The 893300-nt window shown below is 36.2% G+C and overlaps 7 protein-coding genes, 3 long non-coding RNA genes and 2 other non-coding genes across 30 annotated transcripts; 7 read left to right on the forward strand and 5 right to left on the reverse strand.

Annotated features, from left to right (window-relative positions):
• Positions 1–566: 566 nt before the first annotated feature.
• On the forward strand, positions 567–206157 carry Drl-2 (tyrosine-protein kinase derailed 2). 4 transcript variants are annotated; one of them, XM_073992140.1, is made up of 12 exons: positions 567–979; positions 1555–2217; positions 63490–65068; positions 108617–108744; positions 109569–109806; positions 109998–110166; positions 116103–116263; positions 116505–116647; positions 193019–193413; positions 193474–193614; positions 194670–194969; positions 204756–206157. In XM_073992140.1, the coding sequence occupies exons 3-12, from the start codon at positions 64957–64959 to the stop codon at positions 204865–204867; spliced, it is 1899 nt and encodes a 632-aa protein (XP_073848241.1). In that variant the 5' UTR covers positions 567–979; positions 1555–2217; positions 63490–64956; the 3' UTR covers positions 204868–206157. The 4 variants fall into 4 exon arrangements, with proteins under 4 accessions (XP_073848241.1, XP_073848243.1, XP_073848242.1 ...); XM_073992142.1 differs by having other exon boundaries at positions 110010–110166; XM_073992141.1 differs by having other exon boundaries at positions 567–707.
• On the forward strand, positions 146615–154498 carry LOC141406529 (uncharacterized). Its single transcript, XR_012413424.1, has 2 exons — positions 146615–146856; positions 146921–154498. It is a non-coding gene; the product is annotated as an uncharacterized lncRNA (long non-coding RNA).
• On the reverse strand, positions 195071–317865 carry LOC141406526 (uncharacterized). 11 transcript variants are annotated; one of them, XR_012413420.1, is made up of 5 exons: positions 317510–317865; positions 316768–316850; positions 228964–229113; positions 228810–228900; positions 204983–205033 (listed from the first exon to the last, which is right to left on the reverse strand). XR_012413420.1 is itself a non-coding variant. In XM_073992147.1 (4 exons), the coding sequence occupies exons 1-4, from the start codon at positions 317539–317541 to the stop codon at positions 195255–195257; spliced, it is 381 nt and encodes a 126-aa protein (XP_073848248.1). In that variant the 5' UTR covers positions 317542–317857; the 3' UTR covers positions 195071–195254. The 11 variants fall into 11 exon arrangements, 4 of the variants coding, with proteins under 4 accessions (XP_073848248.1, XP_073848245.1, XP_073848246.1 ...); XR_012413421.1 differs by lacking the exons at positions 204983–205033; positions 228810–228900; positions 228964–229113 and adding exons at positions 195071–195395; positions 195444–195582 and having other exon boundaries at positions 317510–317834; XM_073992147.1 differs by lacking the exons at positions 204983–205033; positions 228810–228900; positions 228964–229113 and adding exons at positions 195071–195381; positions 195444–195582 and having other exon boundaries at positions 317510–317857.
• Positions 243034–273985, forward strand: LOC141405944 (uncharacterized). Its single transcript, XM_073990841.1, has 2 exons — positions 243034–243061; positions 273633–273985. The coding sequence occupies exons 1-2, from the start codon at positions 243034–243036 to the stop codon at positions 273950–273952; spliced, it is 348 nt and encodes a 115-aa protein (XP_073846942.1). The 3' UTR covers positions 273953–273985.
• Positions 317866–347245: 29380 nt separating the features above from the next.
• On the reverse strand, positions 347246–564882 carry LOC141406537 (uncharacterized). Its single transcript, XR_012413425.1, has 3 exons — positions 564699–564882; positions 347393–347468; positions 347246–347329 (listed from the first exon to the last, which is right to left on the reverse strand). It is a non-coding gene; the product is annotated as an uncharacterized lncRNA (long non-coding RNA).
• On the forward strand, positions 381382–381499 carry TRNAY-GUA (transfer RNA tyrosine (anticodon GUA)). Its single transcript has 2 exons — positions 381382–381418; positions 381464–381499. It is a non-coding gene; the product is annotated as a tRNA-Tyr (tRNA).
• LOC141406538 (uncharacterized) lies at positions 432101–808969 on the forward strand. The gene is made up of 3 exons (XR_012413426.1): positions 432101–432261; positions 448343–448791; positions 808947–808969. It is a non-coding gene; the product is annotated as an uncharacterized lncRNA (long non-coding RNA).
• On the reverse strand, positions 506619–506700 carry TRNAS-AGA (transfer RNA serine (anticodon AGA)). The gene has a single exon. It is a non-coding gene; the product is annotated as a tRNA-Ser (tRNA).
• Su(z)2 (Suppressor of zeste 2) lies at positions 590499–819874 on the reverse strand. Of its 6 annotated transcripts, none has more exons than XM_073992155.1 (7): positions 819528–819874; positions 646114–646196; positions 598007–598314; positions 597835–597931; positions 597325–597736; positions 592983–596902; positions 590499–591070 (listed from the first exon to the last, which is right to left on the reverse strand). In XM_073992155.1, exons 3-6 carry the CDS (start codon positions 598212–598214, stop codon positions 593096–593098), a joined length of 4524 nt encoding a protein of 1507 aa, XP_073848256.1. In that variant the 5' UTR covers positions 598215–598314; positions 646114–646196; positions 819528–819874; the 3' UTR covers positions 590499–591070; positions 592983–593095. The 6 variants fall into 6 exon arrangements, with proteins under 6 accessions (XP_073848256.1, XP_073848258.1, XP_073848255.1 ...); XM_073992157.1 differs by lacking the exon at positions 819528–819874 and adding an exon at positions 752607–753010; XM_073992154.1 differs by lacking the exons at positions 646114–646196; positions 819528–819874 and adding an exon at positions 611444–611912.
• On the forward strand, positions 754235–761521 carry Psc (Posterior sex combs). Its single transcript, XM_073992152.1, has 4 exons — positions 754235–754826; positions 755699–755789; positions 756883–757086; positions 757198–761521. Exons 1-4 carry the CDS (start codon positions 754235–754237, stop codon positions 760940–760942), a joined length of 4632 nt encoding a protein of 1543 aa, XP_073848253.1. The 3' UTR covers positions 760943–761521.
• A 13734-nt stretch (positions 819875–833608) lies between the features above and the next one.
• Positions 833609–844337, reverse strand: LOC141406536 (uncharacterized). Its single transcript, XM_073992171.1, has 3 exons — positions 844179–844337; positions 834442–834663; positions 833609–834372 (listed from the first exon to the last, which is right to left on the reverse strand). The coding sequence occupies exons 1-3, from the start codon at positions 844180–844182 to the stop codon at positions 833741–833743; spliced, it is 858 nt and encodes a 285-aa protein (XP_073848272.1). The 5' UTR covers positions 844183–844337; the 3' UTR covers positions 833609–833740.
• A 920-nt stretch (positions 844338–845257) lies between these two features.
• Positions 845258–849892, forward strand: LOC141406534 (uncharacterized). The gene is made up of 3 exons (XM_073992166.1): positions 845258–845408; positions 847937–848422; positions 848485–849892. The coding sequence occupies exons 1-3, from the start codon at positions 845405–845407 to the stop codon at positions 849765–849767; spliced, it is 1773 nt and encodes a 590-aa protein (XP_073848267.1). The 5' UTR covers positions 845258–845404; the 3' UTR covers positions 849768–849892.
• The last annotated feature ends 43408 nt before the right edge of the window (positions 849893–893300 follow it).

Genomic DNA, 893300 nt, shown 5'->3' on the forward strand with positions numbered 1-893300 from the left:
TATATTGGAACATTTTGGAAAAATTTGGATGACAAAATTTGGATACCCTTATCAAATGATTTACGTATAAATGGTAGTTACCAAGTTTAGCCATCGTCTACCCACTAAAAAACTAATGATGATCGGACTTAACCACCCGTGAAACTTTGCATAATGGTTGATTTTTCAAGGGAAGCTATTAGGTCGTATAGTTCAACTTGAAAGGAAAATAATTAAAAATTAATTATCTATTGTTAAATAAAATGTTATTTAGCGATGCATATGAATATTTCAAATTACTCTTTTCCGATCAAGCAGAAATTTCCACATTTTCAAAAAACGCCAAAAATGCAAACAATAAAAGTTGTTTATACTTTGCAGCGCTGTTCATGCTACCAACACTTTGCTGGCGTCAACACGACTCAGAGAGTGTGAGTAACACTGAGAGGGTGTCCAGTGCGCATGTGACCTTATTTGTGTGTCGGTGGAGGTTTGCTTTTACCACTACTCCACAACACCAAACAACATCAAAATCCTGTGTGTATGGAAACATTATATCCTGTTTTACGATGGCATTTAGGATGTGTGTCAGTCTTTCTTGAACCTTTAAAGCTAACGGTTGAACGGCGAGGATACTGAAAAGTCATACCGAAAGCTTTCGTGGCTATACCGTTAACGGATTTTTACTTCTAAACTATCGCGCGCGCTCGCGTTACGTGCTTGTATCTGTACTCTCATTCACTATAGATTCCTTTACCAAACAAAAACAATAACAACTTAGCCTATTACAACAATAACTGCACAAAAACAACAAACCACTTTTAAATTTTTGCTTTAACTCACTCACACTGCTGCAACAAACATTTTTGATGTTTTCAAAACAAAGTGAAAGGCAGATATTTTAATTTCCGGTACTATCATCAACACTGCCAACCAAGCCTAGACTAGACTATCTTGTCTTTTATATTTTCGAACATAAGCAGTGTCTAAGGTCACCATTGTAAGTTGGATATTTTAGAGAAGGATATTACCAGACCGACCATGGCGTACCTTTACAGAGACAACATTTTATAATTTCCTTTTACTCGTTTGGGGTCAATGGAGAAGAAAGTTCCATTGTTTGTCAATGGTTCATGTGTGCCCTTGTCCTCTACATCCCTTCCCTGGTATGACGTTTATCTGTGTGTCTCGAAGACTAAATTGAAATTCATCATATCGTTTTGGATTATTTGCAATGAAGCGTCGTTGTGCTGCTGATTACTCTGTTGATTCACAGGGTGTATCTTCCCACAGCCTCGGTTACCAAATTTATCACTATATCATTACGGTGCTCTGATTATAGAACACGTTTTTTATTCCCCATCATTATCAGGTAGCATCCAATGATGTATCCTTTCTATAATCCCGTGTGTCGTTCATTGCCGTGTGTGAAAATCCCTTTTGATCCCTACATGACATCCTGTCTCGGTGCATGAGTGTCTCTGTTTCGTACGTGGTTGGCTGGTTGTGACTTGCATTAGTGTGAGTGTGTATTGCAAAAAAAGCGAATATGTTTCAACGTCTTTTGTAAAATAGCAAAACATTATCACAAACAACAACAACAAAAAGACGACATTATTAATGAAGCCAAAGTTAGTAAATTGTCTACCGCGTGTTCCGCCCACATAACGACAACGCCCCCACCAGTGTCTTTTATCTGTAGTGTGGAAAATTATTTAAAACAACAACAAAAACAGCTCATTAAAGTGTCATAAAAAAGCGAGTTTATTCCTTGTTATCCTTGAGGTTGCTGTGCAAAAGCAACACAAGAAAAACGTCCCAAACTTTGATGAACTTTTTGTTTGGCTCATCATTGCTCCTAGTGTGTGTGCGCGTCTATACGTGTTGTATATTTTCTGACAGATAAAAAGGATTACAACTAAATCGAATACCAATAAAGCATGGAATTATAATTAAGCAAAGTAGAAAAGTAAACGTTCCGTTCTTGAAATAAGTTTTTCCGCAAGGCTTGCCTTGTCCCACAACTGTGAAGAAAATCAATTAAAATTCATTTCAAAGGAGCAAAGTTAAGAAAAAGTCCCTTCGGTAAAAAAGGCAAGTGAGACAAAATATCAAATTTACATAGCCTTCAGCAAACGTGAGCGGTGTAAGGAAGGAGTCCAGCACAGAGAAGATAGCTGATAACTAACTAACTGGATATAATTACAGCAGAGTCTTGCTGCTTTCATATGGCCTAAGGTAATGTGACCGCATTAAGCTGCTTATAACGTAGAGAAAGTGATAAGTAAGGATTCTGAAAAACATATCTCGTACATACTTACTCATACATACAATCATGGTTTACTAATAAACCCACAAACAATACTACGTTCTAGGATTATACGCTTGCCTGGCTGCATCCCCATATCCTGTTTTCTGTTTGCAGAAAATACTTTTTGATTTTTTTTCCAACACCAACATACTTAGCACAGATTCAATTACATATCCTTTACAATATTTGACACCTTTTCTGTGTTTAACACCATTGCACACACACACGTACTCTAACACGGGTATGTGGTAGACTCTTGTCCTTTAGTCAATTGAATATGCCCTTGTACCTTTCCTATCCTCGTATATTGAACACCTCATTGTATTTCATTTTTCTTCTCATTTTGAGCTTTTCCTTTTCATTTTCTTTAAAGTCCTATCCACAAACAGATACCACCACTCACAGCTATTAATAATGAAATGGAATCCTTTTTACACAAAAGGAAACCCAATAACATTTGTGCGTGTGTGTGTGAGTGTAAGTCCTCGGTAGTATGTGTAGGCCTGAATAACCTTCGTTTGTTATGTCTATTAATTGAAAATGTATTGTTGTCATAGTTTGTTTTTATAGTGGTTTTACCTACATTTCATCTTCTCCCCTCCTCTGCAGGGGGAAATGTGATGGGTTTGTGGAAGAAGCCTTAATTTAGCTTAGAATGTTATTGACACTCACACAAGAGTGTTATGTGTTGAGTTTCAATACAAACTCTGGGGGTCAATACAAATACATCATGGAAAAATTATAGCTTTAACACTTATTGATGAGGTTGATGATGTGGATGATGGTGATTACAACAAAGGGATTTCTTAGGCCCACAATTGATCAGTATTCCAATATTGTATCTTTGTAATTTTTCCGACATAATCTTTATTAAAAGCCAACAATACAGGGCATTCATTGGGAATTGGAAGATAAATATATGATATCTGTCTTCTACTACTGTGCAAAGTCATGCTCTTGGGGTTTGCTGTTGTTGTTGCTGCTTCCTAGAATGTAAAGCCATATTAATTTTGGGAACTTTACAGTTTGATCCAGAGTTTATAATCTACTGAGTATATCGAATGTAAATGTCCCAAGGCAAATAAAGTTCTTTGCATGCCAAAAATATCTTTGAGGTTTTTACAATATTTCCATTCTCATAATCTTTATTAAATGCTAACAATAAACTATGGACGGTAATTCTTTTTGGTCATAAGGAAAATGTTTCTAATGAAATATTGATTTTGTACACTTGTTCTACATTTGTTTTTTCTTTTTCTTATTTTAAGAGTTATGAGTTTCAGAGAAAAATGTTTGTAAAGTGATTATCCTGTCAGTGGTAACACAGAACTTTTGCTTCCATAAATTTAAAATGTCAAGCAGTTTTTCATATCTTCGAAGAACAAATGAAATTGCATATTATTGCAGTAGTGGGCAACGACTGAGTGCGGGGGGAAAGATTAAACACACGTAAGAATTTTGCAACATATGGTGTTGTCTTTATGTAGCCTAAAATTGTACATCACGCACAAACTTGAAGAATTGCAGTTCATATTAGTGTGTATTTTTCCGATTTGAACTTCGTTTTTTGAAATAATTGGCTGTAACTAAGTACATCGGTTTTTTATTTGGTACAAAATTTAGTTGAGAAATGTATTTTTTATAAAAAAAAAAAAAACAGGAAAATATACAGAAGTTCGTGGCAGGAATTGTTAAGGTCTCTTCGGCCCTATATTATGCCAACATTCTCAAGACAAATCGCAACGATGTTGCCATATTTTCGGAAAATATGCTTGTTATAATAAAAATGTACCAAAAAAAGTGTGAGACACCTTCTAAGCAAATACCAAGTTTTAGCCATAATATTAGGATCGATAAACTACAGAGGTCATTGAAAATTGTTGGTATTTTTGCTTAAGTTTCATTATTTCACTATCCTGGCAGAATAAATTTGAGCATTATCATGCTCAGAACTCCACCACAGTGGACCACATGTATCATAAATCTTCGAAAATTGGTCTGGAAGAATGTCTCTTCGACGACAAATAACCTAGGAAATTGTAACTCAGATTTAACACAAAGGAGTATTTTATACTGCTGTAGTACCTACACTTCCGCTCACTTGAATAGAACCCCCCAGCAAAATTTTATTCAACCTCCATTTTTTTCCGAATTATACAAGATATGAAGTTTTTAACTTTTACTATATTTTGCGTCATGTGTTTGGAGTAAACTTAGTCATTCATTTGCATTAAAATCCAATTTATTTAAGAATTATACAAGAAATACTAAATTAAGTCAAAAATTGGAGTAGAAAATTTGGCTCATTTGAATAGAACCCCCCTTTAAAACTTGGGAATGCAGAAAGATTGTGTTAGAATAGCGATGCATATTCACTCTATATTGAAAACGAAGTACTTTCAGTACTATTCAGTAAAAGGATATCCATCCTGATTAAGGATACATCCGTATATCCTGCTTTTGCAAGGATTCTTTAAATAATCAGGTTTAATGCCTAACAAACCTTGCTTATTTCTGTCAACAAGTTTATTTTTGGAAGCGTACTGTCTCCTAGAGTCGTATATTTTACGCATAAGTCATTCCCATACAGTTTAGAGAATATTTACCACTGTAGAATATGGTGGCCCCTCCAGGATATCCGCATTTCTATTCAAATCTTTAAGTTTCGATGACTCGAAGTGTACAAAAGTTTATAAAATCGTAATGAAATTGCCCTTGGGATATCCGAAAATGTTTCTCAATACTGGAAATGTCTGTTTTAGAACTCCTTTATAAGTTGTCGTGCGCATTTAGGGTGAACTAAATTGACGCCCAAGTCCTTGATAATTAGTAATGCGTTCCAACACAATAAAAACTCATTCATCGCTACAGAAACAATTTAGAAGATGGTCTTCCATTCAGTAGACGCGAAAATAATAGTTATATTGTTATACAATTGTTTACTTAATGAGGAGAATCCTTAATAATTATGAAGGACTTGGGCGTTTATTTCTTTTACCCTAAATGCGCACGACAATTTACAAAGGAGTTCTAAAACAGGCATTTTAAGTATTGAGAAACATTTTCAGATATCCCGAGTAGGAATTTCATTACGATTTTATAAACTTTTGTACACTTCGAGTCATCGAAACTTAAACATTTGAATAGAAATGCGGATATCCTGGAGGGGCCACCATATTCTACAGTGGTAAATATTCTCTAAACTGTATGGGAATGACTTATGCGTAAAATATACGACTCTAGGAGACAGTACGCTTCCAAAAATAAACTTGTTGACAAAAATAAGCAAGGTTTGTTAGGCATTACACCTGATTATTTAAAGTGTCCTTGCCAAAGCAGGATATACGGATGTATCCTTAATCAGGATGGATATCCTTTTACTCAATAGTACTGAAAGTACTTCGTTTTCAATATAGAGTGAATATGCATCGCTATTCTAACACAATCTTTCTGTATTCCCTAGTTTTAAAGGGGGGTTCTATTCAAATGAGCCAAATTTTTTACTCTAATTTTTTACTTAATTTAGTATTTCTTGTATAATTCTTATATAAATTGGATTTCAATGCAAATGAATGACTAAGTTTACTCCAAACACATGACGCAAAATATAATAAAAGTTAAAAACTTCATATCTTGTATAGTTCGGAAAAAATGGAGGTTGAATAAAATTTTGCAGGGGGGTTCTATTCAAGTGAGCGGCTTCGAGTTTTGAACCTTCAGTTATTAATTTAATTGTAAAAAAGTATAAATTTTAATGCGGAAATAAAAAATTCATTTACTAAATTTGCTGTGAGCAACGCAACTGGAGTTGTGTTGCTATCCATAATCGACCCCTTAAATTTTATTTAACATTTTCTAAGCTATTTGTCGTCGAAGAGGCCCACGGCCAGACCAATTCTCGAATATTTATGATACATGTGGTCAACTGTAGTGGAGTTCTGAGCATGATAACGATCAAATTTATTCTGCCAGAATAGTGAAATAATAAAACTTGAGCAAAAATACCAAAAAATTTTCAATGACCCTTGTAGTTTATCGATCCAAATATTATGGCTAACACTTGGTACATGCTGTCAAACAATTTTCGAATCTTAAAAATTGGCATTACGAAATCAAAAAGTCATTTAAAGCAGGATTATTAAATCTTTTTGTTGAAATATTTCTTCATTTTATATCATGGTAGAACAAATACAAGGTAAAGTTAATACTACAATAAATACAACTCGAACAACAACCACAAAGGAATTTGTTTTTGTTTGTAACGTTACTGCCAGTTGTATTTGTAAACAAAACAAGGAAATGTCTATAAATTATTGGAATTTAAAAAACTAATAATTTTTCACATTTGGTTGAATATTTTGGAAAACATGAATGAGAATTCGTTACATTTTCAATTTTTATGGTTCCACATCATTCCACTAAATGCATAAATTCTCGCAGAAAGTACAATTCTTGCAGAAAAGTTTGGGGTCGCTGGAAATTCATAGAAAAGAGAAGCTGTTTCAATGTTTTGTTTTAGAAATCAAAGAAGCACATGTTTATTAGGGCTTTATTTTTTTTAAATTTTAACAAAATACCTCACATATTAACAAACGTTGTATCGCCTCTACAAGCGGTGATTTACTGCGCGGCTTATCGTTCGAACTTGGAGGAGGTTACATATCATTTATATGAAGAAGTCTTTCTGGGAAATGGTTTTTTCCGAATGATATATTTTTTTTTTCTCAAAAAATATATGTCCCTAATGTACATCGAAATAGAAATGAATGTATAAAATGTCGTATGGAATTTGACACTAACACTACAACCCAGTTCAGTCAGCTGGGTATTGCTGCTACCTTTTCTTGTTCTACCATGATTTTATATGAAAGTTCCTTGTAAGATTTGTACCCAGGTACCTAATAAAGTGGGTCAAACTTTACCGGAATGTTTCATTCTACTAAATTAAAGCAAACAAAATTGCATAGGTAGTACCTTTTTCAATGTTATTTGATTCAAACCTATTCAGATGAGCCAACAAATTTAGCACTTTTTTGGTAAATTTTTATTATAACAGGGATATTTTCCGTAAATAATCGTTGTGATTTTTCTTGTGAATGTTGGCATAATATAGGGCTCTCATAAACTATACAGTACCCAGCAAAATTTCAAGGAAGGGGTTCCATGCGATGACGTGATTTCATGGCATGTTTAGCATTGGTTCAAACGAAGTCGTGAAAGATCCGAGCATTTGAACCAATGCAAAGGGTGTCGTGAAAGATCCGATCTTTTCATCAGCATTTGAACCCATTCCATCGATCCAATAGAGATGCATTTTGTGACTTTATTTATAGAAATTTTTTCTAAATATATAATATTAATTATTTGCAATAGGCTTGATGTTGTCGGAAACTCGAACCAACGTTGTTAAAACTCTCGTCGTAATGATAATGTCATTGCAAGGAGTTGGTGAAAATGACATGCCAAAGCATTGGTGAAAATGACATGCTTTGGATCCAAATTTTAATAGCATCTTTGGGGGTCCTCATATAAAATTCATCGATGAAGATGCCAAAAAGATGACATGCCAGGTCACTTGCACCCATGATTGAATGGCATCTTTGACATCGAACATTTTGCTGGGTATGGACCTGTAATCTAAACACAACTGAAAAGACCTTAAATACACTCCACGTCAGTAGAATAGAACACCTAAATCTAAAGTCGATAATGTACCATAGCAAACACACAAAAAATTATGTTTCTAGCTCTTCGCGAAATGATTTTCTGATCATTTCTCCGATAGTACTATGAAAAATGGGCATTTATTTTTGGTCATCAGGATAGAACAGTCATTTTATTTTCGCGAATTTTTGAGATATTAACGCCGATGTAGTCGATTGGGCTTTCTAATCATTTTTCATCAAGGAAGACCTATAAATAATTCCGCGAACACCGAAATAACAGCGTTAAAGTGTTTTAATTGACAGATATTTGAAACATCTCGGAATATCAATAGGAGTCGCGCAGTTATGTCATATTTCTTCACAATAAGATAGAATATGATACAGACAACTGGCGGATACAATCGAGTGCTTCGGATGCTGATAAGATGGAACATTTTCAAAATAATTATGAAAAACGTAAAAATTTCTACAAAAACCTTGATTGTTTGTTCAATAAAATGGGTGTTCCGTGAACAAGACTGTCGTTCAAAGGTTAAAAAACTACTAATTCGTAAAATCCGTTATGGAGAGCATAACCTGGTCTATTTATATTGGAGCATAACACTGTTGAGAATAGTCGCGGACAGCGAAATAAGAACGCATATAAAATTCAAAGTCCAAAGGGTGTGTTCAGTTTGAAGAATATGCTAAAATTTCCCTCAGTGTATTAAAATAGCGGTTGTTTTCATATCAGATTATTTTCCTCTAAATCTGGAGCATATTTCCCAACCTTCAAACGGCAGACTTGTTCGCGGAAAAACCATTTTATTGAACAAAACATCATGGTTCTTAAAAGAAATATTGACGTTTTTCATAATTATTTTGAACATGTTCCATCTTTTCAGCATCCGAAGCACTCGATTGTATCCATCGAGGTTGTCTGTGTCATATTCTATCTTATTGTGAACGTGGAGTGTATATAAAGAAAAATGTTCAAATCTAGTCAGATGACCGGGAGTGTATATACCTCATAGTGTGGTATCACTCTATACGCTGTATATGATGTACACACAGAAGTATATAGCCTTCATACGATTTCTTCGAAAGATTTTATGAGAAAATTATAATATTCTGCCATTGAAATAATAAGTCCAACGTTGTCTAAGGTTATACCCACTGAAAATCCCCTATGGCACCATGTGTACTGGTTGGAGCGAACGATAACTCTCGAACGGATGTGCCGATTCGGTGCAAAATTTTGTCATCGTAATATTTTGGTCGAACTTATTTTAAGTCCGAAGGTGAGCCATATAGGTCCACTTCGTAAGGTACTCCCCCGACAACACTCGAAGACAAACCGATTTGGTCCATACTTTGCACATCGTAATATTTCTACGAGACATAGATCCGGTTCGAATATGTCAACTCCTTCGGGTACATCCCCAAAAAATTCCAGCAAAATGTAGTTAAAGGTCTGCTCTCGAATCGCTTTGATCTTTGCGGTAACAACTTATATTCATTGCCCCCATTATGACGGTACACGCTTTTTCAGGGGCAAGTCCATACTTCTTAAGGTATCGGGAGGAAGTGGTCTAAAAGCTCTAAGTTGTACGGTGACCAACTGAAATGACTGGTGGGCACAAAATCTATCGAAATAAATTGCTTCAAAAAATAAGATCCACTTCCAAAATGGATTTTGTCGGTCCATTCCTTCAAGTATGTCTTCCGCAACACTTATGAGCTTCAAGCCAAATATAGATTTTTTGTCGGCATGTTCATACTTCCAAAAAGGGCCACAAAATCTCCGTAGCCGGTATTATTCGATATTGTCAATTGATGAAAGATTCAATTCAGACAGACTGAGTCGGCAAAACCGACTGATACTTTTTTAATTGTTTACATTAAAAAAGCAAAAATGGCGTTAAGTTCGGCCGGGCTGTAATTTTTTTATACACTCCACCATAAATTATATTGAAACCAGATTTCAACAATTTCGGTTGCATGATGTGGTTCAAACTTAAAAATACCGAAAATCTATTGGGGCCTATACCAAAACGTGGACCTATTAAGATTGTTTTTTGTGAAAATCTTTTCCAATCGCTGCAAACAAAAATCCCAAATTATAAACACTTCAAAAGGTAAATGGGTCCAACCAATACCTTCAAATATGTCGCTCAAAATATCTTAAATCGGCGCGTTGCTTTTAAATGGGGCAAAACGCGAATCTATATAGAGTGATCCATAAAAGGACAGAAAGGGCTATATCGATGTGTACAATTTCACGATGATCGAGAATTTATATACCTTGTGGGATCTAAAATTATTATTTCAAGCATTAAAGGCAAAAAAACAAGTAGCAATGTATCTCTCAGCTTTGCCGACAGAGAGAGTGTGAAATGAGACTTTCCTCTATTGACAGATCGAACACCGGCCACACAACCAAGGATATCGACTCCTCCAAAATTATGTTTTTAAGGGTGTTTCAGAATTTTGTGACCTCTTTTTGGAAGTATGAAGTTGCCGACAACAATATAAGGCTAATCGAAGTATTTGGCACATTCATCTTAACGGCTGTACAAGTTCCCCATAAAAACAAAGGTTTTGTAATAAATTTTATTTCCTAATAAAGATGTTGAACTCTAGGGGAGGAGGTAACTGAAGGAATAGACAGACAAAATGAGCCTTTCCATTCGATAATTATCGTGTCAACCAGCCTTTTAAGTTTGTCATAGTAAATTTTTACAGCTTTGGGGTACTTGAAGTATGGACTTCTCTTGTCTTGTCAGTGGTGTTCCCAAAGAAATTGTCCGATATAATCGATCTTCGAATTTGATTTAAGTTTAAGAGAAACATTACGATGTGCAAAGGTTTTATCAATATCAGCTACAGTAGCCACCAGTCATCTTCAAACTCACGGCAGCGGGTTCTTACGTACCGTGTTGACCCGAAACCATAGTGTTTCGGCTGGCAACCCAGCATCAAACCTATTCTTCTACGTAGGTTTCATGCTGATACAACAACAATCAGCCATCTTAGGTGGTCACCGTAGTATTTTTAATGTTTTTGGACCATTATAAACATAATATCGCTGTAAGCATTACCACACTAACACCACGGTAAAAAATGCAAAATATCATCTCTGATATAGACTTTCGTGGAACTCCGTGTACGTTTAGAAAACATTTTACGATGTGCAAATTTTCGGCCAAATAGGATACTTAATTCCACCGGGATAAGTAACCAACCAAAATAAAGTCGTCGCTAAGTCCTACCGATAGCAACAGTGTTGTCAACTTTTATTGATATTTTTCATTCATAATTTTACGTTTTAATTTTACCGATTTTTGTCGGTAAGTCAAAAAATGAGTTACAGAATGCTCAATGCTTATTTTCAATTTTCATAGAGAAATAATTGAACCCATGTCATTCGATATAGAACGGTTATATTGAATAATCAACAACTCCATGTCTATGCTCGAAATAGGCACCAGTATTGGCCTGAAGAAATATAAGTGAAAATGTTAAATGTAGGAACAGACCTTATCAAAGTACATATGTACCTCAGTGAAAGCCTTGTGAGACAACGTTGAGCCTGATTTCAATAAATTCCATGGAAAAATATTGTTGTTCAACAAGATATTTACCGCTCATTCCCTCCTTCTACGCTCACTTGTTTCCACAATGAACCTTTATCAGTTTTTTCCACAGTTTCAATTTATTACAACGTCCCTAAATCCGTTGTCCTCCCCTCTCTCTTTCTCACTCTTTAGGATGTGCCTTAATTATTTTATGTTTGACACAACACTTTGGTTATTCACATGATGTTCCTTTCCAAGAGAGATGTCATGGTCTAACACTTTTGTCGTTCGTTGGTCGTTTTAGCAATCTTGTGAAGTAGTCGGATGGATGTCCAGCACCTATTGGGATATGGTTTATACTGCGATATATTTTGTCCAACAGCTTCCTTTCATAACATCAGAGTAGATATGCAAATTGTTAAATTCATTTCAAGACTAGAGTTCCGGTTTTTTATTACATATTTTCTCATGTCGTTACTTTTGTTTTTTTTTTTACTTTTTTGTAATTTCTTTGCCTTCATCTCTCGCACTTTTCACTTGCCAAACGTACTTTACTAAGGCTTGTTTCTGGTGCTGTTGCGGCTGAACTCACTTGATCAGGATGATGGTGATGAGGTGAAGGATGACGACGATAAGGATGGTAAAAAGTGTTGGTCCTGCTTGTTGTTGTTGTTGAGTGTGAGTGTTAACGGAAATGCTACATTTACTTGTGGTTGTCGTGTGTTTTCAACCGTATCCTTTGGAGCTTATCAAATAAGAGGAGTTTATTCGTTGTACTGCTGTAGTCGACTTTCATGTAGCGCAAAAAGGACATGTTAAAATGCTTTAATTAAATTTTATTAAAATGTTCAAAAGTACATACACTCGTGAGCCCAGTCGTCAGTCACTTACGCACACACAGGCGTACACGTTGTGCATACACGTTTTAAATTCCGCATACATTTTAGCCAGGCTTGTTTTCATTTTTATTTCGACGCCCGGGCCTTTTTGCATTTAAATTGAATTGTGAGTGGGGACAGGTAACAATTTGCCATTTTTGCGGAGTAATTCGCATGTTGCGGGCAAATTTAAGAGTTAATTTAAATTCTCCGAGGCAAATAGACTCAAATAAAATAATTTGTATATGACGAGTTTATATTTAATGAGCCAAATGCATTTCATTTAATTTGCACAAACATTTCAGAAATTTATATCGAATTTACGTTTACGTTTGAACAAAACAACAGCAAAAAACATATGCACATTAGGGTTATAACCATGTCCTGGTGCTCAATTCTGCAAATGGTGAGGGAAATTTGTTAACGATAGAGGAAAAGTGAGAATGCATTTCCAAATCATGTGGTAATATTTTTGATATTAGCAAAAAATGCAAACAAGTTATAACCCCAATGTACATACGTATGCCAATTATACTTGTTAAAGAGAGTTGAATTGTTTTTTATTTATTATGTTGTTTATAAATTATGTAAATCTTTAAAATTATTTCGATAATATCAATCCGGCTATGCAATTGCATTAATTCAATGCCAGTATGGATAATACAATTAATGGCAGTTTATTGGAAACAGAGAGCCTATGTTCAGAAAGTGAATTAAAATATTTAATAAAGTCCTAAAAGCAACAAGAACAGTAGCGTTATTTTACTTTGACGAGAGTTCAATTCTCAAAGCCAATGCTTTTCTAGTAATGTAAGATTATTTTGTCTTAGGAATAATTTTATAGAAAAAGTAAAGAACAAAACTAAAAGCATGCCCACATAAAGCACTAATGACTTTTACATTTCAAATCCACCTTCGTTAAAAGATCTCGAGCTTATACTCATAAAATGATTAAATAATAATGGGAGGCTTTTTCTATCAAATGCCCAATTTTAATGCGAACTTCTCTAAGAGTTTTCTTGATCACATTCACTCTGAAATCAAAAAGTTTGACACACACGACTGAATAAGCAACCGAACGCAAAATTTTTTTGTGCATTTTTGCTTATTTCATTTTTTACACCTAATCTTTTTTTCGTTAGGCATAATCGACAACCACGCTAATTCGTCGCAGGGAATTAGCAACCGAGGGTGGTTTTGTGATTAGAGTTGCCAACGCAGTAATAAAAAAGGAGTCATTTAATGTCAAAATGCCTCCATCATATGGTAGAACCTAAAGAATACTAATTATTATTGTTCAAAATTAAAAAAAATATATTTTGAACGGCTTCACCAAAAATTCACATGTCCTGTTAACGAAAAAGTGGAATTAATTATATCTTGATTTTTAATGCATTACACTGGTAACCCTGATCTCAAAAACAATTATTTGCTGAAAACCTGGCTAAATCGTTGAAACTTTGTTGCTTATTTTCTTTTCTGATATGTGTTGATCATGTGTGCTGCAAAATATGAGTATGCATGGGCGATGCTATTTTATTATAGCAACAATATCAAATAGCATCAGCATCGCTAGCAATATTTTTGTGAAATTTGTTGCTACATGTTGCCGATGTTCATTGCTGCTAAACATATTTCGGAGAAATTTTAGCAGGCAAAGCTGCAAATATTCGGTGCTTTTGCTAATATGTCGTTAGCATTTTAAACCCTGCTTCTAGGCCAAGGAAACCACCAATAACAAATAAAATAACAATACTTATGCAACACATTTAAAAATTAAACGTTGTACACTTATATTCTTGTGTTAAAAAAAATATTTGGTATTTATTTTGAAATGGAACAAATAGCCATATGTTGTGGGAAATGTTTGGTTGAAGTTCGAAAAAATTCGCATTTGAATCGTCTTAGTGAAACTGACCAAAAATCTTTTGACAGCGAATGAGGACATCTGATGATATTACTGTATCACCTTCTTTCTTACACCACCCAGCAAAAATACTCATTACAAATTGACCTACTTTCTGATTATTTTAACAGGGGCATGCCATGTGAAATCAGTACTTATTTTTTTTTGGCCAATAAAAAGTAGATAAATAAGTAGTTACTCTCTGGTTACTTCAAGTTGTAACTACTTATTTAACTACCTATTTATCTACTTTTATTGGCCAAAAAAGAAGTACTGATTGCCTATGACATGCCCTTGTTAAGATAATCAGAAAGTAGGTCAATTTGTAATGAGTATTTTTGCTGGGCATGTTCTAGGCGAAATTAGGAAGGTGATACAAAAGACGAATTCAGACCTTCAGTCGCTCTCAAACCATATTTTTTTCAAAAAAAAATTTAAATCTTCCTTTGGTGGATATTTCGTACAAAAACGTTTGACAGCAAAAGAAGAGTAAGGCTGTATTCTCCTTCTGGATAACATTACCGAAACGGAACAGTCTTTCTATTAAAAAAATAGAAATATTGTTGGATCTTAGAAACATTACTTCCATAACAACCAATCCTAAAATAGTGAGAACGTCAAAGAGCACACTCGACGCCAGGTCACAGTGGTTCCGCCCGTGGATTGGTGGCCACAAATTTGATTGCGATTGAAATAAATTTTCTCTAAATATATCAAATTTTTAACGTCCAGCAATATTTTTGTAAATTTACAGCGGTTATATGCCAAGTTAAGTCAAAGATATTGTGTTTTGTATGTTGGGCCTTAAAAACGAAAAATACATCCGCAAAGCATTCGTAGGTTGTGAGTAAAATTATAAAAAATTGGAGAGGTAAATGTGCAATTTTCAAAATGAAAGTTAGAGGTGATGGCATTGACAATGTTTTAACGAAAAAACAAATTCATAATTCGTTTTCTAACTTCATTAAAAATAATTTCTTTATAAATGACTTTTCCTGCTGTTTTTAATATAATTACTATTAATTTATGTTGAGTCTTACTAATGTTGTGAGCATTTGTGAGTCTCGATTTTGCTTAAAAATGCAGGGGATAGTATCTAGTTTACGATTAAAAAAGTCCAGCTGCCCCATCTGCCACCCGCTGAGTTATTCCTCTTATACCACGCCATTAAAAAGTTATATGGAAACATGGAACTATACTGAACATTTTTTGCAAGGAGGTATTTTGCTACCTCAGAACTCAAAATGCAAAATTACAGCCAAATCGGTTGGAAAATGTGGACAAAATTTCGAAAATCGGGGGGCTACACCTAAACGTAAACCTATATTGACCATTTTTTGCATGGAGGTATTTGGTTCACTCAGAACTCAAAATGCAAAATAACATCCAAATCGGTTGGTAAATTTGGCCAAAATCTTCAAAATATCAAAAATCGGGCGGTATCATTCTATGGGAGCTATACCCAAATATGGACCTACATCCACTAAAAATGGTTTTCTATGTTTGTTTGGTTGTTAAAATTTGGAGGCGGCAGCTCGATTAGAACTATTTGTGGCACTGTTTTCCATACAAGTGGGACCACTGTGCAGGGCACGGATCGAGTGTTTTTATTCAGTGGGTTATTTCTGAGTGTCATCGTGGTGAAATGGTATACCCACTAGGGTTACTACTTTTTTAGAACCTCATAACCCTGTATCATAGAGTGATAAGTTTCTACATAAAATTACATACAATTTTAATAATAAGGTGATTCGGTGAAAAAACTCATGCACAAATTTATTTGAAAATTTGAATATATCAGAATTATGGGCATTTTTAGAAGTCCATGTAGCAGATATATAATTGAAAATAAACTATAGAGCCACGTGAGATAACCAAACTGATATAAAATTTGTTTCTCGTTAATTTTCTTTAATTCTGAGAATCATAAAAATGTAGTTAACGCTTTTCTCAAAAATATAAATTTTCAAAAAAAAAAAAAAAATAATAATAAATAAATAAAATGTTTCAAAGTGGTTCGTGCATGACCTTTTTCAATATTTGAATGGAATTAACGTTATTTTAGTTATCAGTATTATTCAATTATTAGTATTATTCAATCGTGCAGCAGAAATAATTTTTGATATTATTTTCATTTCATACATTTTTTTCAAAATAATTAGTGGGTAATATGCAAAAGTTCATTCATCCGCCCTACAGGATGTCGAAAAGTCATAGCCCTAATGCATACCCGCCTTGAACACTGAATGTTCTGATGTCAATTTCTTTCCATTTCTTGAGTATTTTAGTCATCTACTACTTCTCTGTAAGTGTTGTCATAGTTACGCTGACGATCGGGCTTAGGCAAAAAGCAGGTTCCATATAATCGTGCTGATATGAATGTAGGTTCTCTCATTGATATTAGAAAATTAGCACAACTCTCTTCCGAGACTTTCACTGCATGCGGTAATCTATCATCTTACAGCTCACTCCTGGGAACAAGCAATTTCCAATACATATGTAAATCCTCTGTTACAGTCCAGCAACCCTTTGACCCCAACCAGGAGTTTGTAGGTAGTCAGTTAAGTGTTAACTTAAGTGTAATGAGCTCTGGAAACAATTCTGGTTCACAACATACAAGAACTCCTTCCGACATTAGAAATACTCTGTATCAAAATGCACAGTTCATCCTCAGCAAGATTGTCAAGAATGCTACAAACAGTGCATGAACGGGATGAGGTGGACAAGTTCAAATACACCAAAATTGTTGAGCCAAAATCTCACAAATCGACTATCGCACAATCTACTTCCAAGGGGAACGTTCCCTGACGGGGGGACACAAAGCCCACAAGCCGTATGAAATTAAAAGTCAGTCTGGAAGATAAATAAATGGGACATTAGAGATGTATTCGACTATGTTTCCATGATTGTATAGACTTGGGCTTATAGAACCAATTGATTTTTTATGTAGGTAGTTTTGCATAGTAGTTAGGCTTTAGATTTTTCAACACACATACATTTATACTAGGGTGATGACCTTTTTTATCAAACATGTTTCCTGCAGCACGAATGAATAAACTTTGTTAATAACTAAAAAAAGTACATAAATTCTATTCAAATATTGATAAACCATTACAGAACAATTGTTCCATAAGCCGAACTAAGAAAAGATTTCCAACTCCCTCTGTTTAGTGCTTCGCTTTCTGGAATACCGCGACTTGTCATGTCTTCATCCACTTGTTTGCGCCATCTATGCACCGCCATGTGGCCCGAATTTTTACGCCTTTTTAGCGGGTTCATCTTCGCTCATTCTTATGATATGGCCTAGCCAACGCAATCGTGGCATATCAATACGTTTATTTATACTGATGCCGTTGTATAGCAGATACAACTCGTGGTTCATACGACGTCGATATTCACCGTCACAGACTACTTTGACATGATATTTTTTATTTTTTAAATAATGCTTGTGTTAGGAATCAAATCACCTTCTATGTAAGATTTTACGTAATCTTAAGCAATCTTATATAAATATGATACAGGGAAACGAGGTTTCATAAAGGTTACCATCCTAATACAAGGTGAAAAAATTGCGTGTGCACTTGACTCCCTGTGCACAAGATGTTCACAAACAAAATGGTTAAAAAATCATTTACATTTACTAATCTTGAATAAAAATTAATCAAAATATAATGTTGTAAAAAAGTCATCACACCAATACATACACATTGACTAATTTATGACATATATGTATAACAATATATATTTTATTTAAATATTATGGCTTTTAATTAAAATTTATTTCTCGCAATCTATGAACACAGCTAATCAATCACACTCCCCTTTTGATTTCACAACAGAGTTCCATTTGAAATACAACAAGTCTTTAAAACTTGTTAATTTGTTCTGTTTTAAATCAAAATTGATATTTTATTGTGGATGTCGTTAAATGCTCGACTAAGTTTTAAGTAACTTTCTATGCAATTTGTCAATAAATTCTAATGGTTTTATTAGCTTTCATGAACATAAATTTCAAAGACATTTCCAAGAAAATAGCCACCATAAACGCAAGACCGCCTCCCTTATTAGCTGCCAGACATAGCAGTCAGAGACCTAGACACAGGGAGGAATCAGTTCTTTTTCGAGGGGGGTGGGTAAAGCCGTTAACAATATCGTTAGAATTTCAGAACTTCCAAAGAATTTAGTCATCACCATCATCATTGTTGTAATTTACATAAGGCGGACACACAAAGAGCCAAAAATTTGCTAAGACAGACTAATGGAAATTTTGGTTGTAAAGATGTGGGGGCACCCATAGTTGTTCGCCCTCTCTGCATTCAATAAAAACATTCAATCGTTCGTTACTTTAGTAAATCATTTGTTTTTGGTGGTTGCTGTCCTTCTTTGTCGCCGTTGTCTTTTGTTTGTTTTTATTTTTATGGGTTCTTCGAAATAACAGAGATAGGAAACAAAAATAAAAAACACAACAACTCTAGTCCTTAAAGTAAGTAACAAAAGTAAACATCTGATGTTTAAGTTCACACAGCGAAATATGCAGGACACCCCCAACATACACACATATTTGCTAGATTGCTCACCCACAAAAAAAACTATAGCAAAAAATTTCATACGGCAACGGCCACTTTTTCACTTCCTGGCATGTTAGACAACTGTTAAACTCCGTTGCAGTTTCACTTTTCTCCAATTGTTGGAGGAGGGAGAGAGGGTGCCTTTTTATTATCAGCTTTTTTACTTTGCTTGACTAACTTGTGTGTGGGTGGTTGAGTATGTGTTTATGAGGTACCGCTTGTTTTGAAGTCTCTATTAATTTGGCTAAAAGCAATTCCACACATTCTTAACATACAGTCTGTCTGTCGCTCGACGTAGTTTTTATGTAAGGACTGTGACCCGGCATTTGGTATTTTTTAGCATTGCCATAAAAACAAATTTCCCACTCCACAGTGTGGTTGTGGCCAAATGGCAGACTAAGGCAGCCAACCAACCGGACAGACTTACTATTTCCACCGTAACACTGAACTCGTATTGAATGGAAGAAAACTCGCTTTCTAAATAACAACAACAAACAAGCGCATTCATAATAGGATATTTTATATTTTTAGTGGGCCATAAAGCAAATGAAACTAAGTTTGGGTGTCCTTGTGTAGCCCTCCATTTAGTCATTCATCCGTTAATTCATTGCAATCTACAACAAAACAATGAATTAATAAATTTTAAAAGCCCTTGAAAAAGAAAACATAAATACATTGCACAAGGCCCATTAAAAAGGACCATTGGCAATCACATCCTGCTCCCTGCCCTCGCCATCGCATTCTAAAAGTGGTCAAATGACTCATAACTGTCACCAAGTTCGACTCTGAATTGGTTTTTTATCATAATGTCATAGATTCATACCATTTGATAAGTATCGCACGGATGGGCTTGTTACCCACTTCGGTTGGTGGTGGAGGGGAGGAGAGGAAAACCTTTTCAATATTTTTTTAGCTTTTACTAGAAAAAATTCAAATGAGCTGCTGATGACAGTTGCTAGGTACCGCCGCCACTCACTCTGCAATATGGCAATGGAAAAACCAAAAACAAAGCATTAGGCAACAACAGCAACAAAAGGAAAATATGCCAAAGTAAAATCAAAATTTATAACTCTCGTTTAAATGCATTGTATAGTGAGTTGAAAGCCAGCACAAACACACATACACAAGCACTCCCGCACTCGTACACACCTAGCCAGCCACATTCAAAACATTTTAATAATACTAAACGTAAATCAAATTTTATGGCCCATTGTGTCACACATATCGTTTATTTTTTTAAACAATTGCCAATATCACTGCTTTGACACTCTCTCGCTCTCTGGGCTATAGAGGACCACTAACGATACCAGTAGCAATACCACCAAGACCAAATCCAGCTCCAACGCCAACACAAAGCCCAACTGTCAACGCTGCCACAATAAGTTTTAGCAGATTTCACAAAAGACCATTTGCCCTAACATGATTCAAATGCACACACACACGCACTCCCACACATAGCAAAATACGTTAACCAAGCTTACACCTCAGACATGCCATTATAAAATCGGCAAGCATTTGTAGGATTTAGAGATTTCAATGTGGACAAAAGGAGTTTGAGAGACAGGGTTTTAAAGGAGCAACAATATTGGGTGAAATTTTGAAATTTTTTATAATTTTATCGGCTGAAAAATTGTAATAACAAACAATGAATGACAAGTTGAAAAGTACCACTCATCAGAAAAGTATCAGCCGACAGAGATATACCCTCACCCAGTTACTGAAAATAACAATAACAAGAGCGGTGAAACAAAATGTGCTAAGAACGGATTCCTATAATAACTTCTAAGCCTAAATCTTAGGCGTTTGTGGAAAAGGTATTACAAAAAATTGAACATAGATTTCCACTTACAGAACTTATCAACATAGTGTAAAAAGAATCCCAGCAAACTTCAGTCCAGATTTCCAAAATACTCCAACTCCACTTCAAAAATAATTTGCGTCTGTTCATAACTTAAGTTTGTATTTCTTTATTTTTTATAAAACAAATTCTTAGAATTTTAACACTCTTTCTTGTGTTCAGAAAAAAAAGACTGCGACTGTAGGGATCAAAAAATTGGATTGCTTGGCTAGGGATCTTTAAGCGAGTGCTTCCAAAATGTATCGAGCGCAGTGCATTTTCACAACTCCGTGTGGACTGTATTGAAAGATGTATTGAAATCATAACTCTGCATTGCACTACTTCCAAACTTTTTTGCTGGGATATAACAAAAACATTAGTGCGAGAGGTGTATAAAAGAGAGGTGAATAAATAAAGTAAATATTGGGCCATTTCGTAGCCCATATTTCTGTCTTCCCTATTAAAAATTGCACAACTGAAACTGGATCCAATTTTGGGAGTCATTCCTTCGTGCCAATTAAAAATTCAACCACGAAAAATTATATCGTTGCAATCAGAATCACATGGGCTAATAGAATACTGGAACAGCCCTTAAACTGTGCTTAAGCAAAGTTTTTTACTTTAATGAGCACGGTATCCGAAGGTGTTGTCCTATAGGGGTCTTCCAAGAACTTGATAGACGTTTAAAAGAAATTTTACGATATGCAAATCGGGTACTTATTTCATAAGTAATCTTACTTTAATGAGCACTGTATCCGAAGGTATTGTCCTATAGGGATCTTCCAAGAACTTGATAGACGTTTAAAAGAAATGCAACGTTCCGGCCAAATCGGGTACTCATTTCATAAGTAATCTTACTTATTAGTCATTTAAGTTGGTGCCTGTAGGGTTATTAGAGTTTTCGGACCATAATGTCAGGAAGTATGTTTCTGCTCCCGAAGAAATTGTAGCGTTGTTATAGGGCAATATGTCAAATATATTTCAAAACCTTGAATTGCACTTGTGCAAAAATTTCTCAAATTTCGTGTGGGACGAAGAAGTGGACCGATACAGTTTACGAGAAACCAAATCGGTTGATTTGTTAGGATGTTGTCGTGCACCCCATTTTAGCGACAACTGTTGAACTTTTATGGATGTGTTACCGGAAGCAGTGGACTGTAGTAGCCCATCTTCGAACTCAACCGAATTGGTTGATCCGATCCCAAATCGACCCCAAATTGTCTGAAACGGATTTCTTCCAGACATGCGTGGTGTCTAAGACCATTATTTCGATGCAGAACATTTTTGACGTACCAAATTGTGTATACCCTACTTAGCCTATCGGCTGTTTCACAACTTATTATTATCCTTATAGTGGAGATAAAGTATACCTCCTGAAAAAAATCCAAATCAGGAAAATGCGAACATGATATTAATTGGGAGATCGAAGGTTTGGACCAACCAATACCAAGAGGTAAACATTTTAATACATCCACCAACAATCTAAAAATGTACTTAATCAAAACAGTTTGAATTTTAGTGGGGACGAATAAGAAGGTGTTGGGTGATGTAACCGATCCTCCGATGTCAACTTTTGATCCTTCGTGTGTTTGTCAGACAGACAAATGGTCTGAAAATTGTCCGAAACGGAGTTTGCTTTAACTGACTAAACACAGCATTTGGGTGTAGAACAGTTTTGATCTTATTGTAGTGTATGTTCCTTCTATAGCTATAAGGCTTAGGAAACAAATGTGAAAACGTATGCCAGAATCTCTGATTAATAATCGCCGAAAATGTCAGACCTCTGAAATTAGTTATATTTAAATTATGTACTGAGCGTTAACCTACAAAACGGAATGGTGTTCGGGATTATATATCCTTTTAAGAATAGTCCATTGGATTTTTTGATGTACAAGGAAAAAAAGGTCCCAAACATATTTTGCAGCAAAAATATTTATGTTTGCAACAGTCCCTAACATAGCATATGTTTGGGTCCTGCAAACAAATATATGTTTGAGTGCAACCAAATATATGTTTGGGTGCAAATAAATGTATGTTTTGGTCCAAACAAATATATGTTTGGGAGCAAACAAATATTTGTTTAGATGAAATATAAAAACAACCCCAAAAGCCCCAAAAAAACGTAAACATATTTAAAAATGGTGCTGGTTGCTTTATACATAATACATAGAAATACCAAACACAAAAGCAACAACCGACACATATGAAGGAACATACAAAATTCCAAATACAAGAAATACATAACAGACTTTAATGAAAGGAAAGCGGAATAGAATAATTTATAAAAAAGTAAATAATAATGTAGAGTCAGATTTTAGAAAGAAAAACAAATAAAAACTATTAATTATAAGATATAGAAATATTGTTGAACGCTTCGCGTTAGTTGTGAAATAAAATATATTCTCCTCAAAATTGACATCATCAACGGCAAATCGGTATCTGGAATCAAATGATTATATAATGAAATAAATATTTCAAATATATACATGTGTATGAGAATGTTTTCAATGTCCAATAAAATATTTCCATTCACCTTTTTGATTCAATTATAAAACGGCCATTTACACCATTTTACACCACTTATTTAAGAAAACACTAAACACTGATTTATTCACTCAATTTACCGTCTTTACTCAACGACTGCTCGGGGAAACTGAAAAAATATTTTCTCTGTCTTTCTCGCAAAAATAATTCATACCGTTTTTTTCTTTTCCTCTTCGCTTGCTAGGTGGTTAACTGTGAGTTACAGAAAAAATACTGCTTGTGGATAAATAAATTGCAAAAAAACAAAACAAAAAATACAGAAACAAACGTTTTCGGCCCCATACGGCATACACACCACCAAAGCAAAAAAAAAAAACGTTTTCAACTTCCCGTCATCGCTTCTACGTCTTCTATTGCACCACACACACAGCTCTTTAATATAAAATAAGCAAGAGCCCTGTTGCTACGCTCTTTGTCAAAAATCCTCTCTCCACCCATAAAAAATATGTTTTAACATAAAGAATATGTTGGTACCCAAAACAAATAAAATTGAGATATGTTCCAAAATGTTGCAAACATATATTTGTTTGCAACCAGTCCAAAACATATATTGGTTTGAAGCCAAACATCCCTGGGAACATTTTTGAAAAATTGCGATCGCTTAACGATAATCTGGGATTCGCTGCGATGATCAATTCAATCGCGGAAGAGCGCACCTAACGATCTTCTGCGAATCCCCAACTTAAAGTAACTGTTTCCGGGAAGCGAATCCCGAGGAAGAATCGTAGATTAATCATATGGAAGATCATTAGAAGATTAAAATATAAAGAAAAAAAGTAAAAAAAAGAATGGAAGGGTTTATATTAAAGTTCTGTAGAATGTGTATATGTGAATTATATGCAACCAAATCACGATCAGGACGATCATTTGACAAATCCAAGAAAAAATGTAAACAATCATATGTTGCTCTTCCAGAAGAGTATTCTGTTATTCTCCAGGAAGATCATTTGACAAATTTAAGAAAAAAAACAATCGTCAAATGATCGCCATTGGGAATCACAGATTCAGCAAACAATCTTCCACAATTTTGAGAAATGTTTGCACGGATATTTCTAACAAATATTTTTCTGTGTGTAGAAAATGGGTATTTATTAAAAGGGATTGGTGATAGTCTAAAATTCGCACATTTGTCCGAGAATAATTACCATAGTACCATAGCGAAAGTGTTATTTGCCTAATTTAAGGCGCAATACTTTCTTCTTTAATATTCCATACTTTATGGGCGCACTTCTTTAATATTCCACACTTTATGAGATGAGTATTAAAAATATAAAATCTATCAGATCTTCTTTTCAAAAAATATAGTAAAAAATTCTCTTATTCCAACATGGAATCCCTAACAGTTAGTTTTATGAAATCCCAACCAACTTATTTTACATACAACGTCAAATATGCTTTTAACCAAATACACAGATTCAAAATGATTTACATAGAGGCTTACACACCAACATATCCATACAAACGTTTACAAACATGCAGCAACTACCATTAGATACAGATACAACAACAGCAACAAAGTCAGCAGTATGAGCAGCAGCAGGACTAACCATTGTCATCAGACCTAATACAATATTCATTGGTGTGTTATTGTTTCAGTGTTACTGGTCATATATTTCAATTTGCCAAAAGTAGGGAGCCTTTTTACCACAAAACAGGAATTTTGTGGCTAAAAGGCAGTTAGACACTGGCAAAGTTACTAGACCGTGTGTCTGTCTGTCTGACTGTGCCCACTGACACTGGGCTTCGTCGAACTCCATCTCTCACCATAAATAAAAACTTTGTCTCTTTGCGATGTTATCTTTTCACACACAAACACACATCAATACACAATGATATTAACATACATATGTTCCAAGTACAAAGTGCTACTAACTGCTAAAGTATGTAGAGAAGCAAGTAGTTACTCCCACTCTTGCGGCTGGGAGTGAGACAAGATTTACGTGTGTAATTATATCGAAATTAAAGTTGAAAAGTTTTTATTACACACATTAATAATTTCGTAGGTTACCGCAAATGCTCATCGAATTGGAAGGCGGTACTAAACGATAGTCCTTAGTGCTACAGAGCAGAACTCGGTGTTCTTCTCCAACCCAAAAAAGAGGTGGATATTGATAATCCCTAAAGTTTTGAGAACATTTCGAAAACAGACCTACAAATTCATATTAACTGGCAAAAGGTATTTGAGAATAAAAAGTTTTTTCTTCACAGAATATTTGATTTCGTTTCGGTTCAGTGTTTTGTACTTGCCTGTGATTTGACATAACAACACAAAATGAAATGGATTTTAATTAAATGTTGTACTTTGTCAACTTATTTTATTTTGTCAATAGGTTAGGCAAAAAAAGTTTCAACAACTACGGGCAAAATATATGACAGCATTTAGAATTAGTCGAGTTTCTATAGAAATATGCGTGAATGGATGTGTGTGTGTGTTTGTTTGTATACGGGGTGTAACTAACATGGTAGCGGATTTTTAAATTAAATTTGCAATATTTGCTAAATATGTATAAATGTAAAATGTTTTTGTAAATTTAATTCCTCTATTATGTGTATTTCGACCAGATTTTTAGTTTGCAGATTACATAAAAGGTAAAGGTGGTAATTAAACTAAAAGGAGGATAATCTTCGGTGTATACACTTCATCTGAATAGAACCAATCAATTTTGCCTATAAATACCTTTATATCTATCGATAGGAGAGAAATTGTAAATTTAATTTTGTGGACGTGTAGAGTATATACTAGCCGATATTTTCCATATCTAACATGTTTCACATATGCGTCTTAACGGCACTTTTAACTCGTTTTATGAAAAAATGCCAAAATATTAGAATTTTTAATGGTTCAACAGGATAGATCCACCTTAAGAATTTACACAAAAACTTTGTCAGATGTGGCAAACTTTTACAAAAAAACTACTAATGATTAAGAATAAAGGCCGTGAGTGTCCATTGCCAACAAATATTGAACAGAAAATGTGTATTAGGGTCTGGAAATATGATGAAAATCTATGTTAGAGCTCCAAAAATATATTCTTATGAAGAAATCGGTAGAAACAATTTATAAAGTCAAAGTTTAATGCTGAATTGTTTAATACTGAACAAAATTACATAGAAGTCACATTTCATAGGTTTATTAGTCCGAAACAGAGAAAATATGATAAGGATAACTTAAATGTTTGCCTTTCAAATTCAAAGTTTAATTTATTTATTTATTTCAGAAAAGTGAACGGGGCGATTTGTATGGAAGGAAAAAAGTGATAGTGGGCGCCTGGAGTTTCTGATTCTTGGGATTGTACTGAGCAAAAAAGTCCACGGTGAAAATCGAGCCCCCGGATTTTGACTTGACATTTTTTCAAGGATATTTTGGCTAAACCATATCTCAGAAACTTGACCTATCCTGAAAATTTCCTTTTGCGTTTTTATTACAATCACCAAGGGCTTTCATCTCCAAAAGGTAATTTCCACCCACTGACTTTGAGTCAAATTTTGTAGCAAAGTGTAATTTATCGATATTTTCCGAAAAATGTGCACATTCTCGGGGCCATAACTGCCTGAAGGAGCGTTCCAATACTTTTGCTGTGTACTAGAGAGTTCTTAACTATTGTCTTGGCTACAATTTTTGTCTTTGTGTTGGATCGAAAATCTCAGTGGTTTGGCTGTTACATATATGCCAAAACATCCAAAAAACTTTGAAAAAAAACTTCAAGTCAAAATCCGGGGGCTCGATTTTCACCGTAGACATATGGTTTAGTGGACTTTTTTGCTCAGTACAATCAGAAAATCCAGGCGCCCGTGGTGCTGTTCAAATCGCCGACCCTATTCCACACAGTTTCGTTGGCTGTAGACATTCATACAAACTTCATTGGACGTTAAAGGGCAAAAAAGCATATTCAAGTTTCTTCGAACCTAAAGTTTAGATTTCACTAGTGAAATGTAGAATGATCTTCATTGCAAGATAAATTTTTGTTTAGATCCTTTAAAAAGGACAATGGGATCTATGTTTAATGGAAAGCTGAATGTCTCTACCTCATGTCTTCTTGTTTGCAACAAGAGGTACCTACTAAGAAGATGTTCGTCTGCACCTTCAAATAGCCTCTTCTGCCTAAATTAGTCAATGCCATTGTCAATCCATTTTAAAGTTATAGATCTCACTCTACAGTGTCCCGCGATGAGTTTCACTGTAATTTTATGCATAACTCATTATTCTATGAAGAAATATCAATGGCCAGATTATTTTGTATGTTCTGCATCCATGGATGAGCCTGCAGGCTCAAAAGGCCATCTACTGTGTGCTTTCTCGATTTAGATATCACGAAGTTTGCCGATGTAGTAACATATTCGTGGCCGGACAGTTTCATCAACTGGTATGTCAATAGACTTAGAGCCATCTATTTCATTTGCTAATTCGTATCATATTATACGAAGGCTGCACTATAACTTTCTGGCCTAGGCAACACTGCGTGCTATCAGGCGCCATTTGATATTTTTTGGAAAGTCTGACAGTTTTTAGCATGAACGTACTTGACACACGACCATGTTTCGCGTTGTTTACAGTGACTTGAAAAAATACTTTGTAACAAAAATGGAAACTACTTGTGAACATTTTCGTCCCTTAACTATATCCTCAGCATTTATGCTAACGAGGGTTTATACACTTTCATACGGGCAAAATGTGCCTCTCGAAATAATGGTTTTAGACCCCAAGTATGTTTGGAAATGTGTTTCAGACAATTTGGAGTCGATTGAGCAATGTCCGTCCGTCTGTCTGTATGGCTGGAGCCCACGATAGCTCTCGAACGGATTAACCGATTCGATCCGAAATTTGGCTTTCTTAATATTTTGCCTAAACTTAGTTTAAGTTCGAAGATGGGTTATATCGGTCCACAACTTTCGGTACCTCCCCACAAAAGTTCGAAAATGTTCCGAAAAATTGTACGTACAATAACTCTTGAAGGGAGTAACCGATTTGGTCCACAATTTCGGAAAAGTTCAGTATAGGGCCATCTCTCGAATGTTTTAGCAACTAGTATTCAATGCTCTCCATACGACGGTACAAGTTTCATCAGGGGCAAGTCCATATTTCCTGAGAAAATAGCCTGAAAGTTGTAAAAAACCCATGTGAAGTGGTTGGAGAGCAAGATAACTCTCGAACGGATCTGCCGATTCGGTCCAAAATGTGGCCTTAATAATATTTTGTCAAAACATAATTTAAGTTTGAAGATTAGCCATATCGGTCCCCTCCTTCAGGTACCTCCCCCACAAAATTTCAAAAATGTTCGGAAAAATTGTTCGTACGGTAACTCTTGGAGGGAATGGCCGAAGTGGTCCCTACTTTACACATCCTAATATATCTACCAGATATAGATCAGGTTCAAATATGGACTATATTTGTCCACTCCATCCGGTAGCTCCCACACAAAATTTCGGATAAGTTCACTTTAAGACCTGATATTGAATCACTTTGATTTTTGTTGAAGCAACTTGCATTCGCTGCCTCAACGATTTAAAAATTTTTTAGGGGCAATTCCATACTTCTTGAGCACACAGCCCGAAGAGTGTAAAAACCCCCTATGGCTCCATATGTTGTGGAAAATGTGTGCAAAACTTTTGATTTTCAATCCTAATCAACATTTTTGTCGGCTCAAACTCCCAAAAATTTTAAAAACCGCTAAATACGTACGTATTTTGGGAAAAAAATTTTTTCAATATACACAGGCTGAGGGTATATTTCTGTCGGCAAAGCTGACTGATACTGTTTTACTTGCTTTTCACAAATTTTGAGGTGGATAACACTGTTCAACATTTTTAAGATGATCTTGTGCAAACAATTCGATCTGAGAATTTTTTGAAAGTACAGACCCAAACGACAAGAAACCGTAGTTGGGTTTTGTTGTGTCAGATCCAGCTCGGATTTTATGGTCCCATCCCATTAAATATTGAATTTTTAAAGAAATTCGGGGCTATATCTCTGAAACCAATGCGAATATTCTTCTGACCTCTGAAGCAAATTTGTAGATAAGGACAAGAATAAAATATTTGGAGGAATAATAAACTCGAAAAACTACATTTAATGGCTAAAATTCCAAAATATATGCAAAAATTTCACAATTTTTATACATTTCGCACCGTATCTCCAAAACCGTTAATTTTTTCTGAATATTTTCTTTTGGAAAAATATTCCCTGGAATGTAATACACAACTCTTCAGAACAGAACACAACTCTTCAGAATAATGCCGTTGTTGTCAGTACATTTTTCAACGATGATTTAATAAAAATGTCAATAATGTAGTGAAATCCGAAATGCGAGAATAAACTGTTGGTGTGAACTGTGTTTGAAATACGTGTTGTAAAAGATATGATGCAAAATACCGCTGAAACAACATGAAGCAAGCATTTTAGAGTTTCAGAATGTTCTAAAGAATTGTTGAGAACTTTCTTCGGAAGAGTTTTGCAAAAGGTTACATGGTTCAACTCCCAACAGTTTGGCCGAAACTGGCCAGAATTTCAGCAATTTTGTAAAATTTTCTATATTTAATTAATTTTGATGCCCTAGATGGAGTTTTTCTTATGTGGTCTGTCCTAAAGATATGTTCTACTGGTTTAGGGCTACAATATTCCTAAAGACACCAAGGCCAAATTCCTAATCGTTTCTGAGATAAAGGCCCGATAAATGCAAAAAAGTGTAGTTTTAGCCCGGTTTAAATGAGACCATAAAATCCGAACTGGATCTGACAGGACAAAACCCAGCTAGGGTTTTTGTAGTCTAAATATGTACTTTCAAAAAATGCATACTAGAAGTTGTTTGCATTTTCAGTGTTGCATAGTGTAATCACAGCAAGAGTGCATCGATCAAATAAAATCTTTGTATGTCCATAAAGGACCATCCTATAGCACAATGAAAAACTAGTTTAATGAATTTAATCGTGGTCGACACTCGCTAAAAACAAAGGTCGGGGTGTTCCAAAAACGGCGGTTGTGCCCAATAATAACCCGTGCGCGAACGGATAATGCAAGACCGGCATGTTGTAAACCGTGAGATAGAGGCATCCTTGATCATTTCTCCCACCAACTAACATTTGATATTACACGAACACCTGGCCGCAAAAATGGGGTTTTCTCGTTAGACCCAGCAAAATTGGACAATCGCTCAAAAAAGGCACTTGTCGATTGGTGTGAAGAAATTGTAAATAAATACGATCGAAGTGCTTCAAATGACGTTTATAAGATTGTCACAGACGACAAATCTTAGATCTATACGTATGAATCCGAAACGAAGCAGCAATCGACCATAGAGGTTTTCGAACATGAGCCAAATCCAACGAAAATTATTCATGGAAGAACCACGTCGAAGCAAATGGTCTCCAGGCTACTAAACTGCTTGAGAAATGTAGGACTGTTAATTCTGAGTGGTACACTACAATTTGTTTGCCTGAAGTCTCCTGAGAAATTCGAAAAACAACCAAGAGAAGAGGAATCATTGTGCACCATGACAATGCGAGGTCTCACACATCTATTCGAACTAGCGCCTTTTGACCGGACAAAACATGGAATTATAGGGTCATCCGCCGTACTGCCCTTACTTGGCACCCAATGGTTTCATTTGATTCCCGTACATCAAGGAAAAAGGCTTGATCAACAATTTTCGTCGGCAGAAGATGTTGTTGAAGCGTTCAAAAACCATGTTTTTAAAGTGTCTCAAGAGAAGTGGAAAAACTTCTCAAGTAATTGGATTGTGCGCATGAAAAAGTGTATAAATTTTGCAGGAGACTACTTAAAAAAACAATAAAACTATTTTTAATGGTAAATATTCGCGTTTTCATTGTTAGGCCAGATAGTTATCGTGAAGCCCTCGTATTACAATAACCCGTAATCCAGCAAAGTTGAACGATATTGTGTATATTGCGCAGAGCTTTCCTGCAATCAAGGACAGCTCGAGAATTTATGTTCCGGGACTTGAGGTCTTTGACAATTGTCACATATAGTCAGCGGGCCTTTAAGGTTGATTTAAAGTCCTTTCACTAATTCTTCTGCCTTCCTGATCGCAAGAATCTCGGCCTGAAAGACGTTGCAGCTATAATTAAGCTTAAATGATTATTTATTTAATATTTTTCGCAGTAAACATCCACGACATTCCGCGGAGAGTCCGGAGCAGAGTTACCTTCAGCCCAACTGTCCCTACTAGGGAATAATTCGAAAAATAACTCAAACCAGAAGGAGGGTTACGCATTTATTGCGAGGGGAAGACCATACTACCTTGCGGCAGCAACAAAATGACTGATGAGCACGTTAACTAACAAACTGAATGTTAAATTTTTTCACATCACTAAATTTCTACCAAACCTAAATCAAGTTCCCCAAGTTCGAGCAACAACATTGGCTACCCAGCCTCTATGCCAAATATAAATGTCCAAAAATGTTTTTAAATTCCCACTTAATCACCTCTTTGAACCGCCCATTTTTTCACCTGCTCAGCAGTAACAGCAAATAAATCCAATAACTTTATGACTTCAATAATATTTTACGAAGAAGAAGAAGCTGACCAAGCCGGCAAATGTAACAAGAACAACTATCCGGAACAGCCACCTGAGCAAATGAACACCTCAATTTAACATGACATTCCATTGGCAAATGCTATAAATCCATGATAATTAAATAAGATTTGTCATAAGGCTTTGCCTGTAACTTTAGACCAGCTGCGGAGACGATCGTGTGTTCTCCGGCACACAAGACGGCACAAGTGCAGTAGTCATTGCAGTGATGACGATAACAATTTATGATTATTGCTTGTATTAGTCCACCTCTTGGTGGCCATAACAAATTCCATTGGCCGGCAGCTCACTTCTCTTGCCTCTTTTCTTCTCCGTTAACCAGAATTTCCGTTCATGTCTTTACCTTTTGCCGACTGACATCTGGAACTGGAAGTTAGCAATTTGTTATAGGTGTTACAGTCATAACTAACGTTCCGTCCGAGGTTATTTAATTCCTGTTACATGCGGCCAACACGTAGGATGCATTTATAACAACGGACAAATTGTCAATGTCCGCCGAGAGGAACAAGAACAGTGTTTCTAAATGTTGCTGCTGCTGCTTTCACAACCGGAAGACAGCCAGCGCCAATGTGTTGCTTGACAAAGCTACAACCACAACCACTGCCACCACCTTGAATGTTAACATTGATGTGGAGCAGGTGTGTGTGTGTTTGCACCACAACATTAGTACAAGCGAAAGGATGAATAGCCAAAAGAAATGCTCGTATGTGGCATAGCTAACATTGGGCCCCCATACTCTGCACATTATAATCTGAGGATCCTATATGACCTACCTTACCCGCCCTACTGTGTGGGTGAGTGAGTTGCACGTTTAGTTCGTAGCCGTGAGCTTGCAGTCTTTGCTGGTTCTTTGCGCCTTTTTCATTTTTTATTTTGCATTGTACCAAATTCAAATTAATCTTTTGCACAACTACATTATGTTTCCTGTCATTTTTACCGCCACCCATCCCCGCCCACGCCTGACCATCATCTATGCATTTATTTATAAAATGTCCATGGCCGCCACATGAATGTCCAAAGGTGTACCGAAAAAAAACCAACTCCCACTACTCGTAATGTGGACTACAAAGTGCTGTACAACGAGTGAGAGAAGCAAAAAACATCGACAACAACGAATAAAAAACGACACAAATTTGCAAAAATTACCGGAAACGGATATGCTTGAATGCGACAATTGTGCAAAAGGCATAAATGGATTAAAGGCTAGAGTTGTATTTTGCACATCGCACTCTTTGCCTCCATGGCACCGGCGCTCGCTTCGGTTCCTTTGACTCTAAAGGGGGCATCACTGACAGAATTAACTTGACCAACTAAATAACTATATTAGGCAAAGCCTTGCGGCATAGTGTTTGGGTTCTTGCTGTATTGGGGACTTTTGAAGTTTTTAAATTATATTATTTGGAATCATAAAAATACAATTTTGGAAACATTTTAACGTCGTTATGATGTTATATTGTTAAATCAACATAGTTAAGAATGATATATTTGGAATGGATATTTGAATAAAAAATGTCCGACAGACTGGAATCATGGCATTGGTTGGCCAGATAAGGAAGAAAAAATGTTTTTCCCTCAAAAACTCTAGGCACTGCTTACGCATTACTATCATATAACTTGCATTTTTGTTAAGGTCTGTCTTGTTCTCAAGCTGCTTACTTAGTCCAATATGGGTCTAAGCTTTAACAAAAATAATCTTTGGTTTCTCAGAAGCTGCCTAAAAAATCCCCATGTGCATTTATGTCGCCTTAACCACAACTTATTCCTCCCCTTCTTTCTCAAATTAACTTTTTTCTCACTGGTTTAAACATTTCAACACTCCATTCTACCAGCATTTAATACTGTGCACGCCACCTAATTTCCATAGTTTAACTATGAATGAATGGTACAAGTAAATTAAACATTATGAATACGTTTTAGAATTTGTTAAATTGCCATCAACATTCAAGACTTGTAAAGAAACAACTTTATATGTACCTACACTGATTGTGTGTCTCTCTCCCCTTGGAATAGTTAGATGACTGCAGATTGGAGGTAGAACTACTGCAAAATCGTACACACATACATATACTGTTTTTTGAAAACATTACTCAAGAGTTTGCCACTTGTTTATTTGTTTAATGTTTAAACTTGTAAGTGCTCGTCCAAAACACTTTGGTACCTTTGGCCATATAAAATACACACACATACTCACACAATAAACAAACACGCACGCAATCATGAACGACGCACACCTTGCCCCTGTGCCAGGACTGGTATTTACTCGAACAGGGTCATCCTCCCAGCAGCAGCAGCAGACTCATGAATGTCGTACTCAAAACAAATTGTAGACTAAGTGCTCTCTTTACGCCATGGGTAAATACTGGCAGTAGTGTTGGTAATTGCATGAGTATGCGAAGAGATGATACTACGGCTGAATTTGTAGTTAAATCTCAATTTCCCTGTTCCCTGGTTGGACTGTAAAGATAGATTGTATGCTGCCAAGTAAACATGGAATTGGAAACGAGAGAACAAACTTTAAGTTCAACTGGCAAGATACTCCAGCTAAGATATGTCCAAGAAGTGTTTATGTGTGTGTGTGCTTAGGAAATTGAGATAGAGTCATCCATATCCACTCACATTGTCCCTAGCTTTACAAGTTTTACATTCATTGGCATCAATATGGTTTGAGAAATTGTCAGAAGAATTATTTTAAAGTTTGTGTACTTTATATTCCCGCTACTCCTGCTGCTGCTACTCCTGTTCCTTAGAATTTTGTTGTTTTCCCTGAATGAGCAAACTTCCGATTTGATTTAAAAGCCATTTTATAATTGAAGCATTATTCGTATTTTTTATTTTTCCGGCTTCTTTATTACTGCAACTTTTTTGTTGTTGTTTTTGTACGGATGTTTGCCAAAGGTCCTAAAGGCACAATCTATGTACATTTTAATTTCTCTTTCCTTCTGTGTTTATAAGTCGCTAGCCGAATGTGCCAACAAAGTAAATAGATGAACAGAAAATTGGTTCAAATTTTTGGAAAACATTTAGGGGAAGGTTAGCCAATTTGCGGACTTAAGGGAGTATTCGTATTATACAAAATTCGAATAATTTATGTATAAATGGTAATTAACAAGCATAGCTAAAATAATATTCTATTATAACTGACGATTGGACTTAACCCCCCGTAAAACATAGTGTAATGGTGGGGTGTGTGAGACTTCGGTAGACTCCTAATTTTTCAATGTACCTCCTAGGTCATTACAGCTCAACTCGAAAGAGAATTAGTAGTCTTGACACAAAAGTGTATAACTTTTGCGGCGGAGGATGATACCTGAAGGAACAGACCGATATAGTTTTCTGAACTGGTTATAATTTTGGGAATCCTTCCTTTGGTATAAACATTTTAGTGGCCATTGTAAGATTTTTAGAACTTTTGGTCGATTTTTTCAAGAAGCATGGACTTGCTTACGAAGAATTTTGTGTAAATCGTTGTAATCAGTATCACAGAGTGCCACAGTGGTGCAATGGTATGTACACCCGCCTTGCATGCTAAATGTCCGAGTTCGATTCCCAAGTCAAGCAACAAATTTTCAACCGTGACAAAACACCCCTCAATAAAGTTGGCCACATTTCCTGAGTATTTGAGCCATGCAAAACTCCTCTACAAATGGTGTCTTCAGACACACCGCACAGTGGTTCAGAATCGTTTTTGGTCGGCCAAGTCTATGTAACTTTTGAACGGATAGATATATTTTCACAATTTTTATGATCTTACTGATGCATTAAAAACTAGAACTAATTTTGTCGTTTTTGCAGATGAATTCAAGGTCAGTGTTTAAATTTTCAGTTTTTTATATTTTACATCAAAATATGTTGTTTGAGTTCGAAACACAAAACCAAAAAAAAAAAATACAAAAATGTTTTTATTTAATTTTTTTTTTACGGGAAACGTGGACTTGACATAGAGTCTTTGTGCAATTATGTCGGGAGGCAAGGTCTTGCCCACGAGAAACATTATATTGATGTTAACAGAACCACAAGGAGTACCTTCGGTAAGAATTTCAATACGATCCTGGAAATAATCGAACTTTTTCAGGGATGTTCAGTCTTGTCCTTGATGAACTTTAAGTACATGATAAAAAAAAACAACACAACATAACACAAATTCATCTTGCCATAATTCAGAAGTTTGACCTATAGCATAACTGTCTTTCCAGATTTATAATATTATCTTAATCGACTTTCATCGACAAAATGAATTTTTTACCCCAGTGATATTTTACATCAAAATCGTTTTAGAAAGCGGTTTTTTTGTTCTAACATCGGAACCAACAAAGTTGTAATCAACTACTTACTGTCATTTGATTGACCTTTTTATTAGCTTTCTAATGATATACATATACGGTTAATCGGTTACTTAAAACCGGTTCCAAAATCGGTTTTAATATCAGAATATCCGGTTCAAAAATAATAAAAATTACATCTTTGTGTTTATTTCAGCTTGAGTCCATATTTTGTTGTAATTCAATTGTTTGAATAACAACAAAATATTTTAAAGTGGATATGAAATTGATTAGTTGCGGGCGAAGGGTAGGGAATACTATAGTTTCAGTTGTCACCAAACAACTTCATCAGTTCCCTTTTTCGCCGACTCTGTATCGATAAACAGGTCAATAAAGCCATCTAGCAAATTAAATAAAATGAGAAATTTGCTGTTTGGCCCTAAAGCTGTTTACCCTACAATTTGAGTCGAACTAAAGAATTTCATATCCACCACTGTTTTTATGTCTTCTCAAATTGTAGGGTAAACAGCTTTAGGGCCATACAGCAAATTTCACGGTGTCATTTATCGATATTTTCCAAAAAATGTGCACCTTCTCGAGGCCATAACTACCTGAAGGAGCGTTCCAATTCGTTTGCGATGTACCAGAGAGTTCTTAATTATTGTCTTGGCTACAATTGTTGTATATGTGTTGGATCGAAAATATCAGTGGTTTGGTTGTTATATGCCAAAATATCCAAAAATCCTTGAAAAAAAATCTTCAAGTCAAAATTCGTTGACTCGATTTTCACCGTAGACATATGGTCCATATGACTTTTTTGCTCAGTACAATCCCAATAATCAGAAACTCCAGGCGCCCGCTAACACTCTTTTCCTTCCATACAAATCGCCCTGACCTAATGTATAGTGTTGTCCGATTTAGACTTTATTGGAACCTGTTATCTATGTTTGGAAGAAATTACAACATGTGCAATGTTTCGGCAAATCGAATACAGAATGCATAAGTTATCGTGCTCACCAATCATTTTAGTTGGTAACATTATGGGCTCGTAACCGAAAAAGATTGTACAGTCGTAACAGGGACCCCGAGCACAACCTGCAGCAGAACAAGTTAGAAAGTATCAGTCAGCTGGGCCGACAGCGATATACTCTCAGCATCGGACCTAAAGAAAAGAAGCAAACACAGTATTTTTTTAATTTTTGGGCCAATATCTCAGGAAGTATTGATTTGCCCCCCAAAAAGTGTACACTGATAGTTAGGTCTGCATGCTGACAAAATTTTAAAAACGTTCATAGACGAGTCTTTAGGCTGAACTCTTTCCAAACGTTTTGTGGGAGGTACCCGATTGGCCTGATGTAATCGATAATAGGACATAATTCGAGGCTGTAAGAAATAATACAATGTATAAATTTTGGACCAAATCGGTTTCTACTTTCGAGAGTTGTCTTATATACTACATACTTTAGTTAGTACCGGCAGGGTTTTTCGGAGATATTGAGCCATTATTTCAGGAATTTGGAATTGCCCCAGATGATAATTGCGCCGTCGTAACAGGGCCCGCACGAAATCTTTTTGGAAAAAAAATCAAAACGATCCGAGATAAGCTGTTAAATTGCGCTTTTCCAAAAATGTGTTAGTTCATATTCTAACCTGATACATGACTAGATGAAATAATACGAATTGCAAAGTTTGGACCAATCAGAATCTCCCTGCGAGAATAGTCATGCAGATTTGCCATTTTAATTGGTGCCGCCAAGGTTTCTTGAAACTTTTAGGCCATTATCTCAGGAAGTATGGACTTGTACCGTAGCACAGTGGATGCGCCCAACGACAAAAATTAAAAAATCATGTCACCATTTAAAAAATGTAAAAATGCTTCTTAACATTTAAAATTTTTCGAAACCCAACACTTTGTATACACTTTAATAAATATTTTTTTGTTTGGTACACCCTAATGTTGCAACATGCCAAAACTTGGAAATTTTCTCGGCACCGAAAACCAAAAATACACCATTACAGGTAATTCTGCAGAAAAAGGTAATTAAATCTTATAAAGTACCGAAAATGGATGGTAACCCTATATGGAGGCTGTGGTCATAAGTGGAGAAATATCACATTTCTTTATAAGTTGGTTTTCTGAACCCTGAGTTAATTATTAAAACCCATTGGGTATGAATATTTAGTTAACATCTGCCAAAATAAATTGAAATATAAATCATATGGGTGTACACCAAATCATGGACAAGTACTGAGGTTTTTCGCGGAGAGGCTTACTATGCAATAAGAACTCCTTGTACCGGATAACAGCAAATTCGGTTGAACAATACTTCAATTCAGAACGATTCGTTACATTGGAACCACACGAAAACTTGGACCTAGGACTGCAATATTCTTGTTAGAGTGTTTTAGGCCACCAGCCCCATTGATAAAAAAATTAGGGTCGATATATTATCTAGAAGTATTTTTGTCACACCTTCCTATGTATATGCCAGTACTATGCGTCGTAAAGGAAGCCGCAAGGACAATCTGCTGAAAACTTGTTAAAACGATCTGAGAGGAGTTCTTAAACTTCTCTTTATCCGAATTTTGTGTGGAAGGTACCCGAAGGAGTGGACCGTACAGTCCATATTCGAACACGATGTATATCTCGAGGGAATAATACGATGTTCATTATCGAATTATGAATTATCGTGCCTATAATTTTAGAATGTTGTACTGTTGTGGAGGAGATACCCGCGTTAGTGGATCGATATTTACGAATTTGATATAAGTTTAAACAAAATATTAGACTAACTCCCAGTTTTTGTAACTTATTTTTGTTCGTTCGTCTATATTCGTAATAATTTAGGCATTCATAGCTCAGCCCCCAGATGACATACACATCTAATTTTTCGTATACCCGTTCCATATATCGTTAAGGATTCCTCATTTAAAAATCAGCGCTCTACATTTGCGCTAAAGCGAGTAAATCGATCTACAAAATTTGACAATTCGTGTGAGAAGAATAAAAGTTTTTACAAAAACTGGGGGTAAATCGAATCAAAATTGTATGAAACTGATTTCCTACAAACAGACTTGAAATCTAAAACCATTATTTTGACAAGGAACATGTTTGATTGTGTCAAGAAAAAAAAAACACCAGTACCATGTGCGGAATACTGTCCAGATAACGAAAATGCGTGTTTTAGTTCGATTCGGTGAAAGAAGTTTCCACATCGACTGCGCTTATTAAAGCCCTTTTGATATTTTTTCTATTTAAAATTTTAAATTTGCTTTGTTTGAATAAATCTTTACAGAAGACAAATACGATTCTTACAGGCAAAGTCATTAAAAACAGTCTATAGCTTTCGCGAATTCGTTGCAAATGACCACATATTCCCTTGCCCAGTAGGTACAATAAATATAAACATAAAATCGCGAGTTCATAAAGAAAAACAAAAAATTGTAATATTGCCAAAGGTGCATTGAATGCTCTGAAATATCGTGATTTGATAACAAATTGGTTCAGAATTGTTTGATATTAATTTTAAATTAGATTAAAACCATTAATAAATTATTACAAAATGCGCATATGTCATTATAACAAAAAAAATAATAAATAATAATAAATAAAAATAAAATAATGCATTATTGAACTTCAATGCATTTGGTGCAGAAATTTTTTTCTCGATAGAGAAATAATGAACCCTAATATACATATCCCTAAAATTTGCAAAAAGTACTCATTGTGGAAAATACATTTTAACTTAATATAGTAAAAATAATCATTTTTATCGTCACATTTCAAAACCTTACAATTGGCGATCCTTCCTTCCTTCCTCCAATAGAATCAGTATTCCCATAACAAGACATCAAGTACATACCTAGATCAAGTAGATATTTAAACATTAAATATTTTACACCTTAATTTTAATATTTAAAGACTGTTGTTGAAGACAGAAAAAAAATTAGCTCAATTTATATTCATTAGTCGATGTGGATGCTGTTTTCTCCCCCAATTTCAGCAGCATTATTCAACATTTCTCTTGCCACTGCCGTAGCCACAGTTACAGTCACACTCACAATTGCTTGCCTAACTTAGGAAAGTGGGGAGCAGTAGCAACAGAAGTGACTTTCATCTCCCTGATTCTCAAACCATTAGAATAATTGAAAAGTTTTTTTTGTTGTTTTTGCTGCGATTTCGGCAATAAATTTGTCACTGACAACTACCAAATCAAAATGAATGAAATTCCAGGCAGCCAGCCATTGAGTCAGACGGACAGACAGACGTTTCATCATTTCGGTAATGATTGCGATGACGTTGCTAATATGCTGCCACCAACGCTACTAGCTTTCCATGCTGATGGTGTTGTTGGTAGCTGCTATTTTGTCACTGTGAATGGGAATTTAACACAGAAAAACATAAGGGCCATCATCATGCTTATGATTCAATGTGTCCCACTCCACGCCTCCATGGAATAGTATTGGTTTTAATGGCATTTAAGGGATGATTATGATGATACCATCTCCCGAAGAGTAGGAGAGTGGGCAACTCACTTAAATTGGTTTCGTTTTATTTGTAAATATCAATATGTACAGCAGCTGTAAGTAAGAAGCACTACGAATAATCGGCCATTCCATGCAAACATACACACACACACCAAAACACACATTCATATTTGTATGTAATGCATATGAATGAACGACGAACGTATGTTTCACATACGGCATAATATGTGTAAACACTGAAGGAGCATGACATACAACTTCTTACATACATTGATATGTGTGTGTGTGAGGGTGTCTATTAAAAGCCGCTCATCCTTAAAACCAATTGATAAACTTTTTTCTTTACTTTGGCAATTTTTGGTTACCAGCTTCGGCTTTGGGCCGGTTGTTGATATTTCTCGGTATGTGGGGAAATTTGTCTTTTGAATTATTAATGAATGTTGTTGCCGATATGAAAAACATTGCGGGCTTCTAAGTTTAACTTTGGTTAGATGGTTGGTGGGTGAGGGAAATCGGGGACCCCCCTTAGCAGTAAATCAAAAACAATTTCACCATAAAGCTAAGAAAAAAGTTTTATTCTTCTTGGATTTTTTTGTTGTTTCATTTGATTGTTGTTTGTTTTTTGTTTCGGATACTGTTTTCCATGGGGGAACCCCTTACAAAATCAATGATTGGCTTTTTCCATGTATCCCTTACACAACAACTTCACAAACAAACAGAATATTGGAAATATGAATTTTTTGGTTGGGAAAACAAAGGAGGAAAGTTTTTCAAAAAGAAAGGGTCCATGTTACAAAATTGCTTCAGCTTAAAGCTGCTACAGCTCTAAACAAAAGGGGAATTTCCAATGTTCGGGGCAGAAATTATTGTCAAACTTTTTTTTGACTTTATAGCTAATACCGAAAATGTTGGAAATTGAAATGGCCAATGAGTCATTGCAACAGAGAGAGAGAGAGAGAGCGGGAAATTCCTAGGAAGTTTAAACGATCTGAAACTCTGAGCGTTTCAAATAAAGTAATTGAAATAGTCAGCTAAGGGCTTTTAGAGACATTTCAGCTCCCTTAACATTTCGCAATCGTTTACATATGGGCTGGCCTGATTGACATTATTTAAGTGGCAATTAAATAATCTCAGAATGCATATCAATTCAACTAGTTGCGGCATATTGAAACAATGCTACTTTTATAATGGCACATTTCTCATAAAGCAATAGCCTGTATGAATCGAGGCAATCGAAAGCAATTTCCCAAAAATATTTATTTGGAAGGTTTTCAGAAATTTGTGGAGTTTTATGAAAGTATGGACTTGTTGACAAAAATACAGTGCATTTTGGAACTTTTGGTCGCTAATTATCTTACCGAATGTGGATGTGGACATTTTGCTAATAAATTTCAATTTTTCAGTTCAATTTTTTCGGAATAGTTACCTGAAGGAATGGGCCCGCATAGTCCGTTTTGGATGTGAACCTTCTTTTGGAAGTCATTCCTTTCGCAACTTTTTTGTTGGTCACCGTAAGGTTTGTAAAGCCTATTGGACCATTTGTCAGGAAACGCGGTCTTGTCCGCGAAAAACAAAATATATCAACAAAAAGGAACTTCGGTAAAAATTCTAAAACCGTTATCGGCCAAAGGAACTGTACTGAAAATGCTGTACACGAAGATGTTTCCGATATAAACCCTCTTGGAACTTAATATTTGTTTGAAAGAAATTTTACGAAGTGCAAAGTTTCGTTAAAATCGGAGATCAATTTGTTAGATATCGGGGTGGGTCATCAATAATTTTAGTTTTGCCGACCTGTTTTTTAAGGTTTTCATTATATTAGGAAGTATGGATTTGACCACGAAAAAAATTGTTATATAGTAATAGGGGGCCGCTAGGACAACATACAGCGAAGTAAGAAGCGACTCGAGACACGTCTTTAAAGTGCACTTTAACTCAAAATTTTGGAATTTTGAGTGGAAGGTACCTGAAGGAATGGACCGATATATTCCATATTGGAACCTGATCTATGTTTAGAAGAAATATTGCTATGTGCAAAATTTGAAGCGAATCGGTTATTTTTTACGAGGGGAATCGTGCGCACCATATTAGCAACAATTTTTTAACTTTTGTAGGAAGATATCCGAAGTTATGGGCCCATTTTCAAACTAAAATTAAGTTTGGACCAAATCAGTTAAACAGTTCGAGAGTTATCGTGCCTTCGAACCTTACAGACGGACAAACTTCGACCTCAAATTGTCTGAAACGGATTTCATCCAAACCATTATTACGATGAGGCATTTAGTCAATTAAAAATTGGCCCGTTAATTCAAAACCCTTTTGCGGGTTTGATCTCCGACCTAATACCATCACCTCTGTTGACATGATACCACTGAGAAGCGATAGCTCGGGAATGAAAACAGAAAAATAAAAATAAAATAAAAACAAGTAAAAATGTATCAGTCGGGTTTGCCGACAGAGATATACCCTCAGCCTGTGTGGATTGAAGTGAAGTGAAGGTTTCAAAATTTTTGGGCGTATGAACCGACAAAATTATAAATAGGATTAATGCTCAAACATTTGCGGGGATATCGATAGATAGGGCTCTTTTATGATAGGGCGACTAGGATAACCTGTGGTAAAAATGTCCAAAGGATCCTCTAACAGACCCTTAACCACACAATATTTAGTGATTTAAAGTTTGGACCAAATTAGTTGCAAAGTCTATGAGACATCGTGCGTACCATTTAAGCGAATATTTTCGGACTTTTGTGGGGGAAGGTACAGGAAGGGGTGGACCTATAAGCACCACCTTCGAATTTCATGTAATATTCGAAGAAATATTATATTATCCAAAGTGTGGACGAACACAGTATTCGTTTTGAGCTCTCCAGGCACTACATATGGTGCCATAGGGGTTTTTACAACTTTCGGGCTGTTCTCTCAAGAAGTATGGGCTTGACCCTAAAAAAACTTTTACTATCGTAATCAAAGTGATTCGAGAGCAGTTCTTAAAGTGAATTTATCCAAAATTTTGTGTGGGAGGTATCCGAAGGAGTTACCAAATATAGTCCATATTCGAAACTGATCTATACCTGGTAGATTTATTAGGATGTGTAAACTGTGGACCAAATCGGTCATTTATCGTGCGCACAATTTTTCCGAAAATGTTTGAACTTTTGTGGGGGAGTTACCTGAAGGAGTGGATCGATATGGCTTATCTTCGAACTTAAACTAAGTTTGCACAAAATATTACGAAGGCCACATTTTTGGACAGAATCTGCAGATCCGTTCGAGAGTTTTCTTGCGCTCCAACCACTACACACGGTGTCATAGGGGTTATTTGTACCTTTCAGGCTATTTTCTCAGGAATTATAGACTTGCCCCTGATGAAACTTGTACCGTCGTATGGGGGGCAGTGAATACAAGTTGCCAGCCAGACAGACGGACGGACATTGCTAAATCGACTCCAAATTGTCTGAAACACATTTCGTCTAAAACCGTTATTTCGATGAGGTACAGAGAAGCCAAAACCGTTTTGGGGTTTTGGTTTACTATATTCGAATATTCGATTACTATCACCCACACTTAGAATTTTCCACACCACAGACCATGACCCGACCATTTTTGCATAGTGTAATTAATGTATAACAATGACATATTTAAACGTCACAACAATTGCATTGGCAATGTCATGCATGAGAATGAGGGAACATCACTGTACCTGAAGACTCCTATAGCATATATATAAAGTGTATATTTTTTATATTTGCGAGCAACACAATAAGTAAGTACTTCAACTTCGGAAAACATTTTTTAATGAATCCACTATACTATAACTCTTTCGTTTACAATCTGATATGGAGTCGTTGAAATGTGATCAGAAATCACTTGGCACATATAATACTTGAAGAACAAACATTGTTGTTTCAAATACTAGCACTTGAAATAAGATTGAGATCCAAACTGTTACTGCGATGATACGATACGATCAACCGAATATTTCCTAATCATTGTAGCTTTAAAATATTTACGATCACAAATAATTTAATCAAATATAAATCGGAACTATTTCCAATGTTTCTAGCCATTTCCATTTATATTACCTTGTGTCCCTATATTCCAAATTATGTTTAAAGGAAAATATATTTCATTATTTCCTTATGCCTCATATATTAGTCCGACCACCTATTGTTATGATGATATTCATATTGCGAACAGAACTTCAACAGAGCACAAGAACAAGACCAAAAATGAAAAGGTATTGAAATATATTCAACCAGTTTTATGCCAACTCATATTGCCTTCATCAACTCAAGTATGCTGTAAAAAGTTTTCCCACTCTAACATTTCAACAGAAATTATGATAACAACAAAAAAAAAAACAAGCAGAACAACAATAAAAACCAAAATGAAATAAACTACAAGTACGAAAAAGAAGAAGAGGAAGCAGCATAAAACGAAGCATGAATATGTTAATTATTAAGTAGAACTTGTCATTAGGTATTTAAAAAACAATTTCATATTTCAGATCCGTCTCTATGCCCTCACTCTCTCTCTCTCCTCCCATTTCTATTTCCACAACCAGGCAGGCAATCAGCATCGTCATCATCATGAAGCTATTTGATGAATATACATAATTTCCAAGGCATAACTTTTTAACTTCCCCTCTCCCCAGCCCTCCACCACCTTGCGGAATACCCTAAGGAAACAATTTCATAACCACCCAGTTTGTGGGCACCCAACTCATTTTCTCTGTGGCTTAGGAACCAAAACCGACATGCATTCGTATTTCCCCAAAACATTCTTTTGGGGTTTCTCCAGTTGCTTTGTCTTATTATGAGGTTTTTTCTTTTTGTTGTTGTTCGTGTTGTTGTTGTTTTGTTGAGAAACAAATCAACCTCACAAATGTTTTCGGCAGTCGTTCTTCATAAATTCGAAGTTTTTCCATGTCTTACTTGTGATTCTGCTAGAAATTTTGGAAGAAAATGAAAAGTTGTTTAGAGTTTAATAAATTTCAATGCATGAATTGCAAAATTTGCTATATGAACGAGGGAGGCTGGATAATTTTTTAGGTGTGTGGAAAAAATTAGCTGCAACTAATTAGTAAAAAAAGGTATGTAGTAGTGGCCTGTCACAGAAGAATGGCATATTAATTTTTTCTCATAAAAATCGCCATTTCTTAAGTGGTTAAATTTATAGACACCTTTTACCACAATATAATATGCAATAGGACTATAGCCAAACAAAATACCACACCGGTCCCCTGTGGGGAAATTTTGTCCTAGTTACGAGAATAAGTTTCTTAGGCCACAACAATGAGTTGGTAATCCATTGAACACTAAATTTGGGCTGTAGAGCGGCATCGAGAAAATTCATCTTTGGCCCCATACAAATTACTATGAAAATAAAGACCGCTCTGGGAGCGAAATTAAATTGCAGAAATTTGAAGGGTGTGTTTTTCAATAAAAAAAAGATTAGGGACTGTCTAATAACCATTTTCGCAATTCCTGAGAATCAATTTCAGTCTCTTCCACATCCTCACATAGCCTGCAGTACTCAATGTTGTTTGTCCTCCCACTTGCTTGTCTTAGATCTGATGCCGCAATGACCAGTTATGACCAATTCAGGGGTTCTGATACACAGCAAGGTACGTCTCGCCAAATTCTTAGGGCTTTCTCTTCGTAGAGCTTACTGAGTTTGTGGAGGAAGAAGCAAAGCGGAGGTTTGACACAGTTCTCCGCCCGAAGATCCGAGGACTGAGAGCCTCGTCTTGCCAGTTCATCAATTGTCTCATTTCCTTCAACATTACAGTGCCCTGGTACCCAACAAAACTTAACTTAGCATCAATATTACAATGTGTTTAAGATAGATGTACAAATTTGAACATTCTAAGATTTAGTAGTGTAAGTTCCTAAAGGCTTTAGAGCAGCTTGGCTATATACGTAGACCGTGACTATCCTATCTGCAAAGTTTGTCACTCCTACTAGTAGATCAAAGGCTTTTCGCACTGCAAAAGTTCTGCTTGAAAAATACTGCAATTGTCGTTAAGTTTGTACGAGCGTCTGATGTTCAGTCCTTCACAATACAACAATCGTTGAAGATGGCTAGGCTGTTGGGAAGTGGTCTGTCCTGCTTCCACTCACTTCTATCAGGAATTCTTTTCCCTGTCATTTAGTCCTACTGTTTAAATATCCGATGTAGAACGCTGGCATGTCCAAGCCGTGAACAACGCCACATATTGAGCTCCTCACAAAAACATTGAGATGTTTATATTGTACTAGGCATCTACACGTTGGATGACCAGTGTGGCATTCAGAGCTACCCTCAGTGCTTTTTACTACTCCAGTAATGAGAGTACAGGTCAGAATTATTGCTTAAGGCCTAACAGCCATAGGTTAAGACGGGACAGACCAGTGTCCTATACAGCCAGTGTATTACATGCGGTCTGAGATCCCAACATTAGCCTACGGAGTTCCTCTAATAACACTGTGCTACAGTGAAAATTTGCAGGGGTTCTGATGCATAAATTCGATATTGTGGGAGTCCATGGAAGACAAAATTCCTTTGGTTTCTTTGGTTCACTTCGTTTTTTGATTTTATAACGGTAAATGTAGTGAATAACGGAGTTTCTTGTATTTTCAACTTTAAACGGACATAACTTCTTTTTTCCACAACGGAAATTTACAGCTTATTTTTTATTCAAAATGTGATAATCATGGCTTTCGAAAAAGTTGAGTTATAGTGATTTAAGTGTGACAAAAACGCATTAAAAACAGGAAAATGCTTTTCCTGGTGCTCTAGGCTGCGCAGAAGACACCAAACAGCGTAATTATTTACTTTTATCAAGAAGGAAATTTAGTTAGCTTTACAAAATGGGGAAAACCAATAAAATCAATTGAAAAATGTGTGAGTTATGGAATTTTTTGTGTTTTAACTTTTTGGTTTTTCCTTTATAAAAGTTGGTACCTTGGTGCGTATGATTGTAATTTGAATTTGTCTAGTTAACAATTACGCACTAGGTACCAATCTTTCATAAAGGTTAACACACTAAAGATGGCATAACTCACGCATTTTTCAACCGATTTCATTGGTTTTCCCCATTTGGTAAAGCTAACTAAATTTCCTCCTTGATAAAAGTAAAGGAAAAGCATTTTTCTGTTTTTATTGCGTTTTTGTCACACTTAAATCACTATAACTTAACCATTTATTACCCGATTTTTAAAAATTATGGTTTGTTCGAAAGACGTGATTCTCACCTTTTTTCACTACATTTTCCGTTATAAAATCAAAAAACGAAGTGACCCAAAGAAACCAAAGGTATTTTCGTCTTCCATGGACTCCGACAATACCGAATTTATTCATCAGAACCCCTGCAAAAAAATTTTGTCCACTTTTGTATCACAGTATAATAAAGCGAAATTAGACCCCGCTCATCAGTGTTCCTCTTCCATCTTAGCCGATAGTCCAAAACCACTCCAAGGTATTTCGCCTCTGTAGAGATATTCAATTGCACGCCGTACAGTCTTGGTGACACGAAATTGGACATAGTGTCCTAGGACAATTGCTATTGTTTAGACGACTTTAAAAAGTATCGACATACCTAGAATTCTAAATCTACATGTTATGAAGGCATGGCAGAAACGGTACTACTTGTTCCTCCTATTTCTAGTTTCTGCATTGGGCATTCCAAAAGCAGTTAAACCAGCATCGCCTTTTGATATTTTCTGAGGAGGAATGTAACTTGATTCTGGTTTATCCACCTGTTTACTACATATTTTAGATATTATTTAAAGATGCCATGGTTTCGACCTTGTAACTCGCCTCCTCGCTTTTGGCTCAGAAATAAAAACTATGGTTTGTGTTTTTGTATATTCTGTCATAAATAAGGTCTTCTATAAAACAACAATTAACAAAGATATAACGGTAATTTCATATGCCTTACAGGGTCTTCAACAGAAATTTCATCACGCCATAACTCGGAAGTTCGACTCACGGCGGATCTGTTCTTCGGGATTATTAATATACCCACCAAGGGCTTTCATCCCCAAAAGGAATTATCTCTGCCCCAAAATTTCGGTTCACAGTGTAATTAGTCATACAAACATTTCCGGAAGGGAGCCAATGAGCGCACCTCGATTCATATTATCTCAATAATATTGGACTTACTGTTCATAGCCGAGTCCGAACGGGGTGTCTTCATACAGTTTGTTATATGCCTGAAATACTGAAATTACGCTGAGGGGTATATTTGCCACCGTTGAATATGTGAGGTTTCTGTCCCGGGAATCGAACATACTGTATGCAAGGCGGGTGTGTTTACTTACCACTGCGCCAGGGTGGCATCCATGATAATTCATCACTCGCTTACCCAACGAATTCCAATCATCCCTCGTAAAAAGCCTTTTTAAAGGAAAAAACGCTCCGTTATGTTTTTGCATACATACACACATCCATACATATGTATGTATGTGTATACGCACACATTTATTATTACTAGGGTTTCCCTAATATGAAACGTAAATTTATTACATTGCAAAGTTTTATTTGTTGTTGCTAGGAATGCCGCTGCCACTGCTACCGTTGCCAGCGACTAACTGCAGTGAGTGTTGAAATTGGTGTTCGTTACATGATGCTAAAATAAGAGTTTCTTGGCAACATTTCATTTTAGAATCAAAAACCGAAAAAAATTCGAACTTTTTGCTTTGTTAAACTTTTCCGTAAAGGAAACACAGACAAGTTGAAAAACACGACCAAGAAACTCTCTAACAGCAGCTTCGACTTTAACGGTTGATGGCGATAATGATTGGAATGATAATCATCTGCAGGATCTTTGGCAACAACAGTAGCGGCAGCAGTGGCGGCGTCGGTGTTTACAACAGCATTTCCATACTGATTTCCATCTCGTTTCCATTTGAAATATAAACCTAGCTACCTAGAAACACACATACACATTTCAAAAGCGTTTACATTAGCATCGAGTTTCGAATGTTTGCTGCCGTATTCATTCTTGCTTGCTCTACATTTCATAGAAAATTATGAACAGAAATAAATTGTGGTGTCGGTGGTTGTGCTACTGCGGCTGTGGCTGATGTTGGCCTACTAGGAACTCCCCTACTGTCTTCGCATAAAATTGAAATGAATTATATACCGTGGTGGGCCGTATGTTTGTATGTCCATGTGTTTGTGTATGCACATCTTTGCGAAATAATAGAAAATTTGATTTTAAACTTTTGTGTTTTTTTTGTGGCTTGTTTTGCATAAAAAGTTTCAAGTTATGATAAAGCCGCATCGCATTGTAATTCTTCTTGCTCGTGTTCATCATTGTTTGTAAGCACCCTCCCGATTCACCTATGAATTTTGTTGTTCCTGCTTCAGCTAGTTTGCGTAAAGGATCCTTTTTGTTGTTGTTTTGTGAGAACTACTTTCTTTTCACATATCGAACGTGGCTCAGGGGGGTAGGGAGTTGAAACTAAAGTTTCCGTTTTTGTTTTTAACATTTAGCATGCATAAATTTCATATGTTTACTGGTCTATGAAATCCTGGAATTTGTTAAATAACAAAACTAAAATTCAATGACTGAATGTGCGTGTGTGTGTGTAGGTTACGTTTTGTTCCTGTGTTGCATATGAACTTTTGGCATTTCGTTTAAGTTTTATAAGACCTTCACTTGCATAGATTTCCGTTTTGATATAGTCAAGTGAAATGTATGAATTGCTGTGTATAATTTATAACTCCAACAAGAACAAGAACAAAAAAAAAATGAATGATTCTTCTTTTTTTCTACAAAATTTGCAATAATAAATCTTTATGAAAATTGTAGTATTTTATTTTACAACAAAGAGGAGGATACATTTTCATTGGTAATTGTTTCTAAGAGCAAAGATGGATTTGTGTTTCAAATCTAACAAAGCCGGCTAGTTTTTTTGGTATTACTTGAACTTATTAGGCCACAATAGTCATGACATGAAATTGATAAAAATGTGAAGTATGTAAGTAAGGAATATATACATGAACATAAAACTTAAACAACGGTCTAACTTTTTATAGAGGAAGTCAGTACTTGCCCAGATAGGGTCCGCGAAATGTCCCAATATTTACGGTCACTTTTTAATACCCTCCAATACCAAAAAGTTCATATGGGCTCAAGTTTAACAGCAGGTAGTTATTTTATCTCTACACAACGATATAAATGTATTTGTGTCAAACAAAGCTACGACTTGCTCGATTTTACTCGCGAGTTGGAGTCCTCAAAGAGTACGATTTTTACAAGAAGTTTACTCTCTACTCTTTTGTTTTATCTGGTAGCCCTCGCGAGTTCTCCTTGTTGAAAACAGGAGTGGGGATCAAAATGCTCGATTAAGTGTTTATTCTAAGAGTGAAATCGGTGGAGAAACAATTTTATTTATTTTTTTAAATTTGTGTGTTGGTGTATGTAGTAGCAACCTGTTTTCGCACAAGCATACCACACTGTCATATGCTTTGTTGGTACAGATTGGCAAGCGCGATCTTCAAAGTATTTGTTTATACTCTCAGCATTTATGCCTATACTCTCGATATACACTTTCATACGGGTAAAATTTACCTCATCGAAACAATGATTTTAGAACCCAAGTCACGGTGCTCTTGAATCAAATTTAAATGAAAGGTGCTTACACCAGGAAAGTTTTAGCGGATTCTGAAACTACAATGTTCATAGATGAGAAAAATTAAAAAACAAAAAAAATCGCCGGAGCGCTTTTTAAATAAATCGCGATTCAAGTTGACATTTTTAGGGGTTGTTTAGGGTTTCACGATTTTGCTTAGAAACCGCAAGTCCTTTCAAAATGAGACTGAAGAAAATGTTGTAGCTATGACAATTTTCTACAAGATTGAACTTTACGGTATTTTCGTAGGTTTTACCATTTTTGAGATATTGAAGTTAAAATTGGGACAATGCACTGACTGTATCGCCCCTTATAAAACAATGTCACGAAGGGTGCGCCTTAACTAACTTTTAATGAAAACCGCTTACACAGGGAAAGTTTTTGTGAATTCTGACACAGCAATGTTCATAGATGAGAAAAATCCAAAAACAAGAAAAAATCGCTGTAGGGATTTTTAAATAAAGCACGGTCAAAATTCACATTTTTAGGTGTTTTTTAGGTTTTCACGATTTTGCTTGGAAACCGCAAGTCCAATCGAAATGGAGCTAAAGAAAATGTCATAGCTGTGAAAATTCTCTATAAGACTGGCTAATGTAATTTTTTCTAGGATGTACCATTTTTTGTTAGATATATAAGTTTATGTTGGGAAATTGCAGTCATGACATTGTTTTATAAGGAGACGATACAGAATTTAATTGAATTTGAATTGTCACTTCCCAGGTGTAAGCACCTTGCATTTAAATTTGATTCAAGAGCACCGTGAAATTTTTTTGGTCGAAATCCGTTTCGGACTATTTGGAGTCGATTGAGCAATGTCCGTCCGTCTGTCTGGCTGGATCGCACGATAACTCTCGAATTGATCAACCGATTAAGAAGATAGGTTACTCCTTCCGGTACCTTCCATACAAAAGTTCAAAGATGTTCGGAAAATTTGTGCGCACGATAAATCTTGAAGAAAGTAACCGATTTGATCCATACTTTGCACATCGTGTCATTTCTACCAGACATCTATGAGGTTCCACTATGGACATAAACCACCACTCCTTCGGGAACCTCCCACACAAAATTTTGGAAAAATTCAGTTTTGGACCTGCTCTCGAATCGCTTTAATTTTTATTGCAGCCTCTTGTTTTCACTGCCCCCCTTGCGACGGTACAAGTTTTATCAGGGGTAAGTCCATACTTCGTAAGAAAATATCCCGAAGGGTGTAAAAAACCCCTATGACACCATATGTAGCGCAATTGGTTCGAAGTTCGAAGATACCTCCCCCACAAAAGTTCAAAACTTTTCACAAAAATAATGAGCACGATAACTCTCGAGGAGAGTATCCGATTTGGTCCGTACTTTGAACATCGTAATATATCTACGAGATCAGGTTCGAATTGACTATAGTACTTCGGGTATCTCCCACACAAAATTTCGAAAAATGTGGTTTATGGCCTTCTCTCCAATCAGTTTCAGTTCACCATTACGATGGTAGAAGTTTTTTCAGGTGCAAGTCTATACATCCTGAGAAAATAGCCACAAAACTATAAAAACCCCTATGGCACCTTGTACAATGGCTGAGTGAAGCACACAATAACTCTCGAACGGATCAGCCCATTCGGTTCAAAATTTAGCTTTCGTAATATTTTTCCACAGTTTGTTTAAGTTCGAAGATGAGCTCTATCGGTGCGCATCTTCCGGTACCTCCCTCTCAAAAGTTAAAAAATGTGACTAAAATACTTCGCGCTATATCTGTTGGACCGAGCAACCGTCCAAACCTTGGATGTCCCAATATATCTTCCAAATGTAGTTTTACTTCAGAAATTGTCCATATCGGTCTTCAACCAAAAAAAAAAAAAAAAAAAAGTTCAACGTGAGCTTCAAGCCAATTATGTTTTTGTCGACAAGTTCATACTTTCAAAAAAAGCCACAAAATCTGCATAGCCGGTGTTAGACTTAATATTGTCAATAGATGAAAGTTTCAATTCTCTAAGGCTGAGGGTGGGTATGTCTTTGTCGCAAAGACGACTTATACTTACTTGTTTTGTTTAATTTGCAATTGTAGTATAAGAAAACACCAATACTAACAAATAAAACAAAAAACCTAAAATAGTACTCGTCAAAAGTAGAACCTGCTCGAATTCGAGTGTATTTTACTCCTACTCGAAAACGAGCAAAGCATTTGAGTTCATATTCGAGTGACATAGATCCGAAAGTTGGTTTCCTTAGTTTCAATCTGATTACTTTCGAATCGCATATAGAAATTAACCCTCCCAGTCAATTTGTTAAATATATTTGGCATATAGTAATGTACATGGTCAGAAATTCCGGCGTTTAAAAAGAGTTTTGAATCAACAATATTTGTGTACATGGCGTTCATAATAACCATTGAGCCATAATTCCATCCACTTATACGGCCTCAAAGAATCCCCGTCTCCACTTTGATTAAATTGAAAGGATTATTTTCTTTATAAAAATATTCATAAGCAATATTGTGTTATGATTAATTTGTCTGTCTACGTACATACTCACTCAATTATATACATATTTTCTCATTATAAATATTTTGAAAATAAATTATAATCTCACACTGTATCAACAAAACGGTCTACAACAATCGAAAAGTTAGATTACCTATAAAACGTTCATGATAGACAATTTCACTCCATCATTTCATTTCATTTACGTAGTCATTTAAAATGCAAATGAATGAATTTCTATAAAATAACAAACGGAATTTTATTTGGGAAAACATGTTGTTGTTTTGTGCGGACAGACGGACGGACGGACGAACGAGCAATTTAAATTTAAATAACTTCTATCCATGGCTATTAATTTGCATTTTGAATCATTATGCGAATTGATCCAGTCATCGAGCATTTTATTTTTATAAACCTGTTTGGATGAAAAGAAACAAACACGAATGCTTTTGACAGGATAGATAATAAATAAGGATGTTCAATATGAAAATGTTATCTTATTTAAACTGAACAATCAATCAAACAAGGCAAATACAAAGGTATTTTTAACACATTTCCATTGAAGCATGTGTCTGCCAGAACAATAAATAAATATGAAGATGTTCCCGAAAGTATAGAGAACGGACACCTTTCGGCAGTGAAATTAACACTTTCCTGTTCCACACCAAAAACAAAAAAAAAAAAACAATCCTAGTCATCGTATTCAACTTGAAGTGAAGTTGCGGCAAAGTGCTTTATCTTCTCATCACTGCCATTAAAACCTTAACACTCACTCTCATCTAAACAATTTGTTCGACGATTTTCATGACTTCAGGCCTAGGGCAATGTTCTCAGCTGTCGCTAACGAAAGGGTCATTGTTAAGCACAACGCTTGCTCCCAACACACAAAGAATTCAATTAAATTTATTTGCGGCAAAAACTTTGCCAAGAAATGGCGAACATTGAACGTGAAAATGCGAACTGGTACAGACCTGGCCAACACTGAGCAACACATACACACACTAAAAGTTATATCAACAGCAATAGAAAATCGAAAAAAAGAAGTGACGGTTATGGCGATGGCAATGAGGAAAACTGTTTGAGAACTTTTGACCCACTGGCAATGCTAGTACCAAGTTACGCACGCAACTACAACTACGTACGCTCAGAGACTGTTAATCTTTACGAACTTTTAATTACTTTTTGAAGAACTTTAAATAAACACATACATACAGATAGACAGACAGATACCAACAACCAGTAAACAAAGAAGAAGAAGACCAGTATCAGCAAACAACAGAAGCAATACCAGTAACAACGAAAACAAGAACAACAACAATAATTACAATAAAAATATTTATAAATTGTTTAGTCAAAACTTTGGTGTTTTTCTATTGTGGAACATAACATTTTCACAGCAATAACCAGCAGACAGACAGCAACACAGCAGTCAACGGGGACCAACAAACAAACATCCATACACCTACATACAACAGATACATACACATAACAACGAAAGTATTGCAGATATGAACATTTGTTGATGAGGAGTTCATCAAAAGACTTATTTTTGCTGTTATTTGGGGTAGGACAAGCAGGGAGAAGGCAACTGGAAGAATGCATTATACAGTGGTTGTGATCTTATTTAAATTGTGGTTATTTTTTAATTACAATACCAATACAATAACAATTTACAAAGTGCAAAAAAAGTTTTAATTAGGGTGAAGTCGTAACCGCTTGGCTAGGAGATAAAAAGCAGTTAAAAGTTTTATTTCGAATTGTGGTGCATTGTCTTATCTTGGAGGAGTTGAATCATGTGCCTCAGTTCCTTATTCTGTCCATCTTAGCTAATTAATAACGATACGTTGATCGTAACAATTAGCGGTTTATATTTATGGAAGAAACGGTTGAAAGTTTAATGTTTGGTCTCTTTGTGGCTCCAAAGTTTTTTAATAAAATAAAATAATGAAATACTAATAATAATGAAAAATTTTTATATTGGGCCCAAAAAAGTGTTATTCACTTATCTAAATCCATTAACCCATGGTGGTCGCCAAGAAAATCTCAAGATGCCGAACAACGATGTCAATGGTGAAAGCATGATTCCAGTACAGGCACGTTTAGCATTCTACATTTATAGCAGGCCCCATTTTGCATAAAGATTCTGGCAAATTTATCACAAACTGAGGTACACTGCTCGAAAGACATTTCATAGGACTACATCAGCACTATGCATTTAGTTTCAACAAGATGCAAAAAAATACAAAATGTTTTGGCGTTTTTGGGGTAGGTATTATAACCAGTGCGCCTTATAAATTACAAGAACAGCACTTGGTTGGGGTTTTAGAAACCTTCGGGTTATTATCGAGTTAAGAATGAAAATGAAATTATAGCATTAAAATAGGGATCTATAATACCTGCAATAAAAATCTGGAGTTAACAGTACTTTATGCAGGTTTATTTTTGAGCTTTCGGGCAATTATGTTTGGAAACATGAACTTGTCCACGAATAAGGATTACAAGGACTACCTTAGCTGAAAATGTGATGGAGGTAACAAAAGAGTTGTCTGATATATTACGATATACAAAGCTTTAACCAATTGGTTACTTCCTTCGAGTGTTATCGTGTAAACCAGCCCGAGGGATTAGCTAAATCGACTCCAAATTGTCTGGAACATAAGTGGACTTACAAAAACTTCCATGGCATGCTTGGCAATATACTTTTCACTTCCCATCTCGTTTTGATGCGGTATAAGGAAAAATCTCAATAAGGGACTCGGCGGTCAGTCCTAGAGCCATCCTTGAAAGTATACATTTTTTACCTATCCGGACGTCTTCCCAAATCTGCATTATTGGACTTTAACAAGTAAAAAAGTATCAGTCGGCTTGGCCGACATAGGTATACCCTCAGCCTGTGTATATTGAAACAATTGCTCTGTTCCAGAACCTGCAAGAAGCTTCTCTTTTTTACTACGATAACATTTTTCCTTTATGTTATCGAAAAAATAGTAAAAATTAGTAGATTCTTGCAATACTGGAACAGACCAAATTTTTCCCCAAAAAACTTATGTATTTAGAGGTTTTTAAAAATTTTGGGCGTATGAAACGACAAAAATGTTGATTAAGATTATAGAGCAAAAGTTTTGCGGAGGAAATACTTAAAGCAATGGATCGACATTGACCATTATGGAAGTGGATCTTCAGCCACTGCATATGGTGCCATATGGGGGTTTTTACACCCATCGGGCTGTTTGCTCAAGAAGTGTGGATTTGCCCCTAAAAAAACTTTTACCTTCGTAATTGAGGCAGCGAATGCAAGTTGCTTCAACAAAAATCAAAGTGATTCGATAGCAGGTCTTAAAGTGAACATATCTGAAATTTTGTTTGGGAGGTACTGGATGAAGTGGACAAATAAAGTCCATATTTGAACCTAATCTATATCTGGTAGATATATTAGGATGTGTAAAGTATGGACCAATTCGGCCACTCCTTTCAAAAGTTACCGTACAAACAATTTTTCCGAACATTTTTGAAATTTTGTGGGCGAGTTGCCTGAAGGAGTGGACCGATATGGCTTATCTTCGAACATAAACTGTGTTGGACAAAATATTACTAAGGCCTCATTTTGGACCCAATCGGCAGATCCGTTCGAGAGTTATCTTTCGCTCCAATCACCTCACATGGTGTCACAAGGGTTTTGTGCAACTCTCAGGCTATTTTCTCAGGAAGTACGAACTTTCACCTGATGAAACTTGTACCATCGTATGGGGGGCAGTGAATGCAAGTTGCTAAAACAAAATTCAAAGCGATTCGAGAGCAGGTCTTAAACTGAACTTATCCGAAATTTTGTGTGGAAGGTACACGAAGGAGTGGACCGATTGAGTCCATATTGGAACCTCATCTAAGTCTGGTAGACATTTCACGAGTTGCAAATTATGGACCGAATCGGTTACTTTCTTCAGGAGTTATCGTACATACAATTTTTCCGAACTTTTTCGAACTTTTGTGGGGGAGGTACCGGAAAGAGTGGACCGATATAACCCATCTTCGAACTTAAACTAAGTTTGGACAAAATATTACAAAAGCCAAATTTTGGACCGAATCGCTTGTTCCGTTCGAGAGTTATCGTGCGCTCCAACCTGTCAGACAGACGGACGGACATTGCTCAATCGACTCCAAATTGTCTAAAACACATTTCGTCCAAACATACTTGGGGTCTAAAACCATTATTTCGATGAGGCACATGTTGCCCTTATGAAAGTGTATATCACCAATATTTTTGAAAATTTAACATAGCTGAAGCCAAGGTTTACCCTTTTAGAACACGCGACTTGTAATTGTATATTATACAAATTAAATGTTTATGGATAAAATGAAATGTTTTTGGACGTGGCAAAAAATATTGGCCTCAAAAGTTAATTTGCGTGGAAGCTGTGGCTAAATTTATGTTAAAAAAAGGGTAAAAATGGGTTGAAGCCAACGTGTCTTTTTTTTGTTTTCTCTCGATTTGTGAGTAAACCAAACTTCTCACGATTTTCCTGTCAAAGTAAAAGTAGAAGCCAACTAAATAAGGATAATCTCACTAATGTATAACTTTTCAAAATTTCATCTGCGTCTACCATTAAATGACGCTGACATTTTGAAGCCAAATTTACAGTGTTTTTTGACATTTTCTTCTAGTCGCGTTCCGCAAACAGATTTTTCAAAAAGGCTTTAATAGGATTATAGTACTTGCGATTCTGAGCTTTTTGATACGTATATCGTGAATGTAGCCTCCACAGCTTCACAGAAATATGTATCGAAATGACGAAATTTTGTGTGAATATTTTTCTAAAAATCATATTATTCGGGCCTAATTTTTACAATTGTCATTCGATTTCCTCGTACTTGATTGCACATTTTAGTTTTTTACGTTCCGGATCTAATAAATCATTCTCCGTGAAAATCCATCCACTAAAACGCGAGTTACAAGAAAATCCAAAGTAGAAAAATCACCTAAAATTGTTTTTGGAAATATCGCGTATTTTATCGCGTTTTCTGCGGTTCGTTTCCACTGCAATGAAACAACTAATACAGCATCTTCGTTTTAGCGGAAACAGAGATTTGAAAATTTCACTGATAAGGGAGCTACATTAATTATACCCTCAGCCTTTAGGCTAAGGAGGGTATATACACTTTGATAGGATGAAAATGTGCCTCATCGAAATAATGGTTTTAGACCCCAAGTATGTTTGGACGAAATGTGTTTCAGACAATTTGGAGTCGATCTAGCCATGTCCGTCTGTCTGTCTGTCTGTCCTGCTGGCTGGAGCGCACGATAACTCTCGAACGGATGAACCGATTCGGTTCAAATTTTGGCTTTCGTAATATTTTGCCCAAACTTAGTTTAAGTTCGAAGATGAGCTACATCGGTCCACCCCTTCCGGTACCTCCCCCACAAAAGTTCGAAAATGTTCGGAAAGTTTGTGCGCACGATAACTCTTGAAAGGAGTGACCGATTTGGTCCATACTTTGTATAGTGTAAACTTTCTACCTGAGTAATATGAGGTTCCAATAGGGTCTCAATAGGTCCACTCCTTCGGGTACCTCCCACACAAAATTTCGGAAAAATTCAGTTTAGGGCCATCTCTCGAATCGCTTTGATTTTTGTTTTAGCAACTTGTATTAAGTGACCTCCATACAACGGTACAAGTTTCATCAGGGGCAAGTCCATACTTCCTGAGAAAATAGCATGAAAGTTGCAAAAAACCCCTATGACACCGTGTAATGTGGTTGGAGCGCACGATAACTCTCGAACGGATCTGCCGATTCCGTCCAAAATACGGGCTTAGTAATATTTTGTCCAAACATAGTTTAAGTTTGAAGATAAGCCATATCGGTCCACTCCTTCAGGTACCTCCCCCACAAAAGTTCAATAATGTTCGGAAAAATTGTTCGTACGGTAACTCTTGAAGGGAGTGGCTGAATTGGTCTATACTTTACACATCCTAATATGTCTACCAGATATAGATCAGGTTCAAATATGGACTATATTTGTCCACTCTATCCAGTACCTCCCATACAAAATTTCGGATAAGTTCACTTTAAGACCTGCCATAGAATCACTTTGATTTTTGTTGAAGCAACTTGCATTCGCTGCCTCATTTACGATGTTAAAAGTTTTTTTAGGGGCAAGTCCATACTTCTTGAGCAAACAGCCCGAAGAGTGTAAAAACCCCCTGTGGCACCATATGTTGCGGCTGGAGATCCACTTCCATAACGGTCAATGTCGATCCATTCCTTTTAGTATCTCCTCCGCAAAACTTTTGATCTTTAATCCTAATCAACATTTTCATCGGTTCAAACGCCCAAAATTTTTAAAGCGTATTTTTGGAAAAAATTGTTTCAATATACACATGCTGAGGGTATATCTCTGTCGGCAAAGCCGACTGATACTTTTTTACTTGTTTTATCCCAAAAAATAGTGTGTGATGCTACATCCACGGTTCTTCGTTGACCGCCTTGAAATAGATATATATAGATGTAGATTTTTATGGTGGACACTGAAATCGGATGCGGACAAAAAGCATACGCACTCCGCGCAAGTTAGCGACGTTATATAGGTTTTTAGGCACTAAGATGCAGCCGATGCTACATCTTAGCCACCAAATTCAACTTCGAAAATTATATTCAAATTAAAAGCTACGATCTTGCTGTACATGAAAATCACATGCGGACAAACTGATTTTGATAATTACGCGCTTTACGCGTATTTTAAAATGCATATAAATAAAAATGGGTTATTTGACCTCTATTTCCATTTCAGAAGCTTTGACATATATCCTCATCAACCCAATTAGCTTCCCTAATGGGAAAGCTTTAATACGAATGTCAATAAAGCAAAATCCGTCTATTTTGTTGGGAGATTTAAGCAAAATGAAGGAAGTATTCCTATAAATTTTTACAACATTTTCTACTACATAATGCATGTGAAAAAAATATTTTTTCAAACTAAAAATTTTTTTTTGACCAAAATATGTGCTTATTTTGGCTGTAACATCCAAACTATAACACCAATCTGTATGATTGCAGTCTCATTTGATTCGCCGTGAAGTTTGGATCCACAACAATTTTTTATGTAATTATATGACCACTAAATGGGCCTTAATTTTGAAAAAAGTAGACTTATATTCAATAATTTATCAATTTTATGTACATTCCGCGAATTCTGTGTAACATTTTGCAGGTATTATGCAATCTACTCGCTGAAGTCACTTCGAGAGAACTTTTTAGTAACAATTGTGCTCATTAAAATAATTAGCGTTTTTATAATATTTTCTTTCATAAAAAGCGAAATAAAAGCGCCATAACTTTTATCCGCAACAACCAAAAATTGGCTCGCGACCAAATTCGTACTGGGAATCTTTTTCTTAACCTACATATCAAAAATCGTTGATGTAGCGCGAAAAAAATTTATCCTTTTTTTCTGAAGTGGAATATGAAATATTTGACAATATTCCTGATATACCCTCGTTAGCATAAATGCTGAGGGTATAAAAACGAATGAACATTACATATCGAAAATCGATCGCTGACAATATTACCACCTTTACTGAATGTGCCATTATATATTCCGTTCGGACTCACCGAAAAAATGAGTTTCCATATGAACAAAATATAATTGTTGAGGTTTTCATTTGAATTGTTTTCTTACAGGAAGAAATTTTTGAGCTCATCTCCAGAAAACAAACTAGCGTTTATAAGGGACAGAGTAGTACTAAGCGGGTACTGCCGTTAGGAGCTGCATGGATGCAGAAAACTGTAGTATATTTATTCACAGTACAGAAATGATCTATATGCTCTCATACCCGTCCCCTAAAGAACACAGGAAACTTCTCCCATGAGTGCACGCCGATTCATATTAGTTCCATGATAAGGGTCCTAGTTTTTATCGCCGAACCCGTACGGTGTGTCTTACGACACCACTTATAAAATAGATATACATGACTTAAATACTCAAGAAATGTCGCCTACAACACGATGAGGGACACTTTGCCACCGTTGGAATGTATGCTGTTTATTTATTTTATTTTATTTTATTTTATTTTATTTTATTTTATTTTATTTTATTTTATTTTATTTTATTTTATTTTATTTTATTTTATTTTATTTTATTTTATTTTATTTTATTTTATTTTATTTTATTTTATTTTATTTTATTTTATTTTATTTTATTTTATTTTATTTTATTTTATTTTATTTTATTTTATTTTATTTTATTTTATTTTATTTTATTTTATTTTATTTTATTTTATTTTATTTTATTTTATTTTATTTTATTTTATTTTATTTTATTTTATTTAGTGCAAGGCGGACGTTCTTACCATTGCACCACTGTCGCACAAAAATTGTTCTGGAATTGCTGATTACAACCATGTCTCTCGGAAAGCATGTACTGATTGTCTATCTGTTTTCCAGCAACCTCTACTCACATAGACTCAACCCAATAAACTACATACATACAAGAAACCCTTTAATGAAGAAACTCGCGAAAAACAACATGGAACTATCTTCGCGCTGAATAGCGTCTTCGCAAGATGTATTGATTACCAAGTTAGCACCACAATAAAAGTGATAGCAAACAAAATTCGGTTTAAGATTTGATTAGGATAAAGTCCAAGTCGATCTAGCCATGTCAGACCGTCCATCTGTTGTAATCACTCCTACATCCAAACGAATTGGTTTTTTCAGCAGATGAACATAATGAGTTATTTCGATCCACGGTAATCCCGACTTCGAATATTTTGAGAATTGTAGACACATTTTCTTACTGCATTGGATGTAATTTGAAATGGCAAGTTGCAAGATATGCATAGTATGGCGATCAAAAAAATTTTGGAAGGTCTATCCCCTAAATCTTTTTCATTTGATCCAAACACGAAAAATCTCTAAAGGCCGCATTTATGGTCCAATCATTCGTGGCTAAAAACCGAATCCTACAAAAAATTTTGAAAATGGGATCGAATTTGATCGTCCAGCGCGTACAGGTTTTTGGGTCACTCTACTGTACATCCATTTCAGGTATTATCATATTTTCGAGTATTCCAGTTTTCCTTATGACACATAAAAACTTCCTCTTATTCATTTAAAAATTTGAATTTCAACTCTACGTTATTATTTATAGTTGATTGTGATTTGGGATTATCTATCCGCGATATACACAATTTATAAAATGTTTGAAAATATCACTGTGCAACCAACATAAGCTGAAATTCAATCATCAAAGCAACCAGCTACCCAACCAAGCATATCTTGAATATATTTTCTTGTTTTTTTTTTTTGTCATGTGTGTGTTTTATACAAGAACTCATACATATGCATTATATGTATATATCGTCACCATAAACGCCAAAAGTCGTAACTAACAAAATAATAATTTTACAGGAGAAGCAAAAAACGTTATAAAATGAAAAACGTGGAAACGCTTGGTGTTGGGATCCGTCATTACAACAAAATCTGCAATGTTAACACATTTTCCGAAATTCCTTTTCTTGAAAAGGATCGTTACTTTCAGCGTAGAAGCTTCACATTTTGCAAGAGCATATATGATAGTCATATGTATTAGATTCAATCAAAAACCTAATTTTGACTTTTTTGGAGATACTACTTCGGGCGTTTATGGTGACGATATGTTTCTATGTACATTATATGTGAGAATCCTTATTGGACTTTCAAATAACAAACTGACTGAGCGAGCGAACGAGCGAGTGAGTGAGTAACTCTGTTCAAACTCAGTTTGACTTTTCAATAGAAAATTGTTCGTTTAGTCTTTACATTTAAGCCAAATGTTGAAATTCTATATTTAACTTTTTCTTTTGCTTTTCTTTTTTTCTTTCAGTTCTTCCTCTGTCTGTTTGCTCTTAACTTTCTCCAGAAGAGGGGGGTAAACGGCAACAAAGTGACAAGTACAGGAGATGCAGTAGCTGCCAGTGGAAACAAAATACTGAAACAACAGCACTGGATCTAAGGCCTGTCCGCCAAAGTGAACCATATCCAAGAGTTGGTAAAAGTTGAAACAAAAATACCGACAACTGAGCAGCAATCGCCCCATATATTGTCACTTAACCAACAATTGGGATTCATCCTCTGTAAACATACTCTTAACAACAACAACAACAACAGCATCAGAAACTTGTACATATGTATACACTACATAGACGTGGTGGGACATGGAGATGAAAAAAATACATATTTTTGAGTGAAAGCCTTGTGATATGCTAAAGTCAAGTCACACAGTCACAGTCAGACGAGCCAACATTCAGACAGACTGCCACCAAAACAACAGGAACGCCAGCTAGAGCAACATCAGAGAAACATGAAAATGTAACAAGCATGGTGATGGTCTCCAAGCAACCAAATCATCAGAAACATCAGCAGCAATACCAACAGGCACCAAAGAGCCAGCAACATCACATACTTGTCATCATCGTCGTTGTCGTCGGTGTTGTTGGCATTGTTGAGCAGCACACAACGTGTAGCATACACAATTCTGCATATATTTAGAGGAGTATTATCAAAGCAACAACCACGTGACAGGCGAGACAACATATGCTTACACCCGCACTTTCTACACGTCCAACCACTAACCGAAGAACCAAACTCCCTTCATCACTTGCCTCACACAAACATATCCCAACTCCATTTTTAATCTCCTATAACTTAAACTCTAACTAAAGGCCTGATCCTGTCATTCGTCGTCCTGTAACTGGGTGCTGCTGGATGTTGCTGCACCGGAAAAGGGAAACAAATGCTGTCACTCTAAATTGTTGACTGGTCTGAATTTAATGTGGCAAAGGCGAAAAAACAGCACTGCAAAAAAGAAAACAAAAACAATCCTTCAACCAAACAAGCAGCAATAACAACAACAACTCGACTGCCACACATCCATATCTGCAACGGCAGCAAAAAATTTAAATTTAAAACGAAGTCGAGTTAACGCAACTCAACTACATATCCCAGCTTTGCCCGGTCACTGACTGACTGACTGAGTGACAGACTGGTGTTGTCGGTATTGAGGCAAAGTCAAATAACAGCTCAAAGGAAAATTGTCAATTTAAATGCTTTTAATGATTTTTTAAATTTAACCAACGATTTCATCAACGACGAAACACCATAGCAGCAGACACTCAACAAAAACAAAAAGTACAATTATCACTGCCCACAATAAAGAAGTTCCCTAATACTGCCATTGTGCTACTGCCGCTAGCTTATCCCTGTCATCCTGCTTTTATATCATCTATTAACTGTGCAGCTATTTGCCTAGAAGGGCTTTCCGTCTAAGCAACACAACACAACAACCTAACAAATGGCCAAAATTTGGTTATTGTATTGGGGCCTAATGGTTGCCTGGTATCCCCTGTTGTCAAGTGGTTATCTTAACGTGTTTATAAGCCACAAAGAAGTGATGAAACTTATGCGTAAGTAGAGATTACATTACTTGTTCTCTTTGTTTTACTTTTTCTAGCCACTGAATTTGCTATTCCATCAACATCAATATCTGTTATCGTCTTGCCATGATTTTAGTTGGAAGGGGAGCGGAAGCTATATTTCTCTTTAAAGCTTTTAACCAATTTACTGAGGGTTTTTCTTATATCACTTGGCCCTTGAGCATTAGTTGTGTGTCAATATGTCTGACAAGAGAGAGAGACAAAGACAATGACCAACCAACCAACTAGCCAGCCAGCATGAACTGTAAAAAGTCTTGATGAATGGAATGAATGAATGGTTGAGGCGGAGAAAAGGACAGGGCCTGAGTATAAATGCCAAAGTGATTGATTATAAAATGACACATTCGATGAGAATGATGCCATTGCTACTGATGATGATGATGAGTAGACACAAAGGAAAATGACACACAAGCGTAGTTAAGTAAAAGAAAAGAAATGCTTAACTGTCCGTTTCTGTTGAGGAAATTTTATGAATTCTTTAGTGCCATTTCGTTTTGGAATTTAGTACAATCTTTAACAAGAATATTAAATGCTAAGTGTTCTTTTACATTTTTGGTGGACTTTAATATGGAGCTATAATGTATTTAATGAGTGCTTGCATTTAAAATAATTTTATAAAGTATGATATGGGCCACATTGGACAATTTGAGGATTGGCTCCCAATACTCATTTTAAAAGAATTTTGGTTCTGCGTTTTTCAATACTGATAAAGAGATTAGCTATCACATATTCATTGTGCAGAAAGTGCCATAATCCTTTTTCATTTTGAACCCTAAGCAAGACGTTGCTCTAAATTAATCTTCCGTCTTTTATTTCTTTTGATTTACCAATTAAAGGAACAAATTGGTTCTTTTATTTTATATTGACAACTTTACAGTAAGGTATACATTTATCAGAGATGCGAGAGTATAACTCTATGTTCATGTATGGTGGGAATTAATTTAAAGTCATGTGCATGGCCCCCATATGCGGACCTAGATCCTTGGTGAATACAGATCCTTTAAAGTCCCAGCTCATTTCGTCAGTATGCTATATGTTTATTTAAATATACCTCCCCGCCATTTCCTCCTATTTTCAAATACTGTTCACATGTGGAAAAATATGTTTTCACGGCTTACTTACACATGTATCACTAAGTGAACAACATGAACAACGAAATATTAACAATGTTTTTCAGAGTGGGTTTTCGTGTCAAATTGACATTAAACGAACATTTCTTAACGCAAATTATTGCGGTTTGACATTAAATGTTTAATCATTAATGTGTGAGAAAATCAGAAAATAGTTGATCAGGGGTTCAGGCTAGATAACCCAGTAGGGACTTATTACATACATTCAGTACTACCTAGCATAAATATTCCAAAAAGGACGAAACATATCCAATATCAAGTTCACATATGAAAACGTCAGAAGCCGTGCATTTAAGCGCAGCAACTCTGCCCTAAATACCCTCAGCCAATAAATGTTCGTAGGTGATAAGAGAAGTTTTGGAAGCTTCCAACTTAAATTTTTAGGCGTTTGTGAGGTAGGTATCGTAAACAGTAAGCCCAACTATTCCACTGACAGACCCAATCAAAAAAGTTTATAGAAGCAATTAAAAAAAGTATCAGTCTGCTTGAGATATACCCTCAGCCTCGACCTAAAGAAAATAAGTAGCACACTATACTTCTGACGTATAATATGCCATGCCTACGATTCTACGTAGGTTTCATGCTGCTACAACAACAACAACGTATAATACGATGTAAAACGTTTGGACAAAATCGGTGTAAGGTTATCTTACATACTACCCAGTTTAGTTGGTGCCGGCAGGCTTTTTTGGAGCTTTTGGGCCATTATCTCAAGAAGTAAGGAATTGCCCCCGAAAAACATGTAACGTCGTAATAGAGAAAGAAAGCGAATACAACCTGCTACAACAAAAACCAAAGGGATTCCATGTCCAAAGTGCCGGAAGGGGGCCCATATGACCTCTCTTCGAACTTAAACTAAGCTTGGACAAAATATTACGATACCCAAAATATAAATCAAATCGTCTGATCCGTTCGAGAGTTATCGTGCGCTACAGCCAGACAGACAGACAGACAGACGAACATGGCTAAATCGACTCCAAATTGTCTGAAACCTATTTCGATCAAATCGGTTGATCCATTTAAGAGATATTGCACTTTTCCGAAATTTTGTGTGAGAGATACCCGGAGGAGTGGACCGATATAGTCTATATTCAAACTTGATCTATATCGGGTAGATATATTACGAGGTGCAAAGTATGGACCAAATCGTTTAGTTCCTTCGAGTCCCTTTTGTGTAAACGAGGGAGTGCACTGATGTGAACCATCTTCTAACTTAATCTAAGTTTTGACAAAATATTACCACAGCCAAATTGGTCCGTTCGAGAGTTATAGTGCACTCCAGCCAGACACACGGACATGGAGTGCACTGATGTGACCCATCTTCGAACTTAATCTAAGTTTTAACAAAATATTACAACAGCCAAATTGGTCCGTTCGAGAGTTATAGTGCGCTCCAGTCAGACACACGGACATGGTGAAATCGGCACCAAATTGACTGAAACAGATTTCGTCCAAACATACTTAGGGTCTAAAATCATTATTTCGTTAGCCTAACGACTGAGGGTATAACAAAAAAATCCTTCTTATAAAGGGGGTCCCAACTAGAACGCAATTTTTAAATTTGGCACCATTCTGAGTGTTATTGTTTGACATTTGACCTATTGGTATTGTTTGTTAGTAGAAGGTACGAGGTAAATAAAAATGGAGCGCTACACAAATTAACAACGTATTCTCATTGCGAAATTGTTCTACCAAAATGGTTAAAGTTTTGCGGCTACAGTTCGCAAATTGCGATCAGATAGGGGTCACAATAATGCCCCAAAAGAGTCAACTGTAAAGAGATTAATGGACAAATTTGCCAAAACTGGGTCTGTTAGTCATGTAAAGATAACAACGCGCCTTCGACCAGTTCGATCGACCGTAAATGTCGCAGCTGTACGTGATGATGTCGCTTAAACTCTTTCCCCTCAATTCGACACCGAGATCAGCAAATTGGTGTCTCCAAATGCACTATGTAGCGAATTTTGATGAAAGATTTGCATCTTCAGGCATACAAAGTGCAATTAACTCAGTAGCTGAAGTCAGCTGACCATGGACAGCGAAGGGAGTTCGTTAGAATTGAAAAAAATGAATATGGAGGGCATGTGGTTTTAACAAGACGGCGCCACAACTCAATTGCTGCATCAGTCATTTCCCGGTCGTGTTATTTCGGGTTTTGGAGACCAGAATTGGCCGCCTAGATCGTGCGATTTAACACCTTTAGGTGTTTTTCTTTGGGGTTTTTTTGAAGTCGATGGTTTACGCGAAAGAGCCGACGACGAATCAAGCCTTAAAAGAGGAAATTGGGCTCTGCATTAAAAAAATACCGATCAATTCGATTCCAATAAAAAAGTAATGGAATGGAGGGAAATTTAAAAAAGTTTAAATAAAGTCGAACATTTTATCGAAAAGAGAAAAGCCAAGGCATATTTATATAAGGTAGAAGTGCAATCTGCTGTATTTTTACTTTTTTTTTTGTAAATTTACTTTTCAAAATGTAATAGGGTCTACTCATAAAATTTGGAACTTCGAAATTTGCTACCATAAAATACTGCTTTTCATAATAAACGAAACGTGTAATAAATAGACCTACGACAATTCTGAATGCTTTATATTATATTTTGATTAAAATTTGTTCTATTTTTGAGGATTTTCAAAATGTATTTATGTTTTTCCTCAGAAAATTTTTGGAACGACCTTATTATTCAATTTTTTTTTTGACATTCATTTTCAATAACAATGTTGTTTTTGTAAATTTGTTAGTTGTTGTAATTCGTGCATATACATACCTTATATAAATTTTCCTTGAGAAAAATCATGTGGCACATATAATAGGTCTGTTCGATAACACAAAAGTTTGTACAAACTTTTACCAAATGCTGTTCGATAACAAAATTGCTCAATAAAATACAAATGAGAAGTAGTTGCAAATACTTACAAGATCTTCCAAATACTTATTACTTGCGAAGTTATCTAATGGACCTAATGTTATAAAATTATGAACAGATCACAATACTAAACTGTTGGTAACCAGTATTAATTAAGAAGGTGATTGGAAATAACCAATACCTGAGGGCGGTATAAAATGTCTACCGCGTCTTAGTTAATACAGCGTACTGTTTGAAGATATAAAACCTATGGTCAATGTCTTCGTAAATCCACTGTCAGCTTCAGTCAGGGAAGCCGTAAGAGAGACTAGTCACTGCTTATCACGCTTTTGTTGACTACAAGGCTATCCTATACATTCAAAGTGTATCAACGCATGTCTGTGTTTAAATGATATACATCGGAAAAAGTTCTCAGTACCAAACTATCATTAAGACTGTCACATTAGTCTCTACAACCAAACAAAATGTACCTTCCGAGTTGAATTTTCCACGTTAAGGGTTTTCGCCTCTGTCCTTCCTTGTTTGAACATCATTCCATCACTTTTTTCCTACGCCTTTGGTAACCAATTTTCCCAGAAATTCTATCAATTCATAGGCCATCTGTATCATTATTTATTTGTTTTATTTATTTATTTCCTTCGACATGTTTTCTTCCACCTTCCCTTCCTTCCAAGAGAACCCCCATTTCTTATCAAATACGAAGCCAAAAACAATACTCGAAGAAAAAGTGAAATGTAAGCACAAAAAGCAACAATTCAAACAGAAATAATAATCATCCTGTTGAAGACACCAAAGAGAATTGTAACCAAACACAATGGCACAAACAAACACAAGTGGTAGAAATAACAAATTATTCGGTAATGTGACCCTTGCCTATTGTCTCCGGAAAGACAAAAAGTGCTTTCAATCAAATATTCCTTCACACACACACCCACACCCTTACACACTTTGGAATACTTGAGAGCTACTGTCTTACAATATCCAAACACATTTCTACACAGGCTATCGATATTCACAACATTGATGTATTGCGGCATTGGGCTTCCTGCAAAAAAACGCAACGAAGTAACAACACACTTAAGAAATACAAAAGCAAACAAACGAATGAAGAAATATATTTTTCAGAAGAAGAAAAATAATATTAGGAAATCCTTAAAATTAATGGTCTCGCCTGGTGCTAGTTGAGATTCATGCCCATATCTGCTACCACTTCCTATGGCCACGCTAAATGTTTTGTGCTGTGGCAATAGCATTGACACTGCCACGGCCTGTGACAATGGTGAAAGTTCTCGTTGTTGTTCTTATTTTTTCTTTCGTTTTCGTTGTAAACAAAAGTGCCATAAGTATATGAGCCGTGTGTTATGACAAGACCTTGGATGTTGGTGTGTTACTTGGCAAATGAGGATAGAAACAACGGCGACGTTAGCTTTATAATTGCACAGGATGAAATGGCAATTCTCCAAGGTATGAATACCACCTCCTCCTCCACAGCTCTCCTTGGTGTCGTTGTTTTACTTCTAAGCTCATTTCCCTTTCCTCTTTCTAATAACTTTGCAGTTTCTTTTCTATGAGAGAGGAGGTTCGTCGTTCCAATTTTTTCCTAAGCTGTGGATTTTTGTTAAAACAAATGCTAATGTGGCTGGCATACGGAACCTGAAAAAGACTAGGAAATACGCAAACGACCAGAGTAGGCAACGAACCAACAAAACATAAACGAAAATGTCGAAACGAAAAAAAAAACTGAAACATTTTGATTTGTAAATTGATTAATGGTGCCATAAGTGCCTAACTAAGCTAAAAGCCTGAATAGGCCACACCAACAACGAACGAATGAACCAACTTGGAAAAACGTAACGCAACGAATGAATGAATGGATGAGGGAATGCTAAGTGGATGTGGAACAGATATGAATGGCACACTTGGATAGCAGACAGGATGGTTGTTTGGTTTATTCGTTCGTACGATGGTTGGTTTAGCTGCTTGCTAGCTTGCTTGAATGGTCGGTAGGCCCGTGGAATGGCTAGATGGCTGGCTAACCCAGATTTATAACATTTTCCGGCACTTAGCCATAATCTGAAATGAAAATTTATAAATGCTAAAGTTCCATCTAAATATCCATCCATTTAATTGCTGAACACCATGAAGGAAGTGAGTGAATGGCATGGAATGGGCAGTAACAGTTTTGTGTGGCCAAAAAAACCGAAATGTAATTAGCAAAGCCCATTTCCGCTCCACAAAATAAGTGAATAGTTGATGTATCACTGATTTGATTACAATTTACTAAAATGCTCCATGCTAAGCGTTTTCTTGATACGATGAGGGTGGGAGGGATAGCAAGAAAAATGGCAATCAACAAGTTCGTAACTAAGATATTTTCCATTAGGGGAGAGGGGGCTTATTATCGTCTAATATATCATTTTTAGAGTGTTTTTTTTAATTATTAAAAATTTTAATTATTTTGGGAAAATAATTCAATGGTAAGTTAACATGGAAATTATGAAAAAAGTATTCGTAAGCGTTTGCGGGAAAATGTAAGGACCTTGATTTTAAGTGAGACCAAAAGAATATATTTTGTCACCACAAAACACATAATTAAGATATGAAAACAATGACAAGCTTGGAAGATAAAGAAGGAGAGATAGAGGAAGCAGATGAATAGAAACAAAGTCCCAATATTTAAACCATGGTAGTAGTTGGCATCTTTGGATCTTAGGCCCTGTTTATATTATAGCCTTTTGCCGGGTTAACCTTCTTAATGAAGATTTATTTGGCGTATACGCAAAGGAATTGACATTTGAAACCCAGTGGGTTTGTTAAATCCTGTTATGTATAAACGTACTATTAGTCATTTATAAGTTTGTTTAGCACGAAAGGACATATTGTTTTTTTATACCCTCAGCATTTATGCTAACGAAGGTATATACAATTTCATACGGGCAAAATGTGCCTCATCGAAATAATGGTTTTAGAACCCAAGTATGTTTGGACGAAATGTGTTTCAGACAATTTGGAGTCGATTGAGCAATGTCCGTCCGTCTGTCTGGCTGGCTGGAGCGCACGATAGCTCTCGAACGGACCAACCAATTCGGTCCAAAAGTTTGCTTTCGTAATATTTTGTCCAAACTTATTTTAAGTTCGAAGATGGATTATATCGGCCCACTCCTTCCTGTACCTCCCACACAAAAGTTCGAAAATGTTCGGAAAATTTGTACGTACGATAACTCTTGAAGGGAGTAACCGATTTGTTCCATACTTTGCAAATCGTAAAATGTCTACCAGACTTAAGTGTGGTTCCAATATGGAGTCAATCGGTCCACCGCTTCTGGTACCTCCCACACAAAATTTCGGATAAGTTCAGTTTAGGACCTGCTCTTGTTTTAGCAACTTGTATTCACCGCACCCTACACGACGGTAAAAATTTCATCAGGGGCAAGTCCATACTTCCTGAGAAAATAGCCTGAAAGTTGCAAAAAAACCCCTATGACACCGTGTGAGGTGGTTGGAGCGAAGATAACTCTCGAACGGATCTGCCGATTCGGTCCAAAATTTGGCCTTAGTAATATTTTGTCCAAACATAGTTTAAGTTGGAAGATAAGCCATATCGGTCTACTCCTTCAGGTACCTCCCCCACAAAAGTTCAATAATGTTCGGAAAAATTGTTCGTACGGTAACTCTTGAAGGGAGTGGCCGAACTGGTCTATACTTCACACATTCTAATATATCTACCAGATATAGATCTGGTTAAACTATGGACTATATTTGTCCACTCATCCGGTACCTCCCACACAAAAAAACGGATAAGTTCACTTTAAGACCTGCTATCGAATCACTTTGATTTTTGTCGAAGCAACTTGCTTTCGCTGCCTCAATTACGATGGTAAAAGTTTTTTCAGGGACAAGTCCATACTTCTTGAGCAAACAGCCCGATGTGTGTAGTGGCTGGTGGCACACTTCCTTAATGGTCAATCCATTCCTTTAAGTAGTATAATCCTAATCAACATTTTTGTCGGTTCATGCGCCCTTAATTTTTAAAACCTCCTAAATACATACGTTTTTTGGGGAAAAAAATGTTTCAATATTCACAGGCTGAGGGTATATCTCTGTCGGCAAAGCCGACTGATACTTTTTTACTTGTTAATTTAATATTTTGAACTGTTGTGAGGGAGGTACCTGAGGGCGTTGTTCGGTACAGACCATCGTGTAACTTGATGTTCGTTTGACAGAACTATTACCATGCACAAAAGTTGGACCGAAGTCATTCAAACCTTTCGTTTATGGTGGCCAACAGATATTTAAGAAGATTTAGCGCTTTTGGACCATTATCTTTGAATAGAGGGACCTGCTAAGAAAACACAATAGCTGTTAACAGGACCAAAAGGAGCAAAACGATCGTCGAGTTGCCCATTAACTACAAGTGAAAATGTTGAAGGTTTGTGAAGTATCCGAGGGTTTTTTCCGATATAGACCTTCTTGAAACTCGAAGTACCTCTAGAAGAAATATTACGATGTGCACTTTTCGGTAAAATCGGATATTTAATTCGTAAGTTATCATGCTCACCACTGGTTTTAGTTGGTACCGGCTGGGGTGTATGGAGTTGACCCCAAACCTGAATAAACTGCATTTGTGGAAACCAATTTTTAGGGCCTACTTTTGAACATAAACTAAATTTGGACCAAATATTTTGAGATCCAAAGTTTGGGGCAAATCGGTTGTTCTGTTTATGAGATATTGCGCCAGCCATTTTAGCGAATATTTTCGAACTTTTGTGGGGGAGGTACCGGCAGGAGTGGACCTATAAGCACCATCTTCGATATTCATCTAATATTCCAAGAAATATTACTATATGCAAAGTGCGGACAAACGCCGTATTCGGTTCGGGAGTTATCGTGCGTACCAGCCACTACACAAGCTGGCAGTAGGGGTTCTTACAGCTTTCGGGTCATTTTCTCAAGGAGTATTAACTTTCCACTGAAAAAAACGTGTACCATCGCAAGAAAACTCAAAACGATTCGAGAGGAGGTCCTAAACTTTACTTTTCTGAAATTTTGTGTGGGAGGTATCCGAAGGAGTTGACATATATAGTCCATATTCTAACCTGACCTGTCTCGTAAAAATATTACAATGTGCTAACTATGGACTAAATCGGATACTGTCTTCGGGAGTTATCGTGCACACAATTTTAGGGAAAAGCTTTAAACTTTTGTGGGGAAAGTACCCAGAGGAGTGGGTCGATAAGGCCCATTTTAGAACTTTTGCAAAATATTACGACTGACAAATTTTGACCAAATCGGTTTATTCAATCGAGATTTGCCGTGAGCTCAATCCACTACAAATGGCGCCGCAGCGGATTTTTACAGCTTTCGGTTACTTTTCTCAGGAAGTATGGACTTGCCCTTGAAAAAACTTGTACCGTCGTAATGGGGACCGCGAAACAAGTTGTCACAACAAAAATCAAAACGATTCGAGGGGAGACCTTAATTACTTTTCTGAAATTTTTTGTGGGAGGTACCCGAAGGAGTGGGCCGATATAGTCCATGTTCAAACATGCAAACGCATATATGGTTAGGATGGTCGTAGAGAAAATCTGATTAGACAGAAACTCGTTTTATCACAAAATAAAACGAATTAGGCCCAGAAACTTTTGCATACATTGCATATCGTGCATATTTTGACATAATTTTACATATTTGCATAAAATGAGCATATGCAAAATCATATGCAAAAATATATACAAGGATTTGTGGTCTAAAAATCCTACGGAAATGGCTGAAACGTGGTATTAAGTCTTCGTTAGGGGTATGAAACTTTACAACTGAAATTCGTCCGCATGGATCCACGTCTTCATATAGCCCCCATATAACGGTACCTCCCGATTTCCGATATTTTGAAGGTTGTGGCCTCAACATCAAACTTAATATTTTGTATAAAGTCTTCGTTGGGAGTATAAAACTTTCCACGTGAAATTTGTCAGTATAGGTTCACGTCTTCATATAGCCCCCATAGAACGGTAACTCCGGATTTCTGGTATTTAGAAGGTTGTGGCCTCAATATCCCTCCGAAATGAATGAAATTTCGTATTAAGTATTCTGGGGGGTATAAAACTTTCCACCTGACATTTGTCGGTATAGGTCCACGTCTTCATATAGCCTGCATAGTAAGGTACCTCCCTAGTTCTGGTATTTTGAATGTTGTGGTCTCAATATCCCGCCAAAATGGCTCAAAATTTGGTATTAAGTCTTTCTTGGGGGTAAACAACTTTCCACCTTAAATTTGTCGGTTTAAGTTCAAGCCTTCATATAGCCCCCATAGAACGATACCTTCCGATTTTCGGTATTTTGAAGGTTTGGGCTGTGGTTATACATTTCTCTATTTTATTGACTTGACTGAAAATAATTTTAATCAGAAAAATTTAACATACAAACATTTTTGTACCTATTATTGAAAAATTTGTTCCGTAAGAAAATATGTAAAATGCATAAAGTTTGCATATGCAAAAATTTAAGCATTTTGCATATGTCATATGTTTCGATTGCAATTTAATCAGAAGCCAAAAATATGCCCAGTCCCAAAATTTGATATGAATCGGACCAAAAATAGGGGTTGCATAAAATTCCGTTGTCTACATATTATTTATTCTTTGCTTTAACGAAGATTTTTTAAAAATACTTTTTTAAAGCCTCGAAATGTTTGCCTCATATATTTAGAATAAAGCTCTTAATCTTAATTAAAGTGCTTCTATGCGTCAAAATGAATAACATATTTGTTTGAAAAATTATCTCACAAACATTATATTGGCTTCTTTCCTCCAGTAGACTTTCTTCTTATCATAATTAGAACATTGATACTCACCCCTCTCCCCATTAGGGATTTGTTTACACATTTCTCTGGACAATTTCTTCAAGCACATCTACAAGCAAATATACATATATTATTTACTTAATTTTTCAATCCACCACCCTATTCTCTCATTCCCTCATGCGACACCATTAAACACCGACGACGAACGACCCCATATGAAAGACATTTAAATTCTATATTTAGTGAAATTAATAAGCTTTATCTTGAGGGGAGTCTCAAGTTTCAACCATTAAAAGCATATTAGCATTAGGACCATTAAAAAAGGATTATTAAAATTTATTGAAATTAGGGTAGGCTGCGTACCAGTGAAGCAGATATCCGTATGGCATATGTGCTACCCCCCAATCCACCTACCCAGTATTTAAGGACATTTTTTGCGTTTGATTTATTCAAACAATTAACCTCTCAAGACCGGCGGAGTTCAGTTCATTACCCAAATACCAGCCAGCAAGTGCTCAATGACAATGCTACTGATGTCATTTTGAAAATAAGGAAACTTTTATTAGAAAACTTTTTGACAAAGGCGTGAATGCAACCAAACCAATCCATTGAAAGAAGGTAACTCCTTACTCGTTCTTTACTGATTTTGCTTTCTGCTATTGCAGGAGGAGTTAAAGGGAAGGAATCGGTAGAGGAGAACAAATTAATCTCTCATGTATTTTTTGTTGTTTTTTCTTTCTTTATTTACGTGACTGTGCATGGTCTTGTTACGAGCACTGCTCAACGTCCCTGAGCAGCCAGTGCGTGTGCATGTGTCATAAACTTTAGTTTTCCATTTTTTACGAAGACTAAAAACAAAAAACATAAAGAAAGAAAATAACAACAACAAAAAAACACACTAAAGAAAATACTTAAAAAAGTTTGAAAGCGTTTTTTAATACTCGACTACTTCATCTCATTTGAAGACAAAGTTTGCATAAAGATTAAACTCATAATTACAGCCATTAACTTCAAGCTCATTGAAAGAGTGCCAAGAGTTTTTCCTCTCTCTCGCCTCTTCATTAAAAATTGCTTTGTGCATGTGGCTGACTGGCTGCCTGCCTGCCTGCCTGCACTACTGACATTTTATGAATTACGAACAAAACGGAACCGGAAACGGGGCTCAATAGCTTGGCGTGTGTTGTTTGTGTGTGTGTAAGAGTGTGCGTATGATTTTAAGCTTATTTTTATTTAACACGTTTTGTTACATGCACTGCAACTGAGTAGCTGAGTGTGCATATCTTAAGGGTATTAAGAGCTCATGGAGCTCTAAAAACAACAACTTAAATTGACGACTAAGAGTATGAAAAAAAACAACAGCAGCGACAATTATACTCTTTATTAGACAATTATTCGCATATTTTGCACGTTAATGGGAATCATAGCAAGTCTTAATGTAAAATGCTATGTATGCTTGCGTGCGTGTGGGTGTGTGTTGAAGAAAAATATTTGCTTGCTATAATTCAAAGCAATTGTTTGTAAATGACAAGACAAGTCATTCGTTACTCTTCAGCTCATATCTTAAACCATACACCTTCAAAAGCTCCGTTCGTTCTTCTTCTTCTTCTTCCATAATAACAAAGAAAGGAATCTTATTAACATTTTTGTTTGTTTGTCTGTCTGCCTGTTGGTGTTTGTTTATCTGCTCTTAGAATAAAGCACTTTGTCAACGCTTACTCTTCTACCCACTCATTTTTCTTTACATAATATCAATACTCCTCCCAACAACAACCCCAACAACTATTCCCCCAAACCATGCTCCATCTACGGCATTGTCTTTGCATCTCAAGTTACAGATCAAATGTTAATTTGGGAATTATTACATTTTGTCGTTTCCGTTTTCTTGCCCTTCGCCATTCCACAATATGTTCTTGGTTTCTTTGGTATCTGAGATTTGTTCATTCATTTTCAAGTCAATGGTTGGTTGGTTGGATGACTGAATGAAAGAATGAAGGTATGAGAAGTCAATGGAACAGAAAACAACAACAGCAATTCTTTCTTTGGATATTGTATAAATGTATGTATTCTCATTGGAGAATAATCCAACATCAGTTTTGAGTTTTCTTTTTAATTTTATTTTTTATAAAAAAATACAATATCAGTTTTCAAAGCATAGAAAATATGCCACTAGTGAAATGACGGTGCCGGTGACGGTGGTTACCTATAATAGAATCAGGACCTACATACATAATAAAGGGGTTTTCAGGAAAATATAGTACAAAATGAAAATTTCAAGATATTACAATATAACAAAAGGTTGGCACATTCTAATTTGCAAAAGTGTGACTCACATCTTCGAAACTCCAGCTATTCAAAAAGTAAAATATTTCTAAGTAACAAGTACGACTTTTTCTTGTGTCAATGATATCAACCCGAATCTCTAATTCAATGGGACCTCCTTGTTATTATATTATCAACGAATCTGAATGGAATATCGGGTATTTTATGACAACACTTGTATGGAAGTTCTACATGTCTAAAATAGCCAGGAAATTTTGCTAATAATTTTCTGAGAAGTTAAATCACTGCAGAAAAGTGGCGTTGTAATACCCTCAGTCTTTAGATTAACGATACGATTCACACAATTTGGAGCCAATTTAGCCCTGTATGTCCGTCTGTCTAGCGGTATGGCTGACTAGTTCACACAATAACATTCGTAAGGATCTACCGATTTTGTTCAAATTTTGCCACTCGTAATATTTTGTTTAAACTTAGATCAAGTTTGAAGTTCGTAGATCATCGAACTCAGGCACCTCCCTCACAAAAGTTCAAAACAGTTTACAAAATTATAACCGATTTGGTCCATACCGTACACATCGTAATTTTTATACCTTCAGCATTTATTCTAACGAGGGTATATTCACTTTCATACGGGCAAAATGTGCCTTATCGAAATAATGGTTTTAGTCCCCAAGTATGTTTGGACGAAATGTGTTTCAGATAATTTGTTGTTGATTTAGCCATGTCCGTCCGTCTGTCTGTCTGGCTTGTGCGCACGATAACTCTCGAACAGATCAACCGATTCGGTCCAAAATTTGGCTTTCGTAATATTTTGTCCAAACTTAGTTTAAGTTCGAAGATAAGCCATATCGGTTCACTTCTTCAGGTACCTCCCCCACTAAAGTTCAAAAATGTTCGGAAAAATTGTGCGCGCGATAAATCTTGGAGGAAGTAACCGATTTAGTCCATACTTTGCACATCGCGAAGTTTCCACCGAGCTTAGATCAGGTTCCAATATGGTCCACGCCTTCGGGTACCTCCCACAACAAATTTCTGAAAAGTTCAGTTTAGGACCTGCTCTCGAATCGTTTTGATGTTTGTTGTAACAACTTGTATTCACGGCCCCACATACGGCGGTACAAGTTTCATCAGGGGCAAAACCATACTTCCTGAGAAAATAGCCTGAAAGATTCAAAAAACCCCTACGAAACCGTGTGTAGTGGTTGGAGCGCAAGATAACTCTCGAAGGGATCTGCCGATTCGATCCAAAATTTGACATTCATAATATTTTGTCCAAACTTAGTTTAAGTTCGAAGATAAGCCATATCGGTTCACTCCTTCAGGTACCTCCCCCACTAAAGTTCAAAAATGTTCGGAAAAATTGTGCACACGACAACTCTTGAAGGGAGTGACTTTACGCATCCTAATATATCTACCAGATATAGATCAGGTTCGAATATGAACAATATTTTCTCATTGCTTCTGGTACCTCCCACAAAAAATTTCGTATAAGTTCACTTTAAGACCTGCTCTTGACTAACTTTGATTTCTGTTGAAGCAACTTGCAATCGCTGTCTCAATTACGACGGTAAAAGTTTTTTCTGTGGCAAGTCCATACTTCTTGGGAAGACAGCCCGAAAGTTGTAAAACCCCCTATGCCACCATATGTAGTAGCTGGAGAGCACAATAACCGATTGGTCCAACATTTGGCCTTCGTCATATTTTGTCCAAACTTACTTTAACTTCTAAAATGGCCCATATCGGTCCTCTACTTAGGAGACCTCCCCCACAAAAGTTCAACATTAGTGTCGAAGTGCAGTTTAGGGTCTGTTCGGAGATCCTTTGGAAATTTATGCCGATGGTGTTCTTTGTGGTCCTGTTTACAGCTATATATGTTTTCCGTGGACAAATCCATGCTTCCTGACATACTGTGGGCGCCATATCTATCGAAAATATATGACTCTCAAAATAAGATCCACTTTCGTAATACACTATGTGGGTCCATTCCCTCCTCCGCAAAACTTTTGAACTTTAATCCTAATCAACATTCTTGTCGGAAAGTTCAAATGTCCCAAAAGTGCCACAAAATTCTGAAAAGATCCTAAATACATTCGATCTGTCCGTAGATGAAAGTTCCAATTTACATAGGCTGAGGGTATATCTCTGTCCGCAAAGCCGACTGATACTTTTTTACTTGTTTTATACTACATAGCACAACCTGTCATACATTATTCGCCGCTTACTATTGTTGGTCCAATAAAACTTGTATTGTTCATTGGTGCGTATTTTTGCTTTCAGCATTTCATTGCTGGGGACAACTTCATCATCTTCCATTGCTGACATTTGAAACTGTTGTCATTCCCATCATCAACAAACAGTCTTATCCGTTGTCGTTTGCACTCGTTTTTGTTTGTAGTGGCGCAACATCACTGCATAAAGCGGATACCTAAACATTCATATTGACACCCTCATCCTTGATTGTCAGTTTGAATAAAGACATTCTTAAATGAAATTCCTAGCACTGACAACAAACAACAACACAAACTACTTGTACAATAAATAAAGGTGACAATACCAATGACGATAGCAGCAGCAACTACATGAATAGTAGACACAGTCCGTACTCTCAACGTTTTCAGCATCATCAAATGAAAACGCATTTTAAAAGTAAATCTCAAGTTCTCAATCAAGCAGAATTCATATACCGGGAATGTAGAGTGTTCATCAACAGCACAGTTTCTTAGTTCAGGTAACTTAATTGGAATTCTTTGCTTTAACGATGATGATGTTGTCGATATGCTGACACAATTTTGATTTGAAATGAAAATTCTGCAAAAGAATTTTAAGAAATCACAATTTTATTGCATCACTTCGAAGAAAGTGATATTATTTGAAACAATTTTCCATTAATATAATAACGAAGACCTTTAATTACCAATATAAAAATTTATCAATACTCCTTGTAATAAAAATGACTGATTTTATATTTATACATAAAATACATATGTATATAAGTATAGTATTTGAAAAGCTGGCATCGACACCCGCGCTATACTATACCACACAACAGCTGGGCCGTATAAGTTATATTAGCAAAAGATTGGAAAATATTCATTATTCGCATGTTTGAACATCTCAAAATATTTTTAAAGAAGCAAAATCTGCACAAATAAATTTGAATTTCATTTTTCCTATAATTTTAGGAATATAGGTTTTTTTGGTCACTGGGAACCCTAAATGTCAAGTTATAACTAACTTGGTCTAAAAATGGGACTAAAAACATCAAAATAACTGAAATCGTGCGGTACTGTTATATGTGGGATATATCAAACGTGAACTATATTGATCCAATCATAGAATTCGACCTGCCTGCAAACAAAAGACGCATCCTCCTAAATTTTCAGCGTTCTATCTCCATTTTTATGGACGCTAGAGTTATTGCAACAGATGGAAGGACGGACATGCATAGATCGACTCAAAATTTTACCCTGATCAAGAATATATGTACATATACTTGGGTGCCATCGTGGTGCAATGGCATGCACATCCGCCTTGCACGCAGAAGGTCGTGGGTTCGATTCCCCGGCTAGACAACATCACATTTTCAAGGGTGGAAATGGCGACATTTCCTGAGTATTTCAGCCATCTAAAACTTCTCTACAAGTGGTGTCTTAGGACACGCCGTTCGGACTCGGCGATAAGCTGTAGGTCCCATATCATTGAGGCAATATGAATCGGATTGCACTCATTGATATGAGAGAATTCTCCTTTGTCCCGCATGTGATGTTTGTGGAACAATTATTATATACTTTATCGGATCGCTAATGATTATTTCAATGCGTTACAAACGGAAAAACAAACATAATATACCCTCCATATCAGCGTGAAGGGTATAAATATAGAAAACAAAGTAAAAAAGTATCAGTCGGCTTTGCCGACAGAGATATACCCTCAGCCTATGTGAATTCTTTCATCTATTTAGGGTCTTTTCAGAATTTTGAACATTTGAATTAACAGACAAAAATGTGGAATAAGATTAAAGTTCAAAAGTGTTGCGGAGGAGGTTCTTGAAAGAAAGGACCGACATAGTCGATTATGAAAGCGGATCTTAGTTTGGGAGTCGTATCTTTTTCATAGATATCACACCCACTGGTCATGTCAGTGGGTCATCGTATAACATTTGGACCAGTATGCCAGGAAGCACGAACTTGTCCACGGAAAACATAATATCGCTATAAAAACGACCATAACGAATAGCAACGGTACACATTTTCAATTGATCTTCGAACATACCCTAAACTACACTTAAACGAAAATGTTGAACTTTTGCAGGGAAGGTACCTTAAGTAGAGGACCAATATAGGAAGGTACTTACTAGCCTCTGAAAAAATTTTGTACCATCGAAAAGGGTCAGTGCGTGCAAGTTGCTTCAACAAAAATCAAAGTGATTCGAGAGCAGGTCTTAAAGTGAACTTATCCGAAAGGAGTGGACAAATATAGTCCATATTCGAAACTGATCTATACCTGGTAGATATATTAGGATTTGTAAAGTACGGACCAAATCGGTCACTACCTTCAAGAGTTATCGTGGGCACAATTTTTCCGAACATTTTTGAACTTTTGTGGGAGAGGTAACTGAAGGAGGGGACGGATATGGCTTATCTTCGAACTTAAACTAATTTTGGACAAAACATTACGAAGGCTAAATGTTGGACCGAATCGGCAGATCCGTTCGAGAGTTATCTTGCGCTCCAACAACTACAGACGGTGGCATAGGGGTGTTTTAGAACTTTCAGGCTATTTTGTCAGGAAGTATAAGCTTGCACCTGATGAAACTTGTACCGTCGTTTGGTATAACAAAAATCAAAGCGATTCGAGAGCTGGTCCTAAATTGAACTTTTCCAAAATTTTGTGTGGGAGGTACCCGAAGGAAGCCAGCGATTAAGTCCATATTGGAACCCCATGTAAGTCTGGTAGAAATTTCAGGATGTGCAAAGCATGGACTAAATCAGTTACTCCGTTCAAAAGTTTTCGTGCGCACAAATTTACCGAACATTTTCGAACTTTTATGGCGAGGTACCCGAAGAAGTGGACCATCTTAGAACTTAAACTAAGTTTAGGCAAAATATTACGATAGCCAAAATTTGGTTCGAATCGGTTGATCCGTTCCAGGAAGACAGACAGACGGATATTGCTCAATCGACTCCAAATTGTCTGAAATACATTTCGTCCAAACATATTTGGGGTCTACAACAATTATTTCGATGAAACACATTTTACCCGTATGAAGAATCGTTGTGTTTCGTGTGTAGATGCGTAACTTAAAACACGTTTTCTCGTAATAGCTTTTTTTAAGTCCGGACAAATTTTTTAAAATTATTTTTTGTCCGATTTTTGGACAAAGTATGTCAATTTTTTTGTTAACATCGAAATTTTTTAAAATTATATTTCGCTCAAAAGATTATAAGGTTCTTAAATCGTCCGCACAAATAAATGAAGATCGGCCTATTCGTTTTCGAGCTATCGTTGGCAGCGCAAAACGCTTTTACAAAAAAGATTTCGTAGCCATTTACCCCAAAACTATGCAATATTTTCAAGAACAACAACTCAAAATGTTCTTTAGGATGTGCTTTTCAGATGAAAGACACAACTACTAAAAAATATTGGTAGTTTAAAAAAAATCATGAACATTTTTTCGTCTGCACAACTAGGGAGGGGTTATCCCTAAGATAAGTCTTGAACTTGATGTATCTGCTATAACACATTTTAAAACAATGTTAACTACAGACTAAGAAGACAGGTAAATGTTCTATAGCAAATTTCTTACTGTGTTAGGTCTTCGGCTAGGCGATTGTAATAAAGGTTCCGTACACTGAGCATAATGAATCGAGATCTTTGATATAACGAGAAGTCTTCTCTAGTTTCTTATGGTATATTTGTGGGAACTTTTTTAATATTAAGTGATAAATCTCTTACTAATAAATAGGTACCCCGAAAAACTTTGTTTAAATCTCCTATAAATGAAACAAAAATAAAATGAGGCAGCACTCTATTGCATGAAACATTTTGCATTTTTGTGTTTAATAAAGTTTACAATATCTTAGTTGCCTTAAACATTTTGAGATATACCTTAATAACGTTACATTTGTTGAGATGAGAAGAACTTTTTATTTTTTCTTTATAACTTTATGAAGAAATGCTACAACCACATTTTTGCAAATCATATGTACACATGAGTTGAGCTCTTCATTTAAAGTAAATAATATTTGGAATTGTCATCGCTATCAACAGCGTCATCATTATTGTCACACAAACGAAAAAATACAACCTTCGAACCTAATGACATGTCACTTCATCATCATTTTATTGGCAATATATTTTTTTGTCTTTACTCACCCGGGCATGTCTTTGGCTTGGATATATTTGAGATGTGGGTGTAATGGCATTTCTTTTACTCGTCCTGCTCATCGTGTACAATTTGTTTTGTAAAGCGTGTAATAGACTGAGGTGTTGTCTTTTTTCATTCTGATTCTTCTATTGTCTTGCTCTTAAGATCCTTTCGTTTTTTTAGTTTCTCGTCAAAAAAACGAAGATGGAACCAGCATTGCTTCGCGTCACCTCGTGTGTGTGTCTCATCTTGGCATTGCCCTTGTACTATTTGTTGAATGGATGTAGGAAAGACAAACAAACACTGCAACATAAAGAACGAAATATATTGAAAGGAATAAGACGCGAAATTAAATTTCTTTGTTGCATTATTTACTCATTGGGATCTAGACATAATCCCATAGCTTTCGCTTTGACAAAGCCCTGCGACTCGATGCTATGAACCAACCTGATGTGTGTGTCGGTGTGTTTGTTTGTGTCGTTCGTTCTTGTATTCTAGTGTCGAATATCATCCACTCTCCCTCTCTCACATTTTCCACTACCAACTAATCCCATGGCCATGAGCTTGCTGCCAAATATAAACGCATTTTTTATCTTGGTATCGAATAACAAATAAGAAGGATATTTTCTCTTCTAGGGAATTTGTCTTATGAGTCGCTTGAGTACAAACATGGCCATGGGTGGTATGAGTGTTTGGATGCTTGATAGAATTTGTATTTTCATTTGTTTGTATGTGTGTATGCCGTACCAGTCTATAGATGTTTGTCAATATCAACAGAAAAACAGCAACAACTGTTAACGACAACACGACAGAATCGAGTTAAATTGCGACAATAACACAGTGCTCGGTGGCCCACTGTGTTTTTCTTTCAACATGGCAACATCATCATGTCGCTGTAATGTGTTTTCTTTTGTAAACTGAACTATTACAATAACACAACAAAAAACAACAACAGTAACATCCGTTACATTATGCTGAGAACATTTAAACAAGTTAAGAGCAATAGAAGAACTCGAAAGACGAAGGCTCACACATTTTGGTCTGGAAAGAGGTTAGTTTAGTGGGACCTGCAAGCGATTATAATCGAATTAACGTTGAGTGATATTTTATACAGTAAGCACAAAAAAATGCATTAAAATCATGGGTTAAAAATCTCGAAAAAGTTGTTATTATCGAAAAGCGCCTCAAAGAAAATACTCCATACATATGTCCCCACAAACATCTCTGAATGGAAGTTACAGAATAGACCTACTGTTAAAGTGATTGCAGTGGGTCGTGCGGGCAATCCCTGCCTTAGAGGCATTGACCCGGCTGCATTTGTTGAAACAAATCTACCCTGGTTTGTAGCGTAGTGTTGACTTTATAGCTGTGATAAATGGGGTATGTACTCCGAGGAGAGGCATACATTTATGGCATCTGCGTCTGTGTGAATGTTATACAAAGCTCCCGATATGCTTGCTGATCTAAGGGTTCTTTATTGTAACATTTAATAATTATGATGACTTTCACGGTAACAGCCGAACAAATCTTCGTCTCCTTATGTAGATGGTTCCCTAACGACATGAAAAGACATCCTGTTGCAGTTATCCATGCGGCGTTCTGACAGGTTTGAATATTTTTTACATCGTGTTGTATTTATATTCGCGGACCAAACTTGTGCCGTATATCTGCACCCCAAGTGCTGCTAACTGACTAGATATTTCAGGACATCAGGACGTGAACATACTGTCGAATCTTGGGGTAGTTAGTGTTAGTCGGATTTCGGTAAGCACCGACCAGGATGTTCAGGTATGTGCTTATCTATCCAGTCCATGAGGTCAATAGTGTGGCCGTAGAGTTGGTTGAAAATATTTGCATATTCCTTAATACGCTGGCAATATTTTGTATGCTTTGGGGAGGAGCAGTATGTCGCTGCTATTGAAAGATACTGTCCTATCACACTTTTTTGTTACCATGTGTTCCTTAGCCAGATGGTGCTAATTGGTTAATGCATACATTTTTTCAGCAGTTAGCATCAGATATTAAACAGCTCGCTTGGTAAGCGACTTGCTACTACTGCCAATGTACATTCAATACCATCTTCTTGGATTAGTTTTGCTGTAGGTCTAGATAACAACAACTAATAAAGTTATTTACCTACTCCGTCGCTGCTACTGATGAATTCAGTAGTTCGTTAAAGAGCTTCATGTTCTGGCTAGTTTGACTGCTTGAAATGCAAATACTACTCTAGTCAGAAGAAATAACCCTTTTAGTATTTCATAAGCCTTGATGAGAAGAAGAGTGACTTGAACGTCAATACATATTTCCGTAAATGTACTAAATTGAATTAATCCGGCCATTGACCATCTACTTAAGCCATGGGTTTAGAATAATCCATCTAAGCCCGGAGATTTCTCAGTTTAGAAGCTGTTAATAGCCCAGTTTTTTTACTTGTGCTTATTTACATCTCGACTTCGATGCGTTTTTAATACTGAGTGGTTTGCCTGTCGATGCATCCATCCCTGGCATTATGAGAAGAATATAGAGAGAAGCAGACACAGTTAATCTACTAAGTGTCATAGTTTTTCTGGGATTGTTGTCCTCTTGTCATTACTTTTAGCCGGTATACGTAGTACTTGCTCTGGCTATGGCCTTATTGTGATTTTTAGGTTGATCCTTGTATGGTTATTAAGACCCGCTTTTGCATTGAAAATATTTCTTGAACACTTTGCTGCTGAGATTGCTGAATGTGTTTTTTCAGAGAATCAAATCTATTTTCAAATATATTCTAGAATGCGTAACATTTTCTCTGCATCCGCAATATTATTTAAATGTGGACTAAGTTCCCGCCAGCTGTTTACTTTTAGGTTATAGACAATCTTAAAATATATTACATTTTCGAAAATGGTAGTGGTAATTTTCAAACTCTTATTCAGACTCATATTTGCAGTCAATATTTCAGAAACTTATTGTACACACTCCCATACTTTAAACGAGTACGACAATGCCATAACTAAAATATATTCTGATACCTTCTTCTACGTATGTCGAGAAGCGAACTACTACACATCTTTGAATAATTCCTGTCCTCAACTTGTAACACAAGATAAATGATTCACTTGCAATTCCAAGTAACAACTTGAATCTTCTTTGCCTACCACAAGCCGCAGATGAGTGGAACTTTATCTGAAAGAGAAAATCAAGCCCTAAAACTATTACCGAATGCATCGTTAAAGATGTTCGTCTTATCATACTGTCCTCGTTTAGCAATCATGATGCCTTCCTTTACGAACGTTTGCATCGACCGGATAACATGTTAAAGGATGCGCCCCTACATACATGTGTGTGCGTGTGAGTGTTTGGGGGACGAATGTGTGTTGTGATGTACTACTCATGGCGCCTTTGTATTTGCAATAAGGAAGCAAGTGCAGTGAATGGATGCATGTTTACTTAAGTATTTCGTAAAATTCTTCAAAGACTTAAACGACACGACAAAATAAAAAACGGAAATAAGCAACAAAATAAGGCGGAATGTTATTTGGGTGTTGCGGGGGGCACTAAAAGCTGCGGCTCCCCTCTTTTCTTTTTCAGTTGAATAGTTTTGTCTATTGTATACATAAATGGTTCAAAGTCTACATCTTGGCATGGGTAAACTAATCAACGATGCGGTCCCAAAGAGCACTGGGGGGTCGTTGTCTATTTTTATAACATTCACAATTCATTGCCTGGTGAAATGGATTTTTAAGTAGAACAAAGAGAAACAATTTAAAAGAATTTTAAATCCAATTATAGAGCATTGAAGCTCGCATTTTCACCCAACTTTCTTCTTATCAGTCAGTTTCATTTCATTTTCTTAGATGTTCTGGTGTTTTTTATTTTGTCCCCCTTTTTTGTCTACCATTCCTGTTTGTTTTACGCATTCCTGTGTTGTCGTTCGTGCCGGATTTCTCAATAAATCTCATTTGGCACCCCGTTGTCATATTCATTTTCGTTTAGCCTCTCCTTTGTATGCTGTGTCAAAAAGTTCATGAACAGCATTGTCAATGTTGCTGTTCTTGCCCTTCTTTACTCAACTCATTGCCTTTTCGATTTGCAATTGCCTTAAGATTAAGATTTATTTCCAATGTTGGAAGTGTGAGGTGTCTCTGCGTGAGTGTATGTGTGTACGAAAGAGTTTGAGTGCTGAAACTAATTTTCCTTTCATTTCAAATCAAATATTTTTTGTTTGTTTTCATTTGCAGTGAAGAGTCCTCTGCCAGTTTTCATAAGCTTTCTTTCGTTTATTTTTTGTTTCTTCTTCTTTGGAAATGTTACATAAAAATTGATGGCTAAAATCGAATTTATTTCTTTTGAGCTGACATTCGAATGCGGCTCATCAACAATGGTTAGCTCATATGCTGTTGCTTTGACATGTGTCAAAACCATTCAATGATTTTTTCCTTTTGGTATGTCATGCTGTGAGAGTGCACAGTGGACGCTTGAAGGAAGATTCAAATGAGAGGATATAATTATGTAGAAGAGAAGTGGTGTGTATGACTGGTATATTATTCCCGTTTTTTATCTGAACTTTTGTAAAAACAGTTCTACCTTCAACAATACTTCAAGATAGGATCGAAATACGCGTTAAAATAAACAAGTAAAAAAGTATCAGTCTGCTTTGCCGACAGAGATATACCCTCAGCCTGTGTATATTGAAACAATTTTTCCCAAAAAACGTATGTATTTAGAGGGTTTTAAAAATGTTGGGCATTTGAACCGACAAAAATGTTGAGTAGGATTAAAGATCAAAATTTTTGCGAAGGAGATACTAAAAAGAATGGATCTCCAGCCACTACATATGGTGCATAGGAGGCTTTAACACCCTTCGGGCTGTTTGCTCAAGAAGTATGGACTTTCCCCTGAAAAAACTTTTACCATCGTAAATGAGTCAGCGAATGCAAGTTGCTTCAACAAAAATAAAAGTGATTCGATATCAGGTCTTAAAGTTAACTTTTGTGTGGGGGGTACCGGATGGAGTAGACAAATATAGTCCATATTTGAAATTGATCTATATCTGGTAGATATATTAGGATATGTAAAGTATGGATCAATTTGGCCACTACCTTCAAGAGTTACCGTACGAACAATTTTTCCGAACATTTTTGAACATTTGTGGGGGAGATACCTGAAGGAGTGGACCGATATGGCTTATCTTCGAACTTAAACTATATTTGGACAAAATATTGCTAAGGAAAAATTTTGGACCGAATCGGCAGATCCGTTCGAGAGTTACCTTGCGCTCCAACCACCTCACATGCAGTCATAGCGGTTTTTTGCATCTTTCAGGCTACTTTCTCTGGAAGTATGGACTTGCCCCTGATGAAACTTTTACGGTCGTATGGGGGCGGTGAATAAAAGTTGCTACAACAAAAATCGAAGCGATCCGAGAGATGGCCTTAAACTGAACTTTTCCGAAATTTTGTGTGGGAGGTACCCGAAGGAGTGGGCCGATTGAGTCCATATTGAAACCTTATCTAAGTCTGTTGCACATTTCACGATGGTTAAAGTATGGTCCAAATCGGTTACTCCCTTCAAGAGTTATCGTGCACACACATTTTCCGAACATTTTCGAACTTTTGTGGGGGAGGTACCAGAAAAAGTGCACTGATATGGCTTATCTCCGAACTTAAACTAAGTTTGGGCAAAATATTACGAAAGCAAAACTTGAAGCGAATCGGTTCATCCGTTCGAGAGTTATCGTGCGCTCCAGCCAGCCATACATACAGACAGACGGACGGACATTGCTCAATCGACTCCAAATCGTCTAAAACACATTTCGTCCAAACACACCACCAAAAATCGTCAACATATATCCATGTTTTGATATAGCCTCCATTTAACGGAACCTCCCAATTTTCGGTATTGTGAGGATTTTATCTAAAATTTTTAATCGAACCAGCTGTAATTTGTTAACATTTGGGGTTCTCAATGGCCAAGAAATTTCCCCATTGAAAATCGTCAACATAGGTCCATGTTTTGATATAGTCACCATATAAAGGTACATCCCGATTTTCGGTATTTTGAACATTTTAGCTACAATTTTTAACCGAACTAAATGTAATTTGGCATTTGATGTTCTCAATAGTCACGAATTCACGAATTAATTCCCTTTAGCGATGTAAGCTATACTGTAGTAACTAACATATTTCAGAATAGCAAAAAACTTTATCTCCGTTTTGATGAGTTTTTAGCGTTGTGGTAAGCTATCAGCAACTCGCCGACTTTAACCTTTTCTTAACTCCAACTTTATTCTTTGTAATTATTCATACTTTCCCATACCTTTTCTAAAAATAATTATGTCAACCTTAAGTTGTGGCTATCCAACACTTTGCCTTTCTTTAATTACAGCAAACTTTTGCTTGTTTAATGTTCAACCTGGTTATTATTTCTACATGTTTCATGCCGGAACTTTTCTTCTTGTAATACGAATTCTTAAATCAACATTTGTTTTGTTATTTTATTTAACAAGGTATTCAAATTAGAAACACCTAATCGTATTGCGTGTAGAATTTCCCCGAATAAAAAACAAAAACACATTTCTCTTCCCGATTTTGTAATCGCCATTTAATATTTCACACCAAACAACAATTTCGTCGAGTCAGGTGATTTATAAGCCGTGATAACAAAAAATTCCATCATGGCCTTTTTTTGTAAAAAGGTAAATCCCTAAAAACAAGATTTAATTCCGAATTTCCGTCCACACAAACAAACAACGCAATCACATTTAGTATTTCATAACCGAACCATAGAAACGACATGAAAAGGCCGTCGAAATGTCCTTGCTTTGTGTCCACTGTTTCAATAATTCCATTTGCCACTGCTGGTATTGTTGTTGCTGCTGCTGTTGTTGTGATTATTATTGCAACTGGGTTTGTGTGCCTTTTTCGACATTTCTGATTTAGTTTGTGATTTTTTTTCGTTTCATTTCTTTTCATCTTCACTTTTATTAATTGCTCAATATGACATCGTAACAAGCTCTTGAGCAGAAAACTTGTGTAAAGGACACTTGAAGTTACAAAATGCTTGTTGAGTTTTTATAAGATTTGTGCTTTGTGCGAAAAGGCAGAACCAATAAAATTTTTTAGCAACACACAAAGGCAAAATCCTAGCAAAGAAGAAAACAGGCCATATTTTGCCGGGCCAAGCTGTCGTCAAGTGTGGCATGGCAACAGGACATTCATCAACGACCTCAAAAATCAAGACAAGAATTAAGAAATTCTATTTCATTTTCGAGTTTCCTTTTCCAGTGGCCGTAGTTTCCTCTTGAGCATCCATCCCACCAAGTGGTATGTTCTATTTTTGCCAATGTCCTTGCCACAGACGAATTTTGTATTCATGCGAAAAATGTTTGTAAAACTGTTGCCATTTAAAAATTCATTCGAAATAACTTCATGGCTAGTTGTTGCCGGTTGCCACAGTCTGTGTCCCATTTCCCACTCTGCTCAGTAATGTTGTTGGCACTATTATGGTCTTTCATTTCCTTATTACGCATTACTGTATTCCCCAGAGCTAGGGGGAGTTCCAAGAGAAATGTCTTCTTCAGTTTTGTTTTTGTTTTATTTTGCGTTTCTAGCCAATGAATGTAATTTGTCGTTTATTTTCCTGTTTCTTACAAGACCCGCCATCATCATATCCTGCTGTTCTGTTTTTACCTTCCTTTGACACTTCGCCTCGACTACAAAGTCGAGCAGTGCAGTATAGTTAGTTCTGTGCTTAACTGTTCCTGTTGGCTGGCTGGCTGATTTCGTTGCATTCTTTTTGTGTGTTTGAAGTGAATACAATTTTCTTCATCTTTTCATTTCTTATTTACAATGACTTCATCGTCGTCTCCATTCTATGTATTTTGTTTGCACTGACGAAGTTTCTTTGTAGGAGGGTGAAGAGAAGTAAAGGAAACTGTGACGATAACAACAACAATGGTGTCACTACTTCATTTAGTTGTAGCTGGTAGTTTTTAAGCAAAGCGAACAACAGGGATAAGGGTTGTCGTTGTTGTTGCATTTCAAAAAGAAATGCTTAGAATTGAATAAAGTTAAGACAAATTGAAGTGTTTAATACAAAAAACGAAGAGGGAAGAAAAGAAGAATGGTTTTATTTTATTGCAAGTCAAATTAAGGGGTAATTCTCTATAGGAAACATTTTTAATGTTCAAACGATGTTGAAGTATTCTTTTGAAAGCGAAATTAAATATTATTGCATTGAAATGAAGTTTTAATTTTTAAATGACGACTTCTTGTCAACACTGCCTCCTAGCCCGTTCTTAAGAACAACGAATGAACCATGCATGCCATAGAATGAAGTCTATCAATCTAAATTTTAAACAATAACATTGTAGTAATATATTGAAAATTGACATTCGAATACGTCTTACATGTTTAAAAGAATTATAAATTCTATGAGAAATTGTAACGGTTTATTCTGCTCAGTCCCGGGAAGTATGGAAAAATATACCGCTAAAAATGCGATCCAAAATCACATAGGCGGTAAAAATTTTCAAGCGATGTATCTACGCGCAAAATATTAGACATTACAGGCGAAGATCAAATACCGTCTAAGCGGAAAATATTAAAAAGCTTTTCGAGTTGGAGTTTGGTATAAATATTACAGTACGCAATGTTTGGGACTTCAAGAATTATCGTAAAATATTTTTGGACTTTAAGGCCTCGGTACATAAGAAGCCTAGTTCTCTGTCTTAACTCATAGTCTGGCGTATTCGTACTTGGGATAACATAGTGCCCACATTTTCGAACTATGCTATCCTTTTCCTTTTATTCAATTGAGCAAGAGAGCGAGTTTCCTTATGTACCGAGGTCTTTAGACAGAGATATACCCTCAGCTTTTGACTATACAGAAAAGAAAAAAACAAAAACATAGGGGGTGAAGCTAAGTGTGTTCAGAACAGATCGTTAGTTTTAAAAATAAATAACATTTTCGTAGGTGACAAATAAGTTTTGGAAGCTTTCATCGAACATTTTTAACCGCTTTTAGGTGAGGTATCATAAACGGTAAACCTAATTATTATAAAAAAAAAATTATTGCATTGACAGACCTAATTGACATAGTCTGCACAGAATAAAATTATAACTGCTATTGTCACAACACGTCATCTTGGAAATCGATCTAATTTTGGGAGTCATTCCGTTCGATACCACCAACTATTTTAGTTGGTAACCGTAGGATTTTTTAGAAAACTTGAATCATTATGTCAAGAAGTAAAAAAGTATCAGTCGGCTTTGCCGTCATAGATATACACGGTGCTCTTGAAGCAAATTTAAATGGAAAGTGCTTACACCTGGGAAGTTTTTGGGGATTTTTAAACTACAATGTTCATAGATGAGAAAGAAAAAAATCGCCAGAGGGATTTTCAAATAAATCGCGGTCAAAGTTCAAATTTTTAGGGTTTTTTAAGGTTTTCATGATTTTGCTTGGAAACCGCAAGTCCTATCGTAATCGGGCTAAAAAAAATGTTGTAGCAGTGAACATTCTCTACAAGATTGACCTTAATATTATTTTTGTAGGTTTTACCATTTTTGAGATATAGAAGTTCAAATTGGGACAATGCATTGACTGTATCGCTTCCTTATAAAACAATGCCAAGACTGCAAATTCCCAACTTAAATTGATATATCTCGAAAATGGTACATCCTAGGAAAAATTACGAAAGCCAATCTTGTAGAGAATTTTCGCAGCTAAAAGATTCTCTCTAGTCCCATTTCGATAGGTCTTACCGTTTTCACACAAATCGTGCAAGCCTAACAAATCTAAAAATAAAAATGTGACCTGAACATCTATATATCTCAAAAATGGTAGAGCCTAGGAAAAAATCAGTTAATCCTCTAGAGAATTTTCACAGCTACAACATTTTCTTTAGCCCCATTTCGATAGGACGTGCGGTTTCCAAGCAAAATCGTGAAAACTTAAAATAAACCTAAAATCCCTCCTGCATTTTTTCTTGTTTTTGGATTTTTCTCATCTATGAACAGTACTTTTTCAGAAGCAGCAACAACTGTCCAGGTGTAAGCGATTTTTCACTTAATGTTAGATAAGGTGCACCTTGCATGACATTGTTTTAAAAGGAGGTGACACATTCAATACATTGTCCCAATTTGAACTTCTATATTTCAAAAATGGTAAAACCTACGAAAATACCATTAAGGTCAATCTTGTAGAGAATTTTCACTGCTACCACATTTGCTCCAGTTCCATTTCGATAGGACTTGTGATTTCCAAGCAAAATCGTGAAAATCTAAAAAACCTCTAAAACTGTCAACATGAATCGCAATTTATTTAAAGAGGCGCTCCGGCGATTTTTTTGTTTCTTCATTTTTCTCATCTATGAACATAGTAGTTTTAGAATCCGCAAAAATTTCTCAGGTGTAAGCACTTTACATTTAAAGCATGTGTAAATTGAAACTTATGTACATCTATAGGCAGATCAACTACCGGTTATACAATCAAAATCATTTTGTGGGCCATTTTGGACGTATGCACCTTGCGACAAAAGTATATATTTCGATTAGAGCTCAAAAATGTTACGGAGGAGGTACCGAAGGGAAGTGGATCTTATTTTGCGAGTCATTTATTTTCCATAGGATAGTGCGTCCTCCATAAACTGCACTTAAACATAAATGTATAACTTTGTGGGGGGAGAGATGGGTACCCAAAAGAGAAGACCTATAGGAACCATTTTCCCAGTTAAACTATATTTAGACAAAAAATTGAGAGATTCAAAGTTTGGGACAAATCAGTTGTTCCGTTTAGTAGATATAGCGCTTACCATGTTTTGTGGGGGAGTTACCCAAAGAAGTGGGCCGATATTGCTTATCTTCGCCCTTATACTATGTTTGGACAAAGTAGGCCGAAATCCAATTTTGGACAGAATCGTCTGATCCATTCGAGAGTAATTGTGCTCTCCATCCACTATATGTATTTTCTCAGAAAGTATGGACTTGCCCATAAAAAACTTGTACTGTTGTAATGGGGACAGCGAATTTATATGGCTACAACAAAAATCAAAGGCGATTTGAGAGCAGCTCTTAAATACAACTTTTCCGAAATTTTGTGTGGGAGGTACCCGAAGGAGTTGACATATAAAGTCCATATTCGAATTTCAACTAAATTTTGCAAAATGACACGATGTGCAAAGTATGGACCTACGAGAGTTATTGTGCGCACCATTTTGCAAAAAGTTTTGAACTTTTGCGGGGGAGGTTTTGGAAGGTGTGGACCGATATTGTCCATCTTCAATTTGTAATCGCAATTACTGGACTGCCTTCGATGGGAATTTCAAAACAAAGTTAAACCCGAAGGTGTTGTTTTTTCGAAATTTTGCCATTTAGGGCGAAGATCATTTTTATTGATTTTTTATTAATTTTCTCGTTTAGAGTTAAGCATGATGATCGGAAATAATTTGCAAGTGAAAAAGGAAAGCCAAGGACTCGAACCCACATAGTCACCAAATTATGTTACCTGGTTTCACTGGTGGTAAAGCAGATCTTCGGACGTATCGACTATGTAGTGGCGTTTCTGTCCTAGAACTTTTCGTTTTTCAAATGCAAATGTGTTTTATACATTTACGCGGTGGTGCCTTATATATAACTTCTTGGAACTTGATGTGATATTGGGAGAAATATAACGAGGTGCAAAGGTTGAACCAATATTAGCCACTGGATATGGTGTGGCTTATTAGAGATTTTGCACCGTTATGTCTGGAAGCGTTGTCTTGTCCACGAAAAATATTATGTCGCTACAAACAGGACTACTATGAGTACCTTCGGTAAATATTCAAAATTATACTCGAATAGCTTCTAAGATGCACTTGAACTTTAGTATGGGAGGTATTGCCCGATATGGAACTGCTTGAAACTTGATATGTCTTTTGAAGAAAATTTACGATTTTCAAAATTTTGGTAAGATGTGATTGGTGCTGACAGGGTGTTTTAAAGCTGTTGGGCCATTATCTCAACTATGAACTTACCCTTAAAAATGGTAGCATTGTAATAGAGGCTCGGGAGGACAAACGAAACGATCCGAAACATGTCCTTAAAATACATTTTGTGCAAAAATGTTTGCACTTTTGTGTAGGAGTACCCTAAGGAGTATACCGAAATAGTCTATATCGAACCTGATCTATCTTTATTTTAAGTTTCTTTGATCTTTTTGAGTCTTTATGTATGATTTTTAAGACTTCGACTTATCGGGCTATTACGTCTACGTTTATCAATGAAAAATAAAGACTATTTATTCCATTTTTCTACCCGACGTTTCGTTGGGATTTTCCAACATCTTCAGGGGTAATTTTTTATTAATAAATAATCTTTCTTCAGTTTTACATTTAAATTTTGCCAATTGAAGGTTATAAAAACAACAAAACAACAAATAAAATATAAACAAGTAAGAACAGACTATAGTCGGACGGGGCCGACCATGTGATACCCTATACCACTATCCCTGTGCACTAGCTTTCCGGGCTAGCTGTTATAAGATGTGCATTAGAAATTTTACCAATTTTCACACAAAAGTTTTGATCAATTTAACCCGCTAAATATTATCCGATCATACCGTTGACTTGCACGCTACTTCTTCATCTCAAACCAAAACTACGTTTAAAATTTCGCGCCGATCGGACTATTATTGCGACCTACAGAGCGGCTACAAAATCGAGCAAAAATTTTGTTTTTGGTCCATTTCATCCCTTTAACATTTCACGATCATCGCCAAAAACTAATCAGTTCTATTCTGGTCCAAACCCGACCTCCATACTAAATTTCGTGACAATCGGTCCATAATTGCGGCCTCTAGCTTGATTACAATTTTTAATGGACGGACAGACGGACGGACGGACGGACGGACACACATCGCTAAATCGCTTTATCTCGTCGAGATATGAAGTTTGGTATACCACATGAGGGGTCTACGACGAATATTTCGCGGCGTTACATGAATTTTTGGGAAAACAAACTTATTATACCCTTTTCCACATTGTGGTATAGGGTATAAAAAGCAAAAATAATTAAAATGTATAAATGTAAATATCACAGTAGTTTTAATGCTAAAAATCACAGAAGTTAGAATACGACTAAAATATTGCTAATGTATCCATCTATGTCTGGAAACAGCATCCTGCTACTCCAAAACATGGATCCACATTTAAAATGTTGAGAAAACAAAATGCCTTATTACAGCCAAATCTATTTGAACACATGGCTAAGGCCTTCGACATAGCTAAAATTAAAATAATTATATGAAGGCGACACCAAAACTGAGACCTACATTCATATTTTTTCAAGGAAGATTTTTTTAAATGGTCGAAATTCTGGGTCGAAGTCAGTAGAAAATATAGCTAAAACTCAAAAATAATTGTAATCGGAGTTTACTTTTATATGGGGGGCCATGCCGAAACATGGAATCAAATTTCGCAATTTAAAGCGCAAAGTATTGGGGCGCATTTTTCTTTGGTTAAGGTTATATAAAGCGTCGTAAAATATGTTTGGAAAATTCCATTCCCCAAATTGCCTGTTGCCTTTCTTATAAATGACATACGTTGTTGGGTTGATATTTTAAAGATTTCTACCTGATCTTTAAAATATCAACACTTGAGACTATAATTTGTAAAGGTCAATTCGAAAATAGCTGAACCAAATACAGAACAAGTAAAAAAGTGTCAGTCGGCTTTGCCGACAGATATACACCCTCAGCCAATGTGAAGCGAAACTTTCACCTCCGGACAGGTCGAATGTATTAAAGGTCTCTTCAGAATTTTGTGGCCCTTTTTAGACATTTGAACTCGCGGACTAAAACGTGGATTAGGAATTAACTGCACTAATACACAAATGTTTAACTTTTGTAGGGCAGGTACCCTTAGGGAGGACCGATATTGCCCATTTAAGAAGTTAAACTAAATTTTGATAAAATATTAGGATATCCAAAGTTTGGACCAAATTGGTTGCACCATTCAATTGATATCGTCCTAGCATTTTAGTGACATTTTCTAAACATTGGGGAGAAGTACCGAAAGTTGTGGACCGGTATTGCCCATGAAACTAAGTTTGGATACAATATGACGAAGACCAAATATTGGACCAAATCGGTTGAAGAGTTCGAGAGTTATCGTGCTCCCCGACTGCCACATATGGTAACATAGGGGTTTTTTACAAAGAAATATGGACTTCCCCCTGAAGAAAACAAATCGCTTCAACAAAAATCAAAGTCATTCGAGAGCAGGTCTTAAAGAGAACTTATCCGAAATTTTGTGTCAGAGGTACCAGAAGGAGTAGACAAATATTGTCCATATTCGATCCTGATCTATATCTGGTAGATATATTAGGTTGTGAAAAGTATAGATTACATCGGTCACTCCCTTCAAGAGTTATCGTGCGCAAATTTTTTCCGAACATTTTTGAAGTTTTGTGGGGGAGGTACCTGAAGGAGTGGACCGATATAGCCCATCTTCGAATTTAAACTAAGTTTGGAGAAAATATAACGAAAGCCGAAATTTGAACCGAATCGGTTCATCCGTTCGAGAGTTATCGTGCGCACCAGCCAGCCAGACGGACAGACATTGCTAAATCAACTCCAAATTGTCTGAAATACATTTCGTCCAAACATACTTGGGGCTAAAACCATTATTTCGATGAGGCACATTTTGCCCGTATGAAAGTGTATATACCCTTTCTAGCCTAACGGCTGAGGGTATAAAAATAGTAAAAAAGTTGTAGAAAACTTTAAAGAAACGCCTTATTTTTGTGTTAGCTTGTGTAGTAAGCTTGCCAAAAACTGTGTCCATTCCCATCAAATTACATCCATATTTGCAACAAATAGGAACTAATAAAAACGTCAATTGTGCACAACTTCTTCACCAAATAGAAACCAATAAAACATTAATTTTTCACAAAACCTATTATCAATATCATTTCCCCTAGAAAATTAAGTGCTAATTTTCCTCGCTTCCATTAAAGTTTCAAATTTGCTGCCATTTCTCATCCCTCGAACAACATCACTTAAACGAAATTGCCTATCGATTGACCGGCTATAAATCATTCAAATTTATCTTCGCACCACTGGAATGACAAACGATTTCTTATTTTTTCGCCCTCAAAACAAACCTCTAGACAATTAATAATATTATTTCACAACTATTCTATTTATTTAAACGCAAGATATGCTATGTATTGACTAATGATCATCTGCCGGACATTGTTCGCAGTTCATCAAACTTGATTTATTGTTCAATTGCAACAATTCGGTCAATCAGAGTAATTTTTTCATTTTTTTCTTTGCCATTGTATCCCTCCCACAAACACACCTATGGCATTAAGAGCCAATAGACCCCCCCCCCCAATACCCCAAACTCTAATTTTCATTGTCTGTTGTGGCATCCATTCTTACCACTGGCCATAATTCTTGGTGATAGTTGTGTTGTTTGACTTTTATTTGTCGCCCGCCACACACAATATTTTTTCACAGTTTCCAACTTTGGCCACATATTCTTCTTGCAAAGAAAAACAACCAACAGATAGCAGCACGTACATTCTATGTCTGCGAACAATAGATGAAACGGAATGAAGAGCAACTGCAGAAGCAAAAGAGGTGGAGAAAGGAAACATTAAATCTCTCAAGAATTTCATTTTAAGCTTCCGTACATCCAGTTGGGATGACAACAAGAACACAAAACATTTCCTCTTTGCCGTTAGCTGCAGCAGGCACAACAAACATGAAACACCGCATACAAATGCGAAGCAGCAGAGAGTAAACAGTTAATTTCTATTTAGTTTAGTTTAGTCCCTTTCTACAGAAAAAAAGAAACGAAAATTGATTTAGGATTCGGTCGTTGTTACCACTCCTCTTGTATGTTTTTACAAGGAAGTGCACAGAGAGTAATTCATTCGTACAACTATTCATTCATTCGCAATTGTTGCAATATAGTCACCACCATTGTTCTAGAAGGGTGTGTGTGTGTGCGGGGGAATACGAAGCCATAAAGAAAACTGACAAAGACCACAGTGGTTGAGACAACTTAAACAAGTGTTAATAGTTGTCTCTTTATAACTAACGTAATTCGGGGGCAAAATAGACATAATTCTGATAGTAATATTAAATTGTTAGAGAATTACGTGCAGTGAGGTAAGGGTGGTAGTGGTCAAAGTGTCATCTGTTGTCCGTGGATCCCATATCTCGATGACACAACATCTGTGAAAATATCATGCAACATATCCATTTTCAAACAATTTTATTGCTGTCCTTTAGAGCCGTTCGACACTGTCCATTAGGTTTTATTGTTTCGGGCACATTTCCATGTGAATTAATTAAGTTTATGGACACATTCGTTTTATTGCTTTTCTTTCTTTCTGCGTTTTTTTTTTTCTCAATAATTAATTCTAGAAATCAATGTTAATTAAAACAAATGTTAAAAAAGAATTACAGTTTATACAATAATGTTTATCAGTGATGATTTTTTAATATACATATGTGTATAAACATAACTGGACACAGGAGGATTAAAAGACAAACTTAGCAGGAAGAAAAGTAAGGGATATTGTCGGTACTGATAATGTTCCTTGATTAACTTGTTAATGGGGATAAATGAAATCTCCTTGAATGTTTTAATTTTTTAATGTCTTAAAAACTAATAAAATAACCAAATTACATCGTAGAACTCAATATTTCCAATTACAATAAATTCTATTGAAATATTTGGCTAGAACCTTAAATCGATCAACTGTTAAGTGGGCCGACATACATATATCGTTTTACACGATCAAAAATAATGTATCTTATAAAAATATTCAGCATATGTTTGCACAAAATCCATTTCAGACATTTTGGATTCGTTTAATCATGTTTGAATGTCTGTATTCAAATATTCCACAACAGAACATTCCACAACATTTCTACCAAAATTAGAGAGATTTGAAAAGTTCTACTCTTGGTAACTCCACACAAAAGTTCAACAATATTGCTTTAGGACTCAAGGACTGTCCTTGGATTGCTTGATATTTGTAATTTAGGTCCTCGTTAAGGAATATAATTATTTTAATGCGGAAGTCCACATCTCCGGAGAAAAAATCTGTAAAAAAAAAAGGACTAAGATGAAGAATACAAACTAACAACTTTATTTTTGCATGTAGGAAATGGACTTTATTCACATTATCAATAGCTTTGTTCCAGAACTAAACATTTTTACAATTTTTACGACGTTTACACATTTTACCCGAGAAACCGTTCCCTTACACAAAAAAGTTGTAAAATGTTCACTTCTCTTTAAACAAAAATGGCGCTGAATGACGCTCTTAAACATTTTTACACGACAAATTTGAGCGTGTTAAAAAATAGTAACATGGATGCCGCCTTCTGATTAGCTGGTTGGCCCACTTTGACATTTGTTCCAGTATTTTTGACGTTTATTTTTTTATAATTTTTCCGTTCCCGTACATTTTCAAAAAACTTTTGTGTGAGAACAATTTTTTTACAGTTTTCTCTTTTACGAGTTTTACTATTAACAAGTAAAAGAGTGTCAGTCGGCTCTGCCGACAGATATATACCCTCAGCCAATGTGAAGTAAAACTTTCACCTAAGGATAGATCGATTGGAATTAAGGTCTCTTCAGAATTTTGTTGCCCTTTTTGGACATTTGAACTTGCCGACAAAAATGCGGATTAGGAATTAACTGCACTAATTCACAAATGTTGAACTTTTGTAGGGCAGGTACCCTTAAGGAGGACCGATATTGGCCATTTTAGAAGTTAAACTAAATTTTGACAAACTATTAGGAGATCCAAAGTTTGGACCAAATTGGTTGCCCCATTCAAGTGATATCGTCCTACAATTTTGGTGACATTTTTTAAATATTGGGGAGAAGTACCGGAAGTTGTGCACCGGTATTTGCCCATGAAACTAATTTGGATATAATATGACGAAGACCAAATGTTGGACCAAATCTGTTGAACAGTTCGAGAGTTATCGTGCTCTCCGACCGCCACATATGGTGACATAGGTGTTTTTCCACCTTTCCGGCTGTTTTCCCAAGAAATATGGACTTGCCCCTGAAAAAACGTTTACTGTCGTAATGGTGGTAGCGAATGCAAATAGCTTCAACAAAAAGTGATTCGAGAGCAGGTCTTAAAGTGAACTTATCCGAAATTTTGTGTGACAGGTACCAGAAGGAATAGACAATATAGTCCATATTCGAACCTGATCTATATCTGGTAGATATATTAGGATGTGCAAAGTATGGATTACATCGGTCACACCCTTCAAGAGTTACCGTATGAACAAATTTTCCGAACATTTTTGAACTTTTGTGGGGGAGGAACCTGAAGGAGTGGACCGATATGGCTTATCTTCGAACTTAAACTATGTTTGGACAAAATATTACTAAGGATAAATTTTGGACCGAATCGGCAGATCTGTCAAGAGTTATCATGCGCTCCAACCAACTCACACGGTGTCATAGGGGTTTTTTGCAACTTTCAGGCTATTTTCTTAGGAAGTGTGGACTTGCCCCTTATGAAACTTGTACCGTCGTATGGGGAGCAGTGAATACAAGTTGATAAAACAAAAATCAAAGCGATTCGCGAGCAGGTCCTAAACTGATCTTATCCCAAATTTTGTGTGTGAAGTACCCGAAGGAGTGGACCTATTGAGTCCATATTGGAACCTCATCTAAGTCTGGTAAACATTTCACGATTTGCAAAGTATTGAATAAATCGGTTACTCCCTTCAAGAGTTATCGAACGTACAAATTTTCCGAACATTTTCGAACTTTTGTGGGGGAGGTACCGGAAGGGGTGGACCGATATAACCGATCTTCGAATTTAAACTAAGTTTGGACAAAATATTACGAAAGCCAAATTTTGGATCGAATCGGTTGATCCGTTCGAGAGTTATAGTGGGCTCCAGCCAGACAGACAGACGGACGAACATTGCTAAATCGACTCCAAATTGTCTGAAACACATTTCGTCCAAACATACTTGGGGGCTAAAACCCGTATGAAAGTGTATATACCCTCGTTAGCATAAATGCTGAGGGTATAAAAAGAACGGGAACAAAGCTAGTGTTTGTGAAATATTAGGTCTACTCCTTCCAGTTAGGTATACGCCTAAAGTTAAAACTTCGTACATTCTTATATAGCCACCGTCCGCCTTAGACTCAGAAGGTCTACGGTTCAATCTCTGACGAGAACATCAAAATTTTCGGCGATAGCAAATCTCCTCAGTGTAATTCTGGCTTACATTTCCTGAGTCTTTAAGCAATGAAAAACTTCTCTACATGTAATGTTGTAGGGCACGCCGTACGGACTCGACGAAAGACTGTAAGTCTTAGAGAGAAAAGTCTGCCTTGTCGCTTCGGGGGTGTTGAGGGAACATATGTATGTAAAATACAATATAAATAACGAAATCTTCGGAATATGGTACGCTTTTTTATATCATCAGGATTTATTCCAAACAGGGTATATACACTTTCATAGGGCAAAATGTGCCTCATCGAAATAATGGTTTTAGACCCTAAGTATGTTTGGACGAAATCCGTTTCAGGCAACTTGGAGCCGATTTAACCATGTCCGTCCGGCTGAAGCGCAAGATAACTCTCGAACAGATAAACCGATTGGATCCAAAATCGGGCCTTCGTAATATGTTGTCCAAACTTATCGGTGCCTCCCCCACAAAAGTTCAAAAATTTTCAGAAAAATTGTGCGCACGATAACTCTTGAAGGCAGTAACCGCTTTGTTTCATACTTTGAACATCGTGAAATTTCTACCAGATATAGATGAGGTTTCAATATGGACCCACTCTTTCGGGTACCTCCCACACAAAATGTCGGATAAGTCCAGTTTAAGACCTTCTCTCGAATCGCTTTGACTTTTGTTGTGACAACTTGTATTCACTGCCCCCTTACAATGGTACAAGTTTTTGAAATTTCTACCAGATATAGATGAGGTTTCAATATGGACCCACTCCTTCGGGTACCTCCCACACAAAATTTAGGATAAGTTCAGTTTAAGACCTCCTCCCGAATCGCTTTGACTTTTGTTGTGACAATTTGCATTCACTGCCCCTTACAATGGTACAAGTTCTTTCAGAGGTAAGTCCATATTTCCTGAGAAAATAGCCCAAAAGTGCAGTGGCTGGAGCGCACAATAGCACTCGAACTGATCAACCGATTTGGTCTAAAATTTGGCGTTCGTACTATTTTGTTGAAACTTAGTTTAAGTTCGTAAATGGACAATAACGATCTACAAATTCCGGAAGCTCCCCTACCCCACCAAAAAAAATTAAAAAATGACACTAAATTGGTACACGCTATATCTGTTGAACCGAGCAATCGATTTGTTCCAAATTGGCCTAAATGTAGTTTAATTTCGAAAATATCGGTCTTCACTTCATAAAAGTTCAACATTTTTGTTTCAGTGCAGATCATTTGGAAAATTATGCCGATGTCCTCTCCTTATGGTCCTGTTTACAGCGATATTATGTTTTTTGTGGGCAAGTCCATTCTTCCTGACATAAAGGTCCAAGTTCGCAAGTTCAAATGTCTCAAAAGGTCCACACAATTCTATAACTGTCCTATATACAATTCTGTCCGTAGATGAAAGACTCAATTCACATAGACTGAGGGTATATCTCTGTCGACTGATACTTTCTTACTTGTTATACCCTCCACCATAGGATGGGGGTATATTAAGTTTGTCACTACGTTTGTAACTACTCGAAATAATCATTGTAGACCCCACAAAGTATATATATTCTTGATCAGCGTGCAATTCTACATCGATATAGCCATGTCCGTCCGTCTGTCTGTCTGTCCGTCTGTCCGTCTGTCCGTCTGTGGAAATCACTCTAGCGTCCGAACGGATTGACGTAGGTTGATGAAATTTTGGGAAAATATGTTATATTTACGTAGGACTTTTGGTATTGAAAGCGGGCTATGTAGGTCCACGCTTTCGTATAGCCCCATACAAAATGACGCGTGACGCGTCGTCGTTTTAAGGAATTTTTAAGATATTTGGCCCATTTTACCACCGAATTGGTTGTAATTTGGTACTTTGTGTCTCCAGAGGCCAAAAAATATTCCTACCAAAGTTGGGTTATATAGGTCCACGTTTTGGTATAGCCCCCATATAAGGCCCCATATAAAGTACGCGTCATTTTAATATATTTTGAATGTATTAGACCCATTTGACCACAGAATTGGTTGTAATTTGGTATTTTGTGTCTCCAGAGGCCAGAAAACATTCCTACCAAAGTTGGGTTATATAGGTCCACGTTTTGGTATAGTCCCCACATAAGACCCCTTATAAAGTACGCGTCAATTTAATATATTTTGAATGTATTAGACCCATTTGACCAAAGAATCGGTTGTAACTTTGTATTTTGTGTTTCCAGAGGCTAAGAAACATTTCTACCATAAAATGTGTATATAGGTCCACGTGTTGATATAGCCCCCATAATACAATATCTCCCGATTTTCGATATTTTGAACGTTTTAGCCTCATTATCACACCGATATGGCTGAAATTTGGTATTTAGTCTTCTTTAGGCGTATAAAACTTTCCCCCAGAAATTTGTAGGTATAGATCCACGCCATCATATAGCCCCCATAGAACGGTACCTTCCGAATTTCGGTATTTTGAAGGTTGTGGCCACATTAATCCACCGAAATGGCTGAAATTTGTGGTGGAGGGTATAAAAAGTTCGGCCCGACCGAACTTAACGCTTTTCTTACTTGTTTTATTTAACGAAGTACATATACCTATTTTGATTCGGTTTCTGAACCCAAATATGTTTGCACAAGTCCTATTCAGACTATTTGGAGTCGGACAGGGCTGGTTCGTCCTTCTTGCCGTCTGTCTGTTTAGCTGAAGCATACCATAACTCTCGAACTGATCAACTGATTCGCTCTAAACTTTGAATCTCTTAGTATTTTGTCCAATTATATCAGATGGTCCCTATATATGCGGACGAAGGCTCTCGAAGGGTGTAACGGATTTGATCGAAACTATATCCCTTCTATCCTTAGGGTATTTCCCACACACCTTCAAACATTTTGGGTAACATATATCTCGGATAATAGTCAAAAGGCTCTACAACCCATGTCGGTACCAATTAAAATGTGTGATGAGCACGATAAATTACAAGTCCGAAACTTTGAACATCGAAATTTCTTCCAAACGTACTTCAAGTTCCAAAAAGGCCCCGTATCCGACAACATCTTTCAGTACCTCCGCCTCAAAAGTTTTTCGCTTTAATGCAGTCTACGGTCTGTTTTCAGATTGTTTTGAAATTTTTATCGAATGTAGACATATTTTTTGAGGCAATTCCATGTTTGCTGATATAATGGCACAATAACTCTAAGGTTTAAGGCCACTTCTTAGATGGTTTTAAGAATTTATTAGCGGGTAGCCGTTGCCATCATAATTACAACATTATAATTTTTTGCTACGAGAAGCCATTACTTCCTGAAATATTGGCGCAAAATGACCAAATACTTAGGAAAAAGCCTTCACACACCTCTCGTACTGATGTTTTTAGTAGGATTAGTAACAACAACACTATTTTTTTATTTTCCATGCCTAAAAATGTAACCTGGAATTTCCAAAACTTCTTTCATCGCATACGAAAATGCTATTTTAAATTAGGGATCTGTTCAAAGTCCATTAAAATTGTTGTAGAATATTATAATAATAATAATTGTTCCACAAACATCCTATAACGGACAAGGGAGACTTCTCTCATATCAATGAGTGCACCCCGATTCATATTAGCTGAGCGCGAAGGGCGTGTCTAAGACACCACTTTTGTAGAGAAGTTGTACATGGCTGAAATACTCAGGAAATGTCGCCAACATTACTGAGGGGTATTTTGGCACCGTTGAAAAGTGTTTTGATGTTGCTGACCGGGGAATCGAACCCACGACCTTATGTGTGCAAGGCGGGTGTACATACCATTGCACCACGGTGCCACCCATGTTGAATATTAGGCTGAGAATATTTAGCTTTTGGCAAAGTCGGCTGTTGGCAAAGTCGCCTAGGCTATACGATTCCAAACATTCTCAAAAAAGTTCAAAAATTTCTTTTAAATGCAGTTTTGGGGCTATTCTCGTATGGAGAGCCAGCAGATGGTCAGTCACCCACGAAAACTTTACTTTCAGAATAATCCGGGAATGGGTTGAAATTTGTCATTGAAACTCATGTATCAGATGCTATTTACAATCTAAATAAAGAAATCGTAAGAATCTGTCAAATATCATTAGTGTTGCTATTTTTTATTTTATTTAATGATTTCAAAAGCAAATAACTCTAGAGAATCGACAAAAAATTTCTTTCAATATCAACGAATTCTAACCCAGTGTTATCCTATATTACACCAGCGGATTAACAAATAGTTTCTCTGTATATCCATACATTAACTTTAGCATAAAGGAACAACTTTTTCGGTGAATTGATAGAACCACCCATTCACCAACAAGAATAAGTGCAAGGATACACAAATTAAAATAAAAGAAAGAAAAAGAATGACAACAGAAATTTATGTGAGTTGTTTGTTTATATTTATAAATTTTCTTTCTTTCTTTTCATTCTTGGTGCTGTTTTTTGATGCTGCTTTGCTACTACTGGCTGCTTTGTTACCACTCACTATCTACCACTTTTGTTACTTGCAATATGCGATGCACGACACACGACTTTACATGGGAATTTAACTCATTGATATCATCTTTTGTTGGCTGTCTGATATTACATTGTTGTGGCTTATTATACACGTGTGTCCCGATGTTCGTTCCTGTGTGTTTGTGTGTCAACATGCTTGTCAAACATGGCCCTGTCGGTAATGTTCCTTTCGTGTTTGCCAACAACATAAACTACCAAACTTTATGACAAAACAACGAAAATAACAACAACAACAATGTAACATTTGGTGTGAAAATAATATTGAAACAACAACAACTACTACTACAACCTCAATAACAAACATTCTCAACGACGACAACGCCAACACCAACGACTTGGGTAAATGCTGCTGACGCGAATGTGTGATTTGTCCAACACTTTGAAAAATGCCAGAATTGGAAGCGGATTTATTCTATGTACACGAGGGAACAATAAACACATACGCAATGCACTTTACCGTACCGGTGCCGGCAGATGTACATGACCTCGAATTCTCATGGCAAAGTCTAACAGCTTATCCGGTAAGTTTCTTTTCATAATAACAACATTTATCAAATACACTCTATCCACACACACACATACGCCCGCATACACTCCCCTCCACAGATATCCATTCAAAGCGAAATACTTAAGCCAGATTGCCAGTCAGCCGCCACCAATCCAACTGACAAACAAATATTAACCGCACAAAACATTTAAACTCTTACCGCAAACACTATACAAACCTACGTCAAACACGCCAATTCACCCCACCATTACCACCACCACTACTATTATCATCACATTATACGAACTCAGCTCATCACACCTTGTTGTGAGCAACTCCTCACGCTCACACCACCCTCCAAATCCACCTACATCACATTACGCCATACGCTGATAATGTGTGGTTGTGTTACACGATATTTTAGAGTTAATGTGCCAATGTAAGTGTAAACATTTGTGACGGAGTGACTGCCTGGGTTGCTGGCTGGGTGAGTGTTTGAGCAGACCTTTGACTGGCTGCTTCTATCTATTCCTTTGTCCATCTTTGTGTGTTTGCACAAGGAGCGCACTTTTTGTGTGGCTTTATTATAAATTTTTGTCTATTTGACCGTCCGTCCAAGTGAATTTGGTGGGAGTTGTGGATACTGCTGCTGCTGTTGTTATTACGCTGTTACTATTGCCCTTGGCTTGCAGGCAAGCAAGCAACCATGCATCCAACCAACTAACCACTCAAAAACCAATTTGCACTCCATTAACCACCAATTTTTTCTATTTATTTTCTCCCCCTCTCTGCTCCATTTGTGCCCTGCCCGGATCCCATATGCTCGCTCACTTGCCTCGTTCGCTCCACCATATATAGCTGCCATATGCAATTACCATCGATTATGACCATGATCAGGAGGCTTTGGCTACACCCACCCTCAGTATACCAGAGAAAGGCTATGTGCCACAGCAGGTGGAAACGTTTTCTGTACATTTACCCTGTAGTGGCAATATCAGCGAACAGGTCCCACTCAGCATTAACATGCTGGTGAGGGGACCGCCACGCCATAATGATACCAAATTACATTTTAAGCGTAATAAAATCTGTATCAAAGGTAAGTGCCTCCCATGGTTTTTGCAATTTTTATTTTCTCACCACCATTTCATGCTGGCATTAGTGTGGCAAAAGTGACGAAAATGTCGAAGAAGAACAGAACAAGAAGAAGACGACGAAAAATAAATCATGTGTTTGCATCCCATCCCATCGCTTTGTCGAATAATATGCGTTTCTTTTATTCAATTCAAGGTCTATTTCCAGCTCCCAATCAATCACCGGCTCCTGCTCACGCTCCCTCTCAGGGTCCTGCACTGTTGGGTGCTGCAGCTTGTGCCTTGGGTTTGGTATTGGTTGTGGGACTAATAGCCAGCACAATGTATCTAAGGGCACGCAAACAAATACGCCAGGATTCATTGCAGTAAGTATGCAAAAAAACACACACACACAAACACAGACAATATTTGTATATAATGGAATTTCGTGGCCAAAAAGAAAGAAGACTTAAAACGTAATATTGGAAAATTCAATTGAATATTAGGATAAATTCAATCAATACTGGCAGGTGTTGAAGTTTTTTGGGTGTAAAAACGTTTATTGTTAATTTTATATCAGAATTGAAAGAGTTACATCTACTATTTTGCAAATGTAATGGAACCATTAAATGAGTTTTGGAAACAACTCTTAAATAGAATCATTAATACGCTATCATACGATCGTAATATGTGTACATCAATATTAACTAGAAGGAAAACACAGAATTTTTGTTTATTTTACACCGATTAACCGCGAATATCTTAATGATCCGGGATTATAGTTCATTCGACCAAATTTCCACGTACAACAACTATGCAACAATTAAAAAAGTATCAGTTGGCTTTGCCGACAGAGATATACTATCAGCCTGTGTGAATTGAAACACTTGATGATGAATGAATTTCCCGACAAAAATATGGATTAGGATAAAAGCTCAAAAGTTTTGTTAAAGACGTACCTAAGGACATAGTCCATTTTGGAAGTGTGTATTATTTTGGGAGTCATTCCTTTCGATAGACATCGCGCCTACCAGCTATTTCAGTTGTTCACAATGTAATTTAGAGCTATTGGACCATTATATTAGGAAACATGGACTTGCCCGCGATTTACATAATATCGCTGTAAACAGGGCCACTTGGAGTACCTTCGGTAAAAATTTCCAAAGGATCATCGAACAGATCATTAACCGCACTTAAACCAAAATGTTCAACATTTGTGTGGGTGGTACCCTAAGGAGTGGACCGAAAAAGCCCAATTTTGAACCTAAGCTAACTTTGGACAAAATATTTCGAAATCTAAAGTTCGGATCAAATAGGTTGCTCCGTTTATGAGCTATCGCGCGTTCTATTTTAGACAATATTTTCGAACTTTTATGGAGAGGTCCCGGAAGGAGTGGACCTATAACCAATATCTTCGAATTTCATCTAATATTCGGAGAAATATAACGGTATGCAAAGTGTGGACCAACGTTGTATTCGGTTTGAGTGTTGTCGTGCGCACCAGCTACTACACATGCTGGCCGTAGAGGTTTTTTACAGCTTTCGGGTAAGTTTCTCAAGAAGAATGGACTTGCCACTGAAAAAAAAAATGTACCGTAGCCTTGAGCGAGAAGATATCCTAAAGTGTATTTTTCCGAAATTTTGGGTGGGAAGTACCGGGTGCCACCGTGGTGCAATGGTATGCACACCCGCTTTGCACGCAGAAGGTCGTGGGTTCGATTCCCCGGCCAGGCAACATAAAAAATTTTCAACGGTGGCAAAATAACCCTCAGTAATGTTGGCGGCATTTCCTGAGTATTTCAGCCTTGAAAAACTTCTTCACAAGTGGTGTCTTAAGACACGCCGTTCGGACTCGGCGATAAACAGTAGGTCGCATATCATTGTCTCCCTTGTCGCGTATGGGATGTTGTGGAAAAATGTTTTTTTTTTTTTTTTTTGTTTTTTTAGTACCCAAAAGAGTTGACATAAATGGTCCATATTTTAACCTGATCTATGTCTCGTAGAAATATTAAGATGTAGAAAGTATGGACCAAACAGGTTACTGGCTTCGAGAGTCATCGCGAGTGCCACTTTAGCGAAAAGTTTTGAACTTTTGTGGGAGAGATACCCAAAGGAGTGGAGCCATAACGTCCATATAAGGACTTGCTTAAAGTTTGGACAAAATATTACGGCTGCCAAATTAAGGACCGAATCGGTTTATCCTATAGCTGGAAAACTATCGATAGTCAGGCTATTGTTTTGATTGCTAAAATATAATTTTTGGGTTCTTTGTCGTGAATTGTTTAAAAAATAATAGCTTTGACATCCGAAGCTTCACGGCAACGATCATAATGATAGTTTGCCAACTCTAGTTTATCCCTTGGAGAGTTACCATGCGCTCCATCTACTATACATGGTGCCATATCGGATTTTTACAGCTTTCGGGCCATTTTCTCAGAAATTATGAACTTGCCCCTGAAAGATCTTGTACCGCCGTAATTGGGGCGGCGAATACAAAATGATACAATAACAAGTAAAAAAGTATCAGTCGGCTTGCCGACAGAGATATACCCTCAAATACGTATGTATTTGGGGGGTTTTAAAATTGTTGGGCATTTGAACCGACAAAAATGTTGATTAGTATTAAAGATCAAAAGTTTTGCGGAGGAGATACTAAAAGGAATTGATCGACATCGACCGTTATGGAAGTGGATCTCCAGCCACAACAAATGGTGCCATAAGGGGGTTTTTATACTCTTCGGGCTGTATTCTCAAGAAGTATGGACTTGCCCCTATAAAAACGTTTACCATCGTAATTGAGGCAGTGAATGCAAGTTGCTTCAACTTAAATCAAAGTGATTCGATATCAGGTCTTAAAGTGAACTTATCCCAAATTTTGAGTGGTAGGTACCGGATGGAGTGGACAAATATAGTCTATATTTGAACCTGACCTATATCTGGTAGATATATTAGGATCTGTAAAGTATAGACCAGTTTGGCCACTCCCTTTAAGAGTTACCGTACAAACAATTTTTGGACCTAATCTTGCGCTCCAACCACCTCACACGGTGTCATAGGGCTTTTTTGCAAGTTTCAGGCTATTTTCTCAGGAAGTAAGAAATTGCCCCTGATGAAACTTGTACCGTCGTATGGAGGGCAGTGAGTACAAGTTGCTAAAACAAAAATCAAAGCGATCCGAGAGATGGCCCTAAACTGAACATTTCCGAAATTTTAAGTGGGAGGTACCCGAAGGAGTGGACCGATTGAGTTCATATTGTAACCTTATCTAAGTCTGGTACACATTTCACGATGGGCAAAGTATGGACCAAATCGGTTACTCCCTTCAAGAGTTATCATGCGCACAAATGTTCCAAAAATTTTCGAACTTTTGTGGGGGAGGTACCGGAAGGAGTGGACCGATATAGCCCATCTTCGAACTTAAACTAAGTTTGGGTAAAATATCGAATCGGTTTATCCGTTCGAGAGTTATCGTGCGCTCCAGCCAGACAGACAGACGGACGGACATTGCTTAATCGACTCCAAATTGTATGAAACGAATTTCGTCCAAACATACTTGGGGTCTAAAATCATTATTTCGATGAGGCACATTTTGCCCGTATGAAAGGGTATATACCCTCGTTAGCATAAATGCTGAGGGTATAAAAATTAAAACAATTTGAGTGGAGGTCTTAACTGCACTTTTCCGAAATTTTGTGTGGGAGGTAACCGAAGGAGTGGACCGATACGAACTTGACCTATGTATGCCTGGTAGTAATATTACGACGTGTAAGGTATGGACCAAATCGGTTAGTTCCTTCGAGAGTTATCGCATTCATAATTTTTACGAAAAAATTTGAGCTTTTGTGAGGGAGGTACCCGAGTGAGTGGACTGATGTGGTCCATCATCGAACTTAAACTAAGTTTGGACAAAATATTACGAAAGCCAAATTTTGGACCAAATCGATTAATATGTTCGAGAGTTATCGTGGGCTCCATCCAGCCATACAGGCAGTCGGACAGACACAGCTAAATCGACTCCAGATTGTCTGAAAGGGTTTTTGTCCGAACATACTTGGGGTCTAAAAACCATATTTCGATTTTGTCCTCGCTAGCATAAATGCTGAATGTATAAAAAAACTTTTAAACTCCACATTAAAATCATAATTGATCTTATTAATAAATATTTGCAAGAACACTTTTTTATTAAAAAATATGTGAAACGGTGTTAATTGATTATCCGGCAAAATCGATTTTCCGTAATGCCTCCGCTCCCGATCATTACAGCTAATCGAGGTTCAACTGTGTAAATCTTAGGATATAGCGTCTGCTGTTGTTTTTGATCCGGTATATTTAGTGAGAGAGAGAATAACTTATTCTCTGTCTTGAAAGGATTAACCACATTGGGTTGGAGATCAACTTCGAAGGCGCAAGAATTAAAAAACAACTTAAACGAGTGTTTTAGATCAAGTATAGCTGTAAATTCCAGCAACTGTTTCATTATCCATCTTAGAGGAATGACGGATGGCTGATGATCAATGATTCCTTACCACAGACCCATAAGTTGCTAGCTACTGATTTGACTACTTCATTCCTTTATATACAATGGAGAAGCTAACTGGTAATTCGGTTTAGTGCAGTTTAAATTTAAGTGGAAAAAATAAAATTCTGAAAATAGACACATTTTTGAAGCATTGTGGCGTTTTTTTTTTTATTGGGATAGCGTTTGCAATTTTGTTTTTTCAAAATAGTCTGGCTTAATCCCATTGTTGTTGTTTTAATATTTTAAAACAACTATTTTATTAGTGGAAAAGATTTGGCATTGTTCGCCAAGGGGTAAGGCAGGGAATACTATAGTTTCGATCCACGCCACTGGATCTCATCAGTTCCCTTGTTTCTTGTTTGTGGATATTCTCCACCGAAGTTATTTTTCAATAACTTCTTCAACAAGAAACTTTTTATACCCAAACATCAATCGTCAGCTCGAAGTATAAAGGTAAGCAAAGAAAAAAGTTCAATGAGAAGTTGTTTTCGCAGACACTTTCGTCGGAGTTGTATGAGGTTGCCAAGGAAAAACTTCTCATTGAACTTTTTTCTTTGCTTACCTTTATACTTCGAGCTGACGATTGATGTTTGGGTATAAAAAGTTTCTTGTTGAAGAAGTTATTGAAAAATAACTTCGGTGGAGAATATCCACAAACAAGAAACAAGGGAACTGATGAGATCCAGTGGCGTGGATCGAAACTATAGTATTCCCTGCCTTACCCCTTGGCGAACAATGCCAAATCTTTTCCACTAATAAAATAGTTGTTTTAAAATATTAAAACAACAACAATGGGCTTAAGCCAGACTATTTTGAAAGAACAAAAAAGACACATTTTTCCTAATGTATAGATGAATAAAAAGGGAAATGATCGTTAACATTTGGTAATCCACACTTTATTCCAAAAATATTTTAAGGCTCTGATTAGTCTGCCCAATTGTTATTCTTCCGAATTAAAATCTACGATAACTAAATTTAAAATCGAACACAATTCTCATAACATTCAAAGCTTTCACTTGACTATTGACTTTTAAATCTCACGAAACTTAGACTCAATTTTTAAACCACCTGAGGAATTGACTTTCTTGTAACTACCACAAACTAATACTAAAATTCAAACATAACATTTTTATGGACCTACCTGCATTATTTGCTTTTATATTTTTAAAGTTAATAATAATATTTTTACGATTATGAATGTTGTTTCCAAAATCTTTAATGTACTAATAAAAGTTGCAGTAAAATATAATGTAGCAGTTTATACAGTAACAAAGACTTAACTTGGCTTATTAAATTATTATGAATCCGTGTAATTTCAAAATAAATCACAAAATAAAATGGAATTTCAGCTAATGGCAACACCAGCCACAACACGGCACTTCGTCAAGACTCAAATCTGGCAAAAATATTTAATAGACACACTAAGTATGGCCCAAAGTCATAACATTGGCAATTCGTCTTTACATCTTTCTTGCGAACAGTAGACCTTCACCACAGCCTCCCGCTGTATAACTCCATCATCTTTATTTGACAGTTAAACAAATTATCTTTCCTTTTTTTCTTCTTTTGAATGCCACAGAGTAGCAATTTAGTCATTTAGAGTAACATCTTGTTATTGTTGTTAGGGCCAAACAAACAACAAAAACAACCAGAAGCAGAAAACATCCTATTAGACAAACATGCCAGTAGTTAACCTGCTTTAAATGGTTCTGTGTAGCAAAGATTTAGCCTCTGATTAATTGACGTAATTAATCCTGATTATTTGTTCTGTTTGTTTGCCCGTTCTTTCGTTTGTTTGTTTAGCACCAGTTTTACAACAGCCGCTTATGGTAGCCATCAAAATGTTTTCATACGTCTGGATCCCTTGGGAAGGCCACCCAGTGCGAACAGTGGTTCCTATGCCACCATTGCCAGTCTCAATAAGTATCCCCTGGAGACTAAGAAGTCCTGCAACATATTTGAAAGTAAGTTAATGTCTATTTTTATTTGTTCCTCACACGAACAAAAACACACACATACACGCAAACAAACATGCAAATCTTTGTTCTTCAGGGGCTATTATTCTTATTATCCTGTTGATATCACAAAAATAATAGAGCGAAGAGGATTTCAACTACAAATGTTGACACGATGATGTTTGTATTTATTAATGGCCGTGTGTTTCCTTCCTTCTTTTTCTGTGTTTTGTTTTTGTTTTTCCTATAGAGTTTCGCAGCTCCCCAACACCATCACCATATGCAACAGCTTTACTGCCCATGGGCGATCAGATAGCAGAGACAATTTATTCTAAACCAGAATCGGTGTGTCCCTCGAGAATATCATATTATGCTTCGTCGCAGCTAACCCAGGTATGTACCATAGTTTCAAGAAGACGGATCTTTTATATTTGTCGTTTAGCATTAATGGTGGGGTGGGTTGGTAATGTTTCTGAAGAAATGGGAGGAAATAAAAAGCAATTATAAATTCTTTTAACTGATAAACAATGGAATGCTAAGCACAGTGGAGGATTTGATAAATGTGCAAACAACATACATAAATATGCCGCATAGAAAATTAGTTCAGAGGAAGATTGAACAAAAACTTGTTAATTCGGGGATATTTCTATGTAGGTTTACATTAATCTTATTTGATAATATGAAGAAAAGTAACCTTCGATTCAGATTTACTAACATTTGGAAGTCGTATACGTGTATGTCTTTATAAATTAAGTTGAAAATTATATCTTCAGGAGACAACCTATAGTTTGTTAATTGGCATTCTAAATGAGTAGAACACATTTCCTAACAAGTAAAAAAGTATCTGTTGACTTTGCCGATGGAGATATACCCTCAGCCTATGTGAGTTGAAACTTTCTTATACGAGCAGATCAAAAAGCGACCGCACAACCAAGATAATTTTCCCCAAAAATTTTGTATTAGAGGGTTTTCTGAATTGTGTTGCCTTTTTTGAACGTAAGAAGTTGCCGCCAACAATATGGAATTGAATTAAAACTCAAGAGCGCCGCGGAGCAGGTTCCATTTTGGAAGTGGATCTTATTTTTGGAAGTCATTTCTTTTCGAAAGATATCGCGACCACCAGTCATTCCAGTTGATTACTGACTAATTTAGACCTTTTAGACCACTACGTCAGGATGCATGGATTTGTGCACGAAAAATATAATATCGCTGTAAACAGAACCACAAGGAGTAGCTTCGGTATATATTTTCAAATGATTTTCCAACAGATCCTAAACCCTACCTTAAGGTAGAAACATATGGACGAAGTTAAACTAAATTTGGACAGAATATTACAAAGGCCAAATTTTGGATCAAACCGCCTGATCCGTTCGAGAGTTATCGTGCGCTCCAGACACTACACATGGTGCCATAGGGGTTTGTATAGCTTTCGGGCCATTTTCTCAGGTCCTTTTTCAACATTTGAACTTGCCGACAAAAATGTGGATTAGGAATTAACACAAATGTTGAACTTTTGTGGGGGTGGTACCCTTAGGGAGGACCGATATGGGCCATTTTAGAAGTTAAACTTAATTTTGACAAAATATTACGAGATCCAAAGTTTGGACCAAATTGCTTGCACCATCCAAGTGATATCGTCCTAACATTTTCGTGAAATTTTTTTAAATATTGGGGAGAAGTACCGGAAGTTGGGGACCGGTATTGCCCCATAAAACTAAGTTTGGATAAAATATGACGAAGACCAAATGTTGCACCAAAGCGGTAGAACAGTTCGAGAGCCACATATGGTGACATATGGCTTTTTACACCTTTCGGGATGTTTTCCCAAGAAATATGGATCTGCTCCTGAAAAAACATTTACCGTCGTAATGGAGGTAGCGAATGCAAATCGCTTCAACAAAAATCAAAGTGATTCGAGAGCAGGTCTTAAAGTGAACATATCCGACATTTTGTGTGAGAAGGTACCCAAAGGAGTGCACAAATATTGTCCATATTCGAACCTGATCTATATCTGGTAGATATGAAACTTGTACCGTCGTATGGGGGACAGCGAATACAAGTTGCTACAAAATCAAAGCGATTCGAGAGCAGGTCCTAAACTGAACTTTTCCGAAATTTTGTGTGGGAGGTACCCGAAGGAGTGAGTCCATATTTAAACTTCATCTAAGTCTGGTAGAACTTTCACGATGTTCAAAGTGTTTGCCAAATCGGTTACTCCCTTCAAGAGTTATCGTACGCACAAATTTTCCGAACATTTTCGAACTTTTGTGGGGGATGTACCGGAAGGAGTGTACCGATATAACACATCTTCGAACTTAAACTAAGTTTGGGAAAAATATTACGAAAGCCAAATTTTGAACCGAATCGGTTGCTCCGTTCGAGAGTTATCGTGCGCATTAGCCAGACAGACAGACGGACGGACATGGCTAAATCAGCTCCAAATTGTCTGAAACACATTTCGTCCAAACATACTTGGGGTCCAAAACCATTATTTCGATGAGGCACATTTTGCCCGTATGAAAGTGTATATACCCCTCGTTAGCATAAATGCTGAGGGTATAAAAATCAAAGGTATTCGAAACGTGGTCTTACACTGCACCTTTCCAACATTTTGAGAGGAAGGTATCTGAAGGAGTGAACCGTCAGAGAGTTTGGACCAACTCGATTGCTCCCTTCTAGAGTTATCGCTCACACCACTTTACAGAACAATTTTGAACTTTTGGGGGGAAGTACCCGAAAGAGTGGACCGATAAGGCCCATATTTGAACGTAATCTAAATTTAGGCAAAATATTACGTAGTAAAAAAATTTTGATTTGAATCGGTTGAGAGTTATCGTGCGCACCAGCCAGACAGACGGACGGACAGACATGGCTAAATTGACTCCAAATTGTCTGAAACGAATTTCGTCCAAACATACTTGGGGTCTAAAACCACATTTTGTCGTATCAAAGTGTATATACCCCTTTAGCTTTAAGGCTGAGGTTATAACAACTTATTCGATAAAAACCGAATGCGATTGTGCTTGGACTAAGGCCTTATTTTCATACCACTAGTTCGGATAACTTTATTCAGGACCAACACATGACTTGGCCAGCATAACTCGATGTAACTTGTAAATCGATTCTAAAATTTATGTTGATTTCGGTATAAAGCTGCGAAATCTACGAAGTTTTTTCTCACATCTCTATGAGCAGACACCCATGGTCCGAGTCACTAGCATCGGTAGTATAAGTGTACAGTAAGTAAATATCTTCAATTTTAGTATCAAGCTGCTACAGTTCCCAATCTGGTCTTGTCGCCTATTCTGACACCCATACAGTTCTTTTTCAGTTCATCATTATAGTTCTCCTTCGGCGTATTAAATTCGCAAGAATACCAAGGTCTTATATATTTTGAAACGGCAACCTGACATAACCCCCACCGGACATAAGGTCCGAAATGAATCTTGTTAACTTTTTAATTAAAAAATTTATCATAATTTGGACGCATAAGCGGCTTTCAGTCTGTCGAAAGTCCAGCCGAAGTCCCAAAACCCCAAGAAAACGTACTTTTTTAAACCAGTAAATCGGAGGTTTTGTCTTATTTCATATGGGCTTTGTGCCTATCTATAGGGAGGTTTGACGCTCATGGTGGAATTGCGCGTTATGTCAGGTCGCCGAAACACTGAGACACTGAAACACTGTTGATGTTATTGGACTGTAGATGAGGTCTTTAGGACCACGATAAAGTGAAAGAGTAGATTTTTTTCTACTGGTGGATTTGGAGAAGAGTGGTTTTTACGTTTTTGAAAAATTTCCAGCTGATGTATTCTTCGTATCAACGTTTCTCTACCGGTTTTAAACAGGTAAGTTGGCAGCCCACCAGTTCCTGCTGGCTTATTGTTCTTCAGTCGAATAATTCTTGTTTGACCACACTTCGCCTAATAGATTTGATATTAACAGCTTACCAAAAGTCTCCTACCTCTCTCTGCGTTCGTTTAGTCATAGATTTGCAACATTATTGATATTGTCATTGATTATTTCCCATGTTCAGATTCCACGATCTGCGAATCTGAACATGGAATGCATGCAATGTTTTCGTTGTCATTAATGTTTTTTATTCCTCTTCACGACATCCCTATCCAAGTTTGTATCGTTCTCATGGGTTATTTTAAGGGGAGGCGACTACCTTCCTTGTCGATCCGGGGAGCACAGACAATCTGTCACAGGATGCCCGTGACTGCTAATTTAATTCTCGCTACACAATATATGTATCTTCCGGGCACTTCGCCATCCACAACTTGAGGTTGCGTCCTGTAGCACTCAGTTATCCTTATTAGTTTTGATTCTCATCCAACAAAATATATATTAAAGGTCCATAGCTTAGAATAACAACAACTCAAAATTAAAAATCAACTAAATGTCATGACAACATTTATTTTTAAATAGCCCCATTGTACGCCGTAAGCATTGGAGATAAGTGGTTAAATTACATTGGCGGGAGGTCAGACAGATGCAGCAACCCCCAATAGTTTCCGTAGACTAATACCACCCTTTTCTGACTGGCTTTTGGGCAAAATATTAAAGACCATCTTTGATTTGATTTGTTTTATTTTATTTTTTATTATAAGAACTACTTAAAATCCTTCGTTTTTTCATTCGGCTTCATTTGTTTTTATTTTTTATTGAGGTCGTTGGGTTACTGGGCGAGATTTGTACTCTTTGATTATTGGGTTGCCGTTTCTTCTGTATGGCTTCATGTTTTATTTTTTTGCAAAAACAAAAAACTAATATCCGGGAAATTTCTGATGGTGGAAGTCTTAAGGGCTGTTGTTGCTGTTGTTTTTTATTGACTCTGTTAAGCTGTTTTGAAATAAAAATATTTAAATTTTCAACACGTGCCGGTGTTTAAATGATTCTGTTTTCTGTTCATATCAGAACAGACCAATGTTGTGTGTATGTGTGTGTGCTAGTGCTTGTGATTCTGTTGGGATCCGAGCTATGCTGCCTGCCTGGCTGTTACTTGAGATCTGTAAACTTGAAAACGTGCCAAAGGCGATTACTTTTATGACTACTTGCATGTGTATGGATGGATGAATGAATGAATGAGTGTACAATACTGCGATAGATACACTAACTTTGCGCTGCTCAATGGACCAGCAAATATTTACACGCCAATATTATATTTCCCGACAAATCGACTCACTGGCTGCTGCTGGCACACTCGCACCACACATACTTAAACAACATTGTGAACAACAAGCTCGGGGTTTATTTTTCTGAAATGCATCCGTTTTTGTTGCTTACCTCAAACAGCGAACGGATAAACGTGGCGGAAAACACCAAAAGAACATTTCCACTTAAAACACCACACAATACGTTTTGAAAGCTTCGCTACGCAGCTACAACGACAGCAGCAGCCGCAGAAGCAGCAACAACCGAAATATATTGAAGTGGGATTTTTTATCCTTTTGTAATTCACTTGAACATTTGAACTTTAACTCTTTTTATTCAGGCCGCGTAAACCGGCTAGAGAGTTCAGTCGGCAACAGCACGCACACACAGACACACACATTTATCGTATCTCTCTGCCAAAGTTATCCTGTTAAGAAATAGGATTGGGTTACACGAGAATGAGCAGTTATATTTAATTCCCTTTGGGAAATTCAACTCATATATCGCTATTTAATTTTCAGCATCCAAAACAAAAAAAAGAACAAACGGCAACTGGCGACGGTGGTAGGAGAGGGTAGCGGACATACTTTTCAATACACTTAAGGCATGTTCCACTTTTACTTTGTCTATATATACATAGTATACGTACGTTTGTATGTGCCTGTGTATCACTGTGTTTGTGTGCTAAGTCCTTTTTTATGTTGCTGTTCGTTTCTTTTTTTTCGAGAGATAACAGTTGTTGGGTGTTCTTTTACAGCTTCTCACACAGTGAGCTCTACTAAATGAAAATTTAGTTTATTATTTGTCCTTAACACAAAGTGGTGAAGGAAGGAGGGGAGTGAGGTCGAAATTGTTGTTTATTAATGTGCATTTTATGCTTGCATTGCACAATTCAAAGCGATTTACTTAAATGCGTTTCCCGTTTCTTATTTTCTTTTTTATTTCTCATTTACTGATGCCGGTAACGGTGACGGTAAACTGTGCTAGATTAGAATCTAACCTCAGCAATTAAAACGACCAAGTTTAAAGATACTACCAACATGATAAACGGTTATTTTCTTTATTTCAATTGCATTCATAGTTGTAACTGTGTGCGGCTGGGAAACAAATGTTGTTGGGGAAGTATAGCCAAATGACGTAAGCAATATTTTAAGAGGATTTTGAACAATTATCGTAAATATTCTATGAAATTATTTTCGTTTACTTTGTATGTAATTGAGCAATATTTCGTGCTTCTCAATTATGAAGAAAATATAAAGAAGAAACAAAAATAAAATGTTTGAGGAATGGACAAAAGAAATATAGTTTGGATGTGATACTATATAAACATGTATAATACATTGTACATATATAAAATAAAATATTGACAAATTCTAAAAAAAATTCGATAAAACCTTTTCCAGTATTTTTTTTCTATTGAGAGGAGCTGAATTAGCCGAAGATATTTCAAATGAAAAAGAATGCCAGAGAAATTGTCGCACTAACCTGTTCATAGGTGTATTTAAAGGAGACGTTCTGGCTATGGATCTTTCCTAAATTTATGATATATATACCGAAGTAATTTCTAATTTGCAAGTGGGAATTACACACATCAAATCCTGACGCATTCCGAAGAACTAATACCGACGGGGCATAACTGGTACATTTCTTGATTCACATAAAAATAATATTCACGGTCATATTTTGGACCGAATGGCCTGATCCGTTCGAGAGTTATCATGCGCTCCAGCCACTACTCATGAAAAAACTTAATGGGGACAGCGAATACAATACAGCAAAAAACCAAAGCGCTCCGAGAGCAGGACTTAAGCTGAACTTTTCCGAAATGTTGTATGGGAGATACCCGAAGGAGTGGACCGATAGAGTCCATATTGGATCCTTATCTATGTCTGGTAGAAATTTTACAATGTACACAGTATGGACCAACTTGGTTACTTCGAAAGTTATCGTGCGCACAATTTTTGGGGGAGGAACCCGAAGGAGTGGACACCCAGGTTCGAACTTAAACTTAGTTTGGACTAAATATTACGAAGGCCAAATTTTGGATCCAATCGTTTGATCCGCACTATACCAGCCAGCCAGACAGACATGCGAACGGATGAACGGACATGGCTACATCGACTCCAAATTGTCTGAAACGGATTTCGTCCAAACATACCATTATTTCGATGAGGCACATTTTGCACAAGTAAATTGAAACAATTTGGTTGGTATTTAGACTCTTCTGGTGGTGTAAATCCTGTTCGAAAATTAAATTTTAGAGTTTTAAATTGTGATTTCTTAGGGTTAGAAATCCGCCAAATTATGCATATATGTCCTCTTTGGAAATCCTCCTTGCTCCTTGTTATCGATATGCATAAATCCACGTTTTAATTTTTAATAGCTTCCATATAACCTTTTCCTGAGATTTTTCAGGTATTTTGAAAGATTTAGACATATTATCTTATCGAAATGGATAAATGTTGAGTTTGTAGCTCCCTAGGGATAGAAAACATGCATTCGGGGTTTAAATAAGACTAATGTCATTATCACTCCAATTTCGTGGAGACTAAACTAGCGGCCAGGGTCATTTTGGACGATCATAAATATGTCTCATCGAAATAATATCAGAAAATCAGGAAATCAGTGTCGGACAGTTTGTGCCATACGATAACTCTCGAACTGACCGACTATCTGACTATCAAAAAAGTTCAAAATGTTCGTTTAAGAATTTTTTAGTGAAGGTAATCCTTGTGCTCCTGTTTACTGCGAGATGTTTTTCGTTGGGGAATTCATGCTTCGATGCATAATGGTCCGGAATCGGAAACGGAAACTAGAAAAATGGCTGGCCAAAACTGCAGTATCGGTAAAACTAAACCATACCCTCAGTTCATTTTTTAAATGATAATTTTTTTAAGAAAACAAGGTTGTATTTTTCTTTTTATTATTATAAATACACAAACTTAACAGCCAAAGGCGAACTTCTGTCGAATTGTTTTGGAACAACTCCTTAACCATTTTCGACACATGTCCATCTCAGTGGCATATCTTCATCAGCATAAAGCAACATCACGCCTTTAAATACGTTACGATACTCCAGACCATCGTGTTCCGCCTGTGCAATATTTAGGATTTAACCGCTGCCCATTTAGTCCACGCCTATACCAACCACCTGAATCCATTAAATTAAATGTAGATTCATCAGAAAACAGCATAGCCCTCCATTTTTGGACTCTCCAGTTCAGATGAGTCTTGGCGAATTCCAGTCTGGCCTTTTAATTTTTTGGTCGAAACCTTTTATGGTTTTTTTGCTGGTCGTTGTTGTTGTAACAGTGTTTGTTATTATGTTTGTATGTCCGTTCTTCTCTTCAATCTGGCTCTGGGTTTATCCCCAGTTCCAGGAAAGTGGCTGCTTCGATGGGATGTAACCACAGATCCAGTGGAGTTAGATAAGTAGGTTTGGCTGGGCAGTTGAAAAGGTGTTTTGCACGACACAAAACATGCCACATACTGGTCAGATGTCTTGCACGGCGCGGTCGATATCCGCCCAATAAGAATTTAAGCGACTGAAATATCCCGAGCGTAGTTGAGCCAAAACTACTCTAGTTTGTCGTGGCACTGACGCTCCTCAGCTGCAATAGATGGGGGATGTATTTCGAGGACTTTATTCACATATAATTGCTTAAGGCCTTGGCAACTGCATCCGTGCGAATACTATTTAAACCTGCTTGATACGCTTGTTGATCTAGGGGTTCTCTCCTGTATGGTTGGACCGCTCCCTCTAGAGCATGGATATCCTTCCTGATCTGCCTGTATGTGCCGGGCCTACTCACAAGATGATTGGGATGGCTCACACGGTAACATCCAAACAGGTTCTGCAGATAGCTGTGGCATGCGCGAACGACGTGAAAGTAGTGTCGAATGTGACCCCTAAAATTTTGGGGCAGTTTGTGGTCGGAATTCTGCTACCGGCGACCACGACATTCAATTCTCTTAAAAACTGCGCTGGTCGTCGACTAAATAAGCTGGCTCTGTCTACCGCTCTTTTGCTAATTTTTAAATTTAAGCGATTTTGTAGTTGACCAGAAGATGCTATAGCATAATTTTTGGTGCAGCCCCCTTATAGCCGTACCTTCCCGATTTTCGATATTTTGAGGATTTAAGCAACATTTACCTGTTAAATAAGCTGTAATTTGGTACTTAGAGCTCCTTGTGGTCACAAAGCTTTATTGAGGATTTCAGCTACATTTTCCGAAAATTAATAATTTCAACTGAAATAATTAATAATTTAATATTCTCTATGCCTACAAGATGTACGTGTGTCATCTAGAATAAAAAATTATCATTATAAAAAATGGGGTGCTTTAATTTGGCCGATACTGTAGAATCATTTCCATTGCTTCAGGTATCTCCTCAGAAAAACTTCAGTGTTGCGATTTAATTAAATCGCATGTATTATGCAAATCATCCTATGTCGGTTGTGTGTAGGACTGTTCTGTATAAGCTGAAGCGTGGCTTGCAACTTTCTGTGTATGATTGGCTCAGGACTTCTGATTTGGTAGATGGGGATCTTAGGCGGCGCAGTGCAATCCTTCGGGAGCGTTCCGCTGATACATGGCGGACTAAGTGGACGGTCAGCGACAAACGTAAGAATTTATTCGTGACGCTACGTTCGTAATGGGCCGCCCAGACGTCGGCTTTAGTATTGGATTCTTACTGACGGGTCATGGCTCTCTAAATGCACTTTTGCATGCAAGAGGCCTGTCCGGGACAGATTTGTGATGGGATGACTGAAAACTGGCGGCACATACTGACGGAATGCCGGTACTATGATAACATTAAAGATTTAGTCAATATGCGGGCGAGGTGAGATTTTAGTAGGGCACTTGAAGATAGTCAGACCTTTAGTTGTTTAATCAGTTTTGCACGTTAAGTCTTTGTTAGGAGAAGGGCTAGACTTAGTGGAGGTAATTCCTCCACATAGTCATCTCTACAGTTGGGGGTGTTTTTGTTGCAGGAGAGTAGGAGGAGAGTTGGAGGTGTTGGTGCGGCGTCGTGTGCTTGTGTGGATGTCGTGCCAGCCATTCGTGAAGGTGGACGAAGGTCCATTGTTTGTGTTGCGTTGTCCGTTGCCGCGGTCCCTGTGGACCCTTTGTGCAGTCCGTGAGGACAGCATATTAATTTTTTGTGGTCCTGTGTTTTTTCGCTTGCTGGATTGGTGGAGGTCACCAGTCCGGCGCAGTTTGGAGTCCAACTGGAAGTGGTCATAGGCCACGAAATCTGACCGGGCTGGATCTGGCCTGGCAGTTGGTGTTGCCCCCCTTGTGGGAGCATCGCGGTGGCTGTGGTTAAGACCGAAATCGCGGGGAGAGCTTCGGCTCGAGTGTTGAGTTGCACTTCAACCGGGTGCGTGACCCAAAGAAAGGTAGGAGTTTTAGATAGGCTCCGCTTCTAACCAAGGAGGCGATCACGTCCAAATACGTGTGAACGAATTGGTACTCGTACTTTTGTGCGGGGGCGTTGGTATACGCATCGTATTCACCCGGTGTTAACAGCACTGTGGGGCAGGCCGCATGGCATGTACACACATAAAACACCACGACGTACATATGTGTAGCAGGTATTCCGTTGATGAAAGTCTCAAAATTCACAGATGCTGATGGCTAAGCCGACTGCTATTTTTACTTGTTTTTTGTTTTCTGTTTTTTTTTTCAATACAATAAATTCCATTCCAAATTTCTCAAAGTTTTACTTCAGATTTCGTTTTTCAGAGTCTTTTTTCTCCATACATTTAACACTTTTCTTGTGCCATTACAGCTATTTTAGAGCTAAATGGCTTGTAGTTTTTGCTACATTAACCTTTTTAGTATTCTTAACAATTTTAATTCAGAAGAAATATTTATTCTTGACTCTGGCGCATACAATATTGGAATCCAAAAACGTAATTTTAGATTATTTTTAAAACATGTAATAAAATAAATAATACAACAAGATGAGATTAATAAGAATTACTTTACAGGTACGTCTCGACAAACAACAGCCAAACTAAATAAAAAAATTTACTTATTTTCTTTAGCTAAGAGTGGAAACCATATTACAAACTAATTTAAGAGCATAAAATTCCTGAAAAATCATAATTTTATAGACACAAATAACAACACCACCACCAACCACTTAATGTCATTTTATGTTCCAAATTCATTAATAATAGATCTATAATTTGTATTTGAAGTATGATTTAAGTGAAACTAAATGGAACATGTGTGTTCACATTAGAGGGTATTATTTTCATTAGCGCACAATATTAATTATCAACAAAAATATGTGGAAAAATAATTATTTCTACTGTCAGTAAAGCATTAATTAATTGTTATTTTTAATTGAACACTGTCAGTAACATTAAATATATGTTTTCCAATATTTAGTTACATTAAATGTGATTCCCCAATACCCACAACAAGAGGTGAGGGGGAATTAATTATAGCATGAAAAAGAAGAAATATTAATACGCTTATATATTAATAATAATGTTTAGATAAATTATGCGCCACAAAATTCATATAAACTGACATAATCTTTATGTCTACACTTCATACTAAACACCTTCTAGACTTGGGTTTATTTCACTTGTGTCCGGACTTTTATCTGCACATGAATTAGCATAAACTAAAGTTTCATTAAGCATATCTTTGATCTGTTATGAATAAAATCTTTTCATGCTCTTCATATGCCATCTCTAGTCTCAATATTAACTGTTTGTGTTGGTGTAGCTTCTTCCTACATACTTCCTTAAATAAAAGTCAAAGTATTTTTCTGCTTGGTGGATTCTTGTCAAAATGCATTAATGTCCATCTCTGACGACATTCGTATATTTATGTATATGAGGATATGTGTGTAAATAAGCTCATACATATGCGCCTGGACGTAAGTGAATTGTAGGTTATCATTACGACTTGAAACAATTTGCATGCATAAATATTCATATTATGTGTATGTGTGTTTGAATGGGCATAAATACATTTGTTAGTTAGTTCTTTATTATTGTGGCTGGTCTCCTCGAGTGTATAGCTCACTAGGTCTAACTGAACCCCAACATGTTGTGTTATATCCATTCGCCGATTATGTGAATCTCATATGTACACATCTATGTATGTAGTTATGTCTACAAATGTTTATGTATGAGCTAGCTGCTGAGTATAAGTATTTGCATCTTTAAACGTTTACGCTCCCCTCATTGTTTGCCAGGATTATTCCCAAGAATCCACAACACTGAATTTCTGGCAAAAATTTGCCAACATTGTTTGCTTTAATTGTATCCATGTATTGGTGTAGGCTGCTAATGTATGCGAATGCGTATTTACATTTGTTTAGATTTCAATTTCACCCTCATTACTTACCAAACGGAAGATATCCACAGATACATACGCACACATGTGAAACCAGACATAAAGAAAAAGCTAGCTTTAACACAAATACCATCACTAAATTCCACCAAAGTTCTTTTATGTATGCCCCACACCCACTCCCACAAACCCACTCATTTCAGGCCATTAGCCTTCAGTGCCATCAGCCACATTAAAATGAGGCATTCTTTCATTTGTTTTTAATAAATCCAGAAATTAAAAGAAATGCCAGGATAAACAGGCGACCCACTTACATAAACACATGTAGAAAGACTCTCCTCACACACACTCACACACAACTCATACATTCCTCTCCAGACGCATGCATTGCACGCTTGGCTTAGAGTATATTGAAGTAGCTGTGGAATGGGCGGTTGGTTAAATGGATGAATGGTTTTGGCGTTTCGCTTGGTGAAAGTTCTTTTGCAGATTTTTTTGTATTCCATGTAGAACAGTGTACCCCGAATGTTGGCTGCATTTTCGTCGTTATGCACACCACATTCAGTGTAACAACAATGTCGACTAAAAACAATAACATACAAAACACACTAAAGGATCGACATTCCTACACATGGCGCCCGGATCTTTTAAAGGCAAATCAAATAGGAAAGTCCGAGGGTGGTATGAAGTTTATTAGAACGAAACAATATTGATTCGTCATTCAAAATTGTATTGTCGACGAGTAAAACTGAATCAGTCGAATATGCCCTCACAAATAAACCCACGGGTTGTGGGCTAATCTTTACACTGAGAACCTTAAATGTGAAATTTCACCCAGTTCGGTCAAAAATTAGCTAAAATCCTCAAAATATCAAAAATCGCAGGGTACCGTTTTACGGGGGCTACACCAAAACATGGACCTATGTTAACGATTTTTGATGGAGAACTTTCGTGACCACTGAACACCTCAAGTGTCAAATTAAAACGAATTTGGTTAAAAATTGTAGCTAAAAAACTCAAAATGTCTATAATCGGAGGGTATCGTTATATGGGGGCTATTCCAAAACATGGACCTATATTGAAAATTTTTGGTGGAGAAATTTCAGTAGCACTGAGAACCTCAAATGTAAAATTGCAGCTAGATCGGTTAAAAGATTTGGCTAAAATGCCCAAAATACCATAAATCTGGAGCTACCGTTATATGGGGGCTATACCCAAACGTGGACCTATCTCGGCAATTTTTAGTGCAGAAGTTTGTTGGTCTGTGAGAACCTCAAATGTCAACTTTCAGATATTTAGGTAAAAAATTTATGGAAAAAATACACTTGTTGATCCGTTTAAGAGTTATCGTGCGCTCTAGCCAGGACAGACACGTATAAATCGACTACAGATTTGTAAAGAAAGCGATTCTTAAAAGACTTTTGATACTTTTTCCCTACAAAATGTATGTATATGTAATCAGGACAATACTCCACAGGTACTGGCATGGTATTTTTTTCAGTTATAACCCTAGTGTACACCCACAAATTACTATACCTCCCCTCATAAATTAATTGCAATAAGTATCGTTGCTGCGTGCCAGCGTATGTAATTTATGAACATGCTACTCGTCGCCAACATCGTTTGTCGTCGTATTCAACCAGTCGAAAGAGAATTTAATGAATTTCTCGACTTGAACAAAAACAAATACAAAACTTCCAACTTCGCATTTAGAAGCAACAACACAAACAAAAATTACTTAAAGAGCAATAACAGTAACCCTGCGCTACGACAGCAATAGTGGGACGTTGGCTTTAACCAGCCTAAACAACGGCAATGGCAATAAAGCTATGCCAAGGCATTCTATTATAATGAGAGTGGATGGAGTTGGAATGCCTTTGGCATTAGTGTCCAGGAATGGGCGGCATCAAATAGATTCTTGTTCATGTCGTACGTGGTGTGTGTTGGGTCCCCATCCTGTCATCATGAAATTAGACTAAAATGTAATTGTTGTCGTCAAAAGCAGAAACTTTGTTTAGCATAGTGCTGCGGCTGCTGCTGTTGACGTTGCCGTCGACGTTTCTTTTCAATTGACAATATGTGCGGCAGACAATGCGTATATATCTTTGTGTCTCTGTATGTTTGCTTCTTAATGCATGGATTCCCGTCTGTGTTTGTTTTCTTTTTGGGTTAGAGTGAGCTTTCTTGCTGCCTCCATTAACTCCAGCACTCATTTACAACATTTACTTGCCATTAAATCAGTCTATAAACGTTTAAGAATTTAGCACTAAAATGAAACAAACTTCCAACAACAACAATAACAAAATTAAGGACTATAAATGAAAAGTGGCAATAAAGAAAGCAAGAAAAAACTCCACACAATAAAATTAACACGCATACAGACATGCATACATCACATTGGCGAAACATTTACATCAACACATGCAGCCGGAAAAGGAAGTCAAAGTTATGTTGAGTTGAGTTCAGTTGAGTTGATGTTATGCATTTGGTTAGTGTGGTGGTGGGGCATGCCTGGGGGTTTTTGCTTGCTCTTGGCGCAAATGTTAAATAAACAATCCGCACATCTGTTGCAACATGACTTTTTGCCAGTTCCGTGTTTTCATCAGACTAAATTCCAGAAGGCGGCATTGAATTGTTGGTGCTGGTTTGAGAAGTTGTTGTTTTTGCAATTGTCGTTGTGAAGTTGTTTTTCGTTTTCGTATTTTTCCAACATTGTATGTTTAGCCATAAAGTTTTTTTTCTGCACGCTGGCTAATAGCCAAAGCTTTACATGATTTTCTAAATATTTACAGGATTTAGATGTCTGGATGGACAGCAAATTTTGTGGCAGTTGAGTTTTCAGAAATAGCAACTTTGTGTTAGCAGGATGACGTTATTGTCAGCATATTGACACAAAGGATTTAAAGTCGAAGAAGTTGGTATTCATGAAAGTTGTATTCATTGTGAGATGAAAGGGGTGGAAAGTGTTGTTTTGTAGTGGAATATATTCAATAGCGTTTGTTTGTGGTTGGAACTTGGAAATTTAGGGGCAGTTTTCCCGGGAAATATGCTCCGAAAAACAACCTGAATTCACAAAGACATCTTTGAGGGTAAAAATTCACAATGATAAAAAATCAGTCCTTTTTCGGGATACACTTACTTTCTTAGATGGGTTTATATCCTAACCAGAATGTTATGTTCCAAACGCGCCGATCGTCTTCTTTACCGATCTTCGAGATGAGACTTTACATTGCACTTTTGTGGGAGACATATCCACCACTAAAGCAAATTACCAATAAAACAAGTAAAAAAAGTGTCAGTCGGCTTTACCGACAGATATATACCCTCAGCCAATGTGAAGCAAAACTTTCACCTCCGGACAGATCGAATGTATTTAAGGTCTCTTCAGAATTTTGTGGCCCTTTTTGGACATTTGAACATGCCGACAAAAATGTGGATTAGGAATTAACTGCACTAAGACACAAATGTTGAACTTTTGTAGGGCAGGTACCGATATGGGCCATTTTAGAAGTTAAACTAAATTTTGATAAAATATTAGGAGATCCAAAGATTGGACCAAATTGGTTGCCCCATTCAAGTGATATCGTCCTAGCATTTTAGTGAAATTTTTTAAATATTGGGGAGAAGTACCGAAAGTTGTGGACCGGTATTGCCCATGAAACTAATTTTGGATATATGACGAAGACCAAATGTTGGACCAAATCGGTTGAACAGTTCGAGAGTTATCGCCACAGCGAATGCAAATCGCTTCAACAAAAATTAAAGTGATCCGAGAGCAGGTCTCAAAGTGAACTTATCCGAAATTTTGTGTGAGAGGTACCAGAAGGAGTAGACAAATATAGTCCATATTCGAACCTGATCTATATCTGGTAGATATATTAGGATGTGCAAAGTATAGATTACATCGGTCACTCCCTTCAAGAGTTATCGTGCGCAAAATTTTTCCGAACATTTTCGAAGTTTTGTGGGGGAGGTACCTGAAGGAGTGGATCGATATAGCCCATCTTCGAATTTATACTATGTTTTGATAAAATATTACGAAGGCCAAATTTTAGACCGAATCGACAGATCCGTTCGAGAGTTATCTTGCGCTCCACCCACTACACAAGGTGTCATAGGGGCTTTTTGCAACTTTCCGGTCATTTTCTCAGGAAGTATGGACTTGCCTCTGATGAAACTTGTAGCGTCGTATGGGGGAAGTGAATACAAGTTGTTGCAACAAAAATCAAAGTGATTCGAGAGCAGGTCCTAAACTGAACTTATCCAAAATTTTGTGTGGGAGGTACCCGAAGGAGTGGGCCTATTGAGTCCATATTGGAACCTCATCTAAGTCTGATAGAAATTTCACCAAGTGCAAAGTATGGGCCAAATCGGTTACTGTTTTCAAGAGTTATCATGCCCACAAATTTTCCGAACATTTTGGAACTTTTGTGGGGAGGTACCGGAAGGATTGGACCGATATAGCTCATCTTCTAACTTAAACTAAGTTTGGACAAAATATTACGAAAGCCAACGTTTGAACCGAATCGGTTCATTCGTTCGAGAGTTGTCGTGCGCACCAGCCAGACAGACAGACGGACGGACATTGCTAAATCAACTCCAAATTGTCTGAAACACATTTCGTCCAAACATACTTGGGGTCTAAAACCATTATTTCGTATGAAACTGTATATACCCTTTCTAGCCTAAAGGCTGAGGGTATAATAATTAGGTCAATTCTATGCGTATTTCGCCTTCATGAAATCTGACGGAAACCTCTCAGAGAACTAGATCGATCCTTATCTTACCAGCGTTTGCTCTCAAAGAACTGTTCAGTTGTAATCGAGGTTTCAGGGGAGGTAACAGTGTGTGCGATAGTGTTTGGAATGGACACACAGTACACCAAACAGTAAGTGTTATTCGTATATACCGCATCCGAACCCTTTGTCAGTACATCTCTAAAAGGGGTACGCCAACTATTCATTATACCCTCAGCCTTTATACTGACATACTTTAGACCCCAAGTATATGGGGACGAAATCCGTTTCAGACAAGTTAGAGTCGATTTAGCAATGTTCGTTTGTCTGTCTGATTGGCTGGAGCGCACGATTAATCTGGAACGGATGAACCGATTTGGTCTAAAATTTGGCTTTCGTAATAGTTTGTCCAAACTTAGTTTAAGTTTGAAGGAAAGCCACATCGGTCCATTCCTTCAGGCCCGCCACAAATGTTCAAAAATTGTCGGAAATATTATGAGCACGATAACTCTCAAAGGCAGCAACCGATTTGATCCATACTTTGTACATCGGTCCACTCCTTCGGGTACCTCCCACACAAAATTTCGGAAAAGTTCAGTTCAAAACCTGCTCTCGAATTGCTGCGATTTTTGTTGTAACAACTTTTAGTCCCATTACGACTGTACAAGTTTTTTTCAGGGGCAAGTCCAAACTTCCTGAGAAAATGACCCGAAGGTGTAAAAACCCTGATGGCACCATGTGTAGTGGCTAAAGCGCACGATAACTCTCGAACCGATAACCGATTCGGTCCACAATACTGCCATTCTAATATTTTGTTTAAACTTAGTTTGAGTTCGATGATGAGCCACATCTGCCCACTCCTTCAGGTACCTCCCCCCATATATTAAAATATGTTCGTACAAATTGTACGCACGATAACTCTCGAAGGCAGCAACCGATTTGGCCCATACTTTGTACATGGTAATATTTCTGCGATACATAGATCAGATTCGTATATGGACTATATCGGTCCACTCCTTCGGGTACCTCCCACACAAAGGTTCAATATTTTTGTTTATGTGCCGTTTGGGGTCTGTGGAAAATCCTTTGGAAATGCATACCGATGTTACTCCTGTTTACAACGATATTATACATTTTTCGTGGGCAAGACCATGCTTTCTGACACAGTGGTCCAAAACCTCTAAGTCATACCAACCAACTGAAATGACTGGAGGGCCCGCTATCTACCGAAAAGAAATAACTCCCAAAATAAGATCCACTTCCTAAATGGACTATGCCGATGTATTCCTTCATGTACCTGCTCTGAAATACATTTGAGCTTTTATCCAAATATATATTTGTCGACAAGTTCATACGTCCAAAGAGGGACAAAAATATGAAAACCTCCTTATACACAATTTTGGAGGAAAGGTTTTCGGTTGCGTACCCGGTGTTTGATTCGATATTGTCAATAGATGTATGTTTCAATTCACACAGGATGCTTTTACTTGTTGAGTAAAGACTTACATAGGTAAAGGAAGTCACCTCAATGTTTGGTATTTGTTGGAGTAGCCTGGTACTTTGAAGACTATTCGACCTTCTAGAACATATATTTTCTACACTCACTTCTAACGAATGTCCAAACATACGTAGAGTTGAAAACTAATGCTTTGAGGAGAAAATAAAAACCATCTTCATCCAACGTAATTTCTTAAATTAATTTTATAGATGTCCCTGCTATAATTTCTCTCACATTGGTCAATTTAATCCACAACATAAAACTATAAAATTACTTAGAACGTAAAACAGAACATTATATCTCATGTACGCTGTTTTTGTTGTTTAATTTTGTTGTTGTTCTCTTAATGTCGGCAATATGTTTTCTTTGGAGCTTTATTGTGCGAATCACCTAAACCGGTCTTTCACCCCGGCAATATTGGCGCCCAGGATGGAGGAAAAGAGTTTGAAGGCACTGACTTTATCCAAAACACAAACAATGAAGCATTCTTAATGTTCGTCTCGGTGTACATCGTCGACGTAAATAGCAGCAACAACAACAGGTGCTAATTAAAAATGTTGTCGCCCCATTAAATCCACTTAATGGGCTATTTCCCCCTGTACGCCATAGACTTTTTAAGAGAACAAAAACACAAACATCACAACATCAACAATAGCCCCCAAAACGACATACATACTTATGGGATGGAAAGAATTGGGTGGCTTGGTTGGGGCCACCCTTTAATGGTAGGACTGATTGCCTGTGCAAGCATTTCCTCGTTTCAAATGTTGTTGACTGAGATGCTCATAAACATAAGTCAACGTCGACCTTGTCCCCAGGCCCTTAACCAGCAAACAGACCATGTCTTCCATCCTTCCTTATTTGCTTCCACCTCATTGCTGGGGCATTCTTTAGACAATTGAAATAAAAAATAATGTTGTTGTGTTAAGCAATAATTCTCATTAGAAAACAAATGTTCATTTACAACTCTACACACAGAGAGACACACAAGCACAACCCTTACAACGCCATATCTCAACGGTGTGAGAATAACGAAGCAGTCTTTCCTGGAAATATGTATGTAGGTTCTATTCAAGTTCAGTGTTGAAAATCCTCTTTTTACCCTGATTGTATGAATGCAATGCGATTTGCTTTCATTTTTTCGTTCTTCTATTTTTTCCATTTTTGTTTCCCTTTCAATAAAACAAGGTTAAGTGTCCTACAAAGAGCTAAAGGACTTTAGAATTACATACATGAATACAATGCAAACAAACAAACAGACAGACAGAAACAAGCAAACAATACCCATCCGAACAATAGACATTCGAATTAAAGTGTTAAATAGTGCGGTTTAAATTTCAATTTCCAACTTTGATCTCAGAACAGCTTAAATTAAACGAAAATATTCTCCATTACTGGGTTATGTCCTTTTGTAGGACTAAAACAATAATAAACAAATGCCATTGAATAGGCGGATAAAACAGCAGCACTTTAAGATTTAACCTAAGCTGAATACTTGAAATTTGATTCGGGATTAAAATGAAACCATTCAATTCAATTGAAAAGAACATTTAAATTAGTCTGTTGTCACAGCAGACTTATTGCGAAGGGCATAAAAATAATCTTGAGGCTACAGAAATGTCTTTGTAATGGGATAGAAGGGGGAGAATGGTGTAGAAGAAATAAGTCTATTTGCATTCATTCATTGGAAAATTTTACTCACATTGTTAATTAATTGGATTAGTGGAGCTTTTAGTAATTGCGCAAGTTAAATTTTCAATTGTTTCCAAAAATGTTAATGTTAAGAAGCAAATATGGATCGCTAGAAACTGTGACGTATGTATGTGAAATACATTTTCTACATATGATACATTTCCAATAATAATACGCAAAAGTAAAAAAGTATGCAGGTTCCAGAACCAACAAGAAGCTACTATTTTTTACTACGATAACAATTTTCGAAAAATATCGAAAAATAGAAAAAATTAGTAGATTCGAATACTTTGTATTAGTAAAAATAAAATTAAAAAATTTAATGTATTAGGCTTTGCGAACCGAGAAATATCATCAGCGTGAGTGAATTAAGACTTTCATCCATGAACAGATCGTGCCCTTTTTCAGGAAGTATAAACTTTAGGAACTTTTGGGATATTTATCTTAACGGTTCTTTCGAATAACTGTGAACCTTTGGCAATAAATTTGATGGCGATACTATCTGTCCATGGAGGACTAGATAGTTTAAAATTCGGAAAATATGGCAAAAATATTGGAAGTAAACGTTGTGTGGGAGTTTTATCAATTGTTTTTGTTGGCGACCACAGATTTTTGGATCTGTTTGGCCATTATCTCAGGAAGTATTGGCTTGCCCACGAAAAATTGTATCGATGTAATTGGGTCCGCGAGGTTAACCTGAAGGAGTAAAAATATTACGATGCGTGTGGACCAAATCGATTACTCGTTTGTTTTATAATAAAGAGCTGTGTGTATGGTGCAATAAAAGGCGTCGGAGCGACGGACAAAAATTGAAAAATGAGTTGTTGACCTTTTTTATAATTTTATGGTTTTATTTTATTGAGAGCACTACAATCCTGAAAGAATTTTTTGGATATATGATGTTACTATAATGTTATAGCTTCTCAAACATAGAACATTTTTCGTAGGCAACTTACATACATTGAAATTTATATAAAAAGAACCACATGTTCAAGGAACCGTATTTAAACAAGTTATTGGAAATATTACAACATTTGAATTGGGAATTAAAGAGTGACCAGTAGGCTTCCTTTTTGTGAAAAAAGTTAACACAAATTTTTTATACTTGCAGTAGCAAGTTATACATTCGATTCCCCGGACAGTCAACATCAAAATTTTCAACGGTGGCAAAATATCCCTCAGTAAAGTTGGCGAAATTTCCTGAGTATTTCAGCCATGTAAAACTTCTCTACAAAGTGGTGTCTTAAGACACGCCCTTCGGACTCGGCGATAAACAGTAGGTCCCATATCATTGAGCTAATATGAATCGGTTTGCACTCATTGTCACCCTTGTCCCGTAACGGATGTGGAACAATTATTATTATAGTTCAATTAAATTGATTTCACATTTAAAACAACCCTGTGGCAACAGTTTACACTGTACAACAAAATCGACCTTTTTTTAAAATTACAAGAAACCCCTCACAGATTATGAAAGAGGACCGAAAAAAAGAAGACACGTGTATCGGCGTTTTGAAAGTTTACTTCGGGAAGTAACCTACATAGGCGTGGCAAGTTCCGCCCATTTCTACAGGTTTTGAAATATTCGACATCAGATTCCTTGGAATCCTTGCATTTTTGGTATAAAGTGTCTTTGGCAATATTACTGACAACAATGCGGGGCATCTTTTTATGACACAAATTAACCCTCATGCGAGTCACTAAAGGGGTCTTTTTGGTCGCTTTTTTCAAAAACGTTTAAAAACTCCTTTAAAATGCTATCGTATCAGATCAAAATATTCTACAAAAGTATTTGTCATAAAGTTTTACTATAGGTCCCCGAATACACCAAAACTCTAAATCGTACCTAAACGCCAGGAATCACGTTTTAGGGTTAATGTTGTACTTTATCTGAGTTTATTAAGGTTTGTCCCACAAAACTTTATTCTAGATAGAAGACTTTAAAGACAAAAATAATCTCCATCAAATTTCAATATAAGTCTCCGAATAAATGAAATATATATTTGCAATATATATCAAGAAAATATATACATCAAGTTTGCCAACAAAACACCCAAATATTTTTGGATTAAATTTGTTTTGTTCTTTTTTCGAGTTGATGCATGAAAGTAACATGAAATTTAGTTCTAGACGAAAGGTTTTAAAAGTAGAAGTATTCTATTCAAAATTTCATTGTAAGTCCTACAACAAACTAGATATCTGGGTAAAATACTTTGTTAAGAAAATGACGTTACAAAATTAGATATTATAGGTAGAAATTATTTTTTACACTTCTAGACTCTTAATTAAAATTTATTCCATACTGAGCCAAAATCTCCTAAAATACCTCACTTTTTGGGGGTTGTGTCAAAAGAAGAAATGTGTCAAATCAAATTTCATTATGAGTCTCTGAGCAAAAAAATTTGTAGCTATAATATTTAACATCTCCAGAAGCGTTCGCTTTTTATATATGATTTAGGACCATATTCTACCGTTTTTATTCACATTTTCGTTATCTGCGGTCAAAAAATATATTTTATTTATGTTTTTTTCATAATAAATTCTTTCAGAAGATTATGTCTGCTTGATCCAAACTGTTTTTGAAATATCTATGGTGAATGTATATAGGGAAACTATTGATAACCCAGATCTGACTTTGAAAAATTACGTATCAGGATAATTTACTAAAATAACGTCATCAGGATAAGTCATAGGTTGCTGATATTGTATGTGAAAATGCGGGGATAGTCTACGGCTATTATCCAGTGAATATATATCTGACATACGAGTTCTAACAACCATGGTTTTGGCATGGTCCTAAATACTCTAATGATGGCAGCTACTCCTGCTCTGATAAAATTGACTGAATTAACCCTAGGAACTGACATACATGTGTGTATCATGAATGATCATAACAAATGTAGTTAGGATATGGCTAGTTACTTCGATTTCAAGGGTTAATTCAGTCAAATTTATCAGAGCAGGAGTAGCTGTAATCATCTTTGTGGGACAAAACTTAATAAACTTAGATAAAGTACAACATTAACCCTAAAACGTGATTTTACTTTTGGCAGATTCCTATCGTTTAGGTACGATTTAGAGTTTTGGTGTATTCGGGGACATATAGTAAAATTTTATGACAAATAATTTTGTAGAACATTTTGATCTGATATGATCACATTTTAAAGGAGTTTTTAAACGTTTTTGAAAAAAGTGACTAAAAAGACCCCTTTAGTGACTCGCATGAGGGTTAATTTGTGTCATAATATTGCCAATATTGTTGTCAGTAATATTGTCAAAGACACTTTATACCTAAAATGCAAGGATTCCAAGGAATCTGATGTCGAAACTTGCCACGCCTATTTAGGTTACTTCCCGACGTAAACTTTCAAAACGCCGATACACATGTCTTCTTTTTTTTCGGTCCTATTTCATAATCTGGTCGAATTAACTTGTAATTATTTTTTGTGTTGTACAGTGTTATTGAAGAGAGAATTTTAAAAACAAAAGTACCGTTATATAGGGACAACAACTAAATCCGATTTTTATTTTTAATTGCTGAAATTGGACAGGGACCTAAGAAAATATCGCATATTAAAATTAAAGGGTAATCTATACTTATAAAAGAGTTCAGTAATGATGACTCACTGATTCACTGACTCACTGACTCACTGACTGATAATCAACGCCCAGACTAAACGGCTAAAGCTAGAATCTTGAAATTTTGGGTGAGGGTCACTCTTGGTCCGAAGGTGTCGGATAAGGCTGGATTTTTGGAAATTCGAACTAGAACTGTACTAAAAGGTACTAAATATGGTACCCTTTGTATTAGGCAAACGCGTAGAGCTAGAATTCTGAAATTTGGAATGAGGTTCACTGATGGAGAGTTAGAAAGGTGTACCAAATGGTTTTTGGAAATTCGAACTATAAGTGTACGAAAAGTACTAAAAGTTACTAAATTTAGTACTATTTGGTATTACGTGAACGGATAGAGCTAAAATCTTGAAATTTGGAATTAAAATCAAGGTTTAGAAGATGAGTTGATATAAGGAGGTGGTTTTGAAAATGTGTACTCATGTGTACGAATAGTACTAAATTTGGTACAATTTGAATTTGGGCGAACCGATAAAGTTGGAATTCTGAAATTTGGAATTACTATTACTGTTGGAGCGTAGGTTTGAGATATGGAGGTAGTTTTCGAAATTCGTACATATGGGTACGAAAGGTACTAAATAGTACCAAATAAGGTACAATTTGGATTTGGGGGAACGGATGGAGCTGGAATCCTGAAATTTGGAATTAGGATTACAGTCGGGGTGTAGGATAGAGGTATTTTGGAAATTCGTACTTTTGGGTACGAAAAGTACTAAATGGTACCAAATTTGGTACAATATGAATTTAAGTGATCGGATAGAGCTGGAATAGTGAAATTTGGAATTAAGATTACTTTTGGCGTGTAGGATTGAGGTAGTTGTGGATATTCGTACTCTTGGGTATGAATAGTACTAAATAGTACCAAATTTGGTACAATTTGGATTTGGGTGAACATATATAGCTGAAATTCCGAGATTTGGAATAAGGAGTACTATTGGAGTGTAGGATTGATAAAGTTTTGGAAATTTGTAGTTATGGGTAGGAAAAGTACTAAATAGTACTAAATTTGGTACAATTTGGATTTCAGTGATAGGATACATTTGGAATCGTGAAATTCGGAATTAAAATTGATATTGGAGTGTTGATAGAGGTAGGTTTAGAAATTCGTACTATGGATACGAATAGTACTAACTGGTACCAAATTTGGATTTGAGTTATCGGATGTATCTGGAATTCTGAAAATCGGAATTAAGCTTATTGTTTGAACATAGCACTGAGGTAGCTTTGAAAATTTGTACTTATGTATGTGTACGAAAAGTACTAAATGGTACCAAATCTGGTACAATTTGGATTTGGGTGAACATATATAGCTGGAATCCCGAGATTCGGAATAAGGATTACTGTTGGTAAGTAGGATTGATGAAGTTTTTGCAATTTTTAGTTATGGGTACGATAAGTACTAAATGGTACCAAATTGTAATTTATGTGATCGGATACATTTGGAATCCTGAAATTCGGAATTACGATTACTGTTGGAGTGTTGAAAGAGGAAGGTTTGGAAATTCGTACTTTGGATACGAAAAGTACTAAATGGTATCGAATTTGGTACAATTTGGATTACGGTGATTGGATGCAGCTGTAATCCTTAATTTTGGAATTAAGATTACTGTTGGCTTGTACAGGGACGTACGCAGGATTTCATTTCGGGGGGGGCCCAACTTGGCCAAAAATCTTGAAAAATTCAAATGTTGTGTAGCGTTACGTTAAGCTCTTTTAAGGGGTTATGGCCACTTATAAGTATCAGAAAAGCCATCTTCATGAATTTTTTATAAGAAATCTATTAAACCTTGAGTTATCTTCTAACTTTTTTTTGTATAATCTTTCTGACAAATGCCCGCCTATAAAGCACTGTTTTTACTAAAGCAGTTTGCGGTACCCACTGTAGTTCGAAAAAGAATAAACCGATCAGCATATACTTTTGTGGGATCATTACGAACCTAATAATCGTGTCCATTATCGAAAAGGAATTAAAAAAATCAATTTTTGAAAAATTTGAACAGCTAAAATCAAAATTTCGATTTAAAAAAGGACTCCGTCAGCAGTTTTTTAAAGACTCTCTCGGCTAAGCACATGGTTTATGTGTATAATAGTCCCAAAAAACATATAAAGACCGGAGCATCCGTTTTCGAGCTACAGTGGACACCGTTTTCAAAAGTGCCACTTCGAGGAAAAGACGCTTTTAGATTCTATGCTACAAACAGAACACAATAAATGTTTCCCTTCGAAATTTGGCACATATTCCATTCTACATGTTCGATTTTTCGAATTTTATATGAAATATTGGTACAAAGTATATAAATTCAATAGAAGGAATTCATAATATTTAGGATCTTAGCCTAATTTTTAAGAATATCGGCTGCCGTTGTCGTTGCTATGTTTCCAAATGAAAACATTAAGAAAAATTTAATAGTTTTGGAGATATGGTGTGAAATCTATAAAAATTATATAATTTTTAGAAATATTATAACATTTGAGGTAATAATTGTAGTTTTTCCAGTTCAATATTTGTCCAAGTATTTTATTCTGACCCTTATCTACAAATTTGCGTCAGAGGTCAGAAGAAGATTTGCATTATTTTCAGGGACATATCCCCGTGTTGCTTTAAAAAGTCGATAATTAACAATGTTTATAGGGGGCCATAAAATCCAAACTAGATCTGACTCAACAAAACGCAACTAGGGCTTTTGTACTTTGGGTCTGTACTTTCAAAAAATCCTCACTTCAAATTGTTTGCACAAGATTACCTTAAAAATGCTGCATAGTGTTATTTACCGGAAGAGACAGAGTCTGATACCCCGGTTACACTTAACCGGATTAACCAAGTGGGTTTGGATTTCAAATGTCAATTCCATTACGCAAACTTTTAAAAGAAGCATTATATTTTTTTTTTCTTAATTGTACGATTAGAAGTTTTTGGACTCGATGACAAACACTTTGATGGACTTAGTTCTATATAGTTTTGACAAATAACAATCGATCCTTATTGAACCCCACTTAATTATTCGCTAATAATAAGCTAATTCATTTTAGAAATGTATCTTATTTTGAGAGACACTCCTCTCGATAGTTACCGCGCCCATAAGCTATTTTAGTTGGTCACCGTAGCATTGAGAGCTTTGTCAGGAAGCATGAACTTGTCCACGAAAAATAGGATATCGCTGTAAACAAGACTACAGTCTTTAAACTGCAGTTATGTTAGACTTGTATGAGTGACCTGAAGATGTTGTCCAAACATATTCTCTTGGAACTTGATGTACTTTTGGAAGTAATATTGCAACTGGACCGAGATAGTCCATATTAGGTTCGATTTTAGACCGAATCGGTTAGTCCCTTCGACCATTTTATTGAAAATTTTTGAACTTTTATGCGGAGGTACCGATATGACTTAAATTTAATTGGGACAAAACATTACGAGATCCATAACTTAGACTAAATCGGTTGATCTGTTCGACAGTTATCATGAGTTCCAACCTGTCAGACAAACAAAGATACAGACATCCGGACGGTGGTAAGTGCTTCCATCATCTCCAAACATATTTATGTGGAGTCTAAAATCATTATTTTGATGAGACCTATTTGCATCGTATTCTAGTGTATATAATCTCGTAACCTTAAAGTCTGAGGCTACAATTAAACTTCGGTGATGATAAGGAAAAAAAACAAGTCGCGCACAAAAATTCATTTGTCTTCATTATTTTCTCATACTGTTAGCAGCAAATTTGTCTAAAATAGAATAACAAAATTTTGGCGATGGCAGTAAAACAAATTTCTTTCAAGATGTAGTTCATGAAGGCCCGACCCTTAGTGTTTCCAATAGACATTTTTTCATATACTTCCACTCCACAGTGGTCCCACTTGTATGGGAAGGTGCGACAAAAATATTTATAATCGTCGGATCAATCTGATTTTTTTTCAGTATATGCTAAAAATAAGTAAAAAAATACTTTAGCCAAAACATCATCAATATGGGTCCAGTTTTTCCTATAGCCCCCATGTTGCGGTATCACCCGATTTTCGGTATTTTGAAGCTTTTATCTACATTTTCGGCCCTAATTGGCTGTACTTTGGTATTTGGGGCTCCCAATGCTCAAAAACCTTCTGCGCCAAAAATTGTGGTCTTAGGTCCAGATTTCGGTATATTTCATATCACGATACCTCCCGTTTTCAGGTATCTTGAAGATATTATCAAAATTTTCGGCCCGAATTGGTTGTAATTTGCCATTTGGAGTTATCAATGATCAAAAACCTTTTTTAGGACTTGGAAAAAAACCACAAGAAAGTATTATAAAAATGTGATTTCTAGCACATTTTATGCGAATAATGTGTACAATTTTTTATGTAAAAGTAATTAGAAAACCTTGTACTAAAACTTCCATTTCGAAAAAAATAATTTTATCCTTTCAATTTTGAGTTATTTGCCTTGTAAGAAGTCACAACCTTACTGATGTTTTTAAAGTTTCTAAGAGATTATACGCAAATGTCAACTTCTTCTGTATTGTTTTTGTTAAAAACAGTGCTGGAATACTAAAATATAATATGTTTAGAGAAAACTTGCTAAATTGTCGCAGAGATTTGCTGATATCGATTTTTGTCGCAGGTTGGGACCAGTGTGCATTCCCACAAAACTGAACTCGTTATTTTTGTTGTTACAGGATGAGTTTTAAGCCTCGAGAGCTCTATATAGTTCGAATATGACATAAACTTGGAGTATATTCATTAAGGAATTCGCATTTGATAGTGGATTTCATTGGAAGTTTCTCTCAAAAACAGCATACAAACAAAATTTTTTTTAAATATTTGCTTACAAAACTTGTTAATGATGTACATTTTCTGTTCAGAAACTTAAGAAAATATAAGTTTTAATTTGAAATCTTCAAATATACAAACATTTTTATGAGAAAAATATATAATAACTTGTTACAGTAGCTTAAAAAATTTTGTTCGACCAAACCATTTCGGGGGGGGCCCGGGCCCCCCGTGCCCCCCCCCTGCGTACGTCCCTGGGCTTGTAGGATTGAGGTAGTTCTAGAAATTCGTACTCATGGGTACGAAAGTACTAAATGGTACCAAATTTGGTACAAATTTGGAACGGATATAGCTGGAAACCCGAGATTTGGAATAAGGAGTACTGTTGGAGTGTAGGATTGATAAAGTTTTGGAAATTTGTAGTTATGGGTAGGAAAAGTACTAAATAGTACTAAATTTGGTACAATTTGGATTTGAGCGAACGGATACATTTGGAATCGTGAAATTCGGAATTAAAATTGATGTTGGAGTGTTGATAGAGGTAGTTTTAGAAATTCGTACTATGGATACGAATAGTACTAAATGGTACCAAATTTGGATTTGAGTTATCGGATATATCTGGAATGCTGAAATTCGGAATAAAGCTTATTGTTTGAACATAGCACTGAGGTAGTTTTGAAAATTTGTACTTATGGGTACGAAAAGTACTAAATGGTACTAAATTTGGTACAATTTGGATTTCGGTGATCTGATGTAGCTGCCATCCTCAAGTTTGGAATTAAAATACCTGTTGAATTGTAGGATTGATAAAATTTTGGAAATTTTTAGTTATGGGTAGGAAAAGTACTAAATAGTACTAAATTTGGTACAATTTGGATTTGAGCGAACGGATAGAGTTGGAATCAAGAAATTTGGAATTAAGATTACTGTTGGAGTGTAGGATTGAGATATGGAAGTAGTTTTTGAAATTCGTACTTATGAGTACGAAAAGTACTAAATTTGGTACAATTTGGATTAGAGCGAAAGGCTAGAGCTGGAATCTTGACGTTTGGAATTAAGATTACTGTTGGGGTAGGATTGAAGAAGTTTTGGAAATTCGTACTTATATGTACGAAAAATATTAAACGGTACTAAATTTGGTACAACTTGGATTTGAGCGAACGGGTAGAGCTAGAATCAAGAAATTTGGAATTAATATTACTGTTGGAGTGTAGGATTGAGATATGGAAGTAGTTTTGGAAATTCGTACTTATGAGTACGAAAAGTACTAAATTTGGTTCAATTTGGATTTGAGCGAACGGCTAGAGCTGGAATCTTGAAGTTTGGAATTAAGATTACTGTTGGGGTGTAGGATTGAGAAAGTTTTGGTAATTCGTACTTATATGTACGAAAAGTACTAAACGGTACTATATTTGGTACAACTTGGATTTGAGCGAACGATTAGAGCTAGAATCTTGAATTTTGGAGTTAGTTTTGGGGTTAGTTTTGGAAATGCGTACTTAGTTTTGGAAATGCGTACTTATGCTTACAAAAAGTACTACATTTTGTACAATTAGGATTTGGGTGAAATTATAGCGCTCGAATCCTAATTTGTGGAATTAGGTACACTTAGGGGTACGAAATGGTTCCATGTATGGTACAATTTTGTATTGGATGAACGGATAGATCTGGATTCATGAGATTTGGAATTAAGATTACTGTTACCATTTGCTTATAACGTCCGATTTAAGAAATATGTGCCATAAATATACGAAAAGTTGTAAATAAGGATTTGGTACAATTTGTTATTGTGTAAAGGGAATTTTGAAATAATAGGAGGAGGTTCGTATTTATCTATTTACATGTAAACTACTAAATAGTTCTATAATTGGTTCTGGGGGAACAGATAGTGCTGGAAATGAGGATGGCGGTTGTTGGGTTAGGCCGTATTTGCGCTGAGAACCTCAATTAAACTATTTCAAAAAATGTGGATTGCTCTTGATGTGTAGGCGTGACGAAAATCGAACAAAAGTGGTACGTATTAGTACACAAAATGTTTCCACCATTCTATATTATATATTGTTTATTTGTTTTGTATATTTAACGCATACGAAGTAGCGGGCACTTTGCTAGTATTTTATATAATTGTTCCACAAACATCTCTTAAGGGACAGGGGAGACTTAAAGTGTATTCACCTAGAATTGACATGTGGTCAACTTTGTTGGATTTGTGAGCATGATAATATTTAAATTTTTACTGCAAGTATAGCTAAAAAATTAAACTTGAGCTCAAATACCAACTATTTTCAATGACATTTCTAATTTATCGATCCTAGTATTGCTTTCTGACAATTTTCGAAGCTCAAAAGAGATCTAACGAAATCAAAAAGAATATTCCCTGATTTTATCTGAAAGTTCTTGGTAACTTTTCCAGGTTGAGAACTGAACCCACGTTTCTAATAAAGCGGGTCAAATTTGTTGAAGGATTTATCAGAATGTTCCATTTTACTAAACTAAACCAAAAAATTGGGCAATATTTGCATGGGTAGTACAATTTTTCAATTTTATTTGATTCAAACCTATTCTGATGATCGCAAAAATTGGGCACTTTTTTATAAACTATTAAAACTAAATAGTATGGATCTGTAATACGAACACATCGGAAGATACCTTAACATACTAAAAGAAAAAATGTCAAACCTATTCAGATGATTGGGAGTGTATATAGGGACAATGTCCAAATCTGAACGGATTTTTGTGAAAATCGTTAAAAATGATCGGGGGCCTATGAAAATGTCGCATCTTAAATTTGAAGGCAATTCTATTAAAGAATTATAGCAAAATCGGGGAAAGGTATATATATGTATATGGGGGCTATACCCAAATCTGAACCGATATGGACCAAACTTGGAATTTTTCATTCCTTTATCCTCATAAGTACTTGTACAAAAACTCAGTCAACTCCTATTTTTGTCCATGTTTACAAAGAAGCGACACCACTGGGCGACGGGAGGGTTAGAAAAGCCTGTTTTGCTTTGGTGGTGTGTATGCGGCCGAACACTTGTGTTTCGTTCTTTGTTGTTGTTGTGATTTATTCATCCAACCTAGCAAAGGAAGACGAAAAGAAATAAATTGGATGGATGGATCTAAACCTGATCTAACAACACAAAACCAAAATACAGTTTTTCTCAATTGGGTCTGTTCTTGCATAAAATCCACATTAGAATTTTTTTTGCACAAAATTACCTTGAATATGTTGCACAGTGTTATTACGAGAAGTGTTCAACGATGTTTCTATATTTTATAATTAATAGTTCTTATTTGTTTTTCTTTCTAAAAGTGTGACACTATTTCTTGCATTTGGAATGTTGTAAGTACCTACGCGTCTGTTATTGCTTTTGTGTTTGGTATTTTTATGTATTTCAATAGAAGAAAAACCACCACCATTTATAAATACAAACATACACTGTTTGCAGGACCCAAATATATGTTATGTTTGGGACGGTTGCAAACATATACATATATGTTTGGGACATATGTTAGAGAGGCCTTTTTTACTTCTGTGTATCAAAGCATTATCCTAAAGGCGGAAATAAACGATTATTCAAATATATCAATCCGTTCAAAAGCAAACCACTTTTGACCAGTGGCCCTTTACTGCGAGATTCACTCAAGCAGTATGCTTCGGATAGATCATTTTTTGATTTCATGTTACCTTCCAAATATGTATGAAGGTTTGTTTTTAGCTTGTTAGCATTCATATTTTTATGCGAACAAAAAATATTTAAAGTAATTTTAAATTTGTCACAAACCTTCCCGCCTTGAGATGTACACAATTCTCATGTTTAACAAACTTTATCGGATCAAATGGCTTTACAAAAGGGCTTTAATACTTTTCATGAACTCTTCTTTTTCATAACGGAAAAGAAAACAAAATGAATACAAAATACGTCGATGGAAACGATGAAGATGAAAAAAAACACATGCACTTCAACTGCTCAAAACAGGAAGTTCTTAGACCAAGCACCACGTCGTTGGTCAGTTACAATTAGCATAGTTTGTTGGAATATTCTCTGGAGAACAGTTATTGTTGTGATAGTTGTTTGTGTTGTCTCAGCATAAAAATAACAACAACATTTACTATTTTTTTTTTCAAGAAATTTTCTCGGAAATGTGTTTGACCCCAAAACGCTGTGGTTTGTTTTTTCATTGTGTTTCCTTTTTATTTGCTGTCGCCTTTTTTAATCGTTGCAACAATTCCACTTCACTTTTACTCTGCCTGTATCGCGTTTAAATGGTAAAGTGAAACAAAAAGGTCTGCTCCATTTCCTTGGCAAAAAAAAATGAAAGAAAACAAACTTCAACGCCATCATGAACATCAACATTGTCAGCGTCATAGTCATAGCCAACGTCATCTGAATATTCCACAGAAATGTGTCCACATTAAATTAATGTACATACATATATTTATGTAAAAACATTTTTATTCTATTTTTCTTTTATTCACATACAGTCTGTGGTAAGAATATTGGAGAGGGTTTGTGTATGTGGTTTATTGTTCTTTGATAATATCGAAAACTATATTCTCCTGATAATGAAAAGGAGTATTGATTTGGATAGTCCATAGCAATTTAGAATTCAAAACCATTGTTTGGATATGATATATGTACATATGTATATTTTTTGTAGTTCAGCAGTGGGATTCTGTAACTCATTTTAGCTGTTATCGATAATTGTCGGTAAAATTAAAATGCTTAAAATTTCGATAATTAACGAAATTTCTCGGTATGTTAACGATGAATAAAAAGTAGTCGCTAGCCTCTACCGACACAAACAGTGATGCCAACTTTTCTTTATGTTTTAGTCATAATTTTGCGATTTAATTTTACCGATTTTTGTTGGTAACAGCAAAAATGAGTTACATAATCCCACTACAGAGAGTCCAACTTTTGTTTCATTAAAGACGTTAAATGAAAACATTATCAAAAGTTCCCTTTTTGTATTTCAAGATCCATTTCAAAATTATTCCTTTTGATAACTCTCACAAAATGATGAAGTTCTGTATGCCATGATGACCTACCAATGTTTTTCGAGTTTTAGATTTCTCAGGCACTGTTTGTTGTTGTTATTTACAAATACAATATGTGTTCCATAAATGACAATACAAATACACTAAGCTAGTCCAAAGTAAGTGTTGGAAAATTGTGTACCCTTTTTTTGTTGTTGCTGCTGTTATTGCTGTGGCGGTTTCCGTTTTCCCTTTGTATGACCAATAGTGTGCGCCAGCGTGCTTTTTTCGCAAAAGTGTTAAAATCATTTTGTGCAATTCCATTGTGTTCTCATTTTGTTGTTGTTGTTATTTTTTCCCATTTGTTGTTATTGTTGTTGCTATACATTATTTATAAAGTTGTTATGTTTGTGGCTTTTTCCCTGTAGCCGTTGTTTCTTGTTCTCTTTGAAGCTCTTGTTGTTCGTTTAGTCGTTGTTTTTTTATTTTTTGTTGTTATAGTTGTAGCTGCTGTTGATGTTAAAGAAGCCAAAGAGGAACAACAAAAACAACAGCAATTCAAAGAGACAATATTCCATTAGTCAGCTCAAAATAAATGTAAAAACACATATGCATCTGTGTAGAGGAATGTGTATGTGTATATTAGGGTTATGACTATGAAATGAAAAAATGTTTTTCTCAAAAAATTATTTCTGCTGCCCGAAAGAAAGATCTTTTGCCTATTAAAGGGTGACCCCCCGTTGTAAAGCCAAATAAAAGCCATTTTTACCGATTTGTATACCCTCAGCATTTATGCTAACGAGGGTATATACACTTTCATACGGGCAAAATGTGCTTAATCGAAATAATGGTTTTAGACCCCAAGTATGTTTGGACGAAATTTGTTTCAGACAATTTGGAGTTGATTTAGCAATGTCCGTCCGTCTGGCTGGCTGTTGCACACGATAACTCTCGAACGGATAAACCGATTCGGTTCAAATTTTGGCTTTCGTAATATTTTGTCCAAACTTGGTTTAAGTTCGAAGATGAGCTATATCGGTCCTCTCCTTCCGGTATCTCCCCCACAAAATGTTCGGAAAATTTGTGGGCATGATAACTCTTGATGGAAGTAACCGATTTGGCCCATACTTTGCACATCGTGAAACTTCTACCAGACTAAGATGAGGTTCCAATATGGACCCCCCAATCGGTCCACTCCTTCGGGTACCTCCCACACAAAATTTCGGATAAGTTCAGTTTAGGACCTGCTCTCGAATCACTTTGATTTTTGTTGAATCGATTTACATTTGCTACCTCCATTACGACGGTAAAAGTTTTTTCAGGGCAAGTCCATATTTCTTGGGAAAACAGCCCGAAAGGTGTAAAAAACCCCTATGTCACCATATGTGGCGGTCGAACTGTTCAACCGATTTGGTCCAACATTTGGTCTTCGTCATATTATATCCAAACTTAGTTTCATGGGCAATACCGGTCCACAACTTTCGGTACTTCTCCACAATATTTAAAAAATGTCACTAAAATGCAAGGATGATATCACTTGAGTGGGGCAACCAATTTGGTCCAAACTTTGGATCTCCTAATATTTTATCAAAATTTAGTTTAACTTCTAAAATGGCACATATCGGTCCACCCTACGGGTACCTGCTCTACAAAAGTTCAACATTTGTGTCTTAGTGCAGTTAATTCCTAATCTACATTTTTGTCGGCATGTTCAAATGTCCAAAAAGGGCCACAAAATTCTGAAGAGGCCTTAAATACATTCGATCTGTCCGGAGGTGATAGTTTCGCTTCACATTGGCTGAGGGTATATATCTGTCGGCAAAGCGGACTGACACTTTTTTACTTGTTGAGATATAGAAATCCAAATTTGGGCAAATCACTGATTGTATCGTCTCCTTATAACACAGTGTAATGACTGCAATTTCCCAACAACCTAGGAAAAAATTACGAAAGCCAATCTTGTTTAGAATTTTCACAGCTATAAGATTTTCTCTAGTCCCATTCCGACTTACCGTTTCAAGCAAATCGTGGAAACCTAAAAAAAACTTAAAAATGTGACCTGAACTTCTATATCTCAAAAATGGTAAAACCTATGAAAATATCATAAAGGACAATAGCTAGAAAATTTTCACAGTTACCACATTCACAGCTACAACTTCGATATGACTTGCGGTTTCCAAGCAAAATTGCAAAAACCTAAAACAACCCTAAAAATGTGAACTTTGACGGCGATTTATCTTAAAATCCCTCCAGCGATTTTTTCTTGTTTTTGGATTTTTCTCATCTATGAACATTTCTGTTTCAAAATCCCCAAAAACTCCCAGGTGTAAGCGGTTTTTATTTAGAGTTAGTTAAGGCGCACCGTACATGACTTTGTTTTACAAGGAGGCGATACAGTCAGTACATTGTCCCAATTTGAACTTCTATATCCCAAAAAGGGTAAAACCTACGAACACATCATAAAGGCCAATCTTGTAGAGATATTTCACTGTTACAACATTTTCCTTAGTTCCATTTCGATAGGGCTTACGGTTTCGCTGCAAAATCGTGAAAACCAAAAAAACTCTAAAAATGTGAACTGGCCGCAATTTATTTAAAAAGCTCTCCAGCGATATTTTCATTTTCAGATTTTCTCATCTATGAACATTGAAGTTTCAGAATGCGCAAAAACTTTCTAGGTGTAAGCTCGTTACATTTAAAGTAGATTCAAGAGCACCGTGCAAATTGTCTAAAATTCTGATATATAAATAAAAACTTTAAAAGCATTTTATGCGGAAGCTTTTTTATCGAATAACTTTATAACTAAGATTTTGTGTAATCTTAGGTAAAAACTGACCTAAATATTTTACCAAGATAGGAGGTTGAAAAAAAGTCATATCCCTAGTGTATCTGTGGTTTACACAAATAACCGCATAAGTCCAACATTTTAATTTTGTCAGATTATCAAAATCAGATTTATATTTAAATATTCTATAATTGATAATTTTTTGCAGTTCTTCTTTCCAATCGATATTCCCTTATTGTTTCCAATAAACAGCTGCATAAATATGTATGCCCAAAACTACCTTGAAAATACACAATGTCGCCTTTACAAGACATTATATTCCTAAAGGGATCATCTTTACTAAATACTCTAAATTGTCATAATTCGACTTAAGCTGTTCTTAGTGAAATCCACCGAGATGTGAGTATATCTAAAAACAAATGCCTGCTTGTGTATAAATGTGTACGTGCTCCTGTTTGTATGTTTTATAAAGTGCATACCAAAAACCACGTACAAACACCCCTCTGTCCTTTTTGTGTCTATGTTTTTAGTTTCGAGTAGTGCTCACCACTACACTACTGTTGAAAAAAAAAAAACAACAACAAAACTAACCAAACACGTCCAGTAACAACAGCACAACAATAACTCGGCAAATTTCGTTTCCTTTCATAAGAGCATTAGGCAGCGGGAAATATCGAAACGTAATGGAATATAGAAATAAATGCATTTTTCAGGGGTTTCAGTAAACGCCTTAAAAAAACTAAATTTAAGCCTCAAAACTTTTTAAGATTTTAATCGAAACCTATGACACATTGTAAGCCTGGTCCATGTGCAAACCACGACATACTCGTAAGCAAAAAATTTGCAAATTTTACAACAATATTCAACTATATTTTTCTATATTTCTTTCAAATTCAAAAACTATAATCAACCTCGGTTCTACCCTAATACATCCGTTGTTTTTCTATGACCCTTTGGGTAAAAGGACATGTGGGTATGAAAACGTGTGCGTCGTGCTTGTGTTGGTGTGTGTGTTAGTTTTCATGTACATTTTTTGTGTGTGGTTTTGTTATTTTGGTCGTTTGTTATGTTCATTCTAAAGAAATCAATGTGTGATGTTAAATTAGGTCAGTTTCTCACTCACATGCTGCCTTCACTTCCCCCTTTTAGTTCCATTCGGTTCAATTCAGTTCAAGTGTTCTACTCGTCTGCATTCTGCATATTTGGAAGAGCATTAGAATTTTTCATTTCTGTGTCTCTGGATCTCTGACACTGTGGTTTTCTTAGTGTCTGTTTTCGGTAAATGTATGCCTGTGTGTGTGCGTTTCTGCGGTGGCAATGTTAAACATTAGTTTGTGTTACCTACTCCACCTCAAATAAACACTCTGCAATAGAATAACGAAATACCACTACTGCTGCTGCTCTGCAAGTGATCGTCTTTGTTTTATGTGCAAATTCTCAATTAGTGCAAGAAAATCTAGGCAACAACGATAACGATAACAACAAAGCTTCGTACACACAAATGTATCTTCATCAGGATGCCAGCAGCAATGACAGTCCGCCAGTAACGGCAACAACCACAGTAACAAACCTCAAAATGTCTGAATATAAAGTTGTCAAGAAATGTTGACATTTAAGCACTCACAATAAGGACAACGGCACTGAGCCACAACAGAAAGTTGCCATCAGCAACAACAACAAAAAAGCAAAAACAACTTACCATCAAGGAAAATAAAAATAAAACTTTGGCCATATTCAAACTGACAGAATTTTAAACAAATTACATTAATTAAATCTTTTTCTTCTTCGTAAGCAAAAAAAAAAAAAAACAAAAAAAAATGTCACAAATCTCAAAAGAAGAAACATTTTTATAGGCCAAAGTTGACTAAACAAATAAAATATATAATATGCAAATTTCGTGAAAATACTTCTTGCGCTTTGTATTGAAAATTTCTGGTATTTCCATAAACAATATGATTTATGGTACATCCATATATACAGCTATGCTAAAGTTTAAAGACATGCTTAAAAGTTATGGTTGACTTTTTCTGGCAAGCTTTTTATTAAATCTATGGTATAGATAGTTAAATATTCAAAAATATAATATATATAAATTCTCTATAAATTGTCTGTAGGTTGTTTTAAAATGTATATAATATCGCTAGTATTAAGTTTGCTTAGCAAACACTGATATTATTTGAAAGGATGACATCGACATAATAGATTCGGCGAACAGGACGTCCTATAGAACCGAACATACATACAGGTCGATCTAAATGAAAACAATTTATAGAACCCTGGTTTTTCCTGAATTCATATAACTTAAAAATGTGTAAACCCAAAAGCAATAATTGGGTTTGTTTTTAATACTTTTTTGCATTTTATGAAAAATGCGAAAAATGAAGGAAGTGACAAGGTTCTCCACATAATCGAGTTGTGGATATGATTAAATGTTTGTTCCAAAAAATTTAAACTGATACAAAGGTTTAGCCAATCTTTCTAATTACACTTAACAAGAACCTTTTGATACCTTTGTTAATGTGTTTATCCTCTTCGGTCTTTCTCAACCCAAAATAATGCATTATTTTGGGTGATAGAAAGATTTTGGAAAAAATATTGGCCAACCTTTATTGATCGCGCATATAGGTGTCGTTTGAAATACGAGCTGTAAAAAATACATCCAGCGATTACTTTGCCTAAATCATTAGTAAATTATGTCCCCTCATTGAGAAGTCTAGATTCCCATGAAAACCAAGTTAAGATGACATCTGAATTTACCACATTCAAAATTGGAGATTCAATAAGATCGGTAATATAGTATTTTTTCGCTCGACTTATTGTGAAAATGATTGTTGATAACTAATATCGTTATAACAAACAAGAAGCAATAGAATTTGCTTTCAAATTTCCAAAATGTGGTAGAAAAATTTAGATAATTCCACTTGGGATGAAAACCCTTATCTTTCCACTATTTTGAATATGTATTGTTACGGAATTAGGTTCAACTTAACCACGTGTACACTTTATTTTATTTCCCGAAACTATTTATACCAAATAAAACTCGGGTTTGTTTAAAATACGATTCTGTAATGCTTTATTACTTCATCTATTCAGACATGTCTTTACTTTACTAAGCATACAGCTTGGCTCTACTAAGCACACAGTCTTACTTTACATAGGTTATTTTTTGCTTTATTTATCTGACGATTTTAATTCGCGGTCTAATTTACAACTTTAGTTGAAACACAAACTGTTGTGGAATCCTTAATCTAGGATGTTCTACAAAGTTGAACGAAATGCATCCATTCATAGATGCACATACAACAACAAATGGGAAAGAGGTAATAAATATGAGAGAGTACGAGGCGTAATAATGAACGACGCCACAATGAAGAAGAACAATTAAACTAAAACAAATATGGGAGAGAGTACCACAAAAATAATAGGGAAATAAACAAAGGAAACAGACTAAGCGATAATTTCATGATTGTAGAAAATTCTATACTGTAGTTGTTGCTGTAAAACTGATTCCAAATTAAAATATACGCTACAACTTAAATTAACTTAAATCCATCATCGACTCTTAACGTCTTCTACCTTTAAATGATGGAATATATTTTTATTTCATTTAAATGTTTCTTAAACAGTCTCGATCCAATATGTTATTATATTTTTTTGGGCCAAATCTGTGATCTCCGAAGTTAGCGTAAGTTCCTTTTCTGTAGGGTCTGTATATTTTCAATATTCCCAGGATCAGCAAAGATGCTGCAGTTGAGGTCGCTTTTGTCATGTTCGAAGTTGATTTATACCCCTCCGCTAAATGATTCTCATGACAGTTTCCTTGGAGATTTTCTTGACAGAGTTTGCTCGAAGATCTAGAATATGGTAAGCCTCTGTCCTGTTCTTCTCGAATATTCCTACATGATGTTGCCTTGTTCAGCATCAGCTTTTACCATTCTGTCGATGATAGCTGATTCGTCCCTTCAATTCAATTAACTTTTAACTTTTAGGCCTCTTCTTTAATTGGGATTTCTTCTATAGTTGTATTTGTAATGCTTTTACTGGATCGAACAATGCTTCATCCTTGTTGCGCAGTCTCCCTACATTTGCCAATGGACTCCGTGTTCTATAACATTAATGCTGGGTTTACATTGGGCATCGTTTCGTGATTTCGGATGGGTTTCGTGATTTCATGTGAAATCAGGCAACACTTTTCACGTAGCACAATAAACAAGGTAGATGGTGAATTGCAGCAACAAAAAAATTATATTAAAATTAAAATTGCGAACGAAAAACACCTAAACTTTGGTTTTAATGCCAATATTGGCTTTGTGTTAGCTTTAAATCAATTACAAAATTTTAAATCATACACGAGTTTAGTTGTTCTTCTTTCGTTTTCATTTTCGTTCGACATAGTGAAACAGACTATTAAACAAGGTGAAAAAATAAATTCGATTTGGAATACTTCATTGTGTTCCCGCACTTTTTTCGACATAAAGCAGTAAAATTCTATATTGTCGTATATTTTTAACGACAAATTCTATTTAAAACAACTTTTGAAAATTCATTTTCGATCTACCTTGATTATTGTGACATGTTTGAAATGAACAAAAAATAAATGTAAACACCTGGGAGCATGAGTGTAAACCAGCTATAACATCGATTACTGCTGTCAAGACATTGGAATGTGCACGACCGATAAATGAGACTCGTGAGTATTTGAAAAACATTATCTGCCTTCGGGGATTAAAGATTGCAAAAGGCAAGTGAGACTACTTAGTCTAAAAAAAATAGAGTGAGATATAGCACGCCATTTGATACCATCATCCTTTAGGCTAACGATCATATACAATTTTAATAATGCGTCTCATCGAAATAATGGTTTTAGACCACAAATATGCTGTAACGTGGTTTTTCAGTCGGCTGGGGTAAGTCCAGTCGCGTCCAGGCTCTCCATAAGGACCCACTAAACCTTACGAAATAAAAGACTAGTTTTATCCCTCCTAGGGGTTCAATCGGATGTTTATTGATCTAAATACTAGTATGTTGTAATTCAATGAAATGCGATATTGATAGGCTTGAGAAGGCTTGTATTAAGGCCGGTGATAACGGTGACTAACTGCTAGGAATGATCGACGATGTTCGTTAATGACGAACTGCGTTGATGACCGGGAACGACGAGCTTGATTGATAAACAGGTTCTGCGCTTGTTGTGGAGACGAAGCTGGTTGGCGTTCGGGTTCTACGATTTGACGGTGATCGGGAACGTGTTGATTGCTGATCATTCGGCTGACGACGATATGATGGAATTCGGAAACTCGGCTGACGATGATCGTGAACTCGGCTGATGAACGACGATGATCAATGACTGCTGTCGATGAACGGGGACGAAGAAGTTGCTTAGTTCTACGATTCGGTGATGATCGGGAACGTGTTAATTGATGATTTTGGGAGCTGATGTCGATTGAGTACGACGATGTGATGACTAGCTAACGCTACAATAGTTACTGCTACGATCTCGTACAAACTACTACGTATCTCTATAAACAGGGGACGACGTTCCGGTCGGGGACAGACTACTGAAGTACCTGTGTTGGACGGAAAGCCGAAGCTTCCGTGTGAGACAGAAAGCCGAAGTCTCTGTGTGGGACGGAAAGCCGAAGCTTCCGCGTGGGACAGAAAGCCGAAGTCTCTGTGTGGGACAGGAAGCAGAAGCTTCCCTGTGGGACAGACAGCCGAAGACTCTGTGTGGGACAGGAAACCGAAGTCTCTGTGAGGGACAGTAAACAAGAATTCACTGTGTGCAATGTATTAGTGGGACAGCCACAATGGGTATTCCCTTCCAAAATTTGCAAACGCAATAAGCCAACAAGGAATTGCCTTGGTGGATAGCAAGCCCCAGCAGTAGCAAGCTGACTTCAACGGCGAAAACTGGAATACTAAAGGATCAACTGGAATGAAGTGAACGCGAGCAAGCAAATGACTTCAATGGATGACTGGCGTAGATGGAGGTGCTGTTGAGTGCATATCGACTCATTGCTACTATGATGGAAGACCGGAGGTGTTGTTGTATGTATCTGACACTTGTCACGTTACAATGCATGCCAACATCCGTTTCAGACGATTTGGAGTAGATTCTGGCAGTGTTAAAAAATCAAACGGATCAAGCGATCTGGTCCATAATATTCATAATATTTTTTTGTCATATCAAATCAATATGAGGACTTGTATCAAATCATTTTGAATCTTTTTGCAGCAGATTTTTCTCGCTGCCCCTATTTCGGCAGTGGTAAGTCGATCATGGTAAGTCCATATTTCTACAGATAATGACCCAATGACTGATGAGCACAATCAATTATGAATTGGGTATCCGATTTAGGCAAAACTTGGCCAGTATTCCAAGAAGTTCTATATTGTCGCTTAAGTGCAGTTGAATGGCTGTTTAGAGATTGTTTCGAAATGTTCATCGAAGGTAGACCCAGTGGTTTTGTTTACAGCTTTATAATGGTTTTCGTGGGCACTTCCATAATTCCTGATTTAGTGATCCCAAACCTTAAAAACTCGGACAACTCCCTCCGATACCTGATTTACAAAAAATCAAACTTTTTACGTAGGTCTGTTCGACTATTGTTTTGAAATTTTCATCGAATTTTCATCATTCCTTGCGATTCTAATTACAACGTCAAAGTTCTAAAAAAGTTCTAAAGTGTCTAACTAAAATGTCCAAATCTAATTTATTAGCAAAACGTCCGCATTTATTCTAAATGTTCACAATAGTTCACCAGTTTCTATATTTCTGTCGGCAAATTCATCATTCCAAAAAAGCCTCACAATTTTAAAATCCTTCAAAAAAGTAGGTTGTGTAGTCGTGATCTGTCCATAGATAAAAAAGTCTCAATTCACAAAACCTGAGGGTATATATCGGTCGGCAAAACCGACTTAAACTTTTAACTTGTTGTTTCTAAATCATCGGTTATTCGGAATAAAGATGTCATTCATTTCTAAATACACAACCAACATTTTCGGAAAACCCTGATATAAACATAAAATGGCTCACGTGGAATGCATTAACAGTAATTCATAGTGTTTTCATTAATTTTGATATTGAATTTGACCACATATTTTTCTCAAAGTCTTATTACGACTTCCTGAATACATTATTATTATTATTATACCGACAATATTAACATTGCACCCAATTGTTTAATAAACAAAACTTGTTGTTTTTTCCATTTTAAGTACAGATTATTGCAGTAATATTATCATCATATAAGACCACCACTTAAAGCTATTAAACACACATGCATATGCATACATTACATTATCCATGCAGTCAATAATTACATTATAAAACCACTTATTGCCAGCGAACATGTTTTTATTTCAAACAACTAACCACCAACGATAACATATTTACATTTATAAATCCACATAGAACGCAATTAATTGAATCCTTTTAAGGCATTTTATATTCAAAATGCGAATTGTTTAAAAAATTTAAATGATAACCACCAAAAAGTAAAAGATAAGCGGTAATCGTACATACATATCGTAGCGTATGTTTGTACGTTATGCTTGTGTAAATACCTACGTATAAAAATTTAATACAATCATCTATGATTATGATTATCTATTTATTTATGTAAATTACTGTCAATTCAACGGAAATTGATTTTAATTGTAGCAAATAAAACGCGATGATGTATTAGTGTACGAACATTAAGGATTGGATGACAAGAAAAAAACACACACAATAAACAGTCGAACATTTTACTCGCATGGAATGTGATTTTGTTTGGTTCTATACTTAGGACATACATATGTACGCGCATATGTATGTGCATTCATATGTAGCTCGATAGTCTGTGAGATGTGGAATAATAACTGGTGAATTCCCTAAGGATTGTAATGTAAACATCCGTTTGCATTGAATTGCATTAGCAAATATAATGTTCTGTCCTCTTTTGAAGCTTTAAGGGTTTTTTCCTTTTATATATTCATATAATATACATACATATATAAAAGAAGCGAGACCATGAGATGATTAATTTGTTTTGTTTTAAATTGTTGTATCTAATAGTCTTTTATAATTCCTTGTCTAGTTACTGTAACAAATTGTCCATAACGACCGTAACAACCAACACCTTCCGTAATGCAGAGGCAATAACAACTATTACACTATGCAACACTGAAACTGCAAACAACTTCTAGTGTGCATTTTTTGATAGTACATATTTAGACTACAAAAACCCTAGTAGGGTTTTGTCCTGTCAGATCCAGTTCGTATTTTATGGCCGCATCTAAACCAGGCTAAAATTACACTTTTTGCATTTATCGGGCCTTTATCTCAGAAACGATTAGGAATTTGGCCTTGCTGTCGTTGGCAATATTGTAGCCCTGAACTAATAGAACTTATCCTTTGAACAGACCATATAGAAAAACTCCATCTAGGGCATCAAAATCTATAAAATATAGAAAATTTTACATAATTGCTAATATTCTGGTCAGTATCGGCTAAACTATTGGGAGTTGAACCAAGTAACCTTTTGCAAAAATCTTCCAAATAATGTTCTCAACAATTCTTTAGAACATTCTGAAACTCTAAAATGCTTACTTCATGTTGTTTCAGCGGTATTTTGTATCATATCTTTTACAACAAGTATTTCAAACACAGTTCACACCAACAGTTTATTTTCGCATTTCGGATTTCACTACATTATTGACATTTTTATTAAATGGTCGTTGAAAAATGTACTGAAAATAGAGGCATGGAGGCATTTTACAACAATGAGATGTTCTGAAGAGTTGTGTATTACATTCCAGGAAATATTTTTGCAAAAGAAAATATTCAGAAAAAATTAACGGGTTTTGGAGATACGGTGTGAAATGTATAAAAATTGTGGAATTTTTACATATATTTTGAAATTTGAGGCAATAAATGTAGTTTTTCGAGTTCATTATTTCTCCAAATATTTTATTCTTGTTCTTATCTACAAATTTGCTTCAGAGGTCAGAAGAAGATTCACATTGGTTTCAGAGATATAGCCCTGAATTTCTTTAAAAACTCAATATTTAACCAGGTTTAGATGGGGCCATAAAATCCGAGCTGGATCTGACACAACAAAACCCAACTAGGGTTTATTGTCGATTGGGTCTGTACTTTCAAAAAATCCTCAGTTCGAATTGTTTGCACAAGATCACCTTAAAAATGTTGCACAGAGTTATATCATAGCCAACAATGAATCAAACAAAACGTTTAATAGGTCTGCCTATTTCAAAATTCAAACTTAATTACAAACAATTATCATGTTAGACGCAAAGACATATCTTTTCTCCTTCGAATATCTAAATGTGTGTGTGTCTGCGTTTTTCCTACATTTCTGGCCTCGTATTACAATCTACAGTTCTATAGGAGCTACTTGTTTAAATATTTATGACAAACCATGTTATTAGGTAAAACGTTTATCCCTCCTTTAAGCCCCTTGGGTTCTTTCTTTACCACACAACTGTTGTGCGTTGTGCAAAGTGAGAGTAATTGTTGTCAACGTGATTGAATGGTTGCTTGTTTGCTTGCCTTTTGGTCCATGTTTTATGTATAAAATGTCCTTTAAATGACACCTTTTAATTACGACTACTTTTGTCATTTGTGTGTATGTATACATTTGTATGTATGTTCGTGTGTGTATGAGGTCTTTTCATTTGATTGGTTTTGCATGCAGCGCAATCAGTTTCATCATCGGTGCTAACGCACCACGCTTCAATGATTGTGACCAACACCACCGCTGAATGCCATCACCATTGTCAACATCAACATCAATGCCACAGCAGTGAACATACCTAATCCGCCCATTCCAGACAAATTTGAATTCGTTATTCTCTTTTAAATGTCATTTTATTTGTGGGGGCACATCAAAGCAAACCAACCGACAGCCTGCCAGCTAACCTGTCTCGTTAATTATGTCTTTAACTGACTAAATTTTATTTGAGCTTCAATTATAGCAACGCTTTGGGTAAACGAAGCATTGCAAAATGCTGTCACAAAGATATTACGTTGGAATTTTGTAAGGATTTTAAACATTTCATTAACAGTAAATTCCACAAGTCTGTAATTGAAGTTGGTACACAAACACACACATGGACATAATGAAACACATTCACACGGATTTAAAGCATGTTCGGGTTTATCTTTTCAAAAAAGGTAAATGAATTGTGTTTTGAATTTCACTTTCTCCGCTATTTACAAAAATTATTTTGTCTAAATGAAATTAGCGACAATGTAGTCTAATTCGAATTGATATTGGTGTTCTTGTACGTTGTTGGTTGTGTTTGAACATCGCTGGGCTGGAAAGCACTGAGTTAGAGGGTAATTCAGTGTCACTTCTTTCAAAAAAAAAAACCAAATTTCGTAACTATACTTAAACTAGTTTAGTAAATATGGAATCGTGGAATCGAATAATAAAATTAACTTCAACCTTAAAAAAATAAATAACGATAAAACCTGAGTCCTCCGACAAGAAATGTGCAGGAGTCTAAAAAATGTCTGAAAGATTTACCAAAAAGTGACACAAAAAACTGACGATTTTGTCTTTGTAAAGACAACGGAGAAATTTTATACCGTGTTTAAATTACACTACGCAAAAAAATATTCAAAGGTTCTGAAGCAAAAATTATATGGACAATGAACTATAGGAAATGTTTGGATTTTCAATAACCTAACATAAATTCGCATTTATCAAATGATTTGCTTATAAATTCTAGTTACCAAGATTAGCATTCGTTCACCCACATAAATAACATTAACTTAACCACCCGTGGAACGTAGCATAATGGTTTGGTGTGTGGGACATGGGTAGACTCCTAAGCTCGAAAGAGAATTAATTAAGAAAATACCTTTGGTTTTTTGGGATCATTTCGTTCTTTTGTTTCATAAAAGTAAATTTAGTGAAAAACGAGCTTTCTAACTTTTAACGGTCAGTGCATTGTCCCAATTTGAACTTCCATATCTCAAAAACGGTAAAACCTACAAAAATATCATAAAGGACAGAATTGTAGAGAATTTTCTCTGCTACAACATTTTCTTTAAACCCATTTACATAAAACTCGCGGTTTCCAAGCTAAATCGTGAAAACCTAAAGAACCCCTAAAAATGTGAACTTAAATCGCGATTTATTTTAAAATCCCTCCGGCGATTTTTTTTGTTTCATGATATTTCTCATCTATGAGTATTGTAGTTTCAGAATCAGCAAAAACTTCCGAAGTGTAAGCACCTTCCATTTAAAATTAGTTAAGGCTCACCGTGTACGTTTATATATACTGATGTCGTTGTATAGCAGATATAGCTCGTGGTTCATACGACGTCGATATTCACCGTCAACGCAAATTGGTCCGTAGATCTTTCAAAGAATTTTTCTCTCAAACACGCCAAGCGCTGCCTTATCTGCTTGCGCAAGTTCCCAGGTTTCGGAACCATACATCAGCACGGGTAGTATCAGTGTTATGTAGAGCGTTATTTTTGTTTGACGAGATGTGGCTTTGTTTTTAAACTGCTTACTTAAACCAAAGTAGCATCTGTTGGCCAATACAATTCTTCTTTTTATTTCAACAACTGATGTCGTTTGTTGTGTTTACGGAGGTGCCAAGGTAGACGAAGTCTTTTACTACCTCAATATTATAGGAACCAACTTCCAGAGTCGGTCCGAGCTTAATGGACGCATTGCGCGTCGACACCATCAACTTGGTCTTTTCACCGTTTACCGCCAGACCCACTTCAGCAGATTCTCTTTCGACCTTCTTAAAGGTATCAGTTACTTCTTTTACTGATCGGCCTATGATGTCTATATCATCAGCATAAGCAAGTAACATGTGACTATTGGTGTATATTGTGCCACTTCTTTTGACGTTTGCCTCTCGTATAACCTTTTCCAGCAGGATGTTAAAGAGATCACACTAAAGGCTGTCTCCTTGTCTGAAACCTCTTTTGGTACCAAACTCTTCGGAGAGGTTCTTTCCTATTTGAACTGAGGACCTCGTGTCAGTTAAAGTCATTTTGCAAAGCCGGATGAGCTTTGCGGGGATACCAAATTCAGACATGGCTTGGAATACCTTTGAACGCAGCGGGCTGTCGAAGGCTGCTTTATAATCGACAAAAAGGTGGTAGGTGTCGATCTGCATCTCTTGGGTCTTCTCCAGGATTTGCCGCAGGGTAAATATCTGGTCAATGGTGGACTTGCCCGGTCTAAAGTCGCATTGGTATGGCCCAATTATCTCGTTGACCATAGGCTTTAGTCGTTCGCACATTATCGCTGACACTATATTTTATGCGATAGGGAGAAGACTTATGCAGCTATAGTTGGAGCATAAAGTGTTATCTCCTTCCTTATGGCCGGGACACAGGATGCTCAAGTTCCAATCGTCGGGTACGCGTTCTTCCTGCCAGATGGAGCTAACTAGCTGATGCATACACCTTATCAGCGTGTCGCCTTCGGTTTTAAACAGCTCGGATAGTAGGCCATCAGCTCCTGCTGCCTTATTACTCTTCAGCCGGTTTATTGCTGCCTTTACCTCATCTTGGCCGGGTGGTATACATTCAATACAATCTTCTGGGATTGGATCTGTGGTATCTTCGTCGACTTCGCTACTATTGGATACCAACAGTTTGGAAAATGCTCTTTTGGATACCAACAGTTTAGAAAAATGCTCTTTCCATATCCTTAGCTTACTATCTGTATCTGTTACCAGATTACTTTGCTGGTCTCTACAGCAGGATGTGCCAGTTCCAAAGCCATCAAGTTGATGTTTCACTCTTTGGTAGAATTTTCGGACTTCATTCTGTCTCCGGTACATCTCGATTTGTTCACACTCCCGCTTTTCCATCTCTCTCTTTTTCCTGCGGAAAAGACGTTTCTCCTCTCTCCTTTTCTCCCGATACCTCTCTCGTGCGCTACGCGTTGCTACTGATTGTAAAGTAGCTCTATATGCCGCATTTTTCACTTCGGTAGCAGCACGACACTCCTGGTCATACCATGGATTCCTTGGTGGAGGTCTCTGGTATCTAAGTACTGATTTTGCGGCTGTTTGCATGGAGTGGGCAATTTTGCCATTGCCCTGATATGTTATCGGGACGAGGAGGGCTTTGATTAAGCTGTTGGGCCAGTTGAGTGGAATATGATGTGGCTATCTGTTGTGATTGCAGCTTACCGATGTCCAAGTTTCGTGTTGTGTCTGTTCGCACTTTATTTGCTACGTTTAAGCGGCTACGTACCTTTGCTGCAACAAGGTAGTGGTCCGAATCAATGTTTGCGCCTCGGAACGATCGTACATCCAACACGCTCGATGAATGTCTTCCATCTATCACAACGTGATCAATTTGATTTCTTGTTCTTTGATCTGGCGACAGCCAGGTGCCCTTATGAAATTCGAAATGCTTAGATCTGGTACTGCTAACTACTATGTTTCTTGCAGCAGTAAAGTCTATCAGCCTCATACCATTGTCAGATGTTTCACTGTGGAGACTGAATTTCCCGACTGTTGGGCCAAAGATATTCTCCTTTCCAATTTTGGCATTAAAATCGCCTAGTATAATTTTAATGTCATGTGCACGGCAACGGTCATATGTTTCTTCTAAGCGCTCGTAAAATATATCTTTGGTCTGTTCGTCCTTTTCTTCAGTGGGAGCATGAGCGCAAATAAAGCTGATGTTGAAGAATTTAGCTTTTATTCGAATTGCAGCAAGTCTTTCATTCACTGGGGTGAAGCTTGATACCAGATGTTTTTGCCTCCGACTCCGGCAGCTATAATACAGTGCGTCACCTTTAGGTGTTGTTGTGACGCCTTTCCCGTTCCATCGTATTTCCTGTATGGCTGTAATGTCGACCTTGTACTTTTCAAGTACGTCTGCCAATGCGAAGACTGCACCTTCTCTATAAAGAGTGCGAACATTCCAGGTGCAGATTCGCAGATCATGGTCCTTAAAACGTTTGCGGAGTTCGTCAACTTTAGAGGGGTTTGTTTTTCTTTTCTTTCCTTTTTTCAAAGCAGTTTGTTCTTCTCATGCCAACAAAAATCCATATTCACTTGTTACTATTTCTAAAAATTCGTGAATTGAATACCATTTCGATTTATTGAAACCCCAACAAATGAAATTAATAAATTAAATTTCGTCGTTTGTTTATAATGCAACACTCGAAAAATTTTATCTAATATACCCAAGATGATTGGCTGGCAAGCATTTAAGCCTAAAATTGCTAGCAAATTAATTTCAAATCACGTTAATTGACCCCCTACTCCATTCTCTATATGTAAAACGTGGCCTAATGAAACGTGCCATCATGAGGTGATAACGACGGCACTGTGCAAATTTCCTCGCCACAAACAAGATCTGAATGAGAAAACAGCTCGCAAAATTCATTTCCATAATGTAACGTTGAAAAGCACCTTTCACTGGCATGTTTTCACTTTCAACTCTTTTTCAACCTTTTCATTTACACACAAACGTGTGTGTGTTTGTCTGTTGTGTCTGTCACCTTTAAGTTGTTCTGATGAAAATGCTTGAAATGGTAGGAGAAACAAATTACCATAAATTATAAAACGACTAAGGATAAAACATGTTATTGCTATTGTTTTTGTTGATACCGCAGTTGTTGTTGTTGTTGCTGTTCTGCAAATTAACATACGATTCATTTTAATGTACAAAGACCGGAAAATTTTTTTAGAAAAACCCTTTTTTGCTGTTCGCCATAGAACCTGAAGACGAATACGAAGAAGATGAACGAACCGTTGGAGATTTCAATAAAACGATTCTGTTGTCGCCGTTTACATCAACATTAACGTCTTGTCTTGCTGGGTTGTTAAGCAAATTGAAAGATAATTGTTCATCAGGGTGCGTGTAAGCAACCACATTGGGCCTCATCACAACTTCTGGCACGCTTGCATTGTTTTCTAAGATATGATTATATCTCTTCTTCCGCAGATAAGATTGGGTTGTTTTGTGTTGTCATGTTGAGCTGTCGTTGCTGTTAAAATACGGCGACACCTTTTTGGCTTTAATTTATTCACAGCAAAATGTGTTTTCCCTGGCAGGCCTCATCTTCTGTTCGGATCTTGCTTTCATCTATTTGTGCTATTTCTTGTTCATGTATTTCTGTTGTCTGTCTGTCTCTGTTTGTGACTTGGTTTTGTACTTTGTGTTGTATTGTCTTGCCGTGTTACTCCTTCATCACCCCACACAACAAATTTCAAAGGCGTACCAACATCCTTTTTGACATAGTTGTCATTTTCTTGGTATATCCTTTAGATTTGCATGTTTTCTGTTGTTGTTGTTGTTATTATTTTTCATTTGACTACAAAATATTTAAGTTCTCATTTACCACCACTTGGCATCCTGGGTTCTTTATTAAGGATGGCGTTATGGTTGTTCTCTGCTCGGTACTACTGCTGCCTGCTATTGTCATTGTCGTTGCCGAGCAACATAATTTTCTTAAATCTTATAATTAAGTCTTGTGTCGTGTGTCATGTCATAGCTGCTGTTCATTCTGTCCTGGTGTTCGTTTTATATGAAGCGGCATTTTTATATGTTTGCCGTACATTTATGACAAGCGGAATTTTAGCACCTCGTTAAGATTTTTTTGGGTTGTTTTATTTTTTCCTTTCCTAGAAAATGTTTATTTCTCAAAGAATACAAAATTGTGTCATGCGAAATGATAAAAAATTGGTGTTTCTTTGGCATGGGAGGCTGTTTGTTTGGGTCGTTTGTTGTTGTGTTGCGATGCCAACCTAAAAATATCGAAACAACGACAGTTATCTACTTTAATCATTCTTTTCTTGATTTCAATTATAATTTAAAATTTTATGATCATCACGTGACATGAGAATATGGAGAATAGAAAATCATCACTAATTGTAAACGTTGCCAAGTTCGCATGAGTGAAGTTAACGTGTGATATTTATGAAATGTTTCATAAATATTAGACCGAGTACTTCTAACACGAAAGTCGTATTCGTTCAGTTCTGGAAAAGTTCACATTAAAAACATTGCTTATAAAGAGAGTTAAGTTGGTTTTATAAAAAAAATTGCGTTGGAGTTTTTATTATTTACATAGGTGGCTCGATGCGGAAAATTTGTTCCGCAAGTTGATTTTCCCAGCTTGGTCTTTCCATTGACTATTTTATTGAACCATTAGACGCGTATTTGATACTGGTCGCTTTTGTTTGACCAGATAGGAAACTCACCGCTAAAGGAAGTTGTATATTTTACAGTTTCTATCTTTTTAAACAAACCTTTAAACGTGTGATCCATTAGGGTTATGACTTTTTGACATTTTTCCTCAAAAATGATTTCCTGTATCAGGGATGAATGAACTTTTGCCTATTAATCACTATGCTATCGTTTATTCCATTGAAATATAAAAAAAGTTCACGCACAAATCGATTTTAAAAAATTAATTTTTTGAAAAAATATATGAAACGAAAAAATTTTTTTTTTCAAAAAATTATTTTTTTTGCACGAATGAATAAATATAAGCCTACTAGTAACTATAATAACGTTTATTTCATTCAAATATTAAAAAAGTCGCGAAAAAAGTCACTTTGAAAAATTTTAATTTTTTTGTTTTTTGTTAAAAAATTATATTTTTGAATAAAACGTTTACGACATTTTTACGATTCTCAGAATTGAAGAAAAATAGTGAGAAATAAATTTTATGTCATTTTAATTATCTCATGTGGCTCTAAAGTTTATTTTCAATTATATATCTGTTTTCAGTGACTTCAAACAATTGTCCATAATTTTGATAAATTCAAATTTTAAAATCATTTTGTGCGTGAGGTTTTTTCACAGAATCACCTTATAATTAAGATTTTATGTAATCTTATGGGAAAACTCATCACGCTATGATACAGTGATATGAGGTTGTAAAAAAGTCATAACCCTAGTGATCCATATTGTAATTTTTTTGTTAAGCTATTTTCTGCACATTGAGAATTCATGGTATTAGCACAGCCAACACTGTGGTTTTATATTAAAATGCGGGAGAAGAAGAGTACAACAACAACTAATTGAACAAGTAAAAAAGGATCAGTCGGCATTGCCGATAGAGATATACCCTCAGCCTCTGTGAATTGAAACACTTTTTTTTTCCCAAAAAACGTATATATTTGAGGGGGTTTCAAAATGTTGGGCGTATGAACTGACAAAAATATGGATTTGGATAGAAGCTCAAAAATTTTGCGGGGAAGGTATCTAAAGGAATGGAACGAAACAATCCATTTTGGAAGTTGGTCTTATTTTGGGTGTCATTCCCCTCGATAGATGTCGCGACCACCTGCCGTTTCAGTTGGTCACCATATAATTCAGAGGTTTTGGACCATTATATCAGGAAGCATGTACTTGCCTACGAAAAACATAATATCGCTGTAAACAGGACCACTAGGTAAAAATTTTCAAGGGATCCTCGAGCAGACCCTCAACCGGGTTGCTCTCTTTATGAGATATCGCGCGTACCATTTTAGCGATTTTTTTTCGAATTTTTTGTACAAGCACTACCTTCGAATTTCAATTTCATCTAATATTCGAAGAAATATTACGATATGTAAATTGTGGACCAACTTAGTATTTCGTTGGAGAGTTGTCGTGCCCTCCAGTTACTACAAGTGGTGTCATAGAGGGTTTTTACAACTTTCGAGCTGTTTTCTCCAGAAGTATGGACTTACCCCTGAAAAAACTTTTACCATCGTAATTGAGGCAGCGAATTAAAGTTGCTTCAACAAAAATCAAAGTGATTCCAGAGCAGGTCCTAAAGTAAACTTAACCAAAATTTTGTGTGGGAGGTACCCGAAGGAGTGGACAAATATAGTCCATATTCGAACCTGATATATATTTGGTAGATCTATTAGGATATGCAAAGTATCGACCAAATCGGTCACTACCATCAGGAGTTATCATGCGCACAATTTTTCCGAAAACTTATTAACTCATGTGAGGGCGGTACCTGAAGCAGTGGACTGATATGGCTTATTTTCGATCTTAAACTAAGTTTGGACAAAATATTACGAAGACCAAATTTTGGACAGAATCGGCAGATCCGTTCTAGAGTTATCTTGCGCTCCAACCACTACACATGGTGTCATAGGGGTTTTTTGCAGCTTTCAGGCCATTTTCTCAGGCAGTATGGACTTGCCCCTGATAAAACTTGTACCGTCGTATAGGGGACAGTGAATAGGAGTTGCTACTACAAAAATCAAAGCGATTCTAGAGCTGGCCCTAAACTGAACTTTTCCGAAATTGTGTGGGTGGTATCCGAAGGAGTGAACCGATTGGGTCCATATTGGAACCTCACTTAAGTCTACGAGAAATTTCACTATGTTCAAAGTTTGGACCAAATCGGTTGCTCCCTTCAGGAGTTATCGTGCGCACAAATGGACCGATATAACCCATCTTCGAACTTAATCTAAGCTTGGACAAAATATTAGGAATGCCAAATTTTGGACCAAATCGGTTCATCCATTCGAGAGTTATCGTGCGCACCAGCCAGACGAACGGACATTGCTAAATCGACTCCAAATTGTCTGAAACAGATTTCGTCCAAACATACTTGGGGTCTAAAATCGTTTTTTCGATGAGGCACATTTTATGCCTATGAAAGTTTATATACCCTCGTTAGCAGGATAAGGTATAAGCGGTACAGGGTAAGGTATAAGCGGCCATCGCAGCCATTAGCCTCAATGTGATGAGTGAGTGATCAATTAAACCACGAAAAACTACTTCCAAAGTAAGCTTGTGTGAAACATTAATATTGGACGGAGATATGTGGATATCTGGAACTGAAGCACAAACACCTACTTGAAATTGTTGTTATGAAGAGCCGGAAGAGAAATTCTTTTGCCGTATCATAACACGATCCATCAGGCAGTGGTCCGAGCAATTGTCGGAACTAGTTTAATGCTAACTCCAGCACGGTGCTATTGAACCAACTTTAAATGAAAATGGTAAAACCTACGAAAATATCATAAAGGATAATCCGCTAGAGAATTTTCACCGCTACAACATTTTATTCAGCCTTGCAGTTTTCAAGAAAAATCGCGAAAACCTAAAATAAGCCAAAAAATGTGACAAAAATGAGAAAATGTGAAAAATTTATAGTGATATTTAAGTAATTCTCTTTCGAGTTGAGCTGTTTAGACCTAAGAGATACATTGAAAAATTAGGAGTCTAACGAAGTCCCACGCATCCAACCATTACACTACGTTTCACGGGTGGTAAATCCGATCTTCAGGTGTATTAGGATGTTGTTTTTGTGGCAGACGAAGGCAAAGCTTGGTAACTGGTATATATATCGAACTTCATTAGATAAATGTATATGCGAAATTATGTCAGTTAATTGAAACTCCATACTTTTCCTATAGTCCTGCTTGGTAACCCCATTTTTCAATGTTCACAAATACTATGGTAAGTTTTATCCCTACGTCATTAGTACCTGCTCTTCTATATCAGAAGATTTTTAATCATCAATTATTGTCTATTAATGTTTTGATAAGTTGATGGTGGCTCAGAACGCTAAGACGCCGGCAACCTTGACACTCAGTTGTCGGGGACCCAGGTTCGAATCCCAGCCTCTACTTTTCTGAAATTGCACATCCTCCAAACACCATATAGATCGTAGTTTATGCAGATGATTGTCCAATGTTGACGTTAGGCCCTATCGTTGATGACATATGTACATACGTATGTGTATGACATGTTAAATGGAATATATAATGATACGCCACACTGTTCACCACCTGCACAGCTGAAAGGAGGCTTGCCCCTAAATTGGTCGACGGTGTCATGATTCCGACCACTTAGTACCCCATGATTTGGAGTGTATCGTTCGAAATCACACCTATTTGCGACAATATCAGAAGTAGGAACAAGTCCTCAAGTCGCAAACCATGAGCATCCCTGCCAAAAAGTAGTGGGCAGGCTTCCCAACCTAGGAACAAATGGAGGGATCATGATGATCTAGAGAAAGAGGTCAAAAGGTACAAACGAGAAGCTTTGGATCAACGAGCCCATAACGCATACTATGGTGGCATTCACACTGATGCAGTTGCACAGGCAGTACATATATACATTGTGCATTCTGTACTTCGAGACCACCTCCCATTCATTGCATCAGAACAACAGCAGCTGTCAGGACAAACACGGGTGTTTTTAGATCAATTTAGGACAATATAGCTGATTCAATTTGTTTTGGATACGATACCCAACAAATGTCCTGCATGTGGAAATTTCGCAGATCATAACGGCATACATTTCAGTTCGATTTCTTGTCTAGATATATTTTTTGTCGCACCTTCTCATGTAAGTTCTACCACTGTGCATTGGTAGGGTTAGTATTTATGAAGTCTGATTTGGGTTTAAACGGCTTGTTTAATACATCACGTTGGCACCGTACGAATACGTTTAATTATTTAGTGCTGCCGAACAGTGTTTCAAGACTCATGTCCAGGTTTTGCAGTGAAGCGAAGATCTGATCGATGGTGGATTTTTCAGGTCCGTAAAGGCATTGATATGGCCCAGCCATTTGGACGATAACGTAATATATTCGATAAAGCTTTATTTGCGATGAAGAGAGTATGCTTATACATCCATAGCTAGTATACACAGTATTGCACCGATCCGTGCAATACGTACTCTATATCAATTAACTGATTTTGTGTTTCGTCTTTGCTGGTGAATATGTTACTCCTAAAACTAAATATACCGCCATCAATTTTACCTTCATTTGTTATTTATTTTAAAGAAATCTTGTAAAACTTTCTTGTTTACAATTTGCTTACAAAAATCCTTTTTGCTTAACACCATCTCAACAAGCCTCTTGTGTGTTAACAAATAAGAGACTATCTTGTATCTTAACAACATTCCTCTTTCTATTATGTTAAAACAAAATATGCTACAAAGGTGCCGGAAACATATGTATATGCATACATATGTACATAAATGTAAACAAAGTGCAAAAAGTACATTGGTATGTATCGTGAATGAAAAACAACTTTCATTCTCAATTTCTTTTGTAACCAGAATCACAACAAAACATGACAACAAAAACTGGCTCACCTGCATTCATTCGCCCATTCGTATTTAGACAAACCAAAGTTGATTTTTTGATAAGCGTGTGTCACTTGCAGCCATAAACACGACTAACAAGACACTCGGTCATAACCTCTTCTTCTGCTCACATTTCAATCCCGTTTTTCGGCTGGCATTCAGTCATTTCATCCGCAGGACATGTAATCAACGGTTACCTATGTAACCAATACTATAGCCAGAGTTGAGCACCCGAAGTACTTAATAACATGCAGAAGGGTGGTGGGGGGACAGACTTGCAGGCGAGCAACTTAATACTCTGCCTTTATCTTGCTACATCCACAACCATTCTCATATGTATGTAGAAATACGTATGTGTGTGAATGTCCTTTTTTGTGTACATGAGTGTATGAGTTTGTGTGTTTGTGCTTTGTTTGACAAACGCCTTTAGGGATCCGAAAAGTGACATGGAAACTGAACTTGATGTTGATGCCAACAATGGTAAAGGTAAAAAGGGGGCGTTTTTCTTACATATTATAGCCGGGCAGGACGGGGTGGGTGTTTATATAGGGCACACTTTTAATGCGGAGAATGACTGCTGATGCTGTTGTGAATTTAGCTGTTGTTGTGGTTTTGGTTGTAGCAAAGATGACGATGACGTTGTGACATTGTGATTTGATACATATTCACATTATGATGATGTGTCATACTTGATGTGTCATCCAACAATGACACAAAAACAGTAACAACGACAACCACGTAAATATGTATCACCAACATCAATAAAAACATTACCAAACATAAGGCAAAAACTCCATGAAACACCAGATGAGCATAAATGTAAATGTGTTTGTATGTGTGTGTAAATCACAGTAGTTTGAAAACATTCACACATGTTATAAACCCATCTTCCTTAATAAATGGAACGTTGCAATGCATCGGATGCTATATAACACAGTTTTTCTAAAATCGTATTCCCCGATCCGAAAATTACATCGGTTGCAACGCTGGTTTTATTATCTCTGTCTACGTTCCAATTGAAGGAGCATTATTTTCCTCCCAATCGTATGTAGAAGTTTAGATATAAATTGTTATATTTGGTGAAATGCCTGATTTCGATGCCACGGCCAAAAATAAAAAAACACGCCCAGCTTTCAGAGTAACCATGTAAAACTTCTCTACAAGTGGTGTCGTTATGAGTTTGGCGATAAAATAGTTTCCATGTAATAGTGGCTGATTGATATCAGTAAAGCCTCCCCCTCTCCTTTAGGGGGTGTGGTGGGAAATAGTGTTTTTCATAGACCTTGCGAGATTATTGGTCCTGGGTTAATATAGGAAAAAAACCTCTCCGAGCAGTTCAGAATAAAACGAGGTTTCAGACAAAAAGACAACATACAAGCCATGCAGAATAGGAAGAATTGACACACTATGCACAAAAGAGCATATGTTGTACGCTAATGTCGACAGTATTAACATCATCGGTCTAACTTCACTATCGGTTACAAATACTTACAAAGGAGCTGCCAGAGTGGGTTTGTCATTAAACGGCGAAAATGCCATGTTGATGATCCCGAAGACTCTGGCAGACTGTGAAGTTGAAATCGGCATTAACAAAACAAACAGCATTAGGAGTGCATTGAAAATCAGAATAATACTAACTAGCATGTTTGTAGTGTAGTGTGTTCGGCTCCAAATAAGAAGATACCATGATCAAATCCAGCAGAGAGCCAAATAAAATAAAAATATGAAGTGTGCCGAGTGCAGGGTGCGCCTCAACCAAAATTAAATGGAAGCTGCTTACACCTAGGAAGTTTTAGCGGATTCATCGAAATGGGACTAAAGAAAATGTTGTGCAAGTCAAAATTCTCTACAAGATTGACCCTTGTGATATATTCGTAATTTTTAAAACTTTTGAGCAACTTCCCAAAAGTCAATCTTGTAGCGAATTTTCATAGCTATAAGAACAAGTAAAAAGTGTCAGTCGGCTTTGCCGACAGAGATATACCCACAGCAAATGTGAAGTGAACATTTCATCTACGGGCAGATCGAATGAATTTAGGGTCTCTTCAGAATTTTGTGGCCCTTTTTGAACATTTGAACTTGCCGACAAAAATGTAGATTAGGAATTAACTGCACTTAGACAGAGGTTTTGAACTTTTGTGGGGGAGGTACCCTAAGGGAGGACCGATATGGGCCATTTTGGAAGTTAAACTAAATTTTGACAAAATATTAGGAGAACCAAAGTTTGGACTAAATTGGTTGACCAATTCAAGTGATATCGTCCTAGCATTTTAGTGACATTTTATTGGAGAAGAAGTACCTGAAGATGTTGTCCGGTATTGCCCCATGAAAGTATGTTTGGATAAAATATGACGAAGACCAAATGTTGGACCAAATCGGTTGAACAATTCGAGAGTTATCGTGATAGGGGTTTTTACACCTTTCGGCCTGTTTTGCCACTTGCCCCTGAAATAACTTTTACCGTCGTAATGGAGGTAGCGAATGCAAATCGCTTCAACAAAAATCAAAGTAATTCGAGAACAGGTCTTAAAGTGAACTTATCCGACATTTTGTGTGGGAGGTACCAGAAGGAGTAGACAAATATAGTCCATATGTGAACATGATCTATGTCTGGTAGATATAATAGGATGTGCAGAGTATGGATTACATCGGCCACTCCCTTCAAGAGTTATCGTGCGCACAATTTTTCACTACATTTTTTACCTTTTGTGGGTAAGTTTGGACAAAATATTATGAAGGCCAAGTTCTGGATCGAATCGGTAGATCCGTTTGAGACTTATCTTGCGCTCCAACCACTACTCACGGTGTATAGGGGTTTTTTGCACCTTTCAGGCTATTTGCTCAGGAATGGCATGGGCTTGCCCCTGATGAAACTTGTACCGTCATATGGCGGATAGTGAATACAAGTTGTTACAACAAAATCAAAGCGATTTGAGAGTAGGTCCTAAACTGAACTTTTCCGAAATTTTGTGTGGGAGGTACCCGAAGGAGTGGACCGATTGAGTCCATAATGGAACCTCATTTAAGTCTGGTAGAAATTTCACGATGTACAAAGTATGGGCCAAATTGGTTACTCCCTTCAAGAGTTATCGTGCGCACAAATTTTCCGAACATTTTCGAACTTTTGTGGGGGAGGTACCGGAAGGAGTGGACCGATATAACCCATCTTCGAACTTAAACTAAGTTTGGGCAAAATATTACGAAAGCCAAATTTTGGACCGAATCGGTTCATCCGTTCGAGAATTATCGTGCGCACCAGCCAGACAGACGGACAGACAGACGGACATTGCTAAATCGACTCCAAATTGTCTGAAACACATTTCGTCCAAACATACTTGGGGTCTAAAAACATTATTTCGATGAGGCACATTTTGCCCGTATGAAAGTGTATATACCCTCGTTAGCATAAATGCTGAGGGTATAAAAATGTGAACTTTGGCCGCGATTTATTTAAAAATCCCTCTATCGATTTTTTCATCTACGAACATTGTTGTTTCAGAATCCGCAAAAAACCCTAAATACCCTAAACGTGACCGCCTTTTATTTTAAAAGCCCTCCAGCGATTTTTTTGATTTTCCCAGGTGTAAGCACTTTCCAATTAAAGTTGGTTGAGGCACACCGGGCGTGTTTTATTTTTTACTTTATTTTTCAAATTCTAGTGGCCACAGAAAACGAGTACTAAAAGTATTGAATTACAAATTTAGTTCGGCAAGACGATATCTTATATTTGGTTACTTGTTTTAAACTTTTAATATTAATTTTCTTTAAAAGAATAATATTAAAATATGTTTATGTTGCACCTCAACCACTGTGCAAAGCAGTTGCTATTGTATTGCTACTCATTTTGATACTTACATGTCATGTTTAAAGATGTTGATGCAGATTATTTTGGGGTGTGAGTACAACATGCTGAATAGTGTTCATGTCACGTGGTGCATAATGGCAAATAAATTTGAAACTGTTGTCGAAACTTGTGGCAGTGTCACAATCTACACCCACCCCGCCTGTTGTTACCATCAACATCAACTTCGATTAATTTTTGGAACTGCACTACCATGGCAACGTTATACAGAGTTATCAACAGCATCAAACCAGGAAAAAACGAAAGAACATTCCAAAATTATGGTCGTGGCTGGTGTGTGTGTGTATGCATCTACATCCGCATATTTATCATTAAAAGATATCTCAGCATCTCTAATCACAATTCTAATTAGTGAACACAAAACTCACAGATTCTCGGCAAGATTTCAACCCGTTCACAAACGCCACCCCAACCAAAACAATGGCAATCTTGGCTAAACCACCTCATGGCCACAAACACCACAATCAACGTTTGAAAATGAAGTTGCAAATTTATCTTAAAGCCACACTTACCAGCGCACGCTCACGCACACACATTACACACCTCAATATAAATCCAATGGTTGTACACTTAAATTTTATGGTCGAATATATCGGTAGTATATCCTAAAGGATGTGATGCACAAACAAATGAACATCATTGGCACAAGCCAAATCTAAAGATAAAGCAAAAGGTGTTCTGCGTTAAGGATGTTGTCAAGACAACAACAACAACAACAACAGCAACACCATGAACAAAAGTGTCAGCGTAAATTTATGTTTGGCACAGAAGGCTTAGGCTGGCATTTTCCATGGGCTTTATTGTTCTGCGAAATATGAGATAATATTGGAAACCTAAAAGTCATCACCAAAAATAAATAAATAACTAATTTTGAAAGGAAGGACGGACAGACGGAAAGAAGGAACATCAGTTAAGAGGATTTTATGTATTTATGGCAGTTTGACATTCTACACCACAAAGCGTTACATTGTAACATGCCATCCATACCTATGGATTTTATGATAATGTGAGTTGTTGTATAGAATTATAATTAATTAATATGAAGGCTTACTTAACAGAGAGGATCAAATTTAATAATTTGTTTAACAGAAATATGAATGTCTGCTGGGTGTTACTGCAAAAGTTATGAATACTGAAATAAAGATGTATACAGGTAGGTCGAGGAGAAATTGTTAGCATGTATTTTCTTGCTTGTTAAGTAAGGCTTTTGACAGATAAAAAAATAAATTCCTGGAAATATTTACTTATTTAATGGCCAAAGTGTTGGGGTTTAGCTGAGACTTTGGACCACAATGTAAAACTCAAATTATAACAAATTGTGCAGATAATTAATGCAAATTTAGTAAACGAAAATAATAAGCGATTACTTTGAAAATTGTTTGCGACTCTGAGTTCTCATGTGCCTTTTTAGGGGGTAACATTTCTTAAAATTCACTGGACAACAAAACGCCTCTTATTAACGAAAATTCTGTTTCCAGTGGATTTTGTTTGTTTACCTAGAAGTAGAGTAAAGAGGGGAAATTGGAAAGTTATTTTCGAAAATATCTGTGAATTTCAGCCATGTTCAATTTCTTTACAAGTGGCTTCGCAAAACACGAGGTCCTAACTAAACGTTAACAAGTAAAAAAGTATCAGTCGGCATATATTTTCGAGCTTTTGTGGGGGAGGTACCGGAAGGAGTGGACCTATAAGCGCCATCTTCGAATTTCATCTAATATTTGAAGAAATATTACCATACGATTCGGTTCGAGCTTTCCAGCCACTTCTTAAGGTGGTATTGGGGTTCTTACACGTTTTGGGATTTTTTTCTCAAGAAAAATGGACTTGCCCCTGAAAAAACTTTTACTGACGTAATTGAGGCAGAGAATGCAAGATGCTTCAACAAAAACTAAAGTAATTCGGGAGCAGGTCTTAAAGTAAGTTTACCCGATATTTTGTGTGGGAGGTACCCGAAGGAGTGGACAAATATAGTCCATAATCGAACCTGATCTATATTTTTTGTAGACATATTAGGATGTGCAAAGTATGGACCAAATCGGTCATTCCCTTCAAGAGTTATCGTGAGCACAGTTTTTCCGAACATTTTTGAATTTTTGTGGGGGAGGTACCTGAAGTAGTGGACCGATATGGGGTTTCTTCGAACTTAAACTAAGTTTGAACAAAATATTACGATGGCCAAATTTTTAAGCGAATCGGAAGATCCGTTCGGGAATTATCTTGCACTCCAACCACTACACACGGTGTCATAGGGGTTTTTTGCACCTTTAAGGCTATTTTCTCAAGAAGAATGGACTTGCCCCTGATGATACTTGTACCGTCGTATGGGGGGAGTGAATACAAGTTGCTACAACCAAAATCAAAGCGATTCGTGAACAGGTCCTAAACTGAACTTTTCCGAAATTTTGTGAGGTACCCGAAGGAGTGGACCGATTGAGTCCATATTAGAACCTCATTTAAGTCTGGTAGAAGTTTCACGATGTGAAACGTATGGAGCAAATCGGTTACTTCCTTATTTAAACAGTGGGCGTGGTCTGGTCTTAAGACCACATATAAGTGCCTCGGGTCGGCGACACAACCTATCTATCGAATTAATTTTCAAACACTGCTCTGCAAAATTCAACAAAATATATAACCTGTATATGTATCATCATGGTCGGGACTTTCGGCCCTAAATAAGTACTTAGGTTCGGAGATTCAAACACCGTTTCCTCACAAATTTATTTTCTAAACGATAGGTTCTTAAGTTTATCTAAAATAGCGTTTTAAAAAAATAAGGTCCAAGGGAAGTTCCCCGCCACCTCCGATATTTAACAAAATATGTAGCCTATTTACACCAGGGGTCATCCCGGTTCATTCTCTGAAATTTTTAAGAAAATTTGTTTATTAGTTTCTGAGATATAAAATATTTAAAAAAGTGGGCGTGGTCGGGTCTTTGGGCCCCAAATAGGTATTAAGGTTCGGAAATTCAACCACTGTTGCCTCGTAAATTAATTAACCAATACGCTCGTAAGTTTTCGAAAAATAGCGTTTAAAAAAATAGGGCCTAGGGGAGGTACCTCGTCCCATCCGAAATTCATCAAATATTTAACATATTTTCACCACTGGGCATCCCTATATATTCTCTGAATTTTTCAAGAAAATCGAACAACTAGTTTTGGATATATAACATATTTATAAAAGTGGGCGTAGTCGGGTCTTCCCCAAATGAGTAACTAGGCTCTGAGACACAACCACCGTTGCCACGCAAGTTATTTTCTCACCGATACGTCTGTCAGTTTTGCAAAAATTACGTTTTAAAAAAAATAGGGCATAGGGGAGATTCCCCGACACCTGCGGCCCTCACGGTTTCATCAATCCAGGCCCTATAGGAATTTACACGCTGTACCATTTTGAACATAGTTGAGCCAAACTACTTTGATTTTTCATAGCAACTGACGTTCTTCAGCTGCAATAAAAAGTGGATGTACTCCGAGGACCGCATTTACGCGATAGTTGTTTAGGGCATCTGTGTGAATGTTATCCACACCTGCTTCATAGGATTGCTGGCGTGGGTTCTCTCTTATATTGTTGGACCTCTCTCTCTCCATAATGAAAATACCTCCTGGGATGCCTGGGTAGGAGAGTCCTATCCACCATACGGTGATTGAGATGACTCACATGGTAATATCCGAGCAACTACTGCAATGAGTGTGAACAGAGCGACCGTAGATTAGATGATGTACATATATTTGCATATTCCTCGCAGGAAAAAAAATCAGGGAAGGTACTCACACCACGATCGTACAATCATCCACATACGTAACGATCTCAATGCCCATAGGTGGGGTGGAACTCTTGTTCCTTAATGCCACGTACGACTGGCTTCCACACATATAATTGATTATCCAACATTTTAAATTTGGCCGGAGGGTAGTTTACTCGATGTCTTCAAAAGCTTTTAATAAGACGAACGCCAACAAAACTGTCCTATCGCACGGCTTGTTCTAGTTGAGTCCCGGACTAATGGCATCCCGCCCTGTTGCATTGCTGTGCTGCTTATGGAACTCATGTTGATGATCGGCAACTCTGTAGTTGCTTCTGATGCTGGTGTGAAGTAAATCCCCAAGATACGTTGCTACAAGCGTAAAAACCGAAATCGGCCTGTACGATTTAGCTTTGCTGGCATCCTTGCCTGGCTTCAGTCCACTTTCCAGACTTCGGCACGATGTTAATGGCTAGAGACAGGTTAAGAACCTTATGCTCATCCAACTGTTTTAGCATTATCATAAAGATACCTTCAGGACCTATCATTTTGAATGATTTAGCATTCCTGATGCCATTTGCAACATCATCCATTGTAAATAGTGGCGGATTCTCGCCGACAGGAAGAGTTTCAAAGGGGTGCCCGACAAAGTGTTAATTAAAATAACTTTCGCACCTCTTCTCTCCAGGGTTCGAGAGTGACTTAACGGTTGTCCATAATTCACTGATTCCTTCTCCAATGTTGCAACTCTTCAGATGTTCTAGCCATTTGTTTCTCTTGTACTCATCGACCAACCTATTAACTTCACTAGGATTGGTTCGATGAAACTCATCACGCGGTAAATAGCTGCGGTAAATAAAATCACACAAGTTGTTGACAGTTTATTTAATTTGTGACGAAGTTGAACAATTTTTCCTAAAACTACAGCTTATGCCAAGGCGATCGCTTTCATCCTACTTTATCGATTTCTTGCTTGTTTTAAATGAAATTTGTGGATAAAAACGCATGAAAACACTTTAAAGCAATTTTGACCCAAGGATTAGTGTTTATAAAGAACTGAAATTCCCATGAGGTAATTTCACTTTACTTTAAGAATTAAAATAAAAAATGTATAAAAATCGTCGACTTGATTTTCACTAATTATCGAATATTCAAAACTTTATATTTTTCTCAAATTACCTATTACATCAACAAGAGTGCCTATTTTAAAACTTAATGAAAGCTATGTTATAAATGCATTAAAGTCGATGCAACAACTGTCAAAATACTTCCAGTTAACAAATATTGACCAATAACTCTGTTCGAAACAATCCTATTCTTAAGTATCAAATGAATTTCTATTCATAGAAATTTTGATAGTGTCTCCAAGACAAGTTCAAACCATTCGACTCAATTGAATTTCAATACGTTTTGCTGTCTTGGTTCACCTACTTTCATCGAAATCGTTTCAGACAATAGAAAACCTTTACAAATCACTCACTCACCCTCTTTCTCTCTTTCACGCAATCAATGTGTGGCAAAGATACGATTTTCCTGGTGAAACTGAAACACCGAAGGACAACATAAAATTTGTCATGCTTTCACGTAACGAAAGGCATGCCAAAGTAAATCTTTAATTGAAAAAGTATCCTTGAATGTATTGTAGTTGTTGGTGTAGTTGTTGAGGTTGTTGCCGGAAGAGAGTCATAAAATGAAAGTCCATTAAATCTATAACAAGTGTCACAGTGATGAAACCGCAACTACCAACAATGCAATACGACGAAGAAAGTAAAGTTGTTGGGGATGATGATGTTGTTTGTATGTAGTTTGTGTGTGTGTGGGCGAGTGTTGCAATGAATTGAAGATTACTGAGGTGTTGTGTTGATGTCAAGGAAAGTGATTTAGAAAAGGTTTCTTGCATACCATAAGCTGTATTAGTATAGTTGTTGTAAATATCCTAAACGTTTTACTGGGTAAACAATAACAATTTTTATAATTATTATGTCTGTCCGTCCATCCGTCTGTCTGGCTGTACGACTTTGTATCTATGAGTTTATCACTTGTGTGCTATTGCAATCTTAGTTCTCTCCCATTGCTTATCACAACTACATGCCACAAGTCATCACCAATGCCACAAGTCATAGCCATGTGGCAGCAGCAGCCACCAACATAAGTAAGCAACAGTAATTGCAATACCATCAACAGCAAAAGTAACAACAACAATAATAATAGTTAGTTGCCTGTAGCCAGATGGCAGACAATGTTATGGTGGTTATTGCCTAGCTTCGTCCCTCTCTCACTCTCTCTCTCTTTCACACCTTCATGCTACTTCTGTTGGCATCGCAGTTTTTAGTTTTCCAACATCGTGCTATGTGTATTGTTTCGCTTTGTTATTTTTTGTTGTTTGTTACAGTTTATTCGGGTTATCATCGTTAGTCAAAAGTTTTAATTACACTCCCGTCGCTGTGTAACAATGTCATCAGGGAGAAAGGATTCGAGTTTCAACAGTTTCCCTTTTTGACGTTGCATTTAGAGTTGTACAATCTAGTTCATTTGAGAGATCTAGTTCAATAGCTCAGCTCTTTTAACTGAACTAGTTCAGTAATATAGTTCATAGTTCACAATCTAGTTCAATCATTCGGATCAGAATCGTTCACGGGCCCTTATCATTCGCTTGATGAAAACACACACACATACACCAAATAGGAACAAACATTAGAATAGTATAATTAAACTACAAAAATATTACATTTAGATTATTTTATACCATTCATAAAGATTAAGCTTGTATTAAGTTTAGAAAAAAAAGTTCTTCGGAAAAAATTGTAATTAGAATTTAAGTGGCTGGCAAAAAATCTTATGTTGTGTGTTTGCAGAAATTATAACTCCAAAAAACTTTATGTATGTTTCTTTTTTTTTCTTTTTTTCTAACCAAAACAAGGCAAATTGAATGATAATGGATTCGATATATTGGGATGTGTTATGTCAACAATGTTCTTTATGTAGAAATTACTTTTATTACAATGGGGGTTGGCACTTCACATTGATCCAAAACATAAACAAAACTCATAACATTACGAAGGCATCACTTAGCACAGAAAACGGCGTCACTTTATTCATATGTGAATGACATGTTGAACTAGATTGTGAATCGTTCGTTCGTTGATCGTTCTTTGTGGATCTTTCGGTCTGCGCTCAGTGAGCTATTGAACTATAATGAACTATATCTACTGATCTAGTTCATACGCTCTTTTCAATGAATCGTTCAATTGAACTAGTTCGTTCATGAACTATACAACTCTAGTTGCATTGTGTTATAAAACCTAAAAAATGGTAATCGGTTTTTTAGTATTAAATGCATCCGGATCGGAAGTGTGCTTAGAACATATTTAGGCAAATAACACTGTGCTACACGAAAGATTTGCAAGGGTTCTGATGCATAAATTCGGTTTTGTGGGAGGAACACGAAAATACATTTGAATTCTTTGGGTCAGTTCGTTTTTATATTAAGTTTGTTACTACGTTTGTAACTACTCGAAATAATCATTGTAGACCCCACAAACTATATATATTCTTGATCAGCGTGCAATTCTACATCGATATAGCCATGTCCGTCCGTCTGTCCGTCTGTGGAAATCACTCTAGCGTCCGAACGGATTGACGTAGGTGGATGAAATTTTGGGAAAACCTATTATATGTACGTAGGACTTTTGGTATTGAAAGCGGGCTACGTAGGTCCACGCTTTCATATAGCCCCCATACAAAATGACGCGTGACGCGTCGTCGTTTTAAGGAATTTTTAAGATATTTGTCACATTTTACCACCGAATTGGTTGTAATTTGGTATTTTGTGTCTCCAGAGACCAAAAAACATTCCTACCAAAGTTGGGTTATATAGGTCCACGTTTTGGTATTACCCCCATATAACGTCCCATATAAAGTACGCGTCATTTTAATATATTTTGAATGTATTAGTCCCATTTGACAACAGAATCGGTTGTAACTTTGTATTTTGCATTTCCAGAGGCTAAGAAACATTTCTACCATAAAATGTTTATATAGGTCCACGTTTTGATATATCCCCCATAGGACGATATCTCCCGATTTTCCGTATTTTGAAGGTTTTGGCCTCATTATCACACCGAGATAGCTGAAATTTGGTATTTAGTCTTCGTTTGGGGTATAAAACTTTCCCCCAGAAATTCGTAGGTATAGGTCCACGCCATCATATAGCCCCCATAGAACATTACCTTCCAGTTTCGGTATTTTGAAGGTTGTGTGGAGGGTATAAAAAGTTCGGCCCGACCGAACTTAACGCTTTTCCTACTTGTTTGATTTTATAACGGTAAATGAAGTGAAAACAGGGTTTCTTGGATTTTCAACTTTAAACAGACATAACTTCTTTTTTCACAAGGGATTTCAATAGCTTTTATTAAAAAACATTAAAAACGGAAAAATATTTTTCCTCATGTTCCCTGTAGCAGCACGTACCCAATTCAACGTAGTAAAAAGTACAAAGCTGCAATAACGACTACAAAATAGCCACCACAAACTAGCAACATTTTTCAGAGGCCCACTCCATCCAAATATCCGCGAAATCCATACTGGGATACCAGATGCCTCAACAAGGAACAACAACAAGGAGAGAGAGGAAACAAAAAATAGAGTAATGGAAAAGCGGGAGGGTGATAAAATCGAGATGTACAGGAACCACAATGAACTTCGAAAATTCTACCGAAGATATAAACATCAAACTGATGGCTTTGCTATAGGCACATCATCCTGTAGAGACGAACGTTGGCATCCAGTGCGAACGAAGTCGACGTAATTTGGTACCACGGATCAAATCACAAAAGATAGTATTGCCAACTGAAAATGTGCAATATGAATTCAGGCTTTTCGACAGCGCTGATGCTCTTCAAATATACTCCGAAGGCAGAATTTACACGTTAGTTGCCTATGGCATAATTGACGGCATCCGTTCTTATGGCCGGCATGATGGACTTGTTTATCCAGAGCTCGCACCTGTATCATTAGACCTGTTTTTCCTATCGATCACATGATGATTAAGATGAACCCCACGTTAGCACAGTCCGACGGTATATTTCTGTCGGTAAAACCGATTTATGCATCCATACTTGAGCTCTTGTCATATTATGACTCAATATTTACACTTCTAGCTTCAGACCTTACAAATGTACAGTCATGTACTTTGGAATGTGATCAGTTCATCAAAGAGTGCAACCGCATCTATGCTGGTAAACTGAAGTTAGGCATGTGATGTCTTCATCAAGACAGTAATAGATGGAGCTCTTTGCGTCAAGTAGCTTGTTTGCTGCATGATGCCTTTCTGCTAATTAGTGAGGGTCATCAAAATATTATGGCACATATGTTGGCAAATATAGGACCTTCTGAAATAAAGTATCTCTATCAAAGTAAAGGAAATTTAATTTTCTACGTTTCTTGCTTTTTTTCTCGGCCGATTGTGTTCTTGTCATATTATATTATGATTCAATATTTAAAAATAAACCGAATATCGAGCTTTCGACCTAACAATCTCTGAATCCCAGCAATTTTGTTACTTGTATCGGTGTTTGTTTGGTGACAAAGATTTATCGTCCACGACCCACTACCACCCCGTCAATACTCGCCAGCCAGCCACCATATACGAGTACAACGTTATCGGTCCATTGTGAAATTTGATTGTCTATAAGTTTGTAGAGTATCAGAGCCCTCTATACACCAACAGCTGACAAAGAACAAAAAACTACTGCCATTGGTTGATCGCATTGTGAGTATGTCCATACATACTACTTATGTACGTGAATGAATGGGTGTGTGCGTGTATTGTTTCATTTTAATTGAAAATTTCTTCATTTCACTCGCCAACTATAAATTGCGAATAAGATAAAAACCACATTGAAGCAGGTCGGATGCAAGTTTGTAGTAGTAGTAGCAACAGCATTGCCTAGACTGACAACAAACTGCATGTTTTATTTATTTATTGGAGACAAACACATTCCTGGGCACAAAGCAAACATGTTCTCCAAGCGAGGAGGGCGGCAATTCAATAAAATTGTTACAAACTTGTTTATCTAAAGGTGTAGTATTTTCAGTGTGATTCCATAGAATTGCATAAAAACAAAAGCACAGCAACCGCTTTGCCGCTGTTCAAGTTCATATATGCAAAAAGAACTCCCATATGGTGATCGTGACCTTTGTCACCAGCTATAAATTGTTAGGTAGGAATAAAATAATTTAGATACCATTTTCACCCAATCAAATTTAAATTGCACAATTGTGGTCCGATGATTAAGATGTTCCATATATAATAATTCTAAGTGAAATGAACTGACACCAGAATTTAATAAAGGTAGCAAGATGCTAGAATTAACTGTGGTATTCATGATGAACTATACACGGAGGAAAAAAGGCATCTCTAACATATGTCCCAAACGTATTTTGCAACAAACATATATTTGTTTGCAAGCAGTCCCAAACATAACATATGTTTGGGTCCTGCAAACAAATATATTTTTCTCTGCAAACAAATATTTGTTTGAGTGCAAAAAAATATTTGTTTAGATGAAATATAAATACAGACCCAAAATCCACAAAAACACATACACATACACCAGAGTAAGGCAATGGGTCTCCCGTAAGCGTAAATTTACTCTCTTTCACAACCTGCCTAGACTCTAACTGGTGGTGAGCGAGAGTAAATTTACGCGCACGGGAGACGCATTGTATTACTCCGACATACACACATTTAAATGTATAGAAATACCAAACACAAAAGCAACAACAGACGCGTAGATACATAAAAAATTACAAATAAAAGAAATAGTTTAGAAAAACAAATAAAACCTATTAATTATAAAATATAGACATCGTTGAACGCTTCTCTTTAGTTGTAAAATAAAACACATTCTCTTCAAAATTTAAATCATTAACGGGAAAACGGCATCTAAAATCAAATGATTATATAATGTAATAAATAGGTACCTTCATATTTCAAAAATATTAATTTACTAAAAAAATTTTTTATGAAAACACAAACACTGATTTATTCACTCACTTTACCGTCTTTACTCAACGATTGTATTTAGAAAACTGAAGAAAAAAATAACAAGATAATGTATACCATTTGTTTTAAGTTCGGCCGGGCCGAACTTGTTATACCCTCCACCACAAGTTGTATTGAAGTAAAATGGAATAAGGAGGGTTGGCGTTTTTTGTTTGGGATGACGACATCTATTTTGTTTTTCAAAATAGTCAGGCTTAATCCTATACTCGCTGTTTTAATATTTTATTAAAACAACTTTAATTTATTAGTGGGAAAAAATTGGCGATGTTTACCAAGGGGTAAGGCAGGGAATACTATTTGGTTTTGTTTGTAAGTGAAGTTGCTAGAGTTTAGGTGGTGCCAAAGAAATTCTCGATCAGAGTGTTTCTTTGCGCACGTATCTATTTGAGCTAACAATTGACACTTGGGTATAAGAAGTTTGTTGTTGAAAAACAAGAAATAAGGGAACTGATGAAGATCTGTGGCGAGATCTGAAACTATAGTATTCCATGCCTTACCCCTTGGTAAACATCGCCAATTTTTTTCCACTAATAAATTAAAGTTGTTTTAATAAAATATTAAAACAACGACTATGGGATTAAGCCTGACTATTTTGAAAAACAAAGTAAAATGGAATAATTAGTTTCCTTTCGTGTATGAAGAAGACTTAATACTAAATTTCAGCAATTTTGGTAAAACAATGTGACCATTCTATGGGGGCTATTTCAAAACGTTGATCTATACCGACAGATTTCTGACGGTAAGTTTTTAGGCTCAAAGAAGACTAAATACCAAATTTCCTATATATGGGTAAGAGAATGTGGCTAAAACTTAAAAAATACCAAAAATCAAGAAGTACGCTTCTATGGGGAAATTGGAAGACGTGGACCTATACTGATAATAATCTTCTGGAATATTTTATAGCTCTTGGAAGACGGGCCTGTACAGATATATTTCTGGCGAACAGTTTTATGTCACATTGAAGACTAAATACCAAACTTCAGCCATTTTGGTGGAATATTTTCAAAATACGAAAAATCGGGTGGTACCTTTCCATGGGGGCTATATGAAGGCGTGGACCTATACCGACAAATTTAAAGGGGAAGTTTTAGTACCCCCTACGAAGTCTAAATACGAAATTTCAGCCATTTCGGTAGAATATTGAGGCCACAACGTTCAATATACCGGAGGTACCGTTCTATGGGGGCTATATGAAGGCATGGACCGATACCAACAAAGTTCTGGGGGAAAGTTTTATACCACCAACGTCGACTAAGTACCAAATTTCAGTCATTTCGGTGTGATAATGAAGCTAAAATCTTAAAAATACCGAAAATCGGGAGATACCGTTCTATGGGGGCTATATGAAGGTCTGGACCGATACCGACAAAGTTCTGGGGGCAAGTTTTATACCCCTAAAGAAGACTACGTACCCAATTTCAGCCATTTTGGTAGGATAATGAAGCTAGTACCTTCAATATACTGAAAATCGGGAGGTACCGTTCTATGGGGGCTATATGAAGGTGTGAACAGATACCGACAAAATTCTGGGGGAAAGTTTTATACCCCTAAAGAAGACTACGTACCAAATTTCAGCTATTTTGGTAGGATAATGAAGCTAAAACCTTAAAAATACCGAAAATCGGGAGGTACCGTTCTATGGGGGCTATATGAAGGTGTAGACCGATACCGACAAAATTCTGGGGGAAAGTTTTATAACCCTAAAGAAGACTACGTACCAAATATCAGCCATTTTGGTAGGATAATGAAGCTAAAACCTTAAAAATACCGAAAATCGGGAGGTACCGTTCTATGGGGGCTATATCAAATCGTGGACCGATATATCCCATTTTCAATACCAGCCATCCAGCAAGTAATAAAAACTTCTGTACCAAATTTTGACTCTCTATCTTTAAAATTGCGAGCTGTATCTTGACTTCAACAGATAGACAGACGGACGGACGGACTGACGGACATGGTCAAATCGACATAGAATTTTATGCTGATCAATAATATATATACTTTATAGGGTCTCCGACGAATATTTCGATGTGTTACAAACGGAATGACAAATTTAATTATACCCTCCATATGGTGGAGGGTATAAAAACAAAGCACGAAACACACGTGTTTGGCTGCATACACACCACCAAAGCACAAAAAAAAACATTTTTACCCTCCCTTCTTCGCTTCTGCGTCTTCTATTACACCATACACACTGCTCTTTATTTTAAAAAAGCATTCCGCAGACGCGAGAGCCCTGCTGTTACTCTCTTCGACAAAAATCCTCTCTCCAACCATAAAAAATATGTTCTAACATAAAAAATAAAATTGAGATATGTTACAAAATGTTGCAAACATATATTTGTTTGGATCTAAACATATTTCTAACATATGTTTTTCTGCGTTATCAAGCAATCCTTCTTTGTTAGTCCATATTTATATTAAGCAATTTTCCTTGCGGCAATTGTCAGTTTGCTGGAGAGAGGGGTGAGGCAAATGACTGTCAACACCCTCTCTCATCGACAAACTTACAATTGCCTCAAGGAAAATTGCTTAATGTAAATATGGACTTACTTTGCTTTCTTTTTTCAGAGTTCAAAGTTTCCTACCATATTTGTAATGTCTTATTTTTATTTTAAAATGAAACATTTTTTGAATGTTTAGTAAAATACACCTCATTTATTACATAAATTCTATTAAAAGAAATTTTTTTTCTGATGTATATATAAATAACAAAATTAATGTGCTTCTCTTTGGTCAGTTTTTAATCAGGTGAAAATAATCTTTACTTCAAAAATTGCATTTATTCCTAAAATAAAATTAATTATTATATCTGTATTGGTTTTTACAGGGAATTAAATTTTACATATTTTCCCTTACCTTCCTGCAACCACCCTCGTAACACCGATAGTTATCTCAATGACAAACTTATTGCTTACAGGCCTCTTTTATTGCGTTCGCTTAAATGGTTGAGGGGCGTCGAGATTGCTCTGAATCACTCACTTATTGTCGTTGGCTGGCTGTTGTTAACTGTAGTTGTGGCAATTGTGTTGCTGATGGCCCTGCTGTTACTGCCGCCGCCATTGTCTTCATTGTGTTTGTAAGTCGACTTACGAGCATCGTTGTCCCATTATGGTCAACATTTAGATTCTTAAATTCATTCTTGGGGGTGTTGGCAGGCAGGCAGGTTGGTTGCGTCGTAGATGGCCGCTTGATTGTCGTTGTATTCTTTTTATTCATTACACTATTGTCTTCTTCAGTTTATTTGTTTCGGCCTTTTTGTTTTGATTCTCCTTTGTTGTTGGTCCTAGCTAGTATGCCCCATGCCCATCAACACCACAAACAACAACATCAAAATGAATTTTCATTGTCATTGTCCAGTTGTTGTCGTCGGTTGTAGCAGTTGCTGATGTTGCTTTTACTCGCAAAGGACAATTGGTCAGGTCGGGTCGTTTCGTTGTTGAAAGGAATAAAGAAATGAATGAATGGCTGGAATGACTGAATGAATGAATAAATGAAAGGACGTCTGCTGTTGGGAATGCTTTGGTTTGGCGACTGGCAATTGTTATTACTATTATTATGTAGCAACTTTAAGTGAAGCCAACAGGCGGCGAATGTTAAGCAATTTGTGGCACAACACAAATAAATTGTCCATATTGTGGTCGTGTACTCTTTAATCGTGGAAAACGAACGATTCCAACGACGGCCCAAAAGTGATAAGACCACACACACTCGCGCATAAAGCGTTGACAATAAAAAGGACCCTGACAGTGGCAATGATCCTAACCAAATGAAGTGATGGCAATGAAAATGCCACTATCACAGGCTTGAGCCTGGGTGGATGGCTATGATTTCTGACACAAATGGTTTCACTGCGCTTTGGTTAAATTGCGTTTGGTCATCATCATCATTAATAACATGGCCAGTGCCAACATTGCTGTGGTCATTGGGAGTCGGTTGTTATTCTCCTTGCCAATATCCTTTTTGTAGTTTTTATTGGTTCCGCTTAACATTAATTCTCCGCCAACAGCAACATGAGCAACAGCCATCAGTTATAATTATGAATGGGTTGAATTGATGTTGGCTCCCTCCAAGATTGGCTGGCTCATTTCATGCAATTTTTGTTTCTTTTGGGGTAGAGCACCCTGATGCACTGTTCTGCTCTGCTCGCACCTCCTCTCTGTGGCTAGGACATAATGGCCACAAAAAGATTTATGACTCTCCATATTGAAGTGTTTGAATCTCATTCACCATACAACAGGACTTGGCCGGCAGAGCAGTGGATCTTTATGTCCAACTAAGATTTAGTGGCAAGATTAACTCTTTGGAAATGGGAAAAATTAAATGTCAAGGGTAAAGAGGGGGAAAGTGCCTCCATCTATTGCCTTCTAGTGTCTGTTCATTAATGGATTAGTCTCTTAAGTCAAGAAAGGAGTAATTAATTTCTTAACATTCTTATCTAACATTCCATCTTTTGTTGTTGTTGTTTTTGTTTTAGGTTTACAGCATGTCCACACCAAAATCTAGTCGTGGCAATGGCAGTGTGTTTGGTGGAGCCAGTACTGGAACTGGTGGCAACAGCAATACGGGAAGCAAGGATAAAATGCGACGTATACCAAATGTACAGCCAGGTACATTGGAGTGTGAGCAGCTCATCAAAGAGGGCACCTATGGTCGGATATATGCTGGTAAATTGGGTGATGCATGTGATGTCCTAATCAAGACAGTGGTGGATGGAGCTTCTTTGACTCAAGTGGCTTGTTTGCTGCAAGATGCCTCCATGCTGATTGGTGTGGGTCATCAAAATATTATGGCTCCCATGTTGGCAAATACAGAATTGCCAGGACCTCCTGAAATAGCCTATCCCTATCCAAGTAAAGGCAATTTGAAAATGTAAGTTTGCTACTTTTCCTGTTCCTTTTTACTTAATTCTCATATATCGTTTTTCTGTAGATTCCTGCAAAAATCTCGAGAAATGAACACTTCTCTCAGTACACGACAATTGGTGGAATTTGGTTTACATGTTACCAAAGGTCTGGCCCACTTGCACTCCATGGGAATTATACATCGAGATATTGCCACCAGGAATTGCTAGTAAGTATTGAATGTCTCAAGAACCTGCTTATAAAGATATTGTGATAATTTGGTTATGTCTGAGAGGATTGGATTTTTTAAATATTTTTTCAGCAATTCTCATGGACAGCAACTCAACTCAGTTGCATTGCCGGAAGAGAAAATCATACAATTAAAATCAGTGACGCGACAGAAGTTTTTGCGAAATTCATTAAATATCAGTGTTCTGAACCTTCAGTTATTAATTTAATTGTAAAAAGTATGACTTTTAATTTGTAAATGGAAGTTTCTATTATTTAATTTGCTGTCGGCAACGCAACTAGAGTTAGGTTGCTATACATAATCGACCCTCATTCTTAACCTGGGTCATTATAAAATTTAGGACAAGTTTTTTGTTTAATTATAAACAGCTAAGAGAACTGATGAGAATATATTGCCATATCCGAAAGACTATATTGCTCAGCCTTCCCGAAACCAAATCAATTTCAACTACCTCCCCTTTAAAAAACTTGTTTTTTTTTAATTTAAAACAACAAATCTGAGACTAAGCTGAATTATACTAATAATTGTTCCACAAACATCCCAGACGGGACAAGGGGACTTCTCTGAATCATTTACAAATAACAAGTAATACAGATCTCACCAAAACTGTAACTGTCAGTCTAAAATATAGGATAAACATTTCATAAAAATAAAAAAATCGATATTATTAATATGTAATGGCTGACTTTTTTAATTTTTCTACTTTTTTATGACATTGTTTACTATTAGCGGAAACAGAGAAGTCATCTTCTTTGGGTATTCACCCAGAGTATATTTTCCTCAATAACACCGGCTCATTAATTCTATATTTCATCTTCATTCAATTTAGAAATATTATATATAATATTATATATCATACTCGTATAAATGTTATATGTAAAGAATTTAAATGTATTTGTATTTTTAACCGGTAAATCGATTGACCACAATGTCTTCACATCAGATTGTTATAAATAATTAAGATCTCACGAAATATCCAATATTAATCATTTTTAATTGTTCTCCTATTTTTTTTCTTCTTTTTCTCCCTCCAGCTTGGATTCAGATTCCTATGTGAAAATATGTGACAATGCCCTGTCACGTGATCTCTTCCCCGATGACTATCACTGCTTGTGTGACAATGAAAATCGTCCCCTAAAATGGATGGCCTTGGAGTCATTACAACAAAAGAATTTCTACAATCAACAAACGGATATTTGGAGTTTGGGTGTCCTATTTTGGGAATTGGCCACCTTGGCCATGACTCCATTCGAAGAAGTGGATATTTTCGAATTGACGCCATATTTAAGCGATGGTTTTCGGCTGGCACAACCAATCAATTGTCCAGATGAATTGTACGTTAATGTTGGAATTTTAATACTTTTTTTTCAACAATTATTTTATTTAAATATTTTGTTTTGTATTTAATTTTTAATTATTTAAATATTAAAGTGGATTTTGGTTAAAACAACTTTTTTGTTTTATTCATTTATTTATTTTTGGTTCAATATTTAGTTCACTTTTGGAAAGAATATACATATTACTTATTTATACTAATTAATATACACATTAGGGCGGCCCAAAAAACGAAATTTTATTTGACGAATTCCATTTGATACAAAAACCAAATATATGAAATTTTATGGCGATCGGTTAACGTTAACCCATTCCACCTGAGTGATCTTTGTTTCCATAGTAATTTGTATGGGGCCAAAGGCGTTTTTACGATAAAAATTCGATGAAAAATTTACCAGTTCATTGTTGTTGCTAAAAAACGACTTCTATAAAAATTTATGATGAACTGTTAACGATAACCCGTGTCCCCTTACCGATCTTCATAGTACTTTGTACGGATGCCAAACGCGAAGTTTCGGCAAATCGCTCTACAGACCACAATTATTTTCCAATCGAATTCTACAAAAATGTATGCAGGTGAAAATTTAACACACCAAAACTGGACGTCAAGACCTGCAAATAAAAGAGAAACTTCTAAGAAAACAAAGAATTTTTTAGTAGATTTTATTCTTATGGAATTATTACTTGATTTTGTCGCAAATGACCGTCTACGAAAACCTGTTTTTATTAAAGCGTTTGCGTTTCAAAAGTTCAGTCCAGTTTCAGTCCATTTAACCCGCTAAGTATTATCTGATCTTCACGTTGGTTTGTACGCTTCTTCTTCATCATAAACTCAAACTTTGTTTAAAGTTTTGCGGGTTATTATTTTGACCTACAGAGCCGCTACAAAATTGGTTAAAATGTTGTTTTTGGTCCATTTCATTTCCTGAACATTTCACGTTCATCAGCAAAAACTAATCATTCCTATTCTGGCCCGAACCCAACCTCCTTAAAAAATTCGTTACAATCGGTCCATAATTGCGGCCTCAAGCTTGTTTACAATTTTTAATGGACGGACACACATCGCTAAATCGCTTTATCTCGTCGAGATATGAATTTTGGCATACCAAATAAGCGCGTTTATCTCTATCGCCTAATCCCCTAGTTACAGAGGCTCTATTAAGTCAATCCTCCTTTAATTGGTCAAACACGTACTATATCTCACCACTCGGTTTTAACGAAAATGAATTAGATGCAAATTCCCTTTCTTTTATTCCACATTTTTACACTAAGACTCTGGCGGGCACACACAGGGGCTAATTTTTTATTTTATTTTTTTTTAATGTAGATATAAGTTTTAGTTTGTAAGTTTTAGTTTTTAAGATAAAATTTTTTGGAGAATAACTCTCCATGATATGTTAACGCCGGGAGCAAGCGTGTCTTCTTTAACCTAACACATACATACTTTCGTATACATTTTATGTGAAAAACACGAGTTGATAACCATTTATTGTTATTAAAATAATACGTAATAGTTTTAAGTTCTTCATTGTAACGTTTCGAATTCTTTGATTGTTATACAAGTCTCAATAAACTTCAACTTCATACCAAATAAGGGGTCTAGGACGAATATTTCGTGGTGTTACATAAACTTTTGGAGAGACAATATGTAGCATGGGATAAAAATGTGGTTCTCTACACAGAACCCATTATATATTAGGCAGTAGGCCCGTTATCTAGCAAACACTTTATTGCAATTTACATCAGAGGAAAGGTCAGTAGTTTTTTCCATATATAGGCTACTTTGCGAAATATATATGTCCTCAAGTAATTAAAATATCGACCAATAATAAAATTTGTATATTTTTCATACAAAAGTAATGGTCCATTTCACCCGCTAAAGAATATCAGATCATCATTGTAGGCATCTTTTTCGACCTATACTCTTACCCGGAGCAAAGTTCCGTAACTATTGATGTATAATTGCGGCTTCTAGCGAGTTTATTATTACACTACAAACAAATAACGGGATGTATTAGGCTGTAACTCTGTTATCTGATCATGCACACCAACATAATTGGCATCAATTGAAAGATCAAGCGTTCTACTTTCAAGTATATCTTACTTGTCCGGAATGTCATTTCCAGGAATTAAGATATAAGCTGTATATTAAAAATTTTCACAATTTTCACACAAAAGTTTTGGTCCATTTAACCCTCTAAATATTATCCGATCGCCATCTCAAATTGCAAGCTTCTCCTTTGTGATATACTCTTACCATATGTAAAATTACGTGTTAATCGGACTATTATTGAGACCTACAGAGCCGCTAGAAAATTGGATAAATATTATGTTTTTGGTCCATTGCACCCGCTAAATATTTCACGATCATCACCAATAAGAATAGGGATCTATTCTGATCTGAACCCGAACTCCTTACAATTTTTCGTGACGATCGGTCCATAATTGCGGCCTGGAGCGTGTTTACAATTTATAATGGACAGACGGACGGACGGACAGACGCACATCTCAAAATCGTTTTATCTCTACGAGATATGAAGATTGGTATACCACATTGGGGGTCTCCGACGAATATTTCGTTACATAAATTTTTACCAAAACAAACTTATAATACCCTTTTCCACATTGTGGTATAGGAAACAACCTTCAGCCGTGAAAACAACCTTCAGCAACAAATTTCAAATAGATCCGAGACGAGTCCTCATACTACTCTTTTCCCAAACTTTGTGTGTGAGGTACCCGAAGGACGGGACAGATATACTTCATATTCCAACCTGACACATGACTGGATGAAATAATACAATGTGCAAAGTTTAGACCAATAAGAAACTCCCTGCGAGAGTTATCGGGGATTTGCCATTTTAGTTGGTGCAGTCAGGGTTTCTTGCAGCTTTTAGGCCATTATCTCAGGACGTATGGACTTGCCCCCAGAAAAAACAAATGGACCGTCGTAAAGGGGACCGCAAGACACCCTGCTGAAAAAAAATTTAAAAACTATCCGAGAAGAGGTTTACTTTTCCGAATTGTGTTTGTATGGCCCATCTTCGAACATAAACGAACATAAAAGTTTAGACAAAATTTGGCTCGAATCGGTTGATCCGTTCAAGAGCTATCGTGCACACCATCGGACGGACGGATATGTCTTAATCGACTCCAAATTGTTTCAGTTTCACAATGAAAATCTATTTCAAAGCGATCAACCAAGAACCGTGGATGAGTAGCATCACACACTATTTTTTGGGATAAAATTAATGTAGCTCCCTTATCAGTGAAGTTTTTAAATCTCTGTTTCCGCAAAAACGAAGATGCTGCAACATTTTTTTTTTTTTTTTTTGCATTGGAAACGACGCAGAAAACGCGATAAAATACGCGTTTTTTTAAACAATTTTAGGTGATTTTCCTACTTTGGATTTTCTCGTATATTGCGTTTTTAACTGGATTTGGCTTGTTAGATCCGCAACGTAAAAATCTAAAATTTGCAATCAAGTACGAGGAAATCGGATGACAATTGTAAAAATTAGGCCCAATAATTTGATTTTTAGAAAAATATTCGCACAAAATTTTCGTATTTGGATACGGTGAAGCTGTGTAGAATACATTTACGACACATACATATATCAAATAACTCAGAATCCACTTAAAATCTTGCTTCAAAATGTCAGCATCATTTAATGGTAGACGCAGACCAAATTTTGAAATGTTATACATTGGTGAGATGACCCTAATTTAGTCGGCTTATACTTTTACTTGATAGGAAAATCGTGAAAAGTGTGGTTTAATCACAAATCGAGAGAAAACAAAAAAGACAAGTTGGCTCCAACCCATTTTTAAACCCTCAGTATTAGTATTAATGCTAACGATGGTATATACGGGCAAAATGTGCCTTATCGAAATAATGGTTTTAGACCCCAAGTATGTTTGAATGAAATCCGTTTTAGACAATTAGGAGTTAATTTAGCCATGTTCGTCCGTCGGTCTGTCTGGCTGGAGCGCACGATAACTCTCGAACGGATCAACCGAATCGGTCCAAAATTTGGGTTTCGTAATATTTTGTCCCAACTTAGTTTATGTTTGAAGATGGGTTATATCGGTCCACCCCCACAAAAGTTCCAAAAATGTTCGGAAAATTTGTGCGCACGATAACTCTTCAAGTGAGTGACCGATTTGGTACATACTTTGCCCATCGTGAAATTTCTACCAGACTTGAATGTGGTTCAAATATGGACTCACACAAAATTTCAGAAAAGCTCAGTTTAGGACCTGCTCTCGAATCGTTTTGATTTTTTTGTAACAACTTGTATACACTGCCTCCCATACCATGGTACAAGTTTCGTAAGGGCAAAGTTCTTGAGAAAATAGCCTGAAAGTTGCAAAAAAAAAACCCTATGACACAGTGTGTAGTGGCTGGAGCGCAAGATAACTCACGAACAGATCTGACGATTCAGTCTAAAATTTGGCCTTCGTAATATTTTGTTCAAACTTAGTTTAAGTTCGAAGATAAGACATATCGGTCCACTACTTCAGGTGTCTCCCCCACAAAAGTTCAAACATTTTCGAAGAAATCGTGCTCACGATAACTCTTGAAGGGAGTGACCGATTTGGTCCATACTTTACACATCCTAATATATTTACCAAATATATATCAGGTTTGAATATACTATATTTGTCCACTCCTTTCGGTACCTCCCACACAAAATGTCGGATAAGTTCACTTTAAGACCTGTTCTCGAGTCACTTTGATTTTTGTTGAAGCAACTTTTTTCAGAACAAGTCCATACTTCTTGAGAAAACAGCCCGAAGGGTGTAAAAACCCCCATGGCACCATATGTAGTGTCTGAAGAACACGATAACTCTAGAAATTCCAAAATTTAGCCTAGGTTATATTTTGTTCAAACTTAGTTTCAGTTCGATGATGGGCAATACCGGTCCACTACTTCCGGTACTTCCCCCAAAAATTTAAAAAATGTCACTAAAATGGTATGCACGATATCTCCTGAACGGGGCAACCAATTTGGTTCAAACTTTGGATCTCCTAATATTTTGTGCAAACTTAGTTTAACTTCCAAAATTGCCCATATCGGTCGTCTACTTAGGGAACCTCCCTCACAAAAATTCAGCATTTGTGTCTAAGTGTAGTTTAGGGTCTGTTCGGAGATCCTTTGGAAATGTATACCGATGCTGTTCGTTGTGGTACTGTTTATAGTGATATTATGGTTTCCGTGGACAAGTCCATGCTTCCTGACATACTGGTCCAAAATGTATACGATGACCCACTGAAATGACTAGTGGGCTCGATATCTATCCAAAAGATGTGACTCCCATAATGGACTAGGTCGGTCCATTTCTTTAAGTACCACCTCCGCAACACTTTTGAACTTTAATTCTAATCCACATTTTTGTCAACAAGTTCAAATATGCAAAAAGGGCCACAAAGTTCTGAAAGACCCATTCGATCTATTCGTAAATTAAATTTCAATTTATATGGACTGTCACCAAAGTCGACTGATTCTTTTTTACTTGTTTAATCTAAATATAGGCCCAGCTTCCATGCGAATTAACTTTTAAGACCAATATTTTTGCCAAGTCTAAAAACATTTAATTTTTATCCAAAACCATTTAATTTGTATAATATGCAACAGCAATTCGCGAGTTATAAACGGGTAAGCCTTGGCTTCAACTATGTATTTTTTCAGAAATATCCTCTTTAGTCTAAAGAGGGGGGTAAAAAAGCCAGAGTGGCTGATAACTTTATTATCACCATAAAGTAAATGAAAAGTCTATGCACAGGGGCAGTGATGTAGGGTTTCACATACCTTTGCGCACTTTTTATATAATGAAATGATTGGCATCGGTATTTGTTTATAAAGAAAATAATGTACCTTAGATCTTAGTAAACAAATTTCTAGATCATACGAACTCTGTAGAAACGGTTCTCAAATCAAATGCGATTTTTATTCTCTTTTCCGGAAAACTTTTTCTCCGATTCCGGTCCACAAATACCGAACCGCCCAAAAAATTAAGGATACAGTCAACTACAAAACTGTACCTAAGATTTCAATAAACAACTTTCTAGAACATTAAAAGATTCTAGGAAAGTATAAGAATCGAATATTTTCAAAAGTTTTTGCATATTTTCAGATTTAAGAACCGGTCATAAACCTTCCGCATGTTCCAGAACGGAACCGAGAAAAGAGGATAAAAATCGCATTTGATTTGCCATTTTGACCATTAAGAATCGTATCTACAGAGTTCGTATGTTCTAGAAAGTTGTTAACTATGATCTAAAGTACATTTTTCTAATTGGTTGTTTGCTTCAATTTTGATCGGTTTGATACCAATAGACAAAAATCCGAGAAAAAATTAAAAGGAAAATTCGACTTTGACGATTTGACCTTGAAGGTAAGGTTGAATGTACTTTATGTGTTCACAATTATTATTCTTTAAGACGAGAGCTACAACTTTTCCTCTACGAGTAAAAGCAAATTCTTAGCGGTTTAGAAGATATGTGCCTGACAAAATAATTCCTTTTGACATCAAGGCCTCAGATCTTTGGGGCCTAAAACCGCGAAAGTTGAAGTGAAAGGGAAAAACGCCGGGACACATATCTTCTTATTTTCGGTCTTCTATCACGCTGCGGTGTCAGAATATGGTAAATAAACCATGACCCAAAAAATTACACACAGTGTTATCAAACACGATGCTCTTGAACCAACTTTAAATGAAAAGAGCTTACACCTGGGAAGTTTTTGCGGATTTTGAAACTAAAATGTTCATAGATGAGAAAAATCAAAAAAAAAAACAAAAAAATTGCCGGAGGGATTTTCAAATAAATCGCGGTCAAAATTCACATTTTTAGGGCTTGTTTTGCTTGGAAACCGCAAGCCCCATCGAAATGGGGTTAAGGAAAGTGTTGTAGCAGTGAAAATTCTCTACAAGATGATGTTTTTGTAGGTATTACCATTACTGCAATTTCCCAACTTAAACTTATATATCTCAAGAATGGTACAACCTAGAAAAAAATGACTAAAACCAACCTTATAGAAAATGTTCACCGCTATAAGATTGTCTGGGTATTGTGCTTGACGACGAACTGACTTTTGAGAACCATGTCAGTTCAATAACATCCAAAGTTAACTTTGCTCTTACAAAGTTGTACGCGTTGGATGTCGTGTTACCCCGTGTTATAAAGGCACGTGTGGCTCATGCATTAGTAATGCCAATTTTTATGTATGGCCTTGAAATTTATAGTGGTTGTTGTGGGTATGTTTTACGTAAGGTTCGTCTTTTGTTGCATAGAGTTATACGTTATGTTTATCCGTTAGGGCGGCGTCAGCATGTCTCTTCGTTTGTTGAGAGTTTCCTTGGGTGTAGTTTTAGTAAGTTTGTTAAATTGAGGTGTATGTTATGTTTCTATAAGATTCTTAAGTTGAAAATTCCGCTATGTGTTGTTAGCATGTTTACGTTTGGTAGATCTGATAGGAATGTACAAATCACTATGCCAAGAGTTACTGCAGTTTCAGAAAAATCTTTTCTTGTTAGGATTGCGCGCATATATAACTATCTTCCATCTTCTCTTAAAGAGTTTGATGACTCGCTGACCACGTATAAACGAAAAATATATAGGTATGCTGAATCTCATGAAATTTAATTGTACTGTTCAATTCTGTTTTTTTCCCTGAGTCTTTGGTATGTTTGGGTATTTCATTTAATGTTTACTTTATATATTTATTTCTTTAAACTCCTTTAAGGGGTATAGGGCCACTAATAATATTTTTTTCTTCTTTTTAAGATTGAAGATTTCTTTAATGTATTTAAAAAATATATTTTATTATAGTTTTAAGATACATTCTAGAGTAGTTTATGTTAAGTTGTTTTGTGTAACTTTAACGGCCTATTTATTGGCTTTGTTACGAAATGAAATAAATAAATAATAATAATAATAATAAGATTTTCTCTAGCCCTACCTGAAACCTAAAAAAAAAAAACCTAAAAATGTGACCTGAACTTCTATATCTCAAACATGGTAAACCCTAGGAACAAATAATAACGGCCACTCCTCTGGAGAATTCTTACAGCTACAAAATTTTCTTTAGCCCCATTTCGATAGGACTTGTGGTTTTCAAGCAAAATCGCGAAAAAATAAAATAAACCTAAAAATGTCGACATGAATCGCGATTTATTTAAAAAGCGCTCCGGCGATTTTTTCTTGTTTTTGGAGTTTTCTCATCTATATACACAGCATTTTTAGAATCTGCGAAAACTTCGCAGGTGTAAGCGGTTTTCATTCAAAGTTAGTTAGGGAGCACCCTGCATGACATTGTTTTACAGGAGGCCATACAATCAGTACATTGTCCCAATTTGAACTTCTTTATCTCAAAAATGGTAAAACCTACGAAAATACCACTGAGGTCAATCTTGTAGAGAATTTTCACTGCTACAACATTTTCGTAAATCCCATTTCGATAGGTCTTGCGGTTTCCAAGCAAAATCGTGAAAATCTAAACATTCATAAAAATGTGAACTTTGACCACGATTTATTTGAAAATCCCTACGGCGATTTTTTGTTTTTCTCATCTATGAACATTGTAGTTTCAGAAATCGCAAAAACTTCCCAGGTGTAAGCACCTTTCATTTAAATTTAAATTGGGGGATTATTACTCATATCCAGCCCCAGATACCTTTTCTAACAGTTAACTATTAACTAACTCTGTGTAACTAATAATTAATTTCCTAATTCGTTTTTTTATTTCATACAATATGACAATGCTCATATGATACGATTGATTAATTATGGATATTTTTACTTACTTGAAAAAAATTCGCAAAAATAGTTGATGATATTCACATCATGTATTTCTTAGAAATGTCACAACCAAAAAGAGCAAGCATAAACATAGCACTTTTTTTCGTTAAATATCAATGTTAGTTTTATTTACTTTTCTAAAGCAAACAAATCGGCAGCTCTATCCCCCCGGCATAATAAAAAGTAATTTATTTGTTTAATTAGTAGTCGTGTAATAATTTTTACATTTCAGCACATTTTTTTGCGATAAAACAACAACAAAAACTTTTTGAACCCAGTATTTATTTTCATTTATTAATCAAATTTTTTAACATATGTATTTATTTTCGTTATACAACACATATGCACATATACATTTACGTATAATATATATTATTATTATTATGCATTATAATTAAACGATGACATCGGGGGGTAAATCATTTGTGTTTGTTTTAATTAAATCAATTTACTTTGGAAATTAATGGACCATTTAAAGAGCGAAATGCGTTAACACAGCGCTGTTACAGAAAATAGCTTGTCGGAAATGTCAGCCAACATCTGAAATTATAGAAATTGATATGAATAATAAATAAATATTAATTAAACATCAAACGACTAGAAGCGAAAAATTAAAGAAAAAAGCAAAGATATCGAGTAAACAAATTAAAAAAATTATAATATTTTTAAACCTTGGTATAAATATGTTTATACATAAATTATGTAGTGTTTATTACTGAAATTTACATTAAAAACAGTTTTTTGCTACAAAATATGTGTATCGTCGCTTCATGTGTGTTTCGGGAGTGCCAAGTGACCAGTTTCGCAATTTTCTTTAAAAATATTTAATTTATTTTTAAAATTAAAAATTGTTTTAAATCAAGTTTCATCAGAAAAAATATCGTTGTCCATTTTAATTGAATTGTATTTTAATTTTTAGTTACAGTTATTTTCAATTTTCTTTATCTAATCTAAAATTGTTTACATTATTTTATCATTGCAGCTTTACAGTTATGTCCTGCTGTTGGCTGGTAGATCCAAAACAACGACCGTCCTTTCCTCAATTAATTGCCTATTTACAAGATTTCTACGAGGACTTAAGTATGTACATATAAGCTAAACACCCTCATTGTGAAACGAACCTCGAACCAACTTATGCCCATCTTCAATATCCAGTTAAGGACCTGAGCATAAACGGCTGGAATATTCCTTGTACACCTCCACATCCCTCTTTGCATACGCATCCTTATTCTTTTGATGGCAGGGAGCCCAATTAAGAAGCTAAAACATACACACAAACAACAATGTTAGATAGAAATATGTAAATAGTTAAGAACAAATTTAACACATACGAAAATTATTGTTATTTAATGTAAATGAAATCTTTAAGAATATTCTTTGGCCTTTGGCTACACAAGTAGTAGTTGAAGAAGAAGCAGCAGGGCCAGAAGAATAAATACAAGAAACTGTTGTTGAAGACAAACAACTCAAAGGATAAATTTCAGGCAACCAAATGTTGTTTTGGAAATTAAACACACTAAACGTCTATTGATTTTAAATGGCAAAAACATGCACACAATTCCTTAAGATAACAAATAGCAAAAGCAACAACTACAACTACAACAACACTTAGGCTAGTTAAACAAAGATTTAAATGTTAAACACTAAAATTTATCCTTACTGTATCTCTTTCTCTTATTCATTCGCTCATCCATCCATCCATTCATTCATTCACTCACTCTCATATAAAGAAAGATATGTACTATGTAATCCTGTTTCTCTAACAAAACTAAATTTATATATCCGTACCTATGTATGTATGTCTGTCTGTATGTTTGTCTTTTTGAACTGGAAGAACGACGAAGAAAGAACGTGTGTCTGTAATGTATAAAAATTTGAATAAAAAGAAAAACAAATAATCTTTGATGGCAGTTTTCTTAATCAGTGTGTCAAGTCAATGGTATTTTCTTAGTATTTTTTTGTTTGTTTGTTTTTGGTTTCTTCACTCACTCACTCCACACTCACACCATGACCATCTCTCATCTTACTCACTACTCTAAATGTCCTTTACTTTGCATATCCTTAAGTGTATTATTAGTGTGGTGTGGCGGAACTATGCAAATGGTTAGTGCCAACACCTACAACAAAAATAACAAATGTACGTAAATATACAAATAACCCAATAAATGAAGAAGACAAAAAAAAAACAGAAAGAAAAACAAAAACCAAGAAAAATAATTCAAACCAAATGTGATTGTGATTTTATGTATGTATGTATCTCTGATGTCTATAAGAAACCTTGGATTACACTAGTTTACAAGTATTTGTTTCGAAATGAGTGAAGAAGTTTATCTTTGTTTGTGAATGAAGTTATAAATCGAATAAAGTCAATAATTAAAACAATATTCGTGTTTTTTTGTTATTTTATTTGTGTATATGGGGTAGTGACATATAAATTTCCCTAGGAAACTTAAATAAACCTGTATAAAACGTATTGACATTAGTAATCCTCATACATTTTCGAAGGCTTGTGATATACATTCGAGGAAGTCAAAAGTTGCTCCAGAAAAAAATTCCATTACCAAAATAGGGTTTTTACGGTGTACAACGTACAAATCGACTTACTAACCCATTATTTTAACAAGGGCGTGTCGCACTAAATGGCTAGTTATTCTATGACCACTAGAGGTTTAAAAATAAACATATCGGTCTTATATTCAAAGAGTGACACATCTCAAAAAGTCTAGTTTCGAGAAAACGCGTTTTAAGTTGGAAATTGAAATGTAACTTCCTTATTTAAAAAAATGTAGGCAAAAACTGAAAGAACTACTTGAACCACCTTTTGCAAAGAACTAGCCAGATGCCAGTAAAGTAAATTTCTGTAGAAGATGTAACTTCTTGAATTTTAGAGATATTAACATGAAAATTTTACACAAGATAAAGCAGAATTCGTGGAAATAATTGCTAACTAAACAATTTAAATGAGCGATATGTTCTATTTTTAAAACATTTGAATTTCACCACACTCCATATTTTTATTTTGCTCAAATGACATGGAGGTAAGCAAAAAGCAAATTTTCGGCAACAAATCTGTTTATTAGTTTTTTTGTTATTAAAATATATAAGTATACTCTTCAAAACAACAATAAGAGCATAATTCCACTGCAGACACAGTTTCCACTGAAAGAAAAAGCTACGTAATATGAATGAAATCCTACGCTGTATCAATGAAATTTGTCGTCGATTTTGAACCAACGTAAAGCTTCATTGAATAAATGAAAAAAGTTTCATTGAAGTAAAATTAACGAAATTGTTCATAAATGCAATGAAACTCCTTCATTCATGCAATGAAACTCCTTCATTTATGCAATGAAACTTTTTCGTTAATGCATTGAAACTTTTTCATTAATGCAATGAAACTCCTTCATTGATGCAATGAAACTTCTTCCTTGATGCAATCAAACTTTTCCGTTAATGCAATGAAACTTTTTCATTAATGCAATGAAACTCCTTCATTGATGCAATGAAACTTTTTCATTATTGCAATGAAATATTCTCATTGTTGTAATGACACTTCTTCATTTATGCAATGAAGGCTTGCGTTGGTTCAAAATCAATGACAAATTTCATTGACACAACTTAGGATTTCAATCATGTTATGAAGTCATTTCATACTCACGTAATGAACAAAAATGAAGTCAATGCTAAATATGTTTATTTCAGTTTATTGCAATTAGTTTTGACCATTAATACAACAAGTCATATTTAATACCTCAGGTATTAAGCACATTAATGATAGCGTTGTCATCTGTAAGTAAAATTGAAACAATAAACAAATTTCTAACAAATTGACTGGTTTTCTAAACAATAACTCACCTGCCGCTGAGCCATCCCCTGTGTACGTCCACGATGTTAGGATACAGCTTTTTTTCTTAAGGGAGTAGTGCTTCATTGGCCTCGGACAGTCGGCTTAATTCCACTGATCACTGGATTTTCTATTTTTATCTCCATTGCAACTATAAATGAAAATTAAAAAAAGTAAATAAACGAACACATAAAAACTACAAAAAATAATTTAACCATTATTTGAATTTTCATTTCACATTATTAGAAACCCTTTATACTTACTTTCAGCGAAGTTAATTATCCTTTTGAGCGTTGTCATCTGTAAGCAAAATTTTAAACCATAAAACAATTTTTAGTAATTTATCTGTTTTTCTTTCTAAACATTAACTTACCTTTAACTTTCGCCGTTGGACAGAAAACTATACAACAATACAACATTTTCTTTTTCTAAGTGAGAGATGCTTCGTTGGCCAATGGTAACAGTTTCTCCGCCATTCCACTCATCTTTAGATTTTCTATTGAATGCTTCCATTACAAGAAAAATATAAATGAAAATTCACTTAAAAGAACAACTGAACACCTAAAAAACAAGTAAGAAGGTATCAGTCAGCTGAGCCCACAGAGATATACCCTCAGCCACGTACCCGAAGAAAAAATGTTAACACAATACTTCTGTAGGTTTTTTAGCTGTTGGGAAAATTTTCCAGGATGGAAAGGCCCGCAAAAAACTACATGTTGCAACAAAATTCAGAATGATCCAAGACGAGTGCATTTTTTCCAAACTTTGGGTAGGGTGTACCCATAGGAGTGATCCGATGTAGTACATATTCGGACCTAATACAAATCTGTAGGAAATATTTTTGTTTTATTAGTCTATGGATATTTTCCTTACCCCCAGTTTATGTATTTCGAAACGAAAATGTGTGCGCATGAATGACACCCAAACTTTAGTTTTTGAAATATTATTTCATTTGCTTTTGCTTCAAAACAAAAAACTAATTTGAAATACACACTCAAATTTGGTAGTTTTTCTTCCGCATTCGTTTTCTTATCGACATACATAAACAGGCCCTTACAGACTATATAATTAAATATGTTGGACTTAATTTTCTGAATTTAAATATATTACAATTTTACTTTTCAATTTACAAAGTTTGAGCTAAATCGATTTCTCTCTTAAAGGGTTATTTTACACATTAGCCAGTTTATGTGGTGCCGGTAGGATTTTCTGGACCTTTTTGGGTCATTATCTCAGGAAGTATGGACTTTCCCACGAAAAAAAATTACAACGTCGTAACAGGGGCCGCAAGTGCAACCTGCTGCGTCACAAATTAATAAGATCAGAGAGGAGTTGTTAAACTATAATTTTTTCCAAATTTAGTGTGGGAGGTACTCAAATGAGTGGACCGATATAGTCCATATTAAAACTCGATCTATGCCTGAAAGTAATATTACCAATAGCGAAGTTTGGCTCAATTCGGTTATTCCCTCCTAGAGTTATCATGCCCACAATCTTGGCGAAAAAATTTTGAACCTTTGTGGGGGAGGTACCGGAAGGTGTGGACCAATATGGTCTATCTTCAAATTTAAACTAAGTTTGGACAAAATATTGAAAGAACCAACATTTTTAACCAAATATGTTGATCCGTTCGAGAGTTATCGTGCACTCCAACTACGACACATGGTATTATATGGGTTGTTTGCAGTTTTCGTGCCGTTTTCTGAGGATATATGGACTTGCTCCTGAAAAAAATTATATCGTCGTAATGGAGGTAGTGAATACAAGTGGCTGCAACAAAAATCAAAGCGATTCGAGAGGAGGCCTTAAACTGCATTTAAGCAAAATTTTGTGTGGAAGGTACCCGAAAGAGTGAACAAATGGGGTCCATATTGGAACCTCATCTATGTCTGGTAAAAATGTCACGATGTGCAAAGTATGGACTAATTCGGTTACTCCCTTCAAGAGTTATCGTGCGGACAATTTTTCCGAACATTTTTGAACTTTTGTGGGGGAGGTACGTGAAGGAGTGGACCGATATGGCCCATCTTCGAACTTAAATCAAATCTGGACAAAATATTTCGATACCCAAAATATGAACCGAATCGATTTATCCGTTCGAGAGTTATCGTGCGCACCAGCCAGACAGACAGACGGACAGACAGGCAGACGGACGGACATTGCTAGATCGACTCAAATTTGTCTGAAACGGATATCGTACAAACATACTTGGGGTCTAAAACAATTATTTCGATGAGGCACATTTTTGGCCGTATCAAAGTGTAAATACCCCCTTTAGCCTAAAGGCTGAGGGTATAATAACATTTACATTTTCTTTTCATGTTAAACACATCAAAACTGTGATAAGTTGAAAACACCAGACGTAAAATAACTTTTTTTCATCCACACTTGACTGTGGTTTAGCGCAAACTAAAACAATGTAGCTAAGAAAGCGCTGCACAGTGGTCCCACTTGTGTGGGAAGGTGCGACAAAAATATTTATAATCGTCGGATCAATCTGATTTTTTCAGCATATGCTAAAAATAAGTCAAAAATACTTTAGCCAAAAAATCATACATATGGGTCCAGTTTTTCCTATAGCCCCCATGTAGCCGTATCGCCCGATTTCAGGTATTTTGAAGCTTTTATCTACATTTTCGGCCCTAATTGGCTGTACTTTGTTATTTGGGGTTCTCAATGGTCAGAAACCTTCTGCGCCAAAAATTGTGGTCTTAGGTCCAGGTTTCGGTATAGCTCTCATATTACGATACCTCCCGATTTCAGGTATTTTGAAGATTTTATCAACATTTTTGGCCCGAATTGGTTGTAATTTGCCATTTGGGGTTCTCAATGATCAAAAACCTTCTGCGCCAAAACTTGTGGGCTTAGGTCCAGGTTTCGGTATAGCCCTCATATTACGGTACCTCCCTATTTCAGTTATTTTGAGGTTTTTATCTGCATTTTCGGTTCGAATTGGTTGTAATTTGCTCTTTGGAGTTCTTACTGGTCAAAAAACGTCTCCGACTGGTATCGTGGACAGGAAAAGAAACAAATTATTCCATTTGAGGTCAGAATATTTCATAATAAATTCGGTGCGACCGAACTTTACATTTTTACTTGTTTTTCATATTATATGTAGCATCATACATATATATAAAATATACAAATGTACAAAAATACACTCAGAAGAAGATCCCAAAACAAAAATATCTAAATCTTTAAAGAAAAAAACCAAAACAAACAATTAAAACACAAAACAAAGAAGAAACTGAGAATATAGTAATACGCATATTCACTGAAACGACCAGAGGCATCGTCAGTATTTTTAATGCCACACACGGAAGCGCAAATATATGCAGCTGGAACCAATTTTTTTGTAAACTTGATACTATTTCGAACATTCCTCAAAAAATTTGGAGAGTGGCGAAGGATGGCGAAGTTAGTAAAACCTTACTTCAATTTTTAGGACTTGGAAAAAACATCCACAAAAAAAGTGTTATAAAAAATGCGATTTCCAGCACATTTTATGCGAATAATGTGTACCCATTTTTATGTAAAAGTAATTAGAAACTCTTGCACTAAAACTTCCATTTCGAAAAAAATTATTTTATCCTTTCAATTTTGAGTTACTTGCCGTGTAAGAAGTCACAACCTTACTGATGTTTTTAAAGTTTTTAAGAGATTATACGCAAATGTCAACTTCTTCTGTATTGTTTTGTTAAATACCGTTATAAATTACAAAAACAGTGCTGGAATATTAAAATATAAAATGTTTAGAGAAAATTTGCTGAATTGTCGCAGAGATTTGCTGATATAGATTTTTCGATTTTTGTCGCAGGTTGGGACCAGTGTGCGGTGGTTGCATTGCCAACACGTGTTTTTTCTGCTTGTTAAATACTCATACGCAACCACAAATGGAATTCAATCAACGACAATACAAACAATTAAAAAGAACTGAGAAGAACATTATTTTTAATGTGGATGAATATTTATGTATACCAACGCCAATCGTCGACAGTAGCGAATTTTTGTACAGTTGATGACGTTTCTGCTAGGTTTGGCAAATATTCATGCATACATATTTATATATGTGATTCTATAGATAGGTATGTTGCCTATACATAAATGTGTTCTTTTTATGATTGCCAAAAATTTAATTTGTTTAATAAAGACAAAATAATAAGAAGACAAATTTTATAACTTAACAGATTTACAAAGAATACAAAACGCAAAAAAGAATTTCAAAAATGGTTCATTTATCTAATGAAACTCATTCATTTATCTAATGAAACTATTTCATTTATTTAATGAAACTGTTTCATTCATTTGTAAAGCAAACCAAACACATCGAATATATACATTTTCGCCATTATTTTTTTAAGATGTTTGCGTACTAATGGTTTTAGCCCATTCTATTTAGTTTGAATTCAAAACATACATCTTTGGAAGTCCATACAACTGCGCATGACTTCGGGCCAGACTAGACAGCAAATGTTTTTTTATTATGTCGGCCTACGGTTATGTTTTCATGACTTAATATGGTAACATTCGCATGACTCTGTAGTTGCAAATGTTTAAGTCTAATGGCTAGTCTTGAGTTTAGAAAAATAATTAATAACTTGTATTATACCCTCAGTATTTAGGCTAATATATCCTCATTATCCTCACTCACTCTGATAGGATCAAGAATGTACAACATCATAGACGTGTACGTCCGTCCACCTGTCTCCCTGGTGCGCACTATAAATCTCCAACGGATTAACGTATATGGTCCAAACTTTTGCGGTTTATAACATGTTGTCCAAACCTGGTTCATATTAGCACTTTCGTTCAAATGATGTGAACGATAACTCTCGATGGAGTAACCGATTTGGTTCACACTTTACACATCTTTATACATCTTCCAGGCATAAATCGGGTATGACTATGGGCTATATCGGTCCACTACTTCGGGTACATACCACGATTAATTTTTTCATACATCGGTGGTCGGCTAAAAGTTTAAATACAAATATTAGGGAAGCTAAAGAACGCCCTGGAAGATTTATCATTAACGTAGGGTTCATTTGTATTCTTTTCAAACTGGTAAAGATACTGCCGGATGATGCTTGACGTTAACTGAATGTATTGTATTCGGAGTCGTCTCCAAAGTCGTAGGTGTGAACAAATTGGACTGGCGTTGGAGTCAAACTAAAAGTGTTTCGATACCGAACTCCTGATTCCACGCTTTGATATTGCCCCCATAGAACTGTATTGCCCGATTTGTTGTATTTTGAAAGTTTTAGTCACATATCCGTTCGAAGTACCTCGTTGTCATTTGTCCTCATTTATGGGTATAAAACATCCTTCTAGAAAATTTTTAATATATATACAGGTTTACGTCTTGGTAAAACCTCCAAAGAATGGTTCGGCCAGATTTTAAGCCAATTACGTCAATCAATTACAAATTTAATTTAATTTATAGTCGACCCCGACCCCGCCCTACTATTATTCTCTTCTTCCAAAGAATAGAATTCCAATGACACGATATATGAAGAGGTAGCAGGACAACAGAGAAGAAGAGGAAGACAGAACCTTATATTTTGCCGCCACGTCATTCCAAATTCATAATGAAGATTTAGTAATTTCAATGAAAGCAAAGATGGCCACATTTTTAAGGCTTAAATACAAAATTTTATTCAATTTAACTCAATTTAGTGTTTATTAGAATTTAGTTTAGCAGAAATTTCCATTAGCACAAAACCGTCGTATAATCGTACGCGTAATATGAAGTGTTTTGAAAATTTTGAACCAGTTTTAAATTAAATCTAAATAAGTATGTAGCAAACCTCTTATCCAAAAATAATCAACTTAGCAATCTGTTTCGGTTTGCTGACCATTTCACTGTAATTCCGATATGAGCAGCTTTTAATATTTTAAACCAATCTCATTATCCATAGTCAATTGCAATGGGTTTATATAGTAAATTTTGATAACCGTACAATTCAACCTTCTAAAATAATACACATATACTTGTAAACTAGTGTAATATTTTCAAAACTACAAACTTTGCAAACGCCACTACTCTCTATCGAAATACATATGCATGTGTGTATATGTGCAACCTATACTTATACAACGGCCACTAAAAACTATAACTACAACTACAGCTGCAATAGAAAAACTAATACTACTGAAATAAAACTATAACAAGAAGAAAATAAACTGACAGTACTTTTCATATGGAAAATTGACAAAAAAAGAGTTCAATTGGTCGGTTGGTTGATTGGGCAGTCAAGCAAATCAAATCCACATTCAAATACAAATTGAAACTAAAAATTGAGAGATTTTAACTAAAAATGTCCCAACTATAGAACTGTTTTTTGTGTGTTTGTGTGAATGTGTATCATTGCACGTGTTTACATTATAAAGGTTGGTAACAAGTTTCAACTGCCACTTTTAGATTTCCTTGCACTTCTCTATCGACAACTTGTTTTTAGACTAAATGAAAAGAAGAAACTGTTTCAAAAAAAGTTCTTGTTGATGATGATGAAAAGGATAACGATTGTTAACAGAAAAGGAAAAACCGAATAAATGTGATTGTATTTATATAATTTAGTTTTAAGATATAAATACATTTAATTTTATAAAATTGTCTCAAAATATCCTTAATTGAGAAAGGTTGTGCTATGTGCTTCTGGTCAAATGCTTTGATGTGTGTGTAATATTTAAATAAATAAAATTGATTTTTACCATAATTCTAATTCGCATCGATAGGTAATAAAGAAATAACAGTAAGTAATTTTCAGAAGTTTAAAAAATACTGCAATTTGCATACTTTTATTGGATTACAATGACACAAACAAAATAAAAATCATCAATCGGTATTGACGAGAGAGGGACTCACAGACTATTATAATTAGAAAAATATTCATCAAAATACATCCTTATGTGAGATATGCCAAAAACTCCTGAGGGTCGGATATTACTAAAGCAAGGTATACATTCTTCTTAGACATATCAAAATAATATTGCATACAGATTCAAAACAGTATGTCGTAAGAATACGCATCACTAATCCTGAATAGGAATTGAATGGAAGGACTATATCCAAGAAAGAGGCTTCAAATTGGGGGTGCTATCCTGAGATGACATTCTGCCTATTCATAAGCGTAATTAGACCCATTGTAATATAAATACGAAGGTTGCACGATAATGAATAACCTAATAATGAAGCCGCGAATATTTATTATCAAAAATGAGTTTATGGTTTTCTAAAGTAGTCTTCAGCATGATATATACACTAGCGTTATGACCTTTTGAAATTTTTTCTCAAAAATGATTTCCTGCAGTGAGAATGAATGAACTTTACCTACACGGAGGAAAAAAACGCCTCTCTAACATATGTCCCAAACATATTTTGCAGCAAACATATATTTATTTGCAATCAGTCAGTAATGTTGGGACATTTTCTGAGTATTTCAGCCTTGTACAACTTCTCTACAAGTGGTGTCTTAGACACGCCGTTCGGACTCGGCTATAAACAGTAGGTCCCATATTATTGAGCTAATATGAATCGGGGTGCACTCATTGATAAGAGAGAAGTCTCCCCTGTCCCGCCTGGGATGTTTGTGGAACAATTATTATTATGTATGTATATGAAAAAGGTATTGATGTAATTACCAATATAAAATGCGATTTATTCCTTGTCCAATAAAATATTTCCATTCACCTTTTTGACTCAATCATAATATGTCCAATTATAAAATGTATTGGACATTTAATTTACTAAAAAGCACAATTTCTTTAAGAAAAGACAAAACACTGATTTATTCACTCACTTTACCGTCTTTACTCAACGGTTGTATTTAGAAAACTGAAGAAGCAAGTAAAAAGTATCAGTCGGCTTTGCCGACAGAGATATACCCTCAGCCTATGTGAATTGCCTGGAAGCATGGACTTGTCCACGGAAAACGTAATACAGGACCACGACGAATAGCATCGCTACACATTTCCAAAGGATCTTTGAACAGGCCCTAAACTGCACTTAGGTACAAATGTTGAACTTTTGTGGGGGAGGTACTCTAAAGAGGGGACCGATATGGGAGATTTTAGAAGTAAAACTAAATTTGGACAAATTATTAGGAGATCCAACGAGTGGACCAAATTTTTTTAATAATAGTACTGGAAGTTGTGGACCGATATTGCCCATCTTCGAACTGAAACTAAGTTTAGACAACATATGACGAAGGCCAAATTTTGTACCAAATCAGTTGATCAGTTCGAGAGTCATCGTCCTCTCCAGCCACTACATATGATGCGGTGGGTTTTTTAAACTTTTCGAGCTGTTTTGTCATGAAGTTTGGGCTTGCCCCTAAAAAAAAAATTACATATATTACTGCTGCTTCAATAAATATGAATGTGATTCGAGAGCAGGACTTAAACTGAATTTTTCCGAAATTTTGTGTGGGAGGTACCCGAAGGAGTGGACCGATTGAGTTCATATTGGAACCTCATTTAAGTCTGGTATATTTTTCACTATGTGCAAAGTACGGACCATATCGGTTACTCCCTTCAAAAGTTATCGTGCACATAAATTTTCCGTACATTTTGGAACTTTTGTGGGGGAGGTACCGGAAGGAGTGGACCGATAAAACCCATCTTCGAACTAAAACTAAGTTTGGACAAACTATTACGAAGGCCAAATTTTGGACCGAATCGGCACATGCGATCGAGAGTTATCGTGCGCACCAGCCAGACAGACAGAAGGACGGACTAAATCGACTCCAAATTGTCTGAAACGGATTTCGTCCAAACATACTTGGGGTCTAAAACCATTATTTCGATGAGGCGCATTTTGCCCGTATGAAAGCGTATATACCCTCGTTAGCATAAATGCTGAGGGTATAAAAAGAACAACATAATTAATACGATTTTTTTCTTTTCATCTTCGTTTGCTACTTTGGTTAACAACAACAAAGCACGAAACACACGTGATTTACGGCATACACACCATCAAAGCTTCTGCGTCTCCTCTTACACCATACACACAGCTCTAAGTTCTGAAAATCTCGATTTCCAGGATATGTGGCGACTTCGGCGACCGATATCTCTGGAACGGCTAAAGCTATTTGCCCGTAGAATACATCAAATTGAAGTAAGTAAGTATCTCCAAATTCGAGATAATGAAGCAAATATCTAGAAAAAATTTAATAGGTACCCCTTAGGGCGAAAATGGAGCCTATTGTAAAAAAACCATGTCATTTACATTTTATTCTTATTTAAAATTATTCAAGGAACTGACATAATGTGGGTTTGGAGCCACCTGGGTACAGCTAGTTTTTGTTATTGGTTTGGTTGCTCGTCTTCTGTAATTAATTGTGATGTGCTTGACTCCTCTCTCCTCCATGTCGTTCACAACTTTCAAGTCTCGCCAGCTCGGTCATTGCTATGTGCTTCGATACATACAGCATACTGGGAGACTCAATGGAGCGTGAAACCTCTTGGAGCAGATGTTAGGTCGAGAGCTCCGGAACCTTGCGACCCGACACAACGTCTTAAAAGTCTTAGAAGAGGTTTTTGACTACAAGTTTGGAAGCACATCCGTACCTTTACTAGGCATATTGAAAGGATTTCAAAAATAATGGTTTGCCATTTTCGACGCAGGCGAGAATTTTTTAAAACTACTGCCAAAAGATGAAATAGAGAATATCAAGAAGAACTGCAAAAAAACTAATGGAATGCCGAACTATACGAATCTGTTTACATATAATAGCAAAAACAAAAAAGAAAACATATTTTTTCAATTTTATTTTGTGAATTAGTTGAAAACAAGTAAAAAAGTATCAGTCGGCATGGCCGACAGAGATATACACTCAGCCTGTGTATATTGAAACATCTTTTTTCCCAAAAAACGTATGTATTTAGAGGGTTTTAAAATTTTTGGGCGTATGAAAATCGTAATGAAAAAACAAAAATCTTGATTATGATTAAAGAGCAAATGTTTTGCGGAGGAAATACTTAAAGGAATGGATCGAAATTGACCATTATGGATGTGGATCTCCAGCCACTACATATGGTGCCATAGGGGGTTTTTACACCCTTCGGCCTGTTTGCTCAAGCAGTGTGGATTTGAAAAAAGTTTACCATCGTAATTGAGGCAGTGAATGCAAGTTGCGTCAACAAAAATCAATGTGATTCGATAGCAGGTCTTAAAGTGAACTTATCCGAAATTTTGTTTGGGAGGTGCTGGATGAAGTGGACAAATATAGTCCATATTTGAACCTGAAGTATATCTGGTAGAAATATTAGGATGTGTAAAATATGGACCAATTCGGTCACTCCCTTCAAAAGTTACCGTACGAACAATTTTTCCGAACATTTTTGAAAATTTTTGGGGGAGGTACCTGAAGGAGTGGACCGATATGGCTTATCTTCGAACTTAAACTATGTTTGGACAAAATATTACTAAGGCCAAAATTTGGACCCAATCGGCAGATCCGTTCGAGAGATATCTTGCGCTCCAACCACTACAGACGGTGTCATAGGGGTTTTGTGCAACTTTCAGGCTATTTTCTCAGGAAATATGGACTTGCCCTCGTACGTACAAATTTTTCGAACATTTTCGAACTTTTGTGGGGGAGGTACCGGAAGGAGTGGACCGATATAACCCATCTTCGAACTTAAACTAAGTTTGGACAAAATATTACGAAAGCCAAATTTTGGACCGAATCGGTTGATCCGTTCGAGAGTTATCGTGCGCACCAGCCAGCCAGACAGACAGACGGACGGATGTTGCTCAATCGACTCCAAATTGTCTGAAACACATTTCGTCCAAACATACTTGGGGTCTAAAACCATTATTTCGATGAGGCACATTTTGCCCGTATGAAAGTGTATATACCCTCGTTAGCATAAATGCTGAGGGTATAAAAATGTAGTAAAAATAGGTCAGAGTTATTCTTCTACTTTAGTTACGAGGGCAACCAGATAAATTTGTAGCCTAAGCAACAGTACGTGTAACCAGACGCCAATTGACATTTTCATTGGAAAATTTAAAATTTTTAGCCTAAACGTACTCAGTACGGTTGACGTTCGACCATATGTTGCGTTGTTTACAATGACATGAAAAATCACTTTGAAAAAAAAAAAATCCCTTGTGGACATTTTCGTCCGATCATTTTTCACAACATTCGATAAAGGACCATCCTATAGTACTGTGAAAAATTGGTTTATTGATTTAAGAACTTTTGACAATCTTTTGAAGTCACTGTAAGCAGATATTTAACTGAAAACAAGATATAGGGACACATGACATAACCAAAATGACATAACTGTTTGTTTCTCACTAATTTTATCATCGTATTATTACATATATATCATTATAATTATTTATAACTTTATTTCATATATCATAAAAATTAAAAGTGGTGTGTGCGGGACCTTTTCCAGTATTTAAATGGAATAAAGGCATTTTAGTCATTAATATGCAAAAGTTCATTCATTCGTGCAACAGGAAATAACTTTTTGAGAATTTTTTTCCTTTCAAAGTAGTTTTCTCAAAAAAAAAAACAAAATGGTTTGTGCGGAAAATTTTTATAACAAAAGGAATGAATGGTACTTTAGGCTTTAATACACGCAGAAAAATATATGTTAGAAATATGTTTGGATCCAAACTAATATTTGTTTGGGACTGATTGCCAACAAATATATGTTTGGATCCAAACATAATTTGTTTGTGTCCAAACAAATATATGTTTGCAACATTTTGTAACATATATCAATTTTATTTGTTTGGGTACAAACATATTTTTTATGGGTGGAGAGAGGATTTTTGTCAAAGAGAGTAACAACAGGGCTCTAGCGGCTTATGGAGCCGTAGTTATTGGTCTTTTTGAATATATTCAGACTAGACTTGGTATTGACAAACCGCCATATGGGAAAAATTACTTTATTTTTTATTTATTTATTTATTTATTTATTTATTTATTTATTTATTTATTTATTTATTTATTTATTTATTTATTTATTTATTTATTTATTTATTTATTTATTTATTTATTTATTTATTTATTTATTTATTTATTTATTTATTTATTTATTTATTTATTTATTTATTTATTTATTTATTTATTTATTTATTTATTTATTTATTTATTTATTTATTTATTTATTTATTTATTTATTTATTTATTTATTTATTTATTTATTTATTTATTTATTTATTTATTTATTTATTTATTTATTTATTTATTTATTTATTTATTTATTTATTTATTTATTTATTTATTTATTTATTTATTTATTTATTTATTTATTTATTTATTTATTTATTTATTTATTTATTTATTTATTTATTTATTTATTTATTTATTTATTTATTTATTTATTTATTAATTTATTTATTTATTTATTTATTTATTTATTTATTTATTTATTTATTTATTTATTTATTTATTTAAATATTTATTAAAATTTAAAAATTTATAGTAAACTTATAGCTAAAAGCAGCCGCTACTACGGCTATCGGCTTTGTAAATTTTGTAGTTGTGCCATTTTGGATTTAACAAACCTTTTAATTTAATATGAAATCAACATTTTTGTAATTGCTGTTGAAAATAAGTCCATATTTGGTTCAATTACCACCGTTATGTCTCAATATATAACACACAATTATTGGGTCGAATTCAATTACTAATAGATTTCAATAGTTATTAGGTTTAAAGTTCCACATAATTAAAATAATATTTAGTTTTTAGTTTCAGTAGCTAAAATGAATTTATCTATATTAGTTTACATTGGAAACTGTTCACAATTCCATGGAAAATTTCAAATTAATTAATACTTATGAAAACTAAACGCATTAAAATCATATGGCCTGAAGCAACATAACCTGTGAAATATGCAGTCTACAATAACCCACATGTATAAAATACCTAAGCAAACAACTACTTATTCGTAAACAATCTAAATAAACGCAAAATTAAATCTACCGTGAAGAAAAATAAAACGACTGTATTTGTGTAACTGTGTTAAAAAAAAAAAAAAAAATAACTCATGAGTGTATATTTTTGTTCTTTTTCATGTTTACTTTAAGTATAGACCATATTATACTCCATTTTTCCAAAAAAAAGTGAAACTAACCAAAAAATGAAAAACGAAATCCTCTTAAGCACTTTTAACTTAAACTAAATATTAACTTAAATGTTCATGTGAATTTTTCTTCTAAGCAAACCAAAAACAAAACAGCAAAACAAAGTAAAAGAAACCTTAAAAGAAACTTAAATGAAACAAAGTTATTTGTAAATGTAAGAAACTGCACTTGTTTTCTTTCAAGTTTTATATGTATGTATTTCAATTTATTTGTATGTATGTGTAAGTATTTAAAGGAATTTTTAAGTTTTTTTATTATTTCGGTTACACAAATTTCCTCAATTTAATAATAATGATCAACAGCATTTAATTACATTATATTTAATTAATAAAAATGAATGAAATGAAAACAGCAACAACAACGTGAAAACAACAATTTTCATCATTACCAGGATACAATCTAAATAGCTGAAATCATTCCACATTCAGTACCTATTACTCCCCTTCCCCTTCTTGAAACTGCACTCGACCACATGCACTGCCAGAAAGTAGAACCTGTACAAATAACATCATTAAGCGGAACATACACAAAAAATTAGTCGGTATGAGTTTGTTGTTTTTGTTTTTTGAACTATGTATGTCCTTACAACAGTATAAACATCAACAATACTTGTGTGTATTGGGGTGGATGAGTTTTTGATGTCGAAGGTGGAACTGAAGAAATTATGCTTAGGGAAAGTATATTTAATATTTTATTGCAACTCGCCTGATGTACCACAGCCGAGATAATCACGCCCCTCTAATACCAGGAAAATGCTTAAGAACCCGAATTTGACATATGAATACGACCAAATTGAAATGTCCACGTTGAAATTAAACGATGTTTTACACATCCATCTGATTGAGCGGTATAGACTCGCAAGATTTCCTGTAGAAGGACCAATTTCGAAAGTTTAAAGTAGTTAATGACTTCAGACACATCTATAATGCAAAATATGTAACGGCATATCACATTTTCCTTAATCAGACTCTATCTCCAGGTCTGGGAATGTGGCGGCTTTGATGGGTTGTGAGGCAGGGCAGTTGAAAATGTTTAGTGTATTGTGCGGATCGCATGCTGGACAGATGTTTTGCACTGTGTGATAAATCGTCGTTCAGGCCCTATGAAATAACAGCCTAAACGAACATGAATGTGGACTCCAAATTTTGGCGTATTTTTCAATTTTAAAAATGTCACCAATCCAAAATCACAAATTATTTGACCCACGAAAAATATTGAATTTTTATACCCTCAGCATTTATGCTAACTAGGGTAAAATGTGCCTCATCGAAATAATCGATTTAGACCCAAAGTATGTTTGGACGAAATGTGTTTCAGACAATTTGGAGTTGATTGAGCCATGTCCGTCCGTCTGTCTGGCTGGTGCGCACGATAACTCACGAACGGATCAATCGGTCCAAGAATTGGCTTTCGTAATATTTTGTCCAAACTTAGTTTAAGTTCAAAGATGGGTTATATCAGTCCACTCCTTCCGGTACCTCCCCCACAAAAGTTCGAAAATGTTCGGAAAATTTGTGCGCACGAGAACTCTTGAAGGAATTAACCGATTTGATTCATACTTTGCACATCGTGAAACTTCTACCAGACTTAAATGAGGTTCCAATATGGACTCAATCGGTCCACTCCTGCGGGTACCTCCCACACAAAATTTCGGATAAGTTCAGTTTAGGACCTGCTCTCGAATCGCTTTGATTTTTATTGCAGCAACATGTATTCACGGCCCCCCATACTGCGGTACAAGTTTCATCAGGGGCTAAACCATACTTCCTGAGAAAATAGCCTGAATGGTTCAGAAAAACTCCTATGAGTCTTGGAGTGCACGGATCTGCCGATTTGATCCAAAATTTGGCCTTCATAATATTTTGTCCAAACTCAGTTTAAGTTCGAAGATAAGCCATATTGGTGCACTCCTTCAGGTACCTCCCCCACAAAAGTTCAAAAATGTTCGGAAAAAATGTGTGCAGGATAACTCTTGAAGGGAAGGACCGATTTGGACCATAATTTACGCATCCTAATATATTTACCAGATATAGATCAGGTTTGAATATGGAGTATATTTGCCCATTTCTTCGGGTGCCTATTTCTTCGGATAAGTTCACTTTAAGACCTGCTGTTGACTAACTTTGATTTCTGTTGAAGCATCTCTAAATTACAGCATGTCTAAATTACAACGGTAAAATTTTTTTCAGTGGCAAGTCCATACTTTTTGGGAAAACAGACCGAAAGTTGTAAAAAACCCATAAGGCACCATATGTAGTAGCTGGCGAGCACAAAAACTCTCGAACTGATAAACCGATTTGGTCCAAAATTAGGCCTTCGTCATATTTTGTCCAAACTTAGTTAAACTTCTAAAATGGTCCATATCGGCCCTTTCCTTAGGATACCTCCCACACAAAAGTTCAACATTTGTGGCCAAGTGCAGTGTAGGGTCTGTTCGGAGATCTTTTGGAAATTTATACTAATGATGTTCTTTGAGGTCCTGTTTACAGCCATATTATGTTGTCCGTGGACAAGTCCAAGCTTCCTGGCATACTAGTCCAACAGGTGTACGATAACCCACTGAAATTACTAGTGGGCGCGATATCTATCGAAAAGATATGACTCTCAAAATAAGATGCACTTCCGTAATGCACTATCTCGGTCCATTCCCTCCTCCGCAAAACTTTTGCACTTTAATCCTAACCAACATTTTTGTCGGCAAGTTCATATGTCCAAAAAGTACCATAAAATTCTGAAAAGACCCTAAATACATTCGATCTTTCCGTAGATGAAAGTTCCAATTCACATAGGCTGAGGGTATATCTCTGTCGGCAAAGCCGATTGATACTTTTTTACTTGTTTCACCAACATTTCATTGGGGCCTAAATACATTTTTGAATGTAGGCTGCATTTTCAAAATGCAATATCACCAAAAACACCCAGATTCAAAAGTCCCAAATTATGCTGGTCCCAAATATTTATTCTCCTCCCACCGAAACGGTCATAACTCCCTAAATGATGTGGGATTTATGTCCGTCGATGAATGCGGACACGACTCCAAAAGGGAGAAGTCTCAAATCCGGTCCAATGTTTATCCCATGGTAGAATCATTACAAGGTAGGGCATAGCAAACAGCTGATTACAATTTTTTCTATTGGTTTGCTTATTCTTTCAAATCAGTATACACAAATTGTGTATGTATGTTTATGGTTTTGAAAAATATGACAAAATATTTTATACATATTAAAATTCAGTCGAAATGAAAATTGTTATTACAACATTTTTTATTTCTATTTATTACAACATTGTGATGAAACAAACTTTTGAACGTACACGCAGAGAAAAAATATTTTTCGCTTTTGTTGGAACAAAAATATATGTTTTAGTTCCAAAAATGTATTTGTTTTGTTCAAACATTGTAATCCAAATCCAAAAATACCATCTTTTGTTCCAAACATAGAAAACAAAAACAACTTTCGAATTTCCGCAATATTGTTAAAATCGTTAACAATACCGATTGTAGGAACTATCATAATCTAATTTTGTTTACAAAAAGTATTGTCAATACAGAAAACCAGCCCAGAAATTTTTGATTTGAGTGCATATACTTCTCATATACATTTTTCGCATAACTTGGATATAAATGTCGCCTATAATATTGCAATCATTGATGAACACAATACATGGTTTGCTGCATTGGCTGACAACAAAGACAAACAAAAAGCCACAAGAACCCACCACAACATAAGCATTTTAGAGTTTCAGAATGTTCTAAAGAATTGTTGAGAACTTTATTCGGAAGATTTTTGCAAACGGTTACATGGTTCAACTCCCAATAGTTTAGGCGATACTGACCAGAATTTCAGGAATTATGTAAAATGTTCCATATTTTATAGATTTTGATGCCCTAGATGGAGTTTTTCTTATGTGGGTTTTTCAAAACATAAGTTCTACTAGTTTAGTGCTACAATATTGCTAAAGACAGCAAGGCCAAATTCCTATTCGTTTCTGAAATAAAGGCCTGATCAGTGCAAAAAAGTGTAAATTTAGCACGGTTTAGATGAGGTCATAAAATCCGAACTGGATCTGACAGGACAAACCCCTACGAGGGTTTTTATAGCCTAAATATGTACTATCAAAAAATGCACACTAGAAGTTGTTTGCATTTTCAGTGTTGCATAGTGTAATACGTGCCATTTATACCAAAGTTATGCAGAATGTGTATATGAGAATAGAAAAAATTGTAATCAGCTGTTTGCTATGCCCTACCTTTTAATGATTCTACCATGGTTTATCCGGTCCAATGTTTATCTTCACTCCATCCAATCCAATTTGTCCACCGTATTAATTTTTCACAGGCATATATTTCGATATTTTGAAATATTTTTATTTTTGGTACATTGCACAGTGGATCACTTGTATGGAGAAAGTGGCCAAAAAATATTTAGAGTTTAAAAATCAAGCCAATGCGCCGGTTACAGCTTTGTGCTGCTGCGAAGAGTGTTTTAAGAAACCGCGAGCGTAACATTCTCCCCCCTATCCCCTCTGGTGGGGGTATACGGTAAGAACTGTTTTATGCTGTTAACACAAAATAACATGAACACGGGTTGCCATATATTTTGGTTATAATATCTGTCAAAATGAAAATATTTAATATAGATGTATGGATTTCCTTAAAGTTAAAGTTACTTTCTAAAAATTCGCAAGAATGGCCACTAGTACCAAATGGAAGCCTAGAGCCTGTAGATTTCAAAACTGAAGAGATTTTTTTGCGAAAAATTGCGGTTTTGGTAGTTATGACCAAAAGTTTAACACCCTTTTTTACTTGTTGAATTTATATCTTTTGGAATATTTTTAAGTAACTTTATTATCCTTTCTTAAATTTGGTTTCAATATAATGTTTTTTGTACTATTACAGCTCTATGTTACCATGACACCCTAATGTTGGACCACCCTCCCGCATTGAGAACCAAAAATACATTATTTATTACAAGTAATTCTGCAGACAAATGTGGTTAAATCTTATAAAGTACCAAGAAAAGAATGTTAACCCTATATTGAGGCTGTGGTCAAAAATGGACCTATATGACATTTCTTTATAAATAGATATACAAATCATATTATACCAAATAATGGACCAATACTGATAATTTTTCGCAGGGAGGTTTATTATGCATTAAAAACTCTTGGTACCGGATTACAGCAAATTCTGTTGAAAATGTGTAGGTACTGTAAAATACTTCAATTCAGAATGATTCATTACAGGGCAACCACACGAAATTTTGGACAGAGGACCCCAATATTCTACTTAGAGCGTTTTTGGGCCACTATGACATATTGATAACAATTTCAGTTCGATATACACGGTGCTCTTGAAACAATTTTAAATGGAAGGTGCTTACACCTTGGAAATTTTTGCGGATTCTGAAACTACAATGTTCATAGATGAGAAAAATCAAAAAACAAAAAAATCGCCGGAGCGCTTTTTAAATAAATCGCGATTTAAGTTGACATTTTTAGGGCTTGTTTAGGTTTTCACGATTTTGCTTAGAAACCGCAAGTCCTATCAAAATGGGACTAAAGAAAATGTTGTAGCTATGAAAATTCTCGTCGGTTTTACCGTTTTTGAAATATAGAAGTTCAAATTGGGACAATTCAAATTCAATTCAAATCTGTATCGCCCCCTTAGGTGTCATAGGTGCTGTAGTTCTTCATTCTTACACAGTCGCTGATATATGACATCTTTGGGATTTTCCTTACGACATTTACTTTTTGCGTCCACACCAGCAAAAATGCAGCGTCTCCTCATTGTCTGTGTGCGTAGATATGGGAATTTTTTATTTCGGTACATATGACATTGAGGGCTCGTCTGAACTTGCTCTTAGTTGTTGTAGTTTAGCTTAGTTTTAGTAGTGTTAGTTTAGTTGTCCCTGACCCAAGTATTTCTGTAAGGAATTTCTCTCCCTGTCTCCTTATAATTTCTTTCATTCCACCCTGTTGCACAGATTTTTCCATTCACCTCGTATTTGTTATTACCTATATCCATGAGTGGAGAAGGATAAAAACATATGTGCACGATGTTTCATTATGTATGTACATGTGTTAGTATAACCGTATGTATGTACGTTTGCTTGTGTATTTTAATTAGTTTGAAAAACAATACATTTTGTACATGTCAGTAAAAGTTCGGTAAGTATGAAAGCTCATCTACCCATTCATGCACACTTGCATATGTACAAACATATGTATATGATGTTGCATAAATACATGTAAATAGGTAAAATTGTAGGTGTGTTACTCGCGTTACAAAAAAAAAAAACTGGTTTGTATGGCCTGTAAACATCAAATGTTGTTGCTGTCCCGATTGCTAGTAAATATTTATAGAACTTCATTACAACAGCGGCATACATACATACAGTCATATTGGCCGACTTTATGCCTACAATAATAACAACAACAGCAACAACCATTATAATAGTAATAACGACATTTAACAAATTTTTCAATTTAATGATAAACAAATTACAATCACTTCACTAACAAGGTAAAAACAACAGAACACATGTCCAGAACTATAAATATGTATGCATGTAGGTAACATAAAAATTATTTTATTATTATGAATACAGTGGAGTACGGTATTGTATTTATAACACATGAACTCTACAAGCTTATGTGAACAGTTGCTACTGGCAAGTAGACTCAAGTTTTGCTATATTTAACGGAGGCCCAAATACCCTCTTCTAACGGAAGCAATTAGATTTACTGAAAGCAATAGTCCCTCTTTTAAGCCGACTTATTGGATCCTATGTGAATAGAATGAAAATGTGTTAGCAAATTAGACAATGTACTTCAGTTACTTTAAAAGTTTCAATTAACATACATATGTCCCACAATTATCCCAGAAGGAACAATGGAGACCTCCTCTCATATCAATGATTGCAGGCCGATTTTATATTTGATAGCTATAATCAATTTTCTTTATTGACTTATTTTTAATCTCAAAAGGAAATTTCGAAGAAATCATCTCCTATTCACTCTTTGAAGAAAATGCATTTATTTTATGGCTCCTCTTTACAACAAATAAATGGTATGCCAACAACAAACCAAATCAAACAATTTTTACTATTTTTGATATTTTCATGTATTACAATTTGAAAAGTTCCGTTAATAAAATTTTAGATTAATATTATTATTATTTCAAAACAAATGTAATAAGTTTACCAAGTTGAATTTGCTATTCAACTCAATGTCCAGTACACAATTCGTATGTAATTAAATTTTCACCCCACTGTAAAAGTCAGTGTCAAACATCAACGGTCAAAAAACAACAACAATAAAATATTGAAACTACTATAAAAACAAACACGATGTGTTTATATGAACATAAAACATAATGTAGTTTACACACATTCACACATCCCTACAACAATACATATACCGATGTTTATTTGTGCATGCATGTATGTATGTGTGACTCGCTATCCTTCATATCCCTGCATTATAATTGTATGAGAATCCGCTCCACTCATCCATTGGCCATAGTTGAATGTTTGTTTCATTTTTATAACAGTAACACTACTCTGCTATCAGTTTGATTGATTTTACAAAAATCCCAGATAAGGCAAAAGGGGATTCGGGGATTTGTGGGGATACCGAGAGGGTAGTGTCAACATTAAAAATATGGCACAAGAGTTATGAGGCAATACACACAACAAAAGATGGTCGAAACAAAATAAGCTAACAAATCATGATAAATTACCGGTGACAAAAAATATTATAAAAGTTATAATTATTAACATGGGATGTACGAGTACGACGAATACAATTTCGGAGCGGGATGGTTGGAGGTGGTCAATTTATTACAATGTGATGCGTCGAGAGAGATAGTCGTTTGAACAAGTAAAGTAGAATGTTTAGGAAATTATATTTTTATTATTGTTGATGTTGTTATTGTTGTTGTTGTTGGACAACAAATTACTAATCAGTTGTAAGTGGCACTAAATGTTATGATTTCTCCTTGGGGATGGATATGTGTACAACAGCAAATTAATAAATGGAGGGGTATAAAGATAATTACAATTACATATTTATACAATTACCTGTTGAAATATTCTTATAATTGAAGTGAGAGAAATTAACAGCATATTGTTACGTACTCTAGTTTGCGATAAGAACGATAATTTTGATCCCCTTGGATTTAAAATTAATTTCAGCTTATATGGTAAAAAGGTATGATTTGTATAAAAATCTTACAATTTAATATGGGGATTTCTGAGTGAAATCGGCCACTTTTTCAAAAAATGGTTTTTGATTTCCGTTATTGTTTGATGTGTTGATGGTGCTCCTCAGCAAAACATTTCAGTATATTTTCAGTTTTTTTTACTAACGGTTCCTTGTCGAATTCTGTAAAAGATATGTGCAAAGAAATGCTCGTAACTTCTTTAATATTGGTCCAATTTAAAAAAAAAATCTTTTTTGTTCTTGTATTTTTTGTAGTTTTATCAGCTATTTTATAAACAAAAAAAAAAACAAGTAAAAAAGTATCAGTCGGCTTTGCCGACAGAGATATACCCTCAGCAAATGTGAATTGGAACTTTCATCTACGGACAGATCGAATGTATTTAGGTTCTTTTCAGAATATTGTGGCATTTGAACTTGCCGACAAAAATGTGGATTAGGATTAAAGTTCAAAAGTTTTGGGGGGAGGGAATGGACCGACATAGTGCATTACGGAAGTGGATATCATTTTGAGATCTTTTCGATAGATATCGCGCCCACTAGTCATTTCAGTGGGTTATCGTACACCCGTTGGACCAGTATTCCAGGAAGCATGGACTTGTCCACGGAAAACATATTTGGCTGTAAACAGGACCACAAAAAACATAATAGGTATAAATTTGCAAAGGATCTCTGAACAGACCCTAAACTGGACTTAGACACAAATGTTGAACTTTTGTGGGGGAGGTATCCTAAGGAGAGGACCGATATGGACCATTTTAGAAGTTAAGCTAAGTTAGGACAAAATATGACGAAGGCCAAATTTTGGACCAAATCGGTTTATCACTCCACCTACTACATATCGCTCACTTACTCAAAGAGTGTCACTTCTCAAAAAATCTAGTTTCGAGAAAAACGCGTTTTAAGTTGGCGTTGGAAATTTGACTTCCCAAATTAAAAATATTATTACACAAAAACTAAAATAACTACATGTACCATATTTTGTAAACAGCTAGCCAGATATCAGTGCCGAATTTCAGTGCAAAATCAAGCATAATTTGGAGTGCTTTAGTGCTTCATAAACTCAAAAAAACTTTTGTGTTGAATTATTCGAAACTCGTAGTAAATGAGCTGTAACTCGTTGAGTTTTAGAGATATCACCATGGAAATTTGACACAAGATAAATAGAAGTCGTAGGAAAAAATAGAAATAGCTAACTCAGAAAACGTATTTTTGAGTTATGCCACTCTTTGAGTAAATGAGCGATATGGTGCCATAGGGGTTTTTTACAACTTTCGGGCTGTTTTCCCAAGAAGTATGGACTTGCCACTGACAATTTTTTTACCGTTGTAACTTCAACAGAACTCAAAGTTAGTCAAGATCAGGTCTTAAGTGAACTTATCCGAAATTTTGTGTGGGAGGTAACCGAAGGAATGGGCAAATATAGTCCATATTCAAACCTGATCTATACCTGGAAGATATATTAGTATACTTACAATATGTACAAAATCGGTCCTTCGCTTCAAGAGTTATTGTGCGCACAATTTTTCCGAACATTTTTCAACTTTTGTGAGGGAGGTACCTGAAGGAGTGAACCGATATGGCTTATCTTCAAACTTAAACTAAGTTTGGACAAAATATTATCAAGGCCAAATTTTGGATCGAATCGGGAGATCCGTACGAGAATTATCTTGCGCTCAAACCACCACACACGGTGTCATAAGGGTTTTTGAACCTTTCAGGCTATTTTCTCAGGAAGTATGGTTTTGCCCTGATGAAACTTGTACCGCCGTATGTGGGGCCGTGAATACAAGTTGCTACAACAACAAGTAAGAAAGTATCAGTCAGCTGAGCTGACAGAGATATACCCTCAGCCTGTGCAAATTGAAACACTATTTTTACAAAAAACTTATGTATTTAGGGGGTTTCAAAATTTTGGTCGTATGAACCGACAAAAATGTTGATTAGGATTACAGATCAAAGATTTTGCGGAAAAGGTACTTAAAGGAATGGACCGACATAGACCATGGGGGTGCTATAGGGAGTTTTTACACCCTACGGGCTGTATTCTCAAGAAGTATGGACTTGCCCCTGAAACAACTTTTGCCATCGTAATTGAAAGTGAACTTATCCAAAATCTTGTGTGGGAGGTACGGGATGGAGTGGACAAATATAGTCCATATTCGAACCTGATCTATATCTGGTAGACATTATGAGAATGTGTAAAGTATGGACCAAATCGGTCACTCCCATCAAGAGTTATCGTGCGCTCAATTTTTCCGAATATTTTTTAACTTTTGTGGGGTAGGTACCTGAAGGAGTGGACCGATATGGCTTATCTACGAACTTAAACTAAGTTTGGAAACAATATTACGAAGGTTAAATTTTGGCCGGAATCGGCATTTTCGTTCGAGAATTATATTGCGCTTCCACACATAAACATGGTGTCATAGGGTTTTTTTCAACTTCCAGGCTATTTTTTCAGGAAGTATGGACTTGCCCCTGAGGAAACCTGTACCTTCGTATAGGGGACAGTGAATACAAGATGCTACAACAAAAACCATGGCGATTCGAGAGCAGGTCCTAAACTGAACTTTTCCGAAATTTTGTGTGGGAGGTACTCGAAGGAGTTTACCGATTGAGTCCATATTGGAACCTCATCTAAGTCTGGTAGAAATTTCATAATGTGCAAAGTATGGACCAAATCGGTTACTCCCTTTAAGAGTTATCGTACGTACAAATTTTCCGAACATTTTCGAACTTTTGTGGGGGAGGTACCGGAAGCAGTGGACCGATATAATCCATCTTTGAACTTGAACTAAGTTTAGACTAAATATTACGAAAGCAAAATTTTGGACCGAATCAGCAGATCCGTTCGAGAGTTATATTATACAGCGTCGTATAGAGGACAGCGAATGCAACTTGCATAAACAAAAATCGAAGCGATTCGAGACCAGGTCCTAAACTGAACTTTTCCGAAATTTTGTGTGGGAGGTACCCGAAGGAGTGGACCAATTGAGTCCATATTGGAACCACATCTAAGTTTGGTAGATATTACATGATGTGCAAAGTATGGACCAAATCGGTTATTCCCTACAAGAGTTATCGTGCGCACAAGTTTTGCGAAGTTTTCCTGAAGGAGTGGGCCTATATGGCGCATCTTCGAACTTAAATCGAATCTGGACAAAATATTTCGATACCCAAAAATTAAACCGAATCGATTGATCCGTTCGAGAGTTATCGTGCGCACCAGCCAGCCAGACAGACCGACAGACAGACGGACGGACATAGCTAGATCGACTCAAAATTGTCTGAAACGGATATCGTACAAACATACTTGGGGTCTAAAACCATTATTTCGATGAGGCACATTTTGCCCGTATGAAAGTGTATATACCCTCGTTAGCATAAATGCTGAGGGTATAAAAATGAAGAAAAATAGTAATCATTCGAATCCCACTACCAAATAGTACTTAAAATCTTAAAATTTATTAGAAAAAAAACTAGAAAATTGAAGAGTACAATCATTGATAAAAATTGATTTTAAATCGCGAAAATTGCATCCAAGCCCACTGTGCCAATATTTTACTATTTTTATACCCTACACCACCCTGTGGAAAGGGTATTATGTGTTAGTGCATTTGTGTGTAATATGCCTAAGGAAAAGAGATAGACGCATAGTTCCTTCTAGGGATATGCATAGAATCACTTTATGAGTCGATTTGTGCATGTCCGTCCATTCGCAACGTACAGGTTGAATTTATTGTTCGATTTGGCTGAAAATTGGAAAGATAATTGTTTAGCCTAATGAAGAACGCTATTGCTTTTGGTGAAAATCGGTTCAGATTTGGATATAGCTCCCATATATATTTTCGGCCGATTTGAGGTATTTGATGCACCAAACACGCTGTATATGTTAAATTTTGATGAAATTTGGAATGTGTGATGGAATTAGGTCTATAGAAAAATGTGCTAAATTATATCGAAATCGGTTCACCGTTAGTCAAAAAAATCTAATAATATTCTGAAATATGTTTTGTTTAGGAGCTTCATAAACAGAGCTAAAAATAAATGACATAAAAAACACTTTTTGAAAAACTGTCCGATTCCACTCAGAAATCCTCATATTTTTACTTTCTTCCCTCTCCAACAATTTGGAGTCGATTAGGCCTTGTCCGTCCGTCTCTCTGGCGGATGCGCATGAAAACTCTCGAACGGATCAAACGATTTTGTCCACACATAGATTTGGAACATCTTTCATATCGGTCGACTTGTCCAGTTTTTCAAAATTTGGCCAAATTGGTAAAGTAATACGAAGGCCATACAAAAACGAGGTCCTGTATCAAACATTTGTACAGGGGCATTAATCATCCAAGTGCATTGCACTCCCAGAATCCTATTAGTTAAACTACAGCTTTTTCAGTTGGACATTTTGAATATAACCTTCCAGGATTTTTGAGGTATTGAAACCGATATCTCGTTGTTTGATATCTTAAATTCACTACCCATGACATTATCACATAGGTATCCTAAATCTTAATTCACTTGATGAATAAAATTCCCCCACAAATGCCATATCTCTTTCTTCGTATATGCGCCATAATTTATCACCTCAATGACAATTTCACAAAAACCTATTTTCAGTATCAGATAACCATAATTATTCAACGATAATCATTTTGCAAAAGTGGTTAATAAAACAACTTTTGACAATTACCGGAAATTTCACAAGAAACAACTATCATTAATCAAACAAACTTGCTCACATATAGACACACACCTACATACATATACTGGGCATTGGATAACTTGCGTAAAGCATAACTAAACCTTAGTGGAAATTATTTCCGTCAAATTTCAAAGCATTTCCTGATTACCAACAAAACGTCGTTTCCGATAACAAATGTCATTTGAAAATTGAAATAGTCTAAAACACAAAGTTACAAATATGCCTCCTCCGCATGGATTAGGATCACAATCAAAATCATTGGTCATGCTGAATTAAGTTCCAGACCATTTAAATCACTTAAAACATCAAGGCAAGGCATAATCATAGAGCAGCAAAGAACAATTTCAACTCAATTGAAAGGAATAACTGACTTTCGTCGACACAGGCAGGCACAAAGACCAACAACAACAACAAGAAAAAAGCCTTAAAATAAACTCACTTTTTAACAATTCTTGTTCTACTTCTTCTGTTTGGGCTGTTGACTTGTATGGCTTAAAATCAAAAATCAATTAACCAATTCTATGAAAAGGTAATAATGTTCGATTTTCGGCATAAGTGCATCTTTATGCCTGTTTATTGGTAAGTATATGTGGTTTGTACATTGTGGTAGGTAGCACAGATAGCCAGAGTATATTGAAATTTACCTTTTGTACAAAGAAACAAGCAAATAAACACACACGCACACACACACTGAGAATATATACATACAGATATGTGTGTTTCAGACATAAACCCATAAGCATACATGTCCAGTTTATATCCTTTACCACATTGTTATCGTAAACAAGTTTTCTTGTAATTACTTTCCAACCAGCCAGGTCAGCCATTCAGCTAGCCAAACAAGCTGGAGAAGACCAACGTTAATGCCAGCAATGAAATAACCCATACATTAAGTGGACACTATACGTTCATCGTACATCGGGATTTACAAATATATTTGCCTACAAAATGTAGATATGTATGCAAGTGAGTATTTATATACATACATACGTATGTATGTATAAATTTGTATATTTTCGAATCTTTTATAATAGTATAGGTTTTGTGCAAGCATTTCCACACACACACACACATACATATGTGCGTTTGTGTGTCTGAAAGTGTATGCACATACATTGTTGTTATTTGCTCAAAATTCAACAATATTAACTGGTCGTGACAGCCTGAATACCACATGAATTGTTGCCTTTTAATTACGTGTCGTTGTAGATACATAAACATGCCCCCATCCCCCGTTTTCCAATATTTCACACCGAAACCGACCTACCTACATGTATACATGTAGGTAAAGTACGTTTATGGGTAGGGACTTCATACTCCAGTAACCTGCCGGAAGATTGCAACATCTGCAACAATTGTATGTGTGTGTCATACACATAGAAAAATTAATAAAGAAAATAAGCTTAATGCGATACAAGTATAATTTCCTTTCGATGTAAGATAACACAATAATCAGCTAAATGAGTGAGGTAAGTTAAGTTAAAAAAATAAATGTGGTCACAAATGATACCAGTAATACGCATAAAACACCTGAACGGGATAAACAATTTGGTCATAACTTTCCACAATAAAACAGCAACTTTAAAATTCCAAAAATAGTAGGTATATGGTGCAGGACGTTCCGAAATTAAGGGTCAGAAATTGTGGAAGTTGCTATTTTACGATAGGGTCCAAGTAGTTATTTTATTGTTTGTGTAATAATCTTTTTGGTTGACGTAGGGGATGGAATATACCAAGGAACGGTTGTTGGTCCCTCTTTCATCTCAAGTGGACACTAACCTTCCCGTGGTGTCACCTGGGGAACTGGCTTTAACACCCGTTAAAGGTAGTTAGCTAACATGTGCCGCGCGTTCACCCATAACAATGTTAAAAACTTGGGTTTGGGCGTCGGGTTAGTAACCCTCCCCTAGAAAAACAGCCTACTATGAAAAAACGAAAGAAAAGAAAAACACCTATAAAGTTGACGAACACCGCAAACGTTTTAAGGACCATGATCTGCGAACCTGCACCTGGAATGTTCGCACTCTTTATAGAGAAGGTGCAGTCTTCGCATTAGCAGACGTACTTGAAAAGTACAAGGCCGATATTACTGCCATACAGGAAATGCGATGGATTGGGAAAGGCGTCGCAACAACATCTAAAGGTGACGCACTGTATTATAGCTGCCATGACGTAAAGCATGAGTTTGGATGCGGATTCGTAGTTAGTCGGAGACTAAAACATCTGGTATCCAGCTTCACCGAAGTGAATGAAAGATTTGCTGCAATTCGAATAAAAGCTAAATTCTTTAACATCAGCTTTATTTGCGCTCAATCTCCCACTGAAGACAAGGACGAACAGACCAAAGATATATTTTACGAGCGCTTAGAAGAAACATGTGACCGTTGCCCTGCCCATGACATTAAAATCATTCCAGGCGATTTTAATGCCAAACTTGGAAAGGAGTCCAACAGCCGGGAATGTCAGTCTCCACAGTGAAACATCTGACAATGGTATGAAGCTGATAGACTTTGCAGCTGCAAAAAACATGGTAGTTAGCAGTACCAGATTTAATCATCTCGATATTCATAAGGGCACCTGGCTGTCTCCAGATGAGAAAACAAGAAATCAAATTGATCATGTTGTGATAGATGGAAGACATTCATCGAGCGTGTTGGATGTACGATCGTTCCGAGCGCAAACATTGATTCGGACCACTACATTGTTGCAGCAAAGGTACGCACCCGCTTAAAGGTAGCAAACAAAGTACGAACAGACACAACACGAATGTTAGACATCGGTAAGCTGCAATCACAACAGATAGCCACAGCATATTCCACTCAACTAGCCCAATTGCTTAATCAAAGCACTCCTTATCCCGATAACATATCAGCGCAATGGCAAAGCATTGTCCACTCCATGCAAACAGCCGCAAAATCCATACTTGGATACCAGAGACCTACACCAAGGAATCCATGGTATGATCAGGAGTGTCGTGCTGCCACCGAAGAGAAAAATGGGGCATATAGAGCTACTTTACACGAGAGATACAGGGAGAAAAGGAGTGAGGAGAAACGTCTTTTCCACAGGAAAAAGAGAGAGAGAGAGAGAGAGATGGAAAAGCGGGAATGTGAAAAAATCGAGATGTACAGGAGCCAGAATGAAGTCCGAAAATTCTACCAAAGAGTCAAGCATTCAACTGATGGCTTTGGTACAGGCACATCCTCCTGTAGAGACCAGAGACCAGGTAACTGATACAGATAGTGTACTCAGGATATGGAAAGAACACTTTTCAAAACTGTTTGTATCCAATAGCAGCGAAGACGACGAAGATACCACAGTCCCAATCCCAGAAGATGGTATTGAATGTATACCGCCCAGCCAAGATGAGGTAAAGACAGCAATAAATTGGCTGAAGAATAATAAGGCAGCTGGAGCAGATGGCTTGCCAGCCGAGCTGTTAAAAACCGGAGGCGGAACCTGAGTATCCTGTGTCCCGTCCACAAGAAGGGAGATAAGACTGTATGCTCTAACTATAGGGGCATAAGTCTACTCCCTATTGCCTACAAGATCGTGTCAGGGATATTGTGCGAACGACTAAAGCCGATGGTCAACGAGATAATTGGACCATACCAATGCAGCTTTAGACCTGGCAAGTCCACCATTGACCAGATATTTACCCTGCGGCAAATCCTGGAGAAGACCCAAGAGATGCAGATCGACACCTACTACCTTTTTGTCGATTTTAAAGCAGCCTTCGACAGCCCGCTGCGTTCAAAGGTATTCCAAGCCATGTCTGAATTTGGTATCCCCGCAAAGCTCATCCGGCTTTGTAAAATGACTTTAACTGAAACGAGGTCCTCAGTTAAAATAGAAAAGAACCTCTCCGAAGAGTTTGGCATCAAAAGAGGTTTCAGACAAGGAGACAGCCTTTCGTGTGATCTCTTCAACATCCTGCTGGAAAAGGTTATACGAGAGCCAAACGTCAAAAGAAGTGGCACAATCTACACCAATAGTCACATGTTACTTGCTTATGCTGATGATATAGACATCATGGGCCGATCAGTAAAAGAAGTAACTGATACTTTTATGAAGGTCGAATTCTACTGCTAAAGTGGGTCTGGCGATAAACGGTGAGAAGACCAAGTTGATGGTGTCGACGCGCAATGCGTCCATTGAGCTCGGACCGACTGTGGAAGTTGATTCCTATAATATTGAGGTAGTAAAAGACTTCGTCTACCTCGGCACCTCCGTAAACACAACAAACGACATCAGTTGTGAAATAAAAAGAAGAATTGTATTGGCCAACAGATGCTACTTTGGTTTAAGTAAGCATTTTAAAAACAAAGCCACATCTCGTCAAACAAAAATAATGCTCTACAAAACACTGATACTACCCGTGCTGATGTATGGCTCCGAAGCCTGGGTACTTGCACAAGCAGACATGGCCGTGCGTGGTGTGTTTGAGAGAAAAATTATTCGAAAGATCTACGGACCAATCTGCGTCGACGGTGAATATCGACTTCGCATGAACCACGAGCTGTATCTGCTATACAACGACATCAATATTGTTAAACGTATCGAGATGCAGCGATTGCGTTGGCCAGGCCATATCATAAGAATGAGCGATGATGAACCCGCTAAAAAGGCGTATAAATACGGACCGCTTGGCGGTGCACGCAGAATTAGCAGGCCAAGGAATAGATGGCGCAAACAAGAACGAGGTGAACGAGGACAAAGAAGACTGCATTGAATGCGACAAATGTTTGAAACTGTTTCATTTTACGTGTACTAAGTTAAACAAGAGTCAATATGACCATCTTGTAAAAAATAGAGATGAAGAATATATTTGTCATATATGTGATGATGGTAGTGCAGTTTCCGGTTCATTGAAAGAAGAACTAAAAGAGATAAAAGCCAAGCTTAATAAACTTGATGACTTGCAAGAATCAATGAACTTTGTTTCAACAAAATTTGATCAAGTTATAAGAGGAATATCAGAAAATACAAAGAGAATTGAACGCGTAGAAAGAGAAAACCAAAAGTTAAAAATGGAGGTTAAAACATTAAAAGATTCAATGAAAATTTTAAACGATCAAAGAGTCAAAAATGACTGTATTATTAGTGGTATTACATACAAAAGTGATGTTGATGCGGCTCAGAGTGTAGTCGACTTATCAAAAACTGTCGGTGTTGATATATCAAAAGAATCCATCGATGATGCGTATTACTTGAAAAGGAAAAATCAAAATAATCCGAAAACAAGTTTAGTGGTTAAATTCACATCAAAGTCTACAAAAGAAAAACTAATGGCTGCCAAATCAAAATTAAAAACAAGATGAATTGATTCCTTACTCAGAAAATCATTTACATAAATTGATTTTGTATCATCAATTTATGTAAATGATTTTCTGAGTAAGGAATCAATTCATCTTTTAAATTATTCAAGATCACTGAAATCAGTTGGGTATGAATATGTCTATTCACACTCCGGAAGAATTTTTGTTAAAAGGAATGAAATTACTAAGCCAAAATTAATTAAATCAGAGGAAGATGTTGATGCTATGCTTTTGGAAGCTACAACAAGCAAATCTCGCGGTAGAAGACAGTCGCAGAGACCAGTACAACCACCAAGTGATTCTGAAGAAGATGGGTCAGGAGAAGATGAAGATCAAACGGAATTTAATTCACCTTTAACTGCTAATTGAAAAAATTGTTGATTATCAGAATTATTATATTTAATTATCATGATGATTTCAAATAATAATTACTTTTTGAATTTAATGAGTTTTAATAGTCATTTGATGAATTTGAACAGGAAGTTCTTGAACATAATGTCTGTAAACATGCGAAGCATATCGTCAGTTAACAAATTTAATGAATTTAAAGATTTAATTTCCCAGTTTAAGATATTGCCAGATATTATCGCTGTGCAGGAAACATGGTTCCATGATAATTTTAAGCAAATTTACACTATTTCAGGCTACAATCCAGTACACTGCTGTAGAAGTGATGCACACGGTGGCACATCAATTTTTATCAGGAACAACTTTACATACACTATTGAATACTGTGAAAGTGCGCATTACATTGAGGCAATAAGTATTTCAATAAATAATTTTAAAGTCAAAGGTAATCCTTTGAGAATTACCAGTTACTATCGATCCCAAAAATGTGGCTTAGATACATTCTATAGTTTCTTCGAAAACATTTTAGAAATCATTGGTACTTCTCCCAGCATCATTATGGGCGATTCGAACATAGATCTCCTGGATAACTCTTCGTCATCTGATCTTTCAAATATAATACATAATTTTTGCTATGAAAGTTGTCATTCACTAATAACTCGACCAACTAGTGGAAAATCGATCGATAATATTTTCAGTAATATAGAGAACACAATCATAATAGATTCTATAGAATGTACGTTAACTGATCACAACATCTTATCGTGTAAAGTAATTTGCGATTTTGTAAATAATGAAAATAGTCGTAGGATTCAAAGACATTGTAATTATAACCTGTTAATAGAGGAAGTCAGGGAACATTTTGAAAATTTACAATTGTGTGGAGATGCAAGCGAAGACATGACACAGCTGATAAATACTTTCTCTGATTGTGTAAGTAGGTCTACCACAGAAAAGGAAGAAATTATTAACACAAGATATATAATTACACCATGGATAAATGAACGTTTGTTGGCTCTTATACAATTCAAGAAAAAGTTGCTATTAAAGAGAAGGAAACAAGGAACAAATTCCAGTCTAAGAACCACAATCAAAAATATAAGTAAGATAATAAAAAAAGCATCCAAAATATGTATGAATTTATTTTATCAGACAAATCTGGCAAATCTGCAACAGAACCCGAAAAAGTGTTGGAAGTTTTTAAATGAACATCTAGGTAAACGAACGAATTCAAAAGTACAATTAAAGGACGTTAGTGGCGAAAATTTAACAGACGCTCAGATGTGTGATGCTTTCAATGATTTCTTTGTAAATATACCCAATACTTTGAAAAATCAAATACAGCAATCCCCTTCAGACAGTTTCAATATGTTCAACACATTGTCACCTGTTCCACATACATTTAATTTTATTAGAACAAATTGCGATGAAGTTAGAGAGATAATCTCAAAATTACAAGCAAATAAGAGTCCTGGCCCTGACAATGTTAGTGTGAAGATGTTGAAAGTGTGTGAAACTGTTGTTGTACCAAAACTGGTAAAGGTATATAACACAATTATTGATAAATCCATATATCCAGAAAAGTTGAAGGTTTCAAAAATCGTACCGATTCCAAAGATTAAAGATGCAAGTGATGTACAGAGTTTTAGACCTATTGCATTACTTTCGATATTTGACAAAATTTTAGAAAAAATATTACATAAACAATTAAGCGAATACCTGGAACATTATAATCTGTTATATAATTTACAGTTTGGTTTTAAAAAGGGCAGTGGAACACAGGAAGCTATAGTCAATGTGGTAAATACAATATGCGATTATTTTGATAAAGGGTATGGTGGTGTTGCAGGCGTTTTTTATGACTTGTCGAAAGCATTTGACTTGGTAGAACATAAAATATTACTAAATAAGCTTCCGTATTATGGCGTTTCTGGGAATGCACGTAAACTCATAGAAAGCTATCTCCAGAATAGAAAGCAATTTGTTCAGATGGATAAATGTTGTAGTAATATGGAGAATGTTCAGTATGGTGTGCCTCAGGGCAGTGTGTTGGGTCCATTACTGTTTACACTATATGTAAATGATATAGCAAACATGAAATTGCATGGCAAATTGATTATGTTTGCAGATGATATGAGCATTTTTTATCCATACAGCCACGATATCATTTTGAGAGCTCAGATCGAACACGATGCAAATGCACTTCATGAGTTTACTCGAATAAATGGACTAGTCTTAAATTCGGAAAAAACAAAACTTGTACGTTTTCGACCCCATGCTGCAAGTGGAAGAGATGAATTTAATGTTTCTATTTGTGGAAATAATGTTGAAGCTAGCAGTTGTTTAAAGTACTTGGGTATTAACTTTCAAAGTAATTTGTTATGGAATGCACATTTGAAATATATAAAGTCAAAGGTTGCTCCAGCAATTGGACTGCTTTATAAATTTAAAAACAAGTTTGACGTAAAGACGAAGTTATTGTTATATAACGCTCTAATTCATAGTCACTATAACTATTTACCTATGATTTACGGTTATCAAAAAAACTGTGATTTTAAATCCCTGCAACGATCGCAAAACAAAGCGTTACGCATTGTATACAACCTTCCACATATGTATTCAACACTCCCACTATTCCGGAATGTATCTAAGACTATTTTGCCAATATACGGTCTTTATAAAATGCAGTTGTTAACCTATATGTTTAAGTCATTAAACAACATTGGTTATCATGTCATAACCTTTTCACAAAATCAAACTTATATTGATACCAGAAATAGTACAAATCTACACGTAAAGCGGTGCCGAATAGAAACTACCAAGCAGTGTATTGAATATGCCGGTTGTTTTGAATATAATCGTCTTCCTCAAAACATAAAAAATGTTGCCAGAATCTCCACTTATAAAAACAGTTTGAAATTATATCTTATGAATAACGTCGATATGCTTCTAATGTAGACTAAATGCACTTTCGTAAACGCTTTTATTTTTATTTATAAATCACTTTAATAAAACTTTGGAATTGTTTAAAAAATTAGTCAATTTGCCCCAAAAATGTCCATGTGGCGCTGGGGCTTCATATATTGAATTGTAATAAACTTTCTTTGAATAAAAAAATAAAAATTAAAAAAAAAAAAAAAAAAAAAAAGTGGATGATGAGATGAAAAGGCGCGGTATTCCAGAGTGCGAAGCAACAAATGGAGAGAAATGGAGATCTTTTCTTAGTTCAGCCTATGGAACAAATGTTCTGTAATGGGCCAGCTATGTAAATAATAATCTTTTTAAGTTGAGAAATCAAATTTCAATCACCAACAAAAAACACGTTCTCCTCGAAACTTGATTTTTTGAGATGTGTCACTCTTTGAGTTAATAAGCGATATGTATGATCTATTTCTAGAACATTTGAGGTAGAATTTGTTTACAACTTCCACACACTTCATATTTTTATTTTATTTTGGTCTCTGCTGGATTTGATCATGCGAACTTCTGATTTGTAGCCCAGCACACTACACACTGTATCACGCGTATGAACTTTAGGGGTTGTTTAAACGTTTACGTGTACACCATCAACTGTTCTTTGATTTGATAACAAAAAACTCACTTGCCGATGGTGAGCGTTGAACACCCAAACCTCTGATTTGTGTTTGGACACACACGCTCTGTGCCACCGTACTCACGGCTTGTTTACATTACATTATAGTTGGTTACATAATGACTAACGCATCGGAAGTTTTGCTGGGTAAGTACTCAAACAAGGCTACAGAAGTGTTCTACAAAGGGAACTAGAAAAGTCTCTGGCCTAGGTAAGACGTAATGTTGCCAGACGCTATTTGATTTTTTTTGGAAAGTTAGACAGTTTTTAACCTAAACGTACTCAGGACAGTTTGACATACGATCATGTGTCGTGTTGTTTACAGTGAATTGAAAAAATCACTATGCAAAAAAATTTAATTTTCTTGTGACCATTTTCGTTCGATCATTTTTCACAATTTTACTCGAGCAAGGAGACAGATGCATTGTACTGCAAAAGAAATTAGAAGCACTCAAGCAATGAAAAAACGATTCTACTACAATCGGTCTTAAAAACGGATAACTGTGACCTTTTTGGATTAAAGTCCTGGATAAAAGTCCTAGCACAGGTTTTAATTGATTTATGTATGTCACCCTGATTTACCTCTGTTTGTTGCCTTTTCTAAAAATGTTGTGATAAGACCATTATTCTTGATCATCTAGAAAGGAACGAGGTGAGTATGTAAATTTTTGGTTCTACTTGAAAATTGTTGCTGTGAAAACGAACGGAACTAAACATAAAAAACATATTCATAAAACATAATTCATAAAACATATTCCACATATGTATTTGTTGACTATAAGAACACCTTCGACATACATATTCTTAAGGAATTGGGTTTAACGTAACTCCGTGTAGACTTTGTTTTTATTCCCCGATACGATTCGTGGCAAATAAAATGAGGGTTCGTTTAGTATACTTTATTAACATTATTCACTTATTCACACAATGCTTTACTAAAATTTATCTCTACTAAGCACACAGCCTACTTCGCGGTCTGATTTACAACACAACTAACACACCTGCTATTCTCCCGCATTTATACCTGCTTACTTTTGCATAGACCAGTGTTAACACCAATTGGGCTCGCGAGCCGTGTCTGTGTAAGCACACACAATTTCAATTGTGGTGAGTTTCAACGTTACTCTCACCACCGGTCATCTTCTTTGTTTTAGCCAGCATCCGGCAAAAAGGGGCACACGAGCCTTTGATGAGAATAACAGCAGAACAACCACCATTCAGTCTTCGTTCAGAAGTCAAAGAAGAAGGTTCTGTTGTCGCTTGTTTCAATGATTTTTTAATATTAGCAAAGCATTAACGCACACGCTGTTTGTGGAGAGAGTCGCATACAATGCGTTGGTGTTAGTGCCGATACCTGGTTTTAGCAATGAATTAACGCAAACGCTGTTTATCGAGAGAGCGAGAAATAATTTCGTGTGTGTGCCCAACACAAACGCAGCGGTTGAAGTTGTTGTTGCTGGTGAACACTGGCATAGACTGTTCTAGCATCTTCAGTCTAGGACAGAGTGAGGCAGAGACAATTTTTGGGCCTCTCTTGTGCTCTCAATGAGCGTAAATTTGTTGTTGTTCACAACGTGTTAGCATCTACACAGGCTGTGAGCGATAACAAATTTACGCTCACTTAGAGCACATGGGCTCGCTTGTGAGTCACAATGCCTACCCTTGGTCTAGGATGTTCTACAATGAATGTAAATAAACAACACTACGGTAGAAGACGGATGAATGTAAACAACAATACGGTTGAGGTAATACATGCGATAGAGGAGAAGGGGCTATAATGAATGACATCACAATGTAGAAATATAACTGAATGATCAGAACAAATATGAGAGAGAGTTCATCATAAACAATAACAAAACTAACATGGGAAATAGTGACTAAGCCACTGATGGGCAGAAATGCTCTGCCCCACACACAAAAGTGTAAAAAATACACGAGTCTCTCGCAATTTGCCCACCATTGGACTAAGCGATAACTGCATGATTGTAGTACATTCTATTCTAGTTGTTGTAAAACTTATTCAAATAAAGTAAATCCTTAATAAACATTTACGCTACAATTCTGATTTTTAAATTATCGGAAATTCAGTTACTTTCGTAACAACATCTATAATATCAGGGATGCTTCAAGCATTGTCTGAGTTAGAAGTTCCTGCGAAATTGACATGATTATGTAGGATAACTAGGAATATCAGTCTCCGATCAGGTGATTAAGTAAAAATGTTTGAATTTTTTAATTAATTTCCCGTTGGAATCGAGCTTAATGATCAATAATGCAAGTGAAAAAGGAAAGCCGACGTCTCGAACCCACCACTATGTGACATGGTATGTTTAGCCTTTGGTAAAGGCTCCTCAGGCATATCGGATGTGGGACTGCTTCGCTACACAGTAATACTAACACGCCGTGACAGCACTTTTTTCCTTGTGTGTTTTCAAGGACGTGGGTTCAAACACCAGCCTACGCTAATAAGCGTTTGTCATGAAAGCCATACAATGATTGAACAAATATTCAGCGTTGTAAAAAAAACAAATTGCATTTGAAAGAGCAAAAGTTAGATGATAGCGAAGCCGTCCTACATCCGATATGTCTGAGGAGCCTTTACCAAAAGGTTCGAGTAGTCGGGTTTCCTTTTTCACTTGCATTATTCATCATTAAGCTCGATTCCAACGAGAAAGTAAGTAAAAAATTAATTCTAAAAATGATCTTCACATAAAAAAAGCAAAATCGTCAAAAGTTTTGAAACTTAAAAATTACACTCTCTAAAACGCTGATATTATGCGCACATTTGTAATTAAAATATGTACATATACAGCCAAAGCTGTGCTGAGGTGAATATCCATGTCTTATGACGCATTACCTGTATCCGCCACATATCAGCATAGACCTAACCTAGGTCATGTGTTCAGAAACAAAAAAATATTAGGTGGGCGATTTGAAAACAGCCAAACAATTGAGATTTTTGATCCAATACCAAGACAAAATCAATAGAAATCCGTTGTGAGAAAAAGAAGTTAAGCCCGTTTAAACTTGAAACTCTTAGAAACCCCGTTTTCACTACATTTACCATTATAAAACAAAAATGAGGTGACCCAAAGCAGGGACGTAGTTAGAAATGCATCTCGACCCCTTTTTTTGGGGGGAGTGGTTTGGTCAACGGCCAAATTTAATGTTTTGTGAGTAAAATATACAAAAATGTCTAAAAATTACCATATCGGGGCAGTGGAGAGGGACTTAACCACAGGGCTCCCTCCTGGCTACGTCGGTGACCTAAAGGAACCAACGGAATTTTCGCTGTCCATTAACCCCAACACGATAGACTTTTAGCATTTATGGTCAACTTTTGTAGCACAGTGTCATTTATCGAATTTTTTGTCGAAAAATTTGCAGATCTCAAGGCCAAAACTGCTTAAAGGAGCGTGCTTTTGCGATATACTAGGGAGTTCCTACTTATTGCTTTGGCTACAATCTGTTGTCTTAGTGTTGGATCGAAAATATCAATGGTTTGGCTGTTATATGCCAAAATATCCGAAAAACGTGGATAAAAAACTTCAAGTAAAAATCGGGAGGCTCGATTTTTCACCGTAGAAATATGCCTTAGTAGACTATTTTCTCAGTACAATCCCTGGAATCAGAAAGGTTTTTTCCTTCCATTCAAATCGCCCTGATAAAGATGTGACATATGCAGCGTTGCCGACAGTGTTCGTTCGGAAATCGTCAACAAAATTTGGAAAATTGTCAAAAATCGTCAATATGTTCCAAACTATGTTTGGTTACCGTTTTATGCGATTTTTTCGCAGATAGTTTTGTCAATGAGACTGACAATATAAAATATACAACCCACAGCAATAAATCTAACCCAATTTCACTTAAATACCTCTATAAAATAGCTTTCAGAAGATGGTAGTTTTCCCTATGGTTATGGAGTTTGTCATGTTCGTGCCACTCGAAAACACGACACAACAACAAATACGCACGTAAACAACAACACCACTTTAGCGACGACTAAGTGCTAAACCCTTTAGCTTTGCTGTGTCGTGTTTTCTAGTGCCACGAAACCGAAATCGCCCACCTCTAGTTTGCAGTAATGCGGCAAGGTAAATCTGGGTACTGTTTGCCAATTTTGAATGACAGCTTATAGCTCAAATATATCTTGCTTGAGGTTTTTGGAAAGAAATCTATATAAACTGCCATTCAAAACTGACTGACCATAAAATCAAATCGTCAAATCGTCATTTTCGAATTTTGGGCCAAAAAATCGTCAAAATGACGAAAATTGGCAAATTCGTAGGAAGTATTTTATCTCGAAAACCTTTTAAGAAAGATTTTCATCCAGTAATAATCTTAAACGAAAATTTTCAGCTGATGTAAATCGAAGATGAGGCAAAAACTATGAAAATACCTGTATTTCAAATATGTGCCTAAATATAGCAAATCCACCTAAAAATTGCTATAAAACATTAAAAAAGCTCAGAAAATCGAGTTTGGAACATTGTTTTTCTTAAAGGCTATCGTGAAATTCAGGTCAAAATATAGTTATCGGTTGTTATTTCATACAATTCTGGTTTACCTGAAAAATCGTCAATTTGGACCATAAAAACGTCAAATCGTCAAAATCGCCCAAAATTGAACCAAAAATCGTCAAAATGACGATAACTCCTCAAATTCGGCAACACTGTGCGTATGTCAAGATGCCGAAGATGTAAAAAATGGTTTTCAAAATTATAGAGAGAAATCTATTTTTATTTCGGCATATGGAAAGAAAATTCATTCTAAGAAGACCGACGCACAGTGGTTCAAAATCGTTTTTTCCTGGTCAAAATTCTGTAACTTTTGAACGGATAGAGATATATTCATAATTTTTTTGTTAGACAGATAACACAATCAGCTTTCAGACGAATTATGAGTGGTCAAGTTCGGTCTGTTAGTTGCAGAGAAATTCAAGGTCAAAGCTAAACTTTTGAGTTTTTAAACTATTTTTCATCAAAATGTAAGTGTTTTTGTGGTTTTTATATCTTCCTATGTATTAAAGATGGGCAAACACCATCAAATAAACAAAATAATTACCAAAAAAAAAACTAAAAAAAAATTCGAAATTTTTTTTTTTTTTTAAATTTGTAAAAAAAAATTTAAATTTTTTCAAAAATTAAAAAAATTCTCCTTGGGTTTTAATAAAACTTATATAACTCGTATAAAAACTCATATACTCAAAAAAGTTGTAATTTGTGTCAAAAAACTGTAATTCATATAGAAACAGTATAGAAAACACACACATTTTTACCCATGTAATTTCAATAAATTGAAAAAAGTGTTAAACGGACGTAACGGGACGGGTACAAAAGTATATATGGGCTGAAAGAGGAGACTTTCGGGCATCTTTCTGTGAAAACAGAACTTTGTTCCATGTTGTTCCACAAAAGTTCTAGTCCACTAAATTTGGAATTTCATAAAATTAAGTACCCGAGGAAAAATAAAATAGATCATGTTGTGTAAACGCTACGGTAATTTACTAAAACGATTTTTAAAGGCGACAACCCTACCTACCTTACAAAAAAACAATAAATAAAATGACTGTTATAGCTTCAGAGAAATAGCTTCGTCTTTCTCCAGAAATTTGCAAAAATGACGTATTTCCCAAAAAATGGAGAAAATTCTCGTCTTTAGTGGCACGCCACGCCCACACCTTCCAATATTTGGGCCTAATTTTTTGGTTTCCTTAGTTTCAATATGTTTACTATCGAATCCTATATAGAAATTAAATATCTTTTACAAAACAAAATTTTGATTTTTGGCCAGGAAAATCGATTCCTGAACCATTGTGCGACGCAAGTGGAACACATTATCAAAGAATAAAATCTGATGATAAAAGAACTGATTTCCTCATGTCTACCAATGAAGCGCCATACAAATGGGTCTTGCAGCTCCTCACTTAGTTATTTCATAACAGAAACACTAAGAAAAAGTGCCTGCCAAAAATGTTGAAGGGTGCAGCCATCGCCGAAAGTGTGATGTTGTCTTCTTGGAGTATCAAACTCATGACCTCAAGTGGACATGAAGAGTATACTATGCAACACTGAAAATGCAAACAACTTCTAGTATGGATTTTTTGAAAGTACATATTTAGACTACAAAAACCCTAGTTGGGTTTTGTCCTGTCAGATCCAATTCGGATTTTATGGCCTAATCTAAACCGGTCTAAATCTACACTTTTTTGCATTTATCAGACCTTTATCTCAGAAACGAATAGGAATTTGGCCCTGCTGTCTTTAGCAATATTGTAGCCCTAAACTAGTAGAACCTATCTTTTGAAGAAACCACATAAGAAAAACTACATCTAGGGCATCAAAATCAATAAAATATAGAAAATTTTACATAATTGCTGAAATTCTTGTCAGTATCGGCTAAACTATTAGGAGTTGAACCAAGTAACCTTTTGCAAAAATCTTAAAATCTTAAAGTTCTCAACAATTCTTTAGAACATTCTGAAAATCTGAAATGCATCATATTGTTTCAGCGGTATTTCGCATCATATCTTTTATAACACGTATTTCAAACACAGTTCACACCAACAGTTTATTCTCGCATTTCGGATTTCACTACATTATTGACATTTTTATTAAATCGTCGTTGAAAAATGTACTAAAAACAACGGGATAGAGGCATTTTACAACAATGGCATGTTCTGAAGAGTTGTGTATCACATTCCAGGGAATATTTTTCCAAAAGAAAATATTCAGAAAAAATTAACGGTTTTGGACATACGGTGCAAAATGTATAAAAATTGTGGTATTTTTGCATATAGTTTGAAATTTGAGGCAATAAATGTAGTTTTTCGAGTTCATTATTTCTCCAAATATTGTATTTTTGTCCTTATCTAAAAATTTGCTTCAGAGGTCAGAAGAAGATTCTTTAAAAACTCAATATTTAACCATGTTTAGATGGGGCCATAAAACCCGAGCTGGATCTGACACAACAAAACGCAACTATGGTTTCTTGTCGTTTGGGTCTGTACTTTCAAAAAATCCTCAGTTCGAATTGTTTGCACAAGATCACCTTAAAAATGTTGCACAGTGGTATTCGAAAGACTATGCATGCATCATATTGTTACTAATATAAGAAAAAGATTTAAAGATTTTAGTTTATTTGATCAGTTTTGAAACAACAACAAATGTATGGAGTATACTGAAATAATGAAATTACCGCTTAGTCTTAATTTACTCGGTTTTTGTTGACTATTCAGTTATCTCGTTTGAACTTTGAAGAACTTCATACACGATAGATGCTAGAACAGTCTATGTATATCAATAATGAACACGAAGAGAGCATTTGTATGGAGAATCGTACGAAAACGTAAAGGCGAGTGCTCATCTTGTTCATCATTGATGTATTAGCGAGCGAGAATAAATGCGGGAGAGTAGTATGTGGGTGAGTAATTCAGACCGCGACTTAAACCCCTATAATCTAAAGAGATAAATCGTGACCTTAGTGGAATAAAGCTATGGAGCTAAGCTGTGTGCTTGCGTGAACAAGTGAATAAGAATGAAGTATTGTAGAATCGTTATTTAAACGAACCTTCGCTTTATTTCGTATCGTATCGGAGAATAAAACAACTTCTACACGGAATTATGTTAAACCCTAATTTCGTAACAATATCAATCAATTAAATACTCTCAGTGTCTTTGAGTGCTCATCTTGTTCATCATTGATGTATTAGCGAGCGAGAATATATGCGGGAGAGTAGTATGTGGGCGAGTAATTCAGACCGCGACTTAAACCCCTATAATCTAAAGAGGTAAATCGTGACCTTAGTGTAATAAAGCTATGGAGCTAAGCTGTGTGCTTGCGTGAACAAGTGAATAACAATAAAGTATTGTAGAATCGTTATTTAAACGAACCTTCGTTTTATTTCGTATCGTATCGGAGAATAAAACAACTTTTACACGGGATTATGTTAAACCCTAATTTCGTAACAATATCAATCAATTAAATACTCTCAGTGTCTTTGAATACAGAGGAAAGAGTCAAAATAAATGTCCATTGCAGCTGCTTATTTGATGGTCGGTTGCTTGTCAGGTTCGATGGCCATCATCACACCAAAATCCATAGCGAATGCGATGGAAGGTAGGTTCAAAATATTTATGATTGCGTTATAGAATCAGCAGACAGATGAGTGGATGATGTTGATAAAAATGAGAAGTGGATGCAGCGCAGGCATTGACTTGCTCTAGCAGCGTTAAATGCTATTTGTCGTGGGTGGTATGTTGTCCCCTTGAGATGGCCATGATACGCTTGATGCTATCTGATCCTACGTGATTAACGTAGCAAAAATGATTTTCCCATTTAAAACAATAACAAGGCGAAAGTATGCTGAAGCATGATGAGGAACAATGTGAGTGGACAATGAATGACGAACGGACAAGTCTATTCATGTCCAGAGACATTATTTGCAATTCGACAAACCATCAGTTGGGTAGAACGAACGACTGACAGACAGATAGACAAATACACAAACATTTACTACGCACTCATTCGAAGAGTAAAATAAATAAATTGTTTAAACAATTCTCGAGCCCCCACTTTTTTATCAACTGCCATGACAATGTCACACAAGTGAGTGTGTAAATACAATACATTTGATCAGACCTACACACACCTATGTCACACAAGTGAGTGTGTAAATACAATACATTTGATCAGACCTACACACACCTACAAATTACGCACATTGATTTCGATACCAATACACAAGTGTGGACGGCTGCCTAGTTGAACGAACACTAAGTGGACAATAACACATGTACACATCAATAATGCATAACTTTACACATGCAATCGGATGGATGGAACGGACGGACCTAGATGTACACATGTATCCGCATCATCATCAGCAGCAACAACAACAAAAAAACGTAACTGAATTAAATTGAATAGATGATATGTGAAGCGAATGTGTGTGTGGGATCAGATAATACTAAGGAGAATTATGAAACAACTCTAAATGGCAGGGCTCCACTTTAACGAGGTGTGAAAACGCAAATGATTATTTGACAGATTAACCATAAATCCTCCATAAAATACCCCTGGGAGTGTATGACAACATGGAATCGTGATTAAATTGTGCAATTAATTATTTCTCGTGGAGAATTTGTTTAATTAACTATTGAATTTTTATAAAATATGGCATTTTGTTAGACGTTTGAAGTATTGGCCTAATTTGTGAATGTGTAACTGTCCCACCACGGGAGAAATTATAAATTATTGATGATGACATATTTTTATTTCATATTTTATTTATTTACTGCTATGTATCTTTACTCGTGTGTTTCTGCAGTGAAGATTCTTTTTCAGACGGTTTCTCATAAATATAGTATGTACCATGTAAATGGCATCTTTCCCTAGGCCCGAGCAAACAATTCTATTCTAAGGACCCAAGCTCCTTGGTCCACACTTAGTGTACGTGCATTTTTCAGTGGAATTTCCCCTGATTATTTCATCTATATACACTCAGCTTGGTCTTGGTCGTACCTATTATTACTAGACTGCGGAATCCTATGCAAATGCATATATGGTTAGGATGGTCGTAGAGAAAATCTGATTAGACAGAAACTCGTTTTATTACAAAATAAAACGAATTAGGCCTAGAAATTTTTGCATATTTTGTATATTCTGCATATCGTGCATATTTTGACATACTTGTACATATGTATCTGCATAAAATGAGCATTTGCAAAACCATATGCAAGAATATATTTAAGGATTTGTGGTCTAAATATCCCACCGAAATGGCTGAAATTTGGTATTAAGTCTTCGTTAGGGGTATGCAACTTTACAACTGAAATCTGTCCGCATAGGTCCACGTCTTCATATAGCCCCCATAGACCGGTACCTACCGATATTCGGTATTTTGAAAGTTGTAGCCTCAATATCCCACCGAAATGACAGAAAATTGGTATTTAGTCTTCGTTGGGGGTATGAAACACTCCACATGAAATTTGTCGGCATAGGTCCACGTCTTCATATAGCCCCCATAGAATGGGACCTCCCGATATTCGGTATTTTGAAGGTTGTGGCCTCAATATCCCACCGAAATGACTGAAATTTGGCATTTTGTCTTCGCTCTGGGGGTAAAACTTTCCACCTGAAATTTGTCGGTATTGGTCCACGTCTTCATATAGCCCCCATAGAACGGTACCTCCGGATTTCTGGTATTTTGAAGGTTGTGGCCTCAATGTCCCTCCGAAATGGCTGAAATTTGGTATTAAATCTTCCTTGGGGGTATAAAACTTTCCACCTGAAATTCCTCGATATTGGTCCACGACTTCATATAGCCCCAATAGAATGGTACCTCCTTATTTTCGGTATTTTGAAGGTTGTGGCATTTTGTCTTCGCTCTGGGGGTAAAATTTTCCACCTGAAATTTGTCGGTATAGGTCCACGTCTTCATATAGCCCCCATAGAACGGTACCTCCGGATTTCTGGTATTTTGAAGGTTGTGGCCTCAATATCCCTCCGAAATGGCTGAAATTTGGTATTAAGGGTTCCTTGGGGGTAAAAAATAACATAACATGTATATATGATATATATAAATGTAATGTATACTATTGTATGATCGCTTTATATCCGAATAACGGATCCGCAAATAAAGAAGAAGAAGGGGGTAAAAAAACTTTCCACCTAAAATTTGTCGGTTTAGGTTCAGGCTTTCACATAGCCCCCATAGAGCGATACCTCCCGATTTTCGGTATTTTGAAGGTTGTGGCTGTGGTTATGCATTTCTCTATTTTATTGACTTGTCTGAAGAGAATTTTAAACAGAAACATTGTACACACAAACATTTTCGTACCTATTAATGAAATATTTGTTGCATAAGAAAATATGTAAAATGCATAAATTTTGCATATGCAAAAATTTATGCATTTTGCATAATTTTGCATATGTCATATGTTTCGATTGCAATGTAATCAGAAGCCAAAAATATGCCCAGTCTCAAAATTTGACATGAATCGGACCAAAAATAGGGGTTGCATAAAATTCCGCTGTCTAATTATTACTAAGCGGAAACATCTGGTTTCCAAGTATGGATTTTGCAGATTGTTGCATGGAGTTAAAAATACTCCGCTAATGCGCTAATAAGTTACCGCGAAGAAAGAATCACAAATGCAAGGAATATTTTTGAATGTTTTGGTAACATAAGCTTCCGTGTTGGTGGTATGCTATTATAAAAATGTACTAAATCAGTGAAAATTAATTTGTAGCTACGTATTTAAAATCCAGGATTTCGAATAATAAGATATTCCTTTCATATATCCGTGCAAGGGGTTATTTTACCATAAAAATAAGGGACAAAGGCTATAATCGGGACGGGACGACTATGTGATACTCTTCACCACTACCCCTGTATATAAGCTTTTTACAGATAATTTTTTTTTTATGGAGATACGAAAGTTTTTTTTCATCCGCCCTGGCTATTATACCAAACGACGTATGGCTAACTGAACCAAAATAATAGAATGCAGCAAATTGAAAATTGTGATACCCGAGCATCTTTTTCACACTTCTAGTATTTTGCCACTCGTGACAACGCAATTGAGATTAGTTTTAAGCTTAGAATGTCTTCATTAATATAGAACATTTTTGGAAATGCACCGAACCAAACCTGGAATATTCGTCAACACAATTCAAATCACAAAATGGGAAAGTGGGATGTACACTAACCTATTTTGCATTATTGTAAAGGATATCGTTTTTCTTCCTTTTGGATCAGGAGCCGAGATATTCGCATATGAATAATTTCGTGTCGATCTGAACAAAATTCCTACCCGTACCGTGCTTAGAAAAAAAATGGAAGAATTGGATACTTTAACGACTATTGCGATATCTCCGTTCTTTATCAACCTACGACAACCTTCTTTGAATCAATGTAAAGGGAATCTATTCTTCTTTCATTGCCGGGCTTTCCCTTCGGAATACTCCTACTAAAAGTAGATGTATTCACATAAGAATGAAACGTTGAATTTTCGATCAAAATTTCGATCTGTAGCGTGGATCCTAAAAAATAGAAAAATGGAATGTTTTACCGACTATTGCGATATCTCCGTTGTTTGACCATCTACGCCAATCTACATTATATCGTCATAAGGGTGATATTTTATATTTTTATTGCCAGGTTTTGCTTTTGGTATATCCCTTACAGAAGCGGAAATATTCGCTTTAGAAAAACGTTGACTTTTCCCCACATAAGTTTTTTGTCCATTCCGAAACCTGAATATTCTGCGACCAACACCAAAATCAATAGACTTCTTCCCCCTTCGAGACCCCCATCGACAACCACAATTTGGTGACGATCTTAACAAAATTGCGACCTGTAACATAGCCAGATCGACTCAGCTCGTCGAAACATTCATTTTGCCCACGAAAAAACATAAAATCGCTGACAAAAGATAACCTTCGATAAAACGATCTTTTGACAGCTATTAAACTGAATTTAAGCGAAATGTATAACTTTTGTCAGGGAGGTATGCGTACATTTGGAAGAAATTGTACGATGTGCGAAGTATAGGTCTCATTCATTTCGTAAGTTATCCTGCTCAGCGGTAATTTTAAATACACTTCACCCCGGTTAACTACCTCTCATAAAATTCCAAAAAAATGAGGCAGTTATGCGGGAAAGGCAATTACGAAAATCCCGCATAGCTACCTCATGTGGGTAGTTATAAAAATCTCATCTCAACCTTACAAAAAATGACAACAATAAGAACATAATCGCCAAAAAACAAAACGGTGTATAGTAGAATAGTTAATTTCAAGTCTAAAAATATACATATAAGTTATATTATTTAAACCATAAGAAATTTAGTCATCAGTGAGCATAACATATCACTGGACATCTTCATCACAATTGCGGTAGACATCGAAATTTATTATCTCAGAAATACATCAGCGGGGGTAATAAACCGATAAAAGTATTATTGTATGTTCCTTTTGGGGAAAATATTTGACGGGCAAATATCCGAATTGGGTACTTCTAGAAAAGTAGTTAACCGGGAAAGTTTGAACTCATTTATATGAAAAAACGTTGGGGATTTAAGTTGTGAGGCAATTAAACGGGAAAGGCAGTTAAGCAGAGAGGTAGATAACCGGGGTGCAGTGTAGTACGGTCGTAATGGGGGCAGCGTATACAAGTTGTTGACAAAAAATCAAAGCGATTCAAGAGGAGGCCTAAAACGCGAATGAGTGAACCGATACAGTCCATATTCAAACCTGATCTATTTCTCGTAGAAACATTATCATATGCACAGTATGGACCAAATTGGTTATTGCCTTCGAGATTGATCGAGATTGACCTGGACCGGATGGTATAAAACCAGCGATTCTTCAATTTGCATCGCCACGGTTATATCAAATCCAGGAGGAGTTCTATTGGACGCGTTTGACTCTCTCGTATGTACCGGGTCTGTGGAAAGAGGTAAAAGTTACTTACATTCCCATTATCTTATTATCCTTTCTCCTTAAGACTGTCTAACAACTGATCGATCTGAAGATAAGGAGTCATGTAGACACCGCCTTTATAAGCAACTCGCAGCACGCCTATATCAAAGCAAATCTGTGGAGTCTGCTTTGCATGAGGTGGTAGGTTTCGTTGAGAGGAACATGGAAAACTGAAACTTTACCTTGGCTGCCCTTCTAGACATAGAAGGAGCTTTCTACAATGTAGAACTTGAATCCATAAATCTCTCACTTAAAAAAGTTAACACACCTGAAACCCTAGCTTGTTGGATAAATACTATGCTAAAAAGCAGAATTATAAACTCCAATATTGGGGAGACAAGAATTAGGAAAACAGTAACTAGAGGCACTCTCCAGGGTGGAGTGCTCTCACCGTTACTGTGGCTACTTGTTATAAACAATAATCTGACGGAGCTGGATAATCAAGGTATCAAAGTTGTTGCTTATGCGGACGACGTAGTACAACTGATTTCTGGTAAGTTTCCGTTCACCATTTCGGAGCTTATGCAAGAAGCCTTATCGCCGCTGTCCCGCTGGAACAAGGTTAACGGCATTGGAGTAAACCCAATTAGGACTGAACTGGTAATGGTAATGTTCACGAGGAAGCGTAAGCTCGGCGTTTTTTTTTTTCACCAACACTGAATGGAGTGCTGCTTCAGCTCTCGCCCGAGGCAATGTACCTGGTACAATTGTGGACTGTCAATTGCAATAGAATAGGAATGATGAGGAGCGGGCGAAGAGAGGACTGATTGCACTTTATTCATGCAGGAATTCTATTGGGAAAAGTTGGGGTCTAACCCCATCGATTATACACTGGCTGTATAACACCGTGGTGAGACCCATCTTATCCTATGATTCACTTGTTTGGTGGCACTCACTGCGCACAAAAATCGACATCCACCAAACTAGACAAGGTGCAAAGAGCTGCCGCGATTCTCATAACTGGAACTGCCAGGAGCACACCCCAAGCTGCTCTGAACGCAATGCTAAACCTATGACCCTGAGCCTCAGCATTAAGTGTCAGGCAACTCGTAGTGCCCCAAGGCTGCATGAACAGAATCTCTGGCGCGGTTGCTCCTATGGGTATGGATGTATCCTGATTGAATCAGGTATCAATGTGAACCAACGTGGAAAACTAAGCGACTATATTTCACCTGTCCTGAGATTTGACTTTTTATACAGACGGTTCCAAATGAGGAAGGTACGGGGGCTGGCGTCTACTGTGAAAGGCTATCTCTTGAGTACGCTTGCAACCTAGATAGCAAGTGTAGTGTTTTCCGGTCTGAAATCTTCGCTATTTGGAAGGCAGCGGAATTGATAAAAAGTTTGGATGCAGAAATCTTTGAACCGGTGACTATCTTTGTGGATAGTCAAGCGACGCTTAAATCCATCAAATCCTGCAACATCAAGTCCGATGTCGTCCTTAAGTGTAGAACAGCCTTGGGAACGCTAACTAACGGCTATAGGCTATGCTGGGTATCAGGACACCGCTACTATATGGGTAATGAAAGAGCAGATGAATTAGCTAGACGAGGATCGCAGTCTACAGATCTAGCAATCGCTGGGTCCATCAAGATCCATTTAACCGTCTCTGTCAGTCAAAAGAACAAATTCTCTGTTGAATCTGAGTAAAGCTGAATTTAGAGTAATGACGGGAGTTATCACTGGACACTGCTATATCAGGGCCTTTACCATAAATGGGATGAGGATGTTACTGACTATTGCAGACTCTGTAAGGATGAGAAGGAGATGGAGACGATCGACAACCTGCTGGCTCGTAGGCGGCATAGATTAGTGGGTGTTCACTTTCCACCGTGTCTAGCCTTCTATTCAACTGTGGAACCTGCTGTAATCTACAACATCATCAGAAATCTGAAGTGCCTGGGACAGCGCTCCCTGAACACGTGAACCGTATTTCAAATATTCTACCAACCATCACCACCCAAACTTTATCTTCATTAAAACTATTTATCCCTTCTAAAATTTTCTACTCAATTTCTTCTTTTACACTTTCATAGCTTCCTTTTTATACCCTCCACCATAGGATGGGGGTATATTAAGTTTGTCACTACGTTTGTAACTACTCGAAATAATCATTGTAGACCCCACAAAGTATATATATTCTTGATCAGCGTGCAATTCTACATCGATATAGCCATGTCCGTCCGTCTGTCCGTCTGTGGAAATCACTATAGCGTCCGAACGGATTGACGTAGGTTCATGAAATTTTGGGAAAATATGTTATATTTACGTAGGACTTTTGGTATTGAAAGTGGGCTATGTAGGTCCACGCTTTCGTATAGCCCCCATACAAAATGACGCGTGACGCGTCGTCGTTTTAAGGAATTTTTAAGATATTTGGCCCATTTTACCACCGAATTGGTTGTAATTTGGTACTTTGTGTCTCCAGAGGCCAAAAAATATTCCTACCAAAGTGGGGTTAAATAGGTCCACGTTTTGGTATAGCCCCCATATAAGGCCCCCATATAAGGCCCCATATAAAGTACGCGTCATTTTAATATATTTTGAATGTATTAGACCCATTTGACCACAGAATTGGTTGTAATTTGGTATTTTGTGTCTTCAGAGGCCAGAAAACATTCCTACCAAAGTTGGGTTATATAGGTCCACGTTTTGGTATAGCCCCCACATAAGGCCCCTTGAAAAGTACGCGTCATTTTAATATATTTTGAATGTATTAGACCCACTTAACCAATGAATCGGTTGTAACTTTGTATTTTGTGTTTCTAGAGGCTAAGAAACATTTCTACCATAAAATGTTTATATAGGTCCACGTGTTGATATAGCTCCCATAATACAATATCTCCCGATTTTCGATATTTTGAACGTTTTAGCCTCATTATCACACCGAGATGGCTGAAATTTGGTATTTAGTCTTCTTTAGGCGTATAAAACTTTCCCCCAGAAATTGGTAGGTATAGGTCCACGCCATCATATAGCCCCCATAGAACGGTAACTTCCGAATTTCGATATTTTGAAGGTTGTGGCCACATTAATCCACCGAAATGGCTGAAATTTGTGGTGGAGGGTATAAAAGTTCGGCCCGACCGAACTTAACGCTTTTCTTACTTGTCATGTTTTGCCTCTTTTCTCCATTTTTTCTTTTCTTTACAGCACATCCCTCATTTTTCCCCCGGATGATCACAATGGCCCGAAAGGTCTCCGAGTGACGCAGTCACAAATTAGTGGCTGCACATCCCCAAAGCTAACCTAACCTGTACCCGAAAGAGTGAACCGATATGGACTTAAAATAAGTTTTAGGGCCAAGATTTTGGAGTGGATCGGTTTGAGAGTTATTGGGCGCTCGCTCCAGTGGACCAGCCGGGCAGACATGGCTAAATCGACACCAAATTGTCTGAAACAGATTTCATTCAAACATACTTGGGGCCTAAAACCATTATTTCGATTAGGCACATTTTGGTCGTATGAATGCGTTGTGGGTAAAATGATATGCTCTTTATCCACACTACTTAAAAAGGCCCTGAAAGCAAATCCATATCTGATGAACTCTAATCGCTTCCTTTCAAATACTTCTTTGTAAACATACACACTTACACAAATGCATTATGCATATAAGCATACATCACACACGCACACACACATGTGCATCGATATCTTTATGAATTCCCATATATCATTATGTATGTGTGTCAGTGGCTATGTCAATGTGTGTGTAAAACAATTTAGCAAAATTTTGATTGTCATTTATTGTATGTTTTCGTCAGCACCAAGACCGACAGCAGCAGCAACAGCAACAACAACACCTACAAAACCTACTGGCCCCGGTTCCAAAAATAATAACAATCTGACAAAACATTCTGATTGTGCTTTTATCTGTTTTCACAGACAATTCTCATTTTCAATTTGATTTGATGCAGTTTTGTTGTTGTAGTTCTTGTTGTTAGTTGGCGTTTTTGTTGTTGTCTCATCACAACTGATTTTAGACAAATATTAATTTTTTGGTAAAACTGAAAATAGCAACCAACCAATAACGACAATGCTGACCAACAATGCAAAATTCAATATGGGCCGGTGACTGACTGACTGGATGGCAGGTTGACTCTGGTGGGTAGAGGAATAAAATCAATCAAATAAACAAAGGCTGAGCAATCACAGACTTTAAACAATCACAAAGGACTTTTTTTGTGAAATGCAAACACTTTAAAGTGGCCATCTGAATAATGGGTGCTGGTGGTGATGGTGAAGTAGAGTGTTAGTGTTGGAGTGCTGATAATGACAACTTAGCATTTCATGTTTTGCCTTTTGTCCAGCAACTCGTTTTAACATGCACACAAAGGAAAAACTAGCCTTTGTGTGTATGTTGGTTGGTGGGCTTTTATGGGGCTTTTTTTCTTAATTCCTTTAAATGCTGCATCATCATTTTTAATCATTTGTCCTTTGACCCAGTGGGTGGCAAACGGTTCCACAACAAATTCACAAAACACCAAGTGAGACCATGCATACATACTTTGAAATGAAGCATAAATATTTTTATTCTGTTCAAATGCTATCCGGAGCGACGATGATTGCAATTTACTCTACGCATTCTGTAAAAATTGAAATAACAGTTTATTTTTTTGTTTCTCGTTTCGTTTCGTCTCTTTTTCAATTCGATTGTGAATTTTTCCATTTGATTAAACGCAAACATCAAAAGCCGCCTAGCAGCAGGAGGGGTGTGACAACAACTCCCCCCTTAGATCAATTCAAAAAGTTATACAAAATTTAACTATGGGTCAATTGCTGTTGTTGTCCCCAGCATATGTTGATAATGTGGCCTGAGTGGAGGGGGGAGAAGTTCTGCCGTGCTGTTATAGTGGAGCGATTTCTTTGCAAACTTCGAAAACATACGGAAAAAAGAACAAAAAGCAGCAGTATGGACAATGGCCGACAGACCATCCATAGCGGTGGTTGGTCGGATGGTTTGAGTAATTAAAAGTTTATGCTTTTGTGAATATTATCGCTTGCTACACTTTGTGTGCCAACGCGTTTGACCATTGATTTCTGATTTTAATTTTTCTCTCTTTTTCTCTTTCCCTGCCTCTGCCAATATTTTCCTTTTTTGCGAGGGGACAAAACTCGAGCACGCACACACTCACAAACATGCATCAGAGCATAATGAAAAGTTAAAAAAAGAGGAATTATCGTTACAATTAAAAACTGTAACAATACGAGTAGCGACATGACCGAACATTGAATGAACGATGTATAAAAATGATTAAAGTTCCTCTGGCCCCAATAAATTGTTGAAATTTTAACAAGTGTTTTTGGCTTGTTGTTGTTATTGTTGTTGAAGTTTTCAAATAGTCGCCAGTCAGCGTCCTCTTGTTTACAGGCAATCTGTCCATCATTCATTCATTCAATTCATTTGATTTCATTGATATCATCGATAAGATTTGAAACATGTGCGATGATTTTTATCATCAGCCAGAGGACAGCGCCAGCATCCGCTTTAAAAAACTGCTATAGGACAAAGTCCACAAAACAAGTTATTATTGTTGTTCTTGTTGTCCATGGGCAGGCTTTGTCCGTTTCCACAACAACATAAATTCCCATCATCAATTGAATGGACTTGTGAATGTTTTATTGGCAAATACTTTTACATAACACAGAAAATATTTGACAGCTTAACAACAAGGACGATTTTTATTATTATTTGTTTGTAAGCAGTGAATAGTAAACGCATTGAAAACTTTTGAATCGGTTTTACCAGAGGAAATTGGATGGGAACATTTGTGGGGGTGTATTCCTCAAGGTTTTATAATGACAGAACATAACGTTGCCAAACACCTGTAACTTGAAACTTAAAGCAGGTCAGCTAATGACAATGGCCAAATTTTGAGGCAGCACTTCAACGTTTAAAAATTTACTACAAAGAGGAAAATTGTCTTTCACTTATATAAATACATTTACAGAATCAGGTTACGTGTTTTTTATTGTTATTTTTGTATGTCTTACTGAACTTTTTCCGTAGCGTTAAGGAGATAAATACTTATTGTGGTATTCCCGAACTGTACTGCTATAATTTCCTAGTCTGCCACTTTTGTTTCAGAATCTGAATTCCCCTTACCTGCTTTGTTCATAAGCAGACTCAGAGTAAAACTAAAATTAAACGTAATAATGTTACCAAATATTAAACTAATATTTATAGCTAAATTCTCAGAAGTTTGTACTAATGGAGAGCAAAGTTGTCAAACGAACTCTGATTTTTATGAGCTGCATCCTGACATTGCTGTATCGAAATATTAATAAAATACCAAAATGTGAATTGCGGAGATATTCTTATCAAACTTAAAACTATAATCTACATCATAAATACGTGGATAAACACAAACATGGTAGACCGAATCGCAGCACATACAGACAAACGAAGAGTCTTTATAAGTATTTAAGGTGTAAAATAGGTCGGAGGCCAAGGACAAACAGGTTAAAAAATAAATGAACGATATGATCGATGCTATATCATAAACCATTTTAATAGAGAAATCGTCCAAATCTCTAGCACAATTTAGTTTCCGAAGTGAAACATCAAATAATTGACATACACTTATGTCATTGAAGGTAAAATATAAACACCAAGATATGCATAGAAGGAGCCTCTGACTGTCATCAGATCAACTTACAAGAAACCTATTCAATTATAGCGTTATAATTTAAAGGTTGTTTGGCTGGTTTTCATGGTAGCTACAACTTTCATAGCCTTAACTAGTACGCAGATGTGACAGAGAACGTTATATGGTAGATTTAGACACTGCGCATGGTTGCCAATTGGGTGCCACCGTGGTGCAATGGTATGCACGCCCGCCTTGCACGCAGAAGGTCGGGGGTTCGATTTCCCGGCCAGGCAACATCAAACATTTTTCAACGGTGGCAAAATACCCCTCAGTAATGTTGGCGACATTTTCTGAGTATTTCAGCCTTGAAATACTTCTCCACAAGTGGTGTCTTAAGACACGCCGTTCGGACTCGGCGATAAACAGTAGGTCCCATATCATTGAGCTAAATATGAATCGGGGTGCACTCATTGATATGAGAGAAGTCTCCCTTGTCCCGTATGGGATGTTGTGGAACAATGTTTTTGTTGTTTTGTTGCATGGTTGCCAATAGCCTAATGACCGGTTAACACTACAAGTAGTCTGACAGTTTCCGATTTTGGCTTATCAGGAACTTTGTGTTTTTTTCGTTGTAATTTGACCCTGTATTGTCCAGGGATAGGTAAGTCGACTTTCGATTAATAGAGTTTTTGCAGTCAAAACTCTAAAGCGTGGTACACACGATCAGTTTTGCCTGTCGATTTTTCGGAATTATCGATTACTGTCAAAGTCTCCAGCAACCACGAAATATTTTGCCTGATGACTGGCAAAAACGGCAACACTGGCAAACAACCGATTGTTTGAGCAAAACTGACAGTCAAAACTGATCGTGTGTACCCCACTTAAAACTCGTAGTCGATTTTTGGCTGGAAAGAAAATCGCATAATCGATTATCCTGTGATCGATTTTCGAGTTTGCCAATAGATTGTTGACTTTGCGGTTTTACAGTTTTGGCGGTTTTACAGTTTCAAAAGAAAACTCGAAAATCAACGAATAATCGATTATAATCGATTTTCAAAAGTCGAGTTTTAAGACAATTGAAATAATCGCCGAAACCTGGACACTGAAAGTGGCTGATCAAAAAAGAAATGTGGATATATCGACGCATTTTAAAAATGCGTTGGACTGAACGCCTCTCAAATGAGGAAGTACTTAGAAGCATGAATGTCGAACCACAAATAACATGTACCATAAATACCAGGAAAACATCTTATTTGGGTCATATAATGAGAAATGAAAAATATAAGCTCCTCCAAGCCATTATTCAAACCAATATGGAAGAAAGAAGACCCAGAGGAAGAAGAAAACAAGTAAAAAAGTGTCAGTCGGCTTTGCCGACAGATATATACCCTCAGCCAATGTGAAGTGAAACTTTAACCTACGGACAGATCGAATGTATTTAAGGCCTCTTCAGAATTTTGTGGCCCTTGCCGACAAAAATCTGGATTAGGAATGAACTGCACTAAGACACAAATGTTGAACTTTTGTGGGTGAGGGACCCCTAAGGGGGTCCTGAGGAGATCCAAAGTTTGGAAAAAATTGGTTGCCCCATTCAAGTGATATCGTCATAGCATTTTGGCCATAGCGCCATGAAACTAAGTTTGGATATAATATGACGAAGACCCCAATGTTGGACCAAATCGGTTGAACAGCTCGAGAGCTCGTGCTCTCCGACCGCCACATATAGTGACATAGGGGTTTTTTACACCTTCGGACTGTCTTCCCAAGAAATATGGACTTGACACTGAAAAAAACTTTTACCGTCGTAATGGAGGTAGCGAATGCAAATAGCAAAAATCAAAGTGATTCGAAAGCAGGTCTTAAAGTGAACTTATCCGAAGTTTTGTGTGAGAGGTACCAGAAGGACTATAGTCCTTATTGGAACCTGATCTATATCTGGTAGATATATTAGGATGTGCGAAGTATGGATTACATCGGTCACTCCCTTCAAGAGTTATCGTGCGTACACTTTTTCCAAACATTTTTGAACTTTTGTGGGGGCGGTACCTGAAGGAGTGGATCGATATGGATTGTCTTCGAATTTAAACTATGTTTGGACAAAATATTACGAATGCAAAATTTTGGACCGAATCGGCAGATCCCTTCGAGAGTTATCTTGCGCTCTAACCACTACACACGGTGCCATAGGGGCTTTTTGCATCTTTCAGGCTATTTTCTAAGGAAGTATGTATTTGCCCCTGATGAAATTTGTACCGTCGTATGGAGGGCAGTTAATACAAGTTGTTGCAACAATAGTCGAAGCGATTCGAGAGCAGGTCCTAATCTAAACTTATCCGAAATTTTGTGTGGGAGGTACCCGAAGGAGTGGACCGATTGAGTCCATATTCGAACCTCATCTAAGTGTGGTAGAAATTTCACGATGTGGAAAGTATGGATCAAATCGGTTACTTCCTTCAACAGTTATCGTGCGCACAAATTTTCCGAACATTTTCGAACTTGTGTGGGGGAGGTACCGGAAGGAGTGGACCGATATAGCCCATATTCGAACTTAAACTAAGTTTGGGCAAAATATTACCAAAGCCAAATTTTTAACCGAATCGGTTGATCCATTCGAGAGTTATCGTGCGCACCAGCCAGACAGACGGACAGACGGACGGACATTGCTAAATCGACTCCAAATTGTCTGAAACACATTTCGTCCAAACATACTTGGGGTCTAAAACCATTATTTCGATGAGGCACATTTTGCCCGTATGAATGCGCATATACCCTTTCTAGCCTAAAGGCTGAGGGTATAAACAACATGGATTAATAACATTAAAGAATGGACGGGTCTACACGAAGAACAACGTCTTCTGAACGCCGCCAGCAACCGAAACCTTTCGATAATTGAATAAAAAATGTCATTTAATTGTATCATAATATTAACAATTTATTAAGTTAATTGAAATAAGAGAAATTGTAATTGTATGATCGCTAACATCCGAATACGAATTGGCAAATAAAAAAAGAAGAAGAAATAATCGCCAAAACGAAAAATCTAATTTTTAATTTTATACCAAAATCGAAAACTCGAAAAATCGAAAAATCGATTATAGCTTTCCATTACCTATCCCTAGTATTGTCCTATCTGAACATCGCTTGTGATAGATTTTACTTGAAGATAACTCCTTTAACTACTTCCATTGGTATTGTGTCTGACGACTTTGGGAGAATCCTCATCTGGCTAGTTCATCTACTTTTTCATTAGCACCTTATGACCTGGGATCCATGCATGAACTACTCTAGTCAGACACCCGAACTTAACAAGTTCTTCTTTACATTCATTCACTGGCTTTGAAGTGGCAGTGTTTGATTTTAATGCGAGGAACGCCGCTTACCTGTCTACAAAAATTCCATGAGTTGATGTGGGAAGCTGTAGTAGTATTAAACACGTTTCCTTTATGTTCAGTATGTCCGCCTGACACTGAACTATAATTGCATCTACCGAGCAGGGTTTCGGAGTCGAGCCATTTTTCCTTCGACTCCGACTCCGACTCCAGGCCAGTTTTTTGTCACGACTCCGACTCCGGAGTCGACTCCGGGGGTAATTTCCTATACCACTAAAAATTAATAAAATTTGCTAAATTTGTCAACTTTTCCTATACTAGGACCCTATATGCTTATCTGTTCATTTCTCTAAGACAATTTATTTATTTATTTATTTATTTTATTTCTTCATTTTGTAATGATAAGCCTGAGGGCCAATAACTTATTACAATATGCATAGCTTTGAAAATATACAGTTGTATTGGTATAATTATATATATGAAAAATCTAAATTAATAATCTAAATTAAGACTAAAAAGTAATATATGGAAAATAACTCCCAGGAGAGAACTACTCCTAACAAAAAAAAACCAAATTATACAAGAATAATACTCCATATTGGAATAACTACTCCCAATTATACCCCATATCGGGGTTATATAAAGGTAAAATAATAGAAAAGCACTCCCAACAAAGATAATTGTGGTACCACAAATTTACAGTGATTCTTGGAATAAAACAAGTAATTTATTTCGAAATGAAGAAATGGTTAAATTGAATATTTGTAAATTATTTGGTAACGAATTAAATAAACGACAAATTCTCACCAGAAACGATGTATCCATGTGTAATGCAATGCGATGTAAAATTGATGTTCCGTATTGAATCTGCTGTATCTTATATCAAAAAGAACAACAACAACAGAAAGAATTTAGAAAGTTTCAGTAGATTTTGCCGAAATATATGTACGAGTATACCCTCCGATTATCAATTTAAAACAAAAACAAGTAGAACTGACGAGTTTGATTAATGTTTTTTTGTACGGACGCACAGAGGGTAAACATAGGCATAAAGTTGCTCAAAACTCAAAATATGAAAATCGTTTTTTTTTTTATGAAAAAACCAGACCAACCAGACTCTTTTCTACATTTGCTGTAACCATCCTCGACTTTGTAAGATTAACCAATCCAATGCAGCAGTCGATTGAACTCAGCCTTACTGAAAACAAAAAGTAAATTTTGGAAAACTAAGAAATTAGGTGAACATTAATATGACATTGTTTTCGCGAAAACTTATATTTTTCAAGATTTATTGTTTTTGTACAGTCTCCGAACAAGATTAGCATTTAAAATTTTCAGATTGATTTTACATCTTTGCTCTTTAATAATGGTAATACATATCCTCTTTAGGAAAATTGTTTATGATCATTTTTAAGATTACTACAATTTCAATAGTGAAAAAGTATATTTCCCCGTCGTTTCCCGACCATAGTTTTTTCTAATGTTTTATGCGATTGAGCCTCAAATATCAGATTCAATCATAAAAAATTGCGCATATTTGCGCCATTCCGAAAAAATCTAATTTTTCTCAACTAAAATATGAAATATTTTTATATGGAATTGAAAGGTTTACTCACACTAAATTTTGCTCCGCGTTATAACCGGGGCTCTAATTTATCAGACTAAACCAACACCTATCAAATATGTTTATTCAGAAACATTCACGGCTTTTCTCATGTGAATTGAGAAAATTTTAATTTAAGTAAATTTCAAAAAATAAAATTTGGAATGAAATATATGTATGTATATGGGACTATATATACATCTGTACTGATTTGTTTGAAAATTGGCTCAATGTTTTTTAAGGCTAGTTCAGGTTGCATGTGTCAAATTTCAGTGATTTTGGTGCATTTTTATCTCATATCAGATGTGAATATATATGGAAGCTGCATCCAAATCTGGACCGATTTTCATTAATTTCTATAGGATTAATCCTTGTGCAGAAGATATGCTTTGTGCAAAATATTATATCAATCGAAGTATAAATGAGCTTTCTAGGACTTTTGATCAACTTTTAACACAAATTTCCCCTCTGTGGGACGGGTCACATATCTTTTTCGTTTTATTTTGTCGAAATATGAAGATGGGTATGCCAACAGTAATTTGTTACTTACAGATATTACGAAAGCGAAATTTTGACTTCTACAGTTCCCTTTTTTTAAATGCATATTTTTTAATTCGTTTCGCTTAAATACACGATTATTATGTTCTTAATGATCCCACAAAAACATATGCTGATCGGTTTATTCGTTTTCGAGCTTCAGTGGTCACCGCAAACTGCTTTAGTAAAAACAGTGTTTCGTAGGTGGCCATTTGTCAGAAAACTGCAATATTTTTCAACAAAAAAAAAAAAATCTGAAAGTAGCTCAAGGTATTATAAATCAGATGAAAACAATATCTTTTGGAAAAAATTGGTAGATTACTTGTAAAAATTCATGAAAAATTGCATTTTTCGTGCACAATAAGTGACCATAACCCCTTAATTGTGGACAAAATAAACTTATAATACTTTTTCCACATTATATTGTGAAGTATAAATATGTGAGATCTAAAACTAGTATTCCAGAGTGTATATAAGTTTTGTCATAAATGTGATGGTATATTAAGAAATCGATTCATATTGAAAGATGCAATTATAAATCTATTGTCATGGAACATTACTAAATATAATAAATCCTTTGCTTACAAGTTTACTCATAGATTTCCTATAAAATGAATAAACGATTTATCAAAATGTTAATAAAGTTAATCTCTCTGTCATAAAAAATTAAAACTCTTTTGATAAATGTAGAAAAAAACATTTTGCCCGGAGTCGGAGTCGAGCTTTTTTTCACGACTCCAGACTCCGACTCCGACTCCAGCAAAATTTGCTAGACTCCGACTCCAGACTCCGACTCCGACTCCGAAGCCCTGCTACCGAGAAGACATCCAGCCGACTCCACGAACCTTCTCAGAGCAATCCGTGTATGACTTTATTCTCTCCTGCTTGGGAATTAGACTTCAAAAGGCTGATCAAAGGTCATTGCCGGAGTGCAGTAATCAGTATTAATAGTTATTTCTCTTGTTTTGCTTGCTTGCTTTGATTACACTGTACAACAAAATTGAACTTTTTTTAAATTACAAGAAACCCCGCACAGATTATGAAAGAGGACCGGAAAAAAGAATACACGTGTATCGGCGTTTTGAAAGTTTACGTCGGGAAGTAACCTAAATAGGCGTGGCAAGTTCCGCCCATTTCTACAGGTTTTGAAATATTCGACATCAGATTCCTTGGAATCCTTGCATTTTAGGTATAAAGTGTCTTCGGCAATATTACTGACAACAATATGGGGTATATTTTTATGTAAAAAATTAACCCTCATGCGAGTCACCAAAGAGGGCTTTTTGGTCCATTTTTTCAAAAAAGTTTAAAAACTCCTTTAAAATGAGATCGTATCAAATCAAAATATTCCACAAAATTATTTGTCATAAAATTTTACTATAGGTCCCCGAATACGTAATTTTCTTAACAAAGTACTTTACTTAGATATATAGTTTGTTCTGGGACTTATAGTGAAATTTTGTGTACAATATTTCTTCTTTAAACAAACTTTCGTCTAAAACTAAATTTCATGTTACTTTCATGCATCAACCCGAAAAAAGAACAAAACAAATTTATTCAAAAAATTTTTGGGTGTTTTGTTGGCAAATTTTATGTATATATTTTCTTGATATATATTGTAAATACATATTTCATTTATTTGGCGACTTATATTGAAATTTGATGGAGAATATTTTTGTCTTTGATATCTTCTATCTAGAATGAAGTTTTGTGGGACAAAACGTAATAAACTCAGATAAAGTACAACATTAACCCTAAAATGTGATTTTACTTTTGGCAGATTCCTGGCGTTTAGGTACGATTTAGAGTTTTGGTGTATTCGGGGACCTATAGTAAAATTTTATGACAAATAATTTTGTGGAATATTTTGATTTGATACGATCTCATTTTAAAGGAGTTTTTAAACTTTTGTGAAAAAATGGACCAAAAAGACCCCTATAGTGACTCGCATGAGGGTTAATTTTTTACATAAAAAGATACCCAGTATTGTTGTCAGTAATATTGTCAAAGACACTTTATACCTAAAATGCAAGGATTCCAAGGAATCTGATGTCGAATATTTCAAAACCTGTAGAAATGGGCGGAACTTGCCACGCCTATTTAGGTTACTTCCCGACGTAAACTTTCAAAACGCCGATACACGTGTCTTCTTTTTTTCGGCCCTCTTTCATAATCTGGCCGAATTATCTTGTAATTATTTTTTGTGTTGTACAGTGTTGTATACGCATTAGTTTTGTGTATCTCATACAAAAATCCACTGTTGGCCACCTTGCTAGTGTTCCATATGTGAGTATTGGACTAACTTTGCTGGTCCCGCAACATCCGGAAAGGGGCCAGGGAGACTTTTCTCATTTCACGCACGCCAATTCATTTGAACTTCTGCAAGTAAAATGTATGAAAAATTACCCTCTGACTACGTCGATGCTTGACCTCGTAATCGTAGTAGATTGGAGATTGCATATTTGGTATTTGTAGTGAAAAGCATAATATCAGTTTTACCTGAGTTCACCCCTAGGACAATTCCATGCCGAAGTTATCTAGAAATTGTTGCCTTCTATATTCAGGAAGGCGGCTAAGGTGTATTGTGTGTACTCTAAGGATTTCTCAATAGTCCTAACGACTTCGTGTAGGTGTGTCTGCGGCATCCTCTAAGGTAAGTATGTGTACTGGAAGATATGTTTTTGAATTATCCATCTAATCTCGATAAAATGCTTAAGAGTGTATAGTTTATAGGATTTTCGTGACTATGTTTCCCTGCTTTCCAAGGATTAATTATGCTCTACGCGCTTCACAACATTTTTTTTAGTTGTCCGACCAGTAATGCCTTCGTTCTCTTACTCATTTTGTATTACCCACAACCGTTTCCTCTTTATACAAGTGGGATTTGACTGGCTTTTTGCCACAACTTTACTCAGTCTGGGTGTATCTTTAGTACTGGCTAACAATCCAAGGAATACAATCCAATATTACTTTTTGACTCTGGCTTTAGCTTTTTTGGTAATTCTGCCAGGATTCAATTTGGTAGCTGATTTGGAAAGCATTTCAGAATGTTTTCGCAGTTTTGAGTACTTTGACATTCACCAGGGTGGATAGTGTTTCATCAAGCGTGTCAGTGGCCATCATACTTTAAAATCTGCGGTAAGGTCATCATTGTGTGGAATATAGGTAGGTACTCGTTGAGTATGTGTCGACTCGAATTACTACATAATTATAGCAAATGTTCTCACCTGACACAACACAAAAGCTGGACATCGATAAACTACAGGATACCCAAATTAACTTACCCAATTGCCTAATGAAAACAGCTGGGTTATCTTGTAACAGATTTATATAGCAAGGTTTTCCACTGCAACAGAACCAAAGGTTGCTTTGAACACCAACCAACCCGAATGTGGCCAAGACAGCAAGAAGTCCTCTGGATTATTTAAGTTAGCACAAATCGATCATTTTATCTATGTCTATTATCTACCTTTTTTAACTAAAGGGAAGGATAATTTTACCAGACAAATATCTCAATCAATTACCCGTGCTAATGTATGGACCAAAGGCATGGGTACCAGTCAGAGGTGACAATTTGTTACTTTTTCGACCGTCAAACTGTATTAAATGTCGAAAACGTTATATAAAAATGCACAAAACGACTACGAAAACTACGACAAAATCGATTAGTTGTCAATGAGAGCCATACCTAAAATTTTCTGAGTGACATTTTTGCAGAACATTTCCGTTTTATAGCGGCTCTTAAAATAAAGGACGAAAAGGATATTGAAGGAAGCGAGTTAGAAGGTCGAGGTGCTCTACGAAAATAATCCTCATTCGATTTGACTGAAGGCATGTCATATCAAAAATAAACTAAATCAACAGTGAACAAAGATATAACGCTAATTCCTGATGGCTTCCTGATGGCAAAAACTTCATCACGACATAACGCGGACGTTCGACGTTCTTAATATACTCACCAAGGCCTTTCATCCCCAAGAGGAATTTTCCGTACCCCAGACTTTCACATCCATTTTGTTGCACAGTGATATTTAACAAAAATCAGGCATAGTCGGGTCTTTAGGCTCCAAAGAAGTACCTGGATTGTAGATTAATTCGTAAATTTTTAAACCGATACATTCGTAATATTTGCAAATATAGCGTTTTTTTAAACATCACATAGGGGAGGTACTGCGCCCCCTCTGGAATTCTATAAAATAAGTAGCCTGTTTCGGGAGCCATCCCTGTACATTCCCTGGCAATTTCAAGAAAATCAGTTTAATAGTTTTATAGATGTAACATATTTTAAAAAGTGGGCGTGGTCAAGTTGTTGGGTCCCAAATAAGTAGGTAATGTCGGAGACGCAACCACAATTGTCTCGCAAATTAATTTCCAAACCGATACATTCGTAATTTTTGTAAATATAGCATTTTTAAGGAAATAGTGTGTAGGGGAAGTACCCCGCTCCTTCCAAAATTCACCGGGTCATCCCTATATATTCCATGACAATTTCAGGAAAATCAGTTCAGTAGTTTTTGTAGTAAATATTAAAATTGAAAATTGAAAAAAGTGGGCGTAAAGGTGGGCGCAGTCAAATGTTCTTTGCATAAAAACCTAGGTTGGATTATGACGAACATTTCAAAAAAAGAATTATCCAAATCGGTCCAACCGTTCTCAACCGTTGCTATAAAATCCTTAGCGTATAACAAAAATGTAATTTTCTCAAAAAATATGTAAAAGCCAAAATATTTTTTAAGGTACAATAGTTTATGTTGTTATAGATTTTTGTCAATATCTGGAAGACCGACCATTAACAGCCTGTTTCACTATGTCGAACGAAAATGAAAACGAAAGAAAAACAACTAAACTCGTGTATGATTTTTAAATTTTGTAGTTGTTTTAAAGCAAACACAAAGTCAATATGTCCATGAAAACCAAAGTTAGTTTTTGTTCGTTCGCAATCATTTTCTTTCGACAACGCGTTTGTACTTTTTTTTTGTATTTTTTTATTTTCTTAGCATTAGGATTATAAGTAAAACATAAACATATGCTCACTTTAATAATAACATAGACACTTAAGCAATAATTGAACAAAGTTTTTAAAAGCAATATTTTTAATATTGTCTACAGAATCAAAGTGCTTATTCTAATTTCCGGAATTTGTTTCTTGAATTTGTTAAATTTCGTTTTAAAAGCCATATGGATAAGGACGACGAAATGGAGGTACAAAACCACCGCCACCAAAACCTACACCACCACCACGGCCGAAACCACCGCCATAGCCACCTCCTCTACCAAAGCCACCTCCAAATCCTCCGCCGCGGCCTCCTCCAAAGCCTCCACCACGTCCACCGCCAAAACCACCACCTCTGCCTCCACCAAAACCTCCTCCCCTTCCACCGCCACCAAATCCTCCTCCTCTACCACCACCACCTCCTCCATGTCCGCCGCCGCCACCACCTCCTCCACGTGCCTCAGTTACATTGCAAATACCAACTATAATTATTGCAATTAATAGTAACAATATTTTATTCATTCTGAAAATTCTGGTTCTTTGTGGAAATTAGTACGTCTTTACTCTATCTTATGTTCCAAATTACTGAGAGGGATTTCTTTAGATCATTTCATTTCACTTAAAAATATTTTATTTTTGTTTATTTTAAAATTTCATCTGTTAATTAGAATGTTGGTTCTAATTTGTTTTTTAAAGCTTTTTTTGCACAACAAAGAAAAACAAAATAGGCACAGTTTGTGAGAAAAAACTGGTCAAGTTCAATAAGAAGGTGCAACATGTGTTGATGTTGGTTGGTTTTTATTTTAAAAAAGTTAAAACGATGACGTGATATTTTTTAACACCTTTATGAAATCAATTCTATTTCAAAGAGTTGAATATGCCATGGACTTTTTAAGAGTAGAATGCTATAAAGCCTAAAACACAATCTACGTTTGAGTCATGGTAGAACAATATAAGGTAACAGCAATACCCAGCTGACTGAACTGAGATGTAAAGTTAGTGTCAAATTCTATACGACATTTAAAATATTTATTTGTATTTTCGATTTACATTAGGGATATATATTTTTTGAGGAAAAAATACATCATTCCGAAAAAAAACTATTTCCATAAAGACTTCTTCATATCAATGACATATCACCTCCTCCAAGTCCGAACGACGTGCCGCACACTAAAACACCACTTATAGAGCCGGCAAAACATTTGTTAATATGTGTGATATTTTGTTAAATTTAAAAAAAAATAAAGCACTAATAAACATGTGCTTCTTTGATTTCAAAAACAAAAGATTTAAACAGCTTATCCTTTTTCAATGAATTTCCAGTGATCCCAAACATTTTTGCAAGAATTCTACTATCTGTGAGAAATGATGCATTTAGTGGAATGATTGGGAAACATTCAAATGGAAAATCTAACGAATTTTCCTTCATGTTTTCCAAAATATTCCTCCAAATATGAAAAATTATTATATTTTAAATTCCAATAATTTATAGACATTTCCTCTTATTTTGTTTACATATACCGGTGACACTAACATTACAAACAAAAACAAATTTCGATGTGGTTGTTGTTGAGTTGTATTTGCTGTATTATTTACTTTACCTTATTTGCTCTACCATGCGTTTGAGTATGTCTTGCGTAATTTCTGGAAAATAATAGAAGACAAAGGTCAACCAAGTTCGAATATTTTTTATTCTTTTAAAAGAAATGACGAAAAACTTTACTCAAACGTTGATTGTGTTTTGGGCTGTCTTAAGCTTATGTACGCGCAGAAAACTATATGTTAGAAATATGTTTGGATCAAAACAAATATATATTTGGAACTGGTTGCAAACAAATATATGTTTGGATCCAAACATATTATGTTTGGGTACAAACAAACATATATTTGCAACATTTTTAACATATCTCAATTTTACGTGTGTTCGTTTACTAAATAATTTGTACAAATATGTACAAGTCCAGTAACTTCTTGTAATCGACTAAGGTATTTTACATTGTACTGTAGAGCAACATCCAGTAATAATATAATTGTTCCAAAAACATCCCACACGGGACAAGGGAGACTACCCTCATATCAATGAGTGCATCCCAATTAATATTAACTCAATGATATGGGACCTACAGTTTATCGCCGAGTCTGAACGGCGTGTCCTAAGACTCCACTTGTAGATAAGTTTTACATGGCTGAAATACTCGGAAAATGTCGCCAATTTTGCCACCGTTGAAATTTGATGTTGCCTAGCCGGGGCATCGAACCCACGACCTTCTGCTTGCAAGGCGGGTGTGCATACCATTGCACCACAGTAGCACCCATATATATGAGGTTGTAAAAAGTCATAACCCTAGTTAACATGCTATTAGGGAATTAGCCGTAGTAGCCAGTGTTTTATCTGTTGGTAATGAAGTACTTCTTGTTGCTAAGGAAAAATTGTAGTGTAAGGTAAAAGAAAACCTACTGATACATTCTAACATATTTTTTTACACCAAAGAGTCCATCAGCTCACAGAAATAGCAAGTCTTACTACTTCATCTCTTTAACATTGTACAATTATTTAACAAAAATATTTTAAATATAAAACGTTTAAAGAAAACTTGTTGAAATTATAAAAAAGAAAATCAAGTTCAGCACTATTCCAATATCCGGACGAAGGTTTATCTTTCGTGCATCTTTTTCATTATGTAAATTTAGCGCTCCCACCCTCACGAACAACTCCACAAATTTGAAACAGTTGACATTTTTTGGCCCTCGTTATTGCAGTGAAAGATTTTGGTTTTGTGATGACACTTTCTTTAGACCCACATCCCATTTCTTGTTCCCTCCACCTCGCAACTGCCTGTGATGTTGCCTTTTTAGCGGCAGCAGCAAATATTTCTCGCCATAGGATCACTAACTGCTTGCTGTGTTATGGCAACAACCAAAAATCCCCTAACAATGGCAACGGTAGTTTCAACAGTTAACACAAAATGCCATAACTGTGAAATGAAAACTCCTAAAATGACAATGAACCAGACCAAAAGCGGGGCGAATACAAAATACTGAAAAAAAAACTGAAACCGAAATTGTAACGAAAACATGAAAATAATCAAAACGGAAAATAAAGAGTGGATGGAACAGAAGAGGCAAAAGAAAATTTCCACTTTTAATATCCATTTCATGTTGTCATTTGATTTCATTTCGACATACCAAAGCTATGCTCGCCCGTCAATCATGATTGCAACCAGCCTCCAGACCCTTTTATCCCACTTTTGCCTGATATGAAGTTGAAGAATTTTACGGCTGACGGTAGAGCATTCACATCAGCACCCAATAATGTCCTTTCAAAATGACCAACCGAATCAGTCATGTCGAGTAATGGGAACGAAAAGAGTAGCAACAGCAACAAATAACAACCGTTGTCAGCGGGTGGCAAATTAAAGTTTGGGACAGCCGAAGGCAACCCATCAGCAATTGGGGGGAACATTAGTAAAAGAAAATTGTTTTTTCTTTTTCAAATTTTCCCGATTAAATGTTATTCTTTGGTCTACTTAGACGTCTGCAGCCACTCTTATGGAAAAAGCCTAAATGTGTTTATAAGTTTTCATTTTTGTTTGAAATGTTTTTTTTTTATATTTTTTTAAGATTTTTATTGAAAAAACGTGCATAATGTCGAAAGTCTTTGATAAGGCACAAACACCCACACAGACATACACCCAACATAGCAGCCGTTGCAATTCAGGGTAGCAAAATAGTGTTGTGAAAAGCTAAGCAGAACAGTTTGTTGCGGGTTTATGATAAAAGCCATAGGTGATTGAAGACATGCTGAATTCAAGGTTTATACTAATTAAAAATAGATGTGGCCAAAGGATAAACGGGTTAGATGCCTCAAAAAATCGACGGAATTGTACAGCGCCAATGAGCAATCACATTAAGGAATCCATGATAAAAGGGGTTCAAATATATCACATTTGTAATGCCATGTAAAGTAAACCGACAAGTAGGCAATAGTTTCCAAGTTTTTCAAAATAAAGGTAGAAACACAAATTTTTAGTTTATTAGTTTCATTGATTTTGTATGACCTTTTCACGGTGTCGAAGGTCTAGGATAGAAATCCATGAGAAAATACGAATACTTTTAAACCGTAGAAAGACATAAATATAGAAATGTGTATAATGGATATCACGTAAATTCTAATACACAACTATACGGGAGAAGAAAATTAATGCAAATTGTCAAAAAACCAGAATCAACAAAACCGAAAATCAGAAATAAAATGTATTAAAAGAAAAGGCTTTTAACTAAAGCTCCGGTAGTTTTTTGGGTACGAGTAAAAATTGTTAAACAAAGAAAAGCTTTATAATACATCTATAATTTTTCGAAGAATCCATATAAGTAATCTATTCCCAGCAAAAAATCATTACCAAATAACGGGTTTTTATAGTACTTTTTGGTAGTCGTAACTACTTACAAAACACCATACTAACCCATTATTTTAACAGTTGGAAAATAAGCTTAAAACAAGTAAAAAAGTATCAGACGGCTTTGCCGACAGAGATATATCCTCAGCCTATGTGAATTGAAACTTTCATCTAAACGGACAGGTCGAATGTATTTAGGATCTTTTCAGAATTTTTGACCCTTTTTGGACATTTGAACTTGCCGACAAAAATGTGGATTAGGATTAAAGTTCAAAAATGTTGCTGGTGAGGTACTTAAAGGAATGCATCGACACAGTCCATTATGGAAGTGGATCTTATTTTGGGAGTCATATATTTTCGATAGATATCGCGTCCACTAGTCATTTCAGTGGGTCATCGTATAACTTTTGGACCAGTATGCCAGGAAGCATGGACTTGTCCACGGATATTATAATATCGTTATAAACAGGACCACAGCGAACAGTATCGAACAGCTCGAAAGGACCTTAAACTGCACTTAGACACAAATGTCGAACTTTTGTGGGAGGTACCCTAAGGAGAGGACCTTTATGGGCCATTTTAGAACTTAAGGTAAATTTGGACAAAATATTAGGAGATGAAAAGTTTGGACCAAATTGGTTGGTTGGACCGTTCAAGAGATACCGTGCATACCATTTTAGTGACATTTTTTAATATTGGGGGGAAATACCGGAAGTTCTGGGCCGGTATTGCCCATCTTCGAACTGAAACTAAGTTTAGACAAAAAATAACGAAAGTCATGTTTTAACCAAATCGGTCAGTTCGAGTTTGAGAGTTATCGTGTATAGGGTTTTTTTAGGGTTTTTACCTTTTGCCCCTGAAAAAAACTTTTACCGTCATAATTGAGGCAGCGGATGCAAGTGGTTTCAATAAAAATCAAAGTGATTCGATGGCAGGTATTAAACTGAACTTATCCGAAACTTTGTGTCGGAGGTACCCGAAGGAGTGGACAAATATTCGAACCTGATCTATATCTGGTAGATATATTAGGATGTGTAAAGTATGGACCAAATCGGTCACTCCCTTCAAGAGGTATCGTGCGCACAATGTGTCCGAACATTTTTGAACTTTTATGTGGGAGATAACTGAAGGAGTGGACCGATATGGCTTATCTTCGAACTTAAACTAAGTTCGGACAAAATATTACGAAGGCCAAATTTTTTATCGAACCGGCAGATCCGTTCGAGAGTTATCTTGCGCTCCGACCACTACACACAGTGTCATAGGGTTTTTTTGCAACTTTCAGGCTATATTCTCAGGAATTATGGACTTGCCCCTGCTGAAAATTATACCGTCGTATGGGGCAAGTGAATACAAATTGTTACAACAAAAATCAAAGCGATTCGAGAGCTGCTCCTAAATTGAACTATTCCGAAATTTTGTGTGGGAGATACCCGAAGGAGTGGACCGATTGAGTCCATATTGGAATCTCATTTACGTCTGCTGAACATTTTACTATGTGCAGAGTATGGACCAAATCGGGTACTCCCTTCAGGAGTTATCGTGCGCACAAATTTTCCGAACACTTTCGAACTTTTGTGGGGGAGTTACCGGACCGATATACCCCATCTTCGAACTTATGCTAAGATTGGACCAAATATAAGAAAACCAAATTTTGGAACGAATCGGTTGATCCGTTCGAGAGTTATCGTGTGCTCCAGCCGGCCAGACAGGCAGACGGACATTGCTAAATCAACTCCAAATTATCTGAAACGGATGTCGTCCAAACATACTTGGGGTCTAAAACCATTATTTCGATGTGGCACATTTTGCCCGTATGAAAGTGTATATACCCTCGTTAGCATAAATGCTGAGGGTATAAATATTTGTTATATTTTTAGAACAGTTGAGATGAATTTGTGTTCAATTCCAACACACTCCACATTTTTATTTTCTTTTATTTTGCTCTCTGCTGGATTTGATCAAGCGAACTTCTGATTAGTAGCCTAATACACTGTTCCACGCTAACGAACATAAAGGATTGTTTAAACGTTTACATGTGCATCAGCAACTGGTCGTTATTTAATTAATTCTCTTTCGAGTTGATATACATTGAAAAATTAGGAGTCTACCGACGTCCCACGCATCCAACCATTACGCTACGTTTCACGGGTGGTTAAGCCGATCTTCAGGCGTATTAGGATGTTTTTGTGGCAGACGAAGGCAAAGCTTGGTTACTAGTATATATATATCGCACCTCATTAGATAAATGCATATGCGAAATTATGTCAGTTAATTGAAACTCCAAACTTTTCCTATATTCCTGCTTGGTAAACCCATTTTTCAATGTTCACAAATACTATGGTAAGTTTTATTCCTACGTCATTAGTAATGCTCCTTTATATCGTTATTTTGTTAACAAAAAACACACAATCCTGGGATTTGTAGTCGAACATATACGGCCTGTTGCACCGCACTCATTACATAGTAAGGGGTTAAGTAATTGGATTTTGCCTTGTAAAACTTTTAAGAAATAAACCATTATTTTTCTGCTTATTGGAAATGCAGAAAGTAGCTTGTTTACATAACTTTGTAATGGGTTATTCGGCCCATTTCGGCTAATTTTTACTGCGTTATAACCTAATATATTTTTCTAAAAAAAAAACAAACCGATTCATCTAAAGACCGTTCTGTTTGCATCTCAAAATCTCAAGGGGGAGTGAGCGGGTTACCAGCGGCTGTGTATTGCTATTTGTGATGAGGGTGGTGTTGCAGATGGTGGTGGTGGTGGTTGGTAGCTAAATGCCGGCATTTGGATGTTGGCAAAAGAAAACTGTCAAAAAGTGCACATTCCATACTTGACATATGAACATTTCATTGACTGCTGCTACTCCACTCTTCTAATTCGTATTGCGAGTATTGCAAAACAAGTTGTTCGTGTTTGGTACGAAATGATTTTCCAGTTGGCTTTGTTGTTGTTGCTGCTATTGATGTTATTGCTATTACTATTTGAACTATGGTCGTTGTTGTTGTTGCTATTGACATTTGTATTTTTGTATTGCTTCGCAACAGCATTTTGCCTCAATGGTGCTTTTTCCACATTTGCAACACTCGAGAGAGGGTGGAATTTTTGCTTAGGTTTTCATTTGGGAAATACTTAGCATTTGGACCGTCTAGCTGCCTGCCATTTGGCACACTCTTGCACATGTCGACTGTGTCAGTGATGATGATGATGACGATTTCGTTGGAATATTACTTTTAAATTTGTAAATTGCTAAATTTCCAAACATCGAACAAATGCTCTTTTAATACCTTATCAAGTGCTTGACATGCATGCACCACATTTCAAACAAGGACGCCCTTGCTAGCCTGTCTCCCCCTCCGTTTTGGAAGTCTCAGGCACATCAATATCAGCTACCAGTATCGACATTGATGCCAGTCAGCACCGGCAGTTGTTTGGTACATGAAAACAACCCAATTTGTAATTTGGCTAATTTCTTGTCATACGACCCATTTACTTTCAAGGGAATTTGAACGGTTTTCAGTTTTGGTTTTTGCATTGAATTCCGTTTTCTCTCTCAACAAACAACCGCACGGCACCATCACTGCACATGAGCCCACCCTTTGGGGACATGAGTGTGTGTGTGTGTGTCTTTGTGTGTATGTGGGGAGTGCAGGCGAAAGGAAAACTTCCGCAAGAAGAAAAGTAGAAAATTGCTTTAATACAATTTGCATAAAATAAGACCGAAAAACCCCATTCGCAAACACTTGCACACAGACACTTTCAGCCCTTAGGGAGAGTTTTAATGAATTTGAAATTTAAAATGAAAGTATCCAAAAAATTATTATATTCTCGATTATGGGGAAACAAGCAGCCAGCTAGCTAGCTATACAAGGCCAAGCACATAACCTGGTACCAAAAGTTGTTCAGGAAAAAAAGTGTGATTATTTTGGTGGATGGGTGCGGTGTTGGTTGGTTGGTTTTAATGATAAGATTGCAATACAATCAGCCTTATGACATGTGACACTTAACGAACAGGACGATACACGAAACGATTTGTCATTTATATGCGTATTTGACATCATTCATATCCATGGGCAATGAAAGTCATGTCTCTATTTTTTATTTTATGGAGGCATTTAACACCCTCAAAAAAAGATTCGTTTTTCATTTACGGCTGGGGAATTATTTGCTATTATAAATTTCAGAAAGTAAACAAATAAACAGTCGCTGTGATTGAGCCAATATGAAATCCATACAAAATTGTATAGTTTTTATAAAACTCAATATCTAGCAGAGAGATAGCAATGTGACGGACCATGTTACAAATTGAAGACAACCATAAAACAAAATCATTCGTAGCACAGGGTAAAATAAGTGGCCGGGGACCGGCCACTTTATAACGAATTACACAGGTTTTAGTTTTACCAGGTTTAAACAAGAAGTAAACCGATTTAAATGAAAAACTACCCAGCAAAATTTGAAGGAAGGGGTTCCATGCGATGACGTGATTTCATAACATCTTTTGCATTGCTTCAAACTAAGTCGTGAAAGATCCGATCTTTTCATTAGCATTTGAACCAATGCAAAAGAAGTCTTGAAAGATCCGATCATTTCATCAGCATTTGAGCCCATGCAAAGGAAGTCGTGAAAGATCCAATCTTTTCATCACCATATGAACCTATTCCATCGATCCAATAGAGATGAATTTTGTGTTTTTATTTATACACATTTTTCTAAATATATAAGATTAATTATTTACAATAGGCTTGATGTTGTCGGAGACTCGAAATCACAACCAAGGTTGTTAAAACTCTCGTCGTAATGATAATTTCATTGAAAGGGTTGGTGAAAATAATATGTCAAAGCAATGGTGGAAATTACATGCCAAAGCATTGGTGAAAATGACATGACAAAGCTTTGGTGAAAATGACATGCTTTGTTCCAAAAATGAATAGCATATTTTGGGGTCCACGCTCATATAAAATTCATCGATGAAGATGCTAAAAAGATGGCATGCCAGATCACTTGCACCCATGATTGAATGGCATCGAACATTTTGCTGGGTACTAATTAGAAATTATTTAGAGTTTCGTATAATCGATTACGAATTATTCAGATTATACTATCGAAAAGAGTTTTAAGGAAAACAAGTGACCAAAGGCTATAGTCGGGACGGGGCGACCATGTGATACCCTACACCACTACCCCTGTGCATAAACTTTTCACTGGTAAACATTTCTTTTAGGGAATATAATCCGACTACCACCAAAAATAATATGCCTCTTTCTCTCTGGGACCCCCATAAGCAACCAAAATTTCGTGACCATCCGATCAAAATTACGACCTGTAGCTTGATTGCAAAAAAATTGAAGAATTGGATGCATTACCGACTATTGTGGTATCTCCCTTGTTTGACCACCTTCGCCAACCTGCTTTACACTAATGTAAAGGTAATATTTTCTTCTTCCATTGACAGGCTTTTTCGTTGGAATACCCCTACTAGAAGACAATATATTCACAAAGAATAAAACTTTGAATTTGTCTCCATATTAGTTTTTCCCCATTCCGACCCCTAAATATTATCCGGCTATCACCAAAATCAATAGGCTTCTTCCTATGTGGGACCCGCATCAACTCCCAAAAAATTCGTGACGATCCGATTAAAATTGCGACCTGTAGCGTGATTACAAACAAATCGGAAAATGGGATTCATTACCGACTATTGCGATATCTCTGTTGTTTGAGCAGCTACGACAACCTTCTTTACATCGTTGTAAAGGTGATATTTTCTACTTTCCTTGCCAGGTTTTGCTTTTGATATACCTCTTAAAGAAACAGAGATTTTGGCTTTGAAATAAAACCTAGACCTTTTCTACAAATAAGTTTTTGCCCATTCCGACCCTTGAATATTATCCGACCATCATTAAAATCAGTAGGCTTCTTCCTCTGTTGGACCCCCATTAACCCCTAAACTTTCGTGACGATCCGATCAAAATTGCGACCTGTGGCGTGATTACAAAAAATAGGAAATTGGATGCATTATCGACTATTGCCATATCTCTGCTATTTGACTACCTATGACAACCTAATTTACATCGTTGTAAAGGTGATATTTTATACTTTCCTTGCCAGATTTTGCTTTTGATATACCTCTTAAAGAAACAGAGATATTGGCTTTGAAATAAAACGTTGACCTTTCTCCAAATAAGTGTTTGCCCATTCCGACCCCTGAATACTATCCGACCATCATCAAAATCAATAGGCTTCTTTTTTTTGGGACCCCCATTAACCCCCAAAATTTCGTGACCATCCGATTAAAATTGCGACCTGTAGCGTGATTTCCAAAAAAGTGGAAAAATGGGATGTATTACCGACTATTGCGATATCTCCGTTATTTGGTCACCTACGCCGACCTAGTTTACATCATTGTAAAGATGGGATCTTCTACTTTCATAGCCAGGTTTTGCTTTTGGAAAGTCCCCAACCAAAGCTGTGATATTCGTCATTATAATTAAAATCGCAAAAATGAAAATTTGGATTTTATTTGCGACTATTGTGATGTCTTTGTTGTTTGATCACCTACGAGAACCTACTTTACACCATTAGAAAGGTGATATTTTCTACTTTTATTGTCAGGTATGCCCCGTATAGAAGCTGAAATATTCGCTTTGGAGAAAAACGTTGTCTTTTTATCCACATAAATTTTTTGCCCATTCCGACCCCTAAATATTATCCGACCATCACCAACATCAATAGGCTTCTTCCCCTCCGGGACCCCCATCAACATCCAAAATTTCGTGACGATCCGATCAAAATTGCGACCTGTAGCGTGATTACAAGGTTTAGATGGACAGACGGACGGACGGACACACGTAGCCAGATCGACTCAGCTCGTCGAGACATTCATTTTGATATATATAAGTATGGGTCTACGACCATTATTTCGATGCGTAACAAACTTTTTGGCCAAAACCAACTTATAATACCCTCCCCACATAGTGGTGTAGGGTATAAAAATGTTAATACTCCGAACAAGGGATAGCCTATGGCATCTCTATGCCAAAACAAAGTATATTTTTATAAACTGTGTGGACTTTTTCGAACACTGGGCAATCAGAATAAGAACACTAGAGATATAGTAATAAATATTTACATATTAACATCAAATAATTGGTAAATATAGGAGTAACATCAGGAGAACTCAGTCCAATCCAAGTTCGAAAAGAAACTAAAAACAAATTATTTCATGTTTACCTATGTCCAAGCGGCATGTGGGACGTACTGCTATTGCTCATGGATGAGGTGATACAGATAAACATTTATGTAATAAAGAGGTCAATTTATAACGACGCCATAATATTACGGACAACTACCTAACCAAGCGTCCGATTTCAAATCCTAACGAATTTGTTATGAAAGTTGTATGGAGTGGTTGACGCATTTTCGGAGCGAAATGTCGTAGTAAAATTGGGAAATTCCGAACTGAAATTTTTTTTTCTACATTTCGTTCCGAATATAGAAAGAAATGTATAAACCTATCCCTGCGAAAATCGAATTTGATTTGCTGGGAAGTAACTCACCTGCAGTTTAATATTAAAGGTCGAAGTTCTCAAATAATAATTGTCCGCATGATTATTTTGATTAAACTTTGGTCCACTACATCAATACTTCCGAAGACGTTTAATAATATAGTTAATATTAGCCCTGAGCTTTGTATCTTTAGACTTCACTTACCATATACTATAGGGTGTTTCCAATCGTACGTGCCTAGGGACAGAGTTGTTAAATCTAGTGCGCTAGTTCATTTCATATAAACAAAGGGTGAAATCACTCATACGCAATTCGTTTATACAAACGACCGGTGTCCATTGAACTATATGTGAACTAGGTTATTCAAGCGAACTTGATTTTAATAACACTAACTAGGCGATACATACATATATGTACATAAGGTGATGAGCAGAATCTTGTTAAATTGATGTAGGAATTTCCCATCCTCATAAAGATCATCTACGTATGTCATGGGGAGGCACCCTGATGCTCTCTTCAAATTGACATTCTGACGAGTTTAAATATTCTTCCACTGCGCCAACATTCTCATACCAGGGCAGTACCTGAAAATCTGCTAATGTTTAACGATTAAGAGTCACCGAGACCGCTCAGTTGCTCGCTCTGTGAAATCATGTTTGGTACTGAGGATTTTATGGAATTCATACTGTTTTTTGAACAACTGGAAAACTGTTTCCCATCATGAGCATTGTCGAAAGTTTTTGCTACTGGTGACAGAAGAAAAATTAGCCAGGAAGGATTCACCTAGGCTGACATACTCACAACTCTTCGGGTCTGTCATGTCTTTAAATGATTCGGGAGTATTTTAATCATTGTCCGCTTATATTCGCCTACTAACCTATTAACTTCAAGAGTAAATTTTCAAACTTATGGGCAATCTGGATTCGTGCGACAATGCTCACCACGCCCATTCAGTAGCCCTTCGCAACTGCTGGGAAATTTGGTAAATTTTGAATATTCGGAGAGCAAATAGCGCACGTCTATAGTTATCATATACATACCAGAAAATTGTTCTCTATTCCTCGAGAAGTTGAAGGACTTTCTACAGGAAGTACGATGCTCAAAGGATCCAAAGGCTCATGGCCGGATGGAGATGGAATACAAGATAGATGGCTTAAATTGTTACGTTTTACAAGTTGCGGCAATCTTCCCTTATCCTTGAGCGGGCATTCTCGTTCACCGAGCAAAATGGGGATAGCTGGTCAGCTTTCTGTAACGATGATTAGCAAACTTTCGGAACCACTGTTCCTCAGCTTTTTAATGGCTCAGGAAGGAAAGTACGGTAATCAGGGGTTATAAGGTCGGGTAGTATCTGGCCTAAACCAAGAATTGGTTACGAGGACACATAATTAACCTGAACTGTTGCCTCAATGTTCATGTCTTTTGAGATATTCGGAGAGCAAAGAGCGAAAATTTTCTTTATTCCTCGAGAATTTGAAGGACTTTCTAAACGAAGTACGATGATCAAAGAATCCAAAGGCTGATGGCCGGATGGAGATGGAATACAAAGTAGATGGCTTAAATTGTTACGTTTTACAAATTGCGGCAATCTTCCCTTATCCTTGAGCGGGTATCCCCGACCAAAATGGGGATGGCTGGTCAGCTTTCTGTAACGGTGATTGGCAAACTTTCGGAACCACTGTTTCTCAGCTTTTTAATGGCTCAGGAAAGGAAGTACGGTAATCGCGGGTTGTATCGGGGCTAATTAATCTGAACTGGCAATATATTTTATACTTTTGGTGATTTCCTCGTTCACAGTGCAATATATGGGGCTACCATATTGCCAGGTCGGGGCTGTACCTCTCAAAATGACCATTACATCCGTATCTATAACATATCTCTGTTTTGTAGTTTACATTCATTCATTAACGAATCAATTTCATATGATTTGGAGTCGTTTTAGCTCTGCCCGTCCATCTGTCTGGCTGGTTGGTTACGATGATAACTGCCGAACGGATCAACTAATTCGGTCCAAATTTTGCACATCATTATCATTTTGTAGCAAAATGTCAGTTTGATTTCTTGTCTCCGTTCGTCTATAATTGTTTGCAGCAGGTTGTGTTCAGGGCCCTAATACGATAGTACATTGTTTTCGGGGAAAAGGTTTAAAAAACTCCAGCCGGCACCAACTAAAATGACTGGTACGATTATCGATAACCCACGAATTGATATATTCTCCAAACTTACATCTAGTTCCAAGAATGTCTATTTCAGACAACTCTTTTCGGTACTTCCCTTACAATAGTTAAACATTTTCATTGATATATGTACGGTTTAAGGACTGTTCACGCAATATTTTGAAAATTTCATCGAAGATGATGCTGAAGCTGATTGCAACGATATTATATTTTAGTGGGCAAGTCCAGGTTTCCTAACTATGACCGACTATAGAAAGGAATAACTCCAAAAATTAGGTCCACTTCTAACATGGACTATGTCCATAGGTACCTTCCAGGCAAATGTTAATCTAAATCAATTTTACAAATATACGGTAAGGTAAATACCACAAAAGTTCAAGCACCTTTCTTCTAAAAAAGGCCATAAAATTCAGAAAACCCCTCATTTTTGGGGAAAAGAATTTCGGATGTGTAGTTGGTGTTCGATCTGACCATAATCAAACTCTTAATTCACACAGGCCGAGACACAGCCGACTGATACTTTTTACTACTTAATATCTGGTTCGTATGTGTGTATTTGTATTTACTAACACTGTGCCACATTTTTAAGGTAATCTTGTGTAAACAATTCGAACTGAGTATTTTTGGAAAGTACATACCCAAACATGGGTGCCACCGTGGTGCAATGGTATGCACACCCGCCTTGCACGCTGAAGGTCGTGGGTTCGATTCCCCGGCTAGTCAACATCAACATTTTCAACGGCGGCGAAATACCCCTCAGTAATGTTGGCGACATTTCCTGAGTATTTCAGCCATGTAAAACTTCTCTACAAAGTGGTGTCTTAAGACACGCCGTTCGGACTCGGCGACAAACAGTAGGTCCCATATCATTGAGCTAATATGAATCGGGGTGCACTCATTGATATGAGAGAAGTCTCCCTTGTCCCGTATGGGATGTTTGTGGAACAATTATTATTATATTATTACATACCCAAACGCTTACCCGAAATGCCTCAAAAGTTGGTTTAAAAATAAACACCGCAAAGACAAAGCGTATGAGATTAGGCACAACAAGTCAAACGCCACTCTCAATAAACGGACAAATCATCGAAGACGAAGAACACTTATGTTACTTAGGTAGCAAGATTACCAAAGACGGCGGATATCAGCGATCGTATTAACAAAGCTAGAAATGCGTTCCGATCACTCAATAAAGTCTGGAGGTGTAGTGCCATATCAATCACAACTAAAATTAAAATATTTAACTGCAGTGTCAAATCTATTCTACTGTATGATTGTACGACTTGGAGTTTTACGCAAGCGACCACTAGAAAGCTCCAAGTATTTATCAATCGGTGCCTACTCCAACTTCTGAGAATCTTCTGGCTTAATAAAATATCAAATTCGGAACTACTATTCCGAACCAATTGTAGCCCTGTCGAGGTAGAAATCCGAAGAAGGAAATGGACTTGGTTAGGCCACATCTTTCGGCGACCACACAGTGACATCGCCAGAAAGGTTCTAGACTGGAATCCGCAAGGACAACGTAAGAGAGGACGCCCAAGAAACACATGGATCCGTTGTACAAAAAGAGAGCTTGAATCAGCCCATATATCCTGCGGCCAGGCAAAACATCTGGCCAATGATAGAAGGAGATGGAGAGAGCTTGTCGATGCCCTATGTTCTACCAGAACTTTTTACACCTGTATTTTTATGTAATTAATGCAATTTTTTTATGTAAGATATACCGATGTAAATAAAGGACATATATATACAGACCCAAACAACGAGAAACCCTATTTGAGGTTTGTTGTGTCAGATCCAGTTCAGATTTTATGGCCCCATCTTAACATGGTTAAATATTGAGTTTTTAAAGAAATTCGGGGCTATATCTCTGAAACCAATCCGAATCTTCTTCTAACCTCTGAAGCAAATTTGTGGATAGGGACAAGTATAAAATATTTGGAGAAATATTAAATATTATTAAATAAATTGCCTCAAATTTCAAAATATATGCAAAAATGCCATAATTTGTATACATTTCTCCATATTTCCAAAACCGTTAATTGTTTCTTCTGGAAACTACTCCCTGGAATTTAATACACAACTCTTCAGAACATGCCATTGTTGTAAAATGCCTCTATCCCCTTGTTTTCAGTACATTTTTTTAGCGACGATTTAATAAAAATGTCAATACTCGTAATGTAGTGAAATCCGAAATGCGAGAATAAACTGTTGGTGTGAACTGTGTTTGAAATACGTGTTGTAAAAGAAATGATGCAAAATACCGCTGAAACAACATGAAGTAAGCAGTTTAGAGTTTCAGAATGTTCTGAAGAATTGTTTAGAACTTTATTTGGAAGATATTTGCAAAAGGTTATTTGGTCCAACTCCCAATATTTTAGCCGATAGTGACCAGAATTTCAGCAATTATGTAAAATTTTCTATATTTTATAGCTTTTGATGCCCTAGATGGAGTTTTTCTTATGTGGTCTGTTCAAAAGATAAGTTCTACTAGTTTAGGGCTGCAATATTGCTAAAGACAGCAAGGCCAAATTCCTACTCGTTTCTGAGATAAAGACCTGATAAATGCAAAAAAGTGTAGTTTTAGCCCGGTTTAGATGAGGCCATAAAATCCGAACTGGATCTGACAGGACAAAACCCTACTAGGGTTTTTGTAGTCTAAATATGTACTTTCAAAAAATGCATACTAGAAGTTGTTTGCATTTTCAGTGTTGCACAGTGTAATCGACGTGGCTGCATTTCGTTAGATTATTGGAGCACATATTACAATGGAGTTCGCTAAAAACCTATTTTAGTCGAGTTGTTTAACATTTGGCCCAATATAAACCGAAGTATGTATATTAGGGTTATGGCTTTGTGTAACGTTGTATCTATGTATCATATTTTGATCAGTTTTTACCTGAGATAAGATTACAATCGATACAATCGTACAAGATAAAATCGTAATTAGTAGGTGATTCGATAAAAAAACTCACGCACAAAGTCATTAGAAAAATTTTCTATATGAGCTTTTGAAGTCACTATAAGCAGATATATAACTGAAAATAAGCTTTGGAGCAATGGTAACGAAATAGGAAAAGAGAAAGTTTAAGGGAGAATTAATATTTAATTTTTCTTGTTGTTTCATTACTTATTTAGACATTTTTAAGCACTAAACAAAAACAAAAAAACATTGTTCCACAACATCCCATACGGGACAAGGGAGACTTCTCTCATATCAATGAGTGCACCCTGATTCATATTTAGCTCAATGATATGGGACCTACTGTTTATCGCCGAGTCCGAACGGCGTGTCTTAAGACACCACTTGTGGAGAAGTTTTTCAAGGCTGAAATACTCAGGAAATGTCGCCAACATTACTGAGGGGTATTTTGCCACCGTTGAAAAATGTTTGATGTTGCCTGGCCGGGGAATCGAACCGCCGACCTTCTGCGTGCAAGGCGGGCGTGCATACCATTGCACCACGGTGGCACTAATGTTACCTAAAATCTGTAGCACGAATAAATTATTAAAGAATTATTACCAAAAATACTTAAACGCCTAAAAGTGGTTGTTTTAATTAAATTAAGAGTTTTTTACAGAAACCACCAGTGGATGGCCGTGCACACGGCTGCTTTGGAGCCATACGACATAACCAAAATTGTGAAAACCTTAAAAACCCCTTAAAAATTTCAACTTGAATTGTGATTTATTTAAAAAGCATTACGGCGATTTTTTTAGTTTTTTGATTTTTCTTATGTATGAACATTGTAGTTTCAGAATCCGCAAAAACTTTTCAGGTGTAAGCACCTTCCATTTAAATTTGATTCAAGAGCACCGTGCTTTTTTAATTCTTAAATAGAATAAATGTTATTTTAGTCATTAATAGACAACAGTTCATTCTTTCCCGCTACAGGAAATCATTTTTGAGAAAAAGGTAAAAAAGTCATAACCATTATGTATATCGTACACGTGTGTTTTGTAGAGAACAAAATTATGTGTACAAGAATCAAAAAATTGCACGGTCACTACAGAAAAAACGTCTACATACCAAATATTGCCTTGACGATGTAAATCAATATAATAAATGTTTCGAACTGTACTACTTTCATTCTGATGTGGTCCAGCCCCTTTTTTTAATTTATCTTTATTGGAATATTCACAAGCAAATAAAAAACGACGACGTTGTCTCCTAAATCAACAACAATATAGTGAAGGAAAATAATTTATTGTTTTTGATTTAAAATTCAAAATATCTATGCAACAACGCTCATGCCTGCCTAAAAAGTGACAAGTTTACTTAGAATTCATATTTGGATCAAACTCAAATTCCAAAAGCATCAATCAACATTTAATCAAGAAAATATTTATTATTAATACCCAATACAAATAGACAGACAGACAGACAGCCATTGCAGATATTCAAAGCAATATCATGACTAACACAGACATAGATACACAAAGAAACCAACTAACAGACACCACAAGAATTTTCGATAAAAATTTGTTATTTTTTAATAACCTTTCCTGAGGCTTAAATTGATTCGTTCTTTTTCCTTTCAATTTAAAACAATTTTGTCCAGTCGATCCTTGCCTAAGTCTCTTTTCCTCTGCACCAGCTGCTGCTGCGGGCAATGTTAAAGATGTCAGGCGAGAATGATGATGATGATGCTCATCATAGACAGGATGACCACATTCGACCCTGCAGCCTTTTAACAAATTGTATCTCTTGGCTCATTACCATCCATTTTTATGCAGGAGAAAGCGGGGGCCACAACAAAATTGAAAACATATGTACTTTTTTTATGGACTAGCAGAGTATATGAGAGAGAGGTTTGCTCACCCACATCTTTGTGTTTTTCTTTTCCTTGTTTTTTTGTCTTGTGTGTAGAAAAACCAATTTGCCACAAAAAGGAAAGAAAAGGGAAGAGTTCTATGATGTGGAGCTAGAAAAAGAGCTCGGGGTAAGGTTATTGATAGATGGATTTCTTGTTAATTTATAATGGATTTCTTTAGCAATGCAGGCAGCATTAGAGCGAGCGTTGGGGAAGGACGATTGGAGTGGGCGCTTTATGTTTTAATAAAGCAAACATAAGTTTCATAAACAGTTCTCCTTCTCCAATTCTGTGGACAGAACTAAAAGCAAACACTTTCCGAAACATATGATGTGGCATTTGTCAATGATGACAAACAAAACCAAAGATGTGACTGATGCGGTTGATCTAAAGTACAGTTGCAAATGCCCAGGCCATGGATGGCGTTGAAAGAGCAAGGAATGAGATGGAAATTGACATAGAAAAGATAACAAGAAATCTTGAATAAATATTTACAAAGGTCTTCAGCAAAACGTTAAAAAGTTGTTAAACAAATATCAACAATCTACAAATGTACGAACGAACGATTGTGGCCGCACCAAATTGGGATGGTGCATAATTCACCCAGCCCGAATAGTAGGGGGAAAAGAAAACAAATTTCTCTATAATAATAACAAACAAACCATCACCACCCAACAGCAACCTCCAGCTCACGCAACGTATACGTAATGTCACAACATTCATACGACACCGCTGACAAACAGTTGCGGTTATTTACAAAGAGTGAATAAAGAGATGGGCCCAGCAAGTTGGTAAAAGCGAACATTTTTTTCTGTCCATCACAATGACAAATTGTGTTGGAAGGCAAAAGAAAATGTTCACTGAAAGGATATGTGTCAGAGAATGGCGGCCGTTGAAATGATTATAAATTGCAATTCGAATGGATATTTGTTTATTTCCCTTTTTTGTCCACAAGTTCAAGGTCACGGAATAACATTATTTGGAAATATGTGTATTTTCTAAAGGTTTAGTTACATTTAAGAGCGATTTGTTTGGAATGATTGGTAAAATAGAGGAAAAGAAGGTACAACGAAAGACATTTCCCACATCGACTGCCCAAAAGAAAACAAACAATGAACGATTTTTAAAAATATTAATGTCATTCGCTAGTAGACTAAGGGTCACTACTATATTTTTTCTTTTGCTATTGGATGTATTTTACACGGAAAATAAACCAATTTGTTGTCATAAAAACATAATTTTCACATTAAAATTTACGATTAAAATTAATGATCACTTTTAACTTTAAGTTAACCGGAACGCTAAAAACTTATGATAATGGGGTTAATCGCAGAGTTATACGCTAATATATCCATAGAAACCAAATTATAAGGCAGCTTTAGTCAGCGACCATTTATAGTCTGGCACTAGATGACAGCTGATTTTAATACTGAATAATCTTAAACCCATGACCTACTTTGGAAAATTATTCCCGAGGTGGGTACTGGTGGGTATCATGACTAAAACCTTAGGTCAAATTTAAGTATATGATCGAATTGGCATTACAAAAAACACTACAACACGCTAAAACACTATTTTTAATGAAAACTAAGCTGTTACCTCCTCCTTCAAAATCCACTATAATATTTTGCTATACGTAATAGTTTCGCGATATTTTGAATATAATTACTTGCACTTAAAATATAGGTTGTACTCACAATAAAAACCATTAGTCAATTGTTCCGTCTTTTGAAGCTATTCTTAAGAAGATCGCGTTCGAATGAAACAAAAACTAACATATTTTTAAAAAGGTCCATGTCAAAGCTGTCAGATTTGCAGATGTTGTACCAAAATGTTGATATTCATGTTTTTATTTTTGGCCAATGGGTGGATCCACTTTGCACTGTTTGATTTAAATTCTAGTAGGCTTTCAAGACACTAAGAAACCTAATTCTAGAACACACTTCATTTCAATTGAAAATATCTGCAAGGCTGTGGGAAATAAAAAGCAAAGGCTTTATTCGGGATGGGGTCAACTATGTGATATCCTAAACCACTACCACTCTTTTGGGGTAGTATATACTAATGTTATTTGTCATCCTGATTTTGTGACGCTCCGATCGTGATTACCAACTTAGATGGACAGAATGGCACAAATAGCCAACTCGTCAGGATGTTCATATTGGTGTATATAAAAGTGGAACTACGACTATTATTTAGATATTTTACAAACTTTTGGGGCCAAAAACCAATTGATAACACCCTCCCTGAGTTGTGGAGTTTGGTATAGATAACGGATGGTAAGTTTTAAAAGAGAATACGTAAAATGTGAACCCAACAAAACACATTAAAATTATTTACATCGAGGTCATGGGCGTAGCCAGGAATGCTTTTGGGTTGTTCTAGTGAGAGCAAATGCTTGTTTTTCGTAATATTCATAATTTTTTTACATACAAATGAACTGTTTTGTAGGATCTAGAAGGGGTCAGCTGCCCCTCCCTAGCTATTCCTGGCTACGCCCATGATCGAGGTATAGAAGAGAATGCATTGGCCTTAAGGGAAATGCAAATGCGAGGGAAAGTCGACGCAATAACACCTAAGTTGACCTACTCTACTAAAGGTTCCATAATTATTTAGACATTAATTTAGTTGTAGGTTCATTGTTTGCCGGGATGTAAAACATCTTATGTCTAGATTCACCCCTATGGATGAAAGTCTAGGTAAGATTCGGATAAAAGTAAAAAAGCGCCCCGATCGAGGTATGAGCACACCAAAATATATATACAAGCATGACTGTCACCAGATCAAGTCACATGACACCATTCAACAAACTCATTGATAATCTTGGACATTCCTTGGTGAACCAACGTCACAGCGAAGAAAGTTTGAACTGGCACAATACAAAAGCTTAACATCGTGAGGTTAAAATTTTATGAGATAACTGCAGCTTACTATATTTACAAAATTGTTTCAGGGAACCTCACATTTTCTCGGTGTGGTACGACCAGGGTTGGTATACTGCTACCTAATAAAAGAATACCGCGTATAGGGCTAATCAGCAAACAATATCAACCTGGGATTCTGTCATGATGAAGAAAGAGTCTTCTTCTCTTGTTCGTTTTTCGAATTTCACAGGAGAGTAGAGGCAAACAAATTCTAGTGTACCACTCAGAATTAACCTTCCTAAATTCCTCGTTCCCGTCAATTTAGCCGAAGAAACAGGTGAGCATTTGTTTCGAAGTGCTTTTTCCGTGAACACCTTTCGTTGGATTTGGGTCGCCTTCTAAGCCCCCCACGGTCGATTGCTGTTTTGTTTAGGGCTCATACGCCTAAATTCATTAAACCCGTCTTTCATAGTGCTATAGGATGGTCCTTTATCGACATACAAAGATTTAATTTGATCGATATACTCTTGCCGTGATTATCCACGCCGAAAGATGTGAGAGATCAGACGAAAAAATTCACAAGTAAATACCATTTTTTTTTGAGAGATTTTTTTTTTCAGATCACTGTTAACAACAACAACGCATGCTCGTATGTTAAACTGTCCTACGTTTAGGCTAAAACAGTCAAATTTTCCAAAAAAAAAAATTAAGTGGCGTCTAGGCCAGAAACTTTACTAGTTCCCTAACTATAAGCAAATGTTTGGTTTATCGTACCTTTTTATAGATTTTCGACCATTATGTTAGAAATTGTGGTCTTACCTAGGCAAAAGATTATTATCCTTAAACATGCGTTAAACTGTCCTTAATTGAAAATGTTGACTAAGCTACTCAAGGAAGTTGGACTATATGGACCTTCTTGGAATTTCATGTACGTTTGGAAAAAAGTGTACGATGTGCAAAGTTTCGGCCAAATCGGTTACTCATATCCTAAGATATTGTGCTCATCAGTAATTTTTGTTGGCACCGGCAGGGTCTTTTTGAGCTTTCGGGCCATTATCTCAGGAAGTATAAGCTTAACCGTCGTAACAGGAACCGAGAGCAAAATCTATAAAAAAGATTCCAAAAGTTCCAAGGCAAGTTCTTAAGCTGTGATCTAAAATAGTGTGTGGAAGGATGTGCAAAGCTTGGGCATAATCAGTTACTTCCTTCGAGAGTTAAAATGCGCACCATTTTAGCAAAAAAAAAATAACTTTTGTGGGAAGGTACCCGAAGCAGTGGACCGACACGGACCATCTTCAAACTTAAACTAAGATATTGACTCCAAATTGTCTGAAACATACTGGGGGTCTAAAACCATTATTTCAGTTAAACACATTTTTGATCGTATATAAAGGCTAAATGTTGTCATCATTTATTTGTCCTTTTCATTTAAAATGTTTCGTTACAATTTTTACCGATTTACAGAATTTAATTATTGATTTTCAAATTCTCTTAATTAAAGTGCCTTAACTTTATATTTCATTTACACTTGCAATCAAATTAATTCCCCAAATTTTCCTCAACTCATCACACCTGCCATGACAACGATACCTTTTGCAAACAAAACAAAACCGAACAAAAAAACCAAAACTAGGTTATATTGAACAAAATGTGACCAACAGCAGCACAAAAATATGCTGGTGGTCATGAAAAAATTATTGTTTTTATAAATTACAGCAATATGTGCTACCATCGTTGCTGTTGTTGTCGTTGTTACTGCTGTTGCAACCATTCTGAAAATGCTGACAACCTCAATTACAATTTAATACATGTTGCAGATGCAAACAGAACGATGGCCCAGCTATGATTCCCAAGTTACTGCTTGCACGTAGGCCGGCATGCTAGACAAACACCCGCTGTCCATCGTTGAGTGTAAAAGCTCATGGCAAAGTACACCAACATGCAGCGCAGATACCCACATACGTATAAACACAACGATAATAAATGCAACAAGATTATGTATTTTCTGCCAATAGGTTTGTGTGTGCGTGTGTTGTATTTGGCTGAACGTGTCGCAACACTCAACTATCAATGTCCAATGTTTGTTCCTCCATGTCCGTCTATCCATACAAAGGACCACTCAACAATAAAGAAGGCAACGCCAATGTGGGGGACCAAGTCCAACGAACATACAAATAAACACTAAATCACACAAACACACACAAGCAAACGCTTGGAGTACCTATCGCCCAGGATAGCGAACTGTTGTTTCACTGCAAGAATATCACCTACAAGTGTCACCAATATAACCCTGACATCAAACATATGCCCAATCCACTATTCCAGCCTATTCAGGCCACAAACACAAGCCGCTTGCATGTTACTAGCACTGGGAATGGGACATTACATATGCTTGCCTACCACTAACCTCCCTGCCGGCTATCAGTTGACTTGTCGTCCATTTGCTTCAGTCATTCAATTCCTGCATTCACAATATTCTCCGGATATTGCTGCCGCAGGTAATATTCCATATTGCTACATAGGCCACAATAAGGCACAGAAATAACAACAACAGACGCTGTGGCCGGCAGATTGCTTGGCTAAAATCTACAAGAGAGCCGAGTACAGAAACAAGAAATAAGTACAGGTGAATGTAAAGGGCCCTTTGAAATGTGACATCAGACATAAAATATCATCTGATGGAGAAAGTGGAACATTTCTTCGATATCTGTCTGTTGTAGATTGGCAGTTGAAGACTGTGTAGATTTCATATATGTATACATACTTACATACTTAGAGGTTGTTTACACTATCCATCGACGTCATATGTGCTGAAATTTTCCATCGTTTTGCAGTCGCTAATGTGTGCAATATTGGGGATTTTCCTTGCGCCATTTACTTTTTGTGTCCACACTAGCAAAAATGCTGTGAAATTACGTCTCCACATTGCCAGCGTGGGTAGATATGGAATATTTTTATTTCGTGTCACATGATATTGATAGCTAGTGTAAACCACCTCTAACATCTCTAACAACATTTGTCCTACAAGTCGAACTAAGAAAGATTTCCATTCCTCTCTGTTTGTTGCTTTGCTTTTCCACTTCTTTGCTCCATCGAAGTCTTGGCCTACCACCTTTGCGTGTAACGCCATGTGACTCGTATTTATTTATACGCCTTTTTAGCGGGTTCATCGTCGCTTTTTCTTATGACATGGCCTAGCCAACGCCATCGTTGTATATCGATACGTTTAACTATAATGATGTCGGTGTATAGCAGATACAGTAAGGGGTTCATATGACGTCGATATTCGCCGTCAACGAAGATTGGCGCGTAGATCCTCCTAAGAATTTTACTCATGAGCACACGGCCTTATCTTCTTCGGAACCATACATTAGCACGGGCAGTATCAGTGTTTTGTAAAGTGTTACTTTTGTTTGACGAGATGTGACTTGAAAATTTTGTCTATTAGGGCGAAGAACATTTTTATACTCTCAGCCTTTAGGCTAAAGAGGGTATATACACTTTGATACGATGAAAATGTGCCTCATCGAAATAATGGTTTTAGACCCAAGTATGTTTGGACGAAATGTGTTTCAGACTATTTGGAGTCGATCTAGCCATGTCCGTCCGTCTGTCTGTCCTGCTGGCTGGAGCGCACGATAACTCTCTAACGGATGAACCGATTCGGTTCAAATTTTGGCTTTTGTAATATTTTGCCCAAACTTAGTTTAATTTCGGAAAAGTTCAGTTTAAGACCTGCTCTCGAATAGCTTTGATATTTGTTGTAGCAACTTGTAGTCACTGCCCCGATACGACGGTACAAGTTTCATCAGGTGCAAGTCCACACTTCCTGAGAAACTAGCCGTAAAAGGTGCAAAAAAACCCCTATGGCGCCATGTGTAGTGGTTGGAGTGCAAGATAGCTCTCGAACGGATCTACTGAGTCGGTCCATTAGTAATATTTTGTGAAAATTTAGTTTAAGTTCGAAGATAAGCCATATCGGTCCACACCTTCAGGTACCTTCCCCAAAAAAGTTCAAATGTTCGGAAAAATTGTGCGCACGATAACTCTGGATGGGAGTGAGCGATTTGGTCCATACTTTACATATCCTAATATATTTACCAGATATAGATCAGGTTCGAATATGGACTATATTTGTTTTGTTCAGTCTTTCGGGTACCTCCCACACAAAATTTTGGATAAATTCACTCTAAGACCTGTTCTCGAATCACTTTTGTTGACGCATCTTGCATTCTCTGTCTCAATTACGACAGTAAACGTTTCTTCATGGGCAAGTCCATACTTCTTGAGAAAACAGCCCGAAAGTTGTCAAAAACCCCTATGGCACCATATGTAGTGGCTGTAGAGCTCGAACCGAATACTGCGTTCGTCCACACTTTGGATATCGTAATATTTCTTCGAATATTAGATGAAATTCGATGGTAGTGCTTATTGGTCCACTGCTTTCGGTACCTCTCCCACAAATGTTTGAAAATATTTGCTAATATTTGCAACCGATTTGGTCCAAATTTTCGATCTCGATATTTTTTGTCCAAGCTTAGTTTATGTTCAAATTTGGGCCTTATCGGTCCAATACTTGGGGTACCACTCATACAAATGTTCAACACATTTTTGTAGTTGAGGGTCTGTTCGAGGATATTATGCTTTTCTTAGTATGGTACAAAAGCCCTATCTATCGATATCCCCCGCAAATTTTTTAGCTTTAATCCAATCCATATTTCTGTCGGTTCATACGCCCATACATTTTTTTTTTTTTGGAAAAAAAAATATTTCAACCCACACAGGCTATACCCTTAGCCGACCTATACTTTTTTACTTGTTAATGTTGATTTTAACTAATTTCTCGTTAGAGTCGAGCTTAATGGCCAATGATGGGAGTGAACATAGGAAAGCCGAAGATTCGAACCCACACAACCACCACTATGTGAAATGCATGTTTCGCCTTTGGTAGAGGCTCATCAGACATATCGGCTGTGGAGCGGCTTCGCTATCTTCTAAATTTGTTTTTAAACTGCTTACTTAAGCCAAGGTAGCATCTGTTGGCCAATACAATTCTTCTTCTTCTTATTTCACAAGTAATGTTGTTTGTTGTGTTTATCGAGGTGCTTCAAAAATGTAGGAACCAACATCCACTGTTGGTCCGAGCTATATGGACGCATTGCGTGTCGACACCATCAAATTGGTCTTCTCGCCGTTTACCGCCAGACCCACTTTACCAGATTCTCATTCTACCATCTTAAATGTATCAGTTACTTATTTTACTGATCGGCCCATGATGCCTACATCGTCCGCATAACCCAGTAACATGTGGCTATTGGTAAACATTTTACCATTTCTTTTAAAATCTGCATCTCGTATAACATTTTCGAGCAGAATTTTTTCATACTGTCTCCTTGTCTGAAACCTCATTTGGTACTAAACCCTTCGGAGAGGTGCTTTCCTATTTTAACTGAGGACTGAGTATCAGTTAATGTCATTTTACAAAGCCGAATGAGCATTGCGGTGATACCAAATTCAGACATGGATTGGAATACCTTTGAACGAAGGCTGCTTTATATTCGACAAAAAGGTGGTAGGTGTCGATCTGCATCTCTTGGGTTTTCTCCAGGATTTGCCGCAGGGTAAATATCTGGTCAATGATGGATTTCCCAGGTCTAAAGCCGCATTGGTATGGCCCAATTTTTTCGTTGACCATAGGCTTTAGTCGTTTGCATAATGTCCCTGACACTATTTTGAAGGCAATAGGGAGAAGATTTTTCCCCTATAGTTAGAGCATACAGTCTTATCTCCATTCTTGTGGACAGGGCACAGGAAGCTCAGGTTTCAATCGTTGGGTACTCTTTCGTCCTGCCAGATGGTGCTAACTAGCTAATAAATACACCTTATCAACGTGTCGTCTCCGGTTTTGAACCGCTCGGCTGATAAGCCATCGGCTCCCGCTGACTTATTATTCTTTAGCTTATCTTGGCTGGGCGGTATACATTCAATACCAACTTCCTTCTACACTATTGGATACCAACAGTTTGGAAAAATGTTATTTCCATATCCACACACTATCTGTATCAGTTACTAATTTATCTTACTGGTCTCTATAAGAGGATGTGCCTCTACCAAAGCCATCAGTTTGATGTTTCACTCTTTGGTAGAACTTTCAGACTTCACTCTGGCTCATGTACATCTCGATTTTTTCACACTCCCGCTTTTCCATTTCTCTCTTATTCCTGCGGAAAAGACGTTTCTCCTCTCGCCTTTTCTCCCGATGCCTCTCTCGTGCGGTACGCGTTGCTACTGATTGTAGCAGCACGACACTCCTTTCCATACCATGGAGGTCCTGGTGTCCAAGTATGGATTTTGCGGATGTTTGCTTGGAGTGGGCAATACTTTGCCATTGTACTGATATGTTATCGGGACGAGGAGTGCTTTGATTAAGCAATTGGGCCAGTTGAGTGGAATATGCTGTGGCTATCTGTTGTGATTGCAGCTTACCGATGTCTAGCTTTTGTGTTGTGTCTGTTCGTACTTTATTTGCTACGTTTAATCTGGTACGTACCTTTGCTGCAACAAGGGTCTATGTTTGCACCTCGGAACGTACATCTAACACACTCGATGGAATGCTGGCACCAATTTGGCAAAACAACAAAGCGCCGTATATTCGAATCTAATGTGGAAGGTCACCAACGGCATTACAAAACGACTACAAGTTTTCATTAATCGCTGCCTTCGCCGGATTCTACGTATATTTTGTCCGCGTGCAATAACAAACGCAGAGTTCTTACACCAAGCTAATCAGATGGATGTGGGATCTGAAATCGGAAAACGTAAATGGCTATGGATTGGACATGTTCTACGCCGTGATGACAATAATATATTAAACCAAGCTCTACGCTGGAATCCGTTCAGTCAAGAAGGAAGAACAGTTGGAAGACCAAAAAAAACCTGGAGACTTTCCACAGAAGCCGAAATGAGATCTATCGGATTGACCTGGGATCAACTTCGATATATAGCTCCAAAACGAGTGTGGTGGAAAACGGTCATTGTTAGCGCCCTATGCTCTAGTGGGAGTTAAAGGAATACAATAAATAAATCTGGTACTGCTAACTACTATGTTTTTGCCACTGCGAAGTCTATCAGCCTCATTCCATTGTCAGATGTTTCACTGTGGAGACTGAATTTCCCGACTGTTGGGCCAATAGTCTCCTGTCCAATTTTGGCATTAAAATCGTAGAGACCAATTGTAGAGACATTTTACATGACTGAAATACTCAGGAAGTGTGGCGAACATTACTCTGAGGGGTATTTTTTTAATTTGATGGACTGTGATTCGAACCCGGGCATACAGAGTGCCCTTACTATTGAAACACGGTAGCACAGTGCAGATTTCTCATCACAAAAATCTTGCTACGACTGAGAAAACTAATGTTACCTTTAAATTATTGGCAAAAATTCGGTATCTTTCAAATTTTTTAAGGGTAAAATTTGGAAGATTTTCAGGAAAAGACGTCTAAATCAACGTAATAGTAGTAGTACGTTTTCATACAACATTATGGATTTCCGGAACACAACTATTACATCTGCTTACTTATTAAGACGTGCTACTGAATCGGCCGCATATTCACATTACCAATTGTATATCGAAGAGTCATTGTAGATATACATATAAACAATTCAATTTACAGATATATGTATCAGAAATTTAGTGCCTTGTAACGAGGCCTCACAAAGGGCCCAATCCCTATTTGCAGCAATAGGTGCAAATCACTACATTTATTGTTTGTTCATTGTTTTTTTTTTTTTTGTGTGAGCTTTGTACGTTTCGATTACCGGCTGTGGAAGAAGTAAGTGTTGATGTTGTTGTTTTGGTTTGGTTTGTCGATGACGCTGCTCTGTCGATGTGGCCCAAATGCCATCATCAAAAATAACATCAACAACCGGCCAATGCCATTGGCAAACTGTGTTTTGGCCATATTCGCATATCTATGCGTCTGTAGTTCTTCATGCGTATGGTGGTTTGTATGTGTGGTAGTTGCCTGTATTGTTACATACATACACTCATATATACATACAAACGTAAACATTTTTTAATAAATTTAATACTTTGGCACCACATTGCCAATGTAGCCACTCACCGGAAAAGAGGACATCGACGATGACGATAACGAAAGGAAAATTGGATCAACGTAAAGAACGAGACCAGCAGCAACAGCATCAAAATGGCAGCAACAACAACAGCAAAAAAGGAAAATTGGAATATATTTTGTTTTCTGTACAGAAGGGAAAAAATAGACCGGAACCGGATATCTGCAATGCATAAGCTTCGTAATGGTTCTGAACAAAATGGCAGATTCCATAAAAACGTCAACAACTAAAAACAAACAAGGGACAACTTAAAATAGGGAAAGTTAAGCCATAAATAGGCTCGAGCTCAGCTGGTTTTCCCAAAGAGGGACAAAGAAATAATTTAGCAATGAAAATTAGGAAACAAATTTCATACCAATACCGTAATAAATATTGAAGACTAAATTGTTGGAAGAAGAAAAATAAATAGAATTGGAATTAACGTTAATAAATATTTTAATAAAATTAATGTAGTTGTTAATTTAGGAGACAGTAGACCCAAACCCGAATGAGAAAGGAGGAGGGTTTAGACGATGGCTTGGCAAGCCACACTTGTAAAAACAGCCTACTACGAAGAAAAAACAAAGGAAGAGAAATAACCCAAATGTTGACGGCACCCATAAAGGAACCACAGTACTACTAAGGAGAAGAATGTGGCGCAGTTACAATGCGTTGCACATTCGGAGCGACATCAGGAGGAAAGAAGATATTCGTCTTTTCAGTGGAAGAAAGATAGAAATGGAAAACATGAGTGTGAAGAAATCGAGATGTACAAGACATAGAATGAAAACAGAACATTTTTCCTGTAGCGGTTCTAATTCTGCAGACTTTAACTTTCGCGGCAAAGTTGCTGCATCTGCTTCAATGTTTTACAGATTGATTGAATACATAGAGATGGTATCACGACCTTTTATGGCAACTTATGTGGTGCCAATAACATCAAATTGTCGAGGTTATCGATACTGCCGTCCGATAGTCTCCAAACATCTACACTGGTAACGGATGCAGAAACCGCACATAAGATATGCAAAAAACATTTCTCAAGCTATTGGTAACAAGTAGCAATCATTTGGTTAAGGTACATACAAATTACATATAAAAACCGGAAGCGACGAACTGATAAGGTGAATGCTTCAGCGCGTTAGAACCATACGATAGGTGGACGCATGCCCGACGATGGGATCGTGAACATCATATTACCCCGTTTGCACTTAACCGGATTTAATAAACCCACAACACGGATTTCACTACATTATTGACATTTTTATTAAATCGTCGTTGAACAAGTAAAAAAGTATCAGTCGGCTTGGCCGACAGAGATATACCCTCAGCCTGCGTATATTGATACAATTTTTTCCCAAAAAACGTATGTATTTAGAGGGTTTTACAAATTTTGGGCGTATGAAACGACAAAAATGTTCATTAGGATTAAAGAGCAAAAGTTTTGCGGAGGAAATACTTAAAGGAATGGATCGACATTGACCATTATGGATAGATCTCCAGCCACTACATATGGTGCCATAGGGGGTTTTTACACCCTTCGGGCTGTTTGCTCAAGAAGTGTGGATTTGCCCCTGAAAAACCTTTTACCATCGTAATTGAGGCAGCGAATGCAAGTTGCTTCAACAAAAATCAATGTGATTCGATAGCAGGTCTTAAAGTGAACTTATCCGAAATTTTGTTTGGGAGGTACTGAATAAAGTAGACAAATATAGCCCATATCTGAACCTGATCTATACCTGGTAGATATATTAGGATGTGTAAAGTATGGACCAATTCGGCCACTCCCTTCAAAAGTTACCGAACGAACAATTTTTCCGAACATTTTTGAAATTTTGTGGGGGGGTACCTGAAGGAGTGGACCGATATGGCTTATCTTCGAACTTAAACTATGTTTTGACAAAATATTACTAAGGCCAAATGTTGGACCTAATCGGCAGATCCGTTTGAGAGTTATCTTGCGCTCCAACCACCTCACACGGTGTTATAGGGGTTTTGTGCAACTTTCAGGCTATTTTCTCAGGAAGTATGGACTTGCCCCTGATGAAACTTGTACCGTCGTATGGGGGAAAGTAAATACAAGTTGTTACAACAAAAATCAAAGCGATTCGAGAGTAGGTCCTAAACTGCACTTATCCGAATTTTTGTGTGGGAGGTACCCGAAGTAGACAGATTGAGTCCATACTTGAACCTCATCTAAGTCTGGTAGACATTTCACGAGTTGCAAATTATGGACCGAATCGGTTACTTCCTTCAAGAGTTATCGCACGTTCAAATTTTCCGAACATTTTCGAACTTTTGTGGGGGAGGTACCGGAAGGAGTGGACCGATTTAACCCATCTTCGAACTTAAACTAAGTTTGGACAAAATATTACGAAAGCCAAATTCTGGACCGAATCGGTTGATCCGTTCGAGAGTTATCGTGCGCTCCAGCCAGCCAGACAGACGGAAGGACATTGCTCAATCGACTCCAAATTGTCTGAAACACATTTCGTCCAAATATACTTGGGGTTTAAAACCATTATTTCGATGAGGCACATTTTGCCCGTATGAAAGTGTATATATCCTCGTTAGCATAAATGCTGCGGGTATAAAAATGTACTGAAAACAACGGTATAGAGGCATTTTACAACAATGACATATTCTAAAGAGTTGTGAATTAAATTCCAGGGAATATTTTCCAAAATAAAATATTCTGAAAAAAAATAACGGTTTTGGAGATACGGTGCGAAATGTATAAAAATTATGGAATTTTTGCATATATTTTGAAATTTGAGGCAATAAATTTAGTTTTTCGAGATCATTATTTCTCCAAATATTTAATTCTTGTCCTTATCTACAAATTTGCTTCAGAGGTCAGAAGAAGATTCGCATTGGTTGCAGAGATATAGCCCCGAATTTCTTTAAAAACTCAATATTTAACCATGTTTAGATGCGGCCATAAAATCCGAGCTGGATCTGACCCAACTAGGGTTTCTTGTCGTTTGGGTCTGTTCTTTCAAAAAATCCTCTGTTCGAATTGTTTGCACAAGATCACCTTAAAAATGTTGCACAGTGTTATTAGTCCACTCATAATAGACATTGAAATTGCAAAAATTCCCACAAAGGTGAATTTTGGTTGGAGAGCTAGGGTTTGTCATTAGAAGCAATGTCCTAAAAGTCACCATTCCCACGTGTCGAAGGTCAAAATTTATGGATTTTTTAGGTTTTCGGATTTTTTCCCTGAAAACGGTGTGTCTAGTCAAAAAGTGATTAATAAAATACTGTAGACAGAAAAATTCTCTACAAGTCTGGTCTTTATCATTTTTAGATGGAACCATTCTTGGGATAAAGCGGTTCTAAAAAAACACACCATTTATATGCACTTATAAGGGAAAAACGCACTTATTCAGGGAACCGGCTAACATAACCGGAGTAACCGGGTCCCAAAAATATATGTATATGTTTCATGGAAGACCGAAATTATATCTTTCTTTAAAAAAAAAATCCAATAAAATCGGAGCGTGTTTAGTAGAGCTATTCCATGTCAGAATAATTTTATGCAAAACTAGACCGTTTAACCCACATGTGTAATCAAAAGCCCAGCGGGAACGACCCCAACGAATACTCTCCGATTTTTTTTTTAAATTTTCTCAAATGGTAGTGTTTGTTGCGTTGATTATAGAAATGTATAATTTTCGTGGGCGGCGGGTCCGGTTCGCCGGTTATTTGACCCGAAAGACCAGATTTAAAACCGGGTTAGACCCGGTTTTTCTGAACCGATTACTGCAAAGTGGGTATCGTTTGAAAGCTTATGGAAATTATGGCGCTGTTATTTTAACCGTCGCACATTATAATATTCTTACGCGGCTTTCTTTTTCACATGTGTAATTTGACACTTATATCACGATATCTCAAGAATAGAGACTCCTATTGAAAAGTCATACAGATCATTATTGTAGATAATTTGTAAGCCTACAACTTTTACTTAATTCGATGTCCGATAAATCTTATCGTTTTAGAGAAAAATAAAAAAAAAAACTGAATAAGACCAACAAAAAATTACCTTCGACCCTGACTTCGCTTACACACATTGGATCGATGGGGACTTTTAGGACGTTAATTCTAATAGCAAACCATAGCTTTCCACCAAAATTCAACTCTGTGGGAATTTTTGCTATTTCCCCTTTATACCCAAGTCTATTTTGACTGGAATACAAAATTTGAACAATCGCAACCAAAATCACATGCCACTCGCTTATGCCACTGACATCGACATCACAGGTCGATCAGAACAAGTGTAATGGGTACTGTTTATTTACAAACCTTTTGTCTTTTTTATTCGTAAATAATAAGTAAGTATTTTGTGGTTTTAAATTTCAAATGTTTGGTTTTATTTCGTGTTGTAATTCAATGAGTGTTATGTGTGTGTGTATGTACAATGTGTGTTGATTTTATCTAGGCTTTGTAATGCAATTTATGGTTTTTTTAGCACAATGTAGGTTAAGTTTTAACTAGGTTTATATTTCAAATTCTTTTTAGTTTTTAGGTAATTCTTTAGTATAGTTTTTAGGTTTTTTATTTATTCACAAATTTTAGGTAGATGTAAGTTTTAATGTAATATTTATTGTAGGATAATTTATTTTCAGGGAAGTGCAATTTGTAGGTTAATTAACAAATTTTATTCATAAGTAGATAATTTGTACTTGTTGTATTTTCAATTCAGTGTTGTATGTTAAGATTAATTCTATGTTCAATGTTTTTTTATGTGTATTTACAAATTTAATGTTTAATTTTGTGTTTGTTAATGTATCAAAAAATAGTGTAAGTAATTGTGACTGTTTGTACTTTTCACGGGGGATCACGATCGAGCGCTTTGAAGATTACTAACGAACTGAACTTGCTCTCCGTTGTTGTCGACATCATCAGCTCTCCGTATTCCAGGATTCATGGGAAGGCAGTGGAAGGATTACATTGGTTAGCGGACTCACGTATGTATATATATGTAAATGTTCCGCTAGCCAATGTTGAAAAAGCAACCGAACAGTTGTGCTCATAAGTATGGTCCCAGACCATACATTCTCCGCCCCCATGACATCGTGCTTATCTCATCCTTCTAGTTGACTGGCATGTTTCTAATTGGCCCCGCGAAGACGTAGCCCAAGTTGGTATTGAAGGCCTTGACATCACCAACCCCAGCCGCCGTAGAGCCTTCCTTTATTATCGCCGAGTATGTGTCTGCCCCCAGCTCTAAATCGATGGGAATGTTGCTTCTTGGGTCTGGGTCCGCTATAGCTTCATCCGTAAAGTATGATGTAGGGTTCTCTATGAGTGGGTCAGAATAGAGTCTTCGTGGCAATTCGTCTGTTACTAGCGCATTAACCTTTAGTGCCCAGGTTGAGTTAGTGCGTCGGGCCATTATCTTGAAAGTTGTAAATCTTCGCCCTTGGTACGTAAAGGACCGCAACCCTACGCGCTGGAATGTGGAATATGCAATGCGCGTCATTACTGCTGATTGGCTTACCAAAGCTCTCATATTGTAATATGTGTCCATCTCATCAGTCTTAAGGCGAATCATTGCCGTTGGTAAAAACACCAAGTCCCAGGTGAAAACTGGTTCCACTACTGCTACTGCAGGCTGCAAGCTGTCGTTTAATTGCGGGGCGCCATGCAACAACGTGTGATGCCTGTAATCACAACGCTTGCACCCAGTTATACAAGGGCAGTCAGGGGCAAGGTGGCTCCGAGCCAGACAGTTTCGACAATATCCCCTGCGCTCTACTGTCTCGTACCTTTGATAGGGAGTTTTTTCTCGGAATCGCTGGCAGCCGCTCAACGCGTGATCTTGTTGGCACAGGCCACACGCATATTGCCAATGGCTTGGTCTCACTCTGGGGAGATTCCTGTTATCTGACCGGCTCCGTTGACGACGTTCAGGGCTTGGGCGACGTTCAGCTGCACGGGCTGGTCGGTTCGTAGACTGATGGCGGGATGGGCGTTGTTCGGGACTTCGTTCGTTGACAAGGCGGCGGGACTCTCGGCGTTCGGGGCGGCTGGGGCTTGCTTCGACTTGCCAGTCGTTTGGTAGGTAGGCTGCCATCTTCGTTATGGGTCGACTGATGTCACCACCAGCAGTCTTTATATCTACCACCCTTACGTTTTGGTCTGTTCCCTGATGGGTCTTTATAATCCGCCCTAACTTCCATTCAGTTGGGGTCAAACGTTCATCTTTTATTACAACTAAATCACCCTCTTTAATGTTGTCTCTTTGATACTTCCATTTGGTGCGTCGATGGAGTTCTTGTAGATATTCTGTTTTCCATCTATTACAAAAGTACTGAGAAATAATTTTTAAGCGCTTCCACCTATTAACCAGGCTTTCATCCTGGTCTGAAACATCGGGTTCTGGTGGGGCTAGAATTGGGGTACCAATTAGAAAGTGAGCTGGGGTCAAAGGCGACAAATCGCTAGGATCGTCACTAGCTGGACTCAAGGGTCTCGAATTAAGACAAGCTTCTATCTTTGATAAAATGGTGGAAAACTCCTCAAAAGTAAAAGTCATTTTTGGAACGCATTTCTTCAAATGCGTTTTGAAAGACTTCACTCCGGCCTCCCACAAACCTCCCATGTGTGGAGCGCCGGGTGGAATGAACTTCCAATCGAGGTTCTGATGTGAATTCTGAGTAATCGCTTTAGTTTTTAATTCTTTCATGAACAAGAGTCTATCTTTCTTCAGAACATCGACTGCTCCAACAAAATTAGTTCCATTGTCGGAGTACACGCAAGATGGGCATCCACGCCTACTAATGAATCTGGAAAATGCCGCTAAAAATGACTGAGTCGAGAGATCACTGGTTGGTTCGAGGTGTATAGCTTTTGTAGCAAAGCATACGAAAAGGCACACATATCCCTTTGTAATAAGACATGCTCTACCAGTAAAGTTTCGTATGCTGAAGGGTCCCGCAAAATCTACGCCAGTATTAGTGAAAGGTCTAGTTAGCAAAGTCCTTTCTGGTGGGAGTGAAGCCATAATCTGATTTTCTGTTCGCTTCTTGTGCAGAATGCAAACTCTGCAATTACGTATCGTCTTTTTTATCAACGACTTGAGTCTGGGTATACAAAATCCGGACCGTAAAACTCTTAACATCAATTGGTTCCCACCATGTAAAGTCACCTTGTGTGTATGTTCGACGAGTAAAGTAGTAAGTTTCGCATTGTGAGGAAGAATTATTGGGTGTCTTTCTTCAAAAGTGAGCGCCGGGGATTGTACGAGTCTCCCATGAGCTCTCATAATGCCTTTCGGGTCTAAGTATGGGTTCAAAGATAGCAATGGACTCTTTGAAGGTATTCTAGATTTCTTCTCTAACGCTTGAATTTCTTCTGGAAAAAAGAAACGCTGGGTACGAATTATACTGGCCCGTTTGCCAGCCTGAATTTCATCAGCAGTGAGGTCTACTTCAGAAGTTAGTGGATTTTGTCGACATACGAGGGTGTTTTTCCAAAATCTGAGTGCTTGCGCATATGCTCTGTATACTCTTGTTAGTGAAGATATGTGTCTCATGGGGTCCTTCTCAATCATTTCATCAGTATTTAACATCAGAACTTTCGAAGTTTTTGCCTCTAATGTAACATCACTTACTTCCTTTGATGGCCAACTATCCTTGGGTAATTTTAACCAATCAGGTCCATTCCACCATAGCTGATGGCTATTGAGTTCGCTAGGTGAGCATCCTCGGCTGGCAATGTCTGCTGGGTTATCTTTCGAGTCAACATGCGCCCAATTTTCTATTCCCACATTTTCAATAATCTCTGATACACGATTGCCAACAAAAGTCGACCAATGGCAAGGTGGTTTCTTCAGCCAAGCAAGAACTATTGTTGAGTCTGTCCAATAGTGTACGTTGAATTTGGAGATTTGAAGATTATTTAATATCGATGAAGACAATTTTGATAGCAGTACTGCTCCACAAAGTTCGAGTCTTGGCAGTGAAATTTTCTTAATTGGGGCAACTCGTGTCTTAGCAGTTAACAAGGAGGTTTGGATTTCATTACTAGTATTTCGGACTCTGATATATAATGCTGCTGCATATGCGCTCTCAGAAGCGTCACAGAATCCGTGAACTTCCACGTCGCTGTCTGGAGTGAAGTGTATCCACCGTGGAATCTTTAAATTTCCAATATCTCCACTATTCTTTACAAAATTCTGCCAATTCATGAGAGTAATTGTCTTCAGCATGTCATCCCAGTTAATCTTGTCCAACCAAATTTGTTGCATCACTAATTTGGCGACTATTACAATGGGAGCCAGCCACCCACATGGGTCGAACAGTTTGGCTATTATCGATAGGACTTCTCTCTTAGTATATGATGTTTTAATTTCCATTGTGGGCGGTGTAAACGAGAAAAAATCTCCAGATATATTCCATTTTATTCCTAGTGTCTTCGTTGAGGCATCATCGGAGATATCAAGCGAATTAACAGGATTAAGTTTTTCTTTCGGTAAGTCGCTGATTAACTTTGGGTCATTGGCAGTCCACTTCATCAGCTCAAAGCCAGCTGATTCCATGGCAGCTGTTAACTCCTTGCGAGATTTAACAGTATCCTCTAATGAATGACCTCCAGCTAGAACGTCATCCACGTATAAGTTTTCCAAAATAACTTTCGAGGCAATTGGGTACGTATCTTTTGTGTCTTCAGCTAATTGTATAAGTGTTCGAAGTGCCAAGAATGGTGCGCAGTTTACGCCAAAGGTAACGGTTTGTAATTCGTAATCTTCTACCGGGTCAGACGGAGATTTTCTGAATAATATTCGTTGAAATTTAGTTTGAGTAGGGTCCAACAATATTTGCCGGTACATCTTGGTAACATCGGCATTATAAACGTGTCGGAAAAACCTCCACTTCAGCACTTGCAGCACTATATCTTGCTGTAAAACTGGACCCGCATATAAATTATCATTAAGGCTTCGTTTATTTGAGGTTGGACTTGATGCATTGAAAACAACTCGTAATTTTGAAGTAATCTTTTCGGGTCTAATAACTGCATGGTGCGGCAGGTAGTAGTTTGGAGTCTTGGATATGTCATTTGAAGAAATCTTTCTCATGTGTCCCAGCTCGAGATATTCCATAATTGTGTTGTCATATAATTCTTTAATCTCGGGGGTCTTCATGAGCTTTCTCTCCATTCTGTAAAATTGAGCAAGAGCAATGTTTCTAGAGTCTCCAAGTTCCTCACATTTTTTAAAGGGGAGGGTCACTATGTATCGCCCTTCCGTGTTCCTTTTAGTAGTATCCACGAAGTTTTGCTCACAAAATGCATCCTCATCTGATCTCAAAACTTGTTTTGGGGTCTCCTCCACCTCCCAAAAACGTGTTAGAATCTTCTCGATTGATACTGTATTGCAAAGTGATATTTGTCTTCTCTTTTGAGTCTCATCCTGCAAGGGTCCGCCAATTATCCATCCAAAAACGGTTTTTTGGGCCAAAAGGGATCCAATTGACTTCATAGGTGTTCCAATTGTAAATATTAGGGGTCCTATGTCCATCCCTATTAGGAGATCAACTGGTTGGCTGACGTAAAATTTCGGGTCTGCTAATTCCAAGTTCGTAGCATCGCGCATTTGTGTTTTTTCTAAAGTATATGGCGGTAAATTCGAAGGCAAAGATTTCAAAACAGGTGCCCAAACTTCCAGTTTAAAATTTGGGTCTAGCTTAGATCGTAGTTTAAAAACGCATGCTTTAGCAGAAGTTTCCGAAATGAGTTGGTTTATTCCAGTAACATGAACAAGATTTCGTTTTGTTGGCAAATTTAAACGATTTTTTAACTTCTCAGTAATGAATGTAGATTGTGATCCTGAGTCAATTATCGCACGAGCATCGTAATAATGACCATTAGCCTCAATTTGTACTACGGCTGTGAAAAGTAAAGTATCTCCGGGATGTTGATCTCTATTTCCACCATCCTGGAGAGTCAAAGTTGTGATATTTTCTGCTTCTTGGTTTGTTGTGGACTGTATAAGTGTCGTAAGAGCGGCAGCACTGGTACTAGGTCGTGCTTCCTCTTGAACTGTAGTCTGTATTGCAGATAGGGTCTCCTTTCCCTTGTGTAGTAGTGTATGGTGTTTCAAATTACAAGTTCTGCATCCAAAACGACTTTTGCATTCTTTCACGCCGTGGTTCGTAGATAAGCAATTATAGCAGAGGTGTGAGATTTTTACAACATGAATCCTGTCATTCACATTTTTAGCCAGAAACTGTGGGCAATCTCGTATAAAATGATTAGCTTTGCAAATTTGACACGAATTTTGATATTGTGTCTTGGGCTGCTGAGAAGCATTTGCATTTAATGTACCCTTCGAACTCTGAGCCTTCTGATTTATATTAGTTTGAAAGCTGCTTGTGAACTTCATTTTCTTCGAATTATCTTGTCTGTATGGAGTTTGTTGATTTTGTTTCGAAAAATTGGGCCTTATGTTTCCCACAGATTCCAAAGTTTTGAATTTGTGAGTCAAAAAGTTATTGAAATCGTTCCACGTTGGCAGTGTCTTGCAATCTTCAAGAGTATTCTCGAATTCTTCTAAAAATGTTCTTGGAAGTTTGCTGGAACAAATATATGTTAATATTGGGTCCCATCCTGAAACTTCGACCTTAAGAGTTTCCAGAGTTTGAATGCAGCTATTCACTGTTCGCTGTAACTTTTGAATACTGTGACTTGAGTCTGAAGTGACGTTTGGTAAATTGAATAAAATTTTCAGTTGCTCGTTCACCTGCATCCTCTTATTTTCATATCTGTCGGTTAAAATCTTCCAAGCTAGCTCAAATCCGTCATTTGTAAGAGGAACATGGCTTATTAATTCTCTTGCTTCTCCAGAAGTCTTCTGGGTCAAGTGAAAATATTTCTCCACATTACTCAACTTTGAGCCTCTAATGTAGATTGCGGTAAATAAATCACGGAAACTCGGCCAGGCATTATAACCTCCCTTGAAAACGTCTGTGTCACATGCTGGTAGTCTTGAAATTGCTGTAGAATCATTTTGCTTCTGCGCCAACAGGGTCTCTCGTTTTATTTTCTCCTCTGATTCCTTCTGCTTTAGCGTCTGAATTTGTCCATTGACTGCTGCAATCGCCTTTTTATAAACATCAATTGCCTCTAAATAATGTGTCCTCAGCTTGTTTTTGTCGATTGGTTTTTGTCCCTCTCCTGGCTCATAATCGCGGCATTCCACATAAGCTTTCTTTACTTGGTCGTAAAAAGAGTTAAGTTCCACTCGTGACGCCTCCAGGCTATGTATGTCGTCATCAGTGTTCGCAATGCTTAAAATTGAAACGTAATCCTGCAAGTCATTAACGCAGTTTGCAAATTTTGTGCACTTAGTTTTATCCATCCTTTTTGTAACGAGGGTCAGACTTTAGAACAAATTTTTGTTTTACAAAGGTTTGACAAAGTTGCCCTTTACGAGGACAAAGTGTTATTTTTCTTGGGTGTTTAAACAAATCAAGAATTTTGTCTTTGCAAAATTTTGTTGTTAATTCCCAATTAAGTTGATTGACGACAAGTGGATCTAATTTTGTGGAGAGCCTTCGAGTCCAAAGAATATTTGATATGAAATATCCGAAAGAAAAGCCAGAAAAACAGTCCAAATTGGATTATAAAAAACCGCTAAGGAAAATTGTTTAGATGAGTCAGAGAATTTATAAACGGCTATTCCTTTGTTTCCACGAAAGATTTTGTGCAAATGCAATAGACGATAGCAAAAAAAACACAGACAAATTATTTTCAATTCAAAAAAATTCCAAAAAAATATCCGACAAGAAAATGTGTGCTGGGTTGCACAGAAGAAATGGTAAGATACAGAGAGTTTTGCGGCAAAAGAACAATAAAATCACTTAATTCCTTTGGTAGGAGGATTTTATTATATGTTGTAGCTCTAAAAACAATATGATGTAGTGTCGAAACCAAAAATTAACCAAATCAGAAAATTTAAGAATCCCAGCAAAATGTTTCAATCTCGAACAAAGTTTGGGTCAACGGCAAAAATTCAGCAAAATAAATGAAAAATTCCAATTGTATCCAACAAAGAATGATTTGGGTCAAATGTTTCAGCAAGGTATAATGTAAATTTTAGCTTTCAAAGAAAAATATTTTAGCAAAATGTTGTAAAAAAACCACAGTAAAATGTTTCAACAAAAGAATTCAAGAAAGATGAAAATATTTCGTATCAAGAACAAAAATTTCCATCAGCAAGAATTCAAAAAGTGTTCAAAAATTTTCAAAGATTTTGTATAAGTTCAGAAATTTTCATAAAGTTGTTTAAATTTGGGTTAAGTGTTTTCAAAGAAATGTATAGAAATGTTTAAGTATATTTTTTAAGGTTAGTTAACCAACAAATGCTTTATAAAATTTTTTTGTAAAAAATGATCAAATTTTTGTGGTTAGTTAACCTCAAAATATTTTAGCGCTTGTCCACCAAACGCCGCCAATTTTTCCAAATAGTCCCAAAATTGATGTATTGGGATGCTAATATGGCGATTATATGCAAATGTTTAACAATGTTCAAATGTGTCTGAGTCTCTATGTAACAAATGTTGTAGGGTTATGTATGAGTCTTTAATAAACGGCGATTCTTTTCCAAAAAATTCCCACAAAAAAATTCCCACAAAAAATTGCAAGGTTATGGTTGTTAAACTATGACGCCAAAAAGTTGCGCCAAAGTTTGCATATAAACGCTAAGTATGTTTGTATTGTAATTGTTATGTAAATTTTTCTCCAAAATGTCTGCTAAGTTCATGTAAATTATTGTGTCACAATTATGACGCCACAAATTTGCGCCAAAATCGTAAAAATAAACGCTTTTTATGTAATCGACGAGAATATTCCCAAAAAATGAGAGCAAGATTCCAAATGACAAGCAGTAATTTCCAAAAAAAAATCAATAATTTCAAGGAAAATTGATTTAAATAGTGTATATGAGAATATGGAAGTATTTTTCCTCAATATGTTTTCAAAAAGTTGTATATAAAAACTTTTATTATGCCGGGTCAATTCTACAAAGGTCTCACTGTAAACGGACAGACAAAGAGAGTGACAAGAGAGTATATTTCTTTCCAAATATTCCAATTTTTCCAGTAGAATTATGTCCCTTTAAAAACACACTGGTAATTTCCCAATTTTTGGAAGAAATTTCCAAATTTTCCAAATATTCAAGAAGAGAGATCGAGAGTTATGTATGTATGTGTAAAAGTGTGGACGTATTTGTGTATTCCCACGAACTAGAAAGGGTCAACATCAGTCCTTGGTTGCAAAATGTTGTTAAACTAGGGTCAAAGGGGTCAAGTTGTATGTTTTATAGCGTTTTCATCATAAAGGTAGAGTGTCGGTGTCAAATTTCGCCGAACCCTGTAGTCCTTTTTCGATTCCACGCTTTTCAATGCACAAAAAAACTCATTGGTACTCACTTTGACTCTCTATGTAAAGTTGGGAGTATGTCTTTATGTGTGTTTGTCCGTCCAGTGCTTCTTCTTCCTCTTTGTTTTGGCGCCTTGTGTTGGTATTGTTGGGTTATAGAATTTTGTTTTTACCGAACCGATAATTAATTATTGAATATTTGTTGTTTATGTTTGTTGACAAAATGTAAAGGGTCAGTAAGGGAGTCTTGTTTTGTGAAAATTTGGAATGAAAAATAGCTCTTTATCAATGTTGTCTTATGACTTTTATTTCCATTAAAAAAGTTTTCATTTCAAATTTTCATAGAACAAGAATTGAACCCCTTTTTGTATTTTATCCGTAGTGTTTAGCAATGTTCCACTGTAATGTGTCACTATTTTTTCTTTTGGGTCGCACTTATTGTTCTTATTGTGTTATGTGGTTATATTTTTGCACAAGAATTATGTCACTTTTATTATTAAGTTTCACTGTTTATTTTATTTGTGGCCCACTGTATATTTGTAGATTTGTGTTTGTTGTTGTAATTCACAGTTTGTTGATGTTTTTAGTGTTTTCAATATTATTAAAAAATATAAAATTATTAACTTTAAATTTTTGACAATAATCACTGGGACCACTGTATGTTATTCTTTCTAAGCGTTTTTTTGTCTCACACAATATGTTTCTATTTTTCTTGTTCTTTACACTGGATGTTTCCAAACTCAGTTCCAGAAATCACTGTTCGTATTGTTGTTGTATTTAATGTAATTTTACCGGCGTTTTACTCTCTTATTGGAACACTTCATTTTTTATAATTTTTGCTTTTTCACTTTTTCCACTGTCACTCTTTTGTTCCAAAATATGTTTTTTTGTTTTTGTATTGTTGTGTCAATCTTTTGTTGGTAATTTTGTTAATTTTTTTCACTAATAATTTTTAATTGTCACTTGTTTACTGTTTGGTGTCGTTATTTTTGCATATTTTCTTTTGCTGTTCAATTAGGTAGCTATTCACAGAAATGAACCATGTGTTCAAGTTCACTTTTTTAATATAATGAACTAGTTATTTGTGATTGAAAATTTTTTATGTTATCACTTTTTCGATAAAAACTTTCACTTTTAGCAATTTTTTATGATTAAAAAAACACTATCTGGCTCGATATGGACCAAATGTTTATTTACAAACCTTTTGTCTTTTTTATTCGTAAATAATAAGTAAGTATTTTGTGGTTTTAAATTTCAAATGTTTGGTTTTATTTCGTGTTGTAATTCAATGAGTGTTATGTGTGTGTGTATGTACAATGTGTGTTGATTTTATCTAGGCTTTGTAATGCAATTTATGGTTTTTTTAGCACAATGTAGGTTAAGTTTTAACTAGGTTTATATTTCAAATTCTTTTTAGTTTTTAGGTAATTCTTTAGTATAGTTTTTAGGTTTTTTATTTATTCACAAATTTTAGGTAGATGTAAGTTTTAATGTAATATTTATTGTAGGATAATTTATTTTCAGGGAAGTGCAATTTGTAGGTTAATTAACAAATTTTATTCATAAGTAGATAATTTGTACTTGTTGTATTTTCAATTCAGTGTTGTATGTTAAGATTAATTCTATGTTCAATGTTTTTTTATGTGTATTTACAAATTTAATGTTTAATTTTGTGTTTGTTAATGTATCAAAAAATAGTGTAAGTAATTGTGACTGTTTGTACTTTTCACGGGGGATCACGATCGAGCGCTTTGAAGATTACTAACGAACTGAACTTGCTCTCCGTTGTTGTCGACATCATCAGCTCTCCGTATTCCAGGATTCATGGGAAGGCAGTGGAAGGATTACATTGGTTAGCGGACTCACGTATGTATATATATGTAAATGTTCCGCTAGCCAATGTTGAAAAAGCAACCGAACAGTTGTGCTCATAAGTATGGTCCCAGACCATACAGGTACCATAATGGAATAAGAAGAATCTGCTAGAGTTGGGACGGCACTGATTGGCGATGTAACCAAATTGATGATATCGACGCTGCGGAAGTTGGTGCCTCCAATTTTGAGGTCGTCTACCTTGACATCGCCATACATTCAAGAAACCCTGGTATAATAAAATAGAGGTAGGCCAGGTACGTAAATCGCTGAAAAATACAACCATAGCTTAAAACATGAAATGACATGTAGCAATAATAAAGGTAGATGTATATGCCTAGTTAGTCGGTTTTACAAAAACATATGAAATTTAGAACTTCACTGTTTATGTTAAAAGTACCAAATAGAGTAAAATATAAAATCCACTTCAGCTATGCTCCAGAATATTATTGCTAGAAAGGTGTACTAGAATAGCAAAAGTTGTACCCAAAACTTAAGACAGCGAAAACAAAAATGCTTTCTCTTATCTTCTACTTGAAAAGTTTCGATGATCTAACATCGTCATTGCTGGCATCCCGATTTCCGTTCCCGTACTTTTAGAACAAATTTCAAAAAAATGTCAATACTTGACAGATCGTTCATTCGCATGTATTACTGCATATTAAAAAATCAACAGTTTTATTGAGCCACGCGAATAACATTGCTTGTCCTTGTTTTCAATTTTAAGACATAGTGTTAAAGCAGTTTTTTGTTGGAACAATTCGCCGATGCATCTACCTTTATAATTACATAATGTCAACAAAGTTAAAAAATTTCAACCCTGTTTTTGACAGAATAGGCCATAACAAGAAAAAGTTGTAATCAGCTATTAGCTGTGGCCTACCTTATACATTATTGTACCATGCAAAAAAACACATCAGTTGTGAAATAAAAAGAAGAATGGTATTGGCCATGAGTTTCTACTTTGGACTAAGTAAGCAGTTTATGTCCTTAGAGTTCGGAGTCAGGACCAGTCAGCATCCGACGAAATAAAAAATAATCATGCATTTTGGACATTTATAGTGCATTAAGTGGAATATAATTAAAACCTAAATAAACACATTTCAGAAATAAACTCGATTTTTATTTATTAGTTTTTTTACTTTTATCTGTTCGTCTGGTTTTCCAGTACAAATTATTCAGTATCCTTCTTCTGTTCCTGGACTATTGGTTAAACGAACAACATATAAATATTTTGTTCTGTTCCTTTACTTTCGAAAATAGTAAAACCAGCAAAAGTAGTAAAAGTTGTTAACTGCTTCCATATGAATTGTATGGTGTCTGAAATAAAGGAACGCTTTTCGAGTAAAAAGTGGTAAAACTTGAAGATTCTTGCACGTAAAGGAAGGAGCTATTTATTTGTTATTACAAACTATTATTCAAGTATTAATTACATATTGAGTAATTATTGTGAATTACAGTTTTTTTCTAGCTATAGGAGTATATTGTGACTTTTTAGGCAACTCTATTGAATGAATGTTACCAACCATTTAAACGATTAAGTAGCTCAGACAAACACAAATCTGTTTTATATTATAGATATCAACCATCCTCAATACAAAATTATTTGTATGTCTGTCATCCTGCGGTATACAGCCGCAACTTTAAGTACCACTATCCTCCACCAGGAGACGCTGTAGTTCAGACACAAACCTCGATGATGAGACAAAACACGATATTGTACAATATGTACTAAATATAGTACGCAAATGTCATAAAATATCCACACTAATAAATATTCTAAAACCCTCCCCTCATGAAATGCTGTACACTCAACGTACTTATTTTTTGTTGGTAGCATGTCGTCATTAATAAAACCCCAAACAAAACACACACGTCATAGCTGAACTTTGGAAAAAGAGGAAGAGAGAAAGGGACAGAAGATTCATTTGCTACGAGTGTTTTACACTACCAGCATGCAGAGACAAACACACGCACACAATTTAACGGTACTTAAAAGTGTGAAATGTTTGAATGAATGAATGCGTTGCTCGTAAAAGGTCGCCTGAAAGGGGCGAAAGGGGCATTTCAATAACGAGATACTCACTGAGAGCAGCATTGGGAATTGTGATTAATGGATTGTTGAGATTTCTAGACGACCGTGAAATACAGCGTAGATTATTTTGCTAAACAGAGGTGCATGAAAAGAGCACTTTAAAATGTTCCTTTTAAGTCGAATATGATTTAATAAGTGAGCAAAGTCTATAGTCGGGACGGGACCAACTATGCGATACCCTACACCACTACCCCCGTGCATAAGCTTTTCATTCGTCAACATTTCTTTTAGGGAGATACCAAAGTTTTCACCTACAGTGAGTGTCAAAAATATTCGATTTTCAATTTCACCTATAATAACACCTCAGTATTTTAGAAGCCCATGCCCAATATCCAAACCAGTAAGGAAAGGATCAAAGTCTGGCGGGGCCGACTATATGATACCCTACACCACTGTGAATATGTAAAATATAAATCGGAGCTATATCCAGATCTTAACCGATTTTGATATAATTTGGCACATTTATTTCCAGACCGAATTCAGTCACACATTCCAAATATCATTGAAATCGGACTTATATATGGTGTTTGGAGCAGAAAATACACGAAATCGGCCGAAAATATATATGTATGGGTGCTATATCCAAATCTGAACCGATTTCGATATAATTTGGCACATTTATTTCTAGACTGAATTCAGTAACACATTCCAAATTTCATCGAAATCGGAAATATATAGCGTGTTTGGTACAGAAAATACGTGAAATCGGCCGAAAATATATATGGGAGCTGTATCGAAATCTGAACCGATTTCTATATAATTTAGCACATTTATTTCTAGACTGAATTCGGCCACACATTCCAAATTTCATCGAAATCGGAAATATATAGCGTGTTTGGTACAGAAAATACGTGAAATCGCCCGAAAATATATATGAGAGCTATATCGAAATCGGAACCGATTTCGATATAATTTGGCACACTTATTTCTAGACCGAATTCAGTCAAACATTCCAAATATCATCAAAATCGGACGTAGATAGCGTGTTTGGTGCAGCAAATACGTGAAATCGGGCGAACATATATTTGGGAGCTATATCCAAATCTGAACCGATTTCCATATAATTTGGCTCATTTATTTCTAGACTGAATTCAGTCACACATTCCAAATTTCATCGAAATCGGACATATATAGCGTGTGTGGTACAGGAAATACGTGAAATCGGCAGAAAATATATATGGGAGCTATATCCAAATCTGAACCGATTTTCACCAAAAGCAATAGCGTTCTTCCTATGGCTAAAAAAGTTGTAGTCCCCAATTTTCAGCTGAATCGGACAAAAAATGCGACCTGTATGTTGCGAACAAAAATACATGGACAGACGGACGGACACGCATAAATCGACTCAGAAAGTGATTATATGTATATCCCCAAAAGGAACTGTGGGTCTATTTCGTTTCCTTTTGTATGTTACATACAAATGCACAAAGACATAATACCCCGTACCACTGTGTGGTGTAGGGTATAAAAACCAAATACTTAAAAATATGTTGGTCCTGTGGCAATTAAAAAGTGTATGTAACATGGATCCATGACAACCCTATAAGCGAGAATAACAAAGAAACGTTAGCTCTGTCTGGTTACCCTAAAATTTGCAACAATTTGTACCAATTGTTGCTGGAAGTCGTCTGTTAACACAAAAAAACCAGCAAAAGAGAGCGATTCGAGAGAGACATTTTGACAGTTCTTTCACTGAGAGCTTGCAAATTCTTGCTGGACAAATTTCTTCTAGCAACAACTGGCAAAGCAATTCTTCTTCTTCTTCCTGAAAACAATCAATCATCTGTTTCTAATTTGTGGTTGATGTATGTTTGTGAAAATTAAAAACTATTTTTTGTGGAAATAACATAGTCTAATGCTATGTTTACATTTACGAAATCCACTCGATTTCAAATGTCAATTCCATAGCTCAAACGTCAAATGAAATCACACCTGGATTTCATTTGACGTTTAACCTATGGAATTGACAGTTGAAATCGAGTGGATTTCGTAAATGTAAACCAAGCATAATTGTATTGTTTTATGGAGAACAAATTTGTGGAAAAATACTTGTTTCAATTTCTTTTCTATTTTAATAAAATACAACGTGTTTGCTTCTTTATTGGCGGACACATTTTTCTGTTTTGGCAAGCCAGCTGATTGCTTGCTGGTTTTTGCTGGGAAGTGTCTGTTTACTTTTTACAATTTTCTAGCAAAAGAGAATAAAAACCCCTTACTCTCTGAGAAAGTTCTTGCTGAGAAAGTAACCAGACAGGCTTGTTGTTAACCCTGTTTTCTATGCGTCAAAAATATTCGGTTTTTGTAACTTTTGTTAAATATTTTGCCAAAAAACAGGTCATTATCGATCTTTTTCTGCAATATTAGTATACATTTTAATAATTGCGAACAGAATCTTTGTTCCTGTGTGCAAAAATATTATATTTTATAGCAAATTATTAAAATTTAGCGCTAAGAAAAAACGCTATCCCAGAAAAGAGAAAACCGGTCATATTTCATTATAAAAACAGCAGAAATAAAAGGAAATTTTGCTAATTTTTGAATATTTTGTCGAATATAGTTGAAATAATGTGCAAAAGCCACGAAAATATAGAAATAGTCGATTTCGTGAAACATATAAGCCAGCCAAAACCAAAAACTGGGAGGTAAGGTAGAGGAATCTTCTTTCTTGAAATTGGTCACTGAGTCCTAAATGACTTTCAGAAGATAGAAAATATGCACTTACATTACAAAAAAATCGTAATAAGACCTTACTGTTAATAAGACCTGGTACTTTTTTAGTTGATCTGGCAACCATCCTGATCGAGTTATTCTGGAGGCAATATTTATTGTAATTGATGGGAGTCCATCCTGGTGAACTAACAAAACGTTTTAGTTTTTAGATAATCCTGGTTTGAGGCCCATAGGACATTGTTTACATGTAATACGATCTGGTACCCCCTTGGACCATATGATAACCCTCTTAGTAGGGATATTATATAACTAATATTGTTGACGCTTGTTAGTAGTAACCCTTTTTAACAATAAAAGTCATAAAATGTCATGATTTTTAAGTATTTGTCGAAAAACCCTTCATTACATTTTGAAAACATTTGTTTGCCACCTTGTATAACATGTTAATTATTAGTTTTGGTTAATATAGTTGAACTACATGGGCTAATTTTTTATTTATGCATTTAATCTGGTCTTAAACAATTAAAACTAACCAATTTTTGCAAAAAACGCGACATTTTATGACAACTTTTTGTAATTTTTCACTAAACTTGCCAAACTGCATGTATTTGTCATTAAAGTAAAAACTTCAAAATATTCGAATTGTGATAGCTTAGTCCATATTTACATTAGGCAATTTTCCTTGTGGCAATTGTCAGTTTGTAGGTGAGAGAGGGTATTGAGGGGCAAGGGACCATATGCCTCACCTCTCTCTCCAACAAACAGACAATTGCCGCAAGGAAAATTGCCTAGTATAAATATGGACTTAGCGCCTTTTTCAATAACTCTGGTATTTTACCACAAATGCCCCATTTTGAATTAATTTAAAGCTCAGATGGTTTAGTTTCATTATGAAATTCTCTCCTTCGAATATATCCAGCAGAAACAGAAATATCTGACATGGAAATAAAATTCAATAAATTGGAAATTGGGATATTCCAGAGTCTTTTTCAACATCACAAGCATTTCGCCAATTTTGGTAACGCCATCAGAAACATTTACAAGCTCAGAATGTCTTCATTGTCGAAACTCATCCAACCAAAGCTGAGATACTCGTCAGTACAATTCAAATAAAAAAATGGGTAAGTGGGATGTGCCCTAACATATTTTGCATCATAATAAAGACGATATTTTTCTGATCCATTGACGGGCTTTCCTTTTGAAATACGACACTAAAAGCGGAGATATTCGGATAAGAATAAAACTTTGAATTTTTGTCCACATACGTTTTTTGCCCATTCCGACACTTGAATATTATCCGCCCATCACCAAACTCAATAAGGTAATTCCTCTCTGGGAGCCCTATTACCACCAAAATTCCTATCATATCCAATAAAAATTGCGACCTGTAGCGTGATTACTAACAAAATGAAAAATGGGATGCATTACCGACTTTGCGTTTACGGTGATTGACCACCTACCCCACATACTTTGCAACAAAGTAATGGAAATCTTATTTTATTTCCATTGACAGACCTTCCTTTTGGAATACGCCTACTAGAAGCGGAGATATTCGCATATAGTCATATTCATGGCCACCACTGTAACTTTCCACACTTTATCCTAGTTTAATATTATATTATTCTCTTAGTTGTTTTTCAATACTCTAAATTTATAATTCTTCATTCTAAGTAAAACTCTCTTTTAAACTTACTGTTATACATAAATACTCTCTAGTTTCTAATTCTCCATTCTAATTCTAACTATCTCAGTCAAACTTACTGTTATATAAACTCCCTCTCTCTCTCTCTCTCCAATATATTAATTATAATGCTCCTCAATTTGCTCCAAGATTGATTCTCTATTGTTATTACTATTTATTACTACATATTATAAAAGATGTGTTAGAAATAAGGTCTTAGTTCGTATCTGGATCTCATTTGAAGATATTGTTTAAATAATTACGAGTTGGATATTAAGGCTTCATCCGTAATTAATACAATAATTATAATACTAATAAAATTTTGAATAATAATAAAAAAATGTGTTTCATTTCGAACTCATAAAACATAACTGGCGCAGTCGGTAATCGGACTCTAAATCGTTGAAAAATATAAAGGCTTTTTCACGAAATAAAAAAGTTAAGACGACATAACTGGCGCAGTCGGCGAACTAAAAACCGCGAAAAATACAAAGCTTTTTCCGGAAGAAAAATTAAAAAGTATTTAGTGAAAGTTATTAAAGCATTTTCCTAAAGAAAACACGGCATAGTGGGATTATCAAATCATCTTACAGCGTGTTCCATGTAATGCGCATAAAATGTGCAAGTCTCGAAAAGTTACCGGATTCTCGGACAAAAATTTTAAGTGAAATACAAAAACCAAAAGATGCAGAATAATAATTCGTTTTAATAAATAGCTTATATTGGAAAACAGAACAATATTAAAAAAGAACTAAGTGAATCTAACGAACAATATTAGCCTACCATAAAGGGCAAGTGTGTCGTCATTAACGTAAGCCAAATTTGAATTGGAAAGAAAAATAAAAGATTTGTACAAATTTACAACAATATCAAAGAAACAAAATCACTTAACTACTAAATCTACTAATTTAATACAAACTGTACCCAAATATTGAAGAATAACTTTTAACAGAATTTAAATGATTTTACAAACTACGAACTCTAACAACAGAAGCACAACAATTACAACCATTTAAAAAAAAAATAGAAAACAACTAAACAACTCTTTAAAAAGAAATCAAAATTAACGTGTTGTCACATTTCACACAAAAATTGGTGTACGTGACCACCAACATAGAAGCTGCACCTGCTGGAATTTACTCCACATACCATATCGTTTTTGCATAACAACAAGAAAGGAAATTAATCAACAACACAAATAGCCTTGAAATCACTTGGAGAATAGCAAAGTTTTTGATCACCTCCTCACCCACCCATTCTTGGAGCTAACAGCAAGGAGAAGATATAACTTAACACTCTCATTCGTCATGTCACCGCTGACTTTATTGGACTCTTTAAAGAGAATACCTGCATTTGACGGAAATCCCGATGAACTTTCTCTCTTTATTAAAAATGTTGAGCAAATAAGGCAAAATGTCTCTGGTCCAATTTTAAAATTTTTCGACATTCAAATAAGATATAAAACAGTTGGTAATGCAGGCAATGTTCTCATTAATAGTAACAACCCCATGAATTGGGAAGAAATAAAATCAGTTTTGAAGAGTAATTTTTATAGTAGAGAAAGTAATGAAACTAATGAAATTAATGTTTCAGAATTAAGAGATTATACAGAAAAACTTTCAACCAAATTAAATTCGTATTCAAAAGCAGATGAGCAAGTAAAAATATGTAAAAATAATGAAGATATAAAATATGATACTTTCAAAATTAAATCACCTCTTAAATCTAAATTAATATTAAATGACAAAAAATCAATCACACCTTTAGAAGAAAAACATATATTATTAAATAACGAATATTTATATTATTCTCGTAAGAAACAACCTAATTTGTCGCAAAGAAATATTCTAACATTTGGTAATGAAAACAATTTAAACTTAATTCAAAATAATACTAATGAAGAGCAAAATAGTGATAATATTAAACATTCTTCTTACATACAACGAACAGAAAATTATCCAGAAAGTAAAGAAATAAAATTGGAAAACAGAGACTGTGTAAACACTTTACAACCAAAAGTTTTAAAAACAGATCGAATTTTAAAAAGTATTTCGTCCCAAATTTGCCAACAAATTAACAGTAGTAACCCAAATTCATTAAATATAAACCCAAAATCCCTACCCTATTTCGTTATAGGCGATAGTATGATTTCAAAAAAGATTGACACAATTTCGGAAGACTTTAGGGATATTAATGTAGGAAATGATTTAGACAATGTCTTATATGGACTAATCCAGGATAAGAACACTTTAGTACCCCTTAAGGTCCACCAGACAGTTACCAATCAAAATACAATATCATCTCCATTATCTAAAATTGAAACAAAGCAAAATCCCTATCTTAGCAACGTTTTCTTAATTAAGACAGACGATTTAAAAAGTCTTGAAAACAGAAAAGTAGAAACTATTAAAAACAGTATAATTAATAGAACAAATACAAACAAGTTATTAGAAAAAACTATAAAAGACGTAAAAAGTATAAGTATGGAGTATAAAAATGAGTATTATGAACTAACTTTATATAAAAGAAATTGCTACAATACAAATGTAATAGAGTTCACTGTAAATTACTTAGGTCTTAAATTATATAACAGAGAAAGGAACGTCAGACACTCAATAAATAGATATATTTATGATGGAAGAAAATTTAAAATGAAAGCAGACAATACGAATATATTACAAATATTTATTTATCATAATTTTTAACAACATTATATTTTAGAACATTACTTTAAATCTCTGTATACACAAATACTAAATAAGCAAACTGTCAAAATAGCAATCAATTACATAAGAATTAAAAAAATGTATACTATTAAAATATTTAAAAACCAAATGTAAATTTTATAGAAAAAATATTCATATCCATCACTTATAAAATATGTCAGTAAATTACATTCCAGGGGTAATGTATTATCAAGGGATGGGGGAGTCATATTCATGGCCACCACTGTAACTTTCCACACTTTATCCTAGTTTAATATTATATTATTCTCTTAGTTGTTTTTCAATACTCTAAATTTATAATTCTTCATTCTAAGTAAAACTCTCTTTTAAACTTACTGTTATACATAAATACTCTCTAGTTTCTAATTCTCCATTCTAATTCTAACTATCTCAGTCAAACTTACTGTTATATAAACTCCCTCTCTCTCTCTCTCTCCAATATATTAATTATAATGCTCCTCAATTTGCTCCAAGATTGATTCTCTATTGTTATTACTATTTATTACTACATATTATAAAAGATGTGTTAGAAATAAGGTCTTAGTTCGTATCTGGATCTCATTTGAAGATATTGTTTAAATAATTACGAGTTGGATATTAAGGCTTCATCCGTAATTAATACAATAATTATAATACTAATAAAATTTTGAATAATAATAAAAAAATGTGTTTCATTTCGAACTCATAAACATAACTATATGCATAAAACGTTGAATGTTTTCCACATAAGTTTTTAGACCATTCCGAACGCTAAATATTATCCGACCGTCACCATATGGGACCCCCATTAATCCTAAAAATTTCAAGAAAGTGGAAAAAATAGGATGTACAGTATTTCCCGGATATAAGCACTGTGGAAAATTCAAGCAAAGCAGTGCATATAAGCGGGGGAATCATATATCGAAATCCCGTTTATAACCACAATCAGTGCTTATGTACGAATCTCGCTTATAAGCACTATCGGTGTATATATAAAAATTCCCTGTTTACAAGCACATGCAATGAATATACAAATTCTCATTAACACTGCTGTTTATTAATTTTTAATCAAACAATAATTTCCACAATTCTAGGCGGAATACCTAATTTTTGCTAAATCAGTCAGCTAAAAGTTGGAAAATGACTGAAATCGGGCGGTAACGTTATTTGGAGCTATACCAATGTCCACAATTTTGGATAGATACGTTTTTTGACCACTGGGAAACCTAAATGCCAAATTATAGCTAATTTGGTCTGAAAATGTAGCTGAGAACGTAAAAATAACTGAAATGGGACGGTTATAGCCCATATATTCGAACTGCAAACAAAATACGTCTTTCCGATATTTCAGCGTACTATCTCTATTTTTGTGGATGCTAGAGTGACTACCACAGACGGAGGGACGGAAATGCATAAATCGACTCAGAATTTTACCCTAATAAAGAATGTCTTTACTTTATAGTGTTGCAAATGATTAATTCAATGTGTTGTCCAAAATAGAAGTGCTACGAATAATATTTATTGCATTTAAAACTTCTTTTTCGGAGGAAATCTCATGTTCTGCAGAATCGTTTTCAGATAATTCATTATTCCCCGACATAACTTCTCTGATGATATCTTCATCCCTTGGCTCTGCATAACATTGTAAATTGTTATCAGATTGCACGATATCTTTAATTTCTTCATCGGACAGGATGTTTTTCATCAAAATGCTCTTCCGAGGATATTTCACAAAATTTGCACTGCACGCCAAAAATCAAATTGTATGTAAATACAAAATCATACCTTTTTTGATCAGTAATAATATTAATTAATTTTCTAAATTAGTCAATAGTTTTTTGCCTTTTTGTTTATTTTTATTGCAATCACCTTTCTTTAAAAGCATATTGTCTGAAACAGGGATGCCAACTGTTCCGAGGTAAAAACCGCTACAGCCACATACGCACCATAGGTCTGTAGCGATTTTTATCTTAAAACAGTTGACATTCCTGGTTAAACAGTGGTTTTTGTACGTCAAAAATCACCACAAGTAGCGGGAAAACCACCAACTTGGCACCCCTGGTCTGAAATAACAGCTCCAGACGAACGCATTTGATTAAACCAGACGTTAACTGCACGCTCATCCTCCGAAGACTGGTTACTCATAATGCGCTTTATATTGAGATTTCGTGAAGTGTTTCTCCACTTTATTGTCCTTTTCACGTAGTTCGATTTTTTGCCTGTCGTCATATACAATATAACAATTTAACGCCGATGAATTTTACTATCATCCAAATTATTTTGAGCCGTTGCATATAAACGAATTTGTTTAAGTTAAAATGAAAGAATGATAACCAAATTTCAAGTGCTTATAAGCGGGGAATGCATATAAGCGGGATGCATATACAGTAGAACCTCGATAATTCGTATAAAATGATCGGTCCCTTGGATTACGAATTATCGAGGTTCTACTGTATCGTAATAATGTCAATGTATTTTGAACCAAAAGTAACATTTGCACAAATTTCAGATAAAGAAGGGATTTTCTACTTTCATAGCCAGGCTTTGCTTTTGAAAAATCACCAACCAAAGCTGTGATATTCGTCATCAAATTAATTTAAAATCGCAAAAATTAAAATACAGACTAAAAATGAACATATCTATACCATCAATTTGGAAATTATAATATAAATAACGGAAAAAATACTCAGCACGGAAATGACAAATTTTCGGGAACATGTACAAAAAGCACTAAATAGTTCAACAGTTCTCAAACAACGGACTATATTTTTCACTTCTGTCGATTATCTTTAAAACTAACGGGAATTGTCGTTACATTGATAGATTACACATAAACAAAAAACCAGTTTAAAATAGGAACACGACTAAAATGTCTCAAAATCGGCGGGGCCGACTATATAATACCCTACACCACTGCAAATATGTAATATATGTATATATGGGAGCTAAATCCAAATCAGAAAAGATTTCGATATAATTTTTCACATTTCTTTGTAGACCAAATTCCGTCACATAGTCCAAATTTCATCTAAATTGGACATATATAGCGTGTTTCCCTCAAATCGGTCGAAAATATACATATATGGGAGCTATATCCAAATTTGAACCGATTTCGATATGATTTGGCACAGTTATTTCTAGACTAACCACCGTCAGACATTCCAAATTTCATTGAAATCGGACAAATATAGCGTGTTTCGTGCATCAAATACCTCAAATCTGCATAAAATATATATGAGAGCTATATCCAAATCTGAAGCGATATAATTTGGCACACTTATTTCTACGCCAAATCCCGGCAAACATTCCAAATTTTATTGAAATTGGACATATATAGCGCGTTTCGTGCATCAAATACCTAAAATCGACCGAGAATATATATGGGAGCTATATCCAAATCTGAACCGATTTCTATGTAATTTTTCACACTTATTTCTAGACTAAATACCGTCGCACATTCCAAATTTAATTGAAATCGGACATATATAGCGTGTTTCGTGCACCAAATGTCTTAAATCGGGCGAAGATATATATGGAGGCTATATCCAAATCTGAACCGATTTTTACCAGAAAAACTATCTTCCCTAATTTTCATGCCAATCGGACAATAAATGCGATCTGTACTTTGTTTACAAAAATACATGGGCAGACAAACGGACATGCGTACTTCATTTATGTAATAGATTTTGAAATATTAACGTATAACGACATTTCGTTTTACTTCGAAGCCTGGACTACATCGATTACAGATATGAAGAGTAATCGTACGTTTGCATATAACCGGATTTAATAAACCTACTGAATTTCAAATGTCAGTTCCATTTTTACGATTTTCCTGTCAAAGTAAAAGTAGAAGCCAACTAAATAAGGATCATCTCACCAATGTATAACTTTTCAAAATTTGACCTGCGTCTACCATTAAATGATGCTGACATTTTGAAGCCATATTTTAAGTGTTCTTTGAAATTATCTTCTAAATTCGTCCCGCAAACAGGTTTTTCAAAAAATCATACACAGGATTGTAGAACTCGCGATTCTGAGTTATTTGAATGTAGTCTACACAGCTTCACAGAAACATGTATCCAAATAGAGAAAATTTGTGCGAACATTTTTATAAAAATCATATTTTTTATACCCTCAGCATTTATGCTAACGAGGGTATATACACCTTCATACGGGCAAATTGTGCCTCATCGAAATAATGGTTCTAGACCCCAAGTATGTTTGGACGAAATCTGTTTCAGTCAATTTGGAGTCGATTTAGCAATGTCTGTCCGTTTGTCTGTTTGGCTGGTGCGCACGATAGCTCTCGAACGGATTAACCAATTCGAACCAAATTTTGCACTTTGTAATATTTTGCCTTTTGTTCAAACTTAGTTAAAGTTCCAAGATGGGCCATATCGGTCCAATCCTTTAGGTACACCCCACAAAAGTTCGAAAATGTTCGGAAAATATGTGCGCACGATAACTCTTGAAGGGAGTAACCGATTTGGTCCATACTTTGCACATTATGAAATTTCTACCAGACATAGATGAGATTCCGATATGGACTCTATCGGTCCATTCCTTCGGGTACCTCCCACACAGTATTTCGGAAAAGTTAAGTTTAGGACCTGCTCTCGAATCGCTTTGATTTTTGTTGCAGCAACTTATATTCGCTGCCTCCATTACGACGGTACAAGTTTTATCAGGGGCAAGTCCATACTTGCTGAGAAAATAGCCTGAAAGGTGCAAAAACCCCTTTGACACCCTGTGTAGTGGCTGGAGTCAAAAGACAACTCTCTCCCGATTCGGCCCAAAATTTGACCTTCGTAATATTTTGTTCAAGCTTAGTTTAAGTTCGAAGATGGGTTATATCGGTCCAATCCTTTAGTGCGTAGGATAACTCTTGAAGGGAGTAACCGATTTGGTCCATACTTTGCACATCGTGAAATGTCTACCAGACTTAGATGAGGTTCCAATATGGACTCAATCGGTCCACTTCTTCGGGTACCTCCCACACGAAATTTCGGATAAGTTTAGTTTAGGACCAGCTCTTGAATCGCTTTGATTTTTGTTGTAACACTTTGTCAAAAATTTGACCTTGGTAATATTTTGTTCAAACTTAGTTTCAGTTCGAATATAAGCCCTATCTGCCTACTCCTTCAGGTACCTCCCCCACAAAAGTTAAAAAATGTCAGGAAAATTGTGCGCACGATAATTCTTGAAGGGAGTAACCGATTTGGTCCATACTGTACACATCCTAATATATCTACCAGATATAGATCAGGTTCAAATATGGTCTATATTTGTCCACTCCTTCATGTACCTCCCACACAAAATTTCGGGTAAGTTCACTTTAAGACCTGCACTCGAATCTCCTTGACTTTTATTTAAGCAACTTGCATTCGCTGCCTCAATTACTACGGTAAAAGTTTTTCCAGGGGCAAATCCATACTTCTTAAGAAAACAGCCCGAAAGGTGTAAAACAACCCCCTATAGCTACATATGTAGTGGATGGAGAGCACGATAACTCTCGAAATGCTCAATCGATTTGGTTCAAAATTTGCCTTCGTCATATTTTGTCCAAACTTAGATCCAGTTCCAATATTTAAAAAATGCCACTAAAATGGTATGCACGATATCTTTTGAACGGGACAACCAATTTGGTCGAAACTTTGGATCTACTAATATTTTGTCCAAATTTAGTTTAACTTCCAAAATGGCTCATATCGGTTTCCTGGAATATTGGTCCAAACTGAAATGACTAGTGGGCGCGAAAAGATATGACTTCCAAAATAAGATCCACTTCCATAATGGACTATGTCGGTCCATTTCTTTAAGTACCTCCTCCGCAACATTTTGAACTTTAATCCAATCCACATTTTTGTCGGTTCATACGCCCATAACTTTGAAAACCCCCTTAATACATACATACGTTTTTTTGGGAAAAAGTGTTTCAATTTCCACAGGCTGAGGGTATATCTCTGTCGACAAAACCGACTGATACTTTTTTACTTGTCGAGACTAATTTTTACAATTGTCATTCGATTTCATCGCACTTGATTGCAAATTTTTAGATTTTTACGTTACAAATTTTAACTCATCAAAATCCATCTACTAAAACGCGAGATACAAGAAATTCCAAAGTAGGAAAATCACCTAAAATTGTTTTAAAAAAAAAAAAATATATCGCGTATTTTATCGCGTATTCTGCGTGCCGTTTCCACTTCAATGAAAAAAACTAGCGCAGCATCTTCGTTTTTGCAGAAACATAGACTTAAAAACGTCACTGATAAGGGCGTTACATTCAATTTATCCCAAAAAATAGTGTGTGATGCTACATCCACGGTTCTGGATTAATCGCCTTGAAATATATTTGTATATAGTATATCGATGTAAAATTTTCATGGTGACACTGAAACCGGATGCGGAACAAAATTGTATGCACTTTGCGCAAATTAGTGATTCTTTGTAGGGTTTTTAATGCTAAGATGCAGCCGATGCTACATCTTAACGTCAAAATACAAATTAAAAGATAAGGTCTTGCTGTACATAAAAATTGCATGCGGACAAATGATTTTGATAATTACGCGATTTAAACGTATTTTAAAATGCATATAAATTTAAACGGTTTATTTGAACTCTATTTCCGTTTAAGAAGCCTAATGATATATCTCAACAAACCGATAACTTTCCTCAATGGGAAACCTTCTATGTGAATGTAGATAAAGCAAAATCCGCACATTTTCTTGGGAGTTTCAAGAAAAATAAAAGAATTACTCCTATAGATTTTTTTCAATACTTTCAACTCTAGAATGCATGTGAAAACTATTTTTTCAAACCAAAATGTATGCTTTGTTACTCAAATATGTGTTAATTTTGGCTATAACTTCCAAACTATTATCTCGATCATTATAAGTTTGATCTCATTTGCCCCCGTGAAGTTTAGATTTAATTTACAGTGTAATTAAGTAATTTAATAAAATGTCGAAGAAAATATTGTGTAATAGGGTCGTTCATAAGAATTTCTCAGGAAAACCATAAATTTGAAAATCCTCTAAAATTTTAATCAAAATGTAAATATAAAGCATTCAGAACTGTCGTAGATAATTTGTATTACACGCTTGGGATGAAAAGAAATATTTTATTGTAGCAAATTTCGAATTACATTTTGAAAAACCAATTCACAAAAAAGTAAAAATACTGCCGATTGTCTCTTCTACCTTCTATAAATATGCCTTGGTGTAAACAGTGTAAAGATCAGCGTATATTTCAGGATTTCCGTTTACTTTCCCACACAGAGACTTCATGTTACAATCCCACACAGTGACTTCGTATTTCATTCCCACTTCCCTCATGTCAATGGAAGATTCTTCGAGTCCGAACGAACTGCCTTACATACCCCCATTACTATAAGACTTCTTTTGTTATAGCTTGGATTTACCGAACAGATTTATAGCGTTCCGGTTGACTTATAGTTAAAAGTGATGATTGAATTTCAAGTAGGAGCTTCAAGTTACTAACTTTCAATGTGAAAATTATATTTCTAATGCCTCCAAATTAGTTTATTTTGCATTTTCAAATCCATCAGATAGTAAAAGAACACATGTAATAATGGCCCTTAGTATGACACCACATATAGGGACGTTTCTTCAAAACAATTTCGTGAGGTATTTTAGCCACAGCGAAGTTGGCGCCCAAGACAGACTACAGAATAATTTACCCAACATCGATTTTCACACTGCGCTCTTGCACATTATCAACATACATATTTGTGTCATTTTTACAGTGTTTTATTTAACTTGCTTTGTTGTCTGTTTAGTACAAATCTAGAACCCGATGATTACACATGCAAGTAACTTGCAGACAGTTGTGTATAGGTACATATTATAGTCGAAACTTCTATTTTTACGAACTGACACTTGGATGTATAAACGTTCGGAAAAAATTGAAGTTACTTTCAACGCACTTGCATTGATTACTGACAAGGAAATTTTCTCGGCAGTAAAGCTGGGTACACATTGTAGGTTTTGAATGTCGATATTTCGCAATTATCGATACCTGTCAAACCGTCCAGCAAGCACAAAACATTTTGCGGTTGCATGATGAATGACAAAAATGAACGGCCATACACGCAGAGAAAAAAATATGTTTGATCCAACAATATTCCAAGAGCAAAATATGTATTGTAAACATATTGTTGGATTCCTTATGTAGTATTGTGAATCCAACAATCGTTTTTGTTAAATCCAAAAATAGTTTGTGTCTACTGAACAATATTTCAGTCTTTTCTTCGAAATTTTTTCTCTTCTCTCGCTATTCGATGCCGTGTTGAAAAAACAATTTTGGTGAGTTGTGGTGTTTGTATGACATGCTGCCTTTATCTTTGTTTTTGTGTGTATGTATATACCAACAATGAGACTCTTGTTTTTATTTGTTTCTGTTTTGTTTCATTCTTCTTTCCTTTTCATGTTTGTTATGTTTGTGGTGGCTGCTTGTGGCTTTTTGTTTGTCTTTGTTGTCAATGCTCGTAATATTATACACGATATTTATATCAAAGTTGTGTGGAAAGTGTATATGAGAAGTATATACACTCAAATCAAAAAATTTAGTATCTGGTTTTCGAAAGTTGTTTTTGTTTTCTATGTTCGGAACAAAAGATGGTATTTTTGGATTTGGATTACAATGTTTGTACAAAACAAACACATTTTAGGAACCAAAATAGATATTTTTGTTCCAACAAAACCGAAAAATATTTTTTCTCTGCGTGTACTAGCAAGCAACAACAAAGTTGTCATTCAAAACTGACAATGTGTACCCAGCTTAAGGTTGATAGTTGGTGTGGCAGTGAATATGTGTGAGTGTATTGGTATTTTTCGAACTGTCACTTGCATGTGTAAACGGGGGTTACTCATTTTTAACACAGTTGCAGTTGACCAATCGAACTAAAACTTTGCACACTTTTCAGATTCGGATAACAATACATGAATATGAAACCAAAACCATTATGGGTCCATTTTTTCCTATAGCCCCCTCATAGTGGTACCATTTTGATGTATTTATCTACATTTTAGGTCCGAATTGGCTGTAACTTGGCATGGGCCAGGAACTTACCCACCCAAAAATTGTAGACATATGTAGGTCCAGATTTTGGTATTTGGGGTTTCAAGCAGTTCGAAATCTTCTGCACCAAACATTGATCGCAAAGTCGGTCATTGCTCTCGAATACATTTACATCAATGTTTATGTATGATGCATTAATCAACCTATTGTCAATTTAAGATCATGTTTGCAGTATGTAATTCGGTTCAGAACAGATAATCTTTAAATTGTTTCGATGCGTTAATGAGTATCGTAGAATCTTCATTTGTTCTAGAAACTTGTTTGTTGAAATCTAAGGTACATTTTTGTAGTTTACTGTATCCTTAATTTTTGGGCGGTTGCGTATCTTTGGACCAGAGTCGGAGAAAAAGTATAAAAATTGGATATTTTCAAAAGATTTTTGCTATTTTTACCATTAAGAACCGTTCATAGACATTTCGCATGTTCCAGAAAGTTATTTATTGATGCCTTTGCTGCACTATTGTGGTTGATTGTTTTCTTGAATTTTGAACGGTTTAGTATCTTTGGAGCAGAAGCCGAGAAAAGAGGATACAAATCGCAATTGGTTTGCTATTTTAACCATTAAGACCTGTTCCTTCAGGGTTCGTATATTCTAGAAAGATGTTTGATAGCTGTATAACAAAACTTGACAAAATTTTTAAAAAAAATTTGACCATGACGATTTTGACCTTGCAGATGAAGTTTAATGGATTATATGTGTTCACAATTTTTGTTCTTTAAGACAAGAGCTACAACTTTTCCTCTGAGATAAATTCAAATTTCCTAACGGTTTGGAAGGTATAGCCCTGACTAAATGACCCTTTTTACATCAAAGCCTCAAACCTTTGCAGGCCTATAACCGCGAAAGTTGATGAGATAGGGAAAAACGGCGAGACACGTGTCAGAATATGGTTAATAAAACATGACTCAAAAATTACACACAGTGGTATCAACCATTATAATTTTTTTGGTCCAGTTTAAGAAAAAACTCGAAAAAAGTCCTCCAACGAAAGTTCAAGATTTAATACCTACAAATTGGGGAACCAGTACCCTTAGGGTGTAACATGCCGAGCCTTAAATTTTGGTTTAACTAAGCTCATTACTGCTCCAATGAATTCCAAAGTGGATAGACAACTCATTAAGGAACATAACATAATTCTCCAAAAAACCGGAGATTTGGTCATTTCTGCAATACATTTATTGTAACCTCCAACCAGTAGTTAATTATACCCTCCACCATAGTATGGAGGGTATATTAAGTTTGTCATTCCGTTTGTAACACATCGAACTAATCATTTGCGACCCTATAAAGTATATATATTCTTGATCAGGATAAGACGATCTAGCCATGTCCGTCTGTCCGTCCGTCTGTTGTAATCACTCTACCGTCCGCAATAATTGAGATAGAGTGCTGAAATTTTGCACCCGAAGGTCTTTTTTCCATAGGCAGGTCAAGTTCGAAGATGGGCTATATCGGTTCACTCTTTGGTATAGCCCCCATATAACGGTACCTCCGGATTTGAGGTATTTTGACGTTATTCGCCACATTTGCAAACCGAATTAGCTATAATTTGGCACTTAGTGTTCCTAGTGATCAACAAACTTATATCCCAAAGGATATGGGCATAGGTTCATGTTTTGGTATAGTCCCCATATAACGGTACCTCCCGATTTTCGGTATTTTGAGAATTTTAGCCACAATTTTTAACCGAACTATCTGCAATTTGACATTAGAGATTCTCAGTGGTCATGAAACATCTCCACGAAACATCAACATAGGTCCATGTTTTGGTATAGCCCCCATATATCGGTACATCCCGATTTTCGGTATTTTGAGAATATTAGCTACAATTTTTGACCGAACTAGCTGTAATTTGCCATTTGAGGTTCTCAGTGGTCATGAAACATCTCCACCAAACATCGCCAACATAGGTCCATGTTTTGGTATAGCCCCATATAACGGTATCTCCCGATTTTCGGTATTTTGAGAATTTTTGCTGCAATTTTTAACCGAACTAGCTGTAATGATCTGTATTTTGAGAATTTTAGCTACAATTTTGTCTATTCAAAAATAATTGTTAATATACATAGGTCCATGTTTTGGTATATCCCCCCATGTAATTGTACCTCCCGATTTTCGGGAATTTTCAGTGGTCACAAAATTTCTTCACTAAAATTCGTCAACATGGGTCCATTTTTGAGGGTCTACATTGTTTTGATGAAACTACCCTCAATTTGACTCTTGAAGTTCCCTGCAGCTATAAAACGTTTCGCAAAAAATGTAAAGATAGGTTGACTCTTTGATATAATCCCGTAGGTGGTACCTTTCACCTAGCTGAACACATATTTTAGATTAGATTGGATAACAATGTGCAACAAAATGGAGGTGAAAGTCTGGGGCACGGAAAATTCCTCTTGGGGCAAAAAGGTCTTGGTGAGTATATTATGAACCCCGAAGGACAGATCCGCCGTTATGGCGTGATGAAATTTTTGTTAGAGACCCTGTGGGCCATCAGGAATTACCGTTATATCTTTGTTCACTTTTGCTTAAGTGCTCTACAAAAACAACAAACAAAGATATAATTCTAATTCATGATGGCTTATAGGGTCTCTTGCAAAAACTTCATCACGCCATAACGCGGAAGTTCGACTCACGGCGCATCTGTCCTTCGGGGTTTTTAATATACACACACCATGGGCTTTCATCTCCAAAAGGAATTATATCTGCCCCAAAATTTGTGTTCACAGTGTAATTTAAGCAATAGTGGGAGGCAGTAGGAGGAGTTGGGCTTTACAATACATTTGTTGTCTAACTGTATCTCCGTCAGCACTGTTGACTGATAATTTCTTACTTATTTTAATCATGTAAAATAAAATCAAAATAGAAAATATGCCGTCTATTGGAATTGTGCGAGTGTTAACAAGAAACAAGTAAAAAAGTGTCAGTCGGCTTTGCCGACAGATATATACCCTCAGCCAATGTGAAGTGAAACGTTCACCTACAGACAGATCGAATGTACACGCAGAGAAAAAAATATGATTGATCCAACAATATTCGAAGAGTAAAATATGTATTGTAAAGATATTGTTAAATTCCAAATGTAGTATTGTGATTCCAACAATTGGGTTTTGTTAAATCCAAAAATAGTTTTTGTCAACTGAACAATAGTTCTCTCTTTTCTTCGACAATTTTTTCTCTTCTCTCGATGCCGTGTTGAAAAAAAAAACAATTATGGTGAGTTTTGTTTGTATGACATGATGCCTTAAACTTTGTTTTTGTGTGTATGTATACCAACAATGAGACTCTTGTTTTTATTTTTTGTTTCTGTTTTGTTTCATTCTTCTATCTTCATTGTGCTTTGAGGTTTGATGTTATACCGGAGTTAGTTATGGTGTTTAATTATTCCTTATGTTGTGGTGGGTGCTTGTGGCTTTTTGTTTGTCTTTGTTGTCAGCCAATGCAGCAAACCATGTATTTTGTTCATCAATGATTGCCATATTATACGCGACATTTATATCCAAGTTATGTGAAAAGTGTATCTGGGTTGACAATACTTTTTGTAAACAAAATTAGATTATGATAGTTCCTACAATCGGTATTGTTAACGATTTTTACAATATTGCGCAATTTGTTGTTGTTTTTGGTTTTGTTTTCTATGTTTGGAACAAAAGATAGTATTTTTGGATTTGGATTGCAATGTTTGAACAAAACAAATACATTTTTGGAACCAAAACAGATATTTTTGTTCCAACAAAAGCGAAAAATATATTTTCTCTGCGTGTATTTAAGGACTCTTCAGAATTTTGGGGCCCTTTTTGGACATTTGAACTTGCGAATAAATGTGGATTAGGAATTAACTGCACCAAGACACAAATGTTGAACCTTTGTGGGGGCCCTTTTTGGACATTTGAAATTGCCGACAAAAATGTGGATTAGGAACTAACTGCACTAAGACACAAATGTTGAACCTTTGTGGGGGAGGTACCCTTAGGGAGGACCGATATGGGAATTTTAGAAATTAAACTAAATTTTGACAAAATATTAGAAGATCCAAAGTTTGGACCAAATTGGTTGCCCCATTCAAGTGATATCGTCCTAGCATTTTAGTGAATTTTTTTAAATATTGGGGAGAAGTACCGGAAGTTGTGGACCGGTATTGCCTCATGAAACTAAGTTTGGATATAATATGACGAAGACCACATGTTGGACCAAATCCGTTGAACAGTTCGAGAGTTATCGTTCTCTCTGACAGACACATATGGTGACATAGGAATTTTTTACATCTTTCGGGTTGTTTTCCTAAGAAATATGGACTTGCCCCTGAAAAAAACTTTTACCGTCGTAATGGAGGTAGCGAATGCTTTGGACAAAATATTACGAAGGCCAAATTTTGGGCCGAATCGGCAGATCCGTTCGATCACGGTGTTATAGGGGCTTTTTGCATCTTTCAGGCTATTTTCTCAGGAAGTATGGACTTGCCCCTGATGAAACTTGTACCGTCGTATGGGGGGCAATGAATACAAGTTCGAACATGTTCGAACTTTTGTGGGAGAGGTACCGGAAGGAGTGGACCGATATAGCCCATCTTCGAACTTAAACTAAGTTTGGGCAAAATATTACGAAAGTCAAATTTTGGACCGAATCGGTTGATCCATTCGAGAGTTATCGTGCGCTCCAGCCAGCCAAACAGACAGACAGAGACGGACGAACATTGCTCAATCGACTCCAAATTGTCTGAAACACATTTCGTCCAAATATAGGTACTTGGGGTCTAAAACCATTATTTCGATGAGGTACATTTTGCCCGTATGAAAGTGTATATACCCTCGTTAGCATAAATGCTGAGGGTATAAAAACATGGGCAATATCTGCATATTAAATTTTGTATTAATAATACAGATTTTGAACTACACAAAATTTTATTAGATTTTTGTTATACAGAAAATGCATTTGACGTAACGTTTAAAATGCCCACATACATACACCACTAAATGCCAGTTTTTTAAATTTTTCTTGTTTTTCGTTATTTTCCTTATTTGTTGGCTTTATCAATTGTGTGTGTATCTCTTGTCTCTTCACCCCCTTTTTATATTATTCGAATTTCAAAGAACATTTTTGTAACTGCTGCCAACACACCCAAAATACACAACAAAAACCCTCCCCAATTGATTTCTCATTCTACTCTTAAATCCCACCTATCAACTATCTAGCCTCTCATTGGCTGATCGAAACTTCGGTCGTTTTATTTCGTTAATATTCGTATGTCTTACGAACACAAAAGCCAATCAGCAGAATGAATCAAGTTGTCTTCTTACCAAACAACAATCTCACCACCTCAAACAGGGGTGGTGCTGTTTTTTTCTTGCTTGCTATTCGGCTATTTATCTCTCGTGTTTGATTTTGTGGCGACAACAAGTTTCTCCCTCGTTTACTCACAGAGCACATTTGAGTTATTTCTGGTCAAAAGTAAGTACAGTACGTTCGTCGAATGTTTAGTTTGGCGTTGGCTGTCCAACGTGGAAGTTGACTTGCGCTTGGCAATGTCGATTGGCTCGTTGGTTAGCGACGGCATTTTGATGTCTGTGCCGACAATGCTTCCTTCGTATGAATGGGCATGTGTGTACTTTTTTCAGTTTCTCCATTTTTAATTTTGTCATCTTCTGTCCGTCTATCTTGACGTGCGGCAGTTTTTTCTGTATTCTTTTATCGATTAAAAATGGCTTTAATGAAAAATGTTTGTGTTGTTCAAAAAAAGAATTGATTTATGGGGGGCATCTGAAACGAAGCATGTTTTCATAATATGAGCATAAATCAAAAATGCACAACACAAAACAGGCAACTGCAATGAAAATGAAGCCATATACGAAAGGTGATGTGGGTAGGTAGTTTGGCTGACTCAAAGACATGTTGTGGTTTGGGTTGACGATGGGAAAGCTACCTGCTGTGTCAAGGAAAATAATGACGTAACTCACATCTGAGAGTACTTCAATGCTTCTTATTCAAGTTTTACTCCCCGCAAATATAATTTGGCTGTAGTAAGCAAAGTTTCCTATAGCTCTACGATATTTTAGGCAAGATAATAAAAAAATGTCTGATAAAAATGCAATTCTTGAATCAAATCATGAGTGAACATCAGAACGTGACCGATGCGAAAGTGTCAGAACTTGTGTTGGCCAAAGCATTCCCTGTTTGGTACGTATCAACTTTAACCACTTAATTATGTTTTGTTTCTAAAATAAGTCAAGACTTGCAAGATCGGAAAGTGGCGACGACACCACTGGGAAGTGGCAGGCTAGTTGCAAATCAAGAACTTAACATTGGTTGGGAGTCCCTCTCTCATACTAAGCTGGGAAATAAGGAACCTTCTTATAAACCTCAAAGAACAAATAGTGCCAGGTGTGGATATAATCCCATACGAATTCTTTATTCACACCACAAATGATGGTTTCATTTCACTGTGTGAGACATACACAACATATTCAACGTTTATGATGACTTCGAAATATTTTGGTCTAATATAAAATTCCGGATTCATAAAAAGAGAAAAAAACGACCCTAGAAGTATTGCATTTATGAATTGTATAGCAAAATAAAAGATGGTACGATAAATAATAGTATTTCGGAATGGATAAAAAGAAACGAAACCCTCAACAAATACCTACCAATCTTAGGGTTCCGCAAAAGATATTCATCAACAGACAATTTTTAAAAGTAAAGGAACAGACCATGCATATATATGTATGTACATACATACAATGTATATTCCTTTACTTTACATCAAGGAAAGAAACACTTTTCGAGTAAAATGTGGTAAAACTTGAAGATTCTTGCACGTAAAGGAACAGAGCTATATTCAATTTTGTTTCAATAGTAAATGTTAATCTAACAGGAATTTTTTCGATTTGCTGTATTTGATAGAGTACGAGAGAGAAAGTCTACACAAATACAAAATTGATCGTACCTATGGTATGGAGTGAAACTAGGATGCCTATTATTCCCTACATTATTTGCGTTATATATCAATGACCTGCATGATGAACTCGATGGTGGTTGGTATATACCCTAAAATGTTCGATGCCAGGGATGAGGACGGATTTTTTACCACTTCTTTTGAAAGGCTTAAAATACTGATGAAAATATCGAATTTTTCACGACTTCCTTTGAACCAATGCAAAAGATGCCACGAAATCACGTCATCGCATATAACCCCTTCCTTCAAATTTTACTGGGTACATACAAATGGATGATAGGAACATCAGGATATTAATGTATGCAGAGGATTATTCTGGCAGATAATGCACTTGTATTACAAAAAATTATCGACAATCTGGCTGTGTATTGTGACAAATGAGGAAAGGAAGTCAGACATACATATATTTAAAACTACTTATAATCTTCATAATAAATAAAGTGTATTGAGGGATTTTTAAAAAAAATCGAGGTCAAGGTTCACATGTTTGGGGTTTGTTTAGGTTTTCACGGTTTACTTGGAAACCACAAGTCTTATCGGAATGAGATGAAAGAAAATGTTGTAGCAGGAAATTCTCTACAAGATTGACATTAATGATATTTTCGTAGGTTTAAAAATATTTTAGATACAGAAGTTCAAAAATGTAGGAATGGAATTAAAAAAAATGCACTGACTGTTTTTTAGGTTTTTATGCTTTTGCTTGGAAACTGCCCTATCCAAGAAAATATTGTAGAGCATTTTCACTGCTACAACATTTTCTTCAGTCCCATTTCGATAGAACTTGCAGTTTCCAAGCAAAATCAAGAAAACCTAAAAAACAGTCAGTGCATTTTTATACCCTCAGCATTTATGCTAACGAGGGTATATACACTTTCATACGTGCAAAATGTGTCTCATCGAAATAATGGTTTAGACCCCAAGTATGTTTGGACGAAATGTGTTTTAGACAATTTGGTGTCGATTGAGCAATGTCCGTCCGTTTGTCTGTCTGGCTGGAGCGCACGATAACTCTCGAACGGATCAACCGATTCGATCCAAAATTTGGATTTCGTAATATTTTGTCCAAACTTAGGTTAAGTTCGAAGATGGGTTATATCGGTCCACTCCTTCCGGTACCTCCCGCACAAATGTTCGGGAAATTTGTACGTACGATAACTATTGAAGGGAGTAACTGATTTGGTCCATACTTTGCAAATCGTGAAATGTCTACCAGACTTAAATGAGGTTCCAATATGGACTCAATTGGGATAAGTTCAGTTTAGGACCTGCTCTCTATTCGCTTTGATTTTTGTTTCAGCCGCTTGTATTCACTGGCCCCCATACGACGGTACAAGTTTCATCAGGGTCAAGTCCACTCTTCCTAAGAAAATAGGTGGTTGTAGCGCAAGATAACTCTCGAACGGATCTGCCGATTCGGTCAAAAATTTCGCCTTAGTAATATTTTGTCCAAACATAGTTTAAGTTCGAAGATAAGCCATATCGGTCCACTCCTTCAGGTCCCTCACCCACTAAAGTTCAGAAATGTTCGGAAAGTTTTTCCGTATGGTAACTCTTGAAGGGAGTGGCCGAATTAGTCCATACTTTACTCATCCTAATATATGTACCAGATATAGATCAGTTTCAAATATGGACTATATTTGTTCACTCCATCCGGTACCTCCCACACAAAATTTCGGATAAGTTCACTTTAAGACCTGCAATCGAATCACTTTGATTTTTGTTTAAGTAACTTGCATTCGCTGCCTCAATTACCATGGTAAAATTTTTCAGGGGCAAGTCCATACTTCTTGAGCAAACAGCCCGAAGGGTGTAAAAACCCCCTATGGCAACATATGAGGCGCTCAGTGCACACTTCGACTAACTCCACTTTTTGAAAAATTTGAGATTTTAGTGTCAAAGCCTTTGATATCGCCATATCTATTTACGATTATAATATCTTTTCTGAATAATAAAGATGAGCACCTTTAAATAACAAGTTTTTATTGACCACTGAATAATATGCAACTTTTTTCAGTGCACACTTCGATTAACTCCACATTCAAATGTAGCTCTGCTCGCAACGTGTACATTTTTACATGCAATGTCCTTTCGGCTTTTGTTGAAACCATAGATGGCCTTATTATGACGTATATAACATACATTTTTGACGTATATTACATACGTCGGAAACGTCGTAAACCTAGCCATGAAGAATGAAGAATGACGCTAACATAAAGCTAACATGAATTAATTACAAATATTGTTTTATAACTGAACTGCCAACATTAATTTTTATGTAAAACCTGTAATATATGTGTAAAAAACTAAGTTTTTCGTTAATAAAAAAATTCAAGACCTAACTTTATTACTTTTTTCAGTGCACACTTCGATTAACTCCACCATTACCACAACATTACTAACGATTGTTTGTTGACTATTGTTTTTATTTTATTTTATATACCGTTAGATGAAAGCTATACCTGCTATTATGCATTCTACATTATATATTTGAATCCATATAATCAGGGGAATTTTAAAAAACAATATACATTTCATCATTGCTTTTCTCAACTTTTTGTTTTATGGAGTTAGTCGAAGTGTGCTCTGAACGCCTCATATGTAGTGGCTGGAGATCCACTTCCATAATGGTCAATGTCGATCCATTCCTTTAAGTATCTCCTCCGCAAAACTTTTGATCTTTAATCCTAATCAACATTTTTGTCGGGTCATACATCCAAAATTTTTACGTTTTTGGGAAAAAATTGTTTCAATATACACAGGCTGAGGGTATTTCTTTGTCGGCAAAGCTGACTAATACTGATACTTGTTTAATTCCGATTTTTTTGTTATTTTGATTTTTCTCATTTATGAACATTGTAGTTTCAAAATCCGCAAAAACTTCCCAGGTGTAAGCACCTTTCACTTAAAGTTAGTTAAGGCGCACCGTGATACATATTTACTTTACTTTCTTTAACATGTAGTCAACATGTATGTCTGCAATGTTCAAATCTGCCATGATTGATGGTCCCATGGTATTTTGTTTTACCGGAGATACGGATAAGAATTCCACCTATTCCTGTTATAGATAACTATGACATACATTTTCTTTGAATTGAGTCCCCATTTTAAAAGTACCGGTTTATTCTCCACATATGGAGATCAGACAGTTTGATATCGATCGAATTTGGAATTTTACATATACATATGTACATATATCAGATAAACCATTTAAAGCAATTCACGAGGAATTCTAAGCCAAGTAAATACAGAGGAAATATTGAGGAAATGTTTCCAATTTTACGCTGAGTAGTTTAATAATCTGAAATTGTTTTGCCGGATACTTACACTGAAGACATTCAATGTGAATCTGTTAAACATTGCATCGTGTGGCACACGGAATTTAGTAGATTGGGACACATACAATTTTCAAATGTACATACATATGTATGTACCGTACCTACGAGTACTTACCGGGACGTTAATAGATTTAGTTTTTGGATACTTATGGTCAAATATTGATGTAGATTTTTATGTGTATATTTTACAGCCATATCACTGCAAAGAAAAATTTGAAATGTAATAAAAATAATTTAAAAATACCACAGAAAATATACATACCTATGCACCTCATGAAGAAAAAAAATTAATGAATAATGCCACTAGTGTGAAAAAACACTTGATGAAATAGAAAACCCTTAGAAAAACGATAAAATACATAATAATAAATAAACAACAACAAAGATCTCCGAAAAAAACATGTGGTTTGGAAACAACAACAAGAATTTTCATAAAATGAAACAAAATTTGAAAATCCATAAATAAAACAAGGTGTTACAAAATAGGTATGCACAGTGTTTAAAAAATAAATTCTAAATTCGTTGTGATTTAAAGTATCTGCATCCAAACAACTCAATTTGTAAGGCGAAGACTTCTTTAATATCGTACTTTACATATCCAAACAAATACCTACCTATTTTTCTGAAAGTTTAATGGCGTAAATGACTTCATTTTTCTTGAAAAAAACTGCCGACTGCAGATACATGTCGACCTTAGGAGCACTAATCCTATATACAAATCAGATAATTTTCCAGACGAAAATTTGTTGAATAAATAAACAAATATTTATGAAAATTCTTTATGTTGTAATAAAAAATAAACCTAGAAATTTAATAAAAAGTCATTAGATATTAGGTGGGATGCTACTATTAAAATAAACTTTTCAGATCACTAGGCATTGATTCCATCAATATACCTATTACTCTGAATATTTTTGGAATTAGTTGAAATCTCACAACAAATTTTAATAATCTCCCCGATTGCTTATTTATCCACTGTGTGTATGAATATGTTACCTAAAAAAAAAAAAACAATAACAAATACTATGAAAACGATACAACAACAAATGAAGGAGGAGTGTTTCTCATCTTATTCTTTTGCCGCATATGGCCAGTGCCTCAGTTTCGAACCTCACATTATGACATTGACATGTCTCCTCAATGAAGTCATGTCATGGCATCAACATATGCATGTATTTTCATCCAGATGTGGAGTGAACCTTAAAACTAAATGAGCTGGACGCCACACTCCATTCAAGGCAACATCTCACACATTGTCATTATAATTATCGGCTATCCTCATAATTATAAAGCAATAAATAAATAAACAAGTTGAGAAGAAAGAAAATAACGAATGGATGACGACAAGTGGCATCAAGTGCAAATATTTTGTTACTCATACGCGGGACTGTATAAAGCAGATATTTGCGATAAAGATTATGATTTGCTAAAAATAATGAAGTCCCATTGATAACAGCTAAGCTTTTTTTGTTTTTGCTATAGTCCGCACCATTTTTTCTTCATTAAACAAGCACACAACAAACAGAATAATATTAAAAAGAGTATTGCCATGTGAAATTTGGCAACGTTGTAACTGAAAAGCAATGTTTTCATTTATAAACGCTCACACATACACACAAACCTAATATCTGTTTGTGGGGTGGTGTTTCTGAATTTGAGTGTTTTGTGACCTTTTTCGTAAAGGAAATAAACGAGCGAAAGTTTTTGTTTTGTTTTGCAGCAGAGAGCTTCAAACAAAACGTTATCCAATGAATTGCTGCAATGTAGTCTCCCTTTGCACACAAACATAATTTCACATCGCGGCGAATTGAATCATCAAAGAAAGAGAGTGAGAGAGCGCTCAATGCTAAATGGAGAATATTTTCTCTGCAAATCTTGTCTCTCTCTCTCTCTCCCTCACAACAAAATTGTATGGCATTTTGCAATTGTATGGGTGTGTAAATTGAAGTGTGTGTATGTCGCGTTTTGTGCTTTGAATTTTATTTTGCGCTCATTGCGCAAATTACACCGTACAAGCTTTAGATAAAATGAAACGTGGCAACACAGCAGCTGTAGTTAGTTTTAGGTAATTCAAGTCATTGTCAGTCAAATAGCTATGGTTTGATGTTTTGTTGGCTCTGACTTAATGCACAGAAAGCATAAACAAAATGCAAAAATGACAAAATAATTGCGATAATGAACAAATAAACAATTTGCCAATCTGGTAATTCAAAAAGCAGATGAAAATATTTTGAACCTTTAGAGGAAGAAAGATGAAATAGAAAGGAAATGATTGATAATTCAACCATAAAATCATCACATACTAATTGTAGGCATGAACCTATTAATTTTCAATTAGAAGATGAAAGAAGGTACCTACATATAACTTAAATTATTTTCTTAAAGCACAGCAACATCTTTCTGAAGTAGAAAATTTTAAAATAATTTTTTATTTGCACAAATTAGTTGATCAACACAACTGCGACAATAAACCTACAGTAGAGCCGAATCGGTAATTTTTTTATATTTTACTCACAAAAGTTTGACTTTTGTACTATACAAAAATTAAAAGTGTTTGCGGCTATGTATAGTTTAAAACGAGATTTTGCTGCTAGTTTTTGTGGACCATATTACACCGGTATAATTTTATTCCAGTAAAGCCCATTCTTCTCTAGAAAAAGATACAAAAGCCCCATACAAGTGAACAGAGGATTTTATTCCGGTAGGCTGTGTTTGTTGAATTTGTCAATAGAATAATAAGTGAGCAAAGGCTATAGTCGGGACGGGGCCGACCATGTGATACCCTACACCAGTACCCCTGTGCATAAGCTTTTCATTGAAAAATTGGATGCATTACCGACTATTGTGGTATCTCCCTTGTTTGACCACCTTCGCCAACCTGCTTTACACCAATGTAAAGGTAATATTTTCTTCTTCCATTGACAGGCCTTGCCGTTAGAATACCCCTACTAGAATCCGATATATTCACAAAAAATTAAACTTTGAATTTGTCTCCACATGCGTTTTTCCCCATTCCGACCCCTAAATATTATCCAACAATCACCAAAATCAATAGGTTTCTTACCCTTCATGCCCAAAAATGTCGTGACTATCCGATCAAAATTCCAACCTGAAGCGTGATTACAAAAAATTGAAAAATTGTATAGATTACTGACTTTTGCGATATGTCGATTGTTTGCCCACTTACGCTAACTTACTTTGCACCAATATAAATGAGATCTTTTCATATTCCTTATGGAATACTGCTAACAAAAGCGGAGATATTAGCATAAGAAAAAACGTAGACTTTTCTCCGCATAAGCTTTTTGCTTATTCCGACTCCTGAATATTATCGAACCATCACCAAACTTAATAGGCTTCTTCCTCTGTGGTACCCGCATCAACTCGCAAATTCCTGACGATCCGATCAAAATTGCGACCTGTAGCGTGATTACAAAAAAAAAAAAAAAAAAAAACGAAAATGGGATGCATAACCGACTATTGCGATATCTCTGTTGTTTGACCACCTACGACAACCTACTTTACATAGGTAGTTGTAAAGGGATATTTTCTACTTTCCTTGCCAGGTTTTGCTTTTGATATACCTTTTAAAGAAAAAGATAGTGGCTTTGAAATAAATCCTTGGCCTTTTTTTCCAAATAAGTTTTTGCCCATTCCGACCCCTGAATATTATCCGACCATCATCAAAATATATAGGCTTCTTCCTCCGGGGGGGCCTCCAAATTTCGTGACGATCCGATCAAAATTGCGACCTGTAGCGTGATTACAAAGTTTAGATGGACAGACGGACGGACACTTATAGCCAGATCGACTCAGCTCGTCGAGACATTCATTTTGGTATATATAAGTATGGATCTTCGACCATTATTTCGATGCGTTACAAACTTTTTGGCAAATACCCTCCCCACATTGCACAGTGGATCCACTTGTATGGAGAAAGTGGCCAAAAATATTTAAAGTGTAAAAATCAATCCAATGCGCCGGTTACAGCTTTGTGGTGCTGCGAAGAGTGTTTTAAGAAACCACGAGCGTAACATTCTCCCCCTTTCCCCTCTGGAGGGGGTATACGGTAAGAATTGCTTTATGCTGTTAATACAAAATGACTTGAACAAAGGTCCCGATTGGTCCCGATTATCTTATGATGCAAAAATAAGCTTGGGGAAACAAAACAATCTCCAAAACAACATAAAATCCAAAAAATTTAGCGGATTGAAAAAATCTAAATTTTTGTCTGATCAAGTAAAAAAGTATCAGTCGGCTTTGCCGACAGAGATATACCCTCAGCCTGTGTATATTGAAACAATTTTTTCACAAAAAAACGCATGTATTTAGGGAGTTTTAAAAATTTTGGGCGTTTGAAGTGACAAAAAAGATCAAAAGTTTTGCGGAGGAAATACTAAAAATAATGGATCTCCAGCCACTACATATGGTACCATAGGGGTTTTTTACAACTTCAGGGATGTTTGCTCAAGAAGTATTGACTTGCCCCTGAAACAACTTTTACCATCGCAATTGAGGCAGCGAATGCAAGATGCTTCAACAAAAATCAAAGTGATTCGAAAGCAGGTCTTAAAGTGAACATGTATCCGAAATTTTGTGTGGGAGGTACCGGATGGAGTGGACAAATATAGTCCATATTTGAACCTGATCTATATCTGGTAGATATATTAGGATGTGTAAAGTATGGCCCAATTCGGTCACTCTCTTCAAGAGTTGTCGTACGCACAATTTTTTCGAACATTTTTGAACTTTTGTGGGGGAGTTACCTGAAGGAGTGGACCGATATGGCGTATCTTCAAACTTAAACTATGTTTGAACAAAATATTACTTAGGCCAAATGTTGGACCGAATCGGCAGATCCGTTCGAGAGTTATTTTGCCCTCCAACCTCCTCACACGGTGTCATAGGGGTTTTTTGCAACTTTTAGGCTATTTTCTCAGGAAGTATGGACTTGCCCCTGATGAAACTTATATCGTCGCATGGAGGGCAGTGAATACAAGTTGCTAAAGCAAAAATCAAAGCGAGAGATGGTCCTAAACTGAACTTTTCCAAATTTTTGTGTGGGAGGTACCCGACGGAGTGGACCGATTGAGTCCATATTAAAACCTGATCTAAGTCTGGTTCACGCTCCACGATGGGCAAAGTATGGACCAAATCGGTTACTCCCTTCAAGAGTTATCGTGCGCACAAATTTTCCGAACATTTTCGAACTTTTGTGGGGGAGGTACCGGAAGGAGTGGACCGATATAGCTCATCTTCGAACTTAAACTAAGTTTGGGCAAAATATTACGAAAGCCAAATTTGAACCGAATCGGTTCATCCGTTCGAGAGTTATCGTGCGCTCCAGCCAGACAGACAGACAGACGGACGGACATTGCTCAATCGACTCCAAATTGTCTGAAACACATTTCGTTCAAACATACTTGGGGTCTAAAACCATTATTTGGATGAGGCACATTTTGCCCGTATGAAAGTGTATATACCCTCGTTAGCATAAATGCTGAGGGTATAAAAAGTATCAGTCGGCTTTGCCGACAGAGATATACCCTCAGCCTGTGTATATTGAAACAATTTTTTTTCCAAAAAACGCATGTATGTAGGGAGTTTTAAGAATCTTGGGCGTTTGAACTGACAAAAATGTTGATTAGGATTTAATATCAAAAGTTTTGCGGAGGAGATACTAAAAAGAATGCATCTCCAGCCACTATATATGGTACCATAGGGGTTTTTTAGAACTTCAGGTATGTTTGCTCAAGAAGTATGAACTTGCCCCTGAAACAACTTTTACCATCGCAATTGAGGCAGCGAATGCAAGTTGCTTCAACAAAAATCAAAGTGATTCGAAGGCAGGTCTTAAAGTGAACATGTATCCGAAATTTTGAGTGGGAGGTACCGGATGGAGTGGACAAATATAGTCCATATTTGAACCTGATCTATATCTGGTAGATATATTAGGATGTGTAAAGTATGGACCAATTCGGCCACTCTCTTCAAGAGCTATCGTACGCACAATTTTTCCGAACATTTTTGAACTTTTTTGGGGGAGGTACCTGAAGGAGTGGACCGATATGGTTTATCTTCGAACTTAAACTATGTTTGGACAAAATATTACTAAGGCCAAACTTTGGACCGAATCGGCAGACCTGTTCGAGAGTTATTTTGCCCTCCAACCTCCTCACACGGTGTCATAGGGGTTTTTTGCAACTTTCAGGCTATTTTCTCAGGAAGTATGGACTTGCCCCTGATGAAACTTATACCGTCGTATGGAGGGCAGTGAATACAAATTGCTAAAGCAAAAATCAAAGCGATTCGAGAGATGTTCCTAAACCGAACTTTTCCAAAATTTTGTGTGGGAGGTACCCGACGGAGTGGACCGATTGAGTCCATATTAAAACCTGATCTAAGTCTGGTACACGCTCCACAATGGGCAAAGTATGGACCAAATCGGTTACACCCTTCAAGAGTTATCGTGCGTACAAATTTTCCGAACATTTTCGAACTTTTGTGGGGGAGGTACCGGAAGGAGTGGACCGATATAGCTCATCTTCGAACTAAAACTAAGTTTTGACAAAATATTACGAAAGCCAAAATTTGATCCGAATCGGTTCATCCCTTCGAGAGTTATCGTGCGCTCCAGCCAGCCAGACAGACAGACAGACGGACGGACATTGCTCAATCGACTCCAAATCGTCTGAAACACATTTCGTCCAAACATACTTGGGGTCTAAAACCATTATTTCGATGAGGCACATTTTGCCCGTATGAAAGTGTATATACCCTTCATAGCCTAAAGGCTGAGGGTATAAAAACACGCTGTTAATCCTATTCAACATTTTTGTCGATTCAAACGACCGAAATTTTTAAAAACCCCTAAATACATACGTTGTTTGTGAAAAAATTGTTTCAATTGTTGTTTTATTTAAGTTTTTCTGACGATGTACTTAAATGCGTTTCAACAAAATTGACCTGTAATAATGAAGACATTCAGAGCAAAAGCGCTAAGCTATCCCAATTTTAATATTATAAATTTTACCATTCAAAAGCTTATGCCCAGACGTAGTGGTGTAGGGTATCACATAGCCGGCCCCGACCCGACTATAGCCTTGGCTCACTTGTTTTTTGTATGTATATTTTACTCACAAAAGTTCAACTTTTGTACTGTACCAGAATTAAAAGTTTTTACGGCTATGTACAGTTTAAAACGAGTTTTTGCTGCTAGCTTTTGTGGACCATATTACATCGGTATAATTTTATTCCAGTAAGGCCCATTCTTCTCTAGAAAAAGATACAAAAGCCCCATACAAGTGAACTGAGGACTTTATTCCGGTAGGTTGTGCTTGTTGGATTTGTAATAGAATAATTAGGCACATTGCTTATGATATCTCATAAATACATATATTATTTCCGAAGGATTTCCTATTTCTTACCAAGCTTAATATTTGTTGGTGGCAAGCTGTTACTGATACTTCCATAGGATATAAATTAAAATGTTTATGTACCTACCATGGCTTAAGGTGACTGAAGTTTTAAACACAACCCAAAGTCTTATCGAAATTAGACCAAAGAAAATGTTGTAGAGAATTTTCACTGCTACCTCATTTTTTTGATCCCATTTAGATAGGACTTTCCGTTTCCAAGCAAAATCCTGAAAACCTAAAAATGTGAACTTTGACCGCAATTTATTTAAAAATCCCTCCAGCGATTTTTTCTTCTTTTTAAATTTTTCTCATCTATGAACGTTGCTGTTTCAAAATCAGCAAAAACTTCCAGGTGAAAGCGGTTTTCACGTAAACCCTGCATTACATTGTTATATAAGGAGGCGATACAGTTAGTGCATTGTCCCAATTTAAACTTTTATATGTCGCAAATGGTAAAAGCTACGAAAATATCATAAAGATCAATCTTGTAAGGAATTTTCATAGTTACAACATTTTCTTTAGTGACATTTTGATAGGACTTGTGGTTTCCAAGCGACATCGTGAAAACTTAAAAAAAAACCCCTAAAAATATCAACTTGAATCGCGATTTATCCAAAACACGCTCCGACGATTTTTTTAGTTTTTTTTTGATTTTTCTCATCTATGAACATTGTAGTTTCAGAATCCGCAAAAACATTCCAGGTTTAAGCACCTTCCACTTAAAGTTGGTTCAAGAGCACCGTGAGGTACCAATCGATAAGTGAAAACAAGAGGTTTAGTCGGCTTTGCCGACAGAGCTATACCATTAGCCGGCGTGCATTGGAACTTTCATCTATGGACAATATTGAATCGAATACCGGCTACGCAATAAAATTCTTTTCCCCAACAAGTACGTATTGGGGGATTTTTAGATTTGGTGGCGCTTTTTGGACGTACGAACTTGCCGACAAATATATGTATATTTGCACTTAAACTCAAAACCTTATTTTGCTGTAAACAGGAACACAAGGAGTAGTATCGGTATAATTTTCCAAAGGCCCTTCAAACAGATCCTAAACTGCATTTAAACAAAAATGTTGAACTTTTGTGGGCGAGGTACCCTAAGGAGAAGACCGATGACCATTTTCGAAGTTAAACTACATTTGGACTAAACATTAGGAGGTCGAAAGTTTGCACCAAATCGGTTGCTCCATTCAATAGATATAGCGTGTATCATTTTAACTTTGGGGGGGAGGTATCGGAAGATGTGGAACGATATTGTCCAATTTCGAACCCAAATTAAGATTGGACAAAATATTACGAATCTAAAATTTGGACAGAATCGGTTGATCCCTTTGAGATTTAACGTGCGCTCCATCCTTTACACGTGGTGCCATTGTGGTTTTTTTACCGCTTTCTGGCTATTTGCTCAGGAACTATGGATTTGACCTTGAAAAACCTTGGGATTCGAGAGCAGCTCTTAAACTGCACTTTTTCGAAGTTTTCCGAAGAATGGAAAAATATAGCCGATATTCGAACCTGATCTATGTCTCGTAGAAGTAGCACAATGTGCTACTGCCTTCGAGAGTTATGGTGCGCACTATTTTAGCGAAAAGTTTTGATTTTTTTGGGAAGTATCTGAAGGAGTGGACCGATTTGGCTCATCTTCGAACATAAACTAAGTTTGGACAAACTATTACGAAGGCCAAATTTTGGACCAACTCGGTTCATCCGTTGCAGAGTGATCGTCCGCTCTAGCCAGACAGATAGACGGACGGACATAGCTAAATTGACTCCAAATTTCCTTAAACCGATTTTGTCCAAACATACATATATAGGGTCTTAAACCATTTTTGCAATGAGGTACATTTTGCTCGTATGAAAGTGAATATACCCCTCGTTAGCGTAGATGCTGATGGTATGAAAACGCAAATTTATTCCACATCCAGTCATCGACAACTTTAGGAATACTGGGAATTGTCATCGGACCTAAAGAATGGTTTGTAATAAATTTGTCAAAACAGACAATAACACTGTGCAACAAAATTCAATTTATTTTTCAAAATTATGGGAAAAACTGAGCAGATTATGAAAGTAGGGCTAAAACAAGTAAAAAAGTGTCAGTCGGCTTTGCCGACAGATATATACACCTACGGACAGATCGAATGTATTTAAGATCTCTTCTGAATTTTGTGGTCCTTTTTGGACATTTGAACTTGCCAACAAAAATGTGGATTAGGAATTAACTGCACTAAGACACAAATGTTGAACTTTTGTGGGGAGGTACCCTTAGGGAGGACCAATATGGGCCATTTAAGAAGTTAAACTAAATGTTGACAAAATATTAGGAGATCCAAAGTTTTGACCTTTTTCACCTAGAATCAAGTTTCATATTACTTTCATGTATCAACACAAAAAAAAAAAAAAATAGGGAAATTTTTATCTTGGAAAAATTGGTAAATATTTTCGCGTTTTTTTCAGCAAAATTGATACTGATATTTTCATGATGCGTTATGCAAATAAAGTCTTCATTTCTTTGGTGACCTATAGTGAAATTTGACGAGAAATATTTTCGTCTTTGACATCATCCCTCTAAAATTATGTTTTGTTGGACAATTTTGAATAAACTCAGATGAAGTCCGACTTTAACCCTAAAACGTGTTTTTCCTTTTTAAAGATTTCTGGCGATTAGAATCGATTTACAGATTTGGTGTAATTTTATGACTAAACATTTTTTGAAATATTTTGATTTGATACGATCGCATTTTAAAGGAGATTTTGAACAATTTTCGAAAAAAGGACCAAAAATACCTTTTTAATGAACAGCATGAGGGTTAAAGTTTTTAACACAAATATTCCCCATACTCTTGTCTTTAAAGTTGCCAAAGACACTATATGCCTAAAATGCACGGATTCCAAGATATCTTAAATCGAATATTTCGGAAAAACAAGAAATGGGCGGAACTTGTCCCGCTTACTTTGGTTACTTTCCGATGTCAAGGTGAAAAACGCCGATCACGTGTCTCATATTTTTAGCTCTACTTTCATAATCTGCTCAGTTTTTCCCATCATTTTTTGTTGTCGCACAGTGTAATTATCAATGCTCGAATTATAGGGGCATAAACCTTTTGAGCATGTCAAATAAAAATATTGTGCAAATTTTAAATCACAGAATATTTTCAGCGATTACTCCAGAGGTAAAAAGCAGCAAACTGGTTCTCGACAAAATTATTCTTTTCTGGAAATACTATAAGAATCGTCATATAACAATTTATATAACTATGAATTACATTATATCGGACGTTGAGAGACTCCCAAAAAGCGTTCGACACTATATCCACAATGCCACATGGTAGTATTACTATGCAAGAGTGTTGCTGTGTGATACCAAATACTCAATGTAGTGTAGGGTACAATAAAGCTTGATTCTTTACAACTTGTTATATCTAGAAACAGACATTTGGTTAGACACGGAGAAAAAAATGCAGCAAACAAATAATACGTTTGGATGCAAACATATTATTTGTTTGCGCCCAAACATATTATTTGTTTGCTGCATTTTTTCCTCCGTGTATCTTGTTAACAACGGTGATGAAAACTTCTTCTCCAGAACCATGGTTTAAATCCAAAATATACTAACTATAAATAGCAAGGCAATTCAACATTTTATGTCTCACTGAGTTTTAACACTTCGGGATTCAACCAACTTCATTTCAGTGCCTTGTCTGCTGCTTCATTTCAATTTTGCGTTTCTGGTTTAAAATGACTTCGCCTTGCCTTTAACTTTTAACAAATTTACAATGAGTTGCTAATTGAACTACTCATCATCGCTCATAGATAATCATACAATCTATGTATACAAAAATCTTGTAAATTTACTAAAGCTATGTGCTTTTATTGCCAAGAAGATGAAGTTGCAACCAAACTACAGATTTTTGCTTTGAATCGCCATCAACTACGGATGGCTACATCAACGTAATGCTATTTTTATTCTCTTACTTTTTTGTCCTATTTTCTGAATGCTTTATATAGATAAATATTTTTTTTTTGCTGCATTAAGGTAGACTAATAATTTGCGTGTTGAATCTCATGATTTGTACAAATTATAATGTACAATGTCATTGCAACACGCAAACCCTATTTTTTCCTATAAGCCATTCAACCAGACAGCCAGAGAAACGGCTGGTCAACAACAAATACAATCATTTTGCCATCATCGTGCACTTGACAAAAGGTGTACTTTTGGTATTGTCTCACTTCGTTGGCCACAAATTACTACTTTTACCAGAATTATGAGAACTTTTCTTGAACAATCGGGAAAATTGTCATTTGTTAAAAAAAGGGAAGGAAGAAAATGTCATATTGTAATTGGAAAGATAGGATTTTAATATTATTCTTTTTATACCCTCAGCCTTTAGGCTAAAGAGGGTATTTACACTTTGATACTACCAAAAATGTGCCTCATCGAAATAATGGTTTCAGACAATTTTGAGTAGATCTAGCAATGTCCGTCCGTCTGTCTGTCTGTCTGGCTGGCTGGTGCGCACGATAACTCTCGAACGGATCAATTGATACGGTTCAAATTTTGGGTATCGAAATATTTTGTCCAGATTCGATTTAAGTTCGAAGATGGGCCATATAGGTCCACTCCTTCAGGTACAGTGCTGCTCAAAACATTTGCAACTCAGATGCCTATATCAAATTCAGTCTATTTTTAGGGACATTTTGAGTTTTAAAATATGTTTGTTTTTGTTATTTGATTTTTTGTTGACCATATTTTCAAGATTTAAAAAGGATTATTCAGTTATGAACACTTATGTTTAAAGAATGTGTGAAATATCGTAGGAACACATGTTTTAGCCTGCTCAAAACATTTGCAACTCCGTGGTACGAATATCTATTAGTTAATTTTTGACAATTTTTTTGTGTTGATTGGCATCAAATTGTTTTTAATCATAAGAAGGGGACAAAAAGCTTTCATGAGGAGTACATTTTATCCCACATATGTTTACTTTTGATAGACAAGTATGCCGAAAACAAGACATGTCTAATTTTTTAAGAAAAACTTAAATTATGGCCAGAAATTTTTATCTACGATTTGCTAAAATGGTAATTTTTGAAAATTGTGGATTCGACGAGGTCCAAAAATAAACATAGGAACATCACAATATGTAAAACAGAGCTGGATACCGCGTAAAAAGATCTAAAATCTCCATAAGATGGGAAGGAGATGCAAGGACAACAACATCTACTGCAGGGGATGATCAAATAATTATACGAATTATTAAGCAGATCTCTCAGAGGCCATCAACAGATGTTAAAAAAAGACTTGACACCGATAAATCTATGAAAACACCTCCGATACATACCAGGGACACCGGTATACCAAAATAGGCAAATTTTGGGAAAACAGTAATTTCCAGGAAAAGTGGAATTTTTCATAGAAATTATGCAAAAAATGTGTGATTATGTTTTTGGAGTAGTAAAACCTAGTACTTCTCCTCGATATAAATCAATATTTAAGTTATATTACTTGAAAAAATATGATTGATCACTAGAACGAAAGATAATAGAATTTGTCCCCTTATACGAAAAAGTTGACCCAAAATGTTGAAGGTGTTTTACATTGCTCAGGAGGTATTTTTATGGACAGGAATGTTATAGGATACATGAGGTCTTGATATTTATCAGATCCAAGAAATAACCTGACAGGTAGCATGTCAAAATCTCACCATGTACACGCCAGAAATGTCGTATAACAGAATGATTTGGCATAATACCGCATCTAAACGTGTATATAATCACGTAGAACTAGTAATTTTTGAAAATATGCTTAGGTTCTTATCGAACCCAATCAGGTATAGTAATCTAAATTCATATAGGAGGTTCCGGTACTCCAATCTGGACTGTAGACTATTAAAAATCGTATAAAACCTTGGTATTTGACAATTATCCTTAGAGCACAAGATTCCAAAGGATATATTAATTTATTTAGTTAACTGTTTCTCTTACGATGTCTCCAGATAATAAATAAAATGTTTGATTCTCAATATATTATCAAAACAAAAATAATTTCTTCAGATTTTGAATAAAATTTTCTCAGTTGCAAATGTTTTGAGCAGAACCAAAAGTGAGTTCGAGCTTTGTTTTGTATATTTTTTGTAAAATAAGTGAAATGTTTGCAAATTAATTTTTAAATCTTTAAAAAGGATTCAATAAACTATCAATCTACAAAAATATTTGCATTTCAAATCCACAAACTTCCTCAGAACTATATAAAATATGAACTAGTCATTCCAGTTGCAAATGTTTTGAGCAGCACTGTATCTCCCCCACAAATGTTCAAAAATTGTCGCAAAACTTGTACGCACGATAACTCTTAAAGGGAATAACCGATTTGGTCCATACTTTGCACATCGTGTAATTTCTACCAAACTTAAATGAAGTTCTAATATGGACTCAATCGGTCCACTCCTTCGGGTACCTCCCACACAAAATTTCGGAAAAGTTCAGTTTAGGACCTGGTCTCGAATAGCTTTGATTTTTGTTTACGCAAGCTGTATTCGCTGTCCTCTATACGACGCTGTAAGTTTCATTAGGGTCAAGTCCATACTTCCTGAGAAAATAGCCTGAAAGTTACAAAAAAAACCCTATGACACCGTGTGTAGTGGTTGGAGCGCAAGATAACTCTCGAACGGATCTGCCGATTTGGTCCAAAATTTGACTTTCGTAATATTTTGGCCAAACTTAGTTCAAGTTCAAAGATGGATTATATCGGTCCACTCCTTCCGGTACCTTCCCCACAAAAGTTCGAAAATGTTCGGAAAATTTGTGCGTACGATTACTCTTAAAGGGAGTTACCCATTTGGTCCATACTTTGCACATTATGAAATTTCTACCAGACTTAGATGAGGTTCCAATATGGACTCAATCGGTAAACTCCGTCGAGTACCTCCCACACAAAATTTCGGAAAGGTTCAGTTTAGGACCTGCTCTCGAATCGCCTTGGTTTTTGTTGTAACATCTTGTATTCACTGTCCCCTATACGAAGGTACAAGTCCATACTTCCTGAAAAAATAGCCTGAAAGTTGAAAACCAAACCCTATGACACCATGTTTATCTGTGGAAGCGCAAGATAATTCTCGAACCGATATGCCGATTCCGGTCAAAATTTGGCCTTCGTAATATTGTTTCCAAACTTAGTTTAAGTTCGTAGATAAGCCATATCGGTCCACTCCTTCAGGTACCTATCCCACAAAAGTTCAAAAATGTTCGGAAAAATTGTGGTCCATACTTTACACATTCTCATAATATCTACCAGATATAGATCAGGTTCGAATATGGACTATATTTGTCCACTCCATCTGGTACCTCCCACTCAAAATTTTGGATAAGTTCACTTTAAGACCTGCTATTGAATCACTTTGATTTTTGTTGAAGCAACTTACATTTTCTGCCTCAATTACGATGGTAAAAGTTGTTTCAGGGGCAAGTCCATACTTCTTGAGAAAAAAGCCCAAAGATTGTAAAAACCCCCTATGGCACCCCCATTGGTTTATGTCGGTCCATTCCTTTAAGTACCTTTTCCGCAAAATTTTTGAACTTTTATCCTAATCAAAATTTTTGTCGGTTCATACAACCAAGATTTTGAAAGCCCCTAAATACATAAGTTTTTTGTGAAAAAAGTGTTTCAATTTGCACAGGCTGGGGTATATCTCTGTCGGCAAAGCCGTCTGATACTTTTTCACTTGTTTATTATGTTTTACTTTTTTTCGATCTAGGATACGACTGAAACAACAACAATGCTTTTAATAGTTTGCAGTGGGTTAAAATACCGTAATAATTGAAGTTGGGAAACTGTTTGAATCCTTCATCTTTGAAGGGATCAATCTAATTGTGAAAGAAAAAAATGGTGTTAAAGGATAGATAACCAATTTGGTTTTAGGGTGGGTCTTTCAACTATACATGCCCTAACAGCCTTTTCATCATATCGCTCATTTACTCAAAGAATGACACATTTCAAAAAATCAAGTTTCGAGAAAAACGCGTTTTAAGTTGGCGATTGAATTTTGACTTCCCAACTTAAAAATATTATTACACAAAAACTAAAACAACTACTTAAACCATATTTTGTAAACAGCTAGCCAGATATCAGTGCTAAATTTCTGTGCAAGATCAAGTATGATTTGAAGTGTTTTAGTGCTTCATAAAATCAAAAAACGTTTGTGTTAAATTATGCGAAACTCGTAATAAATGAGCTGTTACTCGTCGAGTTTTAGAGATATCAGCATGAAAATTGGACACAAGATAAAGTAGAAATAGTAGAAACAATAGAAATTGCTAACTCAGAAGACGCATTTTTTGAGTTATGCCACTCTTTGAGTAAATGTGCGATATGTCGTTTCGGATCTCAACAAAAGTCAAGGAACTATAGCTTTAGGACTAACTTTTCTATAGCCTGTGTCTCCGTCTGACATCGGGGTGTGCTTTTAAAACTGCAACAATTTGGGTTTGATTACTAAACACGCAGTTTTTTGGAACTACAATCAGGTTCTTGTATCGGGTCACTGAAATTCTTGGGCAAAACGGATGGCACAGATATTGTGGTTGAACTTAATTCTACTTTTTATGAAGGATTGTTATTTCTCGATGGGGATGCGGTTCTACCATAGACGGTACAACGTTGTTAGTGTGAACGATATTGTGTATAATAATGCTCAAGTTAAGAATGTAATTTCTTTATTGTGTATAGCTGTTCCTGGTTAACCCATAGTAGTGGATAGCGAAATAGCTGTATTTTGATTTATAAATGCCACAGATTGCCATTTCAGCTAATATGCATAGTGCAATGCAAATAAATGTGGCTTGGCCAAAATTGAAAATTGTAATAAATTAAGAATTTGTGTAGACGGTGTTCGTCATGCCATTGGGATATCACCTAAAAATGGCATTAAACTCAGTTTAAATCCAAGTCCACATCGTTTTGGAAATGTATACCACTAGAAGACATTCTGGTTCCGAACAAAGCATTCATTTTGTAGGAAATGCTGCTTCTGCCTTAATAAATTAGGAACTAAGAATTTTATGCGCATTTAGGTCCACTATGCTCGGTATTCTTTTTTAAACCCTCAGCCTTTAGGCTAAAGAGGGTATTTACTAGGGTTATGACTTTTTTACAACCTCATATCCCTGTATCATAGCGTGATGAGTTTTGTCATAAGATTACATAAAATCTTAATTATAAGGTGATTCGGTGAAAAAACCTCACGCACAAAATGATTTTAAAATTCGAATTTATCAAAATTATGTGCAATTTTTTGAAGTCACTGTAAGCAGATATACAATTGAAAATAAACTTTAAAGCCATATGAGATAATTAAAGTGGCATAACATTTATTTCTCACAAATTTTCTACAATTCTGAAAATCGTTAAAAAGTCGTAAACGTTTTTATTCAAAGATATAATTTTTTAACAAAAAACAAAAAATTTAAAATTTTTTCAAAGTGGTTTGTGCATGAACTTTTTCAATATTTGAATGGAATAAACGTTATTATAGTTATTAGTAGGCATATATTTATTCATTCGTGCAACAAAAAATAATTTTTGAAAAAAAAAAACAATTTTTTTTTTCATTTCATACATTTTTTCAACAAATTATATTTTTAAAATCGATTTGTGAGTGAACTTTTTTATATTTCATTTCATAAATTTTTTCAAAAAATTATGTTTTTAAAATCGATTTGTGCGTGAACTTTTTTTATATTTCAATGGAATAAACGATAGCGTAGTGATTAATAGGCAAAAGTTCATTTATCCCTGCTACAGGAAATCATTTTTGAGAAAAAATGTCAAAAAGTCATAACCCTAGTATTTACACTTTGATACGACCAAAAATGTGCCTCATCGAAATAATGGTTTTAGACCCCAAGTATGTTTGTACGATATCCGTTTCAGACAATTTTGAGTAGATCTAGCAATGTCCGTCCGTCTGTCTGTCTGGCAGGCTGGAACGCACGATAACTCACGAACGGATCAATCGATTCGGTTCAAATTTTGGGTATCGAAATATTTTGTCCAGATTCGATTTGAGTTCGAAGATGGGCCATATAGGTCAACTCCTTCAGGTACCTCCCCCACAAATGTTCAAAAATTGTCGCAAAACTTGTGCGCACGATAACTCTCGAAGGGAATAACCGATTTAGTCCATACTTTGCACATCGTGTAATTTCTACCAAACTTAGATGAGGTTTCAATATGGACTCAATCGGTCCACTCCTTCGGGTACCTCCCACACAAAATTTCGGAAAAGTTCAGTTTAGGACCGAATCGCTTTGATTTTTGTTTACGCAAGTTGTATTCGCTGTCCTCTATACGACGCTGTAAGTTTCATTAGGGGCAAGTCCCTACTTCCTGAGAAAATAGCCTGAAAGTTACAAAAAACCCTATGACACCGTGTGTAGTGGTTGGAGCGCAAGATAACTCTCGAACGGATCTGCCGATTCGGTCCAAAATTTGGCCTTCGTAATATTCTGTCCAAACATATGTTCGAAGATAATCCAAATCGGTAAATTCCTTCAGGTACTTCCCCCACAAAAGTTCAAAAATATTCCGAAAAATTGTGCGCACGATAACTCTTGATGGGAGTGACCGACTTTGTCCACACTTTACACATTCTCATAATATCTACCAGATATAGATGAGGTTCGAATATGGACTATATTTGTCCACTCCATCCCTCCCACACAAAATTTTGGATAAGTTCACTTTAAGACCTGCTATTGAATCACTTTGATTTTTGTTGAAGCAACTAACATTCGCTGCCTCAATTATGATGGTAAAAGTTGTTTCAGGGGCAAGTCCATACTTCTTGAGAAAACAGCCCGAAGGGTGTAAAAACCCCCTATGTAAAAACCATGGTCTATGTCGGTCCATTCCTTTAAGTACCTTTTCCGCAAAAATTTTGAACTTTAATCCTAATCAACATTTTTGTCGGTTCATACGACCAAAATTTTGAAACCCCCTAAATACATAAGTTTTTTGTGAAAAAAGTGTTTCAACTTGCACAGGCTGAGGGTATATCTCTGTCGGCAAAGCCGACTGATACTTTTTTACTTGTTTAATTTTCGCATTCATCGGATTCTTCTTCTTTCCGCTTAACTTCTTGAGAAGCATAGGGCCCTATCGGGTTACAGGGTTATTATCGTTTAGAAAATTTTTGTCGTGACAATCGTTGTACCCTTTTCAACCTGTACATTTATCGGCAATTATGTGTGCGAGTGTGTCACATATGTACGTACATACGTTTGTATGTTTGTACATACATACACTATAATTTGCCTTTAAGTGGTTGCACTGACAAAACAAATGTTTTCTAATTGACTTCAATTAGACCAGCATTGACTTTACGCTTTTTCAATGTACACAAATTTTTACAGGGGATGAAACGGGTTGACTGTGACTGTGGAATAAATAACATCAGATATTCCAAGGGTCAAATCAATAGCAAAGTGAAAAATGCATCAAACTCTATCCTTATGTAGATAGACGGAAATTAAAATTTTTCTTGATTGATGGAATACTTGAGTTATCCATTTCCGGAAGCCAACATAAATAATGTAGGGCATACATAAGAAATTGAATAAGAATTGGAGAACTTTGCTCCCGAATGAATTTTTAGTTGGCCCTTAATGTCGGAAACCAGATCGATGTGGGAGGTAAATTCAAATTTCCTAACGGCTTGGAAGATATAGTCCTGACTAAATGACCCTTTCTACACCAAAGCCTCAAAGCTTTGGGGGCCTATAACCGCGAAAGTTGATGAGATAGGGAAAAACGGCGAGACACGTGTCTTTTTTAATTTTTGGTGTTCTATCACACTGCGGTGTCAGAATATGGTTAATAACGTTCGTATTGCTCAGTGTATTCCATCACTTATTTATTTTGATATACTTCGCAATCGCATTATTCCCAAGGCGAAAAGTTACTACATAAAGGTAATAAAAGCACCCTCACGGACTAATGAAGGTATATACGAATAAATGCTGTTCAAACACATTTTCGAATGTTAAATAATAATTTGTAGATCTTTTTTTGTTTATTATACTTACGTATATAGATATATGTATATACCGTTGGCGGACAAAAATAGACAAAGAAATCTTGCAATATTCCCTAAAAATGGTCTTCAAAAAAGTTTTAACTTTCGATTTTAGCCCATGAATATGCAAAACTTGAATATTTCTTCGCTTAAACCTTCATTAGTCCACGAGTAATTCTTCATTGCATATCCTAAAATATTTTAAATAAACATAATAATCAATTTTAAGACAGTTTATCACATTCAGAACTAAAAAAAAACGGTTTTCCATTTTTATTAAGTACTACTTTCATCTCCAAACTTCATTTGAACAATGTAATAATCCTACAATTAATTTACCTTCTCACGATATAAGAAATAATTGCGTTTTTTGCAAAATTCCCCCATTTCAATTTGCCCTCTAGATATGCATCAAAAGTATTTCACTATCCCGTCCCCTTTGTGCCAAAAAGAAAAAACACCAAACTGAACATCAAGCCTCAAGCAATCTGTTGCCGCATGAATAATTTTAATTGGCTGTAGATGTTGAGGTTTTTGGCCATTGTTCGAAAATGCTTTAGCCACCATCCCTGCGAACCGGAACGCGATTATCAAAACAACATTCACTCTGTGTCCGTCTGTCTGGTTAAGAAGAAGCTGGCTTATCATTGAAATTCTTTTTATTTTGTATGTATTTCATTCGGATCTTTCGTTTAAAGCTTTAAGTAAAAAATGTATAGTTTTTAGTCGGAAAACAAAAGTATAAAAATACAAAAAATTAGGATTATAATAAGTTCGTACTTCTTTTAAAAGTCACAATGTGTAAGTTAAAATTTCGAGAATACATACATAAATTCATTACTTTCTTTATGTACTTTAGAAATATTACTAATTACCATCTTTAAGCCCACCTAAAATTTCTTGAAAGTACAAGAAAGTACAGTATTTTACTGGCCAGTTTTGTTCGGACTCTACGACTTCATCTATTGGTCTGTTCCAGAACTGCAATCTGGACTATGTCGGTCCATTCCGTTAAGTGCAACTTTAATCATGATCCACATTTTTGTCTGTAGTTCAAATGTTCAAAAAGGGCCACAAAATTCTGAAAATACCCTAAATATATTCGATCTGTCGGTAGATGAAAGTTTCAATTCACATAGGCCGACTTTTTTACTTGTTTTTACTATTTTTTCGATAAAATAAAGGAAAAAAATTTTTCGTAGTAAAAATTAGTAGCTTCTTGCAGGTTCTGAAACAGAAATTATATTAGGATAGGTTTAGATCAGGTATAGCCAGTAGGCGCTTAGTGATGTAAACCACATTGAAATGTATGCTCACTTGCTCTCAGTAAGCGCCCACTGGTTTAGATGCGCCGTCATCTAATATTAAATTACTGCTTCTCTCGGAGACCTTTGGCCCATTGTGTAGATCCTGGATAGATTTGAAGATGATGATTAGAATCTTTTATGGTTATTGCTTGTGAATTGAGGATTGTGATCGACGGTTTGTACTCTGGAATTTGTGTCTCTGCTTCAACAGTGGAAGCGGTTAGTATTAGCGTCACGTCCATGGATTGTCAGGCTCATCCAACATCTCCAGCTGGACCTTACGAGGACAACGAGGACAATATCAGACACCTTTTACGTTATCCCTCTACCCGCACTGTGGTGATGTCACCTCTTGTCCCCATTTGAGGCGGAGAACACCATATAGGTCGTCTTTCCGCTTAGCCAACTCACCTAATTTTTATACAAATAAGGTTCCTGGAAAAGGGCGATGCTGATTTCCAAGGTCGAAAGAGTTTGTAGAAGTTCGCATCAGCAGCTTTGCAATGATGCAAGTTTAACTGCACAAAGCAAAGCTCTTGCTGCTTTTCCCCTATGCATAACCCTCCCAATCCAAAGTTTAGCACCTGCCCTCGACTTCATATATAGTCTTCTCCAGTACTAACGTTAGCAAACTTTATGGCAAATGAATTTAGAACCCTCCATCTTCCTATTCGAAAGAAGACTTTCTGCTTTTCGACTAACTTAAGTATCTTGCCCAGCTCCATGGAAGGAGGAGGTGCCCATACTGAGGTTATCAAGCCAAACGAAATCTTAACAACAGGAACGGCAGCCAGGTTACGGCCTTTATAAAGTGAACCCATGCAATTTACAACCATTTCCTTATTCCCGAAGCTAATGACCTTGACTCCTTTGTACAGGGTTGACTGGTCGAGCCTTACTTTGCTCTGATCCACAATGGCTGAGATGAGGATGCCGCTGAGCCAAGCCTTGACTAGCAACCAATTACTCCCACCGATACGCGTTTGGGATCAGCCTTGTCAATGATTGACAACCTGAGATCACTCCGGTCAATCCGTCGCAAAGCATTGCAGTCATGCTTCGAGCTAGACGAGCTTCTCGCAGAAACCATGAAGAACTAGGCATCACACTGTGTTTTGCGTATTCACAAATGTATAAGGTTTCTGCGAAGATGCACTGACTTTGGTCTTTTTTCCAACCTTCTTCGCCAACGAGGCATAAGACACAGACCAATGGGCCGGCTGTGACAGTACCAACTTCTGCTGGTTGCTTTTCCTCAGGCGACATCATCGTCACAACCACTTGTTGTGATTTCGAATTTCATCGTCTGTTTCACCTCCAGATGAGGAGACCATCGAAACCGTCTCGAAAAATTTGGTTGCAGTCTTCGTCTTCTATGGCTTCTTCACAGTCTTCTTAGAACACTTAGGGACTTAGTCACCTTGGTCAAGGACGTAGCCTTACCTGAACAAGACTATAAATTCCTCAGAAACCTTAAGTTCGACCTTAGGACGAATCGGCCGGTTGTGACAGTACCAACTTCTGCGGGTTGCTGTTCCTCAGGCGACATCATCATCGTCACAACCACTTGTTGTGATTTCGAATTGGTTGAAATGGGCTTTGCAACCTTTAAAGTGGTTGACGCTGTCACATACCCATCATTGCTCTGTTCCTCTGCCCATCAACTGTTTCAACTTCGAGAAAGCGTCTCGAAAAATTTGGTTGCCTTAAGTTCGACCTTAGGAGCCGGAATTCCCTTCATCTGATGGTGTTCCGATCCTTATTTACGTCGGCTGCAGTTTGTAACTACCCTTAGGTACGCTTTCTTGTTCATTGCTTCTTTAGCTTTGTTATTTTTGGAGGTCAGAGATATCTGCGACCGTCTTTTTGATGGATCATTCTCCGTAACTAGATTATTCCTATAGTGTTCACTGTCTAAAACTTCCGGTACAATGGAACAGGTCGTTTTAGAATCCTTTCCAACGCAACGGATTGGGGTGCACTATCCACAGCTTCATCCACCTCAGTCAATGATATTTTTCCAAACGTCGTCGGGATACAATCTTATCTGAAACTTTGTGGGAATTTATCATCAATGTCGGGCAAGAATTTGAGCCGCTGGCGACAGCAATGAAGGATTCGCGGTCAATGTCCATTTTTGTAAAAGTCAGGGAGAGTGAGCTTGATGCACTCGTGGTAGTGAAGATTTATTTCCGGGATATTTGTTTTAGTAAAAGTTCGTATATTTATGAGATATTAATTTGTGGATGAACTAAGTTCGACCGTGGCATTATTCGTAGATCCGCCCAGGTATCAATAAGGCTCCGATCAAATACAGTTGTGGTAGACGGACTTGGCCTTAATATAGATGTGGGGTGTAAAACCTTTATTTCAATGAGACACATTTCTCATCATTACAAAATGTATACGTATATAGGGTATATGTAGCCATAATGCTGGGGGTATAAAAATTGTGGGCATGAACATCTGTACTGCTAGTACCTGATACTGCAAGAATATACATGTTTTTACTACGATAAAAATTGTTCCTATATCATATCGAAATTTTGGTAGAAATTAGTAGATTCTTCCAGTTCTGGAACAGATATTTTGTTTTCGAGAAAATAGTGAGCACGTCCAAGCAATTCAGTTCCGACAAGTGTTGTGTTCAAAACATTAAAAATAATGTAATTTAAGAAAAATATCAAAGGAATTGCCTGAAAATTGGAATTGCCAGCTAAGACTTGCCGCATGTAAACTTGCCTAATCAAAATTGGGATTTATTTGATCATTTGTTCTGATTTAATATAGTGGATCTTTGTTTGTATCTTTTATTAAATTTGTTTTTTCTTTTAATTTTTGAATAATTATACACACAATTTCTCGCTATTTAATAAATGCCTAGATTTTTCTCAGCAACTACAAATCATAAGAAAATCACGCTATAGCAAATATTCCCAGAGACGAGTGTCAACTCAAAGTCGATAATTTATTTTTTATGCTTTGCTTTGCTTTATTGATATTTATTTCGTTTCATGCAATTTTGGCAAATGTAGTATCGTGCCGACGAGCGAAATAACTGACGAAAATAAATCCTCAAAAAAATTCATAAACAAATTTCATGCACAACTTAAGATTTATAACGTGCAATATTTGACAGCAATAACAACAAAAACAACTGAACCATCAGGGAGAGAAGTACTGAACGAACGAACACTCGTGCAAATCACATAAAATTTATTACAGTGTCATTTGATTTGTATGAAATTCGGTTCATACGCTGTGAACATTCCCTCACATTCATTTCCTGCGCGTTTGCGGGGAGACACTACTCGTCAGGAGCTATCGAACAGTGTTGCCAAAATTTTGTAAGAACTTAAAACAAACATACTCGTATTTATGTATATAAATTGATAAATATCACCAAATAAGATTTGAATTAAGGAAAAATAAAGAAAATGTTGATGCAAGATTAAAAAAGCAACGAAAGATTTCAATGTAATTTACCAAGACCTTGGCAACATTGTCATCAAATGCTGTTGGCTAGGAAGACTTTCAACAATTACTGCTATTCCCTATAGCTCGGAGGAGTGATGCCTGTGCATGTAAGTGTGTAGGAATAAAAATCGATACAAACATACATACGTACATACAAACTTGTAATATAAAAATACAAACAAATTCAATGAGCCCCCAGTGTCTCTGTTACATCGGCATTGGATGGTGGGATTCAGTTGTTGTGGTTGCTGCTACTCCTTCATGTGATTCCAACAAATACCAGAAGCCGTCATTTGTACATAAATTACAACCGAGTGACTAGCTCTGTTATACCATCAAATTCAAGTGAAGGGACGTAGTATATCGGGGGGACCTTCAACATGTTTCCTTCAAATGATTCACAAAATACAGCTTGCGGCTGAAACCTAAAGGTCAATTACTACAGATTCACCTTTTAGGGTCATTCCTTATTTCAATGTTTGAAATTTAATATTCATCTCTCTCTGCTCTCCGTCCCTCCTTTAGACAGTATGATGCACCACAGCGTATCTGTGTGATGGCGGTAATAGTCGTTCGCTTTAAATGAATTTCTGAATCTCTGGCCTAGGGCGAGAGGTTAGAAGATTGGGAAATGGGATGGGTGTTAAAAAATGTATACAATTTTCTCTAACACGATTCTGCGCCATGCATTCGTTTCAACTTTTGCAGAGTTAAGCATTCGTTTGTTCGAAATGTTCGTCGTACCACGAAGTTGACTACAACAAAAACTAAAAGCAAATCTATTATGAAGGTATTCTGTACAATGCCTTGAAGATACACTCGCAAATATAACGAGTAAAATAGTTATCAAAAGTCAGAATGTCGTGATAACGATACGTAAATAACTAACATACTATCATAATCTTACAGTATTTTTTTATATCCAGAATTTGAAAGCTGAAACTATTGAACGACTTGGTTCTAATTGTTAATCGTATAACACTTAATGTCATCTTACAAAACTAAAATCGACGTTAGAACAGCTTCAACGGTAGGCTCATGCCGTCAAATGTATTTAAAAATGGTGACATCAAATATTTGTTTCTTTTTGTCCTTTACCATGATTTGAGGTATGTTTAAGATCTGATCGGCTGTAGTATTTCACTTATGATATCTTCATTCGTTCACACAGTTAATATGTACATATATGAGAATCGGCTTCTTCCAAGAAGATAATTTAGTAAAGGACCAATGCTGATAAATTTGATTGTAATGAGAGCTCAACAATGGATCGGATGGTTTAAATAGGTGAAGACAATATGTATTGGGTTAAGTAGAATACCTACACGCAGAAAAAAAATATGTTTGTTCGGGACTGGTTGCAAACAAATATATGATTGGATCCAAACATATTATGTTTGGGTCCAAACAAATATATGTTTACAAAATTTTGTAACATATCTCAATTTTATTTGTTTGTGTACCAACATAGGTTTTATGTTAGAACATGGAGAGAGGAGTTTTGTCAAAGAGCGTAACAACAGGGTAAGCGTGAACCCTGTATAATAAAGAGCTGGTGTATGGTGCAATATAAGACGTAGAAGCGGCGACGGTAGGTTGAAAAAAGTTCGTTTTTGCTTTGGTGGTGTGTATGCATATAGCGGCCAAACACGTGTGTTCCGTTCTTTGTTGTTGCGATTTATCCATCCACAAGCGAAGAGAAAAAGAAAAAATGGTATGAACTATTTTTGTTATTTGTATATTTGCGATAGAGGCATTTTTTTCAGTTTCCCCAAGGCAGTCGTTGAATAAAGACGTTAAAGCGAGTGAATAAATCAGTGCTTGTGTTTTATATATGAAATGGTGATTTTAGGAAAATTAAAAGCCGAATACATTTTATAATTGGAAATTTTATAATAAAACAAGTAAAAAATTGTCAGTCGGTTTTGCCGATGTCAAGTAAAACGTTCACCTACAGACAGATCGAATGTATTTAAGGTCTCTTCAGAATTTTGTGGTCCTTTTTGGACATTTGAACATGCCGACATAAATGAGGATTAGGAATCAACTGCACTAAGACACAAATGTTGAACTTTTGTGGGGGAGGTACCCTTAGGGAGGACCGATATGGGCCATTTTAGAAGTTAATCTAAATTTTGACAAAATATTAGTAGATCCAAAGTTTGGACCAAATTGGTTGCCCCATTCAAGTGATATCGTCCTAGCATTTTAGTGACATTTTTTAAATATTGGGGAGAAGTACCGGAAGTTGTGGACCGGTATTGCCCCATGAAACTAAGTTTCGCTATAATATGACGAAGACCAAATCGATTGAACAGTTCGAGAGTTATCGTGCTCTGCGACCGCCACATATGCTGACATAAGTGTTTTTTATACCTTTAGGGCTGTTTTCCCAAGAAATGTGGACTTGCCCCTGAAAAATCTTGTACCGTCGTAATGGAGGTAGCGAATGCAAATCGATTCAACAAAAATCAAAGTGATTCGTGAGCAGGTCTTAAACTGAACTAATCCGAAATTTTGTGTGAGAGGTACCAGAAGGAGTAGACAAATATAGTCCATATTCGAACCTGACCTATATCTGGTAGATATATTAGGATGTGGATTACATCGTGCGCACAATTTTTCCGAAACTTTTGTTTGGGAGGTACCTGAAGGGGTGGACCGATACGGCTTATCTTCGAATTTAAACTATGTTTGGACAAAATATTACGAAGGCCAAATTTTGGACCGAATCGGCAGATCCGTTCGAGAGTTATATTGCGCTCCAACCACTGCACACGGTGTCGTAGGGATTTTTGCATCTTTCAGGCTATTTTCTCAGGAAGTATATACTTGCCCCTGATGAAACTTGTACCGTCGTATGGGGGGCAGTGAATACAATTTGTTGCAACAAAAATCAAAGCGATTCGAGAGCTGGTCCTAATCAGAACTTATCCGAAATTTTTGTGTGCGAGGTACCCGATGGAGTGGACCGATCGAGTCGATATTGAAACCTCATCTAAGTCTGGTAGAAATTTCACGATGTGCAAAGTATGGATGAAATCGGTTACTTCCTTCAAGAGTTATCGTGCGTACAAATTTTCCGAACATTTTCGAACTTTTATGGGGGAGGTACCGGAAGGAGTTGATATAACCCATCTTCGAACTTAAACTAAGTTTGGGAAAAATATTCCGAAAGCCAAATTTTGGACCGAATCGGTTGATCCATTCGAGAGTGCGCTCCAGCCAGACAGACAGACGGACGGACATTGCTAAATCAACTCCAAATTGTCTGAAACGGATTTCGTCCAAACATACTTGGGGGTCTAAAACCATTATTTCGATGAGGCACATTTTGCCCGTATGAAAGTGTATATACCCTCGTTAGCATAAATGCTGAGGGTATAATCAAAAATGTGAATGGAAATATTATATTGGACAAGGAAGAAATCGTATTTAATATTGTTAATAACATCAATACATTTTTCATATATGTACATGCATATATTTGAAATATTGATGTACCTATTTATTACATTACATAATCATTTGATTTCAGATGCCGATTTCCCGTTGATGATTTCAATATTGAAGAGATTGTGTTTTATTTTACAACTAACGAGAAGGGTTCAATGATGTTTCCATATTTTATTACACTGTGAACCGAAGTTTTGGGGGTGGAAAATTCTTATTGGAGATGAAAGCCCTTGGTGAGTATATACAGAACCCCGAAGGACAGATTCGCCGTGAGTCCAACTTTCGCGATATGGCGTGACGAATATTTTGCTGGAGACCCTGAAAGCCATCTGGAATCAGCGTTATATCTTTGTTCGTTGTTGTTTAAGCTTATATCTAAGATGACATGTCTTTAGTCAAATCAAATGAGGATTTTTTTCGTAGAACATTTCGACCTTCTAACTCGCTTCCTTCAATGTCCTTTTCGTCCTTTATTTCAAGAACCGTAATAAAAGTGGCACAAGATGCCATTTTCAGCTTCGGAATATTCTACAAAAATGTCGCTCGGAAGATTTTAGGTACGGTTCCAAAAGACATAAAATCGATAAAATCTTGTTTAAGCGGTCGTTTTTCAGTTTTACCCGAATCTTGCTCAGACAGCCAGCCCTATATGTATTTATTTCAATATATTATTGTTTACCTATTGATGAGCTAGCATTCTCGGAGTCATTAAAACAGTTGGATCTCGTTTTGCTAACACGTTAATTTCATTATTTTTTGGAATAAAGATCCGGATATCCGAATTATGGAAGCGGTTATTCTGATATTAAAACCGAATTTGTATCCGGTTTTTATGAACCGATTAACCGTATATGTATATCATTAGAAAGCTATTAAAATTGTCAATTAGATATGATTAATATGCATTAGACATTTTAATGGGCTTTGGTGCTGGAACAAAAACCCGTATTTTTGAACCGTTTCTTGACGTTTGTGAGGATACATTTCTGTGCGTGAAAAAAATTATGATCATGACCTGGGGGGTGGAAGATTCTTTTTGGAGGTGAAAGTCCTTAGTAAGGACATACAGAACCCTGAAGGGCAGATCCGCCGTGAGTCGAACCTTTGAGTTATGGCGGGTAGAATTCTGGGATGGTGACCCATTATTACAAGTGTAAAAAGTTACGTAACTGAATTTCAAGTGGGTTTAGGGTTCTACTGGGACAATATGTGACATGTGGGCGTAAGATTATTTTCGTGATATGCCCTAGCCAAATCGGCTGAGGATTTTTTTGTTTTAATATTTTAACCCCGAAATTGTATCTTTCCTTTTCTTTAAACAATATTTTTGTAACTTTTTTCAACAACAAGGACATAAACAACAAGGCAGGATAAGAGTAAGACACTAAATGTTCTACAGAAATCGTCTTAAATCGATTTGACTTAGCACATACTGTCCCAGTAGAACCCTAAACCCACTTGAAATTCAGTTACGTAGCTTTTTACACTTGTAATAATGGGTCACCATCCCAGAATTCAACCCGCCATAACTCAAAGGTTCGACTCACGGCGGATCTGCCCTTCAGGGTTCTGTATGTCCTCACTAAGGACTTTCACCTCCAAAAAGAATTTTCCACCCCCCAGGACATGACCATAATTTTTTTCACGTACAGAAATGTATCCTCACAAACGTCAAGAAACGGTTCAAAAATACGGTTTTTTTGTTCCAGCACCAAAGCCCATTAAAATGTCTAATGCATATTAATCATATCTAATTGACAATTTTAATAGCTTTCTAATGATATACATATACGATTAATCGGTTCATAAAAACCGGATACAAATTCGGTTTTAATATCAGAATAACCGGTTCCATAATTCGGATATCCGGATCTTTATTCCAAAAAATAATGAAATTAACGCGTTAGCAAAACGAGATCCAACTGTTTTAATGACTCCGAGAATGCTAGCTCATCAATAGGTAAACAATAATATATTGAAATAAATACATATAGGGCTGGCTGTCTGAGCAAGATTCGGGTAAAACTGAAAAACGACCGCTTAAACAAGATTTTATCGATTTTATGTCTTTGGGAACCGTACCTAAAATCTTCCGAGCGACATTTTTGTAGAATATTCCGAAGCTGAAAATGGCATCTTGTGCCACTTTTATTACGGTTCTTGAAATAAAGGACTAAAAGGACATTGAAGGAAGCGAGTTAGAAGGTCGAAATGTTCTACGAAAAAAATCCTCATTTGATTTGACTAAAGACATGTCATCTTAGATATAAGCTTAAACAACAACGAACAAAGATATAACGCTGATTCCAGATGGCTTTCAGGGTCTCCAGCAAAATATTCGTCACGCCATATCGCGAAAGTTCGACTCACGGCGAATCTGTTCTTCGGGGTTCTGTATATACTCACCAAGGGCTTTCATTTCCAATAGGAATTTTCCACCCCCCAGACTTTGAGCTCCATTTTGTTGCACAGTGTTATTAATAGTTTTTATTTGTTTTTCTTTCTAAATGTGTGACCCTATTTCTTTTATGCGTCTGTTGTTGCTTTTGTGTTTTTCTATACATTTCAAAAAAAGAAAAACAACCTCCATATAAAAATGTGTGTATGTCAGAGTAAGGCAATGGGTCTCTCGTGAGCGTAAATTTACTATCGGTCACCACTAGTTGTAGTCTACACAGGTTGTGAGCGAGAGTAAATTTACGCTCACGGGAGACCAAATGCATTACTCTGGTGTATGTGTTTTTGTGGTTTTTGGGTTTGTATTTATATTTCATCTAAACAAATATTTGTTTGCAATCAAACAAATATTTGTTTGCACCTAAACATATATTTGTTTGCACCAAAACAAATATTTGTTTGCACCCAAACATACATATATTTGTTTGCAAGACCGAAACATATGTTATATTTGGGACTGGTTGCAAACAAATATATGTTTACTGCAAAATATGTTTGGGACATATGTTAGAGAGGTCCAAAATCGAGGAGACGGCGTTGTCTACATCGGGCTACGGGCAGGTCTTTTTTACCCGGTGTTTACACACTGATTGATTACACTGTACAACAAAATCGAACATTTTTTAAAATTACAAGAAACCCCGCACAGATTATGAAAGAGGACCGAAAAAAAGATGACACGTATATCGGCGTTTTGAAAGTTTACGTCAGGAAGTAATCTAAATAGGCGTGGCAAGTTCCGCCCATTTCTACAGGTTTTGAAATATTCGACATCAGATTCCTTGGAATCCTTGTATTTTAGGTATAAAATGTCTTTGGCAATATTATGAACATAGGTCCATGTTTTGGTATAGCCCGATATAACGGTACCTCCCGATTTTCGGTATTTTGAGAATTTTACCTACAAGTTTTAACCGAATTATCTGTAATTTGAACATTTGACATTTGAAATTCTTAGTGGTCACCACACCTCTCCACCAAAAATTGTCAAGAAAGATCGATGTATTGATAAAGCCCCCATATAAAAGTAATTCCCGATTTTAAGTAATTTGATGATTTTAACTACAATATTAAACCGAACTAGCAGTAATTTGACATTTGAAGTTCTTAGTGGTCACAACACCTCTCCATCAAAAATTGTCAACATAGGTCCATGTTCGGATATAGCTCCCATATAACGGTACCTCCCAATTTTCAGTAATTTGGCAATTTAAGCTACAATTTTTAACCGAACTAACTGTAATTTGACATTTGAAGGTTGTATTGGTCACCACACATCTACATCAACAATTTTCAACATAGTCCCAACATAACGATACTTCCCGATTTTCGGTACTTTTACTTAAAATGTTCAACCGAACGTAGGTCCATATTTTGGTATAGCCCCAAAACAAACCTCCCGATTTTCCGTACCTTAGCTTTATTTTTTGGACGAACTTTCTGTAATTTGAAATTTAAAAGCCAAAAAAATTCTGCAACAAAAATTGTTCATTTAAGTTCATATTTTCGTATAGTCCACATACCTCCGAACTAGGTGTTAATGACATTTGAAGTTCCCACGCTATGTACCGATTTTCGGTATTTTGAGGATTCTAGCTACAATTTTTAACCGAATTAGGAGTTATTTGACATTAAAGGCTGTCAACATAGGTCCATGTTTTATTTTAACCCCTATATAACGGTACCTCCCAATTTCTAGCCCACCAAAAATTGTCAACATAGTTAGATATAGGCACCATAAAAAGGGTCTCCCGAATGAAGCATTTTATGTATATTATCTGACATTTTAACGTACACAGGAATTAAAACTAATTATTCCATTTTAGTTCAGAATATTTTATGGTGGAGGGTATGAAAAGTTCGAACTTAACGCTTTTTTACTTGTTGAGGTTTGCAGCATTTTCCTTGAATAGGACAAGACTTTGAAATTGGATTACAGAAAATGTTGTAGTTGTGGCAATTCTCTACAAGATTGACCTTTGATTTGTTCCCAGGTTTTACCATTTTTGAGATGTAAAAGTTCATGTCACATTTTTAGGTTTTCACGATTTTGCTTGAAAGCGGCAAGTCTTATCAAGACAACAGAGAATCGCATAGCTGTGAAAATTCTCTACAAGATTGGCTTTTGTAAATTTTTCCTAGATTTTACCATTTTTGAGATGCATATATAAGTTTAAATTGGGATATTGCAGTCATAACACTGTTTTTATAAGCAGGCGATGGTGTTAGTGCAATGCCCGAATTTGAACTTCTATATATCATAAATAGTAAATTCTAGAAAAAAATCATAAATGTCAATCTTGTAGAGAATTTTCACAGCTACAATATTTTATCTACTTTCATTTTGATAGAACTTGTTATTTTCAAGCAAAATCCTGAAAAAGCCCTATAAATGTGAATTTTGACCGCGATTTATTTTAAAATCTATCTGCCGATATTTTTTTTTATTTTTCTCATCTATATACATTGCAGATTCGGAATCCGCAAAAACTTCCCAGGTGTAAGCATTTTTCATTTAAAGTTAGTTCAGCCGCACAGTGGGTAGTGATCTAAGACGATTTTGAACAAACTCGACGAGGGCCCTTATATCCCACTACATTTGGTTGGGTGAATAATATGCTAGAAATTTATCACCCTCATTCCGTTGTCGAAGATATTACTGTGAAAGCTACAGCTTCCGACCCCAGGTCTTTAGTCACCTCGTTTGGACGGGATGTGAAGCTGTTGTTGAAGAATTTGGTTTTAATCACAATTTTATATAACGGATTTAATCTAGAAACCAAAGCTAAGTGCTATCTTATATCGTTTTGGCTAGGCAGTAAACATTTAATACAATCTTCTGGTACTGGTTCTGTGGTATTCTCTTCATAACCTGTTTTTCTTCAACACAACAAAGTGTTGCATGAAAAATAAAGTTAACAGACAAATTTCCCTGAGTGTAATTTGTTGTCGTTCAATTACAATATTCATTTAGCTTTTCTATGCAACAACAGTTGTTTGTGCGGTTGTTGCTTACTTTACTTTTGTAGCTGACATCAAACATTGCAAGCAAACTGTGGCAGCAACAGCACCAGCTAGCGATACAGCAGCAGATTAAATATTCCTATACTCTGTATAAGCTATTATACATTTATATTTGTGTGTTGTATGTATGGACTTGTGTATGTCCTTATTGTTGTTGTTGTTATTTTGTTATCCGCTACTGCTGTTCGGCATTTGCTGTTTTATTCTCTGGCTGATGTTATTGTTTTCTGTTGGTGTTGGTTGTTGATGAATATCTTGACTTATTCCAAATTCAAAGTGTTTCTCTTGTCTTGAGTTTCTTTTGTTGGAAATTATCGTATTGCATTCAAAGTTGTTGTTGTTGTTGCTGATGTGGATTTTCTTTAGTTTGTTTCTTGGCGTCTAACGTTCGTTCAGTTGTAGTTTAGCGTCTTGAAAGTACAATATGTCTGAATAACACAAAAACAATAGCCACAATAACAAAATGCTATTGTTTTTATTCTTATTGTTGTTGTTCTTGCTGTTTTTGTCCTAAGTATTGAATGGGAATTATCGTAATTGATGAATGACATTGATAAAATGTACATACCGCACACATCACAGTCTGGATGGTACCCACTGATAACCCGACAACAACAAAGCCAAGTAAAACAAACAAAAAAACTACAAAAGCAAATTTAACAAACGTGTCGAACAAACAATCGGACGAACACTCGTTTGGCCAACATGCAAATGCCATCAATCAGCAAATAAACTAACGAATGAACATTCAACCAAACACTCAGACTCACACAGTCAGACGCATTTCAAAGCAATGCTATTTTTGAACATTTTCACTTGAGCTTTTTCTGCCATTGGCTTTCAATACCTCTCTTTAAATAACATTCGATTTTTTTTGCAATGCAGCATTTGTTTACCATTTGTTTTTGTCCAAAATATTCCCACAGTTTTCTTACTTTTTGTAATTTGACCTGTTCGAAATTTGGGGTTTATTATTTGTTTATAGCTTAGCTTGCCTTTGCAGCTTAATCCATTTTCTTTCATCGCTATCGCATACCTTCGATAGCTCAGTTGGTAGAGCGGTGGACTGTAGAGTGAATTTGTTTCGAAGTGTGAACTACATTCGAAAGAGGCAGTTATCCATAGGTCGCTGGTTCAAATCCGGCTCGAAGGAGATTTTTTTGTTCCACTTTTTTTAACATAATTTTGTCTATATACAGTTAGTCAACTATATTATTGCAAACGATGAATCGTTAAACATTTAGATTTTTAATTAGGAATTACTACAACAAATTCTTTCAATAATGTTGGGTTTTTTGTACGTATCTGTTGATTTACCTGTTAATGACAACATCCAGCCAAAAAATGCAGAAATCGGTAGTAAATTACAAAAACAGCGGACAAAAGGTATAGGTACCTGGTTTTTGTGGTGTCAACTAAATAATTGCAAAATGAATGAATGTGCAATAAAATCGTGGGATTTTCACAGCGATTTTTTCAATTAAGGATTTTTATGATTTTATGGTATGTGGACATGTAAACCCATAATTTTTTATCATAAATTAATTGTTCTGTGTGTAACATAGGCGGTATATTCAGAAAAAGAGAAACTCAGGTAAACGGATTTCGGAAAATATGCTATATTTGGTCTTTTCCAATATAATAATGGTAAATCCGCCAGAAAAATCGCTAAAATCACCTCTCATAAGCTGATAACTGTATGCAACATCATATACCGCACGGAGAGAGAAGGCAGGTTCAAACTAAAGACGTCACATTGTAGGCCAAAAGTAGTAAATCCACGAATTGGCAGGAGACTGATTAAAGAAATTGACGAAAGAACCCAAATCAGCATTAGATAATTGCTTTTTCTAATCAAAATAGAATTTGGAGTAAGTGTTTCACATGGAGAAGTCAGAAAAGTGCTACATAACAACAATCCTTGATCATGAGTGACTAGGTAAAAAATATTGCCCTCCTAGCACAACATATAGAAACTATTCAGACTTGTTACAGACAACTTTTCATGCCATCTTAAGTATTGGGATGAGGTTATATTTTCTGATAAGACTAAAATTATGTTGTACTATCACGATGGGCATGAAAAAGTACTGCGAAACCCCTTTATAGCCATGGAAAACAAAAATTTAATAAATACCGCAAAGTTCGGAAAACTGTCCATTATGGTATTGGGTTGTATACCAAGCAGTGACGTTGGTGACATCCAGATTTTGAAGGAAACAATGACAGAGTACGTTTATTTACGTGTTTTAAACATTATTTATCCAAAAAACGTCAAGAAATTTGGACCTGTTGACCCTGAAAATGCAAAAATATTGCAATATGAATACTACCAAGACAACGACCCTACGCATAAATCGTATTTATGTAGGACTTGGTTGTTTTACAACTGCACCAAAGTCATTGACACCCCAGTCCAAAGCCTAAATATTAACCCAACATCGACAATTCATGGGTACACCTGAAGAAAAAAAGTCGGGAATAGGTCGCCCACTAACCTGGGGGACTAAATAATATGCAATAAAGAAGAATAGTTAAAAAATACCATTGGAATATGACATTCCAAAACATATTTATTAAATTCAGATACGTTTACAAGCTGTTTTTGATGCCAATTGTGGGCACAGGAAATATTAAAACCAACTTTTCGAAAAATACCGTGAAAAACTGAAAAGTTGTGAATTTTGCAATTCTTTAGTTGACAGTGCAAATAATGAGTTGTACTCATTTTTGTTAAGTTTAAGAAAATGTTTAGTGAAATTTAGCTACTTTTTATTTTATTATATTAATAAACATGTGTAAGAATTGTATTGTTAACAAAAATATTAATAATGATATTTATTTATACCAATAACATGATGTTTTATTTAAACTTTTGTAATAATTTTGGTTTTGCAATAATATAGTTCACTAACTGTATGTATAACAACATTATGATAAAGTCGTAAATATTATTATGAATAAGAAATATTATTAAGTAAGTAATCACACTGGCCAACCTTTAAAATCACGTTGGTGCAAAGAGGTACAAAGAAAACGTCAAATGTTATAGATTTCAAAATTATTTAAATTAATTACAAACAGATTATTTTTGTTCAAAAAATGTTTTTCAAAGGAACCGTTCGTTCCCAAACGAATCCGTTTAAAATTTCTTTTTTTTTAATTAAAGGCATTCATCTGATTCCGAAAAGCTTTATATGTATATCAGTATTTCCATTATGTTTGTTTTGAACATTTTTTTAATTGTTTTCATTGAAAATTTTGTTCTTTGTGGCAATCCCAAAAAATATTCAATATACAGATAATATACATAAACATTCCAGAAGGGACAAGGGAGACTTCTCGAAATACTTCTAATGTAAATCTTTCTTATATCTGATGTAAATTTTTCATACCTGATTTAAATTTTTCATACTTGATTTAAATTTTTTACATATTCAAAATTTCAAATGAGATATATAGAATCCGTTCTTTATTTATTCTTTCTTTATTTTTTGTAAGCCCTATAAAGCTTCAAGGCGCTGGGGCAACAAATAACTTTAGTAATGAATTGAAACTGAAATAAGAGAATTATGAAAAAATAAAAAAAACCTGCGCCTTTACGCATAAGGAACACAACGGGTTCTTGCTTTGAACACTCATATCTCCGACAATTTTAGTCCAATCGATGCGGAATTGTTGCAATATATTCTATTATAACTATACTGTAAAACAAAGCTTGGCTCATCTTGATTGCTGTTTTGTTTCGGGCTTATACTCATAGATCCTCCATCGTATTTATTCATAATTTCTTTGAACCAATCGACAAGAACCTTTTTTGAGCGATTGCCAAATTGTGATGGATCTAAAGAGAAACCCCCATTGTTCCGACCAGGTGTTCATGCAATATCAAATGTCCAAAGATGTCTCTGTCTTACGGTATATTACATGGCGATCTAGCATTATCCGTTTATGCACGGCTTAATTTTTTTCTGGCACAACGGCCGTTTTCGTTCGACCCTCATGACCTTCGTTTATTGACATAAAAAGATTTAATTTGATCGATGCACTCTTGCCGTGATTATCCACGTTGAAAGTTGTGAAAAATTATTGGACGAAAATATTCACAAGTAAATTTAATTTTGCCGACAGATTGAAATACTTTTTTCCCAAAAAAAACGTATGTATTTAGAGGGTTTTCAAAATTTTGTGCGTATGAACCGACAAAAGTATGGATATGATTAAAGCTCAAAAATTTGCGGGGATATCGATGGATGGAGCTTTTTTATCACACTAGCTTACGAAAAATATAACATCGCTCTAAACAGGAAAACCTTCGGTAAAAATTTCCAAAGGATCCTCGAACAGACCCTTAACCACACAAAAATGTTGAACATTTGTGTGGGTGTTACCAAAATAATTGGACAGATAGGGCCCAAATTTGAACAAAAACTAAGTATCGACAATATTTATAGAACCAAAGTTTGGATCAAATCGGTTGCTACGTGTATGAGAAATCGCTTACGATTTTAGCGAATATTTTCGAACTTTTGGGGGGGGAGGTAACGGAAGGAGTGGACCTATAAGAGACACCTTCGAATTTCATCTAATATTCGAAGAAATATTACAATATCCAAAGTGTGGAATAACACAGTATTCAGTTCGAGCTTTCCAGCCACTTCATATGGTGCCATAGGGGTTTTTTACAACTTTCGGGCTGTTTTCTCAAGAAGTATGGACTTGCCCCTGAAAAATTTTTTACTGTTGTAATTGAAGCAGCGAATACAAGTTGCTTCAGGTCTTTAAGTGCATTTATGTGTGCGAGGTACCCGAAGGAGTGGACAAATATAGTCCATATTTGAACCTGATCAATATCTTGTAGATATATTAGGATGTGGACCAAACCGGTCACTCCCATCAAGAGTTATCGTGCGCACAATTTTTCAGAACATTTTTGAACATTTGTAGGGGAGTTACCTGAAGGAGTGGATCGATATGGCTTATCTTCCAACTTAAACTAAATTTGCACAAAATATTAAAAAGGCCGAATTTTGGACCTAATTTGCAGATCCGTTCGAGAGTTATACTGCGCTCCAACCACTACACACGGTGTCATAGGGTTTTTTTACAACTTTCAGGCTATTTTCTCAGGAAGTATGGACTTGTCCCTGTTAAAACTTATACCGTCGTATGGAGGGCAGTGAATACAAGTTTTTGCAACAAAATCAAAGCGATTCGAGAGCAGATCCTAATCTGAACTTATCCGAAATTTTGCGTGGGAGGTACCCGAAGAAGTGGACCGATTGAGACCACATTTGAACAGCATCTAAGTCTGGTAGACGCTTCACTATGTGCAAAGTATGGACCAAATCGGTTAGTTTCGAACATTTTCGAACTTTTCTGGGGTTGGTACCGGAAGGAGTGGACCGATATAACCCATCTTCAACTTAAACTATGTTTGGACAAAATATTACGAAAGCCAAATTTTGGACCCAATCGGTTGATCCGTTCGAGACTTATCGTGCGCTCCAGCCAGACAGACAGATAGACGGATGGACATGGCTAAATCAACTCCAAATTGTCTGAAACACAATAAATCCATTATTTCGATGATGCACATTTTTTCCGTTTGAAGTGTAAATACCCTCGTTAGCATAAATGCTGAGGGTATAACAACGCAACGTACTTGGTGGTATATCAAACTGTCCTGAGTACATTTAGGCTAAAAACTGAAAACTTTAAAAAAAAAAAAAAACTAAAAAAAATCAAAGCTACCTTGCAGCCCTCGTACCGACTTTACGGTAGGACTTTAACCCTAACACGCGTTTTTGTGTATTATATGCGGTATAATGAATCAAATACCGCAGTTTTTTGGCGATGTAATGATCCAAACATGCCCAGCAAAAATTCGAATCCGTTAGTCATTATGTAACCCATTACAAAGTAATGTAAAAAAATAACTACTTACAGTGTCGGCCAAAACTAAAGCACCCCCGCAGTACATTTTTTATAATGATAATTTTTTAAGAAAACAAAATTATACATTTGTTTTTTTTTTTCTTTTTATCTATTTATATCTTTATTGTTGGAAAACGCAAAAATAAGGAATTCAGAATTTATTAAACAAAAGTTAAAATTTTAAAAATATTTTAGGTTCGAAACATAAGCGGACAATACTAAAGCACCCCCCAATTTGAAGTACAACAGAAACTATTGAAATCAACATTTCGTTGCGTATCCTCTATTCTGGATGACACAAGCACATCTTTTAGGCATAGAGGATATACATAAATTTATTAATTATTGCAGACGATATTGTTTCCAAGGCTACTTTTGTGGAGAACTTCTGTCGAATTGTTTTGGAATCAATCCTTAAACAATTTCGATATATGATTTGGCTCGTATTTTCCTGGAAGGTCCATCTAAGTGGAATCTCTTCTTCAGCATAATACAACATCACGCCTTTTAATACATTATGATTCTTGAAACAATCCATAATTTCATTAATTATATGAATTGGTCCCTTGCCCCGAGAAAAAATCACAGACCATTATGTTCCGCCTCCCTGTTTAAAGTATCTATAATATTTAGAATATAACCGTTGCCCATTTGGTCCACGCTATTTGCCACTTGAATACTTTAAATTAAACATAGAAATGGGAAAACAGCACAGTCCTCCATTTTTTCAGTTCAAACGGGTCTTGGCGAATTCCAGTCTTGCTCCTTCATTTTTTGCCGATATGAAAGGTTTTTTTCTGCTGGTCGTCGACTGAATAATCTGGCATCTACCGTTCTTCTGTGAATCGATCTTTTGTTAATTTTTAAATCTTAGCGATTTTGTATTTGACCAGAAGATGCTGTAGCATCATTTTTGGATGAATATGAACAATATCAGATAATGTTTTGGTATAGCGCCGTTATAGCGATACTTTCCGATCTTCGGTATTTTGAGTATTTAAGCCACATTTTCCTACTAAATTAGCTGTAATTTGGTACTTAGAGTTTCTAGAGGTCACAAAACATTTCAACCAAAAATTGTGGACCTGGGTCGTTTAACAAATATAATAAATCTTCAGCCTGGAAAGTAGCATTGTGGAAACCTCTACACAGCTTGCGGTTCCAACAATGCATTTCCAAATCAGGTTTAAGTTTAAACCTGACTAGTTTAGATCGTTGCCATCAGGGCGAACTGATGAAGGATTATTACTTACAATGCATGTCAGTGCTATTCACGGTATAGGTAAATCCATTGCGAAATATAGCCTAATTATTAAATGCGATAACAGCATCATCGGAATATCGTATGGTTTAGTGGTATCAAGTGGATTATTTTCATTTAAAATCTAAGAAGATGACTTTGCATACCGAAACCCATTTGGTAGGCGAGAACAATTATCATCGGAAGTTTCATTGCTAATCTACAAGCAAGTAATCCGGACTAGCATCATATAATCTGCTGCTGGCCGGACTGGCTTAGAAATAATAAGAAACCGAGAAATAAATATTTCGGCATCATGATGTTAACGACGCTAACAACATTGAGCCATTTAGATTCTATTCAACAATGACAATATTAAAAGTAAAAAAGTTCAATCCGTCGCTATTTTTCGAAGAGGGTTATAATTTTGGTATTATTCATCAGTGTCAAGCTTAAGTGTTCCATACGCCATTTTCCCGTTTTAACATAATAACATTTTATTGTTGGATATTTGCAAAATTTAGGAATTTAAAGGAATATCTGTTGGAATATAAAAATTGTTCAATGGAACAAAGTGCCAACAAAATTTTGCCATCTTGGCCTCAATAAATTCAAAACTTCTAAATCGAAAATTAAAGTTCTGATTTTTGAAATGTGTCTAGTCGAAACGTGGATATCTTGGAAACTGTAGCAGATAGAAAAAATCCTACTTAAAATTCTAAATGAGCTTACGAAAGTAATAAATGGCTTATGTAACACTATAAATACATACATACATCGTATGTACATATGTATGTATTTTTGATGGCATGTAAGCATTCAAAATTTGCCTTCCAAAAGCGTAAGACAAGTGAGTTGTAATCGAAATGTTTTACGAAAATAGTGTGTCATCACAAAAACATTAACGTTTTAGATGTAAATAATAAAAAATATTGGAATTTTGTACATACATTTAGAGTAATATTGTAACATAAAATAATAGATAAATACATTACATGGAGTAATTTAATGAAATTAAAATTTTAACAACTTTTGTGTGAATAAATGAAGATTCTTCTTCCAATCCCATGCTCTTCCATCCCAACGCAAGCGATAAACATTTACACTAATAATCACTAATAATAATGACCACTTCGAGCCACAAGTTTAAAACGATCACGATATGAATGCGGCAGCAACAATGCGCCGTAAATGGCTTCTGTTGCTTTTCGTTTACGACCATTTACATTGATGCACACCAGTCGGTAACGGACGGACACGCAGACATGTCGGCTACACTGTAATCATGGCCAAGAGAACGACAGACAGACAGACCAATTAACGGATGCATCATAAAAACAAAAATAATCATTCCTATTCAACGATTCAATGGTAGCCAGTCAGTGACAGACAGACCGACAGACATGCACAGCCCAATAACTTGACGGTGCAAATGAAAACAAAACAAAAAACGCATATCTATCTCCTGCTGGCGATATATGATGCCGCTTGAATTGAGCGTTTTGCACATTGCATGAATGAATGCCAAAAGCTGTCCAGCTTACAATGGACGAACGTGCGTTCAGCTTAGCGACTCAGTATGCGTTCATAAAAATCCATAAAGAATGATTACTTAGAGCAGACTAAATGGAGTTCCCAGCATCCTTAGCACGCAGCACAAAGGAACGCTGCACGTCCAATAAAAATGTAGCCATGAGAAAATCGGCTGTTTGATAAATTGTCTTTCGTTTACACTTCACAATGTGTTATGTAGCGAGTGGGGTGTATTTTTAGCTTACAACAGCAAAAAAATGTGTAGCTCATTAAAATTTTAACTTGGAAAAAATGTTAATTTCAATCAAAAGTACAAAGGTTGATGATGTATGTATGTCTTATCATCACCTTAGGAACATTTTTAATGCGGGTTTTCTGCTCGTATGGAACTGCAAAACTTTATTAATTAATGTGAAAATCACCTGAAATCGAAACAATAAAATATATAGTATGTGATTAGAACGACGCAATTCTCAACAACATGTGTCGATTAGAGTTATATATTTTGAAGGAATTATATACATATATGTGGTAAATTTTTACAATGTTTCATTGTGCAGAACTCCTTTTTGTGGAAACTATTTGGCCGCCCCGTAAAAAAGAGCATTGTTTATCCAACCCTTCTATTACGCTGTGCAAAATGTTTAAGGCAATCTTGTGCAAACAATTTGAGCTTAGGATTTTTTGAAAGTACAGACCTAAACGACAAAAACCCTAGTTGGGTTTTGTTGTGTCAGATCCAGCTTGGATTTTATGGCCCCATCTAAACATGGTTAAATATTGACTTTTTAAAGAAATTGTGGGCTATATCTCTTAAACCTATGTGAATCTCCATCTGACCTCTGAGTCAAATTTGTAGATAAGGGCAAGAATAACATATTTGGAGAAATAATGTACTCGAAAAACTTTTTGTATACATTTCGCAACATACATATCTCCAAAACCGTTAATTTTGTCTTAATGATTTCTTTTGGAAGAATATCCCCTGGAATGTAATACACGACTCTCCGTAACATGTCATTGTTGTAAAATACCTCTATCACGTTGTTTTCAGCATATTTTTCAACGACGATTTAATAAATATGTCAATAATGTGGCGAAATACGAAATACGAGAATACACTGTTGGTGTGAACGGTGGTTGAAATACGTGTTGTAAAATATATGATGCAAAATACCGCTGAAAAAAACATGAAGTAAGTATTTTAGAGTTTCAAAATGTTCTGAAGAATTGCTGAGAACTTTATTTGGAAGATTTTTGCAAAAGTTGGTTCAACTCCCAACAGTTTAGCTGATACTGACCAGAATTTCAACAATTATGTACAATTTTCCATATTTTATCGATTTTGATGCCCTATATGGAGTTTTTCGTATGTAGTCTGTTCAAAAGACAAGTTCTACTAGCTTGTGGCTACAATATTGCCAAAGACGGTAAGGCCAAATTCCTAGTCGTTTCTGAGATAAAGACACAATAAACTCAAAAAACTGTATTTTAGCCCGGTTTAGATGAGGCCATAAAATCCGAGCTGGAGCTGACAGGACAAAACCTAACTAGGGTTTTTGTTGTCTCAATATGTACTTTAAAAAAATGCATACTAGAAGTTGTTTGTATTTTCAGTGTTACATAGTGTTATCGGTTGCTAATTTGGCGTTTCAATTAAATTTGTTTTTAAATTAATTTTTAAAAAATATTTAAATAACTAAACTTTTAATGCATCTAATTTCTTTCTCTATGATGACAATAGTATATGAATAGATCAGAAATAATGGTGGAATAAGAGTTTCACATGTGTGCACTTCATCATACCGAAACCAATGGATATCTGATCTTTTCCTATAGCTTTCAGCTAGTTGTGTCTCGATGGTTTGTTCTTAGGGTCTGTAAAGACGAACCGACTTTTCTCTATTCTGGGAAATAACAACATTCTGCACAGGGAGAAGTAAATGCATCTCGAATGTTGACGGTATTATTTGGTATCAAATAAAATCAACAACGACACTTTAATGGGATTTGTGAATCAGCACTTCGATAATATAGCATTGCTACGAAAGTAACTGGTAAATATAAATTAATTTAAATGAATTTTCATTAATTTAAATATCTGTTTAGTAGCGTACATTTTTATTAAGCATTTACTTTATTTAAATCAAATTTACAGCAACTATAATTGGAAAGGCGCGGTATTCCAAAAAGTCAAGCGAAAAACAGAGAGGAATGGAGATCTTTTCTTAGTTCGGTCTATGGAACAAATGTTCTGTAATGGGCCAACTAAGTAAGTAAGTATAATTGTTCCACAAACACCCCAGGCGGGACAAGGGAGACTTCTCTCATATCAATGAGTGCACACCGATTCATATTAGCTCAATGATATGGGACCTACAGTTTATCGCCGAGTCCGAACGGCGTGTCCTTAGACACCAGTTGTAGAGTCAGTATGTATAATTCATGAACGAAATAGTTCAATTGAACGATTCATTGAAAAGAGCGTATGAACTAGATCAGTCGATATAGTTCGTTATAGTTCAATAGCTCACTGAGCGCCGACCGAAAGATCCACGAAGAAGATCAACGAACGAAAGATTCACAATCTAATTCAGCATGTCATTCACATATGAATAAAGTGACGCCGTCTTCTGTGCTAAATGATGCCTTCGTAATGTAATGAGTTTTGGTTATGTTTTGGATCAATGTGAAGTGTCAACCCCCATTGTAATAAAAGTAATTTTTACATAAAGAACATTTTTGACATAACACATCTCAATATATCGAATCCATTACCTATTCAATGTACCTCGTTTTGGATAGAAAAAAGGAAAAAAAAAATAAAACGAATCATCATACCAGTAGTCGGCATCTTTCGTATTTGAGTTTAAATAACTCAAAATTACTGTAACAAAATACGAAAATAACATCAAAAAGGCTTCAACAATACTCTCAGCTAACTATGTGTAAAATTTCATTGAGCTAAGACCATTTATTATATCGGAATTTAACTTTTTGTTAGTGAGCGTTTTTCACCCCAACCGAAAATGCATGTCTCTTAAGAAAAAATTAGTGGAGACGTCAACATAATAATGTCTGTAATTATGTACGAGTATATTAAAATTAAAAAAATTTACAAAATTGTTATTGTGTTGGTAGAGAATAGTCAAAAGAACATTTTAGAAAAACAAATTATTAAAAAATTATTATAATTCTGGCTTTTTGGCCGATGCCGACATTAGAGACAATAAAATGTAAAGTTTGCCAGAAGTCGGCATGGTGTGAAAAATATGCACTTTTTCCATTATTTTTGCACAAAATTTCACAAAAATCTTAAATAAATACGTTAAAGTCTAATTAATATAAATAACTGATTCAAATAACGACTTTTTAGTGATTTTAGGCAATATTATGCATGGTTTGAAATGCGTACATTTGTAGTAAACCGCTATTTAAGCAATATATTTAAAATTTCCTACTTTTATGATGCAAAATTATTTGGAATATAAACTAAACTGAATTGATATTGAATAAATAAATAAAAAACTGTAAATACTATTGACCTTTTAACTAATTTAGTTGATATTAAAAACAAATCTAAAACGAACAATTTTAAATGAATTCCAAATGTTAACAAAATCTTTAATTTATTTACTTTTTAAAAGCAATATCGTTTAAAATATGTATTATTCTTGTAAAAGTATGTTTTTTTTTTCTCATTTAAAATAATTAAAAAATAAAAAGTGCCGACTACTGGAACTTGTGATGCCGACTATTGGAAAATGATGCCGACTACTAGCACAAAAGCACTATTCTAACAAATTCGCAAATTTCACAAGTTTTAAAATAAGTATTTCAACATTTATTTATGTCATCGGAAAGTAAACAAAATTTCGAACCAAATAAGCTTTATATCTTTCCATTGGAAAAATTGGCTCGGACTGGCTAAGGATTGAAGTTAGGCAAACGCTTAAAGTGCACTTACCCTACATACACAAAGGTTTTTTCACAGTGATAATTTCTACACACACAACATAAGATTTTTTTTGCCAGCCACTTAAATGAAATTCTAATTACAATTTTTTCCAAAGGACGTTTTTTCTAAACTTAATGCAAAATAAATCATTTTTTATGAAGGGAATAAAAATATCTAAATATAACATTTTTGTAGTTTAATTACACTACTCTAATCTTTGCTTCTATTCGGTGGGTGTATGTATGTGTTTTCATGAAGCGAACGATTCAGAGCCCGTGAACTATTCTGATCCGAATGATTAAGCTGGATAGTGAACTATGAACTAGATTACTGAACTAGCTCAGTTAAAAGATCTGAGCTATTGAACTAGATATTTCAAATGAACTAGATTGTACAACTCTATTGTAGTTTTACATGGCTGAAATACTCTGAAAATATCGCCAACATTACTGAGCGGTATTTTGCCACCGTTGAAAACTTGATGTTGCCTAGCCTGGGAATTGAACCCACGACCTTCTGCGTGCAAGGCGGGTGTGCATTCCATTTCATCGTTCTTTTCGTTCCAAATAGTTCCGAAACCGAAATAGTTCTCTTTCATCGCTCCTTTTGTTTCCTTCGTTCCAAATAGTTCCGAGACCAAAATGTTTTCATGGTTTGGTGGATGAATTGACATAAAAATTGCATAAATTGCAGCGAACAAACAGCAACATAGAAAGATCGACGTAGGCGTTAAATTGAAGGAACGAGAAACACGAAAGGAACTATATAAACACAAGAGCTGGATATAGTTCCAAAATTCCTTGTCCGGAATAGTTCCTTGGAACTAGTTCGTTCCGGAACTATACAACTCTAAACTACTATATACAAAAAGTCCACTCACTATTTTCCATGTTTATTTAGTTATTGTTTTTGTTGAACTCTTTCTCTCCCTCTCATATTTGGTTTTTCTAATAATCTTTCTACATTGTGACGTTATTCATTGTAACACCTTCTACTCTCTCTTATTTAGTACCTCTGTTTACATCAGCGACGACCACAGAAATACAACCAAAGCGAAGACATGTATGAACGTATGAGTGAAAAAAGCAACAACCACATTATGTTTTTGTTTGTTTTCATTCATTTACACTGTACGTGAGAGAGAGAAGCAAATGCAAAAACAACTCAGTGGGCGCCCTCACTATACGGTTTAAGCAAAGAAGCTCGACCCTGGTTTACATTCATCCGTCTGTTTGTATGTGTATTTGCGAATCGACTAGCATGTCGTGTGATCATTGTGGAGCATTCTACATCAAGGATGCTAGAACAGTCTACGTGTCAGCGAGAGAGTATAAATGCAGTTGGACGAGTTAAGTTGTAATTCACACCGCGAATTAAAACCGTCAGTGTAATCTAAGTAAAGAATAACCTGAAAAAAGTAAAGCTGTGTGTTTATTAAAGTTAAGCTGAGTGCTTAGTAAAGAACTAAAGTCTTGCGTGAATAAAGTTAATCAAACATTGTAAAATCGTTTTTTTTTGTACAAATAATATTGGGGAATAAAACGCTTACTTGGGATTAAGTTAAATCTAATTTCGTAACAACATGATAATATAATTAATAACACTGTGCAACAAAATGGAGCACAAAGTCTGGGGGCTGGAAAATTCCTATTGGAGAGGAAACCCCTGGTGAGTATATACAGAACCCCGAAGGACAGATTCGTGCGTCGAACTTTCGCGATATGGCATGATGAATATTTTGCTGGAGACCCTAAAAACCATCTGGAATCAGCTTTATATCTTTGTTCGCTGTTGTTTAAGCTTATATTTAAGATGACATGTCTTCAGTCAAATCAAATGAGGATTGTTGTTTTGTGGGGAAGGTACCTGACTGAAGGAGCGGACCGATATGGCCTATCTTCGATCTTAAACTAAATGCCACGGCACATACGGTCCGTTGAGCGCCGCGTTTCAACAACCAGATGAAAAATTCAAGAGCAAACTTGGCATCAATTACTCATTTTTCATGTGGTTGTTGTTTATAACGTGTGACGCGACTCCCAACGGACCGTATGTGCCGGGGCCATACCCCAGCAAAATTTGACGGAAGGGGTTCTTTGCGATGACGTGATTTCATGTCATCTTTTGCATTGGTTCAAAGGAAGTCGTGAAAGATCCGATCTGTTCATTAGGATTTGAACCAATGCAAAGGAAGTCGTGAAAGATCCGATCTTTTCATCAGCATTTGTACCCATTCCATCGATCCAATAGAGATGATGTTTGTGTTTTTATTTACACACCTGTTTATTTTCATTTTGGTATGTTCCAATACTGCAAACATCTACTAATTTTTACTATTTTTTCCGATAACATAAAGGAAAAATTGTTATCGTAGTAAAAATAAGTAGATTCTTGCAGTTTCTGGAACAGACCAAAGTTGTTAGAACTGTCGTCGTGATGTTGTCTTACATTTCCTGCATATCAAACAACTAAAACTTCTAAACAATTGGTATTATATGAAGTCCCAACCATCGAGCTAAAAATAGAATCGGACTGCACACATTGCTATTTTAAAAGTTCCCTTGTCTGTTCTAAATCTGACATAGAATGAAATCAATCAAATCTCGCTTCTTGGAATTTGAAAAAAACGTCCGAAACGAAAAGGAACAAGAATCTGAAAGTAAAGAAGAAACTACTTTTGGAAAGAAACAATAAAAATAAATTAATTAAGCATAAATGGTATTTTCCATAAAAAGTCTCTCCTCCCCGTTCGTTACATTTTGTTCTTAGAGATCCCTAAAGCAAGCCGGGTTGTATATCCCTACATATTTCCGTCACTAAACAAAAGAGTATAAATTACCAAAATGTTGTTATAAAATAACAAAATTATAAAATAAAAGTAATTTACGAAATACAAATACTTAAAGGAGTGCATTTGGAGTCCATGTTGAAATCTGAACTGGTGATGGGAAGATAGTTGAAAAAACCTTTTGTAAGATGAAAGAATATCAGTTGCGGAGAACGGAGGAAGTAATATTTTGCGTTGCAGCGGTGGTGATTACATTGCAATTTTGTGGATGTAAACTGTTGAAAAACTAAACTGATAAATTAATTGTAGCTATTTCATGAATTCGTTTGAATTAATAAAGAGTTTTGTTTTTCATGAAAACCATATTTCAATACAGCATTTCCATTTTCCAAACAATACATGAAAATTTCATGCCAAGGGGTTGGTGAAAATGACATGCCAAAGCATTGGTTAAAATGACATGTCAAAGCATGGGTGAAAATGACGTGTCAAAGCATTGGTGAAAATGACATGTCAAATCATTGGTGGAAATGACATGCCAAAGCATTGGTGGAAATGACATGTCAACGCATTGGTTAAAATGACATGCTTAGGATCCAGAAAAGAACGTCATCTTTTGGGGTCCACGCTCATATAAAATTCATCGATGAAGATGCTAAAAAGATGACATGCTAGATCACTTGCACCCATGATTGAATGTCATCTTTGGCATCGAACATTTTGCTGGGTACGTTTGGAAAAATATTAAGGCGGTCAAATTTGGCCGATTTAATAGGTTGATCCGTTTTAGTGTTATCGTGCGCTACAGTCGGACAGACATACGGAAGGTTTCAGGAAATTAGATCATTTATGCAGTATCGGTTAAAGTTAATGTTAATAGAAGTGCCATACTTTATTCAAAATAAATAAATTACACTGTGCGACACGAAAAAAACTAACCATATTATGACACCGCGGCGTGATAGAAGACGAAAAATTAGAAACCACGTGTCCCGGCGTTTGTCCGTGTTACTTCGAATTTCGCAGTTATGGGCCCCCAAAAACCTGAGGCCTTGGTGTCAAAAGGGATCATTTTGTCAGGCTCATATCTATAAAGTGCTAAGAACTTTGATTAACTCGTGGAAGCAAAGTTGTAGCTCTTGTCTTAAAGAATAATAATTGTGAACACATAAAATCCACTCAACCTCATCTTCAAGGTCAAAATCGTTAAAGTCAAATTTCTGTTATAATTTTTTCTCGGATTTTGGTCTAAAGATAGACAAAAATATACCTTAGATCTCAATAAAGAACTTTATGGAATATACGAACTCTATAGAAATGCTTCTTTAAGGTCGAAATAGCAAAACAAATGCTATTTGATCCTCTTTTTCGGTTTCTGCTCCATAGAAACTAAACCATTCAAAATTCAAGAAAACAATCAACCACAATAATGTAGCATAGATTTCAGTAAACAACTTTGTGGAACATCTCGGACTTTGGTCAATAGATACCGAACCGATCAAAATGCAATTGTCAATTTGATGGAGAGAGAGGTGAGGCATACGGTAACCCTTTGCCTCTCTACACCCTCTCTCACCCACAAACTGACAATTGCCGCAAGGAAAATTGCCTAATGTAAATGTGGACTTATATTAGGCATTTTTCCTTGCGGCAATTATCAGTTTGTATGTGAGAGAGGGTGTTGAAAGGCAAAGGTTCCCACGTACATCACCTCTCTCTCCATCGAACAGACATTTGCCGCAAGGAAAATTTCCTCATGTAAATATGGACTATGACCTCAGCAAACAACATATGAACATTCTAGGAACGTTTTTTAAGCTCAAAATTCACTAACAATTATATCATGGTTAACGTTTCCTCCTGCTCAGGTCTGGAAATAACAAACTGTTCAAAACTCAAGGAAATTTTAAAAGGTTGTTATTTACGGACCTGAACAGGAATGAATGGGTAAAATTAATGGAATTTTGAACTTGAAGGACCGTTCCTAGAATGTTCATATGTTCTAGAAAGTTGTTTACTGAGATCTAAAATAAATTTTTGTAGTTGTTTGCGTTCTTGAATTTCGAACGGTTCGTTGATTATTTTCTAGAATTTTGAATGGTTTAGTTTCTATGGAGCAGAAACCGAAAAAAGGATAAAAATAGCATTTGTTTTGCTATTTTGACCTTAATGACGCGTTTCTATAGAGTTCGTATGTTTCAGAAAGTTGTTTACTTAGACCTAAGGTACATTTTTACAGTTGGTTGTTTGATTCAATTTTGATCGGTTTGATATCTATAGACCAAAATCCGAGAAAAAATATAACGGAAACATGACCTTTACGATTTTGACCTTGAAAATGAGGTTAAATGAATTTTATGTGTTCACGAGTAAATCAAAATTCTTTGCAGTTTAGAATATATGAGCCTGACAAAATGATCCTTTTTGACATCAAGGCCTCAGGTTTTTGGATGCCCATAACAGCAAAATTCGAAGTAACCGGGACAAACTGCGGGACACATGTCTTCTTATTTTTCGTCTTATATCACTCTGCGGTGTCAGAATATGGTTACTTTCCCATGACTCAAAAAATTACACACAGTTTTATTTATTCTTACTCGTTTTCACTTAAGACATCGTCAAATTCGATGCATTTTTATTGTGTAGAACTAAGGATTTAGCGGGGGCCGGGCCGCTGTCCACAACTGGCTACTTCGATGCTTAGAATTCAAATGGTTTAACAGGAATCGGGCAAAGTTTGTCTGACAAAATATCTAGGCGAAGTTTAACTTTGTTAGCCACGTCTACTCCATTCTTTATTCTGTTTATCAGCGTTTATTCGCAATGACAGTGTGGGGTCGTTCAAAAGTATTGGTTATTTACCAGCATATTAATTTACAAATAGTGACAAACCCCTTAACCGCATGGGCAGATATTTCAACTTCCCAAATGGAGAGAGCCAGAAAATGCTTTGGGGTTAAGTCGATGAGTCCATCCCGATAATATCCCTAAAAGGCCATACAAACATGGGATTCTACCCAAGAAATGGGTAAATACCAGGTAAATTCCGGGTAGCTACCTTTAGATTAGATTATTTTATTTAGACTACCTTGTTGTGTTTATTTGGATATTTAAAAATCTGTTCCAAATAAAAAATTGTTTTTCTATCTTAACTTTGAATATACCAAATGGGGCGGGATTTGATTTTGCACGTGGGAGGACTTTTTTCAAACAATGCTGTTTATCAAAAATTACATTTTGTCAAGGAGGACCGAAAACGTAAAGAATACCGACTAAAAATGTGCCTAAAAGCATCTGAAATGTGGGATAATACAAGATATGGTCCTGCAGTGTGTCTTTTCTGTCAGAAAGGTTTTCAACCAACAGCTCTGAATGGCAAAAACCGATAGAATCCATGTTTTTATGATGAGGATATAAGAGATACGCAAAGAAGGACAACCTTTTGAAAATGACCATCCCATCATAAAGAAGTACAAAGGATTGATTGTGACGTTAGTTAATCTAGTTTACAACACTGATCAGTTAATTTTTTTGGAAGGATATATTATAGATTCTATAAATACGTTCATGAATATTTTCATTAAATCCCAAGTGCCTAATAGCCGAACCTAAAGTTATCAATACCTGCAAAGCTATAATTTTCTAGATTAAATGTATTGAAGCGACGACTCTCAGACATTCACAAACGAGACATTCAGACAATATTGTCACAAGATTTCGTGCTACTCATTAATATTCACATGATGTCGGTGGTTGTTGTGGGGTTTTAATGCAAAGTCAAGCAAAACTGGCAAATCAAGCAAACAACTTTAACGAACCGCAAGAAACAAATAAACACACACAAATAACAACAACAAACACCATTAAATAAACGAAACGAATCGAATACCAAACAACGAATACCCGTTTCATGGCAGCACATTACGGCTATTGTCTAAATTCAATATATTTTTTATTTTAAATTTTAAAACTAACGATCGTTCGTAGATCGTTCGGTTCGTTCATCCATTGATTCCTAGCGCCAAGACGCAGGCCACAGAGTGTAATAGAAGCCCAACAACAACAAAAAGTTAGTCTAAGGAGTTACGATAGTACTGAAGGCGATTGCGCTGTGGCTGGCATATGTTGACGATGATTAGTGGCTGGTGTCCTATCCAGATTTCGTGCGTGTCATGTTGCCGTTTTTTCAGTTTCTCGTTTGTTTTTTATTTGCCTGCTCTCCTTGGCTTATTGCCATCGAACTAAGTCTTTAGTCTGAGTCGCAATCTTGCTCAATGGTTGTTTGTTTGTTTGTATGTCTGGCAACTGTCACGGCAACTTAAATGAAATGAATTGAACGCGAATTTGCACTCAACTGTTTCCAATCTGTTTGGGAGACTCCAAACAGGTTTCGCCGCTTATAGCACAAAACAAAAGCATAGGAGGCCAAAAGGACAGAACGGCGGAAGGCTTTGGCTTTTAAATGTCGCCAAATTGTTTAAGAATATCCAGTCATCCATTTATTTAATCGTTTCCCCCTCTTAATTGTCCTGCCTCTTCTCTATACACATTTCTTTACACCAGAAATTCGCCTTCATCCTCCATTGCCAAACACAGCGAGCGCGGCACTCCAGTTACCAAAGAGTTGGCGAGTGGAAGTTTTAATGCCAACAGGAAAGTTGCTGGCACATTTTGGTTCATTTCCTTGGCGTTATCAGTGAATAGAGTAAAAAAGACTAGAGTTGGAGGGAGGGAGCGAGAGGAAAAAGGGCAGAGGCAAAAGTATCCAAGTGCTCCACACACAGGGCCAAATATGTTAACGACATTTTTGTTTTTGAGGTTGGTTCAGTTAGTTGTTGGGCACATTGTGGCGGTTTGTTGAATGTGTCTGGACGAGGCTTTTTTCTGAGAAGATATCAAATTTCGCCAAAATTATTTCCAGCTGCAAGAATTTGCAATTATGTTTGACTGGCCTTTAATGAAATTGATTGGCAGAAGAAACACGTAAAGTGATCGTTGAAATTCTTTTCGAATAGGAATTGTTTGTTTGCTTTCTGTTAAAACATTAAATTGTAAAACGGGTTTTGTTTTGAAGAAAATTTGTTGTGAAGCATTTTCGCTTGAAGAAGGTTGTTTAAGGGAATACAACAAAATTTAATGTCGAAAACGATTTGAGTCCGTTTGTTAATGGTCAATGGTTACATGCCCGCCTTTCACGCTGAGTTCGAGTCCCAGGCCAATCAACATCACATATTCAGAGACTTTTAAAAAACAAAATGTTCTGTGTACTTCGGATGTCAATCTATCAATCTATTTATATTGGTCCATCGATGTAAAGAAGTTGAAATTAAAATCAATTTTAATTGTGTTGCTATAACACAACGTTTGTTTCAATATAAGAATATATTTCCAACACTTCCAATTGATTCCAGTTTTTTGAGCTACTACTTATTCAAATACATTAATATCACTGCATTACTCAAAATTATTAAGGGGTTCTGTTGTACCAATTATGTTTTGTTGGAGCCGATGGTTTGGTTTGGTTTCTTTGGGTCGATTCATTTTTAAAACGGACTAACGTCTTTGTTTCACAATTTCCTAAAAAGTATCGAATATTAACTTTCAAACGCGCTATATGTTTAAATCGGGTAACAAATGGCTAGGTTATAGTGTTTGAAGTCTGAAAGCGAAATATATAAAAAATTGTCTCTAAGGTGCTATGAAGATATCAAACAATATAAGTGTTTATTATTATAAACAATGTAAAATGGCAAAAACCAATAAAATAGAATAGAAATACAATTTCGCTTTTGATTATATGTTCGTTATTATAACCTCTGCATTTAGACTGAGGGCGAAACCTATAACTCTGCGTTTAAAAAAAAAAAAACAAAAACAAAATACATGTATTTCAATTTGAAATGCATGTATTTTGTTTTTGTATTTTTGAATGCACACGCAACACGCAGAGTAATAGGTTTCGACCTGACCCAAAAAAAAAAAAAACAAACAAAAATCAGCTCTTACACCCTAATTTTTTCGGTAGTAATTATTATGAGGCCAAAGATTTTTTTCAAAATTTTTTGTAGGATTTTTATTTTTTTGGTAAATAATTTTCATCGATTGGACCATAAATTCTGCTTTTAGAGAATTTTCGTGAAAATACACCTTTGGCCCCATACAAATTACATTATTATTAATTATGGACACAAAGATCGGCCGGGTGGCACGGGTTAACGTTCCAGCGGCATAAAGTTTCACATTTAAGGTTTTTGGATTTGATCCAAAATTTAGGGGGAAGGAGTTCCAAAAAGTTTTCGTTTTCCGTTTCAGACAATTTGGAGGCATGGCAATAGCAATTATCGTTGAGTGGAGTTGTCAGTTGTGAAAATTACTTTATGTATGGCAACCTTCAACAGAAGTTGCGAATCTCAGTTGACGAAGCGGCTATTTTCAGAAACCAGTTATTTTGGGAATATTTTCGAAGAAACAAGAAGTAAAATTGAAAGGAAAAAACATTTTCATAACAATTTTGTGTATCAAAAATATGGTGAAAATAATCGAAAATAATCGAAAATACGCCTAAACCTAAAATAATTTACTGATTATACAGATCCTTCCAACATGAGCTTCAACTTACAGTACAGATGGTAATTCCATTGGATTTGACTTGTCCCTCAAATTTCTTCTAATAGATGTCATGTCCTGTACATTTTCTTAATCATCAAAAAATAATTCCACTGAAGTTATCATTTTAAAATAGTTTTTTTGGCGAATTGTGCCTTTTGGATTTGATAGAGTTCACAAGTTTGAAAAAACACTGATCGATAACACGTTTATCGACAACCCAGTTGGGTTGAAACCAATGATACAACATTTCATCTCAGTTGTGCCAACAATTGACAACGCAACTCAAGTTTAGTGGCAATGCATAATCCGTGTCCGTCCTTCGTTATGGCTGGCTGCAGCGCACGTTAACTCTCGAACGGATCAACCGATTTGGTCCATACTTTGCACATCGTAATATTCCTACTAGACATAGATCAGGTTTGAACTTGAATATATCGCTCTGCCCCTTCGAGGACCTCCCACATAACATTTCGGAAAAACGCAGTTTAATGACCTGTTCCACTAAAACAATTCGAATACAAATTCATTCGGACTACTACCAAACATCTGTTTTTTGAAAAAATATTTTAATTGTTTTTATTTTCAATCAAACAAAAATTTCCTACAACAACAGAAGTTTGGTAGTAATTTGAATGAATTTGAATTCGAATCGTCTTAGAGAAACAGGCAATACGACTTCCTCTGGAATCATCTCTGTGTAAAAACATATATGGCACCTGTGTAGTGGCTGTAGCGCAGGATAACCCTCGAACGGATCAGTCGATTCGGTCCTTCGTAATATTTTGTCCAAACTTATTTTAAGTTCGAAGATAAGCCATATTGGTCCACTCTTTCAGGTACCTCTCCCACATAATTCTAAACTAAAATGGTGCACACGACAACTCTCGAACCATATACTGCGTTAGTCCAAACTTTGCTTATCGAATTTTAGATAAAGTTCAATGATGGTGCTTCTCTGTCCACTCCTTCCGGTACCTCCCCCCCCAAAGCTTAAAATATTTTAAGGCAATATCTCGTAATAATCCATTATATCCAAACTTAGTTTAATTGCGAAAATTGGCCACATTAGTCCACTCCTTCCGGTACATATCTCACAAAAGTTCAATATTTTTGTTTAATTAAAGTCTAGTGCTCTAAAAGTTCTACATTTTTCGGTAAACACTTGAAATGACTGGTTGGCGCCATATTTATAAATTCCTTTTACTCCCAAAATAAAATACAGTTTCAAATTCACAATGCGGTCCAACAATTCAGATACATCCTCCTTCTGAAAACCTTGTGAATACATAATTTTGATCTTTGTTGTGTAGCCGCTATTTTATCTGGCAATATATGAATGTTTCAATTCACACAGGCCGACGGTACATCTCTGTATTTCTTAATAGATTTGTATAGTTCATGAACGAACAAGATCAAGTGAACGATTCGTTGAAAAGAGCGTATGAACTAGATCAGCCGATAAACTGTTCATTATAGTTCACTGAACTAGTATCAGTCTACGAAACGAATGAACGATTCCTAATCTAGTTCAGCATGTCATTCACATAGTATTGTAATAAAATTAATATCGACAAAAGCATAAAGAACATTTTTGACATAACATATTCTAATATGTCGGATCCTTTACTTACAACTGAAAATGCAAACAACTTCTAGTATGTATTTTTTGAAAGTACATATTTGGACTACAAAAACCCTAGTAGGGTTTTGTCCTGTCAGATCCAGTTCGGATTTTATGGCCTCATCTAAACCGGGCTGAATCTACACTTTTTTGCATTTATCAGGCCTTTATCTCAGAAACGAATAGGAATTTGGCCTTGCTGTCTTTAGCAATATTGTAGCCCTAAACTAGAAGAATTTATCTTTCGAAAAAACTACATAAGAAAAACTCCATCTAGGGCACCAAAATCTTTAAAATATAGAACATCTATATATATAAAAGAGCTTAGTGATAAGTGAGTGAGTGACTGACAGATCATCGCCCAGACGAAACGGCTGAAGCTAGAAGCTTGAAATTTGGAGTGTAAGTTGCTGTTGGTATGTAGGCATGAGATAAGGCTCGGTTTTTGGATATTCAAACTGGAAGGGTACGAAAAGTACTAAAAGGTACTAAATATGGTACCCTATGTATAAGGCAAACGGGAAGAGCTAGAATTCTGAAATTTGGAATGAGGGTCACTGGTGGAGAGTTAGAAAGATGTACCAAAGGGTTTTTGGAATTTCGACCTATAAGTGTACGAAAAGTACTAAAAGTTATAAAATTTAGTACCAGTTGTATATTTTGAACGGCTATAGCTAGAATCTTAAAATTTGGTATGGAAATAAAGGTTGGGAAGTGGTGTTTATGAAAGGAAATTCGTACTCATGTGTACGAAAAGTACTAAATTTAGTACAATTTGGATTTGGGTGAACGGGTGAACGGATAAAACTTGAATTTTGGAATTAAGACTACTGTTGAAGAGTAGGATTGAGATATGAGGGTTATTTTTGGAAATTCGTACTTATGTGTACGAAAAGTACTAAATTTGGTACAATTTGGATTTGGGTGAACGGATAGAGCTGGAATCCTGAAATTTGGATTATTTACTTTTGGAGTGTAGGATTGAGTTAGTCTTGGAAATTTATACTTATGGGTACGGAAAGTACTAAATGGTACTAAATTTGGTACAATTTAAATTTAGTTGAACGGATAGAGTTGGAATCCTGAAATTTCGAATTAAGGTTACTGATGGAGTGTAGGATTGAGGTAGTTTTGGAAATTCATACTTATGGGAACGGAGAGTACTAAAAGTACTTAATTTGGTACAATTTGTATTTGGGTGAACGGATAGAGTTGGAATCCTGAAATTTGGAAATAAGATTACTTATGGAGTGTAGGATTGAGGAAGTTTTGGAAATTCGTACTTATGAGTACGAAAAGTACTAAATGGTACCAAATTTGGTACAATTTGGATTTAGATAGACATGGAAACCTGAAATTTTGAATTAAGGTTACTGATGGAGTGTAGGATTGAGGTAGTTTTGGAAATTCATACTTATGGGAACGGAAAGTACTAAATGTACTAAATTTGGTACAATTTATATTTGGGTGAACGGATAGAGCTGGAATCCAGAAATTTGGAATTAAATTACTTTTGGAGTGTAGGATTGAGTTAGTCTTGGAAATTTATACTTATCGGTACTGAAAGTACTAAATGGTACTAAATTTGGTACAATTTAAATTTAGTTGAACGGATAGAGTTGGAATCCTAAAATTTCGAATTAAGGTTACTGATGGAGTGTAGAATTGAGGTAGTTTTGGAAATTCATACTTATGGGAACGGAAAGTACTAAATTTGGTACAATTTATATTTGGGTGACCGGATAGAGTTGGAATCCAGAAATTTCGAATTAAGGTTACTGTTGGAGTGTAGTATTGAGGAAGTTTTGGAAATTCGTACTTATGGGTACGAAAAGTACTAAATTTGGTACAATTTGGATTTGGGGAACGAATAGAGCTGGAATCCTGAAATTTCGAATTAAGGTTACTGTTGGAGTGTAGGATTGAGGAAGTTTTGGAAATTCGTACTTATGGGTAGGAAAAGTAGTAAATGGTACAATTTAGATTTAAGTGGACGAATAGAGGTGGAATCCTGAAATTCGCAATTACTGTTGGAGATAGTTATTGAAATTCGTACTTTCATACGAAAAGTATTAATGGCATTATGAATAGAGGTGGAATTCGGAAATTTGGTATTATAGCCGCTGTTGGTGTGTAGGGTTGAGATATGGATGTGGTTGTGGATATACGTACAATAAATGTACGAAAATTACTAAATGGCACAGAATTTGGTCCAAATTGTTATTGTGTAAAGGGGTAGAGCTGAAATTGTGAAACTCGGTAGTAGTATAGTAGTTGACGTTTAGAGTGAGAACCCAGTCAGCATTTTTTGAAAATTTTAATCAAATTCGAGTCTTTTTTGATCCGACTGCAGGATTAAAAAGCTAGAATATGAGCTCATTTTCTGATCATAAATGACTCCTTTGTCGGTAGGAAAACATAACCTCAGGCGACTCTTCTAAACAAATCACAAATGAGTCTTTTTCGAGTCGTATTTCAATCATTTATTGGTGTTTTGTTGATTAATTTCGGACCCTTTTTCGAGTCTTTTTAGAGTCATGTTTATAATCATTTATGAGACTTTAGGGAGTCATTTATGAGTCTTTTTGTTAGACGAAATAAATTAAAAAAAAATTATTTTTATTCTTCTTTGTTTCTTTCCTATGTTTTATAGTCTTTTCTGCTTTGTTATGTCTTTTAATTATCCTTTATGTTGCTTGGTGGTTAGTATACTGCTTCTTCATTTCACTTGGCAAAACCTGTTGTGTTGTGTTTGTCTGTACACTTAATATTATACGTTACATTTATAGTAAAATTTTGTAGAAAGTGTATATGAGAATTTTATTTTTTTATTTACAACCAAATAAAAATAAAACAAAGCAATCAGTTTTTAATCACCTAACTGTTCAAAATATGATCAGAGTATACATAATTATAATCACTTTTCAAACACCTGTATGACCCTTTTTTTGATTAAGCATTTTTCAATCTTCCAGATGATCAAAATGTGACAATAAATAACAAAAAATTGTCACATTTTAAACACCTCAATGATTTATTTGTGATTGCTACACATTTGTTTTTGTATTTTAAATTGAACTCTTTTTAATCATTACAGGGAGTCACTTTCGAGTCCCTTTCTGATCACACAAGCGACTTAATCAATTTTTGATCTCCAAAAGGACTCTAAAAAGACTCCTCAATGTGATTTTTGACAAAACAGTCTTCTAAATGCTATCTGGGAAAGAGCGGAAGTTTGGGAAATTAGTACTAATGTATACGAAAAATACTAAATCGCGGTTTGGATATAGTTTTAGATAAAAGGAAGTAATTTTTGAAACTTATACATACTATATGTACTAAATTTGGTACCAGGGGGTGGATTTTTGTTCTATGAAAATTTGAAATGAAAAATATTTCCTTTATAATTTTTTTCATTTGACAGTCTTTCCCTTTATAAAAGTTTTCATTTCACATTTTCATAGAAACAGAGTTGAGCCCCAGTTTCGTGTTGCATGATGGGATATAGATGGAATTTCGAATTGTTGTATGAGGGATTGTGTTGGTGTTTAGATACGGATTTTTTGAAATGAATGCAAATTATAAAATTAGGCTGAGGGCTGGATGATTTATTGAGAAATACGTAATGTTGCTGTTAAATTTGACGTTGGGTGTAGCAATGAAGATGGAATTATATCATTAGTGCGTGAAAAGTAAAAATATGCAATAAATTTAGTATTGGGCTAAGGAATAGAAGTTATTTATATTATTAATTTGTCAGGTTCATTGTTAAAGGTGGTGGTACAATAAGTGTACTAGAAGTATTAAATAATACTAAATATTGAAGCACTGGTACTGGGTGAATCGATAAATGAAATTTGTTATGAGGATAACTGTTGAGATTGGATCAGAATGTTTATTTACAGTAGAGCTAAAACTGTAACATGAGCTAAAGTCCTGGATTTTAAAAATTTTACTGAATAATGTACTATTGTTTCCAAGTTAACACGAATTCGGTTTCTAAATAATGTACTGATATCAAAAAGTCAAACGTACCTTTTCAACAATATTGTTTTTATCTTTGTTGTCTAATCTAAACGTTATAGTAAGTTCATTTGAAAAGGTAGATCTATGCGGCTAATGTTTTACAAGAAGGTTTTTACATCCTAAGAAAAAAAGGCCTAAAATAAAATTTCTCAAAAATTAGCTGTTATATAGGGTAACATTTTCTGAATAATGGTTTTTCTACATTTTGATATCACAAATTCCAAAATTCGGTTGGAAAATGTGGATAAAATTTTTAAAATGCCCATACCGTTCTAATTAAACATGGATTGGAATTTAAAATGTAGGCCGCTGTTGAAGTGTAGAGCAATACTTGAAAGAAATTAAATATCAATTCAAATAGGTATTAGTACATCAAAATTTTCAGTGTTCTCCATATTAAATATTGTTTATTTGTATATTTTTCCTTTTCCGCTTACGAAGTAGCGGGCATTTTGCTAGTTTTGCATAATTGCTTAAATTCTGGTCAGTTTCCGCGAAACTATTGGGAGTTGAGCCAAGTAACCTTTTGCAAAAATCTTCCAAATAAAGTTCTCAACAATTCTTTAGACCATTCCGAAACTCTAAAATGCTTACTTCGTATTGTTTCAGCGGTATTTTGCACCATATCTTTTACAACACGTATTTCAAACACAGTTCACACCAACAGTTTATTCTCGCATTTCGGATTTCACTACATTGTTGACATTTTTATTAAATCGTCGTTGAAAAATGTACTGAAAACAACGGCATAGAGGCATTTTACAACAATGATATGTTCTGAAGAGTTGTGTATTACATTCCGGGGAATATTTTTCCAAAAGAAAATATTCAGAAAAAATTAACGGTTTTGGAGATACGGTGCGAAATGTATAAAAATTGTGGAATTTTTTCGTATATTTTGAAGTTTGAGGCAATAAATGCAAGTTGTTTGAGTTTATTATTTCTTCAAATATTTTATTCTTGTCCTTATCTACAATTTTGCTTCAGAGGTCATAAGAAGATTCGCATTGGTTTCAGAGATATAGCCCCGAATTTCTTTAAAATCTCAATATTTAACCATGTTTGGATGGGGCCATAAAATCCGAGCTGGATCTGACACAACACAACCCAACTATGTTTTCTTGTCGTTTGGGTCTGTACTTTCAAAAAATCTTCAGTTCGAATTGTTTGCACAAGATCACCTTAAAAATGTTGCACTGTGTTATTCAAGTGCCTTGTTTTGGATAGAAAAAAGATAGATAGAAAAGATAAAAACAAACACACGATTAGTCTTCATATTCACACACACAACATAAGTCTTTATTGCCTAGTTGGCTGGTATTTAAATTCTAATTACAATTTTTTTCCGAAAGACGGTTTTATAATTTGAAAACTTACAGCAAATTTAACATTTCTTTATGAATTTAATAAAAATACAAAGACATAAATACAACTAAGACTAGACCATGTCAGAACTACCAGGTAGTGGTATCCCACCAGCTGATCGAATATGAAAAGTCAAATCCCTTTATAAAAAAATTGTATTTGTTGTAATTTTCCCAACAACATAAAGAAAGTTTTGACATAACATATTCAAAATTTTACGATGCCACTACCTTGGTAATTGTGCCATGGACTAGACAAAATGCATGCAACAAAAAAATGTTTACGAAACTTTGTATAGAAACATTACCCTTAACAGGTTGCAGTCAATTCAACATCGCAACCAAGGAGGAACATTTCATGAAATGGTATCAGAAACGAAATATATGAATTCAAGGATCTATTCAAGAATAATTCTATGTCAGTTATATCAGTAAATTCGGTTAAATACGTAAAAATGTATAAAAGAAAAAAATGTTATATCACCATATCGTAATATAACATTATGTTAAATTCAAAAGCCATTCACTCAAGAATGATAGCAAAAAAATATCTTATCTTGTTGTATTTATGTCTTTGAAAAATATCTAAATGTAATACTTTTTGTTTAATTATGTTCCATTGTTTATTTCTATTTGGTGCATGTATGCGTTTTCGCGTCCACTGAACGAATTTGTTAACGAACGATTCTGATACAAATTATGTGAACTAGATAGTGTTACTGAACTAGTTCAGTTAAAAGAGCTGAACTATGTACATATATGAACTACATCTTTAAAATACACTAGATTGTAGAACTATTTTTCTTAATATTTCATCGATCCCCAGTGGGTATGATTGTTGTTAATTAGAAATATAATAAAAATCATACGCACTGGGGATCGATTCAATATTAAGAAAAGCAAAATAAAAAGTTCAAAATTAAAAAAAATATATATAACATAACTCACCTGTTTTAAACGTTGTTTTTGTCATTTTCATTCCTTCTCATGACTATATGACAGAATAACATGACGTGGATAAAGGGTCGAATGACATGATTCCCCCAACACTTTATATTGTCGAAGTAACAATACATATTGTTAATGGGACCAATGATATGAAGTATCGAAGTAACAATACGTATTCATATTTAGGACACATAAAATTGTCCACTATGTCAAAAAAAAAAATATTTTTGTTGGGACACTATTACATGTCAAATCAGATAATATTATGACTATACACATTTTACTATTATCAGAAGAACTTTATGCTTCTTTTCCTCTGAACTGCCTGTGCCATTCATGCATGCTTGATAGACTTGTTGATCTAGAGCAGCGATAGGTGGCGGGCGCTTACTGAGAGAAAGTGAGCATAAATTGCAATGCATTTTATATTGAAATTTACGCTCACTTGCTCTCAGTAAGCGCCCGCCGCCTATCGCTGATCTAGAGTTTCCTGTTTGTACTTTTGGACTCCTCTTTCTCTCTCTCTCTTAATTTTATGAAAATCTCTCCTGACATGCATGAGTGAGGGAATCCTGTCCAAATCACTGTATTGGGGATGCTCACTGTGGCAACACCCAAGCAGATAGATACCCTAAAAGTTTCGAAATGTTTATTGGCACGTCTGAAGAAATTTCATGAGTTTGCTTCCAACCGTTCACAAGTTATGAAAAATTTAAAACTCTTTTCGGCACAAGGTGTGTGCAGAGTCCTTGTCGATAATAATTGTTATTGTTATTTTTTCAGAACTATGTAACTTCGTTTTGGAAATATGTGAATTCTAGTATAAATAGGATGAACGATGTCCAGCAAAGTTTTTAATGTCATCTAGTCTAAAAACATCGACTGGTACAATTAACCCATTTCGTACCTGGTGTTCGATTGGGTTATCAGCACAATAGCTGGGTATACAACCAGTTAAAAAAAAGAAGCGCTAGACATTTTTCTTATGGAAATATTCTATGCTGATTTTTTTGCATCAACTTATTCTCAAAAAGAATGCCAGTTAAATACTCCATACCCTTATCAATTATCGCGATTAGATCATATTTCTTTGCCATATCTTCAAACCGATGATATCTCTAAAAACTTACGGAAACTTAAAGCAATTAAAACTTCTGGTCCTGATGGTGTGCCTAGCATAGTACTCAAACATTGTCATACTACCCTGGCCACGCCTTTGTCTTTGCTAATTAACTATTCTTTAAAATTAGGACATTTTCCATCATATTGGAAAAAATCTTATTTAGTTCCCCTCCATAAGTCTGGCAGTATAAGCGATGTCTCAAATTACAGAGGTATAGCAAAATTAAGTGCTATACCGAAGTTATTTGAAAAACTAATCACTGATGTTATTTCTCATAAAATTCAATCTATTCTGAGTCCATGTCAGCATGGATTTCGCAATGGACTATCAACTATTACAAATCTTATACAATTTTCATCTGATATTATTAAAGGGTTTAAAGAACGTAAACATACTGACACAATTTATACGGATTTTAGTAAAGCATTTGATAGAGTGAATCATAAACTTCTTTTATATAAGCTAGATCGCATTGGTTTTAGTAAAAGTTTATTGTGGTGGATCTCTTCCTACTTACAAGACAGATCCCAGTTTGTTCTGTTTGAAGATTACAAATCAAAGTTGATTAGTTTTCCATCTGGTGTTCCACAAGGGAGTCATCTAGGTCCAGTTTTATTCTTACTATTTGTTAATGATTTACCTTCATCGGTACACAATTCAAAATTACTTATGTATGCAGATGATGTTAAAATGTACTATACTCATAAGTCTCAAGAAAGTATTGATCTACTTCAAAACGATCTAAATAGCTTCGCTCTGTGGTGTGATTTTAACAACATGGATTTAAACATAAAAAAAATGTAAGCATATGTGCTTTACCAGGAATTATCCAATTTCAGGTTATTATAACATTAATGGGACAGATTTGATGTCCGTAGTATCGTTTATTGATCTCGGCATTTTAATGGATCCAAAACTAGATTTTAATAATCACATTATATCAATGGTGAATAAAGCAAATGGTGTATTAGGTTTTATAAAACGATGGGCTAGGGAATTTTCAGACCCATATGTTACTAAGCAATTATTTGTTTCCCTTGTTAGGCCCATATTAGAATATGGGTCAGTACTATGGGATCCTTACTATGCAATTTATGCCGATAAAATAGAATCTGTTCAAAAACAGTTCTTACTCTTTGCCTTGAGAAGTTTTCATTGGAGTAGTGACTTTGTCCTTCCTCCATACACTAGCAGACTAAAATTAATACGATTACCCACATTAAAAAGCAGACGCATAATGATGAACACTATTTTTGTACTTAAATTTTAAGTGGCAATAGACCTTCAGACACTCCTTTTTTGGATGAGGCATAGAATATTCATACATTTTCTGTCATTTTGGAAAATCTGTAATTTTTGCAAATTTCTGAAAAAGAGAGAGCTATTTATCGGAAACTATAACAGATATTGTGTTCATTGTTTTTGTTAGGTATGTAATACTGTTGTCTTTAAGAACCATTTCAATAAGTTGCCGTAGCGTTATTTTTAGCTATTTTATTTTTCCTCAGGTACTAAATTTTAGTGAAATTCCAACTTTAGAATTTAGGAAATCCCATATTTGCAATGATGCAAAGTAGGTTGGCGTATGTGACCAAATGACGGAAATATCGCAATAATCGCAAATTTGATCGGATCGTCACGAAATTTTGGTGGTTAATGGGATCCCGGAGGGAAAGAATACTACTGATTTTGGTGATGGCCGGATAATATTCTGCGGTTGGAATGGGCAAAAAACTTATTTGGCGAAAAGTCAACGTTTTATTTCAAAGCAAATATATCGCAATAGTCGCTAATGACACCCAACTTTTCATTTTTGCGATTTTAATTTTAATGACGAATATCACTGCTTTGATTGGGGACCTTCCAAAAAGTAAAGCCTAAGTATGAAAGTAGAAAATCCAATCTATTCAATGATGCAAAGTAGGTTGGGGTAGGTGGCCAAACAACGGAGATATTTTTAATAATATAATAGTAGTAACCACGCTACTAGTCGCAATTTTGATAGGATCGTCACGAAATTTTGGTGGTCACTAGGGCGCCCAGAGGTGAAAAAGCATATCGAGTGTGGTGACGGTAGGATAGTATTCAAGAGTCGGAATGGGCATAAAAATTATGTGGACAAAAATTCAAAATTTTATTTTTATGCGTATATCACCGCTGTTAGTAGTCGTATTCCAAAAGGAAGGCCCATCAATGGATGAGGAAAATATCACCAATATTATGATGCAAAATAGGTTGGCGCACATCCCACTTACCCATTTTGTTATTTGAATTGTACTGACGAGTACCTATGGTTGGATGCGCTTAAACAATGCGTTGGATACGTTTCAACATTCTGAGCTTTAAAATGTTCCCAATTGCGTTACCAAAATTGGTGAAATGCTTGTGATGTTGAAAAAGACGCTGGGATATCCCAATTTCCAATTTATGGAATTTTATTTCCATGTCAGATATGTCTGCTTCTGTTGGACATATTTTCAAGGAGAGAGCTTGATAATGAAACTAAATCATCTGAGCTTTAAATTTATAAAAAATGTGGCATTTATGGTAATATATCGGAGTTGTTGCAAAAGGCGCTAAGGTATCACAATTTTAATATTTTGTAGTTTTTACTTTAATGTCAAATACCTCTGCTTCTATGTAGACATGTAAAATGCGAATCAAGAAGACCAGCAAAGCTTTCAATCAGTACCAAGTAGATGTCGACAGTAGTAATAGTAATTATTTTGTAAATAGTATTTATTTTGGTTCAGTTCGCCTTAATTCATTTGGTTTTAAAGCCATAGATGAAAACTTTAGCATCTCCCTAAAAAAACTGTTTAAGAGCGAAAAGCTTATGCACAGGGGTAGTGGTGTAGGGTATCATATAGTCAGCTCTGTCCCGACTATAGCCTTTGCTCACTGGTTTTTCCATACCGTTTCCCATATAAATAATAGCTTTTTTACACAAATGGAAACTTTTTTATGAGAGTTTTTATATGAGTTTTATGTGAGGTTTATGAAAACCCAGAAGTATTTTTTAATTCAATCTGAATGGTAAGTGTACATTGAATAACATCTTCAGCGTTTCATTCTATACCATCGCTTTTGCAGGATTCGCTATCGGTATCTGTTATCAGATTACGTTGCATGTCTCCACAGGAGAACAGGTTTGTACTAAAGTCAACATTTTGACTTATGGTAGGATTTTGAACTTTTCTATTCCTCGTCTTACCCTGAAGTCCTTAGCAGTACGAGACTTATCTTCTATTCTATAAGTCTGTTATGCACACAGATTTTATGACAATCCTGATTGAACCAGACTTTTGATTCCAAAATTGTATGATACAAAATGATATACAAAGAGTAATATAATCGAGTTACGTCCATTTTTCGCGATATGTTATATAGTAATTTAACTGTGTTTTTACTGCAACGAAGTAATAATCTGAACAGTTATATGCTATGAAACATTTGTGGTGATTGTCATCATAAGGATTCTATATTTTTAGATTCTCCCCTTTTACTGTATATTTCTTTTGTACACTTAATCTTTCATATTTTCTTTCCCTACTTAGCTTTTATTAAGTGGAGGTAATTGTGCTATAAAGTCGAAGATAATAAACTGTCGACAATCTTAATGAAGAATATGCTCTCTTATTTCACACAAAAGTATCTAGAATCATTCATAGTAGTCTTCCGACCCATATACATATGTACATGGTATTAACAAAACAATTATGAACAACAAATTTACGTGTTTCATGACAAAAATGCCCAAAACACTTCTGCAGTTGTTGTTAGTTATAAAGCTATAAAGATCATGATATACATAAACTCAATTTAAAACTTCTGCAAAATTTTGAACTTTATTTATGTTCTGCTGAAAGAGTTCCAATTAAAATTAAGATTTATTATAAATGAAATTGTTGGTTAGCATTATTGTGGAAATCACAGCACCAATACCCATGTCCAAGAACGTATCATTTGTTCAATATCCTTCCAACATTACCCCAAATATTCTTAGAACTACAATTGGCTAACCCAATCGTCGTCATGATTTGCATGTAATTGTTTTCAAATGAGTTGTGAATGTGGTAATTACAAGCAATTTTCTAGCCATCTCCATTTGTCCCGCATAAATAAAAACACACTTCACCCACTCGCTTACTCACTACCCACACCACAAATGGCAAACAAGTATTGAAAACGAGTCAAACAGGCGGGGGTTTACCGCACTACGGGTGCTGTGCACGTGCCGCATTTATTAACCAGCCAGTGAAAGTGTAGCTCTCGGCGTCATTGACCTTTTCTATGAAAGCAGTTAGCAAGTGTGATAAGCGCAGTGCAATGAAAACAAAAGCTACGACGATACATTTGCAGGGGGATCAGATTTCAAAATTGAATAAATTTATGAAAAATGCGAAAATAATATTCTGGGCAATATTTTCCTTTTTTGCAAGACAGTAAAGTTTTCTTTAAACTTTTATCCAACCATATGCCAGAAGTTAAAGATTTTCTGTTTTGTTCAGAATGGATTAAAAACTGTTAACATCTTTAAGAAGCTACTGCGGGTTTGCCATAGTTATGACCACAAAATTTCTTTATTCAGCTCAACCGCAAACGAAAAATGAAAGAAAGTTTTGTGAGCTCTGAAAAAGATGTAAACTTTTATTTCACCCAGAAAATGATATCGAGTTTTTTTTTTGCCAGTCCTCTCAAACTTAGTCAAAAACTATGTGGTGCTTGAAACTTTATGGCTGAATACACCACATTCGCTTTACTAACTTTTCAAATCTGTTTTGTTTCTAGTGTGACTGGAGAGCAAGAGTTGATATTTTGTTCACCACCACCACAACCGCCTACATGTAGACAGCCAGACGACCAACTGTTGGTTTTTTGAGGGGCCCTATTTGAGTAAATAAATGAAGTAGTCTTTACTCAGTATATTTCTTTGCTTTTGTTGGTTAACGATTTGGTTGGTATATTGTAGGTTTAGGCGTGTGTGTGTTTCTGTATTTGATTACACGTTGGATGCAGACAGGTATACCTCCAGAAATGCAGTACAATATGTGCAGTAGGAAATAAGGAAATTATATTACCGTGTTTGAGTAATAAAAACTACAACCGTCTCGTTGGGTTGTAAATTCTATTCTAATTTTATTAATGTTAAAATGTTCTATGCACTTATCACTATAAGAACCTGCTCCCTTGCTGAGTGCATTATCTCTTGGGCGATGCCTTTATTATCAATGCACACTCAGCTGCATAAAGTGTTATCACTATAGCGCTAGTACATTCATATTTCTGGTTGGGCTAGATTAATATTTATAGCCTAAAACACTTAAAGACATACCTATCTAAAATATTAAAAATGTTGCTGCTGGAAAACTGGCTGATTAAAATATTTTCCAATATTACACGAAGTTCCCCAACAGCGCAACCCTTACTAAATCATGTACAAATAATTTGTACAACCGAATTGAAACCATCGTACAATTTAAGAAAGCTTTTAAGATTAAATATTCAGAAGTGCGCCAGCATGCCTCAAAAATAGTTAGTTAAGAACAAATGGGTTTTGCCATGTCCACCGATTAAACTATCTGTTTGGGGCCTGGGACGAACGGAATAGACGATCTGTGCAGTTTGTTTTTCTAAACTTATTTCAAGTTTAAAGACACGTTTTTGCACTTAAAATTTGTTTCTAGATTTCTCTAGAACCGTTTTGAAATTTTAATATTACCATTTACTATAATGACATAATTATTTTCATAAGAGCGTATGTATGTGCATCCATTCATAATGGTCCTAAAACTCTGAATATACATTCACCAACTTAGATGCATTGTTAGCACGGTAACTCTCAAATATCGCACGCCGTTTTGTCAAAACCAGGGCATCGGAGTCGGAGTTGGAGTCGGAGTTGGAGTCGGAGTCTGGAGTCGGAGTCTAGCAAATTTTGCTGGAGTCGGAGCCGGAGTCGTGAAAAAAAGCTCGACTCCGACTCCGGGCAACAATCTGCTCTACATTTATCAAAACTTGTCAAATCAATTTAAATTAATTAAATGATCATAGTTTAAAAAACATCTTAATCTCATTTTGACTACAAAATGCAAATCGGAAGCATTTTTGGGTCAATTGATTGGAATAATGTTTGCATGCTTCAAATATACTTGAGGAAGATCTTTTAGAAGATTTACAGGTCATTTTAAGGAAGGCTCATTGGTCTTCTCTTGTTTTTATTAGAAGTCATTTATGTCTGCTGTAAAAGAACCTGTTGGACTTCTATGAATGACCTTGTAGTACTTTAAGGGAAATCATACGAAAGACCAACCACGGTGCCCGTTAACCAAATTTAAATGGAAAGTGCTTACATCTGAGAAGTTTTTGCGGATTCTGAAACTGCAATAGCCGGAGGGCTTTTTAAATAAATCGCGGTCAACGTTCACACTTATAGGGGTTTCTTCAATTTTCACGATTTTGCTTGAAAACCGCAAGTCCTATAGAAATGGGTGAAAGAAAAATGTTGTAGCAGTGAAAATTTTCTACAAGATTGACCATCATGATATTTTCGTAGGTTTTACCGTTTTTAAGATATAGAAGTTCAAATTGGGACAATGCACTGACTGTATCGCCTCTTTATAAAACTATACCATGACTACAATTTACCAACTTAAACTTATATATCTCAAAAATGGTACAACCTAGGAAAATATTGGAAAAGTCAGTCTTGTAGAGAATTTCCACAGCTATATGATTTTCTCCAGTTCCATTTCGATAAGACTTGCCGTTCCCGAGCAAAAACCTAACAATAAAAACCTAAAAATGTGATCTAAACTTCTATATCTCAAAAATGGTAAAACCTACTAACAAATTATAAAGGTCAATCTAGTGAATTTTTGCAGCAACAATATTTTTTTAGCCCCATTTCGATAGGACTTACCGTTTTCAAGCAAAATCGTGAAAACATAAAAAAACCTAAAAATGTGAACCTCAAGTAACCTTAACCACTAAAGTGTATGTTAAGGGAAAATAGGCTATTTTGGTCTTCTATCACGATGCGGTGTTAAAATATCGTTAATTTTCCATAACTCAAAAAATTACAAAGAGTGTTACCGGACAGTAATTATGGTAATTTGATATTTCGAGTCTCATTGGGTACACAAGTCAAATTCGGAAAATTGTAAATATACTCGTATGTAGGTGTTTAGGTAGAGAAACCTTGAACGATACCGTCCGATTGCAGTTGCTTTGAAGGGTTTTGCTACATGTTCTGAAGTGTGAAGTATACTGAAGTGCTTGTTACTTTGTATTCCGTATTATCAACGAGAAAGCAAACGAACAATATAGGTCTATGTTTTGGTATCCTCCCAATGTAATGTATCTTGAAAGTTCAAACTGAAATGACTGTAATTTAAGTTGTGAATTTTATTTTATCTATTTTCGGAGTCGACTCCGGAGTTGGAGTCGGAGTCGAGAAAAAAATTGGACTGGAGTCGGAGTCTGACCAAAAATGGTTCGACTCCGAAGCCCTGGTCAAAACTATGCATATAATAATATTTGCTTCAAAGATATGGACTATATCGTTCCAATTATTTTGGTACCGTCCCCACACGACAAAAAGGTGCGTTTAGGTGCAGTTTAAGGTCCCTCCTTCGATTCCTTTGACATTTTCACCGATTGAAGGAGATTTGCTTCCTTTTGGGTGTAGCATAGAAACTAAAAACGTGTTTTCCTCGAAATGGTATTTTTGAAAGCGGTGCCACTGTAGCTCTTAACCGGATGATCCGATTTTCATATATTTTTGTGGGACTATTATACACATAAAGTTAATCGCTAGCAGCTTCCTCCTATGCCAGGACATGGGTCGGAAGTACATCGACAGTTGACTATAAACAACAACAGAAACAAAAGAGGATCCAAAACATACAAGCCTGCAGAGTTGGCAAATCTACTTCTAAACATTTCCAGACCGTTCTAAGTAGTTCCGACACCGATACAATCATTTCTCTTCACTTCTAAATACTTCCGTGACCGATATTATTAAATTTATCTTTCAATTCACCGTACTTTCTGTTTCCACGCGGTTTCATAGTTCTGATCTTCGGAGTTGATAAATAAAAATCTCGTTTTATTGGGGGATGAACAAGATAGTTCCGAAACTACACAGCTCTACCTAGCGAAAATACCCATTACAAAAAACGAAATAACTAGTTATTTTTGACCACTTAAATAAGTAGTAGTGACTGTAAGTCAGCATTGGCAACAGTTTTAACTAATTTCTACACTCAAAATTGACATCAGCAATGGTTCGGCCTTCCTTAACAATGCAAAGTCCACCTACAAACATCAACAAAGAAAAGAAAAATTCGTCTGATGTTCCGAAGACATATTCCAAATTTGCAGAAGAATATAAGAAAACCAAATCGCACAACACCATAATCGCCTTTGGACTGCTAAGGGTCTACCATCTCGTACTCAAATCGTCCTTATCAAAAGCAGTTGGAGCACGCCAAGGCAGCTTCACACAGTCGTTAGTGACGTTCAGGGGACAAGAAGAGAGGTTGCTTCAAATTCACCATTGCAGAATGGGACAGGTTCGAATGTATTGCTTTGTTCCCGTACTGTTTAATAGTAAAACTCGTAAAAGAGAGAAAGAGAGAAAAATTGTTTTCACACAAAAGTTTTTTCTAAAAGATCGGGAACGCAAAAATGGAAAAACGTCAAAAAAGCTGGAACAAATGTTTAAGTCAACGTACCAGCCAATCAGACGCCATGTTACTATTTTTTACACGCTCAAATTTGTCGAGTAAAAAGTTTTTAAAGAGAGCGTCATTCAGCGCCATTTTTGTTTAAAGAGAAATGAACATTTTACGACTTTTTGGGTACGGAAAAGGGTTTTCGGGTAAAACGTGTAAAAGTCGTAAAAATTTTAAAAAATTTTAGTTCTGGAACAAAGCTTATGTTGTCGAAAAACCAAAAATGCTTCTGGTCCAGAAAATTAGGCCTAGCGCTAAGTTGACTAACATAGAGAGTGGCTGCCTCAAAGCTTTAGAAAACATCAACCGCATAAACCTAGTTCTCTCCATTATGGATGGGTGGTCATCAAGAGAAGATCTTGTATAAGGTTTCTATTGTCATAGAGCAGTTCAACAAGAAGCAAATCGAACATCCTTTACAATCATCGTCTGGGAAAAACTAACCTTAGGTCGAACTGATCAATCTAAAAGACTCTAGGATAGCTCTAAGTAACCTGCATTGCCACTTCCACAGCCGATCAGGCATAAGCTGCGTAACTAACAGCGAAACCGATCGCATAATTTGGTGGTTGTTTGGGAATCTGTTCGGCTTTGCTTTTTATATACAAAAATTTTCGATTATTCAACTCAACTCCAATGAGAAATTATTAAAAATAAATATTAAATAATCTAACGAAAAAATAAGTAACGAATTTTGACGTTACATTAAGGAATTTCGTGATTGATTTTTAGAGCTACAATTTTTTTAAGTTTTCGAACTCAACAATTTTTAAACTTAAAAACATCATATACCTGTATAAAAAGTAGTAAACGTCGTAAACGATGGAGGAAGATTGTGACACTCGAAAGAGATCTCTCAAGCTGATGAGAAATGTAAAAAAAAATAGACCTAAGACTAGTCAAAGCGGCATTAAACGAAAGACTCACTGAGATAATCCAGTCAAAATAAACATTGAAATAGCAAAAATTCCCACAAAACTGAATTTTGGTGTAGAGCTAGGGTTTGTCTTTAAAATCAATGTCGTAAAAGTCCCTTTCGATCCACTGTGTGCAGAAAAAGTTATTCAGGGTCAACTGTCAAGTTTTTAGGTTTTCGATTTTTATACCGTCAGCATTTATGCTAACGAGGGTATATACACTTTTATACGGGCAAAATGTGCCTCATCGAAATAATGGTTTTAGACCCCAAGTATGTTTGGACGAAATGTGTTTCAAACAATTTGGAGTTGACTTAGCCATGTCCGTTAGTCTGTCTGTCTGGCTGGCTGGCTGGAGCGCACGATAATTCTCAAACGGATCAACCGATTCGGTCCAAAATTTGGCTTTAGTAATATTTTGCCCAAACTTACTTCAAGTTCGAAGATGGGTTATATCGGTTCACTCCTTCGGGTACCTCCCACACAAAATTTCGGAAAGTTCAGTTTAGGATCTGCTCTCGAATCGCTTTGATTTTTGTTGTAACAACGTGTATTCACTGTCCCCCATACTATGGCATAAGTTTCATCAGGGGCAAGTCCACACTTCCTGAGTAAATAGCCTGAAAGGTGCAAAAACCCCTATGACAACGTGTGTAGTGGTTGTAGCGCAAGAACGGATCTGCCAATTCGGTCCAAAACTTGGCCTTCGTAATATTTTGCCCAAACATAGTTTAAGTTCGAAGATAAACCATATCGGTTCACTCCTTCAGGTACCTCCCTCACAAAAGTTCAAAAATGTTCGAAAAAGTGTGCGCACGATAACTCTTGAAGGGAGTGACCGATGTAATCCATACTCTGCACATCCTAATATATCTACCAGATATAGATCAGGTTCGAATATGGACTATATTTGTCTACTCCTTCTGGTACCTACCACACAAAATTTCGGATAAGTTCACTTTATGACCTGCTTTCGAATCACTTTGATTTTTGTTGAAGCGATTTGCATTCGCTACCTCCATTACGGCGGTAAAAGTTTTTTCAGAGGCAAGTCCATATTTCTTGGGAGGGCTGTAAAAAACCCTATGTCACCATATGTGGAGGCCACAATGTCTCGCGAACTGTTCTACCGATTTGGTCCAACATTTCGTCATATTTTATACAAACTTAGTTTCATGGGGCAATACCGGTCCACAACTATGTCACTAAAATGCTTGGGCGATATCACTTGAAAGGGGCAACCAATTTGGTCCAAACTTTGGTTCTCCTAATATTTTGTCAAAATTTAGTTTAACTTCTAAAATGGTCCATATCGGTCCTCCCTAGGTGTACCTCCCCACAAAAGTTCAACATTTGTGTCTTAGTGTAGTTAATTCCTAATCCTAATCAAATGTTCAAAAAGGCCACTAAATTCTGAAGAGACCCTAAATACATTCGATCTGTCCGTAGATGAAAGTTTCACTTCCCATTGGCTGAGGGTATATCTCTGTCGGCAAAGCCGACTGACACTTTTTTTACTTAATTTTATTTTTTTTTTTTTTTATTTGTTGAAAACAGTTGGTCTGATCAAAATGTGATTTTTTTCTTAGAGGGAACCATTTTTGAGATATAGCGGTTCTAAAAAAACACATCGCTTTTATGCACATATAAGGGAATATGCACATATTTAGGCGAACCGGCTAAAATAACTGGGGTAACTGGGTCTGTTCCCCCAAAAAGTAGAAACAGTACAAAGTTCAGATTTTAAAAACGGGTTAGACTCGGTTCTGCAGAACCAATTAAGGCAAAGTGACATCGTTTGAAAGCTTATGAAAATACCTAAAATATGGAGTGGTTATCTTAACCATATTTTTAATCTGACACTTAGATTGCGATAACTCAAAAATGGTAAGTCCTTTTTAAAAATCGCAGAGGCCATTCTTGTAGACAATTGTTAAATCTACAACTTTTACTTTAGCCGATTGTTGCTGATGTTCAACCAACATAAAACTTCACTGCAATAATGAAAAGAAAAATCATTGTGTTTCATTAAAGTAAAATTAATGAAAATATTCATTAATACAATGTAACTTTTTTATTAAAGTGATTAAGTATTATCATAATTGTTATGTAATTGTTTCATAAATCCTATACAACAGTTTCATTTATATTATAAAACTAGTACTATGAAACAGTTTCATTACATATATGAAAGTATTCCATTGCTTTAATAAAAGTGATTAATTTCTTAAAATGTGTTTATGTGGATTTTTATATAGCGTGTTTGGTGCAGCAAATACGTGAAATCGGTCGAAAATATATATGGGAGCTATATCAAAGCTGAACCGATTTTCACCAAAAGCAATAAAGTTCTTCCTATGTCTAAAAAAATTATATTCCCCGATTTTCATCAGAATCGGACTTGCATGTGCGTTGCGAACGGACGGACATGCATAAATCGGCTCAGAAAGTGATGTATATGCCTAGAAGAAACTATGGGTCTATTTCGTTTCCTTTTGTATGTTACATACAAATGCACAAATACATAATACCCCTTACCACAGTATGGTGTAGGGTGTAAAAATCCTTATCATTCCCTATATTTCTTGACCTTTACAGATTTTCCAAAAACTACTAGCCCTCTAGTTGAGCGACTAGTCAGGAAGAAAGTTGAGAGGGAGAAAACATTGAAAATATGAGAAGTGGTGTCTTTCATGTAAACTGTGAGGATGTATCCATCGGGAAAGATGTTGCAAGGGAACAAATAACAAAACAAACTATCATAATTCTAAAAGTTTTGGAATGGTGAAACAGCATTTTTCCACTACTCGTACAACAAAGATTATATTTTAATTCATTTTTTCTATTCGATCTGCTGAGGTCTACCCGTACAACATGATGTAGTAAATTGTGTCCAACACAGAAAAAACCCATAGCTACCTTTTGTCGTTTGCTCGTGAACATTGTGGGCGTACGGAACCGTAGTAGACCCAGTGAAGTGGCGTTTTGGGAAATCAAACAAATTCCGTTCTGAGTGTTGTTCTTATTTTTCCGTGGTTGTTGATGTCGGTTTGTGTTGTGCTTTTTGCTTTTCATTTATAACAACATTTCACATTGTTGTTGTTGCTGTCGCTATTCTTATTCTTGTTGTTGCTGCTGCATGCTAGTCATGTTAACGACATTGTTATAAATTGAGACTGGCATTTAACAAAAGTTACTTTGGAATTCCACTCGTTTGTTTGTTGGTTTGCGGAGAACAGCAACAAAAACAACAACATCACCAGCAGCAGTAGTGTTCGACAAAAACAATGCGCCGCCGTCACACATATCTAGTGAGGGTGGCTAAAGGGACGCCCGTTTAAAGCGTAGCGTATCGAACAAGACCCGTAAGTGTGGGCTGTTGTGGGTGATTGAGAGACTGGCTGGCTGTGTTTGGTTTCGATGAGGGACGACTGAGTGAATGAGTTTACTTAAAAACATAATCCAAACTGGTCGGTGGGGGTATTCATGGGTGGTCTATGGCTGCTTATGGATTTGACTGCGAATAAATGTGTGTATGTGAGTGTGTGTTTTGACGTTAACTGTGGTTTAACAGCAAATAAAGTTACATTCCTCGCCTGTTGTTTGTTTCTCATTGCTACTGCCACTGCTGATAGATATTACTGCTATCAATTCCTATTCGAATCCAAATGGACGAAGGACAGACGTTAACGTGTTTGCATAGCGTAGTTGGTGTTGTGGTTGTTGTTGTTCTTGCTCACTTTTTGTTCTCTGTCCCATTTCATGGTTATATTCTTTGGTTACTTTGGGTTCAACGTAGTCGTCACCGTTGTTGTTGATTGATGATGATTGACACATGAAGGCCGGATCAATTAAAGCCACTAATGATTGGTCGTTATGGTGACATTAAAGTCGTATATGCGACATTAACGTTGTTCGGCGTTAACGCTTGCTTTCTCCCTCGACTGACTGTCCACACTGAGTTTTTGTTTTGTGTTGAATGTTTCTATGTATGTTGCTGCATTTTCTAGGTTAAAATCGTTATTCAAACAAGCGTTATTAAATGTAATCATCAAATACGACCGACCGACCGGTTGTTTCCTCTATTCAGTTTTCTGTACGATTATCGAGTTCTCCCTCCATTTTAGTTTTGAATGATTGAATGAACTTGTTTTTTTCTTTACAACTGCATTGATTGGTATTCCATAAACAAATAATTAATCGATTAGTGGCAATCATTGCTGGAGTGCGGAGTGTGTGTGCGTGAGTTTTGATAAGTCATTGGATAATGAATGAAAATGATGGGTCATTGATTTGATGATAGGCCGATTTATTTTAACTTTTATTTGTTTACAATTAGAGAGATAAGGAATGCTATTGTCACAGATGGATTAGTTTATGTTGTATAAACTGGAACGATATTTTCCCCCAGATCGAAGAGACTTTGATCGAAAAAATAATAATTTCAGGAAGATGTGCATTAGTTAGAGAGAGGAGATTATTGGAGAGGAGGTATTCATTCCACAAATATTGCGAAAAGGCAATGGCAGAACATCTTGTGGACTTTGACGGACTGTTCACTTTGATGTATTGATTTTATTCACCTTGAAACCGTCATCAGCTAAACAAACTATATTTTTCAGATATCATTAATAAATACTGACCCACAGACAATACTTGGAATGCACATTCCAGTTCCAAGATTTTAATAAGGTATACCGTTTAGCCAGAATGTGTAAGCCGGTTGAAGAATAATAAGAAAGTAGGATCCGATTGGTTATAAAGTGATAAATAAGGCGTAAGATCATCTGGCTAGAAGGACCCGATGATTTGCAGAATTATACCTGGGAGTTGTAGCTCGAAACATATCTCACTTATCTACCACATTGGCTGAACAAAGGGTTCTAAAAACCACAATCACTTTACATCAGCGGCGCGTAGAATAATTCCATCAATACTAAAAAATATCTGTATGTATGGGTGAAAACAACAGTCAGCTTGACCGACAGAGATACAATCCGAGAAGTGGCCGTAAAATTTCGGTTTTTTATAGTCATCGTTCAAACTAGGCATTTAAGGATTTTTTTGTACTTTTGGGTCATTATGGCCGCAAGCATGGAACTGATGTACATTTAGAAGACATATAATAATTGTTCCACAAACATCCCAGAATTGACAAGGGAGACTTCTCTAAATGAGTGCACCCCTATTTATATAAGCTCAATGATATGGGACATACTGTTTATCGCTGAGTCCGAACGGCGTGTCTTAAGACACCACATGTAGAGAAGTTTAACATGGCTGGAATACTCAGGAAATGTCGCCAACATTAATGAGGGGTATTTTGCCACCGTTGATATTTTGCCTGGAGGGGGAATCGAAGTCACGACCTTCAGCGTGCAAGGCAGGTGTGCATTAGGGCTATGACTTTTTCACAACCTCTTATCCCTGTATCATATTTTGAAGAGTTTTTACCTAAGATTAAATAAAATCTTAATTATAAGACGATTCGATAAAAAAAAGTTCACTCACAAAGTCATTTAAAATATTTTCTATATGACCTTTTTTGACAAACTTTTGTCACTATAAGCAGATATATAACTGCAAATAAGCTTTGGAGGCCCACGGCATAACCAAAATGAAAATTATAAAATTATATATATTAAATTATATATATAAAATTATCTTTACATCATTACATACAAAAGTGGTTTGTTCGGGACCTTTTTCAATATTTAAATGGAATAAAAGTTATTTCTATTATAAATGGGAAAAAGGTCATTCATTCGTGAAACATGAATTAATTTTTTGATAATTTTTTTTTCATTTCATACTATTTTTTATTCTTGCTACAGGAAATCGTTTTTGAGAAAAAAAGTCATACCCCTAGTGTGCATACCATTACTATGAGCAAATTTTAGGCAAAATCGGATGGTACCGGCAGTGTGTTTTAAAGCTTTTGGGCCATTATCTCAGGAAGTATAGACTTGCGCCCGAAAAAATGTACCATTGTAATAGCAGTCGCGAGGATAATCTGCTGCTACAATTTTAAAACGAGAAATGTCCTTAATCTGCACATGCGCGAACAATTTTGAAATTTTGTATCGGAAGGATTGCACGCAGAGAAGAGATATTGTAGGAGCAATCATATTCCAATAACAAAATAGTGTATTTTAAAATTTTGAAAATATGTATTGTTGGTGCAACAATATATCTTGTGTCATTATGTTTCCTAATAAAAAATATATGGTTGAAACAACAATATATACTTTCAGAGCTTTAAAATACACTATTTTGTTATTAGAATATGATTGCTCCTACAATATCTCTTCCCTGCGTGTGGAACGATATAGTCCATGTTTCAACCAGATCTATGATTGTCTGGATCAAATATAACGGAAAACTAATGTTGGACCAAATCGGTTGATTCATTCGAGAGTTATAGGAAAGGTACCAGAACGGGTTGGCCAATATGGCTTATTTTCGACCTTCATTTAAGTTTGGACAAAATATTCAAGAGTTATCGTGCGTTCCAACTGGCAATACATGCTAATAACTAAATGCTATTTCCTTCGATTGTCTACTTATTTCTCTTTATCGCTATAAATATCCGTTCCTATTTATGTAGCATTTTCAACTTGTAATAAATTAACTTTCTAAGGTTATTGACACTGGGATTTTATAATCTATTTCAAATAGAATTTTATTCAACTCCTTCCCAAAGACAAAAAATAAAACAAAAACAATGAACACCATATGTGGCCATAATATCGTTTATCTGCAACTTTTAACGATGTTCTACAGACACAAAAGGACATTCGGTGGAGAAGAAAATGGAAGATAAAGTTTGCAATAAATGTAAGGGTTATTGTTCCCTTTTTTATTTTTCTTTTTTTATTTTGCTCACGCATACATACATACATTGATGGCAAACTACTCAAACGGAAATCCCTTTTCGGTTAAATGTATCCAATCGAATGATAGACAGATACATGTTATCTGCTGACACAGGATTCAATCAATATTTACTTCCGGTGTGCTCGATTGATTGTGCACGTCTTCTGTGCCTAGAGTGCCTAGAGAGTTGTTACGAACATAATTGATGGAGTAATGAAGAGAAAGAGAACACATGTTGTGTGAAAAAGTATGAATTTAATTAATTTTTCACAATATTTTTAATTTCATTATTGTGGGTGTAATCAATAAAATGCAAATAGAAACACGATTATCAGTTACGACTCAAACTACATTGAATATAATAGTAAAACAACACGAGGATATATTTACAGTAGTTCGAGGTTTATGTATGCATCAAATTCTTATCTCGGTAAATGCTTCTTGTTCTGGATAATATTTTATGTATGTATTTTCATCATAATTATCATAAAAAGCAATTGTTCTCTCATATAAATGAGCTCTACCCGATTCTATATACTAGTTCTATGATATGGGACCTACTTTTTATCGCCAATCCAAACTACTTGTCAAACGACACTAGAGAAGTTTTATATGGGTGAACAATACCCAGGATATGTAAGCCAACATTAAGCTGAGGGGCTTTTGTCACCGTTGAAAATAAATCTTTGATGTTGTCTAGCCTCATAATGCAGCAGTACAAATGAAGCACTCAGTGCCAAAACGGCCTAACCCACATGTTCAAAAAAATCAAACTGGCTATAAAGATTCAACCGGAACCTTTTGAAATAAATTTTTAAAAACTTCATATTGCATTGTTTTCGGAGGTAGTATAACCTAGTGTTATATAATGCAATAGGGAGCTGTTTTTAGTATTTATTTCAAAAGGTCCCGGGAAAATCTTTATAGTCAATTTGATTTTTTTGCCAAGTGGGTTAGGTCGTTTTGGCGCTGAGCGGTTCAAATATCATTATGGAGGGCCCATTTTAAATTGTTTACACAGTCTTTTCATAGACTAAATCCGGAATTTCATAAGATACTTTACTGTTTTATATTATATTATTTATTAAAAAACTTATTTTCTTCTCTTTGACATTCCGGGTTAGAATGTCCCAAAGTGTAAAAATGCATATCCCCAATGCTTTCTTATTTGATCCAAAACCTTAATACTGACTGATCTTTATTTCCTTAGCCACTCATATGGGTTCAAAGATCATTTTTTTAGGAAATCGCTCTACAAACCGCATCTCTTATTGTGGCTAAAAACAGAATTCTACAAAAAATATGAAAATCGGACCTTTATGAATATTTAGGTTATTTTAAATATGTTGGGCCCTATATAGGTATACAAAAATCCGAGACAATTTTGAAGAGGGCATGCATTTCAATAAACAAATTTTTGGACAGTCTACTCCTACCACACCCATGGCTTATTCGGTGAAAACCTCTGGCGCTCTAGTACGACTTTTTTTGAGTCATGAAAAACGAATGATATTCTGACAATAAGAAGACACATGTCTCAGCTTTCTAGAACACCCGAACTCTTTAGAAACGGTTCCTATAGGTCAAAATAGCAGGACAGATACGATTGTTATTCTTTTTCTCTCGTTCTGGTCCCATAGATACTAAACCCCTCAAATTCAAGAAAACAATCAACTACAATAATGTAGCAGAGAAAAAACAGTAAGAAATTTTCTGGAACATGCGAACTGCACTCAAAGGTCAAAATAGCAAAAAAAAAAAAACTTTAGAAAATATTCGATTTTTATACTTTTTTCGCCGATTCTGATCCATAGGTAGGTACAAAACCCCTCAACTACAAACATTTATTTAAGATTTATTTAAATTTGATTTGTTGATTTATTGGCAACTTTCGAGAGCGTATGAACTTTCTAGGGATGATTCCAATGTACATTTTTGTTGTTTGCTTGAATTTTGGTCGGTTTGATATCTCAAAACCCCAAGAAATAAACTTAAAGGATATTTAAACTTTATTTGATTATATGTGTTCACAAATTTCTTTAAGAAAAAAGCTACAACTTTGCGTCCACGAGTAAACCAAAATTTGTTGCTGTTTAGAAGATATAAGCCTCACAAAATGATCCCTTTTGAGATGGAGGCCTCAAGTCTTTGTGGGCCAATAACCGCGAAAGTTCAAGTGATGGGGCAAAACGCCGGGACAAGTGTCTACTTATTTTCGGTCAACTACTTCACTTAATTTCGCCTCGAACTATGTACGATACACCTTTCAATCTCGGCGACAATAAGTAAATCCTTTGTTCTTGTTCTTAAAATAAAACAGTCGGCTTTACAGACAGAGATATCACGAAAAATTTCTAAAATTGCCTTTTCCATTTCAAAAAAATTAAAAAAGTATTTGATACTATATCAATGAATCGGGATAAAACAGCTTATTTTACCGAAATGCGTTTAAAAGTTCTGGTATAGTACAACTGCTCGAGAGTTACAATACCCCATACCTCAGATTCAAAATAAGGCTATGTGAGTTGAAACTTCATCTATGAACGATATAGAATCGAATTCCGGCTGCGCAACCAAAATCGTCTTCCCCAATAATTGTGTATTAGGGGGTTTTCAGATATTGTGGCCCCTTTTGAGCGTATAAACTTTCCGAAAAAAATTTACCTATATTTGGACTACAGCTCGTAAGTGATGTTGAGGAGGTACCTGAAGGAATGGATCTACATACCTCATTTCGGAAGTGGATCTCATTTTGGGAGTCCAAATTTTTGACCGAATCGACTCATCTGTTCGAGAGTGGGTGCGCTCCACCCACTAAAAATGGTGATTGATTTCCTTTATGTTTTGCTGTGGTGATGCTACTCATCGGCAAAACATTCCAGTATATTTTCAGATTTTTTTACAGCTTTCGGGCCAATTTTCTCAAGAAGTGTGAGCTTACCCCTGAAAAAACGTGTACCTTCGATGTGCAAAATATGGACCAACTCTGTTACCATTTTATTGAAAAGGTTTGAACTTTTGTGGAGGAGGTACCCGAAGGAGTGGATCGATATGACCCAACTTCAAACTTATAGTAAGTTTGGACAAAATATTACGAAGGCCAAATTTTGGACAAATCGCTTCATTATTTCATTCATTAGTTAGACAGAAGGACGGAATCCAAATTGTCTGAAACGTATTTCGTCCAAACATATTTGGGGTCTAAAACCATTATTTCTATGAAGCACATTTTGCCCATGTGAAAGTGTATATTAGGGCTATAACCAAAAAAATACCACCACATAGCCGTGTAGAGCATGGAAAACTATTATGAAATACGGCGTCAATTTTTCTCTATCGCGAAAAAAGTTTCCGCACCAAATGCATTGAAGTTCAGTAATGCATTTTTTAATTTTAGCTGTTATGACAACAGATTAGCTTTTAATTAAAATTTTATTTTTTTTTTTTTTTTGTAATCTAATTTAAAATCTGAAGCATTGTGGCGTTTTTTTTTTTTTTATTGGGATAGCGTTTGCAATTTTGTTTTTTCAAAATAGTCTGGCTTAATCCCATTGTTGTTGTTTTAATATTTTAAAAACAACTATTTTATTAGTGGAAAAGATTTGGCATTGTTCGCCAAGGGGTAAGGCAGGGAATACTATAGTTTCGATCCACGCCACTGGATCTCATCAGTTCCCTTGTTTCTTGTTTGTGGATATTCTCCACCGAAGTTATTTTTCAAAAAGCTTTTTAGTAACACAAAAAATAAAATACAGACTACAGATAAACACAACGTCATATACAAAATTGAATGTGATGGAAATAAGGAAGAAAAATGTGGCATGATGTATGTGGGTACTACAAAAAACAAATTAAAAACTCGATTATCTGCGCATAAATCAGATATAAAACTAAGAGACCAAAATGTGATTCAAAAAACGGCCCTTGCAGACCACTGCAAGACCAACAACCACACGCCAAACTTCGACAAAGTACAAGTACTGCAGACAGAAAACAACTACAACAAAAGACTAACACTAGAGATGTTACACATAAACAACTTAGAAACATCAAAGAGAATAAATTACAAGAGCGATATCGACAATGCAGCTTACTGTTACCGCCATCTCACACAGAAAAAATAGATCAATGCAATACTAAAATAACTCAGTGCAATATTTACACTCGACGATGATAGAATAGACTATCGTAGCTTTAAGTGAACTTGACACTAGTTATTTAGAAACATTTTTATAATGTAAGCGGTCTGTGTGTTTATTATTTTTTTGTGTTTGTTTTCTTATTATATTAAGCCAATGCTGTGATACTAATGGATACATATGTACACTATGTTTACTTTGTAGATATCCCTGAAGATGCAATGTAAACTATTGCGAAATATTGGTACAAATAAATAAATAAATAAAAAACCCTGAATAATGACCTCAAGCTCAAAAAATACTCATCTATTTATTTAAAATCAAAAAAAAAAGGTCGAATAAAATCCACCATAAAATTTAATAAAATAGTTGTTTTTAAAATATTAAAACAACAACAATGGGATTAAGCCAGACTATTTTGAAAAAACAAAATTCCTAATTTAAAATCATTATCAAAGCGTTCTGGACCAATTTGTTCTCAAATCGCGCCATTTCGGAGCATATAAGGAATTTTTGACACTATTGCAATTTTTGTTTTTTCTTTATAAACTCGTGAATTTTATGTTTATATTTATTGTACCTATTGGACAAGAGAATATGGTGTCATTTGCAACAAATTCGCGAAAGTTACAGACAGTTTTTAATGACTTTGCCTGTGAGAATTGTATTTTTTTCTATGAATATTTATTCAAACAAAGCCAATTTAAAAAAATTATAAGTAGAAAAAATATCAAAAGGGTTTTAGTAATTACAGTCGGCGCGGAAACATTTTTCGCCGAATCGATCTTAGAAACGCGTTTTCATTATTAGGACAAAATTCCCCACGTGGTACAGGTGTTGTATTTTTGCAAAAAAAAAAACATATACGATTCTCACAGGCAAAGTCAACAAAAACAGCCTGTAACTTTCGCGAATTCGTTGCAAATGACCCCATATTCCCTGGTCCGATAGGTGAAAAAAGTAGAAACATAAAATTCACGAGTTTATAAAGAAAAAGCAAAAAATTGCAATAGTATCAAAAGTTCGTAATATGCTCCGAAATGGCGCGATTTGAGAACAAATTGGTCCAGAACGCTTTGATAATGATTTTAAATTAGATTACAAAAAAATTAAATTTTAATTAAAAGCAAATATGTTGTCATAACAGCTAAAATTAAAAAATGCATTACTGAACTTCAATGCATTTGGTGCGGAAACTTTTTTCGCGATAGAGAAAAATTGACGCCGTATTTCATAATAGTTTTCCAAGCTCTACACGGCTATGTGGTGGTATTTTTTTGGTTATAGCCCTAATAAACAATCAATTTGCCAAAAAATGAATTTTCTTGTGAACATTTTGTCCGATAATTTTTCACAACTTTCGACGTGGGTTATCACGGCAGGAGTGCATCTATAAACTTAAATCTTTGTATGACGATGAAGCACCATCCTCTAGCACTGTGAAAAACTGGTTTAATGAATTCAGTCGTGGTCAATGCTCACTCAAAGACGCAGGTAGTGAAGGTCGTCTAACACGACTGTTGTGCCAGAAAACATGGATGCCGTGAGTGAACTGATAATGTATGATCGTCATGTGACATACCGAGAGATAGAGGCATCCTTGGACATTTCTACCACAAACATACATTCGTTAGTCTCGTTGAAAAGCATCCAAAAACGGCTTGTGTAGATGTGTGTAAATAAATTTTGAAAAAACACGATCACGATGCTTAAAAAGACGTTTTAAGATCGTCACAGGTGAAGAATCATGGGTATATGCGCATGAGCCCGAAATAAACAGCAACCGGACTTGTGGGTCTTCGAAGACGCTCCAAATGCATTGAAAGTTGTTCTTTGGGGGAGCACTTCGAAGCAAATTGTCGTCTCTTTCTTCGGAAAACTGTACATGTGTAGGTTATACGCCATGAGCAACATAGGACTCTTAGTTCTGAGTTTATATGAATTTGTTTATCTAAAGTCTTCGGAGCAATTCCAAAAATGAACAAGAAAAGTCGAATCATTGTACACCACCCGCCGTACAACACTGACTTGGCACCCAGTGACTTCATTTTATTCCCGCACATCAAGAAAGGCGTGATCAAAGATTTTTGTTGTCAGAAGATGCTGTTGAAGCGCTCAAAAACCATGTTTTGGAGGTGTCTCAATCGGAGTGGAAAAAATGCTTCAACAATAGGTTTAAGTGCTTGCAAAAGTGTATAAGGATGCTGGAGAAGACTTTAGAAAACAATAAAATGATTTTTGATGATAAATATTCACGTTTTCATTTTTAAGTCAGATACTTTTCTAGTAGCCGTTGAACCGTATTTATAATGCAGTGCGACAGCTTTTTTTCTTGAACTGAATAAGCCTTTAATGGGTTATCTCTAGTTGTGCTGGCCAAAAAAACTCAATTTTCATATTTTTTTCTGAGAAAACTACCAATATTTTTAGGTAAATCTTTTATTCCTATGAAAGAGTACATCTTAAACTACCTTTGGCATTTTTGTAGTTGAAAAATATTGCAAAGTTTTGTGGTTAATGGCTACTTGCGAAACCCATTTTTTGTAAAAGCGTTTTGCGGTGCCAACGCTTGCTCCAAAACGAATGGGCCGATCTTCATATATATTGGTGAACGTTTTAAGAACCTAATAATCTTGTCTTTAAGAGAGACAGAATTTTCAAAAATATATTTTAACAAAAATAGTGACCTGTAAAAATCAAAATTTCAATTTAACGAAAAAATGGACCGCGTTTTGCCCAAAAATCGGCCAAAAAAAATTAAAAAAATCTGTCTCGCCTAAGACTAGGTTTTTATGTATTTAATAAGCTCACCAAAATATACGAAGATCGGTCTATCCGCTTTCGAGTTATCGCTGGCACCGACTTCAAAAATGGCATCTCGAGAAAAACGCGTTTTAAGTTTTTATTTCGGTTTACATGAATAAAAAATGTATTTTTGGCAAAATTACAAGGAGTCATCTATTCATGGTCCATACTCCTTCCGCTGACGATGCAGCTTGTAAAACGGAAATTTGTTGTTGCCTTCGCAACATTCTTCTTTTACGAGCGCACTCGGCCTCACGTCCCTCTGCCAGCTCACACCGATCGAGCTCAAATAAAATAACAATGATTTTGTACCTTCGTTAAAAATACCAATCGCAATGTAAGCTGCTAAATTTACAACGGCAAATTTTCCAAATAAGTTGATCGAAGCTTTCGTTGCTATTTTGATTGAAGCCGCCGACGCATCTTTCGAGTATAGACTCTTTACTTAGATCGTTGTATATAGGACTAATAACATCCAAAACATTTGATGGAAGTGGTCTGTATTCGTGTATGAAAGCCTCTTTTCTTGCCCGAGCCCGTTGATATGAACACCATGAGTCTTCACCGGTTGGACATCTCTCGTGACGTGGATTTGTATCGCTTGAACTCTAATGATCAAATATCGCCCATATTGCCTCGTGCTTATCGTGAATTGAATTCGAATGACGTAGAATTGCAAGTCTATAATAGACAGTGAGCTTGTCAATCAATTTTCGTGTCAACATTCGTTTGCCTCCAAGCTTTTTGTTACTTTTTACTAAACTTCGAAGGCCGGACCCCATACGCTTTTGGACGTGTCCGATACATTCCTTCTTTATGACTTCTACCTCGCCATATGGATTAGAATTTAATAGAATTCATTTTAGAGAATTGCCAACAGGTAGCCATTGTGATGTACATTAAAATTATGCAAAAAGTGGTATAATAAACCAATAAAGTACGCCTAAACCGGGGTCGCCCATATGTATACTGCGGCGCCCACTGAATTGTTTTGCTTTTTGCCCTCATTAACGGTGTACGTGAGCAAAACACGACAGAGAAACATCATGTGGTTGTTGTTTTTTCACCTATACATAAACAATTGCTTCAGATTGATGGTATTCTGTTGGGCGACGCCGGCCTAAACACACAAACCACTACGGGTTCTCCACTTTGAAAGGTCATATCTCAGCCAATTTTGCTCCGATCGACTTGAATTTTTTGCGGCACATACTATACTACCTGTACTTCAAAGTAAGCCAATAATTTTCTTTTTCGATTTTTTGAAATTGACAAGAAACTCTACATTGGTAAAGACCATATATACATACATATGTTCCCATACACATCCCGAAGGGACACGGTAGACTTCTCTCTGGTAAAGACTACTATAGCGATGCCTTACTTTCTCAACATTGTATCTTAAAAATAAAACTTTTCAGAATGTATCAAAAACGAATAACCTCTGATATATCGTTGTTTGGGTAAAAATGTAAATGCAATTTTTAGGGAATTAGATTTCCTCGATTTTCTAATATGTAATTGCATTCAAACTTTTACCTAAATACATAGTTGTATCAAAAATGAATGGTTTTAATCTATCCTGAACAGTTGTGTTTTTTAAGATAACGAGGTTGAGAATGTTCGTCATCGATATATAAAATTCTAATATCATCCGTGCTGATAATACGAAAGCATGAAAGCATGTACCCATGTTGTTGTTTGAGGGAAAAATCTTGCAGAATTTTTGGATCAATTTGCGTTCACAGCGCACGGAGTTACATGTTACAAAAGATACGCTGATTAGTCTATTATGAGATAATGAATGTTAGAGTTGGGTAATCTAGTTCCTAGTTCACTGTACTAGCTCCAAAGCGTATGAGTAACATCATAAAATCTAACGTGTGATAATAGGTATACGCAGTTTGTTCATACAAACAATGTGGGCCATTGGAACTGCGCATAGTTCCATATAGTTAATTTGGCACAACTCTAAAGAATATATGTTTTGCAGGAAATAAGGCAATTAAATTTTGAAAAAAATTTTATAGTATCCATATTTTTCAAAAGAGTTATTTTCATAATTGAATCCTAAGAGCTAAATTTTTAACATTCTTTATTGATACAGAGAAGTATTTTCCCCTAAGAACATTCATGTTTTACGTGTGAACAAAAAATCCATGCATGCATTTTATATAAGTCTGACAATTTTTTATGCATCCGTAAGTGCTAAACTAGTTTAATCAAATCGATACAGCAATGGTGTTCTCATTTTTACCTCCCCAAAGAGGAACTTTCAAACTAAACTAATTATCACGTCATGCTACCAGTATTACTCATGGAAAAGCACAGCACCAGTGAATGCCTGGCAAAAGCTTAGATTTGAGGCAATTTACAATGAAATTGAGTTGGGTAACACCCACTAAATAGTTTTAACCGCAAAGTGATTAAATGATAATCCCAAGGCAGCCTGCCTGGCTGGCAATCAGAAAGGCATAAAACAACCAGTCAGCCAACAAAACATGGATGGTGGTTAGCAACCGCACACCACAAGTATGGTATTGGATATAAAATTATAAATGGATATGACTTCACGCACAGAATTCAGTATTTAAAAATTAAACTTGTTTTCAATAATGATTCAAATGTGTGCGTGTGTGTATGGGAGTTTAATGAAATTTTATGAATTTTACCCGGATTTATATAGAATTATTTTATTATGTTTTTTTAATAAAAATTCTTCGTGTAACAATTAAAACGTTAACATTCATTTATTTGCTTTAGTAGAGTTTATTAAATTTTTCCCAACAAAATGGAGAAATATTTTTGGTTGGATTTGTTCAAAGCTGGCACAACGTAAAAAGGAATGAAATAAACTTTCCAACAAAAATAAACACTGCGTATGGTTTTGGCATGTCATAGACCCAGTAGGAAATGAATCTCTTTTATGCGATTAATTAAATATTGGTATTGTTCCTGCATACTGTGTGGGATAAAAATGTGCGACTTAAGTCCATAAAATTGGTGCGGGCCAAATTTCCTGATCATTGTTAGATGTATTATTTAGTACTTTTCCAAAGAGAACCCGTAAAAGTAGTCCAGTGTACATTAATAGCGTCATAATGCAGATACTCCATTTTTATACCCTCAGCATTTATGCTAACGAGTGTATATATACTTTCATACGGGCAAAATGTGCCTCATCGAAATAATGGTTTTAGACCCCAAGTATGTTTGGACGAAATGTGTTTCAGACAATTTGGAGTCGATTGAGCAATGTCCGTCCGTCTGTCCGTCTGGCTGGAGCGAACGATAACTCTGGAACGGATGAACCGATTCGGTTCAAATTTAGGCCTTCGTAATATTTTGCATAAAGTTAGTTTAAGTTCGAAGATGGGCCATATCGGTCCACTCCTTCGTGTTCGGAAAATTTGTGCGCACAATAACACTTGAAGGGAGTAACCGATTTGGTCCATATTTTGCCCATCGTAAAATGTGTACCAGACTTAAACAAGGTTTCAATATGGACTCAACCGGTCCACTCCTTCGGGTACCTCCCACACAAAATTTCGGATAAGTTCAGTTTAGGACCATCTCTCGAATCTCTTTGATTTTTGTTTTAGCAACTTTTATTCACTGTCCCCCATACGACAGTACAAGCTTCATCAGGGGCAAGTCCATACTTCCTGAGAAAATAGCCTGAAAGTTGAAAAACCCCCTATGACACCGTGTGAGGTGGTTGGAGCGCGAGATAACTCTCGAACGGATCTGCCGATTCGGTCCAAAATTTGGCCTTAGTAATATTTTGTCCAAACATAGTTTAAGTTCGAAGATATGCCATATCGATCCACTTCTTCAGGTAACTCCCCCACAAAAGTTCAAAAATGTTCGGAAAATTTGTTCGTACTTTACACATCCTAATATATTTACTAGATATAGATCAGGTTGAAATATAGACTATATTTGTCCACTCCATCCGGTACCTCCCACACAACATTTCGGATAAGTTCACTTTAAGACCTGTTATCGAATCACTTTAATTTTTGTTGAAGCAACTTGCATTCGCTGCCTCAATTACGATGGTAAAAGTTTTTTTCAGAGGCATGTCCATACTTCTTGAGCAAACAGCTCGATGGGTGGAAAACCCCTATGGCAGCATATGTAGTGGCTGGAGATCCACTTCCATAATGGTCAATGTAGATCCATTCCTTTTAGTATCTCCTCCGCAAAACCTTTGATCTTTAATCCTAATCAACATTTTTGTCGGTTCAAACGCCCAACATTTTTAAAAGCCCCTAAATACATACGTTTTTTGGGAAAAAATTGTTTCAATATACACAGGCTGAGGGTGTATCTCTGTCGACAAAGCTGACTTATACCGTTTTACTTGTCCCTCAGTTCCCAAATCTGTGAAGAAGAATTATATATTATTAATTATTTCATATTATACATCTTTGCTTTTTCGGTTTACGGTGAACGTGGGGGTATTTACAGTTTAATATGTCCAAAATTGAACCTCATAGAGATAATGGTTTAGATCCCAAATACGTTTGGATGAAACCCCTTTGAAACAATATGGAGTCTGTTCTCCTGTCTGTCTGGCTGGTCGGCGAGCACGATAACTGGTGATACAGCGATTTGGTTAAAACTTTGCACATCGCTATATATCTTCTAGAAATATGTAGATTAGTTTCTAATATGGACCGGTCCACTTCTTCGTGTACATATTTTTTGCATCCACTATAACGTTACAATTTTTTGGGAGATAAGTCCATACTTCCCGAAATTGAGATAATGACCCAAAAGTTTCAAATAACCCAGCCTTTAGCAAGTAAAATAAATGATAAGAAACAAAACTTACGAATTGAATATCCAATTTTTCCGAAAATTTGCATATTGTAAATTTTCTTCCAAAAGTACCTGAAGTTCCTAGATGATATATATCTGACAACATTATCGGCTACTCACCTCCGAAAATTTTTAAAATATTCACCGAGGTAGTCTTTGTGATTCTGATTGAAACTGTCTAATTGTTTTCGTGAGCAAGTTCATGCTTTCTGGATGCTATAATGGACTATGTTGGTCCATTCCTTTAGGTATCTCGTCCACAAAAGATAACCGCTTTTGTGCATTAATATATGCAGTTTAAGGCCACTTTTCGGATAGTATTGAAATAGCGGATGATCGTTGTGATCATGACTATAAGATAACATGTTTTGCTAGGAAAGCCAACACTTCCTCAGTTCTATATGGGCCTCGAAATGTCCCAATATTTAGGTGGTTCACTCCTTCTCGAACCTCTGGCACTAATTTTTACAAAGCTTTTTTACAACGATTTTTTTCTTCGAAATATTCCTACTGGGCTACACGGAACATTTGAGACCTAAACAAAAAATGTTTACCAAATATTCCAAATGCGTCACAGCACACAATTTGTGTGTATGTGTGTGTATAAGGCAATGAAGTGAGTGAAGCGAATCGCAAACAGAAAATGCTTGTACAAGGTTTTCACCCCGAAGCACTCTGTCATTGAACGTGTCCGTGTTGTCTATAACAGACTGGTGTGGGTGGATGTTTGTGTAAGCACAAAAAATACACAGGCAAAAATGTGTTCAAATTCCAACATCTGAGAGAATACATTTGCAAACAAATGCCAGCATACACACTTTAAAACTGTTTTTAAACTTAGGAAAAAAAATGAAAAACATTTCAGCTAACATATACGCTCATACATACGTGCATACATATACACATACATACCTACACTGCAAAGAGTAAAAGTACGTAAACTAGTTGCACACACATATGGAATCCTCAGGATATCATCACAACAAAGCGTACAAAGTTTACAGCAGGAGCACACACACACACCTACACCAACATGCTCCCTAACAAATATTGTAAAAGGATTTTGTGGTTGTGGTAGTGACTTTAGTGGTGCAAAAATAAGCTCAAAACGTTTGGGGTGGATGGATAGCAGAAAGAAGTCTGATTAAATGAATGGAGGTCGTACAACAACCACACACACATACGCACACAACATCCTACACGTACACACAATTCCTATTCTTACAATGTCCTGTTTGCCATGACTTGAATGTATTGGTGCTGTGAATTCTCTTCAGTCACGCTTGCTACTGTTGTAGTTCATGTTGTTGCTTTCTACTGTCCTTCACAAATGTATTTTTGTTAGAATTTAAAGCTGGATTTTGATGAGAATTTTATATCTGATGTTGTTGTTATTTCTGTGCTTTGCAATGAGGGCAACATATGGAACTGGCACTTGACGTGTTTTTGTATTGTTTCAGTTTCATAACTAGAAAAAAACTGACAAAGGAGTTTGTATGAAAAGTTGTATTAATTTGACATCGAAGCGAATAGAAGAAAGTGTGCTTGAAATATTTGGGGTGATTGAAGGTTATAGGTTATAGGACATGTCAAGAGGTTTCAATGGATGACATGATATATAGAAGTAGAACATTTTCCGAAACTGCTGTAAAACTAGATTACAAACATAATGTGCAGGAATGGTCATTGTTGTAACAGAGCAAAGAGATTTTGAACAAATATTATAAAGGAGGAATAATTTTCCTACCCTGGAAGGTGATAGACAAGAAAAGGCATATGAACGATTTCTGTGGTAATTAGGCACTACCTTAGGCATAAAATGTCTTAGGGTATGAAATGTCTTCTGTTGGTTACACCTTGTCTATTGTTACATACATTTTCATCTTCATACTTTCATTCATGATGTAAAATAACCACTCAAAGTATACTTTTCCTGAAGTTGACGAGTAATGGGTTTTCCTTATTAAAGTTTACCAGAAAGTAGATTACTAAAAGATGCATTTTTTCTATTACTCCTAGGATGTTTGGTTTTGAAAATGGGCTATATCGGTCTACGTTTTGATATAGCCCTCATAGAACTTTACCACCCGATTTTCGGTAATTTGAAGGTTGTGGTGTTTTTTGAAGATTTTAGTCACATTTTCTACCGAATTGATCGTCGGTATAGCCCAATTTTATGTATTTCGAGGGTTTTTTTTTGTCAAAATTTCGAACCGAGATTGCTGTAATTTTATATTGTGTGTTGCCGGCAGTAAAAAAACTCAATTTGTAAAATTTCAAATATGGATCCATATGATGACCCCTTATATGAGCTCTTTTGATGGAAGTATTACCAGTTAGGATATACTACTCCTGCAACAAAAGGAAGAGCTTATTACCTTCATAAATGAAAGGAAGCGAATTATGTATGTATTCTTATTCACTTCATATAGTTCGTGGTGCAGTGTAGAAAAAGTTCGGCCCGGCCGAACAGAACTCGGTAAAATTAAAACGCAGAATTTCGAATGAAAAGTTCAAATAAAAATCGACAACACTCTTGTTAACGGTAGAGCTTTACGACTTCCTTTTTTGTCGGTAACTCAAAAAATAGTTATAGAATCGCACAAATGATGATTGTAGGGACATTTTTGAAATTTCGTTGAAGAGGTTGCAACAAACATTGGAATGATATGATCCATCTAAGTTTGGAAAAAAGGTGTAAAAATTTGGATCAAATCAGTTGCTCCTTTCGATAACACGTGGACACCAGCCAACCAGACCAACGGACATGGCAAATTGACTCTGAATTGTCTACAACCGTTTTAGTCTTATATGGGGTCTAAAACCATAATATCGGTAAAGCACACTTTTATCCTATCAAATCGAGTACCCTCCTCTTTGGCCACAAAACTAAGGGTATAAAATACAATATGAACCAAGGTTTTGGGGGGTGGAAATTCCTTTTGGGGGTGAAAGCCCTTGATGAGTATATACAGAACCCTAAAGGGCAGATCAGCCGTGAGTCGAACTTTTGAGTTATGGCGTGATGAATGTTTCACTGGAGACCCTATAAGCCATCAGAAATTAGCGTTATATCTTTGTTTGCTGTTGTTTTGGCTTATTTTTGATATGACATGTCAGTCAAATTTAATAAGGATCTTTTTCGTGAACATTTCGACCTTCTAACTCTCTTTCTTCCATGTCCTTTTCGTCCTTTATTTCAGGAACCGCAATAAAAGTACAACAAGATGACATTTTTCAGCTTCGATATGTTCTGTTGTACTTTTATTGCGGTTCCCGAAAAAAGGACGAAAAGGACATGGAGGTTTTATCAAGAAGTATGGACTTGCCCCCTGAAAAAACTTTTACCATCGTAACTGAGGCAGGGAATGCAAGTTATTTCGACAAAAATCAAAGTGATTCGAGAGCAGGTCTTAAAGTGAACTTATCCGACATTTTGTGTGGAAGGTATCTGAAGCAGTGGACAAATATAGTCCATATTTCAACCTGAACTATATCTGGTAGATATATTAGGATGTGTAATGTATGCATCAAATTGGTCACTCACTTCAAGAGTTATCGTGCACACAATTTTTCAAAACATTTTTGAATATTTGTGGAGGAGGTAACTGAAGGAGTGGATCGATTTGGCTTATCTTCGAACGTAAAACACAAAAATATTACGAAAGCCAAAATTTGGACAGAATCGGCAGATCCGTTCAAGAGTTATCTTACAAACGGTGTCATAGGAATTTTGTGCACCGTTCAGTCTATTTTCTCGGGAAGTATGGAATTGCTCCTGATCGTATGGGGGCAGTGAATACAAGTTGTTACAGCAAAAAATCGAAGCCATTCGAGAGCAAGTCCTAAACTGAAATTATCTGATAATTTGTGTGGGAGGTACCCGAAGGAGTGGACCGATTGAGTCCATATTGAAACCTTACACAATGCAAAACTGAAAATACAAAGAACTTCTAGTATGGATTTTTTGAAAGTACATACAGTATTTAGACTACAAAAACCCTAGTTGGGTTTTGTCCTGTCAGATCCAGTTCGGATTTTATGGCCTCATTTAAGCCGGACTAAAACTACACTTTTTTGCATTTATAAGGCCTTTATCTTAGAAAGGAATAGGAATTTGAACTTGCTGTCTTTAGCAATATTGTAGCCATAAACTTGTAGAACTTATCTGTTGAATAGGCCACCTAAGAACAACTTCATCTAGGGCATCAAAATATTGGAAATTTTACATATGTTCTGGAATTCTGGTCGATATCAGCTAAACTATTGGGAGTTGAACCAAGTAACCTGTTGCAAAAATCATCCAAATAATGTTCTCAGAAATTCTTCAGAACTATCTTAGACTCTAAAATGCTTATTTCATGTTGTTTCAGCGGTATTTTGTATCATATCTTTTACAACACCTATTTCAAACAATGTTCGCACCAACAGTTTATTCTCACATTTCAGCACATTATTGACATATTTATTAAATGATCGTCGAAAAATATGCTGAAAACGACCTGATGGATGCATTTTACAACAATGTCATGTTCTGAAAAGTTGTGTATTATATTCCAGCGAACATTTTGTCAAAAGAAAACATTAAGAAAAAATTAACAGTTTTAGAGATATGGTGCGAAATGTATATAAATTATGGAATTTTTAGATATATTTTGAAATTTGATGCAATAAATGTAGTTTTTCGAGTTCATTATTTCTCTAAATATTTTATTCTTGTTCTTATTTACAAATTTGCTTCAGAGGTCAGAAGAAGATTTGCATTAGTTTCAGAGATATAGCCCCGAATTTCTTTAAAAATCCAAGCTGGATCTGACACCACAAAACCCAACTAGGGTATTTTTTCGTTTGGGTCTGTACTTTCAAAAAATCCTCAGTTCGAATTGTTTGCATAAGATTACCTTAAAAATGTTGCACAGTGTTATCTAAGTAGGGTGTCCAAAAAACCGGGTTTTCCAAACAAAACGGTTTTCGGTTAACCGAAATTTTCAGTTTTTTTCATAAACCGGTTTTCGGTTTTCAAAAATTTTCAAAACCGGTTAACCGGTTTAAACCGGTTTTGTAAAATAGCTACAAAATTGCTCATAATTGATAAATATTTGATTAAAAATGTGCGGCAAGGGGTAAATTAAGTATAACTAATTTGTTATTATATAATTATCTGATAATATCCTTGTTATTTAACATTCAACCTTAAAGTGGAGACAGCAAACATAAGTCAGAAATTGTGCTCTAAGAATAGTAAAAGCTTTTACAAATATAAGATTGTGTACCAAAGGAATTAAATTTACATTTTATTAAGTCTGGATTCTCCTTCTTGCGTTGAGAACCTCAAATTATCGTGCCGGAATCAATATGCATTTTATTATCGTTATCCTTTACAACCTTAAATTCGACAAGTTCTTAGTTTACTGTACTAATTCAAAAACGTATGAATAACGTCATTCAAACAACCGTGTGATATTACGTATACGCAGTTTTTTCATAGATCGTTCAATTTTACTATATTGGAGTTGTGCCATTCTACACAAAATATTTTTCAAGTTTAAAGATATCCGACATCTATAATTGTGCCGTACCTTTTGTTAGTTAAGTTTAGTTTACTTTCAAGAATACAATTGTAATGAAATTTTAAAAATATTGCTACTTTGTTAAAACCGGTTAACCGACACAAATAACCGGTTTTTTCGGTTAACCGAAAATGACGTTTTTGGCGAAAACCGGTTTCGGTTTTGTAACTCAAAACCGGTTAACCGGTTAACCGGTTTCGGTTTTGGACACCCTATATCTAAGCCTGGTAGAAGTATCACCATGTGCAACGCATGGACCAAATCGGTTACTCCCTTCAAGAGTTATCGTGCGAATAAATTTTCCGAACATTTTCGAAATTTTGTGGGGGAGGTACCGGAAGGTGTGGACCGAACTAAATCGACTCCAAATTGTCTGAAACACATTTCGTCCAAACATACTTGGGGTCTAAAACCATTATTTCGATGAGGCACATTTTGCCCGTATGAAATTGTATATACATACCCTCTTTAGCATAAATGCTGAGGGTATAAAAAGGTTTTAAACAATGATTTTTGTGTGATCATTACATCTGGACTATCTTTATATCAGGCTGGAGAAGATCATAAGAATCAGATAGGGTAGGGATGGCAATAAACGACGATAAGACCAAATTCATGGTATCGACGCAAGTTGGCAACTACATATTTGAGGTAGTTAATGACTTCATCTACCAGTTTTGATATAAGGAGAATAATAACATTGACACACAGATGCTACTTCGGACTAAGTAATCACTCTACAAAACATTGATACCACCCATGCTAGTGTGTGGCTCCGAAACATGTTTGAGAGAATAATTATTCGAAAGACTTACTGATCAATATCAGTTGACGGTTAATATCGACGTCGAATGAGCAATAAGCCATGGCAGATATACATACATATGTATGTATATTGACATAGTTAAACGTAGTGATATACAATGATTGCGCTTTCTTTGTCATGGCATAAGAATGTGCCATATTGGTCCACTACTTCGGGTTCGGGTAAAAGTTCGCCAAAATTGTGCGCACTATAACTCTCGAAGGCGATAACAGATGTTGTCCACACTTTGCATATCGTAACTTTGAATGCATTTCGATAAAATGTACTGTTTTAGCACGAATCACCTAGGGATTTTTGAAGAAAATTATTTGCGCGGAAAATGTGGTGACTTTTAGGTTAAAAAATAGGAAAAAATGTGTTGAAGCAAACACGTTTTTGTTTCTTATCGTCCAATTATTAGCTTTAGAACGCAATGCACAGCTTAATGCTCAATGAGAAAGTTAAAGAAGACACTTCCGACAATAAGCTTCCAATTTATCATTTTTTCGAATTTTCACTTTAACCGCGTCAACAGGATGCTGACATATTGAAGCAAAAACAGGTGGTTTTTGAATTTTTGCTCTAATCCGGACGCACAACTAGATTTGTCCAAATGCTTACTATGCGATTGTAGTACTCGCAATTTAGCATTTTTTTAATGTATAAGTCGAGCGTGTAGTCTTCATAGGATCGCAGCAATCTGCGCTCAAAATCAACATTTTTGTGCGTTAATTTTTCTAAAAAACCTTTTTTGGTTCAAATTTTACAACCTGCGTAATACCCTAGACAGACGGCAGGGTTAATTTGCATTAACTGCCTTAATTCAAATTAATTCGTGCATTATCCACATTCTTAATGCACAAAATCGAAGGAAATATAAACTGAATTTAGCAATTTCAATATGGCAATGCTGTTGAAAATCAATTGTCTTTTGTCAAATTTTCATGTTTAAGAAAATAAAAAGGGAAACCAAATCAGCAATTTTCGCGTTTCTTCAAAATAAGTAGTGGTCTTTCGCGAGTTGAATAGCAGCAAATCGTTTTTCACGCCTTCTAACAAATCTCTTTTTCGAATTTTTATTTTCACAAAAAATTTCATTACCCACCATACCAATGCTATCGAAAATTATATCTTCCTCAAATGTTTTTTAAAGTTTTGCAATATTTTTATAATATTAATAAGACTCAAAATATCGCGAATAAATTAAATTTATTTTTGCTTCATCGTGGTGAAAAGATCAAAGGTAGAAAGTGTATTTGTTTCGCATATTTTGGCGAACTTTTGTAAAGCTTTATGAAATGGTCTGCTGGGTACAAACAAACAACACAAACAGCTGTTTCATAAATGCAGATACCATCGTCTGTCAGGGTGAAAAATTAATTCAAATTAGGACATTTTTAATGCAAATTAACTCTGCCGTCTGTCTAGGGTATAAAATTAGTTTTTTTGTGTTCTGAATCTAATAAGACACGGCGCGTATAAATCCTCCCACTAGATCGGGGAATATGATGCCACTCAAATTTCGAAAATTTGCAGAAAATGTTTTTTAAACCGAATATTTTCATTATGGCATGAATTTTTGATGAAAAAGAGAAAGAACTCTAACAGTTTTTTTCAACTTTTTCTTTAAACCAATAGAACAACAAAATTAGAATATAATTTTTATTTTTTTCCTCATGTTTTCTTCAATTTTTTGCAAATATCATGAATTTTATAGCTCTGACCTTGACGTCATAGGCTTCATTTTATTTCTCACAATGTCTGGATGCTGTTGTAATTTTTGTTGCATATTTTGTTTAAGCATAAGCGGTATTATTTCAAAAATATATTTGCAAATACGTACAATTTTGTAATAAATTTGATTTTTCGCGAATCCATTGAGACATTTCAGGAGTATTTTGACATCATCACAAAGGACACAAATTCACTTAACAGTAATAAGACATAACAGCTTATTATACCAAGTCGCGATTTTTGTAGAATCTTTTCTAAATATTAAAATAAAAAAAACTGGTATTTACAAAAACATATTTGGAATGACGATTTTTTTCTTTATTTATGTACTAAAAATCATTCAAATTTTTGATTTTTTTTATGGAAAACTCAATTTTACAGATTTTTGCCCATAACTTTGTTAAACTCACAATTTTCCCTTTAACGTATTTTTTCTAGCACTCGTAGTTTTCGAGAAAATCGGCGCTGGCGTAGGTGTTACCATATACCTCTTTCGGCAAAACCGACCGATACTTTTTACCTGGTTTGCAACAATTTACGCGTATATAAACAGAAATTCAATCACCTCAATTATTGGTCCAACCCTCGTATGTAAATTTGAAAAAAAAAACCAAGAGATACAAAATGTGTAACATCAACTCCCAACAAGACAACACGGAAGGGCCAGAGTCATAAAAATATTACTTTGGCTCGTGCTGCTATTAGAGTACACATCTTGCTGTTGTTGCTGTTGTGTTTGTAGAAGAACCCTTTAACGAAAGCCCACTCATCGCATGTCAAATAAAGCTGAATAAACGAGAATATATGGCACAGTGTAACGAATTCAAAAGTATGGACAATTTATTTAAGAATAATTAGAAGACATTTCTTTGCTCACGCTGTCCAATGTAAGTAAACATTCAACATTGAAAATGGTTAAAGGTACAGATAAGGAATATCAGTTAGTAGAATAGTATTCTATTTTCAGCTCAATGACATTCAAAGAATCTTCCAGTAGACGATGTTAAAGCTGGAATAAAGAATTATACATTTAAGAATTATGTCGAAAAATCTTTTTGATTTTTTATTTTAAATTGTTCACAATTTTGAGAATTATAAAAAATTATTGGGAAGTATGATTTCACAAATATTATTTACAAAGTGTTAAAATATGCATCTGCATACACATTTGTATAGTGGGCACTTCTGAGGTTGACTAAACATCAATTTGTATTATAAATTACTTTCAAATGTTTAAAATTGCTCTAAAAGTTATGTCCTATAACATTGACCTGAAATATAAACGCGTTGCACTCTTTGATATGAAAGAATTATCAATTGACCTTTCATTGCAGGAACACTGTGCCACTGTCCTTTATGTTTCTGTCATTTCAACCTTTTTGCTTTACTAAATATTCTAGGTGGTACGTGAGTGAGTGTGTGTCTGTGTGGTTGAAATTTGTACCTTTGTGTGTGAGTGAAAAAGGGGGTGGAGTATACCCCTGGGAATGTTAGATATACGAAGCAATTTGTTTTAAATCTCGCACACAAAAGTTATTCCACAATGAGTGTTTTCAATGGAAAGAGGCAAAGGAAATGGGATTTAGAGGACTACATTTGCTGCACTGACGACACAAGCCAAAGAGAAAAGCAACAAAATATACAAAACACAAAAGCGAGAGTAAACACATTCAAGGGAAAAGAGGAATAAAATCCAAAAGGGATTTTTATGGTAATCTGTTACGTAAGTTATAATTATGTATATTTATGTGGATGTTTGTGTGGGTGTCCACAAGAGCTACATATACACTAACAGAAGAGTGTACTTGTATCTGTGTGTATGCTCTTGTCTGTTTGACAGGATGGTTGATGGAAACCAGAGGGAAAAACGTGAAAACTGATGGGGGACGAAAAAGTCAAATAAAGTGTTTTTTATTGAATGGCATTAACTTTTTAACAAAAGTCATGTGAGGGTATTGATGGAATTAGGGTTCATTTTTTGTTTGTATTTTCATTCATTTTTTTCCACAGAGTTCAAATGGAAACAGATGATGTATTGTCAATTAGTTGGAAATCCGTTTAAGTTGATTGACTTAAATTAAAAATAAATTTATTTGAAATCACCAAATTGTGTAGGGCTTAGGGAATCGAATTGAACATCTTTATTCAATTGGGAGGGTACATACCCAGCTAACCAATCGTACCGTCATCTTAACGAAATCGGATTAAATTCGGATGATACGTCCGATGTCTGATCCGAAATCGTAAAGATATCTTAACGAAAGTTGTATGAAGTGGTTGACATAATTTCGGAACGAAATGTCGGAGCGACATCGTATCGATTGCGATCCGATTTCGTAACGAAATCTGAAAAAAAACCTTGGGAAATTCGGAAAGGAAATTTCTTTCCGACATTCGTTCCGAAATCGGAACGAAATCGGTACAAAATCTTAACTATTTCCGCTCCGAAAAATCGTTTAGAAATCGGAACGAAATCTGAACGACGTTGCTTCCGAAATTGTTCAGACGTGTTGGACATCCGACATTTGGTTTGCTGGGTACACATTTTCATTCGATGGAAATGATCTTATAAAGTTAATTATTAATTGATCATGGACCCAACGACGGTAAAGGCTCATTCAGAACTGAACTATGGAGATTCTTAAAACTCTACTAACAAAGCGGAATAGTAAAAGGTCTCGAGTCTTGATAAAACTTACTGCTATGGACAATATTGAGACAGTCCTATTCTATATTAACAGAATGAATGCAGTTCTTCTTTTTACCCCCGAGTCCGACCGGCTTGTTAAACATTGTGCGACAACATTTGTGACACCCATAAGTTATACAGATAAATTGTATTGTCTTGTCTGGTTCAGACTGGCGATTTCAAACTATACTAAAATATGAATCAATAACACCAATATTTTAAGAATGATTACCTGCCCACAGAAATGCTTGGGCATTGCACTAAAATATTGGCGATATCAACAACTTTTGGGCACAGATGTTTCCTGTCCATTGATAACCAGAAATTTGGCTATAATCTGCAAAATACGTGAAATCAATAGGAACCGTAATATTGGGGCTTTATCAAAATATTGATCTATGGCAGACTTCTGGTTTTTGGATAACTGGAAATGTCAATCTTGTGGTAGCTATGTACATATATCAAAACGTGAACTGATATAGTCCATCTTGGAACTTACACTAGCCATGTAGTTGTCATAGCAACATAAATATATTCGTTCGTATATTTTATTCAGTTATCTGGTATTGGTTCCACTGTATTCAGATTCAAAAATTATGAAACCTGGACTGGATGCGTCCGCAAAGAATCATATAAATGCAGCGTGTCGTGCGATCCCAATCCACATGTAGGGCATGTGTTGGGTATCGTGCTATCAATCTGGGCCCAATATGAATTGAGACAGCTGAACCCTCCGGGTACCTCTCGTGTTTGCCTTGGCAGCTGAAGATCTTCTGCTACGAGCAGGGATGCTCACCGCGGTAACACCCAGGGTACTGCATCGACAACACCTTGTTGTGTTGATGTACCAGTAAATTCTCCGACTCTGCATGAAGATAGACCACTACAATCAAGAGGCCAGGTTTAAATATTCTTCCACTGCGTACTGCTAATATTTGCATACTACAATGGCGCCGCAGAGCTAACCACAGACCGGACTAATGCTTTATAGGTTAGGTCAGTTTAGGTTGAAAAGAGATGTGATGCGAGATCACCACATGTCCGTGTGGACATACACTTAAGCCATAAGTAGGCCTATTGTACGCTCTAATTTTGGGTTGTGGAAAAGGTTTTTGTAAGGTGTAAGGAATTATTAATTACATTCCTGATTTAGTTTTGACTTAGTTAAGTATCTCTGTCCTACTTACGTAGTTTCTTAGATTTTAAACTCGTTTCCTAGTAACTGATTTGTGAAAGCTTGGCAATGACAGAGGTAGTGTTCCAACGTTTCGTCGTCCTCTCCGCGCGCTCTGCTTTCACTGTTTTCTGCACAACCCATTATGTGCAGGTTCGCTTGTACCCCCAGGTGCCCTGTAAGCATGCCTGTCAGTATACTGATGTCTTTTTTACTTAGGAAGAGTAGTTCCTCTGTTTTGTCCTCGTCTGGGTTTCACCATAGGACTTTTTGTGTTTTTTCCCTTCTCTTCAATACTCCAGAGGGATATATACGTATAAGTATGTGCATTTTTTGCCTATGCCTTTAGCTTTAGACGCGTAGCTTTAAAGGGCTTGGCTTTATATAGACTTACTGTAGGTTTCTCCCCCCTAGCACAACCCCATCCGTAAACCCGCAGCTTCCAGAGGGAATCTGTGCCAGAGCTCTAGCGATCCACATGTCTCTGTCAGGTATTAATACTTCACACAAAGCTACTGCACTATTTTCAGATATACGATCCGATACTATTTGAAGTATAGATTCACCCGTTGTGACCCTTAGTATGTTTTGGTGATATGTGGTATTTTCCAATCCACTCGCTCATCGATTTTAGCCTTGTGGCTGCGATGGCTGCCTCATACCTTACCTGAATTTCTATTGGGTGTACAAACACATTTGTTTCTAAAGCCCTAGTCATTGCCCCGCTAATGCTTAGGCAGAATGTTTTTTGGACCTTTTGCAATATTTTCACATTGAATTTTTTGTCCATAGCTGTCCACTATACCACAGACGCGTACGTTGGAATCGGTCTAATCACGCTTCTGTATAGCCAGTGTATCATCCTAGGGATAAACCCCCATTTTGAGCCAATAGGCCTTCTGCAAGTTGACCTACATATTTGGGCCTAGTTGGTCCTTTCTTGAATGTGGTCTTTCCATTTAAGTTTCCTATCTTTTATGATTTATAAGAAGTCAACAAGGTATCTCTGTCAGCACGGTAAGTGCTGCCGGCCAGCGACTCGACAGCCTTGTTCCCACTTCTTAGTTGTGGCTTGCGCGGATGATATAAACATGCTATCAAACGTTACAACCAATGTCTTGGGTTAGTTAGTGGTCGGAATCATGTCACCATCTACCAATATGTTCAGGGGGGATCCTCATTTCAGCTGTCCAGATTGTGAAGTGTGGCAGTGGACTTAGCGGCGTATTCCTCAGATTAATGAACTGTTGGTGGTCATAACCACATACAGTAATTATTTATGATAATTATTTCACGAAGTATAGACTTGCCTCCGAAAATGTATGCCATGTAAAATGAGCCGCGAGAACTACCTACGGTAAAAAGGCCAAAAAGAACCCAAGACATGGCCTTAAACCGAAGGAATGGCAGGAATCGGTTAAGTCATTCGCGAGTAATCGCGTACACCAGCCAGATTTAAGGGCTAAATCGACACCAAATTGTATGAAAGCGATTTTGTCCAAACATACTTGGGGTATAAAACCATTATTTCGATTAGACAGATAGCCTAAAGGATGATCGACATTATAATCCGAAATTTAAAACTGTCAATAGCTAGACTTGAAAATTAAATTCTTCAGAAAAAAACTAGTCGTGTTGTGAATTGAAGGAATGTGGCCTATCGCACAAATTACATATTAGAGGTTTTTTAATAAGTTTTGTTTTGTTAAAAAAATAAAAACAATTCTGAATAACTGTGCGATGGTTAATCAATATAGCAAATAGCTAGCTACACTTTTTAAGTATTTCGGCTATGAACAACCCTTCGGTATGTGGTTTCGTATCATCTTCCAGACGCCCTTTGGACTTGGCATAAAGATGAGGTCATCAACATTTCAAATATTTTTAGAAATTATATGACTGAAGAGTCTACATATCGAACCCGGCTGTATAAAGATACATACAGTTAGTCAACTATATTATTGCAAACGATGAATTGTTAAACATTTAGATTTTTAATTAGGAATTACTACAAGAAATTCTTTCAATAATATTGGGTTTTTTGTACATATATGTTGATTTACCTGTTAATGACAACATCCAGCCAAAAAATGCTGAAATCGGTCGTAAATTACAAAAACAACGGGCAAACAGTATAGGTACCTGGTTTTTGTGGTGTCAACTAAATAATTTCAAAATGAATGAATGTGCAGTAAAATCGTGGGATTTTCCCAACGATTTTTTTCAATTAAGGATTTTTATGATTTTATGGAATGTGGACATGTAATACATTATTTTTGATCATAAATGAATTGTTTTGTGTGTAACATAGGCGGTATATTCTATGCTACATTTGGTCTATTCCAATTATAATAATGTTAAATCCGCCACAGAAATCGCTAAAATCACCTCTCATAAGCTGATAACTGTTTGCAAAATCATATATCGCACCGAGAGAGAAGGCAGGCTCAAACTAAAGACGTCACATTGTAGGCCAAAAGTAGTAAATCCACGAATTGGCAGGAGACTGATTAAAGAAATTGACGAAAAACAACAAGGCAGCACCAGATAATTGCTTTTTCTAATCAAACTAGATTTTGGAGTAAGTGTGTCACATCTTAAAGCCAGAAAAGTGCTACATAATAACAAGCCTTCATCATGAGTGACTAGGTGAAAACCATTGCCCTCCCAGCACAACATATACAAACTATTCAGACTTGTTAAGACAACTTTTCACGCCATCTTAGGTATTGGGATGACGTTATATTTTCTGATGAGACTTGAATTAAGTTGTACTATCACGATGGGCACCAAAAACTACTGCGAAACCCCCTTATAGCCATGGAAAACAAAAATTTAATACATACCGCAAAGTTCGGAAAACTGTCAGTTATGGTATTGGGTTGTATACCAAGCAGTGACGTTGGTGACATCCAGATTTTGAAGGAAACAATGACATAGGACGTTTATTTAAATATTTTAAAAATGATTTAACCAAAAATCGTCAAGAAATTTGGACCTGTTGACCCAAAAAATTGAAATATGAGTACTACCAAGACAATGACCCTAACCATAAATCGTATTTGTGTAAGACTTGGTTGTTATACAACTGCACCAAAGTCATTGACACCCCAGTCCAAAGCCTAAATATTAACCCAACATAGACAATTCATGGGTACACCTTAAGAATAAAGCCGGGAATAGGGCGCCCACTAACCTGGGGGACTAAATAAAATGCAATAAAGAAGAATGGCAAAAAATACCATTGGAATATGACATTACGAAACTTATTTATTAAATTCAGATACGTTTACAAGCTGTTATTGATGCCCATGTGGGCATACGAAATATTAGTACCAAATTTTCGAAAAATATCGTGGAAGACTGAAAGGTTCTGAATTTTGCAATTCTTTAGTTGACAGTGCAAAAAATGAGTTGTTCTCCTTTTTGTTAATTTTAAGATTTTTTTTAGTGAAATTTAGCTCCTTTTTTAATTTATTTTATTAATAAACATGTGTATGAATTAAACTGTTAACAGAAATATTAATAATTATATTTATTTATACCAATAAAATGGAGTTTTATTATAAATTTTGTAATAATTTTGGTTTTGCAATAATTAAGTTGACTAACTGTACATATAAAACAAAGTTTATGGTATCAGCGCCTAATACGTCATATGTATGTACATATATATAAAAAAGTAAAGAAGAACCCCATTTGACACCTTAGATCTCATGTTCCTGATAATAGATTATAGAGATTTTATTGAATCTTTCCACATCTAAACACTTATAAAGTATTACAACTTCCTAGTTATACCGAGTTTCAATAGCAATGATGCAATAAATCCAATTAATAAATAACTTGCACTGTGTTTCACCGGTGTATCATACTGAGGAGACCTTTATATCCTTCTTCGTACCCTCAAAGAATGCCATGTAACTTGATATTAGCTACAGATTTTGTTTGTTTAACATCAATGCCAAGGTTTTGATTGTTGTTTTCACAGCCCAACCAACAATGGAAAGCAATAAAAAATTTAATCGAAAACAAATCTTCTGTTTATTTGGCAGGCTAATCCAACTTTGGGCAATCCCAACAACACATTGTACAGTACTTGGCTAACAATAACAAAAGCAATAAACAACCATCGACCGGACCGGACAGGCAGCCAGGCAACAATGTTTGCTTTCAGTTTTTATTGGTCAACAGTCAACAACATCTTAAAGGTGAGAAAAATGCTCGCCTTTGAGATTTTTATATGTTTGTACGGATGGATGTGTGTTTGGATAAGTGTGTTAAAATTGGATGGAAATGTTGTGGTGTGCGTGACACCAACTTTGCTTTAACAACAATAACACATCGTCCATCATTTGCTGCACGATTAGCTTGTAAAAGTGGATTAAGATGTGTGGCTTATGACCGGCTCAGTCAATGTCAGCCGTAGCATTTCATTTTTGACAGGGTAGGTGGGGACTAGTACGTCATCAGTGGTAAATGAATGACATGACAACCACACCGCAACAACAACAAGAAAAAAATGCAATAAACTCTCTGACATTTTGCAATGGTCACTCAGCGTTGATTACCTTGGTGTGAGGTGGCGTGTCTGTGTTTTATTTGATCTGCAGAATTTAAAGGACGGTGGCACATAATTTGGCATTGAAGTGAATTTTAATTAAATTTGATACACCACATTATGTGCGATGTAAATTACTATCTGTTTACAATCATCATCCAAGGAATGTGTTTGAAGGATAACTCTGCGTGTAGAACGTTAAAAATGTATAACAGACCCATTTCGATAGATTTACTTTAGGTTCGAGGCCATAAGACTTAATAAATTGAAATGAGAAATTAAATCTTGGTCGTAATTATTTTTGGCACATATGAAATTTGTACCAAATCTTTTGCAATTATGTAAGTATGTACAGTTAGTCAACTACATAGTATATCATTGCAAAACTAAAATTATTACAAATGTTTAAATAAAACAACGTTTTATTGGTATAAATGAATAACATTATTTATATACATATTTGTGAACAGTTTAATTCTTACATATCACATTGGGCCCAATGACAGGTTTTTGAGGCAACAAGTCACTGGAAGCAGCTAGAGCTACCAAATTTCGTTCCAATGTTTTTAATGGGCATAAAAGTACTTCTGCAAAATTTGGTAAGAAACGGTTCAGATATAGATATAGTTTTCATGTATATGTTTCATCCGATTTAATCCGATTTTATTTTTAAGCCCCACAAAGGTCACAATTTGCATCCGATCGCCTTAAAATTTGATATGGTAAATCCTGTTCAGGTTAGAATCAGGTCCTGAAAATTTGGCTCTGATCGGTTCAGATATATATCTACATATATATAGAAACCTTTTCAAGTATACCATGATGTTCGAAATATAAATCTTCTGAAATGGCTGGACCGAATTTGATAAAATTTTGTTTGTAGATTCATAAGGTCTGAGAATAGATCGTAAGGTACTTTTTATACCGAAAAATGGAGGGGGTGGGGGACCTCCCCCACAACAAGTTTTAGCCAAACGCGAAATCTCAGAGATTATTAGACGCATTGGTATACAAAACAATAGTAATTGTGACCTCTATCATTAATTTATGTTTTGGAAGTAGAAAACCGCGATCGCGTCCGTTATTTGAAAACTTTATAATTACAGGTTAAGATCTTGAAATTTAGTAGGTGTTTGTAGTACCAGTTATTAAATTTAAAGATCTAGAATATTGAAGATTTCAATGCTTGGTGTAACTCGGATAAGATTACTATAAAATTTGGCGACTTGTGTCATATTGAGCATCGTCCAGTCCCAACCCAGTCTAATAAATTAAAATATCCACATTTTTAAGTGTCACGCTATCTGTAAGTAATTTTCTATAAGTATTCGGATCCATACGGTCATGAAATTTTTTTACACATATAGTACTCACTATTACCTTCTATCAGATATATATAGTTTCGACAATACGTCGCAATACCGCGAGTTTTATTCCAAAAACTATTTAAACTACAATACGAACTACACAAAAAATACACCACAAGTCTACTTCAAATATTCCTTACCAAATCTAACTTCTTTTATTTCTTAATCAGAATATTAATTTATATACCTTTACACGTTTTATCCATTAAAAAAACTGTTTATTAAATCAGCGGTTTTTAATTGCCGAGCGAAACAAATTTGTTCTTCGTTGGATAAATTTTTATAAAATTTTACAAAGTAACATGCAATATCTTTGACAGCTCGGTATGTGACCACGAAGCGTTGCCAGGTTGAAATGATTTTGTTTCTAAGTGGCTCAAAGTGTTAAGAATCTAATCCCGTTACTAATTTATACAAATATATGACTTCAAAACTAGACTTTTTGCCTCAGAAACCTGCCATTGGGCCCAATGTGCATATGTATGTTTATTAATAAAATAAAATAAGTAGCAAAATTTTACTAAAAATGATCTTAAAATTAACAAAAAGGAGGACAACGCATTATCTATACTGTCAACTAAATAATTGCAAAATTCAAAACTGTTCAGTCTTACACGGTATTTCTGGAAAAGTTTGTTCTAATATTTCGTATGCCCACATCGGTCATCAATAGCAGCTTGTAATCCATAACCTAATTGACCGTTTTCCGAACTTTACGAACGGTGTGCCTACCAAATTTAAATGAAAGGTGCTTACACCTGGGAAGTTTTTTCAAATTCTCAAACTACAATGCTCATAGATGAAAAATATGAAGAAACAAAAAAAATCGGCTGAGGGATTTTCAAATAAATCGCATTTAAGTTCACATTTTTAGGGGTTCTTTAGGTTTTCACGATTTTTCTTGAAAACCGCGAGTCCTATGTAAAGGGACCTAAAGAAAATGTTGTAGCTGTGAAAATTCTCCACAAGATTGACCATAATGAAATTTTCGTAGGTTTTAGCGTTTTTGGGACATAGAAGTTCAAATTGAGACAGTGCACCGACTGTATCGCCTCCTTATAAAACAATATAATGTTCAGTGAGCCTTAACTAACTTTTGATGAAAACCGAAGATTTCGCGGATTCTGAAACAGCAATGTTCAAAGATAAGAAAAATAAAAAAACAGAAAAAATCGCTCTAGGGATTTTTCAATAAATCGCGATCAAAATGCTCAATTTTTGGGTTTTTTAGGTTTTTACGATTTTTGTTTGGAAGCCGCAAGTCGTATCGAAATGAGTCTAAAGAAAATGTTGTAGCTGTGAAAATTCTCTACAAGAGTGACCTTTAGGTTTTTTTCGTAGGTTTTACCATTTTTGAGGTATAGAGGTTCAGTTCAAATGTTTAGGTTTTTATCTTCAGTCTTCAAGATTTTGCTTGGAAACCGCAAGTCATGTCAAAATGGGACTAAAGAAAATGTTGAAGCTGTGAAAATTCTCTACAAGATTCGATTTTTTCCTAGGTTGTACCATTTGAAGATATGTATATAAGTTTAATTTGGGAAATTGCAGGAATGACATTGCACGGTGCTCTTGAAACAATTTTAAATGGAAGGTGCTTACACCTCGGAAGTTTTTGCGGATTCTGAAACTACAATATTTATAGATGAGAAAGATCAAAAAACAAAAAAATCGCCGGAGCGCTTTTTAAATAAATCGCGATTTAAGTTGACATTTTTAGGGGATGTTTAGGTTTTCACGATTTTGCTTAGAAACCGCAAGTCCTATGAAAATGGGACTGAAGAAAATGTTGTAGCTATGAAAGTTCTCTACAAGATTGACCTTTATGGTATTCTAGTCGGTTTTACTGTTTTTGAGATATAGAAGTTCAAATTGGGACAATTCAAATTCAATTCAATTCTGTATCGCCCCCTTATAAAAAAATGTCATGATTGCAAATTCCTAACATAAACTTATATATCTAAAAAAAAATGGTACAACTTAGGATAAGTTACTTAAGCCAGTCTTGTAGAGAATTTTCACAGCTTTCAGATTTTCTCAGGTCCCATATCGATAGGACTTACCGTATTCAAGTAAAATCGCGAAACCCTAACAAAAAAAATGTAAACTGAGGTTCTTTATCTCAAAAATGGTACAGGCTGGAAACAAATAATAAACGACAATCCTCTAGAGAATTTTCACAGCTACAACATTTTCTTTAGCTCCATTTCGATTGGACTTGCGGTTTCCACGCAAAATCGTGAAAACCTAAAAATCTCATAAAAATGTGAATTTTGACCGCTATTTATTTAAAAATCCCTACAGCGATTTTTTCTTGTTTTTGGATTTTTCTCATCTATGAACATTGCTGTTTCAGAATTCACAAAAACTTCCCCTGTGTAAGCGGTTTTCATCAAAAGTTAGTTAAGGCGCACCCTTCATGATATTGTTTTATAAGGGGGCGATACAGTCAGTGCATTGTCCCAATTTGAACTTCTATATCTCTAAAATGGTAAAAACTACGATAATACCGTAAAGGTCGATCTTGTAGAGAATTTTCATAGCTACAACATTTTCTTCATTCGCATTTTCATAGGACTTGCGGTTTCTAAGCAAAATCGCGAAAACCTAAACAACCCCTAAAAATGTCAACTTAAATCGCGATTTATTTAAAAAGCGCTCCGGCGATTTTTTTGTTTTTTGATCTTTCTCATCTATAAACATTATAGTTTCAGAATCCGCAAAAACTTCCGAGGTGTAAGCACCTTCCATTTAAAATTGTTTCAAGAGCACCGTGATTGTTTTATAAGGAGGCCATACAGTCAGGGCATTGTCTCAATTTGAACTTCTCTATCTCAAAAACGGTAAACCCTACGAAAATATTATAAAGGTCAATCTTGTGGAGAATTTTCCCAGGTACAGCATTTTCTTTAGGCCCATTTACATAGGACTCGTGGTTTCCAAGCAAAATCGTGAAAACCTAAAGAACCCCTAAAAATGTGAACTTAAATGGCGATTTATTTGAAAATCCATTCGGCGATTTTTTTTTTTTTTTTTTGTTCCTTGATATTTCTCATCTATGAGCATTGTAGTTTCAGAATCTGCAAAAACTTCCCAGGTGTAAGCACCTTCCATTTAAAATTAGTTAAGGCGCACCGTATACGGTATGTATTAAATTTTTTTCCAATAACATAATTTTCGACTTATCAGAAAATATAATATCATCCCAGTACTCCAGTGGACGTAAAATTATCTCTGTAGCAAATCTGAATCGCTTCTCTGTATTTTGTTGGGAGAGCAAGTTTTTTTTCCTAGCCACTCGTGATGAATACTTGTTGCTATGTAGGACTTTTCTGACTTTTTCATGTGACACACTTACTCCAAAATCATTTTCAATTAGAAGAGGCAATTTTCTCAGGCTGGTTTGGGGTCTATCGTTGATTTCTTTAATTATTCTTCCTTCAATTCGTGGGTTCACTGTTTATGGCCTGCCAGGTGACGCCATCAGCTGGAGCCTTCCTTCACTTTTGGCTCGGTATATGATGTTGTACGCGGTTCTCAGCTTAAGAGAGGTGCTTTCAGTGATTTCTCGAACCGGTTTGCCATTTGTACTTACTTACTTAGCTGGCTTTTTACAGAACATTTGTTCCATAAGCCGAACTAAGAAAAAATCTCCAATCCTCTCTGTTTGCTGCTGTATTTTCCCAATCTGGGATATGTAGCTTTGTGATATCTCGTTTCACTTGTTCGCTCCAACGAAGCTTTGGCCTTCCAGATCTGCGAGAACCTCCATGCGGCCCGTATTTATACGCCTTTTTAGCGGGTTCATCATCACTCATTCTTATAACATGGCCTAGCCATCGCAATCGTTGTATCTCGATTCGTTCAACTATATTGATGTCATTGTATAGTTGATACAGCTCGATGTTCATACGACGCCGATATTCGCCGTCAACACAGATTGGCCCGTAGATCTTTCGAAGAATTTTTCTCTCAAACACACAAAGCACTGCCTTATCTGCTTGAGCAAGTACCCATGCTTCGGAACCATACATTAGCACGGGTAGTATCAGTGTTTTGTACAGTGTTATTTTTGTTTGACGAGAGGTGGCTTTATTCCTAAACTGCTTACTCAGCCCAAAGTAGCATCTGTTAGCCAACACTATTCTTCTTCGTATTTCACAACTGATGTTATTTGTTGTGTTTATGGCGGTGCCGAGGTAGACGAAGTCCTTTACTACCTCAAAATTATAGGTACCAACATTCACAGATGGTGCGGTGTTTATGGACATATTACGCGTCGATACCATCAACTTGGTTTTTACGCCGTTTACTGCCAGACCAACTTTAGCAGATTCTCTTTCGACTTTTGCAAAGGTGTCAGTTACTTCCTTTACCGATCGACCCATGATGTCAATGTCGTCGGCATAAGCCAGTAACATGTGGCTGTTCGTGTATATCGTTCCATTTCTTTTGACCTTCGCGTCTCGTATGACCTTTTCCAGCAGGATGTTGAATAGATCACACGACAGGCCGTCTCCTTGTCTGAAACCTCTTTTGGTAGTAAACTCTTCGGAGAGGTTCTTTCCAATTTTAACTGAGGATCTCGTCTCAGTTAATGTCATTCTACAAAGTCGAATGAGCTTTGCAGGAATACCAAAATCAGACATGGCTTGGAACACCTTTGAACGTATAGGGCTGTCGAATGCTGCTTTATAATCGACGAAAAGATGGAAGGTGTCGATCTGCATTTCTTGGGTCTTTTCCAGGATTTGTCCCAAGGTAAATATCTGGTCAATGGTGGATTTGCCAGATCTAAAGCCGCACTGATAGGGTCCAATAATTTCATTGACCATAGGCTTTAGTCTCTCACACAATATGCCAGATACTATCTTATATGCAATAGGGAGCAGACTTATGCCCCTATAATTGGAGCACACAGTCTTATCACCCTTCTTGTGGACTGGACATAGGATGCTCACGTTCCAATCGTCGGGTACGCGTTCTTCCTGCCAGATGGTGCCAACTAGCTGATGCATACACCTTATCAGCGTGTCGCCTCCGGTTTTGAACAGCTCGGCTGGTAGGCCATCTGCTCCTGCCGCCTTATTATTCTTCAGCCGGTTTATTGCTGTCCTTACCTCATCTTGGCTGGGCGGTATACATTCAATACCATCATCTGGGATTGGATCTATGGTATCTTCGCCGTCTTCACTGCTATCGGATACCAACAGTTTGGAAAAATGTTCTTTCCATATCCTGAGCACACTATCTGTATCAGTTACCAAATTACCTTGTTGATCTCTACAGGAGGATATTCCTGTACCAAAGCCATCAGTTTGATGCTTCACTCTTTGGTAGAATTTTCGGACTTCGTTCTGTCTCCTGTACATCTCCATTTGTTCACACTCCCTCTTTTCCATTTCTCTCTTTTTCCTGCGGAAAAGACGTTTCTCCTCTCTCCTTTTCTCCCGATACCTCTCTCGTGCGCTACGCGTTGCTACTGATTGTAAAGTAGCCCTATATGCCGCATTTTTTTCTTCGGTAGCAGCACGGCACTCCTGGTCATACCACGGATTCTTTGGTGGAGGTCTCTGGTATCCAAGTACTGATTTTGCGGCTGTTTGCATGGAGTGGGCAATATTTTGCCATTGTCCTGATATGTTATCGGGACGAGAAGCGCTATCATTAAGCAATTGGATCAGTTGAGTGGAATATGCTGTGGCTATCTGCTGTGTTTGCAGCTTGGCGATGTCCAACTTTCGTGTTGTGTCTGTCCGTGCTTTATTTGCAACGTTTAGACGGGTACGTACCTTTGCTGCAACAAGGTAATGGTCCAACACGCTCGATGAATGTCTTCCATCTATCACAACGTGATCAATTTGATTTATTGTTCTTTGGTCTGGAGACAGCCAAGTACACTTATGAATATCGAGATGCTTAAATCTGGTACTGCTAACTACCATGTTTTTTGCCGCTGCGAAGTCTATCAGCCTCATTCCATTGTCTGATGTTTCACTATGTAGACTGAATTTCCCAACTGTTTGTCCAAAGATATTCTCCTTTCCAATTTTGGCATTAAAATCGCCTAGAACAATTTTAATGTCATGGGCAGGACAACGGTCATATGTTTCTTCTAAGCTCTCGTAGAATATATCTTTGGTCTGTTCGTCCTTTTCTTCAGTGGGAGCATGAGCGCAAATAAAGCTGATGTTGAAGAATTTAGCTTTTATTCGAATTGCAGCAAGTCTTTCATTCACTGGGGTGAAGCTGGATACCAGATGTTTTAGTCTCCGACTAACTACGAATCCGCAACCAAACTCATGCTTTACGTCATGGCAGCTATAATACAGTGCGTCACCTTTAGGTGTTGTTGTGTTGATGCTTTGGTAGAATTTTGGGACTTCATTCAAGTTTTTCCATTACTCTCTTTGTCCTGCAGAAAAGATGTTTCTCCTGTTATCTTTTCTCCCGATACCTCTCTCGTGCGCTACGCATTGCTACTGAATGTAGCGAAGCCATCTACAATCACTTACCTACACGTGGTGTCACCTGAGGAGCTGCTTTTAACACCCCTTAAAGGTAGCGAGCTATCATTTGCCGCGGGTTTACCTATAAGAACGTTGAAAACTTGGGTTGGGCTTTGGGCTAGTAACTCATTCCTCAAAAAAGCAACATACTATGAAAAACCAAACTTAGACATGGCTTGGAACAGCTCTGGGCATATAAGACTGTCTTTTGAGTCTTCTTCAGTATTTGACGGAAGGTGTGGTTTATGAATTTCCCTTTCGCCGTTCACACAGTGTGCTGGATAGAAGTTTATGTGCACTGGGGATGGTGTTTTTGTCTCTGAAACTGCAATAGCAAAAAGCCATATTTCTCTTTTTAGACTCTTTTATGTTCCATCTTTTTAAATTGGTTCTCTGGAATCATCGCCATCGCTTGTACTTGACGAAGTGATATTGATGCAAAAATCTTGACGAAGTGATATTGTGCTTGTGAACATAGCACTCTATCCGTATTTGGTACGAGATTACCTAACTCGTCACAAAAGGATAAATCAGAAATGTTAGTATGGCGTTTCACTTTCTGCAAGAGTTTCAGGACGAGGAGAGCATCTAGGAAACAATGGAGTAAGTTTAATGGAGAATGATGTGTCTGTCTGATATGATTACAGCCTTCAGATCAGCAGTTTTGGGTTGTATCAGTTTGTGTTTTATTCGTGTATTAATTTGGGTGCAACACGAACGAACACGAATTATATTAAATCGGGTTCAACAATATAGTGATCCAAGTCGAAGTTTATTTCTCGAATCGATAGTGCATCCACCACACTCGTTGAGTGACTTTCATCTTTCACAGCATGTTTGATTTGGTTTCTTATGACTTGATCTGGTGAGAGCCACCTGACGTTATATCAGCATGGTTAAATCTGGTATTGTTCACTACATTTTTTGGCAATAATTAAATTTGTTTACTCGTTAATCGGCCTAATTGACTGCTATTTGTAGGCATATTTTGACATACGTATGTGTGACCTACGATTTTTGACTGCCTATAATGTAATTCGATATTAAAATTCCTTCAAAAACTTCATGAACTACGCTCTCAACTAAGTCACTCAAAACGAACATAACGCTTTCTCATAACCTGAAAATCAATAATGACCAACTACCAGCACTGAGCATTTTATCGAATTGTTGTAAAACAAAACAAAAAGAAAAACGTAATTCAACTCTTGATTGATCAAATAGCTTAGCGAACAATATTGATCGTTAACACAAAATACACCTCCATTGGATGCGATATGCATACTTGTTATGGTACTGGCCGGCAAGGCTAGCTTCATTCGTCCACATTGGTACCTTCATAAATAAAACATTCCCCCCATTAAGTGAGCCAACAACACAGCGAGATATGTACAAAGTGCAGAGACACGAAGAAATATCTGGTCAACTACTGTACATTATGATCGTTAGCTGGTTTGCTCACTTAAACAACCGACCGGCCAACCAACCATCCGATCAACTAGCCAAAGAAAGAAATTCAAGGAATATCACGCTGTCATATCTCAAATCCAAACTCAAACGAGCCATGAATACATTATTCCGCTGATACAACACTACAAACGTTCGGTCATATGTGTAGCTGCGCTTTGGTTTGGTAACAACAGCAACAACAACACCACTCATATTCGTATTTGGCCAAGTCAAGAGACAGGGAAGTTGTGTAGTTTTGTTGATTTTCCTCTGCCAAGACGATTTCGTGCCTTTCATGTTACGGCAAAGAGATGTTATGTTACCGATACAACCGATTGTCGCATAAATCAATCGCAAAAAACAGTGCCAATGTGTGGCATGGTCTGGATGGAGTGCAGTAATGTTTCCAAGCGATCATGGTGTGAGTGAGCGAGTGTGTGGTGTAACATGTGTGGAGTTGATGGTGCTGCCGTGAATGGAGTATGGAATCGTCTCAAGTGGAATGAAGTACAGAGACTTTTTGGTTCGGGTTGACTTTACAAAGAAGCATATCAGACCTGATTCATCACTTTTCAGCCTCAACATGTTTGTACGTACGTTCGTTCGTCTTGCATTACAAGTACCATATGTGAGAAAATGAGATGAGAAACGAGGTTGGGAAGAACTAAATAAACCCTGCCAAATTTGGTATAGGGATCCTTTTATACCTTGGGACCATGGGGAACTCATTAAAAGTGTATGCAGTGCTATTGGAAAAATGTAATATTCGTATATTAAATTTACTTGGAAATTTATAACAAAAGAATACGGTTATTGTATGTAGAGTTATCGGTTTTATAACACGAATTTACATTTCTACTAGAAATAAATAATTAAAAGTAAAATTCAAATTTTCGATTTTTAGTTCCGACGAAAAAAGTCGACTTTTCGAAATTTGATTCTTTCGTCCAACATAAAGATGACTTTAATCGGCTTCGTGATCGATTTTGAAGCTTTCTCATAAATATTTTCGCCATCCTAGGACGTCATTCAAAAACGTGTCTTGGATTAGAAAACCGATAATGAAAAGTCGACTTTTCAGCATAATCAAGAGTTGACTTCTATTTTTACACTTTCAATGTAAAAAATCGACTAATAGATTAATCGAAAGTAGACTTATCTTTCCCAAATGTTGACTTTCGGTTAATTGAATAGTTGACATTTTGTGGTAAAAGTTAAAATTTCAACTTTGGTTATACGACTGAAATTTTGCATTTTAATATCAACTCCTGTTTTCGCTCTAAAAGTGCCAAACATTTTGGTCGATATGTAGTTCGCAGGAAGATATCGAAAATCGATATTTTATTGAGTTACATACAGACATATGTTCCCACAACATCCCCGAAGGGACAAGGGGGATAAATAAATACACGCCGATTCATATTGACTCAATGATATGGGAACTACTTTTTATGGCCAAGTCCAAACGTCGTTTCCTACAACATAATTTGTGTGGAAAATTTTTATGACTGAAATACTCAGGAAATGTCTCCAACAAAAAATGTTGATGTTCTGGTCGGGGATTGAATCGCAGACCTACTGAGCGTAACGCGGGCGTGCTTACCACTGCACCACGGTGGCTCCCATTTTTTATTGAGTTGACAAAATCAAAAATTCTACTAATAGACTTATGAATTTATTTTTAGCTCACTGGGAAAACTCAAAATATTAAGAAAATAAGTGCTTCGCACTCTGGAATACCGCGCCTTTTCACCTCTTCATCCACTTGTTTGCGCCATCTATTCTTTGGCCTGCCAATTCTGCGTGCACCGCCAAGTGGTTCGTATTTATACGCCTTTTTAGTGGGTTCATCATCGCTCATTCTTATGATATGGCCTCGTGGTTCATGCGACGTGGATATTCACCATCAACGCAGGTTGGTCCGTAGATCTTTCGAAGAATTTTTCTCTCAAACACACCAAGCACTACCTTATCTGTTTGCGCAAGTACCCAGGCTTCGGAACCATACATCAGCACGGGTAGTATCAGTGTTTTGTAAAGCGTTATTTTTGTTTGACGAGATGTGGCTTTGTTTTTAAACTGCTTACTTAAGCCAAAGTAGCATCTGTTAGCCAATACAATTATTCTTTTTATTTCACAACTGATGTCGTTAGTTGTGTTTACAGCGGTGCAGAGATAGACCTCAAAATTATAGGAACCAACGTCGACAGTTGGCCCGATCTCAATGGACGCATTGCGCGTCGACACCATCAACTTAGTCTTCCCGCCGTTTACCGCCAGACCCACTTTAGCAGATTCTCCTTCGACCTTCATAAAGGTATCGGTTACTTCTTTTACTGATCGTCCCATGATGTCTATATCATCAGCATAAGCATGTAACATGTGGCTATTGGTGTAGATTGTGCCACTTCTTTTGACGTTTGCCTCTCGAATAACCTTTTCCAGCAGGATGTTGAAGAGATCACACGAAAGGCTGTCTCCTTGCCTGATACCTCTTTTGGTACAAAATTCTTCGGAGAGGTTCTTTCCTATTTTAACTCAGGATCTCGTGTCAGTTAAAGTCATTTTACAAAGCTGAATGAGCTTTGCGGGGATACCAAATTCAGACATGGCCTGGAATACCTTTGAACGTAGTGGGCTTGTCGAAGGCTGCTCTTTAATCGACAAAGAGGTGGTAGGTGTCGATCTGCATCTCTTGGGTCTTCTCCAGGATTTACCGCAGGGTAAATATCTGGTCAATGCTGGACTTGCCACCATTAGGCTTTAGTCGTTCGCACAATATCCCTGACACTATATTGTAGGCGATAGGGGGAAGACTTATGTCCCTATAGTTGGAGCATAAAGTGTTATCTCCTTTCTTATGGACGGGACAATCGTCGGGTACGCGTTCTTCCTGCCAGATGGAGCTAACTAGCTAATGCATACACCTTATCAGCGTGTCGCCTCCAGTTTTAAACAGCTCGGCTGGTAGGCCATCGGCTCCTGCTGCTTTATTATGCTTCAGCCGGTTTATTGCTGTCTTTACCTCATCTTGGCTGGGTGGTATACATTCAATACCATCTTCTATGATTGGATCTGTGGTATCTTCGTCGACTTCGCTACTATTGGATACCAACAGTTTGGAAAAATGCTCTTTCCATATCCTTAGCACACTATCTGTATCAGTTACCAGATTACCTTGCTGGTCTCTTCAGGAGGATGTGCCAGTTCCAAAGCCATCAGTTTGATGTTTCACTCATTGGTAGAATTTTCGGACTTCATTCTGTCTCCTGTACATCTCGATTTCTTCACACTCCCGCTTTTCCATCACTCTCTTTTTCCTGCGGAAAAGACGTTTCTCCTCTCTTCTTTTCACTCGATACCTCTTTTGTGCGCTACGCGTTTCTACTGATTGTAAAGTAGCCCTATATGCCGCATTTTTCTCTTCGGTAGCAGCACGACACTCCTGGTCATACCATGGATTCCTTGGTGGAGGTCGCTGGTATCCAAGTACTGATTTTGCGGCTGTTTCCATGGAGTGGGCAATGTTTTGCCATTGTCCTGATACGTTATCGGGACGAGGAGTGCTTTGATTAAGCAGTTGGGCCAGTTGAGTGGAATATGCTGTGGCTATCTGTTTGCTACGTTTAATCTGGTACGTACCTTTGCTGCAACAAGGTAGCGTTCCGAGTCTATGTTTGCAACTCGGAACGATGCATGATGCATGTCTTCCATCTATCACAATGCGATCAATTTGATTTCTTGTTCTTTGACCTGGCGACAGCCAGGTGCCCTTATGAATATCGAAATGCTTAAATCTGGTACTGCTAACTACCATGTTTCTTGCAGCTGCAAAGTCTATCAGCCACATACCATTGTCAGATGTTTCACTGTGGAGACTAAATTTCCCGACTGTTGGGCCAAAGATATTCTCCTTTCCAATTTTGGCATTAAAATCGGCTATTATAATTTTAATGTCATGGGCTGGGCAACGGTCATAAGTTTCTTCTAAGCGCTCGCAAAATATATCTTTGGTCTATTCGTCCTTGTCTTCAGTGGGAGCATGAGCGCAAATAAAGCTGATGTTGAAGAATTTTGCTTTTATTCGAATTGTAGCAAGTCTTTCATTCACGGATGTGAAGCTGGAGACCAGGTGTTTTAACCTCCGACCAACTACAAATCCGCAACCAAACTCATGCTTTATGTCATGGCAGCTATACAGTGGGTCACCTTTAGGTGTTGTTGTGACACCTTTCCCGTTCTATCGTATTTCCTGTATGACAGTAATGTCGGCCTTGTACTTTTCAAGTACATCTGCCAATGCGTCAACTGCACCTTCTCTATAAAGTGCGCGAACACTCCAGGTGCAGATTCCAAGATCATTGTCCTTAAAACGTTTGCGGGGGTCGTCAACTTTAGAGGGATTTGTTTTTCTTTTGTTTTTTCTAGGGGAGGGTTACTAACCCGACGCCCAAACCCAAGTTTTTACATGTTCTTTTTCTTTTTTTTTTTCTTTTTTCATACATGTTCTAGAAGAAAAAAAATTGCCTACTTCGTAATAATATTTCCTAGTTTCTCTTTAGAAGCCATCAAAATTCCAAAAGTGTTTTTCCTTGTATCTCATTCAACCAACCTCGTAAAAATGTTAAATTATTTCCAGTGGCATTGCTGCATATCTGCCAGCTTTCAATACTAGTGGGCCGCATTCGTAAAATATTCTCAAACTTGTAGTTGTTACTTGAATGCAGTTTTCAGTGTAGACTTTTCTTTTGGCGGTTACCAAAGTTTGCTGTTACCTCTTTCCAGTTGTGGCTTCTTGCGCGCGCTTTTCTCGATTACTTGGCAAACTGGTTGTGATTGTTTTTGGAATATTCGCTGGGCAATATTTTGCTTCGTTTAGAATGGTGTTTGCTGTCTTGGTGGTCGTCAGAAGTGCGCCTCTTATGCACGTTGCAAACAAACTATGGACTAGTCCTGGTCAAGCTGCCATCCAGCCAGCCAACTAACTTTCCTGCCAAGTAAAATGCATCAAGCAGGAGGCGAGTTCATGTTGAGCAATGTTAAGACATACGTCTACGTCTACATTTATATTTTATAGTCCAGTGAGTGCCAAATGTAATGGAGGCTTCTTTTTATGACGCTGTGGCATAGATCGAGTGGTGCAATGCGAGTGCTCCTAATGCCACAACTTACATCTTGGCAATGAGTTGTGGCAATCTACGAGGCGTGATTGTCCGCATCATAAGTGATACTGTTGAGTGGCAGTGGTGCGGGGCATGGGATTCCAGCTAAAAAGTCCACTTAATTCTCCATTTGATGCATAGATAAGCAAGTAAATTATGCGATTCTGATTGAGATAAGAATTGATGTTATTTGCACGAAATTGCTTTGTAATTTCATACTGCGAAGATGTAGCGAAAGGAGAGAGAAAGAAGAAAATCACACCAAACACTAAATGAATGAGTGATGTTAAGAAATTTTGTTCGTTCTGTCCGTTTCAAGGCAACAAGTTTGTGGGCATCAACAGCACGTATTCCCATCAAAGTATGGCAATGAAAAATGTGCATCATTGGCATTTGTGAAAGCATTTCTAATCAAGTCGATATTACCTTTAGTGTAATATAAGTTTAGTTAGAGTTTTTGTTTTAAAAGGAATCATAAAATGCGTAAGACTAGACGCTTAAATAAATTATATAAAAGTATATGATATCGTTATTAGTTTACACGGAATTTTTAAAAGGTGTGAATTTATAAAATAAATTTAACAAATAAAATATTAATATCAAACATATATAACAATAATATTAAATTAAATAATTCAAAGTCATTTATAATAATTAAAATATTTTAATACATCCATGTTTACATTGATCGTTCCCCATGTATTATGCATGTCTTTACTATGTGGCAAAACAGATGTAAGTAATTACAGTATTGGCACAAACAATAAAAACAAAAGAAATTATGTGTTCAATGAAACATTTTTATTGTATACAAATACATATATTTGTGATCTTTAATGAAAAGCAGTGTTCGAAAATAAACACTATGGTATCGTACCGTACCGTTCTGTACCGTACCAAGGTGGATAGGTACACTACGATAGTGTACCGCTCCGGAACACAAACACTAAAAAATATTTTACTGATACTGTACCGGAACACAACGATAATCGTAGTGTACCGCATGCCGGAGCACTAAAAATCGTAGTGCTCCGACTGCGGAGGACTAAAAATCGTAGTGTTCCGACTGCGGAGCACTAAAAATTTTAGTGTTCCGACTGCCGGAACACTAAAATCGTAGTGCTCCGACTGCGGAGGAATAAAAATCGTAGTGTTCCGACTGCGGAGGACTAAAAATTTTAGTGTTCCGACTGCCGGATCACTAAAAATCGTAGTGCACCACGTGTTGGAACACTAAAAAATAACAAAGGAATTATGTTTTCTTAGGACAATGAAATATTTGGTTAAATTTGATTAATACAAATTAAGATAAACTGTTACATCCATGTATGTTTAAATTAGTTAAACACATTGCGAAATATGGTCAAAATTATGAAAAAAAAGAATATTTAGTTTTTGTGGAATGAAGCAGAAAGATCGTCGTGCCGGAGCACTAAAAATCGTTTTGTACCACGTTTTGAAACTATAAGGTAATGAACCATACATTAATTAAATTAATTAAATATTATATATATATTTTTTTTTTAAAATAAAAATTAAAAGAAAATGTGAAAAACATCTGATTTGGTTTTTGGACAATGGAGCACTAAAAATCGTATTGTTCCGACTGTCGGAACACTAAAAATCGTAGCGTACCACGAGCCGAAACGCTAATAATAATGTTAAGATAATCGTCTGTTTATTATGTGTTTATTAAATATTTTATGTTTTTAGAATAAATAAATATGTATTTATTTATTATTTAATAAATTATTATTTAATAAATAAAAATTAGAAGGAAATGTGTAAAACATCTGATTTGATTTTTAGACAATGGAGCACCAAATATCGTAGTGTTCGACTGCCGGATCACTAAAAATCGCAGTGCACCACGTGTTGGAACACTAAAAAATAACAAAGGAATTATGTTTTCTTAGGAAAATGAAATATTTGGTTAAATTTGATTAATACAAATTAAGATAAAATGTTACATCCATGTATGTTTGATTTGGTTTTTGAACAATGGAGCACTAAAAATCGTAGTGTTCGACTGCAGAACATTAAACATCGTAGTGTTCCGACTGTCGGAACACTAAAAATTGTAGCGTACCACGAGCCGAAACGCTAAAAAGTAACGTTAAGGTAATCATCTGTTTATTATGATTTATGAGGGAAATTAAATATTTTATGTTTTTAGGATAAATAAACACATATTAATAAATAAAAATTAGAAGTAAATGTGTAAAATATCTGATTTGATTTTTGGACAATGGAGCACTAAAAATCGTAGTGTTCCGACTGCTGGATCACTAAAAATTGTTGTGTTCCGACTGCCGGATATCTAAAAATCGAAACAATGGAACAATAAAAATCGTGGTGTTCGGTTGTGGAGCACTACGATTTTTAGTGATCCGGCAGTCGGAACACTACGATTTTTAGTGCTCCGCAGTAGAACACTACGGTTTTTATTGTTCCATTGTTTCGATTTTTAGAGATCCGGCAGTCGGAACACTACAATTTTTAGTGTTCCAACACGTGGTGCACTACGATTTTTAGTGATCCGGCAGTCGGAACACTACGATTTTTAGTGCTCCGCAGTAGAACACTACGGTTTTTATTGTTCCATTGTTTCGATTTTTAGAGATCCGGCAGTCGGAACACTACGATTTTTAGTGATCCGGCAGTCGGAACACTACGATTTTTAGTACTCCGCAGCCGAACACTACGTATTATTGTTCCATTGTTTCTATTTTTAGTGATCCGGCAGTCGGAACACTGCAATTTTTTGTGATCCGGCAGTCGGAACACTACGATTTTTAGTGATCCGGCAGTCGGAACACTACGATTTTTAGTGATCCGGCAGTCGGAACACTACGATTTTTAGTACTCCGCAGCCGAACACTACGATTTTTATTGTTCCATTGTTTCGATTTTTAGAGATCCGGCAGTCGGAACACTACAATTTTTAGTGATCCGGCAGTCGGAACACTACGATTTTTAGTGATCCGGCAGTCGGAACACTACGATTTTTAGTACTCCGCAGCCGAACACTACGTATTATTGTTCCATTGTTTCGATTTTTAGAGATCCGGCAGTCGGAACACTAAAATTTTTAGTGATCCGACAGTCGGAACACTAAAATTTTTAGTGATCCGGCAGTCGGAACACTACGATTTTTAGTGATCCGGCAGTCGGAACACTACGATTTTTAGTGATCCGGCAGTCGGAACACTACGATTTTTAGTACTCCGCAGCCGAACACTACGTATTATTGTTCCATTGTTTCGATTTTTAGTGATCCGGCAGTCGGAACACTACAATTTTTAGTGATCCGGCAGTCGGAATACTACGATTTTTAGTGATCTGGCAGTCGGAACACTACGATTTTTAGTACTCCGCAGCCGAACACTACGTATTATTGTTCCATTGTTTCGATTTTTAGAGATCCGGCAGTCGGAACACTAAAATTTTTAGTGATCCGGCAGTCGGAACACTACGATTTTTAGTGATCCGGCAGTCTGAACACTACGATTTTTAGTGCTCCGCAACCGAACACTACGATTTTTGTTGATCCATTGTCCAAAAATCAAATCAGGCGTTATTCACGTGTTCTATTAAATTTTATTTTTTAATTTGTATTTATTAAAAAAAATTATAAAATATTTAATTTTCCTCACAAATCATAATAAACTCATGTATCCACAGTCAGGACACTACAATTTGTAGTGCGCCATTGTACAACAGCCGAATCAATGTTTTTCATATTTTCTACTTAAGTTCCCAATGTTATTCATTAATATGTATACACACATGGGTTTAAGAGGTGTATCTGAGTTTTTATGCCTTAATTTGTGCTTATCTCAAAAATTATAAATATTTAATTTTCCTCGCAAATCATAATAAACTCGTGTGTGGTACATTATCATTACGTTATTTTTTAGTGTTCCGACATGTGGTACACAACGATTTTTTAGTGCTCCGACTGCGGAACACTACGATTTTTAGTGTTCCGACTGCGGAGCACTACGATTTTTAGTGTTCCGACTGCGGAGCACTACGATTTTTAGTGCTCCGACTGCGGAGCACTACGATTTTTAGTGTTCCGACTGCGGTACCCAACGTTTTTAGTGTACCAAAATGTGGTACACTACGTTTATCGTTGTGCTCCGGAACAGTATCACTAAAATATTTTTTAGTGTTTGTGTTCCGGAACACTAACGCTAAAAATATTTTAGTGATACTGTTCTCGGAGCGGTACACTATGTTAGTGTACTGTTTATTTTCGAACTCTGATGAAAAGTACATACATAGGTCGACTTATGTAATGTTTGAGTTATTCGTAACAAGTATTTGTGCTTTATGAAAGATTTCCATATAAATTATCCGTTTTTTTTAAAAATATAAGAATGATAACGCCAACTATTTCTAAAATATATTGAAATTAATAATATTTGGATTTTTTTAGTTTATTTTCGTTTTTGATAAGTGTTTGACGACCCAGAACAAACCTAACCTGCAAAATTAGAGGTTTTCACTGAGGGCATTGAAATCCCAACTCCATGTCAGGAATCCACAAGGCTATCTGCAAGGAAGCTGCGCGATACATAGTAAGCACGCTTTATTTGTAGAAATGGTGCATGTACTTTGACAATAAATGCCTTGAGAGCTTTTAATATCACGCAGTGGTCCTCAAAAATATCAAAATTATATTCAATTGAAAGCAGCCTTCAGCCATGTTAAACCTGAGATTGAGAAATCAGGCGACTTGAGAAACAACTTGATCACATTCGTGTCCTCCATCACTTCACTAAGAAGATTGAAATCCCTTTTGTAAATTTTAAGCAATTACCAAACATCTGCAATGTACGTTGGAGCTCTTGTGACATTCTATATAATTTTAAGTTTATTATGATGCTTTAAATACTGAACAGATTGCGTAAAGTATGTTCATTAATTCCTAACCGATGAATTTATCATTGGCTAAGTAGTCGATTGTTCCGCGCTAAAAATTTTGAAGAACTATAGCTCTAAATGACTACCGAAAAGCCCTCAAATGCTTGAAGACCCACTGAAAAAGATGAATTTCCAATAAGCATTGCTCGTAGCAAACAGTGCTGTGAACCTGCGATCAAAGTTATGCAAGACTTATACAACTCCTGGCACAAGAAGGAGAACCACCCACTGAGATTCAAATTCTTCAATGACAACGAAAATATTTAACTTCCTTGACAACATGAATATTTAACGTTGTTGTGTGCTTGATTGTGTAATGCTACATATACTCGTATGTGGTCATAAAGCTTGTTTTCTATTCAATTAAAATTTCAATCTGCTTGCAGTGACTTCAAAAAATGCTCCAATAATAATAAGTGTAAAATGATTTTGTGCGTTAGATTTATTTTATCGAATCACCTTATATGCATGATTTTATCTAACCTTAACTAAAAACCCTTCAGAATATGATGTACATGGATATGATGATGTAAAAAAGAAATCACCCTATTGTCCAATTGGCTGGCTGGATATTGCCCTAACGTTGTATATCCTAAAAATTTTTCAAAGCATTTTGAAAGTGGATAATACGAGAGCTAGAAAAGTTTCCTAATCTCCATGATTTATATATGTACTTCTGCATGCGCTCAAGAACTTACTTTATTCACTCCGAATGAGACACCTCCAAAACATGGTTTTGAACGTTTGAACAGCATCTTCTGGCGAAGAACACCGTTGACCACGCTTGTGTAGAAAAAAAAACGAAGTCATTCGTTGCTAAGTCAGATCTCAAAGACTTATGACATCAATTCCATGTTTGTCCGGTCAATAAGGTACTGGTTTGAACCGATGTGTGAGAGCTCGCATTGTCATGGTGCACAATGATCGTTTTTCGAATTTCTCCGAAGACTTCAGGCTAACAAATTGTGTTATACCGCTCAGAATTAACCGTCTTACAATCCACATGGTCAGTTTAGCCGAAGAAACAGCCGACAATTTGCTTCCAAGTGTTTTTTCCATGAACAACGTTCGTTGGATTTGCCTCATCTTCGAAGACCCTCATGGTCAATAGCTCTTTTGTTTCGGTCTCATATGCATAGATCCATGATTCGTCACCTGTGACGATATTATAAACGTCTTTTGAAGCACCGCGATCGATTTTCTTGGCTTGAGAGTTTCTTGAGGGATTGTAAAATTTTGCTGGGTCCAATGAGAACAAACCTTTTTACGGACATATGTTAATGTTCGAATGTATGCTTGTGGAAGAAATGTCCAAGAATGTCTACTGCTCACGGTATGTCACTTGACAATCTTGCATTTTCAGTTCACCCACGTCATCAATGTTTTCAAGCACAACACGAAAATTATTAAGCATATTCTGTGATAATAATTGTTCCACAAACATCCCATAAGTGACAAGGGAGACTTCTCTCATATCAATGAATGCACCCCGATTCATATTAGCTCAATGTTATGGGACCTACAGTTTATCGCCGAGTCCGAACGGCGTGTCTAAGACACCACTTTTGTTGAGAAGTTTTACATGGCCGAAATACTCAGGAAATGTGGCCAACATTACTGAGGGGTATTTTGCCACCGCACAATGGTTCAGGAATCGATTTTCCTGGCCAAAAATAAAAATTTTGTTTTTTTAAAGACATTTAATTTCTATATGGGATTCGATAGTAAACATATTGAAACTAAGGAAACCCAAAAATTAGGTCAAAATAATGGAAGGTGCGAGCGTGGTATGCCCCTAAAGATGAACATTTTCCCCATTTTTTGGAAATACGTAATTTTTGCAAATTTCTGGAGAAAGAAGTAGCTATTTCTCGGAAACTATAACAGATATTGTGTTCATTGTTTTTTTGTAAGTCAGGTAGGATTGTGGCCTTTAAAAAACATTTAGACAAATTACCGTAGCGTTTACACGACATGAGCTATTTTATTTTTCCTCAGGTACTAAATTTAATGAAATTCCAAATTTAGTGGACTAGAACTTTTGTGGAACAACATGGAACAAAGTTCTGTTTTCACAGAAAGATGCCCGAGAGCCTCCTCTTTCAGCCCATATATACTTTTGTTCCCGTCCCGTTCCGTCCGTTTAACACTTTTTTCAATTTATTGAAATTACACAGGTAAAAATGTGTCTGTTTCTCGAACCGTTTTACATGCATGGACATTTTTTGGGCCGCCCTTATGCACATACAGCGATGCTAGGTATACCGTACCGTTAAAATGAAGTTAATATATTGTAGATCACCGGACGTAGTCAGAGGAGGGGGCCACGGGGAACCCCCCAACCCCCACCCAACCCCAAGTTTTAATTTTTCTGAAATTTTGCTCGTAAAAGTTCCCATTTTGGCCATTGGAAAATACCATCAACCAACCCCCCTTTTTTAAATTTAATTTCTGTCTACGTCCTTGTTGTACATACATTCTCTATTGTTTACATTTTATTTTTCCTACCTGCTTCTTTCTGGGTTTATGGTACTTTTCTAACTAAGTATGCCGTGCTATTGGTAAATGAACTCATTAAGAAAAGTATGTTCAAGTGCAAGCAATCTATTTAAAATATATTATGAAGAAATTCACTTATAAGGAATTGTGTGAACAGTTTTTTAAAAACAATCAGACGGATGATGTTTTGGAATATGTCCAGAGGAAAGTAAAATCCTGTAGCAGAGAAATTAAATTAGAATGGAACGACAAAGTAAACAACTTTATCAAATGCTTTAACAGGAATTATAAAACAGTTGGATGCCACAAAGTCAGATTTTATAAAAAATACAAAAGCTGGTTAAATGGCCAACTTAGTATCGGTCGATTACCAGAGAATCAACACCAGCCGAGTCGTGGCAGACCATCAACATCCACTGACTTCTGCAGCGACAGAACTAAAAGGCGGAAACTTCAAGATATAAATGAAGAACTTGGAAGTGACACCGTTGCTGAGAGCTTGTTACATCAATTGCGATCAAAACAACAGCGAACTAAAGCCCATATCGTCCAAAAAATATTAAAAGCTAGTCCCGCTAGAACAAAACGGATAATAAAAAGTATTCCCACTCCAACCGATGAGAAACAGTTTTCAAACGAAGAAGCATTAGCAATGTTTTTGGATTTAAAGCTAACAAAGCACCAATATATGGAGCTCAGATTGCGTGCGATTGAAAAGGGTGCAAATCTGTATCCATCGTATCACAACATAGTTGCTGCTAAAAAGGATTGTTTGCCCCCAAAAAACACTATTGCAATTACACAGAGTTCAGCAGAGGCGCCACTTCAGGAGATGCTTAACCACACAGCTCAACGCTTGCTACAATCATTTAAAGGAAATGATTTAAAGCAGTATGGAGACTGCAAAGTAACTCTCTTTTGCAAATGGGGATGTGATGGTTCATCTGGACAAAAGCAATATAAACAATTTCTATGTGAAAATGCTTCAGACACTGATATGTTCATGGTGTCATTTGTACCTTTGCGTTTAATAAGGAAAGCAAGAAGGTTCTTTTCAGATCCGAAGAGAGCATCTGAAATAACTGGTGTCGATATAAATCTAATCTCAAGATTTAAGACGATTACCGATGTACTTGCGTGTAGTGAAAAAATTGATGCAATAAAATTTGAGGAATATACCAAGGAAACTGCACGTATATATAATACAAAATACCATTGGAAAAATATGTCTGCAACAGTGCACAAAATTCTATACCATGGAGCAGATGTCATTAAGCATCATTTAGTACCTATCGGAGATCTATCAGAAGAAGCTCAGGAAAAAAGAAACAAGGAGTACAGATTTTATAGAGAGCACAATACAAGGAAAACATCACGAAATTGTGCTAACGAAGATTTATTTATTATTTTGTTGGCGTCATCTGATCCACTAATCTCTAGCATTCGAGCTCAGTGGAAAGTGCAACATAAGGACTTGGAGGAAGAAGCCAAGGGGTTGCTTGCGGATAGCAATATAACACAACAAAATTATCAATATTTGCAGGAAATTTTTAAACCGAACGAATGAACATAACATTTGTTTTTGTAAATATAACTTAAAAAAATCTCCACAAATATAAATTATAAAAAATAATTTATAATTTTTTTTTTACTTTTTTTTAAATATCTGGCTTTTCATATAAAATTGAATCGAAACATTTGTTTTTCTTTTTAAGTAATCAATTTAAATTATGTAATTAAAAAAAATAAATTATTTTTTTTTTAATATTAAAAAAGAATACCATTATTGTTTTTATATACTTTTTGTACAATTATAGTTTATTCATTAGCGTTTGACCTTTTTTTAATAAGTATGAACATATAAAAACACAAAAAAACCCTCATATTTTGATGAAAAATATTAAAAAAACATAAAGTTCAACTTTGACCTTAAATTTCTCTTTAACTACTGAATCAAATTTCTTCGTTCAGAATTCATATGGAAGGTTATTGTGTTACCTGTCGAACAGAAAAAAAATTATGAAAATATCTTCATCCGTTCAAAAGTTACAGATTTTTGACCAGGAAAAAACGATTCTGAACCACTGTGCACCGTTGAAAAGTGTTTTGATGTTGCCTGGCCGGGGAATCGAACCCACGATCTTATGTGTGCAAGGCGGGTGTGCATACCATCACCCATCCGTGATAGAAGACAAAAAAAGATACGTGTCTCGCCGTTTTTTCCTATCTCATCAACTTTCGCGGTTAAAGGCCTCCAAAGGTGTGAAGCTTTGCTGTCAGAAGGGGTCATTTTGTCAGGACTATATCTTCCAAACCGTTAGGAAGTTTGAATTCATCTCAGAGGCAAAGTTGTAGCACATCTCAAAAAGAACAAAAATCATCTTCCAGGTCATAATCGACAGGATGCAATTTCTTTTTACATTTTCCCGATCAAATTTGAAGCAAACAACTAACGACAAAAATTTACCTTAAATTTCAATAAAGAAATTTTTAGAACATACGAACTCTGTATAAACGGTTCTTAATGGTCAAAATAGCAAAGAAAATGGGATATTTATCCTGTTTTCACTGGTTCCGGTCCACAGATACTGAACAGTTTAATATTCAAAACAACAATCAACTACAATAATGTAACAAAGATATCAGTACACAACTTTCTGGAAAATACGAACTGTCTGCGAAAGGTCCTTAAATGTATAGCAAAACATTCCAAAAATTATTAGATTTTTGTAGTTTTTTCTCCGGGTCTGGTCCATAAATACCAAACCCTCCAAAATTAGGGAATACAGTCAACTACAAACATGTACCTAAGTTTACAATAAACAACTTTTCAGAGCATATAAACATTCTCCGAATGACGTTTTAAGCTGAAATTCACAAACAAATCAAGTATTGTTAACATTTTCATCTACTCAGGTCTGTAAATAAAAAACTCTTCCAAGTTCAAGAAAATTTTAAAGATCATGTATTTACGGACCTTGAGCTTGAAGAACTGTTCTTACAAAGTTCATATGTTCCAAAAAGTAGTTTACTGAGATCTTAGGTACATTTTCGTAGTAGACTCTATTGTTAAGGATAAAACTCCCATTTGTTTTGCTATTTTGACCTTTAAGAACCGTTTATACAGATTTCGTATTCTCTAGAAAGTTGTTTATTGAGAGCTAAGGTACATTTTTGTAGTTGGTTGTTTGCTTCAATTTTGATCGGTTTGATATTCATCTACAATAATGTAGCAAACAAACAAATTTCTGGAACATACGAACTGTCTGCGAAAGTTTCTTAAAGGTCAAAATTGGAAAACACTTTTGAAAATATTCGATTTTTATACATTTTTCTCCGATTCAATTTTGATCAGTTTGATATCTATAGACCACAACCCGAGACAAAATTTTAAAAGAAATTTGACTTGGCCGATTTTTACCTTCCAGATGATGTTTGATGAATTTTATGTGTTCACAATTTTTGTTCCTTAAGACAAGGGCTACAACTCTGAGAGTATATCAAATCTCTTAACGTTTTGGAAGATATGATCCTAACAAATGATGCCTTTTGACATCAACGCCTCAAAACTTTGGAGGCCTTTAACCGCGAAAGCTATTGAGATAGCGAAAAACGGCAAGACACGTGTCTTCTCTTTTTTGGTTTTCTGTCACACTGCGTTGACAGAATATGGTGAATATGGTTAATAAAACATGACTCAGAAAATTACACACTGTGCATTTTTATAGATTCTAGAAACAACAAGTAAGAAAGTATCAGTCAGCTGTGCTGACGGAGATATACCCTCAGCCTCTGAAAAAAACCACAAAACCAAACCAAACACAATAACTATGCCATTATCTTAGGACGTATGGACTTACTCCGAAAAAAATGTACCATTGTAAATGAGACCGGTCGAACAAACTACTGAATAAAGAATCAAAAACGAAGCTCTTAAACTAATCCGAAGGAGTGGAATGATATATTCCATATTCCAACCTGATACATGACTGAATGAAATAATACGATGTGCACAGTTTGCAACAATCAGAAAATCTCTGCGAGAATTATATTGCGGATTTGCCATTTTGGTTGGTGCCGTCAAGGTTTCTTGGAGCTTTTAGGCCAATATCTCAGAAAGTATGGCCTTCCGCATGATACAAATTGTACCGTCGTAATGGGAGGGGCAAGGACAAGTTATTGAGGGGAGGTATTAAACTTCACTTCATCCAAATTTTGTGTGGGAGGTACCCGAAGGAGTGAACCGATATAGTCCATATCTGATCTATATCTGGAAGGAATAATACGATGTGCAAAGGTTGGACCAAATCGATTGCCCCCTTCTCGCGTTTTCGTTCACACCATTTTACAGACAAATTTTCAACTTTTGTGGGGGAGGTACCCGAAGGAGTGGACCGATATGGTCAATCTTCTCACTTAAACTAAGTTACGACAAAATATTACGATACCCAAAATTTGGTTTGAATCGGTTGATCCGTTCGAGAGATATCGTGCGCACCAGCCAGACAGACGGACAGACAGACAGACCGACGGACGGACATGGCTAAATTGACTCCAAATTGTCTGAAACGACTTGGGGTCTAAATCCATTATTTCGATGAGGCACATTTTTGGTCGTATCAAAGTGTATAAAGGCCTAAAGGCTTAGGGTATAAAAATAGCTTTCGTACAATCTCATAATTTCGAAAAATTTGTGAATGTCTACCTAACTTATTTTGCCCACAATTTAGTCCATATTTAAGCCATTAGAAACATTAAAAATTCTTGATATTCCTGCTGGATTTTCCGAGGAATTTCCGAATTATGACATTTGACTAAGAGAAAAAAAAACAATAAAATATTTTACTCTGACGTCACACTGGGTATCCCAGCTAAACAACCTATAATGAGGATTGTCTATTGTTATTTTAATTTCCAATATGGCTTAACACAATTTTGTTCAAGTGTTCGTATATAACGACTGTGTGGAAAATTGTGTATTTAATTATTTAAAAGGAAATTTTCCAAAATAGATTAAATGTCACTGTGGCGATGGACAGACACAACGGACAATGGACAAAAAGCACTCATCGTTCATAGGCCGTGCCAATGACAAGACCACAACCACTGACGGCAATGGTATTGTAAACACATCGAACATTTCGAATGACAAATAATCCACTTGAAATCTATGACAGTTTGCTGCAAAAAAAACACCTCCTGTTATTATACACAGTTGTTTGTGTATTTGTCAGTCTATCTGTACGTCTGTCTGTCTTTTGCCTTGCTAAAGGTAGCAACAAGCAGCATTTTAATACGACTAAATGCCGTCTAGGGGCACATTATGCGGCCAACAACTAAAACAACAACAAGCAAATAAACATTTGTTCTGATATTATTGTGAAGTGGATAGGCGGAAAACCCAACAACAACAGCAACGATGAAAACAGAAAGATATGACACAAAGAGTTGAAATGAAACAGAAGGAGATTTCAAATAGACGTCTGAAATTGAAAGAACGCCCGGACTTATTCACAGGCTGACTAATAAAGGTGTGTGTTAAAATATTACATTGACAAGCCTCAAACGGCAACAGTAAATAAATGCCTCTTAATGATAGCCGTCGAACACAACCACACACACACCTCTCAGGTTAATAAATTTCCATTATTTATAACATTGAACGAAATTTATTGGAAATTAAATAACGCTGATTAACGTTGTTATTGAAGTGGCCTGGCTGGACGTGTGTGATAGCCATCTACCGACGGCCAAATAACAAAAATAGAATGAATTTATGATTATTTCAAGTGGCGAGTGTTTGAAAAGTATTTTACATGCAACATTATCATTGGCGTTTCAAAACAACAAAAATATTAATAATGTTGTATAAATATCAACATAATAGTTGAATAGTTAAATCTATTAATCAAAAAATATAACTGAATGAGTCAGGCCTTTTCAAAAAAAGATTTACTTGAAAGCAGTATTTAGTATACCAATTTGTACATTTTGTTAAAAATTTAAAAACACACATGCATACTAGAGTGGTTTTAACAAATTGTTTAGTTTAGTTAGATTTTAAGATTGCCAAAGTTTGAGCACAATTAGAAGACGTGCCACTGGTGAATTTTCATGAAATTGCTCTAAAAGCTACATTTATCCAATCGATGAGAACTTTTCACCAGTTCATTGTAGTAGCTAGAAAGCGAAACCTATAAAAATTTCTGAAAATCGGGTAAGATTTGATATTATTCCAATATTTTTTTTTTTTTGGCCAAGATTTTCTCATCGTTTGGACAATAATTACCGCCTTTAAAGCAATTTGATCCAAATTCACCGTTGGCCCCATACAAATTACAATGGTACGTGTTAACGAAATCCGCTTCAGACAATTAGGAGTGAATTTAGCCATATCCGTCTATTTGTCTGGCTGTAGCGCACGATAACTGTCGAACGGATTAACCGATTGGGCTATAGGTAATTCGGCCTGTTTTCGAGGCAAAAATTAATAGCTGTGGACTTATGGATCAAAGGATCAAATAAACCGCGCAAACAGATATAATTTACACAAATGTTGGCCACTACACGTCTATACATTTTTTAACACATGGTGAATATTTCTTTAAAGAAAATGTCTTTTTAGTTCAAATCGGATGCTTTTTGTGTTCAATATTTTCTTCACCAAACCAAACATTTAAAAAAAAAAAACAAGTAAGAAAAGTCTATAGTCGGACGGAGCCGACCATGGGATACCCTATACCATGATTGCGAAAATTTATTTGTCAAATATCAGAGATGTAATATATAATACTTATGACCAAAACCAAAAAGTTATCTAGCATGACAAAGACATTATTGTAGCAGGAAAGGAACATTTAGTTCACACAAACTAAAATGTAATGAAACCCACTTATGTAGTACTATTGGGTGTTTTTTTAAGCTAGATAGAACTTTAAATTGTAAAAAGTAACACAAAAAATTAAATTTTGATGAAACTTGTTTTATTTGTTTCAGTATACTCTGACAAATCATCATGAATAGACTCACGCTTGAACAACGCTACGAAATCATCCAAATTTACTTTGAAAATCAGTCGTCGATTCGCTCTAGAGCAGTTGGCAAATGACCCGTTGTTTTATCGCAAAATTGTGTTCAGCGATGAGGCGCATTTTTGGCTTAACGGGTTTGTTAATAAGCAAAATTGCCGCATATGGAGTGAGACCAATCCACAAGAGCAGGGACGTACGCAGGATTTCATTTCGGGGGGGGCCCAACTTGACCAAAAATCATGAAAAATTCAAATGTTGTGTAGCGTTACGTAAAGCTATTTTAAGGCGTTATGGCCACTTATAAGCATCAGAAAAGCCATTTTCATGATTTTTTATAAGAAATCTATTAAACCTTGAGTTACCTTCTATTTTTGTTGTCTTGTTTTTTTTTTTTTTTTTTTTTTTTTTTGAAAAATCTTTCTGACCAATGCCCGCCTATAAAGCACTGTTTTTACTAAAGCACTTTGCGGTACCCACTGTAGTTTGAAAAAGAATAAACCGATCAGCATATATTTTTGTGGGATCATTACGAACCTAAAAATCTTGTCCGTTATCGAAACCGAATTAAAAAAAATCAATTTTTAAAAATTTTTAACAGTTTTTGATTTGATTAAAATTTCGATTTAAAAAAACAAGTAAGAAAAATCTATAGTCGGACGGAGACGACCATGAGATGCCCTATACCACTATCCCTGCACAATCGCTCTCCACGGAACTTCTTTTCAATGATTGTGAAAATTTAATTATCAAATATCAGAGATGTAATGTATAATACTTATGACCAAAAAGTTATCTAGCACAACAAAGACATTTTTGCAGCAGGGAAGGAAAATTTAGTTCACGTAAAATGTAATGAAACCCACTTATGTAGTACTACTACTTCCGTTGTTTAACCGCTACGTTATTGAAATTTTTACCAATTTCACACAAAAGTTTCAGTCCATTTAACCCGCTAAGTATTATCTGATGTTCACCTTGGTTTGTACGCTTCTTCTTCATCATTAACTCAAACTTTGTTTAAAATTTAGCGGGTTATTAATTTGACCTACAGAGCCGCTACAAAATTGGTTAAAATTTTGTTTTTGGTCCATTTCATCCCCTGAACATTTCACGATCATCATCAAAAACTAATCATTTCTGCTCTGGCCCTAACCCAACCACCTTAAAAAATTCGTTACAATCGGTCCATAATTGCGGCCTTAAGCTTGTTTACAATTTTTAATGGACGGACACGCATCGCTAAATCGCTTTATCTCGTCGAGATATGAATTTCGGCATACCAAATAAGGGGTCTAGGAGGAATATTTCGTGGTGTTACATAAACTTTTGGAGAGACAATAAGTAGCATGGGATAAAAATGTTGTTCTCTACACAGAACCCATTATATATTAGGCAGTAGGCCCGTTGTCGAGCAAACACCTTATTGCAATTTACATCAGAGGAAAGGTCAGTAGTTTTTTTCCATATGTTGGCTACTTTGCGAAATATATATGTCCTCAAGGAATTAAAATATCGACCAAAAATAAAATTTTTATATTTTTCATACAAAAGTAATGGTCCATTTCACCCGCTAAAGAATATCAGATCATCATTCAAAATTGTAGGCATTTCGACCTATACTCTTACCCGGTGCAAAATTTTGTGACTATTGATGTATAATTGCGAGTTTATTATTACACTACAAACAAATAACGGAATATATTAGGCTGTAACTCTGTTATCTTATCATGCACACCAACATAATTGGCATCAATTGAAAGGTCAAGCGGTCCACTTTCAAGTATATCTCACTGTATATTACAAATTGTCACAATTTTCACACAAAAGTTTTGGTCCATTTAACCCTCTAAATATTATCCGATCGCCATCTCAAATTGCTCTTACCTTATTTAAAATTACGTTGATCGGACTATTATTAAGACCTACAAAGCCGCTAGAAAATTGGATAAATATTATGTTTTTGGTCCATTTCACCCGCTAAATATTTCACGATCATCACCAATAAGAATAGGGATCTATTCTGATCTGAACCCGACCTCCATACAAAATTTCGTGACGATCGGTCCATATTTGCGGCCTGGAGCGTGTTTACAATTTATAATGGACAGACGGACGGACGGACAGACACACATCTCAAAATCGCTTTATCTCGTCGAGATATGAAGATTGGTATACCACATTGGGGGTCTCCGACGAATATTTCGCGGTGTTACATGAATTTTTACCAAAACAAACTTATAATACACATTTCCACATTTTGGTATAGGGTATAAAACACTGTAAAAAATTGATATTTTTCGGATTCCGTCAGCAGTTTTTTAAAAACTCTCTCGGTTATCACATGATTTATGTGTATAATAGTCCCACAAAAACATATAAAGACCGGAGCATCCGTTTTCGAGCTACAGTGAGCACCGCTATCAAAAGTGCCACTCGAGGAAAAGACGTTTTTACTTTCTATGCTACATGCAAAACACAATAAATGTTTCCCTTCGAGAGCTAATATCTCGGTAAATTTTTGTCCGGTGGACTGGAAATTTTGGCACATATTCTATTCTACATTTACTTTAAAATGAGCCAACAAATTGATTTTTCAAATTTTATATGAACTATTGGTACAAAGTATATAAATTCAATAGAAAGAATTCATAATATTTAGGATACAATTTTTAATATTTACAGAGTAGGATATTTAGAATTAAAAATAGACAAAATCGGGCCACGTTCGGTAAAGTCGCCATGTAAAATTTACGCCCCGTTTTCAGTATATTGAAGTTTTTAATCATACAGGCCCACGTTATAGTTTATCGCAGCATTTTACAACCACAAAGGATTGCCGTTGTCTTTGCTATAGCAAGATTTTTACTATTTCGATGATCTTAGCCTAATTTTTAAGAATATCGGCTGCCGTTGTCATTGATGTGTTTCCAAATGAAAACATTAAGAAAAATTTAACAGTTTTGGAGATATGGTGCGAAATCTATAAAAATTATGGAATTTTTAGATATATTATAAAATATTATATTGAGGCAATAAATGTAGATTTTCCAGTTCATTATTTGTCCAATTATTTTATTCTGACCCTTATCTACAAATTTGCTTCAGAGGTCAGAAGAAGATTTGCATTGGTTTCATAGATATAGCCCCGAGTTGCTTTAAAAAGTTGATATTTAACAATGTCTAGATGGGGCCATAAAATCCAAGCTGAATTTGACTCAACAAAACGCAACTAGGCCTTTGTACTGTGGGTCTGTACTTTCAAAATATCCTCACTTCAAATTGTTTGCACAAGATTACCTTAAAAATGCGGCACAGTGTTATTTACCGGAAGAGATAGTGTCTGATTCCACGATTATTTTTACTTTTAATATAATGCTAAAAAGAAGCGTTATATTTTTTTTCTTTATTGTACGATTAAAAGTTTTTGGACGCGATGACAAATACTTTGATGGACTTAGTTCTATATAGTTTTGATAAATAACAATCGATCCTTATTGAACCACACTTAATTATTCGCTAATAATAAGCTAATTAATTTTAGAAATGGATCTTATTTTGAGAGACACTCCTCTGGATAGTTACCGCGCCCATAAGCTATTCTAGTTTGTCACCGTAGTATTTAGAGCTTTGTCAGGAAGAATGAACTTGTCCACGAAAAAGTAGGATATCGCTGTAAACTGGACTACAAAATGTCCAAAGGATCCTCGAACAGTCTTTAAACTGTAGTTATGTTAGACTTGTATGAGGGACCTGAAGATGTTGTCCAAACATATTCTCTTGGAACTTGATGTACTTTTGGAAGTAATTTTGCGAGCGGACCGAGATAATCCATATTAGGTTCGATTTTAGACCGAATCGGTAAGTCCCTTCGACCATTTTAGTGAAAATGTTTGAACTTTTATGGCGGATGTAATGAGATCCATAACTTCGACCAAATCGGTTGATCAAAGATACAGACGGACGGACGGTGGTAAGTACTTCCATCTTGTCTGGAGAGGATATCGTCCAAACATATGTATGTGGAGTCTAAAATCATTATTTTGATGAGACCTATTTGTATCGTGCCCTAGTGTATATAATCTCGTAACCTTAAAGTCTGAGGCTACAATTATACTTCGGTGATGATAAGGAAAAAAATTAAGTGACGCACAAAAATTCATTTGTCTTCATTATTTCCTCATACTGTTTAGCAGCAAATTTGTCTAAAAAATAATAACAAAATTTTGGCGATGGCATAAATTTTATCCAATAGACATTTTTTCATATACTTCCATTCCCACAATACTGAACTCGTTTTTTTGTTGTTACACGATGAGTTTTAAGCCTCGTGATCTCTATATAGTTCAAATGTGACACAAACTTGGAGTATATTGATTAAGGAATTCGCATTTGATAGTGGAATGATATGACATGAAGAAGTAATTCAGATTTCATTGGAAGTTTCTCTCAAAAACAGCATACAAACAAAATTTTTTAAATATTTTCTTACAAAACTTGTTAATGATGTACATTTTCTGTTCAGAAACTTAAGAAAATATAAGTTTTAATATAAAATCTGCAAACATACAAACATTTTTTGAGAAAAAAATATAATAACTAGTTACAGTAGCTTAACAAATTTTGTTCGGCCAAACCATTTCGGGGGGGGCCCGGGCCCCCTGTGCCCCCCCCCTGCGTACGTCCTTGCACAAGAGACCCTACAGACTCCATTACATCCAGAAAAATGCACCGTATGGTGCGGTTTTCACGCTGGTGGCATCATCGGACCTTATTTCTTCAAAAATGAGGCCGGAGCTCGCGTTACGGTCAATGGAGATCGTTACCGCACTATGATCAATGATTTTTTGTTTGAAAATATGGATGACATTGATCCGGAGGAGATGTGGTTTCAACAGGATGGCGCTACGTGCCATACGGCGAACGAAACCATCGACTTATTGAAATCAATATTTGGCGATAAGTTGATTTCGAGAAGTGGACCTGTCAATTGGCCTCCAAGGTCGTGCGATTTGACACCTCTCGATTATTTCCTGTGGGGCTACGTGAAGTCACTGGTTTATGCTGATAAACCAGCAACAATTGATGCCTTGGAGGCCAGCATTGTTCGTGTTATTCGTGACATACGGCCAGCAGTGCTCGAAAAAGTGGCCAAAAATTGGACGTCCAGAATGCACTTCGTCAAGAACAGCCGCTGTGCCCATATGCCCGAAATCATTTTCAAATGTTAATGTCACGTATTGATCTTTCGAATAAAAAAAAATTTTGATTACAATTTAATTTTTTGTGTTATTTTTTACAATTTCAAGTTCTATCGGGCTTAAAAAAAACACCCTTTACTATTTCCGTTGTTTAAACGCTACGTTATTGAAATTGTTACCAATTTCACACAAAAATTTCAGTCTATTTAACCCGCTAAGTATTATCTGATCTTCACGTTGGTTTGTACGCTTCTTCTTCATCATAAACTCAAACTTTGTTTAAAATTTTGCGGGTTATTATTTTGACTTACAGAGCCGCTACAAAATTGGTTAAAATTTTGTTTTTGGTCCATTTCATTCCCTGAACATTTCACGATCATCAGCAAAAACTAATTATTTCTATTCTGGCCCGAACCTAACCTCCTTAAAAAATTCGTTACAATCGGTCTATAATTGCGGCCTTAAGCTTCTTTACAATTTTTAATGGACGGAATTTTGGCATACCGAATAAGGGGTCTAGGACGAATATTTCGTGGTGTTACATAAACTTTTGGAGAGACAATAAGTAGCATGGGATAAAAATGTGGTTCTCTACACAGAACCCATTATATATTAGGCAGTAGGCCCGTTATCTAGCAAACACTTTATTGCAATTTACATCAGAGGAAAGGTCAGTAGTTTTTTCCCATATCGACGCCTCCAAACAATAGTATGTTAAGTCGACTTAGCATGTTTTCAAGTTCTTTACATTTTTCAAGTTCTTTAACTTAAATTCTGTCAAATTTTGGTAATAATCGGACAATCCGAACAGAAGTTATAAATAAATATTTACTTAGCATAGTACTGAAGGTCAAAGAAATTTCCAAACTTTTAGAGCTTGTCCTGCAAAACTCACCGTTCAGAATTAGCAAACTATTATTTGGAGGTGTAGAACGTCCTTTAACTTAAATTCTATCAAATTTTGGTAATGATCGGTCAATCCGAACAGAAGTTATAAACAAATATTGACTTAGCATAGTACTGAACTTCAAAAAAATGTCCACACTTTGAGAGCTTCTCCTGCAAAACTCACTTTTTAGACTTAGCATACTATTATTTGGAGGTGTCGAAATATATATGTCCTCAAGGAATTAAAATATCGACCAAAAATAAAATTTTTATTTTTTGAAATTTTGCCTGTAATGGCTTCTCTGTCCTAGAACTTATCGTTTTTCAAATGCAAATGTGTTTTGTACATTTACGCGGATACTTGGCTCCCTTTGAAGTTATGAGTTTTGGCTTTGAACGCTAACACGCCGTGACAACAGTTTTTGATATGTTTTCAAGGACGTGGGTTCAAATCCCAACCGGGCTCAGCCTGTTTTTTATTTTTTGCATTTGAAAAACGATAAGTTCTAGGACAGAGATGCCATTACATAGTCGATACGTCCGAAGATTTGCTTTACCACCAATGAAACCAGGTAACGTAATTTGGTGAATATGTGGGTTCGAGTCCTTGGCTTTCCCTTTTCACTTGCAAATAATTTCCGATCATCAAGCTTAACTCTAAACGAGAAAATTAATAAAAAAAAAATCATTAAAAATGATCTTCACCCTTACAGGCAAACTTTCAAAAAATAAAAAACAGGCTGAGCCCGGCTGGGATTTGAACCCACGTCCTTGAAAACATATCAAAAAATGTTGTCACGGCGTGTTAGCGTTCAAAGCCAAAACTCATAACTTCAAAGGCAGCGCCAAAAAAGCGTTTGTCGTGAAGAAAATACATTTCTGTGGCCAAGTATCCGCGTAAATGTACAAAACACATTTGCAACCCGACCTCCATACACAATTTCGTGACGATCGCTCCATAATTTCTTCCTGGAGCGTGTTTACAATTTATAATGGACAGACGGACGGACACACATCTCAAAATTGAGATATGAAGATTGGTATACCACATTGGGGGTCTCCGACGAATATTTCGCAGTGTTACATGAATTTTTACCAAAACAAACTTATAATACCCTTTTCCACATTGTGGTATAGGGTATAAATACTTTTTCTGCACCTTCAAAAAAGTGGTATAACTCAAAAAACGCAAAAAATCGCAACTTGGTATATTAAGTAGTTGATTCAGAACAGTTTTCTGAAGATATTCCCGGTTGTCGAATTTCAGACAAAATTGGACAATTTTGTAAAAGTTTATAAAACTATAATTTTGTAAAAAAAAATTGTACGTTGTATGCTATATGACGATATTTTTCCGCTGGAGCAAACATTTTGAAGAAAGTATATCTTAAAACAGATAGTACACACCGCCACCATTCAACTGAATATCATAAATATCTATGTACACTGAGTATCATATCTGCTCTAAGTTTTATTCTTTTTTAATTTTTTTTGCCTTCGAAATTTTGACTTTTTAAAAATTTTAAATATTTGTGAAAACAAATTGCTATTCCTGACATGTTCTTTCTTCAAATCAAATTATAAAACGTACGTTCTTAAAAGTGCAAAAGTCGACTTTTTGCCTAAAAATCTGTCCAAATTACCTATAGTGGAATGGGTCGAAAATTAGCTTTCGTAATATTTTGTCCACACTTAGTTTAATTTCGAAGATGGGTTATATCGGTCCACTCCATCGCGTACCTCCCAATCAAAATTTCGGAGAAGTTCAGTTTAAGGAGTGCTCTCGAATCGAATTGATTATTTTTGAAACAAGTTGTACTCGCTAAACCCATTACTATGATACAAGTATTTTCAGGGGCACGTCCATTCTTCCTAAGTGCATAGCTAAAAAACGGTAAAAACCCCCGGTTTTTTTTAAGTTTTGAGTAAAATTTTAAACTGTTTTACATTTTTCAAGAAATTATTTCAAGAATTATTTAACTACATTGGTGTACTTATTGTCCAATATATTTGAAAATATAAAAATAGTGAAAAAGATAGGCTTTTTGTTAGTTGCTGTTAAGTTTTAAGGCGTTGTTTAAGCGTTTAATCGTAATTTTAGGCTGACTGTGAGTGTTACTGAGTTCAGAACAATACGTTCATTTATATTTATTGAACGTTTGTAGCATCCCAGCAAACCAAATGTCGGATGTCCGACAAGTCTGAACAATTTCGGAAGCAATGTCGTTCAGATTTCGTTCCGATTTCTAAACGATTTTTCAGTTCAGATTTTGTACCGATTTCGTTCCAATTTCGGAACGAATGTCGGAAAGAAATTTCCTTTCCGAATTTCCCAATGATTTTATTCAGATTTCGTTACGAAATCGATACGATGTCGTTCCGACATTTCGTTCCGAAATTATGTCAACCACTTCATACAACTTTCGTTAAGATATCGTTACGATTTCGAATCAGACATCGGACGTATCGTCCGAATTTTGTTCCGATTTCGTTAAGATGTCGGTACGATTGGTTTGCTGGGATATTACGTCCAATACTTTGGCTCATAAACAACATCTAGAAAAACATTCTTGCGATCTTTTGTTTTTAAAATTTTTGATAAGAGCAATTCAAGAATAAAATATAAAATTGTTGCTTAATCTTTGTGGTTTTAAATTTTTGTATATATTCTCTAGAACGTTTTTGTAATAAAATATTTTAAAAATCATAACAATTACAAATTCACGCAAAAAAATCTATATCAACCATTTTTTATGATATAATTTCTGTTCTACCGCAGTGTCGTCGTTGTGCTTATTTGAATCTGGTGCCTTGCTTGAAATTAGTAAATGTCATCTTCAAGGATTTTTCTGTCGATTACTCATTGAATTTTATTTTAGGATGTACTTTCAATGGATGCACATTTCTAAAATAATCATCTTTCCTTTTCGGCAAAGGACTTTGTGACGACAAACGAAATCAAAAAAACTGATCGGAAACAGATTCTTCTTCGTCAACATTTGAACAAGTATCAGTCGGCTTTGCGAGCAGGAACTGAAACTTTCATCTATGGACAGATCGAATAGCGGCTACACAACCAAAATACTTCAACTCAAATCTATGTATTAGGAGATTTTCAGAATTGCGTAGCCATTTTCGGACGTATACAAAATATGGATTTTATCATTGATCAGAAGTGTTGCGGATGAGGTACCTGAAGAAATTTACCGACCGACATAGTTCATTTTGGAAGTAGATCTTATTTTGGGAGTCCCTTTTAAAAGATATTGCGCCCACCAATCATTTCAGTTCGTCACAGTATAATTTTTAGCTTTTTCAAGATATATGGACTTGCCCACGAAAAACATAATATCTCTCTAAACACAAGGAATACCTTCAGTAAAAATTTCTAAGGATCTTCAGACAGACCTTAAACTGCTTTAAACAACTATTTTGAAGGTTTGTGAGGGGGGTACCACAGTATGGTCCATATTTTGAGCTAAAACTAAGTTTGGAAAAAATATTACTAAATCCAAAGTTTGGACCAAATCTGTTGCTCCGTTCAAGAAAATCGCGCATACCACTTTAGGTAAAATTTTTGAAATTTTGGGGAAAATACCAGAAGGAGTAGACAGAAAAGCACCATCATCGAACTTTATATAAGGCTCGCAGAAATATTGTGATAAACAAAGTTTGGACCAACGCAGTATCCGGTTCAAAATTTGTCGTGCACACCAGCTACTACACATGGTAGCAGTAGGTGTTCTTTACAGGTTTTGGGCCATTTTCTCTGGAAGTATGGACTTGCCCCTGAAAAAAACTTGTACTGTAGTAATAGGGACCCCGAGAACACTTGTTGCAAAAAAGGAAAGCGTTTCCAGGGAGGTATTTATACCCTACACCACAATGTGGAAAGGGTATTATAAGTTTGTTTTGGGAAAAATTCATGTAACACCGCGAAATATTCGTCGGAGACCCCCAATGTGGTATACCAATCTTCATATCTCGACGAGATAAAGCGATTTTGAGATGTGTGTCCGTCCACATCGGAATAGATCGCTATTTGAATTGGTGATGATAGTGAAATATTTAGCGGGTGAAATGGACCAAAAATATAAATTTTATCCGATTTTGTAGCTGCTCTGTAGGTCACAATAATATTCCGATCGCCTCGAAATTTTAAATAAGGTAAGAGTATATGACAAAAAAGGAGCTTGCAATTTGAAATGGCGATCAGATACTATTAAGAGGGTTAAATGGACCACAACTTTTGTGTAAAAATTATGAAAAATTTTAATATACAGTTTATATCTCTTTTCCTGGAAGAGACATTCCGGCCAAGTAAGCTATACTTGGAAGATTTCAACTGTGTTGGTGTATATGATAAGATAACAGAGTTACAGCCTAATATACCCAGTTGTTTGTTTGTATATTTATCAGGCTAGAGTTCGCAATTATAGCTCAATAATCACTACATTTTGCACGAGGTAAAATTTTAGGTAGAAGAAGATACTTACAATTTTGGATGATGATCTGAAATTATTTAGCGGGTGAAATAGACCATTACTTTTGTATGAAAAATAGAACAAAATATTTTTGGTCTATAATTTATTACCTGGAGGGCATACGCCGGCAAAGTAAACTGCATATGGAAATAGAACTACTAATCTTCCCCCTGATGCAAATTGCAATCACGTGTCTGTTAGAGAACGGGCCTACTGCTTAATATAAAATGTGGTTTGTGTAGAGAAGCACATTTTCCTATTCCCAGTTTTTGCATTATTGCAAATTACATGGTGCCCTAACGTTTTAACTGTCCAATTGGATTTTTATACAAACATTGCAGCATGGGTCGTTTTGCCGCTTTTTTAAAACGATTCCGCAGCCAGGTAACATCCAATTTTCAACGGTGGCAAAATGCCCTTCAGTGATGTTGCCGACATTTTCTGAGTATTTCAGCCATATAAACCTTCTCTACAAGTGGTGCCTTAGGGCACGCCGTTCGGACTCGGAGATAAGCTGTGGGTCCCATATCATTGAGCGAATATGAACCGGGTACACTCACTTATTGATATGAGAGAAGTCTCCCTTGTCCCTTCTGAGATATTTCTGAAACAATTATTATATTATTATTTAAGATTGGTGTGATACGGTACCAGAATCCACAAAGTTATTTCTTACAATAAGTTTATTTGTTCCATAAAGAAATTTTGATTTGTGAAAAGCTACTTCCCAGTGTTAAAGGTGTAGGGTATCACATTGTCGGCCCCGTCCGACTATAGCCTTGTTTATTTTTAGACTTAGGTATGCAATTTTCGTAGAAAACAACAGAACTGTGTTGTTCTTTTCAAACTTATATAACTCGATGAGTTCTTAATTGAAACGTGCTGGCAGCTTGCACATATTTTGTTCTGAGAATAATCAAAACTTAAATAGTTCGCATTTCACTAGAAACCATCATACCAAAAAAACTGAACAAGCCAAGTGACCATTCCCTTCGCCGGGATGAAATCATGATATTGTTAGCTATCAGAAAATTTTGTATTGCTGTCAGTTCATGTTGTAAACATTACTTTCTATAATATGAAGTTAATCCATTGCACAGTGGTGGCACTTACATGGGAAGGTGTGACAAAAATACTTCTAGATAATATTTATATCGAACAGAAATTTTTATCAGTGGATACTAGTGGCCTAAAAACACACTAACAAAAATATTATAGTCCTAGGTCCTAGTTTTCGCGTGGTTCCCATGAAACGAATTATCCTGCATTGGAGTATTTTACAATTACCAACACATTAATCGAATTTGCTGTAATCGGGTACCTGCCACCCTATTCAGTAACTTTTTAACAACTTTACTCATTGTTTATTTTACAACAATTTCATTTGTTTGTTTTGTAGTTGTTACAAAAACAAAAGAAATTTTAACAACTTTTCAATCGATAAAAGTTACAGAATAGGCCTACTGCTGCCGCCTTATTCAGTAACTTTTTAACAACTTTACTCATTGCTTATTTTACAACAATTTCATTTGTTTGTTTTGTAGTTGCTACAAAAACAAAAGACATTTTAACAACTTTTCAATCGATAAAAGTTACAGAATAGGCCTACAGGGTACCTATTCTGTAAGTTTTTAACAACTTCACTCATTGTTTATTTTACAACAATTTCCTTTGTTTTTTTTTGTAGTTGTTACAAAAACAAAAGAAATTTTAACAACTTTTCAATCGATAAAAGTTACAGAATAGGCCGACTGGAGTTCTTAATGCATAGTGAACCTCCAAGCGAACAACTTTCAGTATTTTTCCATGATTTGGTATATGATTTGTATATCTATTTATTTCGGCAGATGTTAACCAAATATTCAAACCCAATGGGTATTAATAACGAACTCAGAGTCTAGAAAACCGCCTTATAAAGAAATTTATATTTTAGGTACTTTATAAGATTTAACCACCTCTTTCTGCAGAATTGCCTGTAATATCGTATTTTTTGTTTTCAATGTGGGGAAAATATACACGTTTGGTCGTGTTGCAACATCAGTCTGTCCCAAACAAGAAAAAAAATATTGATTATATTGTATTTATTTTTAAGGCTTTTTCTCCCTAAGAACCGCGAAAAATGAAAAAAAAAACAAAGTTGAGTTTCGAAACATTTGGAATGTTTAGAGGCGATTGGCATTTTGATTTTTGATTTTTGTCGTTGGGAGCATCCACAGTGCATTGGAGGAATACTCCAGATTTTCTATTTATTAACGGCAACCCGGGCCGACAATAAAAGTATAAAGCAAGAAAACGTAAAAAAGTTCCTTAAAATTCCTTTCTACCATTAAATGGACACTTATGAAAAAAAAAATACCTCTCAGTAATACCACGAAAAACTTGTCTATAAGTGGTGTCTTAAGACAAGCCGTTCGGACTCGGCGATAAACAGTAGGTCCCACATTATTGGCCTAATATGAATCGGGGTGCAATCATTGATATGAGAGAAGTCTCCCTTGTCTCGTCTGGGATGTTTGTGGAACAATTATGTATATGTATGTTATGATAGTACCACAGTTGTTTCTATTTACTATTTAACATTATTTTAATTTCCATTTAGAATACGTTAAAAATAAGTCAAAGAACCCATATGTATGCTTAGAGATCTTATTGATTTGATAAAACTACCCAAGAAAACAAAGAAAATAGAAGCAAACTGCAAATGTTTTATCAACTGGCATTACAAAAGGGACCATCAACGTTAAATGAATGGCTACGATGCGTCTGATTGTGAGGACATTGATGGAAATACCACCATGAATTTTGTTGGTGCACTAGTTGTTGTTGCTGTAGTTAATATGGTTATGGTTGATTCGATACACAAATACGAAATGTTGGACGACTAACAACTACCAACACAACTATTAGTTGTCTGTCCGGATGGATATCTGTTTTGTGTCGGTTTATTCTCAACTGACGGCTGGTTTTTGTTGGCTGATTTTTTGCTGAATTGTTTGTGCCTTTGTTTGATGCGTTCGTTTATTCGTTCGTTCGTTGGTCATGAATAATATGTATGGCCCCCACAACAACCATCCCATCCATACATCAGAAGTAGCAGCGGCAACAGATGAGCCCAGCACAGAAAGATGAAACAAAACTAACAACAATAACAACAACAGTCACAGCATCAACAAAGACCGAAAGATACACACCCGCAATCTTTGTTTAAATGTCCTCTGAATCGCCAACACTATCATAAACACATGCACACGTTAACACACATACATACATACTTTTATACATTCATCCAACCATACACCCGCACTGAATGTCCAATCTGAACATTACGAAGGCATCATTTTGTATGGGACAGACGAACTGAGCGAGAGGACAGACATCCAGGCAACAACCATGAGCAATTTGTTTTGGGCCAAACAAAATCATCGGGATAAACAAACACACAAGTGAAGCAGCACCCACCTATAACAACAACCACAGCCTATAGAGATTTGGGTGCTTTAGAATCAGAAACAACAGGTACTCGTAGTTTCTGATGCCACTGGCACACCTTTTTAGCCTCTGCATAACAATCATCTGGAATCATCATCTGCATTCATGCTGAGTGCCATCACAATATTGAAAACTTGTGTTTTTTGGTTGAAATGGTAGGGGGTGTTGCCTCAATAAATACATACATATGTATAATAAACTCTGGCATTGACTTCCTGACAACGTTTTCCTACGTGGATTTCCTAAAAATGCCATCACGGGAATTATTCCATTTAAATAGGAGACAAGATTGGAAAGAATGTGATGCCAGTAAGAACTAGTGCCTCGTAATGATGTTATTGTGAAAATACATACATTTCTTAAATGGATCCCCAAGGTAGATAACCCACCATTAAGGAAGCAGGAGGCTTAAATCTTTAACTGGATTTAAACGATATTTTTGGGAAACGTATGTAGTTATTCTGGAATCGGAGTTTTATCTAGGTATTCATATTGGTCCTAATCCTCATATCGAATGGTGGAGTACATCGTAACATTTACTTCAAACCGACATGATCTTCGAAGATGGATCGTACTGTGCGTCTCCTTCGGTTATCTTCCGGACTAAAGTTCGAACAATTTGGCTTATATGCGGTTTAAAGACTGTCCTTCGATCGGGTTGGAAGGTGTAAAAGTTCGAATACATCGCAAAATGTTCCCACTCCGAGAGAAAAAATGACACCATACGTGGTCAAACTGACCACATCCGTTGTCAGTAGTGTATCAACACCGTTTGTGGTCGAACGGTTTCGAGAACTGATGAGCACGTTTGTGGTCGAAATATTAAAAATGGAGAACGTATGTGCTCATATTGAACACGACCGTGCCCACGTTGATACCATACGACATTTTCCCTCTGTAAAGAACTAACTTAAACATTGAAGAGAAAAATGCTTTCTCTTCTCTTAGAGCAACTATATCTGTTTTTGTCACTATTGCCACACTATTATTTGTTTCGTTCAACCTTTGCAATTTCGAATCTGCAAAATATCATCTTTACTCCAACCATAAAATAGAAGTGTTGATGAACGCAACATATGGTCTGGTACCAAATATACAACAATTACACTCTCCCACGCAAAATATAAATACTTAGGGCCACTATTATGTGTATGTTTTCTTTCACTATGGGATGGATTTGAAAACGCGAAATAAACCAATTTGGAGAAAAGTATAATTTTACCATCATGATTGGCCCAACACTTGTCTGGCATGTCATCTTTTTAGCATCTTCATCGATGAATTTTATATGAACATAGACCCCAAAAGATGCTATTCATTTTTGGATCCAAAGTAGGTCATTTACACCAATGCTTTGATATGCCATTTTCACCAACGCTTTGGCATGTCATTTTCACCAATGCTTTGGCTTGTCATTTTCACCAACCCTTTGCAATGACATTATCATTACGACGAGAGTTTTAACAAAGTTGGTTGTGATTTCGAGTCTCCTACAACATCAAGCCTATTGTAAATAATTAATCTTATAGATTTTGAAAAATGTGAATAAATAACAAGTAAGAAAAGCGTTAAGTTCGGCCGGGCCGAACTTTTTATACCCTCCACCACAAATTTCAGCCATTTCGGTTGGATTAATGTGACCACAACCTTAAAAAAACCCAAAGTCGGAAGGTATGGGGGCTATATGATGGCGTGGACCTATACCTACAAATTTCTGGGGGAAAGTTTTATAAGCCTAAAGAAGACTAAATACCAAATTTCAGCCATCTCGGTGTGATAATGATGCAAAAACCTTCAAAATATCGAAAATCGGGAGATATCGTATTATGGGGGCTATATCAACACGTGGACCTACTATATAAACATTTTATGGTAGAAATGTTTCATATCCTCTGGAAACACAAAATACAAAGTTACAACCGATTCTTTGGTCAAATGGGTCTGATACATTCAAAATATATTAAAATGAGGCGTACTTTATAAGGGGCCTTATGTGGGGGCTATACCAAAACGTGGACCTATATAACCCAACTTTGGTAGGAATGTTTTCTGGCCTCTGAAGACACAAAGTACCAAATTACAACCAATTCTGTGGTCAAATGGGTCTAATACGTTCAAAATATATTAAAATGAAGCGTACTTTATATGGTACCTTATATGGGAGCTATACCAAAACGTGGACCTATATAACCCAACTTTGGTAGGAATGCTTTTTGGCCTCTGGAGACACAAAGTACCAAATTACAACCAATTCGGTGGTAAAGTGGGACAAATATCTTAAAAAATCCTTAAAACGACGACGCGTCACGCGTCATTTTGTATGGGGGCTATACGAAAGCGTGGACCTACATAGCCCGCTTTCAATACCAAAAGTCCTACGTACATATAATATATTTTCCCAAAATTTCATCAACCTACGTCAAACCGTTCGGACGCTAGAGTGATTTCCACAGACGGACAGAGGGACATGGCTATATCGATGTAGAATTGCACGCTGATCAAGAATATATATATACTTTGTGGGGTCTACAATGATTATTTCGAGTAGTTACAAACGTAGTGACAAACTTAATATACCCCCATCCTATTGTGGAGGGTATAAAAATACAAAATTCATCTTTTATTGGATCGATGGAATGGGTTCAAATGCTGATGAAAAGATCGGATCTTTCACGACTTCCTTTGCATTGGTTCAAATGCTAATGAAAATATCGGATCTTTCACGACTTCGTTTGAACCAATGCAAAAGATGCCATGAAATCAGGTCATCGAATGGAACCCCTTCTTCAAATTTTGCTGGGTTTTTTTTACAGGGATGAATGACATGATCAATTTAAGGCTTTGGGCTGGTCAATGTGATAAAACATATTCAGATTTAGGACACATAATATTGTTTACTATGACAAATAATATTGTTGTAAGGGCAATAGGTCTGTACGATAACTTTCCCAGCAATAATTACTCAGCAAGTTCCAGCAATTTCTCTCAGTGAATTTTACTCTCTCAAGCAAGAAAAATAGCAGAATGTTATCTAACAACATTTTGCAAAAACTTGCAACAAAGTCAGCTGTTTCGAAAAATGTATGAACAATTTTATTTTTGCTTTTGATATTTTGAATCAAATTGAACTAAAATATTAATTTTAAAACTGCTTTTTAGTTATTTATTCTAAAATATTTTATATTGTGACATTTTCTTGGTCAAAAACGTAAACATTTTCATTTGTTTGTATCGAACAGCTGATTAAAAGTCAGCTTTGCGAGTTCTTAGTCTCAGAACTGTCAAAAAATCTCTCCCAACTCACTCTCTTTTACTGGACAATTTTGTTGTCGAACAGCACTCAGCAAAAATTTTTACGAATTTGTACATATTTTTGGGTTATCGTACAGACCTAATATCACATATCGAATCTGACAATATATTTACACTGGAGATTTGCTGTTTAGATATTAGTTCTGTTGCAGAACGTTTTAGCAATTTTAACAAATTTTGCACATTTTTCCCAAAAACTAGTCCCCGTATTCCAAAAAGTTGTAATTTTTTTCACTTCTCTTTAAACAAAAATTACGCTGAATAGCGTTCTCTTTAGAAACATTTTGGGGAGCAAAAAGTTGCAACATTTTTGCCGGTTTCTGGTTGGTTGATACGTTGACACTGACACTTGTTCCATTTTTATACCCTCAGCCTTTAGGCTAGAAAGGGTATATACAGTTTCATACGAGCAAAATGTTCCTCCATACTTTGCACATCGTGAAAAGTGTACCAGACTTAGATAAGGTTTCAATATGGACTCAATCGGTCCACTCCTTCGGGTACCTCCCACTTCAGTTTGGGGCCTGCTCTCGAATCGCTCTGATTTTTGTTGTAGCAACTTATATTCACTGCCCCGCATACGACGGTACAAGTTTCATCAGGGGCAAGTCCATACTTCCTGAGAAAATAGCCTGAAATGGAATATGGAATATGGACTATATTTGTCCACTCCGTCGGGTACCTCCCACACACATTTTTTGGATAAATTCACTTTAAGACCTGCTCTCGGATCACTTTGATTTTTGTTAAAGCAACTTGCATTCGCTGCCTCAATTACGACAGTAAAAGTTTTTTCAAGGGTAAGTCCATACTTCTTGAGAAAAGCCCCGATAGTTGTAAAAACCACCTATGGTACCATATGTAGTGACGTAATATTTCTTCGAATATTAGATGAGATTCGAAGGTGGAAGGAGTGAACCTTCCGATACCTCCCCCACAAAAGTTCGAAAATATTCGCTAAAATGGTACTCCAAATATTGTCGAAAGTCAGTTCAAAAAAGCCCTACCTATCGATATCCCCGCAAATTTTTGCGCTTTAGTCCTATCCATATTGTTTTGAAAACCCCCTTAATACGTAAGTTTTTTTTTGGAAAAAAAGTAGTTCAATCCACACAGGCTGAGGGTTTATCTCTGTCGGCAATGTCGACTGATACTTTTTTACTTATTTTTTTACATTTCTGCCAGCTTTTCTTTATCGAACTTTTTGAAAAATTGTATGTGGAACTCAATACTACTTTTACTATTAAAAAAGAACGAGAACCGAGCTATTGTGGGATCAACCATTTTCTGTACAAATGACTCGAGAAGCTGACTCGTCCGCTAGTCCATCCATCTAAACCATAAACAATCTCAATTTTGATGGAATCGCCAATAAGTTGGAGTACACAGAGGTGAAAGCTTCTTCATCGTTTTGGGGGATGATTGTATAATATGAGGATCAAAATCGGAAAAACAATTATGGGAAAATATACAGTTTTATTCCTCTTCGCTTCTATCAGCGGTATTCGAGACTAGAAGTAGATGCAGCAAGTAGGTTAGTCTAGGTGAGCAAATATCAGAAAAAAGTGCATTTAAAATTTCTAAATATCACTTCCTCTCGCGCCTGCAAGACATATCATAGACTAATGAATGTAAAGACTATAGCGGTTTCTCAGCTCTTATAAAAAAAAAATTGAAGCAATATATGTCGCAACCAGGTGTTTACGGATTAAGTGAAAGGTACTCTCTTTACTCAAACTAAAACGTATAAAAATATAAGCAATGTCAATTGATTAGTTTGACTTGTCGAGTACTCGATAAGGTCGAACAATTTACAAAAATAGATGCCAAATTGTAAAAAAACAAATGAATTGCTTTCGAAGTCGACTGTTAGCCGTGAGTCAGACGACTAGCCACAACATCACCTTGTGCGACATCTGTTAGGGACTGAAAATGAATGATTTTGGGGTCTATACTTTTCTTTGTCTATGGTCATATTAGATCGTGCTCATATGTGAGATCGTGCTCATATGTTATTTTAGTTTGTTTCTGTAGGGGGTTTTACAACTTTTATGCCATTATTTCAAAAATAATGGATTTAACCCAAAAAATTTTGGCGTCGTAATAGTGGCCGCTTGTGCAACCTGCTGCAAAAAAGGGCATACGATCGGATACATATAAATAAATTAAACATTCTCGAAAATTTTTGAAATTTTGTGTGGAAGGTATCTAAAGGGTGGACTGATAGTCATATTTTTGAAATTTTTGTTTGGGAGATATCTGAGAGAAGAAGTATTATGATGTGCAAAGTTTAGACCAAATCAGTTACTGCTTTAGTTACAGTTTTAGAGAATAATTTTAAACTTTTGTGGGAGAGGTACCAGAAGTAGCGACCCATATTCGAACTTAAGCAAAGTTTGGAGAGTTATCGTGCACACCAGCCAGACAGACGACTGACACACCTAAATCAAACATATTTGGAGTCTAAAAATATTAGCCCAATGGTTGTGGGTATAAAACGGTTTATAAATGACAACCTGATATTCTGAGGTTGTGTTGTCATATTGTCATCCACGTTCCATTATTGCTCTTGATTACTTCCTTTATATTTACAGAGTTTGTTGGTCTGGCAAATGATTGATTGGTAAGATTTCTTTGAGTTTCATATCTGCCGTGCCGGCGGAAGTTCGAAACAAGCTCCCATGGTAGCGGAATGGTTCCGCATTTTCAATTTTTGAGTACACAGAAAGACGAACTGTGTGAACTATAATGATGTAAGGGATTTACTCAAAGAGTGTTACAGCTCCAAAAAAAAAAAAAAAGTTCGAGAAAAACGGATTTTAAACTGACTATTGAAATTTGACTTCCCAAGCTAAAAAGAGTATTAAACAAAAAAATTAAATAATTACCGGGACGATTTTTTGGAAACGGCTAGCCAGATACATGATTTGAAGTGTTTTAGTACTTTATAAACTCAAAAAAAGCTTTTTTGTTGATTTATGTCAAGCTCCGAGAAAATAAGAAGTAGCTCTTTGAGTTTTAGAGGTGAAAATTTCACACGAGATAAAGTAGAAGCCGTAGAAAAAATATGAATTGCTAACTCATAAAACGCGTTATTTTAGTTATGTAACTCTTTGAGTAAATTAGCGATATGTATCAACAGTCCTCTTGGAGAATTCAGCTACATATTTTAATAATATGGCTATAAATCGGGACTTTGACTTTGATTATGTGCAAAATGTAGAGAGTGGAATTGGTGTTGATTAACATGTTGTAAATAGGTATGTTCGATAACCCAAAAATTTTTAAAAATTTGTACAAACTTTTACAAAATGCTGTTCGATAACAAATATGTTCAGTAAAAGAGAAATGAGAAGTAGTTGCAAGCACTTGCAAATACTTTTTACTTGCGAAGTTATCGAACAGGCCTAATATCTCTTGCGGTTTTACGGGTTTGGGAGTAAGACGAAAATATGTAAATGATGGATTTGCGAGGCGTAAAGCCTCGTTGTTACACTGAAAGAAAAATGTTTCATTGATTTTGAACCAACGTAAAATGTCATTGAATAAATGAAAAGTTTCATTAAATAACAATATTGAGTTTCTTCATTATTCCAATGAATTTTCCTTAATTATGCAATGGTACTTCTTTATTAATTCAATAAAGTAGTTAGAAGTTACAGTTCTATTATTTCTACGCAATTTTTACATTTTTATGAAACTCCATGAAACCTCTTCATTAATACAATGAAGTCTTGGTTCAAAATCAATGACAAATTTGATTGATACAACGTAATTTTCTTTCAGAGTATGATCCAGTTATTTCTGTACCAACGCCTTCATAATTTGAAGGTATAATTTCATTTATTTCTCACTCTATATTAAGTCAGGGACCATCACCAAAAAGATTCGTTTTTAGCCAAAATAACGAATTAATAAATATTTTCCATCGATTGGATGCTTTAATAAAAATATAAAATAAAAAAGACAATCTCGCAGTCGGTAGGATTCGAACCTACGCTCCCAGAGGGAATCTGATTTCTAGTCAGACGCCTTAACCGCTCGGCCACGACTGCCACATGGTTTATTCAGTGTACAAAAGCTATTTCACGAACAGAAGTGATATCAACTGCGAAGACGATGAAGTACAACAAAGTAAACTAAAAATAACTTAAAAATATTTAGCATTCACAGCTACTCTTTTTGTTGTTGTTTGCTAAATTTTCACGCCTCTGTTTGGCTTGTTTGATTTCTTCGTTCGTTCAGTTAGCATTCATGCGACTCAAAACAGTTGTTGTTGATAATGAATATCGCATACCGGCGGACAAAGCAACAGTAGGACAAACTGACTGAGACTGAGGCTCATTAATTCTCATTTGCCATACAACATGTTGTTATTGTTTAACAACAAAGTCAGCAGCAACAACAACGACGCCAACAAAATAAAATTAATAATAAAAAAACAATAAAAAACATATTTCACAAACAAAACCTGTCCCACTGATAAGATATACAATGACGACAACCAGATCATCAGCAACCGGAGCAGAACAACAACAACAGCCGACGCAGCGACACTCGCAGCTAAGGCATAAACAACAACAGCAACAGCATTCATGAAAAGAGTAAAAGTTGCCTCATAAAAATATTTTCATATTAATTTATGTGTAAAAATCAAATCGAGCTCTCGCCAACTGACGGCACAGCAATCGGCCGGCTAGTCAGCCCGCCAGCCAACGGGCATAGATTGTTTGTTTGCCAAAGAATGAATATAAAACGTATTACGACGAATAAAAACAATAACACAAATGCCAAAGTGACTGGCTGACTGACTGACAGACGAAAGTTTCAAGTAAAATTATTTATTATATTTCGCACACAGACACCCTTGTCCTCTATTTAAAACAAAAGCGTTTTGTTGGTGTTGTGTGTTTTTTGTAAAATTTAAATTAAAATTGATTATGTTTACATTAAATTTTAATTAAAAATAAGCACGCAAAATTTTTATTTGGGTTGAAAAGTATTTTACAAAAAAGTCATACAAATTTTAACTAGATTATTACTTTATGGTATAAAGTTTATGTCTAAAGTGAATCTTCCGAGTGTAATGAATTTTTTAAATTTTACGTAAGGAACTCTTTTTTAAACGTAAACACATTATTTGCTAGCGCTTCCCTGGATCTGCGACATAAAATCTGTAGGCTTCGCAGAGGAGGAACATGGTTTAGAAACGTTTTTTAAGCCTTCGTTGAGGTAGCATCCAATTTTTTTAGTTAAAATTGAATTTTAACCATTTCAAAAGGCATATCTTGACTGAAATATCGGCATAATTTATCCTAAAAATCAATGATATTTAAAAAAAATACATGGTCGATTTCTTTATAGAGGTCATTCTATAGCTGGGTGGGTACACATTATCAGCTTTGAATGACAGCTTTGCTCAAATAACACTGTGAACTGAAATTTTGGGGCAGAAATAACTCATTTTGAGAATGAAAGCCCTTGGTGAGTATATTAAGAATCCCGAAGGACAGATTCGCCGGGAGTCGAACTTTCAGATTATGGCGTGATGAAGTGTCTGCTGAAGACCCTGTAAGGCATCTGAAATTAGCGTTATATCTTTGTTAACTGGGGCCCGATCCTGGCATTCGTTATCGAGCGAGTTTTTGTTCGAAGACAAATAACGAATAACGAATGGGTATTTCCCTTACTATACAGACTATACATACATATCAAGACGAATTTAACAAGGTGATCCAATAGTTGACGTTAGGTTGTAGTCTTCATTTGCTGTCATTTTTTTTTTGCGCGAAATATCCACAAAAGTTAGAAGAAAACGTTAAAATAATATTCGCGAAGCTTAAACAAAGATGTTGTACACAAATATTTTTTATAGGAGCGAAATATTTGTTATTTATTTGTGATTAAAAATATGTTTTGACAGCAAATGAAGACATCAGTTGGAATTATTGTATCACCTTCTTTCTTACACCATGATACATATATATATAATTAAAAATGTTGTAATTAATTTTCTGAATTTAAATACCCATGTAAAATAATTATATGTGCAAACTAATATTGTGATATTTATCGTCGAAAACAAAATATAATTCCAATATTATTTTTACATTGTAGTTAGTGCTTACGATTGCTTTTAAAATATAAAAGAAAATTGCGTTCTTATTAATTTCATATTAGAGAAAAAAAATTTATAAAAAATTTGTCATAGAAAATAATTATATGTGCAATAACGAAAATTTTTAAAAAATTCATAATAATGAACAAAATTGTTGTACATTTAACATGATATTGTATTGTCCTTGTGGATTAGGACTTGTTGTAGCCTTCGTCTCATAGAACCGACTAGGTTTCTTAAGGTGTTAGTGGTGATATACTCCCATTCCGCCAATAATGCACAATTCAATTATTTCAGCGTCGTGCACTCCTTTGACTTCGCGAAAACTTTGGCGGATAGTATGCCCCGAAGGTCTTCAATGGATTTGTGGCCATGAGTTATAGCTGGCCACTGCAATAACCGTACATTTCATGCCTTTAAAAACTGCTTTGTAGGTCCAACAGGGTGATTCGGGGCAATAGCCTGCTGGAAAGTCCAATTATATCCGTACAGTTCTCCAGCAATATCTATTAAGTTGTTCTCTAACAACTCAACATATGTTTCGGCATTTATTTTTGTCGGAACAAAACTTAAATTAGGCTTTCGTCCAGCTCTGAATGCAGCGAATACCATAAGAGATCCTCCTCGAAAACTTCCCAATTCTCAAATAAATTCTAACCGTATTAAATTTCAATTTTTTTCTACATTTTGCTTATGTCCTCTCACTTTTTGCTTACTGGTAATACCTTAATTGGATTTAATTTGTAATCCCGTTAGTTGAGACATTCGATTTAAATTTACAAACCAATAAAAAATAATTATATGAGAATTATAAAACATTCTCGTCTGTCACGTCATAAAGGGAACACTTAACATCGACGAAAGTCTACTTTAAGTTTTGTTCCGACAAAAATGAGTGCCGAAACATAAATTTAGTTGTTAGAGAACAACTTCATAGATTTTGCTGGAGAACTGTACGGATATAATTGGACTTTCCAGCAGGATAATGCCCCGAATCACCCTCTTCGACCTACAAAGAAGTTTTTAAAGGCACGAAATGTACCGTTATTGGAATGGCCAGCTGCAACTCATGGTCACAGACCCATTGAAGACCTTCGGGGCATACTATCCACCAAAGATTTCGCGAAGTCAAAGGAATGCACGACGCTGAAATAATTGAATTGTGCATTATTGGCGGAATGGGAGTATATCACCACTAACACCTTAAGAAACCTAGTCGGTTCTATGAGACGAAGGCTACAACAAGTCCTAATCCACAAGGACAATACAATATTATGTTAAATGTACAACAATTTTGTTCATTATTATGAATTTTTTAAAAAGTTTCGTTATTGCACATATAATTATTTTCTATGACAAATTTTTTATAAATTATTTTTATCTAATATGAAATTAATAAGAACGCAATTTTCTTTTATATTTTAAAAGCAATCGTAAGAACTAACTACAATGTAAAAATAATATTGGAAATATATTTTGTTTTCGACGATAAATATCACAATATTAGTTTGCACATATAATTATTTTACGTAGGTATATTACAATTTTACTTTTCAATTTACAAAGTTTGAGCTAAATCGATTTCTCTCTTAAAGGGATATTTTACACATTAGCCAGTTTAGGCGGTGGACCTTTTTGAGTCATTATCTCAGGAAGTATGGACTTGCCCACGAAAAAAAATTACAACGTCGTAAATGGGGCCGCAAGTGCAACCTGCTGCATCACAAATTAATAAGATCAGAAAGGAGTTGTTAAACTATACTTGTTCCAAATTTTGTGTAGAACCCGATCTATGCCTGACAGTAATATTACCAATAGCAAAGTTTGGCTTAATTCGGTTTATCCCTCCTAAAGTTATCATGCCCACAATCTTGGCGAAAAATGTTGAACCTTTGTGGGGAAGGTACCGGAAGGAGTGGACCGATATGGTCTATCTTCAAACTTAAACTAAGTTTGGATAAAATATTGAAAGACCCAAAATTTGAAACAAATATGTTGATCCGTTCGAAAGTTATCGTGCGCTCCAACTACGACACATGGTATTATATGGGTTGTTTGCAGTTTTCGTGCTGATAACTGAGGAAGTATGGACTTGTTCCTGAAAAAAATTATATCGTCGTAATGGGGGTAGTGAATACAAGTGGCTGCAACAAAAATCAAAGCGATTCGGAAGCAGGCCTTAAACTGCACTTAAGCAAAATTTTGTGTGGGAGGTACCTGAAAGAGTGGACCAATAGGGTCCATATTGAAACCTCATCTATGTCTGGTAGAAATGTCACGATGTGCAAAGTATGGACTAATTCGGTTACTCCCTTCAAGAGTTATCGTGCGGACAATTTTTCCGAACATTTTTGAACTTTTGTGGGGGAGGTACATGAAGGAGTGGACCGATATGGCCCATCTTCGAACTTAAATCAAATCTAGACAAAATATTTCGATACCCAAAATTTGAACGGAATCGATTGATCCGTTTGAGAGTTACCGTGCGCACTAGCCAGCCATACAGACAGACCGACGGACAGACAGACGGACGGACATTGCTAGATCGACTCAAAATTGTCTGAAACGGATATCGTACATACTTGGGGTCTAAAACCATTATTTCGATGAGGCACATTTTTGGTCGTATCAAAGTGTAAATACTCTCTTTAACCTAAAGGCTGAGGGTATAAAAATGTCGCTCAGAACATTTTAGCTACGGCTCTCATTGACAACTAATCGATTTTGTCGAGTTTTCCAAGGGCTGTCACAGTGTAATCGGTTGCTTGCTAGTGTGACCGTTCATTTGAATGACAACATCATGCAACCACAAAATATTTAGTGGTTGCTGGCCGGTTGGACAGTTGTCGATAATATCGGCAGTCAAAACTGACAATGTGTACTGCACATAAGGCACTTTCTGCATTTCCCGTCAGCCATCCATCGGGGCCTGGCGTGATTTTCATTTAACAGGAGGTACTTTTAAGGGGTTATATTCATGATGTCCTTTACAAGAAATCTACTAAACTTTTTAAATTTTAATTAGTTTAATTAATCGAGCTATATGCCCTAAGGAGATAACATTGAAAATCTGATATCTAGCGAAGTCCTACATACGCATTTTTAGATTTTTCTTTTATCTGAAAGATCACACCTTGAGCTACTTTCGGAATTTTTTGATGAATAATATTGCATAGTTTTCTGACAAATTACCGCCCTCGAAACACTGTTTTTACTAAAGCACATTGCGATGCCCACTGTATCTGGAAAACGAATAAAGCGATGAGCATAAATTTTTGTGAGATCAACAAGAACCTAATATTATTGTCCTTAAGTGAAAGAGAATTAAGGGAAAATAATTTTAAGGGAATATATATTTTTTTTTTAAAAAATGGTGAGCTGTCAAAATCAAAATTACGACTTAAACGAAAAAAAATTGATAGTATTTTCGCCATAAAACCATCAAAAACCAAAGTTAATGTCTCTCGCTTAGGAACATGCTTTTTATACGTATAATAATCTCACAAAATCATCCATAAGCCGCGTTTAAAACTTTTATGTCACATACAAAACACAGTAAATTGTTCTCAGCCAATTTTTATGCGATCTACTTAAAATTTTTGCAACTGTACTGTACTTTAAAATAAGTCATAATGCCTTAAATCGTTATTTTTTGCAAATTTTAATTCGTCTTTTATGATAGCAAAGCAGCACAATGGTTCAGAAATCGATTTTCCTGGGCAAAATCCCAATTTGTCACCGCCACCTATTGTTAATTTTTATATGGAATGCGAGAGTTATCATATTGAAACGAAAGAAACCAAAAAATTAGGTCAACATATTGAAAAGTGTGGGCGATGTGTGCTCCTAGATACCACAAATTGTGGAAAATAATTAACTTTTGCAAATTTCTGGGGAAAGAAAAATGTATTTTTCGGATTCTATAACATCATCTGAATAGAACCAAGCAATTTTGCGTGCAAGTACCGCTATATCTAACGATAGGAGAGGAATTGTAAACTTTATTTTTGTGGACATGTAGAGTATATAGTAGCCGATATTTTCAATAACCAACATTTTTTACATATGCATTATAACGATACTTTTTACTCCTTTTATGAACATATGTATGTATATTAGGGATATAACTTTTTGCATTTTTTTGCAGATATGGAAAATACCACCACATAGCCGTGTAGGGCATGAAAAACTATTATGAAATAAGGTGTAATTTTTTCTCTATCGCGAAAAAAGTTTCCGCACCAAATGCATTGAAGTTCAGTAATACATTTTTTAATTTTATCTGTTATAACAACATGTTTGCTTTTCATTAAAATTTTTATTTTTTTGTAATCTAATTTAAAATCATTATCAAAGCGTTCTGGACCAATTTGTTCTCAAATCGCGCCATTTCGGACCATATTACGATTTTTGACACTATTGCAATTTTTGGTTTTTCTTTATAAACTCGCGAATTTTATGTTTATATCTTTTGAACCTATCGGACAAGAGAATATGGTGTCATTTGCAACAAATTCGCGAAATTTACAGACCGTTTTTAATGACTTTGCCTGTGAGAAATGTATTTTTGTCTATAAATATTTATTCAAACAAAGCAAATTTAATACTATAAGTAGAAAAAATATCAAAAGGGTTTTAGTAATTGCGGTCGGTGCTGAAACTTTTTTCATCGAATCGATCTTAGAAACGCGTTTTTATTATTAGGACAAAATTCCCCACATGGTACTGGTGTTGTATTTTTGTAGAAAACAAATACAATTCTCACAGGCAAGGTCAACAAAAACATCCTGTAACTTTCGCGACTTCGTTGCAAATGACCCCAAATTCTCTTGTCCTTTCGGTACAAAAAATATAAACATAAAGTCACGAGTTTATAAAGAAAATCCAAAAATTGCAATAGTGTCAATATGCTCCGAAATGGCGCGATTTGAGAACAAATTGGTCCAGAACGCTTTGATGATTTTAAACTAGATTACAAAAAAATAAAAATTTTAATCAAAAGCAAATATGTTGTTATAACAGATAAAATTAAAAAATGCATTTTTGAATTTCCATGCATTTGGTGCGGAAACTTTTTTAGCGATAGAGAAAAATTGACACCGTATTTCATAATAGTTTTCCATGCTCTACACGGCTATGTGGTGGTATTTTTTTGGTTATAGCCCTAATGTATATCAAAAATTTTGCATATTTTAATGGTTCAACAGGATAGATCCAAACTAAGAATTTTCAGAAATGATTTGTCAGATGTGGTAAACTTTTACAAAAAGCACTTATAATAAAAACAAGTAAGAAAAGCGTTAAGTTCAGTCGGGCCGAACTTTTTATACCCTCCACCACAAATTTCAGCCATTTCGGTGGATTAATGTGGCCACAACATTCAAAATACCGAAAATCGGAAGGTACTGTTCGATGGGGGCTATATGATGGTGTGGACCTATACCTACAAATTTCTGGGGGAAAGTTTTATACCCCCAACTAAGATTAAATACCAAATTTCAGCCATCTCGGTGTGATAATGAGGCCAAAACCTTCAAAATACCGAAATTCGGGAGATATCGTCCTATGGGGGCTATATCACAACGTGGATTTATATGGTAGAAATGTTTCTTAGCCTCTGGAAACACAAAATACAAAGTTACAACCGATTCTGTTGTCAAATGGGACTAATACATTCAAAATATATTAAAATGACGCGTACTTTATATGGAGCGTTATATGGGGTCTATACCAAAACGTGGACCTATATAAACCAACTTTGGTAGGAATGTTTTTTGGCCTCTGGAGACACAAAATACCAAATTACAACCAATTCGGTCGTAAAATGGGACAAATATCTTACAAATTCCTTAAAACGACGACGCGTCATGCGTCATTTTGTATGGGGCTATACGAAAGCGTCAATACCAAAAGTCCTACGTACATATAATAGATTTTCCCAAAATTTCATCCACCTACGTCAATCCGTTCGGACGCTAGAGTGATTTCCACAGACGGACAGGGCTATATCGATGTAGAATTGCACGCTAATCAAGAATATATATAGTTTGTGGGGTCTACAATGATTATTTCGAGTAGTTACAAACAGAATGACAAACTTAATATACCCCCATCCTATGGTGGGGAGGTATAAAAAGGCCGATGGTGTCGATTACCAACAAATATTAGGCAAAAAATGGGTACTAGGGTCTTGGAATATGATGAAAGTCGATGCTTAGAGCCCCATAAATATTCTTATGAAGAAATCGGGAGAAAGAATTTATAAAGTCAAAGTTTTATGCCGAATTGTGTTCAAAATTTTCAAGACTACAATAAAACTACAAAGAATTCACATTTGATAGGTTTATAAGTCCGAAACAGAGAAAATATGGTAACGATTACTCAAATTTCTGCTACATATTGGAGCTGCAGATATCCACAGACAAAAAAACTGTTTGGAACCCATCGAATTACATTAATTTTCCTTAGATATAATATTAATTTTTGAAGGGGAAAGGAAGAAATTGGAATTATATTCACCGTATTTCCTCTGTTTTGAACTTATGAACCTATCGAATGTGACTTCCTTGTAATTTTAGTGTGGTCTGAAAATTTTGAACACAATCTTGTGTAAAATTTTGACTTCATAAATTGTTTCTATTCGATTCGATTTGTATCATATTCCAACACCCTAATACTTATTTTTCTTCCAATAGTTGTTTGCAATGGACACACTCGGCTGTTGTTTTTAACCCACTCAGCGCCAAGAATTTTTTTGAGAGAAAACTTAAAATTTTGTATTAAAATTATATTTTTGAGACCTTTTAAGCAATATTTATTTAAATATTTTTTTCTCTAAAACGTGTAGTTTTCCTTTTATTCAAAGTGCCAAAAACTTTGAAGGGTAACATACATAGGTCTATTCTTAGCTGCCAATCCGTCGGTTTTTGATTGAGAAAATACTCTTACTATATTCCTAACAAATCCCTGACTTTATATGAATGTAACATATACGTATGATTAAATTTTTATAGCATATTTAAATTTTTCATCAAAATCGAAAATTACAAAAAAGTCGATTTTTCTGAATTGCTTGCGTTTTAAGCCAATTGCGTGGAAACGCATGGACCAAATGAAGCTTTATAGACATGGAATGACAGATAACAGACAATATTACAACAACATGCAAAAAACCTACAAAAATTTGCGAAAATATCTGAGTTTTACGTAAATTTTTTCAACCATTTTTTTGTGGTGTTTAAACGACCAGTGGCTTTATGTGGGTTAATTACACTGTGCAACACTGAAAATGCAAACAACTTCTAGTGGGCATTTTCTGAAAGTACATATTGAGACTACAAAACCCCTAGTTGGGTTTGGTGTTTTTAGATCGGGTTCGTATTTTATAACGAGCTAAAACGGCCCTTTTTCAATTGATCCGGGCTTTATGTCAGGAACTATTGAGAATTTTGTTTTGCAGTCTTCAGCAATATTGTAGTCATAGAGTAGTAGAACTTATGTAAGTGTCGAATAGACGAACAACGAAATCGCATATAGCGCATCAAATTGATAAAATATAGGAAAGATTACATAATTTCTGCAATTATAGTCAGTTACTGCCAAACTATTTAAAGTTGAACCAAGTAACCTTTCGCAAAAAAATTCCAAATAATGTGCTCAGCAATTCTTCAGAACCTTCTGAAACTGTAAAACACTTATTTCATGTTGTTTAGAAGGTATTTCACACAGGCAGTTTATTCTCATATTTGAAATTTCAAAGTATTGTTGATATATGTATTTTTCAAATTGTCGTTGAAAAATATGCCAGAAACAACGCGATAGAGGCACTTTACAACAATGATATGTTCTGAAGAATATTTTTCCCAAATATAATATTAAGAAAAATTTAACCGCTTGGAGATACGCTGCAAAATATATACAAATTACGGAATTATTAGATATATTATAAAATTTGAGGCAATATACATATGTGGTTATTCGTGTTCGTTTTTTCCAAATACATTATTCATGTTCTTATCTACAAGTTTGCTGCGGATGTCATGGAAAGATTCGTATTGGTTTTAAAGATATAGCCCCGATTTCCTTTAAAAAGTCAATATTTAACCATGTTTAGATGGGGCCATAAAATCCGAACCCGATCTAACAAAACAAAACCCAAAGAGGGTTTTGTCTATTGGGTCTGTACTGTCATAAAAAACCGCATAAGAAGTTGTTTGCAAAAAAATACCTTCAAAATGTTGCACAGTGTTATACTTAGTTTTTTGTAAAAGTTTATTTGAATGCTTGAGTTGGAGTATTCCCACATTGGCTCAACTTCATTTATTACCCTCTATTACAGAGAGTAATGTTTTTCAAAACGAACTGACAGTGTTGCAAGTTTACCACATCTGACAATTCTGTAAATTCTTAGTGTGGTTCTATCTTGGTGAGCCATTAAAACATGCTAATATTTGGACCGATCATCATATAATTTTGTGGGCTTCTTAAATACCTGATAATATTGTCTCTAAACGAAGGAATTTTAAAAATATCTTTTTTTTTTTTAATTGTGAACTGTCAAAATCGAAATTTCGATTAAAAAAATGAACCGAGACCATTAATCGATAAAAAATAAACATTTTTAATGAAAATTCCCTTATTATGGGGGCTATACCAAAACGTGGACCGACCTACCCATTTTTGTGCTCTCGACATTGCGAGGCAACAATAAGTATTTGTATAAAATTCATCCACCTACGCCTCCTCCTTCTTTTTTTGGCCACAGTTTATGTGAACTCGCGACATAGTGTGTCGCAGGCTGAGTATCAAAGTCGACTGATGCATTTTTACTTTTATGTGCCTTAAAAGTTTAACAATTATTAACTTCCGAAAATTCGAAAATGCCGTTTGAAAAATGAAGGCGAAAACGTTGGCAACTTCAATGAGAGCGGCGTCGTCTTTGTGGTGAAACGAAGCAGAAAGTAAAATATTTTCATTCGGATTATTCACGGCTATTTCCTGCTTTTCATTCAAATTGTGTTAATAGCACTTATTTATGGCAACTAAGCGATTTTGGCCAACAAACAGCCAGTCAAGCAACGAGCCAAGCACCTCAGCATCAAAAAGGCATAGATTATGTCGACACAAAGACGCACACACTCACACACACATGCCACAAAATATGGAACGATTTATCACACTCGACTTAACTGGACTGATGGTGTACACGCGCCCTTCTGCTCGTTTTTTGTTGAGTCCGTGTGCTAGCTGATGGTTCCCCATGGAGTTGTGTGCGAAGCGAAGGATAAGTGAAACAAGATGTTCAGGACTTTTTTATTTCGTCGGTATGTTGTTCACTTTCTTGCTAACCAAAGAATAGATAAATTGATATTGGCCTTTTTTTCTGCTGTCGAGTAAAGCTCAATGATGTCTTCCTTTCAGTGGTTATTTAAGTTTGACCATTTCGAACGGAAGAGGATTAAAGATAAGGTGACTATGATGTGTTAGTGGCAGTTTTACAACGAAGAGAAATGGCAAACATTTAATCAAATCGAAAGTCTCTTACGAGGAAACAAAAATGAACTATAAAAGTGTTATGAAAACGGAAATGAAATACCATACGAAAGAGTGTGGAAAATCTGTGAACTAAATATGAAGGACTGGAATAGTAGTTGTCAAAGGAAACATGCATTGAAAGAAGGGTACCGATTTAAAAAATATAAGGAACTAGCAAAGTGCCCGCTACTTCGTATGCGGAAAGGATATAAAAAAACAAATAAACAATATATAATATGGAAATGGCGAACACTGAAAATTTTATTGTACTTATACCAATTTTAATCAATATTTATTGTTATTTTAGTACTGTTCGTACCGCTTTAGTTCGATTTTCAAAAAGATCAGCCGTATCTCACCCTTACATGTTAACAGCTAGACCAACATTGTACACCAATACTCACACTAAATCCAAAAGATACAGATTCCAGCACTGTCCCCACACCCAATAGTACGATTTTCCAAAACTACCTCAATCCTTCACTTCACCAGTAACCTTAATTCCAAAAAACAGTATTCCAGCGCTATCCGTTCACTCAAATTGTACGATTTGGTATATTTCAACAATAATCTCAATTCCAAATTTCAGGATTCCAGATTCAAATTCCCAATTGTACCAAATTTAATACTTTTCGTTCCCATAAGTACGAATTTCGAAAACTACAACAATCCTACACTCCAACAGAAATCTCAAATCCACATTACAGGATTCTAGGTCTATCCGTTGACCCAAATCCAAATTAACCCAAATTTAGTGCTTTTCGTATCCATAAGTACGAATTTCCAAACTACCTCAATCCTACACTTCAACATTAATCTCAGTTACGAATTTAAGGTCTCCAGCTCTATTCGTTCACCCAAATCCAAACTGTACCAAATTTAGTATTTTTCTTACCCGTAAGTAAGAATTTACAAAACTAACTCCATCTTACACACCAACAGCAAGCTCAATTCTAAATTTCATTATTCCAGCTCTGTTCGTTCACCCAAATCCAAATTTGGTACTTTTTGTACCCAAAAGTACGAATTTCCAAATTATCTCAATCCCATACTCTAACATCAATGTTAATTCGAAATTTCAGGGCTACAGCTCTATCCGTTCACACTAAATCTAAATTGTACCAAATTAAGTACCACTTAGTACTTTTCGTAATCTTAAGTACGAATTTTCTAAACAACTTCCATTCTACAATCCAACAGTAGCCAATTTTATACTCCAGCAGCAATTTTTATTCCAAATTTCAGAAATTCAGCTCTATCCGATGAATCTTAATTGTACCAAATTTATTACTTTTCGTAACCCATAAGTACGAATTTATAAATTATCTCCATCCCATACTACAACATCAATCTTAATTCAAAATTTCAAGATTCCAGCTCTATCCGTCCAACCTAAATCCAAGTTGTCGTACCCATAAGTACGAATTTTGAAAACTACTTCCATTCTACTCTCTAACAGTATCCTTAACTCAAAATTTCACGATTCCAGCTCCATCCGTTCTCCTAAATCGTAATTGTACAAAATTTAGTACAATTTAGTACTTTTCGTACCCATAAGGGCGAATTTTCAAAACTATGTACTTCCATTCTACTCTCTAACATCAGCCTTAATTCAAATTTCAGGATTCCAGCTCCATCCGTTTGCCTAAATCATAATTGTACCAAATTTAGTATCTTTGGTACTTTTCGTACTCATAAGTATGAATTTTCAAAACTACTTCCGTTCTACTATCCAACAGTAGCCTTAGTACAAAATTTCTGGATTCCAGCTCCATCCGTTCGCCCAAATCCTAATTGTACCAAATTTAGTACCATTTAGTACTTTTCGTACCCATAAGTACGAATTTTCAAAACTACTTCCTGTCTACCCTCAAACTGTAGCCTTAATTCAAAATTTCAGGATTCCAGCTCTATCCGTTCAACCCAAATCCAAATTGTACCAAATTTAGTACCATTTAGTACTTTTCGTACCCGTATGTACGAATTTTCAAAACTACGTCCATTCTACCAGGGACGTACGCAGGATTTCATTTCGGGGGGGGCCCAACTTGGCCAAAAATCTTGAAAAATTCAAATGTTGTGTAGCGTTACGTTAAGCTATTTTAAGGGGTTATGGCCACTTATAAGTATCAGAAAAGCCATTTTCATGCATTTTTTATAAGAAATCTATTGAACCTTGAGTTACCTTCTAACTTTTTTTGTATAATCTTTCTGACAAATGCCCGCCTATAAAGCACTGTTTTTACTAAAGCAGTTTGCGGTACCCACTGTAGTTCGAAAAAGAATAAACAGATCAGCATATATTTTTGTGGGATCATTACGAACCTAATATTAAAAAAACGGACTCCGTCAGCAGTTTTTTAAAGACTCTCTTGGTTAAGCACATGGTTTATGTGTATAATAATCCCAAAAAAACATATAAAGACCGGAGCATCGGTTTTCAAGCTACAGTGGACACCGCTTTCAAAAGTGCCACTTCGAGGAAAATAAATGTTTCCCTTCGAAAGCTAATATCTCCGTAAATTTTTGTCCGATGGACAGGAAAATTTTGGCACATATTCCATTCTACATGTTCGATTTTTCGAATTTTATATGAAATATTGGTACAAAGTATATACATTCAATAGAAAGAATTCATAATATTTAGGATCTTAGCCTAATTTTTAAGAATATCGGCTGCCGTTGTCGTTGCTATGTTTCCAAATAAAAACATTAAGAAAAATTTAACAGTTTTAGAGATATGTATGGTGCGAAATCTATAAAAATTATATCATTTTTAGAAATATTATAAAATTTGAGGTAATAATTGTAGTTTTTCCAGTTCAATATTTGACCAAGTATTTTATTCTGACCCTTATCTACAAATTTGCGTCAGAGGTCAGAAGAAGATTTGCATTAGTTTCAGGGACATATCCCCGTGTTGCTTTAAAAAGTCGATAATTAACAATGTTTAGAGGGGCCATAAAATTCAAGCTAGATCTGACTCAACAAAACGCAACTAGGGCTTTCGTACTTTGGGTCTGTACGTTAAAAAAATCCTCACTTCAAATTGTTTGCACAAGATTACCTTTAAAAAGCTGCATAGTGTTATTTACCGGAAGAGATAGAGTCTGATACCCCGGTTACACTTAACCGGATTAACCAAGTGGGTTTGGATTTCAAATGTCAATTCCATTACGCAAACGTCAAATAAATCCTCGAGTGGTTAACCCGGCATAAAACTATAGTGTAACCGTACCATGATTCAGGATTATTTTTTTACTTTTAATATAATATTAAAAAAGATGCATTATATTTTTTTCTTAATTGTACGATTAGAAGTTTTTGGACTCGATGACAAACACTTTGATGGACTTGGTTCTATATAGTTTTGACAAATAACAATCGATCCTTATTGAAACCCACTTAATTATTCGCTAATAATAAGCTAATTCATTTTAGAAATGGATCTTATTTTGAGAGACACTCCTCTCGATAGTTACCGCGCCCATAAGCTATTTTAGTTGGTCACCGTAGCATTGAGAGCTTTGTCAGGAAGCATGAACTTGTCCACGAAAAATAGGATATCGCTGTAAACAAGACTACAAAATGTCCAAAGGATCCTCGAACAGTCTTTTAACTGCAGTTATGTTAGACTTGTATGAGTGACCTGAAGATGTTGTCCAAACATATTCCTTTGGAACTTGATGTACTTTTGGAAGTAATTTTGCGAGTGGACCGGTATAGTCCATATTAGGTTCGATTTTAGACCGAATCGGTTAGTCCCTTCGACAATTTTATTGAAAATGGTTGAACTTTTATGGCGGAGGTACCGATATGACTTAAATTTAATTGGGACAAAACATTACGAGATCCATAACTTGGACCAAATCGGTTGATCCGTTCGAGAGTTATCATGAGTTCCAACCTGCTAGACAAACAGAGATACAGACGGATGGACGGTGCTAAGTACTTCCATCATCTCCAAACATGTTTATGTGGAGGCTAAAGTCATTATTTTGATGAGATCTATTTGCATCGTATTCTAGTGTATATAATCTCGTAACCTTAAAGTCGGAGGCTACAATTAAACTTCGGTGATGATAAGGAAAAAAAACAAGTCACGCACAAAAAATCATTATTTTCTCATACTGTTTAGCAGCAAATTTGTCTAAAATAGAATAACAAAAATTTGGCGATGACAGTAAAACAAATTTCTAATTCGCTTTCAAGATGTAGTCCACGAAGGACCGACCCTTCATACATTGTATCCAATAGACATTTTTTCATATACTTCCAAAAATATTTATAATAGTCGGATCAATCTGATTTTTTCAGTATATGCTAAAAATAAGTAAAAAAATACTTTAGCCAAAACATCATCAATATGGGTCCAGTTTTTCCTATAGCCCCCATGTAGCGATACCACCCGATTTTAGGTATTTTGAATCTATTATCTACATTTTCCGCCCTAATAGGCTGTACATTGGTATTTGGGGTTCCCAATGTTCAAAAACCTTCTGCGCCAAAAATTGTGGTCCTAGGTCCAGGTTTCGGTATAGCTCTCATATTACGATACCTCCCGTTTTCAGTAATCTTGAAGATATTATCAAAATTTTCGGCCCGAATTGGTTGTAATTTGCCATGATCAAAAACCTTTTTTAGGACTTCGAAAAAACCCACAAGAAAGTATTATAAAAATGTGATTTCCAGCACATTTTATGCGAATAATGTGTACAATTTTGTATGTAAAAGTAATTAGAAAACCTTGTACTAAAACTTCCATTTCGAAAAAAATAATTTTATCCTTTCAATTTTGAGTTACTTGCCTTGTAAAAGTCTCAACCTTACTGATGATTTAATGTTTCTAAGAGATTATACGCAAATGTCAACTTCTTGTGTATTGTTTTGTTAAATACTGTTATAAATTATAAAAACAGTGCTGGAATACTAAAATATAACATGTTTAGAAAAAACTTGCCAAATTGTCGCAGAGATTTGCTGATATCGATTTTTTTCGCAGGTTGGGACCAGTGTGCATTCCCACAAAACTGAACTAGTTATTTTTGTTGTTACAGGATGAGTTTTAAGCCTCGAGAGCTCTATATAGTTCGAATATGACATAAACTTGGAGTATATTCATTAAGGAATTCGCATTTGATAGTGGAATGATATGACATGAAGAAATAATTCAGATTTCATTGGTAGTTTCTCTCAAAAACAGCATACAAACAAAAATTTTTTAAATATTTTCTTACAAAACTTGTTATTGATGTACATTTTCTGTTCAGAAACTTAAGAAAATATAAGTTTTAATTTGAAATCTCCAAAAATACAAACATTTTTATGAGAAAAAAATATAATAACTAGTTACAGCAGCTTAACAAATTTTGTTCGACCAAACCATTTCGGGGGGGGGGCCCGGGCCCCCCGTGCCCCCCCCCCTGCGTACGTCCCTGCATTCTACTCTCCAACAGTAGCCTTAATTCAAAATTTCAGGATTCCAGCTCTATCCGTTCGCCCAAATCATAATTGTACCAAATTTAGTACCATTTAGTACTTTTCGTACGCATAAGTACGAATTTTCAAAACTACTTCCATTTTACTCTCCAACGGTAGCCTTAGTTCAAAAATTCAGGATTCCAGCTCTGTCCGTTCGCCCAAATCATAATTGTACCAAATTTAGTACCATTTAGTACTTTTCGTACACATGTGTAAACTTTTCCTAAACCACCTCCTTATGTCAACCGAACCTTTTAACCTTGATTCTCACACCAAATTTCAACCTTTAACCTTTATCCGTTCACAGAATACGAATTGGTACCAAATTTGGTACACTTTAGTACTTTTCGTACACTTGTAGTTCGAATTTCTAAAAACCCTTTGGAATATCTTTCCTACTCTCCATCAGTGACCTTCATTCCAAATTTCAAAGTTCTGGCTCTACCGGTTCGCCAAATACAAACGGTACCTTATTTAGTACCTTTTAGTATTTTTCGTTCCCCTCTAGTTCGAATTTCCAAAAACCCAACCTTATCTGACCCCTTCGGACCAAGAGTGATCCACACCCAAAATGTCAGGATTCTAGCTTCAGCCGTTTCGTCTGGGCGTTGATGAATCAATCAGTCAGTCAGTCAATCACTTTACTCTTTTATTAATATAGATCTAAGATATCCTGCTTTATCTGTTCACCCAAGTCCAAATTGTACCAGATTTAGTACCGTCCAGTACTTTTCGTACCCATAACCAAAAATTTTCAAAACTACCTCAATCCTACAACTCAACAGTACTCTTAATTCCAAATCTTAGGATTCCAGCTGTATCCGTTACGTCAAATCCAAGTTGTACCAAGGTTAGTACCATTTAGTACTTTTCGTACCCAAAAGTACGAATTTCTTAAACTTTCACAATGCTACAGTCCAACAATAATCTTAGTTCCAAATTTCACTATTCCAACTCTATCCGATCACTCAGATCCAAATTGTACCAGGTTTGATACCATTTAGTACTTTTCGTACCCATAACCATAAATTTTCAAAACTACCTCAATCATTCACTCCAATAGTAATCTTAATTCCAAATCTCAAGATTCCACCTTTATCCGATCACTCTATTCCAAATTGTACCAAATTTGGTACCATTTAGTACTTTTCGTACCCAAAAGTACGAAGTTCCAAAATACCTTTATACTACACTCCTACAGTAATCCTAATTCTAAATTGCAGGATTCCAGCTCCATCTGTTCAAAATGTACCTTAGTTGGTACTATTTAGTACTTTTCGTACTCATATGTACGAATTTCGAAAACTACTTCCATATCTCACACCTACACTCCAACAGTAATAGAAATTCCAAATTTCAGAATTCTAACCGTATCGGTTCGCCAAATTCAAAGTGTACCAAATTTAGTACCATTTAGTACTATTCGTACACATGAATGCACATTCCCAAAACCATATATCAACACATCTTCCAGACCTTGATTTACATTCCAAATTTGAAGATTTTACCTCTATTCTTTCCCATAATACGAAATAGTACTAAATTTAGTACGTTTTAGTACTTTTCGTAGACTTGTAGTCCGAATTTCCAAAAACCCTTTGGTACACCTTTTTATCTTTCCATCAGTGACCCTCATTCCAAATTTCAGAGTTCTAGCTCTACCGGTTCGCCCAAATGCAAATTGTACCAAATTTAGTACCATTTAGTACTTTTCGCACACAAGAGTACACATTTCCAAAACCACCGCCTTGTATCAACACATCTTCTAAACCTTGATTTTTATTCCAAATTTCAAGATTATAGCTCTATCCGTTCACATAATACCAAATGGTACTAAATTTGGTAACTTTTAGTACTTTTCGTACACTTATAGTCCGAATTTCCAAAAACCCTTTGGTATACCTTTCTATCTTTTCATCAGCGACCCTCATTCCAAATTTCAGAATTCTAGCTCTTCGCGTTTGGCTAATACTAATGGTACCATATTTAGTACCTTTTGGTACTTTTCGTACCGTTCTAGTACGAATTTCCAAAAACCAAGCCTTATCTGTCACCTTCGGACCAAGATTGACCCTCACCCAAAATTTCATGATTCTAGCTTCAGCCGTTTCGTCTGGGCGTTGATGAATCAATCAGTCAATCAGTCAGTGAATCAGTCACTCTACTCTTTTATTAATATAGATTTAGGTTTCAGATTCAATATGATTCATTTGTAGAATCACTTCTGTGACGTTTAATGTTCATAAGTCCTTATGATTACGATTCAGTTTCAAGGTTTGTAAGGCAATAGGGATTAATTTAGAGCTCTTGTTAAAATTACTTTTGTTAAAATGCCCCAATCAAATCTGGGAAATTCGTCATTACAATTCAAATCCAACAATCTTAAAATGGGATCTATTGGCGATTATTCCGATAAGAAGTATGGAAGGAATAAATTTCTTTAGAGCACATAGTTTATTTTTTGGTTGACGTAGGGGATGAAAGATACCAAGCAACGCCCCTGACCGACTTTAACATGGCAAAGACCAGGACTTATCTTCGTCTCAAGTGGACACTGACCTACCCGTGGTGTCACCTGAGGGCTTCCTTGAACACCCGTTTAGGGCAGTGAGGAGGTAACATGTGCCGCGCTTTCCTCCTTAAGAACGCCAATAACTTTGGACTAGTAACCAGCCCCTCCAAAAATCAACATACTATTAAAACAAAAAACAAAGGATAATCAAAACAAACCCCTCAAAAGTTGACGACACTCGCAAACGTTTTAAGGACCATAATCTGCGAATCTGTATGTACAAGGCCGACAGGAAATACGATGGATTGGGAAAGTCGTCACAACAACACCTAAAATTGATGCACTGTATTATACAGTATGCAAAGTTCATATTCGTTCAATCCTCAAAAATGAATAAAATCGTTATTAATTCCATATTTTATATGCAAATATAAAAAACTGATATTTTGAAAGTTGTGGCCACATTAATCCACCGAAAAGGCTGAAATTTGTGGTGGAGAGTATAAAAAGTTCGGCCCGACCGAACTTAACGCTTTTCCTACTTGTTAGTATTTTTTTCAAAAGGTTCCGGCTAAATCTTTATAGTCTATTTGATTTTTTTGAACATGTGTGTTAGGCCGTTTTGGCTCTGAGCGCCTCAAATCGCCCTATACACCATTATTATACAAACGTGTGTTTTATTTTCTCCTTTTATTTATCGATTTCACTCGCGGGTTTGTATCACTTACTATTTGAGCTATCACCTAAACAGTCAACGGAATAATTAGGACCTTGAAGCAACTTTAAATGGAAGGTGCTTACACCTGGGAAATTTTTGCGGATTCTGAAACTACAATCTTCAAAGATGAGAAAAATCAAAAAAAAAATCGCTGAAGCGCTTTTTAAATAAATCGCGATTCAAGTCGACATTTTTAGGTTTTCACAATTTTGCTTCTAAGCCGCATGGCCTATAAAAATAGGACAAAAGGAAATGTCGTAGCTATGAAAATTCTCTACAAGACTGACATGTATGGAATTTTCGTAGGCTTTACCGTTTTTTAGATATAGAAGTTCAAATTGGGACAATGCACTTACTGTATCGTCTCCTTATAAAACAGTGTCAAATACGGCGCGTCTTAACGAACTTGATGTGAGCACTGCTTACATCTGGGAAGTTTTTTTTCGGATTTTGAAACAGCAATGTTCATAGGTGAGAAAAATCCAAAAACAAGAAAAAATTTCAGAAGGGATTTTTAAATAAATCGCGGTCAAAATTCACATTTATAAGGAGACGATACCGTCAGTGCATTGTCGCAAATTGAACTTCTATATCTCAAAAACGGTAAAACCTACCATAAGGGACAATCTTGTAGAGAATTTTCATAGCTACAACATTTTTTTCCTATTTCGATAGGACTTGCGGTCTAGAAGCAAAATCGTGAAAACTTGGAAAACCCTTAAAAATGTCAACTTGAATCCGCGATTTATTTAAAAAGAGCTCCGGCGATTTTTTTTTTTTTTGTTTTTTGATTTTCTCATCTATGAAGATTGTAGTTTCATAATCCGCAAAAACTTCACAGGTGTAAGCACCTTCCATTTAAAGTTGCTTCAAGAGCACCGTGCAAAGCGACCTTAGATCTGGAAAATCCTCCAATGTGGAAAGGACTTGGGAGATGCAGATCGACACTTACCGTATTTTTGTTGATTATTGAGCAACTTTCGACAACACTTTACGTTCAAACTTCAAAATGGCACAATATATGTACATTAATAGCCACATGCGACTTGCTAATGCTGTCGATATTGATATCATGGGTCTATCAATAAAAGAAGGACCATCAGAATCTGATACCTTTAAGAAGTTAGAAGGAGAACCTGCCAAAGTGGCATCGACGCGAAATACATCCCTAGAACTCGGTCCAACTGTTCATGGTTGGTTCATGAAATTTTGAAGAAGAATGTTACACGTTGATCCACATAAAATAGCTAAATTCATTAAAGAGGTAAGGAGAAGGTGAGCAAATTTAAATATGTATGTTTGTATGCAATTTGATTGCTAAGAATACATGTTCCCCCATTCACTTTACAACAAGATTATCCAATCGTATTTAAACAATAACTTTTTTATTGCCTAACAACTTGAAGCCGTTCCCCTGCCAAACTACCCTCGCTAATCCCATGGGTGCAGAGAGTGAAGACAGGAATCAGCAATCAACTGCAACAAGAAACCAGCAAAAACTTCAACTTGAAGAAGTACAACGAAAAACGAGAAACGAACTGCAACCCAAGTTTAATTTCGTCTGTAAGCGAATTGTTAACGAAATACAGGCAAGTGAGCAAGCGGCAGGCGTTGAGTGCTGCGCATTGTAAGTATTTGCAAAGTAATCCTATCATAGTCACCGTAAAGGAAGCTTAAGAGCAGAATAGCAACTGTCAAGGAAACGAAGTGGAGAATCTGGGCATTGTTACATATGCCCATGGATGGTTGGTAGTAATGGCATGACATGCCAAATAAATGGAATGCCAGGTTGCCGCAGTCATCCTAAATAAAAACCAAACCAGAAGAGAGAACACAACAACAGACTTTGTACCATCACCTTACAGTGAGTGAGTCGATGAGTTTTTACACGACGACGACGGCAGTGGTTATGGCTTTTTATGTTTTGCACGTTTTCCTCCTCACTGGTTCTTTTAACGAAATTTAAACACAAATAATCACCATTCAACCAGTCCTGAACTTTGTTGTTCGTGCCTTCTTTTGCTCAACTTGGTATTTCGGAATAAATGAGTTTTTGTATGATATTCATGTTGTTGCTGTTTGTGTTTTATTTCAATGGACATGGTTGTGTGTTCGTTCGACTGTTTCTTTTTTCTCCTGCCTTGTAGTTTCGTTTCAGTATCTTGCCTATTATGAGAATGAAGAAGTAGCCTCATTCCCCGTACTTGTTTTGCTGTACGTGTTTATATGTTAAATTGCGCTCAATTTCTATTATGGTCACACAGTGTTTTGAGGCACAATAAACAAATGTTGTAAATTTTGCAATATATTTTGGCCGTTGTAGAAAACCTTGGTATGTAAAGCCCAGAAGGTTTACAGGATAATCATGTTCTTTTGCTGAAACACCTCACTCTCGTTGGGCAGTATTTTTTCAATATCATTTTCTGGGATAAGTCTAGTGGGATATCATTGCTACTACTGCATAGCAACAGTTTGGAAAAGTGTTATTCCCATAGCACGCTATTTATACCACTTACCAGATTGCCTAGATCGTTAATATTATCCGATTATTATCGAATGAATAGGCTTCTTTATTAACCACAGGCGTTGCCAGAAATACATCTCGAAACCATTTCGGGGTGCCCAATGGACAAGATTTTCAGATTTGCTAGTAAAATATACAAAAAAAATTCCTAGTCCAACTGGATATGTCGATATAAGAAACTCCAGATCTGTTACAATCAAAAAGAGACCTGTAGCATGATTACAAGATTTTTCACACACTTTTAATCTGAAAATCCCAGTACCTGGATGCAACTAATGATACTAATAAAATGCAATTATAAAGTGGCGCCCAACGTGGGGTACAACTTTTAATATTATTACACATACACTAAATAAATGATGGTATAGCTGAGAATGGCAAAATGTGAATAATTTTATTTAGCGTATGAATTTCTTAAAAAAAAATAAAGAGTATCTACAGGTTCAATTTGTTTAGCAAAGATATTGCGTCTATTGAAAGGGACTGTACCTCCTCAATGTTTCCTGGAAAGGATAGAACCGAACAGTTGTAAATTATGTGATCGATCGATTAAATTTGGGCTCAGCACACGCAACTGGGTTCGTCGAGACCCCACCTATGTAGGTTTTCCATTGTTAGACCTGTGGAAGGGCGGATCGATAGATCGAATTCAGTATTTCTGTTTTGTGGGTTGAAAAGACGACTGCTAGAACCCAAGGAGTTCGACTGCGATAGCCAAACTGTCTGGGTATTGAAATTTTCGCTGTTTGGTTGTTTAGCTAGTAGTAAAGGCGGTTTTCTGGATTTCAACCTGGATTTATATGCTATTGCTAGATCTAGATTAGGGGTTATACTGGTATTTTCGGCAATTTTGTTATACTCCTGGAGAAGAGCATATTTTCTTCTTAGATTTGTAGGTTGAATGTTCGATAACATTGAAAGCCATTCGTTCGGAGTTGATTTTAGTGTTCTTGTTTTTAGTCCCATGGTGGGGTTTAGCCTGGGTGTCAATTCGTTTTACGTGGTGACTGTTGAGTCAAGTCAGATGTTCAAAGGTAGTCGACGGATGTATCCCACTTCGTTCCTGCGAGTTTCAGGATGATGTTTCTAGGTTTGATCTAGGTGTTGTTTAAACGAAAGGATTCTGTCGAGGGTTATGTCCGGGTATTTTGAATCGAAGTTGTGGGAGAGAACAGACCCATTAAGGCGAACTGATAGTTTTTTTTCGTCTGCATCAATATGCGTGAGGTGGAAACAAAACATTTTGGTTTTCGATAGACTAGGCTTTAGACTAGGCGACACGCTGATAAGGTGTATTCATTAGCTAGTTAGCACTATCTGGCAGGAAGAACGAGTACCCGACGATTGGAACCTGAGTATCCTGTGTCCCGTCCATAAGAAAGGAGATAAGACTGTATGCTCTAACTATAGTGGCATAAGTCTACTCCCGATTGCCTACAAAATCGTGTCAGGGATATTGTGCGAACGACTAAAGCCTATGGTCAACGACATAATTGGGCCATACCAATGCGGCTTTAGACCTGGAAAGTCCACCATTGACTAGTTATTTACCCTGCGACAAATCCTGGAGAAGACCCAAGAGATGCGGATCGACACCTACCACCTTTTTATCGATTATAAAGCAGCCTTCGACAGCCCACTACGTTGAAAGGTATTCCAGGCCATGTCTGAATTTGGTATCCCCGCAAAGCTCATTCGGCATTGTAAAATGACTTTAATTGACACGAGATCCTCAGTTAAAATAGGAAAGAACCTCTCCGAAGAAATTTGTACCAAAAGAGGTTTCAGGCAAGGAGACAGTCTCTCGTGTGATCTCTTCAACATCCGGCTGGAAAAGGTCATACGAGAGGCAAACGTCAAAAGAAGTGGCACAATCTACACCAATAGCTACATGTTACTTGCTTATGCTGATGATATAGACATCATGGGACGATCAGTAAAAGAAGTAACAGATACCTTTATGAAGGTCGAAGGAGAATCTGCTAAAGTGATGGTGTCGACGCGCCATAGAGATCGGGCCAAGTGTTGACGTTGGTTCCTATAATTTAGAGGTAGTAAAAGACTTCGTCTACCTCGGCACCGCCGTAAACACAACTAACGACATCAGTTGTGAAATAAAAAAAACAATTGTATCTCCTCAAACAATAACAACGCTTTACAAAACACTGATACTACCCGTGCTGATGTATGGTTCCGAAGCCTGGGTACTTGCGCAAGCAGATAAGGCAGTGCTTGGTGTGTTTGAGAGAAAAATTCTTCGAAAGATCTACGGACCAATCTGCGTTGACGGTGAATATCGACGTCGCATGAACCACGAGCTGTATCTGCTATACAACGACATCAATATAGTTAAACGTATTGAGATGCAACGATTGCGTTGGCTAGGCCATATCATAAGAATGAGCGATGATGAACCCGCTAAAAAGGCGTATAAATATGAGCCGCTTGCCGGTGCACGCAGAATTGGCAGGCCAAAGAATAGATGGCGCAAACAAGTGGATGAAGAGATGACAAGGCGCGGTATTGCAGAAAGAGAAGCAATAGACAGAGAGAAATGGAGATCTTTTCTTAGTTCGGCCTATAGCACAATTGTTCTGTAATGGGCCAGCTAAGAAAGTAAGTAAGTAAGGCTTTAGTTTTCATCTGCCGCAATGGGATGAGATTATCGATAGATCGCTCTTTAAAGCCTTTTCCAAAGTCCGCGTAGATGAACTTGAGGGAAATAGTCTCAGGAAGGTCGTGGATGTACATATTGAAAAGTGTAGGAGCTAGTACTGAGCCTTGTGGCAAGCCGTAGTTGAGTTTGTTCGTTATGCTATTGTTGTTGTTTATATGAACAGTGAAGTGGAGGTCGCAGAGGAGAGCTGATATAATATTGCAATTCTACAGTACGGAATGATCTTATTTAATTACAGCAGGAGTGCTTATTCCATACTGTGACGGCCGGTAACTCGAAGATTTAGCTGAGTTTTTGCCTGGTTTGAGAGGAACAATGACTTTTGATGTCTTAAAAGGGCCAGGGATATGGCCTGAGTGGAGGATATCAGTGTAGAATCGGGCGAGCCATTTCCTAGTGCGGCGACCACTATACTTAATAAACTCTGGGTAAATGTCATGATATAAATATTTGAGTAGACTTTACAACAATAATACAAAATCTTAAAACTGCAATATGCATTCGAGTTTCAAAATTGTAATCTCAAACACCTATGGCATTTTAATTCGTTGTTCCATCTTTTCAATGGACTGTTTTTTGACCAATTTATTTCTGTTTTTAGCTGACTGTGCAAAAGTGAGTTGCGTGTCTTGAACGAATATTGCAACATTTGTGTTACCCGTGTTCGTCTCCTTGCAATGCCCCTCTCTCTCTGCCCTTCTTCTCCCAACAACAATTCACAGTTGTTTTGTATTTACAATAATGATTTGGTTGTACAAACAACTGAGTATGTTGTCAGCAAAAATACCCCTTTGTCCCGTCAATCCCCCTTCTTTTCCTACAGCAAACATTGAAGAAAAAATCAAACACACACATTGAAATTTATTCACTCACTGAGGGGGCAAAAGAGAATGGGGGTCACCTCTTATGTTGTTGACTGGATGAGTGTTGTTACTGCCTGGCTGGCTGGTTGACTGGTTGCTTGGCTGGGTTTCAGATATTCGCTAAAGTTCTTTTTGCCTTTGCTTTTGTTTTGTTATTGGCTTATTAAACTGCAGATGGACGGGAACGATCTGTGGGCGGAACTCTAAAATAAAAGTTAAAATTGCCGCTAGAGGGGCCAGCAAACGCAGTCACACACAACAAAATTGTGCTGCCAGTCTGCTGTACTCCAGAGTGTGTATATGTGCGTTTGTGTGGAATTGTGGCTTGCTTAATTGTTCGTCATCGATGCGGACGCCGACGAACACCACCAGAAACCAGACACAATGAACCACACCATGGCCGTCCGACCGTCCTTCCATCCGTTCAGTGTCCATGATTATGGTGTTGTTGCATTCGACAAGAAACACATCATGCCACGCCATAACCTCATTGCCAATTGGTGTGTGTGGTGAGCCGGACGACGGTCTGGTTGTTGTTGTTGCTGCTGTTTTATTCCAACTCCTTTTTGCCATACTTCTCGACATTTTGCATAGTCGGAGCTATAGTGCAGAGTGCATGAACGATGGATGTTTGGTTCATGTGTGTGTTTTCTGTTTTCTGCTTCATTTGGCAGCGCCTCCAATGAATGGCTGTGGCATTTATGGATAATGCAACGTTTCCTTATTAAAAAATGCCACAGTATTTAAGGGATTAAATGTCTCGACTCATTGTCAATACGAAGGCGAAATGTTGGCTGAATGAATAACTGCCACTCACTCATCCAGCCAGCCAGCCAGTCATCCATCCACCCATTCATTGCTAATAAATGCTTGCTTGCTTGCCTACGTTATTGTCGCCGTCATTTGAATGTCATGCTGAGCCGAGTACTTGGATACTTTCACTCTTCTTGCTTAAGTGTGGTGATTACTGTGTGTTTGATGGTGTTTAAGTATTTCCGTTTATTACACAAACTCGGAATAATGCCCGATAAAAAAGAGCACAGCATTTTAGGGTCTCCTCTAGAACGGAAACACAACGGAAACCCTTGAATGTTGTATATCCGTTAACGCCTTTTCGATAACAACTTTCCGTTTAAAGGACCATGAAAACATTTGAAAAGAAAATAATTTTATTGGAATTTCTTTAGTCGCTCTCTTTATCTCTCCGGCTCATGCTGTCGGGCAATATGGATAAACACCAATGACCTTCGACCTTTATTCAAACACTTGTTCTTATTGCAAGGTTAATGTCCTCGCGTTGAGTAAATGGAAAGAAAAAGACATCATTAGTATCGCCCGTTATAACAACCATCATGGCATTTAGAAAAACTCATTGCATTTTATGGGTTTGTTGAAAAAATTGCTCCTGATTTGTTTAGTATTGAAATATTGTTTACGATATTTCTGTTTTCCGCTCCTTAAATACCCATGCATTTCATAGCAGAAATGATTTTAAAACTACGTCTACTCGACATGCATATGGTAGAAACCAAATTTTCTTTGCAATTATTTTCGCGAAAAATCAACAAATATTAAAAAAGTTTGAAGTAAATCCAAATTATCCTGTCCCAGATTCCGTACAAACCCTCAATAAATAAATTAAAAAATATATGCCGAATCTAGACAATGCGTAGAAAAATATGAACGATTGGGTACATAAATTGCATATTACAGCAACAACAAAAGAGAAAAACTTTTGCCTAATTACGACATTCGATTCGATCGAGAATTTGCTCGTGAATGAAAAAATCGAACTATGAAAACCTATGTGTTCTCCAAAGAACATTAAGAAGGTAGATGCTAAAAAATTAGTTTATTTTGAAGCAAAAACTAGAAAACAAAAAAATTATTAACGAACAATTCAATATTTGTTGAAATCGTTGAATAATACTTTGGGTAATAATTTCGGAATGAAGTTGTGCTAGAAAACTGTACAAAATTATTTATTTTTGTAAAACTTTTTGACTTTGTTGTAACAAATTGCTAATGCATATACCTTAGTAAATTTACAGTTGTTGGCGTGAATAGGTTTCCATAGTTAGATTTTTTCATTCTCGAGCAAATACTCGATCGAATCGAATATAGTAATTAGGACCCTTATTGTTGGAAAATATTTTTTTGTTTGATTCGAAAAATTAGAAAAAAATATTTGGGAGTTCTCCAACTATTTCGCTAAATCCACATACAATAATTAATGTGTACTGCTAAAACTTCATCAAGAAATATGGTTTACCATCGTGAAAGCTTAGATGTTTCACTCGGCGCCCAAAGTGTGCTGCCAGTTGCATCACACAATGCAAAAAACCTTAAAGTGGGTAAACGTCGCGCAATGTGCATACGATTTTGATGCGCACCCGCTTTCAGTAGCACCCATCAAAAATACGTCAATATACACCTATTTGAAATAGATTCTTCAAGAATCGCGGATGTGGAGGCATTCTATTTTGCGTAAGATAACCATATTACTCGCATATCTCTGTAACTTATGACACGCCTTTTCCTACATATTATAATCTCGTATAAAGGATTCCATTTATGTAAAAAATGTTAAAGAAAATCACGGTTTAATACGCCGATTTGTCAAAATAAATTTTTGCTGATTTTCCTATTTTCAAGATATTTATATCCGCGGTTTTAGTTGCTGGATTCGATCGCGGAAAGGCTTATTAGATCCGTCGCATAAAAAACTAAATTCACACGAGGTTCAAAGGAAATTCAATGACACTTGTAAATTATACTCGCAAGAAATAAGTTTTTTTAAGAAAGTTCACGCATCAAATTTTGGTCTTTAGAATCCAATTACTAGGATGCTGTATGGAGCACACTCATGAGATATACATTATAATAATTGTTCCACAAACATCCCATACGGGACAAGGGAGACTTCTCTCATATCAATGAGTGCACCCCGATTCATATTTAGCTCAATGATATGGACCTACTGTTTATCGCCGAGTCCGATAGGCGTGTCTTAAGACACCACTTTGTAGAGAAGATTTACATGGCTGAAATACTCAGGAAATGTCGCCAACATTACTGAGGGGTATTTTGCCACCGTTGAAAATTTTGATGTTGACTGGCCGGGGAATCGAACCCACGACCTTCAGCGTGCAAGGCGGGTGCGCATACCATTGCACCACCATTGCACCATTGCAATCCGGCTTAAAAATGTCAGCATCAATTTTAGGTGGATGCAGTGGATATATCGAAAAATCCTACACTAGTATCAATTTTAATGGTAGACATTATGGGATCCATCCTAAAACACTTCATTTTAAAGAATTACAGTAATACTATATAGAATATGTTTATAGTTCGAATTCTGTAAGGGTAAAACTCGGATTCATCATTATATAACAATTGTTTTAAAATATCCTGCTGTGGTTTACTTTGTAAGAAATACTCAATATGAAATTGTTATGAATCTCACAAGGTTGGACATTTTTTACAGAAATTGGGCTAATGAAACTCACTCCTTAGGTCATAATGGCTCAACTCTCAACCTTCCGCTGCTTTAAAGGGAATATTCAGTTAGGCAAGAAATGTATGGCAAAGACCAAAATTGTACAAAATTGAATATAAATTGTTTGTTTATGGCAACAAATAATGTACAAATTGTACGGTTTTTGTGCAAATTTCTTGCTATTAGTCCTCAAAAAATATCCGTCAAAATATACAAAGTTTATTTTCGATTTATAACAAATACTGAGAAAAATAAGAATTACCTACTACTTTGAGGTGACAATAAAAGTATTGCAAAAGCAGTACTATCAAATTAATCATTTTTGCAAATTTGTGTACTTTTTATGTATTATATACCCTCAGCCTTTAGGCTATGAAGGGTATATACACTTTCATACGGGCAAAATGTGCCTCATCGAAATAATGGTTTAACCCCCAGTTTTTGTAAAAATTTTTATTCTTCTCACACGAATTGTCAAATTTTGTAGATCGATTTACTCGCTTTAGCGCAAATGTAGAGCGCTGATTTTTAAATGAGGAATCCTTAATGATATATGGAACGGGTATACGAAAAATTAGATGTGAATGTCACCTGGGGGCTGAGCTATGAATGCCTAAATTATTACGAATATAGACGAACGAACAAAAACAAGTTACAAAAACTGGGGGTTAGACCCCAAGTATGTTTGGACGAAATGTGTTTCAGACAATTTGGAGTCGATTGAGCAATGTCCGTCCGTCTGTCTGTCTGGCTGGCTGGAGCGCACGATAACTCTCGAAGAGATGAACCGATTCGGTTCAAATTTTGGCTTTCGTAATATTTTGTCCAAACTTAGTTTAAGTTCGAAGATGAGCTATATCGGTCCACTCCTTCCGGTACCTCCCCCACAAAAGTTCGAAAATGTTCGGAAAATTTGTACGCACGATAACTCTTGAAGGGTGTAACCGATTTGGTCCATACTTTGCCCATCGTGGAGCGTGTACCAGACTTAGATCAGGTTTTAATATGGACTCAATCGGTATACTCCGTCGGGTACCTCCCACACACAATTTTGGAAAAGTTCAGTTTAGGAACATCTCTCGAATCGCTTTAATTTTTGCTTTAGCAACTTGTATTAACCGCCCTCCATACGACGGTATAAGTTTCATCAGGGGCAAGTCCATACTTCCTGAGAAAATAGCCTGAAAGTTGCAAAAAAACCCCTATGACACCGTGTGAGGAGGTTGGAGGGCAAAATAACTCTCGAACAGGTCTGCCGATTCGGTCCAAAGTTTGGCCTTAGTAATATTTTGTCCAAACATAGTTTAAGTTCGAAGATAAGCCATATCGGTCCACTCCTTCAGGTACCTCCCCCACAAAAGTTCAAAAATGTTCGGAAAAATTGTGCATACAATAACTCTTGATGAGAGTGGCCGAATTGGTCCATACTTTACACATCCTAATATATCTACCAGATATAGATCAGGTTCAAATATGGACTATATTTGTCCACTCCATCCGGTACCTCCCACTCAAAATTTCGGATACATGTTCACTTTAAGACCTGCTTTCGAATCACTTTGATTTTTGTTGAAGCAACTTGCATTGCTGCCTCAATTGCGATGGTAAAAGTTGTTTCAGGGGCAAGTTCATACTTCTTGAGCAAACATCCCTGAAGTTCTAAAAAACCCCTATGGTACCATATGTAGTGGCTGGAGATCCATTCTTTTTAGTATCTCCTCCGCAAAACTTTTGATATTAAATCCTAATCAACATTTTTGTCAGTTCAAACGCCCAAAATTTTTAAAACTCACTAAATACATGCGTTTTTTGGAAAAAAAATTGTTTCAATATACACAGGCTGAGGGTATATCTCTGTCGGCAAAGCCGACTGATACTTTTTTACTTGTTATGACTAATAACAATATTGTATGTGATAACTAGACATCGGATTTTTGCATGTTTTTTATTTCTCATCCGATTGGACAATTTTTCGATATTTGGGGTCATATCAAAAACATGCAAAAAAATATGCAAAATATGCAAAAAAAAAATATGTAAAATATGCAAAATATGCAAACAGTTTTTGGCCGAAAATCGTCATAAAAGTCGTAAAATTGTCAATTTATGTTAGAAAATTCGTCAAAAATCGTCAAAGTGTTCTAAATTAAAATAGTTGACCTTTAACGTCGATTTTTTAGCAGATTATTGTGTTGTCGAGACCTCTTACGACAGTGTGGTGTAGGGTATAAAAGTACGGTATTGTAATACAATTTTTTATTATTAAACTATGCAAAAATATAAAATTTGATAAAATATCAAACGTTCTATGTAAAATTCAACATTTTCTTTGTTATAATTTGAAGCGTTGGGCTGGTTATTGTTCAACGGGAACAAATCGATTTCGGATTTTTTAAGGCGGCAACCGCATAAAGTTTTTAGTATGGTCAGATATTACGACAGTCAAAGTTTGAGCACAATTGGAATATGTTAACATGTGCACCTGGGGCCTCGACATTATGAAAATCTCGATTTTTTGGCTATTTGGCGATTTCGGCGACCCATTTCTCTGGAATGGTTAAAGCTTTTTGTCCATATTAAGCATTAAATTAAAGGCCATTCTGTTCTTAACATTTCTTGCTGAACAACAAAATATAAGTATATATAATAAATCTAATACTAAATAGGTATTACAGAATTCGAGATAATAAATCCAAAGACGTGACTAGGTACGGCTTTCTGCGAAAATGGAGACTATTAAGACTATTCATTTTTATAAATTTTCGGAATTCGAGAGTCAGACATCATGTGGTTTTGGAGCTATCTATGAACAGCTGACTACTTGAAGAACGCTCTGCTATGTAGTTCGCAACTTTCAAGTTGTTCACCATCCTTTGCGCCTCCTGGAAATTCGGAGTTAATGTTTAATCTCTTGAACAACAAGAATTATGCCAGACCTTTTTCTAGGATTTTCGGCAGTTGCTCTTTTGGAAGCTTGGATCGAATATTTCTGAACAAATTTTAATCTTTGCTTTGTTAAGATTTTTGTCGCCTTTTGACTCTTTACGGCGTTTTGCACCGTTGGATCCAACAATGCCAGGTCAACAAGTTCAGGACTAAGATACCACAGATTATTAATTATGTTGTTATTTCCTTTTTCTGAAATTTGTGTGTCAATGTTTTCATATTTCAATACATTTTCAATGAGGTCTAGGTCTTGTTTTGATGCTAAACGTATCGTAGAATCTGAAGAACCATCTGTCCCGAAAACAATCAAGCGTGGCTTCAAGAAAACCGTAACTATGCAATTGTCACTTGCTGGACCCCTGTAAGGTGAATAGGAACGTTACTAGTATCATTATGGATACAGTAGAAGTTATCGGAGAAGATCCCTACAAATATAAGATCTCTAGAAGCTTTATCCGTGAACAGCGGAGAATAAACCGTGAAAAATAAACGCAAGGAACGAGGCTATTTGTGTGCACTGACATGGAAAACTATTACCAGATATTCTCAAAACAGGGAAGAAAAAACGGGTTGCTGTTCTGGTATCACATGGGGGTAAGGAACAACTACTAGGTGTTCCTAAAACTGACAGTAGCTCATGGGAGAAACAAGAACTAGCAGTGTACAAATGCCTAGAAAAATGGGGTCTCACCAGGTCGAGGTCGAGAGCTTCTGTACCACCTTGTTAAAAAATGTTAGAAAATTGTTAAGAGGGATTTTTGACTGCAAGTTTGGAAGCACATCCGGACATCAACCAAACATATTCAAGCGATTTCTATAAGAATAGCCTGCAATTGACAAATCCAAGTTCGAAGTAGGCGAGAGTGTTTTAAAACTACTGCCCAGCCCACTTCCCAAGAACATGAGGCCGTAGAAGCACCTTGCGTTTAAATCGTTCGAGACTGGACGCCCCCAGAATGTTTTTTCTATTTTATTTATTTGGTATCCCACACGACAACAACTGAGTGTTATAAGTGAGAGTTTGGGTTATTGATTTTACAAAACGTATAATGAACCAGATAATGTTTATATAGATATAATATAGAATATATTGGGTAAACATTATCAATAGGTTAAAAAGAAATAGAGACAGTAGATTGAGTTTAATACAAAAAATAGTGAAAACGATATTCAGAAATATTTTTAGGTCCAAAACAAGACCTTAACCGCATTGAAGATTTACTTAATACGAAAGGCATTCACAAACAAATATCAGATAAAGGAAATAACAAAATGATAAATCATATGTGGTACCTTAGTCCTGAACTTATTGGTCTGGCATTGTTTGATCTGATAGTGCAAAACACCGTAAAGATCCAAAAGACCACAAAAATCTTAACAAATCAAAGATAGAAATTTCTCCAGAAATAATCGATCCAAACTTACAAGAATCAACTGCCGAAATTCCTAGTAAAAGGTTTACCAGGCATAATTATAAGTGAGACTTAATTGTTGTTCAAGAGATTAAACTTTAACTTCGAATTTCTTGAAAAAGATAATGCAACTTGACCACAGAACTAGAGTTGTGTCGTTCATGAACGAACAGGTTCCAAGGAACGATTCCGTGAAAAGAACGAACGGATCCGTATCTACCACATTCGTTTATGTCGTTCATTTAGATCCCTGATGGTCAAGACATTGCTGCTTACAAAATTAGCAGCAGAACCACCATAATTAGTTTTACACACAAAATCTACTTACATAAGCTGCGTTAGCGCAAGCATCACAAATTTGCTCACACAAAACAATCATTGATTCAGTTAGCTCATATCGTTCCCTAAATCATATCGTTCATATCGTTCTTCTAGCCTATTTCGTTCATATTCAAAACCACCACCACGTTCAGAAAACCACTGCAAATGACTATAAATAAAACATCTTCACAAATGATGGTGTCTATATGAAATTTGGCGGTATGTTAACTTAAGACTTGAGGCATGCATTTATTTCATCTGCTGGAATATTATAACTGGCAGTGTTTGTCCGAAATCTAAACATGAATTGCTCTTAAATCCTTCAAGAATCGTTCTAAAGCTTCTTGGGAATTTTTATGTGCCATCGTACATTTGTTCCAGATGATAATTTCCATTTAATATTGCATGTGTGCAATTCAATCAATCCTTGCACCTTCTTATAATGTATACCTGATGAAGATATAGCAATCCATATGTTGCCTTCTAATTTAAAGACTCGCTTTCCAATAAGACCAAAGCTTCGATGTGCATAACAACTGTTATTTCCATTGATTTGTAACATATTTCAGAAATCGGGAGTGGTCGGGTCTTACGGCTACAATTTGTACCCAGGGTTGGGGATACGGACACGTTCGTAAGTTTATACAGCATATTTCCACCAGGGACTATCCCTGCACATGATCTGAAAATGACATGGAAATCGGTTCAGAAGTTTTGGAGATATAACGTATTTAAAAAATGGGAATTTAAAATAAGGAGGGCATGGGGGAGGTACGCCGTTCTCTCCAAAATTCAAAAAATATATAGCTTATTTTCACCACGCGTGTTCATTACGGCCATCGCTGTAAAATCTCTGAAATTTTAAAGAAAATCGGCTCAGTAGTTTTAGAGATATAACATATTTAAAAATAGTCGGGTCTTTAAGCCCTAAATAAGTACCTAGGGTCGGAGATTCAACCACCGTTGTCTCGCGAATTTATTTTCTAAGCCATACGTTAGTAAGTTTTGCAAAGACAGAGTTTTAAAAAAATATGGCAAAGAGGAGGTAGCCTGCCCCCTCAGAAATTCACCATAATATATAGTCTATTTTCACTATTTCTATCCATTCTCTGAAATTTTAAAGAAAATCGGTTTAGTAGTTTTGGATATATGAGATATTTAGAAAGTGGGCGTGGTCTGGTTCCAAATGAGTACATAGGGTCGGAGACACAACCACCATTGTCACCAAATTATTTTTCTCTCCGAAACGTTCTTCAGTTTTGTTAAAATATCGTTTTCAAAAAAAGGGCATGGGGGAGGTTCCCAGCTCCCTCCGAAATTCAACAAAATATATAAAATATTTTCACCACGGGCCCTCCCAGTAGATTATCTGAAATTTTCAGGATAATCGGTTAAGCAGTTTTTAATATATAAGCTATTTAAAAAAGTGGGCGTGGTCGGGTCTTCAGGCCCAAATCAGTACCTAGGATCGGAGACACAACAACCATTGTCTCGCAAATTAATTTTCTCTCCGATACGTTCGTCAATTTTGTTAAAATAGCGTTTTTAAAAAATAGGACCCCCTCCGAAATGCAAAAAAATATATAGCCTATTTTCACCACCGGTGTTTCCTGTGCATTATCTGAAGTTTTCATGAAAATCGGTTCAGCCTTGTTTGAGTCTATGCGGAACATACAAACAAACATACTAACATATATACATTGTCTTTTATATATAAGATTATGGACTAAAATGTTTTATTGAATGAAAAAGAGCCAACGAACGAAGTGAAAGACCCGAATCTTTTTGGTGAACGGAATGAAAAAGATCGATCCGCTCAATCAACGAGATTGCCCAACACTACACAGAACATCAATTACCAGGAGGGGTATAGGATGGTAAATAACTTGAAAATTGTAAGCGACATAGCAAGGAGTCGAGTTCATCACCAAGTTGTTATCTATACCCAGATGGCTCCAAAACCACATTATGTATGTAATGACCGTAATTTCAAGACTTAGCTATCTATGAGTTCACAGATATCTCACGTGTAAGCAACATTTTATAATTTCAACGCATAGGTAACCTTACCGAGTCAAATACGCCCGTGTTACTTACACCAAGGATTTTACCTGGTTAATCGTTGCCAATGTGTTAAAAGTTGTAAAACACTTCTATGTGGCAATGATTTTGCGAAATCATGAATGAAAATCACCAATATTACCACATGATTTCAAAATTTACACGCCTCGGTAAATGGCATGGAGAAATTACTAAACGCGTAGGTAAACATAACTAATAGATAGCTACCTACCCGATTACACAGACGTTGAAATTACGGACATAAGTAAATTAAAATATGTATGAACAAAATGTAAGCGTTTGTCACTGAAGCCATACAATGAATGTACAAATGTCCATATTTGTAAAAACAAAATTACATTTGAAAACGGAAATGTTTGATGGATGGCGATGCCATTCCACGGTCGATATGTCTGATGAGTCTCTACAAAAGACGTAACATGTCACATAATGGTGGTTGTGTGGGTTCGCATCTTCGGCTTTCCTTTTTCTCTTGCAAACAGCATCGGTCATTAAGCTCGGCTCCACCGAGAAATGAATTAAAATAAATTTTTAAATAGATCTTCGCCCTAATAGGCAACATTTTCAAATAAAGTAAAATATATTCAATGAAACCAGGTAACGTAATTTGGTGACTATGTGGGTTCGAGTCCTTGGCTTTCCTTTTTCACTTGCAAATAATTTCAGATCATCAAGCTTAACTCTAAACGAGAAAATTAACAAAAATCATTAAAAAAATGATCTTCGCCCTAAAAAGGCAAAACTTCAAAAAATAAAATATATTCGTTTTCATTTGCAAAAATTTGATAATGTAGGAAGAAAAAAGTTGTTTTTTTAAATAGACTCCATTTTTGCCCTAAGGCCTTTTTCGGGACATTGGGTTTACTATCTCGAATTCAGTAACACTTACGTACTTTGTTGTTCAGCAAGAAATGTTAAGAACAGAATAGATTTTAATTAAATGCGTAATACGGGCAAGTAGCTTTAACCGTTCCACATATATGGACCGTCGAAGTCGCCAAATAGCAAAAAAATATAGATTTTCATAACTTCGAAGCCCCAGTACCACACGTTTTAACATATTCGAATTGTGCTCAAAATTTGGCAATCTTAAAATCTAACAATACTATAAGGTTTAGGCGGCTCCCCGGCTAAAAAATCCGAGATCGATTTGGTCCTTTGAGTTAAAACCAGTCCAATACTACAAATTAAATTTAGATGCTACAAAAAAGAAAATATTGAATTTTACATAAAACGTTTGGTATTTTATCAAATTTTATATTTTTACATAGTTTAATAATAAAAAATGGTATTACGATACCATATTTTATACCCTACACCACACTGTCGTAAATGGTCTCAATAACATAATAATCTGCTGAAAAAATCGACGTTATACGGTCAACAGTCTTAGTTTAGAACACTGTTATGTATTTTCTGATGGTTTTTCCAACTTTAAATAACAATTTTACGACTTTTATGACGATTTTCGGCCAAAATCTGTTTGTATATTCTGCATATTTTTTTGCATATTTTGCATATTTTTTGCATATTTTGTGCATATGCAAATATGCAAAATAAATACGAAATATGACCCTGCCATTGAATTTGAATTTCTTTGAAACGAATTTTGGTCCAATCAGAATCTTCGTATCTTTAATATTAAAAAATATGCAAAATCCGATGTCTAGTGATAACGTTAATTGATAACAAAGCCGTCATGGAGGATCTTCAGTCACATAAAAACTAACTTTGGGTACTATATACTTTACCAAGCTGACTGACATAAGTAGGAAATATTTAACAGTCATTATTCCGAAAGTCAGTAAAAGGGATCCAGAAAGCTCAAACAAGCTTATTATATTAATATTAATCTTAGTTGTGCATATTACTGGTGGAATATTACAACACTAAACTGATAAATGCCTCGGGCCAAAATTCTGATATCTACACTTATAAAATTGTTGGGTTCGTTTTAAGAACAAAAAAAAAACTCGAAGAAATCCTCCAACAAAAGATCAAGATTAACTAAAAATTGGGGAACCAGTACCCTAAGAGTGCAACATTCCGAGCCTTAATTTTCGGTTAACTAAGTTGATTAAAGCTCCAATGAATGAATGTCCAAGGTGGATACACAATTCATTAAGGAACACAACTTTTCGATGTGCAAAGTTTGGACCAAATCGATTGCTCCCTTCGAGAATTATCGTTCACACCATTTTACAGACCAATTTTGAACTTTTGTGTGGAAGGTACCCGAAGGAGTGGAACGATATGGCCCATCTTCGAGCTTAAACTAAGTTTGGACAAAATATTACAATACCCAAAATTTGGTTCGAATCAGCCAGACAGACAGACGGACGGACATGGCTAAATCGACTCCAAATTGTCTGAAACAAATTTCGTCCAAACATACTTGAGGTCTAAAACCGTTATTTTAATGAGGCACATTTTTGGTCGTATCAAAGTGTATATACCCTTACTAGCCTAAAGGCTGAGGGTATAAATACCCGACAACTTTTTAATGACTTATTGTAAAGTATTAGTATCATTAGTGAATATGAGGTAGACATTTCAAGTCGATCGATTGTGTTTTGTATGTGAAGTAACACTTTGAATGTGTTTTTCTCAAAATGCCATTTTTGAAACGGGTGTTCACTCTACATTTTTGTGGGCATATAAGGTATATAACTTCTGCACTTTGTTCGTTAAAGACACCAATAATTGGTACTTAATGAGTTCACAAAAATATATGGTGATCAGTCCATTTGTTTTGGAGCTAATTCATATTTTTCAACAAAAAAATCGAAAGTGGATTAGGATGTGTTCTTTCACTTAAAATATATACATTTCAATCCTTTTAAGAAATCTAGTAGCTTTCTTAGTCCTTGTAACCGTGTATTCTAGTTAGTAGCGCCAGATTCAAACAAACGTTAGGGACGATGAAAGGCACTCATCGCTTCTAAAAATTACGATCCGAAAAACAAACATTGACTCAGATGAGTCACCTGAGATGACTGATCGTAGCAAATCATGAACTGAACTGACAACCTGACTCCACTAAAACAAACGCAAAACTTGTATGTGACTTAGGGGGTTATAGTCACTTGCAAATTGTAAATAAACAAGTAAAAAAGCGTCAGTCGGCTTTGCCGACAGATATATACCCTCAGCCAATGTGAAGTGAAACTTTCACCTACGGACAGATCGAATGTATTTAAGGTCTCTTCAGAATTTTGTGGCCCTTTTTGGACATTTGAACTTGCCGACAAATCCACATTAGGAATTAACTGCACTAACACACAAATGTTGAACCTTTGTGGGGGAGGGAGGTACCCTTAGGGAGGACCGATGTGGGCCATTTTAGAAGTTAAACAAAATTTTGACAAAGTATTAGGAGATCCAAAGTTTGGACCAAATTGGTTGCTCCATGCAAGTGATATCGTCCTAACATTTTAGTGACATTTTTTTAAATATTGGGGAGAAGTACCTGAAGTTGTGGACCGGTATTGCCCCATGAAACTAAGTTTGGATATAATATGACGAAGACTAATTGTTGGACCAAATCGGTTGAACAGTTCGAGAAATGTCGTGCTCTCCGACAGCCAGGTTTGGTGACATAGGGATTTTTTACATCTTTCGGGCTGTTTTCCTAAGAAATATGGACTTGCCCCTGAAAAAACTTTTCCGTCGTAATGGAGGTAGCGAATGCAAATCGCTTCAACAAAAATCAAAGTGATTCGAGAGCAGATCTTAAAGTGAACTTATCCGAAATTTTGTGTGAGAGGTACCAGAAGGAGTAGACAAATATAGTCCATATTCGAACCCGATCTATATCTGGTAGATATATTGGGATGTGCAAAGTATGGATTACATCGGTCACTCCCTGCAAGAGTTATCGTGCGCACAATTTTTCCGAACATTTTTGAACTTTTGTGGGGGAGGTACCTGAAGGAGTGGACCGACATGGTTTATCTTCGAACTTAAACTATGTTTGGACAAAATATTACGAAGGCCAAATTTTGGACCGAATTGGCAGATCCGTTCGAGATTTATCTTGCGCTCCAACCACTACACACGGTGTCATAGGGGTTTTTTGCACCTTTCAGTCTTTTTTATCAGGAAGTATGGACTTGCCCCTTATGAAACTTGTACCGCCGTATGGGGGACAGCGAATACAAGTTGCTACAACATAAATCAATGTGATTCGAGAGCAGGTCCTAAACTGAACTTTTCCGAAATTTTGTGTGGGAGGTACCCGAAGGTGTGGACCGATTGAGTCCATATTTAAACTTCATCTAAGTCTGGTAGAACTTTCACGATGTACAAAGTGTGGGCCAAATCGGTTACTCCCTTCAAGAGTTATCGTGCGCACAAATTTTTCATTTTCGAACTTTTGTGGGGGAGGTACCGGAAGGAGTGCACCGATATAACCGAACTTAAACTAAGTTTGGGCAAAATATTACATACATACATATGTTCCCACAACATCCCTGAAGGGACAAGGGAGACTTCTCTCATATCAATGAGTGCACGCCGATTCATATTGGCACAATGATATGGGACCTACTTTTTATTGCCGAGTTCGAACGGCGTGTCTTGCGACACCACTTGTAGAGAAGTTTTTCATGGCTTAAATACTCAGGAAATGTCGCCGGCATTACTGATGGGGAATTTATTACGAAAGCCAAATTTTGAACCGAATCGGTTGCTCCGTTCGAGAGTTATCGTGCGCACCAGCCAGCCAGACAGACGGACGGACATGGCTAAATCAACTCCAAATTGTCTGAAACAAATTTCGTCAAAAACCATTATTTCGATGAGGCACATTTTGCCCGTATGAAAGTGTATATACCCTCGTTAGCATAAATGCTGAGGGTATAAAAATGGAAGGTTGTTATTATCTTATTTTAAAGTACAGGTAATATAGAATATGTTGCAAAATTTTTGGAGTCGATATGATAATAATGAGCTGTGCTATGAGTTTCAAAGGTAAGAACCCGTTGTAGTTTATATGGGGAATAAGCGTTAAAACGTTTTTTTTTTTTTTCGAATGACATTTTTGAAAGCGGTACCGACTATAGCTCAAAAACTATTAAAATAAAATTACGGATTTAAGGCGAAAACCTATCCATTTTTGTCGTTAAAATCAAAAATTTAATTTTGAGAGTTCCCGAATTTGTTGAGATGGATATTTTTTAATTCCGTTTGCTTAAGGATTGTGAGCACCGCAAACACTATTCCTGGGAACTAGCTTTCGGCGGATTTTTTTTACAATGATCGTTACAATTTTATAAATGATAAAATTATACAATTTTATAAATGATGTACAATAACTCGATGTATTACATTACTTCTGACCAAAAACAAAAAGTTCTACATCGTGATATACAACGTAGCTCTTAACACACTAACAAAAACTAACAAAATGGACTCGATCGGTACAAATTCGTAGAGATTTTTACTGAATGATGTTCAAACAACTTGTAGTAGATTTAGTAATGTCCGTCCGTCCATCTGTCTAGTTTGACAGAGCGCACGATAGTGGATCAACCGATGTGGTCCAAAATTTGGCCTTCGTCATATTTTGTCCCGAAGGTTCACTCCTTCGGGTACCTTTCCCACAAGAGCGCAAAACTTTTCGCTAGAATTGTGCGCACGATAACAAACGAAGGCAGTAATTGAGTTGGTCCATACATTGCACATTGTAAAATTTCTACCAGACATATATGAAGTTCCAAAATGGACTCGATCGGTCCACTCCTTCGAGTACCTCCCATACAAAATTTCGGAAAAGCTGCTCTCGAATCGCTTTGATTCATAAAGTCTGCAATTTTTCCATTTTGGAAAATATGTAACTTTTGCAAATTTCTGAAGAAAGAATTAACTATTTATCGGAAACTAAAACAGATATAGTGTTAATAATTTTTTGTTAGGTAGGTAGGATTGTTTCCTTTAAGATACCAAAGTGAATTATTTTATGTTTCTTCAGGTACTACATTTTAGCGAAATTATAAGTTTAGTGGAGTAGAACCTTTAAGGAACAATATGAAAGAAGGTTTGGTAGTCGTAGAATGATGCCCGAAACGGTCGTCTTTTAGCCCATATATACTTTTATACTCGTTCAATTCCGTTAGTCTAACACTTTTTTAAAATTAAAAAAAAAGGAATTTTTTTCATACTTTTTCCCATATTAATTATAGCTCTTTTAAACAAATGTATATTTTTTGTAAGTATATGAGATTTTATATGAGTAATATGAGTTTTATGTGAACCAAGGGAGTATTAATTTTTTTAAATGTTTTAGTATTTTTATGGTTTATTTTTAAGGTTTGACCATTCATTGTTAATATATAGAAATGTATAAAAAATACAAAAACACTCATATTTTGATGAAACATTGACTTTTTCGACTCACTGGAAAGCTGATTGTGTTATCTATTTTTCGAACAAATTCTTATTAAAAAAAATCTATCGTTTAAAAGTGACCAGGAAAAAACCATTCTGAACCACTCTGCGACGTAGTCAGGAGGCGGCCCTGGCTATTCTATTATTGTAGTTCAGTTAGCCCTAAGTCATTTGTTATAAAAGTCAGGGTGGCTGATAACTTTAGTATCAACCTAAAAATATTTACCAGTGAAAAGCTTATGCTCACACAGGGTAGTGGTATAGAGTTCCGACTATATTTTACTTATTTTACTTGTATTCGTTTTAAAGTGATAGACAGAGGAATATTGCTTATTTCACATTTTCGTCTAAAAACACAGTACGAAACAAAATATTTTATTTATTTCGATTGATGGCAAAGGTTCATATTTATCCGGAACATCCACAATTGCCAACAGAAGTTCCAAAAAGACCTATATTTTTAGGGGAGACCACAATTCTAGAAAAAAGTTCATAAAAATACGGAAAATATATATTTCTGTTTCTGGTACTCGAAAGTTGTGCCTTATAAGAAAACTGGTATTTCACGTGCAAATTTCGAAATGTAGGTATATAACTTATGAAAATTCGTTTTCTGACAATGTCTATGTAAAACAAATGCGATTTCTATAATTTCTCCTGGTTCTGGTCTATAGATACCAAACCGCCATATATACCAAACCGTCCAACATTAAAGGTACAATCAACTACAAAAATGTACGTAAAATCTCAATAAACTTTCTATAAAATATGAACTTTCTAGGAACGGTCCTACGACATATAATGGATTTTGCTCTACCACTATTGTCTTTTTTACAGTGTTTTATATACAGTGACTGTCACTGAAAATGATGCAACCTGAAATAAAAAATGTAAACGTTGATAACTTGGGAACGAGTTTAGATTTTTTAACAATTAAAACAGTAAACGTCAAGAATATCATTTTTCTATCGGAATCATTGACAAAACTACTAAAACGATAGGGAATCAATAATGCCACCATTCTGATTACTAAAATTGTATAAAAAGCGAAAAATTTGGAAATTATTAATCGATTATTGTGGTGCATAATTTTCAACGCTCACATTAAAAATGCCCATTTTTTGTTTTTCGGTAAATTTTATTATAACGGTACTGTAAAGGGGATGTTTTTGCATGTCATCTTAAAGACAACACTTCTGCCTACAAAATTGTGTTTTGAATTTTTAAAAAAATCTCAACTCGTTTCCAAGTTATCAACGTTTAGATTTTTTATTTCAGGTTGCATAATTTTTAGTGACAGTCACTGTATGCACTTATTGAGGCTAAGAGAAAAATTATTTTCTAGTTTTTAGTGCATTTAGTATAAATAAAACAATGTAACTTAATTTAATTTTATTCTTTTTATTTACACTTTTCTTATAGATTTTAAAAATCTTTGTTAATTGATATTAATACTCTACGCAAATACTTAAAGTCTTCCTACTTATCAATATCCACCCTTAAGCATCCCTCATTTTTGGTTTTTTTAACGCTATTTGAATACCTTATGAAACCCTTGGCAACAATAATTTAATAAGAATCGAATCATGATGCTATGGAATTCAATGAAAACATATTTTACAAAATGATTTGCCTTTTCCTAAGGGCTCAATTTATTTTCCAGTAGTTGATGGACCATTAAATTTGTCCATACCTAAAATGTTTCCCTACCGCAATTTGTATGGACTAACAATGGTTGGGTTGTAAAATTTCGTTTTAAATTTCGCATCGATTTAATTGAACACTTTTCATGGCACTTACACAAAGTCAATAATTTATTTGCCATCGACTGGTGTGAGCTGAAGGATAAGGAAACATCCTTGAAGTTGACCCTTAACCCTTAGGCATGTGTGAGTGTGTGTGGTGTTCACAGTTTTGGGTTATGTACTTTTGTGTTACCTCCCTTTCTCTTTCTCTCTTACAATTCGAATCTTCTAATCACAGGAGTTATTTTGGTGTTTGCTTGCCGTTGCCTGCTGCCTCATCAGCATGATTTGCCATCAGTCGTGCAATGTGAACGATTATCACCAACTACTTCTTTTGGCATAAAGTCTAAAATCTTGATTGTTATGGTCGCACATTTAGCACCCAATTTAAGAGGAATTCTTTCTATGAGTGTAGCCTTGTAATAATGCCGAAATGTTCATAAGGAGACACAAATCTCTTAGTCTGTATGTCCGTCCGTACATTCTTGGGATTGTGTTTTTGTTTCAATCCAGCAAAGAAGGAAGGTAATAAACGCAACTACCACCACCAGCATCACCAAAAGCGCCATCCTTGCTCATAGCGTGATTTAGGAATGCTAATGCTGAAATATGGCTCGTGTCGAGGTCTCTGTTCAGTTCTTTTTTGTATTGTCGTTTCCTTTCCTTTATTTTTTGTTAATTTGTTGCTTTTTATTCTTTTCTTTTGTTCAGTCATAGAATCGATATGAAATATTAGAGTGGGTAGTGAGGGGGGAGATTATTTTTGGGTATATTTTAAAAAATCATCAATCATCATTTCGACAATACTTTGTCAATTCGTCAAATTATGGCAAATTAAATGACGCAAAAAGACATTGAAGTATCGTCCAATAATAGGTTTGGCATGTTTGCAAAAATTGACTGAAGTGTAAATGATTAGACAAAAATTTGGAGAATAATTGGTTTTACATTTTTTAACTGCTATATTTATCGATTTTAAATTGTTATAGTTCGTTTATATATAACCGGATTTAACAAACCCACAGGGTTTCAAATGTCAATTCCATTGCTTATATTTCAAATAAATCCTCATAAAGAAGGTTAACCCTGCAAAAGGATATAATATAAACATGGCTTTAGTTGGTTTTTGATATATAATATATGACAATTTTAGGTTTTATGAAAGATAAAGATGTGGCGACCCACATTATTATAGGTAAATATACATAAATACATGTATTTTAAGTATACAACAAAAACAACATCGTCTACAAAAAAAAAAATAAAAACATGCTCGAAGTGAGGCGTAAACTCATTTGTATGATGATGATAGCAATGGATGAATGAACGCACAGATTGTAAACGAGAGCGGGTGTAATTCGATATGAGCATCATGGCTACAGGGATGGATATTATGCCATTCTATAGCTCATACATTGAAATACAACTCTATAATGTTATAATTTTAGAAAAATAAAAATATTATACCTATCTGGAAATAATTAAAAATCCAAGAACAGAGAACCGAAACAAAATCCTATAGAAATTATCCAATGTCTTTCTAGAACGTTACTTTCTTCTGTATTGACATACTCTATTCACAAATGAAAAATTCCCATCTCTGCCACATAGATGGGCATCACATAAATGATGTTTCAATACAACAAAAAACAAGAACAATAAACACATTCATATACAATCCTCCTCAATACCACCGAGCCACCGAGAATCCATAGAGTCAGTCATATAAACTCAATCATGGTGCGGTTTTTAGCATTTACCCCAAATCAAAAGTGTGAATGGCCCTGCTGACAGTTGTAACTACAATCTTAACGTCTACAAATGAACGAACACACGCACTTACATACAGCGAACATAGTTCACTCACTAGCTTTTTCAATAGCGCCCAAATGAAAATCGAAAATGCTTTTAAACGAGCGAATGAACATTTAAAGCTGAAAGTGTAAATGAATAAATACGATACAATATGACAGAAAGAGATCAATGTCGCGATAACAAAAATACTACAGGCAATGAGAATACATGAAATAGGCACTTAATGTGGTCTTTTTTCGATAAGAAATGGGGTTGTGGAATTCAGCTTAGACTCTTTTGGGATTAAATTGTAATAAGTTTCATTACAACCTTAATTTTTAATTAAGGAAGAGTAAAAAAATAGGAACATGAGAATTGGCCTTTTAAGTTCAAACAGGAAAGAAATTGTTTGCCTACTTCATTTCAATATTTTTATCGTCTTTATTATATTAAAAACTCATTTGTCTTAAGGCAAGATCTACAGATATGTATATGACTATCTCGGCGGAGCCCAGCAAAATTTGTAGGAAGGGCTTCCATGTGATGACGTGATTTTATGGCATCTTTTGCATTGGTTCAAACGATGTCGTGAAAGACCCGATCTTTTCATTAGAATTTGAACCAATGCAAAGGAAGTCGTGAAAGATCCGACCTTTTCATCAGCATTTGAACCCATGCAAAGGAAGTCGTGAAAGATCTGATCTTTTCATCCGAATTTGAACCTATTCCATCGATCAATAGAGATGAATTTTGTGTTTTTATTTATAAACATTTTTCTTAATATATAAGACTAGCTGACCCGGTCCGCGTTGCTGGCCCGTTGTTTGGGTTCTCCGTGTAAACTTTAGTTATCTATCCAGCATTGATACAGCCATAATTAGGCATCCCTCTACTTCAACTTCATAATATAAATCAATGTTTTGACATAAATTCCATGTAATGGTATCCCCCAAATTTAAGATAAAAAATATATTTTATTATACCCTTCACCATAAATTGACAGTTTAAACCACTTTGTGATCCACATATAATGATCGGTGCACGTCAATTAACATTGCTATATATTGGATTGTTGGTCTCGGTTGGGGTCGTAATTATTACTGCAGAGAATTGTCAGTATAGGTCCACGTTTTGATATAGCTCCCATAGAACGGTACCGGCTGATTTTCGCTATTTTTGAGGATTTAACATCACTATCACACCGAAATGGCTAAAATTTGGTTTTAATGTAATTTAAAGAGGAGAGCATAAATATTCGTATCGACCGAAAGACACGCCTTTTTATTTGCGCTCGGTATGCAATAGTTATAGGTTCACGTTCTGATATAGCTCCCATAAAGCAGTACCTCCCGATTTTCGATAGTTTGGAGATATAGTCACTTTTGGGGGTCGTAAACAGTCTTGCAGAGAATTTTCAGTATACGTCCTGGTTTTGATATAGCTCCCATAGAAGGGTGGCGCCTGATTTTCGCTATTTTTGGTGGATTTAACCTCTGGATAGTGACATCTCAAGTTATCGGGATTTTACTGTATTCCAAAATGTGGAGTTGATCGCGCTATACCACTTATTGTTTAGTGTTCAGCGTTTATAGCATTTTTTAGGCACGGAAAATTATGTATATTATCTGAAATAATAAATGTTTGAACATTTTGTGATGACCGCGATATTTCACTTCCGCGTCAAGACGGGTCAAGACGGTAATTACAGTAGTATTGCAAAAAATCTGTAAACAATACGTTCAAAAATATCATGGACTTAAAAAAATTAAAGGAGAACCTCCGGTCACTACACTTAGCCATATTAAAATAGCTCACGACCGCGCTATCCCACTTGTTCAAGCTAGTGTTCACATCATTTTTGTGTCACGCTTACTAAAAATATGTATATTAATTGAAATAATACATTTTTGAAAACTTTGCGATGACCGCGATCATTCAGGGAAAACAATCTGTGAACAATACGTTCAAAAATATCAAAGATTTCTGATTTTCTTAAAAACATTGTAGGGAGGACCACCGGTCACTATTCTTAGCAGTAAAAAACAGCTTACGACCGTTCTAATTAACTGAAATAATACATTTTTGAAAATTTTGGGATGAACGCGATATTTCACTTCCGCAACGACCATTCAGGCTCAAGACAGTAATTACCATAGCAATGCAAACAATTTGTAAACAATATATTAAAAAGTATCTTGAATTTCGCGGTTTTCTTAAACAATTTGTGGGGAGGACCACCGGTCACTACAATTAGCGGGATAAAAAAATTGATTACGACCTATTCTGAGACCTGAAAACTCCACATACAAAATTTCATAAGATTTCCCAATCGATTTTTCGGAATTTTTCTATATAGTGACATCTCATGTTATCGGGATTTTACTGTATTCCAAACTATGGCGTTGACCGCGTTATCCCACATATTGAAACCAGTGTTATATCGGTTTGTACACGCAGAAAAATTTATGTTAGAAATATGTTTGGATCCAAACAAATTTATGTTTGGGAGCGGTTGCAAACAAATATATGTTTGGATCCAAACATAATATGTTTGGGTCCAAACAAATATATGTTTGCAACATTTTGTAACATATTTCAATTTTATATGTTTGGGTAAAACATATTTTTTATGTTAGAACATTTTTTTCATGGGTGGAGAGAGGATGTTTGTCAATGAGAGTAATAACAGTGCTCTCGCTGCTTTGCGGCTTTTATAATAAAGAGTTGTGTGTATTGTATAATAGAAGACGTAGAAGCGAAGAAGGGGGCTTTGGTGCTTTGATGGCGTGTATGCGTCAAACTCGTGTGTTTCTTCTTTTGTTGTTGTTAACAGCAGGCGAAGAGGATAAGAAGAAATGGTATGAATTATTTTGTTTTTTCTTTCTTCAGTGTTTTAGTTGCCTTTGTAGAGTCAAGACGGTAAAGTGAGTAAATAAATCAGTGTTTTGTGTTTTCTTAAAGAAATTGTGCTTTTTAGTAAATTAAATGCCCAATACATTTTATAATTGAATCGGAAAGTTGAATGGAATAATTTTATTGGACAAGGAAGAAATCGCATTTAATATTGGTAATTACATACATACTTATGTATATTTGAAATATGGCATATCCATATTTATTTATTACATTACATAATCATTTGATTCTAGATGCCGATTCCCCGCTGATGATTTCAACTATGAGGACAATTTGTTTTATTTCACAACTAAGGAGAAGCGTTCAACTACGTTTCTATATATTTTGCCTTTTTAAAAGTGTGACTATTTACAAATTATTTCAATCAGTTTTTCTTTTATTAAAGTGTGTTATGTATTTCATTGGAATTTTGTATGTACCTATGTGTTTGTTGTTCTTTTGTTTTTCAATAAAAAACCACAATATTTGTGTGTATACTATAGAGCAGGAGGAGGCATTGTGACTCACAAGAGAGCCAATGTGCTCTAAGTGAGCGTAAATTTGTTATCGCTCACAGCCTGTGTAGATGCTAACACGTTGTGAACAACAACAAATTTACGCTCATTGAGAGCACAAGAGAGACCCAAAAATGTTCTCTGCCTCACTCTGCTATAGAGATAGCCAGTGAGTTCTTACTGAGAGCAAGTGAGCACACATTTTAAAGTGTTTTACATTGAATTTTACGCTCCCTTGCTCTCAGTAAGCGCCCACTGGTGCATGTGTTTGTTTTTTTTGTGCCTTTTGGGTTTGTATTTTTGTGCACCCAAACATATAAAATGTTTGCACCCAAACATAAAATTGCTTCCACCCAAACATATCTTTGTTTGCACCCAAACATATATTTCTTTGCACCCAAACATAAATATCTTTGCACCCAAGAATATATATATGTTTGCACCCAAACATATATTTGTTTCCACCCAAACATATATTTGTTTGCAGACCCAAACATATATTATGTTTGGGACTGTTGCAAACATATATATGTTTGCTGCAAAATATGTTTGGGACATATGTTAGAGAGGCCGTTTTTTTTTGCGTGTAGTCACGTTTACTAAAATTAGGTATATTATCTGAAATAATACATTTTTGAATAATTTGGGATGACCGCGATATTTCACTTCCGCGACGACCATTCAAAAAAATATATAGCCTATTTTCACCACCGGTGTTCTCAGTACATTATCTGAAATTTTCAAGAAAATCTATTCAGCCATTTTTGAGTCTATTCGGAACATACAAACAAACATACACACTAGGGCTATAACCAAAAAAATACCACCACATAGCCGTGTAGAGCATGAAAAACTATTATGAAATAAGGTGTCAATTTTTCTCTACCGCGAAAAAAGTTTCCGCACCAAGTGCATTGAAGTTCTGTAATGCATTTTTTAATTTTATCTGTCATAACAACATATTTACATTTCATTAAAATTTTTATTTTTTTGTAATCTAATTTAAAATCATTATCAAAGCGTTCTGGACCAATTTGTTCTCAAATCGCGCCATTTCGGACCATATTAGGATTTTTTGACACTATTACAATTTTTGGTTTTTATTTCTAAACTCGTGAATTTTATGTTTATATTTTTTTAATCTATCGGACAAGAGAATATTGAGTCATTTGCAACGAATTCGCGAAAGTTACAGGCTGTTTTTGTTGACTTTGCTTGTGAGAATCGTATTTGTTTTCTACAAAATTACAACACCAGTACCATGTGGGGAATTTTGTCCTAATAATGAAAACGCAGGCAAAGTAACAAAGTCAACAAAAACAGCCTGTAACTTTCGCGAATTCGTTGCAAATGACCCCATATTCTCTTCTCGACCTATGTTTATAATTCCTTTTTCTTAAAACTTTTCTTACTGTTGTGATAATGGCGATTTAAGGTAGGCGAACCCCACCTAAAAGTTTCAGTCTATAACTGTCTGCCAGAGCCTTCAGGATGCTGCACACTGACCTGTGTAAATTTCCAAAAACATTATTTGAGAAGAATGATATGAAAGACTAAAATGTTTTCCACTAGATTTCGATGGAAGTCACCATAGAAATAATTAAGTCTTTAGTTGCATTACATACAGAGGAAATATCAGTATCAATTTTGTCAAAAAACAACGAGACTAAAAAGGGTGGCAAGATTCACGGATAATCATGGCAAGATTGCACGGATCAAATTAATGTCCATAAAGGACCATCATATAGAACTATGAAAAACTGGTGTAATGAATTCAATCGTGGCCGACTGTTGCCAGAAAACGAAGGACGTGGGGGTGAGCCAAAATCGGCCTTTGTGCCATAAAAAAAAATTAGCCCGGGCGTGAATGGATAATGCAAGATCGCCGTGAGATAGAAGTATCCTTGGGCATTCCTTCCACCAACTAACATTTGATATTGCATGAACACCTGGAGGCAAAAATGGATTTTTCTCGTTGGATCCAGGAAAATTGGACAATCGCTCAAAAAGTCTCTTGTGGATTGGTGCAGAGAAATTGAAAACAAAAACGATCGCGGTGCTTCAAACGACGTTTATAAGATTGTCAGTTTCTTCGGCAAAACTGACCATGTGGCGACAATAGGGCTTGAAAAATTTAGGACGGTTAATTCTGAGTGGTACACTACAATTTGTTTGCCTGAAGTCTCCTGAGAAATTGGAAAAACGAACAAGAGAAGACGAATAATTGTGCAACATAACAATGTGAGCTCTCATACATCGATTAAAACCAGCGCCATTTTGACCGCGCAAAACGTGGAATTGATGGGTCGTCCGCCGTACAGCTCTGACTTGGAACCCAATGACTTCTTTTGTGCTTCAACAATTGTTTTAAGCGCATGTAAAAGTTTATAAATCATGCTGGAGACTACTTAAGAAAACAATAAAACTATTTTTGATGGTAAGTATTCGAGTTTTCCTTAGGCCAGAAACATTTCTAGTTCCCCTTGTAAGATGTAAACAATTCTAAAAACAAAAACTTAAAATTAAATCTAAATGTTAACAAAATCTTTAATTTAAAAAGTAATATGCATTAAAATATGAATTATTTGTGTACAAGTATCTTCATTGTTATTTATTCAATTCAAATTTATTGAGTCTTTTCCTTTTTCAACATATACATGCAAAATTTTGAACAGTATTAAACAGTATCCTTAAAACTATAATGTTTGGTTTTAATGACTTGTGTGTTTAATACAGCACCTTGCTTGTTCATATTTTGTTCATTGTATTGAAACTACATCTTCATATATGTTAACGTGTTTGCTCCCGACACTTCAAGAGTTGTTATTTAAAATAATAAAAAAATCAAACTTATGCTAGATTTACATGTAGGAAATCCACTCGATTTCAACTGTCAATTCCATTGCTTAAACGTCAAATGAAATCCAATGGATTTCAGATGAGATTTCATTTTACACATACACAAAGGAATTGACAGTTTAAATCCACTCGATTTGGTAAATGTAAACGTACTATTATACCATTTTTAGTATAATACAATGTTACGACTACTGGAACATGTCATAACGGTAACTGGACAAGTACGAAAGTATCAGTCAGCTGTGCTGACGTAGATATACCCTCAGCCACTGTCCAAACAGAAAACAAACCAAACAACAATTCGACACCTCCAAATAATAGTATGCTAAGTCTAAAAAGTGAGTTTTGCAGGAGAAGCTCTCAAAGTTTGGAAATTTTTTTGAACTTCTGTACTATGCTAAGTCAATATTTGTTTATAACTTCTGTTCGGATTGACCGATCATTACCAAAATTGACAGAGTTTAAGGTAAAGGACGTTCGACACCTCCAAATAATAGTTTGCTAATTCTGAAAAGCGAGTTTTGCAGGACAAGCTCTAAAAGTTTGAAAATTTCTTTGACCTTCAGTACTATGCTAAGTAAATATTTGTTTATAACTTCTGTTCGGATTGTCCGATCAATACCAAAATTTGACAGAATTTAAGTTAAAGGACGTTAAACATAAAAATGTAAAGAACTTGAAGACATGCTAAGTCGACTTAGCATACTATTATTTGGAGGCGTCGAATTATGCTGTATATAAAATATATTCATTTTGTATCCCGAGTTTGCTTTAAAATCTGTATGTACCGTAATACCAAACATTTTTAGAACCCAAATATCTTCATAAATTACTCGAAATATTAAATTACGTTAAACTAAGTTTGAAAGAAAATTTTTAAAAACGTTTTAGAGTTATCTGCACAATATCCATTTTAGAATGTGCCGGTAGGTAGGGTTATGGAGCTTAGACCATTATATCAGGAAGTATTGACTTACTCCCTTGTAAATGAGGCCGCTAGAATAACCTGCGGAAAAAAGAATCTAAACGATGCGAAAGGAGCTCTTAAACTTCACTTTTTTCGAATTTTGTGTGGACCTCAACACATCCGATGGCGGGGGCCAATTTGGCCCATATTCCAACCTGAAAGGTGACCGGATGTAATAATATGATGTGCAAAGTCTGCACCAATCAGAAACTCCCTGCGAGAATTATATTGCGGATTTGAGAATTTGGTTGGTGCCGTCAGGTTTTCTTGGAACTTTTAGGCCAATATCTCAGGAAGTATGGACTTGCGCAAGAAAATTGTACCGCCGTAAAGAGAGCCGCAAGGACAACTTACTGAAACAAATTTCAAAACGATCCGAGAGGAGCTCTTAAACTTCACTTATCCCAATTTTGTGTGGAAGATACCTGAAGAAGTGGACCAATATAGTCCATATTCGAACCCGATCTATACCTGGAAGGAATAATACGATGTGCAAAGTTTGGACCAAATCGATTGCTCCCTTCGAGAGTCATCGTTTACACCATTTTACTGACAAATTTTGAACTTTTGTGGGGGAGGTACCCGAAGGAGTGAACCGATGTGGCCCATCTTCAAACTTAAACTAAGTTTGGACAAAATATTACGATACCCAAAATTTGGTTCGAATCAGTTGATCCGTTCGAGAGTTACCGTGCGCATCAGCCAGACAGACGGACGGACATGGCTAAATAGACTCCAAATTGTCTGAAACGAATTTCGTGTAAACATACAGACTTACTCCGGAATATAATGTACCATTGTAAATGAGGCCGCTCCAACAATCTACTGAAAAAGAGTCATAACGATGCACACTGGTCTGAAATCCAATTTTTCTGGCCAAAACTATTTGTACGCCCCTTTTTATTGGTATTTAGTTTTATTTATAATTACTGTCACAAAATATTAATTCAGAATTATTTTCACTTTGAATTTCCAAAAAACCGTTAAAATATATTAAACCGGTGCCGTGACATAACTCCCAACGGACATAACTCCAAAAACGATTTTGGGAGTTATGTCCGCCTTGGATTGCGGACATAACTCCCAATTTTTTTGGGACCTATGTCCTACCCCCCTTAGCGGACATAAGTCCCAATGGGAGTTATGTCCGTTTTTAAAATTTGAATGATTTTTATTTATTTTATTTTTCATTTCATAATATAATTTATAATTGATTTAATTTTTTTAGGAATATTAAGTACAAAATAAGTAGTAGCCAATACAAATCGAACTATATTCAAAATTTGCCTTCAAACCTATTTAAAATGAAAAATTCTGCCTGCAGGAAAATATAAAGTAAGAAAATAAAAAAGTTTTTTTTTTTAATTAGCAAATACTTTCTGAAAAAAAGCGCAGCAGGCGAAAATATTTTTTAAAAACATCGTGCGATTTTTAAAAAAATATGTTCACTATTTAAGAAAATAAAAAGTTTTTGTTATAATTTGCAAACACTTTCCGAAAAACAAAAAGCGCCACAGGGAAAATATTTTTGTAAAAAATCGCTCGATTTTTTCAATTTAAGAAAATAAAAGTTTTTGTAATACTGTTTAAATACTTTCAGAAAAACAAAAGGCGCCGCAGGCTAAAATATTTTTGAAAAAATCGCGCGATTTTTTACAAAAATATTTTCACAATTTATGAAGATCAAAAGTTGTTGTAAAGATATTCAAATACTTTCTGGAAAACGAAAAGCGCCACAGGCGAAAATATTTTTGAAAAAAAAATCACGCGATTTTTACAAAAATATTTTCACAATTTAAGAAGATAAAAAGTTTTTGTAAAAATATTCAAATTACTTTCTGGAAAACCAAAAGTAAAAGAAAATATTTTTGAAAAAATCGCGCGATTTTTTATAAAAATATTTTCACAATTTATGAAGATCAAAAGTTGTTGTAAAGATATTCAAATACTTTCTGGAAAACGAAAAGCGCCACAGGCGAAAATATTTTTGAAAAAATCGCGCGATTTTTTACAAAAATATTTTCACAATTTAAGAAGATAAAAAGTTTTTGTAAAAATATTCAAATTACTTTCTGGAAAATCAAAAGGGCCGCAGGCAAAAATATTAACTTCCTAAGAAATTTGAGGGAAAACGTGCATTTATCGACGTTCAGAAAGGTATATTATGCACAAAAAAAACTTCAAACCTTTCTAGGGTCTCAAGATTTGCAATCTGATACGAATTTTGTGCTTTTTATAAAGAACAATACCTAAAAACGCAAAAAATTAAGCAAGGGTCAGCTTTAACGAGGTATATAAGAAATTTGACCCTAAATAACGGCATTTGACCCCCAAAAATTATTTTCTTTTCTCTAAAATATATCTCAGACACCTAGAGACATTCGCCAAAACTAAAAAATGTGTAAATTTTGCTACTAATTCCATAAATTTTACGATAATACTCGTATTTCCTTGGGGTGTATGTATACTTTTCTGTGTTGTGAAAATTGAATTTCTTTAATTGTACTAAATAAACGTATTAGATTAAAATAAATTTGTGTAATTATGGTTATTTTGTCACCAAGGAACCACACAGTGCAGTTGTTGCTGTAAAAAACCCAACGATTTAGCCAAAACTGCATTTATGTAGGGTGTATGTATACTTTTCTGTGTCACTGTATAATAATGGCCCTTAGAATTAAATTTGTACCAGTCGAATATGAAATATTTCGGAATTTGATGTAGCCTGAAAAATGTAGGTCAGGAGGAGGCATTGTGACTCACAAGAGAGCCCATGTGCTCTAAGTGAGCGTAAATTTCTTATCGCTCACAGCCTGTGTAGATGCTAACACGTTGTGAACAACAACAAATTTACGCTCATTGAGAGCACAAGAGAGACCCAAAAATGTTCTCTGCCTCCTCCTGATGTAGGTGGAAAAGTGTTTTTTTTTGTCACCCTATTGTTCAAATGTACATGCATATGTACATACATCTTAATCGAAAACATACAAAATCAAAATTCTCCATATTAGCGTACTTAGCTTTAGAGAGTATCGTTTTTTTTTTTTTTAATTTCCATGGTTGTAGTCACACTGGAGCCCCATCAATGCGGACGCATAGCTCAATAATATTATCGTAACCCTTTTATGATCATCGTTGTTTACATCAACAATTAAAAGTTAAATAAAAAATACTCCACAAACACGATGCGCCATTTATTTTAAATTGTAACAACAACAATAACAAAAACACTGACCTTTTGTGCCAACACGCAGTCTACGCGCACATATTCATTTGAACATACATACCCACCAAACCAAATGTCGGACGTCCGACGTGTCTGCACAAAGTCGGAAGTGTTTCTCGACGCGTCTGACCGACTTCGCTCCGAATTCTGTCCGACTTGTCTGAAGATTTCTCTCTCTCTCTCTGAGTGAAAGTAAAGAGTTTCTTCAAACTTCAACACTGTTCCGTGGAAAGTCGTATGTTTTATCAACTCTAATATGTGAATATAAGTAATTTATATATTACAGTAGATCATCGATAATTCGTAATCGAAGGGACCGGTCATTTTATACGTAATATCGAGATTTTCAATTTAGTGGGGTTAAAATGTGAAGGAAAGGGACCGACAGCTTATACGAATTATCGAGATTTTCGATTTATCGAGGCACGAATTATTGCGATTCCACTGTAATACATTTACATTTTCGCAGATCCTGCTGATGAATTTATTGTGCTCCACTGTTTAGAAGACATATCGCTTTTTACCAATTGACAAAGTGGTGCACGCACATTGAATAGCCTTAAATGACATTAAAACCTTTAATAATAAATTAGAAATTCATACGATAGTTCATTAGAGTACGGACCGAATTCGGTCCGAAAGTCGGCAAAACATCCGATTTTCGGTCAAAGAATACTTCAACCACGCCATATGACTTTCGGTCAGAGATCGGACGGAATTCGCATCCGAACTCAAATGCTTCTTCCGACTTTCGGACTGAATTCGGTTCGAACTCTAATGTTTCTTCCGATTTTGGTTTGCTGGGTACATAAGTACACTCGCATAATAACCGAAACGAAAACAAACAAAACGAACGAACTGAAAAAACATCAACAAACCCACGAATAAACATTGACAGCTTTTATCGTCAGTCGTTGTTGCCCATTCTGTTGCCGGTTGCACTTAAAATTAATTAAAAGAAAAACTCAAACTCACTTCGTTTCATTCACTTCTTGACTTCGCTTGTTTCTTTTTCATTCACTTCCCATGCGCCGCCCGTGTATGTCCGTTTCATTACAAAGTCATTTTTCTACACTTTTCCCTGAGAATTTTTAATTAAATTTTCTTAATTTCACTACGACACGACTTTTCTGTTCAATTGCTGGCTGTGCTGTTCTGTTGTTTGTTGTTTACATTCTGGAGGAGGTGCAGGCAAAGAAAAAGTTTTAAAAGTAAATGTCAAATTAATGGCAATGAAGGGAATGACTGACGTCTGTTGATGTTGTAATATGGAAGAGCTAGGCAAGAGACACGGCGAGAAGAGAGTTACCATTTCCCCATTCACGTTGTGTGGGTGGCCTTTGGGGTATTTCAGTGATAAATGCCTGCAAAATACGTAATTAGTTGAAATTAGTGGGATGAGGAAACAGGTACTTAAGCTAATTGAGGGTTTGTTGTCGGTATCGCATATGGATGTAGGTATTTGTGACTGTGTGGATGGATGTTTGTTTGCAAGCAATAAAACATCAATTGTTGTGTTTTTTCATGGAAGATGTGGTGAAGGAAAACGATTTTTACATTGCATGTCGTATGGATAAGCTGCATTGTATTCGAAATAAAGGGCATTCAATCAACGCTAATTAATATAAAAAAACAAAATATTCATAATTATAATCTATATAAATAAAAATCAACTGTCGTTCGTTGGTAATGGCATCAGTTGAGAACGGCCAATTTGGATTACTCTTTTTGTGAAATGTTCGCCATAACCCGACGTATGTTTTTATGCAAAGAAAATTTGGCCAAGTCCAATTTTACACCCACTTTTAAATCTTAAATTTTTATCTTATCTACAAAAACTACTGAATCGATTTTCCTGAAATTGGTATGTGCAGTGATAGCCCCCGGTAAAAATAGGCTACAAATTTTTTAAAAATGCTATATTTATAATAATTACGAATATACCGGTTTGGAAATAAATTTGCGAGACAATTGTGGTTGTGTCTTCGATCTTATTATTATTATTTTGGACCCAAAGACTTAACAACGCTCATTTTTTAAAATATGTTACATCTACAAAACTAATGAACCGATTTTACTGAAATTTTCAGCGAATGTATAGGGATGGCTCCGGTAAAAATATGCTGCATATTTTGTTTGATATTTAAAGAAACGCTACATTCACAATAATAGCGAATTTATCGGGTTGATTTAGAAATGCGAACTATAAGCTTTGGGGGAACGAATAGAACTGAAATTTATAATGGACAATATAGTAAACATTTCGAAAATAGTATATTCTTCCAGCTTCTAGCACGGACCAGAAGAGTATAAATTTTGGTACCGTTGATATCTGGAATGTTTAGAAATCAGAACTTTCAAATTTTACATTTAATACCAAATATTAACTAAGAACGGAGTGAACGAAAATTTACTTTACATACTCTTTTCTAATAATTTGAACTTTTCTCTAATGAATTAGCTGGCATATGTTGGTAAAGAAATAAAGTAGCTGGCCTACGCAGGTGGCATCAATCACACCAATGAGATTGTAAAATTCATCCTTGTTTGTTGCAAATGGACACTTCTGTAGTGGAATTCTGTAACTCGTTTTTTGAGTTACCGACAAAAATCGGTAAAAATAAAATGCTTATAATTTCGGTAATAAAGTTATCGCTAAGTCCTATCGATCTCAAAAGTGCTGTCAACTTTTATTGATACTTTTTATTCACAATTTTGGGTTTTAAATTTACCGCTCTCATAAGATTTGTCTATACTTATAAAGGAGTTGGACTTTATTTGAATACTGGAACACCCTAAGCATATCCGGTATGCCATATGAAGAACCTACGACTTCCCCCGATGACGTAACTACAGCTTAAAATTCTCAAAATATGCAATTTTTACAAGGTCCGTCGTATGTTTTCTATATTTTTTTTTAAATATATTCACCATAATTATTTCAAAAACTTTTTGAATCGTGCGTACAACATCTCCTTGATATATTAGTGTCGAAAAACCAACAAAAAGTATTTGTTTGTATCCGAAAATAACGAAATTCTGGGTAAAATTTGGAGTTGATATTGAGCTTTATCTCAAGAACAAGAAACGAAAAAAAGGTTGAAACAAAAGTCGTGTTAACGCCCAGGCTAAACGGCTATAGGAGCTAGAATCTTGAAATGTTGGATAAGGGACACTACGGTTCAAGAAATAAAGGACAAACAGGACATGAAAGGCATTGAGTTAGAAGAATTAAATGTTCTACAAAAAGATTCGCCAATCGATTTCACTGCAGACATGTCACCTCAAAACGAAGCTACAATAAAGCCAAACAGAGATATCTAGCTATTTTCCCAAGTATTACAGGGAAAAAATCAAAAACTTCATCGCGCGATATCTCAGAAACTTGACCTATGGCGAAAATGTCCTTTTGGGTTCTTAGTATACTCATCAATGGCTTTCATCTCCAAAAGAAATTTTTCACCCCCCAAAAATGCTGCTGCACAGTGTAATCAACGCCCAGGCTAAACGGCTAGAGCTAGAATCTTAAAATTTTGCCTTATTGGAAATTCGAACTAGAACGGTACAAAAAGTACTAAAAGTTACTAAATATGGTATCATTTGAATATGGCGAACAGGTAGACTAGAGTTCTGAAATTGGGTGAGGATCACTGATAGAGTATTGGTAGAGTTGGGTAATCTAGTTCCTAGTTCCTTGTACTAGTTCCAAAACGTATGAGTAACATCATGAAATATAACGTGTGATGTTAAGTATACGCAGTTTGTTCAAAGAAAAATGTGGGCCATTGGAACTGCCAAGTGAACGAGATAGTTCCATATAGTTCCTTTGGCACAACTCTAAGTATTGGATAGATGTACCAAAAGGTTTTTAGATAGATATAAGTGTACGAAAAGTACTAAAATTTACTAAATGTGGTTCCAATTCGTATTTTGTAAACCGATGAAGCTTAAAGGTTGAAAATTGGAGTGAGAATCAAGGATAAAAAGTACAATGAGGTGGTTTTGGAAAAATATACACATGTGTACGAAAAGTACTAAATTTGGTACAATTTGGATTTGGGTGAACGAATAGAGCTGGAATCCTGACATTTTGAATTAAGGTTACTGTTTGAGTGAAGAATGGAAGTAGTTTTGAAAATTCGTACTTATGGGTACAAAAAGTACTAAATGGTACTAAAATTGGTACAGTTTGGATTTTTGTAAACGGATAGAGGTGGAATCCAGAAATTTAGAATTACGATTGTTTTTTTGGAAAATCGTACCTATGGGTACGAAAATTACTAAATTGTACTAAATTAGGTACAATTTGGATTTGGGGGAAAAGATAGAGCTGACATCCTGAAATTTGAAATTAAGGTTACTGCTGGAGTGTAGAATGGAAGTATTTTTGAAAATTCGTACTTATTGGTACAAGAAGTACTAAATGGTACTAAAATTGGTATAGTTTCGATTTGGTGAACGGATAGAACTGGACTCCTAAAATTTTGAATTAAGATTACTGTTTGAGTGAAGAATGTAAGTAGTTTTAGAAATTCGCACTTCTGGTTACGAAAAGTATTAAATTGTACTAAATTTGGTACAATTTGGATTTTGGTGAACGGACAGAGGTGGAATCCACAAATTTAGAATTACGATTGTTTATTGGTAATTCGTACTTATGTTACTGTTGGAGTATAGAATGGAAGTAGTTTTGAAAATTCGTACTTATGGGTACAAAAAGTACTAAATGTGGTACAGTTGGGATTTGGATGAACAGATAGAGATAGATAGCCATAAATTGAAATACCTCGCTGCTGATTTATAGGGGTGAGACACGTCCGATTTTTGGAAAATCTAACTAAAGTATTCCAAATAGTACTTAAATGAAATTACATATCAATTCAAATATGTAGGTAGTATAACAACATCAGAATTCACCATTTCGGTATTAAATATTGTTTGTTGTTGTTTTTATATCCTGTCGCTAAAATGTGGTTTCTTGCATTTACGTACCTATTATTATTAGGCTTTCTTTATTTACTGGTTCCTTCCGTCCACCAGCTATTTCAGAAACACAAAATCCTCAATTCCAACGTTATTTCCTTTACTGGGGCTCCGAAGCAGCGTTGCCGACAGTTTTTGATCAGAAATCGTCAAAAAAATCGTCCAATCGTCAACAATATTTGAAAAATCGTCACAAAATCGTCAACATGGTCCAAAACTCGGTTTGGTTACCGTTTAATGCGATTTTTCGCTGCTATTTTTGTAAATGAGACTGACAACATAAGATATACAATCCACAGCAATAAATCTAACCCAATATCACTTAAATACTGCAATAAAAACAGCTTTCAGAAGATGATAGTTTCCCTATGGTTATCGAGTTTGAAGCAATGTAGTATGGTAAAGCTGGGTACACATTGTCATTTTAAATGGTAGCTTAGCTCAAATATCGCTTGCTTGATAGTGTGACTGTCCATATTTGCCCGTACACGTACATTTTGGTTGTTGGTCAGTCGAAAATCGATAAAAATTTTCATTCAAAACTGGCTGACAGCTTAAAGATTGCATTTGTAGGAAGTTAATAAAGCTGGACTCATATTTTTTATAACAAAATATGTATAAGTAATATTTTATCAGCTCATGTAATTTGAATGTGGGGCAAAAACTATGAAATACCTGTGCCTAGATATGCCAGATATGTGCCTAAATATAGCCAATCCATCTGGAAATTGCTATAAAACATTAAAAAGATCAAAAATCGAGTTTGGAACATTGCTTTCCCTAAAATCTTTCGTGAAACTTTGGTCAAAATGTAGTTAACGTCTTTTATTTCATGTATTTCTGGCTTAGGTGAAAAATCGTCATTTTGGACCATAAAATCGTCAAATCGTCATTTTTCAATTTTGGGTCAAAAAATCGTCAAAATGACGATAAATCAGCAAATTCGGCAACACTGCTCCGAAGACGTGAATTGTATCCACGCAAAGACTGCACTCCCTTTCCGGATTTCAGCTCGTTAAGGAAAAACTTGAAATATTCAGGACCAATTTTGAGACAAGATGTATTTCTTCGTCCTATACTCACATAAATGAACTTGTTTCATAAATGGATGTAAAAATCCAACCCCCATCTAGTCAAACAATTTTAAGGTTTAATTTTTTTCCTTATGTATCTAATATCAAAATGTTTAATCATAAATCATATTGTTACAAACAAATATTATAATTAAGTAGAAAAGGAAAATTAAATTTCCTAAACTCTTTATATGTATGTATATATCTGATAAAACCCGAAATGTCATAAAAATAAAGAAATGAAATGAAATTTTCGCAAATTTCATTGTAAACATATACAAATTTCATTTTTGTAAAATACTATTCATACGAATATCAACTACTTTGCTTTCATCACAAACAAAATGATTTTCTGACTCATAGAACAGAAATAAATGTCAAAAATATCGTAATACTTACATTACCGTCAACTGTATACATACATACATATGTATATCGACCGTTTCTTAGTTGTTTTTTATCATAGTCAAAAACGCAGAACGAATCACTAAATATTATATGTATATTTAATAATGAATGAATGTTAACTCGAAACAAGTTTACGCTTCGTAATCTAATAGATAGACCCCTAAATAGGTCTACGTAAATTTATGACAATAAATTAGGATTATCTTATGGTGATTATTTTGGAATTCACCAGAATGAATACTTACCATCCAATTCTGCCCATTACCATTATTGCCACATTACCCTTGGGTAAACGTATGTAACCCTTTCCCCAAAATTTGAATATGAAAAAAAGATATGCGGATTTTGTTTTCATTGTTATAAGTATGTATTTCATTTTATTGGTGTATTATTGTGTTAAATATTTTGATAACTTTTTTTTTGTTTATTTGAAAAGAATAACATTACTAAGATTATGATTACCATAAATACGTTCATACATACTTACTTTATATGTTTGTAGTTCTAGTTGTATATGCGCAGTATGTATGTATGTACGTTGAGAGTACATTTATTTTAGTTAAACATCTAAAGTGGTTGTTGATTGGTTTTTGTTTGTTTGTTGTTTTGAATTCGTATTTGAGGAATTTATTTAGCGGATAGGTTTTTCATTCTAAAAGATTTACTAGAGTACTGTTGTTGTTGTAGAAGTTGTCAGTTGTAGTTTTTTTCCATTTCAATATCAGTGATTTTTCATTAAACTAATAGGTATTGTGCTTAAAAAGTTTTAAAACTAACACTTAATTGTTTTTAATTTAGCTTGTTTTATATAGTTATTAGCCTTGTGCGGGATTAATATTAATTGTTTATTTAAATAAATGTAATTGTATTTTCTATAGAGACAGGAAACTTATTAATATTACAAGGTGTTCTACATATTAAGTTTATTCCTTTTTATTTTAATTCAAGGTATGTAGAGTTTGGTATATTTTTTACAGTTCAGAATTGTATTAAAATAATATTATTCAATATTAATCTAACTAAAATATTGTATATGTATTTTTAAATATTAAAAGGTAACTTTAAAATTAGGAAAACAAAATCAGAATTAATTTTAGGTAGTTTAAAACATATTGAAATTGCATCATTCCAGGTGTAGGATTTTAATTTTTGACATCTTAGAGATGTTTAAAATTAAAAAAAAACACTTAAGTTTTTATAATATTTACATAAAACTAAAATTATTGTTAAATTAAGGTTATGTTTGCATCTTTTTATGGTATCCAATGAAATTCAATTTCATTTGATTGGCTTTTCTAAAAGTTTTTCTTCTCGTGTCTCTTCTCAATCTATTTTTGCACAGGGTGAGTTTTGTTTCGCTTTTCTTAAGTTCTATACTGCACAGTTTTTTACGTTGTTATGTTATTTTTTTTTTCTTATTTTTTACAAATAAATAAAACTCTTAAAGACTTAAAAAGAGAAAACAAAAAATATGTAACGTAAATATGTACAAAAAAGCAACAACAACTACGAAAAAGAGCAACCAGAAGAGACGGGTGGAAACCTCACCACGTCACGCACATCACGAAACGTCACGTCATTTTACGAGTATTTCAGTAATTCAGTATTTCTTCTTTATTTTCATATTTTTACTTCATCTCTTTGAAAAATTCATTTTGCACAGACTGTTGTACTCAACGCAGCAACTCCTCTCAGATATGAGTTTTTGTTGGACTCAAGGGTCGAGCGGGAGAGAGATAGAGGGGGGCCAAGTTAAGGCATCATCGTTGCAGAAAAGCAAACAACACACGACAAGTGTTATTGGGGACGAAGACAATGTTGCCATACTAGGTGGTCTTGCAATGACTGGGTGATTATAATACAAATAAGGGGATCAAAGTGTAAGGCGTATAAGATATTAACATTTTTCCTTTGTTAACCACTTTGCATATTGTAGTTAAGATCCATCTTTGTACGCATGTACTTCCGTAGGTGTCTTTTTGTGCTTCTCAATTCCGGAATTATTGCGATACTTTTTGCTTACCTATGAAAGCAAATCTCCCGTTTTCTTGTTTATAAACATCTGGCAACATCTGGAAAAAAGATAAATAACAGAAAAAAGGTTTCGTTAGTATTTGCACCACAAGTGGCTGTGACGACAGCTTTTGCTTATCAAATATTTTTGCTGATGTTGGTTGTGATGGTTTTTCGGTTTTGTTTGTTTGTTGGATTTCTCTACTACAGTGTTTTTGATGGAAATGCCGAACGGCATGAAAAGAAGCCAACGATGTGATGCTGACAAGTGAAGATATTTCAGGCAATATATGGCGCTGTTGCACAGTGTATCGGTTCATAATTATTAAAAAACTTATTGCAGACGGATACGACAATATTTAGGCTTCATGGCGAAGAACTGGAACAGACTTATTTTGGGACAGCTCTACGGACGAGCCATTTCAATCTACATATTAAAATGAGTGCAAGTTTTATGTAGAAATGGACGACTAAGAAGCGATAGGTACCAAACAATTGACAGACAGGGGATGGTACAGACAAGATGGTACAGTGCCACAACAACACTTTAAGGCGGATACCTGCTCTAAGTATTTCGACATTCATACGGGCACCTGGCTGTTTACAGATCAAAGAACAAGAAATCAAATTGATCACGTTGTGATACCTGGAAGACATTTATCGAGCGTGTTGGATGTAAGATCGTTCCGAGGAGCAAAGATAGACTCGGACCACCTCCCTGCTGCAGCAAAGGTACGTATCCGATTAAACGTAGCAAATAAAGTACGAATAGACACAACACAAAAGTTGAGTATCGGTTAGCTGCAAACGCAGCTGATAGCCACATCATTTTCCATTCGACTGGCCCAAATGCTTAATCAAAGCACTCCTGATCCCGATAATATACCAGCACAGTAGTGTACTGCCCACTCCATGCAAACAGCCGCAAAATCAATACATGGATGCAAGATACCTCCACCAAGAAACCCATGGTATGATCAGTAGTGCTATTGTCTAATTAAAATGCTTTTCATTTCGGTAATTAACGATATTATTCGGTAAGTTAACGACCAAAAAAGTAGTCGTAAAGTTCTACCGATAGCAACCGTGTTGTGAACTTTTATTTGAACGTTTCATTCATAACTTTGCCTTTTAATGTTACCGATTTTTGTCGGTAACTCAAAATATGAGTTAGAGAATCCCACTACAGGAGTGTCGTGCGGCTACCGAAGAGAACAATGCGCCATATAGGCTCTATATATACTATATATATATTATATATATATATACTATATATATATAATATATATTATATATATTATTATATATATATATATATATATATATATATATATATATATATATATATATATATATATATATATATATAATAATTATACTATACATATATGAAGAAAGGACAAAATTTTTTAGTTTTCCATAAAAAAAAAATTAAAAAATTTTTTTTAAGCTACATGAAAGATTTTTGGTACATAGATTGGGAAAAAAATGCCATTCTTAAATCTGTTCGTGATACTAATTTTGGTTGTTGCGCGCAAAAGTTATGGCGGTTTCAATTCTGATAAAAAGAAAAAAATCTTTAAAAGACTCTAATCATTATATTGAGAAACTCTCTTAATTAGGGGCTCCCTACATACTATATGTTTACCGAGGTCCCATAACTTTAGTGAAAAAGTTGTGCATTTTCGCGAAAATTAGGAAAGAATTCCAAACAATTGGTAGTTTGCAACTTGTTTTAATAAAATTCAACCTGCTTATGCCTCTGAAAAATATATAAAAATATGTACGTAATCTATACATCGCGAAGATTCAAATGAAACCAAAACTATACAAATCCGTTTAGTGGTTTTCATATTATAGCGAAAACAAAAAAATATCTTGAGGAAATTTATAAAATTTTTGTAAGAGAAAATATTTATTAAAATTTATTTTGTGAGTTAGTTGAACAAAATGTAAGAAAAATACGTCGGAGTTTTTCTTCTATTATAGTTAAATTTCACGCAATAAATCACATTTTTTATTCTAATCACTTCTCGAAAACACGCTAACATCTAGCAGAAGATATGGATATCTTTCAAATAAATGTTGGGTTCCTTTAAATGGGGTATAATCTTGAAATAAAATTGTATCGGGTAATGTTCATTTTGCAATGCGTGTAAATCGCGAAATCCTCAAAATCACTTGATGCGCATGCGGTTTACCAATACAGCGAATTCTTCTCTTTTAATTTGTACACATTTGCCAGGATTTACTTTGGCCGCTAAGATGTAGCATCGTCTACAGTTTAGTGTGCAAAAAACTGTATAATGCTTATAATTTGCACAAAGTGCATACACTTTTTATGCGCATCCGATTTCACTATCAACCGTGAAAAAATACATCGATCTAAACATATTTCAATAAAATCCATCAAGAACCGTGGATGTAGCATCACACAGTATTTTTTGGATAAATCGTATACAGCTCCCACGCCACTAAATTTTTCAAACCGCTGTTTTCGCACAAACGCGAGTGATGATTCACTTTCTTCATTGAAATGGAAACGATCCACATAAAACGCGAATTAGTCAGCGATATTTTGAAAAACATTTTTCGCAAATTTTTCAATTTTTGCAGTAGCCATTTCCGCCGTTCTAGTAGATGGATTTTTATGATCTGTGATTCATATGATCCGGATCGTCGAAAAACTAAAATATCGCGGGGTACCAGCACACTCAAAACGATATTGTAAATACTGTACCCAAAAAATAGGTTTTTTAGAAAAAATATCACACTAAATTTTGGCCTTTGGCAGTAGATTACTCCGCTGTTGTGTGGGCTACATACTCAATATACATATCAGATTATGGGAAATCGCGAGTTCTTTAATCCTATAATTGGTTTTTCGAAATATCCGAATGCGCGTCCCAGTTACATAAAAAATACAAAAAACACCTGAAATCCGGCTTCAAAATGTCAGCATCCATAAAAGGTGGATGCAGTGGAAATTTTGGAAAGTGATACATTAGAAGTGTAATCTTCATTTTGTATTCTCCTACTTTTACTTTGGACAGATGTCCGTCATTTGAATGGTTTAATCAGAAATCGAATAGCAATGTAAAAAACCTGTTTAGCTTCAACGTGTTTTTACCTATGTTTTTTCCTTTACGCGGTCGTAACTACCACGTAAATTAAATTTTTTTGCTAAATTTTTGAGCTTTGTACAAAAGCATCTAAAATAATCCAGCAATAGTCATAGTTACTGGTAAACTACAATAGTTCGCGTATTATAATAGTGCAAACCTTGGCTTCATGGAAACTAAAAAATTTTGACTTTTCCTCATATACACTATATTATAGGGCTACACTATAATGAGTACCAAAGCGTAGCGCAAGAGAGGAGCCAGAATGAAGTCCAAAAATTTGACCATAGAGCAGCGATGCTCGCCCTCATACTTAAAAGTGTAAACAAAACCACACGTACTCTCTCTTTATTTTCATCTACCGTGGTTTAATAATTGGAATGCTTGCTTACCACTACTAATGTACGAAATATTTTGAGCATCCCTGCCGTAGAGTGAAACATCAAACTGATGGCTTTGGTACATGCACATCCTACTGTACCCTGCAAGCAAAAAATATCGCGGAAGTGACTTAGGCGTGACGCCCAGGGCGATGATAACAGTCGCGGCGACAGTCGCAGAAGTCATCCTGAAGTGACCTCCGTTGTGAAGAAATGAACCACGACGGCGTGTCGTCTTGGAAGTCACTCCAGCGACACTTCTAGAAGATCATTTCCGCGATAGTTCTTAGAATTACAAACAAAAAAATTATTTTTTTAAATTTTTGTTATTTTAATTTTTTTAGTTTTATTTTTATCTATTTTTTAAGTACTCTCTTTTATAGAAATTATTCTTTGGAATTTCCGCCTACATTGATTTTGTCATTTTAAACATGTGATGTTTTGTTGCCAGACTTGGGAAGCGAACCCGGACCTTCAGAATGCAAAGCGAGTGTGCTTACCACTGCACCACCGTCTCATATAATCATCAGTTAGAAAAATGTTCTATATTTGTTCAAATGTGTTGAGTCATTAAATAAATGTAAACAATCGCCTTGGAAGTCACTCCGAAGTGTCGGCATACGCGATAAAAGGTAATCACAATAAGGCTATAGAAATTGTTTGTGTAATTCACCAACGATCTTCCTTGGGGTGTCTCCGGAGTGACTTCCTAGGTGAGGGAGTGAGAAACTCACTTCCATATGCTGACAGGGGAGATAAGCAAGGTAATTTGGTAACAGATACAGACAGTGTAGTCAGGATATGGAAAGATCATTTTTCGAAACTGTTACTGTCCAATACTAGCGAAGAGGACGAAGATACGACAGATCCAATCCCAGAAGATGGCATTGAATGTGTACCGCCCGGCCAAGATGAGGTAAAGACAGCAATAAAACGGCTGAAGAATAATAAGACAGCAGGAGCCGATGGCTCACCAGCCGAACTGATCAAAACCGGAGGCGACGGGCTGATCAGTTATTTAGCACCATCTGTTAGGAAAAATACATACCCGACGATTGGAACCTGAACAACTTGTGTCCTGTCCACATGAAGGGATATAAGAATGTGTGCCCAATAACGTTATGATTTTTTGAAATTTTTCCTCAAAAATTATTTCCTGTAGAATAAATGAACTTTTGCCTATTAACACGTTCGCGGACGCAAGAAAACTCAGAGAGGTGCAAAAAATGACACCCAATTTTTTTCGAAATTAGTTTTTTTGCATTTATTAATTAATTATTAATATTATAATTTTTTATTTATTATACTATGGATATTGATGAAGTTAGCCGTATTATGTACATAAATCACAAAAACATACGATTGTATACAAGTAAATGACTAAAAACTGACTTTGAATATGAATGCTATAGCATTCATGTCATGTCAATGCTATAGTATTCACGTCCGCGAACGTGTTAATGACTAAAATAACGTTTCTTCTGTTTAAGTATTAAAAATGATAAAACATTTTCTCAAGAAATTATTTCCTGTTGCACGAATGAATGACCTACTGCATATTGAAAAAGGTTCCGCACATACCACTTTTAATTGATATGATATATGAAATAAAATTATATATGATATAAAATAATATACATACAGTTTGACAAGTAATTGTTTTCAAACTGAGAAAACGAACACTTTTCATGCATTAATTACTAAAAAATGACAAATATTTGTGATAAAAATGTCGGGTTTTTTGCAAAAATTAGTTGTTCGACTTATTTAAGACCAAAATGAATGGATAAATAAAAAAATTAACCCGCTTAGTTCAACAATAATAACCAAAAGAATAATTAACATGTAATGCAAGGTGCCAAGAAAATGTTTTCAAAATGTAATTGAGGTTCCAAAATACCCCATGTTTTCGGTAAATACTTAAAAATCATGACATTTTATGATTTTTATTCTTAACAAGGATTAGTTGCTAACAAGTATTAACAATATTAGGCATGGAATATCCCCACTAAGAGGGTTACCATATGGACCAAGGGGGTACCAAATCGTATTACATGTAAACGATGTCGTATAGGTCTCAAACCGGGAATATCTGAAAACTAAGACATTTTATGAGTATATTTAGTTCACCAGGGGGGACTTTCATCAATTACAATAAATATTGCCTACAGAATAGTTCGATCAGGAGGGTTGCCAGATCGACTAAAAAGGTACCAGGTCTTATTAACAGTAAAAGGGACCAACTAGGCCTACAACCACAGCCTACAAATGGTTCATTCAACTCAAAATTTATTAAGAGATAAGAATATTTCATGAAACAGTCGAAAATAGCACATTTGGAGACTAATATTCCTTAGAAATTTGTATGGTACAGATTTCTACAATTTTCGCAAATGCTTACTATGACCTACTGGAGACATTTCGTGTACTGTAAAGTAATACTGTGACAAAAATTTCTAAGTGACAGGGATATAATGCTACAGTGTTACCATGGTATACCATCAAAGCCAAAAAACTTACGGGAATTCCTCAATCTGGCTGTTAATAGATAAAATTGGATGTCTATAGCAAGCTAAGTATAATTTAGCAATATCTTCCATATGCATTTCTAACCGATTTTTGTACTTCTTGGTTATATTTTGGTTTGTTTTAGTGAATATCCTTATCCCTAAATAAAATTTCAGTTAAATAAACCACTTTTAAGATCTAATTGTGGGCGTAGGAGGTCCAGTTTACTGTTATGAAGACCTGGTAAATTTTTAGTCGATCTGGCAACCCTCCTGATCGAGTTCTGCTGAAGGTAATATTCATTGTAATTCATGTCATACCATCTTGGTAAACCAAAATACTCATAAAACGTCTTAGTTTTTTGATATTCTCGGCTTGAGACCTATAGGACATTGTTTACATGCAATATGATCTGATACCCCCTTGGTCCATATGGTAACCCTCTTAGTGGGGATATCCCATGCCTAATATTGCTGATACTTGTTAGCAACTAATCCTTGTTAAGAATGAAACTCATAAAATGTCAAGATTTTTAAGCATTTACCGAAAACGTGGGGTATTTTGGAACCTTAATTACATTTTGAAAACATTTTCTTGGCACCTTGCATTACATGTTAATTATTCTTTTGGTTATTATTGTTGAACTAAGCGGGTTAATTTTTTTTTATCCATTCAATTTGGTCTTAAATAAGTCGACCAACTAATTTTTGCAAAAAACCCGACATTTTTATCACAACTATTTGTAATTTTTTAGTAATTAATGCATGAAAAGTGTTCGTTTTCTCAGTTTGAAAACAATTACTTGTCAAACTGTATATGTAACGATATGATGATAAATTTAGTAAGAAAGAAAAGGTTATGTCATGTGGCTCCAAATTTTTTTTCTGTTATATATCTGCTTATAGTGACTTCAAAAGTTTGTCAGAAAAGGTCATATAAAAAATTTTTCAAATGACTTTGTGCGTGAGCTTTTTTTTATCAAATAACCTTATAATTAAGATTTTATCTAATCTTAGGTAAAAACTCATAAAAATATGATACATGGGTACGAGGTTTTAAAAACGTGCTAACCCTAGTGCACAAACTACAGGGACATAAGTCTGCTCCCCATTGCTTATAAGATTGTGTTTGGGATATTGTGCGAACGACTAAAGCCTATGGCCAACGAAATAATTGTGCTACACCAATGCAGCTTTAGACCTGGCAAATCCACCAATGACATTTACCTGATATTTACCCTGCGACAAATCTTGGAGAAGATTCAAGAGGTGCAGATCGACACTACCACCATTTTCTCGATCATAAAGCAGCCTTCGACAGTCCCCTACGCTCGAGGTATTTCAAGTCATGTCTGAATTTGGTATCCACACAAAACTTGTTCGGCTTTGTAAGATGACTTTAACTGGTATACGGTCCTCAGTTAAAATAAAATCCGAAGAGTTAAGTACCAAAAGAGCTTTCAGACAAGAAGACAGCATTCAACATTCTGCTGGAAAAGGTTATACGAGATGCAGATGTTAAAAGAAATTACACAATTTACGCCAATAGCCACACGTTACCGGCTTATCCTGACAATATAAACATCATGGGCCGATCAGTAAAAGAAGCAACTGATGACTTTAAGAATGCCAATCTCTAAAGTGGGTCTGTTGTAAATGGCGTCTGTTGCAAAAGTGCGCCATAGAATTCGCATCAACAGTGGAAGTTGGTTCCTATAATTTAGGCTCCGCCATAAACACAATAAACAACTTCAGTTGTGAAATAAAATGAAGAATTGTATTGACCAACAGATTCTACTATGGCTTAAGTAAGCAGTTTAGATACAAAGCCGCATACTACCCATGCTAATGTAAAAGCATGGGTACCTGCGCAAGCAGTTAAGGCAGTGCTTAGTGAGTTTGAGAAAAATTTTCTTCGAAATGAACCACGAGCTGTTTCGGCTATACAACGACATCAGTATAGTTGGCCGTATCTAAATACAACGAATGCTTTGGCTAGGCCCTGTCATGAGAAAAAGCGACGATGAACCCGATAAAAAGGCGTATAAATACGGGCCACGTGCCGTGGGGGGCTAAATCAAAACTTTTACCTATGCCTATATTCGGTCCATTATTAACTACCCACACACTGCTAATTTTTAAAATGTCAGCACTAAATCACCATTAGTTTTGATGTTATTAATTTTGAGCTACTAATAGGCGGAAAACTTCATCTAAAAATTTTGATTATTTTTTGAAACACTGTGGTTTTGTGTTGAAAACATTAAAACGTTGATAATATATTTGTTGTTTTTTTCTTTGTTTTGTTACGTTGTATTGGTTATTTGTTGTTCATAAAAAATATTATTTGATGATGATTTTTCATTGCTTTGGATGATGCCCGTTGGGCGAATAACCAACCATTGAATGAAGAAAGTCTCGTCTGTGTGTTCGTACATCCGTCGGTTTGTGCGTTGTTGATATGATGCGATTATGACGACTGAGATGAGCCAAAAGATTAGTGAATAAAAAAAGATAAAAGTGTTGTTGTTTGTTGTAGCCGCCGCCATCATTATCATCATCATCAAAGTTCTTTATTATCATTATCAACATCAACAACAACATCATCATTATTTTTACCATCAATTTATGGGCGAGTTGCCGATGGATGAATGGGAATCCAAAGTTGGTGAGTATTTGTTTGTGCGTCCGTCAGCTTGGTGAACGCTCTAACACAGTTTGGAAATCATTTTAGTAAACAAATCAATCCCATAAATATTTATGTTAATCAAATCTTCATCAAAATAACTACAAAGAGAAAAAAAAAGCAAAGGCCAAAGACAAAATATTTGAGGTCAGAGATGGGAAGTGAGTTCGCAAGAAATTGTGCTAATGGGAATTGAATGTTATTAAGAAAAAATAAAAATTTAAAAATAAATTTATTTAAATTTATATGAAATAAGTATGAAATAAATAAAAAATAAAAGAGTGAGGAGCCTAAAAAGTTAACAATAACAAAAAAAAACAAAAATAAACTCAATTAAGTAGTATAAATTATTAGCAAAATACGTATTGACCTTTAACAAGTTAGCGGGCGCAAAAAATCAAAGTAGTGCATAAAATGACACCCAATTATTTTCGAAATTAGTTTATTTAATTTATTTATTAATTACTTTTTATTTATTATATTATTTTTTTAATTAGTCGTAAAAACATACCATTATATCGAGTAAATGAACGTTAAACCCTATACATTGGTTTATAGGTATTTTTCTGTTAATTTTAATAATAATAATTTTTTTTGACACACTCTAATATACAAATTCACATGATTATATCGAATTTTGTTCAGACTAATAGTCAGTTTGTTTTCTTAATATCTACCTACAACGTATTCGGTGAATGTGAAGAGAATTAATGAGCAGTGGTAGTCTCCCACTTCGAATTATTGATTCAAATTTTTGTCGTTCAAACAAAACTATATATACCCCCAAAATAGTCAATGATTACATCAATTCAAATCAATGAAATCATATTCCAAAATTCACAAAAATTAAATCAGTGTACGAAAATAAACTGCACGAAACGTTTTCAATGTTTTTGTTTCGTATTTTCCAAAAAACAAGAACGTTCAGTAGACTCGGACAGAAAGTTGGATACGAAAACAATAACAATAAAAGTGGTCAAAAGAGTAGTACATTTAGACTATGTACTTAATGTACTTAATCATCGTATAAGTGTATAGTATAAAAGGTGTCTAACCTTCTGATAAGCCCGATGTAGTTAAAATACAAAACAATCTTTAAAACGGGATCTGTAAGTCGACTTTTATTATATAAGTTTTATGTCCAAAATCTAGCAATAGAGATCAACTTTGGGTGCTATATGTACATATATATAGAAAACAAGTAAAAAAGTGTCAATCCGCTTTGCCGACAGAGATATACCCTCAGCCAATGTGAAGTGAAACTTTCATCTACGGGCAGATCGAATGTATTTAGGGTCTCTTCAGAATTTTGTGACCTTTTTGAACATTTGAACTTGCCGACAAAAATGTGGATTAGGAATTAACTGCACTTTGACACAAATGTTGAACTTTTGTGGAGGAGGTATCCTTAGGTAGGACCGACATGGGCCATTTTAGAAGTTAAGCTAAATTTTGACAAAATATTAGGAGAACCAAAGTTTGGACCAAATTGGTTGCCCCTTTCAAGTGATATTGTCCTAGCATTTAAGTGACATTTTTTTAAATATTGGGGAAAAGTACCGGAAGTTGTGGACCGGTATTGCCCATGAAACTAAGTTTGGATAAAATATGACGAAGACCAAATTTTGGACCAAGTCGGTTGAACAGATCGAGAGTTATCGTTGCTGCCACACCTTTCGGGGTGTTTCCAAAGAAATATGGACTTGCCCCTGAAAACCCTTTTACCGTCGTAGTGGAGGTAGCGAATGCAAATCGCTTCAACAAAAATCAAAGTGATTCGCGAGCAGGTCTTAAAGTGAACTTATCCGAAATTTTGTGTAGGAGGTACCAGAAGGAGTAGACAAATAAAGTCCAAATTTGAACCTGATCTATGTCTGGTAGATATAATAGGATGTTCAGAGTATGGATTACATCGGTCACTCCCTTAAGAGTTATCGTGCGCACAATTTTTCCGAACATTTTTGAACTTTTGTGAGGGAGGTACCTGAAGGTGTGGACCGATATGGTTTATCTTCGAGCTTAAACTATGTTTGGACACAATATTACGAAGGCCAAATTTTGGATCGAATTGGCAGATCCGTTCGAGAGTTATCTTGCGCTCCAACCACTACACACGGTGTCATAGGGGTTTTTTGCACCTTTCAGGCTATTTGCTCAGCAAGTATAGACTTGCCCCTGATGAAACTTGTACCGTCGTATGGCGGACAGTGAATACAAGTTGTTACAACAAAAATCAAAGCGATTCGAGAGAAGGTCCTAAACTGAACTTTTCCTAAATTTTGTGTGGGAGGTATCCGAAGGAGTGCACCGATTGAGTCCATATTGGAACCTCGTTTAAGTCTGGTAGAAATTTAACGATGTACAAAGTATGGGCCAAATTGGTTACTCCCTTTAAGAGTTATCGTGCGCACAAATTTTCCGAACATTTTCGAACTTTTGTGGGGGATGTACCGGAAGGAGTGGACCGATATAACCCATCTGCGAACTTAAACTAAGTTTAGGCAAAATATTACGAAAGCCAAATTTTGGACCGAATCGGTTGATCCATTCGAGAGTTATCGTGCGCAGCAGCCGGCCAGACAGACAGACGGACGGACATGGCTAAATCAACTCCAAATTGTCTGAAACACATTTCGTCAAAACATATTTGGGGTCTAAAATCGAAATAATCGATGAGGCACATTTTGCCCGTATGCATAAATGCTGACGGTATAATGAAAACTATATCGAAAATAGGACCAAAATTTTTTTATAGAACCACACGGTGCCCTTGAGCTAGAGAAAATATTGTAGCAGTAAATATTTTCTACAATATTTTCATTAGTCCCATTTCGATGGGACTTGCCGTTTCCAAGCAAAATCCTGAAAACCTAAAAATGTGAACTTTGTCCGCGATTTTTAAATAAGCATCCAGCGATTTTTTCTTGTTCATAATCCGCAAAAATTTCTTAGGAGTAAGCGGTTTTCATTAAAAGTTAGTTAAGGCGCACCGTGCATGACATGGTTTTAGAAAGAGTCGATACAGTCAGTGCATTGTCCCAATTTGAACTTCTATATCTAAAAAATGGTAAGACCTACGAGAATATCATGAAGGTCAATCTTGTAGAACATTTTCACTGCTACAACATCTCATTTCGATAGGACTTGCGGTTTCCAAGCAAAGCCATGAAAACCTAAACAACCCTAACCCTCCGGTGATTTTTTGGTTTTTTGATTTTTCTTATCTATGAACATTGTAGTTTCAGAATCCGCAAAAACTTTCCAGATGTAAGCACCTTTCATTTAAAGATATCGAAAATAAAAAATCTTTTTAGAAATATTGCCTGTAGTGATTCAATTTTAACAAAATTTTATTAAAAATTCCCGTTAAAGTCATGCCCAAACTATTCTCTCTTAAATCAAAATATAGTGTGCATTAAGGCATCTCTACCTCCCCAATGCTCCACTCTACTGTCATTAAAGCTCCAAGTATACTCCAGTTGATATTCAAATGAACTTCGTGTTTTACATTTAACGAACTGTGAACTGTTTAGTAATAACAACAGCAGCAACAACAACAGCAACAATAGAAATAACATCGTAATCAACAACAAATATAAAATGTATAAACCGAACAACAACAGCAGCAACTGTCAGTGGCTTAACAACAAGTGCAACACGAACAGCTTAACTTAAATGCGGAGAATAAAGCCAACGACTCATGGAATGGGAGAAATACGAGCGGGAATATCAAGTGAATTACAATTACCAGACATACAACAGATATTGTGTGTGGATGTTGATTCAGCTGTATCTGGATCATGTGCATATCCACATTTAGTCTACAAATGAACAGCACAGAGTGTTTACAAGTAAGTTGAATGCACAAATTTGCATATAACGCACACATAGGTACATACATATCTACATTCGAATGTATCCAAAAGATTATGACACTATGATACAATACATTCTGATGATAGGTTCATAATTCAAGATGAAAATGTTTGTCTGGCTGTTGTGGCAATGCATTGCAGCGAGAAGCTTATACTCGCTCTATCACAAACACCTACTGCAAAATGTATCCCCAAAGAGCTTGTAGGAGAAAGAGGCAGACGTAATCCCCTCTGCTCTGTAAACCGCAAAAACCACAACAATACAGAAATATTATTTAATGTTTATAAAAGCATCATTATTAAAATGGTTGTGTGTGAGCGACAGACACACAGAATTTTGCATTGGGTTGCCACAACAAAATTTATTTTTAATGCAATAAACAATTTTCAAAAATAATGTGGTAATAGTTTTGGTGACCTTTGTTCAAATTGTGGTTTGTACAACAACAAATTTTTAATCCTGGGGAGGGATTTTCATAGTCTAAACTTAATTACAGGACATTTTACAAAAGGAGTGCCGACAACCGAGAGTCGTAGGTAAACAATTTTTCAACAACATATTTTGTGTCATTATGGTGCCTGACACAAAATATATGGTTGAAGCAACAATCAATATATGTTTTCAGATATCTCTTCTCTGTGTGTAGCAGTACAAGATTTGAACTTCTCTATATATGTACATGAGACAAAATAGCTGTAAGTATAAACCACATCGATCATGTTCTGATACATATATGTACATATAGAACCCACTTATCGGGTATTTTGGACATACGATCGAGTAAAGTACGAACCGTCACAACACGATAGCAGGATATCGAAAAACCACAGACAACACTAATGTAAGCACTCAGCTCAATGACAAAGTATTGCCCCCTTCATGAAAACTGCGGCAAAATCCATACTTGGGTACCAGAGGACTCCAGCTAGGAACCTATGATACGACCTGCTACTGAAGAGAAGAATGCTACCTATAGAGCTATCCCGAGGAAATTAGAGAAATTGAAGATTAAGATGTAAAGGAGATGGATCATATCGGTCCACTCCTTCGGGTATCTCTCCCACAAAAGTTCAAAAAAATAAAGTGTGTGATAACTCCCAAGGGAAAGCCCGATTTCGTCCAAATTTTGCGCATTGTAATATTTCTTCTGCACATAGATCAGCTTCGAATATCGGCTAACACTTGCAAAAGTTTCAAAATTTCCCTTAAATTTAAGGGCTGTTCGAGAATAGATTTGAAATTTTTAACGAACATACACTTTGCAGTCCTTACGTCGATAAACTGTTTTTGTCGGTCAAAAACTATAAAAAATCCTTTATTAACTTAAGGGCTCTGATTGGCGTGATAACTATCGAAAGAAGTGATTAACATTGGTCCAACATTTGCACATCGTAATATTTCTCTCACATATAAATCAACTACGAATATGAACCATATCGGTGGATTATTTTAACATCCTACTGGGCAGATTTATACCAGATGCGGAAAAAATAAAAACCGGCTAAAAATGCGGTTTTAATATCCGAAAAATCGGTTCGAAAATTCTGATATCCGGATCTGTCTTCTAAAAACAATGATATTAACGTGCTGGGCAAAATGAGTTCCAATTATGGTGAATATTTCCCACAATTCTTCACATTCAATAGCTTAAATATATTGAAATAAATAGATATTGGATTACCTGAGCAAGGTTCTGGTAAAAGTGAAAAGGACTATTAAAACAATATTATATCGATTTCGTGTCTTTAGGAACCGTACACACAGGGAAAAAAGTCGATTCAAAATCAATACCGTATGGCGTGAATATGAGCACAGGCGTGTTCAATTTTTTTTAACACGGCGGTTGTCATTTTTCCTTATTTGACCACGAATGGTGTCGATATAAGCACATCCGTGCTCAATTTTTAATATTTCGACCACAAACGTGCTCACTTTGAGAACGGTATGTTGTCAATTCTCGAACACGTTGACAACATCTCATTGTCAAATTGCTGATTTCGACCACAAACGGCAGTGATACACTATCAACAACGGACCACTTAAGGTGTAATTTTTTCTCTGGGTATTCCTTAAGTCTTCTGGGTAAAATTTTTGCAGAAGGTTTCGAAGCTGAAAATGTCATCTTGTGGTACTATTATTGTGGTTCTTGTAATAAAGGACGAAAAGGACATTGAACGAAGCGAGTTAGAAGGTCGAAATGTTCTACGAAAATAATCCTCAATAGATTTTGTTGACATGTCATCTGAAAACAAGTAAAAAAGTATCAGTCGGCTTTGCCGACCGAGATATACCCTCAGCGTATGTGGATTGAAATATTTGTTTCCCAAAAAAAAAAAAAAAATGGGCATATGAACCGACAAAAATATGGATAGGATTAAAGCGCAAAAATTTGCGGGAATATCGATAAATAGGCCTTTTTTACTATACCAGCCTACGAAAAACATAATACCTCTATAAACAGGAAGGATCCTCGAATGGACCCTTAACCACACAAAAATTTTGAACATTTGTGTGGGTGGTACCCCAAAGATCGGACAAATATGACCCACATTTAAACATAAACTATGTTTCTACAATATTTAGAGAATTCAAGTTTGGACCAAATCGGTTGCTATTTCTATGAGATATCGCGCGTATCATTTTAGCAAGGAGTGGACCTATAAGCACCACCTTCCAATTTCATCTAATATTCGAAGAAATATTACGATATCCAAAGTGTGAACGAACGTAGTATTCGGTTCGAGCTCTCCAGTCACTACATATGGTGCCATAGGGGTTTTTTTACAACATTCGGGCTGTTTTCTGCAAGTTGCTTCAACAAAAATCAAAGTGATACGAGAGCAGGTCTTAATGTAAATTTATCCAGAAATTTGTGTGGGAGGTACCCGAAGGAGTGGACAAATATAGTCCATGTTCGATCCTGACCTATATCTGGTATATTAGGATGTGTAAAGTATGGACCAAATTGGTCTCACCCATCAAGAGTTATCGTGCCCACAATTTTTCCGAACATTTTTGAACTTTTGTGGGGGAGGTACCTGAAGGAGTGGACCGATATGGCTTATCTTCGGACTTAAACTATGTTTGAACAAAGTATTACTAAGGCCAAATTTTGGACCAAATTGGCAGAATCGTTCGAGATTTACCTTGCGCTCTAACCACCTCACACGGTGTCATAGGGGTTTTTCGCAACTTTCAGGCTATTTTCTCAGGAAGTATGGACTTGCCCCTGATGAAACTTGCACCATCGTATGGGGGCAGTCAATACAAGTTGCTTAAACAAAAATCAAAGCGATTCGAGAGAAGGTCCTAAACTGAACTTATCCGAAATTTTTTGAGGGAGGTACTCGAAGGAGTGGACCCCTTGAGTCCATATTGGAACCTCATTTAAGTCTGGTAGACATTTCACGATTTGCAAAGCAAGGACCAAATCGGTTACTCACTTCAAGAGTTATCGTACGTAAAAATTTTCCGAACATTTTCGGAAGGAGTGAAGTTCTTCGAACTTAAACTAAGTTTGGACAAAATATTAGAAAAGACAAATTTTGGACCGAATCGGTTGATACGTTCGAGAGTTATCGTGCGCACCAGCCAGCCAGACAGACAGACGGGCGGACATTGCTAAATCGACTCCGTATTGTCTGAAAAACATTTCGTCCAAACATACTTGGGGTCTAAAACCATTATTTCGATGAGGCACATTTTGCTCGTATGAAAGTGTATATACCCTCGTTAGCATTAATGCTGAGGGTATAAAAATAAAGTAAAACAGCAGCGAACAATGATAAAACAGCTTATAGGGTGTCCAGCAAAAAATTCATCACGCCATAAGTCTAAAGTTCGACTCACGGCGTATGTACCCTTTGGGATGCTGTACAGACTCATCAATGGCTTTCACCTTAAGCTCCATTTTGTTGCACAGTGTTATCAGATAATACATACAAATTTTAGTCGTTACTATAATCGATTGATGTCAAAATCAGGCCTAAAAATAACTAGGCAATTTCTAAATTAAGGGCTCGATTATGGATTGTTGCATTGCCAGATGAGAAAATCATACAATTAAAATGAGTGAAACTACATAAATTTTTGTCAAATTCATTCAATATCAGTGTTTAGACCTTCAGCTAGTAATTTAATAGTGAAAAAGTAGAAAAATTCCATGCGGAAATGGACATTTGCTGTGGGCAACTCAACTGAAGTTGCGTTGCTATTCATAATCGACCCCTAAGGCTTGTCTCTTTAGGCTAGACGCTTCACTTGGAGTACCTGTTGTTTTATTCTATATACCCAGTAAAAAAAAATTCGGATCCGTTAGTCATTATGTAACCCATTGCAAAGTTATGTAAACAAAAATAACTATTTATGTATGTATATAACTCATTACGTTATGAGTACGATGGTACAGAGCGTATGTGTCCGACTATAAATCCTAGGGTTGTGTGTTCAACGCTCACTGTTTGCACGTGAGCTTTTTTTTTGACAAAATAAAGACCAGATGGTAGTGCACTTGTTAGCGTTTAAACAACTCTTATGGCCTGTTCTCTAAGACGATTCGAATAGAAATTCGTTCGAATTACTACCTAACTCCTGTTGTTTTAGAAAATGTTTCTTTGATTGAAAAGAAAAATAAATCAAATATTTTTCAAAAAACATAAGTTTGGTAGTAATTCGAGCGAATTTGTATTCGAATAGTCTTGGAGAAACAGGGTATTAATGTTCGAACGCGTGGCCGAAGGTGTAGTGTGTTCGACTACAAATCAAAAGTTCGCATGATCAAATCCAACAGACAGCGAAATAAAATAAAAATATGAAGCGTGTTGAAATTGAAAAAAGTTTCCACCTCAAATGTTCAACAAAATAGATTTTTTACCTTATTTTCCAACTTTTAGTGGACAAACTATGACTAGCAATTCTGTGCGACATGCCCTTGTTAAAATAATGGGTTAGTAGGTGGTTTTGAAAGCAGTTACGACTACCAAAAAGTAGTATAAAACCCCATTATTTTGTAAGGATTTTTTTTGCTGGGTAGGCATGTTGAAAATCTGAATTTTTTTTGTCTAATGAAAATGAGGTTTTACACGATGTATTGCCTGAAATTTTAAGTAGCATAAGCACACTGCTCACGCTTCTTACTATATTTTAATTGTTTGAGAAAATTATAACTCTGTTCCAGAACTAAAAAGTTTTTACAATTTTTACCACTTTTACACATTTTGCGTTCCCGTACACAAAATTTATATGAAAATCGTTTACGACTTTTACAACTTTTACCACTTTATAAAGTACGGGAACATGCCATAGGTTATGTCATAGAATTTAACATCATCGAACCAACCTATATTTCCGATTTGTTTAAACAAATAACATCGTATCATAGTTAAAAGCTTAAAAATATCCTAAAACTTACCTGTCAACAGTGTCTGTTTGAATGTTGTTTCCTTCTTCTTCATCATGGCACATTCTATGATATCCTTTTGCTTCTCCATCATTTCTATTCCAAATTCACTACACGTTTCCTTCCATGTCACAATTACAACGACTTCAACTACGACGACGAGATGACATCGTTTTCCGTAGACGAAAATTTCAACACGTTCTAGTTTTGAAGCATAGACGCAGTTTGCAAAGGGGGGGCATACGGAGAGGGAAGTGTGTGTGCTCATTATGAGATTGTTTGTATTGTCACTTGCTGTTGGGTTTCATGTTCTTTTATTCTTCCTCTTCTTTTTCTTCTTCTTTAGCTGTTTTATTATGACGACGATGACGTTTTGTTTTGAAATTCAGTGCTATTTTTTGTTCTGTTTCTCGTTTTTTGTCTACATTGCATTGCTTGGTTGTTGTTTTCTTGTATTGTTGTTGTTGTTTATTTATTTGCATATCGCATGATGTCAATATGTCTGCGATTTTGCAATTTTGTTGAAATTGAAAACACTTTTTTCTTTTCTTGCCTTCATTAAAACCCCTTCTTCATCACTCTTCTCTCTTGTTCTCTCATCAATGATTCTCCTTCAATGGATTTGCGTTTTTGCAATGGAGAGTGCAATCTACAACATTTAACTGACAGAGTGTATACATCTGTTTGTTTGTATGTGCTATATTGGGGTGTGTGCAAAAGGGGGTTACATTCAATCTAGTACATTTATAGGGCTATATTCCATTATATGCGAGAGAGAAGGAGGCGAGAGGAGCCAAGTGTTTGTTTCAATAACGCATTACAACACTCATTGCATTTTATTTGTTTTTTTTTAACTACAGAATATTTTATTGCAATATTCATAACTGAGAATTATTTATGCCTGCAAAATGAAGAAAAGTATAGCAAAACGATTAATAAATTCGACATTCCTTAAAAGTGTAGCTGATGCAAGCATATTCTTGGCATTGATGTCAGTTAATATTGAAAACATTTATTATTATTTATTTCGATATGAAAACTTTTTTGCCACAACTGTCTGATATTTTAATAAACGATTAGGAACCAATGATATTAACAATTAATTATAATTTTATAATTAAAAAAAATTGGGGACCCTACCCAGCAAAAATACTCATTAAAAAACCCCTTACAAACCAATTATTGGTATGTTCCTTTACTTTGAAAAGTGGTCAAAGTAGCAAAAGTTGTGGACTGCTCTCATATGAAATGTATGGTAGGTACCCACAGTAAGGGAACGCTTTTCAAGTAAAAAGTTGTAAAACTTAAAGATAAAGTTAAGGAACAGAGGCTATTTTAACAAGAACATGTAGTGCGAAATCCGTGGTTTCGCGCAAGGGCATATTAAAATAATGGGTTAGCAAGGGGTTTTGTAGAAATTGTAGGCGAAGAAATCAATGTTGGGAAATTTAGAGATAATGTGCCGCCGACTACTGATTAACATATTTAAATTTTGTACTACGCCCCACGGTAGTTCAGAATCGTTTTTTTCGGATAGACATTTTCATAATTCTTTTTTTGTTCGACAGATAACACTATCAGCTTTCAGACGAATTATAAGCGGTCTGGTAGTTGCACAGAAATTCAAGGTCAAAGTTAAACTTTTGAGTTTTTTACTATTTTTCATCAAAATATGAGTGTTTTTGTGGTTTTTATATCTTCCTGTGTATTAAAGATGGTTAAACACAAATAAACAATAAAATTACAAAAAAAAAAAAACTAAAAAAAATTTCAAAAAAATATTTTTTCAAAAATTTGTAAAAAAATTTAAATAAAAAAAATTTATTTTTTTAATAAATTAAAAAAATACTCCTTGAGTTTTCATAAAACTTATATACCTCGTATAAATACTCACACTCAAAAAATGTTAATTTGTGTCAAAAAGTTGTAATTCATATGAAAACAGTATAGAAAAACACACATTTTTACCTATGTAATTTCAATAAATTAAAAAAGTGTTAAACGGACGGAACGGGACGTTTGTTTCATGTTGTTCCACAAAAGTTCTAGTCCACTAAATTTGGAATTTCATAAAATTCAGTACCTAAGGTAAAATAAAATAGCTCGTGTTGTGTAAACGCTACGGTAATTTACTAAAACAATTTTTAAAGGCCACAATCCTACCTACCTTACAAAAAACAATGAACACAATATTTGCTATAGTTTCCGAGAAATAGCTACGTCTTTCTCCAGAAATTGCAAAAATTACGTATTACCCAAAATGTGCGTCTTTAGGGGCACACCACGCTCACACCTTCCAATATTTTTACCTAATTTTTTTCCTTAGTTTCAATATGTTTACTATCGAATCCCATATGGAAACTTAATATCTTTGATAATTTTTGAGTTTTGACCAGGAAAATCGATTCCTGAACCATTGTGCGCCCCAGCAAAAACACTCATTACAAAGCTCCCTACTAACTCATTATTTTAACAAGAGGCAACTTATATAAGTTGTTAAATATGTAGGCACGACTTTTAGTAAGTACTTACGAAAGTGGTCAAAAAATAACTACATATTTGGCGCGATATGCCCTTGTTAAAATAATGGGTTAGTAGGGGGTTTTGTAATGAGTATTTTTGCCGGGGCATTTACCCTACTTTCATAGGGGACTAATAATCCGTTATTAAACTATTTATTAGTTAAACACACAGCCACTTTTTTCTGACATCAATTAACTAAAATTATGCTCTTTAAAATCAAAAGTGAACATCATTAAATTTAAAAGATTTTCCTTCATTCTTCATTTATCTCTTTTTTTTTCTTCACTTACCTTTTACTTGTACAGCAGGTTGTAGGTTGTGGAAAATGCTACTCCACTCCATTGTGTATATGTGTATATGTAGGTATGCCTGATAGTGACTATCTCATACCGAAACTGTGGATTCAATAGCCCGCACTGCTTGTGGTCAACAGATTGGATGTGGGTGTAGAGACATTAATCACTGACGTCACAAGATTTTCAACCTTCGACACTAAAGACGATGATGCCGACGTTGAGGATTGATAAATGTTGTTGTTGGTGCCTATACTGCTGTTGTTGTTATTGTTGCTGATGGCAAAAATTGCCTTCACTTCCCTTTGTTCCTCGCCACACGGAGATGATGACGATTCACTGCATCTTTCTTCAGGTTCTTTTTTAATTTCCACAATCTCCGAAGAGCTAACCTCAGATGATGAGGAATGGCTTATATTTGGGGGAGCCAAAATTGTTGTAACGCACGTTGATGTTGTTGGTGGTTCAACTGCTTCCTGTTTTATTTGTTGTTTAAGTTTACTTCCTCCATTGATTTCCGCCAACGATGACTTCGACGCTACCCCAGCCACTTCGTCTAATTGTTTTAGATTGGATTTGGCCGAAGCTTCAGCGGCTGCTGCCGTTGCTCTTATATTTAAACTGGCAGCCACTTGATCAATTGAAGGGTGACGTTTTGCAGATAGAGAAGTGGCGGTTATAGTGCTGCGTAAAGGCGTAATCGAAGAGGTAGTAACGTTGGATCCTAAAGGTAGCGAATTAAGCGGGGAATGAGGCGATGTAGGTTGCTTAGAGAGAAACGACTTGTCAGCTTCATTGCTTAGGCTTGCAATGAGAGGAGCTGCTATGGTAACCATGGGTATGTTGTTGGTGGATGGCTGATTTCGAAATGCCAAGGCTGAAGGATTTGGTATGCTGCGTACCGAAGCATTCTGTTGCCGAACCAAGGAATTTGTATTAATTTTGGGCTTCTCATAAACCGAAGTGCTTGAAGTGGTCGAAGAAGAGGTTGCTGTAATAGCAATTTTTTCTCGAGCTGTTGCCGACTCTGATAATAAGTGGAGATTTTGTAAATCTTCCGAATTTGGTTTTAAATCAATGGAATTGTTTGATTTGACCTCTGCTGGACAAAGATTAGAAGTCATATTTTGTTTAATTTTAGACAAAGCCAACTCCAGTGGCGAACCAGTCGTAGTTGTAGGAGATAGGGCGGGAATGTTGACAGTTGGTACTGTTTTGGGAACGGGTTTCTTATCTGTGGTTTGCAAGCCATTTGTGGTCTTAGTGGTTGCGGACAAATCTAAAATATCCTGGCCCGATTCCCTAGATGGTAGTCGAAATTGTCTTAGGCTACTGGTAGTTTTCTCCATTGGTCCATTTGCATTTTTGATTGTAGCAGTCGTAGTGGGTGCAGTTGTGGAGTTTGTGGTGGGTTCGGATTTCTTAATGCTTTGCATGGTACTACCAGTTGCACTTGATGATGGACTTGTATTAGACCTGGCGTTCAATAAGCCAAAGGATGGGGAGGGCGTTGCTGAGAAACCTTTATTAACTAAATGGCCCAAAGGTGGAGATTTTACAGATGTGGGAACAACAGTATTCAGCTTGGGCAGACTAGAAGGAGGGCCCATTAAAGCTGAGGTTTTATTGATACCATAACTAATTAGATTGGCTGTTGATGTAGTGCCCGTCGAATTTGTTGTCTTTGCTGTTGTTAATTTTCCCGTTTCCTTTTCCGGTTTCTTCAGAGATGTTGTATTAGTGGTAAATATTGGCGACTTGCTGTTACCTGATGACAATCCCGTGGGAGAGTTTAGGGAATTCGTTATATTACCCCTACCTCCAGTACCAGAGGTTGTTGAACCCACTGTAAAAGAACACTTGGGATTATAAGATGCCGATAGCGGTGAGTATAGAGGAATTTCATAGGTGGCTTTGGCTGTAGACGAAGTAGGCGTGGCGGGAACTTCAACTTTGGTCACTTGCAAATTACTGCCATAAGCACTGACCGTAATCTGATGTGGTTTATCAAGTTTGCTTTGTTTGGCAGATTTTCCTTCATCCATGGATGCCGAACGTTTAAGTAAATTTCCCATTTGTTTATTGGCCGAACTGGCTATGGACGAGGGGGTAGAGGTGAGGAACTTTGAAGAATTCGAAGCCATTAACCGCGGTAGATTAGGAACTGCAAATTGTGGCGGCTTAATGGGGGTGCTGCTGGGGGGTTTTGCGGTGGGCATAGGTTTCGGAGCCAAGGGTTTCATTTTAATTGGATGTACAACAGGTTTATCTTTGATTGGTTTGGCAGCAGCAGTTACCACTGGCTTTGTCTTGGCCACGGTACTGACGTTGGGTGTAAAGGTGGAAAATGTTATTGGGGTGGTTTTGAAAAGACTTGGAGGCAAAGGTGGTGAATGAGGTAATTTGGAGTCTTTGATATTTGCTAAAGGTTTACTGAGCGATAGAGCGGTTGCTATGTCGGGCATACTGATGTCATCGTCATCTTCGAAATCCTTAGCAGTGGTTTTAATCGCCAGGGGTTTAAGCTTTTGAGAAGAAGAAGAAGAGGATTCTGCACTGGGTTTCTTTTCGACAGGAAATTGGAATTTATCCTTAATCCCCAAGGACTTTTCCACCTCCGAACTCTTTGCGTTCTCATAGATAAGCTTTGCTTTATTTTCCGGTGATTTGAGAGGCTTATCAAAGCTAAACTGCTCCGAATGAAATTTGTCGTTATGTGGCGACTTTTTGCTTTCCAACTTTGATGGTTTAATATTCAATGGCGTGGTTAGCTTAACCTTCATCTTAAGACTCTCATCAGCCATTTGTGAGGATATTTCTGCATGCATCTTCTTGCTTCTTTTGGAATCCTTTGATTCCTTCGAATGTTTCTTTTTACGTTTCTTGTGCGAGGATTTGCTGCTGCTGTGCTCCCCTGATACATGTAAGTAACCATTGGAAGAGGAGGTGGTCGAAGAGGAACAAGAAGATCTGGGCGAGGCATTTGGGGTAAATTTGTCGGTTGTTTCCATTTCTGCGGGTGCAGTGTGGATGGTTGGTGCATGCACCTCAATGGGCTTTAAACCAATATTTTTGACGTAGGTCTCCAAGTCCACCTTGTCATTGCTTAGTTGGGGTTCATCCAGTGAGAATTTTCGAGGTTTATGTTGCTTCAGCATTAGAGTGTCAAGGCGAATATCTGCCGACTTGGGTTTCTCAATAAGCTTGGACTTTAAACTATTCAATTCGATTTTTAATTTCGGTACATTTCTCACTTTTTTGGCTGAGGATGTTGTTTCCTCGCTGGAGTTAGAAGTTGGTGGGGACTTTTTACAAGCCGTCTTCAACTGAGACAATGGCTTTGTGTCCCATTCATCTTGCATTTGATTTTGCGGAATGCTAACGACAATATCACATTTGGCGGGTTTCTCTTCTTTTATGACAATGGGTTTTTCAGTTTTCATCTTGGTTTTAGATGAAGTCGTGTTGTGGGGGCCAGTGTTGGAAGGTGTTGCTGGTGTTGGCGGTGGAACTGCATACTGGCTGTAACGTATATCATTACTGCGCAATGACTTGAAATCATTGGTAGTGGTGGGTAGTGAAAATTCTTCCACCAGGGAAGATTTCTTTGAAACCGTTTTCTTTACTGATTCAGTGGGTTTAGATGTTGTTATGGTCATCTTAACGGATGGCAGATCCGTTGATTGATGCTTGGAGGCAGATGTTTTAGATGTTTTCAATTTTGTCGTAACGGGTATTGGGGTAAGGAATGGATTTTCTTCACCCTTAAGGGGTTTGGTCGACGGCTCGGCTTTTGCCTCGGTTGAGGAGATTTCCGTTTCGTGGGTTTTAACCCCATTTTTATTTTCAGTTTCGGGAGTTTTATTGTTTTCCTCCGGATATATTAGAATTCTATAGTACAATTTTAGGGGAGCTTGCTGTAAATGGGAAAAATTTGATAAAATAAAAGAAGATAATATATGACATTATAAAGGAATATCGCCGGAGAATAAAATAAATAGGTAGTAATTAAGAAGAAATTATTATTTAGTAGCTTTTTGAATTGACGTGCGCAAAAATGTATTAATTCGGCTAGTTGAAGTAGTGGACAAAAATAATGTAAATCTCAAAAAATTATAAAAATGGTAACTTTGGTGTTTCAATGATGAAGTTTTAAATATTTTTTATTAAAGTTCTACTTATGGTGTCACTTACTAAAATAGCCGTCATATTTCTCTGTAACATTTGAATCTTATTATCTACACGATAGGTGATAATCACCCGCATAAGTACAACATATTTTACAGAATCAAACGCGAAAAAGATATTTTTTTTTTGTAATTTTCAAAATGTTACTTACCCCTTTATACTGATAACAGTAGGCCACGTCCATAAGGGTAAAATCACTGGGCAAAACTTCATCCTCGTAGATTATTTCGATATCTACCTTCCTATTACTGGGATCTATGTCAAATTTTGAACACAGAAAGCGTTTCAAATGCTGTATTTTAAGACTGGCCAAACACTTGAGATACCTCACAGGAGGTATATCAGCTTCTTCGCATTGTTCGGCCAAATGTGGATGGAATTCCAAAGACAGACTTATGGAATCGCGGGCTGTATAAAAATCATCATCAACCTCCAATAGAGTGTGTGTATCCGTATATCCCTCATTTTTGGCATTATTTAAAAATTGCACTACGCGTTCACGTTCTTTTTGATATAAACCAGGTACCATTTTGTAGATGATTGAACGCAGAACATTATCAGATCTTTAGGGTAGGAGATGGAAAAACAGAACAACAAGGAGTATATTGGAATTTAACATCTTTATACAACAAAACGAATTCTTAAAATGATTGAAACCTACTTAAGATTTGAATGAGTTACCGCTTTGCCCCCATTCCCTTTGCATCGCGGACAATAGCAATCTTCGGCCAGATGTCGTACAATACAACTACGACAATCTAAGAATAAATCGAAATAATGTTATGGGGTCATTTGGCATATACTATTCTTCTACCAAGCAGATCGATACTTACAGGTGTGTAAACAGGCGTCTATGGTTGTGGGATTTATTAAATAGCCTTGGCACAGGTAACACTGGAACAATTCATTGAATGCATTTATTTTTGGTTTTGGCGGATGGAATTTATCCATGTTGTTGCTTGTTTGGGTTTTTGTTAATGTGTGATCTGAATTAACATTTGTTGTAGTGTTTGTTGTTGTAGATTCAGCTAATAATTGCATTATTTAGTTTTGTTTTTGTATTTACTAGAGCCTCTTTCAATTGCACAAGCCAACAAATTGCATTGATTTATGACGAATGCATAAATTTTAGCGGAACTTCCTAAAATAAAAAATAAAATAAACATCGCATTAAACACCCAAACCTTTAAGATATTTAAAAAGGGAATCCAATAAAGGCAAAATCGATAACAATTTTATGTTTCCATAATTTGGTTCTGAAGTGTGTTTATGTTTTAATATGAAATTTCAAAATTCCATTTCAATAACCACTCTCACCAATACACCCTAGTTCCATTAAGTAAAAAGTCATCTAATGTTCCATTAAAATTCATTCACTACTTATTCGTTCATTCACTTCAAATTCATTGGATAGGTCTAAAACTTTTTTCGTTCTCACACTCAAAACTTCAAAGAAACGGAAAAAAAAGACCAACAAACTTTCTTACCAAGAAACAGGGGCAAAGCATGTGAATGACTGATTGAAGAGGTTAAATAGAGCGAACGAACAACAGAGCGGAGGGAATAGGAAGCAAACAATAAAGAGTTGAAAATGAAAGAAGAAGACCAAACGCAACTCAACTCAACAAAAGTCATAATTAAGTTGTAAAACTGACACAAACGAAGAAAAATGATGTCAAAAGTCATTATTTTACCATCAGCAGCGGTGCCGCCAGCTAGCCAGACTAGAGAAGCAGCAACGAGTTAATGGCAAAAACAACACTTCAACATCTTGGAGTGAAGTGGAAAAATAAAACTTTGTCGTACAAAATTTAACTGTTAACTCACGAATTATGATTTAGCAGAGCCATAAAACTCAAATGCATTTTTTTGTTTATTAAACAATTATCGCAAATTAATATCTCTTTGAAAATGTATAAACAAGTGCAGTGTAGATTTGGGTTTAAATCAACAACAAAATACCAATACTCAAGGGGCAATATTTGCCAGCTGTTTCGACCATGATAATCGAAAAACAGTTATGCCTGTACACCTTAAATTTAGTTAAAATTCCATGGAACCATTATACCTATATGTTGATATTATTTAAAGGGAGCTAAGAAATTAATAATGATGGCTTGCAAAGAGGCATTCTTTTGACCGACAAACAACATACATTGCAAAGCATTCTCGGTGGAAAATCTAGCTAATATCATTAAAATATGCCAGCACCTTAAATGTGTTACTTAGACCTACAACTTTTCAAATTTTTCCCATGAGAAGTAGAAGTTTTAAAACATCTAATTGTGACGAACATTATTGTTTCAACCATATATTTTGTATCAGGCACCATAACGATATATGATAACATGGGGCGCCTTCGCTACGTTTTTGTTAAAAATGTTCTCATACCGACACCGTTAAAGTTTTTTCAAATATTATTTTTGGTACAAATATAAGCACATCTTGACTATAAGTTTTGATATATAAATGGTTATAATTTTGTTTTTTAAATAGTATTTTTGAGAATTTAGGAAATGTCTAAAAAGTGGCGAAGCCTCCCCACCCATGATGCAGCTTCGCCATCGATATTGAACATTCTCCAACGGACTCTAAAACTGCAATTTACCGTATTTCTTCGTTAAATATCAACATTATGCAAAAAATGAATATGTTTTCTATTGAATAATCAAAAATGATTTTAAAATTCACAAAAAGTAACCGATTCTAGCGGTTAATTGAAGTAGGTACCTTGAATTTAAGTACAACAAGTGGGAAAAGCGTAAATTCGGTCGGGCCGAACTTTTTATACCCTCCACCACAAATTTCAGCCATTTCGGTGGATTAATGTGGCCACAACCTTCAAAATACCGAAAATCGGAAGGTACCGTTCTATGGGGGCTATACCTTCAAAATACCGGAAATCGGGAGATATCGTCCTATGGGGGCTATATCAAAACGTGGACCTATATAAACCAACTTTGGTAGGAATGTTTTTTGGCATCTGGAGACACAAAATACCAAATTACAACCAATTCGGTGGTAAAATGGGACAAATATCTTAAAAATTCCTTAAAACGACGACGCGTCACGCGTCATTTTGAATGGGGGCTATACGAAAGAGTGGACATACATAGCCCGCTTTCAATACCAAAAGTCCTATGTACATATAATAGATTTTCCCAAAATTTCATCCTACCTACGTCAATCCGTTCGGACGCTAGAGTGATTTCCACAGACGGACGGACATGTCTATATCGATGTATTGTACGCTGATCAAGAATATATATAGTTTGTGGGGTCTACAATGATTATTTCGAGTAGTTACAAACGGAATGACAAACTTAATACACCCCCATCCTATGTACTATAGGTAATTTACCCAGTTTTTGAGGCAAAAAGTCGATTTTGCAACTTTTTATAATAATAATTTTTTAGTTGGCATTGAAAAAAGAACATGTCAAGATTTATAATTATGAATGATATTTTTCAAAGTAGTGCAATTATCGCGGTTTAAATTGCCGTCAAAGTGAGAATTTCGAAAAAAAAAACTAAAAAATATATATTATAAGACATATTTCAATGTATATAAAACCGCGAAAAATAAACCAAATGTGAATATATGTAAAATGGAATAGATTGACAATTGCGAGAAGAATTTATTTAATACATAATATAGCTTAAACATTTTGGGTAGTGACCAAAAAACACAAAAAATCGGAAATAAATATTTTATTTTTCTTAAACTCACTTCATATAGACTTATACTAAATTGGCCGTGATTTTGCCACCTAGAACACATTACTGAAAGTCTTCTGCATTGGTATTACTAGGTTTCAAAACCCGATTTTGCCCGTTTTTTGATATTTATGAGATTTTATTATGTTTCTTCTAAATAAAAAGTCTTAAAATTGTGGAAGTTTGGTTTGAGGAAATAAATAATAAGTGTAAAAAATATTGTTGTTTACAATTTCATTGCAAGTAAAACAAGTAATGGCGACAAATTGTTCGGTATATCCGTGGTTTTCTATAAACGGTGCGGCAGTAGTAAGCTTTATTTTACATATTATTAATTGATACATATTATTTTTACATATTATTAATTGATACGGCTTAGGGGAGTACTAAACTCGCCTTTATAAATGTATATTCAAAAAATATACAAAACTGTAGTAACAATTCTTTGGAAAATCTACTCGCGGGGACAAAATTTTTGTTACTTACTACCGTGATCGTTTTCAACAGTTTGTTGTGTATAAGAAAACTAATGGAAATGACATTGGAAGAAATAGCTTTGTTCGTTATATGCGTAGTTGCTTATAACCGTTGTTCGTTATATCCGAATTTATCTGTAAAAATCTTTGTTTTATCTCACTTTTACACATAAATAATTTAAAAAGTTTAAAAATCCTTTAATTTCGCTGTTATTTATTTTTGCCTCAAAAGCAGGGCAAATTACCTATAGTGCTATGGTGGAGGGTATAAAAAATAAAAATGGGATGCATTTGCATCACCGTTTTTTTTACCAACAAGGCCAACCTACATTACATCTTTGTAAAAGTAAGATTTTCCTACTATCTTTGTCAGGTTCTCTTTTGGAATACCTTCAATAGAATGGGAGATTTTCACATAAGAATAAAAATTTTACTATTCCCCCACAACATGTTTTGCCCATTCCTACCCCTGAATATTATGTATGTCTCCAGCATGATTTATACACTTTTCATGCGCTCAAACCAACTTTTGAAGCACTTTTCCATACCTCCAAAAACATGGTTTTTTAACGCTTCAACATGGTCTTGAAAATCGTTGATCACGCTTTTTTTCTTGATGTACGGGAATCGAATGAAGTTATTGGGTGCCACATCCCGTCAAACAAAAATAACACTATACAAAACGCTGATACTGCCCATGCTAATGCATGGCTACGAAGCATGGGTACTTGCGCAAGCAGATAAGGCAGTGCTTGGTGTGTTTGAGAGGAAAATTCTTCGAAAGATTTACGGGCCGATTTGCGTTGCGTCGTATGAACCACGAGCTATATCAGCTATACAAAGACATGAATATAGTTAAACGTATCGAGATGCAACGATTGCGTTGGCTAGGCCATATCATAAGAATGAGCGATGATGAATACATGCCACATGGCGCTGCACGCAGAATCCGGAGGCCTAAGCTTCGATGGAACATACAAGTGGATGAAGAAATGAAAAGGCGCGGTATTCCAAAAAGCGAAGCGAAAAAAAGAGAGGATTGGAGATCTTTTCTTAGTTCGGCCTATGGAACAAATGTTCTGTAATGGGCCAGCTATGTAAGTAAGTAAGGGTGCCAAGTCAGGGCTGTACGGCGGATGGTCATCCATATATTCCACGTTTTGTCCGGTCAAAAAACGCTGTTTCGAATCGATATATGAGAGTTCGCATTGTCATGGTGCACAATGATTCGTCTTCTCTTGTTCGTTTTTCGAATTTCTCAGGAGACTTCAGGCAAACAAATTGTAGTGTACCACTCAAAATTAACGGTCCTACGTTGCTCAAGCCGTATAGTAGCCACATGGTCAGGTTATATGAAGAAACAGTAGTGCGATTCTCTAATTCACATTACTGATTCTCTAAAGGTCTCGACACATTAGAAGCATGGCATTCTTGCTTAAGTCATATCTGGTAAATGACAAAAGACCAAGTTCGACCTAATCCATGAACAACTTTGGTTAGATTTGGTTCGTTTTCGAAGACCCACACGATGGATTGCTGTTTGGTTTCGGGCTCATAAGCATAGATCCACGATTCGTCGACTGTGACAATCTTATAAACGTCGTTTGGAGCACCGCAATCGTATTTTGTCACAATTTGGCCAACTTCCCTATTGTCAGTTGCTTTGTATTCGTGCGTGAAACTAGGGGTTCTTAAAACGAGTTCCAAACTAGAGTAGTTTTGTGAAATTGCAGTAGTGACAATACGGAAGTCGGGCTTTATTTGCACCAATGGACAAGAGCCTTTCTTGAGCGATTGTCAAGGTGTTCAAGCAATATCAAATGTTAGTTGGTGGAAGAAATGACCAAAGATGCCTATATCTTACGATATATAACATGATAATCTTGGACAAAGGCCGTTTTTAGACGACCCTCACGACCTTCGTTTTTAGCATGATTATCCACCTCGAAAGTTGTGGAAAATGATCAGACGAAAATTTTCACAAGTGAATTCCTTTTGTGCTAAGTTTTTGTCTCTCTCATTTATTTTTACTCAGTTTTGCTTCCACATTGTGACGTCATTCATTGTAATCCCTTTCTACTCCCTCTTATTTGTTACCTCTAGCCATTTTTTAACATTCATCGGTCTGCTTGTATGTGCGCATGTGTATTTGCAAATCGACTAGCATGTCGCATGATCATTAGAATTGTGCAATTAGTTTCCGGAGCGGATCGATGTTTCTAGTTCCTTTTCACAAAACGAACTATTTCCTTAATATAGTTACATAGTTCCAGGAGCGATGTAATTCAATGAATGTTTCTCTTTCATCGTACTTTTATTTTCCTTCGAGCCAAATATATCCGAGACCGTAATAGTTTAACTAATCTTTCTCTTCCATCGTTATTTTTGTTTTCATCGTTTGGGGAATTAATTAATTGACAGAAACAAATTGACATAAAAATTATAAATTACAGCGATTGTAATTTACGTTTATTTAGGCAGCATCTGAATAATAAACGAATTGAACGAAAAAGATCGAATTGAGTGTGGAATTATATGAAAGAGAATAAAAGGAACTATATGAATTCAAGAGCTGGATATAGTTCCTAGTTCGGATTAGTTGGATATAAATAGTTCGTTCAGGAACTACACAACTCCAGTGATCATTGTGGAACATTTTACATAAATGATGCTAAAACAATCTACAAATTTGTAAGCGAGTATAAATATGGGAGAGTAGCATGTGGGTGAGAGAATTGTAATTCAAACCGCGACCTAAAACCGTCAGTTCTTAAAGAGTTAAGAAGTGGCCTAAGTAGAGTATAGCTGTGTGCTTAATAGAGCTAAGCTGTGTGCTTGAGTGAATAAAGTCAATAACGCATTGTATAATCGTAATATAAAACGAACCCTCGTTTTATTTGGTCCAAATCGTATGGGAAAATAAAACAACGTCTACTCGGGAGTAAGTTAAACCCTAATAGCGTAACAATATTTTTACAGTTGGAATGTATTTTGTACGCCCCATCGCTGTATAATCTGTCTGATGAAAACGAAATTCTTCATAATGTTATGTGACTCGATAATCTGTAATAGGAAAAAGTAAGTACATATAGAATAAGGTGTCTGCTGATGTTATAGCTTGTTACTAATTACTGAGGGTTTTGTATTACTGGCTATTGGATTCTATTTTACATGTTGGCAATGTGGTCAATATTTGTTCTGTGACAGGATGCATTGTTTTTATGACTGGATACCAACTTATCGTTAGACGGCGCTATTGACATAGAATTTTGGAAGCCTTTCAAACAGTGGTTACAGCAATAGTTGTAAGTAGTGTTTATTGGTATTTAGGTAAACACTCTTCTTAATATTTGTATTTCTGTTGCGAAAACAATAAGGACTTTAAAATACTTTGGTATGTAGAAATTAATTTCACTATTTTTTTAGTTATAGGATAGAAAATCCATTGTATATTATTCAATCCGCAATATCGAAAGCAAAACTTTTTTCAAGTTTTAGAAACTGTTTAGATTAATGTGTAGAAGACAATAGTATTGAGTAAGCATGTTTGTTTTCTGTTAGCGACCGTCGTTTGGACAACATGTGAACTGTGTTTAATGCCGGCCAACTTGTATTTAACGTCTGTTGTTATTATTGACTGCTTGTTGGTGTTTCTCGCACGCATTTTTTGCTCACGTACAAACAACGTCAACATTTAATTGATACACTATTGGAGCTTGTTGGTATGCATGTTTGTATGTCTACTACAAGCACTCCGCCAGACAGATAGACGTTTACACCGGCTTTTCATAGACTCTTTGATTTGTCTTTACCATAATTTTAACACACTGAAGACTGCTCACGCACACTCCGAGTAATAAAGAGAAAACAACAACCACACATGACTTAATATTTTAGAAATTCGGTATTTCGGGAAGGGAATAGTCCGGCAGGAGGAACTTTTGGTGGGATTCAAGGTATGAACAAACAAGTGAGCACACAAACCGCGAATCAGTCAAAACAGTGGCAAAAGAAATTCACTTTGTTGAAATGCCGACCGAACGAACGAACGAAAAAACCGACCCGACTTGAACGCCAAAGGTATGAACGGCGAACAAAACAAGTGTATTAGGCGAATAAGATTTTGTGTACACACCACACACTCACTCACATTAGGTAGGTAGAGCTGCTAAGTGGCTCTAAATATGAATGTTTTTGTTGGAAGCGACTTTTAGTTTGTTTTGTTTTTATCGTTACATTCTTTGCTGCTTTGTGTGGTGGCGGGGTGTTGTTACACATTTCAACGTTACATTTTGATTTACATCATTAGCAGCCCGCATCCCTTTTACAGATACATCGTCGTCTCAATACACAACACTTCATACAGACAACAAATGTGTATCCACTGGGAGAGTTTTGTAATCAGTTTTCGTATCGCTTCTCTTTTGCCACAGATACTTCTTTATATGATGGGTGGTTGACTGGATGGATGGTCGGTCGGTGGGTTACAATTGTCATAGGGCTCCCTTCTCTTCTTTTTTTGGATAAGCAGACGAATTGAGTTCTTGCTCCCGTTACCGAATGAGCACAACTGAGATTAAGTTGTGAGATGTGATGATGGTCCGTCACAGCAACCAGTCCGGCAGCCACCAAAAAATTCAACTGAGTTGGACAAAACTTTGAGTTTGCCAAAAAAGCGATTTATGTTTAGCCAGCTAACCATCCATTCAGCCACACACGAAAATTTTACAGTCTCAGCCATTTTTGTTCATTCATTCCATTTCTTCATCCATCCATCGATTCGTCTATCTATGCACCATCCAACAACGACCGCCAACAAACGTTCGTTCGTTCGCCCATTGTATGTTAGTAAATTTGCTGTGGATTTGTGGATTTTGTGTCTTTCTTTTGTATCTATTTTTCTACATTTACTATGTTTTGGTTTTCTTCTGCTTCCTCGTCTTATTCAACGACGACGAATGTAATGGCAAAAAAGCTAAACAATAACGCGCGCTATTTTGCTTTCCACCCATAATAATGAAGCGAGAAGAACTTCATGTGAGTCCACAAAAATTGTGATGAGGTGAGTGTAAGAGAGCATAGCACAGATTTGACTTGAGAAAACTTTCTTCTTCTCTTTACATGGTTCGACGCATATCGTACTTTAACAAAATCATACTGCCATTAAGGTGACCAGCTTTGAAGTAACTGAAATATTTAGAACTGGGTCGCACTATCACAGCTAAAATTCGGATCCGTTAGTCATTATTTAACCCATTACAAAGTATTGTAAACAAAAATAAGTACGTATATTACGCCTTATTAAGTTATGAGTACGGTGGCACAGACCGTGTTTGTCCGACTATAAATCCTAGTGTAGTGTGTTCAACGCTCACTGCCGACAGTGAGTTTTTTTTAACAAAATAAAAAAACAGATTGTGGTGCACATGCAAGCGTTTAAACAACTATTAATGTTCGCACGCGTGGCATAGTGTGTTCGGCTACAAATCAGAAGTTCGCATGATCAAATCCAGCTGAAAGCTAAATAAAAAATATGAAGTGTGTTGAAATTGTAAACAAATTCCACCTCAACTGTTCTAGAAATAGATTTTTTAGCTTATTTCTCAACTTCTGGTGGTCACAGAATAACTAGTTATTCTAGTGGTCATATAATAGCTAGTAATAATGGGTTAGTACGGGGTTTCGGAAGTAGTACTATAGAAACTCATTATTTAGTAAGGAAGTTTTTGCTGGGTATATGTCTCTAATGTTCATTTTTCTTGGAGGCCTTACCAAGAATTGTTGACATAGGTCAATATGTTGGTATAACCTCCATAAAACTGTACTTGTCGGGTTCTCTACGGACAAGAAACACAGCACAAAATCTTGTGGACATAGACAATACCCGTATGCCTATTGGACGTCAACAGATATAGTGAATAATAGTTCCTTATTGTTCCAAATTACACAGAAAATATCTTTCATCGCCTGGCGCCCTGCGTTTATTCCATTTAGTCAAAGTGGGTCACCTCTTGCTCTCATTATTATTATAGACACATTGCCTTACTATTTTTTATTATGTATTTGCACTTGGCAGAGTGCTACAATTCTGTAATCAAGATTGTTATACAGTATCTGGTCACTTTGTTGAGGTATTTTTCAAAAGGTTTGATTTTATATGCCTCGATCCACCTTTTCTTATTTGACATAATGCAAAAAGCCTTAAAGCAACACCGATTTGCTCGACATAAAATCCTGAACATTTATGATAGATGCTGAGAATTGCTTTAGATATAATGCAGTTTAGATTCTGGAAGTTTTAATAATCTCTTAATGAATTATAGGTAAAGTTTTCCAACATCTGTAAAATATCCATTTCAACATAATTGGGCGACAAGCAACTAAAACAATTTTTCATTTCGATTTTAGTTTTACAGATGGTTTTGAACCCTTATTTCAGACTTCCAATATTTAACTTCCATTCCCCATCTTTGTAAGCGTTTTGGGATTGTTTGCCATAAACACTACAATATCCTCCGAGTACATCAGCACATCAGTGTAAATCGTTCAGATTTAGATCGAATGTGATTGCAGATAGCAAACAGCTTTGGATCACTTCCGTGCGAGTCTCAAAATACTCTAACAACTGGGTACCAGACCAAACTGCTGATTTTGTACTTTTGTAAATCTTTTAAAGAAAGCCAACGAACCAATTTCTTTTAGATTATACATAATTCAGAAGATCAATGTCGTCTAAAAGTCCACGAAATATGTGTACACGCTTCATATTTTGGACTCATTTAGATTGACTATTGCTTTGCTGTTCCGCACTTAACCAGCAAACCAAATGTCGGATGTCCGACACGTCCGCACAATTTCAGAAGCACCTTCCGAAAAAACGTTCCGAATTCTAGTCGATTTTGTACCCATCACGTTCAGATTTCGTTCCGAACGCAGAGCGAAATTTGGAAATAAAATTTCCTCCGATTTCGTTTCGACATTATGTCAGCCACTCCATACAACGTAGCATAGGTAATTTTTTGTTGCAAAATATTGCATAGTTGTAATGTGACAATAGGTCTGTTCGATAACACAAAAGTTTGTTCAAATTTGTACAAACTTTTACAATATGCTGTTCGATTACAAACTTGCTCAATAAAAGAGAAATGAGAATTAGTTGCAAGAACTTGCAAATACTTTTAACTTGCGAAGTTATCGAACAGGTCTAATACGAATACGTACATAACACAACATATACGGGAACATCTGTTTTAACAACATTCCACCATACATCATTTATACGTGACACTAGTGGTAGAAAAGGCCACACAATGGTGAATTTTACTCCAGTGCATTTTTGCAGCCAATATCGTCATTGTTCAGGGCGAATAATTCCCATTCGCCTCATAGTTTTTGTCCCTCAAATATTTCAGAAATAGATGCTGAGGGGGAGGTAACTACTGCAGGGAGTTAGCTACACGGGTTGGGACTAAAGCCTATTTTAAATCCGCCAATGTACACCTCGATGCTACAGAGTTGGAAATACTTTTTGAGAACTACCCATTAAGTTGTGGTAGGTAATACATTCGGCTTGCAGTTCTATAGGGCCTTCATGTCAGCTGTTTAACTCGGCACATGACCTTCGGGTTTACAGTTCTACAGGTCCTTCGGGTCAGCTGTTCAACTCGGCATCGGACCTTTGTGTTTGCAGTTCTACAGGACCTCGTGTCAACTGTTCCAATGTTTGGGTAATAGCAGTACAGGGAAGAAACTAGATCGTAACCTTAGACTAACACCCGAGAGAAGAATCCATCGTATTCCCGAACACCAATACCCGAATGATGTACCCTTCCCGAACATAAACAGCCGAACGTCAAATCCCCTTGCAAAACGTCAACAATACAGCAGGTCCCCGATCAGTGGACGCTTTATCAGCGAGATCATTGTTCAACTAAATATCTCTTATCTCCATATACGCAACTCTTACCAAGACATTCACTATCTTTATTAGAAAATCAGACTGTTCGCTATGTGAACAAGGATTTTATTAAAACACGTCTTTTAGTTGTCAATCCTGTTGAATGTCTTTGAAATGAATCATATATTTGATCAAAACCGTTGTTTTAGTGTAAATACGACTTAGCGTGGAACGTTCTTGTTTTCAAGATATCGGAAGACAATATCCAATACCTTTCGCAACATTAGTATATTCAAATAAGGCACTTTATTCTGAGACCTGTGCAGTCCTTTGCCTTTCGAAGGTTAACAAATCTATGGTGTCAGTTAATCCTTGCTCCATATTCTCCAAATGTTTCTTCAGTTTTGACTTGAGCAAGACAAAACCCGACAAGTACTTGCTTAAGGTTGACACATGTTGTTGTAATTTTGCACATGTTTTAGTTGTTTACAATTTTTACACAATATTTTTTTTTACAACTGCAATTGTTCTTCATCTGGTAACCCCAAAACATTCATTAAAGATTAAATTCCAATACGAAAATGTTCTGCATTACGATTTTTTGTTTTGGTGGAGCAGCCCAACACAAGTATACACACACAATCACGAGATACACATCAATACCAAGAGAGATTGAGAGGGAGAGAAATATTTTAGAGAACACACAACAATCGCCGAGTGAGAGAGTGGGGCCATGAGCTCCACATAAACAAAAACGGCTAATGTCACGTGTCCCTTCTTCACAATAACAAAAACAATGTTTCTAAACAACTCTCACTGCTTGAAGAGCGCGACGAAGATACGGCAAAGCATCCCAGCCAGCAATTGGGAGTGAGTGAGTCACTTCCTCTATCAGAAGTAATCGCTTTCTGAACTTCTATTCTAGAAAATAGCGATCCTTTATCATTTTACAATAACAATTGCATTGCTGTCCCTTTTTGAACTTCTTGAATAACTACCTAGTGTCAGAAAAGGAGATCGAAATTCTATTATTGCTTTTTTACACTAACAATGCTACTACTTACGACTATCGCATGGGCAGACACTTTCTCTGGTCAATGCAGACACTTCGATTGTTTAAGTTCATTTGAGGCGTGTACAACCTTAAACTAATATAAGACTTATTCTATCTGGTGTTTATAAGGTACGGTGGTGCAGTGGTAAGCATGTTCGCTTTGCATTCTTAAGGTCAGGGGTTTGATTCCCAGGCCAGGCAACATAACATTTTTAAAAGTACAAAAATTAATGAAGATGGCAATTTCATCTAAGGATAGTTCTTTAAAAACGTATGTAATTTGGAACATTAATTAGAATAGTAAAAAAATAAAAATTAAAAGAATAACAACAGATAAAATGAAAAACGAAATAAATGTTTTTTTTCGTCACAACCAATTTTATCGCTAAAAGTACTTCTAGGAAGTCTCGAAAGCGGCATTCACAAGTAGTGTCGTGGACGTGGTTCATTTCTTCCCGAACGGTGTGCCTACTTCAATTAGAATGCGAGATCGCGGATGTGTATTTCTATCGCCTGGGAGTGACTGCTTCGGGTAATGGGCGATAAAAAATGCTTGCTGGGATAGCACCAACAAAACGATACGAACCAACCAACCACCCCAAATGCCACCGACCGTTCAATGAGCGCCAAGTACTACAATAAACAAACACACACACGCGCACTCATCACAGTTAGAGAAATTTTATTAAGGCGAAATGAAAACACAAAACAAAAACACACTTTGTACTCTTCTTCGTCGAATAGAAGAAAAATAAAGTGAAATTTTTACGACGTCAAACTCTCCCTTTGCCGCGTTTGTCACTTTTGCTTGACAGCTACAATGTGTTGTATTTGTTGTTGTTTATACTTTTTTTCCATCATATTTGAACAAAATAAACCACAAACAAAAATAAACGATGAAAAATGAGGAAAATTTTGGATAAAATCATTTTCCACATTAAACGTTTTCTTTTTTTGTTTTTTTTTTTGCTTGATTGCAACTTCACAAAAATTGCTTTGCATCCATTAAATGTATGAAATGTTTCATAAAAATGTCACTGTAAATTTTGTTATTTCAAATACAAATACCGGCATTTGATTTTCAAGTTGTTTTTCTTTTTGTTTTGTCATTTATGTGGATACTAACTTTTTGTTTTGGAATGATTTATTGATTTTTAACAAAATTCCATTTTAGTTGTTGTTGTTGCTATTGTTTTGTTATTTTCACTGATAAAAAAGACGAACGTTAGTTAGGTTTTGAGTTTTCTTTTGTTTTTCTGCTCTTCTTTGGGGTTCACTCTTCAATTCATTTTGATAAAAATTGTGTAAGCACGCAAAAAATCGATCTGAGCTCACTGCTGCTACAGATGTTGTTGTCGTATTTTACAAATGCGGAGGAAAAACAACAACATCAATAATATTCACAAAAAACTGTGTGAGATTGCTTTGGATCTCCTTCAGTGAGTGAGTGTCACGCAAAAGAAGCGACGTTTAATTTCCACCGACCGTCTAACCGAACTTAAGCAGCACTATGCACAGACTAACGGGCGCAATTGGGATTTTTCGCCAGCAACCAAAGCACAAAACAATATTTGCCTCAATTTCCTATTAGACTCTTTGCTGCTTCTGTGCTTTACTCTGGCGCTCAGCTCTGTGTGCCGTTCGTTGTGAGTGTGTGTGAGGGCGCCTTTTTTCATTTCATTTGCTCATTCATCAACAAAACCCGACAACAATAACCCTCTCCCATTCTTGCTCATGCTGAACTGCAACTCGAAGAGAGCAAATACACGCACCACACATTCGTACACACTTCGTTTTGGCCCGATGTGTAACGTGTAGCCTCCCGCCATATCTTAAACCGTTAAGCCTACCCCTTAATGGATTTCCTTAACTGTGATTGGCTGTTGTCGCTAATGCTGAATGCCTTCGTGTCGACGTACGAAGAGTAACGATAGGAAACGAATCGACTTCATTTTATTGTTGTTGCAGTGGCTGGGTGTGTTTGAGAGTGTGCTGTGGCAGGGTGTTAGCCAAAACAACGCACCATAAACGTATTCACACAATTTAACGGGAGGTAGGTGTGGTGTGTTGTCCATCATTAAAATTAGTTTGCCGTTGTGTTTTTTACAGCCCCTTTTTGCTGTTCATGCGAGAAGTCGGCTGTAATGAGAGTTAAGCTCCAATTCTGGTAGAGATTGCGCGCGCACAAACATCCACTCTCACGCCGCGAAGAAGTATTCTCTTATCTTGACCAAAATGTATTTTGTGTGTGTATACATTTTTTTTAAATTCATCGGACGCCCAACGAACGATTAAATAAAAATTTTGTTATTTGAATTTTATTTTTTTTTTAATTTGCATTTTCTATAACGAAAATCTGAAATGAAATGCAATTCTGTTTTGTAAAATAGCACTTGTTTTCTATAGAATTATTATTTACGTTCCAGAAAGGTTGTCGTCGTTGGAGTGCATGGAGTCGATAAAAATGAAGAATTTCATAGTAGTCGCAGCACATAACATTTGTTATATCAACAATAGGTTCTTATCATCAGTTTTTTTTTTTAATTTGTGAAATTTGAACTATAATAACCTAGTAAACCTCAATATCAGAAGCCTGAGCGAAAAAGTGTTTAATTCGCCGTGGAGCATTGACAAATCCCACAGCAAATGACTGTGTGTGTACCTATGTATCCTTTCAAGAAAACTGCATAAATGAAACTTTTATAATTTTCAAATCTTCAGATGATTTTGCGTATTTTCATTCAGATGGATTATACCTATACATATTTTCCCAATCGCTGGACCTCGGTTATATTTACCAAAAATCTACAGTATTGCTGATATGGGTCCATTGACGTTTAATCGAATATAGGACTATGCTATTTGGTTATTACAATTTTAGTAAGTTGGACCTGTAGGTCAGTCATGAATGAATCTTGAGAACATGGCGATGGATGGTCATACACTGAGGAAACAAGACGGAAATATTGTCAAAGAAGCCCGCAAGGAAGCCGTCGTAGGGGTAGACCTGTGCTAACGTGGTCTGAGGAAGGCGAATAAATCATGGAATGAAATAAAAACATTAGCTTTAAATATAATGGGCAATAATAGCAAAGAGTTATATTGCAGAATATGTAACATGATTAATTCCGCATTCTGACAGAACAATGATGATACAAATTAATACAAAACCTATTAATATGAACATTATCCAAGTTTAGGCCCCCACATCGGACTCAAGTAATGACGAAGTCGAGGAATTCTATGCAGAAATCGAAGAGTTACTAAAAGACACCAAATGTCATGAAATTACTATTATACAAGGAGTTTTAACGCAAAGGTGTGAAGAGATGATGAAGTAAATGGAGTAAATGGAGGATAGACTGGTACAATTCTGTCAAGGACATAAAATGAAAGTTACAAATACAATGTTTCAATTACATCCCAGAAGACTTTATACGTGGAGGTCACCTCATGATAACCCAGCAAACATCATAAGAAATCAAATCGATTACATAATTATGTATTAAGTCTGTGTTTAGACACACAAATTTCTCGGGAAAGTAAATTGAGTTTTTGGAAGAGAGCGGAGAGGAAAGAGCTCCTCAATACTCTTTCCTACCCCTTATTGCCTAAAAACTGAATTTACTTTCCCGTGTGTCTAAACACGGACTAACAAACGATACTCTTCATGTGTGATGAAGAGCTCAACTTGCCCCGGTACGGACGTCCCATCTGACCATAACCTGCTATTTTCTAAAATCAGGATCAAATTAGCAATTACCCGAAAAAAGATGATGACAACCAGACTAAATCTGCACATGATGAAAGATCCAACTGTTAAATGCGAAATTAAAGCAGAGATTAACTCCAAACTTGAAGGAGTAAACAAGGAGGACATGGAAAATATATGGCATAATCTCAAAACAAAGATAAACTTCACCACGAATATGTGCCTACAAAACTCTCCTGCATCGAGAGAAGATGAATGGGTCACTGAGGAAATAAAACAATTACGAATCCTAAGAAGCCAACAGAAAAATAGAAATTTCGAAAGATACTGGGAAATAAAGAAATCATAACCTTGACAAGAGTAGCAAAACATAATTTACTTAATAGAAAATGTCAAGAAATTGAAACTCCACATTACCTACACGATGACTTCAACCTTCATAAGAAGTTAAAGGAAGCCGCAGAAGTATATAAAAAAGCGCCATCCACTCTGTTAGATGAAAATAACAAAGCTATATTTGAATTAGCGGAGAAAAAACGAATATGGAAAGAATATGTGACGAAGAGCTCAACTTGTCCCGGTACGGACGTCCCATCTGACCATAACCTCCAACTTTCTAAAATCAGGATCAAATTAGCAATTACCCGAAAACGGAAGAGGACAAACAGACTAAATCTGCACATGATGAAAGATCTAACTGTTAAATGCGAAATTAAAGCAGAGATTAACTCCAAACTTGAAGGAGTAAACAAGGAGGACGTGGAAAATGTATGGCATAATTTCAAAACAAAGATAAACTTCACCACGAATATGTGCCTACAAAACTCTCCTGCATCGAGAGAAGATGAAGGGGTCACTGAGGAAATAAAACAATTACGAATCCTAAGAAGCCAACAGAAAAATAGAAATTTCGAAAGATACTGGGAGATAAATAAAGAAATCATTAACTTGACAAGAGCAGCAAAAAATAATTTACTTAATAGAAAATGTCAAGAAATTGAAACTCTACAGAACCTACACGATGACTTCAACCTTCTTAAGAAGTTAAAGGAAGCAGCAGGAGTATATAAAAAAGCGCCAACCACTCTGTTAGATGAAAATAACAAAGCTATATTTGAATTAGCGGAGAAAAAACGAATATGGAAAGAATATGTGACGAAGAGCTCAACTTGCCCCAGTACGGACGTCCCATCTGACCATAACCTCCTACTTTCTAAAATCAGGATCAAATTAGCAATTACCCGAAAAAGGAAGAGGACAAACAGACTAAATCTGCACATGATGAAAGATCCAAATGTTAAATGCGAAATTAAAGCAGAGATTAACTCCAAACTTGAAGGAGTAAACAAGAAGGACGTGGAAAATATATAGCATAATCTGAAAACAAAGACAAACTTCACCACGAATATGTGCCTACAAAACTCTCCTGCATCGAGAGAAGATGAATGGGTCACTGAGAAAATAAAATAATTACGAATCCTAAGAAGCCAACAGAAAAATATAAATTTCGAAATATACTTATGTTACAAAATTATTCACTGATGCCGAAAGAACCCCTTACGAAGAAACAGAAGACAATCTGACTGGAAACCCAATAACAAAGTGCGAATTAGAGTAGGCAATAAAAACACTCAAAGATATAAAAGCAACAGGACCTGATGATATTCCAGCTGAAGTATTAAAACTTATAGAGGATGAAAATGTGGAACTACTCGTAATACTCTTTAACCACGTATATGACACGGGGAAATATCCACCAGACTGGCTCATTTCAAAATTCATACCGATACCAAAGAAGAACAACGCAAAAAGAAAATGTGAAGAATATAGACTGTTTAGTATCATGAGTCATGCATTAAAAGTTTTTCTAAGAGTAATCCTTAGCCGAATATATCCCCAATGTGAAAAGTATATGGGCACATCACAGTTCGGATTTAATCAAGGAATGGGGATTCGAGAAGCACTGCTTAGCTTACAGGTACTAATTCAGAAATGCCGAGAAGTACAAAAGGATATATTTATATGTTTCGTTGACTACGAAAAAGCATTCGACAGAGTTCGTCACGATAAACTAATAGAAATTTTGAAAACGATTAACATAAGCGACAAGGAAATACGATGTATACGAAACTTATATTGGAAACAGGTGGCATACATCGATATAAGCGGTGAAATGACGGAAGAAGTAACGATTTCAAAGGGGGTTCGACAAGGTTGTATCCTTTCGCCGTTGTTATTTAATATATACTCCCAACGAATATTTATGGAGGCTATAGAGCACCAAAGAATAGGAGTACAAATACATGGGATGATTATCAACAATATCAGATACGCGGACGATACAACAATATTCGCTAGCACCATATCCGGTCTACAAAAACTTATTGACAAACTCACAGATGTAAGTGAATCGTATGGATTGAAAATCAATAAAAGGAAAACAAAATACATGGAAATCAGCCGAAAAAATACGAAAATACAAAACACCGTAATAGAAAAAGTAAAAAACTATAAATATTTAGGAGTTAGCATAAATGAACAATGGGATGTTTCGAAAGAAATAACATGTCGTATAGAAATGGCAAGGGATGCATTTTACAAATACAACAAGATAAAGACAAGTCATGAAATCGGTATACAAACCCAGCAAAATGTTCGATGCTAAAGATGCTATTCAAGAATGGGTGCAAGTGAAATGGAATGTCATTTTTTCAGCATCTTCACTCATTCTTTTTACAAGAGCGTGACCCCCAAAAGATGCAATTCATTTTCTGATCCTAAGCATGTCATCTTTACTAACTCGATGGAATGGCATCTTCAACAATTCTTTGGCATGGCATCTATACCAATCCTTTGGCATGCCATCTTAACCAATTCCCAAGAATAGCATTTTCACTAATCTTTGGCATGTCATTTTCACCAACCCTTTGGCATGTAATTTTCACGTCTTGTTCGGAAAATGGAAATTGCTGTATTGAAAAATGATTTTCATTATTTTTTATTTTATTAATTCAAAGAAATTAATGAAATAACTATAATTTATTTATCATCATAAAGTTTACATCCATAATTGCAGTTTGTTCTCGTTGTTGTAACAGTAGTTATAATGTGGCTATTTCGCTATTTATATGGTTTGTAACCACAAAGCTGCAAACGTAAGTTTCTTAGCAGGATTGGTAGGGCAAAGGAAAAGGAGCAGTGTGTCGTGGGGGCCTGTGCTGTATGCTGGGCAGATGTTTTCCACGGTGTCATCAGTACTTGCCCTATAGGAATTTTGACGGCTGCACCATCCCGAGCGTATTGACCCAAAACTACTCTGGTTTGTCCTGACAGCTGGCGCTTCTCAGCTGCGATAGATGGTGGATGTTTTCCAAGGACCGCAATCACACGATAACCGTTTACTGCATCTGCGACTGCATTCGTGTGAATGCTACTTAAACCTGGTTAAAAGGCTTGTTGATCTAGAGGTTCTCTCTTGTAACGTTAGACTTCTCTTTCTAGATTATGAGCACGGCTTGCTCTGAGTGAGCCCTCTGCTAATATGGAGATGGCCTTCAGCGCAGTTGTTGTGCTGCTTACGGATCCTATGCTAATGATCGGCAACTGGAAAGTTATTTCTGATGCTGGAAGAACTATAGCCACAAGGGTCCTTGCTACGGGCGACAAAAGCGAAATCGGTTTGTAAGATTCACCTTTGCTGGCATCCTTTTCAGGCTTCAGTAGCTGGCCTATTTTCCAGACTTCGGGAACGATGTGTTTGGCAAGCGACAGGTTGTAAATTTAAATGAGAAACTTGACTTCCGGCCGTCCCAGCTGTTGCAGTCTAAACACGCTGCACGCAACAGTGTTTACTTCCTCCGCAACAGCTTTTGATTCATCTTACAAAAGGATTTTACTCCAACTGCAGATTACTATTTCGTGAATTTTATTTTACAACGTTTAGGGATCTACAAATCGACTTGTTGAGCAGGGTTCTCTAGAGCAGGCAAGGAAACTTTTATAATTGGTGTGTTCCTTTACTTTTACAAATGGTAATTGTTGCAAAAATGGTAAAACTGGTGAACTGCTCTCATATAAATTGTATGCTTTTAAAAGTAAGGAAACACTTTGCGGGTAAAACCTGGTAACCTCAGGCACGTAAAGGAACACGACTAATACCAAAGAGTGCAGTCCGACTCTACTTTGAGCTCAATGATTGGGACGGACTTCCTAGCATAATAAATCTTACATTGCTTTAAACGTACATATTTGGATAAATAAAAGAATATATACATGTGTAAAAATAAAAACACAAAATTCATCTCTATTGGATCGATGGAATGGGTTCAAATGCTAAGGAAAAGATCGGATCTATCACGACTTCCTTTGAATTGGTTCAAATGCTGATGAAACGATCGGATCTTTCACGACTTCCTTCGAATGGGTTCAAATGCTGATGAAAAGATCGTATCTTTCATGACTTGATTTGAACCAATGCAAAAGATCCAGTGAAATCATGGCATCTCATGGAACCACTTCCATAAAATTTTGCTGGGAACTAAAACCAGATTCATCAAATGCTACATCCGGTCTGTTTTATTATATGCATCAGAAACATGGACAATAAAGGCAATAGATGAAAGAAAACTGGAATCATTTGAAATTTGACCGAAAAATACTTAAAATACCGTGGACAGATCGCATAAGAAATGACGAGGTGCTAAGAAGAATGAATCAAGATCGCCAACTCCCTAAAACAGTTAAAATCAGAAAAGTGTCATACCTGGGATATATCATGAGAAATGATAAATATATTTTTCTGCAAAAACTATTAAAGGATCAGTTGATGGAAAACCATGCAGAAGAAGAAAAGAAGTTTCTTGGCTGAAAAATATTCTGACATGGACCGGGCATCAAAATGAAAGAAGTTTATTGAATGTCGCCAAAAACAGATATCTATATTTATAAAAATCCATTTTTGTTAAACATAAGAAAAATTGTTAATCAACAAATAATCTGTAATTGTTATATGATCGTATATATCCGAAACACGGATGCGCAAATAAAGAAGAAGAAGCTTTAAATCGAAACAATCGGAAAGATAAAAACTACTCGAGGCCCAACTCAAAAAAAAAAAGGAAGGATTGCATTGAGGGTGAAAAACGTCAGACCTCAACGCCATCCCAAGAATTCTACAAATGTGACCAAGCATTTTTCGCTACAAATACTCAGCTTACTAATAACCAAAATCTGGGAAACAGAAATGATTTTGTCAGAGTGAAAACAAAACCTTATAATTGGAGAGGCATACAATTTTAATCACCCGCAGAATAGAAATGCTTAATTTCAAACCTAAATTATTGCACAACTTTTGTTGCCATTCAAGCCCAAACAATAATGCTTCTTGAATGGCAGCAATGGGTGTTGAAATTTTTGTTTTCATAAAAGCAAACATGGTCAAAACATTGTTAAAAATATTTCTAAAAACTATTTTAAAAAAAGTGCAAAGAATGTTGCTCTATGCCTTGATTTTTACCTCTATCAGGGCAACGCCGTTAAGGACTTAAAGTCTTTAATATAGGGCAAGCCTGGCTAATACAGGACTTTCCTCTTGGTAGTAGCTATTGTGGTGTACCTAAAGGGCAACTTACAATTTTCTACAACTGGCTCAACAACAATTTGTTAACACACAAATAAAACGACTTAAACACAATTAGATAGTCTGCATACCTTTTGATGATATATGTCACGAAATACCGAAATGGGATCCTCAGGGAAATCACAGCAGAGGAAGGCCAAAAACCAAAAATATGATAAAGAACCATATTTGATGAAACCGAGGAAACATTTAATAAATTATGATATGTATGTACATTTCATCAGATAGGTAGTTATTGTTTCTAAATCATTGTTATGTTCCGGATGATGTACTAATAAAAAATTAAAGATTGGAAAGGAGAATATCTGTGACCCGCCTCCATTGCCAAGCATCCAATAACATAATGATGCTGATGTATTTCGCCGTGGTAGAAAGAATTGTATTTAGCAGTACTTGGCAGTAATTTGGAACTTTTGTGGGGGAGAATGGGGTACCTCTCCTTCATCTTAAACTAACATCTTCGAACTTAAACTAAGTTGGGGCAACATTTTAGGAAGTGAAAAAATTAGTTTGAAACTTTTGATCCTTTCGAGAGTTATCGTGCGCACCAGTCAGCTGGACAGACAGACGGACAGTGCTAAATCGACTCCAACTTGTCTGAATCGAATTTCGTCCAAACATACTTGGGGTCTTAACCCAATATTTCGATGAGGCACATTTTCGTTTCGGAAGTCAGCCATTTTTTTCATATGTATTTTCGAATTCAGTTTCATTTTTTTCCTTATGCTATTTTCTCATCCAGCGCTGTACATTTGTTTGTTTTGTTGTCTGTCCGACGACAACCGCCGATATGTAGTTGTTTGTTCGTAGGTTCATTCGTTAGTCTGGTATTGGCCTTGGCGTTAATTAAAAATATCAATTTTTATTGCTATTTGGTTGAGCATTTTTTCTTTACGTGTGTGTATTGTTGTTGTTTTTGTTGCTGTTAATGCCGATATAACTTGTAGAGCTGTTTTATGCCTAAATGATTGACGACTGGTCAGTGTTAGATGATGATGTTGTTGTCGTCATCGCAATCGTTGTCACTGGTGCTGGCTGGCACGGTGTTTTTGCTGTTGGAGCCAATATTGGCGGGTATTATGGCTATATTAATATTCGTGCATACTTAGCTCGTGCCAACGCAAGTTCTATTCGCTTCGTGCTAAAGAGCACGACAACGACTAGATTTCTTGCATATCTCTTCTCTGGCTAGAAGTATCAGTCAAGTCAGTTCATTTATTTGTTAATGCTTTTATTATCACTGCTGCTGCTGGGTAGTGGTGTTGTTGGTGTCTTTTGCATAATGTTGTTGCCTTGGTTTTGATTAATGTATGCCGTGGATTATGATGGTGGTCGACTGTCTGGTGGCTTAGTGGACAGCATTTGCTGGGAGGATATCTGCCAAGTATTTTTTCGTCTTGTGCCACGGGTTGTGCGTCTGTCGAGTGTCGCCTTATGTCTCGTGTTGTCCGTTCGTCGTCTTAATACATCAAATCAAACTCGTTTCATTCATATCGGAGACAATCGAGTAAACAAGCGTTTGCTATTCCGGGGTGTATTATCGCTGCAAATGTAATGCAAAAAAGCAATTCAAAGGTGCGGTTGTTATTTGCGGTTAAGTATGTATGTGCCTCTCCTTCGCCTGGTCTGCTGTCGTTGATTGTTTGTTTGTTGAGTGGCTGTCTGGCCGTTTGCATTTCAACCTGATGCCATTATAAACAAATGGCTGTGCAATGTTACCAGCATTGTGCTGTTGTTAGTGGTGGTGGCTTTTGGAATTGTGGGGAGGCAAGGTCCAATGACTGCAATTGCGTTTTTGTGGTTTGCATGTTTAATTACAATATGTCTACAGTCAACCAAAAAAGTCTACATTCACCCTATAAATCTCGGGTTTTAAGTGTAAGGAAGCATTTTTATGAAAATCAAAGTACATAGTTCTATTTCATATCCTTAATAAAAAATATTAGATACAACAAAAATATATTCCATAATACGAATAACGGTAAATTCTATAAAAACTAAAAAATTAATAGGGAAAAAGTGTACATACACCCAATGAAATATGGATATTACCGTAAAATTTATGGAATAAACAATACAAATTTCACATTTTCTTGCTTTAGCGAATGCCTCTGGTTGTTCATGATATCTTTTATGCAAAATAGGAACATATTTGTGGATTAATTGCCGTTATTTAAGGTCAGACTTCGCGTATAGCTCTTAAAAGCGGACCCTTGCAGATCTCTTTGAGTTTTTCAGTCTGGTAGTTTATGAAACCCCAGAAAATACAGTGGGACTAATAATTTTGAGATCTTAGAGCGCTTTAAGGTTGTTCTTGTGGATAATATATGCTCCTGAGCTTCGCTAAATATACGAACTCCTGAGATTTCTCATAAATTTTATAGTTTTCACAGCATTCCAAGGGAAAATTACATGCAGAAGCCTTGGAATTACCTTGTAATAAGGTCTGATATAATTTTTGGACTTTAACTCAATCAGAAATGTACAATATTTGTCTACAAACTCGCTCCTAAAGCTTCCAAAGCATCAAAATAAAACCACCACCAAAGAATGTATGAAATTTGTATGAAATTTACACTGTTAACTACTACGCTCTCGTATTATGATCGTTAGGGTCACTTAAAGCGCTATAAATGTTGGATACTTTCACATTGCTGATTCAGTGGATGCTCGAGGATCGTACCAGACCTTATTACAAGGTAATTCCAAGGCTTCTGCATGTAATTTTCCCCTTGGAATGATGTGAAAGTTATACAATTTATGATAAAACTCAGGAATTCGTATATTTAGCGAAGCTCAGGAGCATATATTATCCACAAGAACAACTTCAAGGCGCTCTAGGATCTCAAAATTATTAGCCCCACTGTATTTTCTGGGGTTTCTTAAACTACCAGACTGAAAAAATCAAAGAAATCTACAAGGGTCCGCTTTAACAAGCTATACGCGAAATCTGACCTGAAATAACTGCAATTAATCCACAAATGTGTTCCTATTTTGCCTAAAAGATGCCATGAACAACCAGAGGCATTCGCTAAAGCAAGAAAATGTACAATTTGTATTACTTATTTCATAAATTTTACGGTAATATCCATATTTCATTGGGTGTATGTACACTTTTTCCCTATAAATTTTTTAATTTTTATAGAATTTACCGTTACTCGTATTATGGAATATATTTTTGTTATATCTAATATTGTTTATTAAGGATATGAAATAGAACTATGTACTTTGATTTTCATAAAAATGCTTCCTTACACTTAAAACCCGAGATTTATAGGGTGTATGTAGACTTTTTTGGTTGACTGTATGTTTGTTTTGTTCTTGTTTTTTATTGTTTCCCTTTTGGTATTGAAAAGCTGGTGTTGAGCAAATTGTCCCAGCTATATTAGCATATAGCTATATTAGCTGTTAATGTCATATGCCAATATTTGTCCAACCATTTCTTTAAAAAAATCCGTGAAGAGTGGAAAAGGAAACTGAAGACATTTCTAATGAGCCTCAGTAAGTTTTTATTAATAGCTTCAGTATTAGTAGGAGTTCATTTCTATACAAAATGATGTTACTAAATAATTAATAGTGAAATTTGCCTAGTTTATTAAGTATATCACTATCAGCAATCTGTAAGAAAAAAACATCTTTAATCAGTTTTGTCTTTTCAAAATAGTCTGGCTTAATCCCATTGTTGTTGTTTTATTATTTTAAAACAACTAATTTATTAGTGGAAAAAGGTTGGCATTGTTCGCCAAGGGGTAAGGCAAGGAAGACTAGTTTCGATCCACGCCACTGGATCTCATCAGTTCCCTTGTTTCTTGTTTGTGAATATTCTACACCGAAGTTATTTTTCAATAACTTCTTCAACAAGAAACGTTTTATACACAAACATTAATCGTCAGCTCGAAGTATAAAGGTGAACAAAGAAAAAACTTCAATGAGAAGTTTTTCTTTGGCAACCTAACACAACTCCGACGAAAGTGTTTTCGAAACAAACCATCTTTAATCAGCTAATCTACAGAGACCACTGATAAGGATTAGAAGGCACTAGTTCCGTCTTCAACTCTTAAACTGAATTAACTAAAGCCTAAACGAAACTCAAACATAAAACTGAAGAAAATTTAAATTTATTTAAGGTGTTATAGCCCTTCGTTGAGCACCAAAAATCATTTTTTCTGGAAAACGAATAAACCGATTAGTATATATTTTTGTCGGATCATCAGGAACCTAATATTCTTGTCCTTAAGCGAAACGGAATTAAATATATCATTAAGAAAGGGTTGAGCTTCAACAGGTTTTTACTTGATGTGTGGGAATAAAAAGAATTCATTGGTTGCCAAGTCAGGGCTGTTTGGCGGATGACCCACCAATTCCACATTTTGTCCGGTCAAAAAGGCGCTGGTTTGAATCGATGTGTGAGAGCTCACATTGTCATGCAGCAAAATGAGCGTCTCCTCTTATTCGTTTCTAAATTTCTCCGAAGATTTCAGGCAAACAAACTGTGGAGTACTGCTGACAATCAATCATCCAACGATCCTCACGTCACACTGGTCCCAACCTGCGACAAAAATCAAAAAATCGATATCAGCACATCTCTGCGACATTTCAACAAATTGTCTATAAACATATCATATTTTAATATTCCAGCACTGTTTTTGTAATTTATAACGGTATTTAACGAAAAAAAGGCAGATGAAAATGATATTTAACTATGATCTCTAAAAAACTCTAAAAACATCAATAAGGTTGTGACTTCTTACAAGGCAAGTAACTCAAAACTGAAAGGATATTTTTTTTTCGAAATGGAAGTGTTCTGTACAAGGTTTTTGAATTACTTTTTCATATAAATTTGTACACATTATTCGCATAAAATATGCTGGAAATCACATTTTTTATAATACGCTTTTGTGGATTTTTTTCCAAGTCCTAAAAATTGAAGTTGTTTTACTAACTTCGCCATCCTTCGCCACTCTCCAAATGTTTTGAAGAATTTTAGAAATAGTGTCAAGTTTACAAAAAATTGGTTCCACCTGCATATATTTGCATTTCCGTGTGTGACATTAAAAATACTGACGATGCCTCTGGTCGTTGCAGTGAATATGCCACATTACTGTATTCTCGGTTTCTTCTTTGTTTTGTGTTTTAATTGTTTGTTTTGGTTTTTTTTTTTCTTTAAAGATTTTTTTACATTTGTATATTTTTGATATATGTTTGATGTTACATATAATATGAAAAACAAGTAAAAATATAAAGTTCGGTCGCACCGAACTTTAGTTTTATTATATCCCCTACTATGAAATATTCTGACCTCAAATGGAATAATTTGTTTCCTTTCCTGTCCACGATACCAGTCAGTGGCGTTTTTTGACCACTAAGAACTCCAAATAGCAAATTACAATCAATTCGAACCGAAAATGTAGATAAAAACCTCAAAATAACAGAAATAGGAAGGGTACCGTTATATGAGGGCTATACCGAAACCTGGACCTAAGACCACAATTTTTGGCGCAGAAGGTTTTGATCATAGGAAGGGTACCGTTATATGAGGGCTATACCGAAACCTGGACCTGAGACTACAATTTTTGGCGCAGAAGATTTTTGATCAAATACCAAAGTACAACTAATTAGGGCCGAAAATGTAGATACAAGCTTCAAAGCACCTGAAATCGGGTGGTACCGCTACATGGGGGGTTATGGGAAAAACTGGGCCCATATTGATGATTTTTTGGCTAAAGTATTTTTTACTTATTTTTAGCATATACTGAAAAAATCGGATTGATCCGACGATTATAAACATTTTTGTCGCACCTTCCCATGCAAGTGGGACCACTGTGCAATGGCTCAGAAATCGATTTTCCTGGCCAAAGCCCCAATTTCTTGCCGCCATCGATTGTTAATTTCTATATGGGGTTTGAAACTAAGGAAACCCAAAAGTTAGGTCGAAATATTGTAAGAGACGAAATTTTTTCAAATTTCTGGAGAAAGAAATACCTCTATATTTTCGAAAACTATAACAAATATTGTGTTCATTATTATTTTGTTAGGTAGGTAGGATTGTTGCCTTTAAGAACCGTTTTAATAAATTGCCGTAGCGTTTAAACGAAGTGAGTTATTTTAATTTGTTCTCGGGTTCCAAATTTTAGTGAAATTTAGTGGAGCCCATATATAAAGGGTGTTTTTTTAAGGCCGATAGAACCTGAAATTTTAAAAAATAACACAAAAAATTAAATTGTAATTCTTATTCGAAAGATCAATACGTGACATTAACATTTGAAAATGATTTCGGGCATATGGGCACCGCGGCTGTTCTTGACGAAGTGCATTCTGGACGTCCAATTTTTGGCACTTTTTCGAGCACTGCTGGCCGTATGTCACGAATAACACGAACAATGCTGGCCTCCAAGACATCAATTGTTGCTGGTTTATCAGCATAAACCAGTGACTTCACGTAGCCTCACAGGAAATAATCGAGAGGTGTCAAATCGCACGACCTTGGAGGCCAATTGACAGGTCCACTTCTTGAAATCAACTTATCGCCAAATTTTGATTTCAATAAGTCGATGGTTGCGTTCCCCGTATGGCACGTAGCGCCATCCTGTTGAAACCACATCTCCTCCGGATCAATGTCATCCATATTTTCAAACAAAAAATCATTGATCATGGTGCGGTAACGATCTCCATTGACCGTAACGCGAGCTCCTGCCTCATTTTTGAAGAAATAAGGTCCGATGATGCCACCAGCGTGAAAACCGCACCATACGGTGCATTTTTCTGGATGTAATGGAGTCTGTAGGGTCTCTTGTGGATCCTCTAGAGAGTATGTGGTACGAAATCTATCCACAGTTCGACGAGTGGCTTGTTCAGATGGACGATTATGTACGCCATACAAATGAAAATCATGAAAATCCATGAAGTATTTTTTAATTTTTAAACAAACTTTAATTTTTTTTTTTTTTTTTTTTGAAAAAAAAATAGATTAAAAAGAATGTTATATATTTTCTAATTTTTGTTTTTTTATGGTTTGTTTATTAGTGTTTGTTGTCCTTTTTTAATAGATTGTAACTCAAAAACACTCATATTTTGATGCGAAATATTAAAAAAAAACTCAAAATTTTACCTATGATCTTGAGTTCCTCTTCAACTAGATAGAATTTGATCGCTTTTGATATATCGGAAAGCTGAATGTGTTACCTGTCGAACAAACAAATATGAAAACATCTTTATCCGTTCAAAAGTTACAGAGGAAAAAATGATTCTGAACCACTGTGCGCCGTATAATCGCCACATAGTCAGTTTATCTGCAGAAATAGGCTACCATTTGCTTCGAAACGCTTCATCCATGAACAAATTTCGTTTGATTTGGGTCGTCTTCGAAGACTCATATATGGTCGATTCGTCACCTGTGACGATATTACAAACGTCTTTTGAGGAACCGCGATAGTAGCTTTTCACAATCTCTTTGCAGCAATCGACATTAGCCTTTTTTAATCGATAGTCAAATTGTGGGCATCCAACGAATATCAAATGTATGCTAGTAGAGAAAATACCCAGGGATACTTCTTTCTTACGGTATGTCACATTACGATCTGGCATTATTAGTTCACTCACGACGTCAATAGTTTTAGGCACAACGGCCGTTTTTGGACGACCTTCGTTTTTAAGCGGTTGTTGGGCACGATTAAATTCATTAAACCAGTTTTTCACAGTGCTATAGGATTGCGCTTCAGCTCTATACAATTATTTAATTTCATCGATGCACTCTTGCCGTGATAATCCACGTCGAAAGTCGTAAAAAAATAATCGGACGAAAATGTTCACTAGAGTTTTTGTTAAAAAATCGATATCGTTTTTTTTTTTTTTTTTAAAAATTAAGATTGAAAAAGTTTGAGCTCGGAATATGTTAACACGTGCCACTAGTGCCTCAAAGTTTCATGGGCCCTTTATATAGCTAATATTAAAATCTAACCCGATTTTCAAATTTTTTTGTAGGAGTACTTGTTGTATACAAATTCTTTGAATTTTTTTTACGGAAGACATTCTCGGGCATATAATTGTAAAATCTAAAGTATATGCTCTTCAGAAATATGATGATTTAAAAGTGGGTATGTACGAAATTAATGCATTTATTGATGTCAGTATATTCTATATATCCCCAAGGAAGTCGGTTTATATGATAGACCTGTTAATGGTTGCTTACAGGACACGAATGTGACAACGCAAATGGTGGTGCAATTTCGCAAATTTTCTGAACATTTCTGTGGTAAATATTAATGAAATATTATCCAATTTGTTATTGCTTACTAACTTGCCGCCGGTATATGCCCTCACACATGGATTGCCTTCCTCCAGAAGTCCATTGCTTTCAATATATGTTAACTCGATAATACTCGTCGCGACGTGAAATATCATATGATTGACTTCAATCCTACCCAAGGATGATGTGCTTATTGTAGTCAAAAGTAAATTCATTTGTCAAATGCAACAAACAACGTCAAACCAAGAACAGGAATAAAATAGCGTCCGATATAACGGACGGTCTGTAAAACCTAAGATAATTTATAAATGATAAAATTTGTTGTTGAAATTGCTTATTTCTCTTATTCTCATTCTAAAACAAACAAAAATTAATTAATGGGTTAAAATATCTCAACTATGTATCTCAGATGATGTGAAAATCCTAGCACTGACGGAGGAAACCCTGAAGCTATACTGAATATTTGTCCCATAAATCGAGGATTTGATTCCCAAGCTATCACATTTGTCTTTCCAATGTCGATTTTTTTAGCTACTTGTTCATACGAAGTCGACATTAACCCACTTAACGCCGTTCCCGCCCACTTTGGGTTCTGCGAGAAAACTTAAAATTTTAATTGGAAATGACTCTTTGCTCTTTTTTTCTAAAATGACGAAAACTTTGGAATGTAACATGCATGTATACATTTTTTCCAATTTCTTGCTTGCGGAAGGCCAAATAAAGCTACTGTAAGAAAATGAAAAACAAAATGTAAAATAACCGAGTTTTATGTCAAGTTTTGCAACCATTTAGTGACGACCGGTGGCAACAAGTGGGTTAGAGGTGGCATTTATTTAAAGAGGTTGGCCAGAATTATTAATGTTCTTATTTGGGAAAAAAGTATTAGCAAGCCACGAAATAAATGTAACAACAAAAATAAGGTTTATCAAGTGCTATGTTTGGTCAGTCCTCTTATATGCTGCCGAAGTCTGGACACTTAAAAATTCCGATGAAAGGAAATTGGCAGCTTTTGAAATGTGGACATTCCGCCGAGTACTGAAAATACCCTGGACATCAAAAATAACAAATGACGAAGTACTTAGAAGGATGCATGTGAACCGACAACTAATCTCAACAATTAAAAAGCGCAAAATATCTTACCTTGGACACATATTACGGAATAACAAATACAAAACACTACAAACAATACTTAAGGCAAAAATTGAAGGAAAACGTGGAAGAGGTAGGAGAGAAACAACGTGGCTCAAAAATATCCTGACATGGACTGGCTATAATGATGAATACACACTTTTACATGCCGCTAAGAACAGGGAGCTGAACATCATTGTGTAACAACAAATAATTATAAATATGTATTTAATATTATGCATATATGTAGCATTGAAATATTATTGTACGATCACCAATATCCGAATAACGGATGAGTAAATAAAGAAGAAGATTTGGGAACTGATGTTGTTTTACTTACTTAGGTGCCGATGTAGATAAATTATTTAATAACCTCAAAATTGTAGTTTTCAATGAAAGTTTACATTCAACTTGATCTATTCCCAGCAGAAATGGTTCGTATAACATTTGAGGTTTTCATATAAACAGTAATAATGATAGTTTTGAATGCTTCTGATATTCATAAGAGATCACCTGAAGTTAGCAGAAATTTTTTTAAAAATGAAAAGTCCTAAAAGCTGTCGTCAGAACAACAGTCTGTTAAGGTGATTTATCTGATAATATCTTCGAAACACCAACGTAGCCAGGGAGGAGACCCATTTATAGACATTTTTAATCTATTTTACAAGCAAACTAATAGCTTTGTTGTGTTTTATTTGAGATCTTAGATATTTCGGGTTTTGGCTTCGAATTAAAAACGAAAACGTTCAATCGAGTTGACCTTCCCAGACATATAATGGTACATTTCTTCAATTCTCTATCTCCCAAAATTTCTTCGACTGCTGCTTCCTACGAATCTTTTCATTTTGTCTGTCAGCGGTGAGATGCATAATTCATTCTATTCAGCAACGCGTCCTTGGAGACCTTCGGTCGTGACGTCCTCTTATCGTCTATCTCATCATACGTTTTCCTCACTTTAGACACCTTCTGGGGTACTTTCCTGGATTATACTAAAGAATAAACTCCACTTTCTCAAAAGGGTTAAAAAATGCTCTCTTACTTTGAAACCAGCCAAACTGTTGTTATTTTACTTTTAACATAAAATTATTGCTTTTGAATATCTATAAGACGTTTTGGACGTATTTATTATACATACATTGGGATAGTATGTCATACTCTCTGATAGTGGTTTCATTTCCCTATGATGTTAAAAGTAGTTCCCCAGGTGGCACCACGGAGGGTACAGTGTCCACTTGAGGTAAGGGAAACTTTGTCATATTAACGCCCATGAGGGTCATTGCTTGGTGCTTATAATCTCATATCTATCGTTGGCGAAACCTCAATTTTCCAGTTTGTCTTTAATACTTCCATTTAACAGCAATCCTGAAAAATTTAATATGCAGCATAGTTTTATTATGGAAAACTTTCACAACAATACAATTGCAACAATATTTCAAAAACTCTCCATCCTTTGTATGTTTGCATAATTAAATACTTCCTTCAAACAGGATGTCAGAAAAGTTATGTGGCAGCAAAGAAAAAGAAGCAGTGCACTGAAACAGAACAAAAGAGGACTTCAATGTGTGCCCGAGTGAGTGAAAGGTGTGGTAAAGCAGAGAAATTTCAAAGTTGTTATTGTTCTGAAACAAATTCTTTTGTTCGTCGTCGTCGTTGGAACTTTATTTTACTTTTTTCGCTATGAGCATCGCATCGTAAACTTTGAGGCAACAATGTAACATCCGTCTTACATTGTTACTACCAAATAGAAATCCATCAGTTGTACTCAGACTGTTGGAAAAAATACTCAACCTAAAGACTAGAATTCTTGTTGCGAAGCTCCCACATTCCCTTTGCCGCCGCTGAGGTTATTGTCATGTCAAATGGGAAACAAAGAAAAAGTTTCTCAGAACAAGGAAAAGAACACGTTTTACTAACATCAAATTTTCCAGCCAGGCGAAATGAACTCAAACCGCTTTTCCATCCGTAGTTGATTCTTTTTAAAAACAAAATGCTTTTAATTTACACCAAATGTTTTAAAAGCCAAATTATTTACACCAAAAGTAAAAGTCAAAAGTTTTTTTCATTCGTTTGTTTCGCTGCTTTGAAAGGGATATACATACATATGTGTGTGTTTATGCATCCTCATGCAGACTTAAGTAAATATGTGCATAATAATTTTAATGGGAGAACCAAAATAATTCCTTATTCTTGTTTATGCCTTGTTCATACTAAGGCTAATTCGCTCTCTATTCGTTGTTCGAAACCAAATGACAATATAATTACTTCATTTCCCATACAAAATTTCAGAACGAACAAAGATTTGTGTACATTGTTCAATTTAAATTACTCTCCGAATGACGATAAAATATGTCCCATCTCTAACAAATGAGAGAAATTTTCGAAATAAATTAATTATAACAGGAAACATATAAAATTTAAAATTTTATTAACAGCCCAAACATTTTTAGAAAAAACTGCAAAACATGAATGAAAAGTAAACGGTTTAACGACTAGTATACATTCAAATCATAGCAAATGTTGTCTTCTCTTTCAGCGCAGTTGCATTTCTTGCCCATCGTTTCAAATTCGCGTATAAATTTAGAAAAAAATCAAATGCCTGCCAGGAAGTCTGTATACCAAAAAGTTATTTTAGCAGGACTCTCTCGTTTATTTTGAAAATAGAAAAATTAAAAAATGTTCTGAATACACCAAAATTGTGAAAAAATAGAAAAACTTAATGATAATAATATACTTTGATATTAAAAAGATATCTGAATGAAGGTCAAATATTTTTTCAGTTTATATCAATTAATTTTACTTGTCTTTAAAATAAGTAAATAATAAGTATGAAAATGTGAATCATGTTGCTATGAATTGTGTACTATGTCGTATGAACGGGTTAATTCGTGTACGTAGTTATGAAGCGAACAACGTTATTCAAATGTTGGTATGAACATGGCATTAGACATCTAACCCTATTAAATAGAGATCTAATCCCCTTGCTTCGTTGAAATTAAAATAGCAAAGCATCGATTTAAGAACAACCAGACATGCCGAACACGTTAATTAAATATTTTATTAGAGGACAGGACGGTTATATTTATTTTTGAAATGGATATTTCGGTATTCATACCAATTTTAGAACCACAATAAATAAAACAAACAACATATGCTCTGAAATGAAGGGACAAATAATAAAACAAGTGTCACTCGGTTCTCCCGTCAGATATACTCCCTCAGCTCGTGACATACAATACAAGCAAACAAAGTATGGACTAGATTTCAACTCAAATGTTTACTCTTGACGCCTATGAAATACATTGACTTTAATCAAAAGTTGCCTGCTACTTATGAATCAACACAAATTTCCCTCTGCACATTGACTTAGACAGGGGGGGGGGGGGACAACCAACGGACTATACCAAAGGAGATATACCGATTGACAAGATTTATCGTGCTCACCACCCAGACAGACGGATGGACAGGGCTAACAGGGCTAAATTTACGAGTACTTCCTTACTTACTTACTTTGCTGGCCCATTACAGAACATTTGTTCCATAGACCGAACTAAGAAAAGATGCAATCCTCTCTGTTTTTCGCTTCGCTTTTTTGAATACCGCGCCTTTTCATTTTTTCATCCACTTGTATGCTCCATCGAAGCTAAAGCCTCCCGATTCTGCGTGCACCGCCATGTGGCATGTATTCATACGCCTATTTAGCGGGTTCATCGTCGTTCATTCTTATGATATGGCCTAGACAACGCAATCGTTGCATCTCGATACGTTTAACTATATTCATGTCTTTGTGTAGCTAATATATATTCATACGACGTCAATATTCACTGTCACGCCAAGCACTGCCTTATCTGCTTGCGCAAGGACCCAGGCTTCAGAACCATACATCAGCACGGGTAGTATCAGTGTTTTCTAAAGCGTTGTTTTCGTTTGACGAGATGTGGCTTTGTTTTTAAATTGCTTATTTAAACCATAGTAGCATCTGTTGGCCAATACAATTCATCTTCTTATTTCACAACTGATGTTGTCTGTTGTGTTTATGGCAGTACCGAGGTAGGCCAAGTCTTTAACTACCTCAAAATTATAGGTACCAACTTCCACAGTTGGTCCGAGCTCTATGGACGCTTCGACACCATAAATTTGGTCTTTTCGCCGTTTATCGCCAGAAACACTTTCGCAGATTCTCCTTCGACCTTCCTAATGGTATCAGTTACTTCATTTACTGATCGTCCTATGATGTCTATGTCATCAGCATAAGCAAGTAACATGTGACTATTGGTGTAGATCGTGCCATTTCTTTTGACATTTGCATCTCGTATTACCTTTTCCAGCAAGCTGTTGAATAGGTCACACGAAAGGCTGTCTCCTCGTCTGAAACCTCTTTTGGTACTGAACTGTTCGGAGAGGTTCTTTCCAATTTTAACTGATGACCTAGTGTCAGTTAAAGTCATGAGCTTTGCGGGGATACCAAATTCAGACATTGCATGGAATACCTTTGATAGGAGGGGACTTTCGAATGCTGCTTTATAATCGACAAAAATGTGAAATGTGTCGATCTGCATCTCTTGGGTCTTCTCTAAGATTTGCCGCAGGGTAAATATCTGTTCAATGGTGGACTTGCCAGGTCTAAAGCCACATTGGTATGATCCAATTATTTCGTTGACCATTGGCTTTAGTCATTCGCACAATATCCCTGACACTATCTTATAGGCAATAGGGAGAAGACTTATGCCCCTACAGTTTGAGCATACAGTCTTATCTCCTTTCTTGTGGACGGGACATAGGATGTTCAGGTTCCAATCGTCAGGTACGCGTTCTTCCTGCCAGATGATGGTAACTTAACTAGCTGATGCATACACCTTATCAGCGCGTCGCCTCCGGTTTTAAACAGCTCGGCTGGTAAGCCATCGGCTCCTGCTGCTTTATTATTCTTCAGCCGGTTGATTGCTGTTTTTACCTCATCTTGGCCGGGCGGTATACATTCTATACCATCTTCTGGGATTGGATCTGTGGTATCATCGTCTTCGCTACTATTGGATACCAGCAGATTGGAGAAATGTTCCTTCCATATCCTGAGCACGCTATCTGTATCTGTTACCAGATTACCTTGCTGGTCTCTACAGGAGGATGTGCCTGTACCAAAGCCATCTGTTTGATGTTGCACTCTTTGGGAGAATTTTCGGACTTCGTTCTGGCTCCTGTACATCTCGATTTTTTCACACTCCCGCTTTTCCATTTCTCTCTTTTTCTTGCGGAAAAGACGTTTCTCTTCTCTCATTATCTCCCGATAGAAGACGTCAAAGACAAAAATATTCTCCATCAAATTTCAATATAAGTCGCCGAATAAATAATATATGTATTTACAATATATGTATGTATATCAATAAAATATATACATCAAATTTGACAACAAAACACCCCAATATTTTTTGAATAAATTTGTTTTGCTCTTTTTTCGAGTTGATGAATGAAAGTAACATGAAATTAAGTTTTAGACGAACGGTGTTAAACGAAGAAGTCCCAGAACAACCTAAATATGTATCTAAGTAAAAAAACTTTGTTAAGAAAATTACGTTACAAAATTAGATATTATGGTAGAAATTATTTGTTAAACTTTTAGACACTTAATTAAAATTTTTTACACTCGATTCTTACGGTACCTATAATCTTACTCTATTTCGAGTATTTTCACTCGCATTCCTATTTTCTTGCAAAACTCGTACCCGCATGTACTTTATTGTACTTTACTTTATTTATTAGTATTTTCTACTAATAAACAGAAGTGAGATTTTTTGCGCCTAGAAGGGGGTAACGTCTTTTGTAGAGTGACTTGACCTATGGGTGTTTCGAATCCACCAATTTCTGCGTGCATCGCGAGTTTGCAGACCACTGCATCTCGGTTACATGCACTTGGCAAAAGTACTAAAAAATCACAAAACTATATTTTATAATTACTATTTGTGCATAAGCCACACATTACTTTTCGAACCATGTTAATGTAAAAATGTTTAACTCATTCTATTACATGAATGCATAAAAAACTCAAACCACAAACAACAAATTGTAGCTTTCTGAAAAAGTGGTTAAAGAAAATCTAATTAGTTTCGAAAAGACGAAAAACTTTGTAAATGTCGAAATAAATCTTTTAAAGAAAATGACAACAGCAGCAACAACACCAATAGCAAAATATGCATCTTCAAAGGGCAACACTTGTGTGGCGCGACATGAAACTTGCAAATTACAACTTTTGTAATGAATGGGACGGGCAGGCAAAAGTGAATAGCAAACGAACAAAACACACCATCACTCAAACAGTCAGGCAGGCAGCCAGCCAACAGCAGGCAATCAGTCAGTCAGTGACGCCAAAGAAAAATACACCAAACAGTCAAAGTTGCATAAATTTTAATCAAAATTTAAGTGTTGAAGTGTTTTGTTGTCTCATTAATGACACTCACTCTTCACAGCGATGAACTGCCATCCAGTCAGCCAGCCACAGCAGAAGAACACAAGGAAACTCCTTGTTTTCGTTTTTTGGTACTTCTTTTTTTTCTGTTCGCAAAAAAAACAATTCACCACAAAATGAGGAGAGGAACACTACAAATTAAGGGATAATTGAATGATGAAGAGGAAGTTGAAGTGGTTTCGTGTTGACGCCATTCTCATTCAAAGACGAACGAACAAAACAAAAAAACACACAACAGAACTCTGAAACCCAACAAGGATGACGGTCTGTGTACAGCTAAAAACAGCAACAAAACAAAATACAACAAACAAGAAAACCATACAAGGAACAACGGACACACAACTCACCCTCTCATTAGCAAATGAGCTAATGAATGCATGAAGAAACATACGTTTCTGTGTTGTTTTTGTTGTTGCCGTTGCTTTACGTTTTTGTTGTTCTTTTTTCATTTTGGCATTGTGAATGATTGCAACGAAGGGGAGGGACTGGTCTTGTCTCTGCATGCATTAAGGCAGTCAGGCAGGCATGCATGGATGGCGTGGCAATAAATTTCCAACAACTTTTTGTGTCTCCCATCCAACACAAACAACAACAGGCAATATGACCTAATTGGCAATGCCAAATTTCAAACACAAATGAGATTCATGTGATTCATTTTATAAAGAATACTGTTTGACGCCACTAAAGGCATTTTCAATTGTTAAGAAGTCAATGCAGATACAGCTCGAGGTTCATGCGACGTCGATATTCACCGTCAACGCAGATTGGTCCGTAGACCTTTCGAAGAATTTTTCTCTCAAACACACCAAGCACTGCCATGTCTGCTTGCGCAAGTACCCAGGCTTCGGAGCCATACATCAGCACGGGTAGTATCAGTGTTTTGTAGAGCGTTATTTTTGTTTGACGAGATGTGGCTTTGTTTTTGAACTGCTTACTTAAACCAAAGTAACATCTGTTGGCCAATACAATTCTTCTTTTTATTTCACAACTGATGTCGTTTGTTGTGTTTACGGAGGTGCCGAGGTAGACGAAGTCTTTTACTACCTCAATATTATAGGAACCAACTTCCACAGTCGGTCCGAGCTCAATGGACACCATCAATTTGGTCTTCTCACCGTTTACCGCCAGACCCACTTTAGCAGATTCTACTTCGACCTTCATAAAGGTATCAGTTACTTCTTTTACTGATCGGCCTATGATGTCTATATCATCAGCATAAGCAAGTAACATGTGACTATTGGTGTAGATTGTGCCACTTCTTTTGACGTTTGCCTCTCGAATAACCTTTTCCAGCAGGATGTTAAAGAGATCACACGAAAGGCTGTCTCCTTGTCTGAAACCTCTTTTGGTACCAAACTCTTCGGAGAGGTTCTTTCCTATTTTAACTGAGGACCTCGTGTCAGTTAAAGTCATTTTGAAAAGACGGATGAGCTTTGCGGGGATACCAAATTCAGGCATGGCTTGGAATACCTTTGAACGCAGCGGGCTGCCGAAGGCTGCTTTATAATCGACAAAAAGGTGGTAGGTGTCGATCTGCATCTCTTGGGTCTTCTCCAGGATTTGCCGCAGGGTAAATATCTGGTCAATAGTGGACTTGCCAGGTCTAAAGCCGCATTGGTATGGTCCAATTATCTCGTTGACCATAGGCTATAGTCGTTCGCACAATATCCCTGACACGATCTTGTAGGCAATAGGGAGTAGACTTATTCCGCTATAGTTAGAGCATACAGTCTTATCTCCTTTCTTGTGGACGGGGCACAGGATACTCAGGTTCCAATCGTCGGGTACTCGTTCTTCCTGCCAGATGGTGCTAACTAGCTGATGAATACACCTTATCAGCGTGTCGCCTCCGGTTTTGAACAGCTCGGCTGGTAAGCCATCGGCTCCTGCTGCCTTATTATTCTTCAGCCGATTTATTGCTGTCTTTACCTCATCTTGGCTGGGCGGTATACATTCAATACCATCTTCCGGGATTGGGACTGTGGTATCTTCGTCGTCTTCGCTGCTATTGGATACCAACAGTTTTGAAAAATGTTCTTTCCATATCCTGAGTACACTATCTGCATCAGTTACCAAATTACTTTGCTGGTCTCTACAGGAGGATGTGCCTGTACCAAAGCCATCAGTTTGATGCTTGACTCTTTTGTAGAATTTTCGGACTTCATTCTGGCTCCTGTACATCTCAAAATTTTCACCCTCCCGCTTTTCCATCTCTCTCTTTTTCCTGCGGAAAAGACGTTTCTCCTCTCTCCTTTTCTCCCTGTATCTCTCTCGTGCGCTACGCATTGCTACGGATTGTAAAGTAGCCCTATATGCCGCATTTTTCTCTTCGGTGGCAGCACGACACTCCTGATCATACCATGGATTCCTTGGTGGAGGCCTCTGGTATCCAAGTATGGATTTTGCGGCTGTTTGCATGGAGTGGGCAATGCTTTGCCATTGCGCTGATATGTTATCGGGATGAGGAGTGCTTTGATTAAGCAATTGGGCTAGTTGAGTGGAATATGCTGTGGCTATCTGTTGTGATTGCAGCTTACCGATGTCTAACTTTCGTGTTGTGTCTGTTCGTACTTTGTTTGCTACGTTTAAGCGGGTGCGTACCTTTGCTGCAACAAGGTAGTGGTCCGAATCAATGTTTGCGCCTCGGAACGATCGTACATCCAACACACTAGATGAATGTCTTCCATCTATCACAACATGATCAATTCGATTTCTTGTTTTCTGATCTGGAGAAAGCCAGGTGCCCTTATGAATATCAAGGTGATTAAATCTGGTACTGCTAACTACTATGTTTTTTGCAGCTGCAAAGTCTATCAGCCTCATTCCATTGTCAGATGTTTCACTGTGGAGGCTGAATTTCCCGACTCTTGGGCCAAAGATATTCTCCTTTCCAATTTTGGCATTAAAATCGCCTAGAATGATTTTAATGTCATGGGCAGGGCAACTGTCATATGTTTCTTCTAAGCGCTCGTAAAATATTCTGTTCGTCCTTTTCTTCAGTGGGCGCAAATAAAGCTGATGTTGAAGAATTTAGCTTTTATTCGAATTGTAGCAAGTCTTTCATTTACTGGAGTGAAGCTGGATACCAGATGTTTTAGTCTCCGACTAACTACAAATCCGCAACCAAACTCATGCTTTACGTCATGGCAGCTATAATACAGTGCGTCAACTTTAGGTGTTGTTGTGACGCCTTTCCCAATCCATCGTGTTTCCTGTATGGCAGTGATATCGGCCTTGTACTTTTCAAGTACGTCTGCCAATGCGAAGACTGCACCTTCTCTTTAAAGAGTGCGAACATTCCAGGTGCAGATTCGCAGATCATGGTCCTTAAAACGTTTGCGGGGTTCGTCAACTTTAGAGGCGGTTGTTTTTCTTTTCTTTCGTTTTTTCATAGTATGCTGTTTTTTCTAGGGGAGGGTTACTAACCCTACGCCCAAACCCAAGTTTTTAACGTTCTTATGGGAGAACCCGCGGCACATGTTAGCTCACAACCTTTAACGGGTGTTAAAGGCAGTTCCCCAAGTGACACCACGGGGAGGTCAGTGTCCACTTGAGATGAAAGAGGGACTAAGATAAATCCTGGGCTTTGCCATGTTAAAACCGGTCAGGACCGTTGCTTGGTATCTTCAATCCCCTACGTCACCCTATATAATAATTAATAATACCTAATAATAATAATTGTTCCACAAACATCCCAGACGGGACAGGGGAGACTTCTCTCATATCAATGAGTGCACCCCGATTCATATTAGCTCAATGATATGGGACCTACTGTTTATTGCCGAGTCCGAACGGCGTGTCCTAAGATCACCAATTGTAGAGAACTTTTACATGGCTGAAATACTCAGGAAATGTCGCCAACATCACTGAGGGGTATTTTGCCACCGTTGAAAATTCGATGTTGTCTGGCCTGGGAATCAAACCCACGACCTTTAGCGTGCAAGGCGGGCGTGCATACCATTGCACCACGGTGGTACCCACAAAACCTAATAATCTTGTTTCTAAAATAGGCAATTTTAACATTTAGCAAAAAAAAATTGAACTTTAAAGGCCAAAATTTCGAATTAAAAATGGACAGTTTTTGCCATAAAATAGTCAAAATAGTCTTAAAAATTATCTTGTCTGTGGACAGGATTTTGTTGTACTCAATAAGCTCAGTACATTAAAAATAAAAAAGTGGGATGGATGGACGGCTAACGAGATATCTCCGTTCTTTGACTACCTTCGCCAACCTACTTTGCATCATTGTTGAGGTAAGATTTTCTTCGTTGTTTTTTGGAATATCGCGATTTTCGATTTCGCCTTCCACCTGCTCGCTCCTTTGAAGCCTTGGCCTGCCAGCTCTGCGGTTACAGCCATGTGTCCCGTATTTATACGCCTTTTTTAGCGGGTTCATTATCGCTCATTCTTATGTCATGGCCTAGCCATCGCAATGGTTGTGTATAGGTTTAACTATACTGATGTCGTTGTATAGCAGATACAGTTAGTGGTTCATACGACGTCGATATTAACCGTCAATGCAGATTGGCAAGTAGATCCTTCGAAGAATTTGACTCTTAAAGACAACAAGAACTGCCTTATCTGATTGCGTAACTACCCTGGCTTCGGAACCAAACATTAGCACGAGTTTGACGAGACGTGGCTTTGTTTTTAAACTTCTTACTTAAGCCAAAGTAGCATCTGTTGGCCAATACAATTATTTTTCTTATTTCACAACTGATGTTGTTTGTTGTAGTTTTTGGAGGTGCCTCAAAATTAGGAAATTAGGAACCAACTTCCACAGTTTTTCCGATTTCTATGGACGCATTGCGCCCGGACACCATCAACTTGGTCTTGTCGCCCTTTACCACCAGACCCACTTTAGCAGATTCTCCTTCGACCTTCTTAAAGGTATCAGTTACTTCCCTTAACATGTGGCTGTTGGTGTAAATTGTGCCATTTCTTTTGACGTTTGCATCTCGTATAAACTTTTCCAGCAGCATGTTAAAGAGATCACACGAAAGGATGTCTCCTTATCTGAAACCTCTTTTGGTACTAAACACTTCGGAGAGGTTCTTTCCTACTTTAAATGAGGACCGGGTATCAGTTAATGTCATATTACAAAGCCAAATAAGCTTTGCGTGAACGCCAAAATCAGACATGGCTTGGAATACCATTGAATGTATAATGCTGTCGAATGCTGCTTTATAATTGGCAAAAATATGGTATGTTGGTATGGTATATTGATCTGCATTTCTTGGGTCCTTTCCAAGATTTGCGGCAAGGTAAATATCTGGTCAGTGATGGTTTTGCCAGGTCCAATAGGAATTACAGGTTCCCCGAACGACTTATGCAGACTTATGTAGTTGGAGCACACAGCCTTTTGTGTAAGCGTAAGAGTTCTTTCTGGCAAATGGTGATGACTAGCTGATGTATAAACATTTTCAGCGTGTCGCCTCCAGTCTTAAACTGGCAAGCCGTCGTCCCCTGCGGCCTTATTTTTCTTCAACCAGTTTACATCTTGGCTGAGCCGTAAACACTCAATATCCTCTTCTGGGATCTTCGTCGTATTCGCTAGTATGGGATACCAACAGTTTGGAAAAAGGGTCTTTCCATAACCGGAGTACATTATCTGTATCTGTTGCTAGATTTCTAGGCCCGACTCTGCAGGTGGATGTGCCTGTACCAAAACTATCAGTTTGATGTTTCACTCCTTGGTGGAATTTTCGAACTTCATTCTGACTCCTGTACATCACGATTTTTTCACACTCCCGATATTCCATCTCTCTCTCTTTTCCTGCGGAATAAACATTTTTCTTCTCTACTATTCTTCTGATACCTCTCTCGTGCGCTAAGAGTTTCTATTGATTGTAGAGTAACCCTATTTGCACGGTGACCAATATTTTGGCATGATAATAGAGTACATTTTTTCTTGTGTTTGAATTTTTCTCATCTACGAACATTGCCATTTCAGAATCCGCAAAAACTTCTCAGGTGTAAGCGGTTTTCATTCAAATTTAGTTAATGCGCACCGTACTTGACATTGTTTTATAAGGAGGCGATATAGTCAGTGCATTGTCCCAATTTGAAGATCTATATCTCAAAAATGGCAAAACCTACTAAAATACCGTTAGGGCAAATCTTGTAGAAAATTTTCACTACTACAATATTTCCTTTAGTCCGTTTACGATAAGATTTGCGGTTTCCAAGCAAAATCGTGAAAACCTAAAAAACTCTAAATATGTGAACGTTGACCGCGATTTATTTGAAAATCCCTCCGGCGATTTCTTATTTTTTTATTATTATTTTTCTCATCTATGCACATTGCAGTTTCAAAATCCGCAAAAACTTCCCAGGTGTAAGCACCTTTCATTTAATGTTAGTTAAAGCGCACCGTGCGTATATGCCGTTACAATCTTCTATTCGGTAGCAGCACAACGCTTCTGGTCATACAATCATTTCCCGGATTTAGGTCTCTGTAGTGGAATTCTATAACTCATTTTTTGAGTTACCGACAAAAATTGGTAACATTAAAACGCAAAATTATGAATGAAAGGATCAATAAAAGTTCATAACACTGTTGCTAACTGTTTTGGGTGTTAACTTACAGAAAAAAATCATTAATTACCGAAATTATAAACATATTAATTTTACCGATATTTATCGCTAACTCGGAAAATGAGTTAAAGAATTCCAATACTGGTATCCAGGAATTGATTTTGCGGCTGTTTCCATGGAGAGAACAGTACTCTGTCACGGTGCTGATATGTATGTTATCGGGACTAGGAGTGCTTTCATTAAGCAACCAGGTGGGGGGTCTTATTTATCTTTGGTCTGTTCGTCCTTGTCTTCAGTTAGGCTTTTGTCGGAATTGTACCAAGTCTTTAATTCACTGGGATGAAGCTGGAGACTAGTGTTTTAACCTCCGACCAAATACAAATCAGCAACCTAACTCATGCTTTGTGTCATGGCATCTATAATACAGTGGCCACCTTTGGGATTTGTTGCGACGCCTTTCCCAATCCATCGTATTTCCTGTATGGGAGTAATGTCGGCCTTGTACTTTTCAAGTACATCTGCCAGTGCGTAGACTGCACCTTCTCTATAAAGAGTGCGAACATTCCAGGTGCAGATTCACAGGTCGAGGTCCTTTTTCTTTGTTTTTTTTTTCGTAGTAAGATGCCAGAGGTGACACTACGGTGAGGCCAGTGTCCACTTGAGATAAGAGAGGGGCCAAGATAAGTCCTGGGCTTTGTCACGTTACAGCCGGTCAGGGCCGTTGATTGGTATTTTATCGTTATATACCTGAAATTAAAACTACTATATAAAATTCGCCTGAATTCGCCTTTTGTATCACCATCCTAAATTCGCCTTGGTTTTCGTATTTAAGGACTTTATGGACAGTAAGCCTCATATAAGGACAGCAAGCCTACCTGACTATTTTGTCTGCTGTCAAACCACATCATTGTGATTTGAAATACCAAGAAACTCAATTCATAATTACATAAAATCATTTATGTTTATTGTCAAAATTAGTATAACTGGCCGACCATCTATAGACCTTGTTTGTATTATTAGACTGCAGAATATACATGTTGTGTTTATTTTAGCTGAAGTCCATATTTGAACAACAAAATGTTAACTGTGGGACAGTGGAAGAGAAGACTATTGTTTCGAATTAAGCACTCATGCTCTATGTAGTTTACATTTATTCTTGATCAAGGTAAAATTCTAAGTCGATGTAACCATGTCAGCCTGTCCGTCCGTCTGCTGAAATCAATATACAGCTCGAAATTTTAAAGATAGAGCTTTGTATTGCAAATGTGCTATATCGGTCCACGTTTTGATATAGCCCACATTATCACACCTAAATGGCTGAATTTGGGTACTTAGTCTTCGCTGGAGGTAGAAATCTTTCTACCAGAATTTTATCGTTATAGGTGCACGCCTTCATATAGCCCTCATAGAACGGTACCTTCCAATTTTCGGTATTTTTAGGGTTGTGGCCTCAATATTCCAGAGAAATAGCTGAAATTTGGTATATGAAATTTGTCGGTATAGGTCCACGCCTTCAACTTTCCCACAGAAATTTGTCGGTATAGGTCCACGCCTTCAACTTTCCCACAGAAATTTGTCGGTATAGGTCCACGCCTTCAACTTTCCCACAGAAATTTGTCGGTATAGGTCCACGCCTTCAACTTTCCCTCAGAAATTTTTCGGTACAACCCCACGCCTTAATATGGCCCCCTAGAACGGTATCTCCCGATTTTCGGTATTTTGAAGGTTATGGCCACAATAATCCATCGAAATGGCTGAAATTTGGTATTTACTCTTCATTGGGGGGTTTTCAAATTTCCCCTCTTAATTTGTCGGTATCGGTTTACGCCTTCATATAGCCCCCATAGAACGGTAACTCCCGATTTTCGGTATTCTGAAGGTTGTGGCTTCAATATTCCACCAACATGGATGACATTTGGTATTTAGTCTTCGTTGGTGGCAAAAAATTTCCCCCCAGAAATATGTCCGTGCATGTCCACGACTTTATATAGCCCCCATGGAACGATACCTTCCGATTTTGGTTATTTTGATGGTTGTGGCCACAACAACCCACCGAAATAGCTGAAATTTGGTATTTTGTCTACGTTGGAGGTTAAAACCTTTCCGATTGAAATTCGTCGGTGTAGCCCACATAGAACGGTACCTCCCAATTTTCGTATGCCACCGAAATTTTCAGTATCCCACCGAAATTACTGAAAATTGTTGTTTAATCTTCCATGGGGTTATAAAATATTCCAGAAGAGAATTATCAGAATAGGTCACCGTCTTCCTATATCCCCCACAGAAGCGTACCTCTTGTTTTTTAAGTTTTAGCCACGTTATCTTACCGAAATATCGAAAATATGGTATTTAGTCTTCTTTGAGTCTAAAAATTTTCCACCAGAAATTTGTCGGTATAGATCGACATTTTGATATATTAAAACGGCACCCGCCGAATTTCGGTAGTTTTAAGGTTAGCCACATTATTTTACCGAAATTGCTGCAAATTGGTATTCAGTATTCTTCATAAATGAAAAGAAACTAACGCCTTCTTACTTGTTGTTCAATGTCTTCCTAATTTTTTACACTGGCAGTGGAGATAATATTAAATAAGTACTCAAAACGGAATTCCTTAAAATCCCCAATATTTTTTTTAAATTTCCCCAAAAACTCCACAAACGCCTAAGTGGAATTTTTTGTCCCCATTGCCAAAAATATATCCCCAATTTGGGTAAAAATCCCCATATACTGATAACGCGGAGTAATACACAAGCTCTGTGCATGATTGGTATGCTGAACGTATTATTAATACAATATTCGGACATATTATTAACCATACGCCCCACGCACCGTCGTGATATGCTAAAGTGTTAGATACGCCGTTCCAGACTTTTTAAGATATAGTTGTTAAGGTTTTCGCATATGCTCTTTCAGAATTTTGTATTACTTTTTTATTGTTTCCCAGTTTTTGAGAAGTCCATGAACCAAAGCAAAAGTTTTCAGTTTTTCTTGAATGAATGAATAATTTAACCCACATAAAGCCACTGGTCGTTTATACGCCGTACAAATGGTTGCAAAAATTGACGTCAAACTCGGATATTTTAGGGTTTTTTGTGTGTTTTTTTTTTTGCATTTTGTTATAGTATTGTCTATTATCTGTCATTTCATGCTTATAAAGCTTCCTTTGGTCTATGCATTTCCACGGATTTGGTCCAAAATGCAAGCAATTCAAAAAAATCGATTTTTTATAATTTTCGAATTTTGATGAAAAACTTAGCATTTAATCTTAAATGTTATATTCATATAAATTCAGGGATTTGTTAGGAATATAGTAAGAATATTTTTTCAACCAAAAACTAATGGATTGTCATGTAAGAATGCGCCTAATTTTCGCTTCAAAGTTTTCGACACTTTTAAAAGAAGACCCGATTGCAGGAAAACTATACGTTTAAGGGAAAAAATTATTTGATAAAAAAATATAAAATATCTAAAAAATATTATTTTGATAAAATATTTTAAGTTTTCTCGCAAAAAAAATCTTAGAGGTATGTGTGTTACTAATTAAACTTGATGGTCAACTTGCGTTTAAAACAATTTTCTGGCAAAAACTGATCTCGAGCTAAAAATTTTTGAAACAAAATATGTGTTTTATATATCGATAGCACTAATTGTCTCAAATATGAGAACAATTGTTAGTCATTTTATACAGTATTTCACAAATGGCAGAATGTGTGGATATGGAATAAATATACAAAAAAGCTTATTTTCAAAAAGTTACCCATATGATCTATGCTCCAACAAATATTCATCTAAATTTCGTACACTGTGCTTAATAATTCATGTTACTATAACATAATTGCTCTGTCCCAGAACCTGCAAGAATCTACTAATTTTTACTACGATAACAATTTTCCCTTTATGTTATCGAAGAAAATAGTAAATATTAGTAGATTCTTGCAGTTCTGGAACAGACCAAATAACAATAATTGTTCCAAAAATATTCCATACGGGACAAGGTAGACTTCTCTCATATTATTGAGTGATTCATATTATATATTCACAAATTAATTTTACTTCAATCCGAGAAATAAAAAACTTACCATCTGATAATTCGGACATCTTTTATTTAATTTCGCATATCTTGGCAAACACTATTATTACGTCAACGTCTGCGGCATTGAATCTAAAATAAAATTATGTTTCTAATTAAATTTAGAAAATAATTGTATTTTAATTTGAATATTAACAATCTATTGCAAAAAATTTCTGTTCCTAAATTGTTGTTCAACTTTTGAGCAATTTCTCTGCAACTTAAAATCCCTAACTTTTTTCCCAAATGAAAATATTGCGAAATTAAAAATTCCTCTTTGCAAAATAACTCAAATTTCACAACATTTCTGGGAATATCCAACAAATAATTCAGAAAACTTTTCACAAAATCCCAATACAAATAAAAAGCCAACATCAAATATACATTAGTGTGGATGTGTATGTATGTTTGTATACCTTCATATTCATCTTTTCATTATATCTGTATGTACATATGTTCAATGGTACGAACGGACCATTAAAAAGTCAGAGTCAGCAAAAACAAAACAAACAAAAAAACGTTGTATAAAACTACATGTTTTTATTGTTGGGGTTGTTTTTGTTGTTCGCTACAACTTTGCAACCAAAGCTCCAATCCATTCCATGAATAACAAAAACATTCTACATGGTCAACTAATGCTACACACATTCGCATAAGCACTCCGTACTTCCAATCCACAATTGCTGCCAAGAAATCTGTTGTAAAGACCAAGGAACAGGCGAAGGAGGGACGAATGAGTATTTCTATGTCTACAAGTTGTAGACTGCTGAGACGGACTGACTATGACAGACAAAAAATAAAAACTAAACAAAAACAAAAATGAAGGCAACCTAAGGTTGTTGAGACAAAGACATTGAGTCTTCTTGCCTAGTCTTGGGGTTCCACTGCAACCCATACCATTGATGTCTCGTTTTTATTTGCCTGCTTTTTCAACGGCTGGCTGGCTGGATTAAATTGAGAATTTCTGAAAATGTGTGAGTTCTGTTGGGAGCTCGCTCCACCATTGAGTGGATGGTGTAGCAGTGTGTGTGTTGGTACGGAAGCTAATGGATTTGGGTGTGTGTGATTGTATGAGTGTGTTTTTGCTATGAATATTGTATGGAATCTAACCACTGGCAAAGCAACTATTCAAAGTACATCGTAGATAAAAGTCTGAAATAACAAAAACAACAACGGCAGCAACAATAATGAGGCAAATGACGGAAGACAAGAAGTATGGCAAAGTGATGTGGACACAAAAGCTGATGTGGTATGACAATTTGTGACATTAATGTTGGCTTAAAACTTAAGTTGGAGACATATCGTCGGTGTCACTTATGGCACAAATGTGAAATATTGTCTATCACATGTAACAAATTGATAAAAAATATTCGCATCTTTGTCTCAATAAATACAAACTACTAAATCGAGAATTAAAATTCTGATATTTAAAAGTGTTTTTAAACTTGTAGTTTATTAAAAAACTAATTTAATACCTGGAAAAAACTTATTCTTCCTCGTCGAAACGTAGATATATGGGAAACTAGAGCAGATAGGAAAATGAAGGAGCATACACGAAACCCCTAGAAACCACCTATATCTCAAAAAGTTATAAATGGTGTATGGAACACTTAAGCATGGCACCGACGATATATTATATACCTCAACGACAAGACCTGTTGAACACTTGAACTTTTGTGAGGGAGTTACATTAAGGAGGTGTCGGATGTTTTCCATTCGAACTTACTATAAGTTTAACATAAATATTACAAGGTTCAAAGTTAGGAAGAAACACCTGATCCATTTTCGTTTGCATACCCGTCTTTCTTATAGGGGTTTGTGAGTTCGAGACTGCATGTCAGTTTCATAATCTTTCCATGACGGTTAAAGCCCTAAGCGGTGACAACCCCGACGTGCATAGAAATTTAATATTCAAGACGTATATACATATATGAACAATTTTCATCTCTAGTGGGGACGCGCGCACCCTAAAAATTAGCGTCAACGTGGAAATATTGAGTTAAAATCTGGTTGAGAAGCTGAATTTTGAAGAGAAAATGTTTCACCTTTCCCCTCCTTAGTGTCAAGGACAACTTTACCAACAAGGAGTTTAGTTCCAACATTGTTTTCAAGACTTAGAATCTTCTAAACTTTGATCTTCTTTCTGGCAGCGTTTTAAGCATTTCTTCTTTCTCTTCACCTTTCAAAAACTGATCACCCTCAGGGTACCACCCTTGGATCTGCTAAGCCTAAAACCATTTGCCTCCTCAAATTATCTCCTCTTTCGCCATCGACGGTATCCAATCTGGGTTTGAGAAGCCTTTAATGATTTCATAGTTTATGTGTATACCATACATGCCTTAAACATTGCTTTGTATGTGTCAAGGAGTAGTTCAGGAAGCTTCAAAGCTATCTCATTTATCTATTTGGTAGGTACGTCATGCGGGTAATGTAGGGGATGAAAGATACCAAGCAGCGGTCCTGAGTGGTTTTAACGTGGTAAAGCCCAGAAATAGTCTTGGGCCCTCTCTCATCTCAAGTGGTGTCACCTGGGAACTGCCTTTAAAATCCGTTAAAGGTAGTGAGCTAACATGTGCTGCGCATTCACCCATAACAACGATAAAAACTTAGGTTTTGTCGTCGGTTTAGTAAACCGCCCTACAACAAGTAAAAAAGTATCAGTCGGCTTTGCCGACAGAGATATACCCTCAGCCTGTGTGGAGTGAAACACTTCTTTCCCAAAAAACTTATGTATTTATTTACGAAAACATAATATCGCTGTAAACAGGACCCTCGAACAGACTCTTAACCACACAAAAAAGTTTAACATTTGTGTGGATGGTACTCCAAGGATTGAACCGATAGGGCCCACTTTTGACCATAAACTAAGTTTGGACAACATATTTAGAGATCCAAAGTTTGGACCAAATCGGTCGCGCGTACCATTTTAGCGAATATTTTCAAAATTTTTGTGGGGGAGGTACCGGAAGGTGTGGACCTATAAGCACCACCTTCGAATTTCATCTAATATTCGAAGAAATATTACGATATCCAAAATGTGGACGAACGCAGTATTCGGTTCGAGCTCTCCAGCCACTACATATGGTGGTATAGGGGTTTTTACACGTTTCGGGCTGTTTTCTCAAGGAGTATGGACTTGCCCCTGAAAAAAACGTTTACTGTCGTAATTGAGGCAGCGAATGCAAGTTGCTTCCACATAAATCAGAGTGATTCGAGAGCAGGGGTTAAAGTGAATTTATCCGAAATTTTGTGTGGGAGGTATCCGAAGGAGTGGACAAATATAATCCATATTCGACCTGATCTATATCTTGTAGATATATTAGGATGTGCAAAGTATGGACCAAATCGGTCACTCCCTTCAAAATTTATCGTGCGCACAATTTTTCCGAACATTTTTGAACTTTTGTGGGGGAGGTACTTGAAGGAGTGGACCAATATGGCTTTTCTTCGAACTCAAAACTAAGTTCGAACAAAATATTACGAAGACAAATTGTGGAGCGAATCGGCAGATCCGTTCGTGAGTTATCTTGCGCTCCAACCACTACACGCGGTGTCATAGGGGTTTTTTCCAACTTTAAGGCTATTTTCTCAGGAAGTATTGACTTGCCCCTGATGAAACTTGTACCGTCGTATGGAGGAGAGTTGTTACAACAAAAATCAATGCGATTCGAGAGCTGGCCCTAAACTGAACTTTTCCGAAATTTTGTGTGGGAGGTATCCGAAGGAGTGGACCGATAGAGTCATACTGGAACCTCATATAAACCTGGTAGAAATTTCACGATGTGCAAAGTATGGACTAAATCGTTTACTCCCTTCAAGAGTTATCGTGCGCACAAATTTTCCGAACATTTTCGAACTTTTGTGGGGCAGGTACCGGAAGGAGTGGACAGGTATAATCCATCTTCGAACTTAAACTAAGTTTGGGCAAAATATTATGAAAGCCAAATGTTGGACCTAATCGGTTGATCCTTTCGAGAGTTATCGTGCGCTCCAGCCAGACATGCAGACAGACAGACGGACGGACATGGCTAAATCAACTCCAAATTGTCTGAAACACAATTCGTCTAAACATACTTGGGGTCTAAAACCATTATTTCGATGAGGCACATTTTGCCCGTATGAAAGTGTATATACCCTCGTTAGCATAAATGCTGAGGGTATAAAAACGAATCCTACTATGAAAAAAAATCCTACCATGCCATGACACAAAGCATGAGTTTGGTTGCGGATTTGTACCTTCACCCCAGTGAATGAAATACTTGCTGAAATACGGATAAGAGCAACATTCATCAACATCAGCTTTATTTGCGCTCATGCTCCCACTGAAGGCAACGACGAAGAGACCAAAGATATATTTTACGAGCGCTTAGAGCAAACATATGACCGTTGTGAATATCTTTGCCCAACAGTCGCGAAATTCAGTCTGCACATGGAAAAACCTGACAATAAAATGAAGGCGATACACTTCGCAACGACAAAAACATGGTAGTTAGCAGTACAAGATTTAAGCTTCTCGGCATTCATAAGGGTACCTGGCTGTCTCCCGTTCAGAAAACAAGAAATCAAATTGATCACGGTGTGATAGATAGAAGACATTCATCAAGCATGTTAAATGTCCGATCATTCCGAGGTGGCAGGAGTCCACCACTTTGTTGCAGCAAAGGTATGTACCAGATCAAAAGTTGCAAATAGAGTACGAATAGAAGCAATCCGGAAGTCCAGATAACATATCAGCACAATGGAAAAATATTGCCAACAGTCGCAAAATCCATACTTGGATACCAAAGACCTCCACGAAGGAACCCATGGTTTGACCAGGTGTGTCGTGCTGGTACCGAAGAGAACAATGCGGCATATATGTAGGGCTACTTTAAAATCAGTAGCAAGGCGTAGCGCCAAAAAGAGATATCGGGAGAAAAGGAGGGAGGAGAAACGTCTTTTCAGCAGGAAAAAGAAAGAAATAGAAAAGCGGGAGTGTGAAACAATCCAGAGGTACAGAAGCCTTAATGAAGGCCGAAAATTCTACCAAAGGATGAAGCATCATACTGAAGGCTTTGGCACAGGCACATCCTCCTTTAGAAACCAGCAATCTAATTTGGTAACTGATGCAGATAGTGTGCTCGGCATATGAAAGGAGCATTTTTCTAAACTGTTGGTATCCGATATTAGCGAATAAGGTACCACAGATACAATCCCGAAAGATGAAATGAATACCGCCCGGCCTAGATGAGGTGAAGGCAGCAATAAACCGACGGAAGAATAATATAGCAGCAGGAGGCGATGGCCTACCAGCCGAGCTGTTCAAAACTGAAGGCAACACACGGATAAGGTGTATGCATTAGCTAGTTAGCACCATTTGGCAGAACGCAAACCCGGTGATTGGGACCTGAGCTTCATGTGTCCCGTCCACTATAAAGGAGATAAGACTATATGCTCTACAAGATAGTGTCAGGAAGATTGTGCGAAATGCTAAAGCCTATGGTGAACGAAATAATTGGACCATACCAATGCGGCTTCAGACCTGCCAAGACCACCACTGACCAGATATTTAGCCTGCTGCAAAAAAAGCTTTCAGACAAGGAGACAGCCTTTCGTGTGACTTACTTGAAAGGATTGTACGAGATGCAGATGTTAAATTAAATGGCACAATTTACACGAATAGCCACATGTTACTTGCTTATCCTGACGATATAGTCATGGGCCGATCAGCAAAAAAGTAACTTATACCTTTAAAAAGGTCGAAGGAGAATCTACTGTGGTCTGGAGGTAAACGGCACGAAGAACAAGTTGATGGTGTCGAAGCACAATGCGTCCATAGAGCTCGGACCAACAGTGGAAGTTGGTTCCTATAATTTTGAAGTAGTTAAAGACTTCGTCTACCTCGGCACCGCCATAAACACAACAAACAATATGGTTTGTGAAATAAGAAGAAGAATAGTACTGGTTAACAGATGCTACTTTGGCTTAAGTAAGCTGTTTAAGAACAGAGTCACATCTCGTAAAAAATGAGAGAAAAATTCTTCGAAAGATCTAGGGCACAATCTATATATCAACTTCGTATGAATCACGAGCTGTATCATCTATACAACGACATCAGTATAGTTAAACGTATAGAGATACAACGATTGAGTTGGCTTGGTCATGTCATAAGAATGAGCGATGATGAACCCGCTGAAAAGGTGTATACATAAATACGGGGCACATGGCGGTACACGCAGAACTGGAAGGCCAAGGCTTCAGTGAAGCGAACAAGTGAAATACGACTTCAGAAAACTCTATATCCCAGATTGGGAAAATACAGCAACAGAGAGGAATAGAGATCTTTTCTTAGTTCGGCTTATGGAACAAATGTTCTGTAAACGGAACAAATGTTCTGTTACTAAGTACATATGTCATGCTTCAATTTAAATGCAGCTGAAATTAACTATTATTTTGCGAAAGTCAGGATGTCTTCCGTGGGCACCAACGTAATGCGTATTTTTGTTTCCGCAGCCGAGTTCATCTCCGACAAAGTCGTGATTTTATGGATCGATTCCGTATTGCGACGCGAGTCGTGTCGCGTTGCCAGTTGCAATTTTTCCATTACGTATGGCAAAAGTCGCCCGACGATGTCAAATTCTGTCGCCATCAAGTTCATTTTCCGGCGACAACAAATTAGCTGTCGCCGTGCTTTTTTGCAAACGAAAAAATGAAACGTAAATCACATTTTCATTTATTTTAAGTGAATTTATTTAATACTAGGGGACCCGGCGAACTTCGTCTCGCAGTTTGTTAGGCACAGAACTTTATGGCTTTGGTTCAAACCTATAATACTATCATTACTATCACCTTGTTCAATGGCAAATATTTCTTTGTTTTGAACTGTTTAGGACGATCTTTTAAACAGATGCACATTAGACAATTGTACTTTCGACAATTGTCAGTTTGACGAAGAGAGAAGGTACTGAGAGGCAAAGTGTTTCTATTTTACTCGACTCTCTCTTCTATAAACTGACAATTGCCGCGAAACAAATTAGGTAATTCTAAATCGGGACTAAGATATATTTTTTAAGCAAATAATACGTTTTGCGATGTAAATAAAAATATTTGGTAGCGCAGTTGAAGCAAAATAATACAACGCCCTACTCGTTTCATAATCGATGGTTTTCTGCAATTCTTGTTTCCACCACTGAACACGATGGGGGTTATCATGAACGGCAATTCCCCATGAATTTTTTCACTTTCTCCCTTAAGTTGCAACGGCGGAAAGACAAAACTCAAGGGGAAATTTTATTCATGATAACCCCCGATATTTCACTCAAGCAATTGAATATGAATTTGAATTTAATGCTGAATATAGTGCTTATTTAAATTTGCGTTTTAATCAATTAACCCATTTTAACCTATTTACCCATTTTGATCCGATCGTTATCAGGTAACCACCTTCGTCTGTTTTTATACTCTCCACCATAGTATGGAGGGTATATTTAGTTTGTTTTTCTGTTTGTAACACATCGAACTAATCATTTGCACATATATTCTTGATCAGGATAAAATTCGAAGACGATCTAGCCATGACCGTCTGTCCGTCTGTTGTAATCACTCTAGCGTTTGGAATAATTGAGCTAGAGCGCTATATTTTTGCAACCGAGCTTCTTTTTTTCCAAGGACAGGTCAAGTTCCAAGATGGTTATATCGGAACACTTTTTAGTATAGCCCCCATATAACGCTACCTCCTGATTTTCGGTATTTTGGGGATTTTAACTACATTTTTTGACCGAACTACCTGTAATTTGACAGTTGAGGTTCCCAGTAATCACAAAACATCTCCACCAGTGGTTCCCAAAGTATATCCACTAAAAACAGTCAAGGTCCATGTTTTGGTATAGACCCATATAGCGGTACCTCCAGATTTTTGGTATTTTGAGTATTTTAGCTAAAATTTTTGATCGAACTACCTGTAATTTGACCGTTGAGGTTTCTAGTAATTACAAAATATGCCCACCAAAAACTGTTAACATAGGTCCATGTTTAGGTGTAGCCCCCTATATAACTGTACCTCCCGATTTTCACTTTGATATAGCCCCATATAAGTTTCCTTACCGAAATTAACTCTTTTTTACTTATTTTTTCTGACTTCTCTATTTAATGTGATCTCCCGAATTCTACTTGCACTGCAAATTCGGTATTAGATGCAATGGCTCTGGTAACATGGACAGAGCTATTCTATTAGTTGCCGTTCTTTGTGTGTTTCGGATGCTTGAAGTCTTGTCACACTAACACGTGACTGTTGTCGATTACTTGGTCACCCTATATTTATTTTCGACGTAAACAACATTGTCAAATTAATATCACAAACTAATTAACGATTAATAAGTATTTACCTACTTATGTCGCCGATAAAGAATATTTGTCAGATAATTCGACCAAAAAATCTCCAGTTCCTCCGATTTCTTGTTTTTTTTTCCAATTTTGAATATCATCCTTTTTTCGAATGACATACATACAGTGTACCAACAGTACCAATGTACATATCGTCACCATAAATGCCCGAAGACGTAGCCCACAAAACCAAAACTTTACAGGAGAAGAAAAAAATCATTATTTTTTTTGTATCATGACAGATTCTAAACAGTGTAAAAATATATCTGGTACAGCTTAAATATTATACCGCATACATCGGAAGTTTATCTTTCGAAGATGTTTTTACCTACGGTTTAAAAGTAAAACTGTGGAAACCATTTTGGCATTATCATCTTAGTCTTTTCAATCGGTATCTGACCGAAACCACCACTAATCTTTACAAACTCTAAACTAAGCCCTTTTAACCATTTTTCGCTGTTAATTTCCTAAAAAGACGCTTGAAAATAAATGAAAATCGATATGATTGTGAATAAAAAATTCTATACAACTTCCAAAAATTGACAAAAAAGAGGCGTACAATGGACCCTCACAGTAGGTGCAAATACAATTTTCACCAAAAACTGTCCAAATAAGTGCCAAGATTTACTCCAAACGCGAAGCTCGATAGAAATTTCTGGAAAAATTGACTTCCTTGAAAAAATATTTTTGCAAATTTTTCGCACATATTCCCGATTTTTTTAGGTTTTATCCTTTTCTGCCATGAGACCATTCCGAATTGGTACGAATTGTCAAAATCTGTCCAGCCGTTCTTGAGTTATAAGCGTAGTAACTAACATCATCATTTTTTATATATATAGATTATATACGTTTTTTGGTTTTTCAGTGCTTATATTGGTAAAAATTACTTCAAAACAGCAATTTGAAATGTTGCTCGAAAAAATGGAAGCCCACCGAAACGTAAGTCAAGAAGTCAGACTTTTTGGCGAAACTAAAGCCACTTTTGATGAGGTGTGGAAGGATGTTGTGGAGCAATCAAATAGTTGTGTGCCAGATGAATGGCACAGAGTATGGACTCATTTTAAATCCAAACTTAAGAAAAAAAATTTCCCAAAATTAGAACATTACAGCTACTGGAGGTGGACCATCACAGGAAATATCTTTGTCGTCGATGAAGCAAGCGGTAGCAGACTTACTGCAAATTAATATGGTTTCAAATCCTGCAGGTGCGATCTACGGAATTGAAGAGACATGGGATGATAATAACAGTGAAATTGGACAATCTGCTGAGGTAGAAAATGAAAAACTTAAAAATGAAGTAGAAATTGACAACGTACTTGCCAACTAAACGTTTAAACTAAAAACTTTTCTACTCAGATATAAATGTCGAAAATCTTCCTTTGGTCCCATTATATGTACGTGTGTTCCGTCAATGCATCCGACAATGCCCGGGAAATTTGTTTTTGAATAAAAATAATGTTTATTTTGACGCTTTTCCTCTTCTGTTAATTTGGAAACAATCCAAATTGTACACAGTTTTTCCTCTATTAACTCCAGAACTTCGCTTAATACCTTTGACAATGTGGGTTGAGCCATCCCGAGGTTAAAGTCATTGCCATGAGATTTTTGAAAGCTTCCTTCTGCAAAAAACCTTAAAGCAGCACACACTTTAAGTAGTGGCTGTATTGCTGTTGATCTGTGGCTTTTTTGAAGTCATTTTTAATGCCTCCACTATATAAATAACAGCGTCTTTTGAAAGCCGAAAATAGGCTTTAAACCTAAAAAAAAAAAAACAATTTTTTTGATGAATGCTGGAAAACAAACTCACAATACTGATGGCAATTCTAAAGGATTAGATTTATCTCTTAAGTGTCGTCTGATAGATGCTACGTTAACTATATCTTCTTCACTATCATCAACAAATAATTCCACTGAGCTTATCATTTTAAAAAACTATAACTTTTGTGTACAACTTGTTCTTGTACGGAATCGACCCACAAATTTCCAGTATCCCATATTTGGGTTGATATGCTCCATCGTCTGACTGATACATCGTTTCTATGATATGAATGTTTAATAGGCACCGGGTGAAACCGTTGTGCGATGGTATGCACATCTGCACCGAATGTCCGAATTTGATTCTTAGTCCGGGCAACATCAAATCACATTTTCTAACCCGTTCGATAAAAGGTATGGATTCATTGGGTTAATATGAAACGGGTTGCACTAAGATTTGGACAATCTAGTTCCTAGTTCACTGCCCTAGTTCCTAAAAGTATGTGTGATTTCATACTAGCGAATGTATGAAACCACTCATACGTAGTTTTTTCATACAAACGATGAGATCAGTTGGAACTAAGTAGTGAAATAAATCGTTCAATTAAACTAGATTAGCACACATCTATGGTGCATTCATTAATATGAGAGAGTGGTCACGGGCTTGTATGTTTCGAAGGCTCTCAAATGTAATACTTTCCAGCGTTCGTTCGGTAGTGCGGATTACACATGGGATGGTACCATCACACCACGGTAGTTTAAAAGTGAAAGACATTGGAATTGTTCGTTCCAATCACGTAAGTTCTGGCCATCATTTCATTGTAACCACCTCATTTTGGCAGCCTCGTAAATGGAAGACAAAGCGCAACAAAGTGAGTAGGGCAAATAAACAAAATCTACTCAAATCGCCCCACTTGGCAAATTTCAAAGGGAAATCTGATAATATTTCACATTGGACGCTAAGGGGGTACTCTTCGAGGTTTGCTAAAGTGTTAAATTTCCAATTGGGCCGTGTCGTTGAGTTCAATGTTGCAGAATTACTCTCTTCACTTGGAGCATTGGGGGTTCTATGGCAGTGTTCATGTGAGTGTGTATATCTATGAGGGAATGTAATTGCACGACACAGTGTTAATGGTGTTAGTAACTGTAAAAAAATGTTCTTGTTTTTCTTCTTCTTCGTCGTAGTCGTCGTTTACCAACATTGTTCGTCATTGGAAAATTGTAATGTTTCTTTGCTTAGCTCGAGCAACTGGTTCATGGAGGCTAGACAAAAAAACAGACCCCCACCACATTGGGGTGAATAATCAATGCAGTGGTTAGTGGCGGCATATATTATCCATTGGAACAAGAAGTGGAGTTGGTTTTTTGGGGGAATCAGCCCAACGACCGTACAGCCTTTAAAAGTTTATTTAATGATGCTCGTGCTATTGTGAGAGCAGGGAAATTTTGATAGAAACACGAAAAGGCATATCGAATAGGCTTGATGTGGTGGAGGAGAGAAATTTAACATATCAACCACACACAAACAAAACCAGGCAGGGAAAGTGCGAAATTCTGATTTGCATTTACATATTTACACATTAACATTTTGCTTTTAATTTAACTTCAAAGATTGTCTTTTTTTCTGATTGTCTTTTTTTGCTGAGCCAAAATACGAAATGCGCCAATTTTTTACGGCTTTTATTGTATTCTGACACAAACAGCTACCCCGACGACGCGACACACAAACCCATGAATGGACAATGAATGCATCGGTCGTCGTCAGTACAACAACAAGCAAAATAGAATAACAAATGCAAAATATTCCGTGCGTGGGCTAGCTGGCGAATATTTAAAAAATATTGTTGCAAATGTAAAATGCTAAACATTTCGCTGAGATTCGTTGGCTTTTGATGCAAATTTAATCTAAACAAAATAAATTTATAAAACACGCAAATTCCAAATGAAATTATTGTTGTTTGTGTTCAAAGCAGAGCAGAGAATTAAATTTAGACGAATTTGACCTAATTTAATTCTTAAACAACAATAATAAAGTGTTGCAAACTGAAATATAATGTAGATTAAGTTGATATTAATGCACTAAATGAATGTAATTGTCAGTCTTTATTTTTTGTTTAACTCTTGGAAAATAACATAGATCAAAATGGCTTGATTTAGACACTTCCTCCCTTCAGGTCGATATTGAAACAGCAGTAAAGAGTCAATTACAATAAATTAGACATAAAGGAATATCGAGTCCTTAAGAGACAAACATCAGTTTCTATATTGATACTAATAAAAAGGGTGATTGTCAACGTGTCATCGATTTCAAGAAAGTCTTCGACAGCACCAGACTTTCTGGCATAAGAAAAGCATTGAGCTAAAAAGGAGTGCTTCAGAAAATAATTCCAGTAATAAGAGCGACATGAACATAAGACAGTAATTCCACAACAAAGTCGTAGTACAGCAGGTTTACATTTCCAAAGGATCTTCGAACAAACCCTAAACTGCACTTGGACACAAATGTTGAACTATTGTAGATGTTAAACTAAATTTCGACAAAATATCAGTAGATCCAAAGTTTGGACCAAATTGGTTGCCCCGTTCAGGAGATATCGTGCTTACAATTTTAGAGATTTTGTTTAAATATTGGGGGAAGTACCGTTGCTTGTGTACCGGTATTGCCCATATTCGAACTGAAACTAAGTTTGGACGAAAAATGTCGAAGGCCAAATTTTGGACCAAATCGGTTGATCAGTTCCAAAGTTATCGTGCTCTCAATGGTGCCATAGGGGGTTTTTACACCTTCAGGGCTGTTTTCTCAATAAGTATGGACTTGCCCCTGAAAAAACTTTTATCGTCCTAATTGAGGCAGCGAATGCAAGTTGCTTCAAAAATTCGATCGATATTTTCAGTATTTGGGTTACGGCATCCGGTATCGAATACACTTTCAAGTGGAATCTTGAGAGTTTTTGCCCGCCAAACATTTGCTGTTGAAATGGCATAAAACGAACTTCAATGGAACATTTTGCAATAAAACTAATCAAAACAACATACAAATGACATTTTTCCAATAAAATGAGTAAAACTAGACAAAAAAGCGGATGTTTCTTAAAAATTAGAAACACATATTCCAATACCAGAATTTTTTTTTATTACACAATTTTCATGTTTTAATTTCTTTTTTTGAGAAAAATGCTGCACAACAATTTGTTTGTTTGTATTTTTGTGTTTACCGTATGTCTTCACCGTCCGATAACCGTATGTATCGATAACTTTTTGAAATAATTTCATTCGTATAAAGGAATCCAAAAATTTCGAACGTTCGTCTTCGAACAAAAAATCACTCGATAACGGATGCGAGAATTATGCCCCTGATCTATATCTGGTAGATAGGTTCGTATGTGTAAAGTATGGACCAAATTGGTCACTGCCTTACGAAAGACAAATTTTGGACCGAATCGGTTGATCCGCTCGAGTGTTATCTTGCGCTCCAACCTACACGCCGTGTCATAGGGGTATTTTGCAACTGTCAGGCTATTTCTGAGGAAGTATGGACTTGTCTCCGATGAAACTTGTAGCGTCGTATGGGTGGCAGTGAATACAAGTTGTTACAACAAAAATCCGATTCAACAGCTGGTTCTGAACTGAAAATTTCCGAAAATTTGTGTGGGATGTACCCGAAGTAGTGGACCGATCGAGTCTATATTGGAACTTCATCTAATTTTGGTAGAAATTTCACAATGCGCAAAGTATGGACCAAAACGGTTACTTCTTTCAAGATTTATCGTGCGCACAAATTTTTCGAACTTTTGTGAGGGAGGTACCGGAAGGAGTGGACCGATATAATCCATCTTCGAACTTAAACTAAGTTTGGACAAATTTTGGACCGAATCGGTTGATCCGTGAGAGAGTTATCGTGCGCTCCAGCCAGACAGACAGACGGACGGACGGACATGGCTAAATCAACTCCAAATTGCCCTTGTCCCTAATACTTGGGGTCTAAAACCATTATTTCGATGAGGCACATTTTACCCGTATGAAAGTGTATATTGGAAATGTTGCCAATTATTTCATATTCCATTTCCAAAAAATTGATTTTTTTCTTTTCGCGCTACATTAACGATTTTTGGTACATAGGTTAAGAAAAAATGCCCCAGTACAAATCCGCTCGCGAGCAATTTTTTGGTTGTTGCGGACAAATGTTATCGCGGTTTTACTTCTGCTTTTAAGAAAAAAACGCTAATTATTTCATTGAGCACAATTGTCACAAAAAAGTTATCACGAAGTGACGTCATTAAGTAAATTGCATAATATTTGTAAAATGTTTCTCAGCATTCGCGGAATTTACAAAAAATAGACAAAATTTTAAATGTAATCCGATTTTGTTTGAAAATATATGTCCAGTTAACCGTCAAAAATTACAAAAAGGTAACAGTTTTAAATAAAGACTTCACGGGGAATCAAATGAGACCAAACTTATAATTATCGGGATAGTAGTTAGGATATTATAGCCAAAATAAGCACATATTTGTGTTACAAAAAACTAATTTTGGTTTGGAATAATAGTTTTCACATGCATTCTAGAGTTGAAAATATTGGAAAAGTTCTATAGGAGTACTTCTTTTATTTTTCTTGAAACTCCCAAGAAAATGGGCGGATTTTGCTTTATCTACATTCACATGGAAGGTTTCCCATTGAGGAAAGTTATCGGGTTGATGAAATAAATCATTAGACTTCTTAAACGGAAATAGAGTTTAAATAAACCGCTTTAACTTATATGCATTATTAAAATATGTGTAAATCGCGTAATTATCAAAATCGTTTTGTCCGCATGTGTTTTTCATGTACAGCAAGACCATATCTTTTAATTTGTATATATTTTTCGAAATATAATTTGGACGCTAAGGTGTAGCATCGGCTGCATCTTAGCATTAAAAAACCTTTAAAACATGGCTAATTTGCGCAAAGTTCATACAATTTCGTTCCGCATCCGGTTTTAGTGTAACCATGAAAATCTGCATCGATATATATTTCAAGGCAATCAATCAATAACCGTGGATGTAGCATCACACACTATTTTTAGGATAAAATGAATGTAGTTCCCTTATCAGTGAAGTTTTTAAATCTCTGTTTCCGCAAAACGGACGATACTGCACTAGTTTTTTCATAGCAGTGCAAGCGGCCGACAGAATACGCGATAAAATGCGCGATATTTTCAAAAACAATATTAGGTGATTTTCCTACCTTGGGATTTCTCGTATCTCGCGTTTTAGTAGATGGAATTTCACGAGTATAGATTTATTAGATCCGCAAAGTAAAAATCAAAAATTTGCAATCAAGTACGAGTAAATCGAATGACAATTGTAAAAATTAGGTCCGAAAAATATGATTTTTAGAAATTTGTTCGCACAAAATTTTCGTATTTGGATACAGATTTCTCTGAAGCTGTGTAGGCTACATTCACGACACATATATGAAATAAATCAGAATCGTGAGTTCTTCATTCCTATATATGATTTTTTTAAAAACCTGTTTGCGGAACGAAATTATAAGAAAATTTCAAAACACACTTAAAATCTGGCTTCAAAATGTCAGCATCATTTAATGGTAGACGCAGATCAAATTTTGAAAAGTTATACATTGGTGGGATGATCCTTATTTAGTTGGCTTCTACTTCCACTTTGACAGGAAAATCGGGAATAATGTGATTTAATCACAAATCGAGAGAAAACAAAAAAATCACGTTGGCTTCAACCCATTTTTACCCATTTTTTTAACATAAATATAGCCACAGCTTCCAAATGTTTGCCAAGTCTAAAAACATTTAATTTTATCCAAAATCATTTAAATTGTACAATATACAACCACTATTCGCGAGTTATAAAGGGGTAAACCTTGGCTTCAACGATGTTAAATTTTCAATAATATTGCCCATACATATACTCTCGTTAGCATAAATGCTCAGGGTATAAAGAATAAGAAAAAAGCGTTGAAGGAAACGAATTTTTTATGTCGATTTCCAATTAGTGGCTTTACAACACAATGTTGTACTTAGTGCTCAAAGAAAAAGTTAAAGAATACACTTCAGAGATGAGGTTTCTTATGTTTGATTTTTTAATATATCCACTGTATGTACCTCAAACGGATGATAACATTTTGAAGACTGAAAATGGGTTTTTTGAATTTTTGCTCTAATCGGGACGCGCAGGCGGATTTTTCTAAAAGCTTATTATGTAATTGTAGTACTCGTGATATCGCATTTTTTAATGTATAACTTGCGCGTGTAACCTTCAAAGGATCACGGCACTCTGCGCTCAAAGTCGAAACTTGTGTACGTTAAGTTTTCTAAAAAAAACTGTTTTTTGGATTCATAATTTACAAATGTCATTCGATTTCTGTGGAAATTTAGTTTTTTACGTTTTGAATCTAATAAGCCATGACGCGTTTAAATCCATCCAATAAATCGGCGGATATGACACCTCTCAAATTTGGAAAATCTGAAATTTTTTTTTGAAAATGTCGCAACTGATGCTACATCTTGGTCGCCAAATGGAATTTCACAAAATTTATATCAAATAAAAGGGATTGCTTCACTGTATTGGAAAATCGGATGCGCAACATGCCTGTCTTGTTTTTCCTATAAATCCATAAAAAAACAAGTGAGAAAAGTCTATAGTCGGACGGAGCCGACCATGGGATACCCTATACCACTATCCCTGGACAATCGCTCTCCACGGAACTTCTTTGCAATGATTGCGAAAATGTAATTATCAAATATCAGAGATGTAATGTATAATACTTATGACCAAAACCAAAAAGTTATCTAGCATGACAAAGACATTTTTGTAGCAGGAAAGGAAAATTTAGTTCACACAAACTAAAATGTAATGGAACCCACTTATGTAGTACTACTACTTGCGTTGTTTAACCGCTACGTTATTGAAATGTTTACCAATTTCACACAAAAGTTTCAGTCCATTTAACCCGCTAAGTATTATATGATCTTCACGTTGGTTTGTACCAACCCAACCTCCTTTAAAAATTCGTTACAATCGGTCCATAATTGGTTTACAATTTTTAATGGACGGACACACATCGCTAAATCGCTTTATTTCGTCGAGATATGAATTTTGGCATACCATATAAGGGGTCTATGACGAATACTTCGTGGTGTTACATAAACTTTTGGAGAGACAATATGTAGCATGGGATAAAAATGTGGTTCTCTACACAGAACCCATTATATATTAGGCAGTAGGCCCGTTATCTAGCAAACACTTTATTGCAATTTACATCAGGGGAAAGGTCAGTAGTTTTTTCCCATATGTAGGCTACTTTGCGAAATATATATGTCCTCAAGGAATTAAAATATCGACCAAAAATAAAATGTTTATATTTTTCATACAAAAGTAATGGTCCATTTCACCCTCTAAAGAATATCACATCATCATTCAAAATTGTAGGCATCTTTTTCGACCTATACTCTTACCCGGTGCAAAATTTCGTGACTATTGATGTATAATTGCGACTTCTAGCGAGTTTATTATTACACTACAAACAAATAACGGAATATATTAGGCTGTAACTCTGTTATCTGATCATGCACACCAACATAATTGGCATCAATTGAAAGGTCAAGCGTTCCACTTTCAAGTATATCTCACTTGTCCGGAATGTCACTTCCAGGAATTAAGATATAAGCTGTATATTAAAAATTTTCACAATTTTCACACAAAAGTTTTGGTCCATTTAACCCTCTAAATATTATCCGATCGCCATCTCAAATTGCAAGCTTCTCCTTTGTGATATACTCTTACCTTATTTAAAATTACGCGTGATCGGACTATTATTGAGACCTACAGAGCCGCTAGAAAATTGGATAAATATTATGTTTTTGGTCCATTTCACCCGCTAAATATTTCACGATCATCACCAATAAGAATAGCGATCTATTCTGATCTGAACCCGACCTCCATACAAATTTTCGTGACGATCGGTCCATAATTGCGGCCTGGAGCGTGTTTACAATTTATAATGGACAGAGGGACGGACGGACGGACACACATCTCAAAATCGCTTTATCTCGTCGAGATATGAAGATTGGTATACCACATTGGGTGTCTCCGACAAATATTTCGCGGTGTTACATGAATGTTTACCAAAACAAACTTATAATACCCTTTTCCACATTGTGGTATAGGGTATAATGAAAGTAAAATAATTTGATTTTTATTTTTTGTTCATATTTTCTTTGTATTTTTGCAAATAACATGAATATTATAGCTTCAACCTTTACGACTTGGGCATCATTTTTGAAAGTATAAGCTCCATTATTTTAAAAAAATATGTTTGTAAATACGTAAAATTTTGTAAGAAATTAGATTTTTGCGAATCCGTTGAGACTTTTTATAATTATTTTACCATCATCTCAAAGAGTACAAATTTAGTAAACGGTAATAGAATACAACCGCTTATTATACTAAGCTGCGATTTTTAAGAATGTTTCCTAATTATTAAAATTAAAACGGCTATATCTTTTGCGCGCAACGATCAAAGTTAGTTACAAAATCAGATTTGAAATGACGATTTTTTCTTAATCTAGGTACCGAAAATCATAGATGTAGTACCAACATTTCTTTTTTTTTTTTTTGATTTTTTTTAAATGGACGCCATTTGACATTTTTTGGAAAGTTTTACAGTTTTTAGGCTAAACGTACTAGGGATAGTTTGACATACGATTATGTGTTGTGTTGTTTACAGTGGCTTGATTGAGACACCTCTAAAACATGGTTTTTGGACGCTTTTACAGCATCCTCTGAAGAGTGCTGCTATCTATCTGGATCCATTTTATAAATATCATTTGAAGCACCGCGATAGTATTTTTTCGAAATTTCTTGCACCGATCAATACGGGATCCAACGAGAAACCCCCATTTTTGCCGAAAAATGTTTATGGTATATCAAATGTTAGTTGATGGAATAAATGCCCAAGGATGCCTCTATCTCACGGTATATAATATGGCGATCTTGCATTATCCGTTCACGCACGGTTTAATTTTTTTCTCTCCCAACGGCCGTTTTTGGACCACTATCACGACCTCCGATTTTTAACGAGTGTCGGCCTCGAATTCATTAAACCAGTTTTTTACTTGAATGCCCATATAAAAGTTTAATATCATCGATCCACTATTGCCGTGATAATCCACGTCGAAAGTTGTGAAAAATTATTAGACGAAAATGTTCACAAGTAAATTTCATTATTGGGCAAATTGATTTATTCAAGTCACTGTAAACATTGCAACACATGGTTGTACGTCAAACCGTACTTTATGCTATAAAATTTCCCAATAGAAATGTCAAAGGGCGTTTATGTTGTCTAGGACAGAAACTTAGTACCATACTGGCTAACAGATGCTAATTTGGGTTACGTGAGCAGTTGAAAAATAAATCCACATCTCGTCAACCCGTGCTAATGTATCGTTTCGAAGCCTGGGTAAGTTTAAGTGGAAAACTCTTCGAAAGATCTACGGGGCACTATGCATTGACGGCGAATATCTGCGTCGTATGAACCTCGAGCTACCATGATCTTTATCGGCTATATAACGACATCAGTATAGTATCAATGTACAACGATTGCGTTCGCTAGGACATGTCATAAGAATGTGCGATGATGAACCCGATAAAAAGGCGTATAAATACGGGCCCCTTGAACTTGAATGCCAAAGCTTCAATGGAGTAAACAAGTGGAAGACGAAATCAAATAGATAGGAATGGCGATGTTTTCTTAGTTCGACTTATGGTACAAATGTTCTGTAGTTGGCCAGCTAAGTAAGTATAAACACATCATGTCAGAAGGACAAGCAATTGAATATGTCATTAACACTCTTACCATGAGGGGTGGGGCAGAAACAAATAAAAGCGTGAGCAGAATGCAGACGACTACAAACCAGCAGAAAATATTCGAAGCCTCTGTAAAATGGTTTCTGCTATACTGCTGTGAAATCCATTTTGTGTCTAACACCATCTTCAGAAGTTAAGCTATCATATGCAGGGAATTCTGGTCCATCACCATAAGTTACATAGAGCTATGGGACTTTGTGAACCAGGAACCATAAAAACGCAGATTAAACATTACAGATGAAGCTAGAAAGGTCATGCATTAAGAAAAAATATCCAAATATCCAAAGTATAATTCTTGAGTGAAATTTTCAAGGATCAAGGAATCAAGATCGAACAAGAAAATTTTTGCCATCCAAGAACGATGACAAATTAACTTTACTTTGGAAGATACAAAACCAACTAAAATCAATTGTGTAAATAGGGATGCTTTGTAGAAGCTTTATCTATGCTCCCAAGAGGAATAAAAGAAAAAATGTAAAACCGAAGAAGACTTATGTTTTGACGTATACGATACTGAAAACTACACCTGGAATGTGTTATAGCTATCCTGAAACCAAACATAAATTGGATGTGGGCTTATGCATGAAAGAGGAGAACCTGTATCACTTTTAAAATATTTAATATCATATTCACCCCATCAGAAAAAAAAGAAGTTAACGACACCCATAAACGTTGTAAAGATAATGATTTGCGAATCTGCAACTGAAATGTCCGGACTCATTACAAAGAAACACTGGTAGTTTGTAGTAGGTCAAAATGTAAAGTCCTCCTCTCTAGTTTCATTCCGGTGGATATATATAATTGTTCCACAAACATCCCAGAAGGGACAAGGGAGATAGAAGTTTCCCTTGTGTATTCAGGTGGATAAGCGACTAAAAATGGGGATAACATTCATTACCATTAGGCTCATCTGCGTTCAATCCTAATCGAACTCAATGACAGTGACTATGACATTAACTTGTTCAAGCCAATTGTAATACCCAAATTGGCAAAGCAGTCTCAACAGACAGCTAGAGGACATTCCGCTTAATTTACCTAATTAATTCGTAAATACACACTTCGTCTCGATAATAGTTGTATAGGTACATTCTACAACGACATTCTGCTAGGGACAACGTGCAACTTATAGAAACCTTTTGACACTAATGCTTTTCAAATCTATGTCCTTGTTTATAAATTCGCCATAGTTGTTCCTTTATAGATTTATTACCTAAATATAAAACTAAGACAATCCATAAAAGACATTATATAATCTTCCAGCATTTTACTGGTTGTAATATAAGATTCGCTTCTAGCATTTAACTTCTACACTCCGTATATTTTGAATTTTGAACCTGTTACGGATTTCTGAGAATTGATTCCTTTCAATGTTATGTGATTCAAAGGCAAGACCCTGAGCGAACGTACAGTGGTTTGTTAATAAAAATGGAAAGTATGGGTTTGTTTCTCTGCCAAAAATAGAGATTTTTATTGTTTAGTTTTATCATTTCATTATTTAATTGAGATTTTATGTTAGAGAACGTTACAATATTACGTGTATGTAATAATTCTATATAGACTATAAGCTCCTTTTTAATTATTCTATCTTGCTTATCAATGTCACTTCAATCGACTTGAATTAATTATAAGGGGTGTTTCAATCTATAAACACACACGCATATGAGCGCTTACAAATTAAAGAAACCACATACAGTTACATCTACAAACGACCAACATCCCCATATGTCCAATAAAAATGGCATTTAAATGGTTAAAGCTGCTATCGAATGTCCAGCAAACAAAATTTAATAGTGGGTGGATGGATGAATGGATTGCGGACGACTTGTTTGCTCTTCGTTGCTGACTACAGGGAGTGGGGGTGGTTACGATGTCGATACAAATCCTTATTGAATGAAACACACCAGAAGCAGAACAACAATATTTTTATGCAATGATAAACTTAAATGTGGGTGTGTGCGTGTGTTCGCCATGTGTGTGTCTGTTTGTGCGTACGATTAAGGGATTACATTACATTGAAATTGAAAACAAACGAATAAATCGACAGAACTCTGTCGAATATGCGAGGAGTCAATGCTTTATTGTGTAATATCCTGGTACACATATTGTCCTTCGTTCGTTTTGTTTTTTATCGTCTACATCAGCAGTACTACCAACATCAACAACATCCGCAACAGCAGTTACAGCAACAAAATGCTTTTGACGTCAATGTTATCAACAGAGCTCTGAGTATTTGTTGGAGTTTGTTTTTATGGCTCTCAGTGGGTGGTAATGATTATGAAAGGTTTACTGAGTGTGGAATGTGAAAGGGAACGAAAGAATGAAAGACGCTTGAATGAATGAATGAATAAATGGTCTGAATGTTATTGTCTGGTCTTGTAACCCCCTTTTTACGAGAGAAATGATGATATGTTCCTATTTCATTTGTAAAATTAAGTGTTTAGTATTAAATTACTAGTGTTTGTATGGGTCATGCAGATATAATGGATGTACATACATACTCGTATGTGTATGTATGCATGTCATTTACATTTAAAACCAAAAATTTTACCAACAACAACATGTTTTACTAAGATTGGAACATACCAAGAAATCACAGTTTGGCCTTTCGGGCTTCATAATAATTAAAATGAGAAAATACCATTACTTTTATTAAAATTCAGAGCTTTTTCAGAAAAAATATTCGATTTGTACATCAGAGTATAATCGTCATTCAGAACCGTTTGTCAATTGATGTACACATCACTAATTGAATACTTTTATTGAAAGAACATTTTGTAAATTTAAATTACTGTTAGTTCAACCTAACGGCATGGATTCGACCTCTGGCAAAAATATTATGACATTCTCAGCTTGAAATCTATCAGGTACGCCACCCGGTACGCCACCCATATATTCTTCTTCTGTAGAATCATTGAATGTCTTAATTATATGGTGAAGTGCATTAAAAACTTACCCCACGAAAAATTTTAATGTTGTCCAGCTTGGGAATTGAATTCAGGCATTTAGGTAGGCAGGCATTCTAACTATTGCACCACATACAATGTATTTACGTTTTATTTTTATACCCTCAGCTTTCAGGCTAACTCGAACGCATCAATCGAATCGATCCAAAATTTGACCTAAGTAATATTTTGTCAAAATTTAATTTAAATTTGAAGATGGGCCATGTCGGTCCACTCATACCGGCACAAAAGTTAAAAAAGTTCGCTAAAATGGTGCGCTCTGTAACTCTTGAAGGCAGTAACCGATTTGGTCCACAACGCACTATTTCTACCAGACATAGATCTGCAGTGCGATTCTGTAGTTGACGACAAAATTGATAACATCGGCTCGGTGATAATCGGGTGGCTGACATAATAGGCTCGGTGGTGGTGACTGTAGCCTAGGCATTGTCGGGTGCTTTACTCGGCTCTGTGGTAATCGAATGCTGTAGGCTCCTCGGTTAATCGATTTGATGATCGGCTCTGATGTTCCTCGCCTCTAAGGTAATCGTATGTTGTCGTCTCGTTGGCAATCGTCGGGTGTGTTGCTCGGCTTTGTGATAATCGGATGCTGTAGGCTCGTCGGTTAATCAAGTTGATGGTCGGCTCTGAAGTGTTCGGATGCTGCCGGCTCTGATGTAATCGGGTTGTTCATCGTTGCGATCGTCGGGTGTGTTGCTCGGCTCTGTGATAATCGAATGCTGTTGGCTCGTTGGCAATCGTCGGGAGTGATGCTCGGCTCGAAAACCCAACATCTTATCCGTCTGACTGTTAGATGCGAATTTGTATAATTCCAGAGCATAACTTACAGATTCAGCGCTGAAGTTCAAATTATGTACGCATGATGTTGTAATTATGCATGTACTAATAAGGAGGTGTTGTATTGATGCGGGGTGTAATATTAGAGAGGCAGCTGTGCAATGTAGGGGTCACGATACAAGTAAGCATCAGTTTGCTACCGATTAAATTGATGTTGAAGAATTTTTCTTTTTTTTACGGATGTCATGTTTTTTCTGTTTCCTTGTGTTCGACCGTGCAGATATGAGTGATAATTAATATACTAATTGCTTAATCGACAGACGCAAATCCTAGATGTTCACAACAAAATTCATATATATGTGGAAAGATGCAAAAGAAATTAGCATGGAGAGACTTACGCAACTTGCGTTCTACCCAGCGAAAGAACAAGCGTATCAGGTTATATAGTCGCAGTAGTTTTCTATGAAATTATAATGAAAAGAAACGTGGAATTGTTTTGGGGTCTCAACAAGCGGCTTGAAGACTTCAGCGATATGTAGAGAACATTGGTAGACCTAACTGTACATGCAAGTCGACAGAAAATTGAAAACTAAAGAAAATTTTTGTTATTTCGGGATCATCATGTCAACAGATAAGGTTACCCAATAAAACATAGCGACCAATGAAGTCCATTCTTCTGCACGGAAGCGAAATATCTCCGTAACAATCTTTATTACAGAAAAACTCTAGGTAATCTACATAGTCTAGAAGTTTCCCTGGACAATAAATAATCTGGCCTAATAAAATCTCAAACATTTCCATACATCAACTGAGCAACTGAAAACTTCTCCTCTTGCATTTTAAGGAGAAAGTCAGGAAATAGAGTTTCCAGATTGGTATTGGAATGGAATCCTCAAAACTTTTTATACACTCAGCATTTGTGCTAACGAGGGTATATACACTTTCATACGGGCAAAATGTGCCTCATCGAAATAACGGGTTTTGACCCCAAGTATGCTTGGATGAAATCCGTTTCAGAAAATTTGGAGTTGATTTAGCCATGTCCCTCCGTATGTCTGGCAGGCTGGAGCGCACGATAACTCTCGAACAAGCAATTCCGTCCAAAAGTTGGCTTTCGTAATATTTTGTCCACACTTAGTTTAAGTTCAAAGATGGGTTATATCGGTCCACTCCTTCCGGTACCTCCCCCACAAAACTTCGAAAATGTTCGGAAAATTTGTGCACAGGATAACTCTTGAAGGGAGTGACCGATTTGGTCCATACTTTGCACATCGTGAAATTTCAACCATACTTAGATGAACTCAATCAGTCCACTCCTTCGGGTACCTCGCTCACACAATTTCGGAAAAATTCAGTTAAGGACCTGCTCTCGAATCGCTTTGATTTTTGTTGTTGCAACTTGGATTAACTGTTCCCTATACGACGGTACATGTTTCATCAGGGGCAAGTCCATACTTTCCGAGAAAATAGCCTGAAAGTTGCAAAAAAAAACCTATGACACCGTGTGTAGTGGTTGGAGGGCAAGATAACTCTCGGACGGATCTGCCTATTCGGTCCAAAATTTGGTCTTCGCAATATTTTGTCCAAACTTAGTTTAAGTTCGAAGATAAGCCATATCGGTCCACTCCCTCAGGTACCTCCCCCACAAAAGTTTAAAAATTTTCGGAAAAATTATGCGCACGATAACTCTTGAAGGGAGTGACCGATTTGGTCCATACTTTACACATCCTAATATATCTACCAAATATAGATCAGGTTTGAATATGAACTTTATTTTTCCACTCCTTCTCTTACCTATCACACAAAATTTCGGATAAGTTCCCTTTAAGACCTGCTCTCCAACCATTTTGTTAAAAATTGCTTCAGGGGCAAGTTCATACTTCTTGAGAAAACAGCCCGAAATGTTAAAAACCCCTATGGCATCATATCGTTCATTTACTCAAAGAGCGGCATAACTCAAAAAATGCGTTTTCTGAGTTTCTATTTTTTCTACGACTTCAACGTTATCTTGTGTCAAATTTTCATGATGATATCTCTAAAACCCAACGAGTTACAGCTCATTTACTACGAGCTTCGCATAATTCAACACAACAGTTTTTTGAGTTTATGAAGCAGTAAAACAACTCAAATCATGCTTGACCATGCACAGAAATTTAGCACTGATATTTAGTTAGTTTAGATTTGTGTAACAAAATTTCTAAGATGGGATGTCAAATTTTAATCGCGAACTTAAAACGCGTTTTTCTCGAAACTGACTTTTTTTGAAATGTGTCACTCTTTGAGTAAATGAGCGATATGTAATGGCTGGAGAGCACGATAACACTCGAACTTATCAGTCGATGGGCAATACTGTTCGTTGTGGTCCTGTTTACAGCGATATTATGTTCTCCGTGGACAAGTCCATGGTTCAAAAGTTATACGATGACCCACTGAAATTACTAGTGGGCGTGTTATCTATCGAAATGATATGACTCCCAAAATTAGTTCCATTTCCATAATGGATTATGTCGATCCATTCTTTAAGTACCTCCTCCGCAACACTTTTGAACTTTAATCCTAATTCACATTTTTGTCGGCAAGTTCAAATGTCCGTGTCCAAAAAGGGACACAAAATTCTGAAAGTACCCTAAATATATTCGATCTGTCTGAAGATGAAAGTTTCAATTCACATAGACTGAGGGTATATCTCTGTCGGCAAAGACGATTGATACTTTTTCACTTGAGATAATATAATTTTTCCACAAACATCCCAGAAGGGACAAGGCAGTCTTCTCTAATATCAATGAGTGCACCCCGATTCATATTAGCTACATCATATGGGACCTACTGTTTATCGGCGAGTCCGAACGACGTGTCTTAAAACACTACCTGTAGAGAAATTTAAAATTTCCCTACACTGAAATACTCAAAAATACTTTCGACTGAAATACTTAGGAAATGTGGAAAACATTACACTGATGGGTATTTTGCATCCGTTGAAAATTTGACGTGGCCTTGGAATCGAACCCAGGAATTCAGCGTACAAGGCGGCTGCGTATACCATTACATAACTAACACATTATGTAGCGATAGAATAAACATGCATCGATTGTTTTCACAACACATTTTCTACTCCTGACGTCTTTAAAATATAGTGATTTTAAACTAAATGTTTTCGACTAATTACACTGTGAACCGAAATTTTGGGGGGTGGACAATTTCCTTTGGGGGTGAAAGCCCTTGATGAGTATATTCAGGACCCCAAAGAGCAGATCCGCCGTGAGTCGAACTTCCGAGTTATGGCGTAATGAACTTTTCACTTGAGACCCAATAAGCCATCAGAAACTAGCGGTATATCTTTGTTCGCAGGTATTTTAGCTTATTTTTAAAATGACATATCTTCAGTCAAATCTAATGAGAACCTTTTTCGTAGAACATTTCGACCTTCTAACTCGCTTCCTTCCATGTCCTTTTCGTCCTTTATTTCAAGAACCACAATAAAAGTACCACAATATGACATTTTTCAGCTTCGAAAAGTTCTGCAAAAATGTGGCTCAGACAATTTTAGGTACAGCCCATATTGACAACTAATCGATTTTGTCCCGTTTTCATGGTCCATTTTGCATTTACGCAGTTTTTGTTCAGAAAAAAAACTATATTTTGTTTTTCTGTATATTCGTTTTTTTGTTGGTTGTTGAAATATACAGAATATACAAAAACACAAAACATAGTTTTTCTGAACAAAAACAGGGTAAATGCCAAAAAGGACTATGAAACTCGACAATATCGATTAGTTGTCAATAAGAGCCGTACCTAAAATTTTCTGAGCGCCATTTTTGCAGTATATTTCGAAGCTGAAAAATGTCATATTGTGGTACTTTTATTGCGGTTCTTGAAATAAAGGACGAAAAGGACATGGAAGGAAGCGAGTTAGAAGGTCGAAATATTCTACGAAAAAGATCCTCATTAGACAGAAGACATGTCATTTTAGAAATAAGCTAAAATAACTGCGAACAAAGATATACCGCTACTTTCTGATGGCTTATAGGGTCTCCAGTGAAAAATTCATCTCGCCATAACTCAAAACTTCGACTCACGGTGGATCTGCCCTTTGGGGTTCTGAATATACTCATCAAGGGCTTTCACCCCGTAAAGGAATTTTCCACCCCCCAGATCTCGAGCTCAATTTTGTTGCACAGTGTTATAAATCATCCACTGTCCCTTGTGAATATTTTTTCAAAAAATTTTCCATTTTCCCTTGATTTTCATAAACTTTGTCCGGAAACGGACATTCATTCATTTATTACATTTCCTCGTCAAAAATTGATATTTTGATCTATGTATGTATGTACAGATAGAATTCACGGATTCACTGACGATCTTTTCCCTAAAAGTATATTTTTAAGAAACAACACAAAATAGAACTGAAGGTGCATTTATTGATATATAGTCAGTCCCGACCATTACGGATAATCGATTTTCCCGGATAATTGAGTGACAATGTTTCTCATATATTTTTAATAAAAATATGCGCTCTTGCAAATACATATTTATAAATAAGACAATTATGAATTTAATGTGGACTTTAAAAGATTGAAACCGTTCTGAAATAATATATTTTTGCATTGTTTTTGTCAATTGAAATTTGGTCGAATGAATTATCATTAAGATTTTCATGCCCTACACAGGTATGCAGTCGTATAATGTGATATTTAAAAAGAATTCAATACGTTATAACCCTGATAAATATAATCTTAAATGGAATATGTATGTATGTTTACTTATGCACATAAAGAAGTAGGTACATAACATAAGTATCATCAGATTCCTCCTATTTGCATATTTCTATGTTAACCCTCCGTCATGCACATGTTCCGATAGTCACGTACGTAGCGCATGTATCTGGCCAGATACAGTATGTATTTCAGTACATTTATACGAAAAATATGCTATTTTAGTGATAATATTATATTCTTGTATTGTTATCACGCCAGGCATATATATATTTTCACTTTTTTTGTTCTTAGTACATGCTTAACCCGTGTAAAAAATATGAGAAATAAAACAAGAAAAATTGTATTTTTGTGTTTACTCGTAATGTCAAAAAAATAACAAGAATTGGTATAAAGTTCATTTCAATTAAATTTAGTAGTTATAAAGTAAGTTTTAATTAATTCTTAATTAAAAAAGTCTCACAAAGCTTCAGGTAAGCAACTAAAACATGTATAATCTGATTTCGAATGTTGTAGGCATACCGGATTGGAACAAAATGTGTGTGTATCTGGTCAGATACATGCGCTACGTATACGATGTATAGATGAAAAAATCTACATAAATTTAGATTGTTGTTGTTTTTTAAAGTGTTTTTTTCATAAAACGATACCTTACAATATTTGTAGAGGGTACCTAGAGACTCAAGCCCCTAGCTAAATCAGAAATATATTTAAATCGCAGTTGAATTCGTAAAATATCTGGCCAGATACATGTGCATGACGGAGGGTTAAACATGATAACGAGGCTTCATACATCATTCACCATTTTTAAACACAAAAATTCTATTGAAATCTTTGAATTCCGGATAAGATCTTAAATCCCTAGCTATTATTCATTTTGATAGAGTGATTCAATATCAAGGACGCTTCGTATTTCTATCTGAACTGTGAAAGACTGTCGTCACGCTCAACTGCAACTGAAGAAGTTCTATGCTCGCCATGGCTGGCTTTTAACATTAATCTTCTTGCCATTAGAAAAATTACTTTCCATTTTTAGAAAAGAAAGAAAGAATAGCGAATTGATGAGATAACAAGCAAAGAATGCTTCCGCTGGCTAGTCATTCATGTACGAACTGATGTTTTGCTCTGTTCCAGACATCTTTTGTCTGTGGCCACTCGAATGAAACACATTGGAGAAAGGTGGGTATGAGCATAAAGACAAAGCATAAACTTTAGTATATAACGCAAATGTGTTTGCTATGTAGATATGGAATATGCAATGCATAGGTATATAAGGACAAAGGAAGTCTATGTACAAACATCGTACAAAGCAATGACAAAGAGAAAAAACCTATTGAAATGTTAAAGGCCACATGCCGAGTTCATAAACCAGAAGCAGACTACAATACATGGTAGCTTTGGGTTATGCTCAAAGCAAGGACAATACGCCAGAGTGTGAGTCAAATATATAATGGCTACATAAGTGAGAGAGAGGAAGGACAAGAGAATTAAATCTTCTGTTGTGGGTTTTTCACTCAATGTGAGTTGCTACGATTATATACATATTCTCTGTGCACACTCGTGCTGTTCTCTCCGTTCTCCTGTGATTACCTAAAGCGTGCGTGTGTTTGGCATTGTGTCCTTCTGCCGGCATAAATTCATATGTACTCGTACATGTCCCTGTATATTTGTATGAGTTTGGGTATTTGGACCTTTTTTTATCGGCATGTCCTCGATTTGTACGTTTTTTTCGTTTTCGCTTTTCTCTTGTCTTTCTTGTTTCCATTTGGCCTTTGTGTTATATTGTTGTTGTTGTTGTAACTATATTAATTTCATTCTCTGCATTTCTTTTTGGGTTTTGTTTAAACAAATTCTAAGGGTGTAAGGAAGGTTGCATTGTTTGTTGTTTGCTTTTGGCTTTAGCACGTTGGGTTTAATTTTTGTATGTACGTAAGGGTGTGTGTGTGTCTAGTGCAAATGCCATTTAATGCGTAAACGTGTTTCCTACGTAGCAGCAGAGTTTGAGTTTCAAAACACACACAAAAGAGGTGGTTAGTGGTGGAAGCAGAAGAAGGGAATGGAAAAGTTGAAAAGAACCAAAAACCAGATGAGTTTGAAAATTCCTGGAATTGTCAATAATATCCTGAAGTGTTATCATCAACTACATGGTTTATGTATGTAAGTCACTCTCACACATTCACAGAGAGCTCTTACCTTCAACATAAAATCTCAGAATTACTTTGTACTTATTTTCTGTTGGCGGTATTTTTTATTCTGTTGTTGTTGTTATGCTGCCGTTACCGATTTCAGTTGTTGGGGTTTTGTTTTTACGTTGTTTTTGGTTGGCAGCCGAAAGAAACCCAACGACAATCAGAAAAAAGGTAAAACAGAGAGAGTGGGATTTAATGTTCATTACTGGTGTCATGAGAAGGGCAGCACAGTGTCGTGGAAAATGTTTATATTACTTTGCTAGTGAAAAAAAGATTTTTATTGAAGAATGTTTAACAATATTTTAATGTAACATTTTGATTGTGTGATTGATCACGGCTAGCTTATAGGGCAACATGTTAGTCGATGCCGATGATAGTTCTTCGCTCAGTAATGTTGTAACATTTGCAGCTAACTTAACTGTAAATGAAATTGCAGTATTTACAAAGAGCATTAGGCGTCACAAAAAATTTTTAAAACTTCACAATAATGGGGCTTACTTGGAAGCTCATTGTGATTATCTCCGATAACATAAACAACATGGCATGTTCCCCAATTATATGGGAAGGACTGAGATCCATATTTAAGTAAAGACCCAAGAAATTTAGGAAGTTAAAAATCAGTTGCCTTATTCTTAGAGTTTGGTAGGCTATTTAAGCATTTTGTACTTACTCAAATTAGAGAAGGGAATAAAGACAAGCACTTAAGACACAAACTCATATGCTGGGTAATAGTTAATTCTATAGTAGATAAAACATTTTCGAAAAATAGTTAAAAGTTTCATAAGGGTGGTGCATTGATTTCACTCAGACTTAGCCCCAGTTTTGTCCTGTTTATCATATTTATTACTTAGTACCGAGAGTTGTCGCTTGGAACACTAATACTGCATTGAATACATATTAAGACAAGTCTCCGGACACTTTCAAACCTAAAGGATGAAAATCTGAAACAATGATCTTCCAATAATTGAACCGTAGACCTGACAGTACAAACCTACTCTTGCAAACGGGGTACAAGCAGTTGAGACTAATTTTAACCATTTAAAGACATATTTTGGAACTGGCATCGTGCCATTAGTGCCGCCGGCGATCTCTCTGTTAATAATATATGACATACATACATATCTTCAAATTGATTAGTACTTATTTAATTCGGAATATCTTTCTAGAAACTGTAGGGCCTTCGTATTTGTGAATGACAGACTTGTAGCACCTGTTTGAACATAAGAACAATAAAAGAGGACATATAATGTTTTCCGGTTTCGCAGTTGCCAGTCAAAAATGTTTCCTCTGTTGCAATAATAATTTAGATTCCACATATTTGAATACCAAATCCGTCTCAGACAATTTGGAGTTAATGTTGGCATGTCTGTACCGCTGACTGCTTGACTGGTGCACAAAATAACTCTCGAATGGTATCTTCTTATTTATTTATTCATCCGTTAGACGGATATAAGTGATTACAATCCATTTTGCATTACAGTTATTATCTTATTGTATAATGGTTGTCAGCTCTCTGTGTTTTGGAACATTCAGCAGATCAGTCTCATTGTTATGGCCCGACCAGTCCGTTAGATTTTTGAGCCATGATATTTGTTTCCTTCCTCGCCTTCCTTTAATTTTTCCCTTGCAAAAGGCATGTAAAATACTGTATTTGTTGTTTCTTAAAAGGTGTCCAAGATACATTATTTTGCGACTTTTTATTGTTGTTATCAATTGACGGCTTACATTGATCCTTCTCAGTACTTCGTCATTTGAAATTTTTGCAGTCCATGGTATTTTCAGTACTCGTCGGCAAATCCATATTTCGAAGGCTTCCAATTTTCTTTCATCAGAGGATTTGAGCGTCCAAATTCGAATGGTATAGGAACAGCAAAGTCTGCCCAATTTTTTTGCAGCCTAATACTTATTCCAAACATACCTCATGTTCGAAGAAGAACCATATTCACGCGGAGAAAAAACTATGATTGATCCAACAATATTCGAAGAGCAAAATATGTATTGTAAAGATATTGTTAGATTCCGTCTGTAGTATTGTGACTCCAACGATCGTTTTTGTCAATTTCAACAATTGGTTTTGTCAAATCTATCAATAGTTTTTGTCAACTGGACAATATTATTTAGTTTTCTTCGACAATTTTATTCTCTTCTCTCGGTATTCGCTGCCGTGGTGAAAAAATAATTTTGGTGAGTTTTTTTTGTATGTATTTAATTAGATTATTAGTTTCTTCTTTTTCATTCATCTTTGGGTTTTGATGGTTGAATTATATCGGCACAATCTGAGAAGTGTTTTTTGGGAGGAAACCTGCCTGGTCGTAGTTTGTGTTTTCTTTTACTGTTTGTTGTTATGATTATGTTATGGTGGGCGCTTGGATGAGCACAATGGAGTAGTTCTATTTGTTTTCAGTTAAAGCAGCAAAACTTGCTGTTTTCGTTAATACTCGTAATATTATACGTGACATTTATACCAAAGTTGTGTGGAAAGTGTATATGAGAATTATATACAATCAAACCAAACATTTCGTATATTTTTTTGTAAACATTCTAGATTATGATAGTTCCTACCATCCGTATTGTTAATGATTTTTACAATATTTCGGAATTTCGCAGGTTCTTTTTGTTTTTGTTTTTTTTTTTACTTTGGATGATTGGCTGAACAAAATAAATAAATTGTTGGAACAAAAACAGATATTATTGTTCTAGCAAAAACGAAAAATATATTATTCTCTGCGTGTGGGTATAGCTTCCACGTAACCTTAAAGACGGATTTCCTATATTTTCAAGGTTTTCGACACATGTTCCTATGAACCAGGTCATAGTTGGGCATATCCGCCATATAACTGCACCTGTCGCCTATAGGTATATTAAAGATTTTAGTCACATTTTCCAGCAGAATTGGCTAAATTTGCCGTTTATAATTCTCAATGAACCAGAAACCTCCTTTCCAAAAATTGTTCACTTAGGGTAATGTTTTAGTATAGTCCCATACAATGCAACTTACAGATTTAACAACATTTTGAAGGAGTTCACCCCGTATTTTGAAGGTTTTATCCACGTTTTCCAACCGAATTAGCTGTGAATTAGACCATATTATTTTGTAGGCCCCATTAGCAAAATTTGTAAGCGAATCAGCTGTAATTTCGAGTTTTCTGTGGATAGAAAATATATCTATCAATTTATTGGAGACCTTCTCCATTTATTCGGAACGTCCACAAACTTTTCTTTCAGGTTATATTATGATAACATTTAATGGTAAATAACTCATGAGTGTCGGTTCTTGGACGATGTCTATAAAAATCATGGAATGTTAGAGGAGAATCTTTTGAAAAAAAAATAAAAAGGCAGGGAAAGGTATTGGCAGCAGAAAACCCTTGATATTTTTATACGTAAATAGTAAAATACCTATATTAGGCTTGTTTCTTTTGTTTATGGGTTATTTCTGTTGACAAAGCCGACAGATACTTGTTAATTGTTTATTATAAAGATCTATTTAGCTTCGTCTGAAACATCATTGGGTATTGGAAGGCTTGGAACACATTATTATTAGTTGACGACTAGGTGATAATCTGTTGTGTGGTGGATTTGCCACGTCGAAGACCACATTTTAGTTACTGACATAATACGTCTGACTGCACTTCGTATGCGATTGGTAGGAAAACACAGAATTGTTAAGTATTATTATTCTATGTTGGCCTTCGGAATTGATTTTTGAGTATATTCATTGTCGCCAATACTTTATACCAAAAGCTTACCTTCCTGATCCTCAGCACTATGTCTGTATCAGTTATCAGATTGCCATCGTCATATTCTCCTCAGTAGTCCTACGGAACTCTTGGTTTCCTATTACACATTTTGCGGCCCTATGAAGAGAGTGGGGTTTACTGAAATATTGCGCTACCACATTATCGAGGTTAGATGCGCTTTATTCGAATGCCCTGATATACTGATAATTAGGATATAATCCGAATGTTGCACCCTGATTTATCACTTTTCCAAATACAGAAAATGATCCACAGGTACTGCATAATCCTTATTGAGTTTTACAGTCAGTTTATGTAAAATTCTATGCGAACGAATTCGTTCGAGTTACTACCAACCCCCTGTTTGTTTTGATATTTTTGGTCAATTCAAAATAAAACATGAATGAAATATTTCTTTAGAAACAAAAGTTTGGTAGTAATCCGAACGAATTAATTCGCATGGAATTTTACATAAACGGGATAAACAGGATATTTCTAGTAATTCTCTTTGAGTTACATACTTTTAATTTTGTATTCGACATGCCATTCACGAAACACTGTGCCTAGTCTTAATCATTGTTTTTTTTTTTTTTTTGAAACTCCCAAACATTTCAGAGGAAGAAGATTGTTATGTACTCTTTAAAAATAAACTTTATCAAAGCAACCTACAGCTTTAGTTCCGGTTGCATGGGATTTACATAAATAAAAAATTCCCCAAGGCATATCTCGGGAAAGGAGAGTAATGGAGGAAGAAACACAAATAGGAAGCAGAAATACTGAATTGGTTCTTGGTTTATGTACCCAATAATGTTCAAGTAAATAACAAGTGTTGCCGGCTCATACATACATACATATGTATTTATGAATATGTAATAATGTGTCTATATTTTTGTTCTTCTTTTTATGACCAACTCAGACATTCATACATATGCATTTAGATCCATACATACAATGTATGTAGCCTTCGCCAAAAGAGAATGAAGTCCTTCTCTCATTTCGTGCATAAACATAAAAAATACAACATTTAGGCCCTCTGTTATATGGATTTAATACGCCTGACTGTGCTGTTGTTGTTATTATTATCGAATAACTCGTAAGTTGGAGAGAAGCACTACAAGAAAATACGCAGACAACATACATATGTAAGTCCAACTCTAGTTCTGAGTGGTATATAAGGCTGAGAAGAGTTGTTGAGTTGTTTGTTTCCTAACATACTGGCAATGTTAAACCAAAACCTACTCTACGAAATCCCATTTACCTTACCCCATGTACCAAACATGTAGAAATACATAGTTAAATACATACAATCATCTATCCTCTACATACAAAAAAATCCATTCCATTGTACATAAGCCGGCTGCCACCGTGCTACGTACTAAAACCCGATTTCCCTCCATTCACGGCTCACAGCATTATCAGGCAGGCAGGCATTTACAATTAGTGCTGGTAGCTTCTGGCTTAGTGTGACTGACAGACAGACGCTGTTACGTACATACTACGTTGTTTCTTTGGCATTCATACGTACTCTAGCGTTACGTTGTCTGTATGTTTGTATGTCTACTGCGGCCGGGCATACACATAAACACACTGTTTATATGGTACCCTAACGACTTTCATGCTTGTTCTTCTTACAATATTTTTTTGGGTTTGAATTAGTTTCATGCTGATGATAAACGAACGGACGGAAGGAATGATACGTTTGGATGTAGGAAGGCTTTGTTGCCGTTGTGTGTTGTTTCATTCTGCCCTGCTAACAGCAGCAGCACCACCACCATCGTCATCATCTCACAGTACAATTATTGTGGATTTTCTACCCAACTTATGGTCGCATATGGCTTCACTTTATTTTGCCTTACATTTTTGGTTCGTTTTGGTTGTGCGTTGTTTGAATTTTAACCAGTTCGTTAGAGAGCTGAGCCGCCACCATGCGATACAGAAAACGCCGTTAAGTCATATAAATAGAAGATTACATAATAAGAAATTTACTAGGGCGAATGATTAATTAAATGAACAATTCTCCATTACGAAGATTCAGACAGACAGAAAACAATTCCAGACATATCGGGTTTTTACGCCTGAAATGTTTGATTCGGTTGAAAAACTTTAAGGAAGAGAAGAATATAAGAAATGTTGTTCCTTGATAGAGGATCGAGCTTAGGTCAGAAAGACCCTAGAAACTCGAACATCGGTGAAAATTTAAGAGCTTTAAGAAAATATTTCTCGGAGCCAATATAGATGTGATATATTGATCTCAAGGGTTCAAAATATGAAGCTTATGTCGAATGGAGTTTATTTTTGTCCAACTGACGGCGCCGAAAAAAGACTTAAGTGGCATTGACTTAGTGCCAGTTAGCATAATGCATTGTACATTATGGGCGTAGTTTTGAACATTTTAGGGGAGGGTGGGAAATTTTTAACAATGGAAAGTTTTTTTTTCATTTTATCGAGGAAAATATTTTTAAATATTACAGAAATAAAAAAATTGTAAAGTTATCCCACAGAGCAAAAATTATTAATCATGATAATTGAGGAATATTCACACATATGTATGTATGTACATATGTGTTTGTGTATACTTGCCCGTACCCAGGAAAAATGTCGCTTACAAAACCCCTTACTAACTCATTATTTAAAAAACGCATGTGGCACGAAATTATTGTTGATTTTTGTCCATTAAAATAAGTAGTTACAATTTTTTTATTTTAGTGGTCAAAAAAATAATGTACTCATTTCGCGCGACATGTCCTTGTTAAAATAATGGGTTGGTAACAGGGTAAAATAATGGGTTAGTCATAGGTTTTGTAAGGGGAATTCTTGCTGGGTAAGTAGCTATAAGTTCTCGTATTCTTTGATAGCTACGCCACTGACAACTACCCGGCATAAATACAAAAATGTAGCTACATGTCTATTTGTACATACTTTGTTTGTACGCTTGTATTTATGTATGTATGTATGTACGAATACATCCATACAAAAATTGTAATTTCAATAAGTGCCTGAATCAGGCTGGAAAAAAAGAACTGTTTTTATATGCTGACGATGACGATCCAATTCTGAAATAACGAATGAACAACGAACAATCATCAACCAAACAAACTGAACTAACAGACAAACAGATACACACAGGCATACATATGTACATACATATTTACACATAAAAAGGATGAAAAAGTACATAAGCACACAAACACGTGAGAAACATTGTGTGGAAACACAAAACGATGACGACGACGACGCCAACGACACAACAACGAAATAAATGAAAATCATTACTATGTGGAACACACAGAGATCTCCTCAGTCGGCAGGTCTGAATGGAAGCACTCAAATCTACCAAGCTTCATAGCTAAAAGCATAAAAACCATGCTAAAACACCGAATGAACAGAACAGCCCACGGTAATGGATGACATGGTTGAAGTTTTTAGTGGAAAAATGCTGTGAGAAGAGGCAAAGCAGCGGTGGAGTTGAGACCTTTAGTAACCCGTGTTGGGTATTAAAGTCGTTGTTATGTATTTTTTTCTCTCCTGCCCTTCTTCTCGGTTCGTAAACCAACCTAACTACTACCTACTACCTTTCAATGAGAAAGGTACATCAAACCAGAGTTACCATGTTCCCTTTGTATTAAATGGTTATGTGTAAGGGGCAACCCTTAAACATTTGGTCCACAATCAACTATCTCAAAGTGGAAGATTCAAGGGTTTGTGTGGTTGGAATAGATGAGAGCGTGTTTAATAAGTAAATGTGTATTCGTCTGTGTCTGTGTGTGCGGCTCTTGAAATACACTCTGTGTTTAGGAAATGAAAACATCTGCCGCATCAAATTTTTATCAGAGTTTGGAACAACATTTGAGCAGCATTGAGCCGAACCGTCCGCCGTGTAGTGTGCTGCACATAAAACCTTTCAAACAATCTGCTTATGGCACATTGTGTCAAACAATGTGGACGAGGAAACTCTACTTTTGGGCTATTAATGATGTTGTCTTTGTTGCTGTTATTCATGTTGGGCATTACTCAAATATATTATTTGCTGACAGTGTTATAGTGTTGTTGTTTTTGTTGAATGTGTGACGTCACAGAAATTTCAACAACTACAGAGACCAACAAAAATAGAAGCTGTTGCTTCTGAACACCGAAGCATGGGCAACTGCTGAATGTGGAAAAATTATATGTATAAAACAAAAACAACACACACAGACGGACGGACATCATCAACACAACACAATTCGTGAGGCATTAATAAACAACAGAGCAGTGCTATGTGCGATTATTATTGGCTTCCATTCACTTCACGGTGTCAAATCGCTTAAACAGTGGTTTGAAACGATGTAATTTTTTAATTTAAAAAATGTACCGTTCGTAAAAATATTACACTTACCAAATATTCTTCAACTGTTGGTACTCTTGAACTAGTGTTATGTCTATCAGCAAAATTGTGGGAACAACATGTGCTGAATAACTCATTACCGGTAGGCTGAAACATAATGCCAAATTTTTTAAATACATTACTTAATACACAGACCGTGTATGTTTGACTAAAAATCCAACCTATACTAGTCATAAAATAACTAAAATCATCAATTAATTATTTAAATGGGTTAGTAGGTTGATTCTTAAGTAGTTATGATTACAAGACGATTATATACAAAATTTGTCATTTGGTAATGGGAGTTTTTGATGTGTAGTATCTTTTAGACCTGGCTAAACAATACATTAAAAATTATTTTTATAGACTGATGTCATTGACACAATTTTAATGCCAAATTTCGTATAAAAACAAACTTCTTAAATGCCAGTCTGATTTGCACCCACGTCCCGACCGAAGAGGAAGATGATCCGACACCAACCTACACAGGAATTCATTTAGTGTGGGTTTACGTACTTGTCTGCCATTAGACCAAGGATATATTCTACGAGAGTCTTGAGAGGGCGTATGACTTCTGCCCTGGCATTGACACTAATATTGTTCTAAGAGATTTTAATACTAAAATTGGGAGGGAAAATATCTTCGGTCCCACGATCTCGGCAAGTTCATTCCACCTTCATGAGTCTGATCTATTTTGCAGAGGCAAAAAGCAGGAGAATGATCAGCATCCGTTTTGAAAACCTCGACATACACAAGTCAACGAGGATGTCTCCAGATGGACAAATAAGTAATCTGATAGATCATATTGTGATAGGCGGTAGACACTCTTCCTGTGTGTTAGATATCCGATTGACTCAAGGAGCTAACATCGATTCGAACCATTTCCTTGTAGCAGCCTAGGAACGCATTTCATTTATCGTTGTGACAAAATGTGCTCAAGCTAGATGTTGAGAAGCTACAAACACAAGATGTAGCAATTTCCTAATCCATTCATTTTACCCACGTGCTGAAAGACCGCCCTCTTTATCCCGATAATGTGGAAGTGCCGTGGCAAAGAATAATCTCTCATAAAACTGCCGAAAATCTCCACTTGGATAATAACAACCACCACCAAAAAATCCAGCAAAGAAATCATTACAAAATAATGAGTTTTTATATTACTTTTTGGTAGTCGTAACTACTTACAAAACCCCCTACTAACCCATTATTTTAACAAGGGCATGTCGCATTGAATTATTCCATAACTACTAGCCATTGGAATTCTATAGCCACTGAAGTAGCAAAATAAGTTGAAAACAATATGTTCTATTTTTAGAACAGTTGAAGTGGAATGTTTGTTCAATTCCAACACACTATATATTTATACCCTCAGCATTTATGCTAACGAGGGTATATACACTTTCATACGGGCAAAATGTGCCTCATCGAAATAATGGTTTTAGACCCCAAGTATGTTTGGACGAAATGTGTTTCAGACAATTTGGAGTCGATTGAGCAATGTCCGTCCGTCTGTTTGTCTGTCTGGCTGGAGCGCACGATAACTCTCGAACGGATGAACCGATTCGGCTCAAATTTTGGCTTTCGTAATATTTTACCCAAACTTAGCTTAAGTTCGAAGATGGGCTATATCGGTCCACTCCTTCCTGTACCTCCCCCACAAAAGTTCGGAAAATTTGTGCGCACGATAACTCTTTAAGGGAGTAACCGATTTGGTCCATACTTTGCCCATCATGAAACGTGTACCAGAATTAAATAAGGTTTCAATATGGACTCAATCGGTCCACTCCTTCGGGTACCTCCCACACAAAATTTTGGAAAAATTCAGTTTAGGGCCATCTCTCGAATCGCTTTGATTTTTGTTTTAGCAACTTGTATTCACTGCCCTCCCTACGACGGTACAAGTTTCATCAGGGGCAAGTCCATACTTCCTGAGAAAATTGCCTGAAAGCTGCAAAAGACCCCTATGAGACCGTGTGAGGTGGTTGGGGCGCAAGATAACTTTCGAACGGATCTGCTGATTCGGTCCAAAATTTGGCCTTAGTAATATTTTGTCCAAACATAGTTTAAGTTCGAAGATAAGCCATATCGGTCCACTCCTTCAGGTACCTCCCCCACAAAAGTTCAAAAATGTTCGGAAAAATTGTTCGTATGGTAACTCTTGAAGGAAGTGGCCGAATTGGTCCATTCTTTACACATCCTAATATATATACCAGATATAGATCAGGTTCAAATATGGATTATATTTGTCTACTCCAACCGGTACCTCCCACACAAAATTTCGGATAAGTTCACTTTAAGACCTAATATCGAATCACTTTGATTTTTGTTGAAGCAACTTGCATTCGCTGCCTCAATTGCGATGGTAAAAGTTTTTTTCAGGGGCAAGCCCATACTTCTTGAGCAAACAGCTCGAAGGTTGTAAAAACCCCATAGGCACCATATGTAGTGGCTGTAGATCCACTTTCATAATGGTCAATGTCGATCCATTCCTTTTAGTATTTCCTCCGTAAAACTTTGGATCTTTAATCCTAATCAACATTTTTGTCGGTTCAAACGCCTAAAATGTTTAAAAACCCCTAAATACATACGTTTTTTGGGAAAAAATTGTTTCAATATACACAGGCTGAGGGTATATCTCTGTCGGCAAAGCCGACTGATACTTTTTTACTTGTTTTACTTAATTTTGCTCTCTGCTGGATTTGATCATACGAACTTCTGATCTGTAGCCGAATACACTATACACTGCGCCACGCGTTTGAACATTAAGGGTTGTTTAAACGCTCACATGTGCGCCACTAACAGTTTTTTTATATTTTAGCAAAAAAAAACAAAAAAAAATTGCGTGCCGACGGTGACAGGATTTGTAGTTGGACACACATACTCTGTGCGGCCATACTCATTACTTAGTAAGTAGTTTTACCTTGTTCCATTACCTTGTAATGGGTTACATAATGACTAACGGATCCGAATTTTTGCTGGGATGGCAGGGCTACTGAATAGAGTAGATTATTTTCAGTATAAACAAGAAACAAGTATCAGTTGGCTTTGCCGACAGGGATACACCCCCGCCAGTCATTTCCATCTTTTGGAAAATTATGTCAAGAAGGATACGTCGCCGAAAGCAGGACCACAAGGAGTAGCTTCGTTAAAAATTTCCGAAGATTCATAGAACAAACCCTAAACTGCACTTAAATACAAATGTTGAACTTTTGTGAGGTAGGTACCCTAAGGAGTGGATCGATGTAGTCCATCTTCGAACTTGATCTAAATTTGGACAAAATCGATCGACTCCAAACTGTCTGAAACGTATTTCAATCAATTTTGCTATGAAAGAGAGAGAGAGAGCAGGAAAAACCTTAGCGCCAGAAACTCGAGATGTTTAGGAGCCAGAATGAAGTCAGAAAATTTTACCAGAGTGCAAAATACTAGACTGAAGGGTATGGTGCAGGCACATTCGCATACAAAGACGAATTGATAACTAATACAGATATCATTCTGAAGATCTAGAAGAAGCATTTTATCAAGCTTTTGATATCAAAAGTGTGCGGTAATGAATATACCACAGAACCAATGCCAAACGAGCATTGGAGCAATTAATCGGTTAAAGAAACGATCAAGACTGGTGGCATATTAGACATATTAGCAAAATGTGGCTGGAGGAATGCATACCCAACCATTGGAACCTCAGGTTGCTATGTGCCGTGGACAAGAAGGGGGACGAGGTAGTTTCCGGCAACTACAGAGGCATAAGTGTCGTACCCAATCACATTTAAAGTTCTGTCAATGGCTAAAACCTCTCAGCAATGAAATAATCGGTTCATGCCATTGCGATTTCGCCAAATCCTAGAGAGGACCCATGAAAAACAAATCGACACATGTCACCTATTTAACGCGACCTTCGAGAGCTCAGTAATGTCAAAGGTGTTCCAAGCCATGTCTGAGGAGGAGCAGGATAACATTAACTGAGACAAAATCATCAGTTAAAATTGGAAATAACCTATCCGAGCTTTTTAATACCAAAGGTTTTAGGCATGGTGGTCTTTTTAAAAGCTTGCTGGAAAAGGTCGTGCCGAAATTTAAATGTACATACATATCGCTCAATTCTTCAACATCAGCTTTATCTGCGCTCATGCTCCCACTGAAGAAAAGGATGAACAGACCAAAGATATATTTTACGAGCGCTTAGAAGAAACATATGACCGTTGCCCTGCCCATGACATTAAAATCATTCTAGGCGATTTTAATGCCAAAATTGGAAAGGAGAATATCTTTGGCCCAACAGTCGGGAAATTCAGTCTCCACAGTGAAACATCTGACAATGGTATGAGACTGATAGACTTTGCAGCTGCAAAAAACATGGTAGTTAGCAGTACCAGATTTAATCATCTCGATATTCATAAGGGCACCTGGCTGTCTCCAGATCAGAAAACAAGAAACCAAATTGATCATGTTGTGATAGATGGAAGACATTCATCGAGCGTGTTGGATGTACGATCGTTCCGAGGCGCAAACATTGATTCGGACCACTACCTTGTTGCAGCAAAGGTACGCACCCGCTTAAACGTAGCAAACAAAGTACGAACAGACACAACACGAAAGTTAGACATCGGTAAGCTGCAATCACAACAGATAGCCACAGCATATTCCACTCAACTAGCCCAATTGCTTAATCAAAGCCCTCCTCATCCCGATAACATATCAGCGCAATGGCAAAGCATTGCCCACTCCATGCAAACAGCCGCAAAATCCATACTTGGATACCAGAGACCTCCACCAAGGAATCCATTGTATGATGAGGAGTGTCGTGCTGCCACCGAAGAGAAAAATGCGGCATATAAGGCTACTTTACAATCCGTAGCAACGCGTAGCGCACGAGAGAGATACAGGGAGAAAAGGAGAGAGGAGAAACGTCTCTTCCGCAGGAAAAAGAGAGAGATGGAAAAGCGGGAGTGTGAAAAAATCGAGATGTACAGGAGCCAGAATGAAGTCCGAAAATTCTACCAAAGAGTCAAGCATCAAACTGATGGCTTTGGTACAGGCACATCCTCCTGTAGAGACCAGCAAGGTAATTTGGTAACTGATACAGATAGTGTACTCAGGATATGGAAAGAACATTTTTCAAATCTGTTGGTATCCAATAGCAGCGAAGACGACGAAGATACCACAGTCCCAATCCCAGAAGATGGTATTGAATGTATACCGCCCAGCCAAGATGAGGTAAAGACAGCAATAAATCGGCTGAAGAATAATAAGGCAGCAGGGGCCAATGGCTTACCAGCCGAGCTGTTCAAAACCGGAGGCGACACGCTGATAAGGTGTATTCATCAGCTAGTTAGCACCATCTGGCAGGAAGAACGAGTACCCGACGATTGGAACCTGAGTATCCTGTGCCCCGTCCACAAGAAGGGAGATAAGACTGTATGCTCTAACTATAGGGGCATAAGTCTACTCCCTATTGCCTACAAGATCGTGTCAGGGATATTGTGCGAACGACTAAAGCCAATGGTCAACGAGATTATTGGACCATACCAATGCGGCTTTAGACCTGGCAAGTCCACCATTGACCAGATATTTACCCTGCGGCAAATCCTGGAGAAGACCCAAGAGATGCAGATCGACACCTACCACCTTTTTGTCGATTATAAAGCAGCCTTCGACAGTCCGCTGCGCTCAAAGGTATTCCAAGCCATGTCTGAATTTGGTATTCCCGCAAAGCTCATCCGGCTTTGTAAAATGACTTTAACTGACACGAGGTCCTCAGTTAAAATAGGAAAGAACCTCTCCGAAGAGTTTGGTACCAAAAGAGGTTTCAGACAAGGAGACAGCCTTTCGTGTGACCTCTTCAACATCCTGCTAGAAAAGGTTATACGAGAGGCAAACGTCAAAAGAAGTGGCACAATCTACACCAACAGTCACATGTTACTTGCTTATGCTGATGATATAGACATCATGGGTCGATCAGTAAAAGAAGTAACTGATACCTTTATAAAGGTCGAAGGAGAATCTGCTAAAGTGGGTCTGGTGGTAAACGGTGAGAAGACCAAGTTGATGGTGTCGACGCGCAATGCGTCCATTGAGCTCGGACCGACTGTGGAAGTTGGTTCCTATAATATTGAGGTAGTAAAAGACTTCGTCTACCTCGGCACCTCCGTCAACACAACAAACGACATCAGTTGTGAAATAAAAAGAAGAATTGTATTGGCCAACAGATGCTACTTTGGATTAAGTAAGCAGTTTAAAAACAAAGCCACATCTCGTCAAACAAAAATAACGCTCTACAAAACACTGATACTACCCGTGCTGATGTATGGCTCCGAAGCCTGGGTACTTGCGCAAGCAGACATGGCAGTGCTTGGTGTGTTTGAGAGAAAAATTCTTCGAAAGATCTACGGACCAATCTGCGTTGACGGTGAATATCGACGTCGCATGAACCACGAGCTGTATCTGCTATACAACGACATCAATATTGTTAAACGTATCGAGATGCAGCGATTGCGTTGGCTAGGCCATATCATAAGAATGAGCGATGATGAACCCGCTAAAAAGGCGTATGAATACATGCCACATGGCGGTGCACGCAGAATTGGCAGGCCAAGGAATAGATGGCGCAAACAAGTGGATGATGAGATGACAAGGCGCGGTATTCCAGTGTGCAAAGCAACAAATAGAGAGGAATGGAGATCTCTTCTTAGTTCGGCCTATAGAACAAATGTTCTGTAATGGGCCAGCTAAGTAAGTACATATCGCTCATTTACTCAAAGAGTGGCACATCTTAAAAAACCCAGTTTCGAGAAAAACGCGTTTTTAATTGGCGATTGGAATTTGACTTCCCAACTTAAAAATATTGTTACACAAAAAATGATATAACTACTTGGACCATATTTTGCAAACAGCTCGCCAGATATCAGTGCTAAATTTCTATGCATTTGCAAGCATGATTTGAAGTGTTTTAGTGCTTCATAAACTCAAAAAACTTTTGTGTTGAATTATGCGAAGCTCGTAGTAAATGAGCTGTAACTCGTCAAATTTGAGAGATATCAGCATGAAATTTTGACATAAGATAAAGTAGAAGTTGTAGAAAAAATAGATATTACTAGGTCAGAAAACGCGTTTTTTGAGTTATGCCACTCTTTGAGTAAATGAGCGATATGTACATTAGGGCGGCCAAAAAACGACATTTTTTGTTTTGAATCGCCTACCGCTAAATGTTTTCCATTTGATCCAAAAACCTTATATATGAAATTTTATCGGTTAACGTTAACCCGTGCCACCAGAGGGATCTTTCTTTTCGTAGTAATTTATATTTGGACAAAGATGCATTTTCACGAAAATTCTCTAAAATCCGCATTTATGGTCAAATCGATTACCAGATCATTGTTGTTGCTAAAAAACGAATCCTACAAAAAATTGTGAAAATCGGATCAGATTTCGGTATAGCTAAATAGGGCACAAAATACGTTAATTCGGCCTGTCGAAGCTGTACCAAAATCCGGTGCAATTTTTCATTTTTTTTTTCATTTCGTTTTTAGCCACAACTATGAACTGGAAAAAAATATTCAGGGAGAAAGAGAGCTAAAGCCATATTTGGTGCGAATTAAAAATCGTTAAATTAATAGAAAGTTCGTGTTCTAAATTTATTTTTAACTAAAACATATTCAACAACATTTTAACACCACTGTGCCAGTGACGCCGAGGGGTACCATCAAATAATGCGTGCATTTGATAGCCCTACACACACGAGAGGGGAGTTATGGAAATAGAGGAATTACTATCAAATAGAATTGTTTCGTTCAGACACACATCCGCACACACTCAAATTCAAGAGTGTGGTATGGATGTGCGGACGGACAAACATGCGAATAGATGGGCGGGCGGACAGACGGACGGATAACACACAAACCAACCAACATTAATTCACCCATCCATCCATAGGAGTACATAAAGGGAATATTGCAAACACACTATTGAGGAGTCACACTGTCAGCCACATTCCCACATGCCTATTCTGCTGTCGAATCTATCAACTGCTGGCTGAACTGCTTGTTGATGATGACGACGAAAACGGCGATGATGATTGCCTATAAAACCCACCGTGGAACAATTCACTCTGAACGACGATTACTACGACTATGTACGTTCGACGCGGGTAAGGTAGAATGTGTGGCCGTAACAAAACAAAACAATTGATGAACCCAAACGAACGAACGGACGGACATAAAGCGGAAAACAGAAAAATAGAACGAAAATATTGAAATTGTATTGTGTAAAGACTCTTTGGATGTGTATGTGTGTCGATTTGTATTAGTCGGCATGCGCTATGATGTGAAAACGAAGACGAAGAAACAAAACAAAATAAATCAGCAGCCGCCACTTTTGTATTTGAAAAGAAGCAAAAAATTGAAGGAGAAATACCCACACAGCCCAGAATGAGACGTTTGTGCTCATTGCCCATTATAATCACCGGCATTATCAACATTTTCATTCTTGTCATCGTTGTTTTTGTTATTGTCGCTACGACAATTAGCAGTAAGAAAAACAATGTCGTTGGTTGGTATCGCTATTTCCTCCTTCCCCCCTACAAGGCCAGCAAATATTGATGGACATGAAAAATTCAAACTATCGACAACAACAACAGGTGTGGTAATTTCCATGTAACTTATTAGTGATTAGTAATTTAACTTATACTAAAGTCGTGTACCTTTATGTGGCTGAGATTGCCTGTTTTTACCACTTTTTGCCCGCAAAGTGTTCCCTTAATTTTAAAAGCATACTATTTATGTATATGATTGCAGCTCACCACTATTACCATTTTTTGCCACTGTTATCATTTTTAAAAGAAAAGAAACAAACCATAAATGTTAGTTACTGAGAGCATAAAATTCCCAGAAAACCCAAATGGTCATTCTTTTCCTCCAGATTTCAATCAATTCTAGTTCGCATTAGTATAAATATCGATCAATCCAATAGAAATTCTTTGGATTTTGGTTGTTTGTAATCTGATTTGAATAAATCAAAGAAATTTATGAGAAGCTAATTTTTGATAGCAGTTGGATTTTAAGCTAAAACAACAGTTTACAGAGATATAGCGCTAATTTCAGATGCCTTACAGGGTCTTCAGCAGAAATTTCATCACGCCATATTTCGGAAGTTCGACTCACTGCGGATTTGTCCTTCGAGGTTCTTAATATACTCACCAAGGGCTTTCATCACCAAAAGGAATTATCTTTGCCCCAGATTCTTGGCATTGTACTGAGCAAAGACGTCCACTAGACCATACGTTTACGATGAAAATCGAGCTTCCACATTTTGACTTGCAGTTATTTTCTTTTTTGGAAAATTTGCAAATTTCCTTGGGCTAATATTTCGCAAACTATTTTAAATTTTTATTTGAAAATTTTGAGTTTTTAGACGAAGATAATTTTTTTAGTATTAATTTTTAATTAATTTCTCGTTGGAAATCTAGCTTAATGATCAATAATGCATCTGAAAAAGGAAAGCCGACGACTCGAACCCACACACCCACCACTATGTGACATGACATGTTTCGCCTTTGGTAAAGAAGGCTCCTCAGACATATCGGATGTTGGACGGCTTCGCTATCATCTTACTTTTACTCTTTCAAATACAGTTTTTTTATTTTTACAGTGCTGAATGTTTTTTCAATCATTGTATGGCCTTCATGACAAACGCTTAGCGTAGTCTTTAAATTTTGTCTTATTTTCAAAAAAAAAAAAAAAACAAGTAAAAAAGTATCAGTCGGCTTTGCCGACAGAGATATACCCTCAGCGTGTGAAAATTGAAACACTTTTTCACAACAAAACTTATGTATTTAGGGGTTTCAAAATGTTGGTTGTATGAACCGACACAAATGTTGATTAGGATTAAAGTTCAAAAATTTTGCAGAAAAGGTACTTAAAGGAATGGACCGACATAGACCATGGGGGTGCCATAGGGGCTTTTTACACCCTTCGGGCTGTTTTCTCAAGAAGTATGGACTTGCCCCTGAAACAACTTTTACCATCGTAATTGAGGCAGCGAATGTAAGTTGCTTCAACAAAAATCAAAGTGATTCAATAGCAGGTCTTAAAGTGAACTTATCCAAAATTTTGTGTGGGAGGTACGGGATGGAGTGGACGAATATAGTCCATATTCGAACCTGATCTATATCTGGTAGATATTATGAGAATGTGTAAAGTATGAACCAAATCAGTCACTCCCATCAAGAGTTATCATGCGCACAATTTTTCCGAATATTTTTGAACCTTTGTGGGGTAGGTACCTGAAGAAGTGGACCGATATGGCTTATCTACGAACTTAAACTAAGTTTGGAAACAATATTACGAAGTCCAAATTTTGGCCGGAATCGGCATTTCCGTTCGAGAATTATCTTGCGCCTCCACCCATAAACATGGTGTCATAGGGTTTGTTTTTCAACTTTCATGCTATTTTTTCAGGAAGTATGGACTTGCCCCTGAGGAAACTTGTACCTTCGTATAGGGGACAGTGAATACAAGATGTTACAACAAAAACCAAGGCGATTCGAGAGCAGGTCCTAAACTGAACTTTTCCGAAATTTTTTGTGTGGGAGGTACTCGAAGGAGTTTACCGATTGAGTCCATATTGGAACCTCATCTAAGTCTGGTAGAAATTTCATAATGTGCAAAGTATGGACCAAATCGGTTACTTCCTTCAAGAGTTATCGTACGCAAAAATTTTCCGAACATTTTCGAACTTTTGTGGGGGAGGTACCGGAAGGAGTGGACCGATACAATCCATCTTTGAACTTGAACTAAGTTTGGACAAAATATTACGAAAGCCAAACTTTGGACCGAATCGGCATATCCGTTCGAGAGTTATCTTGCGTTCCAACCACTACACACGGTGTCATAGGGTTTTTTGTGACTTTCAGGCTATTTTCTCAGGAAGTATGGACTTGCCCCTAATGAAACTTACAGCGTCGTATAGAGGACAGCGAACAGAACTTACGTAAACAAAAATCAAAGCGATTCGAGACCAGGTCCTAAACTGAACTTTTCCGAAATTTTGTGTGGGAGGTACCCGAAGGAGTAGACCGATTGAGTCCATATTTGAACCTCATTTAAGTTTGGTAGAAATTACACGATGTGCAAAGTATGAACCAAATCGGTTATTCCCTTCGAGAGTTATCGTGCGCACAAGTTTTGCGACAATTTTTGAACATTTGTGGGGGAGGTACCTGAAGAAGTGGACCTATATGGCCCATCTTCGAACTTAAATCGAATCTGGACAAAATATTTCGATACCCAAAATTTGAACAGAATCGATTGATCCGTTCGAGAGTTATCGTGCGCACCAGCCTGCCAGACAGACAGACGGACGGACATTGCTAGATCTACTCAAAATTGTCTGAAACGGATATCGTACAAACATACTTGGGGTCTAAAACCATTATTTCGATGAGGCACATTTTTGGTCGTATCAAAGTGTAAATACCCTCTTTAGCCTAAAGGCTGAGGGTATAAAAAAGTATCAGTCGGCTTTGCCGACAGAGATATTGAAACTTTCATCTACGGTCAGATCGAATGTATTTAGGGTATTTTCGGTATTTTGTGGCTCATTTTCAACATTTGAACTTGCCGACGAAAATGTTGCAGAGGAGGAGGTACTTAAAGGAATGGACGGACATAGTCCATTATTGAAGTGGATCTTATTTTGGGAGTCATATCTAGTCATTCGGTGGGTCATCGTATAACTTGTGTCCACGGAAAACATAATATCGCTGTAAACATTTCCAAAGGATCTTCGAGCAGACCTTAAATTACACTTAGACACAAATGTTGATCTTTTGTGTGAGAGGTACCCTAAGGTGCCTCCTTTTCAGAATTTCCAAAATTTGTTCAAGAGATATCTTGCATACCATTTAAGTGACATTTTTAAATATTCGTGAGAAGTACCGGAAGTTGTGGACCGGTATTGCCTATCTTCGAACATAAACTATGACAAAATATGACGAAGGTCACATTTTGGACCAAATCGGTTGTCAGTTCGAGCGTTATCGTGCTCTCCAGCCACTACATATCGTGCCATAGGGGTTTTTTACAACTACCGGGCTGTTTTCTCAAGAAGTATGGACTTGCATCTGACAAAGCCTTTACCGTCGTAATTGAGGCAGTGAATGCAAGTTGCTTCAGCAAAAATCAAAGTGATTCGAGAGCAGGTCTTAAAGTGAACTTATCCGAAATTTTTTGTGGGAGGTACGTGAAGTAGTAGACAAATATAGTTCATATTCGATCCTGATCTATATCTCGTAGATATATTAGGATGTGTACAGTATGCACCAAATCACTCCCTTCAAGAGTTATCGTGCGAATATTTTCGAACTTTTGGCGGGATGTACCTGAAGGAGTGGACCGATATGGCTTATCTTCGAAGTTAAATTATGTTTGGACAAAATATTACGACGGCCAAATTTTGGACCAAATCAGTTGATCCGTTCAAGAGTTATCTTGCGCTCCAACCACTATACACGGTGTCATAGGGGTTTTTTGTGCAACTTTCAGGTCATTTTCTCAGGAAGTATGGACTTGCCCCTGATAAAACTTGTACTGTTTTATGGGGGGCAGTGAATACAAGTTGTTACAACAAAAATCAAAGCGATTCGAGAGCAGGTCATAAAATGAAATTTTCCGAAACTTTGTGTGGGAGGTACCCGAAGGAGTGGACCAATTCAGTCGATATTGAAATCTCATCTAAGCCTGGTAGACATTTCACGATATGCAAAGTATGGACCAAATCGGTTACTCCCTTTAAGAATTATCGTACGCACAAGTTTTCCGAACATTTGCGAACTTTTGTGGGGGAGTTACCGGAAAGAGTGGACCGATATAACCCATCTTCGAACTTAAACTTAGTTTGTACAAAATATTACGAAAGCCAAATTTTGGATCAAACCGGTTCATCCGTTCGAGAGTTATCGTGCACACCAGCCAGCCAGACAGACAGACGGACATTGCTAAAATGACTCTAAATTGTCTGAAACGGATTTCGTCCAAACATACTTGGGGTCTAAAACCATTATTTCGATGAGGCACATTTTTCCCGTATGAAAGTGTATATACCCTCGTTAGCATAAATGCTGAGGGTATAAAAATGCACCATTTTTCACTTTTTTGATACTTTTGCCTATAACAGCCAAACCTTTGAAATTTTCGATCCAATACTAAGACACAAATTGTAGCCATGACAAACGTTAATAACACTCGCTAAAGCATTGGAATGCACCTTCTGCCATATTTGGTTTTCTGAAAGTGCAAATTTAGGTAATTTATCAATATTTTCAACAATTTGAACTATTACAAGGCCAAACTGCCAGAAGGAACGTTCCAATGATTTTTCGATGTGCTACAGAATTCTTAACTCTTGTCTTGGCTACAACCACACAACTATGAAAAAACAAAAAAGGGCAATAAAACCGCCCTAAACGGTCTTATTGTGATTCATGGGACAAACATAGACTCGGATCACTACTTTGTTGAAGCAAAAATGGGCAAACGATTGAAATGCCGATGTAGATACGAACTAACACGAAAGCTGAGACAACAATTTCCGTACCTATAACATACTCCTCGCCCGACACATACTATTGCCCACTCCATGCCAACGTTAAGTTCGACAAGTTCTTAGTTTATTAACGTATGAATAACGTTATTCAAACTACCTTGAGATATTACGTATACGCAGTTTTTTCATAGATCGTTCAGTTAACACAAAATATTTTTCAAATTTAAAGGTATTTACAACTTGGCCCGTACCTTGTGTTAGTTAAGTTTAGTTTACTTTCAAGAATACAATTTTAATTTACATCAATCAATTTATTGACGAAACCTCAATCCGATATCATATTCCGTAAGGTCATAGGTGTTCCGAGCCAAGACTGACAAATCGATTGTGCAGCCAATACAACTCGTGGTTCATACGATGTCGATATTCACAGTCAATGCACATTTGTCCGTAGATCTTTCGAAGAATTTTCCTTTTAACTCCACAAAGCACTGCTTGCGCAAGTACCCATCCTTCGGAACCATACTTAAGCCAAAGTAGAATATGCTGGTCAGTACAATTCTTCTCCGTGCCGAGGTAGACGAAGTCTTTAACAACTTCAAAATTATAGGATACAACTTTTGCAGTTGCTCAGAGTTGTATGGATACATTGCGCATCGACACCGCCAGACCCACATTAGCAGATTCTCCTTCGACCTTATTAAATGTGTCAGATACTTTTTACTGATTGAACCATGATGTCTATATCATCAGCTAAGCATGTAACATGTGGCTATTTGTGTTCTGGGTGTGGTATACTGTCGAAGGCTGCTTTATAATGGGCAAAAAGGTAGTAGGTGTCGATATGCATCTCTTGGCTCTTTTCTAGGATTTGTCGCAGGGTAAAATTAGGCTTTGGTTGTTCGCACAAAATCCCTGACAATGTCTTGTAGGCAATAGGGAATAGACGTATGCCCCTGTAGTTGTAACATACAGTCTTATTTCTTGTGGACGAAACACCTTATCAGCGTGTTGCTTCCGGTTTTGAACTGCTCAGCTGGTCATCGGCTCCTGCTGCCTTATTATTCTTCAGCCGATTTATTGTTGTCTTTACCTGATCTTGGCAGGGCTATATACATGTAATACCATCTTCTGGGGTTTGGATCTGTGGTATCTTCATCGTCTTCCCTAGTATTGGATACCAACAGTTTGGAAAAATTCTCTTTCCATATCCCGAGTATACTATATGTATTAGTTATCAAATTCCTTTGCTGGTCTCTGCAAGAAGTTGTGCCTGCACCAAAGCCATCAGTTTGATGTTTCACTCTTTGGTAGAATTTTCGGACTTCATTCAGGTCTCGATTTTTTCACACTCCCGCTTTTCTATTTCTCTCTTTTTCTTACGGAAAAGACGTTTCTCCTCTCTCCTTTCCTCCGATACCGTTCCCGTGCGCTACGTTTTGCTACCGATTGTAAAGAAGCCCTATATCCGACATTTTTCTCTTCGGTAGCAGCACGACACTCCTGGTCATACCAATGGTTCCTTGATGGAGTTCTCTGGTATCCAAGTAGGGATTTTGCGGTTGTTTGCATGGAGTGGGCAATATTTTTCCATTGTGCTGTTATGTTATCGAGAGTTCTTTGATTAGGCAATTGGTCCAGTTGAGTGGAATATGCTGTGGCTATCTGTTGCGATGTCCAACTTCCGTATTGTGTCTGTTCGTACTTTATTTGCTACGTTTAATCTGGTGCATGCTCGATGAATGTCTTCCATCTACCACAACGTGATCAATTTGATTTCTTGTCCTTTGATCTGGAGACAGTCAGTTAGTTGCCCTTATGAATATGGAGATGCTTAAATCTGGTACTACCATGTTTTTTGTTGCGAAGTCTATCAGCCTTATTCCATTGTCAGATGTTTCACTTTGGAGACAGAATTTCCCGACTGTTGGGCCAATAATAATCTCCTTCCTTATTCGGAAGCATGGGTAGATGAGACAAAACTTGGTGTGTTTTGGAGAAAACAAATCTTCGAAAAAGTGTTATGTGCAAATGTCCGTTGACGGTGAATATGAACATTGATCTGTACCGAAAGATATCGGTATAGTAAAACATATCGAACTACAAAGCTTACGTTCGCTGCGCAATTTCAATGGAATGACAAAATTGAGAATGATATGAATGAATAAAATATGGCTTGGTGGGTTTGGAAACAAAACTTTTGTTTAAAGCCATCTAAGTAAGTCAGTAAGAACAGGAGCTAGAACAAATATACAAAACTAGGAGTTTTCATTTTATCCAAGTTTTGGTCGTGTTTTTCGCTGCGAACCATCGCCAAATGTAAGAGATTCTACTTACTTTTACACGAAACATGGCAAACACGGGATGTTGATTTTTATTTATTATAAATTTTATAAATGTTTTGAAATTTGTGTTTACTAGTTTAAAGAAAAGGAAGAAACGGATTATCTTTATTTCAAATCTTATGTTGTTTATTTTGGTTGAGGCGATGGTAACTGTTTTTTTGGATTCCAAATATAAAACGTAGGGTTCTCCCCTTAATCAAGTATCACATGGAGCTCATGGATGGGATTGACCAAGACTAAAACTTACCCCCAAAATATGTACATATTTATTTTATATCAGGCGCTGTTAACAGGATATTAGACAAACCATGATTACTTCGGGATAATTTAATATTCTCTCTGGACCTTCTAGGCCCAAATATAACCAATATCGCATTTCACCCCGTGTTAAGTTGAAACTAACGTTCATACTACAACTATTCAAATACATTAATACATACATATTTATACATACATGTGTACGTACGAATCATCAAAGCAATAAACACAATAAGTGGTAAATAGTCCTTGCGGCATAGATGAATGTATTTGATTTTTAATTACCTTTAAATTGCCACTATTGCCTGCTTAAGTGGCCGGGGATAGGCAAGGGATGGGAAATTACCATTTTTACACAGCACGGCACAGTTGTTGATAAATAAATAAATATTCAAATAGTTTTATGATAATTCAAATTCACACCCTGCGAGATGCCAATACACACAGCCAGTCCGCCAGTCCAGTCCGTTGGATGTGGTAAAACTCGAGAGTGGAAATATTTATTTGATTTGCGATTTGCATGTTGTTATTTATCGTTGCGGATGCTCATGCTGTTGCTTCGGCAATTGGCGTTGTTGTTATTGTTATTGTTCGTTGTTGATAGAGGATGAATGTGGTGCTATTTCAGTTGGAGATAAATAACAAGAAACAACAAAACTCGTGACACATTCAGGCATACGGTCCTCAGAGATGAATGCAGCAATGAATTTATAATACGATGAGGACGACAACAACAACAGTAACAACAGCGAGAGGTTCAGCATTTCACACTTTTGTGTGAATATGTGGTTTAAAGTGGTGTGATGTGATTCAATGAGTGGCGGGGCAATGCGGCGGGACCCAAACAAATAAAACTGGGGTATGAGTCGCACCATACAGCCATCCAGTCACTCATCCGATGGTGATGCTGCACTTTCTGTTTGTGTGATAATTATGCTGACGACGACGGCGACGACGATGATGATTATGCTAACAACGGCAATAATTATGCGAATGAGCCTTTTTTAGATGGAAGTCCCTTGTCGTAGCATCGTCTCCTTAGTTTAACCATAGCACTTCACATTGTTTATCCATCCGACCACATTCAATGCTAATGAATGTGCGTATGTATGTACATGTGTGATTATTTATGTGAAAATAAACATTTTACATTTCTTAATTATGCAGGTGAATCTGAATGGATTGACATGAAGAATGCTGCTGCCATCGTTTGGCGGCAAAATTTAAATTTCTGTTAACAGAACACAGAACGACCTACCCGAACGGCTTGTTTAGATGTAATTAGCACAACAACAAATGTAACGTTGCTGCACCGAGGGTTGTTTGGGATACAAATGAGTTCTATGAAGAGTTGTTATTGTTCTGCAATATCAGGGTGTTATCTTTGTAAATCTAATGAAACCCATTAACAAATGGAAACAAATATTTTGTGAACATATGTAGAATCGTCTGTATGTATGTGTGTGTTTCCATGATTTTTCTATGTCTTGATTGTGTTACAATTTAATTATATTTTAATATTGAAAAGGAAATCAAAAATTTAAATGTTGTCACTACTCATAGGGGTTTCTTTAATTTGATTTGGAATTAATCGACTTGAACTCAAATGTATCTGAGAAGGTTTAGGTCTTACAAGACATTGATACATACATATGTACATACATACGTATTTAAAATAATAGTTAAACGATGAGATAGCGGATCGATTGGAATTTTAAGTTTTTGAATTCTTTATGCTTCATTCGTAAGAAAGAAGCCCCTTATTTCAACTTTTGACATTGGGAAACAAGATGTTAATTTTTAACATAGAATGCTTTACATTGATATTTTTATACCCTCAGCATTTATGCTAACGAGGGTATATACAATTTCTTACGGGCAAAATGTGCCTCATCGAAATAATGGTTTTAGACCCCAAGTTGTTTGGACGAAATGTGTTTCAGGCAATTTGGAGTTGATTTAGCCATGTCCGTCCGTCTGTCTGTCTGGCTGGCTGGAGCGCACGATAACTCTCGAACGGATCAACCGATTCTGTCAAAAATTTGGCTTTCCTATTATTTTGTCCAAACTTAGTTTAAGTTCGAAGATGGGTTATATCGGTCCACTACTTCCGGTACCTCCTCCATAACAGTTCGGAAAATTTGTACGCACCATAACCCTTGAAGGAATTAACTGATTTGGGCAATACTTTGCACATCGTGAAATGTCTACCAGACTTAAATGACTCAATCGGTCCACTCCTTCGGGTACCTCCCACACAAAATTTCGGAAAAGGTCAGCTTAGGACCTGCCCTCGAAACGCTTTGATTTTTATTGTAAGAACTTGTGTTCACTGCCCTCACACGACGGTATAAGCTTCATCTGCCGATTCGATCCAAAATGTGACCTTCGTAATATTTTGTGCAAACTTAGTTTAACTTCGAAAATAAGCCATATCGGTCCACTCCTTCAGGTACCTCCCCCACAAAAGTTCAAAAATGTTCGGAAAATTTGTGCGCACGATAACTTTTGATTGTAGTAATCGATTTGGTCCATACTATACAGATCCTTATATATCTACCAGATATAGATCAGGTTCGAATATGGACTATATTTTTCTACTCCTTCGGGTACCTCCCACACAAAATTTTGGATAAATTCACTTTAAGACCTGCTCTCGAATCACTTTGATTTTTGTTGAAGCAACTTGCATTCGCTGCCTCAATTACGACAGTAAATGTTTTTTCAGGGGCAAATGCATACTTCTTGAGAAAACAGCCCGAAATTTGTAAAAAACTCCTATGGCTGGAGAGCTCGAACCGAATACTACGTTGATCAACACTTTGGATATTGTACTATTCCTTCAAATATAATATGAAATTCGCTTATATGTAGGTCTACTCCTTCCGGGACCTTCCCCACAAAAGTTCGAAAATATTCGGTAAAATGGTACGCGCGATTTCTCATAGACTTAGCAACCGTTTTGGTCCAAACTTTGGATCTCTAAATATTGTCGAAACTTAGTTTATGTTCGAGTTTAGGCCCTATATCCTTGTGGTAACACCCACTCTAATGTTCAACATTTTTGTGTGGTTAAGGGTCTGTTCGAGGATCCTTTGGACATTTTTACCGAAGGTTTTCCTAGTGGCCCTGTTTACAGCGATATTATGTTTTTCGTAGGCTAGGTGATAAAAAAGCTCTATCTATCGATATTCCCGCAAATTTTTGAGCTTTAATCCTATCCATACTTTTGTCGGTTCATACGCCCAACATTTTGAAACCCCCTAAATACATAGGTTTTTTTTTTTTGGAAAAAAGTATTTTAATCCACACAGGGTGAGGATATATATCTCTGTCGGCAAATACTTTTTTACTTTTTTTTTTTATTTTAGAGGACATAATTTTGATTTTGAAAATTTTGAAATTTTTCTTCATGGTGAATATTTTATTGCAACATAGAAGACAAATAAACGATTCTAATTTGTGGAAGCCCGGGTTACTCTGCCTTCTTCTATTTAATTCAGTTATGGACACCAACACATTCGCAGACATGATTGCAACTGAGCAGTTGCGTTTGTGCTGGCGTTTGGGAGTGTTCTAAATGTTACATACGTAGTTAAAACTATGCAGAGCATTTGTCCTATAGCCCGGCCTAAGAATTTTTTTCCATTCCTCACCATTTGTTGCTTTATTTCTCCAATTTGAAATACCTCGTTATTCGATCTCGTCTTCCACATGTTTACTCTTTCGAAGCCTTTAGCCCCGCGTTTATACGCGTTGTATCTTGATACGTTTAACTATGCTGATGTCGTTGTATAGAAGATAAAGCTCGTGGTTCATACGACGTCGATATTCACCGTCAATTATTATTGGCCCGTAGATCTTTAGAATAATTTTTTCTCGAACACACCATGCACCACCTTATCCGCTTGTGCAAGTACCCAGTCCTCGAAACCATACATTAGCACGGGTAGTATCAGTGATTTGTAAACTTTTATTTTTGTTTGACGATTTGTGCCTTTGTTTTTACTTAAGCCAAAGTAGCATCAGTTGGCCAGTACTATTCACAACTGAAGTTATTTGTTTTCTTTATGGCGGTGCCGAGGTAGACGAAGTCTTTAACTAACTCAAAATTTGGCCCGATTTCTATGGACGCATTGCGCGTAGGTACCGTCAAATTTGTCTTTTCGCCGTTTACCGTCAGACCCACTTTAGCAGATTCTCTTTCGACATCCTTAAAGGTTTCACTTACTTCCTTTACTGACCGACCTATGATGTCAATATCATCAGCATAAGTAAGTAACATGTGGCTGTTAGTGTATATTGTGTAATTTCTTTTGACATTTGCATCTCGTATAACCTTTTCCAGCAGGATGTTGCATAAGTCACACAAAAGGCTGTCTCCTTGCCTGAAACCTCTTTTGCTACTGAATTGTTCGGAGAGGTTTTTAATGCTTTTAACTGAGGACCGAGTATCAGTTAATCTCATCTTACAAAGCCGAATGAGCTTTTCGGACATACCAAATTCAGAAATGGCCTGGAATACCCCTGAACGAAGGGGGCCGTCGAAGTCTGCTTTATGATCGACAAAAAATTGTAGGTGTCGATCTGCATCTCTTGGGTCTTCTCCATCTCTATCTGTATGATGATTTTTCAACTTCAGCTTTGTTGGCGCTTATGCTCCCACTGAGTACAAGGACGAACAGACAAAAGATATATTCTACGGGCGATTAGAAGAAACATATGACGGTTGACCTGTCCATGACATTAAAATTATCATAGGCGATTTTAGTAACAAAACTGGAAAGTAGTATTCGGCCCAACAGTCGAGAAATTCAGTCTCCACAATGAAACATTTGACAATAGAATGAGGCTGATAGAATTCACAGTAGCAAAAAACATTGTAATTAACAGTACCAGATTTATGCATCTCGACATTAATAAGGGCATCTGGCAGTCTCCAGACCAAAGAAAAAAAAAACAAGAAATCAAAGTGACACGATCGTTCCGAGGAGCAAACATTGACCCGGACTGCCACCTTGTTGCAGCAAAGGTACGTACCCGATTAAACGTAGCAAATAAAATACGAACAGGCACAACACGGATATTGGACACCGGTAAGCTGCAATCACAACTACAATCAACAGCATATTCCACACTCCACTGGGCCAATTGATTAATCAAAGCACTCCTCGTCCTGATGACATATCTACATAATGGCAAAGTATTGACCACTCAATGCAAACAGCCGCAAAATCTATAATGGATACCAGAGACCTCGACCAAGTTGTTGTTGTTGTAGCAACATAAAAACCTACGTAGAAGCATAGGTTTGATGCTGGGTTGGCAGCCGCTGGCCGAAATACTATCGTTTCGGGTCAATCCAGTAGGAAAAAACCCGCTGCCGTGGGATTGACCTCGACCAAGTAGCAACGCGTAGCGCACGAGACAGGTATCAGGATAAAAAGAGAGGAGAGAAACGCATTTTCCGCAGGAAAAAGATAGAAATGGAAAAGCGGCAGTGTGACAAAAATCATTTTTCCAAACTGTAAGAGTCCAATAGTAGCGAAGATTATGCATCAGCTAGTTATCACTATCTAGTAGGAAGACCGCGTACCCGACGATTGAACCTGAGCATCCTGTGTAACGTCCACAAGAAAGGAGATAAGACGGTGTGGTCTAACTATAGAGGCATAATTCGTTTCTCTATTACCTACAGATAGTGTCATGGATATAGTGCAAACGACTAAAGCCTATGGTCAACGAAATAATTGGGCCATACCAATGCGACTTTAGAACTGGCAATTCCACCATTGGGCGGAAATTTACCCTGCGGCAAATCTTGGAGAAGACCCAAGAGATACAGATCGACACGTACCACCTTTTTGTCTTCGCCCCCTACGTTCAAAGGTATTCCAAGCGATGCCTGAATTTGGTATCCCCACAAAGTTCATTCGGTTTTGTAAAATGACATTAGTTGATACTCGGTCGATTTAGTACCAAAATAGATTTCAGATAAGGAGAGGGCCTTTCGCGTGACCTATTCAACATTCTACTGGAAAAGTTTATACGAGATGCAGACGTTAAAAGAAATGGCACAATTTACACCAATAGCCACATGTTACTTGCTTATGTTGACGATATTGACATCATGGGTCGATCGCTAGAGGAATTAACTTATACCTTTAAGAAGGTCAAAGGAGAATTTGCTAAGGTGGGCGAAAAAACAAGATTGATGGCAATTCACAAAACTTCTTAGTTTTCATATATTCCCGGTTTAAGACCTATATGACATTATTTACATGTAATATGACTTCGTACCTCCTTTGGCCCATATGACAACCCTCTTAGTGGGGATACTTATACCCTTAGCCTTTAGGCTAGAAAGGGTATATACACTTTGATACGACAAAAAATGTGCCTCATCGAAATAACGATTTTAGACCCCAAGTATGTTTGGACGATATTCGTTTCAGACAATTTGGAGTTGATTTAGCCATGTCCGTCCGTCTGTCTGGCTGGCTGGTGTGAACGATAACTCTCGAAGGGAACAATCGATTTGGTCCAAACTTTGCACATCGTATATATCGGTCCACTCCATCGGGTACCTCTAAAAACTCCAAGAAACCCAGACGTCACAAACCAAAATGGCAAACCGCAAGATACTTCTAGCAGGGAGTTTCTGATTGGTGCAGACTTTCGCTTCGCATCATTTTATCCAGTCATGTATCAGGTTGGAATACGGTCTACATCGGTCCATTCCTTCGGGTACCTTCCTCTTGGATCGTTTTGATTCTTTTTTCAGTAGGTTGTCCTATTGACCCCATTTACAACGGTACAATATTTTCCGGAGTAAGTCCATACTTCCTGAGGTAATAGCCCAAAAGCTCCAAAAACCCTGCCAGCACATACTAAAATGCTTATTGCGCAAGATAACTCTAGAACTTTTTCAAAAATTTCTTCCAAACTTAGTTTAACGTTATTTAATATGTATTTCGAGTTCTCCATGGTTGTATTGGTTGTATACCTCGATGATTTGGTATTGCCCCACGTTGGAGTACCTACAGAGTCCATGTATTTTATAGCAAATTTGAGATTATTGTGTTTTTTCAGTGGCTGAGGGTATATCTCGGTCAGTACAGCTGACTGATACTTTCTTACTTGTTTATATCTAATATTGTTGATACTTGTTAGTAGTTAATCCTTACTAAAAATAAAATGCATAAAATGTCATAATTTTTAAGTTATTACCGAAAACATGGGGTATTTTGAAACCTTCATTACATTTTGAAAACACTTCTGACATTTTTATGACAACTATTTGTCATTTTTCACTAATAACTACATGAAAAGTGTTCCTTTTCGTAGTGTGAAAACTATTACTAGACTTAAAAAATCGTATTCCCCCACCCTCTTTCCAATGTAATGGATACATTGTCCCTAAGCCTAATTTCGTCTTAGCTAATACCGCAAATTGCGGGCAATAAAACACCAAATAGATTAAAACATTGATGATATAAATATGTATGTGGAACCAAAATGCCTTCGATGCAAAAGAGGGTAACTTTTAAAACCGTACTCAATTCGGAAAGGGTAATGTTCGTCTAGTGTAACATTAGAAAATTCCCAAAGTGGTAACTGCGGATATTTATGGATTTTTTCCATCTAAAATGTTTACCACAAAAGACTAAAAATTCCCTTGATGAGTGATTGCCTTATTTTTCGCTTTTTAAAATCATCATTGCCAGCGAGCGACGATACTATCATCATCTTTGTGGCTTTGCTGCCATTAGTGGTTGCGGGTTATTCGCATACTAGTTAGTCAAGACTACTTGCCAACTGTAAAGCCATGCGGGCAAACAAGGGGGAGGGAAAGAGATGAGCCAACAAGAAAATTTAATAACAAAGTTAATGCACGAGTAAATATGTATGTTAGCCAGAAAGCTAACAACTTGCGTGTGAGAGTGTGTATGTGCATTTGTATTTTTTGTTGGTCTTCTTTTTATGTGGTTGGCATAGAAAAAAACTGTGTTTGTGTTAAGATTTATTAGCGAGAGTCTATTCTACGTCTTATTCGGTCGTGAGTTTTGTTTCTTTTGAGTAGAATACCCTCTACCAACCTGCGCACTGGCCTCCCCGGCATATGTGGCTGAAGAGATTGAGAGACTCGTTCGCATACAAGTTGTTCTGGCATTCTAACAAACAACGACTGAACCACGTATGTCACCACCCACACTAAATATGAAAACAGGAATTAATACCAAAAAATTTTGGTGAGAGAAATGTGAGTGAGGGCTATACAAGTACATGTGAATCGATGTTTGTGTGTGTGTCCCTTTGGCATAGTACTTGTTTAATACGCAATAAAGTGAAATTGTTATGAATTCTGTCGTAAGAAGTATTCGTTCGTTTTTGTTGTTGTGCTTCATTAAAATCATGTAAAAACTTTCGAGTCGTTACAGATTGTGGGGAAAAACGGTGTTGCCGTATTGCAGAAAGCCGAACTTGGTGAAAAATTCGACCACCACCAAACCACAGTCTTGAAGGAGGTATTTTCCCTTGAGAAGTTTTACAGACTGTCTTCATTTGACCAATCACCATTCCTAACGTTACTCCAAGTCTATAATCCGGAAATAAAGCCAGAAGACTTTAAATCGGTGTTGAATTTAACCAACAGAAGCTCATCGAAGCATTTTAGTTACATTTTTGAGCAATATTCACAAATTGAAATATTCAAAACTGTACAAATATCGCCTTATGTCCTTCAGTCTTCCTATAAAAGAGCGTAAGGTCCACCTAATAAAGAGCATACGGGTTTTTATACCCTCAGCTTTCATGCAAACGAAGGTATATACCCTTTCATACGGGCAAAATGCGCCTCATCAAAATAATGGTTTTAGACCCCAAGTATGTTAGGACGAAATCCGTTTCAGACAATTTGGTGTCGAATTGGCAATGTCCGTCCTTCTGTCTGTCTGGCAGGAGCGCACGACAACTCTCGAACGAATCAACCAATTTGATTCAAAATTTGGACTTCGTAATATTTTGTCCAAACTTAAATTAATTTTTTCTTAAGTGCTGTTTAAGGTCTGTTCAAATATCCCTTGAAACTTTTTACCGAAGGTACTCCTTGTGGTCCTTTTACAGCGATATTAATTTTTCTTGGGCAAGTTCAAGCTTCCTGACATAGTAGTCCAAAAGCTCCAAGTTATGCGGTGACCAACAAAAAATGGCTGGTGGGCGCGCTATCTGTCGAAAAGAAATGCTCCCAAACAAGATGCACTTCCAAAATGTAATATGTCGGGCATCTACTTCGCAACAAACCGGGTAAATGTCAAAAAGGACCATGAAATCGGAGAAATATCGATTAGTCATCAATGAGAACCGTACTTAAAATTTTCTGAACAACATTTTTGTAGAATATTTGGATGCTGTAAAATCTCGTCTTGTGGTACTTGAATGAAATGAATGAAAGGATGACAAGTACATGGAAGGAATTGAGTCTACAAAAAGATTCGCCATTCGATTTGAGTGAAGACATGTAATCTCAAAATGAAGCTGCAATAACGCTAAACAGAGATATAAAGCTATTTTCTCGCAAATTAAGGTCCAAAATTAAGCCATTAATCACGCGATATCTCAGAAACTTGACCATGGTGAACATTTCCTTCTGGGTTCATAGTACACTCACCAAGAGCTTTCATCTCCAAAAGGAATTTTCTACCCACTGACTTTGAGTAGGGTGACGTAGGGGATGGAAGTTACCAAGGAACGGTCCTGACCGGTTTTAACATGGCAAAGTCCAGGATTTATCTTGGTCCCTCTTTCATCTCAAGTGGACACTGACCTCCCCGTGGAGTCACCTGGGGAACTGCCTTTAACACCCGTTAAAGGTAGTGAGCTAACATGTGCCGCGCGTTCACCCATAAGAACGTTAAAAACTTGGGTTTGGGCGTCGGGTTAGTAACCCTCCCCTAGAACAAACAACTTACTGCGAATTTACTGCCTTACAGGAAATACGATGGATTGGGAAAGGCATCACAACAACACCCAAAGGTGACATGTGTTTGGTTGCGGATTTGTAGTTAGTCGGAGACTAAAGCATCTGGTATCCAGCTTCACCCCAGCGAATGAAAGACTTGCTGTAATTCGAATAAAGGCTGAATTCTTCAACATCAGCTTTATTTGCGCTCATGCTCCCACTGAAGAAATGGACGAACAGACCAAAGATATATTTTACGAGCGCTTAGAAGAAACATATGACCGTTGCCCTGCCCATGACATTAAAATTATTCTTGGCGATTTTAATGCCAAATTGGAAAGGAGAATATCTTTGGCCCAACAGTCGGGAATTTCAGTCTCCACAGTGAAACATCTGACAATGGTATGAGGCTGATAGACTTTGCGGCTGCAAAAAACGTGGTAGTTAGCAGTACCAGCTTTAATCATCTCGATATTCAAAATGGCAACTGGCTGTCTCCAGATCAAAGAACAAGAAATCAAATTGATAATGTTGTGATAGATGGAAGACATTCATTCAGCGTGTTGGATGTACGATCGTTCCGAGGTGCAAACATTGATTCGGACCACTACCTTGTTGCAGCAAAGGTACATACCCGTCTAAACGTTGCAAATAAAGCACGAACAGACACAACGCGGAAGTTGGACATCGAAAGGCTGCAAACACAACAGATAGCCACAGCATATTCCACTCAACTAGCCCAATTGCTTAATGAGAGCACTCCTTGTCCCGATAACATAACAACACAATGGCAAAGTATTGCCCACTCCATGCAAACAGCCGCAAAATCCATACTTGGATACCAGAGACCTCCACAAAGGCATTCATGGTATGACCAGGAGTGTCGTGCTGCTACCGAAGAGAAAAATGCCGCATATAGAGCTACCTTACAATCAGTAGCAACGCGTAGCGCACGAGAGAGATATCGTGAGAAAAGGAGAGAAGAGAAACGTCTTTTCCGCAAGAAAAAGAGAGAAATGGAAAAGCGGGAGTGTGAAAAAGTCGAGATGTACAGGAGCCAGAATGAAGTCCGAAAATTCTACCAAAGAGTGAAACATCAAACAGATGGCTTTGGTACAGGCACATCCTCCTGTAGAGACCAGCAAGGTAATCTGGTAACAGATACTGATAGCGTGTTCAGGATATGGAAGGAACATTTCTCCAATCTGCTGGTATCCAATAGTAGCGAAGACGATGATACCACAGATCCAATCCCAGATGATGGTATAGAATGTATACCGCCCGGCCAAGATGAGGTAAAAACAGCAATTAACCCTTTCGGTGATTCTATGCCATATGGCATAACCAGTTTTTGAAGCCCGTTTTAAGGCAAAATACTTATGGACACTCTTTTTTTAATAATTTTGTATTTTTCCCTGAAGTGTTATCTAAAAATAATTCGACAAAAATGTTTGATTGGTGGACCCTATACATTGTTATGTCTCAAAGAGCAAGCGCTCCTCGTTCGATTTAAAATTTGCATGAAAATACCATCTTATAATTTTATATATTTTATTAATAAAAATATATTTTTTGTTAACTTTTTGTATTTAATTTAGTAGATAATCATTGCCTTAATAATTAAAACGAAAAAAAGATCCGAAATATAGTTCAATGGAGCTGCCAGATTTTTTATATTTCATACTATGCCATATGGCATAGATTTTTCCCAACGGAAATGTTTCACTTTGTTTGACTCCCAGATCTTCTATTGTAAAACCCCTAGATCTTCTATAAGAAGACCTCCAGATCTTGTATAAATAGACCTCCAGGTCTTCTATAAGAAGACCTCCAGATCTTGTATAAGTAGACCTCCAGGTCTTCTATACGAAGACTTCCAGGTCTTCTATAAGGAAACCTCCAGATCCACCATAGGAAAACCTCCAGATGATGTATAACAATTCTTGCAGATTTTCTAAAATAACTCCTCCAGATATTATATAAAAAGGCCCCAAGCTGACCTCCAGCCCTTCTATAGGATGACATTCAGGTGTTCTATAAGAAGTCCTTCAGATCTGCTATATGAAGACATTCAGGTCTTCTATAAGAAGTCCTCCAGTTTTTCTATAAGAAGGCCTCAAATCATCCATAAGAAGACCCTAGGTTTTCTATAAGAAGACCATAGGTCTTCTATAAGTGGCTTTAAATGTTCTAAAAGAAGACCTGCAGATATTCTATAAGAAGACCTACTATGTGAAGACCCCCAAATCTTCTAATAGTAGACCTCCAGATATTCTATGAAAAACCTTCATGTCTTCTATAAGTAGACCTCCTGGTCTTCAATGAGAAGATCTTATGCTTTTCTATAAGAAGAGCCCCTGCTCTTCTATGAGAAGACCACCTGCTTTTTTATAAGAAGGTCTCCTGCTCTTCTATGAGAAGACGTCCTGCTCTTCTATGAGTAGACCTCCTGCTCTTATATAAGAAGACCTCCTTCTCTTCTATAAGAATACCTCCTGCCCTTCTATATGCAAACGTCCTTCTCTTCTACGAGAAGACGCCCTGCTCTTCTATGAGCAGACCTCCTGCTCTTGTATAAGAAGTCCTCATTCTCTTCTATAAGAAGACCTACTACCCTTCTATATGCAAACGTCCTGCTCTTATATGAAAAGACGTCCTGCTCTTCTATCAGAAGACGTACTGCCCTTCTATATGCAAACGTCCTGCTCTTCTATGAAAAGACGTCCTGCTCTTCAAGAAGAGGACCTCCTGCTCTTCAAGGAGAGGACCTCCTGCTCTTTTATAAGAAGGCCTCTTGCTCTACTATAAGAAGACCTCCTGCTCTTCTATAAGAAGACCTCCTGCCCTTCTATATGCAAACGTCCTGCTCTTCTATGTGAAAACATCCTGTCCTTATATGAGACGACCTTTTGCTGTTCCAGGAGAAGACATCCTGCCCTTCTATGAGAGGACCTTCTGCTCTTTTATGAGAAGACGTCCTGCTCTTCTATAAGAAGACCTTTTCCTCTTCTATAAGGCCTCTTGGTCTTCTATAAGATGAAATTTAATTAAAAACTTAAATATTTTAGTTTTGTTTTTTTATACCCTCCACCATATGGAGGGTATAATTAAATTTGTCATTCCGTTTGTAACACATCGAAATATTCGTCGGAGACCCTATAAAGTATATATATTATTGATCAGCGTAAAATTCTATGTCGATTTGACCATGTCCGTCTGTCCGTCCGTCTGTCTGTCTGTTGAAATCAAGATACAGCTCGCAATTTTAAAGATAGAGAGTCAAACTTTGGTATAGAAGTTGTTATTACTTGCAGGATGGTTGGTATTGAAAATGGGATATATCGGTCCACGTTTTGATATAGCCCCCATAGAACGGTACCTCCCGATTTTCGGTATTTTTAAGGTTTTAGCTTCATTATCACACCGAAATGGCTGAAATTTGGTACGTAGTCTTCTTTAGGGGTATAAAACTTTCCCCAAGAATTTTGTCGGTATCGGTCCACACCTTCATATAGCCCCCATAGAACGGTACCTCCCGATTTTCGGTATTTTGAAGGTTTTACCTTCATTATCCTACCAAAATGGCTGAAATTTGGTACGTAGTCTTCTTTAGGGGTATAAAACTTTCCCCAAGAATTTTGTCGGTATCGGTCCACACCTTCATATAGCCCCCATAGAACGGTACCTCCCGATTTTCGGTATTTTGAAGGTTTTAGCTTCATTATCCTACCAAAATGGCTGAAATGTGGTACGTAGTCTTCTTTAGGGGTATAAAACTTTCCCCAAGAATTTTGTCGGTATCGGTCCAGACCTTCATATAGCCCCCATAGAACGGTACCTCCCGATTTTCGGTATTTTGAAGGTTTTAGCTTCATTATCCTACCAAAATGGCTGAAATTTGGTACGTAGTCTTCTTTAGGGGTACAAAACTTTCTCCCAGAATTTTGTCGGTGTCGGTCCATGTCTTCATATAGCCCCCATAGGACGGTACCTCCCGATTTTCGGTATTTTGAACGTTGTGGCCTCAATATTCCACCGAAATGGCTGAAATTTGGTATTTAGACTTCGCTGGGGGTACTCAAACTTCCCCTTTAAATTTGTCGGTATAGGTTCACGCCTTTATATAGCTCCCATGGAAAGGTACCTCCCGATGTTTCGTGTTTTGAAGGTTGTGTCTTCAATATTCCACCAAAATGGCTGAAATTTGGTATTTAGTCTTCAATGTGATATAAAACTGTTCGCCAGAAATATGTCTGTACATGTCCACGCTTTCATATTGTCCCATTTCTGACTAAAATTCGTCGGTATAGGTCCACGTTTCGATATAGCCCCCATAGAACGGTACCTCCCGATTTTCGAAATGGCTGAAATTCGTTATTTCGTCTTCCATGAGTAATAAAATATTCCAGAAGAGTATTATCAGTATAGGTCAACGTCTTCCTATATCCCCATAGAAGCGTACTTCTTGATTTTCGGTATTTTTTAAGTTTTAGCCACATTATCTTACTGAAATATAAGAAATATGGTATTTAGTCTTCTTTGAGCCTAAAAACTTTCCGTAAGAAATTTGTCGGTATAGATCGACGTTTTGAAATAGCCCTCATAGAATGGTGCCTCACATTGTTTTACCGAAATTGCTGAAATTTAGTATTAAGCCTTCTTCATACACGAAAGGAAACAAATTATTCCATTTTACTTCAATACAACTTGTGGTGGAGGGTATAACAAGTTCGGCCCGGCCGAACTTAACTCCGTTCTTACTTGTTTTTCCTTTAAATACATTCTATGCCATATGGCATAGTTTCCAAAAACCACTTTTCCAAACAAAATGTTAAACAATTAGTTTTGATTATTCATATAGTGGGCTTAAGTATATATAAAATTGGAAAAATATATTTTTCAGATCAAAAACAAAAAAGAAGCACCGAAAGGGTTAACCGGCTGAAGAATAATAAAGCAGCAGGAGCCGATGGCTTACCAGCCGAGCTGTTTAAAACCGGAGGCGACAGGCTGATAAGGTGTATGCATCAGCTAGTAAGCACCATCTGGCAGGAAGAACGCGTACCCGACGATTGGAACCTGAGCATCCTGTGTCCCGTCCATAAGAAAGGAGATAAGACTGTATGCTCCAACTATAGGGGCATAAGTCTTCTCCCTATTGCCTATAATATAGTGCCAGGGATATTGTGCGAACGACTAAAGCCAATGGTCAACGAAATAATTGGACCATACCAATGTAGCTTTAGACCTGGCAAGTCCACCATTGACCAGATATTTACCCTGCGACAAATACTGGAGAAGACCCAAGAGATGCAGATCGACACATATCACATTTTTGTCGATTATAAAGCAGCATTCGACAGTCCCCTCCGATCAAAGGTATGCCATGCAATGTCTGAGTTTGGTATCCCCGCAAAGCTCATCCGCCTTTGTAAGATGACTTTAAGATACTAGGTCCTCAGGTAATACGAGATGCAAATGTCAAAGGAATGACACAATTTACACCAACAGCCACATGTTACTTGCTTATGCTGATGACATAGACATCGTGGGACGATCAGTAAAGGAAGTAACTAATACCTTTAGGAAGGTCAAAGAAGAATCTGCGAAAGTGGGTCTGGCGGTAAACGGCGAAAAGACCAAAATGATGGTGTCGACGCGCAAAGCGTCCATAGAGCTCGGACCAACTGTTGAAGTTGGTACCTATAATTTTGAGGTAGTTAAAGACTTAATCTACCTCGGCACTACCATAAACACAACAAAAAACATCAGTTGTGAAAAAAGAAGAAGAATTGTATTGGCCAACAGATGCTACTATGGTTTAAGTAAGCAATTTAAAAACAAAGCCACATCTCATCAAACAAAAATAACACTTTACAAAACGCTGATACTACCCGTGCTAATGTATGGCTCCGAAGCATGGGTAATTGCGCAAGCAGATAAGGCAGTGCTTGGTGTGTTTCAGAGAAAAATTCTTCGAAAGATCTACGGGCCGATTTGGTGAATATCGACGTCGTATGAACCACGAGCTATATAAGCTATACAAAGACATGAATACAGTTAAACGTATCGAGATGCAACGATTGCGTTGGCTAGGCCATATCATAAGAATAAGCGATGATGAACCCGCTAACAAGGCGTATGAATACATGCCACATGGCGGTGCACGCAGAATTGGCAGGCCAAAGAATAGATGACTCAAACAAGTTAATGAAGAGATGACAAGACGCGGTATTCCAGAAAGCGAAGCGAGAAACAGAGAGAATTGGATATATTTTCTTAGTTTGGTCTATGGAACAAATGTTCTGTAACGGGTCAGCTAAGTAAGTAAGTAGACTTTGAGTTCCATTTTGTAGCACAGTGTCATTTATCGATATTTTCCGAATAATTTCCAATTTCTGAAGGCCAAAACTGCCTGATGGAGCATTCCAATGCTTTTGAGATGTACTAGAGAGTTTTTAATTATTGTTTTGGCTACAATGGTTTGGCTGTTATATGCCAAAATATCCAAAAACTTCACGTCAAAATCCGGGGCTCGATTTTCACTTTAGACATATGGTTTGGTAGACTTTTTTGTTTAGTACAATCATAAGAATCAGAAACTCCAGGCGCCCGTTAACATTTTTTCCCTTCCTCCTGGGCTACTGGCGACAAAGTCGACTGATACTTTTTTACTTGTTAAATATAACTTTTAGATTAAATTTAAGCAGTCCCTTTCGAAACTGTGACTTATATGACCTGCATTAACATGATAGCAAAATATTTAGGGAGACAAGTGCCGAAAATTTTCTAAGTATGATTTTTTACTTAAGACTTACTACTATTTATTCCTTTTATACTAAAATCTAAAAATCTATACGAAAAATCGCAATACGGATCATCCCTAGACCTGTTTCTAACAATTGTCAACTGAAATTAAGATCAACATTTTTTAGCAGTAAAGAGTGTCGACGAGCATTGGTGCGTTGGTTACCAGAACCGCCTGGCACATGTGTGTTCAAGTCTGCGGTAAGACTAAATATTTTTAATAGTTGTATTTTCGGATTATTTGAACCATGTACAATTTAAAGTGATCTGTATTATTCGGAAGAAAGTCCAGTAGCATAATGTTAAGCGTATAATCAGGTTGCACTCTGTGATATGAAAGGGATATCAAATTTCTTTCAGATTATTTCAGATATTTCCGACCATTTTTTAATAAATCCCAAAACGGCTACTCTTCATGTCTGCAAATTAAAGAGACCACAGAGGAAGAGCAAAACACAAAAGAGAATCAGAACATCGGCCGTTTCTATATGAAAGTAGGAAGCGAGTTCAGTTGTCGTGTTCTTCTTTTCTGCCAACAAATGGCACGTACAAACCTACGTATCACGTACAGCTAGCTAACAAATAGACCACAGAGCAGAATAAATGCAAAGTATTTGTCGTGTGTACTTGCAATGTGAGCTGCTATTTTGTTGGGTAATATTAAATAAATTTGAGAATATTTGAGTCGGTGTGTGTGTGTTTGCATGCAATTAAAATTTTAAATTTTGTAATTAAGTATCTTATGTCACGTGTTAGGTAGCACCAACAACCAAACATATGTACAAACACACACATGTAAAACACTTTTACTCACACCCTTAAAACCAAAGAGATTTTACAGGTAAACAAATGTCGGGTTTGGTATTTTAAACACCAACGATTGTTAAAGGATTAAACAAGGAAAATCGAACGGGCGGGGAAAATTACCTAATTGGAATTGGAATATTTTCTATTTATCCAGAACACGGCACAATAAAGCCAGCTGTTTTCACAGGTATGTTTCACTCTGAATACAGAAGTTAACACATGTCGATCATTGGGTTTACGCTCGACAATTACTTTTATGGTTGTGGATTTGGATCTAACAAAAGGACAATAGTTTGAGGGTAAGTTAATGTGCAATATCATTGCCGCCTCAATAGTAAGGATTGTTACAGTATTCAACAATTGGTTTACTACATTTGAACAATAAAAGGTAGGTTACTGAATACATAAGATTATATAAACGATTTAGTTGATTTTTTCTATGTTGTTACCTGCTAAATAATGTCAATTAGAAAAAGTCACCTTTCTAAATTACAGCAAGTAATAAAGTTTACATAATCAAATCATAATAATAATCTGGGTTTTCTATTATTTAGTGTATTTGGGTTGTTTTCAAGGTACACGGCTAGAGACAACAATTGGAATTCAGATATGGAGGAACACGATTATATTAATGTTCTACCGAATGTGATAATGCATGCCTTGTTTTAAATAAGCCGTACTAGATAAATATTTTGACAAAGGTGTCCTAAGACACGCCGTTCGGACTCGGCGATAAACAGTAGGTCCCATAACATTGAGCTAATATGAATCTGGGGTGCACTGATTGATATGAGAGAAGTCTCCCTTCTGGGATGTCTCGAACTTCCGGTTGTCAGTGGAGGTATACCTTATAGACTTATGTCTCCTCTGTCGCCAGTGAAATGAAGTTCACCACAGACTAAAAACATCGCACAAACACTCCCGAACCGACAAGGGGAGACTATTCTCATATCAATGGGATCAGCCCGATTCATTTTAGTTCAAAGATATGACATCTCCTTTTTTACGCCGGGTCTGAACGGTGTGTCGAACGAAAAACACTTGTAAAAACGTTTCACATGGCTCAAATGCTCAGGAAATGTAAGTGAACAATACGCTGAAAGCTTTTTCCCAGCTAGTGGACCGCAAAGGGTTTTTAAAAGCAATGTTTCGTAGGCTGTCATTTGTCACAAAACTATGCAATATTTTTCAACAAAAAAATTAACGAAAGTAACTCAATATTCGCCCTTTCTGATAAATAAGATTGGAACATTTCTTGAAAAATTATGAAAAAATGTTTTTTGGCATCTGACGAAGGGTAGGGAAGATACCAAGCAACGATTCTGACAGGTTTTAACATGACAAAGCCCAGGACATATCTTGTCCCCTCTTTGTCCCATTGACCTCCTCGTGGTGTCACATGGGGAGTTACCTTTAACACCCGTAGAAGATGTTGAGGTAACATATGCCATGCGTTTACCCATAAGACTTGAGTCGGCTTAGTAACACAACACACCCCTATAAAGTTCACGACACCGGCAAACGTTTTAAGGACGATGATCTACGAATCTGCACCTAGAATGTCAAGACTTTTTACAAAGTAGGTTCAGTTTGCGTCCTGAAAGTCTTACAGGAAGTGCGTTGGAATCGGGCCAAACATGAGCTATTTGTTGGATTTATGGTAAATCAGAGACTTAAAAACTTGGTCTCCAGATTCACTCCGGTTGAGGAGAGAATTGCCACAATCCATAATAGCAAAGTTCCGACCGAAGATAAAGATGATCAGGCCAAGGATATATTCTAAGACCACATATAAGCGCTCAATAGAGTCTACTCTGCTCAACTTACCCAAAAATTTGGATAACGCCAGTGGCAAAGAATACCCAAATATCTTCAAACTGCTGCAGCAACTCTACTTGGAAAAACGCGGCATACAGGGCAATCTTACAGTCAGTAGCAACACGAAGCGCCATGAAAAATACCGGGAGAACAGGAGAAGAGAACAGAAAGAACGTGAGCGTGAGAAACTGTTCAGGAGTCAGAATGAAGTACGAATATTTTACCATAGTCTAAACACTAAACTGAAGGGTATGGGGAAGGCACATTCTCCTGCAAAGATGATGAAGGAAACCTGGGAACTAATACAGAGAGCGTACTGAGGATCTGGGAGAATTTTATCAAGCTTTTGGTATCGAATATGGGCGGCGATGAACATAATCCAGAATCAATCCCAAACGACGTCATGAGTGTTTACCACCTAGCCAAAGTGAAGAAGAATAAGGCAGCAGGAGTTGAAGGGCTGCCTACCAAATTGATTAAGACCGGTGGCGATATCCTGATTAAGAGTATACATATGTTGATTAGCAAAATTTGGAGGAATGTATACCCCACGATTAAAACTTCAGTCCACTATTCCCCGTGAAAAAGAAAGGAGATAAGACGGTTTGTACCATCTACAGAGACATAAGTCTTCTACGCATCGCATATAAAGCGTTGTGTGAACTGCTAAAATCTAAAGACAATGGAATAATCTTGTCATACCGTTGACCTGGGAAATCTTCAATCTACGCCAAATCTTATAGAAGACCTGTGAAAAACAGATCGACATCCGACTAAGGTCAAAGGTGTTCCAAATCATGTTTGAGTTTGGCATTTCTGCAAAATTAACAACATTATCAGACACAAAATCAGCAGTTCAAATAGGAAAAAACATCTCCGAGGTTTCAGACATGGTGTCCGTCTACCGTGTGACATATTTAACATCTTTTTGGAAAATATACAAAAAAATTATAAAAAGAAATAACACTATATTCAACAAAGAAATAATGTTACATCGACATGATATTTCGATCAAAACGAGTCGTAACTGCCACTTTTGGAAAAATTAAAAAGAGTCTGCCAAAGTGGGTATGGCAAGTAAACGGTGATAAGACCAAGTTTATGGTATCAACACATAAGACGTCCAGAAGACTCCGACCAACTGTGCACGTTTAAAATTACAACTTTGAAGTATATACTGACCTCAATAAAATTATATCAGTTTTAGACAACAGACCTTCGTACAAATAAACAAGTAAGAATCAGTCAGCTGTGCTGACGGAGATATACCCTCAGCCACTGACCCGAAACAAGAGACTCATGTGAGAATTATCTTGCGGATTTGACATTTTGGTTGCCGTCAGGGTTTCTCAGAGCTTTTAAACCATTATCTCAGGAAGTACGGAAAATTCTGAGAGGTGCTCTTAAAATTCACTTTATCCTAATTTTGTGTGGGAGGTACCCGAAGGAGTGGATCGATATAGTCCGATCTATATCAGGTTGTAATAATACGATGTTCAAAGTTTGGACCAAATGGATGGCTCCCTTCGAGAGTTATCGTATACACCATTTTGCAGAAAAATTTTGAACTTTTGTGGGGGAGGTAGCCAAAGGAGTGGACCGATATGGCCCATCTTCGAACTTAAACTAATGGATCGATTATGGATAGAAACTCAACTGAAGTTGCGATGCCAGAAGGGATAATCATACAATTGAATATCAGTGTTTTGAACCTTTAGGTATAAATTTCATTGTAAAAAAGTATGAATTTTAATACGGCAAGGCAACTTTAGTTGGGTTGCTATCCATTATGGACTCCTAAGATTAGGCAAAATATTGCGATACCCAAAATTAGGTTCGAGTCGGATGATCCTTTCGACAGTTATCGTGCGCACTACACGCAGAAAAATATATGTTAGAAATATGTTTGTATCCAAACATGTGTCCAAGCAAATATATGTTTGCACCATTTGGTAACATATCTTAATTTTATTTGTTTGGGTACCAACATATTTTTTATCGGTGGAGAGAGGATTTTTGCCAAGGAGAGTAACAGCAGGCTCTCTCAGCTGCGGAATGCTGTTTTATAATAAATGGTGGTGTGTATGCGGCCAAACACGTGTATTTCGTGCTTTGTTGTTAACCAACGTAGCAAGCGAAGGGGAAAAGAAAAAAATTGTTTTTTTTCTTCAGTTTTCTAAACAGTGAGTAAATAAATTAGTGTTTTGTGTTTTCTTTAAGAAATGGTGCTTTTTAGTAAATTAAATGCCTAATACATTTTATAATTGGAAATTTTATAATTGAACCAAAAAGGTGAATGGAAATATTTTATTGGACAAGGAAGAAATCGCATTAAAAATTGGTAATTACATTAATACATTTTTCATATACATACATACGAGTATGTACGTTTGAAATATGGATGTACCTATTGTATTTCACAACTAAGGAGAAGCCTTCAACGATGTTTCTGTATGGTAAAAACCAAATGTCCTTTACAATTCCATTTGAAAAAATTTCAAAAAAATTTTGCGAGCACATCTATGATTTTTGGTATAGACGCTAAGGAAAAATTCTGCTTTTAAATCTGTTCGAGTTCACAAAATTGGCCGATGGGCGCAAAATTTATAGCGATTTTTATGCTCTTATACATATTTTAAAATTTCTTATTTGTTGTATTCAGAAAATGTATGCATATATCAGTAACAGCATTTGACATCCATCCGTAGATGCACCATAATTTCTAAAATTTGTTTTTAATTTCGCGCAAAATCTAAAAAAAAAAAATATGGGAGCAAATTATACTACCTCAGAATCCGTATAAACCTCTAAAAAATAAATTGAAAATACGTACAGAATCTAGACAACGCGTAAAAAATATGAAACCAAAATTATAAACATTGGCTTTATAAAGCATATTATAGCAACAACAAAAGAGAAAAAACTTATTGTTAAAATATTATTCCCAATATATTTTTTGGTTCGATCAGAAAAATTAGAAACAAATATTTGGGAGTTCTCCAACTAATTAATGTATACTGCTAGAACTTCATCAAGAAATATGGTTTACCATCGCGAGAGCTTAACTGCTTACTATGATAACTTATAAGTAGACATCGGATTTTGCATATTTGCATATTTTTTAATATTAAAGATACGAAGATTCTGATTGGACCAAAATTCGTTTCAAAGAAATCTAAATTCAAAGGCAGGGTCATATTTCGTATTAATTTTGCATATTATATGCATATAAAAATATGCAAAATATGCAAAAAATATGCAAAAAATGTGCAGAATATGCAAAATATGCAAACAGATTTTGGCCGAAAATCTTCATGAAAGTCGTAAAATTTTCATTTAATGTTGGAAAAACCTTCAAAAAATACATAACAGTGTTCTAAACTAAGACTGTTGACCTATAACGTCGATTTTTTCGGCAGATTAATTTGTTACCGAGACCATTTACGACAGTGTGGTGTAGGATATAAAAATATGGTATCGTAATACCATTTTTTTATTATTAAACTATGTAAAAATATAAAATTTGATAAAATATCAAACGTTTTATGTAAAATTCAATATTTTCTTTTTTGTAGCATCTTAATTTAATTTGTAGCAATGGGCTGGTTTTAACTCAAAGGACCAACTCGATCTCGGATTTTTTAGCCAGGGAGTCGCCTAAACCTTTTAGTATTGTTAGATTTTAAGATTGCCAAAGTTTGAGCACAATTCGAATGTGGTACTGGGGCCTCAATGTTATGAAAACCTATTTTTTGCTATTTGGCGACTTCGACGGCCCATATATGTGGAACGGTTAAAGCTACTTGCCCGTATTACGCATTTAATTAAAAGCTATTCTGTCCTTAAAGTTTCTTGCTGAACACCAAAGTAAGTAAGTGTTACTGAATTCGAGACAATAAACCCAATGTCCCGAAAAAGGCCTTAGGGCAAAAATGGCGTCTATTAAAAAAAACAACGTTTTTCTTCCTATATTATGACATTTTTGCGATTGAAAACGAATATATTTTACTTTATTTGAAAATGTTGCCTATTAGGGCGAAGATCTATTTTAATATTAATTTTAATTCATTTCTCGTTGGAGTCGAGTTTAATGACCGATGATGTTTGCAAGTGAAAAAGGAAAGCCGAAGATTCGAATCCCCACAGCCACCATTATGTGACATGTTTCGCCTTTTGTAGAGACTAATCAGACATATCGGCCGTGGAATGGCATCGCTATTCATCAAACATTTCCTTTTTCAAATGCAATTTTGTTTTTACAAAAATGGACATTTGTACATTCATTGTATGGCTTCAATGACAAACGCTTACATTTTGTTCATACATATTTTAATTTACTTATGCCCGTAATTTCAACGTCTAGGTAAACGGGCAGGTAGCTAACTACCTATTAGTTATCTTTACCTACGCGTTTGGTAATTTCTACATCCCATTTACCGAGGCGTGTACATTTCGAAATCATGTGGTAATATTGGTGATTTTCATGCATGATTTCGCAAAATCATTGCCAATTAGAAGTGTTTTACAACTTTTAACATATTGGCAACGATTAACCAGGTAAAATCCTTGGTGTAAATAACACGGCCGTTTTTGACTCGGTAACGTTACGTATGCGTTGAAATTATAAAATGTTGCTTACACGGGAGATATGTATCTGTGAACTCATAGATAACTACGCGTTGAAATTACGGGAATTAAGGGACTGACATAATGTGGTTTCATCTGGGTACAGATGACAACTTGGTGATGAACTCGACTCCTTGCTAAGTCGCTCACAATTTTTAAGTTATTTATCATCCTTTACCCCTCCTGGTAATTGATGTTCTGTGGTCAAATTGAAGGATCTTTTTCAAGAAATAGGGAGTTAAAGTTTAATCTCTTGAACAACAATTAAGTCTCACTTGTAATTATGCCTGGTAAACCATTTTCTAGGAATTTCGGCAGTTGATTTTTGTAAGTTTGGATCGATTATTTCTGCAGAAATTTCTATCTTTGCTTTGTTAAGATTTTTGTCGTCTTTTGGATCTTTACGTTGTTTTGCGCTATCAGATCAAACAATGCCAGACCAATTCAGGACTAAGGTACCACATATGATTTATCATTTTGTTATTTCCTTTATCTGATATTTGTTTGTGATTGGCTTTCGTATTAAGTAAATCTTCAATGCGGTTTAGGTCTTGTTTTGGTCCTAAAAATATTTCTGAATATCGTTTTCCTTATTTTTTGTATTAAACTCAATCTATTGTCTCTATTTCTTTTTAACCTATTGATAATGTTTACCCAATATATCCTATATTATATCTTTATAAACATAATCTTGTTCATTATACGTTTTGTAAAATCAATAACCCAAACTCTCACTTATAACACTCAGTTGTTGTCGTGTGGGATACCAAATCCCTCTCAACAATTTTCTAACAAGTACAGAAACTCTCGATCTAATATCTGCTCGAGCTGGTGAGACCCCATTTTTCTAGACATTTGTACACTGCTAGTTCTTGTTTCTCCCTTGAGCTACTGTCAGTTTCAGGAACGCCTAGGAGTTGTTTTTTACCCCCATGTGATACCAGAAGAGCAACCGGTTTTTCTTCTCTGTTTTGAGAATATTTGGTAATAGTTTTCCATGCCAGTGCACACAAATACCCTCGTTCCTTGAAGCTGTTGAGTTAATTTTTCACGGTTTATTCTCCGCTGTTCACGGATAAAGCTTCTAGAGATCTTATATTTGTAGGGATCCTCTCCGATAGCTTCTACTGTAGTCATAATGATACTAGTAACGTTCCTATACACCGTACAGGGGTCCAGCACCAATGACAATTGCATAGTTTCGATTTTCTTGAAGCCACGTTTGTTTGTTTTCGGGACAGATGGTTCTTCAGATTCTACGATACGTTTAGAATCAAAACAAGACCTAGACCTCATCGAAAATGTATTGAAATATGAAAACATTGACACACAAATTTCAGAAAAAGGAAATAACAACATAATTAATAATCTGTCGTATCTTAGTCCTGAACTTGCTGACCTGGCATTGTTTGTTCCAACGGTGCAAAACGCCGTAAAGAGCCAAAAGGCGACAAAAATCTTAACAAAGCAAAGATTCAAATTTCTTCAGAAATATTCGATCCAAACTTCCAAAAGAGCAACTGCCGAAATCCTAGAAAAAGGTCTGGCATAATTCTTGTTGCTCAAGAGATTAAACATTAACTCCGAATTTCTAGCAGGCGCAGAGGATGGTAAACAACTTGAAAGTTGCGAACTACATAGCAGAGAGTTCTTCAAGTAGTCAGCTGTACCCAGAAAACTCCAAAACCCCATGATGTCTGACTCTTGAATAAATTTAATTTAGAACAAAATGTAAAAGACATTTGTTTTCATTCCAAAAGTAGATAAAAATGAAGAGATTTTTTTAATAGTCTCCATTTTCGTACAAAGGCGTCACGTTTTTCGGGACATTGGCTTTATTATCTCGAATTCTGTAATACTTACGTAGTTTTTTGTTCAGCAAGAAATGTTAAGAACAGAATGGCCTTTAATTTAATCCTTAGTATGGACTAAAAGCTTTAACCATTCCAGAGAAATGTGTCGCCGAAATCGCTAAATAGCCAAAAAATCGAGATTTTCATAACGTCGAGGCCACAGTGGCACATGTTTATATATTCCAATTGCTCTCAAACTTTGACAGTCTTAAAATCTGACAAAAGTGAAAACTTTATGCGGTTGCCGCCTTAAAAAATCCGACATCGATTTGTTCCCTTTGAACAATGACCAGCCCAACGCTCCAAATTATAGCAAAGAAAATATTAAATTGTACATAGAACGTTTGATATTTTATCAAACTTTATATTTTTGCATAGTTTAATAATAACAAGTAAAAAAGTATCAGTCGGCTTTGCCGACAGAGATATACCCTCAGCCAGTGTATATTGAAACAATTTTTCCCCAAAATACGTATGTATTTAGAGGGTTTTAAAAATTTTGGGCGTTTGAACCGACAAAAATGTTGATAAGGATTAAAGATCAAAAGTTTGGCGGAGGAGATACTAAAAGGAATGGATCGACATTGACCGTTATGGAAGTGGATCTCCAGCCACAACATATGGTGCCATAGCGGGTTTTTACACTATACGGGCTGTTTGCTCAAGAAGTATGGACTTGCCCCTAAAAAACTTTTACCATCGTAATTGAGGCAGCGAATGGAATTTGCGTCAACAAAAATCAATGTGATTCGATAGCAGGTCTTAAAGTGAACTTATCCGAAATTTTGTGTGGGAGGTACCGGATGGAGTGGACAAATATAGTCCATATTTGAACCTGATCTATATCTGGTAGATATATTAGGATGTGTAAGGTATAGACCAATTCGGCCGCTTCCTTCAAGAGTTACCGTACAAACAATTTTTCGGAACATTTTTGAACTTTTGTGGGGGATGTAACTGAAGGAGTGGACCGATATGGCTTATCTTCAAACTTAAACTATGTTTGGACAAAATATTACTAAGGCCATATTTTGGACCGAATCGGCAGATCCGTTCGAGAGTTATCTTGCGCTCGAACCACCTCACACGGTGTCATAGGGGTTTTTTGCAACTTTCATGCTATTTTCTCAGGAAGTATGGACTTGCCCCTGATAAAACTTGTACCGTCGTATGGAGGGCAGTGAATACAAGTTGTTAAAACAAAAATCAAAGCGATTCGAGAGATGGCCCTAAACTGAACTTTTCCGAAATTTTGTGTGGGAAGTACCCGATGGAGTGGACCTATTGAGACCATATTGGAACCTCGTATTACTCTGGTAGAAAGGTTTCGCTATACAAAGTATGGACCAAATCGGTCACTCCCTTTAAGAGTTATAGTGCGCACAAACTTTCCGAACATTTTCGAACTTTTGTGGGGGAGGTACCGGAAGGAGTGGACCGATGTAGCTCATCTTCGAACTTAAACTAAGTTTGGGCAAAATATTACGAAAGCCAAAATTTGAACCGAATCGGTTCATCCAGCCAGCAGGACAGACAGACAGACGGAGGGACATGGCTAGATCGACTCAAAATTGTCTGAAACACATTTCGTCCAAACATACTTGGGGTCTAAAACCATTATTTCGATGAGGCACATTTTCATCGTATCAAAGTGTATATACCCTCCTTAGCCTAAAGGCTGAGGGTATAAAAAAATTGTATTACAATACCATACCTTCATACCCTACACCACACTGTCGTAAGAGGTCTCGATAACACAATAATCTGCTAAAAACGGCCAACTATCTTAATTTAGAACACTTTGAAGATTTTTGACGATTTTTCTAACACTAATTGAAATTTTTACGACTTTTATGACGATTTTCGACTAAAAACTGTTTGCATATTTTGCATATTTTTTGCATATTCTGCATATTTTTTGCATATTTTGCATATTTTGCATATTTTTTGCATATTTTTGGCATATTTTTTGCATATTTTTTGCATGTTTTTGATATGACCCCAAATATCGAAAAATTGACCCTTAAAACGCATAGATCCAAAATTTGAGTCCAATCGGATGAGAAATAAAAAACATGCAAAAATCCGATGTCTACTTATAAGGATAGGAAATTAAGAGTAATATTGAAATTACTATCATTAAAGAAATATGAAAATTAAAAAGCCTGTTATTCGCTAATTAGTTAAAATCGGTTGATGCGCATCCCATTTTGGATACAGCGAATCAATCTCTTTCAATATCTATGCACATTGCGGTGTTTCAATCAGCGACCATTGTGATTCTTCAAGAACCGCGGATGTGCATCCATATTCTATTTTGCGAAAAAGACCCATATTACTTGCATATCTCTGTAATTTATGACACGCGTTTTCGTAAATACTACAATCGCGTATAAAGGATTCCATTTACGTAAAAAAAAATTAAAGAAAATCGCGGTTTAGTACGCGGATTTGTCAAAATATATTTTTGCAGATTTTCCTATGGATGGATTCATGAGATATACATTAAACGACGTAAAATCACAAGTTCTACAATCCTATTAAGAGTTTGGAATATTAGCTTGTTGCGCGTCCGGATTATAAAAAAAAATTAAAAAACCTCGAAATTTAGGCATCAAAATGTCAGCATAAATTTTAAGTGGATGCAGTGGTTATATCGAAAAATCATACACTAGTATCATGTTGCCCATAGTGTATTCTAAAATGTAGGGTTAAGCCAGAAATCGGAAGGGAACATAAAAAACATGTTGCATTCGATCCATTTTTTTCCATTTTTCTACATTGATGCCAACACAGCTTCCACGAAAATGAATTTTAATGGTCGACATTATGGGATCCCTCCTAAAACACTTAATTTTAAAGAATATCAGTCATACTATATAGAATATGTTAACAGTTCGCGAATTCAGAATGGGCGAATCTCGGATTCATCGATTGTAAAACATTTTTGGTTTTTACCATATATTTTTGATGTTGTTCGTGTCGCACAATGATATAGAATAAAATGTTTTGTTTTCTTTGAAGAATTTCATGTAAATATTTATTAAAAAATAAGGAAATTAACATACATATATTTTTTTGAAAAAAATGCCAGAATGTTTTCAATGATTTTTTGAATTTAATTTTTCAAGAAAATTTTCAACATTCTCTTTGAATGCAATAAATTTAAATTATTATATAAGTCAATATTCTCCTCTTTAATATGACTCCAACAACAGGATCGTGCGATTAGTACCAATATTTAAAATATTTGTTGAAAAAATTTGTCTTTTGAAATTTGAATGTCATTTAAAGGTCAACAGGATGAGAAAACGAAAAGTCTTAAGTGCCAATTTACTCCAATTTTCCTATAGTTTCAGACGTATATAGTCAGGTTCATGTGTAATTTTGGATGTCGGACGGTGTATTTCGTAAGTTACAATAAGGAATTGTAGATCAGTTTAAAGCTTCTTAAAAGCTTATAGGCCAAAATCCAATTCAAACATATCAATTGTACTTTAAGTCCGAAATTAGCTATTTGGAGTTTAGTTTACAATCACACATATCTTCATTTATATTGAAAACAATAACCAAATGTAAGAGCAAATCCCATGGGTAAGTCATAAATGTTACATTTAATCATGTATTTTTGCTTTATCTTTGCTTTATCACATTTTATGTGCGCTTTAAATTTTATTTCAAAATTTCTACACTTAAAATATTGTCATAAATATTAAAACATTTCACAGTTTTTGGCTGTTCCTGCAATTCATCTCCCCCCGCCACATTCCCATTTGTGGCTAATGATATTAGCTCTAAAAGTGAGGTAGTATCTTGTTGATGGTGTCGGTGGTTGTTTATTTTGGCTGATTGCGAGCCGCAGCATGTTTCTAACAAGGATGTCTGTAACGGAAGACAGCCACACTTATGAGGAAAACTTTTAGAATTTATGATGTTGTTGTTGCCTCTGCTCGTTACAGATAACCTAATGAAAGGCGTATATTTTTTGTTTAAAGCCATAATCCCAGTTAAGAATTTAAGTAAACCTGTGGTTAGCACAAATGTAGGCAAACATTTTTGGGAATATTTTTCCATGTTTAACTTTCGAGTTGAATATTTTTGGAAAAAGTTTGAGCTTTGAGGTATAGACTAGACTTCCTGTGTTATAAATATTTACTTAAGAGTTGACATACAGGAAGTGTTGTTATATCCCACATATACATATGTTAGTATGCCCCGATATAGCCGGAGGCGTAGTAAGATTATAACGTTATTAATAAAGATAAATAGAGGAGGTGTATGAATGGCGCTATATATTGGGACATTTTTGGGCCCATATTTTAGGAAATACTGGTTTCCCTTAGGGGAAAAAATAATGTTGTAGTTATAATCACAAGGGCTACCCATTATTACAATTGTTCAATGTGTTGTACAAGTGTTCATTGCCTTAACTGGCAAGTTAACCTACATTTGAGATTCACAACTTTTGATAGTCTATTTTAGAGCTTTTAGGTCTGATGTCTGGAAGTATGGACTTGTCGACTAAAATTTTCAAAACTATTCTTTAACAGCTTTTGAACTGTACCTAAGCCAACATTTGGAACTTTCGTGAGGGAGGTAATCGAAGGGGTTGTTCGGTAAATATGTTAATGTACGTTTAGAACAAATATAACGATTGACAAAGTTGCGCAAAATCGAATACTCAGTTCGTATGTGCTCATCAGTACTTGTTCTTGTTTAGCGACGCGAATACGTTAGTTCGAGTTCGTTAGTCGTTATCTGGCTCCGCTTCCTCTGTGTCTAGATTCCAAAAATCTCTGCAATTTGGACTGTTTGCGTTCATAAAGAATGGGAGTGGGTTTAGCTAGGCAGTTAAAAAGATGCAGCGAATCGGGTGATCACAGTCCACATGAAGAGTATGTCTTGGGTGATGTCCATTTGGGTTCAATACGAATTGATGCGAATGCGTTATTCGGATATTAATTAAGCTAAAATAATTTAAACTGTTCGTGTTTGTTAGTGGTCTTCTGTTGCGATGGATGGGGTCTTCGAGTACGACATTCACATTGGACAGTGGGAATACTAACCATTCTTGTCGGACGTTGCCTGGTAGGGAAACCTGCCCTGAATATTGTGGCATGTATGCTCACGACGATAACACTCAAGCACCCATTATACTGAACCGACATAATCTTGCTGTACTGATGCATTAGTAAAATCTTTGCCTTCTCATGACGATTGTCCACATGAGGAGGCACCCTGTTGTATCCCCAGGTCGGCAATTTGGCATGTTTGAGTATTCTTCCAGTACGTAGCGCTAACAATTGAATAGCATAACTTACAGCAGACCGATCTAGTTTTTATAAGTGTTGCCTGACAGCGACTAAGGGACCGTGTTCCTACTTCCGATCCTGTCGCAAATAGCAATGGTATCGAAGGCCTTCGATAGGTCACCATGGCTTTTCGGTCGCACGGGCTGTGGACTGATATGTGTGGATAAGTCATGGTGTGTAGTGGTGCTGTTTTAGTGTGTTACTGTGCATTTTCGATTATGTAGTGCACCTGGAAAAAAGCTTCTCATCATGAGGAAAAATAGTGCTTCTATAATCTTCGCTACTGGTGGAAGGAAGGAAACCGACCTGAGGACACTTGCAAAATATTCAACACCGGGTTCATCCAGTTGCTTGAGCATTACCATTGATTTTCCGTGTATATCCAACACTTTGAATGATTTCACGTTTCGGATGACATCTACAACATCGCTCATCGAAAATTCTTCTTGTACCTCCTTAGTTGAAAAGTCTCATATAAGGCGTACCAGACTCCTCTTCAGCATATCACCCTCGAGGTGATCTATTGGATGAAATAACACGGTCTCATTTTCGGATCTGTCGTTGTCACGCCGTTGAAAGTCCTTCTTTCCCGAATTCAACTGTTGATCGCAATTCAATCCTGTACTAATGTTACATGGCTTTAAGTGGTCTAGCCACTTTTTCTGGCCTGTAGACTTCAAGAGAAAGTTCTCTAACCCTCGACTCTTCAGGGTTCGTACGAGTCTCCTCACCTCAGCCGGGAACTTTGGTCTAATTTCGAGTATGCGACCAGCATGTAAGCAGCGAGTGACTGCAGCTGTGATTTATGTCCCGAAAAATTCTCTCAGCTACCCGATGATCTGAAGTACTGGGCAGCTCTCTATGAAGCGGAGATTGGCATTTTCTATGAACCCTTGCCAATCAGCTTTTCCGTGGTTCACAAAACAAGGTTATATACTCTTTAAAAAGAACAAAAGTGTGCCTCATTGAAAAAATGGACCCCACATAGATTTAGTCTTGTCCGTCCGTCTGCCTGTCTACCTGTCCGCCTGGCTGGAACGCACGACAATTCTATAAGGGATCAACCGATTTGGTCCAAACTTTAGATCTCGCAATATTTTAACTAAACTCAGTTTAAATTCAAAGATGGACCATATCGGCCCACACCTTCAAGTACCTCCCCCACACAACTTTAAATTTTTTCCCTAAAATGATGCGCACGAAGGAAATAACCGAATTAGTCCACACTTTGCACAACATAATGTTTCTTCCAGGTATAAACTATATCGGTCAACCTATCGGGTATCTCCCACACACAATTCAGTACATTCTGTCGATAACATAACATTGTTCCACAACATCCCATACGGGACAAGGGAGACTTCTCTCATATCAATGAGTGCACCCCGATTCATATTTAGCTCAATGATATGGGACCTACTGTTTATCGCCGAGTCCGAACGGCGTGTCCTAAGACACCACTTATAGAGAAGTTTTTCAAGGCTGAAATACTCAGGAAATGTCGCCAACATTACTGAGGGGTATTTTGCCACCGTTGAAAAATGTTTGGTGTTGCCTGGCCGGGGAATCGAACCACCGACCTTCTGCGTGCAAGGCGGGCGTGCATACCATTGCACCACGGTGGCACCCACACATTCTGTCGATACTTTTTTTAAATGTTGATACTTATTTTGAAAGTAAATATTGAATATTTCATTTGTGTGATAAATGGATGAATGATACGTATGATTAATAAATGTCATATATTTGCAAAAGTGCGTATACGCACTATAAGACGTATACATGGCGATTATAATCACAATTTACAAAAGGAAAAGTCCGCCAATTTGACAATTACTCATCAAATAAGAAGACACATGTCGCGGCGTTTTTCCTGGTTACTTCGAATTTCATTAATTCATTAATATGGGCTGCAGTATTGAGGAAGTTTTGAAAACTCGTACGTACATAAGGGTACGGAAATGACTAAATTTGGTAAAATTTGGATTTGGTTGAACGGATAGAGCTGGAATCCTGAAATTTAATTTAATTTAATTAAGACTACTTTGATTGTGGTTGGTTAAGATTACTGGTTTAAGGCAGTTTTGGAAAATCATACTTATGGGTACGAAGAGTAGGTACTAAGTTTGGTACAATTTGGTATTGGACGAACGGACATAGCTGAATTTCTGATATTTGGAATTAAGATTAGTGTTATTATTTCGTATTAATGTCAGTGTAGGGTTAAGATACGTAGTTGTCGAAGTACGTACCATGAGTATACCAAAATTACTACATGGTTCTCAATTTGTTTTTGGTTTCCTATATATGGTCAGATAAGAAAGTAATTTTTTAAAAGTCCTTTATTAGAATGCCTCAAAAAATGTGGCTCGCTGTTGATGTGTAAGGGATAGATACGGCTGAGTTTTTTGCATGTCGAACTAAAGAGCTAAGAACGGTACTTAAATAAAAACAAGTAAGAAAAGTCTATAGTCGGACGGAGCCGACCATGGGATACCCTATACCACTATCCCTGGACAATCGCTCTCCACGGAACTTCTTTTCAATGATTGTGAAAAGTTAATTATCAAATATCAGAGATGTCTTGTATTATGACCAAAACCAAAAAGTTATCTAGCATGACAAAGACATTTTTGTAGCAGGAAAGGAAAATTTAGTTCACACAAACTAAAATGTAATGAAACCCACTTATGTAGTACTACTACTTCCGTTGTTTAACCGCTACGTTATTCAAATTTTTACCAATTTCACACAAAAGTTTCAGTCCATTTAACCCGCTAAGTATTATCTGATCTTCACGTTGGTTTGTACGCTTCTTCTTAGTTTTAAACTCAAACTTTGTTTAAAAGTTTGCGGGTTATTATTTTGACCTACAGAGCCGCTACAAAATTGGTTAAAATTTTGTTTTTGGTCCATTTCATTCCCTGAACATTTCACGATCATCAGCAAAAAGTAATCATTTCCATTCTGACCCGAACCCAAACTCCTTATAAAATTCGTTACAATGCGGCCTTACGCTTGTTTATAATTTTTAATGGACGGACACACATCGCGAAATCGCTTTATCTCGTCGAGATATGAATTATACCAAATACCAAATAAGGGGTCTAGGACGAATATTTCGTGGTGTTACATAAACTTCTGGAGAGACAATATGTAGCATGGGATAAAAATGTGGTTCTCTACACAGAACCCATTATATATTACACAGTAGGCCCGTTATCTAGCAAACACTTTATTGCAATTTACATCAGAGGAAAGCTCGGTAGTTTTTTTCCATATGTAGGCTGCTTTGCGAAATATATATGTTCTCAAGGAATTAAAATATCGATCAAAAATAAAATTTTTATATTTTTCATACAATAGTAATGGTCCATTTCACCCGCTAAAGAATATCAGATCATCATTCAAAATAGTAGGCATCTTTTTCGACCTATACTCTTACCCGGTGCAAAATTTCGTGACTATTGATGTATAATTGCGACTTCTAGCGAGTTTATTATTACACTACAAACAAATAATGGAATATATTAGGTTGTAACTCTGTTATCTTAGCATGTACACCAACATAATTGGCATCAATTGAAAGATCCAGCGTTCCACTTTCAAGTATATCTCACTTGCCCGGAATGTCACTTCCAGGAATTAAGATATAAGCTGTATATTAAAAATTTTCACAATTTTCACACAAAAGTTTTGGTCCATTTAACCCTCTAAATATTATCCGATCGCCATCTCAAATTGCAAGCTTCTCCTTTGTGATATACTCTTACCTTATTTAAAATAACGCGTTGATCGGACTTTTATTGAGACCTACAGAGCCGCTAGAAAATTGGATAAATATTATGTTTTTGGTCCATTTCACCCGCTAAATATTTCACGATCATCACCAATAAGAATAGGGATCTATTCTGATCTGAACCCGACCTCCGTACAAAATTTCGTGACGATCGGTCCATAATTGCGGCCTGGAGCGTGTTTACAATTTATAATGGACAGACGGACGGACGGACGGACTGACGGACGGACACACATCTCAAAATCGCTTTATCTCGTCGAGATATGAAGATTGGTATACCACATTGGGGGTCTCCGACGAATATTTCGCGGTGTTACATGAATTTTTACCAAAACAAACTTATAATACCCTTTTCCACATTGTGGTATAGGGTATAATAAATATTTTTCTAAATTGGTATTAGTACAACAAAATGTTCAGTGTTCGCAATTTCCATACTAAATATTGTTTATTTGTTTTTATATCCTTTCCGCAAACCAAATAGAGGGCATTTTGCTAGTTTAATTAACACGTTCGCGGACGTGAATGCTATAGCATTCATTTGCAAAGTCAATTTTTTGTCATTTACTTCTATACAATCGTACGTTTTTGCGATTAAAGTACATAGTAATATTAATTTTATCAATATCCAAAATATAATAAATCAAAAATTGTAATAGGACTAATAATTATTTAATAAATAAAAAAAAACTAACTTCTGAAAAAATTGGGTGTCCGCGAACGTGTTAATTGTTAAGCAATGTTCAAATTCTGTGTTTTAAAATTTATGCATATTCGTCTAATATGAGATTTCTATACTTTATACAAGATATAATATATTTAATTTAAGATAATTCGTACCATCTGAAGCTTCAATTACTTCATTTTCTGAAAGTAAGTATTTTCAAAGTATATACTTCTTAATTCACTATAAATAGAAAATGCGCCAATAAAATGGAATGTGTTTTCATGTTCATTCATATTACAAATTGTGCACAGGATATTATTGTTGTTGCTACTTGTAAAACTTCTGGAATTTAAATTAAGAAAGCCTCCTCTGACCTTTATAATCAAGCTTTTAATATGTACAGAACATTTTCTTGGAAAGAGATTCAGTTTGATTACAGTCCAAGCGAGGATAAAGATCATGGAAATGTGAATTATCAGATCATTTAACTGATATTCAATGCATATATGATGCCTTTACAGCAGTGCCGAACATGTCCTTGTCGCTGGTTACGAAGTTTTCGGCAATTCACACACACACGACCCGAACGCAAAGATAGAGCGTAAGAAAGAGAGCTACTGTTTTGATTTGTTTTTGTTTTATAGCTTGTGTGCATACAAACTTACTGTCATAAATTGCCATTCTTGGTCGGCACTGCTTTACAGTAATTACGTAATTACTCATTGGAACATTATTACCTGGCGAGAAGTAATGTATCATTTCACATATGTTTGACCATTCATTGGCCCAATGAATGTTCAAATCAATGACCTTTTAAGCGAATATATGAATATGGAATGGAATATAATATGGAGAGACCAGTTGCTAAGTGTAACATATAATTGGGTGTATTGTTCGGAAGGTACAACATGTTTTAACAAAGATAATTTCTCTACACATTCATACTTTTCAAATCCCCATATTTGTGCTGCGTAGAACATTATCGATCTTGAGCGAGCATTGACACTTTTTAATTTTTTGTCTTTAGAAATTTTTGAATGGTTTATATATTTATACCAAATAGAGTTAATAGCCATTTTTTTTCTGCAAATGAGAAGTAAATAATAAATTATATGTTATTAGCAAATGCCCGCTACTTCGTATGCGGAAAGGGAACAAAATATATATAAAATTTTTTTAATACGGTAATGGTGAATACTGGAAATTCTGTTGTACCTATTTTTATTACCAATATTTTTTTCGATTGTAGTCAGAATTTACTAAAAAACTGCCATATCACATCCCTACACAACTACCATATTTTTTATTTCGAGTTTCCAAAACTACGTATCATATTGCAAATTTCAGATTTGGCTTTAACCCTTCACTAACACAGCATTCCTTTCCAGTACGAATTTCCAGACATTAAACTTTATCTCACCCCTTCACAACAACAATCACGCACATTTACAATGCAAGGTTCTAGCTTCCGTTAAATTTTCGGCATTCAAAATTGCCATAAAAATCCACGTTTTCGTATATCCCCATATAACGGTACGGAAGAACAAATCTATATTGTCCAATTCTCTTTAATTTTGGACCTTGAATACTCAGAGGATATAAAAGTTTAATTTAAAAAATGTCCACTTCAATCCACGTTTATTAGAAGAGATATTTTGAAGATTTAGAGTATTTTGAAGATATTCTGCACATTTTCCAACCGAAATTCGGAATTTGTGGCATGAAAGGTTAGAAAAACTTTTTTACAAAAAATTTTACTTAATGTGCACGGGTATGTCAACCGTATATAACGGAAAATTAGTTTGGAGGCATTTCAATTTAGGTTTTTTTATTATCAGGGGGTAAACAACATCTAGTTAACAAAATTGTCGCATTGGATCACGTTTTCAAATTAACATACCAAAGCGGTCAGAACAAAAAACATTTTTGAAAAGATACTTCACGTTTGACTACTTAATTTCAGTACATTATTTAGAAACGCCTTGGCGTTAACATCAAATCAATGGAACAATATTCAGTACAATTTTTCAAACTCAGAACTTTGTCGCAAATTTTAAAGTAATCTTCATAACAAATATATTTTCATTTCGTATTTTTTGTACAAAAAGCGTATTTCCAAATTATATAATCCCAGCTTTAGTACCTTAACCGCTTACACAATACAAAAATGGTTTTGGTACCAACATTTTACCCATCTCTTCGTATACATAGGTAAACGTTTCAAAAATTACTTCCTTATATTCAACATATTCACTTCTCCAGCTTTATATGTTCCCCTGAAACCCATAAGAGTACTATTTAGTACTTTTTGTATAAATAAGTACGAATGTTCAAAACCTCCTCCCTACCTCCACTCTAAACACCAATTGCTAATCTAATAACGAATTTCACAATTCCAGTTCTACCCTTTACAAAATCACAAATTGTACAAAATTCTATACCATATAGCAATTACCAAAAGGTACCATTTAGCACTTTTGGTACACGATTTTCCAAAATGTACTTTCATATCTCAGCTCTATCCGTTCACCAAAACTACCTCAATCCTACACTCACGCAAATAAAAATTGTACCGAATTCCGTACCATTTAGTACTGCTTCGTGCACATTAGTACGATTTTCCAAAGCTAACTCCATATCTCAATTCTATATTCCAACAGTAATCTTAATTCCAAATTTCAGGATTCCAGTTCTTCAAATGCAAATCCAAATCATAATAAACGCATTACCATTTAGGACTTTTCGACCTTTGGTACATCTTTCTTACTCTTCATCAGTGACCCCCAATCCAAATTTCAGGATTCCGGCCCTATTCGTTAACCCATATCCAAATTGTACTATATTTAGTACTTTTCGTATACTTTTAATTCGAATTTCCAAAAACCTTTCTTTTTTACTCTCCATTAGTGACCTTCATTACAAATTTCAGGATTCCAGCTCTTTTCGTTCACCCAAACCCAAATTGTACTAAATTTAGTACCATTTATTACTTTTCGTACTCTTATAGTTCGAATTCCAGAAACCTTTCATTTTTATTCTTCATCAGTGATTCTCATTCCAAATTTCAGGATTCCAGCTCTATTCGTTCACCCAAACCCAAGTTGTACTATATTTAGTACCATTTATTACTTTTCGTACACTTATAGTTCGAATTCCAAAAACCTTTCATTTTTACTCTTCATCAGTGATTCTCATTCCAAATGTTAGGATTCCAGCTCTATCCGTTCACCCAAATCCAAATTGTACTAGTTTTTGAAATTTTGCCTGTAAGGGCGAAGATCATTTTTAATGATTTTTTATTAATTTTCTCGTTTAGAGTTAAGCTTGATGATCGGAAATTATTTGCAAATGAAAAAGGAAAGCCAAGGAGTCGAACCCACATAGTCACCAAATTACGTTACCTGGTTTCATTGGTGGTAAAGCAAATCTTCGGACGTATCGACTATATAATGGCTTCTCTGTCCTAGAACTTATCGTTTTTCAAATGCAAATGTGGGAATTGTACTACATTTAGTACCATTTAGTACTTTTCGTGCACTTATAGTTCGAATTTCCAAAAACCTTTCTTTGTTACTCTCCACCAGTGACCCTAATTTCAAATTTCAGGATTCCAGCTCTATCCATTCACCCAAATCCAAATTGTACTAAATTTAGTACCATTTAGTACTTTTCGTACCCTTATAGTTCGAATTTACAAAAACCTTTCATTGTTACTCTTCATGAGTGATCCTCATTCCAAAGGTTTGTATTCCAGATCAATCCGTTCACCCATATCAAGATTGTACTAAATTTAGTACCACTTAGTACTTTTCGTATCCTTATACATAGTTCAAATTTCCAAAAACCTTTCATTGTTACTCTTCATCAGTGACCCTCATTCCAAATGTTTGTATTCCAGCTCTATAAATTCACACAAATCCAAATTGTACTAAATTTAGTACCATTTAGTACTTTCCGTACCCTTATAGTTCGAACTTCCAAAAGCCTTTCATTGTTACTCTTCATCAGTGACCCTCATTCCAAATGTTTGTATTCCAGCTCTATCCTTTCACCCAAATCCAAATTGTACTAAATTTAGTACCATTTAGTACTATTCGTGCACTTATAGTTCGAATTTCCAAAAACCTTTCTTTGTTATTCTCCACAATTGACCCTAATTTTAAATTTCAGGATTCCAGCTCTATTCGTTAACACAAATCCAAATTGTACTAAATTTAGTACCATTTAGTACTTTTCGTACCCTTGTAGTTCGAATTTCCAAAAACCCTTTGGTACATCTTTCTAACTCTTCATCAGTTACCCTCATTCCACATTTCATAGTTCTACCTCTACGCGTTCGCGTAATACAAAGGGTACCATATTTAGTACCTTTTGGTACTTTTCGTACCCTTCCAGTTCGAATTTCGAAAAATCCAGCCTTATCTCACCCCTACACACCAACAGAAACCCACACTAAAAATTTCAAGTTTCTAGCTTCAGCCGTTTCGTCTGGGCATTGTTGAATCAGTCAGTCAGTCACTCACCTCACTACTCTTTTATATATATAGATTTCTACCCCAAGATATGTACATATATCCATTAACGGTTTCAATTTCGTGGTTATCGTAGTACCATTTTAGATTCGCTGATAATCTACTACCTTTATGGAAAACCATTATCTTGAATTTCGACAAGCTAACTTTTAGATTTTAAGACAATAGGACCATTTAAGATAATACATTTGCATTGAATTAATAATTTCTTGTAGACCAAAAAGATAAATACTGTGACACTCAATAACCCATCAACCAGGAATGAAGTGAAGGTGCAAATTGATAATAAACTTGAAGTTATCGATACAAACGATGTAGAAAATGTATGGAGTAATATCAAGGACACGATCTTGGAAAATGTACGAGAAGAACACAACAAGAATGGCTGAACGATGAAATTATGGAGCTTCGTGTGGAACGAAGGAAATAAAAAAAACGTTGACTACGAACGTTACTGGGAAATCAACAAGGAAATCCGTACGGCTACCCGAGCTGCAAAAAATGCTCAATTAAATCAAAAATGTATAGAAATTGAATATCTGCAAAACATTCATGACGATTATAATCTACATAAAAAAACTAAAAGAATCCGCAGGAGTGTATAGGAAGGCATCACCAGCAGTACTAGTGGATGACAACAACCAGCCAATTTTCGAGACATCAGGATCAGTGCAAAAAAATAAAGTGAACAATAATTCACTGACGACCAACGATCAAGATATGATCAGAAATACTTTTATAACAGGAAATCCTATCACTAAATCCGAAGTAGAATATGCGATTCAATCACTAAAAGACAAGAAATCAACCGGACCTGATGAAATTACTTCTGAAATATTAAAACTTATAGATGAAAACAACATCTGTAAAACTTTTCAATCATGTGTATGATACTGGCCAATATCCAAACGATTGGTTGAAATCAACTTTCATTGCGATACCGAAGAAATCTAATGCCAAAAAGAGTTGAGACCATAGGCTTATTATGTGCCACATATTAAAATTTTTTCTGAGACTAATTCACAAAAGAATGTAAACCAAATGCGAAAGTGCTATGGGAGAGTCACAGTTCGGCTTCAAGGAAGGTATGGGTACGAGAGAAGCCCTATTATCCCTTCAAGTACTGGTACAGAAGTTCAAAGACCGGGAAGTCCAAAAAGATGTTTTTATATGTTTCATCAAGTATGAAAACGCATTTGATACCGTCCAACACGACAAATTAATTGATATACTGAGGGAAATAGGAATACAGGAAAATGAGATTAGATGCATACAAATTTTATACTGGAACCAAACGCCAAGAATTGAAGTAAATGGTGGTCTGACCGACGAAATTCCCATATCAAAAGAAGTCAGGCAAGGATGCATACTATCCTCCATCCCCTTTAAGGATAACGATTCGGAATAAGAGTTCAGGTTAAAATTATAAATAACAAACGTTATGCTGATGATACCACAATTATTACTAGCAGTATATCTGGGCTACAACAACTCCTAGTAAGCAATATATATGTGCTCAAAATAAATGCAAATAATACAAAATATATGGTTGTAAGTCGAAAAGATGTAAGTTGTGAAACGTCACCAATTATTAAAAACAAAAATATCGAACGTGTAAAATCTTTTATATACCTTTGTGTTTTAATTAACGATCAATGGAACATAACGTCCAGTGGAGATGGCCAGAAACGTTTTTTTGTTAATACAAAAACACACTTACCAAACAGTAGAAACTTGGACCATCAAAAGTGCAGATCAAAAAGAATTGAAGCATTTGAAATATGGGTATATCCAAACCAAGAAATTCTAATACGAACGCATCTCGACAGACAACTCTTACACACTGTCAAATCAAGAAAAACCCCATACCTTGGACACCTGATGAGGAATGATAAATACAAATTAAAAACAATTAAATAATTAAAAGTACCATAGAAGGAAAACGACCAAGAGGCAGAAGAGAGATAAGTAACATCCATGAGTGGACAGGATACAGACGTAAAACAAATCAGCTACATGTTGCTAAAATAATAATTTCATAATATAAAATATTAAAGCATATTAAGATGTAATAATATACTATTGTATGATCGCTTTATATCCGAAAAACGGATCCGCAAATAATGAAGAAGAAGACCAAAAGACGAGTTAAACAAAATGACAGTGTCATCGGCGAAAAGCAGTACTTTAATATTCATATCTGCTACACAAATTCCACCTGGTAGCTGATCTGGTAGATCATTAATATATAACGAGAAAAATGTAGGACTTAATCTGCAGGCTTGATTCACGTCAGCTTTTACAGAAAACGACTTTGAAAAATAGTTTCCATCCCAAATCTTAGTTGTATTTTTATATATAACTTGCGATATTATTATAATTGTTGTTGACTGACCAATAGAAGAAGAAGTCAAAAGCAGGGGAGAAATCTACAGAAAAGGCAAAAGTGTGTTTATTAGTGAATCTATGGAGGGTGCCACCGTGGTGCAATGGTATGCATGCTCGCCTTGCACGCTGAAGGTCGTGGGTTCGATTCCCCGGCCAGGCAACATCAAACATTTTTGAGCGGTGGCAAAATACCCCTCAGTAATGTTGGCGACATTTCCTGAGTATTTCAGCCATGTAAAACTTCTCTACAAGTGGTGTCCTTAGGACACGCCGTTCGGACTCGGCAATAAACAGTAGGTCCCATGTCATTGAGCTAATATGAATCGGGGTGCACTCATTGACGTGAGAGAAGTCTCCCTTGTCCCTTTAGGGATGTTTGTGGAACAATTATATTATTATGGAGGGCGATTGCATTGGTAAGGTTAAATATGTTGTCGACCGTGCAACAATCTTTCCTAAAGCCAGCTTGAAATTCATTTAATAGTACCTTACACTAGAGTTTTTTGCGGGTTAATCCACTTAGAGAGGATTTGCGCTATGGAATTGACATTGACAATTGAAATCCAAACCCACTGGGTTAATCCGGTTAACTGTAACCGGGGTATAAAACTTTTTTCCGTGTTAGCCAGTGATTAATGCGGTTTAGTAAGATACTACATATTGCAATTTTTATGCTATATCCATGAGTGATAATCCTCTGTAGTCTGCAGCATTCTTGGAGTCACCCTTTTTGGACAAAGGTATCAAAAAATAACGATCCTCTTGAAGAAATGTCATTTCGGAAAATGGGGTAACTTTGCAGATATTGGTGTAAAGAAGTATCCGAAAACCCATCGCTTCCGCGGTTTTGGTTTCGTTACTTACTCCCATTCGTACATGATTGATAATACCCAAAATGGGCGACCTCATAACATATATATTCTATATATATATATATATATTCATTTTATAAAGTTTTTTACAGCTTTGGGCATTTCAGGTGACGATATGTAGATTTTATCATTGGAATAGAAGAAGACTTGGGGTATACCGCTACCATGGAAGACTTTTTTAAAAGTACTTTTGCTTTCCCAACTTACTTACTTAGCTGGCCCATTACAGAACATTTGTTCTATAGGCCGAACTAAGAAGAGATCTCCATTCCTCTCTATTTGTTGCTTTGCTCTCTGGAATACCGCGCCTTGTCATCTCATCATCCACTTGTTTGCGCCATCTATTCCTTGGCCTGCCAATTCTGCGTGCACCGCCATGTGGCATGTATTCATACGCCTTTTTAGCGGGTTCATCATCGCTCATTCTTTTGATATGGCCTAGCCAACGCAATCGCTGCATCTCGATACGTTTAACAATATTGATGTCGTTGTATAGCAGATACAGCTCGTGGTTCATGCGACGTCGATATTCACCGTCAACGCAGATTGGTCCGTAGATCTTTCGAAGAATTTTTCTCTCAAACACACCAAGCACTGCCATGTCTGCTTGCGCAAGTACCCAGGCTTCGGAGCCATACATCAGCACGGGTAGTATCAGTGTTTTGTAGAGCGTTATTTTTGTTTGACGAGATGTGGCTTTGTTTTTAAACTGCTTACTTAATCCAAAGTAGCATCTGTTGGCCAATACAATTCTTCTTTTTATTTCACAACTGATGTCGTTTGTTGTGTTGACGGAGGTGCCGAGGTAGACGAAGTCTTTTACTACCTCAATATTATAGGAACCAACTTCCACAGTCGGTCCGAGCTCAATGGACGCATTGCGCGTCGACACCATCAACTTGGTCTTCTCACCGTTTACCGCCAGACCCACTTTAGCAGATTCTCCTTCGACCTTTATAAAGGTATCAGTTACTTCTTTTACTGATCGACCCATGATGTCTATATCATCAGCATAAGCAAGTAACATGTGACTATTGGTGTAGATTGTGCCACTTCTTTTGACGTTTGCCTCTCGTATAACCTTTTCTAGCAGGATGTTGAAGAGGTCACACGAAAGGCTGTCTCCTTGTCTGAAACCTCTTTTGGTACCAAAATCTTCGGAGAGGTTCTTTCCTATTTTAACTGAGGACCTCGTGTCAGTTAAAGTCATTTTACAAAGCCGGATGAGCTTTGCGGGAATACCAAATTCAGACATGGCTTGGAATACCTTTGAGCGCAGCGGACTGTCGAAGGCTGCTTTATAATCGACAAAAAGGTGGTAGGTGTCGATCTGCATCTCTTGGGTCTTCTCCAGGATTTGCCGCAGGGTGAATATCTGGTCAATGGTGGACTTGCCAGGTCTAAAGCCGCATTGGTATGGTCCAATAATCTCGTTGACCATTGGCTTTAGTCGTTCGCACAATATCCCTGACACGATCTTGTAGGCAATAGGGAGTAGACTTATGCCCCTATAGTTAGAGCATACAGTCTTATCTCCCTTCTTGTGGACGGGGCACAGGATACTCAGGTTCCAATCGTCGGGTACTCGTTCTTCCTGCCAGATGGTGCTAACTAGCTGATGAATACACCTTATCAGCGTGTCGCCTCCGGTTTTGAACAGCTCGGCTGGTAAGCCATCGGCCCCTGCTGCCTTATTATTCTTCAGCCGATTTATTGCTGTCTTTACCTCATCTTGGCTGGGCGGTATACATTCAATACCATCTTCTGGGATTGGGACTGTGGTATCTTCGTCGTCTTCGCTGCTATTGGATACCAACAGATTTGAAAAATGTTCTTTCCATATCCTGAGTACACTATCTGTATCAGTTACCAAATTACCTTGCTGGTCTCTACAGGAGGATGTGCCTGTACCAAAGCCATCAGTTTGATGCTTGACTCTTTGGTAGAATTTTCGGACTTCATTCTGGCTCCTGTACATCTCGATTTTTTCACACTCCCGCTTTTCCATCTCTCTCTTTTTCCTGCGGAAAAGACGTTTCTCCTCTCTCCTTTTCTCCCTGTATCTCTCTCGTGCGCTACGCGTTGCTACGGATTGTAAAGTAGCCTTATATGCCGCATTTTTCTCTTCGGTGGCAGCACGACACTCCTCATCATACCATGGATTCCTTGGTGGAGGTCTCTGGTATCCAAGTATGGATTTTGCGGCTGTTTGCATGGAGTGGGCAATGCTTTGCCATTGCGCTGATATGTTATCGGGATGAGGAGGGCTTTGATTGCTTTCCCAAATGAACATAATTTCAAATCCTTGGAATGAAATGCAAACTTAGTTACAAATTTCAGTCTTTTTGGGGAGTTAAGGGTAGAGGGGAAATAAAGAATTTAAAATCTTTTTGCAAGTCTTGAAAATATTTTCCCCAAAAAATCAACTTGAAGTTTACCAAAGATAAGAACGAATTGAAAAGAATTCACTGAAGCGTAGAAATAATAATAAAACACACCAACGAAAATTTTTGCAATAAAAATCTGAGAAGTTTTGCAAACGCAATAAACACAACAATAACAACAACAAGAGCAAAATAATGCTTAAAGCCAAAAACAACCGACAGCATATAAAGCAGACACAGAAAAAATGACATTTTTTCGCAAACGCTTCAAGCAAATGATGGAAGAAACACTAAAGTGGCGATGATGATGAAGAAGACAAAGACAACGAACGAACTGATGATGATACGAAAAATTGCTGACGTTGCTATGTTTATTTGGAATTGGTCTTTGAGGGTCTTCTTAGTGTTGTCTATGAAGAAGTTTTTTGTTTTCTTTGATTGCATTTGATGTGAAGATGCTGCTGGTCCGGGGTTTAATGTCGTTGTACTTGTTTCTTGTAAAACGATTTAGAAAGTTCTACTACATATGTATTGTAAGAGAGAAAGGGGAATTGTAGCAAAGTCCTCTAGCAAGGTCCTCTTGTTCGACTTCCAAACCTCATTTTTAAAAGCATGAAGAGAAATAGCAGGTATGAGGCATGTTGTAAACAAAAAAAATTAACTGGTATAGTTTATTAGACCATAAGCTCCTAAAAGGGATATTTACCCCTTCAAAAACATCGAAAATGGGCTTCATCGAAATAATAACACCGTGACACAAAATGAAGATGAACATTTGGGGCAGAGATAATTCCTTTTGCGGGTGAAAGCCCTTGGTGAGTATGTATATTACGAATCCCGAAGGACAGATCCGCCGTGAGTCGAACTTTCGAGTTATGACATGATAAAGACCCTGTAAGGCATCTGAAATTAGTGTTATATCTTTGTTAACTGTTGTTCTAGCTTTTTATGAGATGACATGTCTTCAAATATTCAGTCAAATCGAATGAGGATTATTTTCGTAGAGCATTTCGACCTTCTAACTCACTTCCTTCAATGTCCTCACCAAGGGCTTTCATCCCCAATAGGAATTATCTCTGCCCCAAAATGTCGGTTCACAGTGTAATTTTAGAAAATAACTATCGCTCATTTACTCAAAGGGTGGCATAAGTCAAAAATCGACTTCTAGTTTCTTTTGTGTAAAATTTTCATGTTGATAGCTCTTAAAATCAGCTAGTTACTGCTTATTTTTTTAGGAGTTTGGCACAAATCAACAAAAAAGTTTTTTGATTTTTTGATCTTGCGGGTGTTGTGCCAGCTACTTGTCAGAATTTGTGTTGTCTCAATCCTGCCGCGGTCCATGTGGACCCTTTGTGTAGCCTGTGAGAACCGTATGTTAATTGTTGCTGGTTCTGTGTGGTATGTTTTTAGCTGTTTGTTTTTTTTTGGGGCCACCAGATCCGGACTGTTTGAGTCCAAATTGTATTAGTCTTTGGATACGATTACACACCCACTCCACTCCATCTTGGAAAGCACTCTTACATTAAAAAATTAGAAATCGTTCAGAGAGCTCATAAGAAGTCTGTGTGGTAATTTTTACGTTTTCCTCTCTTTGTCACTGTCCGTGAAACTATCTGCAAAAAAGTACCTAAATACCCATTCAAAAAAAAAAAAAAAATAAAGGGAAATATACATACAAATCTTGCCACAAACATCCCCGAAGGCACAAGGGAGACTTCTCCCATATCAATGAATGCACCCGATTTATATTAGCTCTCTGATATGGGACCTATGTACTTTGTATAACCAATTCCGACACCACCTTTACAAAATATTTTACATTTGGCTGAAATACTCTGGAAATGTCGCCAAAATTACGCTGAGGAGTATATTTGCCACCGTTGAGAATGAGAGGTTGCATGGCCTTGGAATCGAACCCTGACATACTGAGTACAAATCTGATGTGAGTATGTTCTACGACTATAATCTGACAATCTGCACTGACACATTTGCAAAGGACAATGCCACCAATGTTATGCGGGGTTGTAGTTAGTAGTATAAATAAAACACTGGATCTCCACCTTCACCCGGTGGACTGAAGAATAGCTACAATATGGATTGAAATTTTCAACATCATTGTTATCTGTGTCCCATCCCCGATCGAAGTCAAGGACGAGCAGAGCTATACTTTATGAAAGCTTAGAAAAACATATGTATGACCTATATCCGGCCGTATCCATGGCATTAAACTTATTCTATCCTAATCTTTGGGCCAACTATCGAGCCGTTTAGTTTACACAATGAAACATCTGACAACGGAATGAGGTTTATAGACCTGAGGGTCGATACCTAGGCTGTTAGCAACGCCAAATTTAAGTATCTCGAGCTTACACCTGTGAAGTTTTTGTGGGTTCTGAAACTAAAATGTTCACAGATGAGAAAAATCAAAAAACAAAAAAAAATCACCTGAGCGCTTTTTTAATAAATCGCAGTGAAAGTTCACATTTTTAGGGTTTTTTAGGTTTTCACGATTTTGCTGGGAAATCGCTATCCCTATCAAAGTGGAACTAAAGAAAATGTTGTAGCAGTGAAAATTCTCTACATGTTTGTCCATTATGATATTTTCGTAGGTTCTATCATTTTTGAGATATAGAAGTTAAAATTGGGACAATTCACTGACTGACTTTATAAAACAATGTTATGGCTGCAATTTCCCAACTTAAACTTATATATCTCAAAAATGGTACAAACTAGGAAAGAATTACGAAAGTAGTGTAGAGAATTTTCACTGCTATAAGATTTTCTCTAGTCCCATTTCGATAAGACTTACCGTTTTCAACCAAATCGTAAAAACCTAACAAAAAAAACCTAAAAATATGACCTGAATTTCTATATCTCAAAAATGGTAATACCTAGGAACAAATCATAATGGTCAATCCTCTAGGGAATTTTCACAGCTTCAAAATTTTCTTTAGCTCCATTTCGATAGAACTTGCGATTTTCAAGCAAAATCCTAAAAACCTAAAAATGTGAATATTGGCCGCGATATTTTAAAAATCTCTCCAGCGATTTTTTGTTGTTTTTGGATTTTTCTCATCTATGAACATTGTTGTTTCAAAATCCGCAAAAACATCCCAGGTGTAAGCGGTTTTCATTTTCATAAGGAGGCGATACAGTCAGTGCATTGTCCCAATTTGAAATTCTATATCTCAGAAATGGTAAAACATACGAAAATATTATAAAGGACAATCTTGTAGAGAATTTTCACAGCCATAATATTTTCTCTAGTCCCATTTCGATAGGACTAAAAATGTGAACATTGACCGAGATTTTTTAAAAATCTCTCCAGCGATTTTTTGTTGTTTTTTGATTTTTTTCATATATGAATATTGTAGTTTCAGAATCCGCAAAAACATCCCAGGTGTAAACGGTTTTCATTTAAAGTTGTTTCAAGAGCACCGTCCATGAAAGATACAAATCGGTATGCCCAGGAGTCAGAAAAATATACCAATAAGCGAAATTTGGCTGTGGCTTAGGTACAGGCACATCCTGCTGTTGAGAAGAACAAGGTGAACGGGTAAACTGCTGCAGATTTCGTGCTCAGGTTATGGAAAGAGCATTTATCAATGCTGTTGGCATCCAGTTGTAGCGCTAAGATGTTGGGGATATCCCAATATGTTCTAATATCTTTTACATGTCCGCCTTACAAACAGCTAATAGTTGGTTCGAAATACCATGAAGACAACATTCTATCTTTCATCGGTATTGAAACCACTCAAAATAATGTTGACTACTTTTACAAAATTTCCTATCTTCAATTTAAGTTTGTAATGTACCAATACGCTAGGTTGTCTAAAAAGTATGTGTATACATACATATGTATGTACATTCGTATATATCTATTTACATAGTAGATATTATTTGCCGTCGAGGATTCAAAGATTAACAATCCGGGTGGAAGGGACGAATGTAATTTAGACTTATGTAAATTAAATATATACATACATACATATGTACATGTACACATCATTTCATAAAAATATTCCTATGTACTACATTATTCCACATTCAGTTGTGTACCTTGTTGTTTCAACATCTTCCCTCTCTACCTACCTACTCCAATCGTGACTAATCCCCCTGAAAAGGGAATAACGAACAATAACTAGCATGTCTTATGTGTTTTACAAAATTGCAGTTTTTTATATACCCAGCCAACAGTAGAGAGGGTAGACGAGAAACGCTTATGTACTTGCATACAAAAATACTACATAAGATTTAATCGACACTATGCAGCTGTCTTTGGCACAAAAGCAAAATCCATACAACAACTACATATGGAAATCAACTAACAACGAACATCATATACATACGTACAACCTAAAAAGTATATGAAGTATAAACATAAACTTATAGCAGCTCATGCAGGCAGAGCGAGAGTCTTACATAGACATAACAGAAAAAACAACCTATTGAGTGCGGCAGAGTACTGAGTTTTATGACCAAATATCAGCTACAAAGTGAAACGACCTTTTAGTATCAAATCAACAACGCTTACAAACGGTTCGTGTGAAGAAAACATAAGCGCATCATCCAACTGAATTTCAACACCGAGATAAACACCCCAATACATACACACAAAACAAGGATAAACAGAACAGCATAAAATTAAACAATCAACAACACAACTGGCGCCTTCATAGTGGATGTACATAACGACGCCGCTCTATCCGTAAAGAAAAAAACACCACCAAAATAAGAGAAAGAGAGAAACTATATATTGAGTGAGTGAGAATAAATGAGTGAAAACGCGTTATATAGCAAATGAGAGTGCAACACTGGCATAAAGTGTGAAAGAGATAGATTTATCTATTTCCGTAAAGAGCAAAAGAGATAGCTATACTGAATTATCATCAAAAAAGTCAATAACTCCAACAACTCTGAGTTATTTTCTGCTACCTAAACGCCAGCAAGCGAGCAGCACATATTCGTTTATGAGTTTGTATACGACGCTAAGCCAACACATAAGCAGGTATATAAGCCGATGCTTATGTACAAGGGAAAAGTGAGCAGCATATGCTAAGGCAAAGCGTCACATTACGATTTCGACAACATTTCAACGCGGAACGTTGAGCAGTAAAGACGTAAACGGGAAAACGCTAAAGAATTGTTTGTGAAAACTAATAAAGTAAACAGTTATTAAGTAAATATAAAATAATTAATAAAAAATACTAAAAGTGATAAAAATAATTAAATTTGAAAAATTATTAAATAAAAAGATTTAAAAACAAATTTCCCAGAAATTAAAAAAAAAAAATTTTAAGCCAATTTAATTTAATCGTCGTGTGTGAGAAGTGGTGGAAATATTTCACATAAAGCCAGCCTGCTTGAGATATTAAAAGATACAATAAAAAGTGTAGTAGAGAGACAAAAATAATCACCATTGAAAACGGAATGCATGATAACTAAATAAATGCGTTGTATGCAAGTCGAGTATTGTAAATGTGTGAGTGAGACTGGCCACAGTGGTGGTGGTGTGTAAAGTAAAATACAAATAGCATACACACAAAAAAGAAGATTAAAATACAAGCTAAAGAAAAACGAAAACGTTTTTGTTTGTTCATCATCATTACACAAAACGAAATGGAATAAAGAAAGAAGAAAAATAAAACACATATTTTTATACAACAAAAGCAAAAAAGAAAAGTTTTTGTGAAAGTTTAAAGAAAACTGAATTCAACATTCAATTCCCAAATCACAATTACCCCCACTGGATTATTTGGATTACCCTATTATTCACAACAATTTTTGGATTACTTACCCTCGTTAACAAAGCACAACTCCCCATAAAATGGATTACTATTTGGATTATTTTACAATTAACACACATGTGGATTATAAACTTTATTAATTAATGGTAAGTTTAACATTTTTTTATTAAAACCGATTTTTCTCACAAATTTTCCTATCATTTTTAAGATTTCCCTTTCTTTTACTGGGCATTTCAAAACTTATTTTACTTCTTTTTGGGGTTTTTCTTCTTTTTCGTTGTTTCCACCACCACTCCACTCCATAATAAAATCCAATTTATATAGCCACACACACACAAACGCGCTCACTCAATTTTGCCCTAATGGCTTTCCTTTTTGTTATTTTGGTAACGTAGAAAACAAATTAAAACTCCAGCTGTAGCGGCGCTGTTGTTTATCTGTTACAGAAAATCCAAAAACAAAATTTCAAATACCCAAAACGCTCGTTTCAAACAACTAAACAAACATAAATTCTGTTTTCTGCTTTTTCCTCTTTCCTCTTCTTCTCTGTTGACTATCATTGTTGTCTTTCTTCTCCTCCGTCTTATATTCTCTTTCGTCTCGAATTTACTCACACACAAACTATGCTGTTGTTTATGAAAATGAAAAACGCCGCAAACATTTCCAGCACAATGCAACCAAAAACAATAATAAAGGCGCGCTCTTTGTAAGTAATGTCAATACTTTGCAAAAAGAAAAAAGCGCCAAAAAGGACAATTTTGATTGTGTTTTTAGAGTTTCCCTTATCTGTATGTTGACAAACAATAATAAAAGTGTCTACTTATAGTAGTGAGACAAACGAAGGACCAAAACTTCAAATTCAAAACCCGATTCGCAGGAATTTTGTTTATTATAATTGATAAAGTATTGTTTATGAGGATTTTTCATTAACAAATAATAAAGTACTTATAAAATAGAATTTGAAATACTTAAAATTACATATTTAGATCAACACAAGGATTGGGAATTTCTTACTCAATACCCACACAACATATTCCAAAATAAACCGCTAGTATTTCAAAATTTTATAATTTTTAGTAGAAATGGCATATAGAAAGACATATGAAAAGGAATGCATAAATGAAATGAGAAGGTACTTTCCCAAAGTACTTACCCAATTTATAGGTAAAGATCCGCTAAATATAATTTCTACATCTGGTTTCCACAACTTCTAAATCCGTTCTGTTCGAGTTCACATTTCTACCTGTTTGATTTGTAGGCATTGCATATTCCATGCTTCTCTTTCTTGATTCTATGTAAAAGTTATCCTGCCACATTTATTTTCGTCATAAAAAACCGATTAAATAGCCACACTGATTTAGTTATTGGGAACCTTAAAACATTTTCCTCCCCAAATTGTGTTGTATTTGCTTTTCGTTTTTACCCAACTCCCTTCTAATGTAAATTTTTGTATTTTATGTTTAATTTAAACCGAAATTACTTGAAATGCTCATTACCACCTTCGGTTCTTCTCGTTTTCCCTCTTTCCCACATTTTATCCTTTCTTCCCTTTTGTGATTACCATAAATCTAACATAACATTTTATTTTTATTTGAAACCTCAACAAATTTACAGTTTTAAAATATCAAATTACGTTGCGAAAAAAACGCAAACGAAACAAAAACTGTGACACAGAATTATGTCCCCGGTACCGCTACCTGTGGCCAATACAGCATTAACGGCAGCAGTAGCAGCATCATCCACATCTGCAACAAGAACAACAACCATCGACACTAATACAGTCAACATGGCAAATTCTAATACATCCTACAGACAAATGGCACAAGCAACGAATGGCAGTGGCCACATAAATGCGACGGCTGTTGCCACAGCATCATCGACGACGACGACAGCCACTGCAAATGTAGAAGCAAATAAATTAAAAATGGCAACATCCACTAACACAATTGCAAACAGCTGCATTTCTGCTGAGGCGAACATAACTTTGCAACAATGCGACAGCAGCAGCGCGGCCAGTACCACTTCAGAGCACAGCAGCAGCTCATCATCATCGGCATTAAGTAGTGTTAAGAATGAAAATTGTGATACGGTGATAAAGACCGAAATGGAAAACACCAGCGATAATTGTGAAGGTGAGGCCAACGATCTACAACTATCGGCCATGAAACACCGACCCATACTTTTAAGTTCCATGAATCCTCACATCATCTGCAGCTTATGTTTTGGCTATCTGATAGATGCCACCACTATTGTGGAATGTTTGCACTCATGTAAGTATATTTACTTTTTTTCGCTTGTTTGTAGTGTTGTTGTTGGTATTCAAGGCCAAGGTAATATCCCTGAACACCACTAGCAAGAACCTTGGCCTCATTTTGTTCTTATTTTGCAATCTTTAAATAATGACAGGAAGGGTACTCTTTGACGAATGCAACCCTTAAAGAAGTTGTTTGCAACACGCAGATGATTTGAAAATAATTTTTTTTGAGATTCTTATCAAAATCTTGATAACTTTGTGAATGCTTTGGGATACTTGAATTCATGAAACAACCCTTCGAAATCTTTGTAAGGGCATTCAGTTTGAATAAAAGACATAACCTATGGAAATTGGGTTTAATAAGGTTGTTTACATTATCTGTTTTACTTCTTGTATTAATTGGATTCTAATCTGGGATAATGTCAACAGATATACAAAATATAAATTTCGATAATACGGACAATGTGGTAATCCGGATACTAAAATAGATTATTTTTTACACCTAGAGCACTTTTTTCCTATATATTTCATTCAAATGTTCGGTTTAAGAAATTACAATTTAAAAAATGTATTATTATACGCCTACCTCGAGCGACTTAATCATAGAAATTAATTAGAATTAATTTTTCTTACTGTTAAGTAATTCGGACTCCGCCGATTCATGTGGTGCTCTGATTATCGAGATTACACTGTATTTATTTACATGCCAATTCATCTACTCTCTCCTCCAATCTAATTAACACGCATACAAGATATTTTGCAAAAATCATTCCAAGCTTAGCACTCTTGTCCCCAAGTTATTTAAAGATTGCATTTTATTTTAATCAAATATTTCCATGGTGAAATTAATAATAATTTTTCTTTTCCTGTTATTTTTATTCTTTACAGTTTGTCACAGTTGCTTAATAAAACATTTACGCACGGAACAATATTGTCCACGTTGTGAAATGATGATTAATACGGCAAAACCAAACATAAAGTAAGTATGCAAATGCAACTGTAGTATACAGGGTGTGTCAGAATGAATGGTTCAAATTTAAGTGAGCCGACAAAAGAAAAACAATGCTCCAAATTATGTTTATGTTATTATGTACATTCACAATATGCATTTTATTTGTAACCATCTATTTTGGGACACCCTGTATATACAAAAATGTCGACAATACTCCACACAATTATGTCATGTCATATAGCGCCAAAGTTAAATTGCCGACGGCAATTTTCAACGCTATATTTTCCCTAGCCCTCCTTTATGCAGTTGGAATTATATAATTTAAGAAATGAAATTCTCAGAATGGTGTTAGTAAAGTAGTATTCTTAAAGACAGACATTACACCAACAAAACAACAACAAGACAATATTCATTAAAATGGTATGAAACCAGACAGCAGGAACATTTCAAACAGCATAAGCAACAACAATAACAACAAACTCAGCCATGACTGACAGACACTCAACTATGAATTGTATTATGTACGACGATGAAGACGGCTACGACGACAGAGTGATAGTTTTCTTTTCTTTGTACATTTTCAAAGAGCATTGTTGTTGCTGTTGTGGAGGAATGCAAACACCCTGAATTTTCTCCAAGAAGTAATGAGCCTTATAATGAAAACATCTGCGTCAACATTTCATTGCACACCACAAGGTCTGTATGTCTGTCCGCTTAAACATCTATCCCTCTAAACATTGAGAGTGAGCCATAGGTTGACTACAACGCACACACAAGGCGACCCAAACTGTATTATTATTTTGTGAAGGACGGGACGGACGGACTATCATAATTCCAGCTTTGTTCATTAGTACTTCTGCTTATTATTCCTCCGCAGTTATAAATGATATTGGCTTTTCTTAATTCATTGGCGACAATGTCATGCTGTTACCTGTTTAGCATAGTCCTCCTATGGATGTTTCTTAAACCCTCAATTGCTTTTTGCTTCCATTTTCCCGTGAAAATAACATTGGCAATAATCTTTGGGAAAATCAACAATGACAAATGGCAAAACCTTTTTCGCATGGACTGTTTAATAATTTCTCTTTTTGTTCTTTTTCTTCACTCGTGTCACTTTCAGGCCAGATACAACATTGCAGGCTATTGTTTATAAACTTGTGCCCGGTCTATATGAAAAGGAATTAATGCGTAAAAGAGCCTTTTATAAGGATCGTCCCGAAGAAGCCGCCTTAGCCTCACCTGAACAAAGGGGTGACGATACAGAACATTTAATTTTTAGTCCCTCGGACTATATGTCAATCTCATTGGAATATGCAGACACAGAGTAAGTATAAATGAATTGATAATCTCCTTTTCACGATTTATTTCCCTAACAATACCACATACAATCTTACTAATTGCCTTATCTTTGTTTCTTTTCTTCGTTTCCTTACAGAGAGCTAAGCCATTCCAGCCCAGAATATATGGAATTATTAAAACCCCGTTATCTCAAATGTCCTGCCATGTGTACCGTGGCCCATTTAAAGAAATTGGTCTATGGTAAATTTGAAATCAATTCGAATCGCTTTACCATTGACATTATGTACAAAGTCAAGACAATAATACTCCTGGATCATTACACGCTCATGGATGTGGCCTATATCTACACATGGAAACGTGATGCTCCCATGCGTTTTTATTTCCGTGTTAAACAGTCGCTCAAACCCGTGATACGTGTGAAGAAAAATCTTGTACCTCAAACAAAGAAAGAAGTGCCCTTGCCCGAAGAGGAGACCACCAGCAAATTGCTTTCCCAAGCTATGTGTATTGTACACGAACCTACACCTTCCATTAAGGCTGCTGTGGCTGATACGAAAATATTGGAACCAGAAGAAATTAAACAAGAAAATGAAGCAGAAGTATCTTCGACCACAGAAACACCACCTATTGCGAAAGTCGAAGAAGAACCCAAACAGTTTGAAATTGTACAACCCCAAAGTCCCTCCATTAGTTCCCAAGAATCCAGCCTAACTGATAAACTCAAAATTACAATTGTCAATAAGGCGGCCAAGGAGAAGTCAAGTGATTCCAAAAGTGCTGCCAAAGCCTTAAAAGAAAAACAAAAAGAATCGCACAAAACCTCACCTTCTACCTCAGCCGTGCCCAAGGATGAACGGAAGGTAGAGAATATTAAGTTAAAAATTGACCTCTCTAAGCAAAATTCCGTTACCATAATCAACATGTCTGATCCTGAACGCAAGGAAATTGTGAAACCGGTGCGTCCTGAAAAGGAATGGAAGGTTACGAAATCAAAGAAGGAGAAGGATGGCAGTCCTAAATCTTCTCCCAAATCTTCACCTCACAGTGATCGTAAGAGTAAAACTCCAAGCCCCCTCACCGTACCGCCCCTAACAATAAAAGCCGAGCGTATTAGTCCCCTGGCCAAGCTCAGTTCACCCGCCACACCAGCCCCCGCAAGTCCTACCGAAAAGCCTGAGGAAGAGCAAAAATCAGAATTTTTAAAATCCTTTGCTCTTACCCCTACCAAAAGCATAAAGGCTTCCGAAAAGCCTCATCAAGAACAAGTAAAGAATATCTCCAAGAATGTAACTCTTTCCTTGGTTCCCAAAGCTCCTGCCAAAGAACAATCATCATCATCGTCAACTTCATCATCTTCATCGAAACGTAAGAGTAAGGAACCCCTGAAAGCTGTCATTAAGAAGCCTAAATTATCACCTCCCTTGGCTACCGAGGACTTTAAAATTAAGTTGCCACCCATTCCCGCCAATAACACTTCAAAGGCGACTGATAATGTAACAGCCGCCAATGCTAGTGAAAGCAAGAAACCAATGATGCCACCGCCAGCACCTCTAACTGTAATGAAACCACCTTCGCTGATTAAGAAACCCAACAAGCCGGCCCAGAATAAAATATCAGCAGCTCCACCAGGGTCGTTGACTCCACATCCAATGCACAATAATGTACAATTGGCAGCTCCCGGCAGCCGTACACCCATTGCCAAGAGATATCAGCCAATTTTACCCAAAGCCGCTCGTCCAAATCCCTTTGCCAACATCCCCACGGATGTTAACAAGATTCTTAAGGATGCCGGTACTGAAATTAAAAGCATACCCAATGAACCAGTCTCCTCCAAAGTGTATGGTCCAAAGGCAGATGCAAACAACTCTTCACTTATGGGACCACCACCAATGGCTGCACCTCCAGCAAAAGCTCCTGCTCCAAGTCGTAATACCAGCAACTCTGGCAAGACAAGCTCTAACAAAAATAATAGTTATTTAAATTTGGCTCTATTTAATGCCTCCAAATCGAAAGGCAATGAAGTGCCACCGGGTTGCCGTACTCCCATGTACACACCAAACTCTCCCATCTACTCACCCAGCTCACCACAATATGTACCCAATTACAATATACCGACCATGCCTACCTACAAATACACACCAAAGCCTACAAATGCTAACAATTCGTACCTGCAAAGTGTTTTGGGCAACAACAGTCAAATGTCTAGCTTGTTCCCCAGTCCTCCAGTCAAGAAAAATGAAAGCAGCAGCAACAACACATCTACAGCGGCAAATAATGGAAATAACAGCAATTCCAATACAACATCGAACAGGGCGGAAAATCAGGCCCCGAAGCGTGTTTATCCTTTCGCACGTAGCCCAAGTCCGAGTGAAGACCCTCCAGAGAAACAGTTGAAGGTCAAGTCCTTGCTGACATCCTGCAATATTAACATCCCATCATCGTTGTCGATAACAATCACTCGTGAGGACGGTGATCCTTCGTCGAACGGATCAGCTCAAAAACACAAAAGTCCTGTCAACAACTATATTGAAATTTTAAAGTTGCCCGAACAGACAAGCGACAACAGCGAAAATAAAAGATCGTCGCCACCTGCTTCCGCCAATTCATTGTTTCCCAATCCACCCGTAAAGCGTGGAGCCACACCACCATTGAACACCACAACGTCACAACCCAAGTTGCTTCCTCCACCCCTTCCACTAGCGAATATGCAGAAACCTCCTGTTGGGGTGAATCAATCTACAAACCACTCATCAAATAACAAACCTATGGCTGCGACAAACATGAATATGGGCAAAAATAATGGCATGAACAAACCTGTTGCTAGCAACAAACCTACCACCCCACCCACAAGTACCAAATCGCCGGTAGCAGCTTTGGACAAGAAAGCCTCTCCCAGCCCTGAAAAACGCCCAAACACAAGTCCAAGTGACCAAAAATCTCCCAAATCTCCAAACGGAGATGGTACTGGTAAAAAGTTCAGACACATATTGCCCAGACAAATTGCTGCTCCAACTACGCCAGAGGTGAATCTACCCACCAACAATCAAAATGGCAAAGTCATTGGCACATATTCATCACCAAATGGTGTCAATGTCAAAATACATTCCAACAAAAAGGTACAACCAAGCAAAAAATCTCCTGTCAGTCAGCAACAACAGCCACATTTGTCGGCACTGCCAACAGCACATCAACAAACCATGACTAATTTGAAACCTCCCCAACAATCGCCAACAAATAAATCTCAAATTAAAGCTCCAGCTAAATCCCCACAAGGCAATCGAGCACAGAAAACAAATCAGGCACAAGCCCAAGCACAGGCTGCTGCAGTGGCAGCTGCTGCGAATAAACTGAGTCCTTCACAAAACAACAATGGCATGCCAACATTGCCACCTGTTATGCCACATCCCATGCAGGGCATGTTGCCACCACATTTGGGGGCTGCAGCTGCTGCGGCCAATCAAAATGAATTGAGTAAATTTCTTAAAGAAAATTTACTCAGAGCTCAGGTCCAAGCAGCCGTGGCCAATCAATCAAACATGTTCTATCCCTATGCTGCAAATGCCGCCGCTGCTGCCCAATTGGGTCAGTTTAATCCCGCCATGTACAACTACCAACAAGCCTACATCATGGATCAGCTATCACGCATGCAAAGGGCGGGCAATGATGCCTTCACAGAGTACATGCAAAAGTTGAAGAGCAGCATGGAAATGCAAAAACCTGTAGCTGGCGACAACACTAAGCCATGTGATGCCACCACCAAACAAATGCCTAAATCAGCCTCTAGTCCCAAATCATTATCCAACGCGCCACATAGTCCCTCAACCTCGGCAGCTAATCATGGTGCCAGTGCAAAGGAACAACTGGCGACAAAATCAAAGTAAATCCTTACCAGCTGGAGTAGATTATATGACTGTCTTACAAAGCCAAGGAATCAAATTCCTTAAAAAATTTTAAAATTATAAAAAAATAACAAATTGTGTACGTTTCCTTAAATCACCCACTCTACTAGTTTTACGACAAGTTTATTTTTAAGTGTTATTTATTTTAATGTCGTCTTAGTCTTAAGTTCGCAGTTTACGCTCACTAAAACTGATTGTTTTTATTGCGTTGGCTTGTTTTGTTTTTTTAGGCGGTGGTGGTGGTGGAAGAATTCACTTCCCCATCACCCCTCTCTTGCTGTAGCATTAAAGACCCTTTTGTTTTTATCACTTTTAAATATTTTTTATCACATTATTAATGAGCGTTGTATGGCGATGCATTGCTTAAAACACAACACAAAGTATTATAGTTTGTACAGAAAAGACACAATAGCATTTAAGTATCCTACTTCTTAGAAAATACTCTGTATAAAATGTATAGAATTATGTAAATAATTTCAAACTAAAGACTTTATAGTTGTAATGAAAATGAAAAAAAAGAAGAGAAAAAATAAAAAGAAACTCCAAATATTTTTATGAAAACATTTTTCGTTTTATTCGTTGAATTCATTTGCCTGATATTAGTGTCAGTCTTTCCTCCACTGTTACGTCTATTTTACCCTCAGAGCTCGTATGCCAAAGGCAATCTTCTTCACAAAATCCTTCAAAAGATCTTCATCACAATGAGGGTCACACACACAGCCACTCACTCTCATAGCTCAATTTCATCGTCGTCGATGACAATAATGCTACACGCTGACGATGATTAAATTTCTGATGATTTATGTGCGTGTATTGTGTGTTCTGCCTGCCTGCCTGCTTTTCTAGCAAGCAGGCTGGCTGGTTGTTATGGCCTAGCCTGGGTCTGTCTCTTGCACACATGCGACAAATGTTGTTTGCCCATAACAAAAAAAAAATGAGAAATAAGAAGAAATAAATATCGCCTTACATTGTGCACAGTAATCCGCACAGTGTAACGAAAATTCTGTAATGTGGATGATGATTTATTTTTAGATGTGGTTAAACCCTTGAATACTGCGGAATTTTGTTCTTCAAAGTTTGACACGAACTTCGGGTTTGGCGTTAAGAAGGGGAGGTTCACTATCCCTAAATATAGAACGGGTCTACGCTCATTGAAAAGTGAAATGATTGCAGTTGTCCTTTTAGGATGTTCGTGGTTGGAGTAAGAAAAGCACGCATATGTAATCTAGGTGTAATGATGCGAATCCACAAAACAAAAGCCATCCCAAAGAGCGATGTTAGAAACCCCTCTAAAGTTGGCGACCACCGCAAACGTTTTCAGGTCCATGATCTACAAATGGAATGTTGACACTCTTTATAGAGAAGGTGAAGTTAACCCCCAGGCAGATGTAATTAAACATTTAAAGGCTGGCTGTCTCCACATCCAAGAACAAGAAATCAAATTGGTCAAGTTGCGATAGATGGAAGACATTCATCCAGCGTTCCGAGTAGCAAACATAGACTCGGATCACCTCCTTCTTGCAGCATAGGTACGTTCCAGATTAGACGTAGCAAATAAAGTAGGATGTAAGCTGCAACCACAACAGATAGCCACAGCATATTCCACTCAACTGGCCCAATTACTTAATCAAAGCACTTCTCGTCCTGATAACGTATCAGCACTCCTTGCAAACAACCGCAAAATCCATACTTGGATACCAGAGACCTCCACCAAGGAACGCATGGTATGAAGTGACGTGTTGCTACCGAAGAGAAAAATGCGGCACATAGGGCTACTCTACATTCAGCATATTCCACTCAACTAGACCAATTGCTTAATCAAATCACTCCTCATCCCGATAACATATCAGCGCAATGGCAAAGCATTGCCCACTCCATGCAAACAGCCGCAAAATCCATACTTGGATACCAGAGACCTCCACCAAGGAATTTATGGTATGACCAGGAGTGTCGTGCTGCTACCGAAGAGAAAAATGCCGCATATAGAGCTACCTTACAATCAGTAACAACGCGTAGCACACGAGAGAGGTATCGGGAGAAAAGCAGAGAGGAGAAATGTCTTTTCTGCAGGAAAAAGAGAGAAATGGAAAAGCGGGAGTGTGAAAAAGTCGAGATGTACAGGTGTCTGAATGAAATCCGAAAGTTATACCAAAGAGTGAAACATTAAACTTAAGGCTTCGGTAATTAAGTAACAGATACAGATAGTGTGCTCAGGATATGGAAAGAACATTTTTCCAATCTGTTGGTATTCAGTAGTAGCGAAGACGGCGAAGATACCACAGATCCAATGCAAGAAAATGGTATTGAATGTATACCGCCCAGCCGAGATGAGGTAAAGTCAACAATAAACCGGCTGAAGAATAATAATGCAGCAGGAGCCGATAGCTAACCAGTTGAGCTGTTCAAAACCGGAGGCGACACGCTGATAAGGTATATACATGAGCTAGTTAGCACCATCTGACGGAAGGACATTTTCCCGGCGTTTGGAGATAAAACTGTATGCTCCAACTACAGGTGCATAAGTCTTCTCCCTATTGCCTACAAGGGATATTGCGCGAACGACTAAAGCCTATGGTTAACAAAATAATTGGGATATACGGCTGTAGACGTGGGAAATCCACTAGATATCTACCCTGCGGCAAATCCTGGAGAAGGCCCAAGAAGTGCAAATCGACACCAAGGCATATTTGAATTTGGCATACCCTCAAAGCTTATTCGGCTTTGTAAGATGACTTTAACAGATTCCCGGTCCTCAGTTAAAATAGGAAAGAACCTCACCGAAGAGTTTAGTACCGAAAGAGGTTTTAGACAAGGAGACAGCCTTTCGTGTGACTTATTCAACATACTGCTGGAAAAGGTTATATCAGATCCAGTTGCTTATGCCGGCGACGATCTCTAAGGAAATTAACTGATACCTTTAAGCAGGTCGAGGGAGAATTTGTTAAAATTTGTCTGGCGGTAAATGGCAAACGGACCAAGTGATGGGGTCGACGCGAATTGCGTCCACGGAACTCGGGCCAACTAAAGAAGTTGGTTCCTATAATTTAGACGTAGTTAAAGACTTCATCTACCTAGGCACCGCCATAAACCCAACAAACAACATCAGTTGTGAAATACGAATAAGAATTGTATTGGCCAACAGATGATACTTTGGCTTAAGTCAAACACCTCGTCAAACAAAAGCAACACTTTTCAAAACACTAATACTACCCATGCTAATGTATGGTTCCGAAGCATGGGTACTTGCGACAGCAGATAAAGCAGTGCTTGGTGCGTTTGAGAGAAAAAATCTTCAAAAGATCTACGGCCAATCTGCGTTGATGGTGAATATCGACGTCGTATGAACCGCGAGCTGTATCTGCAATACAACGACATCAGTAAAGTCAAACGTATCGAAATACAACGAATGCGTTGGCTAGGCCATGTCATAAGAATGAGTGATAATAAACCCGCTAAAAAGGCGTATAAATACGGGCCGCAGGGCGGTACAAGCAGAACTGGCAGGCCAAGGCTTCGATGAAGCCAATGTGTGACATACAAAATCAGAAAGCTCGATATCCAAGACTCTCGACAAACAGAGAGAAATGGAGATCTTTTCTTGGTTCGGCTAATGGAATAAATTTTCTGTAAAGGGCCACCAAACTGAGAAATTGAGAAGGCCAATTGGATATATGACTTATAATGTATGTAAGTCAATGTGATTTTCATCTCTAGTTTATCGAGAGAAAGATTATAGAATGGGTTTTAGGTTGCGGGATCGCAGACCAGATTTGACTGGATATTCTTTCATTTGCACACCGGTTACTTTACACATTTATATGTAATCCCCAGTTATTTTATTCCCCATCATTCCATTCTTCAAACACGAATCGTTATTATGGTCAATGTCCAATGAATGTAAGCAGTATTTCTGACAGCCAGAATCTCCGCTTAGAAGACCCTGCATTTATCGTAATATGTTTGGGCTGAATTTCATAAGATAAGCGCTATCTCCATCTAATTGCCTAGATAATTTGTCTGATGCTACATTCAGAATAGCTTGATTTTGCCTCTGAAATCAGACTTGACGACATCTTTGCACACCAGCATATGTTAGACTGATCAGTTACATACATACATACATCCAATGTATGACATATGTTTGGTCTAAGTCCGCAACGTTCACCTTGATAGAATGGGATTCGATTCTAATCTAATCATTAGAATATGACTTTTCTCCCAGAGATGTACGAATATTGGTAACCAGTGGAGAAAACCTCAATCGTTATATTTTTCCCATAAGAAAAAATACACTTTCACAAGAAACCTAAAAAAAAAACACGAATTTCCATTCATTGCGTATTTCGCAACACTGTGCAACGAAATTTAGAAACAAAACAGAACCGGCAAACATTAGAAACGACAACACAAACGTAAACAACAACAATTACGCCGATGATGAAAAACCCGCGCTTACGCACACCGAATCGACCGACAGACAGACAAAATAAAACATCCAAATGAAATTCCTTAACCGGAAATAACAGAACAGCACAGCAGCAACAACAACAACCACTGCGGCAATAGCACGAAATAACCTTTTGGCACAAAAACATCACAGATGAGAGAAATAATTCGACCCACAAAAAAACCAAAAACAGGCAGACGGACAGACAGACACACACACAAACACTTTGGAAACGAAAGAAGAGCGTCGTTTATCTCAACAATCGCATCGCATCCAAAAAGCATTAAATATTGTTGCTGTAATTGTTAGAATATAAATGTAGTTGTTGTTGTTGCTGTTCTTGCTATAGTTGAAATATTTCCTTGGGTCTGGTTCGCTGGCATGGCATTCATTCATTTGTTTTTCCTTCCAAGCGATTGCTGATGGGTTGATGTTGGTGGTGGGTTTCTTCATCAGCTCTACAGTTCAATATGTGGCACTCATACACCCATACAAACTTGCACACACACATTGTGCGACACAACTTTTTTTCTGCTTTTGATTACGGTCGTTCATATTTAATTCGACACCCATTCGGGGCGCATATCGCAAAGTTGAATTGAGTCGGTGTCGATTCCTTCTCCGTTTTCCCATAAAAACACAACAACAACAAAACACCGATGTTCAACAATTCTTCCATATCTTCACATTTGGCCTTCGTCATGTACGAACGAATATGTTGACCAAAAGGAAATCTACAAAAACAGAAAGCATCGAATAACTGCTACGATAAACAACAGCAAAACGAAATTCGACTAAGGCAGCAGCACTCCGTGCTTTAACTTCACTATTTATTTGCTGGTTGCTTTCATACAACTCTTCGTTTTCTGCTCCCCCTCTGTCACCTCCTGAAACATGTGACGGGGGGTATGTTGCATTCACAAATAGAGTTGACTTGTTGTTGGTTCGTTAGTTCGTGCTACTCCGTACAGAACATAGTCTGAAAAACGTTTTATATACTAAAATCCATACAAATAAATACTTACATAGCTATGTATATGTACATACATATGTATGGTGTGCAGTATTAGTATGTCGTTTGCTATGTGCAAACGAGTGTACCGAAAGTATCTGTACATCGTGTAGTTGTTGGGTAAATGGCAATGTTCACGGATGAACTGTGCAGCACATGAACAATGAATAGGGTTGCCATTCACTTTATTTTGCTAAATGAAGGCAACCTTTGGAAGCCTGAAAGATTTATCGATGTGCTGAGACCACCTCCAGTTTTTTCATTCCCCCTTACGCTGCGATGTCGTGAAAACCAAAATTTAATGAAATTTCCATTCTTAAGTTTAATGTTCATGGCTTTAAGACGCCAGACTACCGACATATTGTCACGCGTCCTTAGAAGCTTGGTTTAACCCTCTAACGCAGCAGTTATCCTTAAGTTTTTAGGTGTTTTCTTTGGATTTCATAAATTTTTCTTCAATTGAAGTTTTCATAGGAACTTTGATACATATTTCAAGCTCCAAATTGAACTTTTTTCCACTTCGGCTGAGACACCTATAAAACGTGGTTTTTTGAACGCATCAACAGCATCTTTTGGCAACGAATACCGTTGACCACGCATTGTTTTCTTGATATGCTGGAATCAAATGTAGTCATTGGGTACCAAGTCAGGACTGTACGGCGGATGATCCATCAATTCCACGTTTTTTCCGGTCAAAAAGGCGCTGGTTTGAATCGATGTGTGAGAGCTCACATTGTCATGGTGCACAATGATTCGTCTTCTCTTGTTCGTTTTTCGAATTTCTCATGAGGCTTCAGGCAAACAAATTGTAGTGTACCACTCAGAATTAACCGTCCTACTTTTCTCAAGCCGTATAGTTGCCACATGGTCAGTTTAGCCGAAGAAACAGGCTTCGAAGTGCTTCTTCCATGAACGAAAGTTGGATTTGGTTCGCCCCCGCAGACCCCCACAGTCGATTGCTGTTTTGTTTCGGGCTCATACGCAAAAATCCATGATTCGTCGTCTGTGACGATCATATAAACGTCGTTTGAAGCACCTGCGATCGTATTTTATCACAATTTCAGTTCACAAATCGACAAGAGCAATTGTTAAATTGTGCAGGATATTACGCGAAAATCCAATTTTTGCGGTCAGGTGTTCAAGCAATATCAAATGTTAGTTGGTGGAAGAAATGTACAAGGATACCTCTATTTCACGGTATATATCATGTCGCTCTAGCACTATCCGTTCACGTACTGCTTAATTCGTTTCTGGCACAACGACCGTTTTTGAACGAACATCACGATTTTCGTTTCTTAGCGAGTGTCGACCACGATGGAATTCATTAATGAAGTTTTTCATTAATGCAGTTTTCAATTTTATTGATGCACTCTTGCGGTGATTATCCACGTCGAAAGTTGTGAAAAATAATCGGACGAAAATGTTCAGAAGTAAATTCCTTTTTTTGCAAAGTGAATCTTTCATGTCACTGTCAATAACACAACACATGATCGTATGTCAAACTGTCCTGGGTACGTTTAGGCAAAAAACTGTCAAGCTTTCCAGTAAAATGTCAAATGACGTCTGGTAACACTAAGTGTTGCCTAGGCCAGAAACTTTTCTAATTCCCCTCGTATAATATTGTTCGCATTATCGGATCAGTCCATAGGTCAATAGATTTTACTGTCAGGATGGGAATATATTTTACCTGTTTTCACTGAGTCAAGTGGATTGCACTTAACCGGATTGAACTGGGTGATCTATAGCTTCTTTTTTGCGTATCTGGAACTCGTTCATTAGATCGTAGAGATCTTCCGTTCTTACCTGGGCGGTCCTAGTATCGATTATTTATTATTGCATCCACTTGTAGATCTTATGAACGCAACCTGTTACAGTTTGCAGCGTTACATTTAAGCACTTTGATGATTCTTTACTGCGATGTGGATGATGTTTCGCTTGTTGTTTCTGAAGTCCTAATGACTCCCAATTGCACATATAATTTGAAACTCAACGTTTTACACTTGTTTGGAGGTGGGAGCTGTTGATGAGAAGTTATACTGTGGTGCTTCCGGAAACTATATGCACTGATCGGGAATAGGATAAGTAAACAAATCCCGGAAAGGAAAGTGTCTTTGTGATAAAAGAATTGGTGGAAAGGATCCTTTAAAAACTTCAAATGAGTTAAAAAACGGTGGAAGGAATCTCGTTGGATGTCCTTAGAACTTGGAATACTACCCAAAAAATACAACAACATGTAAAAACGTTTCTGTCGGTGGTGCTGACAGAGCTATACCCTCAGACCGCCTGAAGTGTATTTTATTTTGGGAGTCATTTCTTTTCGATAGATAGCGCGCCCACCAGTCATTTCAGTTGGTCAACGTATACCTTAGAGGTTTTGGAGCACTATGTCAGGAAGCATGTACTTGCCCACGAAAAACATATTATTGCTGTAAACAGAACCATAAAGAGTAGCATAGGTATAAGTTTCCAAAGGATCTTGGAACAGATATTAAACTGCACTTAAACAAAAATTTTGAATTTTGTGGGGAAGGTCTGGCGATTATTTCTTTTGTCCTAAAACTCGACTTTCGACTTTTTGATAACCGCAGAAAATCGATAATAATCCTTTGCACATATGATTTTGAAGCTATCAGAAAACTGAAGAATAGCCAAGATTAACGAAAATCGATCACAAAATAATCGATTATGCGATTTTCCCTCCAGTCAAAACACGACTTCGATTTTTAGACATTTGACTACAAAAGTCGAAAGTCGAGAAGACCAATATGGAACATTTTTGAAATTAAACTAAAATGTTAGGAGATCGAAAGTTTGGACCATATTGGTTGGTTACTCCATTCAGAGATATCAAAATATTAGGAAGGCCAAATTTTGGGCCGAATCGGTTGATCCGTTCGAGACTTATAGTTCGCTCCAGCCACTACACATGGTGCATTAGGGCTTTCTACAGCTTTCGGGCCATTTTCTCAGGAAGTATAGACTTACCCCTGAAAAAAAAACTTTGGACAAAATATTACGAATGTCAAATTTTGGACCGAATTGGTTGATCCGTTCGAGAGTTATCGTGCACTCCACCTGCCCCACATGGTGCCATACAGGTGTTTTACAGATTTCCGGTAATTTTCGCAGGAAGTAAGGTCTTGCTCCTGAAAGAACGTGTACCGTCATAAGGGGGGCAGTGAATACAAGTTATTCCAAAAAAATCAAAGAGATTTGAGAGCAGGAGTGGACCAATATAGTCCATATACGAACCCGATATATGCCTGTAAGTAATATTACCATATGCAAAGTTATGGTCAATTCGGTTACTCCCTTGAGAGCTATCGTTCGCCCCATTACACTGTGAAGCCAAAGTCAGTTTTTTGTGGCAAAAAATCACAGGGACAAGCCAGACATCTTTGACAGCTTAGTATGTCGTCGTGGGCTGTTGTCAGATGGTAATTTTTTTGTTTTGGAGGTTTGAAAGTGTTAAGAATATTATTCCGTTATTATTTGATTTCTATCACTGACTTGAAAAATGACTTTTTGCCTCAAAACCTGTCATTGGCCCCATCGTGCATTATAGCAATATTTTTTGAACTTTTGTGGGGGAGGTACCGGAAAGAGTGGTCTGATATGACTCAAATTATACTAAGTTTCGACAAAATATTACGAATGCCAAATGCCACCAGACAACATGTGTATATTCTGGGCGGCCCAAAAAAGGACAACATGGTTTTTTATCCAAAAACCTTATATATGATAGGTTTAAGTTAATCCGTGCCACCGCACTGTGGTTTAGCTTGTATGGGAGTGAGCGACAAAAATATTTCTAATCAAGATATCGATCTGAAAATTTTACAGTAAACTCATAGTGACTAGAAGATAATTTTCCCCCAAAAATCGTCAGGATTGGTCCATTTTTAGGTATAGACCCCCCATAACGGTACTTCCAGTTTTTTATTAATTTCAAGATTTTGTCTATATTTACAGAGTGAATTCGCTGTAATTTGACATTTTGTGTTTTTTGGTAGTATTAAACATCTTGCGTAGGTCCATGGTCGATAGAGGTCCATGTTTTTGTATATCCCCCATATAGACGTACCTCCCGGTTTTTATAATTTCACGATTTTTGTCATAATTTCCAACTGAATGTGCTGCTATTTAACATTCCTAGTTTATAATCTGTATCAAACATTCTTGCCAAAATTCATCAATATATGTCCACATTTTGGTATAGTCCTATATCATGTTAACTCCCGATATTTGGCATATTTAAGTATTTGGTCTAAATTTTTTTACAAAAACGTTTGTAAAAATCATGACATTTTATGAATTTTATTCTTGACAAGGATTAACTGGTAACAACAACAATGTGTGGCACAGAACATTGTTACTAGGAGGGTTAACATATGGTCCAAGGGTGTACCAGATCATATTAGATGTAAACAATGTCCTATAGGTCTCAACCAGGGAATATCTGAAAACTAAGATGTTTTATGAGACTTTTAGTTTGTGAGGATGGGTCGGCATCTATTACAATAAATACTAGCTACAGGATATATCGATTAGGAGAGTTCCCAGATCGACTAAAATGTACCAGGATATATAAACAGTAAACAAGGCCACACAGGTGGTCCTGCTTGCCCATTTAGCCATACTATGTTGTTTAGATCTCTGTGTGGAGCTAAAATCTACTGCGGGACTTCCCGGTTATACTTTCAACGGCAGATAATTCTTGAAGTGGCATGTATGTTTCAAAGATTAATGGTGTCTTTCATAGCGATAGTGTATACGATCTTACAACTTATAGAAATCATATCCCGTAACATCCACCTGATGGTTTGTTATAATTTCTTCTTGGCATAGACAAAGTTTTTTGAACACCATATTTCAAAACATACAAATGTGAAAACACAAATTCATACAGTAATCCTAAAAATGTAATTTTTTATATAAAATATCGAAACAAAATGCAAAACACCAACACCGATTGCTTGAAAACACCCAAAAATCCCATACTAAACATTCACAAAACTCCGAGTTTACTCAGTGTAATGCAAACTGAATACCGCTCGGCAACTTTCGGCAGACGAGATAATTTTTTTCTAATTCTGGACACTTCCACGAACATTTAAGTAAAAATAACGTGAGGATCCGCGAGGATCCAAGTTACTAAAAGTCTATTTCTTTTCACAATACTAAATAAAAAACACTCACAAAAATACATTTCAAAAGATATCAATTTTACTACAAAATAAAGATACAAATTTATGATGTTATCAATTAAAAACAATACCATTAATTTTAACTCCCATTTCTTACTATAGTAATTTTACACATTACTTTTTTGTGATATCACTTGTAACTTGTCACTACGTTAATGGGAATTTCAATGTCTCAATGTCTATAAATGGAAATGCTCACTTCTGTGGCTCTGCTTTAGCAAGTACCGTTAGAAGTTGTAAAAAGAAAGCCGGAATACTAAAATTTGATGTGTCTACGATAGATTTGAATAGTTACAATCATAATTTGTAGACATCGATATTGGTATTTTTGTCGCGGGCTGGAACCACAGTGCACCGGAGCGATATTTGTTTCCATAGTGATTTGTATGGAACCAAGGAGAATTTTCCGGACAATTCTCTAAAGGCCACAATTATGGTCCAATCGATGAATAAACTTTACCAGTTCATTATTGGGGCTAAAACACGATTTCCACAAAAATGTATGATGATCGGTTAACGATACACCATGCCCCCTGACCGGTCTTTCTATAGTATTTTGTACTGGGGCCAAAGGCGAATATTCAGACAATCGCTCTACAGGCCACAATTATTTTCCAATCAATGACAAAATTTACCAGTTATTTTTGTGACTAAAAAACAATAAACTGGCATTGAAGTGAGATTTTTGCTCCTACTGTTCTAAGTAAAATTATTCTCAATGCATTGGCAACTCTGTTGGTGTTTAGCTGGCCTAAATGATATTTGAGAGCATGCAAACAGAACAAATACATGCTAACGAACGAACAACGATGAGTATGAACAACAAACACCAACAACAAAATTAACGACTAAAAACAAGCTGCATTATCTACAAAACGACAACTGGTAACTGAAGTGAACACTACTACTAGCAGTAGCAACAACAACAACTACATTAAAACTATCCAACCTACAGAAACACAACACACTGTAATTACATCGTCGTCAGTCTGAATTCAAAAAACATTCTGCCTCGAAATGAAGACCAACAAACAAACGCCAACGATTATATAAAAGAAATGAATTCAACAACGATGGCAACGTCGACAGAGCAGCGACTACGCCACTGCCACCAACTAAAGCGATGTTAATCATGATTATAAACAATTTATGCTAAGACTGGTTGCAAACCATGATTCGGCGGCCAGACCTAACTAAGCAACCGAAAATGTTGTTTAGCACACAACACTGCTTGCCAAGCAACAGCAGCAACTACAAAATCAACATTGTTGAAGGCAGCCAAAGCAATAACAACAAGCACAAGGAACATTGCCCCCAAACATTTTAACAGGAGCCAAAAAAGCGGAGGAGGAGGGGAGCTTTGTAAGCTAAGACCTCGTACCCCCCCCCCCCCAAACATGTGGCAATCACTCACACTCACTCCACACGTTTGGAAAGGCAACATACCATGCCACACAACAACGTCGAAGGAGTATATAAATAATTTACATTATAATTTCAGATATAAATGGTAGGTAGTACATAAAACGAGTACATATTTCTATATACAGAGTGAGTCTTTCCCCAAACCACCACTCACTCGCATGCCCTTTTACAGAGTTTCCTTATTTATCGGCATATCTGTTTTGGTTTGGTTTTTCATGTTATTGCGAACGTCGTCGGTACATAGTAAGTGGAGAACGAGTAAGCACCCCAAATATGCCGCCAAGTTACGTTTCAAAGCCGGGTGCTTATGGCCATAAACAATCTCTTATCAGTGCCATCAACATCATCATCATCGTCGACGACGACGTTGCCTTTATCCACCGCATCCAGTCAGCCCAGTTCAACATGAAACGAGAGGAAGATGCTTGCTGTGTGAGTTTGTTTGTGCCTGCCTGCTTGTTGTATCAGAGTTGTTTGGCAAAGTTATTAATTCAATTTGGAAATTGAATTATCAACTGAACGAACAGCCAGGCAGGCAGTTGTCCAACCTCAGCGCCAACGTGAGCAAGCAAGAAGCGGCAATCATCCTCCATAGAGGAGATGAAACTCAAAGCTACACATCTCCATGTCACAATAAATACTTGCTTACATACATACATAGCCCAGCAGCAATCCAAGGCAACCACTGCGTTCGTCCGTCCGTCAATCAATATCCATGCAACTGAGCCAGTAAACTTGTAGCATAACTCCCTTATACGGGTTTTCTTGATTTGTTCTCGTTTGTCGTTAGGTGTGACAGGCTGTGGCAGAAAGAAGATGACAGGGGACGAATGAATGCCATAAAAAAAGTTTACCTTTATGGTTGCTAAGGGTTTGTCAAGTAGACAGTATCATGCCGTCATAATTACGAATATGAATAGAGGTTATAACATTTATATAGGATTTATATTGCTGGTCCTTTCCATTACTATATAAAATTTTGAAAGTTGCAAAATTTGTGAACTGCTCTCAAAACTTTTTTTTTTAGGTGAAAGAGTAGATTAGATTAATAAGTAATAAAACTTGAAATTTTTGTACGTAAAGGTATGTGAAAGCGAGAGGTTTTGCAACGCTTCGACCTTTTGCTTCATTATTGCTACTCCTTGTGTGCCACCGTGGTCAGGGGGTTTGTATACCCGCCTTGCGGTTCGATTTTCAGGCCTCAGTGTAATTTTGGCGACATTTCCTGAGTATTTCAGCCATGTAAAACTTATCTACAAGTGGTGTCGTAAGACACGCCGTTCAGAATCTGCGATATAGAATAGGTCCCATATCATTGAGCTAATATGAATCAGGGTGCACTCATTGGTATGACAGAAGTCTCCCTTGTCCCTTCTGGAATGTTTGTGGAACAATTATACTACTACTCCTTCTAAAATGGCCCATATCGGTCCTCTCGTTAGGATACCTCCCACACAAAAGTTCAACATTTGTGTCCAAGTGCAGTTTAGGGTCTGTTCGAAAATCTTTGGAAATGCATACCGATGATGTTCGATATGGTCCTGTTTACAGTCATATTATGTTTTCCGTGGACAAGTTCATGCTTCCTGGCATACTGGTCCAAAAGTTATACGATGATTCACTAAAATGACTAGTGGGCGCGATATCTATCAAAAAGATATGACGCCCAAAATAAGATCCCCTTAGATAATGGACTATGTCGGCCCATTCCTTTAAGTACCTCCTCCGCAACATTTTCGAACTTTAATCCTAATCCACATTTTTGTCGGCAAGTTCAAATGTCCAAAAAGTGTTTCAATTCACATGGGCTGAGGGTATATCTCTGTCGGCAAAGCCGACTGATACTTTTTTACTTGTTATGTCTAGGAAACATCGGTTTTTATGCCAAAAAAATTACATTTTCAATTTTTTGGTCCACCATTTCAGTAAAATCTAATATTTAAAAAAAAAATCGATCGATGAAGGACTAGATCTTTATGTTCTAAATAAGCTCACAAAAATATATGACGATCGGTTAATTAGTTTTCGAGCTAGAGTTGGCATCGCAAAACGCTTTTACAAAATAAGGGTTTCGTGGACGGCCATTTGCCACTAAACCACATAATGTTTTTCAACAGAAAAAACTAGATTAAGATGCGTTCTTTCAGATGGTGGCAAAATTGGGGATTTTCTCGTTGGATCCCGTGTTGATCGGTGCAAGAAATTTCAACAAACGCGATCGCGGTGCTTCGAAAGATGTTTATAAGATGGTTCCAGGTGACGAATAATGGAACTATGCGTATGAGCCCGAAAAACAGCTTCAATCGCCAGAAGATGCTGTAAAAGCGTTCAAAAACCATGTTTTTGAGGTGTCTCAATCGAATTGGAAAAAGTGCTTCAAAAATTGGTTTGAGCGCATTAAAAAGTGTATAAATCATGCTGGGGATTACTTAAGAATACAATAAAACTATTTTGGATGATAAATATTAGCGTTTCCATGCCGCTCCATAATCGACAAAAAGATTGTAAGTATCGAAGTGCATCTCTGATCTCTTTCCCATAATTTGCTGTAGGGTAAATATCTAGTCTATGGTGTCTTTGGTATTACCTAATTATTTCGTTAATCATAGGCTTAAGTCGTTCACACAATATTCTTGACACTATCTTATAAACAATAAGCAGCAGATTTATCGCCATTTTAATGTCATGAGCAGGACAACGGTCATATGTTTCTTCTAAGCGCTCGTAAAATATATCTTTGGTCTCTACGTCGTTTTCTTCAGTGGGAGCATGAGCGCAAATAAAGCTGATGTTGAAGAATGTTGCTTTTATCCGTATTGTAGCAAGTCTTTCATTCACTGGGAAGAAGGTGGAGACCAGATGTTTTAACCTTCAACAAACTACAAATCCACAACTAAACCTTTAGGCGTTGTTATGACGCCTTTGTCAATCTATCGTATTTCATGTATGACAGTAATATTGGTTTAGTATTTTTCAAGTACATCTGCCAATACGTAAACTTCACCTTCTCTATAAAGAGTGCGAACATTCCGTGTGCAGATTCGCAGATCATGGTCCTTAAAACGTTTGCGAGTGTCATCAACTTTAGAAGAGTCTGTTTTTATTATTTTTTCATGTTAGATCACTGCCTTTAACGAGTGTTAAACGAAGCTCCCCTGGTAATACCACGGTTCAGTGTCCACTTGAGATGAAAGAGGGACCAAGATAAGTCCTGGTCTTTGTCTTGTTAAAGCCAATCAGGGTAGTTGCTTGATATCTTTCGTCCACTACGCCACCTACCTTTGGCCCCATACACACATGTGTATTCTTATAGGGACAGATGAAACGATTGTCCAAAGCTTTAAATTGTCAAATTGATTTTTTTTTTCAGAAAAAATAGAACCGTATTATAGGGTTAATTGCCGTTATTTAAGGTCAAACCTCGTTAAAGCGGACAATTGCAGATTTACTTTACATTATTGGCATGACAATACCGCCTCCATAATATTCTAGCATTCTACTGTAAAAGATATAACCAACGTAGGTTGTGTTTGTGTGGATGATATTTATGTAAAAACAAGTAGAAAACATGACTATGTATAAATACAAAAATATGCATATGTACATACATATATGTATATACACCCATCTGTAAGTACCCAGCAAAATGTTTGCCTCCAAAGATGCAGTTAAATTATATGTACAAGTATTCTGGAAGTGCATCCAATTATGCATTTTCACTCATGATTTTTACAAGAGCGTGACTACTGAAAGATGCACTCCATAGCACTGAATTTTAAATGCAAATGGATGTGATTCTTTGGATTGCATCCAAAAGCGGTTAAAATGTGAGGAATGGAGTGCCTTTTTCATGACTCCGTTTGAACTGCGTCAAAACATGCCGTGATAAAAGTAGTCTACATTGCACTGCTTCCAATTTATTTTGCTGGGTATGTATATAAAATTCAAATTTTATGAGGTGGCAGGCAAGAAACTCTTTCGTGTTTTTCGCATGTCATTTAAATGGAAATTCCCAAATCATTTTGCACGTGGAGGATATGTATGTACGTAAATACATTCACATATCATGCTTGTGAAAATAATAAATGAACCTGATGTTCAATCAATATGTATTTATGTTCAATCAATATTTATAATGTACAATGTGTTTGTATGTATTACGTATTTCCGGATATAATGCCAAAATCGGTATTATACCACCATACATGTAATTAATTCTATACATAAATAACAAAGATATACGATTTTAATTTTTAATCGATTCATAATTTATATATTAGCTTGTCTTTTTCTCGATATCTGGTAACAATTGTTACAAAATGTTGTTGGATGCAAATTTTGGAGAAAATGTGTCCCGTGACGCATAGCACGTAAAAAGACGCAGAACTTAGACGACAAATAAAAAATAGGTACAAAAAACCAAATGAAGTGATTTATTTTAAGGAACCTATGCATGTACGTTGAATTTGTTATTTTCATTTAATCCCAGGTTATTTCGACCGTATTCTTACGTGTATGGGTATAAGGATATTACAAGGGACCATTGTAGAATCGTATGTTTTATTAAAAGCGCACTTTTACATGTATTATTATTAGTTTCTATAGCAGTAATATTAAACATGTGGATCATTTCAAAACTCAGATGGCTTTCCAACAACTAAGTACCCTCAAGTACCCGCCCGAATCAGTAGTCAAATGTATGGATAAGTACTCAAAGGAATTTCTAGAAGAAAGTATACCAAAATTTAGCGATGCTTGGGTGGACATCGGCTTGACGCTGATCCCGGCCCAAGAAATCCCGATGAGACCACGTGCCAGAGTGAGGATGTCCAGGATATAGTGCGACGGTCCCAAGCTGCTGAAATGTGGGGAATAAGTTGTTATTTGGCATAAAGAAAGCAAAATTAAAAACACTATGCACACATGGCGCGAATGGAGAAGACGACAAGGATGACATAGACGATGCCGAAAAACTGCTTGATAATATGCAGTTAGAGGGGCCCTCCACATCTTCGCCAAATAAAAATTATGTTTAAGGTCGTGCAGATCAATCTGAAGCACTCAGATCTAGAGATAGACATCATACAGGAGCCCTAGGTTTACGAAAACGAAGTAAAGGGATTGGATAACAGAGATTACAAGACCATATACATGAAGGGTAATCGTAAGCCTAGATCAAATGTACAATTGAATGTGAGTTGGTCTGGTGTGGACTGTATCTTCTAATTCTTCGATCGTTTTAGCGGTGGACAACTCCCTCAGTTGTAAAGAGTAACGGGTTTGCGGAAAAAATAAAGACTTTTTTGTAGAGGGGTTGTTGTAGCGACAGAGTTTTATTATTTTTGCTGTCTTGGAGGTTCTGGCACAAGTAAAACTACATGGATTTGCTGCAGTCGTTTGCAGTCATTATACCCTCAGTCTTTAGGCTAACGAGGGTATATATATGTCCGCCCGTCTGTCTGTCTGGCTGGTGCGCACGATAACTCTCGAACGGATCATCCGATTCGAACCAAATTTTGGGTAACATAATATTTTGCCATAGTTTAAGTTCAAAATTTCTAAATTTTTCTGAAAAATTGTGTATACGATAACTCTGGAAGGGACCAATCGATTTGGCTCAAACTTTGAATATCGTATTATTCATACCAGATATAGATGGGGTTCGAATATGGACCATATCGGCCTACTCCTTCGGGTACCTTCCACACAAAATTCAGAAGAAGTGAAGTTTAAGTGCTCCTCTCGGATCGCAATATGCAACAGAGGTACCAACCCACATTTTGTATTTTCAGAGGTCATTGACTTCACACTAGTGTCTGACAGATGACAAATATAATAGATAACTATCCGGAAAGAGTTCTTTCTGAGATCATAATTGGATATTATTCAACATATTAGAAAATTTAACACACGCATATTCGGGAAAGGATGGAGAACTCAAACAACATATCTTCTAGTCAACACTCTTACCTTAATGGATGTGCGACAGTCACAGCCATACACTAAGTCGTTACGAATATTGAGAAACCCTTGGGAGACAAACAATACCCCTTAGCCGCCTATTTGGATATAGAAGGCGCCTTCAACAACGTTAGCACCTTAGCAATAGAACAAGCTCTAAAATGCAAGGATTCCAAGGAATCTGATGTCGAGTATTTTAAAACATGTAGAAATGGGCGGAACTTGCCATGCCTATTTTGGTTACTTCCCGACGTAAACTTTCAAAACGCCGATACACGTGTCCTCTTTTTTTTCGGTCCTCTTTCATAATCTGGCCGAATTATTTTGTATTTTTTTGTGTTGTACATTGTAATAGTCTTTAATCTGCAATTAGCAAACATATTGAACGATTAGAGAGGTTTTGGTTTTTTTGTATTACAACTTTTATTTTATAATAATCCATAAGGGGAGTACACACCATCATACAAAACTGACAGTCAACGTATTTTAGGACAATTTTCTTGCAAATAAAAACTTTTGTTTAGCAAAAATTTTTTGAACTATCTAAAGTATTATTTAGAGATTGGGAAAGTAATTATTCAGCTAGACTTTGATATTAACGAAATAGACCCCGTTGACTGTCAGTTTTGTTGGCCAGTGTATACTATGCTATAGTCGTAGATTCAATTTTTCATTGAATTTTTTAGTCTTTAGTTTTGTGAGCATGAAGAAATATTAAGATTTGCAAGCAGAGTTTTTTTAGGTGTCTGCTTCCATATTTCATATTAATCTGCAGCACTTAAACTGTACATTATAAAACATGTTTGCACTTTCTTGGGAAAAACACCCGGGAGATATCTCCAAACTTGATATTAGTTTGAAAGTTTAAGTAATACCAAATTTAGCCTTAGAAGGCAGTACCTTGCATCAGCTGTCCCTAAAAGAGTAGCTGGCATTAGAGTATACTATTTTGTTGAGCCAATCCCAGAGGAAAATTTCGCCTCGTGCAATGCAATTTCTGTCCAATCTCTCACTTTCACAAAGTGAAATGAAGTGAATTACAAATAACTGTCTTTTTAACACGACGCAAAGCATTTAATCTTCAAGGTTCGAAATTTTTAATCATCAATCAAGTATATTCTTTAATATTTAACTCAAAATATTATAAACCAATTTCCATCAACGCAACAAAGCAATTAAAACCCCAGAGTTGATTCCAACAAATGCAACCCTGTACCAACAACCATAACGACGACAACAACAATAAAAAAGCAAATAAACAAGTACCCATTGTAAGCTTGTGCGTAATTATATTCCTTTATTACATCAAAGAATGACGACTTTGCAAAACGGAAGCAAGAGGTCTTCACTTGGCTGGACGCGAACACGACTGCTACAACGGACGACATTTGAGCAACACCCTTAATTAGAGTGTGCGGTTGGTTGATGTGCGTCGTTCATCGTTAGTTGTTGGAAGAAATTACTTTTGTAACATGAAAAGTTTTCTGTGGCGCTATTCTTGTTGTTGTTCTGTTCTTTATTTCGTACTAAAGTCATTTGCTTTCCTTTATTAATAATCATAAAGGTATGATTAGGGCGGTCTGCTACCGTGGTAGCAGTGAATGCTGTTTGCTGCTCTACATAAGCAGGTCAACGTTGGTTAAATGGTGGTGGTTTTTCTTGAAAAGGCAATAGCACCGAATAACACACAAGTTGAAGTCAAGAACGTTAAAGATTTTTTTATTCTTTTTAATTTCGACCTTCACCCTTTTTATGGGCGAAGTTACATAAGGTTAGAATAATTGTGTAGGGTTTTTAGTTTTATTGTTTTTTTAACTATTCTTGAGATTTTCTCATCAAAAAGAAATTGAAATACATATGTATAAAGATCATGATAGTAAGTTGTCAGGGAAATTGATTTAAAAACAAAACAAAAAAAACAATTATGGTTAAAAATTTAAAAAATAAATAAATAATCCACGAGAATATACTATCTTCCGCAACAAAGTTCCGATCCACACTAAAGTGATTTCATTGAAAAAAAATTGCATGAAATTATGCGTCTCGACTTCCACAGTAGAGTAAAATTATAAAATTTCTGTAGTGGGGAATTCGATTTAAGAATGCCTAATTTCATGGAATTTTTTAATGTAATTGACGCTAGTGTGGACCGGGACTAAAGATTTTGGCATTTAAAATAATTTAAGAAGATATAGTAAGAGAAAAGATAGTTAAAGACAAAAAATGTGTAAAATTTAAAATTATGCTTAAACGCAGGGACGCCACGTTGGAGGTTTCCCGCTGTTTGTGATGATTTTTGACGTACAAAAACCACTTTTTAGGAGTTGTAGTGATTTTTAATTTTTAATCGCTACAGTAGCGATTTTGGCTGTTTAAGTTAGCGATTTTAGCGATTTTTACGCAACATTGTTTACTATATTCTGCAGCGAGTAAAACATTCAATATTTAGAGGCCAGAGGTTAGGGAGGTTAGAGGTTCCAAATACAGAAAATCATGCGAATTGAGATATTTTATTGAAGAAATGGATAAAAACACGTATGTGCGATATTTTTAAATTTCTCTCTTTCTGTGTAATAGTTGATAATTTCTGCCTTCAGAAATTACTCAACTTATCGGGTAAAATCGATCGTCAATAATATATGTTGACATGATTGATGCTACAATCATTTTTTATATGGCAATTACGCTGTGCAACAAGAAAATTATTTGCCATATTCTGACACCGCAACATGACAGAAGACCAATAAAGACACGTTCTTCGCCGTTTTTCACTATCTCATCAACATTTGCTATTGTGGGCCCACAAAAGTTTTGGCCCTTGATGTAAAAGGAACCATTTTGTGAGCTAATATCCAGCAAACCTTTAAGAATTTTGCTTTTCTCTCTGAGGCAAAGATGTAGCTAAAACTTTGTACATTGTAATTTTTCTTTCACACACAGATCTTAATTCGAAAATTTTTGGCATAAGGGATGTTTAGGAACACTTCTCGGATCATCATGACATTTTTTGCAACATGTTGTGCTTGCTGTCCCTTTTCCGACCGTATAATTTTTTTCGTCGGCAAGAACATACTTCCTGAAATAATGTTCAAAAAGCTCTAAACAACCCTGCCGCCACCAAATGACTGATGAACACGAAAACTTATGTATTAAGTATCCGATTTGGCTAAAACTTTGTATCACGTAAAAATTTCTTCCAAACGTTCATTAAGTTCCAAGACGGTCTATATTGGAAAACATCATCGGGTACCTGCCTCACAAACGTTCACCATTTTTTGCTTAAGTGTAGCTTAGGGCATTTAAAAGATTGTTGCAAATTTTTATCGAAATTACTTCATGTGGTCCTATTTACATATATATAATGGTGGGCAAGTCCATGCTTTCTGACATAATGGTCCAAAAGCCCCTAAAAATCCACGGTGACCATATAAAGTAACTGATGGGCACGAAACTATCGAAAGATGTAATGAGCATTGTACCAACCTTTCGCACTTAAATTATGTTCAAATATGCACTATAAAGGTTCACGCCTTCGGTACCTCCCGCACAACATTTTAAAATTGTGCAGTTTAGGAACATGTCTATGATCGTCCTACTGTAATTTCTATCTAATGTAAGCCCATACTGGCAAATATATATTACCCTAAAGTTGTATAAACCTTACGGCCACGAACTAAAATTGCTCCTAAATGGAGTCTCGGATTTGGCCCAATGTTTGAACATCGCAAATGACCTTGCAAACTTATATCAAGTTCGAAAATAGACTATATCGGCCAACTTCTTTCGGTATATCCGCTACAAAAGTTCAAAAATTTAGGCTTAAGAGACCTGTTCGCGGATAAATCTTGATGTGTTCGAGAGTTATCGTGCGCACTAGCCACACAGACGAACGTTGTATTAAATTGTCACGGTGCTCTTGAACCAACTTTAAATGGAAGGTGCTTATATCTGGGAAGTTTTTGCGGATTCATAAACTACAATGTTCATAAATGAGAAAAATAAAAAACCGTCGGAGCGCTTTTTTAAATAAATTGAGGTCAAAGTTCACATTTTTAGGGTTTCTTTAGGTTTTTACGATTTTGCTTGGAAACCGCAAGCTCATTCGAAAAAGGATTAGAGAAAATTTTGTAGCAGTTAAAATTCTCTACAAGATTGGCCTTTATGATATTTTCGTTGGGTTTCCCGTTTTTGAGATATAGAAGTTCAAATTGGGACAATTCACCGACTGTATCGTTTCCTTATAAAACAATGTCATGACTGCAATTTCCTAACATAAACTTATATATCTAAAAATGGTACAACCTAGGAGAAAATTGCGAAAGCTGATCTTGTAGAGAATATTCACAGCTATACGATTCTCTGTAGACTCATTTTGATAAGATTTGCTGTTTTCAAGCAAATCGTCAAAACCGATTCCCACTTTAGCAGATTCGCTTTCGACTTTTGCAAAGGTGTCCGTTACTTCCATTACCGATCGACCCATGATGTCAATGTCGTCGGCATAAGCAAGTAACATATGGCTGTTCGTGTATGTTTGTTTTAAGAACGGACTTATTCTATTGGAAACTACTTCTGAATTCCATAATATATTTTATTTGAGAAGGCTTGGAATGTTTTGCTAGTCAAAAAGTTTTCGTTTTGGAAAAAAAAACATTTTTGAGGAGATTCGATTTTGAAATTTGAAACGAAATAGAACGATATCAAAGAAAATTGTTTAATAATTATTTTTGAGGAAAAGTCCTTTGAACGGATATACTGCTATTTGGATGGGTGAAATTTATCCTGGTTATGAAGTCCTCGCTGGTTTGGGATTGTCCTTCAATTTAAATAAGTCTGAAAATCCAAAACTTATGGGTCAATAGTTATTTTATGCTGATTTCCTGAAATTTGAATTTTGAAAATATTAATCTGAAGAGGCTGAAATTCCAGCGATCCATCAAATTTATATTCCGAGATTAAATATCAAAAGGCAACATACTATTATAAGAAATCAAGGATTAATTATTTATAACAAGATATCAAGTCTTAAAAGTATGGCATCCTAAAAGAGATTATTTTGAAACGAAACTTTTATCCCGGATGAATTATTTTTATGTAATCTGAATACGAAAGCTATTATAACATACAGAAGTTCGCTATTTGGAAGATCCTGTTTTTTATATCATGTTAACTGTTTATACTATGAAAATAATATTATCATAACAAGATTATCATTATCAGATCAGATCAACAAGCGCTTGTCGACAAATGCCAATAATGATTGTAAGTAATAACATAATAATTCAAACACTATATAGGATATAAGTATCGTTTATAAATTATCTTAATATTATTCTTTTTCCGCGACATAATTACATCGTTTACTTTTTCTTACGATAACATAAACTATAATAGATCAATTAGAATATACCACGATCTGTTAGATCTCATTTTCTCATTTACCTAATCTTTTTGTACCAATTTTGATAAATGTCATTTGTTTTTATTCATTATTAAATATACTGCTATTAAAAATTAAAATGACATCTTATTCTCGTTAGGACATATAGTAGTTCCACGAAATTGAAGACGTAGGCATTTAGAATGTATATGGGCTGACGGAAATATATAGTCGGCATGGTTGGGAGGGATGTCCGACAACGAATCTATAACACCTAGATTCCAATCCATATAAACAAACCCTTATACTGACAATGACCATCGCGATTTCCTTGTAATAATAAATAGCTACCAAAAAAAATAATTTTTCTGTAACTGGTTGGGACATATTTCTTTTGAGAAGAACACCCCCCAAGCCCTGAGCACGGCCGGATTTGAAGGTAGCAATAGTCAGAAGAAATAGTGTCTGGTGAGGACCGTTACATAAAATAAATGGCGCCCAACGTGGGGCCCTGTCAGATGGATTCATAATAATATATTATTTCATGTCAGAATTTTGATGCCCGTAACCGCAGCGGGAAGATCAATATTTTAAATCATCTGATATTGCCCTCTATTATAGTTGTGAAGGTCAAATATTTCGGATTTATGTTAATGAATATTCATTATAGGCTATGGACTTTCGGTTCGGAAGTTTAGTTCAGGACCAATACCAAGTCTGAGATGAATATTGAAGTTTTTAAGTCAGCAAAGTATAACGTTCGAGATTTTGAAACTTGATATTAACTATTCGAGATTTATACTCATGTTTCTTTGTTTGACATATTTAGATATTGTGGGAGAAAAATTTTTAGTTTTGTATTCGATGATTTGTTAGGAAATTAGTGCGCTGAAACAAGTTTTGGCTGCTAACCAACAAAACATCGGCTACTTTATTAATGAAAAATTTTAGTATAAAGGTTTGTTTGGATTTGCGGATTACAACATTCCGAATGCCATCGTCTTCAAGAGTAGAGGAAGTACAAGTTCTATAATTTTAAACGATATTTTAAAAATATCTAAGAATTGATTTCTGATTTCTTATACATTATTAAATTTAGAATAAAATATTTTAATTAAAAATGCCTTTGACTAGAAGTCGAGAAAATTTAAATTTGATTGGTCTAGAGGAAACTGCAAATTGCAGTTTTACGATTGATATGAGTCAATCTAATTCAGGAAATACTAGAAGAGTAACAAGATCTCAAACCCGCAATAATAACACTGAAAGTGATACACTAAATGAAAGCCATAACATTCCAAACGTTGTAACCCAAAATAGTAACATCGCGGATAGGACCACATTTGATGAAAATCAGATACGATTAATGATTAGTGAGTCCGTTAGTAGTTTACGCGAGGATATAATCAGTATATTGTCGGGGGAAGTTAGAACCATTGTACAGAATATGAGTAGAACGACAATTGGTAATCCGCGGCCAGCGCAAGAGGAAAGAGCGCGAGGAACCGAATTTTCTCCGAGGTTATCAGGCGGTGAACCATCAGCCTCTCGATCAATGGAGACTTTAGGTACAGAGAAGGTCTTAAATATCATAAGGAATTGGAGATTAAAGTTCACAGGGCACTCCAACGACATGACTGTTGAAGAATTTATATATCGCGTGAGCATTCTAACAACCAACAATTTACAGGGGGATTTTCAACTGCTATGTAAACATGCACATAGAGGGAAAAGCTCTGGAATGGTTTTGGAGATACCATAGGCAAACTGAGGATTTCAACTGGCAATCTCTGACTGATGCATTGAAGAATCAATACAAAGACGAGTATAACGATTTTGATATTTTGGAAGATATTCGTAGACGTAAACAAAAGTGTAATGAACCAATAGACGAATATCTAGAGGCAATCGCAAGATTGACAAGTAGAATGAAGCGTCATATTCAAGATAATGATTTGTGTGAAACAATAATGAGAAATCTTAGGCCTGAAATAAGACATGAGCTTTTACACTTGAACATATCTAGTCTATCACAGCTTAGAAAGGAAGTACGTAAACATGAAAAGTTTATGAGAGAGGTGAGTTTTAAGGAACCGAAATTTGGAAAAGTCAGGGTATCCGAAATTAAGGAAATAGATTCCGAGGAAGTAGGGGAAGATTCTGACATAAACGAAGCATGCGCTCTGAGGGTATTGAAATGCTGGAACTGTGATAAGGTAGGCCACTCTTTCATGGACTGCATGGAACCAAGACGGATTTTTTGTTATGGATGTGGTTTGGTGGATAATTACAAACCGACTTGTCCTAAATGTACAAAAAAGACACAGGGAAACGACAAGTCGGATGTCCGTCGGAAAAAGATCGGGCATCCGGATCAGGGCAAATACAATTAGACACAACTGATAATAATAAACATAATATTTCACTGACAATACCTTTGCATGAACGGATTGAACAGTATAGGAAAACGGGAGTGAAAAGAATCGCGAATCTTTCAAGTAGGAAAATTAGGTCAGCCAAAAGGATCAATGAATATTTTAAAAGACTTAGAAAATATAATAAATGTACCATTTCTTCTATAGTTAACATGGAATACTATGCGTTACTTGATAGCGGAGCTACAAAGAGTGTCATAGGAGGACAATTGGCAAAGACCTTGCAAGATAGTTCTGACTTTAAGAGGTGTATCGGCAGTGTTAAGACTGCAGATGGCCAGAAACAATCGGTTACGGGAACAATTGAGCTAAATGTACTATTTAAAAGCTTAAATGTTTCTTTTGAATTTTTAGTAGTTCCCTCGATTTGTGAAGATGTCATTTGTGGATACGATTTTTGGAAAGCCTATGGGTTAGAAATTTCGATGCCATGTGTTGATAGTATAGCTGTAGAAATGCCGGATTCGGACAGAATCGCATTGACCGACGAGCAGACTTGAAAATTAAATACCGTTATAGCAATTTTTCCAAATTCCGAGGTCGAAGGACTAGGTTGTACAAATCTTATAGAACACCACATTGACACAGGAAATGCGAAGCCAATAAAGCAACGATATTATCCAATATCACCTGCTATCGAGAAACAGCTCGCAAAAGAATTAGATCGTATGCTTTCCCTTGGAGTAATCGAAGAGGCACCCAGTTCACCATGGTCTTCCCCGACAGTGGTTGTTATTAAGCCCGGAAAAGTACGCATGTGTTTAGATAGTAGACGGTTGAATTCTGTGACGGAAAAGGATGCATACCCAATACCCAATATTGATGGTATTCTAGCAAGGCTGCCTCCTGTCCACTGTATATCGAAAATTGATCTAAAAGATGCCTTTTGGCAGATCAAACTCAGTGAAGATTCAAAACAGAAGACTGCTTTTACCGTGCCGAATAGACCATTGTACCAATTCACTAGAATGCCTTTTGGGCTATGTAATGCTCCACAATCATTATGTCGGCTAATGGATATAGTAATACCCTATAATATGAAATCACATGTATTCGTATACTTAGATGATTTGTTGGTGGTGTCGCAAAACTTTGAGGATCATTTAGCACACTTGGCAGAAGTCGCAACTCAATTGCGTAAAGCGGGTTTGACGATAAATGTCAGCAAAAGCAGTTTTGCTTTAAGCAAAGTAAAGTACTTAGGTTACGTGGTGGGAAACGGTACATTGCAAGTTGATATAGAAAAAGTAAAAGCTATAAGAGAGATACCGATACCAAAATCAATAAAACAAGTTCGGCGATTCTTAGGAATGACCGGATGGTATAGACGGTTTATTGAAGGTTATTCATCTATTACCTTTCCTTTGACAGAACTCTTATCTAAGAAAAAATCGTTTACGTGGAATGAAGATGCACAACGTGCTTTTGAGTTGTTAAAAGAGAAACTGACATCAGCTCCAGTTTTGGTTAACCCTAACTACGAAAAACCATTTATTTTGCAATGCGATGCTAGTACGTACGGAATAGGTGCAGTGTTAGCTCAGGAGGATGAGGAAGGAATCGAAAGACCAATAGCGTTTATGTCACACAAACTAAATAAAAGTCAGCGTAATTATACCATTACAGAGTTAGAGTGCTTAGCCGTTGTGATGGCTATTGCAAAGTATAGATCATATATAGAAGGACAGGAGTTTAAGGTGGTCACTGATCACGCAAGTCTGAAATGGCTTATGAGCCAAAAGGACTTATCGGGGCGGTTAGCGAGGTGGTCACTAAAACTCCAAGGCTTCTATTTTAAAATTGAGCATAGGAAAGGAAAAGATAATATTGTTCCTGATGCTTTATCAAGAGTATATGAAGGGGATGCTGCTGTCGAAGCGATAGATTTAGAGATTTTACCTTCTATTGACTTAAATTCTTCCGCGTTCGAGAGTGCAGAGTACCGTAAATTGAGGGAAGAATTTACACGTACAAAGATACCGGATTTTAAAGTACTGGACAAGTTTATATATAAGCGAACTTGCTTTGCTTCTGGGGACGAAAATGAGTCTAATGCATGGAAACTTCTAGTGCCAGACGATTTAAGGTTAAAAATCATTTATACATGTCACGACATACCGAGTGCTTCTCATGGCGGCATAGGAAGAACCTTGGAACGTATCAGGAGATACTTTTATTGGCCTGGAATGGTGAAGGATGTAAGGAGTTATATACGAAATTGTGACTTGTGCAAGACATCGAAGACGCCAACAACTGTTTTAAGGCCTCCTATGGTAAATATGATAAAGACAGATAGACCATTTCAAAGATTATATATTGATCTTATTGGACCTTTGCCAAGAACAAAATCTGGAAATATAGGCATTTTAATTATAGTTGATCATTTATCCAAATTCACCTTTTTAAAGCCTTTAAAAAAGTTTGTAACAAAACCAATAACGGATTATTTACGGGCAGATATATTTAATTGTTTTGGAGTTCCTGAAGTCATAGTTACTGATAATGGCTCACAATTTCGGAGTAAGGATTTCTTAAAATTTCTGCAACGTTTTGGAGTGAAACATACAGTGACCGCAGTCTATAGTCCTCAGGCAAACGCAAGTGAACGGGTTAATAGGGTTATAAACGAAGCCCTACGCTCATATGTGAGAGAAGATCAGCGAGAATGGGACCATTATTTAGGTAGTGTGAATTGCGCCCTAAGGAATAGTCATCACCAAAGTGTGGGAAGAACGCCTTATGAAATAGTATTTGGGCAAAGTATGATAACCCATGGTCAGGATTATGGGATGCTGAGACGTCTTAATTTGTTATCCGAAACTGACGTACACATTGAAAGACAGGACGAATTCTCATTAATAAGAGATTCAATTCGTGAACATATGGAAAGGGCGTACAAGAAAAATGAAAAGACGTACAATTTACGATGTCGGAACAAACAATATGATGTAGGTCAGGAAGTAGTAAGACGTAATTTTGTTCAAAGTTCCAAAATAAATAGTTTCAATTCTAAACTAGCGCCTGTGGGAAAAATTGCAAAGATTATACGCAAAGTTGGAAACGTATCTTACGAACTGGAAGATATTGATACTGGTAATAGAGGTATATATCATGCTAAAGACATATGGACTTAACAATTTTTTTTTTTTGTTTTTTGTTTTTTGGAAGTAGTGGTGTAAATTTGTGACTGTTTTGTTTTAAGAACGGACTTATTCTATTGGAAACTACTTCTGAATTCCATAATATATTTTATTTGAGAAGGCTTGGAATGTTTTGCTAGTCAAAAAGTTTTCGTTTTGGAAAAAAAACATTTTTGAGGAGATTCGATTTTGAAATTTGAAACGAAATAGAACGATATCAAAGAAAATTGTTTAATAATTATTTTTGAGGAAAAGTCCTTTGTACGGATATACTGCTATTTGGATGGGTGAAATTTATCCTGGTTATGAAGTCCTCGCTGGTTTGGGATTGTCCTTCAATTTAAATAAGTCTGAAAATCCAAAACTTATGGGTCAATAGTTATTTTATGCTGATTTCCTGAAATTTGAATTTTGAAAATATTAATCTGAAGAGGCTGAAATTCCAGCGATCCATCAAATTTATATTCCGAGATTAAATATCAAAAGGCAACATACTATTATAAGAAATCAAGGATTAATTATTTATAACAAGATATCAAGTCTTAAAAGTATGGCATCCTAAAAGAGATTATTTTGAAACGAAACTTTTATCCCGGATGAATTATTTTTATGTAATCTGAATACGAAAGCTATTATAACATACAGAAGTTCGCTATTTGGAAGATCCTGTTTTTTATATCATGTTAACTGTTTATACTATGAAAATAATATTATCATAACAAGATTATCATTATCAGATCAGATCAACAAGCGCTTGTCGACAAATGCCAATAATGATTGTAAGTAATAACATAATAATTCAAACACTATATAGGATATAAGTATCGTTTATAAATTATCTTAATATTATTCTTTTTCCGCGACATAATTACATCGTTTACTTTTTCTTACGATAACATAAACTATAATAGATCAATTAGAATATACCACGATCTGTTAGATCTCATTTTCTCATTTACCTAATCTTTATACCCTCAGCCTTTAGGCTAAAGAGGGTATTTACACTTTGATACGGTCAAAAATGTGCCTCATCGAAATAATGGTTTTAGACCCTAAGTATGTTTGTACGATATCCGTTTCAGACAATTTTGAGTCGATCTAGCAATGTCCGTCCGTCTGTCTGTCTGTCCGTCTGTCTGTCTGTCTGTCTGGCTGGCTGGTGCGCACGATAACTCTCGAACGGATCAATCGATTCGGTTAAAATTTTGGGTATCGAAATATTTTGTCCAGATTTGATTTAAGTTCGAAGATGGGCCATATCGGTCCACTCCTTCAGGTACCTCCCCCACAAAAGTTCAAAAATCTTCGGAAAAATTGTCCGCACGATAACTCTTGAAGGGAGTAACCGAATTAGTCCATACTTTGCACATCGTGACATTTCTACCAGACATAGATGTGGTTCCAATATGGACCCTATTGGTTCACTCTTTCGGATACCTCCCACACAAAATTTTGCTTAAGTGCAGTTTAAGACCTGCTCTCGAATCGCTTTGATTTTTGTTGCAGCCACTTGTATTCACTACCCCCATTACGACGATATAATTTTTTTCAGGAGCAAGTCCATATATCCTCAGAAATCAGCACGAAAACTGCAAACAACCCATATAATACCATGTGTCGTAGTTGGAGTGCACGATAACTCTCGAACGGATCAACATGTTTGGTTAAAATTTTGGGTCTTTCAATATTTTGTCCAAACTTAGTTTAAATTCGAAGATATAGCATATCGGTCCACTCCTTCCGGTACCTCCCCCACAAAGGTTCAAAATTTTTCGCCAAGATTGTGGGCATGATAACTCTAGGAGGGAATAACCGAATTGGGCCAAACTTTGCTATTGGTAATATTACTTTCAGGCATAGATCGAATTCTAATATGGACTATATCGGTCCACTCATTTGAGTATCTCCCACACAAAATTTGGAAAAAGTATAGTTTAACAACTCCTCTCTGATCTTATTAATTTGTGACGCAGCAGGTTGCACTTGCGGCCCCTATTACGACGTTATAATTTTTTTCGTGGGAAAGTCCATACTTCCTGAGATAATGACCCAAAAAGGTCCAGAAAATCCTACCGGCACCACCTAAACTGGCTAATGTGTAAAATAACCCTTTAAGAGAGAAATCGATTTAGCTCAAACTTTGTAAATTGAAAAGTAAAATTGTAATATATTTTTAAATCCAAAAATTAAGTACAACATATTTAATTATATAGTCTGTAAGGAAAATATCCATAGACTAATAAAGAAAAAATATTTCCTACAGATTTGTATTAGGTCCGAATATGTACTACATCGGATCACTCCTATGGGTACACCCTACCCAAAGTTTGGAAAAAAATGCACTCGTCTTGGATCATTCTGAATTTTGTTGCAACATGTAGTTTTTTGCGGCCCTTTCCATTTTCCCAACAGCTAAAAAACCTACAGAAGTATTGTGTTAACTTTTTTTCTTCGGGTACGTGGCTGAGGGTATATCTCTGTCGGCTCAGCTGACTGATACTTTCTTACTTGTTTTGTACCAATTTTGATAAATGTCATTTGTTTTTATTCATTATTAAATATACTGCTATTAAAAATTAAAATGACATCTTATTCTCGTTAGGACATATAGTAGTTCCACGAAATTGAAGACGTAGGCATTTAGAATGTATATGGGCTGACGGAAATATATAGTCGGCATGGTTGGGAGGGATGTCCGACAACGAATCTATAACACCTAGATTCCAATCCATATAAACAAACCCTTATACTGACAATGACCATCGCGATTTCCTTGTAATAATAAATAGCTACCAAAAAAAATAATTTTTCTGTAACTGGTTGGGACATATTTCTTTTGAGAAGAACACCCCCCAAGCCCTGAGCACGGCCGGATTTGAAGGTAGCAATAGTCAGAAGAAATAGTGTCTGGTGAGGACCGTTAAAAACTTTGCGTCTCGTATGACCTTTTCCAGCAGGATGTTCAAGAGTTGACACGACAGGCCGTCTCCTTGACTGAAACCTCTTTTGGTACTGAACTCTTCGGAGAGGTTCTTTCCTATTTTAACCGAGGACCGAGTATCAGTTAATGTCATTATACAAAGCCGATTGAGCTTTACAGGAATACCAAAATCAGACATGGCTTTGAACGTATAGGGCTGTCGAAGGCTGCTTTATAATCGACGAAAAGATGGAAGGTGTCATTCAGCATTTCTTGTGTATTTTCCAGGATTTGTCTCAAGGTAGATATCTGGTCAATGGTGGATTTGCCCGGTCTAAAGCCGCACTGACAAGGTCCAATAATTTCATTGACCATAGGCTTTAGTCTCTCACACAATATGCCAGATACTCTAATATGCAATAGAGAGCAGACTTATGCCCCTGTAATTGGAGCACGCAGTCTTATCTCCCTTCTTGTGGACTGGACATAGTATGTTTACGTTCCAATCGTCGGATACGCGTTCTTCCTGCAAGGTGATGCTAACTAGGTGATGCATACACCTTATCAGCGCGTTCCTCCGGTTTTGAACAACTCGGCTGCTAGGTCATCGGCTCCTGCTGCCTTATTATTCTTCAGCCAATTTATTGCTGTTGCTTTACCTCATCTTGGCCGGGTGATATACATTCAATACCATCTTCTGTGATTGGATCTGTAGTACCTTCGCCGTCCTCCCTGCTATCGGATAACAACAGTTTGGAAAAATGCTCTTTCCATGTCCTTAGCACACTATCTGTATCAGTTACCAGATTACCTTGCTGGTCTCTACAGGAGGATGAATTTTCGGACTTTATTCTGTCTCCTGTACATTTCGATTTGTTCACACTCCCGCTTTTCCATCTCACTCTTTTTCCTGCGGAAAAGACGTTTCTTCTCTCTCCTTTCTCCCGATACCTCTCTAGTGCGCTACGCGTTGCTACTGATTCTAAAGTAGCCCTATATGCCGCATTTTTCTCTTCGATAGCAGCACGATACTCCTGGTAATACCATGGATTCTTTGGTGGAGGTCTCTGGTATCCAAGTACTGACTTTGCGGCTGTTTGCATGGAATGGGCACTGTTTTGTCCTGATATGTTATCGGGATGAGGAATGCTTTGATTAAGCAGTTGGGCCAGTTGAGTGGAATATGCTGTGGCTATGTGTTGTGATTGCAGCTTACCGATGTCCAACTTTAGCGTTGTATCTGTTCGTGCTTTATTTGCAACGTTTAGACGGGTACGTACTTTTGCTGCAACAAGGTAGTGGTTCGAGTCTATGTTTGCTCATCGGAACGATCGTACATCCAACACGCCCGATGAATGTCTTCCATCTATCACAACATGATCAATTTGATTATTTGTTCTTTATATCTGGAGACAGCCAGGTGACCTTTTGAATATCGAGATGCTTAAATCTGGTACTGCTAACTACCATGTTTTTGCAGCTGCAAAGTCTATCAGCCTCATACGATTGTCAGATGTTTCACTATGGAGATTGAATTTCCCGAATGTTGGGCCCATATATTTTCAACGGTCATAAGTTTATTCTAAGCGCTCGTAAAATATATCTTTGGTCTGTTCGTCCTTGTCTTCAATGGGAGCATGAGCGCAAATAAATCTGATGTTGAAGAATTTGGCTTTTATTTGAATTGCAGCGAGTCTTTCATTCACAGGAGTGATGCTGGAGACCAGATATGTTAACCTCCGACCAACTACAAATCCGCAACCAAACTTATGCTTTGTGTCATGGCAGCTACAATACAGTGCGTCACCTTTAGGTGTTGTTGTGACGCCTTTCCCAATCCCAGGTGTAAGCACCTTCCATTTAAAGTTGGTTCAAGAGCACCGTGTTGTAGTTTAAATGTTGGGGTACAAACATACGATACATATACTACTTTACTAACCCCACAATTCGGCTTTTTACCAGTCAGACACCTCAACCTTTAGCGAATGTGAAAGGTTACTCAATATTTCAGACCAATGTGAATGCGAATTCCTCGTCCACAAAAAAGCAAATACGAGTTCATGTTCCAATTACAGGGCCATAAGTCTCCCGTCCCTCGGAAAGATCGAATACAGCGGTATTAACTCTAAAATAAAATATTGTCTAATGAGAGTTTGAGAGGGAATTTAAAGAAGAGCTTGTTTGGGATGTTCTCACATGGTTCTTAAGGGACTTGTGTGGGTAACAAAAAATAAAACGAACTAGCCAGAGCAGGATCATCATCATTGTCGGTACTTTTGAAAGGAAGCACCTCCTCTGTTCCTTTCTTGCACTAAGGCAACCGGGACTTAAAGCTCTAGGAAGCCCACTCCTTTGCAAACTTCCTGAGACGAACGAAATATGTATGGAAGATTTTATGAGAAAAGAAAATTAATTCAGCTTTCAAATATGAGGAGAACAATAAGATTGGTTAACAAATGGATAAGTTATGAATTGTTTGTGTTTTTCCCCATTTTTAAACGTTCGAATCGTGGTGCGTATGATAATTATTAACTAGAAAAATTATAAAACATAATTATCATACGCACCCTCAACAAGAACAGCTGATCATTAATTTAACTATTAAATTACATACATTACTGGGATGAAATCACAATACAAAAAGTAAACAAATAGGTATTCATCAAATGCTAAAAGCGATTATATCTCGATAATGAATAATGAATGAATACTATTTCTGTAATGTATTGATATGAAGAATATTTTGACTTTTTTAGTTTATTTTCGTTTTTGACCAGTTTAACAAGTTTCACGGTGCTCTTGTAGCAACTTTAAATGGAAGGTGCAGGTGTAAGCTGAAGTTGTTGCGGATTATGAAACTACAATGTTCATAGATGAGAAAAATCAAAAAACAAAAAAATCTCAGGGGCGCTTTTTAAATAAATCGCGATTCAATTTAAAATTTTTAGAGTTTTTTATGGTTTCACGATTTTGCTTGTAAACCGCAGGTCCTATCGAAATGGGAATAAAGAAAATGCTGTAGCTATGAAAATTCTCTACATGATTGATCTTTATGATAATTTCGTAGGCGTTACCGTTATTGAGATATAAAAGATCAATTTGGGACAATGTATTGACTGTATCTCTACCTTATAAAACAATGTCATAAACGGTGCGTCTTAACTAACTTTAAGTGAAAACCGCTTACACCTGAATAGTGTTTGTGGATTTTGAAACAGCAATGTTCATAGGTGAGAAATTTCCAAAAACAAGAAAAAAACGCTGGAGGGATTTTTAAATAAATCGCGGTGAAAATTTACATTTTTAGGTTTATTTTAGGTTTTCGCGAGTTTGCTTGGAAACGTCAAGTCCTATCGAAATGGGGCTAAAGAAAATGTTGTAGCTGTGAAAAGTTTCTCGAGGTTTGACCGTTATGATTTGTTCTTAGGCTTTACCATTTTTGGGATATATAGATGTTCAGGTCACATTTTTAGCTTTTTTGTTAGGTTTTACCGATTTGCTTGAAAACGGTAAGTCTTATCGAAATGGGACTAGAGAGAATCTTATAGCTGTGAAAATTCTCTACAAGATTGACTTTCGTAATTTTTTCTTAGGTTGTACCATTTTTGAGATATATAAGTTTATGTTGGAAAATTGCAGTCATGACATTGTTTTATAAGGAAGCGATACAGTCAATGCATTGTCCCAATTTGATTATATCTCAATAACGGCAAAACCAACGAAATTATCATAAAGGTCAATCATGTAGAGAATTTCTATAGCTACAACATACTTTAGTCCCATTTCGATAGGACTTGCGGTTTCCAAGCAAAATCGTGAAAACCTAAAAACACCTAAAAATGTCAACTTGAATCGCGATTTATTTAAAAAGCGCTCCGTCGATTTTTTTTTTTTATTTTTTCATCTATGAACATTGTAGTTTCTGAATCCGCAAAAACTTCCCAGGTGTAAAGGCCAGAACAGAATCAATCACTTGCTTATAAAGCAATGCTAGAGCGGATTTGCAAAGAGGCTCTGGCATTCCTTTATAATTTGACATTTGGGGAAGCACAAAGCAAGCGACGATTGATTCTGTTCTGGTGCTTAACTTCCATTTAAATTTGCTTCAAGAGCACCGTGGTTTTTAATGTGTGTTGTAGGTAGTGGATTTGCTTTTGGAATTTTTTTTTTTAATTGCACCACAAATGCTCATCAATTCTCTTAGTTTTCTGTATGCAAACAAAGAACACGTTTATGTTGTCACGAGTTCAAAAAGACGTTTGATGGATGAATTCATCAAATTTCAAAAATTTTGTTTTTTTGTAAAAAACTACACTTGGCTTGCACACACTTTGTCTTACTTCGACTCTCAGTTGTTGGAGACATTTCCTCATTATTTCAGCCATCTAAAACAATTCTACAAGGGGTGTCGGACTTGATTATGTTTGTGGAATATATGTATATTAGGGTTATGACTGTTTTACAACGTCATATCCCTGTCTCATATCTTTACCTAAGTTTAGACATAATCTTAATTATAAGTTGATTCGATAAAAAAGCTCCCGCACAAAATCATTTGAAATTTTTTCTATATGAACTTTTTTGATAAACATTTGAAATCACTGGATGAAAGGTACCAAGTAACGGCACTGACCAGCTTTAACATTGCAAGGCTCAGGTCTTTTCTTAGTCCCTCTTTCACACACACCTCTAAAGTTGACGACCCTGCATACGTTTTAAGGAACATGATCTGCGAATCTGCTCTGACAGATGAACTTGAAAAATACAAGGCCCATATTTCTACCATACAAGAAATACGATGGATTGGGAAATACGTCACAACAACACCTAAAGTTTGATAGCGGATTTGTAGTTGTTCGGAAATTAAAACATCTGGTCTCCAGCGTCACTTCAGTGAATGAACTTGCTACAATACGGATAAAGCAAAATTCTTCAACATCAGCTTTATATGCGCTCATGCTCCCACTGAAGACGGCAGATCAAATATATATATTTACGAGCGCTTAGAAGAACCATATAACCGTTGCCCTGTCCTTGGCATTAAAATTATTCTAGGCTATTTTAATACAAAAATTGGGAAGGAGAATATCTTTGACCAACAGTCGGGAAATTCAGTTTCCACAGTGAAACGTAGGGCTGTTAGACTTCGCAGCAACAAAAAGCGTGATAGTTAACAGTATCTGATGTAAGCATCTCGGCATTCAGAGGAGCATCTGCTGCCTCAGACCAAAAACAAGATAACAAATTTATAACGTTGTGATAAATGGAAGACAATCATCAAGCGGACCACCACCTTGTTGGAGCAAAGGTACGTACCCGATTTGCGATGACATATCAACACAGTGGCAAGGTATTACGCACTACATACAAAAACAAAACACAAAATCCATACCTGCGATAGATGTATATAGAGAAAAGTAGAGAGAAGAAGAAAGAAGATATACAGGAGACGGAATAAAGTCCGAAAATTCTACCAAAGAGTGAAACATCAAACCGATGGCTTGGGTACAGGAGAGACCTGTAGAGACCAGCAAGGTAATTTGGTAACTGATACAAATAGTGTGCTCAGGATATGGAAAGAACATTCTTCCAAACGGTTGGTATCCAATAGTAGCGAAGACGAAGAAGATACCACCAATCCCAGAAGATGGTATAGAGTGTATATCGCCCGGCCAAGATGATGTAAAGACAGCAATAAACCGGCTAAACCAGCCGACCGGTGCAAAACCAGAGGCGACACAATGATAAGGTGTATGCCACATCTAATTAGCACCATCTGGCAGGAAGAACGCGTACCCAACGATTGGAACCTGGGCATCCTGTGTACCGTCTACAAGATAGGAGATAAGACTGTGTGCTTTTAGTATAGGGACGGACATAGGTCTGCTCCTTATTGCTTATAAGCTCGTGTCAGGAATATTGTGCGAACGACTAAAGGTAAGAAGAAGTAAAAGTAGAAGAAGTAACTGATACCTTTAAGAAGGTCGAAGGAGAATCTGATAAAGTGGATCCGGTAGTAAACAACGACAAAACCTCGCTTATAGCATCGACGCCACATCTCGTCCAACAAAAATAACACTTTACAAAACACTGATACTATCCGTGCTAATGTATGGTTTCGAAGCCTGGGTACTTACGCAAGCAGAAGGGAATGCTTGGTGTGTTTGAGAGAAAAATTTTCGAAAGATCTACGGACCAATATGCGTTGACGGTGAATATCAACGTCATATGAACCATGAGCTATATCGGCTAAACAACGACGTCAGTATAGTTAAACGTATCTAGATACAACGATTGCGTTGGCTAGGCCATGTCATAAGAATGAGCGATGATAAACCCGCACGCAGAACTGGAAGGCCAAGGCATCGATGTAGTAAACAAGTTGAAGACAATATCGAAATGCGCGGTAATTCAAATTGGAGAAATAAAGCATCAAATAAAGAGGAATGGAAATCTTTTCATAGTTCGGCTTATAGAACAAAAGTTCTATAGAGGGCCAACTAAGTAAGTAAAGTTGATTAAACATTACTAGGTAGCATGGATTTGATAGTTTAATTTGAATTAAAATAAAAAGTGAGTTGTGATAACAACAACATGAATAGTTTCTGACAAATGACGTTTCAAAGAAATAAGAACCAAGAAAATTGCTGCAATTGGAATCTGCCACTACTTTCAAATTCCAAAAACATAAAAAATTAAAAACGGTCTTTGAAACCACTCAAGAAGAGTGAATGTTGAACGCAGTCCCCACCCTTTCACCACTCATCCCTTGCTCTGCTCTGTTTCATCATTCATGCATTCCACTTTCAAAACCATTTAAATTGCTTGCCTTGTTGCTTTACCGAAAGAAAGAAAAAAACGACGATTTTAAAGCAAAATATTCATGCTAAAGCATAAAGAATAGCTCACAGCTCTCAAGAGCTTCATTGAGGACAGCAGAGATGGTTGACTGCTTTTGGATGGGATGTCGCTGTTGTCGTTGATGCCCAAGTGGAGGATGAATGTTTGGGTTTCGAGTAGCAGCACATTGTATAGCTGTTGTTGAGGTCTGTTGCTGCTACTGATAGCTTCGAACATACAAATGTATGTGTGCATTTACTTTGTGTACCAATGTACATAGTTTACGAATGAGCACAACCGCCAGCAGAGTATATAAAAACCATACATATTTATGACTATGTGAATCCAATGATGTGGTGAGGGGTAAGGTATGTACATGGATGTTTGTGTGAATGTATGAATGGATGCTCTGCCTTGAGTATCTTGTTAGAGCATAAAATATGTCGACATAAATGATGGGCTTTCAAAAATTGCATGAATTGTGTTTGACATTATGAATGTTGGAACCCTAGAATGCCATGTAGCAGACAGACTCTGATATTTAAGCACAAAAAACTGCAACTGAATACAATGGGACATTTATTGCCCTGTGACTGATGGCACCGTCACTTGTATTTAATGGACTTTTTCAGAAACATTATCTCTACTAACTCCGCAAAATGCACAAAATGGCAAGGAAAAGGTTTTTTATTAAAAAAAAAAAAACATAAACGCCTCCTCTCGTACGCCTTTGTAAGACCCCCTTATCAGGGAATTTGAAGCACATGTGTTACATTTTACATATAGGTCCGCTCTTAGCTGTTAGTTTTTCTCACTTTCTGTGTGTTTTGTTTTGATTTTTATCTGTTATTATTTTTAGTTATTTTCTTTCACATCGTTATTCGTAAAACTACATTGGTTGTTGTTTTCGTGTCAGCTAGCCACCCAGCCACATACAACAATTATTTTTCCCTCCGTACTCTTTATGTTGGTCTTTATGAAATAATTCTTTAGATTACTTATTCTATCTCTTTCTCTCACTCTGTATCCAGTAGATATTTGTACTGAGTGAGTATGAATGTAACGCATATCGCTTTGACAGCCAACGAATAGATTTTATTGTGCTATGGAACAGACACAGATATCGGTGTTTCCATTGAGAAATGGACATTAAATATTGGAAAATATGTTTTATGTACAGGTTTTGTGAACATGAATGATCTTTAACTACATCTTTGAAACATAATGTCAAATATATGTAAATATATTGGATCTCATAAAAATTGAACAAAACCAGAGTTACTTCAATCGTCTTCCAGGTTTGTAATATAAATCACAAGTACATCATTGTTTTAACCATCGTGCGTAGGCAAAAAACACCATGAGTAAAAGTGAAATAATTCTCATTTTACTCATGCAGTGCCCCATACATCATTGTTAAACCCTCATATTCTCTCCTTCCCCTGTAAACCACATCAAATTTGTGCTGAAGATACATATTTTATTTTTGTATTCGTGCTTGAGTGCATATTGTTGTTGTTGCTTGTACAGAGGAGTTTAGTTAGGAAAGTATGTCGGCCAAGACAAGGCTAACTTGGCGATTAAAATTTGATTTTGACGATTTTTTTTTTCCTGTGAAAAACGACAGTAACCAGTGAATCTGGAAATTCAAGTGAGAACGCTATCGCCAACTTTATTTGAACTTTCTTTTGTGTAAACTCGATAGTTTTTGGAAAAAAAATCTGTATCATTAATATCCAGTTCAAGCCAAGTTTCTGTAAAAACAATTACCTTAAAAATGAAAACATCTAGTATATACATGCATACATTGCGTACATAGATTTACATTAGGGTGACCAAAAAAAAGACAATTTTTTTTGAAACGCCTACCTCCTAAATTTTTTCATTTGATCCAAAAACCTTATATATGAAATTTTGGTTAACGTTACCTCGCGCCACCCGAGGGATCTTTCGTTTCCATATTAATATGTATGTGACCAAAGTTGCATTTTCACTAAAATTCTTTAAAATCCGCATTTACCCAGCAAAAATCCTCATTACAAACCTCCTTTCCCACCCATTATTTTAACAAGGGCATGTCGCGCGAAATTTCTGGTTATTTTGTAACCACTGAAAAAAGTAGTCAGAATCTACTCAGTATCTACTTATTTCAGTGCTTACAAAATAACCAGATATTTCGCGCGACATGCCCTTGTTAAAATAATGGGTGGGAAAGGAGGTTTGTAATGAGGATTTTTGCTGGGTATGGTCCAATCGTTCAAAATTTTTTACTAGTTCGTTGTTGTGGCTAAGAAAGGAATCCTACAAAAAGTGTGAAAACGGATCGGATTTCGGTATATACGTCATCAAATATCAACGGCTTTAGCAAAACTCGATTTTTCTCTAAATACGTACTCTTCTCCTAAAAGGTCGTTTTAATTTTCATTCCCACAGTGAAATAATCGCTGTAATATTCTCTTAGTTGGGAGACAGTATACTGTCATGTGAATTATTTATACAAATCGTCGTTTACGTTAAAAAATGTTGGATTTAATTTAAGAGTAAATAATCGTAACTGACGCCTCGTCGTTTACTTGGGGATAAAAAGGCGTCAATTGGTTCCTTTCGCATTACTTAGAGGTCAATTTTGTACTAGTACCGCTTAGAACTAGTTCTGGACTACATAAATTGTAACAATTGGAATTTTCATTGCAAGCGGGTATGGAAAAATATGCTAAAGACCCAAGATTATAGGACCGGCAGAAAATATTGTTACTAATGTAACTGATAGGTTTAAGTTAGTTTAGATCTTTTTTCAATCCTTCCATTCTAACTTTCCATGTTATTGATGTACATTTGTTTTGCTATTGTTGTTGTACTCTTTTATGTTTGTTTTGATCATTCAGTGACGTCATTGTTGTACTCTCAATTCTCTTGTATTTGTCAACTTTCCCTTTGTATGTGTGGTTGTTCGCTTAGACGTCTTGTGTCCTTGTTGCATGAGGTATTCGAGATGTTACCAGATCTTTTGTCTAAAAACGTCGGCAACGAGAAGGTAATAATAATAATTGTTCCACAAACATCCCAGATGGGACAAGGGAGACTTCTCTCATATCAATGAGTGCACCCCGATTCATATTAGCTCAATGATATGGGACCTACTGTTTATTGCCGAGTCCGAACGGCGTGTCCTAAGACACCACTTGTAGAGAAGTTTTACATGGCTGAAATACTCAGGAAATGTCGCCAACATCACTGAGGGGTATTTTGCCACCGTTGAAAATTTGATGTTGCCTGGCCTGGGAATCGAACCCACGACCTTTCGAGTGCAAGGCGGGTGTGCATACCATTGCACCACGGTGGCACCCGGCAACGAGAAGGTATTGGGTGTAAATACGAGGGAATTGTATGACCGTTGTAATTGAGACCGCGAACTAAACCGTCAGTTACGGAAGGAGTAAAGGAAAGCTATGTGCTGATTAGAGTTAAGCTGTTTGCTTAGCAATTAAAGTCGGATACGAATAGTTAAAGTGAAGTCTATAAAGCGTCGCAGAATCGTACTCTAAACGAACCCTAGTTTTATTTGGTACAAACGTATCGGGGAATAAAACAACATCTACACGGAAGTTAGTTAGCGGGTTTGTCCGTAAACGTTGTTCTTCAGAAAGAACATTCTTTGGCATTTATTTCTTTAAGCTGTTCACCCATGTCTCATGTGGTTCATTTGTTGAGTAAAATTTTCGATGATTCGTTCGAGCATTTTGACTGATAACTGGCGAATTACACGCGTGATGTTTTGTCCGTAAACGTTGTTCTTCAGCCGTAGGTCTCATGAAATGCGAAACAATAAAACATTTCAGCGTGACACGACTCACACGTGAAATGTCAAAAAAGGCTATTCGAAGAAGTATGTCTGTTTGGAGCACCTGTTATATCAATAACTAGCTGACCCGGTTCCGCGTTGCTGGCCCGTCGTTTGGAATTTCCGTGTAAACCTTAGTAATCTATCTACAATTTATCTATCTAATATTGATACCTGTAGAATTTCGAACCGAATTGACGAAAAATCGTTGTTTTGGTATAACCCTCATGCAACGGAATCTCCAGATGTAAAATAGAAAAATGCCTTTAATTATACACTCCACCAGATTTAGGATATAATTAACTTTATGATTCCGTTTGTAACACATCGGAATATTCGTCCGAGAACCTATAAAGTATATATTCGTGATCAACATAAAAAATACGTCGATATAACGATGTACGTCTATCTGTTGAACTCAAGATACAGCTCGCAATTTTTAATATAGAGCTTTTCAATTTGGTATAGAATTTTCTATTTATTACTCGTAGGATGTTTGGTATTGAAAATTGGATATATCAGTACACATTTTGATATAGCCCCTATAGAACTGACCGCCCGTTTTTCGGTATTTTCAAGGTTTTAGTCGAATTTTCGTACCGAAAGGGCTCTAATTGCGTATTTAGTATCCCTTGGAGGCATACAACATTACTGCAAAGAATTATCGACATAGGTTCACGTTCCGTTACAGTTATCCTAGAACGATACCTCCCGTGTTTCGAGGTTTTAGTCTCATTATCCCACCGAAATGGTTACAATCTGGTGTTTAGTCTTCATTGTAAGTATAAAGCATTCTCGCATAGAATATTCCCAACAGTTGCAGGTTTTTTATGTAGCCTCCAAAGAACGGTACCTTCCGATTTTCAAGGTCTAACGGCTATACTTGGTATTTAGTTTACCTTGGAGGTATCATATATTTTAGCAGAAAACTGTCGGTATAGATCCACGTTTTGATATAGCCCCCTTAACTATACCTGCCAAATTTTGTAGGTTTTTGAATGTTTTAGCCATATTATCCAACCGAAATGGCTGAAATCTGGTTTCAATAAAATGTATGGTGGAGGATATAAAAGTTCGGCACGATCGAACCTAACATCGTTTTTAATTCTTGTTAACAAAGTGCTGATTCATTGAACATGTTATCATTTTATACTGCTTAACATGAAAACCTCAGTGATTCATAAAATTACTTCAAAATGCTAGTTCGATTTATCAAGACTTTGCTGTATTAAAATCGTGGTCTTGATCGTGTTATTCCAAGCATTGAAGTCAATGTTCATGTCATATTTGCTGACCCAATAAATTAAATTTGGAAATCTTGTCTGTAAGTATCAAGTTTTCAAATATCGGACGCAATCGTGGTATTCAACTTACAAAGCACCCATTAATGATAGAGACCACAATTGCTATGTTATTGAGATTTCGAAAGTTGTTCAAACCCTCCATTTATCGTTATTCTCTTATTTCATCAACTTCGGTCCAGCACAATAACAATACATGCACAAAATTTTGCCTGTAATTGTGATGGTGCCCGATGATGATTTAGATATATTATAGATACACCGCGTTGCTGGCCCGTCATTTTAGTGACAACTGCACAATTTTTAGACGTTCTAGTTATTTACCCAAAATTGAAATAAGGATTTGCTTCATTTTTCAATATTTTTTTTTTTTTTTTTTGAATTTCGGTCAAGTGACATTGTACATTATCGGTGTTGTACTGTACTTCAAAATGTGGGGTTGATCGCGCTTTCCCTTTTATTGAATCGGTCGTTTTTGTAGTCAATATTAAAGATATTATCTATAATTATACATTTTTGAAAGATTGGGCTGACCACGATATTCCACTTCCGAAATGACCATTCAGGATCAAGGCAGTTATTACCATAGTATTGCAAGCAATTTTTAAGCAATACGTTCAAAAATATGTTTGATTTCACGTTTTCTTAAAAAATTTTGTGGGGGAGGTACCCTGGTCACTCCACTGACCAATATAAAAAATAGCTAAAAACCTATTCTCAGACCTAAAAACTCCACATACAAAATTTCATCGAAGTCGGTCCAGCCGTTTCGGAGGAGTTTAATTTCGAACATCATGGCAGTCTCGAAGAATTTTATATATATATATAGATATTATTTCATATTGTTACTAAATCGGTAATATTGTTACTTCGTTCCATATAGTTTCTTCGTTAATTTGTCATCGGATACGTCTTTTCAGCTTATTACTTACTTACTTACTTAGCTGGCCCATTACAGAACGTTTGTTCCATAGACCGAACTAAGAAAAGATCTCCAATTCTCTCTGTTTTTCGCTTCGCTTTCTGGAATACCGCGCCTTTTCATTTCTTCATCCACTTGTATGCTCCATCGAAGCTTAGGCCTGCCGATTCTGCGTGCACCGCCATGTGGCATGTATTCATACGCCTTTTTAGCGGGTTCATCATCGCTCATTCTTATGATATGGCCTAGCCAACGCAATCGTTGCATCTCGATACGTTTAACTATATTCATGTCTTTGTATAGCTGATATAGCTCGTGGTTCATACGACGTCGATATTTACCGTCAACGCAAATCGGCCCGTAGATCTTTCAAAGAATTTTCCTCTCAAACACACCAAGCACTGCCTTATCTGCTTGCGCAAGTACCCATGCTTCGGAGCCATACATTAGCACGGGTAGTATCAGCGTTTTGTATAGTGTTATTTTTGTTTGACGAGATGTGGCTTTGTTTTTAAATTGCTTACTTAAACCATAGTAGCATCTGTAGGCCAATACAATTCTTCTTCTTATTTCACAACTGATGTTTTTTGTTGTGTTTATGGCAGTGTCGAGGTAGACGAAGTCTTTAACTACCTCAAAATTGTAGGTACCAACTTCCACAGTTGGTCCGCTTGGACGCTTTGCGCGTCGACACCATCAATTTGGTCTTTTCGCCGTTTACCGCCAGACTCACATTCGTAGATTCTGCTTCGATCTTCCTAAAGGTATCAGTTACTTCCTCTACTGATCGTCCCATGATGTCTATGTCATCAGCATAAGCAAGTAACATGTGGCTATTGGTGTAAATTGTGCCATTTCTTTTGACATTTGCATTTCGTATTACCTTTTCCAGCAAAATGTTGAATAGGTCACACGAAAGGCTGTCTCCTTGTCTGAAAGCTCTTTTGGTACTGAATTGTTCGGAGAGGTTCTTTCCAATTTTAACTGAGGACCTAGTATCAGTTAAAGTCATCTTAAAAGCCGGATGAGCTTTGCGGGGATACCAAATTCAGACATTGCATTGAATACATTTGATCGGAGGGGACTGTCGAATGCTGCCTTATAATCGACTAAAAGGTGATATGTGTCGATCTGCATCTCTTGGGCCTTCTCCAGGATTTGCCGCAGGGTAAATATCTGGTCAATGGTGGACTTGCCAGGTCTAAAGCCATATTGGTATGGTCCAATTATTTCGTTGACCATTGGCTTTAGTCGTTCGGACAATATCCCGGACAATATCTTATACGCAATAGGGAGAAGATTTATGTCCCTATAGTTGGAGCATACAGTCTTATCTCCTTTCTTGTGGACGGGACACAGGATGCTCAGGTTCCAATCGTTGTTGAGAAATGTTCCTTCCATATTCTGAGCACGCTATCTGCATCTGTTACCAGATTACCTTGCTGGTCTCTACAGGAGGATGTGTCTGTACCAAAGCCATCTGTTTGATGTTTCACTCTTTGGTAGAATTTTCGGACTTCATTGTGGCTCCTGTACATCTCGATTTGTTCACACTCTCGCCTTTCCATTTCTCTCTTTTTTCCTGCGAAAAAGACGTTTCTCCTCTCTCGTTTTCTTTCGATACCTCTCTCGTGCGTTACGCGTTGCAAATGATTGTAGAGTAGCCCTATATGCCGCATTTTTCTCTTCGGTAGCAGCACGACACTCCTGGTCATACCATGGATTCCTTGGTGGAGGTCTCTGGTATCCAAGTATGGATTTTGGGCAATATTTTGCCATTGTGCTGATATATTATCGGAACGAGGAGTGCTTTCATTAAGCAATTGGCTAATTGAGTGGAATATGCTGTGGCTATCTGTTATGTTTGCAGCTTACCGATGTCCAACTTCCGCGTTGTATCTGTTCGTGCTTTATTTGCAACGTTTAGGCGGGTACATACCTTTGCTGCTAGAAGGTAGTGGTCCGAATCTACGTTTGCTCCTCGTAACGATCGTACATCCAACACGCTCGATGAATGTCTTCCATCTATCACAACATGATCAATTTAATTACTTGTTCTTTGATCTGGAGACAGCCAGGTGCCCTTATGAATATCGAGATGCCTCATACCATTGTCAGATGTTTCACTGTGGAGACTGAATTTCCTGACTTTTGGGCCAAAGATATTCTCCTTTCCAATTTTGGCATTAAAATCGCCTAGAATAATTTTAAAGTCATGGGCAGGGCAACGGTCATAAGTTTCTTCTAAGCGCTCGTAAAATATATCTTTGATCTGTTCGTCCTTGTCGTCAGTGGGTGCATGAACGCAAATAAAGCTGATGTTGAAGAATTTAGCTTTTATTCGAATTGCAGCGAGTCTTTCATTCACTGGGGTGAAGCTGGAGACCAGATGTTTTAGCCTCCGATCAACTACAAATCCGCAACCAAACTCATGCTTTGTATCATGGCAGCTATAATACAGTGCGTCACCTTTAGGTGTTGTTGTGACGCCTTTCCCAATCCATCGTGTTTCCTGTATGGCAGTAATGTCGGCCTTGTACTTTTCATGTACATCTGCCAATGCGTAAACTGCAACTTCTCTATAAAGAGTGCGAACATTCCAGGTGCAGATTCGCAGATCAAGGACCATGACGTTTGCGGGGTTTGTCAACTTTAGAGGGGTTTGTTTTTCTTTTCTTTCGTTTTTTCATAGAAGGCTGTTTTTTTTCTAGGGGAGAGTTACTAACCTGACGCCCAAACCCATGTTTTTAACGTTCTTATGGGTGAACGCGCGGCTCTTGTTAGCTCACTACCTTTAACGGGTGTTAAAGGCAGCTCCCCAGGTGACACCAAGGGGAGGTCAGTGTCCACTTGTGATGAAAGATGGACCAAGATAAATCCTGGGCTTTGCCATGTTATAGCCGGTCAGGACCGTTCCTTGGTATCTTCCATCCCCTACGTCATATTGATAATTATGAATATTAAAAACATTGTAAAAATCTAACAACAGCATACATATATCGATGATTTTTCAATTACATGTATGCAGCCGAACATTGAATAGATTTTCAGAGTACCGATGTGTTGAGCAGTTATTTCTTTGTTTATTTAATACGTCAAAAAATAGTTAATATGTGATTGGAATGCCACTAATACCTTTCTTCATTCTTCTTTAGATGTCTGACGATTTCGAAATTCCACATCATTGGCAGCACTGCAAACTATTTCAATACAAAGGCCACTCTCGTTCGTTACAGTGCCACAAGAGGTGGATGATGTTGCTGTAAAGCGGTGAGGACAGAAGGGATTTCAAAAGAAACGAAAAACAAAAAAATCGAACGCAACTACAAAAAACATTGAAATCCAAAAAGGAGTTCGCTTACATTATTCACTGTAACTCAACAGTGGAGGTTAAAAAATACACAACTACGAAGATACAGAAACGTAGGCGATGGAAATGTTTAATAAATACCAGACAAATACATAGACATACATACATTGTTGAATAGAGTAAACTGAGTATATAATAAATAACACAAGCCGAGTAGACAAAGAACCAATCGTAAGTATATAATGGCAATGTTTGTAAGTATGTAAGAGTCATGGGAGAGTAATTTGAGATCCATAAATATACACAAATGCTGGCTGGTTTATGTTTTCGTTTTCTGTTTTCAGAATATTAAATGAGTACTGGCAGGGTGACAGGGTGGTTTTGTAATTTTGTTTTGTTGGACTGACGACTGACACTCTGAGACTGGTTAGTTTGAGTAGAAACGAATGCAAAACCGTCGTCAAATAAATAATGAAGTAAAACGAAATGTTTTAGCTATTACTTATGCAAATCAATGATTTGCATTCATGTTAAGCTGTGTTTTTTCGTAATGGTGAGTATGAGTGGCAAGTGGATGGATAGGAATATGGTAAACTTTTTTTGTATACAAATGGCTTTTGATTTGAGTACAAAGAATAAAAAAACGTTACCTATAACGTATACGTATGTATGTTTGTCTATAATGTAGAATTGTGGAGACAAATCGACAGCCTTGAGGTCACATATGTATAGTCAAATGACTTTGTTTATTTTCTCATTTTATTCGATTCGGTTGTGTCATTGTGTGTTTTTAGCCCAAAGCATTTTAAACAACACTCACACATGTGCGCGTACACATCTTTTCATTGCTATATGTGTGTATGTAATAAAGATTAAAATGAATGGGTGGTACTTTGGTGTTGATTCATATTTTATTTTATTTTTTTTTCATGTTCCAATAACAAATTTGAATATACCTAGTCAGACTAGAATTAAGCATTCTCAGTTTATAAAAACTAACTGGAATTTCTCAGAAATGTTTAGAAAAATTCGAAAACAATGGAAAATGTTGTGGATTTCAGTCAATGCAAATTTAAAAAAAAAAACTTCAAAATCTCTACGAGTAAATGTTTTATAAAAAAATATGGCTAAAACAAAAACTTTGCTGCTCTAATACAGCCAACGTTAACGTCAATTGAGTTTAAACTTCTGTTAACCCTATTCCTGAGAACTAAATAAACAAAGGAAAGCGATGTTTTGTTTTTCATAAGCAAATGTAAGGTACCTACAATAGATAGAGGACAATGTGGATTCCAGATTTTAGTCGTCCACCATGATCCATCACCATCATCAGACAACATAAAATATTACAAATTTACTAAGAGTTTCGCTACCTCTTAATATGTAAGACGTTGATATCTGGTATTGAATCCATGAATAGGGCCATTCTTACCAATGTAACAACCACACAATAAACAAAATCAGAAATATGGTTAGGTGGAGGTCTGGTGTTTAGTTACAGGTTAATTGGACCAAGATACTAAGCTACAAAAGTGGCGAACTTTAATGGCAAAGAAACAATTAACATTGTAAGCAGATTACTACTTTGCCGACCATGATATACGCTCCAGTGCTAATTGATATTTTCATCTATGGACAGACAGATCAAATATCAGCTACAAAAAATTATGGATTTGGTGGTTTATGTGGACCTGTTTGTATGAACATGCCGACAAATGTATGCATTTAAATTAAAGCCCAAAAGTGTTGCGGAGGAAGTAACTGAAGGAATGGTCCGACATAGTGGATCTTATTTTGGAAGTCATTGCTTTCGACCAGCAGTCATTTCGTATATTTTAGATCTTTTGGACCATATGTCATGAAGCATGGACTCTAGACTGCACTGAAACAAAACTTTTGTGAGTGTGATACCCTATGGAGTGGACCAATACGGCCCATTTTCGAACTTAAACTAAGTTTTGACCAAATACTACGAGATAATTCAAGACACCGACTTAGACTTTTTTGTATACTTTTCCAATTTTGTGCCTTTTTCAGCTTTCGGGCCATTTTCTCAGAAAGTAGGACTTGTACCGTCATAATAAGGGCCCCGAGAACAGCCTGTTATAAAACGATTCGAGCGAAGGTTTTAAACTGCACTTTTTTAAATTTTGTGTGGAAGGAGAAGAAGGATTGGACCAATATAGTAAATATTCGAACCTATTTTGAATGATTCTGTAGATTAATTTGGAATTAACATAGTGATTATAATTTCTAATTTTAAATTGGGAGTCTAGGTTGAAAACGATGACTTCCACTAACTAACATACACTATGCAACACTAAAAAGGCAAACAAATTCTAGTATGCGTTTTTTGAAAGTACATATTGAGACTACAAAACCCCTAGTAGGGTTTTGTCCTGTCAGATCCAGTTCAGATTTTATGGCCTCATCTAAACCAGGCTAAAACTACAGTTTTTTGCACTTACCGGGCCTTTATCTCGGAAACGAATAGGAATTTGGCCTTGCTGTCTTTGGCAATATTGTAGCCCTAAAATAGTAGAACTTATCTTTTGAACAGACCACATAAAGAAAACTCCATCTAGGGCATCAAAATCTATAAAATATAGGCAATTTTATATTATTGCAGAAATTCTGGTCAGTATCAGCTAAACTGTTGGGAGTTGAACCAAGTAACCCTTTGCAAAAATCTTCCAAACAAAGTTCTCAGCAATTCTTCAGAACATTCTGAAACTCTAAAATGTTTATTTCATGTTGTTTCAGCGGCATTTTGCATCTTATCTTTTAAAACACGTATTTCAAACACAGTTCACACCAACAGTTTATTCTCGCATTTCGGATTTCACTCATTAGTGACATTTTTATTAAAAAACAACGTGATAGAGACATTTTACAACAATGACATGTTCTAATTAGTTGTGTATTACATTCCAGCGAATATTTTTTTCCAAAAGAAAACATTAAGAAAAGTAACGGCTACCCCTTAGCCGTCTTAAAAATTTTACGAAATCAAAAATAATGCATTGGCTCATTTTAAATTAAAGTACAGGTAAAATAGAATATGTTGCAAAAATTTCGAGTTGATCGGACAAAAATTAGCTGAGATATGAGCGTTAGAATGAGATTTGTATGTAACATCGAAGTTTGAAAAGCGGTTTTCTCAAAATGGAATTTTGGAACGCGGTGCCCATTGTAGCTCGAAAACGGATCATCCGATCTCCATATGTATTTGCGGGATTGTTATATACATAAAAAGCTTGTAATAAAGCGAGAGACTTTTTGACGGATTTATGCCAAAAATCTATCAATTTTTTAATTAAAATCGAAATTCTGACTTTGACAGTTCAACATTTTTTTAAAAAATAATATTTTTGAATTCCGTTCCGCTTAAGTACAAGATTATTAGGTTCTTAAAGATCCCACACAATCATATGCTGATCGGTTTATTCGTTTTCGAGCTACAGTGGGCACCGCAAACTGCTTTAGTAAAAACAGTGTTTCGTAGGCGGCCATTTGTCAAAACACTGTAAAATATGTTTCAACCAAAAACAATTCTAAAGTAGCTCAAGGTGTGATCTATAAGATAAAAACAAAATCTTCTGAAAAAATTTGGTAGATTTCTTGTAAAAAATGCATGAAAAATGTCATTTTTCGTGTTCAATAAGTGGCAATAACCCCTTAAGGAGATATGGTGCGAAATGTATACAAATTATGGAAATTTTCGATTTTTTATAAAATTTTTAGGTTTTCGAGTTCATCATTTCTCCAGATATTTTATTCTTTCCCTTATCAACAAAATTGCTTCAGAGGTCTTATGAAGATTCACATAGGTTTCAGAGATATAGCCCAGAATTGATTTAAAAAGTCAATATTTAATCATGTTTAGATGGGGCCATAAAATATACGCTGGATCTGACACAACAAAACCCAACTAGCGTTTCTTGTCGTTTGGGTCTGTACTATCAAAAAATCCTCAGCTCAAATTGTTTGCACAAGACTACCTTAAAAATTTTAAACAGTGATATTCAATATTGACTACGATAAAAAAATCTCTAAATTCTATACGAAATCATTGACAAATAGGTACCAAACATTTTTAGTGAGCAAACTTCTGATTCATAAAGAAATCGAAATATTGAAATACGTTAAGCTAAATTTGGAAGAAAATTAAAAAAAAAAACTATTGGGAGTTATCTTGCACACTAGCCATTTAAAATGTGCCTGCAGGGCTCTTTGGAGCTTATGGACTATTATCTCAGGAAGTAAGGATTTACTCCCAAAAAAAAATGTACCATTTCAAATAGATCCGAGACGAGTCCTCACACGGCACTTTTCCTAAATTTGTGTGTGGGCTACTAAAAGGACGGGAACGATATGGACTATATTCCCACCTGATAAATGGTTGGATGAATTAATACGATGTGCAAAGTTTGGACAAATCAGAAACTCTCTACGAGAGTTGTTATTTTTAGATGGTGTCGTCAACGTTTCTTGGAGCTTTTAGGCCATTATCTCTGGAAGTATGGACATGCCCAAAAGTGTACCGCCGTAAAGAAGGCTGCAAGGATAACATGCTGAAAAAAATTTTAAACGATCCGAGAGGAGCTCTTTAAACTTCACTTTTTCCGATTTTCGTGTGGGAGGTACCCAAAGGAATGGACCATCTTCCAACTTAAACTAGTTTGGGCAAAATACCTAATTTGGATGGAATCGGTTAATTCATTCAAGAGTTATCGTGCGCAGTGTGCAACAGCCAGACGGACGGACAGGGCTAAATCGACTCCAAATTATCTGAAATGAATTTCGTTCAAATGTACTTAGGGTCTAAAACCATTATTTCGTTGAGGCACATTTTTGGTCGTATCAAAGTGTATATAGCCTCTTTATCCTAAAGACTGGGGGTATAAATAGGTCCAGAATACATTACACTTTAGACATCAAAGGGTTGAGTATCTTAGATATTTAATTTTGTATTCAATATGTGAATTTAAAGACGTTTACATGCCTGCTTTCTCCATGCTCACAAAAATATATAGGGGTAAATTTCAAAATTTCAATGAAATAGATTTCTCCTTCACTCCATACCCAAATTTATACGATGCGAATTTTTAATGGAATTTTAAATGCGTATGTATGTGTGTTTGTAAATTTACTGAAAGGGTTCCATAACCTTTTTTCTTCATAAATAAGGTAGTATACTTGGTGAGAACACAAATATGCAGGATAAATCATGCCGAATCAATTCGAAAAAGTGCATTTTTCAATTTACATGTACATACATGTTGGGCCGAGTCTAAATTCCGACATTTACAATACATAATATAATTAATGAACAATAATAATCAATAAATAAATGCAACACGACTACTTTCCTTATCAACTATTGTTCATTTCTTTAAAAAAAAAAAATCTTAAAACCAACGCCCACAAATTTTAACAAATGTCGATACACCCAAACAAAATTGCCGTCGGTAAAGTAAAATCTAAAACATCCACACATACCGAATACACAACACAATGGTTTTTACACTGCCGACGCTATGTGTAAAATCGGAAAACTGGACGAATGGTGGTTAAAGAAACTCTCCAGAGACATTGATTGGAGAATACAAAAATGTTTCCATCATGGAAAATTATCAAAGCGATCCAAGACCTGGCTTAACAGTATCTAATCTCGAAATATGGATGTAAACACGGACATGTTATTTCAATAATTTAAGCGAAAAACTCATAGTGATGTACCCTATTAACCCTCTCCAAATAATGGTGTAGGGTAAAGTTATATCGTTTTTGTAGGACCACATTCACTACCTGCGGTATAAATTTTAAAACCATAAATTGCAATTAAGCGAAAACATTTAAACTTTTTGATGGCAATACCAGAAAAGGCTGGTCGAGGTTGTCCCTCTTCGAACTTGTTCTAAGTTTGAAATAAATGTTAGGCTGTACAAAGGGTGAACCAAATGCATTAGATGAAGAACCTTATCGATCATATCGAATTAGAATATCCTATTTAGCCATATACCGTGGAATTACTACAAATCCAGACTGGGGTCCGAAGGCTTTCCTTCGGAGCTACGTTTGACTAAATCAGTTCAGAATGGAGCTGAAGGTTTAATACAGACAGGTCTTATACGAACAAATAAATACACGTTTTACATATGTACATATCCTCTTCCAGAATAAAAAATTCTGCAACTTGGACTGGTTGCGTCCATAAAAAATCAGAAGACTGGTTAGGGGGGTTAGCTGGGCATCTAAACAAATGCAGCCTGTCGTGTGGTCCCAATCCACATACGGGGCATGTGTTGAGTATCGTGGCATCAATTCGAACCCAATGACGATTTGATGCGGCTGCATCGTCCGGATCTTAACTGTGCAAAAACCACTCATGTTTGCCTTGTCAGCTGGCGTTCTTCTACTGCGATGGATGGGTGTGGCCCCCAAGTACGGCATTCATCTGTACGACAACATCCTGTTGTGCTGATCCACCGGTAAAACCTTCGTATCCGTATGAAGATGGTCCACTGGTGTCGTCCACTGCGTAGCGCCAACATTTGCATACCACCTTGGCACCGCATAGCTTACCACACACAGGTCTATTGCTTTGTAAGAGGTCAAAAAGTTTTCTTTATCAGCACCCCAATTGCTGCACTTGAGGGCCCTGTTCTACTTCTGATCTCGTCGCAAATTGCTGTGGCTTCCACGGACGTCTTAAACATGCTATAGAACATAACATACATACACACATAGAAAGAACTGCTGCATATTCGTGTATGTTGTATCAAACGCTAAGATAAAGGCGGGTGATAGTTGGTTCAAGACTTGAAATTGCGGAACATGTTTTCGAAACGTCTGAACACTTGAAAAGCGAGCTTTGCGTTTTCTATTCATTGCTGCTAATTCTAAATCCGTACGATTCATGCACAATGAGACTACCAAGCTTCGATGGAAAGCAAAAAGGGGTTACCTCGAAACTTAGGGTAGCGCGGAAGACCAGACAAACCTTTTATAAACACGAAACTAAAAATCGTTATACAGCTGGGCCTCGATTATACGTGATTTTCGGGACCTGAGGCATTATGGATAATCGATTTTATCGGATAATAGAATAACAGTGTTCTCACATATTTTTCCTCTTATTGAGTTATACTATAGTATCGATAATCCTGACAGATCTTTTCTATTCGAGAATCCGGATTCGATACACTTATAGCGTTATTATTATGCGCTTACCACGAGTGACTTAACACGGTGCTCTTGAATCAAATTTAAATGAAAGGTGCTTACACCTGGGAAGTTTTTGCAGATTTTGAAACTACAATGTTCATAGATGAGAAAAATGAAAAAACAAAAAAAAAAATCGACGGAGCGCTTTTTAAATAAATCGCGATTCAAGTTGACATTTTTAGGGGTTGTTTAGGTTTTTGAGATTTTGCTTGGAAACCGCAAGTCCTATCAAAATGGGAATAAAGAAAATGTTGTAGCTATCAAAATTCTCTACAAGATTGACCCGAATGATATTTTCGTAGGTTTTACAACTTTTGAGATATAGAAGTTGAAATTGGGACAATTCAAATTCTATTAAATTCTGTATCGTCTCTTTATAAAACAATGTCATGACTGCAATTTCCCAACTTAAACTTATATATCTAAAAAAAATTGTTCAACCTAGGAATAATTGCATAAGCCAGTCTTGTAGAGAATTTTCACAGCTATAAGATTTTCTCAGGTCCCATGCCGATAAGATTTGCCGTATTCAAGCAAAATCGCGAAACCCTAACAAAAAAACCTAAAAACCTAAACCTAAAAATGTAAACTGAGCTTTTTTATCTCAAAAATGGTACAGCCTGAGAACAAATCATAAACGCCAGTCCTGTAGAGAAATTTCACAGCTACAACATTTTCTTTAGCTCCATTTCGATTGGACTTGCGATTTGCAAGCAAAATCGTGAAAACCTAAAAAAACACCTAAAAATTTGAATTTTGACCGCGATTTATTTAAAAACCCCTACAACGATTTTTTCTTGTTTTTGGATTTTTCTGATCTATGAACATTGCTGTTTCAGAATTCACAAAAACTTCCCCTGTGTAAGCGGTTTTCATTAAAAGTTAGTTAAGGTGCACCCTTCATCACATTGTTTTATAAGGGGGCGATAAAGTCAGTGCATTGTTCCAATTTGAACTTCAATATCTCAACAACGGTAAAACCTACGAAAATGCCGTAGAGGTGAATCTTGTAGAGAATTTTCATAGCTACAACATTTTCTTCAGTCTCATTTTGATAGGACTTGCGGTTTCTAAGCAAAATCGTGAAAACCTAAACAACCCCTGAAAATATCAACTTGAATCGCGATTTATTTAAAAAGCGCTCCGGCGATTTTTTTTTTGTTTTTTGATTTTTCTCATCTATGGACATTGTACTTTCAGAATCCTCAAAAATTTCCCAGGTGTAAGCACCTTCCATTTAACTTTGATTCAAGAGCTCCGTGTTAATCATAGAAAATAATTTATTTTTGGTACTATTCAATAATTCGGACACCACCAAAACATGTGGTCACAGTAACATTTTCCACTGGGATTTAGAAGTAACAGGTAAGGCAAATGGAACACTTTACTTCTTACCCTCACCTCACCTTTTGTAAATATGGACTTAGGAAATTACTTCTTCTAAAAGTAATATAAAATCGTCAGATGACGATTGCCGTCGGCAAATTGCAAAAAGTACTACCTACTTGATAAACAAGTAAAAAACGATCAGTCGGCTTTGCCGACAGAGATATACCCTCAGCCTGCGTGAATTGAAAATTTTTTTTCCAAAAACGTATATATTTAAGGGGTTTTGAAAATTTTAAGAGTATGAACCGACAATTATCGCGTGTACTATTTTAGCTAATATTATCGAACTTTGGTGGGGGAGTTACCGGAAGGAGTGGACCTACAAGCGCCACCTTCGAATTTCATCTAATATTCGAATAAACATTACGATATGCAAAGTGTGGATCAACTCAGTATTTGGTTCGGGAGTTGTCGTGCTCTCCAGCCACTACATGGTGCCATAGAGTGTTTTACACTTTTAGGGTTGTTTTCTCAAGAAGTATGGACTTGCCCCTGAAAAAACTTTTACCGTCGTAACTGAGGCAGTGAATGAAAGTTGCTTCAACAAAAATCAAATTGATTTCAGAGCAGTTCTTAAAGTGAACTTATCCAAAATTTTGTGTGGGAGGTACCCGAAGGAGTGGACAAATGTAGTCCATATTCGAACCTGATATATATTTGGTAGATATACTGGGGTGGGTAAAGCATGGACCAAATCGATCTCTACCATCAAGAGTTATCATGTGCAGAATTTTTCCGAACATTTTTGAACTCTTGGGGGTGAGGTACCTGAAGGAGTAGACTGATATGGCTTATCTTCGAACTTAAACTAAGTTTGGACAAAATATTACGAAGGCCCAATTTTGGACCGAATCGGCAGATCCGTTCAAGAGTTATCTTGCGCTCCAACCACTACACACGGTGTCATAGGAGTTTTTCGTAACTTTCAGGCTATCTGCTCAGCATGTATGGACTTGCCTCTGATGAAACTTGTACTGTCGTATAAAGGACAGTGAATAGAAGTTACTACAACAAAAATCAAAGCGATTCCTGAACAGGTCCTAAATTGAACTTTTCCGAAATTTTGTGTGGGAGGTACCCGAAGGAGTGGACCGATTGAGTTCATATTGGAACCTTATTTAAGTCTGATAGAAATGTCACGACGTGCTTAGTATGGACCAAATCGGTTACTTCCTTCAAGAGTTATCGTGCGCACAAACTTTCCGAACATTTTCGAACTTTTGCGGGGGAGGTACCGGAAGGAGTGGACCGATGTAGCTCATCTTCGAACTTAAGCTAAGTTTTGGCAAAATGTTACGAAAGCCAAAATTTGAACCGAATCGGTTCATCCGTTCGAGAGTTATCGTGCGCTCCAGCCAGCAGGACAGACAGACAGACAGACGGACGGACATGGCTAAATCGACTCCAAATTGTCTGAAACACATTTTGTCCAAACATACTTGGGGTCTAAAACCATTATTTCGATGAGGCACATTTTCATCGTATCAAAGTGTATATACCCTCCTTAGCCTAAAGGCTGAGTGTATAAAAATCTTGTTTTTTAAACCTAATCGAAAAATACTTACAACAACTCCTGGGCCCAAAACCCATCCTTCTTATTTAAAATATAGAAATTGTGACTGTACCAAACAATTTGTAAGAACGGACATTTAACATTGTGAAACGCCATTAAACCTTCCAAGTAATTTTTAAAGTCACTCATATGCATTCCTTAATTGTGTATCAAGTAACAAATATAAATTACTCGAAATAGTAATTGGCATAAAAAAACAAAATTTAAGACGTAATTTAACATTTTCTTCCTTACCTTCATTCATCTCCTCCGCCCAAATGATGACCAATCATTTATGCATTTGTTATTCACAACTCAATTCACTCATTCTCTCTCTTACTCACTCACTTCCCCACACATCGATAGATTTTTGTCCATGAGAGCGATGAAAAAGAAACAACTCTGTCAGTTGTTTGGTTGGGTGTTTATTGTGAAAAAGCCGAACACACTTCGGCTCTACTCAATTCTGATTCGTCGTTGCTATTATTCAGCACAAATTGTTTGCTGAATTCGCCGTTATTTTGAGAGCGAATGAGAGCAAGGGGTGGAGTCAATCTCTCGCTCTTTGCCTTTGACAAAACATCAAAGAGGGGTGAGAGAGTGCAATCTAAAAAAGAAACAGAGAAATATAGAGAGAGTAATAAAATTGTTACCGAAAAGAAACGTGTAAAATAAAGATGAGAGAAGGAGAAAGTATACGACAAAAGAAAATGTGTAATAAAACAGAGTAGGTACAAGCTGAATCCATTAAAGCAGACTAGATAAATAGAACACGCTATTGAATATTCTAGAGAGGCTCACAAATGGACAAACATAAATTATGAAAAATGTGTGTTTAATTTGTGGAAAAATTATGATTTGCATAGACGAAGTAGACAGAGAGAAATGTAAACTTTAGCAGTGTAATAATAAAAGAATAATTAACTGGATTATCAATAATATTATAGAAAAATAGGTAACTATCTGAGAGTTAAATAATAAAAAATGCAGTGATGTCTTGCAAGATTCATAAATTACCACTGGAGCACAAATTTTGTGACCACATTTTACAGCAGCAGCATAGAAGTGTGAGCTTGATCTAAAAAATAAATTAATTAATTCAATCAATTAATCAATAAGACAGACCTTTGATTCTAATGTAGGAATGGAACGAATTATTCGTATTAAAGGGAATAATGGGATGAGCTGCCATGACGTAAAGCATGAGTTTGGTTGCGAATTTGTAGTTAGTCGGAGACTAAAACATCTGGTATCCATCTTCACTCCAGTGAATGAAAGACTTGCTGCAATTCGAATAAAAGCTAAATTCTTCAACATCAGCTTTATTTGCGCTCATGCTCCCACTGAAGAAAAGGACGAACAGACCAAAGATATATTTTACGAGCGCTTAGAAGAAACATATGACAGTTGCCCTGCCCATGACATTAAAATCATTCTAGGCGATTTTAATGCCAAAATTGGAAAGGAGAATATCTTTGGCCCAACAGTCGGGAAATTCAGCCTCCACAGTGAAACATCTGACAATGGTATGAGGCTGATAGACTTTGCAGCTGCAAAAAAACATGGTAGTTAGCAGTACCAGATTTAATCATCTCGATATTCATAAGGGCACCTGGCTGTCTCCAGATCAGAAAACAAGAAATCAAATTGATCATGTTGTGATAGATGGAAGACATTCATCGAGCGTGTTGGATGTACGATTGTTCCGAGGCGCAAACATTGATTCGGACCACTACCTTGTTGCAGCAAAGGTACGCACCCGATTAAACGTAGCAAACAAAGTACGAACAGACACAACACGAAAGTTAGACATCGGTAAGCTGCAATCACAACAGATATCCACAGCATATTCCACTCAACTAGCCCAATTGCTTAATCAAAGCACTCCTCATCCCGATAACATATCAGCGCAATGGCAAAGCATTGCCCACTCCATGCAAACAGCCGCAAAATCCATACTTGGATACCAGAGGCCTCCACCAAGGAATCCATGGTATGATCAGGAGTGTCGTGCTGCCACCGAAGAGAAAAATGCGGCATATAGGGCTACTTTACAATCCGTAGCAACGCGTAGCGCACGAGGGAGATACAGGGATAAAAGGAGAGAGGAGAAACGTCTTTTCCGCAGGAAAAAGAGAGAGATGGAAAAGCGGGAAGGTGAAATAATCGAGATGTACAGGAACCAGAATGAAGTCCGAAAATTCTACCAAAGAGTCAAGCATCAAACTGATGGCTTTGGTACAGGCACATCCTCCTGTAGAGACCAGCAAGGTAATTTGGTAACTGATACAGATAGTGTACTCAGGATATGAAAAGAACATTTTTCAAAACTGTTGGTATCCAATAGCAGCGAAGACGACGAAGATACCACAGTCCCAATTCCAGAAGATGGTATTGAATGTATACCGCCTAGCCAAGATGAGGTAAAGACAGCAATAAATCGGCTGAAGAATAATAAGGTAGCTGGAGCCGATGGCTTACCAGCCGAGCTGTTCAAAACCGGAGTCAACACGCTGATAAGGTGTATTCATCAGCTAGTTATCACCATCTGGCAGGAAGAACGAGTACCCGACGATTGGAATCTGAGTATCCTGTGCCCCGTCCACAAGAAGGGAGATAAGACTGTATGCTCTAACTATAGGGGCATAAGTCTACTCCCTATTGCCTACAAGATCGTGTCAGGGATATTGTGCGAACGACTAAAGCCTATGGTCAACGAGGTAATTGGACCATACCAATGCGGCTTTAGACCTGGCAAGTCCACCATTGACCAGATATTTACCCTGCGGCAAATCCTGGAGAAGACCCAAGAGATGCAGATCAACACCTACCACCTTTTTGTCGATTATAAAGCAGCCTTCGACAGCCCGCTGCGTTCAAAGGTATTCCAAGCCATGTCTGAATTTGGTATCCCCGCAAAGCTCATCCGTCTTTGCAAAATGACTTTAACTGACACGAGGTCCTCAGTTTAAATAGGAAAGAACCTCTCCGAAGAGTTTGGTACCAAAAGAGGTTTCAGACAAGGAGACAGCCTTTCGTGTGATCTCTTTAACATCCTGCTGGAAAAGGTTATACGAGAGGCAAACGTCAAAAGAAGTGGCACAATCTACACCAATAGTCACACGTTACTTGCTTATGCTGATGATATAGACATCATAGGCCGATCAGTAAAAGAAGTAACTGATACCTTTATGAAGGTCGAAGGAGAATCTGCTAAAGTGGGTCTGGCGGTAAACGGTGAGAAGACCAAGTTGATGGTGTCGACGCGCAATGCATCCATTGAGCTCGGACCGACTGTGGAAGTTGGTTCCTATAATATTGAGGTAGTAAAAGACTTCGTCTACCTCGGCACCTCCGTAAACACAACAAACGACATCAGTTGTGAAATAAAAAGAAGAATTATATTGACCAACAGATGCTACTTTGGTTTAAGTAAGCAGATTAAAAACAAAGCCACATTTCGCCAAACAAAAATAACGCTCTACAAAACACTGATACTACCCGTGCTGATGTATGGCTCCGAAGCCTGGGTACTTGCGCAAGCAGACATGGCAGTGCTTGGTGTGTTTGAGAGAAAAATTCTTCGAAAGATCTACGGACCAATCTGCGTTGACGGTGAATATCGACGTCGCATGAACCACGAGCTGTATCTGCTGTACAACGACATCAATATTGTTAAACGTATCGAGATGCAGCGATTGCGTTGGCTAGGCCATATCATAAGAATGAGCGATGATGACCCCGCTAAAAAGGTGTATAAACACGGACCGCTTGGCGGTGCACACAGAATTGGCAGGCCAAGGAATAGATGGCGCAAACAAGTGGATGATGAGATGAAAAGGCGCGGTATTCCAGAAAGCGAAGCAACAAATAGAGAGAATTTGAGATCTTTTCTTAGTTCGGCCTATAGAATAAATGTTCTGTAATGGGCCAGCTAAGTAAGTAAGTAAGTAATGGGATGACTACGTCGTGTATCCTTGTGGTGACGTGTATCCTCGTGCTGCCGGATGAAGGATGTGTCCTTAATGGCACATACAGTATTCAAATCTCAAAAATCATATTTATAGCAGATTCGGCAGAAACAAGTGCATTACTTTATTGGATAGGGAATATTTAAGAATAATTAACTCACTTACTTAGACACTCAAATTTAAAACAACGCAACAGAGTGAAAATTGGTATTAACTAAGCAACGACGCAACTTCGAAAACAACGCAAACTGAAACGACGTAAAGCGAGTGTATCAGTGTTTTTTAATGCGTGGTTTTTGTTTGACGCGATGTGGCTTTATTCCTAAACTGCTTACTCAATCCGAAATAGCATCTGTTGGGCAACACTATTCTTCTTCGTATATAACAACTGATTTTGTTGGTTGTGCTTACGGTGGTGCCGATGTAGAGGACGTCCTTTACTACCTCAAAATTATAGAACCAACGTCAACAGTTGGCCCGATTTCTATGCACGCATTGCGCGTCGACACGAGCAACTTGGTCTTCTCGCCGTTTACCGCCAGACCTAGTTTAGAAGATTCTCTTTCGACTTTTTCAAAGGTATTAGTTACTTCCTTTACCCGATCGACCCATGACGTCAATGTCATCGGCATAAGCATATACATAATATATTTCTTTTGACCTTCACATCTCATATAACCTTTTCCAGCGGAATGTTGAAAAGGTCGCACGAGAGGCCGTCACCTTTCCTGAAACCTCTTTTAGTACTAAAATCTTCGGAGAGGTTCTTTCCTATTTTAACTGAGGACCGAGTATCAGTTAATGTCGTTCTACAAAGCCGAATTAGCTTTGCGGGAACGCCAAATTCAGACACGGCTTGGAATACCTTTGGACGTAGGGGGCTGTCGAAGGCTGCTTTGTAATCGACAAAAAGGTGATAAGTGTCGATCTGCATCTCTTGGGTCTTCTCCAGGATTTGTCGCAAGGTAAATATCTGGTCAATGGTGGATTTGCCAGGTCTAAAGCCACATTGAAATGGACCAATTATTTCATTGGCCATAGGCTTTAGTCGTTCGCACATTATCCCTGACACTATCTAGTATGCAACAGGGAGAAGACTTAGATGGACTATAGGGGCATAACCTATAGTTAGAGCATACGGTCTGATCTCCTTTCTTGTGGACAGGGCACAGGATGCTCAGGTTGCAATCGTCGGGTACTTGTTCTTACTGCCAGATGGTGCTAACAAGCTGATGAATATACCTTCACCTTCAAGAATAATTTTACTACGTTTTTTCTGATTGCATTATTACACCGACAAACAGATATTATACGTATAAAATATGTAGAATATTTTTTTGATTTTCGAGCCTCATTTAAGGACATTTTGTTTTACTTAATCCGTTTCTAAAAATTAAAATTGTTTCAAACAAGTCTTTTCGCAATATTCACCCATAAACATAATTTTTGATGGAATTTTTTTAACTACTGGAAACTATAAATACCATATGACATCAAATTTTGTCCGAAAATGTGGATAAAAACTAAAACAAAGTCTCTTTTTTCGGGAGAAAAAAGTAACCTTGCGCGACTCGTATATAGAGGTAAAGGTATATAAAGCCTTATTCGAGTCGTATTTTAAACATTTATTGGTGATTTGTTGATTAATTTGTGTCTCTTTTTCGAGTCTTTTCTGAGTCAGGTTTATAATCGTTTGAGTCCTTAGTGAGTCGTTAGAAGAAAATATGAAGAAACAAGTAAAAAAAGTATCAGTCGGCGTTGCCGACAGAAGTATACCCTCAGCCTGTGTGGATTGAAATACTTTTTTTTAGCAACCTTTTTTAAGAAACATAATACCGCTGTAAATAGGTCCACTAGGAAAACCTTCGGTAAAAATGTCCAAAGGCTCCTCGAACAGACCCTTAACCACACAAAAATTTTGAACACTTGTGTGGGTGGTACCCCAAGGATTTGACAGATAGAGCCCAAGTTTGAACATTAACTAAGTTTCGACAATATTTAGTGATCCAAAGTTTGGACCAAATCGGTTGCTACGTCTATGAGATATCGGGCGTACCATTTTAGCGAACATTTTTGTGGGGGAGGTACATGAAGGAGCGGACCTATAAGCATCACCTTCGCATTTCATCTAACATTCAAAGAAATATTACGATATCCAAAGTGTGGACGAACGCAGTATTCGGTTCAAGCTCTCCAGCCACTGCATATGGGGAAATGGGGTTTTACAACTTTCGGGCTGTTTTCTCAAGAAGCATGGACTTGCCCCTGAAAAAAAAAACGTTAAAGTGAATTTATCCAAAATTTTGTGTGGGAGGTACCGGATGAAGTAGGCAAATATAGTCCATATTTGAACCTGATTCATATCTGGTAGATATATTAGGATGTGTAAAATATGGACCAATTCGACCACTCCCTTCAAGAGTTACCGTAGGAAAAATTTTTCTGAACATTTTTGAACTTTTGTGGGGGAGGTACCTGAAGGTGTGGACCGATATGTCTTATCTTCGAACTTAACTAAGTTTGCACAAAATAATACGAAGGCCTCACTTAGGACGGAATCGGTAAATCCATTCAAGTGTTATCTTGCGATCAAACTACTACACACGTCTGTCACAGGGTTTTTTCACCATTCAGGCTATTTTCTCAGGAAGCATGAAGTGGCCCCTGATGAGACGTGTACCGTGGTATAGGGGGCAGTGAATACAATTTGTTACAACAAAAACAAATCGATTCGAGAGCAGCTCCTAAACTGAACCTTTCCGAAATTTTGTGTGGGGTGCACCCGAAGGATTGGACCGATTGAGTCCATATTGAAACCTCATCTAAATCTGGTAGATTCACGATGTGCAAGGTATGGACCCAATCCGTTACTCCATTCAATAGTTATCGTGCGCACAAATTTTACGAACATTTTTGAACTTTTGTGGGAGAGGTACCGGAAGGAGTGGACCGATATCAGCAAAAATGTCTAAAATCGTCTTTTCCATTTCAAAAAAATCAAAAAAAAATTTTGATGTTACATCTATGATTTTTGGTACATAGATTAAGAAAAAAATCGTCATTCCATATCTGTTTTCGTTACCAACTTTGATTGTTGCGCGCAAAAGATATGACCGTTTTAATTATGATAATTAGAAAAAAATTCTAAAAAAATCGCGGCTTAATATAGTAAGCTGTTATATCCAATTGTCGTTAACTGAATTCGCACCCTTTGAGAATATGCAAAAAATAATTCAAAAAGTTTCAATGGATTCGCGAAAAATTAAATTTGTTAAATAATTTCACGTATTTACAAACATATTTTTGAAACAATAGCGCTTATACTTACAAAAAAATATATAAAAAAATTATAGCAGCATCCAGACATTGTGAGGAATAAAATGAAACCTAAGTCGTGAAGTTTGGAGCTTTAGTATTCGTGTTATTTGCAAAAATACAATGAAAATGTGACGAAAAAAATAAAATCATATATCAAGCTTTTTGTAGAAAATTAACTTATGTTGAAACTGAGGTATCGGGTATTGTAACTCGCGATCAGTTTTACTATACCATAACTTTTGACCGCATTTCGGTAAAATAAACTGTTTTAGCTCGATTCACCGAGGGGTTTTTTAAAATAATAATTTGAGCGGAAGCTGTGGTCGTACTAATGTAAAAAAATCGGAAAAAATCGTTGAAATAAACGAGTTTCATTATGTTATTTTCCAATTAGTGGTTTTACAACACAATGTAGAGCTTAATGCTCAAAGGAGAAGTTAAAGAGCACACTTCAGAGTTGAAGTTTCTAATGTTTGATTTTTTAATATATCCACTGTATCTGCCTCAAACGGATGCTGACATTTTGAAACCTGAAAAATGGGGTTTTTTGAATTTTTGCTCTAATCGGGACGCGCAGCTGGATTTCCCTAAAAGCTTACTATTCGATTGTAGTACTCGCGATTTCGCATTTTTTAATGTATAACATGAGGGTGTAGCCCTCACAGGATCACAGTAATCTGCGCCCAAACACGAAATTTTTGTGCGTAAATTTTTTTCAAAAACCTATTTTTTTGGTTTAAAATTTACAAACGTCTTTCGATTTCCGTGGAAACCCGCGTAAATTTAGTTTTTTTACGTTCTGAATCTAACAAGCCACGACGCGTAAAAATCCACCCACTAGATCGGCGGATATGATACGCCTCAAATTTCGAAAATTTGCAAAAAATTATTTTGAAAATATCGCATATTAAAACGCGTTTTGGATGTGTCAGTTCTACTTAAATAAATAGATCGATACGCGTGTTTAAACTGCGCGAAAACAGATATTTAAAAACTCTCGTAAATCCACAGATATACTAGATTTTTTCTAAAAATTGAGTTCGATGCTACATCCACGGTTCTTGATGGATCGCATTGAAACGGCATAGAATGATGTATTTTTTAATGGTGATTATTGAAATCGGATGCGCATAAAATGTAAATGAACTTCGCGGAAATTATGACCATTTTACTGTATTTTGCACCCTAATATGCAGCAGATGCTACATCATGGCCGCCAAATAGAATTTGACAAACTGTACATCCAATAAAAGGGATTGATTCGCTGTGTTGGAAAATCGGATGCGCATCATGTCATTTTCATAATTACGCGGTTTATATGCGTCTCAAATGTTGTAATATGCAATATAACATTATTTTAACGTTATGCCACAATTGGAATTCCTTGTGATTTAATATAAGGTTCTAATAATATTATCCAATAGGAAAACTATAAGCGAAAAATTTGTTACAACGGAATATCATCATTATTGCGTGAAAATTTGACGAAAATGCCGAGGAACTCAAAAATTTTTTCTCCAAATTTTCCTATAAAACCATAAAAAAATAAAATTAGAATAATATGATTTTAATTTATTTTCTTCGTATTTTTGCAAATAACATGAATACTATAGCTCCAACCTTCACGACTTAGGTTTCATTTTATTCCTCAAAATGTCTGGATGCTGTTATAATTTTTTTTATATATTTTTCGTAACTATGAGCGCTATTGTTTCAAAAATATGTTTGTAAATACGTGAAATTATTTAACAAATTTGATTTTTCGCGAATCCATTGAGACTTTGCGATTATTTTTTGCATCATCGCAAAGGGTACGAATTCAGTTAACGATAATAGGATATAACAGCTAATTATTTTAAGCCGCAATTTTTTTTAGAATTTTTTCTAATTATCATAATTAAAACGGTCATATCTTTTGCGCGCAACGATCAAAATTAGTAACGAAAACAGATTTGGGATGCTGATATTTTTCTTAATCTATGTACCAAAAATCATTGATGTAGTATCAAAAAATTTTTTTGATTTTTTTGAAATGGAAAAGACAATTTTAGACATTTTTCTTGATATATGTTATTCTAATTTTATTTGTTTATGGTTTTATAGAAAATGTTGAAGAAAAAATGATTGAGTTCTTCGTCATTTTCGTCCAAATTTCACGCAATAATGAAGATATTCCGTTGCAACAACTTTTTCACTTATAGTTTTCCTATTGGCGAATATTTTTAGAACATTATATTAAATCACAAGGAATTCCAATTGTGGCATAACATTAAAATAATGTTATATTGAATATTACAACATTTGAAACGCATAGAAACCGCGTAATAGTGGAAATCACAAGATGCGCATCCGATTTTCCAAAACAGCGAGTCAATCCCTCTTATTTGATATACACTTTGTGAAATTCCATTTGACGAACACGATGTAGCATCAGTTGCATGTTAGGGTGCAAAAAACAGTAAAATGACCATAATTTCCACGAAGTACATTTGCATTTTATGCGCATCCGATTTCAATGATCACCATTAAAAAATACATCATCCTATGTCATTTCAATGCGATCCATCAAGAACCGTGGATGTAGCATCGCACTCAGTTTTTAGAAAAAATCTATTATATCTCCGGATTCGCGAACGTTTTTCAATATCTGTTTTCGCACATTTTAAATATGCGTTTCGCTCTATTTATCTAAGTAGGTATAACACATCTAAAACGCGTCTAAATACGCGATATTTTCAAAAATATTTTTTGCATATTTTCGAAATTTGAGGGGTATCATATCCGCCGATCTAGTGGATGGATTTAGACGCGCAAAGGCTTGTTAGATTCAGAACGTAAAAAAACTAAATTCACGCGGGTTTCCACTGAAATCGAAAAGCATTTGTAAGTTTTGAATCCAAAAAACTGGTTTTTAAAAAAAAAATACGCACAAAAATTTCGACTTTAAACTGAGATTGTTGTTAACCTTTGAAGGCTACACGCCCGAGTTATACATCAAAAAATGCGTAATCACGAGTACTACAATCTCATAAACAGTTTTTAAACGAGTACAGTTGCGCGTTCCGATTAGAGCAAAAATTCAAAAAACCCAATTTTTCAGTCTTCAAAATGTCAGCATCCGTTTGAGATTGATGCGGTGGTTATATTAAAAAATCATACATTAGAAACTTCATCTCTGAAGTGTATTCTTTAACTTCTTCTTTGAACATTATACTCAACATTGTATTGTAAAGCCACTAATTGAAAATTGACTTAAAAAAACTCGTTTCCTTCAACGATTTTTTTTCTATTTTTTTTACATTAATATGACCACAGCTTCCGCTCAAATTATAATTTTAAGAAATCCATCGGTGAATCGTGCTAAAACAGTTTATTTTACCTAAATGCGTTCAAAAGTTATGGTATATTACAACAATTCGCGAGATACAATACCCCATACCTCAGTTTCAACAGAAGTAAATTTTCTACAAAAAGGCCGATATAACCTATCTTCGAACTTAAACTAAGTTTGGACAAAATATTACGATAGCCAAATTTTGGAGCGGATCGGTTAATCCGTTCGAGAGTTATCGTGCGCTCCAGCCAGACAGACAGACAGACGGACGGACATGGCTAAATCAACTCCAAATTGAAAGTTTCGATTCATATAGACTGAGGGTATATCTCTGTCGGCAAAGCCGACTGATACTTTTTATACACTGAGCATTTATGCTAACGAGGGTATATACACATTCATACGGGCAAAATGTGCCACATCGAAATAATGGTTTTAGACCCCAAGTATCTTTGGACGAAATGTATTTCAGACAATTTGGAGTCGATTTAGCAATGTCCGTCCGTCTGTCTGTCTGGCTGGTGCGCATGACAACTCTCAAACGGATGAGCCGATTTTACTTAGTTTAATTTCGAACTCTTAAAAAGAGAAACCGATTTGGTCCATACTTTGCACATAGTGAAATGTGTACTAGACTTAGATAAGGTTTCAATATTGACTCAATCGGTCCACTCCTTCGGGTACCTCCCACACAAAATTTCGGAAAAGTTCAGTTTAGGATCTGCACTCGAATCGCTTTGAGTTTTGTTGTAGCAACTTGTATTCAAAATGTGGTCTTCGTAATATTTTGTGCAAACATAGTTTAAGTTCGAAGATGGGTTAATCGGTCCACTTCTTCCGGTACCTCTCCCACAAAAGTTAGAAAATGTTCGGAAAAATTGTGCGCACAATAACTCTTGATGGGAGTGACAGATTTGGTACATACTTTACACATCCTAATATATCTACCAGGTATAGGTCAGGTTCGAATATGGACTATATTTGTCCACTCCTTCGGGTACCATCCCGCACAAAATTTTGTATAAATTCACTTTAAGACCTGCTCTCGGATCACTTTGATTTTTGTTGAAACAACTTGCATTCCCTGCCTCAATTACGACAGTAAAAAAGTTCAAAAATGTTCGGAAAAATTGTTCGTACGGTAATTCTTGAAGGGAGTGGCCGAATTGGTCTATTCTTTACACATCCTAATATATCTACCAGATATAGATCAGGTTCCAATATGGACTATATTTGTCCAATACATCCGGTACCTCCCACACAAAATTGCGGATAAGTTCACTTTAAGACCTAATATCGAATCACTTTGATTTTTGTTAAAGCAACTTGCATTCGCTGTCTCAATTACGATGGTAAAAGTTTTTTTAGGGGCAAGTCCATACTTCTTGCGCAAACAGCCCGAAGAGTGTAAAAACCCCCTATGGCACCATATGTTGTGGCTGGAGATTCACTTCCATAACGGTCAATGTCGATTCATTCCTTGTAGTATCTCCTCAGCAAAACTTTTGTTCTTTAATCCTAATCAACATTTTTGTCGGTTCAAATGCCCAAAATTTTTAAAACCCCCTAAATACATACGTATTTTGGGAAAAAATTGTTTCAATATACACAGGCTGAGGGTATATCTCTGTCGGCAAAGCCGACTGATACTTTTTTACTTGTTATATAAATATTTAATGACAGCAAGCATTTCTAATTTTTCCATTGTAAAAAAATTGCGGGTGGGTCTTTTTTGAACACCTGTTTCTATATGAAGGAGTTGCCAGATTGAAACAAAATTTAACATGTGTTCATAACAGAGATGGAAGTTTCCAAAACACTTAACATTTTTCTGTTTATACCGCGCTTTTTGTGCTAGGCTAAGAAGTTTCCGAACTGCCCTCGTAGTGACTGGAGAGCTCGAACCGAATACTGCGTTCGTCCACACTTTGGATATCGTAATATTTCTTCGAATATTAGATGAAATTCGAAGGTGGAAAGAGTGAACGTTCCGATACCTCCCCCACAAATATTGGAAAATATTCGCTAAAATGGTACTCTAAATATTGTCGAAACTCAGTTTAAAAAAAAAAAACCCTATCTGTCGATATCCCCGCAAATTTTTGCGCTTTAATCCTATCCATATTGTTTTGAAAACCCCCTAAATACGTAAGTTTAAAAAAAAAAAAAGTATTTCAATACACACAGGCTGAGCGTATATCTCTGTCGGCAATGTCGACTGATACTTTTTTTACTTGTTAAATAAAGTTTGGACAAAATATGACGAAGACCAATTTTTGGACCAAATAGTTTGATCTGTTCGAGAGTTATCTTGCGCTCCAACCACTACACACGGTATCATAGAGGTTTTTGCACCTTTCAGGCTATTTTCTCAAGAGGTATGGACTTGCCTCTGAAAAATCTCTTGCCGACGTAAAGGAGGCAGCGTACGCAAGTTGCTTCAACAGAAATCAAAGTGATTCGAGAGCGGGCTTTAAAGTGAATTTATCTAAATTTTTGTGTGGGAGGTACCCGAAGGAGTGGACAAATATAGTTCATATTCAAACCTGATCTATATCTGGTAGACATATTAGGATGTGTAAAGTATGGACCAAATCGGTCACTCCATTCAAGAGTTATCGTGTGCACAATTTTTCCCAACATTTTTGAACTTTTGTGGGGCAGGTACCTGAAGGAGTGGACCGATATAGCTTATCATCGAACTTCAATTAAGTTTGGACAAAACATTACGAAGCCCAAATTTTGGACCGAATCGGCAGATCCGTTCGAGAGTTCTCTTGCGCTCCAACAACTACACATGGTCTCATGGGCGTTTTTTGCACCTTTCAGGCTATTTTCTCAGGAAATATGGACTTGCCCCTGATTAAATTTGTTCCGTCGTTTGGGGGGCAGTGAATACAAGTTGCCACAGCAAAAATCAAATCGATTCGAGAGCAGGTTCTAAACTGCGCTTTTCCGAAATTTTGTGTGGGAGGTACCCGATGGAGTGGACCGATTGAGTCCAAATTGAAACCTCATCTAAGTCTGGTCGACATTTCACGATTTGCAAAGTATGGACCAAATCGGTTACTCCCTTCAAGAGTTATCGTGCGCACAAATCTTCCGAACATTTTCGAACTTTTGTGGGGGAGGTACCGGAAGAAGTGGACCGATCTTCGATCTTAAACTAAGTTTGGACAAAATATTACGTAAGCCAAATTTTGGACATAATCGGTTGATCCGTTCGAGAGTTATCGTGCGCTCCAGCCAGACAGACAGACAGATGGACATTGCTAAATCGACTCCAAATTGTCTGAAACTAATTTCGTCCAAACATACTTGGGGTCTAAAACCATTATTTCGATGAGGCATATTTTGCCCGTATGAAATTGTATATACCTTTTCTAGTCTAAATGTTGAGGGTATAAAAATATTTAAAAAATGTTTTGATAAGGCAGTTTTCAATCTTCAGACGATCTCTTGATAAATAACGAAAATAAAAGTCACATTTTAAACGCTCCTTATGACTTATTTTCGATTGCGATACATTTTGTTATTGTATTTTAAATTGAAATCTTTTAAATCGTTAGAGGGAGCCACATTCGAGTCCCTTTTTGATCATACAAGTGAGTTAATCAGTTTTTGATCACCAAAAAGACTCTAAAAAGACTACGCCACGTAATTTTTGAAAACACAATCTTCCAAATGCTGGCTAGGAATTAGCTAAATAAGTATGTATTTGTATACTGTATTTTATTTTTAAATAGAACATAAATTAATCACAATAGATTAAAACAACATTTTTTGTGTAAAAAGTAATAATTCAACAATGGAAATGGAATGAAATGAAACAGGACATGAATTACTTAAGATCTGACTAACACTTCATAGTTGTCAAGACGTACTTCTTGACCACCGAATGGAATGTACAAACAACCATGAGAGGGATGTACTTTTCCGGGTGTCAAACTACCGCTCCAATGACCACGACCAATGTACAAAGGTTCACCATCGGAAGTGCGACCACAGACAACAGCACCGGGGGGAACGCTGCCATTGGAGTCTGGTACCCATCCGTAACCATAACCGACCAACAATTCAAAGTCCTGCTTCACATGTTCACCACCACCATAGGCAACATAGGCACAGCCCTTGCCGGGAATAACTTTAGCGGGCAAAAGATCACCATTGTGATAAGCACGGCCAACATAGATGTCCTGACCATCACAGTCAGTACCACCATGAACGGTACCGGGCAAAATAGCGGTACCCGATGAGGAAATCCAGGTTTCAGGTTGTACCAAAACTTCGTAGTGTTCCAATTTGACTTCAGCACCACCATAGGGAATGTACAAGCAGCCATGGGAAGGATGAACTTTGCCAGGGGTCAAACTGCCATGGTGATGGCCACGGCCCACATACAAGGGTTCACCATCACTGGTGTTTCCTACACGCAAGGCATGAGGAGGAACGGAGCCATGACTTGCGGGCATCCAAACTGAAATTGAATAAATTATTAGTAATTAATGACTAAGTTCGTACATGTGACTCAGTTGCTTGGACTTACCATAATGATGACCTGTTAGAATTTCAACATCATGTTTGTTGTGTTCTTCGCCACCCCAGGCAACGTAGGCTTGTTTCTTGTTGGGAATTACCTTGCATGGCAACAAATCACCATTGTGATAGGCACGTCCAACATAGATGTCATCACCATCGGTATCATTACCAGCATGAATGGCAAATGGAGGCAAATCCTCATAGACATTTGTTGTTACCCAAGTGTGATCTGTACAAGTTTAAGTTTGCGGGATTATAGATTTGCAAAACAAAAATTAAATTGGTAACATTGTAAGGTAACTCTGGAATTTGAAAAATTGGCACAGAAGAAGACTTTTTATGCAATTTTCTTTGAACGAATTACATTTGATGAAACTATTATTAAAAGAACCGGTTTATTATAGCAAAATGGCAACATTAACAACAACACTAACTCTCAAGTATAACAAGATAATACCAGCAAGTCAAGTGTCGCAAGAAATGTACTTGGATACTACACCTATTTTGAGTCATAATTAAACGGAACCTAACTTTGACAGACAGACAAACAAATAAACATTTCATTTACGTATGAGTGTTTGTTTGGAAGCAAATTTTATAAAAAAAAATATCAAAATATTTTGGAGCAGGGAGAGAAGTGAAGATAAGAAATACTTGTTGCTAGCTTCTTCAGGTTTTGTTTTTTATAGTTTACAGCAAAATGAACAAAAAAATCACCTTGCAATGTTAAGAATTCTTAGAACAAAGCTCATTAAAGTTCGCTGTTATTATCATTCAATACTGTGGACTCAATTATTATGACGGTGTTGTATTTAGGAATATTATTTATTGGGGCTTATCAAAAATCCAACAAAATTTCAAAAGTAAACAAGTTATCAGTCAAAATCATTTAAGGATTATTAATTGAGTTTGCCAATCAAAAGAGAAAACAAAATACACAACACCATTTTGTGTTCTGTTTTTAGTTAATGACTCAAGATTAGGTGGTATTACAAGGAACCTTAACTGTCATAAATGAAAAACGGTACTTATGACTGAAACAGCATGAGGGACGTTATGAAGCTTTAAAATTACAAATATGAATAATTGACATTCGAAATAGGGCCTTAAGTTTTCACATTTTGCTTTAAATTATTTACACAAGTGCAAAATGAATTGTTTCTGGATGATGAAAGAGAAAATGTCTAGGAAAAATATTATGAAAATGTAAGTATGTATGTACATTGGGGTGAGCCAACAAAAAAGGAATTTTTTCCATTTGCAAAAATGTGTAGAATGTTTAAAGTACATTAAATTTGTTTAACATTCGTCGGACATACATACATGTTCTCCCTTAAATTGCATGGGTTACACTATGCAACACTGAAAATGCAAACAACTTCTAGTATGGATTTTTTGAAAGTACATATTTAGACTACAAAAACCCTTGTTGGGTTTTGTCCTGTCAGATCCAGTTCGGATTTTATGGCCTCATATAAACCGGGCTAAATCTACACTTTTTTGAATTTATCAGGCCTTTATCTCAGAAACGAATAGGAATATGGCCTTGCTGTCTTTAGCAATATTGTAGCCCTAAACTAGTAGAACTTATCTTTTGAACAAACCACATAAGAAAAACTCCATCTAGGGCATCAAAATCTATAAAATATAGAAAATTTTACATAATTGCTGCAATTCTGGTCTTTGTCGGCTAAACTATTGGGAGTTGAACCAAGTAACCTTTTGCAAAAATCTTCCAAATAAAGTTCTCAACAATTCTTTAGAACATCCTGAATCTCTAAAATGCTTACTTCATATTGTTTCAGCGGTATTTTGAATCATATCTTTTAACAACACGTATTTCAAACACAGTTCACACTAACAGTTTATTCTCGCATTTCGGATTTCACTACATTATTGACATTTTTATTAAATCGTCGTTGAGAAATGTACTGAAAACAACGGTATAGAGGCATTTTACAACAATGACATGTTCTGAAGAGTTGTGTATTACATTCCAGGGAATATTTTTCCAAAAGAAAATATTAACAGTTTTGGATATACGGTGCGAAATGTATAAAAATTGTGGTATTTTTGCATATATTTTGAAATTTTAGGCAATAAATGTAATTTTTCGAGTTCATTATTTCTTCAAATATTGTATTCTTGTCCTTATCTACAAATTTGCTTCAGAGGTCAGAAGAAGATTCGCATTGGTTTCAGAGATATAGCCCCGAATTTCTTTAAAAACTCAATATTTAACCATGTTTAGATGGGGCCATAAAATCCGAGCTGGATCTGACACAACAAAACCCAACTAGGGTTTCTTGTCGTTTGGGTCTGTACTTTCAAAAAATCCGCAGTTCGAATTGTTTGCACAAGATCACCTTAAAAATGTTGCACAGTGTTATCAAAGAAAAAAATCTTTAACACATCTTAACCAACACTTTGGCATGACATTTTCACGTCTTGTTTTGAAAATGCTGTATTGAAATATGATTTTCATGACCAAAAACTCTGTATTAATACAAAGGAATTCATGATATAACTACAATTTAATTATAATCAAAAAGTTTACATCGAAAATTGCAGTTTTATCGCCGCTGCACCGCAACACTCCACTCACCGCATCCAGGTATGTTTAATCTTTCAAAAGGTTTTTTGGTATATATTTTCTTCCCATCACCAGTTCAGATTTCGGCACGGATTCTAACTGCACTCCATTAAGAATTTTTATTTTGTGATTTACTTTTAGTTTGTAATGCTGTTATTTTATAACAAAATTTTGGAAATGTATACTATTTTGTTTTGGAAAGAAATTATGTCGCTTGCTACTTATAGGGATCTACAAACGGACTTGTTTTAGGGATCTTTAGAAAAACAAGTAAAAAAGTGTCAGTCGGCTTTGCTGACAGATATATACCCTCAGCCAATGTGAAGTGAAACTTTCACCTACGGACAGATCGAATTTATTTAAGGTCTCTTCAGAATTTTGTGGCCCTTTTTGGACATTTGAACTTGCCGACAAAAATGTGGATTAGGAATTAACTTCCCTAAGATACAAATGTTGCACTTTTGTGGGGGAGGTACCCTTAGAGAGGATCGATATGGGCCATTTTAGAAGTTAAACTAAATATTAACAAACTATTAACAGATCCAAAGTTTGGACCAAATTATTTGCCCCATTCAAGTGATATTGTCCTAGCATTTTAGTGAAATTTTTTAAATATTGTGGAGAAGTACCAGAAGTTGTAGACCGGTATTGTCCCATGAAACTAAATTTGGATATAATATGACGAAGACCAAATGTTGGACCAAATCGGTTGAACAGTTCGAGAGTTATCGTGCTCTCCGACCGGCACATATGGTGACACAGGGGTTTTTACACCTTTCGGGCTGTTTTCCCAAGAAATATGGACTAGCCCCTGAAAAAACTTTTACCGTCGTAATGGAGGTAGCGAATGCAAATAGCTTCAACAAAAATCAAAGTGATTCGAGAGCAGGTCTTAAAGTGAACTTATACGAAATTTTGTGTGAGAGGTACCAGAAGGAGTAGACAAATATAGTCCATATTCGAACCTGATCTATATCTGGTAGATATATTAGGATGTGTAAAGTATGGATTACATCGGTCACTCCCTTCAAGAGTTATCGTGCGCACAATTTTTCCGAAAATTTTTGAACTTTTGTGGGGGAGGTACCTGAAGGAGTGGACCGATATGGTTTATCATCGAATCTAAACTATGTTTGGACAAAATAATACGAAGGCCAAATTTTGGACCGAATCGGCAGATCCGTTCGAGAGTTATCTTGCGCTCCAACAACTACACACGGTGTCATAAGGGCTTTTTGCACCTTTTGATGGGCTTTTTATGGACCTTTGTATGGACTTGCCCCTGATGAAACTTATAACGTCGTATAGGGGGCAGTGAATACAAGTTGTTGCAACAAAAATCAAAGCGATTCGAGAGCAGGTCCTAATCTGAACTTATCCGAAATTTTGTGTGGGATGTACCCGAAGGAGTGGACCGACTGAGTCCATATTGGAACCTCATCTAAGTTTGGTAGAAATTTTAAGATGTGCAAAGCATGGATCAAATCGGTTACTTCCATCAAGAGTTATCGTACGTAAAAATTTTCCGAACTTTTGTGGAGGAGGTACCGGAAGGAGTGGACCGATATGGCCCATCTTTGAACCTAAACCAAGTTTGAACAAAATATTACGATACCCAAAATTTGGTTTGAATCAGTTGATCCGTTCGTATCAGTTGATCGGATCCAAATTGTCTGAAACTAATTTCGTCCAAACATACATGAGGTCTAAAACCGTTATTTCGATGAGGCACATTTTTGTCGCACATATTTATCGTATATACCCTTTCTTGCCTAACTTGGCGTTTACAAAGACAGACTGTCTGCAAATACAACTCTGATTTACTAATACATACAAACATTTGGCTAGTTGCCTCGGCACTTTCTGGTAATTTTCGTAGACAGTAAACATGGACATTTTTGAATAAATGAAAACAAAACTATTTCAAATAACAAACAAGGCAACAGCCCCTGGATTCTTGTTCTATGAAAATTGGAAATTAAAAAAAATGCTTTATAAGTCCATATTTATATTAGGCAAATTTCCTTGCGGCAACTGTCAGTTTGATGGAGAGAGAGGTGAAGCATATGGTAACCATTTGCCTCTCAACACCCTCCCTCATCGACAAATTGACAATTGCCGCTAGGAAAATTGCTTAATGTAAATATGGACTAAAATTTTTCATTTGACATTTATTCCCTTTATAAAAGTTTTCATTTCAAATGTTCATATAACCAGAATTGAGCCCCTGGACTGGCATGAAAAAATCGACTATTTTCATTCATAATTTTACAACCGTTTTTGAAGTTGTCTGGACGCCTACGTCACACAGGCTAGTTTTGCGTTTTTGACAATCAATACATGTACTCATGTGAGGGTAAAAAGAGTGGAGTCCCATTCTAATTTTAGTTCGAAGATTGGGAACTTCCTATCCTATTCTAAATAATAAACCTTATATATAGCTTTAAAAATAAATAATAGATACATGTATATTAGGCCGGACGATTTGAAAACCTTCATGGGCTTTTCGCGTTTCTTATTCCTGGGATTGAACTGAGCAAAAAAGTCCACTACGATGAAAATCGAGCCTCCCGATTTTTACTTGAAGTTTTTTATTGACGTTTTTTGGATATTTTGGCATATAACAGCCAAACCATTGAAATTTTCGATCCAACACAAGTACAAAAATCGTTGCCAAGACAGTAGTTAAGAACTCTCTAATACATCGCGAAAGCATTGGAACGCTCCTTCAGGCAGTTTTTGGCCTTGAGAAGGAGCAAACTTTTCGAAAAATGTCGATAAATGACACTGTGCTACAAAAGTTGACCAGAAAAATATTCAAGTATTCTGATGCAAAATTATATCGTGTTGGAATCCATGGACAACGACAATGCCTTTAGTTCGGTTGGGTCACTTCGTATTATTTTTTTATAACGGTAAAAGTAATGAAAACCTGGGTTTCTTACATTTTCAAATTTAAACGGACATATCTTCTTTTTTCACAACGGATTTCTAGTGATCCTTCTTCCTTTTAAAGTGGTGAATAATTTCTTTAGAACAAGTTATTATTTGTTTAAATCGGTTAACAAATGGCTAAGTTATAGTGGTTTAAGTCTGAAAACCCCCTCATAACAACTATAACGGAATTTCTCATAATAGGAAGAAGGATCACTAGAAATCCGCTGTGAAAAAAGATGATATGCCCGTTGAAATTTGAAAATGTAAGAAACCCAGATTTTCACTAATTTTACCGTTATAAAAAATAAAACGAAGTGACCCAACCGAACTAAAGGCATTGTCGTTGTCCATGGACCCCAACACGATAGAATTTTGCATCAGAACGCTTGAATATTTTTATGGTCAACTTTTATAGCACAGTGCCATTTATCGACATTTTCCGAAAAGTTTGCACCTTCTCAAGGCCAAAACTGTCTGATGGAGCATTCCAATGCTTTTGCGATGTATTAGAGAGTTCTTAATCACTGTCTTGGCTAAAATTTTTGTCTTGGTTTGACCGTTATATGCTAAAATGTCCAAAAAACGTGGATAAAAAACTTAAAGTCAGAATCGGCAGCCTCGATTTTTCGCGGTAGAACTATGGTCTAGTGGACTTTTTTGCTCAGTTCAATCCCAGGAATCAGAAACGCGAAGGGCCCATTAAGGTTTTTTTCCTTCCGTACAAATCGCCCCGCCCTAATGTATATACATATGTGTTCCATAAAAACCTTTTTATTAGATCGATGGAATGGGTTAAAATGCTGATGAAAATATCGGATCTTTGACGACTTCCTTCGAATGGGTTCTAATCAGTGTTGCCGAATTTGACGATTTATCGTCATTTTGACGATTTTTTGGCCTAAAATTGAAAATTGACGATTTGACGATTTTATGGTCCAAAATGACGATTTTTCACGTAATCCCGAATTGCATGAAATAAAACATGATAACTATATTTTGGCCAGAATTTCACGAAAGTCTTTAAGGAAAGCAATATTCCAAACTCGGTTTCATGAGCTATTTTAATGTTTTTAAACAATTTCGAGACGGAATGGCTTTATTTAGGCACATACATATCTGGAATAGAGGTATTTTCATAGTTTTTGCCTCAACTTGGATTTACATCAGCTGAACATTTTCATGTAGGATTGTTAATGAATGAAAATCTTCCTTTAACATTTTTCGAGATATAATACTTCCGACCCATGTCCTCTTTAATGAGAGTTTTTGTCGATTTTCTGCCCATCAACCAAATGTACGTGGACCGACAAACATGGACGGTCACACTGTCAAGCAAGCGAAGTTTGAGGGAACAATTTCTTGATACTTTGAACGCGTTTTTTTCGAAATGGCATTTTTGAAGTCGGTGCCAACGATAGCTCGAACCGAAACCGATCTTCACATGATTTGGTGAGCTTATTAAATAAATAAAAGGCTGCCCTTAAGCGAGACAGTTTAAAAAAAAATTGCCAGATTTTTTGACAAAAAAACAGTAAATTTTTTTGTTAAAATCAAAATTTTGACTTTGACAGTTAATTTTTTTTATAAAAAAGTTTGTTTAAAATTCTGTTTCGCCTTAAGGTAATATTAATAGGTTCTTAAAATGCTTACACACATGTGCGATAATCGACGCATTCGTTTTCGACTCATCGTTGGCATCGCAAAACGCTTTTATAAAAAAGGGTTTCGCAGATAGTCATTTACCGCAAGACTTTGCAATATTTTTCAACAACAAAAATACCAAAAGTAGTATAAGAAGGAAAGAGCACTTTCCTTCTTGATGAACGAATTAAAAAAAAATGGTAGTTTCTTTGAAAACAATTCAAGAAAATGAGTTTTTGTGGTCTGGCCAACTAGGGACAACCCTTTAAGTGAGATTGGGTTATATTTATTTATTGCTGTGGGTTGTATATTTTATGTTGTTGGTCTCATTGACAAACCTATCGGCTAAAAATTGCATTAAACGGTAACCAAACCTAGTTTTGGATCATGATGACGATTTTTTGACGATTTTGCAAATTTTGTTGACGATTTGACGATTTTTTTGACGATTTCCGACCAAAAACTGTCGGCAACGCTGGTTCTAATACCGATGGAAATATTGGATCCTTCACGACTTCATTTGAACCAATGCAAAATATGAAGTGAAATCATGGCATCTCATGGAATCAGTTTCATAAAATTTTGCTGGGATTATTTGGTAATGGAATTTATTGATGGGTAATGCCTATTTGGGCAATAGTATGTACACTGCAGGCCAGGCAACATCAAATTCCAGAGGCAAAATATCACTCAGTGTAATGTTGGCGACATTTCCTGAGTATTTCAGCAACGAAAAACTTCGCAGCAAGTGCTAGGCTATAATAAGTAGATCCCATATCATTAAGCTAACACCAATTCATATGAGAGCAGTATTCTTGTCCATTCTGGGTTGTTTGTGGAACAATTATATTATTATAATGTCTACTCATGAAAGTCGAAATATAAATAAATAGATTAACAGGACTATTCGTTTTAGAGCTAGAGTGGGTACCGCAAATCGCTTAAAAACGGCAGGACAACATTACCGAACTTAGCTCTAGATGTGCCTCTTCAGATGAAAAATGGTGTACAAAAAACTAAAGCCGTGTAACCGAATTCCTAGTTCCAAAACGAATGAGCAACGTCATACAAACTAGCGTGTAAAATTACGTATACGCAGTGTTTTTCATACAAACGATGTAGACAATTGGAACTAGATCGTTCCATCTAGTTCAATTGCCACAACTCTATAAAAAAGATTGGTAGTTTTCTTGGAAAAATTCATGAAAATGTGGTGTTTTGGAGTGCACAAATTGGTGTAACGTCTTAAATAGAGACAAAAACGTCTGCATAGACATAACAAAAATGGTCGTTAGGAGTATTTATAGGTAATTTAAAATAGTACCGTAAGACTCCTAAATTTTAATTTTAAATTTGTAAACAAGTTAACTTTTGTAACGAATTTTAAATCTGTGGAGGCTTTAAAATATAACATTTTGTAATTTATAACAAAAAATGTAGGGCACACAAAGAGTTGTTAGTTATTTTTCGAGTACATACAACCTTATCTACACTCATGTTAATGTAGATAAGAGATAAGAAGTAACCGTCGCACGTTACAATTTCAATTGGCCTTTTTATATTGACTGATTATGACAATGATGATGATTCACACCTGTAATGTGTGTGTTATTTTACAAAACAGACTTTATTCTATACATTTTTTTAACAGAGCGGAACAAAATTGTAGTCCAATAATTTGTTGTTGTATTGAGTTGCTGGTATAAATTAAAAAAAAAATGAAATATGATTAATAAACTCATTGGCAAGGTATGGCGATTATATTAATGCAATAAAACTGGAGGTGAAAAAGTTCTGGTATTGAACGCCACGTATAAACATTGTTGTTGGTTTGAGTGTCAAATTTTCTTTATCAACCAATGGCTTATCTGAAGTATAAAAGGAATATATTTTCCAGAAGTACTTTTCGTCGTATATATATTTTTTTTTTTTTTTGTAAAAATATAGAAAAATGTGACAATTTCAAATTAAAGGCAAGGCATTAAACTATAACGACTTGAAGAAATGCATAATACAATAAAAGGACAACATGAAGAACAAAACATTCAAAAGGAAATATTTGAACACATAGTTGTATACCACAGCAGTTTTTATTAAATTAGGTATCACAAATCACAGCAATGTTATGATATCGTAACAAGAGAGTTTAACTTCATTTAATGAAAAAATGTTATGTTATGTTAATGTCTTTAAATTTTATTCGTTCAGTGTAATCAAGATCTTTGTATGTACATATACTTCCCAATACTTTTGAACTTTTTAATTTATATTTAAATAATGAAAACACCTGTTACTTGTATTTATAGATCCAATGAGTTCCGTCGATGCTCTAGTTTCATATATATTTTTTGTAACACAATAATTACCGAAACCGAACATGCTGCTATCATATGAATGAATACGACTTTTCTAAAGGTTTTGGGTTTTCTTTTAAGTAAAATGATCAGCATTTGAATTTTACAATGATCAATCTTCAATTATAGCACTCCACACATGTATTTTTGTTACAAATTCCAAGTTTCCTTTTGCCAATCAATATTTTTCGTCTTCAAAATAACACTTTCATTACTTACCCATATTTATTGATGTGTCTAGTATGTTCTAACTATCCGTACTAACTAAAAAAGGGTTCTTGATTCTTTAAACGTTTTACTAAAACTGTCGGAAAACATTTAAACATGCACTTTATCAGCACCTTTAGTCGCTGATAAGTCTTCTTCTGCCAACACCTGATAAAACAATATTACAGGTGAGTAAAACAAAAAGTTGACGGAACACAGGGTGCGTGAACTATTATCGGTTATGATATGATATGGGCGAGAAAATATTTTGTCGTGTTAAACAAAAAAAAAAAAAACATTACACACTGAATTGCGAAATACTCGCACAAAATAATGTAACAGGAAGTAGGGGAGTTATTTATTGGTTAGATTACAAAAATTGTTGAAACAATTCTGATATGAGGCATTAAAAACTGAGAAACAGTCTATTTTATTAAAGAAAGTGTCCGATGGTTTTCTTAAATCCTTTAAATCAATTTTATTTAACAACAAAAAATATTAATATTCTTTGGGAAAACGATTTTAATTAAAACGCCTAAAAGTATGCTAAGCTTAGGTGAATTCAACTGTTTTACAATGATCTTTGTGTATGCTGTAATTTTACAAATGCGTTGTAATTTAACCGATGCAATCCAGAACATGAAAAGGGATGGGCAGGAGGTATTCACATAATTACATCCTTTTACATTCTTTCTTTTAGCACACTTTCTTTTTCCACTTCGTTGCGGCACTCTGTATTTTTATTAAAACCATCATTATCTTATCATTTTACCAAAAATTATACATATATCAATAATTTGTAGCAGTTAGTCAATACTTACTAATCAGTAAATATGTATGTGATATGGCATTTTTCTTCACTGGCCAGGTGTACAAGGGGATTCACTTAACCAAACATTCCTCTTATACTCTCTCTTCTACTACCACAACTGAGTCATACATTGGAAAGTATTTGGCAAATCAGTTATCGTACCTCCTTTCTTATCGTATCTCCTGCGTTCTTATACTGTAAACGAAGCAAAAAACATTCTTATCTGGGTAAACCTTTTCCACTGGAAGTTGGTATTTTCAAAATAAAGCCATTTCAAATTGATAAATGGTTTTGTTGCTATTTTAGATTCACATGAATCAGTCCCAAGAAAACAACTAGTTCTACTGTGGTAAAGAAAAAAACTAATTTGGAACGGACAATTGCTATTTGCGAATATTTTGGAAATTGAAGGAAACTTCAAGAGAAAATGGGTAAGTTGAATTTTAGTTTAAATAGTCGATTTTGTTTGTTATTAATGTTGTTGTTGTTTGTTATTAATGTTCGCCAAGGACAATGAAGACTATAGTTTCGAACCTCGCCACTGGTTCTCATCAGTTCCCTTATTTGTTGTTTGTTGTTTGCGGATATACTCCACCGAAATTTCATCTTCGGCAACCTTCTCCACTGTTTGCCTATTACAGCAATGAACCAATCATGTCTCAAAACGTGGATTTTTAAAGAAATATTTTTTAACATCGTTGCTCTTATAAAGAATATTTTTTTTTAATTTTTTTCGACAACGTGGATTTTTTAACGAATATTTTTCCCAAAAAGTGGATTCTTTAAAGAATATTTTTCCCAAAACTGGGATTTTTAAACGAATATTTTCCCAAAACGTGGATTTTTAACGAATATTTTTCCTAAAACGCGGATTTTTAACGAATATTTTTCCCAAAACGTGGGTTTTTAACGAATATTTCCCCCAAAACATGGATTTTTTAACAAAAATTTCCCCCAAAACGTGGAATTTTTAACGAATATTTTTTCCCAAAACTTGTTTTTTTAACGAATATTTTTTCTCAAAATTGGATTCCTTAAAGAATAATTTTTCCCAAAACGTGGATTTTTTAACGAATTTTTTTCCCAAAACGTGGATTTTTTAGCGAATATGTTTCACAAAACGTGGATTTTTTAACGAATATGTTTCCCAATACGTCGATTTTTTAACAAATGTTTTCCCCAAAAACGTGGATTTTTAACGAATATTTTTCCAAAAACGTAGATTTCTAACGAATATGTTTCCAAAAAACATGAATTTTTAACGCATATGTTTTTCACAAAAAGTGGATTTTTTTAACGAATACTTAAAAAACGTGGATTTTTTACGAATATTTTTCCCAAAACATGATTTTTTTTGACGAATATTTTTTCCCAAAACATGAATTTTTAACGAATATTTTTTCCCCAAAATGTGGATTTTTTAACGAATATTTTGTCCCACAACGTGGTATTTTTAACGAATATTTTTCCCAAAAAGTGGATTTTTTAACGAATATTTTTCCACAAAAACATGAATTTTTAACGAATATTTTTTCCACAAAACGTGGATTTTTTAGAGAATATTTAAAAAAACATGGATTTTTAACGAATATTTTTTCCCAAAACATGGATTTTTTGACGAATACTTTTTCCCCCAAAATGTGGATTTTTTAACGATTATTTTTTTTTTAAACTTGGATTTTTTAACGAAAGTTTTTCTCAAAATGTGAAAATTGTTAACGAATATATTTCCAAAAACGTGGATTTTTAACGAATATTTTTTCCCAAAACTTTTAACTTTTTAACGAATATTTTCCCCAAAACATGGATTTTTTAACGAATATTTTTTCACAAAACGTGGATTTTTTAAAGAATATTTTTCGCAAAACGTGAATTTTTTAACGAATATTTTTTCCCAAAACTTGAACTTTTTAACGAATATTTTTCCCCAAAACATGGATTTTTAACGAATATTTTTTCACAAAACGTGGATTTTTTAAAGAATATTTTTCGCAAAACGTGAATTTTTTAACGAATATTTTTTTCCCAAAACGTGGATTTCTTAACGAATATTTTTTCCCAAAACGTGGATTTCTTAACGAATATTTTTTACCAAAACATGGATTTTTTAACGAATATTTTTCCCAAAACGTGGATTTTTTAACGAATATTTTGTCCCAAAATGTGGAATTTTTAACGAATATTTTCCCAAAACGTGAATTTTTTAACGAATTTTTTCCCAAAACGTGGATTTCTTAACGAATAAATTTCCCAAACTTGGATTTTTTAACGAAAGTTTTTCTCAAAATGTGAAAATTGTTAACGAATATATTTCCAAAAACGGGGATTTTTAACGAATGCTTTTCCAAAAATGTGGAAATGTTAACAAATATTTTCCCCAAAAAGCGGATTTTTTTTTAAATATCTTTTCCCAAAACATGGAGTTTTCAACGAATATTTTTTCCCCAAACGTGGATTTTTTAAAGAATATTTTTCGCGAGTTTTTTAACTATCGTTTAAAAATTTGCTAACTATGTTCTAACAGCCCTTAAACTGCACTTAAGCAAATATGGTGAACTTTTGTAGGTTTCGGCCAAATCGGATGCACAATTAATACATTTTTGTGCTCATCAGTCATTTGAATTGATCCCGACACAGCTAAAGCTATTTAGAAAATGTGGACTTGCCTCTAAAAAAAGTGCTGCAAAAAATTTCATGACGATCCGAAAAGTGTTCCTAAACTGCACTTTTGGCAAAAGTTTTGAAATTTTGTGGGGGAGATACCCAATGGAGTGGACCGATATAGTCCATATTCGAACCTGATCTATGTCTGGAAGAAATATATATTTTTTAGAAATATTTGTATAGCTTACTCACAAAACATCAACATTTTGTCTGCTTTATTTTGCCTTCTCCCTATATATCTAACCATTCTGAATCGAAATCCAATTATTAAAACTTTTTTTCGATTTTATTTTAGCCCAAAATTGGTTACATTCATCTCCGTATGCACCGCTGCCACCCAAAGCTGTGGTCGGTGGTTATGACAGTGATGGCACCCCCATTTACGTTGGCCGCTCATTTCATGAGGGGGATTGCCTGCCGACAAAAGTAATACCCAGCAAAAGATTGGCATTTGTTTCATGGGCTGGTGGTGAACATTCCAAATCCCATTATGAATTGTTATTGGGCGACAATTATACATGGCAACCCTGTTTCGGTCCAAATATACCACCAAATGCAATAAGCTCGGGTAAAACCAGTAGCGGAGAACCGTTGTATATTGGACGTGGTCATTATGCCAATAGTTTGACAGTGGGAAAAGTTCAACCCTCACATGGATGTTTGTACATCCCTTACCAGGGAGGCGAAATTAAATTGGAAAAATATGAAGTTTTGGTCTATGGTGGAGGTGGTGTGGCTGCTGGTGGAGCTCCGGAATCTGCTCCTCTAATTGATTTTGAAGGTAAACTTTTGTCAAATTTTAGTGAAGAAAATTATTATTTATCATTTTTACTTGAATTTCAGATTACAAATGGGTCAATTCCTCTTCCTACTCCAATCTACCACCCAATGCTGTGGTGGGTGGTAATGATTTTGATGGTGATATGATGTATGTGGGCAGAGCTTTCCACAACGGTGACATGTTGGTGCTGAAAGTAGTTCCCGCCAAACAATTGGCCTTTGGTTCCTGGAGGGGAGAAGAAATACCCAAGGATCACTTTGAAATTTTGTGTGGCCGCAATTTGGTGTGGCGTCATTGCTATAATCACATGATTCCCGATAATGCCGTTGTTTGTGGCACCACATCTTTGGAGCAGCCCGTATACATAGGCAGAGGTCATTATGAGGGCAGTTTAACGGTGGGACGTGTTTCTAAGGTCCACAAGGCTCTGTTCATTCCCTTCAGAGGAGTTGAACGCCGTTTGGAAACTTATGAAATTTTGGTTGAAGAAAAACAGTCCGCAGGCTGGAAGGTAGAACTGGTGTCTACTGATCCCTTACCTCCACCACCACCCATGACACCACCAGAGAAACTGTGCCCATATCCAGAGCTAGGGGCTCCAGTTTGTCCCTATCCAGAAATAAAGCCACCCATGCCAATGCCAACACCTACTGGACCACCACCGCCATATACGCCAAATCCCATGCCAATGCCCAACCCTGGGCCTAGTTACTTACCACCCAAACCGGGATTCATCGAAGCTGTCACATACACGCCTCCAGGTGGTGCATATCAACCGCCACCACCAACTATGACGCCTGCATCCACATACAATCCCTCGAGTTATCCTCCACCTCCTGCCACAATTGTTGTTACAGCTACAACTTATCAGCCATCCGATCGCTTTGACAGATGGATTCCAGCCTCGCCTGGTTACACACCAGGAGATGCTGTACATGCTGGTCAAGATTCCGACATGTCCACCATTTATGTTTGTCGTGCCTTCCATAATGGAGATTTTATTCCCGGTAAAGCAGTACCTGGTCGCTCATCAGCCTATGTTTCGTATCAGGGTCAAGAAATCCATAAAACTAACTATGAAATGCTGGTGGGTCAACATTACATTTGGGTCCCCGCCATAAATGGTTATGCTCCCGGAGCAGTTGAAGGAGGACGTACCAGAAACGGAGAAATACTATATATTGGTCGCGCTCCTTATCATGGCTCCTTGACCTGTGGTAAAATTCATCGCTCACATGGATGTCTTTATATCCCTTACGGTGGTCGGGAAATTCGCATTGATGGTGGTTATGAAATTCTGGTACATCGTGATGAATACTATCGTTGCCAGGGTATGGTTTATTAAAGAGGCACAATAATACAATATGTGTTTTTAGAATATGAGCGAAATCCATGACCATAAATATAGTAATTGTAAATTATTGTAAATATGTGTATTTGTTAATAAAAAACTATATAATTATAAAAAAATTACATGCAAGAGGGAATTCAGGATGTAGATTATGAAAATATATTAATAATACGGGTAAGTAGAGATACTGTTTATAGAAATTTAACTGTACTTGCCAATTCTTAATTAAAATCCAATTACACTGTGATACAAATGGAGACAAAATTTTTTTGCAGCATTTCTGAGGCACAAATTCGGGTTTGTGGGAGTCCACAGAAGACGAAAATACCTTTGGTTTCTTTGGGTCACTTCGGGTTTTGATTTTATAACGGTAAATGTAGTGAAAAATGGGCTTTCTTGGATTTTCAAATTTAAACGGACATTACTTCTTTTTTCCACAACCGATTTGCACACACTGTATTTCATTATAAAGGGGAGAGTAATGCCATTCGAACAAGCCATAGGTTTTTAAAATCGGTTAACAAATGGCTAAGTAATAGTGGTTTAAGTGTGACAAAAACGCATTAAAAAACAGTAAAATGTTTTTCCTTGTGCTCTAGGCTGCGTAAATGACACCTAACTGTACAATTATTTACTGTTAACAAGTAGGAAATTTAGTTGGCTTTCCAAAATGGGAAAAACCAACGAAATCGGTTGAAAAATGAATGCGTTACGGCATCTTTTGTATTTCAACTTTTTGGTTTTTTTCATATCTTCCTTTATAAAAGATGGGTATCTTAGCATGTATGATTCTAATTATGATTATCCTGCTTAACAATTACGCACAAGGTATCAATGTTTTATAAAGGAAAATATGAAAAAAAAACCAAAAAGTTGAAACCCAAAAAATACCATAACGCATTCATTTTTCAACGGATTTTGTTGGTTTTTCCCATTTTGGAAAGCCAACTAAATTTCCTACTTGTTAACAGTAAATAATTGTACAGTTAGGTGTCATTTACGCAGCCTAGAGCACAAGGAAAAACATTTTACTGTTTTTTAATGCGTTTTTGTCACACTTAAACCACTATTACTTAGCCATTTGTTAACCGATTTTAAAAATCTATGGCTTGTTCGAAAGGCATTACTCTCCCCTTTATAACGAAAAACAGTGTGTGCAAATCGGTTGTGGAAAAAAGAAGTAATGTCCGTTTAAAGTTGAAAATCCAAGAAAGCCCATTTTTCACTACATTTACCGTTATAAAATGAAAACCCGAAGTGACTCAAAGAAACCAAAGGCATTTTCGTCTTCTGTGGACTCCCACAAAACCGAATTTATGCATTAGAACCCCTGCAAATTTTCACTGTAGCACAGTGTTATTAATTACAACTGTTTTTCCGTTTCATTGGTTACACTGTGATACAAAAGTGGACAAACAATTTTTGCAGGGGTTCTAATGCATAAATTCGGTTTTGTGGAAGTCCATGGAAGACGAAAATATCTTTGGTTTCTTTGGGTCACTTCGTTTTTTGATTTTATAACGGCAAATGTTGTGAAAAATGGGGTTCCTTGGATTTTCAACTTTAAACGGGCATAACTTATTTTTTCCACAACAGATTTCTACAGCTTCTTTTTTCTTTGGAAGGGGAGAATATTTTCCTTCGAACAAGCCATAGGATCGATTAACAAATGTGTAGGTTGTAGTGGTTAGAGTGTGACAAAATCGTATTAAAAACAGGAAAATGTTTTTCCTTGTGCTCTAGGCTGTCTAGAAGATATCAAACAGTGGAATTATTTACCTTTAGCAAGAAGAAAATTTAGTTAGCTTTCTAAAATGAGAAAAACCAATAAAATTGGTTGACAAATAGATGAGTTATGACATATTCTGTGTTTTAACTTTTTGTTTTTTTTTTATATATATATTTTCGTTTATAAAAGATTGGACCGGTAGAGCGTATGACTTTAACTTGAATTTTTCTTCTTAATAATTACTAATTAATTACCGAATTTATGCATCAGCACCCGTGCAAATTTTTGGTGTAGCACAGTGTTATCTTTCGAGTTGGGTAATAATCAAATAATCTACGATAAATTTATATACGACTTAAAGATAGTTATTTAAACCATAACTTCCTAAAGTCCGGTTACCATCAAACCCTATTTTTCAATGTTCATTCCAAATCCGATTTTGAATATTTCAGGCGATAAATTTGCTTGGTAACCCTTCTTCAAACTTCTGAATTATAGCGAAATTAATTCTTTCTTGACAAACTATACATACCAACATGACAAAAAACCTAACGAAATGTGATCACGCCATAACTCAGAAGTTTGAACTATGGCAGAACTGTTCTTCCGGGTTCATCACATTATCTTCATCGACATTCATCGCCAAAAAGAATTTTCACCCCCTAGCCTTTGATTTGGTAAATATTTCAGAAGCACCCCAGATGTCTGCATAAGCAATAACCCAGATAGCATTTAGAAGACTGTTTTGTCAAACATCACGTTGAGGAGTCTTTTTAGAGTCCTTTTGGTGATCAAAAATTGATTAAGTCGCTTGTGTGATCAGAAAGGGACTCGAAAATGACTCTCTGTAATGATTAAAAAGAGTTCAATTTAAAATACAAGAACAAATGTGTAGCAATCACAAATAAATCATTGAGGTGTTTAAAATGTGACAATTTTTTGTTATTTATTGTCACATTTTGATCATCTGGAAGATTGAAAAATGCTTAATCAAAAAAGGGTCATGCAGGTGTTTGAAAAGTGATTATAGTTATGTATATTTTGATCATATTTTGAACAATTAGGTGATTAAAAACTCATTGTTTTGTTTTATTTTTGTTTGGTTGTAAATAATTCTCATATACACTTTCTAAAAAACGTTGATATAAATGTAACGTATAATATTAAGAGCATAGAGAAACACAACACATGTTCAGGTTTTGCCAAGTGAAATGAAGAAGCAGTATACTCACCGCGCAACATAGAGAATAATTAAAAGACATAACAAAGCAGAAAAGACAACAAAACAAAGGAAAGAAACAAAAAATAATAAAGAGAAATTTCTTTTAATTTATTTCGTCTAATAAATGATTTCCTAAAGACTCATAAACGATTATAAACATGAACCAAAAAAGACTCGAAAAAGAGTCCCAAAGGAATCAACAAATCACCAATAAATTATTGAAATACGACTCGAAAAAAAATTTTTATACCATCAGAAAATGGGCAAAAATGACTCGAAACTAATGCAGAGGAAGACTCATTTGTGATTTGCTTAGACGAGTCGCCTGAGGTTATGTTTTCCTACCGACAAAGGAGTCATTTATGATCAGAAAATGAGCTCATATTCCAGCTTTTTAATCGTGCAGTCGGATCAAAAAAGACTCGAATTTGATTAAAATTTTAAAAAAATGCTGGCTGGGAACCAATTGTTATGTCTACATACCTATACATAACCAATAACAAATATACAGAAAAACAAAACATAGTTTAATTCTGAACCAAGTCCGAATAAATGCCAAAAAATTACCATGAAAACGGGACAAAATCGATTAGTCGTAGAAGAGAACCTTACCTAAAATCTTCTAAGCAAAATTTTTGTAGAATATTTGGATGCTGAAAAATCTCATCTTGTGGTACTTTCACTACGGTTCAAGAAATAAAGGACGAAAAGGACATAAAAGGCATTGAGTTAGACGAATGAAATGTTCTACAAAAAGATTCGCCAATCGATTTGACTGAAGACATGTCACCTCATAATGAAGCTACAACAACGCCAAACAGAGATATGGAGCTATTTTCCCAAGTATTATACAGTCCCCGGCATAATTATTTTGACAAAATTTACATTTGTCTTAAAAGGCACATAATTATTATGAGGAATCATAAAACTGGAATTACCAGCATTGGTGTTGAAAGTAGTTCCCGCCAAACAATTGGCCTTTGGTTCCTGGAGGGGAGAAGAAATACCCAAGGATCACTTTGAAATTTTGTGTGGCCGCAATTTGGTGTGGCGCCATTGCTATAATCACATGATTCCCGATAATGCCGTCGTTTGTGGCACCACATCTTTGGAGCAACCCGTATACATAGGCAGAGGTCATTATGAGGGCAGTTTAACAGTGGGTCGTGTTTCAAAGGTCCACAAGGCTTTATTCATTCCTTTTAAGGGAGTTGAACGCCGTTTGGAAACTTATGAAATTTTGGTTGAAGAAAAACAGTCCGCAGGCTGGAAGGTAGAACTGGTGTCTACTGATCCCTTACCTCCACCACCACCCATGACACCACCAGAGAAACTGTGCCCATATCCAGAGCTAGGGGCACCAGTTTGGTGCCTGGTTACACACCAGGAGATGCTGTACATGCTGGTCAAGATTCCGACATGTCCACCATTTATTTTTGTCGTGCCTTCCATAATGGCGATTTTATTCCCGGTAAAGCAGTACCTGGTCGCTCGTCAGCCTATGTTTCGTATCAGGGTCAAGAAATCCATAAAACTAACTATGAAATGCTGGTGGGTCAACATTACATTTGAATGTCGATGAATCATAAAACTGGATATTAACAGCATAGGGGTTTTCTTTGACCTCTCAGCTAAATTAAAATTAATGGATCAAAAAAATTCCAGCTTAATTTCTGATCAGGTAGGTGGATGTTTAAATAGGGAGGCAAAAGCAAAACGGCATAAGTATTTTGACACGTCATAATTATGTTACTTTTGGTAGTTAATCGTACCTTTTGGTACAAAAATTATTTCGCTTTAGCTAAATTATTAACGTTTAGTAAAAATATACTTGACAGTCGTAGATTTTATATTAAAAAAGAGGAAAGTTGGTGTCAAAACATGTAACAAAATTTAAAATTACAGTTTCGGTGATAAAAGTAGCTAATGATCAGTTATTGCTGTAGTTATCTGTTTATTTTGTAATGAATAAATATCAATATACTGAAAACGCCGTAAATATGCACGATCTAGGCAGAAAATGTGAAATTACAGACGTTGCTCTCCCGTAAATAGAGCAGAATTAAAAATCTAATCTTACTTATACACACAGATCCTCATCTCCATGCTTTAATGCTCCCAGACTTCAGAATCCTCGTGTCCACCATTCAAAATACTGGGATTTTTGATTTTTATCGTTAATGCTGTGGACTGTAATAAATATTTGGCACTTTGAACGATATTTCATAACAACATGGTAGTAAACTGATCGAAGTGTTATGTATTCATTTGCAGAACACTGCTACTATGGTAAGGCTGAATTTTTTTGAGCACGTTTGGAGCGCATTTCGGGTTTAAACTTAATGTTATTTCCTTCAATTACACTGTGCAACAAAATGGAGCTCAAAGTCTGTGGGGTGGAAAATTCCTTTTGGGGATGAAAGCTCTTGGTGAGTATATACAGCACCCAGAAGGAAAGATCCGCCGTGAGTCGATCTTTTGAGATATGGATATTTTGCTGGAGACCCTATAAGCCCTCAGATATTAGCGTTATATCTTTGTCCGCTGTTGTTTTAGCTTATTCCCCAAAAAAAATTTTCCACCCCCAAAATTTCGGTTCACAGTGTTATCAAATCTGTTAAAGAAGAAATGTTCTTGCTCTCATAAAAAAGTCGAAATCCGCAAAATATTCCGAGATAATGGGAGAAAATCATCGAAAATTTTGTTTAATGATAAATCTCTTGAATATCCTTATATCCTTAAAATATCGATCCGTAAATGGGTCCATAATTTTACAGATGTGTGAGAAATATATTATTTTTACCCTAACTGATAATAATCAAAAATATAAATGAGGCATTTTGAATTGTTGAGGTCTAAAAATCAATAGAACAATTTTGTCAAAATACTTATGCCAAGCAGTGAAATTTTATTTCCATTACAAAAGTGCAAGCGTACATTTGAATTGATAAAATTTATTACTAATTTTAAGCAGGGATGCCAACTGTTCCGAGGTAAAAATCGCTACAGCCACATACGCACCATAGGTCCGTAGCGATTTTTACCTTAAAAAAGTTGACATTCCTTCTAAAACAGTGGTTTTTGTATGTCAAAAATCACCACAAGTAGCGGGAAAACCACCAACTTAGCACGCCTGATTTTAAGTACTCTAGTAAAGGATTAGCCAGAATGTTTTTTTTTCATATTTTTGTAGAAGACTAATCCTGTAAAAAACCGAACACACAATTTTTTAAAACTCGACAAAATAATTATGTCAGGCACTGTAGGAAAAAAAACTTCATAGCGCGATATCTCAGAAACTTGACCTATGGCGAAAATTTCTTTTGGGTTCTTAGTATACTCATTAAGGGCTTTCATCTCCAAATGAAATTTTCCACCCCCCAGACTTGGAGTTCCATTTTGTGTCACAGTGTAATTTATTGAAATTCTATACAAGGTTTCTAATCGTTTCCTCGTTCAGTTTTAAATCCCAATAATAACCATGCTATTGATCCCAAAGCTTTAAATGTTTTAAAAATTGCTAGGTAAAATATTCTAGGATTACATGCTCGGAGTGCTAATGAACTAATTCCTTTCGGACCACTGCACATCGATTTTGAGGTAGGTAGGCTACCCAACACTAGATTTTAAATACTGTTGTTTATCATAGACAGCCGGCAATGGTTGAACGGTAAAAAATAATTCGACAGCTTCAGATAATTAATTCCATATAGACTGTATAATTGAGTCAAGAAAGTAGAGATTTGGACCAAAAACTTTAAAAAAAAAACTTAATTTTGCTTATTTATACTCCACTTGTTATTAGTGTTGTGTAGTTCCGGTTTGAACTAGTACCAAGGAACTATTCCGGACAAGGAACTATTGAAACCATATCCAGGCTCTTGTATTTATATAGTTTCTTTAGTTCATATAGTTCCAGCCGTGCATATATGTCCTTTCATTTGCATAATTCATTTTCTTCATTTAATTCCACACTCACTTCGATCTTTCACGCTCGTTTCCTTAAACATTCAGACGCGGCCACATTGTTAAATAAATGTAAATCACATCCTCGTTACATCGCCTCAATTTATTTATTTGTATGTCTATTCATCCACCAAAAGATGAAACAAAGAAAAAAAAAAGATTCGTTAAACTACTTAACTCTCGGAACTATTTGGAACGAAGGAAATAAAAAGAACGATAAAAGAGATTCATTGAACTTTATCGCATTCGGAACTATGGAACTATATTAATTTACTAGTTCCTTTTGGGAAAAGGAGCTAGAAAGATCGATCCGCTCAGGAACTAGATTGCCCAACTCTACTTGTTATTGCTTAGAGCGAAATCCTTACTCAAATAACTAGGAATCTAATGCTCACGAGAGAAAAAATGTTGATGTCCGGATTATTAGGTAAAAAAATATGTGATGTCCGGATTACAGAGTCTAGTGTCCGGGTTTTCGAGACTATACTGTATTTCTAATTTTAATAAATAGATTAAACCCAGCTATTTATTTCACGGCATGTTTTGATGCAGTTCAAACGGAGTCGTGAAAAAGGCACTCCATTCCTCACATTTTAACTGTATTTGGATGCAATCCAACGAATCACATCCACTTGTCACATTTTAACAACATCCGGATGCAGTTCAACGGAGTCGTGAAAAAGGCACTCCAATTTCTCATAATTTAACAGCATCCGGATGCAGTCAGTCGTGAAAAAGGCACTCGGTTCGCTACATTTTATTGGCAGTTATTAGAGATCCCTACAAGTACATAAGTCAGTCTCTACAGGCAGCGGCATACATTTTCCAAAAAAGATAAGCGTGTTAACAATTCCAAACATTTGTTAATATAAAATAAAAAATATTTATTTGCGAACATTTTTCGGTAAGAAAATTTCCCAATGCACAGTGGTCCCACTTGTATGAAAAGGAGTGCCAAAAATAGTTATAATCGAGCTACCGCCTCGAAATTTTAAACATACTTTTATAATGAGCCCAAAAGAGAGAAAAACCATTTTAATGAATGTAGGTCCACATTTAGGTATAGCTCCCATATAAACGTACCTCCCGATATTCGGTATTTTGACGATTTTAGCCAAATTTTCCAATCGATTTGGCTGTAATTTTGTATTTTGTGTTCTGAGGGAACAATATACCTCCTTGCAACAAATGTTCATTATAAGTCCAAGTTTAGATATAGGTCCCATATAAACGTACCTCCCCATATTCGGTATTTTGACGATTTTAGCCAAATTTTCTAACCAAGGCTGTAATTTTGTATTTTGACTTCGAAGGGAACACCATACCTCCGTGCAAAAAATGTTCAATATAGGTCCACGTTTAGGTATAGCTCCCATATAAACGTACCTCCCGATATTCGGTATTTCGACGATTTTAGACAAATTTTCCTACCGATTTAGCATTTGTGTTCTAGGGAACAACATACCTTCTTGCAAAAAATGGTCAATATAGGTCCACGTTTAGGCATAGCTCCCATATAAACGTAGATCCCGATTTTCGGAATTTTGGCGATTTTACAGGCGTGTTATAAGGGGAATAACTTAACTTGCATTGTCCCAAGTTGAACTTCTATATCTCAAAAATGGTAAAAACTACAAAAATAGCATAAAGGTCGATCTTGTAGAGAATTTTCATAGCTACAATATTTGCTTTAGTCCCATTTTGATAGGAAATGCGGTTTCTAAGCAAAATCGCGAAAACCTAAACAACCCCTAAAAATGTCAACTTAAATCGCGATTTATTTAAAAAGTTCTCCGGCGATTTTTTTTGTTTTTTGATTGTTCTCATCTATGAACATTGTAGTTTCAGAATCCGCAAAAACTTCCGAGGTGTAAGCACCTTCCATTTAAAATTGTTTCAAGAGCACCGTGAGTAATGATATTAAAAATAGCACAAAAAGCCATTTACAAAGAATTTATTTTTAAGGAAGTTAGAAAACGAATTTATTACCTAGGCAATGCCATCAACTATAAGTTTCATTTTGGAAATTGTACATTTACCTTTTCATTTTTTTTTTAATTTCACTCATAAACTACGGATGCTTTGCCGATCTATTTTTCGTTTTTAATGCACCGCGTACAATTCTCAATTTCTTCGACTTAACTTGACATATTACCACTGTTAATTGGCAAAAATAGTATTGGATATTAAAAATTTAATGTGTTTATAGAATTTTCTGTCAATCGTAATCAAATTTGTCGCCATAAAATTTTCGATTTTTGTCCACAGCCGGAACCACAGTGCAATGGAGTGCTATTGGAGTACATGTCGAAATCTTAAATGGTGATGGGAAGACAGTATCATACTCATTTAGCAGATGGAGCAAGAACAGTTCAGCTTGGATTAAAGCTCTCCCTTTAAGAAACACGCATGGTTGCGATTGAATTCAATGGAAAATTTTCATAATTTTTTTTATGTAATACAGTTCTTAATATTTTGTTTTACACAAATAATAAATGCATTTTATTTGTTCTGGGATATTTTGTAATGGCTTGCACACATTCCGCAGAATGTATCAAAACACGTGCTTTGGACTGCATCCTATTCTACCCCCAAAGGGTCAGTTAAAATGCAATGCCAAAGGGTCAGTAAAAATGCAGTGCCAAAGGGTCAGTTAAATGCAGAGCAATGGAGTGCATCTTTCAGTAGTCACGCTCTTGTAAAAAACATGAGTGAAAATGCATAATTTGATGCACTTCCAAATCACTTGTACATATGATTTAACTGCCTCCTTGGAGGCAAACTATTTGCTGGGTATATACACTTTCATACGGGCAAAATGGGCTTCATCGAAATAATGGTTTTAGACCCCTAAATTTGGCCTTCGTATATATTGTCCAAACTTAGTTTAAGTTCGAAGATGTGTCATATCGGTCCACTTCTTCAGGTACATCCCACACAAAATTTCGGAAAAGTTCCGTTTAGGTCCCGCTCGAATCGCTTTGATTCTTGTTGTAAAAACTTGTATTCGCTGCCCCATTACAACGGTACAAGTATTATCAGGGGTAAGTCTACAGTTCCTGAGAAAAAAATCCCCTATGACACTATGTGTGGTAGTTGGAGCGCACGAAAACTCTCGAACGGGTCTGTTAATTCGGTCCAAAATTTAGCCATCGCAATATTTAGTCCGAACTTAGTTTAGTTTTTGTTTAAGTGCAGTTTAGGGTCTGTTCGAAGATCCTTTGGAAAATTATACAGATGCTTCTTCTATTAGACCTGTTTAAGCGATATTATGTCTTTCGTAGGCAAGTCCATGCTTCCTGACATAGTGGTCCAATACCTCTAAGTTACACGGTGGCCATAAAAATGACTGGTGGACAAAATATCTATCTAAAGGAATGACTCCCAAAATAAGATCCACTTTCGAAATTGACTATGTCGATTCATTCCTTCAAGTACATCCTCCGTAACACTTTTGAGCTTCAAAACAAATGTATTTTTTGTGGGCAAGTTCATACTTCCAAAAAGGGGGCGACAAAATCTGCGTAGCTGGTATTAAATTCGATATTGTCAATTCACACATGATGCTTTTTTACTTGAATCCTTATAAATTTCAAAAAAATATATTCTTTTCTGGGACAGAGCAATATTCACCAATTCGAAATATTGACATTATTAGAAACGCATTTAGAAGGCCATGGAGTGGTTTATTAAAGAGGCGATTTACAATGACCATAAATATAGTTGATGTATATTATTGTAAATATGTTTATTAGATAATAAAAAACTATATAATAAATTATATAGAAATATATGCAAGTGGGAGTTGAGGATGTGGATTATGAACACATGCTTATAATGCGGGTGAGTAGAGATACTATTTATAGAAATTAAATAAATACTTTACATATTTTATAGATCTACCATGAATTTGACAAGTAGCTTCCTATAGCCAAAGCAGACTGCTGATAATATGGAGAAGCAATAATTACTAAATTCGAAGTTGCTGTTAATCAGAAAACTTTCTAAACATTTGCATTTCTCTGGATAAAATGCCGCATTTAAGACTTCTATAGATAAAAAAGATGCACTATATAAGACTTCCTACAAATCGTATCTAGATAAACAACTTTAATATAGATCGATCGATATAAGAACATATATATGTTCAATAAGAAGAATACTACCTATGTACGGCTTTTGCCTAGGTGATGTCAAACAGCTTCTTAAATGAATTAACGTCTTGTTTTTTCTGCACCGTTTGAATTATTCCAGAAGTTCTGTTAGTTTTGCACAAATTGGTTGATCATATACTTATGTATGTATGTATGTATATATATGTAGCAAGTTCAATGTTTTACTCCATATAAATAATGGACGGTCATAAATGAGGTTTGTTAAAAAAATCATTCCCAGCATGATCTTCGAACTAATAGACAAACTTTTCAAATAATTACCCACGTCCTTGAAAAACACATGAAAAACGTGTTGTCACGGCTGATTAGCATTCAGAGCCAAACTTATAACTTCCAAAGACTACGCTAAGCGTTTGTCATGGAATGTCATGCCCAATGAATGGTCAAATATTCATTGTTGTAAAAAAGAAAATTGCATTTGAAAGAGGAATAGTTAGACGATAGCGTAGCCGCTCCACAACAGATAAGTCTGAAGAGCCTCTACCAAAGGCGAAACAAGTCACATAGTGGTGGTTGTGTGGGTTCGAATCTTCGACTTTCCTTTTTCACTTGCAAATATCATCGGCCATTAAGATCGACTCCAACGAGAAACTAATTAAAACAAGTAAAAAAGTATCAGTCGGCTTTGCCGCCACAAACATACACTCAGCCTGTGTGAATTGAAACACTTCTTTACCAAAATAACGTATGTATTTAGGGGGTTTTCAGAATTGTTGGGAGTATGTGCTTGCCAAGAAAACTATGGATTTTGATTAAAGCTCAAAAGTTGTTAGGGGGAGGTACTTAATGGAATGGAAGTGGGTCTTATTTTGGGTGTCATTCGTCTCGATATATATTGCGCCCACCAATTATTTCAGTTGGTCACCATAAAATTTAGACCTTTTAAACATTATATCAGGCGAAGTCCTACGAAAAACATGTTGTCGCAGTAAACAGCGACTCTAGTGGTACGTTCGGTAAAACTTTCCAAATGATCCTCGAACACTTAAACAAAAATGTTGAACATAACAGCTCAACTCGAAAGAGAAATAATTCAAAAATGTTGATCATTTGTGTGGGTGGTACCCCAAGGAGTGGACCTATAGGGCATACTTTTGAACATAAAATAAGTTTGAACAGAGTATTTCGAGATGCAAAGTTTGGACCAAATCGGTTGCTCCATTTATGAGATATTGGGCGTACCATTTTAGTGAATATTTTCGAACTTTTGTCGGAAAGTACCGGAGGAAGTGGACCTATAAACACCACCTTTGATTTGTATCTAATATTCTAAGAAATATTACGATATGCTAAGTCTGGAGTAACGCTGTAATCAGTTCGAGAGTTTAGCTACTTCACTTTCTTTTCTTTTTTTACAGCTTTCGAAATTTTGTGTGGAGTTGACATATATAGTGCATATTATAACCTGATCTATGTCTCGTGGAAATATCACGATGTTTTGGAAGGAGTGGACCGATATAACCCATCTTCGAACTTAAACTAAATTACTTTTTATAACAAAAGCCAAATTTTGGACCGAATCGGTTGATCCGTTCGAGAGTTATCGTGCGCTCCAGCCAGACAAATAGACGGACGGACATGTCTTAATCAACTCCAAAGTGTCTAAAACGAATTTCGTACAAACATTCTTGGGGTCCATTATTTCGATGAGACCGCTATAAAAGTACCACAAGATGACGTGTGTTTTTCAAATTTGTTTTTTGTTTTGAAGCAAAAGCAAAGGAAAAAAAATTCCAAAACTAAAGTTTGGGTGTGTTTCATGCGCACACATTTTCGTTTCGAAATACATAAACAGGGGGTCAGTCTTTTTCTGAACAAAAACAGGGTAAATGCACAAAACGACCATGAAAACGCGACAAAATCGATTAGTTGTCAATGAGAGCCGTACCTAACATTTTCTGAGCGACAAAACAGAACATTTCGAAGCTGAGAAACGTCATCTTGTGGTACTTTTATAGCGGCTCTTAAAATAAAGGACGAAAAGGACATTGAAGCAATCGAGTTAGAAGATCGAAGTGCTCTACGAAAATAATCCTCATTCGATTTGACTGCAGACATGTCATCTCAAAAATAAGCTAAAACAAGTAAGAACGGAGTTAAGTTCGGCCGGGCCGAACTTGTTATACCCTCCACCACAAGTTGTATTGAAGTAAAATGGAATAATTTGTTTCCTTTCGGGTATAAAGAAGACTTAATACTAAATTTCAGCAATTTCGGTAAAACAATGTGAGGCACCATTCTATGAGGGCTATTTCAAAACGTCGATCTATACCGACAAATTTCTTACGGAAAGTTTTTAGGCTCAAAGAAGACTAAATACCAAATTTCATATATTTCGGTAAGATAATGTGGCTAAAACTTAAAACTTATTACTCATGGAAGACGAAATAACGAATTTCAGCCTTTTCGGTGGATATTGACGTCGCAATCTTCAGTATTACGAAAATCGGGAGGTACCGTTCTATGGGGGCTATATCGAAACGTGGACCTATACCGACGAATTTTAGTCAGAAATGGGGCAATATGAAAGCGTGGACATGTACAGACATATTTCTAGCGAACAGTTTTATAACACATTGAAGACCATATACCAAATATCAGCCATTTTGGTGGAATATTGAAGACACAACCTTCAAAACACGAAACATCGGGAGGTACCTTTCCATGGGAGCTATATAAAGGCGTGAACCTATACCGACAAATTTAAAGGGGAAGTTTGAGTACCCCCAACGAAGTCTAAATACCAAATTTCAGCCATTTCGGTGGAATATTGAGGCCACAACGTTCAAAATACCGAAAATCGGGAGGTACCGTCCTATGGGGGCAATATGAAGACATGGACCGACACCGACAAAATTCTGGGAGAAAGTTTTGTACCCCTAAAGAAGATTACGTACCAAATTTCAGCCATTTTGGTAGGATAATGAAGCTAAAACCTTCAAAATACCGAAAATCGGGAGGTACCGTTCTATGGGGGCTATATGAAGGTGTGGACCGATACCGACAAAATCCTAGAAGAAAGTTTTATACCCCGAAAGAAGACTACGTACTAAATTTCAGCCATTTCGGAGTGATAATGAAGCGAAAACCTTCAAAATACCGAAAAACGGGAGGTACCGTTCTATGGGGGCTATATAAAGGTATGGACCGACACCGACAAAATTCTGGGAGAAAGTTTTGTACCCCTAAAGAAGACTACGTACCAAATTTCAGCCATTTTGGTAGGATAATGAAGCTAAAACCTTCAAAATACCGAAAATCGGGAGGTACCGTTCTATGGGGGCTATATAAAGGTGTGGACCGATACCGACAAATATCTTGGGGAAAGTTTTATACCCCTAAAGAAGACTACGTACCAAATTTCAGCCATTTCGGTGTGATAATGAAGCTAAAACCTTAAAAATACCGAAAATCGGGAGGTACCGTTCTATGGGGGCTATATCAAAACGTGGACCGATATATCCCATTTTCAATACCAACCATCCTGCAAGTAATAACAACTTCTATACCAAATTTTGACTCTCTATCTTTAAAATTGCGAACTGTATCTTGATTTCAACAGACAGACGGACGGACTGACGGACGGACGGACAGACGGACATGGTCAAATCGACATAGAATTTTACGCTGATCAATAATATATATACTTTATAGGGTCTCCGACGAATATTTCGATGTGTTACAAACGGAATGACAAATTTAATTATACCCTCCATATGGTGGAGGGTATAACAACAGTGAACAAAGATGTAACGCTAATTCCTGAGGGCTTACAGGGTCTCTAGCAAAACCTTCATCACGCCATAACGCGGAAGTTCGACTCACGGTGAATCTGTCCTTCGGGGTTCTTAATATACTCACCAAGGCCTTTCCTCCCCAAGAGGAATTTTCCGTGCCCCGGACTTTCACCTCCATTTTGTTGCACAGTGTAATTAGAAGAGTCTTCTCTCTAATGCACATATCGCTCATTTACTCAAAGAGTGACACATTTCAAAAAATCAAGTTTCGAGAAAAAACGCATTTTAAGTTACAGAATGAAATTTGACTTTCCAAGGTTATTACACAAAAAATAAAACAACTATTGGAATCAACTTTTGAAAAGATCTTGCCAGATATCCGTGCTAAATTTCTGTGCAAGATCAAGCATGATACGAATTGTTTTAGTGATTCATAACCTCAAACAATTTTTTGTTGATTTAAACAACAAGCTGTAACTCGTTGAGTTTTGGAGATATCAACATGGAAATTTGACACAAGATAAAAAGAAGTCGTAGAAAAAATAGAAAATTCCAACTCAAAAAACCCGTTTTTTGAGTTATATCACTCTTTGAGTAAATGAGCGATATGTACGTAATCATTCACCAAAGACGTGATAAAAATATTTATTTTAAATCGTAAATTTTACAACTTGATTGCAGTGTTTATAATCTGCAATATTAATGTATGCAAAAAGAGAGATAAACGGTCGACAATGTTCATATTTCATTTGAAATGTATCATATTGACAACTGATTGGTAGTGGGTAACTTTCTTGGCCAAGATGAGCAAACCTTGTTTAAGATAACATATATATTAGGGTTATGACTTTTTTACAACCTCGTATCCCTGTATCGCATTTTATTGAGTTTTTACCTAAGATTAGATACAATTTTATTTATAATGTGATTCGATAAAAAAAAATCACGCACAAAAGCATTTTAAATTGTTTATTACATTTACATTTGCAACAAAATTGCAGGTTTTAGAAAATTTTCTTTGAAATATTCTATTAAGTAAAATTAGGTATTTTTTGAAATTATTTTTTGGTTAATGCTTCAAAAATAAGAAAATGAAACGCTTTTAACTCGATATACAACAACAATTATGAAAAATATGAAAATAAATTATCATCTTATGAGCTTTCTAACACTTGTAAAGTTTATAGAATAACGAATTTCCAATAATACCGTCCGTTATAACGACCCTGATAAGAGTCAAATCCCTACGCTCATATGTTTTTCGAGACCCGGACTTCTGTCTTTTGCTAATAAACGATATAACTGTACTCTGGACTCTAAATTTTATTAAATCAAAAACTGAAATGCGAATAAATTCCCATTATATCCCAAGTTTCTGACTCCTGCACTCATGTTAATGCTTCTCCCCTATGACCCGCCGCTCCATCGATGAAGTACGTGTGACTGATGTCAGTTTTAAAATTGTATTTTTTTATTTCAAAACAATTTTAAGCCGTATGGCCAATAACAACAATATAATTGCAATCGTTTGTTTAAAAAGTAATAATCTACTCCCAAAAATTTTACTCACTTTTAAACTTTCCAAAACAAAAATAAATTATTTGAATCATATTCTAACGATCAAAAGTCGTTGCCTCGTTTTTGGTTACAAAGTCTTACCCCCATTATTATAAGTCTTCTTTTGTTAAAGTTTGGATTTACCGAACAGATTTATAACGTTCCGGCTAACTTAAAGTTAAAAGTGATCATTTAATTTCATGGAGGACCTTCTTGGCATTAACTTTTAACGTTAAAATTTTATTTTTAATCCCTTCAAATTGGTTTATTTTGCGTTTTAAAATCCTTCCAATAGTAAAAGAACACATATAATAATGACCCTTATTTTGTTTTGAAATAAATTAATTTATAAGTATTAATTTAAATTAACGGACGCCCAAGAGGAATAGGGCGAATGTAAGCAACAGAATGACAACGAGATGTACCCTGGCGGGCAATAGTATAACTAAACGACGACACCATACCATACAGCTGGATAAACGACGTCACCATGCAATCAGCTGGTTTAGCGTGGTTTAGCGGTGTCGGTCTCATGGCCAGCCAAGCAACGGGTATAAAAGGAGGTTGCAAGCAGACATTCGGGACAGTCGTCTCTTGATGGCTGTTAGGTCATGTGGGGGATTGCCGTACCCGTGACGAAAGTAGAAGTAGTGTAGCATTAGTCTGTTGAATGGGGGATTGCCGTGCCCTCAGCGAAAAAGAAATTAGTTGTGTTGTGTGTTTATAGTCAGGAGGGGTTTGCCGTGCCCTTGGCTTTAGACATATTATTTGTGGAGTGTTTGTGTGTGTTTGGAGTCAAGTGGGGGATTACCATGCCCTTGGCTTTAGACATATTTGTGGACCGTGCGCTTAGAGTCAGGAGGGGGATTGCCATGTCTCTGACCTAAGACATATTTGTGTAATGTGTGTACGAAGTTAAGTGGGGGATTGCCGACATATACACACCTCTGGTTACAGGTCAGCGTTCTTTGGCTTCTGTTGTGCAAAGCCGCTGCCAACTATTCTGCCATCAACATTCATCGGGCCGCTACCGTGCCAAACCGCTGCCAACTATTTATCGTGATAATAATGATCAATACAGTGTTGTGTAATTTTTTACTAATAAATAAAATATAGTTTATAACGTTTTAAAGAAAAATTAACTGTTTGCCCTGGCCCCGCTGAACCTACCCCAGCTTCAAAGTGAAAATATGTACGTCGTCACAATATAAAAAATTATTACAAATAAGAAGTAAAAAAATTATATTTTACAAAATATTGACGATTTGGCCATTAAATATTGGGGTGTGTTATGTATTTTCACATTTATTTTAATTTTATTTTCTTATTTTTTAAATAAATAACTGCAACCATTGGAACTCACCAAATAAGGCAATTTTTTCTTAATAGGGAAATTATCGTACCACAACCGAAATGTGTGCCTGCATATACCACGGCACATTCCAGAAAATGTCATGATAATCGGTTCGTTAGTTTTCGAGATATAACGTATTTAAAAAGTGGCCATGGTCGGGGCTTCTGACCCCAACTAAGAACACTTGATCGCTGGAACAACTATCGTTATATAGTGATTATAAAATAATAGGACACTCCGAAATTAATCAACAAACATATAGCATACTTTCACCACTGGCCGTTCCTGAAAATTTCATGAAATTAGGATCAGCTTAATGTATTGAAAACAGTGGACGAGGTCATCAGTTTTCAGAATATAACATATTTAAAAGAGGGTGTTATCGGGTATTTTTGTTCCTAAAATTTAACATGACCCCATTGTTTCCTAAATTTAATGCTCAAACCGATATGATCATAAATTTCATGTATAGCGTTTTAAAAAGGACATGCTTAAACAAACCACAAAATTATAATGATTCATACAATCATTTTTCAACTAGAATGGGGTCAACAAAAAAACTAAATACAATAATAAAATGTCTTAGTGTCACATTAAACTCTATTTGAAATGTCTGGTGGTTTTCTGTCAACAAATCATAGAGAGTGCTCTTCCCACGATTCCATTGACATAACTGATGTACATATTAGCTAAAGATTTTAACATAGGTTCAAAGCCTTTTTCCTGATTAACAAAAGCGTTCAAACATTTTTAACTTATCATAATTTTGTTTGACAACAAGCACAACAAAAATGCACCTACCCCAATAAAGAAATGACACAAAAAATGGTAGATAGAAAAACAATGGGCAATATAATTTTTATCTAATCACGAAGAAATGTTGACAATTCCAATTCGTATAATTGTGAAATTTATTCCTAATATTCGCGAAATTAAACTTGTAACACAGCCATCAAATATAAACACTTTGCCTTTCTTTATTTGCGAGTGTGGCGAAATAAAAAATTATCTTGTCGAATAGAATATTTATTTTCCTTTTTTTAAATTTTGTTGTAATCATTTGTGATCCGAGTGATTTTACTGAAAGACGATGAAATATACCAGCCACCCAGTTATTCCCAAAAAGTCATGAACTGATAAGCGAAATGCTAGAATGAGTGATAGTTTAATTGCTTTGTTGCGATAAGCATCGCAGAGAAAGGCGTTGAGGGTAGAAACAGAGTTTTGTCGAAAACATGGTATGGATAATAATTTTTGAAAGGAAATGATCCAAAAGTTTTTGAATTTTTTTGAGATATTTTTAGGAAAAGGAGACAAAAAGGCATCATGAGTGTGGTTCGAAGTCCACAAATCAGTAGTTTTATAAAGGAAACGTACTGAAATTATGCGAAACGTACGATTTTAATTTAATTTTCACGGTGCGCCTTAACTAATTTTAAATGGAAGGTGCTTACACCTGGGAAGTTTTCTGATGTGAACTTTGGCCTCGATTTATTTATAATCCCTCAAGCTATTTTTTCTTGTTTTTGGATTTTTCTCATCTATTAACATTGCTGTTTCAGAATCCGCAAAAACTTTCAAGGTGTAAGCGGGTTTCATTTAAAGTTATTTAAGGTGCACCGTACATGACACTGTTTATAAGGAGGCGATGCAGTTAGTACATTGTCCCAATTTGAACTTCTCTATTTCAAAAATGGTAAACCTTACGAATATATGAGAAAGGTAGGGAATTTTCACTGGTACAACATTTTCTTTAGTCCAATTTCCATAGGACTTGCGGTTTCCAAGCAAAATCGTGAAAACCTTAAAAACCCCTAAAAATGTGAACTTGAATAGCTATTTATTTTAAAATCCCTCCGGCGATTTTTTTTGTTTCTTGATTTTCCTCATCTATGAATATTGTAGTTTCAGAATCCGGAAAAACTTCCCAGGTGTAAGCACCTTCCATTTAAAATTAGTTAAGGCGCACCGTGTTTTACTTTGCTTTTATGTTACTTTTTTTAATAAAATTACATTATTATGGACTTCCACATAATTCAACATGTAAAATGTTGCACATGGGACTCATGAGTAACCCAGAGCTGTTATTCCCAGCTGGCAATGAAAATTGCAAATGTCGACATTTTATTAGTCCGGAACTAGTTCCATGCAGTACTAGTACATAATTTACCCCAAAGTAATGCGAAGGGAACCAATTGACACTCTTTTATCCTCAAGTGAACGATCTTTGCGCACCTTGCTGCAATTCGAATAAAAGCTAAATTCTTCAACATCAGCTTTATTTGCGCTCATGCTCCCACTGAAGAAAAGGACGAACAGACCAAAGATATATTTTACGAGCGCTTAGAAGAAACATATGACCGTTGCCCTGCCCATGACATTAAAATCATTCTAGGCGATTTTAATGCCAAAATTGGAAAGGAGAATATCTTTGGCCCAACAGTCGGGAAATTCGGTCTCCACAGTGAAACATCTGACAATGGTATGAGGCTGATAGGCTTTGCAGCTGCAAAAAACATGGTAGTTAGCAATACCAGATTTAATCATCTCGATATTCATAAGGGCACCTGCCTGTCTCCAGATCAGAAACCAAGAAATCAAATTGATCATGTTGTGATAGATGGAAGACATTCATCGAGCGTGTTGGATGTACGATCGTTCCGAGGCGCAAACATTGATTCGGACCACTACCTTGTTGCAGCAAAGGTACGCACCAGCTTAAACGTAGCAAACAAAGTACGAACAGACACAACACGAAAGTTAGACATCGGTAAGTTGCAATCACAACATATAGCCACAGCATATTCCACTCAACTAGCCCAATTGCTTAATCAAAGCACTCCTCATCCCGATAACATATCAGCGCAATGGCAAAGCATTGCCCACTCCATGCAAACAGCCGCAAAATCCATACTTGGATACCAGAGACCTCCACCAAGGAATCCATGGTATGATCAGGAGTGTCGTGCTGCCACCGAAGAGAAAAATGCGGCATATAGGGCTACTTTACAATCCGTAGCAACGCGTAGCGCACGAGAGAGATACAGGGAGAAAAGAAGAGAGGAGAAACGTCTTTTCCGCAGGAAAAAGAGAGAGATGGAAAAGCGGGAGTGTGAAAAAATCGAGTCAGAATGAAATCCGAAAATTCTACCAAAGAGTCAAGCATCAAACTGACGGCTTTGGTACAGGCACATCCTCCTGTAGAGACCAGCAAGGTAATTTGGTAACTGATACCGATAGTGTACTCAGGATATGGAAAGAACATTTTTCAAAACTGTTGGTATCCAATAGCAGCGAAGACGATGATACCACAGATCCAAACCCAGAAGATGGTATAGAATGTATACCGCCCGGCCAAGATGAGGTAAAAACAGCAATCAACCAGCTGAAGAATAATAAGGTGTATGCATCAGCTAGTTCACACCATCTGGCAGGAAGAACGCGTACCCGACGATTGGAACCTGAGTATCTTGTGCCCCGTCCACAAGAAGGGAAATAAGACTGTATGCTCTAACTATAGGGGCATAAGTCTACTCCCTATTGCCTACAAGATCGTGTCAGGGATATTGTGCGAACGACTAAAGCCTATGGTCAACGAGATAATTGGACCATACCAATGCGGCTTTAGACCTGGCAAGTCCACCATTGACCAGATATTTACCCTGTGGCAAATCCTGGAGAAGACCCAAGAGATGCAGGTCGACACCTACCACCTTTTTGTCGATTATAAAGCAACCTTCGACAGCCCGCTGCGTTCAAAGGTATTCCAAGCCATGTCTGAATTTGGTATCCCCGCAAAGCTCATCCGGTTTTGTAAAATGACTTTAACTGACACGAGGTCCTCAGTTAAAATAGGAAAGAACCTCTCCGAAGAGTTTGGTACCAAACGAGGTTTCAGACAAGGAGACAGCCTTTCGTGTGATCTCTTCAACATCCTGCTGGAAAAGGTTATACGAGAGGCAAACGTCAAAAGAAGTGGCACAATCTACACTAATAGTCACAAGTTACTTGCTTATGCTGATGATATAGACATCATGGGCCGATCAGTAAAAGAAGTAACTGATACCTTTATAAAGGTCGAAGGAGAATCTGCTAAAGTGGGTCTGGCGGTAAACGGTGAGAAGATCAAGTTGATGGTGTCGACGCGCAATGCGTCCATTGAGCTCGGACCGACTGTGGAAGTTGGTTCCTATAATATTAAGGTAGTAAAAGACTTCGTCTACCTCGACACCTCCGTAAACACAACAAACGACATCATGTGTGAAATAAAAAGAAGAATTGCATTGGCCAACAGATGCTACTTTGGTTTAAGTAAGCAGTTTAAAAACAAAGCCACATCTCGTCAAACAAAAATAACGCTCTACAAAACACTGATACTACCCGTGCTGATGTATGGCACCGAAGCCTGGGTACTTGCGCAAGCAGACATGGCAGTGCTTGGTGTGTTTGAGAGAAAAATTCTTCGAAAGATCTACGGACCAATCTGCGTTGACGGTGAATATCGACGTCGCATAAACCACGAGCTGTATCTGCTATACAATGACATCAATATAGTTAAACGAAGCGAGATGCAGCGATTGCGTTGGCTAGGCCATATCATAAGAATGAGCGATGATGAACCCGCAAAAAAGGCGTATAAATACGGACCGCTTGGCGGTAAACGCAGAATTGGCAGGCCAAGGAATAGATGGCGCAAACAAGTGGATGATGAGATGAAAAGGCGCGGTATTCCAGAGTGCGAAGCAACAAATAGAGAGGAATGGAGATCTTTTCTTAGTTCGGCCTATGGAACAAATGTTCTGTAATGGGCCAGCTAAGTAAGTAAGATAGCAATGAAAATTCCAATTGTCGTAATTAAATTAGTCCAAGTAGCAAACTTTTCTAAACAAGAGAAGAGAGGAACGATACAACATTCTAGCTGTGAACCTGGAACTGGGCACTGGAAACATCAAATACCTAATTTTAGCTAATTCGGTCAGCTAAAACAAGCTGCATCGTTATATTGAGGGTTAAAGCACTGGGAACCATAAATGCCATAGGGCATCCAATCTTGCCAGAAAATGTATATACAAAAATATAACAAAAACTGAAATCGGTGCTACCGTTTTATTGGGTTATACCAAAACAGTGACCTATGTTGACAATTTTTGTTGGAGATGTTTTGTGACCACTGGGAAACATAAATGTTAAATTAGAGGAAGTTCGGGTAAAACATGAAGCAAACTTTCTCAAAATTCGTAAAATAAATAATTCTATGGGAGTCTATACCAAAACATGGACCTAGGTTGACAATTTAAGTTAAGAAGAGGGAACCTCAAATGTCAAATTACGGGTAGTTCAGTCAAAAAATGTAGCTAAAAGCCCGGAAAATACCGAAAATCAGCAGGTACCATTATATGGGGGCTATACCTAAACATGGCCCTGTGTTGACCAAAACATGGACCTATGAAAAAAGATACTCGTGTGCAAAAATATAGTGCTCAATTTTTGTTAACGCTAGAGTGATTACAACAGGCAGACATGGCTAGATCGACTCAGAATTTTGTCCTGCTCAAGAATTTCTGAGTGAAATCGGACACTTTTTTGAAACACCGAAAATTTGCAGCTGTGCCTGCTAAAATTTCTTCGAAATACGTTCAGCAACAATGAACAACGGCAACATGTAGCAACAAACTTCACAACAATATTGCTGGCAATGCTGATGCTATCTGAAATTGTAATAAAACAGCATCGGACACGCATACTCATATTTTGCAGCACACATGATCAACACATATAAGAAAAGAGAATATGCAACATAGTTTCAACGGCTTAGCCAAGTTTTCAGCAAACAATTGTTTTTGAATCAGGGTTGCCAGTGTAATGCATTAAAAATCACGATATAATTAATATCACTTTTTCGTTCAAAGGACACGTGAATTTTTGGTGAAGCCGTTTAAAATTTGTTTTTGTTATGCTTCAACAATTATAATTAGTATTTTTTATGTTCTACCATATCGACACCTCCAAATAATAGTATGCTAAGTCTGAAAAGTGAGTTTTGCAGGAGAAGCTCTCAAAGTTTACAGTTTTCTTTGACCTTCACTACTATTCTGAGTAAACATTTGTTTATAACTTCTGTTCGGATTGACCGATCATTACCAAAATTTGACAGAATTTAAGTTAAAGGACGTAAAATGTAAAAATGTAAAGAACTTGAAAACATGCTAACTCGACTTAGCATACTATTGTTTGGAGGCGTCGATATGATGGGGGCATTTTGACACTAAATTAAACCTTTTTTATTACTGCGTTGGCAACTCTAGTCACAAAAACACCCTCAGTTGCTAATTCCTTGCGACGAATTTTCAGCCGACTGCTAAATATGTAGGTTGGTTGTCGATTATGCCTAACGAAATAAGAGCTCATTGATGCCTTGTTCAGACTGACGGTGTTTCGCTCTCTATTCGTTGTTCGACCCCAAATTACGATGTAATTACTTCATTTCCCATACAAAACATTGAGAACGAACAGCGATTTGTGTACATTGTTCAATTTAAATTACTCTCAGAACGACGATAAAATATGTCCCATCTCTAACAAATGAGAGAATTTATCGAAATAAATTAATTATGACAGGAAAAATACAAAATTTAAAAATCCAAACATTTTTAGAAAAACTGCAAAATATGAATGAAAAGTAAACGGTTTAACGACTAGTATATATTCAAATCATAGCAAATAGTGTCTTCTCTTTCATTGCACTTGCATTTCTTGTCCATCGTTTCAAATTCGCGTTCAAATTTAGAAACAAAAATAAAATGCCTGCCGGAATGTCTGTATAAATAATTGTTCCACAAACATCCCAGGCGGGACAGGGGAGACTTCTCTCATTTCAATGAGTGCACCCCGATTCATATTAGCTCAATGATATGGGACCTACTGTTTATCGCCGAGTCCGAACGGCGTGTCTAAGACACCACTTGTAGAGAAGTTGTACAAGGCTGAAATACTCAGAAAATATCGCCAACATTACTGAGGGGTATTTTGCCACCGTTGAAAAGTGTTTGATGTTGACTGGCCGGGGAATCGAACCCACGACCTTTAGCGTGCAAAGTGGGTGTGCATACCCTGCACCACGGTGGCACCCCAAAAAGTTATTTTGGCAGGTCTCTCTCTCGTTAATTTTCAAAATAGAAAAATTTGAAAATATACTGAAAACACCAAAATTGTGAGAAAAAATAGAAAACATAAATAAAAATAATATAATTTAATATTACTGCTATGCCTAAATACGACCGTATTCCAAAAACGTATGAGGTGAAAAAAGTAGAGCACATGTATTCTTATGAGAACTACCGAAATACGTCGAGCGTATACTTTTTAAGTTGAATATTTCCAACTTTGACAGAACGTACGATATGTTATTGTATGTATGTATGTATGTATGTGTGTGTTTTGTATTTTGAAAACAAAAGCCCAACAAGACATGAAATACAATTTATTGCAAAGGAAAATTGTTTTTTTACGAATGAAAACATTTAATAAAGTTTCTGTCGCGGTTTTTGTGTTTTGAGTGGGATTTCGGATTCAACGTATTTGGGTAATACGGACGCTCAGAGAGCGTTGTTGTGGTAGGTAGGTGAATACTTTTTGTACGTCACGACTTAAATTAGGTATAACTGTTAAATATATATCTAAAAAAGGACAAATATTTTTTCAGTTCATATAAATTAACTTTACTCGTCTTTTGGGTGAAACTTTTTTTAAAATCAGTAAACAAAAACTATGAAAATATGAATCATGTTGCTATAAATTGTGTACCATGTCGTATGAACGGGTTAATTTGTGTACGTAATTATGAGAACGAACGACGTTATTCATATGCTGGTATGAACATGGCATTAGACTAGCCATAAATCCTCGACTGGATTTAATAAATCCAGTACAAATCTCATTGCATTTAGATATACATTTTAGAGGATTTAAATGGCAGTCAGCTGATTTTTGTTCAAAGCACAATTACCAAGGTAGATGCATCAGCCAATCTGATCGAATTTGAAACGTCAAAAGATTTTTTTGTAAATTGAATTCGTCTCAAAACAAGTAAAAAAGTATCAGTCGGCTTTGCCGACAGAGATATACCCTCAGCCTGTGCAAATTGAAACACTTTTTTCACAAAAAATTATGTATTTAGGGAGTTTCAAAATTTTGGTATGAACCGACAAAAATGTTGATTAGGATTAAAGTTCAAAAATTTTGCGGAAAAGGTACTTAAAGGAATGGACCGACATAGACCATAAGGGTGCCACCCTTCGGGCTGTTTTCTCAAGAAGTATGGACTTGCCCCTGAAACAACTTTTACCATCGTAATTGAGGCGGCGAATGTAGTTGCTTCAACAAAAATCAAAGTGATTGAATAGCAGGTCTTAAAGTGAACTTATCCAAAATTTTGTGTGGGAGGTACGGGATGGAGTGGACAAATATAGTCCATATTCGAATCTGATCTATATATGGTAGATATTATGGGAATGTGTAAAGTATGGACCAAATCTGTCACTCCCATCAAGAGTTATCGTGCGCACAATTTTTCCGAATATTTTTGAACTTTTGTGGGGTAGGTACCTGAAGGAGTGGACCGATATGGCTTATCTACGAACTTAAACTAAGTTTAGAAACAATATTACGAAGGCCAAATTTTGGCCGGAATCGGCATTTCCGTTCGAGAGTTATCTTGCGCTTCCACCCATAAACATGGTGCATAGGGTTTGATTTTCAACTTTCAGGATATTTTTTCAGGAAGTATGGACTTGCCCCTGAGGAAACTTGTACCTTCGTATAGGGGACAGTGAATACAAGATGTTACAACAAAAACCAAGGCGATTCGAGAGCAGGTCCTAAACTGAACTTTTCCGAAATTTTGTGTGGGAGGTACTCGAAGGAGTTTACCGATTGAGTTCATATTGGAACCTCATCTAAGCCTGGTAGAAATTTCATAATGTGCAAAGTATGGACTTAATCGGTTACTCCCTTCAAGAGTTATCGTACGCACAAATTTTCCGAACATTTTCGATCTTTTGTGGGGGAGGTACCGGAAGGAGTGGACCGATTTAATCCATCCTTGAACTCGAACTAAGTTTGGACAAAATAATACGAAAGCCAAATTTTGGACCGAATCGACAGATCCGTTCGAGAGTTATCTTGCGCTCCAACCACTACACACGGTGTCATAGGGTTTTTTGTAACTTTCAGGCTATTTTCTCAGGAAGTATGGACTTGCCCCTAATGAAACTTACAGCGTCGTATAGAGGACAGCGAATACAACTTGCGTAAACAAAAATCAAAGCGATTCGAGACCAGGTCCTAAACTGAACTTTTCCGAAATTTTGTGTGGGAGGTACCCGAAGGAGTGGACCGATTGAGTCCATATTGGAACCTCATCTTAGTTTGGTAAAAATTACACGATGTGCAGAGTATGGACCAAATCGGTTATTCCCTACAAGAGTTATCGTGCGCACAAGTTTTGCGACAATTTTTGAACCTTTGTGGGGGAGGTACCTGAAGGAGTGGACCTATATAGCCCATCTTCGAACTTAAATCGAATCTGGACAAAATATTTCGATACCCAAAATTTTAACCGAATCGATTGATCCGTTCGAGAGTTATCGTGCGCACCAGCCAGACAGACAGACGGACAGACAGACAGACAGACGGACGGACATTGCTAGATCGACTCAAAATTGTCTGAAACGGATATCGTACAAACATACTTGGGGTCTAAAACCATTATTTCGATGAGGCACATTTTAGGTCGTATCAAAGTGTAAATACCCTCTTTAGCCTAAAGGCTGAGGGTATAAAAAGGGCAATTTAACAAGTAAAAAAGTATCAGTCGGCTTTGCCGACAGAGATATACCCTCAGCCTGTGCAAATTGAAACATTTTTTTCACAAAAAACTTTCAAAATGTTGGTCGTATGAACCGACAAAAATGTTGATTAGGATTAAAGTTCAAAAATTTTGCGGAAAAGATACTTAAAGGAATGGACCGACATAGACCATGGGGTGCCATAGGGGGTTTTTACACCCTTCGGGCTGTTTTCTCAAGAAATATGGACTCTCCCCTGAAACAACTTTTACCATCGTAATTGAGGCAGCGAATGTAAGTTGGTTCAACAAAAATAGCAGGTCATAAAGTGAACTTATCCAAAATTTTGTGTGGGAGGTACGGGATGGAGTGGACGAATATAGTCCATATTCGAACCTGATCTATATCTGGTAGATATTATGAGAATGTGTAAAGTATGGACCAAATCGGTCACTCCCATCAAGAGTTATCGTGCGCACAATTTTTCCGAATATTTTTGAACTTTTGTGGGGTAGGTACCTGAAGGAGTGGACCGATATGGCTTATCTACGAACTTAAACTAAGTTTGGAAACAATATTACGAAAGCCAAATTTTGGACCGAATCGGCAGATCCGGTCGAGAGTTATCTTGCGCTCCAACCACTACACACGGTGTCATAGGGTTTTTTGTAACTGTCAGGCTATTTTCTCAGGAAGTATGGACTTGCCCCTAATGAAACTTACAGCGTCGTATAGAGGACAGCGAATACAACTTGCGTAAACAAAAATCAAAGCGATTCGAGACCAGGTCCTAAACTGAACTTTTCCGAAATTTTGTGTGGGAGGTACCCGAAGGAGTGGACCGATTGAGTCCATATTGGAACCTCATCTAAGTTTGGTAGAAATTACACGATGTGCAAAGTATGGACCAAATCGGTTATTCCCTGCAAGAGTTATCGTGCGCACAAATTTTGCGCCAATTTTTGAACATTTGTGGGGGAGGTACCTGAAGGAGTGGACCTATATGGCCCATCTTCGAACTTAAATCGAATCTGGACAAAATATTTCGATACCCAAAATTTGAACCGAATCGATTGATCCGTTCGAGAGTTATCGTGCGCACCAGCCAGACAGACCGACAGACAGACAGACGGACGGACATTGCTAGATCTACTCAAAATTGTCTGAAACGGATATCGTACAAACATACTTGGGGTCTAAAACCATTATTTCTATGAGGCACATTTTTGGTCGTATCAAAGTGTAAATACCCTCTTTAGCCTAAAGGCTGAGGGTATAAAAATTTATTGTTTAATCATGGTAGAACAATATAAGGTAACAGCAATACTCAGCTGACTGAACTGGGCTGCAATGTTAGTGTCAAATTCCATACGACATTTTATATATATATTTCTATGTTCGACGTATATTATGGACATATATTTTTTGACGAAAAAATATATTTATCAGAAAAAAACTATTTCCCATAAAGACTTGTTCATATCAATGACATGTAACCTCCTCCAAGTCCAAACGACGTGCCGCACACAAAAACACCGCTTATAGAGGCGGTACAACATTTGTTAATATGGTGTGGTATTTTGATAAGTTTTAAAAACAGTGAAGCCCTAATATACATGTGTTTTTTTGATTTCAAAAACAAAAGATTGAAACAGTGTCTCCTTTTTCCATGAATTTCCAGCGACCTCAAACATATTTGCAAGAACTCTACTTGTTGCAAGAAATTATGCATTTAGTGGAATGATATGGAAAAAATGTACAAAAATAAATTACGTTCGGTTGCCTATTTAGCCGTGTGTGTCAATGTTGTGTAGCCGTTGAAGTGTACATCTAATGCTAATGGTTTTAGATGCTGGTTTTTTAACCCTGGACGAAAGAAAAACTTCATGTCGTCTCTGCAGCCGCTAGCCAACATTGGTGAAGGCTGTTTTGAATGTTGCTTTTTCAAATTCTGCTCAACGAAGTACTCGATATTTGGTGATTTACCGCCTGTTCATGTATGTCGCACGGAAACCTGTACGAAAGGAAAGCAGTCACTCGCTTCCGTCTAAAAATGCGTTCATGTATTTCGCAAACTATCGTGCGACTGCCGTTACGTATCCTATGCGAAATACTACTAATTTGAATGTACATTTGTACAACTATGTTCCATAAATGAGAGCCAAATGAGAAATGAAAACAAAATCCACACATACATACAAATATTGGAATATGTGTGATTTGTTTTGTTTGAAAAATAAAATGTGTCGGTATTTTGAATTATTTTACTTAATTGATTTCTTCAAAATAATGCATGAAAGCGCCATTGAAACGTATCTGTAAAATTTTTATTTTGTTTCAAGAATGTGTTGCATAAATTTGTTTTAAGATTTTCCGTGTTATTCGCGAGTTTACGTTCTACTCGGCAGCTACAAAGCAAGTGAGTGATTTTGACATTCTCTTTCTATAAGAGACAGTCCTTTCGAAATACATAAACCCAAATTTAATGGAAAAGTGTACGTTTACGTGTTATTTCGTAGGGCTTGTCGGTCGCATAGATTTTCGTTTCGAAGGTGTTTACATGAACAGAAAATGATTTTTTTCCACTTCCGAAGCGCAAGAAACCTTTCGGTCGACATACATGAACAGGCTGTTAGTCTACGCATGGAACTTATCTTCCACGACAACGCGATCCAGCACAAGATGGTGAACTTGGGTATGGGGTGTACATTCTTTTCGAACATATGCTGCAGTCTAACTACAACGCCTGTCATTTATTCACTCTTGTTGTATCTGTAACATCTTCTGGAGTTCTACTGCGATTGTTTGAGCTTTCCCATCTTTTAATTTGAGCGCAGCCAATTTATCTTCTTTAAATTCATTATTGAGAACACAAACACTTTGAAAGTTTTGAATATCAGGCCCAAAGCTCTCAAGGTGTTTGTCGTCAAAATATGCATATGCTCAACATCTCCATATAAAGCAATGTTTTGCTCCACAGGGCTTTAAATAATGACCGCTGATAAATAAGATTTATGTAAAAACACGTCAATAAAAAAAGACTCTTAACTCCAACGAAATGTGACTAAAAGCATATTTAGTACAGTGGGTGAGTAATTGAGTATCTCGACGGGTTTTGTTCTCAAGACCGGCCCAATCTGTTTACCTTCCATTCTCTGATAGCAATACTTATAAAGGAATTCATCATCGACAGCTGAATGACACATCTCGAAAATCGACGCCAATTGAACTGAATGTCGTAAAAATGTTAATTAAAATATTTAATCATTAAATAATTATCTAATTAAATTACTATGAATACCAATGACGTCCAGCCAGCCGCTGCCATCTGTGTGGATCAGACAATTCTTCTACTCATTCTCACATAATTTTATTTCTTAATGAATATGATTAAAATAAAAACAAGCTATTATTCTTTGAAATTTTGAACAAAACTTGTTTCTTTTTTATTTTGTTATTAATTCGGTGTTAAGCCAAGTTTGTTTTGAAAATCAAAATAATAATAAAACAAAAACAACAACAACAGTAGCGGTAACACATTATTGTCTTCGATTTGTGACGTTATAAATTACTTAAGCAGACACATGACGTCTAAAAACAGTCGGTGAAAGAGATTTTCAAAAGAAATCACAGAAAATCCCCCAAACACACTCATGCACACTTAACAGACGCACAAAATCTGCACTGCCAATGGATTATTAAATTTTAAATAAATTTCTTTGTAAATCGTTATTTCAAAGTTACTCTCTTTTCTCCAGAGTCCAGATGTAGATGCAATTTCAACAACAACACCGTCATTTATTTAAAACAGATGACACACGACCAATGCAATTTTTCGAATGAAATGTCGCCGTTCAGACATTCATTGTTCCGACCAGGCATCCGCGATTAATGAATGGGTTTTTTTAATCAAGAATCAGTTTTGATGGAAAAGTTTGCCATGTTTGTGATTTTAATGAGTTAATGTTAAATTTCTGTCCTAAAGCGAGTTATTAAATGCGGCCACAATAATCAGAATATTGGTTTAGTTGTGGTCAACGTTGGAAAACGTTGGTCAAGAGTGGAAAATTGTATATGTAAAACAAACATTAGTTACCAGGTGAACTTGTAAGGGATTCGGACGATGAATGTGCGACAGACACTTAACACAGTTAGATTCAGCATAAATCTTATGGCATGCCAATTAAATTATTTAGAAACAATAACTGACTTCAAATATCAATTAATTTTAATTGAGGAAGTTGAGTTCGAAGGTAATTCAGAAGCGTGAAAATGCTAAAAATAAAAAGTGTTTAAATTAAAGTAAAAGTTTATGTCGTTTTGTTTGATAAATGTGAATATAAAAAATGCCTAAGGTGTTAATGATGTTCCCCACTTTATTTGCATATGCTACCGAAGTAGCATATTGAAGCTAAGGAAGATTATCTTATATTCTTGTGATTCGGATTGTGGAAATTTTAATTATATTTTATAAGATCTATAAAATTTTTCATTGGCAACGAAATAAAATAAATTAATAAAAATAAAATAAATTAACGTCCGCCTTGCACTCATAAGGTCTTCGGCTCGATTCCCAGGCCGGGCAAAAACATCATACTTTCCAGCGCACAGTGGATCCACTTGTATCAAGAAAGTGGACAAAAATTTTTCTAGTGGAAATATCAAGCGAATGCGCAGGTTTCAGCTTTGTGGTGCTGCGAAGATTGTTTTAAGAAGAAATTTGAATATATTTACTTGCACGTAAAATGTAAGTTGTACCCATTACAAAAGTATTAGTCAAATGTTCTGACTTTTGGGACTATTCTTAAGAAGAACGCGTTCGAATGAAACAAAATCTAATACATTTTTAAAAAGGCCCCCTCATGGCTGTCAGATTTGCCTGATGTTGTACCAAAAATTTTACATTCACTTTTTATGTTTGGCCAATGGCTGGAACCACTGTGCAACGGTGGCAAAATACCTCTCAGTGTAATGTAGACGAAATTTCCTGAGTATACCAACCATGTAAAACCAGGGCCCTATTCCACGAAACAACTTATTATACCCTCAGCCTTTAGGCTAAAGAGGGTATTTACACTTTGATACGACCAAAAATGTGCCTCATCGAAATAATGGTTTTAGACCCCAAGTATGTTTGTACGATATCCGTTTCAGACAATTTTGAGTAGATCTAGCAATGTCCGTCCGTCTGTCTGTCTGTCTGTCCGTCTGTCTGTCTGGCTGGCTGGTGCGCACGATAACTCTCGAACGGATTAATCGATTCGGTTCAAATTTTGGGTATCGAAATATTTTGTCTAGATTCGATTTAAGTTCGAAGACGGGCCATATAGGTCCACTCCTTCAGGTACCTCCCCCACAAATGTTCAAAAATTGTCGCAAAACTTGTGCGCACGATAACTCTTGTAGGGAGTAACCGATTTGGTCCATACTTTGCACATCGTGTAATTTCTACCAAACTTAGATGAGGTTCCAATATGGACTCAATCGGTCCACTCCTTCGGGTACCTCCCACACAAAATTTCAGAAAAGTTCAGTTTAGGACCTGGTATCGAATCGCTTTGATTTTTGTTTACGCAAGTTGTATTCGCTGTCCTCTATACGACGCTGTAAGTTTCATTAGGAGCAAGTCCATACTTCCTGAGAAAATAGCCTGAAAGTTACAAAAAACCCTATGACACCGTGTGTAGTGGTTGGAGCGCAAGATAACTTTCGAACGGATCTGCCGATTCAGTCCAAAATTTGGCTTTCGTAATATTTTGTCCAAACTTAGTTCAAGTTCAAAGATGGATTATATCGGTCCACTCCTTCCGGTACCTCCCCCACAAAAGTTCGAAAATGTTCGGAAAATTTGTGCGTACGATAACTCTTGAAGGGAGTAACCGATTTGTTCCATCCTTTGCGCATTATGAAATTTCTACCAGACTTAGATGAGGTTCCAATATGGACTCAATCGGTAAACTCCTTCGAGTACCTCCCACACAAAATTTCGGAAAAGTTCAGTTTAGGACCTGCTCTCGAATCGGCTTGGTTTTTGTTGTAACATCTTGTATTCACTGTTCCCTATACGAAGGTACAAGTTTCATCAGGGGCAAGTCCATACTTCCCGAGAAAATGGCCGGAAAGTTGCAAAAAGCCCCTATGACACCTTGTGTAGTGGTAGGAGCGCAAGATAACTCTCGAACGGATCTGTCGATTCGGTCCAAAATTTGGCCTTCGTAATATTTTACCAAAACATAGTTTAAATTCGGAGATGGGCTATATCGGTCCACTCCTTCAGGTACCTCCCCCACAGAACTTCAGAAATGTTCGGAAAAATTTTGCGCACGATAACTCTTGAAGGGAGTGACCGATGTAATCCATACTTTGCACATCCTAATATATCTACCAGATATAGATCAGGTTCGAATATGGACTGAATTTGTCTACTCCTTCTGGTACCTCTCACACAAAATTTCGGATAAGTTCACTTTAAGTCCTGCTATCGAATCACTTGGATTTTTGTTGAAGCTATTTGCATACGCTACCACCATTACGACGGTAAAAGTTTTTTCAGGGGTAAGTCCATATTTCTTGCGAAAACAGCCCGAAAGGTGTAAAAAACCCCTATGTCACCATATGTGGCGGTCGAAGAACACGATAACTCTCGAACTGTTCAACCGATTTGCTCCAACATTTGGTCTTCGTCATATTATATCCAAACTTAGTCACATGGGCAATACCGGTCCACAACTTTCGGTACTTCTCCCCAATATTTAAAATATATCACTTTGGATCTCCTAATATTTTATCAAAATTTAGTTAAACTTATAAAATGGCCAATATAGGTCCTCCCTAAGAGTACCTGCCCTACAAAAGTTCAACATTTGTGGCTTAACGCAGTTAATTCCTATTCCACATTATAGTCGGCAAGTTCAAATGTCCAAAAAGGGCCAAATTCTGAAGAGACCTGAAATACATTCGATCTGTCCGGAGGTAAAAGTTTCGCTTCACTTTGGCTGAGGGTATATATCTGTCGGCAAAGCCGACTGACACTTTTTTACTTGTCAACTTTTCATTTTGCACTTAGCAATATTTTTGACAATTCGCAAATTTTTCCGTTCCACAGAACCCTTATATTTGATAAGTGATAAGTTGCTAATGATAAGTTGAGTTTGCTAAGTTTTCAAAAAATGTTTGCTCTCTTTTTTATTTCTGTTCCACAAACCTACTCTTCTGCTAAGCGAAAAGTTGTAACTGCAAAGTGTATATCTCTAAGATTAAAAAAAAAAAAAAAATTGTGCTCTTTCGATCCACAGAAAACTTTGCATTTTGTTTTTGCTGACCAAATTTTGATAAGATTGCCTAAAAGTTGCGGGGTAAACGTTCTCTTTGCCAATTTACATTGTTAAAATAGGTAAAGTTTTTAAAACGTTACGAAGGGAGATTTTGTTCGGAAATATTGAAAACACGGTAATGACAAGAAATTATAAGGATCCACCCCCTCTGAACTCCCCTCAGCCAACTTCCAACCTCAGAACCATCTGAACTTCCTCCCTGCGAACAACCCCATTCCGAACCATCCCATTGCGAACTTCCACCCTCCGAACTTCGGCCCTGCGAACTTGCAACGTCCCAACCACCCCACAAATCACTTAGACAAAACTCTATTTCAGAGTTTTTATACCCTACATCACAATGTGGAAAGCGTACGAGGGCAGTTCGGAAACTTCTTAGCCTAGCACAAAAAGCGCGGTATAAACAGAAAAAAGTTAAGTGTTAAGTGTTTTGGAAACGTCCATCTCTGTTAAATCTTGTTTCGATCTGGCAACTTCTTCATATAGAAACAGGTGTTCACAAAAGACGCATCCGCAATTTTTTACAATGGAAAAATTAGAAATGCGTGCTGTCATTAAATATTTACATAAAAAAGGTTTATCGGGACAAGAAATTCATAATGATATGGTGAATGTGTTAGGTGAAAGTGCTCCTTCATATGCAACAGTAAAAAATTGGGTTGCAGAATTTAAACGTGGTCGTACAAGCATTAAAGATTAACCACGTAGTGGACATCCAAAAACAGCAACAACAACATAAATTGTAGCCAAAGTGCATGATATGGTATTAAATGATCGACAAATAAAAGTGCGTGAAATTGCTAATATCATGGGCATCTCAAATGATCGAGTCCATTTAATTTTGCATGAAGAACTACAGATGAAAAAGCTTTCTGCAAGATGGGTGCCGCATTTGTTAACAGTCGATCAAAACGCATAAGAATGAACATTTCTCAAGCTTGTTTGGATCGTTTTAAGCGAAATTAAATGTACAAATTCGAGAAAAACGTCCTGGCTTACAACACAAAAAAATAATTTTTCATCAGGGCAACGCACCAGCGCACAAGAGTGTTTTAACAATGGCTAAAATCAACGAATTAAAGTACGAGTTGCTTGACCACCCAACTTATTCTCCTGATTTAGCTCCCAGTGACTTTTAATTGTTCCCAAATCTAAACAAACATCCTTGCTGGCAAGTGTTTTACCTCAAATGAAGATGCAATTAAGTTATAAACCACTATTTTGAAGACCTTGAGGAAAACTATAGGGACAGAATTGCTAGAAAACCGTTGGACTAAGTGTACCGAAGTTTCAGGAGATTATATTGAAAAATAAAAATATTTTTGAAAAACTAACTATTCTCTTTCATTGATAGGCTAAGAAGTTTCCGAACCGCCCTCGTATTATAAGTTTGTTTTGGTAATTGTGTGAGATGTGTGTCCGTCTGTCCATTATAAATTGTAAACACGGTCCAGGCCGAAATTATGGACCGATCGTCACGAAATTTTGTATGGAGGTCGAATTCAGGCCAGAATAGATCCCTATTCTTATTGGTGATGATCGAGAAATATTTAGCGGGTGAAATGGACCAAAAACATAATATTTATTCAATTTTCTAGCGGCTCTTTAGGTTGCAATAATAGTCCGATCAACCCGAAATTTTATATAAGGTAAGAGTATATGACAGAGAAGAAGCTTGCAATTTGAGATGGCGATCAGATAATATTTAGAGGGTTAAATGGACCACAACTTTTGTGTGAAAATTGTGAAAATTTTTAATATACAACTTATATCTTTATTCCTGGAATATACATTCCGGACAAGTAAGCTACCCTTGGAAATGGAACGCTTGACCTTTCAATTGATGCCAGTTGTGTTGGTGTGCATGATAGCAGAGTTACATCCCAATATTTTCAGTTATTCGCAATTTTACCCCAATAGTCACGAAAATTTTCACCGGGTAAGAGTTTAGGTCAAAGAAGATGCCTACAATTTTGAATGATAATCGGATATTATTTAGCGGGTGAAATGGACAATTACTTTTGTATGAAAAATATACAAATTTTATTTTTGGTCGATATTTTAATTCTTTGTGGACATATATCGGCAAAGTTGCCTACATATGAAAAAAAAACGACTAACCTTTCCCCTGATACAATTTGCAATAAAGTGTTTGCTAGATAACAGTCCTACTGCTTAATATATAATGGGTTCTGTGTAGAGAGTCACATTTTCCTCCCATGCTATAAATTGTCTCTATCATTCCCAGTTTTTACATCATTGGATTTTTATACCCTACACCGCAATGTGGACATTTGGAGTTTCACAGTTCACAATTTTGTATACCCTACACCAATATGCGAAATATTCGTCGGAGACCCCTAATGTGGTATACCAACCTTCATATCCCGACGAGGTAAAGCGATTTTGAGATGTGTGTCCGTCCGTCCGTCTGTCTGTCCATTATAAATTGTAATCAAACTCCAGACCGCAATTGTGGACCGATCATCACGAAATTTTGTATGGAGGTCGGGTTCAGACCATAATAGATCCATATTTTTATTGGTGATGATCGTGAAATATTTAGCGGGTAAAATGGACCAAAAACATAATATTTATCCAATTTTCTAGCGGCTCTGTAGGTCTCAATAATAGTCCGATCAACGCGTAATTTTCAATAATGTAAGAGTATATCACAAAGGAGAAGCTTGCAATTTGAGATGGCGATCGGATAATATTTAGAGGGTTAAATGGACCAAAACTTTTGTGTGAAAATTGTGAAAAATTTTAATATACATCTTATATCTTTATTCTTGGAAGACATATTCCGGGTAAGTAAGCTATACTTGGAAAATAAACTTTTGACCTTTCTATTGATGCCAATTGTGTCGGTGTACATGATAAGATAACAGAGTTACGGCCTTATATATCCAATTATTTGTGTGTAGTGTCATAAGAAACAGGCTAGAGGCCGAAATTATAACTCAATGGTCACGAAATTTTGCACGAGGTAAGACTTTAGGTCGAAGAAGATGCCTATATATATAATTTTGGGATTTATGCATACAACAATTTACCGCCAAGTCCGAACGCTGTGCCCTAAGACATCACTAGTAGAGAAGTTTTTCATGGCAGAAATACTGAGGAAATGTCGTCAACATTACTAAGGGATATTTCGCCACGTTTGATCGATTCCCCGGCCAGGTAACTTCAAACGGTGGGAAAATACCCCTCAGCAATGTTGGTGACATTTTCTGAGTATTTCAGTCATGTAAAACTTCTCTACAAGTAGTGACTTAGGGCACGCCGTTCGGACTCAGCGATAAACTGTAGGTATCCATATCAGGAAATATGAATCGGGGTGTACTCATTGGTATGAGAAAAGTGTCCTTTGTCCCTTATGGGATGTTTGTTTAACAATTATTATATTATTATTTATGCTTGATGTGATAAGGTGGCAGAATCCACAAAGTTATTTCTTACAATAAGTTTATTGTTTCCAGAAATGAATTTTGATTTGCTGAAAGCTAAATTCCAGGGGAAGTGGTGTAGGGTATCACGTGGTCGGCCCCGTCCTACTATAGTCTTTGCTTACTTGTTTATTTTTTTTTTACTTTATTTTTATTTCCTTTTTTAATTTTATTTTATTTTGTTTTATTTTACTTTATTTTTATTTTATTTTCATTTTGTTTCTATCTTAGTTTTATTTATTTTTTTATTTTTATTTTATTATACCGTCAGCATTTATGCTAACGAGGGTATATATGTATGTACACTTTCACACGGGCAAAATGTGCCTCATCGAAATAATGGTTTTACACCCCAAGTATGTTTGTACGAAATCCGTTTCATACAATTTGGAGTTGATTTAGCCGTGTCCTTCCGTCTGTCTGTCTGGCTGGCTGGAGCGCACGATAACTCTCGAATGGATCAACCGATTCGGTCCAAAATTTGGCATTCGTAATACTTTGTTCTAACTTAGTTTAAGTTCGAAGATGGGCTATATCGGTCCACTCCTTCCGGTACCTCCCCCACATGAGTTCGAAAATGTTTGGAAAATTTGTGAGCACCATAACTCATGAAGGGAGTTACCGATTTAGTCCATATTTTGAACATCATGAAATTCCTATCAGACTTAGATGAGGTTCCAATAGGGACTCAATCGGTCCTCTCCTTCGGGTACCTCCCACACAAAATTTCGGATAAGTCCAGATTAGGACCTGTTCTCGAATCGTTTTAATTTTTGTTGCAACAACTTGTATTCATCATGGGCAAGTTCATACTTCCTGAGAAAATAGCCTGAAAGGTGCACAAAACCCCTATGATACAGTGTGTAGTGGTTGGAGCGCAAGATAAATCTCGAACGGATCTGCCGATTCGGTCCAAAATTTGGCCTTCGCAATATTTTGTCCAAACATAGTTTAAGTTCGAAGATAAGCCATATTGGTCCACTCCTTTAGGTACCTCACCCACAAATGTTCAAAAATGTTCGGAAAATTTGTGCGCACGGTAGCTCTTGATTTGGTCCATGCTTTACACATCCCAGTATATCTACCAGATATAGATCAGGTTCGAATATGGACTATATTTGTCCACTCCTTCGGGTACCTCACACACATAATATATAGCGTGTTTGGTGCAGCAAATACGTGAAATCGGACGAAAGAAAGAAGAAATACCAAAGGATTTCTCTTTCTCGCGGTATATAACATGGCAATCTTGCATTATCCGTTAACCCACGGCTTAATTTTTGTCTAGCCTAACGGTCGGTTTTGAATGACCCTCACGACCTTAAACCAATATTTCATAGTGCTATAGGATTAAATTTGATCGATGCATTCTTGGCGTGATTATCCACGTCAAAAGTTTAAATTCCATTTTTTTTGTAGTCATTTTTTCAAGTCACTGTATATAAAACATCACATGATCGTGAGTGCGTTTAGGCTAAAATCTTTCAAAATTTCCAAAAACAAGAAAGTATCAGCCAGCTGTTCTGACGGAGATATACCCTCAGCCACCGACAAAAACAAAAAACAACAACAAAACCAAACACAATAATTAAGTCGTATATAAAATATGTATGTATATTGATTTTGTATCACGAGTTTGCCTTAAAATCTGTAGGTACCGTAATGCGGGGTTATACCAAATCATTGACATATGCCAAACATTTTTAGTAACCAAACTTCTTCATAAAGGACTTGAAATATTAAATTACGTTAGATTAATTTCGGAAGAAAATTTTGAAAAAGTTTGAGAGTTATCTTGCACAATAGCCATTTTAGTATGTGCCGGCAGGGTTTTGGAGCTTTTGAGCCATTGTCTTAGGAAGTATTGACTTACTCCGGAATAAAATGTACCGTTGTAAATGAGGCCGCTCGAACAACCTACTGAAAAAAGAATCAAAACAATGCGAAAGGAGCTCTTAAACTTCACTTTATCCGAACTTTGTGTGAGAGGTACCCGAAGGAGTGGACCGATATAATCCTTATTCCAACCTGATATATGACTGGATGAAATAATACGATTTGCAAAGTCTGCACCAATCAGAAACTCCCTGAGAGAATTACACTATGCAACACTGAAAATGCAAACAACTTCTAGTATGCATTTTTTGAAAGTACATATTTAGACTACAAAAACCCTAGTAGAGTTTTGTCCTGTCAGATCCAGTTCGGATTATATGGCCTCATCTAAACCGGGCTAAATCTACACTTTTTTGCATTTATCAGGCCTTTAACTCAAAAACGAATAGGAATTTGGCCTTGCTGTCTTTAGCAATATTGTAGCCCTAAACTAGTAGAACTTATCTTTTGAAAAAACCACATAAGAAAAACTCCATCTAGGGCATAAAAATCTATAAAATATAGAAAATTTTACATAATTGCTGAAATTTTGGTCAGTATGGGCTAAACTATTGGGAGTTGAACCAAGTAACCTTTTGCAAAAATCTTCCAAATAAAGTTCTCAACAATTCTTTAGAACATTCTGAAACTCTAAAATGCTTACTTAATGTTGTTTCAGTGGAATTTTGCATCATATCTTTTACAACACGTATTTCAAACCCAGTTCACACCAACAGTTTATTCTAGCATTTCGGATTTCACTACATTATTGACATTTTTATTAAATCGTCGTTGAAAAATTTACTGAAGACAACGGCATAGAGGCATTTTACAACAATGACATGTTCTGGAGAGTTGTGTATTACATTCCAGGGAATATTTTTCCAAAAGAAAATATTCAGAAAAAATTAACGGTTTTGGAGATACGGTGCGAGATGTATAAAAATTTTGGAATGTTTGCATATATTTCGAAATTTGAGGCGATAAATGAACTTTTCGAGTTCATTATTTCCCCAAATATTTTATTCTTGTCCTTATCTACAAATTTGCTTCAGAGGTCAGAAGAAGATTCGCATTGGTTTCTGAGATATAGCCCCGAATTTCTTTAAAAACTCAATATTTAACCATGTTTAGAAGGGGCCATAAAATCCGAGGACTTGTGAAAGAAAAAAATTATACCGTCGTAAAGGGAGCCGCAAGGACAACTTACTGCAAAAAAAATCAAAACGATCCGAGAGGAGCTCTGAAACGTCACTTTATCCGAATTTTGTATGGGAGGTACCCATATTCGAACCCGATCTATATCTGGAAGGAATAATACAATGTGCAAAGTTTGGACAAAATCGATTGCACCCTTCGAGAGTTATCGTTCACACCATTTTACAGAAAAATGTTGAACCTTTATGGGGGAGGTACCTGAAAAAGTGGACCGATATGGCATATCTTCGAATTTAAACTAAGTTTGGACAAAATATTACGATACCCAAAATTTGGTTCGAATTGGTTGATACACGTTCGAGAGTTATCGTGCGCACCAGCAAGACAGACAGTCACACATACTTGGGGTCTATAACCGTTATTACGATGAAGCACATTTTTGGTCACATCAAAGTGTATATATACGCTTTCTAGCCTAAAGGCTGAGGATATAAATATATCAACTGGCGTCTGTTAACACTACATGTTGCCTAGGCCAGAAACTATTCTAGTCACGGTGCTCTTGAAACTATTTTAAATGGAAGGTGCTTACACCTCGGAATTGCCCAAATTGGGCAATTCAAATTCAATTCTGTATCGCCCCCTTATAAAACAATGTCATGACTGCAAATTCCCAACTTAAACTTATATATCTACAAAAATGTTACAACTTAGAATAAGTTACTTAAGCCAGTCTTGTAGAGAATTTTCACAGCTTTAAGATTTTCTCAGGTCCCATATCGATAAGACTTACCGTATTCAAGCAAAATCGCGAAACCCTAACAAAAAAACCTAAAAATGTAAACTGAGCTTCTTTATCTCAAAAATGGTACAGGCTGGGAACAAATGACAAACGCCAATCCTCTAGAGAATTTTCACAGCTACAACATTTTCTTTAGCTTCATTTCGATTGGACTTGCGGTTTCCAAGCGAAATCGTGAAAACCTAAAAACACCTAAAAATATGAATTTTGACCGCGATTTATTTAAAAATCCCTACAGCGATTTTTTCTTGTTTTTGGATTTTTCTCACCTATGAACACTGCTATTTCAGAATTCATAAAAACTTTCCCTGTGTAAGCGGTCTTCATCAAAAGTTAGTTATGGCGCACCCTTCATGACATTGTTTATAAGGGGGCGATACAATCAGTGCATTGTCCCAATTTGAACTTCTATATCTCAAAAATGGTAATAACTACGAAAATACCATAAAGGTCGATCTTATAGAGAATTTTTATAGCTACAGCATTTTCTTTAGTCCCATTTTGATAGGACTTGCGGTTTCGATGCAAAATTGTGAAAACCTAAACAAGCCCTAAAAACGTCAAATTAAATCGCGATTTATTTAAAAAGCGGTCCGGCGAATTTTTTGTCTTTTGATTTTTCTCATCTATGAACATTGTACTTTCAGAATCCGCAAAAACTTCCAAGGTGTAAGCACCTTCCATTTAAAATTGTTTCAAGAGCGCCGTGTAGTTCCTCTATTAAAAGTTTAAAATATTAGACGATTTTAAACACATTTTCCAACCGGATTAGCTTAATTTGGTATTTCTTGTATTCTATGGACTAGAAATAGACCTATTGAATATATTGGCAAGAGACTACACTGGCAACGTCCACAAAGTTCCAAGGGCTTTATTTTATTTCCTCGCGTGCTTGAAAAAACGTCAGACAATTCTAAAATCTCCCTAAATAAATAATTTTTGGGAAAAAAGGTTTTCGATTTGTTTGACAGTATTTAATCTGTCCACCACAAACTTCTTCCACTGTGTTCGGTGGCATAATCTTCTGAAGATTCTTCTTTCAGGAGAGAAGAGTACACAGTTTTAGTTTGTGTTCTACAAAAACAAAACAAACAAAAAATAGAATAAAAAAGAACCCCACAGAACAAGTTCTACTTACAGATTACTATAAAAAGCCATGGTTGATTTGATGTGGTGGAAAATTGGAAATCCCCAACAGCATGGAAATCAATATGCGAGTTGTTGCTCTCATTAAAATGTGTGGATTCTAATTAAAGTCAACAAAAATCCCAATGACTATTTCCTTAACTAATGTATATGCCTAGAGGTTTGCGTGATAGGGCTT

Source organism: Musca autumnalis, unplaced genomic scaffold, assembly GCF_047663935.1.
Source record: "Musca autumnalis isolate F117 unplaced genomic scaffold, ASM4766393v1 scaffold_5, whole genome shotgun sequence".
In the NCBI taxonomy this organism is placed as follows: Eukaryota; Metazoa; Arthropoda; class Insecta; order Diptera; family Muscidae; genus Musca; species Musca autumnalis.

Excerpts from the sequence above, each read along its gene's own strand:
- Drl-2 (XM_073992140.1), top strand. The coding sequence starts at position 64,957 with ATGGCCAAAATTTGGTTATTGTATTGGGGCCTAATGGTTGCCTGGTAT. Across the intron at positions 193,414-193,473 it reads AGTAAAGGCAATTTGAAAAT|ATTCCTGCAAAAATCTCGAG; the intron begins GTAAGTTTGCTA and ends GTTTTTCTGTAG. Across the intron at positions 193,615-194,669 it reads ATTGCCACCAGGAATTGCTA|CTTGGATTCAGATTCCTATG; the intron begins GTAAGTATTGAA and ends TTCTCCCTCCAG.
- LOC141405944 (XM_073990841.1), top strand. The coding sequence starts at position 243,034 with ATGACTAACGCATCGGAAGTTTTGCTGG. Across the intron at positions 243,062-273,632 it reads CGCATCGGAAGTTTTGCTGG|CCATATGGATAAGGACGACG; the intron begins GTAAGTACTCAA and ends TCGTTTTAAAAG.
- LOC141406526 (XM_073992144.1), bottom strand. The coding sequence starts at position 309,413 with ATGGCAGCCTACCTACCAAACGACTGGCAAGTCGAAGCAAGCCCCAGC.
- Psc (XM_073992152.1), top strand. The coding sequence starts at position 754,235 with ATGTCCCCGGTACCGCTACCTGTGGCCAATACAGCATTAACGGCAGCA. Across the intron at positions 754,827-755,698 it reads TGTGGAATGTTTGCACTCAT|TTTGTCACAGTTGCTTAATA; the intron begins GTAAGTATATTT and ends TATTCTTTACAG. Across the intron at positions 755,790-756,882 it reads ACGGCAAAACCAAACATAAA|GCCAGATACAACATTGCAGG; the intron begins GTAAGTATGCAA and ends TGTCACTTTCAG.
- LOC141406536 (XM_073992171.1), bottom strand. Across the intron at positions 834,373-834,441 it reads TCTAACAGGTCATCATTATG|TTTGGATGCCCGCAAGTCAT; the intron begins GTAAGTCCAAGC and ends ATTCAATTTCAG.
- LOC141406534 (XM_073992166.1), top strand. Across the intron at positions 848,423-848,484 it reads TCCTCTAATTGATTTTGAAG|ATTACAAATGGGTCAATTCC; the intron begins GTAAACTTTTGT and ends CTTGAATTTCAG.